Source organism: Balaenoptera borealis (assembly GCF_965194805.1).
Source record: "Balaenoptera borealis genome assembly, chromosome: 3".
NCBI classification, from domain to species: Eukaryota; Metazoa; Chordata; class Mammalia; order Artiodactyla; family Balaenopteridae; genus Balaenoptera; species Balaenoptera borealis.
Window position 1 is genome coordinate 123,507,246 of NC_138866.1, and position 879,353 is coordinate 124,386,598.

The 879,353-nt window shown below is 40.6% G+C and overlaps 6 protein-coding genes and 2 long non-coding RNA genes across 22 annotated transcripts in view; 3 read left to right on the forward strand and 5 right to left on the reverse strand.

Annotated features, from left to right (window-relative positions):
- Positions 1 to 12,300: 12,300 nt before the first annotated feature.
- On the reverse strand, positions 12,301 to 54,205 carry PSTPIP1 (proline-serine-threonine phosphatase interacting protein 1). 3 transcript variants are annotated; one of them, XM_082387702.1, is made up of 15 exons: positions 53,857 to 54,202; positions 32,601 to 32,701; positions 32,167 to 32,241; positions 24,455 to 24,489; positions 24,108 to 24,214; positions 21,743 to 21,805; positions 21,017 to 21,115; positions 20,019 to 20,064; positions 18,915 to 18,994; positions 18,220 to 18,318; positions 17,026 to 17,122; positions 16,399 to 16,489; positions 13,903 to 13,958; positions 13,574 to 13,707; positions 12,301 to 12,605 (listed from the first exon to the last, which is right to left on the reverse strand). In XM_082387702.1, exons 1-15 carry the CDS (start codon positions 53,887 to 53,889, stop codon positions 12,474 to 12,476), a joined length of 1,248 nt encoding a protein of 415 aa, XP_082243828.1. In that variant the 5' UTR covers positions 53,890 to 54,202; the 3' UTR covers positions 12,301 to 12,473. The 3 variants fall into 3 exon arrangements, with proteins under 3 accessions (XP_082243828.1, XP_082243829.1, XP_082243830.1); XM_082387703.1 differs by lacking the exon at positions 53,857 to 54,202 and adding an exon at positions 34,892 to 35,045; XM_082387704.1 differs by lacking the exon at positions 21,743 to 21,805 and having other exon boundaries at positions 53,857 to 54,205.
- Positions 54,206 to 95,686: 41,481 nt separating this feature from the next.
- RCN2 (reticulocalbin 2) lies at positions 95,687 to 112,543 on the reverse strand. Of its 3 annotated transcripts, none has more exons than XM_082387056.1 (7): positions 112,237 to 112,543; positions 111,749 to 111,854; positions 108,983 to 109,179; positions 101,437 to 101,538; positions 98,058 to 98,154; positions 97,049 to 97,191; positions 95,687 to 96,518 (listed from the first exon to the last, which is right to left on the reverse strand). In XM_082387056.1, exons 1-7 carry the CDS (start codon positions 112,378 to 112,380, stop codon positions 96,366 to 96,368), a joined length of 942 nt encoding a protein of 313 aa, XP_082243182.1. In that variant the 5' UTR covers positions 112,381 to 112,543; the 3' UTR covers positions 95,687 to 96,365. The 3 variants fall into 3 exon arrangements, with proteins under 3 accessions (XP_082243182.1, XP_082243181.1, XP_082243180.1); XM_082387055.1 differs by having other exon boundaries at positions 97,049 to 97,188; positions 101,437 to 101,550; XM_082387054.1 differs by having other exon boundaries at positions 101,437 to 101,550; positions 112,237 to 112,541.
- A 139-nt stretch (positions 112,544 to 112,682) lies between these two features.
- Positions 112,683 to 125,845, forward strand: LOC309626401. Of its 2 annotated transcripts, none has more exons than XR_014243159.1 (2): positions 112,683 to 119,992; positions 121,876 to 125,845. It is a non-coding gene; the product is annotated as an uncharacterized lncRNA (long non-coding RNA). The 2 variants fall into 2 exon arrangements; XR_014243160.1 differs by having other exon boundaries at positions 122,806 to 125,845.
- A 12,301-nt stretch (positions 125,846 to 138,146) lies between these two features.
- Positions 138,147 to 625,180, forward strand: SCAPER (S-phase cyclin A associated protein in the ER). Of its 9 annotated transcripts, XM_082386960.1 has the most exons (34): positions 138,160 to 138,203; positions 141,325 to 141,398; positions 178,101 to 178,167; positions 192,972 to 193,089; positions 195,108 to 195,178; positions 205,608 to 205,805; positions 254,821 to 254,921; positions 259,796 to 259,912; positions 269,308 to 269,468; positions 289,933 to 290,195; positions 293,343 to 293,576; positions 298,108 to 298,278; positions 298,990 to 299,065; positions 299,262 to 299,379; positions 299,656 to 299,767; positions 302,975 to 303,115; positions 318,346 to 318,501; positions 323,708 to 323,850; positions 330,066 to 330,147; positions 331,968 to 332,120; positions 332,923 to 333,030; positions 363,110 to 363,246; positions 389,221 to 389,286; positions 398,086 to 398,212; positions 467,268 to 467,383; positions 491,523 to 491,646; positions 510,467 to 510,556; positions 547,495 to 547,727; positions 560,261 to 560,416; positions 586,694 to 586,931; positions 592,368 to 592,517; positions 617,644 to 617,835; positions 621,566 to 621,617; positions 623,910 to 625,180. In XM_082386960.1, exons 3-34 carry the CDS (start codon positions 178,162 to 178,164, stop codon positions 624,011 to 624,013), a joined length of 4,314 nt encoding a protein of 1,437 aa, XP_082243086.1. In that variant the 5' UTR covers positions 138,160 to 138,203; positions 141,325 to 141,398; positions 178,101 to 178,161; the 3' UTR covers positions 624,014 to 625,180. The 9 variants fall into 9 exon arrangements, with proteins under 9 accessions (XP_082243084.1, XP_082243087.1, XP_082243088.1 ...); XM_082386958.1 differs by lacking the exon at positions 141,325 to 141,398 and having other exon boundaries at positions 138,147 to 138,203; XM_082386961.1 differs by lacking the exon at positions 141,325 to 141,398 and having other exon boundaries at positions 138,147 to 138,203; positions 293,343 to 293,558.
- LOC309626410 lies at positions 222,861 to 265,260 on the reverse strand. Its single transcript, XR_014243170.1, has 2 exons — positions 263,824 to 265,260; positions 222,861 to 230,687 (listed from the first exon to the last, which is right to left on the reverse strand). It is a non-coding gene; the product is annotated as an uncharacterized lncRNA (long non-coding RNA).
- A 4,643-nt stretch (positions 625,181 to 629,823) lies between the features above and the next one.
- ISL2 (ISL LIM homeobox 2) lies at positions 629,824 to 637,591 on the reverse strand. Its single transcript, XM_082388666.1, has 6 exons — positions 636,016 to 637,591; positions 634,972 to 635,161; positions 634,428 to 634,690; positions 632,318 to 632,601; positions 631,539 to 631,706; positions 629,824 to 631,136 (listed from the first exon to the last, which is right to left on the reverse strand). The coding sequence occupies exons 1-6, from the start codon at positions 636,071 to 636,073 to the stop codon at positions 631,020 to 631,022; spliced, it is 1,080 nt and encodes a 359-aa protein (XP_082244792.1). The 5' UTR covers positions 636,074 to 637,591; the 3' UTR covers positions 629,824 to 631,019.
- A 26,444-nt stretch (positions 637,592 to 664,035) lies between these two features.
- On the forward strand, positions 664,036 to 750,015 carry ETFA (electron transfer flavoprotein subunit alpha). The gene is made up of 12 exons (XM_082387053.1): positions 664,036 to 664,346; positions 678,126 to 678,272; positions 680,525 to 680,606; positions 680,700 to 680,782; positions 685,675 to 685,774; positions 687,191 to 687,301; positions 687,954 to 688,055; positions 689,237 to 689,305; positions 694,650 to 694,732; positions 731,294 to 731,359; positions 738,484 to 738,564; positions 749,708 to 750,015. The coding sequence occupies exons 1-12, from the start codon at positions 664,308 to 664,310 to the stop codon at positions 749,744 to 749,746; spliced, it is 1,002 nt and encodes a 333-aa protein (XP_082243179.1). The 5' UTR covers positions 664,036 to 664,307; the 3' UTR covers positions 749,747 to 750,015.
- Positions 750,016 to 760,012: 9,997 nt separating this feature from the next.
- TMEM266 (transmembrane protein 266) overlaps positions 760,013 to 879,353 on the reverse strand; it is a 133,275-nt gene continuing 13,934 nt past the window's right edge. Inside the window, exons 2-11 of one of the 2 annotated variants that reach the window (XM_082386989.1) lie at positions 845,909 to 846,039; positions 843,243 to 843,431; positions 826,404 to 826,558; positions 823,412 to 823,485; positions 806,305 to 806,361; positions 804,743 to 804,881; positions 802,745 to 802,860; positions 788,274 to 788,463; positions 762,565 to 762,627; positions 760,013 to 761,169 (exon numbers count right to left, since the gene is read on the reverse strand). In XM_082386989.1, the coding sequence (XP_082243115.1) occupies positions 760,577 to 761,169; positions 762,565 to 762,627; positions 788,274 to 788,463; positions 802,745 to 802,860; positions 804,743 to 804,881; positions 806,305 to 806,361; positions 823,412 to 823,485; positions 826,404 to 826,558; positions 843,243 to 843,431; positions 845,909 to 845,946 (1,614 nt within the window). In that variant the 5' untranslated portion in view covers positions 845,947 to 846,039 and the 3' untranslated portion in view covers positions 760,013 to 760,576. The remainder of the gene's footprint in view (positions 761,170 to 762,564; positions 762,628 to 788,273; positions 788,464 to 802,744; positions 802,861 to 804,742; positions 804,882 to 806,304; positions 806,362 to 823,411; positions 823,486 to 826,403; positions 826,559 to 843,242; positions 843,432 to 845,908; positions 846,040 to 879,353) is intronic. The other variant, XM_082386990.1, reaches the window with a different exon arrangement.

Below are 879,353 nucleotides of genomic sequence, written 5' to 3' on the forward strand. Positions count from 1 at the left end.
TGACCTACCTAGCTGAGCCTCCACAGTAGGAAAATGCTTTGGGAAAATATGCCAATTGGTAACCCACTCCTTGAACTGGCCCAAGAAGACTAATTCCACACCGCTGTCCTTCGCTCATTCCCTGGCTTGCCTGATGAGAGAGAGCATCCTCTCCTGTGCTCTGTCAGCTGGACCCAAATCGACCGTGCTAACAGTGAAGCCAAAAAGACAAGGGGAGATGGTAGCTCTGGGGCATTTAAACCATTCTAATCCCTGCCAGCTTTAAATTGTGCTTAATACCTGTCATAGTCATGGAAATGCCTTTTTCCTTTGGGAACCTCTGGATGGGTAATCTCTTCATGTTGACCAGGGCCATACAAATTCACCTTCTACCTGCTTCAGGGTCTTCAGGGTCTCTGCCATACCACATGGTGCTGAGACTAGGAGTTTGTGTTACCCTGAGACCCTAATTCCCAGGGCTTATTCTCTAGAGCAGGGGTCCCCAACCCCTGGGCTGTGGACCAGTAGCGGTCCGTGGCCTGTTAGGAACCAGGCTGCACAGCAGGAGGTGAGCCGCAGGCAAGTGAGCGAAGCTTCATCTGTATTTACAGCCGCTCCCCATCACTTATATTACCGCCTGAGCTCCACCTCCTGTCAGATCAGTGGCGACATTAGATTCTCATAGGAGCGCGAACCCTACTGGGAGCTGCACATGCAAGGGATCTAGGTTGCACGCTCCTTATGAGAATCTAATGCCTGATGATCTGAGGTGGAGCTGAGACAGTGATGCTAGCGGCTGCACGTACAGGTTGTCATTAGCAGAGAGGTTTGACTGCACAGAGACCATAATAAATTAATTGCCTGCAGACTTATGTCAAAACCCTATCAGTGAGTGGCAAGTGAAAACAAGCTCAGGGCTCCTGCTGGTTCTGCATTTTGGTGAGTTGTATAATTATTTCATTATATATTACAATGTAATAATAATAGAAATAAAGTGTACAGTAAATGTAATGCGCTTGAATCATCCTGAAACCATTCCCCTCCGCCCCCGGTCCATGGAAAAATTATCTTCCACAAAACTGGTCCCTGGTGCCACAAAGGTTGGGGACTGCTGCTCTGGAGGGCAAAAGAGCCACTTTTTATGTCTGAGTTTAATGAGTGAGCTCCCCCACTGCACCAGTATTTCCCACCCTTGTCTGCACATTGGAATCACCCAGGGAACTTTGAGAATACAGATGCCTGGGTCCCAGAGCTTCGGAAGTGGCCCGGGGTGTCCAGAGTGCAGTGAAGGCTGAGAACTACTGCTGTAACCTGTTGCCTTTTTTTAAAAGTTAATTTTATTTGGAAATGCAGAGTTACAAAAGAGTTGCAGGAATAAGAATTGTACATACGAGGCCCAAATATCCTTTACTTAGATCCACTGAGTAACATTTACCCCATTTGATTTGTCATTTGTATTCTTGCATATGCCTCTCTGCGCATGCATCATGGCCCTTTAGCTCTAATACTTCAGCGGGTATTCCCTAAGAATAAAGATACTCTAACAACCCCAATACAGTTATCAAATTCAGTACATTTAACACTGATAAAATAGTTTAAAATACCATTCACATTCTAATTGATCTCAGTGTCCTTTGTAGAACCTCACCCCCACCCAGTTCTAGATCTGGTCCAAGATCAAGTATTATAGGTAGTTGTCATGTCTCTGGTCTCCTTTAATCTGGAGCATTTCCACAGTTTTGTCACTTACGACACTGACATTTTGGAAGAATACAGTTTCTTCTTTTAAATGATGCCGCTCATTTGGGGTTTATCTGATGTTTCCTCTTGATTAGATTAGATTGAGTTTTGCATTCCAGGTGGCTGGAACACTATGTCATATGTCCTCTCAGGAAGCACAATGTCATCTGCCCCTCAGTGGTGATCTTAATTTTGATCACCTGGTGTATCATTCAGGGTCCAGTGAGGGGGAAAAAGTAAATAGGAAAACTTTAATGTAAATAATTGTTAACTGAGTTAAGAGGTAGGTAACGACTAAAAGGGAAAGAAGAGAGTTCTAAAGCGTCTGAATAGAAAACAGCTACCACCCCGAGGATCAAGGGACGAGAAGACAAGGAAGGAACTTAGAACCTCAGAGGAGGGCCCTGTAAGCCTGACCAGCAGGAACATGCTGCCTGCCCTGTGCTGCAGAATCAGCTCCCTGGAGGTGCCTGCCGAGACATGAGAGCAAAGAACAACCGCTGTGGAGGATGCTGCTGGGATCCAGGCCAGACCGAAACACTAATGGTCTCTTCCAGCCCTGCTTTCCCCTTCAGAGGCCCCTGTTAGCCAGCTCGCAAAGAGAAATGTAGTTTGCAGAGTCCCAGCTTCAGTGTGGCAAGGAAGGGAAAGGAAGGCAAGTTTGGAGCTAAGAGGCAACAAATTCATACCTAGCACACCTGGACAGGATGTCTTCCACTTTCTCCATGGTATAGTTACTGTTTTTCCCCTTCCAACTCAAGCAATCTCTGGAGATATAAGACCATGTAAATATCCTGCTCCTCACCAAACTTCTCCCTAGATTTAGCAAATAGTGCTGACTCTGGCCTGATTCAATCTTTCCTATGATGATTGTTGTTTTAGATTCCATCTTAAAATGATGATTGTGAAATACTGTTTTTCCAATTCAGCGCTCCTTCCTCATTTACCAGTCTGCCCTCCCTCCCTCTTCCCCAATTATTTATTTTTATATATCTTATTTATATTCATTGTGAACTGATGGATTCTCCTTTTTTTCAATGGTCTGTAATTCATTATTGTCCTTTTGTTTTGTTCTTGGTTCTTAAATAGTTCCAGATGTGACCAGTGGGAGCCCCTTCAAGTTGTCTCCTACATCCTGACATTTTTTTTAACACTTCTATAATTTCTGACATAGTGAGATGTTCCAGATTCATCTCGTACCCACCTCCCCTCAGCCCTGGAATCATTGTTTCTCCAAGGAGCCCTGGTCCCTGGCTCTAGCTGTACTCATCGCTACAGGGGTGTCTTTGCTTCTCATTCTATCAGAGCTATCTTACTCCCTTTTAAAAGTTGTTCCTAATTTTTTTAACAAAAGTAATAGTGCTTTAAAAAATGTAAACCATACAGACACCTATAAGGAAAATGTGCCCACAGGTAAGCAAGTTTAGCAGTGATGTGTACCCTTCTAAACTGTTTTCTCTACATATACAAAAACAGACTTGGTCATGGTTTGTGGTTTTGCTTTTTGCTATTATATGAATTCTATTCTATAGGTGCTCTTCTTTTCTTCTCAGCAAAATGTGTACTATTACCTGTATCAGACTGTAGAATTTGTTCTTGAGTTTTGTTAGCTGCATAGATACAGTAATGGTATGATTAACCAATGTACAGTGGACAGGCACTCGTTGATTCCAGCCTCACTGCAGTGAACACCTTCGTACACATGCTGTCAGGCATTTAGAATGTTTTTTTAATTTTAAAAAACTTTATTGAGGTGAAATTCACACAGCATAAAGTTAACATTTTAAAGTGAACGACTCAGTGACATTTAGTACGTTCACAGTATTGTGCAGCCACCCCCTCTGTCTAATTGCAAAGCATTTTCATTACCCTGTGTTCTACATTTTTGCATGGACTCAAGGATAGATTCTTAGTAGTGGTTTACTTTGTACTTTTAGATACATCCAGTTACCCTCAGAAAAGTTATACCAGTTTATATTCCCACTAGCAGTATATGAAATTCTGCATTTTCTTACAGCTTTGTTGATACTTTGGGTATTGGAAGAGTGTATGTTTCTAGAAATTTGTCTGTTTCTTCTAGGTTGTCCAATTTGTTGTCATATAACTATTCATAGTATTCTCTTACGATTTTTTGTATCTCTGTGATTTTGGTGGTTATTTATCCTTTTTCATTTCTTATTTTGTTTATTTGAGTCCTCTCTCTTTTTTTCTTGATGAGCCTGACTAAAGGTTTTTCAATTATGTTTATCTTTTCAAAAAACCGGCTCTTGGTTTCACTGATCATTTCTGATGTTCGTTTGTTATGTTTTGGTCTCTATTTTATTTATTTCCTCTCTGATCTTTATTAAGCCCTTCCTGCTGCTGACTTTGGGCTTTCTTTGTTCTTTTTCTAATTTACTTGGATGGTTGGTTAGGTTAGCAACAAGTTTTTTCTTGTTTCTTGAGGAAGGCCTGTATCATTATAAACTTCCCTCTTAGAACTGCTTTTGCTGCATCCCATGGATTTTGGAAAGTTGTGTTTCCATTTTCATTTGTCTCAAAGCATTTTCTGATTGTCTCTTTGATTTCTTCTTTGACCCATTGGTTTTTTAGTAGCATGTTGCTTAGTCTCCATGTGTTTGTGCTTTTCCCGTTTTTCTTCCCATAATTGATTTCTAATTTCAGACTGTTATGGTTGGAAAAAAAATGCTTGATGTAATTTCTATCCTCTTAAATTTCTTGAGACTTGTTTTGTGATCTATCCTGGAAAACATTCCATGTGTACTTGAAAAGAATGTGTATTCTGCTTTTTTCGGATGTAGTGTCCTGTAGCTATTATTAAGTCCAACTGGTCTAATGTGTTACGGCCACTCTTTCCTTACTGATTTTCTGTGTGGATGATCTCTCCATTGATGTAAGTGGGGTCTTAAAGTCCCCTACTATTACTGTATTATTGTCAATTTCTCCTTTTATGTCTGTTAATATTTGCTTTATGTATTTAGGTGCTCCTGTAATAGGTGCCTATATGTTAATGAGTGTTATATCCTCTTCTTTCTTTTTCCATTTCCTCACTTACAGTCTTTGTGTGTCTTTAGCTCTGAAGTGAGTCTCTTATAAGCAGGATATAGTTGAGTTTTGTATTTTCGTCCAGTCAGCCACCCTATGTATTTTGATTGGAGCATTTAGTCCATTGACATTTAAAGTGATTATTGGTAGGTATGTACTTACTGCCATTTTATTACTTGTTTTTGTAGCTCTTCTGTGTTCTTTTCTTTTAGTCTCTTCACTTGTGATTTAATGACTTTCTTTAGTGGTATGCTTGTGTCCCTTTCTCTCTAGTTTTTGTGTGTCTATTTTAGGTTTTTGCTTTGTGGTTACCATGGGGTTTATATATGCTGATCTATAACTATATCTGCCTATTTCAAACAGGTAGTCATTTACATTCAAACACATTCCAAAAGGTGTATATTTTCTACTCCCCTTCTCCATATTTTGTTTTTGATGTCCTATTTTGCATCTTCATGTTTATCCCTTTACTGATTGTTGTAGCTATAGTTGTTTTTACAATTTTTTTTTTTTTAAATCTTTTTCCTAGCTTATTTAAGTGGTTGATCCTCAGCCTTTACTATATATTTGCTTTTACTAGTGGGATTTCTCCTTTCCTGTAGATACTTCTTGTTATAGCCTCTTCCTTTCCACTTAGGGAAGACCATTTAACATTTCTTTTAGGGTTGGTTTAGTATTGATGAATTCTTAGTTTCTGCTTGTCTGACAAGTTCTTTCTCTCTCCTTCAATTCTAAATGATTATTTTGCTGGGTATGTGAGGTTGCAGGTTTTTCCCTTTTTTGGCGCTTTCAATATTTAATCCCATCTGGTCTCCAAGCTTTCTATAGAAAAATCAGCTGATAGCCTTATGGCGGTTCCCTTGTATATGACTCTTTATTTTTCTCTTGTTGCCTTTAGAATTTTCTCTTTAACTTTTGCCATTTTAATCATGATATATTTTGGTGTGGGTTTGTTTGGGTTCATCTTGTTTGGGACCGTCTGGGCTTCCTATATCTGGATATCTGTTTCCTTCTTCAGGTTCAGAAAGTTTTCCTACATAATTTCATCAAATACCTTTTTGACCCTTTTCTTTCTCTCTTCTCCTTCAGGGACCCCTGTAATGTGAATGTTGGTATGATTGATATTGTCTCAGAGATGCCTTAAACTGTTCTCATTTTTTACTGTTTTTTTTTTTTTTTTTTGCTCTTCTGATTGGGTGATTTCCATTATTCTCTCTTGCAGATCACTTTCACATTCTTCTGTATCACCTAGTCTGCTGTTAATTCCTTCTAGTGTGTTATTCATTTCTGTTATTGCATTCTTTAGTACTGACTGGTTCTTTTTTATATTTTCTAGTTCCTTGTTAAAATTCTCACTGTGTTGATGTATCCTTTTTGCTAATTCAGTTAGCATTCTTATTACTAATGCTTTGAACTCTTTATCTGGTAAATTGTTTATTTCTGTTTCATTAGTTGTTTTTTTCAGAGGTTTTCTCTTGCTCTTCCGATTGAAACAAACTCCTCTGTCTTCTCATTTTAACTTTCTCTGTCTCTATGAAATTAGGTGAAGCAGTTACCTACTGCAGTCTTGAAAAGGGGCATCCTTGTGTGGGAGCAACCCTACACAGTCTGCACGTGCCCAGTGGCTTTGGTGGGGAAGCTGGATCTGACGTGAACACAAGTCACATCTTTCTCCAGGGCATGCTGGCAGTTGTCACCTTGGTAGAAGGTGGGACTGCAGAGAGAGGGGCTAGGGCCAGAGCCAGGTGTGAGAGGTGACGTCCCTTATTCTCAATGGCTGTCACCACGCTATTAGGGGCAGGTTGGGTCTCAAGTTGCTGGAGCAGAAGTTCTGAGGGTCAGGTCTGAGCTAGCTCTGTTCCCTTTAAAGTGTGCTCTCTGACGCCATCGCTGGCACACTCACCCCAGAGCGGAGCAGTGCTGGGGGAAGAGGGACTCGTGCCAGTCCTTGGTGTGAGTGCTGGCGCAGGCTGCGGCAGTTTGGCCACAGTCAGGGATCTAGGCTGCTTCTGACGTGCTGCCTGTGTAAGCAGCAGTCAGGGCTGCCTCTCCCCTGCTCAGGTGCTGCTCCACATCTGAGCCTCCTTTGTCTCTTCACTCAGCCGCTGCCACGCTCACCCTGGTGTGCAGCTGCACCTCAGAGCAAGCGGGGCGTGTGTGGGCCCTCGGTGTGGCTTGGGCCTGGGCTGTGGAGGTCTGGCCATAGTCAGCGGACAGCTTCTGAATGGGCTGCCTGTGCAAGCGCCAGTCATGGCTGCCCCTGCCCTACTTAGACACTGCTCTGGGTCTGGGCTACCTTTGTGCCTCACAGACGAGCTTTCCTCTTGGCCAAGACAGCCCTTGCCCCAGTGTGGCGCTGCTTTTTGGAACAAGTGAGGCCAGAGCTGTTGCTCGGCTCAGGCTGGGGCAGTGGTGGGAAACCGGTCAGAGACCTGTGTAGTTTCAATCTGCCCTGTTTCAAGAGTAAGCAAGTCTGTGCTTGTTCCTCCTGAGTCGAGTCCAGGCTTCCCCCAGCCCTTCTGTTAGTGCCATCGGCCCTCCAGCCAACCGAGGGATCTCATCTTCCTGGGGCACCCAATATGTGGCTGGAACCGCTCACTCCACAGGAAGGATCTCTGCCCGTGTAATCACCGTGCTCGTTTGAGTCCCCCTCCCAAGGGCACAGGTCCCAACCTGATCACTTCTCTTACCTTCCTGCCTGATTCTTTGTGCATCTTTCTTACAGCCTTGCTTGCACAGGAGTCTTTCTGCCAGTCTCCAGTTAGTTTTCAGTGAGCATTGTTCCACATGTAGATGTATTTGTGATGTGTTCACTGGGGGACGTGAGTCCCCCATCCTCCTACTCCACCATCTTGATCTGTTTTTGACACTTTGGATAGTATCAGCCTTTACCTTTTCTTCCCATCCAGTAGATGAAAATATGTATGTCTTTGACTCTTAGCTAGGCCCAGCATGTTTTTAAAGCTGTTTCAGCCATTTGTATCTCCGGGATTTCCAGTTTGTATCATCTGCCCAGTTTGATAGGTTGTTTTTGTTTTTTGTTTTTCTTACAGATTTTAAGAGTTAAGTTTACTTGGGAAACTTTTCTGTGAAACTCAATGTCTATTGCTATTGTGAATGGGGTAATGTTGCTGATACATTTGCTAATTGGTTATTGTGGGTGCGTAGGAGCCCCTACTTTTGGGGTACTTGACCTTATACGCAGCATCCTTGCAGTTCTTGAAAATAATTTGCATGTTCTGTGTGGCTCTTTCTTGCAGTGTCCCTGAGATTTCCTGAGGGTACCATGCAGTACCTTGCAGAAATTTTCCGAGTTTACCTACTGAATACCTTTTTGGACAGTGCTGAGTACATGGCTAGTCGTGGGGGAAATTAACTCATACACAGGTCCTGGTCTCTTGAGTTTATCCACTGAAAGTAAAATAGTTACAGAAGTTATAATAGGATAGAAAAGAGACTTGTTTATGTTTGTATCCCCAGCACCATAGTGGGACACTCAGTGTCTGAAATGTCACTATGGTGCCATAAGAAGATGGTTTTCAAACTTTCTTTTTTCAGCTGAAGAACCCATTAGCTAGAAAAGTTCTCAATGTTCGAAATATTTATGCTCAAGCTCAGCTGGCAGAGACTTGGATTCAGTTCGTCTAAGGTGGGACCAAAGCATCAATATTTAAAAATCACTTGTTAGGTGATTCCATTGAGCAGCCAGGGATGAGAACCACTGCTGGTCCAATAGGTAAACTGTACAAGTAGAGCTTGAGATGGAGTGGGGGCTCCCCTTCTCCTCCCTCTGGCCCCTGATAGGGCTTTGTAGAGCACAGTTTGAAAGCCACATCCCTGTGGTCTTGAGAATCCTGTGAGGGTGCTGAGGATAGGGTGCCCACTTGCTGGTGGTGACCTTGTTCTGGGCTTGTGCTGCTGCTTCACGTGCCAGGATGGGAAATAGGCAGATATCCTGGTTCAGCCAGACGGAGCCTAACAGCTACCGCTGTGCTGAGGTTGCCAGGCCTGAGAATAGCTGTGGGCGGGTGGTTGGAGTTAAGTGTTAGACCCCAGTGGTGCGTGTGTCCAGTTCGGCCAAATAGTGCATTGCTTCTCCTTTCTTCCTTGTCACCTTTGGGAAGGAATTACCGACATAACCAACACTCTCCAGAGGGCACATTAAGTGAGGATGCTGTACCAAGCGCAAAGCTACTGTTGATTATAGCCAAGATTTGGAGGTGGTGGACTTTTTTATTAAAAATGATCATCTCATGCTTTTAATTAGCACTCATATCTAATTTTGAACTTTACAAGGATAGCAACTTACACTGGGGCTTATTGCACCCATCTTACTGATGATGATACTGAGGTCCAGAGAAACTGTGCCTTGCCTAAGACCACACAAGGAAGCATGAGTGTGGATTCAGACCCTGATAGTCTGACTTCAGAGGCCATGCTTTTCCTCCTGCTCCATTCTGGCTTTGAGCAGCCCTCTGTCAAGAAGAGGGCTGCAGTTATTTATACACCCAATTACACACACACCAACAACCTCTTTATCTGTCACCATCTCCTCTGCTGGGAAGGCTGTCTGTCCAGCTGAGGTTGTGACCTGGTGCACAGAGAATGGAGAAGGCTGCAGAGGCAATGAATCTGACTTGGATTCATTCGTGGGTTTCTTTTTTCCTGGTATAAATTGTGACCCAAGAGTTGCTTTCAGTTCTATTCTCTGGCTGCCTAAATGACCGGAGCGCAGGCTCTGTTATCTAACAAACAGTCGTTACCCATCACCCTCCAGGACTGTAGACACTGCGGCACCTGTCAGAGATGATGATAAATATCTAGGCCAAAGGTTTTTTAAAAAATCTTTGCAGTTGAATGGAATACTCAATCAAGATGACAAGGTATTTTCAAGGAATAAATAAAGCACTGATACCTAACTTTCTCCTCTTTTCTTTCCTCTTGGCTGCCCACATATGACCCGATGCCAGTGGTCAGTCTACTTGGCTGTCCTGCCTCTTCTGGGCCTTTGCTCAGACTTTGTCCCTGCTGCTACCCCTCCTCCACCTCCTCCTCCACCTGGGAAGGGAAATCGCTTCTCATCTCCTTCCTTTCCACTCTTCCCATTCCTGTCTCACATCCTGTAAGTTACCAAGTCCTGTTGATCTATTTCCCTCGTTCTTCCAGAATTGCTCTCCAGCCCAGTTGCCACTTCCTGGAGAAGCCACCATCATCTCTGTGTTGGACAGCCTGCACCTGGTCTCCCAGTCCTACTCTTGCCCTACTCACTGTCTACCTTGTATCAGAGGGGTGATAGTGTCTCTGTACTACTTCTGGGGTGAGTGAGCTCTTTGACAGCACCCCCTTATCTTAGCACCCCCCCCCATTTTCAAATACAGTGTCAGTCACACAGAAGTCATCAAAATACCTTGCTTGATTGAATTACTTCTGACAGCTCCCATATCTGGCTGTCCCGGGCAACGTTTCTGGCCCAGGCAAGCATTTGTGTAAGTAGGGCTTTAGTCACTGGCTTCTCTCTCTCTCCTTCAGGGAGCATAAAACCAAGCACAAGTTTACATTTTTCTTTCCAAACATCCCTATTTATAAACCTCAGATGTGTCAGGGACAGGTGTGGTCATTTGGTCAGTTCACTTGTACAGTATGCTTTATAAAAGACAATTTATTTACATTTCAGGAAGGATTTAAGCCTCAGTCTGATTTTTTTCAGAGGCCCAAAGCCCTTTCCCACCCCATCTGCCATACACCCTCTGGCGGAAGCAGTGGTGGGGTGGCATCTAGCAGAGGGTAGCTGGAGCCGTGCTTCCAGGACCCTACCCTGCACCCAGGGGCTGCCCTGTGCCTTTTCACCTCTGCGTGGCCCCAGCATGAATAATACTGGGTGGAAACAACCCTTTCATGCTTTGTAGACTTTTGAGGTGTTCTCACACCTGAGTCTGAGGTCAGAGGCCACAGTCCAGCCATCCCCCTCCTTGACCAGGTGTCATGTTTGTTTAATCAAACCCACTTTTTTGCTTAAGTGATGAAGATAAGGGCATAAAGATGGACGTCTGCAATAAACAGAGGAACGGCCCCCTTTACCAGCCCCTCCTGGTCATCTTCCTAGGGCAGAGCTTGGTCAAGGGCCTCGTTTTTGCTACTGTGGCATCTGATGTTTGCCTGAGCACGTGGAATGTTCCTCCGTGTGGCTGCCAGGTGGACGGCTGGCCAGGCAGAGCCAGGACCGGTGGGAAGCCACAGGTCCACGGCAGGCTTCCGTGGGTGCCACGAGCTCCCAGTCACAGAGGTGTTGAGGCTGACAGGAGTGCCTGGTGCCCAGTCGTGCAGGAGGTCAGATTAGATTCCCCCAGAGTCTCTTCTAGTTCTAAATCCTGGAGAATTCAGTGATGCCCCTCACTCCCTTCTCTGTCTCTGCCCATTGTGAGGCTGTCATCACAGGCAGGCAGGAGCAGAAAGGAACCCCCTCTTAACTGGAACAGCTCCCCCTTTTCCTTGGCTTATCTCGGTCACCTGTTCCCAGAAGCCTCAGGACTGCTCGGCACATCAGGACGTTTCCTGTACTGCCGCCAGTTTTCTGGACTATCTGTTCCCCTCCACCAGGTCAAGAGCCCCTTGAGTAAAGCCAGTGTCTGAGGCGTTCCTCCTCTTGCGCTCACAGGGGGTGGGCCACAAAGGTTTATGAATGAGCAGGCGAAGTGATGAAGTCCCAGGGAAGGTGGTCTGCGGGGATAGTAACGGGCTCACGCAAGGTGTGCCCAGTGGAGGAGGCCCCCCCTGGTATGTCTGGCCCTGAGTCGGGGCGGGCGGCTGGCCTGCTGTGCCGGCAGAGTGTTGGGGCTCCCACAGGCGAGCACCGGGGAGGCCTAGGACTGCGGAGGGGCCGGTTCCCACTGGCTCTCCCCCGCAGTCACTCCCCAGGCCCTTGGCGTGGCTGGAGCAGGGCCGTGGCAGGCCTCGGGCAGCAGTAGAAGTTACGTTTCTGGGGCCAAAGAGACAAAGGCCGGGGAGCACCAAGAGCGGAAGAGGCGCTCGGCCACCTCTGTGCCCAGCTCAGCCCACGTAGACTCCAGGCCGCCTAAGCGACCGTGCCACAGCCCCTCCACCTCGGCAGACCTGTCACCTGTTTCCTGCCTGCAACTAAGCTTGGCTCATCCCCAGAACGTTCCAGGTGTCCCTCCTCCCTGTGCTCACACACCTGCCCTGTCCTGCTGCTCTTGCCTTCCCTGTGTTCTGTCTGCCGCTGCCCCGCTCTAGTCCCTCTGCCCCAGGAAGCCTGGTCTCCCCATCCCAGCTGACCCGAGCTTCTCCTTGCCCCTACCCCATCCTCCCTGACCTCTGCGGCCTGCTCCTGTTGCCCGCTGTGAACGTGTCTCCCTGGCAGTTCCCCGGGACCCAGGGCTAGGGTACCTCCCCATCCCCAGCAGACCTGGGACAGACCCGAGCTGGGGCCTCAGTGACAACACTGCAGGTGGGGAGCTCTGCTCTCCTGGACTTCTCCCCTCCTTTGCCTCCTCCGAATTGAGCACTTGGACACGGGTGCAAGGAGGAAAAAGAGCGCTCCTTTATTCCCTGTGGGAAGGACTGCTCGGGAGCAGCCGTTACCTTTCCTGAGGGCAGGCTCTGTCTTGAGGCCCCTGCGAGGCCAGGGCAGGGGTGGGGGCACTGCTGGCCCCGTGGACAGGACAGGTCCAGGCGGGGGCTACTGCCCCTTCTTAAAGCTTCTCCAGGTAGGAGCCAGGGACAAAGCCACGCTGCCCGTTCCGTTGCACTGTCCACCAGCCATCCTCCCCTTCCTGGATGACCTCCAGGATGTCCCCTGCAGAGATGTTCAGCTCGTCGGAATTCTGGGCAGGAGAATGAAAAACGCATCAGGCTGACAGGGGCCTGCTGGGAGGGCCTCTGGTCAGGCGTTCCCCCCACCCCAGGCAGTAAATGCCAGCCTGTCTCCCAGGTGAGCTGTCAGCTGAGACATGCTGGCCTCCTGGGGCTGCAAGACAAGGCCACTCTGGGCTAAGGCAGCCCTGGAGACATAGGGTGTGGGGCGCCTCGTGGGGCTCAGCCTCTTGTCCCCTCTGGTTTGTCATTGTGGGCCTCCCACACACAACCTGGGGCTTCTTCCCCTGCTTCACCTCCCTGCTGCTCCCTTCCCCTCCTTGCTTCAGACGCGGCAACCTAGCAAGTCAGGGGGCAGGTGTGTTTGCCACGCCTCCACCTTTGCTAGCCCTTGTCATACAGGCACCCCATCATTCTCCTGGGCTGTCTTCCTCTCCAGGGACCAGGCTTCGGGAGTCAGTGCAGCCCACTGAGCCCCGGGGAGATGCTTGGCCTCAGTCCCAGTGGATCTGGAGTCCAGCTCTGTACTCCCTCACCTCAAACTGGGAGCAGATTAGACTCTCTAGGGATCTGGGCACAGCTACCCTGTGGCCCCTTTACTCATCCTCCCCTTGTGGGCTTCAGAAAATCAGCCCCGGCACAGCTGAGGACCTCGTTCCGACCATGGCTTGTTCCGGGAGCCCGTGCTCACGGAGAGCAAGGCCCTCACCCGTGGGTGCAGAGCCTGATCCTCAGATATCTCCAGCTCCGCCAGCGGCTGCGCGTGCGCACACCTGCCTGTATACCGCGTGCGCTTGTGACCCAGGCCCTCGTTCCGTTCATCAGCTGTCACTCAGCAGGTCCGCACTGGACCCCTCCCAAAGGCCAGGTGCTGTTCTAAGGGCACCCACCCCAGCCCACTCACAGTGCATGTGCCTACGTGTGAGCACACCCTTGGGCATACTGGTGCCCGCCAAGGAGGGGAGGGCGGGGGCCTCACCTGGGCTGTGTAGTCATAGAGCGCCCTGTAATCCTGGGCTGGCAGGGTGTGGGGTCCTGGCGCCTCCTGCACAGCGATGGCGGCATAGACACCCTCATTCCGATCAGAGATGGGAGTCAGGGTCTCTGTGGAGGCTGAGAGCAGGGTGAGGCCTGGCACCCGCCCCTTACAAAGAACAGTGGTCCCTGGAGCCCCCCCCGACGTGGAGCTTCCCCAGACTTGGCCCAGCCTCTTCCCAACCCCCAACCTCCCAGCTGTTGGAAGGCCCATCTGTGCCAAGTAGGCATCCTCTCCTTCACCCCAGGTTGACAGTTGTCACCCCCAATTACCCGCAGAAGCTGCTGACGATGTTGTTTTGGGACTTCCGTGCAACAGCCCAGAGAACCTGGGGACAGGGAGGAAAGCAGGTGAGTCGGGGTGGGACAGGGGGAGTAGATGAGGCAGGGAGCCCACAGGGCTCCAGGGCTGGGGTTGGCCCTAGCCTCCAGGCACAGATGTGATTTATGGGGTGCCCCTCACCATGAGGGGTCCCTAAAGAGTGGTCCAGTGGCTCTTCCCCAGCCGCGCTCTCCCAGTCCCTCACCCTGTAGACGTCTTCTCAGTACCTGCTCCCTTCAGGGCCTAACTGGGGGCTCTAAGACCTCTATGCTCCAGGGCCCAGGCCCTACACCCGCCAGGCCCCTGCTCCAGCCTCCCCCATGGGCAAGGGAGCTGCCCCCTAGAGCTTGGCCCACTCACACCTCGCTAGGACCTTCACCAGCCTGGGCAGACCAGCCGCTCCCCGACCACACAAAGTGAGGTCCGGGAGGCAATGCTGGGCTAATTCACCCCTTCCCTCGTGCCTGGCTCAGACCTGGACTGAGCTGGAGTCATGGAAGTTTGTTGAATAAAAGAGGAAAAATAAGGCAAGAAGCAAGAGGCAGAGGCAGACACTGGGGTACCTAGTAAGGAGCCAGATGTGGGTGCCCCGAAGCAGACAGTGCTAAGGGCGAAACGAGTAGAGGCTGATGCTACTTCCCCCGCTCAGGAAAGGCTTCCTGGCCTGGTGGGGTCAGGCCAAGTCTGCAAAGACAACTTTATCAGGTAGAGACTGGAGTGCAAGGCATTGCCGGTGAATGGGAGAGGAGTGCAAAGGTGCAGATTGTCCAGACAGGAATTTGGGAAGTGAAGTGGACCAGTTTGGGGTGTATAGGAGATAAGACTGAAATGGGTACCAGGCCAGACCCCCCAGGGGTCTTAAGTGCCCAGTAAGGGGCTGGGCCCGTAGGAGGCTGCCCTGTAGTGCCAGAGACCTTTCCCAGGGTGGGAGAATCCAGGACCCCTGCCCCCTTGCAGGGTTTGTGGAGCTGAGGGCCCAGAATGGAAACACATAGACAGGCATGCGTGGACTTGGCACACGTGGGAAGGCCTCATGCTAACCTGGGCCCTGCACACTTAGTGCCTATGGCACTCCTGCCCCTGCCAGATAGGGTTAACCCAGCACGGCTGAGGCTGGAGAAGCAGAGCTCGTCGAGGCTGTGTGTGCCAGGGTTGTCTACACTTTCGACTCCATTCCTCCCTCCACTCACTTCCGGGCCAGTGGCCCCTGCCCCTCCCCAGCCCTGCCTGGCTTCTGGTCCCCACACGGTGGTCCCTGCCTGTCCCCTTCAGCAGCCAGGCCTCCGCCTGTGGGACCTCTTTCCCCTTTTATCTTTCATCCTCATCAGGCCCCTTTCTGTCCTTTCTTGACACTGCCCCAGGTGAACTCTTCTGTCCCGTTGTTTAAGTGACCACCTGTGTTGGGATCTGGGTCCTCACTGGGAGTGCAGGGAGGTCTGAGTCCCCTAAGATTTTGGAATGATAGCGAGGGTAGGAATGCCCTCCTCCTGGGGTTCTTACTTTCTCAGGGTTCCCGGAGGAGCATGCCGTGGTGCCCACAAGCCTCTGCCTCCCAGGAGCCTTCCTGCAGGGTGGCTCCAGAGGCCTCAGAAATGAGCTGTCCTCAGAGGACCAGGAGCCCGTCACCTCCACCCCACCCACCTCTCAAAGGCAGGGCCTTCTCTGCGCTGTGTTGGAGGGAGAGAGGAGGTCACGGAGGCCTGGGGGTGGGGGTGGGGCGCAGGCACCATGTGAAGCCCATGGATGCTCCTAGATGCGCACAGATGGGGCGCTCAGGGAACTGGCTCCTGGGCAGGGGGGCTCCCTGAGCAGGCCATGGCGCTCCCAGTGGGCTGTCACCGTCGTCACCCAAGGCCTGAACCAAGAGGGTCCTTAGGTCTGAGTCTGCCCCCAACACTCATAGGCCCTGGGCCTAGAGGAGGTGTGTGACTTGTGCAAGTGACACGCTGGGGCCTGACACCAGGACCCTGGCACCTACCACAGAGAGGCCAGGGAAGGGGCCCTGGAAAAACCTGGAGAATTCTCCAAGAGTACTGGCTGTAGGGCCTTCTCCTATGCCCTGATCCCGTGCCAGTGGGAGAGGGTTACCACTGCAGCCTGACCGTCCAAGGCTCCAACCAGGCTAGCAGCAGAGGCCAAGGGGTCAGCCAGCTGGGGTCTCCGTGGAGCTCTGAGCATAGTCGCTAGTGAATAAGGGGGCTGTGATTATTTAATGCCTAGGTCCCCTCGGGCTGAGGGTGTCATGAGATTAGATTGAACCTGTCTTGTCCCCGAAGAGTGCCCAGCGCCTAAACCCTGCACCAGGCACACAATAGATGCCCAATAAATACGTGTGGAAGAGCCAGTTGCAGGAGGAGAGGCTGGCCTCCCTTCCTGGCAGCCCCCGTTCCCCACCCCCAGCCCCACCCTCTGTATCCCGTCTGGCTGGCATCCAGCAGGCGGCTCACCTCTTTATCATGCCACAGGACGGCTGAACACCAGGGCTGCCGGACAACGGGGCAACCTCCCGATCATAGTAGTTCTGGTAGGGCACCGGAGCTGCAGGCAGCAAGCGCATGAGGCCCAGGGTGGCAAGGGCAGGGCAGGCAGGACCTGTGCCACTCGACACCCCATCCTCTCCCCATCCGGAGACCCAGACTGGGGCCCCACCTTCCCATCCTTGCCCTGGCCACCCTGGTGCTTGAGGAGGGGGCCCGCTCCCTTCCTAGATCTCACTGTGGGTACCACCAAGACCGAATAGTCTAGACTCAAGATTTAGTGGTACCAAGCAGGCTGGAGCAGGTGCTCCGGAGAGGCTTCCTCCCTCTGTCCCTATCCTCACCTCCCCCGCCAGTGTCAGTGTTCTTAAGCTCTGCTCATCCTCTATTGCAGATGAGGCGGCAGGCTAAGGACCCAACGAGAGGACTGCACTGTCCCTGACCCCTTCCCCGGGCCTGGCCAAGGCTTCTCCACCCAGAAGGGAGCTGTGAGCCACCCCAGTTCTGTCCTGGCAGTTGAGGCTCAGAGAGCCTGGGCCAGGCCTAGGGAAGGCGGGCCTGGACCCAGAGGCTGTGCTGCCTGTAGGTGAGCCTCACCTGGGGGCTCAGTGCCCGTGCTCTTGGCCTGGATGAAGCTGTCTATGTCGGCGTCCACGCTGCAGCCTTCTAGCGTCACTCGCACCTCTTCGTAGAGCTGGGGGCGGGGAAAAGCAGAGGCTGAGGGGCCAGGCCTCACCTCCATGTCCGCATTGTCAAGCCTGCCCCCACTTCGGGTCTGAACTCTGACCAGGGGCCTTGAGGTGTAACTGCCCCAGGCCTGCCTGAGGGGTTAGAGCCCTGGCTGACAGCTTCTCCTGTTTCCGGAACACCTACTGTGCACAAGTTCCTTTGCAAGGGATTTACCCCACTCCTGTTCTCTGAGGTGGACACTACTTCCTCATTTTACAGATGAGGAAATTCAGAGGAGAGTGACTTGCCCAAGGTCACAAAGCAGGAATTCAGTGTGCTGGGCTTTGGATCCGGTATGAGAGGATTCAGAGCCCACACTCCTTCCTCCGCTACAAGGAGGTCACCAGGTGGGCTCAAGTCATTCGGGGAGAAAACCCCCAAAACTCCTCACGCCATGGGCAGAAGGGGTTAGGCAAGTAACAGCAGCGGGCATCAGGGAGTAAGGGCTGCCATGAGAGAGGGAGCTTATGGCTCTAGGACTGCAAGGCCCCTGGCAAGGGAGGTGGCAGCCCCTCTCTGCTGAGGAGGACCCACCCAGCCCACCGGGCATGTAGAGCTCAGTAAGGGGGAACCAGGACACCCTGGAGATGTCTGGAGACAGAAGAGGGACTGGACTTTGGCTCCTGCAAGCGCCAGGCCTGGAGCAGGGCAACCGAGGGTCCCCCAGCCTCTCTGCAAACCTCTGAGGTGCTGTGTCCACCTCCCTTCCCCATCCCAGCAGAGGGAGCATGTGCTCTGTGGCTCTGATAGCAGAGCCAAGGCCTTGGAGCAGGGGTGAGCAGAGAGGGCAGATGCCAGGGTAACCACAAAGCCCAGTCTGCAGGCAGAGAGGCTCCGGCCCTTTGTGGTACTGAGCTCCCTGTCCTCGGGGCCTGGGGGCAGCCGCTCAGCACTGGGGTCGGAGACCCCTGAGGCCAGAGACCCGTGAGGCCAGGGCTCGGACCACAGAGGACTAGGTATCTGCTGACAGGCTCAGGTGGACCTGGGTGCGCTGTTGCTAGGAGGCTGCCCTCTCCTCACGCCCCCTCCCACTCCCTACCCCTCCCTGCCCTCAGCCCCCACCTCGTCATCCTTGACGCACTGCATGGAGAGCTGGTTGCAGTGCACCCACAGGGCGTTGCGGAGGATGGTCAGCCGGTCAAACTCTTGCAGCTGAAAGGCCTGGGGGAGAAGCGGGGGTGCTGCTGCAGGGCTGGGCCAGGCCAGGCCCCACTCAGCTCAGCTGGGGCTGACCAGCCAGACCCCTTCTGCTGAAGCCAAGCCGAAAGGAAAGTCTCTTCCTGGGGGTCCCCACCCCCACCTCTGTGCCAGCTCCTGAGGCTTCTGGGAAGGGAAGTTGAACTGCCTGTGGGCTTCCTGCCCCGTCCTTCCTCCAGGCCCCACCATACCCCTGGGCAGTGTCTTAAGAGGAGCCCTGGACCCTGAATCCTGAGGCCTGTCTCCCAGGCCCTGCTCATCAGCAGAGCCCAGGGAAGCTATGGGTTTTGTCTGAGCCTCAGTTTCGGCTTCAGCCAAAAGGGGTGAAGGATGCCTGCCTGCAAAAGGGGACCCAGAGCACAAAGCCAGGCGGTGAGCTCCCTGGGGGCAGGGACTCAGCACAGGGCCTGTGGAGTGAGTGGATGAGTGAAGGAGTGAAGGAATGATGCCTTTCCCGCACCGCTGCCTCATTTCCCCCCGTGAAGCGGCTAGAGCAGGGACGGGCGTCTTTCCCATTTTGTAGCTGGGGAAACAGGCTCCACGCCGCGAGTGTCTCTCACCTCACAGGTGGCCCGGTGCTCCTGCTCCCACTCGCCCCGCACCTTCTCCAGCTGCTCGATGTTCTGCCTGTATACTCGCTCTGGAAGCACAGGCAGTGCTCAGGGAGGCCAGCGGCCTAGACACCCTCCCACAGCTCAGCCCTTTGCTCCTGCAGTGCCCCTGCCCGGAGTGCCCTCCTCCTCCTCAGAGAGACCTGCCCTGGCTGCTGGTGCTACATCTGAACGCTCACAAGGGCCACCCACTCTGGTACTGCCCTTAGGGTGACTCTCAGCTCCCCCTGTGGTCCAGCTGCCTCGGGCCGGAGCAGAGCCTCATACACCCAAGGTCAGAATCTGGGCCTCTCACCATCCCCAGGTCCCACCGTCTCACTTTCCAGATGGGAAACTGAGGCTCAGAGAGGGCAGCCCTGGAGGAGGGGTGAAGGGGAGCATTGGGAGCTATTGGGCTAGGAAGCTAGCAGGCTTGGACCATGACCTCTCTCCCCCCAGCCAAGGGAGCAGCTGGGTCCTGGGAAAGGCAGTGCTAGCAGAAGGGAGAGCCTTCCCAGGGGAAGGGAGCAAAGGTAAGCCCTCTGTCCTAGGAGTTGTGTCAGCAGAGATAAGGGGTGTTGGGGTCTTCTGGCATCAGGAGAAGGATAGAGGAGACAGAAGCCCAGAGAAGGCTCTGATATGTTTCAGTGTATGTAAGAGAAAGAGAGGTGTGTGCGATGAGTGGGCCTGTCTCCCTTGATTGTGGCTGTGAAAGTCCTGGGCCCTGGAGCCAGATGGCTTGCGTTCAAATACAGTTACCACCACTTATTGGCTGTGTGACCTTGGGCAAGTTAATTAACCTCTCTGTGCCACAGTTTCCTGGTCTGTTAAAAAAAGGGGATAGTAATAGTGACCACCTCGCAGGATTGTTGTGAGTGTTAGTTAAAACATGCAAAGCACCAAGAACAGTCTTGGCAAATGTGAGAAAACGAATGTTTTTGTTTTACTTGCATAAGTTTGGAAATGAGAGTGATGAGCGTGACTGTGTCGCCAGGGTGAAGGAAGTGTGCTGTGGGGGAAGGAATGTCCAAGCCACTCCACCCCCTAAGCTGAGGAGGTGGGCTAGCCACGTACCTGCCTCCATGGCTGAGTCCTTGCACTGCTTGGCTTTGTTCTGGCTCTGAGGAGACAGAGGGAAAGCAGCACTGAGGCCCCGCCCCTGGGAACCCCCCAGCCCAGCCCTTGGGCTCCGAGCCTCCCTGGGCAACCCTGAAGGGACTCTGTCACCCCCTCCCTGGCCACGCAGGGGGACACTCAGGAGCCAACTGGGGGCAAGTTCCATCATTAACTCCAGCCTCACCCTACAAAGGCCCACAGCCTGGTTCCAGTAAAAAAGGAATAAAACAGAAACCTGCACTTCATGCAGGTACATGTGAAAACTAGAATGTTGAGACCTAGAGGGAGAAATGTAGACCAGGGGCCGGGCCCTGGGGCCCCACGCCCACTGCTGAACCCACTGGCTGAGGCTGGGGCTCTGCCCCTGACTTGCTGCCACCAACTCACCTGCAGGCCCCTGCCCTCTCTGGGCCTCAGCTTTCCTGTCTGTGCAATGGGCAAAATGTGTTCTTGAGCCCTGGCATCTCTGACACTCCCACCCTGGCCAAGAGGCCAGAGCAGTCAAGAGCTTGGGTTCTGGACAACCTGGGTTTGGGTCCTTTCTCTGTTTCTGCCTGGCCCTCAGACCTTGAACAAGTCACTTACCATCTCTGGGCCTGTTTCCTCTCTGTGACATGGGCCTACTGAGCCCTTCTCCAAAGGGTTGTGTGAGGGTTAGCATCTGCTCTCATTGCCCTGTGAGCTCTGGGCCTGGGCTGCAGTGGGCCTGCTCTGAGGACTGGGTCCTTGGGTGCAGCCTGGAGATGGCAAAGGGGATCAAGCTGACTCTGTCTATCTAGACCCTGAGATTCTAGGAAACCCATCTCACAGATGGAGGGATGAAGGTTCAGAGCGAGGTGAGCAGCCAGGATATCCCAGATGCAGACCTTGCCTTGGAGTGTCTGTGGCACCCCTTCCCTCCCTCCCCACCCTGCCCCAGCCCTGTGACACCACATGGCCTCCGTGGCTCCACGCACCTTCTCCACCTGCTTCTGTTGACCATTGGTGCTAATGCGCTCGAAGGCCTGCTCGGCGTCGTCTGCATCTCGGCACTTCTGCTCATATGTCTTCTTGGACTGGGGGGTGTGGAGGGGCGTGACTTGGGGGCCCCAGAGTGAGGCTCCTGAGCCCAACCTCCCTTCTCCCTGTTGGGGGCTGTGGATGGGTTGGGGGCCTCCTCACCAGGGACAAGGATTTGGGGATCCAGAACGGAGATGGAGAAGGGAGTCTTGTTCCCAGGCCCCTTCCCAGTGGGGACAATGTAGCCCTGCCCGCAGCCCCGGCCTCTTCAGAGGTGTGGTCACATCAAACCGCCAGCAGGGCCCTGAAAATGCCACGCATCATCACGATGCCAGCCTCTGCACACGTGGTGGAGCTATTTTTCTCCTTACTCAGTGAACTAGGAGACACAGCTCAGGGGTCCCTTCTCCCTCTGCCCCTGGAGTCCCCAGCGGACAGCCTGGATGACCCTGTAGACCACTGTCTGGGACTGGCTGCTTGCCCATCAGTCAGGAGCCCCCCAAGGTCAGGGCCTGGGCCAGTCTGCATGGCACCCTGGGAGCAAGTGCAATGCCAAGAACCCGACAGGCCGCTGTGCCTGTTGCTGGATGGAGGCCTGAGGCAAGCCCTGTCCCAGTCCAGGGCTCCTGGGATCCACACCCTGACCCCTGCCACCTCTCCAGGCCTAAGACCCTGGCACTCACCTCCATGGCCTTCTTGTGGAGCAACAGCTTGCTCTTCTGGACACGGTCCATGATGGCCTCATACTGCAGGGGACATGAGGCTCTGAGCTTGGGGCCGTGGCCTCAGGACACTCCCTTAGGCCAAGAGGACAGGGTGTCCTTGGGATGAGGCCCAGCATCCCTTCCTGGCTCTGAAGCGGGTGGTGCCAAGATGCCCTCCCTCTCCCTCAGCCTGCTCTTTCACAACTACTGCTCAGAACAGAAAGCTAGAGGAGCCCGGGGCATGGATACACATGGTGTATCCTCTCCCTGCAGACCCCAGCCAGGACTTGGTCTCTAGCCCGGGAATATCCAACCTACCTACATGCACATGCGCACACACACGCATGCTGTCCTTCACTCACAAGCCTCTGTACCTACTCAAAGCCATCATACCCTGTGTATACACGCTGGCACACACACAGAAGTAAACGTTAATAGGCCCCCATGCTCCCACCTGCATACACAAGGCCTTCACAGAGCAACCTCAGACACCACTCACAAGTACACATACGCACACTCTCCCATGTCTGCCACACACAGCCGTGGGCCCTGTGTACACACCCCAGACTTGGTCATGGTCACACGCTGGTGCACACGGGGCCCCTGCACCTCCACCTCGCCTCCCAGACTCCTTGTACAGATGGAGAGGATGGAACTTGGCCTGGACAGAGATTGGCTATAAGGATAATTGGAAATGAAACACCTCTCGTGTTGGGGCTGGAGCCGGTTTGTGCCTGGGGTCTCAGTGGGGCTGGTGCCAGCGGGGAGACCTCAGGAAGCCACCTGGCCACACACAGACACACTGAAACACATGCACATGCTCACAGGTGTGCAGAGGTGTGTGCACGTTCTCCTGGGTGCACACCCACGTCCATACATGCACACACGTGTGCACACACACCCAGGCAGCCTTCCCCGCACACTACATCATGGCTGTCCTTCGCTTGTGGGAGGCCTGATCACACCGTGGAACTGTCCCTCTGTCCAGAACAGCTTTTTCAGACATCACAGCCCCACTGGCCACAGGAAAGCTCAAAACAGCCATCCTGGGGCCTCGCTGTCACAGTAGATGCTCTGCAAGCAAGTCCCAGCTCAGAGAGGTCGCCTGCTGCAGCTCCTTAAGGCTGGGCCAACTTCTGGGGCTGGCTTGGAGGACCCATTGTCTGCTCAGGAGCCCAAATTTAGAATCCTGAAAGCCTGAGGCCCCAGCTGGCCAGATGGGCAGACAGGGAGTACAGCCACGCTGAATGTCTGTGGCCAGAGCTACTAATCGGAGCCAGCACCCTGCCTGTGAAGACTGCAAGGGGCCTAGTTCTGGGCTGGGTCCCCCAAAGCTTGGGAGGTGGACATAAGTGTCCCATCCCGCAAGAGGGAAACTGAGGCGCAGAGAGGGTAAGTGGCTTGGCCAGGACACCCAGTCCCAGCCTGGCCCCAGCCATGAACTGTTGCCTTCTTTCCCTTCACAGCTCAGTTGTGTGGAATTTTCCATTTTCAGTTCTTTGGACAGTTTACAATGATGCTTCCTGTCCAAGCAAGAAGTGCTCCTGTGCCCTGGCCTCTCCCACCCTGTCCAAGGCACCACGCTCGTCACTAAGGCCCTGAGAGGCTGATCATGTGTCCGTACCTGCCTTCCCAGAGGGCCACGTGCTCAGCCAGTCAGAGAGTCTCAGGCTTGGGAGGGTGCCCTGGGACACGGGTCACCAAGCCCACCTCCCATCCAACCTCTGCAGCTTCCCTGACAAGTAGCCTCCAGCCTCTCTTTGTATACCTCCCATGATGGAGACCTCACTTCCTCTCCATGCAATCCCTCCATCTAGGGACAGCCACACCCTACAGATGGGTGAACAGTACCTTTGGATGCTGAGGTAGGCTCGGCAGCCCCCACTCCCCACAAGCTCTGTCTGTTCCCCTCAGCCTCAGGCAGCCCTGCAGAGTGGCTGCAGTGACTGACACCCAAGTCTTCCTTTCTCCCAGGTAAACAGCCCTGATCCTTGGGCTCAGGACCAGTTTCTGGTGACTCCCCAGCTTAGGTTGCCTCCTTTGGATACCCCCAAGCTGTCATGGACCCTCTATAGCCTGCTGTAGTAGGATGATCAAAAAGGCCAAGGTCTTTCCCTCTTCCTGGCCTGAGACAGCTCAGGGGTAAGACCCCCAGTGGGGCTTTCAGGCCCGAGAGCTGGGCCCTGGTCCCAGTACCAGGCGTCTGTCCACAGACCCCTCTCCTCCTTCAAATCGCCGTCACCCGCAAGCCTGGGGTGCTGCCCATCGGGAGAGCCCGTCCCCTACTGCCTCCACAGCGACAACAGCCACCGCCCACTCGAGGCCCATCCCCGCGCCCCCTTACCTTCCTCCTCTGCTCCTTCTGCCTCTCACGAAACTCCTCCAGGCTCCGCAACTCCTCGCGCAGGGCCAGGGCCAGCTGGATGTGGGAGCTGCCCACATTCTCCATTTCTGGGGGCAGAGTAAGGACGGTGGTCCCCAGTGTCAGACCTGGGGGCGCCCAACCACTCACATATTCGCCCCTGCCTGGGCCAGCCCACCCCAACCCCACAGCTCATCTCTGTCACCCCCAAGTCCTCCACCAGCCTCGACTCCCGGCCAGCGTCCATCCATCCCCACCGGTGGGGGATCTGGTGTTCCCGGAAGGTCCTGTCACCCCGCAGCCTGGCGTGGGGAGCAGGAGGGACTTACGCTGCTTCAGAGAGTCAAAGGAGGCCCTCAGGGAGCTGTGAAACAGAAAGACCAGGGTCAGCAGGAGGACAGTGCAGGGAAACCTGAAGTCCTGGCTGGGCCCGGGGACTCATTTTGGTGGGAGGGCCCTGGCTCATTCACACACGCTGACCTAGACCCTGGGGACCCTCTAGCCAGACCATGACATTCCGCTCAGAACTCAAGCTGGGATTTCTGGAATGCAAAGCTCTCTCTTTGGAAGTTACAAAGCAATCAAACCTCCCACTGTGGCAGAATGCTCTTGGCTTCTGCACATCTTCAGGGCCCTCCCTCAAAGCAGGAGAGGGTGGGGTTCAGACCTGGCAGGTGGCCTGAGGACATTTTGGAGGGGGCTGTGGGGGAAGAGGGGGACAAGCAGGGCAGAGGTGATGGAGGGGAGAGATGTAGGGGCCTTAGGACAGGATGAATAGGATGTACAGGTGAGGACAGCGAGAAACTGAGGGGCTCCCTGGTCCCTGGCTAGGTGGCTGGGTGGATGGTGGTGACACCTCTGAGAGGGGCCCAGGAGGGAAAATGGGGAGTTACTTTTGGGTGCACTAAACTTGGGGTGCCTGAGAAAACCCAGTAGGAGGAGTCAGGAGGCACCAGGTGGCCAGTCTGAAGCAGACGTGCAGACACTGCCCACTCCAGAGAGGGCACCAAGGGGGAAGGGAAGGGGCTGGCTGGGCATAGGAGGTGTGAGGGGGTGATGCCCAAGGGTAGGGTTGCCAGATGGAGCAAATAAAAATACAGACGACCCAGTTAAGTTCAAATTTCAGATAAACAACAAATAGTTTTTGAATGTAAATATGCCCCATGTAATATTTGGAACACACTTCAATTTTAAAAATATTTGTTGTCTATCTGAAATTTAACAGGGCATTCTATATTTTATCTGGCAGTCCTGCCAGGGGGCTGTCTCCCAGAGCTACAAACAGAGTTGAGATCTGAGCAAAGATGTTGGAGCCCACTCAGGGCCCAGTCTTTGCTGCTGATGGGTAAGGGGCACCACAAGTGGCCCTTGGGTCAGAACAGGACTGACGGTAAAGTGCCTCTCCCCAGCCCATCAGCTCTCAGGGGCAGGGGCTTCTCAGAGGAGTGAGCTCCCCCTCCTGGCAGAGGAGGGAGGTGACTTGGAATCCCAGGCTAGGAACCTGGGTAGGGGCTTCCTGCTCTGGACTCCCAGGTGTGTTAGAAGCAGACCCTGGAGCCAGATGGCCTGAGTTCAATCCAAGCTCTGCCACTCACTCTCTGTATGACCTTGGGCAAGTTACCTAGCCTCTCTGGGCCTCAGTTTCCCCTTCTGTAAAATGGGGATAATAGCACAAACAGAATGGTTATGAGGATTAAATGAATGTATATGTATAAAGCACCTCTGACCTGGTGCAAAGCAGAGGTTTTACAAGGGTTGCTGTTGTGTCACCCTCCCCTGAGCCCACTACTGCACACCCTGACCTGGGGGTCCCCCAGGCCTCTTAACCTGACCTGAGCTATACCTCCAAAATGCCCCACCTAAGAGCTTACTGCATGCCCCCTCTTATCAGAAACCCCCACTGGATTTGCCTTCAGGTAGGGGGTCCCCTTGAGGCAGCCCCATAGATTGGGCTCCTTTCCCCCCCACCCCCACTCCCTGCAGCCCTGTGGGTACCAAGACTCCAAGTGCACAGAGATGGTGTGTGGAGGTTGCAGATTGGCCCTGAAGTGAGGCTTGTCTACCTCAAGGGTAAAATTCTCTGCCTGTGTTTATGTCCCCTTAACTCCCCCCTCACCCGGACGCCTGAGGAGCCACAGTCAATCGAGGCCAATAGGGAAACTGAGGCCCGAGCGTGGCCAGGCTTGCTGGGGTCACACACAGGCAGCGGCGAGGATCCTGTTGCTGGCCGCATCCTGCTGCAGCCCATCCAGCCTCTCTGCGGAGCAGCGCGCCCGCCCACTGGTGGCCATATGGCCACATGACACCCAGTGAGACAGCCCTGCCCACCAGCCTGCATTTCCCCACAATCCTTGCAAGGCAGGCTTCACGGGGGGCTCCCTCCTCCCATGGGGACAGTTAGGGAAACTGAGGCCATGGAGGAGCAGCAGACCAGCAGCAGCAGCATCACCTGGGAGTTTGTTAGAAACGCAGATTTCAGGCTCCACCCCAGTCCTCCTGAAGCAGAAGCTTGGAAGAGGGGCCCAGCACACTGTGTTTTAACAAATCTCCAGGCGCTGCTGATGTACGTTCAGATGCTGGCCTAAATTACGTAATCCTCACAACTCTGCCAGGCAGGGAGGGTACCATCATTATCCGCATTTTACAGATGAGAAAAACAAGGGTCAGAGAGGTAAAGAAACTGGCCGTGGCCGCACAAGTGGTGAGAGCTGGAGCCTTCTGCTTCTCACCAGAGGAAGGAAGGGGCGATTGCCATGGTGACCCCACCTGCCCTGGCGGGCGGTGGAGAGGTCAGGACTCTTCTCTGACAGAATTGACACCTTGCCAGCGGTTACACCTCCTTCTCACACACTCATCTCCTGCCTCAGTCTCCCCGTCCACGGTTAGAGCCTCTCCAGGTCCAGTATGGCCACTTCTCCATGCCCCATCATGACCCACAGCATGACCACACCCTGCCCAGACCCCTCCCACAGGCTGGGGCTTGCACACCCACTGCCTGGTCCTCAGCTCCTTTTAGACTTCACACCTCACAGACACCTCAGACTCAGAGGGTCCGAAACTGGACTCATTGCCCTACAAACCTGCTCCTCCTGCAGGGCTCCCTTCTCAGCAAAGGCACCACCGTCTACCAGGTTATGCACACCAGAAACCTACCAGCACCCTTGGCTCCACCCTCCTCCCCCTCCGTTACCTTCTTTTTCACTTCCCAAATCTCCTATCGGTCCACCTCTCACTGCCACCACCCTAGCCCCTGCCCCATCACCTCCAACCCTCCAGCTTCACTTCTCACCTGTTATCCCTGTTCTTTGGCCACCTACCAGTTCCTTCTATATGCCATGTTCCTTCTTGCTCAGGGCCTTTGCACATGCTAGTTCCCTATGTGTGGCATCTTTGCCTGGCTTCCTCTTCTGTCCCTTCGGAGCACTTGTTCCTATTGTCATCTTGGGTTGATACCTTGAGTGTCTGTCACAGCACTGAACTGTGAGGCCACTGAACAGCGGCAATGCCTGCCTGGTTCTCCTCCCCATTGTCCCTAGGATTACAGCCCAGAGCGATAAGTTCCAAGACCTTTCTCAACTCCAAACCACTCAGGGAAACCATGACCAAGATTTCCCAGAGCTCTCCTCTACCGTGTCTCCATCACATGTCAAGGATGGGGACCCCTTGCAGGCCTCTGACCTCTGTTATCAGTCACCAGTGTCCTCATGCGTAACTCATCCCATTGCCCTTTTCAACCCGGCTCTCAGGACACTCAGCCTGGAATTCTGTTCCAAACAGTCTGAATTTCCAGTGTAAATGTCTCCTTCTGTACTTCTGTACCACCATGTGACACGCACCATCTCGTGGTCCCTGCTTTGCCATCCCACCCCCTGCGCACCTGCCAGCCGGCAGGCTCCTGCCTCCCAGCTCACAAGAGATGGGCCTCTTGCTCCCCTTGCTGGAGGCTGGGCCTGAGCGAGCTGACCTCAGAGGAGCCCTGATGGGAACAGGGCCCGCCTCTGTCCCTCCAATATCCTCAGTGATACCTTCATGCTCTGAGCTCAGAGGAAGAGAGATCATGAAAAAAAACCCCTCTCTTTTGACAGGAAGACACAGCGTTTTAGGCTGTGACAAGTGGGGTGAAGCAGGGACGAGAGGGTGTGAGGACTCAGGTGGGGGCCGTTCTTGCTTGCGGTTACTGCAAAGGGGCTTGCAGGAAGCTGCCCCCAGCCCTGCCTCAATTCCCCTTTATTTCCTGAACCCCTGCCCCATGCAGCTTCTGCAGCTTGTGGCACTCAGCACCCTATGTGGCGCAGGATGAACAAGAGTGGGGGGAGGTGACAGCTTTCTGGGGGAGGCGGTATTTCAGCTAGACCTCACAGGGGAGAAATGAGGGCAACAGCCAGAGCAAAGGCCCCAAGGTTGGAAGGGGAGTCAAGGTGAACTTTCTGTAAGGGCTGGATGTGTGGTTTAGATGTTATGGATAAGCCCCCTGCACCCACCTAGCGCTTCTTTAAGATGCATTGAAAGGGCCTGTGGGGGTCCCTCGAGTTGGGGACCAGGTCTTATTTGTGTGTCCCCCGTTGCCACTGCCCAGCAGATGCTTGCTGAGTTAATGTGTGAAGGAGGAGAATGCTAAAAGTCACTTGAAGGTGGGAGTAACCTCGTTTTAATATATGTGGCTGAGTCTCCGGCCTTCTGACCAGTCTGAGGTCAGGGGATGACACACAAATGCTCTATTTCAGGCAGCAGGGGTGGGGAGGCTGGCCTGCTCCACCCTCTCAGCTCTCGCTGGGCTATTTCTGGGGTCACTTCACCTTCGCTTTTGTCCTCCTCGTTTGCCCCATCCAGCCTATGCACCCCCAGCCCTCCACCCACCCTCACGGGGACTGAGAATGAGCATCCCATGGGACACAGGGGCCTTGGCCACGGGGAGGCAGGGGGCTCCCGCTGACCAGGAGACGGGCCCTGGAGGATGGGCTGCCGGTCCCCACAAGGAGCGGCCAGGCCAGCTTTGCCAGGAGCCAACCCCACACCCCCCCACAAGTCTCCACGGCGACAAGGAAGCGACCCATGTTGTCATGGTTGCCACTCACCCTACCCACAAAGAGCCCTCCACGTTGGTGTGGGATGGGGCAACCTGGTCTAAGCCAAGACCCTGACAGGCAGGCAAGGCCAGAGTGTCTGGGAGAGCTTCCTGGAGGAGGTGGGGCATGAGAGGGCCCTTGGAGTGAAGTTCTGATGCAAAGGACTGGGGACGAGAGTGAAGTTACCCTCAGTGTGCTAGACCCTGGCTTCAGAACAGTGAGGCCCTTTATTTTACTTTATTTTAAAAATTCTGAATCCCTCCCAACTCAGCCTAGGGCATGGCACATAGTAGGTGCTCCATACATGCTTGGATGGATGATGAATGCTTGGCCCACAGTTAAAGAAAGGAATGACTTAATGGTGTCACCAACCCTAGTACATGCCTTGTGGACCAACAGCAGTAATTGTTAAGCACCTACTGTGCAGAGTCAGCTGAGCTGGGAGCTGCAAGGGGAGTGAAGCCCGACGGGAAGCAGCAGGTGAGCTGGGATGGTCTGCCTCCTGCCTCCTGACTCTCTGGTTCTGAATGTGCCCTGAGCTTTCCCACCTCCAGCCTTTGTCTGTGCCGGTCCTCTGTCAGGAAGGTGCCTTCCCCTCCTCTCCACCTCTCCCAGGAGGTGCCCTCTGCTCTGCCCTGCTCCTCTGGCCACCCCGGCTCGATGGGGAACTCGGGGCAGTGCTGGTGTGCACGCGCAGCTCCCAGCCTGCTCTGGAACGCGTGTGGCTGTGCAGCGGGGCCCCTGTGGGTTTTGTTCCTGCCTCTCCTTCTGCTGGTTAGGCTGAGCCGTAGGGCCTGGCCCTCCCAGCCCAGGCACCAGCTCCTCCTTGGTAGGCAGCAAGGTGGACCCTGACTCTCCTCCCTTCCCTGGCCTGGGGCCCCACCCTGGTGCTCCCACCTTGGATGGAAGCTGTGCCTCTAGGGACAGGGCCAGGGCCAGGGAGGGGCTGGGCCTCAGAGGAAATGGTCTAGGCTGGCCAGGCAGGCTCCTCACTGTTAAACTAAACCGGGTGACCCCTATTTATCTTACTTATGGAGGGACCCATGAGATCCTAAAGACCCCTGCTGTTTATCGAGCGTCACTGTGGCTTGGCGCTCTCTGCTTGACATTGTGACTGTCCAGAGCAACTCTTGGGAGTGATTGTCCCCTTTCACAGCTGAGGACCCAGGGCTCAGAGAGGGGGAGTGACCATCCCAGGGTCACACAGCATATAGGGCAGGGCAGACCTTGACCCACTCGGCTTCCTATAACCACGCAGAGAATCAGGCCTGCCCACAGCCTCGCCCTGGCCACTTCTGTACACCTCTCCACCCTTCCCACTGCCCACCTGGCTCCATTCCCACTTTATTCTCTTCATTGGTGGCTTCTCCTTCCTTATTTTAAGTCCCCCGTGACTCACAGCCCCCTGAGTGTGCCTCACGCAGTCCACCTCCAGCCTGACCTCCCACCGTGGCCCTGCCTGGAGCACCCTCTCCACTTCCCCCAGGAGGTCTCCTCTCTTGTTGGGAAAGTTCTCCTTTTCCAGCAGGCCTGGGAGGGCAGGAGGTGGGCAGGGACTCCCCCTGGGTCATGCTCCCTTGATTCCACCCCCTGCCTGGAAGACAAAGAAGGTCCCCACAGACTTCCATTCGTTCCTCACCATGTCCTGAGCCCTCCTCGGCACTCAGCCAGTATTCAACCTCGGCCCTGCCATCTTTATCTGCTCAACAGCCCACTGGAGTGGACAGATGAGAACCAAATTCAGAGAGGTTAAGTGACTTGTCCACAGTCACACAGCTCACAAAGGTCAAGCGGGGACTAGGGCTCCTGCATTCATACTCCTGAAGCTGCTGTTCACACTTTGTGGTCCAACGCAGGACCCTTGGGCCTTGAGCATTCATCTCCCCTGGCTCACACCACTTTTCAACCTTCCTCTAGCCCTCTCCAAGTTTTCCCTGACTCCAGGTTGGAAGCAGGGACCAGCCAGGGTTGCCTATGTCTTTAGGAGACTTAGAGCGTGTTGTTTATTCAGACACTCAAATGAGGGGACCCGGTTCCAGGCTTTGCAGCTGACAGGGTCCAGGGCCACTTTCCTTGGGCAGAGCCAGACGCTTACGGGCCTGACCCCTGTGGGAGCAGGGGCAGGGGGCAGGGGTTGCTATGGCAGCCGCAGGCTGGGTGAGGTCTTGCGGCTCCGGGGTAGGAGGAGCCCTACCAGACTTGGAGTCCAGGGTCCAGTCTGCCCCTCAGCCTGGCTCGGTCCTCACCCAGCGGGGAGAGTCCACATGTCCCGAGGCAGCCCCTCCGCTCCGCTGTTAGAAAGTTCTCCTTAGCTGCCCTGCAATCGTCACTCTCTCTCCATCTGCGTCCCCGCCTGGCAGTCCGCACACAGAGGCCCAGGCCCCAGGGCCAGAGAGGCCCAGCAGCTTCACAGCAGCAAGTGCCCTTACTGCCTCCCCTCCCAGCCAGGCCTGAGCCAGCCCTGCACTCACATATTCCTCTGAGGAAGGTTGTACTGTCGTCTGCTCACTGATGAGGTAACGGAGGCACAGAGTGTCAGTGACCCCCCCACCAAGGTCCCAGGGCTGACGGGTGAGGAGCTGGCACCCCCGCCTGTGGCCACACGTCCCTCCTGGAAGCCTGAGCCGAGCCAATGCTGCGGGGTCTCCGGCAGCCAGTGGGGTCCTGTCACCTCCCCTCAGGGCTCTCAGGACTTGGATGGAGGCCGCCCAGAGGGTGCGGGCTGTGCTGCTGGCACCTGAGGACAGATGACCTCACCCCCTGCCCAGGGCCTCCCTGGTGCCCAGACTGCTGGCTTTTTTCCCACACGCAGAACCTGACCTCGCCCAGAATGCCTGACTCCCAAGAGAGATGCCCTCCAGGTACCCTACCCTGGGAGCCATCCAGACCCTCGCCGGCCCTCCCCAGTCCACCCCACACGGGGAAGCCCTAAACCCTGTGGAAAGTGCCTGGCGAAGCAGGAGGGGCCCTCTTACTTGATCTCTGTCTGGCCGCCTGCCTTCCGGGCGATCTGCACCAGGTCCTTCCCATACCGTTCCTCTGCTTGGGCCCTGCAATGACAACCCCTGGGCGCTGCATCTCCTCCACTTCCACCGCCCGCAGCTCAGGCTCCGCCGGCGGCGGCAGGAGGACCTGACAGTCCACCTGCTCTGGGGGTCAGCTGGCCGGCGGGCTCCTCCTTGAGAAGGTTAAGCCTCCAGTCCTTTGTCTAAATAAGTGTTGGCTAAATTCAAGGACATCTGGAGGAACATCAGATTATTTGCCCACTTTGGGGAGGCCCAGGTCGGGAGAAACAGGAGAGTCTCGCTCCTGACTTCTTAGAGTGGTGGTGGGGGGGGGGGCGCCCAGCCGGCAGCTCGGCCGGGATGGGGGCTCGGCCACTTCCCAGGGGCTGGGGTGAGGGGCTCACCTCTGCCTCAGCAGCTCCTCCACGTCCTTGCACGTCTTCCTGCCATCCAGCAGCCGCTGCAGCAGCACCTCGTAGCCCGTGTGGGCCGTGAAGTCCCTGCACTGCAACACAGGACAGAGGGACGTGTGAGGGCCGCAGCCGGGCTGCGTGGGTCGGGGGAACACAGACTGCAGCCTGGTGAGGACCCTGCTGACCTCCAGCCTGGCCTCCCCGTCTGCCCCGCTCTGCCCTATCCAAGAACGAGCTCTTGGGATTCAGGGCCTGGCTTTGAGACAGGTTGGGACCTGGGCCCCTTTGCTGCAGTGCTGCAGTGCTGGCACCTGGACACACCTCTCCTCAAGCTACAAAATACAAAGAAATTATATGGGACTAAAAATAACGGCGTGCATGTGCATTTGGGGCAAATTCTGGACCAAAAGATACAAAAGACCCAAGAAACCTCAACTGCCACTTCTGAAGAGCCGGGGGAGCAAAAGCAGTGGGTCGGGAGCAAAAGCTCGTTGCATGCAACACCAGCTAAGGGGCGGGCAGACCACCTAAGCCACCCCTCCAGCCCGACCCCTGGACACACCCCTACCCTCACCCCGTATAAAGAACAAGTTCTCCCCCCTTGAGGGAGCGGGCAAACAAGGGAAACTGTTGTTTGTTCTCGCTCCCCCCTGCTGCAATAGGGGCCCCAATAAAGCCTTGCCTGAACTCCTTGTCTGGCCTCTGATCAATTTCTATTGATTAAGGAGGCCAAGAACCCTGGTCGGTAACAGCTTCACACAGGCACACAGTAGGTCCCCCATCTGTGGAGGTATCAGGTGTAGGTGAGCCCCTCGTGGATCAGAGCTCATAGTCAGGACACAGCAACTCTAGTCTAAGACAGCCATGGGAAGGGTCCCCACCAAGGCTCCGTGATGACAGCCTTACGGGGTGCCCAACACTGCTCACTCCTGTCACCTTCTCAATTACCCTCTTTATCTCAGGGGTCCAAGTGAGAAAACTGAGGCACAGATGGGTGAAGTGTACTCAGGGTGACACAGCTTGAAAGCAGCAGGTGTGGCATTGAACCCAAGCTGTCTTATTCGGGTCCGTGCCCTTCACCCCTGCACTCTAGAGCCTCTGCAGAGACAAGAGCAATTGCTGTTCCCTGATCATCTGCTGTGTACCAGATGCCACGCCGGGCTCCTGCACCCATCTGCTGAGGTGGGCCTTGAGGGTCAGGTCTAGGGCACATCCTAGCACACACTTAGGACACACCTAGCACCCCAGGACACCCAGCACACCCTAGGTCCGCCTCTTAGCCAGGATGGTGGGGAGAGGGCCATCTTGGAGAATTCTCAGGACACAGCTGCCTCTCTGCCACTCATCCTGCTGTTGATCTGACTCTCACCCCTGGAGTGGGTTCTGAGCTGCTGGTGTAGGAAGTTGGGGGCGGGAGGTAGTACTTGAGGAGAAGGTGTTTTTCTTCAAGGTCTAAGGAGAATCAGACGTGGTAGAGAAGGGCAGAGATGCCATAAATTGCTCCAGATGGCCCCGTGCCAGGCCCAGCCCACCTTCAGCAAACTCAGAATAATGGAATCTGCAGGCCTGTAGGATGGTTAGGATGCCAAGCTCATACCCTCCTCCATAAGCAGCACTAGAAATTCCTGAGACCCAGGTTCAGCTGCCCACTGGGTGACAAGCAGCAGGCCTGGGCCTTGGCTGACTACTCAGAACCCCAGCAGGAGGAAGTCAACCCCCCAACCCCTGCAGGCCTGTCCACTGCAATGTCCAGGCTGGTGTGCACCAGGCTTCCATTTCTGTAGCTTTCACGGGCCACTTGCCTACTAACCAGGCAGCAGACCACAGCTTCCTGCCCCTCAGCCTCTGTCCTCCCTCCGGACCCCCAGGACTAAAGCCTGTGGCAGCCAGGGAGGAAAATGGATCTGCCCTCCCCCTCAAGAGGGTCACTCTGAGCTGGACACCAGTATTCAGGGCCAAATTCCATAGACCACCAGAACTGGGAAGCATCTTGTCCAGTGCCCCTCAGTCCTTGGGGAAACTGAGGCCCAGAGAAGGGAAGGACCTGCCTGAGGTCCTACAGGCGGAGGCAGGACAAGGATTTGGACTTGCAGGGCACCTGCTGTTACTCCCCGATGCCTCTGGGAGGGGGGCCTGAGCAGGGAGACGCTGACCAAGCCCAGCCCTGCAGCGGACGCTCTGCTCTTCCCTCCCAGCCCCATGCCCGGCTCCCACTCCCCAGGGAAACCCCACTGTCCTTACTGAGACCCCCAGAGTGGAAAGAGAAGCAAAAGCAAACCTACATTGGCCATTCTAGAGGAGGTGGCAGGCAGAGGGGTCCTGCAGGCTGGGTCCTCAGGAGCTCAAGTCCCCAAAGCACTGCAGGCTTGAGAGTCTGGTCCAGCCCCTGCTCAGAGCACACTGGTGCCGGCAGGGGCTTTGGCCAAGTGAACCACCGTCACAAGTGACTAGACTGTTCCAAGGAAGTGCCTGACTCCCTGGGGGCTGCTCCCTGCCAGCCTGTACCCCTCCTCCACCCCACCACTGCCTCTTCCTCCAGGGCTTCTGACTCATGGCTCAGAGTTGGGCACAGCCGGACTCAGGAAACTGCTGAGGAAATGAACTAACCAATCATTCAGTCACTTAATCAATCAGTCCTGCAGGCTTACTGTCTAAGGTCCAGCACCAGAGTCACCTCCTCCAGGGGGCCCATCCTGGCCTTTCCTCCCTGCACCTACCCAGCTCCACCCTCTTGGTGTCCAGGGCTCCCTGTCAGGGCCCTTGTTGACAGTCTCAGGCTGCCATTTCCACAGTGCAGAAGCTACCAGAAGACAGGGCCTCCCATCTCCTTCTGTCTACCTGCAGCCTCTGTCACGTGAGACCTGCCTGTGGCCTTGCCCTCTGTGAAATTGCTATTTATTGAGTCCACTTGCCACACACCATACCAAGAATATCACAGCTGTTTTCTTATTGAAAACACCACACACCCAGGGAGGTAAGGACGGTGATGAGGAGGAAAAGAGGGGAAGTGACTGCCCAAGGTTCCTCAGCTGGTAAAGATCAGAATCTGGGATGTGAACCCAGGTCAGCTTGTTCCCAAACTCACATACCGACATCAGTCATTCAATAGCCAGTCGAGCAACTCTTTTACATTTTGAAACATCAAAAAATGATTAAAAAAAAAAAAAAACTTTTGAAAATGATTTCCCAAATTCTCTCTGCCTCAAACCAAAGCTGTGTTTCCGTCTGTCATTCAGTTACCATGGATTCACAGAGGCCAGCTCTGTGCCCAGGCTGGGTCAGAGGAACGCCACCCTGGAGAAGGGCCGGGCTGGCTCTGCAGACGAGCTGCTGAGAGCTGGCAAGCAGCCGGAGGCCCCACCCTCACCATGTGGCACTAGGGCGATCCACCCCAGGGGAGGGCGCCAGGTGGCAGGCAGGTGCGGTCCCCTCTTTTGGGAGACTTCCCTCAAGCCAGATGTGGGAACCCAGGCCTTGCCGCCCGCACTGTGTGGCCATTCTGGGCCTCCCTTTCTCTGCAGAGGGGTCAGATCGGGGCTGCAGGAGGAGGTGCTCAGGACAACTCTGGCAGGAGGAAGCATAGTCCTACCTCAGCCTGAAGGCAGCGTGCGGGAGGCCTGAGTGCCGGGCTGTGCTCAGGGGCGGCCCACCTGCTCCCTTCTCTGGGTGGCTCTGGCTGTAAGCCACGGTCCAGGCCCACCAGCTGGCCCCGGCCCTGCCATGCCCCCACTGGCCTTTGTACACACTGCCACTTCCTCCTTTTTACACCCATACAATGCTTGGTGGCTGCATGGGCTAGGCCACAGAGACCAGGGTGCCAAGCAAGCCACTTCCCTTCTCGGGACCTGGTTTCCTCATGGAGGAAGTGAGGGCAGAGGCCAACCTCTCCTGGCCCTGATAACCCACCCTCTAGGGCACAGCCTTATCAGGGCAGATTGGCCGCCCAGTCAGGGAGGGGGCCCGGGCTTGGCCTGAGAGATTGGACAGAGTTCAGCAGACCAGATACGGGTTCACACCCCACCCTGTGGTCCTGGTCATTCTCAGCCTCTACTTCCCTCCCTGTAAAAAGAAGCCTAATTGTTCCCACCACCTAGGTTTGATCTGAGAAGCCACTGACATAATGTACACAGATGAGAATAGTAAACGTAAGGTCAGAGGTTGCCCTGAGCCGGGATTACCCCCATTTTACAGATGAGAAAAATGGAACCCAGAAAGGTTACCTAATCTGCTCAGGGGCCCTGAAGGGCACAGCAGGGATTTGAACCCAGCTCTCCCAGACCAGATCTTGGCTCATTCCCTCAACTCTCTGCAAAGCCCCAGGCTCAGTGGCTGTTCAGCAAGTGGCAGCTCCCCACGCCCTACCCTGTCCCTGCCTGCCTCTCACCCCCGCACCAGACAGAACCCAGATGCGCCAGGCTGGAAAAAACAAGTTATCTCCCTACCACACACCCTCCCCCACCAGAGGGTCCATTTAAAAGGCTGCAGAAGCCTTTTCAAATGTTTCCTTACGTGGAATTCCAGAATATAAAGTCCCTCAGGGGACAGCTAAACCTCTAACCTTAGAGGGAGAGGCCTGGGTTTTGGTACCAGGTCTGATCTGCCAGGAAGAAGCTGGGTAGTCTTAGTAAAGTCCCTTGCCCTCTCTGGGGCCTCCTGACTGTGAAACAGGTTTAGGGAGAGGAAGTGACCTTCAATTGCCTTTCCAGCAGAGAGGCTGCTGTCTGTCTGCTGGCTTTTGGAAGCCATGGCAACCATGGCTGCATCTTACCTAGAGAAGTCGGAAGCCCGGGGTGGGCTGGAGCTGCCTGAGGGGAGTGAGGCCTGGGGAGGGAGCAGTTGGGAACTGGCGCCATGTGTTTCCTGGGAACCAAGCGGAGGCCGGGAAGGTGGCTGGGAAGAGCTGCCTGTAGTAAGCCTCTGCTGGTGAGAAATGCCTGACAGCGAGGGAAGAGCCCCCGAAAGAAGCTGCGTGGAATGGACGGTGGGGAGTAGCTGGGAGGGGTCAGACGTGGACAGCTGCAGGGGACGGAGCGGGATACGCCAGGTCACCAAAGAACCCGCCGAGACAGCCAGGAGAGGAAGAGCTGACCTGTGTGCGTTTGCTACCCGTCCCACCGGCTACAGCAGCACCAGGGAAATAAGACACTTCACCCCTTTAGAGCTTCCAAGCCCGCGCCCCACGCCGCCTGTGGAGACACAGAAGCAGCAGGCAGTGGAGGTGGCAGAACACGGAGAGCGCAGAGACGACCTGCTCTCTGTCCCCAGCATCGGCTTCCAGTCACAGGCCAAGAGGGGAGACTGGGAAGCTTTCAAGTGAACAAGAGTGAGATTTTGATATGTGGTGGAAATGGAGGGAGCTAGACCTGAAAAGGACTAGAAACGCTCTAACACGTGCCCAGGGTAGAGGAAGGGAGAGCTACCAGCGGCTTTGGAAGGTGGAAGGAAAAACATTAAGTTTCCTGCTTGCACCCTACCAAGTTCAGAAACCGTTCTGTAAAATGCTAGCCATGCTTGTCAAACACCTTCCTAATAACTGACGTGCTCTTGGGTTGCTAGGCGCCATGCAGAACTTCCCCGACCAGGGATGGAACCTGCGCCCCCTGCAGTGGAAGCGTGGAATCTTAACCACTGGACCTCCAAGGTAGCCCTATACATTTTTTCTAACATTTTTCTTTCTTTCTTTCTTTTTTTTTTTTTTTTTAAATCACCTTTTACTAGTGAAGAGGAGACGGAACAGGGAGACTGGACTTACTCCCTTCATCTCAGGCAGCCCCAGAAGCCAAGGATTGCGATTTTGAACGTGGTTACAGGCCGCATGGTGCCCGGGCTGCTTTGCCCTCTCCCTTCACCGCAGTTTAACAGTTTTCTGCGGCCAAGGTGCCTACCGTGGCTGGTTTATTAACAACTAGTCCACTGTTGCTTGTCTGCTGTGGGCTGAGAAACCAAACCACTGGGATTGTCAGCACACCTGAGGTAGTAAGCACTGAACTCTGGAGAAGGCAGCCCCCTGAAGGCAGAACGTGGGTCTGTTTGCCTACTGGGTCCTGGTGCCCAGGTCTGCACAGCAACACTCAGCAAATACACTGGACAAAGGCTGAGGAAGCGTCTTAGGGAGGCCCTCGAGCTGACGTGGCTTTATGACAGCTCCTGAGCTGCCCCATGGAGAACAGCAGACCATTTGTTTGCAATTCAATGACTCATTATCCAGCACCTTTAAATAAGCCAGACAGATTTGTCCCCTCTATTTTGTACAATGTATTATTTTTTCTTTTTTTTTTTTTTTTTTTTCACAGTTATATAAGTTTTATTTTTCAATCTGCTTAAAGATTTTTTTAATTAATATTTATTGGAGTATAGTTGCTTTACAATGATGTGTTACTTTCTTGCTGTACAGCAAAGTGAATCAGTCATACATATACATGTACCCATTCTCTTTTAGATTTCCTTCCCATTTAGGTCACCACAGAGCACTGAGTAGAGTTCCCTGTGCTATACAGTAGGTTCCCATTAGTTATCTATTTTGTACATAGCAGTGTACATATGTCAGTGTCAATCTCCCAATTTATCCCACCTCACCTTCTCCCCTTGGTAACCATAAGTTTTTTTCTCTACATCTGTGACTCTATTTCTGCTTTGCAAATAAGTTCATCTGTACTATTTTTCTAGATTCCACATATAAGTGATATTTCGATATTTGTTTTTCTCTTTCTGACTTACTTCACTCAGTATGCCAATCTCTAGATCCATCCATGTTTTTGCAAAAGACACTATTTTGTTCCTTTTTATGGCTGAGTAATATTCCATTGTATATATGTACCATATCTTCTTTTTCCATTCCTCTGTCGATGGACATTAGGGTTGCTTCCATGTCCTGGCTACTGTAAATAGTGCTGCAATAAACATTGGGGTGCATGCATCCTTTCAAATTATGGTTTTCTCCGGATGTATGCCTAAGAGTGGGATTGCTGGGTCATGTGGTAGCTCTATTTTTAGTTTTTTAAGGAATTTCCATAATGTTCTTGATAGTGGCTGTACCACTTTATATTCCCTCCAGCGGTGTAGGAGGGTTCCTTTTCTCCATACCTACTCTAACATATATTGTTTGTAGAATTTTTGATGATGGCCATTCTGACTGGTGTGCGGTGATACCTCATTGTACAATGTATTATTATCCCTATTGTACAGATAAGGAAACTGAGGCTCAGAGAGGATAAGTCAGTGAGTAGCAGCCGGGCTCTTTCCACTGCCTCACAGCTAGTACCCCGCATCTCCACCATTATTGGCTGCTAAACTGAGGGAAAGCAAAGGACCAGACACCCACGTATGGCTTGGATGGATGGATGGATGGATGGATGGATGGATGGATGGATGGACCAGAGACTTTAGTGAGCAAGCCGGTTGCTTACCCAGAGCACCCCAGGAGGAGGGTTGGGTAAAGAGAAGTTCCCTAGTTTCAGCCCTTGAGGAGCCACTGGGGAATGTGGTCATTTGCAGACCTTTGTGGGGCCATCAGGAGCAGAGGGAGTGTCTGTGGTTGGTGCCCCCAGAGAGGCCAACTCCAGATCAGTACAAAGGAGGGCTTTCCAAGAGCCCGAGTGGCCCCAAATGTGCAACACAGGTGAGCCGCTCTGATGGATGGAGAATGCCCCATCGCCAGGGTCTATAATCAGGTTAGGAATCCCGCAGAGAGGACTCGAGCCTCAGGTGATGTGCTGAACTAGGTGTTCTGGGTCTAGGTGTCCCCTGACTCAGAGACTGGAGGGGTCCATTCATAAGCAGACAAATGTGGGGTGATTTACAGCTTTTCTAAGATGGCCCAGGATAGGTGTCAAAGGGAGAGAGCCAAGAAAGCTTACTTTTAAGGAACAAAAGCACATTGAGTGTGGTTAGATGAGCTACTCGGGGTTCAGCTGGGCTGATAGGGGCTTGGGATCAGAAATGAGCTTCCAGAGGTCTCTAGTTCTCCACTGAGCCCCAGTCTGAGGCCTCCCCTGGGCATTAGAGGGCCCCTTACTCAAGCAGCCCTGCTGGATGGGCCCCTGAGACGTCCAGGCCCTTGACCTGGGGTCCAGCTGGGCCCCAAGATTTGGGGAATCTGGAGGCCGGGGACTGATGGTTACCTGCAGCCTTCAGGGGCCCTGTTGGAGCCCTGTGAATGTTCAGGAGCTCTCAGGAATCCCACAGAGCCGGGTGTGGGGACCAGGGGAACAACACAAGCAACAGAAGGGGACCAACTGTGCGTACCTGGGGCCTCTTATCTCAGTAATACCGACCCGGGGAGAATGCGAGGATGAGAGAGGTTACGTAACTTGTCCAGGCTCAAACAGCAATTGTGTGGGTGTGCCATGCCGCTTCAGACTTTGTTCTTTTAAATAGGCCTCTTGCAGCGTCAAGCAGGAAGGGCCTCCTCTACTGCACTGCCCTCCCCCATTCTGTGATGTACATCTCACTTCCCCTCTGCTCTTAAAGGCCCAGCTCGATCCCCCACTTCTCCCTCCTGCTTTATGAAACCAAAATGTGTAGAAGTTAGCACAAGAGGTGGGGCAGGGAGTGAACACGAGTTGGGGAAGAGGCCTGGAGGTGGGGATGAGCCGCTCGGGTTTGGGAGGCCGGAAGCTTGATGCTCAGAGCCGTGAGCCCCGCAGCAGCAGCAGTGAGGGGTCTAAGGAGCCCCGCAGGAGCAGCAGTGAGGGGTCTGAGGGGCTGGAGCAGGTGTCTGAAGAGGTAGCCTGAGGCCAGCTGAGGCGGAGCCCTGAGTCAGGCAGACCAAGTGGTGGGACCCTCCCGGAGGTAACGAGGATCCAGGGCCAGGTTCCAAGTTCAGGGGAAGGGAAGAGGATGGGAGGGATGTGGACGGGTAGAGGCCAGTGTTCTCCATGCCTCTAATTCCCAGAGAAGCCTGCAGTGTCAGGACTGTGCCCTTACTGCCCCACGTCACAGGTGAGCAACGGAGGCTCAGCAAGGTGAGTGACTTGCCCAGGTCACACAGCTCCTCTGTAGTGCCCCCCACCAAGCTGATTAGGCGCAGGTTGGGGGGCGTGCCTATAGGATCCAGCAGTGGCCAGGGCTGAGGGCAGGTAGGGAAGGTGGTTGGAGGGAAGAAGGGACCTGAGCCACCCCAGACGCTGAGCCCCGGAGGAGACTCTGACCCGTCAGCAAGGACAGGCCCTGACCATCCCCTGCATGTGGCCAGCTGCACAGGGCTCCTTGCTGCACGGGCTCCAGCTTGTAAGTGACCGGCCAGGGACTGGGGACCGGCATCTGTGGCCCAGGCGCTGTCTCTGCACGTCCCCTTCCCCAATTATCACCCCTCCCACACCTCTTACACCTGCCAGAGGATGGCCCACAGGGAACACCTCCACAAGAGAAAGTCCAGGTAGGGGGTGTAGGAAGACCCTAGGCACTGCGTCCTAGTCCTGGCCAGTCCCATGCACACAGATGGTGTGACCTTGAGCAAGTTACTTAACCTCCTGTGCACAGATTCCCTCCTCTGTAAAATGAGTGTGAACACACTGTCCACTTTCCCTGGGGCTCTGAGGACTAAATGATATAATATATGTAGGAGCCCAACAAAGGGCACGCTGACACTTAAGGAGCTCCTGGAAAATGGTGGCCATGGTGATTAGTACATATCAGGTAAAAGTAAACCAAGAAAGGAAATAAAAAAAGGAGAGCTGGGTTTGAATCCTAGCTGGTTGGAATCCAATCGACTGCTTGCTTCCGATCTCTCAGCCTTAATTTCTTCACCTGTATAGTGGAACGCACACTGGACTCCAAGCCCTCACCGGGCTGACGTGGGGCGTCTTGCTTGGTAGCTGTGAATGGCTTCAGGGTGAGGGCTGGCAGCCTCCTCTGGGCTTGAGACTTGCTCAAGGGACAGAGATGGGCCCCTGGGGCTGCAGGGAATCCCCGCTCCTCACACCTTTCCCCAAAGGCAGGAATAGACACCCACAGCCCCTGGATTAGGTCCCTCAGCCTCCTCTGCCGGCCTTGGTAGGTTCTGGGCCTCAGAGCTGACCCTGCACTCTGGCTGCAACGCCCTCCAAGCCCAGGGGCTTCCTGGGCTCCTGTACCTGCTGAGGGTCTATAGGTGGGGCTTCTTGCCCTAGGCCGTTAACATTCATTTCACCACGTCTACCTTTTAACCACAGTAATGATTTAATACAGACAAGGAGCCAGAGGCTGAGAGAGTGGCGGGACTCACCAGGGCCACACCGTGAATGCAGTGGAGTCCAAGCAGGGCATCGGGTTCTAAAGGCAGCGTGAGAGGCAAAGACGGCGCCCTCCAAGCAAGGGTTCTGTGTTGGAGACTGGGAAATTGCTTCACCCTGCCCAACACAGCCAGTGTGCATCCGGCATAGAGCAGCACTGTGGGAAAACACATCTCTAAGCGGAGCAAGATGCCACCTCCAGGGTTCTGGGGCGCTGGGGCTGCCTGAGGGAAGCCTGTGCTCTCTGGAACCGTTCACTGCTTACCTTTCCCACTCAGCCCCTCACTTGCACCCATACGTTGGTAGGACTCAAACCAAGACCTTTGGACCCTGGAGTGCAGACTCCTCCCCTCAGTGAATCTGCAGTCCCTCTAAGGTTGGGGGGTGATCTGAGGACTAAAATAAAATTCCAGCGGGCTCATGGCAGCTCCCGCCCTGACCCAAGACCTAGTCTCAGCCTCTGGTCTTCCCATGGCCCTGGAATTAGCCACACTGTTCCTTTGGTTCCAGTGTCAATTTCCATCCTCTTCTGGGTCAGACTGAGAAAAATTGCAGACGCTAGCACAGCACCTACTACGGTGCTGCCCTACGCTGTGCAGACCCCCACAGCCCAAGCTGTTAGTATTCATGACAGCTCCAGAGACACTGATCCAGACTTCTGTGTTGATCCCCTCCCTGCCTACCACCTCAACCCTGCTTGCGTGGACTGACCCCAGCTGACCTCCTGGACCTTCCTACTACCTGCAGTCTGGGGTCCCCAGGCCTGGGAGAGTGGGCTCAGAGCTGGTCCAAATGAAAGGAAAACATTCAAGAGGTGACAAAGAAGAGGACCCCTTCTGCTTCAGTGGCTGCCATCTGGGCAGTTGGGGGTCAGAAGTCCTGATTTTCAAAGGCCCCTCAGGTCTAGGCAGGCCCAGGCCAGGGTGGACATCAATTCCCTCAGGGCCTTCTCATGATCCTCTGAAGAAGTCGGTGACCCCAGCCTGTGGGACAATCCTCCTTGAAGAGTGAGAGCTGGTGGGGCCTCAAGGAAGCTCAGAAGTCATGGGCCTTCTCAGGGGGCCAGAGGTAGGGCATCTGTAAGGAGGAGCCCACCATCCCCAAGTATGTCCGGGTTTGGGAGAGTTATAGGGGGTTTGTCATAGACTGGTGGCCAGTCCAGGTTGGCAACCTCAGGAAGGCTCAAACCTCAGTTTCCTCACCTATGAAAACATATCTAGTGTGGAGAAAAAGGAACTCTCCTACACTGTTGGTGGGAATGTAAATTGGTGCAGCCACTGTGGAGAACAGTATGGAGGCTCCTTTAAAAACTAAAAATAGAGCTACCATATGATCCTGCAATCCCACTTCTGGGCATATATTCAGAGAAAACCATAATTCAAAAAGACACATGCACCCCAATGTTCATAGCAGCATTGTTCACAATAGTCAGGATGTGGAAGCAACCTAAATGTCCATCGACAGATGAATGGATAAAGAAGGTGTGGTACATTTATATAATGGAATACTACTCAGCCATAAAAAGAATGAAATAATGCCATTTGCAGCAACATGGATGGACCTAGAGATTATCATACTAAGTGAAGTAAGCCAGACAAAGACAAATATCATATGATATCGCTTATATGTGGGATCTAAAAAAAAAAAAAAAAAAAGATACAAATGAACTTATTTACAAAACAGAAATAGATCTACAGACATAGAAAACAAACTTATGGTTACCAAAGGGGAAAAGGGGGGAAGGGATAAATTAGGAGTTTGGGATTATCAGATAGATATACACTACTATATATAAAATAGATAACCGACAAGGACCTACTGTATAGCACAGGGAACTACACTCAATATTTTGTATAACCTATAATGGAAAAGAATCTGAAAAAGAATATATCAATATATAATATGTATAACTGAATCACTTTGCTGTATACCTGAAACTAATACAACATTGTAAATCAACTATATTTTAAAAAATTAAAAAAATAAAAACACCTCAACTCAGGACCTCAATAGCTGATAATTTTGAGAAAAAAAAAAAGAGAACAAAGTTGGAAGACTCACAATTCCTGATTTCAAAACTTGCTACAAAGCTACAGTGATTAATATAGTGTGGTACTGCCATAAGGACAGACATACAGACCAATGGAATGGAACAGAGAGCCAGAAATAAGCACTCACATATATGGTCCACTGATTTTCAACAAGGATGGCAAGACCATTCAATGTGGAAAAGACAGTCTTTTCAACAAATGGTGCTGGAGAAACTGGATATGCACATGCAAAAGAATGGAGTTGGACTCAACACCATATACAAAAACTAACTCTTAAAACTGAACAACAAAAAGATAAACAACCCAATTCAAAAGTAGGCAAAGGACTTGAATAAACATTTCTCTAAAGAAGATATACAGATGGCCAATAAAAATAAAAAAATATGCTCAACATCATTGGTCATTAGGGAAATACAAATCAAAACACCAATGAGGGACTTCCCTGGCAGTCCAGTGGTTAAGGCTCAGAGCTTCCACTGCAAGGGGCACAGTTCAATCCCTGGTAGGGGAACTAAGATCCTGCATGCAGCATGGCATGGCCATATAAATAAATAAACTTAAAAAAAATAAAATAAAGAGGCAAAGTTTAAAAAAAACACCAAAACACCAAAAAGAGATACCACTTCATACCTGCTAGGATGGCTATGATTGGGGGAAAAAACCACACAGAAAATAACAAGTGTTGGTGAAGATGTGGAGAAATCAGAACCCTTGTGCATTGTTTTGTTTTTTTGGGTTTTTTTGTTTGTTTGTTTGAAACCTTCGTGCATTGCTGATGGGAATGTAAATGGAGCCGCTGCTGGGGAAAATAATTTAGCAGTTACTCAACATGTTAAACATAGGATTACCATATGATCCAGCAGCTCCACTCCTAGGTATATACCCAAAAGAATTGAAAGCAGGCATTCAAACCAGTATTAGTACACCTGTGTTCATAGCGGCATTATTCACAATATTCAAAATGAGGGAACAACCCAAGTGCCCGATAACAGATAAATGGATAAACAAAATGAGGTATATACGTAGATTGGAATATTTTTCAGCCATAAAAAGGAATGAAATTCTGACACATGCTAAAACATGGATGAACCTTAAAAACATTATGCTAAATGAAATAGGACAAATATTGTCTGATTCTACTTATATGTGGTCCCTAGCATGGCAAATTCATAGAGACAGAAAGCAGAGTAAGAGGTGAGAAGAGGGATATAGGGAGTAATTATTTAAGGGGTAGAGAATTTCTGTTTGAAATTTGAAAAAGTTCTGGAAATAGATAGTGGTGATGGTTGTACAACATTGTGAATGTACTGATGCCACTTAATTGCACACTTAAAAATGGTTAAAATGGTAAATTTTACGTTACGTATACTGACCACAAAAAAAGTAATTGTATAAGGTTATAAGGTTAAAAAAAAAAACAACCCTCTACCCTCTACTCATTCACAAGTGAGTCAGATGAGGTCACGTAAATGGTAAAAGCCAGATATATGCTCATTGTCAGCAACAGCAATGCATCCGAAACACCACAGTGATCTACACCAATGGTTCTCAGCCTTGGCGGCACTTTGGAAACTGGAGAACTTTGAAAAATACTGCTCCTCCACCCTGAAATTTGCATGCAATTGACCTGTGGCAGTGCCTGGGCTGGGATTTTTGATCCCTGTCACATTTCTGATCTTATCTCCAACTACTGTCTACCTCTATCACTCTGCCCCAGCCACACAGGCCTCCTTGTCCCTTGAACAGGTCAAGCATTCTCCTGACTCAGCCCATCACCCCCTTTTCCTCTCCAGTATAGCTCAGCTTCTGCTTTTCCATTTCTGCAGTTGGGAAGCCCTGATCCCATCTGGCTGCCCCATCCCCACCCGGGCTGCTAGTCTCTGGAGCACCAGCAGACACTTCCTGTTGCCCAATAGTGGGTGGCCTGTCAACACCAGCAGAAGGGGATGTCACTCACCCGCCTCCTCTGTCACCCATCGCTCAGGGTACCAGGTCTCGGCAAACCACCACACACTCTCACTGACGCCAAGGGCTTTCTGAACTGGCCTGGGAAGGTAGCAGCCAGGCCTAGCCCAGCAGCCCCAAAGTCCAACGGGGTGGCATCCCCAGGTCCACATCCCCTCTATAAGCCTCAGTCTTCTCTATAAAGCAGGAATAAGAATAACAACCTCATGGGGCTATTGCATCTTGTCTCCTGAAGCCATAGGAATGACTCTCTAATGGTGGAATTTAATATGCAATGGTGAACAGAGTTGGGAGGCAGCCTGAGACTGGGAGGATCCACATATGAGGCTCACCCTGCAGGTGCCTATCCAATTATAAGTGGGGATCCCTTGGGATCTGTTCCTGGTCTGCTAACTCCCAATGCTGAGCAGAAGAATGTGGTCCCCTGAGCCTCTCCAACTTCAAAGCCTTTATCTTAGGTGAGAATCACTCTGACGTCCTACAGATGAGGAAACTGAAGTTCAGAGGGGGGAAAGGGTTCTCCAGGTCCCCCTCAGCGAGTGAGGGTGGAAGCTTCAAAGAGGCCTATTCCCCTTCTGAGACTGGAAGACAGGGAGTGACTGAGCCCATGAGGGAGGGACCTTCCAGAGCTAGCCCAGCAGGGAGCCCTAGCATGGGCAGCCCCCAGGGCACAGGGTACCACTCTCTCTAGCTGGAAGTGAGGCAGTTTCAGTTTCCACAACACGTTCCCTCCATCGTGTGGTTTGCAGCGTCAGCCAGGCTCTAGGCGAGGTGGGCGGGCATCCTACCCACAGCCTGCAGCCTCCAAGCCTCTTTGCATGAGTGGAAACATCCGTCACTGGAGAGGGTGCAAAAAGGAAGAACGCATCTTTGCCTTCACTCAAGGTTGGTCAAGACCTTTCACAAGCCGGCAAGGGCCTCCCCTTCCTACCAGTCACCTTACGCAGTCCTCTGGGCCAGAAAACCGCCTTGCAAACCCACTGTGCCCTCTCCCCCTTCCACACCTTTGCCTGTGCCACTCCTTCCACCTGGAGCACCCTTTGCCCTCCTGCCACGTCCCAAATCCTCACCAACCTTTCCAAACCCAAGCAAGGCCCTCCCTCTCCATCCCAGGGGCTGGCAACCCCAGCTTGGGGGAGGTGCCAGGAGCAGTCAGGAAAAGTCCATGAGTTCCTGGACACCAAAGACCAAAAAGAGGTTCCAAGACCAAAAAGAGGGTCTTGAGAAGCAGATCTTGTTTTCCACCAATAATAAAATCAAAGGTGTGGGTTATGTTCTTGGCCCAGGACACTGCTGCCAGGAAATCCTACGGGAGAGAATCTGCAGGCATCGCAACAGCAGGGCAGCCACAACCACAGACCTCTGCAGTCACCTATCGCCGTTAGACAGCCAACCGCGGCCTGTGGAGTGGGCGCTGAGGAGCCAAGTTCTCAGGTCCCAGGGGGCACACGCACCACAGAGTGTGCACAGAGTACGTGGAAGAGTTCATGCTATCGAGCTACAAATGTCGCCTAAAAACACCATCTTGGCCTTGAAAACAGAAATTGCTTAGTTGTGTTTTTAAATATTTTCCTTTTAATGAAATACGTAATCCGTGATCACTTGCAGAAAATTATGGAGAGAAAAATCACATTACTTCCAAAACCATGGAAACCAGTGTTAACATATAGGGAGTCACCCTTATATCCAACAGGAGTTACAACTGAACCAAGAACTGGTGAATCTCCTTGGAGTCAGGGGCAGAACGGGATGCGGTCCAACAGAGCTAGGTGGGTGCCCCTGCTCTGTCCAGGACGTAGGACCATGAACTAGGCCTTTGACCTGCCCATGCCTCCGTTCTGCAGACGGGAGGATGTTGGCAAGCCCTTCCCTGCAGGGTGGGTTTGGGGACACACATGGAATGACTGTCACAGTGCCTGGCGCCTAATAGGCACTGAACAAACAGGCACTGTAGCCACTCCTCTGGGGATGATTTAAGTAGCTGGGACTCAGAGAAAAAAATCTTCACAGAACAGGAAATAAACATCCTCTTTTTCATTTTTAGTTGTGTAATTTAATTTTTCAATAGGTAATACATTTGCATGGTTCAAAAATTAAAAACTATAAAAAGATACATAGTGACAACGCTCATTGCCACCCAGCCCTGTAACCCATCAGTCTCTTTTCTCTGACTCCCCCCAAGGTCATCACTTTAATTAGTTCTCTGTGTGTCTTTCCAGAGACTCTCATTGCTAATACAAGCCTGTGCCGACATAAATGCTTATTATTTCCCCCACTTTTCACAACAGGTCGCATGCAAGACACACCACTTGGCTCTATGCTTTTTGCACAGAACACCATGCCTTGAAGAGCTTTGCAGCCAGCACAGAAAGAGAGTCCATCCTCATCCCTTCTGACAGCCATGGCCAGGGAGACATTGGGAAGGCAGTAGGTGGCGGCAAAGGAAGGACAGCCAGGGGCCTCCCTCTCCCACCTCCTGCCTCTACAATCCCCTTTTTCTCGGAAGGACCCCCCTCCTCAGCCACTGGCCCCCTCAGCCTTCAAGGCCACAGGACCCTGCCCTGCTGCAAGTCCACCCACAAGGCCTGAGTGGGCTTAGGTTCCCAGCAGAGCCCCTCCAGGCCCAGTCCTCTCAGCCCCTTCCAGGTCACTCTGGTCCCTCTTTCCTGGATGAAAAGGCTCCTGCCCAGCCAGAGGACTATGAGGGGTCCCAAAGTGACTGCTAGTGCCAAATGCTAGAGAACTGGGCCCACTCTCTCACCCAGGAATGCCTCCTCTTCTGGGAAGCTACCCAAAGATGTAGTCCTCAAGTGCAAAACCTTGATACACAAAGATCTACCCCATACATCACTGTCCAGAATACTAAATAGTTGGCAGTAACCTAAATGTCCAACAATATGGGATTGGATAAATAAATCACAGCATGTCCACCAAATCCACCAGCTGGAGGACCATGCAGTCACTAACAATGGTGTTTTGAAGATGAGGAAATCATACCCAGGCCCACACACATTCAAAACAGAATTATATTGAAAAGAGGGTTGTCCCCACCTCAGTCTCCTCCTCAGTGGGGAACCTCAGAGTCTCAGAACTGGGAAGGGGAAGAGGCAACAGTAGCTGATCAGACACATGGGGCCTGAGTCCCCTCTCCCCACCCTCACCCCGTGCATCCTGGGTGAGTCATTCCCCCACCCCAGGATGTGGTACCTCCTTCTGTCCTCTGTTGGGGAGCTCAGCTCCTCCCAGCTTGGCACAGAGGTTTCCAGATGAAGCTGGAGCCCAGCCTCAAAGGGGAGAGATGTGACCTCAAGTCAGAGGGAAAAGTTCAGGCCTGTTCTCTCTGTCCCCATTGATGGTTCCTGCCCAAAGCCGGGGCGGCAGGGAGGGAAGAGCAGGGAGTGAGAGGTAGTATATGCAGCCCTTACTTTTCCTTTTAACAACCCCAAGTGGGACAGGATGTGGATCTTAATAAAACCTGGTCCAAACCTAGATTTTCCCTCTTGAAGCAATATCCAGTGACTTCTTCGCAAAGGCGGTTGGACATATAGGTCTGGGAGGCAATGAGGAGGTAGGAGGGGAAAGCGCAGCTCGGAGCACCCCTCGGGGTGTGCCCCGTGCCTGGCCGTGTTATCAGAGAAGCTCAGTCTCCAGCACTGGATTCTGGCCTCCTTGAGGGCAAGACAGTCTCATTCATCTGACTGGACGTGAGGGTGAGGATCGGAGGCCCAGCTTAGACTACCTGGTAGTGAACCCTTCTCAACAAACATTTGCAGAATGTAACTAAAGTAAAATGAAGGAGAAGATAGGTTCAGGAAGGCATTAGGACCGTGGATGCATTTACTGTTCATTCACTTATTCTATAAACATTGACTGAACACATACCGCACTCGCCAGCCCTATACTGAGGAGGCAGACAGGTGTTTCGTGCAATACAGTTTGGCAAGGAAAGCTGTGTGTACTGGGGAAGGGGGGTGGTATCCCCACATTCTGGGGGCTTCTGTGCCGCTCGGTGCTGAGTCAGGTTATATGAGCTCTAAGGCCCCCTCAGCTCGAGCACCTGGTATTCTCGTCCTCAACCTTGTCTCTCCGACAGCCCCTGCTCTGAGGCTCAGCCACAGACTTCCTGCGAAGCTGTGATGTTCTTTATCACTGTGCGTGTATAACAGAAATCAAATGATCCCTTCCCTCCCCCTGTGGCCAGGACCGCCCCTGCCTCAGTCCCACAGCGGTCTGCGTCTGAATGTTCTGCTGAAGATAAACGCAGGCTATAAATAAATACTGTGTGGCCACACTGGCAAAATTGCAAATGTAGGCCTACTGAGGGACAGTACTGGTCTGCTCCCAGGCTGAATGTTCCCACCACTTCTGAACCACTATGTCTGCTTTTTATAATTTTTTTGTCTCCTCTTGCTATCAGGCTACCAGCTATCTGTGAAACCGTCTCTAACAGTTCAGGCCCACCAGTATTTAACCAAATGTAGATCCCTACTATTTGCTGTATGTATAGGTTAAAAGACCACACAGCCAAGCTTGTTATAATTGTGGGTAAAATCAGAGTTCATGGGCCCTAACCGCTATAGGGCATCTCATATGAGTAAAGTATATAAGCTTCAATGCAAGCTCTTAGCTCCTCAGAAAACACTTCTGTTTCCCTCCTCACAATGAGCTGGTGCGCCTTGGACTGGGGTGGGGGAAAGCCAGGGGGAGGAGCAGGCGGGGCCCTGTCCCTAACACCCCCATGGCAGTTAGATCGTTAAGTCTTCTGTTTTACAGACTTGTCTGTAAACTGGGCTTTAAAAGACTTCTATGGACCTCATCTGATCTTACTTCTCTGGGAGGTGGGAAGGACAGTTTTTCTCCCTCCTCCACCAATGTGGCCCGAAGATCCAGTGATGGGCCCTATTGCTAGAAGAGCAATGAAGCACCTGGGTGAGAGCCCAGACACTGGGGCCAACCTGTCCGGTTTCATCCCAGCTACGTGACCTTGGGCAAATGACTTAGGCTCTCTGTGCCTCAGCCTCCTTTTGCGAATAATAGGGATAACACTAGCATCTACCTCCTTGGTTTAAATGGGTGAATAGATACATAGTCCTGAGAACGGGCTGCTGGCACATCTTTAATGCTCAGTAACTGTTAGCTGTCCTCGTGGGCTGGGCGGGGCTGAGCGCCAGTGAGAGGTGTTAGAATTCAGAGCCCTGGGGGCAGTGGTGCTGCCACCGACCTTCTGGGGCATCTGCCCAGGCTCAGTGTGAAAGGCTCCCACTGGCCACTTCTCCCACTCTGCTCCAGCCTTCCCTAGGGAAGCTGCACCCTCACCCCAGGCCCCGGGAGCCAGCAGTGACGGAGAGGGGGCACCTGTAGGCCGTGAAGCCCGCAGCAGCTCAGAGGTGGGGAGAGCACAGAGCGTGGGCGGGATACCGCTCAGGAAGCTGCCACAGGTGGGCTGCTGCCACCATACCCTGCTCTCCCTCATGTACCATCCCCCGCTGCCCAGATCCTGCCTTAGGGCTATTCCTTGGCCCAGCTCTGTCTTAGAGAAGGTGGACCCAGGGGCTCTGGGCTGGGACAGATGTCCTGGAGCTAAAATATAGTCAAGGTGTCCTGGCCTGCCTTGGGCTACTGAGCACCTGGATTTTCAGGCCCTGTCCTTTACCCAGACTTTGCACTTTAAGTCAGAGCAGTGATGTAATGGCTCACTGTCTGGCCTGTCTCCCCACCCCTGCAGCCCCTCACCCCTTGCCCCTCGCACGGGCCCCATTTGCCAGCCTGGTGCTTGGAATGGGCCGAGCCAGGTCTGCCTCCCTTGGCTTCTCTGGGCCGGTTCCAGCCCCTCTTTGTAGAGATGGGGAAACGGAGGCCCAGAGAGGCATCCCTCTGCCCACTGTGCGATCAGTGCCAGCGGGAAGCAGGCCACTCACACGCTGGCCACGGGCCCCAAGCGGAGCGTGGCCTGGAAGGGAAGGAAGACCTGGCTCGTTAGCTTTCGTCCTCCTGGCCGGAGGCCCTAGGAAAGGGCCCAGGGAGGCCAGGCTGTCGACTGAGGCCGTGCGAAGTGATCAAAGAGCCAGGTGTCCTCTGCAGGGCTGGAGGGGATCCCTCAGGACAGCCACATTCCCCAGCGCTAACCAGAGAGGTCTCAGCTTTTTCCTGTGAGCCACTGGGAACAGCCAGAGCTTGAGGAGCAGAGGGGGAGCTTGAGAGACAGCTGGAAAAAAGCTGAAGGGATCTGGGGTCCAAACTGGGCTTGTGGGCTGTGTGGCCTGGGCCAAGCATTTCACCCCCACGAGCCAGCTGGGTGCTGGAATTTCACAAGGAAAAGGCTTGATTTACATGTGCTCTGGATTTAAGAAAGCCAGCGAGGAATTGCCCAGCCCTGTTGCCTCCTCAAAGGACCCCTAAGGTCTGCAAGGAAGAGGGGTTGGGTGAGGGGAAGAGAATTCCCATTTGGTGCTCCAGCAAGGTGCGGGGGAGTTTGTTACATCACCTTGTTTTAACCCTCCCATCCAGTTGGTATGTTTATTAATAGCTCTCTCTACTATATAGATGGGGGAAAATGGAACTCAGAGAAGTAAAATGACTTGTCCAGCCTCTAAATAGCAGAGCCAAGATCCAAAGTCAAGTTTTTCTGGTCCCCAAACCTGTGACCCCCTTCCTCCTTCGCCTCACAAGACCTCCTCGAGCTCCCACCCATATATCAGACACTCCTAAAAAGTTCCTGCTGTGGGGAGAGGGTCACTCAGGGGAGAAATCAGCCCTGGGAGCACAGAGACTATCCCCCACTCACTGTGTTGAAGTTTGCAGAGAAATCAGTACCCCAGACTGAGGACCCCCTTCCTCTCCCGACTCAGAAGCAGCCCAAGTCACCTCCACGATGATAAAGCCCAAAAGTCAACCACTATTTTTATGAGAAAACCCCCACTTGGAGCCGCATCCCCACCCACCGCCCCGGGGAAATTTCGGCGGGGCTGGCCTCCCCGGGGCGCACGCCACTGGCTCAAACCCACAGCCGTCTTCACTCACCCAAAAGGCATCTTTGAACTGAAGCTGGGGCATCTTCCTCAGCCGACTGCCACGGCAAAACTCCCTCTCCTGCCACAGACAGGGCTGAACGAGGGCCAGGAGCCAGGCGCACCGTCCCCGTCCCGGCAGGGCTGGCCCAGGGCCCCCCTTCCAGGCCGGCGCCGTCTGCAGTGCCTCAGAAGGCAGCTGTAAGCCAGAGACTGCTGGAGGGAGGAAAAGGGCTCAACCTGTTTTGTTTGGGGCTAGAATCAGCAGCAAAATGAGGAAGGACTGGTGCCCAGTGATGGGAGGGCGGGTCCCAGCGTCCGGCCCGGCCCCTCACCAGCCCCGTGGAGACGGAGGACACAGTGCAGGCTGCAGGACTGAGAGCAGGGATGCCAGCCCCGGGGTGTGGGGAGGCAGGGGCCAGTGGGAGAGGCAGCCCGGGGCCGGTGCAGGTAGGTTTGTGCAACCTCCCCCAGGGCAGGCTCCAGGGCCGCGGCCGCACAGGAAGTGGAGCCGCTGTGCTCCCCTGTGCAGCCCCGCCTGCCATCTGCCACCCTGCTGCTTGCCTCCACTTGCCTCCTTCCGATGCCCTAGCTGGACCGTTCTCAGCGGCCATAAACTTAGGGAGCCTGAGGCCCACTGAAGCTGTGGGCAAGGAGGAGGGCAGGAACCCAGGTGCTGTCACCTACCACCCCAAGCCTCGCCCCAGACCAGGTCCAGAGACGCTAGACTCTCCACCCCTCACCAGCAAACCGTTTCGGGGAGGGAGGGGCTCACCCAAGCCTAGAACATCATCAAACCCTGGGTGAACGTTGCCCCAGTCCACATCCTGCCCTCAAGGAGCTCATAGTCTAGGCGCAGACAGAGCTGTGTGCTGGGGGGAGCCGTGAAAGAACAGAAATGGGGTGAGCAGGTAACTAGCCAAGAGATAACAGCCTATGGATACTGCCTTCCCTCCAAGTCCCCAGGTTAGACACTCTCTGGGGCAGGAAGCCCCCCTCTGAAGATGGAGTCTTCAGGCTGGAAGAATGTGGTTGGACCGAGAGAGACAGGATTACAAAGGCATAAACGTGGGAGTTTGAAAAGACAGGTTGAGGCCCCAGTTTCTGTTCTGTCTGGGCCCTACCCTTCAGAGGGAACTTAATCCACCCTCCAACTGTCTGAGCCTCAGTTTCCCCATCTGTCACCCCCAGTCTTTGGAAAAGACACAGTGTTGAGAACGTTACTGGAGTTTCTGGTTTTGATGGGGCGGGTGCTGGGGGCTCTGTCTGGTATCAACTTGGGAAGAACCCTGGGCTGGAGCTCCAGACACCGCCCTGGGGAGCCAGGGCCTGTCCACTCAGCAGAAGACATTGGCAGGGGGGCCAGAGCCCAGGGTGGGTTCGCAAGAAGGGATGAATCAGGCTCGTCCACAAATCACCACCCTTGGCGATGCCTCCCTTACCATTGACTGGTGGTGATTAGACGGATGAGAGCTGCCGCAGGAGAGAGCTAAGAGCCCAAGTGCCAGTTATGCAAGCCCAGGGTTGGAGATGGGGCACACCCACGCTTCTGCAATAACCACCCAAGAGAGAACACATCAGAGAGAGCTGCAGAGCAGTGGGGCTACCTTGGTAACCCCCTACCTCCAGAATCCTTGGGGTCAAGCTAATAAACATCTCCAGCATTGAAGGCACCCCAGTCAGGTTGTCTGTTGCTTGCAACTGAAGACAGCTAATGTAAATATAACTTTGAACCCCGAAGGCCAAGTGCTGAGGTTGCTCCTTATCCCAATGGTATCACCACCTCTGATAGCACCGACTCAGCCTCCCTGGCCTTGGTTTTTCCATCTACCAAATGGGGTGACGCTTCTAGTTCTGGAGGCGGACTAGAAACTTTCTGTCGATAGATGGCTCTTACCCTCTTATCAGCAGGAAACTTCATAGCCAGGTTCTCTCCCCTGCCTCTCCAGGGGCTCCTCCCATCACCCCTCACAAATTTCTGCTCCAAACAGGCCTCTTCCTTCTCCCCAGAGGTACCCTCTCTACTCCTACCTCCACAACTTTGCCCCTCTGCTCCCCAGCCTTCCTCCTGACATGCCTTCCTTCATCTTCCTTCCCTGCGCCAATCCTCCCATCCCCCAAGGTCCATCTCAAGGCTCCCACACATGAGGCCTTCCTTTCCCAGCGGCTCTGGTCCAGTCAGGGCAGCCCCGGACGGATGGCCATGCTGGTTGTGGGCTGAAGCAACCAGGGAAGGAAGTAACAGGAGACATCAATCTAAAGTACTCTGCGGCAGAGAGGTCTTCTCCCTCCCCACACCTCACCTTTTGCGGCTCCCAAGTTTGGGCCACCAGAACAGCCAGCTCGGCTTTGGAGCACTTGCTGAAGCTTTTTACGTGGACCACCTCACTTAGTCCTCACCCCATCCTGTGGGGTTCACGTTATCATCATCCTCACTTCACAGAGGAGCAAACTAAAGGGTTTATGCAACTCACCCAAGGCCAGTAAATAAAGCGCTAGGCTTCAGACCCAGGTCTGCCTGATGCCAAAGCCCATGTCTTAACCTTCACAGGTGTCTGTAATCAACAGCCCTCTCGTAACAATGGGTTTCATCCTTCCTTTCTCCAATTCTGCCTCCAGAACCTCTCACCCTGATCCGTAGCTGGAAAAGCTGAGTCCAGGGAGGCTGCTGGGGCTGGTGGTGCCACTGGGTGAGAGTCCAGCCCTGGCACGTGATCTTCCAGGTTCACTTTGTTATTTGCACCCATTGAGGATGCCTTGGCCGCAAGGAACATAAAACCAGAGGGTCTGACATGGAGGACGTGTGTTATCACCCACACAAGGGGTCTGGAGGCAGCATGGCCTCCAGGTGAAGTGCCTTAGGGCCCCAGCTCAGTTTCTCTGTGATTCTCCTCATTGACTCTCTCCCTCCTCCATCTGCAACGGCTCTGGTCTACAATTCCAGACACAGCCACAGAGGAAGAAACGGGACCCCTCTCCTTGTCTCATTTTCTCCAAAGTCCTCCCCACCCAGTCTCCCGGGAGACCTCCCCGTGTGTCTCACTGGCCAGAATGAGACCGAGTCACATGCTCATACACCACCGTCACTGGCCTCAGGAAGGGGATGCCTTGATTGGGGTGTTAGGGGTGTTGGGAGCCAACCACCGTGACCACCACAGCCTTCTCTCCATCAGGTCCACAAACACTGCTGGGTACCAACTCCTGGCAGGCCCTGCTGGGACTGGGGCCCAGAGAGGACACAGACCTGGTCTCTGCCCTGGAGGACCCACAGACAGGTTCTAGAAAGATCTCTCCAGAGGGGAAGTGGTTGGGAGGGGGTGAGACAAGAAGAAGGTGTTGTTATAACTCTGAGAGAGGGATGAAGCCTAGATGGGCAGGCAGGGAGGAGGGGATGGATTGGTGGGACATCAGGGAGGTGGAGGAGCAGGACGGAGTCATCTGAGCTCCGCTCAGAAAAGGGAACTGCTCTCAGGCCTCCCTTCATCACCAGCTCCCCCGGGGAGGGGAATCCAGTCCTGAAAATCACAATCGCAATTGCGTCAAAACACAATTTGCCTTGAGGTCTGGGCAGCTGTGCTTGAGGCAAGCTTTTCTCCTTTTTTTTAAAGGGGGGAGTCCCCCTGTGCAGGCAGAGCCCCATCCTGTTTTGCATGACATTTGAACACATCTACTTGAAGAATTTAAGAGGTAGTAGGTCTGAGGATTGAGAATAAAATGCAAAATCAGTTATTACATTGATTGCCACAGCAAGCCCTCTGGCGGGGTTCGGCTCCTGAAGCCACTTCATCCATCCTTTTGAGCTAAATAAACAACAAAAACAATAATACTAGCCAGCACTAAGGGAGTATTACTGCCTGCAGGGCCTGCATGTATTTTACATGCTTGATCTCATTGAATGCTCTCTATCAGGACCAGCTATGTAATTTGCAGCATCAATGCAAAATGAAAGTATGGGGCCTATTATTAAAAAGGTAAGGGAAAAATTGCCATTAAAGGTCCTAAAATATAAAGTCTTTTCCTTTCCCATGTTCTCTCAACCTGTCCTGGTGCTTCACTTGCTATTTAATGTTACACTCCCTTGGGCATAGGAATACGTGAAGGACAAGCACCCTGCATCTGTTGACTCACTTCTGTAGGAGACCCAAGCTGCTGGGTTTCCCATCTTGCCAGTCACCAGACTGCATTCCCCAGCCAGGGGCAGAGAAGTCAAGGCAGGCATCTACCTTTCCCATGGTGGAGGGTGATCCCCAAGAATATTGCAAACTCATGCCAGGATGCCCTAGGTACCTGGAGCAGAAGTGAGCAGGAGACCCACCGTCCTGAGTCACCTGCTGAATGCGCCATGGTGCTGCCAGCACAGCACAGGGACAGCCACTGCAGTGCCCCATCCTGAGATGCCACCAGGCAACCCTGAGCCTCCCCACACCTGCACCAGGTTCCTGCTGGGGGCAGAGGGTGGCAGTGGTTGCTAGGCAGGAGTGGGGAGGGGAAAGCTGAGACCCCATCAGGGGAGGTAGTAGGAGACGGGACCACGCATGAGCCGAGGCTCCAGGCCCTGAAACCATGCGTCACTGTCCCATCAGACTTCACTTAAAAATACAAATCCAAAGATAATATTATTAAGAATTTCAAGATGCACATCCCTGTAGCCAACCCTGCTCACTACCGTCAGTTCTCCACACAGCAGGGTGACATTTTCAGACCCAAATCTGATCATCACCTTCCCGTTGTCACCTTGCTATGATTTCCCATTGCTCTTAGAACAATGGTCATTGTCCTTACATGGCCTGCATGATCTGCCCCCAGCCTACCCTTCAACCTCATCTCATACAGGAAGAATCTTAAGCAATAGCTTGGAGCCTTCTAGAAAGGGGAAGGGGCTGTAGAAAAAGAGCATTTCAAAGCTCCTTGGTGACATTAGGAATCCAGAAGGCCCTTACCACGAATTTCATTTGGAAACAGCATCACCACTGGTCCAAGGGACATTTGTTTTGGCCCTTTTATTGCTAACATGCTGTCTTGATAATATCTGCCATTCTCTAGGCAGGCCAGGTGACACATGTATCTCCTTCCTTCCTGGAGGAGCAGAGTGCACTGCCATGATGCTGGCATGGATGTGGGGTGCCCTCCCACCCCACCTACCCCATGGTTGAACTGGAATGTTCCTGTACCCAAACACTGTGGTCCACTGTTCCTGGGGGAAATGCCTGTAGGGTGCCCCCAGGTGGCCAGGTCCACTGGGCTGGGTCTCCCACTCTCGACCTCAGCTACCCTGGCCCAGAATAGAACAAGCTCCATTGCAGAGCACCCACCAGCATTTACTGAGCCTCCTTGTCTGGATACCTGGAAACAAACAAGGCAGGGCTCCTGCCTGTCTCGGGGGGGAGGCAGCCCAGGTGGGGAAATGTGCCGAACAGCAGGACAGCAGTGGGTGCAAGGAGAAAGGGGCTCTGCCTGGGAAGTCCTCCCTCAGGAGGGGAGCTGGGTCCTGATTAACCAGAAGAAGCTCACTGGTGAGACCAGGCAACAAGGGAGTTCCAGGACGACAGCGGTAGCCTGCTGGGGTCTCACTGCTGCCCAGGGCCCTGTGTTAAGCACGTCACATGCCTGAGGTCTCACCTAATCCAACAGATAAGGAAACTGAGGCTCAGAGAGTTAAGTTAACTTGTCAGAGTTCCATCCTAAGTGGAGTCTTTCCTTCCTAGAGTGTGGGGCTGGAGGTGAGGGGCCAGGGCAGGGTCTGGAGCAGAAGCATGATGAGGAGGGAGGGGAGAGAAGAGAAGTCAGTAGCAGAGGAGGAAGTACGGGGACGAGGGGCCATGTGGGATGGGGGCCAGGGCTCCCAGAAAGTATGTCTGCCGCCTGGAGACATCCTGGCCCCAGATCTTCGGAGGGGGCCGAGGGTGTGTCTCTTGGCCCTCAGGATGTGATATACATTCTGTTTTTCAGTTTCCCCCAGGAAAGCAGTTGCAAAAAATACAGCTTCTTCCCGCTCACACAGCTTTTCTGAGCTGACAGGGAGCTTTCAGATTTACTAATGTGCAGCCACCAGGGTGTGACTCTGAGTTTCCAATCATCGTTGGTCTTCAGAAGCTGGGTGTTGTTGGCCAGGATCCTTAAAAGACATCAAAGAGGTGCAAAGTGGCCAGTGGGCAGCCAGCAGAGTAATCAGGACCCCCGACCCAGCCCGGTAGACATGGGGGAAGGGCTCCTTCGGTGAGGGTTGAGAACCACCACCACTGCTCACTGGTCAGAGGGAGGAGGACTGCAGTGGTGGAAGGGCCCGCAGAGACACTCTAGAGTTTCTCAAATGGAGGAAGGGTGCCGATCAGAAGCCCTGTGGGACTTTGTTAAAAAACATAAGGCCAGGCCCCAACTTAGACCGACTGACTGGGTGGGGGACACGGACTCCGCCCAGTTTTTAGTCACAGTCTGTGAGTCAGACATACACGCTTGTATGGGAACTCCTTCTATTCTCTGACTGCTTCATTTGACAGATGGAGAAACTGGGGCCCAGTGGGACAGAACAATTGACCTGATTCTAACAGGGAAGGCAGGGTGTAACCACCTCCCACGCCCATACCTGCCCCTGTCCTTTCCAGCCTGCTTTGTTTTGTGTTTTCCATCATAGCTCTTTTCTGTCTCAAAAAAGAGCATCAAAACGGTTTTTCGGCATCCTCTCCTCGGTTGGGCTGGTCTTAATTTAGTCAGAAAATGACTTGTTCACTGTAAGGCAAAGCTTGATTGTGGCCCACCTGGTGTTTAATTATCACTGAGAACCTGGGATTCAGAGGTAGGAGACCTGGACTTCTTGGCTGGGCCAGAAAATCACTAAGTTGAGAAATGGGGAGGGGAGCACGGATGCAGGCAAAGGAGACAGCATGGGCCAAAGTGCGGAAGCAGGAGGGATCCAGGCACGTCCAGCTGGGGGGTGGGGGGCAGGGAGAGCACTAGACTGGGAGTCCGAAGAGCAGGGTTTGAATCCCGGCTCCAGCCTCACCTCACCGAGACTGAGTTCCTCATCTGGAACACAGGGATGACAAGTCTATGTATTTAACAGGGTTTCTCTAAAATTTAAATAAGGTGTTTCTAACGTGCCTAGCCCAGTGCTTGAGAACATGAAAAGGCAACTAGCTCAGATCCCGCACAGAGTGGGCTTACAGCCCACCCACCGTGATGATGCGCCCACAGACCTGGCATTGTTGCTGCTGAGGCCCTGTCCTCTCAGGATGGACTGGAAAAGCCTCATTCCCAGGACTTCAAACAGCAGAACAAAGCCGAGGAGTGACCGGTAGCCTGAGCATCGTGGACGGCGTGACAGCAGACTCTCACCAGACGGTGAGACCCCACATTCCTGGGGTGCAGGTGCCCATCTCCCTAGTTCCCTCCTAAGCCCTGCCCTCACCAGCACTCTGCTACAGTGGTCAGTAAAAGGCACATTTTCTCATGTTTTGGTTTGGTTTTTTAAATTTTTACATTTTTATTTTGATATAATTTTAAAAGTAAAGAGTACAAAGAACTCTTGTCCTCTTTCCCCAGATTCAGCAGATTATTTAAATTTTATCCAATTGCTTTATTATTATGTCTCTCTATATACTTACATATGCATATTAATTAATTATATATGCTTAATAATATAGTATATATTATCTGAGTAAGCTGGAGACATGGAACTCTTCACCCCTAAATTCTTTAGTGTATATTTCCTGAGAACAAGGACATTCTCTTACATAACCACAGCACAATTTAACATTGATACAATGCTCTTGTCTAGTCTGCACTTCTCATTCAAATTTAATTCCATCAATTGTAATGTCCCTTAAGTCTATTTTTCCCTCCTGGTCTCCTTCCATCTCTGACGGTTCCTCTATTTTCCCTTGACATTCATGACATTGACACTTTGGAAAGCAGCAGGCTGGTCATTTTGTAGAATGTCTCAACATTTTGGGACTTCCCTGCTGGCACAGTGGTTAAGAATCTGCCTGCCACTGCAGGGGACACGGGTTCAAGCCCTGGTCTGGGAAGTTCCCACATGCCGCGGAGCAACTAAGCCTGTGCACCACAACTACTGAGCCTGCACTCTAGAGCCCGCGAGCCACAACTGCTGAGCCTGTGTGCCACAACTACTGAAGCCCGCGCACCTAGAGCCCATGCTCCGCAACAAGAGAAGCCATTGCAGTGAGAAGAGCCCGCGCACCACAACGAAGAGTAGCCCCCACTTGCTGCAACTAGAGAAAGCCTGTGCGCAGCAATGAAGACCCAACATGGTCAAAAATAAATAAGTAAATAAATTAATTTAAAAAAAAAAGAATGTCTCAACATTTGGATTTGTGTCTGGTTCTTCCCTCATGATTAGATTCAGATCATGCTCTTTTGGTAGGAACACCACATAAGTGCTTCTGTGTTCTTCTCAGTGCATCATATCAGGAGGCACGTGATGTCAACTTGTCCCATTGTTGGTGACGTTAACTTTGGTCACTCGATTTCAGTGGTGTCCACCAGTTTTCTTCACCATAGAGTTACTGTTTTCCCCTTTGTGATTAATAAGTATCTTATAGGAAAATTCTTTGAGGCTATGTAAATATATGTACCCTGTTCCTCATCACACCTTCACCCGCTAGTTTTGACATCCATTGATGTCACCCAACTCCACCCTTCCATCTATGTGTATTAGTTGACATCCTACTGAACAGAAGAATGTTCCCTTTTCCTCATTTATTTATTCATTTACTTATATTAATGAGGACTCGAGAATTTCTCTTTCAATGGGTTATAATCTGTTGTTATTATTATCTATTTTGATGCTCAAACTGTCCCAGATTGGCCAGTGTGAGCCCTTTTAGGGTGGCTTCTGTTTCCTTTTGATGTGGCACTATTAGTTTTTGAGCACTTCCTTACTTTCTGGCATGAGATTTTTCAGGCTCATCTTATATATTACCTGTCCCCAGCTCTGGAATCAAGCTTTCTCCAAGGATCCTGGTTCCTTCCAATGGTGAGTCCAAAGTTTTTGCTCTTAACTCATTGCTCTTTACCTCTTGTCTCCCAGAAATGGTTGGAATAGATTTTAAGGAGAGAGTCAGAATTTTGTATAAGCAGGTGAGCCAAGAATCTTTAGGTCATTGCTGATCTGAGCCCCGAGGAGTGCCCATGGTTTGATGGAGCCTAGAGAAACATGAGTTCTTTTATCATCATCATCATCTCCATCATCACTATTAATAAAAATAAACAATTCCATTCATTCAGTGATGTTCTGTGCCAGGCTGGGAAGAGGCAGGGCCAGCTCATGCAGGCGTTACATGCCATATTGAAGGTTTGGACTTCAAACTAAGAGCACTAAAGGGCCACTGAAGACCTTGGAGCCAGAGGGTTCCATCTCCCTTCTTCCTGTGAAGGTCACGTCTCTTTCTAGGGCTGCCTCCTCACTCCCTGATGTCAAGAACGTGTGGCCAAATCACAAAGAAAGGGGAAAAGGAGAGAAATGGAAGAATGATCTGACACCCTTTCCCAGCAGAAAGCATACTACAAGGCCCAGGAGCAAGTGCAGGGGGAGGGCAGGAAGTGGTGAGAAAAGACAACCGGACGTTTCAAAACTTCCAGGCCAGAAAATCAGGAACCAGCATGCTCAGAGGATGTGACTCTCCTGACAGGGACTCCCTTAGTACAAAGACAATGATCTGTTATTTGATTTTCTTTTCCTCTTCCACACTTTTCAAAGCATCTAGAGAAGGCACAGGTTTGTATCCTCTAAAATTTCTCTCCCACAGGGCTGCCATGTACAGTTGAGCAGGTGGTTCACTGCCCAAGTTGTGAAAGACATGAAGCTGTGCTGCCCAGATCCCCTTTCAAGGAGAGTGAAGGGAGGGAGAGTGCTCAGCACACAATCTCCAGCTGTCATTTCCTTCCGAGCTCATCTCAGCTGCAGGGGGCCGCCTTACCTGAGATCACACCTCTCCTGGGGTAGCTCAAATCTGGTGACTGATGGAGACAAGAGGATAGAGGCCCCTCCATTTAGATCTGATGCTGGACAACTCAGATGACCTGGTGCTGGGTTTGCTGAGACTTGATTGAGCCTAGAACACAGGTTGACTTCTCTCTGCCCAGTCCTGCTTTCTCCCCCTTCCTTTCATAGGTGTGGGTCTCTAATACACATCACGTGCTCCAAACTCTGCCTCAGTGTCTGCTCTTGCAGAACTCAACCTGCAACACAGAGTATCAAGCCAAGGGGATGAGTGAGAGCTGAAAACCAGAGCTGGTTTCTCCAGCCAAGCAGTATGAACATGGGACTTCATCCACCAGAGCAGGAAATGTTTTCTAATTCTCTTCGAGCCTGCCTTGGGGCTGCCCTGTCCACTCTGCTCTGGCTGTGGTCACTCTCTCTAGGCAAGCCCTTTCCTTCTGACCTCTGCCCTTCCCCTTTCCAATAATCCTTCAGAAAAGTCTTCCCACCGATCCAAGAGACCCAGGGCAGTTCTGTCTCCAGTCTGCAGCAGAAAAACTGTTTGGTAGGTATTTAAGCTTACTCAGAGGGCCAGATGGGGAGTCATTCATCTCTTCAGGGCACTGCCAGGCCAGAGGATGTCAGAGACAGAAGGACACCAGAGACTTCTGCAGATGGGTGCGTCAGTGCTCGGCAAGGGTCAGGTTCTTGTCCAGGGGCACTCAGTTAGCTAGTCATAGAACCAGGTGCTGGGCAGCCTGTCAGAGCCCCCTGGTGCCCACCCCTGCCCTTGGGCCAGCCTCTGGGGACCTGGTTGGTACCTGGATTCACCTTACATCCTGGCATTGAACCAGCCCTTCCCTTTGGCTCTCATCGCCTTGGTCCTGCCTTTTCCTGTGGCCCCTGAGACCTCTACCCCTCCCTCTTCCCTCTCCTTCCCCAGCTCCCCTCCTCAGTCAGCCTGGAAATCACTTCCTCCCTCTTTTTTGCCCCCAGAGCCCTTTGTTCACTTTCTCTAGCCTCCGGCCTTGGCCTTTGCCTTCTGCCCTGCTGTCTGCAGCGCTCCTGGGGGCCCTGGCCTGGTCAGTGTAGGGACACCTGGGCCTGGGCCAGCGGAGGCTGTAGCTGAGGTCTCACCCTGCAGCCTCAGCTTCCAGAGGGCATGACTTCACCCCAGGCCCGACCAGGATGCTGTCATTCCATAGCAGCAACCAGTTACTGTGCTCCTACTGTGTGCCAGGCACTGAGCTGTGCGCTTCACATCCGCCATCTCTCGTCTGCAGGAAGCTGCTCAAGGATAATGTTATCACACCTGTCATGGGAGAACCGACGTGGCCAGGGCTATGGGATGAGTAAGTCAAGGGGCTGGGACTGGAACCCCCAAGTCTGTATGATTCAAACCCCCTCCCCAACCTGTCTTCCTACTATAATCCCCTACCTCTATACAGACTTAAGTCCAAACGGTGCCACAGTTGCTCTAGGGTGCACCTGAAAAACTGATTCAGAAAGACATTTGGCAGTAGGTATCAAGGAATTACTGAGGGATTTTTTTAAATTTGATATACCAGGTCCAGGAATTCCATGACTAGAAATCTACCCCAAGGAAATAACAAGAAACATGGGGAATAATTTATGTACAAAGATGTATGTAACGGTACTATTTATCATAGGAAAAAAAAACAACCCAAAACAATCTACATGTCCGAGCCTAATTAAATTACGGCATTGCTCTACTGAAAATACACTGCAGACATTGAAACATATTTATAAAGAGTTCAACTGGGGCTTCCCTGGTGGTGCAGTGGTTAAGAATCCGCCTGCCAGTGCAGGGAACATGAGTTCGAGCCCTGGTCTGGGAAGCTCCCACATGCCGCGGAGCAACTAAGCCCGTGCACCACAACTACTGAACCCGCTCTCCGCAACAAGAGAAGCCACCACAATGAGAAGCCCATGCACCGTAACAAAGAGTAGCCCCTGCTCGACACAACTAGAGAAAGCCCGCGCACAGCAATGAAGACCCAATGCAGCCAAAAGTAAATAAATTAAATAAATAAATTTAAAAAAATTAAAAACAAAGAGTTCAATAATCACAGGGAGGAAATATTTATGACATAATGCCAAATGAAAATAGCAGGTTATAAAATTATACAGCTCGATCTCAACCAGGAAAATGTGCTCTGCAATTAAAATGAGGAAAAAAGGAAGTGTGAGTCTTCCGCAGCTCCACTACCTCGGTATCCCCTGCCTTGTGCACGTAACTCCCATAGCAATCCCACTCTCATGGTGTCTCCTTGCTTTGTCTCTCTCCCCACTGGCACGTGAGCATTTTGGGTGGGGAGCAGCAGCCAGGACAGAATCTGTTCCTGAGTGCACAGTCAATCCATATCTGCGGAATGAATGAGCAAATGAAGGAAAGGAAGTGGTGGGAAGGGTGGCCCAGGCCCTAAGCTGCTCACTTCCTCAGAATCAGTCTCCTGACTGGCAGAATCTTAGACCTGCCGCCTCCTGCCCTGGCTCCAAAGCCGACCTGATTCTCTCCTAAAGCCTTTGGCAGCCTTGCCACCTGAGAAACAGGGAGCTACTTGCCCAGAGCAGTGCAGGATGTCCAGGAGGGGGCATCCCCATCACCCTGGGGAATGGAGCCAGATGCCTGAGCTGCCACTGGGAATGGGCACCTTATACACATCATTCCCTCCAATCCTCACAGCTCTACAACATTAGAATTGTAAGCCCCCATTAACATTTACAGAACCTGAGACTCCGGGTTGTAATTTGCTCCAGCTCTTACAGGAGTAAGTGGCAGAGCTGGGATTCAATCGTCTCTGTCTCCAAAATCCACACCAGGACTGTAAAAGTGACCTCAGCGAGTCCCTTCTCCAGTGTGAACCTCGGCTTCCCCTCTGGACAGATAGCCCATGATGATAAAATGCCCCGACTCAAACCCCCCTTTCCTTTGCACACCCCACCCCAGGTCACTGGAGGCAGTCTGGAGCCTTGAGGACCATAGGACTGCAAGCAGGCCAAGTGAGGTCATGCCCACTGACCCTTCACAGGCAGTCTGGGGCTGGAGAAGAGCTCCTGCCTGGCCCCCTCCCAGGATACTGGCAGAGAGCCCTGGAGCATCCATGCCTCAGAAAGACATATGTGCACCAAGTCGCTGGTCATTTCCCCGGCCGTAACCCCCTGGGCTGGCATCTGAGGGTCCTGGGAGGGGCCTCCTGCTGTCTTTGCTCAACTCAGCTCTTATGGCTAAAGGTCTCCAGGAAACACAATCATCTCCCTCCACCCTCAACACACACCCTGCCTATGGGAGAAACCATCGACAGAAACCAATAACAGCCGGCACCTGCATAGTCTCCCACCCACCCCAGCCTAGTAAGGTGGTCAGGACAGGATGGTAGTCCCATTTTACAGATGGGCATCCTGAGGCCCAGAGAAGGACAGTAGCTCTCCTCAAGCCACACTAGGAAGTGGCAGAGCTGGGACTAAGCTCTAGCCTCTCAAGCCAGTGTTTTTAGTGCTTTCCTACCAGAGCCTGTGTTTGTCCCATTCACATTTATTAACCCCTGCCACAGGAGCTGCAAAATGGGCGAGACACAGCCTCTGCCCTTGAAGGATTTGCAGTTGAGTGGAGCAGGGGAAGAAGGATGTCTCATGCAGGAGGTTAATACGAGAGGGTTAAAGAGATCACAATACAAGGGATGACGTGTCAGAGCTGCGGGTCGGTGAAGCTGCCCGGGATGTCAGGAGCAGAGCGAGACGCCCGGAAAACCTGTTGAAGGAAAGGTGGACAGACTGAAGGAGTGAATTGTCATATTAACAATGGAGAGGGGAGGGCAGGGATGGCAGAAATCACCTGAGCCAAGGAGTGGCAGTAGGAATAGCACACACAGTTTGACACACATGCAGGGTACGCATCTGAAAGAAAGGAGAAACAAAGTTGAAAAAGTTCAGTAAGGCCCCATTTTGAACCACTGTAAATGCCAGGCCAAGAAGTTTCAAAGATCTTCCGTAGATAAAGGTTGCTGTTATAAAACATGCTTTTGGACCATTCATTTGGCAACAAGACGGTGAACCATCTGGCAAACAATGGCAGCTCTGGTGGATAAGGGTGAGGGGTGAGGCTGGAGGCAGAGAGGCAGAGGAGGAGTCTGGAGAGACATGAGGAGGCTGGCCCAGGTCTGGAATGGGATGGATGTGGGAGAAAGGTGTGTGGGCCTGGCTCCAGACACTGCCTTCCTCTGCTTCTAACAGCTGGGGTTCCCTGCTGGCCAGCCTCAGCCTCACGCCACCACAGGGGTCAGTCTTGACTCAGGAAAGGAGGATAAGAAGGTATCCAGCAGTAGGTCTCATCAGCTCTGGCTGGTAGTCAGTTTCTTATCTGGATGAAACACAGTAACACGCAGTGGGCACTCAGCCCATGGTGAGCTGCACTTTCCAGACCCCATCGATGTCACTTTCTCTGGACGTGGGACTGCCCTTCCCCCAGCCTGCTAGAGCTGGAGTTAAATGGCCCTGAATCCCAGGTCAAGCTGCCTATAGCCACAATGCTAGGGGCCACCTGCCTGCTGGGCCATACCTCCCCCTAGACTGGAGTAGTAGAAAGGGGGAGGAAGATTTTTTTTTTTAAATTAATTAATTAATTAATTAATTTTTGGCTGTGCTGGGTCTTCGTTTCTGTGTGAGGGCTTTCTCTAGTTGCGGCGAGCGGGGGCCACTCTTCATCGCGGTGCGCGGGCCTCTCACTATTGCGGCCTCTCTTGTTGCGGAGCACAGGCTCCAGACGCGCAGGCTCAGTAGTTGTGGCACACGGGCTTAGTTGCTCCGCAGCATGTGGGATCTTCCCAGACGAGGGCTCGAACCCATGTCCCCTGCATTGGCAGGCAGATTCTCAACCACTGCGCCACCAGGGAAGCCCGGGGAGGAAGATTTGAAGCCAGACCAACTGGGGTGTGAATTCAGCTCTGTCCCCGACCAGCTCTGTGTTCTTGGCAAGTTACTCAAACTCTCTGAGCCTCATTTTCTTCATTTATAGAAATGAGCCAACAATACTCATGTAACAGGATGTGAAAAATGGGGCTTTTCTGCTCTCTCAGAGTTTGGCTGATGTCCAAAGGTGAAGATGAGAAAAGACATTAGGAAACTACCTGTGTTTGCAGGACCTGCCAAAAGGAGGCTCCAAACAGACCCTGCACTGCTGCCCACTACCTGCCTCCAGCTTCTTATAGAGTTGAGGGCAGAGAGAAGACCGGTGAAGAAGATGATTTTGAAGAGAGTTTTGGGGAATGCTGATGTTTCTTTTCCTCTTCCCTCCTGCAGATTCAGATAATCAAAAATAGCATTAGGGCTTGGTCAACAGATCTCTCTCTCCCTCCCTCACCAATTCTCAGCTCTGCTTTCCTTGGGGTTGGCTCTATTCTCAGGCAGGCTCTTTCTATGTGGCCACCCATGGCTGTTCAAGGCTTATATCCTTGTTTAGCATCCTCTGACGAAGAGAGACAGCTTCTTATCCAATGGTCCAGCCAAAGTTTCCAGCCTGATTCTCCTTTGCCTGATTTGGGTCATGGGTCCATCTCTGAACCAATCACTGTGGCCAGTGTGGGATGGGCTGCCCTGATTGGCCAGATCCGGGTCACATGTCCTCTCCAGGAGCCCTTGTGGATCAAGAGTAGAGAAGGGCACTGAGAGGGCTGTACAAGAAGAGGGAAAGGGATCCTGGGCAGGGGAAAACCTCCATAATCACTGCTTCAGCCTCTGTGCCTTCTTTCCTGATCAGCACATCTAAAGTAGCTCCCTCCTACCCATTATTCTCCATCTCAACACCCTCCCAACTTCCCTCATTGTTCGCATTGCTATTTAGAATTATGTATTTGCTTACTTACTGTTTGCTTGACTCCTCTGCTCTCCAGTGTCAGCTCCAGACCACTGCAACCACACAGCTCTTGCTTACAGCAGTATCCTGCGACTAGCCCAGTGCCTGACACATAAGAGATGCTTAGAGAATAGTTGTGGCACAAATGGTTGTTACCCTCATAGCGAGTGCCCTTTCTCCAGGCAGGGACCATGCTTATTTCCTATGAGTCTGCTACCCACTCCCACCCTAGGCTGTCCCAGAGGGGCTCACACCCCATGGGCTCCTACTCACCTCCCCACTCTCCCACCCCCAATCTCACTGGCCTTGCCCCAGGCTGTCCTTAACTGAAAGTCATGCCCATGGGACAAGGGTCCAGAGGGCCAAGAAAAGTCCTCCCCTACACTGTCTTCCCACTATTTGTTGTGTGTCTGTCGTACACAGAAGTTGTGGTTGTGTCCTCCTGGAGAAGGCCATCCTCGGGTCCTGCCGGGGAAGGTCCCTGCTCTCATGCTAGGGAGGAGAGGAGGCAGGAAATGGAACTGCAGGACAGGGCAGTGTAGAGGGAGGGCTCAGCCTCTTTTGGTCTGCATTTGGAAGCATCTGGATGATTAGGAGGGTCTCCTGGAGCAAGGAGGAAAAGGCAGTGCTAGTTGTCAGGTTTCTGCCTGAGCCAATTTCCCTTCATTCTCCCCAAGCCTTTGTCTGAGAGGTCTTTACCATCAATGTGAGGCACCACTGAGCTGTCACCTGGGAGCTGCCCTTGGTTCTGGCTCAGAACCTCTGATGTTGGAGGAACAGCGCCCCCCGAAGGCTGGCGTGGTCAGGCAGTGCAAATCAGCAAGAGCCCATAGGCCCCATCTTAGGGCTGGAAGAGCTTCTTGCCAGAGTCAATCTGGGTGTTTCTGAATTTTCTTTAGTGCCAGAAGCCTGAGCTTCTTGGACTATGGCTTCAGTCCAATAGTTAGAGAAGCTGCTCCCCAAAGGCTCGCCCGGGGGCGGGGGCAGGTGCAGGGGTGCCACCTGATCCTAGGGTGTTCCTGCTCAAGTCTTCTGCCTGCCCGGGCCTGGCCCCAGTCACTTCCCAGCCTTGGGGTGAGGGCTGGCTGCCCCCCTACCCTGAGCTGTGCAGGAGGGGCGAGCTCAGCATTCAGGGCTTGCCAGCAAATTCTTTGGCGATGTCGGGCCTCTCAACTGGCCCCCGGGATGCCTTCTCCTGGAGCAGAGGAGGGGAGAAAGGCTGCTCCTCAACTCCAACTTTCCTACCTCAAATCCTGTAGTTTTAGGAGTTAAGCCTAATGCTACAGGGAGGATGGGAGGCGTGGTGGCTCTTCAGACATCCAACACGTCTCTTCCGGGCACAAGGAAGGGGTTTTGGCACTTGCTGTGCTAATAGGTTTCCAGACTAAAGCTTCCGTCTCAGTCCTATGACCCAGAAATTCTGTTCCTGTGCCCATGATGGAGGAGGGCGGGGCAGCCTGAGAGTCCACCGGCCGGGGAGTGGATGAGTAAAACGTGGCCCATGAGCTGCAGGCACACGCAGCAACGTGGATGCAACTTAAAATCAGAGTGCTTAGTGAAAAAAGTAGGAAACCAGATGAGATTTTATTACAGAATACAATTTCCATACATTAATAATACAGGCATAGGTGCATGCTTATTTTTAGCATTGTACTATTGCCTTTGGTGTGAATAAAATAAACACGACTATCTAATATTTCAAAGACTTTGCTTATTTTTAGGATACTAGGGGAACATATTTTCATCCAAAATCTGGACACTAACTTTGTAAGCCAGCACAATAGTGTAACATTTCTCCTACGTTAATTTTTTTTTTAATTTTGCAATTTTCCGTACTTCACATAGTTGAAAGGTATTTCAGTGGTTACTCTCAATAATTCAGTACTATTTCAAATGTACCAAAATACTATAAACTGACTTTGGCATAATATACCTAAGTGGAAATGTAAATTTATGTGTTATTCACAATGTATTTTTGTCCCCCCCAAGTATTTTTCATTTTCACATCACCTGGGCCCTGAATTTGGAATAACATGCTTATTCTACATTTGCATAAAGTCCTGATAAGGTATTAATGCTTCTAATTTCCCCTTACATTTAAGAAAAATAAATTATTTTCCGAGTTAAAAAAAATATACTCACACAAAATACATGCAAGAACACACGCAAATAATAAGATATGCATTAAGCCCATTAGTGTGCTTACCTATAGAGGAGAGGGGGATGGGAGGGAACTATGGAATAAGAGGGAATTCATTAATTCAACATCAAGGAAGGGGCCTTACTCAAAGATGATAATGGACCATGAGGTTAAGTAATTCAACCTTCCTGTCCATACCTAAGGGCAAAACAAAGGAAAAACCCTGCAAAGCTCCTGTCTCCAGGTTCCAGGCCAAGTTCATCTGCTCCAGCTCTGGGGCCCAAGGTCTTCCAAGAGTTTGAGTCAAAAGCACAGTGGCCTGTGGTTTATCACCCACCCATCCAGAAAATTCCTAGAAGCTTGTGGTCAAGGCTCAAGAAATTTCACCCTAAAAAAGACTGTGAGACTGAGAAACGTGCCCCCTAGAGGCCAGAAATGTGGTCAGAGGTCTATTTGAGTTGAACCAAAACTTCAAGAGAACAGAGCCTAGGCATTCTGTCCTGGTCGACCTCGAAGGCCTTGACTGCCCAACAGCTCTAGCTCCCAGCAGTGTTCAGGCTGCCGTGGCTGTGAGGGCAGGAACTGGCTGGGCAGGAACTGGCTGGGCAGGGCCTGGCAGAGCATTAGTCAACCCGAAGCCTGCTGTGCTTTTGGTCCTGTACATCCAGCTCCCACATCAACCAGGATTCCAAGGACACAAGCCTCAAGAGCTCTGCCTTGCTGAAAGAGCCCTGAAGAAGTACTGACCTTTTATGTCTGTGATACATTCTGTATCACATCCTCCCATGATATAGGAGCCCTCAGCAAAATTATAAAGACAAACTTGGGTGGAAATCTGTACCGTTTCTAAAGTCCTGTGCTCATTCTTCAGCCCTTCCATGCAGGGGTCAGGGGCTCTCTGGCTGCCCTGGCCCTCCCTGTGGGAAAAGCTGATGAACTTGTTCTCACTAAGGTGTAAGGGTCCGAAAAGTTTCCCTTCCTAGAACAAGCTGCATGCTGCTTTAAGAGCCTGGCATGTACTGTGAAAGGAAAATTAAAATGGAGTCGGTATTGCTAATTCTCTAAAATGGAGCCAGGAGGCACTGAGTGAGTGTGATTTATGCAAACCTCAGCCCAGACGGAATCTGGCCTTTGATCACTTATGTCTCAACTTAGGCATCCAGAACATCTGCCCAATGTTCCAGACACTCAAGATATCATTTGGACCCTTACCCTAAATAACTCGTGACAGCCTATCCCTTAAGGAGAAATATTTCCTTTCCTGCATCAGAGCCAATCATAATTCCTGCCAGACAAGTTTAACAACCTTACGGTCTTTGCCTTTATAAACCCCTGACTCTTTTTCTTCCCTGGAACACTCTATCCCTTCTACCCAAATCTGTGTATCCCAAATTACAATTTTCTTGGTGTACAGGCTTCTCATCACAGTGGCTTCTCTTGTTGCGGAGCACGGGCTCTAGGCGCGCAGGCTTCAGTAGTTCTGGCACGTGGGCTCAGTAGTTATGGCGCAAAGGCTTAGTTGCTCCGCGGCATGTGGGATCTTCCCGGACCAGGGCTCGAACCCGTGTCCCCTGTATTAGGCAGGCGGATTCTTAACCACTGCGCCACCAGGGTAGCCCCCAAATTGCAATTCTTAAGACACACATAAAGCTCTTTGTTCTTTACAGCCTGGATGCTGATTACTGTTTGACAGTATTGCTGCTAATGCCAAGGGAACAAGCACGGAGGGTGGGACTTTAGGCAGCTGAAAAGCAAAGATTGTTCAAATGAGCCTGAGAGACAACTACCTGACCAGCCATACCAACAACTCTTGGGGGGCAACTTCCCCTGTTGTTTGGTCTTGGAAAGTATGCCGGTTTCATCTTGGAGGCATGATATGAATTCAATTTCAATAAGCACTGTGACTTTCTCGAAGGTAAGATGTGTATAATTGATCTTGTATTTTTCCCTTAAATCAAATCAAAATAATTGTATTATTTATAATGTTACTCCAAACTGTCAGGTTTTAAATCCTAAAGGATAAATCAGTCCCTTTAAGATGTCTTCTAGGACACCCTCTCCAACCATATGCCTTGATTTCTCTGTGGCTTGTCATCTTGCTGTGGGGTTAGGGCTGGGGGCCAAGGAAATTATCCTCTTTCCATCATCCTTTAGATGAAAGTCATGTATTTAAATTTGGATTTTGAAAACCCCAAGGGTCTCCCAATTTTGCTTCATCTGAGATAAAATTCCCATCCTCCCACCAGCCATCGCTGGTGTCACCCTGGGGACTCGTGGACCCTGAGCCCCACTATGGCCCTCCCTCAACCATACCCTTTTCCACAGCATAAGGAGTCAACAGAACCAAGGAGATGTAACCACACAGAGCTGTGTCTCCTTTCTAGAACCAATTTCAGGTCCCTGAGACTCTGGAATAGCATGCCCACATGGCCCCAAATCTTTCAAGGGCCTCTTCCTCACAATTCTGTCCCCCTAAGTATAAACTGAACTGTTGGTGTGTGCAGCCCTAGGCCCAAAGGATGGCCAAGGGGCAGCTTTGGCAGAGGATGTGGACAGAGCTTGGACACGTGACCTGGGATGTATACACACCTGTGCACATGGTTCTTTACAACGTGAGACAAAGCTGGGGGCAAGGGATGGGAGAAAAAAGGGAGTCCTTTTCCAGATTCCGTGTTCCAGCACAGAATTCAAGAATTTTTAACTCAAACCTGGTGTTCCAGGTCTGTAGGCAAATATATTTGCCAGGGTAAGAGGATAAAACATATTTTACTTAGAAATTTGTTAGCTTGATTTATAACTTTTATTATTTAGATGTCCCATGGCATGTGACTTACATTTGTACTCTTATCTTGAGCCCTGAAAATATCGGGGGCAGGCCTAACCAGGCCTTCTCTTGTGAGGTTGATGTACAATTACCCGTTCTCTTGTTCTATTGGGTTGGCCAAAAAGTTCGTTCGGGTTTTTCTGTAAGATATTACGGAATATGAGGCATGGGAGTAGAGAATGAGATGCAAAAGGGTCTTGAGAAGAGGGTAGAGGAAAATCAGAGCCCCTAAATATTCCCTCCAGTCCATCTTTCACAGGCTCCTGCAGGGATCATTCTTCTCTGCTTCATTGCTTTGTATTTATGTTTTTAAACATTTGATTGTGGAAAATCTCAAACATATCCAAAAGTAGAATAGAAGAATGAACTCTCATGTCCCCATCACCCACCTGCAGTCATTGTCAACTCATGGCTAAACTTGTTCCTTCTCCATCCCCACCCACATCCTGCCCCTCCTCTATTATTCTGAAGCAATAATAGATATCACATTTTATATGTAACTATTTCTGTGTATATTTCTAAAAGATAAGGATTCTTGGAAAAAAACATAACCACCATAACATCACACCTAAAAACAATTAATAATAATGTTAATGTCATCAAATATCCAGCCAGTGTTCAAATTTCCAATTGTTTTTAAATGTCACAAAAGTTTTATTTTATTTTTTTAGTGTGTTTGAATCTTGATCTAAATAAATAAGTCCTGTACACGGTAATTGGTGATATGTTTCTTAAGTTTTTTTCTTTTTATTAATTTTTATTGGAGTATGGTTGCTTTACAATGTTGTGTTAACCTCCACTGCCCAACAAAATGAATCAGCCATACGCATACAGATATCTCCTCCCTTTTGGACTTCCCTCCCATTTAGGTTACCACAGTGTATTAGGTAGAATTCCCTGTGCTATACAGCAATGTTCCCATCAGTTGTCTACTTTATACATGGTGTCAATAATGTATATGTGTCAATCCCAGTCTTCCAATTCCTCTCACCGCACCCCTTTCCCCCTTGTATACGTACATTTGTCCTCTACCTTAAGTTTATTTTAAATATCAGTTTCCTCCTCTTTTTTTTCCTTGCAATTTATTTGCAAGGAAACTAGGTCATTTATCCTATAGAGGTTTCCACAATATAGCTTTTACTGATTGCATCTCCATGGTGTCTTTTAATATTTTCTTCTGTCCCATGTATTTCCTGTAAATTGTTACTTGAATCTAGATTTACGTTGAAATTTTTGGCAAGAATACTTCACAGGAGCCATGCGATATCTGGTTGTCTTTATTTGTGATATTAGCAGATGTTGCTGATCCAGTGTCACTACCCATTAATTAATTAGGAGTTGCCAAATGGTGATATTCCAATTCTATAATTCCTTCTTCATTTATGAACTGAATTACTTCTATAAAGAGAAACTTCCCCTCATCTACTATTTGATTACCCAGTAGTATAGCCTGTATAGGAAAGACAGATAAATGCTCAAAGATAATTATATGTCTTTATTAATTTTCAAAATAATGAATTTGCTCATGACCATACTCCAAAAGTGACCAATTAAATTTGTTTTAGTATCATTATGAACTCATGGAATTAAACATATTTGATGTATTCAATCCATTGAAGTTTTGCCGTTATTGATGCTAAAAGTGTCCATCTTTGGCCAGAAGGAGCCTCTTCAAGTTGACTTCTGAGTCCTTCTGACACTATCCTAGCAGCCTTTGAGGACTTCCTTCCCATCTGGTACGATAGGCTCCTCACGATCATTTCCTGTCTCAGCCCTGGAATTAACATTTCTTCATGGAGCCCTAGTCTTTTGTTGGGGAATGGAATTTCAAGACTACTATCTGGGCACCGAGGGTGTTCACTGCTACAGGATTGATTATTATTCCTAGGTCTTTTCAGAGATCAGAGCTAGGGAATAATGTTTTCTGTTAGTCTTAAAGATAAAACATATAAGTTCATACTGATACTTTCAACTCAAATTCAGGGCTCCGGGGCTTTTGCATAACCTCTTATTTCTTCCACCTGCATCTCCTTTCTTCCATGCTAAGAATCTCATTTCTCAAATACACCAAGAAAGGGACTTCCCTTGTGGTGCAGTGGTTAAGAATCTGCCTGCCAATGCAGGGGACACGGGTTCAATCCCTGGTCCGGGAAGATCCCACATGCCGCAGAGCAACTAAGCCCGTGTGCCACAACTACTGCGCCTGCGAGCCACAACTACTGAGCCCACACACACAACTACTGAGCCTGCACACCACAACTACTGAGCCCACATGCTGCAACCACTGAAGCCCGCACGCCTGGAGCCCATGCTCCTCAACAAGAGAAGCCACTGCGATGAGAAGCCCGCGCACGGCAACAAAGAGTAGCCCCTGCTCGCCGCAACTAGAGAAAGCCCATGCTCAGCAACGAAGACCCAACACAGACAAAAAAGAAGATACCAAGAAATATATAATTAGAATTTCACATAATTTCTCATTGGCTTCATCCCACATTGCACACACAACAGTCTCAGAACACCAATACCAAGTCTCTCACCAGCCAAATGATTGCTGAAAACAAGTTAAGATTGTTTGTTTGCAGTCCTTTTTGTCCTTAGGCTATATCTCTCTATAGGTGTACAGTCAAATCACTGTGTTTGGAACAGTTCCCCTGTGTGCTTACCCCACTAACCATATGCACACTTACGACCATTTGTTCCATTTTACTTTTAGGAATTTTTTTTATATAATTTTGTTTTTTACATGAAATTTTTACTTGGTTCCAAAGTTAAATACACAAGCCAAGCTTTATTCAAATAAGTCCAGCTTTTCTCCCCATCTCCTCCACACTGTACTCTCCCTCCCCCTATAGGTAACCACTTTTCATTGGTTTATCCATTGCTTGTCTGTTTTAAATACAAGTAGATACATTTGTACGTTTATATATTTGTATCCCTGCCTTTCTTGGATAAATACTATACACACATTCCTTTTTGGTTTTTTTAATTTTCTCTGTTTTATTTACTTATTTATTTAATTTTATTTATTTATTTATTTATTTTGGCCGTGCCATGTGGCGTGCGGGATCTAAGTTCCCCGACAAGGGATCGAGTCCGTGACCCCTGCATTGGGAGCACAGAGTCTTAACCACTGGACCACCAGGGAAGTCCCACACATTCCTTTTTTACTCAGAAATATATCATAAGTGGAGATATCCCTCATTCCCTTCTACAGCTGCCTAGTACTTCTTTATTCGACCAGCCTTTTGATAGACAAGTGGGCAGTTTCCCATTACAAATTCCTGCAATTAATTGATTTTTGTATTTTGGTCTGAGGTCATTTGGATGCAAATCCTAGACATTATCTTTTCACAGAGAAATCTTTCTAAAGTACAGATGTGGTCAGGACTCTCCTCTGCTTAGAATCCATCAATGGCTCCTCCTCACTCTTAAGATAAAGTCCAAATTCCCTAGCTCAGCAGACAGTGCCCTACCAGATCTTACCTTGCCCAGCTCACCAAGCCACCTGCTGCCGCTCTCTCCCCAGCACCTCTCATGCCCACCTCCACCCAAGAGGACAGGTCCATACTTCTGTAAGCAAGCAAAAAGGGCTTGTGCATCCACAGCGCAGAAAGTCAAACTCCTGAGTGTGTGTTAGCGGCAAAGTGAGGGTTTATTGCTGGGCGCCAAGCAAGGGAGTGGGAGACAAGCCTTAGATTCACTCCCACTGGGTCTTTGAGTTAGAGGGTTTTTTTAAGGGGAAGAACAAAGAAGCTGGGGTTAATCACGGTCTTGTGACATTGCTTAATCATAGTTTCAGGAGTCAGGATGTCTCTGGTTTACTATCTCTGGCCAGGTGGTCCGTGGCTTGGGGGTCTGTTAGCTCATCTTGTCCTGGAGAAAAAACCTGAGTTTGTAGGTTAACGATGTTATTGACAACAGCAGTTTTAGTCATCTGACTCTGGTTGATTAGTGTTCAGTTAGCACAGGATTGAGGTCAGAGGGAACGAGAAAGGGAATAAATTTTAGACAGAGAGGTTAATCAAACTCAGCAGGGGAACTCGGTTTTAGGGGTCTTGGTTTCACTACCCCTGACTTCATGCTGCTTACACATTCTCTATTGTCTGCTTAGAAGGCTTTTCATTCTTCTTTTATTCACCTTCTTTTATTCAGCCTGTGTAAACCAGTTGCTATCAGTGCATGGATGCCTGAACTGTGATTTTTCCCATGTTTATCCCCTCACTTCATGGCTCGTTCAGAGCTGGAGCTGACAATATCCCCAACGCCAAGCAGAAGCCCAGCAGCTCTATGTGTTTAGTAAATGTTTGTTGAGTGAATGAACAATTGTCTTTCCTTTCAAATAAACAAAATCAGCTTCAGGTCACAGCCATGCCTCTCGCCAACCAGAGAAGAAGCTGCACTATAATGAAATCTCCTTGGTGTTTTCTTTTTGTTATTCTTCTGAAGGAAAAAATTTCTGCCCATTAGGTGTTTATAAGAGAGACCAAAGCTATCATCACTGTGGAAAAAAAAAAAAAAAAAAAGGACATTATAATCCAGAAGCTCAAGTAGTCCAAGAATTTTATGACAGAAACTCTGGTTCTGTTGGAAAAAAACAGACTCAGAGCCAGCAATGTTGGGCAGAGAAGGGAAGACCCTGGCTGACAGCCCTCCCCACCACGGGTCCGGGATCCATCTCGCATTTGGTCCCTTCAGAGTTCAGGAAGTCCTCGTCTTCACTTCTGAGACCCCCACCAGGGCAGGCCAGACAGCATCTGGGCCACTTTCAAGGTGGGTCTCTCATAGCTTGGAAAACCCATTCCATTTAGGTCTACCTGTTGGCTCAGGCTTTAGTCTGCCTGCCTTTTTTCCTGTCTGTACTGAAGGTGGCTAAAGACAGGCGTGTCCTGCTCGGGGCCTCTGCCCTCACATGCCACTAGGAATCAAGCCTCAGCATGCGAAGTCCTCACTGTGCACCATCCCTGGGGAGGGGCGTGTGAGGCGTGTGGCTGCATGCACTCTTAGGTTTTTCTCATCTCCTGTAACCATTGCTATTTTGGTGACACACACCCAAGGAAGCTCGTGGGCAGCTCAAGAGAAGCCTGGGGAGAAGAGAGAGAAGTTCTGGTTTGAAAAGAGGTCAAAGAACCACAGAATCAGAGGAGCTCATATCGAAAGGGATTTTGGTACTCACCTAGGACGTTCCAAAGAGGATGTGTCCCAGGGATCACAAAAGAGGTCCCTGTTTAATCTGTTTTATAAATTTAAGTACCAAGGGGTACTATCTCACTTGAAGAAAGAGTTCTGATTTTTTTTAAGTCTGCAAAATGTTGACCCTCCTGCAGCTTCTTGCCTGATACAAGAATTTCCTTTATCATGGCGTCTCTGTTACAGGGTCACCTAGACTTACATGCTCCCGGAGCCAGGGGGCTCCCTATCGCCCCTAAGATGCCATCCCATTGTCGGGCAGCTGTAATGATCAAAAGGATCTCCCGCACACTCTCCATGGTTCTCTGCATTGGTCCTATTCCTGGTCATCTCCCCCAGGTCTAGGCTGTGTCCTGTTGAAGGCGGAGCTCACCTCCTCCCCCCTCTCCCCACCTCACTTCTCCCTATTAAATGTCCTAGGGTCCTTGGTCTGCTCCTTTGATATTTAACAGATCATTACCTGCCCTAAAGGGATTCTCTTGTCAGAAGTAAAAATGTTTTATGGCTATCACTTCAATTTGCTGTGCTACTGATTCAAAATAGCAGCTGTGTGTCTCTTTAATGGGTTTTTTTTTTTCTTCCCAGTTGTTGAGTGGCCTCCCTTTTCAAAGGTGTGAAGATTCAAAGCAGACCCTGGCAGGTCTGAGATTTCCTCGCCAGGCGTTTGTTTCACAGCGCTCGCCTCCCTCCCCCACTCCTGTCATGGAGGCTGTGGGTGTCAGAGAGTAACCGCAACAACGAGGCGAATTCAGACGCACAGAAATACAAAGCCGACTTTCTAAACTATTATTAGCAAAGCAATTTGAGGACCACACCAATAGAACAGCAGGCCAGATACATGGTTCTCACACTTGACCCCTAGAATTACCTGGAGGGCTTGTTAAAACACACTCCTGAGTTTCTGATTCAGAAGCTCTGGGTGGGGCCTGAGAGTGTGCGTTTCTTACCTGTTCCCAGGTGATACTGATGCTGCTGGTCTCAGAACTACACTTTGAGAACCACTCGATTAAATGGAGAAATACCCCAAAGAAAGCAAGATTTCAAAGAATGGAAGTGCCCCGTAGGAAAGCGTGCAGCGGGACCCGCATGCTCCACAGGTGCCTGAGTTCACCGAGGTTCCTTCCTCAGGTGCCTCATCTCCCCCCATCAGCATCACCTCCACGTGCAGTCTCGCAGGGCTGGAAGCAGAGCAACGGACACATTAGCCTTGTTGGCTGACCATTTCATCTCAGGGCCCAGGGGAAACTGCTCTTCTGGACCCAGTTTTGGCCCTTAGGGAGAAATGGGCAAGAAAACAGCCATTTCGTCTTGGAGGTGGCAATAATCAAGAGAACGGCCCTCAAGCATTTCAACAACACTCCCATGTGTGCCTGAGAGCCCTGCAGATGTGTCCTAGGGACCTGAACAAGGAAAATTTCAAAATTCTGAGAAATATGGTTCCCAGCAGATGTGGTTCCTTAGAGATGAGAAACACTTTAAAATAACAGTAACAGCGACCTGACTTTGCAATCCTACAGGCTGCTAGGAAGGAAGAGAAGCTGAGCGGGGAAACAAAGTAGGAGGCTGGGCTGTCATCAGGGCAAAGAGGTGTTAGAGTCTGGGGATTTTTTTTGTTGGTTTTTAAAATATTTAACACCACCTGAGCATCAAAGACTGACAACAGACTGTGAAATCTCCTAGTCCCAAAGAGAGCGGGCAATTAAGTTTAAAGGTCAGGAGCTGTCAATTGATGGCCAATATATATATATATAAAAGGAAGCTTTATCTCTGGCATCTTAACTTCAGCTGTGGAATTCATCTCACCTTGCAGCCTTATCAAAGGTTTGCCCTTCTGTTGCTTCGAAAGTCACTTTATTGAGATATTGAAATGCCAGGGTTTTCAAACCTGCAGCAGCAGCTATCAGAACTTAAAGGAGTTTAATCAGGTGTGTATTTCCTGTTTTAACTTCTAAGAGAAATTGCTACAGTACTCACTGAGGCTTGACAAGAACTGTTTCACAACAACGGGTTCCAGAGCTTTCCTTCATGCTGTATTTTGGCCACGCTTGCTTCATCTCTCTATTATTACCTAGCAAGGAAAGAATTTCCTTTTTTTTTTTTTTTTCTAGTCTAAACATTCCCCATGAGAAAAACAGTCTGCTTCTCTGTTGAATAATAGGCCCCAAAGCCTGTTAATAAAAATCAAAGTCTGTTTAGAAATTAATGGTAGGTAAGAATCGCATCATTCGTGTTAATCATATTTTCGCTACCTGATAGAGCATAAAATAATAGATTGTCTTTCTGAGTTTGCTTTGAAGGAGTTGGTTATGTCTCCAAAATGTCTCTACCATCTGTTGCAACCACAGTTGTCTTCCCTAGTGCTCATTATTGCTTCCTAGATGAGTCAACCCCCCTCTTACATGATCTCCCCACTTCCACTCCCCTTCCCTTCTCATCTTGCTAATGATCATTCTCCACACGCTCCCCCAAACACAGATCCTCTCCTAGGGCCCACAGATCAGCTCCACACACCTCCTGGGGGAGTGGAGGGAGGGCACCAGGGCAGCATCCTGGGCTACCTTCAACGTGGGTTTCCTGTACCTGACCTGCCTTTCCAGTTCCACCTTGCCCAGTCTCACAGTTCAGCTCTTGCCTCAGACGCATTGTTTGTTAAGTCATGCAACCAGGAGCGTGTTCATCCGTCAGCACACACTACACCCCGATTTTGATCTTGGGCAACAGGTTAATAATAACAATAAGAATAGCTGATATTTACTGAGGACTCTCTGTATGTCAGGCACTGTGCTAAGTCCTTTCAGGTAAGAACTCATTTGATTCACACATGACTCTACTAGGTAAATACAGCAACTCATCAACTCCATTTAACAGTCATGAGACAGAGACTCAGAGAAGTTAAGCAGCTTGCTCAAGTTCAGGCTTCACAGTTCATGGTTCATTCATTCATTCATTCATTCATTCAAATAGTTTTTGGAGCACCTATTATGTTCCAGGCATTGTCCTAGGTGCTTGGAAAACATGAGAGAAGAAAACAAAGAACTCTGCCCTCATGGAGCTTACATTCTGGTGGGGAAATGGACACGAGAACAGACGTTATAAGTAAATTATATAGTGTGTTCGAAGGTGATGAGTACTATGGGAACAAAAGAGGAGCAGAACTTAAGGAATGAGTCAGTATGTGGGTGGCAGGTTACGGTATTAAATAGGGTGGTCAGGGTGGCTGCATTAAGCAGGTGACTTTTTACCAAGACCTGAAGGAAATAAAAGGAGTTACCCTATGCTATCTGGGGGAAGAGCATCCTTGCAAGAGGGAAGAGCAAGTGCAAAAGTCCTGAGACCGGAACATGCCAAGTGCCTGGTGTGTTTAGGAATTATAATGGTGTCCAATGTGGAGGGAGAGGAGTGGATAAGGGAAAAGAGCAGGGGATGAGGTCAGAAAGATACGTGAGAAGCCAGATCGTGTAGAACCCTGTAGCTATTTGGTTTTTACTCTGAGTAAAATGGTAACGTGGTGGGGTGGGTGGGACCAAGTCTATTCTCTGGTCGCCTTGTAGGAAAGAGATTATGGAGAAGGGGAGTCAAAGATGGAAGTGAGGAATAAGAGGCAATTACATGAATCCAGGCAGTAGTAGTGGAGGGGTGAGAAGCGTCTGGATTGGACTCTGAAGTTTTTGGCTTCGGAGAGTGATCTAGAGACCTAGGTGCCTAACCCCGCCTTCCTCCAATTGTACTCTGCCTCCTTGCAGGTAGTTACACAGGAGTCTCTTTAAATTATCACAGATTCATTTGAAATCACACACCCCAAAGAGGAAATAGTTCATTTAACTTCATTTAATACTAGCATTACAGTTTCTAAAACTAACTTCCCCCTTTTAAATTTCCTACAGACACTTTTTGTCTTTGAAAGTTAAATCCATCATCTCCACTTTTAAATTCCTCTCATAAAAAGGCAGTGTTTCTTCCTGTCTGTTTAAATCATATTCCACACTGAAATTGGTTATGTAACTTAGGAATGAAAACAATGTCATGCCTTACTTTTCGTATGTCTCCTGGGAGATTGCTACAGGAGGTGGAGTGGGGAATCAGTAAAGTCATAACCATAAAGCAATTTAATCTACTTTTTCTTAATTAAATGGGAAATATAAAATTCTTTTCAGTAAATGTATTAAATATAAAACACACTCCATTTCCAACTGGTTGCTAGGTAAAGCAGGCAAAGACAAAGCATCAGAGCTGGAAGGAAATATAAAGATCGACTCGCCCTCTGATCTCTTCCGTAGCCCTCTGATGAGAAACCAGGCCTGGGAACGAAGAGAGCTGCCTGGATTGCACTGAGGTTAAATGGCTGAAGCTCAGGTCCACCTTCAGACACCAGCCTAGTGCTTTACCCAGACACAGTGATGCAGCTTCCTGTCAGAAAAGACACAGAAAACAAAATTATGGGCTTTCAAACGTAGGCTCTTAAAGCAATATGCAGAGCAACTAGACCAGTGTTTCTAAGTGGGACGATTTTGCCCTTGGGAGACTTCTGGCAACGTCTGGAGATGTTTTTTTTATCTGTTACAACTGAAGTGAGGGTGCTACTGGCATCTCACAAGTAGAGGCCAAGGACGCTGCTAAACATCCTACTACGTACAGCCCTTCCTTGCCCCCAACGAAGGATAATTCAGTCCCCAAAGTGAACAGTGCCAAGATGGAGAAACCCTGAACTAGAACCAGCTTGTCAACACTCAGCTGCATTTTAGAATCACCTGGGTGTCCGCAGACCAATGAATCAGAACCTCTAGGAGAGGGGGCCGAGCATCAGTGTTTTTGAAAAGCTCTCCAGGTGATCATAATGTACCCAAAGTTTGAAAATCACTGGTTCAACCCCTGCAAGTTGGAAAATGAATCAAACCACCAACCGAAGAAGATATTTAGCCCTTACTATGTGTCCACCAGAAACTGGAGGAGATATAAAGCAGTTCACAACACAGTCCTTGCCTTAGGGAGCTCACAGTTTGGATGAAGAACAGACCAGGAAACATTATCATTTGTTGTGGGTTATTTAGGTGACGAATGAAGATCCACTCCTTCAGGATCTTCATTCCCGAAGAATGAAGAGGAGGAAGGGCTTTAGCAAAGAGAAGGCAGCAAAGAGCCGTGAGAAATCAGAGGGCTCCTGAGTTGTCACCAAAGGTGAGTTTATTGGTGGGACTACTTCATTCATTTTGCATCTTTGTATATGTTTACTTCTGTGATCAGAAAAAGCCTTATTTTTTTCAGTCTGCTAGAACTGGGTTAACCTCTTAAGGTACGTTACTTTACCCTCCAAACTATAATTATACATGACTTAATAATATTAAATATAATGTATGTGTGTTACTAAGCCCAGAGAGACTGCTTTATTGCTTTTTAAAAAAATTATACAAGTAATTTGGTGTAACTGATACATTAAGAAAATAATTGTCCCCTTACAGTGATTGGGTTAATTAAACCCATCTTTCCCATTGGGAACTGTGTCCCTTAAGGATATCTTGTTCAGATTCTTTAACTTGCCTGTCATTTTTGTGGTTACAACTCCTTCACTTCACAGTATAGGACACAGTATTTAAGACATAGTCTTTTTCATTTTTAAACTAGTGTCTATTCAAAGCCTGTTTCCCCTCCTCCCTAGAGGCACTGGTGGCTATAGGCAGTGGTTTTCAACTCTAAACAGACCCAACGCTCCTTGTAATAACAATTATGTGGTTAATAGCTGCTTTACTATGTTGAAATAGAATTCATATGTAGTATAACTTATCTATATATAAAATTTTTAAAAATCAATATATATTGATTGTCCCTCCTCCCCCATGTATTCTCCATGCTCCTATGGGCTGCTCTGGGCCCAGAGAGGCAACCTCCACAGACTGTATCCACCAGGGGTTCTTGTTGCATTAGGCCAATAGGAGGCACTGATACAAAGGCCACAGCAAAAGGAGAGAGGTGAGGGTATTTATTCCCTGCCCCACTGAGGTACCAACAGTGTTGACATATCTCTGTAGACATATAGTCACAGCTCATGTGTGTGTGGGGTGAGGGATAAACTAGCCTGCTAAGGCTGTCATAACCACAGGCTGTGTGGCTTCAACAACAGACATTTATTTTCTCACAGTTCTGGAGGCTGGAAGTCCAAGGTCAAGGTGCCTACAGGGTTGATTTCTGGTGAGGCCTCTTTCCTTGGCTTGAAGACAGCTGCCTTCTCTGTGTCCTCACATGGCCTTTCCTCTGTGCACACGCATCCCTGGTGTCTCCCTCTCTTCTTATATGGACACCAATCCTATTGGATTAGCGTCCCACCCTTTCATCTTTAAAGGTCCTGTCTCCAAATGCAGTCACATCCTGAGGTACTGGGGGTTTAGGACTTCATTGTATGGATTTGGGAAAGGTATTATCTCAACATGTAAATACTTGGGAATGACTGTCCCCAGAAGACATCTTGAAGTTACTGCTGTCAGCTCTTTGCACCATAAATGGACTTGGGTACAAACGCAGATGGATACCGGGGTTTTTATCAGAGACTCAAATACCGCTAGTGGCCATGTCATTTGGGACCTGGTTTTCTGCAATGGTGAACAACTCCTGGAAAAGTTCTAAATAAAAGGAAGCCGAACCTTCCTTTGATTTACATAGTAGTTGAATTTCGGGAAGTGCAGTGTACATTAAAACCATGTAAAAAATACTTTGTTTAAAATGGAGTTTGATTCTAGGCTCAGATGATCATATGCAGGTCTTTTACCTACATGAATGTCCACTGGGACATTCTAAAACCATGTGGGACAAAGGACAATTATTTCTTGTGCAGGACTGTCCCCAAAATGGCAGGGCACATAGGATCCCTGACCCTGCCCTTCAAATGCTCCCAAAGTGCCCCCAGGGTGTGCCCCCCAAGCACAAAATTCCAGGGGATTGCAGTGGGGTGGGGTAGTTGTGGCCTCTGCTGCCCTCTGCTCCTTTCTGGTGTTGGAGTCTGGGAGGAGAGGTGGGATGGCAGGGGGTGGGGAGAGATCACTGTCTGTAGTGAGGATTCTCTCCTCTCTCAGGTGGTTATCATGATTCTGTGGCTCACGTGACCGATTAGAGAAGTCTTCTGTGGAACTTCTGGTGTGGAACTCACGTGAGTTTGATTTTTTCTTTTTTAAATGATCTTTTTGAGATATAATTCACATACCAGAAAATTAAAGTGTACAACTCAACAATTTTTAGAGAGTTGTGCAACTATCACCTCAATCTAATTTTAGAATATTTTCATCACCCCCAAATAAATCAGGAACTCAATAGCAGTCGTTATTCATACTGTACCCCCAGCCCTAGGCAACCACTAATCTACTTTCCGTCTCTGAAGATTTTGGAATCATACAATATGTGGTCTTTTGTGACTGGCTTCTTTCACATAGCAGATTATATACAGGTTCATCCATGTTGTAGTTTGTATCAGTACTTCATTCCCTTCTATAGCCAGATAATATTCCATTATATGAATATACCACCTTTTATTTATCCATTCATCAGTTGATGCACATTTGGATTGATTCCATGCTTTTGACTATTATGAGTAATGCTGCTGTGAACATCTTGTACAAGTTTTTGTGTGTATGTATGTTTTCATTTCCTCTGGGTATAGACCTAGGAGTGGAATTGCTGGGTCATATATATTTCTATGTTTAACCTTTTAAGCAACTGCTAGACTGTTTTTCAAAGCAGCTCCATAATTTTACATTCCCACCAGCAGTGTATAAGGGTTTTAATTTCTCCACTTCTGCACAAACGCTTGTTACTATCTGCCTTTTTGGTTATATACATACCTAGTAGGTGTGACGTGATATTTCACCGTGGCTGTGATTTGCATTTCCCTAATGATTAGTGATGTTGAGCATCTTTTCACGTGCTTGTTGGCCATTTGTATATATTCTCTGGATAAATGTTTATTCAGATAATTTGTCCATGTTTTAACTGGATAATTTATTGTTTTGGTTACTTTATTTTTAAAGTTGAGTGGTAAGAGTCCTTTATATATCCTAAATATAAGTAGTTTCTCAGGTATGATTTGCAAGTATTTTCTCTTATTCTGTGGGTTGTCTTTTCAGTTTCTTAATGGTGTCTTTGAAGCACAAAAGTTTTAAATTTTGATGAAATTCAGTTTATCTATTTTTTCTTTTGTTACTTATGCTTTGGTGTCATATCTAAGAAGGCTTCACCCAAACCAAGGTCACAAAGATTTACTCATACAATTTCTTCTAAGAGTTTTATAGTTTCAGCTCTTACACTTCGGCCTACGATCCGTTTTGAGTTAATTTTTGTATATGGCTTGAGGAAGGGGTCCAACTTCATTGTTTTGCATATGGCTATCCAGTTGTCCCAGCACCATTTGTTGAAGAGGCTATTCTTTCCCCACTGAATTGTCTTGGCACCCTTGTCTATCAACATGGTTTTATTTCTGGACTCTCAATTCTACTCACTGATCTATAAGCCTATACTTATGTCAGTGCCACACTACTTGATTACTATACCCATATGGGTTCTAAAATGGACCTTCCAAGGGCCTCCCCCATTTCATACTTCCCCTAATATGGGAGATCCAGCTCCTTTTCAACCTCTCTCATTCACTCCATTGCAAACACCACAGGGATTTACCCCATATCCTCTTACTGCTGGCCCACAAAGCAAACAGTCCTCACAGATGAGATAACGAGCCCATTTTCAAGGACTTCTCAACTCATGAAAAGCTCAAGTATTCATATATGCCAAAAGATGGATGTGCAGGCTCCTTCAACGCTGAGATATGGATTTAGGAGTCTCATCTTAGAGAAGTTTCTCCAAGTTATGGGGGTAGTGGAAATAGTCTGGGCAAAGTGGGTAAAGAGAGAAAGCCATGGATAAAACCCCAGGTGGTGGATGAAAAGCCAATAAAAGAGTCTGAGAAGTAGTGATCAAACAGGAAGGAGAAAAATTAGAAAAGCATGGCATTATGAAAACCAAAAGAAAAAAAGCATTTTTCAGGAGGCTGCAATCAGGAGACATATGCTCAAGAAACCTTTCGTAAACTCCATAGTTGAGCTTCTGCTTGGACTGTGTTGCCATAGGAATGCCAGCCCAGATGAGCAAGCAGGAAAGGGGGTACAGTTTCTCTAGTTGGAGCCAGCAATGGTTTGGATTCAAGGTTTCTGTCATCAAAACTAGATGTTTCCTCTCCTGTGATCCTGTTTGCCTAGGATACTATCCTATCCCTATCATTGGTGAACTCTATTCTCTCATGCAGTTTTGAATAGAGTCACTGTACACCAAAGTGTTTCTGGTCCCTTTCTCTTTTGCCAACCTGTTCAGTTATAATGTAAACTGCATGTGATACAAATACAATTGAAAGAGAAAATATTTTTTTTCTGTTTTAAAAGCTCTCAAGAGGGTAGGGACAGAAACCAACAGGTAAGATAATATTGATGGGTATGGAAATTTATAAGGCAGGTTAGTAGTGGGAAGGAAGGGATTGAGAGCACGAGAGGTCATCAGAATACTGAGTATCTGGAGGAGGATGGGATGGGGGTTAGGACTCAGAAAGGCAGGGACAAACTCTGGTGGCCCTACACTTTTGCTACACGTGCCTATTCTAGATCATTTTATCGCCAGAACCAAAATGATCTTCTCAAAGTCAACCTGACAGTCTTATACACTTGGTGGCATTACCCACTAAACTCTGAAATGACCTACCTGGTTCCCTGCCATTACCTCCTAATTAAATCCATCTGCAGAACCAACGTTGCTGAATGGGGTACAATCAATCCTATTGTTAGAAGGTATTTTAGGGGGAGGGCTAATTCTTAAATTTTGATGTATTCTTGAAACTCTTCTTGAGTTTGAAATTATAACTTTGACTTAGATTCACCAACTGTTTATATTTTGCCCCATTTGCATCCTTATTCTCTCTCTTTCCCCTCCCTCCTCCTCTCTATGCGTGAACACAGACCTTTTTTTTTTCTGAACTATCTGAAAGTTGCAGACATCATACTCCTTTCTCTTCTAAAAATACTTTGCTAAGAACAAGGACATTCTCATAAATACCCACTATTCAATTGTCAAAATAAGGACATTTATCATTGATACAATATTAACCACAGAAGATTTTCAAATGTCAGGATTGCTCCATTAACAACATTTATACCTATTTTTCCTTTCTTCAGGATCCAGTCCAGGATCACATGCTGTATCTAGCTGTCATAGTTTTTTAGTCTCTTTTAAACTAGAAGAGCTCTTTGGCCTTTTTTGTCTTTCTTGACCTTGTCATTTTTGAAGAACATAGGTCAACTATTTTGTGGAATGTCCTTCGTGTCTGTGAGTTTCCTGTGGTTAGATTCAGACTATTTCGTGTTGACCCTTGAACAATGAGGAGGGTTAGGGGTGCCAGCTCTCTGCACAGTGGAAAATCTGAGTATAATTTTCACATGGCCCTCTCTGTCAGCAGTTCCTCTGCACCCCCGGATTCAACCAACAGCGGATCATGTAGTACTGTAGTGTTTACTACTGGGAAAAAAATCCATGTATAAGTGGACCCCAGCAGTTCAAGTCCATGTTGTTCAAGGGTCAGCTGTATTTTTTCAGGAATACCACAGAAGTGATGGTGTGTCCTTCTCAGTGACCGTATCAGAAACATACGATGTTGGTTGGTTCCAGTATTGGTGATGTTAACTTGGACTACTTGGTTAAGGTGGTGTCCACCAGGTTTCTCAGCTATAAAGTTACTATCTTTCTCTTTATAATGAAAAAGTAATTTGTGTGAAGATACTTTGAAACTGTAAATATAATGTTCCTCATCAAACTTTCACCTACTAGTTTTGGCATCCCTTGATGATTTTCTAACTCCAGCATTGTTCTACATTTATAAGTTGGCATTCTACTGTAGGGAAGAGCGTTCCCTTCTCCCCCATTTATTTTTTAATTCATCACTTTATTTCGCCATGGACTCATAGATTTTTATTTTATTCAAATGTTATGATCTATTATCATGGTTTATTTTGATGCTTAAATTATACCATATTTGGCCAGTGGAACCCCTACAAGCTGAGTCCAGCATCGTTTAGACATGTCCCCCTCATTCTTCTTTCAAGGAATTTTAAGAATTCCAGTTTAGTCATTTAGTTGACTCAACTGGCCTCTGGTTTGCTCTGACCACATGGCTAAGTCTAAGAAACAAAACACAAATGAGATCTAACTAGCAGTAGGGCTTTTCTCACAATCTGCACATTGCATTTATTTTTAAAGCATTTAAGATTGCATTATATACTTTGCATTATTTTATGCTACTAGCTTATAGTCACATTAAAAATCCAGCTCTCTTTCAGTATAAATTAACAGTAAAGCCTTCTTAGTCATCATGGCGATTGAAATTCTGCTCCAAACAAACTTAAATGCTAGACAAAATACAATCCAAAACATTTAAGAATATAGATCAGGGTATAAGAGCATGAAAGAGAAATCTCCGGGTACTAGAACAAAGAAGGAATAAAAACAAAGAAGGAATGAACAAGGGCACAATGGTTCACAGGGGAATCAGATACGGCACCTGAATATGGCCCTTAACCACTGTGGCTGAGGTCTTAATGCCAAAGAAAAGGAAAGGAGATGACGCTTCTACAGTGGGGAGCTGGCCGGGACCATGAAGGAGGCTCTCTCTGAGACGAAGACTAGAAAAACCCACTCACTGGTCTAAAACGGAACAAGGAAGTACAGTATCTGCCAATCGTGGGTAGATAAGGTCACCGATGAGAAATTAGACACCAAAACTGTGCCCATGCAGATATACGGGGAGTCCAAATTCACACTACTGTGAGGTACAGAAACTTCAGGCTAAGAAATTTAACACAGAAACCTGTCTAGAACTGATAAAACCCACAGGACCTAACAAAGGACATTTCTACAACCTTGGACACACGAGACTCTATGCAAACAGCTCTCACTAAATGTGAATTCAGTCAAAACTTGCAAACCATAATGAGGGAGAGTCAGTGGACTGACAAATGGGACTACACCTAGAACTAACAGAATCATCTCAAAGATACTTAAACAAATATATTTAAACATCCAAAGAATTTTTTTTTAAAGAGAGACTACAAGGCAAGAACAGGCTGAGACATTTAAAAAATTACAGTCATTGAAACAAACTGATATTATGTCAGCTTTCTCTCATCTTGTGCCACTAGTAACTTCATTCAGTAAACATCTACTATGTACTAATCACATACTGGGAACTGGAAACACAATGATAAAGATACAGCTGCATTCCTCAAGAAACTTACATTCCATTCTTTTAACTTTGAGGAAAACACATTGATTTCCAGATAAACTGTTATACTTTTTCTCTTTGTCATACAGGAAATTTTATAAATAAATGTTTATCATGTCTTTAAATTGAGCAGGAAAGGGGCATTAATACAAATCACCCTCATCTCTTTCCTTCTCTAAGCTTGCAGTATTTGCTGTTTTGCTTTGGTGGGTTGTTTGGGAGTTAGGAGCTTTGCTGCGGTGCTGGGGTTTAAAAAGTGGAAGGGCTGAAGGAGCACAGATGGAAGACTAATTGCTGTATGCCGGTGAGGTGAAATACCAGTAAACAGCTTAGTCACAGCTCCGCCTCAGCTTAGCCCAGCTTCCCTTTCCTTACCACCACGAAGGCAAGTCCACAATTAAATATAATCAAGTTTTTTATTACAGAGTACTCTTACAAAATCAATCACTTGTATGAGGTCATTTGTTGTTAGACGGAACAACAAAGCATCAATTCAGGCAGGCCAGCAGCTGGCACAAAAAAACACCTTTGTTCATGCTTTTAGTGTATCCTTGTAGTGAGATGGTCTCTTTACCTGTGTTACCAATCACTGCTAATGGTACTACACAGCAAAAGAGCGATGCTTTCCGTTCATTGGATCCTGGCCTCAGAAGAAAAGAAAAATATCTTTGTAGAACAGAAAACAGAACTAGGATGATTTTTTTTGTTTAGGGTACATAAAACCAAGACTAAAGGCTTATGTGATTTTTAAAAAATCTCTTTAACCATTTTTAAAGTTTTATAAATTCAAGTGGTTTACTTTCGACAGTTCATGAACTATTTTTAGTTAATTTGAAATAAAGATATGGCGAACTCTAGGTATTTCACCATACTTGTTTTCCTCTGTACTTGAATTGTCTTTTTTTCCATATCAAATTGAGACATTTTAGTAGCTGTTCTGGTGGCTCTTAAGTAGTTGAGCTACTCACTGATATCAGTTGTAAAAAATTTCATAGCAGCCAGGAAATCTGGCCAAATATTTATTTGACAAAAACTCAATGTTGAAATGAAGCACACTAGTTGTTACACTTGTTTCAAAACTTCGACTCTTACTGGCTTTCCCAAATCATTGTCCAAAGTTGAAAAGATCTTATGAAGTTTAAGGAGAAATTTCTCACTTAAAAGGAAATATGGTAACACAAAAACCTAGAGCAACAATGGTATACATTCAAAACTGCAAAGTAAACTTAAAAGGCTATATATTGTATAATTCCAACTATACGATGTTCTGGAAAAGGCAAAACTGAGGAGACAGTAAGTTTAGTGTTTGCCAGGGGTTTGGTGGAGGAGGAATGAATAAAGGCAGAGCACAGTGGATTTTAGGGCAGTGAAACTACTCTGTATAAAGGTGGATTTGTCATTATACATTTGTTCAAACCCACAGAATGTACAAGGCCAAGAGTGAATCCTAATGTAAACTGTGGCCTTTGGGCGATAATAATGTGTCAATGTAGGCTCATCAATTGTAACAAATATACCACTCTGGTGCAGGATTTTGATAGTGGAGGGGGCTGTGCATATGCGAAGAGCAGAGCTTATGGGAAATAACTACCTTTTTGCTCAATTTTGCTGTGAATCTAAGACTGCTCGAAAAATAAGGTCTGTTTTAAAAAAAACAAAACTGCAAAGGAAAGAACTAATAAGTAAGGCAAACATGACATCATGGCTTTTACTATGAATGTCCTGGCTTCCTTTAAGTTCATACCACAAACTAGAAAGTCATTTTCTGTCCTGTATATTTGCGCAATCAGAACCACATATGAACTGATTTGTGCAAATACTGCCAACTTTTCCATTTTGAAGTAGTACCTGAAGTCAAACAATGGAAGTAATTAAGTCCTTCAGCCAGAATCAGCTTATTCAAAAAGCCTCATTCTATCTTTACTCTCATTCCATAAGAATAAATTCAAATTATCCTAATTCTATTAAAATAAAGATTTATTTTTAAAGAGGCTTATTTAAAATTTAAATCCAAATAAAAGCCTTAAAAATAAACTTCTCTATTTTGAATTAGCAGAAGATATCAAAACTCCGTTCAAGTAGATGATGGTTCTTCTCCATATGCTTATAAAAGCCAATTGTTTAATACTAAATCTCCACTCAGTAAGGACAGGCTGGGCTCCGCTGTAGTTTAAAAAACAAAAAACCAAAAAACACACCAAAATCTTAGTAGCTTAACATAATAAAAGTCTATTTTTTGATCATGCAAAGTCCACTGACGGTCCAACTGACCTCCATGTGGTCACTCAGAAATCAAGACTACTTTGATCTTGTGGTTTCACCATTTCAAGTGAGGCACCCTCTACAACGCCATGGCAAAGGTTTGTCACTGGCCTGGTCTGGGAGTGACACATACTACTTCTACTCACATTTAACTGGTCAGAACTAGCCCTTGCTCACCCACATGGGGGCTGGAAAGTGTAATTTTCTTTATGCCAGGAACTAAAGGAGTACAGATATTGGTGACCGCTAATAATGTCACCAAAATTCTTATATCTGTGTGAAATCAAGACTGAATGTAGAATGCTAACTCTTAACTCATTAAGATTAAAAATGAAAGCCATATCCAATGATCTAACAATTCTGGTATAGATTTTGGAGAATCTAGTGAGAAAAACAAATGGTTAGCATGCTAATCAAACTGGTTATTCCAAATACCCCAACTTCAGTAAGGCTGACAAGTGGCAGATGAGTGATAATAGTATATCTTTAATTCTTAAAAGGCCAGACAGGTATTGTGTAAATTAAAATGAAAACCATGTACTTTAGATACCAGGGTAAGCAAGCTATCATTAAAGTGTGAGAGGTTACAATTTGCATTCGTGACTCACATCAGCAGAGGTGGGAGCAGTAGAGAGGTAAGCTGATGCAGTTAATTCTATTAGAAAAGGGCTTCAGATTTTCTCTAATAACTCATAAAGACTGGCTGAGCCCCCCCAGTGCTGTGTGTGCTATAAAGGAGACAACTTTAGATTGGAAAAAGATTAATAGAATGCATAGCTGACCTCTTCACCCACAAATAAAAGTAATTTAAGAAAACAGAAAGCAAAACTATCTGTGAGTCAAAGCTATGAAAACATGAATTTCTCACCTTCTCACTTTTCTTACTCCCCACAAAGGTAATAAGTTGACTTCCTGAATAAGGTTAAAACTGACCATTTAGGTGTGGACAAATGCTTATCAAGTATGATTTTAATTTCAGTATGACTGATCTTGAGCTCTACTGCTGATAACTAACCAGCTCTACTGGTGATTTCAACCTGTGTAGTTCTTATGACTATTTCTAGCTCCAAACAGCAAGACCACATTTGCCACAATAGCAAATGAAATGTGTCAGGTGCACATTCAATTATAATATGATTCTTTTATCTAGAAAAAAAAAAAAAGGCAAAATAAGAATATGCAGCAAGAATATAATTTAACAGAGTTTTGAGAACATTCATTCCCCAAATAAAATACAGGAATGGATGAGGTGAAGTAATGTATAATACAACAAAACTTTTGCTAAATTCAAGGGTTACCTGAAAGATTAAAGAAAAACAAACAAACATATAAAAAGATAGGACATTTCATTTTTAATCAGTCAATAAAAGAAAAGAGTTCTGGACAATGTCAAATTCCACACACCATAATGCTATAGTTACACATTAAATATAATTACTATCTATACAGATGCAAAAATATAAAGTTCTATTTCATACAATAAAACCTTTTATAGAAACCATTTTAAAATTAAGCAGAACTTCTCAACATTAACATGTGAGGCATAAGTCTTTCTAAGGTTCCTTTAAAGGTTTTAAAGCAAAAATGCTAAAACTAAACACAATGTCCTTCTGTCAGTTCCCAAATTAAATCTACTTAAAACAAAAATTGATAGCTCAGTCATATACTACTTAAATAATATTGTTCAGCCAACTCTAGAATCCTCCATTTTTTCAAGTATGGAAACAGAACTCAAATATTCCATAATACAGTACTAAACAGATGGAATATTTAGGAAAGACTATGTTGTCATATGGCACAATATTGTTTCATTTCTTCAATACGTTTTGAAATAAATATCAGGTTTTTGTTTTACGTTTCTTCTAAAAGGCCAAAATTTTAATGTACATTAATCTTGACTGTGGTAAGATGTAAGAATGTAAAATGTAACATCAACATTTTATCACAAAAGTAAAGCTGGTAACAAACTATAAAAGGAGCCAGTACTCTACTCAGATATACCCAGGGATTAAAGCTCATCGTGATAGAAATATTCATCATGAAGCTGTCTGCCATAATCTGTGGCTTCGCTGGTAAGAAACAAGTCCTGGTTCTCCAGAATCTCTGCTTCAGAGAGCTTTCTGTCACTATTCAAATCCATTTCATCAATTAGATGAAGAGCCTTTAAAATAAAACAAAACAAAAAGGTGTCAAGTGTAATAAGCATTTTCAGAAAGATGTTCACATTTTAATGTGATTTGATTTGTCAAAACCATTCAGGTATGCCAAGTACTCATTATTGTCTAAGTATCTAAAAATATTAACCATTGTGACCAGGTCTGTCTACGGCGTCTCTCATTACCTCCTTCCTTAATTTCTGCTGGGTTCTGCCTCCTCCCAACTCAAATCCAATTCAGGATATCTCAAAGTAAACCAAAATTAATATAACTCATTTTGAGCCCCTGTAGGTAAATACAAATTTTTATTATTCTATTGTGCTATCAGATTAATAAATGATACAATCTTAACTTCTTTGTCTCCTTGAAAATCTAAAACAATCTAAAACAGATCATAGATTTAAATCAAGAAATAGCAATGCATTATTCCTAAATAAATAACTCCACTACTTCTTTCTTTGGCTTAAGATTTTGAATTTCCTTTACTATCAGTAGCACCAATTTGGGGATGAGAGAGTAATTCTGTAACACTTACCTCTTCTTGTGCAATGCCCTGATTATTGGGTACTACCCAAGACAACAGCTCTTGGGGATCAAGCCTGCCGTCAGCATCTTTGTCATAATCATTCAGGAATCTATCTTTCTCAACGAGTATCCACTCTGGATCTTCATTTGCTGCTTAATATACAAAAAGAAAACCCCCAAGAACATAAACGTGCATACGCAAGAATATCACATGTATCCAATAAGAAGTTTGGTATACCCCTAGAATAAAGGAAATGAATTTAAAGCTTACCAAATAAAGGAGGCCCAAAGAAACAGAGGTACTTAACTGAAATGTCCTGAAATAAGTATCAACTCTATAGTAATTTTCAAAAGTGATACTCAGAGTTTAAAAATTGTTGCTTATTATCACAAACTAGTAATTTGTTAACTGCTGCTACTTGTTCGGATACTGTTTTCCCAAGTTGGAGCTAGGTAATGTTTTTACGTACATCATGTGACTAAAGCTTCCTGCGTGCTCTTACAAAGCAATGCCATGTGTAATTTTAAAGTGACATTCACAATAAGTGATGCTTTTAAGCAACAATTCTGAAAAGACAGCTGCTTTCAGAAAAAGCTGCATTTAAAAACTCCTCAAATTTCAAACACTCAGCCACCTTCCAGTCTTACTCCAGTATTTATAGGATTCTATATTTTCTTCTCTTTCAAGATCTACATGCAAGGGTACAGAAGTCTGTTTAAAAATATCAACCTTTACTTCCTCACCCATTTGAATTGATGATTACATTTTATTTGTTTGAAAAGGAAGAAAAATGCTTGGATCTAGACGTGGAAATAAAAGTGAGTAAAAACAGCATTCTCAGATAAGCTTTAAGTCCCTTTGTTTCCCTTGTATTTTATTGAACTTGGCAGAACAAGGAGGAATCAAGCCCAGTTCTTCCATTTTCCTCTGTCAAACAGAACTCTCAATGAGCAAGACTGTCTTTCAATTTCTTTCTTCTTTTCCCACCCCCGCATCCACACATCCCCAAGCTACTTACTTGGGTCCCGCCTGTAGTCACCGAGAAATTCTTCCAAACTAACAAATCCATCACCATTTTTGTCATGTTCTTCTAAAGCCTCTTGAATGACAAATTCCTATTGCATGTCCGTTCACACACACACACAAAAAAATTAGTCACAAAAGTTTCAATCCCACCACCATCTGAATCAATGCTACTACAGAACTTATTTAGGAATAATTATTTTGGTTGTCCATACTTGCAAGACAATCTTTCTAAACACTGGAATTTAGAAGCAGGAATAAAACCCCAAATATTAAGTAGCTTAAAATTCAACATCCTTAAGTTTCTATTATTGAGCACTCCACTTCACCCTCCTGAACAACCTCGGCACTAAACTCACACTCCTATTTTCTGCAAATTACCCTCCTTCTGAAGAATGACATATCTTACTACCTTTGTGTTCTTTAATTCCACTTTCTCTCAAATCTATTAACAACCCCAAAAGAACCCTTGTCTTAGATGTCTTTGAATAGAGCTGCTGTTCTACCCCCAGACCTGAAATGGGGCAGTCCCCTATAAAACCTCAACCTCCCTGCTTCCTCTTCTACCAATCTACCCTATCCACACCAGACTGCCCCCAAATCTGTTCCTCACACTTACCAAGGCTTCTTACCAACCACTCCCCTCTGATCCAAAGATCACACCCTTTCTCGTTATACTTGACCCAGGATGACCTGTTTAATGGCCAGCTGCTTCAGTCCTTCTCTTATTACATTCCTATATCCCCTTGTACCCTCTTATTATGCCAATCCCTATCTAGTACATCAGACTCACTTCACTTTCTCCTTTATTCCAGAATCAGAGAAAGATACAAAAATAGAAACTAGTCCTTGTAAATTAATTTCTTGCCATTTTGGTGGGCTCTCACTGCAGCTTGGAAGTCTATCTCTGCCTCACTTTCCCTAACATACACTCTACAGCTGTTTTTTGAAACCTCCATTTTCCTTGGGCCTCACCCTAACTCTCTCCAATACACTCTTGACAAAGACCCTCCTGTTTTTCTAAACATGGTACAGGTCTTCTGAAATGCTTCCTTGTTTCCCAGCATCGCATCCTCACCTTTAATTACCTCTATATATGCCTCTGATCTCAGCAGTTAAAGCTCTCTCCCCCTCTTCTCTAGGGTGAAGCCCTCAACTGTCTTCCTAGATCCCATACTACCCCATTTCCTGAGTGCTTTCTTTAACTCTTAACTCCAGCCTCTCCCAAGGCTCCAATCTCTTCTCCACCAGCTCCTTCTTCTATGCGTTTAAAAACATTCAAGTCCCCAATGACTTTGCTGCACTCTTTAGCCACCATCCTGGTTTTTCTTTTCCTCTAATAGGTTATACCTACTATTCTCGTTTCCTCATTACCTGCTGCCACCCAAATACCTTTCAATCTGGATTCTAGCATCACAACTATAATGAAATATATTCTCAAAAGTCTACCATTCTAGTCAAACCCAGGGGCTTTATCTACATCTGTATGAAATAATACTTAAATACAAGTTGTTAGCGTTTTTTAAAATCAAATATTACAGATTTTATGTATAGAAACCAGGGGCTCTTAACCTGGATATCCAAAGATTGGTTTTAGAGAGAGGATCTGAGAATCTCTTGAAATTATAATCCAATACTTCACGTGTATGAGCATGGACATACATAGGATTTTTCTGGGACACAGTACATAGTTTGCATCATATTTTTTAAAGGAGTCTATGACCCAGTAAAAGAATCACTGATCAAAATGATTATTCCTCCATTCAAGTAATCCTCTTGGGAAACAATAGATTTATTTCAATAATGTTGCCTTGGTTAAAATAATTTTTGGAACTACATGAATGAAAATATCTTTAAATTCCAAATTCTAATCCAAAGTAGAATCACTTAGTTGATCTTGTACACCTGCCTTTTCCTATATCAAATATACCCTTAAAGGGAAAAAGGGATACACAAAAACAATGAAGATAAATAGGAATTAATGAAGCTGCTCTGAATGAGACACCACTTTATGGTCACACACCTTATATGCTGCCATCAAGGCCAACTCAGCACAAAGAACATACTTCCCCGTACTGACACACCCCATTCTGCAATGGGCTTTCATTGTTAGGCAAGCCCCAAACCTCACAGTCATCTCTGACTCTTGCCCCCCTCCCTTCCCGTGTTTAGTCAGTCAACATTCCTGTCTATGCTTTCTTCAAAATGTTGGTCAAGTCTAATTCATTCCACTGCCACCTTGTATTCCAGGGCCATAACATATAATGCCTAAATTATTTCATTGCTTTCACTGGTCATTTCCCTCCTCAGTCTTCAACTGTTCCTTATTCCGAGGTAATCAAGATCCAACATCCTCTGCCTACCATGCTAGGGCTCAATTTTTGGCCCTAATTGGCCCTAATTGGCCCTAATTAAAACAAATTGTGCCAATGTTCTTAAACTAGGTCATGTATTTTGTGCCAAGTGAGAAATCAGATGCCTCACAGTGGCAAGAGAAGTGGTACTAATGGTGGTGTCTTGCCACTGAGCTACAGAGAAAAACGTATCTGGCAGCCTTGCTATCAAGGTAGCAGCATCTGACCATGACCCATTAAACAAAAAGCTACATCTTCCCTCCCTGAAATGTCCGGGGAACTAAGCCACATGGCTGGAGGCTTATGCCAGGCAACAGACCTCAATATAAATGTTTGGCCTATTTTTTAAAAGCCATGTCTTATATTAATCTTTACCCTCCAATACGATAGTTTCTGCTCTCAAGAAGCTTATCAAGTCATAGGAGGGACTTAATCAGTGTTAAATTAAACCTAGAGTCCAACAAAATTTTGAAGAGCTGGTACTTCTTTTAAGCACTAAAGGGATGAGAGGACTCATTATGCCTGAAGTTGCAAAAACATCATTAGTCATTAGCTGTACCCCCCACCCTACCCCCACACACCCTATGAAAAGGGATCCAAATGTGATACATTCTCCCAGACCAAAAGTTTTCACAAGTGATGCTGTAAACTAAATAGGAAATTCTAGTGTTACTAATACTGAAAAACCAGAGGAAAGTCGGGAAACTACAAAAGGACAAGGAAGGCACTGAAGATAATGTGGTTACGAAACAGAAACTAGACAGGGAAAGACTGATGCTCATATATGTTACAGAGATTAAAGAACACTCATTCCTTACCTTCTTCCTCCCAATAAGCACACCCCACCCCACCCCACCAGAAAACCTCCTTCTTCCCACTCCTTATCTTAAGCAGGGAAAACTTCAGATCTTCCTGTCTCCCAAAATTCTGTTTGCCATACAATTCATTTTAATTACTTTGTAAAAGCAAGTTTTAAAATTTTGGTCATTCAATAGTCATCTTGAAATGTTTCTTCCTTACCGCCATGTAATCAACTTCTTCAGGATGCTCAAAAGCAATAAATTCTTCAAGATTCAAACCAGGACCTGAATCCTGGTTAGCTTTTTCAAATCTCTTCTTGTCCTTTAAATGAAGCTTTGAAAATTAAATATTGAACATGTTTAAGGGTCTCATCCATACCATAACATTATTAAAAATACTTTGAAAAATACAACTATGTGAAATCTAAAGTACATTTACACCCATTATCATATTTTATCTTCACATCATCCCTTTGAAGGTAAGTTGGGCAAATAACAAACATTTATTAGAAGCAGTACAGAGACACAGGCTCTAGAGTCAGAGAAACTCAGATCTGAATTCCAGCAATGCCACTCACTAGCTTATTACTTAGGGCAAACTGCTTAACCTCTCCAGTCTCCTCACCTATACAATTGGGATAATCTGACACCAAAAGCAACAAAAGCAAAAATAAACAAGTGGGACTATATCAAACTAAAAGGCTCTGCACAGCAAAAGAAACCATCAATAAAATGAAAGCTACTGAATGGGAGAAAATATTTGCAAATCATATATATGATAAGGGGCTAATATCCAAAATATATAAAGAACTTGTACAACTCAATAGAACAAAAACCAAACAGTCCAACTAAAAAAATGGGCAGATCTGAATAGACATTTTCCAAATACATACAGATGGCCAACAGGTAAATGAAAAGATGCTCAACATCATAAATCATCAGGGAAATGCAAATCAAAACCACAATGATATATCACCTGACACCTGGCTGTTACAAAAAAGACAAGAAATAACAGGTGTTGGTAAGGATATGGAGAAAAGAGAACTCTTGTGCACTGTTGGTGGGAATGTAAATTGATGCAGCTACTACGGAAAACAGTATGGAGATTCCTCAAAAAATTAAAAATAGAACTACCATCTGATCCAGGAATTCCACTTCTGGGTATTTATCCAAAGAAAATGAAAACACTAACTCAAAAAGATATACGAGCCTCTATGTTCACTGCAGCATTATTTACAATAGCCAACATATAGAAACAACCTATATCCACTGATGGATAAATGGATAAAGAAATTATATACAGTAAGTCCCCCATATACGAACCTTCAAGCTGCGAATTTTCAAAGATGCAAACGTGCATTCATATGTCCAATTACGTAAGTTAGTTTACGTGACGGGCATACATTGTCACGTGCGTGCATTCTCTACAAGTGGTTGTGCTTTTGTGTACTTTACTGTACAGTACCGTATAGAGTACAGTGGTACAGTATCTTTATTTCAAGCCCAGGATGTCCGGAAGCAAGCGTAAAAGCAGTGGTAATGTAGCTGGTACTGCTAAGAAGCACCAAGCTATAACAACAGAAACAAAAGTGAAAATAATTGAGAGTGGAACGAGGTGAAAAGATGGAATTGGAGGCCCAGAGAAAGGATGAAGAGAGACAAAAGGAAGAAGAAGTAACTAAAGAACTGAAGAGATTCACGACACAGGAAATGGTAAGGGGATTTTCTTTACTTGAGGAGGCACTGTTACTTTTCGAGGCACAGGACCCAAACATAGAATGGTACACGAAGGTTGCAGTAGCCATTCAGAATGCAATCCAGTGCTACCGTGTCATCTATGACAAGAAAGAAAGAGCTACTACCCAGCTATCACTGGATCATTTTTTCAAGACGGTAGATAGAATTGAATCCAGCAAGGAACCAGAACCTGTGCCATCAGTGTCAGGCGTGAGTGACATTGCAGCTTGCCCTCCGTCTCCTATTGCTGATGATCCTTCAGCTCTACCATCTCCCACCTCCTCTCCCTCCTCCAGTAAGTAACACTTCTTGCCTGTTCACTCGATGCCAGCCCCTGTATGCCAGCTGTTGTACTGTACTACTGTACTTTTCAAGGCACTGTACTATAAGATTAAAAATGTTCTCTTTATTGTTTGTGTTTATGTATTATTTGTGTGAAAAGTATTATAAACCTATTACAGTACAGTACTATATAGCCGATTGTGTTAGGTGGGTACCCAGGCTAACTTTGTTGGACTTAACGAACAAATCGGACTTACGAACGTGCTCTCTGAACGGAACTCATTCGAATGTAGGGGACTTATTATTCAGCCATAAAAAAGAATAAAATCTTGCCATTTGAGACAATATGGATGTACCTTGAGGGCATTATGCTAAGTGAAATAAGTCAGAGAAAGACAAATACGGTATGATCTATGTGGAATCTAAAAACAAACAAACAAAAAATTCCCCCAAAACCAAGCTCAAGATACAGAGAACAGACTGGTGGTTGCCAGGGGTGGGGAGGTGGCGAGGTGACAGAAATGGGTGAACCGGTTTTTTTTTTTTTTTAGTTTAAATAAATTGAATTTATAATAAATACGAAAAAAATCTCTGTTAAGCAATTGGGATGAGAATTCCTATCAAGCAATTAGAAACCTTAAGTATTAGGTATTAAATAAATGTTACATATTACTATTATTGATAGAAAAACTGAGATTAAAATGATTTATTGAAAGGGATGTCAGAAAAACAGCTAAAATATGTTGAACTTGGATCCTCCCTGTTCTTTCTACAGTACTACACACTATCTTCTTTAACAGTCGCAATAATTTTTTTAATGTCCCCAAAGCAATAAATTTAGACTATGTATTAATTCTTGGTATGTCTATTTCTGTTTCTGGTCTTCAAAATGACTTTTCAAAAACATGTTAACAGGTTTCAAAAAATAGTCCTTTTATGAGAATACTTTTGACAAATGTACATAATATTTGGAAGTCTACTCTTTGTAGGTTCTTTACAGTGCTAATTCTGTATGTCCAGATAAAACACATCAAAAGCTGAAAAGGGCCTATCTTGAGGTCGAGGTTAAATAATCATACCCTTTTCTACTTTCTCACACCCATCTTCCTTTTTTTTCCCCCAAGTACACTCTGATAGGAAACCAAGAAGTAGCAGCTATTAGGGACAAGGCTGCTTTTAATGAATTTCTCAAAGGTAATTCTGTGATTAAGAGCCTTGGAAGCCAATAGTGGCATATTGCTAATCCTGCATAAATTCTATTTTGAGAATTTCTGGGAATAACTTTCTATAAACTTATGTGTATTAAACTGCACATTTTTGAAAAAGTACAATTTCAAATATTTTAGAAGCTTTCAATTTATGTGATTCACTGTTGAAAAGAAATACTCTGTTCGGTTTTTTGGAATAGTAGAGGTTAGGTAGCAGTCATTTACTGAAACACTAGTTCTTTTACGTTGATTGATTTACAGTGGAGAGGCTCATTTCTTTCCCCAAAGAATTTGTCTTTTAAACATCCAGATTCCACTAGCCAGTTATATCCACCCAATCATGACAGGGGGAAAAAACTGTTTCCAAATAGCTGTTTTAACTTAATGTTTCATAATTTTAAATAATTAGACCAAATAATTTACATGTTATGTTCAGGTTTAACATGGGGAAAAGTAGAAAAATAAGAACTCGAGGTACTTTGTTGAGTCAATCAATTTCTTTTTGAATAAATCACTATTCAAAATACTAAGTGCTTAGATTTCCTTATGAAAGAACCCTTCAATTCAGAGCAAAAAGGTCCATGTTTCAGTAGAGGGAGCAGAATTTGGCCAAATTTGCCTATGGAAAGAAAGGATCTCTTTCAACAGCTAAGATTTCTTTAAAAAAAAAAAAAAAAAAGGTAGTTTTCTGGTTTACATTTCTCAGTTTTAAAAATAAAATGAAATAACGTGCTTTTTAAAAGTTTTACTCATTTGAGGAACACAATTTAAGAGAGACTCATATTAAAGAAGCCAATACGTTGCAAGACTTTTTTCAAAGTAGCAAATTTCTAAAAGAGAACAACAAAAGACTATCAGTTTCATAAAACCTCAACACTTTTTTCTTCTGTATAAAAACCTTGTGTTCTAGTGGAGAGTAGGAAGTACTATACACAGTAATAAAAAGATAGAAACTACCATACTCGTTTATTTTATATTGTAACAGAAACTTGTGAAGAACAAAACTGCCATCTTTTGGTAGACTAAAAATTTTACATGAGGAAATATATAACTTGTGACACCAGAAAAAAAGTCTAGGTCTTATTCTGATTAGCCACATGCAAGATAATATCTTACATAAATAAATATTGCTTATACATGCACATTCAGCGGCTGGCTTTAGAAGTTAGAGCAATTGAGCTTCTGCCAGGTTGGTCCTCAAACTTTAATTATCCTGCTTAAAAGTGCTGACTATACTTGTTCATCAGATCATAAAGAAATGCTTTTTCAGACATTTCACAGCCTGAGAGGGTCATTATTCCAGGCTATCTCTATTCTCTATATGAAAACATCAAAAATAAGATAAAATTCAGGTATCAAATTGATTTTTGTTTTTTATTAGGCTTCCATATAGAAACATTTTATTTTATTTAGATATCCAATTACTTTTTATGATTATTTTATGGTATAATGTTTAGTCTGTTACTTCGATTAAGACCGATTCATTCTTCATCCTTGATTTTTTATTTTGAATAATAATGCAGCTGTGTCTGGGTTCATCTTTACACCCCACATCCACTTTTAGTGGGTTATATCTATATATATCAAATTCTAATAAAGTATTATAAATAGAACTCCATGTAGAGACATATTCCTGTGTTGTCAAAGAATAACCATTAGAACTCCCATTGAGAAGTGTTCATTTTAGGGATCCATAAATTCCTTTAGGCTATTAAGGTCCATCTAATTCATTCTTTAAAAGTAGAGTCTTATAATCAACATGTACTGAGTACCTGGGTGGGGAACATAGCATTAGAACCAGACATCTTTTAAAAGAAAAACTGTTCATAAATACTTTATATTAACAAGTCATGTACCTTTTCAAAGTGAAGATTTTCTTCTCAACATCATCATGTATTATTTCATCCCACACCCCCAACCCACAAAAGAATACAGATTTAAAAAACTACACACGTTTCTTATTTTTGATGGGATGCTAATTGAATCTTTTGAGTGAAAAAAAAAAAGGACAGAATCTAATTCTAGTAACATTTTAAAATACTGTATTTAACTTCTGTATTATTCTCTGGCAGGGAAGTCATAATATCATACCATGGTTTGGTTTTAGAAAAGTCTTGGAATGCAAATGATGCTTTTAAGATGAGTTAATTCCTATAGTAAAGGAGAATAACTAGTAGACAAATCCCAGATCTCATTATTATCATTTGTTTTCTTTTTAGCACTAAGTAGTGAAAAGACTGATTTACACTCTTTTCAGTCTGCTGTAAGATGAAGACCCAAATAAGGAGAAAAAAAGGAGCAAAGACATTTTTCCCCTATATATTAAATCCTAACTAATCTAAAGCTGATATAGTTAACAAATGCTTAAACAACTTTCAAAAGCTGATTGTATATAAATATTAAAGATAAACATGTGAATCATACATGCTTTCTTCAACAGTATTCGTTCAAATCAACATAGAAGAGTTTACCAGTCCAACTGCTACTATCAATATTTATTACTGTTTCTCCATACTATTATCATTCCCATTTTTAGATATGAGGAAACTGAGGCATAAGGAGGTCTGACTTAACCTAAAGCTGCACCACTGTTAAGTGGTATGCCTGAATGTGAAGCCAAGCAGACTGGCTCCAAAGCTGGAGCTCTTAACCTCCACACCAGTGGTATATGCATAGCATATGCATAATCATTAGCAGAGAAACAACCAATTTTGAGTTAGTGATGGCCTACAGAGTTCAAGTGGCCAATATGAAATAAAATAAATAGCATATACACTGATAAAATATGGCCATGGTAAAAACAAAAAGGTAGATACTAATAATGGGATAGGTAAGTTAAGGAATAGAGGAGCCTCAAATGTTTTCCAAGCATCCTTGATTAATATTTTGGGACACAACGCTTGCAACAAGGTGTTCGGTTTTATTTTTTCCACGTACAAAAAACTCTTTTAAAAAAAGTCTTGGGGCTTCCCTGGTGGCGCAGTGTTTGGGAGTCCGCCTGCCAATGCGGGGGACGCGGGTTCGAGCTCTGGTCTGGGAGGATCCCACATGCCGCGGAGCGACTGGGCCCGTGCGCCACAACTACTGAACCTGCACTATAGAGCCCGCGAGCCACAACTACTGAGCCCGCATGCTACAGCTACTGAAGCCTGCGTGTCTGGACCCCGTGCTCCACAACAAGAGAAGCCACCCTAGTGAGAGGCCCGCGCACCGCAACAAAGGGTGGCCCCTGCTAGCCGCAACTAGAGAAAGCCCGTGTGCAGCGACGAAAGACCCAATGCAGCCAAAAATAAATAAATTAAATTAAAAAAAAAGTCTTTAAAATTACCTCTGAAATACAAACGTATTTGAAATAGTAATTTCTCAAGCTTATAGTAATTTGTCTTAAAAAGTTCCTACTAATTACTAAGTAAAAAGTCTTTAAAAGTTCCTACTGATTCCTAAATATTGCCTTCCTCAACTCTGCTTAAGAAATATATTTCAACAAATTAAACCACGAGACACAACAGAACTCATAGTGATACTGAATCTTCAAAAATAAATTATTTTAAATGGTGCAGCCACTATAGAAGACAGTATTGCAGTTCCTAAGAAAATTAAAAATAGAATTACCATATGATCTAGCAATTCCACTTCTGGATATATACCCAAAAGAATTAAAGGCAGGGTCACGAAGACATATTTGTACACCCACGTTCATAGCAACATTACTCACAATAGCCAAAAAGCTGAAGCAACTCAACTGTCCATTGATTGATGAATGGATAAACAAAATGTGATATATACATATAATGGAATATTATTGTCTTTAAAAGGAAATTCCGACACATACTACAACATGGACGAACCTTGAGAACGTTAAGTTAAATAAGCTAGTCACACACACACAAAAATGTTAGGATTCCACTTATACGAGGTACCCTGAATAGTTGAATTCAGAGACAGAAAGTCGAGTGGTGGTTGCCAGGGGGCTGGGGCAAGTGGAAACGAGGAGTTGTTTAATGTGTTTAGGGTTTCAGTTCTGCAAGATGACAAGAATTCTGCAGATTGGTTGCCTAACAATGTGAATGTACTAAACAATATTGAACGGCACACTTAAAAATAGTTAAAATGTAAATTTTATGTTATATGTACCTTACCACAATTTTAAAAAGTTTTAGAGTTATTTTATATAAAACTATGTGCTTAAAAATGGGAATAGGCCTCTATAGTCTTCTTAATAAATATGATAATAAAACCAATTGTTCAATAACAAAAAAAAATAAAATATTGAGATACATATTCAAAATACACTAAAAAAGCAACCCTGGAAATGAGGACAAATGATGCAGCTGAGAAATACAGATGCAAGGATAACTGAAGTAGTCCAGAATAAGAGTCCTAAATCTGGCTAGAAAGGAAACCATCAAAATGACCACTGAAATGAAACAGGTGATAGAGAACAAGGCAATCAATCTCTGACCTCAGGCCTCTTGTGCTCACTCATGCAGGAAGGTAAAGTGAACTGATATGATCAAAAGCTTGTGCACACATACTCACCAGCCGAAAAGACTCCTCTTCTGCATCATCCAGAGCAGTGTTCTCATCAAAGTCGATTACGCGATCATACATCTGAATATTGTATTCATCCCACGACACACTAGCATCACTGTTTTTATCATATTCAATGAACTGTTGTTTTGCTTCTTGCATAGCATAATGTTTAAAAGACATTTGAATCCATGAACTGAGTTCACCTATGAGAATTTCCCAGAACACAATGAATGTGATAGTAATTCTGATACTTAAAAGGAGTGAGGATTTCTAAACATTCTTTAAAAGCAAAGAAAACTTTAGTGTATATAAATAGTGAGTGAGAACTGGCCTAGTTGTATTCATAGAAATAGGAGTAGGAGGCGGGGAGAGCTGTTTGGAGTCTTAAGAATGTTATAATATGTGATCTACACAGAATGTAAGCTCTTTGAGTACAGAGAGTTTTGGTATGTTTTGTTCATTGAGGTACTCCAAATGCCTAGGAAGCACCTGGCTCAACAAGTATTTATTAAATAAACTACCAATTGGCCAAAATAGCACTTGACTTTTAAAACATATTATCCAAAAAATTGCAGATAACTTTTGCTAATTATCACAGATCTCTCAGGAAGCACAAATATTTGAATAACTACCCATTTATTTTAATATGTATTGGAAAAAACAGTGTTCTTCATTTATGAAAGTAATATAAAGTTTTCCTTTAAAATACATTCTACATTGAGTTGAATCAAGACTATATTAAGGGAATAATAGATAAGTAAATAGGGCCTAAATTGTGAAAAATGTACTCAAGTGACTGAAGTTTGAGAAATACTGTTACAGTACATTCCCTTTAACGATGTCATAAAGCATCTGGAGGAAATTTTAACAAAGTTATGGGTAGCAATTATGATTTATGCCCTTCTTGTAATAGCTATCTGTCTTAACTGGGTACCTGAAGACATAGGGGAAAAGCTTCTAAATCGCAAATGTCCACTTTCAGATAAACTTTTAAAAATCTATCAGAGATATTTACTATACTGCATTATAGAAAAAAGGGGGTGGGGGAAGAAAAACATGAATATTTGCAAGGAAGCAAGAGTACCCATTTGGTTTAAAGATAATACACCACTTGGTTTAAAGAGTGGTACTACTCTGTTGGTTTGGGGGAAGGTCAGGTGAATAGAAAAGTAAAGACACTTTGTCCCTCCTGAAACTCTAAATCAGGGCAGAATAATTATGGCAACCATGTATTGAACAATTATTATATATCAGGTCCTCTATATACTTTGTCTCTAAACTTCAAAACAAGGCAATTATAATAATTGTTTTACAGTTCAGGAAATTGAGGTTCGGAATTGAGGACTCACAGCTAATGAGTAGCAGAGTCTAGGTTCAAACCCATGTTTGGCTTCAAAGTCCAAACTGAACTTAGCTGTCTCTCAAGAACCTGAGTCCAGTCCTGGCGCTTAAAGTGCAAATAAGCAAAATTCCCTGAAGAGTCCTCAAGTAGAATGATCATCATGTTTTAACAGAATACAGAACGAAACAGAGGTCAGAAACAGGGGTTCATACTTCAGCTCTGCCGTAAGGAATAAGTTTACCCTCTCTAGGTTTTGTTTTCTCATCTATAAAACGAAGATTTGGACTAAGTTCCTTTTAATTTTAACTTTTTAAAAAGCTTACTATTAAATATTTGAACACATGTAGGCCCTTACAGATAAATAGCACCAAGTCTTCCAAATCAACTTGTTTTATGTGCTCTCTAGTGTAACCAAAGATGTACCTATTCTTATTGGATAATTAGTCTAAAGGTTCTGTTCTTTAAGTACAAGGAACAAAACCTTAATATTCCTGAGGGCACCAATGTGAATACTTCATTGACAACACATCTTGAATTTACCAATCAGCTTATAATTCTCTCTCCAGCAACTTCATTCTTCAGATGCTGAGCAGCATTTAAGTAAGAGTTATAAGAAAACAGCTCCTGAATTTTTATTGAGGATCAACTTGGAAAGTTGATCGGGTGCATCACATGAATTAAGCAATGAGTTGAGGCAGATGCACAGCAATTTATTTGGAATATTCTTTTAAGAATCTGTGCATTTCATTTCTGGCTCTAGAATCTACCTAAGAGCACTCACTTTGTTTTTTTGTTTGTTTTTTAAGTGAAGGATATTAAAGACTGAATTAAGTCCAGGAGATACGGGTTCTAATCCTGGCTTTGCGACTCACTGGAGCAAGGCACTTACGCCTCTGGGCTTCAGTTTCTTCATCCTTACAAAAAGAGGTGGACACAATGATTCTAAGGCCTCTACCAGTTATAATAATTTGTGATAAACATAATTCACATGCAACAGGTCCTTTTCTACTTGCTTATAAAAAGAAGCAAGTTGTTAAGATTCTAATGAAGCATATATTAAAAGAGCAATAAACCACTTAATGCCTTAAGAAGGTTTTTAGCATGTTTCTCTAAAGTGAATCATGTTGATATTGATAAAAAGTCATGTGAGGAGCAGGGCGTTTGCTCTAGGTATGACTTGCACATACCATGTAGGGTCAGTGATGTTTATATATTACTGGAGAAAGCACTGAGTGTTAGTTGGTATCCTATGTCTAAAGATTTCCAGGTATAAAACCTACTCACCATGTCCTTTTTTCCCCTCTCACACAGTACCTGTAATTGGTTGGAACACTAGCAATCTACACTCAACAGACACCCTGCTTAAATGTTTGTATTTCTGTCTCCTACAAAGGGATGTCTCCATTGTTAGTTGTGTAGGACGTCCTTACTTTCGGTGAGAAAGCCATCTGAGTCCAAGTCAATTTTCTCTATGATTGACTTCAGTCTTTTGTGTTGCTCTTCGGGGGTGAGTTTAACATATTCATCGACTTCTTCCTTTGGGGGGTAAGCGATATACGGGGGAGGGGGTCAAGCATTACTATCAGGAGGGCAAAATGGTGGAGAAAAATAGAGCTACCCTTGCTGAGGGCTTCTGGGGTGACCCACACCTGCTCTCCAAGGCCCCTGCCCCCTACACACCCTCAGTGATCCTGCCCCTTGTAGGGAGGGTAGAAGGGATCCGGCTCCTGGGCCGCGCTATTTTCTCAGGCTTACAGCCCTCGGGGTCCACGGGAGAGTGAGCTGCGCCCCGCCCGGCCCCCACTGTCAGGCTGCCCCGGCCAGGCCTCGCCCGGCCGCCCCCTTTGTCCCGGGACAAAGCCCGCGGCAGCCGCGCTGCGAGGCCCGGCCCTCCCAGCCCCCGGCCTGGCCGCCTCACCTCGCCGCCCAGTAGCGCCTCGCGGTCGTAGTCGGCGCGGTGCTCGCCCCGTGGGTAGTGCAACTCTTCGGCCTCCCCGGCGCCGGCTGCCGCGGCGCACAGCAGGAGCAGCCCCAGCGTGGCGGGCCTCGAGCCCAGCCGCATCGCGCCGGCCAGCCGCGGACACACAGAGAGGTGAGGAGGGAGGCGGGAGGGGCCCAGGCCGGCGGCGGCGCTCAGCGGGCGGCGCGGCGTACGTGGGGAGGGTGGAACGGAACGCGGACAGGGCCGTGGCCTCCGTTCCTCGGGTGATCACCGGCTGAAGCCCGAGCGACAATTGCGCTGATGCAGCATGCCAGGCCGAGGCTTATATAGCCCCGGCGGAGGGGCGGGGCGCCAGACCGCGCCGATGATTGGACCGCAGGGCTGGGGCCGGGCCGCGGGGATGTGGCGGTCTGCTGCGGGCCCAGAGGCTACAGGAGGCTGGCGGTCGGGGCCGGTAGGGGAGACCCCCGGGGGAGCCTTTCCTTGCGCCACGACGCCCTCCAAAAGACACGCCCCCACCCCACCCCCGCCCTGTCTCTTTCCGTCAGCCTCGTTCCTACCAGAAGCCCCCTGTCCACTCCGTGTGTCCGACCCGGTTTCCATCAATAAGAAAGGCTGGAGATTTGGGTGACAATAATACAGTACCTAGGAAAATCTTTGGTTTTCCCAGTCTTTAATGTATCACTACTTATTTATTTGACCAGAGAAGGACGAACGAACCCAAGTACTTAAGCCAGATGTTTGTATGTGATGCTCAATTTCTCGACTTACAAGTTCTGTGACCTTCGCCAAGTTACTTGGCCTTTGAAAACCTGTTTGCTCATTTATAAAATGAGTATAGTAATAAGACTAGCTTAAAGGGTTATTATGAAGATTAAATTAAAATAATATGCGTTTAGAACAGTACCTGGCACATGTGGTAAAGTGTTCAAGAAATGTAAGCTTACATCATGCTGCTAGAAAAGCAAAAGATGGTTGCGCAGAAGGAATAGTTTAGTAAGTACCTAGGAAATCCTTTGCAGATAGAATGCATGTGCACATAGTTTTTATTCCATGTCTACCTACAGTTCTATGTGATTTCTGCACCTCATCCCAAGCACACTAAACTCAAAGTAATTTGTAGGCTGCAGCTTGAGCCCTTTTCTTTCATTGATTGGTCCACTTAAGATCAGGCCTTTTCACACAGAAGAAAAGGCTTTCTGGGTCTTCTCACTTCTCACAGTCTCTATTTGGATTGGGTGCAAGAATTCTGCTCCAAACTGAAAAACTGAACGGGCACAGATTGAACAAACCTGGGTCAGGCTGGAATTTTATTTTTTTAATCAGAGACCATTGAAAAGTTTAGAGAACAAAGAGTAAGTTCAGTGGGATCTTTCCAGTGTTACAAAGATCAGCACAGGATAAAGTTTAAGTTTCAGAGTGTAAATAGAGGCAACACTTCAGGGTTGATTCCTCTAAAACAAACAATTAAAAAACAAAAAAGAAAAGAAAAACTTTTATCACTTTTATCACATTTTAATTTTAACTTTAGTTCTGGGCTTTGAGGCAGTCTGTGAAAAAAGAAGGACTAATGTCACCAACTCAGCTTTGCACGTATTGTTCTCCAGTAAGCACAAGGTAAAATTTGACCAGCTCCTGATGTGATTCCAATTACAAAGGGTAGGATACAAGATATTATGGAAGTTCTTCTGAACTCAAGGTCTCCCCAGATGGAGGCTTTGGGGCAAAGGAAATATAATGATATCTAAAGAGGTGCTGTTGGAGTGAACAGCATAAATGTCTGAGCATCAGAAGGTCTGGGTTCTGTCTTCCTTCAGCACCTAAACAGGCTCCTTTCCTTCCTTGGGCCTATTTTTTTCACCTGTAGGAAAATGACTGGGTTAGTTCAGAGAATCTTAATTTGAGATCTTTGGCTGCTAGGTGGGTCCTAAGTGGTGTGATAATCTCAAAATCCCATGCAAAATTTTGTGCATAGTACATTTTTGGGGAGGAGGTCTATAGTTTTGCTTTCATCAAAGTCTCAAAAAGATCCATGTGGCAACCCTTCTAGAAGCCTCTAAGCAGCTCTTCATCTCTTAAAATCCACAATTTTATGATCTTGGCAGTTAGGATTGTTAGGAAGCAGATTATAGTAAAGACCTATGCTTAAGAGAGGCAAGACTGATCCACTGTCATTACGTGTAATTAATCCATTTTATTTAGGGAAAAATAATTATCTACAACAAGCAGCCTGTCAATAAAAAAAGCATTATGAGAATCCAGAGATCAACTTTCTTGACCTATAAAAGCCAGAGCACGTAGCAAATATGTTTTTATGTAGATTTTTGAGGTGTAATTTACATACAATAAAGTGCACAAATCTTACATGTACAGCTCAACGAATTTATACATATATAAACCTGTGAAGCCTGCCCAGTACCCCAAAAGTCTCCCTCCTGCTCCCCAAATATCACCTCTGCCAAACATAGTTACTATTCTGACATCTTTCATCATAGCTAAGTTTTGCCTGTTCTTGAACTTTATGTAGATGGTGTCATACAGGATTTAGAACTACTAATCAGGGGACTTCCCTGGTGGTGCAGTGGTTAAGAATCCGCCTGCCAATGCGGGGGACATGGGTTCAATCCCTGGTCCAGGAAGATCCCACATGCCACGGAGCAACTAAGCCCGTGCACCACAACTACTGAGCCCATGTGCCCTAGAACCCAGGTGCCGCAACTACTGAGCCCGAGTGCTACAACTACTGAGGTCCGCATACCCAGAGCCCATGCTCCGCAACAAGAGAAGCCACCACAATGAGAAGCCCGTGCACCGCAACAAAGAGTAGCCCTCACTCGCTGCAACTAGAGAAAGCCCACGTGCAGCAACAAAGACCCAACGCAGCCAGAAAATATAATAACAATAAAAAATAAATAAAATAAAATTTAAAAACGAAACAAAAACCTACTAATCATATACCCTTCTGCCCTGCTGGGAAGCAGTATGGAAAGAGCATAGACAATTTTGGAATCAGACACACAGAACTTGAATCAGTCTCCATAGCTCACCCACTTTGTAACACTGAACAAATGACTTAATCTTTTAAAAATTCTATTAAAAATGTAATAATAAAAGCCTGTCTGATAAGTCTTATGAGAGAAGTATATTAAATACTCTATGTAAGGTGTCCGGCTCATAGAAGGGCTCAAATTTTTAAATTTTTCTTTCTTTCCCCCTAGAAAATTTCCACTCCACCTTCCAGACCCAGCACAAGTGTTTCCTAAAGGAGGCCTTTTCTAATTCCCTACCAAGCAAAATTGTTGGTCTCTCAAGTCTCTTTGTTCCGTTATTGTGCTTTGTATGTTCCTCTGCTACAGCATTTAGCACAGTCTACTGTAGCTATTTGTTGATATTACTACAAGAATTTGAGAGTCTTGAGGTCCGGAACTGTGTGTTTTCACCTGTATTTCATCAGTGCACCTACTAATAAGAGGAACTCAATAAATTTTTGTGGAATGAATGAATTCTGCTCTATTGGCATTCTTTTAGAAGTATGTACTACAGATAGCAGAGTTAGCTTTGCAACTATTAAAAGAGGGAATTTGTAGATTTTGAGTTTTTTAAAACGTGTGTTACAATGAATAGTGGCTTAAGAAACAAAGCAATACTTACTTAATATATTGGTACGGACACTGTGTTATAGGCCCATTTCCATGAGAATGAATGAGATTTGGCACAATACTCAACTTATGTGGAAGGGCCAACAAACTGAATGAATTTGTAGCTTTTCCAAAGTTGGAAAACACAAGACAAAGCAATAGCCTACAGGGCAGTGAATGAAGGAACAACTTAGACTGAATGATCACACAATTAGAGGGATTTTACTGGTTGTTTAATCTTTTATTAGTCTTTTGAGAAGAGAAGGAGATATGAAAATTCCAGGGTTATAGCGGGGTCTTAGAAGATGACAGGAAATATGTAGGTGGGTGGGTGTGTCATAATACCTAGAAAATATTTTCATTTCTAAGGAGTATCCAAAAGTGTGTAAGTAGTCATAAAATTGTAATAACCTATTAGAAGTAACCAACAAATTCAATTTAACTGTTTCTTACTGAATGAGATTTCCCTAAATTAAACATGGATCTGTCCCAGTGATCAAATAATCAAATGTAATGATAGCTCCATCCTCAAATAGAAGCCATCCTCTACAACTGGCAATTTCACATTTATGGCCCTAAGGCAGTTACACCCATTTCTGGCCCTAAAGGCAGCCCAAGTGGACAGATAATAGTCAGAGTGCCTTCCCTGACTTGCTCCCTATACCCATTGGGTGACCATATATCTTGGTTGACCTGGCATAATTATTAATCATGTCCCCATTCACACTTGAATGTATCCCAGAATGGGGTGATAAATTATAACATCACCTTACCTTTGGGCCTCACGTGCAAACTGTCCAGCCCCCTCCCAGCCCCACTCCCTGAGTCCTAGGCTTTATTAAGCTTCAGAACCCTTTCCCACACTCTTTTCCCCAGGTTCTCAACAATAGGTCCTTGAAGTCTTAAGTCAAACACATTAGCAGTAAAAACAAAGTATACAAAGAAGGAAGGGATGAAATTTAAAGAAGGTAGTGAAAGAAGTAAAAACTGGAGTAACATTGTGTACTAATAAAGAGTTTCTTACAAATTATAATGAAATTGATTTTCTTTTGGCATTACTAAACTAGCTCTGAAGACAGTTTTGTGAGAAGAAATCCAAAACTGATATGAGCAGAGTGACTTCTTTGAAAGACACCACTTCCTGAACCTATAAGTTTTGGAGTGTTTGTGGGAACCAGACGCAGGATTGCTTTATAGTCACACCAGGCCTTCAAGACTTACATGTTGTTAGATCCAACTGACAAAGAGAAAACGTTCCTACGATTCCAGCTCCATCACAAGACAGTGTTCAGGAACTTGGTGCTTCGGTTTTTTTGATTCAGGATCAACCTCAGGTCTGTGGGCTTTTGAGGTTGGTTGCTGTTAAAAAAGAAAAAAAAAATTTGTCCTACAATGTAAGTGAAGAAACAAAGGAGTTACACAAGTAATGCATGCTTACTTATTTACTTTAGCAAAATCAGTATATAAGCAAATAAGCAAAAAGAAAAAAAATGATCATAAATCCCACTCTTATAAATGACTGCTATAAACATTGGTGTTGAACTTCACAGTCTTTCTGTATGCATTATGTACACTTTTAAAGGCAGATATGCCTTATGCAAAAAATAGGATTAAAAAGGAAGCTACTACTATCACTGAAATAGCTCAAGAAAGCAGAGGAGCATAGCCCAGAATGACCTACAAGGTCTGGGGAGCCCTTAAAAATCCTCAGCAAGTATTCACATTCCATCTCAGGAGTTTCTTTGTATCAATTCACTTTTGCCTGATTCGCTTTTCCTTGTCTTCTATCTCCCTGGTTGTGTGTCTCCACCTCCCACCACAAATGTGCTTTACCGGATCCATCCCACCTCTGGGAACATGTAATCTATTTTGGAATTGAGAGTAACAAGCTAGACCTTTGAGTCTCCTCCAAAGCATGACACTTCTCTGCTCTCACTTTTTACTCATAATACCCAAGTGAGATGTGTCTCACATGCCCTGGCTAAACAAACTCCCACCTGGCACTCAATAGGAGAGTGGAATTAGAACACAAATCTGCAGGGAGGAAAGACGGACATGACTGTATCTGTTATTTATTCTATTAGAGAGGCTGGATCTCAGATTCCTGTTGCTCAGGAACTTCTGAAGAGTTCCCACCTATGTGCACTGGGAAAAAAAAGTCTGTATTCTGAAGTCATTGATTGCAGTTTTCTATGTATGTCAATTAGGTAACATCTGCTCATTGTGTGGTGTGAATCTTTTATATCTATACTGATATTTTGTCCACTTGTTTTATCAGTTACTGAGGGATATGTTTCATAATCTCCTACTATGGTTGTATGTTTCTCTACTTCTGGTTTTCTTAATTTTTGTTATGCATATTTTGAGGCTATGTCATTAAGAACATACAAATTTATATTTTCCTGGTGGACTGATACTTTAACATTATGAAATGTTATCTTTACCTTTAATAAAGCCTTTCATCATAAGGACTACCTTGTCTGATGTTAGTATAACAACATCAGGGTTCTTTTGATTACTGGTTGCAAGTATACATTTTTCTATTCATTTACTTTCAGCCTCACTGTATTTTTATACTTAAGGTGTATTTCTTGAAATCAGCATATAGTTGAAGTTTTACATTAAGTCTTAAAATCTTTGCCTTTCTAATAGGAGTATTTATTCTATCTATATTTGATAGAGTGACTGAGAGATTTGGGTTTAAACCAACTATCTTACTATTTGTTTTCTACCTGTCCAATACATTCTATGTTCCTTTTTCTCTCTTTTCTTGCCTTTTTAAAATAAAATTTAAATTTAAAAATTTCTTTTTATTATTCTATTTTTTTCGTCTATTAACTTGCTAGTTGTACATTCTTTTACTGTTTTTTAGTGTTATAAAAGAGATTATAATATGCATCCTTGACTTAATGGAAATTTCTCTAATATAAATTAGGACTTTTCCCAACTCTTGAACAATGCAAGGATTTTAGAACCCTTTAATTACAATTTACTACCCACCACATACCTTACTGCTATTGTTGTCATGTATTATAATTCTTTCTATATGTTAAACTCTATAAGGTATTGTTATTATTATTATTTCATAAATCAATATTTATTTAGAATTATGTATTTATCCTAGCAATTCTAGTAGGAGAGTCATGGTGAAGACTGCTTGGGTTCTAGAGCAGAGTCATGACATCTGTAGCAGAGAATTTTATTGAAGCATAGAGTTAAACTCTATTTTAACCTTGAAAAGCATCTACAATTATGCTATTGTGCCTTGGTAAGGAATGAACATCTGACTATGATGGCATTTTGTGAGGATGGGTCTCTATCCTTCTTTACCTTAAACCAGCAGTCATTGTGTGGTGCTGTGACCCCAGTCAGTACAATACATGGGTCTGAGAATCAAAGAGTGGAACTTGGAGTGACTCCACTCACCATAGCTCTCAGAAAACTGTTTGAAGAATTTGTTCTTCGTAGCCCCACAATTTTTAGGTCCTGTGGCTCTGTAGATCCTAGTTTCCAGAAAGAGGACTCTTCCACCAGGGAACAAAGAGTCCAACTTAATTTAATACTCTGACGGCCACCTTGCCACTTTGGGGTCTTTGTGCCAGTGAAAAGGAGCTGCCACCTTGTGGGGGAAAAATGACTTTGATATCTTGAGGAGGTTGGACTACTGCTATGTAATGGAGCAGGCAGAAACATTTGGCACTTTGGTGATCCACTAAGGAGTCTCTTGATATTCCATGGTCAGTTTTAACTGTAAATGGAAAAATTCAGCAACCATGACCTATTAATGGCATGGTAATCAGGAGCTCAGGATCCCCAGAGATGAGGATCTAGGTCACCCACTAGACAAACCATATAGACCAGCACAAACACTACCTGAGGATGAGGGAAATCTAGATTGGGCAGTAGAGGTGAGAGATGATAAGTATCAATGATAGCCTAGGGTCTAACTGCAGCAGCAGGGGCTATAGCTCATCTCACAAACCCTCCTCTCTTATGTTTTGCCAGAAATTATAACTGACCAGAATCCTGGAGAAGCTGTGATAGAATGGAGTGAACCTAATGTGAAAAACACATGGATCTGAATGGTGCAAGAGGTGGGCCTTGGCAGACATTGCTGATGCTCTACCCAGACCTTCTGAGATTCCTTTAACTACTTTGGTTTTTGTGTTCAGTGCCCAGCTGCCATATACTTGGGGTAAAGGGTCATACCTGCAACTTTCTCTGGAAGATTTCCCTTGTATGTTTGACGCCTCTGGGGCTGGAGATTCCTGGGAGTTATACCAACTTCCCATTTCTTGGACCAGGACTAATATCTAGATGGGGCAGGGGTACAAAACTTCCACTCCCTTGCTTCAAGGCAAAAAGGGCTTTGCAGTACACTTTATACTCCATAGCTTCTTGTAGGATGAGACTGAAGATAGGTTTCACCTGAAACTCCATTCTTGCATAGCTCCTTTCCCATCCTGCTTCCTTCCCTCCCTTACCTGTCTGTTCTGAGTGCATTCTCAGTAAGTTACATGCAAACAAATATCCATCTCAGGTTGTTTCTAGGGAACCTTACTAAAGACTTCTCCCAAATAAGCTACCTGCACCCAATTTCTTCTCCAAAATAAGAAGGAAGTCATTCATTCAATGAATTTTAATAGCTGAGAAGACCACATAACCCTAAGTTATAATAGGAGAACTTCAACTATTATAAAAATCATTAAAATGGAATCACAGATTATCTTGGTATACATAACTATACTTTGTACTTTTAATGGATTTTAATAGACTTTGACTCACTTTCTGTATGAAAGATCAGGTGTGTTTGCAGAAATGTCATTAACAATGACATGAAAAACTTCAAGATGTGAAATTAGTTTCAATGGTGTAAATTTCAGTGAGAAGAAATTTCATTTAACACAAGGGAGAACTTGTAACTATTAGGGCAGCCTCAGGTTAGGTTGAATTTCGTGTCATCTTAGATTTCCAAACACAAGCTGAACAATCACTTGGTGAAAACAAAACAAAGTGCTCTTCAGGCATCAGAAGCATTAAACTGGTAGCTAGTTGATGCAGGTGATTATAGTTATCATCTATATTCAGGAACTTAAATATGATATTTTGAACCCTTTTTGTTGGAGATTCAACTGAGAAATTATTATTTCCAATAATTTACTTTTTCTATTCTTTTTGTTTTGCTTTCTAGTAACCAGTATTAAGTTCATCATTTGTTCTATATACATTTCTCTTTAACCAAATCTCATTTTTATGGTAAAAACTGTTGTTCAAATATATAACCAACACTAGCCTATGGGATCCTTCAATGAGTTGTGTTGGGCAGTGACCATGACTGAAGGTGTGAACTGAAAACCATGGGCTTTCTATACCTGTAGATGGTTGAAAACCAAATGTAAGTTCCATTTGTTGAATTTAGGCACTTTTTGAAATAATAGCCTTTCTCTTATGTGAAAATTAGGGCATTGATGGGAAAGTAGGATGCCTAGAATTGAAGCAGGATATATGGGAGTGTTTGGATGACTGCTCTCTGATGGCATCATTCAACATCCCTGCCCACCATGCCTCAGACCATACCACCATCCATAGCCTTAAATGTCTTATATACCATCATGGTATCCCATATAACATTGCTTCTGACTAAGAAAACTTCCTTTATGGTGAAAGAGTTAAGGCAATGAACTGATGTCTATGGAATTCACTGGTCTTATCATTTATTCCATCACCTGGAAATAAGTGGTCTTATAGAGAGGTAGGATGGTCTACTGAAAACTCAGTTAAAATGCTAGTAGGGAGATTTTGCGAGGTTACGGTGCTATTCTACAAGATGTGCTATATGTTCTAAGTCAGCAACCAAGATATGGTCCTATTTTTTTTCCATTGCAAAAGTATAGGCTCCAAGATGGAGGTGGAAAGTGTACCTTTCACACATAACGCAAACTGGAAAATGTTTTGTTTTCTACCCCTATGATTCTAGAGTGTGCTGGTGTAGAGGTGTTGGTAAGCATGAGAGGAATGCTTCTACCAGGGGACACACCATGGTTCCACTGATTGGAAATTAAGACTACCACCTGGATGCTTAAAACTCTTCATGTCACCAGGAATACAGGCCAAAAAAGGTGCCAGCTGGGATGACTGATCCTCACTGTCAAGAGGAGATAGTTTCACCTATAAACACAGAGGCTTAAAGGACTATGGTTGGGACTCACAGATCTCCTGGTGTTGACTCTTAGTACTGCCATGTCTGCTGGTAAAGTTAATGGAGGACTCCAACAGTCTTATAAGACCATCAAGGTCTCAGATCCCTTGGGAATGAGGGTTCGGATTGTTCAACCCAAGTAATGAAGCCTGACCAGTTGCAGCTGGTGGCTCTGGGCAGGAGAACATAAAATGGGTGGTAGGGGATGGAAGTCAGAAATATCAATTACAGACCTGTGACTTCTTTTCTTTTTAATTTTTATTTTATTTTATTTTTATTGGAGTATAATTGTTTTACAATGTTGTGTTAGCTTCTGCTGTACAACAAAGTGAATCAGCTATATGTATACATATATCACCTCCCTCTTGGACCTCCCGCCCATCACCGCCGCCCCCCAGCCCACCATTCTGCCCATCTAGGTCATCACAGAGCACTGAGCTGAGCTCCCTGTGCTATACAGCAGGTTCCCACTAGCTATCTATTTTAAAGGGTAGTGTATTTATGTCAAACCTAATCTCCCAATTCATCCCTCCACCCCCGTGTCCACACATCCATTCTTTACATCTGCGTCTCTATTCCTGCCCTTGCAATAGGTTTGTGAGTTCTTGCAGAAATAAAGATGATAGGATCTACCTCATTTTCTCACTTGTTCTGCCATGCATATATTTAAACTAATTTTTTCTTTTCTTTTCTATCCCTTTCTTCCAGGGCATGCTGACGGTGGATAGCTTTATAATATTGTTCATGGGTTACAGAATTCTGAGACAGGATCATGATGGAACCAGAAGAGGAATGAACATCACACAGAGATTCTATATAAGCTGGATTCAGCCACCAGTAAGATTCCAAGTTATCATCCTTTTAGGGAGAAAGTGAGCACGTTTTGATTTTATAAGGAACAGCTGCATTATGTTAACTGGCAGTATTTTTTCTTCTGGAGGATTAAGTATGGGAAGAAGGGTTTATGTTAATATTTGGCATGGGTAGCAAAGAAGTGCACTCTAGTGAATGTTGTCACTTTTTTTCAATCGAGTGTTTGCTTTCCTTTTGATGACTGCAGAATTTCCCACCTTAAAGTCTGACTCTCACTCTAGAAGCTGAAAATGGCATATACTCACTTTCTCACCTTCCTTAAAGTTAGTGTGTGTGTACATTATCTAGGATCCACCACTAACCGGATACAATCTCCCAAAACTATATCAGAAGTGAGCCACAGGAAGACTGCGAGGGACTCTTCGACAGCTACAACATTATAGAAAGATCAAGTTCTTTGAGCAGTAGTGGTGCTCTCACTGACAAACTCTGGGGTGTGAATTTTGGGTATTGTTCCTGGCTGGGTAGTCCTGAGCCTGAGGTATTTCTAGCTCTCCTGGCAATTCGACATCACTTTTTGGTTTACAAAGTTTAATTTTTATATAATTTCATACTTAGCAACACAACATTGCAAGAATAGTTAAGGAATCATATACCCTTGAGAAAGGAAGAGAGGGATAGAGAAGAGGAGAGAGGGGATGAGAGGAACTGGGGGGGAGAATGGTAAAGCAAGTGAGGCAAAGTGTAAACAACTGGTAAATTTAAATAAAGGGAATATGGGAGTTCCTTAACTATTCTTGCAACACACACACACACATACACACACACACTTTTTTTCTGAGTCATTTGAGAGTAAGTTGCAAATATCATAGTTCTGTATCCGTAAATACTTCGGTGTATATTTTGTAAGAACATGGATATTCTCTTACATAGCACCATACAATTGTTTAAATCAGAAAATGTAACATTGATATAAAACTATTATCTAATCCATACTTCATATTCAAATTCCTATATCACTTAAACAAATTTCTTTACTGCTTAAGTGAGTCAGTGTTAGCTTCTGTGAACTCTAATTAATTTGCAATCTCAGAAATCACTTCCTCCAGCATATGTTCCTGGACCCCAGCTTTGGGTTAGGCAACTCTCTTATGTACCCTCATAATACAGGGTACTTTACCTACCAGTGTATTTCTAACACTCTATTCCTGATTGTGTTGGCCTCTCCAACCTGAATCAAGCCACTTAAAAGGCAGGTGTGCCTCTTTTTCACTGGTCTTTCTTCACTGACTAGAACAGTTTCTGACACATAGTAGATACTCATGAATATTTGTTGAACAGCTAGATCTGCACACTTTAGCAACAATTAAGATGAAATATGTTCTAAGTTGTTTTTGTCATTTTCCCTCTTTCAGTTGACAGCTGTATCTGTCAAGGTTCAATGCAAAGTAGAAACGACTCTAGGTGTTTTTTACAGGAAGAGATTTATTGCAGGAAATTGATGCATATAAGGTCTAGGAGAGAAAGATCTAGGCTGGACTACTAGAAATTATTCCCAGAAAAATACAGAATGGACTGTCACCAACACTCCAAGGTCATCATTTGAATTATTCAAGACATACCCCCATAGCTTTGATCCAGGGGTCAGGAAACTGTAATCAAGAAGCTGCTGCTATTGCCACCGTGGATGATTGCACTGTCTCTCAGCACTCAGAAAGCTGGAAAATGGCTACTAGAATCCCACCACAGAAAAAAATTCACATTTTCCCAAGTTTTCTTGACAGTGTAAGGGGTAAAAGGATGGCTTTAGACTTTATCTCACTTCTGCCTTATATTTCATGAGGTCATCCCATTATCAGAAATCAATTCACATTCAGAAACCCTGTTGCAAAGGAGTCAGGAATATGTACTTTTCAGCTACCCAGTCTCTGTAATGCACCCTGTGGAGACTGAGTTAATTCCCAGTATGTACCACAATGGCATCCCCATTCATGAGGTTGCTGAAGCTAGACACAAGTATGTAATCCTCAACCCCTCCCTGACACCAAGATTCTCCCCTTGGATGGAGGTGGTAGTACCTCTTCACTGTGAGATTAAATTTAGAGGTTTAAATTTAGTACTCCCAGGGAATGGAATGAAGTATGCCTTGGTTGACTGCTTCAGAATCACTTACCCTCTGAGCAGTTTTCTGCCTGAGAAAATGGCAGTCACATGACCAACTTGGATGTTCCTCCCTCTGGAGGTGGCAGTAACATGCTAACTCATTTTCCAGGTACCCCTGTGACTTCTGGGGTCAATGTGGTCGAAGAAAAGTGGGGAAAACAAAACCCAGAGAGATGAGGAGATGTGTGCAACATCATGGAAAGAGCATGAACTTTATTTTCACATGGCTTTAGATTTGAATCCAGATCGTGCCTCTTACTAAATGTAAAACCTGGAGCAAGTTCCTTAGTCTCTCTATATCTTGGTTTCCTCATCTTTAAAATACCTATCTCATAGGATGGTCATGAGGATTAAATTAGATAACACATGTTAAGTGCAGGTACCTAAAACTACACAAAGAAATGTTGGTTCTTGGGACTTCCCTGGTGGTGCAGTGGTAAAGAATCCGCCTTCCAATGCAGGGGACACAGGTTCGATCCCTGGTTGGGGAATTAAGATCCCGCATGCCACGGGGCAACTAAGCCCGCGTGCCGCAGCTACTGAGCTCGCGCCTCAACGAAAGAGTCCATGAGCCACAAACTACAGAGCCCACACACCCTGGAGCCTGCACACCACAGCTAGAGAAGAGAAAACCTGAACGCCACAACTAGAGAGAAGCCCACCAGCCGCAACGAAGATCCCATGTGCTGCAACTAAGAAATGATGCAGCCAAAAAAAAAAAAAAAAAAAAAAGAAATCTATAAAACAGCAACTCTAATAAAAAAACAAACAAGACTATATGATAACATGATATAATTATCATAATGATAATGCTAATTCAAAAAAAGAATATAAAATTAAAAAAAAAAAAGAAAGGGCTTCCCTGGTGGCGCAGTGGCTAAGAATCTGCCCGCCAATGCAGGGCACATGGGTTCCAGCCCTGGTCCGGGAAGATCCCGCTGCAGAGCAAATAAGCCTGTGAGCCACAACTACTGAGCCCACATGCCACAACTACTGAAGCCTGTGCACCTAGAGCCAGTGCTCCACAACAAGAGAAGCCACGGCAATGAGAAGCCAGCTTGTTGCAACTAGAGAAAGCCTGCACGCAGCAACGAAGACCCAACACAGCCAAAAATAAATAAATAAATAAATAAATAAATTTATTTTTTAAAAAAAGAAATGTTGCTTCTTTTACTAGTTTACTATGGCTGCTGTAATAAATTATGATAAACTTAGCGGCTTAAAACAACAAATTTAATTTAAAATTAATCTCTTACAGTTCTGGACATCAGAAATCCAACATCCGTTTCACTCGGCCAAAATCAAAGCGTTGGCAGGGTTATACTCTTCCCGGAAGCTCTAGGGGAGAATCAGATTCCTTGCCTTTTCCACCTTCTAGAGTTGCATTCTTTGGCTGTTGTGCTCTTCCTCCATGTTTGAAGCCAGCAGTACAGTATCCTGCTGCAGTCCTCACATAGCTAGGTCAAATCACCCTCTCCTCTTACTTGTGATTTACAGTTAAGGCCTACTTGCATAATCTAGGATAATCTCTAAATCTTAAGATCCTTAACTTAATCACATCTGCAAATTCCGTTATCATATAAGGTAACATTCACAGACCCAGAAACCTGGATAACTTTGGGAGCTGTTATTCACCTGACCAGAGTTCCTTTCATCACCAGCCCTTACTGTCTTCTTAAAAAACCCATTTGGTGTCTTGAGCAGTGTGTCCAACAGAAATATAATGTGACGCACATGTGTAAAATTTTCTAATATCCACATTAAAAAGAGTAAAAAGAAACAGGTGAAATTAATTTTAATGAATTTTTAAACCAACATGCCCCCAAATACTATCATTTCAACATGCAGTTAGTATAAAAATTATTAATGTAATATATTACATTCTTTCTTAAAATACTTTAAAAATCCAGTATATAATTTACACTTACTGCAAATCTCATTCAGACTAACCACATTTCAATTGCTCTATGGCCACATGTGGCTAGTGGCTACTGTACTGGATAGTGCAGATCTGGAGGGCTGTAAGATTAAAAGGGCCCAGGGTGAGTTGGACCGTATACTCTTCACATCAAACCCATGTTTCAGCAGCTATAGCCTACACCTCATTCTGCCTATATCCACTACCAAGTTGATGACAACTGCCTCAAATCCTTGTCAGTGTGCCAAGGCTGCCACCAGTGTGTTATAAACACCCCATAGAACCAGGCTGAGCATGGGATTAACCTCAGGTTATGTATCAGTTAGGATACAGTCAAGAAAACATAATCCACCCTACGTTTTAAAAGAAGAGGGATTTTTAATTCTGGAAATTATACCAGTTGATGGAAGAGGTGAGAAATGCAACAATAGATAGTGAGACAAACCACAGATTGGCAGCATTACACAGCTGCTACCACTTCTAATGATGGAAGGAGAATAGAAGGAGGTGGTGTTGTCTGAAATTGACACCACCCAAGAGTTAGAACCATGGCAAGGATTTTGGACCATGAAGGAAGGGACTGTTTGGTGAGAGCTGGAGATATGGAGAAAACATAGCCACTATTGGAGATGTTGCCTGAGGAAGGAGGAGTAAGAGAGGGAAATACCCTGATTCTCCCTTCCTTCCACTCTCCAGTGTTCTGCCAGGGCCTCCCATTGTCCTAATCTATCTGGAAGCCCTTTGTCGAGGGATGCTAGGAAATATAGTTCCCTGAGAGTTAGAGTGGAGCCAGGGAAGATCAGGGAACAGACCAAGAGCAAACAGGCAAACAAAGTGTCACAGTCCACGCCTTTTGCTATTCATAATATCTACCACCTATATTACAACTTCATGCTTCTTTCTAGCAGGATGCAACTATACTTCACAAAAATGAAGATGCCCTCATCATCTCTTCAATATGGGTGAGGCAAGTCATCATTGCTCTTTTTAAGTCCAAGATCTCTAGGGAATTCACAGTCTTCCCCAGTAAACCATGCCTTCTCAGGGTCTGGTGACATATGAACTAATTGGCAAAGTTAAATATCATTGACCTTCTTTGTACAAAATAGCCTAGGAAAGGGAAAAAAGAAATAATCGGTAAATATTAATATATACAGAACAAAAATATGCATAGCTGTTAATCATCTCTATAACTGGTCATAAGGGCAGAGTCGATATTTATTACTTCCTTCTGTCACTATTCATTCCATGCTTCCATTGTCCTTAGTCAATGATTTGGCTGGTGGTGGCTCTTTGCCTGGGTAGTGAGCCAAACCTTCATTCCTGAAGGATCCAAATCCTCAGTGGTCTTGCCTTTATTGGGTTCTTCCTTTAATCGTTTCTACTAGAGATGGAGAAACAAGGGATTCCCCAATGATTCCTTCTGGGTACCAGAATCCTCTCTGCCCTCATCGTGTGGCAGCAACTTAAATCGCCCTTGTTAGTTGGGACTGGCCACTCCAACCAGTATTGTAACCTCTCCTCTGGCTATTGGTTTAGTGGCATGAGGACCCCCAAATAGTCAGGTGTCAGTTTCAATTTCTCATTCAATTGGACCATTATTGTGTCCCCTCATGAAAGCACTCCTCCCTTGGGGCTGTAGCAGATGAGGTGGATGCCTCTGTCCATATCCCCTCGGTCCACCTGAGTCACCTGCAGCTGCAATAGAGGCTCCCTGCACGATGACAGCTTCCCCCCTTCTCTAGTCTCTTCCTGTGAGTTTTTTCTCACACTCTGCCAAAGGAAAACAGCCCAGAAATGCAAGGGAGTTAATGTCCTTTAATTGGAGTTGGTGGGTATATGCCTTGCCTTCCTGTCCTCCAAAAGGACAATTCTGAAGCTTGTTCCATACTGTTTTTCAGAGGGATCTTGGTGAGACTGGGCTTCAGTTGTCCACGGCAATCACCTGCTCATCATCACACACCTTACTGGCTTTTCTCCTTTCTCTGTCTCACTTTCCTCCCTTCACTACTTGTGCTTATTGGAATCACCTTCCAGGTAAACTGCCTGCACCCAAGACCCTGTCTTAGGACAAGAACCCAAACTAAGACAGGAACCAGGACCTCTAAACCAAAGGAGTCTATGGCTGGGGAGAAGGGAAACTAAATTTTGTCAGAAGGTTATTAGGTGTAATAGCTTCCAGTACCTGGGTATTTTGGCTGTAAGAGAAACAGCACCATCTGTTGGTCACTGGCTCAAAACATAAACTCCATCCTGTTAAGATGGCACTGGACCTCACAGGGTTTGTTCCACAAGTAGTGCTGTAATTATGACTTCAGTAGGTTATTCCATCAATCTACCAGATTAGATGTTCTCAGATGATGGGGTATGTGATAATATTAGTGAAATACAAGAGTCTGAGACAATTTCTCTTGTTTTCAAATGAGATCCTTGGTGAGAAGCAATCTGTATAGGATATCATGATAATGAGTCATGGAATCAGGGCATTCCATAAGTCCACAGATGGTGCTGCTGGCAGAACCATTTTGGATAGGGAAAGAAGAAAGAAGTATCTATTTCAGTGAGAACAAATTTCTGCCCCATTATGATGGAAGAGGTACAATATAATCGGCATGCCCCCAGTGCCCTGAGGAATGGTGCGATAGCAAGGGTTCAGTATTGGCTTCTGCTCTTGGCAGTCTGAGCTTTCTGCCTTGGAGAGGGAAGTCCATGTTGTTGAGCCCTTATGCCTGCTGCCATGGCTACTAGTACACAAGCCCAGTGAACAAGGACTCAGTGGCTGAATAATGAAGCTGACCAACATCCACAGGATGGGTCATCTCCCTGATGATTAAGAGCTTTCTCTCTTTTCAAAAATTAGTTAATTAATTAATTGAAGTATAGTTGATTTACAATATTGTGTTAGTTTCAGGTGTACAACAAAGTGATTCAGTTATGTATATATATATACACACTTTTCAGGTTCTTTTGCGTTATAGGTTATTACAAGGTATTGTATATAGTTTCCCGTGCTATACAGTAAATCCTTGTTGTTTATGGTATATCTACAAAGTAGTTTGTATCTGTATATGGTAGCTTGTATCTGCTAATCTCAAGCTCCTAATTTATCCTTCACCCCTCCCTTTCCCCTTTGGTAACCATGTCTCATTTTCTATGTCTGTGGGTGTATTTCTGTTTTGTAAATAAATTCATTTGTATTATTTTTTATATTCCACATATAAGTGATATCATATGATATTTGTCTTTCTCTGCCTGACTTACTTCGCTTAGCATGATAATCTCTAGGTCCATCCATGTTGCTGCAAATGGCAATATTTCATTCTTTTTTATGGCTGAATAATATTCCATTGTATATACATACACCACATCTTCTTTATCCATTCATCTGTCGATGGACACTTAGGTTGCTTCCATGTCTTGGCTACTGTAAATAGTGCTGCTATGAACATTGGGGTGCATGTATTTCGAACTATAGTTTTGTCTGGATGTATGCCCAGGAGTGGAATTGCTGGAGCATATGGCAACTCTATTTTTAGTTTTTTTGAGGAGCCTCCATACTGTTTTCCATAATCGCTACACCAACTTACGTTCCCACCAACAGTGTAGGAGGGTTCCCTTCTCTACACATCCTCTCCAGCATTTGTTATTTGTAGACGTTTTAACCTGAATTTTTTAAAGTGAATTTTAGAGAGATTCTTGACCTTGATTTTGATGTTTTGGGCTTGATAATTCTTGGTTGTGGGGAGGTGTCCTGTGCATTTCAAGTTGTTTAGCAGCGTACTTGGCCTCTACCTACTAGATGTCAATAGCCACTAACTCCCTTACCTCCAGCTGTGACAACCAAAAACATCTCCAGATATTGCCTGGTAAATGTTCAGTAGGGGACAAAATTGCCTCTGGTTGAGAACCACTGCTATACAGGGATATCGCAATATTCTTTTCATGGAATTTTTGTGTCTCTGGCATTCATACGTCTTACTAAGAATATTTGCTACTTCCTGTTCACCAAGCTAATCAACATGATATTATCAATGTCGTGGATCAGAGTGATGTTCTATGGGATGTCCAGATGATCAAGGTCCTTGTGGACTATACTGTGACAGAATTTGAGAACTGACATGGCCCTGAAGTAAAACTGTAAAGGTCAGTCACTGTTCCTGACATATGAAAATTTGTTGCTTCTGATTTTCTTTGCTAGTTGATTTGAGAGGAAAATGATTTGCCAGATCAACAACTGCATGCTACGTGGGCAGGATTATGTTGATTTGCCCCAGCAAAAATGCCATATCTGGATCAGAAGCTTCAAGTGAAGACACTGTCTAGTTTTTTTTGTTTTCATTTGACAAATATTTATTGAGGCACCTATCACACATTCAACACTGTTCTAGGTACTAAGAATATATTTGTGAACAATCATGTATTTATATTTATCTATTAACAATGGTTAGAAATCTCCTGGGTAGAAGCTTGAATAATCCCAATCACAGGCCTGTGGTATTGCTTTTGGCTTATCATTTTGTTAGGGAAGGGCAGTTCCAGGGGCTACTTGGCTCTGCCTACCAAAATGGTCCACTCTGCATGTTTCAGGGAGCTAGTGCAGGAGATCTGCCAGTTGCCAAGTATGTCTAGTCTAAATACACATTTAGAACCTGGTGAAATTACCTCAGCATGGGTCTACAGAACCCACTGAGCCCTCTGTGTGATGGACTTGGATATAAATTTAATTTATTATCTGATTACCCAAAGCCCTCAGTCTATCCGGGGGCCCCCAAGGATTAGCATAAATTCAGATCAGTGTCTAATAATCCTTCAAAGTCTGGGTATGTCCCTTCCCTCAGTGCATGCTCATTCTATTAATAGCCACAGGTCCTTTTGGGAAAGGCTTGGAGAAATATTTATGGTATACAGTTGTGACAATGTCGCAGTGTCCTTCCTCAAGAGAACCCAGTTTCTCCTTCAATCACTGGGCCCTGGGTGTGTGCCATAACTGGGAACTAAATGAGAGGCTATGACTTCCTTTTGTGGCTACTCAAGTCGGGTTTCTGTGTGCTAGAACTTTAGTTTTCCCAGTTGTGTCTATCAAGTAATACTTTAGTAGGTTACCCATCTATTTCATCCCTAGGGGCCCTGTCATCAAGCTGGTACCCCCACAGACCCCTGAGGGCATTGCAGGGCTTTCAGGGATGCCCATGTTTCTCTCACTAATGTTTTCTCAGTGCGTTAGTTCCCTCTGTGCCCTTCCAGGAAACATAGTCAGGAGGAGGGTGAGCAGGTTACACATAACACATTTACTCTAATATTCCCATCACCTTGACTCTTTCATATGTGACACTGTGGCTTGACCTTTTTGTACAAGACTCTTTACATTTCTTTCTTCCCATTATGTGAGTGAAGTTCTGGCATCTCAGCTTCATTGAATGTAGGCCACTACTGAATCTTAGTTTCAGTCAACCAATTCAGGCAAGCTGTTAGAAAGGCTCAGTTTAGCACATTAAAAGCAGAAGGATACCTGTGTTTAAATTTAACCTGACTCATCATTTTATTCTATCCTTTCTCATATAATACCCCTAGAATCTACTCGGGTATAGTTTTCCAGGTTATTGGTAATGTAAATATAAAAGACACTGTAATTGTTTGGGTGTATGAGTTTATTTATTTATTTTCTGGAATATACCTTACAATTCTCTCCTGGGTCCCTGGATTTAAGTTTATTTTTTATTTATTTATTTTTTTATTAAAGATTTTTTTTTTTTTTGATGTGGAGCATTTTTAAAGTCTTTATTGAACTTGTTACAATACTGCTTCTGTTTTGGTTTCTTGGCCGGGAGGCATGTGGGATCTTAGCTCCCTGACCAGGGATTGAACCCACGCCCCCTGCATTGGAAGGCGAAGTCTTAACCACTGGACCACCAGGGAAGTCCCTGGATTTAACTTTAGAAGTGGGTTTGGAGGTAATGGCGGGGGGCGGGGGTGGCTAGGATTTGAGGGAGACTAGATATCTCTTTGCAAGGCAACTGCTGCATGTAGAATCTTTAAACAAGGAAAGGTCACTTTCCTTATAAAGAGGGGGCACAGGGATATTTAGGGGGCTAGTTGGAGGTCACCTCAAATGTCCCCATCCTAAGTCACAGGGCCCCGCTAATTTCCAGCTGATGTCCTATCTTTAAGGCAGTGACTTAGAAAGGCTGTGAGTTCAATGTCATTATACTCTAGCAACTTGGACAAATAAATTTGGTTCTGATCCTCAGCCATGGTCTGTCCTTAAGTCGTAAGAAATAAGAGATTCTCTACTGCACTGTACAAGCTTTCTGGTTCTCTGATCACACCTTGAGCTGAGAGTTTAAAGTCCTGAATTTAACATTTTTGTTCTCTAAGCTGCCTAATGCTCGTGCCTAATGCTCGTCAGCCTACTCTGTAGTCCTTGTAATTATCATTACAGTAGATCCAAATTTTCTAATTTCCTTACCTTCATCTGGCACTTTATTTCAAGCAACCACAGATACTAATTCAAGCAATTACAGTACAATTGTCTGCCATGGATTACTAGAATTTTATTTTCCACTCGTTGGAGGTGATAACAGCATTCAAGTCAAACAGGTGAGCAAATTAATCTGCTGGTGAACAATGGAAAGATGTGATGTTATCAGAACCTCAAAGCCAAGGCTGTCAGGCAGAATCTAGAGCCATGGCAAGAGGTTCCCAGTTGGAGCTGGAGCCATGGAGAAGATGCATTAACCATTGGAGATGATGCCTCAGGGAGAGCAAGCGAGGGGAAATCTCTTGGCTTCTCCTCTCCTACTGCCAAAAGCAGAAAGAAGCAGAGAAGCCAGGGAATCCACCTGAGAGAAGCAAGAGAGACTGTTTTCGAAGGCCTCCGCATTTCAATTCCAGTCTTACAGTAAACTCTACTTTTTATTGGGTTCTTGTTCCTTGTTTTCAAGGGGATCTAACTATCAGACTTTGAACAAAGTGCTTTGGAAGCCCAGTGGAGAGAGCAACCAAGCTTGCTGCAGGCGTGCAGGAAAGGATATCTGAGGTCCCAGAGGTGAGTGGGAGTCTGCCAGGTGGCAAAGAAGAGCAGGAGCATTCTGGAGGGAGTAGTGTGTCAGAAGTCAAGAGGTGGGACAGGACAGGGCAGCTGAAGGAAAGGGGACAGTTACATAATAGTACCTACCTCATATATTTGTTGTGAGGCTAGATGAGAAAATAAACACTATAGCTGATATAATTTGAGCTCTAACTATAGACTAAGCTATTCTAAGTGCTTTCTAAAAATTGATTCATTTAATACTCACAAAAACCCATTGAGGTACATCTTACTGCTACATTTTACAGGTGAGGAAAATGAAGTTTAGAGAGTTTAGTAATTTTTTCAAGGTCACACAATGACATGATCTGACCCCAAAGTCAGAGTCTTAACTGCTATGGGATACCACAATTCTATACTTTTATTGTATGTGATTTCTTTACATGGATTAAATTTAGTCCATGCAAAGTGCTTCAGTGTAATGCCTGCCACATGGTAAATGCTCAATAAAAGATAAATAACTCTATCTATTTTCATAGCATAATGATTCAAAGAGGAGCTTTGGAGTCAAACAGACCTGGGTTCAAATCCTTTCTCTGCCCCTTTCTAGCTGTTTGCTCTAGGAAAAGTAAGTCTAGGGACTTCGTTGATTTGTAAAGTGGGATAGATTACCTAATTCTCAGGGTTGCTGTCAGACAAAATGAGACCATATATAAATATTGTCTTGCACATGGAAAATACTCAGGGAAAGATAGATATTACTGTTATTCCAGTAGTTAGGAACAAATTGGACAAAGGTCCAGGATGGGGAGAGAAAGAGAGGAAGAAGTGAATTCCAGGGTCTCAACGTATTTTATTTTGTCTGGAGTATAGGGTGGTTGAGGGGATGGCCTGGAAATGAGCCTGGAGAGGTCAACAGGCCTGATCTTCATGGCCTGGTAGGCCATGTCAAGGAGCCTGGAGGGATAGTAGAGGCACTCACACAGCACATAGGACAGGTATACCCTTTAGCACAGGCTCGGTTATGCTGCAGTAACAAATGTCCACACACATCTGAGTGGCTTACAAAAAAAAATGCTACAAGTCCTTTGGTGATCAGCTGTGGTTCTGTTCCATGTCATCTTCACTCTGGAACCCAGGCTGATGGAACAACTTCTCTCTGAAACAGATTGCTAGTCTTGTGGCATACAAAAAGGAGACATGGTGAACCCACCAGCTGGTGCTTAAAACTTCTGCTTGGAGTTGATCTTTCTTCTCAAATTTTATTGGCCAAAGCAAGTCACATGGTCAAGCCTGCCACCAGTGGGGCTGAAGAAGGGGCATTTCATGGAGGGGCACCAGAGTATTTGTCAGAGCAATAATAGGAACAGATTTTGTGCAAAAAATAATGAGTGGTAACCCAATTTAAAAATAGGCAAAGGATTTGAATAGACATTTCTCTACAGACGTGCACAAATGGCCAATAAGCACATAAAAAGTGCTGAACATCATTAGTCATTAGGGAAATACAAATCACAACCACAGTGAAATACCACTTCACACCTACTAGGTTGGCTGTAATAAAAAAGACAGGCAATTCAAGTGTTGGAGAGGATATCAAGAAATTGGAAACTTCATATACTGCTGGTGGGAATGTAAAATGATACAGCTGGTTTTATAAATAGTCTGGCAGTTTTCCAAAAAGTTAAACATAGAGTTACCATATGACCCAGCAATTCCACTCCTAGGTATTTATCCAAGAGAAATGAAAACATATGTCCACACAGAACTTGTACACAAATGTTCATAGCAGCATTATTCATAATAGCCCCAAAATGGAGGTAACCTAAATGTCCATCAACTGATGAATGAATAAATAATATAAGGTGTATCCATACAATGGAATATTATTCAGCCATAAAAGGATTGAAGTATTGATACATGTTATAATGTGGTTGTAGCTTGAAAAACATGCTAAGTGAAAGAAGCCAGTCACAAAATACCACATATTGCATGATTCCTTTTGCATAGAATGTCCAGAATAGGCAAATCTATATATGGAAAAAGTAGATTAGTGGTTGCTTATGGCTGAGGGGAAGTGGGCAAGTGACTTTTAATGAGTATGGGGTTCGTTTCTGGGGTGATGAAAATGTCCTAAAATTGATTATAGTGATGGTTGCACAACTCTGTGAATGTACTAAAAACCATTGAATTGAACACTTTGAGTGAACTGTGTAATAAGTAAAATATCTCAAGCTGTTTTATATGTATATAAGAAAGATAATGAGTGGTTTTTGGTTTTGTCTTCTTGATTTTGAGAGGTTCAAGTGGAGATGACCAGGTAGTTAACCATGTGGATCTGGAGCTCAAAGCAGAAATCAGGGCTGGAGATATATATTGGGAAATCTAGGGGACAAAGATACTAACTGAATTTTAAAAGAAGCAATCACCAGAGAGAGTGCATCCAGCTGGAAAAGAGAGGGCCTACACCTATCCTTGAGGGATACCAACATTTAAGGGGTGAGAGAAATAACAGAAGACTTCAAAAGAGGTGGAGAGGGAGTGCTTAGAGATGGAGAAGTGAGATCAAGAGAGTAAAAGTGGAAGGCAAGGAAAGAGTGTTTCCAGATGTAAGGAGTGTCAACTGATTCAGAGAAATTAAGTTAGGTCATGACGATAACGCCCATAGGATCTGCAGTAGGGAGATCCCTAGTGACTTTGAAAAGAGTGGTTTTCATAAGGTGGTGGGGCAGAAACCGGAGGGCAGTAACATGAGTATTTATTTATTTGGCTGCGCTGGGTCTTCATTGCTGCATGCGGGCTTTCTCTAGTTGCGGTGAGCGGGGACTATTCGTTGTGGTGAGCAGGCTTCTCATTGTGGTGGCTTCTCTCGTTGTGGAGCACGGGCTCTAGGTGCGCGGGCTTCAATAGTTGCAGCATGTGGGCTCAGTAGTTGCGGCACACAGGCCCCACAGCCTGGGCTCAGTAGTTGTGGCGCACAGGCTTAGTTGCTCCATGGCATGTTGGATCCTCCCAGACCACGGATTGAACCCGTGTCCCCTGCACCGGCAGGCGGATTCTTAACCACTGGACCACCAGGAAGTCCCTAACATGAGTTTTTAGACATGAGTAGTAGTTGAGGAATTGGAGACGTCCTTGTGTAGGTAGTCAGAGAGATGTATCTGTGAACGGCAGATCTGTAAACAGAAGAAAGAAAGCAGAGGTTGAAGTGGGGTTTACTGTAGTGCTTATCATCTCATTATCATGGAACTTCATTATGTTCACTATTTATTGTCTGTTTCTACCTTGCTCCAGGAAGGCAAGGATTTTTATCTCTTTTGTTTATTTATTAAGTCCAAGCATCTAGAATAGCATCTGACATATAGTAGGTACTCAAAAAACACTTGTTAAATAAATGAATGAAAGAGCAAGTTTTCTAAGAAGGCAAGAGGGAAGAGGAGCCAGAACAGCCAACAATATGGTTCCTGCCCTCACAGTGCTTAGTCTAGTTGTGAAGTAGACTCCATTGGATTCCATAACTTCCTGCTTATTGTGGGAAGCAAAGGAGAGGGAAAGGTAAAGAGCTTGAGTTTCTCAGCTGTATGAAAAGTGATGGGGGAATATTCATGTGATAATTATGGTCTGCGTTGTTCAGAGCTCTAATTTAACATTGTTAAATTGTTAGGTCTTTGTACTTCGAGCCTTTCAAGCCTGGCGCACAAGAGGAGCTGAATAAAGCTTTGCGGTAGAGAATAAACTGTGTTCAGTTTAGGGCTGCTGCTTTTCTGAAGCGCTTTCAGAGTCACAGATTTTTGAGGCGGACTTCTAGGTTCTTTATCTATGGGACAGACTGTGGTGATAAGGCAGGCAGGGGGAAGGGGCTGATTCCGAGAGACAGAGAGAACCGTGTGGCCAAAAGCGCGTGCAATCGCAGCCTAGTGGGGGGAACAGCCACCTACAAGCAGCAGCGCCCGGGCCACGAAGCGAGCCCACGCCCTGCCTCCCACTTCGGCGGCCCATCGGCGGGAACCGGGTTGCGCTTGCGCGCGGACTGCGGAGAGTGGAGCGGGGAGAGGCGCGGCCGCAGCTGGAAGTCACGTGGTGCAGCGGCCAGCCGCCCCGCCCCTCTGCAGCCGCCCCGCCCCGCCCCGCCCCTTTCCCGGCGGGACGCTCGGAGCCGCGCCGAACTGCGCAGGGCGGTCAGGGGTGAGTGTCCGCGAGGGGCGCGCGTTGCACAGAGCTGGGCGGGCCTGGGCTGGGGTGCGGGCCGGCGGAATGCTTAGCGGGGGCCAAGGGGACAAAATGGCGGAGGGGTACGCCCTTTCACCCCCTCCCCTCACCTGGGAGTGGGAGCGGAGAAGGGCAGGGAACACTGCTGGGGGAGGGGAGCAGCGGCTACTCGGGAGGGCCCTGGGGTCCTCTGAGGAGGCCTGGGGGCGGGGGTGGGCAGGCTCTGGGCCTGCCCTGTGGACTCAGCTGGGGGTGTGAGCGACAGGGGACTGCGCGCACCCTGCGGGCCGAGAGGTAGACATGGGGGCTGCTCTACTCCCTAGAGGGGCGGCCCGGTCCAAGGTTTCTGGAATACCTAAACTGCGAAGGGCTAGCTGAGGAGCCGCCCTCCCAGCCTTTCATTTGACAGGTGATCGTCATCATCTCATTCTCAGCGGGGTTTACCACGCTTTCCCGGCACAGTGACTCGGGTGTTAGCTCTGCCCGGGAAGCAGGGCGGGAAAGGTCTCTCCATCTTACAAATGCATAAACTGAGGCCTGGAGGGATAAAGAGTTTAACCAGGGCCTGGCACCTGGGTGTAGTAGAACCCAGACTTCTGCCTCTTTTAGTGCTCCCTTCCCAGCACCTTATTCCCACCTTCCGTCCCCTACCAGTGAGGGACGGGATTGTTTGAAAGCAGGCAGAAAACTGGTCCTCCAAGCAGCACCTGCTGCTGTCAAGTGGCTCTCGCTGAGGTGGGGCCCGCCCGCCTGAGAGCAGCTTCCTGTCGTTGGTGAACTGTATTCCTCATTCTGTTTGTGCTAAGTTGTTCTAACATGAAAATAGCTGTTCAGTATAGTCATCTTACTGAATAGATAGTAGTTCCTTATGTGTATTATAGTTTGTTACAGTTTATATATTGATTTCACGAACATTAATTTCATCCTCATAAACAATCCGAGGTGGAAGGATGGGATAAGCGTTATGTCCATTTTACCAGTGGGGAAACTGAGGTCATTACTTGCTCCAGATCACCCATTGGTGAATGGTTCATCTGGAATTAAGTTTTCAGACCTAAGGTTGGTATTCTGACCAGTGTCCCTGTCTGGTTTATATTGATGCTCTGGCCCTTGTATTTTTTTTTTTTTTTTTTCCGTGTAACTATGACTTTTCCTAAAAATGTGGTGGTGCAGATTGATTTTTGCTGCATATTGAAATGATCTGAATAATATCCACTAAGGAATTAATATTTTAATTAATCAAATAATTTTTAATATGATTTGGAAAGGTGTCTTTGTGGGAGGAAGTGTGGTATGATGGCCTTGAAGGCAAACTGATCTGAGTTTGAATCCCAGCTCTCCTACTTGTCCTTGGACAGATTAATTTTTCTGAGTCTTGGTTTCCTCATCTATAAAATCTAGATATTATTATCCACCTCATAAATTTGTTGATAGCAAGTAAATGAGGTGTCTGTAAAGCGTTTAGAACTGCTCCTGGCCCATAGTAAGCACTCAGCAAATGTATGCTCCTTTCCTTCTTTCTCTCCAACTCCATTGAGCTGCCATTCTTTATTCTCTAAAATTCTCTAAACCCTGGTGGTTTAGGTCAATCTACCTGGTGGATTATGCATGGAAGCATAATCAGTGTTGCTATATAAATGCAGTTATGAATAATTTGTTGATTGGTCTCCAAAGGATCTAGTGTTTTAAACATAGACTTCAAAAATATTTGTCCTTACAGCTTCATAGATATTTAAGCATCACTAAAATGTTGATTTGATATTGACTTTATTAATTCCTTCATTTAACCACTTTAATGTTTTAAAGATAAGATGAAGGGGCTTGAGATTTTGTCTTTTCTTTCACCTTCATACCCAACCACAACCCAACCTAGTTTAAAGGAGAAGCAAAAATTCTTTGGGAATCACATGGGAACATTCTTTAAACACTTAGAAAGTGATGGTGGTGTTTAGTGGGAAGTTAAATAGAATTTTCTTTAATGGTGCAATCTAATATCCATTGTGAAATTGGCATTTCTGAAATTGTAGAAGTGAAAACGGCAAATGGCATGTATAACAAAATAAGTCACTAATAGAAATCTGTTTCCAGTTTTATGCTGGGATGGTAACCTTTTTCACAAACGTGTTTGGCTTTGGCAATAAGTCTTATGGAATATAAGCAAAAGATCTACAGTCCATTGGTGGAGACAACCTTAAAAAAATATTAGAAGGAAATGATTTATAGGCAGACTTTCCCCTCTGTGACATGAAACACTAAAGATTTCATGAAGCTTTGCTAAAATAATTACTACTTTTTAATGATAACTTCTTTTTTTAAAATGTATGTTTATTTATTTATTTATTTGTGGCTGCATTGGGTCTTCGTTGCTGCAGGTGGGCTTTCTCTAGTTGCAGTGAGCGGAGGCTACTCTTTGTTGCGGTGCGCTGGCTTCTCATTGAGATGGCTTCTCTTGTTGTGGAGCACGGGCTCTAGGTGCCCAGGCTTCAGTAGTTGTGGCGTGCGGGCTCAGTAGTTGTGGCTCGTGGGCTCTAGAGTGCAGGCTCAGTAGTTGTGGCGCATGGGCTTAGTTGCTCCGCAGCATGTGGAATATTCCCGGACCAGGGCTGGAACCCGTGTCCCCTGCATTGGCAGGTGGATTCTTAACCACTGTGCCACCAGGGAAGTCCCATAACTTCTTAAAGTACTAAGTTTATTATATATTTTGAAAACGTGTGAAGTGGAGAGAATGGAAAAATTAATTGCTGTAACCAATTTATTTCAGCAATTACCTATGCATGGGCAGTCTTGTCCCATAAAAGCTATCACTTCCCATTGTTTTGAAGCAAATCTCAGACATCATATTTCATTTGTAAAGATTTCCGTATGTGTCAAGCCAGCTTTTAATATACTATTGGAAAGAGAAGTAATTTTGATATTTTCAAAGAGGCATGCCAGGTTCATGGGAGAAAATAAATGCCTTTTACTTGATGTATTCATGGTAGTAAATATAGGTGTGATCAGAATTGAAAACCTCATTAAACAACTTGGAATTATGAAATGTCTGTGTTGCTCTTCAAAATACTACTTATTTTACTGTAACACACTTACTTTCCATTAGGACACACGTGAAAAATTACTGATAGTTTTGGAGTATGCGGACATCAGCATTGTTTAAGTACCAGTCTCAGAAAGGTAAATACTAAGATTTTCTTATATTTCAGAAAAAGCAAAAACATGGGTGATAGATTTTATGAACATTGGAGAGGAACTGATTGAAATCCCGATTTTTCTAGAATTTATTGACAAACATGAGACAATGCATAGATGTACTGTCCTGACTTCAGTTAATTGGGCCTATAATTTTTAGAATAGTGCTACTAGCAGGCTTCTCACTATTTTGGGCCTGCCATTTGATTCTTGCCGTTTCAGAACCTGGTGCCCGAACTCAGAGAAGAGAGAAGCCTTTCCTGGCACTTGAGCCAGTCTTCACATTTTTATCTCTAGAACTCTCAGGTGTCTCTACATTCTGGGACTGCAGGGCAGGGTAGGACAAGTGAGACCTCAGTTCATCACAGGCAGCAGCTTGTTCAGAAATGTTGGGGCCAGTTAGTTCTAGTGTTCATTCCCTGTTTACTGACTTGTTTTGTTTTTTGTGCTCTATTTTCTGCGTGGCCATTGTTTTGCCATAGCCTGGGTTCTCAAATTTAATTTGAGTAGCACTGCCAATATATTGCCATATCCATTTTTTTATATTAGCTGATTTTTCATTTAGGTTAGTGTTATAAATTTTCTTTTAAAATTTAAGTAAAAATGTAGTTCTTTTTATAGAAAAATGTTTTGTAGATAATAGTATGGATGGTAGTTATGGCAAATATCATGAAACTAGTAACTGATTGAAATTTTGCAAATTGTAAGTTCTATTTTTAAAAAACAGCTTTATTGAGATATTTAACATACGATTAAATTCAATCATTAAAGTGTACACTTCAGTGGTTTTTAGTGTATTCATGGAATTGTGCAACCATCACCACAATCAATTTTAGAACATTTCAGTATCCCACTAAAAAGCCCCATAACTATTAGCATTCATTCCCTATTCTTGGCTTCCCTCCCCACTTTTGCATCCTACTCCCTACCTCTGCCCCGGGCAACTACTAATCTACTTTCTTTCTCTATGAATTTGCTTATTTTGGCAAATAGAATCATGCAGTATGTGGTTTTTTGTGTCTGACTTTTTCCATTTAATGTAACATTTACAAGGTTCATCCATGTTGTAGCATGTATCAGCACCTTATTCCTTTTTTTAAAATATAAGTTTCAGGTGTACAGCATTATAAGTTACCATCTGTATACACTACGAAGTGACCACCACCACAACTCTAGTTAGCATCTATCACCATGTAGTTGCCCCCTCCTTCGTCCACTTCCCCCCCACCCCCCCACCAATCCCCTACCCCTCTGGTAACTACTAATTTGTTCTCTGTATCTGTGAGTTTGTCATTGTTTTATTTTGTTTGTTTGGGGTTTTTTTCATTCCACATATGAGTGAAATCATACAGTTTTTTCTCTTTCTCCTTCTAATGTATTTCACCTATCATAATCAATCCATGTTGTTGAGAATGATAGGATTTCATTCTTTTCTGTTACTGAATAGTATTCCATTGTTTATGTATATCGCATCTTCTTTATCCACTCATCCATCGATGGAGACTTAGGTGGTTTCCTTACCTTGGCTATTGTGAATAATGCTGCAATGAACGTAGAGGTGCATGTATCTTTTTAAAATAGTGTTTTCTTGTTCTCCCAATAAATACCTGGAGGTGGAATAGCTGGGTCAAATGATAGTTTTATTCTTAATTTTTTGAGGAATCTCCATAGTGTTTTCCATAGTGGCTGCACCAATTTACAGTCCCACCAATAGTGTATAAGAGTTCTCTTTTCTCGGCATCCTCTCCAACATTTGTTATTTCTTGCTTTTTTTGATAATGGCCATTCCAACAAGCATGAGGGGATGTCTCATTATGGTTTTGATTTGCATTTCTCTGATAATTAGTGATGTTGGACATTTTTTTTCATGTGCCTGTTGGCTCTCTGTATTTCTTTTCTGGAAAAATGTCTATTCAGATCCTCTGCCCATTTTTAAATTGAGTTTTTTCTGTTGTTGTTGAGTTGTATGAGTTCTTTATATGTTTTGGATATTAACCCCTTATCAGATATATCATTTGCAAATATCTTCTCCCATTTGGTAGGTTGCCTTTTTGTTTTATTGATGGTTTCCTTTGCTGTGCATAAACTTTTCAGTTTGATGTAGTCCCATTTGTTTATTTTTGCTTTTGTTTTCCTTGCCTTTGGAGTCAGATCCACAAAAACATCTAAAGACTGATCAGTGAGGTTACTGCCTATGTTTTCTTCTAAGAGTTTTATGGTTTCAGATCTTACATTCAAGCCTTTTATCTATTTTGAGTTAATTTTTGTGTATGGTGTAAGATGGTGGTCTAGTTTCATTTTTGTGTGTGTGACTGTCCAGTTTCCCAACCACCATTTATTGAAGAGACAATCCTTTGCTCCTTTGTTGTAAATTAATTGTCCATATATGAGTGGGTTTATTTCTGGACTGTGAATTCTGTTCCACTGATCTCTCTGTTTCTGTGGTAATACCACACTGTTTTGATTGCTGTAGCTTTGTAGTATAGTTTGAAATCAGGGAGCATGATACCTCTAGCTTTCTTCTTCTTTCTCAGGATTGTTTTGGCTATTCAGGATTGTTTGTGGTTCCATACAAATTTTGGAATTGTTTGTTTTAGTTCTGTAAATTTTGCCATTCGAATTTTGAAAGGGATTGCATTGAATCTGTAGATCACATTGGGTCGTATGGACATTTTAACAATATTAATTCTTCCAATCCATGAGCATGGAGCATCCTTCCATTTATTTGTGCCTTCTTCATTTTCTTTCACCAGTGTCTTATATAGTTTTCAGTTTACAGGTCTTTCGTCTCCTTGGTTAAATTTATTCGTAGGTATTTTATTCTTTTTGATGCAGTTATAAATGGGAATGTTTTCTTAATTTCTCTTTCTGATAGTTTACTATTGTGTAGAAATACCACAGATTTCTGTGTATTGATTTTGTATCCTGAAACTTTACTGAATTCATTTATTGGTCTTAACAGTTTTTGGTGGAGTCTTCAGGGTTTTCTATGTATAGTATCATGCCATCTACAAATAGTGACAGTTTTACTTCTTCCTTTCCATTTTGGATGCCTTTTATTTCTTTTTCTTGCCTAATTGCTGTGGCTAGGATTTCCAATACCATGTTGAATAAGAGTGGTGAAGGTGGGCATTCTTGTCTTGTTCCTGTTCTTAGATGAAAAGTTTTAAACTTTTCACTGTTCAGTGTGTTAGCTGTAGGTTTGTTGTATGTAGCCTTTATTATGTTGAGGTATGTTTGCTCTGTACCCACTTTGTAGAGAGTTTTTATTATAAGGGGATGTTGACTTTTGTCAAATGCTTTTCTGCATCTATCAAAATGATCATGTGATATTTATTCTTCCTTTTGTTATTGTGATGTATCACATTTATTGATTTGTGAATTTTGAACCATCCTTGTGACCATGGAATAAATCCCACTTGATTGTGGTGTATTTGGTGTATGATCCTTTTACTGTATTGTTGGACACCGTTTGCTAATGTTTTGTTGAGGATTTTTTTATCTGTGTTTATCAAAGATATTGACCTGTAAATTTTTTTTTGTTTTTTTGGTCACGTCCTTGTCTGGTTTTAGTATCAAGGTAATGCTGGCTTCATAAAATGTGTTTAGGTTTTCCTCCTCCTCAGTTTTTTGGAAGAGTTTGAAAAGGATAGGTGTTAAATCTTCTTTGACTGTCTTGTAGAATTCACCAGTGGTGCCATTTGGCCATGGACTTTTGTTTGTTGGAAGGTTTTTTATTTCTGTGTCAGACTCCTTACTAGAAATCTGTCTATTCAGATTTTCTATTTTTTCCTGATTGTCTTGGAAGATTATATATTTCTGGGAATTCATCCATTTCTTCTAGGTTGTCAAATTTGTTGGTGTATAATTATTTATAGTAGTCTCTTTTGATCCTTTGTATTTCTGAGGTATCAATTTTAACATCTCCTCTTTCATTTATGATTTAATTTGAGTCCTCCTCCTTTTTTTCTTGGTTAGTCTGGCTAAAAGTTTGTTGAATTTGTTTATCTTTTCAAAGAACCAGTACTTAGTTTCATTGATCTTTTCTGTTTTTATTGTTTTAATTTCTATTTTATTTGTTTCCTCCCTATCTTTATTATTTCCTTCTACTAATTTGGAACTTCATTTGTTCTTCTTTTTCTAGTTCATTTAGGTGTTAGGTTAGATTGTTTATTTGGGATTTTTCTTATTCCTTAAGGTAGGCTTGTATTGCTATGAACTTCCCTCTTAGAACTGCTTTTACTTCATCCCACTGAATTAGGTATATCACATTTCTGTTTTCATTTGTCTCTGGGTATTAAATTCTCCTTTGATTTCTTCAGTGACCCATTGGTTGTTAAGTAACATGTTGTTTTACTCTCCATGTTTCTGTGGTTTTTCCCATTTTTTCCCCTTGCAATTGATTTCTAGTTTCATACTATTTGGTTGCAGAAGATACTTGACATGATTTCAGTCTCCTTGACTTTATTGAGACTTGTTTTGTGACCTAACATGTGATCTGTCCTGGAGAGTGTTCCATGTGCACTTGAGAAGAATGTGTAATCAGTTGCTTTTGATGGAATGTACTCTATTTATCTATTAAATCTACTTAGTATAATTTGTTGTTTAAATCTGATGTTTCCATATTGATTTTCTGTCTGGATGATCTCTCCATTGATGTAAGTGGGGTGTTAAATTCCCCTACTATTATTGTATTGCTTTCCATTTCTCCCTTTAAGTCTGTTAATATTTGCCTTATATATTTTGGTTCTCCCCTGTTAGGTGCATGTACATTTAGAAATGTTATACTGTCTTGCTGGATTGACCCCTTTATCCTTATATAATGTCTTTGTCTTTTAATACCATCTTTGTTTTAAAGTTTGTCTGTTATGATTATAACTATTCCAGCTTTCTTTTCATTTCTATTTACATGGAATATCTTTTTCCATCCTTTTACTTTCAGTCTGTGTGTGTTCTTTCTTCTGAAGTGAGTCTCTTGTAGACAGCATATAGATGGGTTTTTTTTTTTTTAAATCCCTTTAGCTACTCTGTGTCTTTTGTTTTGTGAATTTAGTCCATTTACGTTTAAAGTAATTATTGATGGGTACTTATTGCCATTTTGTTAACTGTTTACTGGATGTTATTGTAGTTCCTCTCTGTTGCTTATTTTCTTTCTCTCTTCCCTTGTGTGTTGGTGGTTTTCTTTAGAGTTATGTTTAGATTCCTTTCTCATTTTCTTTTGTGTATTTACTATAAGTTTTTTTGTTGTTGTTACTATGAAGTTCACATATAATATCCTACTTACTATGTAATTAGTACTATGTATTGGGTTGGTAGCAACTTAAATTTGAACAAATTCCAAAGGTTTATCTTTTTACTACCCCCAACATTTTATACTTTGATGACACATTTTACATCTTATTTTGTGTATCTCTTAACTAATTGCAGTTATAGTTGATTTTATTACTATTTTTTTAAAATTAATTAATTAATTTATTTATGGCTGTGTTGGGTCTTCGTTTCTGTGCGAGGGCTTTCTCTAGTTGTGGCAAGCGGGGGCCACTCTTCATCGCGGTGCGCGGGCCTCTCACTAAAGCGGCCTCTCTTGTTGCAGAGCACAGGCTCCGGACGCGCAGGCTCCCTAACTGTGGCTCACGGGCCCAGTTGCTCCGCAGCATGTGGGATCTTCCCAGACCAGAGCTCGAACCCATGTCCCCTGCATTGGCAGGCAGATTCTCAACCACTGTGCCATCAGGGAAGCCCGATTTTATTACTTTTTGTCTTTTAATTTTCATGCTTGCTTTCTGAGTGATTGATCCACTACCTTTGTTATTTATTTACCTTTTCCAGTGTGATGTTTCCTTCCATAAATTTTCTTATTAATTAGTGCCATTTCTTTTCAGCTTAAAGAAGTCCCTTTAATATTTCTTTTAGGGCCAGTATAGTGATGATGAGTTCCTTTAGCTTTTGCTTCTCTGGGAATCTCTTGATGTCTTACTGAATTCTAAAGGATAACCTTGCTGTGTAGAGCATTCTTGGTTGGAAGTTTTTTCTCTTTACTTTGAATATGTTATGCCATTCCCTTCTGGCCTGTGAAGTTTCTGCTGAAAAATCTGCTGATAGCCTTTTGGGGTTTCCCTTCTATGTAAAAAGTTGTTATTCTCTTGCTGCTTTTAGGATTTTCTCTTTACCTTTAACTTTCAGCATTTTAATCATAATGTGTCTTGTTATGTATCTCTTCCGATTCACCTTATTTGGAACTCTTGGGGCTTCCTGGACCTGGATGTCTGTTTCCTTCCCTAGATTAGGGAATTTCTGAGCCACTATTTAAATAATTTTTTTTGGCCCTTTCTCTGTCTCTTCTTCTTCTGGGACCCCTATAATGTGAATGTTATGCTGCTTGATGTTGTCCAAAAGGTCCCTTATCATATCTTCACTTTTTAAAATTCTTTCTTCATTTTGCTGCTATGTCTGGGTGAATTCCATTCTTTAGTCTTCCAGCTTGCTGATTGGTTCTACCTCATCAAGTCTGCTGTTGATACCCTGTAGTGTATTTTTCAGTTCAGTTATAATTTCTATTTGGTACTTTTCTTATGTCTTCTTTTTGTTGAAGGTCTCACTGTGTTTTTCCATTCTTCCAAGTTTGGTGAGCATTTTATTATTATTATTACTATTTTTGGCTGCATTGGGTCTTTGTTGCTGCACACGGGCTTTCTCTAGTGTGGCGAGCGGGGGCTACTCTTTGTTGCGGTGGCTCCTCTTGTTGCGGAGCATGGGCTCTAGGTGCGCGGGCTTCATTAGTTGTGGCACGTGGGCTCAGTGGTTGTGGCGCACGGGCTTAGTTGCTCCGCGGCATGTGGGATCTTCCTGGACCAGGGCTTGAACCTATGCCACCTGCATTGGCAAGTGGATTTGTAACCACTGCACCACCAGGGAAGTCCCTGGTGAGCATTTTTATGACATTACTTTTAACTCTTTATCAAGTAGATTGTTTATCTCTCTATCATTTAGTTCTTTTCTTGAGGCTTTTTCCCTTGGTTTTTCAGTTGGAACATATTTCTCTGTTTCCTCATTTTGCCTAAGTCTCTGTGTTTGCTTCTATGTATTAGCTGTATCAGCTGTTTCCCAATCCTGAAGGAGTGGCCTTATTTAGATGTCCTGTGGGGCTCAAAAGTGTAATTCTGCCTGGCCACCAGAGCCAGGTGCTCAAGAGGTGTTCCTAGGTGGACTGCATGGGCCTTCTATTGTGGCAGGGCCACAGTGACTGTGGGGCACTGATGCGCAGGGCTATCACTCAGCTGGCTATGAGGCCTGGCTTAGGCACAGGGGTAGGCAGAGCTCTAAGTGGGGCATGGCCACTGGCACTAACAGGTTACATGGTGAATTTCAAATGCATGCCTGCCAGCGCTGGCATTAGCAAGGTAGCCTGACATCACTAAAATGACTCCCACCAACACTTCCTAACTCACTTTGTGAGGCCAATATCACCTTGATACCAAACAAAGTAAATTACAGGCCAATATCTTTTTTTTTTTTTTTTAATGTCTGAAACATTTATATTAACATATTTCCATACATATTTCCATACACATACAAATATAAGATTTTTAGAAATTTCATGTAATGTCTGAAACATTTATATTAACATATTTCCATACAAATAACCCAATGAAAGTTTAGTATTAGTTGTTTTGTTTGTTTTTTATACTGCAGGTTCTTATTAGGCATCAATTTTATACACATCAGTGTATACATGTCAATCCCAATCGCCCAATTCAGCACACCACCATCCCCACCCCACCACAGTTTTCCCCCCTTGGTGTCCATATGTCCGTTCTCTACATCTGTGTCTCAACTTCTGCCCTGCAAACTGGCTCATCTGTACCATTTTTCTAGGTTCCACATACATGCATTAATATACGATATTTGTTTTTCTCTTTCTGACTTACTTCACTCTGTATGACAGTCTCTAGATCCATCCACTTCTCAACAAATGACTCAATTTCGTTCCTTTTTATGGCTGAGTAATATTCCATTGTATATATGTACCACATCTTCTTTATCCATTCGTCTGTTGATGGGCATTTAGGTAGCTTCCATGACCTGGCTATTGTAAATAGTGCTGCAATGAACATTCGGGTGCATGTGTCTTTTTGAATTACGGTTTTCTCTGGGTATATGCCCAGTAGTGGGATTGCTGGGTCATATGGTAATTCTATTTTTCGTTTTTTAAGGAACCTCCATATTGTTCTCCATAGTGGCTGTATCAGTTTACATTCCCACCAACAGTGCAAGAGGGTTCCCTTTTCTCCACACCCTCTCCAGCATTTGTTGTTTGTAGATTTTCTGATGATGCCCATTCTAACAGGAGTGAGGTGATACCTCATTGTAGTTTTGATTTGCATTTCTCTAATAATTAGTGATGGTGAGCATCTTTTCATGTGCTTCGGGGCCATCTGTATGTCTTCTTTGGAGAAATGTCTATTTAGGTCTTCTGCCCATTTTTGGATTGGGGTGTTTGTTTCTTTAATATTGAGCTGAATGAGCTGTTTATATATTTTGGAGATTAATCCTTTGTCCGTTGATTCATTTGCAAATATTTTCTCCCATTCTGAGGGTTGTCTTTTCGTCTTGTTTATGGTTTCCTTTGCTGTGCAAAAGCTTTGAAGTTTCATTAGGTCCCACTTGTTTATTTTTGTTTTTATTTCCATTACTCTAGGAGGTGGATCAAAAAAGATCTTGCTGTGATTTATGTCAAAGAGTGTTCTTCCTATGTTTTCCTCTAAGAGTTTTATAGTGTCCAGTCTTACATTCAGGTCTCTAATCCATTTTGAGTTTATTTTTGTGTATGGTGTTAGGGAGTATTCTAATTTCATTCTTTGACATGTAGCTGTCCAGTTTTCCCAGCACCACTTATTGAAGAGACTGTCTTTTCTCCATTGTATATCCTTGCCTCCTTTGTCATAGATTAGTTGACCATAGGTGCATGGGTTAATCTCTGGGCTTTCTATCTTGTTCCATTGATCTATGTTTCTGTTTTTGTGCCAGTACCATATTGTCTTGATTACTGTAGCTTTGTAGTATAGTCTGAAGTCAGGGAGTCTGATTCCTCCAGCTCCATTTTTTTGCCTCAAGACTGCTTTGGCTATTCGGGGTCTTTTGTGTCTCCATACAAATTTTAAGATGATTTGTTCTAGCTCCGTAAAAAATGCCATTGGTAATTTGATAGGGATTGCATTGAATCTGTAGATTGCTTTGGGTAGTATACTCATTTTCACAATGTTGATTCTTCCAATCCAAGAACATGGTATATCTCTCCATCTGTTGGTATCATCTTTAATTTCTTTCATCAGTGTCTTATAGTTTTCTGCATACAGGTCTTTTGTCTCCCTAGGTAGGTTTATTCCTAGGTATTTTATTCTTTTTGTTGCAGTGGTAAATGGGAGTGTTTCCTTAATTTCTCTTTCAGATTTTTCATCATTAGTGTATAGGAATGCAAGAGATTTCTGTGCATTAATTTTGTATCCTGCAACTTTACCATATTCATTGATTAGCTCTAGCAGTTTTCTGGTGGCAGTTTTAGGATTCTCTATGTATAGTATCATGTCATCCGCAAACAGTGACAGTTTTACTTCTTCTTTTCCAATTTGTATTCCTTTTATTTCTTTTTCTTCTCTGATTGCCGTGGCTAGGACTTCCAGAACTATGTTGAATAATAGTGGTGAGAGTGGACATCCTTGTCTCGTTCCTGATCTTAGAGGAAATGCTTTCAGTTTTTCACCATTGAGAATGATGTTTGCTGTGGGTTTGTCATATATGGCCTTTATTATGTTGAGGTAGGTTCCCTCTATGCCCACTTTCTGGAGAGTTTTTATCAGAAATGGGTGTTGAATTTTGTCAAAAGCTTTTTCTGCATCTATTGAGATGATCATATGGTTTTTATTCTTCAATTTGTTAATATGGTGTATCACATTGATTGATTTGCGTATATTGAAGAATCCTTGCATCCCTGGGATAAATCCCACTTGATCGTGGTGTATGATCCTTTTAATGTGTTGTTGGATTCTGTTTGCTAGTATTTTGTTGAGGATTTTTGCATCTATATTCATCAGTGATATTGGTCTGTAATTTTCTTTTTTTGTAGTGTCTTTGTCTGGTTTTGGTATCAGGGTGATGGTGGCCTCATATAATGAGTTTGGGAGTGTTCCTTCCTCTGCAATTTTTTGGAAGAGTTTGAGAAGGATGGGTGTTAGCTCTTCTCTAAATGTTTGATAGAATTCACCTGTGAAGCCATCTGGTCCTGGACTTTTGTTTGTTGGAAGATTTTTAATCACAGTTTCAATTTCATTACTTGTGATTGGTCTGTTCATATTTTCTGTTTCTTCCTGATTCAGTCTTGGAAGGTTATACCTTTCTAAGAATTTGTCCATTTCTTCCAGGTTGTCCATTTTATTGGCATAAAGTTGCTTGTAGTAGTCTCTTAGGATGCTTTGTATTTCTGCGGTGTCTGTTGTAACTTCTCCTTTTTCATTTCTGATTTTATTGATTTGAGTGCTCTCCCTCTTTTTCTTCATGAGTCTGGCTAATGGCTTATCAATTTTGTTTATCTTCTCAAAGAACCAACTTTTAGTTTTATTGATCTTTGTTATTGTTTTCTTTGTTTCTATTTCATTTATTTCTGCTCTGATCTTTATGATTTCTTTCCTTCTGCTAACTTTGGGTTTTGTTTGTTCTTCTTCCTCTAGTTTCTTTAGGTGTAAGGTTAGATTGTTTACTTGAGATTTTTCTTGTTTCTTTAGGTAGGCTTGTATAGCTATAAACTTCCCTCTTAGAACTGCTTTTGCTGCATCCCATAGGTTTTGGGTTGTCGTGTTTTCATTGTCATTTGTCTCTAGGTATTTTTTGATTTCCTCTTTGATTTCTTCAGTGATCTCTTGGTTATTTAGTAACGTATTGTTTAGCCTCCATGTGTTTGTCTTTTTTATGTTTTTTTTCCCTGTAATTCATTTCTAATCTCATAGCGTTGTGGTCAGAAAAGATGCTTGATATGATTTCAATTTTCTTAAATTTACTGAGGCTTGATTTGTGACCCAAGATGTGATCTATCCTGGAGAATGTTCCGTGCGCACTTGAGAAGAAGGTGTAATCTGCTGTTTTTGGATGGAATGTCCTATATATATCAATTAAATCTATCTGGTCTATTGTGTCATTTAGAGCTTCTGTTTCCTTATTTATTTTCATTTTGGATGATCTGTCCATTGGTGTAAGTGAGGTGTTAAAGTCCCCCACTATTACTGTGTTACTGTCGATTTCCTCTTTTATAGCTGTTAGCAGTTGCCTTATGTATTGAGGTGCTCCTATGTTGGGTGCATATATATTTATAATTGTTATATCTTCTTCTTGCATTGATCCCTGGATCATTATGTAGTGTCCTTCCTTGTCTCTTGTAACATTCTTTATTTTAAAGTCTATTTTATCTGATATGAGTATAGCTACTCCAGCTTTCTTTTGATTTCCATTTGCATGGAATATCTTTTTCCATCCCCTCACTTTCAGTCTGTATGTGTCCCTAGGTCTAAAGTGGGTCTCTTGTAGACAGCATATATATGGGTCTTGTTTTTGTATCCAGTCAGCCAGTCTATGTCTTTTGGTTGGGGCATTTAATCCATTCACGTTTAAGGTAATTATTGATATGTATGTTCCTATAACCATTTTCTTAATTGTTTTGGGTTTGTTTTTGTAGGTCCTTTTCTTCTCTTGTGTTTCCCACTTAGAGAAGTTCCTTTAGCATTTGTTGTAGAGCTGGTTTGGTGGTGCTGAATTCTCTTAGCTTTTGCTTGTCTGTAAAGCTTTTGATTTCTCCATCAAATCTAAATGAGATCCTTGCTGGGTAGAGTAATCTTGGTTGTAGGTTCTTCCCTTTCATCACTTTAAGTATATCATGCCACTCCCTTCTGGCTTGCAGAGTTTCTGCTGAGAAATCAGCTGTTAACCTTATGGGAGTTCCCTTGTATGTTATTTGTCGTTTTTCCCTTGCTGCTTTCAATAATTTTTCTTTGTCTTTAATTTTTGCCACTTTGATTACTATGTGTCTCGGCGTGTTTCTCCTTGGGTTTATTCTGTATGGGACTCTCTGTGCTTCCTGGACTTGGGTGGCTATTTCCTTTCCCATGTTAGGGAAGTTTTCGACTATAATCTCTTCAAATATTTTCTCTGGTCCTTTCTCTCTCTCTTCTCCTTCTGGGACCCCTATAATGCGAATGTTGTTGCGTTTAATGTTGTCCCAGAGGTCTCTTAGGCTGTCTTCATTTCTTTTCATTCTTTTTTCTTTAGTCTGTTCCGCAGCAGTGAATTCCACCATTCTGTCTTCCAGGTCACTTATCCGTTCTTCTGCCTCAGTTATTCTGCTATTGATTCCTTCTAGTGTAGTTTTAATTTCAGTTATTGTATTGGTCATCTCTGTTTGTTTGTTCTTTAATTCTTCTAGGTCTTTGTTAATCATTTCTTGCATCTTCTCAATCTTTGCCTCCATTCTTATTCCGAGGTCCTGGATCATCTTCACTATCATTATTCTGAATTCTTTTTCTGGAAGGTTGCCGATCTCCACTTCATTTAGTTGTTTTTCTGGGGTTTTTTCTTGTTCCTTCATCTGTTACATAGCCCTCTGCCTTTTCATCTTCTCTATCTTTCTGTAACTGTGGTTTTTGGTCCACAGGCTGCAGGATTGTAGTTTTTCTTGCTTCTGCTGTCTGCCCTCTGGTGGTTGAGGCTATCTCCAGGCCAATATCTTTGATGAACATTTCAATACAAGCAAAAATCTGCAACAAAGTATTGTTGAGTCAGCAAAAAGTATTCAGCAAACTGAATTCAACAGTACATTGAAAGGATCATTTACTGTAATCAAGTGGGATTTATTCAACATTTACAAATCAATAAATTTGATACACCACATAAGCAAAATGAAGGCCAAAAATCATATGATTATCTCATAGATGCAGAAAAAACATTTGACAAGATTTAATGCTAATTTATAATAAAAACTCTCAACATAAGAGGGACGTACCTCAACATAATAAAGGCCATATATAAACCAAACCTTCAGATAACATCATACTTAATGGTGAAAAACTTAAAGCTATCTCTCTAAAATTGGGGTAAGACAAGGATGCCAACTCTTGCCACTCTTATTCAGCATAGTATTGGAAGTCCTAGCCAGAGCACTTAGACAAGAAAGAGAAGTAGAAGACATCCAAATTGGAAAGAAGTAAACTCACCACTATTTGCAGATGACATGATTTTATAAATAGAAAACTCTTTAAAGACTCCACCAAAAAACTATTAGAAATAATAAATACAGGGGAATTCTCTGGTGGTCCAGTTGTTAGGGCTCCATGCTTCCACTGTGGGGGTCACAGGTTTGATCCCTGGTTGGGGAACTAAGATTTTGCATGCTGCATGGCCAAAAAAAAAGAAAGAAAGAATAAATACAGTAAAGTTGCAGGGTACAAGATCAAAATACAAAAATTTGTTGTGTTTCTATGTGCTAGCAATGAGCTAGCAGGAAGAGAAATTAGGAAAAGAATCCTATTTAAATTACAACAGAAAGAATAAAATATGTAGGAATAAACTTAACTACGGATTTGAAAGACCTTTACACTCAAAAATGGAAGACATTGTTGAAAGAAATTGAAGAAGACATAAATAAATAGATATTCCATGCTTATGGATTGGAAGAAGTAATATTGTTAAAATGTCCATATTACCTAATGCAATCTACAGATTCAGTGCAATCCCTATCAACATTCCAAGGACAATTTTCAGAGAAATAGAGCCAAAAATTATAAAGTTTACATAATATTAAAATTTACATGAAACCACAAGATACTGAATAGCCAAGGCAATCCTGAGAAAAAAGAACAAAGCTGGAGGTATCACACTCCCTAATTTCAAACTATATTACAAAGCTATAGTAAGCAAAACAGCATGGTATTGGCAGAAAAATAGATAAACTGGTCAGTGGAAGAGATTTGTGAGGCCAGGAATAAACCCACTCATATATGGAGAATTGATTTATGACAAAGGAGCATAGAACATACAATGAAGAAAGGATGACTTCTTCAACAAATGGTGCTGGGAAAACTTGACAGCCACGTGCAAAAAAATGAAACTCTAGCTCACACCATACACAAAAATCACTAGCTCACACCATACACAAAAATCACCTCAAAATGGATTAATGATTTGAATGTAAGACCTGAAACCATAAAACTCCAGAAGAAAACATAGGCAGTATGCTCTTTGACATTGGTCTTAGCAATGTCTTTCTAGATTTGTCTCTTCAGGCAAGGGAAAGAAAAGCAAAAATAAACAAATGGGACTACATCAAACTAAAAAGATTATGTGCAGGAAAGGAAACAGCAAAACAAAGACAACCTACTGAGGGGGAGAAGATACTTGTGAATGATGTATCTGATAAGGGGTTAGTGTCCAAAATATATAAAGAGCTCATACAACTTAATAACAAAAAGCAACAACCTGATTAAAAAATGGGCAGAGGATCTGAATAGACATTTTTCCAGTGAAGACATACAGAGGGCAATAGGCACATGAAGAGATGTTCAACATCATTAATAGGGAGGTGCAAATCTAAACTATAACGAGATACCCCTCATGCCTGTTAGAATGACTATTTAGAAAGCCAAGAAATAACAAATGTTGGTGAGGATGTGGAAAAAAGGGAACCCTTATGCATTGTTGGTGGGACTGTAAATTGGTGCAGCCACTGTGGAAGACGTTATGGAGATTCTTCAAAAAATTAGGAATAGATCTACCATATGATCCAGCTATCCCACTTTTTAAAAATTTTTATTTATTTATTTATTTATTGGCTGCATTGGGTCTTTGTTGCTGCACGCAGGCTTTCTGTAGTTGCGGTGAGTGGGGGCTCCTTTTTCATTGCAGTGCACGGGCTTCTCATTGCGGTAGCTTCTCTTGTAGTGGAGCACAGGCTGTAGGCGTGTGGGCTTCAGTAGTTGTAGCACACGGGCTCAGTAGTTGTGGCTTGTGGGCTCTAGAGTGCAGGCTCAGTAGTTGTGGTGCACGGGCTTAGTTGCTCCACGGCATGTGGGATCTTCCTGGACCAGGGCTCGAACCCATGCCCCCTGCATTGGCAGGTGCGTTCTTAACCACTGTGCCACCAGGGAAGTCCCCCCAGCATTATTTATAATCACTAAGACATGGAAACAACCTAAGTGTCCATCAAACAGATGAATGGATAAAGAAGATGTGATACTTACATATATGGATATGGATATGTATTTGTATACACACACACACAATGGAATACTACTCAGCCATAAAAAGATGAAATCTTGCCATTTACAACCACATGGATGGAACTTGAGTGTATTATGCTAAGTGAAATAAGTCACATGGAGAAAGACAAATAACTGTAAGATTTCACTTATGTGGAATATAAAAACAAACAAAAAATAAGTAAACAAACCAAGTCAAAAGAAACATGTGGATAAAGAGAACAGAATAGTGGTTACCAGAGGGGAAGGGACAGAAAGGAGTAGGGTGAAATGTGTAAAGGAGATTAACTGTGTGTTGACACATGGACTCTAAATTTTTAGTGGTGAGCACACTGTAGGGAATACAAAAGTAGAAATACAATGTTGTATACACAAAACTATATAATGTTATAAACCAGGTTACCTCAAAAAATAAATCTTAAAAAAAAGTCTCCCGCCAGTGTCTCAATCCCTGGGGAATGTTCTAATTGGATTCTGCCTCTCTGGCAGATGCTTCAAGATAGTAAGTGGGTCCTTATTACTTAGGGTCCATGCTTTTTAATCAGGTGTTTTAATGCTGATTCTTGGGTTAAGTCTACCTGTGAGCCCTTTAAGAGTGGTTTGTCCATTCTCTGAAGTTCTATAGGTTTCCTGGGCATATTTTCTATTGGTATTTGAAGACAGTTTGGGGGCTCGTCTCTCCTGTGCAGCGTCTAGGGGTTGGAGTGCTTGATGTGGAGCTCAAATCCCTCACTTTTCAGGGCAAAGATCCATACCTTTGTGGTCCCTCCCGATTGTGAATTGACACAGCTGGTGGGTGGGTTTTCCTTGGTGAAACTATCTCTGCCTCTCTGATCCTCTGCCTCTCCTATCTGTCTTGATGTTGTCCTTTTACCTTTTGTTGTGGAGGTTCTGTTTACCCAGTTTTCATGTCCCTTTCCAAGGAAGTTATTCCATATGTAGTTTTAGATTTGTTGTGTCTGTAGGAGGAGGTGAGTTCAGGATCTTCCCGCAGCACCATGTGAACCCTCCCAAACCTTTTTTCTTTTTTTTTAAATAAAATTTTTTTCTTAGAGCAGTTTTAGAATTGCAGCAAAATTATGAGGCACATATAGAGACTTCCCATGTACTCCCCGTCTCCACTTATGCATAGCCTCCCCATTATCAACATCCCCAGCCAGAGTGGTACATTGGTTACAATTGATGAACGTACATTGACGAATTATTGTCACCCAAAGTCCATAGTTTACATTACTGTTTAGTCTTGATGTTGTACATTTCATGGGTTAGGACAAATGTATAATGACATGTATCCACCATTATAGTATCATACAGAGTACTTTCACTGACATAAAAATTCTCTGTGCTCTGCCTATTCATTCCTCCTTCCCCTTGAATACCTGGCAACCATTGATGTTTTTCCTGTCTTGGTAATTTTGACTTTTCCAGGAACTTCATTTCTTTTATGGCTGTACCACATTTTATTTATTCACTCATAAGTTGATAGTCATTTGGGTTGTTTCACTTTTTGAATTCTATGGACAATGCTGCTATGAATATCTGTGTGTAAGCTTTTTTTTGTGGGGCTATATTTTCATTTCTCTTGGGTATGTTTCTAGGAGTGGAATTGCTGGGTTATACTGTAACTCTGTATTTAACCTTTTTAGGAGCTGCCAGAATGTTTACAAAACCAGCTGCACTATATTGCATTCACAATCCACAGTGTCCGGTGGTTCCAGTTTTTTCACATCCTCTGTAACAGTGGTTTTGTCTGTCTTTTGGATTATAGTCATCCTGGTAGTTGTGAAGAGGTATCTCATTGTAGTTGTGAGGTTGTGATTTGTATTTCACTAATGACTAATGATGTTTAACATCTTTTGATGTTCTTATTAGCCATTTATGTATCTTTTTGGGAGAAATGAGAACATGGCCTTTTTAACCTGATGTAATGGTGACATTTAACCTGATGTGGGCTCTTGGTGTCACTCCTGTGCTTGCTCACTCTATTGGTTTTTTTATTCACGTGGATTGCTCCCCAGAAATCCGTTGTATTTAAATACTCTACTGTGACACACACATCCCTTATTTATGTTTATTAATCTACACATTATAGTTTACCCAAGTAAGTTAAATTAGGTCCCATTTGCTTATTTTTCCTTTTGTTTCCTTTGCCTTAGGAGGCAGATCCAAAAAAATATTGCTACAGTTTATATCAAAGAGCATTCTGCCTGCGTTTTCTTGCAGGAGTTTTATGGTTTCCAGTCTTACACTTAGGTCTTTAATCCATTTTGAGTTTATTTTTATATTTCAAGTGAGAAAATGGTCTAATTTCATTCTTTTACATGTAGCCGTCCAGTTTTCCCAGCAGCAGTTATTGAAGAGACTGGCTTTCTTCTATTATATATTCCTGTCTCCTTTGTTGTAGATTAATTGACTGTAAGTGCATGGGTTTATTTCTGGGCTCCCTATTCTGTTCCATTGATATATGTATGTGTCTGTTTTTGTGTCAGTGGCATATTGTTTTGATTTCTGTAACTTTGTAGTGTAGTCTAAAGTCAGGGAGTGTGAGTTCAGATTTGTTCTTTTTTCTAAAGATTGCCTTGGCTATTCAGTTTCTTTTGTGATTCCAAATGATTTTTGTTGTAGTTTTGTGCAAAAATGTCATGGGTATTTTGATAGAGATTGCATTAAATATGTAGATTGCTTTGGGTGATATGGGCATATTAACAATATTAATTCTTCCAATCCATAAACATGGGTCATCTTTCCATCTCTCTGTATCATCTTCAGTTTCCTTCATCAGTATTTTATAGTTTTCAGAGAATAGGTCTTTCACCTCCTGGGTTAAGTTTATTCCTAGATATTTTATTCTTTTTGATGTGATTTTAAATGTTTTTTTTTTCTTTCTCTGATAGTTTATTATTAGTGTGTAGAACAGCAACATATTTCTGTATATTAGCCTTGTATCCTGAATCTTTACTGAATTCACTTCTTAGTTCTAATAGTTTTTTGGTTGGGACTTTAGGGTTTCTATATATAGCATCATGTCATTTGCAAATAGGGACAGTTTTACTTCTTTTCTTCCAATCTGGATGCGTTTCATTTCTTTTTTTTGTCCAGTTGCTGTGGCTAGGATTTACAATACTTTGTTAAATAGAAGTGGTGAAGGTGGGAATCCTTGTTCCTGATTTTAGAGGAAAAACTTTCAACTTTTCATCGAGTATGGTCTTAGCTGTGGATTTGTCATAAATAGCCTTTATTATGTTTAGATATGTTCCTTCTAAACCAGCTTTGATGAAAGTTTTTGTCATGAATGGATGTTGAATTTTGTCAGATACTTTTTCTGCATTTATGATTGTGATTTTTATTCTTCTTTTTGTTAATGTTGCATATTATGTTGGTTTGCAGATATCGAACTGTCCTTGTATCCTTGGAATAAATCTTGCTTGATCATGTGTATGATTCTTTTTATATATAGTTGAAATCAGTTTGCTAATATTTTGTTGAGCATTTTTGCATCTATATTCATCAGAGATATTGGCCCATAATTTTCTTTTTTTGGAGTATCTGTGTCTCTTTTTGTTATCAGCAAAATGATGGCACTGTAGGATGAATTTGGGAGTGTTTCCTCCTCTTCAACTTTTTGGAATAGTTTGAGGATAGGTATTAGCCCTTCTTCATATGTTTTGTAGAATTTCCCTATGAAGCTGTGAGTCCCTGAACTTTTGTTTGCTGTCAGTTTTTTAAATTATTAATTCAGTTTCACTGCTAGTTATCAGTCTGTTCAGATTATCCGTTTCTTGTTGATTCCATCTTGGAAGTTTGTATGTTTCTAGAAATTTATCCATTTCTTCTGTATTGTCCAATTTGTTACCATATAACTGCTTGTAGTATTCTCTTATGATTTTTTGTATCTCTGTGATATTAGATGTAATTTCTCCTGTTTAATTTCTTATTTTCTTATTTGGGTCTGCTCTCTTTTTTTCTTGATGAGCCTGGCTAAAGGCTTTAAATTTTGTTTGTCATTTCAGAAAACCAGGTCTTGGTTTCATTGATCTTTTTTATTGTCTTTTTGGTCTCCGTTTTATTTGTTTCCTTTCTGATCTTTATTATTTCCTTTCTTCTGCTCACTTTTGGCTTTTTTGTTCTTCTTTTTCTAATTCCTATAGATGGTAGGTTAGGATTTTTATTTGAGATTTTTCTTGTTCCCTGACATAGGTCTGTATTGCTATAAACTTCCCTCTTAGGTCTGCTTTTGCTGCATCCCATAGACTTTGGAGAGTTGTGTTTTTATTTTCATCTATCTGAAGGTAATTTTTGATTTCCTCTTTGATTTTTTCATTGATCAATTTTTTTTTAATAGTCTGTTGTTTGGTCCCCTTGTGTTTTTTTCTCATTTTTCTTCCTGTAATTGATTCTAGTTTCGTACTATTAAGGTTGGAAAATTGCTTGATATAAATTTTCTTAAATTTTTTAAAATAAATTTTATTTATTTTTGGCTGCATTGGGTCTTCATTGCTGCATGCGGGCTTTCTCTAGTTGTGGTGAGCGGGGGCTACCCTTCGTTGCGGTGCATGTGACTCTCACTGCAGTGGCGTCTCTTGTCACGGAGCACAGGCTCTAGGCATGTGGGCTTCAGTAGTTGTGGAGCTGCACTGGAGCAAGAGGGGCTGGAGCGGGCACTCAGTGTGGATTGGGGCATGCGCTGGGGCTGTCCAGGCCTTACAGTCACAGTCCAGACCACTCCCAATCTGCTGCCTCTGGGAGTGCCAGTAATGGCTGCCCTTGCCCCATTCAGATGCAGAGCTGGGTCCAAGCTGGCGCCATCCCCCACAACTGCGCACTTTCCTTGGCAGCAGCAGCCTTCACCCTAGTGGGGAGCTGTGTGGCAGAGCAAGATAGGCCAGGGAGTGTACTGGGGTGGTTGTGGAAAGCAGCTAGAGTCCCAGGCAGTCTCAGTCTGCTTCCTCTGCCTTGTTTTGGGAACAAGCAAGCATGTGCATGCTCTTAATGAGTGGAGTTCAAGTTTCTCACAGCCCCCCTGCCAGTCCCATTTGTCTTCAAACCAGTGAAGGGGATTTGTCTTTCTGGTGTCGGACTCTGGGCCTGGAGTGCCCACTATGTGGTTCAAAACCCTCTCTTTCCAAAGAGGATCTCCAAAACCAAGTAATTCCCCCACTTCTGTGTCCCCTCCTTCAGGTGTGGGTCCCAACCTGATCACTTCTCTTCCCTTATTTCCTGACTCTGTGTGGATCTTTCTTTACAGCCTTGGTTATGTAAGAGTCTTTATGCCAGTCTCCAGTCTGTTTTCTGAGAGAATTGATGTGTTTCTTTCTTTTTTTTTGATATGTTCTTGGGGGGAGGTGAGCTCAGCATCCTCCTATCCTGCTGTCTTGATCTCCTCTCCTGAATACATTTCAATTTATATCATTATAATCTTTTAAAGTTGTAATTGTACTTCAGTTGTATTTCAGAAAATCTGGAAAATAGCAAAGAACAAACAGGCAGATTCTTAACCACAGCGCCACGAGGGAAGTCCTGGGTTACATAGATTTTTAAGTGTCAGTCTTGGGATATGTATTTGGGTCTGACTTCAGAGACCCATTCTTTACTTCACATTGCTTCTTGTCTATTTCAAATCTGTTTTCCAGTGCATATGGATCATATAGTACATAAAATTTGTGTCTGCCTTAAAAAAGTTATTGGTATCTAGCCTACAGCTGTCTTTATTGAAAAGCTCAGTAATTGATTTTGGAATGACCAAAAGAAAAAGAGGTAATTCTGCTTAATCAACAAGCCAGCCTACTTCCTTCCTTCCTTTCCTTCAAAATCTTTGTTGAGTGCCTACCATTTTTTAGATAGTATTTTAAGTAGAGGAAAGAGAAGATCACTGAGATGCTGATCCTGTCCTTCAGGATCCTAAAATGTAGTAGAAGAGGAAATTCTCATCCAAGGAAAATGGGGAAAAGAGTATAACACTAATTGAGCATCTATTATGTGCTGGATTTTATGTATTATTTAAAAAACTATTGGGGTACTTGTTATGTAACAGATATTGTCTTAACTGGTGGAAACTCTAGTATGCTACCATTTAACTCTGTAAAGTAGATATTATTCTCTTTACATAAGAGAAAACTGAAGTTCTGAGGGATTAATGAGTTGTCCAAGGTTATGTAACTAGTAGCTATAGTAATTTGCTAAATTGAGATTCAGTCCCAAATCAGTGTGTAGTCTTTCTCACTGTGCCATACTGATTTCAGTAGAAGTGTTTCTCATCTAATCCTCCGAACAACCTTATAAATTAAGGCTAGCCTTCATTTTCTCCCCTTAAGCTGTGTGCCCTTTTCTTTAATCAATTTTATTGGTATAATTTACACACAAAAATTGTGACCACTTTTTAAGTGGGCAGTTCAATGAGTATTGACACATTTATATATAGTTGGGAACCACTACTGCAATCCATCTTCCCAGAAAGTTGCCTTGTACTTCTTCCCAGTCCTTCCCCTCCAACTGAGGCAACCCTCTTTTGATATTTTCACCTAGGATTAGTTTTGCATGTTCTAAAACTTGATATAAATGATAAAATTCAGTATTCTTTTGTGTCCAGGTTCTTTTTCTGAACATAATGCCTGTGATATCCATTTTATTGCATATATCAACAGTTCATTCCTTTGTACTGCTTTCTATTCTGTTATACAGTTATGCCACAATTGGATTATCTCTCTTCTTTTTGATATTTGGGTTGTTTCCAGTTTGGAGATATTATGAAAAAAGCTGCTTTCAATATTTGTATATAGGTCTTTGTGTGGAAAAAATTCTCTTGGGTAAACAACTTAGCCTTAATTTTTATAGGTGGGAATACCGATACTCAAAAGGGTTGAATGACTTCTCAAGGTCACATGACCAGTGATTTGGTTGACTCCTGTGCCTATATACTCTTTTTCCACTGTATCACACTTTCCCCCACTTTTTAGAGGTAATGATCACAGATGAAGTGATCTGGGAATTCAGATGAAGAAGATCTCTGTCAGCTGGGGATATCAAAATGGGCTTCAAGAAGATGACTTTTGAGTTGGCCTTGAAGAATTGATAGGCTTTGAATACATACAGGGTGAGAAGAAAGGAACATTGTGAGCAAAGTCTCTTTTTTTATTTTTTTATTTTTACAAGAGATAAATAGACTGACACCAAGCATTGTAAATGGATGACCACAACAAAAGCAACAATGATTGCAATTGCCAAACACGAAACACACTCATACTATGTCATAATATTGACATTCAGTCCAGTAATCCTCCACTGTAACAGCTCCTTTACTTTGCAGTGAAAATTGATTTGTATATTTTTTGCCTCTGAGTCCTTGTGGGATTTTTTTTTTATTCAAACAGAAAGTCACAAAAATTACAATCATCCTCATCAGTTCACTCAGTCCCATGTAATTAATTTTTTTTTTCATCTTGATCTTTTGTTAGCACTTTTATGAGTTCATCAGTTTTCCATTAGAGTCCTGAAAATGCTTATTCAGTTCAGCAGTATAGTCGGTTACCAGAAACCTGTACTTGTCAGAGTCTTTTCCATGAATTCCTTGAAGATGAACCCCTTTTACAGGAACATATTTGCAAAAGCATCAGAGTACACCCAGAACTGTCTGTAAATGACAAAAGACTTAAAAATGACCATGGTTAAAGATTTGATGACAGTTCATAATAATGCAGTTGACACGGAAATTTAGTTATTTCTGAGATACACATTTTAAAGTAATAACTAGAATTATTATTTATAACATTATACCATAACATATAAGATTTTTAGAAATTTCATGTAATGTCTGAAACATTTATATTAACATATTTCCATACAAATAATCCAAAGAAAGTTTAGTATTAGTTGTTTTTTTAGTTTCTTTGTTTTTTTATACTGCAGGTTCTTATTAGTCATCAATTTTATACACATCAGTGTATACATGTCAAACCCAATCACTCAATTCAGCACACCACCATCCCCACCCCACCACGGTTTGCCCCCCTTGGTGTCCATACGTCTGTTCTCTACATCTGTGTCTCAACTTCTGCCCTGCAAACCGGCTCATCTGTACCATTTTTCTAGGTTCCACATACATGCGTTAATAAACGATATTTGTTTTTCTCTTTCTGACTTACTTCACTCTGTATGACAGTCTCTAGATCCATCCACGTCTCAACAAATGACTCAATTTCGTTCCTTTTTATAGCTGAGTAATATTCCATTGTATATATGTACCACAACTTCTTTATCCATTCATCTGTCGATGGGCATTTAGGTTGCTTCCATGACCTGGCTATTGTAAATAGTGCTGCAATGAACATTGGGGTGCATGTGTCTTTTTGAATTACAGTTTTCTCTGGGTATATGCCCAGTAGTGGGATTGCTGGGTCATATGGTAATTCTAGTTTTAGTTTTTTAAGGAACCTCCATACTGTTCTCCATAGTGGCTGTATCAATTTACATTCCCACCAACAGTGCAAGAGGGTTCCCTTTTCTCCATACCTCTCCAGCATTTGTTGTTTGTAGATTTTCTGATGATGCCCATTCTAACTGGTGTGAGGTGATACCTCATTGTAGTTTTGATTTGCATTTCTCTAATAATTAGTGATGTTGAGCAGCTTTTCATGTGCTTCTTGGCCATCTGTATGTCTCCTTTGGAAAAATGTCTATTTAGGTCTTCTGCCCATTTTTGGATTGGGGTGTTTGTTGCTTTAATATTGAGCTGCATGAGCTGTTTATATATTTTGGAGATTAAACCTTTGTCTGTTGATTCATTTGCAAATATTCTCTCCCATTCTGAGGGTTGTCTTTTCGTCTTGTTTATGGTTTCCTTTGCTGTGCAAAAGTTTTGAAGTTTCATTAGGTCCCATTTGTTTATTTTTGTTTTTATTTCCATTACTCTAGGAGGTGGATCAAAAAAGATCTTGCTGTGATTTATGTCAAAGAGTGTTCTTCCTACATTTTCCTCTAAGACTTTTATAGTGTCCGGTATTATATTTAGGTCTCGAATCCATTTTGAGTTTATTTTTGTGTATGGTGTTAGGGAGTGTTCTAATTTCATTCTTTGACATGTAGCTGTCCAGTTTTCCCAGCACCACTTATTGAAGAGACTGTCTTTTCTCCATTGTATATCCTTGCCTCCTTTGTCATAGATTAGTTGACCATAGGTGCGTGGGTTTCTCTCTGGGCTTTCTATCTTGTTCCATTGATCTATGCTTCTGTTTTTGTGCCAGTACCATATTGTCTTGATTACTGTAGCTTTGTAGTATAGTCTGAAGTCAGGGAGTCTGATTCCTCCAGCTCCGTTTTTTTCCCTCAAGACTGCTTTGGCTATTCGGGGTGTTTTGTGTCTCCATACAAATTTTAAGATGATTTGTTCTAGTTCCATAAAAAATGCCAGTGGTAGTTTGATAGGGATTGCATTGAATCTGTAGATTGCTTTGGGTAGTACAGTCATTTTCACAATATTGATTCTTCTAATCCAAGAACATGGTATATCTCTCCATCTGTTGGTATCATCTTTAATTTCTTTCATCAGTGTCTTATAGTTTTCTGCATACAGGTCTTTTGTCTCCCTAGGTAGGTTTATTCCTAGGTATTTTATTCTTTTTGTTGCAGTGGTAAATGGGAGTGTTTCCTTAATTTCTCTTTCAGATTTTTCATCATTAGTGTATAGGAATGCAAGAGATTTCTGTGCATTAATTTTGTATCCGGCAACCTTACCAAATTCATTAATTAGCTCTAGTAGTTTTCTGGTGGCGTTTTTAGGATTTTCTATGTATAGTGTCATGTCATCTACAAACAGTGACAGTTTTACTTCTTCTTTTCCAATTTGTATTCCTTTTATTTCTTTTTCTTCTCTGATTGCCGTAACTAGGACTTCCAAAACTATGTTGAATAATAGTGGTGAGAGTGGACATCCTTGTTTCGTTCCTGATCTTAGAGGAAACACTTTCAGTTTTTCACCATTGAGAATGATGTTTGCTGTGGGTATCTCGTATATGGCCTTTACTATGTTGAGGTAGGTTCCCTCTATGCCCACTTTCTGGAGAGTTTTTGTCATAAATGGATGTTGAATTTTGTCAAAAGCTTTTTCTGCATCTATTGAGATGATCATATGGTTTTTATTCTTCAATTTGTTAATATGGTTTATCACATTGATTGATTTGCGTTTATTGAAGAATCCTTGCATCCCTGGGATAAATCCCACTTGATTGTGGTGTATGATCCTTTTAATGTGTTGTTGGATTCTGTTTCCTAGTATTTTGTTGATGCATCTATATTCATCAGTGATATTTTGCATCTATATTCATCAGTGATATTGATCTATATTCATCAGTGATATTCATCTATATTCATCTATATTCATCAGTGATATTGATCTGTAATTTTCTTTTCTTGTAGTATCTTTGTCTGGTTTTGGAATCAGGGTGATGGTGGCCTCGTAGAGTGAGTTTGGGAGTGTTCCTTCCTCTGTGATTTTTTGGAAGAGTTTGAGAAGGATGGGTGTTAGCTCTTTTCTAAATGTTTGATAGAATTCACCTGTGAAACCATCTGGTGCTGGACTTTTGTTTGTTGGAAGATTTTTAATCACAGTTTCAATTTCGTTACTTGTGATTGGTCTGTTCATATTTTCTGTTTCTTCCTGGTTTAGTCTTGGAAGGTTATACCTTTCTAAGAATTTGTCCATTTCTTCCAGGTTGTCCATTTCATTGGCGTAGAGTTGCTTGTAGTAGTCTCTTAGGATGCTTTGTATTTCTCAGGTGTCTGTTGTAACTTCTCCTTTTTCATTTCTAATTTTATTGATTTGAGTCCTCTCCCTCTTTTTCTTCATGAGTCTGGCTAATGGTTTATCAATTTTTTTTATCATCTCAAAGAACCAGCTTTTAGTTTTATTGATCTTTGCTATTGTTTTCTTTGTTTCTATTTCATTTATTTCTGCTCTGATCTTTATGATTTCTTTCCTTCTGCTAACTTCGGGTTTTGTTCGTTCTTCTTTCTCTAGTTCCTTTAGGTGTAAGGTTAGATTGTTTACTTGAGAATTTTCTTGTTTCTTGAGGTAGGCTTTTATAGCTGTAAACTTCCCTCTTAGAACTGCTTTTGCTGCATCCCATAGGTTTTGGATTGTCGTGTTTTCATTGTCATTTGTCTCTAGGTATTTTTTGATTTCCTCTTTGATTTATTCAGTGATCTCTTGGTTATTCAGTAACATATTGTTTGGCCTCCATGTGTTTGTGTTTTTTACGTTTTTTTCCCTGTAATTCATTTCTAATCTCATAGCGCTGTGGTCAGAAAAGATGCTTGATATGATTTCAATTTTCTTAAATTTACTGAGGCTTGATTTGTGACCCAAGATGTGATCTCTCCTGGAGAATGTTCCGTGCACACTTGAGAAGAACGTGTAATCTGCTGTTTTTGGATGGAATGTCCCATAAATATCAATTAAATCTATCTGGTCTATTGTGTCATTTAAAGCTTCTTTTTCCTTATTTATTTTCATTTTGGATGATCTGTCCATTGGTGTAAGTGAGGTGTTAAAGTCCCCCACTATTATTATGTTACTGTTGATTTCCTCTTTTAGAGCTGTTTGCAGTTGCCTTATGTATTGAGGTGCTCCTGTGTTGGGTGCATATATATTTATAATTGTTATATCTTCTTGGATTGATCCCTTAATCATTATGTAGTGTCCTTCTTTGTCTGTTGTAACATTCTTTATTTTAAAGTCTATTTTATTTGATATGAGTATTGATACCCCAGCTTTCTTTTGATTTCCATTTGCCTGGAACATCTTTTTCCATCCCCTCACTTTCAGTCTGTATGTTTCCCTAGGTCTCAAGTGGATCTCTTATAGACAGCATATATATGGGCCTTGTTTTTGTATCCATTCAGCAAGTCTGTGTCTTTTGGTTGGAGCATTTAATCCATTCACGTTTAAGGTAATTATCGATATGTATGTTCCTATGACCATTTTCTTAATTGTTTTAGGTTTGTTTTTGTAGGTCCTTTTCTCCTCTTGTGTTTCTCACTTAGAGAAGTTCCTTTAACATTTGTTGTAGAGCTGGTTTGGTGGTGCTGAATTCTCTTAGCTTTTGCTTGTCTGTAAAGCTTTTGATTTCTCCATCGAATCTGAATGAGATCCTTGCCGGGTAGAGTAATCTTGGTTGTAGGTTCTTCCCTTTCATCACTTTAAGTGTATCATGCCACTCCCTTCTGGCTTGTAGAGTTTCTGCTGAGAAATCAGCTGTTAACCTTATGGGAGTTCCCTTGTATGTTATTTGTCATTTTTCCCTTGCTGCTTTCAATAATTTTTCTTTGTCTTTAATTTTTGCCAATTTGATTACTGTGTGTCTCGGCCTGTTTCTCCTTGGGTTTATCCTGTATGGGACTCTCTGCGCTTCCTGGACTTGGGTGGCTATTTCCTTTCCCATGTTAGGGAAGTTTTCGACTATAATCTCTTCAAATATTTTCTCTGGTCCTTTCTCTCTCTCTTCTCCTTCTGGGACCCCTATAATGCGAATGTTGTTGCGTTTAATGTTGTCCCAGAGGTCTCTTAGGCTGTCTGCATTTCTTTTCATTCTTTTTTCTTTATTCTGTTCTGCAGTAGTGAATTCCACCATTCTGTCTTCTAGGTCACTTATCCGTTCATCTGCCTTAGTTATTCTGCTATTGATTCCTTCTAGTGTAGTTTTCATTTCAGTTATTGTATTGGTCATCTCTGTTTGTTTGTTCTTTAGTTCTTCTAGGTCTTTGTTAAACATTTCTTGCATCTTCTCGATCTTTGCCTCCGTTCTTTTTCCGAGGTCCTGGATCATCTTCACTATCATTATTCTGAATTCTTTTTCTGGAAGGTTGCCTATCTCCACTTCATTTAGTTGTTTTTCTGGGGTTTTATCTTGTTCCTTCATCTGGTATATAGCCTTCTGCCTTTTCATCTTGTCTATCTGTGAATGTGGTTTTTGTTCCACAGGCTGCCGGATTGTAGTTCTTTTTGCTTCTGCTGTCTGCCCTCTGGTCGCAAAGATTCTTTAGTACAGACTTCATTCATTAGTAAATAAGTGTTTAATTAATGCCTATTCAATGCTAGGCACTGTTCTGTATTCTGAGGCTATAGCAATAACAAAACCAGATGAGAAAGGGGGCAGAGTCAAGATGGCTGCATGGGAGGACATAGAGTTCATGTCTCCCCACCACTAGGTCACCTGTTGGACGCTAGTGGGGAACCTCGATGCCCAAGGAAACAGGAGGAACCCTCAAGAAACTGGCTAGGATGTGGGGCAGAGTGAGGGGGGAGGAGAAGTGGAGGCCAGACACGACCAGGGCCCCTGAGGGGTGGCTGGGAGAGGGGAGGGGTCCCCTCGCCTGGAGGGACCCTCGGGGGCTCGAGGATCAGTGGGTAGCGCGCCTAGCATTTCCCCTGCCCAGTCAGGCCCCAGGAAGCCTGCTGGGCTCCCAGACCAGGTCGTCTGTCCTCTGAGGCGCCCTCTGGGCCGCCTGGATCCTAGGGGCGAAGGAGGGAGGTGAGGGGAGAAGAGGAGAGGAGGATGGGGAGGGTCCCTCCAGGATCAGAGGATCAGGGGAGGTGTGGCAGGTGTTTCCCCCACCCACTTGGGCCCTGGGAAGCCTGCTGGCATCTGGGCCTGGTGCTCTGCCCTCCGAGGCCCCCTCCGGCTGTGGGGGTCCTAGGGGCATAGGAGAGGTGGATGGGGGGCACCCTCCAGGACTGGGGGATCAGGGGAAGTGCCGCTGGCATATTCCCTGCCCACTCAGCTCAGGAAGCCTGTGTGCTTCTGGGTCTGGTCCCCTGCCTATCGGGGCCCCCTCTGGCTGTGTGGGTCCTAGCAGCATAGGATGGGGTGTGGGGAGAAGAAGAGAGGCCAGTGGGGAGGGACCCTCCAGGATTGGAGGATCGGAGGGGAACGCGTCTAGCATTTCCCCTGCCCACTCGTGCCCAAGGAGCCAGCTGGGGTCCCGGACCTTGTCCTCTGCCCTCCAAGGCCATAGGCACTCCTGGGCCCCTCCTGCTGTGTTGATCCTAAGCCCCCCTGCCCCTGGTGCCTTTTCCAGCCCTGTGAGTCCTAAGCATAGGCCCCACCCACTGCCTAAACCATGCCCCTGCCTAAGCCCCGCCCCCAACAGCCAAGGCTTTTTCTGGCTTTTTTTTTCTCCTCTTTTTTGCTGCTGTTCCAGTGTACCTTCCGGTTGTTGTTTCATCTATATTTTTATTTTTAAATTTTTTCTAACATATCTGTTAGTTTTCTAATCTTATTTTATTTTTTACTCTTTGTTATTGTTCTCGTTTTTTTCTTTTTCTTCTTTGCTGCCCCGCGCAGCTTGCGGGATCTTGGTTCATGAGCTGGGGGTTGAGACTGCGCTCCCGCAGTGGGAGCCCTGAGTCCAAACCTCTGGAGTAACAGAGAACCAGAGAACCTCGGACCCCAAGGAATATTCATTGGAGTGAGGTTTTGGAGGTCTTCATCTTGGCACCAAGAGCCAGATCTGTACAACAGCCTACAAACTCCAATGCTGGATGCCTCAGGCCAAACAACCAGTAAGACAGGAAGACAATTCCATGCATCAAAAAAAAAAAAAAAATGAGACGACAAAAAAATATGTTACAGATGAAGGAGCAAGGTAAAAACCTACAAGACCAAATAAATGAAGAGGAAATTGGCAATCTACCTGAAAACGAATTCAGAGTAATGATAGTAAAGATAATCCAGAATCTCGGAAATAGAATGGAGGCACGGATCAAGAAAATACAAGAAATGTTTAGCAAAGATGTAGAAAAAATAAAGAACAAACAGAGATGGATAACACAATAACTGATATGAAAAATATACTAGAAGGAATCAATAATAGAATAACTAGGGCAGAAGAATGAATAAGTGAGCTGGAAGACAGAATGGTGGAAATAATTGCCGAGGAGCAGAATAAAGAAAAAAGAATGAAAAGAATTGAAGAAAATCTCAGAGACCTCTGGGACAGCACTAAATGCACCAACATTCAAATTATAGTGGTCCCAGAAAAACAAAAGAAAAAGAAAGGGTCTGAGAAAATATTTGAAGAGATTAAAGTGGAAAACTTCCCTAAAATGGGAAAGGAAATAATCACCCAAGTCCAGAAAGCACAGAGAGTCCCATACAGGATAAACCCTAGGAGAAACCCACCGAGACGCATATTAATCAAACTAACAAAAATTAAGTTCAAAAGAAAAATATTAAAAGCAGCAAGGGAAAATCAAAATATAACATACAAAGAAATCCCCATGAGGTTAACAGCTGATTTTTCAGCAGAAACTCTGCAGGCCAGAAGGGCGTGGCAGATCTACTTAAAGTGATGAAAGAGAAAAACCTACAACAATCTACCTAGCAAGGATCTCATTCAGATTTGATGGAGAAATCAAAAGCTTTATAGACAAACAAAAGCTAAGAGAATTCAGCACCACCAAACCAGCTTTACAACAAATGCTAAAAGAACTTCTCTAGGCGGGAAACGCAAGAGAAGAAAAAAGACCCACAAAAACAAACCTAAAACAATTAAGAAAACGGTAATAGGAACATACGTATCGATAATAACTTTGAATGTAAATGGATTAAATGCTCCAACCAAAAGACACAGACTTACTGAATGGATACAAAAACAAGACTCATATATATGCTGTGTACAAGAGACCCACTTCAGACCTAGGGAAACATCCAGACTGAGGTGAAGGGATGGAAAAAGATATTCCATTCAAATGGAAATCAAAAGAAAACTGGAGTAGCAATACTCGTATCAGATAAAATAGACCTTAAAATAAAGGCTGTTACAAGAGATAAGGAAGGATACTACATAATAATCAAGGGATCAATCCAAGAAAAAGATATAACAATGATAAATATGCACCCAACATAGGAACACCTCAATACATAAGAAATGCTAACAGCCATAGAAGGGGAAATCGACAGTAATAGTAATGGTAGGGGACTTTAACACCTCACTTACACCAATGGACAGATCAGACAAAAAGAAAATAAATAAGGAAACACAAGCTTTAAATGACACAATAGACCGCATAGATTTAATTGATATTTATAGGACATTCCTCCTGAAAGTAGCAGAATACATGTTCTTCTCAAGTGCACACAGAACATTCTACAGGATAGATCACATCTTGGGTCACAAATCAAGCCTCAGTAAATTTAAGAAAATTGAAAATGTATCAAGCATCTCTTCTGACTACGATATGAAATTAGAAATCAATTACAGGAAAAAAAAGTGTAAAATACACAAATATATGGAGGCTAAACAGTGCACTACTAAGTAACCAAGAGATCACTGAAGAAATCAAAGAGGAAATCAACAAAAACCTAGAAACAAATGACAATGAGAACACGACGACCCAAAACCTATGGGATGCAGCAAAAGCAGTTCTAAGAGGGAGGTATATAGCAATACAATGCTACCTCAAGAAACAAGAAAAATCTCAAATAAACAACCTAATATTACACCTTAAGCAATTAGAGAAAGAAGAACAAAGAAAACCCAAAGTCAGTAGGAGGAAAGAAATCATAAAGATCAGATCAGAAATAAATGAAGTAGAAACAAAGAAAACAGTAGCAAAGATCAGTAAAACTAAAAGTTGGTTCTTTGAGAAGATAAACAAAATTGATAAAACTTTGGCAAGACTCATCAAGAAAAAAGGAGAGGACTCAAATCAATAAAATTAGAAATGAAAAAGGAGAAATCACAACTGACACTGCAGAAATATAAAGGGTTAGAAGGGACTACTACACACAGCTATATACCAATAAAATGGACAACCACAAAGAAATGGACAAATTATTGGAAAGGTACAATTTTCCAAGACTGAACCAGGAAGAATTAGAAAATATAGACAGACCTATCACAAGTAATGAAATTGAAACTGTAATTAAAAATCTTCCGATAAACAAAAGCCCAGGACCAGATGGCTTCACAGGCAAATTCTATCAAACATTTAGAGAAGAGCTAACACCAAGCCTCAAACTTTTCCAAAAAACAGCAGAGGGAGGAACACTCACAAAATTCGTTCTGTGAGGCCACCATCACCCTGATACCAACACCAGACAAAGATATCACAAAAAAATAAAATTACAGACCAATATCACTGATGAACATAGATGCCGAAATCCTCAACAAAGTACTAGCAAAGAGAATCCAATAGCATGTCAAAAGAATCATACACCATGATCAAGTGGGATTTATCCCAGGGATGCAAGGATTCTTCAGTATACGCAAATCAATCAATGTGATACACCTTATTAACAAATTAAGGAATAAAAACCATATAGATCATCTCAATAGATGCAGAAAAAGCTTTTGACAAAATTCAACACCCATTTATCATAAAAACACTCCAGAAAATGGGCATAGAGAGAACCTACCTCAACATAATAAAGGCCATGACAAAACCACAGCACACATCATTCTCAATGGTGAAAAACTGAAAGCGTTTCCACTAAGATCAGGAACAAGACATGTATGTCCACTTGCCACTCTTATTCAACATAGTTTGGAAGTCTTAGCCACAGCAATCAGAGACGAAAAAGAAATAAAAGGAATACAAATTGGAAAAGAAGAAGTAAAGCTGTCACTGTTTGCAGATGACATGATACTATACATAGAAAATTTTAAAGTTGCCACCAGAAAACTACTAGAGCTGATCAATGAATTTGGTAAGGTTGCCGTATACAAAATTAATGCACAGAAATCTCTTGCATTCCTATACACTAATAACAATAAATCAGAAAGAGAAATTAAGGAAACAATTCCATTTACCATCACAACAAAAAGAGTAAAATACCTAGGAATAAACCTACCTAAGGAAGCAAAAGACTTGTACTCAAACTATAAAACACTGATGAAAGAAATCAAAGTTGACATAAAAAGGTGGAGAAATATACCACGTTCTTGGATTGGAAGAATCAATATTGTGAAAATGACTATACTACCCAAAGCAATCTACATATTCAGTGCAATCCCTATCAAACTACCAATGGCATTCTTCACAGAATTAGAACAAAAATTTTTACAATTTGTATGGAAACACAAAAGACCCCGAATAGCCAAAGCAGTCTTGAGAAAGAAAAATGGAGCTGGTGGAATCAGGCTCCCTGACTTCAAATTATACTACAGAGCTACAGTAATCAAGACAGTATGGTCCTGGCACAAAAACAGAAGCATAGATCAATGGAACAAGATAGGAAGCCCAGAGATAAACCCACGCACATATGGTCACCTAATTTATGACAAAGGAGGCAAGAACATACAATGGAGAAAAGACAGCCTCTTCCATGATTGGTGCTGGGAAAACTGGACAGCTACATGTAAAAGAATGAAATTAGAACACTAGCTAACACCATACACAAAAATAACCTCAAAATGGATTAAAGACCTAAATGTAAGACCGGACACTGTAAAACTCTTAGAGGAAAACATAGGAAGAACACTCTTCGACTTAAATCACAGCAAGACCTTTTTTGATCCACCTCCTAGAGTAATGAAGATAAAAACAAAAAACCCAAATGGGGCCTAATTAAACTTAAAAGCTTTTGGGCAGCAAAGGAAACCATAAGCAAGACGAAAAGACAACCTTCAGAATGGGAGAAAATGTTTCCAAACGAAGCAATGGACAAAGGATTAATCTCCAGAATATACAAACAGCTCATGGAACTCAATATCAAAAAAAACAGCCCAATCCAAAAATGGGCAGAAGACCTAAACAGACATTTCTCCAAAGAAGACATACAGATGGCCAAGAGGCACATGAAGAGATGCTCAATATCACTAATTATTAGAGAAATGCAAATCAAAACTACAGTGAGGTATCACATCACACTGTTCAGAATGGCCATTATCAAAAAATCTACAAACAGTAATTGCTGGAGAGGGTGTGGAGAAAAGGGAACGCTTTTGCACTGTTGATGGGAATGTACATTGATACAGCCACGATGGAGAGCAGTATGGAGGTTCCTTAAAAAACTAAAAATAGAACTACGGTATGACCCAACAATCCCACTATGGGGCATATACCCTGAGAAAACCATAATTCAATAGGACACATGTACCCCAATATTCATTGCAGCACTATTTACATTAGCCAGGACATGGAAACAACCTAAGTGTCCATCAACAGATGAATGGATAAAGAAGATGTGGTACATATATACAGTGGAATATTATTCAGCCATAAAAAGGAACGAAATTGGGTCATTTTTGGAGATGTGGATGGACCTAGAGTCTGTCATACAGAGTGAAATAAGCCAGAAAGAGAAAAACAAATACTGTATATTAACGCATATTTGTGGAATCTAGAAAAATGGTACAGATGAACCTATTTGCAGCACAGGAATAGAGATGTAGATGTAGAGAACGGACATGTGGACACAGGGAGGGGAAGGGGAGGGTGGGACAAATTGGGAGATTAGGTTTGACATAAGTACACTACCATATGTAAAATAGATAGCTAGTGCGAACCTGCCGTATAACACAGGGAGCTCAGCTTGGTGCTCCGTGATGATCTAGTTGCGTGGGATGGGGGTGGGGTGGGAGGGAGGTCCAATAGAAAAAAATTTAAAAAAAAAGAACATAATGGAGTTTACATTCTTGTGGGGAAAGAGGGACAGTCCACCAAGTAAGTAAATAATATAAAGTAATGAGTGCTCTAGCGAAGAAGTGGGGTAAGGAGTGCCAGTGGCGGGAGTCAGGATAAACAGGTTGCACTTTTTAAAAGAGCGTGTCAGAAGGCCTCACTGAGAAAGTGACCTGTGGGCAAAGATGGAGTTAATCTTGAGTGTTCCAGATGGGAACTTTAAAGTGTAAAGCCCTGAGGCAGTAGTGTGTCTGGCATGTTGGGGAACTTAAAGAGGCCAGTGTGGTTGAAGTGGAATGAACACCAGAGAAGAGAGGAGTAGGAGGTATGGTCAGAGACTTACGGGGAGTTAGAAGGTTTAGGGTGTGGTAGGCCACTGTGAGGACTTTGACTTTTACTCTGAGTGAGATGTAGAGGCACTGGAGAAGTTGTGAACAGAGGTAGTCTGTTTTTAAAAATGTAACATTTTTACTGGGATATAATCCATGTACCCTACAACTCACCCATTTAAAAAGTGGTTCTTAGTATATTCACAGAGTTGTACAACCGTCACCATATTGAATTTTAGAACATTTTCATCATCCCCAAAAGAAACCCTGTACTCATTAGCAGTAACTCATCATCCTCCAACTCTCTAGCCCTAGGCAAGCAGTAATCTGTTTTTCTGACTCTTGATTTGCCCATTTTGGACATTACATATAAGTGGAATTATGTAATATGTGGTCTTTTATGACTGGCTTCTTTCACTTAGCATCTTGTTTTCAAGATTCCTTTATGTTGTAGCATGTACAAGTACTTTATTCTATTTTATGGCCGAATAAGATTTCATTGTATGGATATAGCACATTTTATTTATCCAACAGTTTTTGGACGTTTGGGTTGTTTCCACTTTTTGGCTATTAAGAATAATGTTGCTGTGAATACTTGTATGTAAGTTATTGTGTGAACATATGTTTTCATTTGAAGTGCTGCATTTTAAAAGGAACAGATTCACTTGACGAAGATAAATGACCTAGGCTGTCATCCCAGAAGGTTGGGTTCCAACTGTTGCTTGCTTTTCTTTGTTCAGTAGCTTTTGTTATGGGGTTAAGCCATTTTTTCTCGCAATTTCTCTGTCCTCTTGTTTTTTTATCTACTTTCCTAGCTTTGGATTTCTTTGAATAAAGGGTTGACCAACATTAAATAGGTTCCCTGAAAAGTAGGATCTGTTGTATGTAGAGAATTAGATGATCTGTGATTGAGATATTCTGATAAAATCTCAGTTTTTGGAAGTTCCTAAGGAGAGGTTACACAGTGTTTTGTATACTGAGTTGGGATTCATTAGTGGGTTATAAATCAATTCAGTGAAAACAGTATTTAAAAGATGAAATAGAATAGAATAGGAAATAATCAGTGCATCTCTCACAATAGGGATAAATATTACTTCATGAAACTTTGTTTCAGTTAATCATGTGTGTATGAACTGAGTCATGATATAAAGTGTGTGTGTGTTTAGTAAAAAAAAGTTTGAAGCCTCTGGATTGGAATGTCATAGGCTATTTATGTAATTAATACTCTTTCTCTTCCATTTAATTTTTTTTGGAGAGCATTGAGGTATTGTTCAGCATGGAGTGTTTAAAACATGCTATAGTATATCTAAACGGAATATAAAGGGGTGATGTTTATGTTGTTAAATGTAATGAGAAACTTGCGGGGATGAGATTTTTATCTTTTATGAATAAATATGATTTTATGACAATGTTATGACTAAGAGTATGTACTATATATTTTTTATTATAGGAGTCACACCCCATGGGTTTGTGTGGTAAATGAACTTCTTGGCATAGAAGGGAATTAAAAAATGATGGTAAGTGATCAAGCTACCTTAAGCATTAACCTTAGTTTTTTTAGCCTCCTTCTACCTCCCTTCCTTCCTTCTGTTTTTAATTCATTCTCTTTTTTGATGTAATATTTGTTACCTTCAAGACACTCTATGGAACACATTTGTTATAAAGCACAGCAATAAAGTAACTGACTGTGAATGTACTGTTCAACCTGAGAGCCGTAGACTCTCACTCCTAACATTTGTACAACCTAGGGCAAGAATAGAAATGGAAGTCAGCTTTTTTTTTTAACAATATGTCTTAATCTTAAAAAGTTATAGATCAGTTTACGTCAGCAGCCTGACTTACTTTCCTACCCAGGGCCCAGCCAGCTCTTAAAGGAGCAATATACTCCCTGGGGTTGGCAGGGTGGAAGTTGGGCCAGGGTGGTCTCTGAATCTTAGATGGGGACTGATGTGGTGAAACTCCCCAGAGAGTCTGGGCAGATGGGTTCTCCTTCCCCATATTCTACTTTTCTAACTCAAGATTTAAGGCAGTTCTAAGTATCTTCTTAAACTATCCCACTCAAACCCAGGAGGAGGAGGGCAAGCAGTTTCTGGGGGAATCCAGGCTGCCTAGACACCTCCTTGGGAGATTGGGGGTGGCCATTCTAAAGTAAAATTAGAAGTTTTTACCTTGATTTCCCAGCACAGAGGCTGTGCTTTGCCTCCTTCCTTCTCTTCATTGTCTTCTCTTAGGATGGGGAGGTCTCAGTTCAGTTTGTGAATCCCTCTCTCTTAATTCCTGTACCCTCAATTAGTTACTTATTATCTTTGGGTTTTGATATTTTTGATGTTTTGGTATTTTGATAGGTGTAATCTTCTAAAGTGTAGGGCTCAGGGCAGGAGCCTCCTCTTTTGGGTGTAAAGGCAGCACTGTTTCTACCTATATTCTCCTTTCCTATCTCATCCTGCCCCATTCCACACTCCAGTTTCTTTTATCTCTTAAAGGCATAAAAAAAGCTCTGAGTTTAAAAAATTTTAAATCTGTCATTTGGGATTGTTTTCTTTCTGCCTTTTATATTCTGAGAATTTCTTATAGTGAGGGCCTTTTAAGTCCTAATAAGCTCTGTTTTTGTTTGTCTAAGGTAGCTTTTTTTTCCTGCCCTAATTTTGAAAGATGGTCTTGCTGAGCATAAAAGTCTCGATTGACTAATTTTTCTCTCAGTATGTTGAAAAAATTGTTCCACAGTTTTCAACCTCTTTTTGATTTTTGATATTTCTTTTTCTTTTTGATTTTACTTTGTTTTAATATTATATGCAATGTTTACATGGTTCAAAATTCCTATTAAACCGTATTCATTTAGAGGAGTATGACTTTTCTTCTTCCTCTTCTTCCCTTCATGGACAATCTTTTCTTTTCCATGTTTTTAATTGTGGTAAAATACACAAAATTTACCATCTCACCCATTTTTAAAAATTTATTTATTTATTTTGGCTGTGTTGGGTCTTCAATGCTGCTCGCGGGCTTTCTCTAGTTGCGGTGAGTGGGGGCTACTCTGCGTTGTGGTGCGCAGGCTTCTCATTGTGGTGGCTTCTCTTGTTGCGGAGCATGGGCTCTAGGCACGTGGGCTTCAGTAGTTGTGGCATGTGGGCTTCAGTAGTTGTGGCTTGCAAGCTCTAGAGCACAGGCTCAGTAGTTGTGGTGCATGGGCTTAGTTGCTCTGCGGCATGTAGGATCTTCCTGGCCCAGGGCTCGAACCCGTGTCCCCTGCATTGGCAGGCAGATTCTTAACCACTGCGCCACCAGGGAAGCCCCTTGACCATTTTTAAGTGTTCAGTTCAGTGGTATTAAGTATATTCATATAGTTGTGCAACCATCACCACTGTCCATCTTCAGAACTCTTTTCATCTTGCAAAACTGAAACTCTATACCTATTAAACAATAACTCCCTATTTCTTTCCTCCCCCAGCCCCTGGCAGCCACCATTTTACTTTCTCTCTCTATGATTATGACTACTCTAGGTACCTCATATAAGTGGAATCATACAGTATTTGTCTTTTTGTGACTAGTTTATTTCACTTAGCATACTATCCTAAGGTAGTAGCATATGTCAGAATTTACCTTTTAAGACTGAATAATATTCCATTGTATGTATATACTACATACTGCTATCCATTCATTTGTCTACGGACAGGGTTGCTCCCACATTTTAACTATTGTGAAAATGCTGCTGTGAACATGGATGTATAAATATTTCTTTGAGACCCTATTTTTAATTCTTTTTGCTATATACCTAAAGTAGAATTCCTGGATCATATCAGATTTTTTGAGGAACCTCCATACTGTTTTCCACAGCAGCTGTACCATTTTACATTCCGACCAGTAGTGAGCAAGGGTTCCGGTTTGTTCACATCCTTGTTATTTTTTGTTTTTTTGGTAGTAGCTATCCTAATGGGTCTCGTGGGTAATCATTTTGACTAGTTTTTGGTTTATCCTTTATTGCTTATATTTTCAAAAATAAGAAAAAATATATAAATAAGTATGTGTGTAATGTATATATATTTATCATTCTCTTTCTCAAATCCAAAGGTATCATATTCTAATACTTTTTCCCCCACTTAGGAATATATCCTAGATCATTAGAGATCTTCATTCCTTATTACAGCTGCATAGTATTTCCTTCTGATCTGTGTTGTTTTTAAACTGCTTAATGAGCAAGGTATAGTAAAGCACTGCTTATTGTGACTCTGAAGAATGTGGCCAAAACCCTGAAAGTAAATGAAAAATACCTATGATCATCCATAACAGATAATTCACACACTGAAAATATATTCACTGTACTTGTAGAATTCTTGAGTTTCTTATTCAGAAACATAATAGTACATTTCCCAGAATTCTAACAAATAAGAATTGACAGCTAATAGCTTGATAGGGAAGAAGACAAAATAATTAAGAATTAAGTTTTTGTTTTCTGCAAAATCATTAGGAAGTAAAGAGCCCAAAAAGTCTAAAAACACTTTGGCCTGGGCCCATTTATAAGACAATCATCCACTGCCCTTCTATAGCTCCTGAAGGCTATATATTACAATATCATACAAAAGTTGGTGTTTGTAGTGATAACCTGAAAGTTTCAAGAAAAGAGGAAGTTGCTTCAGTAGCCTCTGTTTCAGAAGTCAGGAAACTGTGATTCAGAGATTTTCATCCAAAATGGTAAAATCAAAAAGAATTTGTGCTTAGCAGGGCAAAACTTTAGTTGTGGATTTATGTTGAACACCTTATTTCCCAATGATGTTGTTCATTTATTCATGATATATTTATTTTGTCAATTATTTATTGATGATTTCTTTTTTTTTAAAAAAACATCTTTATTGGAGTATAATTGCTTTACAGTGGTGTGTTAGTTTCTGCTTTATAACAAAGTGAATCAGTTATACATATACATATGTCCCCATATTTCTTCCCTCTTGTGTCTCCCTCCCTCCCACCCTCCCTATCCCACTCCTCTAGGTGGTCACAAAGCACCGAGCTGTGCTATGCGGCTGCTTCCCACTAGCTGTCTATGATGATTTCTTGATCATTCCAATTATTCATCATTCATGATGTATTTATGTGCTTGGCACTGTGCTAGCAGTAGTAATAGAGTGATGAACAAAATCCAGTCCTCCAGAAGCTTACAGTCTAATGGGGAGCATAGATGGTAAACACATAATTATATAATTTAAAATTTAATTGTAAGATGTGCTACAAAGGTGTACAAGTTGACTTGAGTATATGAAAGGGGTCCTGGCCAAGTCTGGGAGTTGAAGATACCTCATTCTGAGAAAGAACCATTAAGCTGGGACTTGAAAGATCATTAGGTCTTGGCTGGGCTAAGAGGAGCACTGTCTTAGTTAGGATGCTTTCAGTAGCAAGTAGAGATAAGACTTGATCTATTGACTCAACAGTGTCACCAAGGATTTGATTGCTTTTCTTCCCTTGGTTCTGCCTTCTGTTTTGTTGCCATAATCTTAAGGTTTGCTCCCTTTAAGGTCCCCAGTTGGTTAGCGATAGTTTTCAGAACTGTGTATTCCCTCATGTATGGCCAGTAGGAAAATGAGTCTTTTCTCCAATATTTCAGGAGAAGATCTGAAGTCCACTGTGTATTGATCACCTTATGTTACATGCTTACACCAGAATCACTTGTTATGCCTGGAGGAGTGGAATATGCTGATTGGCTTAGGCAAGGTCATGTGTTGCCTGGAGTTAGGGATGAAGTCTGCTTCTCTAGAACCACATGAGACCCCAACAAAATTGAACTATTAGGAAAGATGTAGGTAGTGAATGCTGGGGAGGAAGCCAATAAATGTACATTGTAGAGTGGCAGAACATTCTAAATAGCAGAGAGAATTCTATGTAAATGCCTTGAATTAGAAGGGAGCTTGGTGGCTATAGGGAACTGAATAGAAGTCAGTGGGGTTGGAGCATGACAGACAAGAAGAGTAATGGAGGGACTTCCCTGGTGGCACAGTGGTTAAGAATCCACCACAACTACTGAGCCTGTGCTCTAGAGCCTGTGAGCCACAGCTGCTGAACCCGTGCTCCACAACTACTGAAGTCCGCATGCCCTAGGGCCCACGTGCCACAACTACTGAGCCCCGTGTGCTGCAACTACTGAAGCCCACTCACTTAGAGTCCATGCTCTGCAACAAGTCAATGAGAAGCCTGTGCACCTCAACAAAGAGTAGCCCCCGCTTGCCACAACTAGAGGAAGCCCATGCACAGCAACAAAGACCCAACACAGCCAAAAATAAAATAAAAAAAATAAAATAAAATAAAATTTCTGAGACTCAATTTATCAAAAAAAAAAAAAAAAAAGAAAAAAGAGTAGTGGAAGATGAGGCTAGAGAGGTAAACAGAGGCTGGTTTGTGCTTTGGTAGATAATGCCAGATTTCCAAAGTGGTTGTACCAGTTTAGCTTCCTGTCAGCAGTGTAAGCAGTTGCCCCAGCTCCTCACCACCATACGGTATAGTCATTTATTTAAAAAAAATTTTAGTATTTCCGGTGCCTGCTTTTGAGTACCTTTTCATATGGTAATTGGTTATTTATGTATCTTTTGTGAAGTGCCTACTCAAGTTTCATTTTCCTGTTGGGTTGTCTTTCTTTTTCTAATTGATTTAAGGAGTTCTCTGTCTATCCTGGGTACAAGACCTTTGTTTCTTTTATGCATATATCTTCTTTGTGGCTTGCTTTTTCATTCTTTTAATGATGTCTTTTTAGTAGAAGCTGTTCTTAATTGCACTGAAGTTCAGTTTATTAGTTTTTTCCTTTATGATTAGTGCTTTTTGTGTCCCGATTAAGACTTTTTTCTTTACCTGAAGATCATGAAACTATCATCCTTTATTATCATTATTTTTAGCAGCTTTTATTTTGCTATAATTTCAAATTTAAGAAAGGTTGCAAGAGGAGTACAAGGAATTCTCATATATTCTTTCACTAACTTTACCAATTGCTAATTTTGTCTCTTTTCTCATATTCTCTCTTTCTCTTTTTCTATATGTATGTGTGTGTATATAAAACATACAGATGTATATAAATGTATATATACACAATATGTGTATATAAAATTACACATAGGGAGTTCCCTGGTGGCCCAGTGGTTAGGACTCTGCACTTCCCCTGCAGGGGCCCTGGGTTCGATCCCTGATCGGGGAAGTAGGGTCCCACATGCTGTGTGGCACAGCCAGAAAAAAAAGATCACGTAAACATACAAGCACATATATATATATACCTATAGACATATACATGTATTTGCACACACATATATTTGCACAGACATATAATATATGCATGTTATGTGCATAAATATATTACTCTTCCATGAACCATTTGAAAATATTTTGATCTCGAGGAGACAGCAGTAAGTGGTCCTGAAGAGAGATCCTAGTTACCTGCTCAGGAAGTGAACCTGGGTAGCCTGGGTGAAAACCAGGAATCCTAGCCACTTGACCACCAGGGGCTAGAGGCTAGAAGCAAAGTTGCCCTGGCTCCTGCCCCTCACTGAAAAATAAATTTCTCAAGGAGGCAAAAACTGTAGAAACAGGTACAAAGTTTATTATTAGAGACACAGCCCAAGTGGGAGAGCACACAGAGAAACAGTTTATTTATTTAAGACAGAAGCAAGGCAGAGATACACACCTGAAGAGAAAGGGTGTGGGTGTCCTCCCTAATGAGGAGGAGTGCACCAGAGAGGTGATTCAAATCACTTACATAGGGCACTTCTTCTGGGTCTTTGTTTACCTTTGATCAGTTATCTCATTTCTTTCCCACAGGGGACCTGTCCTAGGGCCCACCCTGAAATGTGTGTGCATCTTTTTGCCAAGATGGATTCCAGTGTAGAGGCCTCTGGGGAGGTTGACACCACCTGTTACAGGGTGGCGCCCCCTTCCCTTTTGACCCCAGAGGAGCCTTTCTGCACACGTGTAGTTGGGGAGGTCTCCTAGTCCTCAAAAATGAGAAATACGTGGTCTCTTTATCTTTTATCCAAGCAGGACTCAGCTCCTCCTTGCTCCTGCCATTATCTTTCTCTTGGAGTATCTGTCCACAGGGGGCAGATTCCAGCTGCTTAGCCTGGGGCCCATCTATCTCCTGCCTCAATTTGAAGCTAGCATACTCCTTTATCCCTAAATAGTCAGTGTATGTTTCCTAAGAACAAGGACATTCTCTTACATGACCACAATTCAATTATCAAAATCTAGAAATTTAACATTCGTATAATACTATTATATAAGCCACAATGTAGTCAAAGTTTGTCATTATCTCAATAATGTCTCTTATAGCTATTTTTTTTCTTGATCCATTTAGTTATCATGTCTCTTTGGTCTCCTTTAACCTGGAATAATTCCTCAGACTTTCTTTGCCTCTTTTGACTTTGCCATTTTCGAAGAGTACAGGACAGTTATTTTGAAGAATGTCACTCGATTCGGGTCATGTTTCCTTATTAATAGAGTCAGATTTTGTATTTTTGGCAGAATATCACATGAATGATGATGTATCCTTGTCAGTATATCACATCATGAAGCATATGGTGTCAGTTTGTCCTGCTATTGGTCATGTTGACTCTGATCACTTGGTTAATTTAGGCTATTGTCAGGTTCTTCTATTTAAAGTTTGCTTTCTCTTTTGAAATTAATTTGTCAAGAGATACTTTGACGCTATGTAAATACCCTGCAACTCATCAAACCTTCACCCATTAGTTTTAGCATCCACTGATGATAATAAATATTAAAGTAGATAATAAGTATTTGCTTTCTTCCCAATTATCTGTGTGCCTGTCTGTCTGTCTTTCAGGCTTCCTGGATTTTTTATTTATTTACTGTTATAATCTATTACTACCATTTATTTTGATGCTCAGATTGTCCCTGATTTAGCTGGTGGAAGCTCCTTCAAACTGGCTCTGTGCCTTTTCATATGCTCCTATTATTCTTTGAGTCCTTCTGTACTTTCTAGTGTAACAAGCTGTTCCAGGTTCACCTTATATTTTCCCTCTCATTCTTTTTCTCACCTTATTACATGGGCTAGGAACTTCAGTACAATGACTCATGGAAGTGGTGATGGTAGGCATCCTTGTCTCTTTCAAGATTTTATCATTAAATACGCTGATTGCTGTAGTTTGTGAAGAATTTTTATCATGGATGGTTGTACAGTTTTATCACTTGCTTTTTTCATCTGTTGAAGTGAGCATCAAACTTTTCTCCTTTATTTTGTTACTATGGCAAATTACATTCATTGATTTAAAAATGTTAAATCAGCCTTGCATCCTGAAATAAAATCAACTTGATTGTGATGTTTTACCTGGATTCAGTTTGCAAGTGTGTGTGTGTATGTATGTATATGTAATTTTCACATTGTTACTTTTGAAAGAATTTGAACTGGTAATTTACTTCTCTTGTCCTCTTAGGTTCTGATATCCTAAATGGGTCACGTGGGACTCTATGAGTTGAGATTTGATCCTTCTTTTTTATTCTCTGGAAGAATTTAGTGTAATTTTTCCTTCAGTGATTAAGAGAATTCACCAATGAAACCTATCTGAGCCTGGATTGTCTTTTGTGGAATTTCTTCAGTAAATATTTCTTTAGTATTTAAAATTTAAAAATTTCTTTAATAAATACTCAGATTTTTCTGTTTCCTTTTATGCCAAGTTTGGTTGTGTTTTTCAAGGATTTTGTGCATTTCATCAAAAATTTCAAATTTATTGATACTATTTATAATATCCTTTTATGTTTTCGACTTCTGGAGATTCTAGAATCTGTAGTGATGTTCCTTTTTTATTCTTGATATTGGTTAGTTTTGCCTTCTTTCTTCTTTTGCTTGATCAGCCTTGCTAAGAGGTATATACGTTTCTTGGTAAACATTCTGAACACTTGCTTTCTTAGATTATATACTGTAAGAGTCAAACATAAAAACTTTAAGGCTGATGTGTATGCTTTTTATTGAAACAGTTTTTTTTTTAAACATCTTTATTAGAGTATAATTGCTTTACAATGGTGTGTCAGTTTCTGCTTTACAACAAAGTGACTCAGTTATACATATACATATGTCCCCATATCTCTTCCCTCTTGCATCTCTCTCCCTCCCACCCTCCCTATCCCACCCCTCTAGGTGGTCACAAAGCACCGAGCTGATCTCTCTGTGCTATGTGGCTGCTTCCCACTAGCTATCTATTTTACATTTGGTAGTGTATATATGTCCATGCCACTCTCTCACTTTGTCCCAGCTTACCCTTCCCCCTCCCTGTATCCTCAAGTCCATTCTCTAGTAGGTCTGCATCTTTATTCCCATCTTGCCCCTAGGTTCTTCTGACCCTTTTCTTTTTTTTTTTTTTTTAGATTCCATATATATGTGTTAGCATACGGTATTTGTTTTTCTCTTTCTGACTTACTTCACTCTGTATGACAGTCTCTAGGTCCATCCACCTCACTACAAGTGACTCAGTTTTGTTCCTTTTTATGGCTGAGTAATATTCCATTGTATATATGTGCCACATCTTCTTTATCCATTCATCTGTTGATGGACACTTAGGTTGCTTCCATGTCCTGGCTATTGTAAATAGAGCTGCAATGAACATTTTGGTACACGACTCTTTTTGAATTATGGTTTTCTCAGGGTATATGCCCAGTAGTGGGATTGCTGGGTCGTATGGTAGTTCTATTTTTAGTTTTTAAAGGAACCTCCATACTGTTCTCCATAGTGGCTGTATCAATTTACATTCCCAGCAACAGTGCAAGAGGGTTCCCTTTTCTCCACACCCTTTCCAGCATTTATTGTTTGTAGATTTTTTGATGATGGCCATTCTGACTGGTGTGAGATGATATCTCATTATAGTTTTGATTTGCATTTCTCTAATGATTAATGATGTTGAGCATTCTTTCATGTGTTTGTTGGCAATCTATATATCTTCTTTGGAGAAATGTCTATTTAGGTCCTCTGCCCATTTTTGGATTGGGTGAAACATTTAGTTTTTGAACAAGCCTCTGTAAAATCTCCCTATGGCACTAGGTGGCACACTGTGACTTTGGATGAAAATACATATATTTTGTTTAAGTCTCTTGGAAGTAAAGAACCTGTGTGAAAATACTGTTTGAAATAGACATCTATAATGTTATGAAGTATCTCAGACTCATTTATTGCATTTCAAACCCTGATGCTTAAATTAAAATGTTTAAAATTGCATTAAGTTACTACTGACATTTTTATAAGACTAGGATTATTAAAATTGATTAGAATATATGAGTTTTTACTGAAAAGAGTCCATTCAGCATATACTGCAGAAGGCACGTGTGCTTTAAACTGAAAAATGGTTTTCAGTCATGTGTTGTAAGATGAATGTTATAATGTTTTTCCTTATGAAGTATTGGAATTAAGAATGAAGACAGTCTTGAGCTGGTGGCTTTTTCTTTGAATGTGTGTATGTGTACTAAGTATAAAAGAACTAACTACAAAATTTGTGGTAGAACTGAAATGTTTATAGAAGAAGACAATATTAGATTTCAAATTTTCTGGTCTAGCAGTACTACAGCGTTGCTATCTTGTGGTCATTTTAGTTCCGAGAAACTCATTACTTTATGAAGACTCTTGAGATATAAAGTAAAGAATAGTGGATTTTATGATCTGATATATATATATGTATATCTACCTATATAATTTTCTGTGATTGCATAAGAGAATTATCTGAAAAAGAGATGAAAAGTAGACCACCTATTTAAATGTATTCATCTGGCTTGAAAGGAATAGTGATACTTTTTGGTTAAAACAATGCTTAGGTAACCTAAATGATAGATGCCAACCTAACCTAAGTTATGTAATCATTGGGAGATGTCTTTAAGCAAAAGGAGATTTTATGATGTTACACTGATTGGAAAGTATGGGAATAGAAAAGAGATCATTCAAGTATTTTGCACAGAATGGAGCTGGAACATTGGTCACGGACTAATGAGTCTCAGTGAAAGCTTATGAGTCAGGTAAGTAGATGCCATGTGGATATCCAGGGTAAGGTCAGAGGAATGAAGGAATGTGGAGGCAGGTATTTATTTCAAAAATATAAAAAGTCAAGTTCTGGAGAGGGAAATTTGGGTTAACTTCATAGCACAGAGTATTAGAGTGGAAGAGAGCAGTCTTTGTTTTCCTAATAGTTTGAGCTGGTTGGTTCATTCGTGTACACTGAAATTCAGTTCCTGTCACTCGCAGATTTAGCTTCTTTGGTTATTCCCTGTTTCCCTACATATGCAATTTCACTTTCTATGGATCATTCCCATCAGCATAAAAATATACTCTCACCCATCTTAAAAACCTTCTCTGTTTGTTTTTCCTTTCTTCTTTCTCTTTTCGCCTGTATTACAAAACTCAAAAAAAGTTATTTATACTTACTGTCTCCATTTTCTCACTCAACATTCTCTTGAACTCTCTTGAGTCAGGGTTTTGATCCTACTATTCTACTGAATAGGTAGTAATAAGTTATTGATTTATTTATTTTAAATTATTACTTTTATCACTTCCTGGGCAATGCAAAGCTGTCAGTCTTACTGTACTGTTGCTTCTTTAAAGGTGAGCTGTTTTTCCCTCCTCTGTATGCTTTTAAGTTTTTCTCTATGTTTCAGGCTATCATCAGTTTTTCTGTGGTTGGTTTAGGCATGGTTTTCTTTGTATTTATATTTATCGTGCTTGGAGTTTGTAGAGCTTCTGGAATAATTGAGCTTATATCTGTTGTCAACTTTATACTGTCAAAGACATTAGTGGAACAGTTGGTGAAATTTAAATAATTACTCTAATTTAGATGATAATTTGGATCAATGATATTTCCTGATTTGATATTTGTAGTATATTTATATAGGGGAGTGTCTTTGGATATATGAAATACACATTGGAGTACTTAAGGGCAAAAGATATGATGATTGCAGTTTATTCTCAAATGTTTTAGGAAAAAAAATGTATGAGGATATTTTGAGGATTCTTTGTGCTAATTTGTAACTTTTCTGTAATTTGAATTTATTTCAAACTGAACAGTAATATGTATTTCCCACAGAGCCACACCCATTTGTTTACATGTTGTCTATGGCTGCTGTCACACAAAATGGCATGATTGAGTAGTTGTCATAGAGACTGTATGGCCTGCAAAGCCTAAAATAAAAATTGTTTATTATCTGGCCCATTGTAGAAGTTCGTGGACCCCTGCCCTAGAGTGTAGTGACTTTTTTCTTCTCTCAAAGTCATACTAATTAATAAGTTCTTTTGTTTGAGAACAATGTGTTGCCATTCTTTCACATACTCCCCAAATAAGCCAGCAATTAAAATTTACCAGTACATGAGGAGAACCCAAAAACTAAAGAGTAACATATTACAAGTATATAATGTAACCACACTGAAGGGGTGAGGATGAGACGAACTAATTTAAGTAATTTTGGAAAACAAAATCTAGTACTTTGGACACTGTAAGGCTAAAGACGGAACTGTATAGAAATATAATCTTGTTAGTAAGTGTGTTTCTCACAGAGATATGGGTTAGCAGTTATGAAACTATTTTATTTTATTTATTTATTTTTTATTACTTTTGGCCGCATGGCACAGCTAGTGGGATCTTAGTTCCCTGAGCAGGGATCAAACCTGGGCCCTCAGCAGTGAAAGCGCAGAGTCCTAACCACTGGATCACCAGGGAATTCCCCTTTTTTTTTTTTGAAACTACTTTATGTATATATTAGAATTGAACAGATAAGTAAATATATTTTAGATGATGAGAGCTGGGTTTCTTACTGATGGAGAAAGAAATTACAAATAAGGAAAGGGGAAGGCTAAAATGAACCTATGATGTAGGATTGAAATCAGGTATTGGGGCTTCCCTGGTGGTCCAGTGGGTAAGAATCTGAGCTCCCAGTGCAGCGGGCCTGGGTTTGATCCCTGGTCAGGGAACTAGATCCCGCATGCATGCTGCAACTAAGAGTCTGCATGCTGCAACTAAGAAGCCCGCATGCTGCAACTAAGAATTCCTTATGCTGCAGCTAAAAGTCTGCATGCCTCAACTAAGAAGCCCACTTGCTGCAACTAAGAAGCCTGCATGCCGCAACTAAGGATCCCGCATGCCGCAAGGAAGATCCCGTGTGCCGCAACTAAGACCCTGTGCAGCCAAAATAAATAAATAAATATTAAAAAAAAGAAATCAGAGGTATTAATGTAAACCCATAGTTTTCAATATCTCTATACAGATAGATACAGAAATACAGATGTGTGTATTGTGGATTAGTGTGCATACATATAGTTCCTGTTACCCGTCATGATTCTATGGGTTGACTAGGTGGTTTTTCTGCCCTGGGGTGCCTGAGGTGCTGGGATGGCAGCATTCATCTGGAGGCTTGACTGGGCTGGAATGTCCAAGATGGCTCAGTGGATGTTGTCTGTCAGCTGGGAGTTCAGCTGGGCCTGTCTATCAGTGCTGACTTTATGTGGTCTCTCTACTGGTGGTTTTGGCTTCTCATGGCATGGATGGCTGGGTTTCAAAAGTGAGTATCCCAAGAAGGAGGATTCCAAGAGACCCAGGTAGAGACTGCAAAGCTTCTTATGACCTATTTTCAGAAATTACGCAATGTCACTTCCACCTCATTTTATAGGTCAAAAAGCAGGTCACAGAGCCAGGTTCAAGGGGAGGGGATTACATAGGGCATGAACACCAGCAGGAGTGGTTTATTGAGGGGAAGGGGGGCATCTGGAGACTAGATATCATACTGATTAATTCATATATTATTTTTTGCTCTTATGTGTTTGGTTCACTCATTTGGATTGTTAATTCTTTGAGGACATGTATACTACCTTATATTTTTGTTTTCTTCTCAGTGTCTTACACAGTGCTTGGCACATAGTAATTGTCCAGTAAATTTGTTGTTGACTAAGGATTCCAGGGATGCTAAGAGTTTAGGCTGGCAAGAACTAGAAGAGAAGATGAACTCGCTCATTAGTTGGACTAGGATTTTGGGCTGGGCCCGGGAGTGAATTCTTTTCAGAAAGAGGTAGATTTCCCACATGGAGTTAAGGGTTGGGCAAGGAGGCTGCATCCTTGTGCTCATAGGGATGCTTTAGAGCCCTTTTCTTTTCATAGATTCTTGGCTTATAAAAATGGGCTATTTTCTGGTTCTGAAGAACCTAGGGGCAGGACAGGAATAAAGATGCAGATGTGGAGAGTGGACTTGAGGACACGGGGAGGGGGAAGGGTAAGCTGGGACGAAATGAGAGAGAGGCATGGACTTATATATACAACCAAATGTAAAATAGATAGCTAGTGGGAAGCAGCCGCATGGCACAGGGAGATCAGCTCGGTGCTTTGTGACCACCTAGAGGGGTGGGGTAGGGAGGGTGGGAGGGAGACGCAAGAGGGAGGAGATATGGGAATATATGTATATGTATAGCTGATTCACTTTGTTATAAAGCAGAAACTAACCCACCATTGTAAAGCAATTATACTCCAATAAAGATGTTAAAAAAGAATAAAGTAAAAAAAAAAAAAAAAAAGTAAAAAAATAAAAATAAATATATAGAGAAGCAAAAGAAGACAGTAAAGGCATCCATGATCTTATTACAACAGAAAAAAAAAGTGGGCTATTTTCATATGGCATTCATTAGAGGGAAGGTAATTTCCTTTACATTACTGGATCTGGCTTCCATTGGCCCAGGGTCTTGTTGGGGCTGAACCTGTAGGCTAGTGTTGCTTTCAGCTGTGTGGGACTAGAGAAAGCAAGAATACACACACGCACACACACAGCACATACATGTATACGTACACACATTGTGTGCAGTAGGGCAGAGTTTAAAATTTTGCAACTTAAATATGTTAGTTTACAGGAATTATTATTTAGAGCCCAATAACTTGGAGATAAAATTATGCAGTGGAAATTTACAACTGAGTGAAAATTTACTTTAGCATTATCTGTAGGGAAAAAAATAAGAGTCTTGAAAACATTTTATGTTGCCGAGAGCTTTCAGAGGGAATATGTACCCTCTTACTTTAACCTGTGATACATAAGGGGGAGTGGTGCTAAAATGGGTACACAGCAGTGTTTGTGCTCCTTAGGACAGTTTTTCAAACCTTAGTTTGAATTCATTCTTAAAATGATTTATTTATTTTTAAAGTTGTAAAATTCAGTCTTTTTAGAACTAAAAAAATCTGGGACTTACTCTTATTTCTGTCTAAGCACCATTCCGATCCCAAATTAGTTTTAAGTGTGTCCTTTCTGAGAAAATAATAGAAATGATGAATTTGTCTGCCAGATATATTTTTTATGTTGACTAATTTAATAAACTAATACATGTTCTCTTTTCTGTGCATAGGCTTCATTCCAGCGCTCCAATAGTCATGACAAAGTAAGGAAAATAGTTGCAGAGGAGGGTCGTACAGCAAGAAACCTAATAGCCTGGAGTGTTCCTCTAGAAAGCAAAGATGATGATGGTATGTATTAAAAAAACAGTTTCATTTTTGTTGTAAATTAAAGAATATATTTAGTCTTGAATAGTAGACAGACTGAAGACTGTTTATAATTAGAAATCTTGGGCAAATTAGTATGTATTAAAATAAGAAATAATTTTTAATTGATTTTTTATCTTACCTAATACACAAATGAAAATGATATTGTTAGTTTCACTGTTTCACATAGGAATGAAATTGGGTGTGTTATTATGACTGGCAGATTAGTTTTTTTTTTAAAGTTATAGGAGATTTAGATTTTTTCTATCCTCAAGTCCATTCTTTACGTCTGCGTCTGTCTTTATTCCTGTCCTGCCCCTAGGTTCTTCAGAACCATTTTTTTTTTTTTTTTTAGATTCTATATATATGTGTTAGCATATGGTAAATACATATGGACAATATTTTTCTCTTTCTGACTTACTTCACTCTCTGTATGACAGACTCTAGGTCCATCCACCTCACTCATTGTCAGTCTTATTAGGTATTTTTAGAGAGCAGTTCTTTTGGATCACAAAAGCTATTAAATAGAGGTGGAAATTAAATTTTTCTTTTTAAATTTAGCTCCTTAATAGCTAAAATTGTCATATGGAGCTTACTATTACTTCATTTCTTTTATAGAAAATATATATAAACATTATTTAGTAAAAAAGTGGCAAGAAACCTAGAAATATCTCACGGTTGCTCTATGTTATAAATACTGTTTTATGAAATTTTCTCATTTTTCATGGGTTATTCAGAACACAAAGTAATCTGAAGGTGTTATTATTAAAATTGCTTCTACTCAAAAAACATAAAAGGAAAGAAAATATAATAATGAATCCTATATCTGTATATATCCTGATACTGCACATAAGTACATAAAAAATTGGCCAGTACTATTTTAAAGCTTCATTTATGCTTATTGCAAAGTAATGGAAATAAGAGCACAAAGAATTAGAACGTTCTGAATATCTATAATAATGATGACAAAGGAAGAATGTTAACTTCATAATTTTTAAGAAGGATTATTTTATATTGTTAAAACGTTGCCACTTACAGAAAAATCTTTACTTTGCTTTTTAAAAAATATCAACTCATTCTTGTTTTATGGCTGTAATCTATACTCAGATGTTTCTGAGGATGATAATTCAATTTTAAAAAGTTTTCTTCTGTTCTTTGTTTTATTCCTGTCTCCTCTGGTAATTGTTCTAAGCTGATTATTCTCCTGTATATTCTAAAAAGCCTCTGATACATTGTTCTCTATGATGAAAGGATGAATAAAAGGCTGTGTAGGGGGTGGAGAGTTCTCTGCCTCCACCCCTGGTAGAACAGTGAGGGAGGCCCTCTGCTGTGCAGATAAATTGATAGTAGGTGTTATGGTTCACTTCATTTGTACTGCTTTAGGGGTCTTGGCCCAAAATTATTTTGCAAAAAAGAAAACGAGTCTGTTCTACATTACAGAATTTTACTCCTGTTTTAGAATAGCTCTCAAGAATAGAGTGATTATGAAACAGTAGTTAGTGTCTTTCTTATAAAAAAGAGCAAGTGAGAAAGCTGTATCTGCTGCAGAAATACAAAGAACTGAAAATGTCCCTTTTCAAAATGAAACTATATATTTCATAAATCAGATAAATTAAAACAGAAAATACTGAGTTTTTATATGGTAAAAAATGCATTCTTAATTTTGTTGTCAAAATAAAATTTGAATTCAAAGAACTATTTTCAAAGGAGCTATATATAAGTTGAAGAGTATCACTAACCTGACTTTGTTTTTAAATTATCAGACTATCTGACTTCTTTAAGAAGTTGATTTCTTCTTATTCTGAGAAAACCATTCAATAAAAGCAGTCTCTGGGACCTTGGAAATTTGTTTTTTATGACATCTGTAGTTCATGTTGGCCATGTTGTTCTGTTCTGTGGTGTCTGGAAGGAGATTATGTGTTAGTATGCCTGGATAATTTGCATAGTTCAGTTTTATATTATCTATTTGTTGATCTGTATATTTATCTATTTTTGCCTTGAAGGAAAATCTAAATGTCAAACTGGTGGAAAATCAAAGAGGACAATTCAAGGCACTCATAAAACGACAAAACAGGTACAGCATATACAACTGTTTACTTTTTTTTTGTTTGTTTACTTTTTTGTTTTAATTTCAATTATAAAATCTAATTTTTCAGGATTTGAATATTGCATATTTTATCTTCATATAAAAATTTAATGTCACATCCTTTATTTAACAAATGTGTGTATAGTATTATGTGCCTAACTTGTACTAAATACTTTACAGATATTAATTTGTTTCATATAACAACCCTTTGATGTAGGCATTATTCTTCATTTACAAATGAGAAAACTGAGGTAGAGAGAGGTTGTATAACTTACTAGTAAGTGACACAGCCAAGATTTGAACCCATGCCTTCAATTTCTACAGTTTATGCTCTTAACTCCTCTGCTGCACATTCCATATTTGTGATTCTTCTGTGATTTACCTTCTAGGTATAATGGTGTCTTTTGGATGTAGGATAATAAAGATGTATTGAATCTAAAATTTTTCAGATTGTTCTACTAAAATTTTAGAGAACACAAGCCTACCTTATTTTTAAAAGTGTTTTGGCATATTTATAGTTAGCTTTGTAATCTGTAGTTATTTTCTCTGAACTTTTCATATATATTATTTTAGTTTGATGTTATTAAATATACCAATATGTATTATGTAAACCAAAAACTACACATAAGGAAAACATGGACTTCTAATCAAGGTGGCATTGTGAGTTCATAAAATATTCCCTAGTCCTCACATACAAGAGGCATCAATGATAAAATATTTTTTAAAAATTAAAGAGACAAAGGATTTTCAAGAATAAAATAAAAATCTCTGTGGATCAGAAATAAAACAAACACATATATTCACAGATAAGTGGAGTTGGGGACACACACTTACTGGACAAGTCCTATATAAGGGAGGCTGAAATACCCTGATTGTGGTGGGAAAACAGATCCAGGCTCATGGCATAAAACTTTAGGCTTGTGAAGTGTTCTGCACTAGGAGACAAAGAACACTACAATCTGCCTGGGGTTGTGGCCTGTGATAATTGACATCTGAAGCAATAAAAGAGAGTGGCCCTCTGGTTCATGACTGGGTCTGCTATATTCTTGAAGCGTGAGCGCTTTAAGTCCCCAATAAAAGACCTCTGGAAGGGGACCATGGTGGACCAGCTGATGGTAACCATAAAACTAGTACACATGTAGTTAGGGTGAGCAAAGTGAAAAACTAAAATAAAAGAAACTTAAATGCAAAATAAGTTTGCAAAACAACATATCAAGGCACATGAGGAAAATAATATCGTAAGATATAAACAACACATTCCACAAATGAGAGAATTTACTCCTGAGGTAATGAAAAAAGGTCATTTTTCTAAAGAGGACTTTCAAATAAACAAGTTTAAATTCCTCAAAGGAAAGATTAAATATAACACAAAAAGGAAAATTCTGAAATAAAAGATGGATATTTATTTTGAACATTTATAGATAAAAGTGAACACCTTAGAAATGAAAATGTTGTCCGTGAAATTTTAATTTTTTATTCTTACCTGCAATTAGTAAGAATAAGTGATATATTGGACAGAGAGATTAGTTAAAGAGAGAATTTGTGAGTTGGAAGACACTAACTACTTAGGAGGATTTAGAACATAGCTCAGAGAACTAAAGAGATGGAAAATTGGAAGGAGAATTTGATTGAGAAATTCTAACATATGCCTTCTAGGACTTTTGAAATAGAGAATAAATAGTGGGCATGCAATAGTTGGAAAAATAATGTTTAAAATTTTCCTTACTTTGAGTTCTCAACAGATTCAGAGCATAACTGTAGAGCTGAGCAGGATAAATAAAAATAGATTTATACCTAGATACATTCTAGAGAACCTGCAAAGTGTTAAGGATGAAACTCTTAAAATACCAGGAAGTAAACAAAAGCACAGAGGAATAACAATAATCTTGTTATGAACAAAAGAACAGTGGACCAATATCTACAAAGTTATAAGGCGAAATAACTTTTAACTCAGAAGTCTGTGCCCATTCAAATGATCATTCAAGTGCAAGAGTGAAATAAAGCCATTTTTAGATGTACAAAGGCTAAGGGTTTGCCACCTACAGACGCTTAATGAAGGGACTATTAAAGACATACTTCAGCAAGAAGAAAAGGTAACCTGGAGGAGGGAGCTTGATAAAAAGATAGCTGTAAAATATTTTAGTAAATCTCATTAACTATTGGTGGTTTTCAAAAACACTCACACAATTAAATTTAGAAAGGTGGAGCTATAATCTTAAACAGTGTTAACACAGAAGACTAGGGAGTTTGGAGGGGAGTTAATGTGATAAAATCCTTGTCTTATTTAGGAAGAAGTCTTTGTTTAAGGCTAGCTACTAAAGGAGTAAAACAAGCGGGCACGATTTCCAAATAAACAGAGGAAAAGAGAAAGTGAATAAACCAAAGCTTTTCAACTAAATAGAAGGAAAGAGAAAGAAAAAAAGAAGAAAAATCATAGTAAGTGTAAAACATGAAAGATAATGGTAGATACTAAGTATAAATATTTCGGCAAACAATATCAATACATGTAAACTGATTAAATTCAGTTCTTAAAAGTCAGATGATTGAATTAAACCTCTCATTTTAAATTGAGCTGTATACTGCTTATAAGAGACATATTTAAAACTTCAAGGAAAGGTTTAAAACAAAGAAAGAGAAAAAAATCCAGGCAAAATACTTGATATTCTAGATGTGCTCTAAAGCTAGAATAGCAATATTCATATCAAACCAGATGGAATTCAACATGAAAAGCATTGATTACAGAAAGATAGAAATTATATAATGGTGAAAAGAATAATCATCCAAAAAGTATAAAAGTACAAAACTTTTAGGTACCTAACGGCACAGGCTTGAAATATTTAAAGCCCAAACTAACAGAATTACAAGGAGAAAAGTGTATACATGATCATAGTGGTAAATATTCATATCCCTTACTCAGAAACTGATCAAGCAGGAATAAATAGCAAGAATATAGAATTAAGATACAATTATGATTGATCTCATATAAATACATATACATATATGTATGTATATGTATGTATGTATATGTGTGTATTTATTGGCACTCAAATAGTGTACACAAAGCATATGCAAAAATTGATCACATCCTAGGTTATAAAGAAGTCTCAGTAAATAGAAGTCAGACAAGAATATAGAAGTCAGTCACAACATGTTCTCTGACTGTAATGCAATTAAATTACAAATAAAATATAAGGATATTTTCATGTAATATAAAAAAAAATTATTGATGGGCTAAAGACCAAATGAGAAAACAAAAAAATTAAAATTATCTGGAAGGATATTTTTATGACCTTGAATTAGAAGAGGCTTTCCTAAACAAGACAAAAAGCATAATTGATGGATATGTTATAACAAAATTAAATTTATATACTAAAAAACTCACTTAAACAAAGTTAAAGGTGAGATTGACTAGGAGAAAATACCATACATCAAAGACTTCATAAAGAGCTAAAATTCATCAGAAAAAGGACAAATAACCCAATAAAAAATGGGGGAAACCTGAATAGCCTGTAAACCTGTGAAAAGATGCTCAGTTTCAATAGTAATCAGGGAAATGCCTTTGGATTACTTGTGAAATCCTACAACTTTGCCCTCTAGAAGTAGGTTTACCATCAGCAAAATTTTCTTTGTTCCTCTCTTCCCTGCACATTCTCTTTACCTTCTTGTTTTAGGAAAATTCCAACTCGTGTGGGGATACTGCTTCCTCCACAGTCGTTTTAAGTAGTAGTTGTTTTTTTCCCCCACAGCACTCCTACCTGTGATCCTAGAGGTGGGTTAGGTTTCCTGCTTGCTCCTCACTGGCATTTCAGGCAGTTCTCCCTCCCATCTCCTAAAACTCCTCAGATTTGAAGGACATGCCATCACACTATACCACCTGCTCCCTCTTCTTGTTGCAGCACTTACAGATTTCCAGGTCACTTCTCCTTATTCCTTGAAGATATAATTTTCAGTCTCACTGCATGCTCTACACCATTACTGCTGTCCTCTCAATTTCTTGCATTTCTTTCCCCCAGTAGTTTTGTCTTCTACTCATTCCGATGGTCAGACTCTTGCCTTGTTCTCACTAACAACTACTCTCCCTCCAGGAACTCAATCTCAGCCATACCGTCTTCTACCTGTCATCTCTCCTCCTGCCTTATTCTCTGTGATCATGTGACTCTAACAATTCTTCAACCCCATGCAATCTATAATTTACTGATCCTACCACCCTTTCATTATCCCTCATCCTCCATATGACCACACTTCCCTGGATATCCACGTGAGATTCTATGGTTTGTCTGTCATAATTACCTTCTTGCCCACTCTCCCAACTGTCTGGCTACCCTGCCCCTTGGTAGTACACACTTGACAGAGTTGTCCTCATTACAGCCACTTTTCTGCCTATTCTGCTCTGCGCCCCACGTATTTGAAAGTGCCAGGAGAAAAGTATCAGTTATGTTGAAAGGCTCTTTTGACACTTATGACCACTAACCTCATATGGATAGTACTGTCCCAAAGTCCTATTGCATGTCCCTAGTTATTCATTTCAGTACAGAGCCCATGGGTATTAAAAGGACAATAAAAGCATACCATGAACAACTCTTTGCCACAGATTTGATAACCAGGATGAAGTGGACTGATTGCTTGAAAGACATAATCTGTTAAAACTCACTCAAGATGAAATAGACACTCCAAATAGGCCTAAATGTATTAAAGAAATTAAATCAATAATTAATAACCTTTCAAAGCAGAAAGTACCAGGCCCAGGTGGATTCACTGTTGAATTCTACCAAGCATTTAAGGAAGAAATTATACCAATTCTTTACAATCCATTTTAGAGGGTAGAAGCAGAGGGAATACTTCCTAACTCATTTTATGAGGCCAGCATTATTCTAACACCAAAACCAGACAAAGACATTACAAGAAAACTGCAGACCAGTGACTCTCACAAACATAGATACAAAAATCCTCAACAAAATATTAGCAAATCATATCCCACAATAAAAAGAATGATACACCATGAGCAAGTGGGTTTTATCCCAGAGGTGCAAGGTTGGTTCATAATTTAAAATAAATCAATGGAATTCATCACAGCAACAGGATAAAAAAGAAAAAACCTAGTTTTATATCAATGATGCAGAAAAAAATTTTGACAAAATCCTACAACTAGAAAAGATGATAAAAATCTTTTGATAAACTAGGAATAGAGGGGAACGTCTTCAACTTAATTAAAAAAGAATACAAAACCCTACAGCTAACATGATACTTAATGGGAGAAACTAGAAGCTTTCCCATTAAGATCAGTTATGAGGTAAGGATGTCCCCTTTCACCATTGCTTTTCAGCATCGTAATGGAAGTTCTAGCTAATGCAATGTGACAAGAAAAGGAAATAAAAGGTATACAGATTGGGAAGAAAAAAATAAAACTGTCTTTATTTGTAGATGACCTGATCATCTATGTAAGAACTCTGAAAGAATCAACCAAAAAAACTCCTATAACTAATAATTGATTACAGAAGGTTGCAAGATACAAGATTAACATACAAAAGTCAGTTGCTTTCCTGTGTACCAGCAATGAATAAGTGGTATTTGAAATTAAAAACACAATACCATTGGGACTTCCTTGGTGGTCCAGTGGTAAAGAAGCTGCCTTACAATGCAGGGTTTGATCCCTGGTCAGGGAACTAAGATCCCACATGCTGCAGGGCAACTAACTAAGCCTGCATGCCACAACTAGTGAGCTCGTACACCTCAACGAGAGAGCCCACATGCAGCAAACTACAGGGCCAACATGCCCTGGAGCACACGCACCACAACTAGAGAGAGAAAATCCGCATGCCACAACTGGAGAGAAGCCCGCGCACCACAATGAAGAGCCCGCGTGCTGCAATGAAAGATCCCGCATGCCTCAGCGAAGACCCAACACAGCCAAAAAAAGAGAAATAAATTAAATAAATAAATAAATAATAAAATAAATCTTAAAAAAAACAAAACCACAATACCATTTATATCAGCACTCCCCAAAATTAAATAGGTAGGTATAAACCTAACAGAATATGTGTAAGATCTATATGAGGAAAACTATAAAACTCTGATGAGTGAACTCAAAGAGCTAAATAAATGGAGAGACATTCCATGTTCATGAACAGGAAGACTCAATATGGTCAAGATGTCATTTCTTCCCAGGTTGAAGAACATATTCAATATAATCCCAGCAAATTATTTTGTAGATATCAATAAACTTATTCTAAAGTTTATATGGAGAGGCAAAAGACCCAGAATAGGCAACAAAATATTGAAGGAGAAGAACAAAGTTGGAGGACTGACACTAACCAACTTCAAGACTTACTATAAAGCTACAGTAATCAAGGCAGTGTGATAATTGGCAAAAGGAAAGACAAATAGATATATGGAACAGAATAGAAAGCCCAGAAATGTACGCACATAATTAGTCAACTGATCTTTGACAAAGGAGCAAAGACAATACAATGGAGCAAAGGTAGTCTTTTCAACAAATGGTGCTGGAACATCCATCCATATGACAAAAAGAAAAATGAATCCGGACACAGACCTCATATTCTTCACAAAAATTAACTAAAAATGGACTATTGACCATAAATGCAGAAGTATAAAACTCCTAGACAATAACATAGGAGAAAACCTAAATGACCTTGAATATGGTGATGACTTTTTAGGTACAGTATCAAAGGCATGATCCCTGAAAGAAATCAGTGATAAGCTGGATTTCATTAAAATTAGAAACTTCTGTTCTGCAAAAGACAATGTCAAGAGAATGAGAAGACAAGTCACAGACTTGGGAGAAAATATTTGGAAAAAGATATCTGATAAAAGACTGTTATCCAAAATATACAAAGAACTCTTAAAAAAAACTCAACAGTAAGACACAACCTGATTGAAAAATGAGCCAAAGACCTTAACAGACACCTCACCAAAGAGGATGTACAGATGACAGATGAGCATATGAAAAGGTGTGCCACATCATATGTCATCAGGGAAATGCAAATTAAAACAATGAGCTACCACCACACACCTATTAGAATGACCAAAATTGGGAACAATGATAACTCCAAATGCTGGTGAGGATGAAGAGCCACAGAAACTCTCATTCAATGTTGGTGGGAATTCAGAATGGAAATTCAGCCACTTTGGAAGACAGTTTGGCAATTTCTTAACAAAAGTAAACATATTCTTACCTTGTGATCAGCAGTCATGCCCTTGGTATATATGTAGATGAGTTGAAAACTTATGTCTGAACAAAAACATGCACATGGATGTTTATAGCAGCCTTCTTCATAATCGCCAAACCTGGAAGCAACCAAGATATCCTTCAGTAGGTGAATGGATAAATAAACTGTGGTACATTCAGCTCTAAAAAGAAATGAGCTATCAGGCCATGAAAAGACATGGAGGAAATTAATTGCATATTATTAAGTAAAAGAAGCCAATCTGAAAAGGCTGCATACTGTATGATTCCAACCTTAGGACATTCTGGAAAAGACTAAATATGGAGACAGTAAAAAGACAGGTTGTTGTCAGAGGTTTAGGTCCATAGGTTTCTTCAGATTCTCAGGGGAGTTGACGAGAGTTCTAAGAGAGGTGAGTCAGAAATCTCAATTTCCTTCTTCCCCTTTCCCTCTCCTTTCTTTCTTTTTTCCTCTTTTTCTCTCAAAAGTGATTGATTAAAATAGTATAACATTTGTTATATTGAATTTTATTTAAAACATGAGATTCAGTTATGTCTAGCTTTTCCCAAAAGTTTAGGTTGCTTTGTCTTCTGTTGAATGTCTTGGAAACAGGCACAGTAAGTCATAACAATGTGATAGTTACCTGATTTTGAATCTTGGCTTTGTCTCTTACTTAGTGTGAGACCTTGGGTTTTTCATTTAATTTAGCTAAACCTCAGTTTTCTCCTCTATAAAATGGAACTAATAATAGTAACTGTGGTATAAAATTGCTTCAAAGATTAAATGAAGTATAACTGTATGGAAAGCACTTAGCACAGTGTCTGGCACATAGCAAGTATGACATGAATATTAGATGCCACTGCAATTATTATTATCACTGCTGTTATTTTTATCAGTGGTAGGTAAGAGCGCTGTATTTTGAAACTCTATACAAACTTATCAGCCTCTACAATTTAATATGCTTCTTCTACCTTTCTTCACAAATTTGGCAATTTTGCCATTAGTTTATTCACATTTTTCTGTGAGTGTTCTTCACCTCTTTATCTTTCCCACTATAATCATACCTAACATTATATGGGTACTACTGTGTGCTAGGTGTTATGTGAAATGCTTTATGAACATTGGAGCAGAAGTTGGAAGACTCGGTTCTGGTCCCAGTTCTGTCACTCAGCCTTTTGACTTGGTCAAGAAATTGAATCTTACTGAGCATTAGTTTTGTCATCTACAAAATAGGAATAATAATATTTCAATATTTGTCCTGTCTTTATAGTTTGTTGTGATGATTAAATGATATGTTTTCAAAAGCCCTTCATAAAATGTAAATAAATGTGCAAATATAAACTATGACTATTTTTGTCAAGCTTAAATGTCAGATTTGTATAGTACATTGCCCTTCAGATGGAATTACCTAGCTGTAGTTTCTGCCTTTCTGGAGTCTTTCTTAGTAAAAGCCTCACATAGAGCAATCACGGAGAATAAAAGCATCTTAACCTAAAAGCGGTTTTGCCTATTCTACATTTTAAGAAAGGTTGGTTAAAGTATTTGAATCATATACATATGGATGTATGATAGGGTAAATACATAAATGGGTGAAGATGAGTTAAATTATTTTTGAGAATTTTATAAGATTAGGGTCTGAATTCACAGGAAGCTACTAGTGTTTTGCTGATCACTCTAAGAAGTTTGTGAAGGAAGTATAATTCAGGAAAATTCAAGTTAATTTTAACTTTGGGTGGTATATAGGAAGAGAAATGAGGTGGTCTGGAATATTTGGTAAAGGGTTGTTAGCACAGGGCCTTGGGGTGCATTGTAATGGGAAGTCAGCAGTGTAATTGCAGAGCTCTAACTGGAAGATAGTCTCCTGTGGCTATGTGATCTTGGACAAATCAGCCTCTAAATCTCAATTTTCTAAGCTGTAAAGTAGAGCTAATAATACATACTTTAAAATTTGTGTGAGGGGATATTTGCCATCATGATTTATCATTTACTCTTAGGGTTGGAAAGTGCTTGGAGAGCCGTTGAAGCAAAGGTTTTGTGGGTTGTTGATGATTACTTTAAATTTTATTGCTTGAGTGTTGAGAATTTGGGCCTGGACTAAGGCTGTCAGATAAAATATTTACTACTTTTTATTTGCTGAGTCTGACAACCTTAGTCTGGATGGGGGACTGCGGAAGGAGGATGACCAGCTCCATCTCAGTCTCTTAAGTGTGCATGTCTTTGTGCGTATATATGTTTTGTTTGCTTGACTTTTGATAGTGAAGATTCTATATAAACCGAAGATAGGCTATAAAAGATTTTTGAAGTATAGGAATCACTGTTACGTTGAAGGCCAAATCCTAAAACAAAACAGGAGAGTATTAGCTTCTATTTTGGATATTCTTCACTCAGGGGCTCTTCTATGAAAAGGAAAAACAAGCTAACAGGAATGACATACACACATACAGAACAACCCAAAGAAACTTGAGATTGTTGTTGTAACTGTAGTGCAAGGTTAGTATTTATTTATTTATCAGTTTAGGTAGCCACAGAGAGATAAGCAACTCCTTTGTACTTCCAGTGAGAAGTTCAGGTCTTTATGTAAACTGCACGCTCCTGTTTGTGGTGGAATGATTCTTTGGTACAGTCTATAAAAGTATAGAATATAATTGTATTTTCAAAGTCTGCCTGTGCAACTGAGGAAAGATTGGGTCATATGAATACTGTAGTTACTTTATTTGGTGAGTCTGCTCTGTAGCTGATGCTTGGTTTTATTCATCAGTGTTCTTTTCTAGTAAATTGTTTTGTATTTATATATTTTTACTTTCAGTGGAAAAAGGTTTAAGATAAAATTAAGTAACTGAATATAAGTATAGGATATGTCATTTCTAAACGAAAAGAATGTACACAAGCAATTTCAAAGTGTTGAAATTAGTATCTGTTATTTGTTACTGTATGTAAATGTGCCATACACGTATTTTAGTAAATCAGGAGCCAGTTTAGTGCTCCTTTTTGACTAAGAGTCTGTTCACCATTAAAATCATCCTAATCTTCAATGAAACATGTAATTGACCTTACAAACCTGCCACTTTTATTTAAGTTGAGAAGTTTTGTTTTGATGAATTCAGTGTGATATAAGCTAAAAAGAAGAATGTCATGTTTTTAAGTATTTATGTTGAAAAATTTGATTTATACAAAAATCCATTTCCTGGAGGCTTTTAAAAAATATTTTTTCATGTTTTGTTTTATTTCATCAGAACACTACAGTAGACTGTAAAATAACGTCATCTACAACTGGAGATAAACACTTTGATAAAAGTCCCACTAAAACAAGGCACCCTCGGAAAATTGATCTAAGAGCTCGATACTGGGCATTTCTTTTTGACAATCTTCGCCGGGCAGTAGATGAAATCTATGTAACTTGTGAATCAGATCAGAGTGTGGTGGAATGTAAGGTAAGGTTTGCTTTCAGGCTTTGTAATCCATTTGAAGTCAGATTCGCCAATGTTTGCTACATCTGACTCGATAATTTGCCTCAGTATACAGTACTTTAGTAATAACTGTAGTCTCCATGCTATACACTAGATCCGCAGAACTTATTCATCTTATAACTGAAAGTCTGTACCCTTTGACCAACATCTCCCTATTTCCCCTGTCACTTGCAACCACTGTTCTACTCTCTGCTTCTGTGAGTGTGTCAGGTTTTTCTTTGTTTTGATTTTTCAAGAGTACCCTTGTTGTTGTTGTTTGCATTACCTAATTATGTACTTTTATATTCTGTGCAAGATTTGGTAGAAAGTTGTCTTGATACATAGTCCTAGGCAAGAAATTAAAGGATAGGTACACATACACACAATTTATTAAAAAATCTCTCTTATCTGTGTTCTCCATTGGTACTGTAGGTGGCATTAGTGAGATTTTCACATTCTTTGGTTTCCTGTTTAATGCCTTTAATTGGACATTGCTCCTTTTCTGTTGAGATAACTTATCGCTCTTCTAATTCACTGTGATCAGGGAAAAGTGAGATTGATGGCTAACCATAAACAATCCTGGGCGGGATTGGGATGTCATTGTAAGGTGTGTTTTCTAATTTTAGATAACCTTGTATTTGTAATAGTATATTAAACAGACACATAGCATAATCTGGCTCTAAAAATTCACTAGAAAGTCTGGCCTTTTAGTAGATACAAACTATATACTGTATTAGTTTATACTAAATAAAATTATTTTGAGAAAAACCAGAATGATACATCATCATAGAAATATTACAGAGGTAGCTTCTGCTTCTACAGTGAACATGGTTGAAAATCCTGGAATTCATTGTTTAACCTTTGAAATATCCGAAGGGTCAAAGCAAAGTTACATGTTGACACAACAGCTATGTTTCCTCTAAAATTGGAAACAGCCAAAATGTTTTAAACTAGCCTAAAATTATGACTCTTCAGAAACAGATTTCAGAATGAACAGTGATTGAAATCACCCAAATTTATGCTTTGGTTGTCACAATTAATATTGTTACTATCAGCATGTAAAACTTTTTATGTTTTAAGAAAAATATTTTTAAGGAAAATCATATCATTGGGGTGGAATGAGTCAGCATGTTGTGTAGAAAACACTATTGGATTTAATTTTGGATTATAGTTTCTTATATAAAATGAGCATGTGGGCCTAGATAATCTTTGGGTCATCCTTAGAGATCAATAAGATCAGCAGATTCTTTGATTTTGTGATTAAAAATAACAAAAGGTTGACTGAAGAAATCAAATTTGTCAAATGTATACTTCTTTATAGAAGTGAGTTGGACCAGTTGCAACCATGTCTCTGTGATGAGCAGAAACTCTTGCACCTATCTCTGATACTGTATTCAGGGAAGCTAGACTTGCCATAAGACAGGGTAGCTTTTTTAAAAAAAATTTATTATATATATACAATGGAGTATTACTCAACCATCAAAAAGAATGAAATAATGCCATTTGCAGCAACACTGGTGGACCTAGAGTTTATCATCTCTAGTGAGAGACACATACCATATGATATCACTTATATGTGGAATCTAAAATATGATACAAATCAACATATCTATGAAACAAAGACAGTGTAGCTTTTATTTTCAGTCCTGTCAAAACTTTGTGAAAGTTTAACAGTAATAGAAATTGGTTGTGCAAGTTGTAGATTATAAGAATGGAGAAGATTAAAAAAAAATTTTTTTTTAATTTTTAACTTCTTATTATGAGAATTTTCAAATACAAAGTAGAATAATGCAATATAGGGACTTCCCTGGTGTCACAGTGGTTAAGAATCCGCCTGCCAAAGCAGGGGACACGGGTTCAATCTCTGGTCCGGGAAGATCCCACATGCCGCAGAGGAACTAAGCCTGTGCACCACAACTACTGAGCCTGTGCTGTAGAGCCCGTGAGCCACAACTACTGAGCCCACGTGCCACAGCTACTGAAGCCCGCGTGCTTAGAGCCTGTGCTCCGCAACAAGAGAAGCCACCACAATGAGAAGCTCACGCACCGAAACGAAGAGTAGCCCCTGCTCACTGCAACTAGAGAAAGCCCACATGCAGCAATGAAGATCCAACACAGCCAAAAATAAATAAATAAATTTTTTTATTTAAAAAAGAAAGAAAGAATTGAGAAGATTTTGACAAAGTTAGAGGGGTAGAAATGTGTTCTCTATTCTTTGTACTGTGCCAAGATGCTCAAAGGTTTATGCTGAGAAATAAAATCTGGGAGCTTAAAAGTTAATTTCATACCCAACTCTGCTCCTCTCCCCATCTAGGACTTACAGGTGGTGACGTAAAAATATACAGTTGAATATTTGCTCTATCCATGTGCTGGGTATATAATAACTGGAGTTCTATTTTTGTTTTGTTCTATTCTCATTTTAAAAGCACTTCTATCCATTATCTCATTTGATTAGTACCTTTATAAGATGTATAACCCTCATTTTGTAGATCCTCATTGTACAGGTGCACTCAGCCTTTGTTTTGTAGATTTACTGGCAATATTTGTCCTTCTTTGTGATTTTTGTGCAACGCCTTTGTTAAGTAACCACAGTTCAATTCTTTGTCTCATATGTAAAATGCAGTTAATAACTCCTGTATTATGTAATTCACATGATAAGTACAGCATGAAAAAGTATCTTAACTATATCAACCAGGATTGCTGACCAGAGCCAATCTCTTTAATCAAGAGGCTACATTTCTCAGTTTTTTCGTTTAAAGACATGCCTGTTATGCCATCAGCTACTCCACTGCATGACTTGCTAAGAACTGACTTTTCCAGCAAAGCTATACTCTGACCATCACCACTGCATTTCCCCTTCTTCCATATAAAGTAGGCTAGGGGGAGATTGCCTTTTGGGGAGTGCACAGTTAATGAAGTTTGAGGTGGTGCGTGAAGTGCTTGTGAAGTTTGTGTGTATGGCTGCAGGAGACTGGCATCTTGTTCTCTGGCTGGATCTTTGCCGTGCTGATTTTGGTGCCTGTGGAATATGTTGAGAGATTTTGGGGGAAAGCATACTGGCAACATATTGTACTTTCCATTTTCTGTTTTCCATTTCAACCTGGGGGAACTGGATGTGTGGCTCTGGAATATTGGGGGCATCCTTGAATATAGAGACTGCTACCTACATCTCCCTTAGAGATTTCATAGCATAATAAGCTTGCTGGAGTAGCTCATGCCAGCTGGGCTTGAAGGGACTTTAGGGTAGTATGCTTTCTTTGGAAGGAGATAGGATGGGACTTGTCATTGACCAAGTAAAGAGGACCCCCAGTGCATCTCACGATTTATGTGAGGGTAGAATTGTGTACATTAGTGAAGATCTTGGAGTAATAGGGCCTTCCTATGGGGACACTTGGTTAGGTAAAGTATACCAACCTCTGTTGGAGTTGAGGCAGATACTGCTTGGGCAGAGGGAGCCAGGGTGAACCTGACCACTGCCTAGGGAACCTTGAGTGTTCCCTGTGCAGAAATTACCATGTACTGCAGAGATCAGTAGAGACCACTGACTTCAAATTGATTCAGAGAAAGATTAGGGATGCATCTCTGCCTGGCAGCACTTGATTCTTTTGGTGGTCAGTATCACCTTAGTCCCTGGAGAAGGACTGGCTGATGACTGTAGTAGATCCATCACTAATAACTGGTGAGCTCTATAATAAGTAGGATATTGCTCTGTTCTCACAGCTGCCACTTATGGCAAGGACATAAGTTTGTGAATGTAGGAGAGTTTGAAGGGGTACAGAGGAGGAAGAGAGGAGAGAGACAGTGAGGATAAACCATGTTCTTCCCCACCACAAGCATCTGCTAAAGGCCATGTAATTCTCACTTGTGCTAATAGGCAGGTTGTCTGTAGATGGGATTTAAAAACCAAGTTTTGATAATTGAATGTGCCTGAAAAATTGTGGAATTTCACTGAGCATACTCAGCAGGTTTAGGATTCAACTGAGTAGTTAGTTATATGGGGAAAAAATAAAAGTATTCTATGTTTATATCTCAATAGTTGAGACTTCTCAGTTCAACAAGTAAGGATCAAAATGAGATGTGAGAAAGTGCTTAGAAAGGTATGACACACAATAAAAAGAAAATAAATTTTATAATTAGATGAAAGGAGAAGTCACAGATGGAGAAAGAAGAATACAGGTCCAGGACAGAGAAGGAATCATCATAGAGGTAGGAAGAAGATAGGAGAATAGGAATGTCCCAAAAGCCATGGAGAAGTAGGAGTGGTGCATAGGTTAAGAATGACTGCAGTTGAGAGAAAGCTTGTTCAACTTGGCATTCAAGAGGGATAAGAACAGATGGGATCAAGGTGGAGATTTGTGATAAGAATTTGAAATTCCATTTGATGGGTTCTTTGCTCTTTTTATTTTTGAAAAGTAGGAGGTGTGGGGTTGGAAGTTTGAAGAGAGTGGAAAGGTCTGAAATACCTGTGATGGAGAATGAAAGGGCTGACATATAGAAACCACAGGATTGCCCAGCAGCCTTGAAGGTCACAGTTGAGATTGGAAATTCTTCTCTTTCCTGTATCTTCAGTTTCCTTATTAGATTCTTTTCCCATCAGCATACACATGCTTATTTCTCTTCCATTCTGAACTACAAAATTAAGAACAAGAAGAAGAAACCCCCAAACCCTTTCTCTACTTTACTTATCCTTTCGTCTACTCTCCCAGTCCCCATTTTCCTCCTCCCCTTCTTAGCCAAGTTTCTTAGAAGAACTTTCTACATTTGCTGCCTTCATTTCCTTTTCTCCCAGGTACTCATTAGTCTACTCCAACCTGGTGTCACATCCTATCAGAGCTCCTGTTAAGTTCTTATTAAAGTCACTCAGTAAGTCCAGTGGTTGTTTTTCAGTCCCTTCCATGATCTCTGAGTAGCATTTCATGCTGTTGACCACTCCCCTCTTCTTACAGCACTCCCTTCTTTGGCTTTTATGGAACAACCTCTGCTAGTTTTCTTCCTCCTTTGTTGGCTGCTGCTTCTGTCTCCTCTTTATTGGCTTTTTCTTTTCCACCTGACCTTTAGCTTTTGAGAAGTCATTAAGGCTCCTTTTAGACCATCTTTCTCCCCCTGCAGTTTTCTCCATGCCATGGCTTAATTTACTCTTCATTTTCTGATGATTCTTAAATTTATATGTCTAGCCTATATCTTTCTTCTGATTTTCAGACTTGTATATCCAACTTGCCTAGTTGGCATCTCCACTTGTGTATTTCACAAGCATGTCAAACTGACGTATATAAAACCAAGTTCATGGTAACTTCCTCTGCCCCAAACCTGGAGATGTATTTCTCTTCTCCCCTCCTCCCTTCACCTCACACCAGCCACTGTCCAATGAATCGGCCTCTTTCAGATTATTTACTAAATCGTTCTGATCTGTCCACTTCTCTCATTCTCCACTGCTGCCATTCTAGTCCAAGCCACCAGTAAAAAATGCCTGGATTACAACTGAAACCTTGTAACAGGACTCCCTGCATCCTTCCAATCCATTCTCCACATTATAGGCAAAATGATACTTAAAAACCACAAAAATAAGATCTAACTTTTTTGATTACAGCTCCTCAAAAGTTTCCCTTTGCTCTGAGCATTAAAATCTTCAGCGTGACCTTCAAATCTTGAGTGACTTGATCGCTGCTTACCTCATTTCACACCACTTTTCTCTCTTCCCTTCTGCCTCATTTAAACCAGCCTTCTTTCAGTTAGTCAAACATGCCATGTGCTCACCAGTCTTCAGACATTTCCACATTCTGATTTTTCTGCCAGAACACTAATCTCTCATTCTTCTTGCCCAGCACCTCCTCACCTCCCCTATCCCTTTTACCTAATTTCTATTCTTAATTTAGTTTTCAGTTTAAGTGTCACTTCCTCAGGGGGAGCCTATCCAGATATTTCAGACTAAACCAGGTTCCCCTGTAATATACAGTCATCCCTCAGTATCTGAAGGGGATTGGTTCCAGGACACCTTCTCCCCCGGCCCCTGCCCTGTGGATACCAATATCCATGGATGCTCAAGCCCCTTATATAAAATGACATAGTACATTCAGCCCTGGGTATCCATGGGTTCTGCTTGGGCACGTATGGCCCGACTGTACTCTTAATACTTTCCCTAGAAGCACTTATCACAATTGAAACTACATAACTGTTTATTTTGTTGTTTTTATATCTGTCTCCCTTACTAGACAGTAAGCTCCATGAGGACAGAAACCACACTGTCTTGTTTACCCCTCCATCATCAGTTCTTGGAACTGGCGTTGAAACATAGTGAATGCTCTGTAAATAGATGTCAAAAGGCTGTGTGAAGCAATGAGACTACATAGATTTTGGGGGTGAAGACACTGGTTTACACAGTGATGTGATTCGCCTCTCTCCTGAGTTATACTTAGCATTCAGTCGCTTGCTAAAAATGCACAAAGATGGTGGGTAGATGAATTAATCATGGATAGGTATTTTTTTAGGCAGATGCAGTGTAATTTCATTGGAGTAAAGGACTGAAGAGGGTAAGAGAGTAGTTGGAGTAGTGGACCATGGAACCTAAGCTGGATGGGGAAGGAAATGACTATTGCAGAAGCCTGATAGATGTGGAGAAAGTAAAGAAGCTAAGTGTTTGCAAATATCCTTTGGACATGGTAGGAATAGGTAAGATGGATTCTCTGTAGATAGAAATTGATACGTTCATATTTATATTTTTAAAGTTACTATTCACATACTCCAAATTATTACTTTTTTTGATCTCCTTGATCTGTCAGACACAGATATTTTAGTCTCCCACTACTATTGCAGTTTCTTCAACATTTCCTTGAATTTCTGAGAATTTTTTTTTTTAAGTTGCAAAATAGATTTATAGACTCATCCCATCTAGGCACACAAGTGCAAAAGTCTAGAAGTGCAAAAGAAGTTTTTGCAGCAAAACGATAGGCTGGAGAGCCTTGGATTGTAGGAGAGAGAAGGGTGGAGAGTGAAGTGGTTAGAGGAGTGTCCTCAGAGGCTTTGACCTGGAGACGGGGAGCCATGTTAGATCAGTTGAGGGGAGCACCGAGGATGGGCGGGCTCTGGGAGAAGACCTCCTCTCAGGCTGTGCATTGCCAGTTTGGGGCATTGCCACAACGAAGTATACTCAGCAGTGAGCCGCAGAGGGAGGCCGTGAATTTGAGTCCTAGGAAAACATCTTCATTTAATGCCATTGTTTCTATTGGAAAATCAGATTTAACTTAAGGCAAAACTTTTAGGTAATAACCTGCTGAAGGAATAAGTATTACATGCATGTTTACTTCATCATAATCTACTTTCAATTAATATCAGACTGTTTCATGAAGAGTGTAAGGACATTACAACAGCACAATTCCATTGACCTACTCCGCCTTTTTTGTTCTCATTGCTTATATTTTACTACTCTATACACTATAAGCGTCTCAGTTTCTTAATTTTTGCTGTAAAAATCGATGGTCTTTTACAGAAATTTGAAAAGAAAATATATAAAATAAAGGTACTAAAATTTTTTAAACCATTTTGCTGCCTTATTATTAGTTGTATAAAGGATCATATGAGTTGTATTTTCATTGTGAATTTAACATTTGTGAATTCTGTTTTGTGTGATGTTAATATTATAATCTCTCTATCTTTTTTTGGTTTGTTTGATTTGCCTGTTGCCCTTTAGCTCAGGTATTGCAGTTTGTTACAAAGAACATGAGATTCTGCACAGGAAGAGTAGGCTAAGAGTTCACCTGTGCATTTATGGAATAGGCTTTGGTTACCTCACCATTGTTTTACATTAATAACTATCTTTCAAAAATTTACTTTTTACTTTTTTTTATTCAGTATATGTATATATTGTGAAATGATCACCACAATAACTCTAGCTAACATCCATCACCACACATAGTTACAATTTTTTTCTTGTGATTAGTTTTAAGATCTACTCTCTTAGCAACTTTCAAATATACATTATTATTAACTATAGTTACCATGCTGTACATTACATTTCCTGGACTTCATTATTTTGTAACTGAAAATTTGTACCTTTTGACCAGCTTATTAACCCATTTCACCCACCTCCTACCCCATTAATAGCTATCTTTTCCTCTGTCTGTATCTGGTCTTATTCTAGTTATGTATTCTTTGCTGTTTTTCATTCATTGTATGCTTACAGTAAAATTTTGCTATTTTTATTGATTAAAGAATAATTACTCCTATGTATATAACATTTCCTGAGACATTATTTTATGATTCAGTGTTTAAGTTGTAGAGGTAGATGAATTGTTATTTTTTAGTGTATTTAACATGACACTTCATTGATGATGTCTTCGTTGATAAATCTTTGTTCCTTATGTTTGGTTCTCATTTATTATAATCAATAGAGAATAGATTATTTTTCTTTGGGGTATTTGGAATAACTTAATAACTTGATCCCACAATCACCATGTTGTAACTATTACTGGGGTTAGTCAAACCTGACTTATCTGGGCTAAGTTCCTAGTAATGGTAGCCTAGTTCTTAGGAGTAGCCATCAAACCATATTATACTTTCATTTTAAAAGATTTCTTCCTGATTTCTTTATTTCTGTTAATGACCACCACTCTCCCAGCCACCCATGCTCTCTTCTTTGTCAGCTGCAAAGTTCCCATTCATTCATCTTTTGCATTTTTTTCCCATTCACACATCCCCTCCCTGTTTCCTAGTGTCAATACATTGCCTTTTAAAGACCCTTATTACTCTCTGGTGAGCTTTTTTCTTGTCCTTTTGGGTATGTCCCCGTCTCATTTTTTTTTTTTTCTTTCCTTTTATAGTGCTTTTTACCAATGACGTTCTTTCGTTTTTTTCTTATTTTTATTTTAACGTCTTTATTGGAGTATAATTGCTTTACAATGGTGTGTTAGCTTCTGCGTTATAACAAAGTGAATCAGCTATACGTATACATACATCCCCATATCTCCTCCCTCTTGCGTCTCCCTCCCACCCTCCCTATCCCACTCCTGTAGGTGGTCACAAAGCACTGAGCTGATCTCCCTGTGTGAAGCAGCTGCTTCCCACTAGCTATCTATCTTACATTTGGTAGTGTATATTATGTCAGTGCTACTCTCTCACTTGGTCCCAGCTTACCCTTCCCCCTCCTTGTGTCCTCAAGTCCTTTCTCTATGTCCGCCTCTTTCTTCCTGTCCTGCCCCTAGGTTCGTCAGAACCTTTTTTTTTTTAGATTCTATATATATGTGTTAGCATACAGTATTTGTTTTTCTTTCTAACCTCCTTCACTCTGTATGACAGACTCTAGGTCCATCCACCTCACTACAAATAACTCAATTTCATTTCTTTTTATGGATGAGAAATATTCCATTGTATATATGTGCCACATCTTCTTTATCCATTCATTTGTTGATGGACACCTAGGTTGCTTCCTTGTCCTGGCTATTATAAATAGCGCTGCAATGAACATTGTGGTACATGACTCTTCTTTTTTTTTTTTAACATCTTTATTGGAGTATAATTGCTTTACAATGGTGTGTTAGTTTCTGCTGTATAACAAAGTGAATCAGCTATACATATACATACATCCCCATATCTCCTCCCTCTTGCATCTCCCTCCCACCCTCCCTATCCAACCCCTCTAAGTGGACACAAAGCACCGAGCTGATCTCCCTCTGCTGTGCGGCAGCTTCCCACTAGCTAGCTATTTTACATTTGGTAGTGTATATATGTCCATGCCACACTCTCACTTTGTTCCAGCTTACCCTTCCCCCTCCCCGTGTCCTCAAGTCCATTCTCTATGTCTGCGTCTTTATTCCTGTCCTGCCCTTAGGTTCTTCAGAACCACTTTTTTTTTTAAATTCCATATATATGTGTTAGCATACAGTATTTGTTTTTCTCTTTCTGACTTACTTCACTCTGTATGACAGTCTCTAAGTCCATCCACCTCGCTACAGATAACTCAATATTCCATTAATATATGTGCCACATCTTCTGTATCCATTCATCTGTCGATGGACACTTAGGTTAGGTTGCTTCCATGTCCTGGCTATTGTAAATAGAGCTGCAGTGAACATTGTGGTACATGACTCTTTTTGAATTATGGTTTTCTAAGGGTATATGCCCAGTAGTGGGATTGCTGAGTCATATGGTAGTTCTGTTTTTAGTTTTCTGAGGAACCTCCATACTGTTCTCCATAGTGGCTGTATCAGTTTACATTCTCACCAACAGTGCAAGAGGGTTCCCTTTTCTCCACACCCTCTCCAGCATTTATTGTTTGTAGATTTTGTGATGATGGCCATTCTGACCGGTGTGAGGTGATACCTCATTGTAGTTTTGATTTGCATTTCTCTAATGATTAGTGATGTTGAGCATCCTTTCGTGTGTTTGTTGACAATCTCTATATCTTCTTTGGAGAAATGTCTGTTTAGGTCTTCTGCCCAATTTTGGATTGGGTTGTTTGTTTTTTTGATATTGAGCTGCATTAGCTGCTTGTATATTTTGGAGATTAATCCTTTGTCAGTTGCTTCGTTTGCAAATATTTTGCAAATATTTTCTCCCATTCTGAGGGTTTGTTTTTTTGTTATTGAGCTGCATGAGCTGCTTGTAAATCTTGGAGATTTGTCAGTTGCTTCATTTGCAAATATTTTCTCCCATTCTGAGGGTTGTCTTTTGGTCTTGTTTATGGTTTCCTTTGCTGTGCAAAAGCTTTTACGTTTCATTAGGTCCCATTTGTTTATTTTTGTTTTTATTTCCATTTCTCTAGGAGCTGGGTCAAAAAGGATCTTGCTGTGATTTATGTCATACAGTGTTATGCCTATGTTTTCCTCTAAGAGTTTGATAGTGTCTGGCCTTACATTTAGGTCTTTAATCCATTTTGAGTTTATTTTTGTGTATGGTGTTAGGGAGTGTTCTAATTTCATACTTTTACACGTACCTGTCCAGTTTTCCCAGCACCACTTATTGAAGAGGCTGTCTTTTCTCCACTGTATATGCTTGCCTCCTTTATCAAAGATAAGGTGACCATATGTGCGTGGGTTTATCTCTGGGCTTGCTATCCTGTTCCACTGATCTATGTTTCTGTTTTTGTGCCAATACCATACTGTCTTGATTACTGTAGCTTTGTAGTATAGTCTGAAGTACAGGAGCCTGATTCCTCCAGCTCTGTTTTTCTTTCTCAAGATTGCTTTGGCTATTCGGGGTCTTTTGTGTTTCCATTCAAATTGTGAAATTTTTTGTTCTAGTTCTGTGAAAAATGCCAGTGGTAGTTTGATAGGGATTGCATTGAATCTGTAGATTGCTTTGGGTAGTATAGTCATTTTCACAATGTTGATTCTTCCAATCCAAGAACATGGTATATCTCTCCATCTATTTGTATCATCTTTAATTTCTTTCATCAGTGTCATAATTTTCTGCATACAGGTCTTTTGTCTCCTTAGGTAGGTTTACTCCTAGATATTTTATTCTTTTTGTTGCAGTCGTAAATGGGAGTGTTTTCTTAATTTCACTTTCAGATTTTTCATCATTAGTGTATAGGAATGCAAGAGATTTCTGGTCATTAATTTTGTATCCTGCTACTTTACCAAATTCATTGATAAGCTCTAACAGTTTTCTGGTAGAGTCTTTAGGATTCTCTATGTATAGTATCATGCCACCTGCAAAGAGTGACAGTTTTACTTCTTTTCCGAATTGGATTCCTTTTATTTCTTTTTCTTCTCTGATTGCTGTGGCTAAAACTTCCCAAATGATGTTGAATTATAGTGGTGAGAGTGGGCAACCTTGTCTTTTTCCTGATCTTAGAGGAAATGGTTTCAGTGTTTCACCATTGAGGACGATGTTGGCTGTGGGATTGTCATATATGGCCTTTATTATGTTGAGGAAAGTTCCCTCTATGCCTACTTTCTGCAGGGCTTTTATCATAAATGGGTGTTGAATTTTGTCGAAAGCTTTTTCTGCATCTATTGAGATGATCATATGGTTTTTCTCCTTTAATTTGTTAATATGCTGTATCACGTTGATTGATTTGCATATATTGAAGAATCCTTGCATTCCTGGGATAAACCCCACTTGATCATGGTGTATGAGTCTTTTAATGTGCTGTTGGATTCGGTTTGCTAGTATTTTGTTGAGGATTTTTGCATCTATGTTCATCAGTGATACTGGCCTGTAGTTTTCTTTCTTTGTGACATCTTTGTCTGGTTTTGGTATCAGGGTGTTGGTGGCCTCACAGAATGAGTTGGGGAGTGTTCCTCCCTCTGCAATATTTTGGAAGAGTTTGAGAAGGATAGGTGTTAGCTCTTCTCTAAATGTTTGATAGAATTCGCCTGTGAAGCCATCTGGTCCTGGGCTTTTGTTTGTTGGAAGATTTTTAATCACAGTTTCAATTTCAGTGCTTGTGATTGGTCTGTTCATATTTTCTATTTCTTCCTGGTTCAGTCTCGGCATGTTGTGCATTTCTGAGAATTTGTCCATTTCTTCCAGGTTGTCCATTTTATTGGCATAGAGTCACTTGTAGTAATCTCTCATGATCGTTTGTATTTCTGCAGTGTCAGTTGTTACTTCTCCTTTTTCATTTCTAGTTTTATTGATGTGAGTCTTCTCCCTTTTTTTCTTGATGAGTCTGGCTAATGGTTTATCAATTTTGTTTATCTTCTCAAAGAACCAGCTTTTAGTTTTATTGATATTTGCTATTGTTTCCTTCATTTCTTTTTCATTTATTTCTGATCTGATCTTTATGATTTCTTTCCTTCTGCTAACTTTGGGGTTTTTTTGTTCTTCTTTCTCTAATTGCTTTAGGTGCAAGGTTAGGTTGTTTATTCGAGATGTTTCCTGTTTCTTGAGGTAGGCTTGTATTGCTATAAACTTCCCTCTTAGAACTGCTTTTGCTGCATCCCATAGGTTTTGGGTCGTCGTGTGTCCATTGTCATTTGTTTCTAGGTGTTTTTTGATTTCCCATTTGATTTCTGCAGTGATCACTTCGTTATTAAGTAGTGTATTGTGTAGCCTCCATGTGTTTGTATTTTTTACAGATCTTTTCCTGTAATTGATATCTAGTCTCATAGCGTTGTGGTCGGAAAAGATACTTGATATGATATCAGTTTTCTTAAATTTACCAAGGCTTGATATGTGACCCAAGATATGATCTATCCTGGAGAATGTTCCATGAGCACTTCGCAAAAATATGTATTCTGTTGTTTTTGAGTGGAGTGTCCTATAAATATCAATTAAGTCAATCTTGTTTAATGTAACATTTAAAGCTTGTGTTTCCTTATTTATTTTCATTTTGGATGATCTGTCCATTGGTGAAAGTGGGGTGTTAAAGTCCCCTACTATGATTGTGTTACTGTCGATTTCGCCTTTTATGGCTGTTAGTAGTTGCCTTATGTATTGAGGTGCTCCTATGTTGGGTGCATAAATATTTACAATTGTTAAATCTTCTTCTTGAATCGATTCCTTGATCATTATATAGTGTCCTTCTTTGTCTCTTGTAATAGTCTTTATTTTAAAGTCTATTTTGTCTGATATGAGAATTGCTACTCCAGCTTTCTTTTGATTTCCATTTGCATGGAATATCTTTTTCCATCCCCTCACTTTCAGTCTGTATGTGTCCCTAGGTCTGAAGTGGGTCTCTTGTAGACAGCATATATATGGGTTTTGTTTTTGTATCCATTCAGCCAGTCTGTGTCTTTTGGTGGGAACATTTAATCCATTTACATTTAAGGTAATTATCGATATGTATGTTCCTATTCCCATTTTCTTAAATGTTTGGGTGTGTTATTGTAGGTGTTTTCCTTCTCTTGTGTTTCTTGTCTAGAGAAGTTCCTTTAGCATTTGTTGTAAAGCTGGTTTGGTGGTGCTGAACTCTCTCAGCTTTTGCTTGTCTGTAAAGGTTTTGATTTCTCCATCAAATCTGAATGAGATCCTTGCTGGGTAGAGTAATCTTGGTTGTAGGTTTTTCTCCTTCATCACTTTAAATATGTTCTGCCACTCCCTTCTGGCTTGCAGAGTTTCTGCTGAAAGATCAGCTGTTAACCTTATGGGGATTCCCTTGTGTGTTATTTGTTGTTTTTCCCTTGCTGCTTTTAATATGTTTTCTTCATATTTAATTTTTGATAGTTTGATTAATATGTGTCTTGGTGTGTTTCTCCTTGGATTTATCCTGTATGGGACTCTCTGTGCTTCCAGGACTTGATTATCTATTTCCTTTCCCATATTAGGGAAGTTTTCAACTATAATCTCTTCAAATACTTTCTCAGCCCCTTTCTTTTTCTCTTCTTCTTCTGGGACCCCTATAATTCGAATGTTGGTGCGTTTAACGTTGTCCCAGAGGTCTCTGAGACTGTCCTCAGTTCTTTTCATTCTTTTTTCTTTATTCTGCTCTGCAGTAGTTATTTCCACTATTTTATCTTCCAGGTCACTTATCCATTCTTCTGCCTCAGTTATTCTGCTATTGATCCCTTCTAGAGTATTTTAAATTTCATTTATTGTGTTTTTCATCGTTGCTTGGTTCCTCTTTAGTTCTTCTAGGTCCTTGTTAAATGTTTCTTGCATTTTGTCTATTCCATTTCCAAGATTTTGGATCATCTTTACTATCATTATTCTGAATTCTTTTTCAGGTAGACTGCCTATTTCCTCTTCATTTGTTAGGTCTGGTGTTTTTTTACCTTGCTCCTTCATCTGCTGTGTGTTTTTCTGTCTTCTCATTTTGCTTATCTTACTGTGTTTGGGGTCTACTTTTCACAGGCTTCAGGTTCGTAGTTCCTGTTGTTTTTGGTATCTGTCCCCAGTAGCTAAGGTAGGTTCAGTAGGTTGTGTAGGCTTCCTGGTGGAGGGGACTAGTGCCTGTGTTCTGGTGGATGAGGCTGGATCTTGTCTTTCTGGTGGGCATGTCCACGTCTGGTGGTGTGTTTTGGGGTGTCTGTGGCCTTAGTATGATTTTAGGCAGCCTCTCTGCTAATGGATGGGGCTGTGTTCCTGTCTTGCTAGTTGTTTGGCATAGGGTGTCCAGCACTGTAGCTTGCTGGTCGTTGAGTGAAGCTGGGTCTTGGTGTTGAGATGGAGATCTCTAGGAGGTTTTCGTCATTTGGTATTACGTGGAGCTGGGAGGTCTCTTGTGGACCAGTGTCCTGAAGTTGGCTCTCCCACCTCAGAGGCACAGCCCTGATGCCTGGCTGGAGCACCAAGAGCCTTTCATCCACATGGCTCAGAATAAAAGGGAGAAAAAATAGAAAGAAAGAAAGAGGATAAAATAAAATAAAGTAAGATAAAATAAAATTATTAAAATAAAAAATAAAAAGTAATTATTAAGAAAAAAAGAAAAAATATTTTTAATGAAGAAAATAAAAAAGCGGACGGACAGAACCCTAGGACAAATGGTGAAAGCACCGCTATACAGACAAAATCTCACACAGAAGCATACACATACACACTCACAAAAAGAGGAAAAGGGGAAAGAATAATATGTCTTGCTCCCAAAGTCCACCTCCTCAGTTTGGGATGATTCATTGTCTATTCAGGTATTCCACAGATGTACGTACATCAATTTGTTTGTGGAGCTTTAGTCCGCTGCTTCTGAGACTGCTGGGAGAAATTTCCCTTTCTCTTCTTTGTTCGCACAGCTCCCGGGTTTCAGCTTTGGATTTGGACCCACCTCTGCCTGTAGGTCGCCTGAGGGCGTCTGTTCTTCCCTCAGACAGGACGGGGTTAAAGGAGCAGCTGCTTCGGGGGCTCTGGCTCACTCAGGCTGGGGGGAGGGAAGGGTACAGATGCAGGGCGAGCCTGCGGTGGCAGAGGCCGGCGTGACGTTGCAGCATCCTGAGGTGCGCCGTGCGTTCTCCCGGGGAAGTTGTCCCTGGATCATGGGACCCTGGCAGTGGCGGGCTGCACAGGCTCCGGGGAGGGGCGGTGTGGATAATGACCTGTGCTTGCACACAGGCTTCTTGGTGGCTTCAGCAGTAGCCTTATCGTTTCATGCCCGTCTCTGGGGTCCGCGCTGATAGCCATGGTCGTGCCCATCTGTGGAGCTCGTTTAAGCGGCGCTCTGAATCCCCTCTCCTCGCGCACCAGGAAACAAAGAAGCAAGAAAAAGTCTCTGCCTCTTTGGCAGCTCCAGTTCTTTTCCCGGACTCCCTCCCAGCTAGCTGTGGTATGCTAACCCCTTCAGGCTGTGTTCATGGCACCAACCCCAGTCGTCTCCCTGCAATCCAACCGAAGCCCGAGACTCAGCTCCCAGCTCCCGCCCGCCCCGGCGGGTGTGCATCCAAGCCTCTCGGGCCGGCGAGTGCTGGTCGGCACCGCTCCTCTGTGCGGGAATCTCTCCGCTTTGCCGTCCGCACCCCTGCTGGTGCGCTCTCCTCCGTGGCTCCGAAGCTTCCCCCCTCTGCCACTCGCAGTTTCCGCCTGCGAAGGGGCTTCCTAGTGTGTGGAAACCTTTCCTCCTTCACAGCTCCCTCCCACTGGTGCAGGTCCCATCCCTATTCTTTTGTCTCTGTTGTTTCTTTTCTCTTTTGCTCTACCCGGGTACGTGGGGTGTTTCTTGCCTTTTGGGAGGTCTGACGTCTTCTGCCAGCGTTCAGTGGGTGTTCTATAGGAGCAGTTCCACGTGTAGATGTATTTCTGATGTATCTGTGGAGGAAGGTGATCTCCGCGTCTTACTCTTCCGCTATCTTCTCCTCTTTCTCTGAGTTTTCTTGTAGCTCATTGAGTTTCTTCATGACAGCTGTTTTGAATTCTCTATCGATTAAATCACAATATTTCTTTTTCTTTTTTCCTTTTTTTTTTGAAGTATTGTTGACGTACAATATTATATGTTACAGGCATACAATATAGTGAGTCACAATTTTTAAAGGTTATACTCCCTTTTGTAGTTTTATAAAATATTTGCTATATTCCCTGTGTTGTACAATATATCCTTGTAGCTTATTTTATACATAATGGTTTGTACCTCCTAATCACCTACTCCTATATTTCCCCTCCACCCTTCCCTCTCCCCATTGTTAACCACTAGTTTATTCTCTATATCTGAGTCTGTTTCTTTTTTGTTATATTCACTAGTTTGTTGTATTTTTTAGATTGCACATATAAGTGATATCATACAGTATTTGTCTTTCTCTGTCTGACTTATTTCACTTAGCATAATACCCTCCAAGTCCATCCATGTTGTTGCAAATGGCAATATTTCATTCTTTTTTATGGCTGAGTAATATTCCATTGTGTGTGCACGTGCGCGTGTGTATGTGTATATATAGCATCTTCTTTATCTATTCATCTGTTGATGGACACTTAGGTTGCTTTCATATCTTGGCAATTGTAAATAACGCTGCTGTGCACCCTGGAGTGCATGTATCTTTTTGAATTAGTGTTTACATTTTTTTCCAGACATCTACCCGGGGGTGGAACTGCTGGGTCTTATGGTATTTCTATTTTTAGTTTTTTTGAGAAACCTCCATACCGTTTTCCACAGTGGCTGCACCAGTTTACATTCCCACCAACAGTGTACAAGGGTTCACTTTTTTCCATGTGTTTGCCAACATTTGTTGTGTTCTTTTTGATGATAGTCACTCTGACGTGTGAGGTGATATCTCGTTTTTTTGATTTGCATTTCCTTGCTGATTAGTGATGTTGAGTATCTTTACATCTGTGTATTGACCACTTGTAAATCCTCTTTTGAGCAATGTCTATTCAAGTCCTTTGCCCATTTTTGAATTGAGTTTTTTTTGTTGTTGAGTTTTAGGAGTTCTCTATATAGTCTGGGTATATAGACTATATAGAGGGATACATATAATCCCTTACTAGGTACATGATTTATAAATATTTTCTCCTGTTCTTTGAATTTCCTTTTTACTCTGTGGGTAATGTTTTTTGATGCACAAAAAGTTTTTAAATTTCATGATGTCCCATTTATATATTTTTTCTTTTGTTGCCTTTGTCTGTGGTGTCATACCCAATAAATCATTCCCAAATCCAATGTTATGAAAGTTTTGCCTTATGTTTTCTTCTAAGAGCTTTATAGTTTTACATCTTACATTTATGTCTTTGATCCATTTTGAGTTAATTTTAGTGTATGGTGTAAGGTAAGGGCACAATTTCATTCTTTTGCATGTGGATATCCAGTTTTCCTTGCACCATTTGTTGAAAAGTCTGTCCTTTGCCCATTGAATGGTCTTACTGCTCTTGTCAAATATCATTTGACCATATATATGAAGATTTATTTCTAGGCTCTTTATTCCATTGGTCTATATGTCTGTATTTATATCACTTACCACACTTTCTGATTATTGTAGCTTTGTAGTAGGTTTTGAAATCAAGAGGTGTTAGTCCCCCAGCTTTGTTGGTCTTTCTCAAGAATGTTTTGGGTATTTAGGGTCCTTTGAGATTCCGTATGAATTTTAGGCTGGGTTTTTGTATTTCTGCAAAACTTGGGATTTTGAGTGGGATTTCATTGAATGTGTACATTGCTTTGGGTAGTATTGGCATTTTAATAATGTTAAGTCTTCCATTATATGAAGATGGCATGTATTTCCGTTTATTTATGTCTTCTTTAATTTCTTTTAGCTATGTTTTGTAGTTTTTATTGTACAAGTTTTTCACCTTCTTGGTTAAGTTAACTCCTAAGTGTTTCATTCTTTTTGATGGTATTGCAAATGGAGTTGTTTCTGCATTTCTTTTTGTATTGTTCATTGTTAGTATATAGAAAAATGCAAATGATTTTTGTGTGTTGACTTTGTATCCTGTTACTTTGCTAAATTCATTTATTATTTTTAACAACTTTTTTTGTGGCGTCTTTAGGGTTTTCTACATAATAGATCATAACATCTGCAAACAGATAATTTTACTTCTTCCCTCCAATCTGTATGCCTTTTATTCTTTTTCTTGCCTAATTGCTCTGGCTCAAACTTCCAGTATTTTGTTGAAAAAGTGGTGAAAGAGGACATACTGGTCTTGTTCCTGTTCTTAGAGGAAAGCCTTCAGTTTTTCACCATTGAGTATGATATTTGCTGTGTATTTTTCATATAGGGATTTTACTATATTTGGGTAGCTTGCTTTTTATTCTTAGCTTGTTGAGTGTTTTTTTATCATGAAAGGGTGCTGATTTTTGTCAAATACTTTTTCTGCTTCATTTGAGATTATCATATGGGGTTTTTTTCCTTCATTTTATTGGCATAGCATATTATATTGATTGATTTTTGCATTTTGAACCGTCTTTGCATTACAGGAATAAATGTCATTTGGGCATGGTGTTTAATCCTTTTAGTATGCTGCTGAATTCTGTTTGCTAGTATTTTTTGAGGATTTTTGCATCAGTGTTCATATATTGATCTGTTGTTTTCTTTTCTTATAGGATCTCTGTGCGGGTTGGTATCAGGGTTATCTGGCCTTATAGAATGAGTTAGGAGATGTTCCCCCCATCTGCAGTTTTTTGGGAAAAGTTTACAAGGATTGGTATTAGTTCTTTAAATGTTCGGTAGAATTCACCCACGAACCCATCAGATCCAGGACTTTTCTTTGTATGGAGATTTTTATTGATTCAATTGCCTAACTAGTTAGAAGTCTCTTCAGGTATTTCTTCATGATTTAGTCTTGGTAGGTTTTGTGTTTTTTGGGAAGTTGTCCATTTCATCTGGTTTATCCAATTTGTTGACAGTTATTCATAGTACTCTCTTCTAATCTTCTTAATTTCTGTAGAATTAGTAGTAATTTGTTCCCACTTTCATTTCTGATTTTAATAATTTGAATTCTCTTTTTCAGTCCATCTAGCTAAAGGTTTATAAGTTTTGTTGGTCTTCTCAAAGAAATAACTTTTCATTTCATTGATTATTTTCTATTTTCTTATTCTTTATTTTGTTTATCTCTTCGGTAATCTTTCTTATTTATTTCTGCTAACTTTGGATTTAGTTTGTTTTTCTTTTTTAGTGTCTCAAGTTGTAAAGTTAAGTTTTTTTGAGACCTTTCATATTTTTTAGTGTAAGCATTTATAGCTATAAATATTTCCCTGAGCACTGCTTTGGCTGTATCCCATACGTTTTGATATGTTGTGTTGTCATTTTCATGTGTCTCTAAGTATTTTCTAATATCCCTTGTGAGATTTTCTTTGATCCATTTGCTGTTTGAACTTGTTTAATTTCCAAAAATTTGTAAATTTTCCAGTTTTACTTGTGTTATTGATTTCTAACTTCATCCTGTTTGTGGTTGGAGAAGTTACTTTTTATGATATCTATCTTTTAAAACCTATTGAAATTTAATTTGTGTCCTAATGTATGTTCTATCCTGGAAAATGTCTTGAGTAGGGATTCTTAGATTCATGTGTTTGAATCATTTGAAGGTACTGTGAAATTATTTTGTTCATGTATATTATTTTGGGTAGAGGACTCATAACTTTCATCAAATTCTTTATGATGATTGCTACCTGAAAAATATATACCACAAATCCTTGATTAACTTTTATTTCACTTAAACCCTACTGTGTTCACATGGATGAGAAAGGATCATGGAGGTACGATGATACAGACTTGGAAATTTAACTTCCTCCCTGAAAAGTTGGAAGGATCTGTCATAGATAGCCATCCCAAGAAAGGTTTAGTCAACTAGTCTCCTGTCAAGATGATGAGGTTCATTAGAAAGGCCTCTGCTGTTGTCTTCTCCATTATTCTCACCAGGCCTCATTCAGCAGGGCTAGTAATTTGGTCACAATTCTTGATTGTGGCAACAGGTTAGTCTTCTAGATTATGTCTCTTCTAACCATGCTTACGACTTCAGCCTATCTGGATACTGCTTCATCTTGCATCCTATTTGCTTGATCTAATCCCCTCTATGAACCCTGTCAAAGTTTTTGCTCAGTACCTATTGCCTGGTATTCTGATCTTGTCTTCCAGTAGCTGGCTTCAGCTCCTATTAACCTGCTCTGCTGTATCTATCTCAGACTTAAGTCCCTTTTTGGAATGACTCCTGTTGCAATTAAATTAGCAGACACCTCCTGTCTTTCCATGATTCCCATGAAAAACTAAATATATTGAAATATATAAAGTAGGATAGCTGAATAGAACAGGACAAAAAGATTAAAAACAAACATTGAATCTATAACATATACTGAGTAACAATGAAATTCTGTTGTTTGGGTGAAGACTGTTTAGCAGGAATTTACTGGTGCCCTGGGGGCGAATCAAGGAGTTTGTTCTTGGGGAGCAGAGAGAGAAATCTTTAGGAAATGGATTTTCATAAAGGGTTGTACCCCAGGAAATCCTGCCCAGTGTTCTTAGGCAAGAGGCTTCTTGTTTTCTGCTTCAGAAGAGGATGAAACAAACATTTAGGTGAGATATAGCTGCAGTATGATGTAGTTGTACTACATGCATCCCTCTTTTGCTCACATTTTTTAAGTATTTAATAGAGGCATAGTCATGTAAGTGATTCTTGCAAAGGTAATTCATGAAGATGTGCTGCCACTGAGCTTGCATTACAAAGCCTATTGATAATAATGATAACAACATAAGAAATAATAAGCTCTCATACAGCTTATCTTTGCAGTCCTCTTTGTTGTTATATACACTAACATCTCAGGTGAACATTCTCTTAAACTATTCTTTAATTTTAGTTGGAAAGCTGTAATGATTGATTATGGGATTAGGGCGTTTATGTTGGTTTGCTATTTATTTAATTAGGTTTACTATTCATTTAATTTAATAGTGAAAATATGAGCTAAGTAGCATAACTTATAAATATATAAGTTTACTTATAAATATATCAATTATCCTCCAGTAAAACAATAAATTGAACAGTTGGAGGAGTTTGCAGCTGTAATTGTTCCTAGTCATGTACAAGTAAGACAGATTTTTCTAGTAATACATTTGTTTAAAGATTCAGTTGTCTTTTATGGCTTTCTTCCCCAATGAGTATTTACACTGAACTTTAATATTGATCTGTTTCTTGTGTAAAAGTGTTTGGTGGTTTGTGTTTTTAATGAAATTGGAAGCATCTTTAATGAAGACTGTGTCATCTTCTATTTTTGTTTCTGTCACACTCCTGGGTATGTAACAGTAAAAACATAATAAATGGGTCTTAAATCTAGTTTGTGGTACTCTAGTAAAAATTTATGGGAACCCCCCAAATAAGATAAGCACTTCTAGAACCTTTTCTTGGTTTTTACTTCTAAATATAAGGTTTTTATAAAATGTATCATCTTTATTATTATTTAGCTCAAGCTGCATGATTCTTCAAGACGTATTTTTGTTTTAAAATTATTTGCTTCAGACAGAAATTTTTTGATAGTTATAGGATTAAAAAAAAGTTTAAAAAATCTTATACTTAGTTTAATAACCACACTAATACCCTGTAATTCAGCTCTATTTACAATAGAGTAAAACTCTGTGTAAGATTTATCATGAAATTTTTAAAGAGAGTTGTGTCCTTGAAGTATCAAAAAGATGAATTTATAAGGATCCTGGGATATATAGAAGTTTCCATAAAAGGTACAGTTTTTGTTTACTATTTATTTGTTTATTTTAATTATTTATTTATTTATTTATTTTGGCTGTGTTGGGTCTTCGTTTCTGTGCGAGGGCTTTCTCCAGTTGTGGCAAGCGGGGGCCACTCTTCATCACGGTGCGCGGGTCTTTCATTGTCGTGGCCTCTCTTGTTGCGGGGCACAGGCTCCAGACGCGCAGGCTCAGTAATTGTGGCTCACGGGCCCAGTTGGTCCGCAGCATGTGGGATCTTCCCAGACCAGGGCTCGAACCCGTGTCCCCTGCATTGGCAGGCAGATTCTCAACCACTGCGCCACCAGGGAAGCCCCTTGTTTACTATTTATAATTAGAAAGTATTTTTCATGTAAAACTTCACAATAAAAAATAGAGAAATATAAACAGACATATTAAAATGTAGCTTTGTCAGAAAAAAGAATGAAAAATGTGCATCTGATTGGTATTAGAAATCAGAATGGAGCAGAATGTGAAAAAGAATCATAAATCATGATATCTGAATATAATCTTAGATATCATATCATCCAGCCCTCTTATTTTACCAATAGGAAACTGTAAAACAAAGTACATGCTTGACATTACATAATGAATTAGCAGAAGAGTTAAAGACTAGAACTCAAGTGGACTTGTCTTTCATTAAACGAATATTAGGTATTTATTGTAATATTTACTGTTTTGGGTGCTATTCATGAACCTGAAAAAGTTATAAAAAAAGTTTTAGATCAAACATATCATATTGATCTGAACATCAAAGTTTTTCATTTTTGTTCATTTAAAGACTTCCTTTAAGGAAGGAATATCCCTGTTGTTCCTGCTGTGGATATTATCCTGTGTTATTTACATTTTTTATTGAGGGATTCTGTATTTTTAATTTTTTCAAAAAAATTTTTAATAGATCTTTATTGGAGTATAATTGCTTCACAATACTGTTAGTTTCTGTTGTACAACAAAGTGAACTCAGCCATATGCATACACATATCCCCTCCCTCTTGAGCCTTCCTGCCACCCTCCCTATCACAAGTCTCTAGGTCATCGCAAAGCACTGAGCTGATCTCCCTGTGCTATGCTGCTGCTTCCCACTAGCTAACTATTTCACATTTGGTAGTGTATGTATGTCAGTGCTACTCTCACTTTGACCCAGCTCCCCCCTCCCCTCCCCGTGTCCTAGAGCCCATTCTCTATATCTACGTCTTTATTCCTGCCTGGCCACTAGGTTCCTCAGTACCATTTTTTTTCTTTTTTCTTTTTAGATTCCATATATATGTGTTAGCATACAGTATTTGTTTTTCTCTTTCTGACTTACTTCACTCTGTATGACAGACTCTAGGTCCATCCACCTCACTACAAATAATTCAATTTCATTTCTTTTTATGGCTGAGTAATACTTCACTGTATATATGTGCCACATCTTCTTTATCCATTCATCTGTCACTGGACACTTAGGTTGCTTCCATGTCCTGGCTGTTGTAAATAGAGCTGCAGTGAACATTGTGGTACATGTCTCTTTTTGAATTATGGTTTTCTCAGGGTATATACCCAGTAGTGGGATTGCTGGGTCATAGGGTAGTTCTATTTTTAGTTTTTTAAGGAACCTCCATACGGTTCTCCATAGTGGCTGTATCAATTTGCATTCGTACCAACAGTGCAGGAGGGTTCCCTTTTCTCCGCACCCTCTCTGGCATTTATTGTTTGTAGATTTTTTTGATGATGGCCATTCTGACCCATGTGAGGTGATACCTCATTGTAGTTTTGATTTGCGCTTCTCTAATGATTAGTGATGTTGAGCATCATTTCATGTGTTTGTTGGCAATCTTTATATCTTCTTTGGAGAAATGTCTGTTTAGGTCTTCTGCCCAATTTTGGATTGGGTTGTTTGGTTTTCTGATATTGAGCCACATGAGCTGCTTGTATATTTTGGAGATTAAGCCTTTTTCAGTTACTTCATTTGCAAATATTTTCTCCCATTCTGAGGGTTGTTTTTTCATCTTGTTTATGGTTTCCTTTGCTGTGCAAAAGCTTTGAAGTTTCATTAGGTCCCATTTGTTTATTTTTGTTTTTATTTCCATTTCTCTAGGAGGTGGGTCAAAAAGGATCTTGCTGTGGTTTATGTCATAGAGTGTTCTGCCTGTGTCTTCCTCTAAGAGTTTTATAGTGTCTGGCCTTACATTTAGGTCTTTAATCTGTTTTGAGTTTATTTTTGTATACAGTGTTAGGGAGTGTTCTAATTTCATTCTTTTACATGTAGCTGTCCAGTTTTCCCAGCACCACTTATTGAAGGGGCTGTCTTTTCTCCATTGTATATTCTTGCTTCCTTTATCAAAAATAAGGTGACCATAGGTGTGTGGGTTTATCTCTGGGCTTTCTATCCTGTTCCATTGATCTATGTTTCTGTTTTTGTGCCAGTACCATACTGTTTTGATTACTGTAGCTTTGTACTATAGTCCGAAGTAAGGGAGCCTTTTTCCTTCAGCTCTGTTTTTCTTTCTCAAGATTGCTTTGGCTATTCGGGGTCTTTTGTCTTTCCGTACAAATTGTGAAATTTTTTGTTCTAGTTCTGTGAAAAATGCCATTGGTAGTTTGATAGGAATTGCATTGAATCTTAGATTACTTTGGGTAGTATAGTCATTTTCACAACATTGATTCTTCCAATCCAAGAACATGGTATACTTCTCCATCTTTTTATGTCATCTTTGATTCCTTTCATCAGTGTTTTATAGTTTTATGAGTACACATCTTCCGCCTTCTTAGGCAGGTTTATTCCTAGATATTTTATTCTTTTTGTTGCAGTGGTGAATGGGATTGTTTCCTTAATTTCTCTTTCTAATTTTTTGTTGTTAGTGTGTAAGAATGCCAAAGATTTTTGTGCATTAATTTTGTATCCTGCAACCTTACCAAATTCATTATTTAGTTCTAGTAGTTTTCTGCTTGCATCTTTAGGATTTTCTATGTATAGTCTGATGTCATCTGCAAACAGTGACAGTTTTACTTATTCTTTCCAATTTGTATTCCTTTTATTTCTTTTTCTTCTCTGCTGTGGCTAGGACTTCCAGAACTATGTTGAATAAGAGTGGTGAGAGTGGACATCCTTGTTTTCTTCCTGATCTTAGTGGAAATGCTTTCACTTTTTCACCAGTGAGTGTGATGCTTGCTGTGGGTTTGTCATATATGTCCTTTATTTTGCTGAGGTAGGTTCCCTCTGTATTCATTTTTCTGGGGAGTTTTTATCATAAATGAGTGTTGAATTTTGTCAAAAGCTTTTTCTCTGTCTGTTGAGATCATATGGTTTTTTTTTTAATTAATTAATTTATTTATTTATGGCTGTGTTAGGTCTTCATTTCTGTGCGACGGCTTTCTCTAGTTGTGGCAAGCGGGGGCCACTCCTCATCGCGGTGCGCGGGCCTCTCACTATCGCGGCCTCTCTTATTGCGGAGCACAGGCTCCAGATGCGCAGGCTCAGCAATTGCGGCTCACGGGCCCAGCTGCTCCGTGGCATGTGGGATCTTCCCAGACCAGGGCTCGAACCCGTGTCCCCTGCATTGGCAGGCAGACTCTCAACCACTGCGCCACCAGGGAAGCCCCCGATCATATGGTTTTTATTCCTTAATTTGTTAATCTGGTGTATCACATTTATTGATTTGTGTATACTGAAGAATCCTTGCATCCCTGAGAGAAATCCCACTTGGTCATGGTGCATGATCCTTTTAATATGTTGTTTGATTCTGTTTGCTAGTATTTTGTTCAGGATTTTTGAATCTATGTTCATCAATGATATTGGTCTATAATTTTTTTGTGTGATATCTTTTTCTGGTTTTGGTATCAGGGTGATGGTGGCTTCGTAGAATGATTTTGGGAGTGTTCCTCCCTCTGCAATTTTTTGGAAGAGTTTGAGAAGGATCGGTGTTGGCTCTTCTTTAAATGTTTGGTAGAATTCGCCTGTGAAGACATCTGGTCCTGGACTTTTGTTTGTTGGAAGATTTTTAATTACAGTTTCAATTGCATTACTTGTGATAGGTCTGTTTATATTTTCTAATTCTTCTAGGTTCAGTCTTGGAAAATTGTACCTTTCCGAGAATTTGTCCATTTCTTCGTGGTTGTCCAGTTTATTGGCATATAGTTGTTTGTAGTAGTCTCTTATAATTCTTTCTATTTCTGTGGTGTCAGTTGTGATTTCTCCTTTTTCATTTCTAATTTTATTGATTTGGGTACTCTCCTTTTTTTCTTGATGAGTCTGGCTAAGGGTTTATCAATTTTGTATATCTTCTCAAAGAACCAGCTTTTAGTTTTATTGATCTTTGCTATTGTTTTCTTTGTTTCTATTTTATTTATTTCTGCTCTGATCTTTATGATTTCTTTCCTGCTACTGACTTTGGCTTTTCTTTGTTCTTCTTTCTTTAGTTGCTTTAGGTGTAGGGTTAGATTGTTTATTTGAGATTTTTCTTGTTTCTTGAAGTGAGATTGAATTTTTATAAACTTCCCTTAGAACTGCTTTTGCCGTGTCCCATAGTTTTTCTGTCGTGTTTTCATTTTCGTTTGTTTCTATGTATTTTTTTAATTTCTTCTTGGGTTTCTTCAGTTATCTCTTGGTTATTTAGTAGCACACTGTTTAGCCTCCATGTATTTGTGGTTTTTACAGGGTTTTTTTGTTTTGTTTTTACTGTTTTTTTCTTGTAATTGAATTTTACTGTTAATTTTGCATGATGGAAATTTACCAGGTAATGACTGCAATATAGAACATATTTCTTCCTGATGTCCAGATCACAAGGTGTAGCAGCAAAGGTTATATTTCTGTCATACCATTCCTCAGGATTTTTAAAAGTATTTGAGATTTGTTTGCTGGGAGAAAGGAGAGTCAGTTTATGTCTTTGGAAGAAGTTTTGCTCTTCTCTGCATGGTGACTTAGTGGAGGTTAAAATTTTAGAAAAACGTCATGTTATTTTTCTCTTAGGATGTGAGTTGCAGTATTACAAATATATGTGGCTTGAGGGAGAAAAGTCTTTTCTCCCTTTCAGGTTCATGAATAGCACTTATGAATTTTGAATATGTGTTAACATTAGTTTTTACTTATGCTGATATTCATAGAAGGAGAGATACAGGCTGCAGGATTCTGGTAGAGTTTTTACATGTGATATTTGTGCTGTCCTCTGCAATGAAAGTAGTAGATTTCATGGAATAGTAGTTATTTTAGTGTTTCCTCTACTCTAGTTGCATGACTTCAGAAAAAATCACCAAACCTTTTCCTACCTTTGTGTTCGTAAATGAAGAGTTTGGCTAGATGACGCCTGAGGGCCTTCAGCCTGAATGTAAACATTTAGTTTTGTATTGGGAGAATATTCCAGGCATAAGAAATTCATTAAGCAGTTGTTTAGAGGTAACCATGAAGGTATCAGTGGGGAATTTGAACTTGAGTATGTTGATTTTGTGCATTATAACACTTTTATTTGAGCATCTTTGTCTGCTCATTTTTAGTTGCTATAGGTCTCTCAGTTTTCATAGTGGGAAGTTACGTAAGAGAAAAGCATCTATTCAAGCCAGCTTGCAAATGAGTTGAGATAAAAATTAGCCACTGCAGCAAAATATTTTTTTATCACTACCCAGGCAACTGTAAATTTTATTTATCCAAAAGGATCCTAGTAAGGATTAAATTATAGGAGAATGGTTTCCATTAGCAGATTTTCATTTACAGGCTCTCATTTGTTGAACATATAATGTATTCTTTTTCCAGGTTGCTTATACTGAAAATTAAGGGGAGATATTTGAAAGAAGTGAATGATAAAGAATGAACATGACCGTGAATGTTGTAATTAGTCAGTTTTGTTAGTGGTTTACTTGCCATTTTGCTTTCAGATGATTTCCCTTTTGAACTATTTATTTCATTAGTAGTTTTTAAAAATTAGATTAGCTGTTTTTAAAAAATAATGCTTTTTAAAACTTGTTACACTTTTTGTAAAGCTCTTTCTTTCATAAATTCCCTTTATCACTGACTTCTCATGTGATGGTTTTTTCTACTTCTTCATCATCACCGAGGTACACCACTGTGCTCATTCCTGCAGCTGAATTGGAGGGCTGTATTGATGTCCTGGGCCCAAGGGTCTGCACTAGTATTGTGTGTCAGGAGGACAAAGGGATGGCGCCAACCATCCTGCTCTGTGTGCCAGTAACTAGAATTAGTTACAAACCAATCGAATCTGTTGCAGCCAATTGGTAAACTAATTGGTAATTTTAGCTGTACATCTATATGTAGTTATCTGAATGCCTATAACATTACTTTCAGAGCCACTTTTGTTCTGTTTCATCTTGCTTGACAAAATGGCCTTCATAGCTGTAAGGAGGAAGATGTGCATCAGTGACTGTGAGGCTGCTCCAGCTGCTTGTCTTGTTTGTATTCCCTTGTTCGTAAAACATGACTCAGATTACAGCTGCACGGTACCACTCTGATCATTTCTGATAACGTTGAGCTAAACATTCCTTAAAATAGGTTGTTTAAGCCACCAAATGTACTTTCTCTGTGCCAACTTGTATTAGAAGTATAGCTGCTTATATTCTTACCTTTTAGAGGGTTTTTTCTTCTTCTTCTTCTTCTTTTTTTTTTTTTAGCAAAAAGGGAAATCAGTAGAAAACTTCTAAAATAAATTATCCTGAATTAAAACTTTCTGTGCCCTAAAGTAGGTCCTTTAAGTTGAATGAATTTAATTAAAGAATTTGAATCTGTTAGTAGAATTGAGAAAAGGAAGCCAACTAAATTTAAAAATTTTTCCTTTTCCTGATTGTAAGACTTTTATTACCAGTGATTTGGCACTAAAGATTACCTTTGAAAGAAAATAAACAATACTTCTTTGTTCAGAAGAGTCTTTTAAAGTAGAATATAACTTTTATGACTGAAGTGAGGTTGGTACTATATTTCATTTATGAATAATTAGGCATATATTTATTATTAGTCTTGGGCCTGGTTTCCAAAGTGTACCTATATTAAAAAAAAATTTGTAAGTGAAAAGCGTTTTTGAGGTCTTTGAGGGTCACTGACACTAAAACATCATTCTAAGATTTTGTTATAGAAAAGTAATGTATTTATAAAACCTAAGCATTTTTATAGCTGGTTAGCATTTTCTGATAGTCATCTTCTGGGAGTATTGGAAAGTTGGCTTTTGTAGTAAAGTGAGACTGGTATGTCTTTATAGTCTTTATAGTAAGATGAGAATGGTGTGATACTAGTGAAGTGAATACACTTTGAAGTTCTTTGTCTTATGCATTTAAATGACAACTTTGGCCAATTAAGCAATATCTACACATAGTTACACTTGAAATCAATTCCTGTTTCTGAGCAATGGAGTGGATCTTAGTGGCCTGTGCTTTTAACTCTTGTGTAAAATTTTCATTGTCATTCATATGCAAAACTAGTCTGTGCTAAGAAAAAGTCTTTGCGAGATGTGTAGAATGTAGTGTCACAGTAATGTTATTTTGGATTATCTAAAGAAGAAAATTAGGGACTTCCCTGGTGGCCACAGGGGTTAAGAATCTGCCTGCAAATGCAGGGGACACGGGTTCAATCCCTGGTCCAGGAAGATCTCACATGCTGCAGAGCAACTAAACCCTTGCACCACAACTACTGAGCCTGTGCTCTAGCACCTGTGAGCCACAGCTACTGAGCCCACGTGCCACAACTACTGAAGCCGCGCACCTACAGCCCATGCTCTACAACAAGAGAATCCACCTCAGTGAGCAACCTGCGTACCGCAATGAAGAGTAGCCGCCGCTCACCACCACTAGAGAAAAGCCCGTGCTCAGCAACAAAGACCCAACGCAGACAAAAATAAATAAATAAACAAACAAATAAATAAATAAAAATAAAGAAGAAAATTAGAGTGCAGCAATGGTAATTATCATGAGTATGTACAGTGGAGCACAGATGATCTGTTTATACTAGACAAGCTGATTTAGAAATGATTCCCTGTGAAATCCAGTCAATTTAAAATTGATTTTGCCATTGGAAGCTCACTGCCAGTGCAAATGCTGTATTTGATAAACAGAATGCAAGTAGCCCATCATATTATTGAAAACTGGTTTTAAATCATGCATAATTGCCTGTGATATATTTAGCTTTGAGTCAGTTGCATAAGAAATGCTGGTAAAATTCTAAACATTTACTTTTCCAAATTTATTTGTTTTTAAACTGATGGTTTCACATATATGGTAGTAGAATTTAAGATTGAGTATTTAGAAGGGACTAACTATTATTATTTTTTTGAATTTTCACATAAGAAACTTTCAGTTTAGTAGTAAATGTAAAAAGTGTTAATAAAGAACACTGGAAGAAACATGCCCTTGATAATGGATTTTGCTAATAATTTTTTTCATTTCTATCTTATCTTCCTTTTATTTTTCTTGCTGCTGGTGTAGGAAGTCTTGGAGATATGACTTAGCAGAAAGAACAGTGGGCCAGGGGTCAGTAGGGTATGATTCTGTGCCATCACATCCAGATCGCTAAACGTCAGTGTTATCTTGAAAATGAAGTGGCTGACTATAGACAGTGTGACTTCATCACTCATCAGATAATTCTGTGGGATTTGCTAGTTATTTAATATCTTTTGCAGCTAATAGTTTTACTTATTAACCCAATTCTTTAGAATAAAATTATCTTTTTAAAAATTTTTTATTTATTTTTATTTAATTTATTTTTTTACATCTTTATTAGAGTATAATTGCTTTACAATGTTGTGTTAGTTTCTGCTGTATAACAAAATTAATCAGCTATATGTATACATATATCCCCATGTCCCCTCCCTCTTGCGCCTCCCTCCCACCATCCCTGTCCCACCTGTCTAAGTTGTCACATAGTACCAAGCTGATTTCCCTGTGCTATGCAGCTGCTTCCCACTAGCTATCTATTTTACATTTGGTAGTGTATATATGTCATTGCTACTCTCTCACTTCATCCCACCATACCCTTCCCACCCCGCCCCCTTGTCCTGAGGTCCTAGAGTAAAACTTTCCAAACAAGATTGGAGAGGATAGAAATTTGCTTTAAGAGAGATTGTAAATTATAATTCATTCTGTCAGAAAGTACCACTGATAAATGTTACATTGGGTATCTGAGGGAATAATCTGTTTAATTCACTCAGCCTAAAGAGCAGCATTTGCTGGCATGCTATCAGTGTTTTAAAGCATAGAATACATCTCTCCTGTAGTTTGAGTTTCATAGATTCAGTATTTTGGCACATAATGGGTTCCTAACAAATTTGCATTTGGTGAGTAAATCATAGAATCTTAGAACTGTAAGTAAAGTTGTCTAATCCACCTACCGATTACACAGTTACCCTTGACCATATTTCCTTGGGTAACTAATTCTCTTTTGAGACAGCTCTGCCAGGGGAAAATCTGTAATTTTCACCAAGCATTCTTTGTTCTATAAATTATATTCATACGGAAATAATATCCCTTTATGACAAGCTCTCTTACATGTGAAGGTATCTATCATACCATCCCTTTAGCCTTTTTAAATCTAGTTATCCAGTTCTTACTATAGTTCCTACTATGACGTGATGTTAAAGTTTTCCTTATTATCACACTTATTTTACTGTGTTCTGCTTTACCTATCTAGCCTCCTTAAATTGTGCTTACAATGGCTTATCAGTCGGGCTCTTGGTAGCTAGCAACAGAAATAGACTCTAGCTGGTTTAAGTAGAAAAAATAATTTATTGGGAGGATATTGGATAGTTCACAGATTTGTCACTAGAACCGATGAATCAGGGTTAGAAAGGCAGAAACCAAGGGAGGTTTTGCAGAGAAACATCTGGCTAGGTTGTATTGCTGTTTTTTAATAACACCATTACCTCTTCATCTTTGCCTTACTAGCTTGAGATTCAAAGTCCCAGGCAAGTGAATCTGATTGGTTAAGTCCCAATCATATTTCTGTGCCTTACTGCCAAGTAGTAGGGAGGAGGAGGAGGATCTTCTCCTTTTACATCTGTGCAAGAACCCAATTCCCCAAACTGGAAAGGGAGTGAAAATTCTGGTTAGCAATAAAAAATGTTTAATACAAATGGAAATCCCACAGAGGAAGTGGTCTCATTTTACCTTGTGCTGGTGAGACCCACAGCCTTTTCATAGTTGCTGTTATCCTTGTATTATTGAAGTGTGAGGCCATGTTCACTTTTTCCTCTTGCTCAGCAAACTATTTACTCAACTTGAGTTTAGTGTCAAATAAAATTCCAGTCTTTTTATATATGTCATGTGTTGTTAAGACCAACCTCCCCCCAATCTTTTACTTGTACAGTTAGTTACTAGGTCAAAGGGTAGAATCAGAAATTTATCATTTGAAAATCTCATCTTTTTAGATTTGCCAAGTTACTGTAGCCTGTCTAGAGCAGTGCCGCCCAATAGAAATATAATGTGAGCCACATATGTACTTTTAAACTTTCTATTTGTTACATTAAAAAGGCAAAAAGAAACATATGGAAATAATTTAAATAATATTTTAAATTTAACCCAATACATCAAAATTATTTCAACATGTAATCAGTATGACCATTATTACTATTTTTTAGTATGAACATTAAGATATTTTACATTCCTTTACTTTTGGTCCAAGTCTAAGTTCAGATGAGCTACTTTTCATGTACTTAATAGCCACATGTGGCAAGTGATTACCATATTGAGCAGTGCAGATTTATATATTTTTCGAATTCTGTTGTCTACCATAGATTTATTTCACCTGTAAATTGGATGAGCATACCCTGTATTCCTTTATGAAAATCACTGGTAAAAATGTTTGGGTAGAGGGGCTTTCACTTCTACTAGAGATGGAATAGAAAATTCAGGTCAACTCTCTCTCTGAGGACTGGAAGAGCTAGGTGGTAAATAACAAATCTACAGACAGCTTAGGAGAGGGAAGAATTCTTAAGCAGGGGAGAATTATAAGGGCATGATCCAGGAAAAGATAGAAATCCTTAGTGGGAAGCCTCAGCAAAACACTTCTGAATAATCCATTGGTCAAAGAAGAAGTTACAATAGAAATTAGAAAATATTTTGAACTGAATGATAACAAAAACAATATATGTGAGATGGAGCCTAAGTCCTGCTTAAAGGAAACTTTATAGTGCTAAAATGCATATAATTGAAATGAAATAAAGGCTAAAAGCCAATGATCTTAGTATCCAGCTCAAGAAGTTAGGGGGAAAAAAGTAAACTATACATATATGTGTGTGTGTTTATAAAAATATATATATATATATATATATTTCTGTTGTCTACTGGGAGCACCTTGAAGCGTTGACACACCAGTACCAGTGAGCACATTAAACACCTAATCTTGGTCAAGATACCATTCTCCAGTAAGAGGAACTAGAGCTTCTTAGAGGAATGGCTGGTTCCAGGGCAGGGGCAGGGAAAATACAAGATGAGCCTGAAAATTCTTTTTGTGACAGAAAGCTAGGGAATGCTCTGACATAATGGGGACATGTCAGAAATACATAGGAGCCAGCATTAAGGGCTTCCGATTGGCCAAATCTGGGACAATTTGAGCATCAAAACAAATATAGTAATGGATCATTCAATAATGTCGGAATTGATGAATCCATACTGTTATGAATAAGTAAATGAATAAATAGGCAAATGAGGGAGAAGGGACAGCACCTTTCCTAAAATAGAATGCTAAGTAGTAAATGTAGAAGGAATGATGGAATTAGAAAATCATCATTTAGCAACTATTATAATAACTTATTCAGGCAAGAATCACCAATGGATCTTAAATTGGGTGAAATTTTGTTGAAGAACAGGATATTTATATAGTCACAAAATATCTCTCTATAAAATATTAATTAATTACAAAGAAAAATAGGAAGTTTAAGTGGGGGAGTTGGTAGGTACCACTTAATCAAATCATCAAGGTTATTATCACCAGTAATAGGACATATATATAGCAGGTGTCTTTTTATTTATTCATTTATTTATTTATGGCTGTGTTGGGTCTTCGTTGCTGTGCGTGGGCTTTTCTCTAGTTGTGGCGAACGGGGGCTACTCTTCGTTGTGATGTGCAGGCTTCTCATTGCGGTGGCTTCTCTTGTTGTGGAGCACGGGCTCTAGGCACAGGGGCTTCAGTAGTTGTGGCTCGTGGGTTCTAGAACACAGGCTCAGTAGTTGTGGCATACAGGCTTAGTTGGTCCGTGGCATGTGGGATCTTCCCGGACCAGGGCTTGAACCCGTGTCCCCTGCATTGGCAGGCGGATTCTTAACCACTGTGCCACCAGGGAAGCCCCAGGTGCCTTTTAAAATAATACACTAAGACCACAACATCAGTAATGTGGTATTCCTGATAATTTAATTTGACCTTAAGTTGATTGACATATTATGAAATAACTGGCCTGTATTCTTTATGAATATGAGTCATGAAAGACTGAGGAAGAACTGTAACAGAACTAAGGGGACAGTACAGTTAAATACAATGCCTGATCCTCGACTGGATCCTGGATTAGATTATTTTTTTCTCTAACGTACAGTAGTGGGACAGTTGGTAAAATTTGAGTGGTTTGGAGGACCCACACTTCCTGAATTCAAAACTTATTTCAAAGTTATAATAATCAAAGCAGTAAGTTACCAGAACAATGATAGACATATAGATCAATAGAATAACATTGAGAGCCTAGAAATAAATCCACACATCTATGGCCACTGTGTTTTGACAGGGGTGCCAAGACTATTTCATGGGGAAAGAATAGTATCTTCAACACCTGGTGCTGGGACAACTAGACATCCACACGCAAAAAATGAATTTGGATCCCTACCCTACACCATGTGCAAAAATTAACTGAAAATGGAGCAAAGACCTAAATGTAAGAGATAAAACTATAAAACTATTTGAAGAAAACATAGGTGTAAATCTTTGTAACCTTGGACTGGGCAATAGTTTCTTAGATATGATACCCAAAGCACAAATAATTAAATAAAAAATATATAAATTGAACTTCAACAAAAGTAAAAACTTACGTGTGTTATAGGACACTATTAAGTCAACACTGTTAAGTCAAAAGACAACTCACAGAATGAGAGAAGATATTTTCAAACCGTATGTCTGATAACAATCTAATATACAGAATATATGAAGAACTCCTACATTCCAACAATAAAAGGGACAAATGGCCCAGTTAAAAAATGGGCAAAGAATTTAAATAGGAGAGACCTTCAAGATGGCAGAAGAGTGAGACGTGGAGGTCACCTTCGTCCCCACACATACATCAGAAATACATCTACATGTGGAACAACTCCTACAGAACACCTACTGAATACTGGCAGAAGACCTCAGACTTCCCAAAAGGCAAGAAACTCCCCACATACCTGGGTAGGGCAAAAGAAAAAAGAAAAAGCAGACAAAAGAGTAGGGATGGGGCCTGCACCACTGGGAGGGAGCTGTGAAGGAGGAAAAGTTTCCACACACTAGGAAGCCCCTTCAGAGACAGGGGGTGGCAGGGGGGAAGCTTCAGAGCCACGGAGGAGAGCGCAGCAACAATGGTGCAGAGGGCAAAGCGGAGAGTTTCCCGCACAGAGGATTGGTGCCGACCAGCACTCACGAGCCTGAGAGGCTTGTCTGCTCACCCGCCGGGGCAGGTGGGAGCTGGAAGCTGAGGCTCGGGCTTCAGTCGGATCCCAGGGAGAGGACTGGGGTTGGCTGTGTGAACACAGCCTGAAGGGGGCTAGTGCACCACAGCTAGCCAGAGGGAGTACAGGAAAAAGTCTAGACCTGCCTAAGAGGCAAGAGACCATTGTTTCAGGGTGCGCGAGGAGAGGGGATTCAGAGCACCGCCTAAATGAGCTCCAGAGACGGGCGCAAGCTGCGGCTATCAGCGCAGACACCAGAGGCGGGCATGAAATGCTAAGGCTGCTGCTGCAGCCACCAAGAAGGCTGTGTGCAAGCACAGGTCACTATCCACACCTCCCCTCCTGGGAGCCTGTGCAGCCCGCCACTGCCAGGGTCTCATGATCCAGGGATAGCTTCCACGGGAGAACACATGGCGCGCCTCAGGCTGGTGCAACTTTACATTGGGTTCTGCTGCCGCAGGCTCACCCTGCATTCCATAACCCTCCCTGCCCCCGGCCTGGGTGAACCAGAGCCCCCTAATCAGCTGCTACTTTAACCCCGTCCTGTCTGAGCGAAGAACAGATGCCCTCAGGCAACCTACATGCAGAGGCGGGGCCAAATCCAAAGCTGAACCCCAGGAGCTGTGCAAACAAAGAAGAGAAAGGGAAATCTCTCCCAGCAGCCTCAGGAGCAGCAGATTAAATCTCCATAATCAACTTGATGTACCCTGCATCTGTGTAATGCCTGAATAGACAACGAATCATCCCAAAATTGAGGCAGTGGACTTTGGGAGCAACAATATATATATATATTTTCCTTTTTCTCTTTTTCTGAATGTGTATGTGTATGCTTCTTTGTGTGATTTTGTCTGTATAGCTTTGCTTTTACCATTTGTCCTAGGGTTCTGTCTGTCCGTTTTTTTGTTTTTTTTTTTAGGTATAGTTTTTAGCACTTGTTATTATTGGTGGATTTGTTTTCCAGTTTGGTTGCTCTCTTCTACCTGTTTTTTTTTCTCTTTTTATTACTTTTAAATTTTTAAATTTTTAATAATTATTTATTTTTTATTTTAATAACTATTTTATTCTATTTTTTTTTCTTTCTTTCTTTTGCTCTCCCTTTTCTTCTGAGCCGTGTGGCTGACAGGGTCTTGGTGCTCCAGCCAGGTGTCAGGCCTGTGCCTCTGAGGTGGGAGAGCCAAGTTCAGGATATTGGTCCACCAGAGACCTCCTGGCTCCATGTAATATCAAATGGTGAAAGCTCTCCCAGAGATCTCCATCTCAACGCTAAGACGCATCTCCACTCAATGACCAGCAAGCTACAGTGCTGGACACCCTATGCCAAACGACTAGCAGGACAGGAAAACAACCCTATCCATTAGCAGAGAGGCTGCCTAAAATAATAAGGTCACAGACACCACAAAACACACCACCAGACGTGGTCTTCCCCACCATAAAGACAAGATCCAGCCTCATCCACCAGAACACAGGCACTAGTCCCCTCCACCAGGAAGCCTGCACAACCCGCTGAACCAACCTTACCCACTGGGGGCAGACACCAAAAACAACCAGAACTACAAACTTGCAGCCTGCAAAAAGGAGACCCCAAACACAGTAAGTTATGCAAAATGACAAGACAGAGAAACACACAGCAGAAGAAGGAGCAAGGTAAAAACCCACCAGACCAAACAAATGAAGAGGAAATAGGCAGTCTACTTGAAAAAGAATTCAGAGTAATGATAGTAAAGATGATCCAAAATCTTAGAAATAGAATGGAGAAAATACAAGAAACGTTTCATAAGGACCTAAAAGAACTAAAGAGCAAACAAACAATGATGAACAACACAATAAATGAAATTAAAAATTCTCTAGAAGGAATCAATAGCCGAATAACTGAGGGAGAAGAACGGATAAGTGACCTGGAAGATAAAATAGTGGAAATAACTACCGCAGAGCAGAATAAAGAAAACAGAATTAAAAGAATAGAGGACAGTCTCAGAGACCTCTGGGACAACGTTAAATGCACGAACATTCGAATTATAGGGGTCCCAGAAGAAGAAGAGAAAAAGAAAGGGACTGAGAAAATATTTGAAGAGATTATAGTTGAAAACTTCCCTAATATGGGAAAGGAAATAGTTAATCAAGTCCTGGAAGCACAGAGAGTCCCATAGAGGATAAATCCAAGGAGAAACAGGCCAAGACACATATTAATCAAGCTATCAAAAATTTAAAACACAGAAAAATATTAAAAGCAGCAAGGGAAAAACAACAAATAACGTACAAGGGAATCCCCATAAGGTTAACAGTTGATCTTTCAGCAGAAACTCTGCAAGCCAGAAGGGAGTGGCAGGACATATTTAAAGTGATGAAAGGGAAAAACCTACAACCAAGATTACTCTATGCAGCAAGGATCTCATTCAGATTTGACGGAGAAACTAAAACCTTTACAGACAAGCAAAAGTTAAGAGAATTCAGCGCCACCTAACCAGCTTTACAACAAATGCTAAAGGAACTTCTCTAGGCAGGAAACACAAGAGAAGGAAAACACCTACAATAACAATCCCAAAACAATTAACAAAATGGTAATAGGAACATACATATCTATAATTACCTTAAATGTAAATGGATTAAATGTTCCCACCAAAAGACACAGACTGGCTGAATGGATACAAAATCAAGACCCATATATATGCTGTGTACAAGAGACCCACGTCAGACCTAGGGACACATACAGACTGAAAGTGAGGGGATGGGAAAAGATATTCCATGCAAATGGAAATCAAAAGAAAGCTGGAGCAGCAAATCTCATATCAGACAAAATAGACTCCAAAGATTATTACAAGAGATGAAGACGGACACTACATAATGATCAAGGGATCAATCCAAGAAGAAGCTATAACAATTGTAAATATGCACACAACTAAGGAGCGCCTCAATACATAAGGCAAATGCTAACAGCCATAAAAGAGGAAATTGACAGTAACACAATCATAGTAGGGGACTTTAACACCCCACTTTCACCAATGGATAGATCATCCAAAATGAAAATAAATATGGAAACACAGCTTTAAATGATATATTAAACAAGATGGACTTAATTGATATTTATAGGACATTCCATCCAAAAACAACAGAATACACTTTCTTCTCAAGTGCACACGGAACATTCTCCAGGATAGATCACATCTTGGGTCACAAATCAAGCCTCGGTAAATTTAAGAAAATTGAAATCATATCAAGCATCTTTTCTGACCACAACGCTGTGAGATTAGAAATGAATTACAGGGAAAAAAAACATAAAAAAGACAAACACATGGAGGCTAAACAATACGTTACTAAATAACCAAGAGATCACTGAAGAAATCAAAGAGGAAATCAAAAAATACCTAGAAACAAATGACAATGAAAACACGACGACCCAAAAGCTATGGGATGCAGCAAAAGCAGTTGTAAGAGGAAGTTTATAGCACATCAATCCTACCTCAAGAAACATCTCAAATAAACAACCTAACCTTACACCTAAAGCAGTTAGAGAAAGAAGAACAAAAACACCCAAAAGTTAGCAGAAGGAAAGAATCATAAAGATCAGATCAGAAATAAATGAAAAAGAAATGAAGGAAACAGTAGCAAAGATCAGTAAAACTAAAAGCTGGTTCTTTGAGAAGATAAACAAAATTGATAAACCATTAGCCAGACTCATCAAGAAAAAAAAGGAGAAGACTCACATCAATAGAATTAGAAATGAAAAAGGAGAAGTAACAACTGACACTGCAGAAATACAAAGGATCATGAGAGATTACTACAGGCAACTGTATGCCAATAAAATGGACAACCTGGAAGAAATGGACAAATTCTTAGAAAAGCACAAACTTCCGAGACTGAACCAGGAAGAAATAGAAAATATAAACAGACCAGTCACAAGCACTGAAATTGAGATTGTGATTTAAAATCTTCCAACAAACAAAAGCCCAGGACCAGATGGCTTCACAGGCAGATTCTATCAAGCATTTAGAGAAGAGCTAACACCTCTCCTTCTCAAACTCTTCCAAAATATAGCAGAAGGAGGAACACTCCCAAACTCATTCTATGAGACCACCATCATCCTGATACCAAAACCAGGCAAAGATGTCACAAAGAAAGAAAACTACAGGCCAATATCACTGATGAACATAGATTCAAAAATCCTCAACAAAATACTAGCAAACAGAATGCAACAGCACATTAAAAGGATCATACACCATGATGAAGTGGGGTTTATCCCAGGAATGCAAAGATTCTTCAATATACACAAATCAATCAATGTGATACACCATATTAACAAAGTGAAGAAAAAAACCATATGATAAACTCAAATCATGCAGAAAAAGCTTTCGACAAAATTCAACACCAATTTATGAGAAAAATCCTCCAGAGAGTGGGCATAGAAGGAACTTACCTCAACATAATAAAGGCCATATATGACATACCCACAGCCAACATCGTTCTCAATGGTGAAAAACTGAAACGATTTCCACTAAGATCAGGAACAAGACAGGTTGCCCACTCTCACCAAGATTATTCAACATAGTTTTGGAAGTGTTAGCCACAGCAATCAGAGAAGAAAAAGAAATAAACGGAATCCAAATAGGAAAAGAAGTAAAGCTGTCACTCTTTGCATGATACTATACATAGAGAATCCTAAGGACTCTACCAGAAAACTGTTAGAGCTTATCAATGAATTTGGTAAAGTAGCAGGATACAAAATTAATGACCAGAAATCTCTTGCATTCCTATACACTAATGATGAAAAATCTGAAAGAGAAATTAAGGAAACACTCTCATGTACCATTGCAACAAAACGAATAAAGTACCTAGGAATAAACCTACCTAAGGAGACAAAAGACCTTTATGCAGAAAACTATAAGACACTGATGAAAGAAGTTAAAGACGATACCAACAGATGGAGAGATATAGCATGTTCTTGGATTGGAAGAATCAACACTGTTAAAATGACTGCTGCGCAAAGCAATCTACAGATTTAATGCAATCCCTATCAAACTACCAATGGCATTTTTCACAGAACTAGAACAAAAACTTTAACAATTTGTATGGAAACACAAAAGACCCCGAATAGCCAAAGTAATCTTGAGAAAGAAAAACGGAGCGGGAGGAATCAGGCTCCCTGACTTCAGACTATACTACAAAGCTATAGTAATCAAGATAGTATGGTACTGGCATAAAAACAGAAATATAGATCAATAGAACAGGCTAGAAAGCCCAGAGATAAACCCACGCACATATGGTCACTTTATTTTTGATAAAGGAGGCAAGAATATACAATAGAGAAAAGACAGCCTCTTCAATAAGTGTTGCTGCGAAAACTGGACAGCTACATGTAAAAGAATGAAATTAGAACACTCCCTAACACCATACACAAAAATAAACTCAAAATTGATTAAAGCCCTAAATGTAAGGCCAGACAGTGTAAAACTCTCAGAGGAAAACATAGGCAGAACACTCTATGACATAAATCACAGCAAGATCCTTTTTGACCCACCTCCTAGAGAATTGGAAAGTAAAAAAAAATAAACAAATGGGACCTCATGAAACTTAAAAGCTTTAGCACAGCAAAGGAAAACATAAACAGGATGAAAAGGCAGTCCTCAGAATCAGAGAAAATATTTGCAAATGAAGCAACTCTCAAAGGATTAATCTCCAAATTTTACAAGCAGCTCATGTAGCTCAATATCAAAAAAACAAACAACCCAATCCAAAAATGGCCAGAAGACCTAAATAGACATTTCTCCAAAGAAGATATACAGATTGTCAACAGATGAAAGGATTCTCAACATCGCTAATCATTAGAGAGATGCAAATGTAAACTACAATGAGATATCACCTCACACCAGTCAGAATGGCCATCATCAAAAAATCTACAAGCAGTAAATGCTGGAGAGGGTGTGGAGAAAAGGGAACCCTCTTGCACTGTTGGTGGGAATGTAAACTGATACAGCCACTATGGAGGACAGTATGGAGGTTCCTTAAAAAACTAAAACTAGAACTACCATACGACCCAGCAATCCCACTACTGGGCATATACCCTCAGAAAACCATAATTCAAAAAGAGTCATGTACCACAGTGTTCATTGCAGCTCTATTTACAATAGCCAGGACTTGGAAGCAACCTAAGTGTCCATCGACAGATGAATGGATAAAGAAGATGTGGCACTTATATACAATGAAATATTACTCAACCATAAAAAGAAACGAAATTGAGTTATTTGTAGTGAGGTGGATGGACCTAGAGACTGTCATACAGAGTGAAGTAAGTTAGAAAGAGAAAAACAAATACCATATGCTAACACATATATATGGAATCTGAAAAAAAATGGTTATGAAGAACCTCGGGGCAGGACAGGAGTAAAGGCTCAGACGTAGAGAATGGACTTGAGGACATGGGGAAGGGGAAGTGTAAGCTGGGTCGAAGTCAGAGAGTGGCATGGACTTATATATACTACCAAATGTAAAATAGATAGCTAGTGGGAAGTAGCCGCATAGCACAGGGAGATCAGCTCAGTGCTTTGTGACCACCTAGAGGGGTGGATTAGTGAGGGTGGGAGGGAGATGCAAGAGGGAAGGAGATATGGGGATATATGTATATGTATAGCTGATTCACTTTGTTATAAAGCAGAAGCTAACACATTGTAAAGCAATTATATTCCCACAAATATGTTTAAAAAAAAGAATTTGAATAAACATTTCTCCAAAGAAGACATAGAAATGTCCAATAAGCTCATGAATATATGCTCAACATTTTTAGTCATCAGGGAATTTCTAATAACAACAATAATACCACTTTAACCTCTTTATGTTGACTAGAATCAAGAAGTCAGAAAATAGGAAATCTGGGCAAGAATATGAAGAATATAGAACCCTTTCATATTGCTGATAACAATGTAAAATGGTACAGCTGTTGTGGAAAAAAGTTTGGTAGTTAATATTAAATGTTAAACTTAGAGTTACTATATGGCCCTGTAAATCCACTTCCAGTTATACACCCAAGAGAATTTGAAGCATGTGTTCACATAAAAACTTGTACATGAATGTACATAGCAGCATTATTCATAATAGGCAAAAAGTGGAAACAACCTGAATATCCATGAACTGACAAGTGAATAAGCAAGTGTGTTTATTCATGCAATTATTTAGTTATAAAAAGGAATGAAATACAGATACATGCTAGCCGGTGGAAAAACCTTGAAAACATTGTACTAAGTAAAAGAAGCCAGCCTCAAAAGACCACATATTATATGATGCTGTTTATATGAAATGTCCGGAACAGGCCAATCCATAGAGACAGAAAGTTGATTAGTGGTTTCCAAGCTTGGAGAGAGGGGAGCAAAGGGAGTGACTGCTAATGGTTTCTTTTGAGGGTGATGAAAATGTTCTGGAATTAGGTAGTTGCACAACTCTTTGCATGTATGTTGCACAACTCTGAATTGTATAATTCAAAATGGTGAATTTTATGGTGTGTGAATTATATCTCAATTTTTTAAATTGAGGAAGAAATGCCAGTATTATGCAAATTCTTCTAGAACCTAGAAAAATAGAGAATTCTTTCCAGCATAACTTTGATAACGAAAGCACTTATGAGAAAGGAAAATACAGGCCACTCTGGAGTATGGAATGCACAAGTTTAGTGCACAAGCCCTAAACCATATAACGATGTATCGAATCTGTTTATTTGAAAATTGGACACTACATCACAATCAAGTCAGATTCCTTCCAGTCCTGCAGTGTTCCTTTAACATTTGAATATGAAATTAATGTTATTTACCAAATTAGATGAAGATGAAAAATCATATTGTCTCAGTAGATTTAGGAAAAATATTTGATGAAATTCAACACCCATTCATGATAAAACTAGCAAACTGGGAATAAAAGGGAACATCCTTACTGATAATAAGGAATCTTCCAAAATTCTAGAGTAAACATCATACCTAATGGTGAAATGTTGAGAGCTTTCCTTCTGCAATTGTGAATGAGACAGAAAGGCTGCTAACCTTATTTCTATTCAACCTTGTACTTAAGATTTTAGCCAGCATAGGAATACAAGAATAAGACATAAAAGGTATAAGGCTTAGGGAGAAAAATAGATATGTCATTATTCACAGATTATATATATATGTATGTATATATATATATATATGTATATATGTGTATATATATATATATGTATATATATATATATATATATATTTACGAAGTCCAGAAGAATCTAAAGGTTAGCTATTAGAAGTATTGAGTGAGTTAAAGTTGCTGGATACAAGTTCAAAATACAAAAATCAACAGTAACTCAAAAAGAAAAAATTTAAAACAACTACCATTTATTCTTAGGGTTAAATCTAACAAAAGATATGTAAGTCCTCTACACAGAAAAGTATAATATGTTACTGAGACACATTGAGTAAGATAAATATATGGAGCTATAGATCTGTTCATAGACTAGAAAAACAATGTTATAAAAATGTCGGTTTTCCTCCAGGTAATCTATAGAATCAATGCAAATGCAATGAAAATTCTAATTTTTTTCTCCTGAGAAATTGACACACTGATTCTAAAATCTATATGGAAATGCAAAAGGCTGGAATTAGCCTAGACAACTTTGAAGTCAAAGATACAGTTGGAGAATTTACTGAGTTTTGAGATTTACTTCAGAGCTGTAGCAATGTACGATAGTTTGGTACTGGTATAAGAATAGATAAACAGACCAGTGTAACAGAGGAGAGATTCTAGAAATAGACCCATGCTTTAAAAGGTAATTTTGGAGAATATCTTCCTGACCTTGTGGTAGGAAAAGATTGCTTAAAGATGATACAAATAGCATCAGTCTTTAGGTGAAAGGCTCATAAATGAGACTACCTTAAATTAGGAATTTCTGTTGATCAAAAATTCCATTGCATTAGGAGGGTGAAAAGGCAAGTATATATGTGCTGCACATATAATCAACAAAAGACACATATCCAAAAAATGTGAAGAACTTCTACACATCAAAAAGAGAAAGACAGTTGACACTCTAGAAAAATGGGAAGTGTCTTGAATAGGCACTTCACAAAAAGAGGATGGCCAAGTAAGCATATGAAAAAGCGCTGAGAATCATTAGTAATCAGAGAAATACATACTAAAACCAAAATGAAACCATTACACCCCCGTCAACCAGAATGGCTCAGGTTAAAAACAAAGAAGACCCCAAATGGCCAATGCCAAGTGTAGGTGAGGGTGTGCAGCAGGTAGAGTTCACATAGACTGCTGGTGGGAGTGGCAACCACTTTGGAAAACAATTTGGTATTATATACTAAAGTGGAACATTGGGACTTCCCTGGTGGTCCAGTGGTAAAGAATCCGCCTTACAATGCAGGGGACGCAGGTTCATTCCCTGGTCAGGGAACTAAGATCCCACATGCCGCGGGGCAGCTAAGCCTATGTGCCACAACTGCTTTGCTCACACACCTCAACTAGAAAGCCTGTGTGCCACAAACTACAGAGCCCACGCACTCTGAAACCCGCACGACACAGCTACAGAGCCTATGCGCCCTGGAGCCTGCGTGCCACAACCAAAGAAGAGGAAACCCACATGCCACAACTAGAGAGAAGCCTGTGTGCTGCAATGAAAAATCCTGCATGCCTCGATGAAGATCCCGCGTGCTGCAACTAAGACACGATGCAGCCAAAAATAAATAAAATAAACTTAAAAAAATAAATAAAGTGGAACACATACTCTGTGACTCTGCAATTACACTCTTGGTCATACACTCAACAGAAATACATAAACATATGCATAGGACATGTACATGAATAACAGCATATAATTTGTAATATCCCAAATTTGGAAATCACTTAAATCTTCATCAACATTAGATTGGGTAAATATTGGATAAATAAATATTAAAGTGAATACCAACCAATAAACTGGATCAATAAATTTGGGGTTGGCTAAAAAGTGCCTTCGGTTTTTGGGTTTTTTTTAAAGATTTTTTTGCATGTGGACCATTTTTAAAGTCTATATTGAATTTGTTACAATATTGCTTCTGTTTTTATGTTTTGGTTTTTTGGCTTCAAGGCATGTGGGATCTTAGCTCCCTGATCAGGGAGTGAACCTGCACCCCCTGCATTAGAAGGCGATGTCTTAACCACTGGACCACCAGGGAAGTCCCATCTTCGGTTTTTAAGTAAAAATAAAAGACACAGTTTTCATTTTCACCAAGAACTTTATTGAAAAACGTATTCACCCTTTTGTTCCACTACCTTCTGCCATTTTTCAGGCAACTTCATAATTCCATCTTCCCAAAACTATTTTTATCTTTTTGAACAAAGAGCTGTTCCAGGTGCCTTTTACAGTCTTCTAGGGAATTGAAATTTTTTCCATTAAGAGAATTTTGTAAAGACAAAATAAATGGAAATCTGAAGTTGCAATGCCTGGTGAATATGGTGGATGAATCAGAACTTCCCAGACAAGCTGTAACAGTTTTTACCTGGTCATCAAAGAAACATGCAGTCTTGCATTATCCTGATGGAAGATTACGTGTTTTCTGTTGACTAATTCTGGACAGTTTTCGTTGAGTGCTGCTTTCAGTTGGTCTAATTGAGAGCAGTACTTGTTGGAATTAATTGTTTGGTTTTCCGGAAGGAGGATAATAGGGGACTCCCTTCTAATTCCACCATGTACACAACATCACCTTCTTTGGTTGAAGACCAGCCTTTGGTGTGGTTGGTGGTGGTTCATTTCACTTGTCCCATGATCTCTTCCGTTCCACATTATTGTACAGTATCCACTTTTCATCTGTTTTAAAAACGGAATGTTTTCATTACATTTAAGTAGAGAATCGCATGTGGAAATATGCTCAAGAAGGTTTTTTTTGCTTAAGTTATGTGGAACCCAAACATCAAAGCGATTAACATAACCAAGGTGCTGCAAATGATTTTTGGCACTAGATTTGGATATTTTGAGTATGTTGGCTATCTCCCACGTGGTATAACTGATTGTTCTCAATGAATGTCTCGATTTGATTGCTATCAACTTCAACTGGTCTACCCGACCGTGGAGCATCATCCAGTGAGAAATCTCCAGCACGAAACTTCGCAAACCACTTTTGACACGTTTCATCAGCCAACTTCTCCATACACAGCAGAGATCTTTTTTTGTGTTTCAGTTGCGTTTTTGCCTTTCTTAAAATAATAAAGCATAAAATGCGGAAAATGTTACTTTTTTTCTTCCATCTTCAGTATTGAAATGGCTACACAAAAATTCACCAGTTTTGATGTGTTTTTTTAAATGCACACTGATATGACAGCTGTCACATACAGTCTAACAAAATTGTTTCGAATGAAGTTAAAGACAGCTAAGTGCTACTAGAGCCATCTTATGGAAAAAACTGAACGAACCTTTTGGCTAACCCAATATTAATACATTAGAATACTGTTTAGTAGTGACCTTGGACAGTGTCAGTAAACGAATCGCAGGTACACTCTGCAATATGAATGAATGTGGTAAATGTACACAAGAAGCCACAAAGTGATACATACTCTATGTGTTCATTGATGTGAATTTCAAAATCAGGCAAAATTAAACCATTAGAAGTCAAAGCAGTGGTTACTTTGGAACAGGGATGGAATAGTGATTCAGAGAGGGACATCAGGGAACTTTTAGAGACTGATATTAATAAATTTTTTGTCCTGGGTGGTGGTTGCATGGGTCCTTGCTTTGAAATAATTTATCTGTACATTTATGTTTGTTTTTTTAAAATTTTTATTGGAGTATAGTTGCTTTACAATGTTGTGTTAGTTTCTTGCTGTACAGCAAAATGAATCAGTCATACATATACATATATCCACTCTTTTTTATATTTCCTTCCCATTTAGGTCACCACAGAGCATTGAGTAGAGTTCCCTGTGCTATACAGTAGTTTCTCATTATTTATCTATTTTATACATAGTAGTGTATATATGTCAGTCCCAATCTCCCAATTCATTCCACCCCTCCTTCCCCCCTTGGTAACCATAGGTTTGTTCTTTACATCTGTGACTCTATTTCTGCTTTGCAAATAAGTTCATCTCTACCATTTTCCTAGATTCCACATATATGCATTAATATACAATATTTTTCTCTTTCTGACTTACTTCACTCTGTATGACAATCTCTAGGTCCATCCACGTCTCTGCAAATGGCATTTTTTTGTTCCTCTTTATGGCTGAGTAATATTCCATTGTATATATGTACCACATCTTCTTTATTCATTCCTCTGTTGATGGCCATTTAGGTTGCTTCCATGTCCCGGCTATTGTAAATAGTGCTGCAGTGAACACAGGGTGCGTGCATCCTTTCGAATTATGTTTTTTTCTGGATATATGCCTAGGAGTGGGATTGCTGGGTCATATGGTAGCTCATTTTTAGTTTTTTAAGGAACCTCCATACTGTTCTCCATAGTGGCTGTATCAATTTACATTCCCACCAACAGTGCAGGAGGGTTCCCTTTTCTCCACACCCTCTCCAGCATTTATTGTTTGTAGAATTTGTAATGTTGGACATTCTGACCGGTGTGAGGTGGTACCTCATGGTAGTTTTGATTTGCATTTCTCTAATAATTAGTGATGTTGAGCATCTTTTCATGTGTACATTTATGTTTTGTACACTTTTCTGTGTATTAAATTTAACAATAAAAAAAGGTTAAAAGAATGGTCAGTTGAGAAAGTCTTGAGAAGGAATATCAATACCATTTCTTGGTCTTTAGACTGTCAGCTTCCCCTAATTTCTTACCAAAGAGTGAGAATGAAAATAAAACAACCCCCCCTCAAAAAAATATCAGTAGGTTTTGCTGCTTCCTCAATGAGGAGTATATATAGTGTAAAAAATATTAATTCCTAAGTCCTTTACTCTCAAATTTTTTCTTGAAACTCTTTAGTTTCAGAATGGAATCTAATGTTTGTTGTTTGTTTTGAATTAGGAGGTGTTAATGATGCTGGATAACTATGTAAGAGATTTCAAAGCATTGATTGACTGGATTCAACTTCAGGAAAAGCTAGAGAAGACAGATGCTCAAAGCAGGTAATGAATTCTGGTCTTTATATTTATAGCAGACAGCAGATTCAAAAACATTTATTAAAATTGACAGTGAACTTGATCTCAGCTTAATTTGAAACTTGTAAAAATCTTAAAGTTGGGAGCTGCTTTTCTCAAGTTCAGTAACAAGTATTTATCGGGTACCTACTAGTACAATGCACTTTTATCTGGTACAGAAATTTAATTGCCTAATATGATACATTTACTCCTTTCATGAATTTTCAGTCTAAGGGTCGAATAAAATAGAACTTACTACTATGAAAAACTATTATAGATGTTCAGTGAAAGACAGGGTCTTATTTCTTTTGGGGGATAGATCAGGAAAGATTTCATGGAGAATACAGAAGTATTTAAAGAAAGTGATGGATTTTAACAAAGTGGTTGGCCTTTCAGATGAAGGGAATAAAGATAGCTATAGAAGTGCAGAGTGTGTGAAGTGACAGCAATGTAGGGCAAGGTATAGTATTTCTTCTTAATATAGTAGGCAGTGAGGAAAATTGATGAGATTAGGGGAATAATGAGAGATTAGAGATATTTTAGAAACCTTCATTTGGATCAGCACACAACATCTGAGTGCTGTGTTTCAGGCTCTGGGACTATTGTGGTGAAGAAAACAGACATAGTCCCCGCCCTCATGAAGTGCACAGTGCATTGACAGGAAACACTTAGCAGTGTACAAAGTGTCATCCAAAAGAAATGTAGTATACTTTGGGAGTATAAGAAAACGCACCATCATGCAGTTTGTTAAGTCCAGGAGGGCTTCCCCAAGGAGGAGGAGGTTACATTTAAGTGAGGCAGAAATATCAAGAAGCAGTTAGCTTGACAAGGAGAGAAGAAAAGTGTAATTCCAGGTAGAGGTGATGGTATATGATATCCTGGAGGTGGAAGAAAGCACAGTGTAGTCAAGAATTTAGAGTTTAGCAGGGCTGGAGTGAAGAGAGCAGGGGAAAAGTGGCATGAGAGGAGCCTAGAGAGGTAGAGTGAGACCAGATTATGTAGGACTCTGTAGACATGATAAAAACCTTAGACTTTATTTTGAGCCATAAAATTTCTTAAGTAAGGAAACCACCTACCAGGCTTGTGTTTTTAAAAGATCTTTCTGGCTGTAGTGTGGGAAGGTTGAGGTTCATCAGTATAGTTTATAGATGATGGTTACTCAGACTAGAGTAAAGGCACTAGGGAGAGTTGAGAGATATTCCAGAGATAGGTAATCCAACTGGATTTAGTATCATTTTGGTTATGTGCAAAGGCAAAAGAACAATTTACTATTTCGTTTAGACTTAAAAGTGAAACCAGAGCCCTTGTGAAATGGGTCAGTTCACATGGAGCTACAATGATGCCTTTTTACCCAGAGAAAACAGGCCTAGGCTGCCTCTTTCCCTTGGATTTAACCTTGGTTCAGTCTCAGTGAGTGGAACCATCCTGTAGAGAATGTATCTTTTATCCCATCCTAATGTATCAGTCCCAGGGGGAAATCAAGAGAGTAAAGGAATCCCAAGAGACAAATCAAGGACGTCTTGATTCCCAGGAAACCAAATTCAAGAAAGCCATGATATGTTGATCCTTTTAATATTTTTTTCTCACAATGAAAATTTTTTACTCTGTCCCTGGGTGGGTCAAGCCTAGTTGTCTTTGTAACAAGCAGTTTTCGTCTTTACCCCTTGGTAATAGGTGATTAGATTGGGCAGGGGTGGGGGGTACATTCCTTCACTGGGTTGAACCAAGTTAAGAGATCATCACGCTGATTTGTGATTGTGACTATATTGCCCTTGTAAAGATAAGCAGAGGAAAGCAATTTCAAAGAAAATGGAATAGATGTACAGAGAGAGGCAGAAATGAGAGAAATCATGTGGTCTTTGAGCGTTTAAGAGTGTTGCTTTAAAGCCTGCCTCTTCCAGCCGTAATCATGAGCCACCTTGAGGATGTCCTTGACATTTTACAGTTTATATCCTTATGATAAGTCTTTATTAATTTTTTCTTTTTTATTTAACTTGATGGAGTTTCTATTCCTTATAACCAAAAAGGGTCTGTAATATAACCATTAGTGCATTAAAAAAGCTAACTAGATTTTTTTATTTTCTTGCTTGCAAACTCCAAGCTAACAGTGGCTATGTTGAAGATTATATTGCGAAAGCTTGTGAGGCCAAGTCCAACAGCTATTCATGTCCTACAAAAATATACCTGAGGCAACTATTTATTTATTTATTTATTTATTTATTTATTTATTTATGGCTGCGTTGGGTCTTCGTTGCTGTGTGCAGGCTTTCTCTAGTTGCGGCGAGCGTGGGCTACTCTTCATTGCGGTGCGCGGGCTTCTCACTGCGGTGGCTTCTCTTGTTGTAGAGCACAGGCTTTAGCCGGGCGGGCTTTAGTAGTTGCGGCACGTGGGCTTCAGTAGTTGTGGCTTGTGGGTTCTGGAGCGCAGGCTCAGTAGTTGTGGTGCTTCTTTGCTCCACAGCATGTGGGATCTTCCTGGACCAGGGCTCGAACACGTGTCCCCCACATTGGCAGGTGGATTCTTAACGACTGTGCCACCAGGGAAGCCCTGAGGCAACTCTTTTAACATAAGCACTTATCAACATTTCTCCTTTTTGCCTCCTGAGGCAGCTCCCAGATATAGAAAGCAACCTTAAATTTCCTGTAGATGGCATTATCCATCTTTCATTCCTCAAATCATGCATCAAAATTTATCTCACCCAGACTTGAAATGTAAATGTAAAAACTGAAGTTGTATATACTTAGAAAAGAAAATATAGATAAATATTTATATATTTTTATTGTGGGTAAGGACTTTGTAAGACAAAGGCAGAAAGCACAAAGCAAAATATCTATAGGCTTGATTTAACAGGAAGAAAATATGCCTTTCTACATAAAAAAAAAAATTACAAGTGAAATAGTTATGTCATCTATGTGACAAGATTTGTAGCCATAATAGTAATAATAATAGTAGTAGTAGTAAATGATTGCAAATCAATTAGAAAATGATGCAAATCCCAGTGGATAAAATGGGCAGTAGATACCAATGTACAAATCCCAAAAGATGAAATATAAATGACTGGTGAAAAAGTTCAGCCTCACTTGTAATGATAGTAAATGTATTATAATTTAAAAAACAAAAGCAAATACCATTTTGCCAGTGAATTTTTTTTTTCAACTAAACATTTTTCTTTTTAACATCTTTATTGGAGTATAATTGCTTTACAATGGTGTGTTAGTTTCTGCTTTATAACAAAGTGAATCAGTTATACATATTAATATGTTCCCATATCTCTTCCCTCTTGCATCTCCCTCCCTCCCACCCTCCCTATCCCACCCCTCTAGGTGGTCACAAAGCACAGAGCTGACCTCCCTGTGCTATGTGGTTGCTTCCCACTAGCTATCTATTTCACGTTTGGTAGTGTATATATGTCCATGCCACTCTCTCACTTTGTCACAGCTTACCCTTCCCCCTCCCCATATCCTCAAGTCCGTTCTCTAGTAGGTCTGTGTCTTTATTCCTGTCTTGCCACTAGGTTCTTCATGACCTTTTTTTTTTTTTTTCCCTTAGATTCCATATATATGTGTTAGCATACTGTATTTGTGTTTCTCTTTCTGACTTACTTCACTCTGTATGACAGACTCTAACTCCATCCACCTCACTACAAATAACTCCATTTCGTTTCTTTTTATGGCTGAGTAATATTCTATTGTATATATGTGCCACATCTTCTTTATCCATTCATCCGATGATGGACACTTAGTTTGCTTCCATGTCCTGGCTATTGTAAATAGAGCTGCAATAAACATTTTGGTACATGACTCTTTTTGAATTATGTCAACTAAACATCTTTATTGAAATCCTTGTAGGAAAAAGAACTCATCAAAGACTGAAACTCTAGCACAGGAGTCAGCAGACTTTTTCTGTAAAGTGCCACATGGTAAATATTTTAGACTTTGCAAGCAATGCTGTCTCTTTCACAAGCCAACGAAAATTTTAAGACAAGATACCAACTGTTGGCAAGGTTAAAGTAAAATGGGCATTTTTCATCTGGTGGAAGTGTAATTTGTTACAACCTTTCTGAAAGGCGATTTAGCAATAAATTATCAAAAGCTTTAGACTTTATTTGGATAATCATCTATCTGAATTTTGTTTTCTAACAATAAATTTCACTTTTTAATGAGAAAAAAAATCACAATCACTAGATTAAATGGAGAGTAAGAGGCAAGGAGATTTGGGGAGTTATGGAGGTCTGATTGAGGGCATAAGGATAAAGAAGATGTTGCTTCGGAAAAAACGTTTTAGTAGAGATTGTGCATCCTATCAACTGATTGGTTGTTGGGCCGGTGAGGAAGGAGGAATAGTTAGCTTTTATAGCAAAGAGCAGTGAAATGTCTATGATGTCACTCTCACCGGTGATTAAGAGGTAGAGGACGAAGACTTCATATTTTCCTGTGTATTCTACATTTAAACCCTCACCACTGTATTTCTGCCTTGATCTCAGTTCTACACACTTAGCTCTCCAAGGATATTAGACACAAGCAGCCAGAATTAGTACCATTGTCTTTTTAATGTGTTTTTAGCTGGATATATGGAAGTTTTAAAAATATAAGTAGTTTATATCCTGTCTTTGTAACACCAGAGCCCTTTTTTAGGTAATTACAGTTATGTTGCTATGCTGTAGTGGGTGGAAAATCCTGGACCATGCATCATCTGGGATTACTTACTGGTAATATGGTAACTTTCTGGTAAACAATGCACTAGGGAAAAATTGTGACCTGCTTATGTTTTCATGCACTAACAACCAAGAGAAAAGATTAGATTACCCCTCCCCCTGCCACCCCTTTTCTCTGTTAATCTGCTGTATGTCTTGAATTGGCAGACCAACTTCATTGGCATGGGAAGTAAAGAAGATGTCCCCAGGACGTCATGTGATTCCAAGTCCGTCAACAGATAGAATAAGTGTAACGTCAAATGCTCGAAGAAGCTTAAATTTTGGGTGAGATGAACTCAAAAAAGCCTACTGAGGCTTGCATTATAGTAAATAATTTTTTTGTGGATAATATAGTATTATAAAACTATATATTTCACTATAAATATATCCATGTATATGTTTTTGTTTATGTTTGAAATTGTTTGAATAAAAAGTTAAAAATATTCAGGAGAGTAAAGTTTAAGTTTCAGGAAATGTTATGTTTTCAAACATAATTAGGATCCAAAAGTTAAAACGCATAAACATATTTCATGCTAAATGATTTGTAACATCAACTGGCAATTTCTTTCACAACAAATGATCTAAATATATCATAAACTGTTATCCATATTATCATATGGATTATATCTTTATACATTATAATCTCATCAACACAGTTTTATAATTATTGTTTTATGCCGTTGACTTTTATATCACAATGAGAAGAAAAGGGTTACAAGAAAAAATAAGTTTGTATTGTCTTTCGAATTTACCTATGTAGTTACTTTTAGTGGTCCTCTTTATTTCTTCATGTGGATTCAAGTTACTGTCTAGTGTCCTATCATTTCAACCAGAAGAACTCTCTTTAATATATCTTATTGGGCAGGTCTGCTAGTGACATTTTTTCTAAGTTTTTGTTTATCTGAGAATATCTTATTCTTCAGGTTTTGAAGGATAGTTTTGCTGTGCATAGAATTCTTGGTTGAGAGTCTTTTTCTTTTAGCACTTTGACTATGTCCTCTCACTGCCTTCTGGCTTCCATGGCTTCCGGTGAGATATAAACTGTTGTTCTTATTGGGAATCCTTTCATGAGATGCCTCAGTTTTCTCTTGCTGCTCTCAGAATTCTCTCTTTGTCTTTGGTTTTCAGTAGTTTGACTATGATGTATTTAGGTGTGGATCTCTGAGTTTATCCTACTTCAGGTTGTTGAGCTTTTTGGATTTGTAGATGAATGTTTTTCATCAAATTTGGGAAGTTTTTGTCCATTATTTCTGCAGATATTCCTTCTGTCCCTTTCTCTCCTCTGGGAATCCCACTATACCTGTGCTGGTACTCATGATGGTGTTCCACAGGTCTTGGAGACTCTGTTCAAATGTCTGCATTCTTTTCTCTTTGTGTTTCTTGGGTTAGATAATCTCACTTTACCTCTCTTCAAATTTGCTGTTTTTTTATTTTGCAAGCCCAGTTATGCTGTTGAGCCCCTCTGGTGAATTTTTCATTTCCATTATTGTACTTTTCAACTCCAGAACATCTATGTAGTTCTTTTTTATATTTAATCTTTCTTTATTGATATTCTGTATTTGATGAAACGTTGTTATCATACTTTATTTTTAGATGTGGTTGCCTTTTGTTCTTAGATATTATTTGAACATATTTATAATAGCTCATGTAAAGTCTTTGTCTAATAAGTCCAAAGTTCAGGCTTCCTTGAGGATCTATTTCAGTTACTGCTCTTTTAGTGTGTCTGTGAGTAGGCCGTACCTTCCTGTTTCTTTGCATATCTTATTTTTTTTTGTTAAAAACTGGATATTTTAAATAATATAATGTGACAGCTCTGGGGATCGGATTGCTACCCTTTCCAGGATTTGTTGTTGTGGCTGTTTATTGGTGGTGGTTTTATTACTATTTGTTTGTTTAGTGACTTCCTTGAACTAGTTTTCTGAAGTCTATGTTCTTTGTCATGTGTAGTCACTAAAGTCTCTGCTCAGTTATCTTAGTTGTCAACTAACGATTTGACAGAGGTTTCCTTCAATGCCTTGAACCAGTAAATCGCCTTGAACCAGTAAATCTCCTAGCTCTTGTCTGGTCTTACATGTGATCACTATGTCTTCGGTGCTCTGGAGTTTACAGTTCTGCTTTACTCTCAGTTCCTGCTTCCTCAGAGCCTCAAGGTCAGTCAGAGGTGAGAGATCAGGGCCTTCTCTGATCTTTCCTGGGATTGCACACAACCCTGCACATGTGTGGGGCCTTCTTCATTTCCAGGAATATATGGGAGCTTTCCAAAGCACCCTAGGGACTTCTCATTCTCCAACTTTTCCTTTTAAGTCAGCCCCTGTTTGCCCAAAATGCTGTTGACAGCTCTGTCAGCTATGATATTGTTCATCACAGTCGTCACTGTTGTTTTCCATAAATTTCCCGGGCAAAATTTGTTTTTAAAGACAAAAATTTGTTTGGACTTTAGTTCTTTAGAGTGAGTCTTAAAATTTGATGTGTAGTGTGAGGATTGGTGAGTAGTTTACTTGGTCAGTTATCTTTCTTCTGGTAAAACTTACCCTTTCTTCATGGCTTCTTACTGCTCCCCTCACTGCCCACCCCACCCTACCGTGTCACAGTCATTTTTATCTCTTGTTACTGCTGAACCTTCCATATACTTATATTATTAGATTTTCAATGTGTTAAAAATATTTTTTAACATCTTTATTGGAGTATAATTGCTTTACAATGGTGGGTTAGCTTCTGCTGTATAACAAGGTGAATCAGCTATATGTATACATATATCCCCATATCCCCTACCTCTTACGTCTCCCTCCCATCCTCCCTATCCTACCCCTCTAGGTGGTCACAAAGCACCGAGCTGATCTCTCTGTGCTATGCAGCTTCTTCCCACTAGCTATCTATTTTACATTTAGTAGTGTATATATGTCAATGCTACTCTCTCACTTCATCCCAGCTTACCCTTCCCCCTCCCCGTGTCCTCAAGTCCATTCTCTACATCTCCGTTTTTATTCCTGTCCTGCCCCTAGGTTCATCAGACCTTTTTTTTTTTTTTTTTTAGATTCCATATATATGCATTAGCATACGGTATTTGTTTTTCTCTTTCTTATTTCACTCTGTATGACAGAATCTAGGTCCATCCACCACTACAAATAACTCAGTTTCTTTTTGTTTTTATGGCTGAGTAATATTCCATTGTATATATGTGCCACATCTTCTTTTTCCATTTCATATGTCAATGGACACTTAGGTTGCTTCCATCTCCTGGCTATTGTAAGTAGAGCTGCAGTGAACACTGTGGTACATGACTCTTTTTGAATTATGGTTTTCTCAGCATATATGCCCAGTAGTGGGATTGCTGGGTCGTATGGTAGTTCTCTTTTTAGTTTTTTAAGGAACCTCCATACTGTTCTCCATAGTGGCTGTATCAATTTACATTCCCACCAACAGTGCAGCAGGGTTCCCTTTTCTCCACACCCTCTCCAGCATTTATTGTTTGTAGATTTCTTGATGATGGCCATTCTGACTGGTGTGAGGTGATATCTCATTGTAGTTTTGATTTGCATTTCTCTAATGATTAGTGATGTTGAGCATCCTTTCATCTGTTTGTTGACAATCTGTATATCTTCTTTGGAGAAATGTCTATTTAGGTCTTCTGACCATTTTTGGATTGGGTTGTTTGTTTTTCTGATATTAAGCTGCATGAGCTGCTTGTATATTTTGGAGATTAATCCTTTGTCAGTTGCTTCATTTGCAAATATTTTCTCCCATTCTGAGGGTTGTCTTTTCATCTTGTTTATGGTTTCCTTTGCTGTGCAAAATCTTTTAAGTTTCATTAGGTCCCATTTGTTTATTTTTGTTTTTATTACCATTTCTCTAGGAGTTGGGGCAAAAAGGATCTTGCTGTGATTTATGTCATAGAGTGTTCTGCCTATGTTTTCCTCTGAGAGTTTTATAGAGTCTGGCCTTATATTTATATTTAGGTCTTTAATCCATTTTGAGTTTATTTTTGTGAGTGGTGTTAGGGAGTGTTCTAATTTCATTCTTTTACATGTAGCTGTCCAGTTTTCCCAGCACCACTTATTGAAGAGGCTGTCTTTTCTCCACTGTATATTCTTGCCTCCTTCCTCAAAGATAAGGTGACCATATGTGCGTGGGTTTATCTCTGGGCTTTCTATCCTGTTCCATTGATCTGTATTTCTATTTTTGTGCCAGTACCATACTGTTTTGATTACTGTAGCTTTGTAGTATAGTCTGAAGTCAGGGAGCCTAATTCCTCCAGCTCCGTTTTTCTTTCTCAAGATTGCTTTGGCTATTCGGGGTCTTTTGTGTTTCCATACAAATTGTGAAATTTTTTGTTCTAGTTCTGTGAAAAATGCCAGTGATAGTTTGATAGGGATTGCATTGAATCTGTAGATTGCTTAGGGTAGTATAGTCATTTTCACAATGTTGACTTTTCCAGTCCAAGAACATGCTATATCTCTCTATCTGTTTGTATCGTCTTTAATTTCTTTCATCAGTGTCTTATAGTTTTCCACATACTGGTGTTTTGTCTCCTTAGGTAGGTTTATTACTAGGTATTTTATTCTTTTTGTTGCAGTGGTAAATGAGAGTGTTTCCTTAATTTCTCTTTCAGATTTTTCATCATTAGTGTATAGGAATGCAAGATATTTCTGTGCATTAATTTTGTGTCCTGCTACTTTACCAAATTCATTGATTGGCTTTAGTAGTTTTCTGGTGCATCTTTAGGATTCTCTATGTATAGTATGATGTCATTTGCAAACAGTGACAATTTTACTTTTTCTTTTCGGACTTGGATTCCTTCTATTTGTTTCTTGTCTCTGATTGCTGTGGCTAAAACTTCCAAAACTGTGTTGAACAATCTTGGTGAGAGTGGGCAACCTTGTCTTGTTCCTGGTCTTAGAGGTAATGGTTTCAGTTTTTCACCATAGAGAACCATGTTGCTGTGGGTTTGTCATATATGACCTTTATTATGTTGAGGTAGGTTCCCTCTATGCCTACTTTCTGGAGCGTATTTTTCGTAAGTGGGTGTTCAATTTGTGAAAAGCTTTTTCCACATCTGTTGAGATGGTCATATGGTTTTTATCCTTCAATTTATTATTATGTTGTATCACATTGATTGATTTGCATATATTGAAGAATCCTTGCATTCCTGGGGTAAACCCCACTTGATCATGGTATATGATCCTTTTAATGTGCTGTTGGATTCTGTTTGCTAGTATTTTGTTGAGGATTTTTGCATCTGTGTTCATCAGTGATACTGGCCTGTCGTTTTCTTTTTTTGTGACATCTTTGTCTGGTTTTGGTATCAGAGTGATGGTGGCCTTGTAGAATGAGTTTGGGAGTGTTCCTCTTTCTGCTATATTTTGGAAGTGTTTGAGAAGGATAGGTGTTATTAGGTCTTCTCTAAATGAATTCTCTAGAATTCGCCTGTGAAGCCATCTGGTCCTGGGCTTTTGCTTGTTGGAAGATTTTTAATCAGAGTTTCAATTTCATTGTTTGTGATTGGTCTGTTTATATTTTCTATTTCTTCCTGGTTCAGTCTCGGAAGGTTGTGCTTTTCTAAGAATTTGTCCTTTTCTTTCAGGTTGTCTGTTTTAGTGGCATATAGTTGTTTGTAGTAATCTCTCATGATCCTTTGTTTTTCTGCAGTGTCAGTTGTTACTTCTGCTTTTTCATTTCTAATTCTGCTGAGTTGTTTGTAGTAATCTCTCATGATCCTTTGTTTTTCTGCAGTGTCAGTTGTTACTTCTGCTTTTTCATTTCTAATTCTGCTGATTTGAGTCTTCTCCCTTTTTTTCTTGATGAGTCTGGCTAATGGTTTATCAATTTTGTTTATCTTCTCAAAGAACCAGCTTTTAGTTTTATTGTTCTTTCTATTGTTTCCTTTATTCTTCTTCATTTATCTCTGATCTGATCCTTATGATTTCTTTCCTTCTGCTAACTTTGGGTTTTTTTTATTTTTCTTTCTGTAATTGCTTTAGGTGTAAGGTTAGGTAGTTTATTTGAGATGTTTCTTGTTTCTTGAGGTAGGATTGTATTGGTATAAACTTCCCTCTTAGAACTGCTTTTGCAGCATCCCCTAGGTTTTGGGTCATTGTGTTTTCATTGTCGTTTGTTTCTATGTATTTTTTGATTTCCTCTTTGATTTCTTCAGTGATCTCTTGGTTATTTAGTAGTGTACTGTTTAGCTTCCATGTGTTTGTATTTTTTACAGTTTTTTTTTCCTGTAATTGATTTCTAGTCTCATAGCATTGTGGTCTATGAGACCATAGTGGGGTGTTATAGTCCCCTACTATTACTGTGTTATTGTCGATTTCCCCTTTTATGGCTGTTCACATTTGCCTGATGTATTGAGGTGCTCCTATGTTGGGTGCATAAATATTTACAATTGTCATATCTTCTTCTTGGATCGATCCCTTGATCATAATGTAGTGTCCTTCTTTGTCTCTTGTAATAGTCTTTATTTTAAGGTCTATTTTGTCTGATATGAGAATTGCTACTGCAGCTTTCTTTTCATTTCCATTTGCATGGAATATCTTTGTCTGTCCCCTCACTTTTGGTCTGTATGTTTTCCTAGGTCTGAAGTGGGTCTCTTATAGACAGCATATATATGGGTGTTGTTTTTGTATCCATTCAGCCAGTCTATATCATTTGGTTGGAGCATTTAATCCATTTACATTTAAGGTAATTATCGACATGTATGTTCCTATTACCATTTTCTTAATTGTTTCAGGTTTGTTATTGTAGGTCTTTTCCTTCTCTTGTGTTTCCTGCCTAGAGAAGTTCCTTTAGCATTTGTTGTAAAGCTGTTTTGGTGGTGCTGAATTCTCTTAACTTTTGCTTGTCTGTAAAGCTTTTAATTTCTGTGTCTAATCTGAATGAGATCCTTGCTGGGGAGAGTAATCTTGGTTGTGGGTTTTTCCCTGTCATCACTTTAAATATGTCCTGCCACTCTTGTGGCTTGCAGAGTTTCTGCTGAAAGATCAGCTGTTAACCTCATGGGGATTCCCTTGTACGTTATTTGTTGCTTTTCCCTTGCTGCTTTTAATATTTTTTCTTTGTATTTAATTTTTGATAGCTTGATTAATATGTGTCTTGGCATGTTTCTCCTTGGATTTATCCTGTATGGGACTCTCTGTGCTTCCTTTACTTTATTGACTATTTCCTTGCCCATATTAGGGAAGTTTTCAACCATAATCTCTTCAACTATTTTCTGTCCCTTTCTTTTTCTCTTCTTCTTCTGGGACCCCTATAATTTGAATGTTGGTGCGTTCATTGTTGTCCCAGAGGTTTCTGAGACTGTCCTCAATTCTTTTCATTCTTTTTTCTTTATTCTGATCTGCGGTAGTTATTTCCACTCTTTTATTTTCTAAGTCACTTATCCATTCTTCTGCCTCAGTTATTCTGCTATTGATCCCTTCTAGAGAATTTTTAATTTCATTTATTGTGTTGTTCATTTTTGTTTGTTTGCTCTTTAGTTCTTCTAGGTCCTTGTTAAGTGTTTCTTGTATTTTCTCTATTCTGTTTCCAAGATTTTGGATCATCTTTACTATTATTACTCTGAATTCTTTTTCAAGTAGACTGCCTAATTCCTCTTCATTTGTTTGGTCTGGTGGGTTTTTACTTTGCTCCTTCATCTGGTGCGTATTTCTCTGTCTTCTCATTTTGCTTAACTTACTGTGTTTGGGGTCTCCTTTTTGCAGGCTGCACCTTCGTAGTTCCCGTTGTTTTTGGTTTCTGCCCTCAGTGGGTGAGGTTGGTTTAGTGACCTGTGTAGGCTTCCTGGTAGAAGGGACTGGTGCCTGTGTTCTGGTGGGTGGGGCTGGATCTTGTCTTTCTGGTGGGTAGAGACGCATGTGGTTGTGTGCTTTGGGTGTCTGTGAACTTAGTATGATTTTAGGCAGCCTCTCTGCTAATGGATGGGTTTGTGTTCCTGTCTTTCTAGCTGTTTGGCATGGAGTGTCCAGCACTGGAGTTTGCTGGTCGTTGGGTGCATCTGGGTCTTAGCACTGAGATGGAGATGTCTGTGAGAGCTCTCGCCAATTGATATTATGTGGGGCTGGCAGGTCTCTGATGGTGCCGTGTCCTGTATTCAGCTCTCCCACCTCAGAGTCTCAGGTCGGAGCACCAAGACCTTGTCAGCCACACAGCTGGATCCACATCACAAGAGCAAGGAATAGAAAGGGATCCCTCAGAACTAAAAGCCTCAATGTGGACCTTCTGGCTGGGTCTCTGCAACACATAATCCCGTATGTCATAAGCGGATGGCAGGTCCAAAGCATTGCTCTCCTGTGACTGGCTTCCTAGAGTGGCTTGCTGAGTTGCCTCATCTGCCCCGCAACAGCAGCCGCCTCAAACCCTCAGTGTGTTAAAATTTTTAATGTTTGTTTACTCTTTGTACTTATATTATGACCTTCTTTAAGGCAAGATGCTTGTCATATCTTCTCTATCACAAGCATCTAGCATTGTATCAATACTTGGCCCTTACTAAGAGCTCAAAAAGTGTTATTCAGTAGAACCAATTTTTTGCTTTCATATGAGATTATTAGATAATATTGCCTTAGGTGAAGGTTGATGGACTTTGGAACCTTATAATAATTGGACCTTAGTGGAGTGGGGGAAAGACGTATAAGCAAATAAAACCAAATGTTTTTATATTCTATCACCATTTTAAGGGAAATTTCCCTGTAATGCAGTCCATTGGTCTGTGGTTCAGAGTATTGTATAGTGCATGGTTTATTTTAACCTGGAAGTCTTTAATGCATGCATAGTAAAGGTTCTCATACTGATCTCCATGTATTATATCATTGGATTAATTGACACTCTTTATTATCATTGTAAAACATGTTTAAGCATGCTGAAAAATTGTGGCTTATAGGCTTACTTTAGTATATACACTTAATTCTGTTCTTACTGGTTGAGTTAAATGCTTTAGGCTATGCAGTTAGTTACCAAACTTGTTTATTCAAGTTGTCTATATTCTAACTCATAACTTAAATACTAAGTAAACCACTAAAATGTGAGTGTAAAAGAGTCATTGTTTCTTTGAAAACTAAGATAAGTTTTTGGAAAGCTTTCATAAAGTGAACTGTTAAATTTTGCTGTCAAATGAGGAGTGGATAGGACAACTGTGAATGATTGGGGAAAATATTATTAAAATTGAGGAGGATTGTGTACTTAGATTATTTAATAGGTGTCACTAAATTATCACTCCATTTTAAAGAAAACAAAATTGGACATTGTCAATGAGGCATCATACTTGTGGTTCATGTATGAAATAATATACACAAAAAAGCCTGTTTTAATAATGCCTTCATTGATAAATTGGCAAATTAATGCACATTTATATTATTAAAAGATATGAGTTTTAAATGAAAATAAAATTTTAAATAAAAAATATATGCATTTTTTTAAGATTCCCCATTTAACTGAAATTTTCTTTTAAACCAGTCTGGTGAGAGCTTTTTTGTTATATTTGTTCCCATACAATATGTTATGGTATAGTAATGAAGTACTAGAACAAGATAAATTTATGAGTATATTTGCCTTAAATTGCTATGGTAGTATGTTATTTTATGTATGTGGATACACATACACACACATAATGCATTTAAAAATATTAACTATATATTTAAAATTTCAACTTATATTTGATTTATTAAATGCTGTCATTTTCTCCATAGGGGTTCACCTGGCACAGTGGCTGCTCCACGTCTGGCTCCCACAGGTGTCAGTTGGGCTGACAAGGTAAAGGCTCATCATACAGGTTCTACTGCTTCTTCGGATGTAACACCTGCCCAATCTTGCCCACCAATGACAGTGCAGAAGTCTTCCCGCAAAAATGGCAAGTGACTTTGAATCAACCTTTTTTATGTATTAGACAAGTAGATTTATGTGGAGATATTTATTTTATTTGAAGTTGGTGCTAATAACATTATATATTTATCTTTGTGCATCATTTATATGTTAACTTGCCTTAGTTAAAATCATAAAATCGTCTTAAAAACTGTATGAAAACTTTTGGAGATCATTCTAGTCTCAGGTTTGCCCTGTGTAAACTGTAAGGAGAATGATATCTTTTGTCAGTTCATTTATAAGACAAAGTAGAAAAGAAATAAAGTAGTTCATCTTCTAGGTGGTATACACTTTAAAATGTCATGTCAGTACTTCATTTCATTAATATTTAAATACTGTTTTGGTACTAAAATAATATCATGTGTTTATCTTTACTCACATATCTGTTTTCCATACCATCAGAATAATAAAGGGGCAAAAATAAATAGAAGGGCTGTAATTCTGAAGACTCATCTGAATTGATTCCATAGGCGTTTCCTTCATAAATCCAGAGTGGATTTTTATACATCTTTAGAGGCTTGGATTTTAGAGTGATAGTAAGTAATAATGAGTTTGTCTTATTAGTTAAGGAACAACTTGAGAATACTGCTTCCTTTTCTATTCAATGAAGGATCACTTTGGAGTTTTTTGGTTCATAAAGAAATGTTTTATTGGATATAACAAAGGTATTGCCACCTTTGCATTATTGATATTGTTGTTGTTGTGCTGTTTTTCCATTTTGGTCTCAGTAAGTTGTATTGGCTTATTTCAGATATATACCTTACTTTTATGGAGTATATTGCCCTTGCTTTCTCTATTGAGGAAGTAGAAAATTAAGAGTAGGTATGAGTTCTTTCTTAGGAAAAGGTAGGAAAATGTGGAATCATAAAGTTTAGTGTCTTTGTCTTGAAAGTCTTGAGAGAAATGTGTTAAAAAATCAAAACTGCAAAATAACTTAAAGGAATTATAGTATTAGCACATATCATGGTTTTGTTTAAAGCAGTACTCTCAGATTATTTATGAGTGTGACCCGTTTGGTTGAAGTGAAATGATAGATCTTCATTATGACTAGGCTTAAAAATACTCGTTAATATACCAAGGAATTTTTTTTTTGACCACTTTGGTTTTCAGTTGTGGGGTTTTGATGCACTGTTATGCACAGTGAATTATGGTATATATCTTAAGTAATTTATAATTACAGTAGGTATAATACTCAAGTTTGTAATGATATGCTATAAAATTGATTTTTGTTAAAGATGACAGAGTGAGCACATGCAGTTACTTTGCTTTTTCCCCAGACTCAACTAAAATGGTATGAAAGGACTTAAGGAAAAAGAGACAGGAGAAGAGATGATATGAACAAATTTTTGGAAGTTGGAAAATAGCAAGACCAGTTGTGACATTTGAGTAAGCTAGCTGAATCCTCAGCTCAGAGGGTGGGCAAAACTGTCAAGCAATCCAATTTGATCCACATAACTTCCAAAAGGATCAGAAATTGGTGGGAGCAGGTATCTCTGGAAGTGAGGGTATAGGTAGGGATTATAAGAAGAATCTCGAATCCTCCCTACTTCCCCATAACTCTGAGTAGTAGGATGAGAGTAGATGTATCTCTCTCACCTTACAGAATATTGGAGGTTTAGTTTCTAGAGAAGGTACAAAAGATGGTATTTGACCTGAGGGATACCAGACACATTGGAAGGTGGTGGTACTGTATTGCAAACAATGAGACTAAGTAGAAGACTATGGATAAAGATAGTGTTGAGATGCCTCAATCTCGCTTCCACTTCAACCCCTCTTCTACTTGAACTGCCAGGTTTCCAGATCAAGAGAACCCACATCTGAGGAACACTTCCAAATCTGATATAGATCATGAGATATTGGTCTTCAAGGCTGATTCTCTAATTGATGAATGTCTGGTAGTCTTGGAAGACTTAGGCAATCTGAAGCCAGATTGTGGCCTGTGGTAGATTGTCTGCAAAGTTGGGTGTGAACAGTTTCTCTCATCCCTGTGCATGCATGCCACTTCCACTGTCAAGTGGTAGTCTGTTTTCCCTCGCCTTGAATCTTTGGTTGGTCCTGTGACTTGATATGATCAATAGAATGTATCTAGAGTGAGGTTTGGTAAATTCCCAACCTAGCTGGTAAGAGGGCTTGCAGCTTTAATTTTCTCCTTGTTGGAAGCCAGCTACCATGTGAAGAAGCCCAAGATAGGCTGCTGAATAATGAGAGACCATGTGAAGAGAAACTAGCCAGGAGAAGAAGAACTTAGTCTCAGCCAGTAACTAGGATGAAAGCTTTGGGCATGTGGTGAAGCTATCGTGAATTCTCTGGTCTCAGTTGAACCACCCTAGCTGACACCATGTGGAGATGAGATGAGCCCCCTCCTACACCTCCCCCCGCCAAACTGAGCACTCTTCAGATTCCTGACTCAAAGAATTGCATGGAAATAACATGGTTAGTATTTTAAGATGCTGAGTTTTAGGCTTATTATATAAAAATAGATACTGGGACTATCCACTATTTGAATAACATGGATTATAGAAAGATAAAGGAAAAGGAAGAAGTCATGAAATAATTAAAGGAAATTTTCTTTAACAGAAAGATAATAAGGTTTTAACCAAAAGAGCCCATTAAGTGCCCACTATGATGGATGAAAATACAGTGACATCAAAACATGTTGGGAAATTTATGAGTACTACAGATGATGAGAGGCTCTAAAAAATTAGAGAAAAGAATCAGTTTATATACAAATGACCAAGAATCAGAATGACACCGCTTTTGCAGAATTATCACTAGAAGCCACAAGAAAATTGAGCAATGTCTTCAAAATTCTGGAGGAAAATAATTTCTAAGCTAAAATCCTATGTCCAGCCAAATTATCCATTAGATGTGAGAGTAGATTAAAGACATTTTCAAACATTCTAGGTCTCAAAAGATTTTTAACTCTATGGACACTATCACTACCAGAGGGAGCCTGTACAGAGACGAGGCAAAGGTAATAATTCTGTGGTGGTGATCCCAGAATGATTGCTGTGTACATGTCTAGATAGCAGCCAGTCCAGATTTTTTTATGGTCACAGTGCCCTGGAAGGGAGGAATCCAGGAAGATAAATGAAATTCTTAAAACAACTAATGTGTTTACCCACATTGAGAAGAGATTTAAAATTTAGGAGAGTTGGGATTGAATTAATTCTAAGTCAGTAGAAAATACTGAGGCTATATCATGGAGAGAAAAGAGAGAGAGGAGAATGCAGAGAAGAGCATAAGAGGCACATCTGTAAGTGGAGTCTATGAAGGGATGGAATGAATGGTACAAAAGCAACCTTTTAGGAGGTAATCACTGAAGATTTCCCCAAACTGTCAAAAGATATTGTCTTATATTCAAGAACCACTATAAACTCCAAGTAGGAAAAATACAAAACAAATCTCACCTAGATGCAATATAATAAAAATACTAAAAATCAAAGAAAGAGAAAATCTTTGCAAGTAGTCACAGCTTTAAAAAAAAAAAAGACTTTTCAAATGAGCAAGAGTCAACTTAGAGCTGATGAAAGCCAGATGGCAGTGGAATGAGATCTTTAAGGTGCTGAAAGAAGATAACTGGCGAGATAGAATTCTGCATCCAGCAAAAATAACCTTCAAAAATGAAGGTGAAATAAAGGTAGTTCTAGATGAATAAAAATTGAGAGAATTTGTAATCAGACCTACACTAAAAGAAACACGACAGAGTTCTTCAGATGGCAGGAAAATGATCCCAGGTAGAATCCCAGAAATGCATGAAGGAATGAAGAACTCTAGAAGGAATAAACATACAGATAACAGTAAATGTGTATTGACTGTGTGAAACAATGTCTTGTGGAGCTTGACTTATATGTAGAATGAAAATTTATGACAGTAACCCAAAAGATAAGAGAGGAATAAATGGAGTTTATATTTTCTAGGTTCTAGCATTGTCTAAGAAGTTACAAAAGTGCTCGTTTGCATTAGACATAAGTCAACGCTGTGTTATAAATTCAGGAAAACCACAAAGAAGAATGAAAGAATGTTCAACTAATAATCTTTTTGATCAATCCAAAAGAAAGCAAGAGAAGAGGAAAAAAAGAAACACAAAACAGATAAGACAAATCAAAAAAAGAATTATAATGTAATAGAAGTAAATGCAAATGTATCAATCCCTACATTAAATGTAAATGGTCTAAATATTGAATTTTTAAAACGAAGATTATAAAACTCTTAAAAATAAAGCCCAATTGTATTCTGCTTATAAGAGATACACCTTCAATATTAAGACGTAGAAGAGTCAAAAGAAAAAGACAGGGAAAGATATTCTATACATACCCCATTCAAATCAAAGCTAGTATTGTTACCAGACGAAATAAGAGCAGCCAAGAAACATTTTAAAGAGAGATTTTTAAAAATTATTAAAGGGTCATTTCAACAGAGAGATAAAGTAATTCTAAATTTATATGTACATAACATATCTTTTAAACATATAAAGCAAACCCTGACAGGACTGAAAGGAAAAATTGAAAAAAAGTCTATATTTACACTGGGAGATTTTACCATAACTGTCTCAAATGATAGTACCTGTAGATAAAGATCAGTAAAGATCAAAAATATGTAAACGACCTGATTAATGAACTTGACATAATTGATAAGTCTAACAACTAATGCTTTTTCTTTTCCATTTTTTCCCTTTTGTTGCTTCAATCTGGAAACTTTTTACTGATATGTCTTCTAGTCATTCTACTCATCCTCTGTTCTGTATGTCTAATCCATATCTTCTTGAACATATTAATAATAGCTATTTTAAAAATCTGTGTCTGAAAAGTAAAATGTTTGAACCACCTGTGAGTTTGTTAGTTTACAAAACATTTTTGGGGCAGTTTTCAGTTATTTTACTCTTTTTGATTAGGATGCCTCATATTGAGGCATCCTAATTGAATGTTTAACATTGTATACTAAAAGTTATAGAGGCTTCTTCTATAAAATATATAGTTTTTTATGGCAGTAAGGTAGAGAACAAGCAGAGCACCTTAATCCTGTCAAGGTTTGGCTTGAGGTTTTATTAAAGTTGATGTGTTTTAGTTTTTTCTTGTTCCTTTTGGGGTCTCAACTGCAAACCTGGGGTGCTTGCCAAGACCACTTCATTCCTGAATTCCAACTTTTGTTTCTTAGCACCATACAGTTGCTACAATATCTGCTTAGTTCATTAGCATCCCAGCTGCTGTTTTCTGCTGGGTGTCTTGGAATCTTGCCCTGTATATGCAAAGCTTAGCAGTTGTCAGACTTCTTAGGGGAAGATTGAATGCAGATTCTTTTGGCTTACTTTCCTGCCGTTTCCCCCTCTCCAAGATTTTTTCCCCTGAAACCCCAGTTGCTTTAGACTCATCGAACTCCAATATCTGTCTTAGCTAGATAGGACTGCTGGTTTCTGCTAGAACTCACTTTCCTGCTCTGTGAATTCCAGCAGTCTTCAGGGAAAATTCTAGGGTGAATATGGATCTCACGTTGTTGTCTCTATTCTCAAGAATTGTAGTTCCTCAAATCTTGCCTATATTGGTTGCTTTCCAATGCCTTTAAACAATTCATTTATATATTTCATCTAGCTCTTGTAGTTGTGTTTGGCAGGAAGAAGATTAATTTTAATACAGGCTACTTTGTCATGGCTGTAAGTCCAAATACATATTCAAGCACACATGGAATATTTACCAAAATTGACACATTAAACAAGTTTCAACAACTTTCAGATGATTGAACTTATTCTGTCTGTCTTAACACAGTGGAATGAAGTTAGAAATTCATTACAAAAAGATAGCTGTACAATTCTCAGATTTTTGGAAGTTTGGAATTTATGTGTGAATAATCCATGAGTCAGGGAAGAAATCATACTGAAAATTAGAAAATGTCAGTTGAATAAAAATGAACATTTAAAATCTTTGGGATTAGGGTAAAGCTATGCTTTGAGGAAAATTTCTAGCCTCAATTACACCAATTAGAAAGGAGGAAAACCTAAAATCCATACTCTGTCCATCTTAAGAAGTTAGAAAAGAACAAGCTAGACCCAAGGAATATGGAAGGAAAAATACAGGAGAGAATAGAGAAAAATTAACAAAGCCAAAATGTAGTTCTTCAAATAGACCAATAAAATTAACAGACTTCTAGTAATACCAAGAAAAAGAGGAGACAAGGCCTAGCACCAGGAATGAAACAGGGGCATTGGCACAGATCCCAAAAATGTTAAAAAGAAATTATGAGCAATATTATACACTAAATTTAGTAATTTAGAAAAAATTAACAACTTGAAAAGCATAACAAAAGTTGCATAGCAAGAATTAGAAAAGCTTGAAGGAACTTATAAGTAATAAAAAAATGTGAGTTAATAATGAAACATTTTTTCACAAAGAAAATTCCAGGTCAAAATGGCTTCACCTGTGAATTCTTCCAAACATTTTAGGTAAAGTTACATTCAATCTTAAAGAAACTCTTCCTCAGAATAAAAGAGAGATCATTTTATAACCTTAATATCAAAACCTAAAAAGGATATTATAATAAAACATTTTCTCTTGAACATTGAACAACATATTAGTGAATTGAATACAGTGATAAATAAAAATGATAACAAATCACAGTCAGGTTGGGATTATTCCAGGGCATTTTTTTTTTCTTTTTTCCTTTAATATCTTTATTGGAGTTTAATTGCTTTACAATGTTGTGTTACTTTCTGTTGTATCACTATATGCATACGTATATCCCCATATACCCTCCCTCTTGCGTCTCATTCCCAACCTCCATATCCAACCCCTCTAGGTGGTGGCAAAACACCGAGCTGATCTCCCTGTGCTATGCATCTGCTTCCCACTAGCTATCTGTTTTACATTTGGTAGTGTATATATGTCAGTGTTTCTCTCTCACTCTGTCCCAGCTTATCTTTCCCCTCCCCGTGTCCTCAAGTCCATTCTCTATGTCTGTGTTTTCATTCCTGTCCTGCCTCTAGGTTCATCAGAACCATTTTTTTCTTTTTCTTTATATTCCATATATATGAGTAAGCATACGGTATTTGTTTTTCTCTTTCTGACTTACTTCACTCTGATTGACCGGCTCTAGGTCCATCCACCTCACTACAAATAACTCAGTTTCGTTTCTTTTTATGGCTGAGTAATATTCCATTGTATATATGTGCTACATCTTCTTTATCCATTCATCTGTTGATGGACACTTAGGTTGTTTCCTTGTTCTGGCTATTGTAAATAGTGCTGCAATGAACATTGTGGTACATGACTCTTTTTGAGTTATGGTTTTCTCAGGGTATATGCCCAGTAGTGAGATTGCTGGCTCATATGGTAGTTCTATTTTTAGATTTTTAAGGAACCTCCATATTGTACTCCATAGTGCTGTATCAATTTACATTCCCAGCAACAGTTCAAGAGGGTTCCCTTTTCTCCACACCCTCTCCAGCATTTTTTCATGACAGCCATTCTGACCGGTGTGAGGTGATACCTCACTGTAGTTTTGATTTGCATTTCTCTAATGATTAGTGATGTTGAGCATTTTTTCATGTGTTTGTTGGCAATCTGTATATCTTCTTTGGAGAAATGTCTATTTAGGTATTCTGCCCATTTTTGGATTTGTTTTTTTGATATTGAGCCACGTGAGCTGCTTGTATATTTTGGAGATTAATCCTTTGTCAGTTGCTTCATTTGTAAATATTTTCTCCCATTGTGAGGGTTGTCTTTTGATCTCATTTATGTTTTCCTTTGCTGTGCAAAAAAGCTTTTAAGTTTCATGAGGTCCCTTTTGTTTATTTTTGTTTTTATTTCCATTTCTCTAGGAGGTGGGTCAAAAAGGATCTCCTGTGATTTATGTTATAGAGTGTTCTGCCTATGTTTCCTCTAAGACTTTTATAGAGTTTGGCCTTACATTTAGGTCTTTAATCCATTTTGAGTTTATTTTTGTGTATGGTGTTAGGGAGTGTTCTAATTTCATTCTTTTACATGTAGCTGTCCAGTTTTCCCAGCACCACTTATTGAAGAGGCAGTCTTTCCTCCATTGTATACTCTTGCCTCCTTTCTCAAACATAAGGTGACCATATGTGCGTGGGTTTATCTCTGGGCTTTCTATCCTGTTCCATTGATCTGTATTTCTATTTTTGTGCCAGTACCATACTGTCTTGATTACTGTAGCTTTGTAGTATAGTCTGAAGTCAGGAAGCCTGATTCCTCCAGCTCCACTTTTCTTTCTCAAGATTGCTTTGACTGTTCAGGGTCTTTTGTGTTTCCATACAAATTGTGAAATTTTTTGTTCTACTACTGTGGAAAATACCAGTGGTAGAGTGATAGGGATTGCATTGAATCTGTAGATTGCTTTGGGTAGTAGCGTCATTTTCACAATGTTGATTCTTCCAATCCAAGAACATGGTATATCTCTCCATCTATTTGTATCATCTTTAATTTCTTTCATCAGTATCCTATAATTTTCTGCACACAGATCTTTTGTCTCCTTAGGTAGGTTTATTCCTAGATATTTTATTCTTTTTGTTGCAATGGTAAATGGGACTGTTCTCTTAATTTCACTTTCAGATTTCATCATTAGTGTATAGAAATGCAAGAGATTTCTGTGCATTAATTTTGTAACCTGCTACTTTACCGAATTCATTGATTAGCTCTAGTAGTTGTCTGGTAGCATCTTTAGGATTCTCTATGTATAGTATCATGTCATCTGCAAACAGTGACAGCTTTACTTCTTCTTTTCCTTTTTGGATTTCTTTTATTTCTTTTTCTTCTCTGATTGCTGTAGCTAAAACTTCCAAAACTATGTTGAATAATAGTGTTGAGAGTGGGCAACCTTGTCTTGTTCCTGATCTTAGCGGGAATGGTTTCAGTTTTTCACCATTGAGGATGATGTTGGCTGTGTGTTTGTCATATATGGCCTTTATTATGTTGAGGAAAGTTCCCTCTATGCCTACTTTCTGGAGGGTTTTTATCATAAATGGGTGTTGAATTTTGTCGAAAGCTTTTTCTGCATCTATTGAGATGATCATATGGTTTTTCTCCTTCAATTTGTTAATATGGTTTATCACATTGATTGATTTGTGTATATTGAAGAATCTTTGCATTCCTGGGATAAACCCCACTTGACCATGGTGTATCATCCTTTTAATGTGCTGTTGGATTCTGTTTGCTAGTATTGTGTTGAGGATTTTTGCATCTATGTTCAACAGCGATATTGGCCTGTAATTTTCTTTCTTTGTGGCATCTTTGTCTGGTTTTGGTATCAGGGTGATGGTGGCCTCGTAGGATGAGTTTGGGAGTGTTCCTCCCTCTGCTATATTTTGGAAGAGTTTGAGAAGGATAGGTGTTAGCTCTTCTCTAAATGTTTGATAGAATTTGCCTGTGAATCCATCTGGTCCTGGGCTTTTATTTGTTGGAAGATATTTAATCACAGTTTCAATTTCAGTGCTTGTGATTGGACTGTTCATATTTTCTATTTCTTCCTGGTTCAGTCTCAGAAGGTTGTGCATTTCTAAGAATTTGTCCATTTCTTCCAGGTTGTCCATTTTATTGGCATATAGTTGCTTGTAGTAATCTCTCCTGATCCTTTGTATTTCTGCAGTGTCAGTTGTTACTTCTCCTTTTTTATTTCTAATATTATTGATTTGAGTCTTCTCCATTGTTTTCTTGATGAGTCTGGCTAATGGTTTATCAATTTTGTTTATCTTCTCAAAGAACCAGGTTTTAGTTTTATTGATCTTTGCTATTGTTTCCTTCATTTCTTCTTCATTTATTTCTGATCTGATCTTTATGATTTCTTTCCTTCTGCTAACTTTGGGTTTTTTTTGTTCTTCTTTCTCTAATTGCTTTAGGTGTAAGGTTAGGTTGTTTATTTGAGATGTTTCTTGTTTCTTAAGGTAGGACTGTATTGCTATACACTTCCCTCTTAGAACTGCTTTTGCTGCATCCCAAAGGTTTTGGGTCGTCGTGTTTCCATTGTCATTTGTTTCTAGGTATTTTTTGATTTCCTCTTTGATTTCTTCAGTGATCTCTTGGTTATTAAGTAGTGTATTGTGTAGCCTCCATGTGTTTGTATTTTTTACAGATTTTTTCCTGTAATTGATATCTAGTCTCATAGCATTGTGGTCGGAAAAGATACTTGATACGATTTCAATTTTCTTCAATTTACCAAGGCTTGATTTGTGACCCAAGATATGATCTCTCCTGGAGAATATTCCATGAGCACTTGAGAAGAATGTGTATTCTGTTGTTCTTGGATGGAATGTCCTATAAATACCAATTAGGTCCTTCTTGTTTAATGTATCATTTAAAGCTTGTGTTTCATTATTTATTTTCATTTTGGATGATCTGTCTATTGGTGAAAGTGAGGTGTTAAAGTCTCCTAGTGTGATTGAGTTACTGTCAATTTCCCCTTTTATGGCTGTTAGCATTTGCCTTGTGTATTGAGGTGCTCCTATGTTGGGTGCATAAATATTTACAATTGTCATATCTTCTTCATTGATCAATCCCTTGATCATAATGTAGTGTCCTTCTTCGTCTCTTGTAATAGTCTTTATTTTAAAGTCTATTTTGTCTGATATGAGAATTGCTACTGCAGCTTTCTTTTCATTTCCATTTGCATGGAATATCTTTGTCTATCCCCTCACTTTTGGTCTGTATGTTTCCCTAGGTCTGAAGTGGGTCTCTTATAGACAGCATATATATGGGTGTTGTTTTTGTATCCATTCAGCCAGTCTATATCATTTGGTTGGAGCATTTAATCCATTTACATTTAAGGTAATTATCGACATGTATGTTCCTATTACCATTTTCTTAATTGTTTCAGGTTTTTTATTGTAGGTCTTTTCCTTCTCTTATGTTTCCTGCCTAGAGAAGTTCCTTTAGCATTTGTTGTAAAGCTGGTTTGGTGGTGCTGAATTCTCTTAACTTTCGCTTGTCTGTAAAGGTTTTAATTTCTCCATCGAATCTGAATGAGATCCTTGCTGGGTAGAGTAACCTTGCTTGTAGGTTTTTCCCTTTCCTCACTTTACATATGTCCTGCCACTCCCTTCTGGCTTGCAGAGTTTCTGGTGAAAGATCAGCTGTTAACCTTACGGTGATTCCCTTGTATGTTATTTGTTGCTTTTTCCCTTGCTGCCTTTAATATGTTTTCCTTATATTTAATTTTTGATAGTTTGATTAATATGTGTCTTGGCATGTTTCTCCTTGGATTTATCCTGTATGGGACACTCTGGGCTTCCTGGACTTGACTGACTATTTCCTTTTCCATATTAGGGAAGTTTTCAACTATAATCTCTTCAAATATTTGCTCAGTCCCCTTCTTTTTCTCTTCTTCTTCTGGGACCCCTATAATTCAAATGTTGGTGCATTTAATGTTGTACCAGAGGTCTCTGAGACTGTCCTCTATTCTTTTAATTCTGTTTTCTTTATTCTGCTCTGCAGTAGTTATTTCCACTATTTTATCTTCCAGGTCACTTATCCGTTCTTCTGCCTCAGTTATGCTGCTATTGATCCCTTCTAGAGAATTTTTAGTTTCATTTATTGTGTTGTTCATCACTGTTTGTTTCCTCTTTAGTTCTTCTAGGTCCTTGTTAAGTGTTTCTTGTATTTTCTCTATTCTGTTTCCAAGATTTTGGATCATCTTTACTATCATTATTCTGAATTCTTTTTCAAGTAGACTGCCTATTTCCTCTTCATTTGTTTGGTCTGGTGTGTTTTTACCTTGCTCCTTCATCTGCTGTGTGTTTTTCTGTCTTCTCATGTTGCTTATCTCACTGTGTTTGGGGTGTACTTTTTGCAGGCTTCAGGTTCGTAGTTCCTGTTGTTTTTGGTATCTGTCCCCAGTAGCTAAGGTTGGTTCAGTAGGTTGTGTAGGCTTCCTGGTGGAGGGGACTAGTGCCTGTGTTCTGGTGGATGAGGCTGGATCTTGTCTTTCTGGTGGGCACATCCACGTCTGGTGGTGTGTTTTGGGGTGTCTGTGGCCTTAGTATGATTTTAGGCAGCCTCTCTGCTAATGGGTGGGGTTGTGTTCCTGTCTTGCTAGTTGTTTGACATAGGGTGTCCAGCACTGTAGCTTGCTGGTCGTTGAGTGAAGCTGGGTCTTGGCATTGAGATGGAGATCTCTGGGAGATTTTCGCTGTTTGATATTATGTGGAGCTGGGAGGTCTCTTGTGGACCAGTCTCCTAAACTTGGCTCTCCCACCTCAGAGGCACAGCCCTGATGCCTGGGTGGAGCACCAAGAGCCTTTCATCCACACGGCTCAGAATAAAAGGGAGAAAAAATAGAAAGAAAGAAAATATAATAAAATAAAATAAAGTAAAATAAAATAAAAGAACGTTATTAAAATAAAAAATGTTAAGTAAAAATTTTTTAAAAGTAATAAAAAGAAAAAACAAACAAACCAAAAAATGGACAGACAGAACCCTAAGACAAATGGCAAAAGTAAAACTATAAAGACAAAATCACAGACAGAAGCATACACATACACACTCACAAAAAGAGATAAAGGGAAAAAAATATATATATCTTTGCTCCCGAAGTTCACCTCCTCAATTTGGGATGATTCGTTGTCTATTCAGGTATTCCACAGATGCAGGGTACATCAAGTTGACTGTGGAGATTTAATCCTCTGCTCCTGTGGCTGCTGGGAGAAGTTTCCCTTTCTCTTCTTTGTTTGCACAGTTCCCTGGGTTCAGCTTTGGATTTGGACCCGCCTCTGCATGTAGGTCGCCTGAGGACATCTGTTCTTCCCTCACACAGGACGGGGTTAAAGGAGCAGCTGATTCGGGGCCTCTGGCTCACTCAGGCCGGGGGGAGGGAGGGGTACGGATGCAGGGCGAGCCTGCGGTGGCAGAGGCCGGTGTGATGTTGCACCAGCCTGAGGTGCGCCATGCGTTCTACCGGGGAAGTTGTCCCTGGATCATGGGACCCTGGCAGTGGCGGGCTGCACAGGCTCCCAGGAGGGGAGGTGTGGATAGTGACCTGTGCTTGCTCACAGGATTCTTGGTGGCTTCAGCAGCAGCCTTAGCGTCCCATCCCCATCTCTGTGGTCCGCGCTGTTAGCCGCGGCTCGCGCCTGTCTGTGGAACTCCTTTAAGCGGCACTCTGAATCCCCTCTCCTCTCGCACCAGGAAACAGAGGCAAGAAAAAGTCTCTTGCTCTTTGGCAGCTCCAGACCTTTTCCCGGACTCGCTCCTTGCTAGCTGTGGCTCACTAACCCCCTTCAGGCTGTGTTCACGCAGCCAACCCCAGTCCTCTCCCTGGAATCCAACTGAAGCCCAAGCCTCAGCTCCCAGCCCCGACCCGTCCCGGCGGGTGAGCAGAGAAGCCTCTCGGGCTGGTGAGTGCTGGTCAGCACCGATCCTCTGTGTGGGAATCTGTCCGCTTTGCCCTCTGAACCCCCGTTGCTGTGCTCTCCTCTGTGGCTCCGAAGCTACCCCCCTCCGCCACCTGCAGTCTCTGCCTGCAAAGGGGCTTCTAGTGTGTGGAAACCTTTCCTCCTTCACAGCTCCCTCCCACTGGTGCAGGTCCCGTCCCTATTCTTTTGTCTCTGTTTTTTCTTTTTTCTTTTGCCCTACCCAGGTACGTGGGGAGTTTCTTGCCTTTTGGGAGGTCTGAGGTCTTCTGCCAGCGTTCAGTAGGTGTTCTGTAGGAGTTGTTCCACATGTAGATGTATTTCTGATGTATTTGTTGAGAGGAAGGTGATCTCCACGTCTTAGTCTTCCACCGTCTTGAAGCTCCTCTAATGTATCATTTAAAGCATGTGTTTCCTTATTTATTTTTATTTTGGATGATCTGTCCATTGTTGAAAGAGGGGTGTTAAAGTCCCCTACTATGACTCTGTTATTGTTGATTTCCCTTTTTATGGCTGTTCGCATTTGCCTTATGTATTGAGGTGCTCCTATGTTGGGTGCATTAATATTTACAATTGTCATATCTTCTTGTTGGGTTGATCCCTTGATCATTATGTAGTGTCCTTCTTTGTCTCTTGTAATAGTCTTTATTTTAAAGTCTATTTTGTCTGATATGAGAATTGCTACTCCAGCTTTCTTTTGATTTCCATTTGCATGGAATATCTTTGTCTGTCCCCTCACTTTCAGTCTGTATGTGTCCGTAGGTCTGAAGTGGGTCTCTTGTAGGCAGCGTATATACGGTCTTGCTTTTCTGTCCATTCAGCCAGTGTGTGTCTTTTGGTTGGAACATTTAATGCAGTTACATTTAAGGTAGTTGTCGATATGTATGTTCCTTTTACCATTTTGTTAATTGTTTTGGGATTGTTATTGTAGGTGTTTTCCTTCTCTTGTGTTTCCTGCCTAGAGAAGTTCCTTTAGCATTTGTTGTAAAGCTGGTTTGGTGGTGCTGAATTCTCTTAACTTTTGCTTGTCTGTAAAGGTTTTAACTTCTCCATCGAATCTGAATGACATCTTTGCTGGGTAGAGTAACCTTGCTTGTAGGTTTTTCCCTTTATCACTTTACATATGTCCTGCCACTCCCTTCTGGCTTGCAGAGTTTCTGGTGAAAGATCAGCTGTTAACCTTATGGTGATTCCCTTGTATGTTATTTGTTGCTTTTTCCTTGCTGCTTTTAATATTTTTTCTTTGTATTTAATTTTTGATAGTTTGATTAATATGTGTCTTGGCATGTTTCTCCTTGGATTTATCCTGTATGGGACTCTCTGGGCTTCCTGGACTTGATTGACTATTTCCTTTTCCATATTAGGGAAGTTTTCAACTATAATCTCTTCAAACATTTGCTCAGTCCCTTTCTTTTTCTCTTTTCCTCCTGAGACCCCTATAATTCTAATGATGGTGTGTTTAATATTGTTCCAGAGGTCTCTGAGACTGTCCTCAATTCTTTTCATTCTTTTTTTCTTATTCTGCTCTGTGATAGTTATTTGCACTATTTTATCTTCCAGGTCACTTATCCATTCTTCTGCCTCAGTTATTTGGCTATTGATTTCTTCTAGAGAATTTTTAATTTCATTTATTGTGTTGTTCATCATTGTTTGTTTGCTCTTTAGTTCTTCTAGGTCCTTGTTAAATGTTTCTTGTATTTTCTCCATTCTGTTTCCAAGATTTTGGATCATCTTTACTATCATTACTCTGAATTCTTTTTCAGGTAGACTGCCTATTTCCTCTTCATTTGTTTGGTCTTGTGGATTTTTACTTTGCTCCTTCATCTGCTGTGTATTTCTCTGTCTTGTGATTTTGCTTAACTTATTGTGTTTGGGGTCTCCTTTTAGCAGGGTGCAAGTTCATTGTTTTTGTTGTCTGCCCCCAGTGGGTAAGGTTGGTTCAGTGGGTTGTTTAGGCTTCCTGGTGGCGGGGACTAGTGCCTGTGTTCTGGTGGATGAGGCTGGATCTTGTCTTTCTGGTGTGCAGGACCACGTCCTTTGGTGTGTTTTGGGGTGTCTGTGACCTTATCATGATTTTAGGCAGCCTCTCTGCTAATGGGTGGGGTTGTGTTCCTGTCTTGCTAGTCGTTTGGCATAGGGTGTCCAGCACTGTAGCTTGCTGGTCTTTGAGTGGAGCTGGGTCTTAGAGTTGAGATGGAGATCTCTGGGATTGCTTTCGCCATTTGATATTATGTGGAGCCAAGAGGTCTCTTGTGGACCAATGTCCTGGACCCGGCTCTACCACCTCAGAGGCACAGGCCTGACACCTGGCCAGAGTGCCAAGACCCTGTCAGCCACACGCCTCAGAAGAAAAGGGAGAAAAAAAGAAAGAAAGAAATAAAAAATAAAATAGAATAAAATAATGTTATTAAAATAAAAAATGAAAAATAATTGTTAAAAATTAAAAAATTTAAAAGTAATAAAAGAAAAAAAAAGAAAGAAGAGAGCAACCAAACTGAAAAACAAATCCACCAATGATAACAAGCACAAAAAAATATACTTAAAAAAAAAATAGTATATATAACGGACAGACCAAATCCTAGGACAAATGGTAAAAGCAAAGCTGTACAGACAAAATCATGCAAAGAAGTGTACACATACACACTCACAAAAAAAGAAAAAGGAAAAGATATATATATTTATCTATATAGTAAAAAATAAAGTAATAGAGAAACCAAATCAATAAACAATTCTACTAATGATAATAAACTCTAAATACTAAAGATAAACATATAACCAGAAACAAATTATTTGCAGAAAGCAAACCCCAAGTCTACAGTTCTCCCAAAGTCCACTGCCTCAATTTTTTGTTGATTCGTTGTCTACGCCGGCATTCCCCAGGTGCAGGGTACATCAAGTTGATTGTGGAGATTTAATGCGCAGCTCCTGAGGCTGCTGGGAGAAATTTCCCTTTCTCTTCTTGTTCACACTGCTCCTGGGGTTCAGCATTGGATTTGGCCCTGCCTCTGCGTGTAGGTCGCCTGAGGGCGTCTGTTCTTCCCTCAGACAGGACGGGGTTAAAGTAGCAGCTGATTAGGTGACTCTGGCTCACTCAGGCTGGGGGGAGTGAGGTGTTTGGAATGTGGGGCGAGCCTGCGGCGGTAGAGGCCACTGTGACGTTGCAGCAGCCTGAGGCATGCCGTGTGTTCTCCTGGGTATGCTGTCCCTGTATCACGGGACCCTGACAGTGGCCGGCTGCACAGGCTCTCCCGAGGGGAGGTGTGGATAGTGACCTGTGCTTGCACACAGGCTTCTTGGTGGCTGCAGCAGCAGCCTTAGAGTTTCATGCCCTTCTCTGGTGTCCGCACTGATAGCCATGGCTCGTGCCCATCTCTGGAGCTCGTTTAGGCGGTGCTGTGAATCCCTTCTCCTTGTTCACCCTGAAACAATGGTCTCTTGCCTCTTAGGCAGTTCCATACTTTTTCCCGGACTCCCTCCCAGCTAGCTGTGGCACACTAGTCCCGTTCGGGCTGTGTTCATGCAGCCAATCCCAGTCTTCTCCCTGGGATCTGACCTCCAATGCTGGAGCCTCATCTCCCAGCCCCCACCCACCCTGGCAGGTGAGCAGACAAGCCTCTCAGGCTGGTGAGTGCTCGTCAGCACCTATACTCTGTGCGGGAATCTCTCCGCTTTGCCCTCTGCACCCCTGTTGCTGCTCTCTTCTCCGTGGCTCTGAAGCTTCCCCCCGCCCACCTCCTGTCTCTGCCAGTGAAGGGGCTTCCTAGTGTGTGGAAACTTTTCCTGCTTCACAGCTCCCTCCCTGAGGTGCAGGTCCTGTCCCTATTCTTGTGTCTCTGTTTTTTCTTTTACCCTACCCAGGTTCGTGGGGAGTTTCTTGCCTTTTGGGGAGTCTAAGGTCTTCTGCCTGCGTTCAGTAGATGTTTTGTAGGAGTTGTTCCACATGTAGATGTATTTCTGATGTATTTGTGGAGAGGAAGATGATCTCCATGTCTTACTACTCTGCCATCTTGAAGATCTCCCTTGGCCTTTGTTTTAAAGTCTGTTTTTTTCTGATATGAGTTTTGCAACCCCTGCTTTATTGTCATTTCTATTTGCATGAAATATCTTTTTCCATCTTCTCACTTTCAATCTGTGCATGTCCTTCACCCTAAAGAGGGTCTCTTATAGGTAGCATATTGTATGCTCTTGTTTTGTTATCCAGTCTGCCACTCTGTCTTTTGATTGGAGCATTTAGTCCATGTTCTCTTTTTTTGTAAAAAAAACTTTTTTCTCTTTAGGGAACTTTCTTTAGTCATTCTTTAAGGGCCGGTTTGCTAGTGACACATTCTCTTAGTTTTCCTTTTATCTGAGAATGCCTTTATTTGCCTTTCATTCCTGAAGGATATTTTCACTGGATATGAATTTGCGATTGACAGTTCTTTCAGTCCTTGAAAGTTGTGCCATTTCCTCCTGGCATTCAGTGTTTCGGATGAGAAATTTGCTGTCATTAAAATTGATGTTCTGTTATAGACAATTTATCTTTTCCCTATGGCTTCTTTTAGGAATTTTTCTTTGTTTTTAGTTTTCAGAGGTTGCATTATGATGAGTTTGGCATAAATTTCTTTGGATTTCTTAGTTCCTTGAATGTTTAGTTTTATGTCTTTCACTAAGTTTGGGAAGTTTTTATTTGTTCTTTCTTTAAATACTTTTTCAGTCCTACCTTCTCTCTCCTCTCCTTCTGGGATGCCAGTGACACAAATGTTACCTCTTTTGTTATTGGCCTACAGGTCCCTTATACTCTGTTTAAGGTATTCCCTATGACTCCTTTCCAGCAAAATTGGGGCACCAACTTTCACCACTTCCTTGGCTCCTACTGCTGGTGTAAGCTCAGTTCTCTGCTGTGCCCCACTGACACAAGGGAGGGGCAAAGTGAACAGAGGACTGACTCCTGACTTGTCCCTGTAGGGTGGAGTGGAATCTTAGCTTTCTGATTGGTCCTGCTTACATTATTACAAGGTGGAAGGGGATCCATGTGCCAAGTAAATCTGTCTCCTACCACTTTGTTCTATGGCAGTGATGCTGGTGAGGGTGGAAGCTCAGATTTCTACAGGGTACCTGCTGACACTGCGGGCAGGGGAGGTCAGAATATTGACTAGTCCTATGTGTCTTTGATGCCAGATGGAAGTAGAGGCTCTGCTCACCATTGAGCCCTGCTGAAAGTGGGGGTAGGGAGGACCAGTGTCTACCAGTTCTGACTCTCAGTACCTCATTAAGTCTCACTGCTGCTTGGTGGGTGTGGAAGTTCAGCTTCCCACTGACACTAGGTGTGAGGGAAAGTGGAGTGCTGAGTAAGTACAGTTCCTACCGCTTTGTTTAGTGTTATTAATGCCATTTGGAGGTAAAAACTCAGCTCACTGTTCACCTTTGCTGACACTGTTTTGGTGAGGGAATTGGACCACCATCTGCTTCTGCCAGGTGGGCAATGGAACTTCAGCTCTCTGCTTACCCCTATTGAAACTATGGGGTGGAAGGTTTCCACTGACGTTTGGCTAGAATAGAAGGAATATTGCCAAAATGGTTGTCTGTTTTCTTAGGCCATCCTTTTCTCTGTCCTTTGGCTTGGCAGAACAAGTTTTGCTGATGCCTGTTTTGTCTATGTCAGTTGGTCCTTCTGGATTGGAGGCTTTTATAGCATCCTGTCAGCAATAAACAAAAACAGAGAACTCACTGCTGTGCTACTTTTCAATTCCCAGGGTCACTAGGCAGTCCACCTACTACTTTATATCTTTTAAAATCGTCCTGTGCTTATTTTGTATGTTTTTTCCCAGAGTTTTTAGTTGTAAGTAGGAGGACCTGGAAATGAAGGTGAGGCTGCTCCACTTGGCCAGAACTGGAAGTCTTCATACTAATTTTGACAGATTACAATTAGCCTGTAAAATTTTAAAAATTGTGGCTATCACTGTATACATATATATCTCAGGTTGTGAAATTTTGAAGCATTTTGGTAGAAGCTTCTTATTTATTTTAGGCTAGTTTGCTCTGTGACTTTGGATACAGGCCCTCATTTTCTTATGTGTATGGTGAAATAGTGGACTAGATCATTGAGGGTTCATTCATTTAACACTATAATCTTATGATCATTAAAATAGTTTTTTTCCTTTTTTTCCTAAGTCAGTGTGTACTATTAGTACTGAGACAGGGGGAAAAGAACGTGGATTTTGGACCAAGGTCTATGTTTGGATTCTAAAAGAAGGGGAGGTAGTTTTTACATATTCATTGGGCTATGGACATCAGAACCAGTTTGCCTAGACTTGCATCTTGGCTTTACCTTTACTAAGTGTGTGACCTTGGGTAAATTACTCAACCTCTCTTTGTCTCAGTTTCCTCATTGGTAATATGGGAATGACAGTACTGATCTTAGAGGGTTGTTGTGAACCCTCTAAGAGGGTTTATTTAAACGAGCTACATCTAAGGCACTTAGAACAGTGCTAGCACATAGTATACACTATATAAATGTTATTACTTTTTGACTGTGGGGACTTAGGTCAGTCTTTTTTTTTTTTAAGGATTTATTTCTTATTTATTTATTTTATTTTTGGCTGCATTTGGTCTTAGTTGTGGCATGCCGGATCTTCATTGAGGCATGTGGGATCTTTCATTGTGGCACACGGGTTTCTCTCTGGTTGTGGCGTACAGGCTCCAGGGTGTGTGGGCTCTGTAGTTTGCGGCACGCAGGCTCTCTAGTTGAGGCGTGTGAGCTCAGTAGTTGTTGCGCTCCAGCTTAGTTGCCCCGCGGCATGTGGGACTGGGGATCGAACCCATGTCCCCTGCATTGTAAGGCGAATTCTTTACCACTGGACCACCAGGGAAGTCCCAGGGCCTTAGGTCAGTCTTAATCTCAATTTTATCATTTGTAAGATAGGGATAATTATACCTACCCCACAGTGTGGTTGTAGGGACTAGAGAGTACACACACACTTGTGCACAATACACCTTGCATAGTAATTAGTGTCATGTTTATATTTTCGTTATATTTAATGGGAATTAGATTGGAAAATATTATTTTGTAGGTTTTTGAAAATTTTTATCATCAAAGAAATCTTTTTATTTTCTTCCCTCAATTGCATAGAACGGAAAGATGCTGAAGGATGGGAAACTGTTCAGAGAGGAAGGCCTGTTCGTTCACGATCAACAGCAGTGATGCCAAAAGTTTCATTACCAACAGAAGCATTAAGGTCAAAGGATGACAGTGATAAAGAAAATGTATGTCTTTTACCTGACAAAAGTATTCAGAAAGGTGAATTTGTTGGAGGTGGACCTTCTAATACTATAGAATCTCAGCTCAAAGACTCATTACACTCATGTGATCATCCTCTTGCAGAGAGAACCCAGGTAGTACATTCTGAAAATCCTTTTATTGCTTTTTTATAAAGGATATATATATGTATGTTGGAATGTCTTAATTTTTCTACTTCATTTTTTACTTTTTATTGTGAAAAATTTCAGATCTACAGAAAAGTTGCAAGAATAGAATAATGAACTCTCCTGTACCCTTTTCCTAGATTCACAGATTAACATTTTGCCACATTTTTTTCTCTCTATATTTACATATCACACACTCATATTGTATGCTAAACATTTGAGAGTAATGTGCAAACATCGTAACCATTCACCTTTAAATGCTATAGTATATATCTCTAAAGAACAAAGAAACTCTTTTACATAACCACACTATAATTATAAAATTCAGGGAATTTGACATTTATATAATATTGTTATCTAATTTATAGTCCATATTCAAAAATTTCCAGTTGTCCCAATAATTTCTTCATAGAATTTTTTTCCATGATGCATGATCCAATCTAGAATCACACATTGTATTTGGCTTTGTTTCTTTAATGTCTTTCACCAGGGCCAGTTACTCAGCCTGTCTTTGTCTTTCATAACATTAATATTTTTGAAGTATACATTGTGGGTTTTTTGTACAATGTTCTTCAGTTTGTTTATTCATTATTCACTTTAGCTTATACATTTTTGACAGAAATAAAGTGATTGTTCTTAGCCTCACATTTAAAGGCATATCATATCAATTTGCCCAAGTTTGTTAACTTTGATTACTTGGTTAAAATGGTGTCCTCCTGCTTCATTTGTAGTGTTATTTTAAATGATGATGAAAGTAGAATCATTTTTCACTTGCTCTACTTTTATTTCCTACAATTCGAGTATAGAGTGATTTATATTTAAATAATTCTTTAAAGTTAATATTCCCAGTACTCTTCTGTCAGTCCATTTGAAGTTTATTTTACTTACTCGGTTAAGCAAGGCATTTTTTTTAAAAACAGGACTTTAAAAAAATTTTTATTTTATTATTATTATTATTTTTTTTTTTTGGCCACCCTGCATGGCATGTGGGATCTTAGTTCCCAGACCAGGGATTGAACCTGTACCCCCTGCCTTGAAAGCGTGGAGTCTTAACCACTGGACCGCCAGGGAAGTCCCAGCAATGCATTTTAAAAAGATAATTTGTTTACAGAAAGATTTACCTTCAGTTAGTATAATTTTATGTAAAATGACTAATGAAATATAAGAGATATTCTTTGATAAGGTACAGGGACTAAGTAAAAAAGTTGTAAAACAGTTGTCATATTTCTCAGTCCAGAATAGTATCTGCTTTTTAAAATTCTCTACTTTTACCTGTAGGATATTTATTTTTATTAGAAACTGTACTCAACTTCCATGTTCTTTTTCCTTGATGATAATAATGGCTCTTAATCCTACATTGTTCCTGATGTTTTATAACTCTTTAATATATGTATGTTTTGTGCCCACATGAGATTGAAAGCTCCTTGTGGGCATTATCTTATGTTGCCTTTTAATTTCCCACAATATGGAGCAGAGTCATAGATACGTAGGAAGTAATCAGTACGTAGTTGTTGGGTGAAACTTTAAGAAACTTTTAAATGTAGGTAAATTTGATGAAGAAATCACTTTTTATATCACTTAGCTAACATCTAGCATTCTTGGTACATGTATTATATTTTAACTATAAAATTTAACAGTGTAAAAATTATGCTGATTTTGTGTAATGAATAAACTTATGTGATTTTTTGAGATTTTAGAAATAGTCTATACATAGAACTTTTGAGTAATTATTGTTAAATTATTTCAGTATAAAAGTTCACTGCTTATGGTGGCCAAGCTAATATTAATAACTGTTTTCTCCACTGTCATTCTGAAAATGGAATTAGCATTTTTATATATTTTTCAACATTATAGTTTAGCTTTGATTTTGTTATTTAAGTTGATATTGATTTTTTAATAAACAGTGTTGACTATATTGTAAAGATCAATAATGCTAATGTAAATATTACTGAGAAGATTATAAACCATGGTGACTGATGTATGGATAATGTTGATAGCAATATAAACATTGTGATGCAATTTGAATAATGCTTATGCTAAAATGAACACTTTGGGACACTTTAAAGTTCTAACCAATGGTAGGATTTTTAAAGTAGTTTATATGACTTGGCCAAGTTTAATATTTATATAAATACTATATCAAACTAGGGTTTTTATGGCCACTGCAATGTTTATCTAATGTTTATTTAAGTAGTGATGTGAGTAAGTTTTAAATTCACAATTTTAGATTTTAGTTCTTCTCCTTGGAGTTCATTACCCTGAGTATAGCTGGAAAACATAGCGCCATTCTTTCTGTACTCTGTTAGAAAGTGAAAATAAAGGCTTGTTCCTATTCACTAAACTAGAACGTTTTTTAAAAATGGGTATGTATTTGACTTCAGCACAAGTTGTATTTGTTTAAATGGTTTTCACGTTTCTGCTGGTTATGGGTTAAATATTCCTAAAGGGGAATGGAGAGCCTATTGAAGTCTAAAGAATATGAATTGCATAATGAAACTGCATGCTGACATATACTCTACTTTTTATGGTGTATTTCTCTTTTAGATCTGAGATTTGGTATTATGTGCAATGTGGATCTTTATGAAAGATGCTTCGAGGCTGTGTTAATGTTATCTAAAGAGAGCGAGTTTAATGTTTTTGAGTAAAATGCCCTGGAAGTACATATTTGGTGAAAAGTGCCTTCATTTGATATTAAAAACCATGTAAATACCTTTAGTTATTTGAATATAACACAGAGTATTATACTTGTGACTAGATTTCTTTTGTGAGGTGTATAGGGTACTCATCAGGAATCAGCCCACTAAAATAAAATGTAATTACAGTATATATTGATTAATTTGCTAAAGCACTTCCGACAGTGCTTTACATAGTAAACATAGTAGATGTGCTATGTGCTACTATGTGCTAAACATAGTAGATGTGCAAATAAAAATTGTGGCTGCTTAATGGTTTCTCTTCTTACCCTTGAAACATACCAAAAAATGACTGAGTCATCTGTCAGTCAGTCAACTGATGCTTTACAGCTGATAGGTTAAGCAGAATCAGGTTTTCTAGAGTGAAATAAGTTGGTGAGTATTTTTCGTTATCTCTGATTCAATCTGTAATATGTTTCGTTAGTTCACAGTGAGTACACTGGATGATGTCAAGAACTCTGGCAGTAGTTTCTTACAAGACAATTCTGTGCAAACTTCTGAAATACCTGCCGTTCACATTGATACAGAGGGTGTTTCAGTTACTCAGCAAGCTGACACACCTTTGCAAGCAAGTGAAGACAAATTTTCAGAAGAGAAAGCAAGAATAGAAAGTGAAATGGATCCTTCAGATATTTCAAATGTGAGTGCTGCTAACTTGGTAAGAACAACTTATCGGAATTCTGAGTAAATATATTAAAGAGGCATAAACCCCAATAATAAAAAATTGTAATGTGTATTTCTCTACACTTTACAAGCACTTTTTAACATAGCATTTTATATATGTTATTTCATTTTAACATTTTATTCTTATAGCAATCTTTTGATATAGTTAAGTTTCTTCTTCTTTTATAGAGGAAGGAAATGAAACTGTGAGAATTAAATAACTTGCTCAAAAGCATTCACTTTGTGTGTGATTTGATCAAATGTTCTTTAGCATTAAGAAACTATAATAATAATGTTTTCTATGCAACATCTACCACTCTGATAGATGGGAAATTGTGCTTAATGAACTTAGCTTTAAGAATTCTCTTAACAGAGTACTTTAGACAGTTATTATCATTTGCTTGGAGTTGGTCTTTAAGATGAAGCTTATTTATCATCCCTATTGCAGAATCTTTAAAAATGCATTGACATAAAATTATTTATAGGTTTATGTGTTTGGATGACTACTTAATTCTGCTCGTCTTTCTCCTTCCCATTTTAGTATTAAGATACTTGGCCTGAGTATAATTCAGAATAGGTCATGCTGGCTTTGTTTAAAAAGTAACTTTCAAAAGGAATAGGCACATATAAAAAGTTGTTGAGAAAAAATTCAAATTTAGTTTTTAAATGACCACTGTGTACTATAATTTCTTTTTAAACTTAATGCCTCATCATGTTGAAAGATGATACCAGCAGATGATATTAGGCCAAATTATACATTTTAGAGAGAGAATAAGATTAGATACAGATGAAATTTGATATGGATTGTTTAAGGGAGTAATAAGAGTTATAGTAATGAGAAAAACAAATATTTAGATTCCTTTATAAAGGAATAAAAGGCACTTTTTTTTTAACTTAGGTTTTTTAGTGCGAATGTTTTAAAGGTTAAATAATTTATGGTCATGTAAGTAGTGGGTTTAATGTATGGGTAGAAATTGGTCGTATTTATATTTTTGTTTTCATAGCTAGCTATCATATTAAATTATTTATTTTGCAAATGGATTCTATGAGAATCAAATTTCATAAGAGGAAAAAGATCCTATACTTAAATAAGCATAAAATAATTATTTAAAAATTCTTCTCTCATCATTTTTATTTTGATCACGTAGGTAAAATAAGCTTATGGTAGAGTATTAAAAACCCTTGGTTATTTTGAGAATGACATTTACATATTTGAAGGAAAATAAGTTCTGCTTTACATATGAATATTAGTATATCCTTAGAGATCTTAGAGGAATTTTAACTAAACTAAGATTTTGAGAATATTTTATTTTTTTAATTTGTCTTGGCACAGATACTTCTGTGGGTTGCTCTAGATAAGCACGTCATTGTTTAGGTTCTAAGTGGAGGGTTATAGAGAATTGCTGCAGTGTTGAGAAAATTGTTTTCTTTTTTCCCTCAATATAGTATTGTCACATACATGGTTCAACTAAAAAAATCTGTAGTTCTCTTATTTAACAGAAACCTAAGCAAAAAATGACTGTAAGAATTTATAATAATAAAATTTATTTCTTAAACATAAAGGACCCTTTATGTTTAAGGTCCACTTTTGCCAACATTGTAAAAATGTGCTGATGTAAATCCTAGCTACCATGGATTTATTTTTTTAGATTTGCTGAAATTACAAATTTTAATGAAAATTTAGAAATTTAAAAAATGGTGATGTATACAGATATTTATTTGAATTTCACAGTGTGAAAATAGTAGAAGTTGTATATGGATAATTGAATCATTATTTCATCCGTAAGTTCTGTTACTCTGTTAAAATCTTTTCAGGTCTTAAGAGGTGAAATAGAAATGTTCTCTGGAGAAGATAAAATTGAGAAGGAAATAGGCTAATGTGAGAACTTACTTTCTGCAAAGTTAAATATATTCAACTTTAATAGTTTTTTTTAATCATTGTTAGGTATGATGTTTGTGTGGCGCCTTAACAAGTTAGTTTCTATAATATTCTAGAGTTTACAGAGAAAAAGCTTATGATGCAAAGAAATAGTCTGTCATTTAAACTCTCTCACCTCATTCTCTTCCCCAGGGACAATCTTGTATGTTTTGAGGAGGCAGAGTATCGACAGGGGAAATGAAGTGGGGAGGGGAAGCTTTTAAAAGGATACCCATGTCTAGGCTCCACTCCAGACCAATTCAGTAATAAGCTGAAGCTCAAGCACTTGCATTTTTAATACCTTTATTGAGGTGTTATTGATTTTCAGTAAAGTTCACATATTTAAGATATACACATTGATATATTTTGACATGTGTTTATACCTGTGAAATCATCACTACAATCAAGATAATGAAAGTATCGATTGCCTCCAAAAGTTTTCACATTCTCTTTTGTAATCCCTCCTTTCTGCTCTTCCCTGTTTCCCCTTCCCAGGGTTATCACTATTCTGCTGTTACTACATATTAATTAGCATTTTAAGAACTTTCTGTATATGGAATAATGTAATCTTTGTTTAGCTTCTTTCACTCAGCATAAGTATTTTGAGATTCATCCATGTAGTTGTGTATATTAATAGTTCCTTCTTTTTTTATTGTCTTTAGTAGTACTCTGTTGTATGCATGTAACTCAGTATGTTCATCCATTCAATTGTTGACAGACGTTTGAGTTGTTGCCAGTTTCTCTGTTATGAATAAAGGCACCATGAACGTTTGTCTTTGTTTTGAACATATGTTTTCATTTCTCTTGGGAAAATATCTAGGTCAGTTTTGTTGATAATATTGTTCAGGTCTCCTTTGCCAATTTTCTGTACTTGTTCTGTCAGTTGAGAGAGTGGTATTGAAATCTCTGCATATATCTGTGAGACTACTTGTTTTAAGCCAACTTTATTGAGATATAATTTACATAACATACAGTTTATCCATTTAAAGTGTACAGTGCATTGTTTTTTAGTATATTCACAGAGTTGTGCAGACATCACCATAATTAGTTTTAGAACACTTCCATCACTACAAAAAGAAACTCAGTGCCCATTAGCAGTCCTCCCTTTCACCCCACCCTCCCAGCCCTATACAACCACTAATCTGTCTTTTGTCTCTATAGATTTGCCTGTTCTGGACATTTCATAGAAGTGGAATACAATATGTGGTCTTTGTGAATGGTTTCTTTCACTAGGCATATTGTTTTCAAGGTTCATTCGTGTTTTAGCCTGTATCAGTATTTCATTCCTTTTTATGCCCAAATAATATTCCACTGTTTGAAAAATGTGGAATATGCCACATTTGATCCATTCATCAGTTGATGGACATTTAGGTTTTCTCCACTTTTTGGAATTTATGTATAATGCTGCTTTAAATATTTGTATACAAGTTTTTGTGTGAACATATGGTTTCATTTCTCCTGGGTATACATCTAGGAATGGGATTGTTGGGTCGTATGGTAACTTTACATTTAACCTTTGTGAGAAACTATCAGACTGTTTTCCAAAGTAGCTGCATCATTTTACATTCCCATTAAGTTTATTTTGTTTTGTAATTCTATCAGTTTTTGCTTCTTTTATTTTGAAGGTCTATTATTAAGTTCATAAACCTTTAGGATTGTTTTGTCTTCTTAGTGAATTAACAGTTTATCATTATGAAATGACCTTCTTTATCCTTTGTCATATTTTTTGCTCTGAAATCTACTGTGTCTGATATTAGTACTTCAACTTTCTTTTGGTTAGTGGTAGTTTGGTAGCTCTTTTATTTGTAATCTGTTTATAGTCTCATATTTAAATTAGGTTTCTTATGGGCAGCATGTGGTTTGGGGTCTTGCTTTTATCCAATTTGAGTCTCTATTTCCGTGTAATGTGATTATTGATATGGTTCCTTTAAATCTACCATCTTATTGTTTTTCTCTTTGACTCATCTGTTCTTCATCCCCTTTTTCCTCTTTCTCCCATCTTTTTGATTAATTTTCTTTTATAATTTATCTCCTTTGTTGGCTTAGTAGCCATAAATATTTGTTATTTCACTGTTTGCTTTAGGGTTTATAGTATACATATTTAGCTTTTTATAGGGATTTATTAATTAATAATTTTGATGCATATATTTGTATTACATAACTCTAATGCATAATTTTAAGTAAGGTATATATGTTCAGAAAGTGTCATCACCAGTGCGGCATAATTTTTTCTTATATTCCCTTTAAAGTATAATGTTTTTCTCTTGTTTTTAAAATATTTGACCTGTAACTGTTTTGAATTTTGGTGCTCAAATGAAATTCACACTTTATTATTAATAACAATAACTATTATTTATACAACTTCACAGTTTGTCATACACAGCAGTTTGGTAAAAAGGTCTCATGGATTATTGTATCATTTTATGGAATATAAAATAGTCTTTTGCTTTTAAGAAATTTCCGAGTCATACAACTGGACCCCAAGTTTTATAATTCTAGATCAATGCTATTTTTATATATACTATTTATGATTAGAACATAAAGAAATAATTACTTAACTTTCCAGTCAACTGATGATTCTTCTTTTTGTTTGTTTTTAACTTTATAGTCTATGGCAGAAGTTCTTGCTAAAAAGGAAGAGCTAGCAGATCGTCTAGAAAAGGCCAATGAAGAAGCCATTGCTAGTGCTATTGCTGAAGAGGAACAGTTAACTAGAGAAATTGAAGCTGAAGAAAACAATGATATCAATATTGAAACTGACAACGACAGTGATTTTTCTGTGAGCTTTTAGAATTTTTATTCTCTGGGTGTTTGAGACTTATACAATAAACAATAGCAAGTCTTTTTTAAAGCACTTTACCATTACTAAGTGTTTTTATATATAATGCAATTGACAAGTTGGAAGTTGTTTTCTCATTTTACAAATCAAGAAAATGAATCTCAGAGTAAGTAAATACGCAACATTTCTCAGATTATAATTGTATAGATTGAAGAAGAATCGAAGATATATTTTTCCTTCTGCTAATAAAAAGCAAATGATACATTGCCTTGCTATCACTAGGCGCTCAGGATATATATGTTGATGAGAGGGATTTCTTAAAGAATAAAAGTAATCATGAATGTTTGCAATGTTTTCCTATTAAATTTTAATGCCCAACAAATACTTTTTAGCTTTTCTGATGTGTGCTCTAAATATGTCAGAATTTATGTAGTAATAGTTTAAACCCAATAGTTTTCTTTTAAAATTACTTGGTTTGTCTCTGCTGTTAATGGCAGGTAGGTTAGTCTTCTTCTTAAAATGTATAGGCTGTGGTATTTTTAACTTGGTAATTACTGTGACTGTAAGAGGTATGTAACTTTTTTCTGGTTTTGGACTGTTTGCTAAATGAAATATATGAGCAATAGGTAGGAAAATTTCATGTATAGTTCATTTTATAAGGTTATAATTGGTTCATATATTTGTTACTCAATTTTTCTTATTACATTTTAGGCCAGCATGGGCAGTGGAAGTGTATCTTTCTGTGGTATGTCTATGGATTGGAATGATGTCCTGGCAGATTATGAAGGTATTACATGTTTGTATGTTTGTGTGTGTGTGTGTTGTGTGTATAGGTAGAGGGGTATAAAATAGATTATCTTATTACATGGGGTTTTTGTGTAAAATAAATAAGAGTGGGATGCCGTTTAAAAGTCTGTTCTCAAATGTTGGTTTTATAGAATTATGTGGCTAAACAATAGCGGTTTTCTTTTTTCTGAAAACAGCTCGTGAATCTTGGCGCCAAAATACATCCTGGGGGGATATTGTAGAGGAGGAACCTGCTAGACCTCCAGGACATGGAATTCACATGCATGAAAAACTTTCCTCACCATCTCGTAAAAGGTGTGGCCTTTGAAAATTAATTTGAAATGTTTCACAGGAAGGGAACTAGATGTTCTTGACTATTAAATGGAGTTACTACATATACTATTTTAAGGTACATGATTCAAGATATTTCCAGATCCATTGAAAAGTGACAACGTTTCTGTGAAATTTTAGGCCAAAGTTAGTTTTGTATATTTTTTATATTTATTTTAAGAACTTTGAAGACTAAAGAAGATATTTTTGACTTTATCATGTAAACATTTGTGTCTCTTGTCCATTTATTTGCATTAATAGAACAATTGCAGAATCTAAGAAGAAACATGAAGAAAAACAAATGAAAGCACAGCAGCTAAGGGAAAAGTTACGTGAAGAGAAAACATTAAAGCTTCAGAAATTGTTAGAAAGGGTGAGTTTTTAATTTTTAGGGAAGTATGATTGCCTTAAATTGATGGGCTTATTTTCAACTTGACTTCTTCTTCTGGTTTGAGAGAAGCTAAAAGAACAATAAAAATAAATTTATTAGGAAACGAAAGCATTTCTAGCTACTGAGTTACAGAAAGCTACCTGTTAAAAAAAGAAAGAAAACAGAATTTGTCATTCCTAAAAAAGCTGGTAAATTGATGTTTTGCTGAGTTCGCATGGATTATTAAAGCTGCGCTTTGTCTTTTGCCATTTTCAGTGGGGGTTTCCTTGGGGAGTCTTGTGCAAAGTGTTCAATGAATTGGTAGGACAGTTTTGAGCTTGAGATGATCAGATTTGAATAAGTGGGGCACTAATTAGATTTATGGAAGAGATTCTTGGAGTAATTAGGGCAGTGTAACTTCTGGTCAGTGTGGTGTAGTGGAAAGAACATGGGCTCTGGAGATGGCCAATCAGGTGAAATCCTGGTTTGAACCACGTAATAGGATATGATGCCCTGGGCAAATTACTTAACAATACTGCCTTTTAATTTCTTTATCCATAAAATGACAGTTATCATTGTTAACCAGTTGTGATGATGAAAGTGGCAAGTAAGTAAAACAGTAGCATGGTGCTCGGGTGGCTGTTGCTCAGTATATGGTCATTCTTATTGTTAGTTACACATGGCAGACATGAGTACTGTATTAGTTATGTGTGCTGTGTAACAAAGGACCTCAAGACTTAGCAGTTTAAAACAACACACATTTATTAGCTCACAATTTCTTGGGCATGGAAACCAGGAGTGGCTTGTGTTGTTATTTTTTTGTTCAGAGTCTCTCCTGAGGTTGCAGTCAAGCTGTTGTCTGGGACAGCAGTCATTTGGAGCTGACGGATCCACTTCCAAACTCTCTCATGTGGTTATTGGTAGGCCTGGATTCCTCTTTAGCAGTTGGCTATGGACCTCAGTATCTCGCCATGTGGATCTTTCCATAGCCTGATGTTCTTATAACATGGCTGCTACCTTTCCCACAGAGTAATCTGAGAGAAGACGAGAAAGAGAGAGAATGAACAAGTGAGCTGCCAAATGGAAGCTGCACTGTCTTTATAACCTAATCTCGGAAGTGATATACCATCACTTTTGCTGAATTGTATTGGTCACGATCCTGATACAGTGTTGGAGGGAAATACACAAGGGTCTGAATACCAGGTGGCTGGGATCATTTGGAGCCATCTTGGAGTCTGTGTACTACATATACCTAACACAGCATGACAGAAGATAGGTAACCGTTATAGTATAGGTGAACTCCTTTGTTACCTTCTGGTCCTAGAAAGGAGGACTAATATGCCTAGGTTAAAAATATTTGCATTACTTATGTTTGTTTTAAAATTGGGAAAAATAATTGGACCAAATAATTTGAATGTAAAAATGAGGTGGCATAAGATTCTCCTTGGTACAGTAGAAAAGTTGGCTGGGAAAGGAAGAAAATCTGTAATTTTTCTCTTTACCTGAATCTCAAGAATTTAATTATTTTAATCAAGATTTTAATCATTTAGATTGAATAGATCAAATATGAAAAACAGTCTCCATGTCATGGGGTTCTATAAGAGTTAATATATTATTTCATTTTAAGCTTTAGAAAAATGTTCTAACACAATTATAATTTCCCTTCTTACCGTGTTTTTAATACAAATAAAATTATATAGTTTATTTTCTCACTATATGATATAATCTCCAGATACTCATGCAAACAAAATAGTAAATTCTTGAAATTGTACAAGACGTTAGAGGTTCTCTGGTTTAATTTTCCCATCAATGTAGGTATCCCTTCAATTAATTTAAATGATAAATCCCACCTTCCATTTATATAATGAGTTATTGTTTCAACACTATTCTATACATATATGGTCTCATCTGATCACCACAATACCTCTGTGAGGCACACAGAGTTGAACAGATCCTGAACCCCATTTTTAAAAAAATTTATTTAATTTAATTTATTTATTTTTGGCTGCCTTGGGTGTTTGTTGCAGTGCGCGGGCTTCTCACTGTGGTGTCCTCTCTTGTTGTGGAGCACAGGCTCCAGGCGCGTGGGCTTCAGTAGTTGTGGTGTGCGGGCTCAGTAGTTGTGGCTCGCGGGCTCTAGAGCACAGGCTCAGTAGTTGTGGCGCACGGGCTTAGTTGCTCCAGGGCATGTGGGATCTTCCCGGACCAGGGATCGAACCCGTGTCTCCTGCATTGGCAGGTGGATTCTTAGCCACTGCACCACCAGGGAAGTCCCCGGAACCCCCTTTTATAGATGTGAAAACTGAATCTAGGAGAGGCTAAGGGCTGTTTCCAATGTCACATGACCAGTAATATACAGAGCTAGTTACCAATATCACATGACCAATAATTTGCAGAGCTAGAGCTTTAAGGACCTGTTCCTAGCTCCTAATCCAGTACTGTTTCTGCATCATACTTTTTTAGGTGGTTAAATACATTATTATGTAGCTAAAATTCAACTGAAATGTTAGTTTTCTTCCCATTCATGTTGAGCCAACATTTATTTTCTATAATTTATTCTTATTGGTGCAGGTTCTGATTTCTTGGAGCACAGGACAAGTCTTTTACTTCTCCTATTTGAGATTGTTTTAAGGAAGTAAAGAGAGCTAACGTAATTATTCTTCTATAGTCAAAACTCTCTGTTCCTTCAGAGAATGTTTCTTATGCAAATATTTATTTTTCAGACTTCTCACCTTTTTTTCAATTTCTAGGATAAAATTATCTGTCTTGAATTTGGGTTATAGAGCCATTAATGTTTATAAGGATAAGACATATACACTATTTTCATTTTAAGTGTGCTCATAGCACAGTATAATAATAACAGCAAATATTTCTCTTGAGCAATGTCTAATGTACTGTTCTAAGAGTTTACATATATTCACTCAATCTTGGAAACCTATGAGTTAGGTACTACTACTGTTCTCTTTATAGATAAGGAAACTGAGACATAGGCTAAAAAAGTTGCCCAGTTTATATATCTAGCAAGTGACCGTGGTAGATTATGAACTCATCAGTCTGGCTCCATAGGCTGTGTTCGTAATCATTAGTCATGATCCTTTAGGTCTTTCCAGGTTCTTGACTTTATAATTCCTAAGCAGTTTATCTGTTTGCACTTCTTGTCAAGTGACTGTGTATGCTGAAATTAATGATGTGATAATTCATTGCATATAGGAGAAAGATGTCCGGAAGTGGAAAGAAGAGTTACTAGACCAACGACGTAGGATGATGGAAGAGAAATTACTTCATGCTGAATTTAAACGAGAGGTGCAGTTACAAGCAATTGTTAAAAAAGCACAAGAGGAAGAAGCTAAGGTATAACTTCGGTGCTTTGAACATTGAATTAGTTACTCGAGTACTTTTTCAGTTGTTACACGAGAAGCTAATGTTTATCAAATGTTTATCCTGTTCCAGAATAACAGCATTTTTACATGCTCATTTGATACTTATTATGTGCAATATCTTATTCTTACAATAATCCTATGAGATATGTATTATTTTTTACAGGTTTATTGAGGTATAATTTACAGACAATAAATAACACATATGTGAAGTATCAGTTTGTTGAGTTTTGACATATATATTCCTGAAACCATCAGTACAATGAAAATAATAAACAATTCCATCACCCTCAAAAGTTTCTTTATACCTCTTTGTAATTCATTCCTTCCACCAACTCTGTTACCATGCAATGGCTGATCTGCTTTTTGTCACTATGGATGTTAGCATTTTCCAGAATTTTATATGAATGGAATCATAGAGTATGTACTCTTTCCTCTGGCATCTTTCACTCAGCATAGTTATTTTGAATTTTATCCATGCTGTTGTGTATCATTTCCTTTTCATTGCTGAGAAGTATACCATTGTGTAGAAATACCATAGTTTGTTAATCCAGTCACTTGTTGATGGACATTTGTTTTCATTCCAGTTTTTGGCTGTTATAGATATAGCTGCTGTGTAAATTCGTATACAAGTCTTTGTGCAGATGTGTGCTTTCATTTTCTCTGGTAAATACCTGAGATTGGCAGAGTCTTATGATAGGTTTAACTTTTAAAGAAACACTTTATATACTCTTACCAGCAGTGGATGAGAGTTCTAGTTAGCCACATTCTCACCAACACTTGACATGGTTACATACTGTAATTCTAACCATTTCATATTAGTCTTTATGTATAGTGTCTTGTGGTTTTAATTTGCTTTTTGAACATCTTTTCATGTGTGTATTTCCTATCTGTAGCTCTTATTTGGTACAGTGTTCAAATATCTTTGTTTATTTTTTAAAGTTAGATTGTTTTGTTATTAGTAAAACAGTTCTCGTTTTCAGCTTTTTTGAGATATAATTGACAAATAAAATAGATATTTACATGGTGATTTGATATATGTATACATTGTGAAAGGATTTCCCTCATCCAGTTAATTAACATATCCATCACCTCACATATTTATCTTTTGTGTGTGTGTGTGTGTGTGAACATTTAAGTTCTACCCTCTTAGCGTATTTCAATTATATCAATACAATACAGTGTTATCAACTATAGCTACCATGTTATACATTAGATGCTCAGATTTCATTCATCTTATAATTAAAAGTTTGTCCCCTTTTACCAATCTCTCCCTATTTCTATCTGCCTCCCCCCGGCCTGTGGCAACTACTTTCCTGTTCTCTCTTTCTTTGAGTTTTTTGAATTGAAGTATAGTTGATTTACAATATTGTATTAGTTTCAGGTGTACAGCATAGTGATTCAGTATTTTTACAGATTATACTCCATTAAAAGTTATTACATGATAATGGCTGTAATTCCATGTAATAACAATATATCCTTGTTGCTTATCTATTTTATACATAGTAGTTTGTATGTCTTAATTCTGTACCCCTAATTTGCCCCTCCCTTCTCCCCTCTTCCCTTTGGTTACCACTGGTTTGTTTGTTTTCTATATCTCTGAGTCTGTTTCTGTTTTGCATATATATTCATTTGTATTATTTTTTAGATTCCAATTATAAGTGATATACAGTTTTCGTCTTTCTCTGTCTGACTTACTTCACTAAGTATAACGTTCTCTAGGTCCACCATGTTGCTGCAAATGGCAGAATTTCATTCTTTTTTATGGTTGAGTAATAGTCCATTGTATATATATATATCACATCTTTTTTATCCATTCATCTGTTGATGGGCATTTCAGTTGGTTCCATATCTGGACAGAAAATCAGTAAAGCAATGATGGTCTTAAATGATGCAATAGAGTAGTTGGACTTAATAGATATCTATAGGACATTATATTCAAAAACAGCAAAATAAACATTCTTTTCACATGTACATGGTATGTTCTCCAGGATAGATCACATACTAGACCACAAAACAAGTCTCAACTAATTTAAGAGGATAGAAATTATATCAAGCATTTTTTCAACCACAATGGTATGAAACTAGAAATCAACTACAGAAAGAAAAATCTGTTTCGATGAGATTCACTTTTTCTTCTATATTCCAAATATCAGTGATACCATGCAGTATTTTTCTTTCTCTGTCTGGCTTATTTCACTTAGCATAATACCCTCCAGTTTCATCCATGTTGTGGCAAATAGCAGGATTTCTTAGAGGACTTTGTATATTTTAGATATTAATATCTATGTTTTGCAAATATTTTCTCTCAGTCTACGGATTGCCCTTTCATTTTCTTAAAAGTGTCTTTTGAAGTTTTAAAAATTGGAAATGTCCCATATATTGACTTTTTTTGTCTATACTTTATGTTTTTCTGTGCCCTATTTAAAAAATCTTTACATAAACTTAAGGTCACTAAGATTTTCCCTTAAGTTTTCTCTAGAAGTTTTAAATTTTACAATGAGGTCTGTGTTCCATTTTGAGTTGTTTTTTATATGGTGTGAGGTAGTGTTGAGGTTCATTTTTTTCATATGGTTATATAATGTTCCAGTATCAGTTGTTAAAGAGACTATCTTTTGTATAATGAATTGCCTTAGACCCTTGTTGAAAAGCAATTGGCTATATATGTGTGGGTCTATTTCTGATTTTCTATTCTGTTACATTTATCTTTATAAATAACATTACTGTACCTTTATAATAAGTCATGAAATCAAGAAGTATAAATCCTTAAGTATTATTTTCTTCTAAAACTATTTTGCTCTTTTAGGTTCTTTGCATTTCCATGTAATTTATAGGATCAGCTTGTGAATTTCTACTCCTCCCCCCCAAAAGAGGCCTGCCTGTATTTTGATTAGAATTGCATTGAATATATAGATTAATCTGGGGGAGACTTGTAATCCTAATGATATTGAGTATTCTGAACCATATGTCTGATGGCATATATCTCCATTTATTTTGGTCTTTGTATATATTTTATGAAATTTATCTGCAGTTCATATTTTTAATGCTGTTGTCAGTAGTATCTTGTTTTAAATTTGTTTCTAATTGTTTGCTGCTAACTTATAGAAACACATTTGATTTTAGTGTATTAACTTATATCCTACAACCCTGCTAAACCTACTAGTTCTAGTTTTATTTCTTCTTTTCCTGTATGTTTTTCATTTTTTAATCTCCCTTTATTGCATTAACCAGTACTACCACAATGTTGATTAGTGATGAGAACCAATATCATTGCCTTGCTCCTAATTTTAGGAAGAAAGTGTTCAGTCTTTCACCATTAAGTGTGATATTAGCTGTAGATCTTTCATAGATGTTCTGTATCAGATTGAGGAACTTCCTTTCTATTCCTAGTTACTAAAATTTTTTTACCGTGGACTTTGAATTTGGTTACCTGCTTTTTCTGCGTTTATTGAGATGATATTATGTGTTTTTTTAAGATCTTAAAATGGTGAATTTCAGTATTTGATTGTCAGATACCAAAGTAACTGTGCAATTCTGGGATAAACCTCACATGGTCATGATATAATATCAGTTTTATATTTTGGTATGCTTCGTTTGCTAAAATTTTAAGAATTTTTGCGTCAATGTTTGTGAGGGATTTTGATCTCTTTTTCTCTTCTTATAATGTCTTTGTCTGCTTTTGGTAACAGAATATGCTGGCCTCCTAAAGTGACTTGGGAAGGGTTCCATCCTCTTCAGTTTTCTAAAGTAGTTTATGTGGAACTGGTACAATTTCCTCCTTAAATTTTTTGTGGAATTTACCAAGGAAGCCGTCTGGGCCTGGGGTTTTCTTTGTGGATGAGTTTTTTTTACTAAAAATTGCATTTTTTTATATCCATAGGGCTATTCATATTATCTATTTCTCTTGTGTAATTTGTGTCTTTCTAGGAATCTGTCCATTTCCTTAATGACTAACAATATTGAGCATCTATTTATGTGCTTATTCGCTATTTGTATATCTTCCTTAGAAAAATGTCTTTTCAAAGTCCATTGCTCATTTTTTTAAATTGGGCTGCTTGTCTTTTTGTTGTTCAGCTGTAAGAGTTCTTTGTATATTCTCAGTACTAGTCTTTTATCAGATATATAATTTGCAGATATTTTCTCGCATTGTGTAGGTTATCTTTTCATTTGTTGATAATGTTCTTTGCACAAAAGTTTTTAATGTTGATGAAGTCCAATTTATCTATCTTTTGTTTTATTTTTTGTACTTTTTGTGCTAAGAAATTATTGCCAAATTCAAAGTCATGAAGATTTACCTCCATGTTTTCTTCTAAGAATTTTATGGTTTTAGCTTTTATATTTAGGTCATAGATACATTTTGAATTAATTTTTATATACAGAATGAGGTAGGGGGGTCTGCCTTTATTCTTTTGCAGGTGGATATCGTTTGTCCAAGTACTGCTTCTTGAAGACACTATTCTTTCCCCAGTGAATGGTCTTGGCACACTTGCTGGAAATCAATTAGCCATAGGTGTACAGGTTTATTTCTCTTCTCTCAGTTCTATTCCACTGGTCTATACGTCTATCCTTATGCTGGTATCACACTGTTTTGATTACGGTAGCACTTGAGTAAGCTTTGAAATCAGGAACTATAGTCCTCCAACTTCGTTCTTTTTCATTGTTGTCTTAGCTATTTGGGGTAACTTGCAGTTAGGATGAGGATAAGTTTTCCATTTCCATAAAAAAGTCCATTGGAGTTTTGTTAGGATTGCATTGAATTTTTACAGTGCTTTGGGGAGTATTGCCATCTTAATAATATTAGATCTTCCTAATCCATGAACACAGGATATCTTTCCATTGATTTAAATCTTCCTTAATTTCTTTATGCAGTGTTTTCTAATTTTCAGGGCACAAGCCTTTCACCTTCTTGTTTAAATTAATTCCTAAGTGTTGATTGTACTCTTTTGGAGGTGATTGTAAATGGAATTGTTTTCTTAATTTCATTTTCAGATTGTTTATTGCTAGTGTATAGAAATACAATTGATTTTTATATATTGATCTTATCTCCTGCAACCTTGCTTGAACTTGCTCATTAGTTGTAATAGCTTTTTAGTGGATTCCTTAAGATTTTCTGTATTCAAGATCATACCATCTGCAACTAGAGATAGTTTTACTTCTTCTTTACCAATCTGGATGGCTTTGATTTTTTTTGTTGTTGTTGTTGCTTATTGCTCAGGGTACAACCTGCAGTACAATACTGAATAGAAGTGGTAAGAGCGGACATCCTAGTCTTGTTCCTGATCTTTGGAGTCGGGGGCATTTAGTCTTTCATCATCAAGTATGATGTTAGGTATGGGGTTTTCATAGATACCCTTCAAAGATTGAGGAAGTTCCTTTTTACTCCTAGTTTGTTGAGTGTTTTTATCATGAAGCAGTGTTGGATTTTGTCAAATCCTTTTTCTCCATCTATTGCAAGAATAATGTGGTTTGGGCTTCCCTGGTGGCGCAGTGGTTGAGAATCTGCCTGCCAATGCAGGGCACACGGGTTCGAGTCCTGGTCTGGGAAGATCCCACATGCCACGGAGCAACTGGGCCCTTGAGCCACAATTACTGAGCCTGCACGTCTGGAGCCTGTGCTCCACAACAAGAGAGGCCGCGATAGTGAGAGGCCCGCGCATCGCGATGAAGAGTGGCCCCCACTTGCCACAACTAGAGAAAGCCCTCACACAGAAACGAAGACCCAACACAGCCATAAATAAAATAAATAAATAAAATTTGAAAAAAGAAAAAGCTCCCTATTAAAAAAAAAAAAAAATAAGAGGGAAAGCAATATTTAAAAAAAAAAAAAAAAGAATAATGTGGTTTTGTCCTTTGTTCTTTTGATATTTGCTGTGTTACATTAATTGAATTTCATATATTTTATATATTTGTCTAATTTTTTAGTTGTTTAAGGTGGGAGGGTGCATCTGGACCCTATCACTCCATCATAGCTGGAAGTGGAAATTCTGAACTATGTATTATTTTTATATTTTAGAGGAACAATCTGAAGGCAGATTGTTGATGGTCACACAGCCAGAATTAAAATCCTGATGTTTGTGGTTCCAAAGCCTGTGCTTTTACCACTGTTCTTATTATTGGTTTTGTATATTCATTTTGTGGCCTTTTTTTTATATGACTTGTATGAATTTTGATCTAATTGCCTAATATATTTACTTTCATTATAATCTCATTAAACCAAAGTGGCTCCTATAAACATATTAACCCAAGCTATAGTTTATATAATTTCCATCAAGATGAGTGGTTGACTACTGGTTGTTTTTGCATAAAGATATCAACTACCATTTGCAGTTTTAAAAATTCTTAATAATCCAGGTTCACTGAGTTAAGAGTCTGTACTGAGATTTTTGCTAATATGAAATTCTGCTTTAAAATCCTGCTACCAACTGCTGCCCTATTGGTTCTCTTAATTTTCATTGCTTTCTCTTCGATAATCTCTGAAACCCTCTTTTGAAATGTATTATATCTACAAAGAAAATAAAAATAGACAATCTAGGGTTTTCTTGTTCTCTCATTCATTTAAATATTTTATGAATGAATTGTTCTTAGTATAATTACATAAATATCTTAAAAGTTTGTGTGAAACATTGCCAATTACTTTCATCCCCAGACATTTTCATCTATGAGACAAAACCTCCTCCTACCTTTGGTTTTATCACATGCCAATATTTCCCAGTCTTGCCTGATTATAACAGTAATCTGAGTTGTTAAAAAGAGAGATTTCCAAGCTTTGCAGGTTTTTTTCAGTAATGCTAGAGTGGCCCCTGAGGAGCTTTATTTTTTTATAAGCCCCCAGGTGATTTTTATGATCAGGAAATTTGGTTCCACATATATCGAAGAGTTGCTCCTTCTTCAGAAGTAATTTTTCATCATAATAGTGAGGACTGAAGTCTCTGGAGTTAGATAAATTTGGATTCAGGTCCTGACTCTACCACGTAGTAGTGAATGGTCTTAGGTGTTATTTTAGCCTCTCAGCCGATTTGTTGATCTGTAAAATAGGAATAATCTTACCTACATCTCAAAGAATTGCTGAAAGGATTAAATTAGGTTGTGCATATTGTGAAGCAGTTAATGCCATCCTTGGTATGCTGTAAATACTCTGTAAAATATTAGAATTTCATAGAATGCCACATCCTATTTGTGTTCCACTTCCTAACTTTTCCTTAAGTCCCTAATGCATTTCTGTTGTTTTATTACTAATCCAGAAGTTCTAATAATCCAGTGATTTAAAATATACTTAAGTTCCACTAGAACTTAAGAATATGTCCTTGAGACATACCAAATATATTTATTTCAGTCCTGTGTAAGATATAATTTTTTACACATATACTTTTTTGTGTGTTCTTGGCATAAATTAACAGTCATTTCAAATGTCTTAGTTCTTTCTTGGATATACAGATGATTGAAAATAAGTCATTACTATTTAGTTGATAGTGATTATTATTGCAGGCAGAGTTATTCAGCACCCGATTTTATCATTTATTTAATAGTATAAAAATGGCTTTTATTTTCAGTTTCTTAATGGTCTCATTGATTGCTTTTCAGATGCAACGTGTCTACTCATAATTACAGGGTTTTGGGGGGTTTTTTGAGGAAAAGACATCTTTTTCCTTATTTATGGCAGTAGCCTTTTCCTTGTGCTGTGTCCTCTTGCCTGCTTTTAAAATTTGCTTCATCAGTTATCTTCTTGTGCCTGCTCCTTTGCTTTCTTCCTCTAGACTGACTACTTCCACCTATTCTATAGATTGCCTATTCTTTCCTTTTGGAAATCACTAGATTCCTAGAAAGAGCTGTCTATGCTCATTTCCACTACCTCATCACTCCTGTCTTCTTGAATTCCTTATGACACCATTTTTCCTCTGTGCTATACTGTACTTTCCTTTCAGAATGTTACTCTGTTATCACTATGTTTAAAAGCCTTTTCTGGATCTGTTAATTATCAACACTGTTGTGTATTTTTTTCTAGAATACTTTCTTCTGCACTATCTTGGTTTTCCTTCTGCTTTCCTAATCAGTGTTTTACTATCTTCCCTTTTTCTTTTGCTGCTTAAATGTTACTGCCTTCAGTCCACTTCACTTATTATTTTCCTTGAATATCACAATGATTCTCATTGCTTCAGCTATCCTCTCTGTAGTGACTCCTACATCTGCATCTTAACCCCACCCTTTCAATGAAGCTCTGGACTCAATTACCTATTGCTTGATGATTGTATCCAGTGAAACTCATCAGCTCACCACCCCTGTATCCCAAATCATTTGCCTTTCCTGAAATTCATATTTCAGATGAATGGTATCACTAGTCTCCCATTAATCTAGACTTGGAAAACTTGTGAACATTTATCAATATTTGCAGTTGTTATTCTTGCCTTTTGTCCCTACTCCCTTCAAATTAATCTTTCTTAAGGGCCTTATTGTATTACCTCTTAACTTAAAAACCTTCAGGGACTTTTTCTTGTCTTTAAGTCTTAGTATAAATGCATTACTCTAGCTTTCTTTAATACTGTTTTATATGTAGAATAGTGGCCATATTGTTATGAAAATGGTTTATTCTCATTTTAAAGAATTCGAGCAATATGTAGAAAAGGAAACTCAAAATCCCACCCTCAGAAATAGCTACCATTTACATTATAAATACTCTTCCAGAAATCTCTTTAGAATAATGTTCAGATGGAATGAATAGATAACTTTATAAAATAGAATTATACTATCTGGCTTCCCTGGTGGCACAGTGGTTGAGAGTCTGCCTACCAGTGCAGGGGACACGGGTTCGAGCCCTGGTCTGGGAAGATCCCACATGCTGCGGAGCAGCTAGGCCCATGAGCCATAACTGCTGAGCCTGCGCGTCTGGAGCCTGTACTCTGCAACAAGAGAGGCCGCGACAGTGAAAGGCCCACGCACCGCGATGAAGAGTGGCCCCCACTTGCCGCAACTAGAGAAAGCCCTTGCACAGAAATGAAGACCCAACACAGCCCAAAAAATAAATAAATTAATAAATTAATTAATTTTAAAAATTAAAAAAAAAAGAATTATACTATCCATGGTACTTCTTAATAAGAAGTATTCATTTCTATTTTAGTTCCATTTTAAGAGAAGGAAGTGACGTGGAAGTAAAATTGAGGGAATTATTGAATTTGTAATAAATGTTTCTTTATCACAAGATCTCCTCCCAACAATTTTCAGTTTCATTATTTTTACATTGTTAAGGTTTATAACTTTTACATTTTGCTCTGAAACTATAAATTCCACAGTTTAGTTTTCCTTCTATGTATGAATGGATGCACAGCTTGCCTAATCCTTCATTCATGAGTTCTTTGTTTTGACCTGGTTGGCTGGATTTTATTAACAAGTAATTTTTTCAGGAAGAGGTTATTGTGCTCTATTCATTGAGTTCTTAGGTATCAAAGGCCTGTGGCATTTCTGAGTACATCTTGGCTAGAGATCAGATTCATGGTTCAGAATATCTTTCCTTCAAAGTTTTGTAGGCATTATTCCATGTTTTTCTAGCATTAACTAATTCTGTGGAGAAGCCTGAGGCCAGACAGATTTTTTCTCCCTCTTTCTCATAGATGACTTGCATTTACTGCCTGGAAGCTTAAAAAAATTGTGCTTGTTCCTTAATGTTTTGTGATTTAATAAGGATATTCTCGGTGTTGATCTTCTGAATAAATTCTTCATGAAATAAAGTGAGCTCTCTCAATTTTCAGTATTTCTTTTTTTCAGGGAAAATTTTCTGTATTATATATTGGAATATTTTGCCTTTCTTAACTTTACAGATATTATTCTTACATTAGGTCATCTTAACTTGTTCTCCATGTTCAAAAGTTATTACTTATACATAAATTTTCATTTTAAAGTACATATTAACTGTGATTATAACAAGCCTTTCCTCTGTTAGTGATTTGATTTTTTACCATCTTTGCTCTGTTTCATGCTTTTTATAATTTAATTAATTCTGTGATTGTGTTACTTTTGTTCTAAGTTTCCTTAACTCTCTAGTCTTCCTTTATTTTATCATGTCATTTTATCATCTTTTTTGCACCTTTAAATTCAGGTTCGTGTTGACTTCTTTTACATTACAAAGTTTGCCTAGGAGATATTCTGCTGTTTCTTTGGTTATGTTTTCTTCCAGTTAATTTCCAGGAAATGTCTTATTTATTTATTTTTTTACTTACTTACAGTTTGATTGAGATAGCATTGACATATCAAAATTGTATATATTAAGGTGTACAACTTGATATTTTGATATACATATACATTGTGGGATGATCACTACAATCCAACTAATTAAAATTTCTGTTACCTCTACTTAGTTACTGTGTGTGTGTGTGCGCCCACACGCTAAGAAGATTTCAGATCTATCTTCTTAGCAAATTTCAAGTATATAGTACAGTACTATTAACTATTATCACCATGCTGTACATTACATCTCCAAACATATTCAACTAGCATAACTAAAATTTTCTAACATTTGACCAACATCACAGATTGGATTTTTTATGCTGCTTTTGCACATTCTTCCCTCTGAATTTTATTTTATTTATTTTGTCTAGAGCATTAGGTCCCATTTCTTTTTCTTTCATCTTGATTATGTTTAACATGTGACCCTTGATACATTATGATTAATTTTGCTTGCGCATACCTGTTTGTCTTATACTTTCAGTATACCTTGAGAAATGATTATATTGTTAATTAACTTATGAAAATGGTTACATGGCATGGAGATTCGGAAATCTTTGCTAGAACTGTATTCAAACTTTCTTGTTTCAGTTTGTAACATATCTAGTGATAGGTTTTATTTCATGCAACATGGATTCCTGGAGTCTATACTTCTTTCAGAGACAGTAGCTCCAGTGTTTGTTTACTTCCGTATTTCACTCTAACTTTTTCACTGTGGCATGCCTTCCTTCTGGCTTTCAAGAATGAGAAATTTGACCCCAACATTTTCCAGTTTTTTATCATTAGCTGTACTTTACTCATAAAAACTTTACTCTCCTTTACCATTGATCTATATTTCTGTTTTTGTGCCAGTACCATACTGTCTTGATTACTGTAGCTTTGTGGTATAGTTTGAAGTCGGGGAGCCTGATTCCTCCAACTCCATTTTTCTTTCTCAGGATTGCTTTGGCTGTTCGGTATCTTCCGCATTTCCATATGAATTATAAAATTTTTTGTTCTAATTCTGTGAAGAATGCCATTGATAGTTTGATAGGGATTGCGCTGAATCTGTAAATTACCTTGGGTAGTATATTCATTTTCACAATGTTGATTCTTCCAGTCCAAGAACATGGTATATTCCTCCATCTGTTTATGTCATCTGTGATTCCTTTCATCAGTGTTTTATAGTTTTATGAGTACAAGTCTTTCGCCTCCTTAGGCACGTTTATTCCTGGGTATTTTATTCTTTTTGTTGCAATGGTAATTGGGAGTGTTTCCTTAATTTCTCTTTCTGATTTTTTGTTGTTGCTGTATAGGAATGCCAGAGATTTCTGTGCATTAATTTTGTATCCTGCAACCTCATCAAATTCATTGATTAGTTCTAGTAGTTTTCTGGTGGCATCTTTAGGATTTTCTATGTACAGTGTCATGTCATCAGCAAACAGTAACAGTTTTACTTCTTCTTTTCCAATTTGTATTCCTTTTATTTCTTTTTCTTCTCTGACTGCTGTGGCTAGGACTTCCAAAACTATGATGAATAAGAGTGGCAAGAGTGGACATCCTTGTCTTGTTCCTGATCTTAGTGGAAATGATTTCAGTTTTTCACCATTGAGTTTGATGCTTGCTGTGGTTTTGTCATAAACGGCCTTTATTATGTTGAGGTAGGTTTCTCTCTGTGCCCATTTTCTGGAGAGTTTTTATCATAAATGGGTGTTGAATTTTGTCAGAAGCATTTTCTGCATCTATTGAGATGATCATATGGTTTTTATTCCTTAATTTGTTAATCTGGTGTATCACATTCATTGATTTGAATATATTGAAGAATCCTTGCATCCCTGGGATAAATCCCACTTGATCATGGTGTATGATTCTTTTAATGTGCTGTTGGATTCTGTTTGCTAGTATTTTGTTGAGGATTTTTGCATCTATGTTCATCAGTGACATTGGTATGTAATTTTATTTTTTTGTGATATCTTTTTCTGGTTTTGGTATCAGGGTGATGGTGGCTTCATAGAATGAATTTGGGAGTGTTTCTCCCTCTGCAATTTTTTAGAAGAGTTTGAGAAGGATGGGTGTTAGCTCTTCTCTAAATGTTTGATAGAATTCGCCTGTGAAGCCATCTGGTCCTGGACTTTTGTTTGTTGGAAGATTTTTAATTATGGCTTCAATTTCATTACTTGTGATGGGTCTGCTTGTATTTTCTAATTCTTCCTGGTTCAGTCTTGGAAAATTTTACCTTTCCAAGAATTTGTCCATTTCTTCGTGATTGTCCATTTTATTCGCTTATAGTTTTTTGTAGTAGTCTCTTATAATCCTTTGTATTTCTGTGGTGTCAGTTGTGATTTCTCCTTTTTCGTTTCTAATTTTATTGATTTGAGTCCTCTCCCTTTTTTTCTTGATGAGTCTGGCTAAGGGTTTATCAATTTTGTTTATCTTCTCAAAGAACCAGCTTTTAGTTTTATTGATCTTTGCTATTGTTTTCTTTGTTTCTATTTGATTTAATTCTGTTGGTGGGAATGTAAATTGCTATAACGCTATGGAAAATGGTATGGAGGTGCCTTAAAAAACTAAAAATAGAACTACCATATGACCCAGCAATTCCACTACTGAGCATATACCCTGAGAAAACCATAATTCAAAAAGAGTCATGTACCACAGTGTTCATTGCAGTACTATTTACAGTAGCTAGGACATGGAACCAACCTAAATGTCCATCGACAGATGAACGGATAAAGAAGATGTGACACATATATACAATGGAATATTACTCAGCCATAAAAAAAATGAAATCGAGTTATTTGTAGTGAGGTGGATGGACCTAGAATCTGTCATACAGAGTGAAGTAAGTCAGAAAGAGAAAAACAAATACTGTATGCTAACACACATATATGGAATCTAAAAAAAAAATGGTACAGATGAACCTAGTTGCAGGGCAGGAATAAAGAGGTATACATAGAGAAAAGACTTGAGGACATAGGGTGGGAGGGCAAAGCTGGGGCAAAGTGAGAGTAGCATCAACATATATACACTACTGAATGTAAAATAGTTGGCTGGTGGGAAGTAGCAGCATAGCACAGGCAGATCGGCTCAGTGTTTTGTGATGATCTAGGGGGGTGGGATAGGGAGGATGGGATGGAGGCTCAAGAGGAAGGGGATATGGGGACATGTATATGCATATGGCTGATTCACTTTATTGTGCAACAGAAACTAACACAGTATTGTGAAGCAATTATACTCCAATAAAGATCTATTAAAAAAAACTGTACTCTCTAGCAAAACTTGACTGTTAAGACTCAATATATGTGCAGTTGAGGATGAGGTATATAGTTTAATACCTTGTACCTAATTGTCACTTATTTGGTGTATGTTGAAGAAAAATGATTTGTTTGTTTACTTTAAGTTTTGTCATCTCAAACTCATTAGAATAATGTACATACCTATTAAAACTTAATATAACTTGTATAATGTCAAATCACAATGATATTACGTAACTTTATAAAATGGTTTCTATAAAAATCTTAATTTGTCTCTTAAAAACATTTCAGTGAAGGCCTAAATAGACATTTCTCCAAAGAAGACAATATATTTATATTTATATTTCATGGCTAACAGGCACATGAAAAGATGCTCACCATCACTAATTATTAGAGAAATGCAAGTCAAAACTACAATGAGGTACCATCCTACACTGGTCATAATGGCCATCATTAAAAAGTCTACAATAACAAATGCTGGAGAGGGTGTGGAAGAAAGGGAACCCTCCTACAAAATTGGTGACCATGTAAATTGGTACAGCCACTATGGGGAACAATATGGAGGTTCCTCAAAAAACTAAAAATAGAGTTGCCATATGATATAGCAATTCCACTCCTGGACATATATCTGGACAAAACTATAATTCAAAAAGATACGTGCACCCCTATGTTCATAGCAGCACTATTTACAGTATCCAAGACATGGAAACAACCTAAATGTCCATTGACAGATTAATGGATAAAGAAGATGTAAATATATACAATGGAATATTACTCAGCCATAAAAAGAATGAAATAATGCCATTTGCATCTATGTGGATGGACCTAGAGATTATCACATTAAGTGAAGTAAGTCAGAAAGAGATGACAAATACCATATGATATCATTATTTGTAGAATCTAAGCTATGACACAAATGAACTTATCTATGAAACAAAAACAGACAGACGTAGAGAACAGATTGTGGTCGCCAAGGGGGAGGGTTGGATTGGGAATTTGGGACTAGCAGATGCAAACTATTGATATTATATATAGAATGGATAAACAACAAGGTCCTATTGTATGGCACAGGGAATTATATTCAGTATCCTGTAGTAAACTATAATGGAAAAGAATATATGTATATGTATAACTGAATCACTTTGCTGTACACCAAAACTAACACAGCATTGTAAATCAACTATACTTGAATAAAAAAAAAAAATTTCAATGGCAGACCTTTACTCTAAATCAGGGGTCCCCAACCCCTGGGCCGTGGACCGTTAGCGGTCCTGTGATCTGTTAGGAACCAGGCCACACAGCAGGAGGTGAGTGGTGGGCAATCAAACGGCTTCATCTGCTACCTCATATCACTTCCATTACCACCTGAACAGCGCTTGCATTACCGCCTGTACCATTGCTCGCATTACTGCCTGAACCGTCCTCCCTATCACTCGCGTTAATGCCTGAACCATCCTCCCACCACCCCCATCCGTGGAAAAACTGTCTACCGCGAAACCAGTCCTTGGTGCCAAAAAGGTTGGGGACCACTTCTCTAAATCACTTCTTACTACGGCCTATGGGTTTGTTATGTACACTGGATTATTATCCATTTTGGGGATAAGTATTGAAAGAAAAGACTATAAGTCGTTCATTTTTTGGTCTGTGCTTAAAACTGGTTTGTATTATTATATAAAGACTGTTAAGTTTCTTATTTTTGTGATGTGCCTTAGAATTAACCTCATTTGAAACTCACTTTCTCCGTTTTTTTTAATTGCAGGTCAACGAAATTGCCTTTATAAATACCCTCGAAGCCCAGAACAAACGCCATGATGTTTTATCAAAATTGAAGGAATATGAGCAGAGGCTTAATGAGTTACAGGAAGAGCGTCAGCGAAGACAGGAAGAAAAGCAAGCACGTGATGAAGCTGTTCAGGTAGCATTTTATTCAGCAAGCATTTATTGAGCACCAGCCATTTCCTAGGCTCTGAGCCAGGTACTGAGGACAGAAAAAGGAGTAAGACCAAGTCTGTGTTCCCAAGGATGCATGGTTTAGTGTAGTATGGTTTGGAAACAGGAAGTCTGATTGCCAAGGCAGTGTGTGCTCCTTCAGATAGGGTTATCAGTGTTTTTGTCAATTTGGATCTCTAGTCTCAACCAGATGAAGGACTAAATTGCTCTGGACAGATTATTATCTATTCTTTTCTAATTGGGTTGGGCAAGAATATGTTCCTTTCTTCCCTTACAAATGGATTGTGTTTGAACCAATGTATATAGCCTTAAAGAACTGGGCAATCTTTATGCTTATGACAAGGAGCACCTGTCATATATTGGGCAGTGTCATCAGGTACTTTAACCTCTGTAGCATACCGTAAGTTAGCTACCATTTTCAGGATGGGAAGAAGACTTAACACATAAACTTTAGTGATGGTTTTAAACTATTTAAATCTTCCTCAAGATCAAATATGGATGCAGACATACTTTATCTATTATGACTAATATTTATTTGTTTATTCATTCAGTCATCATTTATTGAATTACTACTATAATCTGTGTGCTGTGCTTTGCTCAAGGACATGAAAAAGATATATCCTTGATCTCAATGGGAAGACATATATGTAAACAAATCTTAACCCATTAGGATTAGTGTAACAGTAAAGGCGTTTTTGGAAGCACCAAGGGGAACCTGTTACTCAAATTGAGAGTGGCAAAGACGTGAGAACGTCAGGAAAAGCTTCCTGGAGGAGGCGATGCCTCAACTAAGTTTTGAAAACTGAGACAGTTGTAAATGGTGCGAAGTAGGCATTCTATGCAGGAGATGAGTGAGTACGGCATGTAGAGTTAGGGACCTGACCATGAAGAGCTTTGTTGTTATGTTAAAAGCTAGGGATGTTATTAATGTTTCATGCTTCTTCATGTCACTGGTAATTTTAGGAAATTAAAATATCATTACAGTTTTCAAGTTTATTGGTTACTTTATGCTCTTTTTGTACACTAGCAAGCAGTCCCATATTCACCCCAATCTCTGTTTGATTTGAGTTCAAGGTCTCATTTTAATCTGAGTGCCAAGCTAACTTATGTTTAAAAATACAGGATACTACTATTAGAGAAACTTTAGCTTTTCCTCTCAAAGGAGCAGTAAAAAATTTCACTTTTATCATTTAAAAGTTAATTACCCATTAACTAACATTCTTAGATGAGTAAATGAAATAGGATATTTGAATTTTTAATTTGAGCCATCCCTTCAGCTTTATTGCTCTTTCTTTTTCTACATCAAACCATTTTATAAAAATAATTATTTTTTATATTCCAATAAAGATGTTTAAAAAATAATTATTATTTTGAAAATTGTGTTACTTTTTAGCAACCATTAGGTATTAATAATTCAGAAATAAATGAGATATGATCTTTGCCTTTATGGCAAATAATACAACACAGTGTGAAAGTGTAATAGAAACCTGTATAGCTTACAGTGGTATCACAGAGTAGGGAACAATTAGCTCTCTTGGCGGGAGGGGAATGTCAGGGAAAGTTCTATGGAAGAGGTAACTTCTTAACTGGGTTTTGGGGGAAAATATATGAGTAATATTGTATATTTTTGAATAGACATCTTTAGTTACTTTTTCTGCATTTATTTTGCAGATTTGAAGATTTGAAATATAAGTTATCTTCTGTTTAAAAATGATGACTCTTATTTTATAATTTGGAACATTTATTAAGGCATAAAGTAAGCAGTTATTTTCTGAAAGTAGTAAGGAATCTTCTGAACTGACTAACACTTAAAATTTTTTTTGACTACTCAGACTTATTTTTATCTTTAAAAATGTAGAAATTTCCTATGGATTTAATTTTCAGTGAAAAATTTAAAACGTATGTACATAAGTTTAATCAAGATAACTGATACTAGAAAAATTTATTGGTAATATATAACATATATATAAAATTAAAAAAATTTTTAAATATGTAGTCATTACTATATGTGCAAGGCGATAATGCCAAACATTCTGTAAATATAATAATAGTAAGGTACTAACTTAATAAACAATTCAGAGGCCCTCCATCTGCTTTCCTTTTACTCTTGAAACATTCACATAAATGTTAAATTGTTAAAGGCAATTGTGTTTCTTGTTTTTTGTAAGTGAAATACTAAGTTAATGCTGCCATCATATATTCTCAATTTCCCTTTTTTGCTATATAAATTATTGATGGATTAGTTTTAAGCCCAGTTTCCTTAGATATTCTGCCTTGTCCTCTTGCCCTAATCTTCTGATTTGTAGGCGTAAAGGGCGGGGTTGCATAATCCTTTCTCAGGCTGCCATAAACACATCCTTGACTGTGAAACAAAGTACATGGGAGTCTGAGAGGTTTCAGAAGGGTTGAGAGTTAGATATCTTTCCAGTTCATTTGCTGTAGGTTTATGCTTTTTATTTGTGAGCATATAGATTTATAATGAATATTATTTTATAAAGTTACGCTTCATTCATGTAATAGATATTTATCGAACTCCTGCCCTGTACAAGATGCTTTTGTGGGGTACAAAGTTTCCTATCTTTTAGGAAACTTAAATTTTAGAAAGGAAAATACTTGGTGAATTTACTAATTTTACTCATTAGGTATATACAGTTACCAATTTTCTCTTCCACTTATTAAAAACAGAAATTAGAAGACTGGATATTTTTTGAAGTCCAGTTATTTCTATTAGTACAATGTTGGAGTATTTCTTATATCCATAAAAACAATCAGCAAGTTGACATCATATTTATGCATACAACTTAGCTGCATTGCACATACACATAAAGTAATTGTTTGTATATAATATTAATAAATTTCATTTATAAGACCAACTTATAATTTTTAAAAGTATATCCCTCAAGATTTTGGTTTTATAAAATACGAAATGAAAAGTTCTGGTTTAATTCTTTATATTTAATGCTTTAACCTTTTGCATTTTAGTGTGAAAGTTGTGTTTTCAGACATAATGCAGATTTTTAAAAAATAAATTTGAGTTTAAGGGAAAACTCTTTTGTTCGTGTTTTTTGTTTTTAAATATTTATTTATTTATTTATTTAGGCTGCACTAGGTCTTAGTTGTGGCACATGGGATCTTCGTTGCGGCATGTGGGATCTTTAGTTTCTGCACGTGGAGTTCTTAGCTGTGGCATGTGGACTCATAGTTGCAGCATGTAAACTCTTAGTTGAGTCATGCATGAGGGAATAGTTCCCCGGCCAGGGATTGAACCCCGGGCCCCATGAATTGGGAGTGTGGAGTCTTAGCCAGTGGACCACCAGGGAAGTCCCTGTTCATGTTTTTTATTGGAGAAAATTTTCTGTACCAGGTTTGATTGTTTTTACTCTTGAGTTTTTCAGAGAGTATATAACTAAAAAAGTTTCTACGTATTATGTTTAGTAATGAGAAATAGCTATAACCAGTTTGTGAATAGTATGTTAGAAAGTAAAGACTATATTTAAAATATAATTGCCCGCCTCCAACAGTCTATGATCTGTCAGATATGCTCTCCTGAATTCAGTGCATTCCCTCTAGTTCTCAGGTCCCCCACCAAAAAAGAAAAGAAAGAAAAGAAATAGGGACACTTTTGTGTTACTACTTTAAAAAGGTTTTCTTCCCCTGGGTAGATACAGCTTGTTGTAGATATAAAGTTACCATTGTGAGCTTCTTAGTAACTTAGTTAACTATTAGAAATATTAGCGTCTCTCCCCAGTGTTCTCTAAACAGAAACTGCTTTAGCATTTCTTTTCTGCTGTCATTTGCCGAACACTTTACTATGTACCAAACACTTTGCTAAGTACTTACCTATGTTAATAATTTAGATCTCACAGCAAACTGGGTCTCTTTAAGGTCAAATGACTTGCCCAAGGCTATGTAAGTAGTGGTTACTAGAGCCTAGATCAGTGTAGTGTGTTCCATTTATCATAAAGAGTAGGGACCAGGGAGATGTTGTGTGAGCTCCCTGGGGGATGGGGATGAATTGAAAGAAATATATCAATACATCTAGTAATATGGTGAAAATTAGCTAAGTACTCCTAGTAGGCAAAAATACACAGGAAGTATATCACAGTATTTTAATGAAGTATCTTCTGCATTAATGATGATGATGATAATTATTGAGAATTTAGTATATGCCAACCCCTATGTAAGTGCTTTTCATGTATTGTCTCATGTGTTCTTCACAATATCCTAAGAAATAAGCACTACTGTTATTTGTCTTCCAGAAAACTAAGTCACATATATAATATAACTAGACCAAGGTCACCCAGCTGGTAAATAATGTAATCAGTAAACAAAATCAGGGAATCTAATACAGTGTTCACTCTCTTACCCACTATGCTATATTATAATGCCTCTTTCTCCCTGCCACAAGCTTTTCTTCACTTAATTCCTATATGAAAGTTTAGTTCAGAAATAAAATCTGTTAATTATGCTTTCTTCATCATGTTCTGTCATTTCTATAACCATTTCCAAACACAAGGCTTTAGAAGTGATTAACCATAAAATATGTATCAGGTTCTAATAAGATAGTATCTGCTTAAAATAACATTTATTCTTTTTTTATAAATTTATTTTATTTTATTTTATTTATTTTTGGCTGTGTTGGGTCTTCGTTGCTGCGTGCGGGCTTTCTCTAGTTGTGGTGAGTAGGGGCTACTCTTCGTTGTGGTGCGCAGGCTTCTCATTACGGTGGCTTCTCTTGTTGCGGACCATGGGCTCTAGGTGTGTGGGCGTCAATAGTTGCAGCACGCTGGCTCAGTAGTTGTGGCTCACGGGCTCTAGAGCGCAGGCTCAGTAGTTGTGGTGCACGGGCTTAGTTGCTCTGCAGCATGTGGGATCTTCCCGGACCAGGGCTCGAACCCATGTCCCCTGCATTGGCAGGAGGATTCTTAACCACTGCGCCACCAGGGAAGCCCAGCATTTATTCTTCTAATTATTTGTAGCACTGGTAAATGACATATGAAAACCAGATAGTATTGGTATTTGATTTTATTTAAATTCTGAGATGCGTACCTGATGACAAGCCAGGGATCTATTTGGCTTGAATATATAAGTATATGTCAAAGCTATGTCACCTTTAATCATTTTCATCTTACACATAATTCTAACATCTTTTAAAATATTTCTGACGTTAGGAACGTAAGAGAGCTCTAGAAGCAGAACGGCAGGCCCGTGTAGAAGAATTGTTAATGAAGAGGAAAGAACAAGAAGCCCGAATTGAGCAACAGAGGCAAGAAAAGGAAAAGGCCCGTGAAGATGCTGCCCGGGAAAGAGCTAGGTACTTCATTTGCTGTCTTGATTTTGATCCTGATGAACATTTGCAGTTAGTGCATATTCAAATCAAGTCTTAAAGCTATTTGCTGTCATGTAGAATTTTTAGAAAGTGTTACGTATACAGAAATGTTATACTGAATTTTGATTTCCAGGAATTAAGACATCCTACTCAAAATGGAAACCTTTTTTTTTTTTTTTTTAATTTTTATTTATTTATTTTTGGCTGTGTTGGGTCTTCGTTTCTGTGCGAGGGCTTTCTCTAGTTGCGGCAAGTGGGGACCACTCTTCATCGCGGTGCACGGGCCTCTCACTATCGCAGCCTCTCTTGTTGCGGAGTACAGGCTCCAGACACGCAGGCTCAGTAGTTGTGGCTCACAGGCCTAGTTGCTCCGCGGCATGTGGGATCATCCCAGACCAGGGCTCGAACCCGTGTCCTCCGCATTGGCAGGCAGATTCTCAACCACTGCGCCACCAGGGAAGCCCTGGATACCTTTTGAACATTTCTGTTGGATGGGAAACTTGATCTTTCAAGATATTTTCAGTTGTAAGAAATAGAATTTGATTCTGGCTAACTTAAGCAAAGCAAATTTTAAGTAAAATATTGGGAGCGAAAGTGATAGGTGGTTAGATGACCAGGCTGGGACATGGTCAAGTGTCAGAGACTAGGTCCCAGGAGCCACAGCGGTGGTCTTTTGATGGAAACAGTCTAGTCAACTTGTTGCCGCCCTGATTATGTTAAATGGCACTCAGCCATCCCTACATTTTAAAATCACTTGTTTAAGATTCAAAGACCCAGGAAAAAGCATTTAATTGGCCAAATTTATTTGTACTTTTTGATCTTGTTTGTGAAATCCTTTTATACCCTGTGTCATAAGATATTCTTCAAAATGTTATAGTTTTTCAGTTTGACACACATTTAGGTTCTAATTCCTTTTAAGATACCTTTTATGTATGGTATGAATCAAAAATATAAAATTATTTATTTGCATATAAATATCCATTTATCACAGCACCATTTGTAGAAGAGGCTAGCTTTTAAGAGACTATCCTTGCTGCCTGTTCACGGTCAATTAATCATAGATGTAAGGGTTTATTTCTGGACTCTGTCCTGTTCTTTTGATATCTACATGTCTATTCTTATTCCAGCACCAAACTGTTTTAACTACTGTAGCTTTATAGCAAGTTTTGAAATCAATTAATGTAGGTTCTCTAATGTTGTTGTTCTCTTTCAGAATTGCTTTCCAAATAATTTTTTAGGGTAGGCTTGCCAGTTTCTAAAAAAAGAAAGCTTGCAAGCATTTTTATAGTAATTGCCTTGAATCTATAAATCATTGTGGGAAGAATTGCCATCTTTACCATATTGTATATGATCCATGAATATGGTATGTCTCTATCTGCTTTAATTTCTCTCAACAGTATTTTGTAGTTTTTAGAAAATAGGTCTTGCATTTCTTTTCTTAAATTTATTCCTAAGTATTCTTTTTGAAGCCATAGTGAATGGAGTTATTTTATTTCATTTTTGTTAGTATTTTTGCTAGTATATAGAAATACAATCAATTTTTTATATATTTTATTTTATAATTTTTTTATGATCTTGTGCAACTTTCCGATGAGTATTTTCCTATTAGTGTTTTCTTTTTTGCTGTTGTTGTTCCTTAGGATATTTTACATAAAAGCTCATGTCCTCTGCAAATTGAGATTGTTTTACTTCTTGCTTTCTAATACAGGTGTCTTTAATTTCTTTTTCTTGCCTTATTGCACTGACTAGATCCTACAATATAATGTTAATAGAAGTTGTGACATTGTATATCCTTATTTTGTTCTTGATCTTAGGGGGGAAACATTCAGTCTTTCGCTATTATGTATGATGTAGGTGTAGGTTTCTCATAAATCCTCATTATCAGGTTGAAGAAGTTCTCTTCTATTTGTAGTTTATTGAGAGTTTTTAGCATGCATGTACTTTGAATTTGGTTAAATAAATGCTTCTTTGGGGGCATTCATTGAGATGATCGTGTGGCTTTTATTTTTTATTAATATGTTTTATTACATTAATTAATTTTGGGATATTAAACCAACCTTACATTCCTGGGTTATTTCCCACTTGGTCATAGTGTAAAATCATTTTTATGTGTTGTTGAATTCTTGTTAAGGTTATATTCATAAGGGATATTGGTGTGTAATTTTCTTGTGATGTCTTTGTCTGGCTTTCATGTCATGGCAATCCTAGCCTCAGAGAATGTGATGGGAAGTGTTTTTTCCTCCACTATTTACAGAAACTCTTTGTGTAGGATTGTTATTTTTTCTTGCTAAATGTTCAGTATACTAGTGAAGCCATCTGGGCTTGGGGTTATCTTTTGGGGAAGATTTTAAATTACCAAATAAATTTTTCTTAACATGTTATCAATCTATTGAGATTTTTCTGTTTCTTATTGAGTCAGCTTTGGTAATTTGTGTTTTTCTAGGAATTTGTCCTTTTCATCTAAGTTGTGTATTTTTATAAAGTTGTTAATAGCTCCTTGTAAGGATTTTAATTTTAACATGATCTATAGTGATGTTCCTCTTTCATTCCTTATTTGCTAATTTATGTCTTTCCTCTCTGTCTCTGTCTCTCTGTCTCTCTGTCTCTTGGTAGTCTAGCTAAAGGTTTGTACATTTTGTTGATTTTTCCAAAGAACCAGCTTATGGTTTCTTTGAATTTCTACATTATGTTTCTGTTTTCTGTTACATTGATCTCCACTTTGATATTTATCATTTCTTTCCTTCTGCTTATTTTGGATTTGATTAGCTTTGCTTTTCCTACTTTTATAAAGTCAAAACTTAGTTGATTAATTTTAGGTATTTCTGCATTTCTAATATAAGCATTTGAAGTTATCAGTTTTCTTCTTAGCACTTCTTTAATTTCATCTCATCAGTTTTGATACATTGTATTTTTATTTTCATTCAAGATATTTTCTAATATTTCTTACGATTTTCTGATTCCTGAGTTATTCAGAAGCATGTTATTTAGTTTCCAAATATTTGGAATGTCTCCAGTTTTTCTGTTTTCTAATTAAATATTTTGTGGTTGAAGAATGTTTTCTGTATGATTTCAGTCCTTTTAAATTTATTGAACTTATTACTTTATGGTCTTGAATGTAGACTATCCTAGAGAATGTTCTGTGTGCTCTTGGAAAATACGTGTATTCTGCGGTTTTGGATGGAGTGTTCTCTAAATGTCAGTTAAGTAAAGTTAGTTGATAGTGTTTAGTCTTCTGTATACTTACTGATTTTCTGTCTAGTTGTATTAATTCTTGAGATAGAGTTATTGAAATCTCCAAAAATAATTGTTGAATTGTCTATTTCTCTTTTCAGTTTTGACAATTTTTTGCTTCATGTATTTTGGTGCCTTAGTGTTAAGGGCATTTAATTTATACTCCTTGAAGTATTGACCCTTTTATCATTATGAAATATCCCTCGTTGGGTTTTTAAAAAATATTTCTTGTCTTAAAGTCAATTTTTTTTCTGTTTTAAATATTGCCGTGTTTATTGTTTACATGATATGTCTTTTTCTGTCTAAAGGGAAACATTTTTTTGTGTCTTTGTATCTAAAGTATGTCACATATATAGTTGAGGTTCCTTTTTATATCTGGCCTTCAATTTTCTGCCTTTTGATTGTTTAGTCCATTCTCATTTAATGTAATTTATTGATATGACTGAATGTAATGTCTGCCATTTTGATATTTGTTCTCTGTATGTCTCAAGTTTTTTTTCTCCTTTACTGTCTTCTTTTTTGTTAAACCAGTACATTTTTAAATTTATTTATTTATTTATTTTTTGGCTGTGTTGGGTCTTCGTTGCTGTGCACGGGCTTTCTCTAGTTGCCGCCAGTGGAGGCTACTCTTCGTTGCGGTGCATGGCCTTCTCATTGCAGTGGCTTCTCTTGTTGCGGAGCCCGGGCTCTAGGCGCCCAGCCTTTGGTAGTTGTGGCGCACAGGCTTAGTTGCTCTGCAGCATGTGGGATCTTCCTGGCCTAGGGCTCAAACGTGTGCCTCCTGCATTGGCAGGCGGATTCTTAACCACTGTGACACCAGGGGAGTCCCTCAACCAGTACTTTTTAGGACATCATTTAAATTTTTCTCTTGATTTTAAAAACTGTATTATTTTAGTTATTTGCTTAGTGTTTGCTTTCTTTATTACAGTATTCATCTTGACTTATCACAAACTACTTCAGGTTAAAATTAACTTAATTTTGGTAAAATAGAACAACTTTGTTCCAATATAGCACTATGTCTTTTTTTTCTTGTATTGTTATTGTCATATATATTACATCTATATATGTCATAAACTCAACAATACAGTGTTACAGTTTTTTTAATGCCGTCCCACATTTTTCAAAGGAATTAGAATAATAGGGGAAATGTATTTGTAGATTCCTTTATATTTATCCACATATTTATCATTTCTGGTGTATTTCATTTCTTTCTGTGGATTTAAGTTACCCTTTGGCATTATTTCTTTTTAGCTAGATGGACTTCCTTCAGTATTTCTTGTAAGGCAGGTTTGCTTTCATTGAATTATCTTGGTATTTGCTCATCTGGGAATATTTTTATTTTGCCTTCCTTTTGAATGGTAGTTTTGATGGATATAGAATTCTTGGTTTTTCTTTCAGTACTTTGAATCTTCTTACTTTTGTTGTTTCTGATGAAAAGTCAGCCATTAATCATATTGTTTTTCCTCTGTATATGGTGAGTTGTTGGGTTTTTTTTCCTGTTTTCAAAATTTTCTTTTTGACTTTGTTTTCCACCAGTAGGTTGGTTCTCTTCATGATTATCCTACTGTGTACATTAATGCTTTTCATAAAATTTGGAAAGTGGCCACTATTTCTTCAGATATTTAATTGTCATTTCTCTTCAGGTTCTTCTGAGTTGTAACAGTTTCTCAGACTTTCCATGGTTTTGATGACCTTGACAGTTCTGAGTAGTGGTCAGGTATTTTGTAGACTTCTCCTCACTTAAGATTTGTCTGATGTTTTTCTCATGGTTAGACTGAGGTTATGGGTTTTGGGAGGAAGACCACAGGGGTGAATGTGAATTACCATTTTTAAAATGTCTAAGGTTCATACTATCACCTTGACTTATCACTGATTTTGTTAACCTTGATCACCTGGCTAAGGTAGTATTTGTCAGATTTCTCCACTGTATAGTTTAAAAATTTCCCTATGCTGTCCTCCTTGGAAGCAAGCCAGCAAGCCTATGCTGAAGAGATGGGGAGTTATTCTCTACCTCCTTGAGACAAGAATTCATACATTAATTATTTGCAGTTCTTCTGTACAGGATATTTGTTCTCCCATTTATTTATTAAATTCCTTTGTTATGTCAACGGGGACTCATTTATATTTGTATTATACTATGGGTTACAAACCAGTATTATGGTATTTATTTTGTTGCTCAAATTGTCACCTTTGGACATTGGGAACTTTTTCATTTGACCCCTGCTTGCCTTTGACATACTTCATCATTTTGTTTTTTTGAGTACTTCCTTACCTCCTGGCACTGCAAGATGCTTCAAATTCATCTTATATTTTCCCTGCTCCATCCCTAGAAAGCCATTTGTTTAAGGACTCCTAGTTCCTTTCGTTGGAAAGTTTTTAAAAAACTATTTCTCTTTCTCTGTTGAGATTCTCTGTCTGTTGAATCATTGTCACGATATTTTTCCTTAGGTTGGCATACTTTCTTTTAATTCTTATAACGTATTTATAATACAAAATAAATCCAGCATATGGCCTCATTCAGAGAGTTTCATTTGACTGCATTTTTCCTAAACATGGTCATACTTCTTTGTATGTCTCATAATTTGTTTGTGATTGGTTCCTCTCCTATTCTCTTTGTCTTTGTGAATTTTTGCCTTTTCTATTCCTTTCATATTGTTTTATAGGTTTTTGGAAGGGAAAAGAGTTAAATATATATTTTCAATATGCCATATTTAAATGACAGCCCCAGAGCTAGTATTTAAACCCATTCTTGGGTCCAGAAACCTATTTTTATAAATAATAATGTCTGTTGCTTCCCAAATGTTTAATGAGCAATAATGTATCTGAGACTTAATAGGCATTCAGAAAAAAATAATTTAAAAAACTCTCTAGAATATATAAGCCTATGTGTCCTAATTGTATTTTTTTAACCTCATGAAATTTGTTACTCCAAGCAGTTGAGTTTATAATTTTTAAATATCTTCTTATAGAGACAGGGAAGAACGATTGGCAGCACTCACAGCTGCTCAACAAGAAGCTATGGAAGAGCTACAGAAAAAAATTCAGCTCAAGGTAGGAATATTATATATTTTAATTTGAAATTTTAGAGCTGTTTTAATGTAGCATGAGATTAAAATTTTATCGATTTAATTAATTGTATAAAAACTGAATTAGGGCTTCCCTGGTGGCGCAGTAGTTAAGAATCTGCCTGCCAATGCAGGGGACATGGGTTCAAGCCCTGGTGCAGGAAGATCCCACATGCCGCGGAGCAACTTAGCCCGTGCGCCACAACTACTAAGCCTGCTCTTTAGAGCCCGGGAGCCACAACTACTGAAACCTGTGCACCTGGAGCCTGTGCTCCACAACAAGAGAAGCCACCACAATGAGAAGCACACGCACCACAACAAAGAGTAGACCCCGCTCGCCACAACTAAAGAAAGCCCACGTGCAACAACAAAGACCCAATGCAGCCAAAAATAAATCAATAAAATAAATAAATTTACTAAAAAAAGAAAAGAATCAGTCGTATTTCTTTAAAAAAACTGAATTAATTTGTATTCCTAATATCAGTATTTGGAGAATAAGACATGTGGTTTTGGGTATGATCAATTCCAACTCAACTATCTGAAAACTGAAATTATTTTAATAAGATAAAGCAATTGACAGAAAAAATGTAAAGGAATTTTAGCATTGCTTGATTTTACTAATTAATTTGTTAATGACTTGAAGACATTACTACTAGCTTTCTTATATTCATAGACTTTTAATTATTTAGAAATAAACTAAAAGATTATTTCAATGTTTTTGAATTGCACAGTTGTTGCTTGGGAGATTATGATAAGCTTATATTTTCTAGAAAATCTTTACCATTAGTAGTTTCTAGCAGTATGAATATTTTTCATTGTGTCACAATTATTTACATGTTGGGTTTTCACAGGGGTAGTAAATTCCAGGGAGTAGAGGACCCTATTTTACTATTTGTATAGTTCTAGAACTTTATCATTTATTTAAATTTAATGCAGCAAATATTTATTGAGTCTTGTGCTAGGCATGGGGATACAGAGATGAGTAAGACATGGTTCTCAGTTTCAAGAAACTCATAATCTAGTGTGAGATTCAGATGCTAAGCAGATAATTTCCATATGGATAGCGTGCTATTGAGTGCTATGAAAGTACAGAGGAGGATACTAAGCTAACATGAAGGATTTCAGAAGTCAGGGAAATAATTTTAGAGGATAATTTGTGAGCTGAATCTTGAAAGAAAGACGAGTTGAATAGGTAGATGGGTGGGATGGCATCCAGCCATATGAAATGGTATGAGCACAAAGTCAGAAGTCTGAAATAGTGTTTTTTAGTTGGTTTATTTTTTGTTTTCTGGGAAGTCACTGGAGTCGATGTGGGTAAAGGTCTGTGTCATGATGGGCCTTGTCTGCTGTTAGGATGAGCTTGGTCTTTACCTGTGGGGCAACATTTCCCATAGTGTGTTCCAGGAAGTGCTTCTCAAAAGTATGTTGTGGTCAAATAAGTGTGTAAAATGTTGCTTAGTGTAAGCTAGGTTTATTGAGTCATAATGCACAGTGACAAGCTGGAGTAAGTAAGTAGCTTTAACTTACTATTTTCCAAACTTATTTGACCATAGAACCTCTTCCACAAAATATCAATACTTATTAATAACCCACAGTATAATTCCATGAAGTACACTTTAGGAAATGTTACTGTGCATGTAGGAGATATTAAAGGGCTTTATGTAGATTCTTGTCCTCAGTGTCCAAGTTAATACTGAATTAAGACATTTTGTTATTTTAGAAAGTTTAATGGAAATATTACTTTTTCAAGTTCTCAGTATAACTTGAATAAATTTCTGTATTCTCACACTTCGACTTCATTTACAGCATGATGAAAGCATTAGAAGGCACATGGAACAGATTGAACAAAGAAAAGAAAAAGCTGCTGAGTTAAGCAGTGGACGACATGCAAATACTGATTATGCCCCCAAATTGACCCCTTATGAAAGAAAGAAGCAGTGTTCTCTCTGCAATGTCCCGGTAGGTTGTCAGTATTAGTATCGTTATGATACATTATAATTTATTTACTAAAGTTTATTGAACTATGGAAATATATTCTCCCAATCTTTTAAAAGTCATACTAAGGCATCTGCTGACTACCGTGGATTTCTTTCATGATGTTTATGCAAAGTAAGTAGTACAAAAATAGTATCAGCAGTTAGGAGTAGCAGTGCAAAGAACCAAAGCATGCAGTTGCTGCTAAAATGGATGTATACCTGCTTTATGATAGCCCAAGTCAATATTTTTGGGTATTATGACCACAAAAGAAAAGGAACATTTTCAGTGCTGAAACTTGAACCTTGATACTTAGAAGAAATGATACTCTGTTAAGGTTGGCTTTGATGACATGCCTTTTTGACCATGTGTCTTCTAGAGCAGAGGTCCACAACCTTTTTGGCACCAGGGACCAGATTTCTTGGAAGACAGTTTTTCCACGGACGGGGGTGGGGGGTATGGTTCAGGTGGTAACGGAAGCGACAGGGAGCGGCAGATGAAGCCGCTCGCTCACTGGCCGCTCACCTGCCCGCTCACCTGCCCGCCGCTCACCTCCTGCTCTGCGGCCCAGTTCCTAAGAGGTCCAGTAACGGTCCGCGAACCCGGGGTTGGGCACCCCTGTTCTAGAGGATTCTCAGAATTGTATTCTAAAGAAAATATTTGTAAGACTAATATGTAAATCCTAGAGTGATCGCAACTTGCATATAGTATACTGGATAGAATGTGTAATATTTAAAGTAAGATATAATTATATGCTCATTACATTGCTTTGATTTTATGCTTTTAGATCTCTTCAGAGGTGTATCTTTTTAGCCACATTAAAGGAAAAAAACACCAACAAGCTGTGAGAGAAAATAGCAGCATCCAAGGGCGTGAACTTTCAGATGAGGAAGTGGTAAGCTTTAATTTTGTTCATTTATTGAATACCTTCTATGTTCTTTTCTATTATGAAGAAATCCATGTTCATATGTATTTCTGTGATTATTTAAAACTATATTTAATATTTAATAACTACAATATAGTATACAAATGTCCTTATTTTAGTATATATATTAAAAGAAACATAGAAGTAAGAATTTAATACTGTTTATATAATTTCAGTGCAAAAAAAGATTTATGGTATTTTGATATTTTAATAATTTAAAAATATTAATAATTTAAAATTTTTAATAATTTTATTTAATGATGTTCTATGTTTCTTGGAAAACAGTTAACAATATAAAAATCATATAAATTGATAATTTTGTATCAGTACAATACTTAGAAATTTTGGGAAATGCATTATTTATCTACCTATAATTGCTATTTACATGGAATTTAGATTTGTATAAGAAGTTTTATAAATGTTTTTCATTCGACTGTTATTGAGATATGTATGACATTACTAATCTCTGAATTTGTTGGTTCTATTTTTAATAGAAAATTTCTAAACATACCCAAAGATGAGAAATTCATGTTTGTCAAGCATCTTTTAAGATGTCTAGGAAAGGTTATTGTGGTTCTTTGAGGGCAGTACTTGTGTGTAGGTGCACATGTGTGTTTAACTCTTTTTTCTTTTTTTTTTGAAGTAGAGCATATATTAGTAGAATACACAAATTTAAAGTATATAGCTTGATGAATTTTTACATTTGTTCCACTCATATCAGCACATAAATCATTTCTTGAACCCCAGAAGGCTCCCTCATGCCCCATCTCAGTCGTGCTCCCAAAAGGTAACTGGTCTCTTGACTACTAGCACAATCAATTAGTCTTGCCTGTTCTTGAACTTCATATAAATGATATCATACAGTATGTACTTTTTGTACCTGGCTTCTTTCACTCATCCTTAAGTCTGTGAGATTGATCCCTAATGTTTATATGAAGCTATAGTTCATTCTTTTTCTTAGGTTTTTGTCAGTGCTCTCCAGGCAAAGACCATCAGGAACACATCTACAATTGAATAAAATTAGGTTCATTGACTTGTTAAAAGAAGGGAAAATGCACACTATGGGAAGTTATAGTTTCTCAATAACGTGTTAGAAAGGACTTATTATAGGATTTGGGTCTTTGCTAGGTGACCTGGAGGTGGGGGGGAGTGTTCAAGGACGTGGGACTTTGCTCTGGAATGGATGCTGTCAGGAAGCAGGGGTAATTCTGTGGATGGTTCTTAATAAATCTTACCTAAGTAGGAGGAACAAAGCTGCTGTTTTCTCCTAAGTTTCTGGATATGAACAGTGTTTGAGGGGAAATTGCACATGGTTAATTTGGCTCACTTCTTTATGATTTCCTCCTTTTAAGGATTTTTGCCCCTCAAGTTCCAACTATTTTGACAGCTCTAAACCAAATTCTGTCTCCTCAGCTTAGTAAGACTGCCACTTTCACCTTGCACTGTTCTCTCATGCCAAAAATTGGCATAAGCCCTTGGGGAAAAATCCAGAGTGAATGTGGAGCTCGCCTCATGTGCTTCCCTCCTTTTAGGGATCATGGTCTCTCAAGTTCTGGCTGTGTTGGCTGTTCTTTAATGCCTTTAAATAGATGTTTTGTATATTTTGTGCAACTTTTGGAGTTGGAAGATTAGTCCAGTTTAAGCCAGTCACTGTGGCTGAAATTGGAAGTCTTTACATGTTTAATTTCTGTAATATCCATTGTTTGACATAATGCTTGACACATAGTATGGTATTTAATAAGAACTCATTTAGTCGAGTTGAACTGAAAGGTTATACAGAATGGCTTTAGGTACCATTAATAAAGGTGAAATAAAAAATGGAATTAATCATCTATTTAGTTTACCTGAAATAATTTTTTTGCCTTTTAATCAAATTGTATGGGTATTTTAAGAGAGAGTAATATGGAATTTTTTTTTTTTTTACTTGAATCATTCATGTTATTATCCCCATTCTCTACTTAAGTTTACTGTTTAGAGCTAGAGTCAGGTGTATGTGTGTTCCACTATGAAAAAAAATCCTCAATTGCTTCATTAATTAGAATTTAATTATTCCCATTATAAAGGAAATTCTTCCACTTATAAAAATTGTTTGTAACTAAGTTCTCTTAATAAAAAAACGAAATATATTATTCAGTTTACAAAAAATTATTTTAAATTTTTGTGGAGCACTGCTATTATGTAAACTGGAATCTAAATTTTATGTGTTTTTATCTCAATGAGAGAAGTAGAGAAGGAAAGAGTATTTCATTCATGTACTTTGGAAGAAAAATGTATAATATTATCTAACTTTTGTAGCTACTAAAGCATAGTTTGATGTTTGGCTGTTGTGGTTTGAGATTTGATCGATGTATTCATTTTGTGTACTGTTTCAGTATAAAAGTATTAAATTTTCTTTAAGTTCTCAATTCATGTAGTTATTCTTGGTTATAGCCCCTTTTTCCTGAAAACAAGTGTGCAATGTAGCATATGAGTTGTGTGATACAGAAAGGCAATTTTATATTTACACACACACGTCATTTTAATCAGCAAAGGTATCTATAGTAAACATACTTGTTTTACTTAAAGTTATTACTTGTCATCTGTGATGTCTTTATATTATATACACTTTATCTGTGACCCTTCTTCTTTGACATATAAGATTTTATTTATACAACCTCTGACCTAATAAAATTGGACCTTTGACCTTATGCACTTGACATATCAGATAACTTACTCCTGATCTCTGACACATTTTGTTTCAAGCCTGTTAAACATAATAGGTAGCTGCCCAGCAAGAAAGGTTTAATGTTTTGTGTTTTTATTGTAATTTGACCAGGAAATTTTTCTTATGTTTCTTGAGACTTCACAAAAAGAGCTGTTATATGTTTGATTTTTTTTCTCTTTCATCATCTTAGAATGCAAACGATAAAAGTACGTGAATTTTAAAGGTCAAAAGAAACTGGTGCTAGTTTAAATACATTCCAAAATTTAATTTTTCAGCACATTACTAGAGAAATAGTAAAGTATTAGTTTTAATTAAAACTCTGATTTCTTTTGTGACCCTGTTATCACACTCTCTGAGGAAGCTGATAGTGATTTTTGTAGGACTTGCATAAAGTACATTTAATTCCATATAGAAAATGAAATTAAAAAGGTTTAAAAACATTTTTTTAGTTTATCCATTTCTGTGTTTGTGAGACTCCTTGGCTCTAAAAGCATATAAATTATACCTGTTTGCCAACCGTGTTATTTAAATATAGAGAAAATAATAGTTTATTTTCATTTAATTCATGGAAAGTGTGAAAAGAACTTTTATGAAGAATCTTAAGTTATAATTTATTGAATGTTTACAACCAAGTGTGATTTTACAAATCCCAAATTAGTATTTCTGCTTGGAAAATTATGCTAATTAGGTGATTGAAGGAAAAAATGAAAATTTTAATTAGTAAAAATATAAAGATATCACTGTATTTAATGGAATATAAGCCAATCTCTTTGGCTAGAGTGTGCCTGGCATTGATGTGCAAAAAGTAGTAAAGGGCTTCCCTGATGGCGCAGTGGTTAAGAATCCACCTGCCAATACAGGGGACACGGGTTCGAGCTCTGGTCCGGGAAGATCCCACATGCCGCAGAGCAACTAAGCCCGTGCGCCACAACTACTGAGCCTGCGCTCTAGAGCTCGCAAGCCACAACTATTGAAGCCCTTGTGCCACAACTACTGAAGCCCTTGTGCCACAACTACTGAAGCCCATGCGCCTAGAGCACATGCTCCTCAACAAGAGAAGCCACCGCAAGGAGAAGCCCGCGCACCACAAGGGAGAGTAGCCCCCACTCACCGCAACTACAGAAAGCCCGCGCACAGCAATGAAGACCCAACGCAGCCAAAAATAAATAAATAATTAAAAAAAAAAAATGAGGTAGTAGATGTCTTCCAGAATTGATGGCAGTCTGAGAAATAATAGATAACTCCATAATTCCTAATAGATTCATTTTCTTTTTACCTTGGTTATTAGGTTTGTAGAAGCACAAGTATTTACTCTCTTTTTATAATCATGTTAGGAAAACATCTTCTTTGCCTTTCGACAGAAAATCAAGTCAAATTAAAAAACTAGAACTCATTTAGAATGGATCTTCATTTCCCCCCAATACTTCAATAAGTACATTTTTTGTTAGTTTGAGAAATGAGGTAAAAACATCTTACCCTTTCTTATAGGACGTAGTTTCCATTGCCTTCATTTTCTCTTTAATAGGATGGGAAAATTTTTATAGTTGTGTGTGTATATAATTCACACACACATATAGCTGATTGTTAATGTGTATATTTCTTCTCACTTTTGGAATTCTTATGGTGGTAAATTCACTCACATTGTACCTGGGATGTGCAGAGAATATGTAGCTATCTATCTATAGCTGATTTAGCCTTCTTCGTTGGTTCAAGGAAAAAATTTTAAGTAGGCAACCAGTTTGTTTTAAACCTTAGTTTGATCCGGTAATTTAATTAGTTTCCATAGTTAGTGCCCAGCCTCTTTTATAACAATCCTTGGTCCCCATCCTCTTGCTTATTTCCTTAAGATGGCATCTTTGCGTATCGAAGTAAGAGTATCGCATACGTAACCCCATGTTAGGAGGAAAAGTTGGGATCTTACTACATCATATCTTCTGTCTTTTCTGATTTCCAGTGTGAGTTGCTTGTTTACCTGCTCACTTAGTGTACTCAGGGCCACCGATCTGGAAGGGTGGCTAGTGAACTCTTGATCTATTCTTTCCACTTGGACGGTGTTCCAGTGGAGCATCAGCCATTTATTTACCTCCTCCTGATCAGGCCACCCCTCAGTTCTCTCTGTTTTCATATCTCTGAGACTTTACCATAACCTCCATTCTGGCCCCTGGCCTCCTACTGGCTTCTACCACATAAGAACTAAGGGCATTTGGGGAAAGCTAAACTACACAGCATGGCCATATTAATGGACCACACCCTATTTGGTGCCAGGGACACCTAGAGAGACAGTTTCTTTTGAGAATCAAAAATAATACTTTTGTCATTACTCTGATTTAGCTAACACACCTATCTCCCTTGGGACACACTTTTTTTTCCTCCTTTCATCTCCAAATTTTTTTGGCTAGAAAGAAGTAAAATTTACTTTAACCTCTCTTTCCTCCTTATTCTAACCAAGTAACTAAGCCTTAAGGTTGCAAAAGGGAACTTTCTCCATATTTTGAAGTAAATGCTATAGGAATCCTCCAGGCTTGATTATTGACATGCTAAAGGGCAAAGTAAATAAATTTATTAAATCTCAGGATATTAGCTTGGCTTATAAAACTCTTGTCTTGCTGCATATATCTGTTCTGCATATCTAAAGTTGATTATTATAAGGTGCTTTTTTAAAAATTTATTTTGGAACAAATTCTAATCACCTGTCTAGCTGGGTTGAAATGGGCAAAGACCATGTGCTAAGAAAGGTAAAATGGATAATCACATTAATAATTTTGAAAAAGTACTCCCGTGATACCTGTTTCTCATGCTTCTTCTAATGTTACGTGTTGTGCTTTCACTGCTAATAATCACTGTCTCTTTTCTGTATCGGTTTTCTTTTATTAAACATTCATTATTGGAGATATTATTCATTAATCAATAATTCAGGATCAGAACCTAAAGAACTATAACTTTCTTATGTTTTTTTCAGAGTCTGTGTTATTGGGTCAGTAGATTACAACTACATCAGTATTTCTTCCATTGATCTTTCCTTTTAAACAGTTACTCTATTGTAAAATGCATTTTTAAATAGGTAACAAATAACTGCATTTAGAAACTTAAACTATTTAGTTTTGGATAAAATTTCATTCTGTGACTCTTAGCTCTCAAAATACTGTTAACCTGTACAAATGTGAAAAGCCATTTCAACCATATTTTCCTGCATGACTCCTTGGTGGGTGTATATTGTAACACATGCTACTTTTCTTTTGCATCATGGTGGTTGCCTAATTTCATAGTTTACTTAAACTAATTAAGATTATTTTTTCCTTTTGGCATCTGCTTATTTGAGGTTTAGAATGGAGTTTTCTAGATGATATTTTAAGTGTTAAAGGTTATACTTTTTTTTTAATATAAATTTTTAATTTATTTGTTTATTTTTGGCTGTGTTGGGTCTTTGTTGCTGCGCGCAGGCTTTCTCTAGTTGCGGTGAGCGGGCGTTATTATTCGTTACGGTGCGTGGGCTTCTCACTGCGGTGGCTTCTCTGTGGAGCTTGGGCTCTAGGCATGCGGGCTTCAGTAGTTGTGGCACATGGGCTCAGTAGTTGTGGCTCGCTGGTTCTAGAGCGCAGGCTCAGTAGTTGTGGTGCACGGGCTTAGTTACTGCGCGGCATGTGGGATCTTCCCGGACCAGGGCTGGAGCCCGTGTCCCCTACATTGGCAGGTGGATTTCTAACCACTGCACCACCAGGGAAGTCCCTTTAATATGTTTTTGGCAGTTATTTGCAACAGGTATCCATTGCCTTTAAGAAGTTAATTACATACCTAAACACTATTGTTTTATAAAAGACAACTCTTAAACTCCTTATACTCTTAATCCAGATCATGGTAGCTAGGAATGACTAGAACCGTGGCTAGTTCTATACACTCACAGAGTATAGGCTGATACTTTCCCATCTGGCTCTTCAGTGTCAATTACAAGGAACTGCAGAATTGTGTCCATGGGCGTTGTTAAAGATGGGAGCAACTGTGATCACTATTTCTCAGCTGCTGTCTTTCAGTTGGATGATGGAGGATCTGAAACAGGGTTACAGTGAGACAAATTTATACAGCTCAAGCTGCTTCTACTTGAATATGCTGTAAAAGTTTTATAATATATATTTCTTTATATAGAAATTTTATGCCTGCATAATCTTGAAATCCATAGTATGATGATTTCATGTGGGAGGGGTAAAGAAAATGAAAGATTTATTGATAGTTTATGAGTGGGAACATTTCTGCCCTAATGAGGATAGATGACAAATTTAGCATTTTACATGCCTAATTTAGATAATTCCTCTAATTTTCCTTAATAAATAAGTTATTATAAATGCTTTTACTTTAATTAAGACTTTATTCGGTTCTTTATCTGAAATTCAGTGGCCAGTGTTTTAGTTCCAAAGTAGATATTCATAGAGGAGCAGGGAACACCTATCTCTGATCAAAGTTACTGAGTTTAGTAATAATTATTCTGTCACTTTGGCTTCTCTTGCAGTTGGCAGAGTAGGCACATCTGTTGTGTTAGGAAAATCACAAAGCTATAAAACAGAATTCTCACAGTCCCGTAGTTTGGTCCTCTCTCTCAAAAAAATTTTTTTTTAGATTATGAAGTATCTTAGCATAAGGAATTTTTAAAAGAATAGATACATGTATATGTATAACTGAATCACTTTGCTGTACACCTGAAATTAATACAACATTGTTAATCAACTATACTCCAATATAAAATAAAAATAAAAATAAAGTGGCCTAGTTTAAAATTATATTGGAGAAATTTATATAAAATGAAAAAATTTTAGATATATATATTATTATGTTATGTGAAAATTTCAGTCATATAAATTTAACATTTCATTCCTTGTAGATAATTTATATATATTATTTTATGCAAAGATAAAATATGTTACCTTTTCTCCCATATTTCACTAGTGTTGCTGAATTTTGTTTTTAGATATTAAAATTTTGCACCAAAAAAAGAAGAAAGTAATGTAGTAAACCCCATATTCCTGTCACCTGGATAATTAGGTGATAACACTTCTTTTTTTCTTTACATTTGGAAGGATAGGGGAATACATGAGATACAAAGTGTGGGTGAGAGGACTGGGTTCCAGGAGCAGAGCTTAAGTCCTTATGTTTCACAATGAAAAGTCAGTAGGTAATCCTAAAATTGAAAAATGAAGAAGAAGCAACACAAAATATATTAAGGAGTATAGAGAAAAAAAGGTAAAATAATCAGCTAAAATCATTGCCTCTGGATTGAGGAAAGAAGTGGGGAAACCAGTAGGAAACTACTTTCTTTGAACTATTCACTGTGTAAATTATGTGTATGGGTAACTGATAAATGCAAAAGCATTTTAAAAAAATTAAAGAAGAAATGGAACAATGGAGATGTGTCCCTGTTGCTCAGGAGTCTTCTGTGCCCCCCCCTTTTTTTTTTTGGTTCAAGGTTAAAATTAAATAAATGAATGCATCTGCAACCATAAAAGACCATTATGGTGAAGTTGGGTATTTTGGCTAGTTACATCCTTAGTTCTTTATTCTTTTAAACTGTTGCAATATCCTTTGATGCCATTATAAAAGACAAAATACTAGATTCCATTTTGGCCACTTTGATGAGATTTGCTCAGATAGGTGCATGTATTCTTAATTTCAAGTTGGCTTTTTAGCTTTTTGGCATTGTAGAACAAGTGAATTAAAGCATGTACAATTGACTCTTGCCAGGGTTTCATCTGTGTTAACCATGCTATAGGATTTGGGGTACAGAGTGACCTTAGATTTATGCTGGTAACTAGTTCAGTAACTTGGCATTTTAAGCTGAATGAAATTAAGACTTTTTTTACCCTGTTTATTTTCTGATTTGGAGTTTTAACAATTTACAAGTTTTTATAAATGGCTCTTATCAAGGTAAGGAAGTTCCCTAGTTTTGTAAGATCTTAAAAAAATAAATAAGTATTAATTTTTAATGAAATTTTTTTCTGGATCTTACGGAAAGGTCACTTTTTCCTTTATTTTATTTATTTATTTTTTTGGCCACGCTGCACACCTTGTGGGATCTTGGGTCCCCCACCAGAGATCAAACCCGGCCCTCAGCAGTGAAAGCACGGAGACTTAACCACTGGACCACCAGGGAATTCCCTCCCTTAATTTTTTTAATGTGATATATTACATTAATGACTTTTCTGTTATTAAACTTATTTGGTCTTGATTTAAAGATATGTAGTTGAATTTGTTTTGCAAATATTTTAGTTAGATTTTCCTAATTTTCCTTTCTCAAGATTATATTAGCTTCATAATATAAGCTAACAAGTTTTTCCTTTTTTTTTTTAAACTCCTGGCATAGGTTGCATAAAATAGAAATAACTTTTCTTTGAAGGTTTTGTTTAATGTGTCTATAAAATTATATGTTTTTAGTATGTTTTTTCTGGAAAATTATTTTCTGTTTTTAATTTGTGGTAAAATACACGAGTTAAAATTTATCATCCTATCCATTTTTAAGTGTACAGTTCAGTGGCATTAAGTACATTCACATTGTTGTCTGCCATCACCAACATCCAGCCACAGAAATCTTTTCATTGTGCAAAACTGAAACTCTTTACCCTTTAAACAATAACTCCCCATTCTCCCTCCCTCCAGGCCTTGGCAATCACCATTCCTTCTGTCTCAGGATTTGACTACCACACATACCTCACACAAATGGAATCATATAGTATTTGTTTTTTTGTGAGTGGCTTATTTCACTCAGCATAAGATTCAACCATGTTGTAGCATATGTCAGAATTTCCTTCCTTTTTAGGGCAGAGTAATATTCCATTGTATGTATATACCACATCTTGTTTATCCATTTATGTGTGGATAGACACTTGGTTTCCTTCCACCATTTGGCTACGGCAAATAATGCTGCTATGGACATGTACAAATATCTGTTTGAGTGCTTGCTTTCAATTATTTGTATGTATACCCAGAAGTAGATTTCTGGATCGTACTGTGATTGTATTTTTAATTTTTTGAGGACACTAAACTTTTTTTCCCAGTAGCGGTACAGTTTTACTTGCCCACGAACTGCTCAAGGGTACCAATTTCTCCACATCCTTGCCAACATTGTTATTTTATGTTTTTTTGGTAGTAGCTATCCTAATGAATTGGTCAGATTTTAAATTAGCAATTATTTATTTGAGTGTATTTTGATTTTCTATGATTTACTACATCTATTTTGGTAAATTTTCATTTACTAGGAAATTATATGTTTTCTTAAGTTTTCAAAGGTCTTGCAAAACATTTTTCATAGTATTCTTTGTGATTTTTAAAGGAATCTTTAACTGTGTCTCCTTTTTCATTTCTAACATTTAAAAATTGTGCGTATTTTTTAAAAAATATTTATTTATTTATTTGGCTGTGTTGGGTCTTAGTTGCGGCATGAAGGATCTTCGTTACAGCATGTGGGATCATTTTAGTTGCGACAGGCGGGATCTTTTAGTTGCGGCATGTGGGATCTAGTTCCCTGACCGGGGATCGATCCCAGGCCCCCTGCATTGGGAGCGTGGAGTCTTAGCCACTAGACTACCAGGGAAGTCCTGTGCCTGTATTTTTTTTCTTGATCATTCTTGTCATGAGTTTGTCTATTTTATTAGTATTTCTAAAGATTTGGTTTTCGGTTTTGTCGATCCTATCTCTTCTTTGTTTTTTACTCAGTAAATGTTATTTCTTGGTTTTATTATTTCCTTTTTACTTCTTTCTCTGAGTTTATTTTTGCCAGTCTTTTTCTAACTCCTTAAGGTGAATGCTTGGCTCATTAATTTTTAGCCTTTTTTTCTAAAGATACTAATTTCTAAGGCCTTTTTTGATACAAAGTATTTTCATTATTACTCATTTCTAAATATTTTCTAATTTCCTTCAGAAATTTTTATTTTATCCATTGGTTGTTTAGAACATTGACTTGAAATTTCCAAACATAAGAGTTTTGTCTGTTGATTTCTACATTAATTACAGTAAGATCAGAGAACGTAGTCTTCGAAATCCTTTGAAATCTGAAGTAGCGTAGCACAGGGTAAGATTTTGTAAATGTTCTGTGCCTGAAGAGAAAGTGTATTTTCTAGTTACCTAGTCTATCAAGCATATTAGTCATGATATTGCAATATTCTATATCTATATTGATTTTTGTCTACTTTCAATTACTGATTGAGGAGATTAAAGTCTCTCACTATGATCATAAATTTATTTTTTCTTGTTCCATCCATTTTTGCTTCATATATTTTGAGGCTAGGTTACTAAGAGCATACAAGTTTAGAATTGTATATCTTTCTAATGTATTCAGCCTTTTACTATATGAAATGGCTCTGTAGCATGAGTAATGCTATAGGTGAATAGTTTTCCTTTTTTTCTGCAGGTGCTTTCTGGTTTTAACATCAAGTTCATAATAGATTCACAAAATAAATTGGCTTTTTTTCCTATCTCTGAAGAATTTTCTTAAAGTCTTATTTTGTTTGACAGTAATATACATATACTAGATTTCATTTATTTAGTATATGCACGGTGTATCTTTTTCTACTTTACAGTATTTTGGTGAAATTCATTATGTAACAGAAGAGTACATAAGATGTATATATACTGTTTGTAGAATAATAATAGAACAACTGTCTTTGTGCCTACTACTCAGGTTAGTGAGAATCTCCCAGTAGGAAATTTTGTTTGTTTGTATGTGCTTTTGTTTATGAAAGATATTTTCACTGGGTAGACATTTGCAGTTTTAACATTTATTTTCTCCAAAAATTGAGTAGATATCATTTGCAGTCTTCTTGCTTCTACTCCTAATAGGGTCAGTTTGTTCTTCTTTATTCTTTTTCAAAATTTCCTTGGCTATTCCTCTGCTTTGCAATTTCTACATAACCTTTGCAATTAACTTGTAAGCTAAGGAAATCCTGTTTGTGTTTTGATTGAGACTGCATTGAGATAAGTGTGAACATCTTTTAAATATTCTTTCTTTCCATCCAGCCACATGTTTGTCTACTCATATATTGTATTTGTGTGTATGTGTCATTCAGTAAAGTGTATAGTTTTCTTCATTTAAGTCTTAAGCATTTCTTGCTGGGCTTGTTTCTCAATAATTAGTGGGTTTTACAAGTATTTTGTATTTCAGTTTTTATTTTCTTTTTAACAAAGAGGTAGTTCCAAGGTTATAGATTAGAGTGGTGGCAATGCCTTTTGCTTTATTTTATGAATATGAGTGTTTGTGTGTGTTTAAAAGTGTGAAATGATTCATGGATTTGACTGTCAGATATTTTGCATAGGGGTCAGGCTAATCTTCTGCGCATTGCTTTAATTTAAAATATGTGGTGCCAAAATGAGCACTATTCTTTGTTTTTAATTTCAATTTTTATTTCATTATGGTCATAGATTATGCCTTATATAGGTTCTACTTTGGAAAATTTAATGATTTTCTTTATAGCTTCATACATTGTAAAATTTTAAGAAGAATATGTTTTTTTCTCTTTGGGTATATATAATATATGTTAGATCAAATTTGTTCATTGTTATGTGAATATTCTTACTTTTTTTTTGAATATTCTTACTTTTTTATGCTCATTAATATCCTTTTCTCAAAAATGAAGACTGCCAATATGCTATTATTATTTATTCTTGCCTCCTTGTATTCTTAAAATCAGTTTTTGCAATATATATATCACAAAGTTTTATTATCATGGTTATAACTATTTACACATTTTTCATCTTACTGATGAATTATACCTTTTAAGAATATGAAACATTCCTCTTTCTTATTTAATGCCTCTCTCCTAGAATTTTTTTTTTTTGTATTATTATGGCAAACCTAGTTTTGGTTAGGTTTTTGATATGTACTTTTATACTCTTCCTCTTTCTTCCTCTTCCCTTCATAGTTTTATTTTTGCATCTAGATATATTACTAAAAAATATACTTTTATTTTAGTTGTTTTCTCCTCTATAAAAAGTTAACCATGCTGTATGTGATTTTTTTGAACTTAGCTCTTTTCCACTCAGTATTATAGTGCCTAGATTCATACAAATTGGGAATTTCCTGCTGTTTTTAAAGCACTTCGAGGTATAAATGTTATACATTAAATTGCACTTACTTTAAAGTTTACGATTTAATAAGTTTTGTCATATTCATACACCCATGAAACCATCACCACGATCAAGATAGTGAACATAATTGTCACCTCAAAAAGTTTCATCATCTGCTATATCCTTGCTGGTTTTCTGCCTACTTTTGTTCTATCAATTTTTGAGAGAGGGATATGGAAATCTTTTATTTTAATTGTTAATTTTTCTATTTCTTTTGGCAGTTCAATCAGTTTTTGCTTCATGTTGTTCAAAGCTTTGTTATTAGATTCATAAATGCTAATCATTGTTATGTCCTCTTGATTAATTGACCCCTTTTTATTGTCAAATGACCTTCTTTATTCATAATATTCTTTGCTATGTTGTCTAATATTAACATAACCACTCCAGCTTTCTTTTATCTAGTGTTAGAGTGGTATATCCTTTTTTATCCTTTTACTTGTAACGTATGTATTTATTTTTTTGCATGCATCCTTTTCTTAAACATTTAAAGGTCAATAGACTTAAAGGGAATGTTTATTCTGGTACTGTTGACTATGATATGAAGCTGCTAACTCTCTCAAGCCCTTGTCACCCAGGGCTTGTGAAAACCACTCACAAGTGGGGAGTTCCAGCTCTGTCTGTGAGCATTATTGTCTCTGTGATTCTGTATTGAAAGGATGATGTTATTTGTGATCTGTGGTAATATTGTTACTGGGATATTATTGAAACAATGTCTAAGGATGGAGTCTGATACTAATCTAAGTTTCTATATTTGAAATCTGAGAATTCTGCGAAGACATCTTTCATTATAAGCCTTGGTTCAATACTACTGAACCATTCCCTGTTGTAGTATTGAGCTCAGACCTCTTTCCATCTTCACAGCATGATAAATTATAAGCTTGTTGAACTCTGGGCTTTTCTTTGAGTCATCTGTTAAACCTCAGATTAGATCAGAAAGGAATATCAGTATCTGAAAAAGAAGTCTTTACCTCATTTATCATCTCCACCAACCAGAAAACTGATGGAGTATTTGTAATTGTCAGTGAGTGGCAGGGGGACAGATGGTGGACTATCATTCTATCAGAAGATGGCCTTTTCTCTTTTACATGGTGTCTGTTTCACAGTATTTCATTAGCTTCATTTTTCTCATCCGTCACTTCAAACAATATAATACATAGATTGTAATAGATAAGAACGTAAGTGTATCCTACACCTGTAGACAGGGACCTTGGCAGAGTTGAATCTTTTGTATAATTAAAATAGCCTATCGAGTTTTAAAAATTGTCATTGTCACATGTGTTTAATTTTTCAAAATGATGCTGTCACAAAGGGCATTATTTTGATAAAAGGCATTACATTTCAGATTTTCTTAAATTTACTGTTTGACTAAATTTAAAATTTTATTTAAATATTATGGAACTCTCAAACTTTTTTTTAAGCATTTCTTCAGCACCTGCTTGTCCACTCTGCACTAGTCCAGGGACCAGGGAAATACAGATAAATAATGTCACTTGAGCCTATCTCTTAATTTTATGCTATCTCTGATAAGTTTCATAGTTTCATGAATCTCTAAACACACTCATTTGAATATAAATGAACTAGTTTTTGTATATGGTGCTTTCACTTCTGAGTAGTGCTTGGATGATAATGATCTGTAGATATGGCTAATGCCATCCAAACAATCAGTAATTACAAATCAGCTTTCCTGTGAAATCTATCTGGGGGATAATCTGCTGGAATAGTTTTATGGAAGAGTGATATCAGTCAAAATAATAGTTTAGATTCTTTTGGTCTTATTCTGAGTAAAACTCTGACTTTTTAACTTAAGCTGTTAGCATAAGCCCTTGGCACTTAGTATTGAATTAAATGTTAATAAGTTAAATGTTAATGAGCTAAGCCGTTTTTTTATTATTTTCAATATACTATGTCTGTGAGGTTGGTATTCAAACTATGTGGTAAAGTACTGTCTAAAAATGTCATGTTGTTTGTAGTTGAGTATTTCTTTATTTCTTCCCTTCTTTCATCTGCTTCTTCCTCTTTTTCTCCTGATTTTCCTTCTTCTTCTTCCCTTCCCAAACACCTTCATCTCTCCACTGTTCCACCTCTTCTTCACCCCTCACTTTTCTTACCATCATCATCCAAAGAAACAAGAAAAACAAGTTCCAACCCTCCAGGCCTTCACCCTTTCCCAGTTTTTGTAGAAGACAGTGAGGAAATATTGTAAAATGCCTCCTATTTATCTTACTTGTTGTTGTGCCAGGCAGGCTTCAAAGAGCAGAATGCCTCATAGTATTTTTAAGAATTTAAGAGAAAACATTATTTGGTTCTGGAATTGATTCATATCATTGGATTTTAGATTACAAAGTTGAGCAAGTAAAGGATGAGCTTGAGAGAAAAATGTTGTTTTTCCAAACAAAATGTGAAAACTCTTGCATTAATTTCTCATCTATTTAGATTAGTAACTTGGCATCCACCCTGCTCTTGAAAGTAAACTTTTGGCTCTAGAGAAATATGCCTCTTGAACATGACGTTTGATTTTCAAGTAAAAATACATTTGTATTACTGTAATGAAATTCTGGTCCTTTTTATTCAAAGAAGACATATTTAAACGCTTTTTGATCAAGGAAGAATAACATCCTTAAAAATTCTTAGTTCTGTATTATAATATTTTTAAATAATGAGAAGCAAATTATTTTCTTTGATGTAGCACATTTTATGAAATGTGTTTATTGTGAGGTAACACTTGAGAGAGCTATAATAATTATAGTTTAATAAAATCCTATATTGTGTCATTTATATTTTCCTGCTAATCAACTATTTTTAGAACTTTGACATTCTTTCCCAAAGATCATGAACCTATCTATGGCTTAATTTTTTCCTGTCTCTTTTAAAAAATAAAGAACTATGAGAACCTTTAGGAAGAGTCTGATAGAATATCGAGGTCATAAACTTCAATATGAATTATTTCGTTGAATATAGTAAATTATGTTAGAAAGGCCAGGGTTTGGTCTAGTATGCCGTAAAAGGTAATTAAAAGAATAAGAAGGGTATAAACTTTGATGAGATCATCTGTATAGGTATTAGTTTCCTTATATGTTTTACTGGTATTTCTTATTGCAGCAATGTTGTTTTTAAATAAAAAGTCACAACTGTGACTTTAAAACTAGACTTAAATTTGTATGTGTGTATGTGTGTACAAAGTTAACCATCATTAATTAGCTTTTGGGCTTGATACATTCATTTTCAGAGTGTTAGAAAATGGGGGACTTTACAATTTACTGTCTAATCCCTTTTCTTTTTTTCCTACTGAGGAAGCTGGGTCCCAGAGAAGTCACTTAGCCATGAGTTGTAGAATTTATCCTGGTATAGCTATCTTGACTCACAGTTCAGTGCTGTTTCCACTGCATTGATTTGCTTTTCTATTCCTAAGGAAAAAGTCTCCCTCTTAATGCATATTTAGAATTAACAGTGTCAAATACTGAGAATGGCCAATGAAGACTCATTTCTGACTTGTTAGTAGCAGATTAGTACTTGCACTGAGCAGGATTCCAGGGTAGGAGTTGTATTTTTTAAATTCTTATAGGAAAGGAGATCCAGGGGCCTTTGGATGATTTTTGGTCCTGATTGATTCATATTTTGGAAATGAGTATACTTTGCTTTTCCTTGTGCCTGTGCCATAATAATTAGGATTGTGGATAGATACAAAAAGATGAGTGTATTTTTACGTAGTTATACTTATTCTTCTGCAGCACAAATGAGCCTATAGCAACTGTAACCTAATACAAACCAATCCTTTTTTCTTTAAATAGCTTGCCTTTTCCTTGCATTTCCTTATTAGCATTAATTTCACAAGAATTAAAATATTAACATATATCAATTGTGGAAAATTTGAGAAAAATAAAGTTTGCCTACTGTTAACATTTTGATCTAATTTTCAACTCTTTACATGTGAATATATGAATCTTACACACTTATTTATATATAAGCTGCATTGCAAGGATTGAATCCTGCATTTTTTTTTTTTAAGAATATAACCTATGCGGTTTAATTGTATACATTGGTCTTAAGATTTTTGGTCTTATTACTTGCATATGTGATCTGTTTCACACTCTTTAAAACAGAAAATCATTGAGTAGCAATCAGATTTCAAAAAGTCTTCCAAGTACAGCCAGACAGCTGTCTATGTGATATGCTACATATAACAACATAGAATGTACAATTATATTAACACAGATTTCTTTTCCAAGGGGTCAGTATTTTCACACATCTGATAGGTCTCACGCACAAGATAATAGAAACAGCAATATCGGTGTCTCTCAATCACATTAAGTTCATCAGACGTATTAAAAGGGTAGCCCTTTTTAATTGAGAATTTTTATACATATTATATATATGCTTATTTAACATTTTTTTTTCTAAATTATCTCTGTTTTAGATAAATACAGAGCTTAGGAAATAATACTTAAATGAGAACAGCTTGGGCAAATCCTCAGGCTCTATCCTACAAGTGTTCCATTCAGGAAGATCTCAGTACTTCTCCACTTTTTTGTAAAAATTTACAAACTGATTCATAACCAAACCACTTTGGAAAAAGAAGAACAGAGTTGGAGATGTTATGCTACCTGATTATAAGGCTTATTATAAAAGTTATATCAATCAAGATGGTGTAGTATTAGTATCTAGATTGGAAAATAGACAAGTGGAACAGAATAGATAAATGGATCTACACCTGCATATTTATATAACTGATTTTTTTTTTTGTACAGCAGGTTCTTATTAGTCATCAATTTTATACACATCAGTGTATACATGTCAATCCCAATCGTCCAATTCATCACACCACCATCCCCGCCTCACCGCTTTCCCAGCTTGGTGTCCATACGTTTGTTCTCTACATCTGTGTCTCAATTTCTGCCCTGCAAACCAGTTCATCTGTACCATTTTTCTAGGTTCCACATATATGCGTTAATATACGATATTTGTTTTTCTCTTTCTGACTTACTTCACTCTGTATGACAGTCTCTACATCCATCCACGTCTCAACAAATGACCCAATTTCATTCCTTTCTTTGGCTGAGTAATATTCCATTGTATATATGTACCACATCTTCTTTATCCATTCATCTGTCAATGGGCATTTAGGTTACTTCCATGACCTGGCTATTGTAAATAGTGCTGCAATGAACATTGCAATGAACATTTGAATTATGGTTTTCTCTGGGTATATGCCAGTAGTGGGATTGCTGGATCATATGATAATTCTATTTTTAGTTCTTTAAGGAACCTCCATACTGTTCTCCATAGTGGCTGTATCAATTTACATTCCCACCAACAGTGCAAGAGGGTCCCCTTTTCTCCACACCCTCTCCAGCATTTGTTGTTTGTAGATTTTCTGATGATGCCCATTCTAACTGGTGTGAGGTGATACCTCATTGTAGTTTTGATTTGCATTTCTCTAATAATTAGTGATGTTGAGCAGCTTTTCATGTGCTTCTTGGCCATCTGTATGCCTTCTTTGGAGAAATATCTATTTAGGTCTTCTGCCCATTTTGAGATTGGGTTGTTTGTTTTTTTAATATTGAGCTGCATGAGCTGTTTATGTATTTTGGAGATTAATCCTTTGTCTGTTGATTCGTTTGCAAATATTTTCTCCCATTCTGAGGGTTGTCTTTTCGTCTTGTTTATGGTTTCCTTTGCTGTGCAAAAGCTTTGAAGTTTCATTAGGTCCCATTTGTTTATTTTTGTTTTTATTTCCATTACTCTAGGAGGTGGATCAAAAAAGATCTTGCTATGATTTATGTCAAAGAGTGTTCTTCCTACATTTTCCTCCAAGACTTTTATAGTGTCCGGTATTATATTTAGGTCTCTAATCCGTTTTGAGTTTATTTTTGTGTATGGTGTTAGGGAGTGTTCTAATTTCATTCTTTAACATGTAGCTGTCCAGTTTTCCCAGCACCACTTATTGAAGAGACTGTCTTTTCTCCATTGTATATCCTTGCCTCCTTTGTCATAGATTAGTTGACCATAGGTGCGTGGGTTTATCTCTGGGCTTCCTATTTTGTTCCATTGATCTATGTTTCTGTTTTTGTGCCAGTACCATATTGTCTTGATTACTATAGCTTTATAGTATAGTCTGAAGTCAGGGAGTCTGATTCCTGCAGCTCCATTTTTTTCCCTCAAGACTGCTTTGGCTGTTTGGGGTCTTTTGTGTCTCCATACAAATTTTAAGATTTTTTGTTCTAGCTCTGTAAAAAATGTCATTGGTAATTTGATAGGGATTGCATTGAATCTGTAGATTGCTTTGGGTAGTAGCGTCATTTTCACAATATTGATTCTTCCAATCCAAGAACATGGTATATCTCTCCATCTGTTGGTATCATCTTTAATTTCTTTCATCAGTGTCTTATAGTTTTCTGCATACAGGTCTTTTGTCTCCCTAGGTAGGTTTATTCCTAGGTATTCTATTCTTTTTGTTGCAGTGGTAAATGGGAGTGTTTCCTTAATTTCTCTTTCAGATTTTTCATCATTAGTGTATAGGAATGCAAGAGATTTCTGTGCATTAATTTTGTATCCTGCAACTTTACCAAATTCATTGATTAGCTCTAGTCGTTTTCTGGTGGCATTTTTAGAATTCTCTCTGTATAGTATCATGTCATCTGCAAACAGTGACAGTTTTACTTCTTCTTTTCCAATTTGTATTCCTTTTATTTCTTTTTCTTCTCTGATTGCTGTGACTAGGACTTCCAAAACTATGTTGAATAATAGTGGTGAGAGTGGGGCTTCCCTGGTGGCGCAGTGGTTGAGAATCTGCCTGCCAATGCAGGCGACACGGGTTCGGGCCCTGGTCTGGGAGGATCCCACATGCCGCAGAGCGACTGGGCCCGTGAGCCACAATTGCTGAGCCTGCACGTCTGGAGCCTGTGCTCCGCAACAAGAGAGGCCGCGATAGCGAGAGGCCCGCGCACCGCGATGAAGAGTGGCCCCCACTTGCCACTGCTAGAGAAAGCCCTCGCACAGAAACGAAGACCCAGCACAGCCATAAATAAATAAATAAAAATTAAAAATCTTTAAAAAAGAAAAAAACAAAAAAAATAGTGGTGAGAGTGGACATCCTTGTCTTGTTCCTGATCTTAGAGGAAATGCTTTCAGTTTTCCAGCATTGAGAATGATGTTTGCTGTGGGTTTGTTGTATACGGCCTTTATTATGTTGAGGTAGGTTCCCTCTATGCCCACTTTCTGGAGAGTTTTTATCCAAGTGGGTGTTGAATTTTGTCAAAAGCTTTTTCTGCATCTATTGAGATGATCATATGGTTTTTATTCTTCAATTTGTTAATATGGTGTATCACATTGATTGATTTGCGTATATTGAAGAATCCTTGCATCCCTGGGATAAATCCCACTTGGTCATGGTGTATGATCCTTTTAACGTGTTGTTGGATTCTGTTTGCTAGTATTTTGTTGAGGATTTTTGCATCTACTGAATTTTTATTTACCATTATACAATGAATGTTTTTAATATCATAACTGTTGTTTGATACTAATCAAATCTGTATAGTATCATATTAATGCATGTACCATAATTTATTTAATCAATTCCCTCCTGCTGATATTTTGTTGTAAATCTCACTGCAGTGTGAATATATTTATAGAGAAATATTGTTGCAGAAGTAAATTACTTACAGTTTTTTTTTTTAACTGAACATTTATTAATTATTAAGTAGACTGGGCTGTGAAACTATTTGGTTGTTCATATAGAATGGAGGCAGGACTATCAGTCTCTGAAAAGCTCTATTTTTGGATGACCAGAACTATAGGAAACTTGAAGCAAGCAACATTTCGGGTAAAAGGAGATGAGATTGCTGTATTTTTCTTACCTTACGCAGTTCCTTGGGGTCTTAAGAAAGGATGTCATTAAGGATTATTTTCTACAGGATATTGTCTCCTTCTGTCCTTACAATAGATTTCAAACTTGGAGTACACACTTTTAGCACTTGGATAGTGTTCAAACATGTAAATTTCATTTTAAATCCAGTTCTTAGATGCTTGAGAGATAGGAATATTGTGATTTCATTTACTCCTTTTAGCAAGCCAAACATAGAATTTTAAGATGCATGTGTACAAATTATTTCTTGTTACAAGATTTTCTAAACTGATTATTGTGGAGAATTTAAAACATTTATAATAGTAGTCAGAATAATATGATAAGCCTCCATGTAATCATCACTCAGCTGTAACAATGATAAACTTATCCTGCCTTATGGACGTTCCATTCACTTTCCACAAATACTCTTTTGAAGTCAATTCCAGATTTCTTCTCATAAGAGCTATTTTAAAATGATTTACCTTCTACTTATACATGCTTATTATAAATGAGAGAATTAAAAATCTATCACAATCATCTAGTGACAACTTTTAGTAATTTGCCACCTTTTTGTTTTAAATAGGTCTTTATTGGAGTATAATTGCTTCACAATACTGTGTTAGTTTCTGTTGCACAGCAAAGCAAATCAGCCATATACATACACATGTCCCCACATCCCCTACCTCTTGAGCCTCCCTCCCATTACCTTATTTTCTTATAGTCATTTTATGCACATATGTATACACATATAAAAATGCAAAAATATATGTATAATTATTATAAAATTTTGTACATAATTGCATTAATTTGGGAAAAGACTTATCTGCTGTAATAGTGACAAAAATACAGTGATTTTAAGAACATAGAAGTTTATTTCTCACAATAAAGTCCTGAGGTAAGCAATCCCAAGTGGTCAGTCCTGAGGTAAGCAGTCCCAAGGCTTTATGCCATGTGGTTTTTCAGAGATCCATCTTCTGTTTCTATTATCCCCTAAGATATGCCCTCCCCTTTAGAGTCAGAGCTGTGTTATAGGCCCTTTTGTGTTCCAGTTTGCAGAAGGGGAAGAAAGTGAATGGTCTTCTAACACTGAACATGAATTCATAGTCCATTGATGAGAATTCAGTCACATGGCTACCACTAGCTATAAGAGGGACTGGGAAATTCAGTTCCTAGCTGAAGAATTGTGTGACTTGCTAAAGCTTTGTTACTGTGCAGCCTGCTGCAGTGCAGTATGTTCCTCTGTACTCTCTATTGCCTGCTTATGGGCAGGCGGATCTAGAGGCTTGATCAGGCTAAGGTTCAACCCATTTGGAAAAACTGTATTTGGTGCTGAGTTCTTTCATCAGGATGAACTTAATGTCTGATTGTCTTTCTTTTTGTGATGTTGACATATTAGCTGTTGATGCTCTTGTGTTTTGATTAATGGATACTTAAATCCATTAATTCATGGAAAAGGAGGTATTGTAATTATACATTTCATTTGCATTTCTTATTTGGAATACATTTATAAAGAGATGCTTTCCCTCATCTACTATTTGCTTACCGAGTGGCAGGTTAAAATTTTGATTATTTACCTGTTTTCAGTATAATGAGTTGGTTTCCTATTATCCTTCAAACGTGTCCACGATTAGTTTTTAAAAAATATATATCATTATAAACTCTGTAATTAAACACTTTTGATGGGTTTCAGTCATTGGAAAATTTCCTTTTTTTAAAGCTCAAATTATGCTATCTTTTGGTCAGTGGGAGCCTCTTAAAGTTTGCTCTCAAGTTCTTTTGACATGAGCCTAGTTGAATTTGTTAGTTACCTTGCTGCTTGGTATGGCAAGACATTTAGTTTATGATTAACTATTTCATTAAGAAGCCCTAATTACTTTTACTGAGAAAGGATATTTTAAGAGCACAAGAAGGGATGGTCATTGCTACTGGGTGGATCACTGTGAACAGAATTAGAGAATAAAGAAATAAAATGTATGTGATATGTTACATACAAGCTCTTATATACATATGTGTGTGCATATATGTGTATTATTTATTAAATGATGATGGACTCATGAACTCTTACAATTCAAATTCAGGACTACATGGGTTTTATTTAACCTCCTCCATATTGTGTCTGTATCTCTTTTCTTCTATACCAAGCATTCAGGGTATAAAGGACACAGGGAATGATAGAATTATAATACCCATAATTTCCTTTACTTCATCCCACATTACACACACAGCAGTCTTAGAATAACATTACTAATAATCCCACCACCAATGTTAATTACTGAGAACAGTTTAAAATTCTTTTCATGTTTTCCCCATTCTCATCTTTTTTTATTAGTAATTCTGTGAAAAGTCTGACATATAGCCATTATATAACTATATTTCTTTAGCTTTTAATCACTAGTGTAGTCTTAGTTCTATAAGTGTATGTGTAATGTTTACCACTAGTCTTATGTCTGTGTCTCTCTAGTCATGTTGGTTTTCTGAGGCTTGTTTTGTAGTAGATTCTTCAGAAAGGTCTTATGAAAGTAATATTCTCTGAGGTTTTTTGGTTTTTTTAAAAATTTATTTATTTATTTTTGGCTGTGTTGGGTCTTCGTTGCTGTGCGCGGGCTTTTCTCTAGTTGCGGCGAGCAGGGGCTACTCTTCATTGTGGTGCGTGGGCTTCTCATTGCGGTGGCTTCTCTTGTTGCGGAGCACGGGCTCTAGGCACACTGGCTTCAGTAGTTGTGGCTTGCGGGCTCTAGAGCGCAGGCTCAGTAGTTGTGGCGCACCGCCTTAGTTGCTCCGTGGCATGTGGGATCTTCCCAGACCAGGGCTCCAACCTGTGTCCCCTGCATTGGCAGGCAGATTCTTAACCACTGTGCCACCAGGGAAGCCCCTCTGTGAGGTTTTTTTAAATGTTGATAACAGTTTATCTGTGCTTTTCATACTTGAAAGTTGGTTTTGCTGGATATAAAATCCTTACCTCACATTTCTTTCTTTAAAAAATACTAAATACATTACAGTAGTCCCCTCTCATCCTTGGAGGATATGTTCCAAGACACTAGTGGATGCCTGAAACCATGGATAGTACCAAATACTATATATACAGTTAATCCTTGAACAACACGGGTTTGAACTATGCGAGTCCACTTATACATGGATTATTTTCAATAAAAGTGATCTGTGGTTGGTTGAATATGCGAACATGGAAGGCCAACTGTAAGATTACATGTAGATTTTTGACTGTGTGGGGATTAGCATCACTAACCCCCATGTTTTTCAAGGGTCAGCTGTATTGTTTTTTCCTATACATAAATACCTGTGATAAAGTTTAATTTATAAATTAAGCAAGTAAGAGAATATCTGAATTGCCAATATCACTACTCCTGTGCTTTGGGACCATTATTAAGTAAAATAGCGTTACTTAAAAACAAGCACTGCCGTACCACAATCCATCTGATAACCTAGATGGCTACTAAGTGACTAACGGGTAGGTACAGCATGGAAACACTGGACAAAGGAAGATTTACATCCAGGCCATGTAGCAGGTTGGTGTGAGACTTCATCACACTACTCAGAACAATACACAATTTAAAACTTATGAATTGTTTATTTCTGGAATTTTCCATTTAATATTTTCAGACCCTGGTGACCACAGGTAACTGAAACCACAGAAAGTGAAACCGAGGATAAGGGGGGACTACTGTACTCCATTTTCTTCTGGCATAAAATATTGCTGTCAAAAGGGCTGATGATAATCTAATTTTTTTTTCATTTTTATTTATTTATTTATTTTTTGGCTGTGTTGGGTCTTCGTTTCTATGCTAGGGCTTTCTCTAGTTGTGGCAAGCGGGGGGCACTCTTCATCGTGGTGCACAGGCCTCTCACTATCGCGGCCTCTCTTGTTGCGGAGCACAGGCTCCAGACGCGCAGGCTCAGTAATTGCGGCTCACGGGCCCAGTTGCTCCACGGCATGTGGGATCTTCCCAGACCAGGGTTTGAACCCGTGTCCGCTGCATTGGCAGGCAGATTCTCAACCACTGCGCCACCAGGGAAGCCCTAATTTTTTTTTATAAATTATATTTTTAGAAATTGTAATATAGTATGTCTTGGTATTAGCCACTCTGGGTCAACATTTTCAGATATGTGGTGTACTCTTTCAATATTTAATTATATTCTTTTTCAGGAAAGTTTTCTTGAATTATAGCTTTTAATATTTGATTTGTTCCCTTGGTTTGATTTTCTTTTTCAGGCACTCCTATTCAGTTTGTTGCATCTTTCCCTATCTTCTGTATTTCCACTTACTCACAAATAATTTTTATTTCTTTTGCTTTAAGTATTTTTCTACTTTTTATCTTTTAGTTGTCTGAGGCATTATTTGTTGTGTTTATCACTCTTTTGTCATCTATTTTATCTTCATTTCTTAAATGATTTATTTTCTTTTGCAGTCTTCATTGAGTTTTGTGACCTAAATGCTGAGTTTTTAGGATGGCGATTTGTGTTAGAACATCTTCTGTATTTGTTTTAGTTTATTTTGAAATAGAAGGTTACATTTTGATCTTTTCTGTGGATTTTTTGGTGTGTTTTCATTGTTGTAGTGTTGCTATTCTACTTATTTTCTTTTTCTTTTAATAAGTTTGACATTTGACCTTGATACTTTTGTATTGCTTATTTTTATGTGGAATTGGTTTTATAAGACTTTTATGAGTTGTGACTCAGGGTACCTATTCTAACTTCTTAGAGCTCCCTCTTCTATTGTTTTTGTGAAAAATATAGTGACTTGCTTTCTAAAATTTCTTGATTCTGTTTCCCTGCTCTGCTTTTATTGAGGCTTTTTCCCCCTTTGTCTCAATTATCCCTGAGGCTTCCCTGGTGGCGCAGTGGTTGAGAATCCGCCTGCCAATGCAGGGGACACGGGTTCGAGCCCTGGTCTGGGAAGATCCCACATGCTGCAGATCAACTGGGCCCGTGAGCCACAACTACTGAGCCTGCGCGTCTGGAGCCTGTGCTCCGCAACAAGAGAGGCCATGATAGTGAGAGGCCCGCGCACTGCGATGAAGAGTGGCCCCCGCTCGCTGCAACTAGAGGAAGCCCTCACACAGAAACGAAGACCCAACACAGCCATAAATAAAAATAAAATTAAAAAAAAAAAGAAAAGAACAAAACCTTGGAAGATTCCCCTCCTCCCCATCCTCCTGTCACTCTCTACTAAAAACCCCTCTCCTCATTAAAAAAAAAAGAAAAAAAAATTTTAACTATAGGAGTATTTATTGCCCTGGTATTTATTATATGGAATAAATAAAATAAATCCAAATATCTAACAAAAAAGCATTTAGTAAAATTAGGTGTACTGCTATAATCAGTAGATTATGTTCTAGAACATTATTTAATGGTATGAATATACTTGTAACATTAAATTTAAAAAGCAGATTATAAAATATTCTAAAAGGTATGCCCATTTTAATAAAAATATATATGAAGAAAAATGTCTGGATGATATACTCAAATAATTATTTTTAGGTGTTAAGATTATGAGATTTTTATTTCTTAGTTTTATTCATATTTTCTATAATTAACACATTGATTTTGTATTAAGAAAAAAGTTAAGTCAAACAAAAATATATATTCTCATTTGTTTTTAGTTTTGAGGTTTTTAAAAAATTAACATAAATTTGAGTGTATGATGTGTGTTGTATGTGTGAATGTGTATGTAAATGTAATGTCTTTTTAAAAGATACAATTTTTTTGTTCTGGATAGAATCCAAATATTTCTATATAATGTCTGCATTTTCGTAATAAGGATCCTATTAATACTTAATGGATTCTATTAGATATGTAAATAACATTTATGTACAACTGAAAATAGCATAATTGAACTTTTCACGAAATTGAAGATGTCATTTATAAGATTTCCTTTCCTTAACGCAGTGATAGAAATTAGATGTCAGAAACTCAGCCCACATGAGCAGTGTAGGGGGAGGGAATGTGGAGTAGTAAAAAAGGTTGGTCTTGTGAAGTCAGCCAGTTGTGGTTTTGAACTTGAGTTTTGTGATCATGGACATAATATTGAACCTCTTTGAGCCTTTGTTACATATCTGTAAAATGTAAACATATTGCCACCTGTTCTATGGGGTTGTGAAGATTTTAGGAAATAATGTATGCACTTTAGCCCTTTGCTGATCACAGTAAGTATTTAATAAATGATTAAATAAAGAAAATAATTGCTTCTGCATTTGAGAGAATATTTTCTGCCTTTAGTTGTGGAGTTTCTGTTTTGCTTTTTTGGTAGGTTTACGAATTGAAAAGTTTCTTTTTTTATTGAAGTATGGTTGATTTACAATCTTATATTAGTGTCAGTTGTACAACACAGTGAATCAATATTTACATAGATTATACTCCATTTACAGTTATATGTTATATAACATATATATATTTATATTCCCTGTGCTGTACACTACATCCTTGTATCTTATTTATTTCATAATTAGTAGCTTGTACCTCTTAATCCCCTTCCATTGTCTTGCCCCTCCCCATTCCTTGCCCCAGTGGTAACCACTAGTTTGTTCTCTGTGACTGTGAGTCTGTTTCTGTTTTGTTATATACATTTGTTTTATTTTTTGGATTCCACATATAAGAGAGAACATAAAAGATTTGTCTTTCTCTGTCTGACTTCACTAAGCATAAAAGTTTCATAATGAGCACAACTCTATGACTCAAACTCATTTTCCAGCCATATATGTAAGGTACTAGTCAAGAATATAGACTCCATAATCATACTGTCTGGGTTTAAACTTAGGCTCTATCACTACTACCTGCAAAGCCGCTTAGTCATGATCTTGACCTTTTAACTTCAGGAAAGTTATTTGATTCTGTGTTTGTTTCCTCATAGTTAAAATGGGAATAATAACAATATATACCTTCTAGTATAGTTTAAAGGACTGAATGATAATATGTAAAGTGCTTACCTCAATGTATGTTGTAGAATAAACCCTCATAAATACTATTTTTGTCTTTTTTTTAATTGAGATATAATTGACAGAACATTTGTGTTAGTTTTAGGTGTACAACATAATGTTTGATATACATAGTGTGTGAAATGTAAACTTACTTACCATATAAGTTTAGTTAAAGTCTATGACCACACATAGTTAACAATTTTTTTTTCTTGTGATGAGAACTTTCAGGATCTATTCTCTTAGCAACTTTCAAATATACAATACAGTATTGTTAACTATAGTCACTATGTTGTACATTACATTCCCAGGATTTATTTATCTTATAACTGGAAGTTTGTACGTTTTGACCACCTTCATTCATTTGACCACAAATACTATTTTAGACCTTATTGCCTCACCCTCTTCTAATCATTCATTTAACATTTACTTATTGAGTGCCTACCATATGCCAGGCACAGTACCAGACACTGAAACACCACTGAGCAAAACGAAGTCAGTGCCCTCATGAAACTTATATTCTAGTGCAGGAGATTGCAAATGAATATTGATGTTAGGCACTAATATTAGACAAGTCCTATGAAGAAAAATAAAATAAGAAGATGGCAAATAATAGAAGGTGTTACTTAAGATTGGGTGTTCATTTTACCTAAGACTATGCAAGTACTTGGAGAAGAATATTCTTGGCTAAGGAAACAAGAGTCCTGATGCAATACCATTCCTGATGAATGTGAGGAACAACAGCATCCACTCCACTGTGGATAGAAAGGAGTGAACAAAGGAGAGAGTAGTGTAAGATGAGGTGAGAGAGGTTGATGATGTGGGGGCTTAGTAGGCCATGGTAAGGACTTTGGATTTGACCCTAAATGTGTTGAGAACTCAAGATTTTGATAAGACGAATGATATGATGTGATTTATATTTTTAAAAGTTGCTGATTTTGTAAAGAAAAGATTTGGAGATCATAGAAGCTGCAAGAACATTTAAGAGGCGATTGTGATAATATGGATGAGAGCTGATGATGCCTTAGACTAGGTGATGGTGGTGGGGAGAAGTGATTGGATTGGGATTAATATGGGTATATTTGAAAGTAGAGCTGATAGGATTTACTAGTGTATTAAATGTGAGCAATTGTACAAATAGTGGTACCATTTACTGAACACTCTAAGAGCAATTTATTTTGGGAGCGTAAGAGTTTTGTTGTAGAATATTATTTTGGAAATGCTTATTGTGGAAATATTGTACTTAAGTGGAGATTTTCAGGAGACAGTTTGATATAGGAATGGAGTTCAGGGGAGAGGTCTGGACTAGGGATAAAAATTTGGGAATTGCCTGTGTGAATAATATTTCAAGTCACTGCACTTGATGGATAAGTTTGAATAGAGAAGAGGGAGGATCTGAGGATAGGTCTGAGATGTTTAACATTTTCCAGTCAAGAAGAGGAAAAGGATCTAGCAAGGAAAACGTAGAAGGTACAGCTGGAGTTAGGAGGACAATGTGATGTCTAGTAACCTAGTGAAGAAAGAGTGTCAGGGAGGAAGAAGTGATCTACAGTTCTAATGGTGTTGGAAATTTAAGGAGAGGGTCTAAAATAATTTCTAGGAAGGAGAATGTGGGTAAAGCAGACTCAGGTTGCTTGATTGCCTGGCAATACTGGAGCCCATTTGAAGTGTAATGTCATAAATTTAAAGTTAGAGTAGTCAACATGGTTTGTAATTATAGCCATATTAATCTGCTCGGTTATGGGTACAGAGTAGGGAAAGAGTTGGATTTAGGGTTAGGATTTTTCCATGCAAGTATGAAAGAAGAACAGAGGGGCAAGCGAGTTGTGTACATGCAAGGGAGTGATTACAGTGATGAGCTGTAAAATCCAAGATGGCTAAGGAGGGCAGTGGGGCCAACTTCTGCTGCCAGTAACCACCTTCCACTTTCTCATCTCTGCCTGTTTTCTGAGATACCCTTTTCCTTTCTCCTTCCTGCCACCTTTACCAACTACCAGCCCAAACAAATACACACATCCCCAATATCCATATGTTCAAATTCAGTCCATCCTTCAAGGGATAGCAGACGTGGTGCTTCCTTCTTAAAATCTTTCCTCTTCACCCTGAGTGAACAGTGATCTTGTTTCCCCTTTTGAGCTCCTATAGCACTCTAACTCTCAAGCTTGGTATTATATATTTGTGTACATATTTTACCTCTCCTACTGCAGTGTAGGGTTGCAAGGCAGAGGGATATGTCGCTGTATCCTTAGCATTTAGCACAATTGATGTGCAGCAAAGGTTTGATGAGTCAATGAAAATCTCAAGTAAAACAGTTTCTTCAATTTTTCCCCAAGCAATTTTTGAAACCAGTATTTCATAGAGATTACTTTTACTTTCATCTATATATTCTTTTATACTCACTGTAGTCTGTACCAGTGCTATGTTATTTCTTAATCATCATCATCATCACCATTATTTCATTTATTTATCTTGCAGGAGCACCTTTCCTTAAAGAAGTATATTATTGACATTGTGGTTGAAAGTGCAGCTCCACCAGAGCCTTTGAAAGATGGAGAAGAGCGGCAAAAAAACAAAAAAAAAGCCAAAAAGATAAAAGCCCGGATGAACTTCAGGTACTAAAAATATCCTTAAAAACAAAGAAAAACTCTTAGTGATGTATCTTTTTTAATGTAAATCCAAGGAAGACCCTCTCTCCCCGCCAAAAAAGTCTAAACTTGTTTGCTTCAAGAAAGCCTTGAAAATAACACTGATGAGCCTAATTTATAGCCACTTTCTTTGATTGAGAAAGAAAACTGCATATCGATCTAAAGCCCTTGCTTTCACCTGTTAAGAGCTCTTCTTATAATTGGATGCCAAAGCCCTGCCAAACTTGTGCCTCCTTCAGCATACAATAGTATGTTTAAGTATGTGTAAACCAAGCCTATTTTTCTTTCCAACTATTGATTTTTAAATGAAGTATCAAAGAAAATCAATAGCAATCAACAAATAGAAGTCTGCTGGCTGTAGTGTCAAATCCCATGACTAGGTTTAATCAATTTGGTAGCCTGTCACAACAAGAAAAAGTTCAAGAAATATCTTGAAATGGAAAGTGAGTTGTCAGATCTGTAGTTTATCATCTGCCTCCAAAGTGATATCTGAGGATCAGACAGCTGTGTAGTATATCATTACCTCACAAGCTTTGAGCATCGTCTGATGACTGATGAGTCTTGTTCGAGGACACAGATGTAGTTCCTCCTTAGAAGATAGTTCTTTGCTATTTGAAGGAAGGTAGTCTGAATATGTTGTTATACCTTTATTCCCAAATGGTTTGAAAGATAGAGAAGCTTCACCCATGGGATTACAGAAATACAGGTCTAGAATAATGGTGAACAGGGGTTATCTCTCTATAGTTTCCAATTTCAGATTGTAATTTTAAAAGGTGTCCATTTCATCTATAGAATCAGTGAAAACTTGAGAGTACTCATTCAGGCAAAGAATAGAAAAGGCTTTTTTGATTGTATTTTTTGAAGTTCCTCCAAGTTTCTAAAACTAGTTTTGCAGTATATACTTCAGGGTATTACTGACCTTCATTTCTAGTTTGTGCTAAGAACTTGCTGACATCCTGAAATGCTGTAGAGTCCATTCTTCGGACCTTTCTTTTTTTTCCTCTGTGTACATGTTCCCTTGGCTAGTTGACCCAGTTCTGTGGCTTTAAATATTCTCCATTTGCTGATGACTACCAATTTTATATATCTTTAGTTTTACTCAAACTTAGTATGTCCAAACAACAAACTCCTGCTTTCTTCTCTGCAACACCCCTCCCGAAAAAAAACCCGTTCTTGTCCCATAGTCTTCTCTATCGTAATGACCAGGTACTCTGTTCTAGTTGTGTATGCCAAAACCCTTGAAGTTGTCCTTGACCTTTTTCTTTCTCCCACACTACTCATCCAATCTAACTGAAAATAATGTTAGCTTTGCTTTAAAATACATTCAGAATTTGACTGTCTTTCTCTAGCATTACTACTTCCTCCTTCAACCAAGCCTCCGTCATATCTCACCTGGATTATTGCCGTACTCCTCTGACTAGTTTCTTTGTTTCTATCCTTGGCTCCTTACTGTCTATTCCAAACACGCTAGCCAAAGGGGGGAACCTGTTAAAATGTGATCTGTCACGTCACTTCTCTTCTCAAAACCTCAGGGCTTTTAAACTTCAGTTTTCCTCTTCCTGGACGGCTCTTCCTTCTTATATCTATAGAGCTTAGCTCCCTTACCTCCTTCAGGTCTTTGCTCAAATGTCACCTTTTCACTGAGGTCCTTCAGGGAAGTATAGTATAGTTTTATATATATTTATATATATATATATATATATATATATATATATATATATATATATATATACACACATACATACACACACACACATATATATTAATATAATATATCTAGTAATATAATATATATTATATATATAGTAATAATGCTAGTTTATTAAAGAAAATCTTTAAGTTATAGGAAAAAAACTATAATTCTGATACTAATATTTTGGCATATATATCCTTTTTATGCATACTTCTCTGTATCTATAGACTTTTTTTTTCGTTGCAGTATGATTTATTTAAGTGAAAGTAGAGATCTCTAATGTACAGATTGTTTAGTTTTGCCAAATCTAGATACTCATGTAAGCCATACTCCTATCAAAGTTTAGAACATTTCCATTACTCCACAGAGTGTCTTTGTGTCTCTTTCCAGTCAGTCTTCCACCACTCCTGGTGCTTGGTAACCACTGATCTGCTTTCTATCATTATAGATTAGTTTTTCCTGTTCTAGAAATACATACAAATGAAATCAGATTCCTTTGTGGCTGGCTTCTTTTACTAAGTACAGTTGATCCTTGAACAATGAGAGGGTTAGGGGCACTGACTCTCCATACAGTAAAAAAATCCACATATAACTTATTGGTCCTCCGTATCTGCAGTTCCTCTGTATCCATGTTTCCACAGCCATGGGTTAAACCAACCAGGGATTGTGTAGTACTATAGTATTTGCTCTTGGAAACAATCCATGTATAAGTAGACCCACATAGTTAAAAGCCATGTCGTTCAAGGGTCAACTGTATACTGTTTTTCAGACTTATCTGTGTTGTGGCATGTATATAGTTTGTTCTTTTTCATTGCTGAACATATCCATTGTGTGCATGTCCCACAAATTTTTATCTGTTCATATGTTGCTAGACATTTGGGTTTCCAATTTTTGGCATTTGTAAATTAAGCTCCTATCAAGTCTTTGGGTGTATACACATTTTCATTTCTCTTGGGTAAATACTTAAAAGTATAATACCACACTGTTTTCCACAGTGGTTGTACTGTTTTACACTCCCATCAGCAAACTGTGGGAGTTCCAGTTGCTCAGCAATTTGTCAGTACTTGGTATTGTGAGTTTTTAAAATTCTAACCTAATTCCAGTGTGAGCATAGTGGTATCTCATTGTGATTCTGATTTGTATTTTCCTAGTGACTAATGATATGTATTGAGTATCTTTCCATGTGCTTTTTAACCATTCATATCTTCCTTTATGATGTGTCTGTTGAAGGTTTTTGCACATGTTAAAAGTTGTTTGTCACTTTATTTTTGAGTTGTTAATATATTCTAGCTACACGTTCTTTGTCAGATATGTGTCTTATGAATTTTTTTCTGAATCTGGAGCTTGCCTATACATTTTGTTAATGATAGCTTTTAATAAGCAAAAGTTTTAAAATTGTGACGAAGTCTATTTTACCAATATGTTCTTTTTTGTTCTTGTACTTTCTGGGTTCTGTCTAAGAGGTTTTTGTCTGACCAGAGGTTAAAAAGCCTCCATATTTTTTTTCTAGAAGCCTTGTAATTTTAGCTTTGGCATTTAGATTTATGATCCATCTCAAATAAATTAGTGGGTATGATAGGAAGCATTGGTCCAAGTTTATTTTTCCATATGGATGCTACCAACAAGGGCTTAACTTCTAAAATATACAAACAGCTCATACAACTCAATAAGAAAAAAAAAACAACTCAGTCGAAAAATGGGCAGAAGACCTAAATAGACGTTTCTCCAAAGAAGAAATACAGATGGCCAATACACACATGAAAAGATGCTCAACATCGCTAATTATTAGAGAAATGCAAATCAAAACTACAGTGAGGTATCACCTCACACTGGTCAGAATGGCCATCATCACTGATCATGCAAGAGGCTATGCATGTTCAGGGCAGTAGGTGTATAGGAAATCTCTGTAACTTTCAATTTTACTGTGATCCTAAATCTGCTCTAAAAACTAGTTTAAAAAAAATTCCCATATTTTATTAAGCCTGTATGGATCTGTAGTGACATACACTTTTTCATTCCTAAAAATTGTAATTGTTGTTTTTTTTCTTTTTTCTTTGATCGCTCTGTCCAGGAATTTATCAGTTTTATTAATCTTTTCAAGAATGAACTTTTGCAGTCATTGATTTTTCTCTACTTTTTTGTTTTCTATTTTATTGATTTATGTACTTTTTTTTACCTGTCTTTATATTTATTTTGCCTTTTCTCCTAAATTCCTAAGGTGGAAGCTTAGATTACTGACTTGAAACCTCTCTTCTTTTCTAATATTTGAAATTACACCTATAAAATTTCCTCTAAGCCCTGCTTAAACTGTATTCCAGTATTTTCGATATTGTGTCTTAATTTTCATTCAGTTCAAAATATTTTTCAATTTCACTGACCCATTGGCTACTTAGAAATGTATTGCTTAATTTCCAAATAATTGGCAACTTTTCATGTATCTTTTTGCCTTTTTTTCCTGTGGTCAGAGATGCTACTGCACACAATTTCAATTCCTTTAAATTTATTGAGACTTTTATCTTCAGCATCTGATCTGGTCTATCTTGGTCAATGCTGCATGTTTACTTGAAAAACATGTATATTTTGCTTGTGGTAGTGCGTTTTCTGTAGTGTCACTTAGGTGTGTTTGGTTGATAGTGTTGTTAAAATCTGTATTTTATCTCTGGTATTGTCCATTTCATCTTGTATCAGTTACATAAAGAAGAATATTAACATTTCTAAATATAATTGTGGATTTATCTATTTCTCACGTTAGTTTTTTCCAGTGTTGCTTCAAATTTTGAAGTTTTATTGCTAGATATATACAAATTTAGTATTATTTTATCTTCTTGACAAATTGATCACATTACCATTATAAAGTGTCCTTCTTTATATCTGGTACTATCCCTTATGCTGAAGTCCACTTTTTCTAATGCTAATAATTACCATTTCCACTTATTATTTACATGATAAATTTTTTCCAATTCTTTTAGTTTTAAACTTACAACTGTGTCTTTTTATATATTTTGAGCAGCTCCTATAATTGTCATATGATTTAATCTTCCCTTTTTATCCGGTGTAACAGTGTCTGTTATTTGCAGTTTTTAATCAATTTACATTTAATGAAATTATTGCTGGGGTTGTTTTAAGTCTACCATCTCACTGTTCTCTATTCATCTGTAAATATTTATGCACCCAACATAGGAGCACCTATATTAAATATATAAAGCAAGTATTAATAGATGTAAAAAACAGATTGATAGCAATACATTAATAGCATATGACTTCAGTACCCCAATTTAGCAATGGATAGGTCATCAAAACAGAAAATCAGTAAGGGGGCACTGGCCTTAAACAACACATTAGACCAGATAGACTTAACAGATATGTATAGCCATTCCATCCCAAGACTGCAGAATTTACATTCTTCTCAAATGCACATGGAACATTCTCTAGGATGGATCACATGCTAGGACACAAAACAAGTCTCATTGAATTTAAGAAGATTGAAATCATTTAAAACATTTTCTGACCACAATGGTATGAAACTGGAAATCAACTACAAGAAGAAAACTGAAAACAAAAACCACACATATGGAGACTAAACAACATGAAACTAACTAATCAGTGGGTCAACAAAGAAATCAAAGAGAAAGTCAAAAAAATATCAATACCTTGAGATAAATAAAAATGGAAAAACAACCTTTGAAAACCTATGGGTTGCAGCAAAAGTAGTTCTAAGAGGGAATTTATAGAGATACAGACCTACTTCAAGAAACAAGAAAAATCTCCAATAAATAATCTAACCTTACACCTAGAGCAACTAGAAAGAGAAGAAGAAATGAGGGCCAAAGTTAGTAGAAAGAAGGAAATAATAAAGATCAGAGCAGATTTATTCCTTGGTATTTTATTCTTTTTGTTGCAATGGTAAATGGGAGTGTTTTCTTAATTTCTCTTTCAGATTTTTCATCATTAGTGTATAGGAATGCAAGAGATTTCTGTGCATGAATTTTGTATCCTGCTACTACCAAATTCATTGATTAGCTCTAGTCGTTTTCTGGTAGCATCTTTAGGATTCTCTCTGTATAGTATCATGTTATCTGCAAACAGTGACAGTTTTAATTCTTCTTTTCTGATTTGGATTCCTTTTATTTCTTTTTCTTCTCTGATTGCTGTGGCTAAAACTTCCAAAACTATGTTGAATAATAGTGATGAGAGTGGGCAGCCTTGTCTTGTTCTGATCTTAGTGGAAATGGTTTTTTACCATTGAGAACGATGTTGGCTGTGGGTTTATCATATATGGCCTTTATTATGTTGAGGTAAGTTCCCTCTATGCCCGCTTTCTGGAGGGTTTTTTATCATACATGGGTGTTGAATTTTGTCGAAAGCTTTTTCTGCATCTATTGATATGATCATATGGTTTTTCTCCTTTAGTTTGTTAATATGGTTTATCACATTGATTTGTGTATATTGAAGAATCCTTGCATTCCTGGGATAAACCCCACTTGATCATGGTGTATGATCCTTTTAATGTGCTTTTGGATTCTGTTTGCTAGTATTTTGTTGAGGATTTTTGCATCTATGTTCATCAGTGATATTGGCCTGTAGATTTCATTTTTTGTGACATCTTTGCCTGATTTTGGTATCAGGATGTTAGTGGCCTACACTATGGAGAACAGTATGGAGGTTCCTTAAAAAGCTAAAAATAGAACTACCATATGACCCAGCAATCCCACTACTGGGCATATACCCTGAGAAAACCATAATTCCCAAAGAGTCATGTACCACAATGTTCATTGCAGCTCTAATTACAATAGCCAGGACATGGAAACAACGTAATGTCCATCGACAGATGAATGGATAAAGAAGATGTGGCACTTATATACAATGGAATATTACTCAACCATAAAAAGAAATGAAATTGAGTTATTTGTAGTGAGGTGGATGGACCTAGAGTCTGTCATACAGAGAGTGAAGTAAGTCAGAAAGAGAAAAAAAAATACCATATGCTAACATATATATATGGAATCCAACAAAAAAAAAAAGAAAATGGTTCTGAAGAGCCTAGGGGCAGGACAGGAATAAAGACACAGATGCAGAGAATGGACTTGAGGACATGGGGAGGGTGAAGGGTAAGCTGGGATGAAGTGAGAGTGTGGCATGGACATATATACACTACCAAATGTAAAATAGATAGCTAGTGGGAAGGAGCCGCATAGCACAGGGAGATCAGCTGAGTGCTTTGTGTCCACCTAGAGGGGTGGGGTAGGGAGGATGGGAGGGAGGCGCAAGAGGGAGGAGATATGGGAATATATGTATACATATAGCTGATTCACTTTGTTATACAGCAGCAACTAACACAACATTGTAAAGCAATTATACTCCAATAAAGATGTTTAAAAAAAAAAGAACGGAACAGAAATAAATGTAATAGAGGTGAAAAATACAATAGAAAAGATCAGTGAAACTAAGAGCTGGTTCTTTGCAAAGATAAACAAAATTGCCAAACCTTTAGCCAGACTCTTCAATAAAAAGAGAGGGCACAAAAAAATACAATCAGAAATGAAAGAGAGGCTACTGCAAACAATTATACATGAACAATTGTGCAATTTAGGAGAAATGGATAAACTCCTATATATACAATTCCTAAATATACCATCTTCCAACACTGAATCAGGAAGAAATAGAAAATCTGAATAGACCAATCACTAGTAATGAAAGTGTATCAGTAATTAAAAAAAAAAAACTTTCAGCATACAAAAGTACAGGACCAGACAGCTTCACAGATTAATTCTACCAAATATTTAAAGAAGAGTAAATACCTGTTCTTCTCAAACTGTTCCAAAAACCTGAAGAGGAAGGAAGGCTTCCAAACTCATTCTATGAGGTCTGTATCACCTAATGCTAAAACCAGAAAAAGACTCTACAAAATAAGAAAATTGGAGGCCAATATCCTTGATGAACATAGAGGCAAAAAGCTTCAGCAAAATATTAGCAAACCAAATTCAGCAATAAAAAGGATCATACACCGTAATCAAGTGGGATTTATTCCACAAATGCGAGGACTGTTTAGCACCTGCAAATCAATCAGTGTGATACAAAACATTAACAAAATGAAGGATGAAAACCATATAATAACCACAATAGATGCAGAAAAAGCATTTGACAAAATTTAACATACATTTATGATCAAAACTATCAACAAAGTGGTCATAGGGAGAATGTACCTCAACATAATAAAGCCTATATATGACATATTCACAAGTGACATCACTTTCAACAGTAAAAAGGTGAAAGCTTTTCCTCTAAGATCAGGAGCAAGACAAAGATACCCACTCTCTGGTATTTAACATATTATTTAAACTCCTAGCCATAGCAGTCAGACAAGAAAAAGAAATAAAAGGCATCCGAATTGGAAAGGAAGAAGTAAAACTATCACTATTTGCAGATGATATGATACTATGAATTGGAAACTGTAAACACTTCATCAAAAATCTGTTAGACCTAATAAATGAATTCAGTGAAGTTGCAGGATACAAAATTAATACACAGAAATCTGTTGCATTTGTATACACTAATAATGAACTATCAATCAGAAAGAGAAATTAAGAAAACAATCCCATTTGCAGGTGTATCAAGAAGAATAAAATATCTGGGGATAAATTTAAGCAAGAAGATAAAAACTATTCATCATTGATGAAAGAATTTAAAGATAATATAAATAAATGGAAAGTTATACTGTGCTCATGGATTGGAAGAATTAATATTGTTAAAATAGCCATAGTACCCAAAACAATATGCAGAGCCAATGTAATCCCTATCAAAATACCAATAGCATATTCCATATAACTGGAACAAATTATCCTAAAATTTGTATAGAACCACAAAAGACCCTGAATAGCCAAAGCAATCTTTTTTTTTTTTAACATACCCATTGGAGTACAGTTGCTTTACAATGGTGTGCTAGTTTCTGCTCTACAACAAAGTGAATCAACTATACATACACATACATCCCCACATCTCCTCCCCCTCACGTCTCCCTCCCACCCTCCCCATCCCACCCCTCTAGGTGGTCACAAAGCACCAAGCTGATCTCCCTGTACTATGCAGCTGCTTCCCACTAGCTATCTATTTTACATTTGGTAGTATATATAAGTCCATGCCACTCTCTCACTTCGTCCCAGCTTACCCTTCCCCCTCCCCATGTCCTCAAGTCCATTCTCTACATCTGTGTCTTTATTCCTGTCCTGCCCCTAGGTTCTTCAGAACCTTTTTTTTTTTTTGATTCCATATATACGTGTTAGCATATGGTATTTGTTTTTCTCTTTCTGACTTACTTCACTCTATATAACAGACTCTAGGTCCATCCACCTCACTACAAATAACTCAATTTCGTTTCTTTTTATGGCTAAGTAATATTCCTTTGTATATATGTGCCACATCTTCTTTATCCATTCATCTGGCAATGGACACTTGCCAAAGCAATCTTGGGAAGGAAGAAAAAATCTACAGGTATCATACTTCCTGACTTCAAACTACAGTTGTCCATCAGTATCTGCAGGAGATTGGTTTCAGGACCCCCTGTGGATACCAAACTATGTGGATGTTCAAGTCCCCCATATAAAAATGGCATACTATTTGCATATAACCTATACACATCATCCCATGTACTTTAGATCGTCTCTAACTTACTTATAATACCTAACACAATTTAAATGCTCTGTAAATAGTTGTAAATGCTTTGTAAATAGTTGCTGACACACAGCGAATTTAAGCTTTTTGGAACTTTCTAATATTTTCAGTCTAATATTGTCTAATATTTTTTCTAATCTTTTTTTCTAATATTTTCAGTCTGTGGTTGGTTGAATCCATGGAGGTTGAACCTATAGACACAGAGGGCCAACTGCATACTATGAAGCAATAGTAATCCAAACAGTATGTTACTGGCACAAGAACAGACATACAGATCAATGGAACAGAATAGAGAGCCCATGAATAAGCCCATGCACATGTGATCAGTTAATCTACAACGAAGGAGTCAAGGTTATACAATGGGAAAAGACAGTTTCTTCAATAAATGGTGTTGGGAAAACTGGACAACTTGATGGAATAGAAAGAATCTGGACCACTATCTTATACCACATATAAAAATAAGCTCAGAATAGATTACAGACTTGAATGTAAGACCTGAAACCATAAAACTACTAGAAGAAAACATAGGCAGTCAGCTCTTTGACATCAGTATTAGTGATACATATATGTGGATCTGAGTCCTCAGGCGAAGGAAAAAATAGCAAAAATAAGCAAATGGGACTAAACTTAAAAGCTTCTGTACAGTGAAGGAAACCAGCAACAAAACAAAAAGCCACCCTACTGAATTGGAGAAGATATTTGCAAATCATATACCTGATAAGGGGTTAATATTCAGAATATATGAAGAACTCATACAACTAAATACCAAAAACAGGAAAAATTTGATTAGAAAATGGGCAGAGGACCTGAACAGACATTTTTCCAAAGACATACAGATGGCCAACAGGCACATGAAAAAGTACTCAACATCTCTAATCATCAGGGAAATGCAAATCAAAATCACAATGAGACACCACCTCATACCTGTTAAAATGGCTATTATCAAAAAGACATAACAAGTGTTGGGGAGGGCATGGAGAAAGAGAAACCCTTGTTCACCATTGGTGGGAATGTAAATTGATGCAGCCATTATGGAAAACAGTATGGAGATTCCTCAAAAAATTAAAAATAGAACTACCATACAATCCAGAAATTTCACTTCTAGGTAATTACCCCCAAAAAGGAAAACTAATTCACAAAGATATATGGACTCCTGTGATCACTGCAGCATTATTTACAATAGCCAAGATTTGGAAGCAACTTAACTGTCTATCAACAGATGAATGGATAAAGAAGATGCAATACACACACACACACACACACACACACACACACACACACAAACACACAAAATGGAATATTAGTCACCCATAAAAAGGAATGAGATCTTGCCATTTTTGATAACATGAATAGACCTGGAGGATGGTATGCTAAATGAAGTCAGTCAGACAGAGAAAGACAAATACCTTATGATTTCACTTACATATGGAACCTAAAAAAACAAAAGTTAACAAGACAAAACAGAAACAGATTTATAGATACAGAGAACAAACTGGTGGTTGCCAGAGAGCAGGGGGTAAGAGAGAAGGGAGATACAGATGAAGGGGATACTTCCAGTTATAAAATAAATAAGTCATGGGAATGTAATATACAGAATATAATCAATAATATTGTAATAACTTTAAATGGTGACAGGTGGTAACTAGACTTATTGGGGTAATCATCTCGTAATTTATATAAATGTCAAATCACTATGTTGTCACCTGTAACTAATATAACATTGTATGCCAATTATATGTCAATTAAAAAAAAATAGAACTAAAGTTGTTTAAGGCAGATCTGAGCTGCTCCTTAGTCCCCACTGCTTCATCTGTCACTGTGCTTCCTCCAGGATAAAGACTTCCATAGTTATACTTCTACCAGGATAAAGACTTCCCCAGATTTCTGGGAAACAAAGCCAAATACTAGATTTTGTTTAAAGGAGGAAAATCACAATCCACCTACTTCCATCCTGTGGGAGAACTGCTCCTACACAGGGCATGGGTTGCATTGTAATACTATGGAATAATGCAGGAACAGTGAAGAAGGTCTTGATTGTCCTAGTGGTTCTCTTCACTGCTTCGCACCTCCTTCAGCCATTCACGATGACTTATTCTTTCTCCTGACATTCACTCTCTTGACCGATCATAATTGTTATGAGTATACCTTTTATTTAGTTTATTTTTAGCCAATCAGCTTCTAAACTGTGTTAATCTTTGTCATTTATAATCATAAAACTTTAAGGCTCAAAATCCAAGTAATAAAAAGACGGTACCAAAAAATTTAAGCTGGGGAAATCTACTGCGGTTGAAAACAAAGCTCCATTCTGAAAGTGTACATACTAAGTATAATATGTATTGAGTTACTTTGAATAGATTAAAAGATCTGTATTTCACAGTCAGATAAGCTGTATTATGCTGGTAGTACAAGGAAGTAAAGCACCATGTGAGTGAACTTGATTTACAAATGATATGAGGGTCTACATATCTGGAAATGGGAGCTACAGAGTAATAGTATAAAAAGTAGTTGAAGAATATTATTTCTTAAGTCTTCAGTACTAGGTATATTCACAGTGAGTTCTTAAATTTCTATAAAAGAAATAAGGGTGCTTGTCCAGCTTACTAAAGCATATCTATTTTAAAACAACTAACTATAACCAGTTTTATAGTGAACCATTAAATGCCTCCCTTTAAAACCAGAAGCAAACCAAAAAGACTATCCCCCTTGGTCTTGAACATAATTCTGTGAGTTCTAGCCAAAGCAATAATACATAAATTTATAAAACAAAGGGTCTAAAAATGAAAAAAATTTTATGAAAAATAACTTTTCCAAAACAAGCAAAAAATTTAGTAAGAAGAGTCATGTTAATTTTCTTAATGTCTGGCTTAATAAATAGAGCTGGATTCTCAAATTTGCTTCTGTGTTGTAATATCACATGCCATGTAGTCTCACCTCCATTGTATGCTTGTAAGAGAATGAGAATGAATGAGTTTTTACCTTGTCCCTCTGAAAGATTCTCTGAGACCCCCTGGCATCACATCATACTCTAGAAACTACTGGCCTAGTATCTAAGAGAAAACTCAATAAATGATAAGTTTTATGTTGTTTTGTTAATATAGATCAAATCATGAAACAAGACAATGATTTTCAAACTGTAGTCTTTGACCCCTTACATCAGAATCACTTGGTATCCTATTTAAAAGATAGATTCTTGGGCTTCAGCCAGTTGATTCTGATTAACTTGGTTTTAGGTGAGGAATCTACATTTTAGCAAGCTCGCAACCACTTTTTTTTTTTTTTTCGCAACCACTTTTAATCTACCTAACAATTTTTAAAATAAATTTATTTATTTATTTATTTATTTATATTTTGGATGTGTTGGGTCTTCGTTGCTGCATGTAGGCTTTCTCTAGTTGTGGCGAGCGGGGGCTACTCTTCGTTGCAGCATGCAGGCTTCTCATTGTGGTGGCTTCTCTTGTTGCGGAGCACGGGCTCTAGGCGCGTGTGCTTCAGTAGTTGTGGCTTGTGGGCTCTAGAGCGCAGGCTCAGTAGTTGTGGCACACGGGCTTAGTTGCTCTGCAGTATGTGGGATCTTCCCAGAACAGGGCTTGAACCTGTGTCCCCTGCATTGGCAGGCAGATTCTTAACCATTGTGCCACCAGGAAAGTCCCTACCTAACAATTTTATACCTACTGTTTATAAGAATTTAGAATCATGGAATCTTAGAGCTAGAAAAGACCTTTAAAAATTAGGTAGTTGTATTCCCTCATCTTACAATTGCAGAAAACTTAGGCTTACAAAATACAATGGCTTTCTAAAGGCCATACTTAGAAAAAAACAAAAAAAAACTTCCTCACACAAAGTAGTTAGACAGTGGTTCAGTAAGGATCAAAATTAGATGCCAGAATGTTTGGCACAGACATGTGGAGGAGTAGGTAGATACAAGAAAGAAATCTGAGATAGATTATGTGAGAGAGGGAGGCAGGAAGAAGTTGGTGCTGTCCTTAGAGCGTCTAGCTGTATGCTGATGTATGTCCTTGATTGCAATAGGGAGCACCCGTAAGAAAGAACGAAATTATGCCTTTTTGCAACAACATGTATGGAACCCCAAAGGCATTTTACTATGTAGTAGTAAGACAGGGAAAGACAGATACTATATGATCTCACTTATACATGGAACCTACAAAAGTCAAAATCATATAAATAGAGATTAGAACAGTGGTAACCAGGGGCTCAGGGGTGGGGGAAATGGGGAGATGTTGGTCAAAGGGAAGAAACTTACACTTATGAGATGAACAAGTTTTGGAAATCTAATGTGCAGGCTGGTGACTATAGTTAACAATGCTATATTTTAATACTTGAAAGTTGCTAAGGAAGTAGATCTTAAATATTTTCACCACACACACAAAATGGTAATTATGTGAGGTGATGGAGGTGTTAATTAATTTTATTTTGGTAATCATTTCACAGTATATATGTGTATCAAATCATCACTTTGTACACCTTAAACTTATACCATGCTGTATGTTGATCATATCTCAGTAAACTTGGGGGAAAGAAAAGAAATAGGGGCACAGAGATGATGTGGCTGAGCATACAGCAAGTAGGTTTCAGCTCTCCAAGTGATATCCCAGAGGAACTGGTAGAGAGTGTCCACATTCGTAAGCCTGTTAAATGCCTAGTTATTCTTTTCAGTTGAAGTTTATTTTTGTAAAAGTAATAATTTCCTCCTATTTCTTGCCTTCTGCATTAATCTGTGCAGGTATTAAGCTGTACTGCTTCCTGCTAGCAGTATCCTAACTGGTGAAAATGTCTCGATAATGGACTGTGCAAATCCAAATTTATAAAATGCAGTTGATATGTCAGAGAATATAAAGTTGAATAAGTAGCAAAGGGTCAAATTATGGAGAGCCTTGAATGCTAGTTAGAAGATTGACTATATCTTTTGGGAAAGAACTACCATAGATAACCAAGGGAATAACATCAGGAAATTAATGACTTGGGAAGATTTGTCACCTGTGCTATACAGGTAGGATTAGAAAGTTGAGAACTTGGGTGCATAAGAGATTATTTTACTAATTCAGGCATGAAGTGATAGGGCTGACATTACAGTGTATATAGTACAATAAATTTAAAGAAAGCAATCAAGAAATGTTTTAATCTAAGATTAATGATTTGATAATAATATTGAGAAAAGAAAGTGAAGAATAGAAAATAATTTTGAAATATTAGTCCAAAGTACTATTGAAAAATATAGGTAAGTGGATGTACAATTTTAAGAATGATTTTGGTTTTAAAGATATAGAGAACAAGGTGAAGGTTGAGCTTCCAAGTGAAGAGCTTCAGGAGTTTGAAATTTGGACTAAAAGTTAAAATTATATATTTAGCATTCATTATTATAATATTAAAATTGCAATAGTAACAATAGATAATTGTTAAATGGAAGTGAAAGGAGATGAGGGCATGAAAAAGGCATTGATAGTGAGATGTGAAATATAGTCAGAAAGCTCAAGGAGAATGAATACAGAGAAAAAGCCATTGTGTTTGGTAATACTGGAGATCATTGATGAATTTCAAGAAAGCATTTTTAATGGAGTAGCATGTTTATATAATAAGCATAATTCTGTATTCGTTTTACCATTGCTGCCATTCTGTTCCTTGGATATTCCCTAGTGTATTGGCACTTGATGTTCCCTCTAGCCAGCCTGAAATTCCCCGAGATTTCCCTGTGACTGGCTCTTTCACTTGATTCAGGTTTCTGCTTAAAGACTTACTTCTCAGAGGCCTTCCTTCATTGTGCTCTATAAATCCTTCAACTCCTTGACACACATACATATAATCAGCCACTGTATATTAATTACTCTATTCTCTTTATAGGATATCTTATTCTCAGATATTACCTTATTTATTTTTAAAAATTTTTATTTATTCTCCTCACTGTAAACTCTTAATAAGAATAGTTACCATGTCATTCTTTTTATATACTGTGTGTTTAATGCTTAGAGTAATTTTTTTGTTATTGAAGTGTAGTTGATTTACAATATTGTGTTAGTTTCAGGTGTACAGCATATTGATTTGTTTTTGGGTTTTTTTCTGCAGACTATATTCCATTATAGATTATTATAGATATTGGGTATAATTCCCTGTGCTATATAGTAAATTCTTGTTAGTTATCTATTTTATGTATAGTAGTTTGTATCTGTTAATCAAACACTCCTAATTTGTCTCTCACTCCCACTTCCCTGTCCTCTTTGGTGAGCATAGTTTGTTTTCTGTGTCTGTGAGTCTGTTTTGTATATAGATTTATTTGTATTGTTTTTTAGATACCTCATATAAGTGATATCATATAGTATTTGTCATTCTCTGTTTGACTTATTTCACTAAGCATATTCTCTAGGTCCATTCATGTTGCTGCTAATGGCAATGTTTTGTTCTTTTTTGTGGCTGAGTAATATTCCATTGCATGTGTGTGTGTGTGTGTGTGTGTCTGTATGTGTATGTCTATATACATATATATGTATATCTCACATCTTCTTAAGGCAATCATCCACTGATGGGCACTTGAGTAGCTTCCATGTCTTGGCTTTTCTAAATAGTGCTGCTGTGAACATTGCGGTGCATGTATCTTTTCAACGTACAGTTTTTGTTTTTTCTGTATATATACCCAGGAGTAGGATTGCTGGATCATATGGTATCTCCATTTTTTGTTTTATAAGGAACCTCCATACTGTTTTCCATAGGGGCTGCACCACTTTACATTCCCACCAGCGGTATTCTCCATAACCTCTCCAGCATTTACTTTTTGTAGACTTTTTGATGTTAGCCATTCTGACCAGTGTGAGGTGATACCTCATTATGGTTGTGATTTGCATTTCTCTAATAATTAGCAATGTTGAGCATCTTTTCATGTGCCTGTTGGCCATTTGTATGTCTTCTTTGGAAAAATGTCTATTTAGGTCATCTGCCTATTTTTTGATTGGGTTGTGTGTTTTTTTGATACGGAGTTGTATGAGCTGATTGTATATTTTGGATATTAACCCCTTGTCAGTCACATCATTTGCAAGTATTTTCTCCCATTCAGTAGGTTGTCTTTTCATTTTGTTGATATGCAAATGCTTTTGAGTTTGATTAGGTCCCATTTGTTTGTTTTTGCTTTTATTTCTTTTGCCTTGGTAGACTGACCAATAATGAATGGGCAAAGGATCTGAGTAGACATTTCTTTAACAAGGTATACAAATGGCCAGTATGACCATGAAAAGATGCTCAACATCATTAGTCATCAGGGAAATCAAATCCCTAGTGAGATTCCACTTCACACCAACTAGGATGGCTATATTCAATAGACAGACAGTAACAAGGATGTGGAGAAATTAGAATCTTTATACCTTATTGTTGGGCATATAAAATGGTCTGTCTACTTTGGAAAACAGTTTGTTAGTTCCCCAAAAAGTTAAACACAGAATTACTGTATGACCTAGTAACTCCATGCCTAGATTTATACCCAAGAGAATTGAAAATATGGTCAAATAAAACTTGTACAGTATGTTCATAGCATCATTATTCATAAGAGCCAAAAGTGGAAGCAACCCAAATGTTCATCAACTGTTGAATAGGTAAGCAAAATTTGATATATCCATGCAATGAAATAGTATTTAGGAATGAAAAGGAATGAATACTGACATGTGCTGCAATGTGGATGAAAGTTGAAAACACTATGGTAAGTGAAAGAAGCCAGTCAGAAAAAGGCCATGTATCTTATGATTCCATTTATATGAAATGTCCAGGATAAAAAATTTTATAGAGATAAAAAGCAGATTAGTGTTGCTTGGGGATGTGAGCAGGAGGAGAGAAACTGGGATTGAGTACTAAAGGTTACTGGATTTTACTCAGGGAAAATAAAAATCTTCTGAAGTTAGAATGTGATGATTGGCTATACAACCTTACGAATATATTAAAAATGTTGAATTACACATTTAGATGGGTGAATTATATGGTATTTGAATTATATCTCAAAGCTGGTTTAAAAAATAAAATGGCAGAAATAATGCTAAACACATCAATTGTAATGTAAATATGAATTAAGGTCTCTTATTTAAAATTTAAAAAATCCTGAATGATGTGAATAAAAAGGTAGGGTAGGGAACTCTAAAAGTCCATATTGCCATAAAAATAATGAGTCAACTGGCAAAAACTGTCAGAATCAACTTTTTTTGAACTCAGGAAATGATCAAAGGCTTACTGCTACTGGGGGAAAAGGCAATTAAGAAAAATCAGATGAACCTTGTTAAGAGAGGCAAGAGAGTGGCTAACATGGCAGAGTAGAAGGACCCCAAGCTCACCCCCTCTCATGAGCACACCAAAATCACAACTATCTGCAGAACAAACATCATTGAAAAAGACTGAAACCTACCAGAAAAGATCCTCTACAACTAAAGATATAAGGATGGAACCACAACTAGACCTATAGGAGGGGCAGACTTGAAATATAATCAAATTCCATATCTCCCAGGTGGGCGACCCACAAACTGGAGAATAATTATATTTGCAGAGGTTCTCCCACAGGAGTGAGAGCTCTGAGCCCCACATTAGGCACCCCCGTCCAGGGGTCCAGCACCAGGGAGAGGAGCCCTCAGAGTATTTGGCTTTGAAAGCCAGCGGGGCTTGATTGCAGGAGCTCCACAGGATTGGGGGAAATAGAGACTTTACTCTTAAAGAGCACACACAAAATCTCACTCATACCAGGACCAAGGGCAAAAGCAGTAATTTGATAGAAGCCTGGGCCAGACCTACCTGCTAGTCTTGGAGGGTCTCCTGTGGAGGTGAGGGGTGGCAATGGCCCACCCTGGGGATGGAGACACTGGTGGCGGACACAGTGGGGAGCATTCATCTGCAAGAACTCTCCTGGAGTCTGACATTTTGGCATCAAGACCTGGCCCCACCCAACAGCCTGTAGGCTCAAGTACCAAACAACACACCTCAGGCCAAACAACAAACTGGGTGGGTCTGTGTCCATCTACAAGCAGTCTGCCTAAAGACTCTCTGAGCCCACAGCCACCTCTAGACATGCCCCTAGCATGGCCCTGTCCATCAGAGGCCCAAGACCCAGCTCTACCCACCAGGGGGGCAGGCACTGGCCCCTCCTGCCAGGAACCCTACCCAAACCTTTAGACCAGCCTCACCCACCAGAGGGCAGACACCAGAAGCAAGAAAACTACAGTCCCACAGCCTGCAGACCGAGTCCACAAATCCAGACTAGACACTACCCTGGGACCAGCTGGCCCCTGGCTCTTGGGTGATGAGAGGGATGTGCACTGCTGGGATGCATAGGACATCTCCTACAGAGAGCCACTTCTCCAAGGTTGAGAAACTTAACCAACCTACCACATACAGGAAAATACAAGTAGCAGTTTAGACAAAATGAGGCAACAGAGGAATATGTTTCAGACGAAGGAACAAGATAAAACCCCAGAAGAAGAACTAAGTGATGTAGATATAGGCAGTCGACCCTAGAAAGAGTTCAGAGTAGTGATCATAAAGATGATCAAAGAACTTGGGAAGAGAATGGATGCACAGAGCAAGAAATTAGAAGTTTTTAACAAAGAATTAAAAAATATAAAGAACAACCAAACAAAATTGAAGAATACAATAACTGAAATGAAAAATACACTAGAAGGAATCAATAGTAGACTAAACAAGGCAGAAGAACAAATCGGTGAGCTGAAGACAGAGTAGTGGAAATCACTGCCACTGAACAGAAAAAGAATGAAAAGAAATGAGGACAGTTTAAGAGACCTCTGGGACAACATCAAGCATGCTAATATTCACGTTATAGGGATTCCAGAAGGATAAGAGAGCGAGAAAGGGCCTAAGAAAATATTTGAAGAGGTAATAGCTGAAAACTTCCTTAACCTGGGAAAGGAAATAGTCACCCAAGTCCAGGAAGCGCAGAGAGTTCCATATAGGATTAACCCACAGAGGAATACCCCACAATACAACCTAAATGTCCATTGACAAATGAGTGGATAAAGAAGATGTGGTGTATGTATAATGGAGTACTACTCAGCCTTAAGAAAGAATGAAATAATGCCATTTGCAGCAACATAAATGGACCTAGAGTTTATCATACTAAGTGACATAAGTCAGACAGGGAAAGACAAGTATCATATAATATCACTTATATGTAGAATCTAAAAAATGATACAAATGATACAAACTTATTTATGAAACAGAAATGGATTCACAGACATAGAAAAGAAACATATGGTTACCAAAGGGGATAGTGGGGGACTGGGGATAGATTAGGAGTTTAGGATTAACATATACACACTACTATATATTATAAAATAGATAAACAACAAGGATCTACTGTATAGCACAGGGAATTATACTCAATATCTTGTAATAACCTATAATGGAAAAGAATCTGAAAAAAAAAATCTATATATATATCACTGAATCACTTTGCTGTACACTTGAAACTAATACAACATTGTAAATTAACTATACTTCAGTTTAAAAAAAGAGGCTAGTGGTGTTTTAACTTACCCTGATCATGTCTCAACTTCCCAGCATCCCTGTTACAGGTACTTAGTACTGGAGGGAGCAGAACAAACCTTGTACTCAAAGAACTGTAGTTGTTTTAACCTGACTGATGGCTCTCTGAAAGGTTAGTTCTAAGGGTTTGTCTTTCTTTTACCTAACTCAGGATTCTCCCAGAGCTGAGGAGGCTACCTGGGGGTGATTGTCAAAAACAATTTAAAAGCAAATGTATTAGTTGGTGGTGCCCAGTGCAAGGGTATACAATTAGTGTAAATAATTAACTAATCAAAAAATTTGCAGGGAAAGGCTGAGGATTGAGATGCCTTGGGGAACAAGGGCTTTGAAAACCTCCCACATACTCTGAGAAATCTAGAAGACTATATGCATGCCCAGGGATGGGTACATGATCAGAAAAGACCCAAGAAGGTCCTGACCATTAGTCTTTTATGCAAGCAGGAAGTGAGAGCTAAGGTAGAGTTTTAATCTGCCTAACTGAGTCTTGTTGGCTTGCCCCAACACACACACAGAGCCCATCTGCCAAGACTAGATTAGGACTTTTGATGTTATTGTTTGTGGTGTTTAAAGAAATCTCTTGAATCACTAATTGATTGCTAAAGTAATAGAACCTCTAGAGACTTTAGGGGCCATAATGACAAGGAATATAAACTTTAGAAAATTAGTTCAGAAAACTCACTAAACAAATGTACAAACAAGTACATCAAGTAGCAAAAACAAAACCTGAGAGGAAGGAGAATCTGATTTCCAGAGTTGCCACATTATAATATTTAAAGTGTCTTGTTTTCAAGAAAAAGTTGCAAGGCATGCAAAAAAAAAAGAAAATTGGCCCATACACTGGGAAAAAAATTAATAGAAAGTGTCCCTGGGGAAGCCCAGATATTGGCCTTACTAGACAAAGATTTTAAAATTTTCTAAATATACTCAGAGAACTAAAGGAAACCATGTGAATGATATGTAACCAACTGGATAATGTTAATAATGAGATAAAAATTTTAAAAGAACTAATAGAAAGTTTGTAGCTGAAAAGTACAGTAATTGAAGTGGAAAAAATTACTTGAAGGGTTCAGCAGCTTATTTGAGCAGATAGAAGAAAGAATCAGTGAACTTGAAGATTTTCAATTGAGATTATACACTCCACAGAAGAGAAAGAAAAAAGAATGGGGAAAAATTTGAATACAGTCTCAAAAACCTGTGGGACACCATCCAGCATACCAACATATACATAAGGGGAGTCCCAGAGAAGAGTAGAGAGAGAAAAGGGCAGAGAACATTTGAAGAAATGATGGCTGAAAGTTTTCCGAATTTAATGAAGGATATGATCTGCAGATCCAGGAAGTTCAACAAACTCTAAGTAGGAGAAATGCAGAGATCCACGTTATGACACATTATAATCAAACATTGGAAGATAAAGAGAATCTTGAAAGCATCAAAAGAGAAGCAATTCTTCATATGTAAAACATCCTCAATATAATAATAGTTTATTTCTCATCAGAAACTATAGGGGTCAGAAGGCAGTAGGATAAACATATTCAGTTTCCTGGTAGAAAAACACAAAAGCAGAACAAATTGTCAACCAAGAATTCTATATCTGGCAAAACTTCAGAAATGAAGGAGAAATTAATACATTCCATGATAAACAAAAGCTGAGAGATTGTCACTAGTAGACCTGCACTTCAAAAAGCTCTAACGGAAATCTTCAGTCTGCGATAAAAACACAGTAGACAGTAACTTGAATCCACACAAAGAAATAAAGAACACTGTAGAAGTAACTATATATATATAAATCAGTGGAAATGTAGTATTTTTGTATCTCCTCATTTTTCCTATTTGATTTAAAAGAGAACTAGACAAAACAATAATTATAAACCTATGTTGATGGGCACACACAATGTATAAAGAAATGACTTATAATAATAGCATAAAAGAGGTAAATGCTATATAGGAACATTTTTGTATACTACTGAAACTAAGTCGGTATTGATTCTAACTAGATTGTTATGAATTAAGATGTTAATTATAATTCAGGACAACTGCTAAGAAAACAACAGATAAATAAATAAGTATATACATATACTTGAAGAAATGAGAAGGGAATGGAAATGGTACACTAGAAAATATTTAGCACAAAATAAAGCAGTAATGAAGGAATTGGGGGACAAAAGAGATATACAGAAAATGCAAAATGGCAGAAGTAAATCTGTCCTTATCAGTAATCGCATTAAATATAGATGCATTAAAGACTCCAGTAAAAGAAACAGATTGGCAGAATGAATTTTTAAAAATAATTCAACTATATGCTGTCTACAAGGGACTCACTTCAAATATAAGAACCCAAGTGGTTTAATGTGAAAGGATAGAAATATTTCATGCAAAGAGTACCCTCTGCAAGATAATATAGCTGAAGTAACTATATTGCTATCATGCAACATAGACTTTAAGACCAAAATTGTACAATAAAGAGAGAAGGATATTATGTAGTGATGAAAGGATGAATCCATCAAAAATACATAACAATTACAAACATATATGCACCTGAGAAAGTCACAAAATATATGAAGGAAAAACTGACAGAATTGAGCGGAGAAATAGACAGTTCACCAGTAATAGTTGGATACTTCATACCCCACTTTTAATAATGGATAGGACAACCAGTCTGGGGATCAACAAGGAAATAAAAGTCGTGAACAACATCAACTAACTAAACCTAACAGATGGATAGAGAACATTCTACCCCAAAACAGCAGAATACATATTCTGCTCGAGTGTACATGAAATACTCTTCAGCACTGATCATACATTAGACCACAAAACAAGATTCCATAAATTTTAAAATATTGAAATCATGCAAGATATCTTCTCTAACCACAAGGAAATGAAGTTAGAAGTCAAAAGGAAATATGCGAACTTCACAGATATAAAGAAATTAAGCAAGGCACTCTTCAAGGATTAAAGCAACTGGAACTCTCATACTTTGCTGGTAGAAGTACAAATTGGAATGACCTGTTTGGTAAACATTTTTGTATTTTAAGGTTAAGCACATGCTTATCAGATCGCTCAGCAACCCCATTCCTAGGTATTTATCCAAAAGAAATTAAGACATCTGCCCATGCAGTGACTTGTCTACAAATGTTTAGAGTAGGTAGTAGCCCCAGATTGGAAAGAAGTAAAATATCGAACTGGAGATGGATAAATTGTGGTGTCCAAACAATAGAATACTGCAAAGCAGTGAAAAGGAATTAACTAATAATATATTTGATTATGAAAGAATCTCGAGATTTATTCTAAATGAATTAATCTAGACACAAGAAAGTATGTATGATTGTAGTAATTTGATATTCAGAAATCTATACTGGGAAAAAGTAGATGGATTATTCCTAGGAACAAGAAGGTGGGGGCAGAGGGAAGAGAATTATTACCAAAAAACATGAGAAAATTTTGTGGGGTGGTGGAAATGCTTTATATCATGATTGTGGTTTCACTTATGTTGGTAGGCACAACTGTGAAAACTCATCAAATTATACCCTTACAATTTAAAGTTTTTATTGTTTGTAAATTATACCTCAATAAAGCTGACCCAAAAATGAAAAAAAAGAATTATAAAGACAAAAAAATTAACACTTCGGAACCAAGGGGTGGGAGTGGACCAGAAAACATTATTTGAATTAAGAGTTTTTAGGAGTAAGACAAAATGGAAATACAAACTGTTTGAAATTTGTGACAATGAGAACATGAAACTTACGGAGTATGGTCAAAACTTTACTCAGAATGAAATTTTAGCCTTAAATTATTTTATCAGTTGAAGTAGTAGTGGTCTAAACAACTCAAGGATTAGAACAATATTCATATCTTCTTCATGGGAAATAGGATAGATGTATTTATTTATTTTTATTTAACAAATATACATATGGCACTTACAATGTACTATATCTTCATAAAGATAAAAATGGAAATTAAATAGAAGTTGATAAGATCTAATTCTTGGAGAATATTGGTAAACTCTGAAAAGCTAACAAAAGTTAGCCTGTAAAAATGCTAACAAAAAATAAAACGGAGTAAATAAATATCCCACATTATGGCTAAGAAAGAGTACAACCACGATGACAAGGAGACTAAAAGTGAGGGAATGCAGTATACAACACAACACTAATAAATTTAAAATATTAATAAAGTGGGTCATTATCTTAAAGAGTAAATAATCATAATTTAATAATAATAGAGTTTCTGAAATAATTCTTTTCAGCTTTATCTCTCATAATTCCTATATTTTAATCTTTCGCTCCAGCAAAAGGGATCTGTGCACTGTTCCCTAAGCACAACTTGTGTTTCCCGCCATGTCTAGCATTATTTGCTCACTTCTCTACCCTATTAATGGCATTTTCTTTTTGTGTATTCAGATGCTACCTATCTTTCAAGCAGGCACACTTTCCATTTCCTTGAGGAAACTCCCCCTAGCATCTTAGGTGGAAATGAGCACTTGTGACAGTACCCATCTGTCACTTACTCAGCTTTGTAGAACTATGTATCTTTTAATGCTGTATCTTCCTCCTCCTTATTGAGAATAAATACGTTGAATATTCCCACTATATATATATACCCCATCCCTGATATATATATAACTCTTATTATCCCCCCATACTCTAGTTTATACAGAGTAGGGGCTCTGGAAATAAATATTTAATTGATTGCTAAAAGTGAATCAAGGTGAGATTCAAGTTAGGAAAAAGTGGTTAACTACCATTCCAGGTAAAGTTAGGATTTCTTTGGGTAGTAATTTTCTAGTTAGGTGTGCATGAATGGGAGAATGTATTCAGTTTTTTCCACTTGAAGCCTCAGATAAATATATGTCTTGATATAACTGGCATCTTCCTAAGCCTCAATTTTTTTTTTTTGTAAAATGAGGACAATATATATATTGAGTTTGTAAGACTGTATGAGACAATGAATGTGTAGCTCCTTGGCACAGCTCTTGGAACATATTCAATCCTGCAGAATTGTTACTTTCCCCACCTTTCATATGAGGTCACAATTACTTGCAACTACAATGTGGTTATTTCCCCATTTCAATATGCCTTAATATTTTGGCTGATAGCAATGAGCACACGTAGGTTGAAACAATACACAATTTAATGTTTAATTCTAATTTAGTTATTTCTTCATTCCCAAGCATAACCTATGCTAGATTGCTTTTTTCTCATTAGGCATGTTGTAATTTGCATCTTTCAGGTTTTTTATGAAACAGTTTTTATTTTTTCACCTGTCATTGCTGTATGGATTGGTGTACATTGTGACTAATTCTTTCATAGGTCACTGGACTAATTATTTGAGACTAGAACCCTTTGGGTGAATGGTTAATATTTAAGTTAGTATTTTTCTCTTTTTCCTCTGAAAAGGGAAATTGACAAATTTAAGTCATTGTTAATGGATTGCTGTAGTGATGTCTGCTTAGTTTGGTGACCTGTTGATGGCTGTCACCTACAGTTACAGGCAAGGTGGAGCTTAGTTGGACAATGGCAGAAGAGTGTTATCTCAGATTTTTGCAGACTTTTGGTATTTAGTCAGTATAAATAACAAAAGCAGAATAAAACAGATCTTTGAGTATCTGGTCAAGTCATTTCCACTGCCTTTTAAAATTATTTCTAGAGTTAAATGACTATTCTTTACCTGTATTTAATTTTGCATTATATACCTCTTGAGGTATACATAGATATTGAGGCACCTCAACCACCTTGTAGAAACTTAGTATGGTTTTAAATTTAATTATCATGATTTTAACATTTCTGAAAAATAGCACCATTCTGTACCAAGTCCCTAAACTCAGAAGTGTTTTTATGAATCTGTTTTATATCCTGTGAGGAAATATGTATTTTTCAGTCTTTTTTGATAGATTCATAGTATTTTAAAGATGCAATCTCAGAAATCTAAGTGTTAAAATTAGTGTAGTAATGTTCCTAGTACTGGGAGAGGAAAAACACAACCAGAGTTTTATTTTGTTATAAAAATTAACAGCAAAATAAGTAACAGTGATAAAACTCTTTTCTCTTTAGGGCCAAGGAATACGAGAGTTTATTGGAAACAAAAAATTCTGGCTCAGACTCACCCTATAAAGCGAAGTGAGTATTTTATCATGCATTTTAGTTCTTTGTCTCTTCAGTCTTTGCCTGTAACAAAAGTTTATCTGAACCATCATTGTATGCCTGTGGTCATGGACTTTGTATCTGATGCCTAGAATTTTATTCTAACACAGTGGTATCCAACTGGGGATGGTTTTGCGAGAGGACATTTGTCTGTGCCTGGGGGTATGTGATAATATTTTGGTTATCACAGCTTGGAAAAATGGTGCAGCTGCCATCAAGCGTGCAGAGGCCAGGGGATACTGTTAACCATTCTTCAGTGCACAAGATAGGCCTCCACAGCAAAGTATTACCACATCCAAAACATCAATAGTGCTGAGGTAAAGAAACCCTATTCTAACAAAACAAGTTCTGGCAAGGCTGTACTGGTTCTTACTCTGAGGAGATCTCATTCAAGATTGTTGCAAGGGCCACTTGACAGATGAGGATTTAGACTCCGCCATTGGGTGTCAGTGTAATTACTGAGTGTAATAGCTAAGTAAACAAAAACATCGTCATTTTGCTTCTCTCAAATAGACTGCCAGTAGAGGTGCAGTGAGAGAAAGGTACTTACATAATACTGCTGATGGGGGTACAGACTGGTGTAGTCTTATTGAAAGGCAATGTGAATCCGGAGCTTAGGATGTCCACTTTTTTGTTTACGGTTAAGATATCTTTTATTCATTATGTATATGATTAAGTTCTAGCACTTGAAGTTGTACTTTATTTTTTTAATTTATAGTTGATTTACAATGTTATGTTAGTTTCTGGTGTACAACAAAATGATCCAGTTATACATATATTTTTTTTCCAATTCTATTCCATTATAGTTTATTACAAGATATTGAATATAGTTCCCTGTGCTATACAGTAGGACCTTGTTGTTTATCTATTTTATATATAGTAGTTTGTATCTGCTGGTCCCAAACTCCTAATTTAGCCACCAAATTGTTTTGTATTGGCATGTGAATACTAATACAAATTAATGGAATAGATTTTTTAAAACAGTCTAGAAATAGATCCAAAATTTGATGAAATTTAATATATGATGTGGTATAGTGTTTGCAAAGATGGCCAGAAGTTGTTGAGCCATTCCTGGAGGCACGTCCCTTTGCAATATAACTTTGCCACCTCTCCATCAAGGAGTGGACTCTATTTTCCTTACTCTTGAATTTGTTCTGGCCTTTTGACTTGTTCTGATCCACAGTCTACTGCAGAAGCAATATGTGACTCCTGAGCCTTGGCTCCAGAAGTCTTGAGGCTTCTGCTCACAACTTTGCTTTCTTGCTCCCCTGTGACTGCCATATAAGGAAGCTTGGGTCAGCCTCCTTGAGGATGACAGATCACTTGGTCATGGTGTATAATCCTTTTAATATGCTGTTGAATTTGTTTTGCTTGTTTTATTGAGGGTTTTTGCTTCAGTGTTCATAGAGGATATCAGGCCTTATCAAGCCTCTGCTTGTGTCACATTTGTTTATGTCCCATTCGCCAAGGCAAGTCATTTTGCCAAGTCCATAGTCACTGTCTGAGGTGACTATGTAAGTCATGGCTGGCAAGATATACTTCAAGGGGGACCTTTAATGTAACAATCTACTATACAACTTTCTCTGGATTCTCCTCTTACTTGACTAGATGCTCTTTTTCAGTATCTTTTGCCTGGTTGTTTCTTGTCTCTTTGACCGTTGACATTAACATGCCTTTGTCCTGAGAGTTCAAATAGAGAATTACTCCCTTGGTAATCTCATTTAGTTTCATGACTTTAAACATCTAGTATCTGGATGGACTTTAAATTTATGTCTCCAATCCAGACCTGTCCCCAGAACTCCAGAATACTATATCCAACTTCCTATTTAGCATTTCCACTTGGATGTCTCTCTGTTCACTTGGATGCCTCAAGTGAATATGTGCAAAATTAAACTCCTGAAATTTGCTCCCATACCTTACCCCTCATATTTTTGCTCATCCTTAATTTAAGGATGGCAAGCCCATCCTTAAATTAAGTCATCTAAAATCTTTAGAGTCATCCTTTTTCTCACACTCTACTTTCAGTCCATCAAAAAAATTCTCTTGGCTCTATCTGTAAAATATATTCAGAATCTGACCACTATTCATTACCTCCATAGTAACTAGTCTAGTCTAACCTACCATTGTCTCTCATCTGGATTATTGTAGCAGCTTCCTAATTAGTTCTACACTGCTCTGCCCTTGCTTACTACAGTCTCTTCACCACAGGGCAACCAGGCTATTCTTTTAAATTATAAGTCTAGAAAAATGGCAGTAGCAATAGAGCATAATTTTTCAATATCTTCAAATTTTAACATAGAAACCAGATAACTAATAAAGAAAACCAAAAACCCATGGAAGCATTTACAAAAAAAACTACATTGCCAGATATCTACATGAAATCTGAAATACAAGTGGATGGGAACAAATAGCCACAAGACCTGCATGGTAATGACATCAGTGTGAAAGAAAACAAAGAGAAGCAACTGGGATAACAGATGTAAGGAAAGGATAACCCCAAAATAACTAACGGTTTTCACTGGAAGTTTCAGGGAACCAATTTGAGAGAAGCACCTGAACCTCATTCTTAAGTAGGTTCCTCAGGAAGAGCTGATGTGAACAATGTTGCCTTAGTTCTTACTCTTTCTTATCAATAATTTTATGGCCTCAAAAATCAGTTTTGCCAGTTACAAAATCCTTGACCCACATTATCTTTTCTTGAGGATCTTAAATACTAAGAGAGAATGAACCTTAGACAATCAAAATTATTAGACATCAACATAAAGACTAGGGATGAATATTAAAGTTATAGTTTCTTATAGAACTAAGAATAACTGATGGCCAGAAGGAAAAGAATATTATGTAATAACTGTATCTCAGATGTTTTTATAGTGTAACTATAAGAAAAATATTGGGGAGAATGGGGAAAACATAATTCTAAAAAATTCACCATTCTCCAATTATATTGGTGATGGTATTATTGATAATGTTATTCTGAGTCTGTGTGCATAATAGTAAGGATAAAGTAAAGAAGATTATGGAGACTAGCATTCTTTCATCCCCTGTATTACTGAGAAACTGAATTCTCAGTCTGGATGAAAGGAGATAGATGTAATACATTAGAGATCAGGTAATACCCCCGTAGGACTGAATTTGAAATATATGAATTTATGAGATACTTTATCTTTTAAAAAGTGTTCTGCGTATTTGTGTGTATACGTATTTGTGTATATACATATATAGATACACATGTATTATATATGTGTGTGTACACACATTTACTTATTTCCTAGCTCTGTCGATTGAAGAGGCCTAGAAACAAATGACCAATGCAGTAGCAGTGAGCATATCTCACTAAAGGGAGCAAGAACTTCTTGGAAAAATGTCTAATGCTAGATCTGAATGCTCTGTCATACTAGGTGGCAAGGGAGCTCTCAAAGACTGCTAGTGTTTTATCAAAAGACTCAGGAGCTGACTTGAAAAGTTTACTACTAGACAAAAATAGGACAATTTGAGCATCAAAAAGGATAATTATTGTAACCGATTGAAATTGGTAACCAACTAGCAGATGAAAAGAAATGTGTCCTTATAAAATTATTCTAGCTAATAAATGAAAATGACTCTTCCTCCAGTTTCCCCTCCCTTTCCAGAACAATTCAGTCCTAAAGCCACTAGATGAGAGAGCACCAAGCAACCATCTGCACTGGCTGGATGGCTGGAGGCAGCAGTGGCACAACGGTGGGTGTCAGAGCCTGAGTAGGCTAAGGAGGGGTGCCAGGTGTGGAGGTGCAGAGCCCAAGCAGAGCGCAGGGAGCTTCCATGTCGGGTAGGACACCATGGCCTGGTGTGGGGAATCAGAGCCGAATGAGGAGGGTAATCCATGGAATGTCATCCTGGCACAGTCTGTCAGGGGAGTCTTGCAAAGGGTGTGAAACCCGAGCAAGCTGAGAAGGGCAGAAGAGCCCAGAGTAGGGAGTCGGAGGCCAAGCAGGAAGATAATGGTATGCATAAAGAAAGATGCATGATATGTTAGGTGGATTGTTCCCATAAGTAAATATATTAAGGGTGAGAGAAGAGACTTAAAAATAGACCCAGGGAGAATAGAAAATCCTATGGTGGTGAATTGGAATTGTAGATATCAGTTTTAACTCCTATTTTCCGTTATATATATAGGTAGAAATAAATGTAGATGTAAAGTGTAGGGATACACACACACACACACACACACACAAACACGTGTGACCCTTGAACAATGAGGGTGGGGCTGGGGCGCCCACCCCCCGAGCAGTGAGAAATCTGCCTGTAACTTTTACGGTCGGCCCTTCCCCTCCGAAGTTCTGCATTCACGGATTCAACCAACCCTGAATCCTGTGGGACATACATAGTGAAAAAAATCTGCGTACAAATGGACCTGCACAGTTCAAAGCTCTGTTCCTCAAGCGTCAACTCTGTGTTTATATAATTATATATATAGTTATATGTATTTTTTTATATTTATTTATATAATAATATACACACATTTTCTAGATCTTTCCACTAAGAATGAGGGCCTGGGAGCAGCAACACCCTGATAGCATTGAGCACATCTAGTATACCCATGTAAGTATGAAGGTGAGGTAGTTCCCTGAAAGGGATAGATGGGTTCTTTTTCCACAGGAAAGGATGCTGGCTGGCAACAATGAAAGATGACCAATGTAGGAGGCAATATATGCACACTGTTTTCATCTTATATGGGGATTTCTTAAGCTGTTACATTTAGAAATACAGACTTAAGCATATTATTTAAAAATGGAAGGGGAACCAGTAGCCTTAAATTTAGACTATGTACCTTTCAAATAGAGGAGGTGAAAGAAAAAAAGAAGTTAATAATATATTTATGTCTTCCTGTCCATCACACCGAAGAACAATGTTAGTTCCTAACGTGGACCCAGTCTCCTTTCTTACACTTTTATAAATCTTCCCAATGATCCTAATGAACCTCCCAACATTGACTGTGATAAAAGTTAGGGATCCTTACAGAGAAGCCCTTACATTTCACATTTGCCAGTGACAGGTTTGAACTTAGAGTTGTTAGAATTTGTTCAAGTTTTGAGAAGAAAATATCTGACCTTAAAAAATTCTCCATAAAGCCATTTACCTGACAGATACTTCTCATGTTCTTGGCTAGGGGTTATGAATCCTTCACTTTTACTTTTCATGCTAGAAAAAATTAACATGCCAGAAGTAACTCAAATAGCAATTTCTGTATTAATAAAAACTGCACCCTCTAAACAGCTCCTATTCTTGCCCTGTAGGGAAAATACAGCTTTCAGGGCTTGAATCCTGTGACATTCTATCATTATTTATAATATGAATCAAAATCTAATGTTTTTCTTGAGAGGGGCTGTATTATTTGTGGTACTTCTGTGGAGGCAGGGAATAAAACAGAGGTTTAGCTCATGTTACCTAAGCATCCCCTTGATTTGGCATTCTTCCCTGAAAGATAGGTTCATATGAATCCCAGATTTGATTTACCTCAGGATGAAATACAAGCTTCTTGTATTCTGTGAATTAAAATGGCCCTTGTGCCTCCCTAAATACCCCTGGTTTTCAGTGGAATGTGAGCATTCTTGGTAAGAATAGTGCTAGATTCATATGCATCCATTGCTATGGCTGGATATTCAGTTACATGGTGTGCAGGCTTTATTCAGCCAAAAGCTGAAGTGGCTACTTATCTGTCACACAGTGAAGTTCGCTGCCAATATTCATCCACATGATAAGGTCAGTAACTTTAATCGGATGGGACTCTAGCCCATATTCGATTAGGAAGAAAAGAAGTATGTTGTTCTTATTCTATTTTTGTATTTTTTATATTCCCTTTTTCCTTTTGTTAGGTTGAGACTTTCTGTCAATGAATAGTAATAAGAGTTGGTCATTTATTGAATGTCTACTTTAGTGAATGGTGTTAGGTACATTACGTTAATTATCTCTAATCTTCAGAAGCTCTGAAAGAAAAAAAAATATATATATATACATATATATATAAAATCTTCACTTTTAAGTTGAAGAAACTGAGATTGAAAGTAGTTAAATAACCTCCCCAGGATTTACATATGTGGTATGTTCTGGAGCCAGAATTTAAGCATAGGTATTTCTGATTTTAGAGTTTGTATTTATTCCTTGACTTATCAAAGTAAACTTCATATGGATAGCTTAGGTTTAAACTGGAGTTCACCAGGGCCTTTTTGAGCTTCAATTACTGTTGTATTCTTTGAGGAATTCAATTTTTTTACATAAATACATTTCTAGATGAAATTATATTCTAGGATATTATTCATTTGTGAATGAAATTTCCTTATTTGAATTGACTAATATGGTGTGGAGACAAAGCATGAAATTTGAAGATTAAAGGCCTAGGTTTCTAGTCCCAATAATACATTTACCAGTCGTGAGGCCTTGGGAAAGTCACCTAATTTGCCTGAGCCTTGGCGTCTTCATTTTTCAAATAGGGATGGACAGTGTTTTTCAGAGGACTAAAAATGATCATGTACGTGAAAGTATTTTGTAACATATGAGGTTATGGATATTATTAATATTAATGTAAAGAAGAAATTTCTTCTTAGACCATTCATCATTAAATATCTATTGAGTGTACTTATCTAAAGGTGCTACGGATAAGATGGTGAATGGGTTGACAAGAACCCTGTCTCAGGATTTCCATAGTGGCACAGTGGTTAAGAATCCGCCTGCCAATGCAGGGGACACAGGTTCGATCCCTGGTCCGGGAAGATCCCACATGCCACGGAGCAACTAAGCCTGTGCACCACAACTACTGAGCCTGTGCTCTAGAGCCCACGAGTCACAACTACTGAGCCCGCGTGCCACAACTGCTGAAGCCCGCGCGCCTAGAGGCCATGCTCCACAACAAGAGAAGCCACCCAATGAGAAGCCCGCACACCACAACGAAGAGTATCCCCCGCTCGCTGCAACTAGAGAAAGCCCATGTGCAACAACGAAGACCCAACGCAGCCAAAAATTAATTAATTAATTAATAATAAAAAAAAGAGAAGAACCCTGTCTCATGAAGTTAATACTGTGCTTCTGCACTGTCCAATATGATAGCTTCTAGCCACATATGGCTGTTTAAATTACTTAAATAAAACTTAAAATTTAGTTCCTCATTCACACTAACTATATTTCAAGTGCACAATAGGTACATTTGGCTAGCAGCCACCAGGTTGGACAGTACAGATATGGAACATTCCCATCATTACCAAAAGTTCTGTTGTAAATCTCTGCATGGGAGAGACTTGTAATAAGTGATTTGAAGGAATAGTCAAATCAGAGAAAGCAATGTTTGGCCTAAGAACTTAGGGATAAGTAGGACTTTTCTAGATAATGTGGAGGTGGGGGAAGCACTTCAGAAGGAATGAATGAATAGCATTTGCAAAGACACTGAAGCAGGAAGAGCGGAATTTAGATCCAGAAAGACCTCGTGCATACAGAGCCTGTGTGGCAAGACTAGCCCTACATGGGAGGAATCAGTCTTCCTTGATTGTAATAGGAGAAATAAGGGAGAGTATGGGTGAAGTGCTGATATCCTTGTAGATTTTGTGGCAGAAAGATTTTCTTGTTCCAGTAGCTTCCATTTTCTCTATAAAATGTAAGATCTTCTTATGTGAAAGCAAGGGGGAAAAAGGAACGGGTGGAGTTGTGAGGAGATTGAGCAATATATGAAGCAAGTCTTTGTAGGAGAGTGAGCAGACTAGACAAACTTATATTAGTAAGGTTCTGAATCTATAGTCATACCAATCTTTTGCATGGTGTGACTGTTTCTCAGTATCAAAAATGGAAAAGGCGGGCAGATGTTCACTAATCCAGCTAAATAAGTTAATGTATGCAAGGCACTGAGAGGGATGCCTGGCCCACTAAACAAACATTAGTGATTGTTACCATGGCTGGGGGTTAGCTGTAGGAGTAACAGAACAACAGAAAGGGAATGTTGCACACGTTTACAAGAAAGTGATTATAATGATGGCCTATGGAATCAATCATAGATAAAAATGGAAGTAAGGCAACAGAGAGATGATGCATAGGGGGAAAGTGGACAGATCTGGGAAAGCATCTGGTGAGTATCTGCTGGTAGGATACTCAAGCAAGTAAGTTGAAAGGAGAGGAGGACTGATCAAAGAGTGAGGTATATGAAACAGAAGAAGTAAGGGCTTCAAAGGAATATTACATACATTCCCCTTACTAAAGAATCTTACGATCTAGGAAATATGTGTTATTCTTGGTGAAAAGGAAATAATTGCTCTATTGTCTAAATGACATCAGCAGTGGCAGGAAATCCCCAAATTGCCTGTAAATTGGAAAATGGGGAGTTTGACATTCTGAGAGTTTACAGTGCTTATAACATGGTATCCAAGGCTACCTTGAAGATTTAAATCAAAATATGAAAATCTGCTCAGGCTCTTATACTCATTTTCTCTGCCATCATACTCTCACCTTTCCCCATCTCCAATTCTGTTCTAGTTTAAGGGTCACGCGGAAACTGATGGCAGCAATTGCTCCAGCTAATCCTGTGGATGGACGGTACTGTCCTCTAGATCTATTTTGTGTCACAAGGACTAGATTGGTGTTTGTGAACATAAGATAATACCAGCCTTAGGAGTGGTTTGTTTTTCTTCCCCTTAGGTGCTCTATGAAGCAGTTTCTAATACAATAATGAAAGTAACTTTTGTTTAAAAATATTTAGGAACATGAAATATTATAGTCTAATACATTCATGTCATTCTTCTCTTTCATTTTGTATCCAAGGCTTCAGCGATTAGCCAAAGATCTTCTAAAACAACTACAAGTACAAGACAGTGGCTCATGGGCAAACAATAAGGTTTCTGCTTTAGATCGTACCCTTGGTGAGGTCGCTAGAATATTGGAAAAAGAGGTATGTAACTAATCTCTGGCCTCTGACCTTAATCTTTATGTTTCTTTCTTATTATGATGGGCCCTGGGGCTATAAGGCAGACTCTCAGTATATGTGTTTCTTTGGTGTTTCCAAAAGCTGGTCAACCATTGGTGGATATTTTTTCTTTTTGTTCTTAAGGATATCGAAGTTGTTTTTAGTTGTTTTAGTTGAAGTCCTCTATGGCAAAAATATATTCTTTAGGTCATGGTTTTCTCAGTCATATTTCCTCCCACACAAACAACATGAAATTATTTTAAATGAAATCAGAGTAATAAAGATACATAGTTTTATGGCAGAAAATATAAAACTTTGAATTATAAAGCTCATAAATCACAGATTTTCACAAAACACCAACTTCCTTCCTGTTTCCAATGGAAGATTTGGTAGTTTTCTTTAATGACTTAGAGTTATTAAATGTTTCAGTGACAGTTTTAAAAGTCCTTAATGATTTTCAAAGTATTTATTATTCACTATAGAAAAATTTAAATGTACAAAGAAGAAACAAAACTCCCTGTAATACCCACTATTGACATTTTATTGTATTTTTTCTAATCCTTTTACTGTACATTTTTTACATTATTTTATCTAACTTTATCATAAATATTTTCTCATATATTTTAAAATTCTTTTTAACTGAATGAACATATCACAATTTACACAATTTATATCACTTAGGTGGCTTCTAATTTTTCTATTTAAGGTAATGACTATCTTTGTTTATTAGCTGCATTTTTTTGTTTTCTGGGTTTAAAATGTATTATATAATATTTTATATATACAAAAGAATGTAGTGATAAAAATTACATAAATAAATGAACAATGCAATCTCATGACCAGCCTAAGAACTAGATTGATCCCAGTACGTTTATGGTTCCCACTGTGTTCCTTCCTTACCCTATCCCCCTGCCTCTGCTCCCTCTGAGGGAAATACTGTACAGAATTAAAGGGGTATCCTTTCTTTGTTTTTTAAAAATAGTGTTATTGCCTTATCACATAAATTTATATTTATATAATATATGATTTTCGTTTTGCTTGTGTTTAACCTTTATAAAATACCACACTGCAGACTTAACGTGATTTTTTTCAATCAAAATTATGGGTCTAAGTTTTATTTAAGCTTGTAAATTTAGCTGTTTTTCATTTATTTTCTCTGTTGTATAGTGAGTACTACATTGTGTTAGTAGTACATTTTTTTATATTGTTCTCCTGACAGTAGATGTTCATTTTCGGGATTGGATATGTGTGTGTGTGTGTGTGTGTGTGTGTGTGTGTGTGTGTGTGTGGTGGGGGAGAGGTAGAGAGAGAAGGGGCAATTCTGCTCAAGCAATTCTTGTATCAGAGCAAGTGAACAAGAATTTCTCTAAAGCAGGGAGCCTCAGACTTTAGTCTGCGTCAGAATCACCTAGAGGACTTGTTAAAACACCTTGGATTTCTGATTCAGTAGGTCTGGAGTGGGTCCCAAGAATTTGTATTTCTAATATGTTCCCAAGTGACACTGCTGCTGCTGGCCCAGGGACTGTACTTTGAGAATCAGTGCTCTACTCTAGGGAATATGCCTCATGGGTGGAATTACCGGATTTTCAGTCATATGAATGACCAACTCTACAAGACAGTGCTCAGCTGCATTTTGGCATCAGAAAATACAATCCTCTGTAGGAACTGAGAGCAGCATATTCACTGTGACATCATGGCAGAGCCACATAGAGTCAGTTCCTTTGTATAACATGTCCTCTTCAGAGTATGAGAGAGTTCAGAAAATGTTAGTTGTCCAACATGTACTAGATGGAGTGTTTGGAGGTTTTATATACCTTGGAAAAATCTCTAATTATTTTAAAATTAGCAGATACTGATTTTTTTTTTATAAAGGGTACTTATACTTTGAATTAAAAGGCATTTGCTTGAAGATACCACCGTGTATACCGTATCTCATGAATACTGTTTTAGATAGAAGTAATCACAAAATTTTTGAGGGAAAAGTAAAATGATCTGTATAAGAAAGATATTCAGTATGAAAATCTAAGTAAAGTTATTTCATTCACAAAGGGGCAATTTACTGGAATACCACTGGTCCCTTATAATTTGAGGGAGAAAAATGTCTGGCTCCCAGTCTAAATGATCTGTGTCAGGAACCTTGCTGCAAAGCTGTCCTCAGAGTATACACTGCAGGACCACCTAAGAGTCTAAACTTACCTACAATAAGATCCTTTTGCAACTTTTATAACTAAAATCCTTTTTACCTAGCCAAGACAGACTAACTTTATGTGAAATTCTGTTCATAGAGTTATACTGACATTTCAGTGTAATTCAGCTGATGGTATTTATGATTTCAGTCTAGGAATTATAAATAACCATTCCTTTTTGTTTGGAAAACTGCCTGGAGTAACAAAATCATTAACACCAAAGCCAAGTACCCAGTGAAGGATCTGAAGACAGCCTAGAAGTGACAGGGGGGGAACTGGTGGAACTTGGGCAAGCACTCACTGAGGAATGGTGAGAGATTAATCTTGAGGTCTTTGTCCTCTAATTTAGACCTCAACACACTGATGCTTTCTGTTACTGCTTTGACACAGTTTCCTTAGATAATTTTTCTGAAGTTCTGAGAACTGTTTTTAGGGCTAACAGGTTAAATGTGTGATACACAAAAATGCTCTTGTCACAAAAGAGATTTGGAAACTGAGGAGACCTGGGTTTTGGAATACTTACTGTGTGTCTCACGTCCCTTCTGGCTTTTTGGGTTCTCTGATTCTGTTCAGAAATAAAATGTTTGTAAGCTTTGTTGCATGTATTATGCTTTTTAACAAACTGCAACTACTTCTCTAAGAAATATGGTGATCTAGGGGACTTGCACCAACTCTGCCATCAAAAACATCTAAAAATTCTGGAAAAAATTTAAAAGTAATTTTCTTAAAAACATCAAAGAGCTAAGGAGAAATAAAGATTTATCAGGCCAAAGAAAAAGCAAGAGTTTAGACAGTTGTGCTTATAACTGAATGCCCCAAGAGTATTTGCCAGGCTGGCAAATGTGAATTACGATTTTGCAGTCCTCATGGGGTAGGAAGACAAAAGTAAAAGCCTAAGGGCTACCTAAGGTATGAAGTCTAATAGGAGATTTTCCCTTCACAAAAACCACCATAGCCTGCTCCCCGACATAATGGTGAACCCTCTCACCTGACCTCAGAGACTGCAAAGAAAGTGTCTCGGTATAGTGCAGAAGTTATAACCATAATCCAGCCCTGGAGTAGATTTGCAGTCCAAGTTCACATCACCTGTATTATATCAAATGGTGAATTGAGTTTAAAATAGTCCCAGATTGGTTAGTAGCATCCCCTAGAAACCTGGCAGAAGGAAATGTGAGTCCTAATTGGAAGAAGACACCTTTATCCTAGGCCTCAGGTAATTTCTGTCAAGTAATTTTATAAGAACGAGTAGCCACAGTCAAAAAACAAGCACAGGGCTTCCCTGGTGGCGCAGTGGTTAAGAATCCACCTGCCAATGCAGGGGACACGGGTTCGAGCCCTGGTCCAGGAAGATCCCACATGCCGCGGAGCAACTGAGCCCGTGCGCCACTACTACTGAGCCTGCGCTCTAGAGCCTGCAAGCCACAACTACTGAAGCCTGCACGCCTAGAGCCCGTGCTCCGCAACAAGAGAAGCCACCACAATGAGAAGCCTGCGCACTGCAACGAAGAGTAGCCCCCGCTCACTGCAACTAGAGAAAACCCGCGCGCAGCAACAAAGTCACAATGCAGCCAAAAGTAAATAAATAAATGATAAAATTAAAAAAAAAAAAAAAGCACAAAAGTGGGTAAGTCATTATGAGTAAGAGCAAGCAGAAACTAGAACTGCAAGGCTTTGTAAATACCAGTCACAGATCATAAAACTGTTTTTTTACGTGTTAAGGAAACAAAAGACAAGCTTGAAAATATTTAGTTATAGACCTAACAGCAATGACAGAGGAGGTAACTCAGAATAGTCCCGTCACTGATGACAATGAATAAAGCTAGACAAAATACAAACTGGAACTGAATTGCTAATAAAGTAGTGAAGAATTACTGGCCCAAGATCTGGGAACATGGCAGGCATTTTGGGGCTGGGTACAATTGGTGATCCAAAAGAGGTAGATGAGAAGCTGAGTAGTACTTTTGATATTATTGCAGAACTGATGGGGAAAAATTGTTGGAGTCTAGGACTGTAAGTGGTAGGACAGTGACCAAAAACCCATGTTTTGGGTTGGGACCTTAAAGGACTGAACTGTAAACAGGAAGTATGCCAGTCATTGCACAGACAGCAGCTAAACGGCAAATCATCTGGGTAGCTGGGAAAATCCCATCATTGGAAAAAGCAGTAAAGTTATCTTGAATTGCTAATACCCCCAAGTACCTAACAAAAGCAAATGGACAGTCTACTCTGGAGGAAGATAATAATCAACCTAAGTTTCAAATTACTTCAACAAAATAATTTTCAAATATACTGTCTGACAGACAAAGAAAATTAGGCGTATAAAAGGCAAGACAACATGGATAAAAATCAATAGAAACAGGCCAATAGGGGCTCTAGAACTATGCTTATTATGTTCAATGATATAAGTATTAATTATTTTTTAAAAGGTACAGCACATTTGAAAGAAAATAGAAGTTTTGGAACTGAATATTTTAGTAATTAAAATCAAGAAAACTGTAGGTGAGATAACAGCAGAATAAACCAGCTGGACAGGGAATTAGTATACTGTAAGATAGGTCATAAGAAAGAATCAAGACTGAAACATGGAGAGAAGATGACATGGAAAACACAGAGAAGAGTCTAAGAGGCATATAATATATAGTGAAAATGCCTAATGTATGTAGTTATTCAGAAGGAGAGTAGAGGAGTAGAAACATTATTTGAAGTCATCATCCTTTAGAACTTTCTAAAACTTCTAAATCAACCCACAGATTCATGAAGCCAAATGAAGCTCAAGCCAGGTAAAGAAAAAGAAATACACACCTACAGACATCATAGTGAAATTGGAGAAAATCATATTACAAGCCGATCTCATTCATGAACTTGGATTCAGATTTCCTAAACAAAATTTTGGCAAACTGAATCATGCAAGGTATTAAAAGAATAATATATAACAACAAAGTTGGATTTATTCAAGATATTCAAGTTCGGTTTAATGTTGGAAAATCAATCATAGCTTATATTAATAGAAGAAAAAAGAAAAAAAAAATGATCATCTCAAAAGATGCAGTAAAACATTTGGTAAATTCAGCAGCCAAACAATTCATGATGGTAAACCAGGAACAGAATGGAATTTCCTTAATCTGACGAATTGTATCTACAAAAAAACAAAAAACAAAAAAAACATAGCTAAGATCATAAGCTAATAAATAAGTTTAACAAGGCCACTAGATACAAGGAGAGTATATAAAAATCAGTTGTATTTATGATATCATCAAAATATTAAGTATATAGGAATAAATCTATCATGTTAATGGATTAGATTATTCATATCTCTTACTTAAAGCTGCAGTAATTAAGAAAGTGTGCTGCTGGAGCAAAGATGGAGAAAAAGAAAAATGGAACATAATTAAAAACATAAATAGTCCTATTCAAATGTGTATGCTTGTTTATGTATATATGGAAAAAGGAGGCACTGTAAAGCATTAGGGGGAAGTATGGTCTATTTTGTGAATGATGCTATAATGATTAAATATCCTTATTTTTAAAAAATGAAACTTGACCTTACCTCACATCATAAACAAAAAATTAATTCCAGATTGACCTAAATGTAAAAAGAAAAAAAAGCCTGTCAGAGATAAGAGAAGAATATCTTCTTGACTTTGGGGTTTTGCCTGGACAAGAAAAGTACAAAAAAAGACATTAACCATAAAGGGAAGTATTGATAAATTTGCATTAAAGTAGGAACTTTCATTCATCAAAAGACACCAGAAAAAAGAGTAAAAAGACAAGAGAACAGAATGGGAGAAGATCTTTATATGTACAACCCATGAAGAAGGGTATCCAGAGTATATAAGGAATTCCTACAAATTAATGAGGAAAAAAAAAAAACCCCACCAACAACCCAGTAGGAAAATGATCAAGAGAATAGGCATTCCAAAAGGAGGAGCTTACTCCCAACGCAGGGGACACAGGTTTGATCCCTGGTCGGGGAGCTAAGATCCCACATGCCGCACGGCGCGGCAGAAAAAAAACAAAACCAAACCAAAAGGAGAAACTTAAATAGCCAATAAGTAGACGCAAAGATAGTCAATCTCTTTAGTAATCAGGAAAATCCAAATAAAAAACTCAGTGTGATACTGTGATCCACCTATCACAATGGCAAAAATTAAACACTGAAAATACCAAGTATCAGCAAAGATCTAGAGCAATGGGAATGCTCAAACACTGTTTGTGATAATATAAGTTGGTACTACAAGTTTATTTTTTTTAATTAATTTTTATTGGAGTATAGTTGATTTACAATGTTGTGTTAGTTTCTGCTGTACAGGAAAGTGAATCAGTTATACATATGCATATATCCACTCTTTTTTAGATTCTTTTCCCATATAAGTTATTACATAGTATTGAGTAGAGTTTCCCTGTGCTATACAGTAGGTTCTTATTAGTTATCTATTTTATCAATATATATAGTAGTGTGTATATGTCAATTCCAATCTCCCAATTTATCCACCCATCCACTTTCCCCCTTGGTAACCATAAGTTTGTTTTCTATATCTGTGACTCTGTTTCTGTTTTGTAGATAAGTTCATTTGTACCATTTTTTTAGACTCCACATGTAAGTGATATCATATGATATTTGTCTCTGTCTGACTTACTTCACTCAGTATGACAATCTCTAGATCCATCCATGTTGCTGAAAATGGCATTATTTTGTTCTTTTTTATGGCTGAGTAATATTCCATCATATATATGTACCACATCTTCTTTATCCATTCATCCGTTGATGGACATTTAAGTTGCTTCCATGTCCTGGCTATTGTAAATAGTGCTGCAGTGAACCTTGGGGTGTATGTATCTTTTTGAATTATGGTTTTCTCTGATGTATGCCCAGGATCAATTGAAGTTGAAGGCATGCATATCATATTTTACTTCTAGGTTTATACCCTAGAGAAATTAATGCATAAATGCGCCAGGAGACACGTACACAAATGTTCAATGGCAGCATTGTTTATAATTACCAAATATGGAAGATAACCCAAGTATCCATCAACAGCTGAATATATAAATTATGGTATGTTCATGTAATGGAATATTGTTCAACAGTAAAAATGAATGGGGAGACGCAAGAGGGAGGAGATATGGGGATATATGCATATGTATAGCTGATTCACTTTGTTATAAAGCAGAAACTAACACAACATTATAAAGCAATTATACTCCAATAAAGATGTTAAAAAAAATGAATGAACTACAGTTATGGGTAACAACATGGGTGTATCTCACAATGTGTAGTCACAAGTCACCAAAATATATTTATATACTGTTGCATTTCCAGTTACATAAACTTTAAGAATAGACAAATGTAACATTATTCTTTTAGACTGTATACATAGGTGGTAGAACTATAAAGAAGGTATGACAAATATTTCTCGTCAAAATCAGGATAATGATTATCCAAAGAGGAGGGTGAATGGTATGATCAGGAAGATTTACCTAAGTGGCTTCTTGAGTGCTTCTAGTCTTCTTTTTTCTTGACCAGATGGTGATGTTATGTTCAAATTATAATTATTCTTTAAAATTGTACTAAATGTTTTCTTTTTTTTCCTGTCTTTATGTATGTTTATGTTTCACAATATAATTACATTAAAGTTCAAGTTAAAATAAATTGCTCCAAAGACACTTCTGTTGCAGAAATGTTTAATTATTTCAAATAAGAGTTTCTAAAACATTCTCATATATGCAAAGGCACTTTCATCATACTTGCCATTGTATTAAATTTGTTCTAAGTGAATGTGATTTGTATTTGTATTGACTTTCTCATTACTCTGCCATAATGAACACTACATTTAAGTTTGGATAGTAACAGCATCCCACAAGCTTTCTGTGGTTTATCAGTAACATGAGACATTTGTATGCTGTTACTATAAGTAAACACTTTAAGCAAATGGATTGGACATGGATTTTGTCCAGTTGCCTTTCCTGACTTTTTTAGAATCCTGCCAGATTTAAATACGGATTCAGCTGTGAATCTCTTGAACCTGAATAAGTAAACTACGTAGCTGACAGCATTCATAATTTAACTGAATTGAGATGTCAAATCACAATTGACTTTGTGATACCTATAGCAAACCCCGTCTTACTTTGGTGTTTTCGAAATTTATCTTGCAAAATTCCACCAACAAAAAACTGTGGAAGGTAGAAAGGTAGAAACTCTTCCTCACCCCACTCCCTTTTTTTCTGCTTTTTGTGGCTATTTAACACATGCCTAGAGAAGATAAACCACTAATCCCTAAGAGCTTTTTCAACCTAATTGTGTCCAGGTCCTGCTAGACACTGTCTATCCTCCAAACCTCATGGTTGCATTAGGTTTTACTTCTCTTATTTTCAGCTGGAATTCTTCAGTTGAGAAGAACTGGAAAACATTCAATTGTAGGATCATCTTATTTTGATCCCCTCACTTACTGTGTTCTCAATTTATGTAGTTGTTTCCTCATAGCAGCTGACGAGTAACTGTATATAGCTTGTATGACACCTATATTTTGTCAGAAGGTGACAAGTGTATCGTATGGCCCAAAGTAAAATGAAAATGTTTCTGATACCTTCTTCAACTAGCTTGAGTTAGACAATATAAGGAAAATGGAATTAATTGTTATTTTAAGAATCATACAGAAATTTAATATGTATATGGTTTGTATTTTTTAAAAAGAAACAGTGAAGGAAAAGAAAGGAGGAAGTGTTTGTGTATTTTGTTTTAGATGTGGTTATATAGGTGTGTCCAACTGCCAAAAGTCATCAAACCAAATACTTAAATCTGTGCATTTTACGTTAACTATGTCTCAGTAAAAAAAAAAAAAAAAAAATTAGATAATCATGATTCCAAAATAGTTTATATTATTTTTCAGATGTTGAGGCTTGCCTTTATAAAAACACACTATTTTAGTCATCTCGTGTGAAATCATTTATTGTGGCTTCTTTTTGAAGAGTGCTCTTTTAAAAGCAAATAAATTTGTTATAAAAACTCAGTGATGAATATTTGTACTGTTAGCTTATAGTAACGTTTTTTTACACAACTTGTGATATTTTCTGATTATGCACATTAACTCTTTGTAAACTCTTTTAAAATTCTTTTTAGAAAACCTCATCTTAAAAAAAAAAAACCTCTTCTCTTATGTAATACAACACACAGAAATTTATGTAAAACACACTTGCACAGAATGAATAATTATAAAAGCAAAAAAACCCGGTGACTACTTGTTGAGAAATAGAACATTGCCAGCATCTCGAACCCTGCAACCCACCTACATTTATTTTGCCAATCATACATTTCTCTTAATATTTGGATAAATTATTACTTTGACTTTTTGGAAACCACTTTTTAAAAATTTTCTTTATGGTTTTATTCCCTAAGGATCCATTCCTAAATAATATACGTTAGTTTAAACATGTCTAGTTTTGAACTTTATATAAATGGAATGCTACTCTCTGTAATTTTGTGTCTTGGCTTCTATCAAGTTTATGTATTTAAGAATTTGTGTTGTGTAGAGGGTTTTTTCCATTGCTGTATGTACTGTGTCATTATATAAATTTGCCACAGTAGCACTTATCCATTTCACCTTTGATGGAAATTTGGGTTTTTATGAAAAATGTGCTTCTAAACGTGTATTCTTGTACTCATGTGCAAGAATTTCCCTACGGAGTGGAATTCCTGGGTTATAGGGTATGTGTACCTTTAACTTTTCTTGATAATGCTGTATTGTTTTCCAAAGAAGTTGTACCAAGCCACCCTACTGACAGCAGAGTATAAAAGTCCTGTTTCTTTCTCCTTTTCTAACACTTGATGTTATCAGACTTTTTAATTTTTGCCGATCTTGTGGGTATGTAGTAGTATGCTTGCTGTAGTTTAATGTGCATCTCTATTGGCAGATAGGTTTGGGCACCTATTCATATTGCTTGGCCATTTGAATTCTTCTCTTGTGACATGCCTGTTCAAATCTTTTGCTCATTTTTCTGCTGATTTGTAGGAATTCTTTCTATGTTCTGGATACCAGTTCTAGGTTGTTGAAGTGTATTAAAGATATCCATTTCTATTACTCAGCTGTCTTTTTACTCTCTTTTGGTTCTTTTGATGAACAGTTCTTTTTTTTTAAACTGACGTATAGTTTGTATACAATATTATATGTTACAAGTGTACAATATAGTGATTCACAATTTTTAAAGGTTATACTCAATGTATAGTTATTATAAAATATTGGCTATATTCCCTGTGTTGTACAATATATACTTGTAGCTTATTTTATACATAATAGCATGTACCTCTTAATCTACTACCACAATATTGCCCCTCTCCCTGTCCTTCTCCCTGCGGTAGCCACTGGTTTGTTCTATATATCTGTGAGTCTGTTTCTTTTTTGTTTTGTTCACTAGCTTGTTGTATTTTCTAGATTCCACAAATAAGTGATATCATATAGTATTTCTTAATTTTAGTGTGCAAAGAGTTATCAGTATTCTATGGTTAATAGTTTTTGCTCATCTTTAAAAACTATTGTCCCATTCCTGAGTCAAGAAGTCTTTTTCTATATTTTATTCTTGAAGTTTTATAGTTTTGCCTTTACTTTTAGTTTATTTTCTGCCTGGAATTAATTTTTCTGCTTATTGTAAGGTTTAATTTCATTTTTTTTCCATCTGGGTGCTTAATGTTTTGAGCACCATTTATTGAAAAGACTAGTTTCCCCTACTGTTCTTTGGTGCCTCGTCTGTTGTAAATCAAAGTTTTGTAGATATGTGAGTTTCTTCTAGCGTCTCTGTTTTAATTTATTCTCTCCCCAGTTTCTCTGATACACTCTTAAAACTATCCATGAGATTCTTAATTTTAACCACAGTATTTAATTTTCCATGTCTAGAAAGCCTGTTTGCTCTTTTTCACATCTGCTATGCCCTTTTTTTATAACTGCATGTTCTTTGCAGATATTTTCAAGCTTATTTTTTATTTATACACAGAAAATATCATTTGACAATCGATGTCTAATAACCTTAATATCTCACATCTTTCAGTGTGTGTTTTTACACGTTCTTTCTTGTGATGTCTTGTTTCCTTTTTAACCTGTTAATTTTTCATTACATGCTGATAATTGTAATTGTTGAGAACTTTTGCATCTATACTTCTAGGGGGTACTAGTCTAGAATTTCTTCTGATATCTTTGTCTAGCTGTATTATCAGGATGATACGAGCCTCATAGAATGAGATAAGAAGTGTTCTCTCTACTTCTGTGTTTTGGAATAATTTGAGAAGGATTGGTATTAATTCTTCTTTAAATGTTTGGTAGAATTGACCAGTGAAACCATCTGGTTCTGGGCTTTTCTTTGTTGAGAGGTTTTTGATTACTGATTCAGTCTCTTTACTTGTTAACAAATATATTCCAGTTTTCTATTCCTTCTTAACTCAGTTTTAGTAGTTTGCATGTTTCTAGGAATTTGTCCATTTCATCTAGGTTATCTAACTTGCTGGCATATAATTGATCGCAGTATGCTGTCATAATCCTTTTTATTTCTGTAAGGCCAATAGTAACATCCCCACTTTCATTTCTGATTTTAGTCATTTGAATCTTTTCTTTTTTCTTTAGTCTAGCTAAAGGTTTGTCAATGTTTTTGATCTTTTCAAAGAACCAACTTTGATTTCATTGATTTTTCTCTTTTGCTTTTCTGTTCTCTATTTTGTTTATCACCACTCTAATCTTTATTTCCTTTAGTTTTGGGTTAGCTTTGAGTTTAGTTTGCTCTTCTTCTAGTTCCTTAAAATGTAAAGTTAAGTTATTGATTTGAGATCTTTGTTCTTTTTAAAGCAGATATTTACATCTATAAATTTTCCTCTGAGCACTGCTTTCAGTGAATCCCGTAAGTTTTGTTATATTGTGTTTTCATTTTCACCTATTTCAAAGTATTTTCTAATTTCCTTTGTGATTTCTTCTTTGACCCATTGGTTGTGCAAGAATGTATTGTTTAATTTCCACATATTTGTGAGTTTTCCAGACTTTCTTCTGATACTGATTTCTAATTTCATTCTTTTGTGGTTAGAGAAGATACTTTGTATAATTTCAGTCTTTTAAAATTTATTCACATGTGTTTTGTGGTCATTGTATTTGAACAATTTTTAAGAATAATTGAAAACCTAATATGATGGTGCCTTCCTCTGGAAATATTTTTATTTATTTTTGGTAGGTGCTAAGAGTACTAATGTCTCTGGAACCATGTTAATTCAAGTTCAAGGTCTAAGGTTCCCCAGGCCACTTGGGTGTCCTAAACAAGCTGCAAGTATGTGGATTGGCTGGCTGACTTCCATTTCAGGCTTACTATGAGGATGAAACTTTTCAGTCTTGTTTGGAATGGTTTAACTTGTGTCATTTTGTAACTGTTTCTCATGGATCAGCAAAAGCAGCTTTGAGGGCTGTGCTTCTGTCTCTTGGTTTTTACCTTCTCCTGGATTTTTGACTTGCAGTTCTCTCTCTGGTAGCTTTAATTTGTTTAGAATAGTAAAAATATGTTTATTCAGCTTTTTTGGTTGTTTTCAGCAGGAGAGCTTATCTTAGTTGCTTAGTTTCTCATTTTTGAATGAGGTAGTCCTTCTAGTATCATTTTAAATCATACTTTTAAAATAAATTACAGACTGGAAGGATATTAAAGTAATGTCTATAATAGCAGCATTTTGAGAAATGGCTGTTACAGTTGTTAGCTAGTTGTGTAACTGAGGATCAACCTGTTTCATATCAAGCCGTGTTGCAAATCTTGGAAAACAGCTGTGTGTCATCTTCTGCTTAGAAAAGTATCGCATGTAGAGGATTTAGTTTAGAAAGAGAATGTCTGTCTGTGCTGACTGAACAGTGCAGGTCCTCATTCAGAAAAGTATTCAGTTCATTGACCAGAACTATAGAACATTAGAGTTATTTATAACTGAATCCCAGCTGCACACTTTTTGGTGGTTATTTGTTATTTCTTCTTAGAAGTAGAGAGATTATGGTGTGCTTAAAGAGAGCTAAGCATGAGAAAGCAAAACCAAGTTCACTACTCATCTAGCTAGGTGAATGCCGATATACTATTGTTAATCACCTTTCCCTAGAACATTGCTAAGGGGGGCTTCTCAAAGCTATTAGATACAGAAGTACACGTCCCTGGAGTGTCAGTTTTATGCAAATATTAGCAACAAAAAAAAATCATTAAAAAAATTTTTACACTCAGGTTTTTGTGAAAAAGACTATTTTAGTATTATCTGTTGAATAAATACTTTGTGGCAAATAATTGATAAATTTTAACCAAAGCATGTCAATTATTGTATTAGGCAAGAAATGTCATGGAAATGATGTTTGAGAACCAGAAGTAGGACCATGAATTATTTAATCTTCATTTACATTGCTAAAAATGACAATGCTACTGATAATATTAAGAACAAATTGTTAGAGTTCTTTCTTCACTAATAAAGTTCTTGTTGAGTACATTGTTGTTATGATTTAAAATAAATAAGTAAATAGACAATGCTGTATAAGAGATCCTTTCAGCCCAACACATGACATGAGTGATTTTACCTGTCAGTAAGATGTGCTTTTTGAAGTTTCTTCCCATAGCAGCCTGACGGTATTCCGTCATGCTCCCTCTCTGGCAATATTCTGCTCTTGGGCTCACCTTAGTGATTGATTGCTGGATGCAGTGAGTAAACACTTACTGTTTTTAACCACATTTATATAAGTCTGGGTTCTCGGAAATAGTGACACTAAAAAATGAGAAATTGCCTGTATAAGGACCTTGAGACTAGCTGTCTTCAGTTCAGCTCATTTTTTTTACGCTAATAGACTCCATGGCAAATACCTTGTGTATAAAGTAAGGCAAGTAGAAAACTATTTTCCTCCTCAATAGTATGTAATATAAAACTATTTTCTGGTTAAAATAAACATAGATGATATCATGGCAAGGAATGCAACATTTTTTTGTTTTTGAAACAAGATACTCATGAAGATGTTTCTTGCTGTTACTAGGTGTATACCCCCCATGTCCCTGGAAATACACTTTTTTTCTGACATTAGAGATACTTAAATGGACATTTGGAGAAACTCTGCCTTAGAATAAATTAAATCATCTATGTTGTCCTCTATTCCATTCTCAGGAACTATGAAGAAATAGAGGATTGTTGAAAGTTGCACGTGATGTTGGTCAAATTTGCACCATCAATGGGCAGCTATTAAGGAAGCAGATGAGAGCAATGTTAAAAGCATGGACCTAGAACCTGCTACCTATTTATTCTGTGAACCTGGACAAATTAATTAATCTATCTGGGCTTCAATCTTTCCTATCAGTAAAATGTATGATGTTGACACGTCCCAAAGGATTGTGTGACTATTAAATGAAATAGTTTATGTTAAACTCATGGCAATAATTAGGCAGTCGGCAGATGTTGATACAATATAATGCAGCTATTAAGACCACAGGCTTTGTAGTTATGAGGCTGAATTCAAATTCCAGATCAGCTATGTAGTATCTCTGTAGCCAGATTATTAACCTTTGTAGGAAACTTCACTTTTCTTTTTTTTTAATTAAATCTTTTTTTTAATATATATATTTTTTATTATTTATTTGATTGCACCAGGTCTTAGTTGTGGCAGGTGGGCTCCTTAGTTGCAGCTCGCCGGCTCCTTAATTGCATCATGCAGGCTTCTTAGTTGTGGCATGGGAACTCTTAGTTGCAGCATGCATGTGGGATCTAGTTCCCTGAGCAGGGATCGAACCCCAGCCCCTGCATTGGGAGTGTGGAGTCTTAACCACTGCACCACCAGGGAAGTACCAGAAACTTCACTTTTCTCCTTTGAAAAATATGGGTAGGATTGCATATCTAACTCTTTCAGTTGTGAGAATTAAAATTTAGTAGTAACATAATCAACTATTATTTATTACAGAAATGAAAGGATTGATATAACATCTAAAAATAAATTAATATAAACCATCATTTTAAAATTAAAGGGGAAAAACAGTATTAGTAGAAACAGAAAAGGCATAAATTAAAATTCAACACTTACTCCTAATTTTTAACAATTTGAAAGATATAATTTTAAGAAGAAGAGGCTAGTTTAAGGTGGTTACCAAAAACCTGCAAAAAACATCATATTTAATAATGAAACATTGATTCACTGTCCTCAAGGTCCTGGACGATGTATTTTCTTGTTCAGTATAACAAGAAAAAGCAGTGCTGATTACTGGCTGATATGCACCAGTACAGCCAAATGGATTGTTTAAAGCCATTGCTTCCTTTTGATTGGTTGATATCTGTGAAGTATGTTGCTAACATATCTGAACATCATGCCTGAATAAAAGATAAGCAGTAAAGAAACAAAGTTGCATATATTTGCATATAGGTGCTTGTCTATGTTGAGAATACAGGAAAATTCACAAATTCTTAAAACCAAAAAGATGGTAAATATTCCTGGTTACAGGATCCATTTACCAAAATAAGTTGTGTTCTTAGACACCAGTGACCAAAAACTACAAATGTAAAAAAGAAAAGCTTTAATCTCATTCTTAATAACAACAGAAACTATTATATGCCTAGGAATAACCTTTTTTACAAAATAAGACTTTTAGGGATAAAATTATAAGATTCTATTGAAAGAGTATTTCAACAAATGGAAATACTTGATGTTCATGATTGTAAAGACTTATAAAGTGTCAATTCTCTACAAATTAAAACATAAGTAAAATTCAGTTAAAACTGCAATTAACTTTTTTATGGAATATTACAAGATAATTCTAAAAGTCTTTAGAAAAATAAAGTTGAGAATAACTAAACCAGTTTTAAATAAGAAATAAATGAGAGTTGGTGATATCATCAACATGGTGGGTTAACTATTTCCTATAGTCTTCCCCCTGCCCAAGAACACCAATTTAGACCCAGGGGAAGTTCCATCACACTGTTGGAGCAAAAAATTTTGAGATTGGATACACTGAAGAGGATAAGAGGACGTGTCACCTTTATCAGTGTCACCTCTACCCCAAGGAGGCACAGCACAGTGCCATGAGACACCTTTTAGGCCTGTGATTTCTCCCAAGGAGGAATTGTGAGAGCATATTAGAGTTAGTCTTCCCCAGCTGGGCAGGACGCTGCCAAAGAGACCCACTTCTTTTTAGCCCCATCCTCAAATCCAAGGTGTGCTGTGTGACTAGGAGCTTGGGTGTGGCTGGGAGAACAGCAGCTAGTGCTCTTGGAGAACATCTAAGGGACATGGATCCTACGAACCACATTGTGGACTCCATCAGGAAGCTCGCCCATGAGATGCTGAAGACACCTCGCCCTAGAATCCCTTCAACTGGTCCACAAGTACCCCAGCACCTCATCCACACACACCTACACCCCCTGGCCAGCTCCCAGTGCATGCCTCTAACAGCAGCAAGAAGAAACCTCTGCAGATGGCTAATGAGCAACACTGAAAGCTGGCCCAACTCTGGAGAATTGAGAGAAATCACCCAAATGTGAACATTCAGCACCACCCTAGGGAAAGCAAAAGGGAGGCTGTCAGCACATGGCCTGGCTTTGCAGGATCAAGAGAAGGCATATAATCTTAACATTCCCCCAGAAGAGGAACAAGAAGTATGGAGCAAGTGTATTCATAGTTCTGAGAAAACTTAGAATCCCTAACAGGGCTGACCAAATTAATTTTTCTCCTGAAGCCAGTCAGTAAAGAGGAGGTGATGGCTTCTTTAAACAAGAAGATAGCAATGCAAGACATGAAGAAAATATGATACCATCAAAGGAACACAGTTTTCCAGCAACCGACCCCAAAGAAATGGAGATGTAAGATTTACCTGAGAAAGAATGAAAAAGAGTGAAGGAAAACTAACAAGAACCATGGTCTACCATTAAGAAAAAGTCTGCATTATTATTAGGAGAAGGGAGAGAAGGAAAGGGTCTCTTGAGAAAGCTTACTTAAAGAAATAATGCCTGAGAACTTCACAGATATGGGAATCTGGGAAGAGTTTTGGACATCCAAATTCATGAAACTCATAGGTGCCCCCAAAATTGCAATCCCAAATGATCTTCATGACACATTATAATAAAATTGTCTAAAGTCAAAGACAAGGGAATTTTTAAAGCAGCTAGAGAAAGAAAATTCTTCACATACAAGGGATCTCCCCCCACCCCCCACCAATAAGGCTATCAGTGCATTTCTCAGCAGAAACCATATGGGCCAGGAGAGAGTAGGATGATATTTTCAAAGTGCTGAAAGAAAAAACTGCCAACCAAGAATATTTTACTCAGCAAAGCTGTCCTTCAGAAATGAAGGCGAGATAAAGACTTTCTCAGATAAACAAAAGCTGATGGAATTCATCACATTAGCCCTACCTTATAAGAAGTGCTGAAAGGAGTTTTTTAAGCTGAAATGAAAGGATGCTAATTAGTAACATGAAAATATAAAACTGGTAAAGTTAAGGTCAAATTTTAAATACTCTAATAATGTAATGTGGTGTGTTAGTCACTTAACTCTTGTATAAAGGTTCAAGGACAAGAGTATCAGAAGTAACTATAACTACAATAGTTTATTAATTATTACACAATATAAAAAGAGGCAGCAAGTTGCACCATCAAAAAATAAAATGGGGAGAGGGATTAAAAAGGTAGACTTTGTATGCAATCAAAATTACCAGTTTATAAGAAACTGTTATAAGTTGTTTTATATAAGCCTCATGGTAACCAAGAAACAAAACCCCAAAAATAGTACATACCAAAAGAGGAAGAAAGGATAAGGGAACTACAAAGTAGCCAGAAGACAGTAAGATGGCTTTAGCAAGTCCTTACCCATCAATAATTATGTTAAATGTAAACTGGTTAAATTCTCCAATCAAAATGCATAGAGTGGCTGAATGGATTTTAAAAAAGACCTCAGTATATGGTGGCCACAAGTGACTCACTTCAGCCTTTAACAACACACATAGACTGAAAGTGAAGGCATGGAAAAAGACATTCCATGCAAGTGGAAACCAAAGGACAGCAGGGGTAGCTACACTTATTTCAGACAAAATAGACTTTAAGTCAAAAATTATAATGAGAAAAAGAAGGTAATTATATAATGATAAACTTATGAGTCAAATAATCAAGAGGCTATAAAAATTGTAAATGTATATACATCGAACATCAGATCCTCTAAATATATAAAGTACTAACAAGTCTGAAGGGAGATATAGACAACAATACAAGGGAACTTTAATATCCCACTTTCAATAATGGATAGATCATCCAGATAGAAAATCAATAAGGAAACATTGGACTTAAACTATACTTTAGACCAAATGGACTAATAGACACAGAACATTTCATCCAACAGTAGCAGAATACATATTCTTCTCAAGTGCATAGGGAGCATTAACCAGGATAGATCATATGTTATGTCACAAAACAAATCTTAGCAAATTTAAGAAAACTGAAATCATACCAAGTATCTGTTCAACTGCTGTGGTATGAAACTAGATATCAAGAACAGGAGGAAAACTGGAAAATACACAAATATGTGGAAATTAAACATTCACACTCCTAAACAACCAATATCAAAAGTGAAATTTTAAAAAGATCTTGAACGAAAATAGAAGCATGACATATCATGACTTATGGGGTTCCATGAAAGCAGCTCTAAGAGGAAGTTTATAATGATAAACATCTACATTAAGAAAAAAGAAAGATCTCAACCTAATTTTATACCTCAAGTACCTAGAAAAGGAAGAAACTAATCCCAAAGTTAGTAGAAGGAAGGAAATAAAAATGATCAGGCCAGAATACATGAAATAGAGAAAAAAAAAATTTAGAAAAGGACAGTTAAATTAAAAGCTGATTTTTGGAAAAGAGAAACAAAACTAACAAATCTTTAGGTAGACTAAGAAAAAAAGAGAAAACTCAAAACCGGAAATGAAAGAAGAGACATTACAACTGATAGCACAAAGGATCATAAGAGACTACAGTGAACAATTACACACCTAGAAAATGGACAACTTAGAAGAAATGGATACATTTCTGGAAATGTACAACCTCCCAAGACTGAGTCCTGAAGAAATAGAAAATCTGAACAGAAAAATAACAAATAAGGAGTTGAATCAGTAATCAAAAACCTCCCAACAAAGAAAAGCCCAGGGCCAGATGGTTTCACTAGTCAGTTCTACCAAACACTTAAAGAAGAATTAATTCCAGTTCATCTCAAACTATTCCAAAAAATCAAAGAGGAGTGAATACTGTCTACTCATTTTACAATGCCATCATTACCCTGATATCAAAGCCAAATAAGGACACTACAAGAAAAAAAAGTGTAAGTCAAAATTCCTGATGAATGTTGATGTAAAAATTCTCAGCAAAATACTAGCAAACCAAATTCAACAGCACGTTAAAAGGATCATAAACCATGATCAAGTGGGATTTTTTTCCTAGGATGAAAGAATGGTTCAGCATACACAAATCAATAAATGTGATATACCACATTAATAGAATGAAAGATTAAAATTATGTGATCCTCTCAGTAGATCCAGAAAAAACATTTAACAAAATTCAACACATTTTAATGATAAAAACTCTCAACAAATCAGTTATGAAAGGAATATACCTCCACATAATAACATCCATATATGAAAAGCCCACAGCTATCAACATACTCAATGAAAGATTGAAAGCTTTCCCTCTAAGACCAGGAATAAGACAAGGCTGCCTACCATCACCACTTTTATCCAACATAGTACTGGAAGTCCTAGCCAGAGAAATTAGGCAAGAAAAAGAAATAAAGAATTCAAATCAGAAAGGAAGAAGTAAAATTGTCTCCGTTGGCAGAAGTTGTGATCTTATGTATAGAAAATCCCAAAGACTCCACCAAAAAAAGCTGTTAGAACTAATAAACAAAATCTCTAAAGTTGCAGGATACAAAATGAATATGCAAAGATCAGTAGTTTTTCTATACACTAACAAGGAAGTATTTGAAAAAGAAGTAAAACAATCCTATTTACAATAGCATCAAAAACAATAAAATACTTAGGAGTAAATTTACCCAAGGAAGTGAAAAGATCTGTACACTGAAAACTGTAAGAAACTGATGAAAGAAATTGAAGAAGGCACAAATAAATGGGGAAAAAATCTCGTTCATGGATTGGAAAAATTAATATTGTTAAAAGTGTCCACACTACTCAAAGCCATGTATAGATTCAATGCAATCCCTATGTAAAGCTATAGTAATCAAAATAGTTTAGTGCTGGCATAAAAGTGGACACAAAAACCAGTGGAACAGAATCGAGAGCCTAAAAATAAACCAACACATAGGATGAATTAATATTTGACAAGGGAGCCAAGAATAGTCAACAGGGATAGGATAATGTCTTCAAAAAGTGGTGTTGGAGAAACTGGATAATCGTTCAAAAGAATGAAATTGGACTCTTTTCACACTCACAAAAATTAACTCAAAAAAAATTAACTCAAAATGGAATAAAGACTTAAATCTAAGACCTGGAGACATAAAACTCCCAGAAGAAAACAACAAGCAAAAAGTTCCTTGGCATTTATCTTGGCAATTATTTTTTTGGATATGACCAAAATCACAAGCAACAAAAGCAAAAATAAACAAGTCAGACTATATCCAACTTAAAAGCTTCTGCATAGCAAAAGAAACAACCAACAAAATGAAAAGGCAGCCTATGGAATGGGAGAAAATATTTGCAAACCAAATATCTGATAAGGGGTTAATCTCTAAGATATGTAAGGAACTCCTACAACTCAATAGCAAATAATAATAATAATCTGATTTTAAAATGGGCAAACGGACCTGAATTGACATTTTTTAAGAACACATAAGAAGGCCAACAGGTTCTTGAAAAGGTGCATCATCATCATCATCAGGAAAATGTAAAGGAAACCCACAATGAGATATCACCTCACACCTGTTAAAATGGCTATTATCAAAAAGACAGCAATTAACAAGGGTTGGCAAGGATGTGGAAAATAGAGAAACTTGTACACTGTTGATGGGAATATAAATTGGTATACCCATTATGGAAAGCAGTGTGGAGGTTCTTCAAAAAATTAAAAATAAAACTACCCATATCATCTCGCAATCCCACTTGTGGGTATATAGTCAAATGAAATGAAACCACTATCTTAAAGGGATATCTGCATCCCCATGTTCATTGCAGTATTATTCACAATAGCCAAGACATGGAAGCAACCTAAATATCCATCGACAGATTAATGGATAAAGAAAATGTGGTGTGTACATATGCAATGAATATTATTTGGCCATGGGAAAGAAGGAAATCTCCCATTTGTAACAACATGGATAGAGGGCATGCTGTGTGAAATAAGTCAGAGAGAGAATGACAAATACTGTATGATCTCATGTATGTAGAATCTAAAAAATCGAACTTATAGAAACAGAGAATAGAATGATTGTTGCCAGCGTCTGGGGGGTAAGGTAAATGGGAAGCTGTTGGTCAAAGAGTATAAGCTTCTAGTTATAAGATGAATAAGTTCTGGGATCTAATGTGTAGTGTGGTGGCTGAAGTTAACAATACTGTATTATATAGTTAAAAGTTACTAAGAGATAGATCTTAAAGGTCCTCACCCCCCCCACACACACACAATGATAAGTATGTGACATAATGAAGGTGTTAATTAACCTTATTGTGGTAATCATTTCATAAAATATATGTATATTAAATCAACACATTATTTGATTAAACTTGATACCTTAAACTTGTACAGTGTTATGTGTCAATTATATCTCAATAAAACTGAAAGATAAATTTTGAAAAGATAGTCACTGGGAAAAAAAACCAAAGACTTAAACGAGACTTTTTTTAAGCTGTAGTAAATGTGTGATGTTGGTGCAGATAGACAAATACATTTGTGGAAAATATTAGCCCAGAAACTCTTTTACATATATAGGTGTGTGTGTGTGTGTGTGTGTGTGTGTATATATATATGTGTGTGTGTGTGTGTGTGTGTGTATATATATGTGTGTGTGTGCATATATACCTATATATATAATACATACATGTACACATATACATGTATAGAGAGAGAGGATCTTGGTATTTGACATAAGTTGCATATTCAATAGTGGAGAAAGAATGAACCCTTCAGTAAATAGGACTGGGACAATTATTTTTCCATACTAATCAATCAATGAATGGACGTATGTGTAAGTGAATAAGTGATGGAATAAGACCCCTATCTCACTAACTTCAAAACTAATTCCAGGATAAGTTAAAGTCCTATATGTAAAAAGCAGAACTTTTATAATTTAGAAGAAATATAGTACATCTTTATGAGATTAGTTATAACATAATTTAAGATCTCAAAAGCATATATAATTAAGGGAACATGATTGACAACATTAAAGTAAAAAATGTCTTCAAATAATAACTCAAACAAAGTTGTATGCTATGAATGAAAAGAAGATATTTGCAACACATATAACCAGAAATTAGACTAGAAAAATATATTAAAGTTATCCTACAAATCAGTAGGAAAAAGTGAACCCATGAGGAAATTGAGTGGAGTCATAAAAAAAGAGAAATCCAGATGGCCATTAAATATTTGGAAAGATGTTCAACCACATTAATAGATTTCTGTAAATTTAAACAAGACACCATTTCACTCCCAGTCTGGTGAAAACTGAAAATGGAAAATACTAAGTGTTTGAAAGCATATGGTGAAAGGAATCCCTCATATACTGCTGGTGGGAGTATTAATTGATATACTACTTTGTAGAGCAGTTTGGCAAGATCTGGTAAAGTAGAAGCTTGCATGCCCTGTTTGACCCCCAGAATTCTATTTCTAGTTTTATACTTTGGAGAAACTCCTATACCTGGATGCAGTGAGATCTATACAAGGATGTGTGTTCTATCCTCATTTTAATAGCAAAAGCCTAAAAATAACCTAAATGTCATCAGTGGGGGAATGGCAATAGGAGAATGAATGAATTGCAGCTTTGTCGTATAATAGAATACTATGAAGCAGTGTATTGATTCATTTATTTAAGAAACATTAATGAACTTTCAACTGTGTACTAAACACTTTGGATACTGTGGATATGATGGTAAGCAACACAAAGTCTTTTAAGTCATCACTTAAGTTGTGGCAGTTAAAATGAATGGAGGCAAAGAGTATGTTCACTTTGTGAAGTCATCAAGCTTATACTTATAATTTATGCACTTTTCTATATGTATACTTAAGTAAAACATTTACTTTTAGAAATGTAAATGCAGTGTTGGCCAAAAAAGGAAAATTGCAAAAGTCTACATACAGTATATGCTTCCGTTTAGGTAACATTTTAAAATGCTCAAAGAAATGTTATGTTGCTAGAGAGGGAGGGCGGGAGAGAGAGAAAGAGAGAGGAAGGGTTACATAAAAGTGTAAAAGCACTAATAAGAGGTGTATATACCAATTCAAGATAGTTATTACCTTTGAGAAGGTTAGGAGGGGAAGGTAACCCTATTTGTTCTGTTTCTTTTTTAAAAATTAAGTCAATTTGAAAAAATAACATTTATTAAATGTGGGCAATGGGCACATAGATTTTAGTTATATTATTCTCTATATTTTTGTATATTTGAAATATTTTGTAATATTTCATTATTCTGAAAATATGTAAATTGAGGGAAGGAATCAAGTATTTATCCTGGCTTTTTTATGTAGATAGTATCTTACGGTAACCAAGTAATCGATATTAATAAATTAATAAAGAATGTTGAACATAGAAAATCACTAGTTTTGTAAATCCTCTAATGAAATGAATCTAGATAATACCCACCAGTAGATACTAAAAACAATTAGGTGTATAGTTAACTGGTCTTCTATATATAGGGGGACCTTAAGGAGACATAATTCACATACCATACGATTAACTTATTTAAGACATACAATTCAATGCTCTTTGATATATTCACAGAGATGCTCAGCCACCACCACAGTCGGTTTCAGAACTTTTCCATCACCCTCAAAAGAAACCCTGTACCCATTAGCAGTCACTCCCCATTTTCCCCTACCCTTTCCATCCTAGGCAACCACTAATCTACTTTCTGTTTATATAAATTTGCCTATTCTGGAAATTGCATATAAATGGAATCATACAATATGTGGACTTGCGTGACTGGCTTCTTGCACTTAGCATAATATTGTTAAGGCTCATCCATATTGTAGCATGTATTAGTACAATATTCTGTCCTCTTTTTATTGCCAAATAATATTGCATTGTATGGATGTACCACATTTAATTTTGTTGATAGACATTTGAGTTGTTTTTGTTCTGGGGCTATTATAAATAATGTTGCTATAAACATTCATGTACAAGTTTTTGTGTGGCCGTATGATTTCATTTCTTTGGGGTATGTGTCTAGGAGTAGAATTGCTTAGTTGTATAGTATATTCTAGATTTAACTTTTTGAGAAACTGGCAAACTTTTCCAGATTGGCACTATTTCACATTCCCACTAGCAACATATGAGGATTTCAGTTTCTCCACATCCTTGTTAATTTCTGTCAATAAATAGATAGATACACAGACAGACAGACAGATATAGATATACTAGTGGGTGAGAAGTGGTATCTTGTTGTTATTTAAATTTGCATTTCCCTGTTAAGTAATAATATTGAACATCTGTTTGTGTATATTGGCAGTTTGTATATCTTCTTTGAAGAAATGTCTATTCAAATCCTTTGCCCATTTTTAAGCTGGGTTATTAATTATGGTTGAATTGAGAGTACCCTTTATATATTCTGATTATGTCTCTTATCAGTACTATGACTTACAAGTAATTTCTCCCTTTCTTTGGGTTGTCTTTTCACTTTATTAATGGTGTCCTTTGAAGCATAAAAATTTTAATTTTTATTAAGTCCAGTTTTTTTTTTTTTTTTGGTTGTTTGTGGATTTGGTGTCTTATTGCAAAATCATGATATTGAGGTCTTAGTTTTCATGGCATTATGGAAGTCCCTACCTTATGAGTACAAGCCTTCCCAAAATAGAAATCAGAAAACTATTTCTCCAGCCTCCCTTACAGCTTGGCATGGGCCTATGATCTAAGTTCTTCCAATTAGAAGCACCCATGCCAAATTTTGCATCCGAGTCTAAGGAGGTAAGGAAGAAAGACACTACAAAGAATCCATTCCAGTAAGGGCAGCAGATACATCCAGTTCTCAGATTTCAACGGCGACAGGATTTAGAAGTAGTACAGTTCCTTCTGTCCACAGTGCAAAGTACAGTGCTGTGCCCAGCAGTTGTAAGCACAGTGTCTGCACTGAAAATCTCCCTCTTACCATTAGTAATTCATTCCTGAAGTGAATCCATTACGTGTGAGAATGCTAACTGCAAGTCTCTTTCCCATTATTTTAAATGAGAAAAAAAAAACACATTACGTTTTAAACCCCAGTTTCCTAAACTGTACTAAAGCACGGTAAAACGTATATGTAAGTAATAGACACATTACAATGTAAAGTGTCTAAAACATCATAACGATTAATATGGTTGTTAGTATTTTGCTTTGCATACAGTAGCATATTACATATTCCCTTTGTTGTCAGTCAGTGCATTTTTTTGAAATGTCTACATGTGATCCTGACGTTTATGAGTTCTATTTGGAGTGTAATTCAACTTGCATATCATTGTATTTAAAACGTACTGAGTTCAGGGTACATATAAGTTTTCTGTGTACATATCAACTGAAAAGCTTTGTAATGAGAGATAAGTGCATTCTATCAAGTTTGGGTATTAAAAACCAAGAGGCTTTGTACCAGGAAAATGTTATCCACAGAAACACTCTTCAGAGGTATGCCTGTTTTTATTGAGCACCTGTAATATGCCAGGTACTGTACAAGGGATGTGATTCTTGTCTACAGGCCCATATTTTAAATAAAACATAGTCGTGTTTCCTCACCCTGTCCTAGATACCCTAAAAGTGATATAGAGGGTAAAAGAAGCAGAATTCTTTCTTTTTTCTTTAACCAGATAAGCTCTACCTCCTCCTCTCACTTTATGGAAAATTGTAAAACATCTCATCAGATGAGTTATGGATTCCAATCTTAGCTCTGTTTGGGTATAACCCTAGGCAAGTCACTTCCCTTCCCTAGGTGACAATTTCTTCATAATATGAGAAGTAGATTGAATTAGAAGATCTCTAGGGTTCTGTCCAGCTCTAAAATTATGTGATGTTTTGCTTCAAACACGTATATGTAAATCATATAAGCAGAAAATATTCAAATGAGTGAAACAGTTTTAAAACTTCCCCCTTCTAGAATATTCAGAATTTCCCTAAATAGCTTTTATCCTGTAATCGCTCTCAGAAAAACCCAGGTGTTCCCCTTGTTTAGAAATTGTGTACTGATCTTAACAGGGTAGGAAGACAGTGATCAAAAACTGTTTTTATATCTATTTATTTTGTTAATTTAAAATGTTACCAGCAAGTATTAAGAAAAAACACATGAACCACAAAACTGATTATTAACTTTTCATCATGTATGTTTCTAGGTGAATGTCTGTAATAAGAAAAGGTCAATGAGAAGATAAATTCCACAGTGTTAATAGGCAAGTCCTCATTGGAGTATTTTTTTCTTTTTCCAAGCATTACTCTGCCACTAGTGAAGTCTCATTATTTCTAAGTGTCCTAATCAATAAGGTCATGAAAGATTGATTTCAGGAGCTGTCACTGTGTTTATGACAAGAAACATGTAGAGTCATTTATAGGAGTGGGCAGTAATTCTCCTGTTAACTAGTAAGTCAGGGAATCAGTAAGCCCATCTTACATGTCTTTAGGTGGTGAGGAGAATCTCAGTGGTGTCCATCACTGACAGAGGAGGAGGCTAATATTGCTAATTGAATTTCCGTAAAGAGAACAGAAATATACCATCATGTGCGGGGAAGGAGAGAAGGAACAAATCCATACAGGTCTCCAATATGTATGAGTTGGTTGCATTGATTTTCCTCTGCTAATGGCACGGGATGGATACAGAATTGTCCTCAGAAAATAAAAAGTTGATTACAACAGCTCTTTTCCACTTAAAACTTTCAGAAGCAAACTACCAATGTTTCAAATAAACATATATGTATTTTAAAATAAAACATTTTAGTTTTATTCTAGTAAAGTAATGTGTGTTGGTAGAAAATGTGTAACACTTAAACATTTTCTTAGTATTTCTTACGGACACGACTTTAAGAACCACACAATTTTCTATCATATGAGAGTACTATAATTTATTTGGTTAATCATCTGTTTGGGAGACCTTTAGGTTTACTATAATGTATGTTGACTGTTAAAAACAAAATTAAGCAGTACAGAAATACATAAATAGAAAAGCGAAAGCCCCTTCATTTTTCCCTCATCTCAGACATAACAGCTGTTAAGGAGTTTGGAAAATATCCTTCCATATTTTTTGTCTGTTAATATTCTTATGCGTATACATACACATATACTTTTTCTAGTTAAAAAAATCAAGCTATATGTATTGTTAGTCATTTATTTTCAGTTAGTAGCATATTATGAATATTATTCCATGTGAGCACATGATCTACCTAATTCTTACCTTTTTAATTAGCTGGGCTTATTTTTCAATTGAAAAAATGGCAATACATGGCTTAAAAAAAATTAAACCATCCAAAAGGGAATTCAATGAAAAGCAAATTTCTCTTTTACTTACCCTGGAAATTCTTTTTAAAGACTGCATAGTATTCTGTGGAATAGTTGTGCCATTGACTTATTTAACCATTTCCCTATTGATGGACTTTTGTTTGGATTTTTGGGGGGATTTTGCTTTTTCAAATAGTGCGTCAGTGTACATCTCTGTACCTGTGCCGTCGTGGACTTGGGCTTATTTTCCAGGATAGATTTACTAGGTATGGAATTGAAATTCTGATTTTAAAAAAGCCAATTATATATACTTCATACATGTTAAAAAGTAGTGACCTTCTTAGCCAGTATAATTGAGATCAATTGTAGTTGATCAGTTAAGCCCAAAGGTCAAACCAAGGAAATCATGGTAAATGATACTTAAGTACTTTAAATATTTTGTTTCAACACATAAAACATTTCAGTTTATGTTCATTCACCAGTCTTCTGGTGTAGAAGCAAGGCTTTTCTTTGTGAATAGATCTCTTCTTTGGAATTCCATTCCATTATTCTTACATGAGTATTATTACCTATAATACAATAGCTACAGATTTCACATTCAGGTTTTTTAAAGTGTAAAACCATCTGAGTTCATCCTAGTCCTCTAGATTTTTACGTTTTTCCCCCAGTCCTTTCACTTATCTCACTTAGACCTAATTTGCTGGCAGTTTTGTATAGCAGCTGCTATTATCGAACCTTTCTGAAGCATTCAACTTAGTTTTCACAGAAATGTTTTTTTCCTAATATGTCATTAATTTTCTTGACATTTAGTTAAATTACATAATATGGTGAAGAGTCAATTAACATAAACTTCTTTGGGAACAGATAGAACCTACGCTGTGTGTGATAACACTCAGAGGCAAGATGTTCACTGGGATGTAGGCATCAGTCAGCATGTTTTACAGGAGGAGTGGAGAGTGTCCCATAAACCATCATTGTGGCCAAGTGGAGAGCAGCTGAAAGAATTTTGTACTATACTAATTCACAAGCCTACCTATGGTTTGCAAGGGTCCATTTCTACTCATCCTTGCCGACACCAGGTATTATTAGTCCAAAAGGCATCTTAAAGCTGGAAAATGTTTGTCAGTGAACAACAACAAGAACAAAACCCTAGCACTTATTGAGCATCTACTGTCATAACACTTTCCTGTGTTGTCTCATTAACTCATTATAGTAACACTATAATGTTATCTGATGTTATCCCCATTTTTAAAATAAAGTCACTGAGACAGACAGATTAACTAACTTGGCCAGGGTTTACTCAGTAAGTGGAAGAGCTGAGATTGAAAAATACTTTTAAGCCTTTTTATTTGACATGATAAGTTTATTGCACGAATGGGATATTCAGTATTTCAATGTCATATATTTCATATAAGAAGTTAAAACATTCTGGCAAAATATAGAAGTAGTCCCTGTAGAAATATGAAATTTTTTGTATATTTTCCTTTCATGAAATATTCTTTCAGAATGGTTTATAAAATTTATTCACTAAGTATATATTGAGCCTACAAGGCACTTTCCTGGTTTTACAAATTATTGGAAGAAAGTCGTAGAATGTTAGAAGTTAAGTAACCTTAAGAGTTATTTAGCCAACCCTCTCATTCTTTTGTTTGTGGAATATGTGAATGAAGTGTGCTGATGCTTTAAGTCTGTAAAGGCCATACCAATATAGATTAAAATTGGAATTTCCTACACTCTTAGTGGAAGAAGATAACGTGGTCATGGCATGGGCATGATAAACCAATCAGTCTATAATCCTAAATGTTAAACTCATTTCTACAGGACCTACTGAGTGTGTCTGCTCTAGCATGTTTTCATTGTATAAATTAAGAACTGTATTTCTCTTTACATTGAGTTTTACCTTTTGTTATAGTTAACATCCAAATGTAAATAAGAAAGACAGACACACACCAAGTTGCTAAGCCACAGTTTCTGAAAAATGTTTCGTTTGATAACCTCTTAGTTATGGGTTACCTTGAATTCTCACATACTACGTCCCCGTGATTATGTTTTTGGCATTGCAATTCCAAAAGAAGAAAAGCTAATCTTGATTTTACCCTATGATCTTAAATTTTCTTCAGAAGGGAAAATATTAGTAAGTGGCAAAGTTTGTTGAATAAAAAAAATGACCTACAGATCTTGCTGAGTACTTGCGTTAAGTATTTCTGCAGGACATATTTCTAGAAGTAGAATTATAAATTGCACGTTGCATCCGGCATTTTGTGAGACGCTCTACTTCTTTCCCGGTCTTTTGAGATCCGCAGGTTAGGGTAAAGTCCTAAAGCATGTAAATTGATGTTCAACTGAGCAGCGAAGAAGAGGACTGCAGTCCCTTCTCCACTGGGAATCCTAGCCAGCCCAAGAAAAGGACAACAGCAGGAAAAGGAACTGTAGCAGTGATAACAGTGAGCTTGGAGTGCCCATGGTAGATCCCCGTTTTTCTGATTAGAAATCTCTATGGCAAAATAAAGGATTGGAAATTCCACTGTTAGAAAACCAGCTGATGTGTTATATCCTCTGGAAGACTTCCCTACCAGGCTGCCCTTTCTGTACCTGTACACACACACACACACACACACACACACACACACGCCTGCCTGTCATCACTCTAGATTAGCTACTCTTGCTTTATAATCTCATCCATTCATGCTTACTTCTCATAGCACTATCATTAGTATATTGTATTGGTCTCAACTCTGTGCCTCAGAATTATTCAGGAATTTTTTTTTAAGTAAATACAGATAACTGGGCGATTCTCTCTTCTTTTTTGTTATGTTTGAAATTTTTTATCATAAAAATTAAAAAGAAAATGATGCTTTGCATCCACCACAGATTTACTAAATAAAAATCTCTACCAGTAATTTTGAGATACAGCTAGGGTGGAGACTCATTGCTATACCAAAATATCTCACTTGCTTGTTTGTCTTCTTAGAAGATTGTAGAGTCCTTGAGGATCCTTTTGTCTCTGAGTCCCTAGGACCTAGCCCAATGTCTGACATATTACTAGATGATCAATAAAGACTTACTGAAGAAACAACAAAATTAATGAATGGATGAGATTATCCTGTTAACTAGGAAAAGGGTAAAGAGTAAGCTAGTGGAGTTTGTATACGTAATGTTTTTAATAAGAAGGTCTAAGATATACTATCCAATTTCTTTGAGGATAGAATGAGAAATGAGCCAAAATGTACGACTTCATAGACTATGAAAACTTTATTGCCTGTAAAGATTACTAAGCTATTTCAATAAATAGGTAATTTATGAAGGGTGTAGACTTCCTTTCATAAGATGGTAGCTAGGCATTTTGTCCTGTACACTGGGAATTTAGGCTAAAGCCATCCATGATGTGTAGTTCTAGACTTTGGGACCAGGACAAAGTTGGTGGAAAATTTTAGAATTAAACAGTCACAGGGTGAACCAAACCAAGACTGTAAAGTTTTTACTTGAGGCTATTCTAATGTAGGTCTTAGGTATAAAAATGGTGCTGAGCATCTTGACTGATGTAAAAGGCAAAGACGAGGAAGAAACAGAAGAAAAAGCAGCAAAGTTTTACCTGGGAGGAGCAGAAGCAGATGGAAGCTGGCACGCAGATCGATCAAGAAATAGGTTAGTACTAGGCTGTGACTAGCAAGTGTTGCTGAGCTGCTGTTTCTCTGGTATTGGGTGTGTTCAGGGGGCAGGTAGGTAGTTGAGAAGAAACCATAGAGGGCTTAACATATGACTAATATTCTATAAAACACAAGACTGATCTAACCAGTGGGAAGAACTACAGTAGGTAAACAAATTCATGTGCTTTTGTCTTTGATTTTATAATTACATGATTTACAAAATGAATCTAGTGGTTTTGATTTAAAATATAATGGTACAGAATGAATAAAGCTATGTCAGTTTTTATTTTAGCTGATTGATCAAGGTAAAATATACAGATTCTTTTTTCATTGGCATAGTAGGAATATCTCCCTTCTCTAATCTTGAAAAGAGGTCTTTGAAGTGCATTTTACATATTCTAAATATTGGCTGAATGACTAAAGAAGATTAATCTTAATAAATTCACTAGAAAAAATTGACTTTAATTTGCCATATAGTGCAGTATGAGTTGCCTTATATAAAACATAGAAAATAATTTAGTTGATATTTATTGTCAACTTTAAGAAGCCAAGTCCTTGATTTTGGACTCTCACTTAATATATTTGTTACCATGTCTTGAAATGACCGCCATTCCATTTTATAAACACTTTTTTACCTATCTAGAAATTAAAAAATTTAATATGTCTGTCCTTCATGTTGAAAGTCATCATTAAGGTCTAAGTATATGTAGCCCAGGCATACAGATACAGGAATTGTAAACATTTACAGGCTGTCATAAAAATTCAGTCAGCGATATTCTAACCTTATAACTTATAAATATAAATATTATTTAATTTAACCTTATATCATTATAAAATAGTAGAATTTGGTTTGCAATGCCACCTTAATTAAAAGGTAAGTTGAAGTTTTCCAGAGAACTGGGCTGGACTTGCATAACTTTTCAGGAAGGCCGTACAAAGAAGTAATAACAATTATCTCCCATAGAATTTAGTAAATGAAAGAATGGATTCATTAAGTTTTTTAGAAAATTAGTTATAAATTTTATTCCATACTCTTCCACTTAATGTCACTGAAAAAACAGAAATTAAGGTTAATGGATTTTAAAATTCGGCTCCAATTAAAAACTGTCCTTTAAAGAGAAAACTTCACCTTTTTTCTACTGGTTAAAAACTGTCCTTTAGAGTAAAAGAAAAATTTACCCTTTTTCTACTAGTTTCTAATTCTTTTGTCTCTCATATTACTTATTCTTGCCTCAACTAAGTTGCGACAATACCTTTCGGTGCATATTTTTTCAAGACTGATGACAACACTTATGACCTCCCAAAGCTGCTCCCTTGGTGACCACTAATGGTTTATCTAGTGTCAAACAAGATCTTTGTTTTCTTGATTTTAGATAAATTTGCAGCCCACTGCTTCACCAGTCACGAAGTCAGTTGTTTACATTTCAACAAAATGTTTGTCGTAACTTTCAAATACAGAGGAACTATAGACAGACGGTGTTTATCACGTTGTACAGACTGTCAGAAATGGTTGGCCTCAACATAACTGAGTCGAGCTCAGTGTTTACATTTTCATCTGCAAACTGTCAGGCCTGCTCACTATAGTGACCAACTGCAGCACGAGAAGATGAATAGCACAGAATTTTTATACTAGTTGCCATGTGTTGCTCTGAATTAGTCTTTTTAAAAAAATGTGTTTTACAGATGATGGCTAAAGGGTGAGAAGAAGCCATTCCAGTATTAGAAATTATATTACTATTTTGGTTAATGACCTTCTTCCAAAAGTGAAATGTGGAAACTCACATGTAGAATGTGTTTCCTGTGGTGATATTTTTTCCGGTCATCTCCAAGTTAGGTCAGAAAAATGTGCTGACAAGTAGACAGAGGAGGAGTTTTTAGAAAGGAGGAGTGGCCCTTTGCTTGCACTGTAGTCATGTCAACTATTACAGCCAATTAAAGCCTGTTTCTCAGTTTCAGGTATTTACTTAATCTTTTATTGAGCAAAGGTTGGGGGGGGGGTATAAATAAATTGAATGTTGCTTAAGATCTGTCCAGAGATCATATATATGTATATAAATATTGACATACTGAATTTTTTTTTTAAATTTTTTTTGGCTGCGTTAGGTCTTCATTGCTGTGCGCGGGCTTTCTCTAGTTGTGGCAAGTGGGGGCTACTCTTCGTTGCGGTGTGCAGGCTTCTCATTGCGGTGGCTTCTCTTGTTGCGGAGCACGGGCTGTAGGCACACGGGCTTCAGTAGTTGTGGCACGTGGGCTCAGTAGTTGTGGCTCACGGGCTTAGTTGCTCTGCAGCATGTGGGATCTTCCCAGACCAGGGATCAAACCCGTGTCCCCTGCACTGGCAGGCGGTTTCTCAACCACTGCGCCACCAAGGAAGTCTGTGACATACTGAATTTTTAATGGTACATTTCATTCCCAACGGCCTCCATACTGCTTCTTCCTCTGAGACACCTACTCCCTGAAGCCATCCCCTACTTGTTCTTCAAAACTAATTTCAGTAATCACCTTCAGGAGCCTTATCCCAGTCCACTGTTTGATTTTAAAATCCTTACCAAGTTTTGTCATAGCTGCATAGTACAATTTGTCATTTCTACCTCATAAGATGATTACTGATTTTCTTGTTTGTCTCCCCTACTAAAACTGGAAGCTTCTGAAAGGTAAGGGCTGTTTTATTTAACCATGTGTCACTAGTGTAAAGCAGAGTGTTTGGCATTTAGTAGGTGCTAAATAAATGTTGAATTACTTAATTTAGGACATCGTATTTCTGCTCTAGAACGCTAGCATTCATGGCCTCCCTCACTGGTTCTTCATTCCCACTTCTCCAAGGGCATCACCCCTTGTTAATCAGAACAGTATCCTCTGTATTGTGCTTATACCATCTTTTCCTTTCTGCATTTCCTTGCTTCTGTAATAGGCCCCCATTTCCTCTGTTTATCTGTGCCTACTGTTTTCTTCAAGATCACATTCAAGATTTTAGAAAACCTATGATTAACTCAGTCCTTGAGGCTTTCAAGAGTACAGTGAGCAGTATAGGCCCTCAGGATACTTAATGAAAAAATAAATGAGTAATAGATAAATTGATGAGTGGAAAGTCAACATTAGACTGCAGACTTAAAAGAGAAAAATATGTTAAACGAAAAGGAAAATAAATGATGGGAAAAATAATCTCAGTGGAGCTTGAATGTTAGTCATATAGTCATCTTGCTGCCAGTGTAGTCATCTCTGTGACAAGGGAGAACAGTGTCACAGAAATGATAAGCCTCAGCTTCTTGCTCCAGATGTGTCATTACCTGGTTGTATGTGCTTGGGAGTGACAAAACCTTTTAGCCTCAGTTTCCTCGTCAATGAAACAGTGGTTTTGAGGGTTCTTCAAGCTTTCCAATCTTGGACTCGTACAGATACGTGAAAGTAGCAAACTGGTTTTTGGGTGGAACTATTTAGAAGGCAGATTGAAACTTAATTAGCGTTATGTCTCTGGAACCATACTGTGGAAGCTGCTTCTCTGCTGAAAGAGTTGTATAGTCATGGCAAGGGGAGTTTTAAGTTATTACGTGACTAAAGAAGAAAAGCGTTGTAGGATTTCAAGACAATGGTTACATCATTCAAAGAGAATTTAAATGTAATTTTTTCTCTGACTGCCTCAAAGCACAATTATAGAAAGGTAGAATATGAATTAGAAAGTTTTTGGCCAGCATAATCAGAAGGTGGTGGAATCTCAGAATAGATGTACGGTCTCTCCAGCCACACAATGATAGTAATAATGCTTATATTTGCAGATGGCATCATGGTTTCCAAAGAATCTTTCTCATTTCATTCCTCATATGAGAAGATCCTCTTACAGAAGTTAGACCAAAGCTGATGGGCCAATAAGAGTTGGAATGAGGATAAGGAAACCAAGGGTACCTAGTGGGGGGTGGCAGGTGGGAGAAAACTTATGTTCTATCTACTCCATCTTAGAGAAGATGTTTATTCTTGCTGGGGGATGCTTTTGATTATCTGTGTTTCTCTACCATGCCCTGATGCCAAAGGGACAAGGAATCTGCTGAGGAAAAGAGCATGGACACAACCCAGTCATCCAATTCATTGACTTTACTAAAGATTGGTAGATAGGCCACTAGCTTTCTGTGGAATCCTGAAAGCTTCCTTTACTCAGAGCCAAAAGATACTGGGAACGTAGAAGAAAACATCTCTGGACAGTATGATTCAATAGGTGCAGACTAATAATTAACACTTATTTTGTGCCAGGTACTCATCCTAAATTTTTAACATAAATTTAACACATGTTATCCTCACAGCAGCCCTGTTGCTTTTATTATCCCCATTTTACAAATGAGGAAACGGAGGCACTTTTCCAAGGTCCCACAGCAGATAAGTAGTGAACCAGGGATTGAAAACAAATAAGTTGCAGCCTGAGTCCAAGCTATTAATCACTACAATGTACTGAGTAAAGCAAGTTGATATTTATCTTGCTGCCTCTTACTTGCTTGAGCATGCATCTGGGTGTGACTGTCCCTTAACTCCTTTGGCCAGAGAGCTTCACACATTCTCATAAGCCACAACTACAAGAGCCATATTTCAGTCTCAGATATCTTTTTGGAGGGAGTATATTTCCAGCCCAGTCAGGAAAACAGGCATCTCATCCCAAGTGGTTTGATCTTCTGATTTCCTCTACCAACTTCAGTAGATTCTCCTAGCGAATTTTACTTAAGGGTCCAAATGCCCTCAACTTTTGCTAAAGTGTTCAAGAAATACCAGTATTCCTGAAGGCTAACATATTTATAGTCATTTTTTTTAATTCTTAGATTTACAGACTTCTACCCTAAATTTTTGTTACAGTCATCTAAATCATTGCTTTTATCTGTAAAGTTCAGAACTGATTCATAAATATGTTCTTTGTGGTTTGGGTTAAATATATATACACACATAACTTTAAAGTTCTTCGATTACAAGAAATGTGTCTTCTCGATGTTTCTTTCATCATTAACATATCTCTCTGCCTCTCTCTCCCTTCGTTCCTTCCTTTTCACTTTTTCCTTCCCAATGCTGTAGGTTGGTCTGTGAACAATGGTACATAATTAACATACGTTGGTGATGATTTCCAGATACATAGCCCGTTCACAGGAAGCAGATGCTCTCTAGTTCCCCCAGTGCACACTCAGAAACCATGTGCAGGTACATATACTCACTTTTTTATTTGGAAAAAACGTAAAAAGAACAAGATCCTCATAAGTAAGTTTGACTATGAAGGGTTTGATAAATTTGCCATAGTGTCTTTGGAACAGATCTTTCTAGACAGTGGATGCCTCGTACATGATGCCTTCAAATTTTTCTCATCCTCAGACCACATTTAGATAATTTGGGTTTGAAAGGTTCAGGACATGGTTTACAAGGAGGCAATGCCTACTCCTCTTTCAAAAGAGTACGGTGACCAAAAAGTAAATAGGATGCCTGAGAGTAGGATTCACCTGGTCATTGAAAACCGAGTCACATGGTCATTGAAACACAGAGATAAGTTATAGCACGTAGATAATTTAGTTGATGGACGCAGACTTTATTGTGACATATCCTGCCTTTCATTTTGGAAGGATACTTCATCTCTCTCCTAAAAGGCATTTGATGTTTATTATGCAATATGTTCTTAGGAGAGCATGTTCCTTCATTCCTGAAAACTATGTTTAAAAACAGATCCTTGGGAAGTAGATCATTCTTTCAATAAATATAAATGCCTAATGTATGTGTCACACTCTGCCCACAAGGTGCTTCAGTCTAATAGCTGACTATAGAAAAGCAAAGAGGCAGTTAAAATACCATATAATAAGTTGTACAATAATAGGTCTCCTTGCTTCCATCCTTGCTGCTTTCAGTCTGCCCTCTACACAGCATCCAGAATGATTCTTAAGTCGGATCACATCACTTCCCTACCCAGTGCCTGCCAGTGGCTTCCCAATGTATTTGAAGCAAAAGTTAAGGTACTTACAACGGCCTAGAAAGCTGTACATTTGCCCCACTCTTTACATCTCTGATTTCATCTCTTACTACTCTTCCCCCTCACTGACTCTGCTCTAGCCTCGTGGGCCTTGCTATTCCTCAAACATGTCAGTCCTCTTCTGCCTCAGGCCCTTTGCACTTACTCTTCTCGCTGCCTGAAAAGCTCTTCCTCCAGATAGCTGCATGGCTTATCCTCACCTCTTTCAGGTCTTTATTCAAACATCATCTTCTCAGGGGGCCTTCTCTTACCCTCCTTTAAAAATTGTAACCCTCTTTCCCTCCACGGCCCCTAGCCCTTCATCTCTACTTTATTTTTCTCTGTAGTCCTTATCACCATCTAACATACTCACTTATGTTGTTAATGACTTTCTACCCCAACTGAAATAGAACTTTCATGAAAGTAGGGATTTCTGTTTGTGCTTAATAAATACTTGTTGAGTAAATGAGTAAAATTTAAATACTAGGTGCTATGAGACCACATAATCCAGTAATTGATATCAGAGGAGACCTTACAACAAAGCTAAGACTTGAAAGATGAGTAAAAGGTTTGTAACAGAGTGTTTCAGGCAGAGAGAACAGCACTTGCAAAGACCCAGAGAAGCGCACAAGAGTGTGTGGTACTTTGGTCATTTATCATAACTGGGACGTAGCAAGGATGGGGAGTGGTAAGCAGTGAAACTGGAGAGATAATCAGGGACCAGTGAAGGGTCAGATAAAGACAGTGGGAGCCACTGAAGGACTTCAAACAGGGAGCGAAGTGAGTAGCTTTGCTATTTCTTTTGGAACTATCCTTCAGTGTGGTGAGTAGATTGCAGGAGGCCAAGCTTGTAGCAGTAAAGCGTTTTAGAAGCCTATTTTGGATATTTAAGTGAGATGGTGGCAGACTAAGTTGACAAATGTAAGGATGAGAAATAGATGCATTTGAAAAGTATTTAAGAGATATTCAATCAACATTGGCTGTGAGGAGTATGGGAAAGGAAGAAGCTTCACATGAAGTGGATGATGGTGCCTTTTAGTACCAAGTTTATAAGAAAAAAAAGAACAGATTCCATTTTCGACATGTTCATGCGCTCATGGGACATCCACATAGTGATATCTAGTATAAAGTTAACTCTAAAAACAAAGGGACTTAGAAGAAGCACCTGGGCTAGAGATAGAGATTTAGGATCATCGGCCTGGATACAGTGAAGAGAACAGTAGAAATGGATAAAAATCTATAGAGTAATGAAAGGATAGAGTGGAGGAGAGAAACCTGAAAAATAATAATATTTACTGCAGAGTTTGGCAAACTAAGGCCCATGGATCAAAGCTGGCCCACTGCCAGTTTTTTAATGGCCCACAAACTACAAATGCTCTTTACATTTATTAGTGATTATATTTTACATAATAGCCTTCATTTTGCCTGCAAAACTTAAAATATTACTATCTGGCCCGTCAAGAAAACTTTACTAACCCCTGATTGAAGCGAAGGAAGACAAGCCTTCAAAGATGAAGATAAATGTTAGTGAGAGTGATAGGGAAAATCAGAAGTGGAAAAACAGGGTTTTCAGATAGTTAGGGAAACTTTGGATCATGCTGGCATGGTAAGTTTATATACTGGCACCTCTCTTCTGCTTCAAATACATAACAATAATAAAAGATATTTTAAAAGAAAACTAAGGGGACATAGCCAGGTCAAAAGCAAAACTGGGATTTCTGTGGACCAGAATGGAATGAATAGAAACACAAAGTATTAACAAAAGGGCAGAAGTCACCATTCCGTAGTACTCTCAGACCAGAGACACTATGGCGACCAGAATTGGGCTCCTGTGGACTGAAAGGGGGTAACTGTCCCATACAAAGTCATGTTCACAGCCCAAGGACAAAGCTTGGGCTAGGGACTTTTCCACTCATGAAAGCAGGTTGAATAAAAAATGCTGCTGACTACTGCGTAGTGCCTCAGCTTGCAGGAAGTTTCAGGCCTAGGAAGGAAGAGAACACACAGCCTCACAACCAAGAATTAAACCAAGCCACCTGCCTGCTCAGTAACCAAATCTACAGTATCTCCAGGATCTTTGCTGGAGCTCCAACCTCTGAATTGCCATTTAAGTGACCTTGAGCCCTGGGTGCCCAGGGGAAGCAACTATGAAACTAGATAAGGGAGCATAAAGGGATAGAGAGAATAAAACAAAACACCGCTGCTCAGAATGTGCCTACAAGTCAAAATTACAGATATGAATAAATAAAATGTTAGAAAGAATAGCCAAACAATTTCTTAAATGGAGCAAGAATTTATAACAGATGAAATTGATTTTACAGAATTCTCTGAAAGAGGTTTTTAAAGAAATATATTTAGTATGCTCAAGGAGATAAATGAAAGCACCCATTTAAAATCAATAAGAAAGCATGAAAAAATAGGCAGAAGTGAAATAATAGGTAATATGAGAAAAAACTAAAAGAAATCTAGGAAATAAGAATATAGCTCTTGAAATAAAGAATAAACTCAACAGGATAAAATATAAACTGAAAGTAGACAGGGAAAGAATTAATCAGTAGCTTAGGAGATGGTATTAAAGAATATCCCCCAAACACAGAAGAAAAACAGATAAAAAGGATGAAAGAATGATTAAGAGTCATGAATGTATACTGAGGGGATTCCATAGCATCTATTTGGAGTTCTGGAGGGAAAGAATGGTGAGAAGAGTGGAGTTAATATTTCACACTCAAACCTGAGAATTTTCAAGAATGGAAGAAAGGCATGCATTCACATTATAGTGAGACTGCAGAAGATCAAAGAGAAGAAGAAAATATTTTAAACTACCAGAATACAGATTATCTTAAAAGTACAGTTAGACTGAAACTTCTTGTCAGCTATGAGAGGTACCAAAAGGCAACAGAACGGTATCTTCAAAATGTGTAATATCAACCAAGAATTTTATGTCCAGTGAAACATGACTCAGGAATAAAGGCAAAATGAAGACATTTTCAAAACATTTGAAGACAAAGAAATAGAAGAAGTGCAGGCCTTCACTAAAAGAGCAATTAAAGTATATGTCAGCAAGAAGAAAATGAGTTCAGAGAGAAGACATGGGATATGTAAAAATGGTGAGCCTAGAAACTGTAAAAATGCATCAGTTTGCTTCATTAACCATTGACAATGTTAAAAAAAAACTTTTTATTTACACAAAAAGGAAAAGGAAGAAAAACTTAACCCTCTAGTTTGTGATAACAAGATATGAGGAGGGTATATAATTGGGAGTTAAAATATGCAAAGGACTTTATGACAGAAATAGTAAAATAAGAGTAGAGGAGAGTGAATATTTTCAATAAATTACTATGCTTATGAATCAAAATTACTGCACAGGAATAATGTCATAATTATAAGTTTAGATTCTAGAACAAGGTTTCAAAATCAGATAAATCATAGATGAGGCCAGTGATTTCATAAGGCAAAGATAAAACTACTTGACCTAGCCTTGAAAACCATTAACAAGGTAAACTTCTAATTAAATTTAATTAAAATAGGCGTCTGTTAAGGGATACCTATATTTTTTTAAGTATGCATAGAAAATCCAACTTTACCAAAAAATAAATTCTACCTTACAGTCATGTATTAGCTTAGTCAGTATTAATGTGGACCAGTAATTATGTTTAATTTTTCATAACTTAAGGGTCCTATGATGGACTATTTGAATAGTCCAGGTCTCAGAAGATCTTCCCTTCATGTAAGCCTATAGTTGGCAGAAGCATTCATGTTTATTCCTGAGATATTTCAATATTAGGTTGCAGTTCTTGTTTCATTCCAAAGATAACACTCTCGTCTATTGTTAAGTCTGAATGAATGATAAAAGACTCCAGAAATTGTTAACAGTTGTCTTAAATATCCCAAAAAGTACAGAATGAACATTTCTCAGCAGAATGTGGGACTGTCCTTATTTCCTATCTCAGTATCATAAAAATAACATGGAGGCAAGAATAATTATGCAGTAAGATGTGAATAAGTGAATATATTTTAAAATATTCACTTAGATATATGGTGGTGTTGTTACTAATGGAATCATCCATAAAAGCCTAGGGATCCAAGTGAAAATATCTTCCAAAAGAGTAATGATCTCTCTTCTTTGAACTCTAAAAACACTTTGTCTGCATCTGTCTTAGGACAAGTACCAATTTTTGCCCTGGCTTGTAGCTGCTTGTTTTCTCTCTTCGTACACTAGTCTTCTCAAGGTCTCCTACCATGGCTCTCTATATTCCACAAGGTAGATGAGCACAGTCTATACACACAGCGCACAAATGTCACATGAACGGTCGTTTCGTATATCTGAGTTTTGTGGAGTTTTTTTTTTTTTTTAACTCTAACAACAAAGCATTCTATAGGAGTATGTTACCGCATGTTGTCTTGCAAAGCTATGAAAATTTTACAAATTTGCTGGTAAAGTAAGTAAAGTTTCTATTTGAATAATTAGGCCATTAACATTAGAAAGATTTGTGTAAAGCTAATTGTGTTGATGTTTTAAAGGAACTTCAAACTGTATTTGAAATATGAAAGAGTCTTATTTAAGTCCTGACAGTCATTTCAGTCTCATGTGAGTCAGGAATTGATGGCATGTGTGAGGTAACTAAGGTGGGAGAGGTTAAGTGAATTTACCCTGATCACACACAACAATTGGGATTTTTGATAGTTGATTTATGCGCTTCTTTTTTTACTAAGACACTGAAGTGGAATGTATATCATCCTGTCCAGCATACATGATAACATGCTATAATTGTTATTTTTCATATATAAAACACATACTTTCTTTTTAAAATACAAGCAGCAATTTCTCTTCTTTCTGTGTTCTCACAGCCCTCTGATTATACTTCTGTTATAGCATTTACCATGGAATTACAGTGAGTTGTTTGTTTTCTTTACACAGTACTTCCCACCTCAGTACTGTCATTGGATGGATACCCCCAAATTAATAAGGAAGCACAAGCCTTAAATGACACAAAAATGTTTATTGAATGAATGAATGAGATCCTGACAGTAGTTTAATTCCCATGGAATTCAGGTGCTTAAGGTTGTTTATATTATCATGTGTTCTGAAGCACAGAAATTCTGAATCTCTATGTTGATTATTAGTTGGTTCTATCAGATTTCCATAAAGGGTAATCAGTGACTGTCCTGGAAACCTGTAACTCAGAACTTCTGGCTTCTGTGAGAGAGAGAAACATGTCGGTCCATATCAGAACCTAGAATCAGAGACTTTTGTCTGATTCTAAATTTTCCTCATTTTTGTGCAAATGTATGTCTGATCTATTACTTAAAACTTTCTTCAGTCCTGTCAACTGAATCTGAATCTTTTGTAAAGTAGAAAATATTTTCATAAGTGTTGTTCTAATTTGAATTTTATGTACTATGTTTTATGTAAGGCAATGTGCCACTTTTAGTAAAGACGTTAATACTGTGTGAGAACTATGCTAATCGGTCTATTCTGGAATTGCTGTAAATGTTTCAAACCCAATATTTCAATAAATTGTGTGGTTTTTAGTAAGACCATTTTGTTAACATTTTAAACTGCTTTATGTTATTGTTAACATTTTAAACTGCTTTAAACATAATATAGAATTCACCCATTTAACAATATAATTTACTGTTTTTGTATATTCACAGTTGAATATAATCAATATAATCAATTTTAGAATATTTTCATCACCCTGAAAAGAAACTCTGCACCCTTTAATCATCACTCTCTAATCTCCTGCATCCCCCTTAGCATTTTGTTAACATTTACACTTGAAATATTTATTTCCTACCCTGTCTTAGTATAATGATCAAAGGTTCACATTGTGTGTGTGTGTGTGTGTGTGTGTGTGTGTGTGTGTGTGTATTTCAACCATCTCTGTAGAGTCCAGGTTTTCACATCTTACTGGAAGCTATTTGTCTAAATGAGCTCCAAATTTAGCAACTTGAATATTATCATTTTACCTTTCCTTTCAAGTATAAAACTTAAAAATTAATATACTATTTGAGGAGCAACTATTGCTTTATTGACAGAATTAAAATCGTCAATATTTTAACTGACTCACCACCAGTGAATCAGTTACTATACAGTGATTAAAGAGATATCTCTCCACCAAACTGAAATTGGAATAAGTCATAGTGGGTGAATGTATCTCTTATAGTTTGGATTATGTGTATTCAATTCAGACTTCTTGGTCTAAATTGTTCTTTATCATAGATTTAGACAATTACAAGAAAATTAAAGTCAGTCACAAAGCATTTTGGATTTTTCAGAATAGAAAACCCCATGTGGGTGACAAAGTTACGTTATATACTACTTAGTCTGCTTTGATTAATAGAAAAGTTATGTAAATCACTTGTCAGAAACACATGAAATGATCTTTTTATCTGTATCATTTACACTAAGTTCTTGCTGGCACAGAGCATTTTCTGAATTAAAGTCTCTGCAACAAGCAGTAAAATGCATAATGTACTTATGAATAATACATTAAAAACCTTATAGTCAAGATCAGTGATAAACAAATTGGTAGCCTAGTGTCTGGGGACACATTAGACTGCTGCCTCCGTTTGATAGAGGACGTTTTGGACTTGTCTACTATCTTTGTATCAAGTGCCATAGAAACAAATTTAATAAATTTCTTATCTAATTCAAATGAGGATTTAGGTAAATTCGTGATGAGTCTATGCAGCTTCTCTGATATTTTTGTATATGCTTTGTGTACCCTTTTTGTACACACTTTGCATAACTTGTATCATGTATGTATTCTTGCAATGCCTAATTGTAACATTAGGAATAGGAATGGATTACTAAAGTACAACTATGAAGGGTTGACTTACTTCTCTTATCACTTTATTAACTAATAAAATTACTTTTATAGTTTGGTTTACTTAAAGCAATAAATTTAATTTTGAGTAAAGCATTTACCAGTAAGAATTGAGTAGTACTTTATGATCTTACTTTCACTGAGTTTTTAATCCTTATGTATTTGTGAATAGAAACTAATTATACCAGACTAGAATGCTAGACTATAAACTCCATAAAGGGATGAACATGTCTGTTTTATCAGTCCCCAGAACCTAATATAAGAACATAATGGTTGCTTGATAAATGTTTGTTGAATAAATGAATGAAAATGTCAAGCAACAGTGGGCAGTAAGAAAGTACTACCCAGTCAGGAAAATAGTGACTACTTTAGGTATTTCAAAAAGAAGGGTATTTAAAACAAAGATTTCATTATAAAAATTATTGGACAGGTTGGAGAAGCAAAAAGAGGAGGGTGATGGTACCCAGAGAGTTATAACTGCAGGAAGCTATTCCTCTCTACCCCCGCACCACCCAGAGCTGGAGGAATAAAAGACGGGAATGTAGGATTGCCTGGAACCTGTAAATCCACACTGATCACTGGCAATGCTGGAGCTCTACCTTTGAAAAAGTAATATTTCTGATTAGTTATAATGTATGCATTGTATGTATATATTGTACAGTGCAACTTTAAATTCTGGTGTAATGTTCATTGGACATAGCAATGTGTACAGAATGTGATTCTCTTGTGCTGCTTGTGCATTTTGCTATTTCATATGTTTAGGGATTGCAGTCTTTTGATTTATTCCTTTGTAGGCTGGGAAGTGTTTTATTAGTATAAAAAACTTGCATTTATTCAAGTACCTACTCAGTACTTAAATGCCAGGCACGTGTTAAGTATTAGGATTATAAAAATTAATTTTTAGAGTGCAAGTTGTAATATATAAGTAAATTTACCTGACTTAACATTCACATCTTCATGTAAATATATTCAGACCATGTATGTGAGGTGTTTAAGCTTGTATAGAAATTTTTGACTTAACAGTTTTGACCTGCCTGTTTACTTTGAAATAGCCCTACTTCTTCCTATCAAGTTATATTGTTGTTTAAAAAGGGGGAGGTAGCATAACTGCATATCTGACACAGTCTACTGACTGTTAGGCAGTGCCACTCAGAGGCCATCTGAAATATGGTAAGTGTATTTCTCAGCAGATTAGAGAAAAGGTGATTTGTCAGAAATAGGTTAATTTAATAAAATGCACATTCTGAGAAGACAAAATCATGTCTGTGGGTGGCTAATAGCTTACAAAGCTTAAATATACACTGCTTCTGAGCTTATGGATATATTGACTAGGGCTTGGAAAACATGAGCACAAGATCATTCAAAAATCATAGATTCTGGTCTCCTCTTTGAACTATTCCATGTTCAAACTGTTCCACACTCTATGCTTTGGTACAGATTATAGGGGCCTATGATGTAGCCCCCCCCCCCCGCCACTGCTATGAGCATAGAAGAGATGCCAAACCAATATCTACAAAACCTTCAGAGAACAATGGCACCTATATGGTGATGCCACAGGAATCCTTATAAGTTCAAATTAAGGAGAAAGAAAAGTAGGCTTTTTTTGTTCAGAGTCATAGCAACCAATATATGACATTCATTGGAAGAAATATTGCCTTTCCTAGAAAAAGCAGTGTATCTTCCCATTTCTTCCTTCCCCTCCTCCTTCATATTTTACTCCTTTATCTTTTCTATGGAATTAATATTATTGAACAAAGATGGCTGATTAATGACAAATGCAGTAAAAAATCTGTCCAATTTTCAGTCCTATGTACAAATACCCAATTCAAGCCACTGTTCCATTTACCAAGGTTATATATTAAAAGGTTAAAATGGTTTTTAAACGTGTTTTTCACTTGGCATTATGAAAAGGAGGCATGAGACCTGTCTCTCTCCTGCGTTGCATGAACCCTGTGTCCTGTGACTGCCACATACTCATTTAGCATGTAGACATTACCTTGAAAATCATTAGATTCTTTTTATCCCTAGTATACTCAACTGAATTCTAAGCTTTTTCCTGGAGGAGAGTCTGATCCTGTGCCAGACCAGTTTGTATCCTTTTTGCCTTATACGTAGAAGATGATTGGTAAATTGACTCTTCTTTCTCCCACATCCATTCAGCAGCTAAGGCTGTTGCTTTTACTTGTAAATATAGTTTTTAGCCAGCCATCCTACTTCTCTATTTGAATTGTCACTGATGGTGTTGGGTCTCTAATCATTTCTCCTATTTGAGTTCTTTGTTTTTTGTCTTAACCCTCTCCAATCTGTCCTCCATATAGCTTCCAGAGCGTGCTTTCAAAAGTGAAAATCTGGGTGTGTCACTCTGCTTTAAAACCTTTTGGAAGCTCTCTGTTGCGTTACAATAAGATTTAGACTCTCTTACTTTGAGTACGAGGTCCCCTGCAAAATTTGTTCTCTTCCTACCCCTCTGTCATCATCTCTCAACATTTCCCCCATCACTTCACACTCGTAACCATTTTCAGTGGCTTACTGTCCTTTGAGTGGGCCTTGTACCCTTTTGTCTCCATACACCTCATCCCCTAGAACACCTAGCTCTCTCCCACTCAGTGCATTTGCCTCCCTCCACCCCACACACCCACCCACACACACACATCCACCCTCACCCCATAATCAAATACTTTTACCTGGATAGCTTCTTTTGAGGCTCAACTCTGGTGTCACCTCCTCTAGGAAGTACTCCCTGTCATTCTTCTGATCTTCACCCAAGCAGGTTAGGTACCTACTGCAGAAGCCCAAGGGGTACCCTGTACCTCCATCATATCACACTACGGACTTATCACACTATGTTGCATTAATCTGTTTTTGAATCTTTCTTTCTCAGTAGAATGTGAGGTCTTTGAAGGCAGGTCCTGATCCTCTGTGCTTCTGTATTTCTGCCATTTAACAAACACCATGCACACAGTTGGCAGGCAATAAATGTTTGTTCAAATAAATTGAATGGTTTTTTGGCTTGTCTTCTAGTCCATTCCTTGCCTTAAGGCAAGCAAATGCCTAAACATTCAAGATAGTTGTTTGTCTGGGCCAAATAGCTTACTTTACAGAAGTGGCCAACTTGGCAGATTTGGTGATACCAGGAAAGAGTTCTGGGAATTAACCTCACAAAGTCAGTCTATTCAGAGGGAAAAATTGGTGTTATCATAAAGAGTTGCAGCAGTGACTCTGTTTTATTGTGTTTGCTGTCATTTACATATCCCAAGTTTATTATATGTATATCAAGGACCAAAGGAAGCTGGAAAACATTTTTATCTTAAAAAGCCTATACATAATTTACCTCATTAATTTCTTTTTTTAATTGAATTTTTAAAAATTTATTGATTGATTGATTTTGGCTGCGCTGGGTCTTCGTTGCGGTGCGTGGGCTCTTCATTGCAGTGTCCAGGCTTCTCTAGTTGCGAGCTTCTCTAGTAGCAGCTTGCAGGCTGTAGAGTGCGCGGACTCAGTAGTTGCGGCGTGCGAGCTTAGTCACGGTATGTGGGATCTTAGTTCCCCAGCCAGGGATTGAACCTGGGCTCTCTGCATTGGGAGCGTGGAGTCTTAACCACTGGACCACGAGGGAAGTCCCCTACATCATTAATTTCTTGAATACAAAATCCAAAGTACAGACATTAGTTATCCTTAAATTTGATTTTTTGCTATCCGTCGATTTGGTCTTCTGAAGCACCAACTACAGTTCCTTATATAGTCTGGGTACTACATAGATATTTGCTGAATTGATATAACAAGCTTGTTCATCTGTGTCCAAGTTGTGACAATAAGTTGTAAAATATGCCATAAAAATCTAGTAAGATTATAGAGCACATAACATTTGCCGAACTACCCAAAATGGCCACCTTAAAATATTCTATGGTGCATCTTTGCCTGATCTAATGTGTTCAACTTATATAAGGGAATTAGATCATTTTCAGGTTCCTTCTTAATCTAAAATTTTTAGTTTCTATAATTATTTTCTGCCTCTTACCATTTACTCCTAGCTACTTGAATAATGGCTCTTTTTCAAAGCCTTATTCTCAAGAACAATATAGAGCCATCCCTTATGTAGAAATGTATAGTTTATTATGTCTATAATGCTATCTTCCTGTCTAGGGAAACTTCCCAGCACTAACTATATCATTGCACTCACTCACAAACATTTTAGTTCAATGAAACAATTTTGTTTTTTAGTGCACAGTATGCAGAGAGGCAGAATAGTGTGATGGTTAAAGCTCAGATTCTAGAATCAGATATACCTGGATTTGAGTCTTAGATCAGCCCTTACTAGTTACATAATCTTAAAGAAGTTACTTATCTTCCCTGAACTTTAGTTTCTCCAAGGAAATGGGAATGATAATTGTATCCACCTCATGCTGTTGTATTATATGAGACGGTGCTTGCAAAGCAGCACTTAGGAGAGTACCTGGCCTTGTGTGCACACGCTTAACAAATGTTAGTGAATTTTTTTTGTGCCAAGCACATGGGAAATAGCACTAATTCAGACAGATATAGGCCCTGCCCTTATAGGCAGTTAAGCAGTTAATTACAGTAAAGAGTGATGAGTTTTTGAGGAAATGATTGAGGAAATACAGAGTTGTTTGTGGAAGTCTTAGGAAGACTAAATACAACCTAGAGGTCAGAGAATGCCCTTTTGAGCAAGTAATATTGAAGCTGAGGCTGATGAGGTGAGAAGGTAGACTCATCTAAAATAAAGGTATTTATGAGAGAAATCATACTTTAGTGAAATTGTGAGGTATCAGAAAGATTCCAGAATATGTCCTCTCAAGAACATTAAGGGTCCACTCTTACGGGTATTAGTACTGAATGAACTAGAAGTGAAATGTGAAGTCTAGAAAAAGCAAGAACCCTCAGCAGTTAGGAACTAATATTTATTTGATGACATTATACTAGGTACTTAGCTAAAGAAGCAGGGACAATATAAAGAAGATGATGATGATTCTAATGTTTATATAGGTCAATTTATTTAATTCTCTTAATAACATTTTGAAGTGGGAATTATGTGCCCTCATTTATAAGAACACTGAGGCATCAAGAGGATAAGGAACTTGCCTGATGTTATGCCTAGTAAGTGAATGAGTTGGGATTCAACCCGTGGCAGAATTAATCCATAGGCCGTGCTAACAGCTTCTAAACAGTAAGATGTAGTTTGTGTCTAATTCACATACCATAAAATTCACCCCTTTAAAGTATACAGTTCAGTGGGTTTTAGTATATTAACAAGGTTATGCAATCATCGCCACTATCTAATTCCATAACATCATCACCCCAAAAAAGAAAGCCCATACCCATTAGTAGTCACACCCATTTTCTCCTCCCCCAGCCCCTGGCAACCACTAATCTACTTCTATCTTTACAGATTTGCTGATAGAATTAATTTTTTTGTATTGACCTTATATTGTGAGACCTTGTTAAACTCACTTATTATTTTTAGAGTTTTTTTGTATGTTCCTCTGGATTTTCTACATATATGTTCAAGTTGTCTGAGAAACTGAATATACAAATAGACAATAGCCAGCCCATATATAACAACAGAACAATGACCTACAACCTCTGCAGCAACCAGTTTAGGAAGCCAATCTACTACCTCTGAGGCAATCAACCCAGAATGGTCAGAAGTTGATCAGTGACTGCCAGCTTCAGTGTTTTCTGATCCTGCTTCTAACTCAGGACCCACCAGAAAGAGATGAGTACGCTACTCAAGCCATCGCATAAGACGCCGACTCCTGCTTAACCTACCCCTGCTTCCCCACGCCAATAGCCCCCAAACAGTGCACACTTGAGGCCTTCTCTTTCTTTCATTATAAAGCTCACCCATCCCTCCGCCAAACGTAACTGTTGGTGGCTGACTATCTGCTGTAGCACACTCTGAACAAATAACATCTGTCCTTTAAAAAAAAAAAAGACACCATTTGTGCCATAACGAACAAAATCTAAAACATCATTTCTGCCTGTCTTTCTCAAATCCCTACCTCTCCCTGTCCCTGCTGCCTCCTCGTGTTGTATGCCTTTTTAATGTTTACACGTGGATGTCCTCAGAAGTGTGGACTCTTTTTAGGATCTTTACATTTCTTTCCCATAAGATAACTGTACTTCCCCATAATGGGAGGATATGGACTTGCATTCTGACTTAAAGCTAAAACCTTTTTCAGACTTCAGACTAAAAGCTGTGTAAATATGAATTGATCACCAAATTTCTCTTCAAATGAACTTCATTATTCCTTGTAAAGAGAAAGAGATTCATATATGCCTTTTTATAAAGAAATAAGATTCTGTAATGGTCTGGTGTTCTCCAAACTTAATGTGTCTTCTGAGTTTTGTTTGCCTTGAATAAGCAGACTTTTAAACATTTTAGTTCACTTTTAGTAAAGGTCTTATCTTATTCTCACTAGCTAAAAATGGTAGCACAGAGCATCTCTAATTCAGTTACAATTCAGTGGGGCAGCATTAACTCTTCAGTAAACATTTGATCATATTTGATTTAGCAAAATCAGGAAGAAAGACCAGACATTCTGCCTTTCACACTGTTCTCTATATAAGAAGGTCTTGTTTGCAGCATCTTAATGGGGAACAAAAGCTCTGCATTGTTAAGCAGTTTTCATCCATGATCAAAGTATAAATTAACACAATCATCTTGAAGTCCAAAATCTGAAAGGCTGCTCATTTTTGCCTTCTTCCTTGCCATATTTTGTATCGGATAGTCCCTTAAGTAACAGATTTAGTGTGGATTTTGTCTCCTCTGTTTTCCCTGTATACTTTAGATGCTAGACAACAGGAGGGGCTAAACCGGAGTGCAGACTCCAGATAATCCATCTGAGAAAACATTGCCTATCACTAGTTATTTCCCCCCTTTCATTTCCTCCGGACTAAGTTAAGCAGACCCAGTGCTTCCTAGCAGGATCATTTCTAAAATCAACTGTAACTGATTTTCCTAGTGCCCTATCACAAGGTTTTTAACCTAGCTGCTTCTTGGGAAAAAATCTTGCAGTAAATATCCTATCATGGGCACAAGTGGGAAAGGCATACTCTGAAGACTTTGAAGCAGTATCATGCTACAGTTGGAAGGCTTTACTGGATTTCACTGACATCCAGGAAGGAAAGGGTTTTGAAAGCCTGCCATAGGCCAAAAAAGTATTGAAGGCCAATTGGGACTGGAGCTGCAGGGGGAGCCCATCCTGGGCCACCTGGAGTCTCTTCTAACCCTGGTCCCACATTCCCTCCCTCCTCACCCAAGGCTTGCTTCCCTCCTGCTGTGTGCACATTTCTTCCCATTTCCTGACAGTCTCAAGAACTGCACCACCAGTTAAAAGAACTACTCATATTTCAGTCCCTTAGAATCTAGTTAGCTCTCATTTCCTTTTTTATTTACTTGTGATAGTCAAACTTGGCATTCCTTTGCATTCTCTGAGTCTGGATTACTTCAAGCTTTTTGAATTTTTTTAGTTGCAAGTGAATGCTAATATAAGAGCTCAGAATCCCCCCTCTAATGCTAAGAGTAACTTCACCTTGTCTTCACAATAACATTGAGCTAAATATAATGTGGTATTCTAGATGTGATCCTGGAACAGGAAAAGGTCATCAGTAGAAAAACTAGGGGAAATCCAAATAAGGCCATAGCTTAATTAATAGTATAGTTTTAATTTAATCTCTTAGTTTTGATAAATGTACCATGGTTTTGTATGATGTTAATATGAGAGAAGGCTCAATTAAAGCATATAGGAATCCTCTACTGTACTTGTAACTCTTCAATCTAAAATTATTTCAAAATAAAATATTCTTTGAAATTTTAAAATAATATCAAGTCCAAGATTTTACAAAATTGGGATATTTAGTGATAAGTGTGCCAAAAGTCACGTACATTCCTATAGCCACACACCAGATTTCCCCCACAGCTTTCTTGGTGTAGACCCATTATACCCTTGGAAGTCAGATAAACCTAGGCTCAATCCCTGGCTCCACCACTTGCTAGCTGTAAAAATTTAGGCAAGTAACTGACTCCTCTAAGACTATTTTTCTTTAATGGGATGATGATGAGGTACCAGTTTTTCGGGCTTAGATAAGATAACAGCCTAGGGCCTGCCACATAGTAATTCCTTGAATTGTCACTTTCAGCCCTCCAGGATGGCACTTGGAGAAAATTGCTCTCCCGCTCCCTTCTTAAGGACATAAAAGGGTCTGGGTCACTACTTTCCTTGAGAATAAGGGGTGGTGGTGGGGGAAGAATGCCAAGATGACTAAGGCAGGACATAAGCAAAGATGACTCGCAAAGGCCTTGCAGTTGGCCTTCACATTCCTGGCCCCTCCTCTCTGGGCTTGTCCCCTTCAGGCAGGCCTAACACCAGGGCCTGCCTTGCCTTATCAGCCACAGTTTCTAGCTTACCTGTATCCTTGCCTTGACTTTCCCAGGCACATGAGTGTTTCTAAGCCTTTTCTTTCTCATTATGGATTGATGGCTTTTCTTTCCTCTTAAGAGAATTTCTGATGTTAGAGCCCAGAAACTAGACTGTACTTTTATATTCAACAGCTATTTATTGAATACCTACTTTTTGCTGGACCTATAGAAACATAAGCCCAGCTGTCAAAGAGCTCACAGTCTACCTTGTGGTTAAATAAATAGATAATCAGTATGATCCAGTTTACAATTAAATAATAGAAAAATCAGTCAAGAAGTGCCAGTGTCACAATGGAGCAGGAACAGAGGGCTCTAGGACCACTCCTCTCCGTTTCCTTGCCATCTCAGTGGACAAGAGCCTCAAGCTCTATGGTCCTGCTCCCTGGGAGCTGCTGGACCTAAAGGAGTTTGTCCTTGTTACTGGTCCTTGTCCGTATCACTCCCTTGCCCAAAACAGATTCTCCTTGGTCTCATGGTCCTTTTGCCTCCCAACTTGAAAGCACCCGGGAGAGTTAAGATGCAGCAACAAGGGAAACAGGGAACTGCTGTGGTAAGACTCCTCAAGCTCTGTGGTAAAGCAGCAGGTAGCCTGGAAGTTGGGAATGGTGGGAGAATAAAGGAGTTGCACAAGGAACTTCATATGTAGGTCCTTGACCTTGAATCCTTTTTTTGTCTTTTAGTTTGATAGCATGATAACTCAGAAAACTGTTCACATTGACACCCATTATATCCTGAAGAACTAGTCCTCTATGTGCATACAACTCTTTGTACATCCCCTTATTATAGTGCTTATCTCACAGTGTTGCATTTGTCTATGTTAAGTCTGTCTCTCACTGTAGCTATGAGTGCTGGGTCTGGCCCAGTGCCTGCCACTTGGCAGCTTTGTGGAGCGTGAAGATGAGGGAAGATCAAAATGACTTTATTGTGAGTTTTGTTGGATTGCAGTAATAAACTCTGTACACTAATCTTTGGTCATCTGTCTCATAACAGCTTAAAGAGAAGGAATGAGAGCACTGAGGTCTGTGTCCTGCTTTCGTCCTTCAGTTCCTGCACCACCCCCTCTCACTCACCCTGCCCTCATCTCACTTAGTCCAAACAGGTCAAACATGGCACAATTCAGCTCCCTCAGGGAGAGCCTTCCAAAGGGTCCATGTTCTGATTAGCATCACAAAGGACTTCTTCCTCTCATCTTGAGAAAGCTTTTCCAGCCTCTCTCAGCCCCACTTACCTTATTACCTAACCCTTCAAACTGTGGGTTATGATTTTGCTCTTTTTGGCACCACAGTCCCACAAATTTACAATTTCCTTGTGATATTCTTGACTCCAGAAACTGCTTCTTTCAAGTGTGAGTGTCTACAGCTGAAAAACTGAGCCACACCTTTATGTAGATTATGGGAACGTGAAGAAGCTGACATTAGAAGGCTTAGAAGAGAAAAATCATGTAACAGAAGAAGGAATATCAGTTCATTATACTTGCTTCTTTTAAGCTGACCATAACAGGTGAAGATAGTAGTTGAGTAGAGATGATGTCATTTAAGTGGTAGGAAAGTTTTCATTATGGGAAAAACAGCCGTAAAAAAATTCACTCTAGAATCTTCTCATCTCTATAAATTGGGCTACTGAGTTCTAAATTTATGAACTTGCCAAAACCTACTTGTATTATCTCTAAACAGGTCTTAAGGTGCCACCAGATGCTCCAAACAAATCTAGCCTAGCCTATCCTGCTAATGAACATGCAAACAGTTTTCCCCATCTGCCACCTCTGTCTAAAAGGCTAGGAAGGCCTTCCTCTCTGATCACAAAGAATGTAATTACTGTCTATAGAGAAGTCAAGTACAAAGGCCATCAGCCTTTTCAGGCCACCAAAGATTAACAGCTGCCTCTCCTTTAATTGGGAGAGGTAATAACAGTTACTCTAGTTAATAATTGAATGGATTCCTAGGCCGTGTAATTCATATTGAAGCTGTCATTTTTTGCTGGCCTTTAGCTAAGCTGGGTTATTATAATGGAGCCTCTAATCCTATTAGTCAGTTGTCAGTCTCACAGTGGGAGAGAGCAAAGGAAGGGAGAGCTATTAAGGTGTTAAGTCTGGTACACAAGTAAAGCCACATATTTCCTCTTCAGAGGTATTTTTTTCTTGCTCAAATCAGAATGATAAAGCTCTTTATGAAAGTTCTAATTTCGTAATTTCTGTCTGAACGCAGAGTATTTGGAAAAGGGGTAACAGAAAAAAGGAAAAATATCTAGTTCACCTTTCTAGATGAGGTATTTTCAATCAGTTAACAAACTTTGCTTGGTATCTGCAGTATGTGCATCCTGTGCTTGACCACGATTGAGAACGCAGAGGTAGGAGAGCTTAGGCTTCACAGTGTAGCACATGAACACAGAAAGCTCTGGGATAAAGTCAAAAGTGATAAGGGCCATAAGAGAAATACAGTTAAATACAAAGACCTTTTGACTTTAGTTGAGGGGATCAGGAAAGACTTTATGAGTGATTTGATCTGGGTCTTAAAGGATTGAGAGATAGCATTTGAACATTACAAATTGAGAAGGGGGCAGGTTGGATGGAGAGTATAATTATGGTTAAGCATTTTTAGCATACTTGCTTTTTCCTAGACACTGAGAGGGATAGGAACAAGTATATGACCATGTATTTGAGGAGCATCCAGCCTCACTGTGGCATCCAGGAATATAAAGAGAGCAGTGTATAGGAAGTACCACGTGATTGGCACAAGAAGCTAGTGTGGTGGGAATAGAGAGGAAGAGGAAATGAGAGGCTCTCTACGTCCTTTAAGTCTACCTGGATTACTGTGTGAAAGTGATCTCCATTTGCATAAAGAGTATTTAATGCCACATGCTTAAGAAGGTGTTTTTTCCCCCTTGATTTTAACATTTGGGCAACTAATCATTGAGCCAGTTTGAGTTTCCCTTTCTGTCCCCCTGAGGTGAAAAAGGCATAGGCTATCAGAGGATTGTCTCATCTGCCTTTATGTACAGAGAGAGGGAAGAGCGGTTCATTTGCGCTGCGTTAGGAAATAGGATCCAGTGGGAGGTGTTTCTCCTTGTTATGCTCACGGGCCCCTATAACTGTGTTAAACTGTCATATCTCACAGGACATTTTTGCTGTTTGAGAGAAATCTTTTCATTTGTTCATCCTTTTGTTCAGTCACTCATCCATCAAGTATTTACCATTTCTGTTCTGTGTCATCACTGGGGCTGCAGAGATGAGTCAGCTGCCACTCTTGAGGAGCTTGCAAACAGAGAGAAATGGGGCCCTGAGGTAGGGCAGAGATGATGGCATGGATAGGAGTTGATGTGGGGCATGAAGAAGAAGTTAGGATACTGAACAGTGTTCCCATTTGGCCATGCTCTGTGGAAGAGAATCCAAAAATGGCTTGTTGGATCTGTAATACCGAAGTGCACATGACCAAAACCGTCCTTGATTTCTCTGGGGAGAAATTTGTGAGTTTTTTTATTTCACAGTTGGTTTTGCTTTTTTTGCCTTAGTTCCCTGAAAAGGTGCAAATGATAAATTAGAACTTCAATTTTCAATAATAGTTTAATAAAAATTTGGCTTTGAATGGCCTATCTTCCTGAAATTGGCTTTTTTTTTCCTGCTTAATGTCTGTTAGAGCCCATGTTTTAAGTTTTTCAAGAGGTCATATCCATGTTGTTGGCACTGCATGAAAGGCTTTGAGTTTATTTTGTTTTGTTTTTAAGGCATAGATGTGTACATTAAGATGGTCTGCTTTCACTCAGTCCTTTTCCCCTACACTTTTGCAATGTTGACCCAGTTCTCTCGTTGTGGAACGGTCTACGAGAACAGCAGTGGTGCTGTTTTGTTTCTCTGTGGACAGATTGCATCAGTTGGTGCATCTGCTTGGCTTAGGGTATGACATAACTTTGAGTTGAGAAATATCAAAATACAAAGGCTTTACAATGAAACGGAGTACAAGTGGAGAATTTAGTTCCTTGGTGGCTATTAAGGAGGCTCAAGGTGAACATGTCTTTCCGTCTCGAAAAACTGAATTTTGTTCTTTGGTCATGAAGCTCAATCCCAGTGAAAAACTATTCCACTAGGCACATGCAGTAACAGGAACTGTATCCTGGGATCATACCAGAGCAATTGACTGTCTGTGTTTTCACAGTTAAAATCCTGTTAAAATACCTTCGTGAGCCTTCTTTTTCCAAACTGTTGATGAAGTATTTTCTGAACAACCGCTGATGAAACGTTTTCTGAGTACATTCCCCTCTGCTAAGTGTTGGGGATGTGGTGATGAAGAAGACATGGTCCCTGACTGCAGGAAGCTCTGAGTTTAGTGGGGATACAAAGATGAAAAGCTAGAGGATCATCCCTTCTAGGAAGATCAGTATATGCCAAAGCACAGAGGCATGAAACAGCATGGGCCACATGGGGAATCTGGTTGAGAGAGAGGCAGGAGCATGGCAGGGAAGGAGGCTGTTAGAGAGGGATCAGATTCTGAAGAATTGTGCTAAAGAGTTTGGGCCTTATTCTGTAGACAGTGAGGAAGCAGTCATTCAAATGTTTCACCCACAGAGTGGCATGATCACATTTACTCTTGAGAATATTATCTTCATTGCATATAAAGGCATCCAGAGCAGGGCTACTCAAAAGAGAGTCCACAGGCCAGTGCCAGGCTACTGTCACTAGAATATGGTGAGATAAGTACACAAATCAAGAGTAATTTTATGTCTTTCATCTAATATTTTAAAATGTGGGCTCAAACTTAGTATACCTTTTTTCCCTCATTTGTTTAGTATTTAATTTGTATTATATTTCACAAAACTATTGGTCACAATGGAGTGAAAATATTAAAAACAAAGAAACAAACAAAAACACCTGACTTTTATCTTAGAGTGTTTGGGAAGCACTGCTCTAGAGAATGGTGTGCTGCGAAGTAAGTTTGGATCCAGAGATACTAGTTAGGAGGTTGCTGCAGTGCCTCAAGCAACAGACCATGAAAGCCTGAACTGACATGGTAAGAATAGACATGGATAGAAAAGGCAAAAGTTAAGGGCCATAACAGGAGATGAGTAATCAGAACTTGGAGGCTGAATCAGTGTGAAAGCTGAGGAAGAGGAAAGAGTCTAGAAGGGCAAATGTTCTTTTAAGAGTCTGCTGAAAGTTGGACCCTTGCTCTGTGCATTATTATGAGCTTTTCCATCCCTGTTTTACAGAGATGTTTCACTTATTTTTAATGTGGTTATTTTCTCATATTATTAAATATTTTATCTATAATTCCTATTTGAGTATAGAAGAAAGGATATATACATATGTGTTTACTTCCCTATCTTGACTCAGAGCCCCCCTGCCATTTCCCCTGGGCTAAAGATGCTTCCGTGATACCCTAGGCCTGGCTCTGGTAAAACTGCTGGTAGGATAACCAATCACTACCAAATTAAATATTCATACGTACTATATGATCTCATTTATATGAAATTCTACAGTGGACAAAACTAACCTATGGTACCATAAATCGAATCAGTGGTTGCATCAGGGAGGAGGGATTGACTGTGAAAGGGGCATGAGGGGACTTTCAAGGGTAATGGAAATGTTCAGGTCTTAGTAGGTACTCATCAAATTTAACTGAATGGTATCCTTAAGATCTGAGCCCTTCACCCTATTGTAAAGTATACCTCAAATTTAAAAAAAAAAAAAAAGCCGATAAACAAAACGTGTTCAACCCCATCATTATCAGGGAAGGACAAATAAAATCCTCAATTAAATGTGAGTATACAGGGACTTCCCTGGTGGTCCAGTGGTTAAGATTTGGCCTGCCAATGTAGGGGACACGGGTTCAATCCCTAGTCTGGGAAGATCCCACATGCCATGCAGTAAAGTAAGCCCATGTGCCACAACTATTGAGCCCGTGCTCTAGAGCCGGCGAGCTGCAACTACTGAGCCCGTGTGCCACAACTACTGAAGCCCACACACTCTGGAGCCCGCACGCTGCAACTGCTGAGCCCGCACGCTGCAACTACTGAAGCCCGTGCACTCTAGGGCCCGTGGGCCACAACTGCTGAGCCCGTGTGCTACAACTACTGAAGCCCACGTGCCTAGAGCCCGTGCTCTGCAACAAGAGAAGCCACCACAATGAGAAGCCCATGCACCACAACGAAGAGTAGCCCCAGGGCTCGAACCCATGTCCCCTGCATTGGCAGGCGGATTCTTAACCACTGCACCACCATGGAAGCCTCACTGCATCCCCGCTGCAACTAGAGAAGGCCCGCATGCAGCAACGAAGACAACACAGCCAAAAGAAATGGCTAGTATACACCCATTAGAATGACTAAAGTTTAAAAAAAAAAACTTGATAAAGGCAAGTTTTGGTGTCAGTGTAGAGTAACTGAAATCATCACAGCACTGCACTGTGTACAAAAATTGTTCTGAATATTTTAGAAAGCTGTCTGGCTATAACTAATAACACTGAACCTACGCACACTCTGTGACCCAGCAGTTCTGCTTTTAAGCATATACTCAACTGCATGTCACATGTGCCCAAATACATATACAAAAATGTTGAAAACAGCATTGTCCAGAGTTTCGAAGTGGAAACAACCCAAATGTTAATCAGTGGTGAAACATTTAAATAAGTTGAGGTATGTAATCAGACAAAGGAATACTATACAGCAAGGAAAATGAATTAAATACTGCTACAGGCAACAATATGGATGAATTTAGGGGAAAAAATAAGCAAGAAAAGTTAGATATTATAGAATATATGAAGTGTGATTCTATTTTTATAGAACTGAAAAGGAAACAAAAGGATTCTGTGATTTTAAAAGTCAGGAGAGCCTTTACATCGGGGAAAGATGGAGAGATAATGAGTAGGATGGGCAACAGGGGTATTATGGCATGTTATAGAGCTTTATTTTTTAATTTTGGAGTTATTACAATGTGTTTTCAGTTTACCATAGCTCATCCAGCTATATAGTTATGATTAGTGCAGTTTTATCTGTGTATGCTATGTACTAATATAAAGTTGGTACTATTTTCTAATTATATTGACATCCTAGCATAAGAAGAAGGAATGGTAACAGCATTATGGTTTTAAATAAATTACTGAGCACCTAAGTTTTCAATTTTCTGATTGTTAGTTTTATTGCAAGGAAACATTTTTTCATTAATGACAACATAAATTGTTAATTTTTAATCTTAAAAGTGTGAGGTCTTGTCTAGGATTCATGATGAACTTCTTATAGTCTCAGACTGTATTTTATTGTGCACAAAGAATGAGTAAATGAATGATTAAGATATTATACTACCAAACTCCAGACATGTACTGGAGCCAATAATTGATAGTCCACATCAAGCAGGCAGAGCATTGTGCTTTGAACATCAGAAGAATCAGGAAAACATGTTTGACAGAGCCTGTGAATAACTCATATCTCTCCCCCAAGTACCCCCCCCCAAAAAAAGCCCCTCAGTATTTCAAAGACATTTCAAGGCTTAATGAACTGTAGAATACTATTAAAAGAAATATAAGGGGGTATTGTAATAGAGGGGTTGAATATTAGTTTACTAGGGCTGCCATAACAAAGTACCACAGACTGGGTGGCTTAAATAGCAGAAATTTCTTTTCTCAGAGTTCTGGAGGCTGAAGTCCAGGGTGAAAGTGTTAGGAGGTTTGGTTTTTTTCTGAGGCCTCTCTCCTTGGTTTGTAATTGGCCACCTTCTTGCTGTGTACGGCCTTTTTCTCTGTGCATGTGCATTCCTGGTGTCTCTTCTTTTCTTATAAGGACAACAGTCATATTAGATTAAGGCCTCACCCTAACAGCCTCATTTTAACTTAATCACCTCTTTAAATTCCCTATCCTCAAATACAGTTACATTCTGAGGTACTAGGGGTTGGGACTTCAACATAAGAATTCAGTGGAGGGCGGGGACACAATTCAGCCTATAGCAGGTTGCTCTCCTGTATTTCACATATTTGATGTAGTGATTCTGTGTATGCTTAAAAACTCTTCCCCCCCATGCCAGAGGAATGCAAAGAACTTATATATCCTTCCCACAAGAATTGTATACAATTGAGAAGTTGTGAAGAAAAATCATAGGTTGAGTTCTAAAATGGTTACTTAATATTCTCCCTAAAGTAGGTGAAGTGGCTTTTTTAATTTTTATTTATTTATTTATTTTTAGCTATTATCATTATCATAGACTTTTTTTTTTTTTTACATCTTTTTTGGAGTATAATTGCTTTACAATAGTGTGTCAATTTCTGCAGTATAACAAAGTGAATCAGCTATATGTATACATATATCGCCATATCCCCTCCCTCTTGTTTCTCCCTACCACCCTCCCTATCCCACCACTCTAGGTGGTCACAAAGCACCGAGCTGATCTCCCTGTGCTACACGGCTGCTTCCCACTAGCTAGCTATTTTACATTTGGTAGTTTATATATGTCCATGAACTCTCACTTAGTCCCAGCTTACCTTTCCCCCTCCCCTAGTCCTCAAGTCCATTCTCTACGTCTGCGCCTTTATTCCTGTCCTGCCCCTAGGTTCTTCAGAACCAATTTTTTTTTTTTTTTTAGATTCTATATATACGTGTTAGCATATTGTATTTGTTTTTCTCTTTCTGACTTACTTCACTCTGTATGACAGACTCTAGGTCCATCCCCCTCACTACAAATAACTCAATTTCGTTTCTTTTTATGGCTGAATAATATTCCATTGTATATGTGTGCCACATCTTCTTTATCCATTCATCTGTTGATGGATACTTAGGTTGCTTCCATGTCCTGGCTTCTGTGAATAGAGCTGCAATGAACATTGTGGTACATGACTCTTTTTGAATTATGGTTTTCTCAGAGTATATGCCCAGTAGTGGGATTGCTAGGTCGTATGGTAGTTCTGTTTTTAGTTTTTTGAGGAACCTCCATACTGTTCTCCATAGTGGCTGTATCAAGTTACATTCCCACCAAGAGTGCAAGAGGGTTCCCTTTTCTCCACACTCTCTCCAGCATTTATTTTTCGTAGATTTTTTGATGGTGGCCATTCTGACTGGTGTGAGGTGATACCTCACTGGAGTTTTGATTTGCATTTATCTAATGATTAGGGATGTTGAGCATCCTTTCATGTGTTTGTTGGCAGTCTGTATATCTTCTTTGGAGAAATGTCTATTTAGGTATCCTACCCATTTTTGGATTGGGTTGTTTGTTTTTTTGATATTGAGCTGCATGAGCTGCTTGTAAATTTTGGAGGTTAATCCTTTGTCAGCTGCTTCATTTGGAAATATTTTCTCCCATTCTCAGGGTTGTCTTTTCATCTTGTTTATGTTTTCCTTTGCTGTGCAAAAGCTTTTAAGTTTCATTAGTCCCCATTTGTTTATTTTGGTTTTTATTTCCATTACTCTAGGAGGTGGGTCAAAAAAGATCTTGCTATGATTTATGTCATAGTGTTCTGCCTATGTTTTCCTCTAAGAATTTGATGGTGCCTGGCCTTCCATTTAGGTCTTTAATCCATTTTGAGTTTATTTTTGTGTATGGTGTTAGGGAGTGTTCTAATTTCGTTCTTTTACATGTAGCAGTCCAGTTTTCCCAACACCACTTATTGAAGAGGCTGTCTTTTCTTCATTGTATATTCTTGTCTCTTTTATCAAAGATAAGGTGACCACATGTGCGTGGGTTTATCTCTGAGCTTTCTATCCTGTTCCATTGATCTATTTCTGTTTTTGTGCCAGTACCATACTGTCTTGATTAGTGTAGCTTTGTAGTATAGTCTGAAGTCCTCAAACCTGATTCCTCCAGCTCCATTTTCTTTCTCAAGATTGCTTTGGCTATTCAGGGTCTTTTGTGTTTCCATACAAATGGTGAAATTTTTTGTTCTAGTTCTGTGAAAAATGCCATTGGTAGTTTGATAGGGATTGCATTGAATCTGTAGATTACTTTGGGTAGTACAGTCATTTTCACAATGTTGATTCTTCCAATCCAAGAACATAGTATATCTCTCCATCTGTTTGTATCATATTTAATTTCTTTCATCAATGTCTTATAGTTTTCTGCATACAGGTGTTTTGTCTCCTTAGGTAAGTTTATTCCTAGGTATTTTATTCTTCTTGCAATGGTAAATGGGAGTGTTTCCTTAATTTCTCTTTCAGATTTCCCATCAATAGTGTATAGGAATGCCAGAGATTTCTGTGCATTAATTTTGTATCCTGCTACTACCAAATTCATTGTTTAGCTCTAGTAGTTTTCTGGTAGCATCTTTAGGATTCTCTATGTATAGTATCATGTCATATGCAAACAGTGACAGCTTTACTTCTTCTTTTCCAGTTGGGATTCCTTTTATTTCTTTTTCTTCTCTGATTGCTGTGGCTAAAACTTCCAAAACTATGTTGAATAATAGTGGTGAGAGTGGACAACCTTGTCTTGTTCCTGATCTTAGAGGAAATGGTTTCAGTTTTTCATCATTGAGAGCGATGTTGGCTGTGGGTTTGTCATATATGGCCTTTATTATGTTGACGTAAGTTCCCTCTATGCCTACTTTCCAGAGGATTTTTATCATAAATGGGTGTTGAATTTTGTTGAAAGCTTTTTCTGCATCTGTTGAGGTGATCATATGGTTTTTCTCCTTCAAATTGTTAATATGGTTTATCACATTGATTGATTTGTGTATATTGAAGAATCCTTGCATTCCTGGGATAAACCCCACTTGATCATGGTGTATGATCGTTTTAATGTGCTGTTGGGTTCTGTTTGCTAGTATTTTATTGAGGATTTTTGCATCTATGTTCATCAGTGATATTGGCCTGTAGTTTTCTTTCTTTGTGACATCTTTGTCTGGTTTTAGTATCAGGGTGATGGTGGCCTCATAGAATGAGTTTGGGAGTGTTCCTCCCTGTACTCTATGTTGGGAGAGTTTGAGGAGGATAGGTGTTAGCTCTTCTGTCAATGTTTGATAGAAGTCACCTCTGAAGCCATCTGGTACTGGCCTTTTGTTTGTCAGAAGATTTTTAATCACAGTTTCAATTTCAGTGCTTGTAATTGGTCTGTTTATATTTTCTATTTCTTCCTGGTTCAGTCTTGGAAGGTTGTGCTTTTCTAAGAATTTGTCCATTTCTTCCAGGTTGTCCATTTTATTGACACATAGTTGCTTGTAGTAATCTCTCATGATCCTTTGTATTTCTGCAGTGTCAGTTGTTACTTCTCCTTTTTCATTTCTAATTCTGTTGATTTGAGTCTTCTCCCTTTTTTTCTTGATGAGTCTGGCTAATAGTTGATCAATTTTATCTTCTCAAAGAACCAGCTTTTAGTTTTATTGATCTTTGCTATTGTTTCCTTCATTTCTTTTTCACTTATTTCTGATCTGATCTTTATGATTTCTTTCCTTCTGCTAACTTGGGGGGGTTTTTGTTCTTCTTTCTCTGATTGCTTTAGGTATCAGCATAGGTTGTTTATTTGAGATGTTTCTTGTTTCTTGAGGTAGGATTGTATTGCTATACACTTCCCTCTTAGAACTGCTTTTGCTGCATCCCATAGGTTTTGGGTCTTCATTTTTTCATTGTCATTTGTTTTTAGGTATTTTTTTATTTCCTCTTTGATTTCTTCAGTGATCTCTTGGTTATTTAGTAGTGTATTATTTAGCCTCCACGTGTTTGTATTTTTTAGATTTTTTCCTGTAATTGATATCTAGTCTCATAGCGTTGTGGTTGGAAAAGATACTTGATACGATTTCAATTTTCTTAAATTTACCAAGGCTTGATTTGTGACCCAAGATATGATCTATCCTGGAGAATGTTCCACAAGCACTTGAGAAGAAAGTGGATTCTGTTATTTTTGGGTGGAATGTCCTATAAATATCAATTAAGTCCATCCTGTTTAATGTATCATTTAAAGCTTCTGTTTCCTTATTTATTTTCATTTTGGATGATCTGTCCATTGGTGAAAGTGGGGTGTTAAAGTCCCCTACTATGATTGTGTTACAATTGATTTCCCCTTTTATGGCTGTTAGCATTTGCCTTGTGTATTGAGGTGCTCCTATGTTGGGTGCATAAATATTTACAATTGTTATATCCTCTTCTTGGATTGATCCCTTGATCATTATGTAGCGTCCTTTTTTGTCTCTTGTAATAGTCTTTATTTTAAAGTCCATTTTGTCTGATATGAGAATTGCTAGTCCAGCTTTCTTTTGATTTCCATTTGCATGGAATATCTTTTTCCATCCCCTCACTTTCAGTCTGTATGTGTCCCTAGGTCTGAAGTGGGTCTCTTGTAGACAGCATATATACAGGTCTTGTTTTTGTATCCATTCAGCCAGTCTATTTCTTTTGGTTGGAGCATTTAATCCATTTACATTTTAGGGAGTTATCAATATGTATGTTCCTATTACCATTTTCTTAATTGTTTTGGGTTTCTTATTTTATGTCTTTTCCTTCTCTTGTGTTTCCTGCCTAGAGACGTTCCTTTAGCATTTGTTGTAAAGCTGGTTTGATGGTGCTGAATTCTCTTAGCTTTTGCTTGTCTCTAAAGGTTTTAATTTCTCCATCGAATCTGAATGAGATCCTTGCTGGGTAGAGTAATCTTGGTTGTAAGTTCTTCCGTTTCATCACTTTAAATATGTCGTGCCACTCCCTTCTGGCTTGTAGAGTTTCTGCTGAAAGATCAGCTGTTAACCTTATGGGGGTTCCCTTGTATGTTATTTGTTGCTTTTCCCTTGCTGCTTTTAATATTTGTTCTTTGTATTTAATTTTTGATAGTTTGATTAATATGTGTCTTGGCATGTTTTTCCTTGGCTTTATCCTGTATGGGCCTCTCTGTGCTTCCTGGACTTGATTGACTATTTCCTTTCCCATATTAGGGAAATTTTCAACTATAATCTCTTCAATATTTTCTCAGTCCCTTTTTTTCTTCTCTTCTTCTGGGACCCCTATAATTCCAATGTTGGTGCGTTTAATGTTGTCCCAGAGGTCTGTGAGACTGTCCTCAATTCTTTTCATTCTTTTTTCCTTATTCTGCTATGGTTAGTTATTTCCACTATTTTATTTTCCAGGTCACTTATCCATTCTTCTGCCTCAGTTATTCGGCTATTGCTTCCTTCTAGAGAATTTTTTTTTGTGTTTTTGAAGATAGTTCTTTTATTTATTTATTTATTTATGGCTGTGTTCGGTCTTTGTTTCTGTGCGTGGCTTTCTGTAGTTGTGGCAAGCGGGGGCCACTCTTCATCGCGGTGCGCGGGCCTCTCACTATCGCGGCCTCTCTTGTTGCGGAGCACAGGCTCCAGACGCGCAGGCTCAGTAATTGTGGCTCACGGGCCCAGCTGCTCCGCGGCATGTGGGATCTTCCTGGACCAGGGCTCGAACCCATGTCCCCTGCATTGGCAGGCAGATTCTCAACCACTGCGCCACCAGGGAAGCCCTAGAGAATTTTTAATTTCATTTATTGTGTTGTTCATCGTTGTTTGTTTGCTCTTTAGTTCTTCTGGGTCCTTGTTAAACGTTTCTTGTATTTTCTCCATTCTATTTCCAAGATTTTGCATCATCTTTACTATCATTACTCTGAATTCTTTTTCAGGTAGACTGCCTATTTCCTCTTCATTTGTTTGGTCTAGTGGGTTTTTATCTTGCTCCTTCATCTGCTGTGTGTTTTTCTGTCTTCTCATTTTGCTTATCTTACTGTGTTTGGGGTCTCCTTTTCGCAGTCTGCAGGTCCATAGTTCCCGTTGTTTTTGGTGTCTGCCCCCAATGGGTAAGGTTGGTTCAGTGGGTTGTGTAGGCTTCCTGGTGGTGTGGACTGGTGCCTGTGTTCTGGTGGATGACGCTGGGTCTTGTCTTTCTGGTGGGCAGGACCGCGTCTGGTGGTGTGTTTTGGGGTGTCTGTGACCTTATGATATTAGGCAGCCTCTCTGCTAATGGGTGGGGTTGTGTTCCTGTCTTGCTAGTTGTTTGGCATAGGGTGTCCAGCACTGTAGCTTGCTGGTCTTTGAATGGAGCTGGGTCTTCGCGTTGAGATGGAGATCTCTGGGAGAGCTTTCGCTGTTTGATATTACATGGAGTCAGGAGGTCTCTGGTGGACCAATGTCCTGAACTGGGCTCTCCTACCTCTGAGGCTCAGGCCTGACACCTGGCCAGAGAACCAAGACCCTGTCAGTCACATGGCTCAGAAGAAAAGGGAGAAAGGGAGGGAGGGAGGGAGGAAAATAAAGTTATTAAAATAAGAAATAAAATAAAATTATTAAATATTTAAAAAATTAAAAAGTAATTAAGAAAAAAATATATAAAAGAAAGAAGAAAGCAACCAAACCAAAAAACAATTCCACCAATGATAACAAGCTCTAAATACTACACTAAAAAAATAAGAAGAAGAAACCGACAGGCAGAACCCTAGGACAAATGGTAAAAGCAAAGTTGTACAGACAAAATCACACAAAGAAGCATACACATACACACTCACAAAAAGAGAAAACAGAAAAAATATATATATATACCTATATATAAAAAAAAAGGAAGAGAGCAACCAAATCAATAAACAAATCTACCAATGATAATAAACTCTAAATACTAAACTAAGATAAACATAAAACCAGAAACAAATTAGTTGCAGAAAGGAAACCCCAAGTCTACAGTTGCTCCCGAAGTCCACCTCCTCAAATTTGGGATGATTTCTTGTCTATTCAGGTATTCCAGAGATGCAGGGTACATCAAGTTCATTGTGGAGATTTAATCCGCTGCTCCTGAGGCTGCTGGGAGAAGTTTCCCTTTCTCCTCTTTGTTCGCACAGCTCCTAAGGTTCAGCTTTGGATTTGGCCCTGCCTCTTGTGTGTAGGTCGCCTGAGGGCATCTGTTCTTCACTCAGACAGGACGGGGTTAAAGTAGCAGCTGATTAGGGGGCTCTGGCTCAGTCAGGCCAGTGGGAGGGAGTGGTACAGAATGCAGGGCGAGCCTGGGGCGACAGAGGCCAGCATAACGTTGCAACAGCCTGAGCCAGTGCCATGTGTTCTCCCGGGGAAGTTGTCCCTGGGTCATGGGACCCTGGCATTGGCGGGCTGCACAGGCTCCCAGGAGGGGAGGTGTGGATAGTGACCTGTGCTTGCACACAGGCTTCTTGGTGGCTGCAGCAGCAGCCTTAGGGTTACATGCCCGTCTCTGGTCCACGCTGATAGCCGCGGCTCACGCCTATCTCTGGAGCTCAGTTAGGCAGTGCTCTCTCCTCGTGCACCCCGAAACAATGGTCTCTTGCCTCTCAGGCAGTTCTAGACTTTTTCCCGGACTCCCTCCCGGCTAGCTGTGGTGCACTAGCCCCCTTCAGGCTGTGTTCACGCAGCCAACCCCAGTCCTCTCCCTGGGGTCTGACCTCCGAAGCCCGAGCCGCAGGTCCCAGCCCCCACCTGTCCCAGTGGGTGAGCAGACAAGCCTCTCAGGCTGGTGAGTGCTGGTCGTTACCAATCCTCTGTGCGGGAATCTCTCCGTTTTGCCCTCCACACCCCTGTAGCTGCGCTGTCCTCCATGGCTCAGAAGCTTCCCCCTCCACCAACCCCCATCTCTGCCAGTGAAGGGGCTTCCTAGTGTGTGGAAACTTTTCCTCCTTCACAGCTCCCTCCCAGAGGTGCAGGTCCTGTCCCTATTCTTTTGTCTCTGTTTTTTCTTTTTTCTTTTGCCCTACCCAGGTACGTGGGGAGTGTCTTGCCTTTTGGGGGCGTCTGAGGTCTTCTGCCAGCGTTCAGTAGGTGTTCTATAGGAGCAGTTCCACGTGTAGATGTATTTCTGATGTATTTGTGGGGAGGAGCGTGGTCTCCTCGTCTTACTCCTCCGCCATCTTGAAGGTCTCCACTTTTTTTAAAAAAGGTACACCTAACTGGTTAGATATTAGATTATCTTCTATTACTGAAGAAAAAAGTTCTAGCAAAGGAAATCTTTGTGGAAGTCAGTTTGTCTTGTTAAGTGGTAATTAACATTACAAAATGATCCAGTTTTTTAAAGTGTTGCTAAAAACTTCTGTATGAAATGATTTTTTCCTATGCTTGGAGTGCTTCATCCCTTTCCCTTTTCTTTTGCCTGTCTCAAAACCTCAACTTTCTCAGAAAAGCCTATGCTGACCCTTTCCCCAATATACAGTTGATTCCCCCACTGTTCTCATAGAGCACTTTTCCTTTTTCTTCAGAGTACTTATTATAATTGAAATTGTTTTATTTATATTTATTTGATTAATGTTGGTCTCATCCACTAAATTTTAAGCTTCTTGGGGGACAGCAAGTATGATTTTTTGTTCACCACTTTTGACCTATTGTTCCCAGCACAGAGTAAGCATTCAATAAGTGTTTGTAGAATAATTGAACCAACAGAATATTTCACACTACAACTAAATATTTCATTTGGTTATAATTTTATGCCTGGGAAATGGGGCTAATTTCTTTTTGTATTTCTGTTTAGAATGTGGCAGATCAGATTGCATTTCAAGTTGCTGGTGGATTAACAGCCCTTGAACACATTCTTCAAGTAGTGGTCCCAGTCACAAATGTGAACACAGTTTCACGAATTCCTCCTAAGTAAGTATAGTTTTTTAATCTGTCTTTCACGTTTCATTTGTGAGTCATTTCTGCCCTATGGTTTCCATGTGGGAGACCACAGGAAAATTGTATGTGTATTCAGGCTTGAATAGCAAAAGCTTACACTCCCCATTAGGGAGAAAAACAGAGGTGCTCGACTTCATTTACAAAACTCAAATTGAGCTTAAAAAGCCTTATGAAGGAAATTTCTTTGGTCTGTGACCTTTTCTAATCCTAAATCTAGAAGAACTGATGAACTTGTGAGAAGTTCTAACTGCTTACAAAATTTGAACAGAAATGAATAGTAATAACAGCTAACTTTTTGTATTGCATACAAAAGAGGAGGTAAGTACATTGACAAAGGCCTGAGCTGTGAAATTTGAAGAAGTCCCTAATGTCCAGGAAGAGCAGTCTGAGGTCAAGACTGACATAGTCTAGAGTCCTAGCCAAATAGTTGGGAAGTGGATTGCAGTTTGGTCTTTTAATTGCAAATTGCTCTGTCGTAAGGATCACGTGCAGCCTTTAGACCCAAGATCTACTTTCTTATTCTTTTAAGCCACCCTTTGGTCCCTGGCCATCTAGGATGTAGTAGCTGACAGCATTATTTCAGAAGTATTGTATTCCTGAGTTGTAACATGCACAATTTTTGGATATTTTGTGGAGACTCTTATTTACAGGGTTTAAATGAGAAGTTTTGATAAAAGTTCAGTTATATCACTGAGAAACTTTTAAATATTTAATTAACTCTGCAAAAGTGAGTGCTTCATTTGTCCGCTGGATACAACAGAAAAAAAAAAATTCCAAAGGTATATTATCTTTCTTCCTGAGAGACATTTGGTAAAATAGAAATAGCACCAGCTTTGGAGTCAAACAAACCTGAATTCCAGTTTTAACTCTGCTGGTTACTAGTTGGGAGAATTGGGACAAGTGCCTTAATCTTGTTGCATCTGTTTCCTCATTTGGTCAAACAGGGGTAATCATATTCACCTCACAGTGTGGGGATCAGTTGAAGTAATAATGTATGTGAGAGTTCTTTGTAAACCTTAAAGTGTTATATAAATATTAGGTGGCAGTTTTTAAAGTAGTAATCTTGCCTGGTTTAAGACAGTGTTATCTATTTGACGTGAGAGATTTCTAAGTACAGACTTTGATACTGAGTTAGTTTGGGTTCTTTTGCAATACTGACAAAGTAGAGATTAATGAAAGAAGGTATAGGTGTCCTTTAAAGTCAGGATATCTTTCTTTGGAGCAGAAAACTGTACATGGGGCAGTTATAGCACACATATCGATGTTCTAACCCAGAAGAGTTGCTATTCCTTATCAAAGTAGACTTTATTGACAGTGTGTTGCTTGGCATGTTGTCAGCACTCAATGTATATTAATTGGCAGAGAGAGAGAGAGAGGAAGGAAAGAATGAAACACAGTAAAATGTTTGAGATAAGAAAGGAAATGGCATTTGATTCTTTGGGACAGTGCTTTTCATAACTGTTAATAATTCATATTGTTCATCTTAACTGCACCTGTAGTTTTTGTTTTGTTTCTTTTTTGGTTTCGTTGTTGTTGTTTTGTTTTCTGGTAGGCTGCAACACACATGACCCTGAGCTCCCTTAATGGTAACCTAGATGAAATGCCTGTTTCCCAGAAGCTACCTTTGTCATTGTGGCAAAGGGCATGTTCTGGTGCTTATTTGTGCCTCTTGTTTAGGGAACAGAAGAGGTTTCCATAGTTCCCAGAAAGACCTAAGTAAGAATTAGCACACCTGCTTTGGAAAGGAGCCATGGAATCCTGAAAGTCCAGATCAATGCTTCTCAGCTGGCCACAGTGCCAGGATTGAGAGTTTGTTTCTTCATCTCATCTTAGGCCAATAGGCTTGTGTTTTCAGCCAGGTACTGCTTACTGAGTGAGGCCAGCACTCAGGGCTGTGGGCATCTAGCATTGACTCTAAGATTCTCCTGTCCGTCCTTAGCACAGCTCAAGATCATGACTCTACTTTCTAAACTGGCCTCACTTCTCCAGGCTAATGAATTAAGGTTATGCTGCTTACTTGGAGACAGGCAAGAAAAATGCCACAAGTACATTAGATTTAAATGTAGACGCAAAGCACACTGGTGGGCCTGAGTCAGCAACTTTTTCATATTCCTTCTAACTGCTCTCTGGCCTTGGGACTTGTTTGCTCTCAACTTGCCCAGATCCTCCCCTTCTATCCCTGTTGAGCTCCCAGCCCTCGTCATCATGAAACTTCTGCCACCTTAGCACATTTTGTTTTCTGCCTCCTGTGGCATTTCATGGCTCTTACCTAGAGAGACTGTATTTTGTTTTTTGTTTTTTTTGTTTTTTTTTTTTTTACTATCTTACAATAGTTCATTTTTCTCAGCAATAAACAGGAAAAGATTTGAGAAGTTGCAGCCACTGTCTAGTAACATTTATCATGTGGATTACCTATGACTGCAAGCCTAATGTTTCACTGCCCCTGCAGCCCCAGAGCTCTGTGAGTGGAAAAACCAACTCCCTGATCCTCTTTCCTCACCACTTTGCCCATCTTCCTTTTTACTCCACATGGTACCTCAGCAGTTGTTCTATAATTATTGCTAGGTAACTCCCTCTGAGTGAATATTTTGCTTCCAGCAGATTTTTTTCGTGTGAAATTGAGAATTATACCCACTTATGAAAATTTAAATTTTTGAAACCTTTCTGAATCTTCACTGGGTTGTTTTTCTTTTTTTTAGAAACAGAGAAAGCCCATAATCCTGCTTGAATCCTTTTCAAATTATCACTGGTTAGGTCCCATTTGTTTATTTTTGTTTTTATTTCCATTATTCTCAGAGATGGATCCAAAAAGATATTGCTGCAATTTATGTCAAGGTGTTCTGCCTATGTTTTCCTCTAGGAGTTTTATAGTATCCAGTCTTACATTTAGGTCTTTAATCCATTTTGTTTATTTTTGTGTATGGTGTTAGAGAATGTTCTAATTTCATTATTTTACATGTAGCTATCCAGTTTTCCCAGTACCATTTATTGAAGAGACTGTCTTTTCTCCATTGGCTATTCTTGCCTCCTTTGTTGTAGATTAATTGACCATAGGTGCATTGGTTTATTTCTGGGCTTTCTATCCTGTTCCATTGATCTACATGTCTGTTTCTGTGCCAGTACCATACTATTTTGATTACTGTAACTTTGTATTATAGTCTGAAGTCAAGGAGCCTGATTCCTCCAGCTCCGTTTTTCTTTCTCAAGATTGCTTTGACTATTCAGAGTCTTTCGTTTTTCCATACAAATTTTAAAATTTTTTGTTCTAGTTCTGTGAAAAATGCCATTGGTAATTTGATAGGGATTGCATTGAATCTGTAGACTGCATTGTGTAGTATAGTCATTTTAACAATATTGATTCTTCCAATCCAAGAACACCGTATATCTTTCCGCCTGTTTGTGTCATCTTCAATTTCTTTCATCAGTGTCTTATAGTTTTCAGAGTACAGGTCTTTTGCCTCCTTCAGTAGATTTATTCCCAGGTATTTTATTCTTTTTGATGCGATGGTAAATGGAATTGTTTTCTTAATTCTTCTCTTTGATCTTTCACTGTTAGTGTATAGAAATGCAACAGATTTCTGTGTATTAATGTTGTATCCTGCAACTTTACCAAATTCATTGATGAGCTCTAGTAGTTTTCTGGTAGCGTCTTCAGGATTTTCTATGTATAGCATCATGTCATCTGCAAACACTGACAGTTTTACTTCTTCTGTTCCAACGTGGATTCCTTTTATTTCTTTTTCTTCTCTGATTGCTGTGGCTAGGACTACCAAAACTATGTTGAATAAAAGTGGTGAGAGTGGACATCCTTGACTTATTCCTGATCTTAGAGGAAATGCTTTCAGCTTTTCACCATTGAGTATGATATTAACTGTGGGTTTGTCATGTACAATGGAATGTTACTCAGCCATGAAAAAGAATGAAATAATGCCATTAGCAACAACATGGATGGACCTAGAGATTATCCTACTAAGTGAAATAAGCCAGGCAAAGACAGTTATCATATGATATCACTTATACGTGGAATCAAAAAAAAAAGATGCAAATGAACTTATTTACAAAACAGAAATAGGCCCACAGACATAGAAAACAAACTTATGGTTCCCAAAAGGGAAAGGGGTAGAGGAGGGATAAATTAGGAGGTTGGGATTAACATATACACACTACTATATATAAAATGGATAACCAATAGGGGCCTACTGTATAGCACAGGGGACTATGCTCAGTATTTCATAATAACCTATAAAGGAAAAGAATCTGAAAAAGAAGATATAGATAGATAGATATAGATTTATAGATTATATAGATAAAACTGAACCATTGTGCTGTACACCTACAACTAACACAATATTGTAAATCAACTATACTTCAATTAAAATATATATATATCAATTATTACTGAAAGGACTTGGTCGGGAGATGGTATTCTAAAATCAACCTTTTTAACAAATGTGCTCCAGTAAAATTGTTTTCAGTGCCAAGAAAGATCACCCTGAAACAAGACAATTTTCTTTCTTTTTTTTAAAAATTTTTATTGGAGTATAGCTGCTTTACAATGTTGTGTTAGTTTCTGCTGTACAGCAAAGTGAATCAGTTATATGTATACATATATCCCCTCTTTTTTTAAAAAAAAAAATTATTTATTTATTTATTTATGGCTGTGTTGGGTCTTCGTTTCTGTGCGAGGGCTTTCTCCAGTTGCGGCAAGTGGGGGCCACTCTTCATCGCGGTGCGCGGGCCTCTCACTATCGCGGCCTGTTTTTGTTGCAGAGCACAGGCTCCAGACGCGCAGGCTCAGCAATTGTGGCTCATGGGCCTAGTTGCTCTGCGGCATGTGGGATCTTCCCAGACCAGGGCTCGAACCCGTGTCCCCTGCATTGGCAGGCAGATTCTCAACCACTGCGCCACCGGGGAAGCCCTATCCCCTCTTTTTTAACAAGGCAATTTTCATTTCATGTTGTGTCTACTTTTGGAATGACTCATGTTATTCTGCCTCCTAATTTTACTTGGAGAAAACAAGTACAAAACAATGAATGACATATTCTAACCTTTTCTTTGGTTTAGGCTAATAACAGTTGTTTTACATAGCTTTTTTTTAAAATCAAAGCATAGTTTATTTACAGTGCTGTGTTAATTTCTGCTGTACAGCAAGGTGATTCAGTTATACATATGTACATTCTTTTTTATATTATTTTTCATTATGGTTTATCACAGGATATTGAATATAGTTCCCTGTGCTATTAGGACCTTATTGTTTATACATTCTGTATATACTAGTTTGCCTCTTAACATAGCTTTTAATATTTGAAAATAAATGGTAGTTTGTCATTTTCTTTGGGCAAAAAGAATGCCCCATGTTATGTAAATAAGAAGATGGATCTGCTGTGACCTAAACTTCGTGTTGTGTTTTTATAGTATATTTACATAGTGGCAATGATAACAGAAGTGAGAGTTGACACTTGCTGGCATTCCACATCTCCAAGCCCTTTTTAGGCAGCAGTAAATGTTCATATTTCATAAAGAAGCCAGCAAACCTTTTGGACCCCCAAAAATGATACTGGGCTGTCTTTCCCAGGTTGCCTTTTACTTACCATGTATTCCTAGTTCTTGACAGGTACTCATGGACAAAAAAGGGGCCAAATAGTTAAGCTATTCTACTTAACTATTTTATTCTCTAAGCTGCTCTAGGTTGTTCTGTAGCAGAACTAACCAGCCCCTCTTTCTTCTCCATCAGCCTTGCTTCTCTTCCTCCATTGTCCCTCTGGACACAGTTTTTTTATATGCAAGTAGTCTTATCAACATGGAGCAGTGCAGACCACATGGTATAATGGAGAACAGACAGGCTCTGCAGTCAGATCTGAGCTTAAATCTCTGCTTTTCACTTGGTAGCTATGGGATCATGGGTTAAATTACTTGTTATAACAGAGCCTCAGTTAAATGGTAACCCTACCATGTAGGGTAGGGCTTGTTGGCTGCTAAAAGTGTGTGTATTTATTAAGTGCTCTGCACAAAGAAAGCACTTAGTTAATATCAGTGGGGTTTTTCTGGTAGTTGTTATTGTTTTGACTCCACTTACCCTACTTAATTAATGAACTTTAAATCCCTAAGTCTGTGTCACTTTGGGTTCTAAGAATCTATGATCTATTAATTTTACTTGGTCATTTGTTTTTTTCACCCTAAGTCCAAACTTCATCCTGGTTAATTTTGGCCCAGCCTGTCAAGATCCTTTTTGGATCCTGATTTGGCCTCTAGTTTAGTTTCTTTTTCTTTAACTTTGTGCCACTCCTGAAGTTGATCTATAAAAGATATGTATCTTCATCTAAATCATTGAAGAAATATCAAACAGTTTAGAGAATAGTCCAATTTAGCACTTTATTAATGTTGCCAAGTACTCCATTTGTTGTGTTATCTTCTCAGAGATATTGTAATTCCTTGGGATCAGAGACCATAGTAAATACATTGATTATAAATCATATGGTATCTTAATAAATATCATTTGAATACATGAATGAATTCGTTTTCTGAGACATGGAAGTAAAGCAGTAAAAGAGCACACTGCTTCAAATACTTGACGCTGTGGACTTAAAATATGATCACATCTCAATCTTAGCCAAATAAAGCCCTACTGATTTTGACCACTCTGTTAGCTAGACTTAAAGCAATATTTTTTTATTCCATCTTTAAACTTCTGTGAATTTGTGTGTCTTATATCTGTAACTGCTTTCCTCAGAAGGTCAAGGGGAATGCTAGAACTATATTCTTGGTTGTTGTCCTTATCACAGTTTTAGAATCAGAGTACATGGGTTTATATAAGATTACCCCTGTTTTAATCTATGATGAAAAATAAATTCTTCCTGCTGCTGTGGCTTTTATAAAGTATACCTCTCTATTCATATCAAACAAATTAAGTTGCTTTTTGCTTCTTTAAAGTATATACATTTATCTATCTAGTAAATCAGTCTCAGGTAGAACAATAGTCACTGAATACAGTAAAAATAAATAAATTTAGGATGATGTGAGGTAGAGCCTTGCTTACTAGGAAGATCACAAATTTACTCTCCAAAGTAAAATAACATAAACTTGTGCAATTTATCTACTTGGCAATATTGCGTTTGCTTGATCCTTTGAAGTTGGTGGGGAGGCAGAACTTAACATTTATTGAGAGCATCCTCAGTGCCAGTCACTGTGTTAGATGCTTTGCGTGGCTTCCCTTGTTTACTCCTCACAGTCACCAGCAGCCATGTATGTGACCACTGCCAGAATGAGGGTCAGGAGCAATGATGTTTGGGGCATGACTGCAACCTGAAAGAGAGCCATGATACTCTTTTTTCAAAGAGTGTTTATTCTTTCCAAATGGCAGAGTGTTCAGAATTACTCTCCCATGATTATTGAGGTTTCATCCATAAAGGTGTCTGTTCCTTTTTCTTGGTCTAGTGATACTCACAGGGTAGCGACTGATGCAGTTCATTTCATAGTGGAAAAGGGATATCCCGTTGTATACCAGAAGCAGGTAAATGACGTAGGGCTTCTGATCCTGATACCCAGGGAAACTGTTCCCTAGGGATTCCTTTCTTGGGATCAGTTGTATTTACGTATGGACATGGGAATGGGATTGCCACATCTAGGAACCATTTGAAATAGACCTTGTCCTTAGGGAACTTACAGGGAAATGAGGTGGGTTAAACTCTAAATATCATTAGTACTAGCCTGCTGTGTTACCTTTGTGGAGTAGCCAGCCTGGTGGTATATGTAAGCTCTTCATAAAAGGAACATTTTGTTACGTATCTAATGTCTGCAAACTTAGTTTCCTCAGATGCCTGGCCTCATGTGCCTGGCCTATAGCATGCTTCTTATTCTGGTCTCTTGACTCACTTGTCTGTTCTCTTTGGAGCTCATCTATTGTTAAATCTTTGCCTTTCTCATCAGTTTGTAACACAATCCAGACTCCGTTAACCCGTTCTCACCATGAGCTTCCTTCCCTACTACCCTTTATTTCTTCTTGGCTTGTCATATTCACTTCATATTCGCCTCAACTACATTCCAATTTGTTGTTCCCTTTTTCTGGGTGTTATGAATACTACATGTTCTAGGCATTGCAGCTGTGCCTCTTCTAAGCAGCTATATTTTATGCCATAGGATGTTTCCCTCAATGGCCATACCTGGTTAAACCAAGAATGGACATTTGACGCAAAAGCAGCCAATCTATAGACCAGCCAGCAATATCAGACTTAAAACGCAGCCCCCCAAATTAAACTGGTCCAGTCAAGTTTCTCTCTCAGGAATTTGCAGTTGGAAAATTATAAAACTCCAACCCATTTTGTGTGTGTGTGTGTTTGAATTTGAAAAATCATGTAGAGTAACTTCTGGGACGGTCATTACAGGGCTATGTTCACTCCAAGTTTAGCAGGACTAATGAAGGCCAGTTGGAGGGAAAGGAGGAGACCAGAACTGCTTCATGAGAGAAAAGGAGGCCAGAAATGAGAGTAGGCCCAGTCCACAGAGCTGGCATTGTTCCTGCCCTCCTGAAGTCTGGTAGTTCATTTTCTCCTGGATTCACGTGAAAGTTCCCAACAGCCTTACAGTAAATGCCTCTTTTTACTTGACATATTTTGAGTAAATTTCTGTCCCGTCCAACCTAGAGCCTGACACTTTTAAATACAAATATTAAAGATTTTTTAAAACTCTAGATTGGGTTGAAAATATGGGACTATGTTATAGAACCTTCCTTGCGACCTCATAGAATTGTTTTTCTAAATTCTTTCATACCAAGGAAGAATGAATGAATGCCCACATTTTAAAGTAGAAATAGAGAAAGCACGTTTTACAAGTTCTCTAGGGTATAGTTCTTTATGAACATTAAATGTTTCTACAAGCTGGGACTGGCTGAACTTTCCTTTTTTCTCCTAACCCCAGTTTGGAGAATCTGTATAGAAAATTATACACATTAAACATTCTGTCCCTGGATGCTAAGGCAAGCATACTTCAAGTAACATACTCTAGAGTGCAGAGCGTATTTTCAGGATCAAAGATTGGAAAACGTATTGTGTATTGTTCTTTAATAACAGTACATAAGTTCTGCAAGAACAAGTAACAGTACTACTCATGTTCTTTATAGCCCTCAAGTGTTAACTTTCTTGGTTGGCCCTTGGGTCTCGGATTGATTACCTCATTATTAACTTTATAATTAGGACTTAGTTTGAATCCCAGTAGCACTGTCTTATTTTTACAAAAACTAGAAGTATATTTTCTTAGACTCTATTTTCTCAGACTGGATCATAATGGACCATAGTCCAACTTTTTAATAAAAAATGTTTGTTCATGATGAACTTAATCATTACACTAGTTATCTTCTAAAATTAGAACCAGTTGCCTGTTTTGAAGCTGAGGTTAAGATGTTTTGAATGTGAGGAGATTGCAAGAGCAGTCACCCCCCAACCCCCCACTCAAGTCCTGACAGCATGATGCAGCTCAGAATGTTAATCCTATACTACAAGGTAAAGCTTTATTATATTTTTAAGAACTGAATAATATGCCTTTATTTTAAGATTTAACAGTGCAGTTTCAACTGCTAGGAGAAAGATATAGCATTGGTAAAAGACAAATGATTTTTTTGTTAAGTCATTTTTATAGTACTTAAAAGAAGGAAGAAAAACGTTGACTTATTTCAGTTCAAGCTTTTTCTGGACTTGCAATTTTGTTCTTCTCAGGGAAACCACACAATATCTCCATATTATTAAACATCTATCCCAAAGCATGACATAGTCAAGTACCTGATGCAAGCTTCAGAGCATTGCATTATCCTATTCCTCTCTCTCTCTCTTTCCCAATAAGAAATGCAAAACTTCATTCTAGATGGGGTTGTTGTTTTACCAAAATTGCACTGGTAGATGCTGGATTCATGTTTTCTGATAAAATTTGCAGTTCTGAAACTTTTTTCTTAGCCCAGTCTACATTAAGGCATTTTCTTTCCATGTATAAAGTTCTCAGGTAATATTTTGTTGGTTGAACATTTTTGGTTACGTTTCTACTTAAGAAAAATCTTTGACTTGGACTGTCACTGTTAAATAACTCCTGGGGCATTACTCACAACTTCTTTGAGGCTCTAACTTGCTTGCTATTTCCTTTACACTAATGCCTTCTCCAGGGAATCATTTTCATCAAGCCTAGCTGTTGATTCAGAGATCAGGTTATTGCCTTACTGAAAATAAAAATTCATATAAATAGTTCTCAGCATTGACATTTGAGTTAATATAAATACAAATCTCTCTCAGTTTTTCAAATTTATGCATTCCAGCAAAGATGGTTGTAAAGCTAATTTCTATTAAGTGAATCCTATTTTCTTATTAATTTCCTTCTAAAATCAGCAGTGTATTTCTGTGAGGAAAGTGTCAATGCACTAAACAGTTGAGGTAGAGTTTGTGACCAAGTCCTTTGGTGTTCTAGACAGTGTAACACAGCAGTCTTACTGAAATACTCTGTAGCACTTTCAGAATTATGAACTATGTAGCACTTTGCTAACTTTGTAACCTCTTTTCTTTTGTTACCATCTGGGACTTAGATTCTTGAGAAACACCTAAATAGGATGAAGATTATAATATCACATTTTACAAATATGTATACAGTCTAACACATAATGTATTTTAGGCTAAAATCTACTTCTATAAACATATTCACTTTCCCACTTGATTAGTTCTAGAACTGAAGCCAGGAATATCTGTATTTAGAATTAGAGAAGAGGGAATATAATGCACTAATGGATTAAACTCAGCTGGGATTTAGAGTCAGAGCATTAGAGTTCAAATACCAGCTTTGCCAGTATTTAATGTGAGACCTGTCTCTTAAGACCTTATTGTGCTGTAGTATTTTTCATCTGGGAAATGGGGGAAAGATTTCCATCTCACAGGGTTGTTGTGAAGGTGAAATGCTAATATGTAGGAAAGGGCTTTGTGAATTGTCACACTCTAGCATGGGGTACCAGTGGCACTGGGTCAGAATGCGGGATTGCCCTCACACTGCAAGGTGTGTAATATCCCTTGGCCCGTTAAATACCTCTGCCCTCAGTCATTGTGACAACCAAATATGTTATTATACCTTTCCACACATACCTAGGAGGTTGGTACAATTCTGATTGAGAGTTGTGTGCTGAGCAGTAGACTTGTGGAAATAAAACATTGTCCATACTCGCAGCGGGCTCATTCATTAAGAGGTGAGCTAAACAGGGGAAGAGGTAATTTAGTATGATGTGCTAAGTATAACTATAGAAGTATGCACCAAGTACAGAGATAACATGAAGGTTGGAGTAATTAACTGCCATAGGAGGACACAGAATCTTTCCTGTAGGATATGCCATCTAAATTGAGTTTTAAAAGATAGATTCAGAGTTTGCCAAATTAACAAATCCTGCTAGGCAGAGAGCACAGCATGTGCAAGATCATGGAGGCCTGAAATAATAGGATGTGCTTGGGAAGCTGTACACATTTTGATATTCTTAGGACACAAATGTTCTAATAAGAGGAAAAAATATTAGAACACTGTCAGTACAATATAAAAAATAATTAAGTCTGAGTGAATTGGACAAAATGACTAATTCAGGGAGAAGTAAAAGGCATTTATTCCTTATTTATTTCACATTTTGGCAAGAAAAGTTTATATCTATTTCATTCACTCATCTTTCTATTAGTGCTGCCACTACCTTAATTTAAGCCCGTATTGCTTATGCTATTTTAACCAAAGAGGAATTCAGTCATTTAATATATTCTTTTATTGCCATGTACTTAGTACTTTGTTTAGTATTGTGGGTAAAAGATGAGTGAGAGAGAGAACCTTTACAAAGAAGTTGTTTTGAATCCCTGCAAAACACTTGGCATTGTCAGAAATACAAGAGTAATAAAACTTTTATAAATATATTACATTTATTTAACAGAGTTTTTGGCTTGTCTTCACCAATTTATCACATTATATAAATGAAGAAACTAAGGCTTAAAAAGACTGAATGATTTACCATCAGTTATCATACTGGCAGCTAGGACTGCGCATTCTATTCTGGTACTCTTCCTTCTCTACTTTATTGCCTACATGATATCACCAAAGAGAGATATTATCAGTCTGCAGGTATTTGTTAAATTTCTTCTGAGATATGTGAGATTTTTGTCTTCAAAGAGCTTACATCACAACTGGAAAGATAAGACTAATCAGTAAGTTACTCTACACCACACAACAAAAAAAAATTAAATTATTGAAGGTGTATGCAGAAAGTGCGATTTAATTTAAGTTTGAGTCTATAAGGGTCCTCAGTGGATCTCTTACAAAGCTGGTATTTACAGGGTAATGATGGCTATACTTTTGTTTCTGATATGTGAATATTTAACTTTTAAAAATTTAATAAAAATTGAATATTTCTTTGATATCTTATAACAAATTACTGTCATCATTCCTGTGAGTAGCTTGGGGGTTTTTTGTTGTTGTTATTTAGTTTATTTGTTTAGTTTTTTACTTTTGGTGGAGGTGGTATTGTTTGGTTGATTGGTTTAGGGTTTTTAAACCAATTATTGTAGTGGCTTATTGGTGTGGGTACAGAAAATGCTTGTGGAATGATTTTTCCCTCCTAACAAGTTAGGAGCCAAAGAGGGACAAGAGGAATGATCTAACAGAAATTGGGAAAGATGAACCAAAACTACTTGTAACTATCTGTATGTATGAGACAAAATGTTCAGAGAAGATCTAGCAATGAAGTCTGAAAAAGCAGTGCAACGTTTCTGTGTTATCTTAAACACCCTTCTCATGACTTAAATCAGGTGGCAAATATGGAGTAAATTTATCATAAGACTTATTTCCCATCAGTAACAGATGTGGGAACTATAGAGGTGGGAACCATGCGCCACCCCATGTATCTGCTACATTATAGCCCCTCATTAAATGCTAATAAAATGGTATTTGCCAGTGTGGGTGAAATTTAGGATACAATCCATTGTTAATAAGCAATTCCTTATTTCTAGGCAGGATTATTGTAATATAATTCTAAATGTCTATTTTTAGATCAAGGTTTACTAGAAGTGAATAACTTTCCCCAAGACAATAAAAGTAAAAACATTGTTTTGCAAGCTAATTAGCCATAGTGATTGATAAATACTCATCTCCATTTGACATATTGAGGCATTTTGTTTATGTCTCAGAAGGCTGAACAGAAATGGTTACAGTTGACAGCTGTTGTACCACTAATAAGATTAAAGTAAAGAAATTAGTTGTGTCGACTTTAATCTGCTGTTTAACACTGCAAACCACCTGGGGTCTTATCCAGAGCCAACATGTTTAATCGTGACTTTAAAATTATATAACCAGATCCTACTTAAGAACATATCTAAAGACTTGCTAATCATAACTGTCTTGTTATTAGACAAGACAGAGTTTAACACTAGACTTTAAAATTAATGTTTTAATTTGATGCTCATCCTACATTTTTAAATACATGTTTGTAATCTTTGAAACATAACACCTTCTCAGTGGGAGGTTAATTTTAGGAAATGCAGGAAGTCTAATTAGGTTGTGCTTAAAATATATATGGTTTCGCATTTTAAATTAGAATATGTCTGTGTGGAATAATTAAATTGCCTATCTAATTGTCCCAAATTCACCAATTAAAGAAGAACCCTTGAAATAACATATCTACTTGAAAGTTTCTTACTCCTGCTCTGAGGCATCATTATACTTAGGAAAATCATTTAATTAAAATATTAATCTCAGTGTTATTAAAATGTTACATTGTAGACTATGATATGCAATGTAATAATCATTTGTGATTGTTACATTGAATTTTGATGCAAACTGAAGTGTAGGATGCACATAATTTACATACCCATAGTAAAGATAAGTTGGTCGGCAGCATTATTAGCGTCTCTTCAAGACCCCTTGAGCTGTCTTGATTTGCAGTTCCTGGATGTTGGCCCCCCTGCTATCCCCGCCCACCCTAAGTGTTCTAGCTTCAGAATGGAGGGAGTCAGAGGTAGAGAAGGCAGTGTGGATTTACACTAGTCATCACTGTGCCAGTGGGAAAAGTTTTCCTCTTTACCCGCAGCTCACACGGATCCAAATGTCCAAATGTCCACTGCAAAAATACCTCCAAATTCTGTCACAAGTCCACATTCTCTGTGGGCACAAAAATATCAAAACTGAATCATCTCTTCCTTATTAAATTTTCTGCATCATTCTTCTGTCCTCAGATTTCTTGCTGAGAAGACATTTTCTTATTAACCAAGACTTGCTTATTCAATATCTTCAAATTTTATCAATAAAATAATAATACTTTAAAAGATTTCCATATATGCAAGACCACATATAGAACTTTTTGCAAATACATTTTCCATGTTAAATACTATTTTGCTTTGCTTTTATTCAGTTTATTTTATTCTAATCAGTACTATATGTCTAAAATCTATTTGGTACAACAGACCAAGTGAACATTATTAAAATGAGACTGCTTTAGAAAATTTTCTCCCTTGCCTCAATAAATAACTTTATAAGCATAATCAAATAGCACTCTCTGGTAACACTCCATGTTAGCATTCCATGTTGGTTTATAATTTTAAATTCACTGGTTCAGTAATATACACTAGAGTCTTTCTACTTTCTGTAGAGAAGAACTAAGAGATCTGATACTAAAAGATTTGCAAATGAAAGCTGATTTTATTTGTTTTAAAAATTGAAAAATCATGAACCTTCCACATGTTTTCCAAGCTGGGTAGTGTTCTTTCTTTACCTTTTTTGGTTGAGGAAGAGAGTATTATATTCATTTGCTCTGTTGTCAGTGTTTATTTTTTAGTTCCTGATATGTATAGACCAGGAAGTGTTTTATGTGCTTTGGGTACATTACAGAATAAGAGGTAATAAATGTGCAAAAGCTTTGAATAGATACTTCACCGAAGAAGATATACAGATGGCAAATAAGTGTATGAAAAGATGCTCTACCTCATTAGGAAATACAAATTCAAACCACAAGAAGAGACTTCATCATACCTACTAAAATTTCATAAAAAAGAAAACTGATACTACCAAGTGCTGGTGAGCATGCAGAGCAATTGTAACTCTTACTTACACTACTAGTGGGAAATGCACAATGGAACAGCCACTTTGGAAAACAGCGTGTAAGTTTCTCATAAAATTAAATATATACTTACTATATGGCCCAGCAGTCCCACTCCTAGTTACCCCAGAGAAATAAAACAAAATATGTGCTCACAAAAACCTGCAAATGAATGTTTATAGCAGCTTTATTCATAATTGCCCCAAACTTGAAACAACCGAAATATTCTTCAACTGGTAAAGGAATAAGCAATCCGTAAGCATGGAAAGTATCTATGCAATTAAATACTATTCTGAAATAAAAAGGAACAGACTATCTATGCATGCAGCAACACGGATGAATCTCATATGCATTGTACTAAGTGAAAGAAGCCAGAGTCAAAAGACTACATATGGAATGATTCGATTTATATGACTGAAAAAGACAAAACTACAGAATTAGAACACAGATATGTGATAGTCAGGGGTTAGGAGAGGAGATGACTAGAAAGTAACCACCCAGGGGAATTTGGGAGATGATGGTTCTATATCTTTATTGTGGTTGTGGTTTCACTGCTGAATGCATTTGTCAAAACCCTGTGCACTAAAAAGGGTAAATGGTAACTGTGTATAAATTGTACTTCAAATTTTAAAATTACATATTGAAAGTGCAAAAGAGCACATGATATATAAATGAAAGAAAATTCATTTATCATTAGACTTTTCAATATCAGTGTTTTATTTCAGAAGAAAGTGAAGTAACATTTTTTAATATACTCAAGAAAAGAAAGATACATGCCAAGGAGTTTATATTCAGCAAAATTGACCTTCCCTTATAAAAGGCACAGGCACTTATCAATATGCAAGAACTCAGGGAATATTGTTCCCACAAGACTTTGCTAAGGAGTCTAATAGAGAACAAGCTTCAGACAAGCAATGAATATAGATATATTGACATGTGGACTGATAGTGAACATTAAATATGTAATTATGGCACTAAAACTAAAGAAGATTAAGAGGGAGAGTGTAGTATGAGATGACTGTATGTTCTGACGATGTAGCTAGTACAGCCTCTTTGGAGGTGAGGAATAGGTACGGCATATGCCAAAATATTTTTAACTGTTTTCAGTAATCATAATTAGTGTACTATTAATTTTGTTATTCTCAAACTGCTGTGTGTTATAATGTAGCATAAAGCAAATAAGTAATTATGGATATTCTAACTCTGTCATCCTTGCTGCCCTTAAGGACCAGGATTCTCAGTGTCAAAGAGAGGAAAGAGAGCTGTTATATATTGATAGAGGAGTTTGAAGAAAAAATCCCGTAGTCCTGAGTTTGAATCTGAAATAGCAATATGAATTTACAAGATACTTGATCTTTAACTGGGGGATGGGGTTCCCACCCCTAGTCATTCTAATGAGTGTTTAAAAAAGCAGAATAGTGGAAAATGTGGTTAATTAATGTGTTAGTATGTTCCACAGTTGTACATTCTTGCATATTCTCCTTGAAAGAAGGAAGACAGTTGTCCCTTCATTTAGTCATCTCTGTGCTCAGCCAGCTCTGTGCTGCATACTATGAGGGCCCCAAAAAGGATGAATCAGGCAAGGACCTTGCTTAGCGCTAACTTAGAGTAGTTGTATAATAGAATAGAGTTTTCAGTGCTTTGACACTAGTCTCAGTTTTTAGCCTCCAGAATTGGCACATGCAGCTTTCAGGTGGGCCAATCCTGCAGGGCCAGGCCTACATCACAGGCCCCGTGCTGTGAGGGGCCACTCACTTGGTGGGTCCAGTTAGGGCGTTAGAATTCTAACTGCAGTTGCATCTCCCTAGTTTCAAATAATTCTTTTTAATAATATCTTAAAAGTTATTTTAGTTTGGAGCTTTATAAAGACAAAGCATAATTTGAGAATGGCAATGCATGTAAGCTATATACCATTTATTAAATGATTAATGCAAAGAAAATGTACATGGTAAATTATAATATGTTTGAGAGCTCTAGTTTTAATATTCATTTCTCCCTTCCCTAGGAAACTGGTATTACTCCAGGGCTGTGTGTTCTGGTTCAGTCCAGATAATCTTCTTTCCTTAAACTATATCATTTGCTGTGTTTTGTGATGTTCTGTCTCTTTCCTACACTTATCCACATCAAGCCAATCCTTTTCTTACATGAGGGCTGAAACAGTAACTGATGAAAATTCCAAGTTTCTCTTTGCAGCTGTATTGGTGTGACTCTTATTACTTGCTGTGCCTACTTAGCACAGAATTTTGCTCTGCAGGAACTTAAAGCCTTCACTCACCTCCATGTGTATAAGCTATATGCCATTTATTAAATGCTCAATGCAAGCCAAAGGCATTTGGTAAATTATAATTTATAATATAAGGACTCTGGTTTTAAACTGCCAATGGCAGTTGTTTTTAAATGTCTGCTTTCTTGACACTGGTATGAGATAGTGGATTTTGGTGAACAGTGTTTCCTGAAAAGTCTTAATCACTAGAAACTGCATAAGGATATAAACTTACATACTTGCTTAGTTATATTATCAAGTCCTCTTAGGCTACAACCACCTGGGGCTTTTCTATTTAACTATTTCATAACATCTTAGATACTAATCTTAATGTCAGAGGTGTACTACACTTGTATTCTATTAGTGTCCTTTTGGGGTATAAATAGGTTCCTGTATTTATTGCTAAAATACCCAGCTTTGTGATGCCTTTTCTGTCCTCTGTTTTTCAGAGGAAACATTTTCAGTGAGAAGACTTACTGACAGAAGATTCACTCATGTATTCATGATTATTTGGAGCAGAAAGCCTTTATCTAAACCCAACCACAGTGTACTTTTGACAGAAAGGACAGTAAGATTTTACTGTCTTCTCAGAAGATACTTTTAAAATCTGGGGCTTTCTGTTTGATGTTAAAAAGTGCTTCCAGTCATTTGAGTTTTAAATTACAAGGAAAGCTGCTTGGGCAGACCACCCAAGCTGGGTTCAAAGAAGTGATCTTTCTAAGACAGGTGCTCTTCAAATAGAGGTTGTTTTTCAAACAAGTTCTACTAAGTGGACAAGTTTTTCCTGACCCTGAGATTTTTGGTTACTGCCACCACCACCACCCCCCCGCCCCGCTTTTTTCTCATCAGAAAGTAGTTCTTTGTGGAAGTTTCTTTGGAGAGTTTTGTGAGCATAAGATTATACAGATGCATATTCCATACTTTACTAGTAAATGCAGTTTCTTTAATGTAAAGCACAGAGGGCTTTAGGACAAAATCCCCTACCATGTGCTGTTTGCTTTTTCATGTGTATGTTTATTTATGCCTTACGATATTCCACAAAAGATTTTAGACAAGTTGTAGGGATTTCATTGAATAAGACAGAAAAAAAGAGATTAGAAATCAAGACCATAAAAATTATAGATCAAAACCAAAGGGAAAAGAGGATACAATTATAGAACTATAATTCCACGTGTCATTCTAAATATAGTACCCTCATTTTTTTTAAGCCTTGAGGGATCTATAGTTACATATGTTAGTCCCACTATAAAGCTGCAATACACAAAACAATGTGATATTGGCACAATGCTGAACAATATTATCAACTAGACTAAGAAACCAGGGACTATATCCTATATATATAGTTATAGTAAAGGTGGCATTTCAAACCAGTAGAGAAAAGGTGAATTATTGAGTAATCTCTGGGGCGGGGGGTGGAATTTAGGCTTCTGCCTCATGCCACACACCAAAATAAATTTTAAATGATTTGATAGTAAATTATAAAACCATAAAATTACCACACACAGTGATGATTAAAGAAAAATAAATACAAATGGCTAGACACAGACATGTAGTTACCTCATCTTATAGTGAAGAATAACCTTTTAAAGGATAAAAGGAAAGGAAGAAAAAAATAAATCACAAAGAAAGAATTATTTGACTACCTAAAATTGTTTAGCTTCAGTACATAAAAAATGCCTTCAAAATAACAAGCAAAATTAATGGCAGTAGGTAAACTGGAAAATTTATTAACAACACGTATTAACCCTTTGTTATATTTATATTGAGAGAATCCTTATAAATCACTAAGAAAAAGATAAAAACCTCCAATAAAAATTTTAAAATAGAGGATAAGAATAATTAACAAAAAGATAAGTGGCTACTTACCTTATACCTTATCCCACAATCAATTTCATAGCTTGCATTTAAATGTAAAAATCTATGAAAATGCCAGAAGTAAATTTAAAAGAATGTTTTTATAATCTTGAAGTGGGAAGGTCCTTCTAAGTTTTACACAATACCCAGGTGTACTAAAGGGAAAGTTTGACAGATTTTATCAAATAAAAATGAAAACATTCTTTATGACAAAAACCAAAAAGTTTAGATAAGCAACAGACTGGAAAATTTATTTGCTACATATGATGATAAAAGGTTAATATCTTTATTATTGGTAAAGAGCCTTATAAATCAGTAAGAAAAAGAGAGACCCCCCCATAGAAAAATGGGTAAAAGGTTCACAGTGATAATTCAAGAAAATATAAATATACATTGGCAATAAGCACATGAAAAAGTCTTTGATCACACTAGTAATAAAAGAAATGCAACCTTTAAAAATTCCAGTTTTAGCTGTCAGATCAGTAACAGTTGTTTATAATGAAATTATCTGGTGTTGGTAAAAACATGGAGAAACTCTTTTTCTGGGAGTATAAATTGTTTTAAAATATTTTCTTCTGGCGGGCAATTCGAATTTTGCAGTGTCTATCAAAAATCTTAAATGTTCATATCCTTTGACTCAAATTATCATTGCTGAAACTTTATCCTAAGGAAGCAGAAGGATTTGTTCAGTACAGCTATTCTGAACATGAGTTGTGCTATTGAGCACATCCTCTGTTTGTGGAGCTCCCAAGCATATAATGTGGCCCTTCCACTATAGAGCATGAGAATGCCAGGTATTTGCTTCCCAGTATTCTTTGTGTCTAGTATATAAACTTGTGACCTGGGCTTCACGACCCAACATACCCACTCCAGACTTCTACTCTGAGGCTAATGAAGTTAGAAGCAAGGACATCCCAAACTCTATTCTTTTGACAATCGGAGGCAGCTGCATCTGGTGTCCAAAATCATAGTGTGAGTTCAAGCTGTGGCATATGGTGCCCAGTGTTTTTTTTAGCAGATCAATTTCATGGTATGTGATTTGGATATTGGTCCGGGCAGTGTAACCTCTATGCCTGTGTTTTCTAAATCCTATGATATACCCAATAGCCTGTCGATTAATTTCCTTAATATTTAAATCAACCAGAGCTTACTTCCTGTGGCATATAACTAAGAACTCTGAATATTAAAACAGTGTTGTTTATAGCGTTGAAAATTGGACACAATAGTAAGGGATTGATTGAAGTAAAATTTTATATCCATTGGATGACACTGTTCCATCTTTTAAAATCTATAATATTTCTCAATGTAAGTATTTTAATCAGAAAAGGAATTTAAAGTAAGAAATTGGATGTTTACAAAACTGTTGGAAAAAGTTGTAGACCTTTTGTTGTTGACTCCAAAACAATACCAGACATATCCACTGGGGGCACTGCTCCCTTTGAGGCCAAACACAAGTTAGGAAGGAAATAAGCTAATGCCACACACGACTTTCTCTCACAACCAGGAAACCACAGAATGGGTACTTAAGGCTGCAGATCAGAGGTTAGGAAATCAAATCAAGTAGTACAAGTTATCCCACTGGCTCTTGACACACAGAATTCGGGAAATGGAACCTGAATACTACTGCAGGAAAACCTCACTTTTCCAAACCTTGCTTGATAAGGACAACAACCAATGGCACGGGAAGATGGCCTTGGCTCACTTCACCCTCCAAATCTTGTATGATACCATTTGTGTGGGAGGGAACAACTCTTGCATATGCACAGACTACTTCTGGAAGGATATGTAAACTAGTAACCATGGTGATTTCTAAGGTAGGGAACTGAGTGGCTGAGGGAAATAAGTAAGAGGGAGATACTTTTCACCATGCTTTTTTGTGTGTGTTGTACTAAGGTCATCATTCCTATTCAAAAAGTTACCAAGTTAAATTTTATTTGTATTGAAGCTCAGTAGTTTTTACTGTACTCCAAGGGAACACACCCGCAGGTGTCCCCAGGTCTCTGAGGAACCCTTCAAGGCTCTTTGAGAGGAGAACAAAGTAGGGTCCTGGGTCCCCCACTTCTGCTTCAGTCAGAAGAGGTCTTATTTTATCTGTTCTTTGGTTTAAGCTTCTGAAAAAGATTTTGTTAGCTTTTAAGCTTCTGAGTAAGAAAGCATTCTGCTGCTTTTTTAAAAAAAATTGAAGACCAGTGTTATAGAAGAATTTTTTTTAAGATTTTTTTTGATGTGGACCATTTTTAAAGTCTTTATTGAATTTGTTACAATACTGCTTCTGTTTTATGTTTTGGTTTTTTGGCCCCGAGGCATGTGGGATCTTAGCTCCCCGTCCAGGGGTCGAACTCTCACCCCCTGCACTGGAAGGCGAAGTCTTAACCACTGGACCACCAGGGAAGTCCCTATAGAAGAATACTAAATGTCATGGAGAAATATTCATTGTACACATATTAACTAAGTGAATATTTGTAAGAAGAGAAGACTGGAAGTACAAATACCAATCATCTCTTGATAGTTTTTTACTGTTTATTTGTGCTTCTCTTTCCCAAAGTTATGACAGTTATCTAAAATTATTTTTATAATCACAAATACATGTTATTTTTTAAATTAAAAAGAAAAGCCCTCTTGAAAAATCTAAATATGTTACCTAATAACTGAAATAATGCTGATTTGCATTTGTGGAGAATTTGTTAGGTAGCGCCTCCAACCAATGTGTCGTAAATGAGTTACATGTAGGCCACGTTTTCCTGTACAATCCTCAGGGATTAAGTCAGGCCAGAGCTGAACCTCCTCCTGGCTCCCTTCAACTTAGAGTCCTTTCATTGTTTATGCCAGTATACCATGAAAAAATTTGGGACACACTGTGCTTTATTATCCTGGAAATAATAGCTTCTATAGCACGCTTTGATTGGATTTTTTAATGTTTTATTTGTGCATTATTCTTAACAAGAATAATAAGATTAATAACCCTAACGAAGTCTACCACTATTAAGTATTTAACCATGTGCCAGGCACTGTCCTAAGTATAATATTTTACATCTGTTATCTCATTTAATTCTCATGATAACCATGTGAAGCTTAGGTATTATTATCTCAGTTTTATAGATAAGAAAATGGGGGCTTCCCTGGTGGCGCAGTGGTTGAGAATCTGCCTGCCAATGCAGGGGACACGGGTTCGAGCCCTGGTCTGGGAGGATCCCACATGCCGCGGAGCAGCTGGACCCGTGAGCCACAATTACTGAGCCGGCGCGTCTGGAGCCTGTGCTCCGCATCGGGAGGGGCCGCGATAGTGAGAGGCCCGCGCACCGCGATGAAGAGTGGCCCCCGCTTGCCACAGCTAGAGAAAGCCCTCGCACAGAAACGAAGACCCAACACAGCCATAAATAAATAAATAAATTAATTAATTAAAAAAAAAAAAAAGAAAATGGATGCTAAGATATTAAATGAGTAACTTACTAAAACCTCAAATGGCACAACTGGGTTTCTAACCTAGTGTCTTATTCCAGTACCTCTACTCTTAACCAATGTATTCTAATGCTCAGTTTTCAGGAACCTATCAATTATGTGAAGCAAGATACAACTATATCAGACAAACAGATGATTACAAGTACAAGAGGGGCTGTCTTCACCATCTTTCTCCTACTAGAGCATCAGCTCCATGAGGACAGAGAGCTTGTCTGTCTTGTCCACCTAGCACAGAGCCTGGAAAATCATAGGCACTTAGATATTTGTTGAATGAATGAATACTCACTTGTTGGTTCTTAGACCTGTACTTTTCAACTCTAGCTATACATCAGAATTGCTCATAGAGCTTTTGAAACATGCAGATGTCTAGAGCCGTCCCATTCCCCAACTAGCATCTCCAGGGGAGGAACTCAGGCAAGTATATATCTTTAAAGATATACAGGTGTTGCTAGTGCTCTGTCAAACTCTAGAGCCCCTATTCCAGAACAGTGGTCCTCTGACTTGAAGATGCATCAGAATTACCTGTGAAATTTGTTAAAACACAAATTGCTGGACTCTACCCCCAGAGTTTCTAGTATTTAGTAATCTGGGGTGGAACCTGAGAATTTGCATTTCTAAAAGTTCCCAGGTGATATTGATGCTACTGGTCCATGGTTCACACTTTAAGAATTGTTGTTCTAGAGGACTGGTTGTAAGGGACTAAATCAAAACACTTATATGTAGGACTTAAGCAGGAGATTTAGTCCGACAGGCAGGAATCAACATTGATCACTCAGGCAATGCAGGTTAATCACAGTTTTCAAAGCACTCAGAAGAATACCCATTGAGTGTTGCTCCAAATGTTTCTTTGAACAGTGGCATATAATTTTTTAATCCTTAAGAAAAAAAAAACATTTCTTTGGTGGGTTTGACCTTAGACTGTTTTACTCTCTAGGTCCTCCCCTGCTCAGTCTCTGAGCAGGTGTGGTGCTCACTCCCCAGAACTCTGCAGTTCTTGTCTCACAGGGAAAGCCTCTAGTTTCTCCTCATGTGTGCTCCCTTCTTCCATCATCTGCCCTTGTCGACCAGGAGATCTAGCAACAGGAGCTTTGGCAGACCTTTTTTTCTGGGTATTATTCAAAGAATTCTAGATCCCAAAATTCCTGGGTAATATCTAATCTTAGATTATTAAGACCTTGTCAGTAGACTGGTAAGTACATTTCCATTGCCTGCTGCTGCAACTAAGAAATTAATAAGAGGCAAGAATTAGTTACTAATGAACACTGGGCTGTGGATAAAAATTACAAGCTTTTATATCTAGCTGATGGACCTTGCACCTAGTAATATTTGGCTTGTTTTTTTTTTTTAGAGTGACTTCTATCCCATGCCTGTTGCTTTTATACCATTCATTTTATGTATTTTAAATTGTTTAGAGAAGAGCTGCACGGGTTTTATAAGTGGTGTTTTTCTCCTTCTGTTAGGTCTCTCTGCAATGCAATCAATGTTTACAACCTCACCTGCAATAACTGTTCAGAAAACTGCACTGATGTTCTGTTTAGTAACAAGATTACCTTCTTAATGGACCTCCTCATACACCAGTTGACGGTATGTAATATTATTGCTTTGAGTTAGAAGCAGCTAAGATTTGAGAAATATCCCCTGTGGAGAAAACTAAAAGCTTATTTACTCTCCAGATTGGAAAAAAAAAAAAAAAAAGTGAAGATGACTGGGAGAGTAAAATAGGAACTGGCAGAAAAACCTCTTAATTTGAAAATCTTATATTGCATTCTCCTAAGTTCCAGTATTTGATGGGTAATATACTTGTAGCACTTGCTGAGATCATAAATTTACATGGTCAGACTAGAGCTTTGGAATGAGTTAGGCTCAAAGGCAAACCTCTGAGGCCGTAGGAATGAGTGCTGTAGAAGGGAAGACAGCTGGGAAAGTCTCAAAACCTCTCTTACCAGCTCAGTTAAAAGGGTCAGTTTAAAAAGGACTTTTTGATGACCATTGATATATTTTTTTGAAGCAAGAAACTCCTCTGTCAGAAAGGGGCAAACCTGTTATACTTTTGAAATGGGAACAAGCAGCCAGTTGTAGCCTTAAATTTTACTTCGGTTCACAGATGTTGAAAGAGGTAAGCTCAGCATAATATCCAAAGGTTTAGGTCTGTCAACTGCAGTCTCCAGAACACAACCCTGGGGCCAGAATTTTCCTGGTCAAGTTTCTGAGCCCCTGAGGTATTGGCGCAAAATCGCTCTCAAGCTGCAAGTTTATAACACAGGAGATTTATTTTTCAGAACCGATCTACTTTTACTCAGCACGTATTTCTAATAGCTCTTCCTAAACTGTGTGCCTTTTGCCCTCTTTCCTTCTCCATCTGGTTAATTTCTACACATTCTGCAGACCTTTACTGAGACATAATGGCACCTTCTTTATGAAACCTTCCCCAACCTGACTCTTTCCCCAAGTCCAGGTTAGGTGTTCTTCTTATATGCTCCTCTGCATTATGTCATTCATAGAATTAATCACACTGAATTGTAATTAACTGTTTACTTGTCCATTTCTCCAACTAGCCATAAAATCAAGGAGGACAGGAGGTAATTTATCACTTTCGCCAAGATCCTAACACAGGGCCTGACACAGTAGCTTCAGTATGTCTTTGATGAATATATAAGTAAATAAATGGAACTCCATATGTTTCAAGCTGAAAATCAGAAAGGAAATGATGAGGCCCTTACACATAGGCATACTGACAATGAGAAGGGACTGCAGTGAGAGAGAACAAAAAACACAGACCTAGAACTGTTACACAGTGCAATAATGGCTATTTATAGTGATGACACTGAGTCATCACTTGAGGGCTAAGTTATATGTGGTTTTATCTATAAAAGAAGGCATTGAAATACGGGTTACACTTTTAGCAAAATTCTATCAGAAATAGTTGAAAGGCAGGGGCAAGGAGAAAAGACTTAGCATTTGTGGTATGGCCTTATATTCCAGGTATTTTAATATATATTGCTTCATTTACTTTTTAAAACAGAAAGTCAGTATTATTATATCATTTTACAGATGAGGAAACTTGAGTCCCACAAAGGTTGGCTTGCCCAAGGCTACATAGATAGTAAGTCATGGAGTCAAGAGTCCAACCTAGGTTTGTCAAACCCAAATTAAGGGACATTCTACACAAAAATTGACTTGTACTTTTCAAAAGTGTCAGTGTCATGAAAGAAAAGGAAAGGTTGGAGAACTGTCACAGACTGGAGGAAACTAAGGAGATCTGACAATTAGATGTAATGTGGGATCCTAGACCAGAAAAAGGACGTTAGTGAGAAAACTTGAAAATTCAAATAAGGTCTGTAGAATAGTTAATTTTACTGGCTCACTTCTTGCTTTCGGTAATTATACTATGGTTTTGTAAGGTGTTAACAGTAGGGATACTGGGTGAAGGGAACTCTACATTCTTGCATCATATCCTGTTTTTAAGTCTTCTTGCATATTCTTTCACATTTAAAAGCCGTTCTCTTTTGTTACTTGTCCTGTTCAAAGTATATAATTTATATTCTTCCATTACCAATTTAAAATTATTTCAAAATAAGAAGTAAAAACTAAAAAACCAAACCCCATGCTCTCCCACTGTTGCATGCTGCATCATCTGGAAGAATTTACTCTGTGAAACCTATTCTATATTGCTAATGGAAGAAGATACGTAAATGTACTTTGAACAGAACAAGTAACAAAAGAGACATTTGAAATGCGAAGGAATGAGCAAGAAGACTTACAGACAAGATCTTTCATCCTAGCCCTTCACTCTTTTATAATCGAAACCTTTTCTTATTGTATGGTAGTTTGTTTATTCTCTCACTTAATAATTGTAAGCGCCTACTATTTCCAGTTCCAGAGACGCATAAGACATGATCCCAACCATCCAGGAAATTCCTGCATAGGAGTGGGAATAAATATGTAAATTGCATATAAAAATGGTGTGTTGGAAACCTGTACAGAGTATAACGGAGCACAGAGGAAGGAGCTCAGTAGCCTGTGCCTGGGACATCACAAAGGAGGGACATTTGAGCTAGACCTTAACTCCTCATAATAGCTTTCATTTACTAAGTGCCTACTATGTACCAGGAGCTTATAAAAGTAGCTTGATCCTCTCCCTGTATTTTGAAATCCCCAGTTTTCTTTGAATAATATTCCCTTACTTGTGACTTCAAGGTTTCTTGACACTCAGAAAACTTTTAATCTCCCAACCAGTGGATTTCACCACATTCTATGTTTATTTTGTTCAGTTTAGAACTGGGATCCTGGGACATTAGTTTGTCGAACACATTTTATCCCTCCTATATGTGGCACTTTCTGGTTTCTGCTGTTCCTTTTGGCTTTTTATTCTCTAGCTGTCAATTCTAATACTGCTGTGATAGAGTTTGTGATAGGTGGGAGAGGAGGGTATGTTTTCTAAGTTGGGGAAGTGGAGGGTGGTGGTAGCTAGTGATGGTGATATTTACATTTCTGGAAATCACTTGAGTGCATTTCCATTTTTATTGCTGACTTGTTTTGATATACATGTAACTGAAATATGGATCACTAACTTGTTAGTAACCTTTAAGTAAAGGATAGAAAATAGTCATCAACACATTTTCCAGAAGGATTAGAAAGAAGCATAAAAGAAGCTAATTAATTGAGATCTGGTGGAATTTATATAACACCTGATTATAGGGCACTTCAGCCTTTCTGGTTCTTCAGCAAACTGAGATGGTTTAGAAGACTTTCTTTTCCCCCAATCTAGCTGTTTGGAGTTTGTTTTAGCACTCTTGTATTTCATCTCAATTATGTGCAAAGCATTGTACAGATTCCAGGGTTACAGAGGTGAATTGGACACAGTTCCTTCCCTCTAGAAGCCCACAGTTGAAGAAGGAACAACTTACATACATTAACATTAAAGAAAAGCTATGAGAAGTTCTGTAACATAATCAGAGCTACAGAGTAGCCCACACAGCCTAAAAGAGTGCCTGGCACATAAGAGGTGCCTGTTAAATATTTGATGAATGAATGAATGAGTTCTAACTTGAAGCATTGGAGAGGCTTTTGGGAAGAAATTGTATTTGCCCATGCCTTGAGGAAGGGTGGAAATTCTACAATTCTGGATTATGATTTTTACAAAAGCTAAATTAGCATATGTGGCACTGTAAAAGTCTGTGCTTTTTCTTGCAGTGCAGATTCAAAGTAGGATTTTTAAGATAAGGTCTTGAGGAATTTATTTGGAGCCCTGTAAAAACAGTACATTTAGACAGGCATGATCTAGGATGAAGGCTAACAGAGATGTATTATCTTCCAAAAAGTATGAAAACCTTAAAATATGTTAAAGCAGATTTCATTCAATAAGTGATTGTTAAGAATCTTCTCTGTACCTAAATCATTCAGTGCATAGAAAAGTACGCCTCTACCTTCAAAATGTCTCCTTGAGGAGACCAGACATGCACATTAGAAGGCAATAAAAAGACCAGTGAAAAAGAGCAAACTGGCAAAATAGGAAGTCCCAGTTCTCATTCCCCACAGAGACACTTAACAACTATATACAGACCAAAATACCATTATGAGAACTCTGGGAAACAGTTAAGATATTGCAATACCCCAGATGATCTCAAAGCCAAGAACAGCCACATTGATGTGGGTAAGAAGAACTGTTTTGCTTTACTCATGATTGCCCTTCTCTCAAGTTGGCACAGCTCCACACTGGAAGATAATACCCCAGCTCATTGGTTCTCCCCTTTAGGAGGGAGGGGAGTTGAGTGTGAGTCCTGCATTCTGGCTTTTTGGAGGATTGCCAGGGGACTTGTATCTGTCTCACCTGACTTATGGCACTGACAGGAAACTGGCATACTTTGGATGCCTGGCAGCCCCTGAGAACAAGAGAGAGCAAGGCAGCTTGCTGCTGAGAACCAGAGAACTTGCAGTGCTGCAGGCAGACACCAGAGGGAGCAAGAGATTATGATCTCCTGAAATAGAAACCAGCAAGCCTTTCTAATTGAGGAATTGCACACGCAGGCCCAGAGAAGTCCTATCCCCTACAAAAGTTTCAGAGAATGCCTAATTCCCTAGTCAAGGTGATTGGTGTCTTCCCCTTTACAAAGCCAGTATGTACAGTCTAAAAGTCATGCCTGTTTTTTCAAATGTGCAGATCCCAACACAAAGTTACAAGACACACAAAGAAAAAGGGAAACATGGCCCCTACAAAGAACAAGATAAATCTTCAAAACCAGCCCTAAAGAAACAGGTATATGAATTACCTGATAAAAAATTCAGAATAATCATCATAAAGATGTTCTATGAACTCAAGAAAATGATATATGAACAAAATGAAAATAACAAAGAGGTAGAAAATATAAAAAGAACCAAAGAGAAGTTTTGGAGCTGAAGAATACAATGATTGAACTGAAAAAATTAGAGGAATTCAAGATCAGCATTGATCAAACAGAAGAAAGAATCATTGAACTAAAAGATAGGTCATTTGAAATTATCCAGTCAGGAATAAAAAGAAAAAAGAATGAAAAAAGCCTAAGGGACTTATGCTGTACTGTAAAGTAGGCCAGTGTATGTATTATGGTAGTCCCAAAAGGAGAGAGAAAGAGAGAATGGGGCAGAAAGCTTATTTAAATAAATAATGGCCTAAAATTTCCCAGTCTAGTGAAGGAAAGGGAATCCAAATTCAAGAATTCCAACAGATCCTAACTTTGATGAATCCAAAGAATCTCACAGAGACACATTATAATCAACTTATCAAAAGTCAAAGACAGAATTTCGAATGCAGCAAAAGGAAAGCAACTTGTCACATGCAAGGGAACTCTCATAAAACAATCAGTGGATTTCTCACCAGGAACACTACAGGCCAGAAGGGAGTGGGAGGTTATAATCAAAATGCTAAAAGAAAAAAAGGCCAACCAAGAACACTATATCCAGCAAAACTATCCTTCAAAAATGAAGGAGAAATAAAAACTTTCCCAGATAAATAAAAGCTAAGGGAATTCATCACCACTACTAGACCTACTTTACAAGAAATTCTAAAAGGAGTCCTTCAAGTGGGAACAAAAAGACACTAAATAGCAACATGAAAGCATATGAAAGTATAAAGCTTACTGGTAAACATAAATATATAGACAAATACTGAATGCTGTAATACTGTAATGGGAGGGTGGTTAAATCACTGTTAATTCTGTTATAGAAATTAAAAGACAAAAGTGTAGAAATAACCATAACTATAAAAGTATGTTAATGGATACATGATATAAAATATGTATTTTATGACATCAGTAACATAAAATATTGGGGGGGAGAAGTAAAAGTGTAGCATATTTGTATGTGATTGATGTTGTTATCAGCTTGAAATAGATTCTTATAACTCTAAGATGTTTTATGTAAACCCAGTGGCAACCACAAAGAAAATACCTATAGGGCTTCCCTGGTGGCACAGTGGTTGAGAATATGCCTGCCAATGCAGGGGACACGGGTTCGAGCCCTGGTCTGAGAAGATCCCAAATGCCACGGAGCAACTAGGTCCGTGAGCCACAACTACTGAGCCTGCGCGTCTGGAGCCTATGCTCCGCAACAAGAGAGGCCGCAAGAGTGAGAGGCCCGCGCACCACGATGAAGAGCGGCCCCTGCTTGCCGCAACTAGAGAAAGCCCTCGCACAGAAATGAAGACCCAACACAGCCAAAAAAAAAAAATAATAAATAAAAAGAAAAAAAAAAGAAAATACCTATAGAAGATACTCAAAATGAGAAAGGAATCAAAGCATGTTACTACAAAAAAAAATCAACAATTCAAAGCAAGACAGCAGGAGAGGAATGAGGGACAAAATAACTACAAGACAGAAAATAATTAACAAAATGGCAATAGTAGTTCCTTCTCTATCAATAATTACTTTAAATGTAAATAGATTAAACTCTCCAGTAAAAAGACATACAGTGGTTGAATGGATCAAAATCTTTTGTCAACAACAGACTCACTTTAAATTTAAGGACACACATAAGCTGAAAGTGAAAGAAGTGACAAAGATAATCCATGCAAATGGTAACCAAACAAGAGCAGAGGTGGCCATACCTATATCAGACAAAATAGACTTGAAGTCAAAAACTCTCAGAAGAGATAAAGAACGACATCATATAGTAATAAAAGGTCAATTTTTCAGGAAGGTATAACAATTGTAAATATATATGCATATGCACCCATCAGAGCACTCAAATATAAGAAGCAAACATTGAAAAGAACTGAAGGGAGAAGATGACAGTAACACAGTAAAAGTAAGGGATTTCAATACCACACTTTCAATAATGGATAAACATCTAGAAAGAAAATCATTAAGTAAACAGAGGATTTGAACAACAGTATAGGCTGAATGGACCTAATACACATATACAAAATATTCCACCCACCAGCAGCAGAATACACATTTTTCTCAAGCACACATGGAACATTCTTCAGGATAGATCACATGTTAGGTCACAAAACAAGTCAACAATTTTAAGATGACTGATACCATACCAAGTATATTTTCTGACCACAATGGAATGAAAATAGAAATTAATAGCAGAAAGAAAACTGGAAAATTTACAAATATGTGGCAATTAAACAAATTCATGAAAAAAACAGTGAATCAAAGAATGAAATTAGAAGAGAAATTATATAGTATCTTTGAGACAAAATATAACATACAAAAACTTACGAGATGCTTAAAGGCAGTGCTAAGAGGGAAGTTCATAGCAATAAGTGCCTGCATTAAAAAGGAAGAAAGATCTCAAACAAACAACTTTATACCTCAAGAAACTAGAAAAAGAAAAGCTAAGCCCAGAGTTAGCAGAGGGAAGGAAATAATTAAGATTAAAGCAAACTGACATAAAAACAGACACATAGACCAATGGAACAGAATAGAGAGCTCAGAAGTAAACCCACAGATATACAGTCAACTAAGATTTGACAAGGCATCAAAAATATACAAAGGAAAAGGTGGTCTCTTCAATAAATGCTGTTGGGTAATAGTAAATGCTGTTGGGAAATGGTGGATATCCACATGCAAAACAATGAGATTGGACCTTATCTTACACCAGGGGTCCCCAACCCCTGGAACCAGGCCACACAGCAGGAGGTGAGTGGCGAGCAAATGAGCAAAGCTTCATCTGCAACTCCCCATCGCTCGCATTACCGTCTGAACCATCACACACACACTGCCCCTGCGCCCCTGTCCGTGGAAAAACTGTCTTCCACAAAACTGGTCCCTGGTACCAAAAAGGTTGGGGACCATACACAAAAATTACACAATACACAAAAATTAACTCCAAATGGACTTAAAACTTAAATGTAAGACCTGAAACCATAAACTCCTAAAAGGAAACATGAAGAGAAAGCTCCTTGACATTGGTCCTGGCAAGAATTTTTTTGGGGGGATATGATGCCAAAAGTACAACAAAAGCAAAAATAAACAAGTGACACTACATCAAACTAAACGGCTTCTGTACAGCAAATGAAACGATCAACAAAATGAAAAGGCAAACTTCAGAGTGGGAGAAAATATTTGAAACTTATATATCTGATGAAGGGTTAATATCCAAAATACATAATATCCAAAAATCAAAAACACAGAACGTAGCAAGTATTGGCAAGAATTTGGAGAAATTGGAACCCTTGTGCACTGCTGGTGGAAATGTAAAATGGTGCAGCTGCTTTGGAGAACAGTAATGGCAGTTCCTCAAGAAATTAAAAATAGAACTACCATATGGGATTACTTCTTGGTATTTACCCAAAAAGAATTGAAATTAGAATCTCAAATAGATACTTGCACTCTCATGTTCACTGTAGCATTATTCATAGTAACTAAGAGGGGGAGATAACCTAAATGTCCATTGACAAATGAGTGGATAAAGAAAATGTATGTACCTACACTGGAATATTGGTTAGCCACAAAAAGGAAGGAAATCCTGCCATATGCTACAACATGGATGAACCTTACGAAATAAGCCAGTCACAGAAGGGCAAATACTGCATGATTTCACTTACGTGAGATATCTAAAGTAGTCAAACTCATTAAACTGAAAGTCGAATGGTGATTTCCAGGAGCTGGAGTGAGGGGAAGTGGGAAGTTACTGTTCAGTGGGTATTGAGTTTCAGTCATGCAAGATGAAAAAGTTCTAGAGATCTGTTTTACAACCATGTGCATATAGTTAATTAGACTGTAATGTATACTTAAAATTGTTAAACGGTAAATTTATGTTACGTGTTTATTACCATAAAAAAAGACCAGTATGGGCTTCCCTGGTGGCGCAGTGGTTGAGAATCTGCCTGCCAATGCGGGGGACACGGGTTCGAGCCCTGCTCTGGGAAGATCCCACATGCCGCAGAGCAACTAGGCCTGTGAGCCACAGCTACTGAGCCTGCGCGTCTGGAGCTTGTGCTCTGCAACAAGAGAGGCCACGACAGTGAGAGGCCCGCGCACCGTGATGAAGAGTGGCCCCCACTCGCCGCAACTAGAGAAAGCCCTCGCACAGAAACCCAACTCGCACAGAAGACCCAACACAGCCAAAAATAAATAAATAAATATTAAAAAAAAAAAAGACCAGTACAAGTACTACTGAGTGCTGTGAAAATAGATCGATAGACTTTTAATGTTGAACAAGTTCTAAATAGTCCATATTACAGATTAGTAAATTGAGACGTGGCAAAGAGATCATACAACTACCTAGTGATAGAACCATGACCTGGATGCTAGTCTCCTGAGTCCCTGTCCAGGACATCCCTTCCTATAACCTAAATTGATGTGTCCTCACTTTATTGAGTTGACAAATGAGATGAAGTAACATTTTTGTGACTTTAATTTTATACATGTTTAATATTGTCACCTGGGTAAGATACACTGAAGAAGCATTTAATTAAAAGATTTATAATTTCTTGATGTTTCATTGCACTTTAAAAGGTATTACATATTTTATTAGCATTCTTATTTTTAATTCATAGTAACCTGTTCCTCATGGAATATTTAAAGAATACTCTTATAAATTGTGTGTATATATTTTCTGGAGCCAAGGAAACTGTTAATTGAAAAGTGATGTACAAACCTTAAATAATTAATATGGTACTGTTGGATCAAAGAGACTGTTGGTGAGCACTTCAGAATGTGACAAGAAAGCCCTGTGTACAAACAAAGAAAATATAAGTGCAACCTTAGAGCAAGGGGATCGTTTTTCACTGAGTCATGTGCAGAGCCATGCAGGTGCCTATTTCATTTTCATTACAGCAGCAAAGGCCTGGAATTGGCCATTCACCACATTGTTTTCTTTGTACCAAGGAGCCAGAACATGGACTTAATTGTTAATTACAGGGAGCAGAAATCCTTCAACTCTCTACTGGTAATATTGCTCTTCCTGATGCCACTTGCATCTTGTTTCTCCTTTCCTCACTATGTGGCACTTGCTCAGCATGTCAAGGACACCCTACCCTTTTCTTCATCAATAATGTGAACTCTGTGTCTAGTAGGCTATATAGCTTATTGATACAGAGTATATCAGAAACAGAGAGGAGGCCTTCATAGTATCTCATCTAGTCCAGTCCTCCTTGTTTTACATGAGGACAAAGGAACTCAAAAAAGGAGAAGGATGGGAGATGTTTAGGGTGGGTATTTGCCGAAAGTTTCACAGCCTGTTATCAATAGAACTGGGATTCAAATTCAGGTCTCCAAAATCCCAACCTAACCTTCTTTCTACTATATTACATGACACACCGCTGATATAAGTTTGGTGAGAACAGTTAAAGGATATTGTAACTGATGTAGAACTTTACCCTCAAAGCTACATTCAAAATTGACCTAGTGAAAGAATATGGGTCAGATTATAACTCTAATTGCCCTTCTACTGCAGTCATATGAAATAGTATCATCATCATTATTATTACTGTCACCTAGAATCATTAGTTGACTGCTTGAGTGAGAAATTGACACATCCAGCATCATAGTGGAGATTTTATCACACTGCTTTCAAATGGTAGGTAAAGCAGACAGAATTGTTAAATATGTACAAAGCTGAATAAAACAATTCACAAACTTGGTTTAATGCACATAGATAGAACCGTATGGCAATATTAGAGAATATATATTTTATATAAGCACACATGGGAAATTTATAAGAATTGACTACACACTAGGCCATAAAGCAAGTCTTAACATATTTGAAAGAATCAGTATCATACAGATGATCCAGTACTGCTTCAGATATTATTGAATAAGCTCCTACCAGACTGACCCTCCTGCAGATGACAAGTATAATCTCTGGGTAAAGTATGAAAAAAACCTACCTGAAGGTACTAGAGACCAATCAAAAGCAGACAAATTCTGATTGGAATAGACACTTGGAAGAAGGGAACAGCATTGAGTGAGTTTCATGGTTTTATGGCTTTTAGCCTGAGGGCAGGCCACAGTTGGTACCACATGGGATGACTAGAACTACTGTAGAAAATCCTCAATTCTTCTGGCCTAAAGAACCAGAAGACAGAATCTGGGGCAAAGACAACTGCTAGAATATAAGGATGATATTCAAAAAGGAGAGAGCCAGAAAGGAGGATCCCCTAAATTATTTATAAATATCTGAATGACCCTGGTACCATATATGTGTGGGACAGACTCCAAGTGCCTCAGCTAAAGACAAACTGAACTGAGATTTCAGCTGCTATCCAAGAATAGAGTTTTGCAGTTGAATCCAAAAAAAGTCATATGCCTGCTTTTTTAAAAGAATCAAACTGAAAAATACAGTAACTGAATTTAAAAATTCACTAAATGAATTAATGAGAGGGAATGATGAAAATAGAAAAATCAACATTAGACAAACACCACAGTAATTATTATTGCAGGAGAAAATCATCAATGGATGCAAAAATTAGTGAGTAAAAGTATGACGAGAAACAGGATATTTTCGAAGTTTCAAAATAACTCCACACGAGATACTTTGAATTACAAAGAAGGAAAATAGAAACTTTACAATAAAGAAATTTGGCAGATATTACCTTAACTATGTGATCAAAGCTAACATCACCAGAAACAGAACATATCAACATCATTTACCCTCTAATATTATATACTTAGAAGCTCACACCATCATTTCTGTGGTACTCTTGCCAAAAATGCCATCTAAATATGAGAAAATATCAGACAAAATCCAAATTGAGGACAGTCTACAAGATAGCTTATGAAATGCAAAGACTGAAAAACTCACAGAGACTAGAGAGATGTGACAACTAAATTCAGTGTGGGATTCTGGATTGGATCCTGAAGCCGAAAAAAAGGACGTTAGTGAGAAAACTGGCAAAATTCTAATGAGGTCTGTAGATTAGTTCATTGTTTTGTATCAGTGTTAATTTTCTGGTTTTGGTAATTGTGCTATAGTTATATGTAGGGTGTTAACATTAGGGAAGGCTGAGAGAAGTGTAAAATTATTTACAAAATAAGTATACGTTTTTAAAAAACAATTCACTAGTGGGCTTAACAGCAGAATGGAGGTAACAGAAGAAATATTATTGAACCTAAAGTTATATGAATAGGAATTAACCAGTCTGAAGAATGTGTGTGGTAGAGGGAATGGGGAACAAAAACAAAGAAAAAGAACAGAGCCTTAGGGACTTGTGGGACAATATCAAACAGTGTAATATATATTGGATATCCAGAAGAAAAACAGAGAATGAAGCATTAAAATATTTTGGAAAGAATAATGTCTAAATTTTTTCCAAATTTGGTAAAAGTCATAAATATATAGATTCAATCAGAAGTTCAGCAAACCTCCAAAAGGATAAATACAAAGATAATCATGCCTAAGTAAATCATAGTCAAACTGATAAAAACCAAGTATAATAAAAAGAGAAAATGTTGAAAGTTGCCACACTGCATACAGGCAAATAATGATTCAGATAGTGTCTGACATCTGTCTCATCAGAGGCCAGAAGACAGTGAGCATCTTTAAAATGCTAGAAGAAGAAAAAATTCAATCCAGAATTTCTATATCCAGCAAAAAAATCCTTCAAGAATAAAGGTGAAATAAATACAGTTGACATTTTAAAATATATGCCTAAGACAATTAGTTGACAACAGATTTGCTAAAGTTCTTCAGACTGAAGGAAAATGATACCCAATGAAAATTGCTATCTTTAGGAAGGAAAAAATGAAGAACACTGGAAACGAAGATTTGTTTCCTCTTTGTTTCTTTAACAAAATTTAAAAATACATGTTATGGTTTAAATCAAAAATTTTAGCACTGTCTTATAAGGCTATAACATGTTTAGGTGTACTGCATATGATAACTATAGTATAAAGGATGGGGAGGACAGAAAACCTATAAGGTTACAAAGTTTCTGAATTGTATACAAAGTGGTATGAACTTAACTCTAAGTAAACTATGAAAAGTTAAGATTGTATATTATAATCCCTTAGAGCAGCTACTAGCAAAATAGCTTAGAAGCTAATATGTAAATTAAAATGGAATTCTGTAATATATCTAAATATTCCAAAACACAGTGAGACAAACAGAAAACAATAAAACAGCAAATCTAACCCAAATATATCAATAATTATACTAAACAAAATGTGCAAAACTTTCCTTGAAAAAGTTACAAGGCATAAATTCTCAAAAAGGGTAAAAACCAAGACCCAACTAAATGCTATCTATATGAGATGTACTTAAATATAAAAACACAGACCAATATAAATATAAGTTGAAAACAAAATAAAACAAAAAGCTAGAATAGCTACATTCATATCAAACGAAGAGGAGTTTAATATATAACAGTATTAGAAGATATAAAGAGCAACATTGCAAATTGATAAAAGGTTAACCAATAGGAAAATATAACAATCATAAATATGTATGTACTTAATAACAGCTTCAAAATACAGGAAGCAAATATTAACAAAGAGAAAAATAAATAATTCCATTCTCATAGATGGATATTCAGCACCTTCCTTCAGCAACTGATAAAATAACTTGACTAAAAAAAAGTCAGTAAAAATATAGATGATACCACCTAGATCTAATTGATATTTATACATCACTACACCCAGCAACTGCAGAATACGCACATTCTTTTCTAGCATACATAGTGTGTTCAAGATTGACTATATGCTGGGCCATAAAACAATCTTAGTAAATTTAAAGAAACTGAAAGTATATTCTCTGACCACAATGGAATAAAATTAGAAATCAATAATATACCTACAAAATCACAAGGGAAATTAGAAAATAATTTGAATTGATGATAATGAAAATATAGCATATCCCCAAAAAACAATACTTAAGGGGAAGTTTGTAGTTTTTAATAGAAGTATTCTGCAACCAATTTGCTCTGAATGTAATGTGATTAAGATGGAAATCGATAACAAAAAGATAAACATCCATATACATTTAGAAATTTAGAGACTTAAACTCAGGAGTCACACAGTAAGTCACAAATTTTTGAACTTAAAATAGGACAATAATGAAAATACTACATATCAAAATTTGGGGGGATGCAATAAAGCAAAACTGTAAAATATATATATTTAAATGCTTATATTTGAGAAGAATAAAGTGTATGGATAAGTAGTTGGGTATTTAACTTAAGAATCTTAGAAAAAGAACAGCCAAATTGACCTAGAGAGATAACAAGGGAAATTATAATAGGTAGTTAGAAAACAAACATTGGAGAATATCAACAAAGCAAAAATTAGTTATTCATAAAATCTAATATAGTAGGCAAGCCTCTGCCAAACTTGATCACGAAAAAAAAGAAGAGACACAAATAATATAAGGAATATAAAGAATTAACTGCAGCTTGAAGAGGAATTAAAATGTTAAGAGAATACTTCAAACAACTTTATACCAGTGCATTTAAAATTTTAAATTAATTTAACAAATTCCTAGAAAATTATAACTCAACAAACCAACTCAAGAAGAAATAGAAAGCCTGAAATTTTCTCTAACCATTAAAGAAATTGAATTGGTTATTCACAGTCTTTCCACAAAGAAATCACAAGCCTAGATGATCTTATAGCCAACTTCTATCAAACATTCAAGGAAGAGATCATTTCAATCTTAAACTATTCCAGAAAGAGAAAAAGTGGAACTTCTTCCCAATGCATTCTTTGAGACCAGTACAACCTTGTTAACAAAACCAAACAAGAAAAAAAAAAAAATGCAGACCAGTTTCTCTCATGAACCAAAGCAAAAATTCTAAAAATATTAGTAAATTAAATTCACTGATTAATTTTTTCAAATAATATTTTTATAAAGTGCGAAAACAAGGGAAACTAAAAATTATATTCTTTAGGAACACATACATATGTGATTTAAAAAACTTTATTAAGCAAGGAAATGACAAACACAAAATTCGTGATAGTTGTTACTTAAGTATAGAGGCATGGAGTGGGATAGCAGAAGAACCAAAAGAGTTTAAATCTGTTGGTATTGTTCTAGTTAAGTTATTAAATTTTTAATGGACTAAAGCCACAATCTTAGTCTTCTTGGAATTTACAGTCTTGTGGATAGTTCAGTTCAAACAAGCAAACAGACAAATGCGATATAATATTGTAAGGGTTATGATGAGTCAAGACAGGGTGCTGAGATATTCAAGAGTCGGGGGAAGTTCCTAGAGGAGCTTATCTAAACTGAGAACTGATTGATAAGTAATTTAATCATTATCTAAGGAAATGAGAAAAAATATCAACCTTAGTAAGCTTACAGCCCAAGTAAAGGCAGAGGGAAAAGGAGTGAGTGCTAAGCGGTGAGAGCTCCAGCCGGACTTAAGCCAGGTTCAGTTTAAGACGGATACTGAGTTAACAGTGAAATGACATGGCCTTAGCTTTTACCTTACAGAAGCTTGCTTATTTCTCAGGTTTCAAATGTGAGGAAAGAATACATTTATTGTACTTCTACATTTTTAAAAATAATGGCCTATGTTTTAAATAGATACAAATGGTAATTGATCTGTCAGTTTAAGCAGGAAGACCTATATTTCAAATCCTGTTCCAAATATCACTCTGCCTTTTTTTAACCAGTGAAAGAGAAATATTTACTTTTTTATGAAATACTTATGCTGTACCCATTTCTTTAAAAAAATGAATATGTGATGAGGAATAGGATATTTACCTAGTTTCAAAGTACATTCCTACCAAGTTGTTATTAATTACAAAATAAAAGTGACTTTGAAAAAAAAAAGTGACTTTGTAGTGGGAAAACCTGGTACACACCACCTTAGGTGATCAAAGTGAACATTATCAGTAGTGCAACAAATCAAAATTGTCTGTCACCTGATAGGCTGCAATGAGAAGAACACAGTATCACTACTATGATATTCCTGCCAAAGATGCATAATCTGAATCTAATCGTGAGGAAACATCAGACATGCCCAAATTGTGGGACCTTCTTCAAAATAACCTGTAATCTTCAAAAGTCTCAAAATCATGAAAGTTCAAGGAGTCACTGAGGAATTTTCTAGATGGGTAGGAACAAGACATGACAACTAGGTGCAGCATGATTCTGAACTATACTTGCAACTTTTCTGAAGTTTGACATTTTATACACATACAAACACACACATACATATATATACATATATATAGATTTTAAAGCAGTACAGAAATAAAAGTTCTAGACTCCTGGAATTTGGTAATTTGGTAAGAGTTATGTGGTTTCCATCAGCTACATGCATTCACCTCAGGAACTGAAATACTTGGTAATTTAAATACCAGGACTTATTTATTAGGGCTTAAATATGGCCTTGAACTTAAAAAGATTTCTTTATTGGAAAAATGATTGTTTTTATGAAAGGAAAGTGAAGCTTTCATTGTAGACTGTATGTCTATAGCTATATAGTTGAAACATGTTTTAAAATACCTGCAGAGGAATTTTTAAAACAACTATTTAACTCATGTTTTGAAAATTCCTTAAAGGGAGTGACAACTATTCAATGTACGTTTTGAACACGCTATGTTGTCATTTAACATAGAGATTCAGGAAAATGGGTGATCCCAGTACTCAGACTGGAACCTGTAGTATTTAGCTGCAGGGAGAAAACTACTGCAAATGAAAAGCACAAAGGCCATCATCAACAATTGCAAGGGAATAGTTCTATTTCTTTATGTCTAACAAACTTCACAGCTTTTGTTTGGGAGGAAGAAGAGAGACTAGGAAGAGAAGCCTGAAATAAGCCTAGCAAGGGTGAGAATCATACACATGCACATTTGTACACATACTCAGAAAGCAGAAAGATGAGAGAAAATGGAAGAGACTAAAAGGAAGACAAGAGTGGGACCCAAGAAGAGAAGGAAACAGACAAGAGGAGGGCTCGGGGGGGCAATATAGAATGGAGAGAAAAAGAGACTACTAGTGGGTCAGGTGTGGAAGATGGGCAGAAATTAGAAGGGTGAATATAGATGAACTCTGTTTAGGCCTTTTCCAGCACCCTATAATAATTCAGTCTCTCTTCTTGCCCTTCTGAAGCTTGCATCCCAACATCTTCATGTTTGTACTTAGACATAGCAGGGCATCAAGCAGAAGGCCTTCTGGTGTTTCTAGTAAATGAAAGAGAACAGTAATACCAGACATTAAAATGGTCATACACACAGCTAAGTTCCTGTTTCTATGCCCTTTCCCAGTCCTCTTGGGGTTTTATGCGATACTGGAAATAGACTAAAAGCATTCTTTATGGTGGGCCTCTGCTCTTGCTCAGTTCATTCTCATCACCTATGAAAGCAGTCTGTTTAGAGAGGAAAAGCAGCAATATTTGGTCTCATTAACACCTCTGACCGCAGCAAATGAGAGTCTTAATGTAGACCACACTCCAGTATGTAGTTTTGTTCCTTAAAAGATAACTTGCTTTCTCTTGAATCTTGACAATATAATTTAACAAATCCTGTTGTTTTAAAAAGTGTGGTTTAAGTTTTGCAGTTTCTTACAAACATATACTAGCCCTACATCCCATCAATGTCACTCCTTGTTGTTTACCCAAGAAAAATGAAAACATTTCTTCACAAAAATGACTTGTACAAGAATGACCTTAGCAACCTTATTCATAAATAACTAAAATCCCTAAACAACACACATATCCACCCACAGGTGATATGGTAAACAAACTGTGGTATATCCATACAATGGAATAATATTTAGCAATAAAAAGGAATGGACTGATGATACACTCAACAGCATGGATGAATTATTCAGAATTCAGGGAAGCATTATTCAAAGTAAAATTTAAAAAAGCCAGATTCAAAAGTCCACCTACTATATGATTCCAGTTATTTGAAATTCTAGAAAATGCAAAATAATCTATGATACACAAAGCAGATCAGTGGTTGCCTAGAGCCCTGGGGGTGGAGGAGAACATTGACTTCAAAGGAGCACGAGGGAACTTTTGGGGGTGTTGAAGATGTTCTCTACCTTGATGGTTCTTATACAGGTGCATAGATTTGTCAAAACTTACTGACTTACCAACATCAGATATTACAATGTAGATATATTCTATATATTAAAATACTTGCCCATCTGCTAAACTGAAATGGAATCTCACTAGTGTTTTAGATAAATTTAGATAATTTAGTAAGATTGCATATTTTTGCATATATTTATTGGTCATTTGTATATCTTCACATCCTTTATCCATCTTAATTGAGTTGTCTTCTTAAATTCTGTTCACACATTAAAATTTTTATTTATTATCTTTATATATTTTTATTCCTGTTTTATAGATTTGTTGCTAACATTTTCTCCTAGCATCTGGTGTCTCCTTTTCCTTTAAATTTTGTTTATACTGTCTTTTTTGGTATAGAAGTTACTCATTCTATGTAATCAAATACATTAATATTTTCCTTCAAGGATATTGGATGTCATGGTATGCTTGGGCAAACACTCTTCCCCAAATGTTTAAAAAGCAAAACTTTAAAATTTTCTCAGAAAAAAAACTTGTTGCAAGTTACACTTAAAATAGGTGCAGTTTGCAATAAAATTTATTTTTGAAACGTGCTTTTACAGATGTAGCAAAATGATATCAGTTGGTGAATCTAGGTAGAGTATAGTTCATTGTTTAATATTCTTTGGCTTTTCTAACAGCTTGATGTTTTTCAAAACAAAAAATTGGGGGAAATGTGCTTTTGTTATATGCAGAAGGGCCTTTGGCTTTTGGCATTGAAAGATGAGTGAAATTTAATTTTTGCCCTAGATTTAGAAAGGGAAAAGTACTGTCTAAAAGGCAGCAATGTAAAGACACTGATTAGATTATTGAAGGACTACACCATCTTCTTATGCTTTTATATCGATTATCTCTTTTTTTTTCTTGAAATGAATAACATAGAGGGAATGGCTATTGATTTTCTTTCCTCCTATTTTAAGTGTACATAATTTATTCCATCTATTTGTGTGCCGTCTTTAGGCAAGAATATGTTATACTAGGCATCACAAGGAATGCAGAGACAATACGGTGTGGAGCTTGCTCTCAAGAACATTATCGTCTAGCACGAAGGTCAGCAAACTAGGACATACAAACAATCACCTATTTGTAAATAAAGTTTTATTGGAATACAGCCACACTCGTTTGTTACATATGGCTGTTTTCTCCCTATAATGGTAGAGTTTAGTAGTTGTGATGGAGACTGTATGACTGCAAAGCATAAAATATTTACTATCTAGCCCTTTATAGAAAAAGTTTGCCATCCTCTGGTCTAGTAAAATAAGACATGAATGCCAAAGCAAAGAGTGCCATAGCAAAGTAAAGACTGGGTGTTCTGAGAGGTCAGAGGACGGAGCGATTCCTTCCTAACAGGAAGGTTGGAGAAGGCTTCATTGAGGAAGTTTTGTTGGAAGCTGAACCTAAGTAGGAATTAGGCAGGTGGGAACAGAGTGGTAAGTGCTTGGAGCAGGAAGCATGGAAGGAAAACTTCGCATATGCTCTTGAAAATCACCAGGTAGAGAGAAAAGAATGTCTAATTTAGCAACCTTCGACCCGCTTGTCAACAAATCATAAAGTATCAAGAACTGTAGAGAACTTGAAAGATTCTCTCATACAACCCTTTCAAGTTTCAGGTGAGGCCACAGACTTAAAAAGGTTAAATAACTCATGCAAGGTCGCAAAGTTAGTGGGGGAGCTATACTAAAATCCATTGCTTTTGCTTCCACACCTTGTGTTGGGCACATTGAGGCATTTAAACCAACATTTACCTAATTGAACTGACCTGCCTTCCTGAAGTACCTTTCTAGGGCAAGAAGTCTCATCTAAGGTGTGGGAATGCAGATCAGACTGTCTAAAAGACTTTTTTCAAATCATATGTACTCTCCCTTCCTTTGAGGTTTACTGTGTGCAATGAGAAATGTCAATGGGGATTTGCTTCCCAAGTGAAAGTTGTGAAAGAGGAAGACCAAAACCTTTTTTTAAATTGTGCATTTCACGTACAGTTTGATAGATATTTCATAGGTATTTTTAGAAGAACAAATAAATGACATAATTTTGAAAACTACTTATTGTTGCCTATAATTAACTTGGGAAAATGTGGCTTCTGTGTTACATCAGATTACCCATCCTGAGACTAGCACTTTTGTATTTTTCTCTGTTTCATTCCTGCATTTGTTTTTGACCAAGTTGCCAAAGATTAAGCTATCATTTGTAAAATGCCAGCATCATCAGCTTTATTGTATTGCTATCATTAGGCATCCTTGTATTTCCAGTAGAAAAGAAATGACAGCTCACTGGCTTCTGGTCATACTTACCACCCCTGTGTGTCACACCCAGGCATCTTAAAGAGCTGTCTGCATCCACTCTTTTCACTTCCACACTACACATTCACTTTCTACCCACTGTAGTTTGGCTTTTTCTCCCACCATTTCACTCAGAGTGCTTTCACCAAGATCACCAGTGACTTCCACGTTAAAAATCTCCCTTCCTTTGGTTTGTGTAAAATCTCCCTCTGGACTTCCCTCATAGAGGACCATTTTGCAAATGTTGATGTTTCCCAGGATTCCCTTTTGAGTTTTTCTCCTCCACACACTGACGATCCCAAATCAGCATCTCCATACCCAGTACCTGAAACTTAGCATGCCCAAAACTGGGCCTGTCCGTCCCCTTTACCTCCCACCTATCCTGGTAAATAACACTACCATCTATGTCAGAAACCTAGGAAATGTTTTAAAATCATACCTCCCTTCGCTCCTCTTCCTCCCCATTCACCAAATATGCAGTTAATCAGATTATTCTACAATCCCCATCATCTCTCATTTGTAGCAATATAATAGGCTTCTTCCCTGCCTTTAGTTTTAATCCCTTCCATAACACCACATTACGACAAGAGTCCTATTTCTGAAATGAATCCTTCATTGGCTTACCCATTACCTTCAAGATTAAGAACCAAAATCCTTAATGAAGCATACCAGGCCTGTGTGATCTGGCAGTCTCATTTCCTGTTGCTCTAGCCACACCCATAAACCCGCAGCTCCCTAAATGTCCGCACTCTTTCAGGCCATCATTCATGTTGTGTCCTTTTGTGTACTGTACTGCCCCACACCATCGAGACCCCAGCAAGCTAAGTTCTTCTCTCCCTGTGAGACTCAGCCCAGGAGCTACGTCCTCCGCACAGTGTTCCTTGTGCCAGTCCTCGCAGTGCCATGAGTTTACTTCCAGAGTTGTACTTGTTACATGGAATTCTAATTACAGTTTACTTACCTACGAACTTTTGAGAGCAGGACTGTGTCTTTATCTTCGCCCATTGAGCTTATCACAGAGCTTAGGACATAGTATTGGAAAAATGTTTGATAAATGAATGAAACAGTGTTGTAAGCTAATGTGCTTTAGAGAATTATACTGTCATTTCAAATATAGTTGAAATGTGAACGATATACATTTCCTTTTTCATGTGAATTTGTCTACTTCATGATCTACATATAACTATTTCTTTAAACTAAAGGGATTCCTCCACAACTTAATCTCCTTCCTATAAAGTAGATAGCATGGCTCAGTGATTATCCATAACACCTCTCTCCTCACAACTTCTATTTAAACCTATCTAAAGAGATTAAACCAAAATTCAGCTCCCGTTTCTATATGTGAAAAATGTAAAAATACCTATGAGAAAATAGTCTGTACATGTATTTCCCTAAAGTTCTACCTTTAAAACTTTCATTCAGAGGTGCATTGCAGCTTTTACGGAATGTGAAACTTATCTTTTGGGTAGCTGTTACAGTGGAAAACAGTGTTTAAATGATTCATTAGCTTTGGATGAAGCCTGAAATTTCATTTACCTAATCATGGTCGCTTGTCGAAGTACTCTGAAAAGTGGTAATAAAAATTCCCTCACACTTGTTTAGTGCTTTCTAATTTTCAAGCACTTTCACATGTCATCTTGATTAATCCTCACTACAGTATAGTAAAGTAGTTTTAAGGCCCAGGCTTAGCAGTGAGACTGCCTGGATTGAAATCCTGACTCTGCCATAATATAACCTCTCTAAACCCTAGCTTTCTTGTCTGAAAAAGGAGTAGCAATGCTGCTGTTTGGCAATACTGTGTGGGTTAAGTGTAATGAACCAGGTGAAGCTGTAAGCATTGGTATCTCACATTGTTAAGTGCTCACTAAGTGTAAGCTGCTATTATTATCCTTACTACCTCTTTCACTACTTCTGTTACCACTGTAAGAAAAATCCCTGCACGGTGACAGTGGCTGTTACTCTCTGGAAGAATCAGAGGCCTTAAGAAGGGATTAAGCACTCATGCAATGCCCTTCTACCATGGTGGTTTCAGAGAAAGCTGGGTGGGAAACTGGGATTTTAATCCTCACCTAGCAGTAATGAGCCCCCCTCCTCCCCCCAGGGTAAGCACAGACCATGCTGAGAGCTTGAATTTTCACCCCACCCAGAGGTAGTGAGACTCCCCTCTCTCTCTCACTAGAGTGGCATCAGAAAGGGCCAAGTAGGATGCCAGGACTTACCACCTTCCTCTAGTAACAAGTCCTAACGCCCTTACCACCTGCCTGAGGTAACAAGCCCCACCACCCTCCTGTGGAGGCCATATGGGGAGAAGTAACATCTACCTCTCCCTCTCCAAACCAGCAAGGCAGTGTGGTATCAGTGGAGAACTAAGTGAGGAGCCTGAACTCCTTCCCTCGCCCAACAATGATGGGGCACCCTCCCCCACCAAGGGTGTCGGTAAAGGCCAAGCAGGTAACCTGCACTTCTGTCCCCACCTGACAGTAACAAGGTGGCATCCCCTACCCCATACCAGCACGGTGTCAGAGAAGGCCTTTTACAATGCAAGATTTAAATAAGAACCAGAGTCTTGTAATACCCAAGACATCAAAGATATAATTTAAAAAATCAGTCATCATACCAAGAGCCAGAAAAACCTATACCTGATTGAGAAGAGAGAGCCAACATATGTTGTGATTATCTCACAGGATAAAGCAGCCATCATAAAAACGCTTCAACATGCAATTACAAATATGCTTAAACAAATGAAAAATAGAAAGCCTCAGCAAAGAAATAGAAGATATACAGATGAACCAAATGAAAATGTTAGAACTTAAAGCTATAATAACCAGAACTTTAAAATGTAGGGAATGTGTTCAACAACAGAACAGGGAGGAAAGAGGAAAGAATCAATGAATTTTCAGATGGAACAATCGAAATTACCCAATCTGAACAACAGAGAAAATAGACTGAAAAAAAATTAACAGAGCTTCAGGGGCCTGATGGGGCTATAACAAAAGATCAAATATTCATGTTATCAGACTCACAGAAGGAGAGGAGAGGGAAGACAGGGCTAAAAAAGTATTTGAAGAAATAATGGCTGAAATTGTCCTAAATTTGGCAAAAGACATAAATGTATAGGTTCGAAAAGCTGAAAAGACCACAAACAGGATAAACAAAAAATAAAATGATGGACTTAGGTCCTAACATATCAGTAATCACATTAAATATAAATAGTCTACTTTATTTGTAATAGCCAAAAATGGAAACCACCAAAATGTCCTTTAATGGGGAATGGTTAAACTTTAGTACATCCATACCATAGAATACTATTAAGCAATTAAAAGTCATGAACTACTGATACACTCAGCAGCTTGGTAGATCTCAAGGGCACTATGCTGAGTGAAAAAAGCTAGTTTCAAAAGGTCATATACTAAATGATTCCATTTATATAACATTCTCAAAATGATAAAATTTTATATAAAGATGGAAAGTGAATTAGCAGTTGCCAGCAGTGAAGAATAGATGAGGAGGATGTGTGTGTGACCATAAAGGGATGTTTTTGTGGTAATGAAGTAGTTCTGTATCTCAACTGTGGTGGCAGTTACACTAGTTTTCATATGTGGTAAAATGGCGTAGAACTAACTATACACATACATTGTACCAATGTCAACTTCCTGGGTTTGATATCATACTACAGTTATTGATATATAAAATGTAATCATTGGAGGAAACTGGGAAGCGTACATAGAACCACTCTACACTTTTATTTGCAGTTTCCAATTAATCTGTAATTATTTTAAATTAAAGAGTTAAAAAAACTCATGCCAGCTCACCCAGCCTGAACTTATTTCTTCATGCTTCATAATCCAACAGTCTTTCAACATCCTGCCTTGCTGCTCTGTGCTGCCTTACAAATCATCTTAGGGCCTAATTAAATATGCAGGCATTTGTAGCCCAGCATCCCATTTATGATGCATATTTATTTTCCTCATTGTACCTCACTCCTTTCACTCCTGACACTTTTGTCACAACAAGTGAAATATTCTTCTCTGTTCTGTGTGAATTTTATTTAGGCTGTGTTGGTCTCTTGCCATTTACTAGGCTATATTCCAGAAAGTCCTTTAAATGTCCACTAGAAATTAAATGACTTCAAGTGTGACTCCAGAAATCACACTTCTGGATATGTATCCAAATAAAATAAATATCTCAAAGAGATACCTGCACTCTTATGTTCATTGCAGCCTTATTCATAATAGCTAAGATATGGAATCAACCTAAGTGTCCATTGGCAGATGAATGGATAAAGAAAATGTGGTAGATAGATAGGTATAATGAAATATTATTCAGCCTTAAAAAAGAAGGAAATCCTGGGACTTCCCTGGTGGTCTAGTGGTTAAGACTCCATGCTCCCAATGCAGGGGGCATGGTTTCGATCTCCGGTTGGGGAACTAAGATCCTGCATGCTGCTCAGCGCAACCAAAAAAAAAGAAGGAAATCCTATCATTTGTGACAACATGGGTGAACTCAGAGGATGTGATGATGCTAAGTGAAATAAACCAGGCATACAAAGACAAATACTACATAATCCATTTATATGTGGAATCTTAAAAAGTCAAACTCATACAAGCAGAGAGTAGAATGGTGGTTACCAGGGACTGGGGCCTGGGGGAAATTGGGATATGTTGGTCAAAGGGTACAAAGTTATAGTTATGTAGGATAAATAAGTCTAGAGAGTTAATGTACAATATATAACTATAGTTAATAATACTGTATTGAATACTGGAAATATGCTAAGATATTTCAGGTGTTCTCATCACAAAAAAAAATGGTAGCTATGTGAGGAGATGGTATGTTAACCAACTTGACTGTAGTAATTTCACTCTGTATATGTATATCAATTCATCATGCTGTACATCTTAAATATATATATTTCTGGGATTAACACATTTTCAATATAGTAAGTCAACTGACATAAGAATCAGTAATTACAGTACAACATCAGAGTCAGACTAGAGATACATACATAGCACCTTGTTGGAATAGGGAAAGGAGAAAATAATATAAATGTTCTTCCTTTAAAATTGTTCCAGACCAATTGCCTTTGACCCTAAAATTCTCAACAAATCCCTTGGAAGGAGGCCATCTTGGATATAGTTCTACTCTACTTGCTATTATTTTCCAACATATTGTGACCAAGAGGGAAGTTATTCAGACTAGAATTATATATCTTAACTCTGTGATTGCATTTTCATTTCTACATTATCTTAAATTCTCTCTATTTCTATGTAATGAAGTATGTGGATGCAGATAAAAATAATGGAGATAAAATAAGAAAACGCTTGATTCTTTTTTGTTTGTTTGTTTGTTTGTTTTTTGTTTGTTTTTTTTTTTAGAGTTGCCAAATCTTTATTTTGCTATGGAGAACATTAAAAAAAATCTCCAAAAGACACAAGCTAATAGCTACCGTTACCATTTTCCAAAAGAAGGCATATATTTTAACAGCAAAATGTAACAAGGATAAAATCTCAGAATAAATGAAGTCCTTCCCCAGAGAGGACATTGGTGATGCTGCATTGATGTTTTCTCCATGGACTGGTGAAAATTTTGCCAAGGATTGGCATTCACCCTTGGAGCAGTCAGGAGCTGCTTTCAGAAGATCCTACACCGTCAACCCACTTCTCATAGTTTTTGGTTTCCCTTTAATGAATTAGGAGCCAGCATATGTATTCCCGTCTTCTTTGGTGAAAGTTTTTTGACATTTTAAAATTATTGAAGAGTGAATGAGTTAACATTATTTCACTTAACTCTGCAGTTATGAGCTTATACTGGTCATGTGCTAAGGAACTGTGACAAATATTTGAGGGTGTAAATGTATGTGTTGTACCCACATCACTGGTTTTCCACTCAGTTAATATTATTTTGCTTTTTGCTTCCCGTCTGGCTCCAGCTTTTGCTTTCTCTCTCTTTTTAAAAAAAAAATATTTATTTATTTATTTATTTTTGGCTGTGTTGGGTCTTCATTTCTGTGCGAAGACTTTCTCCAGTTGTGGCAAGCGGGGGCCACTCTTCATCGCGGTGCGCGGGCCTCTCACTGTCGCGGCCTCTCTTGTTGCAGAGCACAGGCTCCAGACGCGCAGGCTCAGTAGTTGTGGCTCACGGGCCTAGTTGCTCCGCGGCATGTGGGATCTTCCCAGACCAGGGCTCGAACCCGTGTCCCCCGCATTGGCAGGCAGACTCTCAACCACAGCACCACCAGGGAAGCCCTGTTTTCTCTCTCTTAATCACCTTTCTCAAGATTTTTTGCTCAATTGGTTAGAATTCAGTGAGAGATTGCAATCTACTTTTTGCTCAAAGCGTCCTTCAGTGTTCCAATGAATTCCTCAAAGGAGTCTTTTAGTTATCTGGAGAGCATTGAAGAGTAGGGTAATTCATGACATGGAGATTTTTCATATCCTAGAGTAGTGAATTCAAAGTTATACAGTTTGGTTTTGGAAAATGGGATCATAATGTCTGTCATACAGGTATAAATACCATCTATTTTTCTTTTGATTCTTTTTTTTTTTTTAAACATCTTTATTGAAGTATAATTGCCTTACAATGGTGTGTTAGCTTCTGCTTTATAACAAAGTGAATCAGTTATACATATACAATATGTTCCCATTTCTCTTCCCTCTTGCATCTCCCTCCCTCCCACCCTCCCCATCCCACCCCTCTAGGTGGTCACAGAGCACTGAGCTGATCTCCCTGTGCTATGTGGCTGCTTCCCACTAGTTATCTGTTTTACATTTGGTAGTGTATATATGTCCATGACACTCTCTTACCCTGTCACATCTCACCCCACCCCCTCCCCATATCCTCAAGTCCATTCTCTAGTAGGTCTGTGTCTTTATTCCCGTCTTGCCACTAGGTTCTTCATGGCCTTTTTTTTTTTTTTTTTTTCCCTTAGATTCCGTATATATGTGTTAGCATACTGTATTTGTTTTTCTCTTTCTGACTTACTTCACTCTGTATGACAGACTCTAACTCCATCCACCTCATTACAAATACCTCCATTTCATTTCTTTTTATGGCTGAGTAATATTCCATTGTATATATGTGCCACATCTTCTTATTCCATTCATCTGTCGATGGACATTTAGGTTGCTTCCATGTCCTGGCTATTGTAAATAGAGCTGCAATGAACATTTTGGTACATGACTCTTTTTGACCTATGGTTTTCTCAGGGTATATGCCCAGTATTGGGATTGCTGGGTCGTATGGTAGTTCTATTTGTAGTTTTTTTAAGGAACCTCCATACTGTTCTCCATAGTGGCTGTATCAATTTACATTCCCACCAACAGTGCAAGAGTGTTCCCTTTCCTCCACACCCTCGCCAGCATTTATTGTTTCTAGATTTTTTGATGATGGCCATTCTGACCGGTGTGAGATGATATCTCATTGTAGTTTTGATTTGCATTTCTCTAATGATTAATGATGTTGAGCATTCTTTCATGTGTCTGTAGGCCATCTGTATATCTTCTTTGGAGAAATGTCTATTTAGGTCTTCTGCCCATTTTTGGATTGGGTTGTTCGTTTTTTTGTTATTGAGCTGCATGAGCTGCTTGTAAATCTTGGAGATTAATCCTTTGTCAGTTGCTTCATTTGCAAATATTTTCTCCCATTCTGATGGTTGTCTTTTGGTCTTGTTTATGGTTTCCTTTGCTGTGCAAAAGCTTTTAAGTTTCATTAGGTCCCATTTGTTTATTTGTGTTCTTATTTCCATTTCTCTGGGAGCTGGGTCAAAAAGAATCTTGCTGTGATATATGTCATAGAATGTTCTGCCTATGTTTTCCTCTAAGAGTTTGATAGTGTCTGCCCTTACACTTAGGTCTTTAATCCATTTTGAGTTTATTTTTGTGTATGGTGTCAGGGAGTGTTCTAATTTCATACTTTTACATGTACCTGTCCAATTTTCCCAGCACCACTTATTGAAGAGGCTGTCTTTTCTCCACTGTATATGCTTGCCTCCTTTATCAAAGATAAGGTGACCATATGTGTGTGGGTTTATCTCTGGGCTTTCTATCCTGTTCCACTGATCTATATTTCTGTTTTTATGCCAGTACCAAACTGTCTTGATAACCGAAGCTTTGTAATATAGTCTGAAGTCAGGGAGCCTGATTCCCCCAGCTCCATTTTTTGTTCTCAAGATTGCTTTGGCTATTCGGAGTCTTTTGTGTTTCCATACAAATTGTGAAATTTTTTGTTCTAGTTCTGTGAAAAATGCCAGTGGCAGTTTGATAGGGATGGCATTGAATCTGTAGATGGCTTTGGGTAGTAGAGTCATTTTCACAATGTTGATTCTTCCAATCCAGGAACATGGTATATCTCTCCATCTATTTGTATCATCTTTAATTTCTTTCATCAGTGTCTTATAATTTTCTGCATACAGTTCTTTTGTCTCCTTAGGTAGGTTTATTCCTAGATATTTTATTCTTTTTGTTGCAATGGTAAATGGGAGTGTTTTCTTAATTTCACTTTCAGATTTTTCGTCGTTAGTGTATAGAAATGCAAGAGATTTCTGTGCATTAATTTTGTATCCTGCTACTTAACCAAATTCATTGATTAGCTCTAGGGGTTTTCTGATAGCATCTTTAGGATTCTCTATGTATAGTATCATGTCATCTGCAAATAGTGACAGCTTTACTTCTTCCTTTCCGATTTGGATTCCTTTTATCTCTTTGTCTTCTCTGATTGCTGTGGCTAACACTTCCAAAACTATGTTGAATAATAGTGGTGAGAGTGGGCAACCTTGTCTTGTTCCTGATCTTAGTGGAAATGGTTTCAGTTTTTCACCATCGAGGACAATGTTGGCTGTGGGTTTGTCATATATGGCCTTTATTATGTTGAGGAAAGTTCCCTCTATGCCTACTTTCTGCAGGGCTTTTATCATAAATGGGTGTTGAATTTTGTCGAAAGCTTTCTCTGCATCTATTGAGATGATCATATGGTTTTTCTCCTTCAATTTGTTAATATGGTGTATCACGTTGATTGATTTGCGTATATTGAAGAATCCTTGCATTCCTGGGATAAACCCCACTTGATCATGGTGTATGATCCTTTTAATGTGCTGTTGGATTCTGTTTGCTAGTATTTTGTTGAGGATTTTTGCATCTATGTTCATCAGTGATATTGGCCTGTAGTTTTCTTTCTTTGTGACATCTTTGTCTGGTTTTGGTATCAGGGTGATGGTGGCCTCGTAGAATGAGTTTGGGGGTGTTCCTCCCTCTGCAATATTTTGGAAGAGTTTGAGAAGGATAGGTGTTAGCTCTTCTCTAAATGTTTGATAGAATTCACCTGTGAAGCCATCTGGTCCTGGGCTTTTGTTTGTTGGAAGGTTTTTAATCACAGTTTCAATTTCAGTGCTTGTGATTGGTCTGTTCATATTTTCTATTTCTTCCTGGTTCAGTCTCGGCAGTTTGTGCATTTCTAAGAATCTGTCCATTTCTTCCAGGTTGTCCATTTTATTGGCATAGAGTTGCTTGTAGTAATCTCTCATGATCTTTTGTATTTCTGCAGTGTCAGTGGTTACTTCTCCTTTTTCATTTCTAATTCTATTGATCTGAGTCTTCTCCCTTTTTCTCTTGATGAGTCTGGCTAATGGTTTATCAATTTTGTTTATCTTCTCAAAGAACCAGCTTTTAGTTTCACTGATTTTTGCTATTGTTTCCTTCATTTCTTTTTCATTTATTTCTGACCTGATCTTTATAATTTCTTTCCTTCTGCTGGCTTTGGGGTTTTTTTGTTCTTCTTTCTCTAATTGCTCTAGGTGCAAGGTTAGGTTGTTTATTCGAGATGTTTCCTGTTTCTTGAGGTAGGCTTGTATTGCTATAAACTTCCCTCTTAGCACTGCTTTTGCTGCGTCCCATAGGTTTTGGGTCGTCATATCTCCATTGTCATTTGTTTCTAGATATTTTTTGATTTCCCCTTTGATTTCTTCAGTAATCACTTCGTTATTAAGTAATGTATTGTGTAGCCTCCATGTGTTTGTATTTTTTACAGATCTTTTCCTGTAATTGATATCTAGTCTCATAGCGTTGTGGTCGGAAAAGATACTTGATACGATTTCAATTTTCTTAAATTTACCAAGGCTTGATTTGTGACCCAAGATATGATCTATCCTGGAGAATGTTCCATGCGCACTTGAGAAAAATGTGTACTCTGTTGTTTTTGGGTGGAATGTCCTATAAATATCAATTAAGTCCATCTTGTTTAATGTATCATTTAAAGCTTGTGTTTCCTTATTTATTTTCATTTTGGATGATCTGTCCATTGGTGAAAGTGGGGTGTTAAAGTCCCCTACTATGATTGTGTTGCTGTCGATTTCCCCTTTTATGGCTGTTAGTATTTGCCTTATGTATTGAGGTGCTCCTATGTTGGGTGCATAAATATTTACAATTGTTATACCTTCCTCTTGGATCGATCCCTTGATCATTATATAGTGTCCTTCTTTGTCTCTTGTAATAGTCTTTATTTTAAAGTCTATTTTGTCTGATATGAGAATTGCTACTCCAGCTTTCTTTTGATTTCCATTTGCATGGAATATCTTTTTCCATCCCCTCACTTTCAGTCTGTATGTGTCTCTAGGTCTGAAGTGGGTCTCTTGTAGACAGCATATATATGGGTCTTGTTTTTGTATCCATTCAGCCAGCCTGTGTCTTTTGGTGGGAGCATTTAATCCATTTACATTCAAGGTAATTATCGATATGTATGTTCCTATTCCCATTTTCTTAAATGTTTTGGGTTTGTTATTGTAGGTGTTTTCCTTCTCTTGTGTTTCTTGCCTAGAGAAGTTCCTTTAGCATTTGTTGTAAAGCTGGTTTGGTGGTGCTGAACTCTCTCAGCTTTTGCTTGTCTGTAAAGGTTTTAATTTCTCCATCAAATCTGAATGAGATCCTTGCTGGGTAGAGTAATCTTGGTTGTAGGTTTTTCTCCTTCATCACTTTAAGTATATCCTGCCACTCCCTTCTGGCTTGCAGAGTTTCTGCTGAAAGATCAGATGTTAACCTTATGGGGATTCCCTTGTGTGTTATTTGTTGTTTTTCCCTTGCTGCCTTTAATATGTTTTCCTTATATTTAATTTTTGACAGTTTGATTAATATGTGTCTTGGCGTGTTTCTCCTTAGATTTATCCTGTATGGGACTCTCTGTGCTTCCAGGACTTGATTATCTATTTCCTTTCCCATATTAGGGAAGTTTTCAACTATAATCTCTTCAAATATTTTCTCAGTCCCTTTCTTTTTCTCTTCTTCTTCTGGGACCCCTATAATTCGAATGTTGGTGCGTTTAATGTTGTCCCAGAGGTCTCTGAGACTGTCCTCAGTTCTTTTCATTCTTTTTTCTTTATCCTGCTCTGTAGTAGTTATTTCCACCATTTTATCTTCCAGGTCACTTATCCTTTCTTCTGCCTCAGTTATTCTGCTATTGATCCCATCTAGAGTATTTTTAATTTCATTTATTGTGTTTTTTATCATTGCTTGGTTCCTCTTTAGTTCTTCTATGTCCTTGTTAAATGTTTCTTGCATTTTGTCTATTCTATTTCCAAGATTTTGGATCATCCTTACTATCATTATTCTGAATTCTTTTTCAGGTAGACTACCTATTTCCTCTTCATTTGTTAAGTCTGGTGTGTTTTGACCCTGCTCCTTCATCTGCTGTGTGTTTTTCTGTCGTCTCATTTTGCTTATCTTACTGTGTTTGGGGTCTCCTTTTCACAGGCTGCAGGTTTGCAGTTCCCGTTGTTTTTGGTATCTGTCCCCAGTGGCTAAGGTTGGTTCAGTGGGTTGTGTAGGCTTCCTAGTTGAGGGAACTAGTGCCTGAGCTCTGGTGGATGAGGCTGGATCTTGTCTTTCTGGTGGGCACGTCCACGTCTGGTGGTGTATTTTGGGGTGTCTGTGGCCTTATTATGATTTTAGGCGGCCTCTCTTCTAATGGGTGGGGTTGTGTTCCTGTCTTGCTAGTTGTTTGGCATAGGGTGTCCAGCACTGTAGCTTGCTGGTCGTTGAGTGAAGCTGGGTCTTGATGTTGAGATGGAGATCTCTGAGAGATTTTTGCCGTTTGGTATTACGTGGAGCTGGGAGGTCTCTTGTGGACCAGTGTCCTGAAGTTGGCTCTCCCACCTCAGAGGCACGGCCCTGATGCCTGGCTGGAGCAGCAAGAGCCTTTCATCCACACGGCTCAGAGTAAAAGGGAGAAAAAATAGAAAGAAAGAAAGAAAGAAGCTATAATATAGTGAAGTAAAATAAAGCTATTGTAAAGCAAAGCTGTACAGACAAAATCTCACCCAGAAGCATATACATATACACTCACAAAAAAAAGGAAAAGGGGAAAAATTAATATATCCTGCTCCCAAAGTCCACCTCCTGAATTTGGGATGATTCGTTGTCTATTCAGGTATTCCACAGATGCAGGCACATCAAGTTGTTTGTGGAGTTTTAATCCGCTGCTTCTGAGGCTGCTGGGAGAGATTTCCCTTTCTCTTCCCTGTTTGCACAGCTCCCGGGGTTCAGCTTTGGATTTGGACCCGCCTCTGCGTGTAGGTCGCCTGAGGGCATCTATTCCCCGCCCAGACAGGACGGGGTTAAAGGAGCAGCTGCTTCGGGGGCTCTGGCTCAACCAGGCCGCGGGGAGGGAGGGGTACAGAGGAGGCGGGGCGAGCCTGCGGCGGCCGAGGCCAGCGTGACGTCGCACCAGCCTGAGGCACGCAGTGTGTTCTCCCGGGGAAGTTGTCCCTGGATCACGGGACCCTGCCAGTGGCGGGCTGCACAGGCTCCCGGGAGGGGCGGTGTGGAGAGTGACCTGTGCTCACACACAGGCTTTTTGGAGGCGGCAGCAGCAGCCCCAGCGTCTCACGCCCGTCTCTGGGGTCCACGCTGATCGCCGCGGCTCGCGCCCTTCTCTGGAGTTCGTTTAGGCGGCGCTCTGAATCCCCTCTCCTTGCGCGCAGCGAAACAAAGAGGCAAGAAAAAGTCTCTTGCCTCTTCGGCAGCTGCAGACCTTCTCCCGGTCTCCCTCCCAGACAGCTGTGGTGTGCTAACCCCTTCAGGCTGTGTTCACGCCGCCAGCCCCAGTCCTCTCCCTGCGATCCGACCGAAGCCGAGCCTCAGCTCCCAGCCCCGCCCGCCCCAGCGGGTGAGCAGACAAGCCTCTCGGGCTGGTGAGTGCTGCTCGGCGCCGAGCCTCTGTGCGGGAGTCTCTCCGTTTTTTCCTCTGCACCCCTGTTGCTGTGGGCTCCGCGCTGATAGCTGCGGCTCGCTCCCGTCTCTGAAGTTCGTTTAGGCGGCGCTCTGACTCCCGTCTCCTCGCGCACCAGGAAACAAAGAGGGAAGAAAAAGTCTCTTGCCTCTTCGGCAGCTGCAGACTTTTTCCCGGACTCCCTCCCAGCCAGCTGTGGTGTGCTAACCCCTTCAGACTGTGTTCACGCCGCCAGCCCCAGTCCTCTCCCTGCGATCCGAACAAAGCCCGAGCCTCAGCTCCCAGCTCCGCCCGCCCCGGTGGGGGAGCAGACAAGCCTCTCGGGCTGGTGAGTGCTGCTCGGCACCGATCCTCCGTGCGGGAATCTCTCCGTTTTGCCCTCCGCACCCCTGTTGCTGCGCTCTCCTCCGTGGCTCCGAAGCTTCCCCCCTCTGCCACCCGCAGTCTCTGCCCGCGAAGGGGCTCCTAGTGTGTGGAAACCTTTCCTCCTTCACGGCTCCCTCCCACTGGTGCAGGTGCCGTCCCTATTCTTTTTTTTTTTTTTTTTAAACATCTTTATTGAAGTATAATTGCCTTACAATGGTGTGTTAGCTTCTGCTTTATAACAAAGTGAATCAGTTATACATATACAATATGTTCCCATATCTCTTCCCTCTTGCATCTCCCTCCCTCCCACCTGTCCCTATTCTTTCGTCTCTGTTATTTCTTTTTTCTTTTGCCGTACCCAAGTACGGGGGGAGTTTCTTGCCTTTTGGGAGGTCTGACGTCTTCTGCCAGCGTTCAGTGGGTGTTCTGTAGGAGCAGTTCCACGTGTAGATGTATTTCTACTGTATCTGTGGGAAGGAAGGTGATCTCCGCGTCTTACTCTTCCGCCATCTTCTCTCCTCCCCGAAAACGCTTGATTCTTAAAACTGGATCAAGAGGACTTTAAATCAAAAAGGTTACAAGAAAAAAAGACAGACATTATATATTTTTAGAAAGTTTCAATATGGCAAGATATAACAGTTATAACCATTTACATACCTAATATCAAAATATGTAAAGCAAAAACTGACAAAATTGAAGGGAGAAATAGATAGTTCTACAATAATAGTTGGCGACTTCAGTACCCCAGTCACAATAATGGATAGAACAACTGGACACAAGATAAGTAAGGAAATAGAGGACTTAACACATTAAACCAACTAGCTGTAACAGATATATACAGAACACTCTACCTAACAACAACAGAATACACATTCTTCTCAAGTGCACGTGGGGCATTGTCCAGGATAGACCATATGTTAGGCCACAAAAAACTCTCAATAGGTTAAAAAAGACAGATATTATATCTTCTCTGAACACAGTGGGATGAAGTTAGAAATCAGTAACAAAAGGAAAACTGGAAAATTCACACATTTGTGGAAATTAAACAGCACACTTTTAAACAACCAATGGATCAAAGAAGAAATCACAAGGGAAATTAGAAAATACTTAGAGATGAATGAAATTTTTTAAAAAAAGCAAAACTTAAGGGAACCAGCAAAAGTGGTGCTGAGGGGGAATTTTACAGCTATAAATGCTTATATTAAAAAATAAGAAAGATCTCAAGTCAACAACCTACTTTACAACTTAAGGAACTTGAAAAACAAGAACAAACTAAACCCAAAGAAAATAATATAGACTAGAGCAGGAAAAAACTAAATAAAGAATGGAAAAGCAATATAGAAAATAATGAAGCCAAAAGTTTTTTTTTTTTCAAAAAGATCAACAAAATTAACAAACCTTTGGTTAGATGGACAAAGGAAAAAAAAGGAGAAGACAAAGAAGACTGAAATTACTAAAATCAAAATGAAAGTGAGGACATTATACTACCAATTCTATGGCAATAAAAAGGATTATAAGAGATTAGAGTGAACAGTTGTACACCAACAAATTGGATAAGCTAGACAAAGTGGACAAATTCCTAGAGGCACAGAACCTACCAAGAGTAAATCATGGAGAAGAAAATATGAATAACCTATAACCAAGGAGATACAATCTGCAATTTAAAATCTTCCAACAGAGAAAAGCCCTGTACCTGATAGCTTCACTGGCAAATTCTACCAAACATTTAGAGAACTAATATCTATACTTCTCAAACTTTTCAAAAAAAATAAAATGAAAAGAAGGGAACACTTTCTAACTCATTCTATGAGGCCAGCATTACCTTGATATGAAAGCCAGACAAGATACTATAAAAAAATAAAACTACAGACCAATATCCCTTATGAACATTGATGTAAAAGTCCTCAAGAAAATACTACCAAACCAAATTCAGCAGCATATTAAAAGGATTATATACCATGACCAAGTGGGATTCATTCCTGGAATGCAAGGATGTTTCAACATACAAAAATAAATTAGTGTAATATACCACATTAACAGAATGAAGGAAAGAAACACACATGATACAGAAAAGGATTTGACAAAATACAAAATACCGTTTCATGATTAAAAACAAAAAAACACTCTATAGACTAGAAACAAGGAAAGTATCTTCACAAATACCTTATGCTAACACATATATGGAATCTAAGGGAAAAAAATGAATCTTCACTTAATAAAATTCATATATGAAAACCTACAGCAAACATCATACTCAGTGGTGAAGGACTGAAAGCTTTTCCTTTAAGATCAGGAACAGGCAAGAATGTCCACATTCACTACTTCGATTCAACATAGTACTGGAAGTTTTAGCCAGAGCAGTTAGGCAAGAAGTAGAAATAAAAGTCATCCAAATTGGAAAGGAAGAAATAATCTCAGTTTTTATCTGTTATGATCTTATATGTAGAAAACCCTAAAGATTCCACACAAAAGAAAAAACTGTTAGAACTAGTAAATGAATCCAGCAAAGTAGTAGGATACAAAGTCAACAAACAAAAATTAGTTGCATTTCTATACACAAACAGTGAACAATCTATAAAGAAAATTACCAAAACAATTCAATTTACCATAGCATCAAGTAAAATAAAATATTTAGGAATTAGCTTAACTAAGGAGGTGAAAGACTTGTACAAGGGAAACTACTACTATTGCTGAAAGATTCTAGAGAAGACATATGTAAGTGGTAACACATTCTGTTTTCACAGATTACAAGACTTAATATTGTTAAGGTGTCAATATTAGCCAAAGCAATCTGTGCATACCATGCAACTTGTATCAAAATCCCAATGATGTATTTATGGGAAAAAAAACCCATTCCAGAATTCATATGGAAAATCAAGAGACCCTCAAATAACCAAAACAATGTTGAAAAAGAAGAACAAAACTGGAGGACTCACACTTCCTGATTTCAAACTTAACTACAAAGCTACAGTAATCAAATGGTGTAGTACCAGCATAAAAACAGACATATACACTAATGGAATAAAATAGAAAGCCCCCAAAATAAACCCTCACATGTATGGTCAAGTGATTTTTGTCGATGTTGCCAAGACCATTCAATGGTGAAGGGACAGTCTTTTCAACAAATGTTACTGGGGAAACTACCACATGCAAAAGAGTTGGACCCTTACCTAACACTGTATACAAAAATTAAGACAAAATGGATCAAGGACCTAAATATAAGAGCTAAAACAATAAAACTCTTGGAAGGAAGTATAGGGCAAAAGCTTCATGACGTTGGATTTGGCAATGATTTCTTGTGTATGACACTAAAAGTACAGGTAACAAAAGAAAATAGACAAATTGGACTGAGTGAAAATTTTTTTTAATTTGTGCGTCAAAAGACACTGAACATAGTAAAGAAGCAACCTTCAGACTAGGAGAAAATATTTGCAAATCCTATATCTGATAAGGGATTAATGTCCACAATATATAGGGAACTCCTAAAACTCAACAACAACAAAATAAAACCCAATTAAAATATGGTCGAAAGACCTGAATAGACATTCTCCAAAGAAAATATGTGAACGGCCAATAAGCACATGAAAAGATACTCAACATCACTAATCATTAGGGAAATACAAATCAAAACTACAATGAGATGCTACCTTACACTCATTAGGATGGCCATTGTCAAAAAGATCAGAAAATAAATGATTTGGTGAGGATATGGAGAAATTGGAACCTTTGTGTACTGTTGGTGGGAATGTAAAATAGTACAACCATTGTAGAAAAAAAGTGTTTTCTTTTAAGGAACTTATTCTTGAAAGAACTAAAAATAAAATTACCATATGATCCAGTAATTTCACTTCTGAGTATATACCCTAAAGATTTGAAATCAAAGTCTTAAAAAGGTATTTATACACCCATGTTCAAAGCAGCATTATTCACAATCGATAAAACGTGGAAGCAACCTAAATGTTCATCAGTGAATGAGTGGATAAGTGAAGTGTAGTATATCCATACAATGGAATATTACTCAGTCTTTTAGAAGGAAATTTTGTCATATGCTACAATGTGAATGAGCCTTGAGGATATTAAGCTAAGTGAAAGAAACCAGTCACATAAAGACAAAATACTGTGTGATTCCACTTCTATGAGGTGCTTAGAGTAGTCAAAATTATAAAGACAGAAAGTTGAATGTTGGTTGCCAGGAGCTCTGGGAAGGAGAGAATGGGGAGTTGTTCAATGAGTGTAGAGTTTCAGTTTTATAAGATGAAAAGAGTTATGGGGTGGATGGTGGTGATGGTTGCACAACAATGTGAATGTATTTATTACCACTGAACTGTGCACTTAATAATGGTGAAGATGATAGGACTTCCCTGGTGGTCCAGTGGTTAAGACTCCGCACTCCCAATGCAGGGGGCCTGGGTTCGATCCCTGGTCAGGGAACTAGATCCCGCATGCCGCAATGAAGATCCCACGTGCCACAACTAAGACCCGGCGCAGCCAAATAAATAAATTTTTTTTAAAAAATGGTGAAGATGGTAACTTTTATGTTATGTGTATTTTAGCACAATAAAAAAAGCCATAAAAATGGGTAAGAGGGAAGATGCTTCTTGAAAAGTATCTCATATACCTTAGAAGGCATATAGCCCGGGCTCTGGAATCAAACTACCTGGATACAAATTCTCACTCCATAATTAGCTAATTTTAAATTTTGAACAAATTTCTTCACTTCTCTAAAACTCAGTTTGCTTACCTATAATATGAGGATAAACAATAGTACCATTTTCAAAGAATTGTTTAGTCTTTTAAAAAATATCTATTAAGCACCTATAGTATATAAGGAACTGAACATTAGGTATTAGGAGTAGAACAGTGAATGAAATACATTTGTCCTAATCTTTATAGAGCTTCTATTTTACCAGGTATGAGGAATAGTCATTATGCAATTAATTATGTGATTACTGTTGTGTTACATGCTAAATGAATATTTACAAGGTACTAGGAAAGCATAAATGGGAACTGACCAAGCTAGGAGGGTCAAGAAAGGCCTCCATGAAGAAGTGATATTTAAACTAAATCCTAAAGGATTAGGTTTTGCTTATTAGCGAGGCAAAAAGGGAGGTGAGGGAATGATCTAGGCAGAGAGAATAGCTCCTAAGAGAGCTCTGAGGTGGAAAAGAGGTTGTGTAATTCAGGGAACCAAAGGAAGGCCACTGAGGCTGGACCCTAGTGAGCAAGAAGTGAAGGGAGTCAATTTGGGCAAATGAGGTAGATTTAGGGGCTGGAGCATGCTGGACTTCGTAGGTTCAGTTAAGTTTGTGACTTTAATCATAAATATACATTCCTGAAGGGTATCAGATATGATCAGATATACATATGGATATCTAAAATGGATTTCGTGGGGGGCAAATATGGATGCAGAGAGACCAATTAGATTATCAGAGTAGTCTGGAAGAGAGATTATTGGTGACTTGGACTATTAGGATGGCCATCAAAATAGGGGAGTCAAGAAATATTCACCTTGGTAATGGATATGTAGGGTAAGGAGGATAAGACCAAGGTTTCTGGATTTTGTACTTAGATGGATGGCAGTGCCATTATTTGAGATAGGAAAAATGAGAAGAGTACCAGATTTATTAGAGAAGAGCCCCTTGTAGTTAAGGATGATTTTTTCGTTTGGTCGATAGAATTTTGAATGGCAGCTTTGAGCAAAAGAGACATTATTTGCCGCAAAATGCCAAAGAATTTATTTAGGAATTCCACACTTATGTGATAGGAAACCCAGTGTTTTGCCTTCACAGATATTTACCATCTGTGAAGGTGTGGGTGTGCACACATGTGCGCATGCACACACACACGTATATATACCTCTCCCATTCACACCCTGCCAACCCCCAACCCATAAATCACAGTGGTTTCCATTTGACAAATGGCATGGTTTGAGTCTCCAAAAGAGAATGAAAGCTGTTTCAATAAGATGTGCCCCAGCATGGGTTCCTTGGTTGGCTATGTGCATTCAGAGCCTTTGGGCTTAAGTCTTGTATTGGTAGGAACCTGGCTATGAGAGGCATAGAAGGCAGGCATATCAAATTTGCACAAAACTAGGAAGGATAGGCAGTTTTTAGAGTGATAGAAATAGGACTGATAAAGATCTCAGTGGACTGGCATTTAGGTTGAAAAAAATCAGCTACAGGATGCAGGGTGTGGTGGTAACCTAGCTTTTCTGTTGCATCAGTGGAAAAGACTCAAGGTTGGAGGAAAGACCTGTAGGTTTTAGATGGCTATGAACTTAGTATGTCTGGAGTGAAACATGACTTCTGAAAAAAACTAATGTCATATCATATAGTTGAATGGTGTCTAGAACAAGACAATGACAGTCCCTCTGCAGAACAGAGAGTAACCTGATGGGTAAAGAGAATGTAAATCACGCAAAATAAGAAATAAATGAAGAAACTGGGACTCAATATACATGAGAACTGTTTTTAAATTTCTGAATGGTTCTCCTAGGGATGGGGGAACACCCCTGTTCTGACTGCATAGAGGAATAAGAAGACCAATGACCAGTGGGTCAGTGGAGAGTGATAGGGCTAGGAGCAGGGACAGACATTGACATAAACATAATAAATAATTAGAACTGTCTAAAATTGGAAAGGTCTGCCTCGGTGAATGGTTGGTGGGGACCCTGTGGCTGAGGATGTCAGACCCATATTGAGAAATCACTGCATTATCTGGGAGGATGAACCAGTTAATGATCTAATCATGGAGCTTTCCACTCTGAGAATCTCTGATTTTCTGTTCTTCAGGTTCCTCCCTCTAGTATTTTATGATGATGCTTATAGTGGTGCTGTCATATTTTACCTCAGCTTTCACTGCTTAACTATTTTCTCACTGACATCAGTATGCCTGATTCCATCTCCTTTTTTCATTATTTTTTGTTTGTTGGTTTTTTGGTTTTGTTTTTGTTTGTTTGTTTTGTTCCCTGGTCCTTGCTTGTATTCCAAATAGATGGCTTTACTTGAATACCTTCATGATCATAAATAAATTAGACCTACAGAATCAAAGAATCTGAGAATAAAAAGAGGCCTAAGAGAGTAATCATTGCAACCTCCTACTAAGAAAGATACAGTGATGTTGGGATAGGTCACTAAACGTGGAATCAGTTGTCCTGAATTTGAGAAGCTGCTTCATCATTTACTGACTTCACAATCTTGTGCATGTTGTTTTACCTTTCTGAGCCTCTGTTTTCTCACTTGCAAAATAGGGATAATAATAGATATATTAGAGGGTTGCTGTAAACATTTAATGAGTTAAATGCTTATAAAAGTACCTCTCTCACCATCTTACTTCCAATAGACTCAATAAATATTAAAACCAAATGCCATTATTTTATGCATAAAGAATTGGAGACACATAGGTCATCTTGGTAACAATGGCTAAGCTAGAATGAGACCCTGGCTTCCTAGCTCCCAGCACAGTAACGTCAGCATACCAATACTGCTTTGTAAATGCCTTTAGAACCTACTCATTCTTTCATTCCACAGATATTTAGAAGCACCAAGTAGATAGTTGGCACTGGAATTACAGAGACAAATAGCTTACGGTCTAGAAGAAAAGACAGATAAGAGACATTTAAAATGCATTGCAGTTAGTGCTGCAATAAAGCAGAGTGTGCCCAGGGTATTTGGGGACTTCAGTGAGGCACATAACTTAAACTGGCAGGTGGGGAAAATAGAAGACATATCCCATAGACTGCAGCAACTGAACCAGGAATAAGAGGTGAAGAAGAAGTAGGATATTGCATAGAGAAGGGAGTAACATGCAAAATTCCTTTCTTCCTTTTACTCACTTTACAAATTCATCCAGGGTGACTACATACTGTACATTTTTGTTTTTTAAGTGCTGGGGGTTTTTTAATGTTTTTATTCTTTTTTTTTCATTTATTTTTAATTTTTTAATTTTTTTATGGTTCTTATTAGTTATCCATTTTATACACATCAGTGTATACATGTCAATCCCAATCTCCCAATTCATCACACCACCACCCCCACCTCCCCACCGCTTTCCACCCTTGGTGTCCATACGTTTGTTCTCTACAACTGTGTCTCAATTTCTACTCTTCAAACTGGTCCATCTATACCATTTTTCTAGGTTCCACATATATGCGTTAATATACAATATTTGTTTTTCTCTTTCTCACTTACTTCACTCTGTATGACAGCCTCTAGATCCATCCACATCTCTACAAATGACCCAATTTCGTTCCTTTTTATGGCTGAGTAATAGTCCATTGTATATATGTACCACATCTTCTTTATCCATTCATCTGTCGATGGGCATTTAGGTTGTTTCCATGACCTGGCTATTGTAAATAGTGCTGCAATGAACATTGGGGTGCATGTGTCTATTTGAATTATGGTTTTCTCTGGGTATATGCCCAGTAGTGTGATTGTTGGGTCATATGGTAATTCTATTTTTAGTTTCTTAAGGAACCTCCATACTGTTCTCCATAGTGGCTGTATCAATTTACATTCCACCAAGTGTGCAAGAGGGTTCCCTTTTCTCCACACCCTCTTCAGCATTTGTTGTTTGTAGATTTTCTGATGATGCCCATTCTAACTGGTGTGAGGTGATACCTCATTGTAGTTTTGATTTGCATTTCTCTAATAATTAGTGATGTTGGGCAGCTTTTCATGTGCTTCTTGGCCATCTGTATGTCTTCTTTGGAGAAATGTCTATTTAAGTCTTCTGCCCATTTTTGGATTGGGTTGTTTGTTTTTTTAATATTGAGCTGCATGAGCTGTTTATATATTTTGGAGATTAATCCTTTGCCCGTTGATTCGTTTGCAAATATTTTCTCCTGTTCTGAGTGCTATCTTTTCGTCTTGTTTGTAGTTTCCTTTGCTGTGCAAAAACTTTGAAGTTTCATTAGGTCCCATTTGTTTATTTTTGTTTTTATTTCCATTACTCTAGGAGGTGGATCAAAAAAGATCTTACTGTGATTTATGTCAAAGAGTGTTCTTCCTGTGTTTTCCTCTAAGAGTTCTATAGTGTCTGGTCTTACATTTAGGTCTCTAATCCATTTTGAGTTTATTTCTGTGTATGGTGTTAGGGAGTGTTCTAATTTCATTCTTTTACATGTAGCTGTCCAGTTCTCCCAGCAGCACTTATTGAATAGACTGTCTTTTCTCCATTGTATATCCTTGCCTCCTTTGTCATAGATTAGTTGACCATAGGTGCATGGGTTTATCTGTGGGCTCTCTATCCTGTTCCATTCAGCTATATTTCTGTTTTTGTGCCAGTACCATATTGTCTTGATTACTGTAGCTTTGTAGTATAGTCTGAAGTCAGGGAGCCTGATTCCTCCAGCTCCATTTTTTTCCCTCAATACTGCTTTGGCTATTCGGGGTCTTTTGTGTCTCCATACAAATTTTAAGATTTTTTTGTTCTAGTTCTGTAAAAAATGCCATTGGTAATTTGATAGGGATTGCATTGAATCTGTAGATTGCTTTGGGTAGTATAGTCATTTTCACAATATTGATTCTTCCAATCCAAGAACATGGTATATCTCTCCATCTGTTTGTGTCATCTTTAAGTTCTTTCATCAGTGTTATAGATTTCTGCATACAGGTCTTTTGTCTCCCTAGGTAGGTTTATTCCTAGGTATTCTATTCTTTTTGTTGCAGTGGTAAATGGGAGTGTTTCCTCAATTTCTCTTTCAGATTTTTCATCATTAGTGTATAGGAATGCAAGAGATTTCTGTGCATTAAGTTTGTATCCTGCAACTTTACCAAATTCATTGATTAGCTCTAGTAGTTTTCTGGTGGCATCTTTAGGATTCTCTATGTATAGTATCATGTCATCTGCAAACAGTGACAGTTTTACTTCTTCTTTTCCAATCTGTATTCCTTTTATTTCTTTTTCTTCTCTGATTGCCATGGCTAGGACTTCCAAAACTATGTTGAATAATAGTGGTGAGAGTGGACATCCTTGTCTTGTTCCTGAACTTAGAGGAAATGCTTTCAGTTTTTCACCATTGAGAATGATGTTTGCTGTGGGTTTGTCATATATGGCCTTTATTATGTTGAGGTAGGTTCCCTCTATGCCCAATTTCTGGAGAGTTTTTATCATACATGGGTGTTGAATTTTGTCAAAAGCTTTTTCTGCATCTATTGAGACTATCATACGGTTTTTATTCTTCAGTTTGTTAATATGGTGTATCACATTGATTGATTGGTGTATATTGAAGGATCCTTGCATCCCTGGGATAAATCCCACTTGATCATGATGTATAATCCTTTTAATGTGTTGTTGGAGTCTGTTTGCTAGTATTTTGTTGAGGATTTTTGCATCTATATTCATGAGTGGTATTGGTCTGTAATTTTTTTTTTTTTTTTTTTTTTTGGTAGCATCTTTGTCTGGTCTTGGTATCAGGGTGATGGTGGCCTCATAGAATGAGTTTGGGAGTGTTCCTTCCTCTGTAATTTTTTGGAAGAGTTTGCGAAGGATGGGTGTTAGCTCTTCTCTAAATGTTTGATAGAATTCACCTGTGAAGCCATCTGGTCCTGGACTTTTGTTTGTTGGAAGATTTTTAATCACAGTTTCAATTTCATTACTTGTGATTGGTTTGTTCGTATTTTCTGTTTCTTCCTGGTTCAGTCTTGGAAGGTTATACCTTTCTAAGAATTTGTTCATTCCTTCCAGGTTGTCCATTTTATTGGCATAGTGTTGCTTGTAGTAGTCTCTTAGGATGCTTCGTATTTCTGCGGTGTCTGTTGTAATTTTTCCGTTTTCATTTCTAATTTTAATGATTTGAGTCCTCTCCCTCTTTTTCTTGATGAGTCTGGCTAACGGTTTATCAATTTTGTCTATCTTCTCAAAGAACCAGCTTTTAGTTTTATTGATCTTTGCTATTGTTTTCTTTGTTTCTATTTCATTTATTTCTGCTCTCATCTTTATGATTTCTTTCCTTCTACTAACTTTGGGTTTTGTTTGTTCTTCTTTCTCTAGTTCTTTTAGGTATAAGGTTAGGTTGTTTCTTGAGGTAGGATTGTATTGCTATAAAGTTCCCTCTTTGAACTGCTTTTGCTGCATCCCATAAGTTTTGGATTGTCGTGTTTTCATTGTCATTTGTCTCTAGGTATTTTTTGATTTCCTCTTTGATTTCTTCAGTGATCTCTTGGTTATTTAGTAACATATTGTTTAGCCTCGATGTGTTTGTGTTTTTCACATTTTTTTCCCTGTAATTGATTTCTAATCTCATAGCATTATGGTCAGAAAGGATGCTTGATATTACTTCAATTTTCTTAAATTTACTGAGGCTTGATTTGTGACACAAGATATGATCAATCCTGGAGAATGTTCCATGCACACTTGAGAAGAAAGAGTAATCTGCTGTTTTTGGATGGAATGTCCTATAAATATCAATTAAATCTATCTGGTCTGTTGTGTCATTTAAAACTTGTGTTTCCTTATTAATTTTCTGTTTGGATGATCTGTCCATTGGTGTAAGTGGAGTGTTAAAGTCCCCCACTATTATTGTGTTACTGTCAATTTCCTCTTTTATAGCTGTTAGCAGTTGCCTTATGTATTGAGGTGCTCCTATGTTGGGTGCATATATATTTATAATTGTTACATCTTCTTCTTGGATTGATCCCTTGATCATTATGTAGTGTCCTTCCTTGTCTCTTGTAACATTCTTTATTTTAAAGTCTATTTTATCTGATATGAGTATTGCTACTCCAGCTTTCTTTTGATTTCCTTTTGCATGGAATATCTTTTTCCATCCCCTCACTTTCAGTCTGTATGTGTCCCTGGGTCTGAAATGGGTCTCTTGTAGACAGCATATATATGGTTCTTGTTTTTGTATCCATTCAGCAAGCCTGTGTCTTTTGCTTGGAGCATTTAATCCATTCATGTTTAAGGTAATTATCAATATGTATGTTCCTATTACCATTTTCTTAATTGTTTTGGGTTTGTTTTTGTAGGTCCTTTTCTTCTCTTGTGTTTCCCACTTAAAGAAGTTCCTTTAGCATTTGCTGTAGAGCTGGTTTGGTGGTGCTGAATTCTCTGAGCTTTTGCTTGTCTGTAAAGCTTTTGTTTTCTCCATCGAATCTGAACAAGATCCTTGCCGGGTAGAGTAATCTTGGTTGAAAGTTCTTCCCTTTCATCACTTTAAATATGTCATGCCACTCCCTTCTGGCTTGTAGAGTTTCTGCTGAGAAATCAGCTGTTAACCTTATGGGAGTTCCCTTGTACATTATTTGTCTTTTTTCCCTTGCTGCTTTCAATAATTTTTCTTTGTCTTTAATTTTTACCAATTTGATTACTATGTGTCTCGGCATGTTTCTCCTTGGGTTTATCCTGTATGGGACTCTCTGTGCTTCCTGGACTTGGGTGGCTATTTCCCTTCCCATGTTAGGGAAGTTTTCGACTATAATCTCTTCAAATATTTTCTCGGGTCCTTTCTCTCTCTCTTCTCCTTCTGGGACCCCTACAATGCGAATGTTGCATTTAATATTGTCCCAAGGTCTCTTAGGCTGTCTTCAGTTCTTTTCATTCTTTTTTCTTTATTATGTTCTGCAGCAGTGAATTCCACCATTCTGTCTTCCAGGTCACTTATCCGTTCTTCTGCCTCAGTTATTCTGCTATTGATTCCTTCTAGTGTAGTTTTCATTTCAGTTATTGTATTGGTCATCTCTGTTTGTTTGTTCTTTAATTCTTCTAGGTCTTTGTTAAACATTTCTTGCATCTTCTCGATCTTTGCCTCCATTGTTTTTCCGAAGTCCTGGATCATCTTCACTATCATTCTGAATTCTTTTTCTGGAAGGTTTCCTATCTCCACTTCATTTAGTTGTTTTTCTGGGGTTTTATCTTGTTCCTTCATCTGGTACATAGCCCTCTGCCTTTTCATCTTGTCTATCTTTCTGTGAATGTCATGTTTTTTTTCTTTCTTTCCTTTCTGTCTTTGGCTGCGTCGGGTCTCAGTTGTGGCATGCACGATCATCGTTGAGGCATGCGGGATCTTTCGTTGCAGTGCACGGATTTCTCTCTAGTTGTGGTGTGCAGGCTTTTCTCTCTCTAGTTGTGGTGCACAGGCTCCAGGGTGCATGGGCTCTGTAGTTTGCAGCACTCGGGCTCTCTCGTTGAGGTGCACAAGCTCAGTAGTTGTGGCACATGGGCTAAGTTGCCACGCGGCATGTGGGATCCTAGTTCCCCGACCAGGGATCAAACCCACGTCCCCTGCATTTGGAAGGCGGATTCTTTACCACTGGACCACCAGGGAAGTCCCTTAAGTGCTGGTTTTATTTTTAACTTGGAACTTCTGAATATGTTACAATAATTGGGTTTTTTTAATTGAAAATCAATATCTAGGTGCATTCAACAAGATTCTTTTTTAACACCTCATATGTAGCCAGTGTTGTTTTAGGCACCAGGAACAGAGAATTGAACAAAACAGAATCTTGCCCTCATGGAGCTTATATTCTAGCTTGGAGAGAGAGGAAATACATACTAGTTTAGAAGGTGACCATTGCAATGGGAGAAAAATAAAGCTGAGTAAACAGGAAAGGGAAGTGGGTTTGGGGGAGGAGAATGTAACTTTTAAAGAGATAGTCTGGAAAAGCTTATGGTTAAGATGGCATTTGAATAGAGACCTAGAGGAAGAGGGAGAATGAGTCATGAGGATACCTGGGAGAAGAGTATTTAGGCAGAGGAAATAGCAGAGCAAGAGTAAGAGCCATACAGACAAAGTGTAATACATGAATTCAGAGAGGTAATTGGGGAAGTAGACAGATCAGGAAGGGCCTCTTTGGCCATTATGCGGTTTTGGACTTTAGCTTTGCAGGAGATAAGAAGCCAGGGATTCTTTTGAGCAGAAAAATAATATGATTCAACATTAATAACAAAGAAATTTCCAAGCATCAAGACCACTAAGGCATGCACTATAAAGTTTGCTGAAATTATATTATTTAGGATTTTGGAAAATGTATAAACAGTCTGAAAGGCATAAATATATTAAAAAGGGTAATAATATTTGGGATAAAATGCACCATCCTCTTTAATATTGTCTTGATATTGTTTGTGAAATTTAAAAAAGATAATGTTGAAAAACTATTAGCCATTCATATGTAATTTCTTTTCATGCTTTTAAGCCAAGTAAATCATCAGGGTAAATATCATTCATGAGTTCTATTTTTATACATAATACAACATAAGCATAGATGTTTTATAAAATGTCAATGGTGAAAAGACTGTTGTAGTCTGAAGACAGTTTATTTAGGAAATAAAATGGTCCCAGCAATGTGGAAACCTGTGTCTGATGCTGGTGCCCTTCCACATTTTTTTGCCTTTTTTTCCCTATACTCTGACATGGACTTGACAGGAGCTTTCTAAACAATCTCCTATTGGTTCTCAGTGAGTTTAGTTCATATTCTGACCATTGTGAACACACTCTACGACTTAAAAATACTTAAGCCCAACTTCACAATACTGAAAATTAGTTGGATAGAATTACCACTGATTACCAAGTTAATTTTCTCTCTCATGGAATCATGTTACAGATGGATAGATTTATACTACTAATAAAAGCATCTTTCTGGATTGCAAAAAAGAATGTAGAAAGTTTTCAAAACTACTTTGGTGGTGGGAGGTAGTGGGGGAAAGAAAGAGTATGAGCTCATCTTTTAAAAGTGATAATGACTTTTAATTTAATTTTGCTAAAACACTTTGCCTCAGAGCTTAGCCCTATAGATATTGGGTTTCTCCTTGGAGTAGGTTTAGAGAAGTAGCACAGTACTTATTCCAGCCCTGATGGTTTCTTCATTCTCAGGAAAGTCTCTTTCTCCTCTAGACAATGATTTCCTCAAATATAAAATGAAAAAAATTGATTCTAAGTTTCTTTCTTGATCTAAAACTATATGAAATATCTGCAAATTTTGAGAAAGCCAAATATTTTTTGAGCTGGAGAAATTTTATAAATAAGAGTATTACATGAAATTACTTATAGTCTGCTGCTACTGTAAGAGTAAGATAATAACCACACCAGTGTATTCTAAAGAAATATACTAAAGGAAATACCTTGCATCCATTGAAGAGAAATTGTGGTTTTTAGATTTCTGCCTCAGGAGTGACAGATTCAGAAGAGACAAAAGCTACATAGCTCTGTTTTTTCCCAGGCCAGGCCTGGTACGTACCAGCAGGTGGTAGTTACAAGCACTGCTGCATGCTGGGAAGGCAACCTTCCCCTGCCCTCCACAGACCACCCACCCTAGGATGGAATGTGTTCCAGACTCAGGTAAGCCAGGTGTGCAATAGACAGCGGGCAGGGGGGAAGGGAGATGTTGCTTGCACACCTTTCCTAAAGGACAGGCCCCTCAACTTGCAATGTGCCCTTGGCCCAGCAGCTGTGTTAGAAGGAAGTTCAAACTCAAGTGTTAGTCTATAAGCGTATATCAGAACTCTAGGTGTGCATTTCGTCTACTAAGTGTCCCAAAAGAGCAGGCTGTTAACGAGTTACTTTACCTCTGGCAAGTAACAGTGATACCCAACTAGACAAAAGACAACAGTGCAGAGTACTGCTGTGAATAGAATATCCTTTACAGTGTAGATACCTTCTCCTTAAAGTTTCTCTTTATCAAATCTCATTCTTGAAGACTAGAAAGAACCTTTTGTCTAACTGAAGATAAACCCCTTCATACTTTAATTCATTCAATTTTGAAATTCTTTCTTAGATGAAACATCAGTTTCCTATTTAAAACATTGTGGTAAAAGGGTTTTAAACCAGCAAAAGAAAAATCTATATAGAAGGATGAGGAGAATTTCTGTGACCGTTTGAATAAAATAATGTCCTGATGAGACAAAGACTTCGCCAAAGGTTACAAGCAAAAGAAAACTCTATTCTCAGCAGTGAAAGAATCAATATTAAATAAGAAAATTAGAGAGAAAAAAACAAATTTGGGGCGAAAATATGATGAGGTGAGGGGCTTAGACTGGTGGAAAATAGGAGACCATAGTGAGAAAATAAAAGACTGTTCAGTACAGTGAGGGCCTTTAGACTGAGGTCTGAGGTCCCAGGATTCACCATGACAAGCTTGGCTCCTGCAGGCCACAAGTGTTCTTCATATAATTGCCAGATTGTTAGAGAAGTTTTTCAATTTCTGTTTACTGTATTAAAAACTGCCAAAATGGTGTTTCTAAAATTAAGCAGAAAGCCCCAATGAAATAGAAAAATCAAAAGTTGTCAGTTGTGGACAGAGAAAATAAGAAAAGTGTAAAAATATATCTGATTTACTTTACATTGAGCTTATTTTGGGGGGACTGATCTGATTTACTTTACATTGAGCTTATTTTGGGGGGACTGATGAAGGAGTAACATTTGGTCCTTGAACCACATTTATGGTTTCTGAATAATAAGTTTAGTATATTTCACCCGTAATTATTCCAACAACCTTTAAATAAAATATTTTCATGCCCTTTCGTCAAGAATAAAGTTCAAATTAATTAAGAACTTTTAATGGAAGAGACATCAGAAAGGCAATGTTTGGCCCATGATCAGTTTTCACCTCCCTCCAGTTGAGACAGTTGCTCCAGAATCCTCAGTAAAGGAGATGGCCAGTGGGAGGAAGTCAGTGTGAGGTAAGAGAAAGCACGTGGGCTTCAGAGTCTGATAAACTCAAGTTCAAGTCCCAGCTCTTCTATTAACTAGCTGTGAAACTTGGACATGTTGCTTGCTATCTCTGAACTTTGATATGTTAATCTGCAAAAATTAAACGTAATGGTATAAGGAAAATACTTAAGTATCTCGCATAGAAGAAAAACTTGATAAATGTTAGTTTTCATCCTTTTTTCTTTGCCCCCCCCCAAATAAGTGAGGTTCATAATTTAGCTTTTTTTTTTTTTGATATCTTAAGGTTGTCATTTTGAGCATAAACAGTTATACTGATTTGTAGTAAATAATAATTTCAGTGCAAATAAAGATGAGTGAGTCCAGTAAAAATAACGTGTCTCACATTACAGTGCCTTTAGCATTCTTATATCTGTTTCTCCTTATGCTTCCAGAATTAGTGTTACATTTTGCTACTGCCTACCTCTAAAATGGCTACCATTTCTCTCTTTTATATTGTTCTTTCTGTTCTACTATAAACCAGTAAACCACAGCTTTCTACACTTATTTGTAAAATCAGAGTATACAGGGTCTAAATGACCCTTAGAGTAAGCAGAGCATCACTTTATTCCTTTGACCATGGATGTAGTAGATATTCAAATGTTAGATGAGCAGGTGATTAAATAAATGACACTAATTTTGGTATCTCAGAAGTCTTTAATGTCTTTGTGATTCTCAACTATATTCTTAAAAGATATAATTATTGGATAAAATACTTCTAGAGAAGTGAAAGGTTGCTAAAATGCACATGTATAGTGTTTTATTTGAAATACTTAACATCAGTACAAGGTTTTTGAAAAGAAAGGAATATGAAAATCTGTGATGTATGAAGAACCCTGACATTATCCAGAAATGTGTTTCTCATATTCCTTCTGTAGTTTGTAAAAGAAAAAGAAACTTGTGTCTTTAGGTGATTTATTGAGTTAATTTTAAAATGTGGCCAATTGAACACACAAGTTACATTCTCTCTCTCTGGAGGCCCCCACTAATATTATGGTAAACAGATAAACAGATAAAGTTCTAACCCCTCAAAGACAAAGAGAATGGGAAGGAAAGGAAAGCAAGTATGTTTTAATCTGGAAAGCAAATGATTGAAAAACAGTTACCTAAAAGCTAAAACCTCAATTAGCAGGAGGTCTTCCTACCAGAAGAAAACCTGTGCCACATAACCCCAGAAGGCCCAAAAATTAGAGTTCCCAAGTATCTCAGAAAATGAGGGTACAAGTAGGGCTGGAAAGAGGAGGATTGGTTGGAAGTCTAAATAAGAGGCAGTTCAGATGCCCTAGATCCCATCTGCTACATGTACAGCCAAGTGAACGCCCCTCCCCAAACACTAGCAGAAGACAAGAGGTTGAACCAAAGTTACTCAGGACATGGGGACACCAGGTACAGCCATACAGAAATCATACAAAAACAAAATGATTAAGTGAAAATCTGTTCCTTAAACACTGAGACACTCAGCCCCTTCTATGAACCTCTGAGAAAATGAGCAGGCCATGTCATATACTCTAGGCTTAGAGGGCATAGGATTCCATTCTTGTGACACTAACTGTCCCAGGAGAATAGACCTGTAAATATTGACAGTTGGGATTCCCCAGCTGGGTCTCTGCTTAGTCATCCAAACTGAGGCCCCTCATGCTGACTTTGTATCCAGCTTGTTATTGGATCTAGATTGTGAAACACTGAAATCCATCTATGCATTAATTTTAAGTATGAACAGAAATCCCCAGATTACCACATATTTGAGGAAAGCCTACAACCTGAAATACAAAGAAAGAACTCAAAGGAAACAAAGACCATGCAGGAAACAAAAGAAAATCTTAAAACATTAGAATTTCACAGAGATGAGAAGATATTGCAGCCATGAAGCAAAAACAAAGTACTGTAGAAACAAAACATACAGGGAGCCCAAAGGAACTCCTGAAAATTAAAAATACAATTGATGAAATGAAAAATTCAGCAGAAGGACTGGAAAATAAAGTTAAGGAAATTGTCTAAGAAGTAGGACAAAGTAAAAAGATATGAAAAGCAGAAGAAAAAAATACAAGAAAATTCAAGACTCAGTTCAGGACCAAAATCCAACAGAGAAAATAAATGAGAGGAAATTAGCAAAGAAGTAATACAAGAGATATCTTCAGAAGTGAAACACATGACTTTCAGATTGAAAAGACCACTGAGTTTCTGAACAAAAAATGAAGGAAGACCTATACCACGACAGAAGAAATCAGGGGTAAGAAGTGCCTAAAAGTTTCCAGAGAGGACAAAATAGGACATGTAAAAAAACGTTAGGAATTAATTGGACTTCTGAAGAACAGTGCTTAAAGTAGGAAACAATGAAGCAGTCCTTAAAAACTCTGAAAGAGGGACTTCCCTGGTGGCACAGTGGTTAAGAATCTGCCTGCCAATGCAGAGTTTGAGCCCTGGTCCGGGAAGATCCCACATGCTGCGGAGCAAATAAGCCTGTGTGCCACAACTACTGAGCCTGCGCTCTAGAGCCCATGAGCCACAACTACTGAGCCCGCGCACCTAGAGCCCATGCTCCGCAGCAAGAGAAGCCACCTCAATGAGAAGCCCGCACACCGCAACAAAGAGTAGCCCCCACTTGCCGCAACTAGAGAAAGCCCACACGCAGCAATGAAGACCCAACGCAGCCAAAAATAAATGAATAAATAAATTTATTTTAAAAAAAACTCTGAAAGAAAATTAGTTCCAACCAAAAATTCTATATCCATCCAAACTATCAGTCAAGTATAAGGATGAAATAAATATACTTTCAGACATACAAGGTCTCAAAATTTTTCTTCCCATGCTTCCCAGAACTTCCCATGGAAGTTCTTCCAAAGAACTTTCAACTTCTTTGGAAGTTGTTTGGAATCCAAGAAATAAAGGAATCTAACTCGGGGTCGGGGGGGGTGGGGGTGGAAGGAATTCTTAGGATGAAGATGAAGGGCATCTCAAAATGAGAGCTATGTAGTACACCTAGAGAGCAACCAGTCCAGATTAGAGCAGGAGGATGGCTGTTTCAGGACAATTGTCTCCATTGGAAGGAGAAAAAGAATCAATCCCCGATGTGTTTGAACTTGAGAGGAAATTCCATTTTAACCAGAAAGATTGACAATGAACTAGTGATACATACATAAGAAATTCAACATCTGAGTGAAACCAAAAATTTGTACAAGAAAGTAAATGTAATCATTTACTAAATAGCTTAACTGTGAATAATATTTGTATAGTCATAACGGAAGAAACAATATTATGCTGTTGGTAGTGCTGTGGACCAGATGTTCTGATTCTCCCCCTCTTACCAAGTACATAGTAGAATGACGTTTCTTGTCTCCCTTGTAGTTGAATTGGACTATGTGATTCATTTTGGCCAATATGTTGTTAGCAAAAGTGATGTGTCATTTCCAGGTAGCTCATTTAATGTTGACACAAGACCCTCCAGAGATATTTTTTGCTGTCTGCCCCTATGACCTACAGTCCACTGTACTGTTCAATACACTAGCCACTATTTAAATTAAAATTAACTAAAATTAAAAATTCAGTCCCACGTCACACTAACTACATTTGAAGTACTCATTATCCACATGTGACAAGTGCAGATGTAGAACAGTATAGATTGAAACATTTCAATCATTTTAGAAAGTTCTTTTGGGCATTGTTGCTCTAAATGATGGTTGCTTTGTCACCTAGACTCTGAAGTAAGGACAACAGGAGCCCCAGCCAGTCTCAGATGAACATGTCATTTGAATGAAAAATAAAGCTTTATCATTTGAAACCACTGAAATTTTTGAGGAATTTTTCACTGCAGCATAACCTAGCTTATCCTGACTTATACAGAAATCCTTGATTCAAGCTCAACTCCTAATACCACCTTCTGTATTGGGATAGGCTACATTATGCTAGTCACAGCTTGAAGAAGCTCTGTGACTGTTTTATAGAGTTTCAAAGGGAACTTCCATCAGCACATACTGCAGAAAGATTCTACTGTAATTACTTTGGCTTAGGAATGGCTCAGTGGTTAGAGATGGTCAACAGTCTTAAACAAGGCTATTCTCAGAAAAGTAACTTTCATGGAATCTCTAAATGAACAACAACAATAAACAATGGAGGGACTATTTGCTTGTGTTTATAAAGATCTTCCTTTTGAATCCCAGTGATCATTTATTCCTCTATCTTTTGATAGAACTGGTGCAGATAAAGAATGAGAACGAGGCAAAGACTAGTTGTTATTAAGTAAGTGCATTTGTGAAGTTATTGGTAATAATTTACCAAGTGATTTCCCATTCATCGTCTTATTTGAACTTCATGGTAGTCCTAGCAGGTAGACAGATACAGAAACCAAAGCTTGGAAATGTGAAGTATTTACATACAGTCATGTGACATGCTGGAGGAGGAACTGGAACTTAAATACAGTGCTATCTGATTCCAAGTCCAAACTTCCTTCCTCCCCACCTTTAGCTTCTTGTCTCTGCCCCTTTCTTGGTAGGGAGGCCTTCAGGAGCCCCTCTTCTCCGTGGGAAGAGTGAACCCTTACGTAGCCAGCATCACATGCCAGGGCACAGAGCTCCCAGCCTGGTAATTGTGTATCTAGCCACTGTACTTCTAGTCATCCTTCTCTGCGAGAGCTGATGTTCACACGCAGTAGTATTTACTCCTGGTAATAGTAGGAATCACAGTAAGAGTAGCAGTTACGGTAGCAGATGACACTTCTGTGGGACTTACCTATGTGCCAAACATTGTTCTAAGAATTTACGTATGTTGATTCATTAGATACTAAGATTATCCTCATTTAACAGTTGAGGAAACTGAGACACAGAAAGGTTAAGGAACATGTCTAAGATCATATAGCTGCAAGGCCAGAACCCAAGCCCAGGTTCTGACTCCTTGTCCAGCTTTTAACAGGCATATTACTTCCTGTAAACCATAAATAAATAGAGCTCAATATGACCCTATGTATTAGGCAAAAAACTATTTTACCATTTTGTAATAAGAAATGCAAATTTTTTCCTAAGAGAGGAATTTAGGTTAGATATTTTTTAAATTCACTTTAACAAGAAACAGTGCTATCAGTTTACCAACTGGTTTGTTTTCTGAGTTTATACAAATTTTTAATATACTTTATTCAATTGAATAACTAATATTTATTGAGTGCTTATTATGCGCCTAGGCACGAGCTAAGCATTTTATGTTATTAGCTCATTTAATCCTCACAAGAACCCTATGTTATAGGTAATGTCATTATCCCTGTTTTATAAATGACAAAATTGAAGCTTGGAAGTAGCAACCTACCCAAGGTCACCCAGCTAGCGGGCGCAAAGCTGAGATTTGAACTCGACAATCTGACCTTAGAACCAATACTCAAACATTCAGATGGCACCTCTAGAATTTCAAAATTATTTATGATTCCAGAAATTTTCCATATCATCTCTGTTCATTTTTGTTGGTTTTATTGAAACACAATTACTGTATTTTTTTCCATCTAGGTTTATGTTCCAGATGAAAATAATGCTATTTTGGGAAGAAATACAAATAAGCAAGTTTTCGAAGGCTTGACAACTGGACTTCTCAAAGTCAGTGCTGTGGTTTTTGGCTGCCTGATTACCAATCGACCAGATGGAAACAGCCAGCCAATTACACCAAAAATATCAACACAGGAAATGAAAAGCAAACCCTCACAAGGTGATGCTTTTAACAGTCGAGTTCAGGACCTCATCAGGTAAATTTCTAGATTTCTTAAAACTGTCTTTTTTGTTAAAAATATATATTAAAATAAATTTAAGTCTCAGGGCCCATGTGATGGCAATCTTTCTCACACCGTCCACAAATTCCTAATACAAAATATACCACATTTTGTAGAGAGAAGGAAAATCCTACTAATGAAAAGCATTACAGTTAGAGCTCATCTGTCTTTCTTGATATTTAGATATTTGATATTAGAATAGGTAGTGTCCAAGCTTTTTATAACTTTTTTTGCTGTCAACTCTTTCCAACTCAAAGAATTTCTAAGAATTTCCCTATCTCAAGTCATCTCTGGTTATAAATTTGGTTCAGATTTAAAACAGTAATAATAGCTATCATTTATGGAGCACCCATTATGTGTAAGGTACTGTAGTAGAGGCTTTACAGCCCTATAAGTGTAGGATTTCTAATACAGACTTTGTAGGTAAGGAAATTGCTTAGTGAGGTTAAGTGCTTTGCCCAAGGTTATGTACTGAATAAGTTTAAAAGTTAAGTAGGAGAGTTGAGACTGGAACTCAGGTCTAGCTGTACTCCCAACAGCTGTATGTTTTCCACTACACAAATGTGGCAATTCCTAACACCTGTTCAAGGTCAACCCTGCTTCCTTCCAAGGTCACCTTCTCTCCTGGGAAATTTATTCCTACTTTGACATCTGAATTCTTTTCCCCTCATGAATCTGGAATCAGGTAGGACATTTAATTTCCCAATAGGGTTCCATCTGGTGTTAATCAATTACCTGTCCCACCTATCAGAAACTCCTCTGTGATCTGCACTGATCTCTGACTTCCAAAACCCATGCAATTTGTTACTCTCTGAAGCTTATAGTAGGTTCATAGGAGAAAGAGAATGCCCTCTTCTGCATTTGCTTCTTTCACAGTTCATAAATTTTACACTGGTCTCTTGTAGTGCTTTCTTGAAAACAGTTGTTTCATTCAGTATCTTTCTTACCCTTGATTACTTTGTTAACTTGTCCCTTCCATCTGCCTGCCCTCTTTCCCCAAGCATATTTATTGCTAGAGAGTACTAGGCCCTTTGGGTCCACAACCATTTATCATACAGCACTTGACTTTGACCCTCCCTGGCCTTTCTCTCAGTTGCTTGATCCCATTCAATTTCCCCATGTCCTCTTGGTCATTGTAGAAGCCGGCCCTCTTTGCTGATGAATGCCATTCAGCCCCAGCGTTCTCCCTTGGGCTACCCTGTGATGCAGCAACCCTGCGTTCTTGTCATCCAGACAGCTTAGCCACATGCCTCAGCTGTGAAGAGGCAGAAGGTCCAGCCAGGTGCTTCAGTGCAATTCTGGTGGGCCTTCCGGGAGAAAGTACCTACATTTTTACATATATTATTGTAGTTACCAGATCCTTTGTAAAAAGAAGAAGGTTATTGGGGAATAAAAGTAACAGTGGTAATCTGCCAAACCAAGTAACTCATGTAACTTAAAAAGGGTGATTGACAATTATATTACTTCAGTACAAAACCATTCCACTCTTTATCTGACTTGAACCACTTTTGGTAAATATTGTTTTCTTGTAGATAATGCATTGTAGGCTTGCTTGATGATCCCTATATGTAGAACCACAAACCTTATCTCAGATCTTCTTAATGAAGCAAACAGAACATGTTTAACTACTTTCATGCTTTCTTTCTCACCTTCTCAAATATGAAGTGACAGGAAATCTCCCACCACTCCCTGCTACAGCCTGTGCATTTTTTGTCAGTTTATATCTCTAGCATTGTAAAGTTGTGAGGAAAGCATTCCAACACAGTCTTTGGCACTATTCTCTGACCTGTATCCCTAAGGTAGAGCTGGAACAGGGCACATCATCCTGACATATGTCCCTGTTCTCTCCTTATCTGGCACAGAAGAGGCAAGAGGGTGTCTAACCAAGATGAGGTAATAACAGTGTTTATTCTCATTATTTTACATGGTTTAGTCAAGTTTCTAGATCTAAGGGATCCTCAAATATTTATCACCTCAAAATATGATCACTTGTACTCACTTTGTGCCAGACACTTCACAAGGTCCTGGGATAAAAAAACTAAAAAAAAAACCTTTAACAGAATACCCAAATAATATCTTTCGGCTATCAAACATCAGAATTTTTTTTTTCTATAAGATGCAAATATTGTCAGTGTCAAGTGTTTAGCATAGTTCTAGGAAAGCAGTATTGTGTGTAGGGTAGAAGCAGATTGCAATTTGAAAAAACACTGGTTTGAAATTTGCTCAGGAAATGCATCAGTCCTGAAGCTCTGCAATTCTGTTTCTTCCCAGCTTTACTGAGATATGGGTGACATATAACATTGTGTAAGTTTAAGTTGTACAACGTGGTGATTTGATGCACATATATATTGCAAAATGATTGCCACAGTAACGTTCATTAACACCTCCCATCAGCTTACATAATTACCGTGTGTGTGTGTGTGTGTGTGTGTGTGTGTGTGTGTGTGTGTGTGTGTTGAAACGTTTAAGAGCTACTCTCTTAGCAACTTTCAAGTATGTAATACAGTATTGTTATTTTTAGTCACCATGTTGTACGTTACATCCCCAGAACTTATTCATCTTATAAATGGAAGTTTGTACCCTTTGACCAACATCTCCCCATTTCCCCGACCCCCCACCCCAGCCTCTGGCAACCACCATTCTACTCTCTGTTTCTGTGAGTTCAGCTCTTTTAGTTTCCACATGTAAGTGAGAACATACAGGATTTATCCTTTACTGTCTGACTTATTTCACTTAGCATAATGCCTTATATGGCCACCCATATTGTCACAAATTGCAGGATTTCCTTATTTTTTATGGCTGAATAATATTTCATTGTGTGTGTATATATGTGTGTGTGTGTGTGTGTGTGTGTGTGTGTATTTACCACTTTTCTTTATCCATTCATCTGTTGATGGACACTTTGTTTCCATGTCTTGGCTATTCTGGATAATGCTGCAGTGAACATGGGAATGCAAGTATCTCTTCAAGATAGTGATTCACTTCCTTCAGATATATACCCAGAAGTGGAATTGATAGATCATATGGTGGTTCTGTTTTTAATCTTTTGGAGAACCTCCATACTGTTTTTCATAGTGGCTTTACAAATATACTTTCCCACCAACAGTGTACAAAGGTTCACTTTTCTCTCCACATCCTTGCCAATATTATCTCTTGGTTTTGGGATTGTTTTTGTTTTGTGTTTTCGTTTTTGTTTTTGATAATAGCCATTCTAACGGGTGTGAGGTGGTATCTCATTGTGGTTTTGATTTGCATATCCCTGATGATTAGTGATGTTGAACATCTTTTCCTGTACCTATTGGTCATTTGTATGTGTTCATTGGAAAACTGTCTATTCAGGTCCTTTGCCCATTTTTTAATTGGATTATTTGTGTTTTTACCATTGAATTGTAGGAGTTCCTTATTTTTTCAAATATTAACCCCTTATCCAGTATATGGTTTGCAAATATTTTCTCCTGTTCTGCAGGTTGCCTTTTCATTTTTTTGATTGTTTCTTTTGCTGTGCAGAAGTTTTTAAGTTTGAAGTAGTCCCACTTGTTTATTTTGCTTCAGTTGCTTGTGCTTTTGGTGTCATATCCAACAAAATATTGCCAAGACCAATGTCAAGTTTTTTCCTCTATGCTTTCTTGTAGGAGTTTCATGGTTTCCGGTCTTACATTTAAATCTTTCATCCATTTTGAGTTCTTTTTTTGGGAATGGTGTAAGATAGGGGTCCAGTTTCATTCTTCTGCATGTAGTTATCTGATTTTCCCAGCACCATTTATTGAAAAGAGTATCCTTTCCCCAGTGAGATTCTTGGCTCCTTTGTCAAATATTCATAGACCAGATATGCATGGGTTTACTTCTGGGCTCTCAATTCTGTTCCATTGGTCTACATGTCTCTTTCTATGCCAGTACCATACTATTTGGATTGCTATAGCTTTGTAATATAGATTGAAATCAGGAAATGTGATACCTCCAGCTTTGTTGTTCTTTCACAGGATTCCTTTGGCTATTCATGGTCTTTTGCTGAAGCACAATTCTTTTCATCATGTTCAATTAGAAATTTATATCTGTCTCTCAAAACAGGGAAATCAAACTTTGCAACCAAGAGGCAAATAGGTGAGTCCAAGTCACTGATACCAGCCTTTTGGAATCAAAAATTAGTAAACATAAGGCATCTATTCAAGGAGAAGTTATAAAACTGTACTTTAGCCAAGCACTTTCCTAGCTGCTAGGATGTACTACAGGCACCTCAGGCTCCACAAGTTCAAAACTGAACACCTTATCTTTCTACCCAAAGGAGATACTTTTCCTGTGTCCTCTGTCCTTATCTGTAGCACCAGTATCCCATTCAGTTACTTAACCCAGCATTCTGAGCATTGTCAAAGACTCTTCACAGTCCTTTACTAAACCAATATCTAAGTAAGTCTTTAGTACCTATTGATTCTACCTTGTAAATATCTCAGATTTATTACCTTTGCTCCATTGCTACTTCTTTAAGAGTGCAGTCTCTCTTGCAATAGCAGATAGCTTGCCTCTGCCTCTCTCCCCATTCCCCCCCTTTTTTTTTTAATAGACTTTTACTTTTTTTTTTAAGTATTTGTTTTTTTATTTACTTATGGCTGTGTTGGGTCTTCGTTTCTGTGCGAGGGCTTTCTCTAGTTGTGGCAAGCGGGGACCACTCTTCATCGCGGTGCGCGGGTGTCTCACTATCGCGGCCTCTCATTGCGGAGCACAGGCTCCAGACGCGCAGGCTCAGTACTTGTGGCTCACGGGCGCAGCTGCTCCGCAGCACGTGGGATCTTCCCAGACCAGGGCTCGAACCCGTGTCCCCTGCATTGGCAGGCAGACTCTCAACCACTGCGCCACCAGGGAAGCCCTCCCCTTTTTAAAATAACTTGTTTCCTAATTATAAAATTAATATGTGCTCAGTGAGAAAAACGATTTGAAAAACACAGAAGAGCACAATGGATTTTGTTGAATACACAAAAATTATCTTTAATCCCACCACCCAAAGATAATCATTGGTTTTGTTTTGGTTTTGGTACATATATATGTGGTTATTTTATGAAAAAAATTGTAATATGTACACATTGTTTGGTCATACTTTTTTTTAAGTGCTTTTTTCCAAATCAACAGAAACTTGCAAATGAATTTTTACTGGCTTTCCAAGTATTTAATTATGTAGCCATGATTTGCTTCAGGTAACCTATTATTACTTACATAGGTTTATTCTAGTATTTTACTCTTACAGATTATACTGTAAAGAACATCTTTCCCTACAGTTGATTACTGTCTTCTATTAAACATTGAGAAGTATAATTTGGGGGTCAAAGAATATGCATTAAGAATTTTGATCCATATTGCCAAATTGTCCTACATAAATATTACATATGAGTACGTCCTTGTACCCTCAGCCTAGACACTGTCGGATATCATCATTCTTTTGAGTCTTAGCCAAACTGAGAGGCGAAAATATTTCATTTTTTATATTAGTAGTGATATTGAACATTTTTTAATGTTCACTGGCCATTTTAATTATTTTGTGAGTAGCCTGTTCATGTACTTTGCCCAGTTTTCTATTGGAGGTATTGACTTTTTTAATTGTAAAAGCTCTTCATGTATTAAAATCATTAGACACATGCATAGAGGGGCAACCATATGAAAGATAGCAAGAGGGCAGCCATCTGGAAGCCAAACAGAGAGGCTTCAGAAGAATCCAACCCTGCTGGCACCTTGATCTTGGATTTTTTTGGCTTCCAGAACTTTGCTGAGATATGGATGGAATGTGCTAAAGGACAGCCAACCATCTTGTACTATGAAGTGGACTCCAGTGCTGTAGATGATGCTCCTATTTGTCAGGATCAGTGTTGATTCCCTGTGATAATTCTGTGTCTACAAGGTCTTAGTTCATTACTTTTGATCAGATTGTGTCATCAAACAGATGGCCTCACAAGAAAGCCAGATAGTAACTATCCATAGACAAGAAACCATTGTGAAAACTCAGAATGTAGGAGGTAGATGAGACTGAAGCATCTCCCCCCGGACCTCAGAGATCAAGAAGTACCACATTAGAAGGGTAAGAGGAGCAGCTGCACTCTGACCACAACAGCCCTCCCACAGGCCAGCACAACACTGCATGAGCCCCCATCCCCCCACAAGCCTGTGGTTTCTCCAGGGGGAAGAAGGAGCCCAAATGGACATCCAGCTCTCCCAGCATTATGGGACACTTCCACTTGGGTCTCACCTCACCGGGATCGCTGGGGGGATCTGCAGAGCTTGACCACTGGTGATCAAGTAAAAAGGTGTGGAGGGGCTGACAGCAGTCAGCACTCAGATCTTGGTGGACTGTATTGCTGTTTGCAGTGGTGGTGCCCAAGCGGAGATCCCAGGCAGCAGCTCTGCCCATCTGTGGAACTGAGCCTGTAGCCCCATCTGGCCACGGAGCTCAGTTGGCAGTTCTGCTGATTAGGTTCCCCAGTCCCCAGACTGTACTGGCTGTAGAGCTTGTTTTACCACACAACCTGGGCAGGAAAGCAAATTATCATCCTTGCCCTCTTGCTCAGCATCGCCTTCATTCTGACCATCCAGGAAGGCCAGCTGGGGAACCCAGGCAGCTGCAAAACCCAAACTACAGCCCTTCTTAGGCAGGGAACCAAGCCAGCAGAACTACCCAACTGTTGAGCTTAGCCACTGACCCCACATAACCAGGAAGACTGAACAGTAACCCTGGGCAGTCTTAGAGCCCAGCTATTGTCCCACTCAACTACAGAGCATAGCCTGCATCCCCACCCCACAGTGGAGCTCAGACAAAGACTCTTCCCAACCACAGAGACAGTTTCTTTACCCACCCAACTATGGGATATAAATGGAGGCCCTCCCAACCAGAGAAGCCAGCCAGCGACCTTGCTCAACATCAGAGCACAGCGAGCAGCCAACCTGATCAAGAAGCCCAGCCTGTGGCACAGCCTTTCAGAATATTGAAGGAAAAAACTGTCAACCAAGAATGCTGTACCCAACAATACTGTCCTTCAGGAATGAAGGAAAAATAAAGACTTTGCCAAACAAACTAAAGCTGAAGAAGTTCATCACCACTAGACCTGCCTTATAAGAAATACTAAAGGACATTCTTCAAGTTTAAAGAAAAGGATGATAGGGACTTCCCTGGTGGTCCAGTGGTTAAGACTCTGTACTCCCAATGCAGGGGGCCCGGATTCAATGCCTGGTCAGGGAACTAGATCCTGCATGCCGCAACTAAAGATCCCGCATGCTGCAACTAAAGATCCCACGTGCCGCAGCGAAGATCCCGCACGTGGCAATGAAGATCCCGCGTGCCGCAACTCAGACCTGGCACAGCCAAATAAATAAATAATTTTTTTTTTTTAAAAGAAAAGGATGATAAGTAAGAACATAAAAACATATGGATGGGCTTCCCTGGTGGCGCAGTGGTTAAGAATCCGCCTGCCAGTGCAGGGAACACGGGTTCGAGGCCTGGTCCAGGAAGATCCCACATGCCGTGGAGCAACTAAGCCCATGCGCCACAACTACTGAGACTGCGCTCTAGAGCCTGCGAGCCACAACTACTGAGCCCACATGCTACAACTACTGAAGCCCACGTGCCTAGAGCCCGTGCTCCACAACAAGAGAAGCCACTGCGATGAGAAGCCTGCGCACTGCAACGAAGAGTAGCCCCCGCTCGCCGCAACTAGAGGAAGCCCACATGCAGCAACGAAGACCCAATGCAGCCAAAAATAAAATAAATAAATTTTTAAAAAGACGAAAAAAAAACATATGGATGTGTAATACTCACTGGTAATGGTAAACATATAGTCAAAATTCAATCCTCTGGTATTGTAATGGTGGTGCATAATTCACTTACAAGTCTAGTTTGAAAGTTAAAAATCAAACATAATATAAACATAACCACAGTAATTTGTTATTGAATGAACACTATAAAAATATGTAAATTATAACATGAATAACCTAAAATAAATATGAGGAGGGAGAAATAAAAGTACAGTTGACTCTTGAACAACACAGGTTTAAAATGTGCAGGTCCACTTACATGCAGGCTTTTTTCAATAAATACTACAGTGCTACACAATCTGTGGTTGGTTGAATCTGTAGATGCAGAACTGAGGGTATGGAGGGCCAATGATGGGACTTGAGCATCTGAGGATTTTGGTATCTATAGCATCTGCGGATTTTGGTATCTATAGCGGGTCCTGGAATCAATTCCCCACAAATACTGAGGGACAACTGTATAAAGTTTCTGTATGCTATCAAACTTGTTATCAACTTAAAATAGGATGTAATATATATGTTTTATTTAAGCTTCTACAAACCTGTAGTAGATACATATAGTGTAAAGAAGTCAAAGCATACTGCCACAAGAAGTCATCAAATCACAAAAGAGGACAGCAAGAGAGGAAGCAAGGATCAAAGGATCTAAAAAACAGAAAATAATTCATGAAATGACAATAGTAAGTCCTTACCAATCAGTAATTATCAATACGTTAAGTGTAAATGGATTAAATTCTCCAATCAAAAGACATAGAGTGGCTGAAGGGATAAAAAAACAATATCCAACAATATGATGCCTATAAGAGACTCATTTTAGCTTTAAAGACACACATAGACTGAGAGCGAAGGGGTGGAAATAGATATTTCAAGGAAATGGTAAGCAAAAGAAAGCAGGGCTAGCTATATTTATATCAGACAAAATAGATTTTAAGCTAAAAATGGTTAAAAGAGACAAAGAAGGTCATTATATGATAGAGAGGTCAATCCACCAAGGATATGACAGTGGTGTGGTAAATATTTATGCACCCAACATCAGAGCACCTAAATATATAAAACTGATACTAACAGAACTAAAAGGAGAACAAAACAATACCATAATATGTGGGGACTTTAATACTCCACTCCCAACAATAGATAGATCTTCCAGACCGAGAATCAATAAGGAAACAGCAGATTTAAACAACACTATAGGCCAAAAGGACCTAACAGACATATATAGAACACTCCATCCAACAGCAGCAGAATACATATTGTTCTCAAATACGCATGGAACAATTTCTAGGATGAATCCTATGTTACGGCACAAAACAAGTCTCAACAATTCAAGAACACAGAAATTATATCAAGTATCTTTTCCAATCACAATGTTGTGAAACTGGAAAACAGTAACATTTTACAGTATATACATATGTCAGATCATCACACTGTACACCTTAAACTTACATGATGTATATATCAACTATATCTCAATAAACATGGGGGAAAAATACATTAACCCTTCATCTTACAGGTTTCAAATGCTTTTTCTGTTTGTCATTATTGCCTTTTAAAATATTTAAGTTTTCTATTATTTTATGATGAAGTATATCAACATACACCTAACAAAATTATCAATACCTATGTACCAACTTGACAACATTTTTCAGTAACCAATAACATTTTTCCATATTGTCTTAGATCTTTTTTCTTATTGGTAAGAAACCAAATGTTGTAGATACAGCTAACTCCCCATCTCCATCCCTTTCCCCTTACTCTCGCTCAAGATGTAAATCACTATGTTAGAGTGTGTGTATGTGGTTCCTATGCATTTTTATAAAATTTTCAGATATGTGTGTGTAATATATATGTATATATGTAAATATATACAAATATATAAAAATATATTTGTGTATATAAAATTTATATGTATATATTTATATATAATATCCATAAACAATATATCCTGCTTTCTATTTTTTGTGTGTATTTAAAATTTACATAAATGCTGTCATACTATTTTGTCAATTTCTATGTTCACATAACATGGGGTTGAGATCTACTTATGTTGATGCATATAAATCTGATAAATTCATTTTAACTGCTCTACAGATTCTATTAAATGAATAAATTCCCAGTTTGTCCATTTTCTATTTGAGGGCAATAGTTTCTATTTTTTCACTATTTCAAGCAATGATACAATGAATATCCTTGTAGAAACCTTCTTTTGCACCTATATGGGAGTTTCTCAAGTTTATATGCCTACAGTAGGAATTTATGAATGTTATGATAAATGCATGTCCAACTTTACCAAGTAACACCAAATTGTTCTCCAAAGTGATTTTACAGATTTCACTTTCCATCAGTAAAGGCTAGGAATGCATTTCCTCATATCCTTATCAGTGTTTTATATTAACTCACTGATTTTTGTCAGTCTCATATTTGTGAAATGGTATTTTGTGTTGTCTTCATTTTCATTGTATTTATGATTAGTAAGTTTGCATGCATCTATTTTTAAAATACTGCTATTATTACTACTAGTAACAATAAAACTAATAATAAAATGTATCAGCTTCTTTGCATGTACTAGCTTATCAGTCACTTATTACAAGAACCTTATACTAACATTCTATTACATTAAAAAGGAAACAGACTGGGGGCTTCCCTGGTGGCGCAGTGGTTGAGAGTCTGCCTGCCAATGCAGGGGACACGGGTTCGAGCCCGGTCTGGGAAAATCCCACATGCCGCGGAGCAACTGGGCCCGTGAGGCACAATGACTGAGCCTGCGCGTCTGGAGCCTGTGCTCCGCAACAAGAGACACCGTGATAGTGAGAGGCCCGCGCACCGCGATGAGGAGTGGCCCCCGCCTGCCGCAACTAGAGAATGCCCACGCACAGAAACAAAGACCCAACACAGCCATAAATAAATAAATAAATAAATAAAAAGGAAACAGACTAAGAAGGGCAAGGTAATTTGCCCAAGGTCATCCAGTAACTTGCAGGGCTAGGGTTCAGTATGTCAATATGTCATTTTCCCTTCATTATAAGATAATAGGGTTAGTGGTCATCATTTCATACTTCCCAATTTTCAAACTGTAGGATAGTGGTCCCCAACCTTTTGGCACCAGGGACCGGTTTTATGGAAGACAGTTTTTCCACAGACTTGGGAGGGGGCAGTTTTGGGATGATTCAAGCGCATTACATTTATTGTGCATTTTATTTTTATTATTATTACATTGTAATATATAATGAAATAATTATACAACTCACCATAATGCAGAATCAGTGGGAGCCCTGAGCTTGTTTTCATTTGCCACTCACTGATAGGGTTTTGATATGAGTCTGCAGGCAATTAATTTATTATAGTCTCTGTGCAGTCAAACCTCTCTGCTAATGATAATCTGTATTTGCAACCACTCCCCAGCACTAGCATCTAGTACTGCTTCAGCTCCAGATCATCAAGTGTTAGATTCTCATAAGGAGTGCGCAACCTAGATCCCTCGCATGCGCAGTTCACAGTAGGGTTCGCACTCCTATGAGAATGTAATGTCGCTGCTGATCTGACAGGAGGTGGAGCTCAGGCGGTAATGCGAGCTATGAGGAGCAGCTGTAAATAAAGATGAAGCTTCGCTGGCTCACCAGCCGTTCACCTCCTGCTGCGCGGCCTGGTTCCTAACAGGCCACGGATCGGGACCAGTACCGGTCCGTGGCCTGGGGGTTGGGACCCCCTGCTGTAGGAGATGCTCAGTAACCAGATAAATGCATTTCCTAATGTAAAAGGAGAAAGGGAACATTATTTTATACCTTTTAAATAGTAGGCTTAGAAGAGGCTCCAAACATGAATTATTCATCAGATTCTCCTTCCTTTTACAAAAAACTGTATTAGTAAATGAACAGATAGGGATTTTAGTGCACTTACAAGCAGAAGCATCAATTCCTTTGCACATATTGCTGAAAGTTTGTATGTGTTGATTTTCAGAACTGCTATATTCAGAGTCCTGCGCTTTTCATACATGTAAATGCAGTAGCACTGAATTGGTATAAAATCTCTAAGCTAAGGCTGATTTATCCACAAGATCATTTATAGTCTTCAAATATGTTCAATTATTTCTGCTTTGTGGACTAATAAAAGAGCTACTGTTGTTGGTCCAGGTTAATAAACAGCTCTGGAAAACTGTTTAATAGACTGAAAAGATGAAAGTGACTTCATAAATGTTCCTGTCAACTCTCAGGACTACTACTTTTCATAACAGAGGGCAATTAGATTCTCACTGTTTGTTATACTCTTGATGGTGATAGGGTTTTAAAAAAAGTAGAGAATCCAAAGTGGCATTAGAAGTTTAGGTTGTAACAGGAGTGTCTGGGTAGCATTATCTTATTTTCTGAATTCTGGTGAATTTAGCTTCCTAGTACTTTGAGAAGTACTGCTTTTCAAGAGGATAGAGATCATTATAAATCATTTCAATTATTGTCAGACTCTCTAGACGGGTGAGAATGATCAGATGATCACTTTCCTGAAAAAATAGCATCAGAATAACCAAAAGAGAAAAGAGAACCATTTACAGAAGTAGCTGATTATTCAGGACTAAATCTAAGGAAATTGTTATTTAAGATGCTGTACCCAAACCTGTGTGTGTTGTGTTTGCTTGTTTGAAGGGTCTAAGCCTGTGTTTGTTAAGATTTATCTTTGAAGGTGAAGATGTTGCCAGACTATGCAGATTGATAACACACATTTCTCCCCACATCTAGCTACGTGGTGAACATTGGTCTGATCGACAAGCTTTGTGGCTGCTTCCTCTCGGTGCAAGGCCCAGTGGATGAGAATCCCAAAATGGCCACATTTCTGCAGCATGCTGCAGGGCTCTTACACGGAATGTGCACGCTGTGCTTTGCGGTCACCGGAAGGTAAGGCCTTTACTTGATGTCAGTCTGGAGTCAACTTTTGAAACATATCTTGGATTTTGCTCATTTTGGAGTCATTTCATAGGGATGTACATTGTCATCTTGAGCTGTTTTCCTCTTTGTGCTACCTCTGTCCTTATTGGTTTCCCATATTGAGACTTGTCTAATATTTCTCATTTTCCCTGGCTACATGCTCCTGTCAGAGCCTATTTTTCTTGTTGGTGTCATAAACTTAACTATAATTTCTACAAGAGACCTTAGAAGTCATCCAGTCCCTCTTCCACTGAGATCCAGAGGAATCAAGTGATTCTCCTTGAGTCAGCAAGTCAGTGACAAAGCCTAGACCAAATCTCGTCAGGCCCTCAGCGCAACACGGCACAGCTTCACAGTGCCCTGACCATCACATGCTTTCAATTATAGCCTCCTAGGTTCTTTATTTTCCCCTTTGTCCTTCCAAGGTATCTCCATGAATAAGAGAAAGGAACCATCCAAAAACAATAGCCCCCTGACGTCACACATGACCCATGGGCATCATTTTAGCCAGTGTGCCAGGGACTACTACTGGCCTGGTTGGCCCTTTAAACCCCCTCACCCCACCCTGTGGACTGTCCTCAAAAACAATAATTCTCTAAGAGAGACAGAGTAAACCGCCTCGTGTTCTTTTCTCTCCCCTCCTACCAAGTAAAAATCATTTGCAATAGTGACTTAGTGTTTCTGATAGAAATATGACACATCCCTCAGGCATATTGAGGATGTTCAGTAAAACAATTTTCTTATACTTAAATTCTAAACAGCACTGCATACAAATTATATATATATATATATATCAGGGATTTATCAAGAAGAAAACTAATGATTTGAAACTAATAAAGTCTAGCTACTTAAAGAAATCTTATCCAGCCATATTCAATGTACACACGACGCTAATGTCTGTATTCAGAATATTTTAAAAGAGAATTCGTTTTCTGAAATGAACTTCCTCAACATTTGTTAGTCTGTTATGCGTAGGATCCCGACACCCACCTATTCTTCCTTATTCTTGCCTAATCCCTCTACCTCGAGTCACATTTCTAGGAAGATTAAGACTGTCTGAGTGTCAAGGAAGCCAAGCACGGCCTGTCGTCAGTGTTCCTCTTAGTCTGTTCCCTCTAGAAATGTAGCCAGAGCCTACCTTCCAGGGATTTGATGAGAACTCAGGAAGTGGCTGTTTGTAGGTCTGTGACCTAAGTAAGTTCGGGTGGTCCCACACTGCCCAGAGGCTGGCAGCAGTAACAGGGCGCCATCCAGGGCATTGGCACCTGCCAGTTTGGAGGCTGCCATGCTGCCCAGCTAGCTCCTGTGCAGTAGCCAGGCCACTCCCTGGGAGGTATCCTGTCACCCAGGAGACCCTTCCAACACTCACTCTTTTGTATACACACCATTATAAACCTGCCAGCGTCTCAAGTCTTTGTCACCTATACCCTTTCCTTGAATCCAGATGAATATCACACACATAAACATTTCCATATGTGGTTCTTGTATAGTTTGTGGTCTTCAGCTTTCACTTACACATGGATTCAGTCACTTGAAATCTGTGGAACTTGAAAGAAGTTTAAAGGTCATTAATAGCCACTCATTTTTATAGGGAAAGCAACTGAGCCAAACTAACTTGAATTAGGACCCAAGATTCCTCCCTTGGTGTTCCCTCCTACACACTTGACTTTATATTATTCAAAATATGGGAGCATACGTTTTGTTTCTTTGAAAATTTTCTCAATTACATATGTGGAAAACAGGATCCTCTTCTCTTTAACACACACAGTCATGTCCTTGTCTAGTATACATTGACTGAACATCTGCCTTGGGCCAGACACCAAGCTAAGTACTAAGGTTACTGCCTTCAGGGAGCCCAGAGTCTGGTGTGGAGTCAGACTTGCAAATTAATAGCTACAACATAATAGCTGCAACAGAAGAGAATGTGCACAGAGAAGGAAGTAAAGCACTTCCAAAGGAGGTCAAGAAGGGCTTCGATAGCCTAAATCTTAAAGGATCCAGGAAGACAAGTGGAGTAAAGAATTCATTTGGGAGAAAGGGCATAATATGGGCACTGCATGATATAGTAGATGTTATTGGTGCCTGTGGCCTATCAGGAGGTCACCTACAAGTGGCTTCCTGTATTTCTCTGCCTGAGGATATTCACTGAACAAGTAGCTGTTTGCTAGAAGTGCCAGGGAGTTAACACCCCCAAGAGTGACTCTCCAACAATAAATTGGTGGGTAATATCCCAGCTCCACTAACCCTCAGTGGGACAATCCTGAGGTATGTTCTGTACAGTTTCTCAAAGGGACCCAGTGGTAACCTGTTCATTAACACATACTTGATTGACTTTTCTCCCTACCCTCTTTTCCTTCTCTACTTCCTCACAAATAAACTACTAACACCCATATCTTTGTTTCAGGGACTGCTTTGGGGGCAACCCAAACCAAGAGTTATGGATATATAAGACATTGTCTCATGTTCAGTTTGATGTAGTTTACAATAGGGTGACTGTGAAGAGTGGCAGGAGATGAGGTATTCAGTGAGCTCCATACATGTTCAAATTTCTGTTATACGATGATCACTCCTGAAAAGTATAGAAATGACTGGAATGGCATGAGCCTAGAGGCAGAAGGAATAGTAAAAAGGCTCTTGAAATGTTGAGGGCCTGTGGAGACAGTAGAAATAGAGAGGAGCAGATACATTGAGGATGCAGAATAAATGTAAGGGAAACGGCATAGAGCTGATAGTATGGGATGTAAAAGGAAGTGAGGAGTCTGCAATGACTCCCAAGTTTCTGACTTGAAATTTTTGAGTGGCAGATGGTATAGTCTCCAAATTAGGGGATATACGTGGTTTTCCATGATTCTAGACATGCCTAAGGATTATCCAGGCAGACCAAAGTGTGTGTGTATGTATGTATGAAGTTTATATATAAAACCTTATTCTATACGTATATACACACACTCATAAAATGAAGTATAATTATTTCTATGTACATATACAACTGGATTTTAAATAAATCAATGATTAACCCTTAGTGGTTTTTAAGAATTCTTCATCTATTTTTTCCCCAATATAATTTCCTTCTCCAACCTCAGTTACTCTGCAAATTTCTGTTGGTAGGCCTTGCTACAAAAGCAGGTTCGGGTGGTTTCCTGGCTTAATTTACCTAGGAAATTCTTAGCAGTATCAGTGTAAGCTGCTTCTCTGAGAGACAAGAAGAATGACCCCTGTCTGCTGTTCTTCCTCTCATCCTTCAGTCTTCCAGCATTTCCTGAATACTGCCAAGCTACAGGAATACAGGGAGTTTTTCCTACATCTTCTGATTTGTTTACCTCTAATATTGACAGCCCATTTTGTGCTACAATACTTCCTGTTTCTTCGTGGAAATTATATTTTTAAACTATAAACTACAATGACCTGTTGAAAGCACTTTGTTGCATGTGTTAAATAGTCTCAGCACAAGGTCAAAGCCGTGTGTGGGGAGAAAGGTAGCTTGGTTGTTGTTATACTGGAGGAATTCACGTAATTCCTGTTGGGGCTGCCAAGGGAAGCCAGCCAGAGCCTGAGCGCCGAGGAAGGCTTGTCCTCAAAGCCCTTCTGTGACCAACAGGAGTAAAAGACAAAGGGGGGCCAGAGAGACCTTCAAAAACTGCCTCTCGTGAACTGGCAGACCCTGAGATAATTATGTACACTAATTGATAGCGCGGGGCTTTGAGTAAACACTTTGCAGTCTGCCGGTGGCCGGCCTTTGTGATGGTGATTATAGCAGGTCTGCCTTTGCACTGCCCTCCTGTTGTGCCCTTAATCTTCTAATTTTTACCTAGGTTTTCTGAAAGACAATTTGGGTGTCAGTATTTACACTGTTAATCTCTGCTTCAGCATGGGGGAGAAAAGTACTGACCGATTATTTTTGTACCAGGCTTGGTTTTGAACAGTAAACTTGCATTTCTTTAAGTAAAAATCGAAATTGTGATCTTCTGGTGAAAAGATTGGTTTTTATATTAGGATTACACTACAATTTTAATACGTGAATTGTTCACAAGCTATAATTCTTAATCACTTCAACAAAATTCAACAATCTGTAATAGGACTTTCAGAAATGACTGTTTGGCCTTAACTGTTACCAGTTTTCCATTCTTGGGCCTGCAAGAAATAAGGAAAAAAGGATAGTTTTCAAATCTCAGGGAAGTGACTCAACTGCCATAATTGACTGAGGCTCACTGAGTCCCCCTTAAGGTGCTGGCTCCTTAGCCAAACTAATAGGATCAGAACAGTAATGAGTGATTATAAATTGTAACCAACACAAAACCTTTCACTTAATCAGCAATCATTTCTAGATTCATAACTATGCAAAGTACTATAGCAAGAGGGCCAAGAAGTAGTGGATCCAAAGTGAAAGAGTTTACAGTCCTTATGACTGCAGAGAAGAAAAAGAGGAGCTTGTAAAACTTAGTTAATTCTGATTGGTTGGAAAACACTATTCTGAATGCTAGAATATTTTTACACAAAAAGAAATTTGTTACTATGTGTATTTGTGGTTTTTATTTTCGCATCTGTAAACTACACTAACAAAATGAGTTCTAGCCAAGGTCTCTGGAAACCTGTGTCATAAAAAGATAAGAATGATTTGTAATTTAGCCCATTAATTATGTGGATATAAATGAGTGCTTCTCAAGTGTTTAAGGGTGCTTGAAAACCATTTGTTCAAGCAAAGGTAAACTTTAACTCTGCCTGCCTGAATTATTCATTCATTCATTAGACAAATATTTATACAGTGCTTGCTCTGTGCCAGGCCCTGTGCTAGGCTTGGGAGAAAACAAAAATGACTAAGATGTTGATCAAGTCCTCAAGGACCTTGTAAGCTAGTAAAGAAGAGGTATATACAAATATCCATGGTATAAGGCAGAGAGTGATACAGAGGATAGAAGATAACACACAAAAAGCACTTAGCATGCTGCCTGGCACATAGTAAATGCTTAATAAATATTGGATTATCACATCATCATTGATGGACTTCAGAGGAGGGAGAGATCACTCTTAGTTGTAGGAATTAGCTGTTTTCTAGAGCAACTAAAATTTAATCTAGGCCTTGAAAGATAAAAAGGGTTGGAACATTTAGAGTTGAGAAAAACATAGACAAAGAAAATAGCATACGCAAAGACATCAAAGCAGAAAAAAACATGAAGAATGAACAGAGTACTTAATTTGGCTGGATTTTGAGATGTATGTAGTGGTGATTTTAGTGCCTACCAGACTGTTATGATGTTCAAATGAGGTAACAAATATAAAAATACTGTGTGATATATAAAACACTCTGCTGAATGTGGTGGTGACAGTGGTGTCATTAAAAGCCTTTGATCAGGGCAATGACATGCTAAAAACCATTATCATGGTAGTTATCATGTGAAAGTGTATGAGAGAGGCTGTAGAAAGTGGGAAAGACCATTAACAGTCATCTGGCCAAGAGGCAAAAGGAACGGAAAAGAAGAATCTTTTTAAATCCTCTCATAGTCTCTCTTTTTATGTATGGTATCACTGGTCTCTCCGGCATCAGGCTCCAGATGTCATCTCTCTCTCATCCGTCTTCCTTGTACCCCAGACCTAATCTGCTGTCATGTTCCATTGACTGGAAGGAACCTTAAAGTCACCTTAATCCAGTCTTCTGTTCAGATTTGTAGCTCTTCAATAACTTCTTTCAGTTTACATTTGAGTATCTTCATTGACAGGGAACTTATTATTTACCAGGGGAGCCTATTCTGTCATTGATCAGTTTTAAAGCTTTAAAAGCCTCTCCTTATACCAAGCTGTAATCCGTCTCCCTAATGCTACCTACTAGTACTAGTCCTACTTTCTCCTTGGCAACACATAGATTATTCTAACCCCACTCTTCTCCCTACAGTTCTCCCGTCTCACCGTACCACATATTCTCCTTTGCTTTCATTCTTGTTCCAGTTACTGTGGTTGTGTAACAAATTACCCCAAAACTTAGTGGCATAAAACAACAATCTGTTAATCTCACAGATTCTGTATGTCAGGACTTCTACCAGGATACAGGGAGAATGGCTCATCTTTGTTCCACAGTGTCTAGGCCTCAGTTGGAAGACTTGAAGGCTGGAGGTTGGAATCATCTGTGCGCTTGTTCACACATGACTGTAGTTCCCGCTACCTGTTTGTTAGGGACCTTTCCATGTGGTCCCTCTGCACAGGCTAATTTGGGCTGCACAGCATGGTGCAGCTTCAAAGGAGGAGCATCCTGACAAGTGAGAGAGCTAGCTGGAAACCATGTCACCTTTTATGACCTAGCCTCGAGAGTCATGCAGCTTCATCCCCTCCACTGAATTCTGTTCAGCAAGGCAGCCACAGAGTCCCATTCAGCTTCAAAGGGAGGAGGAGTAGACTCCGTCTCTTCATGGGCAGTATAAAGGTTCTGGAAGAGCGTATTGTACCAGAAATATTGCTATGGTTATGTTTGAAAAATAGAGTCTTCCACATTCCAACCTACCCTAGAGATAAATGTGTTCCCAGTACCCTGTTCTCATCTGTATTCTTTCCTCTCTGCAGTCTCATACTTGGTATAATCATTTCTCTTGGCATCTTTAGCCACTGTCCTCGGACAAAAGGCTTGCTGGTGTTGGGAGATGGGGAATGAAGTAAACATAATAGGACTAAGCAAGTGTAACTAAAGGAAATAACATTTGTTGAACACTGTTTATGTGCCCCAGGCTAAGGGCTCCTCATGAGTTATCTCCCAGCAATCCTCACACTGTCCAAGGGAGCATAACAGCCTCTAGACTGATAAGGAAGAGTGATTGTCCGAATCCTTCAGGTCTGGAAAGTGAGAAGAATACAGGAACAGGAACCTCTGGGCTGTCTCTATATTCACAACTGGGCAAATGCTAGTACAGAGATTTCTGAAAGATCTATCCCAGCTGGTAATAAAGTCTTAGTTGACTTGTAGGGACAGAAAGATGATCACTTCATTGCTGCAATTCAAACTGTGTGTCTACTATGTGCTAGGCACTATGCCAGAGAAAGGGAGCTGCCTGGGCCTTAGCCCACAGGGCCAGCATTTAGGGGCAGCCTTCACTGACTTACTACTCCCAGAGGGGAGAGGGTGTGATGAAGGTAGTCTGCCAATACGTATGCAGGCTCACCAGACTTAGGATAGCAGAATATGTCTGGTGTACACTTGCAGTCGAACTCCCACTGGCTCTAGGACTTTGGGGGTCAGGATCTCAAGAGGAAAATCCTTTTGTACTGTTGTATTGAAGAGCCCAGGTTTGGGAGTCAGAAAAATGTGAATGCAGTTCCTGCTCTCCTAGCTCTGTGACCAGTGACAGATTCTTTAGCTTCTCAGTGCCTGTTTCCTCACATTATAAATATGAATTTGACAATTCTTCTTCACAGAGTTGGGGCAAATGGTGACTAACATGTCTGTCACCCTAACCTTCTGCCCAAGGTGCTTTTTTATATATATTTATTATACCCCACCCTGTTCCAAAAAGATTTGAGATGGCTTACAGAAGTATATATGTCTTCTTATTTTAAAAAAAATAGATGAAAAAAATTAGAATAAAAGAAAATAGGTAGGGAAAAGTAAATGAAGCCAGAAGCAAGTAAAGTTAAGGCATAAACCATATTCATAAACAAGGCCCTGATAGACATTTCCTCTTGGAATTCCTACTGGCAGTTTCTACCAGGAACTTATATTTAATATGTCAGATTCTAAGCTCATTGGCTTTCATCCAAAGTTGGCTTTTCCTCCTGATTATCTTATTCTGCTCATGATTGTAGTAATATGAACAGATTTTAAGACCTCAAACCTTTATTATCTTTCACTTCTGTCTTTCAGAATCCAATCCAGTCCTATGCAATTAAATCAAAACGATGCTTGCCACAGAAACATGAGATGGCACCTGTTATTCATACCTATGACTTGATATTTGTCTACTTCTAATTCACTAGTTCCTTTGTCCTGAGGATATGTTTTGTGTCTTCAAATGAAAAGGTTTCCCTAAGGAGAAAGACTAAATATCCTAGCAGCTCTCCTTCAGGCACCTAGCACCAGGCTAGAAATAAAATAAGAAGTCGGTAAATAGCTATGACTGGCAGCATTAGCAAATACTGATGTGCACCATCGACCTATGCCAGAGCCCCATTTCCTGGGCTTACTCTTAGCATAGGAAGAAGAGGTGCCTATGTCTCACGTTCTTCCTCCCTTAAGGTAAGAAGGAGACGTCCAAGGCCTTCATGCCTTTGGCATACCTTTCTGAGACCAGTTCTCTCTCTCTTCCTTCCATTGCTTTAGCAAATCTTTATTAATTACTGTTTACTGAGCACTTGATATGTGCCAGACACTTGCCGAGGTATTAGGGATCCAGTGGTGAACAAAATACTCGCTCTATGGAGCTCACAGTCTAACAGGAGAAAAAGATGATAAACCAGTAAATGAATAAGATAATTTTAGCTAGTGATAGTGATATGAGAAAATAAAGCAGGGTAATATAGCAGAGTGATTTGGGTGAGTGGTCAGGGAAGGCCTCTCTGGGAAGATGACACTGAGCTAAGAAGGAGCCAACTCTGTAAAGATCGGAGGGAAGAATATTCTAGTTGAGCAGAATAGGAAGTTGATGACTCCCAAATATCTGAAGTGGGTGTGTACCATAAACATAGAAGGCAGTGTGCTGGAGGCCAAGAGATCAGGACAGAGAGAGTGGAAGTTTGGGTTTTATTCTAAGTGTGATAGGAAGCCACTGGAGGATTTTAAGCAGGAGAGCAGCATGATCTGATTACTTAAAAAGTAGTGGATTTTTACTCTGTATAGAATGGATTATAGGGGCAAGAGTGGAAGTAGGAAAGATTAATTAGGAGGGTACCGTATCACGCAGCCCAGATATGACAGTTTTTTCCTCCCAGTTACTCACCCAGAAGAAGTAATTGCTTTCATTTGGCAACACAGCAGAGCCTCTGGCAGAGCTCCTTCAGCCTAACTGCCAAATACTAAAGATAAGAGAAGCCCAAAATATCAGCTGAACTAGCCAAAATCAGCACAGGGCCCTTTTGTGTTTTACAGTGATAATGAGAAAACTGAAGATAGAGAGGTCAGAAATGTCCCATCTGAGAAGCATTCTTGTATAACAGTCCTAGTCTGTAGTTCCAAGATCTAGGACCATATACTGTTGTCAGTCATCCAGAGCTGCCGCATTCTCACCTTTTGGACTCCTCCCTGCCCTTTCTCCATTCACCTTTGGTTGTCCCCAGACTGTCTTTATCTTCCACTTTCTTGGTCCTCCTCCCAGACCTCTGCCAGAGACCACAGTTTCTTCTTAGGGGCCTCACCCTTTACCTTCCATTCTCATTGGTGTCCTCTTGGTCTTCCTCTTTCTCAAGCATGTTCTAGGTTGTTGATCTCCAACAAGAATGTCTCTCTGTTTTCATCATCTATCACTTCTCTTCCCAGAAAGGTTTCCTTCTCAAAAGTTCCTCTTTGAATGCAACTGAAACTAATAACCAAGTACTTTGGAAATCCTCCCAAGTAATCAGCCAGCCTCACTCTACCTAATATTCTCACTATTTAATTTCCCCTATATTTTTCCTCTTCTCTAACCAAATGTCCAGACTGTCTTATAGTGCTTACACATGTATCTTTTCCACCTTGAGTTCTCTCTTGCTCTCATATCTCCACTAAGTCATCCTCATTCCCTTCAACAGGGCTCCAAATTAGATCTGCATTAAACAGATAAGCTATTTTCTCCCTCTACTGTATACATAAAATATAGGGTGTGTGTGTGTGTGCGCGTGTGTCTGTCTGTGTAGGAGACTATAATTTTTGAAGTAGATTCACACCTGTTATAACACCCCAGAACTGAACAGAATCTTAGACGTCATCCTGTCCAATGCCCAGCTGAGTTTTGAGTGCCCTCTGTGACTTCAGTGAATGTATTCCTCCACTGATTGCAGAATAGTTAAGAATGTAATACCTCACCAACAGCCCATTTAACTTTTGGGTGTTCTGATTGTTAGAAAATTTTCTGTAAGTTTATCTAATATCTGCTTTCGGGTAGCATCTCTCCTCTGGGGTCATAAATAATGGTGTAATACCTCTTCAGTTTGAAGATAACCTTTATATCCTCCAGTTCTGAAATAAATTTCCCAGTCCCTTCAAATGCACCTCAGGTGACATTGTTTCCACATAGTTTTACCACACAAATCACTTTCCTTGGGAACTTTCTGATACATCAGTGTCCTGAATGTAGTGCCATACCCAGTGCTAGAACCAGTACTTCCAGAGTAGTTGTTCATTGCAGTGGATCAGGATAAACCTTTCTGATTGTGTACATTTTACTCCTGTTAGCTCAGTCAAAATTGAATTATATTCATGGGTAATCAAGCAAGACTGTTTCTTCATTTGAATGGATAGGAAGCTAATTTGCTAAGTCTTTTTCCCCCACTTATCATTGAAAGCTATATTCCAGTCCCCTGTCACTTACCTTCTTCGCATCCTAAACATATGCAGTTAGTTTTTAAATCTAAAACTAGGATTTAATAGTCATTTCTATAAATTTCATCCTTTTTTAGTCCTCATTTATTTTTAATTAAACTTTTTTACTTTTTACTTCCTCCTCCTTGAAACTATCTTCACTTTGCTTCTAGGGCACCACACTTCCCTGCTTTTCCTCCTACCCCACTGGTTTCATTTTTCAGCTTCCTTTGATGATTTATTCTCATCTCCCCAACTTCTACACTTTGGAGTATCCGAAGGCTCAATTCTCAGACTAATCTATGTTCACTCACTAGATGAGCTGGCTTTAAATACCATCTGTGTGTTGATGACTCCCAAATATCTCAAGCCCAGATCACTCCTCTGAACTCAGACTTGTATATTTATTCATTTATTCAACAAATGTCTATTGAGTGGCTATTCTGTGTCAGATACTGTTCTAAGCCCTGGAGACAGACAAAATTCCCTACCCTTGGGAAGCTCATTTTATCCAACTTCTGATCCAGTATCTTCACTTAGGTGTCTAATAGGCATCTTGAATTTAACAAGTTTAAAGCTGAACTCCTCATTTTCCTCCCCAGACATGCTCTATCCACTGTCTTTCCCATTTCTGTAAATGGCAGCCATATTCTTTCAATTACTCAGGCAAAAAAAACGACTGAGCCATTTTTTACTCCTCTTTTTCTCACCCCCACATTCATGCTATCAGGAAATCCTATTGGTTTTCCCTTCTGAATATTTTTCAGAATCCAGCCACTTCTTACCACATGCATGACTACCATCCTGGTTCATCCACCATGATCTCTCACTTGGATGATTGAAACAGTCTCTTAATTGGCCTCTCTGCTTCTGTCTTGGCTCTTCTAACAACTTTTCAACCAATTAGCTGTAGTGATTATTTTTAAACCAGTCATATTATATCACCCCTCTGCTCAAAACCTTACAATGGCTTTCCGTCTCATTCAGTAAAACCCTTATAATGTCCTTACAATGCTCTACAAGCCCCTACCTGATCGTCTTCCTGTTTCATCTCTGACCTCATCCCCCGTGGTTCCTCCACTTTGCTTAACCAGCTGTAGCCACACTGGCCTTCTTGCTGTTTCTTGAATATGTCATGCATGCTCCTGGCTCCAAGCCTTGGAACTTGCTGCTCCTCTGCCTAAAAACACCCTTGCCTCAGGTATGCACATGGCTTCTTTCCTTACTTTCTGTAGAATTCTGCTTAAATTACACTTTAGAAAGGGTTTCCCAACCACCCTATATAAAATAGCATCACACACACACAAACACACACACCCCTACATCTTCATTCCCTACCCATATCCCCTGCTCTTCTACAGTACTTAGCACACCTGACATACTATATATTACATGTGATACTTGTTTATTTGTTCATTGTATCTCGTACACTAAAATGTAAGTTTTATGAGAAAGAGAACATAGATTTTACTGCTGAATCCCAGTGCCTAGAAAAGTGCTTGCACAGAGTAGGTCCTCAGTGAATATTTGTTGAATTAATGAATCATGAATGAATAGGCCCATGTGAGAGAATAATGCCCCTCCTGAACATTCTACCCCAAAGCAAAATACACATTCTTCTCGAGTGTATATGGGACATTTTCCAGGATAGAATACCATGTTAGGCCACTAATTAAGCTTTAGTCGATTTTAAAAGATAGACATCATACAAAATATCTTCTCTGACCATAATGGGATGAAGTAAGAAATCAATAATAGAAGTAAAACTAGAAAATTCACAAATTTGCAGAAATTAAACAAAACACTCTTAAACATTACATAATGATCAGGGATCAATCGAAGAAGAAGATATAACAATTGTAAATATATATGCACACAAGATAGATGCATCTAAAAACATAGAGCAAATATTAACAGACATAAAGGGAGAAATTGTCAGTAACACAATAATAGTAGGGGACTTTAACACCCCATTTATATCAATTGACAAATCATCCAGACAGAAAATCAATAAGGAAGCACTGGCCTTAAATAACACATTAGACCAAATGGACTTAATAGATATATAAAGAAGATTCCATCCAAAAGCAGCAGAATACACATTCTTTTAAAGTGTGCATGGAGCATTATCCAGGATAGATCACATCCTAGGCCACAAAACAAGCCTCAGTAAATTTAAGAAATTTGAAATCATATCAAGCATCATTTCCAACCACAACGCTATGAGACTAGAAATCAACTACAAGAAAAAACTGCAAAAATTACACAGGTGAGGCTAGACAGTGTGCTACTAAACAACCAATGGATCAGTAAAGAAATCAAAGAAGAAATTTTAAAATACCTGGAGACAAATGAAAACAAAAATACAGCAATCCAAAATCTATGGGACACAGCAAAAGCAGTTCTAAGAGGGAAGTTTATAGTGATACAAGCTTACCTCAGGAAACAAAAATCTCAAACAAACAACCTATCCATACACCTAAAGGAACTACAAAAAGAACAAACAAAACCCAAAATTCGTAGAAAGAAAGAAATCACAAAGATAAGAACAGAAATAAATGAAACAGGGTGTAAAAAAAAAATAGAAAAAATCAGTGATACCAAGAGCTGGTTCTTTGAAGATAAACAAAATTGATAAACCTTTAGCCAGATACATCAAGGAAAAAAAAAAAAACAGAGCACAAATCAATAAAATCAGAAATGAAAGCAGAGAAGTTACAGCCAGCACCACAGAAATATAAAAGATCATAAGAGGGCTTCCCTGGTGGTGCAGTGGTTAAGAATCCACCTGCCAATGCAGGGGACACGGGTTCAAGCCCTGGTCTGGGAAGATCCCACATGCCTCAGAGCAACTAAGCCCATGCGCCACAACTACTGAGACTGCACTCTAGAGCCTGCGAGCCACAACTACTGAGCCCGCATGCCACAACTACTGAAGCCCACACACCTAGAGCCTGTGCTCTGCATGCAACAAGAGAAGCCACTGCAATGAGAAGCCCGCGCAACGCAACGAAGAGTAGCCCCCGCTCACCGCAACTAGAGAAAGCCCCGCACGCAGCAACGAAGACCCAGTGTAGCCAAAATAAATTAATTAATTAAAAAAAAATCATAAGAGATTACTACAAACAACTATATGCCAATAAACTGGACAGAAGAAATGGACAAACTCCTAGATATGTACTGTCTTCCAACACTGAACCAGGAAGAACTAGAAAATATGAACAGATCAATTACTAGTAATGAAATTGAATCAGGAATTTTAAAACCTCCCAAAAAACAAAAGTCCAGGGCCAGACGGCTTCACAGGTGAATTCTACCAAACATTTAGAGAAGAGTTAACATCTATGCTTCTCAAACTTCCAGAAAGTTACAGAGGAAGGAATGCTTCTGAACTCATTCTACAAGGCCCACATCACCCTGATACCAAAACCAGACAAATATATCACAAGAAAAAGGAAATACAGGCCAGTAACACTGATGAACATAGGTGCAAAAATCCTCAAAATAGGGCTTCCCTGGTGGCGCAGTGGTTGAGAATCTGCCTGCTAATGCAGGGGACACGGGTTCGAGCCCTGGTCTGGGAAGATCCCACATGCCGTGGAGCAACTAGGCCCGTGAGCCACAACTACTGAGCCTGCACGTCTGGAGCCTGTGCTCCGCAACAAGAGAGGCCACGATAGTGAGAGGCCCGCGCACTGCGATGAAGAGTGGCCCCCGCTTGCCACAACTAGAGAAAGCCCTTGCACAGAAATGAAGACCCAACACAGCCAAAAATAAATAAATTAATTTAAAAAAAAAAATCCTCAAAATATTAGCAAACCAAATCCAACAATACATTAAAAAGATCATAAACCATGTTCAAGTGGAAATTATCCAGGGAAGCACAGATGGTTCAGTATCCACAAATCAATCAGTGTGATACACCACATTAACAAACTGAGGAATAAAATCATATGATCATCTCAATAGATGCAGAAAAAACTTTTGACAAAATTCAACATCGATTTATAATAAAAACTCTCCACAAAGTGGGTATAGAGGGAACATACCTCAACATAAAAAATGACCAAATATGACAAACCCATAGTTAATTATATACTCAACAGTGAAAAGCTGAAAGCATTTCATCTAAGACCAGGAACAAGACAAGGATGCCCAGTCTCACCACTTTTATTCAACATAGTATTGGAAGTCCTAGGCACAGCAATCAGACAAGAAAAAGAAATGAATCCAAATTGGTAAGGAAGAAGTAAAACTGTCACTGTCTGCAGACGATATGATACTATACATAGAAAATCTGAAAGACACCACCAAAAAACTACTACAGCTTATCAATGAATTCAGTCAAGTTTCAGGACACAAAATTAATATACAGAAATCTGTTGCATTTCTATTCTATACACAAACAACAAACTGTCAGAGAAATTAAGGAACAATCCAATTTACAATCACATCAATAAATAAAATAAAATAAAATACCTAAGAATAAATCTAACTAAGAAGGTAAAAGACCTATACTCAGAAAACTCTAAGAAACTGATGAAAGAAATTGAAAATGACATAAACAGATGAAAAGATATATACCATGTTCATGGATTTGAAGGCTTAATATTGTTAAAATGACCATACTACCCAAGGCAATCTACAGATTCAATGTAATCCCTATCAAAATGCCAATGGCATTTTTGACAGAGATAGAATAAATAATTTTAAAATTTGTATGGAAACACAAAAGACCCCAAATAGCCAAAACAATCGTGAGAAAGAAGAACAGAGCTGGAGGTATTATGCTCCCTGACTTCAGACCATGCTACCAAGTTGCAGTAATCAAAACACTATGGTACTGGCACAAAAACAGACACATACTTCAAGGAACAGAATAGGGAGCCCAGAAATCAACCCACACACTTATGGTTTCTGTGACAAAGGAGGCAAGAATATACAAGGGAGAAAAAACAGTCTCTTCAATAAATGGTGCTGGGGAAACTGGACAGTTACATGTAAAAGAATGAAATTAGAGCATTTTCTCACATGATATACAAAAATAAACTCAAAGTAGATTAAAGACCCAAATGTAAAACTGGAAACTACCAGACTCCTAGAAGAAAACAAATAGAATACTCTTTGACATAAATCCAGTATTTTGAGGGATCTGACTCCTAAGGCAAAGGAAACAAAAACAAAAGTAAACAAATAGGACCTAATTAAACTTAAAAGCTTTTGCACAGCAAAGGAAACCATTGACAAAATGAAAAGACAACCTACTGAATGGGAGAAAATATTTACAAATGATGCAACCGACAAGGGGTTAATATCCAAAATATATAAACAGCTCATACAACTCAATATCAAAAAAAGAAACAAACAACCCTATTAAAAAATGGGCAGAAGACCCAAAAAGACATTTCTCTAAAGAAGACATACAGATGGCCAGTAGGCACATGAAAAGATGCTCATCATCGCTAATTATTAGAGAAATGCAAATCAAAACTACAATGGGGTACAACCTCACACCAGTCAGAATGGCCATCATTAAAGAGCCTACAAATGATAAGTGCTAGAGAGGGTGTGGAGAAAAGGGAACCCTCTTACACTATTGGTGGGAATGTAAATTGGTACAATCACTGTGGAAAACAGTATGGAGGTTCCTCAAAAAACTAAAAATAGAGTTGCTGTATGATCCAGCAATCCCACTCCAGGGCATATACCCAGACGAAAATATAATTCGAAAAGATACATGCACCTCTGTGTTCATAGCAGCACTGTTTACAATAGCCAAGACATGGAAACAACCTAAACGTCCATCGACAGATGAATGGATAAAGAAGATGTGGTATATATATATCCAAGGGAATATTACTCAGCCATAAAAAAAGAATGAAATAATGCCATTTGCAGCAACCTGGATGGACCTAGAGATTATCATGCTAAGTGAAGTAAGTCAGAAAGAGAAAAACAAATACCATATGATATGACTTATATGTGGAATCTAAAATACGACACAAATGAACATATCTACAAAACAAAAACAGACTTACAGATAAAGAGAACAGATTTGTTGTTGCCAGGGGGAAGCAAGATGGGGAAGGGAAGTTAGCTGAGAGTTTGGGATTAGCAGATACAAACTACTATATATAGGATGGATAAACAACAAGGTCCTACTGTATAGCACAGGGAACTATATTCAATATCCTGTGATAAACCATAATGGAAAAGAATATATATATATACATATATATATGTATATATAGCTGAATCACTTTGTTTTACAGCAGAAATTAAACACAACATTGTAAATCAACTATACTTAAATAAAATTTTTAAAACCACAATGAGATAACACCTCACACCTGTCAGAATGACTATCATCAAAAAGACCACAAATAACAAATGTTGGCAAGGATATGGAGAAAAGGAAACCCTTGTACACTGTTGGTATAATATAAATAGGTGTAGCCACTATGCAGAACAGTATGGAGGTTCCTCAAAAATCTAACAGTAGAACTACCATATGATGCAGTACTTCTACTCCTGGGTGTATATCCAAAGAAAATGAAAACACTAATTTGAAAAGATACATGCACCCCAGTGTTCATAGCCGCATTATTTACAGTAGCCAAGATATGGAAGTAACCTAAGTGTCCATCAACAGATGAATGGAAGAAGGAGATGCATACACACATACACACAATGGAATACTACTTGGCCATAAAAAGAATAAAATTTTGCCATTTGCAGCAACATGACTGGACCTGGAGATATTATGTTTAGTGAAATAAATGACACAGAGAAAGACAAATACTGTGTGTTATCACTTGTATGTGGAATCTAAAAAATAAAACAAACTAATGAATATAACAAAACAGAAACAGACTCACAGATATAGAGAACAAACTAGTGATTACCAGTGTAGAGAGGGAAGTGGGGAAGGGCAACGTAGAGGTAGGGGATTAAGAGGTACAAACTACTATCTATAAAATAAAATACAAGGATATATTGTACAGCACAGGGAATATAGCCAATATTTTATAATAACTTTAAATGGAGTATAATCTATAAAATTTTCAATCACTACATTGTACACTTGAAACTAATATAATTGTAAGTCAGCTATACTTCAATAAAAAATAAAATAAATAAAAAACTCATGGGACAGTAAAAGCACTGTTAAGGGGAAAGTGTATAGCTATAAGCGTTTATACTAAAGAAACTAGAAATATCTCAAATCAAAAAATTAACTAGGGACTTCCCTGGTGGCGCAGTGGTTAAGAATCCGCCTGCCAATGCAGGGGTCATGGGTTGGAGCCCTGGTCCGGGAAGATCCCACATGCTGCGGAGTAGCTAAGCCCGTGTGCCACGACTACTGAGCCTGTGCTCTAGAGCCCACAAGCCACAACTACTGAACCTCACACGCCTAGAGCTCATGCTCCACAACAAGAGAAGCCACCGCAATCAGAAGCCCGTGCACTGCGACGAAGAGTAGCCCCCGCTTGCCACAACTAGAGAAAGCCTGTGCGCAGCAATGAAGACCCAACGCAGCCAAAAATTAATTAATTAATTAATTAATTTTTTAAAAATACAACTATACAACTTAAGGAACTAGAAAAAAAGAACAGACTAAACCCAAGGCTAGCAAAAGGAAGGAAATAATTAAGATTATGGTGGAGATCAATTAAGTTGAGAATAAAATAACAATAGAGATAATCAGTGAAACCAAAAGTTGGTTCTTTGAAAAGATCAATAGAATTGACAAACCTTCAGCTAGAAAACAAGAGTGAGAACTCTGAAATTACTAAAATCAGAAATGAAAATGGGGTGCTCACTTTGACAGCGCATATACTAAAATTAGAATGATACAAAGATTAGCGTGGTCCCTGCACAGAGATGACACTCAGATTCTTGAAGTGTTTTGTTTTTTTATAGTTGTAGTACAGTATTGTATATTGAAATTATAAGAGAGTAGATTTTAAGCATTCTACCAAAAAAAAAATAGTTAACTATATGAGGTAATGGATGTTTTAACTTGATGATAGGAATAATTTTACAATGTATATCAAATCATTATGTTTTACACACATTGAATGTTACAATTTTTTTTGTCAGTTATACTTCAGTAAAGTTGGGTGGCGGGAGAAATGAAAATGGAACATTGCTACCAATTCTACAGAAATAAAAAGGACTATACGAGAGTACTATTAACAACGTATGCCAACAAATTGAATAATTTAGATGAAATGGACAAATTCCTAGAAACACAATACCTACCAAGACTAAATCACAAAGAAATAGAAAATCTGAAGAGACCTGTAACTAATAAGGGGACTGAAGCAGTAATCAGAAGTCTCCAAAGGAAAGCCCTGGACCTGATGGCTTCAGTGGTGAATTGTACCCAACATTTAAAGAACTAACACTAGTCTTTCTCAAACTTTTCCAAAAAATTGAAGAGGAGAGAATACTTTCTAACATGAAGCCAGCATTATCCTGATTCCAAAGCCAGACAAAGACACCACAAGAGAGAAAACTCCAGACTGATATTCCTTACGAACATTGATTTAAAGATCCTCAACAAAACACTACCAAACCAAGCTCAGCAGCATGTTTAAAGGATTATACACCATGACCAAGTGGGATTTGTTCCTGGAGTGCAAGAATGGTTCCGCATATGAACATCAATCAATTTAATAGACCACATTAACAGAATGAAGGGGGAAAAAAACATGATCATCTCAATTTATACAGAAAAGCATCTGATAAATTTCAACACCCTTTCATGATAAAAACACTCAACAAATTAGGAATAGAAAGAAACTACCTTCACATAATAAAAGCCATATGTGAAAAGCCCACAAGGAACATCATACTCAAGGATGAAAGAAGGAAAGCTTTTCCTCTAACATCAGGACAAGGCAAGGATGCCCACTTCTGCCACTTCTACTCAACATAGTACTGGAAGTTGTAGCCAAAGCAATTAGGTGAGGAAAAGAAAAGGAAAAAAGCATCTAAATTGGAAGGGAAGGAGTAAAATTTTCTCTGTATGCCAATGATATTATATGTAGAAACCACTAATGATTCCACACAAAAAAGCTGTTAAAATTAATAAATGAATTCAATAAAGTAACAGAATACAAAGTCAACTCACAAAAATTAGTTGCATTTATATACACTATATACTGTGAACAATCTGGAAAGGAAATTATGAAAATTCCATTTATAATAGCATCAAAAAGAATAAAATACTTAGGAATTAAACAAGAAGATGAAAGACTTGTACAATGAAAAGTATAAAACATTGCCAAAAGAAATCAAAGAAGGCATAAATTAGAAACACATCCCATGTCCATGGATTATAAAACAATATTGTTAAGATGTCATTACTATGCAAAGCAATCTATAAATCTGTACATTCCTTGCACTCCCTATCTAAATCCCAAAGGCTTTTTTTTTTTTTGCAGAAATAGTAGATCCCATCTTAAAATTCATATGGAATCTCAAGGGACCCCAAATAACCAAAACAATCTTGAAAGAGAAGAACAAAGGGGGAGGACTCACACTTCTGATTTCAAAATTTACTACAAAGCTACAGTAATCAAAACAGTGTGGTATTGGCATAAAGACAGACATATATAACAGTGGAATAGAATAGAGAGCACAGACTTAAACTCTTGTATTTATAGTCAAATGATTTTTGACGGGGGTGGCAAGACCATTGAATGGGAAAGGACAGTCTCTTCAACAAATGGTGCTGGAGAAACTGGATATCAATAAGCAAAAGAATGAAGCTGGACACTTATCTAACACTATAACTTAAGATGGATCAGAGACGTAAATGTAAGACCTAAAACAATTAAACTCCTAGAAGAAAACAGGGCAAAAGCTTCCTGACATTGGATTTAGCAATGATTTATTTGGATGTGACACCAGAGGCACAGGCAATAAAAGAAAAAGTAGACAAATGGGACCGCATGAAAATTTTTTTGATTTGTGCATCAAAATATAATATCAACAGAGTAAAGAAACAACCCAGAGAATGGGAGATAATATTTGCAAGTCATATATCTGATAAGGGGTTAATATCCAGGAACTATGGAAAACTCCTAAAACTCAACAACAAAATAACCCAATTTAAAAATGGGCAAAGGACTTGAATTCCAAAGAAGAAATACAAATTGGTCAATAAGCACATGAAAAGATGCTCAATGTCATTGATAGGGAAATGCAAATCAAAACTACAATGAGATATCACCTCACACCCATTAGGATGGCTACTATTAAAAAAAAAAAAAAAGAAAATACCAAGGTTTGGTGAGGATATGGAGAAATTAGAACCCTTGTGCATTGTTAGTGGGAATGTAAAATGGTATAGCTGCTGTGGAAAATGTTATGGCAATTCCTCGAAAAATTAAAAATAGAATTATCATATGATTGAGAAATTCTACTTCTGGATATATATCCAAAAGAATTGAAAACAGGGTTTTGAAGACATGTTTATACACCCATGTTCATGGCAGCATTATTCACAGTAGCTAAAACAGAAGCAACCCAAGTGTCCATCAGTGGATGATGGATAAACAAAATGTGGTATACACATATAATGGAATATTATTCAGCCTTGAAAAGGAAGGAAGTTCTGCCATATGCTACAACATGAGTGAAACTAGAGGACATTATGCTAAGTGAGATAAGCCAGTCACAAAAAGACAAATACTATATGATGATTCCACTTATATGACATACTTAGAGTAATCAGAATCATGGAGACAGAAAGTAGAATAGTGGTTGCCAGGGGGAGGAAGGTATAGGAAGTTATTGTTTAATGAGTATAGAGTTTCAGTTTTACATGATGAAAGAGTTATGGAGATGGTTGGTAGTGATGGTTGTACAACATTATGAACGAATTTAATACCATTGAATTATAAACTTAAAAATGGGTAAGATGGTAAATTTTATGTGTATTTTACCACAATAAAAAAAATTAGGGGTGGGGGGAGATAATGCCCTGCCAAAGATATCTGTATCCTAATCCTCAGAACCTATAAATGTGTTACCTAACATGGCAAAAGGAATTTTGCAGAAATGGTTAAGGATCTTGAGATGGAGAGAGTAGCCTGGATTATCCAGGTGGGCCCAATGTAATCTCAAAGGGAAGCAGGAAAGTCAGTGTTAGAGAGGGATTTGAAGGTGCTATGCTGCTGGCTTTGAAGATGGAAGAAGGGGCCAGGAGCCAAGGAGCAACCATACTCTAGAAGTTGTAAAAGGCAAGGAAATAAATTCTCCCCTTCAGCCTCCAGAAGGAACACAGCTCTGGTAACACCTTGATTTTAGCTTAGTGAGACATTTTGGATTTCTGACCCCCAGAACTTTAAGAGAATAAATTTGTGTTGTTTTGAACAACTAGCTTGTGATCATTTATTCCAGCAGCAATAGGAAACTGATGCACACGCCTGCCACTATTAGACTGTAACCTTCTATAGGACAGGGGTCTGGTCTTCCTTGATTTTGTAATACATCACAGGTCACTGTTGCTGGAGCACAGGTACTTTGGCTTTTTAAATAGAGAATATATGACAGATAATCATGTCCCTTTTGCTCACCACAAAGCCTGATAAATGATGATACTACTAGATGCAGGTCAGCTTTCTAAGAATGTCCCAGTACATAAGAGCCCACAGCTGGAATAACTCTTTAAGAAATAATTCACTTCTCCTTGAACAGTGAAGTTCACATTCATCATTGGGAGAGACAGTGACTTAACTCCGTCCACTCCCAGCACTATGCAGACCTTTGGGTGGAGTGTTCTGCATTCAGAGGCTAAAATGGGAGGTTCTGATAAGATGCCTCCGGGATTCCAGATCTAAAGGAGGGAACAAAGCCAAAACCCAAGAAACTAGGAGAGCAATCTAGAAGATACCGGCACTGAAGGGGATCAGGGTGGATGTTACCGAATCAGAAATCTGCGACCAGGGATACAAGAGCAAACAAGCCAGGAACAAATGGGGAAAGGGGGTTATAGTGTCTGCGACTGTCACAGCTGCTTTTTTGGGCCAAATAAGGCCTGTTACGTAAGTGGTTTAAAATACCAAAGATGGAACAGATGGCAGTTGATTCATGCCCACACAAATTACTGCGTTTTTTTTTTTTTTTGCCCAGCTATACTCTCCTTTAAGGCAAAGTAGGGTTTTCAAGAGCTGTGCAGGTGTATTGATGGCCCAGTTATAGTTTTGCCTGATTGAATCTTGCGATTAATGAACAGAAATGAATATACCACTAAGATCTCTAATCCTAGAGACCAAACAAAAACACTTTAAAATCCAGTAAAATTGAGATCTTAGAGTGTAATATACAAAATTTCAGATCTGATTTTTCATATCTTCAATGTGTTTTTAAAAGAAAACTTTATGGGCTTCCCTGGTGGTGCAGTGGTTAAGAATCCACCTGCCAATGCAGGGGAAACGGGTTTGAGCCCTGGTGTGGGGAGATCCCACATGCCGCGGAGCAACTAAGCCTGTGCGCCACAACTACTGAGCCTGCGCTCTAGAGCCCACGAACCACAGCTACTGAGCCTTTGTGCCACAACTACTGAAGCCCGCGCGCCTAGAGCCCATGCTCTGCAACAAGAAGCCACCACAATGAGAAGCCCATGCGCCGCAACAAAGGGTAGCCCCCGCTCGCCACAACTAGAGAAAGCCCACGTGCAGCAACAAAGACCCAACGCAGCCAAAAATAAATAAATAAATAAATTTATTTAAAAAAAGAAAAAGAAAACTTTATAACCTGAGCCTGATACGAATAAGGCCTTTTACTTTTTTATTATAAACATATAGGCTTAAAGTGATTATAGCTGACATTTAAGACCAACAGGAGCCAGTGGCCTGTTCAAGGACAAATTATCCGTATTTCAGACTAAATCAAAAGTAAACATTTTCTAAAGTCCCTTCAGGTCTACATTAGTCCTGTGGAAGCCAAATGCAGCAGACAAGCTCTCTCCCCTCCCCTCCGCCCTGTATATTCTGTAGGCTCACTTTAAAATTAATTGTCTTTTCCACAAAGCAATATTAATACACATTTTGAACCATTTCCACATCTGAGTTCTTGAATGCTAATTTAACTGATTTTTCTGAATCAACATTTTTATTTCATCAGAAGAATATTGCAAAAGATCCTGAGTTATGTTATTTTATAGTTTAGTATTTTCCTAAATAGGGTGGGGTGGAGAGAAGAGAAACTATTCTGATGATCTTCACTTGCTGGGTTTTTTTTTATTTATTCTTTTAAAGAAGTAATAGCAGTGAATTCATGTCATTTCATAAATGCTTGCAAAGATTAACTGTTACAAAGTGTTCTAAATAATAAAGCTATATTCCTGAATATCTGCATTTGAATATGCTAATAATCAGTTTAAAAGCAACACAGGCAGTAAAGGGGAGGTCACCATTCTGAATCACAAAGAAGAAAAAATGTTGTCACCAGCAGTGATGTCACTCATCCCCAAGGTTCTGAAAGCCTATTAGAAATTAGCTTTAGGGAGAAATGTCTTCTGACTTGTCATTGGTTCTAAAAGGCAGTCATTGTTAAACAAACACAGACCCCTTTTTGGAATCTATATAATAAACTCAGACACATTAATCTCTACTCATGTCTTTAGTCAGGGTCTGACCCCTAACTCTCATGGCTATAATGGAAGGAAGGAAGGAAGGGTGAACTGAACTGACATTAGCTAACAGTTTGTGTAAAGGTTCAGATGTGCCTATAAGCAAATAAATATAATTTCTTAACTTTTGTTTTTACTGAGTCCCATATGACAGAAAGTGTCTCTTTGTGATGATCAGGATTACATTACAACCTCTGTGTACTTTGTTTAACAGTGTTCAGTTAACCCCGAGATTTGATTTAAGAAAAGGCATGGAGACAAAAGAAGAGGTCACCTCCTGTTTGGCCTGGATGTTTTGGTCTTTGGACAAAGCCCTGCCTTTAAAGAGTCAAAAGTTCTTGGTAGTACCCCTGCCTTTGCCACTGACAAATGTTTATGACCTAAAACATCTCACTGAATCTCTGAGGGTTTCGGTTGCGTCATGTGTGAAGTGAGGAGAACAATACCTTCTCTACCAACTATGAAGAACTACAAATGAGGCGGGGTAGAAGATGTGAATGTACTTAGCAGGTCCTGCCATGCAAATGAGATGATAGTATTTCATAAGACCTGCTTTCTTGAGAAGAGAACAAGTGTCATCCCACGTTCTTAGACTATCAGAAATAGTGCACATTCAGGAAATAAATGCTTACCATGGTTATGAATAAAACTATACTTTGATGAAACTAACAAATTAGAATGAATAATATAATCCCTTAAAAAAGTTATAGATTAGAAAACTAGACAAGATACTAGAAACTTGCCAGCCAGCGCTTGCGAATTCATATTTACTTAGTGGCATCTCTTCAGTGCTTCTGGGCAAGTTTATGAGATAAGCATAGATCTTTAATGCCTCTCTCCCATTCTAGATTCCAGCTGAAAGGAACAATAACAACAACAGAAAAAGGAATGGGAGGGACCTATATTAGTGTTAAAAATAGGGAAGGGCATCATCCTGTGGCAGAAACATAAAGACACTTCTGCTCAGTTTTGTGCAGATCATACCAGGTTAAAGGGAGACACCGAGCAGGGACTTGTAACTTCCCTTCCTGAGAAAAAGCTGTGTCCCATGAAGGAAGGTGACTGACCCACTTGGAACAGCCCAGAGACCTGAGGATTTGTGCAGTGGTTAGAACAAATAGCTGCAGCAGCTACAGACCTTACATTTCAGATTCAAACCTGTGGAGAAAAAGTGAGGGCTTCTTTCCAGGCATGTCAGCACAAGAATCTCCCTCCATGTTCCCCTTACCTTAGGCCTACATACCCTTGAGCCAGAGTGAATAGGAATGGGGCCCCACCTGAAGCATGTTGGCTGTGGGAAGGGGAGAGAAACCTGGGTATGGTTTCTAGGGGCAAAAAGGGTGAATGAATGCTTAGCAGCCACATTTACTAAAATTGTAGGCTCTTGCTCGCTAGATGCTTCACGTATACCTGAGTTCCAGAGTGAGGTGGATTTAGCAAACCCTTCCTTTCCTATTGATTTGAGGAATTCATTTGCCACTGCCATTGCTTCTTGCTCATCCATACTGCCTGCCACAATTGCTAAGCTAACTTCAAGGTGATTTGTACAAAGCTAATCCAGCACTAGCTTGTTCTTGGGAGTCTGGCCCCTACAACCTGTCCTGCCAATACTCCTTGATGATGGAACTGTGCCTTCAAAAGCGGTTGAAGTGTCTCCCTGTCACGGTATACCAACACACTACTGGGTTTTTGAGGCCTCGTGCTTTCCCGGTAACCGCCTCCCCTGAGAAGATTCCCTTGTGTATCCAGAAAGGAAGCCATGGTGTTTTGATTTCTGAGTCCCAACAGCTCTCATGGACTCTGTCCAGTTCCACCAGGCCTGGAATCGAAACAAAGTGGAGCTATCTAGGCTGCAAAGGGTGGTAGCAGCCTCAGCCTGGCTGCAGAGTACTCAGTTGCCACTGCTGCAGCAGCCCGGCCTCCCAGCCGGAGAAGAGGGGAGAAAAGGGCAGGCCGCAGTGCACTTGGTGGGGGAAGGGCTGCATTTACTCCTTGAGGTTTCTTGTTACCTTACTACACCACTCACATGGTTTGCTTTTAACGGTCTGCTTGTCATGTTCCATTTGACCTATAAAAATGCTAACATCCTTTAAGTAGATTTCTCTTAAAAAGTTGAATGTTTCTTTATCAGGTCACACAGCATATTTGACAATAATCGCCAAGATCCCACAGGACTGACAGCTGCTCTTCAGGCCACAGACCTGGCTGGAGTTCTGCATATGCTCTACTGTGTCCTCTTCCATGGCACAATCTCGGACCCCGGCACTTCTAGTCCCAAGGAGAGTTACGCTCAGAACACAGTCCAAGTGGCCATTCAGAGTTTACGTTTCTTCAACAGCTTTGCAGCTCTTGATCTGCCTGCTTTTCAGGTACCAGGAATTGGTTAACCAGCCAAGAGTTAATAATTTTGTATAGATATGATGAGAGGTTCTTCTCCTGGATTGGGGCATAAGGAATAAGCTACAATACAGGGAATAATAATACATACTATTTATTAAGCTACTGTATTCTAGGAACTGGATTAGTTGCTTTGCATATGCTTTCTTATTTATTCTCATGACTACCCTACAAAATATTATTATACCCATTTTACAGGTGGAAAAGCTGGCAGTAAAGTAATTTCCCAGGGTTACACATGGCTGAGCCAGGACTGGTACCCATGGCCCCAAGCCTATGCCATTCTGCTACTTATAAATCTTCTGTCTTGATTTCTTTAGAAAAGACATTATCATACCATAAACATTTAAATATTAAGGAAAGTAATGGTTTCTTATATAAACACAACCAAAATTAGGTAAATTGTTTTGATTGATATGACTGTCTATGAATGATTTAACTGACTTGTATCCAACATAAAGTGCATGTGTAGTTAAATGTGCAAACCCCTATAAATATTAAGTTTTTATAGCTAAAGAAAAATTGCTTTATGTTATAACACCAGACTGTCAGCTTAGAAACAGATTGTTTTTCATATAGGAAATTTAATTTTCAAAAACACTGAACCTTTGGAACAGAGCAAGCCCCAAGGAGTAGACTTTCTCTTTCAGTGTATTAACTGTCAAGTGATTTCATTAAAAAAGGAACAAACTTGGCAGATAATGAACCCATAATTTAGTTGAATTGCTTTGCTCAAAAGGAAAAAGGTTATAGAGATACAAATGTATGAAAATTGTGGTCTTTGGCCATTGCAAGATGGAAGAAACACCTCTGTTTTGTAGCTGGTGACAAATGTGCAGTTCTTGTCTTCCTGTCATTCTCTTCACAACTGGAAATTAGTAAGTCGTGTCATTGGATTCAATATCTTTCAACTCTGTAGAGTTAGTTTATCCATCATAAGAACAGAAATTTCTTCCTTAGGGTTAATGCTTTTCAGTTTTCAGAGCACTTGAACTAGCCTTAGGCGGTAGCTACACAGTGTGTAAAGTTCTGAGAGTTTACAGCCACACCTAGAACAAGAGGTTACCTGCTCCAGAGAATGCCAATGGTTCTTGCCTCTGGGTTGAACGTAACATTTGTGTTTTATGAAGACCCAACCCCATTGTGTTCTGTCTGGAAACAGCTTAGAAATCAAGATATGCTAATTTTATGCCCTCAGAATATGGAGACCAGCAGGCTACCCATCAGCTAGGTCCAACTAGAGTGATTTCTTCTGTTACCAGGGATTATGAAAAGCAAATACCTAAAAATGTTCCTGAGCTCCTGGTTTATGGGTCTTCTGACCAGGATTTATACTGCTTCAGGGGTCGCCACATCAAACACAAGCATTTACGTTAAGTCAGCCATTCATTCCATCAGTCACTCTGAGTGTCAGGGAGCCCCAGGTCCCTGCCCTACCCCCAGCCCTCCATGAACTCACAGCCTGTGCAGCCTTACTCAAAAGAACCACTGAACTCCAACCAGCCCTGCTCCCTCATGACCTTTAGGCACAATGGCCAATAATGTTAGAAAATTCAAAAATCTATTTCTGGAGCCCTTCATGCCCAACTAAGATGAAACCACGATTTCTCCTCTGCAGCTCCTTGCCGTATCGAGCCCAGAATATATTCCCTACCTGAGCCTCTTTTGCCACAACCCCAGGAGAAACACCAAGGTGACTCGAGAGTTCGAGCCATTCTTAGAGTGAGATGCCCACCTCCCCAGGGGAATGTCCTTTTGCGGCTGGTTCCTAACACTTCTTTTGCTTCTTTCTTCTCTGTCCTTCCTGTTACTCCGTATTTCTCTTAATTCTTTCCTGCTTTTTCTTCTTTTCCTGTTCTCTGTTCTGACTCTCCTGTCTTATTTTAGTCAATTTTGCCATCACTACTTCTCATCCTCTCCCCAGACATTGTTCCCAGGTATCTTTTTCCCCTTAACCAGTGCATGGGCCAGGAAAGCCTTCAGGGACCTTCCTCCTGGCTGCCATCCTTTTGGTGCCCAAAGTCGAGCACATGTTTTTCTCTTATGCTTCATCAGTGTGTGCAGGGACCCAGATACCTAGAATTTCTAGCATCAGGTCCTTTAATACACCTACCAATGATTACCTTACTGTTCCAGTTACTTTTATACATTTGAAAAACAAACAAACTTAGTGGGGTAAACAACAACCGTTATGATCACAGATTCTGTGGATCTAGAATTCAGGCAGGGCTTTTCACAGTGGAGGTAGCTTGTCACTACTCCACGATGTAGGGCTTCAGCTGAGGGGCTCGAATGACTGGGGTTGCGGGGTATGGAGAAGAGGGGCAAATTGACTGAAATATCTGGGGGCTCAAATTATCTGGAGGCTCCTTCACTTTCACGTTTTATGCCTGGGATTGATTACTCAAAGACTAGGTTCATCAAGGACTATTGGCCAGAGACTCTACATATGGCTTCTCTATGTGACTTGGGCTTCTCAAAACATCGTGGTGTCTGGGTTCTCAGTAGGAGTTTCCTGAGAGGAAGCTTCTGGAAAACAACTGCTCCAAGAGAACCAACGGAAGCTGCATGGCTTTTTTATGACCTGGCCTCAGAAGTCATATCGTTACATATCAGCCATCCTCTATTGGTTAAATCAGTCATAAGCCTTCCAGATTCAAGAGGAGAAGACATAGGCCCCGTCTCTCAATGGGAGGACTGTCAAAGATTTATAGTCATTTTTTTTAACTAACCACTGCACTCTGTTGAGCAAGCTAAAGCAAAGCATCTGACCACATAGACATCATTGATGTAGATAGACATCAGATCAAGCATGCAATGTTCAAGTAAATAGCATACAAATACACAATATTTGCATTGTAAAGCAATGGGTGAGTTTAGGAGAAAAGTATTATTTTTATGATAGATATGGTCAGAGAAACTCATATTCTAGTTCATTAAAACTACTTGTCAAAAGTGAGATTTCAGGAACTATGTTTATAAAGCACAGGAAAAGAGATTTTAGGTACAGTATGGGTCTGAGCTCAGAAAAAATCTGGGAAACAATTTATGAATTGCCTGAGAGGACTGAAGGAACTGAAGAAGAAAATTGAAATGAGATAAATGGTCTGACCCTCTGAAGAGTTAGACAAGACAGTGTAAGACATGTTGACGGTTTGAGTCCCAGTGCATCACAAGAATGCATCTCGGGGCTTCCCTGGTGGCGCAGTGGTTGAGAATCTGCCTGCCAATGCAGGGGACACGGGTTCGAGCCCTGGTCTGGGAAGATCCCACATGCCGCGGAGCGACTAGGCCTGTGAGCCACAATTGCTGAGCCTGCACGTCTGGAGCCTGTGCTCCGCAACAAGAGAGGCCGCGACAGTGAGAGGCCCGCGCACCGCGATGAAGAGTGGTCCCCACTTGCCGCAACTAGAGAAAACCCTCACGCAGAAACGAAGACCCAACACAGCCATAAATAAATAAATAAATTTTAAAAAAAAAGAATGCATCTCTGTAGAGCTGTTATGGAGAAGCATCCTCATCAAGACCTCTGGGTCTAGAGTCAGACTGACCTGACTTTGAGCCATCATACTACCAAGTTGTATGACCTTAGACAAGTCATTTGAATCCTTAAGACTGAGTTTCTCATTTGTAAAATAGAGATTAAAAACACTTACCTCACAAGTCTGAGGTTTAAATGAGATTACATAAAGGCACTGTGCTAGCTAGCACATAGTAGGCCCTCAGGAAATGTGGACTGACTCATATTCTGAAGGTGAAGAATTTACCCAAACCATCTTGCAGATGTTGAATCAAAAGGTTAGGTTTCGAATGCAGCATTCCCAGTGCTTCTGCACCCTTCTTTGAAGCCATAAACCTACGTGATTGTTTTGTGTGAGAACTCATCGCATAGTAGTAACAAAAGGTTATCCATTAGAATATTTTCTTAACTGGTTCCATTTCATTATATACTAATAAGGCTGTCAAAATCTTTTTCTCCCTTCAGCAAAGAGTCTGATTTCACTCTGAATTCATATTGGCACAGATGGCCTTGAGATCCCGGATATTGTATAGTGCATATACTTTGACAGTTTTTACAATTGAAGGTGGTCTCAAGAAACAAATCAATGTACTGACTTGGCAATTAATTCTGGCTAAAAAGGAAATATAGTTTCCTTGAAAAATTGGTTTAATTTCTATATTCAAACTTACATGCCCCTTGACCTGCTCTTATCAGTGAAGGTTAAACAGAGGGCACTGGGTCACAGCAAGCTGGACACAACTAATTAAATAAGGGCTGAGCTGAGAAGGTGTCACTACTTGATTTAAAGGAGCAGGGCCCTCCTGAAGTCTCTTTGGGGCTTGAAAAACATTTTGTCTCAGTGCAATGAAACGGAGACAGAAGGCACTCTTAAAATTTAGTAGTAATTTTGTTTCAACAATATTTATTAAAAAGACTGTGTTTCCCCGGCTGTTAGGCAGAGTGAATTCATTGAAACTTCCAAGCTGCAACGTATCTGACCTGGTTCAAGCCAGCCAAGACCTCAAATCAAGAGATGAGTTTAAAACACTGCCTTTTCCCACAGGCTGGCAGTGGTGCTTCATTCCAGTGTGGGCTGCGAGTGCATTCTGTGGGCCTCGCCTCTCCCCTTTGCCCTCCTGTCGCTCTGTCTGTTTGACATGTTTATTAAATAGACGCTTCAGGCTGCACAGACAGACTCGGGCTCTCCTCCCGCGTCGCCTACCACCAACAGCCCTTTGACTGTCTCAAGAAAGGATCCCAGAAGCCTCATAGCTGAGGGGGCTTCATGGTTTGTTTTTTGTGGTTTTTTTGGGGGGCGGGGGGAGGTTGTTGGGTTTTTTACATTACTTTGGGGGCTCTAGAGCTATTTGAATAATAACTAATTGTTATTTATATTTCTTTTCTATTTGAACATAAGTAAATAATTAGAATTGTGTTTTTATCCCTGCATACAAGAAAATATTTTCTCCTTCAGAAAAAAAAAAAAAAGTATTGAAAGTTAGCTAAATGGTAGATTTACAGGTGAATTTTAGTATTATTATATTTTTCCAAATTTTCTACAGTGAGACTGTGCAATGAGAAAAAAAACACCTCGTTAAAAATGGGATAAATACCCATGCTTTAGGTGAATAGTGTCTTGATCCACATAGTACAGGCATTTGGTCCGCTATGCTTTATTTTCTGTCGGTTTTTTTTTTTTTTTTTTCCAGTTTAAACATTGCATTTATTATGGTCGTTTATTGGAGCAGGAATCCCTGAACTGAACTGTTAAGCACAGTGCTCTAGAAATCTCATATGCTTTTCTGGCATCATGGCAGAAGGTGCACAGGGCCCAGGTGTGTTCTGTGATTTGCAGCCCTGGCTGCCCCTGGGCTGGGGAGTTCTAACTGCTCCTTGTCTTTGTTAGTCTATTGTAGGGGCAGAGGGCTTGTCCCTTGCATTCCGGCACATCGCCAGCTCCCTACTGGGCCACTGCAGCCACGTCTCCTGTGAAAGCCTCCTTCATGAGGTCATCGTCTGTGTGGGCTACTTCACTGTCAACCACCCAGATAACCAGGTAAGAGGCACAGGAAAAGTTCCTCAGACTGCTTCCCCAGCACTGAGAGTGTGAGGTATTGGAGTGAGAAAAGGCAGGCTAGCCTGCTGGAACCCATCTGTCCTGTGTGGGGCCCTTTAACCAGGCTCCAGGGATATGCCTCTGACTTCTCTCCAAAGAGATTTGATCAGCACTAGACCAGCACTAGGACTTCCTCTTAAAGCTATAAAAATAAGATATTTCTAATAAAATATTCTTCTTAAGCCACACAGAAGCATCTACTCCCTTACCACGTAGATCCTGATGCTTTATTCATATTTTTTTGTTGTTGTTTTAATGAAATAGATTACATCTTTCAACTTGGGTCACTTTGCAAATATTATAGCATTAGTCTGGTGCTTTATGAAACTGCTCTTGGTCTTTGGCTTCTGCCTAGGTGCTTAAGAGGGTGCCAGATGGTGCTGGAGGGGAGCCTGAGAAGGCAGGGCTTGGGCCTTACCCCCTTGAATCACCCAGAGTAGTTTTGCTTTTAACTGTTTTGATTATTTGGTTTCTGAGCAAGATTTCATTTGTAAATAGGGTTCTGTTGCTTTAAAAAGTTGGGAAATCTGTGTTACAGATTTTATTTTAAAAATAACAATAATAAAGTACTTTATCTTTTTTTAACTTTTTATTTTATATTAGAGTATAGTTGATAAACAATGTTATGATAGTTTCAGGTGTACAGCAAAGTGTTATACATATACATGTATCTATTCTTTTTCAAATTCTTTTCCCATTTAGGTTGTTATCTTTATTTTTAAAAACAGAGTTATGGCGTAACTAACATATCAAATTGTAATTCCTGACTACCTCATTTATCTAAAGCCTCATATTCAGCAACCTTAATTATGTGGATTATAGCTGAGAAAAAGGCCTATGAACAACCCTTAACCCTCACTCTAAGCTTACTAATTTTTATTTTAGGCAACTCTCTAATAAGTGTGCTTACTAGGTTTATTAGCCTGCAGTAAACTAGACCAGGGCGGAAGAAGGGCAGGAGATAGCTGTAGTGCCAGAGCCAAATACAAGGTGAGAACCTACACACTAAGAGCTGAAACTGCCTATCTGATAAGAAGAAAGAGGATAGAAAAACACAAGACAAGACCTCAGAAGTTGTAGCCATCTGGGACTTCCCTGGCTGTCCAGCGGTTAAGACTCTGCGCTTCCGCTGCAGGGGGCGTTGGTTTGATCGCTGGTCAGGGAACTAAGATCCTGCATGCCGCGTGGCACGGCCAAAAAAGAAAAGAAAAAAAAATTGTAGCTATCTGGTTTCAAAGGGACACTAAGCCCTGTATTTTATTTCCCTGGACGATTGTTGATGCCCCCCGTGTGGACCCTGAGTGAGCATGGAGGCAAAATGTATGTTCTGTGCATTCCCTTTAAGAAGGCTGAGGAATATGAAGTCCATTCTAGAAAGATGTCCATGATTAAAATGTAGAAAATGTGGACCCTTGCCAGAAGAAGCGTCATACGTAGAAAAATTCCCCTTTCGCAGACCTCGTTGCCAGAAGGGTAGATCTTTCTCACCTCCCGCCACGGGAGCACTCACGCAGTGCTCTCTCAGGTACTGATGCTTTGTCCTTTCCGCGGACTAAGCCCAGCAGGTTCACAAGTCTCTTACAAGCTACTCAAGGAAGGAAAGTTGAGCGAAATCTCCTGTGTGGTTTTCTTTTCTTCATGTGTATCCATTTGACCTACTAAATTGCACTTCATTTCCCTCTAAAAGTTTGTTTTTATTTTTCTGATTACAAAAGTGTTTCTTACTCATCATGAAAAAGATAGGCAAGTGTAAAGAAGGAGGAGGAATCACTGATCTCACTGTTGAGATTCCTGATCTCACTGTTGAGATAGTCACTGTTACCATTTTGGCAGGTTCCTTACAGTCTCTTTTCTGTGAATATTTTTGCCAGTTAATATTATTGAGATATAATTAACATGTAACACTGTATTATTTTTAAGTGTGTACAGTGTGAAGATTTGATATATTTATATGTTGCAAAATGATTAACACAGTAAATTTAGCCATCACCTCACGTAGTTAAAATTTTTTTCCTTGTGATGAGAACTTTTAAGATCTACTCTCAGCAGCTTTCAAATATACAATACTATAACAATACAGTATTGTTAACTTCAGTCACCATGCTGTACATTACATCACCAGAACTTATTTACCTTATAACTGGAAGTTTGTACCTTTTGACCACCTTCATTCACTTCACCCACTCCCTAGCCCTCTATGAATATTTTTATATAGCTGAGGTCATATGGTATATACACTCCTATCCTGCTTTATACACTTAACATTATATCATAATCCTTCTTTGTGAATACAGTTTCTAATGGCTGAGTGGCTTTATCTTGTGTAGACAGCCCATGGTTTACCTCACAATTTCCTGTTAAGTCGTTTACCATTTATCATGACACTATCTACTGCACTTATAAAGAGGTAAGTAATTTGTGTGTGTGATAATATTTTGCTGTACAGTTCTATAGCAAAAAGTTCAGTTTCTTCAGCACACCCATGTTTAGGGATGGTTGAAACTCTTTGCTTAAACCAACTCTGTTGTGATGAATTTACTGAACTCAGAACTGTGTAGGATTTCAGAGAGATTTTCTGCTGATGCCAGATCACAGACTAATCCTCTCCTATAGATAAAACACACACTCTAAGTATCTCTGGGCTCACCAGAGTCAATGAGAAATGGGGTCGGGGGAACTGGTATTTGGAAATGGCATGTTAGAACTGACGTGGACCTGATGGCAAAGTAATGACTGGGCATGTTGGGACAGGAAGAAAGCAGATTAAATGGGCAGAGAGAGCAGTAAGCAATACAAGGAGGAGACAGAGACCCTATGGCTTCTCAGTTGGGGAAGAAGCTGTGGGGTTTAGAGGTAATTGTTGAGAGGAAGAAATTAGAAAAGTAAAAAAAGCCAGACCTCCTTTCTCGACACCTTGCCTCCCAGAGGGACTGAATCCTAACTGGACATCCACTTCTGATTTGGTGGAAGGTAGAAGGTCAGAGAAGTCAGTTCAGTCCTCAGGCAATTGCTGAAATGCAACAATCTGTGAAAAGAAAGAATATGACAAAAAGTAGAGAAGAAATCAGAAATTGATAGAAATGAGAGTAATTGTCAAACACTGAGACATTGCACCTTATGGAGATGCTTTTCTAAAGCATAACCTCTGGTATTTGTAGAATTCTTTATACTGCTTGCCCCATCTGTGGTCTCTTGGACCTCATTAGCACTTCATTGAGGCTGTAGGCAGAGGAATTACTCCCACCTCACAGACAGGTGAAGAATCGGGACTCAGAGAGGTGAAATAAGCCCCCTGAAATGACATAAAGAATTGCTAAAATACCAGGACTAGAACGCAGGTCTTGCAAAGCCCAGCTCAGTGTTCTTTTCATTTCACATTGCTTAAGAAAATTAGATGTATCACCGGCCCGTTTTACCAGTGATCTCTGAAGTATTTCTTGGGCAGGGGTGGAGGGTTTAGAAGATGATGCCCATTTACCTAGACAGTACACTGAGAAGCTGCCATTCTGCAACTCTGAATGCTTCTGGGACATATCTGTGCGCCTTACGCGGGGAAGACGCATAAAGATCCTGGGAAAGTGTAAATGAGTGTGTTTTATGAGCACAAAATGGACCCTAATCTAGCAAATAGAAGGCCTGAGTTCTAACCTCAGCTCTGCCACTAGCTGCGGGATCTTAGATAAATCATTTTCCCTCTTGAGGCTTGAGCATTTTTGACCATACAAAGAGGAATTGGGTTGGCCAAAAAGTTCCTTCGGTTTTAAGGTAAAACTAAGACACATTTTTCGTTTTCAGCAGGAGCTTTATTGAACAATGTATTCACTGTTTTGTTCCACTACCTTCTGCCATTTTTCAGGCAACTTCATAATTCCATCTTCCCAAAACTTTTTATCTTTTTGAGCAAAGAACTGTTCCAGGTGCCTTTTACAGTCTTCCAGGAAATTGAAATTTTTTCCATTAAGAGAATTTTGTAAAGACCGAAATAAATGGAAATCCGAAGGTGCAATGTCTGGTGAATAAGGTGGATGAATCAGAACTTCACAGCCAAGCTGTAACAGTTTTTGCCTGGTCATCAAAGAAACATGCAGTCTTGCGTTATCCTGATAGAATCTTATGCGTTTTCTGTAGACTAATTCCGGATACTTTTCGTCGAGTGCTGCTTTCAGTTGGTCTAATTGGGAACAGTACTTGCTGGAATTAATCGTTTAGTGTTCCAGAAGGAGCTCATAATAGAGGACTCCCTTCCAATTTCACCATATACACAACATCACCTTCTTTGGATGAAGACCAGCCTTTGGTGTGGTTGGTGGTGGTTCATTTCGCTTGTCCCATGATCTCTTCTGTTCCATATTATTGTACAGTATCCACTTTTCATCGCCCATCACAATTTGTTTTAAAAACAGAACGTTTTCGTTATGTTTAAGTAGAGAATCGCATGTGGAAATATGGTCAAGAAGGTTTTTTTCCCATAACTTACGTGGAACCCAAACATCAAAGCGATGAACATAACCAAGCTGGTGCAAATGATTTTCAGCGCTTGATTTGGATATTTTGAGTATGTTGGCTATCTCCTGTGTGGTTGATTGTTCTCAATGAATGTCTCGATTTGATCGCTATCAACTTCAACTGGTCTACCTGACTGTGGAGCATCGTCCAGCGAGAAATCTCCAGCACGAAACTTCACAGACCACTTTTGACACGTTTGATCAGTCACAGCACATTCTCCATACACCGCACAAATCCTTTTTTGTGTTTCAGTTGCGTTTTTACCTTTCTTGAAATAATAAAACATAATATGCCGAAAATGTTGCTTTTTTCCTTCCATCTTCAACATTAAAATGACTATACAAAAATCCACCAATTTTGATATTTTTTTTTTTAAATGCACTCTGATATGACAGCTGTCACAATACAATCTAACAAAATTGTTTCGAATGAAGTTAAAGACAACTAAGCGCTACTAGAGCCATCTTATGGAAAAAAACAAACAAACCTTTTGGCCAACCCAATAGCTTGGTTCTGGAAATGGATAGTGGTGATGGTTGCACAATATTGTGAATGTACTTAATGCCATTGAGAATGGTAGGCTTAAAAATGGTTAAAATGGTAAATTATATGTTATCCATATTTTACCACCAAAAAAAAGTTGTGTTTTTTTGTTGTTTGTTTGTTTTTTTATAAATTTATTTATTTATTTACTTTTGGCTGTGTTGGGTCTTCGTTGCAGTGTGCGGGCTTCTCATTGTGGTGGCTTCTCTTGTTGCGGAGCATGGGCTCTAGGTGCATGGGCTTCAGTAGTTGCAGCACACGGGCTCAGTAGTTGTGGCTCACGGGCTTAGTTGCTCCACAGCATGTGGGATCTTCCCGGACCAGGGCTCGAACCCATGTCCCCTGCATTGGCAGGCAGATTCCCAACCACTGTGCCACCAGGGAAGCCCTTTTTTTTTTTTTTAAATGATGATCTAGGATGATCTAGAATTGTCCTAGATCATCTCTCCTTTGAGCTCTGTGAGTCTGTGATATTTTAAAGGCTGAGATTAGAACCACAGACCAGCATTCTGATCTTATGGAGACATATTGTGGATTTTTAGATCCTCCTTGCCCTACTCCAGATTCTTTCAGTACCAGATGGCTTCATGAGCTGCTTGCCCACTCCATGGCAGCTCATCCTTAAAAGCTGAATATACCTTGGTTCTCCTATCTTAATACAGGGGGTCCATTGGCAGACACTCACAAGCAGAGACTTACAGGTGAGATGTCATTGTCCTTCCTGTGTGATGCCATCTCTAGCCACAGTCGTTTCACCTGCACCAAACAGCCATGCTCACCATCCGTGGCTGGGCTCCACGCCCATCAGGCTGCATGGCAAGGGAAGGGTAGGGGAAATAGCCTCAAGCTTACTGAATGATAACTGCTCATATCCCAGTAGAACTGGGGAGTTTTCTGTAACTAAAAAGTTGATTGTTTATTTGCATTCTAAATCCCCTTTCTGCTCCCTCCAAAACCCAGTAATTTGCCAAGTGAGCATTTGCTGAGGGATATGGAAGTGCAGTTTTAAGCTCTCATTCCAGTTTCAATCACAGTTTCATGGAGCCTTCATCCTGGAAGGGCCCTGAGATACCTAGTCCGGCTCCCTCATACTGTAGATGGAGACACTGAGGCTCAGAGAAGGAAAAGGAATTGCCCAGCAAGAACTGGCAGAGCCCAACCTCCTGATTGGCAGTCCAGTTAGTGCCCTTTCCACCTCACTTCTGTTCTTGTGAAAGTGAATTTATTTAACCTCATGCCACTTTCTTTAAATCAGAGAAATTTCAGAGGAGAAATTATGATGCTCAATTCATTTCATCTTTCCGTATCATTAGGCAGAAGTCATGTTAATTTGCAGCGCCTGTTTGTCCACAGAGGATTCTTTATTTCCACCTTGTGTCTTTATAAGACAGGAGATCCTGAACTCCTGCTGCAGCCTAAGGCTGTTTTATTAGGAAACTGCTTTGCATAAAGGATTGGCACTTTTTATTTGCCACCATTTAGTCTATTAACTGGAAGGACTGAGCCCCATGATACTAAAGATGACTTTAGAAGAGAAACCTGGATAATAAAAGTAATGCCCCATCCTTGATAGAACCAATCATCTGTTTCCTATAGGGCTGCAGTTTCTAATTAAAATGTTTTTTTTAATCAAAAGCTTCCTTGTCTTTTACGGTACTTTCATGACTCTACGTTCCTTCCCATTTAATTATTATAATGAACATAATTAGTATGGGCTGTCAGACCTTCACTTTATTTACATTTTATATTGAATAATTAAATGTGGTCTGATAATTAAATTAACTTGAATGACAGATGATTTGACTGCCTACATATTACTGTATTGGGAATAAGCACCTTTGCATATTCATTGTAGTTAGTGACTGACTTTTTCATTTGGAAAGACCCCATAGATTCCAGCTATCAGAGCCGAGTCTCCTGTGATAGTTGAAAGGAGGAAGGATCCCATTGGCCCACCCTCCCCCCATCAGCTTCTCTGTAGAGAGTCATGCAGATCATGTAATCATCTTCTCGGCACTGCACCAAAGGTTCCTGAATGTGTCTGCGGAGATCAGAACCTGCGAGTAAGCTGGACAGTGAAGCTCTTGAAACTAGATTCTGCCTGAGCTGTGTGACATGCGCTTTCCAAGTCTTTTGTAGTTTGATGGCTTAATAAGACAATCCAAATGTTAATTGACTAAACGGTCCTAAAATGTATCCGTTGTACTCACCTCAGATGTTTCCCTGCAAACAAAAAACAGGGCAGTTTCCCAGTTGTATACCATCTACAAGTGAGGGACACAGAGTTGAGTTTTAAGAGTGGCGGTTTTCCAGAGCTCCGTTGTAGCCTTTAGAACTTTCAGAGGTGGCCTAATTCCTGCTCACACATTCTTACTTTACTCTTTGTTTTTCTCAAAGGCAGATGGTCCTAGGTCACACCCCTTTGGTAAACTCCCCCAGCCCCATCCAAGTCCAAGAATGGAGTCTGCTATGGTGGGCTCAAAGTGGAAACTCCAGCATTCAAGGCCTTTCTGTTCTTCCAGTGTTGGCAGCTTATTCTCTAGCTGTCACACAAACGTCAGCTTTCTGTATTTTCTTTCTTTGTGTGACAGATACAGTTCCTTTCACAAAATAAAAATGTATCATGTCTAAGGAAGAGCCGAAGAACTTCAACAGTATAACCATTTTGGAGTTGCTCTTAATATTACAGCACCAAAGAAAACTATGGGGTTTTCCCAAAAGTAGAACAATAAATTTCCTAATTAAAAATAACTTCTGGGGCTTCCCTGGTGGCGCAGTGGTTGAGGGTCTGCCTGCCAATGCAGGGGGCGCGGGTTCGAGCCCTGGTCCGGGAAGATCCCACATGCCGCGGAGCAACTAGGCCCGTGAGCCACAGCTACTGAGCCTGCGCGTCTGGAGCCTGTGCTCCGCAACGGGAGAGGCCGCGATAGTGAGAGGCCCGCGCGCCGCGATGAGGAGTGGCTCCCACTTGCCGCAACTGGAGGGAGCCCTCGCACAGAAACCAGGACCCAACACAGCCATAAATATAAAAAATAAATAAATAAATAAAATTTAAAAAAAAAAAAAAAAAACCTTCTGCCTAAAGATTTTTTTTAAAGTATTGATTTAGTTATTTTTGGCTGCATTGGGTCTTCGTTGCTGCACGCAGGCTTTCTCTAGTTGCGGTGAGCAGGGACTACTCTTCGTTGCGGTGCGTGGGCTTCTCATTGCGGTGGCTTCTCTTGTTGCAGAGCATGGGCTCTAAGCACACGAGCTTCAGCAGTTGCGGCTCGTGGGCTCAGTAGTTGTGGCTCGCGGGCTGTAGAGCACAGGCTCAGTAGTTGTGGCTCATGGGCTTAGCTGCTCCGCGGCATGTGGGATCTTCCCAGACCAGGGATCGAACCTGTGTCCCCTGCATTGGTGGGCGGATTCTTAACCACTGCGCCACCAGAGAAGTCCCCTGCCTAAAGATTTATTCTAAGACTTCTAGTGAGTGACCTGGCTGATATTAGAATGGAGAAATTTGTCAGTTAGCAGTTTTGGCTGCTTGTATTAAAAGTCACCAATGTCACAGAATCCAAATAAAAGATGCCTTTTACTTCCCTCATATCTTTGGTGTCCTCATCTCTCTTTTCCAACACAAGGGTAGTTTGAAGTACCATGAGCTCGTACCAAGTACCTTTTAACTCCAAAAACTACCTGAGAGGTTATAAGGAGCTCCCTCCTTGACCCGGTGGTTGCCTTGCCAGGGAATCAGCTGGAGTAAATGGCAGCCTCCGCAAGGGAGCCTCCACTGAGCTCTCAGACGGAAGCCTTCACCACCCAAGACTAACATTGGCCAGGTATACTTGTAGCACTTAACTGAGAAAGGAACACTCTTCTCCCCCTTTGTACAGGATTGTGTCCTAATTCATGGCTCACAAATAATCCCATGGATCCCCCTGCTTGTGGTTGATACAGCGATAGTTAAGGTGGCACCTGAATGGATTCACGTCTTGAGTCAGTCACCAGTTGAGGTTTTGAACTTCATCTCTGATAGTACTAAAAGTCAGATGTCACGCCTCCGTGACATAGACCATAGGCTCTGAAGTCAACTGGCTTTGAAATCCGTGTTCTGTTCTTTCCTAGCACTGTGACCTTGGTTTGGTCAAGTTACTGAACTGTGAGCTTCGGTTTCCTCATCTGTGAAATGGAGGACATAATACCACTACTTCCCACGTTGTTGTGTGAATTAAGTGAGACAATAAAGGCCCTCACTCATAGTGAATGCTCAAGAAAGGCAGCTGTTGCTATCCCTGATGGCCCTGTTACCATCATCTTTATGGCACTAAATAATACACCTGATTCAGCAGTAGGCTGAATTCATAATTCTGGCATAGTGATCGGAAAAAAACACGATTGTACAGGTAAACTATCCTTCCTTCACCAGTCTTCTCAGTTTCTCATTTTTGGGGAACTCAGATTCAGAACACTCCAGTAAAATAACTGCTGTCAGGAAATCTAACACTGAAACTTCGAAACTGAAAGCTAACCATAGTTTCATCTCCACTCTCCTATAAAAAGTTGGGAACCCACTGAGCTCCTTCAGCAGTGGAAGTGAGACCAAGAGCATGAGTAGGGTCATTGTGAGGGCTTAGTTTAGCTGCAAGATGCCATGAAGTTAATCATCTCCTTCTTAGCTCCATCCCAAGACTGGGCAGAGCAGCAGAAAACGCACAAGGGGAAACCAAGCAATAAACTGTCAGCACCCTATTCCCCAGGTGCCCAAACCCTGATCCTGTGAACAAGGTCCAGAGCTGAACCCTACTGCCAGGTCAGGTGTGTGCACAATCCTCAGTCATCCTTTGCTCACTTGGAAATCTTCTAATGGGGTGGAAAATGAGGCCAGAAGGAATATTTTGTCAAAGTTTAACTCATGACCAGTGGTAAATCTAATTTTTTCTGGTCCTGCCTTGGTGTTTGGTCATAGAGGGACCTTTTTAATAAATCACTGAGATAGACTATAAAGACTTAATCTGTAATCACAGAGAAAACACCTCTCCTGAGGTAGGAAATCTTACATAAGATCCTCAACAGTCACGAAAAGCCCAGCACCAAGGAACAAATACTAGTGCAGCAGTCAGGACAGCTGGGTCCTTTCACAGCTGTACAGCTGTGTGATGCTGGGCAAGTCACTGCCCTTCTCTGGGCTTTACCCAGAGTTAGGCTGGGTACTCCCAAGGGCCCTTCCAGCTCTGATGGAGGACAAATATATAATTCTAAGGTGAAGTGGGAAGTCATGTCCAGACCAACATAAGTACTTGAATTTAATAATCTTCATTTCTAATTGCGGTAATCTCAAGTACTCCACTGTAGCCATGCTGGTCTCCTTGCTCTTCTACAAACACACCTCTCATATCAAACCTTTGTTCTTGCTGTTTTCTACCTGGGAATCTTTTCCCTCAGAAATCAGCATGGTTTGGGAGGTGGGGGAGTTTCAAAGGTTTTTTTCTCAGATGTCATGTTATCATGACCACAGTATCTAAAATAGTGTATCAGCCCAATGGTTACTGTTTCCCCTTTACCTTGCTCTATTTTTATTTGTATACTTATTACCCGCCCTTGACATTTATTTATTTTGCCTGTCTCCACGCTCCCACCCCATCCCGCTAGAATGTTAGTATCTTGAGAACAGAGCCTTTGTCTGCAGTGCCTACAGCAGTGCCTGGCACATAGTAATTACTTAATATTTGTTGAATGAATTATTGGATGTTGAGATAATACATCTCTTCTTAGGCATAATACTGCAGAAAAGGATAAAATGGCCCCAGATTTTGAAGGATACAGCACTTCTGTTTTAGTGACCAAACCTCCTGAACTGACTTTTAGCTAAAAATTTAAGAGCCATTTCTTTGGCACTATAAGTTATTTATCTTTGAATTTATTCTAAAAGAAACTTCTTAGTTTTGCTTTTGCTGGAGCCAGTAGTTCTGAGATCCAAAGGAAACCACTGTGCTTAAGGTTTGGCAAATCCTGCATTTGAGAAAACAGCGGTGTGTGAGAGAAAGCTTTGGAGGCAGACTTAGGTTCACATCCTAGCCCCTCCTCTCACTTGAGTGATGAACTTGGACAGGTTACCCTGAGTGTCGCTTTCCCCACCTGTAACATAGAGCCAAGAAGTCCTAACTCACAGGATTGTTGTGAAGGTTAAATGTCATCCTTATTACGTAGGCCCCAAGTTTATTTGACTCTCAGCTATGAGAGTGGATATCTTTGGGGTATTTGCTTATCAAGTTGGTGGCATTGTCACAGCAAATCTACACTGACTTGTTATGATTTGGTTAAAAAAAAAAAGGCTTTTTGGCAAGTATGCCTCACTCTGAAAGCACACACTGTGGGAAAATTTACACTTAAAGACCCCCAAATCACCATATCATTCATTTAATAGCAAGTTTCCTGAGGGAATTTTAAAATATTTTTCTTAAATCTCTTCATGTGTATGTAATTCCTTTGGGATTATGCACCTGTGGTCTGCCGTCAGATGCTGCACACCTCGTCAGAGACCCTAGTGTGCAGGAGTTCTGTCATGGTAGCCATGGGCTGGTCTCTGTTTTAAGGAGTTGGTAGTATGTTTCTGTAGCATGATGAGAGGAACATGGGCTCTGGAGCCAGGTGACCTATGTTATGGTCACAACTATATCACTTACTAGCTCTGTGATCCTGGTCAAACCCCTTACATTCTTGGTGCCAGTTTCCTCACCTATAAAGTGGGGATGACATTGATAACACCTCATAGGGTTGTTGTGTAGGTTAAATTTGATCATGCGCATAGTGTTAGCACATTGCCTGGCTGGGAGCAAGTGTTGACTGTGATGTTATTGAAATTATCATTGTCAGCCTCCACATTCCCTGCTCTTAGTGGGAAAATCCCTGGAGTATCCACTCAGTCAGCTCTGACACTTGATATCACCTTAGCTAGGCCATCTCTGTCATCAGAGCGTGTGTCCCCGTCTGTTGAGAAACTGAAGAGAACTCTATGTGTCTCCGTGGACCCAAAAGATGTAGAAGCACCAGGAGGTCCCCCTGTAGGGGTCTCTGGGCTGCCACTCACCGTGCTGCTCCAGCACAGCTGCGAAGAGAGGCTGGGAGGGTCAGTGTGCTCTGGCCAGCTGCCAGCTCCCCTTCCCAAGGGGCATGTGTAGTTCATCTGGATGTACCTGACAGGTGATAAACATATGCTTGTCTGGAATGCAATGAAGGAGAATCTCTACTCACCATTCTGGGCTGCAGAAATAGGAGGAAGGGAGACCTCACACCCGAATAATTCTCTTCTATATGGGCAACGGCTAAACTGAAAACACACCACAGAGATAACTCAGAGGTACACTGAGATTGTGTTAGGAAAAGAAACTGGAAAATGCCTCACATGAATCAACGTGAACATTTAATGGGCCTTAATTGGAACCTTATCCTACTGTACTTAGAGCAGAGAGATGAAAGTAAAAGAAATCTGAGAGACCATTTATTTCACTTGAGAAAGCAGTAAACTGAAACTACAAAAAGATTTGACTACTATTATATTTTTATGATTAAATAAAATTGTCACAGACTGGTGCTAGTGAGCCCATAAATGCTCCATGGAATGCATCCATGCTCTCTGGCTGCTGTTAGGATGCGACCAGAAAATCCATCAGGCTGTGCTCTGCGTTTATTAACCCTGCTGTTGTTCTCACACCACCCAAAGGCTCCATGGTGAGGAAAGTTTGACCCAAGTTCTCCTCACAGGAAAGGTCCAGAGCCCACTTGGAATATTTGTATTTTAGGGCATTATTAAATACTGTCCATCTACCTACCCACCTCCCAACCCCCCCCCCCACACACACGTCCTGTTAGTCTGTAATGGACATAATCTTGCCAGTACTCGTGTGTTTGTGTGTGTGTAATTATAAGTTCTCTTTTCTTAAAGAAGCTAGATTAGAAAATCAGAATAGTTGAGAATGTGGAGATAGCATATTTTGTGTGAAGACTTTTCATTCATTCCTAAGAAAAATATATTCTAAACTATTTTTTTTTACCATATTTAAATATAATATCTGTGCAGGTATAGTCAGCAAAAGGTGCTTATGTGTGTGAATGCTCGTAGCACAGGATTATATTATTTCTGCAAGTTCACAGACCTTCAGAGATCATCTAGTCCAACTCCCCTCATTGCCAGACAAGAGAAGGACTTGCTCAAGTCCCTGGAGCCAGGCCTCCTGACACATTATCTAGGACTTTTTGTGACCAGCCTTCTCTCTTCTCCCCTCCCCCCACCTTGTGGTAGATGGGACACAGGTAATGCAAATAAACAAAAAATCCAAAATAAAGTAGTCCCTCAAAGGTATGACGGTACAGTGAGTCTGTATCATTTCCAAGGTTTGTGCTCTTTAGACAAAGTTCTTTCTCAAACATAAATTAAAACAGAAAAAACACGTATGGGTATAGTCCCTGACAAATTATAGAATCTGTGACTTTTAGGGTTAGCCAAGTTTTTAAGAGACTCTAGCCCACACTTCTTGTGCTACAAGATGTGTTTGAAGGGAATTTAAAACATGCTTCATTTAAAAGGTAACTCTTCTCACAAAATAGACAACATGAAAGAAGTAAAAAGAAGCTCTAACATGGAACAGAAGGCTGGAGGTGACTTACTCTTGGGGAAGTGCCCCATATCATGAGCTTTCTGTCCATATGAGCATTCATCACTCATTCCTTCTCTCATTTATCAGCTTCTGCTAAATGCCCACCCCATCTCAAACCAAGTGCCGGGAGATAAAGAAATGAATACAACCCAGATCTTGTCGTTGTGGAACCCACAGCCTAGGAGCAATGCGGTCAGTGCTGAGGCTCATTCCTTCCTTCCACAAACATTTAACGAGTGCCTGCAATGGTCCAGGCACTGTTCTAGACACCCAGGAGACAGAGAGAAACAAAACAGACTAAGCCCCTGCTCTCAAGTTGCTGACATTCTAGGAGAGAAGGGAGAGACAGACAGTAAACAAACCTGGATCGGTGCTAGAGCTTCCTCTTAGAAATATTTCACAGTGGAGGTGGTGCTTGAGCTGATATCTGACAGTGGAATAGATACTTACCAGGTAGCAAGGTAGGAAAGACATTCTAGGCACAGGAAAGACCATGAGCAAAGATACTGAGATGTAAAATAGCCTGGGAAGGTTTACGAACTGCAAACTGTTCATTCTGGCTGGAGCTTAGGAGGTAGTGGAAAGAATAAGAGCTAAGAGTGAAGAAGCAGGCCAGGCCCAGGTCATGAAGAGACCTATGTGTGGGGCTGAGAATTGGGGATTTATCCTCTAGGAGATGATGAGGAGAGCAGCAGGATGATATGTTCAGCCTATGTCTGAAAGTCCACTCCAGTATGTGGAGCGTGGGAAGACAGGCATCAGGACTTCCACACTGGAGCCCCAGGACTGGGACCTGATGCCCCTGGTTCTGAAGTATCATTCTCGCCTGCAGGAGCAGAACGGCGTTTGAGGGGGAGGCCTGCCCAGAAGCCTCCTTTGCACCCCCTCTGCTAGTGGTACTCAGCACACAGCCTGTCACCCACAGGAAGCAGGGAACACAGCTCAGGGGACTTCTCACCCAGTTTCCCTGGAGGGGCACTGCAGGACAGCCACTCACCCTTTGCTACATGAAGAAAGCCCTCGTTTCTGTAGGATCACCTGGTTTCCAAAGCCTCTGAGAGGCCAAGCCCCCAACTACTGGCTTTAGCCTCTCCTCGTGCCCCTGGCTGCTTTCCTCCCTCCTTCCCTTCTTCCCCCTCTTTCTTTCCTCCTTGACCCTCTGCTGGCACTAGACAGCAGTGAATCCCTGGGACCACCAGCAAGAAGGCTAGTGCTTAAAGGGCCTGCCTCCCACACAGTCCGCCAAGATCTCTGCATTTAATCTCAGCCTAGAAATCTATCTTATGGCAGAAGCAAGCTTGGGAGGAGAGGAATTTGTTTGCATTGCTAGCCAAGGGAATCTTTGTGTTTCTCTGCTCTGAATTTGATTTGATTATGTATGTGGACAGACTCTTAAAATGTTTCTCATGTGGTATTTAAATAAAGCGACTTCAGCACCCTCCCTACTCTACCCCCAAGGCATGAGATTAGAGAAACAAGGTGTGTGTGTGTGTGTGTTTGGGGCATGCCATTTCTTTATATGATTCATAGAGGTCACTGGCCTCAAGGCCCCTCCTGTCATATTGTTCCTCTCCTGGGCCTGGGCTTCAGGTGTGATGAGACTTGTCAAGAGCGATGTGGATAGAGAGGCTTGTGCACCGGCCGGGCCACTGCGGCTGCTACCTCTTCACTTCAGCATCGTAGCAGGACCAGTTTTGCGGGGAGGAATGCAACAACTACTTTGTTTCTGCTCTGCTAGAAAAATATTCTTTGTTCCAATGATTTACAGACTCTTTTGGCTGTCTCTTATAATGAATTTAGACGTCTAGACGCCTATTTTTGCCCCTTTGTTGAGGACACCTTGTCTCTGACAAGAAATGGAAAAAAGCAAAACAGGAATTCCTCAGCATAAAGAATTTGCCTTGGTGAGATTTAACTATTTGTATACATTTCTGTCTGACCCGTATTCCACTCACCCTACCTCCCTGGCCGACGGAGGTGGTTTGGCCTTAGGCTTGACTGACCAGCTCACAAGTCTTGCTGAAAGACGCTGCCCCTGCCCCACCTAGCCCTACTCTCCGCACCTTTGTGCCAAGAGGCTGTTGGATTGGACAGGGTGCTGGCTGAGGTACTCAGTCAGCTGTTCTTGTAGGTCCAAAGACAGTGTCTCTGAGGACCTAGAAGGCGCTGGGAAGAGTAGACCCAGGGCTCTGGTGCGGAAGGTATAGGCCCCTGGAGTCAGGTTTGGAAACCAAAGCTCAGTCCTCATTCATTCATTCCCCAGATGGTTATTGAGTACCTATAATTTGTCAGGCACTGTGCTAGACACTATGCCAGATGCTGGGGATACAGCAGTGAATAAAAGGGACATAACCCCTGTTCCCATGGAGCTTATAGTCTTAAGAGTGTTGAAAACTGGAGATTCACATCTGCCTGTCTTTGCCTAAACAACTGCTCGTGCATCTGGAGCCAGGCAGGCCATATGTGTGGTTCTGTCTTCTGGTCCATGGCAGACATGGGGTTGGAGTCCCAGTGACGTAAGTAGTTAGAAGCTTGCCAGAGGGCATTCTGAGGAAAAAAAAAAAAAACTAATAAAAATAAAACAAAATGCAAAGCTTTCTCCTAAATAAGGGGGAAATTCAGGATCACTCTTAGATCTTAGCAAAATCAGCAGGATTCACAGAGTCTAAGTAGGTAAGACAGAACATGACCATTTTCTGTTTTGTTTCCTTGAATTAGGTGAGTTCTAGAGAGAGAGAGATTTTACTATAGGACACCATGGTTGTGTCTAAGATGCTTGGAGGGATGGATGGATAGATGGATTTGGAGAGGGGCAAGAAACTGCCACAGAACCTTTTTCTACTTTATTTCTATTATGTAGTGTCATGGTTTTGGTATGGTCAGGGAATGAGCTGTTCCCATATAAGTGAATTTTGCAGAAGACCAAACTTACCTTTAAAACATGATGTTTATTTAACATTAACTCCATTCTCTAGTAGGTCTGTGTCAATGGACTTGAGGATATGGGGAGGGCGAAGGGTAAGCTGGGATAAAGTGAGAGAGTGGCATGGACATATATACACTACCAAACTAGTAAAATAGATAGCTAGTGGGAAGCAGTCGCATAGCACAGGGAGATCAGCTCGGTGCTTTGTGACCGCCTAGAGGGATGGGATAGAGAGGGTGGGAGGGAGGGAGACGCAAGAGGGAAGAGATATGGGGACATATGTATATGTATAACTGATTCACTTTGTTATAAAGCAGAAACTAACTCACCATTGTAAAGCAATTATACTCCAATAAAGATGTTAAAAAAAAACCCAAAAAACATTAACTACTTGTGTTCATTTTTTAAATATTACAGTCTCCTGTCTTCTTAAACTTAAATTATACTTAATATATTATATATTTTTTGATGCCTTAAGAAATGAATACCTACTATAATATCAGGTACAGGAGGATTATCATGTATGTGAAGCAAATTTTTAAAGTGTAGAGTACTAAGAAAAGGTAATGGGTTATAATATGATATTTTACTACAGTACATTAATGCACTCAAGACCAACCATTTATATACTAAATGGTTCCAGGCAACTTTCTGAATTCTTATTTCTTCTTGAAATAATTTTAATTCCCACCCGTCACTTATTCGTGTCAGCTGATGCTTCTTCCTGTTGTCAGTTTACCTATCTCCAGCAGTCTCCAAATTTGCGGATTCCAATCCACTTTGTTAGACTTGCTTCTGAAATGTGAATTGGTAGACTGAGTTGGAGCTTGCAGAACTTTGCTGTGAATAATTGACATCGGTTTTGTGGAAAGACTGGGCACTCTATGAGGGCAGGGGTGTGTCTGACTCATTCACTACCCCGCTCCCCGAGCCTAACACAGCACTTGGCCAGAGTAGATACTCAGTAGATTTTTGATGAATGAACTGATTTGTCTGCTCAGCGGTCTGCCTGCTCACTTCCTGGTTCTTGGCTGCATTCCAGGTGGTCACAGTTGGAGGAAGGGGGCCTTCTGGGTGAGGAGAATCGGGCTGTTTTCCATTTACATAACATGATAGAGTCTCCATAGGCCTTCCTAGCCACTCTCCTTGGGATCTTTGAAGTGAGTACAGCAGTTATCATTTCACAGATGTGAAATCTGCAAACTCCCCAGGCCGATTGCATTTCTAGACCATACTTAGAACTACTCAGTAGCCTACCTCCACTTTCCTTTTTTTCTTCTTTAAATTTAACTGTTGGGAAAAACTATTCAGGTCATACCAAGGATTAACATTATAAATATATTATAGATGATAGCAGTTGTTTCAAAAATGTAAGACCAGATTTGCAGGCACTCAAAACCCAGAAGGCAGCTGACTACATAACCATCACAAGAGGGTCCTCATTTCGGAGTCGCATGTTCCAACAGTTCACTCCTGAGACTCTAGCCCCATTGCCAACCGTTCCTCTCTTTCAAGTTCTTAGGTCTGATCATTTGAGAGAAGCCCTTAGCACAGCCCAGCACATAGCGGAGAACTGGTTATTTGATACCTAGCCAAACAGAATATAGGGTTTTGAAGAAAGGCCTTTTGTGTTGGTTTAATCTGTGTATGTCAATTGGTTTAGTCTGTTTAGAATGACAGTATGTCATCCTCACCTTCATCTGGGCTGGCAAAGTTGTGCGAGAAGCTGGCTGGCAGCCAGTCATTGGAATGAGCTCAGGTGACAGAGAGCCCCTCTGCCTAGGAAGGGGCAGCCTCATGAGTGTCTCATAGCCCTGGACAGGCCTGAGCAGTGAGAGAAAAGCCAGCAGTCAGTCGTAAGAGTTTTCCAGGCCCAGCTCCATAAGTGACTGGCTGGCGGACCTGTGACAAGTCTCTCAAACTTTCTAAGCGTTAGATCTCTTCTTATAAAAGAGTATAGTCATCCCTGTCTGCCCACCTCACAGGGTGTTTAGAGACTCAAACAATGTAGGGAAAGGGGCTTTATAGACTATTGAGTAATGTCTCCGCCAGTGACAGGCTTTCTGCTGTGTTGGGTATTGCTGAGGTTCTGGCAGCATGATATCCTAGAAGATTTTGGATTCCTTCACATCAAGTGAGAGACCAGTGTCACCCACCACCCACAAAGGAGGAGGATTTTTTCCAGACCTCTCTTTATAACCAGGCCAGGGAGCCCTGAGTTTGTGCCTAGGATGCTGAGGATCTCAAGCCCAACTTCCTTCTAGGATAGGAGACAGAGTATCACAAAATCCATTCTTTAGGGATGTCTTAGTTCAGGCTGCAATAACAAAGTTCCATAGACTGGGTAGCTTATAAACAATAGAAATTTGTTTCTCACAGTTCTGGAGGCTGGAAGTCCAAGGTCAAGGTGCCAGCCTGTTCAGGTTCTGGGGAGGGCCCTCTTCCAAGTTACAGACTACCAACTTCTCATCGTATCCTCACATGGCAGAAAGAGGACTAGAGAGGCCTCTGGGGTCTCTTTTATATGGGTATTAATCCCATTCATGAGGGCTCCACCCTCATGATCTAATCACCTCCCAAAGGCCCCACCTCCTGATGCCATCACATGAGGGTTAGCATTTCAACCTAAGAACTGGTGTGTGAGTGCAGATGTGGGGGGGATGCAAACATTCAGTCTATGACAAGGGACTATCTATGCAGACCTAAGGCAACATGATGTGGAGACAATTGAGGCCCCCGAGTCAGAAAACGGCATCTATACCTCATGCGAAGAGACTGTGGTATGATTCTCCCCCAAGGTAAGGCACAGAAGAATTTGTTAACTAGGGACCCTCTGTCACTTTGATTCATTCATTCCAGTAACTTTGATGTGCCTAGCCCTGTAGCAGAGCAATGGAGGACAGAAGAGTAAAAGATACAGTTGCTGCCCTTCTGGAACTAGGAATTAAGCTACACACACTTAAATATGTAATAGCTGCTGCCTTGTCTTTGGGTTGAAAAGGAGAGGCATTCTCAGGCTGTGCTACCTGGGAAGACTTCCTGGGCTTAAGGATTTCCTTAAGTGCTTGGAGGGAAGCTCCTCCTGGGTCTGAATCAGGAGGCCACAACACCAGCCTATTAGCTTCGGCCCTTCCTGCTCTGTTTTCAGATTGACAAGTCTAGCACAACAACCTCAAAACACACGTGCACGCGCGCGCGCGCGCACACACACACACACACACACACACACACACACACACACACAGAATAAGCTTAAGACTGTTTCTCTGTACTACTACCTGCATTTCTTGGATCGTGCTTATGCTAGGATTTTCTTTTCAGAGCCTTCAGAATGTACTTCCTACCCCACCACCACAAGGTCCTAGCTGCATCCCCAGCACTGTTTGCATAGCTGTCTCCTGTGCAGGCAGGGCCAGGGAGAGGCCGCCGCGGTGGCTTCCCAGGTGGCATTAAGCTTGCTGATGAGTCCCAGCCAGAGCAGGGCCTGCAGCTGCCAGACGCCCTGTTCTAATGAGCAGCCCTTATGGAGAGATGGGGGTGGGATGACGGAAAGCATTCATTAGGGCTCACGCTGGGAGGGGACTTCTGGTCCTGCAAGTGTAGGGAAGCCAGATCCGGCAGGAGAAGACTCAGAGCAGCAGAGCTGGTGAGCTAACCAAACACTCATAACTAACATTGTTTTTTATTAATGCATTGTGGTCACGGACACTGTCTCATTTGATCCTCATGTAAACCCTGAAGGCTGCCATCTACCTCTATTTTATTGAAAGAACACTGAGGCTCTAACTGGTTAACTGACCAGAGCCAGGCCTAGAGCCCAGGGCTACCTAACACCAAGCACCCTTGAGCCTGCAGATTCACGGCTTATGCCCACTGCGAGACAACTGACCCAGTCACTTCTAAGATCCACCTGGTTAGTGAGGGTAGCCTGCTAATGAAACTTTATTCTGGCCAGGGGTGATGAGGAATCAGACCTGAGCTATGGATTGAATTGTATCTCCCCAAAATTCATATGCTAACCCCCAATGTGACTGTACTTGGAGATAGGGCTTTTAAGAGTTAATTAAGGTTAAACCCATGAGGGTGGGGTCCTAATGTGATAGGATTGGTGGCCTTATAAGAAGAGGAAGAGAGAGATCTCTCTTTCCATGTGCACTCACTAAGGAAAGGCAACATGAGGACACACTGAGGTGTCAAGTCTGCAAACCAGGAAGAGAGCGCTCACCAGAACCCAACCATGCTGCACCCTGATCTCAGACTTCCAGGCTCCTGAACTGTGCGAAAATAAATTTCTGTCATTTAAGGCACACAGTCTATAGTATTTTGTAATGGCAGCCTGAGCAGACAAAGACAGGCTGGTTATTGAACCTAGGCATTTCTTCTCTCCACCTAAAATTCCTCCACCTACAATTCTCAGTGCTCAGATCAGATCTAGCCTTGAAGGTCCAACCCACCTTCTCAGTGCAGCCTTCCTCGCCTAAGGAAGGAGGTGAGGGGTCCCCTAGTACCTTATCCTTCCCTCTCTGATGACCCAGGCTCCTTTGTAACATTGTCTACTGTGGACATACTTCATCTCCCTGAGAGCTAAAACTTGATTCCTGTCCATGTCCCCAACAGCACTTGGCTCACAGGAGGCATTCAGCAAACGTCCGCTGAATTTAGAGCTCTCTTCTGGCTCTCTTACTCAGTGCACCCAGATTATGCTTCACTTGGTAGGAAGTGCAAAGATTGGAGCCAGAAGGCTTAATGGGTAGTCAGGGATCAACAGGTGAAAGAATCAACATGTCCACTTGTCTACTCCAGATTCCTTTTATTTTTATTTTTTTCCCAGATGCCTTTTTAATGCCAGCATTCAGATCCTCTTGGCCCCCTTTCCACAGACTATAGCACACGTTGGCAGCATGCAACTTTCCTTTTTCTAAAGCCCCTTCTTCCCAGAACTGTTGATAGTTCTAAAAAGAAAAGGAAGTGAGGGTCTCTCTCCCACTTCCTCTCTTACCCTCTCCCTACTCCCTCCCCCAACCCCTTGCCAATGATACCAAAGAAAAAGGTGGTGAGTGCCAGGGCATTTGGGTAAAAAGTGTCTTTCTTCAGTGACTGAGGAATTAGGCCCACTGGCCTTTGCTTAGAAGACCAAAGGAGAATTCTCTCCAGAGAATGATTGATCGAGACTGAATCCAAGAAGGCCTTGAAGTGCTAAGAACATAAGAGAGATCTTATGTTCTAATACAGTCAAGTAGTTTCTGTGACTTGTCTTAAATTCAAAATGCAGGAATCTAATTTTCAGTGAGAAAGAGTATATTAAAGACCCAGAACCCTTGGTCGTGTTCTCTTTCTTTATTTGGGTGCTGGCGACACAGGTGGGTTCACTTCGTGAAAAATCAAGCTATTAACTTAATGGGTGTGTGTGTTATACTTCAATGAAAAGTATGCTTTTTAAAAAATTAAAACCCAAAGCAACTGAGCTATTTGCTTAGGTCACACAACTAGTTGGTGACTAGAGTGAAGGCAGGAACTCAGATCTCCTAGTTCTTCTTAAGTTAGTACCTATTTTAGAATCACACCTAAGAGCAAGAGGCAAGTTCAGTTTCAGTCTCTTTTGATCTGAATGTTGCTAGAAGTTCCCTTGGTTTCCTTGGAGCCCTACTCTGCATCTGAAAATGGACATCATGTTTGAGAGGAGGTTTCTCATTACTATTGAGGCCACACCAGCTCCCTACCTACTGTCTCTGATGACTGTGGCCACCAAAGAAATCTACAGGCAGGTCACATCCTTCCCTTGGTGCAGTACTCTGGAAAGGGGCTCTGTGAAAAGCTTCTTTATATTTGTGTTGGCCTGTGTGTCTTGAAAGGAAGGGCAGGTGGCCTGGCCAGGCTCAGGGTAGTACCACCTTAGGCCTTATTGGCAGCCCTTTGTCTGGACAAAGGTGACAGACCAGCAGTTATTGATTTAGTTGCAGCTCCATGAGGAAGGCATACAGAGAGACATATTTACATCATATTGTATGTCTGAGATTTCTCTTATGTACGTTTCTTTCATTCAGCAAGAACTTCATGTCCCGTGATGACACTCTATTGACTTTCTACTGATTTTGGAAAGCTTAAGTAGCCCAAGGTGACATTTGACCTACCCCCTAAGGCCTGGGAGTGAGTGGATGAAGTAAAACTGAATCATGCCTTCATCCCCTAATCTGTCAAAAGCCCCTCAGGAAACTCTCTCCTGGTACCCAAGGCCCTGAGCTTTGAGGTCAGGCTGTTTGCATCCCAGCCTTGCTTCCCTGCCCCTACAGGAAGTGCTTATTAGCCTAATTCAGATGATTATTCAGCTGTGCTCATGACATCAAACTGCCACTACTCTGTGCCAAGAGCCCACCTGAATTATCCAGGAGTAGTCTCGCCAACTGAGTCTCAGTGCTACAGGTTGGCCACTTCCGGGGTCTCCTAATCCTGTCTCCCCACAATGTCTGAAGTGTGATTTGAGGGACAGTGATGACTACATGTCCTACTCTGGCTCACAGCCAAGCCAGGAGGTGTGGCTCTCACGGACTGGACCCCTTACCTATAATCTGGTTGAGTCCTGTCATAGTTAGTCCTATGGGTAGAACTCCTTACCCCAAGGTAACCAAACTGCCTGCATCCATTTGTGTCTTCCGCAGTCTGAGGACTTAAAGGTAGTGGCCTCTGGCAGGTCATCTCACTACACTGCTGGTGACCTCTGTAAACTCACTTTTTCAACAGGCAACTGATAGCCAGCTCTGTTCCCAGAGGGGACTGACCCCCAAGGCGCTCTGCCTCACCCCAGCGAGAGTCAGGAGTCCAGGTGGAATAAGTTATGGTTAAGCTCTCATGTTCTGGGCTAATTTACCAGGAACCAGGAATTGTCATCTTTGAGTTAACATTGTGCCTGTGCTAGCCAGACTGTCCAGTTTAATGTCTTTTCAATTAGTGAGTCTTACAATAATAGCATTTTAACAGTGAAGTTCCAAAGAAAAGACATCTTCTTAATTTTTGTCCAAAGGGAGAAAAGAGACTTCTAATAATGGTATCATTATAAATTCTAAAGTGATGATCATTTGGCTGTGCTACAAAATTTGTAGCTAATAATTAAAATAAAGATGTAAGCAAATGCTTTATCAATAAAGTGGATGATAGGGCATATTTTTCTCAGCCAGTGTCAGAAATGGCAGCATATAGCCATGTGCTGAATTGTCACACTGCAAGTCTTTAAAATTCCTGCTGGATTTGAAGGTATTAACAAGTCCCTATCAACATTCTCTAAAGGTTTTTGATGTCATTTTAGCTATTGAACTAAAATATGTGAACTATTACTTTGTTGATTTTCTTCTTAAACCAAACTGCATTATCATCTGAGAGTGTGTTCTTAAAGTATTGTTAAAAGTACTTTGAAAACTTGTAAATCCCTGTAATTTATGTTTCTCCTGCCTCTGCTGTTTCATTCTGTCCTTCTGGTTTTAATTTGAATGCAGTCCTGTCTGGGTGTGTACCTGTAAAACTGTGTTTTTCCAAGTACAATTTACGGTCTTGACCTTAGATTTTACAGTGTTCCTAACCTTCCCTGAGCTTCCTCCTATACCAAGAAGTGGGCTTTGGGTCACCCAGCTCTTTTATATTAGAACAGTCTAATCAAGGTTACTTGAAACAGATCTGATTTTGACATTTCTTAGTTTATCATGTAGGCCTAGGGAGTAAGTTAGGAGGGCTTCCCTGCAAGCCCATTAATTGCATTGCCCCATTTCTTAAAATGTACACAGTTGTAAACCTAGACTGCTTCAAGACAACAGTCTCATTTATCTAAACAATTCTCCTTTTAGACTCAATGGCACTGATGGAAACATAGATAAGCTGTATGGATCGGAGGAAGGAACTTTTGGAGCCTGTGTTTGCTGAAACTGTTCCCATTCCCTTTACAATCCCCTTTTCTTTCCAAGGGTTTGTCTGCATACAGAATAGATCTATCTGCGTTCAATATATTCCGTGAGCTAGGTTAGTGGGCAGGACTGTAGGAAAGGGTATCTTTCTTGTGAGTGAGCTCTTTGCAGGTTTTAAGGAATATGGCTGTTTTGCTTTAAGGGGAAGAGTGAAGGGTGGGGCACTCTGTTAAAGCAGTGTGTATCCCCAACCCATTTCACAGGCAGCCTGTCTCCATGATAAATGCATGATTCCTTGTGGATTATAAGAATTTTTAAATGGGTGCAGAACTTTTGGAATCTTTTCCTTAAGTTAGGAAATGAGATTTCTTTCTTTTCTGCTCCTTTCAAATATCACTTAAGTTAAGCTCTGGTAAGGAGTTTAGGAGTCTTTTTTTTTTCCTCCTTACACTTATTCAGCGTGTTCTCCATGGTTCTTACTGGCACTATTGGCTGGGGAAGGGGGAAACAGGGCAGGCAGGCCGGGGCTTTTTGGCAGCTGACCTGGGGTTCCTCCTCTGTTTCAGGTCATCGTGCAGTCCGGCCGCCACCCGACGGTGCTGCAGAAGCTTTGCCAGTTGCCCTTCCAGTATTTCAGTGACCCACGGCTGATCAAAGTGCTGTTCCCTTCACTTATCGCTGCTTGTTACAACAATCTTCAGAACAAGATCATTCTGGAGCAGGAGATGAGCTGTGTTCTCCTGGCCACGTTCATTCAGGTACCTTCTGTGTTATGCCTAAGTCTCTGGCTCTGTGTGTAAGCTGATGCAATTGAAAAGTAAAAGCGAACCAGCTGTTTATTCTTGCCATCCACGCCACCTTTTAAAATTTTCACATATTTCTGTGCTTGAAATTAATTTCTAAAATATCATGATAGTAAAACTGGGGTTTGAGTGTTGTATAATTTCTACTTGGAGGATTTTAAGAAAAGGGTATTTTTCCAATTAATGAAATGGTAAGCCTGCACTAAGGAAATGTTTTTTAGAAGACTTCTTTAAGGCTTTAACTGTTAATTTCATCTTGCTTTTTGTCTATTTATAGGGAAAAGATAATGATTGCTGAAGAAAGATCAATTAAAATGTCAGTTTATTTGTAAATTTTTAAATAAATATTTTAAATAAATTTTTAAATAAATAAATACACACACAGCCTGTGTGTGTATAATAAAAATCTGTTATGTTGCTTTTTCTTAAATCTAAAACGTTTAAGTATGGCCTTATATTTTTCTGATCCAGTTAAATTCTGTAGGACTGGAATCAGAATTAGTGCTGTAGCAAAGCAAAGCAGTATTTCCACATCTAAATTAACCCAGTCTTGACAATAGAAAATCAAGTTGGCTATTCTTTAACATTTGCTAATAGCTAATCCTGTGATTTTTTTTTCTGTCATTGTATATCATTATTTGCTGAAAATCTTCCATTTTCCTTCAAATGTTCCACCCTAAAACCAATCTGTTTTTGTTCCATGATGCACATGTGATTAATAGACAGTGTTTTCTGTTCATAATAATGAAACAGAAAGCAGAGCTCTGTATGGTTATTGTTCCTTATTCCGGCTGATATACGAATATCACTTTTGAAAGGGTGTAACTGTGCCCAGCTGGTTGGGATGGCTAAAGAGTCCCCCAAGCCTTCTTCACCTTAGATGGCAATTAGTGGTTTACATTTCTTAAACTATCCTCTATTAGATGATCAGTTAATAAACATACTAGATCAATTGTTTAGAAATGTTTTATTTTCAGCTTAATTGTTCTGTTTGAGTCTGGATTCCAGTTTCTGAAAAATTTTTCAAAGATATTCAGATCTATAGGTAGGGTACAGATTTTTCAAAGAACATCTTGTGATTAATAATTAAAATCTTAATGAATTTTTATATAACCATCATAATTAACATTTAGGATTCTTCAGATATTCTTACAGCCTTAGGATTAAATTTAAACAGGAAATATGTTATAGAGAATTTTAAGACTGTGATCTTAAAATTCATTCTTTCTTTCATTCAACAGGTAATTTTTTAGTGCCCTCGGTGTGCTGGGCACTGCTCTCGGCACTGGAAATACAGCAGCAAATAACACAGATACAAATTCCTTCCTTTAAAGATCTTTCATTAGAATGGGGGGAGTCAAACAAAAAACAAATAAATAAGTAAAATAAATAGCATGTCAGATGGTATTAAGTGCTCTGGAGAAAAGTAAGGCAAGAAAGGGGGACAGGGACTGCCAGGGAGGTGATACGCAGTTTTTCATGGCATGAGCAGAGAGGCCTCAACCAGGACAGTGATTGTTGAACCAAGAGAGTGATTGTTGAGCAAAGACAATTTTGCATCTGTACTAGCTTAGTCCCTTACATTTGCAACTGCTTGGAAAACAATTTATAAACTATAAATGGTATCAGAATCTAAAGTAAGGATCATATTATTATTTTCATGTGATGCTGATCTCGGAGTACTTCTAATTCAACTCTTCTCCATTACAGTTAACACACAATTAAATGTAATTTAATGTAAATGTAACACATTTAACATACATTTTATTTTAGCACACAGATTTTATAAATACTACAGAAATTTCTTATAATGCTTATTTGGGATAGCACTTTAGATTGCTGGAGTTAAATCAAGTTTGGTTTTTTTCTATAAATAATTGTGCTCAAGGGAATGAAAATACATTGGATTTTAGTTTATAAAATGGTTCTTCAAGGTCCCCTGTGTTAGATGATTAACACTTACTAGAAAATTATATTAAAAATAAGAGCTAGTAGTTTGTCCTAGGTTCCTGAAACTTTACATATTATAGATGACATTTTTCATGTTCCATCTAAGAGTAAAATTACTAGACTTTAAGATTTAGCTGCAGAATGGATGGCCCTAAAGAGTATTATGCTACATGAAATAAGTCAGACAGAGAAAGGCAATTTTACCATATGGTTTCACTTATATGTGGAATATAAAAAACAAGCAAACATAACAAAACAGAAACAGACTCATAAATACAGAGAACAATCTGGTGGTTGGGAAAGAGGCATGGGGAGGTGGGAGGTGGGCAAAATAGGTGAAGGGAATTAAGAGGTACAGACTTGCAACTATAAAATAAATGTCATGGGAACGTAATGTACAGCATAGAAAATATAGTCAATAATATAATAAATTTGTATGGTGACAGATGATAACTAGACATATCGTGGTGACCGTTTCGGAATGTATATGAATACAGAATCACTATGATGCACACCTGGAACTAATATGATACTGTATGTCAATTATACTTCAATTAAAAAAAAGATACAGCTGCAGAATACATAAGGGCTTTTATAGTTGTGCTTTTTAAAATGTTAAAAATCTGTCAATATTTTAAGACAGTATTTGGCTAAAGAATTCAGTTTGTTAGATATAAAACAAAGTTGTACTTTCCACAGGAGGCAACAACCTGGCCCCTGGTGATACTTAGCAAGATTTGAGTCATCATTATTTGATTTAAACGTATGAGAACCTGAATTACATGTCAGTTTCTTCAGCTTTTATATTTGGGCTCCAAACTATTCATGCAAAAATAGTTGCCTCAGGGTGTGGAGAAAAGGGAACCCTCTTACACTGTTGTTGAGAATGTAAATTGATACAGCCACTATGGAGAACAGTATGGAGGTTCCTTAAAAAACTAAAAATAGAACTACCATACGACCCAGCAGTCCCACTACTGGGCATATACCCTGATAAAACCATAATTCAAAAAGAGACATGTACCACAATGTTCATTGCAGCACTCTTTACAATAGCCAGGACATGGAACCAACCTAAGTGTCCATCGACAGATGAATGGGTAAAGAAGATGTGGCACATATATACAACGGAACATTACTCAGCCATAAAAAGAAATGAAAATGAGTTATTTGTAGTAAGGTGGATGGACCTAGAGTCTGTCATACAGAGTGAAGGAGGTCAGAAAGAGAAAAACAATACCGTATGCTAACACATAGATATGGAATCTAAAAAAAAAAATGGTTCTGATGAACCTAGGGGCAGGACAGGAATAAAGATGGAGACATAGAGAATGGACTTGAGGACACAGGGAGGGGGAAGGGTAAGCTGGGACGAAGTGAGAGAGTAGCATTGACATATATACACTACCAAATGTAAAATAGATAGCTAGTGGGAAGCAGCTGCATAGCACAGGGAGATCAGCTAGGTGCTTTGTGACCACCTAGAGGGATGGGATAGGGAGGGTGGGAGGGAGACGCAAGAGGGAGGGGATATGGGGATATATGTATACATATAGCTGATTCACTTTGTTATACAGCAGAAATTAACACAACACTGTAAAGCAATCATACTCCAATAAAGATGTTAAAAAAAAATAGTTGCCTCAGAATTCAGAAGCAGTTTTAAAGCCACGCTCAGCAAAATTCTCTGTTCGTAGCATTGGTATTAAAAAAACACTTTTCTCGTTTCACACAGGATTTTGCACAGACTCCAGGTCAGGCAGATACTCAGTCTTATCAGCCCAAAGGTACGTCTCTATTGAAATTAAGTGTCATGTGTTTGTTAGCTGGACATTTCTCACTCAACCCTCTGAAACTGTTAGAGAAATCAATTTATTACATCACCTAAAATATTTGAGATTCGGGTAACAAATATATTTCAGGGAATAAAGAAGTTGATTTTGTCATCAAGCATGAGTACATCAGAATATACAGAGAAATCTATGGAAGTAAAAGAAAAGCACAAAACATCTTTATGTCATTTATACTCACCTCATGCAAGGTATAATAAATGGCGAATAATTACTAAAGAGCTACTTTGCAATACAAGAGACAATCAGATCATTAATATTGGCCTACATTATCACATAAATGCTGAAATCACATACATTTGGTTCCATGTTCAGAATAAAATCGTCATTGATAGTAGCCCATACATCCCCTTAAATTCAAGTACTTGAATTTTTTATTGAAAATAAAAGTGTGAAATTGTTCTACATGACGAAAAAGCCATCAGATGAGCACAGCACAGTTCAGGGGCCAAAAGATTTACAAAGTTTTTTTCCCTATAGCATTCCTGCTGAGGTGAGTCCTGTGATCAGAGCTGAGATGTAGAATTTTAAAGTGCATTTTAAATGAGCTACCCACACTGTGAGCTACCCACACTGTAATTGAGAAGTACAAGTTGCTCTTTGTCTGGCTCTCGTGACAGCATCTCTGATTAATGAGACCTTAATTCAGATTTTCCCCAATTCTTCCATTAGTTTGATAGTCTTTAACGTGGCCAGAGGTCTACTCCCAGCAAAACCCTATGGGGCACCCATTCAGTAGCCCTTACTTGGGAGAAGGGGAGGTCACTCTGGGGTGTGTGTGTGTGTCTGTCTGTCTGTCTCACACACACACATTATTTATAGTGGGCAGGTGTTGCAAAGTACATAAAAGATAATATAACTAAAACTGTAACAATATCATGAAAAAATGTCATGTTTTATTGGCTCAGGCACTCAGAGAAGTAAACAGAAAGCTATGCCCCTTTTTAGAAATTCAAGTCAACATCATAGTTGGTACCATTTGTCTAAGCCTGCGTTAGTGTGCAAGTTCACTTCTGCCTTGACTCAGTGACAGCATTTTTTTTTTAAGCTGTTGGAGGCTAGAGAGAAGTCAGCATAATTTGTTACTATACCTTACAAAACAATGTTTTAAATTTTGAATTTATGAAAATGCCTAGAAAAATCTTCTAATGTATTTATTTTTAATTGTACAGCAATTTTTTTTGCGAGTAAGAAGTATAGACATTCTTTTATCTTCCTCTTTCTCCTGACATAAGGATGAGTCACAATTTGCTGCCTATCTGGCAGGCGAAGTCCCAGGGGCTGACTCTGTCTGCTTGGTTTCAACCTTCTTTCCTTTTCCAAGGGACCATCTTCTCTGACTTTCATGCTTTCCCCAATGTGGATTTACTATGGGTTAATCCACAAAACAACAAATAGGGAACTGTTCTCTGCTTTGCTAAGAAAAAGTCATCACTCTACTGGTGACAGCTCATAATATGCTTACTTGATTTTAAAAAATGATGGTGCCACACTAAGTTGCCAGTTTGCACCTTGGACATCTGTTCCCCTTTTGCTTAGATTAAATCCCCCAAAAATGTTTCATGATGTTTCAAGATGTTGAGTTCATTGCCCAGGTGAACCTCTAAGTTCTAAGTGTAAAGCAGCTCCTGGCAGCACCACATTCTTATTGCTGAGGAAGAATTCTGTTTTTCAAATACTCGCTGCTAGATGACTGGCCGGCCATGAGATCGTTTGTTTCAATAGCCAGTAAAGCTCCTGATAGTTCCCTCTGCTTTGTTAGGTGACTGAATGCCAGATCTGAGCATTTTTAAAGTTATGTTTAAACTAAAATCATGTTTTAGATTAAATAGACTATTTTAGAAAATAAATGTAAAGTTTACATACAGATTTAGCCTTTCAAGGCTAACTTAAGGATGGAATACATGACTGTCACTTTATTTTGTTTACCATACTTATTTACTTATTTTCTTACTCCAGAGTCCAAAACCAATGTTTTTCATAATGTTTTACATAGGGGTTAATGTCTGAATAGGTTAGAAGCATGAAATAGATTGTGATGAAAATATATATTATATATTTTATACTATAGATAGATATAGATCAGTTACCTTTACTTAAATTTGCATCATGATTTATTTGAAGAGTATGTCTCCATTTTGTACTCAGATATCAAAATAATTTTCATTTCTTAAATTTTGAAGAATTTAACTCTTTTTAATTTTACTCTTCTTTTTTTTCCTCTCTCAGGAAAATGTCTTGGTTCCCAAGACTATCTTGAGCTGGCTAACAGATTTCCTCAGCAGGCCTGGGAAGAAGCTCGACAGTTTTTCTTAAAAAAAGAGAAAAAATAAATGTTTTGGTTGGTTGTATATTTGAGTACCCTCATTAATATTTTAAATTGATCAAACATTCTAACTGTTCCTTAAGAAGTTCATTTTCACATGTTTATACTCTGTAGATATGGTATATACTTTGCACTATTTATAAAGACTGTAGATACTTTAATGTTCTTTCTAATTCTGCAAGTTGAGTTTATTTCATTTATGCACAATATTTTGGAGTCTGGTAACTTACATCCTATGATAATATATTCTTTGCATTTGTAATGTGGGTAAAATTAGACATAAAATTAGCAAGTCTGTTTTGTTCTTGTAATAAAATAACTTATTCTGTTTGCAATGATGACTTTTCTTGTTAAAGCAATACAAATTTGAAAGAAAAACGTTAATTCCAACTCCGGAAGTATCTTAATTAAAGACTTACTAAAAGTTAACCTGCTCTAAATTTCCCTTTTATAGGTTTGAGTGAAAGATGTTTATATAACAGTTTTACATTCTAATTACATAATATGTTTTGGGGGCTATTTGAAATGAATTTAAAGCATTATATTCGTTGGTCTGCTTAAAGTTTCCTAGCGGCCAATACTGAGAGTCTCCTATAGAAATAGCATCGCTGAACTGAAATTCTCCAGAATAAAAATTAGGGATCCAAAAAGATTAACCATAGTGAATCACCCTAAAGTATTTTCTCAAATAACTGCAATGAAAACCGAAGTAAAAATAAAACAGACGGTCACAAGGGCTCTGAATTTAAGTTTTCAACTCCTGTGCACGCCTCACAGCTGAACGGGAGGAGTGTCTGCCAGGAGATGTTGACCTTTTCATATCTTGTTCTCATCGTTTCTCCACCTTAAGCCAACGGTCAGTGCTAAGCCGGTCACTGAGTGACATTGGTAATAATTTCTGTCAGATAAGGATCAAACATTACCAAGAAAAAAGATCTGGTCGGGGGAAAAAAATGGTTTTAATACGTATCAGATTCAAGACTGGGGGCGGAGGGGACTGGAAAATACAGAAGTTTCATCGGATTGTTGAAAGCAAACTTAGCTACCTAATGTTCAGGACACTTGTTTTGGAGCCTCACAAGGCTGCCGAGTTTTGTATATGCTGTTTTTACTCCTTTGCAAATAGAAAATAAAGAGATCCAATTTCAAACGGAAAAAAAAGAGAAAAAGCGAACGCATCCCAGTGCGCTCTGTACTTCCGCCGCCCGGGACCCGGCGTCTTCCGCGCGGTCGGGCTGCGGGGCCGAAGCCCGGCTGGGCTCGGGGCGGGGACGGCGGCTCCGAGGCCAGTGGGACCGACTCTCGGGAAGTCCCTGCCGCCTCGGCGGAGGCCGCTCCCAGGGCTCGGCGGCGACTCGGTCCGGGGCGCCGGACCCAGGACCCCGGACCCTCGCCAAGGCGCGCTCAGAAACACCTCGAGCCGCCGGCGGGCTGAGCGCCGCGACCCCGGGAGGCCGAGGGGCTGAGCCCTGGCGCCCGCGCCCTCCTCCAGGACGGCGGCCCGGGCTTCTCCGCTGCCCGAGGGCCCGGGAGCCAGGTGTCGGCGGCCGGCTCCTTGCGCGACCCGCCGTCGCCCGGGGCGCCCCAACCAAGGGAGGAGTTCCCAAATCCCGCTTGCCCCGCGGGTCTTGGGGCGTGGACGCAGAATCCTTGTAGCTGAAAGGAATAATCAAATATTTATCAGATTTCCTGCAAGACGCTTCACAATAGAATATACTTCTTATCTGGTCGGAAATTTGCCAAAAAGCCATAAATAATTGAGACAGCTGTGATTAACCTTCCAGAAACCATACCAGAATTCGCAATTAAACATTTAATTGAATGGTCTCATTTGGCCCCCTCGTCCGGGAGGGGAGAGGGTTTGTTTGAGACAAACCCCGGCTCCACCCGGCTGGGGAGCCTGCGAGGATCGGGCCTGGCGGCTCCTGTGACTCCCGACCCGCGCGGTTTCTGTAGGTCTCAAGTTCCCTCCTTTATTGTGCGCTCCGCAGGGCCAGAGTGATTTAAGCTCTAACTCCTCTGGGTTTTACTACTAAACTCTCCCGGGGTGGGGAGAACACCGCGCGCAGGTGAGCGCAGGCACATCTTGTTCCAATTTGCGGAGACAAGTGCCACCAACTGGCTTTCTCCTGGGGCGGGGGCCACGTCCCGGGTCTCCCGAGGCTCAGGGACCACAGGTGGACCCGCTGGGCCGAAGAGAAAAGCCTCTGCTGGGTCTAGCCTGTAAACCTGACGATGCGACAGGGCCCAGTCGGAGCAAAAGTAACAATTTCGCCCGGGCTTTAGAGCCCAGAATTTGAGCCAAATAGGTAAAAGCCGCCCGAGGTCCGGCGGCAGCGACATTTGAAGGCCCAACGCCGCTGCCCAACCGAATTTCCCGCTCTAGGCGGCAGCTCGCTTTCCCGGAGCTCTACAAGGCTCTTCACACCGGACGCCCAGCAGGATGCCGCTTTCTGCCGAGTTCCGGAGCCTCTCCCTCCCTACAGGCAATTGGAGGCGCTGTGACCCCCGAACCCTGAATCTAGTCCGGACCTCGCCTCTTCTACCATCTTTCCTTCCTTCCCCAGGAAGAAAAGCACGTGGGCCATTTTTTCCAGAGCTCCTTGCCAAGCTTTCTGAATTCTTGGGTCTCAATAATCTGGGAAGGGATTACTCCTCACCATCCCTCTTCTTCCACTTCCCTCTCCCTGCTCCCACGCCCCGAACGAACACTGGGGTCTCCTGCTTTCCACACTGAAACCACCGCCTTGAATATCCAGTTTCCCACTGAGGAATCGCTCAGCCTTCCTGAACTCCTGCCCCTCCGCTCACCCCCTGACCCACTCTCTCACGAGCCCTTGACCTTATGGACCAGGCGGTGCCCCGATCCAAAAGATGGCCTCACCTAGCACTCCAGCCTTTCTGGCATGATTTCTGCCGGGCGCCAAACTTGCTTTATAAATTGAACCACTCCCCCTACACCACTCCACATCTGGATCCCAATGGAGTATTTCTCTGTGCCCTTTTTCGCTCCCATTACTGCTCTCAGCCTAGCTCCATTTATCTGCATCTTCCATGCACAGTCTCCATCAACAAGGTGCTAGTCTGTAATTGGTCACACAATCCTCGTTATTGCACTGAATCCCAGTATCTTGAAGAAAGTTTACCTTTACATCAATCAGACCCATATTTAAAAGCCTCTAATCTTCCCTACATCAGCTTAATAAACTCTCTGAATTTCCTGCTTTTATCACAAGTCCATTGGGAAATGGACTGCAAATCGTTTATTATTCATTCATTGTTTCCCCTCTCCAGCATGCTGCTAGTCAACTAATTCTCTTGCTCTCTTTGGTGAATACTTGTATGGGAAAAGACAGCTAACTAAATGTGTGGCAATTTATGTCCTCCCCCAGACAGCAGCGGCAGAATCTCACATTTTTTAGAGAACAATCTTAGACAACGTCTCATTTAAACCCAGTATTTGCAGCTCTGACAAAACTAAGCTTTAAGCTATTTCATATTCAAAACTGAAAGGCTGATTTCTGTTCCACGACCCATTAAAAATTAAAGTTTGTTGGGAATACTGCCACAGGGACTCTGATTTTCCCAGAATTGTGCAGCCTTTCAATATGTATTAAATTTTGTGGTGTAATAGCCATAAACTTTTCCATCTCTGGGAATCCCTTTCTGCCTCAATTACATAGAGCTATCCAAATTATTAGATAAATCCACTGAGAAAATCTTATTCTAAGGTGAATCTAGTTAAATAACTTACTCCCATTTCCCCTCTATGGCCTCTTTGATTGAACTGACTTTTTTAACTACACAGCTGGGTATCTCACTTTAAAAGCTCAGTAAGCATAAAATACAACACTTGTAATTGTTACAGGTAGTTTAATTTACAAGGAAATCCCTACTGTATTACAGAAGATGTTTAAAGATGACCTGGGAACCAGTAAAACTGATATTTATTAATGTAACTAACCAACCATAGATCTGACACCTCATCAGGGACCACTGTAATAAGGCTTCAGAGTCAAACCCTTTCCTTGGAAACCCACAAGGAAAACGATGCGCCCCTTTGGGTGGCTAGCAACAAACTACAGGAGAGCTTGTGATGTCTTATACAGCAATACACATAGATACAGGTATCCTAATACACAGTAACCACCGTGATCTGGATACTTTCCCAATATTCAAAAACAGACACACTCATATAAATATCAAAAAGAGGAATTAGATTTTTGATCTATGGATGGCAAGGGAAGAGGTGACTGTAATTAGATAGGCAGATGTTTCCACTTGTAGCATTAAAATACTGCAGTGTGTTCAAAGCAAAAATTCAGAGCTAATTAACAACAACCCTTAATGACATTTTTAAAATTCAAGAACCTGTTATCTCCTTTTGAAAAATGACAAAACCCAATATTCTGGATAAATCAAAAGTTTTCAAAAGTAAGATTTTTTGGAAGTTTAGCCCCCTAATCCAATGGCCAGCCAGAAGGTAAAGGGAAATATCTATAGTTCTGTTTGGGAGGGAATGATCTAAGTTAAGGGAATGAACCCTCAAAGAATCTAACCCTGATTATTAAAACACTTTCTGGGCACTTGAGAGTAAAGCTGGTCCTCATTAACCCTACATATCTCTTCCCTTATCTCTAAGTCTGCAGCACCATTTCCTAAATTCTGAAGAAGGGGAAGATTCTCTTTAATTTTTGTGCTAGCATCACCTTGACTTTCAGGAAGTAAAATATAAATGTGGCCCGATCTTCCCACCTCCTCAATTGCCAGCCAGTCTTCCAGCCTCCCATCTCTAATGGGGGGGAAGGGGAGAAACCCGCTGATGGAATTCTGCCATCAGTTCAGCTGAAACACCTACAGCAGCCTCTGGCCATCCAATCAGCCCATGGCTTTTCAACAGAAAGCATCGATTCCTCTATCCAGCGACCACAGATGCCACCTCAGACACATTTTTCCTTACCAGGAGCTACCTGAGCTAAGATTGCAACTATCCCCTACTCAGTAAGGGCAATGCCCTCTTTCAAAACAATTCCTGGACAAAGAAGGAGCTACTTGAGGGTCTTTTAACTTGGAGGGACAAGGAAACCCAATGCCAGAGATTGTGCAAGAGTAGTGGAATCACTGGCAGGCTGGCAGCTTTCTGAGTTCACCAAAAGAGAACTGGTCTGGGAAAAGAATTACCCCAGGCTGCCAAAGGGTTAAATATTTGTGAAGGGTAAAACCTGAGCCTCCCGGTTTTTTGTCCTTGCCCGGGGGCCTGCTGGAGATTCAGTATCTCTTGGTTATTTCCTGCGATCACTAAAGCCAGTTTTCAAGAAAACAAGTCACAGGGGTTTGAAATGTCACACCAAGTGACCTGGGCACGGCATATCCAGGGGCCATTCCCAGCTCCCTCCCACCCGGGCCATCCCCCGCCCCCTGCATTTCGGGTCTGGAAAGAAAATAAACCAAGGACACGCCAGACTGGTTCTGGGTGGACTTATTTTCCCTGGCAGCCTCGATCCTAGCGGGGGCTTGTTGTGGCTCCTTCAGTGTATCGCTTGCAGGTGATGCCAAATGCAGATAAGGAGCCGCCGCGCGGCCTTCTCCTCTGTCTAGACGGGGGAATTAATAAATGCAGCGGGATTGATCACGTCGCGCATCCACTCTGGGGACAGCGCCGAGGACGAGCCGTCAAGGCCCCCCTGTTCGCCCCGGGGCGCGCGGGCTGGCCTCGCTGCTCGGCGGCAGGGCCCGGGTGGCAGGCGGGCGAGGCGCCCGGGGGTGGGGGTTCGGGCTTCCAGACCGGCGGGAAAAGAAACGCAGGGGGGGCCCGAGTGCCCCCGGCCGAAAATGGAGCGAGGGTCGAGGGGGCCTTGAGGGACGCCAGGCTGGGTCCGACTGCAGGAGCTGAGGCCAGGTTGAGACGGAAACGCTGGCCCTAGCCAGCCAAACGGCCGCCATCGGAACATCGCAGGTTTCCCCGCCCAAATGGGGTCACCCCACCGCCCCGCGGGCTTCTGCCGCGAAACGCCGAGAGTGGGAAGCCAACAGGGAGCGCGCAGGCTTGCGGCAGGTCCTGGGCGCTCAAACGCTTCGCTGGGCCTCGCTGGGCCGCACGGGGCGCACGGAGGACAGGGACCCAGCCCCGCCCCCCGCGCGGCGCCCAATCCCCGCCGGGCCCGCCCCTGTTGGCGCGGGAGCACGCGGGCCAGTGGCGCGAGAGGCGCGGGCACCAGCGGTGGGCCCTGCGCTGAGCCTCATTTTCGTTGCAACAAGCCCCAACTCCAACCTGCCTTCGTCCAGCCCTCCCGCTGCACCAACAGCACACAGGAGCAGCATCGATCGGGTTATTATCTTTTTTTATTAAGATCAAAATATTCGTCCCACTATGAACTGGCTGTCCTCACAATAAATAACAATAACTTACGTTTTGTTCGGCAAAGGCTCACACACTCTGTCCTCCGTCGACCGATAATTTAAAACATTTTCAAGGAAAGTCTCGTTTCTACTTTTTTCCGGCAATCATGCGCTTTGGGGGATTGAGTGCCTGTTCCTTTGGTTTGCCCCGTCCTCTTCCCCGCTAGAGGCGGGGCAAGGCCACCTGGGAGCGCGGGGCCGGGTGGCGGCAGGTGCCCGCATCCGCGTGGGCGAGCTCAGGGCTGGGCCGGCGCGGGACCTGACCTGCGCGTTCTCCACGCACAAGTGGGTACGTGGGCCGGGGGGCGCGGAAATAGAGCGGCGGCGGCCACGCCGAGCGAGGGAGAAGAGATGGCAGAGCTAAGGTTAGTAAACCCAAATTCTGGTTTTGTAAAAAGAAAAGTCCTCGGAGCAGGGCTTTCCAGTCTGGTGAAAGCAGGTTGCGTCCCGGCGCTTTTGCCTATCCCGACCGCTTCTCTCAGTCCTCTCTCTTTAAATAGCAATAATAATAATTACAAAGGCGAGAGAGTTTTCGGAGCTGGAATGGCCTGAGCATGGGTAAGTCTCATGCAGGGAGCATGCGAGGTCCGCGGGCTGGCGGGGAAGGGTCCCCCTCACGTTTCCACGGGACTCGGCACCATGCTGTTGGGGGTGTCCGGGAGCTGCGAGGACAGGGAGGTCACGTCGCTGCCGGAGGAGTTGCCTAGGGAACCAGACTCAGAGAAGGAGACCTGGGGCAGCGGAAACACCGGGAAGGAGCGGGTGAAGAAGCGCCCGAGCTGGTTTTCCCGGGCCACCTACTCCTAAAGGTGTCCCTTGGGGACAAGCCACCGGCTGGGAGCAGGCCCTTGGATAAGTCGGCCAGGTCCCCAAGCGCACGCAGGGGTATTAGGGCGGGGCTGCGGGTTGGGTAATCCCTCGACCTCCCCTGCGAGCGCTTTAATCCAGGGAGACCTGGTTTAGAGCGAATTAATGAGCCGGTGCGGTTGCAGCTACCCACCTCCCCTCCAACCACCCCTCCCAGCCCCTCATCCCCTGAGAACCCCCCACCCCTTCCCACCTTGGCTAAGTGGCTAAATCCACCCCACCTCCCCCGGAGTCCTGAGTTCCGGGCGGGTAGAGCAGGGCCTCACCAGCTGCTGGAAGGCGGGTTGGTCCAGGTCACTCTGGAGGGCGAACTCGCTGAGCGCTTTCCATGGCGGCTGGTACGTCTGCACCTCGACTGCACTGCCCTGCACGGCGCTCTCGTGGCGGATGGGGCTGCCCGCCACCAGGGGCGTCCCGGTCAGTCCCTGCAGGCTCTGCGGGACAAGCAGAAGAGAGGGTGGAAGACGCTCGAATTAGGGCTTGTGTTTCCCGCCATCTTTGAGACTGGGGCCCCAGGCACTGGCACGTGATTTGGAGCCTGAAACGGTTTAGGGGAGGCATACACTTGTCCGCAGCCGAGTGAGCCCGCCTTCTCCAGTGCAAATTCCTCGGGCCCAAAAACAGCCACCATAGGCCAGCCTCAGTGCTGGAAGCCAACATGGCAAGGGAACGAACGCGAGGCCTGCGTTCCCATCCCTCTCCAGGTTTGCAGAGGAAAAGTGTTCAAACCGAGTCATGCTGAGAGAAGGACACAACCCGCCCTGACTTGCTGGCTCTGGCAAACATGCCACCTTGAACTCCGAACTACGCCCCAGACCCCAATTCTGGTGTGCCGCTGGAACTGAGGAAGACCTGACCTCGAATACAATAATTAAGAAGCCTTCAACCCCAAGGTAAGCCTTGCTCTGAAAGCACCAACACACGCTGTTGGAGAGTCCAGCTCCCCCTGGATCTCCCGAGAGCCGGCCCAGAAATGGGCACGCAGATGCCGCAGCGCGAACCCGAGGCTCCACCCGATCCGATCCTCCAGCTCCCAGTCTCTCACCGTCTTGTCATTGTGCTGCTGCTGCTGCAGCTGCTTCATGAGGATGGATTTCTTCTTGTCCTTGCACCGCTTGTTCTGGAACCAGACGCGGATGACCCGCGGGCTCAGGCCGGTCATCTCCACCAGCTGCTCCTTCATGAGCGCGTCGGGCCGCGGGTTGGCGGCGTAGCACGTCCGCAGAGTGTGCAGCTGCTTCTCGTTGAGCACGGTCCGCACGCGGGTTGTCTTCTCGGTCTGTTTGTGCACGTGCGGGCGCAGCGAGGGCTGCCGGCCCGATCCCGGCTCTGCAAGGGAGCAAGAGATGAGAGAGCGGCCGCCACTCACTCTCCCTGCGCCCCGCCCCGCGGCGGCCGAGTCCTCCGGGGCCCGATTTCGTTTCTCTTTTATTCCGTTTATTTCGTTTTATTGTTCGTCTTGTCTCCCTTTTCGTCTGTTCGCCCTACCCGGAAAAAGGTGTGCATTTTCGTCCGTTCCCTAGTTCCTCCACAGGGCTCCCCGCAGCGATCTCGCCAGCGCGCAAGCGGGGCGTGGGAGTTCCGAGCTAGGCCTGTGCGGGACGGGAGTGGCCGACCCCCGCTGTGCTTCCTCCACTTACCAGACCCTAGGAATGCCCGCGTGGGTTCCGCGGGACGAGGGAAGCCCTCCGGAAGAAGTCGGAGTTTCAGAGGAAGAGGAAGGAGGCGCGCGCGGGACTCTGGAGGGGGAAGGGGGAAGGGGACCCACGCGGAGCCCAAGCGCCGCGCTGCCTCGGAATTGGGGGGCTTGTCTCCCGCTCCCGGGTGGCCCCCAAGAGCCCTTCTCCCTGATTCAGAGGCCTCTCGGACAGGGCCTGGCCGTGTGTCGCGAAGACCTGCCCTAGGGCGCGAGTGGGCCTCCAGGGCCTGGAACAGTTCCTTTCTGCCAGCCCTCGGGCCTCGGCCCGCCGGGTCTCCTCCCTCAAGGGTCCAGGTTCCCTGGCCCAGCGGCCGCCCTCCCGGCCCGCGCGCAGCCGCTAGCACTTTCCTCTCTCGGCCTTGGGTTCTCTCAACCCCAGGTTAAGTAGAATCGGGTATTTAGGGCCGGATTCCCGCGGCCCGCAACCCACAGCAAACAAAAGGGAGCCCCTCCGACACCCGAGACCAGGGTGCACTCAACACTGGCTTCATCCTGTTTCGCACTCCCATCTGAACCAGGTTTGGATACAAGTCTCACTGTTTCAACTTATATTGCCTTCCGGGCATATCTAGATCTGGATAAATATTTACAAATAGCCCATCTAGGCCAATTTTCTCATTCTATACGGGAATAAAGGGAGGACCAGAGGAAGTGGGAGCACGTCAAGCACACAGCACCCAGAGGCTCAGCCTGGTCTAGAGATTGGTGCTTCAGGTCCGTGGCTACTTGCTGGTAACTGCTCAGCCAGAGTCACTGTTCCTACCCGGTAACCACACACTTAGAACCCAACTCTGGGCATCTCCTGATTAGGACCCAGAGCATTCCCTGAGGTGTATGATCCCTGAGTCCACTGTACGTCCACTCCTTCCCCTCTGAGAAACGTTCGGCTAAGTTGTTCATCAAACTGGGCCTCAAAAGACAAATGCAGACACTAGCTCTTTGTTGAGTGGTTAGCCTTCAAAGCTGTCTTTACGGGTGGGCTTCTGGCTGGCTGAACCCACCTCTAGGCTGGGAACTGTATTCCTTACACACATACCCCCAGGCAAACCTATCTTTTCTCTCTGACAACACACATACTGCTTGAAATTCCGAGTACAAGTTCCATAGACAAAGTCACCACTTCAGATTCCCCCTGGTCATTCACCTTCCTGCTCCTACTACTGTGTTCCACATATTCCTGATTACGGAGAACACAATTCCCCACTATTCTGCACACTCATACACACAATCCCGGCTCAGTTTACCCACACGCAGTTTTTCCCCGTCACACGAACACACACTCAGCCGCGTTCCTAACACAGGGTTCTGCACTCAGCCAGAAAACCCCACACTGCAGGCAAACGGAAATACACCCAAGTGACAACTTTTCGTCCGATCACAACCACCCCCGCTACGAACACACACACATGAACTCACTCCCGAGCCGGCGGCACAGTACCGGGCGCAAGCGGCTTACCTGGCAGATGCAGGCCGCGGGCGCCGGGGAGCGGGCCGGGGCTGCGCGGGCTGCCGGCCGCGGCGCGCTCGAGCAGGAGGCCGTGGTCGGCGCGGCAGAGCAGCTCGTGCTCCCGCAGCGAGAACTCGTCGCCGGGCAGCAGCTGGCGGCTGCACACGGAACAGCGGAAACACTCGATGTGGTACACGCTGTCCCGCGCCCGCATCACCAGATCGCTGCTGCTGAAGCCCACCTGGCACTTGGCGCACTTGATGCCGAAGAGCCTGCGGGCCCAAGGCACGGGCGGTGTCAGCACGGGGCCTGCGGCCGGCCTCGCCTGCCGGGCTGCTACTCACCCCGGGCACGCGCGCCCAGGACGCTTTGTGGCCCAGAGGGAGGCTGCGGGGACCAGCCCTCGGGGGGTTCCCAGGCCAGGAGGTGCGCGGCGGCACGCGTTCGGGGTGGGGGCCGCGTTCTCCCCGCGCCGGGGCGCGCGGGCGGCCCGCCATCCTCGAGCCCCGGCCCCAGCGGGCGGTGGCGCAGCCCGGGCTCTCGCGGGCCTCACCTGACGTAGTCCCGCTTGCAGTAGGTCTTCCCGTCTCTCACGAAGCACGTGCACGTCTCGTCCAGGTACTGGCTGCACTCGGCGCACTTGAGGCAGGCGGCGTGCCACTCGAGGTCGGGAGACACCCGCAGGATAAACTGGTCGTGGATTTGACTCCCGCAGCCCACGCACATGGCCGTCCCGGGCTTCTCTGCCGGGGAAGGGCGCGGGGCCCGCGTCAGGCCTGGCTGCCCGGACCCCGGCCGAGGCCGCTCCAGCCCCAACCCAACCCGCTGGCGCTCTCGCTCTCTTTCAAGAATTGCGACCGCAAGAAAAAGGAAATGGGCTTTCCAAAGGTCCAGACAATTGGAAACGAAAAAACAAAATCTTCTGAATTTGCGAAGGCTTTCTGTCTCCCCCCCCCACCCCCCTCCCCGATTTTTTTCTCTATTACATTCACTTGGACACAGGCGTTTTATCGATATATCTTGTAACTAAAATCTAACAAGTCAGTGAGAAGAAAGAGTCAATAGACATTTAAACCCTGCGGACGCCAACACTATCAATACTGGACGGTGATGTTCCGGCATTGCCGTCCGCACACTCCCTCTCACAGCGACTCCCTCCTATCCCAACACAGACACTTCAGCTTTCGGCGGAGTCTCCGTTCATCCTCTTTGACATTTCTTAGTTTAAATATCCCAGATCAAGCTAGAGAAATCTTCCTTATTTGAAAGGCCGAAAGACAAGCAAGCAAGCAAACAAACAAAAAAACCCCACATCCCTAAATCAAACCTATTGCCTTAGCGCAAAACAGAAGCAGATTTCACAGCCTGAGGTCAGCCTAGCAGGCTTGAGAAAGAGTGTTTAATTATAAACTAAAACAACAGGATTCCAACGGATAAGCGGTCCTGCAGGAAAATGCATTCGTTTTCTTTTTTTTTCTCTCCCAGTGTCCTGTCAAATATAAGCCACTTGTAGAATCCACTAAACATTCTTCTGCATTAGAAATATTGCATATTAAGCATACACACATACAACGCACACACACACTGGAAGACTTACTCTTGGAATGATCCCCCATAGTACCCAGAAAAGGATAATGAAAAATAATATCCACCATGCAGAAAAAAGATGTGCGCAAAGCGTGCGGCCAGGGGCAGAAGGACGAAGGTCGCGCGCCCAGCCTCGGCTCTTTTGCTAACTAACTCCTCCTGCCCCGCGGAGTTGAAGGAGCGATTCCGCACCGGCCCTCACGCAGCATGACGTCAGCACGCATTCGCCGGTGGCCGGAGCTGGGGGCGGGACCTGTGGCGTCACGAAGCTTCCCCAGAACCGCTGGGGATGCAGGGGAGGTGTTGGGGACCTGGGGGCTGATGGGCGGGGTAGGTTGGGTGGAAGGCGGGGGTGACGGAGGATTGGCTGGGAGGAAATGGGCCAACCCTGACTGGCCCAGAGTGAACAATGGAGCGCAGCCCCCTCCCCCGAAATGTACAAGGATCCACACTCTGGCGCTGGGTCGGGCTATCCCGGCTGGACCTTGTGTCACTGCTGAGCTGTCTCCGCGGCCGCCGCAGCTCTGAGCTTCCTCTTGGACTTGCGTGGCGGTCTCCTCAGGCGCGCTCGAGCAGGGTGATGGATACCTGGGGGAGTGAAGGGGGGCCTGTCCTTTAGATGCTCCCTTGTTTCATTAAAAAAAAAAAAAAAATCCACTCTCTTAGGACGAGAACTGGGGGGGGCGGGGAAGGGTGGTCTGTTTGGACAAGACCTTCACCGTCCAGCCGGTCACCGTTCTCCTCTCAGGCGCCTTTGTTCTCAGGGTCCAAGCTAGAGAGAGAGGTTAAGGGTTTGGATAAACTCTGTTTAGACTTCCCCACCCGTCCGCCTGTGGAAAACTTCTCCCAGTTGGAGCGTTAGGTGGGTAACGCCAGAACGCAGAATCCGAAGACGATCACCGGATCCAGATTCGAGCCTTGACTTGCATTTGGGGCGGGAGTGTAATTTGACACGGACTCCCCCATTCTTTCCCCACTCGAATAGCACAGCTCCTTCTAGGAACAAGGCTGGGGTCGAATGTGTGTCTCACTTCCAGAATAAATGATATTTATAAACTCTTCTGTTTTATTTCACAAACCAACTGCAACGCAAATAATCAGAAACAAATGTGGCGCGCGGGGTAATTTACTATCTGCGTAGCGGCTTGTCGTTCCTTAGAAAACCCGCGACTTCTGAGCAGAGTCCAGGCATTTTTCTTTCAAAAAAATCTCTGTGGGTTTTGTTTGAAAGGGTCCAAAAACTGGCCCATGAATTATAAATAACATTTATCCAACCATGGTGGCTGTCGTTGTTTTCCCATTAAAAGGTGTACCAAGAACTTGGTGCGCGATGGGACGCAGGTGGGCGCCTGGGAATAAAATGTCTCCACGGGAACCCCAGATCCCGGCCCAAGTTGGCCTGAGGGCGCGGTCGAGCTCGGCGGCCCTTCTGCTAAAAACCTAGGGCTGGTTGGCCTCACACTCTGGGCTGCTTGCCGGGAAATGGGTGCAGCCAAGAGCGCAAGGAGAGGCTTTGCGCAGAGCTGGGGCTAGGCCCTCAGCGCACACTGAACTCACTACTGGATGATGGCTCGCCGCCCAGCGCTGTGCTGAGCGCTTCACGTGGTGGCCCCGTCGGTCTTGTAAGGCTTTTAACCACCGCCACTACCTTTGGAACGTCTGGTCTTTCTCACCCGTCTGGTTCTTCAGTACAGCTTACCAGCCGCTGTGCCAACAGGCCATTTCTTGCGTCTTTGGCCACTAGTGCCCAAACAGCGTTCACCCTGAGTGTGTGTGAAGCATGTCAGGATGGGCACAGTGCTGCTTGTCTATGAAAATAAACGGGGTTGAGGAGCGAGGGGGTGGGTATGGGTGGGTATGTCTGCACCGGGCCACTCCGTGACCTCAGGCATTTTATTTTACTTCTCTGACCCTCGGTTTCCTCATCTGTAAAGTGAGGGATAAAAATAATATCTACCTCTACTACTGTAAGAAGTAAAGCATTCTCTGGAAAAGGCTTAGAACAATATCTGGAGCGTAATAAGTGCGATACATGGTAACTATGATAATCACAATCATGGCTGTATCTTTGTGTTGGGAGCCTCTGTGTATGCTGTACCTTTCCTGTGTGCGGTGCCTGCGTGCCTCTGGGCGTGGAGGGGAGGTCTAAGTATATCTGTGTGTGTGTCATCTGATGATTTCTTTGTGCATTTCCATGTGCGCTTGCTCTGTATGTGTCTCCTGTGGGGATGGAGGATCAGAAAGTGTGGTCTGAGTGCAGAATTTGTGTACAAATAATGTCTGTGTATCTGGGTGCCATCTCAGAATGGGGAGGAGGTTTGTGGTAGGTGTGCTTCCCTAGTGAACTAGGAGGTGCTCCTGGCCGGTTGGCCTCTCTCTCCAGCCACTCTGGGCCTGGCCGGACTGTCAGCACCCAACTAGGAGCAAGCAAATCAATTAACTCAATGGCACAGTCGGCCAGGATGGGGAGGCTCTGGGTTGGAATCCTAGATCCAGACTTTTAACACTCCCCTGCCAAGAGGAGAAATTCCTCCTTACCAGAAAAAAGCCAATTCTTTGAGACCCTATTAGGGAGGAGGGGGGACATGGTGATTTCTCCTGGGATGTCAGGTAGCTGGGTCAAGAACTAATATTTCTTTAGTCTCCATCATGTGCAAAGCCCCTGTTATTAGCCTATTAGGTCTTTACCGCAATGTTATGAGGTGGGTAGTATTAGACTCATTTAGTCCGTGAGGAAACTGAGGCTTAGGGAGGTGACATGATTGCTTCTGGTCACAGGGTAGGTCAGAGCTGGCATTCAAAGCAGGTCTGCCTGGTTCCATCTCCCTTGCTTCTTTCACTGTGCGGTTGAAGACCCACAGGGGTGTGGTTCCATCACTCACCAGCTTCACTTCTCTGGAGCTGTAAAACCACGGACCAGTTTCAGGATCCCTCCGTGTGGGTCTCCTGGGTCACAGCCACCCTTGGGAGACCAGCACTGGAGTGAGAGAAGTGAAAATCCTCTTCCCCCGGCACAGCCACAAGGCACCATTGATCTGGTCCTGCCCTGGTTCTCTGCTTCCTGGCTGCTCCCAGGGTCCCCTTCTCCATGTCCGAGGCTACAGCACACGGGAGATCTGGGAGCCTCCTTTCCTGGGCTTTAGAGCACTCTCTATCCTTACTGGGAATAGCAGCTTGAGCTCCATAGCTCTGTATTATCCCATAAAACTAGCCCCAGCTATGACCCTCTTCCTGGGAAGACTGCAGAAGCACAAAGAAGTCTCTCTGGATTCCTTCTCCCCAAACCTCCCCCTACCCCATCTCTGCTGCATTAAACTCTACTCACAATTCCCCTGAAAGATAGGCTTACTGTGCAGAAATCCTTGAGAAATCACAGAACAGGTGGTCATTCACGATACAGGGATAGCAGCTCCTACCCTGGGAACGAGTCCTGAAAGAAAGAGCAGGAAAGCACTAGGCATGGGGCCAGGGCCTAGGAGCAGATCACAAAGCAGGCCAGGTCACCTAAAGCAAACCAGGCTTTATTATTTTACAGTTTTGCTTAGTCAATCCTCCATTCTTCCTTCCTTCTAGAACTCTAGAACGAAAACGCCGGAAGACCCTTTGGAGACTTTCTCTTTCAGACCCTTGTTTGACAGAGAAAAATCTGCAGCCCAGAGAGGTGGTCATCCTCACCCAGCCTGCCCGTCCTCAAGCTCAGATCCCCCAGACAGCTCCTAGAGGCCCACATGTGCGCACATACGCTCCATTTCCTTCCGCACTAACCGCCTTCCTGTTCTTACCCACTCAGGAGAGCTTTACCTGCCAGGAGATGTTTTGTCTCCTATTTGTCGTGGAAATGCATATGTGGGGAGGAATGTGGGGCTTAACCTATATCTTCAGTATCATCATCATCGTCATGGCTAACATATAGGACTCTCACTTGGGGCCACCTTCACACACATGACTGCCTGTATGCTCACAACAATTTCAGGAAGGAGTTACTATTGTTAAAATTATCCTCATTTCACAGATAAGGACACTGAGGCTTGGAGACGTTAAGTAATTTGTCCCAGGTTACATAGCTGGTGGAGCCAGGATTTGAGCCAAGCTCTCTGCCTCCGGAGGTTGCTGGTGGAATCATTACACTATCTTGCCTCCGGATCACTCACAAAGGGCATGTCACAGGCATTGTGCCCACCCAACACAAAGGAAGCTGTTGCTAGTGATGGGAGCATTAATCCCACTGTGAGTATCAGAGAGGAAACTGAGGGCCAATGACCTGTCATCTAGCATATAAGTGACAGAAATGGAGCTGGAAGCCAGGTCCCCTGACCCAGACCAGGGGTCTTCCTGCTGGAGTCCTTTGAGATGGGATTCTGTTATTGCCCACCTGAGGACCAGGCCTCCTCCTCTGGCTCCTGCCTCCATTCCCCTCCCACCCCACGACCTTGGCCTCTACTCTTCTCCAAAGGCAGTTGGAGACATTGTACAGAATAGGCCAGAAAGGGTCTCAGCATCCCCATCATCACCGCCATAGGCTTCTGAGGGCTCGACTTTGGGGGAGTTGGGCACCATGTTTCAGAGACAGCAACTAAGGCCCAGGAAGAGGAAGAAACTTGGCAAATCAGAGTCAGACTCCAGGCCTCCGATATCCAAGCCCATCCTCTCTCCCCAGGCTCTCTTGCCTGACCCCCACCAACTTCCTTGGAGCAAACAGGTATCCAGTGACACTGCCGGGTCCCTCTCCCTCTTTCCTGAGCCCCCTTCTCCCTCCCTAACATTCACTGAGCACTTGCTGCAGGCCAGGCCCTGGGCTAAGCAATCGTAGAAGGTCTCATTTAAAGCTCCCAACAACCCACAGGGCAGGATGGGCTACATAATTTGCAGATACAGTGCAAAATGAAATGCGGGGCCCCTCGCTCACAAATTAGTAACAATTTCAAGACGGCAATGGCAGAGCATGAAACCAAGCATGGGGCCCCATGGACTGTACCGGTTGCATCCCATGAAGCCAACTCTGCCTCTGAGGCATTGAGGCAGGTCCTCTTACCATCTTCCAGCAGCTCAGAAATGAATAAATTAATAACCTTCACGAGTTAATACAACTAGTAAGAGGTGGGACTGAGACTCAAGCCCACTAGTCCATGAGACTAGTTATGCACTTGTGCTACTTGAGTCTATCCAGATGGGAATGAACTTATTTGTTTGTTTGTTACTTTGTTTATAGTGGACATGTGCCAGGGTCATTCTGTATTAAGAAACCCACAGTCTCTAGCACTCTTTTCCTTGTGGGATCAATATGGTCATTACAGAAGGATGAGAAAAATTAACCCTTTAAAAAAAAAAACCACATGGGAGCCTTTGTTTCTTTCCAAAGCACACCCTGGTAGCCACAGGGATAAACCGCCAAGCCCAGATCTCAGGAAGGGCGGGGGTAATAGGAAGGAGCTGTGCTGATGGCTTTTGGGACAGTTGCATTTTTCCCATCTTTCCAGAAGGGGGAACCCCAGCTGGCTCAGTGTGGCCTGGGAGTGGCCCTGAGCAGTCTGACCCAGGGCACTGGCATTCCTGCTGCTTCTGCCAACCTGCAGCCTCACAGGCCCTACCTTCTAGGGTTCGGGTTTTTTCTGTCACTATCCCTCCCCTTGCCGAGATCTGGATACTGGGCAAAATGAGAAAGAAAGGGAGGCAGGAAAGAGGGAGAGACTGAGCTCCAGAAGGAATAGATGAACCAAACCAGGATTGGGTGATTTTGCAGAGAGGCCAACCTCTTGCCAAATGGACCAGGCTTGGGGCTGGGGCCCTGGTTGGACAAGGTGCCTTCACTGAATCAAGGCAGCCCGGTGGAGAGAAGAGGAAGATGATGGTAGGTGACACAGAGTCTCTCCTTGATCAAACTTTAGCCAGCCTCCTCTAAGCGCTTTCTCAGCTAGACCTCTGTCTTAGCCTATGAAGATTTGAGCAAAACACTAGCATAGTTGATAACGTCTCAAGGCCACATCCCTAGGATGACCCCAGCCCCGCTTAAAGTGTTTGCCTGAACAAAGCTCAAGGCTGCTGAAAGAATTTACTTTTTGTTCCATCCAACACCTTAAGATAGGGCCAGTGTCTCCCAACCTCTGTGGGAGGGTAGGAGCCTACCTTGGATAAGCACCAGTTAGCAAACCCTGAAGGATTTCTCACAGACCAACCCCTGATTCCTGCCTTTTATAATTTTTCACTTTCCTGACTCTTCTGAGTCCCCACTCATCCCCCTCCCTATTCCCTCATTCTCCCTTTAAAATTCCCATCACCTCCGTACAAATCGAAGTTGAGTTTGGTTCATGCGGGACTCTTCTCCCTGTTGCAATAGATATTACTAATTAAAATGTGTCCTTGCCACTTTACCTAGTGTCCAGCTTTGTTCACCTTTGACTTAGGGTCAGCACTGGGGAGAGGGCTACCACAGAGCTGAGAACCTGAGCTGCAACAGGAACACCAAGGAGGGAGCACAGAACGGGATGACTGGAAAGGCTTCTTGGAGCCCACGGCAAATCATCTGAGCCCTGTAGGATGAGTATGATTCTTCCAAGCAGAAAAGGAGCAGGAAGGTCTGCTTGGAAGAGGGAACAGTCTCGAAGACAGAGGGAGGAGATGAGTGAGTCGAGTGCATTTTGGGGAAAGTGTGAGCAGCTGGGAGAGGCAGGAATGAATCAGGGCAGTGGCACAGGCAACGCCGTAGAGACAGGGAAGACCCCTGGAGCCACCCAAGGCAGGTCCGTGGGGCTGGACTCCCACAGAGGAGTCAGCATGAGCGAAAGACTGAAAGGGAAGCTCGTGTCAGACAGTGGGAAGCCTCAGACTTCCACTGAGGAGTATGAGGGATTCTCTTGGCAAAGGAGACCCTCCAGGATCCTGTTGTTGTGCTGAAGAGATTCAGACAGGAAAATGGCAAGAACATAGCTGCGCTGCGGGAAGATTAACACATGGGTAAGTCAAGCGAGGCAAGAGGTAACAAGGACGTGAGTCAGGAGTGGGGGCAGGGGACGAAGGGAGAAACCCTCTGGTGGGCTCTTCTCTCCACCTAGAAACCTAGAAATGGCAGGAGGGAGGCTGGTTTGGGGGAGGGGTGGCTGGTGATCAGTTGCTCGCAAACATTTCCATGGGGTGAAGGGAAGAAGGAGGAAAAGAATACCACTCACTTGTAACTTACTTGTTAAAGATATTGAAAAATACATCTGGTTTGAGATACAGACATCAATATTGTGGGGAACAATCCTGCTTTGTGAGTTGTATCCTTCTGGGGTGGGAGTGACTTCGGGCTTTCTCTGCCGTGCTCCAGCACCCGTGGGTCCGAGAACGTGGGCGCGATGTCAGAATTGCCCGAACTCATGTGGTCCTAGCATTTCCCTTGAGCGGTATTTCTTTTCTTTTTTAATTTTTTTTAATAAATGTATTCATTTATTTATTTTATTTTTGGCTGTGTTGGGTCTTCGTTGCTGTGCGTGGGCTTTCTCTAGTTGCGGCGAGCAGGGGCTGCTCTTCGTTGTGGTGCACGGGCTTCTCACTGCGATGGCTTCTCTTGTTGCAGAGCACAGTCTCTAGGCGTGCGGGCTTCAGTAGTTGTGGTGCTCGGGCTCAATAGTTGTGGCTCGTGGGCTCTAGAGCACGGACTCAGTAGTTGTGGTGCACGGGCTTAGTTGCTCCGCGGCACGTGGGATCTTCCCGGACCAGGGCTCAAACCCGTGTCCCCTGCATTGGCAGGTGGATTCTTAACCACTGCGCCACCAGGGAAGTCCCTTGAGCGGTATTTCTAGATGCAAATGAGAGAAACAATCAGTTATCAGAGTTCAGTTTGACCTTCCAGCAGGAAAATGGAATATTGTAAAAGGTCCTCCATCCTGCGCAAATGTGTGCATGTGTGTGGGTTTAGGTTTTCAGACTTTTGGGGCCAGTTACGGCTCCTTTACCAACCATAGATGCTCACTTTTATGATACAAAAACAAACAGAAAAGGAAGTATCATATATCTCAAACGTGAGGATGCCTCTTCAGAAAGTTGTCGTCCAAACCTTTTAAAGGTTCTGAAGGATGTCTTGTATTCTTTCCAACACACATTTGTAAGAAGCTAAATGTGCGTGTGTGTTTCTCATAACAAAGACCACAGACTTGTGTCCTATTTTGTCTATTCATCACCTGGAAACAAAATAGGAATCATAAATAACACCAAGTGCTTGGCTCTCTTTGAAGCCTATGAAGTGACAGTTTTTCAAAAGAATCTACAGAGGAACCTCTTTCACTGCAAAACATCTTCTGGAGGCTAGAGTTACCAGCAAATTCCAAAAATAGATAATAAATGAGATAATAGAATCTGGGTTGTCACCTCTTGTCCAATGGGATTATCCAATGTCTAATCACGGACAGATTGTGATTAATGTGATTGCGGATGGGGCATTAATCCGATTTGGGAGGGAATCCAGGCAGATTTTCATCTGCGCGGAATGTGTAATTGGTTTGGAGGCAGCAGAAAAGCAGCTTGTACCAGATTTTGCCGCATCACTGTGATGAGGTCTATTTTGATCAGCTTGAGTTATGGACAATATAAATTATTTATAGCCACTTTAGACATGCCTTATGCTTGTAAAGACCTTCAGAACAAAATAATAACACTCCTCTTGCTGTTGTAGGAATCTCATTCAGCTGAATCCTGGTGCCCACAGCTTACAAAAAGCAAGGAAGAGAAGAGATTAAAGTCTGGTAAGTTCAGCACCAAGTACTCACTAAACATTACAGGGGGCAAGAGGTGGAGCCAGGCCAGTGCAGGAGGCGGACTCTGATGCACACTGAATGGTCCAGGCCCTAAAGGGATCCGCTCTAGGGAAGATGGACCCAGATTCAGGAAGGCACAGGCAACCACAGGAGACAGTATGTGATGAGGCTCACACAAGCTGAGCATGAAGGAGAATTCCCCATGAGCCGGACAGCATTTGTGAAGGAGGTGGGATTTGAGCAGGGTCTTTAAGGGTGAGAAAGCTTCAAATGTGGCCTGTGAGTGAGGAGGGAGATTGCGGGAGCAAAGGCTGGAGGCAGGCCTGCACTGGACGGGGAAGCAAGGCCTGGCGGGGCTGGGGGTGGGAGGCGGTGGGGTGGGGGTGGGGTGCTGTCATTTACTGAGCAGCCACTATGTGCTGGGAACTGGTGGATACTCTATATACCTCACTCAGTCTTCATGTATCAGCAGGGCACTTTGGGCTAAAGAAGGCCCAGGTGAAAGGGACATAAACAGAAAATGAACTGGCTCAAAGAACAAGCACAGAGGCAGGGTAGACCCCAGAGTTACATGACCCAGGGGTTCAAAGATGTCATCAGCAGTGTCTTTCTGTTTCTCTGCTCTACTGTCCACAGACTCAGCTTCATTCTGAGGGTGGTTCTTATGGTCACACAACGGCTGCCAAAATACACATGCCTCCTTGTTTGTGACCAATTGGAGAAGCTGGCTTCCTGGGGCTCTCACCAAAGAGCAAGAGAGCTTCTTTACAGGATCCCCTGGAAAACCTCTTTCCTGTTTCACTGGCCCAACTTGGCTTAGATTTGTCCATTCCTGAACCAATTACTGGCAAGGAATTTAGGATTCCCTTATGGCTTGACTAATCGGCATAGGCACATACATCCCGCGAGTGGGGTACCGATAAACGTTTAAGAACTGGGTCTCTAGGGAAGAAATTTTATACATATATACACACATATATTATATATATATATATATATATACACACATATATATACACATAAAGCATATATATGTTCATAATACATTTTACTGATATAAAGGAACTATAGCAAATAATTTACAAATAAATTATAAAATACGCAATACTTTGCCGTGTAAATTCCACATAGCCAACTGATTCTCACAGAATTCTTTCATTGATTTTTGCCAAACTCTTACTAATTTATGGTTGCATAAGTAAGTAAAAAAAATATATTTTTCCTATAATCTAGCAATAAACAGTTATTAAAATATACTAGAGTTAGTATATTTTAAATGAAAATATTTAAAACCCTGTCATTAATTCGACAAGAAATGTGTCAGGTGTACACGAATAAACCTATCTTGACAAGGGCCATGAAGAATGCACAGAATGCCAAACATGTTCTGGTATGGAATTATGGGGTGTCATTTCTCCCCCAAATAATCTATATGTGTATAAATCTATAAATGTATTTTGGTATGCTACAGATACTATTAAATTGCCAATGGAATTTGACAAAATAATTCGAAAGATAAAACGAAAGAAGAAATGTGTGAGAATAGTGAGGAAAATTTATAAAAGAAGAGAAATGAAGGGTGATTTTTCCCACTGGATACTCAAATGCATTATAAAGTTCTAATAATGAAAACAGTTTGATACTAAAGCAGAACATGATGGACTTAATGTAACAGATTGAAAAGGCCAAAATTAGACTTTTGATTTTATGTGAATTCAATTGGAAAGCAAATGATTATTCAGTAGATATTATTGGTACATTTGAAAGCAATTAAAGTTGGACTTTTCTGCACCACCGTTTATTAAAACCCTCTTTAGATGGATTAAAGATTTAAATGTAATGAAAAAACCACAAAAGTACTAGACAAAAATGTATGTGACTCTTCCTATAACCTTGGGATAAGGGTGGGCTTTCCAAGTGGCATAACAAAGATAGATTCCAGATGGGAAAGACCAATGGATTTGACCACATAAAAATGCAATGGCTGATTATTATTTATGACAGACAAAGGGGTTGATACCTTTAAAACAAATATATTAAGAACTCAAATAAGAAAATGATGAATGCTAACAGAAAAATGAGCTGGAAAGAAGACAAAACCATGATTAAAAACACGTGGAAAAATTGTAGTCTTGTTAGTTATATTAGCACACAACTCAGTGGCGTAAGACAACACCCATTTATTATTTCAGGGTTTCTGTAACTCAGAAGTCTGGGCATGGCTTATCTGGGTTCTCTGCTCAGGCAGGGCCTTACAGGGCTGAAATCAAGGTGATGGCCTGGCTGCATTCTCATATGGAGGTTTGACTAGGGAAGGATAAACTTCCGAGCTCCCAGATTGGTGATGAAATTCACTTACTTGCAGCTTCAGTTCATGACAGTTTGCTTCTTCAAAGCCAGCCACAGAGAGAGTTTCTGCTGTTTCGAGTCTCTCTCTAACTTCAATGATCCCTTTAAAGGGCTCGCCCAATTAGGTCAGGCCCACCTAGGATAATCTCCCTTTTGATTAACTGAAAATCGAGTGATTAGGGACTTCAATTACATCTACAAAATCCTTCACTTTTGCCATAGTCTCTTCACTAGAAACAAGTCACAGGTGTTCAAAGGGAGGGAATTATACAAGGGTTTGGATCACTGGGGGTTACCACCACATTAGTAACTAAAGCATCATAAATTGCCATTTTGGGTCTCTCACACTGGCAAAGATTTAAAAAACCCGATAATTCCCAATGGTGGCAAAGTGTGGGAAAACTGGCCTTCTCATAGCCTGTTGGAGGGAGTGTCCAGGGTACAACATTCTGAAAAGGCACAACAATCTGAGATGCAGTTTGGCAAATTTTGTCAAAGCCTTAAAACGCTGTAATCACTTTGACCCAGCAAATCCTCTGCTGCTAGAAATTATTCTATGGAAATACTTATGGGTAATGTACATAAAGATTTACTCATGAGGTTGTACAGGGCAGCTTTATTTATAATACCAGAAACTTGGGGAAAAAAGGAAAATGAACAAAAGTTAAAAGACTGGTTAAATAAATTGTGGTAAATCCATATAATGGAAGAGCACTAAATCATACTCTTTTGGAGTTTGGGCTCCAGAGCCAGGCACCCCTGGTCAAAAAGCCTTTACTACTTAGCAGCTCTGTGAAATGGGGTTATATCTTAACCTCTCTGAGCCTCAGTTACAAAGAGGGAATAATAATAGTATCCACTTTATGGGGTTGTTGTGAGGATTAAGTGGCTCATACATGTAAATGCTTACCACAGCAGCGAGACCAAGTCAGCACTTCATAATTGTGGAGGGGGCTTCCCTGGTGGCACAGTGGTTAAGAATCCACCTGCCAATGCAGGGAACACGGGTTTGATCCCTGGTCCGGGAAGATCCCACATGCCGCGGAGCAACTAAGCCCGCGAGCCACCACTACTGAGCCTGCGCTCTAGAGCCCGCAAGCCACAACTACTGAGCCCACGCGCCTAGAGCCCATGCTCCGCAACAAGAGAAGCCACTGCAATGAGAAGCCTGTGCACCGCAACGAAGAGTAGGCCCCGCTCACCACAACTGGAGAAAGCCCGCACACAACAATGAAGACCCAACGCAGCCAAAAATAAATAAATAATATAAATAAATTTATTTTTTAAAAAATTGTGAAGGAGGAGGGGGATGGAATATTATCAAATTACCAAACAGCTTATACAAAATAACTCCATTTTTGTTAAAAAGTTAAGTGATAAACTCAGAAAATGGAATAGAAGGGCATCTCTCAGCCTAAGTTTATTTCCTCTTTAGAAGTGAAGCCATAGAGGATTTCTGTTTTCTTCTTTGTGAGTTGTTACATTTACCAATTGTCCTGCACTATATACTTATGACTTTAGAAAAAATATCCTAATTGATATTGTTTTTAAAGAAAGGAAAAGTGAGCCCCGAAGGATCAGGGAAGACCCCAAGAGTGAGGTGGGGATTGAACTGTTCTTGTATGATGGTGGTTCTCAGACTTTTGGAATTCAAGAACCAAGGAAAAAACAATGGGGGCATCACACAGGACTGCCACTATTTCATAATGCCAAGTGAGGCACTAAAAAAAAAAAAAAAAAAAAAAAAACCCACTATCTCCTACCATAATTTCATATAAGAGGTAACATAGTAACACCAAAAAAGAAAGCCTAGTCTCAGAATCAATAGTCCTTCCCATTGAGCTTTGTGAAAAACTTATTACATTATTCTGATTTTTCTCATTTGGCTGCAAAATGCCAAAAACTCCTTCTTGGGTTGAAGATTAGGAACCACTGGGGTAGAGTCTTGGCAACGAGGAGGGTGCACCAAGGCAGCAGGCACCTGGCAGCAAAGCCAGGAGGCAGGAATGAACCTGAAATATGGGGACTGTGAACGGTCTGGCCCCCTGCTTGGCCCCAGTGCTCTCATTATAGTTTCACGGTGTGTATGCTTCAGTGTGGAGACACCCGGGGACCACACGACGATTTAGTTCTTAGGGACTCCCTAACGGAGTTTGCCTGAAATCCCTTTTTTAAGCACTGCAAATACAGCTGTGAATAAGACAGATATAATCCTTGCTCTTTCTCGTGGAGGAGGAGACTCCGGGACGAGTGTTTTTCATTAAATCTATGAGCTCAGAGATGGCATCAATCTCTTCTCCGGCATCCTCCATGGGCCTGGCAGAGGACGGCAGGCTCTGCAAAGAGCTACTGAACCACAAAGTTCTCAGTGACCTGAAAAGGCCGGTCAAGGGCATTAGAGGGAATGACAGCCATCCAGTGGGACTTGAATTGGTATCTCTCAGACACCTGCGGGCTCTTCTGCATCAGCAAAAGTTCCAGGGTCCGTTTCTGTCCATGGGTATATTAGGAAGGTATGCATGTTTTATTAAACTTGGAATAAGACTTCAGTATTTATGTATAAATCTCAAGCTTCACTTCAGCATTATGAAGGCTGGTGAGATGCAAGGCTAATCTGATAATGGAAGCAAATTCCTTTGCCATTAATCCCGTGAGTCATACAGGCCTCCTCTAAGAACCTGAAATATGAATATTTTAGCACAGGTAAAATATCAGGGGAGTAAAGCCTCACTAATTAGGGTAAACTGGGAGGTCAGAGTGCCTTCTAGAAGATGTTAAACTCAAGGTCACCTTATTATATAGTACATACATTATCTATATATATGTTATGTTAAACATCAAAAAAATTGACAGTGGATGAGTCATTGCCAAATAGAGGTCCCACTTAGTTGCTTTTACATAGAGGTAAGGAGCCCAGGACTTTAGAACCTTATTAGTGTGCCTATAGATGCAGCCGATGATTGAAAAGATAGTTTTGGAAAATAACCTTGTTTGCTGGACTGTGGATACCATCAATTTGCCTAGTACACCTTTTTCTCACAGACAATTATAATGGCTGTCTTTACTTCTGCTAGGATCCTTAACAGAAATTCTCAGGCTCTAAACTGAAAATTGTGGAGTCATCCAACTTGTAATAGTCACCATTAGGGAGAGTTTCCCTACTTTCCCTAGCGGGAATTACCTCGATCATGGCTATACCTCTGATTAGCAAGATCTCCTTTTATGAAGTTTTTGTTTCTTTCTTTTTCTTGAGGGAAAAACACATTTCTTGAGCACTTACTATGGACCTCTAGAATGAGAGTCATGGGGGGCAAGGACAATGTCTATTTTATATCTCCTGAGCCTAGAAGGGCTGTTGAATTAGTGGTGTCCAGGTATGCCTTCTGGGTACTCTATCCATAGGTGGTACCCAGCCTCCACCATGGCCTCCAGTTATCCCTGCCTCCTGTTCTAGTCACCCTGGCACAGTCCTCTGCCACAATGTAACAGGGTTGGTTAGTGTGACCAGTAGAATATGGCAGTCATGATCGTATGTCACCATCGTGTTTAGGTTATAAAAGACTGCAGCTTATGTTTTGGTATCTCTGTCTCCATCTTAATCTCTGATCACTGCCTTTGGGAGAAGCCATATGGATAGGTCCCCGCGGTGAGGAACTGAAGCCTCCTGCCAACAGCCACATGAGTGAGCTTAGAGGCAAATCCTCTGATCCCATTTAAGTCTACCGAGACTGCATCCCTGGCCAACAGTTTGAATGCAATCTTGTGAGAGATTCTAAGCTAGAACCACCCAGCTAAAGCACTCAATTTCTAGTACTCTGAAACTGTGTGAGATAAAAAACATTGTTTCAAGCTGCTAAATTTGGGAGGTAATTTGTTACACAGCAATAGATAACTAATATCTAATTGATAATAATAAATAACATAAAATCCCACACATTTCTCAACAAAGCTCTATGAAGGAGGCATTAACAGCACTCTTTACCAATGAAGACACAAAGGATCCGTGAAATTAAGGAATTTGTCTAAGACATCTCAGCTAAAAGTGGGAAAAAATGGATACAAATCCAGGCAAGACACCCGCTATCTCTCAGAGAACAAAAAGTCACGTTTCTCTTGCCCAAATAATCTTACCCTTAAAGTCTGTCACTTTGTTATCATTTGGGATTTCAACATCTGGTAATAATAAGAGCAGTGATTATTAAAAATATACCAAGAGAAGCTGTTTGCATAACCCATAAATGTTCGAGGTTTCACGGTCATGACTTTCAAATAGAGAAATGACAACACATGGGAAGGAACAGATACGTTGAAAGGAGAATCTGAAAGTGGCACAGTTAAAATAATTTGCAGGTATTTTTAGCACCAAGAAAGAAGTCCTGTTGGCAGACACTGCTAAAAAGGGCGGTCCATTTCCATGTGTTGTATTTAGAAAGGCAGAATATCATTGCAGAATAATTGTTTGTTGGGAACACAGGTGAGCCTTGAAACTGTGAAGCAGGTTTTAAGAATACAGGCTCATTTCTATGTGGCCCATATTGAAGCAGAGGAGGGGACCACCCAAAAGTGGTACCCAAGGGTCCAAATCTCATCAGACTCTAAATTTTAAGTGAAAAAGTGGGTCTGCTATGCATATGCAGCTTCAAGACAAATCCCTGGGCCGCTCCTTCTAACCAGACTGCTGCCCGTAAAATTCTCCTGGACAGAAATTCGGAGTAGCTCTGGAAAGCAGTGAATTCGAGCCATCTAGATGGAGAGCAGAGAGAACTGAAGGGTGTTAAGCATATTAAATGAAGGTGTAAAGCAGCAGTTCTCATTCATGGAGTCCTGAAACACTGTGGGTCGAGGTTGGTGTGTGAGATGTGCTACAAGACCTCTGTAATCATTAATGGTTGAATTACTGACTTTTTCAAATGATTAATTTTTTTAACAGAAAATAAATGAGAGGATTTATCATAATGTCCCTCATCCTCATGGTGTGTGTGTGTGTGTGTGTATCTATGTACTGTGCAATTTACACATTTAAAGTGTACAGTGTGATGGTTTTTACTACATTCACAGAATAGTGCAAACATCACCTCCGTCAGTTGTAGACATTTCCATTACCTTCCCCCAAAGCCCATACCCATTAGCAGTCCCTCCCCACTCGCCCTCAGCCATAGACAACCACAAATCTACTTTCTGTTTTTATAGATTTGCCTATTCTGGACATTTCCTATAAATAGAACCATGCAATACACGGTGTTTTGTGACTGGCTTCTTTTACCTAGCATAATGTTTTCAGGGTTCATCTATGCTGTAGTGTGTGTCAGTATTTTATTCCGTCTTATTACTGAATGATAGTCTATTATATGGATATATCACATTTTACTTATCCATTCATCAGTTGGCGGACATTTGTGTTGTTTTCAGTTTTTGGTTCTTATGAATAATGCTGCTATGAGCATTTATGTACAAGATTTGTGTATATGTTTTCATTTCTCTTGGGCATGTACCTAGAAATGGGATTTATGGGTCACATGGTAATATGTTTAACATTTTGAAGAACTGCTAAATTGTTTACCAAACCAGCTGCATCATTTATGAGGGTTCCCACCAGCAATGTGTGAGGGTTCCAATTGCTCCTCATCAACACTTATTACCTATCTTTCTTATTATAGTCATTCTAGTGTGGGTAAAGTGGTATCTCGTGGTTTTGATTTGCATTTCCTTGATGACTAATGATGTCGAGTATTTTTTCCTGTGCCTTTGGCATTTGAAGACATTTGTATATATTCTTTGGAAAAAGTCTATTCAGATCCTTTGCCTATTTTAAAAATTGGGTTGTCTTTTTATTATTGAGTTGAAAGAGTTCTTTATATATTATGGCTACAAAATCCCATATCAGATATGATTTGCAAATATTTTCTCCCGTTCTCTGGGATGTCTTTTCACTTCCTTGATGGTGTCCTTTGAAGCACAAAAGTTTTAAGTATTGATGAAGTCCAATTTATCAATGTTTTATTTTTTACTCATGCTTTTGATATCATATCTAAAAAGGCTTTACCTAACCCAAGGTCCTGAAGATTTACTTTTATATTTTCTTCTAAGGTTTTATTGTTTTAGCTATTACATTAGGGCTATGGTCCACTTTGAGTTAATTTTTATGTATAGTGTGAGGAAGGGGTCCAACTTCATTCTTTTATATGTGGAAAACCTCACAAGGAGAAAGATGTTTTTTCAAGGAGAATGAGCTTTTAGATGCTTGACCTTTCATTATAACATTTAAAATGCAAATGATTAGATTTTAACTCTCCTTGTGACCCCAAATTCCTTCCTTCCTTTCTTTTCCCTTCCTTCCTTCTTTCCTTCCTTCCTTCCTTCCTTTCTCCTTTCATGATTGTTGCCAACTTCTTGTTATTCCTTCAGATAATCAATACATATTTATTGAACACCTGCTGCATGCCTGGCACTTCACCATGTGATGAAGGGGATACAAAGATGTACAAGACATGGAATCTGCCCTAAAGGAGTTTACAATTCATTTGGGGTGGTGGGTGTCACATATATTAAATGTTAACCAGTAACGTAAGGTCAGTAACAATCTAAGGCTCATACTAGACCTTTGAAACACAGTGAAAGGTTTGTATTGTTGCAAAACAGCAAAGACCACACGTAGGTCAATGGAATATAATTGAGAGATGCGGAGATCAGAACAATCATACACTGCTGGTGGGAATGTAAAATGGTATTGCCATTTTGGAAAATAGTTTGGCAGTTCCTTAAATGCTTAAACAGAGTTACCAATTCTAATCCTAGGTATATACCCAAGAGAAATGAAAACATGTCCAGACAAAATCTTGTACACAGATGTTTATAGCAGCATTATTTATAAGAGCCACAAAATGGAAACAACCCAAAATGCTCATCAACAGATGAATGGGTAAATAAAATGTGGTATAGCCATACAGTAGAATATTATTCTGCCATTAGAAGGAATAAAATACTGATACATGCTACAATGTAGAATAACCTTGAAAAGATTATGCTAAGTGAAAGAGGCCAGTCAAAAAGGCCGCAGATTATATGATTCCATTTATGTGAAATGTCCTTAACAGGCAAATCCATAGACAGAAAATAGATTAGTCATTTCTACTAAAGTAGATTAGTCATTAGAGGTTTGATAGTTAAAGAGTATGAAGTTTCTTTTGGAAGTGATGAAAATATTCTAAAATTGACTGTGGCTTGTATGCTAAAAATAATTTATTTATATACATGAAATGGGTGAATTGTATGGCACATAATTATATCTCAATAAAGGTGTTGTTAAAATTAAACAAAAAGAGCAAATGCCAGAAAGGTGAAGAAGAGGGAGAGATGGCCTGGAGAGGCAGGCCAGGCAGTCTGAGAAGGCTTCATAGCAAGTAAGCTCATCTGTTCATTCATTTGTTCATTCACAAAGTATGTACTGAGTCCTGACACGCACCAGATGTTGTTCTAGGGGCAAGGATCACAACAGGGAATAGAACAAAGTCTTTGCTCTGAAAAAGAAAACATAGTTAGAAGATGGAGAAAATGGAGAAGGAGCTACCTGGTGGTGGTCAGAAAGTCTCTCCCAGGAGGCAGTACTTAAGCTGAGACCTGAATGAAAAGTGGGAGCAAACCGAGCGGAAGATCTAGAGGAAAGGCATTCCAAACAGAGGGAACAGCAAGTGCAAAGTCCTTAAGGCAGGAGTATGCTCATGTGTTTGAGGAAGAGTAGAGAGACAGAGTACCTGAAATGGAAGGAGAGAGAGGAACTAAATTGGAGAGCCAAGCAGGGGCCAGATCAGGGAGGGATCTGCAGTCATGGCAAGAGCTTTGGAGTTTCTCCCCAGCACAATGGAAGGGTTTGAACGGGGTGGTGTAATGTGATTTACGTTTTAAGAGGATCACTAATTGTTCTGAGCATAGTCTGTGAAGGCAAGAGCAGAGACTCAGAGACTAGTTAGGAGGCTGCTTCAATAACCCCAGGGTGAGATGACAGTGGCTAGACTAGAGTGGAAGCAGAAGGCTAGAGCCAACAGGATTTGCTGGTGGATTGAATGTAGGATGTGGGTCAGATTACAAAATGAAATGTTTCAGTTTATGTTTGCATCAATATCCTGACTGTAAATTGTATAAGCAGAGGGTTCAGTCTGGTGACCTGCTGTATGTGTGTGTGGATGTGTTTTAATCAACTTTATTGAGGTGAAATTCACATATAATAAAATTCACCAATTTTAAATGTACAGTTTGTTGAGTTTTGATAAATGTACATAATCATTGATATATATACCACAATTATCATACAGAACACTTTCATCTCCCTAGAAAGTTTCCTCATGCGCATTTGCCATCAATCTCCACCCTCCATTCCAGCTCCTGGAAACCACTGATCAGCTTTTTGTCCCTTTAGTTTTGCCTTTTACAGACTGTCATATAAATGAAATCGTATGTCTTTTGTGTCTGGCTTCTGTCACTTAGCATGCTTTTGATATTCATTCATGTTGTTGTGTATATCAGTAGTATGTGCCTTTTTTATTGTTTTACAATGGAATACAATGGATCATGCTTAGCTTGGGCTGCCATAACAAAATGCCACAGATGAGGGGCTCAAACAACAGAAATATATTTTCTCACAGTTCTTGAAGTCCAAGATCAGGGTGCCAGCATGGTAGGGTTCTGGTAAGCCCGGCTTGAAGACAGCTGCCTTCTCTCTCTGTCCTCAAATGTGGGAGAGAGGAAGGGTGCAGTAATCCCATCACCGGGTCCCCACCCTCATGACCTCCTCTGAACCTTATTATCTCCCAAAGGCCCCATCTTCAAATACTACCAAATTGGGGGTTAGGGCTTCAATACATAAATTTGGAGGGAACACAATTCAGTCCATAGCACAATGGAATACAATAGACCACGATTTGTTAATTCATTCACCAGTTAATAGGCATTTGGGTTATTTCCAGTTTGGGGCTATGATAATAAGCTGTTATAAACATTTGAGTACAATTTCAATCTAGGCCCTGAGCTAAAAATCACAATAAAACCTTACCACTGCTAAACCGTCAAACTGCTATGTAGTAGCACAAGTTCAGCTTCTATTTCTGAGCAAAAATATCACAGAACTGATAAGAGTCCATGAGAGTGAATGAATTTCACTGCTGACACTGAGACAATGAAAAATGATAGATTCAAAATATTTTCAAGGAAATAGCTGCTGACAAATAATACAATGAATAAGTACAGGCTTTACACAACTTACATTTTCACAAGTTTTTAAATTTGTCTAAGCCTTTCTCTGCTTCACACATATTTTTGCCACCATTGGCTGTGTAATACATCTTAGCAGATTCCACTTCACGTTGTACTGATTTGTGTTTTCTCACCTTCTTAGGAAATAGTCTGTTCATTCAGACTATTCACAGAGGCCAATTCTACAGTAACTTCAAACTTAGCATTGACTCCTTGAATAAACAAGACTAACGGAGCATTATTGGTAACATCTGTTAACTCATCAAAAGCCACAGAAAACAACTTGAAATAATTTACCTTGATTTTTAATTGATTATTGATGTTGCTTTTCATGTCCTCATTTCTTCTACCCCCAAATCTAATCATAGTAAACAAGTTAATTTTCCCTGGACACATTTTGTCAGCTGCTGCAATCAAGCCCAATTTAATTAAATCACCATCAGTAAAAAGGCTTTCCTTGTTTGGCTAACAAATGAGCCAATCAGAAATTTACTTTGGTTGCAGCTTTGTTTTCATTCTTTATATTTGTGAAGAAATTCTGATGTAATGAGCTATTCAGTTTCAAATATCACAGATGATACATTCCAGTTTTAATTTTCTAATTTTTCTGATGGTTGTTCTCCTATGGGTTGACAATATTGTGGTCAGCGTTTAGTCTGTTAATGTTGATATATACTGTATTCTTTTAGCATGGCAATAGTGTTATTGCATAATAAACACAGTGCTTTTCCACTTATTTAATAACAGAATAATTCACATTCCATTGGATTGTTGTTCAGGCCTACATATCTGCCCAGCTTCTCCTTCTGCCCCATTCTGCTTCTGTCTCATCCTTTACACAGGTGTGAATCTTAAGGGCATCCCCCCAATAGTCATCAGGTACTTTAAACTTGTCTCAGAGCCTGCTTCCAATAGAAACAGGAGTATGGGAGCGGTCTGAGAAAGCAGGTGATGAGATGGGGATTTGGAGCTGTATTACTCTTTGCTAGACCAGCACTGAGGACCCCCTCACTGCCAGTAGCTGGAATACAGATAGCCCTTCACATAAAGTGGTGGTCCAATTGTTACAGCTTTCACTGGTGGTGAATTGGGATGCTTTGCCTGTGGAAAGGAATATGCTAGGCATTTGAGAGATACAGGGGAAATAGTAACTACAAGACAATGGCATTGGGTGGCAATTGCTAAGCTCCACTGATGCCCTAGAGAAAAATATAAAAGACTGGGAGTGATTAACAGGCAATTGAAGACCATGTGTAAAAGTCAGAGGGCCTCCTTGGCAGCATACAATGAAGCAAGCTTTAAGGATCTAAAGGAATCCCATCATTTTTCCATTCAGTTCATCAGTATTGTCCCTGCAGAAACCAGACTAAAACTAGAGGATGACAGTGGACTAGCCCAAACTCACCCAAGTAGTAGCCCTATTGCAGCCGCCACACCAGTTTGGGTATCTTGACTAGAGCAAATGAACACAGCCTCAGGTACATTTTATGTGGACATTGATTTGGTGAATAAGTTCTTTCCTATCCCTATGAGGAAAGTGGATCAGACACAGTATGCATTCATATGGAACATCAACATTATACATTTATCGTTTTGCTCCAGAGCTATGTTAACTTTCAACTTCTGTAGTAAGACAGACTGAAGAGATCAAGACCATTTAGACATCCTGCAAAACATCACACTGATCTGTTACAACAAAGACATCATATTAACTCAGTCAGATGGACAAAAGGTGGCTAGCACATTAGAGGCCTTGGTCTGACACATGTACTCCAGAGGGTGGGAGATAAATTCTATAAGGGCGCAGGGGCCGATAGCATCAGTAAGATGTTTAGGGGTCCAGAGTCAGGGGGATGCCACATAACCCATCCAAAGAAAAAGATAAATTATTGTACCTCCTACCACGAATAAGGAAGCACAATGCCTGGTGGTCCTCTTTGGGTCCTTGGCATGGTATATTTCACACCTGGACATATTGCTCTGACCCATAAGCCAGGTGACACAAAAGGCTGCCAGCTTTAATGCAGCTCAGGGCAGAAAAAGGTTATACAGCAGGTCCAGGCTGTAGTCCCAGCAGTCCTGCTATTAGGCCATTTATGTTTCCATAGCTGGTATTAGTGCTATCAGTTGTAGAAGAGATGCTGTGTGAAGTTTATGGCAACCTCCACTGGGAATCACAAAATAGGCCCTTGCCCCTGGAGCAAGGCCATGCCACCCTACAGCAGAGATTTATGTGCCTTTTGCAAAAAGGAAGCTGGTGTAACCACACCAAGTAACCACATGTCAGAAACCACCCATCATAAGCTGGGTTCTATCAAACCCACCAAGTCATAACATCAGGTAGGCAGCAACAGTCTGTCCTAGGATGGAAGTGGTAGTTCTGGAATTGAGCACAAGTAGGACCAGAGAGGATGAGCAAGTTGCCTGAGCAGGCAGCCCAGACCCCATGTTATACCAGCACCCATCCTCAGTTCACACTTACTGCTGTATGTAGGATCCCTCACAACCAGCAGACAAGAGGAGGAAAGTCCTGTATATGGTTTATGGAGAGTTGGCTCAGTATGTGAGTTCAGACTGAAAATGGATGTCAGTTGCATTTGTAGCCCCACTCCAGGGTGACCTTGAAAATAGTGGGGAAGGAAACTCTTCTTAGTGGGCTGAGCTTCAGGAGGTGCACCTGGTCATCCACATTGTGCGGACAGAGAGCTGCCCCAAGGTTAGAATATATAGGAGCTCAGGAGCAGTGATGAATGGCCTACGTGGCTTAGTAGGGGCCTGGAAGAAGAAAGATTGGAAGATTAGGGACAAAGAGGTCTGGGATAGAGACACAAGGATGAATGGGTGTGTGGAAGTTGGCACCAAGTATGAAAGTATTTGTATCACATGTTAACACCCACCAGAAAGCATCCACCATGAAAGAGGCACTAAATAACCAAGAAGACAAAAAATCACTTGGCCAGATGACCTCAGCCAGCCTCTGCCGTCAGCTACCCAGTGTTGGCACTAAGGGTACATGAATGAAGTGGCCACAGTGACAGCAAGAGAGGCTAGTATGAACCTAGTAGCATGGGCTCCCACTTAAGAAGGCTGTTCTAGCTACTGCTGCTGCTGAATGAGCCAGCAATATGGTACCATTCCTCCAGGACACCAGCTGGCCATGTGGTGACATGTTGACTACATTGAACCCCTTCCACCCTGGAAGAACCATGATTCATCCAGATAGGAATTAACACATATTCAGGGTACTGTTTACCTTTCCTGCCCCCAAGACCTTAGCCAGCACCACTATCTGAGGGCTTATCAAGTATTTGATTCACCAGCATGGGATCCTACATAACATCACGTCAAACCCGGGACCTAATTTATCGCACTGGAGGTGCAGGAATGAGTCTCTGATCACAGGAGTCACTGATCCAGTCACACACTCTACCACCCCGAAGCTGCTGGCCTGATAGAGCATCAGAATGACTTCCTGAAGGCCCACTTGAAGCACCAGCTTGGAGGCAATACTTTATGAGGATGGGGTTCATCCTCCAGGATTCCACGTGCATCTTGAATCAAAGACCTTTATATGGTGCTGTGTCCCCAGCAGGAAGAATACATGGATCCAGGAACCAAAGGGTGGAAGCAAGAGGGGCCTACTTTACCATCACTCTCAGTGAGCTCTCGAGGAGATTGGGCTTCCAGACCTCACAGCTCTGGGCTCTGCAGGGTTAGAGGTCTTTGACTCCAAACTGGGAATCTTCCACCAAAGGACACGGTAAGAGTCCCACTGAAGTATTTAGCTACAGATGCCACCTGGGCATTTTGGGCACCTTGTATGCAGGGACCAGCAGGCAAGAAGAGGAGACATCATCTTGGCCAAGAGTGATCCACTTGGGTGCTTCTCAGTACTCTCTTGCCCACTTGTGATGATAAATGGACAAGTACAACAACCCTGGCCTAAGAAGGGCCTGGTGGCCAAGGGCTCAGATCAGCAGGTAAACCACTGAGCCCAGAGGAGGTGCCAGCTGATGGTAAGGGGAGCTTAGCTTGGCTGATGAGGAAGGAGTGTGGCCCCCGAGAGAGTTGCAGCAGCTGGGGCTGTAGTTCATCCCACTAACTCTCCTCTTTTAAGTTTTCACCAGGAATCCTGGAGAAGCTGCTCCTGAAACTGGCCTGTGAAAAGGAAAGAGCTGTTTTTCCCAAGAGACTGGAGTAAGTCCTCAGGGCTTGACTGCGGCAACTCCTTCTTCCCTCTCCCCACCCTCTCTTACTCCCTTTTCTCTTTGGACAAACATTTCTACAAACACTCACTAAACATGAACCAGATAATAAAAATCATGGGGTCTTGCCATCAGAGCAGCTCATAACTGAGGGGGAAAAACAAGACACCCAAGTATCTACAGGGAAATCCCTCTAAGTTAGATGTTTTCATGCACACATTTCGGTGGTTGTTGACCCGCATGTGAATATAGAACTCCCCACCACTCCCCGGTGAAGTCCCAAGGGGCGTCCCCTCTGTGCTCATGCGCAGGTCTGGTCACTTACCATAGACTTGGGCAGTTTTCTGCCTCTTCCTTGGCTCTGGCTCGGCTCTGCCAGGAACCACCCTGTCCCCGTTGGCATCGCGCCTCCGCTGGGCACAGCTGCTGCTGATTCACCAGAGGCTGGGTGGTGCCAAAGCTGCCCGGTGGGAGATGGAGGTGGGGAGGGAGTGGGGAAGCTCCTCTCCCCTTTTGTGTTCTGCTTTGTCATGGGTGGGGAGGCAGGGGAGGAGGTGGCTTTGTGGACCACTTTTTTACATCATTTTTAGTAAAATACCCCTTTCAGTTTTTACTTAAAGCACGCTTCCCTCTTCTTCTATGAGTCCAACTGGGAAACTGGGTTGGGAGGCAAATGCAGTGACATATGGAGTACTAAACGGCCCCTCCCACATGCAGACTCACTGAGGGGGTCCCGAGCCCCAGCCCACCACATGGGCGCAGACATATTCTAAGTGGATGTAACGTATGTTCAAGTTATGGTCACAGAACCAGGAGAGTGAAGAAGAGGAAAGGGTTCATTCATCCTAGAGGGTCGGGGAAAGCCTCACAGAAGAAATGTCATGTGAGCTGAGCAGTTAAATGTGGAATGGAGGTCTGCTGGGTGGGGAAGGGAATTCCAGACAGAGGCAAGAGCAAAAGCCAAGCACAGGGCCCTTCGAATGTTTGCTGGCTCAAAGTTCTTGCTCCAGGGAACTTACATTCCCGTGCAGGGAGATTAGCAAGAAACACAAATGAATAGAAACGTGCATCCTGTCAGGTGGTGGTAAATGCCAAGAAGGAAAGTCAAACGAGATGACAGAGAGTGCGGAAAGAGGGGGGCTGTTTTACGTAGGGTGGCCAAGGTCGACCTTTCTGAAAATGTGGCTTTTGAACAGAGACCTGAATGAAGTGAGAAAAAGAGGCACGTGGGTCCCCAGGGGAGAGCATTTCAGGCAGAGGGAACAATGGGAGTGCAAAGGCCGGAGATGGGAGCTGCTTGGTGTGTTCAAGGAGCAGCGAGGTCTGTTGGGGCATAGTGGTAGAAGAGCGCTTTGAGCAGAGGACACAATCAGTCTGCTGTTTGGAGAGGAGACTTCAGGAGGCACAGGTATAAACAGAAAGACCAGTCAGGAGGTTCCTTCCATGATCCAGGGGAGAGACGATAGGGGCCTGAAGGGAGGTGGTAGTGGTGGAGGAATGAAGACATGTTGGTGGAAGCTGTTGGATTCTGGACATCTTTTGAAGGTAAAGCCAGTGGGATTTGTTGGTAGACTCAACAAGGATCGAAAGGTAGATGGTTACAAAGTTGGGAAGTGAGACAAATTCTGAGTGTATCACTCCCCTGCTTCAAGTCCAGACTCTTTAGCAAGTCACTCATTGATTTGCAGATGCATCCAACAAATACTGATTGAATGCCTCCTGTGAGCCAGGCACTGTGCAAGGTGTGAAGACACATTAATAAAAAAAGTAGGATAGACTCTGCCTTTACAGGTCTTACAGTCAGATGGGTGAGACAGACAAGTAACCAGGCCATTACAACCAATGTGGCAATTGCCGCTATATACAGGTGAAGTACAGGCAGAAATAGGGGCATGTGGAAGAGAGGTCTAATTCAGAGTTACTGGGGGGAGGAAAGTCCAAGCTGAAATGTCAAGAGTGAATAAGTATTAAACAGTTGAAGGAGTAAAGGGGAGAGGGAGGGGGAAGAGAGTGGGGAAGCAGAAGGAATAGGGCATTGGAGGATGTGAAGGAAATTCTGTATGGCCATGGGAGATGGAAAGGGAGTAAAAGAGGAAGGAAAAGATTAGCTCACACAGGGCTTATACATCACGTTAAGGGGTTTGCATTTTATCCTAAAATCAATGGGTAGCCATTGAAGTGTATTCAACAGGGGAGTAACATCACCAGTTTACTCTTTTGAAAGAGCCCTTTGGTTGCAGTGGGAGATGGATTGAAGACTGGAAACTGGGAGAAGAGTAAAGAAGCAACTGCAGCAATGCAAACACAGAGCATGGTAGAAGAGAGTCCTGGGCGGATTTGGGAGCTGTTTTGGGAGTGGAATCGCTAGAATTTAGTGACTCATAGGATAGGGAATAAAGGAAGAAACAAGTCAAGTATGACCCCCAGGTTTTTGGCTTGAGCAGCTGCGTGGAGGTGGAAAGCATTCCCTGAGAAAGGGCATACAGGAGGAGAATAAAGTCTGGAAGGGAATGTCCAGTCAGTTGTGGATATGTGGGTCTGAGGTGTTGAGAAACATCCTGAGGAGATGCCCAGTAGGCAGGTGGATAAGCGGATCCAAAGATCAGAAGAGATTTGGCAGTCAAGAGCACTGAATCCAGGGTGTGGGTGGGCCTGTCCCAGGATAGGAAGAGTGGGGAGAGAAGAGGGCTAGGGTGGGGCTGCATGTTACTCCCTCATTCAAGACCTTTCCCAATCTGCTTCCTTCTACAGGCAGCACACAGCATCCTGCCCCTTGTCCTTGGACCTTCCTGTCATGTTCCTTCCCTGTTTGTGCTCCGGAGGTTCCTCTTCTAGAACCCAGCTCAAATATCACCAATTCCAGGAATCCCTCCTCCCATAATAGTAATGATAGGTTTACTCGTATGTTTCCTCCAGAGTTTGGTGAGGTCAACATTTTATGCATCCTTTTATTATATTCCCCTGACCTGGAAAATGTGTTTAGCACATTGCAGGGGTTAACATTGATATCCATGATCAAATGAACAGGCAGAAGAATAATTAGAGTGAGAGAGGTGAACTTCGTCCAGAGGTCTGGGAAGCCAGGACAGTGACGTCATCAGCTCAGTGGGAAAGTTCAGTCCAACAAGCGTTGCACACTGGGGCTGGCAGACAGTGTGCTATACAGTCACCGGCAGTTTACCCGCTTTGCCCCGGCCTTTCTTATTTTTTTTTTAATTTTTCTTATTTTTTTATTTTTTAACATCTTTATTGGAGTATAATTGCTTTACAATGGTGTGTTAGTTTCTACTTTATAACAAAGTGAATCAGTTATACATATACATATGTTCCCATATCTTTTCCCTCTTGCATCTCCCTCCCTACCACCCTCCCTATCCCACCCCTCTAGGTGGTCACAAAGCACCGAGCTAATCTCCCTGTGCTATGCGGTTGCTTCCCACTAGCTATCTATTTTACGTTTGGTAGAGTATATATGTCCCGCCTTTCTTTTTTTTTTTTTTTTTTTTTTTTTTCGTCCTTTCTTTAGCCTGGCTTCACCCTACGTTTCCTAGTTAACAGCCTCACCTTTGCCCCACTCCCAAGTCCAGCCCCTAACTTTCCGCCGTCCCCATTGGCTGCGCGACCGCCCAATGGACAGGCAGAAACCGGGAGCTCGCTCGCCTCGCCGGGGCGTTCGCTCTCGTTCCTGAGTCTCGCGAGCGTTACGGTGACTCGCGGAGGCTGTGCGGTTGGGTACGCTCTCGGCTAGTGTGAAGCTAACGGGTACAGTGACCATGTTCCGAGCGGTGGCTCCTGGGCGGCTCCGGCGGGCGGTGAGTCCGGGCGGGAAGGGTCGAGCCCGGTGACGGTCCAGCCTCGATCTGCTGTCCCTGTGAAGGTCTGGGCGAAGGTCACCGCCACCCCCAGACCTGACTGGCCCTCGCGCTGGCAGGCCCAGCCCAGCCTAGGGCTCGGTCTCAAAGTTCTGGGGTCTGCCCTTGCCTCCTTCCGGGCCGCCAGGTGGGGGTCGAGGTCAGAGGTCAGAGTACTGAATCTGCGCTCCCGCTGCCCCTCCTCCTCCCCGTTCTCTTCCCAGCCCCTCTTCCACCCTCCAGCACTGACAGGCCGCCAGTTTCTCCACCTTTGGCGGGGAGCGAGCAGCTGAGTCCCCGGGGAATCTTTACCCGAGGGAGGAAAATGTCGCCGCCGGGATGTCCTCTTGGAAAAAGTTTAAAACCTGAATTCAGCTTGGAGGGTGACGTTTCTGGAGGAATTAAACATTTTCCCTGGGTGCATTGCGGCTCTTCGAATTCACTCACTGTCAAGTGCTGGGGCGAGCGAGGGTCGATGGGGTTTTGGAAACTTGCTCTGCTCTCTGACTAATGGGGCAGTGCTGCGTTTAGGTGATTGTACTGACAGCTGTAGCCAATTTTGAAAGGCAGGCGTCTTTTTACTGCAAGCTGACCTGCTTTTAAACCAGCAGATTGCTGGTTAAATAGCTAGGGAACGATTATTGGTAGCGGTAAGTTTTTGATGCTTTCATTAGTTACAAATCATGAGTTTACCACATTTTGCTCTTGTGAGACTGATAGAAAATATGTGTTTGTCCTAATGCTATGGGACAGTAGTATTTGGAGATTGACCAATTACAAGTCAAGTAACAATTTATATTGTAGATTCTGTAGATATTCTGATGGTTAAGTGACAAGATTGCTAAACTTGGGTCAGAAACTTTTCCTGACGTTTTGTACTTTTTCTACAGTTTTTCTTGTGCATGCATGTTTTCGTACCAACGCTGGGATTTTCTCCCTGAAACATAGTTGGCAGTCTTTCTAGATATCTGTAGGCCCTTTTCTTATGTATTCTTGTTCCCTTAAAAAAAAAAAAATCCCAACCCCGCCCCGCCCCCCTCAATACACTCAAAGTTCAAACCCACATCCTTCTGGTCAGTATTCAGTCTCCCCCAGAAATTTTCCTCAGATGACTCAGGCATAAACAAGTTAAAGTCATGAATTTGGGAAAGTTCCAGGTATCAGAGCCAGATTCTTACCTATACAGTAATTGGAAGGTAGTTATGTGGACAGGTTAGAAGTCTGGCATAAGTGAAATAGTTGTGGAGGGGGAGTTTAGGACACAGTTATTTTGTAGCACTAACAGAAAAAAATGGAACGACTAGCTTAAGTCATTATAAACACTGCCAATATACATAGGCAGTATTTCCAAATCTTTACTGTAGTTTGTCAAAGACTTTGACCTTGACTTTATTTTCAGAATTTGAAGTCATGCTAAGTAGAGTAGCTCCTCTAAAGTCATTAAGAACATTTGAGAGATTTGAATTTCAAAGGTATAGGAAAATGGCGGGAACACTTGTAAAATGGATACATAAATACACATACATATTTAACTTTAAAAATTTAGAAATTTCAAGCTTACAGAAAAGTTGCAAGAATAGTACAAAGAATTCTCAAAACCCTTTGCTGAGTTTCACCGGCTATTAACAGTTTGGCACATTTGCTTTCTCTCTCCTCATATATACATATTATTTTTCTGATATAATATGTATGTTGCAGACATGCTTTTTACTCCTAAATAATTCAGTATATTTTCTATGAACAAGGAGGTTCATCTTTCATTATCACAGGATAATTGGCAAAATCAGCAAGTTTAACAATGATACAATACTATTATCTGTAGATACTATTCAAGTATTACCAATTGTCTTGTTACTCATTTGTAGCAGTATTTTTTTATTGTTTTTTAGTTGAAGTATAGTTGATTTACAGTGTGTTAATTTCTGCTGTACAGCACAGTGATTCATTTATATACATGTGTGTGTACACATTATTTTTTATATTCTTTTCCATTATGGTTTATCTCAGGATATTGAATACAGTTCCCTGTGATCTACTATAAGGACCTTGTTGTTTATCCATTCTGTATGTAATAGTTTGCATCTGTAGCAGTATTTCTTATTCTGGTCTAGGATAGTCTGGGATCATGCCTTGCATTTAGTTCTCATGTCTCTTCAGTCTTTGTTAGAAAACTCCTCAGCCTTTCTTTGGCTTTGATGGCATTGACATTTTTGAAGAGTACAGGCCTTCTATTTTGTTGACTGTCCCCTGATTTAGGTTTGTCTGGTGTTTCCTCTGATTAGTTTCAGGTTATGTACTGGCAGGAGTATCACAGAAGTGGTACTGTGTTCTCAGTGCATCATATTAGGAGGCTCATAATGTTGGTTTACCCCATTATTGGTGATGTTAATTACTTGGCTAAAGTGTTCAGCAGGTTTCTCCACTATCAAATTACTACTCATCGCTTCCTGATTTTTAACTAATTTGTGGAGAGGTACATTGAGACTATGTAACTCTTCTGTTTCTCATCAGACTTTCACCCATTAGTCTTATCTGTTGATGATTCTTGCCTGAGAAATGAGTACTGCGATGTAAAATAGTGATTTTTCTAATTTCATCATTCCTTCTACTTTTTTAAAAAATTAATTAATTAATTATATTTTATTTTTGGCTGCGTTGGGTCTTTGTTGCTGCGCACGGGCTTTTTCTAGTTGTGGTGAGCGGGGGCTACTCTTCGTTGCCGTGCGTGGGCTCCTCAGTGCGTGGGCTCCTCATTGCCGTGGCTTCTCGTTGCAGAGCTTGGGCTCTAGGCGTGTGGGCTTCAGTAGTTGTGGCACGTGGGCTCAGTAGTTGTGGCTCGTGGGCTCTAGAGCGCAGGCTCAGTAGTTGTGGCGCACGGGCTTAGTTGCTCCACGGCATGTGGGATCTTCCTAGACCAGGGCTCAAACCCGTGTCCCCGGCATTAGCAGGCGGATTCTTAACCACTGCACCACCAAGGAAGTCCATTCCTTCTACTTTTATTAGCTTTGTATTATTATAAGAAAGAACATTTCCTTCTTGCTTATTGATGTATTTATTTATGGACGCATGGATCCTTACTTCATTCAGTAGGTTACTTCATTCATTACTACTCTTAAATGTTTTGGTGCTCAAGTTGTCTCAGATTTCTAAAGTGCAAGTCCCTTCAGTCTGGCTCCTGTTTGCTTATATTTATGATACCGTAAAGTCAAAATGAGTTATCTGAATCCCCACTCTTGCAATTTAAATAAATTGTTCTGTAGCTAACCATGAGTAAATTTAGGCAGATATGTTTCTACAAAACCATATTTTTAATAATAGATTTATCTATTAAAAGATTAAAAAGATTAAACTGTTAACATCAATGTGAATATAGCTAACACTATTAAACTGTACATTTAAAAATGGTTAAGATGGTAAATTTATAGCAACTAGTGAAAAAAAAAGAGATACCTTAAACTGTTAGAATGTAAATTAAATGACTGGCATTTGGTATCTAAATTCCATTTTCATTTTGATTTATTTGTGGCCTTGAGCAAAGTCCTTCATCTCTTGGTTGGGCGGGGTGGTCTTCAATGTTATCTGCTAATGAAAGTGTTTTCCATCTAAAATAAAGAGCTGGGGAACACAATAAGAGGAAAATAGGTAGTTAACATTCTTGCAGGGATATTGATTTGAATTATTAGTATTATTTTACTCATTTGCATTTGAAATTGATTTGTTGACTAAGATACCAAAGAGATGTTTTACGTGGAGAGTGAAGCAACACTTTTCAAGGTTATTTGAGTCTTCCTGTTACTATACTCATTGCCAGACAGGAGGCATATCTACCTTGATTCAGAAGCTATGAAACTGGTATGAAGGAACATGACATTTTTCAGAGTCCATGGTCTATCATTGATGAATGAGATTGAACTCTGTAATTCACATGCAAATTTTAATTTCTTTTGAAAGAAGAAAGCCAAGTTTGATGTGGTACTTAAAGATTTATTGCATAAGGGGAATTCTGTAAAATTATGCTTCCTGCCAACGTGTCTACTTAAGGGTCTTGTCTGTTTTTAAAGTAAAGTAAATTGACTGTGTTTTTAATAATATAATCAATGTCATATGACATTTTTAGTCATGATTAAAAGCTACCATATTTTATTACTAAGGAGGTTAAAGTACAGAAATGTAATATACATTTTTAAATTACAAAATATATGTTAAAATAGGGATGGGTAACTTTAATTATATATTATTTATCTTTTTTAGTAGAAGTTGGAAAGATTTTATAGTTTTCTCCTGCTTTTTAATTTTTGAGTTAAGCAAAATGACCCCCAGCCCCCAGCCCCTTACCATTACCCCACTTAGTTTTCAAAGGTGGGGGAGGTAGATTAAATTTATTCTTACTACTTTAGGTTTTGAGTGGGTTTGTACTATAGGAAGTTAGAGTCCAACTTTTTCTTTCCTTCTAACACCTATGGTAGTTTACTACCTGAACATACAGTTAAAGGCACAGCAGGAGCGCCTGAGCAGTGAATCTCCTTTGTTGCTCCTAAAAACACTGAAAAGCAAAAACAGTGTCAAAACTGTTAAGGTTGAATAAGAGAAGGACCAAAATGTGTTCACTGGACTTAGCTATCCCAGGTTGTTGGTGACTTTGAAGAGACTGGATTCAGCGTTGTAGTGGAAGTGAAAGCTGGTTTGCTGTGAGTAAAGGAGAAAGAGTGAGGTGAGGGAGCAGAGTTTATGCTTAAGGACGGTGTTTTCAAGAAGTCTGGCTCTGGGACTTCCCTGGTGGCGCAGTGGTTAAGAATCCGCCTGCCAGTGCAGGGGACACGGGTTTGAGCCCTGGTCCGGGAAGATCCCACATGCTGCGGAGCAACGAAGCCCGTGCACCACAACTACTGAGCCTGCGCTCTAGAGCCCGCGAGCCACAACTACTGAGCCCACGTGCCACAACTACTGAAGCCCGTGCGCCTAGAGCCCGTGCTCCACAACAAGAGAAGCCACCGCAATGAGAAGCCCGCGCACTGCAACGAAGAGTAGCCCCCGCTCGCCGCAACTAGAGAAAGCCCGCGCACAGCAACGAAGACCCAATGCAGCCAAAAATGAATGAATAAATAAATAAATAAATGATTTAAAAAAAAAAAAGTCTGGCTCTGAAAGGGTGGAGAGAGGATGATGACCCCTTTAACCCTATCTTCAAGAAGAATACTGTCTCATTAAGGCCAGTCAACTTAACAAGGGTATGTGGCTGGTATGCAGAAGAAAACTTCACATTTTACTGTTTGGAACAGTCTAGTTAGTAGTCTAGATAACTTTCTCTAAAAGTATGATGGGGTATTTCTTTAGTGATTTAGCAAGTTTGTGTACTGTTCTTGGTAGATACACATATTAACTGCTTAGATAATTAAGTTATCAATGAGAGAAAAACAGTTGCTTTTTTAGTTTTTGATCATTTGGGGGGAAACTTTTCAGTTAGTCACTAAACATTCATTGAATGCCCACTATGTGTCACACTCAAAGATAGATACCGAGTTCACAGTGGAGAATGAGACAGACCTAGTCCCTGCCCACGTGGTGCAAACAGACTGGGAGAGACAAATATTGAACACATTATTTTAAGTGTGATCATTGTGACAGAAAGGTGTATAGGGTGTTTGGGGAATATGTAATTGGGGAGAGGATTAATCTAGTTAGGGGGCTAGAGAAACCTGTGAAATTACTTTGTAAACTAAGGAGCTTTACCACTGTTGTTACTGGCTGATGAAGTAATAGTAAGGGTGAAGGATTTTCTTTAGATTAAAAGGCCACTTCATTTTTGAGTTTTGGCTATTTATTTATTTATTCATTTATTTATTTATTTATGGCTGTGTTGGGTCTTCGTTTCTGTGCGAGGGCTTTCTCTAGTTGCGGCAAGTGGGGGCCACTCTTCATCGTGGTGCGCGGGCCTCTCACTGTTGTGGCCTCTCTTGTTGCGGAGCACAAGCTCCAGACGCGCAGGCTCAGTAGTTGTGGCTCACGGGCCTAGTTGCTCCGCGGCATGTGGGATCTTCCGAGACCAGGGCTCGAACCCGTGCCCCCTGCATTGGCAGGCAGACTCTCAACCACTGCGCCACCAGGGAAGCCCAGTTTTGGCTATCTTAAATCACCTGTTTACCATTGTTTTAATTCTGTACATATTGTATGTCTTCTTATTTGATCATATCTTGCTTTTTTTTAAAACGTGGCGTTATTTCCAGGGTTGAATTAGAAATAAAAGAACGCATCAGTCATGTTAGTTTGATTATTCTTAAAAAAAACAAAAAACCACCCAAAGTCTGTGGCCCCCCTGCTTCAGTTCTGGACAACCCTGAAGGGCCGTCCTGGTTCCGGGGTTCCTCGTGAGATCAGCCGAGAGCTTTGTAGTGACTGCACTGCGGTATTGCAGTTCGGCTTCTTGCGCTGCCCGGTTCTATTTCCTGATGCCTCCTGAGTGTCGTTCTCAGGAGTACTCCCCAGTAAACTTCTTGCACACCCACACACACAAAAGGAAGATATGAGTGTAAGGTGGCAACAGACATGTATAATCCTTAAGCATTCACTGTATGTAATGAAATAACTTCTTACCTGTGCATCTGGAATGGCCCTAGCTATGTTCACTCTCAGGAGAATCAAGAAAACAGTTATTCGCATCATTTTCTGTGGTTCAAATGAATAACCTTGAGGAGTAACTAATCTAGAGTCTTAAAATTGTTTTTTTATAGCTCAGTGTATAAAGTAGAAGTTTAAAAGGATGTTTTTAAAGCAACAGAAGATTTTTTTAAAATAGACTTTAGTTTTTGGAGCAGTTTTAGGTTCATAGCAAAATTGAGCAGAAAGTACAGAGCATTCCCATATTATTACCCCTTCTTCCCTCCCTCACTGTCAACGTCCTGCACCAGAGTGGTACATTTGTTACAATTGAAGAATCTACAGTGACACATCATTATCATCCAAAATCCATAGTTTATGTTAGTGTTCACTCTTGGTGTTATACATTCTGTGGGTTTTGACAAATGTACAGTGGTAACTATCCACTGTTATAGTATACAGAATAGTTTCATTGCCCTAAAATCCTCTGTGCTCTGCCCTTTCCCTGCCAACCTCTGGCAACTACTGATCTTTTTCCTGTCTCCATAGCTCTTCCTTTCCAGCATGTCACATTGGTCAAACCATATAGTATATAGCGTTTTCAGACTGTCTTCTTTCACTTAGTAATATGCATTTACAGTTCCTCCTTGCCTTTTCATGGTCTGATAGCTCTTTTTTTTTTTTTTTTTTTTTTAGAGCATTGACTAGTACTCCATTTGCTGAGTGGTACCACAGTTTATCCATTCACCTACTGAAGGACTTTTTTTTAATTAATTAGGTTGCACTGGACCTTAGTTGTGGCTGATGGGCTTCTTAGTTGCAGCTCGAGGGCTCCTTAGTTGTGGCTTGAGGGCTCCTTAGTTGCAGCAGGCAGGCTCCTTAGTTGCGTCTTGCGGACTCCTTAGTTGTGGTATGAGAACTTTTAGTTGCGGCATGCATGTGTGATCTTAGTTCCCTGACCAGGGATGGAACCCGCTCCCCTACAGTGGAAGTCCAGAGTCTTAACCGCTGGACCACCAGGGAAGTCCCATTGTGTGGATGTAAGTTTTCAGCTCATTTGGATAAATGCCAAAGAGTGTGACTGCTGGATTGTATGGCAAGAGTATGTTTAGTTTTATGAGAAAACGCCAAACTGTCTTCCAAAGTGGCTGTACCATTTTGAATTTACACCAGAGTTCCCATTACTTCATATCCTCACCAACATTTGGTGTTGTCAGTGTTTTGGATTTTCACCATTCTAATAGGTGTGTAGTGGTATCTCATTCTTGTTTTAATTTGCAGTTCCCTAATGACATATGATGTAGAGCATCTTTACGTGTGCTTATTTACCGTCTGTATATTTTCTTTGGTGAGGTGTCTATTCAGAACTTTTGCCCATATTTAAATCAGTTTCTTATCGTTGAGTTTTAAGAGTTCTTTGTGTATTTTAGGTAACAGTCCTTTATCAGATATTTTTTTTGCGAATATTTTCTCCCAGTCTGTGGCTTGTTATCCTATTGATGAAGAAATTTTTAGAAGCAATGTTCAACTCATTTATTAGACATCTACTCTGTGCTAGACATTGAAGTAGAAGCTGGGGTTGTAGTGGTAAGAAAACCAGACATGACCTCTGTACTCAAAATCAAGACGGGAAGACAAAGTAATCAGGTGTGTGTAGTCAAGTGCTGTAATGAAGTCGATTCAGGGTACTGTGTTGGTGCTAGGAAAGTTAACCAGTTGGAGGAGATCCACGGAAGCTTTCATGCGAATGTTTATTGAGCATTTATTATGTTCCAGGAACTATCCCAAGAGCTTTATTTTACAATTACTAATTTAATCCTCTCAACAACTCTGAGATTATTACTGTTGTTATCATCATCTACATTTTATGATCTGGGAACTGAGACACCAAGAAGTAATGGTGGAGGTGGGATTTAAACCCAGGCAGGAATTCCCTGGCTGTCCAGTGGATCGGACTCTGCACTTTCACTGCCGGGACCCGGGATCTATCACTGGTTGGGGAACTAAGATCCTGCAGGCCGCACAGTGCAGCCAGAAAATTTAAAAACAAAAACAAAAAAACAAGAACAGGCAGGGGAGCTCTAGAGCCTGTACTCTTTACCACAGCACTGTACTAAAGTTTCTTGGAGGGGTTGGCATTTAAGCAGAAAACCTAAGGGTGATTAACTGGAAGCTAATCTGGTAATAAGGGAAGAGGTCCGTAAGGCAGAGGGAACAATGTGAGGACAGGCTAAAGGTCAGAGAGAGCAGGGCAAGTTCAAGACATATGGCTAGGGAGGTAGATCAGGCCATAGAATAAATGCCTGGCAAGCCAATCTAAGGAGTCTAGTTTACCACATCCTAAGGAGGCAGGAAGCAATTGACTTGTTTGAGCAGGAGAATAACATGTTGGATTTGTATCATTGAAAGATCACTGAGAGAAATGGATTGGAGGGGAGCAAAGTTGGTTTGGGAGTCAGTTGGAGTAATAAGAGAGGGTTAATGGCCTGCACTAGGTAGTGGAATTAAAGATGGAGAGAAGTGAGTGGACTTAGGAGATACTATATTTAGAAGGAAGAATTGTTACAGCTTTAGTGGTTGATTGGCTGTGAGAGTTGAGGAAAAAAACCCAGATATGACTCGCAGATCATGGTTTGGGCAACTTGTTAGGGAGTGGTGCATCCCCTGAAGAACTCCAGAGAAGCAGTATGGGAGGGGGCTGGAGGATCAAGGGAAAGATGAGTTAAGATTTGGATTTGCTGAGTTGGTGAGTGATTGATGAGACAAGTTAAGCAATTGGATATGCAGGTGTAACCTAATTATATAGATCTAGCACTTAGGAGAGAGATTTGATACCTCTATCTCTGTCTATATATCTGTCGTTTTTATATAGATGATAAATTATAAATTAAGCTATGGAAGTAAGAATGGACTAGTCAGTAATTTCAAACATTTTGAGAGAAGAAGTAAGCATGAAAAGTATTTGTTGGTAATTTTGGTGAGTGCAGAAGCCAGGATACAAATACAGTAGTTGAGGTGTGTATGGGAGATGAGGAATTAGCTGGAGTGAAAGGTGGGGTAATGGATTTTTAATTTTGGGATTCATTAAAATTGGGAGAGCTTCAAACATGTTTTAAAGTTGATGGGAAGGAGCCCAGGAAAAGGGAGAGGTGGGAGAGGTTGGAAACGTTACTGAGAGGTGATTACAGAATGAAGTGTTTGACTAGATTTGAGAGGATGGAATCCAGAGTCCAGATGAAGGGATCAGATCCAGGAGGAAGGACCTGCAGCAGCTTCTACTGTGATGGAGCAGGGGCGGGAATTTCTATGTTGGATATCAGGAAGGGGAAGCAGTTCTCTTCTGATGGCTTCAGTTTTCATTGCGAAGTAAGAAGGGAGGCTTTCTTCTGAGAGTAAGGAGCAGACTGTGTTGGCAGTTTGAAAAACGTCGGAAGGGGATATTGGAAATAGTTGCTGTGGAGAGTGAGTGAGAGTGCCAACAAGGATGTCACAGTAACATTGCCAGGCAGAGGGCCCAGATAAGGTTGATGACCAAGAATTTATGGTGGCACTGGTCTGCATGAATTAATTTTAATTTAAGTAGCAGTGTTTTGAAGAGATTGAGATTCTTTTCTGAGCAGCTACCTTACTGATTTCAATAGTTACCTTTAAATGTTTAAGATTTGGCTCCTTTTTTCCCCATTAAAAAGTGGGCCCTAAAGTCTACAGATGCAATGAATGGGTCATAAGATAATAAAATGACCTTCATTTAAAAACCTTTTCAGTAATGGGACCTGTATTTTTTGTATCTTTTGTGATATTCTATACCACTTCTATTTAAAATTGGATTTTAGGGTTACAGAATTTTTAGAGCTGGAAAAGAGGCCTTTGATATCATCTTTTTGTTTCTTTTTGACCAGTGCTATTTTTTTTAAAACAAGAGAATATTTGCTAAGTGAAATATTACAGGAATGACCCATATATAAAACAGCTAAAAATGATGGTGCTTTGATGAGAGCTGGTAATTAAAAACCCCAAATCTGGAGTCCAACTACCTGGACTTTAACCTGGCTCTGTTTCTTAGCTATGTAGCCACTAAGCTCCAGTTCCCTCATCTGTAAAGTCAGGATAATAATGGTACCTACATCATAGACGTTTCTTGAATTTTAAATACAATTTTATCTTAGTACAGGGCTCTATAATATTAGCTTGGTTAATTTGGTTAAAGCAAAGCTGGGGACCATTCTGGCAGCCCTACCTGCCTGGTTCTCACTTTATTCTATGCGGTGGTTCCTGAGGTGCCTCCCTGCATAGAGTATAGTTTGAAAACCATTGATCTAGTTTGTCTCCTTCAATCTGAAGTTGAAGAAACTGGGCTCTGGATTGAGGAATAACATTTTAAAGGTCACAGACCAATTTCTTCTGCTGTAGGCTACACACAGCTGTTATTGCTGAATTAAGCTACATAACCATGTTTAGATGCTGCAGCTTCTCTTTAGGTGGTATCTGAGAAATAGAAGATGGAACATTGAATTAGAAGAAAGCGTAGTATTAAAAAAACTATAAAGGAGTCAATTGATAAAGTAATATGGAGTGCCTTATGATATATGTAGTACTTAGTAAAGATTGATCAGATAGACGGACTGAGTAGTTTCTTATGTATATTCTTTTGTTGTTTATTCTTATAAATTTAATTTTGAATAGTCTTTTAGAAAGAATATGCAATGATCCCTTGGAAGTTCTAAAAGGCTTGACAATTCCTTAGGACACTACCTAATTTATCTTATGTTAGAACTATAATTTATAGCAAATATGGGCCTTTTGCCACCAAATCTTGGATTTATTCTTTAAATGGTGATGAAAAGCTCGTAATTTTTATGGCAAATGATGTGTGAAGCATAATCAAAAATATGGTGTCTGATATATATTGGTAATAAATAGTTTATTACTGGCAATTCTTGTGAAATGTGATTTAAATCATAAATTATGCCATTGGGTCCTAATTACAAAGTTCTTTACAAGATATTGTGCTCTTCTGATTAAAAAACAAGTACCGTATAATTCTACAGATGTATATTGGAAAAAACATTGTTCTAGACTATGGGGATACAAAAGTGAACAGGCATGGTGTTTGTCTTCTAAGAACTTTCATGCCATCCCAGGAATTGTGAATTGTTGTGAATTGCTACAACTTTTCTGGAGAACAGTTTGCGTCAATCAGTATTAAAAGTCTTGAAAATGTGTCTATCTCTTGATCTAACACTCCTAGGAATTTGTCATAAGAAGAGAATCTTAAGAAGTGCATAAAGATTTCTAACCTTAACCATAAAGAATTTCACATCTCGTGAGAAGGCAATTTTTTTTTTTTATCGTAAAAAAGGAAAAGTTATACAAACAGCGACTTGATTTGGCAAAAACAAAAGCCTAATTTTCTCCCCTTTTCTTGCTCCCTTTGAGCAGAAAGGGAGGAAAAAAAGACAAGAAATGTCATCCACTGATACACAATGCAGCAATTCCTTCCTCTGGCATATTCTTCAGTGCTGTCCTCTTCCTCTTTCCATCCTCATTCTGTGGCTCTGGAAGCATTTCTGCCCCTGAAGGCTTGCCTTGGAGTCTCTGGCCCCCAGCTCTGGGATTAGATTCATCAAGGATAGAGGGGGTTTAGAGGGCTGAGGAGAAGGAAGGGGTTGCAGTGGTAGAAGTAGGAGGCTTAGGGGAAGAAGGGCCCCTATTTTGTTGAAGGTTGCACAGAATCTGACTTAGTCATCCGTGGAAGCAGAGCAAGTAGAGTAACCTGGCTAAGTTTCAGTCAAAACGGTCCTACTGGACTAAAAGGAACGCTCATCTGTTGAGGATAAGTGCAGAGATTTGGCTATGAGGATGCTCGTCTCTGCATTGTTTATAATAATAAAAAATTACTAATAACCCAAATGATTATGGAAACGAGTTGAACTGATATGCCCATATATTAACAAAAAGGTGAAGAATATAGCAATTGATATATACAATACAGTAAACAAAAAAATATGTATTTTGTCAATTTAGTTGTGCAACCAGCATTGTAGTCCTGTACCTGGCTTCCCTTCATTCATACCCTCTTTGTAAATTTCCAGCTGTGGGTATATTTTATACTCTGCTTTGTTCATTCCAACTCCGGATCTGAAGATTATTGCTGAATTCAAAGCCACAGAACCATGACATTTGATCATCAGTGCCTCTTTTTCTCATTTCTCATTGCCATTTTCCACAAGGATAGTTCCAAAATTTTCTCCTTTCCTCATGCCTGTGGTGTGCTTCCTTATCCTTTCACATGACAATACCTAAACTTCCTTCCATTCTTCCTCTTGATTCTGTGCTTCATGATCTGCAGCTGCCAACATTTTGGCGCTCTTCATTAATTGAAAACTATTCTGTCTTATAATTCTATGTGAACAAGTCTTAATTTCCCTTGAAAACTTTGAGTGCAGGGACCATTCTTGTTCATCTTTGTGTTTCTGGTGTTTGAAATTATTTCAAATGACCATGAACTATTGGTGGTCTCTTGATAGTCCACAGTAGCTATGGGTGGATATTAGTTGGTTCCAAGATACTGTCCAAAAGCTTCTTTTTTGAATTTGGAAGCATATTTGAACAATTGAAACTTTAGCAAAATTGCTGTGTAGTATTGTATTTTAAAGGCAGATTTACATTATCAGTTATTTTGGTATTAAATTCATTTTGCCTGAAGCAACAGAACTTTAGTAATTGATTTCATAATCATTATTTCTAGGTATACTGTACTGTTTAGCAGTATTGCTGCAAGTGAATGTAATTGGTAGTAGTTGATTCCTAGTTTGATAGTTAATGTGTTCTAAGGATTTTAAATTTAGATACATTTATCAGTTTGTTGTTGAACATAGGTTAGTGGGAAAGTTGCTTGGAAATAAAAAAAATTTTTTTCTAACAGTAGAATACTAATTTGTATTTTCTGTTTTTATTAGGTAAGACTATCAGTAATAGAGTGATAGACACAGCCCAAATTTTTGCTACTGAGCAAGTATTTTATAAATACATTTATAAAACTGAATATTGCATACAGTTTTCTTTAAAGCACACATGCTTACCAATTAGAGTAAAAATAAAGTTTGTATTACAACATTCTTTTCCTTTTTTTCTTTCTCTTTTTAGGCCTCATTGCTACGATTTCAGAGTACCCTGGTAATAGCTGAGCATGCACATGATACCCTAGCACCCATTACATTAAACACCATCACTGCAGCCAAACGTCTTGGAGGTGAAGTCTCCTGTTTAGTAGCTGGAACCAAATGTGACAAGGTGAGAAATTTTTAAGGTCAACCATAGCAAATATAATCTCCATCAAGAGACAGGGAAAGATGGAGACAGAGAATTATGCTGAGGACTGTAACCCAAACTGGTCTCTGATCCTCATTAAATGCTGAATGTCACAACCGTTACTACGTGTGAAAAAAGGAACTAAAAGGTTTGCTCACCAGGCATTTTATCTTTTGAAATGAGGTAGAATACTTAATTTAGTTCCACTGGCACCATCATGTACCATCAGGTACCAAGTAGAGTGATAATATTTGAGTCCCCTTAGAGGTTAATAGCCGATCCCTTTTTTGTATTGATGAATATGCTTGCTAATTGCTTTTAATTCCTGTAAGTGGTAAATCTGGGAAAAGTATCATGGGTGTTAATTTTTAACTGGTGTAAGAATTCAAATGTAAGTATTATGCTTTCTAAACTATAGCTGCTACTAAAAGATGTTCTTCGTTTTGGTTGTTGTTGAAATAAGACAGTGACAGCTTTGTAAACTAACCCCCTGGAAAGGAGCTCTAATGTGGTTTGCAGAGTCTGTACCTCTGGGCTGTAGTGTAGTTGAAATTGTGCTTCAATTAAGCTTACCCAGCTTGAGCCGCCCGTTCCCTCTCACTATACAGGAGTTGCAAATTGTATAGCTGGGGGCTTGGACCTCAGAGGAAGAAATCCCTAATAGAAATCCCTAATGTTTCTTTTTCTTTTTAGAGGATTTATTTTTTCTTAAATGGCATTGTTGCAGAGCATGTGATATAATGCAGGTTCAGAATGTTAGTGTTGCTTCTGTCCAATTTCTTACGTGAAATTGGTATCTTAAAAGAATGTATTCAAGCAGGTTTGGGGTTATGTGGATTTCTTTACCAAAATCCTGCTAACAGCTGTTGAATCTTGTATAGTTATTAACCACAATGTATGATGATACAGCTAACCTATTTTTTTGGTTGCCCTACTTTCAGATGTACTAGTTCTGGATTTGATTATTTATTTTGCTGTGATTTTAAATAATTATTCTAATATGACTTAAAAAATATTTGATGCTATTTTATTTACATTATTTTGAGAAAAATCAAAACAAATCATCTTTTCTTCAGTTACAGTTTTATTGTCGTGTCACATTTAATCTTAAAGAAAAACAATCAGTACCTGTATATAGAGACTCTGATAATAGCCTAGGCATATTTCAGTTTTATATTGTTTTCTGTAGCTATCATAAACAGCAAGTGATTCTTCTGTGTAGTGCCTGAAGTTTTTGCTGGTTTTTAAAAAAAAAAAAAAAAAAAGATGGTTTTGATAGTACAAGATTGTCTTCCAGTGAACACTTGATTCAGAAGAGGTGCTTTTGCACTGCATTCTTTCTTCAGTGAATATTGTTGCAATGTTACCCTCCATCAAGGGAGGCGACAGGAGGCACAGCATTTTATGCCTACTCCTCAGTGAATCAGCATGGAGGTAAACAAGAAGACAGTAGACCATAATATGATTACCATGTTTCTCCTAAAGCAGAAACCAGTTATGCTGTAATTAAAGAGATTTAAAAGAAGGAATTCTAATTGCCTTCTGTATACAGGAAGTCTGAGTGGTCAAAAAGCTTTCCCAGAACCCCATCCTGATTCTAAACAGAAGAAATGAGGATTTCAAATACAAAATATTTTGCTTCATCATAGATAAATATATGTCAGTGAGTAGGAACACTCAGTAGTTCACAGTAGACTGTTATATAAGATTTTCTTTATTGCCCAGGTTCACTCACTGATTTTAGAATCAGCAGAAATTATTATTGCCAGATAAAGTGCAGTAGTCTGTATACCAGTGTGGTTAACTCCTGTTCTTTCGCTCTAGGAACCCTGAGTCTGAAGTGTATTGGCTGTGTTGTTATTGTGAGAGAAAGAATCTAACTGTTGCTTCATTTTCACCATTTCTAAAATGATGGATTTACATTTGCACTGAGTGAAAGGAAAGAGCACAATGTACAACTAAATTTGAGTAGACAGCTGTGTTGATTTTGGTTTATCAATTAGTACTTCTCTTTTTCAAGGCAGGAATTTTTGTTTAAGGTCAGTGGACAGTAAGATCAATTGGCTTAAGATTTTCTTTGTTAAATAATTTTTTTATTCCCAAGTAGTCCTTTTTCCCATAAGAACAGTTTTTACAGTTGGCCAGTAAGATTTTATGCTCTATTGATAATTGTAGTGGTGGCTCTATCAGTATTTTTCTGTTAGATGGATAATTAAAAACTCTTTTATTCATAGGTGGCACAAGATCTCTGCAAAGTAGCAGGTGTAGCGAAAGTTCTGGTGGCTCAGCATGATGTGTACAAAGGCCTCCTTCCAGGTGAGTTTTTCCAGTGGAAATAAATAAGTTTATGAATTTATGAAATAAATAAAATACTATGAAATGTGTTTATCAAATGTGTTTAATTCTCAGAGGAACTGACACCATTGATTTTGGCAACTCAGAAGCAGTTTAATTACACACACATCTGTACTGGAGCATCTGCCTTTGGAAAGGTGAGAAGATTGAGACTGTGGAATCTGATGTCACTACTTGGAAGCGTTAGATTTCATTGTGCTGAAAATGTACAACAGACTTTGTTTAGATAGCTAATCCTGGCTTTCAGAATTAATGTGATAGTTTTGCTAAAATTTATTCTTTCAAGATTTTGTTATAATTTCTGTGAAAATGCTATCTCCAGGCTTTCCATTTTGTCAGAGACAACTCTGTTCTTTCAAGATTTTGTCATAATTTATTAGAATGCCACTTCCAGATTTTCAGATTTTGTTATGGAGAAAACTCTATTTAAAAAAAAAAATCATTTTTCTTTAAAAACAATGTTGAACTGTCTCACTGTGTGAATGTCATTTGTATTAGTAACCCATCATAAGAGATGGCTTTGTTTGGGTGACTGATGAATATTTAGAAAGGCCAAATTTATCTACTTGGGGGATTTGGGAAGGGCTGTGTGGTGGCTGAAGGCATCCTTAGGGTAGAGAAAGGTGTAATCTGATCATGTGCATTGTGATATGTCTGAAGAAAGAATGTGCTATGAAATGGGTCGTGGTCTGCATGAAGGTTAAAAAAAAGGGATGGGGAATGTAGGGGGAGCCCAAGAGAAGGAATTTGTCAGTGGGTCTTTCTTGCTCTCCCTGTGACCATGGGTATTATTCTAGCTCCCTTTTCTTTTATCCCATTCTTAATAAGCTGCAGCTTGTAGTTTTTATTTTTACTTTTAAAGTTGGTAAATTAAGTTGTACACAAATACATTCTTATTATAAAAGATGCATACAGTAAAGCAGTATGCAGAGCAAGGTATCACAGTTCCCCTTTCTTATTCCCAACTCTCTTCCCTCTTCCAAAGTACTGGTGTTAACAGTTGTACATTCTTTTAAGCCTTTTCCTATGGATTTTCAAATTATAATAAATGTACAATTTTTTTTTTTTTTTACTTCTAGAATGGGATAGTATAGCATGAATTGTTTTGTGACTGGTGGTTTTCACTTAAGAGTATATCTTGAAAATATTTGCTCATAATGTGTCTGTCTCATTTTTTAAATGGCTGCATAATATTTCATAGTTAGCCAAGGATGGGCAGTTAAGTTGTTTCTAATTTTTTATATTTATAAACTTTGCTGTGAAGAAACGTCCTTGTATATACCTTTGTATACATGGGCTGGTATTTATTTAGAACAGAGTTCTAGAAGTGAAATAGCTGGGTCAAGACTATGTGCTTTTAAAATTTTGATGTATATTGCTAAATTGCTCTCATGAAAGGATGCCTCAGTTTGCACTCCACCAGCTGCATAGCTTGCCAACACTTGCTATTGTACATTTTAACATTTCCCCCCAATCTGATGTGTGAAAAATTATATCTTTAACAATTTTGCATTTCTCTGATTGATAGTGAGATCAAATATCTTTTCATATAGTTATCAGTCATTTAAATTTCTTCTTTGAGTTGTCTTGATTTGACTTTTTTTCCTTTTACATTCACAATTGTAATTGATTTTTAAATATGAGTTTGGGGAATAAGATATAAGCTCTTTCATCAGCTAACCATGTCGAGTGGTAATAGCAGTGAGTTCCCAATACATTGATCTCTTTTCTTGCAAAATGAATAGTGTTTGTGAATATTTATCTGTAGTGCAATACTGCTTCTAGACGTGGATCACTGCAAACGTGTAGGGATCTTGCACTGTCACCCATGTGAATTGCTCCAGTTTGTTTTTAACCTCAGAATTATCACTTTGAATTCATTAAATTTTTTCTTTTAAGATTAGTAGAATTTCTAGGCAATAACAGAATTTGTAATCTACAATGTAAGTACATGAGTTTAATGAATAATTGTTCTTTTACTAATAACAACGTGACAACAATTAGGTTGTCACATTGCAGACTATCATAAGTTTTCCCATTTTTGTGTGGGGTTTAGTAATTGCTAAGTAAGATGGTTCTATATATATGACATATGATATATGACTCCTGAAATCTGTTTTCTGATATGTAAAATGATGCGGTTTGGCCAAGTGACGTCTATGATCTACCAACTAGAAATGTTAAAATGGAATGGGTTTTTTCTATGGCAGGTTTCACGTCCCTTGGAAATGATTAAGTCAGAGGCTTGACATCCAGCTACTGTACTTTGGGTTGTTGTAGATGAGCATTGAACTAGAAGATCTTTATGGACCATTCCATCTCTGAGAGTTTGGTTCTGTGTTGGATGATTTAAACAATTTCCTAAGTCTGAGTTTCTGTGATGACAGTTTACCTCAAAGATTGTTAAACCAAGAAAGGGTGTTTGTTGTATCTGATTAGCTAAATTTTAATACTCTAGCCTTGCTTGCTATGTTGTGACATATGGGAGTTTTGAGAACAAAGGTCACATAATAGTAGCTGGTGCTGCAGCCTCTGAATGGATTTGGAATGAGGAAGAGTCCATCAGATGAAGCTAAACAATTGGCTGTATAAGAGTTCTTCACCAATTGTGTTTTCAAGATACCACACCTTTGTACTGGTATGCTAGAATTTAAAAATCTGTCATCTTTTTGTGCATCAAAAGAACACTCTGTTAGTTATTGCCTCTCCTTCCCTGAAACCATGTGGTTGAGCCTGTTGGATAGTGTAGAAATAGATCTGTTTACCATCCATCCTCTCAGGACATCCAGACAGAAGATCAGACCTGGAAAAACATGTGCCTTTAAGTACTGTGGTAAATTTTTTTTCAAGAAGTGCTAAAATAAAACAAGGTATAATAGAAGTACAAAAGATATTAAATTTCAAGTTTAGAAAGTTCTAAAACTTTAAAAAGAAGCACAGTCTGCATATCATAAAATTTGTAAGAGAATCTGCTCAGCCAGGTAACAATATTCCAGCAGTATTTCCTGAACAATTTAAAGAACGTGGCTCAGGAAAAGAGTTACTTACTGAAGTAGGCTTTAAATGCTGACAAATTTGGTTTGTTTTAAAAGCAGGTGTCTTCTAAACCTCTTATTTATCAAGTTAGAGCTGTGTTTAATGGAATTTTAATTATTTTCCCAAGCCCTTTATTTCCTATGAAATCTTAATTTTTTCTAATTGTGGATTTATAAACTACGGTACTTTTCAGTAGCTCCTTTATCATGGTTGAAAGGGGATTACTATATAACATAGGTAGCAATAGACTGAAAATTAGAAAATCTTTATCGATTTTCAGATGCAACAGGAGGAAATTTGACTCAGGCTTTCAACACTTGTTAGCATCGATTTATGTAGAACTGCTTATTAGATACGAGGCAGAGACACAAGAAGCAGAAGACACACAACCTCTGTTCTCAGGGTGCTTTATAAATTTAGTTGAGGGTCATATAGTATGTATATTAAAAATTATTTTAAACCAAAATACACGTTAGTGCCAATTAAATAGTATAATTGTACATGCATGTGAGAGGATGAAGAATAAAGGAGTGATTAGAGGATAATCCTGAGAGAATTCTTAGAGGAACAGGGGTTTGGGGATGGAGTGAGGAGAGGAACTTGAGTACTGTCATAATGAAAGTTTGCCTGCTAGAGGTGGTATCATGTACTGAGTTTAGGAGATGCCATGGAGTAAGCTCTCTGTAGAAAGTAGTGTAGAATTCACCTTTTCTATTTATGTGATAAAAGCAACACTTCACTTTTAAAATTACACTTAGATGGTGTCATCATCTAAGAGAACCTCTGAGTCTAGAAAGCATGGATATGCATTCTTCACTAACTGATTCTGTTTTAGAGCCTGAGAGTCAGAGAAATTTAGACTAGAAGCATAGAGATTCTCTTCCTCTCACTGTGAGGTGAAGTAACTAAGGCCTGGTAATACTGTGGCTTGCCCAGTGGTCCCTGCTAGTGGGAGCAAAGTTACCACATGTATCTATTCCAGAGATGTTATATGCATATACAAGGAAAAGCACATACATTAATTTTTGTTGAGATATATATGTGTGTGTATATATATATATAGAGAGAGAGAGAGAGGCATTGTGCTTTACTTTTCTCATTTTTTAAAATTATATGGATGAACTATAATTTATAAACCTATCCCCTATTGATGGTCACTTAGGTTAGTTTTGATCTTTTTAAATGCAACCTCACTTTTTGTTGTTGTTTTTTTTTTTTTTAGAATTTTGGTAGGAACTTTATAAACTTATTTATTTATTTATTTTTGCTGTGTTCGGTCTTCATTTCTGTGCGAGGGCTTTCTCTAGTTGTGGCAAGCGGGGGCCACTCTTCATCGTGGTGCGCGGGCCTCTCACCATCGTGGCCTCTCTTGTCGCGGAGCACAGGCTCCAGACGTGCAGGCTCAGTAGTTGTGGCTCGCGGGCCCAGTTGCTCCGCGGCATGTGGGATCTTCCCAGACCAGGGCTCGAACCCGTGTCCCCTGCATTGGCAGGTGGATTCTCAACCACTGCGCCACCAGGGAAGCCCACAGCATCACTTTTTAAAAAGGTGAAAATGTCTGCTTTGAAATTTTTTCTTTCATGTATATTAAATAAACATATACAAGTATGTTCTTTCTCAGTATTTGAGAATTTTACTACTACTCTAAATATTTTTCTATATTATCTAAATTCAGTAGTCTGTAACTGTCATACTTCATAAATGATGATCATTAAAGCAAGTATCGTATCTCATAACTCAACCCACTGAGTTACGGTAGTTTATCGCTTTAAAACTCTTAATGTAGTTAGAGTAATCGTTGACTCTTACTTATGCTCAAAGACTATCCAAAAAGTTGTGCTTGAAATTGTGGTATGTCTAAAGATGCATGTGAAATATAAAATATTCAAGTTAAAATTTCTACAGAATTTCCATTTAGAGAATGTTATTGCTGATACTTTATAGCCATCCATCAGCATGTATGTGTGTAACTCACTACTTATTTTGCTTTTAGAACCTTTTGCCCAGAATAGCAGCCAAACTTGATGTTGCCCCTATTTCTGACATCATTGCAATCAAATCACCTGACACATTTGTGAGAACCATTTATGCAGGTAAGTACCCAATGAAAATAATTAATCAGTATGTTAAATTTTTGAAAACTTTAAAAGCAGAGATTAATCTTGAAGATAGGATTTTGAAATATGGACCATCTTAAAGATTTCTGAGGAAAATCTTAGTCTTAGAATTGCCGCTGGACCATGACATGACATTCTCCCTGGTAAATCTGGAACACACTTCTTTCCTTCCTGATCATTCAGTGTACAGAGTGAGATTTTTCCAGTGATCAATAAAAAGTAGATTTACTATTTAGTATATTTTGTAAGTGGCACCTGGAAAAGAAAATTTTCTATTTTTTTAAAGTAGTATTTTTTTTTAAGCACGATATTATTTGTATATGAAAGAATCCTTTTTTTAAAAAAATTTTTATTTTATTTATTTATGGCTGTGTTGGGTCTTCGTTTCTGTACGAGGGCTTTCTCTAGTTGTGGCAAGCGGGGGCCACTCTTCATCGCGGTGCGCGGGCCTCTCACTATCGCGGCCTTTCTTCTTGCGGAGCACAGGCTCCAGATGCGCAGGCTCAGGGGCCCAGTTGCTCCGCGGCATGTGGGATCTTCCCAGACCAGGGCTCGAACCTGTGTCCTCTGCATTGGCAGGCAGATTCTCAACCACTGTGCCACCAGGGAAGCCCTTCTTTTTTTTTAACATCTTCATTGTAAAGTAGTATTTTCAGTCTTCTTTGCTGCTTCTACTTCATTTCCGTCTGCATTACGATATTCATTTTGGTATCTCTTTAGTTGATCTTTTGCTAAGCACGCTGGTCTCTAGTGGGGCTGGAGGAGGCAGTGAACTCTGTTCTTTCTGATGGAAGTTGTGTGTTTCAGTATAAATGGGCAATTCTCAAATCAGATCTTTCATTGTTAGTAGTGTTTAAAGGGAAATATTTGGTCATAGTTTAGGTCACTCTTAATGTGATTGCTAATCCATAAGAAATGTTTCAAATCCTTTAAAAGTCTTGATGCATCACACTTCCTGTCCTTTATGCCTGATCATGTTTTCACTTATTTTCCTCTCTTAGCAAGGCATAGTAGCTTCCTTCTTATTAAGTTGTTGCAGCTCATGTTGTTGAGTTACTGATTATGTTGTTTTTGGAGAAGGAAGCTTTTGTTTATATTTCTTTTAGGAAGAGTGTACCTGATTAGTGTGACTGCCTTTTCCAGTTTGTTTCTTCCTCGCAGTTCAGCACTTGTTCTATTTTTAAAGACATCCAAGGTTATACAGAGAGCCACTGATAACGTTTCTTCAGTGTTACAGTCTTTTATCCTATACTTAGTAAAGGTAGAAAACAAGTAACTGGTCTACAGTTATTTCTTCCTTCTCTTTGTGAAGTAAATTCTGAACCTGAAAGGAATATTTGGGAGGTTTTTTGCCTTTCATGGTGGTTTTTAAGAAATAAATGTGTATTTCAGGAAATGCTTTATGTACAGTGAAGTGTGATGAGAAAGTGAAGGTGTTTTCTGTCCGGGGAACATCTTTTGAAGCTGCAGCAACAAGTGGAGGTAGTGCCAGCTCAGAAGAGGGTGAGTGTTCATTTTTATTTGTTTGTATTTATTTCAGTTTTTTATTTTTTAGCTCAGAGATTATATTAGAGTAAGAGAAGGCTTCTAGTTAAATTTCTAATGCAGAGCATTTGAGAGCTCAATCTAAATGTTATTCCCAAGTTTATACAAAAATAAGAAATATTTATATCATTTTTGGTCCTCGGATATTTGCTTTGGTGTACATCAAAGGGGTAGGAGAGAGGGGGGTGCATTAAGATTAATCCGTTATGTTGATGTAAAGATTTTTTACTCCCCTCTCACTGTTGCCTGTTATAATAGAGATTCAGTATAATGGAATAATGTAATAATAGTAAACTTACGGAAGGTGTTATACTTTAACATATACAATATCTTATTGAACCCCATAGAGAGAGGCTTATTCCAGTTTTATAGCTAGACTCAGAGTTAAATGACTTCTCAAAAGTCATACAGCTAATGAGGTGAAGGCTGGAATCTAGTTGTCTTTCATAAAATCAGAGAGAGTGAAATTAGTGGCATAAAAAATTCACAGTAACTAACAAAGTTAAATTTCCTGGAATTAATTCTTTGTGTATTTCTCTTAAAAAATTATTTTTTACTGTGGAACTTGAACTCATGCTCTGTGTTTTGTTATATGTATCAATATATGTAGCATCAAGTGCTTCCCCAGTGGGGATATCAGAATGGCTTGACCAGAAATTAACAAAAAGCGATCGACCAGAGCTAACAGGCGCCAAAGTGGTGGTATCTGGTGGTAAGTGGAATATTGTAATTTATTAATTTTAAAAAATGATGTAAACTTAAAATACTTTGCTTTTATTAGTACTCATTTTAGAGGAGCACAAGTGTTTTTTCAAATGTAAGAAGTAGGTAAGTTGCGAGTATTAGTCCCATTTTACCGATTAGGAAAATGAAATCATGAGTTTAATACACAGTTTGGACTTTCTGTTGCAAATCTGTGTCATTGGCACCAGGGGGAGCATGGTACAAATCTCAACTCCATAGCTTTGTCTTTTTGACTGACTTCTGTGTTATTCAGAAGAGTATGGTTGACTTCTGAAATCACAGAAAGAACTGGTTGGAGTCTCAGGGCTGTGTTGTATGATTCCCACCCTTCACTCTACTTTGAAAGACCTCCAGTGCAGTCCAGGTCTCTATGGATAACTCTTTGAAAGTTTTTTCGCATTTAGTATCGAAGCTGTTAATATTGCACAAGACTTGCTTCTTTTTGTATGTCATGTTTCTTACTTAAAAAAAAAAAAAAAAAGACCAAGAAACAAACAAAAAGACCCACATTTTATAGCCTGCTGGCTTTTAAAAAAAATAACTGCTGTGATTTAAAAATCTTCCCAAACTAAACATCAAATGAAATAATTAAGCTTCCAAACAGCCTCCTATTGCAAGTGGCATTGAGAAGAAATAATTTAATATTTAAAAAAAGGTATATCTGACTAGTTTATTCACTTATTTTTTTAAGAAATGTTTATTGGGTATATGTTCTCTGCCAGGCCCATTGCAAAGTGCTGAAGAAACAAAGAGGAAAAGGCAGATTGTTCTTGCTCTTAAGGAGTTGAAAGTCTAGTGGAATGACTTCCATGAAAATAATAACTTCTTTCAGTTGTTCAGCTAAGTATTGTTAAATATAGCAGTGACCAAGATAGGTAAGGATCTTGTATTGAAAGAGTTTTTCTTCTAGTGGGGAAGACTGATTTTAAAGACTGATTATACCATTAGTTAACCAGTTAGTTAATTACAGTAGTGTTGAATGCTTTATAAGAGAAGTACAGGAGTATCATTGGAGAACTCAGGAAAGGCTTTATAGAGGAGATAGCAGTTGTGTAATATGAAGATTCACTCATGTATACGAAGTTCAAAATTTTTATGGAATGGAGTTCATATTTGCTCAATTTTTTTTTCTTCATCTTTTTAAATGAGGTCGGGGTTTGAAGAGTGGAGAGAACTTTAAATTGTTGTACGATTTGGCAGATCAACTACATGCTGCAGGTAAAGTTACTTTCCTTAGTAGAAAAATGTTCCCATTTCATTGGAGATATTTTTTCTTCATTATTTCTTTTGTATATAAGTCATTCAAAGCTGCAGATTTTTTGCTTTCTCTGGTTTTCAACTTTTCTCTCTGAAACAGTTTTTCTTAGTCTCCAAGTAAATGGTGTAGCGTTCAGTGAAGAGAGGTTGTCCATGTTCTTTTTTATTATTTATATGACACTCTTAACATTTGCCACGTTTTAGTAGTTTTTTCCATTAAAAAAAATTAAATGTCAGCTTCATTGCCTACTTCAGATTCAGGAATGCCTTATTTTTCCCTTTATTGGTAGTCTAACATAAATCTCTCATACAAGTAGAAATTAACATTTAACATTATTTTTTAAATTTATAGGGAAGAGAGATCTTGTTATTAAAAGTATATTGAGAATGGAATGATGTTTTTTGAAAAATCAGAAAACTAAAAAATTTTAGTTTTTAATTATACAACCATTACATGAATATATTCTTCTTTTTATAAAAATATCTGTTTTGTTCTTCCCCTTTTGAGAGTTTTGTGTATAACTTTCTAAGCTTTTCCTGTGCTTTTATATTACCTAATATGTGTACCCATAGAAACAGTTATGGTTTTGTCTGAATAAAGGCAGGATATTGACTCTTTATAATCAGATGGTGCTATTTGACTGAGGATATTTCATTCATTCATTCACTGAACAAATATTTATCAAGTGTCCGCCATATGACGGCACTATTTTAGGAGCTAAGCGAAAGCAATGAACAAAATAAGTGAAATTATTCTCTCACAGCTCAAGAGGCCACAGGTGTGTTGACATCAAGGTGTTGGCAGAGCCACACTCCCTCTGGGGGTGAATCTGTTTGTTTCCAGTTACCAGAGGCTGCCTTGGCATTCCTGGGCTTATGGCCGCATCACTCCAGTTTCTGCCTCTGTCCTCATATTACTTTCTTCTCTCTGTATCTGTTTCATATCTCCTTCTGTGTCCCTCTTACAAGGATACTGTGATGACATTTAGAACCCACCTAGATAATTCAGGATAAGTGCCTTCTCCCAAGATCCTTAATTTTTTATCATATCTGCTGTCATACAGGTAATATTCACAGGTCCTGGATATTAGAAAGTGAATATATCTTTGGAGAGGCCATTTTTCTGCCTACCACAGACAGTAAACGCAATAAATTAGTAAATAATATAGTGTGTTAGAGGGTAGTAAATGCTATGAAAATAATAGAACAGGAAAAGGAGAAGGAGGAGGATTGGAGGGGGAGGATTGCACGTTTAAATAAGCTGGTCAGAGTATGCCTTAATGAGGAGACATCCGAATAAAGGTTTGAAGAAGGTAAGGAAGCAAGCCATGAGGAAATCTGAGAGAGAGTGTTTCAGGTAGAGGGACCAGTAAAGTGCAAAGGGCTTTTTGCTAAGGCAGGAATGTGTCTGGCCTCCGTGATGAATAACAAGGAGGCCAGTGTGGCTGGAATGAAAAGTGCAGAAAGGGAGAGTGGTAAGAGATAAGATTGGAAGTGATAGACCAGATCACATAAGGCTTCTAGGCCTTCGTAAGGAGATTGGTTTTCTCTGAGTGAAGTGGGGAACCATTGAGCAAAAGAGTCGCATGATCTGACACATATTAAAAGCATCAGTCTGGCTACAGTTTTGAGAATAGACTATAGGGTGATAAGTGCAGTAACAGGGAGATCAATTAGAAGACTGTTTCAGTCATTCAGGTGAGAGATGCTCATGGTTTGGACCAGGTTAGTAGCTGTACATGTGGGGAGAAATAGTTTTGGGATATATATTTGAAGGTAGAACCATTGGGATTTCCTGATAGATTGAATGTAGATTATGAGGAAAAGTTTTTATCTGGCAGCTGGTAGGATCGAGTTGCCATTAGCTGAGATGGGGACTACCCCAGGTGGCACAGTTTCCAAGGGTAGACCAGGAGTTCAGTTTTGGGCATGCATTCAGGCCACCATATGTGCAGGTTCTGCATCCATGGATTCAACCAACCATGGATCAAAAATATTCGGGGGGAAGAAGTTCCAGAAAGTTCCAAAAAACAATATTAATTTGCCTTGCACTGGCAGCTGTTTACATAACATTTACATTGTATTTATAATTATTTACATAGCATTTACATTATTCAGTATTATAAGTAATTTAGAGATGATTTAAAGTATAGGCATTACACTTTGCAGATATTACATTTTTTACAGATTGAAGGTTTGTGGCAACCCTGCTTTGAGCAAGCCTATTGGTGCCATTTTTCCAGCAGCATTTGATCACTTAATGTCTCTTGTGTCACATTTCGTAATATTTCAAACTTTTTCATTACTGTTATATTTGTTACGATATGTGATCAGTGACCTTTGATGTTACTATTGCAAAAAGGCTATGACTTGCTGAAGGCTCAGATGATGATTAACATTTTTTAGCAGTAAAGTATTTTTAAATTAAGGTACGTACATTGTTTTGTTAGACATAATGCTATTGCACATTTAATAGACTACAGTATAGTATAAACATAACCTTTATATGCAAAAAAAGCCACGTAACTTGCTTTATTGTGGTGGTTTGGAACCGAACCAGCAACATCTCTGAGGTATGCCTGTATACAGGAGGGAGTGCATAGGTTATATGCAGATATATGCCATTTTATTGTATATAAGGGATTTGAGCATCCTTGGATTTCAGTATCCTTGTGGGGCGGGGTTCCTGAAACCAGTCCCCTGCGGATACCGAGGAATGACTGTACTAAGTTTTGAGATGTCTAATAATAGACATCCTAATAGAGATGTCAATTAAGCAATTGGTATAGGAATGTGGAGGTCAAAAGTTTGGGCTGGAGATAGGAATTTGGAAATCAATTGCATTTATTTGGTATTTGAAGCCATGAGACTAGATGAACTCACCAAGGGAACTGAGTGTAGATATAAAAGAGGTCCCAGGACTAAGCCCTAGACTCTGCAAGATTAAGAGGTAGGGGAGAAGGGGAGAACGAAGACCAAAAGGAATGGGTAAGTAAGGCAGGAAAATCAGGATAGAGAGTATGATGTATTGGAATCCAAATGAAGTGTTTCAGTAAGGGAAAGAGTGATCACCTATGTCAAATGCTACAAGGACGGAAGGTCAAGGAAGATGAGGACTGAAAGGTGACTAATTGATTTAGCCACTTAGAGGTCATTGGTGACTTTGAGCAGTTTTAGTAATGGGGGTGGTGGGTAGTGGGGGCAAAAAGCTTATTGGAGTGTGTTTAAAAGAATGGTCCTAGGTAGTAGTTACATGGTTGTATTCACTTTATTATCAGCCATTGAGCAGTAGCACATTTGTGATTTGTGTCCTTTTCTGTATGTGTGTTATATTTTAATAAAAAAGTTTTTAGAAATAGAATGGGAGGCCTGGCATTGGAGACAGTGAATGCAAACAACTCTTTAGAGGCTTTTAACTATATGGGAGAGCAGAGAAATAGACAGTAGCCAGAGGGGGAGCGGGATGAACAGAGGGACTTTTTAAAGATTGGACAAATAATAGCATGCTTATATGCTGATGGGAATGCTTCAGTTAAGAGGGAGAGATTAATCATACACGAGATAGACAGGAGAGTTACTGGAGGGATGTTCTTGAGTAGATGAGAGAGAATATGAACATAGCTGCAGGTTGATGGGTGAATGTGTTAGTTGGAGTATGTGGAAATTCTCTTCTGATTGTTTCAGCTTTTTCAGTGAAATAGGCAGAATGTTAAACAGTATTGGAAGTTTGAAGAGAGAAGGAAAGATATGAAATTTTATTGATAGCTTAAGAAAGATTGAGAGAATTAAGGCCTATTTATTTAAAGTAAAACCCAGTTAACATGGCTGAGTATTGGTGTTTTTCTCCAGTCATGCAAAACTATAGTAGGACAGGTATGGAAAAGGTGGAAAGATTGCTTAATCAGTAACCAGAGATGGAGGATTTCCACTTGAGTGTGATGGTACAAGAGGAGGGCAAAGAAATTAAAGACATATGCAAAGGAGTGATTAGAGTCACTGATCATAGAAATTAAGCTGGGTAAAGAAAGAAGAGAGAACGTGAGGGGAGAGAGGGACAATGAATAGAATTGTGGATCCCAGTGTGATCAGAGGGTTGTTGGAGTAGGGTACTAAAAAGAGTCAGCTAGAAAGGGGAGGTCACAGAGAGACTTTGGAAATCAAGATTATTGAGGGATATTGCTAATGGGGTTGGGGATATGACCATGGGTAGAGTGAAGGACAAGATGACTGGAGGAGAGTTGCTCAAGGAACTGAGAAGCCAGGTTGTCAAAGTCTTCAAGAATTAAGACAAGACTAGTATTGGAGAAAGTGACAAAGACCCATGAAGCTAAAAATCATTGAGGAATGACGGGGATTGACCTGCTGGTTGATAGATGACACAGCAATATATGGGTGACATAATCTGATGATATGAGATTCGAAGCTGAAGGGTTTTAAGGAGGGAAGAGGGGAAACGTTCTGAGAGTGGCAGTGAGGGCCTGGTGTACCACCTCTAGGTCCAGTGGTATGAAGGTGGTGGCAGACAAAGTGACATCTGCTGGAGAGGGCTGCAGGGGAATCCTTGTCCTCAGGGAACATTTAGACAGATAGGTGGAAGATACAGAGACTTGTGGTTTGCTGGTATCAGGCTGTGAATTCCAGAAATCATAGTGTAAGGTTTCAGGAATTGGGGAGCAGTGGGAGAAGGGTGCAGATTCGGGAGCATGCAGGGCATTGTGGGGATCAGTGTATGGGTTATGAAGGATAACCTTTGAGTCTGGGGCTTGTTGCAGTGACTGATGTAAGTGAAGGGCAGAATGTGATCAGTCCTGACTGACTCATGATAGGTAGTGGAGGTGAGTCTGTGAGTGTTAAGAGGTAGTGAGGAGTATTCACTAGTGCTCCCCCTTTTTGTCCTCTCTAGATGGAGATGAAAAGGACCTGAGGCTCATTGTTGACCCCTGCTGGGAGAGGGGTACCTTTTCTCCAAGTACAGGGCTCCTTTTGACTCCTGCTGAATGAGGATAGAAGGCTAGTTAAATTCTTATTTTTATTTTTAGATAGAAAATACTGGTTAAGCCTTTATCTTGTGTTATATGTAACTCTTTTCTTTATCTGGTCCTAGGGGTAAAGATATTATAATACCTTTCTTTAAAAGCTGTGAAGTTACGGTGTAAAGGAGCATTATATAATGACGTCCCAAACAGGTTATAATGTATGTTTTATGTATGTACTATATCAATGTCTTTTTTTTTTTACTGTTATCAGTGAATATTGCAGCTAGTTGAATAATAGAGCTTAAAAAAATGACATATTTTTTCCTTAGTTGGTGCTTCTCGTGCTGCTGTTGATGCTGGCTTTGTTCCCAATGACTTGCAAGTTGGACAGACAGGAAAAATAGTAGCACCAGTAAGTATTGCAACAAAATATGCCATGCAAAATTCTATGGGGATAAGAACTGTATATGTTTGTGGAACAATCATCTCAGTGATTGGTGTCCTATTCAGTGTACCTAAGCAGTTAGCCATTACCATGGTGAATGTGTCCTGACAGGTCTGTGGATTTCTTGGCCTCAGTAAAACACATAGCAGTTCTTAAATCCAGCATTGTTTTTCACATTTTTTAAAGCAGTGGAATACTTTGTCAAATTTATGTCACAACACTAAATATAAAATTGATAGAAGCAGCATTTTATTATTAAATGGATTTTATAAGTTCACGTTAACATTTATTTACCATAAAGCCTATATATTATAAAATCTGTCAGTAAAACTGATGAATCTATATTAATGAACACAGAATCTCAAAATTGGGAGCTGTGAGTGACAACTGTGGTCTTATATCTTCCTGAACACCTAGTTTATTTCTGTATTATGTCTAGTTGCATGAAATTCAGAAAATTCTTATCCATATGGGTAAGTGATACTAGGCTATTCAGTTAAAACTATCCAAAACTTACAAAAGGAATACTTTGGTTTCAAAGTTGAATCACTAACAATATCTAATGATTGTTCACATTTCTTAGATGATTCAGGTTTTCAGTGAATACAATTCTCAGCCAGTTTAAGTCTTTATTGTGTGAAGGAAAATGAATTTTTTTATATATCTCAAAAAATTTTTAATGTATTTCCAAACAGGATATTAAGTCATATCCGTTTTAAAAAATCTCATATCTCAGTGCCCTGTTCCATCAGAGGTTCATTCAAAGTTTCAAAATAGGCAAAAAATTTAAGTCTTGCTTTTGAAGTTTGTTTTGAAGAGTGTTCAATCTTCTGCCCATTTTAAAATTGGGTTCTTTGTCTTTTTATTGCTTCTTTATTCACTTTCTTCTGAAGAGCAGAAATTTTTAATTTTTATAAGATCTAATGTATTGATGGTTGTTAATACTTTTTGTGTTATTTAGCTTATTTGAAGTCAGATAAGATCTCAGAATGTAAAATAGTTACTAAATAAACAAAGTCAAAACCATGTGACCTGTTTGCTTGTGATAACTGCATTAGTCAGGCTGTGAGAGCATTTATTGAGCAAGTAAGCTCGAGCCTTCCCTAGCATTTAATGAGGTGTGGCACATAGGTATTTTTTTGGTAGAAATCTTGTTTGTCCTAGTTTACGTGAATAGATAATCTTTAGGCTTGAATTTATTTACAAAAGATCAGACCCACAACCTTCCTAATCAATAATACTTCTACAAGAAAGTATGGTGGGAGACAAACTTTTATTTACATTGACTTTTCAGTAACAACACACTTGTTATTAAGTAGGATAGCAGAATGACAGGGAATGACCAGTGGTATCCTTACCTGTGTTGTAAATAAATGTCATACAGTCAGCTTTCTTCAACATTACTGTCATGAATATAGGATTACTGAAATATTTTCATAAGGAATTTAAATACATTAAAGGCTTTGAAGACTTTCTTTAACATAAATCATGTAAGCCCCAGAGATTCTGATTCATTAACTCTGAGTTAGACTTCGACATGTATATATATGTCTACATATTTATTTGTGTCTGTGTGTATTTTTCTTTAAGGCTTTAAAGCTTTTTTGAGATGATCTCAAGTTTACAGAAAACTTTCAAGGACAGAGTAAAAGCCTTTATTTTTGTGGACTATTTGAGAGTAAGTTGCTGAGATGATTCTCCATCATCTCCAAATATGTAGGATATTCTCCTATAAAACCACAATACAACTTTTAAAATTAGGAGACTAACATCAATTTACATTAATACTGTCTAATCATCAGACCTTGTTCAGGTTTTGCCAGTTGTCCCAATAATGTCCTATATAGCAAAAGGATGTAGTTCATAATCACATGTTGCATACAGTTGTCATGTGTCCTTCCATCTCAAACAGTTCCTGTCTTACTTTGACTTTCATGACCTTGACACTTTTGAAAAATTATAGGACAGCTATTTTGTAGAATAGAATGTCCCTCAATTTGCATTTGTTTGATGTCTCCTCACCATTCAATTTAGGTTATATATACATCTTTGACAGGAATATCACAAAAGTGATACTTCATACTATCAGATGGTACACAATTTCATTGTGCCTTATTAGATTTTCACTTTGACCATTTGGTTAAATTTTTCATAAGGAATTTAAATATATTAAAGGCTTTGATATCTGTCAAACTTCTCCACTGTAAAGTTATTTTTCCCTTTGTAAGTAATAAATGTTTTATGAGGAGGTACTTTGAAATGATATAAATATTCCAGTTCTCCTCACTTTCAGTTTATTTATTTATATTTATTTATTTATAAATGAATGTTAAATAAATATTTATTTATTTATAATAGGACTTATGGTTCCTGTTTTATTCAGTGGGTGAAAATCTGTTGTTATTATTTTAATTGATGTACAAATTGTTCCACATTTGGCCAGTGAGAACCCCTTCAAGGTGGCTTCTGTGTCTTCTTGACATGTTCCCATCATTCTTGGAGGCCTTTCTTACTTACTGACAGAATAAGATGTTCCAGGCTTTTTGTACCTTTCCTGTCCCAGCCCTGGCATCAGTCTTTTCTCCAGGGAGTCCTGGTTCCTTTTAGTGAAGAATAGTATGAAGCTGACATCTGGATATTAATTGTGCTTGTTGCTGTTCCCAGGACCCCTCAGTGAAAAAAGCTAGGGAATGTGTGTAGGTATGTATATATGTATGCAGATATACACATATATGTATTCATATACACATACGAACATTTATATCTGTTTCACTATCAGTCTATCTACATTGAAAACCATGAGTTCACAGTGACACCACCAATTCCAGTCCAAGGTCAATTCTGACTCTCCCTTTCCCTGTTTGTAATGCCTTTCATTGGCAGTGAAAAACCTGGACCCTGCCAATACGCTAACCTGCACAAATGCTCTCCTTGCCCCACTCAGGCTCCCACACCCTGCACTGAACATTCAGCCCTCCTATGTAGATAACCCTCCCTACCTTGCTTGGACTCTGACACCCTTCTGGATCATTTCTTCCCAAAGTAGTTGTACAGTTTCATATTTCCACCAACTATGTATCTGGGTTCCACTTGCTCCTCATTTTCACCAACATTTGGTATTTTAGCTATTCAGGTGCATGTGCAGTGGTGTACTTTATTGTGGTTTTAATTTGCATTTTCCTGATATCTGTGATGATGAACACTGTTGTGTTACTGGCCACTCAGATATCTTCCATATGAAGTATCTGTTCAGATGTACAGCACCTTTTTTATTGAATTGCTTGTCTTTTTGTTATTGAGTTGTAGAAGTTTTTTTAAAAATCTATTCCAGATATGTTACTTGTCATATATGTTTTGCAAATATTTTCTCCCAATCTGTGGCTTGCTTATTTATTTTAATGGTATCAAGATGAGGAACTTCCCTTCTGTTCCCAATTTGCTGAGAGTTGTTATCATGAATGGTTGTTGAATTTTGTCAAATATTTCTCTGCATCTGTTGAAATAATCATGTTTTTTTTCCTTTATTCTGTTAATTTGGTGAATTACGTTGGTTGATTTTTGAATGTTAAACCACCTTGAGTTACTGTGATAAACCCTACTTGATCATGATATGTTATCCTTTTAATATATTGCTGGTTTTGATTGACTAATATTTTCTTAAAGATTTTTAGGTCTGTCTTTATCAAAATAATCTGTAATTCCCCCCGCCCCCCAATATCTTTGTCTAATTTTGGTATTGGCATTATGCTGGCTTCATAAAATGAGTTGAAAGATATTCCCTTCTGCTGTATTTTCTGAATGAAAAATCTGTGTAAGATTGGTTTGTGTGTGTGTGGGCTGTTTTTACTTTTTGGCTCTTATGAATAATGCAGATAGGAACATTCAGGTACAGGTTTTTGTGTGGACATATGTTTTCATTTCTCTTGGATATGTACCGAGGAGTGGAATTGCTGTTCATATGGTAACTTTATGTTTAACCTTTGAGGAACTGCCAGACTGTTTTGCAGAGCAGCTACACCAACAACGAACCAACTCTTAGCTTTGTTAATTTTTTTAATTGTTTTCTTTTTATTGATTTTTGCTCTTAATTTTCTTCCTTCTAATTACTTTGGGTTTACCTTGCTCTTAAGGTAGAACTTTACTTTATTAATTTTGTATTTTGCTTGTTTTTAAATGTAAATATTAAAGATATAAATTTCCCTCTAAATAGTACTTTAGATGCATCCCACAAATTTTGATATATTTTCATCATTCATTAAAAAAATTTTCTAATTTAGAAAATTAGGAATGTTTAATTTCTATATATTTGTGATTTTTTTTTTCCTAGATAGCTTTCTATTACTGATTTCAAATTTAATTTTGGTGAACATGTCTTTAATATTTCAGTATTAAAATTCATTGAGTCTTTTTTTTTTTTTTTAATGCTATTCTTGTCTGCTTACATTCTTTTTATGTATGTATGTATGTATGGCTGTGTTGGGTCTTCGTTTCTGTGCGAGGGCTTTCTCTAGTTGTGGCAAGCGGGGGCCACTCTTCATCATGGTGGGGGGGCCCACTCTTCATCGCGGTGCGCGGGCCTCTCACTATCGCGGCCTCTCGTTGCCGAGCACAGGCTCCAGACGCGCAAGCTCAGTAGTTGTGGCTCACGGGCCGAGTTGCTCCGCGGCATGTGGGATCTTCCCAGACCAGGGCTCGAACCTGTGTCCCCTGCATTGGCAGGCAGATTCTCAACCACTGCGCCACCAGGGAAGCCCTCCATTGAGTCTTATTTTATGGCCTAACAAATGCTCTATCTTGGTGAATATACCTTGTGCACTTGAAAAGAATGTATGTCCTGCCGTTAGACACTACAAGAATAAAGATTAGTGAACTTGAAGATATGGCAGCAAAAACTGTCCAAAATGAAACACAGAAAATTTTGAAAACACAGGAAAAAAAATGGACAGAGCCTTGGTGAGCTACGGGACAACTTTAGGAGGCCTAATATATGTGTAATTGGAGCAGGAAAACTATTGGAAGAAATAATGACGATAGAATGTCCAAATTTGATGAAAACTATAAATCCACAGATCTCAGAAGCTCAACAAACCCCAAGAACAGGAAACAGGAACGAAACTACAAGGCATGTAATAGTCAAATTGTTTACAGAATGATAAAAAGAAAAAAATTTTTTTTCAAAAAGGAAGTCATTTTATTTTTAGTACATTTGCTTTGGAGGGAGAGCCAACTAATTGGAAAGAGTCCATAATTTAACCAACATCAGATCTCCTTGCTGCATTCCCTGTTGAAACTTTTTTTTTCTTTTTCAAATTTTTTTATTTTTATTTTTCAAATTCTTTTCCCATTTAGGTTATTAGCAGAGTACTGAGCAGGGTTTCCTGTGCTATACAGTAGGTCCTTTTTGGTTATCTGTTTTAAATATAGCAGTGTGTACATGTCAGTCCCAAACTCCCAGTCTGTTCATACCCCCCACCCTTTTCCCCTGGTAACCATAAGTTTGTTCTCTAAGTCTGTGAGTCTGTTTCTGTTTTATAAATAAGTACGTTTGTATCATTTTTTCTTAGATTCTGCATATAAGCAATATCATATGTTATTTGTCTTTCTCTGACTTACTTCACTTAGTATGCAGCAACAGGTCCATCCATGTTGCTGCAATGGCATTATTTCATTCTTTTTAATGGCTGAGTAATATTCCATTGTATATATGTACCACATCTTCTTTATCCATTCACCTGTCGATGGACATTTAGGTTGCTTCCATGTCTTGACTATTGTAAATAGTGCTGCATTGCACATTGGGGTGCATGTATCTTTTTGAATAATGGTTTTCTCCGGATATATGCCCAGGAGTGGGATTGCTAAATCATATGTTAGCTCTATTTTTAGTTTTTTAAAGAATCTTCATACTGTTCTCCGTAGTGGCTGTACCAGTTTATATTCCCACCAACAGTGTGGGAGGGTTCCCTTTTCTCTACACCCTCTCTGACATTTGTTGTTTGTAGAATTTTTGTTGATGGCCATTATGACTGGTATGAGGTGATACCTCATTGTAGTTTTGATGTGCATTTCCCTAATAATTAGCAGTGTTGAGCATCTTTTCATGTGCCTCTTGGCCATCTGTATGTCATAAATGTTAGTTTCCAGATTCACTGACTTTGCAGTTTTCTCCAGTTAATGCAGGTGCTCAGCAAGCACCTTTTATTACTTTAAATGAGAACAAAATGAAGACCTGAAATCTCATGATCAAGAATTGTTTTCTGACGGACAAGCAGAATTGTTTGGTCTATTTTTATGGTTGATATAATTGTATTCAAAACTCATAAACAATGTACGTCCACTTCAATGCTGATAAAACGAAATTCTTAAAAGCAGTGAGAGAAAAGTATAAATGAACTCAATATTCCAGTCAAAAAGCAGAGATTACCAGGTGTATAAAAAGCAAGACTCAGCTATATGCTACCTAAAAGAAATATATTTTAGATAGAAAAAAATACACCATACAAATAGTGAGCATAAGAAATCTGGTTTGTCTTTTTTAATATCAGATAAAGCAAACTTCAAGACAATGAGTACTGCCAAGCATAAAGAGGCCATTATGTAATGATAAAAGGATCAATTTATCAGAAAGAACGATCATGAATGTGTAACTGCCCAATAACAGAATTTCAAAATACATCAGGCAAAATCTGACAGAACTAAAGTGAGGAATGCAAATCCGTAATTATAGTTGGAGGTTTTAATACCTTTTCCCAGTAATTGATAGAATAACTAGACGAAAAATTTCAGTAAGGACATAAAACATCTAGACCAGGGGACAGCAAGCTATCTGTAAATCACATAGGAAGTACTTTTGGTTTAATTGGCCATAGTCTCTTTTGTAACTACTTAACTCTTCTGTTGTAGAGCAGAAGCAGCCATAGACTTGTAAGTAAGTGAATGAGTTGTATTCCATTACAACTTTATGTACAAAAACAGATGGAGGTCCAGATTTGGCCTGTTGACGTAGAATGCTATGCCACATTTTTATTCTCTACTTTTATTCTAGGACTCCAGTTGCACATATTCTAGATATCTTTATATTCTTCTGTAGGTTACTTAAGTTCTGTTCATTCTTTTTCATGGTTTTTTTCCCCTCTGTTCTTCAAATTGAATAATTTTATTGGTCTATCTTCAAGGTTACTGACTCTTTTGTAATTTCTAATATACTATTAAACCCATCTAGGAAATTTCTGATTTTGTATTTCTTAGTTCTAAATTTTCATTTGGTTCTTTTTATAGTTTCATTTCTCTGCTGAGATTTCTTATCTGTGCAGTCATTGCAGGTATCTTCCTTTACATCCTTGACCATACTTGTAATAGCTGCTTTTAAATCCTTGTGTACTAATTCCAAGTTCTGGGTTATTTCAGGGTTGATGTCCTTTGATTGTATTTTCACACTTTCCTGTTTCATTATGTGTGTAGTACAATGGTTCTCAAATTTTTTGTCTTAGGGCTCCTTACTTTTAAAATTTATTTAGGGCTCTCAGAGCTTTTGTTTATTTGGGTTATATCTATTGATATTTCTTATATTAGAAATTCAAACTGAGAAAATTTTTAAATATTATTTTGAAAATAACAACAGTAAAGCCATTTATTTTAATATAAATAACATTTTAGTGAAAATAACTGTCTTCCAAAACAAAAGAAATTTAATGAGAATAATGGTATTTTTTTACATTTTTGACTTGATATCTGGCTTAGTAGAAAACTGCTAGATTCTCATTTCTGCTAACTGTGTGTTGTTTTATATAGGTTTGATTGAAGTATATGAAGAAAATCCAGCATCACACAGCTATACAGAAAGAAAGGAGTATTTTAATAGCCTTTTCATAAAATTGTAGATATTCTTCTTTTACACTACATCAGAACTTGACAAGTAGTAAATTCTTAAACGGTATTGGCAGTGTGGAATCTGAAACCATATCAATGAACTTTTCATACCCTTACATTAAAATCTGTTGGTCTGTATTGTGCTTTGAATGGATCTTTCACTATCCTGTAACATTTAGAAAATAACCTTTAGTGAGTTTTATAGATCTTTCAAATGTTGAAACATTTTATCAATATCAAAACATTACCTTCATCAGTATCACCACTCATCTCATTAGAGGAGTCTTTACAGCTCATATTCATGGATACAAGTTTTTAAAAAATTCTAATTATAAACTTAATTCACAAATTTTGTCCTTGGCAACAAAAACTTTGTTTTCTAGGAATTGATAAACTCACCTCATTCATTTTCAATAAAATGTCTGCCAAAAGTCCAAATATCTATCAGTTGTTCTTTGAAGTGGAAATGGTGATCCACGAAAACATGGGTGGTTTACTCAAACCATCACACGAGCCACTTTCCTCAAGACAATCATTGTGCTTTCGTATGCAGTGGGAGTACTTTGCATACTTCGTGATTTGTCACACAGAATACTAAAAAGATGTGTACTCAAAGATCAAGATTTAATAAAACTAATAATTTTTACTACTTCATCAAGGACGTTGTTAAGTGAAACCAGGTTTTCTTTTTCTTTTTTTTTTAAACTGTATGTGTGGCATGAAGAATGCAGTGACAACCAGTACAGTTTGGTGCAACTGTCTTGCTTAATGCTAAGGCAGCAGTTTTACCCACTGTTATTTTTACATCATCATTGCAAAAGTCAATACAGTTTTTCTAGGATAAACCATGAGATCCAAGAAAGTTACTTAATACTTTGAGTTTTTCAGTACCACTTTTGTTTGTTGCCAAGCATTCACATAAAGGAATTCTTCAGTATTTAGTTGTTATTGATACTGGACAAATACAATTAAAACACAAAACCCAACTATATAGATTTGTCTGTTTGTTAGGCAAAAGTACAATTTTGCAGATGATTTATTAACTTAATATTCATGTTTACAGTTAAATCTTTTATTCAGCAAGTTCCTGTATCATTGGAATGTGGCAGTGCCATAGTTTCTTTCACTGATTTTTCATCTAGCAGGCATTTAGCAAGGTCATCTTTATTAGTCTTTTAGCAACTGTGCTTGTCTAGCCAATGAAATATGATAACTTAACCCATATGATGCTTCAGTGACTTTTTCCTTTCTGGTTTGAAAAGCTGAACAATTTTTTACTTTTAAACTCATCACATCTTTGTTAAAAATAAAACATTCAATTAATTTTTCTCTAAACGGAATTATTTTCAAAATGGCCATCATTGCTGTTGCAAAAGACACAGTAACATAAATTATTAACATCTCTGAAGCCAAGAGAAAGATAACTTTCATCGTACTTTCACTTATTTTTAATTTTACACAATATTTTTTACAATAGATTCCTCTTTTCCATAAGTTAGAGATCTCTGTTAACAGTTTCATCTTCATCAGCATCTTTTGATGTAGATGTTGGTGCTGTGGGTTGGGAAAGTGAGTCTTCTGTATTTTAGTATAAATATTAGCAAAATCTAAAATTATAGTTTTAGATAAATTTTAAAATATATAAAAATTTACAAAAAATTTGTTATTGCCATATAAGGTAACAAAATGTACTTCTTGTTGTGTTTCCTTGTAGGCACAGGAAAATCTTTGGGATTCCAAATATCCATTTATTGGATGATAATGAGGTTACAGAAATTACAACTATAAGAGCACAAGCTACTGTACTGAGAACAAACTGAGTTAATCTCTCTAAACATACATATTTATACTTAAAACCTACTACTTTAAACATTTTTAGGTAACACAGAAATACAGATGCATACCTTCTGGTAGTTATCAGAGAGATGATTTCCTCAAACAGTCATGTAGCCACTGGAGAACTGCACTGTAGTATTGTGATAGAATGAGAGAGAAAAGGACAAATAACATTTTAATATTACTATGAAAATATTTTTGACCTTGCAGACCCCTGAAAGGGTCTTGGGACTTACAGGAATATGCAGATCATATTTTAAGAATCACTGGCCTAGTACTTTTGAATCATATTATGCACATTGAATAATATGTGTAGAGATTATGGATTCTGTTATATTTCTATTGAGAATATTCATTTTTGTTTTAGCAGGCAATTAATTTGGCTGCACTCAAACCTCAAATTCTCTTCTCTTTTAGCCTAGGCAACTGGCTTAGAGGCTACCTGACACATGTCCAGTGTGTGTGTGGGTGTGGTCAACCAGAGTTTTGAGCAAAATATGTATGCAGAGTTTGTGGTTGTCCCTCTGGAATATTTTCCTCACCTTCGAGCTTATGTTGCAGTCATAAATACTGTCTTGTTTGTTCCCTCCACTAATAAGACTGCAGCTTTCTATCTAAAGTGGCTGCTTTCTGAGGGGCTTTTATTCCCCTTGTGGGAGATCTGCAAATGTCCCAAGGGAAGAAGTAGAGGTGTATGGTGGGCTCTTTTCATTGTGCTTCCCTCCCCTACAGAATTCTGGCTTCTTAAGTGTCACCTATCTTGGTTGTTCTCCAACGTATTTAAACAGTTGCTGCTTTTATTTTAACCAGGATTCACAGTTTTTCTCTGCAAGAGGGGGTTAGTCTGATACAAACTATTCTCAGGGCCATAAGCAGAAGTCCTGAGGCCTAGAATTGAGCACATTACTTCATGTGTGCTCTGACTAGTACAGAGTTGGATTATTATCTTCCTAAATAATATTTTAATTAGTGCTACTTAATATTGCATTAGGTTCTTGGCAGCCAGATCCTACTGTTGGTGTTTGAAGACATCCAAAATCTCTCTTTTCCTTCCTCCATATTTTATTGTCTGCTGTTAAACCGTGTCTTCTTTGTCTAGTAATAATGCAGTGTTTCTTAGTGTTTAAAGCTGAACAAAGTACTTTCAGTTATCTTTATTAAATTTGGGTCTGTGTTGTCTTACCACTGAAACCTCCTGAATCTTTTAAAGCCTGATTTGTTTTCATTCATATTCCTTTTAACTTTATATTATTTGAAGATCCTATGTTGTATTTTGTTGCCATTTTGTTACAGCTATGGAAAGCATCATCATAGTTCTCTCTGATGATGAATAGTAAGAAGTTCCTTATTTCAAGTAAGGGTACACTTAAAGGCAAATTTTGTTATTTCACAAAATAATTTTACTTTTCTTATCAATTTTTTAAGAAAATATCTAATACCCCAGAGATGCTATGAATTTAGTTATACTTTTAAATACATTTTTATATTATCATTCACAGCAGTTGACATGTACATATGGAAGATTATTGAACATTTATTTATATGGAACAATCTGGTATGTTTATGGATTCATGCTCCCTGCAAGAATTCAGACCCAGTTATGGGGATCCACTAGTCTGTAGCTTACTGTTGCAACAAAGACTTCTATTCCTTTTTTTTTTTAATTAACTTTTTATTTGGAAATAATTTCAAACTTATAAAAATTTGAAAATTAAAAATAATACAGTATATGTGTATGTGTACACATACATACACAATTTTTTTCTGAACTATTTGACAGTCAGATCATGACCTGTAAATGCTTCAATGTGTATTTCCAAAGAGTAGAAATAGTCTCTTACACAAACGAATATGAAAACAACCATACAAAATCTGTACAATGCAGCATAAGCACTTGTTAGAGGGAAGTTCATAGTGATACAGGCCTGCCTCAGAAAACAAGAAAAATCTCAAGTAAACAACCTAACCTACCACCTAAAAGAATTAGAAAAAGAATAACAAACAAAACCTAAAATCGGCAGAAGGAAGCAAAGAATAAAGATCAGGGAGGAAATAAATAAAAAAGATTAAAAAAATGATAGGAAAAAATCAACAAAACCAAGAGCTTGTTCTTTGAAAGAGTGAACAAAATTGACAAACCTCTGTCCAGACTCACCAAGAAGAAAAGAGAGAGATCCCAAATAAACAAAATAAGAAATAAAAAAGGAGAAATCTCAGCCGATACCGCAGAAGTACAAAAAACCGTAAGGGAATACTATGAACAATTATGTACCAAGAAATTTGACAACCTAGAAGAAGTGGACAACTTTCTAGAAACATACAGCCCACCCAAAATTGAATCAAAAAGAAACATAATTTGAACAGACTGATCACTAGAAGTGAAATAGAGTCTGTAATAAAAAAAAACTTCCTACAAACAAAAGTCCAGGACCAGATGGCTTCACAGGCAGATTCTACCAAACATACAAAGAAGAACTTACACTGATTCTTCTCAAACTCTTGCAAAAGACTGAAAAGGAGGGAACACTCCCAAAGACACTCTATGAAGCCACCATCACTCTGATACCAAAACCAAAGACACCACCAAGAAAGAAAATTACAGGCCATATCTTTGATGAATATAGATGCAAAATTTCTCAACAAAATATTAGCAAACTGAATCCAACAACACATAAAGATCATATACTGCAACCTGCATATTCATCCCAGGTTCACAAGGATGGTTCAAGATACGCAAATCAATGTAATATACCACATTAACAAAAGAAAAGTAAAAAGCCACATGATCATCTCAATAGATGCAGAAAAAGCATTTGACAAAATTCAACATCCATTCATGATAAAAACTGTTACCAAAGTGGGAATAGAGGGAACATATCTCAACATAATAAATGCCATTTATGACAAACCCTCAGCCAATATAATACTCAAGGGTGAAAAGTTGAACACCTTCCCACTAAAATCTGGAACAGGACAGGGATGCCCACTCTCACCACTTCTCTTCAACATAATATTGGAAGACTTAGCCATAGCAGTCAGACAAGAAAAAGAAATAAAAGGTATCCAAATTGGAAGGGAAGAGCTAATATTGTCACTATATGCAGATGACATACTGTATATAGAAAACCCTAAGGACTCCACACAGAAACTACTAGATCTAATAAATGAATTCAGCAAAGTAGCAGGATACAAGATTAACATTCAGAAGTTGGTTGCATTCCTTTACACTAACAATGAAATACCAGAAAGGGAATGTGAAAAAAAAAAATACCTTTTAAAATCACACCTGAAAAAATATAATACCTAGGAATAGCCTGATCAAGGAGGTGAAAGACTTATATGCTGAGAACTATAAAACGTTAATAAAGGAAATAAAAGAGGATTCAAAGAAATGGAAAGATACCGCATGCTCTTGGATTGGAAGAATTAATATTGTTAAAATGGCAATACTACCCAAAGCAATCTACAGATTTAATGTGATCCCTATCAAATTACTCATGACATTTTTCACAGAACTAGAACAGATAATTCAAACTTTTGTATGGAGCCATAAAAGACCCAGAATTGCTAGAGCAATCCTGAGGAAAAAAAACAAAGCAGGAGGCATAACCCTCCCAGACTTCAGACAATACTACAAAGCTACAGAAATCAAAACAGGCATACAGATCAATGGAACAGAATAGAGAGCCCAGAAATAAACCCACACACCTATGGTCAATTAATCTTCGACAAAGGAGGCAAGAATATAAAATGGGAAAAAAAGCAGTCTCTTCAGCAAGTGGTGCTGGAAAAGTTGGACAGCTGCATGTAAATCAATGAAGTTAGAACACCCTCACACCATGCACAGAAATAAACTCAAAATGGCTTAAAGACTTAAACATAAGACGTGACACCATAAAACTCCTAGAAGAAAGCATAGGCAAAACATTCTTTAACATAAATCATACCAAAGTTTTCTTAGGTCAATCTCCCAAGGCAATAGAAATAAAAACAAAAACAAAGGGCACCTAATCAAACTTACAAGCTTTTACACAGCAAAGGAAACCATAAAAAACAAACAAAAAAACCCGAAAAGGCAACCCTCAGAATGGGAGAAAATATTTGCAAATTAAGCAGATATTAAGCCCAAAAAGGCTTAATCTCCAAAGTATACAAAGAGCTCATACAACTCCATGACAAAAAACCAAACAACCCAACTGAAAAATGGGCAGAGGACCTTAATAGACGTTTTTCCAAAGAAGACTTACAGATGACCAGTAGGCACATGAAAAGATGCTCAACATCACTGATTAATAGAGAAATGCAAATCAAAACTACAATGAGGTACCACCTCACACTGGTCAGAATGGCCATCATTAAAAAGTCTATAAATAACAAATGTTGGAGAGGCTGTGGAGAAAAGGGAACCCTCCTACACTGTTGGTGGGAATGTAAGTTGGTACAGCCACTATGGAGAACAGTATGGGGGTTCCTCAGGAAACTAAAAATAGAATTACCATGTAATTCAGCAATCCCATTCCTGGGAATATACCCAGACAAAACTACAATTCGAAAAGATACATGCACCCCTATGTTCATAGCAGCACTGTTCACAATAGCCAAAACATGGAAACAACTAAATGTCCATTGACAGATGAATGGATAAAGAAGATGTGGTACATATATACAATGGAATACTACTCAGCCATAAAAAAGAATGAAATAATGCCATTTTCAGCAACGTGGATGCAATTAGAGATTATCATATTAAGTGAAGTAAAAGTCAGAATGAGAAAGACAAACACCATGTGATATTACTTATATGTGGAATCTAAAATATGGCACAAATGAACCTATCTACAAAATAGAAATAGACAGACATAGAGAACAGACTTGTGGTTGCCAAGGGGGAGGGGGGGAGGGAGAGGGACTGGGAGTTTGGGGTTGGTAGATGCAAACAATTACATTTAGAATGGATAAACAACAAGGTCCTAATGTATAGCACAGGGAACTAAATATCCTGTGATAAACCATAATGGAAAAAATATTTTTAAAAATGTGTACATGTTATAACTGAGTCATTTTGCTGTATAGCAGAGATTGGCACAGCATTGTAAATCAACATACTTCAATAAAAAAAGAAAAAAAAAAGAAATAGTCTCTTACATAGCCGAAGTACGGTTTACATTCCATATCTGGATTTTGTCAGTTTATATTCCAATTCCAGTTTTCCATATTCTAATGGAATATTCCTATTTTATTAGCCTGTCGATGTTCATGATAGTATATTTCCCCTCTCAGTACAGCATCTAGTTTAGGGCCAAGTATTGCATTTAGTTGTCATATCTCTTTAGTCTTTGGTTGTGGTAAGGGGTGGTTCTCAGTTCTTATTTAACCTCATCTTAGGCAGGTCCTCTGCACCTGGGCCTCAGAGATAGGGATTTCTTAGTGTTCCTGCTCTGACTTTCCACCCCCATACCCGTCACAGCCAAACTCTGCCTTGTGTCTCTTGGGGTGAGATGAGGGGGTGGCTGGATAGCAATTTGAGTGGTCTTGAGAAAATTCAGGTGGAGGGTAAACAAAGGTTGGAGATATATGTTGAAACTAGGAGAGAGATTTTAAAGAAAATAAATTCTGTATGGCCCTGTCCATTTGTTAGACCTGGGCTGCCAATTTGGCACTAGGTTTTCTAGAAGCCAGTTCATATTGGGAGACAAGATCAGTGTCTTCATTTACATTGTCCCTAAGGTAAAAACAAACTAATTACACATGGGAAGCATAATTTGGCCTGGTATCAAGATCAGAGAAATACATTTATCCCTTGAGCCCTTATAAAGAGGACACTATTGATTAACATCCTCAACAATATCCTTATTATAAATAGGACAGTGGTTTCATAGGGCAGGTTTTTTTAAAAAATAGTGTTTTTCAGTGTCAGCCAATTGCCTAATATTTAAGTGCACTTCTGTAAGGAGTCAAAATTATTTGCTTTTGGGCCTGTAGGTCTCGCTAGGATAAAATTTCAGAGTAGTGGTTTCGTTGTAGAACCCTTCTTCATATGAAATCTTATCAGAAAGCTCCATACATAACATAAGAAAAAGTGGGATTGAAGTGGGGCCATGTACCTGGAGTGCTACTAACTCAGCTTTCTCCCTTTCTCAGTATTCTGAGGGATTTTCTATGGCACCTTTGCAGAGTGATTAGAGCCCTGAGCACATTTTGAAAATCAGTTGTCCAGAAAAAATTGGTGGATTGCATAGCCTCAGTCAGTTTTCCACAAGTATATCTACCTGAACTGAATTTTGATTTGTTAGTATATATCAACTACATTATTTTATATTGTATCAATTTTTTAAACCCCTTATTTAGTATCATTTCCCTTATTCTTGGGCACTGACCTTTCCTTCTGCTTCACAAGTCAACTTATTGTCCTCTCTATGAAAGCAAAAAACAATACAAAACAAAAACCCAGGTTACCTATATGTATCAGAGAAAGAGGTGGCCCTTTTCTTATTTAATACTAATATGTCTACCTGGCGTTGGATCCCATCACTTCTTACCTCCTTTGAGATAGTATTCCATTAATTACCCCCATACTTTGGGTCCAGGGCACCTCTCTACTGGCTGCTATTTATTTATTTATTTTGTTTTTATTTATTTATTTATTTGGCTGCCTTTGGGTCTTCATTGCTGCATGCGGGCTTTCTCTAGTTGTGGCTAGCAGGGGCTACTCTTCGTTGTGGTGCACGGGCTTCTCATTGCAGTGGTGTCTCTTGTTGAGGAGCACGGGCTCTAGGCACACAGGCTTCAGTAGTTGTGGCTAGCAGGTTCTAGAGCGCAGGCTCAGGAATTGTGGCGCACAGGCTTAGTTGCTCCGCGGCATGTGAGATCTTCCTGGACCAGGAATCGAACCCATGTCCCCTGCATTGGCAGGCAGATTCTTAACCATTGTATCACCAGGGAAGTCCCTGGCTGCTATTTTATAACCTTAAAAAAGGAAAATTATTCATCTACCCACCCAGCGGCTCTTTTTCCCTGCTAGCTACCACCCTGTTTATCTCTCTTGCTAGGGTAAGCTTGAAAAATTAGCTTATGTTTACTAAATTCATTTGTTTCCCATTGTTTTCTTTTTATTTAAAAAATATATATGTAAATATATATATTTATATATAAAATAATACAGTAAACACCTACGTTTTTACCACCAAATTTAAAAAGCAGTATTACAATTGAAAACCCCTGTAACTCTTCATTTAATGCATATCCTTCCCTCCCCTCAAACGTAACCATTACCCTAAATTTGATGATTATTTTTTCAATGCATTTCATTTTTACTTTTACTGTATATCGACAGATCCCTAAACAATATATAGCTGAACTTTTCAACTTGAGTGCCGTGGATGATTTACTGTTTGCCAAGATGTTGATCCTCTCAGTCTTTGGAAGAGTAAATATTATGACTAGCCTTGTTCATTTAGCCTAGTGTACCATACAAATATTACTATTTTCTGTGTGCCATGATATAAATAAGTTGGGAAGCACTGATACATAATACTGTTTTGTATATTTTTTAAACTTTATGTTAATAATAGCATGCTGTTTTTTTGTTGTTAACATCCGTCACCATATATTGTTATAGAATTTTTTTCTTCTGGTGAGTACTTTTAGGATTTACTCTTGTAGCAACTTTCATATATGCAATACAATATCATTAACTATAGTCACCATGCTGTGCATTACATCCCCATGACTCATTTATTTTATAACTGGAAGTTGGTGCCTTTTTGACTCCCTTCGCTCATTTTGCCCACCCTCTGACCCTTCCTCCCCACCCCCAGCAACCACCAATCTGTTCTCCATATCAATGAGCTTAGAGTTTTTTTTGTTTGTCTTTGTAGATTCCACATTAAGTGAGATCACATGGTATTTGTCTTTCTCTTATTTCATTTATCATAACGCCCTCAAGGTGGCAAGATTTCATTCTTTTTTATGGCAGAATAGTATTCCATTGTATATATAAACACGCCATATTTTCTTTATCCATTTATCCATTGGTGGATACTTAGGTTGTTGCCGTATCTTGGCTATTGTAAATAATGCTGCAATGAGTATCTTTTCAAGTTAGTGTTTTTGTGTTCTTTGAATAAAAATCCAGAAGTGGAATTGCTGGATCGTATGGTAGTTCTGTTTTTAATTTTGTTCTCCATAGTGGCTGTGCCAATTTACATTCCTATCAACAGTGCACAAGGGCTCCCTTTCTCCACACCCTAGCCAGCATTTGTCATCTCTTGGGTTTTTGTTTGTTTGTTTGTTTTGTTTTGTTTTTGATAGTAGCCATTTCTAACAGTGTGAGGTGCTATCTCATTGTGGTTTTGTTTTGCAGTTCTCTGATGATTAGCAACATTAAGTATCTTTTCATGTACCTGTTAGCCATCTTCTGTGTGGCTTCTTTGGGAAGAATGTCTGTTCATATCCTCAGCCCATTTTTTTAATTGGTTTCTTTCTTTTTTTTTTTTTTTTGCTATTGAGGTGTGTGAGTTGTTTACATGTTTTGGATATTAACCCCTTATTGAATATATGATTTGCAAATATTTTCTTCCATTCAGTATGTAACCTTTTCATTTTTATGATGGTTTCCTTTGCTGCACAGAAGCCTTTTAGTTTGATATAGTCCCACTTGTTTATTTTTGCTTTTATTGCCTTTGGTGTCAAATCCAAAAGACCATCACCAAGACTAATGTCAAGGAGCTTACCACCTATGTTTTCTAAACGTTTTATGGTTTCAGGTCTTATTCGAGTCTTTAATCCATTTTGATTTGATTTTTGTGTATGGTTTAAGATAGTGGTCCAGTTTCACTCTTTTGCCTGTGGCTGTCCAGTCTTCCCAGCACCATTTATTGAAGAGATTGTCCTTTCCTCATTGTATGTTCTTGGCTCCTTCCTCGTAAATTAATTGACCACATGTGAATGGGTTTATTTCTGGGTTCTCTGCTCTGTTGCATTGATCTATATGTCTGTCTTATGTCAGTACCATACTGTTTAGATTACTATAGCTTTGTAATATAGTTTTAAATTGTATTGCACATTTCTGATATGGTGCCTCCAGCTTTTTTATTCTTTTTCAAGATTACTTTAGCTATTCAAGGTCTATTTTGGTTTCATACACATTTTAGGATTGTTCTAATTCTGTGAAAAATGTCATTGGAATTTTGATAGGGATTGCATTTAATCTGTACCTTGCTTTGGGTAGTATGGATGTTTTAACAATATTCTTCTAATCCATGAGCACAGAATATCTTTCCATTTATTTGTGTCTTCTTTAATTTCTTTCATCAGTGTCATAGTTTTTAGTATACAGGACTTTCACCTCCTTAGTTAAATGTATTCCCAGTTATTTTATTCTTTTTGATGCAGTTGTAAATAGGATAGTTTTCTTAATTTTTCTTTCTGATAGTTTGTTGTTAGTGTGTAGAATCAAAACAGATTTCTGTATATTGATTTTGTATCTTGCAAGTTAATTCGTTTATTAGTGCTAACAATTTTTTGGTGGAGTCTTTAGGGTTTTCTTTTTTTTTATTTTCAGACATTATTTTATTTTTTATTTTTATTTTTTAACATCTTTATTGGAGTATAATTGCTTTACAGTGTTGTGTTATTTTCTGCTGTATAACAAAGTGAATCAGCTATATGTATACATATATCCCCATATCCCCTCCCTCTTGCGCCTCCCTCCCACCCTCCTTATCCAACCCCCCTAGGTGGTCGCAAAACACGAAGCTGATCTCCCTGTGCTATGTGGCTGCTTCCCACTAGCTATCTATTTTATATTAGGTAGTGTATATATGTCAGTGCTACTCCCTCACTTCGTCCCAGCTTACCGTTACCCCTCCCTGTCTCCTCAAGTCCATTCTCTATGTCTGTGTCTTTATTCCTGTCCTGCCCTTATGTTCATCAGAATCTTTTTTTTTTTTAGATTCCATATATATGTGTTAGCATACAGTATTTGTTTTTCTCTTTCTGACTTACTTCACTCTGTATGACAGACTCTAGATCCATCCATCTCACTACAAATAACTCAATTTCATTTCTCTTTATGGCTGAGTAATATTCCATTGTATATATGTGCCACATCTTCTTTATCTATTCATCTGTCAGTGGACACTTAGTTTACTTCCGTGTCCTGGCTATTGTAAATAGAGCTGCAGTGAACATTGTGGTACATGACTCTTTTTGAATTATGGTTTTCTCAGCGTGTACGCCCAGGAGTGGGATTGCTGGGTCATGTGGTAGTTCTATTTTTAGTTTTCTAAGGAACCTCCATACTGTTCTCCATAGTGGCTGTATCAACTTACATTCCCACCAACAGTGCAAGAGGGTTCCCTTTTCTCCACACCCTCTCCAGCATTTATTGTTTGTAGATTTTTTGATGATGGCCATTCTGACTGGTATGAGGTGATACCTCATTGAAGTTTTGATTTGCATTTCTCTAATGATTAGTGATGTTGAGCATTTTTTCATGTGTTTGTTGGCAATCTGTATATCTTCTTTGGAGAAATGTCTATTTAGGTCTTCTGCCCATTTTTGGATTGGGTTGTTTGTTTTTTTGATATTGTGCTGCATGAGCTGCTTGTATATTTTGGAGATTAATCCTTAGTCAGTTGCCTTGTTTGCAAATATTTTCTCTCATTCTGAGGGTTGTCTTTTCGTCTTGTTTATGGTTTCCTTTGCTGTGCAAAAGCTTTTAAGTTTCATTAGGTCCCATTTGTTTATTTTTGTTTTTAATTCCATTTCTCTGGAGAAGGGTCAAAATGGATCTTGCTGTGATATATGTCATAGAGTGTTCTGCCTATGTTTTCCTCTTAAGAGTTTTATAGTGTCTGGCCTTACATTTAGGTCTTTAATCCGTTTTGAGTTTATTTTGGTGTATGGTTTAAGGAAGTGTTCTAATTTCATTCTTTTACATGCAGCTGTCCAGTTTTCCCAGCACCACTTATTGAAGAGGCAGTCTTTTCTCCATTGTATATTCTTGCCTCCTTTATCAAAGATAAGGTGACCATATGTGCGTGGGTTTATCTCTGGGCTTTCTATCCTGTTCCATTGATCTATGTTTCTGTTTTTGTGCCAGTACCGTACTGTCTTGATTACTGTAGCTTTATAGTATTGTCTGAAGTCCGGGAGCCTGATTCCTCCAGCTCCGTTTTTCTTTCTCAAGATTGCTTTTGCTATTCAGGGTCTTTTGTGTTTCCATACAAATTGTGAAATTTTTTGTTCTACTCCTGTGGAAAATGCCATTGGTAGTTTGACAGGGGTTGCATTGAATCTGTAGATTGCGTAATATAGTCATTTTCACAATGTTGATTCTTCCAATCCAAGAACATGGTATCTCTCTCCATCTATTTGTATCATCTTTAGTTTCTTTTGTCAGTGTCTTAAAGTTTTCTGCATACAGGACTTTTGTCTCCTTAGGTAGGTTTATTCCTAGGTACTTTATTCTTTTTGTTGCAGTGGTTAATGGGAGTGTTTCCTTAATTTCTCTTTCAGATTTTTCATCATTAGTGTATAGGAATGCAAGAGATTTCTGTGCATTAATTTTGTATTCTGCAACTCTATCAAAATCATTGATTAGCTCTAGTAGTTTTCTGGTAGCATCTTTAGGATTGTCTATGTGTAGTATCATGTCATTTGCAAACAGTGACAGTTTTACTTCTTCTTTTCTGATTTGGATTCCTCTTATGTCTTTTTCTTCTCTGATTGCTGTGGCTAAAACTTCCAAAACTATGTTGAATAATAGTGGTGAGAGTGGGCAACCTTGTCTTGTTCCTGATCTTAGAGGAAATGTTTCAGTTTTTCACCATTGAGAATGATGTTGGCTGTGGGTTTGTCATATATGGCCTTTATTATGTTGAGGCAGGTTCCCTCTGTACCTACTTTCTGGAAGTTTTTATCTTAAATGGGTGTTGAATTTTGTCGAAAGCTTTTTCTGCCTCTGTTGAGATGATCATATGGTTTTTCTCCTTCTGTTTGTTAATATGGTTTATCACATTGATTGATTTGTGTACACTGAAGAATCCTTGCGTTCTTGGGATAAACCCCTGTTGATCGTGGTGTATGATCCTTTTAATGTGCTGCTGGATTCTGTTTGCTAGTATTTTGTTGAGGATTTTTGCATCTATGTTCATCAGTGATATTGGCCTGTAGTTTTCTTTCTTTGTGATATCCTTGTCTGGTTTTGGTATCAGGGTGATGGTGGCCTTGTAGAATGAATTTGGGAGTGTTCCTCCCTCTGCTATATTTTGGAAGAGTTTGAGAAGGATAAGTGTTAGCTCTTCTCTAAATGTTTGATAGAATTCGCCTGTGAAGCCATCTGGTCCTGGACTTTTGTTTCTTGGAAGATTTTTAATCACAGTCTCAATTTCAGTGCTTGTGATTGTTCTGTTTATATTTTCTATTTCTTCCTCGTTCAATCTTGGAAGATTGTGCTTTTCTAAGAATTTGTCCATTTCTTCCAGGTTGTCCATCTTATTGGCATATAGTTGCTTGTAGTAATCTCTCATGATCCTTTGTATTTCTGCAGTGTCAGTTGTTACTTCTCACTTTTCATTTCTAATTCTGCTGATTTGAGTCTTCTCCCTTTTTTTCTTGATGAGTCTGGCTAATGTTTTATCAATTTTGTTTATCTCTCAAAGAACCAACTTTTAGTTTTATTCATCTTTGCTATTGTTTCCTTCATTTCTTTTTCATTTATTTGTGATCTAATTTTTATAATTTCTTTTCTTCTGCTAACTTCGGGGTTTTTTTTGTTCTTCTTTCTCTAATTGCTTTAGGTGTAAGGTTAGGTTGTTTATTTGAGATTTTTCTTGTTTCGTGAGGTAGGATTGTATTGCTATAAACTTCCCTCTTAGAACTGCTTTTGCTGCATCCCATAGGTCTTGGGTCGTTGTGTTTTCATTGTCATTTGTTTCTAGGTATTTCTTGATTTCCTCTTTGATTTCTTCAGTGATCTCTTGGTTATTTAGTAGCATTATTGTTTAGCTTTCTTTTGATTTCCATTTGCATGGAATATCTTTTTCCATCCCCTCACTTTCAGTCTGTATGTGTCTCTAGGTCTGAAGTGGGTCTCTTGTAGACAGCATATGTATGGGTTTTGTCTTTGTATCCATTCAGCCAGTCTATATCTTTTGTTTGGAGCATTTAATCCATTTACATTTAAGGCAGTTATCCATATGTTTGTTCCTATTACCATTTTCTTAATTGTTTCGGGTTTGTTATTGTAGGTCTTTTCCATCTCTTGTGTGCCTAGAGAAGTTCCTTTAGCATTTGTTGTAAAGCCGGTTTGCTGGTACTGAATTCTGTTAACTTTTTCTTGTCTGTAAAGGTTTTAATTTCTCCATCGAATCTGAATGAAATCCTTTTTCAGGTAGGTTGCCTATTTCGTCTTTGTTTATTTGGTCTTGTAGGTTTTTACCTTGCTCCTTCGTCTGTAACATATTTTTTTGTCATTTCATTTCTTTTTTTGATGGGTGGTGCTGTATTCCCATCTTACTGGTTGTTTGGCCTGAGACGTCCAGTATTGGAGTTTGCAGGCAGTTGGATAGAGCTGGGTCTTGGTGCTGAGATGAGGACCTCCGGGAGGCCTCACTCCGACTGATATTCCCTGGGGTCTGAGGTTCTCTGTTAGTCCAGCGGTTTGGACTCGGAGCTCCCACCACAGGAGCTCGGGCCAGACTTCCAGCCTGGGAGCCAAGATCCTGGAAGCCAGTCACTGGAGGTTCCTCCCGTCCCCTTAGGTGTCCATGGTCACCCTCTGGTGCCTGATAGGTGCCCTTGAAATCACATAGAATGATGAGAATCTATCCAGGTAGATCTCTAGGATGGAAAGGAGCCCATTCATGAATATCTCTGGAAAAGACCTCTCAGTATTCTGAGAGAGCTGCTCAATGGACGCACCATCACGGTGGGGACTCGAGGGCCTCACCAGCAATGGGAAATGATGCCACAGCCTGGGCCACTGAGGGGCAACCCAGAGCGCTGCAGGGGCACCACTGAGGGCAGGGCGAGATGCGCTCATGCACTGAGGGGGGTGCGAGGCGGTGGTGGGACACCCCCGCCCTTCCCCACTGTGGGGAGGGCCTGTCATGAGACATGTGGCGAGGCTAGAGTGCCCGTGGCATGAGAGGCAGTGGTGGGAGACCAAAGGCAGGCCGGGGTCCACACCCCTGCCTTCCATGCCACCAGGTGGGCAGGAGAACTAGGGTTTTCTGTGTATAATATCATGTCATCTGCAAATAGAGACAGTTTTACTTCTTCCTTTCCAAGGAATGCCTTTGGATGCCTTTTATTTCTTTTTCTTGCCTAATTGCTGTGGTGAGGACTTTTAGTACTGTGTCAAATGAGATTGGTGAGAGTGGGCATCCTTGTCTTGCTCCTAATCTTAGAGGAAAAACTTCCAGCTTTTCACTGTTGAGTATGATGTTACCTGTGGGGTTGTCATATATGGCCTTTATTATGTTAAGGTATATTCCCTCTGTACCCACTTTGTTGACTGTATGTGTTCTTTTCCTGTTTTTAGTCAGTTTTGTTTGTGAGATTCATTCATTTAATGCAGGTAGGATTTTTTCATTTGTGTTTCATTGATGTATGGTATTCTACTATATAAATATATCATACTTCCACTATTTTCCTATTAATGGATGTTTATTTAGGTAGTCTATAAATTCTTGCTACTACAAGTAATGTTGCTGTAAAGATTCTTAAATGTCTCCTTGTATGTTAGTATTTCCCTAGAGAAGTATGCCTAAGAGTGAAATTGCTTAGTTACCAGTAAATGTCTAGCTTTACCAGATATTGACAAATTATTTTCCAAAGTGGTTATTTACACTTAACAACAGTTTATAAAATTTACCTTTATTCTCATCATCTCTGTATTTTGGTATTTTCTACTTTTTAAGGTTTTGCAGTTCTAGAGGTAAATGATAGTTCCAAAGATAGGTAGTGGTGATGGTTGCAGAGCAAGGCAAACATACTTAATGCCACAGAACTACACTTAACAATGATTAAAATGGTAACTTCTTTGTTAGTTATGTTTTACTACGAGTTTTTAAAAGTTTTGCTTGTCTGATGGGCATGAAATCTCACTGTGGTTTTTAATTTGCTTTTCCCTGATTACTAGTGAGGGATCTTTTCATATGCTAAATGTCCATTCATGGTTTTTTTCCCTCTCTGAGTTTCCTGTTTATATCTTTTTTGCCCATTTTTCTATAGAATTGTCTCTCTTCTTATCAATTTCTGGAAGTTCTTTTATATATTCTAGATACTAATCTTTTGTTAGGTGTGTTACATTTCCTCTCAGTTATGGCTGTCTTTTCCATTTTTTAAATCATATTTTTTGATAAACAGAAGCTTATAATTTTAATGTTGTTGAACATTTTTTCTTTTTTGATATATACTTTTTTGTCTTATTTAAGGAATCTTTCCTAAGACAGGGTCTTAACAATATTAAGCAGTATTTTTTTTCTTAAAAGTTTTAAAGTTTTGCTTTTCACATTTTGGTTTATAATCTACTTGATTTGACTTTTTGTTTGGTGTGAAGTAACTAATTTTTTGTCATGTAGCTAATCATTTATTACACATTTCCTTTCTCTCCCACTGATCTACAGTGTTACCTCTTACATATCAAGTTTACATATATGCCCAAGTCTATTTCTGTGTTCCCTGTTCTGTTCTATCCATCAGTTGTTTATCATTGTACCAATACTGCACCTAAAGCTTTATAATAAAATTATCTAGTTGGGCAATACCCCTCTCCCTCATTCTTCTCCAAAATTGTCTTAGCCATTTTTGGCTCTCTGCCGTTCTCCACAGTTTTAGAATTAGTTTGTCAAGCTCCACAGTTGGAGTTTTGATTGATAAACGTCCCTATCTCTTATTTTCAAGGGAATTCTAGTGTTTCACCACTGGGTATGGTGTTAAAGCAGTTTCCTACAATAGACAGTGTCATATAATGGTTAAAAATAGTTAACATTCCAGACTTTGTAGCCAGATTGCCTGAATTCAGTTCTTAGTATTAAATACACTTGCTTGCTGTGTGACCTTGGACAGATCACTTAGCTTCTCTGTGCCACAGTTTTTTCAGCTGTATAATGGTGATAGTAACAGTCTGTATACTTCATATGGTAGTTCTAAAGATTTAATGAGTTAGTATATGTAAAACACTTAAAACTGTGCCTGGCATATAGTATAAGTACTGTGAATTAGCTATTTTTATAATTACTATTATAAATCCTTGTTTGCTAAAAGTTTGTTTGTTTTGAAATTATGAAGAGGTATTGAATTCTTTAACTAATACCTGATAGTTTGTTAGGACAGTAATTAACATGTGTTGAGCTTAACAGAGTGTCAGATTTATGCTCTGACTAGAATTTAATGAATATGGCTTTTTAAGGCTTGTCATAGTTAGTGGTAGTTGCCATTTAACTTTTTTTCTGGATTGCCTTTTAGAAGCCCTGTTGAAGACTTTATGTTCCTAATCATCCAAACATATAAGCATATTGCAGTCATTAAAGAATCTGTTACCTACTGCCAGGAAAATGTGTTTTTACACTTAGTGGAAGTAGATTACTTTGTCTGTATTTTGGTATTTTACTAACAGATTAGTGGTTCATTTATAATTCTAAGACAAGGTGAATAGTTACTAGATGAAGAAGCAGTTTTGGAGAGAATTTAGCAAGACAAGAAATTTTGTTTCTTGGTTCTCTTGAAAATATTCACTAATGTTGAAAAATCTGTGTATGAATAAACTTTATGGAGTTATCTGTACACAGCTGGGACTGAATTTATGGACTGCTTTTCTGACTTGCTAAAAAGCTAAAGATTGACAACCCCTTTCATACTGCATTATCCAGCTTGGCTTTTAACTCCAAGAGAACAGTGTTCACAAATTGATGCTCTGTTCCCTTTGGGGTTGGTGTAGAAGCATTAAATTGTACTAAAATATTCATATGTGAGTGCATTTAGCTGAAAGCAATTGATGTTCTATTCCCAAGAGGACAAAGAGAAATGCTGTATGGACCTGTAGTCCAGAAAACACCCTAAGCATGCTTCTTAAAGGTAATTACATGGCCTGGATGATCGAAGCCCTTACAGTGAAGCTTAAAATGACAAAGGAGAAGTTGTAGAACTAATAAACTGTGATTTGGATGTATAAATAGTTTGGTTGTGCAATAGTTAAAAACTTACTTGCTAAAAGTTAGTTGTAATTGTATCTTTGGGTTCTAATTATATCTTTGCTTCATTTTCTTAGCTAATTTTTATTAGACTGATTTCTCTAAACATTTATATCAGAGGACAAATATCAGCCAAGTTTTTTATCCATTACCATTTTATATATAAAGTTAAATTTTTTAAGTTTTGGAGAGACAGTTGAATTTTTTAATGTATATATTAGAACTTTTAAAAAAGATTCCACTGATATAATTGACAGTAGGTGGTCAATCTGATTTAACAGCTGGCACGAAAATCAGTAGAAGTAGACAGCAAATCTTCGTTGTAGCTGTCGTGGTGTGGCAACTTGAATAAAACTATTCTAAATTTCTATTCTTATTCTAACTGTATTTTTGGTTCTTTCATATAAAAGCTAATTTTTTTCTCATGTGTAGTTTCTGATAAGGTAAACATGCACATTAATGTCAGAGAACATAAGACATTGTACTAAAAGGAAATGTTTATTTAATGATGGTTGATCAGTTAGAGTATGTAATTCAATCCTTGTGTTTACTTTAGGGCCAAAGACATGAGTACTAGGATCTTGTATGAAAGACTATTTTAATAACTTAGTTTAATATAATTATATATTAATATTAACTAAACTTAGTCTGAAAAGGAATTTGGGAAATGGTATTTGGGGCAGGGGAATATCTTCCATTTCCTTAAAGTGAGATTACTTAGAAGGTCTCCAGTAAGGTTGGAAGAATAGTAAATTTATTATTGTGTTATAGGCACTTCCCTTTTCTACATTATTAGCTCTGCTCAAATTCTTGTAACTTTAAAATGTGCTTCAAGGAGTCTTTGTGTAACTTGGGCTGAACTTCACAGAGAACTCTAGCTGCTTTTAAGAAACAAAACAAAACAAAACATTTTTTAGAACAGTTTTAGATTTACAGAAAAATTGCAAAAATAATACAGATAATTCCCATCAATCTTTTACCTGGTTTCACCTATTGTTATTTTTTTAATGTTATGTTGAACTATTTACTTTTGATAGTTGTTGAAACCACAGGATTCTAGAATTAAGTGTTTTGAAGACAGAGAATTATGTAAAGGATTCTGTCAAGGAAATTACTGTTTGATGATTTTATTGTGGTAAAATCTAACGATATTTACCATTTTAACCATTTTTAAGTGTACAGTTCAGAGGCATTAATTACATTCAGAATGTTGTGCAACCATAACCACTGTCTATACCCAAAAGTTTTCATGGCCCCAAACAGAAGCTCTACACCCATTAAGCAGTAGCTCCCCATTCCCTCCCACCCCAGTCCCTGGTAATCCCTAATCTACTTTATGTCTCTATGATTTTGCCTATGCTAGATATTTCATAAAAGTGGAATCATACAATAATTGTCCTTTTGTGACTGTCTTCTTTTAGCACGTTTTCAGATTTAATCCATGTAGCATGTGTCAGAACTTCATTCCTTTTTATGGCTGAAAAATATTTCAGTAATAGTCCATGAACATTTTGTTTATCCATTTATCTGTTGATAGATACTTACGTTGTTTTGTTTTCACCTTTTGGCTATTGTGAATAATGCTGCTATGAACACGCACATACAGATATCTGTTTGAGTCCCTGTTTTAAATTCTTTTGGGTGGTATACCTAGGTGTGGGATTGCTGGGTCACATGGTAATTCTCTGTTTAGCTTTTTGAAGAACCTCCAAACTCTGTTCCTCTGGTTACTTTGTACCTTTCATAAGCTCCTTGGCACAGAAGTTATCTTAATAATTTTAGATTAAATAATCATCAAAAAAAGGCTGTGCACAAACAATGGCCTTCTTAGTAATTTTGGGAAAGAGGTAGCTTGGTGAGTGAAAAGAATAGTACTTGGAAGTCAGGTTCAATTTCCAGCTTTGGTTTTGGGGGCCTCTGTTTTTTCATTGATTAAATAAAAAGATTATGCCTAAATTCGTACAGGTTCCTTACTACTCCAAAATTCTATATAGGTATATGTAATTTAGCATGATCTAACTAACCAGGTCAGTTAAAAAAACCTTACTGATAAAAAATTTTATAGTCAAAATTTTTATTTGATCTGCTAAAATGCAAAGCTTTGTAATAGACTGATTTTGTATCTAAATATTTTGATGTCATACACCCAAATATTTCATTGTAATTTAATCATCTGAATAATTTTATAATAATAATTATATATTATTATTAATATATATTATTATAATAATAATATATTATTATTATTATATAATAATAATAATAATTTTATATAATATACTTTGCTTTCTATCATTCTAGGTATACTTGAAGAATATCTTCCCACAGTAGAAAATCTGTGAATTAGTATAGAAGCTAATTACGTAAATGCTAAGCATTTAATTGCAAAATAGTTAAATATTAAAAATTTATTGTCAAAATATTCTCTTAAGAAAAACTTAAGGTTAAGAAACCTGCCTTTTACTAGGTGTATATAACTTTGAACAACTCAGCAGGCCTGCCTGAGCCTGTGCTTTCTGTTCTGTAAAATGAGAAGAATTTCCACCCCTTAGAGTTATTGTCATAGTTAAGTGAGCTAATGTATATAAAGTAGAATATGGTTACTGGCATATCATAGACAATTCATGTAGTTGTGATGATTACTATGCCATCTTGAATCCTGATAAAACCTGAATTAGTCCTAGTATAGGAGCATTGTCTGATGGATGGGACATACCTTCAGCTTCAAACCAAGAGTATGGGTAAAGTTCTCTATTCATGTAAAACTCAGTTTAGCCATAATCCTGCCTGAGAATTTCATAATATAGGCAGAGAGCTGTTTGAGAAAAGAGCCACAGATAGTTGTGCTTTGCGTTTTGGGGCCTCTTCCAAAAAGAGAAGAGACTTAAACAAAATTTGGCAAACAGAGGAAATAGTTTGGCCTTTTAAATGAGCAGCAGGATGAAATACAGCAATATTAATGCACAGGAGACGTGCCGTAATTAGAATATATAGTTCAGTTAATCTACTTCTCAAAGAGACATTCATTATTTGTTATGATGAATTCCATGTAACTCCTAACCTGGCATTTGTCCTGTGTACGTGTTGTGTTTTAGCTGTAACAGTTGCTGTTTAAGTTTATGCCTTTGTAGTCTTCTGAGTAAAGAAGGTTGAGAGAGCATATGCCATTCTGTAAAACTTGTCCTGTCTGAGGCAGTCATAGGGTATTGTTTTTGAGCACGTAACATTGGATTGCTGAACTCTGGTGAGAACTACTTATATGACGTCTTTAAAATTTTTTATCTTTGAATAAATGTAGTTTTTTACATTCCTTCCCCAACTCTATTTAGAAAGGGAGACTTGGTAGGAAAGACATTTTAAACCTGATTTTTAAAGAGATGAAGTAATATTGGCCTGGTTTTTCTACGCGGAAACCTCCAGATTTAACTACTCCTCTCATAGTCATATTTCATATAAACAAAAAAGTAAATGTTTAAATCTTTCCTTTCTACTTTGTTTAAAGTAAAGCAGATCTGAAGTTGCTGCAGCAGAATACTGTTACAATTCTAGAAAAAAAGTGTAATTTCAACTTGATATATGTATTTTTTGTATGACCAATTTGATATGTCTTGGTACCTGTATGAAGATTGTGTTAGAATTTTGTAAAGAAACTCACCTCAACTTCCTAGGCCGGCCAGCACTGTCTAGAAAGTTGGGCAGAAATTCAGACTTTACAGCTAGTACTAAAGGCAAAACAGAAACTAACAAATATCAGTAAAAAGAAATTTTCCCAGTACATTATCCCAGAAGAATTGTATCAAGTTAAATAACAACTTGCCTTGAGATAGTAATAGTTACTATTACAATAGTAAACTACTTAAGAAGTTTAAAATGGAATTTATATGGTAGTTGGTTGTCTAATGCCTTTAAAGATTTAGTGATCATTCAGTAATAATAATAATAGCATTAATGTCTAATATCTTGAGCACATCACATGCATTCTGTTATTTAATAATCACAGCAATCCTTATTAGCTGCAGGTATTTATGTCCATTTTACACATGAGGAGATTGAGCCTTTGAGAGGTTAAGTAACTTACCTGAGAACACAGATGTTAAGTGGAAGAACCAGGATCTGAACCCATCTGTCTCTGATCTTACTATATTTGTTATGGTCATCTGTGATCAGTCACCTTTGGTGTTACTACTATGGCTTGCTGAAGGCTCAGATGATGGTTAGCATTTTTTTAGCAATACAGTATTTTAAAATTTAGATAGGTATGTTGTTTTTTTTAGACATAAAGCTATTGCACAATTAATAGGCAACAGTAGAGTGTAAACATACTTTTATATACATTAGGAAACAAACTTCTTGTGACTCGCTTTATTGGGATACTCGCTTTATTGCAGTAGTCTAGAACACTCAAAATCTCCACGGTATGCCTGTACCCTTTTTTAATAATTGTGAGCTTTTCAGGATAGATTTTTCAGGTTTTTCTAAAATTTTAAGAAAAAATATCTTACTAGAGAACAAAATTTGATAATTAATTTCAGAGTATAAATTTATTGTTTTAAACCAGTCATTTTCATCTGCTTTTGGTTTTCCTATGATGGTCTACCGTACCTGAAAATTGATGGATTTTTGTCATCTATTTGTGTCTCTATTGGCTGCTCCCTTGTTTAATCTTGCTGTCTCTCATGTCTCTCATGCTCATCTTCAGCTTCGTCATTCTGCTGACTTTCCTTTTTGGTTCTCTCTCACAGAGTTTGAACAACCTATAAATGTTCTTGTTCTGAGATAATACAAGCAAAGCTGACACAAGAGACTAATGTCATTCTATCCTGAGGTCTACTATCAAACTATGCTCTACAGTACCTCTTAGAGCTTACAAGAAGGCTCTTCTTTAGCTTGTTTTTTGTTTGTTTTTGTTTTTGATTTTTTTGTCCATGCCTCATGGCTTGTGGGATCTTAGTTCCCTGACCACTGATCAAACCCAGGCCCTCAGCAGTGGGCCCTGGACCTCCAGGGAATTCCCTTCTTTAGCTTGCTCTTAAATCATCTTGGATCTGTGCTGTCCAGCACGGTAACCACTAAGCTACATGTGGCTATTGGGCCCTTGAAATGTGGCTAGTCTTAATTGAGATTATATTATTAAAATTGGTTTCACCTGTTTCATTTTACTTTATTTAATGAGGCTAATAGAAAATTTTAAATTATGTAGCTCACATTATATTGTATATCTCTTGGATTTAATAACGTTAGGTAGAAATCACAATGAGCAAGTAAGAAACAGTTTTCTCCTTAGCTTTTGCTCCAGAATCCTCTAGAGAGCAGGACTCAGAAATAAATACCTCTTGGAATTCCAGATTTCCTGCACAAGGTTTGGGTAAGCAGGAGAATGATGTTAGCACATACTTTCTGAAGAAAGCAGCCAAAACCCAAATCATCCACCAGAGAATACTTTGACCATGTTGATTCCACAGGTTGGTTAGATTTCCGTAAAAGTGTTAAGATTTCATTCCAGTCTTTCTGTTCTCAGACATAGAGATTTATCATCAGGCTAGGATCAATAAAACTTCTTCTAAAAGCTTATTTTGTTTGAAGGACTAAGGGAACAGGAACAGATGGTTATAAAAGTGGACTCCTGTTTGGCAGAGGATAGAAACGACTACAGAGGACTGTCATCCTGCGAACTGCTTCCTGCTTGTAAAGGCCTTTCCACTTCTCAGTGGCAGGAACAGAAAGTAAGGGGTTGCATAAGAGACCAGAGCTCTATCACACCCTGATTTTTTCCTGTAATGAATTACAGATTTTTATTATCTTACCTTAACCTACATTGTTAGACTGTGAGCTTCATGAGAACACAGGACAAAGAATTAGTTGTCTTTATATTGCCTGTAACGTGTAACTGTACCAACAACAGTAAAACCATGTTGTGGCATCCTTAAGACAAGGACAGTGTTTGTACCACAGGGGCTTCTTGCTGCCCTGCACTTCTACTAGTCCATACAACTCTTTTGTATGAATTAGGAAAGAAGTACCCCTTTCTCAAGTTACTTTACTGCCATCTGTTGGAAAATTATTGTAATAAAATGCAGATCTTTAATGACTATGATATGAATGATACCTCCCTTCAGCGTTGTTCAGTATACAGCCTGCTCAGCTGTACATGGTAGCCCTGGGACCACCCCAGGAGTCCACTGGTCACCCAGTGGGCTGAGAAAATCGAGGTTTGAGCAAATCTCAATTCATGAGTGGCACACCTGTGTCTTGGGAAACTAGACACTTATGCTAAGAACTGAAGCCTTACAGTAACCCTATGAAGTGGGGATTCTTAGAATCCCAGTTTTTCAGATGAGCAAGCTGAGGCATAGAGAGGTTAAATAATTGGCCCACGGTCTCATGTCTGTTAGGTGGCTGAGCTGGCATTTAAATTCCAGATTCCAGAGCCTAGGTTCTAAACCACAATAATATGCTCCTCTTGCAAACCTCTGTTAACCGCACTGGATGCAGAAGTTTCCAAGCCCCATTCTTTTTTTTTATCTGAGCCCACTCTAGAGTAGTTTAGACATCTGCCCCTAAGTTCTTTGGATGAGTCTACAGCTGTAATCTTTTTTAGGCTTTGGCAAAGGAAGAGATATTTGTGTTTTCTTCTGCCAGAATTTGTTTGTATTGAAGAAGGTGCTGTCCCTTCTTTATATTTCAGAATAACCCCTGGTTCTCTTACTGCTCTGTGGCTTTATTTCTTCCCACCAGTCTCCATCCTTGAATTGCAGGATGATCCACCCAAACTGCTACCAGCTGTGTAGTTTGTCCTAGTCTCTCACTCTTCAAGATTTCCCTCCCTTTGTAAAGGCTACTAGGATTTTATCCCCAGGACTACCCCTCCTTCCTTTTGTGTCTGTTCCTTTCTTTAATCCCACCTCTTCTTGAACCCTTAATTGCTGTTCTCCCCTCCAACATCGCCTCTCATTTTCTCTCCAAATTATCTTACTATCTGATTTAGAAAGAAAGTGCCTCAGGACAGGCATTGCCTTGTTATGTTGTGAAGCAGTGTCTAAAGTGCTCCATAAATTAGCATCTGTGGAGAGTTTTGTACATACTAATTATTATTATTGAAATACAAAAATGCTTTCTGAACCATGAGGAAGCATCCTACGACACTAGTCTAATTGCCTGTACATGTTTTTCAAAAAAGAAGAAAAAAGCCTCTCTTCCTGCCTTAGAGAACTGTCAGATCTCAGGACAGCAGCCAGAATCTCAGGACTCGTTCAGGGCTGTTGTTTCAAAGCTTTTATATTTATTAAGAGAACCATGTTTGCAAGTTAGTATAAAATAAGGTCCTGTTGGTCATGTGGACCTATTTGGGCAATTTATGCTGGTCAGAAGGGAGGGGATGACCCTGGAACCACTTGCCTTTGGTTTCCTTTGCCCCAGAATCTGTTATTTCCTTAGTGACATTTATGGATAAAGCCAACAGTATTCATTTCTCAGGGGGTTTAAAGTAAATTTCATTTATATCATATTTATGTTGACGTGTAGTGCCAGAGTGAATCAACATTTTTTATTAGCATTTTATAATGCAAATGGAGAGGCTTTTAAAACTGGCTGAATTTTAATGAAGACATGTATGTCAGAAAGACTCATTTACAGAACTATTGATCCTTCCCAATACTTGCTTTGAGAATATACTTAAAAGAGTGGTTAGTGAGACAGTGTCTGTCTAAATATCTTACTTTAAAAATCTTTACATTAGAACTTTTTGGCCTGGTTTTCCTGAATGTAGGATTTAGTAAGTATATTTTGATTAATAATTTAATGAATGTTCTTTCTTGAAAGAAATGCTAGTCAGAATAAACTGAAATGATGCTAAAATTATCAATTGAAGTTACCTGTAAAATCTTCAATGGAAAATAGTAGTGTTTGTTTATTACTCATGTGAGTGTCCATGTCTGGTAAGACAGTATAATGACAGGGCCTTATTGCATTGTCCAACTGTGTATGGTCATAATTGACACATTGGATTATGTTTAAGATAGAATCATGGAGCATGGGATTGCTTTTTATCCTCACCCATGCATTTTACTTTCTGCAGTATACCCTCCACCCTAAGACACAGTGTCTTCAGGCCAAACTGCTCTTTCTTATCTTCAGGCTTTTGATGGTTAACTATAGAGCAAGTTGAATCAAAAAACAAGCCCAGCTCATTTTAGATTTTTAGATGATTAACTCACAATGGGGGCTAGGTTGTGTCCTTTCCGGGGTACACAGTGTATCTTACTGCTCTAGAAGCAATGGACACTTCATGCCTTTAAAGATGAGACCCAGAGATATGCTGTCAGTGTGCTGTGTCGAGTTACAGGTTTCAAGCTGCACGAGAGCTGAGGATCATCTGTTTTACTGGTACTCAGCTCTAGCTATACATTAGAGCATCGTGGGGAGCTTTTTAAGAAAGGGCCAATGCTGGAGAGCTTTTTAAAAAAGCTCCAATGCTCATAAATAAGATTATGAGCAGTACAGAAAACAAAGTGGGACCACCTGACACTGTCATTGACTTTGAAGTATCTGCCCTGTAATAAAACTGAGTGTGACAGAGCCACCTTCAATGCCTTCCATGTTGTTCATATGGAGGAGAAACTTTACTGTCATTTGTGACAAAATTGTAGTGTTATTTTGGTTACATGGTAGGTGCACCCCCTACCCAAGCCAGGACTTGTTAGTTCAGTTTATGTGTGGGAAAAGCTTTTCAGTTGAAGCTTTAATTATCCCTACTAGACAGACTAGAGCAGCTTAGCTCTTTCAGTTAAGCACTTATTAAGTCAGTTTTCCATGATGATAGTGAATTTTACTTGTCAAACATGGATACTTTAAAATTTTTAGATAAAGGGACAGAGAGCAGCAGTAAGTCATCATTCCCTTTGTAATTAGTGGGGGCAGAGGGGTAGGAAGAGATGCAAATATCATCAACATTTACTTAGAAACTACAGTGCGGTGACCCATTTGTTAGGCGTTAGAAATGCAAAGGTTCATTCTGTGCCTTTGAGAAATTTGTTACTTTTTAGTTAAGGAGATGGTGTGTGTGACTCTTGAGACTGATTTGTATTTTTGGTTTTTCTAAATATGAAGCTTAATAAATATACCCTAATTACCACTTCCACAAATATCCACGAGAAGGCAAACAATTAAGTCAAAATATATTTTAATATGTGTAAGTGTATGTGTTTATATGTTAATATACAATGTGTGTGTATTGTGAATGGTTACATACTGAGTGATGAGTTGAAGTGTGGTTATCCAAATGAGTAGCGTAGACAAAAAAGTGCTACCTCACAGGAAATTGTGAGATTAAGTGAAACAGTTGGTGTAAAATGCTTAGCACAGTGGTTGACACATAGTTAATGCTCAATAACTCATTATCCATGTATTTATTATTATACCACCACTACTATAGGAATTCAGAGGAAAATGAGGACTATGGGTTAAGGAGATCAGAGAAGGAGGAAAGCATAATTTAAGTAATGCATATTGCATCTATTTTATTTAAAATACTTTTGGTGTAAGACTCGAGTTGCTAATAGCAAATACTTTGGAAGGTATAATATAATATAAATACATACTAATGATATGGTCTCTTTTGTTTCAGGAACTTTATATTGCTGTAGGAATATCTGGAGCCATCCAACATTTAGCTGGGATGAAAGACAGCAAGGTAACTACGCAACAGTAAAGATGCTAAGAGGAAAAGTTTTCATATTTTAAAACTTGGGTTTGACTGGTATGTTTCCATGTAGTTATAGTGTGTGTAGTGGAACCATTCACATGAACACAAATCTAGGAACTGAAAGATAAATAAGCTACTGTACCCTGCCTGAAGATGTACCATTGGTAGGAGAGGCAGTGCTATGTCATGGAAAGAGGTGTGAACCTGAATCCCAGCTCCACTGCCAACTTACCACGTGACATGTCCTATTGGTACCTCAGTTCTGTGTCTGCCAAATGCAGGTGTTGGGTGATGATCTCTAAGATCCCTTTCAGCTCTGACAATCTATGGATAGAAAATGTGGGGTGAAAACAACTTGATGAGGTTCTGACTTATCTAGTTTATGAGGTTCTGATGCCTGATTCTCTGTCTGCTTCTCCCTAGTCCCCTAACGGTCCCACCCTCATACCTCAGCAAGGCCCCTCTTCTTGGGTTGTTACTAAATTGCGACTGACATGTTTTGGGTTGGAGTGTCTCAAAACCTCAGTAACTGTCAAAAATACAGTGTATAGAGGAAACACTTGATTTTAACTTGCTACTTGGACTCTATGTGTGATGACTCTGTGAAAATATATTTCAGAATATGACACATTAATTCATGCATAACAATGCACAGTTTGAATTATGAACTTAGTCTTTCGTGAAGTCAGAGATGCTTCTGACACTCCTGCTTTTATCCATTCAGATGGAAGTTTGATATAAAAGGTAATAAAACTTTTAATAGGTTTAACTTCTAACTTGAAAAGATGCATGCACTACCCCCTTGTAACCTCTAAATGAATTGGCCCCAAATCAGTCAGATTTCACAGTTGGATGGCAGGTTTCTTTACTGAGCTCTGAAAACAGCAGTGCCAATGGGGAAAATGTTATTGCTGCATTAGAGGAAAAAAACCACTCCAACACCAGCAACCTTAAAAAATATTTTTAGCTGGGCCAGTTCAGACATATCTAGAATTCTGCTTCTCTAAAATAAAAGCCTCTACCTGCCTAGACGATCTTGATGAAAGTTCTCATTACATGCCAACAGGGCTGGATTGGGAGAAATGGACGAGATAGTCAAAGCAAAAAGAATAATTGAAGTAAGCAGACCAGTGTTGGGGAACAATCCATAAGAATAAACTTGAGCCAAGAATTTGTCTCTGCATCCCATCAACAAATATTTATTAAACATATGCACTTTGTACTAGATGCTGGAGATGCTCAAATGAAAAAGACATAGTCCCTGCCATCACTGTCTTGTGTGGGAGACACAGCAGTCTTAGGTTGTAATTTTGGTTAAGCTCTAAAACGGAATATTAAGTGATTGATTTAAATCTGATAGTTGCATTGCATATAAGCTGTAGTTTTAGTTAGCATTGTGGTCTAGTTGAAAGAATATGAAATTTGATGGAACTGTATACATATTAATATGGTTGAATACAGTCTGTGCTTTAAAAGGTCTGTAAGGAAGAAGAACATGCATTTATAAGGACATATTAAAAGAGCTCTAAGGTGCAAGTAAGATTTTATCATAGTTATTTACAGTTGATAATTCAGGAATATTCTTTTAGTAATCTGAAAAACTGTGAACAGCCCAAATCTTTTTTCTTAAATACTATAGTGGGTCCTTTCCCACAGTTACGTGCTCTTTCTTTACAAATAACTTTTATATAGTGGGATGAAAAAGCTTTCAGATGATTGAACTGTCAGATGTTTGACTAGGTGGCCTCCAGGAAAATCATTAACCATCGTTAATTAAATAAATCTCTGCTAGTAGCTGTGAAGCAGGCTACATATTCCCAGAAGAGAAACACCTCGATGCAAATCAATGCCTGTGATTCAAAATGTTTGTCCTTGTGACTTTGGATTTGAGGCTCATATTGAAACCCTTGTTTATCGTCTCTGACCATACTTTAATATATATGGCATGTTTCTCTGGATCAGTAGTTACCTGGACTACAGTGTGCGCCAGTTTCAGATATTTTGGAATATTCTGCCTCAGGGCCCCTCTAGGGGAATTACACATAATGTCATGTAGCCTATAGTTTAAGTCAGACTATATCAAAATACTTTAAAAAGGTGTTCCACCTGTTTTCATGAGATGGAGTAATAGGCAGGGAAGTACTTAATTTTACTTCTAGAGATTCACATTATTATGATCTTTTTATTAAAATAATACCATGTTAGAGTCAAAACTCTAATTTTACTTTAATTGCAATGGTGTTAGAAGCATCTGTGGGGAATACCAAACTATTTGTAACTTATAAATAAATCTGTTGTTAATCGAATAATTGTGTAAGCATAACACCTTTTTTAGTGACTATTTCTCCTTAATCTGTTACTGATCTGTCATTATAACCTTTTACACTTAAAAATTTTATAGGAGATAAGAGGAACTTGTGGTAGTTTTTGTAGGAGATGTAGTAATTTACTTGCTTTATTACATTTATTGATATTTGCTGCATACATAAAGACTTAAACTTTTTTGTTTTAAAGTTCATCTTTACTTAACAGGCTGACTAGATAGTTAACTTTTCTATTCTCACATAGACCCAGAATAGTAATTTTAAAATACTAAATTGAATGCAGTACATGGAGCATAAATAGTGAGCTACAAAGCCTATTAGGATTAGGATATGGATTAGGAATTAGGATATGGATTTGTTACTTTTTTTAAGTTGAAATCTAACATTTATAGTCACAAGTTTAAATGTATATACTTGTTAATAGGAGATAGAAAATACTAATCATTTTATAAGTGAAATAAGCTGAGGATTGACTCTAATATGTATCTCATGATGATTTTATAAAGTAGACTTCTGTCTTATTGCATAAAACACTCCAAATATAAAATAAGTTAATTAATTTTTCATCCATGGTTTTCATTCAATATATCTAAAATTTTTCGATGAACTGCAAAACTTTCCAGTTATATTTGGTTTGTTTGGTTTAAGTCAGATTATTGAGGTATAATTTATATACAGAAAATTTAAATTTTTTAGTACACTGCGCTTAATTTTTTTTGCATGGTAAAATACACATAAAATTTACCATCTTAACAATTTTTAAGTGTAAAATTAGATGTGTACACACTGTCAGTGGTATTAAATACATTCATAATGTTGTGCACCCATCACCACCATCCAACTCCAGAACTCTTTTCATCTTGTAAAACTGAAACTCCATACCCATTAAACAGTAACGTCCCAGTCTCCCCCCACACTCTCCAGATCCTGGCGACCACAGTTCTATTTTTTTGTCTCCGTGATTTTGACTATTCTAAGTACATCTTTTAAGTAGAATCATCATTTGGTATTTCTCTTTCTCTGACTGGCTTATTTCACTTAGCATAATGTCCTCAAGGATAACCCATGCAGCATGTGTCAGAATTTCCTTCATTTTTAGGCTAATAATATTCCATTGTATGTATGCATCACATTTTGCTTATCCATTCATCCATCTACGGGCATTCGGGTTGCTTCCAAGTTTTAGCCTTTGTGAGTAAGGGTGCTATGAACATGGGTGTACAAATGTGTTTTCAAGGCCCTGTTTTCAATTCTTTTGGGTATACATCCAGAAGTGGAATTGCTGGATCATATGGTAATTCTATTTTTAATTTTTTGAGGAACCTCCATAATGTTTTCCACAGCAACTGTACCAGTTTACATTCCCGCCAACAATGCACAAGGGTTCCAATTTTTCCATACCCTTGTCAGCACTTGTCTGTTTTTTTGATAGTAGCCATCCTGATGGATCTGAGGTAGTATCGTATTGTAGTTTTGACTTGCATTTCCCTAATGATCAGTGATGTTGAGCATTTTTTCATGTGCTTATTGGCCATTTGTATATCTTCTTTGGAGAAGTGGCTATGGAAGTCATTCACCCAGTTTTTGAATCGGGCAGTTTGTTATTTTTGTTGTTGAGTTTAGTAGGTTTTTGAATATATTCTGTATATTAATCCTTTATCATGGGACTTCCTTGGTGACACAGTGGTTAAGAATCTGCCTGCCAATGCAGGGGACATGGGTTCGAGCCCTGGTCCGGGAAGCTCCCACAGGCCATGGAGCAACTAAGCCTGTGCACCACAACTACTGAGCCTGCGCTCTAGAGCCCGCGAGCCACAACTACTGAGCCCACGTGCCACAACTACTGAAGCCTGCGTGCCTAGAGCCCACGCTCTGCAACAAGAGAAGCCGCTGCAATGAGAAGCCCGTGCTCCACAGCGAAGAGTAGCCCCCGCTCACCACAACTAGAGAAAGCCCACATGCAGCAATGAAGACCCAACACAGCCAAAAACAAATTAATTAATTAATTTTAAAAATTCCTTTATCAGATATATGATTTGAAAATATTTTCTCCCATTCTCTGGATTATCTTTTTACTCTGTTGATAGTGCCTTTGGATCCACAAAAATTTTAAATTTCCATGAAGTTCAATTTGTCTGTTTTTTTATTGCCTATTATACCTTTGATGTCATATCCAAGAAATCATTGCCAAAACCAACATCATGCAGCTCTTGCCCTATGTTTTTCATCTGAGAGTTTTGTAGTTTTAGGTCTAGTGTTTAAATCTTTGATCTGTTTTGAGTTAGTTTTTGTATATAGTGTTTAGGTAAGGGGCCAACTTCATTTATTTGTATGTGGATATCCAGTTTTCCCAACACCATTTTTGAAAAGGCTATCCTTTCCCCATTGAATGATCTTGACACCCTTGTCAAAAATCATTTGACCATATATGTGAGGGTTTATTCCTGGGCTCCCTCTTCATTGGTCCTGGGCTCCCTATTTCATTGGTCCTATTTAGGGTCCCTTGAGAGTCCATATGAATTTTAGGATGAGTTTTTCAATTTCTGCAGAAGTCACTGGAGGGACAGTTTTGATGGATATAGGATTATTGATCGACAGTTTTTTTCTTTTAGCACTTTGAATATATCAGCTTACTACCTTCTGGCCTCCAAAGTTTGTGATGGAAAATCTGCTGATAGTCTTATTGAGGATTCCTTGTGTGTAGCAAATCAATTCTCTCTTTCTGTTTTCAAGATTCTCTTTTTATCTTCAGCTTTTGAAAGTGTGATTTTGTGTCTCGATGTGGATCTCTGAATTCATCTTACTTGAAGTTTTTTGAGTTTCTTGGCTGTTTCTATTCATGTCTCTAATCAAATTATTTCTTTAAATATTCAGCCATTATTTCTTTAAATATCCTCTCTGCCCTCTTCTCTCTCTTCTCTTTCTGGGACTCCCACCGTAGGTATTTTGGTTCTCTTAATGGTGGTCCACAGGTGCCTTAGGCTCTGTTCACTTTTCTTAAATCTTTTTTCTTTCTGTTCTTCAAGCTTGTTAATTTCCATCATCCTGTCTTCAAATTTGCTGATTCATTCTCCTGCATGATCAAGTCTGCCTTTGCATCCCTCTAGTGAATTTTTCATTTCAGTTTTTGTACTTTTCAGTTCCAGAATGTCTTTTTGGTTTCATTTTGGGTTTTCTCTTTATCACTATTTCCATTTTGTTCACACATTGTTTTCTTGACCTCCTCATCTTCCTTTAGTTCTTTTAGCATCTGTAAGATGACTGTTTTAAAGTCTTTGTCTAGTAGGTCTGCCATCAGGTCTTTTTCAGGAAGAGTTTCTGTTGATTTTTTTTTTCCTTTGAATGGGCCATACTTTTTTGTTTCTTTGTATGCCTTGTGATTTTTTTTGTTGAAAACTGGACGCTTGAATCTAATAATGTGGTATCTCTGGAAATCAGGTTTTCCTTTTTCCCCAGGTTTGCTGGGTTTTTTGTTATTGTTTTTGCTTATTATTGTTCTGTTTTTTTTTGATTGTTGTAGGCTGTCTCTGTGCCAAGTATTAACCTGAGGTATAAACTTGCTGTCTTCTTGGGTCTTTTCAGAGCCTGTGCCTTTCCCTGGGCATGTGTGGTCACTTTGTAGTTTTCTCCTGATATGCATTTGCTTTTTTTTTTTTTTTTTAATAGTAGACTTTTTTAAAAAATTAATTAATTAATTAATTAATTTAGTTAGTTAGTTATGGCTGTGTTGGATCTTTGTTTCTGTGCGAGGGCTTCCTCTAGTTGTGGCAAGCGGGGGCCACTCTTCATCGCAGTGCGCGGGCCTCTCACTATCGCGGCCTCTCTTGTTGCGGAGCACAGGCTCCAGACGCGCAGGCTCAGTAATTGTGGCTCATGGGCCCATTTGCTCTGTGGCATGTGGGATCCTCCCAGACCAGGACTCAAACCCGTGTCCCCTGCATTGGCAGGCAGATTCTCAACCACAGCACCACCAGGGAAGGCCTGCATTTGCTTTTTAATGTCTGGCTCCCAAAAGGGGAAAAAGAGAAAAATGAAGAGCACTGATCCTTTAAATCTCCTGGAAATAACTTTGACTGGGGGGGGGAAGGCATGAACAATGATGGTTAAGGTACAACAGCAGTAGCCACTGTCCTCTTTGCACCTTTGTGGTCAGAAGCAGCATTCCATGATCAAAGCGCAGATCCTCAATATTTGGAGAACAGGGTCCTTTTTGCCCACTCTGGCTCCTGTAAGCTGTGTGAAAGCTGCCCCAGGGACATGCGCACAGCTGCCTGCCACTAGGGCTGGGAGTTGGGGGGTGGGTAGCAACTATTTTGCTAAGAGCTACAGTTTACCATGCAAGTCTTCCCCTGGAAGTTGCAAACCTTTAATAGATTCCAAAGTTCCAAAATGGTTACATTAGAAAGATTCTGCCAGTTCAGTTGTAGTGTAGGTGAGGAGACAGATTCCCAATGCTTCCTACTTGGCTATCTTCCCAGAATCCTCTCCTCTGATTTGTTACTTACCTAAAACATTTTTTTTCATAAGTAAAAAAAGAACTTTAAAAAATAATGATTTAAAACCTTTTTAATACTGCAATGGGCTAGTGGTGGGGGTGGGAGATAATCTTGTTATGTTCCAATCCAGAAATTTCTAAACTTACAACATTGGCATAAATTAATCAAACTAATCTTATTTGGTAGACATTTTTAAGAATACAAATTTGTTGTTAGGGAAGTTAGAATAGAACCATCAATCTGTGTGGTATGTTTTCTTATAAAGGCCAAACTCTTTCTTTTTGTTTCACAGACAATTGTGGCTATTAACAAAGACCCAGAAGCTCCAATTTTTCAAGTGGCAGATTATGGAATAGTTGCAGATTTATTTAAGGTAAGTTGGCCTTGAGAGTGATGGCTGTTATCTAGGTTGTCATCCAACAACCTCCAGGAGTTGGTCAGGGAGGAAGCTATTATAGGAAAACATTGTGTGTTTGTGTATCTGTGTCTGTCTGTGTATGTATATATTAATATACGCAATTTTGAACTACTTAAAGTGAAGAGTTGTTCTGCTTAATATATGATGTTATATAGAGCATTGTAACTTTCCCCTTAAGAAGTCCATATCGTCTTTCAAACATCCACATGGCTCTTGGCATCTCATATGCCAAGTTAGTATACAGTGTGAAATGACTCAAGTAATTATAACCTAGAACCATATTTGGCAGGTACCTTAAAGAAATTCACATCGTAACCCCTCATTCAGAGATTTACTAGTGATGCTATAGCTTTTCATGGGATGAGTGGGCACTCAAGTCCACTTTATCTACTCAGCAAGTATGCTCTGCTTGCTGTGTTTGAGAGTCAAAGGCCTTCCTAACAGTGACAGCTGTAGAGAAGGACACTTATTTCCCACTCCTCGCACTCCTCGTTTTTTTGAGTGTTCTTTCTACCCTGCTACCACCCCTGTATTTGCCCTCTCCATGAGAGAATTACTTTAGTGATATTGTTGAGCACCTGATATTCATTTGGCCACATTTAAAGGTCATAGCTTATGCATGGCCTGGCCTCTTTTTGTCCCTCAGGGCCTGTCTACTAGCTTCCAGGTTACCTTGTGCAGAAATCACTCGTGCAGGAATTGAGGCTCTGAAAGTAGCATCCAACCCTGGGTTTACTCGAGTGAGGAACCCCTCACATAGAAGTATAATGAGCTACTGTGGGCCTTAATGGAGAGGCTGCAACCTGAGAACAGAGCCAGGGGTGGTCTCCCCAGCAAGAGGACTGGCCCATTACCATGGCTTCTCCAGCACTGTTTATGATCCAGATGAACTAATGAGTGCACTTTGAGAGCACATCTGTATTTTGAAGTGTATGTTCATGCTCAGTGAAAGATGGGCCCTTCAAATGCTCACAATTATTCAGTAATGGTCCAGACTTCATGGAGAGACTAGAATTGGGGCTGTTATCCTGGGTCAGCATAGGACAGCTTTCCCCATGGAACCCCCCCTCCCAAAAGAGCCTATATCTTGCATGGGAAAAATACACCCCCTCTTCTGTGATCCTGGGGTTCTGTATCTGAAATTTAGGGTTTAGGTAGGTTAGCTGCTCCTGTGACCTGGCCTAACTATGTAAGAACAAACAGTGGCAGTCATTTGACCAAGATATCCCAGTGGGAGGAAAAGTTAGTATGAAAAAGATAAATGTTTTTGTATTTCTGTATAATAATACCTTTGTTCAAGTAGAAAGCATTTAGTTCCAGTGAGATACAGATAAAGGGATAAAGACCTTTTAATTTAAAAATGAAAGCAAACACTTTCTGAACCTTAACCATGTATCATGTTGATATGTTTGCAGACAGGCATCTACTGTAGTTACCTTTTATTTTTCCTCAAGAGAATATTTGAGTAAATCTATAAGTAATTTTGTTTATTTTAAGTTATGTTTTTCTGTCTGCTTGTGTACTGTATATTGCTACTCACATGTGGGGCTTACTGGATAAAAGAATGAAATGTTAGACAGTCGGAAATTTGTGATGTTCATACTGTGTGGGACACCACTGCATCTATCATTGCTACAAAGATGCTCCTGCCTCAAGGCAGGATATCACTGCTATCTTTGTAGCAATGATAGATGCAGTGGTGTCCCACACATTGTGCCTCTTGCATTAAGGGCTACTCCCAGGTTTAACATGAGAGAGTGTATGTATCTGTATTGTATGTGTGTGTGTGTTTGTGCGCATGCACATGATCAAAGAGATATCTCATTGAGAGTCCTAGGACAGTAAAAGTGGAAAGGGACCTCAAAGATCATCCAGTCAGCTGATTTCCAACCTGAGATTCTCAAGCTTTTTTTGGTGTTTTAAGAAGCGCACTTTTAAAAATTTTTTGAAAAAATTTTTTATTGAGATAACATAGTTTTATAACATTATATAAGTTTCATGTGTACAACATTATATTTCTACTTCTGTATACCCTACAGCATGCTGACCACCAAAAATTTAGTTTCCACTTATCACCATACCGTTGATCCCCTTTACTCATTGCACCCTCCCCCAAGCCCCTTCCCCTCTGGTAACCACTATTCTGTTCTCTGATTCTGCGTGTTTGTTTTTATTTGGTGTGTTCATTTACTTTGTTTTGGTGGGGGGGGGGGTTATATTCCACGTGAGTGAAATTGTCTTCCTCCTTCTGATTTATTTCCTTAGCATAATACCGTCAAGGTCCATCCATGTTGTCACAAATGGCAAGATTTCATCTTTTTATATGGATGAATAGTATTCCATTGTATATGTATACACCACATCTTCTTTATCCATGCACTGTTTGATGGCCACTTAGGTTGTTTCCCTATCTTGGCTGTTGTAAATATACTGCAGTGAACCTATGAGTCCCCATATATCTTTTCTTTTATTTTAAAACTTTTAAAAACTTTTTGTTTTATATTGGAGTATAGCCGATTAACAATGTTGTGATAGTTTCAGGTGCACAGCAAAGCAACTCAGCCATACATATACATGTATCCATTCTCCCCCAGAGTTCCCTCCCATCCAGGCTGCCACATAACATTGAACAGAGTTCCCTGTGCAATGCAGTAGGTCCTTGTATACGGGTCATTTTAAATACCCGTATATCTTTTCAAGTTAGTGTTTTTGTATTCTTTGGATAAATAACGCAGGAGTGGGATAGCTGGTTCATGTGGTAGTTCTATTCCTAATTTTTTTGGGAATCTCCATACTTTTTCCCATAGTGGCTGCACCAATTTACATTCCCATCAGCAGTGCAGGAGGGTTCCCTTTTCTCCACTTCCTCACCAACACTTGTTATTTCTTGCCTTTTTGATAATAGTCATTCTAACAGAAATGAGGTTTTGATTTGCAAGTCCCTAATAATTAGTGCTGTTGAACATCTTTTCATGTGCCTGTTGGCCATCCATATGTCTTCTTTGGAAAAATGTCTATTCAGCTCCTCTGCCCATTTTTTTTTTTAATTAATTAATTAATTTATTTATGGCTGTGTTAGGTCTTCATTTCTGTGCGAGGGCTTTCTCTAGTTGTGGCAAGCGGGGGCCACTCTTCATCGCGGTGCGCGGGCCTCTCTCACTATCGCGGCCTCTCTTGTTGCGGAGCACCTCTGCCCATTTTTTAATCAGGGTGTTTGTTTTGTTGTTGTTGAGGTGTATGAATTCTTTACATATTTTGGATATTAACCCCTTATTGGATATATGATTTGCAGATATCTTCTCTTGTTTCATAGGTTGTCTTTCCATTTTATCAATGATTTCCTTTGTCATGCAGAAGCTTTTTAGTTTGCCATTTGTTTATTTTTTGCTTTTGTTTGCCTTGCCTGAGGAGACATATCTGGAAAGATGTTGCTAAGACTAATATCAAAGAGCATACTGCCTATGTTTTCTTCTAAGAGTACTATGGTTTCAGGTCTTACATTCAAGTCTTTGATCCATTTTGAATTGATTTTTGTGTGGGGCATGGTCTATTTTCATTTTTTTGCCTGTGGCTGTCCAGTTTTCCCAGCACCATTTATTGAAGAGACTGTTCTTTCTCCATTGTATGTTCTTTGTTCCTTCATTGTAAATTAATTTTCTGTATATGTGTGGGTTTATTTCTGGGCTCTCTATTCTCTTCCACTGGTCTGTGTATCTGTTTTTGTGCCAATACCATGCTTTTTTGATTACTACGTCTTTGTTATATAATTTGAAATCAGAGCATGGGATACCTCCAGCTTTGTTCTTTTTCCTCAGGATTGCTTTGGTTTTTGGGGTCTTTTATGTTCCATGTAAATTTTAGAATTTTTTGTTCTATTTCTGTGAAAAATGTCCTTGGAATTTTGATAGGGATTGCATTGAATCTGTAGATTGCTTTGGGCAGTATCAACATTTTAACAATGTTAATTCTTCCAGTCTATGAGCATGGAATATCTTTTCATTTATTTATGTCTTCTTCAGTTTCTTTCAACAGTGTCTTTCAGTTTTCATTATACAGGTCTTTCACTTCCTTGGTTAGATATATTACTGGGCATTTTATACTTTTTGTTGTGATTGTAAACAGGATTGTTGTCTTAATTTCTCTCTCTGCTAGTTCATTGGCAGTATGTAGAAACGCAGCAGATTTTTGTATGTTGATTTTGTACCCTGAAGCTTTGCTGTATTCATTTATTACTTCTAATAGATTTTTGGTGGAATCTTTAGGGTTTTCCATATATCAAATTATGTCATCCACAAATAGTGACATTTTTACTTCTTCCTTTCCAATTTGGATGCCTTTTATTTCTTTTTCTTGCCTAAATGCTCTGGCTAGGACTTCCAGTACTGTGTTGAATAAGAGTGGTGAGAGTGGGCATCCTTGTCTTGTTCCTGATTTTAGAGGGATAACTTGGTTTTTCACCACTAAGTGTGTTGTTCGTGGGTTTTATACATATGACCTTTATTTTGTTGAAGTACATTCCTTCTGCACCCACTTTATTGAGAGATTTTACCATAAATGGATGTTGAATCTTGTCAAGTGCTTTTTCTGCATCTGTTGAGATGATCATATGGTTTTTGTCCTTCATTTTGTTAATGTTATATGTCACGTTAATTGATTTGCAGATGTTGAACCATTCTTGCATTCCTGGAATAAATCTCACTTGATCATGGTGTGTGATCCTTCTAATGTATTGTTGTATTTGGTTTGCTAATATTTTGTTGAGGATTTTTTCATCTATATTCATCAGAGAGATTGGTCTGTAATTTTCTTTTTTTGTGTTGTCTGTGTCTGGGTTTGGTATCAGGATAATGTTGGCCTCATAAAATGAGTTAGGAAACGTTCCCTCTTCAGTTTTTTGGAATAGTTTGAGAAGGGTGGGTATTAAATCTTCTTTGAATATTTAGTAGAATTCACCTGTGAGGCCATCTGGTTCTGAACTTTTGTTTTCTGGGGAGCTTTTGATTACTGTTTCAGTCTCTGTACTAGTGACTGGTCTATTCACATTCTCTATTTTTCATGATTTAGTCTTGAAAAATTGTATGATTCTAAGAATTTGTCCATTTCTTCTAGGTTGTCCAGTTTGTTGGCATATAGCTGTTCATAATATTCTCTTATAATCCTTTGTATTTCTGTGGTACCCATTGTTATTTCTCCTCTTTTGTTGATTTTATTTATCAGAGCCTTCTTTTTTTCTTGGTGAGTTTAGCTAATAGTTTGTCAATTTTGGTTATCTTTTCAAAGAATCAGCTCTTAGTTTCACTGATCTTCTCTATCATCTTTTAGTCTCCATTTCATTTATTCTGATCTTTATTATTTCCTTCCTTCTACTGGCTTTGGGCTTTGTTTGTTCTTTTTCTTGTTCCTTTAGGTGTGAGAGTAGATTGTTTATTTGAGATTTTTCTTGTTTCTTGAAGTAGGCCTGTGTTGCTATAAGCTTCCCTCTCAGTACTGCTTTTGCTCCACCCCATAGATTTGGGTATGTCATATTTTCATTTTCTTTGGTCTTCAGGTAATTTTTTATTTCTCCTTTGATTTCCTCATGGGCCCAACAGTTGTTCAGTAGCATGTTGTTCATTCTCCACATTTTTATGATTTTTTCCAGCTTTCTTCGTGTAGTTGATTTCTAGATTCATACCATTATGATCAGAAAAGATGCTTGATATGATTTCAGTCTTCTTAAATGTATTGAGAGTTGTTTTGTGTCCCAACATATGGTCTATCCTTGAGAAAATTCCATGTGCACTTGAGAAGAATGTGTATTCTGCTGCATTTGGATGGCCTGTTCTGTACAAATCTATCAAATCAGATCTGACGTTTCATTTAAGGCTGCTCTTTCCTTATTGACTTTCTGTCTGAATTATCTATTGGTTGATGTAAGTAGGATCTCCTACTATTACTGTGTTGCTGTCAGTTTCTCCCTGTAGGTCTGTTAATAGTTGTTTTATATATTTTGGTGCTCCTCTGTTAGGTGCACATATGTTAATAAGTTGTGTCTTCTTATGAATTGTCCCTTTTTCATTATACATTGTCCAATTTGTCTCTTGTTAATTTTTTTGTCTTGAAGTCTTTTTGTCTGATATGAGTGTAGCTACACTTTCTTTTGGCTGCCATTTGTTTGGAGTATCATCTTCCTTCCCTTAAGAAGTCCACATTTGACTATAGGGAGACTATTTGGAGTAAGACATAATTTTTATTTGCCTTTAGCTAGAATTACGGTAGTGTCTATCTCATGCTGCTCAGAAGTTCTGAAGTACAGTTATATACGCCTTTGATTAATACAAAGTGAGAAAGTTAATCAGTCCTTAAAAATGCAGTTTGGGGAAAAACTAGTAAAGAAGATACTAAAAATTCTGCTTGAGTTGCAGCCTCCCATTTATTACTATATGAGTAACATGCAGGGTGTGTTCTTCTTAAGTTGTCTGTGTCCCAGAGAGATGTGATTTGGGGAAGCTGCTCAGCAAGTTATTGGCACAGCTAAGCCAGGCTTCTGATTTCTGTTCGTTTTCTCATCACTCTGCCTTTCCAGCTCATCAGGTACCACAGCTGGGTGGTTCACCACTACTCCTGTACCTTAGATAAGTTGCAGTAAATAGAACCACATCTTTGACAGACTAGCAGCCAAGGCAGAACTAGACAGAAATCAAATTGTTTTCTCAGTTGAAATCAGAATGATTCCAGATGAATATTATAGTAATTCTGACAGAAGAAGAGACAGGGTGGTTCAGTGAATATACTTCTCACTGGAGCCACCCTCTCTTTAAAAATCAAATATTTAGGGGCTTCCCTGGTGGCACAGTGGTTGAGAATCTGCCTGCTAATGCAGGGGACATGGGTTCGAACCCTGGTCTGGGAAGATCCCACATGCTGCGGAGCAACTAAGCCCGTACGCCACAACTACTGAACCTGCACGTCTGGAGCCTGTGCTCCGCAACAAGAGAGGCCGCGATAGTGAGAGGCCCGCACACCGCGATGAAGAGTGGCCCCCGCTTGCCGCAACTAGAGAAGGCCCTCACGCAGAAACGAAGACCCAACACAGCCAAATAAATAAATTAATTAATTAATTAATTTTTTTAACAAATCAAATATTTAAAGGTATAACAACTTTAAAAATACAAGTATGCAAATGATGAATGAAAATTATTATCTATTTGGGATTATGATCTTAAAATAACATCATAAGTCAAATAATAGCTGTGTAAAAAGGACTTTTTTAGATCAAATTTTTGTTTAAAAATTAAAAATTTCAAACTGTATCACACATAACAAGTGTATATGGCTATTAGACTAATAATTCTCTAAGGGATACTGTGTCCACAAAATTTCATCATGTCTGGAGTAAAAATGTATATGCATAACATTTTATTTTCTTATATTCATCCTTTTACTTTACCCTCCAACAATCATATGAGTTAGGACAAGTTTTTTTTTTTCTTCATATGACAAAAATAACATGGTATGGTAATTATGAACTTTGTTTCATATTCTGTCTTGGGCACATACTAATTAAATTATCTTAGCCAAGTTATTTAATCTCTCTGAATATAAGCTTTCTCATAGATAATATAAATATTACACTACCTTGTAATGAGAATTAAATGAGATTATACTGCACCTAGTATAGTCTATGTTAAATATTAGCCTACCTGTTTGTATTTCCTACCATACATTTACATAGTAGGTGCTTAATAAATGGTAAATATCATAATCAGAGTTAGAGTGATAGGGCAGAGGGTACCACCTGACTGATAGTTTGGGGTCTTTGTTTTTTTCTTAATATAATAGGTTTACTGAGATGTAATTCATATACTGTAAAATTTACACTTTTAAAACGTACAATTCAGTGGGGGTTTTTTTTAGTATATTCACAGAGTTATGCAGCCATCACTTCTGTCTAATTCTGGAACATCTTCATCACACTGAGGAAACCCCATACCCATTAGCAGCCACTCCCTATTCACATTCTCCCCAGCCCCTGGCAACAACTAATCTACTTTGTGTCTCTGTACATTTGCCAGTCTTGGATATAGAATCATGTAATATATGGTCTTTTGTGGCTGGCTTCTTAGCATAATGTTTTAAAGGTTCACCATGTTGTAGCATGTATCAGCACTTTATTCCTTTTTATTGCCAAGTAATAGCCATCATATGGATATGCCACAATCTGTTTATCCATTCATCAGTTGATAGACTTTTGAGTTGTTTCCACGTTTTGTCTGTTGTAAGTAATGCTGCCATGAGCATTCATGTATGAGTTTTTGTGCACTGATTCATCTTGTTTGGATATATATCTAGGAATGGAATTGCTGGTTTACTTTATAACTCTATGTTTAACATTTTGAAGAACTGTCAGACTGTTTTACAAAGTGGCTGCCTCATTTTACATTCCTACCAAATATACAAGGGCCCCAGTTTCTCCATACACTGGCTTACACTTGTTATTGTCTTTTATTATAGCCATCCTAATGGTTGTGAAGTGGTATCTCATTTTGGTTTTGATTTGCATTTTTCTGATGACCAGTGATATTGAGCATTTTTCATGTGTGCTTTTTGGCCATTTGTATATCTTCTTTAGAGAAATGTTTATCCAAGTCCTTTGTCCATTTTTTAATTGAATTGTTTGTCTTTTTGTTGCTGAGTTGTAAGATTTCTTCATATATTCTGGATGTTAAACCCTTGTCAGACATATGATTTCTAAGTATTTTCTCCCATTTTGTAGGTTGTCTTTTCACTTTCTTGATAATGTCCTTTGATGACAAAAGGTTTTAATTTTGATAAAGGCCAGTTCATCTATTTTTTTCTTTTGTTGCTTATGTTTTGGATGTCATATCTAAGAATCCGTTGTCATGATCCAAGAGTCTTATGGTTTTCGCTCTTATAATTAGGTTGTGGATCCATGTTGAATTAATTTTTGTATATGGTGTGAGGTGAAGGTCCAACCCAACATCATTCTTTTGTATGTGTGGATATCCAGTTGTCCATCTCCATTGGAGAGACTATTGTGTTCTCATTGATTAGACTTGGCATACCTCCTGTCTTTTTAAACCTTTTTCACCTCTTCCCAGCATAGTCATTCACTGGAGTCATTCTAATCCCTTTACTGTCTCTGGAACCTGCATTGTTTATCTCTGTTTGCCTCCTTATTTTTTTGCTCAGTATCTTTTTCTTCTCCATGGTAATGTCCTGATTTTTCTTAGTCCGCACCAGTCTCAGCTTTCCTCAGGACTCCTGAATTTGGAGCTTTTGGAGCTTTTAGTGCCGTTCTTCTCATCCTCTTACATTACAGTGGAAGATGAGCACATTTCTAACCGGGTTGTTCATAGGCCTCTGGCTCTTCTCTCCAAATAGTGAGTGGAACTCCTCATGGCCAGGAATCAGGCCTGAACTTCTTTATCTCCCATAGTGCTTATCCTGAGGAAATACTAGGTAAATGAGTGAAATATAGTTGTGCTGTGACTTATATCAGTAGATTATCGTATTTTAAACATAAATTCACTCTCATTTGGTCTTACTGAATAGGGAACTGCCTCTGCAGTATCTAAAATAGAATAAAAGTAAGAATCCAGATCTTTCAGTGTGCTAAGACCATCAAGATACTCAGTAAACTGAGTTGACATGTTCTTTTTCCTAACTAAGGCATTGTGTGGTATGCTTGGAAAGTCTGAGGTTGATCTAATAAAAAGGATGTAGAGGATGGAGAGAGAAAGACCCTTCAACTCTTTTTTGGGGAGTGTGGCAGGGGGACATTCTGTAAGGTTTTTAAAAACTGTTCTAAACCAAATTAATGTTTTATTTAAAAGAAGTTGGGCTCTAGCCTATTTTTCATGAAACACGTAGGTCCCACATGAAGCTCATTTAGCATGTCATCTGTGTGACTGGCATAAGCTCATGGTCTCTCCACCAAGAAAAGCTGGGAGAAATGGTGCCAGCACTTAATGCTGCCCCTGAGCTAATGCCTCCTGGCTCCATGGTAAACATGGGCCTTTTAATAGGCTGGAGACAAAGTGACATTCGGAAGGAACAACATGTCAACAATTTCCTTAATAAATTTTGTACGAACACATTATTTCCACCTAATGGAAATGTAACTCTCTTAAATAATTGAGAGGCTATATTCATCAGTGGCGAGTTCAGCTGGGATCTTTGTGAGCTAGGGCAGTCGACAGCCCCTTGGAAGACTGAGTAATTGATATTTTACACGAGTAGCTCAGCTAGTTTTTAGGTGGGCTCTGTGTGACATTCCCCTGCAGTCCCCACACGTAGCCCTCCTCTGTTGTCCAGGCTGTTACAAAGCAGCTCCACACCAAAAGCTCCAGTTGCAGCCACTAAACTGCCAAGACCAAGGGTTAGTAATTAATCCTTTTTAAAGTGGGAGCCAACTCGGTCAGTTTCCCTCACTGTGGTTTCTTACTGTGTCTGCTGACCAACCACTGCATCAGCACAAGGTCTTGATTTTAATAAAGAGTGATGATGGGTAATGTTCAGCATGCAGCTCATTTTTACGTGCCAGAAGATAGTAACATGTGCTGAGGAACAACAGCCGCAGTGTTTGTTAAATGAATGATGAATGAATGAATGAACAATGAGAAAACAAGTACTAGAGGAGGTTGACAGGAGTCGTGACTAAGCAAGAGACTCTGGTGTGGACTTTGAAGGAAGGGCAGGAATGCAGTGAGGGGAGGAAGACTGCTAGGAAACACGAAGGTGAAAAATATACACTATTCTCAGCGCAGAGAAAAGTCGGACTTCCTATTTTCTGTGGTGCCTTTCTGAGGTTTGGGGTTGTGTCAGAAAGGCTCCTAGGCCATGAGTGGGCTTTGGCCCTGCCAGCCATGTGTCCCAGGTGACCTCTCCCTCCCAAGGTTTATCGTTTCCCCATGGATGGGAAGAGAGACTATGGGCAAACAGGGAGTTCCTGGGTGGGGGAGAGAAGGGGGCACTTTGTACCTCCGTAGTGATTCACATTGTTTCTTTTGGCCTCTTTTTACTTCTTAAGGAGCTGTGACCATATCACAATGAAGACTCAAGTTGCTTAATTACTTCTATTTTTTTTAATTTGCAGGTTATTCCTGAAATGACAGAACTATTGAAGAAAAAATGAGCCATGACCATGTCTTAAGAAGGAAAATTGTATCAAAGTATATTCAGCTGAAATCATAGAAATTCATGGCTAACATAACAATCATTGGAAAGTGTGGAGAGCTACATTTTGTAATTTGAGGAAAAATTCTAACAGGCACCAGAATGCTTTTTTATGGGGTTATTATTATGTTTCTTTTTAATTATTTGTGGTTCCAAACAGTTATTTTTTGAAATTTTCTAGTTCTGTAATAAAATATATAATAAAGCCTTTCCACAGCTTTAAAGCTATTACCAGAAATATGCCTATCTTTGTAAAGGAAGAGAGAAAATTGAAAAAAAGGAGTGAAAGTTAATTTATTATTTTATCTTTGCCTGTGTTGTTCATGGAAGGCTCTGTGTTTTAGGCAAAATTGTAAACATGAATGTTGCCACCAGCCTAATCAACATAATCTAGTTGTTAAGATAAGGGAACTAGATTGGCAAATTGAGAGTTAAAAAAGCATGGCCACAAAGCATGGATATTATCTTAAATATATTCCAGTCTTCCGAAAATCATAGCTTGTGTGTCAAAAGCAGACCTGACTTAAACCTGAACCTGCTGAACATATTTAGTTGGCTGAAGTTAATTTAATTTTCCATTTCATTTTAAGGTTTTGTCATAGGACTGATAGGACTTTGTGTCTATAAAAGAGAGGGAAGTGGAGAAGGAGGGGCTGCTTTGAGACAGTATGGCCTCTTATGCTAACAGATAGTTTGATATTATTGTAAATGTTTAAAGTCCTGCTCAGAGAATGCTCTGGCTTTTCTTTCGCCCTCCTGGTGGCTTCCTTTGGGCTGTCTTAGAAAGCAGCCAGGCATGTGAGTTGGCCACACGTGTGGTGAGCTCTGGCACTCTCCCTCTGCTGCCCTAGGGCATGGCTGAGGTTGAGAGTGTCGCAAGAGGCCAGAAGCTGGTGTGAGTGCAGCCCACAGAACAGAGGCTGGTGAGGCTTTGGCCAAGCCTGCAGGAAGGCGTGGGCAGGTATCTGGGGTCATAGAAAGGCCAGGAGTCAGCAGGCAAGTTGAATGAAGAGAGCTGCCACCCTGAAGCCAATCTGCAGAAGGTATAGTAGTTGACAAGGAAGACGGCAGGGAAGAGATGGGAAGTGACTGGTGATACGTTAGGGGAGGGGGCGGAGGGGCCAGCCAGTGCCTTTGTGTGGCCAGCCTGGCACTGACTAGTTGAAACCTTTTTGATGTGTCATAATCACTTGCTGTGAAACACTGGCATTTCTGCCTTCTTTTAATGAGAGGAGCATCAAAGTGATGCTCTGCTAGAGCTGTAGAATCCTAGAATGCAGAGCTGAATGATCATCAGGTTCACACCCCTTGGACAGATAGGGATACTGAGGCACAGAGAAGAAGTGAAGGAGGTAAAGTGACTTGTCCAAGGCCACATGGTTTGAATCACCCTTGCAAAAGTAGTTCTCATATCTTGTTGCTGTCTTTGGGGCTCTTCCAAAGAAAGCTAACCTTGCTCATTGCCTTCTCCATTTACTCCTCACCCCTATTGGACACAGTAACTGGGGGAGAGGAGAGACAGCAAAGGTGATGGCTGCAGAGGTACCCCCAGTGTGTATAGGGTGTGCTGGCTCACGGAGGACCATCCCAGCTGGTATCTCTGTGTGGCTCCTAGCCTCAGGGTTGAACTGGTTGGTCTTTCTCCCTTTTGGCTCCCTCCTATCATGACTGCCCTGCCCCAGCTCCAAGCAGCTGTTCACTTAATTTACTGGGTACAACTCATCAGCATCATAATAGCATTAAGTATGACGCTTACTATGTGTCAGGCACCATTCTAACGCTTGGCATATATTAAACCCCTTCAGTCCTCACAATACCCTGTAAGATAGATGCTATTATTATCATCCCTGTTTTACAGATGAGGAAGCTGAGGCACAAAGAGGTTATATAACTTGCCCAAATTCAGACAGCTTATAAATGAGAGCCAGGATTTGAAACCAGGAAGTTTGGCTTCAGAGCAGTGGCTTCACCAGTATGTGACTCTGCCTCACTTCAGCTCAAGGAACAGGGAGTCGCTGCACAATAACCTCAGGTAAAGGGCACTCAGTGCTTGGTGCTGGATGGGCAGGGCACATCCTCAGGATCCTAGTTGAGGAGAAGAGTCAGTGTTCTGGGCTTGTCTTTCCAGCAGGAGTTTGTTCAACTCAGAAGCCCCTCTAAGTGCCCACTTAAAGTTTACCTTAAAAAGGCAATTGTGTGAGATGGGGGCAAATTGTTAAAACTACCATATATGCCAGAAGATGCAATTTGACGTGCCCCTTTTTTCCTTATGTTTTGTTGGAAACCAAGCTGTCAGTTCCAAATGACTGCCCCTGCATCGGGCTTGAGGACTCAGAGCAGTAGCTCTGGAAGCAGTGTGGGGAAAGGTTTAGAAGTAGCTTTCTATTCCCCCTAGTTTTTTGAGGTCTTTGGTTAACCTCATACAGCCCCTGGGAATTTGGTTAATTAGGCAGAACCCGAAGTCCCTGAGAGAGCAAAAGTACGCATGTAGAAAGGCAGCCCTGTGAGGGCAGAGCTGAGTAGGTCCTTCAGGCCATTTAGATCAAGCGAACAACTCCTTACTCTATGGACTGAGGCCCAGTGAGGGCCCTGGTCTCAGCTTTCCAGTAGTTGAGAAAGTACAGAACCCAGCTTTGCCCCTGGTCCCACGGTCTCTCAGCAGTACTGTGGGACATATACCCTTCTGGGTTCCCTGGTTCACCCGCCAGCTGTGCAAACACCTGGAAGTCTGGCTCAGCCACTGCCCTGAAGTAGCGTGTGGTCCTGACAGGGAGAAGAGCTTCCTCCTGGGCTCTGAGAACACAAGCTGTTAGAGGCACAGCCCCTGCCCTCAAGATCTGCAGCTACCAGGGAAGATGAGATGAGACCCAAGTGATTAGAAAAGCAGATAGCATGTAGTCCGTGCATACAGGGAGAGCTCCCTCAGTGGGCCAGCTGTGGTTATTCCTTGGGCGTGGAGGCATTAATATTAGCATGTGGGGCAGAAGTAGAACAGATAAGGGCCCACGCGGATGCTTGGGGCAGTGACGGGGGGGGAACACAGGGCGTCAGGAAAGGGGTTGAGGGTGGTAGGTAGTTAAGGCCAGATTGCAGAGGACATTGATAGGCTGAGGAGTTTGTCCTTTTTCCTTATTGGTCAGTGGTTCTCAAACTTTGCCCTCAAGGAATACTGCCATTTCAGGAGCTGGTGGGGGGATGGTACTGTGAAAGGTCTTTTCCTGATTTGCAGGAAAAAAATAATAGAATTTCCCAATCTAAGTCTTTCTTGCATACGTTTTTCTAAAACTTTGGTTGCTGCTACGTCGTCTTAATATAAGCAGATTCCAAAGTGAATGAACAGGTAGCAAATAGATATTAACTAAGGAGGTCAGCAGCCACTCACCCTCCACAGCTTTTGTTTAGTGGACATGTGTTGAATACTTAAAAATGCTCTCTGCTGGTTGTTCTGTTCCTTGTTTGTATGTTAGAATTAAACATGTCAGTATATCCAGAATGTTCCACAAATAGCTGCATGACGTCCTGAGGCCCTGCCACCTGAACAGGTCTTAAGAAGCACCCTCCCGACAACAGGGAGATATCGACATATGTAGAGGAAGGCCTGTAACCTGATCTGGAGGAATAACATAACCTAGAGGAATAAAATAACCTTGGCAGTGTGTTCAGGACGGATGGAGGGAGGAGGAGAAGATGGAAGTGATTAGGAGGCTGTTGCAGGAATCCTCTGGCCTTACGCCCCGGATGGGTTTGGCTGAAAGCTCTTTGGGTACAGAATGGGTCCCCTGAGACTGTGGAAATGGGTCCGGTGCCGTGGGCGAGGCTGGCAGAGACTGGGGCTCTTCCTCCCAGGACAGAGTGGGAGCCATGCTGCCGGCAGAACCTGGGCGTGTCTGTACTGGGCTGGGGGGCTTTGAATGAAACCTCAGCCATAAGTGCTCTCTTTGCCGTCTTTCTGAAAGGGATAGTCAGCTTGCTTGCATTTCACACTGTCTCTCACGGGGGTAAGAGGGGTTTTTGTTTTGGTCCACATAAAAGTGTGCTTAAGAGGCTGGGAAACCCGGAGAACACTATTGATTATAACAGATGGATTTGGTTAGCTGTTGCTGAACTAAAGGAGACTTGACTGATAACCTTTTAAAAAGCCCATATAGGGTGATATAATGCCACAATTCATATAGCCCTAGGGTTTTAAAAATATTTTGTGGGAAACCCAAATGAAGAAGAGTTGCTGATAATCCTTGGTTTATAAAAGTACTTTCATATAAGTTACTCGAAGAGGTGGAAAAGGTAGGAAACAGTGAAGAAGTCAGGCTCTCGGGAGAGGTGATTTGCCCCAAGGCACAAAGCAGATGGTAGAGGTAGAACACAAACCAGAATTTTGGCAAATGTTACTTGTTAAGAACCTACTAGGTGCATTGTATATCCTTCTCTAATACTATGATCCCCAAAGGGGGTATCATTAACCCCTACTTTCTGGATGAAGAAATGGGCTGAGAGGTAACCGAGCAGAGGCAGTAATTGAGATGTGGAACCTAAGCTGACTCCAGGTTTGGAGAGCTTGGCCTTTGCACCGTGCCAGGCTGCCCCTCAGCATCTTCCAGCTTCTCCAGGACTTGATCCTCTGGTTTGCACTGCCTCAAACCAGCAAGCTTGTCATTAGAAGCATGGAAGTGTGATGGAATTAGGAATTTATTGGGAAGGAAGCCGGCGTTTACTTTCTTTGGTGCCCGACTGGTGAGCAATCAGGCCATGGTGAGGTTTTACTTGTCTGGGCTTCTTTGCCTACCACAACTGGTCACGTGGTTAAAGGCAGCTTACTGCTGCCTTTTTGTGTACTCAAGTCCAGCTTGGAGGGCTGTTTCCCTTCCCAGCGTGGGGCCTGCACGGGGAACATTGGGGTCTGGGACCTGGGGACCACAGGAAGGGCTGAGCACTGAGTGGGCTGGTCACCAGGACCCTTGGGTTCTTGTCCTTGTTCTGATATGGTCTCAGAGGTACCCTGGCCACATTGCTTCTCCTTTTGGCCTTCATTTTCCTCATCTGTAAAACGGCAAATTGCACTTGGTAATCTTCCAAGATATCTTGAAGCTTTGACCTGTGTGAATGTGTTGGCAGATATCAAACAGCTTAGGTAAATGGAGACTAACCACTATTGAGAGCTTTTTATGCCCAAAATGCTGTGCTGAGGGCTTTACAGACATTATATTTCATTTAAGCCTCATAACCCCACAAGGTATAGTATTATTCTCCATTCTCCAGTTGAGAAAACTGAAGCCTACAGAGCTTAAAACACTTGCCAAAGGATTCACAGCTAGTGAGTGGTAACCTTAGGCCAAAGTTTACTCTCAACCACATGCCATATCCTGAGTCCCTCTTTGGGAACACAGAGGATGTACCTAATCCAGCCTGACTGGGGCAGGCTGAAGTGGAGGGCAGCAAGATGAGACAGCTGAGCCGAGTTCAGAAGGACCAGTCAAAATCAACCCGTAAAGAAATGTATCCCAGGCAAAAGGCCCAGCGTGAACAAGGCACAGAAGCACCAAGAACATGACACACTCTGGACCCCAATCCCTCAGTCCCCTTTTAACCTGATTCCTCCATTCTAAAACGTTCCTTGCTGAGGGAAGTAGGGGGTCTTTGTACTAGAACCTGGAGCTAGTCTGCACACTGGCTATCTTCTGTGGCACTTCGCAAACCCAGGTCCAAGAACCCCGTGCCTCTTCTTTATGCAGTGGAGGTGGAGGTGAGCCTACCTAGATGTGAGGCCTAATTGATGTTGGGGAGGCTCCTAGAGCGCTTGGTGAAAGGTGCCCTGTAAATCTCAGACACTGAAGAATTCTGCCACATTCATCACAGTGTTTAATGTCCTGATTGATCTCCAGGGTAGTCAATTTCATTTGCTTGTTTCAGGATGAATAGGTAGCCTGCTCCCCTATGCTATAGCCTGGGGCTCTGCATAAAATTATGCCAGCCCTGTCTCTTTGGTAGCTTGCAATAAATTTAGCAGCAAATGTTCCATCATTTTCTTCGGATAATTAAATTAACTATTCACCAGGAGACAATACTAAACTTTTCAGTGCTGGAGCAAAAAAAAAAAAAAAAATCTCCATAGCAGATATGAATTCATCACTCAGTTTATGCCATGGAAATGTATGTTTTTGGCTTGCACTGGAAAAGGGAGAGGAAGGCAGATAAGGTGCCTCCTGTCTGGGGAACAACAGTGCTGTAACTTGGGGTGGCTCCAGGGCATTATTTACAGGGGAACCAGTGGGGATACATGAGCAGGAGGGGCTCAGGAGGAGCAGACAGTGCCTGGGCTGGCTATTGGGGCTGGGGCGGGGGGCGGGGCACACGTCCTCTCACACCCATCTACCACCCTCTCCCCACATCAAACTATCAGTGGCAGCAAATGAAATAGCTGAGCATCTCCTGGGCAGCCTTCCCCAGAAGTGCTGAACGTGGGTAGGCAGTGAAACACCCCAGGCATCTATTATTAATAAGGATGGTTTCTGTTTGTGTCTCCCTTGAAACATTCTCAAAGGGCTTTCCCTTCCATTATGTCGTTAGCTATCCCAGCAACCCTCACGGGGATGGGGGCGGAGGGGACAAGAGTTATTATTCCTGCTGTACAGGGTGAGGAAGCAGGTCCATGGATTCGCTTGGAGCCATGTAGCAAACCAGAAACAGAGCTGGGCTGAGAATCCAGGGCTTTGGCACACCCTGTATGCACCACAGCATCTGAGGTGGAGGGTGGAGGTGGAGTGATCCAGACTTCTCTCCTGCCCTGAGATGTCCTTTCAAAACCTGGGGTTAACTCCCAGAGTTGTTGGGTATCCTTGTTAAGCAACACTATGCAAGTGTCCTATTGACTTGTTAGTAAGATACTTTGTTTTCAAGAAGGCTTCCTTGGCTCTCATCTTATTTGAGGCTCTCCCCAGCTCACAGAGTGTACAGCCCCACCTTTAGTCTCTTTAGAGATGAGGAAATTACACCAGAGAGGAACGTGGAGGCAGCCCCAGTCAGGAGCTTGGAGTCAGAAAGGTGTTCCTGAGCTGAGCGTCACTGATGGAATAAACACCCACCACGCCGAAGAGAATTCCTGGCCACCAGCCTCTAATTGTCCAGGGTCTGTGAAAAACCCCTGTCTGTATGACTTGATCTGAAAAACCACGGTTTGGGCTGGAGGACTTGCCCAGGGCTGACTGGAGAGGGGCCAGATGTGTCATTCAGGGAAGGCCTTACAGCTCCCCAGTCCTGGGTGGACTTTGAGCCAGGCCTGCAGGGCTCTGGCCAAGCTGCCTTGGGGGCTGGCCACCAGTACTGGTGGCTCTCAGCCTTGCCTTCGCTGCCAGGTTTGGCAGGTCAGGGTGGCACCCTGGCCACAGGATTGGCTCCTCTCCAGCTTTGTGGCAGGGCGGAGCCAGGAGGTTGGTCCTGCGGGAGGAGCCACAGGGCTCTGCAGAGAGGGTGAGCGGGTCCCTCCAGCCTGAGGGGCCACGTAGGCTGATTTCTCTCTCTGGCTCTCCTGACGACACCTGGTTTAATTCCCCACAGTTCGTTTCACCATATGCAGCATGGCATCTAACCTAGACAGACGTGGGTTTGAATCCCGCCAGTAGTTTAGCTGTATGCCCTTGGGCAAGTCATTTAATTAATCATTCTGTGTCTGTTTTCTCCTCTGTAAAGCAGGGAAAACAGCACCCAGTTTGCAAGGCTGTGATAAAGAGGGAACGCTGCAAAGAGCACTCATCGCAACAGGAAATGAATAAATGGGAGCCATTACTGTTATCACCCTCTTGCTGGCTTATGACAGCAGCTGTTACCAGAGCCTCCTCTCTTCTGGGAGAGCACCAGAGTGGGCTCTCTGAATGGGTGGACGAGCAAGGGGAGCTACTTCCCAGAGCTGCAAACCTCCCAGGGGGTGCTCAGGCTCCATCTCCACCGGTCCCCAGCTGCCCGCCAGCCGTAACTCTGGGCTGTGGCACCTGGGGGAACCGTGAAAGCCAAAGCTTTTACTCTCCACCTCCTGCACTCCAGGCTGTGACAGACTGCCCTGCGCCTGTCCTCAGACAGGTGAGTGGCTTCCTCTGTCTGTGTGCACCCTCTAACTAGGTGACTGTAGACTCTGTTCTCGGAGAGGTGGGACCACCTCTTGGCATCTCTGCCCCCAGTCTTCATCTGCTTGTGCGGCAGTTCTAACACTGCTACTGCCTGTTCAAGCAGGAAGGCAACAGTGAGTGCTCAGGCAGAATTTCACCTCACCGCAATTTGTAAATACCCTAAGAAACCAGCTTTTAAAAGTGGAGGTCTTCTAGGTGGGGAAACTGAGGCAGAGAGCAGGGGCCATTTGCCTAGCATCTTACCCCATTGCTTTCCTCCCTGTCCTGTGGTTTTCTCTGCAGTAGAAGTCCACAGCAGAGGCGGTGCCAGCTAGGAGCTGGGGCTCACCTCTGGCACAGGACAGGCTCATTTACCTGTTTGGGTAGCCAGCACTAGCCCACGAGCTGGGGTGACGGGAAGTCAGCAAAGAAGGCATCACAGCTTAGCAAGCTGGGCCTGGCCAAGGAGGGTAGCAGTTTCTAGTCCAGCAGATGCAGACCGCTAATAACAGACCCTGCTGACTCCTGCCCTAGAGATTATAAATCAGGTAATGCCCTCCAGCCCATCATGTGACAAAACCTAAGAGTGACCACTTTACTTCCAAAAGCTCTAAAACTTGGGAGTCCTAGCACCTAGCACACTGCCAGGCAGATGTGGGCTCCAGTTTCAGTGCCTCTCTTATTAGTGTTTGACCTCTGAGAAGTTTCTTAAACCTCTCAGCCTTGGGTGCTACACCTGTAAAATGGGCCGTGTTACCACCTCACAGGGTCATCAGAAGGTTAAAGGAGCCCAAGTGTGTAGAGGCCTTAGTGCTCAGTAATGGAAGCTGTAACTATGCTGCTGGTGACTGGAATGCCTCAGATTATACCCCAAAACGGCTTGGTTGGACACTGCTCCCTTTAATATCTTTTTTTGACAAGTGCTGATCTCCCCACGAATCGTGAGGGTGTTCTTTGTCTGCATGTGGTAATGTCCCTCCCTTTTTTCCAATTCAGCCGTCTTTCCTGAGTGACTCTGTGCCCAAGCCTGTGGCCTTACGCAGGGCTCTAGGGTTTTAATGGGACTCGGGCCTGATCCCTGACCTTGAGGACCAAGGGGAGGCAAGCAGGGATGCAGATGCTGACCAAGCCAGGGGATCACTGACTGCACTGTCAGGGTGAGTCCAAGGGGCCACAGGAGCTGGGAGGACACCCTGACCTACTAGTGAGACACCTGAGCAGTGAGAACAACCTGCACACACAGGGAGGGGAGGAAGAGCAGGTTGGGAGGGGTGGCCAGGGGGCAGGCAAGCCAGCTCATTTAGGAGTCGTGACCCCACCAAGAAACTCCTCAGCTGAGGCACTGGGAGCCCTTGAAATGAAAAAAATTATCTTCCCTTTTTCTTCTGGACATATAAAATGAAACATAGTGGTCATAGAATCCCTTGGAGGCTTTTCAGCAAGGGAGACGGTGACCAGGCTCAGCAGCCCGGGTGGGGACACACTGATTGGAGGAGGGTGGAGCCAGAGCTGGGCCTGGGCCTTAGCAGGGCTGTGATGATGATGGGGTCTGGGGCAGGTGACTTGGAGGGCAGAATGGCCAGCATTCGTGACTGCTTGTGGGGGGATGAGAAGGGAGCCAACATTCATTCACGTTCATGGCTGGGTGGATGGTGGTGCCCTGGCTGGGAACCCGGGAGGAGGCGCAGGCTGCGGGCAAGATATCATGCTCAGCTTTGGACCTGCTAAGTTCAAGGTCCCTGAGGGATGGAGCCCTGCGTCAGTGAGCTGCGTCTGGGAGTCGTCAGCAAGGAACACAGTAGTCTGAGCTCCATTTTGGTGGGGAGATGAGGGAAGGGACGGTACTAGTTGACAGTCACACAGGCAGGAAGTGTGAGTGCTTCCCTCCCGAGGCCCAGGGCTCCTTCCACTCTATAAAGACCTCGGGGACACCAGAGAGGGGTTGGGGCTCCCTGGGTTGGTTTTCAAGGCCAACTCGAACCCAAACAAGCCACTCTGGGGTCCTCACTTGGACTAGCAACCAAAGGAACACCTCTGCCAACTGGAAGTCTCAGTGCAGGTGGTTTTTATTATTAAAGCCAAGTTTGGAAAATGGCTGCCCCCCCACCCCCCCGACCCTCCCACCCACCTTCAGATCCATCCCTTTATGTCCTGTGAAGGTGAAAACTAGATTTGTCTTGAAAAGACTCAGAAATGCTCATGCCTAAATGGGAGACTGAGGACAAATGAAATAGGCTCAGATGGTGGTCTGTGTGTGACTGTGTTGGCTCCACCCAGGATTCCTGGAAAAGACGGCTTGGGGGTGGGGCTGGATAGCCCCTGCTCACAGTGCTGTTCCCGAGGGTCCGGGGTGGGCATCGGGAACAAAGGCAACGGAAGAGGCTGAGCTGGCCCCCGCACTCTGCCCTGCTGAAGCTGGGCCACAGGCTGGTTTTTTGTAAAAGTGGTTTAAAAAAACCCCAGCCACGAGCACCACCCTCCCCTGAGCAGGGTGAGAGGAGGCGCCAGCTCTGGGCTTTGAGGTCTGAGGCGTGTGGCCTCCTGGCCTGGCGTCACCTCCCCGGAGGCAGGCAGCACCCTGAGGGAGGTCAGGAGGGCTCCTGGGCCCCTCGTGTGGCCCCGGTAGCCTCCAGGGCCCTGGGAGAGCGTGAGAGGGCTGTCTGCCCCGCTCCCTGCCAGCCTGCCCACAGGCTCTAGGCTTCAGGGACCCTGTGCAACTTCTGCTCTTTGGATTCCAAAGATCTGAACTTCTCCTCCAGCACAGGTGCAGCAGGCTGGAAATGGATGACAGGCTTGATCTGAAAGACAGTGAAGCCCTCCTGGTTCTTCTGGTTGAACAGACTTACCCTGTGCTCCAGCTCGGGGCTGGTTTGGGCCAAGCCCGCTGTGCTGGGCCGGGCAAGGGAGGCTGGGTCCAAGGCCCTCCGGGATGGGCAGGGCTCCTCTGACAGGGAGGACAACAGGTCCTGGACTGTGGCCTCTGCCATCTCCTGCTGAGGTGGTGGCGGCAGTGGCAGGGGGGAGGGGCTAGGCTCAGAGGACGGCTCCTCGCGGGCGGTGCTGCAGTCCGTGGAGGAGCCCAGCGTCTGGGTGCTGTCGCTCTGGGCCCGGGTGACGGAGCCGCGAGTGGAGCGGGAGGCGCTCTCAGAGGTGGCGCTGGCGCAGGTACCATCGCTGCCAAGCTTCAGGGGCACATCGACCGAAAAGAGGTCAGAGGAGATGGGCTGGTGGATGTCTATGGCCGCCGTGGTGACCACGCACACAGCTGGCTCTGGGGCACCGCTGTCTGCAAGGAAGGAGGGGATGCGGGTCACACTCCACCCTTGCCACACCTCTGCGTGCCCTGATGGGGGCGGGTCTAGGAATGGGGCTGGACGGTGGGCAGTGAGTGTGAATGGGCTTTGCTGGCAGAGGTCTTGGTAGGCGGTCCAGTTCTCCAGTATTCACTGACCGCCCCCTGGGAGGGAGGATTATGCCTCCCCATCTTGCTGAACTCAAGTGCGGACAAGTGCGGACAAGTGCGTGCCTTGGCCAATCATCTGTAAGAACTGACCAGTGGCATTTCCCAGAGAAGCTATGTAAACCAGACGTGCTTTGCTCTGGCAGTCAACACTGTTCTGGAACGGGTGACAGCTGTTCTGCCTGCTGGGTGCTAGAGTAAAGATGACAACCTGGGCACAGAGCCCCTGGCCAGTGTGCCATGGGCCTTCATTGATTTATTTAAACCACACAGATGCGGGGTTATAGCCACTGTGGCATAACCTAGCCCATCCTAACTCAGAAAGCATGGTGTGCCACGACAAGGAATTTGAATTTCATGGTCAGAGGGGGTCAAAGTTTTAAATGGGTCCAGTGTGATAGTGACATGACCAGAGCTGTGCCTTCAGAAGACTGATTAATCTCTATATGATGCATTGTAGGGGGAGGCTGGAGGACACCTCAAAATGTCTTTTCTCTAAGTGAGAAGTATCAAGGGGCTGAATCATAGTGGGTGTAGTGTGATCAAGGTTTCTCTCTAAAGTGGTGGGGAGAGTGTACTGGGAGATGGTGGTCTTTGAGATCAGCAGGTTAGATAAAGCTTCGGAAGAGGAGACAGAAGAGGGAGTCTAGCCTTACAACGGAGTTTACCGGGATTTAAGGGCTGTGAAACCCAAACTACAAGATTCAAGACTTTGGCTAAGGAGAAACAAGACGTTGAAGGACTGAGTACTATTTTTAAACTCAACCTTTCCTATAAGTGAAAACCACTAGGTCCCCTAAGACTTTCTGAAGTGCAAGAATGAAACATAAATCAAGCAAGGACATGCCCAATGCCTGTTGCTTCTCGAGCCCAATTACGCTGCTATCTCACCCCCATCATGCTCATCCTGAAAGGTTCTCAGGTTGGGAGGCGCTGAGGTCACTTAGGCGTCTAGATTACAGCCCCCTTCCATTCCAGGGTCCCCCATGCAGCTCTCTTTGGCGAGCCCAGAGCATTCCCACCCCAGCACCCACAGCTCCAGCGCTAGAGTTTGCTGGGAGCCTTGAACTCTGCCTGCAGTTATGGTTCACAGGTGCTGGGAGATGGACAGCCAGGTCGAGTTGTCCCTAACCTGCGTGTTAGGGGTTGCCAGGGTCACCTCTGGCGCAGGGCCACACAGAAGTTCTGGTACATGCAGAACAGCCACCGACACAGACTTACCACTGCTGGGCCCATTGTAGTACTGGCTGATGTAGCTGTTCATGTCATCTTTCACCGCAGCCTCTATGGAGGTGGGGACAGAGAAGGGTGAGTGTGATGGTGAGCCGGAGAGTCCAAGAGGCAGGGGCTGTGGCCAGATCGCGCTCCTCCCCCAGTACTGCGGCCCCTACCCCCGTTACCACGAGGGGAGGCAGGCGCTTGTCTCCCACAAGCCCCCTGACGCTTCGGTCCTCCGTGGGGGACCGCATGTCTCATCTGCCCCAGGGCTGGGCTGGGCTGGGTACCAGGGAGCAGCCAGCTTGCTGTGTGATATGAACAGGCCCTTTCCTTCTCTGTCCTCCGTTTCCCCCTCTCTGAGGTAAGGGGTGTGGAAATAGTTCCTCAGGGCTTTCCCTGCCTGGGTGTCCTGAGTCTCTGAATCCATCTGAGGTTCTCAGGGTCACCGGGAATGCTGTCCTCAGTGCAAAAGCCTCAAGGCCCCATTCGCAGCCACACACAGTCAGGTGCAGAGGCTGATCATCGGCGACAGCCCCCTCGGCCTTCCCCGCTGTACACGAATGGACGTGGGCGCTGGGTATGCCCACCCCCTACACTGCTCCCAGCACATGGTGGGTGCTCAGTAAATAGTTACTGAATGAATAGCAAATGAGAAGGTGTAAAGCTGTCCAGGTCAAGGGAGATGGCAAGGGAACAGGGTCTCAAAGAAATGTTGGTTCATTGTCCTGAAGGGGTGGGGAAGGAATGGAGAGAGGAGAGGTGAGAACTTCACAGGGAGGCCTGACCGAAGGAGGAAAAGCAGACGACAGGAGACCCCAAAAGGAGCTTAGCCTTGCCCCAAGCGCAGTGAGGAGCCCCAGGAAAGTGTGAACGTGGTCAGGTGTGAGTCACTCCCAAGCTTGCGGGGAGAGTGGCTGAGAAGGTGTCAGACTTTAAGACAGGAGAACAGAGAGCGCAGTGCCCGGGTGAGGAAGACAGGCCCTGAGGGAGGCTGGGTGGTGCCTGATGGGGCAGAAGGGAAGGACTGGGGTCCACACCCCAAGAAGCCATGGTCGGCAGGTGATTGGGCCTGATGCTTTCTGTGGCCCCCTTCCTGGGCACACCTGAGACGGCTGCAGAAGCCAGTCTGCCCTGACACTGGGAGACCAGGTGGCAGCACACACAGCAACCTGGCTCTTAAAAGCTTTTTTGGCCTCTTTTGATCATCAGATGCCTGTGGTCATTTCATTTTTTTTTAAATGAAAAAAAGTGTGTATTTCATTAATGCCTGAGCTGAGGGAGGGGCCCCAGGCCGGCTCCAGGCCCTGCTTCAGGATCAACCAGCAACGCTGCCTCAGAATCAGACAGCAACCCTCTCCTCCATGGTCCTTCATAATTTATGTTGTAAATGCTGTCTAGCCCTGCAGGCCACCCTGGGTAGTGGGAGGTGGGAGGTTCTGGTCACTTATCTTGGTTTTATCCTGAGGCCATGGCAGCAGGCACCTGTGATGGGGCTGTAGAGGGCCATGTGACATGGGCAGGACAATGAACTCAGCTGAAGTATCCACAGACCCATGAATCCCAAAGGGGCCACTCTCAGGAGGTTGCCTGGAGTGAATGAGAAAAACCCAGAGCCTGGGCTCTTGCGCTGGTGCTGCCACTGGCCCACCATGGGAACCTGGGCAGGTCACAGCCCCTCTCTGGGCCTCAGTTTCTTTATCTGTACCACAAGGGGGCCGGCGGGGCTCTTAGAGATTGCGACAGCTGGCTCCCGACCCCTCTGCCAGCCCTGAAGTTCCAAGAGGTGAGAGTCAGAGCAGAGTGGGAAGGGACCGGAGGCATCTGAGCTAGGTCCCGAACCCCCAGTGAGGGAATCACCTCAACCCCCGCCTGACGGGGGGCTCTCCCCACCACGGCCTGCGCACCTCAGGGAAGGGGACTCCTACCTCTTTGCTGAGCAGCTCTAATAATCAGGTTCATCTGTGCTCAACAGGGTCCGTGTGCCTGACCCTCTACCTCCAAGGAGCACAGTCAGGGCCTCCTAGGGACGTCCCCTCCTTGGTCAGGCAGCCAGTCTCCGTCTCATCAGGAAGAGCCTGCTATGTGAAGCCTTGCAGATCCTGCTCCGGCCCCCGCAGGTACCAAGGCTAAGCCCATTTCTACTCACAGTCTGTATGACAGACCTTCCAGCACTTAAAAAGCCCTCACATCCCTCCTGAGAAGTCTCTTCTCCTGAGAAACCCCTGTCCATTTTTCACCCCTCCCCAGTTTTCCAGCCTCTCCACTCTGAAGGTTTCACTGTGGGCTCTAGATGAGACCAAGATGGGGGGAGGAGGAGGGAGGAGGGAGCTAGCGTTTACTGTGCCCTTCAAAGCTCCGGACTGCAGGTTTGGCACTTCACACACCGATCTCCTTTAATCCTCACTGCTGTCCTGCAAGGCTGGGATTGTTTAACAGATGGGTCCTTCCCAAGATCCGGTGTGATCATTCCCCTAATGCAGCCTAACCTCCTCCAAGTGGGTTTAGCAACTGCCCTACTCTGCTGACTCATGAGCTCGTGGCCAACATCAATGCCCAGGTCTTCTCTGCAGGAGCTGGGGCCAGGCCAGCCAGGCCTTCGCCATGCTGTGGCTGTGTAACCCCCCCCCAGAGGATGTCATGTTTATCATCTCAGGCAAATGTCAGCTTGCTGGTTTCAGCCCAGAGCCTGCTGAAAGCATTCTGTATCTTGATTCAGTCTACTAAGGTAATCTCTCTCTCTCTCTCTCTCTCTCTCTCTCTCTCTCTCCTGTCTCAGTGTTGACTATCTGAGGATGCTCACATCTTCATCCAAGCCATTGATAAAAATAACCTAGGCCAGGTGACCTTCAGCCCAGATATCTCTCCTGAGATTTTGACTTGTCTGGCCAACTGGACAGCTTCACCTGGATGACCTCCAGCTACCTCTGACTCAACATGTCCAAAACTGAACTCAGTTTCTCCCTCCACCTCTATCTATCTTGGTGAATGGTTCCCTTGCCCACCCAGGCTGGGACCCTGGTCACTTCTCCATGCTTCTTCTCCATCCTTACCAACGATGCAACTGCTGCTGAATCTGACCAGTTGAGGGACCCCAGATGCCCTCTGCTATGGCCCATAGTCCAGCCTTAGGTCAGACCTCGTGCTTTCCCCTTGGACTCTTGTCATGCCTGCGGGATTAATGAATGGGATTGCTCACTCCATGGACACGCCTGACACAGAACCTAGGTCTCCAGGCAGCCACCGCAGGCCTGTCCAGTCTGTATTTGCTTCCTCTGCTCCAAACATGTACCCGCACAGGGGCCTCAGAGTGACCTTTAAGACAAGTCAGAGCAAGGCCTGCCCGGGCTTCCCTAGCAGGGCTGATGCTGCCCGCCCGCCCCCCCACCCCTGCTTCAGGCAGGCCCCCTTCTCCACAACTGACCACTTGGGCTGGAGTTCTGTCCCCATCCACACAGGGGCCCAAGAGCCTTAGAGGGCAGGGGCCACATTTTACTCAGAGTCTCCCCAGCACTTAGCATGGGGCTTGGCGTATACCAGCCGCCAAAAAATAGGATGACTGAACAGTGACTATGGCCGGGTCAGGGGCATGCAAGACCTCCCAGGACCATTCCCCTCACCCTCTTAGATGCTCCTTGCACCCTGCAGCACACAGCCTTGCTCTCAGTCCCTGGTACTTCCTGCCCAGAGACTAGTGACTACTGGGTGTCTGGGAGCCTGGGGGGAGGGAAGAGAGGCAGGCACAGATGCTTGTGGCCAGGAAGAGGCCTTCAGTCAGCCTCAACATGGGACTACCCACCTTCCATTTAAGAATAACCCCCTGCCCCACAGTTTGTTTTGATGTGGCACCAAGGAGCCCTAGGGCCATGTAGGAACTGCCTCACAGGAGGACTGGGTTGGCTGACCCTGGAGGGGTAGGAAAGAAGGGTTGGTACAAACACAGGCTCCAGGACAAAAGAGCCCAGGTGCCAACCTCAGCTCTGCAGACATTTGCTGTGTGGTCTTAGGCAAGTCCCTAGCCACTCTGAGCTTCAGCTTCCTCACCTGTAAAACGGGAATAAGAAATATCTACATGCTGGTGAGCTGTATGTTTCACTGAGATAATGAAGGTCAAGTCTAACCTGGGGCTGTCCCTCACCTCCCTGAAACCCCGGCCAATGGTGCTCCCTGCCAGCCCCAAAGTCTTGGGTCATTTCTGTGGCAGCTGCTCTCGGCTGCCCGGCACCTTTCTTCCTAGGGTGTGAACATTCTGCGAAGCCATCCTGACTAATCCTCTTAAAGCCGGTCGGGTGCTGTGGTGGCAATGCTCATTACGTGGGGTTTGCTCCTTGGGCAGGGCCCCAACCTACCCAGCAAGGCAGAGGTGGAGCAAAAGGGTGGTGAGTCAGCTGGGCCTCCCATAGGCAACAGGACTGGCCAGCCTGGGGGTGGGGGTCAGGACTGCACACCCACACGTCCTGTGTAGATCCAGGCCCCAAAGCCCAGAGGGAAGCCCTGATTCCTGGTCGGGACTCCCATTCCCAAACTCCAACTTGCTGCTCCACAGCTCAGCAGCCCTCACTGAGGGGGGACACTACTATTCACTGAACACCTGCTGTGTACCAGGCTGAGGGCAGTGTGTATGACTGAATGTTCAGTTCCTCTCAGTGAAGGTGTGCTTCCACTACTATTCTCATTTTGTAAAAATTAGGGTTGAGACACAAGACCAGCTGCATAACTTGAGGGGCCCCTTGTTTAAAAAGCATTAAGGGGCTTCCCTGGTGGTGCAGTGGTTGAGAGTCTGCCTGCTGGTGCAGGGGACACGGGTTCGAGCCCTGGTCTGGGAGGATCCCATGTGCTGCGGAGCAGCTAGGCCCATGAGCCACAGCTACTGAGCCTGTGCGTCTGGAGCTTGTGCTCCGCAACAGGAGGGTCTGCGATAGTGAGAGGCCCGCGCACCGCGATGAAGAGTGGCCCCTGCTTGCCGCAAATAGAGAAAGCCCTCACACAGAAGTGAAGACCCAACACAGCCATAAATAAATAAATAATAAAAATAAAGGAATTCCTTTAAAAAAAAAAAAAAAGCATTAAGGTTGGGACTTCCCGGTGGCGCAGTGGTTAAGAATCCGCCTGGCAATGCAGGGGACACGGGTTCAATCCCTGGCCCGGGAAGATCCCACATGCCACGGAGCAACTAAGCCCATGCGCCACAACTACTGAAGCCTGCATGCCTTGAGCCCATGCTCTGCAACAAGAGAAGCCACCGCAATGAGAAGCCCGCACACCGCAACCAAGAGTAGCCACCACTCGCCGCAACTAGAGAAAGCCTGTGCGCAGCAACAAAGACCCAATGCAGCCAAAAATAAATAAATAAAATAAATAAATTATTTTTAAAAAAAAAAGCATTAAGGCCCAGAAATAAACCTACCCATGTATGGTCAACTAATTTACAAACAAGGAGCTAAGAATACACAATGAGCAAAGGACAGTCTCTTCAATAAGTGGTCCTGGGGAAACTGGACCACTCTCTTACACCATAAACAAAAATTTACTCAAAATGGATTAAGACTTGAATGTAGGATAGCCTCATCCACCAGAGGGCAGACAGCAGAAGCAAGAAGAACTACAATCGTGCAGCCTGTGGAACGAAAACCACATTCACAGAAAGACACACAAAATGAAAAGGCAAAGGACTATGTACCAGATGAAGGAACAAGATAAAACCCCAGAAAAACAATGAAATGAAGTGGAAATAGGCAACCTTCCAGAAAAAGAATTCTGAATAATGACAGTGAAGATGATCCAGGACCTCAGAAAAAGAATGGAGGCAAAGATCAAGAACATGCAAGAAATGTTTAAAAAAGACCTAGAAGAATTCAAGAACAAACACCTAGAAGAATTCAAGAACAAACAAACAGAGATGAACAACACAATAACTGAAATGAAAAATACACTAGAAGGAATCAATAGCAGAAAAACTGAGGCAGAAAAATGGATAAGTGAACAGGAAGACAGAATGGTGGAATTCACTGCTGCAGAACAGAATAAAGAAAAAAGAATGAAAAGAAATGAAGACAGCCTAAGAGACCTCTGGGACAACATTAAATGCACCAACATTCGCATTATAGGGGTCCCAGAAGGAGAAGAGAGAGAAAAAGGATCTGAGAAAATATTTGAAGAGACTATAGTTGAAAACTTCCCTAACATGGGAAAGGAAATAGCCACCCAAGTCCAGAAAGCGCAGAGAGTCCCAGGCAGGATAAACCCAAGGAGAAACATGCCAAGACACACAGTAATCAAATTGACAAAAATTAAAGACAAAGAAAAATTATTAAAAGCAACAAGGGAAAAACGACACATAACATAAAAGGGAACTCCCATAAGGTTAACAGCTGATTTATCAGCACAAACTCTACAAGCCAGAAGGGAGTGGCATCACATATTTAAAGTGGTGAAAGGGAAGAACCTACAACCAAGATTACTCTACCTGGCAAGGATCTCATTCAGATTTGACAGAGAAATCAAAGGCTTTACAGACAAGCAAAAGCTAAGAGGATTCATCACCATCAAACCAGCTCTACAACAAATGCTAAAGGAGCTTCTCTAAGTGGGAAACACAAGAGAAGAAAAGGACCTACAAAAACAAACCCCAAACAATTAAGAAAATGGTAATAGGAATATACATATCGATAATTACCTTAAATGTGAATGGATTAAATGCTCCAACCAAAAGACACAGGCTCGATGAATGGATACAAAAACAAGACCCATATATATGCTGTCTACAAGAGACCCACTTCAGACCTAGGGACACATACAGACTGAAAGTGAGGGGATGGAAAAAGATACTCCATGCAAATGGAAATCAAAAGAAAGCTGGAGAGGCAATACTCATATCAGATAAAATAGACTTTAAAGAATGTTACAAGAGGGGCTTACCTGGTTGCACAGTGTTTAAGAATCTGCCTCCCAATGTAGAGGACACGGGTTCGAGCCCTGGTCCGGGAAGATCCCACATGCCAGGCAGCAACTAAGCCCGTGTGCCACAACTAGTGAGCCTGCGCTCTGGAGTCCGTGAGCCACAGCCACTGAGCCTGCGTGCCACAAGTACTAAAGCCCACACGCCTAGAACCTGTGCTCCGCAACAAGAGAAGACACTGCAATGAGAAGCCTGCGCACCACAACAAAGAGTAGCCCCCACTCGCCACAACTAGAGAAAGCCTGCATGCAGCCACAAAGACCAAATGCAGCCAAAAATAAATAAATTAATTAAAAAACAATGTTACAGGAGACATGGAAGGACACTACATAATGATCAAGGGATCACTCCAAGAAGAAGATAAAACAATTATAAACATATATGCACCCAACATAGGAGCACCTCAATACATAAGGCAAATGTTAACAGCCATGACAGAGAAAATCGACAGTAACACAATAATAGTGGGGGACTTTAACACATACCAATGGAGAGATCATCCAGACAGAAACTTAGTAAGGAAACACAAGCTTTAAATGACACAATAGACCAGATAGATTTAACTGATATTTATAGGATATTCCATCCGAAAATAGCAGAATACACTTTCTTCAGTGCACATGGAACATTTTCCAGAATAGATCACATCTTGGGTCACAAATCAAGCCTCAGTAAATTTAAGAAAATTGAAATCGTATGAAGCATCTTTTCTGACCACAACGCTATGAGATTAGAAATAAACTACAGGGAAAAAAATGTAAAAAAAGCAAACACATGGAAGCTAAACAATATGTAACTAAGTAACCAAGAGATCACTGAAGAAATCAATGAGGAAATCAAAAAATACCTAGAGACAAATGACAACGAAAACATGACGATCCAAAACCTATGGGATGCAGCAAAAGCTGTTCTAATAGCAGTACAATCCTACCTCAAGAAACAAGAAAAATCTCAAATAAACAATCTAACCTTACACCTAAAGGAACTAGAGAAAGAAGAACAAACAAAACCCAAAGTTAGTAGAAGGAAAGAAATCATAAAGATCAGAGCACAAATAAATGAAATAGAAACAAAGAAAACAATAGCAAAGATCAATAAAACTAAAAGCTGGTTCTTTGAGAAGATAAACAAAATTGATAAACCTTTAGCCAGACTCATCAAGAAAAAGAGGGAGAGGACTCAAATCAATAAAATTAGAAATGAAAAAGGAGAAGCTACAATGGACACCACAGAAATACAAAGCATCCTAAGAGACTACTACAAACAACTCTATGCCAATGAAATGGACAACCTGGAAGAAATGGACAAATTCTTAGAAAGGTATGACCTTCCAAGACTGAACCAGGAAGAAATAGAAAATATGAACAGACCAATCACAAGCACTGAAATTGAAACTGTGATTAAAAATCTTCCAACAAACAACAGCCCAGGACCAGATCGCTTCACAGGTGAATTCTATCAAACATTTAGAGAAGAGTTAACACCCATCCTTATCAAACTCTTCCAAAAACTTGCAGAGGAAGGAACACTCCCAAAACTCATTCTACAAAGCTACCATCACCCTGATACCAAAACCAGAGAAAGATACTCAAAAAAGGAAAATTACACACCAATATCACTAATGAATATAGATGCAAAAATCCTCAACAAAAAACTAGCAAACAGAATCCAACAACACATTAAAAGGATCATACACCATGATCAAGTGGGATTTATCCCAGGGATGCAAGGATTCTTCAGTATATGCAAATCAATCGATGTGATACACCATATTAACAAACTGAAGAATTAAAACCATATGATCATCTCAATAGATGCAGTAAAAGCTTTTGACAAAATTCAACACCCGTATATGATAAAAACTCTCCAGAAAGTGGGCATAGAGGGAACCTATCTCAACATAATAAAGGCCATATATGACAAACCCACAGCAAACATCATTCTCAATGGTGAAAAACTGAAAGCATTTCCTCCAAGATCAAGAACAAGACAAGGATGTCCACTCTCACCACAAGTATTCAACATAGTTTTGGAAGTCCTAGCCACAGTAATCAGAGAAGAAAAAGAAATAAAAGGAATATAAATTGGAAAAGAAGTAAAACTGTCACTGTTTGCAGATGACGTGATACTATACATAGATAATCCTAAAGATGGCACCAGAAAACTACTAGAGCTAATCAATAAATTTGGTAAAGTTGCAGGATACAAAATTAATGCACAGAAATCTCTTGCATTCCTGTACACTAACAATGAAAGATCAGAAAGAAAAATTAAGGAAACACTCCCATTTACCATTGAAACAAAAAGAATAAAATACCTAGGAATAAACCTACCTAAGGAGGTAAAAGACCTATACTCAGAAAACTATAAGACACTGATGAAAGAAATCAAAGATGACACAAACATATGGAGAGACATACCATGTTCTTGGATTGGAAGAATCAATATTGTGAAAATGACTATACTACCCAAAGCAATTTACAGATTCAGTGCAATCCCTATCAAATTACCAATGGCATTTTTTACAGAACTAGAACAAAAAAACCTTAAAATTTGTATGGAGACACAAAAGACCCCAAATAGCCAAAGCAATATTGAGGAAAAAAAACAGAGCTGGAGGAATCAGACTCCCTGACTTCAGACTATAGTACAAAGCTACAGTAATCAAGACAATATGGTACTGGCAAAAAACAGAAATATAGATCAATGGAACAAGATAGAAACCCCAGAGATAAACCCACGCACCTACGGCCAACTAATCTATGACAAAGGAGGCAAGGATATACAATGGAGAAAAGACAGTCTATTCAGTAAGTGGTGCTCTGAGAACTGGGCAGCTACATGTAAAAGAATGAAGTTAGAACACTCCCTAACACCATACACAAAAATGAACTCCAAATGGATTAAAGACCTAAGTGTAAGACTGGACACTATAAAACTCTTAGAGGAAACCATAGGAAGAACACTCTTTGACATAAATCACAGCAAGATCTTTTTTGATCCACCTCCTAGAGTAATGGATATAAAAACAAAAATAAACAAATGGGACCTAATGAAATTTAAAAGCTTTTGCATGGCAAAGGAAACTATAAACAAGATGAAAAGACAGCCCTCAGAATGGGAGAAAATATTTGCAAATGAATCAATGGACAAAGGATTAATCTCCAAAATATATAAGCAGCTCATGCAGCTCAGTATTAAAAAAACAAACAACCCAATCAAAAATGGGCAGAAGACCTAAATAGACATTTCTCCAAAGAAGACATACAGATGGCCAAGAGGCACATGAAAAGCTGCTCAAACATCACTAATTATTAGAGAAATGCAAATCAAAACTACAGTGAGGTATCACCTCACACTGGTCAGAATGGGCATCATCAGAAAATCTACAAACAACAAATCCTGGGGACGGTGTGGAGAAAAGGGAACCCTCTTGCACTGTTGGTGGGAATGTAAATTGATACAGCCACTATGGAGAACAGTATGGAGGTTCCTTAAAAACTAAAAATAGAATTACCATATGATCCAGCAATCCCACTACTGGGCATATACCCTAAGAAAACCATAATTCAAAAAGACACATGCACCCCAACCTTTACCGCAGCACTATTTACAATAGCCAGGTCATGGAAGCAACCTAAATGCCCATCAACAGACAAACGGTTAAAGAAGATGTAGTACATATATACAATGGAATATTACTCAGCCATATAAAGGAAAGAAATTGGGTCAATTGTAGAGATGTGGATGGACCTAGAGACTGTCATACAGTGTGAAGTAAGTCAGAAAGAGAAAAACAAATATTGTATATTAATGCATATATGTGGAATCTAGAAAAATGGTACAGATGAACCAGTTTGCAAGGCAGAAATAGAGACACAGACGTAGAGAACAAATGTATGGACACCAAGTGGGGGAAAGCGGGGAGAGAGGGTGGTGGTGGGATGAATTGGGAGATTGGGATTGACACATATACACTAATATGTATAAAATAGATAACTAATAAGAACCTGCTGTATAAAAAATTAAAATCAAATAAGAGTCAAAAAAAAAAAAAGACTTGAATGTAAAACCTGAAACCATAAAACTCCTAGAAGAAAATATAGGCAGTAGGTAAACTCCTTGACATTGGTCTTGGCAATGCATTTTTGGATTTGACACTAAAAGCAAAAGGAACAAAAGCAAAAATAACTGGGACTATACCAGATTAAAAAGTTTCTGCACGGGAAAGGAAACCATCAACAAAATGAAAGGCAACCTACCAAATGGGAGAAAATATTCACAAATCATATCTGATAAGAGTTAATATCCAAAATATATAAAGAACTCATACAACTCAATAGCAAAAAAAACAAACAATCCAATTAAAAAATGGATCTGAATAGACATATTCCCAAAGAAGACATACAATAGGGCAAAGGTACATGAAAAGGTGCTCAACTTCACTAATCATCAGGGAAATGTAAATCAGAACCACAGTGAGATATCACCTCACACTTGTTAGAATGGCTATTATCAAAAGGACAAGAGATAACAAGTGTTGGCGAGAAGACAGATAAAAGGGAACCCAAGTACACTGTTAGTGGGAATCTAAATTGGTGTAGCCACTGTGGAAAACAGTATGGAGGCTCCTCAAAAAACTAAGAACTACCATATGATCCAGCAATTCTACTCCTGGGTATATATCTGAAGAAAAAAACACTAATTTGAAAAGATACATGCACCCCAATGTACATAGCAGCATTATTTATAATAGCCAAGATATGGAAACAACCTAAGTGTCCATCAATAGATGAATGGATAAAGAAGATGTGATATATACATATACATACATACACGCACATATACATACAATGGAATGTTATTCATCCGTAAAAAAGAATGAAATCTTGCCATTTGCAACAAACTGGATGGACCAGAGGGCATTATGCTTAAGTGAAATAAGTCAGACAAAGACAAGGTGTGATCTCACTTTTATGTGGAATCTAAAAACAAAACAGGAGGACCTTCAAGATGGCGGAGGAATAAGACGTGGAGATCACCTTCCTCCCCACAAATACATCAAAAACACATCTACATGCGGAATAACTGCTACAGAATACCTACTGAATGCTGGCAGAAGACCTCAGACTTCCCAAAGGCAAGATACTCCCCACATACCTGGGTAGGGCAAAAGAAAAAAGGAAAAACAGAGAGAAAAGAATAGGGATGGGACCTGCACCTCAGGGAGGGAGCTGTGAAGGAGGAAAAGTTTCCACGCACTAGGAAGCCCCTTCACTGGTGGAAATGGGGGGTGGGCAGGGGGAAGCTTCAGAGCCACGGAGGAGAGCACAGCAAGAGGGGTGCAGAGGGCAAAGCGGAGAGATTCCTGCACAGAGGATCGCTGCCGACCAGCACTCATCAGCCTGAGAGGCTTGTCTGCTCACTCACCGGGGCGGGTGAGGGCTGGGAGCTGAGGCTTAGGCTTCAGATGTCAGATCCCAGGGAGTGGACTGGGGTTGGCTGCATGAACACAGCCCGAAGGGGGCTAGTGCGCCACAGCTAGCCGGGAGGGAGTCTGGGAAAAAGTCTGGAACTGCCTAAGAGTCAAGAGACCATTGTTTCGGGGTGTGCGAGGAGAGGAGATTCAGAGCACCACCTAAATGAGTTTGAGAGATGGTCACAAGCCACGGCTATCAGTGTGGACACCAGAGGCGGGCATGAAACGCTAAGGCTGCTGCTGCAGCCACCAAGAATCCTGTGTGCAAGCACAGGTCACTATCCACACCTCCCCTCCTGGGAGCCTGTGCAGCCTGCCACTGCCAGGGTCCCGTGATCCAGGGACAACTTCCCCAGGAGGACACATGGCACGCCCCAGGCCATTGCAATGTCACACCAGCCTCTGCGGCCACAGGCTCAGCTCACATTCTGAACCCCTCCCTCCCGCCGGCCTGAGTGAGCCAGAGCCCCCTAATCAGCCGTTCCTTTAACCCCCTCCTGTCTGGGCGAAGAACAAACACCAGAGGGCGACCTAAATACAGAGGAAGGGCCAAATCCAAAGCTGACCCCCAGGAGCTGTGCGAACAAAGAAGAGAAATGGAAATTTCTCTGTGCAGCCTCAGGAGCAGCGGATTAAATCTCCACAATCAACCTGATGTACCGTGCATCTGTGGAATACCTGAATAGACAAAGAATCATCCCAAAATTGAGGCGGTGGACTTTGGGCGCAACTGTAGACTTAGGATTTGCTGTATGTGAGAGACTACTAACTGATTTTTGTGTTTATCTTAGTATAGTTTTTATCACTTGTTATCACTGGTGGATTTGTTTATTGGTTTGGTTGCTCTCTTTTTTTTATTACTTTAAAATTTTTTTTTATTTTAATAACTTTTTTTATTTTAATTTTTTAATTTTTCTTCCTTTCGTTTTTTTCTCCCTTCTCTTCTGAGCCGTGTGGCTGACAGGGTCTTGGTGCTCCGGCCGGGTGTCAGGCCTGAGCCTCTGAGGTGGGAGAGCCAAGTTCAGGACATTAGATCACCAGAGACCGCCCGTTCCCATGTAATATCAATCAGTGAGATCTCTCCCAGATATCTCCGTCTCAACGCTAAGACCCAGCTCCACTCAATGACCAGCAAGCTCCAGTGCTGGACACCCCATGCCAAACAATAAGCAAGACAGGAACACAACCCCATCCATTAGCAGACAGGCTGCCTAAAATCATAATAAGTTCACAGATACCCCAAAACACATCACCGGATGTGGTCCTACCCACCAGAAAGACAAGATCCAGCCTCATCCACCAGAACACAGGCACCAGTCCCCTCCACCAGGAAGCCTACACAACCCACTGAACCAACCTTACCCACTGGGGGCAGACACCAAAAACAACAGGAATGGGCTTCCCTGGTGGCGCAGTGGTTGAGAATCTGCCTGCCAATGCAGGGGACATGGGTTCGAGCCCTGGTCTGGGAAGATCCCACATGCCACGGAGCAACTAGGCCCATGAGCCACAATTACCGACCCTGCGCGTCTGGAGCCTGTGCTCCGCAACAAGAGAGGCCGCGATAGTGAGAGGCCCGCGCACCGCGACGAAGAGTGGCCCCCACTTGCCGCAACTAGAGAAAGCCCTCGCACAGAAACGAAGACCCAACACAGCCATAAATAAATAAATAAACCCAAAGTTTAAAAAAAAAAAAAAGAATTATCTCTAAAAACAAAAAAAACAAAAAAAAACAGGAACTACAAACTTGCAGCCTTCAAAAAGGAGACCCCAATCACAGTAAGTTAAGCAAAATGAGAAGACAGAGAAATATGCAGCAGATGAAGGAGCAAGGTAAAAACCCACTAGACCAAACAAATGAAGAGGAAATAGGCAGTCTACCTGAAAAAGAATTCAGAGTAATGATAGTAAAGATGATCCAAAATCTTGGAAACAGAATGGAGACAATACAAGAAACATTTAACAAGGACCTAGAAGAACTGAAGAGCAAAAAAACAATGATGAACAACACAATAAATGAAATTGTAAATTCCCTAGAAGGAATCAATAGCAGAATAATGGAGGCAGAAGAACGGATAAGTGACCTGGAAGATAAAATAGTGGAAATAACTACCGCAGAGCAGAGTAAAGAAAAAAGAATGAAAAGAATTGACGACAGTCTCAGAGACCTCTGGGACAACATTAAACGCACCAACATTCGAATTAGGGGTCCCAGAAGAAGAGAAAAAGAAAGGGATTGAGAAAATACTTGAAGAGCATATAGTTGAAAACTTCCCTAATATGGGAAAGCAAATAGTCAATCAAGTCCAGGAAGCACAGAGAGTCCCATACAGGATATATCCAAGGAGAAACATAGCAAGACACATGTTAATCAAACTATCAAAAATTAAATACGAAGAAAAAATATTAAAAGCAGCAAAGGAAAAGCAACAAATAACATAGAAGGGAATCCCCATAAGGTTAATAGCTGATCTTTCAGCAGAAACTCTTCAAGCCAGAAGGGAGTGGCAGGACATATTTAAAGTGATGAAAGGGAAAAAGCTACAACCAAGATTACTCTACCCAGCAAGGATCTCATTCAGATTCGATGGAGAAATTAAAAACTTTACAGACAAGCAAGAGCTAAGAGAATTCAGCACCACCAAACCAGCTTTAAAACAAATGCTAAAGGAACTTCTCTAGACAGGAAGCACAAGAGGAGGAAAAGACCTACAAAAACAAACCCAAAACAATTAAGAAAATGGTAATAGGAACATACATATCGATAAGTACCTTAAATGTAAATGGATTAAATGCTCCAACCAAAAGACGTAGACTGGCTGAATGGATACAAAAACAAGACCCATATATATGCTGTCTACAAGAGACCCACTTCAGACTCAGAGACACAAACAGACTGAAGAGAGGGGATGGACAAAGATATTCCATACAAATGGATATCAAAAGAAAGCTGGAGTAGCAATTCTCATATCAGACAAAATAGACATTAAAATAAAATAAAGACTATTACAAGAGACAAAGAAGGACACTACATAATGATCAAGAGATCAATCTAAGAAGAAGATATAACAATTGTAAATATTTATGCACCCAACATAGGAGCTCCTCAATTCATAAGGCAAATACTAACAGCCATAAAAGGGGAAATCGACAGTAACACAATCATAGTAGGGGACTTAAACACCCCAGTTTCACCAATTGACAGATCATCCAAAATGAAAATAAATAAGGAAACACAAGCTTTAAATGACACATTAAACAAGATGGACTTAATTGATATTTATAGGACATTCCATCTAAAAACAAGAGAATACACTTTCTTCTCAAGTGCTCAAGGAACATTCTTCCAGGATAGATCATATCTTGGGTCACAAATCAAGCCTCGGTAAATTTAAGAAAATTGAAATCGTATCAAGTATCCTTTCCGACCACAACACTATGAGACTAGATATCAATTACAGGAAAATTTCTGTAAAAAATACAAACACATGGAGGCTAAACAATACACTACTAAATAACCAAGAAATCACTGAAGAAATCAAAGAGGAAATCAAAAAATACTTAGAAACAAATGACAATGAAAACACAACGACCCAAAACCTATGGGATGCAGCAAAAGCAGTTCTAAGAGGGAAGTTTATAGCAATACAATCCTACCTCAAGAAACAAGAAAAATCTCAAATAAACAACCTAAGCTTACACCTAAAGCAATTAGAGAAAGAAGAACAAAAAAACCTGCAAAGTTAGCAGAAGGAAGAAATCATAAAAATCCAATTAAAAATAAATGAAAAAGAAATGAAGGAAATGATAGCAAAGATCAATAAAACTAAAAGCTGGTTCTTTGAGATGATAACAAAATTGATAAAACATTAGCTAGAGTCATCAAAAAAAAAAGGCAGAAGACTCAAATCAACAGTATTAGAAATGAAAAAGGAGACATAACAACTGACACTGCAGAAATACAAAGGATCATGAGAGATTACTATAAGCAACTATATGCCAATAAAATGGACAACCTGGAAAAAATGGATAAATTCTTAGAAAAGCAAAACCTTCTGAGACTGAACCAGGAAGAAATAGAAAATATAAACAGACCAATCACAAGCAATGAAATTGAAACTGTGATTAAAAATCTTCCAAGAAACAAAAGCCCAGGACCAGATGGCTTCACAGGCAAATTCTATCATATATTTAGAGAAGAGCTAACACCTATCCTCAAACTCTTCCAAAATATAGCAGAGGGAGGAACACTCTCAAACTCATTCTACGAGGACACCATCACCCTGATACCAAAACCAGACAAAGACGTCACAAAAAAAGAAAACTACAGGCAATATCACTGATGAACATAGATGCAAAAATCCTCAACAAAATACTAGCAAACAGAATCTAACAGCACATTAAAAGGATCATACGCCATGATCAAGTGGGGTTTATCCCAGGAATGCAAGGATTCTTCAGTATACACAAATCAATCAATGTCATACACCATACTAACAAACTGAAGGATAAAAACCATATGATAATCTCAATAAATGCAGAAAAAGCTTTTGACAAAATTCAACACCAATTTATGACAAAAACCCACCAGAAAGTAGGCAAAGAGGGAACGTACCTCCACATAATAAAGGCCATATATGAAAAACCCACAGCAAACACTGTCCTCAATGGTGAAAAATTGAAACCACTTCCACTAAGATAAGGAAAAAGACAAGGTTGCCCACCCTCACCACTATTATTCAACATAGTTTTGGAAGTTTTAGCCACAGCAATCAGAGAAGAAAGAGACATAAAAGGAACCCAAATCAGAAAAGAAGAAGTAAAACTGTCACTGTTTGCAGATGACATGATACTATACATAGAGAATCCTAAAGATGCTATCAGAAAACTACTAGAGCTAATCAATGAATTTGGTAGAGTAGCAGGGTACAAAATTAATGCACAGAAATCTCTTGCATTCCTATACACTAACGACGAAAAATCTGAAAGAGAAATTAAGGAAACACTCCCGTTTACCACTGCAACAAAAAGAATAAAGTACCTAGGAATAAACCTACCTAAGGAGACAAAAGACCTGTATGCAGAAAACTTTAAGACACTGATGAAAGTAATTAAAGATGATACAAACAGATGGAGAGATATACCATGTTCTTGGACTGGAAGAATCAACATTGTGAAAATGACTATAGTACGCAAAGCAATCTACAGATTCAATGCAACCCCTGTCAAACTACCAATGGCATTTTCCACAGAAGTAGAACAAAAAATTTCACAGTTTGTATGGAAACACAAAAGACCCTGAATAGCCAAAGCAATCTTGAGAAAGAAAAACGGAGCTGGAGGAATCAGGCTCCTGGACTTCAGACTGTACTACAAAGCTACAGTAATCAAAAAAGTATGGTACTGGCACAAAAACAGAAATATAGATCAATGGAACAGGATAGAAAGCCCAGAGATAAACCCACACACATATGGTCACCTTATCTTTGATAAAGGAGGCAAGAATATACAATGGAGAAAAGACAACCTCTTCAATAAGTGGTGCTGGGAAAACTGGACAGCTACATGTAAAAGAATGAAATTAGAATACTCCTTAACACCGTATACAAAAATAAACTCAAAATGGATTAAAGACCTAAATATAAGGTCAGACACTATAAAACTCTTAGAGGAAAACATAGGCAGAACGCTCTATGACATAAATCACAGCAAGATCTTTTTTGATCCACCTCCTAGAGTAATGGAAATAAAAACAAAAATAAACAAATGGGACCTCATGAAACTTAAAAGCTTTTGCACAGCAAAGGAAACCATAAAGAAGAAGAAAAGACAGCCCTCAGGATGGGAGAAAACAAAGCAGCTGACAAAGGATTAATCTCCAAAATATACAAGCAGCTCATGCAGCACAATATCAAAAAAACAAACAACCCAATCCAAAAATGGGCAGAAGACCTAAATAGACATTTCTCCAAAGATGATATACAGATTGCCACCAAACACATGAAAGGATGCTCAACATCCCTAATCATTAGAGAAATGCAAATCAAAACTACAATGAGGTATCACCTCACACCAGTCAGAATGGCCATCATCAAAAAATCTACAAACAATAAATGCTGGAGAGGATGTGGAGAAAAGGGAACCCTCTTGCACTGTTGGTGGGAATGTAAATTGATACAGCCACTATGGAGAACAGTATGGAGGTTCCTTAAAAAACTAAAACTAGAACTACCATACGACCCAGCAATCCCACTACTGGGCATATACCCTAAGAAAACCATAATTCAAAAAGAGTCATGTACCACAATGTTCATTGCAGCTCTATTTACAATAGCCAGGACATGGAAGCAACCTAAGTGTCCATCAACAGATGAATGGATAAAGAAGATGTGGCACATATATGCAATGGAATATTACTCAGCCATAAAAAGAAACGATTATTTGTAGTGAGGTGGATGGACCTAGAGACTGTCATACAGAGTGAAGTAAGTCAGAAAGAGAAAAACAAATACCGTATGCTAATACATATATATGGAATCTAAAAAAAAAAAAAAAAGGTTCTCACGAACCTATGGGCAGGAAAGGAATAAAGATGCAGACGTAGAGAATGGACTTGAGGACGGAGGAGGGGGAAGGGTAAGCTGGGATGAAGTGAGAGAGTGGCATGGACATATATAAACTACCAAATGTAAGATAGATAGCTAGTGGGAAGCAGCTGCATAGCACAGGGAGATCAGCTGAGTGCTTTGTGACCACCTAGAGGGGTGCGATAGGGAGGGTGGGAGAGAGATGTAAGAGGGAGGGGATATGGGGATATATGTATACATATAGCTGATTCACTTTGTTATAAAGCAGAAACTAACACACCATTGTAAAGCAATTATACACCAATAAAGATGTTAAAAAAAATAAAATAGAAAATAAAAACAGAGCCAAAACTAAAAAGGAACAGATACAGAGGACTGATTGGTGGTTCCCAGAGGCAGGGGTTGGGGGTGGGTGAAATGGGTGGGTGAAAGAGGTCAAAAGGTACAAACTTCTGGTTATAAAATAAATGTCATGGGGATATGATACAACATGGTCACTATAGTTAATATTGTATCTTATATTTGAAAGTTGCTAAGAGAATAAATCTTAAAAGTTCTCATCACAAGAAATAAAATTCTGTAACTATGTATAGTGATGGATGTTAACCAGGCTTATTGTGACTCTGCAGTATATACAAATATCGAATTATTACCTAGTATACCTGAAACTAATATGTCAATTATATATGTCAAATATACCTCACTGAAAGAAAAACAGCATTAAGAATTTCAAGAGAGTGACAGCAGAGCACTGAACCAAGTTTGAGGCCCTCGGTGACTGCATGGGTCACCCCACCATAAAGCCAGTCCTGCTCAGAGAGTTTGAGTAACTTGTTCAAGGCCAAGTTGAGATTCAAACCCAGCCCTGAGTCTTAAACCCATGTCCTTCCCTCAGTACCACCCACACCAGCTCTGCCCTGTCAGCTGCCTCGCTGCCCAGTTCTAGTTCTACAGCTCTGGGGCTCCCCGGGGTCCCCAATGCCCCCCATCAGGCACACACATGAGGAGGCCAGTGATGGCAGAAACCCCAACTTGCCTCCATTGGCACACAGGCCCCTCCTCTCCCAAGGTTAAACACTGGTGCCAGCTCTGCGGGCCTGGTGCACCTCTGGGGGAGTTTCTCTGAGCGCTGGTGTAGCATGGGGGGACGCCAAGCCTCACTGTGATATATGGTGAAAGCTGCGGCACTCCCACCAGGGGCTGTAATTCATCAGTTATGGGTGAGCTTCAAGACTAATAAATTTGGGAGGGAAGTATTAATGACTACACAGAGGCACTGTGAACTTGGCAGGCCCCAAAGCCTGCAACTTTGCCACCTGGGTTTTAAAAATGATTTGTGCTGGAGCGAGTTTAAACAGAAGCCGGTCAGCATTAGTCTGACTGTGACCCGCTGGCAACTGTTGAGACTGCAGGAGCCACTTCTCCTGCCCGGGCTGAGGCTGGCACTCCCGCCCTCCAGGGCTGCCATCCCCCCTGGAGCAAGGCCCTCTCCCGAGGGTCCTGAGACTTATCGCTGTTGTCTGCAGGTTAATCCCCAGATGGTCTGTGTACTAGTGTGATATGGTGAGCCTCAGGGCCCTCGCTGGCCTGAAGGTCATGGTGAGCAATGAACGTTGACCTTTCTCCATCTCCAGCGTGGCCCAGAGCGCCCCTAGCTTGTCTAGCCATAATTTCTAATGTCATGGAAATCCCTCCCTGGACACAGCTCCTGGTCAGAGAGAGATCAGCTGGGGTGCCCTGTCTCCCTGGCCCATCTGAGGCTGTGAATCATGCATGCCACTTGCTAGCCCCCCAGGCTTCTGCCCTCTGCCTCAGAGGCACTGCCTTTTCTATTGACAGCTCTGGGGGTTGGCCATCAAGTGGCAGACCAGGAATGCGCTGTGCTCTACTGAGTGGGCTGGGGCAGGCAGGTGGGCATCTAGAGAGCTGGGAGGTAGGGGGTGTCACAGAGACACCTGCTCCCAGGGGTGCATGTTTGCCATCTCTATGGGAGGCCTGCGTGCCTCGTTCAGACACGCCTCTAGTTTCCGGGAGGGTCAGCACAGACCCCATAACACCCTAGCTGGCACATGCAGCCAGTCACTTTCTCCCTTCTTATTCTGTGTCCCTCCACGTCCTCCTGGAAGTTGCTCACTATGGGGACTGCAGAGAGAGGAGGAACAGGGTGGAGAGGCAGGCGCTCAAAGCTTCATCGCACTAGAATGTGTGGGATTATTTTAAAGGCTTGGTTTGTTTGCAGACTCTCTGACCCCAGATCTTGACTCCCTGTGAATCCAAATGTGGCATCAGGTGTCCAGGGTCTGGAGGTCATTGGCCGGGGGATAGCGACAGCCACGCTGTTATCTCAAGAGCTCAGTCTCCTGATGAGAGAGACAGAGAGGTGCTGCAGAATGTGTGGCTGTACTGGAGGTGCTCAGCTGAGCTCAGGTGTTTCAAGGTGGGCTCAGCGGAAGACAGAACAGCACCGGGCGGGCTCAAGCACCAGGCGAGCAGCTGCCATGGGCAGAGCGAGGAGGCTGACCACTAGGGAGAGCGAGGAAGCGGCTCGCCCAGCTCACTCTGCTCCATCAGGAGGAAGGGCCTGTGAGGGACCAGGAGACTGTAAACCTGCTCCTTCCATCCTTGGAAAGCAAGACCAAGTGGGCAACAGTTGCCACTGACTTCCAGGAGAACCTTCAAAAAGAAGATTCTTATATTCTTATAGTTTTGTTATATTCTTTTATTCTGGATTCCACAAGCACCAGCATGGGGAGGTGAAAGCCAAGAGTGTGGTTTTTGGAGTGGGCTATTGCCAGATGCCCCCTGAGCTCCGAGAGAAAACCCAGGACTGCAGGACCCACAGGGAAACAAGTGATGTCCACAAGCCTTATTGTGTTCTTCGATCAGTTATGGGCTTGCAGATTACATTCCATGCAACGGACTTTAAGGGGAGCCTGCTGAGGGCCAGGCGCAGTGGGCCCCGAAGATAAAGTGTGGGAGTGACCTGGCACACTCGGGGCCTAGCGGGAGTTCGTATAAGGTCTCAAGAGAAGGGCGTGGTGACTGGGAGCTCACTCTGAGACAGGTTTTAAGGATGAAAAGAAGTTTGGCAGGCAGGCCTGTCCTGCCAGTGAACAACATGTGGAAAGGCTCAGAGACTTACTACTGCGCAGAACACTTCCCAAAGGCAAAGATGTTTCACTCGGCTAGAGTGAAAGTGAAGACAGAGTGAAGACTGGAAGGAGATGAGATGGCGGGGGTCGGGGGGGGTGGCCAGCCTGGGACAAGACCATCAAGGGTTTTATATGCCACCTGTTATGAGTTGAGTCATTGTGTCCTCCCCCTCAAAGTCATATGTTGAAATCCTAACCCCCAGTACCTCAGACTGTGATTTCCTAATTTGGAAATGTGATTGTTGCAGATATAATTAGTTAAGATGAGGCTAGACTTCCCTGGTGGTGCAGTGGTTAAGAATCCGCCTGCCAATGCAGGGGACACGGGTTCGAGCCCTGGTCCGGGAAGATCCCACATGCTGCGGAGCAACTAAGCCCGTGTGCCACAACTACTGAGCCTGTGCCCTAGAGCCCACGAGCCACAATTACTGAAGCCCGCACGCCTAGAGCCTGTGCTCCCCAACAAGAGAAGCCACCGCAATGAGAAGCCCGCGCACCGCAAGGAAGAGTAGCCCCCGCTCGCCACAACTAGAGAAAGCCCGCACGCAGCAACGAAGACCCAATGCAGCCAAAAGTAAATAAATAAATAAATGTATTAAAAAAAAAAAAAAGATGAGATCATACTGGAGTAGGGTGGGCCCCAGACCCAACATGACTAAGGTCCTTATAAAAAGGGAAATTTGGACACAGACATACACTGAGGGAGAACACCATGTGAAGAGAAGGCAGAGGTCAGAGTGATGCTTCTGCAAGCTAAGGAATGCCGAGGATTACCAGCAAAGCACCAGAAGCCGGGGGAGAGGCCTGAAACAGATGCTCCCTCACAGCCCTCAGAAGGAACCAACCCTACCAAGACCTTGATCTCAGACTTCCAGCCTCCAGAACTGTGAGACAGTAAACTTCTGTTGTTTAAGCCACCCAGTTTGCAGTACTTTGTTTCAGCAGCCCTAGCAGATACCAGCCAAAGTGTTAACTCAGGAAGTGACATGAAGGATTTATGAAAGATGACTGTGTGTGTGTAGGGGGGACAAAGGACTGAAGAGGGCACCTATGAGGGCAAAGCTGAGGTCAGGGAGCCAGGCGAGGTCCTGAGATAAGGAAGGCTGAACAAAGCAGATGGAAAAGGGGAATGTTTCACGATATATGTAGGCAGTAAAACCGGAAGGAATTGGTGATGAGTCAGGATCTACAAAGTCCTAGAAACCTGGAGTAAAGGCAGGAATCAAACAAGCTACAGCTGAACACAAATGAATGTCAAAATCCACACAGGGGGTACAGAAAGCGCGCTGCCCAAGTCTGGGCTGCAGGGACATGGGGCTCAACAGAGCCATGCGGGCCTGGGTCACCTGAGAGCTCAGGCCAGGCAGCCACCACAAGGCTCAGGAGCTTTCTGGCCTTGTCACAGGGGTCTTGGGTCCAGAAAAAAAGCAGGGGTGGCCCCTCGACACTCTGCCCTGGTCTTGCAGCTCCCCAAGAACTGTGTGACTGAAACACTGGAATGCTCAGGGAGGGGCAGGACAGCAAGAACTTGGAGAGCTTGTCCCCTGAGGACTGGTTGTGGGAGTGCAGGTGACAGTCTCTGGAGGAGAAAACACTCAGAGGCCAGTCTCCGAAAGGATATCTCAGCTGGGAGGGCACCCACCAGGCCTATATATAAAAGCTTCGTCCATGTGGGAGAGGTGGGTGCTGGGGGCGGACCTCAGCACAGCCTGAGGAAGAATTTTCTAACAGGCAGAGCCATTTGATGTTGGGTTGGCACTGGCTTCTCTGGGAGGTTCGGGGTACCTATTCTTAGAGGAAGGTAAAACTCTTGGCAGGCGTAATAGATGGGATTAGCATATCAGCTGAAGAGCTGGACTCAGAAGTCCTTCCCAGCCTCCAAATTCTATAGCTCTAAGGTTGGAAGGGCTCTCAAAAGATCATAATAGCAATCACCCCGCTCCCCAAAACCTGTTCACAGTGCCTTACAGCCTACAGAGCTTTCTCACATCCATCAGTTCCCCAGACTTCCTGTAAGGCAGACAGAGCTGGAGTGATGAGTCCACTTTGCAAAAGGGAACACTGAAGCCCCAAGTCACAGAGTCGGGGAGTGGCAGAGTCTGGAGCTCTGGCTTCCTGCTGCCCAACCTGCCCAGCCCTACCTGGCTGCCGCTGCCCTGGCAGGGAGCACACAGCATGCCAAGGCAAAGTGGGCCCCAGATCAAGCTGGAGTTTAGGATCCCACAGCCTCCCCCAGTTCCAAGCCCAGCACCTCCATTTCTTTTGTGTGACCCCATGAAATTCTCTCGACCTCTTTGGGTCTGAGTTTCCTCCTCCATATGAGAGAAAGGAGGTGGGAGGATGAAATGAAATCACACTGTAAAAAGCTTCTCTTGGAGGAGTTTGATGAATCTTAGTTCCCTTACCTTTGGGTAAAAAATGTGGACCCAAAAATGTATTCCAAATTATTAGGGGACATTGATACTTTTAAAAATATCTTGGTAAAGTGAAGAAATCCCTTAACCATCATTTTAGTGATAACATTTTCAGGTGCAAGTTGGGGCAGGGAGGACTCAGACATGAGCGTTCATGTTCAGGCTCCCAGGATTCCCCCGGGGCTCCAGCAAGACCACAGATCTCCCCTGCTGTGCCCCCTGAGCCGAGGCTGATTCCTGGCCTGAGCCCATGAGAACACAGTCTCTCCAAACCTCCCAAAGGCCCAAACCGGACACAGCTGCATCACCAGGTGAGGGTATTTTCACCCCCAATCACGAAATAATACCACCTGACATTTGCAGGACTACTTTGCAATTCTGGAAGCCACTTTCACCTGCTTCCTGGAGCCTCACAACAACCCTGTGAGGAAAGCTCAGCATTGTTCCCATTTGACAGCTAGTAAAACCAAGACCCAGAAAGGTTATTTCCCCTCTACAAGGTGACACAGCTGGTCTTCTACAGAGTATTCTGCCCTAGGGTATGGCCGGCACTCCCATCTCCACCAACATCACCTGCCCATCAATTTACTACCATCCCCAAAGCATAGGTTCTGGGTTGTTCTGGGCCCCAGGCCTGGACCTACTATCTGGGCCTTAGTGGGCTGGGCAGTCCAGTAGGAAAGTCCTAGGCATCTGGCTGGAAGCCTAGCTCTGCCATTTATTAGTGAGGCACCTTTGGACAACTTTTCTGGGTCGCAGTTCCTTCATCCATAAAGTAGGAAAGTCAAGCCTCCTGCAGGCGGTTACCACGAGGACTGGGGAAATAGTGCACGCAAAGCAGCCAGTGGCCCACAGGCATGAAATGAGCACACGCCACTGAGATCATGTCGAGGTCGGGTCAAGGGAGCTTACCTGAACGCTTTCTCCGATGCTCAGAAAGGTAGTCCCGGGGGCACTGATCTGAGGGTCACCACCACCGCCACTGCCACAATCGTGGGCCGAGATGGGGGCACAGTCCTGCCAGGAGGCGTGCTCCAACTCCGGGAAGCTGTGCACAGAGCCCTAGGGCGGGGGTGGGGACGGGGCTCCCCACGACGGGACTGGGGAGGCCGCGGGCGGGCTCACCTTGCGCGGGCTGCAGCTCCTCCACGACGCTCTCGTCCGCGGTCTCCTCGGCCCACGTGCCGGCCTCCACCACCTTGTAGCGGCTGCGCGGCTGGCTGAGCACGTGAGGGGCCTGCAGCGCCGCCTCGCGCTCGGCCGCCAGGTCCAAGTCCTGCTGCGCCAGGTGCGCCCGCAGCTGCCGGATCTCAAACTGCAAGAAAGAGCGGGGCGGTGGGTGGCGGGCAGCACAGGGGCGGGGTGGGGGGCGTGGACCCGGCCCGAGCCCAACGTCTGGGCGCTTTGCTCTTGGGGGAGCGGGGTTGGAATGGGCTGAGCATCCAAAGGGTGGAGGGGGTGTTCCTTACAAATCTCCCGAGGACACTAGTCGTAAGAGTCTCTGACGTTTCTGGAGCCTTTTCCGAGTAATAAAAAACATGTTCCTGTGTCTCACCTCGGATACTGTGTAGTCTGGCCCCATAGTGAAGACAAGACGGCCGTGAGAGGAAGCACAGCCGTGGTTTTTGGGAAGAGCATCGGAGGAAGAGGACTCAGGGAACGGGATTTGTTCTAGTTACTTGCCTAAACGTGCCACCCAAGAGCCTTATTCTGGTGTCCCACACTGATGATTAGTGGAAGACGGGAAACCCCGCAATATCCAGGGTCAGTGTAACTAGCCGGTGGGAGCCCATCGTGGCTTACTGGGCTGTGCCTGACCCATCTGTCTTCCAGCAACGCCCATATCCCCTCTTCTAGGAGGTGTTCCGAGGGCTGGCCAGACTAGACTGGAGTCTAGTTCCAACCCTGCGGCTTACTGCCATGTGTCCTTGGTTTCCTTATCTGTAAAATAGGGGTTATCACTCCACAGAGCTCTCTGAGGACTTGAGGGCTTCATAAAGGCTTTGTAAAAAGCTGCACACATTTTTATTTTGGTTTCATTTTTTGTTGTTGTTGGGGAAGGTTTCCTAGAGAGGCTTCCAGATGCCTCTTGAGTTTGTGGGTGGGACGGCTGTTCACACTCGGGGGCCTCCCTGGGCCATCTGGGTGAAGGCAAAGTTTGGGTCTGACACTGAAGGGCCTGGCTGTGGGCTCAGGAGGAAGGAGATCTTTCACTGCCACCTAGTGTTCCAAACACACATTGCATCGCTTTTGCATAACCCCACAACCTCCAGTCAAACCCCCAAAGGCCTGAAGCAGGGAGGCGGGTGGAGGAGTCCCAGGGAGTCTCCGGGCCTGAGCTCCCTACCTAGGAGATTACCTACTTGCCCATGATCCCAATCTCCAGCCCTGGCCCCTCCCTGCAATGTCAGATCACACCTCCAACTGTCTACCTGACAGCAACACAGAATTGGGTCACAGGTGTCACAAACTCAACCTAAACAGGACTCTTCACTCTATCCCCACACCTGCTCCTCAGGTGTTTTCATCTCATTTTAGTTGTATCTAAAAAAATGCAATCTCCTCCCTTGCTTCCGCACTTTCCCTTATCCTTGCCATCCAATCTGCCCTCAAGTCCAGCTCCCTAAGTGCTACCCCAAGCCTGCCCACCTCCCTCCACCTCCACTGCCAGCTCTCACCTGGATGATGGCAGCCCTACAGCCCTCTACCGTCCATTCGCCAACAGGGGTCAGAGGGATTCTCGTAAACCTAGATCAGATCATGTCACCCCCTTGTCCATAGACCTCGGGTGGGAGAAAACCTAAACTTTTACCCTTGGCTTACATAACAGGTGCATGTTCTGGCTCTGCTTACCTGGTCCACTTCATCTCATTCTTTCTCCCTTTACCTCCTGCTGTGACACAGGCCTTCTCGTCATTCCTTAAACACACTAAGTGTGTGTTGGTCTCAGGGTCACTTTCCCAGGGACCTCTGGTCCCATATCACATGGCTGGCTCCCCCTCTTGGAGGCCTTCCCCGACCCCTGACCTAAGGCAGCCACCCAGGCACTCCATCACATCACTCTGTTTGAATTCTCTACATTGCACTTAGCACCTTCTGATATTTTTATTTTAATGTTTTATTATTTTTCTTTTGACAAAAGTGAAACACACAGTTGAAGCATTCACTAACACTAGGGTGGCCAGGCAGCAAACTGGCATCAGGGCCACTTCCCAATGTCAGTGTTCACAAATTTTGTCTCTGGGAACACTCAGGTTTTCCCAGAGTTCATCAGCCTCCTGCCTGAGGACACACCTCTGGCTGTCTCTGTGCTGGGAGCAGGGCAGGGAAATGGGGCAGAGGGTCCAGCCATTAGATGAAAGGACTTTCACCTAATCCTCATTTTCAGCCCTGCACCTCTCCCCAGGCCTCTGCCTCCCCCAGTGCCCACCTGCAGAGCCCTCTGGTTCAATATCTCCAGAGGACGAACCTCTTGCATCTTGTATGATGGGGGAGTGTGGTCTCCTGGCTGTGCAGAATTTGGGAGGGGACGTGGAGGGTTCAAATATTATGTGTACAGACTTCTAGCCAACCCCTCTCCCCTGTGGTCAGCTTCACGTTCACCCCATTCCTCCCAAACTCTCAAGGGTACTGACGGGGGAATTAGCCCATTTCCCTCACTATCCACCTCTTTAGACACTTTAGTTATAGATTCTCCACTCTGCTAAATCACTCTCCATTTCCCTAAATCCACTGAAATCTGTATCCTCTTTGTCCTGATGGACAGGACTTAAAGAGTTTAATTCTTATGTGTTTATGATTTTTTTCTTTACTATCATCTCAGTGGAGTTTGGGGAAGGAGATCAGATAAATACGTGTGGTCGGTCACTTCAGCTGCAGTAGTGTGCTGGTATAGAAAAAAAGAGGTCTGATTTATAGTACATGCTAATCTCTGGTATAAATACTCCCACCATGGCCAATTTCAAACTACCAACATGATGTCATGCAGAATTGTGAAGAAACGTGCACAGCTGGCTCTCACGAGTCAGTGAGAGCTCCAGCACACCACTGCCACCCTCACCCCTCTGTAAGAGCAGGGATATAGAATATAATCTATATAAGAATAGAATATAGAATATAATCTCTGTAGGAGCAGGGATCTTGCCTGTTTTGTTGCTTGGTACACAGAAGGCACTAGGTAAATACTGCTGAATGAATCAATAAATCAATGTGTGAAACTAGTCAGCTTTGCCCAGCTTTTTTCTGTGGTTTCAGGCTGAGCCCTAACTCCAGCCACAAATTGGGCCCCAACCTTAACCCAAAGCTGAGGCAAAGCCTGGGCCCCAACACTGAGCCCCGAGCTTGGTCACACATTGAGTCCCGACCCAAGTCACATACTAAGACCACATCCTGATCACACACTGGGCCCTAACTCTGGTCTCAGACTAGGCTCACACCTGGATCTCAACAACCCAGTACTCGAATGGGGCCACTGGTCTCAGAAAGTGAGAAAGCGAGGCTAGCTTATTATAGAGTGGCCTTCTGTGCAGGGGGAGAGGGCTCGAGCCGCCCTTCTCGCAGCAAGGTCTCAGAAGTCACGTAGGGCCCATTAGGCAACCCTCCTTAGCTCTGCTGGGGCTGGGAGCCCCTCCTGCCCAGGCTGATCTGAACCTCCCATGGGCATACCCAGCCCACTTTCTCCAAGGCCGCTCATCAGGGCCGGCAGCCCTAGCTAATGGCCTCCTAGGCCACTCTGAACAGATGCATTATTGATAACTTGTAATTGATACAGAGCTGCCCATGAGTGTCCCACTGGAATTCAGTCCAGACGCCAGAGGCCAGGGTTTGTCCAGCCCCAAGCCCACATGTGCAGACATAGGCATGTACACTGAAATAAGTTTTAGGCTAGAAATATGAACCCGAGTGTATGGTAGTTCCCCCGTTCTCTCCTTTATTCACTCATTCACTGAGAAGTCAGGTAAAGCACGGCGAGGGAAACGTTAAAATTCTGTTATGTGTATTGGAATGAAACTGCCTCTCCCAGCTTCACAGTGAGTCCTGGGTGGCCCCAGTGACAGGCACTGTCTGCTGCGCTGCAGGGAACAAATGTCCCAGGAGAGTTCTAAGGGCTAGCTCTGGGTGACGTTTGTGGCAGAGGAGGCACGGTGTGTCTGGGAGACAGAGACTGGGAGGTAAGAGGTGTTGGGGGAGGTCGGCAGGGGCCACACCAGGCAGAGCCTTGTAGCCATGGTAAGACACTATAAGGACTTCAGCCCTTATTTAAAGAGCAACAATATACCACTGAAATCTTCTGAACAGAAGGGTGGAGTGGTGGAGGTGGAGGAGTGGTGATTCAGATGAGCATCTTGAGAGGACGGTGCTGATAGCCGAGCGGGGAATGAATTGGACGGGGGTAAGCCAGGGCGGACATGGGAATACCAGCTGGGAGGCTGCTGCAGCAGTGCAGGCCAGGGATGACCAGAATTTGGGCGAGGGTAGAGACAGTGGAGATGAAGAGGAAGACCATTTAGGAGGTACAAGTGTCAGCATGGGCATGGACTAGAATGGGGGTGAGGGAGAAGGCAACCTGCTTTGGGGACATATTTTTACAAGCTGCATACCCAGAGGGTGTGGGGTGGCCGGATGCTCTGATCCCTCGCCCTGAGAGGGAACGGCTGACTCCTTACGGAGACACTGCAGATGGGCTAAATGGCTCTCAGCTCTGGTCACTGGCTGTGACAGCCCAGGGGACCGTCCAGATGTTCTAGCTGGGACCCTCAGAGCCTGGCTCCTGATTCCCATATGCTGAACATGGCCACATGTGCTTCCCCAGTTGATGAAGGGTGGTCAAGGGGTCCTAGGAGAGCAGGGCCTCTTCAGTCAGATGGGTGAACTGAGGCCCCGTGATGGGCAGGAGGCTTTTGTGCTGGGGGACAGCGTGGGGTACAGGCTAGGACCACATGGTGCATCAGAGCAAAGTTGGGCCCAGAACCCATGTCTCTGGCTTCCAGCCCCCCAGACCCTGTGTCAGGGAACTTGAAGCCTTATGGGAGAGATGGAAGTGACTCAGCTCAAACAGAACATGGGGGAGCTTGATGGTAATGGGGGGCCAGGAAAGAGCAGGAGGGCCCCCACGTGGGGAAAAAGCCAGGGCTGGAGGAGGAGCCTCAACTCACGGCCCATCACCCCTCCCTCACTCTGGTAAGTCTCCTTTCCTCTTTGGGCCTCAGTTTCACTGTGTTCAATGAGGCTAACGGAGCAGCTGAATTCTGGTCTATAACAAGCTCTGTGCTGGCTCTGGAACTCTAATTGGGAGGGAACAAAGTGCAAGAGCCAGTTAATTCCTGGTGCTGTCTTCAGGGCCATACCCTGCTCCTACGGAAATGCCCCACTGTCAGAGAGCCAACTCTTTAGAGAAAGATAACGTAACCCAGAACCTCTAAAATGCATCAACAATGCGTAGCGCACAATAAGAATTACTATTCATGCAACCAAGCAGGAAAAAGTGATCGATTATCAAATCATAAAGCAGTTAGAGAAAAGTATGGGAAAAGATGGACAAAATAGTTGTAGCATTTCAGTGGAGAAATAGAACCTATAAAAAGAATCAAATGAAACTTTTAGGACCTTAATATACAATATTTGAAATTGAGCACTCAGTTGGATGGGTTTAACAGCAGACTGGACACAGTAGAAGACAGGGGTGTTGAACTTGAGGATAGGTCTATAGAAAAATATTAAAAGTTACAGCCAGGGATTTCCCTGGTGGTGCAGTGGTTAAGAATCTGTCTGCCCATATGGACACCAAGGGGGGAAAACTGCGGTGGGGTGGGGATGGTGGTGTGCTGAATTGGGCGATTGGGATTGACATGTATACACTGATGTGTATAAAATTGATGACTAATAAGAACCTGCAGTATAAAAAAACAAACAAAACAACTAATACTAAACTTTCATTGGGTTATTTGTATGGAAATATGTTAATATAAATGTTTCAGACATTACATGAAATTTCTAAAAATCTTATATGTTCTGGTATAATGTTATAAGTCATAATTCTAGTTATTACTTTAAAATGTATATCTCAGAAATAACTAAATTTCCTTGTCAATTGCATTATTATGAACTTTCATCAAATCTTTAACCGTGGTCATTTTTAAGTCTTTTGTCATTAACAGACAGTTCTGGGTGTACTGTGATGCTCTTGCAAATATGTTCCTATAAAAGGGTTTCATCTTCAAGGAATTCATGGAAAAGACTCTGACAAGTACAGGTTTCTGGTAACTGACTGTACTGCTGAACTGAATGAATAAGCATTTTCAGAACTCTAATGAAAAACTGATGAACTCATAAAAGTGCTAACAAAAGATCAAGATGAAAAAAAAAATTAATTACATGGGACTGAGTGAACTGATGAGGATGATTATAATTTTTGTGACTTTCTGTTTGAATTTAAAAAAAAATCCCACAAGGACTCAGAGGCAAAGAATATACAAATCAACTTTCACTGCAAAGTAAAGGAGCTGTTACAGTGGAGGATTACTGGACTGAATGTCAGTATTATGACATAGCATGAGTGTTTTTCATGTTTGGTAATTGCAATCATTGTTGCTTCTGTTGTGGTCATCCATTTAAAAAAAAAAAAAAAAAAAGAATCTGTCTGCCAATGCAGAGGACACGGGATCGATCCCTGGTCCGGAAAGATCCCACATGCTGTGGAGCAACTAAGCCTGTGCACCACAACTACTGAGCCTGCGCTCTAGAGCCCGTGTGCCTAGAGCCCGTGCTCTGCAACAAGAGAAGCCACCGCGATGAGAAGCCTGCACAACGCAATGAAGAGTAGCCCCCGCTCGCCACAACTAGAGAAAGCCCACGCACAGCAACGGAGACCCAAACGCAGCCAAAAATAAAAATAAATAATTTATATAAAAAAAAAGTTACATCCAGAAAAAGAAAAAAGAGAGAGAATGGGGGAACAGATAGGGTATAAGGAAAAAGTGAGGCATGAGTAGAAGGTCTAACATATGTAATTAGAGCTCCAGAAGGAGACTGATAGGATGGGACAGAAGCAATAAATAAATGATGGCCCAAAACCTCGCAAATCTAATGAAAAACACCAACCCACAAATTCAAGAAACTCAGAGAACCCTAAGGAGGATAAATACAAAAATCCCACACCTAGAAACCCTATAGTCAAACTGCTAAACACAGATAAGGAGAAACACCCATAGCACTCAGGCTCTCCAGGCTCACGTGGGCCTGGGCCTCTGGGAGAGAAAGTGCACGGTGGCTTTGAGGATAAAATGAAGCAAATTTTCCACTGGCAAACTGGTCCAGTGGGGAAAAAAAGACCATCCTGTGATTGGGAAGAAGGAAAGTGCAGTCACAGCCCTTCTTAATGCACATTATTAGCTAAGTATTTCTAATCAGATAACCTGACCAGATCTGCTGGGATCCACAGGGAAGCCCTCAGCGTGAATTACTGGAGTGAGTCAGGCCCCTTACACTGGGCTGGGCTTTTAATGCATGCCCAGGCGGGGCCAGACCCCGGGGGCGGCAGGGTGGGCACACCCAGCCCATCTCTGCCTTTAATGGTCTGGTTTGTGAAGTACAACTGACAGGGCCTTGGCCTGATCAATGCACACTTTGGCCAGAAGCTCGATGGTATCTAATGCAATAGCAATAATTTTCTTCCATCCTATTAGTGCTGTCTGCACAGACTGCCCTGCCTTCAAACCCATCTGCTATTGGGATGGCATCCAATGTTTATTTCCATTAGTTTCGCCATTGTTGGTAACAATAAAACTCAGGAGACAGTTGCAAACTAATGATTTAGGAGCAGGGTGAAGCTGAATTCGACCTTGGCCCCTTTCCATCCACTGTGAAGATGACTGGTAGTTGGCCATAAATTTAAATTATGGCAAAAGGATAACATAAGTTATTCCTCTGATGGCTAATTTTATCAGCTAAATAGGCTTGTCATTAAAGCTATCGGCTGTTTTACAAATCACTGCCCATGTTTAAAAAAAAAAAATTCACTTCCCACAGTGGGGATCTTGAATAATCCGGGTAACAAAGACTATTGTGCTGAGCTGGGGGCTTGTGGTCTCTGCAAGAAAAGAGGGGGCTCTCTGGAATGAGCCAGCATCGAGCGACACCCCCAGAGCCAGGAGAGAACCCCTTTCCTGCTGTTCTGGACCTGCTGAAGGGGCTGCTGGCCCTCGAAGGACAGTGGAGTGGACGCCGCCCCCCACCTGCCTCCAGCGGGAATGCCTATCGCTTAGGGTCCAGGTTATCGTCCTGTTTCTTCAGGAAACAGGCCAGGGAGACTTGCATCATCCAGGAAGGATTAATCATTGTGATGGTACCTCCTGCTAGTGGGAAGGGGGGAATGGAGGTAGAAACATCGTGAGCCTGTTAGGTGACGGTGCAGGTGACTGCTTTCTCCCTGGGCACTCAGACTACTTTTGTCAGCATCTGGTGCCTTAGGTGTGATTGTGTAACTGAGTCCTCCCACGAAATGGGGGCAGAAACAATGTCACCGCTTTCAGGCCCAGCCAGTAAAAAATCTTCTATGCACAATTCTCCACCCTCCCTTTCTTAATCCCCTGGCTGAAGGGAGAAAACTCCAAACACTTGGAATAAGAAGGAGCCATGACATGGGAAGAGCCTGGAGACCAGAGTGACTGTGTGGAACAGTGTCCCTTTACCCCATCCCCAAAGTAATTGCACTGGGCTGCGGCGTGGGTGACAAATGCGCTCCTCTTGTGTTCGGCCACTGAGATGTCTGGATTTGTTTAATGGAGCAGCTTGTGTTACTCATTCTAACACTGACTTGTACAGATGCCCTATTTCTGGTATTTCTGAACTCTGAGTTCCACCCCAGCCCTTCCTCCCACGACAAACAGTGAGACATTGGGCAGGCAGCAGCCTCTCTCAGACTCAGCCTTTCCATCTATAAAAGGATTAATAATACCTAGCCTGCCAACTTTGACCATCAAAGTCAAAATGAGCTAAAACACGCGGCAGTGCATTTGTAAATGGTCACCATTATATAAATGATTTAGTATTATTTTTGTTCTCTCTCTTTTTTAACATTTACTGAGAGACTCCAGTGGGCCAGACTTTATATATTACTTGAATTAATCTGATAGTCACAGCATCCTTGTGACGTAAGCCTTGTTTCCTCCATTTTTCCAATGAGGATCCTGAGGTCCAGGGGTTGGTGGAGCTGAGGTTAGAATCCCACTTGCTGATTCCCACGGTAAGAGGATGCTTTCCACCCTCCAAGCTGCCCCCGCACAGGACTCTTCTTTCAGAGACCACCGTCTGCCCCAGGTCTAAGGCTGACCTAAGGGGCTCACAGAGTTCCACTGGCCTCCTTGCTGGGCCTCAAGTCACCCTTGAGACTGAGCCCCACCTCCCTGGGTGTTTTGCCAGTGGTCTCAGGGTGGATGGTGCTGAGGAAGAAGAACTTAACTGGTCCCACAGGGCCCAGCAGGGGAGAGAAACAAACTTCGACCATGAGCTGAGTTGGATCGTATTATTTTGGACCAAAAGTTGTTGCAAGGCTTGTAGAGCAAAGTGCAAGTACAATGGGGACTTCAGAATGTGTTTTGGAATCAGAGCAAGGTCCTGGGCAGGGGATGTACTAAAACCTCAGAAGTGGTTTCTTAAGACAAGCTGGAAGAATATATCATCGCATTGATTTAACCACTGCATCTAAAACAGCTTTGATTTCTGAAGCAGCCAGTACAAAGAAAGAGACAAAAAGTTCCTACCATCTCTCTGAAGGACAGGAACTAGCACCCCACCTCTGGAATCCATCTGTGTACCAGAGAGATGAAAATTCTCCGCCTAAGAAAATTCTGGCTGGACGGGCAGAGAACAAAGTCCAGATACAGAGCAAAATAAAAGTGAAAGGGAATGACCTTCCAGCCGAAGGACTGTTGAATGCAGGGGTCTGAGGCGACCTGCTTCCACCACAGAAATGAGCCATCTGGAAGAAGGCTGCAGAAGGTCAGCCAGGGCTTGGGAAAGGTGAGACTGACCAACAGAGGGTCTCCCTCCCTCCCCCCGCCCCAACCCTGGCCCCTCTGGGCTCCTCTTTCCGGTAGGAATCTGCTAAGGATGAGGTGAGCCCAGTAGGCAGGAGAGATGAGGGAATGAGGGAAGCACTGAATCCTGTCTCCCTGTGAAGACCAGAAGGCCAGCGTGATCCAGGGGGAGGAAAGGACTAGAATGAGGTGTAAGAGACCCCTGTGCCATCCTAATCTCCTAACTGGCCTCTGATTCCTCCATCTGCCAAATCCAGGGGCCCCTCATCTATAACACAGGGGGGTTCTGGGGCACCTTGGGCGTGGCCTGTGGTAAGAATGAGATGCCATGTGGCACAGAAGATAAAATGTGCAAGATATTCATGCAAGAAGCTGGCAAAGCATGTCACCCAAGAGTCTCCACAGGGTCACAGTAAGAAGCAATTTAAGCTTTCTAAAAAAGCTAAGATGAATTTAAAAAGAGTCACTTTACAGCGGAGAGACCTGACAAACACTACCTCAGCGTCAACATCCACAGTGATGTCATAGTGACAGTATGTACCTTTGACATGATGGGTTGAGAATGGCACGGGACCTCTGTCTCCCTCCCCAAAACCCAGAACTCCAATCTAATCACGAGAAAAACATCAGTCAATTCCCAACAGAGAGACATCCTATAAAATACCTGACCAGAACTCCTCAAAACTGTCAAGGCCATCACAAACAAGGAAAGTCTGAGGAACTTTTATAGCCAAGAGGAGCCCAAGGAGACATGATGACTCAATGTCATGTGGTGCTCTGGATGGGATCCTGGAACAGATCAAGGACATTCGATAAAAACTAAGGAAATCTGAACAATGTGTGGGCCTTGATAATAACATAATCAATAACATATCAATATTGGTTCATTTGTAACAAATGCATGATACTAATGTAAGATGTTAATAATGGGGAAAAGGGGTACAGGGTATATGGGAACTCTGTACTATCGTCACAATTTTCCTATAAATCTAAAACTGTTCTAAAAAATACAGTTTATTTTTAAAAAGAGCTAAGATGAGTGAAGTGTTGGCAAATAGTTATACAAATACATGCCAGGAAGAGAGCAAGGTGAACGCAAAGTGAGTGTTTCGTTTAAACTGAGATTCTACACATTTCATTGGAATTTGGGGTAAATTTCAATTTCTTAGGTAGCATGTACAAATTCAGTTGGGAAATTGCTTCATTAAGCCCTAAGAATTCCAGCTGGGAGAGACAGAGACAGCAAGAGTTTGTGACAAAGATGAACAGGATGACCTGGAATGGGGTTGGGTGGGGTGGGAGTGAGGGCAGCAGCAAGAGACTCTTTGGAAATGCTATTGAGGCAGCTGAGGGCAGCCAGGTTTGTGCCTGCAAGAGAAGAGTTGTCCTCAGGCAGTGGTTTAAAGACACCCTGGTGCACAATCTGATCAATGTTTTCACCGAGCCCTGAGAAGTGACATGGGTAGAAAAATGTCATAGAACATGACCCGAAGCAAGGTGGGCTGGGGATGAACACGTTTCACAGATAGGTCACCTGGATCTACTCCAGGCTCTAAAAGCCCTCTCTTAGCTCTGTGCTCTTGGGCGAGTCACCACTTCTCAATTTTCTTAACTGTAAAATGGGTTTACATGGAGAAATGGGTGGTTAGTTCCCACAGAGTCACGATTTATCATGTGCCAGGCTTTAGGCTAAGCAATCGCACAACCACCCTTCAAGGATTGTATTACTATCCCCATTTTTCAGATTACGAAAACCAAGGTCCACGGAGGTTCCCTTGGTGCCCAAAGCCACAAGTAGCCAAGCTGGCTTTGCACTCAGGTCTGTCCCTAACATCCTAACCATTCCAGGCACTATTCTCTCAAAGGGTCTAGCCATCCCTGACATTCCACGAGCCAGCATTCACATTTCTTTAAGGGCATTTTTTGCTCAGTCAAGTCCCAAGCCTGGTCTTAAAATCCAGCTGAAAATGAGGTGTCTATGTGCTCCACCCTGTGGAGCGGGCACGGCTCTGGGAGAGCAGCATTCATGGTTTCTCTGCAGAACCCAGTGACCCAGCGTGCAGCTGGCCAGCCCCTCCCGCCTCCCTGGCAGCCCGCTGGGATTCCAGCCCGTCTGGCCCTTTTTTGCTGTCTTAACTAAGATGACAGGCGTCAGGTGTTTTTTAAATTAAAATGGTTTGTTTCTGTTTATCTCTTTTCCAGATGTCAGTACGTAGAGGGAATCTGTCTTTATTTATTGGCTCTTTCCTGTGCAGAATCCAAGGGAGTCTCCCTCTGGCCCAGACCCCTGGGAAGGAGGCCACATATAGAGGGTGACGTGAACCGGGACGGCAGGAATGTGGGGTCCCCAGGGGCTCAGGACGGGGTCACAGTGGAAACCAGGAGGGGTGGCCTGCCATCAGAGCTTCCCCTCAGCCACGCAGCACGTGGGCTGTTAACGTGGCCATGTATTTATGGAGGGCAGATGCGGCGCTGTGTCTGTGTCTTTCACGTGGCCAAATGCAGCGAAGCAGAGCATTCATTTTCCTATTAGACAGCAGACTGAGAGCTGCCTGACCACGCTCTGGCCAGGTCCTGGATGACACTTGAGCTGTCCTCTCCCTCACCCCTCCACCTCCCTCTGCCCCAAGCCCAGGCCCCGTTCCCCTTGGTGGTTCTACCGCCTCTACCGGGCTTCCCTTCTCCACTCCTGCTTCTCCCATCTGTCCTCCAAAGGCGACCAGAAAGATCCACCAAAAACTCAAATCTGAGCAAATCCCCCCGTCCCTGCTTCTAACACTCCAGGCTTCTTCCCTCCCAACTGGATGAAGCCCAAACTCCCTGGTCAGCCCTGCGGGGCCTCCCCAAGCCTGCCTCCAAATCCCCCCACTCCCTCCCTCTGCTCACACCCTGAACGGCCTTGATTCCCCCAGCACGATGCCCACTCTCGTGCCTCACCTGTCCCCTCTACCTGGTGCCCTTCTCCAGGGGGTCGTGGCTCAATGTCAGCGCCTCTGGAAACCCGTCCACCCCGCCGCCCCCAGAGCCCCGGATGTGTCCCTGCTGAAGCACGCATTACACGGGACTGCTGCTGTCTATCATGGGCCTGCTAAACGCCCCGAGTCACCCAGAGCCTCGTGAGGGCAGGGGCCAGCCCTGTCCACACTCCTGGCTGACCAGATGCACGGGTAAGCACGAAGCTGATGCCAACTGCTTCGGGACCGGAGCATTCTTCTTCCCAGCCTAGCACTCCGTGTAGACGGCCCCACTCCCGGGACCCCATGGACAATGTGCCCCTGGGGACTGTGTCCCCAGATGGCCCCTCTTGTCACTCATAAGCGTTTTGTGCTGAAGTGAAAGGCCGTGGTGTTCCCCAAGTAGATAAATGTTCCCGGACAGACATTCCAAGGGGATGACTTGGAAGACGCGGCCCGCGTGTCCCCGTGGGGTAATTCCACAGACTCCCCACCCCCTCCAGCGCCTCCTCCAGCCACGAGAGCCTGGGGCTGGGGAGCCAGGAGACCCACACGTACGGGGTGCTGGGCTGGGGGCAAACACGAGTTGGACGAAGCCTGCCCTAGGGGAGCATCCAGCTTAGTGGGAGAAGCAGCTCCGGGTGCGAACAAGCACGGCCCGTGGCAGTGAGTGCCAGGACCCTTGGAGGCCGACAGCGAGGGCTTCGGGGCTGGGGGCCCATCCTCCCACACACGTTCCCACCACCTTGCGAGCTAGTCGCTCTGTGGCATTCCCACCCTGCACAGCTGGTACCAGAACATTCCCTGCACTCGAGGCTATGTTTCTACAGCGCTTTGCAGCCTTGCTGCAGGGCCCTGCTGTCCTCTGACCTCCTGAGCACCCCAGTCGCCTCCCCTAAACTCCTATAGAAGGGGCGTCTGTCCCACTCACATGGGAGTGGTCCCCTCATCTTAGGGAGGAAAGAACTGAGGGCAAAGAAGTGTGTGACTTGGCTGAAGTCCTGGGGGAGGGAGCAGAGGACTGGGGGGCTGGACCTTGAGTGAGGCCTCTGGATTCCCAGACAGACCTTCTCCAAGCCCCGGTTGCCCGTCCCCCTGGCTCTGCCCAGCACAGCCTTGCAGGGTCCGTCCCTGTCTCTGAGTCTTTACCACGGTTCCTAGAGGGCAGAGGGCGCTGCTGAAGCCTCTCTAGTGTGTCTGGGGGTCCTGGGTGGCAACTGGCCCACAGCGGTGCCCAGCAACCTCTGTACACAGAATCCGACCCCTGCTTCAGAGACCACCGTGCCCAGAAGACCCTGATAACTGAGGGGCTGACTCAGTCGGTTCAGGTTGGAGAGCTGACTGGTCACCACAGAGAGATGAAAAGAAGCCTGGCCTTAGAGCCAGGGCGGAGTCCCGGCCTGGCTGGGCTGAGCTGGGCACGAGTGACCTTAGAGACACGTCTCCCCACTCTGGGCCTCAGGTTCCCCATGTGTCTGTGAAGGGGCTGGAGGAGGTCGCTGACCTCAGGGCACCTGCAGCTCTGGCACCCTGGGGGACTTTCAAAACCACTAGTGTCCTCAGCCCTGGACGGAACTGGGCAGAAGTGAGAGTGGCCATGCATTACCCCTTGCTCCTGACAGATCTGCGTCAGTCTCTCCAGCTGCTCGTCCTGGATGACCTTGGCCTTCTCGTACTGCTGGATGACCATCTCCATCTCCACCTTCACAGGCAGGACGTAGGCTGGAAGACAGAGACAGCCCCGTGAGGAGCTTGGCAGCGGCAGGGCTTGGTGGGGGAGGGGCTGGTCCCAGCATCCAGCCAGCAGCAGGCTCAGGCCCAGGTGTGGTTCCTGAAAGATCTGGGGTGGGGGCGGTGGTGTCAGGTACCCAACAGCACCCAGAAACTGTAAGAGGGCTAGAACCCTAACCCATCACGACTAAGATACCGTTTCTTTTCCTTTTCCATAGTGATAGAAGAACCCTTAATTCTGCCTGTGTGCACAGATGCTGGTATGAGGACTGTATTTTCCAGTCTCCTTTGCAGCTGTGAGAAGCCATCAGACTACATCCTGGACAACGGGATGCAAGTGCAGGTGTTGTGCAGCGGCTTCCAGAAGCCTTCCTTAAAAGGGACCTGGAGTTGATGAGGAAGTGGAAATATTAGAACCCTCCCACATTGCTAGTGGGAATGTAAAATGGGGCAGCTGCTCTGGAAAACAGGAGTTCTTCAAAATATTCAACTAGGAGTGACCATATGGCCCAGTAATTCTGTTCCCAGGAATCTAAGAGAAATGAAAACATATGTCCATACAAAAACTTGTACATGAGTGTCCACGGCAGCCCAAAGTGGAAACAGCCTAAATGTCCATCAACTGACAAATGGATAAATAAAATGTGGTATATCTATACAATAGAATACTATTTGACAATAAAAAGGAATAAAGTACTAATGCATACTACAACATGGATCAACCTTGAAAACATTATGTTAAGTGAAAGATGCCAGACACAACAGACCACATATATGATTCCACTTATATGAAATGTCCAGAAGAGGCAAATCTATTCAGACAGAAAGTAGATTAGTGGTTGCTTAAGGCTGGAGGGGAATGGGGAGTGACTGCTAATTAATGGGTAAGGGTTTCTTTTTGAAGTGATAAAAATGCTCCAAACTTAGATTTTGGTGATGTTTGCACAATTCTATGAATATACTAAAAAGCATTCAATTGTGTACTTTAAATGTGTGTTTTACGGTGTGTGAACTATATCTCAATAAAGAAGTATAAAAAGAAAAGGCAGCTGGGCTTTCCTTTTGCTTCTTTATCTTCTTCCTCCCTTCCTTCTTCCTATTGGCTGAAATGAGGAAGTGATGGCAGGCACTGAAGCAGCCATCTTGAACAGTGAGGGTGACTTTGGAAATTAGGCTATGTGCAGCAAAGCAACAAAATAAGAGGAACTTGGAATCATGACTTCAGAAGCTCCTTATTGGCCCTGGACTGCCTACCTCCTTATTGACCCTGAACTGCCTACTGCCTACCTTATTGGCCCAGGCTTTCATGTGGGAGAAATAAGCTTCTGTTTTGTTTTAGTCACTGCTATTCTGAGTCTCTGTTACTCACAGTGGATCCTACTTATAAAAGACATACATTGAGACCCAGAGAGAGAGCCTGGACTCTGGATTACAGGGCCCCATGAGCTCCCAGCCAGTGGCAGCCCCTCAGGGGCAGAGCCAAGAGCAGAGCCTGTGCAGATGGGGGAAGCTGAACAGCAAGTAGAACACTGGTGGGCATCAGGGGTCCTGGGCTTCACTGCTGACTCAGAGCTGGTTTCCTGTGTGACCCTCATCCCTCTTGGCTTCAGTTTCCCCAACTGTGAAATGAAAGGAATGGACTAGATGATCTCCCAGTGCCTTTCCTGTGTGGGCCTTACAAAGCTGGACCCGATCACATCTCAGTTTGATGAGGACTCTGGATTAGGGGCTCCCTGACAAGATGTCAAAACCCACAGTGTTCACAGGGTGGGACATGGGGCTGGAAACCAGGGAGAGGGTACCCTGATAAGGGGATGAGAGACCCCAGAGACCATCCTTCCTGCCTCGAACTCACCCCTTTTGGGCCACTCACCATCAATGACCCGCTTCACCCGCCAGATCCGGAGCATGATGATGAGGCTGATGGCATCCCAGGGGCTCCTGGGCCCATTAGCCACAGTGGACGCCACCATCGGGGCCAAGGACAGGATGATCACAGCCCCGTCAAACACCTGTGAGAGGAGGTGGATTTCAGTGCCCTGGGCCAACTTCCTGAATGTCCTGGAACCAGAGACCAGGTCAGGTAAAGCAGCTGGGGCTGGCCAATGACCCCCTGCACCCCCCTCAGAAGTTCACCCCCATCCCTGGCTGCCTCTCGTGACCCTCCTTAGTCTTTAGGGGGCTCCCACCCCAGACGTGCTCCTGAGCACTCTCTCTCCTCCAAGTGACCTCAGCCCATTGCCAGCCTTGGTTCAGACGGCCTTGGGCTGTTCCAAGCTTCTTTTGCAAGCATATGTCTCCAGCATCTTGTCCCTTCTCAGGATGGGGCTTGCATCCCGTGTCGCAGGTTTCCTGCGCTGGCCTCACTGAATCCCTCACTGGCAGTGGAGGCTGAAGGCAGGTCCCTTCCCCCTGGGAAGCAACAGCCCAGAGCCCACATCTCATCTACATCTGGTGCTGGTGCTGAGTCTCTAACCCTGCATGGAGGCAAAGGTCGGAGAGAAGGGGACCCTGCCTGCCCTTCAGCTCTGGGCCTTGCCCTTCCATCTGCCTGTTCCAGCCTGGTCTGGTCTGAGACTTCCACAGGCCAGGCCTCTATGTCTGCTCCCAGCATTTGGCCCAAAGAGGCTAAAAAGTGTGTGTGGTGGGGAATGGGGTGGTGAGGAAGGAGTGGGCAGCAGACACTGACAGCCTTGCCTTGTCCTGTGCGCACCAAACTCTGGGGGTCAGCCAGCCTCCCCCGCACCTCATCTCCACCCACCACACCCACCTGCTTTATACAAAACAGAGCAACCGGTTTGCTCTGCAGAAACCCAGGCTGAGAAACACTTTTATGGTTCCCCCACTCAGCTCTCTGATCATGGGGCCATTTTAGAGTGGATTTGTTTTAAAACACATTTCAAAAGCTTTCCAAAATGATTCAAGAATAACTTTTTATGGCATGGACATATATACACCACCAAATGTAAAACCGATAGCTAGTGGAAAGCAGCCGCATAGCACAGGGAGATCAGCTCCGTGCTTCGTGACCACCTAGAGGGGTGGGATAGGGAGGGTGGGAGGGAGATGCAAGAGGGAGGAGATATGGGGATATATGTATATGTATGACTGATTCACTTTGTTATACAGCAGAAACTAACACACCACTGTAAAGCAATTATACTCCAATAAAGATGTTAAAAAAAAAAAAGGAATAACTTTTTAAATTTTGCAGAACGTCAAGGAGATTTTTTTAGACCATTCCTTTGCTGGAAACTTTCTCAGTTGCCCCCTCTCCCCATCCACCCAAAGGCACAGCTGAACAGACTCCTGTGTCCAGTGTGGGACGGAGCTGGCCTTTGTTGATGGCTCCCACCCTGGGATGGATGGGACAGTGACATTTCCTGGCTTCCAGGATGGTTGGCTTGGGGGGTGCAGATGGACATTGGTCTTTACCTCTATTTTGTTTTCAATGTAATCCCAGATCCCGAGCACCACAATCCGAAGAACAGTCTGAGAGGAAGTGAGAAAAGAGGTTATGGTTATTGTTCTCCCTGCCCCCTCCTCCCGGCGGAGAGGATTCCAGAGCTCGGAATCAAGGGCTCTGCTTCCTGTTCAATAACGGGAGAAGTCTTCACCATCCCGTAAGTGTTCCTCAGCCCACGTGCTCTCTCCACGCCTGCTTTGAGTGCCCCAGCTCAGGTCTGCGTCACCGCCTGTGCCAGCCCCTGGCTAAGCACCTTCAATGCTCCCGTTACATACAGATACACTCTGAATCCTTGGAATGATACTCGGGACCCTGCCTCCTTCTCCAGTCATCTGTTGCACTCCTGTCACGTCACAAACCACTTGCAAATCTACAAACATGCAAGCTCTTTCTCCTTTGCCTTGTCTTTGCATGTGGCTTTGACTCCCCCATTGACTTCCCCCCACCCCCAATCTCTCTCCTCTCCTTATACAATAATTGGAATTTCAGCATGGCCACCCAGATAAAAACTACATTTCCCAGCCTTCCTTGCATCTGGAGTGGCCATGTGACCAAGTTCTGGCCAATGGCTTATGAGGAGAGAAGCTCTGTGTACCACCTCCTGGTTGTGACCTTTAAGGGATTAGGCTCGTCCTCCTATTTCCCTCTTCCCAAAGACTAGAAGGTGGGTGTGTAGGTGTGGTGGGGAGGTGTCTTCAGTTAGGGAGGGCTGGCAACAAGCATGCTGGGCCCCCACCAGCCCCAAGCCACCATGTAAGCCTTAACTGCTGACCCCACCTTGTTTAATCAAGTCCCTGTGTTTTTGGTTTTCTTGTTATAGCATCTTGGCCTGTGTGCTAACCAGCAGAGCCTTTTCCCCTTTCTCTTCTTGGAAAGGCCTTCTCCTCTGGCCACGGCTCAAAGGTCACCTCCATGAAGCTTTTCTACCCTCCCCAGGCTCGGTGCCTCTTTCCTGGGTGTTCCTATAGGCCTTGGAACATCAATCACCACCCTCCCCCCCTTGGACTTTATATTACTTTGTGGTGACTATCTGCCTGATCCCCCAATTCAGGCTCAAGAGACACTGTCTGATTTCTCTCCTTTACCCCTAATCCCTGGCATATAGTGACACTGAGTGATTACAAGTTGTGACTGAATGAACAAATGCATGCATGTCTGATTCCTTAAAACCCTCAGGAACTCACTCCAATGCCTCCGCCTTCTGTGGCGGTTTCCTCACCAAGAGTACATCTTTTCCAAAGAAGATACTTAAAAGCTGGTCTCATATGACCCTGGTACAATTGTCGTAGGCCCTTCCTTGAACCAAGATGAGAAGTTCACAGTAATTCACACCAGGTGAGGTCCCTGCTCCCACATGCCTATAGTACAAGGCCAGCCATCTGAATGTGGCAAAGCTGTAGAAAGTCTAGGGATCTCTACCCACACTTAAGCCACAAAAAGGCTTGGCTGCTAAAATTTGCGTCTTCCTCATAAAGGACTATCCTGAAGAGATGAGAAGGAGGGATGCTGGTGGCAGCCAGGTCTATCACCATGTTTGAGAACACATAGGTTACATGTGGCAGCCTGATGCCCATTCCACGTGGCTTCCCAATCTCGTTTAACTGCACCACAGCTCCGAGCGGGTGCAGAGAGATCTGGGTTGGGGTCCAATATCTTGAGGTCACAGCTCAGTAATTGGCTGGTTGTGTGGCCTTGGGCAAGTCAAATAACCTCTCTGGGCCTCAGTTTCCCCTTCTGCTGGAGAGATGAGTTAGAAAATACAAATCTTCCAATTCATTATGAGACTAACATTTGCCATCTGGTACATATCAATAGGTTGCAGATCCTGGGCCAGCCCTCCTCACACACAATTCTCCTTTTACTGAAGGGGAAGCTGAAGCTCAGAGAGGTTAAGGAAGCTGCCCAAGGTCACTCAGCCATTGGGAGGTGAGTCGGCATTTGGACCCAGAGGTGTTTGACTCCGTGTAGTGTACTTCAAGCTGTGTTAAGAACACCAGATACTGTCCTAGTTTCTTTTGCTGCTGTTCACTCCCTCGAATTGTGCTGACTTTGAAACTCAGTATTTGTCTGCTCTGAAATGATACACCAGCCACATCCACCTCAAAATCCCAATTCTGGGGCTCCCAAAGCAAGAAGTCCAGGCCAGCACAGAGGGGAACAGGGCCCGGCCCGGAGGTGATCCCTCCTCCTCCGCCCCCTGCTGCTGCTCTGTCTTCTGAAATTGTGGTAAAATATACATAACATGAATTATACCATTTTAACCATTTCTAAAAGTGAACTGTGGCATTAAGTGCATTCACGTTGTTGTGCAATCATCACCATCATCCACCTCCAGAACTTTTTCATCACCCCAAACTGAAACTCTGTGCCCACTAAACATCAACTCCCCCTGTCCCCCTTCCCACAGCCCCTGGAAACCACCATCTACTTTCCATCTCTATGAATTTGACTACTCTAGGTTACCTCATTTAAAAGGAATCATCCTGCTTTATAAACAAAGCAGCATTTACTAAAAAGTCAGTGGGGGGATGAGGAAGGGAGCTGGCCAGGCTGAAACTCAGCCAGGAACCCCAGAGAGGGGAGGAGCAGGCAGCAGACAGCACCGGCGGAGCCTCTGTGCTCTAGGAAGGGAGGGAGGTTTGATGGGCTTATGGGTCAAGGTGGTACCAGGTAGGCAAGTGAACAGTGGGAGCACTGGCCACCTATTTGCCTTCCCTCCTTGCTGGCCCATCCACAGGGGACCCACCCTGTGAGGGAGACTTTCCTTCCTAGCCCAGCCCATGGAAACAGAACAGCCAAAAGGCAGTTGTGGAGATGGCTTGGGAAACAGCTCCTGGGCCAGCCTCCTGCTGTAGATGGGAAATGGCCTGGAACTGGCTGTTCCGAGTCAGGGTCAAAGGTGGAATGAGAACCCAGCTCTGAAACACTCCACCCAGGGGTTTTTCCCCTGCAGAGGTTTTTCATCCTTTGCTGTCTGTGGAGGTAGGGACCTGGCCACGCTGCCCTGCCACCTCACGGCCCCCAGCACGGGTCTCACCCAGACTGACTAACCCATTGTTGGCCTGTGTGTCTCAATGTGCAGGCAAGGACCCCTGCTTTAGCAACATCTGGGGATTTTGTTTAAAATGAAGATTCCTGGGCTCTCATGAAGATCCAGGATGTCAGGATGTCTGGGTGCAGGGTCCAGAAATATGCCTTTTTTTAACAAACTCCCCTGGAGTACCCAACAGAACGGCAGGGATGTGTAAGGTGACAATGCCCTGGGTAAACCCAGGGAGACCACATGCCCAGATGCAACAAGGAGAAAGAGAGTTAGATCAGGAGTCAAAGGTCAGGTCCCCCTTTTGGCCTCTGACTATCCCTTACTAACCACGGGACGTTGGCTGAAGCCCTCAGTCAGCCTGGAGGAGAGCGGAACTAGTGCCCCCGTGCTGCCTGTCTCAGCTAGCCAGCTGCTACAAAGCTCCGTTGGAAAGAGCTTTGTTAACAGAACTGCAGGAGGGCACTAAGGACGGGTTATTTTTATCACCCACCCCCACCCCAGGGCCCACAGCCTTGCAATCCTGCCCCCAAGATTTGCAAAGGGCTTTGAGGGGGGTGGGACTGAGGGACCTGGACCCTCAGCTCCAGGTGCTTCTGTCCCACCTGGGACTAAGGGTTTTCAGCCTCCTTCATTCCAGTCTCACCTTCCAGAGATGAGGACACTCTGACAATCAAGATAGGCCAGAGTCTTGGCAAAATCTCCAGGATTTATTTATTTATTATTTACTATAATCCAAGCTGTTGTGCCATTTTACAGATGCAGAAACTGAGGCTGAGAGGGGCAGGTAAACCTTCGGGTCCCCAGGCCCCTCTTCCTTCCCACCCCAGAGGCCTCATCTTTTCCCTCGGCAAGCCCTGCTCTCAGGAGGGACTACCCTCATTTCTCCCAAGGGAAGGGGCTCAGGCTTCAGGCAGCACGAGGGGAGGATGGGAAGTCCTGACCCTTGCATCTGCCCAGGCCCTGCCTTGCTCAGGTGGCAGCAAGGACTCCCTGGCCTCCTGCTGCCTGAGGCCTGAGCCCCTCCCCTTAGGGGAATCAGCCTCTTTCCCTGGGATGAGGCCTGATAAGGCTCCTAGGGTTTAGGAACCCTGGGAGACGCAGGCAGAAACACCTGCTAGTCTATCAGCTGCCTTTGAGCAAATTTTTCAAAGGCACCCCTTCCCCAAGCAGAGGGAGATCCCCTGGCTCACTGCTTGGTGAGCAGAGTGGGGGCTGGCACCCTTGCTCCCTGCAGAGCCATCCCCAAAGCTGGGCCCACCAGCCGGGGAAAAGGGAGCAGCACACATCTCGCCCTGAGCTTGTGCCCCTGCAAGGCTGCAGCTGGCGGCGTTGGGGAGCGGGGTGGTGCACGGCTTAGGGGAACAGCCTGGCCTAAGGAATACACACGGTGGGCACCAGGCCGCTGGGGGCTGACCCCTAGTGCTTCCTCAAGAAGCAGATCTACCCTTGGGCAAGTTTTTGCTGCCAAGATGGCTGCAGGCTCCCTCCTCTGCAAGCCCCCAGTTAAACTAGAGCAGCAAGAGGAAGACATGGAGTCCAGGATCCAGCTACAAGGAGAACTTCGGAAATGTGAGGAACATTTGCGGGGGCTGAAAGCAGTCTTGAACTGGTTTGCAAAAGAAAGTTTTGCTGGATGACATGCACAGGCTGAGGGGTGATCGCAGGCAGCACAAGGGCGCCCCCTGGGGTTAGGCGTTGATAAAACAGGAGCAGAGCAAGCAGCCGCCCCTTCCCTCCTTCACCCTCAAGTCTTCCAAGTCTGTGGGGAAGAGGATGGTGAAGGGAGACTGCCTCCTCCCCAGGGGTCTAAAGATGACCCCCTTCCGAGACGCAGCAGCTGATATCTCCAGGGACCTGGGCTCCCAGGCACACTGGCTGCACCGTCTCCCGCCATGCTGGGTTCATTTTGGCGGGAGGTTCCCGGCTACCTTAAAAGAATGGGTTCAAGACCCGCAGGGCAGAGCACAGTGGTGACAACATGACCAAACGGCAGTGAATTAAGCACTGACATGCCCTGGCTGTGTGCTCACTGTGCAAGGGGCACTGTGCTAGGCTTGGGTGACGAAGAGAGAAACTGGAACCCACATGATGTGCAAGGTTTGTTCCAGAACTCCCTCTGGGCATATGAACATCTCCACTTCCTCCATCCTGAAACATCCCTCACTGACCCCATGTCTCCCTTAAGCCACTGCCCTCTCCCTCTTCTCCCAAGTTTCTGAAGAGGTGCCTCCACTAAACCCACTGCAGTCTGACCCCAGCACCCATCATTCCAGGAAAATTGCTCGCACCTGGTTACCAATGACCCCTCAGCAGCTTCAGGTGTGCTGCCGGCTTCATGTTCTAGAAGGCCTCCTTTTGTTTCCAGGATCCCACACCCTCTGGGTTCTCCTCCCACCTCCCTGGCTACACCTTCTCAGTCAGCTTTCCATCCCAAAATTGTTTCCTGGGGCTCCATTTCTTCTCCTCTCGCGCTCCTCTATCCCCGGACAATTGCACCCTTGGCTTCAACTCGCACCCGACACCCTGAAGCCCCGCCCAGTCCACGACTCCAGCTGAGACCTCCTCCTGCAGCAGTTCCCAGGCTTAGCACAGGCCATCCCCACCCCCTCTTAGGAGGCCAGCCTCCCCCGGAAGTCATGCTCACCCTCACTCTCGCTCACACGCCCCCCCCAGGATGGCTGGTCCCCAAGTCCAGCAGAGTTTAGCTCCTTCAACTCTGTCCAGCTTGTCCCTTCCTCCGTCCCACTTCCACTGCTCTGGGTCAAACCTTTAACCTCTTACAGCTAAATGACACCTCCTAAATAGTCTCCAAATTCCAGTCTCCCCCCACCTCCAACCCCTGCTCCTCACCGGCTGCCAGAGGGATTTCTCTAAAAGCCCAACTTCATCACCCCCTTCTCCTGCTTGGAGCCTCCTCCCCACTGCCTTCAAAACAAGACCCCCACTCCTGAGCAAGACATGGAGGGCACTTCGTGACCTGGCCTGGTCCCCAGGACATCGCTCACCATTCCCTGCTGTAGTCAACAACCAGCCATGCTGTGGTCGCTCACGCTGTCCCTTGTCCGCTCTGTGACTGCTGCCTGAAGGTCCTCTATCCCCACCGTGCACCTAGCAGCTCACACATCCGCAAGCAGCCTGCATCCCCTCTGAGGTCTCCTACTGACTGCAGCAGGAGACTTAAGCTCCATTTCCGGTTCTCTCGTTACACACGTCCACTTGGCGGCTTCCCAGTAGACCGCAAACACCTGAGCTGGGCCTGCATCTTGATTATCAGGGCAGAAGCCTCACGCCCAGTACCACCTACAACACCTGGCAAGGAGTCACTCAAAAATGTGGGCTGAATGAATAAATAAACAAGAGCTTCCATTTATCAAGTCCTTCCTCTGTGCCAGACTCTGTATTGGGAACTAGGAGGTTAATTTTACGTGTCGACTTGGCTGGGCCGCAGGGTGCCCAGATATCTGGCCAGACCTCATTTGGGGTGTGTCTGGGAGGGTGTTTCAGATGAGATTAGCATTTGGACTGGAAGAGTGAGTAACAGCTGATTGCCCTCCCCAACATGAGTGGGCCTCATCCTATCCAATCCACCTGATAAAAACGAAAGGCAGAGGGAGGAAGGATTTGCTCTCTCTGCTCGACTGCCTTTGAATTGGGACATTGCAGATCCCGACGTGCACTGAGATGTACGTCATCAGCTCTCCAGGGCCTCCAGCTTTTGCCCCCTACAGAGCTGGGCATTTCTTGACCTCCATCACCACGTGAACCAAGAAGTTATCAATCTCTTTTATTATATAAATATATACATCTAGGTTATATTTGTTGGTTTTGTTTCTCTGGAAAACCTAGACTAATAGAGGAACTTTATACACATTATTTCATTTCTCACAAAATCCCTCTAAGAGCGTATTTTTAACCTCCTCTTACAGACAAGGAAGGCTGATGCTCAGAGAAGCAAAGGGACCTCCCCAGGACCAGACAGCTGGCAGGAGGCTGAACCAGGAGGCTCAGAGCTGGGGCCTGACCGTCCCTCTATGCCACTGGCCCACATGAATGAACTGCCGCCTGGGTGGGAGGACATGCCATGACAGCCAGCAACAGCCAGAAGTGGTACCAGGCGAGGGCGGAAGGGAGAACTCTGGGCAGGAGAGGAGCAGGGGGTGGGGTCACACGGGCTCAAGGGTCACTGCTTTTAAACCCAAACTGAGTCACACTGAGATGGGGTGAGTCTTCAGGGCTGTTGCTGTTTATAACAGCAGAAAACGGGGAGAAATCCTACAAGTCCAAGATGAGGGTTAAACTGGGGACATCATACAATGGCTGCAGCCATTGTATGGCAGGGGATTGCCAAAAGGTTAGGATTTGACAAAGCTGGGTGGTGGGAACACACGTGTGCATTAAATGATTCACCATGTTTTTGATGTGTTTCAACTATTTGCTAATTAAAAAAAAAAAAACACTAGTTAGAATCCCCCTAAGCATGTGGTTGTAAAAGTATGTACATGAAAAGACATTTACAAAATATTCATAGACAAAAATTGGGTTCCAGAATATCAGGTCCACTATAACCCCGTTTTTCTTAAGGAAAAAGTGTGTACATACACACTTAGACATTGAAAAAGGCTCACTGGACGTAAACCAAGTTAATAGTGGTTGTCTGTGGGTGATGAGAATATGGGCGATTTGTGTTTTCTCATTTTGTCTTGTCTGTATTTTCTTAATTTTCTACAATGGGCAGAATTATCTTTGTAAACATGAAGATTGTTGTTATACATCAGGGTGATGAGATGGAGCCTTGTGCTTACCCAGAGGAGTCACCAGGGACCCAAACTTTGGGTTGTCTGTGTGGTGGCCTCCCAGCTCCCTCTGAATGTCACCCGGACAGCCCAGCATGAGGTCTTGGTCTGTGTCTGAGGCCAAGGGTCACTGAGGATGTGCTTCTTCCCTACTAGGTCCCTCTTCCAGGAGGTAGAAGTATTAGCCCAGCTCTCCCCACTTGCACGGATCAGTTGTTGCTGAGAATGTGGTGTTAAGTGGGATGTTCTGGACCTGGGATTATTTCTAGAATCTCAGAGCTGGAGGGAGGACCTTAAAGGTTACGTTGCATGGCCCAACTGCCTTCCAGTGTTTTTTCATCCCTTGTCTGGTAGCCCAATGAGTTGGTCATCTAGCCTGAGCTTGCAGACTTCCACCAACGGTGAGCTTGACATTGTCTAAAGCAGTACATTCCAACTTGTTTAGAAAATTCATCTCTATATCCAACTTTCATGCTCCCTAAGATCATCGTCAAGGTCATGGCAAATGAAGAAATGAAAACGAGATTTTGAAAAAGAATTTCTCACATGTTTAATTTATTCACGCCTTCATTGGTGGGTGTCAGATGCTCAGCCCTACGCCAGGTGATGGGGGAGACAGAAGACTATACAGGCACAGCTTGGAGATTTTGCAGGTTCAGTTCCAGACCACCTCAATAAAGCGAATATTGAGTATGGTAGTTCCTCAAAAAACTAAAAATAGAGTTGCCATATGATCAAGCAATCCCACTCCTGGGCATGTATCCAGACAAAACTATAATGCGAAAAGATACATGCACCCCTATGTTCATAGCAGCACTATTCACAACAGCCAAGACATGGAATCAACCTAAATGTCCATCAACAGATGAATGGATGAAGAAGATGTGGTACATACATACAGTGGAATATTACTCAGCCATAAAAAAGAATGAAATAATGCCATTTTCAGCAACATGGATGGACCTAGAGATTATCATACTAAGCGAAGTAAGTCAGAAAGAGAAAGACAAATACCATATGATATCACTTATATGTGGAATCTAAAATACAACACAAATGAACATATCTAGGAAACAGATTCACAGACATAGAGAACAGACTTGTGGTTGCCAAGGGGGAGATGGGTGGGGGAGGGAAGGATTGGGAGTTTGGGATTAGCAGATGCAAACTATTATATACAGGATGGATTAACAACAAGGTCCTATTGTATAGCACAGGGAACTATATTCAATATCCTATGATAGGGGACTTCCCTGGTGGTGCAGTGGTTAAGAATCTGCCTGCCAATGCAGGGGACACGGGTTCGAGCCCTGGTCCGGGAAGATCCCACATGCCGCGGAGCAACTAAGCCCATGCACCACAACTACTGAGCCTGCGCTCTAGAGCCCGCAAGCCACAACTACTGAGCCCGTGCGCCTAGAGCCTGTGCTCCACAACAAGAGAAACCACTGCAACGAGAAGCCCGTGCACCGCAACAAAGAGTAGCCCCCACTCGCCGCATCTAGAGAAAGCCCATGCACAGCAACAAAGACCCAATGCAGCCAAAAATAAATAGACAAATAAATAAATAAATTTATTTTTAAAAATCCTATGATAAACCATAATGGAAAAGAATATAAAAAAGTATATACATGTATAACTGAATCACTTTGCTGTATAGCAGAAATTAACACAACACTGTAAATCAACTATACTTCAATAAATTAAAAAAAAAATTTTAAAAAGCGAATATTGCAATAAAGCAAGTCACAGGAATTTTTTGATTTCCCAGTGCATATAAAAGTTATGTTTACACTACACTGTAGTCTATTAAGTGTGCAATAGCATTATGTCTAAAGAAATAATGTATATACCTTGGTTAAAACATACTTATTGCTAAAAAATGCTAACCATCTGAGTCTTGAGCAAGTTGTAACCTTTTCGCTGTGGAGGATCTTGCCTCGATGTTGATGGGTGCTGACTGATCAGGGTGGTGTTTGCTGAAGGTTGGGTGACTGTGGTGATTTCTTAAAATAAGATAACAAGAAGTTCGCTGCTTGGATTGACTCTTCCTTTCATGAATGATTTCTCTGCAGCAGGCAATGCTGTCTGATTGCACTTTACCATAGTAGAACTTCTTTCAAAACAATCCTCTCAAACCCTGCTGCTGCTTCATCAACTAAGTTTATGCAGTATTCTAAATCCTTTGTTGTCGTTTCAGCAATCTTCACAGCACCTTCACCAGCAGTAGATTCCATCTCAAGAAACAACTTTCTTTGCCCACCCATAAGAAGCAACTCCTCACCTATTAAAGTTTCATCATGAGACTGCAGTAATTCAGTCACATCTTCAGGCTCCACTTCTAAGTCTAGTTCTCTTGCTACTTCTACCACATCTGCAGTTATTTCTTCCACTGAAGTCTTGAACCCCTCAAAGTCATCCATGAGGGTTGGCATCAACCTCTTCCAAACTCCCATTAATGCTGCTATTTTGACTTCTTCCCATGAATCACAAATGTTCTTAATGGCATCCAGAATAGTGAATCCTTTCCAGAAGGTTTTCAATTTACTTTGCCCAAATCCATCAGAGGAATCACTATCTGTGGCAGCTAGAGCCTTACAAAATGTATTTCTTAAAGAATAAGACCAAAAAGTCAAAATTACTCCTTGATCCATGGGCTGCAGAATAGATGTTAGCAGGCATGAAAACAACATGAATCTCCTTGTACATCTCCATCAGAGCTCCTGGGTGACCAGGCACATTGCCAGTGAGCAGTAATATTTGGAAAGAAAGTAGGTATCAACAGTGGGCTTAAAATATTCAGTAAACCATACTGTAAACAGATGTGCTGGCATCCAGGCTTTGTTGTTCCATTTTACAGCACAGGCAGAGTAGATTTAGCATGATTCTTAAGGGCCCTAGGATTTCCAGAATGGTAAATGTGGATTGGCTTCAGCTTAAAGTCACCAGCTGCATTAGCTCCTAACAAGAGCGTCAGCCTGTCCTTTGAAGCTTTGAAGTCAGCACTGACTTTTCCTCTCTTGCTATGAAAGTTCTAGATGGCATCTTCTTCCAATAGAAGCCTGTTTCGTCTACGTTGAAAGTCCTTTGTTTAGTGTAGCCACCTTCATTCATGATCTTAACTAGATCTTCTGGATAAGTCACTGCAGCTTCTACATCAGCACTTGCTGCTTCACCTGGTACTTTTATGTAATGGAGATGGCGTCTTTCCATAAACCTCAAGAACCAAACTCTGTTAGCTTCCAACTTTTCTTCTGCAGCTTCCTCGCCTCTCTCAGCCTTCACAGAATTAGGGCTTTGCTTTGGAGTAGGCTTTGACTTAAGGGAATGTTGTGGCTGGTTTGATCTTCTATCCAGACCACTACAACTTTCTCCATATCAGCAATAAAGCTATTTCCCTTTCTCAGCCTTTGTGTGTTCACTGGAGTAGCACTTTTCATTTCCTTCAAGAAAGTTTCCTTTGCATTCGCAACTTGGCTAACTGTTTGGCGCAGGAGGGCTCATTTTTGGCCTGTCTCTGCTTCTGACATGCCTTCCTCACTAAGCTTCACCATTTCTAGCTTTTGATTTAAAGTGAGAGATGTGTGACTCTTCACTTGAACACTTCGAGGCCATTACAGAGTTATTAACTGGCCTAATTTCAATATTGTGTCTCAGTGAATAGAGAGGCTGAGGGAAGGGAGAGAGACTGGGGAACAGCCAGTGGGTGGAGCAGTCAGAACACACAAAACATTAATCGATTAAGTTCGCTGTCTTACAAAGGATTAATCTCCAAAATTTACAAGCAGCTCATGCAGCTCAATATCTAGAAAACAAACAACCCAATTCAAAAATGGGCAGAAGACCTAAATAGACATTTCTCCAAAGAAGATATACAGATTGCCAACAAACACATGAAAGAATGCTCAACATCACTAATCATTAGAGAAATGCAAATCAAAACTACAGTGAGGTATCACCTCACACCAGTCAGAATGGCCATCATGAAAAAATCTACAAACAATAAATGCTGCGAGGGTGTGGAGAAAAGGGAACCCTCTTGCACTGTTGGTGGGAATGTAAATTGATACAGCCACTATAGAGAACAGTATGGAGGTTCCTTAAAAAACTAAAAATAGAGTTGCCATATGATCCAGCGATCCCACTCCTGGATATATATCTGGAGAAAAACATGGTCTGAAAGGATACAGCACCACAAAGTTCTTTGCAGCACTGTTTACAATAGCCAAGACATGGAAGCAACCTAAATTCCATCGACAGAGGAATGGATAAAGAAGATGTGGTACATATACACAATGGACTATTACTCAGCCATTAAAAAGAATGAAATAATGCCATTTTGCAGCAACATGGATGGACCTAGAAATTGTCATACTGAGTAAAGTAAGTCAGATAGAGAAAGAGAAATATCATATGATATCACTTATATGATACAAGTGAACTTATTTACAAAACAGAAATGGACTCACAGACTTAGAGAACGGAACTTATGGTTACCAGGGGGAAGGGATAATTAGGGAGTTTGGGATTGACATGTACACACTGCTCTATTTAAAATGGATAACCAACAAGGACCTACTGTATAGCACAGGGAACTCTGCTCAGTATTATGTAACAACCTAAATGGGAAAAGAATTTGAAAAAGAATAGATACATGTATATGTATAACTGAATCACTTTGCTGTACACCTGAAACTATCACAACATTGTTAATCAACTATACTCCAACATAAAATAAAAAGTTAAAAATAAATTAAAAAAAAAAAGAAGCACAACCCTCTTGCCTTCCATCTGATGACTGAGGCTCACCAGGGCCCCCCTGGGAGGAGGGAGCAGGCAGGAGAGGGACCCCTCACAGATCCAGAATCTTGGGTGCTGATGTGCAAAGATGAGGCCCTGGCTCAGTTTAGTTTGGCAATGGCCCTCGCTTGGCACACAGCACAGGTAACCCAGCAGGCCAGATTCCCTCGAGACCCAGCGCAGCCCAGGACAACTTTAAGAGGCAGTGCTGGGGAGAAGGAGGTGGCCCTAATAGCTGATGTTAAAAGAAACCTTGATCAACTGACAGGTGGATACACAAAATGTGGTCTATCCATACAGTGGAATAGTATCGAGACATAGAAAGGAACAAGGCACTGATGCATGCTACGACGTGGATGAACTTGAAAACATGCTGCGTGAAAGGGCCAGACACAAAAGGTCATACATCATACAATTCCGCTTATATGAAATATCCAGAATAGTTAAGTTCATAGAAACAGAAAGCAGATTAGTGGTTGGCAGTGGCTGGGGAAAAGGGGGCTTGGGGGAGTGGCCACTTACTGGGGACAGGGTCTCCTTCGGGGGTGATGAAAATGCTTTGGAACTAGGAAGGGGTGATGGTCACACAACACTGTGTGTGTGCTAAATGCCACTGAACCTTTAAAATGTTTTGTTATGTAAATTTCACCTCAGTAGAATCCTGATAATAATAAATAGGAGGAGGAGGAGGAGGGTGCAGCAGCTGCTGCCACTGCCTTGAGGCTCCTGTCTAGAAGGCCAGCCGTGGGTTGGCTTTCTCCTCTCCCAGGAAGAGCAGGGCCTCTCTGCATCTCCACCCCAATTAGGGGATGGGGCCGACACCCCATGACCTGTACAAAGGCCCTGCTGCAGGGTGGCCCAGCCTGGCCGGGCCCCAAGGCCTCATGCGGTCTCAGGAAGAGAAGTTGCTGGCCTCCCTGGTGGCAAGTGGCTGCTGGGCCTGGTCTCAGCCAAGGGCAGGGCGGGACTTTGGAAACGCCGTTAGCACAATTCTCCATCTGGATTCCAAAGGCTCTGCCCGGTCTCGGTGTTGCAGGGCCCCATGGAAGTGGGATGACCCTGCCTGACCTAGCACAGCAGGACTCAGAAGCCTCCCAGGCACCCATTTTCACCTCGGGCCCCTGTAGGGCTCCCACACGGCCTGACTGTGTGCGGGGTGCCTGCTCTCACCACTTTGAAAAGCACCTGCCTCACTGGTGAATAGCTCGGCCTATTTGAATAGATGTCCTCAAACTGAGCCCAAACGAGCCCTGCACTTCTATTCCGTGGACCTAGCTCTGTCCTCTGGGGCATCTTCCCTGGAGCAGCCCTCAGAGCTCTGAGATGGGCAAGGATGGGCTGGCCCACTGCACACCCGCCCCGAGGCCTGCATCTGTCCCGCCTGCAGGCCTGGCAGGTTTCTGCTCCTCCTAGGCCTCAGTTTCCTAACTCACAAAGTGTCCCGCCCAGTTCAGGGGCTGTCCTAAAGCTCAGTTGAGACCAGGGGTGGAATATCGCTCAGCACAAGGTGAAAGGCTGCCTTGGCATCAGGAATCCTTTGGGTTGGACTTTCTTGGAAGTGCCTGTGACCCCACACCCATGTTAAGTCAGCTGGTCCAGACTGACCCCCACCCTTGGCCTGCAGCCATTTCCCAGAGGAAGAAGGGCCAGCCCCGAAGGGGTGGCATTCGCTTCTCCCTAGGTGAGGCGGTGTGCCAGTTGTGCTGGGTTTGCGGTCAGAGGTATTTCAGGGCTGCGCTTTTCTTTCTCAGTTGCTGGCCCAGGCCCTTCCCCCAGATTTTTGGTCTGCTCCCCACCTGCCGGCACTAGGGCCGTGGAGAGGATGCGGTGCTGACGGACCAGACGAAGAGTCCAGAGCCTTGGGCCCGCTTTTGGTGGGAACTGGCTATGTGACCCTGGGCTGCCGTCCTCGTCCATGTGGTTTTAAAGGGACACTGCTGGCATTTTCAGCAGGCAAATACGCAGGCCTGCTCCGTGGCTGAGGGATGTTTGGCTGCCCTGGCCCTTCCCACTAGAAAGGGGGAGTCATTGTGAGAAGCACAGACACCTTCGCACATTTCCAGCCCTCCAGGGAGCAGGGTAGGGGGCCTCTATGGGACTGTTCTAACCTCTTCGGATGCTAGGTTCTCCTGGGAGCTCCGTGGAAACCCAGGCTTGCTAGCTGGGCTGCCTCCTCACGAGATCACTGGGTACCAGCCCCTTTACTCACGCTGGGCTGGGTGTACTGGGAGAGGCAGGTCTCCCTGATTACTTTCCTGTTATGCCTCTGTTACCTCTCTGTTACTCCTCTGTTACCCCTCTGTTACTCCTGTTACCCCCTGTTACTCCCCTGTTACTCCCACCTTACAGCTCCACCCCCACCCTCACCATCTCTAACAAGGTCCAAGGTCACAGTCATCCTCAGCCAGCCCCCAGCTCTCCCCGCTGAGCCTGTGGGAAGCCCAGCCTCTTCCGTGGCATGGGGTGGGGGCGGGGGGGGGTTCTGAGGCCGAGATTCCTCTGCACTGGCGCTTGTCTGTTTCAGGTGGCTCGTCTCCGGCAGTGACAGGAAGGGAATGCCAAATTAACGCTGGGTAATAAATTCTGCAAAGCCAATAAAACCAAAGCAGAGGGATAGATGGAAGAACCGCAGCAACTGATTAAACATTTTTGTTGGCAGTCACAGACACATGGCACATTTTCCAAGGTTTGCATCAAGGAGACATCTGGCCACGGCCCATGTGTGCATGGGAGGGAATCCCAGTGAGCAGAGACAAAGGGGGCCAGGAGGGCAGGACCCTCCAAGGGGCAGCAGGCTGGGGAGCAGGCACTATTCGGGGGTCTGAGGCACCTCCAGGGCAATGACCTCGGTAAGCTGTAAGGGACGCTTCCCAGGAAGGGCAGTGTTGGAGTCCTCGCCTGCCAACCCCGTGGGCTGCGGGAGCCGGGAGCTGAGGCCTGGGAAAGAATGTTTCATGCTTGGAATGCCTGTTGCCCAGCCCCACCACACCCCACACCCAGACTCAGGATTCTGGATTCAAGGTCTGAGGCCCAGGCCTCCCCTGAGTCTGAGAGAGAAAGTGCGTGCCATTAGATGGGGTCAGAGCCGGCCCAGGAGGACCCTGGGGTGCTTAACTCCTTGGGCTCCCTGATCACGGTACAAAAAACTCTTTTCCTCTGTACCTCCACCCACATCATTGCTCTCCCAGAGCATCCTTCCTCCTTCAAGGCCCTGCTGGGCTCTGGGACTCAGAGCCCCCTCTGCCTCTGAGATAGCATCACCCTTGCTGGTGTAAGCTGCGTGCGTGCATATGTGTGTGTGTGTGTGTGTGTGTGTGTGTGTGCGCGCGCGCGTGTGTGTGCGCATGCGCACACGTGCAGGCGTACACACCTCCCCAGAAGGCTCTGTATCGTATTCCTTTCTTTCTGCCCACGCTTGCTGACCATGCTGAAAGGCCCCACTGGGGCTCTGCATGGGCTAATTTGGACCTGTGGTCGTGGGGCTGAGGGCACACACAGGGAGTGGGCCAGTGGCCAGCTGACTTGGGCCTGTCTTCTGTTAGGAGGAACAGGATTTCCACACAAAACTCTCCAGTCCTTCAAAGACCCGCCACTGCGCATAGGATGAAGCCCAGTCTTCTCGGCTTCGCCTGAAGACCCTGCCAGGAGCAGCCCCAAGTCAATGCCCCTGAAACACAGGCCAGGGGGTCACTGTGAGAGGCTGGGAGCTGCTCAGAGGATGCGTCACTCACCCCCATGTCAAGGTGGGGGAACCGTTCCCACACATTTCAGACCCACTCAGGGCTATCAGCTCCCACCAAAACCCAGGGCCCACGAGCTTCCAGGTGCTTTTTCCCTCTTACCTCACACACAGAGATACGGACTTGGGCTTCATCAGCTGGCTCTAGCAACGGCGAAGGGCATCCATGTTCCCTGATCCCAGACACGTGCCCCTTTGTTCCCACAGAGGGGGCACAGCTCAGTCTAGCCAGACCCTGTACCCACTGAAGCACTGGGTCAAGTCCACTGCCTGGCCCTGTGACTCCGCCCTCTCTGCCCCCTGGGCCTCGGCCCCGAGGGGCAAGTCACCTATGTACCCAGGACCATGGCCACAGCGTCCTAATCAGTCTCCCCACCTCCAGGCTCCCTGGGTTTCAGCCCGGCCTCCGCCTGCTCCTTACCAGTCACACGAACTATTTGCTCTCCTTCAACTATGTCTCACTCAGTCTCACCTTCACAGATGTCACCATCTACCCTCACCTGGACGACACCTGCTCACCGTCTGGGTCACCTGCTGAGGCCCAGCACAGAACTCAGCTCCCTGTATTGCGTCTCCCTCTTTGCAGCCTCAAGGTCTGGCAGAGGGTCTGTCATTAGAAAGTGCTTAGAGAATAAAGCTTGGTCTCCCCGGGCCAGGAGTTGCCCCAAAGAGATGGTCACAGGGCCCAAGTCTCGACCTACCTCTGAGAAGAACACTGAGAGAATGACCAGACTGATCCAGTGTATCACGCCAGCAAACTGGAATGCACTGGAAACTGCAAGCACAATAACAGGGGCCAATTTTAGGAGCAAGGAATTAGGTGCATCAGTAGAGGGGGCCTCACAGCGTGGAGGCAGGCCTCCAGGAGCCCGGAGCATGAGTATTTAGATCTGGAAGCAGTCCGGCCAGAGAACATCAGGCAGCTTTAAGGGGTGTCTGTGATGGAGGTGGTGGGAGGTTGGCGGGCCCGTGATGCTGCTCTTCCCTCCATCCAACGGGCTGCCTCTCAGAGTTCCAGCTCAGTCCCATCAGCCGCCGTGGGCTTTGTGCCCAGAAAGAAGCCTTCCAGGGGAGCCTTCCAGAGGGAGCAAGAAGACATCTCAGACCTGGGTGGGCAGCTTCTGTCAGATCTAGATGAGCTTCCAGAAATCCCCACAATTCACCCCCAAAGCACCGTGCACTGTGAGTGGGGCTTAAGGCAAGCTTACTCTGACTTCTCATTCTGAAAATTCTGAGTGGCTGAGATGGCGGCGTCAGCCAGGGTGTTCTGGGGGAGAAGGCAGGGGCCGGGACTGGAAGAGGACACCAGTGGTGTCAGCCTCCCAAAAGTGGCAGAGTGAGCAGCTGGGGGCTGCCACGCCTCCGGACGCCAGAGTATGAGCGGGGAGAGCTATCAGCCACTGAAAGCTCCCACCCCACCTTCCACCCGGCAATCCTTGGCATTAAGGCAGCACCTCTGGCAGGCCCTTTCACAATACAGGGGCCGTGACCAGCCTCTGAGCTGTAGCCGAGCATAGTTTATCAGGGAGTAAGGCCAAAAGTACAGTGCTGGGGCCCAGGACAAGGTCAGGTGGGCTCTGATGGAGAGTGGGTGGGAGGGGATGCCCCCCAAGAGGGCCAGCCTAAAAGAGATACTGGTAGAACGTCCCCGAACAGTGGGGCAGGACTAAAACAAGGTGCAGGAATGCAGCTGGGAGCACACTTCCCTACTGGGCTCTGGTCAGCACGCAGCTCAGATCCCCTGGGGGACAAGGAAAGATGCCCGAAGCCATCAATGGGGTGGGCTGGCCGAAAGAGAGGAACCCACAGCCTCCTCCAAAGCTCTGAGATCAGCAAGCCCTGGGGGTGGGTGGAAACAAGGTCCTGGAGCGTGTCCTGGGGGAAGGAGGCTTCAAAGACAGGTTCCAAGTGGGAGACTTTGGGGTTTCTGGCTTTGGACCAATACGAGCCTCAGAAGGCAAGTCCTGCCACACTGTGGATTCTTTCCGTCCTGGGTCACATGAATACGAGTGGGAACCAGGAGACTGAGGCCTGTGTGACTCTGAAAAGACCTCCAGATGATTCTGGAAGCATAAAATCTCTCCCCATTATTTCTCAAATGAATTCCTGTGCCTTTTTTTATGGTTTGCTTTAGAAGAGCAATAAATCTCTGATTGTGCATTTTATGGAATTTAAGATGCCTTTTATGAGCTGTTAGTGGATCTCCCACCAAAATCAATCTCCTGGATGCTTAGTTTTAAGCAAAATTCCAGCGTCGGCCGTGTTCTCAGTTCTACTCAATGCCTGAGCGGCCAAGAGCCCCAAGTATAACCCACAATAAGGAAAGAATGACTCTGTTATGGTCAGACCTCATAAAAAGCAGACATACCGATGAGTGGGAGGGAAAGTATACAACATGGTTTAATTGAAGACAGGTTGAGTGTAAAATCAGTGCTAGTCACTTTCTGCTGGAAGATACTTTGATTGGAACCAAGGGGCCACCAGCTGTACAAAAGCTAACGAGGCTTATCAGACAAAAGCAATTCTGCGCTCTCCGCCATCCTCTCTCAGAGAGTAGGGAAGGCTAATAGGACTTGGAAGGAGCTTTGATGGACCCTGAATACAGAGACTCCAGTAAAGGGTCTGGGGGCATTTGAGAATACAAGTCTAAGATGACTGAATGGGTCTGGGGGTGGCCGGATCTACAGTCCTGGATTTTGCCAATGGCAGGAAAGGAAATCTCTCGGGGGCCAACAATTTCATTTCTTTTTTAATTTGCACTTGAATGAGCCGTCTTCTGACTAGGGGACCTCTGGGGAACCAGGAGCTCTACCAAAAACCACTCACTCATCCAAAGCCAAGAGTCAAGACCCTTGGCCCCCTGCTGGTGCACCAAACAGGGGTCTACAGGGTGGGAGGCAGGAAGAGGGCCCTCTGCTCTGACAGACATGCTGCCAAGGGACACCTAGAAGGACAGAAGAGGTGGCAGACAAGCTATCTGCTGCCATGTGCATCAGGCTCCCACGAACATGAAACTAGGACGAACACCAAGAGGACCAGGTTGGGAAAGAAAACTGGCCTGAGGTTTGAAGTCCCAGCTCTAATATCTCTCACCTAGGAAAAGTCTAACTTCTCCCAAGCTTAATTCCCAAATCCATAAAAAGGGATAATACCAGTCTTGCCTGTCTCACAGGGTTGCTACTAGGGTCAGATACATGAAGAAGTGCTTTCAAAATGATCACGTTATAGATAAATAACACTGCCAACTTACAGATGGATAAAAATACACATAGCGTCATTGTGGCTGCTGTCATTATTAGTTACTACAAGGTGAGACGCCTCCACACATGGGAACTCTCTTTAAGCTACAGCAAATTCCAACCTGGAAAATTCCAAATGGGAACAATAAAAAAAAAGGTGCACACAGGGGTCCCCAACATTTTGGATCTCATCAGTTTCTGATCATGGAATGTTGGGGAAGGGGAGTGAAGAGGCCACATTGGGCGGAGGGGGGCAAAGCGATGCTGGGGGTGGCAGGGAGAGAAGCTGCCAGATGCTTTCCTCCCAGTGGTCATTCCCATGAGCCATGGGGCCAGGGGTGGGCAGTGCCGTCAGGCTGGGGGCAGATCACACTGCTAGTTGGGGACCCCTGATGGATGCACATGGAATATTGACATCATATGTATTTACATATGTATCTCTCTTGCTACTCACACTGGAGAAGCTTTATATCTATTAGAAGTTCCAGAGTCAGGAGAATCACCACCAATATTACACAGGCTACCAGGAAACTGTTGACACTTGCACTGAGCAAAAATACCTGCCACACGGCTGCTCTCTTCCCACAGCACGGCTTCAGCCAGGTAGACCTGCGGGGACAAAAGTGGGGGAGGAGGCACTGAGAAGGGGTGAGGTCCCCACCACAGCCCTGCTCTCAACACCTCCCCGGCTCTGTGCTTCCTGATGAAACACAGCCTTCTTTAAGGGGCCACTAGGTAGAATGACGAAGACCGGAAACATCTCATTAAGAGATGGAGCTCAGTATACAGGCTGACCCAGGCAGCTCACAGCATCTCCCTGTGCTTCAGTCTCCTCATCTTTAAAATGGGTACAAAACCACATCTCATAGGCTTCTTGTAAAGATGGAAGACCGCAAAGGTTAGTGGAGAGCCTGGCTATGTGGTAAGTGCTGCATGAATTATTATTATTATTATTACACTTATTATATTATACTTCTGCATAGGTCTCAGAACCTAGCACAGGCTCTGCATTTAGGATACCCTCAGCCCACCTCTAATAAATGCTCAATGAATTCATAAGTGAATTTTCTGTTTTTTCAGCTATACAAGGAAAGATTTGAACTGATCCCTGTTTCTCAAAGTAGATTGTAAGGAATGCTAGTTCCACAGAATGTTAATGATTGTTACTCAATAAAAAGTTTCTAGGGTTGGATAAGTTTTAGAAAATTTGGGTCAAAGTTAAGTGGATAGGGCTTCCCTGGTGGCGCAGTAGTTAAGAATCCGCCTGCCAATGCAGGGGACACGGGTTCGAGCCCTGGTCCAGGCAGATCCCCCATGCCGCGGAGCAACTAAGCCCGTGTGCCACAACTACTGAGCCTGTGCTCTAGAGCCCACGAGCCACAACTACTGAGCCCGCGAGCCACAACTACTGAAGCCCATGCGCCTAGAGCCCATGCTCCGCAACAAGAGAAGCCACCACAATGAGAAACCCGTGCGCCACAATGAAGAGTAGCCCCCACTCGCCACAACTAGAGAAAGCCCGCGCACAGCAACAAAGACCCAGTGCAGGCAAAAATAAATAAATAAAATAAATAAAATATTTAAAAAATTATTTTAAAAAAAGTTAAGTGGATATTTTTCTCTACAGGACATTTTAGTGCCATTAATATGCTATCATGCATCATTGTGCTCCAAAAGGGATTACAGTATCAGTTTTTCCCAAACTCACTGGCCCACGCACCCTTTTGTCATGTAGCACCTGGAGGGACTAGTGTTCTACGGACCGTCTTTTGGGAAACCTATGACTAGATGATCATGAGCGTTCATACATAGACATGAGGCCACCGACGATGAAATCTTTCCTGAGTAGGTTTGGAAGTGGAGAGAAGGCACAGAATCTCAGAGCTGGTGGGCCCCTTAGGGCATTTGATCTGCTCCCTTCAGGAACACAAGATCCTGGTGAAAAGGGGGTGCCTCTAAGGGGGCATGGGGATGGTGAAGTCAAACCTCACTGACTTGGTGGGTTATTTACAAGCTGGACCCGCCTGCCTGCCTTGATGAGGAAGAATTAGGTGCCCTAGAACACCAGAGGCAGCACTGGCTGGGGAGTCCTCACTTCTGGTTTAGCCTTCGGCCTCCCGGGACCATGTCAAAGGCACTCTGGACTTGAGCCTCCCCATCTGTAAAACTCCTTAGCCTCCAGGGTTATTGAAAGTTAAATGAGAAAATGTATCTGACCTGTAAAGCACCATGTAGCTGATGGTGATGGTGATGGTGATGGTGATGGTGATGGTGATGGTGATGGTGATGGTGATGGTGATGGTGATGGTGATGGTGATGATGGTGGTGATGGTGATGTTGATGGTGATGATGGTGGTGATGGTGATGGTGATGGTGATGGTGATGGTGATGATGGTGGTGATGGTGATGGTGATGGTGATGGTGATGATGGTGGTGATGGTGATGGTGATGGTGACGATGATGATAAATTATCTGATGGCCCAAAGATTCGGCCGTCACCCCCTGTCCTTCCTGTCCAGAGGGAGCAATTGGCTGGAGCCTGCTGCAAAGCAGCCGGTACCCATCCCTGAAGATCCCGAGGGTGTCTCTGGAAAGGGGAGCTCTGCCTTGAGGTGCTCCCTTCTCCCCGAAGGAATAATGTAGGTGCTTCAGGGAGATTTCTTCCTCACAGTCCATCAAGGGAAAGCTTGAAGGAGGCCCCAGCTGTTGGAAAGTGGGACAAAGCTCATGGCTCTTCAAGGAAATTTGGCTTTCAGGTGATGGGGGAAGAGGAGGAAGGCATTTTTGGACAAGCAGAGGATGATTGATGGGACACCCTCGCCCATGGCCAAAAGCGTGGGGCGGGAAGTGAGGAGAGCTGCCAGGCAGAAGAGAGGGTTCTCACTGAGGACAAGCAGAAGACAGGGGGACAAAGGTGAGCAGAGGCCAGATCGAAGGCCATCGATGAAGGCCTGCTTCACCCGCTGCAGACGGGTTTCAAAGTCCCCTGCGGAACCACTTCTCTCCACCTTCCTGCAGGTTCACGAGGGCCACTCACAAGCGACAGGCTACAGGGTAAACCCCAAACTGACACCATGTGGCATTCAGTAGGGTTGCCAGAGAAAATACAGGACAAGCAGTTATATCTCAGATAAACAATCAATCAACGATTTTCCAGTATAAGTATGTCCCAAACGTTGTATAGGATATACTTACACTAAAAAAATGTATTCACTGTTTATCTGAAACTCAAATTTAAATGGGTGTCCTCTATTCTTATTTGCTAAACTGACAGCCCTAAATTCAGAGCGGAGGGGTCTTGAGGGGGCCTGGTGAGGGTGGCTGGGATTTGGTCAGAGGAATGCATGGATCCCTGGGATACAGGTGAGAAGACAGTGTCAGGAAAGGAAAGGCCACGTGAAGGACACCGGTGGGAGGGCTGAGCGTGTCTGTCCAGGAGGCCAGGAAAGAAGGACCAGAGTGGTCAGGGACAGCCGCCCCCTACCTGGTCGAGGCACAGAGAATCCTGGAGGCTCCACCCACAGGTGCTATCAGCTGTGTATGCTTTTGCCTATGAAAGACCCTTTGAATTGTAAGGTACCTTTGGCCATCATTACTTGGCTGATCTTCTCTCCTCCTGATCCATCCCAAGAGAGTGTCACCCCTCCTTTTCCCATAGTGTGACATTCCTGCCCCCTTCCGCTGGCCCTATTTTAATCTTTCGCACCTCTCACCCCAGTTCTCGCCCAGCCTCCAGCTGCCTCGGCACTCCCTCTGGAAGTTTCCTGCGGCCTCCTACCCTTCTGCCCTCCTCCCCGGTTCCCAGAGGAGACCCAGCTCCAATTCCACATCCTCTCTAAAACCCAGTCCAATCGTCTGTGGCCCCTACACTGATGCCATTTCACTGCCACCTGACATCTGAGGCAAGCACCCTCCGCAGTGATAAATGAAAAGGGCAGCTGCCAAAGCCGTCTGCCTGGGCTGGTGCCATGCTGAGCAGCCAGAGGAAGACTCGCCCGCACGTCCAGCGTGAGGAGCGGGACACCCGTTCTCATCTGTGCCTTGTGCAGCCCAGAAGCGTGGGGTGCGCCCCTCAGAGACCGGGCCTTCTACCCTGAGAGGAAGGTCCCACGGGGAGAAAGGGATGAAACAAACCATTTGTTTCTTCACGTGGCAGGCTTTCCCTCTAAAAAGGAGACTCCACACTTGACCTGCCTCTCCATGGGAACAAAAAGTCATTTTATGTTGCTGCTTCAAGTGTTAAGATGTTGCTTTTGGGACTTCCCTGGCGGTCCAGTGGCTAAGACTTCACGCTCCCAATGCAGGGGGCACGGGTTCGATCCCTGGTTGGGGAACGAAGATCCCGCGTGCTGCAAGGCGCAGCCAAAAAAAAGAAAAAAAAGATGTTGCTTTTTATTTTCCTGTTTGATCAGAAAAACTTCCTAAGCAGACCCAGGTTTGGTTACTGGGAAGTGGGCGGTGCAAAGTGGGGACCTGTAGTCCAAAGCTGCGAGCCTGGCCCTGATACCACGGCACTCCTCGGCCTCGGGAAGCAGCCAGGGAGGGGCCAGGAAGGTGGCAGGACTCAGAAACCAGGCAGGGGAAGGTCTGGAAGTCAAGTGAATGCCAGACACCCCATGTGCTAGGCAGGCACCGTGATCAACACAGGCCACGGCTCTCGGACAGCTGACATTCCAGTGGGTGAGAGTCAAACAATAAACATAGCGAATTAGGAAATGAGATGGTGTCCTACAGGGTGGTGGGTACTGTGGGAGGAAAGGGGGGCATGAAGGGTGACATTTTAAACTAGGTGGTCCGGGTAGGCCTCACCCGGAAGGGCTTCCACTTCAGGGCTGGGGGCAGCTGACCTCACCCCACCCCGAGCAGGTGTTGCAGGTGTTCCCACAGCCCTTGAGGCAACCAACGCAGTTCCCAAAAAACCCCAAGGCAGCCGCAAAGTGGAGCCCATCCTCACTGCCCTGGTCCTGTGCTTCCGCTCCTGCACCAGCCCGGTGGTTCCCCCCACCTCTGCTCTGCCTTCCACTACAAGCCCCTCAACCATGCCCGTCTGGGGGTGACTTCCTGAAAGCCCCTTTGTGCACAAGTTCAAGGGGTGCTACTTGCATACACTCTATGTGAACCCCAGGACAATACACCCAGGGGAGGACTCAACTGAAGCAGATGGAGGGAGACCACCTATCCAAGAAAGGATGGTGTCCAGGGATACAGTAGCTGCTGAGGAGTGGTGGCAGGGAGGCTGCAATCTGTATCCAGGTCAGTGGTGCTCAACCCTGGCTGATCCGAGGACCACTAAGAGCACTTTTAAAAATCCCAGTGCCTGGGCCACACACACCAGACCACGCAAACCACAAACTATGGGGCGGGACCCAGGCCTTAGTATGTGTTGATCTCCTTAGGTGATTCCAATGTGCAGCTGAGATTGAGAACCACTGTCCTTGGTCCTTGGTGCTCAGTGGGCTCCGTGGGCCAACAGCATCAGCATCACCTGGGAGCTTGTTAGAAATTCGGGTGTGGGTCTTCCCACACCCTCTGAATGAGTGTCTGCATCTCAGTGAGATCCTGGGTGATTTGGGTGACAACCACTGCTTTGGATTTAACAAGAGGTAACGGGTAGCTCAGGAGGTGGGCAGGGCGTGGCAAAGGGAGTCTGGGTGCAGGAGAGATGAGGCAGGGAAGGCAAGCAGGTCCCCAGCCAGCCCTTGGGGCCGGGCTGCAGGGCCCAACACTGTGGAAATGGTGAAGCAGGCAGGCCCCCTGGGGAGCAGAGGGCAGCACTGACACTCACTGAGACTGAGTGTATGTGTTTGGGGGCATCGAGGGTTTCTTAGCCCAGACCTGAGGCTGAAGCCAGAGTCCAAGCAGGCTCTGGGCTTCCAGCTCCTTGAAGAGCAGGACCATGGACCCCAAGACTCCAGAACAGAGGCTGGGCTGAAGCAGCAGACTTTCTAGCTGCCCCAGTGTTCGGAAATCCCAGCTACTAATAAAATTCCCTCTGAAATTCAAATGACTCAGATATTCCTAGGAGACTGGGTTTTAGCAGAAAAATAGAATCTTTCCAGCTTCAGAATATCCCTGAGTGGGCTTCCCTGGTGGCGCAGTGGTTGAGAATCTGCCTGCCAATGCAGGGGACACGGGTTTGAGCCCTGGCCTGGGAGGATCCCACATGCCGCGGAGCAACTAGGCCCGTGAGCCACAACTACTGAGCCTGCGCGTCTGGAGCCTGTGCTCCGCAACAAGAGAGGCCGCGATAGTGAAAGGTCCGCGCACCGCGATGAAGAGTGGCCCCCGTTTGGCGCAACTAGAGAAAGCCCTCGCACGAAACGAAGACCCAACACAGCCAAAAATAAATAAATAAATAAATAATCCTTCCCTCTACTAAAAAAAAAAAAAAAAAAAAAAAATCCCTGAGTGATTAAATAATGACTCAAAGAGTTTAATGGGCCAAAAGGGCAATCAGCATTGACTCTTTAATTAGAGAAGATACTTTCCTCCATCTCTTGAGCATTCAGCCCATCAAAGCCCTAGAGCTGGTTCTCAGGGTGGTGCTACCCCCAGGATCACCACCAGAGGGCAGGCGTCTCTCAATTTCCTATCTTGGTGCAGTGGCAGCGAGGGGACAGCTCCAGGAGGCCGGCTTAGGTTGCCAAGGTCTGTAAATACCAACAACCAGATGGCATCTCCTGGCAGGCAGGTGACTGTTCTACTGTGAGGGTGCACCAGTCACTCCTGAGGCCTCAGAGAAACCCTGGAGCGGGAGGAGAGGCTGAGTACCCTTACTGCTTCTGCTTTATATACTTAGGTGTCTTCATAAAAGTTCGAGAGGATAACTTTTAGAATATTAAAATGAACTCTGGCAAGTTTCTGATGAATCCTTTATATGAGGTCAAGCCACGAGAGTGGCCCAGAAGGAGGCGGCTCCAGGTCACTGCTTCATCAGGCAGCGTTCCCAAGCCTGGCACTGAAACAGCCCCGTTCTGAAAGGCAGAGCAGAATGGCTCTGTGCAGTGCCAGGATGGCAGGGGCTGTGTTTGCTCCTGGGGGGGGTCTGGCTTCTCCCACCCTGGCAATCCACAGTGTGGCTGCCAGGCTGGTGTGGCTGGGAGGATGCACGATGGGGGGAAGGGGCGGTGGCGAGGTATGGGGATTGTGGAGACCCCCAAGTTGCCTGCAAAGCCCACAGGCAGTGGACTGTCATGGTGTCCCTGGAGGAGATGGAAGATCACAGAAGAGCTTATTTCCCAGTAGGTGGCCAGACCAGATGGCCTGCCAGTCCTACTCAATGGAGATTTCCATCCATCAAGTCCCCAAAGAAAGGGGGTGTAGTTGAAGCCTTAATCAAGTCTGGGGCACTGAGCCTCCCCAACCTGCCTTAACTCTGACCTTGGGAGGCACTGCTAGACCAGAGCCTCAGAACCCTTCTGTGTTGCAGAGCTCTCCAGGGCATGAAAACCGTGGCCCCATACCTGAACAGTGCACAAAACTACAACACTGTGCATAACATTCCAAGGGGTGCATGGACCCCTTGAATCTCACTGATAGGTCTTCCAAGGACACCTGGGATCTGAGTTCACACCCCGGGACTGTGGCAGTTGAAACCCCTCCAGGCCCTGAGATGCTCCAATTCTGTGACGCTGAACACCTGCGGCCTGGAGGCCACAGACGTGGTGGTGTTTTTGTCAGCAGAACATCCTGTGGCCCCACTTTATTTTTCTTTACTGTATTTATTCCAGAGGATTAAAATACTGTCAGAGAAAGCCACGAAGCTGACTTAAATCCAACTTCTGGCACTGACCTGGGTTTTATTTTTATTGATTTAACAAACACTTAAAAGGCACTTACTATGTATGTATGCTATTCCGAGCACTTTACAAATGTTAACTCATCTAGTAGTTTTAAAAGACAATTCCTTCTATTTTTTTCTCTGTTGACAAACAATGGGGAAAGCCAGACTTTTCCATCTGTCTAGGTTTTGGTGGTAACTGTAGCCCCACCACTGCCTGAACTCTGAGTGTGATCTTTGATCCCCAGTTTCCTAAGCTCCCAAATGGGAATAAGTAGTATCTTACTGCAGGATTGTTGTTCTAAAATATTAAAAATAACATATGTAAAGCCCATAACATAATGCTTACTACACAGCTACCATTCATATCTACTATGATGATTTAGGCATGTGAGCATTAGAAAAGGGATTAATCATCTAAACATGGGCAGTTTCAACATCCATTCCATTCTGCACATAGTCATTACGTGCCCACTAAGTGCCAGGCACTGTACTGGGTGGTAAGCACAGGAGGGTGCTAGGGGCCTTCTTCCGCATGGAGCCTGCAGCCTTATAAGTGAATTCAGACTATGCAATGAGCTCTTTGCCCTAGACTACCCTGAAAAGCTAAACACATAAAGGGAGAGGGAAAAGCAGGAGAAGGAAATGAGCTCACATGTGCAGAACTTCTTCAAAGAGAGAAATATCCACCCATGAGAACCATCAACCCAACACCCACAGGGACACCCTTGTACTTCTTTCTCACTCTCACAGGGAGAACCAGAAGAGCGGGAAAAGCACTGTCAAGCATCCCCTTTGTTCCTGTACCCAATTCCAAGAGGCAAGCCACGGCAGCACAAAACACCCAGAAATGCGAGCACACAACGCACTGCAGTCACGAGGACTCTCAGGTTGGAGGTCAGAGGTGACTCTCCCAGCCCTTGGGGGAACTGAAGAAATTGAAGTTCCCATACGAGCGAGCAGCTTCCGTTCTGCAATCAGAGCTAAAGGTTAGCCCCACTGCCTTGGAGCGGAGGGAGGGAGGAGGGCCGTGTGCAGCTGGGGTCACGGGAGTCTGACATGTTCTTGTTCCAGAATCTCAGATTTCTTGCATCCTGGGAAACGCAAGCACTGGGAAAGACAGCAGGGTGTGGTGGCAAGAGCCCAGCCCAGGAGCTGTCACCCCGCTTGGCGAGCCACCAACCCCACTCTGGGAACACAATGGCTAACACGCACCATCGACTGGCTGCTCCTACTTGGGGGAACCCAGGGCATTGCCCACACATCTCTGAAGGGCTTCCATGGGGTTCAAGCCTACTCAGGGGAGGGAGTGGGGTCCTGCTGGACCAAGGCGCCACAAGACCTTCTCCCACCTCGAGTCCTCAATTCTGGGAACTGGCCAGAAGTCTGAGAGTCTCCTTCGAGCTATGCTTTGTGGGCAGGGCTGCCCGAATGAGGTCAGCTTCCTACCCTGGTGGGAACCAGTGGGCTATGGCTTTCAGGCACACCCCACGCCCACTTCTCCGTCCAGCTCTCTCTGGTTCTGAGCTGTGGCTTGGCAAATCCCGGGATGGCCAACTCCCTCTTCTTCTCTTTGGCTAAAGTTCAGATCTCAAGGGCCTCTGCAGATGACTGGAGACCCCCAAATCCCATAAAGTCAGTTCACTTTCCTTGGGGGACCTGGCCTTGGCTTCAAGTCCCCCACCCCATTCCATGCAGCGCTCACGCGCCCACGCGAAGGTGGTCAGAGGTGCTCTGCCGCCACCTAGTGCTCTCCAGAGGCTGTACACCCTGCCCTGTGAGTAGGTGGGGACAAGAGGTTTATTTTGCTGAGAAATAATATATCTGAGAACTTACTGCCTTCTTAATCAATATAAAATCTTTGCAGTTCTTGGACTACAGGAAATAGGCTCACCTGTGCTTACCAGAAAATACTTTTTGATCTGAATCAAACCTTTATTTCCTGGTTGGGACATTAAGAACCCTCATGGACGCCTGAGCCTATGAAAAATATAAAGAGTCGTGGGTCACAGGGTCAGCTTGGGTCCAGGGGCAGCTGGTGTGCCAGAGGAAGAGGCAGAGTTTTATTATAGAAAAATCTCCTTGGCATCTAGCAAATGGAATAAGGAAGCTCTTTTTAACTTTTTTCTTCCTTGAGGGAAAAATGACTCAAAGACTTCACAAGCCACATGATGCAGAACTTCTGGACTTTGCATTTGCAAGGTCATGGCAGGGATGGAACTGCCTTTTAACCCTGAACCCCAAAAAGCCTTCCTTTCTAAAAGGATGCTAAGATTGTACTAAGTGAAGTGGGCATGTTCTGAGGCAAATCTGATTTATTTCTTTTAGGATGACTTTGTGGAGGGGGTGTGGAATTAGCAGGGATGCTCAAAGGTGGGCCAGCCACAGACCATGGCCTTGAGTTGTGGGGAGTGAGAAGCCTGGTCCCTTCCTGTGGTTCTTCCTGGACACCACACAGGTCTAGGGCCAGCCCCCAACTCTCCCCCAATGGAAGTGGCCTTCCCCTTCTCTTCTAATCCTTATCTTAACACAGACTCACTCATCCACTCACTCGCTCAAGTCATTCCTTCATTTAATCAATACCCCTCATGTTCCAGGCTCAAAGGATCTGATCTCTGCCCTGAGGGAGCACTTGGTCCAGTACCAGAGGCAGACTTGAGAACAGAGTAGAGCTCAGTGTCACAAGTGCTGAGATAGAAGAAGGTCAAGGGCTATGGGTGCACCAAGGTGAGGCTCTGGCTTGGCTGGGTGGGGTGGAGGACAGAAGACTTTCTGGAGGGGGTGGTCCTTGGGCTGGACAGTATGGGAAAAGAGAAGGGAATTTGGGGTCATGGCTTAGGGGGTACCTCCCCTCCTCCCTCTTTGCCTCCAGCCTTTGTTTGCTGGCATATCTAAAATTATTTCAGTCTTTATTTAAAGATGTTGCTATATTGGACCCTGTCGTCTTATCCTAGCCTGACATCTCAAAACCATTAGGTTTTCTTCCTCTGACTGTCAAGTTCCAGCAGAAATGTGCCATTGGCATCATCTCCAAGCAATAACATCCCTTTCTGTCTACCCAGCCTTCCTCCAAGCTTCTCCTATCTGGGGGTCTGGCCCTGACCAATCAGGTCAGACCTCTTAGAACCCTAAAATATAAATAACTACAAAAGGCTGAATATCTTTCATTTCTTACTTTGTTTTTATATTTTGACAAAGACTATCCTACCTACTCTTCCATGACCCTCTCTGCACCCTCTTTCCACTAAAAAGATGGGGAGCACTATCTCTCGATGTGGCCCAGAGTCTCCTCTATAAAAGGGGGCGATGACCCTTGCCTTCGCCGCCTTCCTCACACATATACTGTCACCATCATTTTTCCTATCAGCTGTGAGCTTCCCGAGGGTGGAGGTTCTGCGCTTCTCTGAATTTTCTGTCTGCTGTGGCCTCTTGTCTAGCCCAGACCCTGCAAACCAACCAGGCCTTCAGTGTACTGTAGCTGGTTGAGAAAAAGTAGAACTCCCAGTCTGTGCCATGAGTTAGCCTCCTGCAAACCCAGTGTCCCTCTTCCAAAGGTGGACAGTTGGTTCACTGAGAAGCAGTTCTGTGTCTCACTTTCCCACAGTTGAATGGGGTGATGTCCAAAGGCAACCAGGCAGAAGGGGCTCTGGTTACATGGAAACACCAAGCGTTGTCCCCTGGGATAGTGAACACAATTCAAACTGTATCTGAGCAAAATAATCGAGCCAACCAAGTTACTGAAGAAACAGTCTGAGAAGGCAGACATGCTTCTAGATCTTTTCCAAACCGAACAATGACTAGAAAGGAAAAAGGGAAGTTCTAATTCTGGATCAAAAGCTATGAATGGAGGCTTGGCTTTCTTAGAGACTGTGGTGTATTGCGGGCAATTCTCCAATATCCATCCTACCCTTGACCCACTGGGTAACAGCAGTGTGTTCTGGGAAATGACACAGTTCAAGGGGTGGCCCTGATTGGGCTGTGGATTCCCATACCCCTTACCATGTGACCCAATTCTAGCCAATGGAACGTGAGGAGAGAGCAACTAAAGGATTCTGGGAAAGTTTTTGCTGCTCTTAAAAGAGAATGATGGGTAGCCATTCTCTCTTGCCAGACATGTATGAAGAAGGATGTGGCCAGATTACCAAGGGCAGCCCTCTCAAAAAATAAGGGGAAACTTACAGCATCAGGATGAAGCTAACACTGTTGACAGCAGAGTGGACAGACAGAAGGAATCTGGTCCTTGTTGCTACTGTTGAGGGTCTGGACCAACCTCAAAGCTGCCCTAGCTCTGGGCTCCATGGGCCATGGGCCGATGAAAACCCTCATTGTTTGAGTTTGAGATAGGCTTCCTGTGGTATGCAGTCCAAAGCACCTGGCTGATAGGGTTACCAATCCTTTGTGAGAAGGATGATGCAGTGAAGAGATATTAGGGCAGTAGAAAGGTACAGGACTTGGAGATGACAGAACATGAGGACGAAGGAGAAGGAATTAAGTTGGTCTCTCAGGGTACCGATGCAGTGGGGCATTGTGGCTGGCTCAGCTGGGGCTCAGACGTGCTCAAGAACCTCCTCTGTTCCCCTTCCCCCTCCTCTGAGTGTCTGTTCACATCTGCAGACATTCATGGAGATCTGTGTTTTATCACTATTGAAGGAGGAGGCGCATGGCTGGGGGGAAGATGCAAGGAGGGAAAGGATGATGATGATGATGATGATGATGGTGATGGTGTAGCTGGCATGATGTGCCAGTGCAGCCCCTTGGATTGAACTGGAGACCTGGGTGTACAGAAATGAAGGCCAGAAGCAAATAGGACCAGAGCGGTGGCCATAAGCAGAGCCACTTCTGGGCTCACTGACAGCTTGGTACAGAGTCTGGGGGGAGGGGAGGCTTTTCTTCCCCACCTTGCATGGGCATCCTGTGGGCTTGTGGTTTCTGAAAGGCCCTGAACTGGGCACTAGCGTTCCCACAGTGGACACTGTCAGTGTCAGCGGCTTCATGGGCAGTGGACATGGACGAGAGGGAGCCAGAGCAGGGGAGGAAGAAGGATGCAAGTTCCAGTGATGACTATGCCTGACCGACTGGCTTCATGGATCTTTGGTGTCTTGGAAGCCACTGGCTCCTGTTGAGGCAGGAAGGAGGCTGAGGGTCATTGTAAATGAGCCAAAATGCTCACGTGACTCCCTCTGGTAATAGGCTGGGGAGGCCACCCAGGTAAGTCTAGATCCACTGACTGGGGCCAGACAGAATATGTTTTGGGAAAAGACAGTTCAGTTTGGGGCCCTGTTGGGTTTGAGATGGCCAGAAGTCCTGGTTGGGCAGATAATGGTTCCTCAGGCTGGATTTAAGTGCTGTCACCAAAAAGGCTATTTTTAGCAATGACTTGGGTGGAGACAAGAACATTTCTCAAATATGCAGCCAACTCAGAGGTAGAAGAACAGATAATTCCACAGACATTTGTTAGCATTCTAGGTGTGTCTGGGATCCTGTGGAGATGTCCAGGAAGTAGCTGGATGAGAGCCAGGAGTTTGAGAGAGAGAGAGAAAGAGAGAGAGAGAGAGAGCAGTTGTGCTAGAGACTGGGCTTTGAAAGTTACAAGCTGAAGAATGTGAATTTCGGTTATGGGGGTGGATGCAATTACCCAGTGGGTAGAATTAGTAGAGCTAAAATGGCCAAAGACAGAAAACGAAGAACCCCAACATTTAAGGACAAAGCAGAGAAAGAACAAGTTTTAAAAGGCCTAGAATGGACAGCCAGAGGGGTAGGAAGAAAATCCAGAAAGTATGATAGAGCAGCGGACACACAAGACTGTGTTTCAAGGGCGGGGGTTGGGGGGGTGCAGGGAGTGGATGACATTTTCAAAGGCTGGACAGAGGACAGTGTAAGGACCCTAGCAACACGGAGGCCGTTGATGACCTTGAGGAGAGCAGCTTCCACGGTGTGGATGGGGCTGAAGCTGGACTGCAGTAGGCTGAGGAATGAATGGGAGGGAGCAAAGGGGGCATGGCTAGTGCAGATGAGGCTTTTAAGAAGTTTGGCTGCAAAGAGGAAGAGAGAGATAGTGGCAGCTAATGGGGACGTGGAGTCGAGGGGGGATGTGAGAGACCTGAGTGTGTGACGAGTCAGTGTGAGGATGCAACTGATGCAGCAAAGTTCATGAGAAGGTGTGAGAGGAGGGGAATCAGAACTCAGAGGTGAGGTTGGCCCTAGAAGGGAGGAAGCGAGGGACTGAGGGGTGGGGTGCAGCTCATCTGTGACTGCTTCTACTTTCTTAGGGAAGGAGGAGAGGCGGTCATCTGCTGGAGGCAAGAGAAGGCTTGGGGGAAATGGATACAATCTGAAATGGCTACCTGGGGACCAGGAGTGAAAGTTAACCAGGACCACAGAGAACTGTCAGGCAAAACTGAGAAGCAAGTTGAGACTGGAGGCCTTGAGTCTGGGAGGTGCTTTTACAGACTGAATGTTTGTGTCCTTCCCCCCCACCCTCCAATTCATATGTTGAAGCCCTAACCACCGCATCCACCCCATGCTGACGTGATGGTATGTGGAGGTGGGGCTTCTGGGAGGTAATTAGGTTTAGATGAGGTCAGGGTGGGGCCCCTAATGACTAATGATGGGATTAGTGCCCTTATAAGAAGAGGAAGAGACCAGAGCTCACTCTTTCTCTCCACTCACGCACAACGAGGAATGGCCACGTGAGAACACAGCGAGAAAGCAGCTGTCTGCAGCCCAAAGAGAGAGCTCTCACCAGCCACTGACTCTGTTGGCACTTCAATCTTGGACTTCCCACTTCCAGAACTGTGAGAAAATAAATACCTGTTGTTTAAGCCACCCAGTCTGTGGTCCTTTGCTATGGCAGCCCCACCAGACTAAGACAGCACCAATCTGCACAGTTGTCTGACTTTCCTACCTGAGCCCTCAGCAGTCTGTGTGTAGAAGCAAAGAGGGTAGACAACAGATAGCTCTGCAGTTTAAGCTCTGCTAGGCAGGTCCACGAGAAGGACAAAGGGCTATTAGGAGAGTCAAGAAGATTGAGACAGATGAAACTCTTCCACCTGTGCCTAGGGGTTTACCCACATCTCAGTGACTGCATGCCAAAAAGTTAAGGGCCTTTGATGGTATAGCCTAACAGTGGTATCATGTACAATGTATCCTAACCATAGTCACAACTGTGATGTTGTAAAGGGACAGGTGACAAATGGAAGCCCAGTAGTGCCAGCCTGGATCAGGAGCCAGGGCTCTATTTTTGTCTCTGTCACTGTGTGACCTTGGGCAAGTTCCTTCCACTCTCTGGACTCTGCTATCCTATTAGAATATTTAGAATACATACTTTCTAAGGTTTTTTCCAGCTCTAACATTCTCAGATTCTGGGAAACTTAAAAGCACTGAAATACCACTGAGCTCAAAAGAAGTGAATGGCAGGGTGGCTGGGCACTATCTTGCTGGGGTCCCTGAGGTCCCTTCATTTCCTACAGAAAAGATTCATTCCTATATATAACACTTCCCTTAGTTGAAAGAGGTGTATTTGACAAGACTTGCACCAAAGCTTTTTGAAGACCTACCAGAACCGTAAATCGTGTTGTTTTGCATCATTTCAGAAAGGGCCAGGTTGGAAATTTGGGGAAAACCCCAGGAAATGCAGCAAGAGCCAAGAAGCTTGTCAAGAGAGGCTTTTTCCCCCCTTCACAGTGTGCTTTCGTTCTGCTTCCTTGTCACCTGGCTTGTGTCCTGTGCCTGCTCTTCCTTCCTCCAGGAAGCCCTCTGGCTGCCAATGGAGCCCACTGCTGAGAACTCCAGCAGCGAAGCAAATCCCTTCACCCGGCTGCTTCCTATTTACCCAGCAGGAGCAGCTTTCCAGGGCACACCTGGAGACTCAAACCAAATCAAGAGCCTCTCTGCCTTGCAGGCATCCCATTTGTGTTCTCCCTGCTCAGAAGAAACCTTGCAGGGGCCTGATTCAGAAGCAAATGGAATGACAAAGCAGGGACTCTGCCTTCTCCAGTTCAGGCTAAGGAGTGGTGCCCCCAAAGCCTGGACCACCTGTGGTGCGTATGCCCACAGGGTGCAGGTGTGGATAGGGTCTGGAACTAGATCCTCCAAGGTCTTCCCGCTTCTTTCCTTGCCTTCCGACTGTAAGCTTGAAAAGAGCCAAAAGGTGGCGCTGGTGGGGCGGGAAATGAGTCCATGAGAATGGATGGGGCAGGACACCAGGCTGCACTACCAATTTTGACCTCCAGAGGGCGGTGGCACAGTAGCCAGGTGCTCAAGGAAGGCTTGACCGCCAACATCACTGGCGGAGCCAAGGACCTGGAGACCTGGAGAAGCTGGCCCTGTGGTCGGATGGTGCTGCCCGTGCTCAGAATGATGCCACCCTCTGCCAGGCCACCCTGAACTATTTCCAACCCATTTGCCTATCCTTGTTTCCAATGTCCTGCTGACTCTAAGCACAGTACTTGGAGAAAATTATATTTTCAGAGAAAGCCACTGGGGTGAAGTTTTTGCAAAAGGTGTATGGTTTCACAATTGTTAGGCAATTTATCTTAGGAAGGCGGGGAGGCCCTTCAAAAACACTCACAGGGAATCCAAGCTCTGCAAATTTAATTGTAGCTAAGGCTTCTCATTTGCTTCTAAAATAACCTGGCAACCCTTCGTTTTTATATTCAAAGCTGTCAGCATGTTCCAAAATATTTAGCGGTGGCATCTGAGGAAGGAGAGTAGCCCAGAACTGGCTCCCAAGCTCCTGGCCAATGTTTAAAAGTCTATATCTAAGAGCAACAGGGTGGGGCTGGGGAAAGTCTGACCTGCCCTGTGACCCAAGGACCTGTTCCTGCCCTTGTCCAGCCTGCAGATTCCCCCACGTGAATGGAGAGTGTCACTGCTGTGTCTCCCCTGTTCAGATTGAACAAAGGCATCCAATCTGATTGACCAGTTAAGTAGGGGTAGGTAGGGGCCACTCCTTTGAATCAGGGGCCAGCATATGCTATTTGTCCTCACTGGAAAAATCAGCAGACCTTTTTAAGGTCTGCAAAGCTCCCGGCTGAATGGTGCTAAATTCCCTCCCGCCCTTAGCATGTTACTGCACACATACTTTCTTCCCCATCTCGTCCCTGGTGAAAGAAGACTTGATAAAAGGAAAATACATTCTAAATCCATTCTTTATAGGTGCTGAGACCTTGGGTGAGTCACACTAAATCCTGTTGGTCTCTTGATTCCCAGGTGTCCAGATTGGGGGTTGGATGGGCTATTATGGAGTGCGACAGCCTTTAATTTTATAATTCCCTGAGTTCCAAGCAAATGTCGCTTAATAGGTTGTCTATCAGTGACAGGTATTTTCTGTGCCCACAGCCTTTTTCTGAGGAAACAATGTCTGAGGAGAAGAGCTGGGGTGGCCTGATGTGAACTTCTGGTCTCTTACTATTCAGTATCTCTCATCTCTGGGCTGCCTCGCTGGAGGTACCCATGGAAACCCAGGGAGTTATGCAAGAGATGTCTTAGCTACTCAACGGTACAAACACCTACCCTTCTCTTTGGTAATCTTCGTCCAGATTTGACAGGAGCTGCGAGCCCGCCGTGGAGAGGTCAACTGCAGCCAGGGGCAAGTCCCGATAGGCAAAGTTCACCAGCTGCACGGGAGCAATGCTCTTGGTTTCTTCGTCTACTTGTTGGGAGATGATCTCAACTTCGGAAGTTCCTCCTTCTGTGGCAGGCCTGAGTTGGGGATGGCAACAGGGCAGAGACATCCCTCAAGAACAAAATGATTTTTCCATTCCCCAAGGAAAAGACGGAGAATGCACCAGAATCTGTGCTGGAGGAGGGCAGGGGAAGTGCAAGGTCACCATTCTTCCCCGCTGGCCAACCCAGTGACTGGACTGAGGCCCTACCAGCCACATCTCCCTCACCAGCTGGGGAAAAGTGGAAGCATGCTCAGATCTTAAAATATGAGCTTTGGGGGGCAGGGTCCTTCATCAAAGGGAGGTAAAGACCTAGATGGAAACTCTGCCAACCAGCAAAGCCAGGACTTAGACTTTTAGGCTTCTCGGTAACTAGACTTTATGTTGGAGTAATACATTCTTTTAAATTGTCTCCCGTGTTTCTTTGTAAAGGTCTTCGGGAATGTTTCTACCATCTGTACCACAATAGAGAAGAGAGGTGTTTGTTCACAACTGGATGTACTGCTGGTGCTTGGGGAGACGACCTGAGGGCCTGTAGGGACCAAGTGAGCCTTGGGGCAGTGAGGACAGGAGGAGCCAGCTGTTCTGGGTGCCACTCCCTTCCTACTTAAACTGGTCCTACTACAGCTCCCTTTATAAGGTTGACAGTAGGAAATGGGGGTCACTTGAACAAATGTCTGAGGGGTTTTGGGTCTCCTACTAGGTTACCATCAGGCTCACCTAGGGCACTGCCAGTAACCCACAACTCCATTGGCATTACAGGGCATCTCAACCAGAGACAGGACTACCTCCCAACCCACCAGAGGTATTTGACAATTGGTGGAGGCATTTGTGACTGTCACATTACCAAAGGAGGTCACTAATGACATAAATAAGAAAGGGGACATTACACATCCTGCAGTGTGTTCAGTAACTAAGAACTCTTCTTCCCAAACACCAACAGCTACACTGTGAGGAGATGGTGGGCTGGGTCATCTTCCTTTAACTTCCTGGGCTGCCATCTTTGGTTCCCCCAACACATCCTTGACCCTATTTCATCTTGTAGAATCTGAGGGGCTGGGTCTTGTGCCTCTGGCCAAACAGTGGAGAGGAGTAAAAATTAAATATTTGAGGGAACACTGAGAGGCCAGTTGTAATGCGGCCCAGCCTGTGATACACTGTTCTGGGGCTCTGGTGCCGATTCCAATGCTGACTTCTGCGGACCTCCTCTGGGGCCTCAGTTTCTCCAGCTGAAGCATGAGGAGGTGGAATAGAGGCTCTACTCTTTCTCTGTGATCTGACATGGATGTGAGAAATATGGAGCAGGTGGGAGGGGCTCTGGAGTGATAAGTTCCTACACTTGGCTGGACAGTTCTACATTCTAAACTTTTCCAACCACCATTGAAAGCTAACCAATAATACACAGTGGCAGTTATCCAGAAAGTGTGGAACTGAATCTGCCTACTTCTCTTTTGCTTGAATCATCCCAGATAATTGAGGAAAAAGTGGGATTTTTCTTTGAACACCACAGGTTGGCTGCCTAAACTACCTGAATTCACCAAGTAATTTCCACTGCCCCACTTCTCTTTTGTAGGCCTTATTTAAACCTTAGCTCTTTGCTACCTGTCAAGCACAGATAATAGTACTCATCATGGTGTGACATTTACAAAATGACTCAAGATCTTCAGACAGAACAGTCACAGGATGTGAAGCTTCTGTGTTTCTCAACAATTGAAATAAAAGTGTGGGTGTTCATGGGGGGAATCCTGGCTCTTCCAGATGTTTCCCAAAAAGTAGATGCTGGGTCGAATTTGTTCTTTTGGAAACTATGGACTGCCAAACTGAACACGTAGAGCTTTCTGATCAATGAGATGTTCATGGAGGGCTGGGGTGAGTTTCTGAAACTAACAGGATGTGGCTCTGAGAAGCATGGAATAAGCTACACCTGCCTTCCTGCCCTCTGTTCCCTTCTTGCCAATGGTCATAGTGGTCCAGCACCACCTCTGGCCATGGATCATCTCAGCGGGAGGAGACAAGGCCTCCTTTAGGGGGAATGAAGGTCTCACAATTATAGCCTGAGTATTGGGACTATTCCCTGGTCTTGAATATGAAGAACAGTATGGTGGACAACACGTATCAGTGGCTCTGTTCTGCACCCCTCACTTTGCCACATGACTTTGGAGCTTCCCATCAAAAGGAAGAGTATATTTCCCCACCCTTGATGCTGTGTTCAGTCATGAGACTTGTTTCGGCCAATCTGATATTAGCAATCCCACTGGATTAGCAATGGGATTACAATCCCAGTTTTGGATTGCAGAATTCCTCTGCCTATTTGAACTAAAAAATGAGATGACATGAATAAGGTAACTCTGAGAAAAAGTAGATTTTAACACATTATTTTAATGTCAGGCTCAAGGACAAAACCACCTAGAGCCCCTCCATCTCTACAGGGCTGGGGAAGGAGCTACTGGCTGTACACCCAATCCTGATGTGCCAACTCAGTATCCACAGAGAGCAGATCCCAAGGCTACTTACTGTGGACTGGTCATGTTGAAAGATGCAACCAGAGCCATGGGTTTTTGGGTGTCTAGTGGGGCTCAGCTGTCTCGAAGCCTGACGTCAGCATGTCCAAGCGTGGGTTCTATAAGGCATACAAATGTGGTGCCCTGAAAACAAATAATTGAATAGTAGGAATTTATTACACTCAGATGTCAAACCAAAGTCCTCCTAAGCGCATCTAAAAATGGAAGCCCTTAGAACTTTCTTCCATATAGACTTTCCTTCAAAGTAATAGTGAACAGATTCCTACCATTACCTATGGCGGATAACAATAGGCAGAATTTCGCTCTTTTTCAGAGATGAAGAAACAGGCCCAGAGTGATAAAGTGACTTTTCTGTGTCACACAGAGATGGCAGAGAGCCAGGTTGGACCACAGCTCTTTCTACTAAATAGACAAGGAAAAACCAGGGTAACTTTATACTTCAGCTTTAGGAATCTCAAAAATAAGGTTTGTCTCAAAAATCTCATTTTCCGGGCTTCCCTGGTGGTGCAGTGGTTAAGAATCTACCTGCCAATGCAGGGGACACGGGTTCGAGCCCTGGTCCGGGAAGATCCCACATGCCGCGGAGCAACGAAACCCGTGAGCCACAACTACTGAGCCTGTACTCTAGAGCCCACGAGCCACAACTACTGAGCCCACGTGCTGCATCTACTGAAGCCCGCGCGCTCTAGAGCCCGTGCTCCGCAACGAGAGAAGCCACCGCAATGAGAAGCCCACCTACTGCAAGGAAGAGTAGCCCCCGCTCGCGGCAACTAGAGAAAGTCGCGCGCAGCTATGAAGACCCAACACAGTCAAAAATAATAAATAAATAAAAATAAATAAATTTATTTTTTTTAAAAATCTCGTTTTCCCAGAAATTTCTTTCTCCCGAGATTTCCGTCTCCTCTGGTAGTTCTGTCTCCGCACTCTTCCAGGCTTTCCTCTCTTCTTCCCAATTGGGTCTCTCCAGGAGACAGCCAGCGCACCCTGGAGCCAGCCTGCCTGTGGTCATGAGTGAGGAGATAGATGGGCCCCTGGGCTGGACAGCTGGTGTCTGTCAAGCGGAGTAAAATGGAAGCTTTGTTCTCACCCAGACGCTCCAAGGACAAAGCTAGTGGCAGAAGCTGAACTCTGCTGAAGTAAAGAGATAAGATGACCACTCCTGAGGTCAAGAAAAATTTCCCTGTCAACACATGCGCAGGAAGGCTCCTTGGGGGTCAAACAGGGAGGGGGCGCCACCCCATAGTAAGTGTGGACATACCTCCACAGGCCTCTGCAGTGGGATCCATCCTAGCAAAAAGTTGTGCACGCGTGTTAGGGAGGGTCCCAGGGCCAGTCAGGTGTGAAAAAAGAAACAAGATACTTGGCCAAATGTAAACAAAGACCAGAAGGACTGCCCTATATAAGTGATTTCAATCACCTCTTTACTGCGCTCCTTATTCAGGACGCCTGCACTCCTCTCTGGGTGTGTAGTTCTGCCTTGCTTCTGACTTAGATAAATAAACTTTCTCTCTGTGCTCTACCATACAGTTGTGCTGTGCCTCTTATAATAAACTTTGTATCTGTTTTGCAGTTTTTGCCTCCTTGAGACGTTTTTGCTTTCAAAGGAGGTAAGAACCAGGGAAGCCCCACCAAGGTGGGCACTTTACACGCTACACAAGGTATTAGCTCTGTGGAGAATATACTAGGAAGGTCTCTGCTTCCATGGACTTTCCAGTCCAGCTGGGCAGGCAAGTGTGAAACATAAAAAACTCCAAAGGGGCTTCCCTGGTGGCGCAGTGGTTGAGAGTCTGCCTGCTGATGCAGGGGACACGGGTTCAAGACCTGGTCTGGGAGGATCCCACATGCCGCGGAGCAACTAGGCCCGTGAGCCACAATTACTGAGCCTGCGCGCCTGGAGCCTGTGCTCCGCAACAAGAGAGGCCGCGATAGTGAGAGGCCTGCGCACTGTGATGAAGAGTGGCCCCCACTTGCCGCAACTAGAGAAAGCCCTTGCGCAGAAACGAAGACCCAACACAGCCAAAAATAAATTAATTAAAAAAAAAAAATCTCCAAAATTTTTGGGTACCCTTAGCAGTGAAGAACAAGTAAAACTTGATAAATCTATATTTATAAAAAATAAACATCAACTCCTATACTAATATATTACGGCCAATATAAAATATATATAAAAAATAGAAATGAAAGTGATTTAATTTTAATTTGACTTTTTAGGAAGGAAAATTTCAAATATAGAGAGTTGTAGGGAACTGTATAGTGAATTTCTAGTTAGTCATCACCCACTTCAACAGTTAACAGCTCAGGGACAGTCTTCTCTGTATCCTGCCCTTTCCCCACCCCTCATGATTATTTTGAAAGAAATCTCTGACATCATTTCATTCATCTGTAAATGTTTCAATACATAGCTTTAAGAATAAGGATAAGGATTCCTTTTAAAAGATGTGACCACAAAACTATCATCACTACTAAATCAATATTTTCTTAATATTATCAAATATCCAGGAATTGTTCACATTTCCTTGTTTTTCCTGTAATTTTTAAAGGTTTGATGAATCAGGAGCCAAACAAGGTCCACACATTATGATTGGTTTAATATGACTCTTCCGTCTCATTTAATCTGTAGGTTTCCCCCTGTGTCTTACGTTTTCCATGCAATTTGTTGGAAAAACTAGATCATTTGTCTTAGAAAGTTTCCCACAGTCTGGATTGTGGTGATTGTATCCCTTCGGTTTCATTTAACATGTTCCTCTGTCCTCTATGTTTCCTGTAAATTTTAGTCTATAGACTTTAATCAGATTCAGGTGGAACCTTTTTTTTGCAAGACTATAGGCAGTGTCATGACTTCCATTCAGAGACACAGAATGTCTTCTTTTTTTTCTTTTTGTGACATAACAGCCATTGATGGTTGCCTCCTAGATCCATTAATTCATTAGGGCTTGCAAAAGGATCATGCTATGATTTCATCTTTCCTTCTTCATTTATCAGCTTCTATGAAGAAAAACTCCCCCTCATCAACTATTTGATTAGCCTAAGGTACAGTTCATATAGAAAAGGAAGGATTAAATGCTTAACTTTTCCCCCCTTTATTTATTGGTTTTCAAAATAATCTTCCAAAGTCAATCAACGAGGTGTTGTTGTTGTTTATTTTCCACAGTGTCACGGTTTTAAACACTCACTCAGCAGGGGTTGAGTGGGGGGAACAGGCTCGCTGGAAACAGGGACGGCAGTTTCCTGGAAGGAGATGTGGGAGTGGGGAAGAAATGATTGGCATCTCCAGTACAAGGCAGAGATGAGGCAGGAGAGAGGGTTAAAATCATATTTGGAAGGACAGTGAGTGGGCTGCTTCAGAAGTTTTGATCCTTAACAAGTAGCACACTTCAGAAGGCAAGATGCCTTAAGATGATGTTTTGTAAAAATAGTATTTTCCAAAGGAAAGAACGCCCAAAGCACAAGCCTAGCGTGAAGCAGGTGTAGTCTAGCACTCTATAAATGAACATCTGAAGTGCAAACCTGCTGTCTCATAAACCCAGTAAAAGCAGAAGAGAAAACCTGTTTTGGATTTACTGGGTCTGGCAGTGGTGGGGAGCAAGGGTGCTTTTTAAACTTTAGTACAATTCCAGTCCTTTCCACTTGTTGCTCATGAGTCTGTCTATGTAATTTGCCAAGACCATATTTGCTTGTTCCAGCCAGATCTGCAAAGTTCAAGCGGGCATCCTAGGAAACTTAGAGCTGAAAAAGGCTTCTAAGATCAAGTAATCAGTTCCCTGACCTACCTGGTGAGAAAATCCATAATTCAGCTCACCTGTCCCCAGGGTGACCAGGTCTATTCCTCATCTCTGACTAGAGTGACAGCCCCCTTGGCATACGTGACCTGCTTTCATATGCATTCCATTGGTTACCAAACCTGGTTTCACTGTGCATCACCTGGGGGCCTTCTGGGAAATATAAATTCATAGGTTACACTACAGAAATGCTGAATCAGAACTCTGCAGGTGGAGTTTGAGAATCTTTTTAAAGTTCCCCTGGTGTTTCTGACATGCAACCATTCCAGTTGACCCTCAATATCAGTGATCTTACACTTTCCATTGCAACTGAATCACATGGAAGGTTTATGAAGACACAGATTCATAGCCTTACCCACGAAATTTCTAATTTAGTGTGTCTGGGGTGGGAGCTTGAGAGTCTACATTTTGAAGAAACCCCAGGGGATAATGATTTGCTGATCCACAGACCACACTCTGATCTTCTGATTCAGAAAGTTTGCTTGACGTAATAAAGAAGGTATTTTTTCCCAACATATTTTGCAGATGAAGTTAACTGGTTACAAAGCTAGTGTGGCGGAATTGTCAGCAAAACCTACCCTGGCCAGGCTGAAGATGACCAGATATATCAGTTAGGAATACTTTTATTTGCCAGTAACAGAATATCTGGCTAACAGTGACTTAGGCAGTGAAGACTTTTAATTATCTTACATAGCAAGAGGCCTGGAGGCAGTGGCTCAAAGATATCACCAAGGACCCAAGCTCTTTGCATCTTTCCATTCCCCCATCCCCTGTGTGATGCATTATTCACACTTGTTGCCTGTGGTTGCAGAATGGTTGCTGCAGCTCCAGCTTGCACATCCTCACAGTAGCTCCCAAACAAGAAAAATAATCAAAGGCTTTCTCCTCACGAAGCTTTGATCTTTTATTCAGTCAGCATTATCTCTCCAAGCCCTCTAGTCAACATCTGATGTCTCTTGCGCAGAGCGGGGTCACACGGCTGCAAAGGAACCGAGGACAACACACAGCTGGCCAAGGGAGTAAGGAGTGATATGAGAGCCTAGACCAATCGTGATTCATCCTTTGGAGCTGGGCATATTGTTTCCATAAACAAATCTCAGTTCTCTTAGCAAGCAAGGACAGGATATAACCAATTGTCTGCCAGACCAAGTTTGGACACTCCGCTGAATAAGTTTCCTGGGTCTCCAAACAAGACTGGCCAAGTGTTGGTAACTGGTCGGCAGGGGATGTGAAAGATGTGTTCTTACCAAACCTTGGGGCTCTCTTAGTTAGAGAGCATTGCATGTGTGTGGGGTTCAGTTTTGACATCCTAAAGCTCGCTGTAGAATCTGCTCCTAGGGAGAAGCCACTCAGGCACCTTTCACAGACATGATGTTCCACACCCCCAGGAGGAGAAGGGTGATTCTTATGCTAGAAGAGAAAGGTTGGTGTATAACAACACGAGGTCATCCTTGTTGTTACCCTGACCCATTCACACCTTGCTCCGTTAACAAGAAGTGAAAATGAAGAAAATCAATCATGTCTCCGAGCATTCTCCCACTCTCATCTCCAGTCCACTGCACGATCCTTAGTGGCTAAGCAAGTCGGCAGGGAGCGCACAGTGGCTCTCTTTTCTAGGTGCGGCACAGTCTCCCGTGGACCCCTCTTACTTTCTATTGTTTGCTCCTCTTCACTTACACAGCCTCTCAACTATTACCAGTCTCATAAAGCAGGGGAAACACAAAACGAGATCACACAAAACTAGATCTGAAATTACTCAGGTATTCCGAGAAGAAAACAAAGAGGACCGTTATTCTAATCCTTCCCTTCCTCTCGATATGTTTTTTCCTAACAAACACTTCCCTAAGTTGTCCCTGCTGGGACAAAGGACCTACTGGCTCCTCACCCCTGGCTGGCCTGGGCAGGAAAGGATGCACCCCAGCAGGCATTCCTCAACCCCAGCCTGATGTCATTTTCCCTCCAGAATTCTGCAGAGCTCCTGGGGAACTCAAATAGCTATGATCTGCAGAAGCACCAACAATGAGCTAGGGCTACAGTGGCTGCCCTGTTACCCCTACCTTTCGCCTTCTCCGTCCCAGTCGAGCAAATCTTAAGCGTAAACGCCGCACTTTGCAAATCTCTGAAGCAATCTTCACCTGTACGTGATGTTGACTAAACATGTTAAGAACCCAGATATAATTAACTTGGCAGTTGAATTCTACATGGCACCAGGTAAGTGACTCTTCTTTGGTAAATGGAGGCAAAAAGTCCTCTTTCTTCAACCCTTTTTGTACTACATATGGTATGATGCAAAAATGACCCCATTCTCACCCTTCCTGTATTTGTCATTGTTACAGACTGAATGTGTCCCTCAAAACTCATATGTTGAAATCCTAATCCCCAACGTGATGGTATTAGGAGGTAAGGCCTTTGGAAGGTAATTAGCTCATGGGGAACGGGCCCTCGCAAATGGGATTAGTACCTTATAAGAAGAAACACAAGAGAGATGACTTCTTAGCCATGTGAGAATACAACCAGAATACCACTGACTGCAAACCAGGAGAAGAGTCCTCACTAGACACCAGATCTGCCAGCACCTTGACCTTGGACTTCCCAGCCTCCAGAATTGTGAGAAATAAATGTGTGTTGTTGAAGCCCCCCAGCCTAAGGTATTCTGTTACAGCAGCCCAAATGGATGAAGACAGTCACATAATTTTCCACTGCCCCTTCACCTGTCACTGGGCTTGGCCATATGACTTGCTTTGTCCACATAGGTTGGAAACTGTGATGCTTAGTTTTACGTGTCAACTTGACGCATAAAGGGATATTTGGTTAAATAGTATTTCTGGGTGTGTCTGCAAGGGTGTTTTGGATGAGATTAAAATTTGAATTGGTAGACTGAGTAAAGTAGGTTGTCCTCCCCAGTGTGGGTGGGCCTCATCCAATCTGTCAATGGCCTACAGAGAACAAAAGGCTGAGTAAGAAAGAATTCTCTCTCCACCTCACTGACTTTGAGCTGGGGCACCAGCCTCCTGTTTTCAGACTCAGGCTCGAATTTACACTATGGGCTTTACTGGGTCTGGACTTCTCAGCTTCCATAATCCTGTGAGCCAGTTCCTTATAATAAATCTCTTTATTCACACACACACACACACACACACACACACACACACAGACAATACACATATATATCTATCCTATTGCTTCTGTTTCTCTGTAGAACCCTGACGACCATATCAGCAAACATGCAAAGCACGCATGTGACTGGGACTGCCCTCTCACGTACACATTTCCATGACAGCCTGCATGCCTGGTCACCCCAGCCAAGGACAGCCAACACCAGCTGCCCACCTCCCCTCCCCCCACCCCCAGGCATGTGAGTTGGATCAAGACCAGAAGAGTCACACAGCTGTGCCCAGCCTAAATCGCAGGTCCACAGACCCAGGAGGTGAATAAAATTTTGTTTTTTTTTTAAAAATCATTCTTTAGTCATTTATTAGCACCTGTTGTGTTCTAGGAAGTATACCAAACATTGGGGTTATCGAGATAAAAGAGATGCACTCAAGAAACTAGTGGGCTAGTGATAAAGACAGATGCATAGATAGAAATTAAAATTCAAAGAGGTGAGAAGAATGAAGCATTACAAAGGAGAGTTTTGAAAGCTGTAAACTTCCTCATAAATATGAGGTAACTAACGACTCCTCACACTGGCAGGTACAATCCTCCTCTTCCTTCAGCCATCTGTTAGGAAAGGTTTGTTTCTCTAAGTCCACCAAGTTTTGGGGGTGGTTTGTTATGCGGTATTATTGTGGCAATAGATCACTGATACATTATAGATAAATGTCCACTGCAACACGTAAAATAATACAAAGATGTATATTTTAAAAAAGATAAACCTCTCTCCAGCCTCCATTTTAACCTTCCACTTCTCCCTTGAGGTCTTATGTTAATACCCAGGTGTGGAAACCCTTGCTCAGAATTATGCAAACATGTACTCACATATATAGGCTAATTTTTGTGGGTTTGTGTTTAACAAAACAAAACCAACTTTGCAATTTGCTTTTATCACTTAGCAGTATATAACGGACATCCTTTCTGATCAATAGGTAAAGATTTACATTTTTTCTAACTTCTTAATTCATATACATACACAGGTACAATATATAATTTTATATAAATTGCTTATCATAAAATTCATCTTTAGTGGCACCTGTGTTTTCTTTATTGCCTGCTTCCCCCTCCCTTAATATACATATTCACAAACACACACCAATGTTAAGCTTGTGTATATTTTTCCTTACTTTTCTTTGTGTTTACACAATTATGCACAAATAAACATCTCATTGTTTGTTTTATTAAAAAAATACATTATTCAAACTTAACTGCTCTTTGCTTTTCACACTCAACAGCGGAAACTATAGAAATACCCCTCTCCCAAGTCAGGTAGTAAAACTCGAACTCATTCTTTCATTAAAGCTGCATAATATTCCATGGTATGAATGCTCCGTAATTTAGTTAACGATGTTTCTGTTGATAGGCAGTTTTAGATGTTTTTTTTTTTTTTGGCCACTGTGAAAAATGCTACAATAAATATCCTTGTATACATTTCATTAGGTACTGGTATTTTTATTTGTATGGGATAGATTCCCAGGAGTGAGACTACTGGGCTAAAGAGTATGTATCTTAAATTTTAATAGTTAAAACAAGACTGCTTTGCAAAGGGCTATAGCAATTCACACTCCACAGCAAAGTATGAAAGTTCCCTTTTGAGGGAGCGTCTTAATCATTTGCAAGCTGTTGAGGGTGGCTGTGGACCAAATAAGTCCAAATACTTGCTTAATTATACCCTCTTCTCCATGGGCACTGGAGTGAAAATGGAGGACAAGGGTGAAACCAAAAATAGCAATAGATATCCTTACACCACAAGAAAAGACATAGTTGACTTAGGAACTACCCTGTCATGGTATTTCTATGAGCTGTTTCAGCAACAGTCAATGCCCGAGAATCCTGTTTCCTTCCTTGTGCCATAAACCCTAACGTCTCCCAACCAAACCAACCACATAACCAGTTCCTGGGTTCCCACCTGTGCCCATCTCCTGCCCACCCGCAGGAGTTACAAGCTGTGATCTATGGAAGCAGATCTGACTTCCCTGGGAATGAGGACAGGAGAGCACCACAGTGGAGGGGGCGACTACAGGAAATTCTGGTGCCACTTTCTAACAGTTTCCAGTAATATTTGGGGCACTAACATATATATTGATATACTTGTTAAAAACCTATATATTGATATATAACCTATATATTGATATACTTACTCGTTTAGACTCTTGCTAAAATTCTTCTCCTTTGATAATGATTTTTATCTAGTTGGTCAGGAACTATATCTAATTTAAGCCTGCTATATTTCCACCCACAGTCTCTGCCAGTTTAGAAGTCTAAATGACATGGACCTCCTCAGGTGTACCTGCAGGGGCAGGTCCAATCATGGGAGAGACTAGGACCAACCCCATCCTTGAGGGGCTTTCTCCAACGTAGCTGTTCAAGGGGAGGTAGGGGGACTTCCCTGGTGGTCCAGTGGTAAAGAATCCGCCTTACAATGCAGGGGACATGGGTTCAAGCCCTAGTCTGGGAAGATCCCACATGCCGCAGAGCAACTAAGCCCGTGCGCCACAACTACTGAGCCCACGTGCCGCAACTACTGAAGCCCATGTGCCTAGAGCCCGAGCTCTGCAACAAGAGAAGACACCACAATGAGAAGCCCACGCACCGCAATGAAGAGTAGCCCCCACTCGCTGCAACTAGAGAAAGCCCGTGCGCAGCAATGAAGACCCAACAACGAAGACCCAATGCAGCCAAAAATTAATTAATTAATTAATTTAAAGAAAAGTGGGGGGAGGTAGGGAGCTGTCAGGAACCAAAGGGTGACCTTTGTCCCACTTCCAACAGGACAGGATGTCCTTTGAGTTCAGTGGAGAGAGCCCAGCCACAGCCTTACTCTGAGGGGTGAGGTCAAGGGAGTCTGGCTTCTGGGACCGTGATTTCCAGAATAAAATTCACAGACGCTAAGTTGGCCCACCTCATCAGTAAGCAAAGACATATAAATTCGAACCATTTTTTCTCCTAATGGACTGGGAAAGATTTATAATCCCTAGTACTGATGATGGTGTGGGAAAATGGCCATTCATGAACATTGTTGATAGAAGTGTAAATTGTTGCAAATTTGCTGATGGGTAATTTAACAATATTTATCAAAATTATCTTAACGTGCACACTTTTTGGCCCAGTAATTCAACTGTTAGGGGATACACTTTAGAGAAATAATAAATGCATACACACATATACACATATAGAAGTTTGTTGAATTGTTATAATAGCACCATGCCTAGCACATAGTAGGTGCTCCACAAATACGTGTTGATAAGGAATCAATAAAACAATAAATTGAAAGCAATATCAACATCTATCAATAGGAGATTAGTTAAATACATTAAGGAACTTCTATATTATGGGATTGTCATACAGCTGTTGAAAAGGATGAAGTTGAATGGTTGCCTAGAGCTGAAGATTGGGAAGTACTGACTGCAAAGGGACATGAGGGAACTTTTGGGAATAATGGTAATATTCTAAATATTGTGGTGATGGTTCCAAGTGTGCATTTAAAATGGGTGCTTTTTATTGTTTATAAATAGTTCTTTCACCAATGTGGCTATTTTTTTTTAAATGGATGAAGGTGTACTATTCTCATTAACATGGAAAGTTGTCTGCAATATAACATTAAGTAAAAAGGTTACAAAATGACAAATAGATGATGATCCCACTTACATAATATATAGAGAAAATATGTGTGTGACAGGGTGTGGAATAGGACTTTTCCTGTTGTCTCAGAGTTTTGAAGATGCCCAAAAGTTGAGGACAAAGATGGTAAGTAGTCACATTTTCTAAAGAGAGATGTCAGACCATATATTTGGAACATACTAACAGATGGTCAAGCTGGTCCAGTAACTACTACTCCTGACAGCCTGCAGGAGAGAAGGCAAGAAAAACCCATGCCAGGCTCCCAGGCTGGCTGGGGCATGGGAGATGGCCAGGTGGGGACAGAGAGCATTGGTGGGGGAAACCTGCCCTTAACCACCAGGCTAAGCAAGGATGTGGCATCAGTCAAGGATCTTAGTAAAAATTAAACTCAATAGTTTAAGCAGAGTATGTGTTTTTAAAGGATGCTGAATGCCAGGTGGGTCAGAGAGCCAGGCATCAAAACTCTGTGGTCAGGAACAGTGACTGGACCCTGGCGCTGCTCCAGCAAAAGCATCGCTGATGCCACTGCACCACACCAACATCCTCTCCTTCTCAGCTTCCAAATCCTAGGTCCCAGCTCCATCTGATTGGCAGAGATAGACCACACTGCTGTATCCTGGCTGCAAGGGAGGCTACCACCTTGCATGGGGGGTGGACTCAACATGGGAATTTCCCCAGATCTAGAAAGGCCACTAAAAGGATGCAAGATGATCACAAATATGGCAAGTGCCCTCTACAGTTATAGATTCCAGGGGACATCTTGACAGGACTCCACCCAAGAAGGCCAGAGGGGTTCCAGGGGGACAGTGTCGAAAGCAGGAACTGAAGGTAGCCCTCCGAAGTTAGGCAAGTATCCAGTGGAATAGTGCATGCAACTCCCCTACTGCCCCCAGAGGGGTTAGAGTGGCAGAACACAGGAGGTGGGTTTCTAAGGAACTTACAAAAGCATCCCAGGATTAGGCTGAGTGAACTGGGGGGAAGGAGCAGAAGGGCTGATCCGCAGGTCAGGCTGTGTGGACTGGACGGAAGTTTTGATTTACATGGGATATTTTAACACCTGAAAATGAGCCTGTCCTAAATCCTGAAAGTGACTAGAAAAGCTAAGGCATCTTCCCACATTCATGTCAGGTGATGGGAAGCGAGAGACAGCAGAATATGTTGGAAGGACGTATCGCTTGATTGTTCCTATCATCTCCATTCATCTAAAAGGTCCAGATGCTGTATCCAAAATTATTAACAGGTAGGGAGGTAGGGAGGTAGGGAAGTGGTAATATTGAGGAGAGGTCTTGTTTCTCAGTGCTTTTTGTTCATGAGCATCTTTTGTTTTTTTTAAAAAAAGGATAATCTAGATATGATGAACCTTGAAAACACTGTGATAGGTAAAAGAAGGCAGACACAAAAGGCCACATATTGTATGAGTCCATTTATATGAAATTTCCAGAACAGATAAATCTCTAGAGACAGAAAGCAGATAAGTGGTTGCCAGGGGCTGAGGAGAGAGGAATAGGGAATGAATGCTTAATGGATACAGGGTTTCCTTTCGGGGTTATGAAAATGTTCTGGAACTAAATAATAGTAATGGTTGCACAACATTGTGAATGCATTGTCAATAATGGTACGTTTCATGTTACGCGTATTCTACCACAATTTTAAAAACTGGGAAAGCAAAACAGAAAACCAACCAAAACAACAACAGAAATCTAGAAATACTGATTAACAAGGAAAGATGTTCACTGTAAGGTAATTTTAAAAAGTAGGCTTTAAAACTATGCTCATATTTGTAAAAAAAAAAAAAAAAAGCCAATATAGTGTGATTTATATAATGTGATCTGAAAGGATAGAGCCATAATGTTAACAGTAGTTATCTCTGGGTGGTGGGACTACAGGGAACTGTTTACTTTATATGTTTCTATATTGTCTAATTTTCCTTAATAATGAACTAAATCTACTTTTAAACTAAAAAACATACATAAGGTAAAAACTGATAAGTGTATACAAGAGATACAGGTAAAGGGATATGGCAATTCAGAGGCTGAAGAGACAGCTTCCAACTTCCTGGGTTCTTGACACTTCCTCAAAGTAGTCTTCTGACAAGTATCCTTACCTCCAGGCTTCTTTTCTCAGACACATCTTATATGCTGCTACCACATGACTCTTCTGAAGCACAGCTGGGGTTTGATTGGTCCCTGCTGCTTACTGAACATGGTCTCAATTCCTTGGCCTGTGATTCAGAGGATGCCACCAACTGGCCATAACCTTTTAAGCCATTTCTCATCCTCTTCATGTACTATGGTCCAGACATCTTGTGCAGACACCACTTTTCCCAGGGCACAGACACATGCACACACATTATCCACCTCCCTGCCTCTGCTTATGGAATTCTCTCTGCATGGAACATGGATTCCCCTATTCCACAAGCCCCAACCATAATACCTGCTCTCCCATCCAACCTTCTACAACCCAGTGTCACTGCTTCCACCTGAAGACAGTGGGGGGAAGGGCATCTTTCTCCCAACCATTGTAATGGTACCTCACTCAGTGCATGAATCACTTTTCAGTCTTGTGTTATTGTGGTTTAGGCTCCTGTACCATCTACTCTAGACTACAAGCTCACTAAGGTCAGGGTTCATATTAGCAAATTAAAAAAAAATCTCAAAGCACTTGAAAAGATGCTCAACATCGCTAATTGTTAGAGAAATACAAATCAAAACTACAATGAGGTACCACCTCACACTGGTCAGAATGGCCATCATCAAAGTCTACAAACAATAAATGCCGAGAGGGTGTGGAGAAAAGGGAACCATCCTACACTGTTGGTGGGAATGTAAATTGATACAACCACTTTGGAGAACAGTATGGAGGTTCCTTAAAAAACTAAAAATAGAACTACCATATGATCCAGCAATCCCACTCCTGGGCATATATCCAGAGAAAACCATAATCCGAAAAGATACATGCACCCCAATGTTCACTGCAGCACTATTAACAATAGCCAAGATGTGGAAGCAACCTAAATGTCCATCGACAGAGGAATGGATAAAGAAAATGTGGTACATATATACAATGGAATATTACTCAGCCATAAAAAAGAATGACATCATGCCATTTGTAGCAACATGAATGGAGATCATCATACTAAGTGAAATAAGTCAGACAGAGAAAGACAAATATCATATGATATCACTTATATGTGGAATCTAAAAAGATGATACAAATGAACTTATTTACAAAATAGAAACAGACTTACAGATTTTGAAAACAAACTTAAGGTTACCAAAGAGGAAAGTGGGGGGGGGGGCAAGGATAAATTAGGAGGTTGGGACTAACATATACACACTAATATACATAAAATAGATAAACAACAAGGTCCTACTGTATAGCACAAGGAACTCTACTCAATATTGTGTGATAAGCTATATGGGAAAAGAATCTGAAAAAGAATGGATATATGTATAACTGAATCACTTTGCTGTATACCTGAAACTAACGCAACATTGTAAATCATCTATACCCCAATATAAAATAAAAATTAAATTAAACCTTTAAAAATAAAAGAAAAATCTCTCAGGCACATTTCTATGTGCCAGATTTAGTTCAGCAGCTTTTCTAAAGGCAGAAAAATAATTCAGGGCCCTTAGATGGTCCCCATGAGTACGCTTTCTGCATTCAAAAAGTATTCCTCAGTAACCCATAAAACTCGAGGACAATTCTCAAAGCAAGTCAATGCTTTGATGCAGGCAGCTTGTGGAGGGGTCGTCAGCAGTGAATGTGCAAGATCATCTTTGCACCTAAGGAGAAACATGAATGAGCAATTACCCAGCAACTGATCTCCTCTTGGAATTCAGTAGCACATTTTAAAAAATTTAATAGACTTTATGTTTTAGAGCCATTTTAAAGTTTACAGAAAAATTGAAAGTACAGAGCATTCCCATGTGACCACCTCCCCACCCCCCCATAGCTTCCAATGGTATATCTGTTGCCATTGATGAACCAGTATTCATACTTTATTGTTAGGGTTCAGTCTTTGTGTTGGACACTCTCTGGGTTTTGACAGATTCAAAATATCATGTGTCCACCATGACAGTACCATACAGAACAGATCCACTGCCCGAAAAATCCCCCCCACCAATATCCGACAACAACTGCTCTTTTTGCTGTGTCTATAGTTTTGCCTTTTCCGGAAAGTCATATAGGTGGAATCATACAGTATGTAACCTTTTCAGTGTAACCATATCACTTAGTAAGATGCATTTAAGGTTCCTCCATGTCTTTTTGTGGCTTGATAGCTCATGTGCTTCTATTGCTGATTAAGTTCCATTGTCTGGGTACACCTCAGTTTGTTTATCCATTCACCTATCGAAGGACATCTTAGATTCTTCCAATTTTTGGCAATAATGAGTAAAATTGCCATAAACATTCGTGTGCAGGTTTTTGTGTGAACATAGTTTTCAACACCTTTGGGTATATACTTAGGAGTGTGCTTGCTGGATCATGTGGTTGAGAGTATGTTTATTTTTGTAAGAAACTGCCAAACTGTCTTCCAAAGTGGCTTCACCATGCTGCACTCCCTGCAGCAATGAATGAGAGTTCCTGTTGCTCTGTAGCCTCACTGGTGTTTGGTGTTGTCAGTGTTTTTGGATTTTAACCATTCTAAGAGGTGTGTAGTGGCATCTCGTTTTAATTTGCCATTCCTTCATGACATATGATGTGTAGCATCTTTTCATCTCCTTATTTGACATCAGCATAGCTGCTTTGGTGAGGTATCTGATGTTCGGCTCTTTTGTCCACTTTTCAACTGGGTCGTTTATTTTCTTGTTACTAGGTTTTAAGAGTTCTTTGTATAATATGGACACAAGTCCTTTATTAGATATGTGTTTTACAAATGTTTCCTCCAAGTTTGTGGCTTATCTTTTCATTACATATTGTTTTCTACCTTTATGAAAATAAGTACCACAGCACACAGACAGACAGACTGGGGCCATCTTTGACCTCCAGCATTTATTGGGCAACTCCATTCGGCCCCCCAGGTCTATGGGCTTATGCTTGGTCCTGTGTGTGCCCTGAACAGACCTCGATTCACTGGGGTCAAAAGAAAAACTAATTTTTAAGTCAAATAGAAAAAGCTGCCATTGCCACTTTTGAAGTGTGCCAGGAAGTGTGTAAATCATTGCTAAGCATGTGGAGTCTTTTAATATGTTTAACTATTGCTGCTGCATCTTTTTTGACCTTCATTTGCACATTTTTTCAACAAACATTAGAGCCCTTGGAAAAACTCGGTGCTGGGCCTGGGTCCTTGCTTCCAAAGCAGCCTCACTGCCTCTGCCCCATGCCCTGGGCACCACATAATGAGCTGAGCCCGCAGCCTTCCCTCTCTATCCGCGGACTGTGTTCAGAAAGACTCCAAGCCTCTGCACCTCTGCTAACTCCCAAACTACAAGTTTCCACTTCCATCCTCACCTTGCCCTGCAGGGCTGGTACCTGCTGAGGTCTTCCTAGTTCCAACCTGGGCTCCACCTCACTGTGCCTCTGATCCCAGGAACACCTGGTACCAAGACCCTCCAAGGCCCAGGCCCAGGTACATGGGCTTTCACAGCTCATGTGGCCTCTCAGAGGGGACTTCAAGGGAGATACATAGAAGAATAAGATGCATCCTTGCTTCTAACAGTCTAATTGGAAGAAAAGGATATTAATACAAAGTAGTCTGTGATAAGTGCCAACAAATTCTGCAGATAGCAAATACAGTTGGTAAGTATAGTTAAAATTTAGGAGACTTGTACTGTGAGTTTAATTAATCTCTCCCCCCCTTAGTTTTCTCACCAAAATCCTAGCTTTTCCGAGTGTGGTCCCTAGACCAGTAGCAGCACTGACATCCCCTGAGAGCTTGTTAGAAATGCAGATTCTCAGCTTCCCTGGTGGCGCAGTGGTTGAGAATCTGCCTGCCAATGCAGGGGACACGGGTTCGAGCCCTGGTCTGGGAAGATCCCACATGCCGTGGAGCAACTGGGCCCGTGAGCCACAATTACTGAGCCTGCGCGTCTGGAGCCTGTGCTCCGCAACAAGAGAGGCCGCGATAGTGAGAGGCCCGCGCACGGCGATAAAGAGTGGCCCCCGCGTGCCACAACTAGAGAAAGCCCTTGCACAGAAACGGAGACCCAACACAGCCAAAATAAATAAATTAATTAATTAGTTAATTAAAAAAAAAAAAAAAAAGAAATGCAGATTCTCATCTCATCCCAGACCTACTGAATCAGAAATCTGCATCTTAACAAGATTCCCAGGACACTTGTAGGACATTACAGTTTGAAGAGCAGTAGGATGTATGCTGTTTAAATTCCCTTTCAGTTCTAAGCTTCTACAATTTGTGACCTTTACTATGACCTGATCAGGAAGGAGGCTGCTAGGAGTTCCCTGGGAGGATGCTGACTGGCTGGGCCTGAAGTGAGCCCGAGGGTGCCTCCCTAACCAGGCTCCAGGGCAGGCACCCAGGCACGACAGGCAGCTGCTGGCGGCTAGTCAGCGTGACCCTCTTGTAAATTCGTGCTGCCCTCCAGCCAAGGAAACAGCGCAAGTTGTCACGATGGAGCGTGACCCGAGATGAAAGCTGCGGGTGGTGCCCACGTGCAGTGAGCTTTGCCGGTTCATGCGGCTTCACTTGGAGACCTGGAGTCCTGGTCACGGAGCAGGCTCAACTGCTCTGCCCATCCTTTGGGCTGCTGGGTAGGTGGAGTTAAGGGGAGAGAAGGGAATTGCAAGGAAGATTTATGGCGAGTTCTGAGGCTGTGGAGATGGGGAAGAAAATGCCTGCTAAAATCTGTCCCTGCAAATACAAAGAAAGCTTCAGATACCAAATTCCCATGCTTTTTCAGCGTTGATCATCTGCATGACAGAAGGACACAGAACAAAAGCAGTGCAGTGGGAACCAGCAACGTGGGTTCTAGCTCCTGACTTCCCTCTTTTGATTGATTTGGACAAGTCTCCCCGCATTTCTCAATTTCCACATCTGTAAAGTGAGACCAGATTCGTTCATTCAAGTATTTGAGTTCCTAGGATGAACCTGACACTGGGGCTAGGTGCTGAGAACACACGTGATATTTATGGAGTTGACAATTTGGATCATTTTCTAAAGAAACTTCCAGCTTAAATATTCTATTTTAAGGACAGGATTTGGACGGAGACCTGGGTTCAAATTTGAGCTTTGTGACTTAGCAGCTGGGTACAAGCAACCTCTTAAATCTCAGTTTTCTCATCTAGAACATGGGATAACAGTTCCTCTTTCACATGGCTGCTGTGAGGGTTGGGCAGTAGGTGTGAAACACTTCACAAGGAGGACCCAATGCAGTCCCTTAGTAGGCATCTACCACGTGCCTTGCACGCACTACACACTCTAGTGCAGCTAGCCCAAACTAAGAGGTTCTGTCCATGCAAAATACACACTGGACACTGAAGACCTAGTGTGAATAAAATCATTTTTATATTGATCACACGTTGGAATGATAATATTCCAGATATATTGGTTATATAAAATACATTAAAATTAATTTCACCAGTTTCTTTTAACTCTTTGTACGTGCCCCTAGAAAATTTTAAAATTGTGTGTGTAGCTTACATTTCTATTGGACAGCGCTGGTCTCAGAGAAACAAAAGCACACTCTGCTGTCCTTGTGCTCTGTTAGCTTACACTGTGATGGGAGATGGTATTTACATGTGAATCCATACCCAAGAGAACCCCAGTGCGGTGCAGAAGCACAGAATTGTGAAAAAGTAGAAAGGAAGGGGGAATCAGGCGGCCTGGGGTGGCTATGGCAAGCTTTCAGGAGGAGCTCAGGTGAGTGCGGTGTGGGTAGGCAGAGGGCACCCCTGGAGGGATGCACAGACTGTGAGTGAGCTTCTTCAGGGAAGGGCCTATGATTCTCCCACCATGCCTTGCATATGACTGATGACTGTTTGTTCTTTGCAGGGGTCGGGGGTGGTGGGCTGAAGAGGAACACAGGAACCATGCAGAGGGAGAGTGAATACAGAGGGCTTGTTTGTGAAGAGGCTGGACCCTCAGAACTGGGGGGCTGTGCACCCGGGAACAAGTAGGAGTGAGGTTGGCTAGACAGCGTGGCAGCTTAGCATTGAGGCAGTGGATGGCGAGGCCATCTCCGATCTTTCCCGGGTGTCCAGGGCTCATGCTTTCGTGTGTAATCCTTCCCTAGTCGCAGGGTGACTGTAATGACAGACCACTGACAAATAGACCAAAACTTGCATGCCTGAGGGAGCACTGTCTTGTAATCTGAGCATCTCGGCAGGCCAAGTATTTATTTCAGCACATCCATTCATCTTTCATCGATTCAAACATTTCCTGAGCCCCTACCTGGTACCCAGATCTGACACCAGATATGGGGGCCACAGAGATAACTGAGACACCATCTCTGCCATCCCCTTGAGCAGGGGTTGGCAAACTATGGCCCGTAGGCAAAATCTAGCCCACTGCCTGCTTTAGTAAATAGCATTTTACTGGAACACAGTCACGCCCAACCTTTTATGTATTGTCTGACTGCTTTTGTGCTACAATTTGTGCAGAATGAATAGTGTGACAGAGATCAAACAGCCCACAAAGCCAAAATATTCACTATCTGGCCCTTTGCAGAAAGTGTTTACTGACCCCTGTCTTCGAGCAACACCCATGTAAGCAAATAATGATAATGTGACACGACCAGAGTTCTGGGAGAAGGATGAGCACTGCTGAAAAGAAAGGGAAGGAGGTATCAGAGGGGCTGATGCTCAAGCTGTGCCTTGCAGGACCATGGGTTGGCTGGGCAGACAAGGGAGTAGAGAAATGGAAAGGACCCTCCTATGAGAAAAAGCTGCATATGTGAACACACAGAGGCAAAACAGGGCAAATTCTGGAAGTTGGCTCTGGCAGGGCCACAGACTTTTTCTTTTTTTTAAAGATAGATTTTATTCATTAAAAAATTTTTTTTGTTTATTTATTTTTGGCTGCGTTGGGTCTTCGTTGCTGCACGCGGGCTTTCTCTAGTTGCGGTGAGCGGGGGCTACTCTTCCTTGCAGTGCGTGGGCCTCTCATTGCAGTGGCTTCTCTTGTGGAGCACGGGCTCTAGAGCGCAGGCTCAGTAGTTGTGGCGCACGGGCTTAGTTGCTCCGCGGCATGTGGGATCTTCCCGGACCAGGGCTCGAACCCGTGTCCCCTGCATTGGCAGGCGGATTCTTAACCACAGCACCACCAGGGAAGCCCAGGACCACAGACTTTAAGCAAGCCCTTGGTGCAGCCTGGCAACCCCACATCCATCCCCTAATCCCACCACTCTCGCGCTTTCCTGGATGACTACTCGATGCCTTCCTCTCTCTGCTCACACCTCCAACGCCTCTGTTCATACTCAGCTGATGAACTCCTTACTGCCCTGGGGGAACTGAGGCAATCACAAGAGAACCTGCACATGCTCCCCAGTCTCCCTCTTACCTGCCGCCTTGCCACCAACTCTGCCCTCCCTCCATCCTCCAGGTGAATTGTCCATATCTAACCAAAGACCATCCTACCGCTGGGGATTAGATCCTGTCGGCTCTTCCTTACTCAAGGCATGGTTTTCTCAATCGTCTCTTGCATCATCAATTTCTCCTTCTCCATTGGATTAATCCCAAGTGCTTCAAACATGCTATACTCCTCCTCTCGTCCTGAAAATTTCCCTTAACATCATAAGCCTCTGCCTATTTCTCTGCTCCTTCACAGCATATTCACCTGAAAAGGTGTGTGCATGTGCTGCCTCCAATTCCTCTCTCCTCATTGTCTCTGGAATCTATCTTCACTCAAGCTTTTGCCTCCATCTCCTCAAAACTGCTCTCACTGAGGTCACTGATGACCTACTTGTTGTTAAGTCTACTGGTCAATTCTTCCAAACAGGCTTTTTTTTTTTTGGCCACACCACATGGCATGCGGGATCTTAGTTCCCCGCCCAGGGATTGAACCTCTGTCCCCTGCAGTGGAAGTGCACAGTCCTAACCACTGGACTGCCAGGGAAGTGCCTCTACGGGTCAATTCTTGATTGTCAGTCTACCTGGCCTAATAAATGCATTTGACCTCTTCTGCAATACACTTTCTTTACTGGCATCTAGGAATCTATCCTTTCCTGGGTTTTCTTCCTCCTGTACAGGCCACTCTTCCTCATCTTGCCAACAGATAAATGCTCACTTTTCTCCATTTACTCCCCTGGGAATCTCATCCAGACATATAAGCACTGCCCAACGAGCTTGCTGTGATGATGGAAATGTTCTATACCTGTGCTGCCCAGTATGGTAGCCCCTGTTCACATTTGGCTATTGAGCACTTGAACTGTGGCTAGAGCGCTTGAGGAACTGAATTTTAAATGTTATTCAATTTTAATTTATGTTAGATTCTGACGAGACATTTTGCAATTGGTGTGGCCTGCAATTGCAAAGTGTCAGGGCATTTTCACACTGGAAGAGCCCGTGGACATCGCCTAGGCACTAGTCCGACCACCTCACCTCATAGGTAAAGAAACCGAGGCCCAGGGTCCTGCCCAAAGTCACTCAGTGAGTTAGTATCTGAGCCAGGACTGGAATCTGGGTCCGCCTCCTGCATCTCTTCAACACATGGTGCTGCCTGGATAACAGTGTCCTTTGGATCCATTTCCCTTGGCCCCTCTTTCAGACCAGGCCTGGTGGTTTCAACAAAATGCTGATTCCCGAGTTTGGCCTGGGCTGTGCCATCACAGCCTGGGTAAGGAGCATCCTCCTTTGGGCCTTGACCTCTGTGCCTGTACGTAAGGGTCTGACCCTGATCCTCACATGCTCTGATGGAAATTAGAGGACTACTGTAGTTGTCATGGCAACTCAGAAGTGCTTTTGCGTCAGGTACTTCAGCTGCTTGGCATCCCTCAGCGAGATGGTTTGCTAGGTCTCAGCTCTGTCACCGACCAGCTATGTTATCCTGGGAAAGTCACTAATTCATCCATTTATCCACCCATCCATCATTCACTGACATCCAAACAGAATCTGTGCCAGCTTAAAATATCACATACAAAACATGACCATAAGAGAAAAATAAAAGCTCAAAACCGTGTTCAGGTAGAAATATAGAGAGATCACAGGGGGTTAAAAAAAAAAAAAAACCCAAGCTAAGCATTGAACATGTATTGCTTTGGTAATTAGGAAAAAAACCCTTAAGAACCTAAGTTGATACAGCTATTACAATTTAACTGTAGGTTTTCAAGTCCTTTCTGCTCCCTGGCCTTAGTTTCCTCATCTGTAAAATGATGGGGTTGGACGTAATGATCTAAGGTTCATTTCAGCGTTGTCATTTTGTGACTTTGCTCTTACAGAAGAATGGGGCAGAGTGTCCACTCCACACCTCTCTCTCTTCCCATCTCCCTCTTCCCCAGTGGCAGCACAATGACTGACACACAGACATACTTAAGCTACATTTTCCAAGTTCCCCAAATTGAAGGAAATGGACACGACCTGGTGCTAACAGAAGCCACTCATCCAGTTCATTCAATATTTACTGAGCATATACCATAGGCAGGGCATGGTGCCAAGGCTATGGTGATCAGTCAGATAGATCTGACAAAGATGCTGTCCTCAAGGCATTTTTAAAGGCAACTGTAGTAAAGTCAGAAGTAGTGGGTTCTAATCAACTATACTCCAATAAAAAATTAAAAAAAAAAACAAAAAAATTAATAGAAAAAATAAAGAAGTAGTGGGTTCTAAAGAAGGCAGAGACAGAGACAAAACCCTACAGGAGCTCAGAGGATTGAAAGCCCATTTTTTACTAAGGGAATTAGGGAAGCTTTGGGAGGAAACTTTTAAACATGGTCTTGGAGGAAGGGTAGGAGTTTTAAATGATGAAACTAATCCATGCACATAGTAATAACAATTCAAATGGTACACAGGTATATAATATGACAGAAAGTAAAAGTTTTCCTCTCAGCCTCCCACTCCCCAGTCCTAACCTGCAGAGGCAACCACCTCAGGTTACTTTTTTTTTTTTTTTTTTTAAAGAAATTCACGTTCTTTTATTTATTTATTTATTTATTTATGACTGTGTTGAGTCTTCGTTTCTGTGCGAGGGCTTTCTCTAGTTGCGGCAAGCGGGGGCCACTCCTCATCGCGGTGCGCGGGCCTCTCACCGTCGCGGCCTCTCTTGTTGCGGAGCACAGGCTCCAGACGCGCAGGCTCAGTAGTTGTGGCTCACGGGCCCAGTTGCTCCGCGGCATGTGGGATCTTCCCAGACCAGGGCTCGAACCCGTGTGCCCTGCATTGGCAGGCGGATTCTCAACCACTGCACCACCAGGGAAGCCCACTTTTTAAAATATATGTTTCCTGTGTGCTGCATCGATTTGGGTCAGTATCTCCTGCCCCTCCAGGATGTGTGATGAAGTCATTGGCCTGGGCACTTCTCTCGGCCTCTCCTGAGGAGACAGGACAGTGGAGTGTATGTAGAGCCAGACGGCTGGGGTGCTAATCTCATTGCTTCCATTTTCTAGCTGTGTGACGCTGGGCAGGTTACTTAGCCTCTCTGTACTTCAGTTTCCTTATCTGGAAAATGGATATAAAAATAGCACCTAGGGGGCTTCCCTGGTGGCGCAGGGGTTGGGAGTCTGCCTGCCAATGCAGGGGACACGGGTTCGAGCCCTGGTCCGGGAAGATCCCACATGCTGCGGAGCAACTGGGCCCGTGAGCCACAACTACTGAGCCTGAGTGTCTGGAGCCTCTGCTCCGCAACAAGAGAGGCCGCGATAGTGAGAGGCCCGCGCACCGTGATGAAGAGTGGCCCCCACTCGCCGCAACTGGAGAAAGCCCTCACACAGAAACGAAGCCCCAACGCAGCCAAAAATAAAAATAATAAATAAATAATAAATAAAAAATTAAAAAAAAATAGCACCTAACTCATAGCTTTGTTATGAATTCAATAACCTATAGTAGGCTTAGGATAGGGACTGGGACATAGTGGAGAGTCAATAAATGTTAGCTATCAAATTACTAATACCCTTCTCCACATTCCAACTTTTGATTAGCTGATTGATTGATTACCAATGCTTCTTTACATGTCAAGGTTTAAATCATTCAGAGTGTGTTTTGGAGCTACATGAATTTTTGCATGCTTTGCAAATTGCTCATAAATTGCATCTAAAACTTGTAGAGCAATAAGTAACATTTATATTTATGATTATGTCCACTGCAGAATCAGGTAGTGTGATTAAATCAGGACAGAAAGGGATGTAACACTGTATCTATCCAAGTTGCTGGATGGAAAAAGTTCAAGTATATAGGTTTGTTTTTCTTTTCTTGTACGCCATCAAGTTGCTCAAAATCATTCTATACTTTAGTATGCTTCGTGCTTAGTCCAGACGTCTTCCACAGGTTTTTCTTCATACTTCTGAAGTTTCTCACTGCCTTTTTTCTTATAGAAAGTAGATATATATGTCTTCTTCACCTTATGGTAAGATCATCAAGATTTCTAATTTTCCTGTTAAATGGTCAATTTTGGACACATTACTCTATGGATCTGCTGCACAACTGTTATACTGGCTTGGCTCCATTTTTTTCCGCCTCAGATCCCATGTCCTCCTCTTTGTTGAATTCCTTTTATTTACACTGGAGTTACACCCTCAAGTAATTTTCCTGAGTAAAATTATGTGGAAAGGAAATGTTCTGAGTATTTGCATGCCTGAACGTCACATTTTACATTATGCTTTTTCTAATTTTTCTCCTCCTACTTCAACACTATGTTTTCCACCCCTGCCCTCCAATAAAAATGATCTTGATATGTTAGTCAGGGGCCTCCTAACTACCAAACACAATGGACACCTTTAGTCCTAAAACTTTCTGTGAAATTTGACATTGCTGATGACCCTCTGATTCTTAAAACTCTTTATTCTCTTGGTTTTGGGGAATCTTTGTTCTTTTCCTTCCTTTCTCTTTTTATTTCCTTTAAAGTTTTTCCTTCTCTTCATAACCTTTCAATGCTGATATTCTTTGATGCTCCATCTCTGCCCACTGATGGTCTCTTCTACATGGGCTTTCTGAAAAGGCTCATCTAACACCAGGACTTCAGCCACCATCTCTGTGTTGAAACAGAGCTCTAACTAAACTCTGCATAATAATTTCAAAATTAGTACATCTGAGGGGACAAAAGACCTGTATGCAGAAAACTATAAGACACTGATGAAAAAAATTAAAGATGATACAAACAGATGGAGAGATATACCATGTTCTTGGATTGGAAGAATAAACATTGTGAAAATGACTATACTATCCAAAGCAATCTATAGATTCAATGCAATCCCTATCAAACTACCAATGGCATTTTTCACAGAACTAGAACAAAAAATTTCACCATTTGTATGGAAACACAAAAGACCCCGAATAGCCAAAGCAATCTTGAGAGAGAAAAACGGAACTGGAGGAATCAGGCTCCCTGGGAACAGGATAGAAAGCCCAGAGATAAACCCATGCACCTATGGTCAACTGATCTATGACAAAGGAGGCAAGGATATACAATGGAGAAAAGACAGCCTCTTCAATAAGTGGTGCTGGGAAAACTGGACAGCTACATGTAAAAGAATGAAATTAGAACACTCCCTAACACCATACACAAAAATAGACTCCAAATGGATTAAAGACCTAAATGTAAGACCAGACACTATAAAACTCTTAGAGGAAAACATAGGCAGAACACTCTATGACACAAATCACAGCAAGATCCTTTTTGACCCACCGCCTAGAGAAATGGAAATAAAAACAAAAATAAACAAATGGGACCTAATGAAACTTAAAAGCTTTTGCACAGCAAAGGAAAACATAAATAAGATGAAAATACAACCCTCAGAATGGGAGAAAATACTTGCAAATGAAGCAACTGACAAAGGATTAATCTCCAAAATTAACAAGCAGCTCATGCAGCTCAATATCAAAAAAAACAAACAACCCAATCCAAAAATGGGCAGAAGACCTAAATAGACATTTCTCCAAAGAACATATACAGATTGCCAACAAACACATGAAAGGATGCTTAACCTCACTCATCATTAGAGAAATGCAAAAAAAACTACAATGAGGTATCACCTCACACCAGTCAGCATGGCCATCATCAAAAAATCTACAAACAGTAAATGCTGGAGAGGGTGTGGAGAAAAGAGAACCCTCTTGCACTGCTGGTGGGAATGTAAATTGATACAGCCACTATGGAGAACAGTATGGAGGTTCCTTAAAAAACTAAAAATAGAACTACCGTACGACCCAGCAATCCCGCTACTGGGCATATACCCTGAGAAAACCATAATTCAAAAAGAGTCATGTACCACAATGCTCATTGCAGCTCTATTTACAATAGCCAGGACATGGAAGCAACCTAAGTGTCCATCAACAGATGAATGGATAAAGAAGATGTGGCACATATATACAATGGAATATTACTCAGCCATAAAAAGAAACGAAATTGAATTATTTGCAGTGAGGTGGATGGACCTAGAGTCTGTCATACAGAGTGAAGTAAGTCAGAAAGAGAAAAACAAATACCGTATGCTAACACATATATATGGAATCTAAAAAAAAAAAAAGTTTCTGAAGAACCTAAGGGCAGGATAGGAATAAAGATGCAGACGTAGAGAATGGACTTGAGGACATAGTGAGGGGGAAGGGTAGGCTGGGACGAAGTGAGAGAGTGGCATGGACTTATATACACTACCAAATGTAAAATAGATAGTTAGTGGGAAGCAGCCACATAGAACAGGGAGATTAGCTCGGTGCTTTGTGACCACCTAGATGGGTGGGATAGGGAGGGTGGGAGGGAGACGCAAGAGGAAGGAGATATGGGGATATATGTATATGTATAGCTGATTCACTTTGTTATAAAGCAGAAACTAACACCCCATTGTAAAGCAATTATACTCCAATAAAGATGTTAAAAAAAAATTAGTATGTCTAAATCTTTTTTTTTTTTTTTTGGCTGTGCTGCGCAGCTTGTGGGATCTTAGCTCCCTGACCAGGGATCGAACCCGTGCCCTTGGCAGTGAAAGCGCTGAGTCGTAACCACTGGACTGCCAGGGAATTGCCAAGTATGTCTAAATCTTAATCATTAGTTTACCTCCATTCAAAGGCTGTTTCCATTCCTGTGGTTTTAATTTGGGATCATGGAGTCACCATTGACCCAAATCTCCCTATTTAAGAACTGTGCCGTCATCCTCAACCTCTCCCTCTTTCATATCTCCCAACCAGTTGCCTAATCTGTTCAAGTCTATATCAGAAATATCTCTGGAATTTCATCATCTTCCCTATTCTCACTGCTACCTTAATTCGAATCTTCATCATTTCTCACTTGAATTACGGAAACAGCCCCCTAACTGGCCCCTCTGCCCCCAGCCTCCTCCCAGTCTCTCTATCCTTCATTCAGCTAGTTACCTTCCAAAATTTTTTTGTGTGTGTGATCATACCTTTCCTCTGTTTAAGACCCCAGCTGGCTCCCTACTGCTTATATATATAGAACAATGCTTAAACTCCTTAGGATTATACAAAATACTTTGCAATTTACCTCTCCACATTTACATTTCCAACCCTCCTCTCACCCTTCACCCCCACATTTTCTACATACACTTCAGCCATAGAAATCTCTGAGGATCCCATCCTTTCCTAGACTTTCCCCTTCATGGCTTTATGTGTTCTTATTTACTGTTTCATTCCTAACTTTTTCAGGCTCAGTTGTCCTTCCACATTCCCAGAGAACCCTGCTAATAACTTTTTAGCATACAATATTGTTGAGATCTATTTTCTTCTTCCTCTGTGGCTATGCTGTCAACTCCTGGGAAGCCAGGCCTGTGTTACACTTACTGGTATCATCAGCACCCAGCACAGATCTAACCATGAGAAGATGCTTCAATTCGATGTCAAGGGAAGAAAAGAAGGCAAAACCTCAGTGAATGAGTATGTTCAGGAGCAGGAAGGGGAACCATGGTTAAGAGTTGCGTGAGGGTAATAAGGACCCTATAGAGTCACAAAGGCCTAGGGGAGAGAATTTCAAGGAGAAGGAGATGGTCAATAATGTCAAATGCTGCAGGGAGGTTGAAGATGAGGCTGGGAATAGGTCACGGTATCTGGAGACTTGGAGGTCTCTGGCCACTTTCAGGAAAAAGCATTCCAGTAGCATGAGGAAGGAGCTGATGAGATTTGAAGGGCTTAGGAGAGTGGAAGTGGTGTGGAAGCAGTTCTTTTCTGACCTGACTGCTACAGCATTTGACATCAACCCTGCCTATTTATTGAATCACTTTCCCCTTCTTTGGCTTCTATGAGGCACATTTTTACATCACCTCAGATTCCTTCATGGGCTCCTTGTTCTCTACTGCCCTTTAAATGTCAAGGTTTCCAAGGTTCTGTTTTTAGATCTTGTCTCTGCTCCCATTCATGATGATTTCAATGATGCCTACCTCTTGGCGACCCCACATCCTTATCTCCAGCCTTGGAATATCCCCAGGCTTCAGACCCATACTTAACTCCACCTGTTGGATGTGTAGATGCCCCAGGGGCACAACAAGCTCACATTTCTGGAACTCAACTCATCTCCCACCACCAAAAACCTCCCTCGAAAACTTGCTTCCCAATTTTCACCAACTACCAAAGGGTACAACCCAAAGTTTTCTTAACTCTTTCCTCTTATCACTTTTTAAGTTTTGTTATTCCTATCACCTTCATTTTATACACTAAAAATGAACCTTCAGAAAGAGAAATCAAGAAAGCAATCCCATTTACAATCACATCAGAAAGAATAAAATGCCTAGGAATAAATATAACTAAGGAGGTAAAAGACTTGTACTCAGAAAAACTATAAGACATTGATGAAAGAAATCAAAGATGACACAAACAAATGGAAAGACATACTGTGCTCATGGATTGGAAGAATTAATATTGTTAAAATGAACATACCACTCAAGGCAATCTACAGATTCAATGCAATCCCTATTAAAATGCCAATGGCATTTTTTCACAGAACTAGAATAATTCTAAAATTTGTATAGAAACACAAAAGACCCTGAATAGCCAAAACAGTCTTAAGAAAGAAGACAAAGCTGGAGGTATCACACTCCCTGATTTCAAACTACAAATCTACAGTAATCAAAACTATATGGTACTGGCATAAAAACAGACACATAGATCAATGGAACAGAATAGACAGCCCAGAAATGAACCCACACTTATATGGTCAATCCATCTATGACAAAGGAGGCAAGAATATTCAATGGGGAAAAGACAGCCTCTTCAATAAACGGTATTAGGAAAACTGGGCAACTACATGCAAAAGAATCAGACTGACTACTCTCTTACACCATATACAAGAATAAATTCAAAATGAATTAAAGACTTAAATGTAAGACCTGGGCGACTTCCCTGGCAGTCCAGTGGTTAAGACTCTGTGCTTCCAGTGCAAGGGGTGTGTGTTCAATCCCTGGTCAGGGAACTAAGATCCCACATGCCGTGTGGCAAAAAATAAATAAATAAAAGATCACCATAGAAAAAGACCTGAAACCATAAAACTTCTAGAAGAAAGCATAGGCAATATGCTCTTTGACATCAGTCTTAGCAATACTTTTTTGGATGTCTCCTCAGGCAAGGGAAACAAAAGCAAAAATAATCAAATAGGACTACATCAAACTAAAAAGCTTTTGCACACTGAAGGAAACTATTAACAAAATGAAAAGGCTGCCTACTGAATGGGAGAAGATATCTGCAAATGATATATCTGATAAGGGGTTAATATCCAAAATACACAAAGAACTTACACAACCCAACATCTAGAAGACAAAAAACCCGATTAAAAAATGGTCAGAGGAGTTGAAGAGACATTTTTCCAAAGAAGACATACAGATGGTCAAAAGACACATGAAAAGATGCTCAACATCACTAATCATCACGGAAATGCAAATCAAAACCACAATGAGAGATATCACCTCACGCCTGTCAGAATGGCCATTAACAAGAAGACAAGAGATGACAAGTGTTGGTGAGGATGTGGAAAAAGGGAACCCTTGTGCACTGTTGGTGGTAATGTAAATTGGTGCAGCTACTCTGGAAACCAGTATGGAGGCCCCTTAAAAAACTGAAAATAGAACTACCATACAATCAAGCAATTCCACTCCTGGGTATTTATCCAAAGAAAATGAAAAGATATATGCACCCCTATGTTAATTATAGCATTATTAACAATAGCCAAGATATGGAAGCAATCTAAGTGCCCATCAACAGAAAAATGGATAAAGAAGTGGTGATACACAGATTTATAGATACACACACACACATACATACACACAATGGAGTATTACCTGGCCATAAAAAAGAATGAAATCTTGCCATTTGTGACAACATGGATGGACCTAGAGGTGCTAAGTGAAATAATACAGACAGAGAAAGACAATACTGTATGATTTCACTTACATATGGAATTTAAAAAACAAAGTAAATGAACAACATAACTAAATAACAGAGGCACTGATACAGAGAACTAACAGGTGGTTGCGAGGGGAGGGGGTTGAGGGGAGAAGAGAAAAAAAATCCTAACACCTCAATAATCCAGAAATGTATCCCCTCTTTTTCCAAACCCACAGCTTAAATCCCAGCCCTAAAAATTTTCAGCTGCATTGTTACAATCTCCCCAATTCAATTCTCAATCCCTCTTCCAGCATTCTCCAACTGCTTCCAAAGAAGTCTTTTTCCTCTAGTACTTAAAAAAATGGATGCATAATTTACACACAATAAAACACACAAATTATAAGTGTAAAGTTTGATGGGTTTGAGCAGAACCACCACCCAAATCAAGATATACAACATTTCTGTAGTCTCAGAAAGTTCCCTTGTGATTCTTTTCAGTCAAGCCCCTGATACCCAGAGGCAGCTGATATCCTGATTTCTATTACATAGATTAGTTTTGCCTGTTCTTGAACTGTATATAAATGGAATCACATGGTATGGATTATCTTGTGTCTGGATTCTTTAGTCAACACAGTGTCTGTGAGAGTCATCTAGGTTATTGCATTTTCACTAGTTTGTTCCTTTATATTGCTGAGTAGTATCCAACTGTATGGATATACCACAACTTATTTTTCTGTTCATCTGTTGATGAAAAATTGAGTTGTTTCTAGTTTTGGCTCTTATGAAAAAAGCTGTCATGAACATTTTTGTGTAAGTCTTTTTTGGACATATATTTTCAATTTTAGATAAATATGCAGGAGTAGAATCGCCAGTTCACAGGATAGGTGTATGTTAAATTTTATAAGAAACTGCCAAACGGCTTTCCAATATGGCTCTAGTATTTTATAATTCCACCAGCCATGTCTGAGAGTTCCGGTTGCCAAAACAAGTCTTTTTCAAATGCAAATCTGTCATACTATTTTCCTACTTAAAGACCATCTCTGGCTCTCTCCACATATGTTCACATTCCAAAGGAAATAGGCGAGGCTCTCCATTATCTGCGTCCCAATTGTCCAGCTTCATCTCTTGCTACTTCTCCACATGTTTCCTTCACTCCAGTCATACTAACCTCACTCAGTTCCCTCAACTCATGAAGTTCTTTCACTTCTTTAAGTCCTTCCCTCTGTCACATTTGCATAGCGAATGCCTACTCATCTTTTCAGAGCTATGTGCTGATTACGTCACACCTGTACCCACACCCTTGTGAGTTAATTGCTGCTATTCTGTGCTCCCTTAACATACAGGATATAACTCCATTAGAATACTCTGCTCAAAGCACTAGAACACATTATTTTCTACTTGCTACCCGACTAGCTCCTGGAAGACACTACTACCACTGTTTAATGATGGTCTACCACCAGACAGACACTATATTAGCTGCTGTGCATAGAATGAGTAATAACAGTTATGGTCCCTGCTCCCCTAGAGCTTAGGGTAGGGTGGAAAAGAAAGCCAAGTAATCACACTCACAAATGCAGAATTAGAAACTGAGTTAAGTGGTCTGAACACAGGGAGTGATGAGTCTATGAATATGTAAAAGAAGAATCTGTCCTAAATAGGGTGGGGAGGGGGCATGGAAGGTTTCCCTGAGCAAATAATGCTGGAATCTAAAGGAGACACAGGAATTAATCAGGTGAAGTGTGTTCCTCCTTATTGCGGGAGAGAACCTGAGACAGTTCAGGAAACTGAAATTAAGCTGGCGGAGGTTTGAGAACAGAGACTAATGGGCCCCGTGTGAGGGAAAAGAGTTGGGCAAGGGCCAGACCTGAAGCTGCTCACATCTGGCCACCATCTTGCTCAAGACAGAGCAGCAGGAGACCTGGTTAGCAGGAGATCCTCTGTCGACAGCCATGACGGCTGCCCACTGTCCATCACTGTACCCAGCACAGGGTCATGTGAAACAGACATTTGTGAATTAGTCAATTTTAGAAGTGTTCAAGAAGTTTGACAGCTAATGGAAAGAGAGATTACATGTATCCTGAGTGGGCTGCAAAGTTGGGGGAAGAGTGTTTTTAAGCAAAGGCACAAGTTGGGTTTGTTGACGGAATACAGCCAACAGAGGTAAAGGGATGAAATATGTAAATACAGTTCTGCCATAGGTGGAAAGGATGGAATCACGAATACAGAGATTATTAGTTTTGAAAAGGAAGAATAATTCTTCCTTTGAGGTAAGAGAAAAGGGCAGGAAAACGGGGAAAGATCTAGAGAAAAGACACTAACTCTTGGCAGTTATTACAGTCACGTGGTTCACTGGACATTTTCCTGAATCTGCATGGTGCTGTCAGACAATCACTTTTTGTCAGCTGTGTCATGGATTCTGCCCATAATCGTGGTAGCAGATTTATGGACTGGTGACTGTGCAACCAGCACAATGCTGGGAGTTTTCACATACATTCGCCATCTCACTAAATTTTCATAACTTTTCAAAGTATATAGTTTTAGGCCCAATTTACAGATAAATTACAATTTACAGAACTTGGGTTCAAGGAGGTTAAAAACCTTTCCTGGATCTACACTGTCAGTGAGTGGATGACCTGGAATTGGAACTCAAGTCCTGTGGCAACTTGGGAGCCACAGAACTTGAGTTCTTTTCCCTTCTCACTGGTTTCAGATGTTTTGCTCCAATACAGCTGTAGCCTAGGCACAGTGCAAGGTGGGAGAGGCAGTTTTTGCCTATAGGGTCGGTTTAATTTGCATAATGTGCCCTCCCGGGTCTCGTATGAGTGAATGAGGAATAAGAAGACAGTTTGGGAAGCTAGAATGTAACACTCTGGCATAGAACACATTGTCTTCTTATTGAGATGGGAAGGATCAGAAAAAAGCCAACACTGGAGTACATCACAGGTTAACCTAACTAAAGATGAGGTCAATAACTTCTCCACAGAGTCCCATGGGGTCCAAGAGTGCCATGGAGACATGCCTTCATGTGACCTTTTGAGCTCGGGGCACAAATGCCAAGATGTCAATAACTTGGGTGATAACCAGAGTGACTACGGGTGGGGCAGCCCTTAGAAGACAAACCTATCCCAATAGGAGAAAAAGAGCCTTTGGAATAATTGCCAGAGTGTCCATGGAAAGCTACAAAGCTGTGAAGACCCTGCACCAGGAGACAGGTGTCCACACCCACAGAGAACAGCAGGTGATGTGGGAACTAGTTCCACCTGTAGAGCGCAGTACTGCTGGAGTGATCTGAATTAGAGGAGGGCAGGAGAGCCAGATGGGCAGGTTCCCCGTTTGGAGAGGTGCCTTTAGGGATATTAACAGGAGACATCATTGTGTATCACTGCTGCCACCAGGGAGGGTGGTCTCTTGATCATTACCAAGTTTCTTTATACTATCTTACAGCCCATGCACTTACAAATTGGTATCTACTTAGTCTGTGCTGTAGTTGACTCATATTTATTTTAGCAT

What these genes read in the sequence shown, in the direction of transcription:
- ISL2 (XM_082388666.1), bottom strand. Translation starts at nt 636,073, where the DNA reads ATGGTGGATATTATTTTTCATTATCCTTTTCTGGGTACTATGGGGGAT. An exon ending in TATGGGGGATCATTCCAAGA is followed by an intron (nt 635,162 to 636,015) that starts GTAAGTCTTCCA and finishes CTTCCCCGGCAG; the next exon opens with AGAAGCCCGGGACGGCCATG. An exon ending in AGCAGCACAATGACAAGACG is followed by an intron (nt 631,707 to 632,317) that starts GTGAGAGACTGG and finishes CTTGTCCCGCAG; the next exon opens with AGCCTGCAGGGACTGACCGG.
- RCN2 (XM_082387054.1), bottom strand. Translation starts at nt 112,380, where the DNA reads ATGCGGCTGGGCTCGAGGCCCGCCACGCTGGGGCTGCTCCTGCTGTGC. An exon ending in TGACTACAGGCGGGACCCAA is followed by an intron (nt 97,192 to 98,057) that starts GTAAGTAGCTTG and finishes TTGTATATTAAG; the next exon opens with CAGCAAATGAAGATCCAGAG. An exon ending in AGGGCATTGCACAAGAAGAG is followed by an intron (nt 96,519 to 97,048) that starts GTAAGTGTTACA and finishes TTTATTTTAAAG; the next exon opens with GCTCTTCATCTAATTGATGA.
- PSTPIP1 (XM_082387702.1), bottom strand. Translation starts at nt 53,889, where the DNA reads ATGCCCCAGCTTCAGTTCAAAGATGCCTTTTGG. An exon ending in GAGGAGCTGCTGAGGCAGAG is followed by an intron (nt 32,242 to 32,600) that starts GTGAGCCCCTCA and finishes TTGTCATTGCAG; the next exon opens with GGCCCAAGCAGAGGAACGGT. An exon ending in TCTATGACTACACAGCCCAG is followed by an intron (nt 12,606 to 13,573) that starts GTGAGGCCCCCG and finishes TCTCCTGCCCAG; the next exon opens with AATTCCGACGAGCTGAACAT.
- ETFA (XM_082387053.1), top strand. Translation starts at nt 664,308, where the DNA reads ATGTTCCGAGCGGTGGCTCCTGGGCGGCTCCGGCGGGCG. An exon ending in GTACAAAGGCCTCCTTCCAG is followed by an intron (nt 680,607 to 680,699) that starts GTGAGTTTTTCC and finishes TTTAATTCTCAG; the next exon opens with AGGAACTGACACCATTGATT. An exon ending in CAGGAAAAATAGTAGCACCA is followed by an intron (nt 694,733 to 731,293) that starts GTAAGTATTGCA and finishes CTTTTGTTTCAG; the next exon opens with GAACTTTATATTGCTGTAGG.
- SCAPER (XM_082386958.1), top strand. An exon ending in AACTTTCAGATGAGGAAGTG is followed by an intron (nt 333,031 to 363,109) that starts GTAAGCTTTAAT and finishes TTTATCTTGCAG; the next exon opens with GAGCACCTTTCCTTAAAGAA. An exon ending in TCCTGGCCACGTTCATTCAG is followed by an intron (nt 617,836 to 621,565) that starts GTACCTTCTGTG and finishes CGTTTCACACAG; the next exon opens with GATTTTGCACAGACTCCAGG.